The sequence below is a fragment of the Vanrija albida genome (assembly GCF_041260175.1).
Source record: "Vanrija albida strain AlHP1 chromosome Unknown contig_3, whole genome shotgun sequence".
Classification (NCBI taxonomy): Eukaryota; Fungi; Basidiomycota; class Tremellomycetes; order Trichosporonales; family Trichosporonaceae; genus Vanrija; species Vanrija albida.
The window spans coordinates 1-974,762 of record NW_027191422.1 but is presented as its reverse complement, the minus strand read 5'-3'; the positions used below and the strand labels follow the sequence as shown (position 1 = coordinate 974,762).

The window sequence follows — 974,762 nt, the reverse complement described above, 5'->3', positions numbered from 1 at the left end:
GCATGCCTCGCACCACCGCCACGACGACTTGTTGTGTTACGCCCCCCGCACCCCCACCGACGACAACTAGAGCTCACGGTCCCTCGCCATTCCCTTCTCGAGCGGCGGCCCGTTCGACGACGCCCGCTTCTCTACCAACCACCCCACCCACCCACCCACCTACCGCTGCAACCTTCCCACTCAACTTTCAACCTAATGCGCTTCTTGTCTACTCATCATGTCTACTGTTCGTCGCTCTGAACCCCAAAGAGCTACATCGAGTGCCATGGCCGCCGTTCAAGAGAAGCTCACCAGAGGCTCCAATGCCCAGGCTCCTCGAAAGGTCCGCTTCAACGTTGGTACGTTTGACATGGCGCCCAGTGCTCTGCATACGCTGACTGGGTGTGACAGGTAGCACATACCTCATCGTCGATGTCATCGGCGAGGGTGCCTACGGTGTCGTCGTGTCGGCCATCCATCGTCCCTCCAACACAAAGGTGGCCATCAAGAAGATTGCGCCGTTTGACCATTCCATGTTTGCTCTGCGCACCCTCCGCGAACTCAAGCTCCTCAAGTACTTTGCCGACCAGGGTGTCAGCGAGAATGTAAGGCGTCTGTCCAAGGACGCAGACCGGTGCACGTTAACTGACGTCGAAGATCATTACAATTCTGGACATCATCAAGCCGTCGTCGTTTGAGAGCTTCAAGGAGGGTGAGAGAGACAGCAGGTGGCCTGGCAGCTGACAGGGCAGTCTACCTCGTCCAGGAACTACTCGAGACGGATCTCCATCGCGTGATTCGCACCCAGGACCTCAGTGACGACCATTGCCAGTACTTCATTTATCAGACCTGCCGTGCGATCAAGGCCCTCCACTCTGCTGAAAGTGAGACTGCTCGGTGGGCCACACGCTAATAGCTAGTCATTCATCGGGATCTCAAGCCCTCGAACCTACTCCTCAATGCTAACTGTGACCTCAAGGTTTGTGACTTTGGCTTGGCTCGGAGCACTCAGACCGCCTTCCCCAACGGTGGCAAGGAGAATGGCTTCATGACCGAATGTGAGTGCCCGTCGCCGATAGTTACCACTGACAAGTTCAGATGTCGCCACACGATGGTACCGTGCCCCGGAAGTCATGCTGTCTTTCAGAATGTACTCCAAGGCTATTGATATCTGGTCGATTGGTTGCATCCTCGCCGAAATGCTCAGCGGAAAGCCGCTGTTTCCCGGCAAGGACTAGTGAGGCTCAGGTCAAGACGTGGCTAATCCCAGCCACCACCAGCTGTCATTGATCTTGGACGTCCTCGGAACCCCCACGATGGATGAGTTCTACGCCATCACGTCTCGACGCTCCAAGGACTACATTCGCAACATGCCCTTCCGCAAGCGCCGGTCGTTTGAATCGCTGTACCCAAAGTCAAACCCACTCGCTATTGACTTCCTTGTGAAGACGCTGACATGTGAGGGAGAGACGCTGCTATTACGGTGCTGATCACTGCAGTCGACCCCCGCAAACGATACACTGTCGAGCAGTGCCTGGAGCACCCATACTTGGAAGCATACCACGACCCCGAGGACGAGCCGACAGCGCCGCCGCTGGACTCTGATTTCTTCGACTTTGATCTGATGAAGGAGGACATTACTCGGGACGAACTCAAGAGGCTCCTGTATGAGGAGATCATGTCATTCCACACCCAGTAGGATATGGCGGGGACTAATTAGGAGGTAGGAGGAGGAGCCGGCTCTCGCTCGCTCTTTTGTGTAGTAGAAGTTGTGATGTTAATAGCCATTTATGATGAGTGCTCGTGGCTACTTTGAAATTTGGTTCCGATCAATTAGGACAGGGGCAGTGGGCGTCCCTGACGACATCCGGAACCACCATCCACCGTACGGCTGGCCTGCTCTCTCTCGATTCTGTAGTAGTGTCTCACCTGTCCTCCTCTTCTCTCCATCACTCCTCCCTGCTCAGCGCCTTGTTGTAACAACACTCCCTCCCACCATCACAGCCACGCCCCCGTCCTGAATGCTACGATCAGTCGTCGCGCACCGCGACACATAATCGACAGACACGACAGATTCCACCGCTCCCGTCATGTCTCAACCCCTAAAGGTGGACACTGATGCCTTGGAGCGGGCCAAAGTACCGGCTTCCCAACCATCAGCCATCATCACCATCCCTCCCGGCTGGGCAGAATCCCCCATCAGCCACTCGATGGATCATTCAGAATTCGAGCTGTCGCCAAAGGATACCTCCACAGGCAGATTTCGCAATGCCGGCGACGTCCATATCGACAGCACGCTTCCCGTGAGTCACAGTCGACGAGGCCATGAGCTGATCAACAGCTTTCCTCGTCCTCGTCCTCGTCGTTGTCTGGCCACCAGGCCTTCGGGTGGCCACCATCAGGCTCATCTGTCAGCAGGCCCGATCCGTTTGAACGAACCCGGTCTTTCTCAGAGGATCCGTTTGGGGCGCAGTCCAGTTCCAGCTCGTCGGGCGATGATAACGACTTCACGGCTATGGCTGCAATGGCAGCTTCCGCTCCTGCAATCGTCCTCCCCAGGAGTACCAGCGAGCTACCTACATCGGTGGGACCTGCTGTGCCAGAACGGGGCACCTTTCATCGAGCAGTGACGTCCCCGCTCCCCAACCGCGCGTGGCCGGTACGACAACCTCTGGAACCTCGCCCGCCTAAAGGCATGAGGGTTGACCCAGTGCACTCCGTTTCCGTGGAGCTGGTGGACTCTCTCCAAACAGCTATTCAGACCATTTTGAACGTCTCCCCTCCTCATCTCTTGGACAACGCCAAAGAACAGTATTCGGGATGCGCAATTCAAGTACCCGTGACATCGGTTTCGGCTCTATTATCGTCAATGCGCGGCCTCAACTACTTGTCGGCGAATCTAGGCCCAATGGTTGATGGCCAAGGCAGCCCCTCGTCTGTTATTGAGGACTTCGATGTAGGGGAGCTTGTCCAAAACGTGGCCGATCAGCTTAGTGGAGAGGCCGCTCAAACAGACGTCGAGCTCGTCCTATTCCACGGTGATGTTGGAATCAAGCACATCAGTGTCAATGGAGATCGCGAGGCCCTGGGTTTCGCTCTCTGCCACGTATGTGCTCCCTCTTCGCACTGGAGCTGACTCCCAGGTTCTCCGCCAGATCCTCTTGGTTGCCACCAAAGGAGATACCATCGAGCTGGGGCTTCAAGTGTACCCACAATCGCCATCAGTTGCCGTTTCCCGTCGAGACTCGCTACCGGTCGCAGACCGGGACCGGCCGCAAAGCATTGTCGGTCACCACCCTCCGTCGCCAGGAAAGATTCTACCATCGCCTCCCACTGGATTGCCAGACGACCCAACATTGTGCACTTTTGAGATTGTTCACAACATCTCACAGACGATTGACTCCAATGCTGCGACTCCTAGGGCAGAGTTAAACCCGTTCGCCAGATTGGTTGAGCAAAAGGAGGCCGCAACTCCAAAGTTCGATTCTGTCCTGTCCACTCGGTTGTTGAGGCAGGCCAATGCCTGGCTCAAGACCAATGCCATCCCATCGTCCCCGACAAGCTTCGGGATTGCAAGGCACGCATATGAGCTGTCCACTGTCTTGCCGCCGGGTCGGCCAATACTGGAGCCTGTCAAGCTGACAGTCGAGGAGGAGGCGAATCGGCAGCCATTCACCGATATTCGCCTACCCAGAGAACCAACTCTGGCCGAGCTGTCCGACTTTGCAGAGACCTTGCGTGGGCGTAGCGTTCATCTACACGCCAGCCACAGCAGCGTTTTCGCTCGACACCTCACAAGCTATCTCCAAGCCTGGGGGATTGATGTTTCCCTTATTCCTGTGGAGGTGGACATCCTCCCTGCCTCCCAACCTACGCCCAATCCGCAGTTCATCCTTATTGATAGCGATATTGCCACCCTTCGAAGGGAGCTGGCTCGCTTGAAATCCGACACACCCCTCGGTCGCCAACGATCGTTGAAGCGGCCAGGCTTGACACGAAGCGGCAAATCAACCCAAGGAGTCCGACAGACAACTCTGCCCACAGTGATCCATTTCACGGGCCTCGAAAAGTATCGTCAAGTGCGTGACCTCCTCGCCAGCTCGGGCTTCGCTAGCCAGGTCGAAGTACTGGTTGTCCCCAAACCTGTTGGCCCACGACGCTTCCTCACTGCGCTGTTCACAGCTGTCAGGCAACCCTTAGTCGATCCCGCCTTCTCGCCGATTGCCACGAGCCCTCGCTCTCCGCAGGTGATTACCGGTAACCGAGCTGCTCCGAGTTCGATGCAGACCGGCTTCTTCGACGGAGTGAACGCCCTTGAGAACCAGGCGCCAACCCCGAGATCGGCACGGACACCTCTGGCGGAGCTTCCGCCGCCTCTAGGTCTGACACCGCGCGGCGATGCCCTCAAGATACCAATGTCGACTCCATTAGGGGATATTGAGACGACACCAGCAGCCGAGTACTTTTCTCGTGCGACAAACGGCAAGTCGTCAGGTGCCTCAGGGGTGGTGATGCAGAGCCCCGACGGGCGGCCATTCGGCATGTACTTCGAGCCGCCAGCGAGTGGCGGCGGATCTGGCCATCACCCAGAGACTTCGCGCCGCAAGGGCAGTGCTCGAAGGCTTTCTGGCGAGACGGACGGTGGCACCGCTGCGACATCCCCGACGAGCTCTCCTGCTCCAAGTCGCCGGGCCTCTGCGGTTTCGAATGCAACAGACGATTCGTCAGGCTTTGAAGGTGGGCGGTCTCAACCTCCTCAGCCACGGCGCAAGATGCTGCCTGCAGCTCCAGATGCCAAGCCCCTTTTCGCCCGTGGGCGCGGCCGGTCATCCACCATCACGAAGCGCCAGTCTGGTGACGGTGTGACTTCTCCGCACAACGGCAAGCCTCTGCCGGACATCAACGAGAAGAAGGAGGTCGCACGCAATGCCAAATCGGATGTTGTCGTGCCCCCTATCAACGTCCTGATCGTCGAAGGTGGGTTGCAGCCCATGTCTACATTACTAACGGTTAGACAATCCCATCAACCAGAATATCCTCAGCATGTTCTTCCGAAAGAAGAAGATCAAGCATCAAACCGCCAAGGATGGCGTCGAGGCTGTGGAGAAGTGGAAGACTGGTGGATTCCATCTCATTTTGGTGTGTAACCGAGGAGAAGCTTGGCTGACTATGACTCCAGATGGACATTCAACTTCCAGTCATGGACGGTATTGAAGCCACGAAAGAGATCCGGAAGCTCGAGAGAGGCCAGAATATTGGTGTCTTCCCGGGTACACCGGTCAGCGACCACGCAAAGTCTGCAATCGATGCAGCACCACTCTCGCCTTTCCGTTCTGCGGTAATCATTGTTGCCCTCACGGCATCCTCCCTCCAAACCGATCGTGTGGCGGCTCTTGCAGCCGGCTGCAACGACTTCTTGACCAAGCCAGTGTCGCTGAAGTGGCTGGAGAGGAAAACCATCGAGTGGGGTTGCATGCAGGTGAGCTCTGGGCTGTCAATCGTGCGCCGGAGCATGCTAACCCGACATCAGGCCCTCATTGATTTTGATGGATGGCGCCGCTGGAAGGGCTCAGACGTGCGGGACCCGGCGGAGACCAAGATGGCCTTCCAAATCGGGCCGCAGGCAAATGCACGAGCGGTTGCCAGCCGCCTTCGCATTGACAGATCCAAGGGTCGACCTTCTCCCCCCACTGTAACACCACCAGCCTCTGTGCCGCCTGCACCTTCACCGCCGGCTGCGACCAAAGCCGAGGCCAACACGGGCACGAGTCATCAATCATCGACCGAGAAGCCTTTACCGGCGTTGCCAGTTGAATAATTTCTAGACTTGAAAGCATTAGCGGTCACCGTTTTGTACCTTCTAGGAATCGTGGAATCAGAAGATATATGCATGCTACCTGTTACACTGTAAGTTGCCACTTGCCGCCGGTAAAGGCGACCTTGAGACCGGCGAGGATGTCGGCCTGGTCCACACTCTTCTCCTTGCCCTGGGCGACCTGCTGCAGCCACTGAGACAAGGACACGCCCTCGGATGTTGACGACTCGAGCTTGGACATGTGCTTCTTCAACCGCTTGAGCGTCTTGTCGGATGGTGGTGCTGGTGTCGACGACGACGACGCGGACGCGGCCGGCTCGTCATCGGCCTCGAGCTTGCGCTTCTTGGATGAAGGCGCAGCAGCCTCGGGCTCGTCGGCTGGAGCGTGCGCCGACTTGGACTTGGAGTTGGCCTTGGAGCCCGTTCCGCCCTTGTCGCCGCCCTTGCGCTTCTTCTTCTTCTCGGGCTCGCCCTGCGTGGGGGTTGCGGTGCCCGACGGGGCAGGCGTCGCCTCGTTGTCCGACGCCGGTGCCGAGCCCCACTGCCTCATGCCGCCCTCCGGCCGGGCGCGGTTCTCGCCCGTGATCGACACCTTGACGTAGCCTCCTCGTCCGGCAGCAAAGCCCCCGCGGCCGCGCGCGGCGAAGCCTCCCCGTCCCCGTGGCGCAAACGAGCCGCCGCGCGGCTCGCCGGCCTGCATCTGGTTGAGGCGCGACGGGTGGATACCGCTCGCGCCCGACTCTGATGGTGCTGGCGAGTCGGCCGGCGTGTTGGTGTACGAGGTCGACGGCGTGTCCTTTGCCGCGGCATTGTTGTTGTTCTGCTGCTGGCCCTTGCGGGGGCCCTTGTACAGCGCTCCCTGGTACTTTTCCGCCTCGCTGATGCACGACGTGTGCGACTTGTAGTCCTGGTTCTGGAAGGTGGTCGAGCAGTCTGTTGCCAGGGTCAGCGGCTGCCAACGCCGTGCCGCAGAGCAAGCAACTCACCGATGCAGCTGAACGACGCCCAGCAGCGTTGCCTGTGCTTGTCGAGCTGGGGCTTCTTGACCGTGTCGGCGCAGCCGTCACACCTGTGGCGTTAGCATAGGGATTGCGCCGCGACAGCCGGTCGACTCACTGGAAGGACACCATGTTTACTGGCTGTTGAATGTGTAGAATGCACCCCGGAGACGTTGAAAGCAGCCTCTCCACCTCGCAGTGGTGCCGAGATGCAGACTTTTTGGCAAGTCACGTGCCGCATCCGGTCGAGGCATGGCGGGCGGGCGCGGGATCAAATCCGGGTCGTCGCGTGTATCTTTGACATGGAGGGACGCGCCTCACGCGTCGAGATGACTGGACTTTCAAGTCGTCAACAACTCTTTCAACTCGTTCCACTTCACAAACTACACCACTACTCATCATGTCAAGGTTGGGCCCAGAACGTAAGTGACGCTCGCAAGATGCCTTCCTCCAACGTGGAGCGCGACGCTCTTGATACCCCTGTTTGCCGCACTGCTCACCCTTCAGCTCGTGTCAACTCCAAGTACCTGAGCCAGCACCGCGGCCAGGTCGTCCGCCTCACTGCCAAGGTCGTCCGCCTTGTGGGCGACACGGCTACTGTCGAGGCCAGTGACGGCGGCGAGGTAAGCCATTTGAGCGAGCTCTGCGGCCTTTTGTTGACACTCCAGATCGGCATCACCCTCTCCCGTGTATGTGACGCGGCTTCCCTTGCCACCGACCCAGCTGACGCGCCCAGGACATGCACATCGAGGACACCTACGTCGAGATCATCGGTAACGTCAAGGAGGACCTCTCCATCCGTGCCCTGACCAGCATCAACCTCGGCAACGCGCTCGACATGAACGCCGTCAACGCCGTTGTCGAGTACTCTCACTCGTCCAAGGGCAGTGGTGTTCTCGCCTAGACTGGCACCAGTTCCAGGACTGGCATCCAATGTACAACAGTGTGTTAGTTAGTAGACAGACATGGCAGACATGGAAGACGAGAATGGAAGCGCCAGAGGCGCAATGAGGCAAAGAGGGTGGCAGGGCAACCTGCCTCGGCCCAATGTTTCGAGCGGCGAACACAGCTTCCCTGCTGCTGTCTGCTGCTGTCTGAGGGTAGCTGTCATGCGTCAGATTCGAACCCCGAGTCCTTTTCTGAGAGTCGCTCCACGACAGGGAAGGAAGGTGCCGGCGGCAACGGCCACATAAGAATACAGCTGATATGCATCTGCGAACGACCATCTGGCGCGGGGTATCGGGTCGCCGCTCGTCTATCTTGACCATCCTACACTTTTATGCGGCATTGCGAAGAACTGGGGGCGGTTAGAACAGTCCAGCAACGACTTGGCAGACAAGAAAACATACCCAGAATAACCGAGTCACCGCGAAGGAACATCTTGCTGCGAGACGTCAGTACCGCACGCGGACGGCAAACAACTCCAGCACTCACGAGATGAAGCGGTCCTTGCTGACCGGCTTGGCGTTCTTGCCCTTCGGGGTCTCGACCCACATCTGCGCCCAAGTCAGCAACATGGCCGGTAGGAAACACAACAACACGCCGCCACCTACCTCCTTGACATTCTCCAACACCATGTTGGCGTGGCGGTCAAACGCCTTGACACGGGCCAGGAGCTTCTTGTTGTTTCGCAACGAGATGAGGACCTGGCTCTGGTTGCGGACCGCCTGCTGCAGGACCGACAGAGGGCCTTGGGAGATCTCCCACTCCTCCAGCTCGCGGATTTGCGACTCGTCGAGCTCGGATTTTGGGACAGACTGGTACTGGCTGATGCGAGTCAGCGGGATCTCTTACCACCCGAGCCGGCGCATGGAGCTGCTCACCTCATTTTGAGTGTCGACGGTGCACGCGAGTGTTGGATGGATGGAGGATGATGCAGGTTAGTAGTAACTTCAAGTTGAATAACCGTCGCTGGATGCAGCTGATAATGGCGGTATTTCGGCATTTGGGGCGAGTGGCACAGGCCACCCTGGCCTGATTTCAGTCAAGTCGTCGCCGGGTGAGCCCGTCGCGATCAGTCCACTTTTAACAATCGATACCGAAAGTTGTTTGGGTAGCATACTCGACACCAACACAATGTCCGCATCAAAAGGAAAGGTACGTGTGGCCGAGGAGATGAAGATCCAAGGCGTGATGCTGACCGCGCCCTCCCTTTGCAGACTGCTCTCGCCCTTACTCGTGTCTGGCACCACACCTCGGCCCAGGACCGCGTCTTGGGAAACCTCGCCAGCCGCATTGCCTGGGTCCTGATGGGCAAGCACAAGCCTACCTACGACCCTGCTGGTGGGTAGCGTGTTGGTGCAAAGAAGATTCCAGCTGACCCCGCCAAGTCGACGCTGGAGACTATGTTGTCGTCTCGGAGGCTCTCCAGGTTCGCCTGACCGGCAACAAGTCGCAGGACAAGATCTACAGGCATCACTCGGGATTCATGGGCGGTCTCAAGGAGGTTCCTATCACGCGCGTGATGCAGCGCAGACCTGAAGACGTGAGCTTGACATGATTTGCAGTCACTAGCCCAATCTGACCACCCGCAGGTCATCCGCAAGGCCGTGTCTGGCATGTTGCCAAAGAACACCTTCCGCGATCGCCGACTGGAACGCCTCAAGATCTTCCCCGGTGCTGCGCCCGCTCACTACACGGAAAATGTCGTCAAGACATGGCGCGATGAGGCGGCGAAGAAGGTGGGAGAGAAGGCTTCACCATAGGTACTAGATTCTCCTCGACAAATGTAACATTTATAGCACGATTGACATCCAATGCATGATCCCTTGCGGGGGTGCTGGCGCCGGCCGCAGCGAACATGGCTTGAGCTACAACAGGCGCTGAAACAAAGGATAGCAAACCACCGACTCGACTGTAACACGCTCGTCATCATCTACGATATGCATAAGGGAGTAACGTGACAACATAGCCATAACTATCTCTACTTGGCGTCGAGGGGCTGTATTGTGTCAGCTGTGGCTCATCGCGCGGCAAAAAGCTACTGCTTACCTTGCGGACAACCCAAAGAGCCATGGGGGTGAAGAGCTTCTCGCGGCCGCCCTCAACAAGGGCGTCGGCGGCGACCTTGAGGCTCTCTCCGACGTCGTAAGTTCCCTTGGGAACAAAGCCAATCTTCTCAAGACCCCAGACACCGTTCTGGGTGATAACCTTGCCGAGACGCGACATGCGGAAGACGGTGAAGACGTCCCAGAGGGTCTGGGCCTTGAAGATGTCGCCCTCGAGAGGGTAGTACCAAGGAACGGGGTCGGGGCGGGCAGCGAGGTCCTCCTCGAGGATGATCTCGAAACCGACGGCCTTGAGGGCCTTGCGGGCATCGTGGAGGGTGCGCATCTCGGCGATACCGTCGCCGACCTCAATGCCGTGCGAGACGGCCTTGTGGGCGGGCTTGGAAGGGTCCCACGAGTCGGTCATGCACCACTCGTAGACACCGAACTGCAACTGTTAGTACGACCGATCATGGCTGGACATGTCTCAAACTCACGACTCCTCCGGGCTTGAGGACCTTGAAGACCTCTCCGTAGACACCCTCGAAGGTAGGGGCGTGGCAGGTAGCCTCAATGGCGTAAACAGCGTCGAAGCTGTTGGCACCGAACTGCTCCTCGAGGGCCATGAAGTTGCCCTTGACGAACGAGACCTTGTCCGAGAGACCGGCACGGGCAGTCTTCTGGCGAGCGCGGCCGACCTGGAACTCGTTGTTGTTGACACCGACAATGGTGGCGTCCGAGAAGCGGGCAATCTCACGGGCGGGGCCACCGACACCGCAGCCGACGTCGAGGACGCGCATGCCGGGGCGGAGACCGATCACCGAGGCAAGGTAGTGCTCGTGGCGAGCAAGAGCCTGGAGGAAGGCCTCGCCCTTGTAGAAGCGGCAGAAGTGGAAAGACTCGCCTGGGGTACGTTAGACGCGGTTCGCGGGGCCTCTCCAACAGCTCTAACTCACCCCAGCCGTACTCGTAGAGCTCGGTGGCACCGTCATAGTAGCCTAAAACTGTCAGCCACAAGCTCTGGAGGCAAGGTGACGGACATACCGTTGACGAGGTCGGTGTACTTGTCGAGGCGGTTCTCCTTGTCGTTGTCGGTGTCCTTGGCCGAGTCCTTGTTCCAGAACTTGGTGTAGTTGGAGACACGGGCCTCGGAGCGAGCGTCGGCGGCAGGCATTGTAGCAGGTGGTTTTACGGAACAAAGACGAGGTGGCTAGGACACGAGAAGAGGGGGGGCTTGCACGACCGAGCTGAGATTGCCTGGAGATTAAGTACGGAAACAGGATGAGATGGCCGTGAGCGCGCCGGCGCGTTTTCGACTTTTGCGCGATGTGCTGCATGCTTGGGTGCAGCGCGCGCGGGCATGTAGGCCGGAAGGCGTGGCACCTGCAGCCACTGGACGAGGAGCGTGGCACGATCGTACGTTTCCTTTGTCCGTCAGGGACAGGGCCCCGAACCAACACCGCCAACCCGCCCAGCCCACCGTGCCGCGGCGGCGGTACGCGTGCTGCCGCAGTGCGGCCCAGTCACGGCCACGACCAGACGTGCGCCATGCACGCCGCGTCGACCCAGCCTCTAGCATGTCGCCTTCGATACAAACCAAGGGCGGGATCAAAGATCCACGCATGAGCGGAAAGTTTATCAGCACGATCGCGTCAGCATCGTCGACAAGATCATCCACACAACATCTAACTGTGGACATCCATCTCGTCATCTGTCCGTCTACAGACTGACACGGAGGTCAACGTTGTCAACATCGTCATCGTATGACCATGCGTTGCAAACAGCTAGCATGAATCGTTCGACAAAGTCGCACATTTGTTCGCCGTCGCACATTTGTTCTTGTTCTACTTGCTCCATCAAGAATTATCTCTGGTCTAGGCTGCGCTCTTCTCCTCCTTGTGAATCTCAATGCCAGGGCGGGCACCAAAGGCCTTCTTAATGCCGTCGTACATGACGAACTGGGAGCTGACCAGACCGGCCGTCATGACTGTGACCGGTTAGCTGACATCCTACGATTGCCCGTCGAGGTCTACTCACGCATCCTTGGGCCGAGACCGGCGAAAAGGCCACGAATACCAGCCTGCTTCGCCAACGAGTACAGACGCTGGAGCATGGTTCCCTCGGGGCCGTGTCCCTTGTTGATTTGCGAGAGGAGAGTGTCGGCCGGCTACAGCAAGTCAGCCGGGCTTCGCTTCCCAACAAGCCATCCATTACTCACCTGACTCAGGATAGCCGCGGCAACACCGGCAACGATACCAGATGTCAAAGTGACGCCGAGCTTTCCAGTGGTCGACAGGTTCGCCTTCTGCTCCGGAGTCATGCGGTTGTAAATGAACTCGGTGGCACGCTCATTGACAGTGAACTGGCCGATAGCGAACGGAATCTGCTTGAAGAGGATCGGGATGAAGCCCGCGTACAGCGAGCCGACGCCCTCGGTACGCAGAATCTTGGTGAAGCCGCTAGCCAGGCCAGACGCGTACTGATGGTGTCAGACGCGGTACTTCGACACCTGTCTCAACCTCACCTTGGGGTTCGAGACAAGACGAATTCGGGTGGCCTCGAGTGGGGTCAGGAGAATGTCGGCAAAGAACCTGGGTAGCCCTGTCAGCGTCACGTCCAACTGGAGCCCTGCTCGCCGGAGCGACATGGGGCTTGTGGTGGAGCCTGGACACGTACTCGGCAATACTGGCCGATCCGAGGTAGATCGCGGTGCGGTGCTGAACGGCGACGTCGTAACCAACTTTGTCCACAAAGAACTTTTTCTGCGATGTGTTAGGTCGTCGACTTGGAAGATCCCCGCAAGACCAAACGCACCCAGAACTCGTAACCCGCGAACTTGGCACCACCTTGCCGCGACATCAGTACTGCACAGTTTCACAGGGCCGCAGCCGCTCCATGTAACTCACCCTGGAGCCTGCAATGTGTCAGATCACGAATGGTGTAATAAGCACCGTTCGGACTCACAGATATCCAGCCGCCGTAGGCCCGAAACCGGTAAGCAGACCGGCGGGTCCCTCAGCAGCGACGATCTTGCGTCCGGCGGTGAGCAGCGAGTTGCCCTTGAGGGCCGGGTCAATCTGGATACGGGTCTTGATGACATCGATAGCTGATGGGGTCAGCTCGACAAGCTCCCACAGCCAGCAGGGGACATACGTGTCATCGCGCCGTGCGATCTAGTCTGTCAGTGCTCGCCCGTAGACTCCGGAGAGAGACTCACAGCGTGGCTGCAAGACCACCGGACGCGAAGAAGCTAGCATAGTCGCGAAGGGAGAAGTCGGGGGTCTTGTAGGCGGTCGGGGCCGCAACAGCGACCTTGGCCTTCTCATCCGTCTTGGATGACATGCTTAACGGTGTCTAGGTCTCTAGAGGACTAAAGCTTGAGGAAATTAAGACGTCACTGTAGCGTCTGGAAGAAGGTGAGCAGAGCGCGACCAATGCAAGGCCTCGTTTCAAACAGCTACCCACCACTTGTGTCGGATGTTGAGAGCGATGATAAGGTCAAGAGCAAGAGACCAACGTTTTACATGAAAAGGACTACGGGGTGACGGAGGGAGGGAGCCACTGGTTCGTGGGAGGATCGGTCGGGCGTGCCGCCGGGCCAGTGTTGGTGACGACCGACCTGGGCCTGATTGCTTTAGCCCATGAGAATACGTCGTCTATCACCCAACGAGACAATTGAATGACGTCAGGGCGGGCAGAGTGTGCCGCTCGTTGGGCTATTCGAGGCAATGACTTGGGCTTGTCCTGCTATTGGGGAATAATCTCACGCGTCGTTCGCCTGTAATGGAAATACCCAGTACCAGGCGGCCGCGGAACGCCGATGACCTCGTGACGATCACGACGCTCGGCCGTCTCCGACCGTGCAGGTGTTGTCGGCCATCCAAGAACCGCCAGACTGCAATGCAAGCATTGTCAGCGACATGCAAGCCAGTAACTTGGATAGACGTACAGCACTGTGCAAAGCGCAGCAGCTAGGCCTAGCCAGACCGCAGAGCTGAGATTGGTTAGTAAGGAAGCGCGCCTCTTGACAACCGTATCACCCCCCCCCAAGGCGGCGGCCGATTCTGCTTGACCAAAGGCTCGTTTCGCAACACTCCATCCAAAGACGGACAGCAGCCACGCAACAGACGTGAGAGTGACAGTTACCGACTCCGGTATCAGCGACATGTGCCTGCTCGTGACATACCAGTGAAACGGAGAGGAATGTCGCAAACCCCACCGAAGCCCCGGCAGAACCCAAGAACATCGATAGAGCTGAAGCCAGGAACGTAAACAAGATTGATATCGCGGCTGGTCATTAGACTGGAACTTCTAGTCACCGATATTCACCTAACGGCCACAACACCATGGCGCAGGTCAAGGAGCGGTTGACTGCGCTGTACTCATACGGGAGCGACGGTGCAGAGCAGGATTCCTCGTCGCACCAGCCGAAGGCACCGAAGTTGATCGACATGGGTGAGCTGGTAGTCGAGTTGGCAACCTTGAGGAAGGAAACCCTCCTCGTGAATGGTGACGAGAATGTGGCCAGTAGTCTTCGGATGTGAGGCACGATTCTGAAGGTGGGAAGGAAGAAACTTACGTGAAGATAAAGGCAGACAGGCAGAGGACCATGAGAAGGAAAGAAAGCGTTCGATTCCAGACGCTCCCAAAAGGCGTTGGGTGGGGCATAGTGTATTGCCTGGCAGGCAAAAGATGGTTTGTGTTGGTTGTGTGTTGTCAAGGTGTGGTCTGGAGCATCATGGTTGTCCTAAGACTTGTTCTCGCCGTCTTGCTCGTCGATCCCGTCGTTGGGGGCGTTTTGGAAGCGCAGCAAACAATGAGGAGTGATGGTGTAGGGGCAGGAAGTATACATTATGGCTGATTGAGCCAGCCAGCCGCCGCCCATACACGCACAGACACCCACCTTGGGAGAGACTCGTGGTCTGTGCGCAAGAGCCACCAAACAAACAGACGCCAGAGTTGTGAATCGCGCTCATACCCACATCCACATCCTCATCCTCATCCTCATCCACACCCACACGCAGACCCACACGCACCGCGGCGTCCAGCAACCTTGATCAGGCATGTACATCAGTGACCTCACACGTCGAGGTAGCAAACACTCTGCCACAGTGACTTGTCGCCACGCACGATGTTGACTGGCATCACGTGCTTGCCCTTCTCCGGTGAAAGCGGCAGTGACAAAGGCAGAGTGACACAGTGTCAATCACTATGGGTTACGTCATCGATGCCCACACTCACCCAGGCAGACAGGCTGCCCCCACTATCGCCGCCGGCGAGTGAGGCCAAGCCGCCAAAGCGCCAAAGGGCGGCCAAGCGGGCCCCCATTGAAATGGCATGACCACCCACCCACCCACAAACCCACCCCACCCCCACCCACACACAGCCCACACAGCCGACGACGTCGACGCATCGCACGCACGCATCCAGCCGGCCAGTCCCTCCGGCCAGCCGAGATGCAGGGGGGATAAGACCTCGGCCCTTGGGGGTTCCACATCGATCGTTCTCAACCTCCCCCCATCCTCAGCACGGCATTGTTGTACGCTCCTACAGCTTTGTAGCGTTTATCACCAAACAAGCACGCTTTGCCGATTGCCACTGGTCGCGCGAGCTCACAATGTCGACCGCGACTAAACCACTGTGGAGCATCCCCATCAAGAACCGGCCAGAGGCCTACGGCTCATGGGTGGCCAAGATATTCTTTCCCATCGTGTTTATGCTGGGATGCTTTGGAATGGGCACATCGCAGTGGCTCTTTATGCCTCTGCTCCTCATCCCAAACGGCATAGGGTATCGGCTCTTCCACGAGGCCATTGACTGGACCAAGGATGGCTTTGGGCGACTCTGTGAGTTGGTTGCTGACCTTGTAGGCCCAGCTAACGGGCCAGTAATTGTCATTACGGTTCTCTTTGCTCCAACCTCGCTTATCATCACGACCGATGAGTCGATCGACAGCCAAAATCTCGTCGAGCGCGACAGCAAGGGCCGCGTCAAGCGCATCAATCTCCCAGACAGGCTCATCCTCATGGCAAACCATCAAGCCCACCTGGACTGGATCTATCTGTGGATCTTGGCCTGCTACTGCGGACACGCCGAGGGCATCACCATCCTCCTCAAGTGGGCCCTGCGGCAAGTGCCAATCGTAGGATGGGGAATGGTGAGAGCGCGCGCCCCGGACTGCGGGCCAGCACTGCGGGCCAGCACTGGTTGGGGCAGGATCTGACGTTTACGCCAGCGGAACTTCCGATTCGTCTTCCTCAAACGATCATGGGCGGCCGACAAGGACAACTTGACCGATTCCTTGCAGCGCCTGGCTAGCGAAGCCAAGGCCGGCGATTCGACGGCAAGCTCAGGCAAGGGTTCAAAGCGGTCTCCACTGTGGTTGTTCCTCTTCCCCGAGGGTACGATCCCCAGTGAGGAGGAACGCCCGAAGAGCGCGCTCTATGCCAAGAAGCAAGGCGTCGTGAGTAACTGGCGTCGCCACTGCCCTAACAACACAGCGCGACTTTGTCGGACTCCTTCACCCTCGCTCCACCGGCCTCCTGTTCTGTATCCGGGCACTGCTGCCGTCTGTTCCCGACCTCAAGCTCTTGGACGTCACCATCAGCTATCCGGAAATTCCGTTCGGCAAGTACCCACAGAGTTGGTACAGCATGCCGTCAGTGTTCTTCCGCGGCGTGTCGCCTCCAACGATCCGTTTGCATCTTCGCCTCTACTCGGACCTCGACTCGCCCAAGTGCGAAATCCCGTCACTCAGGCCTTCAGCACCCACGAAAGATGGGCTGGCGTCAGAGGCAGAGACCAAAGCCTTTGAGCTCTGGCTTCGTCAACGATGGCAGGAGAAGGAGGAGCGACTGGAGCGAACTTCAAAGCTGTCACCATTCGAAGCTGAAGACGAAGGGTCCAAAGCCGAAGTAGTACCCATCCGGCAGCTGTAAGTGAAGCTTCTCGGCAACATCTGACAGCCAGCGCCTACTCAGATTGGTTCTCCGCGTTTGGCGGCGGAGGCATCGGCCTGGCCGCGGCCGCGGCAGCCGCTGTTCACGACACGGTTGCAGCTTGACCTGCAAGCCCTCCATGACCGGCTCTCTGGCGACATGTACACCTGACCGAGTGACTGCCTCTCGGCACCTAAATGTTTTGCTCTCTTGTAATCATTGATCTTGCTTGCATGCACAGTTGGTACAACGTATTGTGGCCTGGCGTTTGTTATGTGGGGTTTGATTCTCAGACGATGCTACTTGGATACAATTTGGATAACGGTATGCCTTCAGTGTTAGAGAGGAGTGGGTGGTTCGGCCCAGCGCCAAGTTTCGAAGCCGGTAAATGCAGACGAGCTCGCACGACGACGCCTCTTGGAGATGCTGTCTGGCAGCATGTCCCACGATTCCGCGACGCTGTCAGGTTCAATGGGCGTGAGCCTGCCAGGGCATGAGCGGGCCAGGCAGGACAGGATGTCAAGACTGGAGATGACGTATTGCGGAGACAGCTGAGTCGGCGGAGGTGCGGGGAGGCCAATTGATTTGGATGATGCCGAGGGGGATGGAGGAGGGGAGATTTGGCCGGGAGAAGACACGGGGGAGAGGGGCGGCGATTCGCCCGGGTTGGTTCGCATGAAGACTCTGGACGAGGAGGTTGCGAGGATCAGTCTCGAAGCATGAAGGAGGGTCGTGCTGGGGGTGATCGTATGAACTGGAGCGTCAGCTGTGGCCATCCCGACACACCCACCTGGTACACGCTCCTCACCACGCTCCCGGCCGTGATGATCAGCCAAGACGTTCTTGCACATGTCGCCGAGCGACATGCCGAGCGCATGCTTCCCTTCGCTCGGGACAACAAGCTTTGAGCAGTCAGAAACGGTGACAATGCCCACGAGGGAGCTCAGTTCCGGGTCTCTATCCGAGTCATTGCCGATGACGCCGAGGGCACTCATGCCATTGAGGCTCATGACTTGCATGGCGTCAAGGACCGAGGCCGTGGTCGGCAGCGACACCAATGGGTGGAGGGGCAGGTCAACTTCAGACAGCGGCAGGCGGAGTAGAGGGGGTGGCTGCTTAGTGAGATACTCGAGGAGAGCTGAGCTGCCCAGAATAGTTGGCGGGTTCGATGTGATGACCACCCTGTGCACTCCAGACGCAAACAGAGGCAGCAACTGGCGGAGGGGCGTGTCTGGCGGGAACGTGGTGCAGGGGTTCTTGCCCGAAATGTCTAGAACGGTCAACAAGGCATGTTCGGCCTCTGCACATACCACACACGGTGCCGACGCCCAGGCGGACACCACGCTTGAGACAGGACACAATCTCACAGGAGCGGTCGTCGAGGTGGTCGAACGAGCCCTGCGACGAGGCAGTGAGGACCAGGAGCAGGACTGTGTTCAAGTCGGCGAACTGCTTGTCAGCCCCAATCGCCAGACCGGTCCCCTTACATCAAACAGGCCATAGCCTGCTCCAGTTTCGACCAGGAGGCTCTGCAAGTCACTCTGGATGAGGATCTGCAGCAGTCAGTGACGACCTTTGATCTCTCCTCACCTCTGTGGCCTGCTCAAGATTGGTGTCACCGGCAACAATCTTGGCCCTCTCCGTTGTCACCTCTGACGCAGTGACGTCCAACCATGCCGTTTCGTCCGAGCCGTCGGTGACAGCTGCGCCCAAGACAAACGAGTTGCTGAGGGAGACGGAACCTCGAAATGATCCCGACTCTCTATTCCATAGGCGAGGAGAGAAGGAAGTGAAGTCCGAGACCGATCCAAACGAACCGCCGTGAATGCTGCCGTGCCGTTGAGGGACTGGAAGAGGGACTGCTCGTGGGGACGGGATAGGGACAACGCGAGGCGAGGAGGTGGGTATCGCACGCGGGGACGTGTTGAGGCTGGGGCGACGTGCACGGTTGGAGGGTAGTGTGAAGGAAGACGAAGGGGAAGTCATTGAAGGCGAGGGTGTCGGGCCGGGCAGGGGAGAGGTCGAAGTCGAAGGCCGGTCGTTGAGAGACGACAGTGTTGGTGACCAGATGATAAGAGAGCCCTGCGCGGCTGTTGTCCGAAGATGAGGTGCTGCGATGCAGCTGAACAAGAGTCCGGGCTGAAGGAGACTGTTAGAGGGTGTGTCGAGGTTGTGTATGTGGGTGGATAAGGAGCGGGATGGAGGTTGGGCGAGGAGTGGGTTATCTGGCTGTCGTGCGCGCTGTGCGTGCCGTTTTGGAGAAGCTGCCGTGGGTTGTGACAGGAATAAGTTGATGTTGACTGTTGATGATCGTGGGCGTGGTGTGGATGGTTGTGCAAGTGGTCGTGGGGGGCGGTGGTGGTCGAGGATGCGCCCAGTTGTAGTTGCGGCCAATAGAGATGAGCGAGCAGCGAGCCTTGTGGTGGTTGGTGGAGGAGGAGCGACGAGAGCAGCGAGCGAGCCAGAGAGCGAGCGAGGGCCAGAACCGACAGACTGACCGAATGACCCGACAGACGGACAGTGCGCGTGCCCAGGGTTGCGCGGTTGCGGCGTTGCCTTGCCTCGCTCGCTGCGTGCCCCCTCATACGTCAGTCACATGGATGGGGCCCAATTGCCCATCAAGCATCACCGCTTATTCGGTTCGGACCCTTTGCCACCATGTCAATCTTGAGCAACCAGCCAGCCAGTGGTATCGCACTCCTTGGACGACACACTTCAGGTTCAGGTTCAGGCTTTGTACCCCCACTCCGGCAAACAACTTGACGACACCGGCAAGGCCGCCACCCGACGGCACGTGACACAATCAGGAACGACGCAAGAGTAGGGGGGGGGGTCGAGAGGAAGGCCTAAGTAAAGCTCACGCCTAGGCCCTACTTGCAAGGTCCATGTCTGTCTCCAAGAACATAATACATCGTCAACGGCAGTCGTTACCACGAAACTACGATGCAGGCTGAACCGCGTCAACTACAGTCTATCATCTAACTATAGCCCCAACTGGTCGGACCTTGGCTTCGGGCAGGCAATGGGGCGACTTGGAGCCAAGGCAGGCGCGTCCTCGGTCGCAAACAAGGCCTCGGCTTGCCGGTTTGGGCGCGAACCGAGTGACTTCGCCCGACCCAACACTGGTTGAGCCGCGAGAACAACGTCTCCATCTGGTGCCGCAACATCACTCGCATCTGGGGTGACGGCTGAGAAAGAGGGGCGGAAGCCAGGTAGATGCTCGGAAGCTCGCCGTAAGATGCTTCGCACACCATTGCCAAGCGAAACGGCTACGGTAGCAGGCGAGTGCACTGGCCGATGCGTTGGGGCGGAAGGGTCGGATGAGTCGTCGTCGTCGTCTTCAATCGCAATGTCGGCATCAGGCGAGTACCCGGCAGTTTCGTGACGAGTACCGTCTTGGGAGCTGTCGTTGGCGCCCATCTCATCTTCGTCCCCATTGTCGTCCTCGTCCTCGTCTTCATCATCTTCATCTTCAGGGAGAGGAGATGGGATGGGACTTCCTGCACGTCCTTCCCGGGGGCCCGGCCGCGCGTACCGAGAATGAGAGTCTGAATGGGTGGAGGGCGGAGGGCTTTGATGACGCGAGCAGCGGTTGCTATCGTGGCCAGCCGATGGATCGACGCGAACATGGTCCCGTGATGTGCGCTGGGGCCCACGCTTCGCATTCGGAGATGTCGAGGCCGGTCTATCCTTGATCAAACAAGAAGTAGGTCGCCCCCGTCCTTGCTCCATCGCCAGCCTATGGGCATGGAACATGAATGAAGGTTCATCGTCAGGTGAACCACCTTCGGAGTCCTCTTCATAACCGGCATCCGTCATGCCATCATCGCCTTCCGAATCGTCCACCGGGAGAGGGACGACGTGCCGTTCAGTGTCAGGACGGTGGGTGGCAACGGCGAACTTGAGCGCACCGGGGCGGTGAGCATTTGGTGGCGGCTTGAGGATGTTAGGACACGAACTCTACGCGCTCCCGATCCGCTCACCACTTGGTCCTTGAGGACAGCTGAAGTGACACGCGCTAGCGGGAGATGGAAGGGCTCAGCATCAGAGCCGATGCTGGAGCGTCGCAGGATGGACACCGGGTCATGGGTATCGTTTGCCTTTGGGCTCGCGACCGTCGTGGACGGAGTTGAAGACCCGCTTCGGCCTCCGCCGATAAACTCGAGCCGTGGAGGTGACGCGTGGTCGGAGAGCATGGAGCTCAATAGCGACACGGGCCTCGGCTTCTGGTCGTCGCTGCTGACGACTTCGGCGTCGGAAATGGGGCGTATTGGCTGTTTGCGGAAGTTGTAAGTCCCGCCGTTAGCACCCCTGGACCTTGCGGGGGTGGCGATGGGGGCGGAAATAGTGGTAGCGACCATGGTCGACTGTGTGAAAGAAAGCGACGAGGGAAGGTGTGCGTTTAGCGGCAAACGGGGCCTGCGCTGGTCCTATCTTGTCATCAAAGGGTGTGTCGAGTGGCAAAGGCGCGAGATGCGGGCGAGCTGCTGAGACGTCGATGAGTATTGTGTATGGGCAGTATTTGCTCGAGAGGCGCGTCTAGAGTCGAGATGTGAGCCGAGCGGCGAGGGAAGACGGGAGTCGACGAAACGCGACGACGGGTGACAACGACGTGGGTAGGGGTGGAATTGGGTGGTGGGCGTGGGTTGGGTGGGTGGGTTTGCTTGATTTGGCTGATATACTGCAATACGCTGTGCAGTGTACAGGTCTGGTCCTTGCTTTGGTGATGGAGTGGGGGGTCCCGACGTTGATGTAACAAGTGCGCCGCAAGTCGTCGACTTGCCACTGACTAGTAGTTTGGCGGCCGACTCCCGACTTGTAGGAAAGTGCCCCACACTGCGTCTGCCCTGCGCTTGTCAGTCATCATCATCATCATCGCCTTTATTTGATTACCCGGCCGGCACGGAGAGGCGTGGCGCGGGGATTGCTGCGGCGACTTCTGCTATGCACTAAAGTGAGAGGGCTTGTTAGGGTCAACAGGCGTCGCGAGTGACAATCGACATACGTCACTCAGTGTTCCAAACGTCATTGTACCGCAAAGGGGCCGCGCGAGGGAAGGAAACAGCCGATGACGGGAATGCAAGGGGGAATACCCAAAGTCGAGGGTAAGAGGGCCCGAGCGCCGAGCTTCCAAAGGAGCAAGCACAAGGAAGACAAGGGCAGACGGATCTCGACCTGTAGCACGTTGTCCGTTCGTCTGTCTGTGCGGCGGCGGCAGTAAACGGTCACGGCTGCTCTAGCGACGCCTTTCCCCGCGGCCGTTCACTCACCAAGGCACAACCCCCTAGTTCTTACACGTCTGGGCTCAAACCCTAGGCAAACAACTGGTTTGTCGCTCGTCGCTGCGCTGCGCTGCGCACCTGCGCGTCTCATGCCATGCGGGTTGATGCGCAACGCGCACATGCTGCCATGGGTGTGCACTATGCCATACCATGCCAGAGCCGACTATGCTCTCTGCCTGCGTTACGTTGCAGCCTGCCTGCCCTGCCCCCTTGCTGATTGGGTCCAAGGAAATCAGTTCCCGCTTAGTGTGTTGAACCCGCCCACCCAACAAGTCTTGGCGCAGCCCAACACAGCCGATCTACAGTCGTCTTACCCCTGGCAGCAGGCCGGCACGCAGCCAGCCAGGCGCCAGGCGCCAGGCGCGCTGGCGTGCCGCGTGCCATCCGTAGCAGGCAGGCAGACTCGAGCCAGCCAACCAGCCGCCGCCGTCATGGCATGCACCACCCCACCCCACACCCAACAACCAACAACGCGCTGCAGCAGCACCACTTAGACTTGCTCGCCCCCCGCACATCTCTCATCTCTTTCCAACTAACTCACCTTCCTTGCCATCCCATCCACCCCACCCATCATCCATCAAGGCAACCATGCCGACCCAAGAAACTACACCGCTCCTCGGTGCCCAGCACTCGCACCATCACGCAGAGAGGTTCAACTTCATTGCGTCATCAAAGCACCTCCTCCTCGGCTCGTGGCTCAACCTCCTCCTCGTCGCCGTCCCTCTCTCCTTGTTGGCAGAGCACTTGGGCTGGAGCGCGACGGCTAGATTCGTCACGTCGTTTGTTGCCATCGTCCCCCTCGCAAAGGTAGGCGCGTCCCTAGTCATGTTGATCTCTTGGCTGATTGCGACCCCCCCAGCTCCTTGGAGATGCTACCGAACAGCTGTCCATGAAGCTCGGCCAGACTCTGGGCGGTCTCCTCAACGCCACGTATGTTTGCGAGCATGCTCTTATTCCCTGCTGCATCTGACATTCTCAGCTTCGGCAATGCGATTGAGCTCATCGTCGCCATCGCGGCCCTTGTCCAGAACGAGCTCCGCCTCGTTCAGACCTCACTCCTCGGAAGTGTCCTTTCCAACCTCCTTCTCGTGCTCGGCATGAGTTTCTTCGCGTACGTCGCGACTGTGGGGGCCTTGGCTGACTTGCAGCTCGGGCTTCTTCTTCTACGAGTCGACTTTCCAGGTGACCGCGGCGCAGGCAAGCTCGTCGCTCATGACCCTGGCCTGCATCACTCTCATCCTCCCTGCTGCTTGTACGTCGAACCGCTTTGTCCATGGGACAGCATTCTAACTCAATAGACCACTCCTCGACCACCGAGGACAACGGCTCTTGGCTGTTCAGCGGCGACGGCATCCCGAACCCGCAGGACCCCTCGCTTCGTGGTCTGCTCACCCTCTCGCGTGGTACCTCCATCATCCTCCTCGCTACCTACTTTGCCTACCTTGTGTTCCAGCTCCGCACCCACTCGGGCCTCTTCGAGGCTGAGGAGGCCGAGGAGGAGGAGCACGCGGACATGGACCAGTGGAGTGCCGGCCTGTGGCTCCTGATCATCACCGTCGTTACCGCGTTCGCTGCCGACGTCCTTGTTGGTAGCATTGACGACACGGCTCAGCAGTGGAACATTCCCAAGCGGTGAGGAACAAGCATGCCTCATCACAATTGGAGATCTGACTTTCAGGTTTATTGGTCTCATCCTCCTCCCACTGGTCGGCAATGCCGCCGAGCACGCCACATCGGTTTGGATGGCCTGCAAAGGAAAGATGGAACTTACCATTGGCGTTGCCGTTGGGTCCAGTATCCAGATTGCCGCCGGCATGATCCCTCTCCTTGTGCTCATCGCTTGGCCGATGCACAAGGACCTTACCCTCTTCTTCGCCAACTTTGAGACCATTGTCCTCTTCGTGTCTGTCATGCTGGTCAACCTTCTTCTCCAGGATGGTGAGTCGCTTCCTCTGCCATCAATGATACTCGCTGACTTTCCCAGGCCGCACCAACTGGATGGAGGGACTTATGCGTAGGTTGTCAACACCCGGCCATTATCCACTAACACGCAGTCATCGCCCTGTACCTCGTCATTGCTCTGAGCTACATCGTCTCGTAAAGCGCGACAATCGACAACACTTCGAACCGCCCATTCCTCGCCCCGCTTCTCGAACCCAAACCCGACGTGGTTTGGAGCGCTGTGGCGAAGGCGTTCTGATTCAGGCCCTGTGATCCCGCACGTGTGTCTGTACTAAGCAACAACAACAACCATACTTCCTCCTCTCTCCTTAAAGATATGTTACTTCGCCCTCGCCGATTCTTCTTTAACCCCATTTCTGCTCCGACGCGCCCGAGTTCTCCTTCCCTCTGTCACGTCCTGTTTCACTGGCAGAATATCAGGGGTGGCCGATGGCTCACGCTTGGGCTGCTTGGCCGTGGGTGTATCCAATCGTTCACGCTTGGGCTTCTTGACTGGTGTTGGCGACTTGTCTGTCGAAGGCGTCGGTCGTTGTGTTGTTGATTCGCGGAGGTCTGCGGCAAAGACGACAGCTTGACACCATCCTCCCAACGGGCCCCACTTCTCTGCCAAGAATGTCTGGATATCTTCGTACAGCGACGCAGACATGGTCTTCTTCCGGAGCCGCGCAGGGAACAGCGGGTGCCGTGCCGCGATTCCATAGATGTGGGTGTCGACAGGGATCAAGGACGGCTGGCTGTCAGCCCTCGCTCCTGCACCTCGGCTTACATGGTCCATACACATCAGCATGACGCAGTCAGCGACCTTGCGACCCACTCCCTTCAGGCGAATAAGCTCGGCCCGGGCATCTCCCTCGGGCAGCTTTCGCCAGGCCTCCAGCTCGGCGGCGACATCCTCGTTCGCGGCGCGCAGCGTCGCCAGCGTCGAGACGATGAACGGGGCGCGGTAGCCAAAGCCGAGCTCGCGCAGCTGCGCCTCGAGCCCGTCCTGCGGCAGCTCGTGCGGCTTCGGAAAGAGGCGATAGACCGTCTCGTTTCCGCTGCCGTCTGGGTCTTCCAGCGCCAGCAACGTGGGCGAGAAGCGCGCCGAGAGCTTGTGCAGCAGGGACGTGATGCGCGGTATGTGGTTGTTGGTCGACGTGATGAACCTCGGCGTCAGCCCGCGGCCTCGGCGCACAAACTCACGCGAGCAAGCACTCCCACGGATCCTGCCGCAGCACCCGGATGCCGACTGCGCGGTCCCCGAGGTCGACCTTGCCAAAGAACGCGGGGTCGCGCCCCCGCCAGTCGTCGTACAGCCCCACCAGGTCGGGGTAGGCCCCCAGCTGGAAGTAGTCGTCGAGCCATTGTCTCGTCAGGCCCGAGTCGCGGTCGGCCGCTGCCGCCTCGGCCGTGGGGTGGATCGCGGTGAAGTGGATGCAGGTCGGAGACTGTCGGAGGCACACCACGCGCGGCGGGTTGTCCACGGCCCGCGAGAACTCCTCGGTCGTATCTGGCAGCTGGTGCCGATGCCAGAGGAAACTCTGCCCCACAGGCAGCGTGTTTCGCAGCGAGAGGTTGGCCACTTGGATGGGCAAAGCCGACCAACCACTCGGAAAGGGCGGGCGTGTCCCGCGCATTGTCGGTGCAGTGAAAGAGTATTTTAGATGCGATTGCGGATCAGGTCGACGAGATAGAACTGGCTCTTCCAAGGTCACATTGTGGTGGAGGTGGGGCCCCTTTCATGGTCTTTCGACCTGTGCTGGCACAAGAACACAAGACTCGCCACGAATGTCTCTAGAAGCAGTTAAGAAGAAGCAGATTGCCAGGGCGATGGAGAGGTGGACACTCCACCACAACCCATCTTATTGCCAGCAACGCCCCGCTGACCCAAGGTGTCAACACTATTGTGTACATGCGACTTCTATATGCTCGACTTCTTCCACCGCCCTCGGCCCCTTGGCAGCCTTAACCCACCACACGGTGTAGCTTGTGCATGTCTGGAACATCAGCTCACGGCCCTACACGACGCCTGTGGAGGAGCACTTACCGCTAAGGAGCAAGTCACCCTGCTTCAAGAACTGCTCGTAGATGGCAGTCTTGGTGTGCGACGACAGCTTGTCGGTGGTAATCACACCGCTGACCTTGTCGATGGTGCATGACAGACGGCCGTTGGCAATAAAGCGAGAAAGGTCGCTACAGCAGGTGTCAGCATCTTCATCATTGTAAACAGCTAGCCCACTCACCGGTCCATGAAGGCCTCGCTGACTCCGAACGAGCGGCTCATGCGCTCGAGCGTCAGGCTCCTGTAGCTCTCCAGGAGCTGCTGGTACGCCTTGATGCGCATCTCGCGGACGTAGTACCGGGCATGCGGAGCCAAGATGGGGTTTGGAATGAGGTATTGCTGCTCGACCTCGGCAAGGGCAACGAAGAACGCAGCGTAGCTGCTCTTGTAAAGCGAGTCGGTCAACGCGGCAAGGCTGGGGATGGTCGAAATGCACCCATTGACCTCAGAGCTCGACAGAATCTGCATCGTCAGTGCTGCCCGTCATTGGGGTATTCCACCTCACCTTGGCTTTCAAGTTCTTACGGTCGCAGCCCAGGGCAGAGGCAAGGACAGCCAGGGCAACGAACTCCTCGTACTCCATCAGCTCCGTCGCAGTGAACGTTGACAACGAGTCATTGAGAAGGTCGGCAGCCTGCTTGAAATCGCGGATGGAGAGGAGGTGGAGTGCCCGGTACACCTTCAGACGGTTCCTGCGGTCCCAGTCTCCGCCAGAGTCGATCAGGCTGGGCATTGTTCAGCTCACGCTCCGCCATGAAGTGGGCACGTTGACTCACTCAGCCGCACGGGCGATGTTGCTGATGACAAGCTGGGCGTCCGACGAGAAGAAACCCATGCGGATAGTCGCGAGGACAAGGTCGATGCGGGCTCCAAGTCCAGTCGTCTTCTCCAGTGCAGTGTCAAGTGCAGGGATAGCCAGCTCCTAAAGGCCGTCAGCGGGGTGCTAATGGCAAGGCACAACTTACCTTGTGACCAATGCGGCAGAGGTACATGGCCTTCTGCCTCAGCAACTCCGAGATCTCGCTCTCGCCAAGGTTCTCCTCGGCATCCTTGAGCTTGGTGTCGATCGACTCAAGCTCCGCAGTGTTCTTCTTCTCGAGCTCAGCAAGGAGCTGAGCGTTTGGGGGCTTGAGGCCAGTCGACCGAATGTAGGGAGCCATTTCTGCCGTCAGCAATAGCGAAAGCGATTGACACGCACCATCAGCCTCCACGGCAGCCCAGAAGGCAGTCGTGGCCTCGTCACGGAGACGGTCGACGTTGACAATCTGGTAGTGCCATTGAGGAACCTTGAGGTTGGGGAAGGGGAGGGGGACGCTGTCGTCGGCCATGTTGAAGAGCACGGGGGGTGGTGGGGCGGAGGAAGAAGAGGGTTTGAAGGTAAGCCGTCGCGGCAAACTCGATGATGATGGACGTCGAGAGAATGACTTGGTGACGACTGAGACCGATTGCATCAGTGATCAGTGATGACTGACTGAACGCGCGTTGGTTGAGGGACACGTGGTTTGATAAAGATTAATGACGTGTTTTTAATCCGCTCAAGTCCCACGTCTCTCCGCCTGGCTCGGTTTGGAGCTCGCTGTTCGGTCGGGTGGTCGGTTGGTAGGCAGCCCGGAGCGAGCGAGCGCTGCCCCGCCAGCGCGCTCAAGCCGCCCACCCAGCCCGCCCACACAAATGCGCGAACGCCGCGGCCGGCCGGCTCGCCAACACGGACCTTGCCGAGCTCCTCCTCATTTTACTCATCCAGTCGTCTCCTTTGGCGTTTGTCACCACTCCATCTTCTCTACATCTTTACTCTCTCGTGTCTTATCCCGCGTCGCCATGGCAGGTTACTCCGCCGGGGACAGCGTGTCCCCAGCGACGACGGAGACCACGCCCCAGGCCATCACACGACTGTGGAACGAGAGCCGCCACCGCGCGAAAACGGACAAGCAGAGTTGGGACTATGGTGCGCCAGCTTGCCCATTTCCCCCACCTCGGCCTTGCTGACGGGCTACAGTTATTACCAGTGGTGTCGTGGGAGGAATAGCGGGCTGCGTCGTGCGTACCTGTTGCTGCCAAAGCTGCCCGCAGTGCTAACTATTTATGCACAGGCCAAGACGGCCATTGCTCCGCTCGACCGTGTAAAGATCTTGTTCCAAACGTCCAACACCGACTTTCGCAAGTATGCTGGTACCCCGGCCGGTCTGCTGCACGCTACAGCCAAGATCTACCACACGACTGGCATACGAGGCTTGTTGCAAGGGCACTCGGCAACCCTGTTACGCGTCTTCCCGTACGCGGGTATCAAATTCATGTTCTACGATTGGATCGAGAAGGTGAGGGTGCCAGAGTGTCTTCTCTGCTGACATCCAGATCCTTATCCCAAGTCCGGAGATGTGGACTCCCGGCAGATACTTCCTGTCTGGTGCTTCGTCAGGTAGGGATCCCGGCGATGCGGTCGAAGAATGCAGAGAGCTAACTTGCTCCAGGAGTCGCAGCTGTCCTCCTAACCTACCCTATGGAGCTTGTTCGTGTTCGCATGGCCTACCAGACCTCTGCATCGGAGAGAACCACTCTTAGACAAGCAATCAAGATCATCTACAAAGAGGCCGAGGTGAAGCCAACGGGACCATCGACCTCTGGGGTGTCGGCGTTCACAAGATCTCTGCCGTTCTACCCCTTCTATCGCGGCTTTTCGGTCACGCTCCTTGGAATGATTCCCTACGCAGGAGTCTCATTCCTCACCTACGGCACAATGAAAAGCAAGCTGCCAGATTATGTGCCCTACTTCCGCAACAGGCATACCCAGCGTGACCTCTTCTGTGGAGCAGTTGCTGGCCTCATTAGCCAAACTGCCAGCTATCCGTTCGAGGTTGTCCGCCGCCGAATGCAGGTCGGAGGAGCGAAGGGAGGCCAAGGCGTGAGCTGGAGGCAGGCCGTTCAAGCCATCTACGCGTCTAGAGGATGGCGAGGCTTCTATGTCGGCCTCACTATCGGTTACATTAAAGTTGTCCCCATGACCAGGTGAGCATACACACAATCACTGTCTCGCGGGGTTGCTGACGGCTGGTGCAGCATCTCCTTTGCCACCTGGCAATTGTTGAAGAGGCTGTTGGATTTGTAGCCCTCGTCTGGGCCTTCTCAAGATAGCGCCTCTCCTTTCCTGGTCGCACGCAGCCGCCAGGTGTAAGGTGGCCGCTTTGTAGCAACATCATCACCATCACTATGTAGATTGCATATGCCATCACATCACCGTACTACCCATATGTACTGCCCATACGTCCACATCCTTCATGCGCGTCGCTCGTCACTCCTTCTCATCCACCTGCGTTGATGATGGCTGAGCGTTGGGTTCTGAGGGCGATATTGAGGTCAGGACCGAGCTCTGGGAAGGAGTTAGTTTGCATCGCGGGCAAGTAGAACTAACCTGCTCCCATGTCTTCACGACTCCATCCACGAGGCCACGCAACTCCAGCAGCGCCCGCTCGACACCATTGGCTCTGCTAGAGGTCGTACTCGGTGCGTCCGCCACAAACTCGCGAAGGGCTCGTCGTGCGCTGATTTCGTGAGAGAGGACATCGCATTGCCGCGCCAACGAGTCTCGATCCGCGCGAAGGTGGCCAATAAGTGAATGCAGCGAAGCAACCTCAGCTTGCGATGCCTTCAGCGAGGCGGTTTGCGCGACGAGTTGATGCTGGGCTTCGTCGCCTTGCCCAGAGTCGTTGACTTCCCCCCGAAGGCGGCCCAACTCGATCTCCTTGCTCGAAAGTGTCGTCTTTGCCGATGCCAATTCCGTTTGGAGCTTCGAAAGGCCTTCGTAGTCGAGCGTCGCGGTAATAAGGGGAGCGGTTGCAACGGGGGCTTCGGCCTCAGCCGAAGGCTGGGTGGCTTCGGGGACCTTTGCCGCGAGCAATGCAGACAGCCTGGATCGAAGGCGATGATTCTCGTCCTGGATGTTGTTGACTGTCATCTCCAGGGCTGTGCTGGGTGTGGTGTCAGTGACTGTCTGTCCACTTCACGGCGCGAGAGGTCCACACACAGCTCTTCCCTCTTCTTGTTTCGACTCCTTTCCGCCGCCCGACGATTCTGCTGCTTCTGTCTTTCCTTCTTCTCCTCATTTGAAAGTCCATGGGTCGCCGCCTTGCCGCGCAATGGAGGGTCTGAATCCACGTCATTGACAGAGCCATCTTGAAGGATGCCAACCGAAGGGCCGGCTTGCGAGTCTTGCAGTTGTGTCACGTCTGCTGGGGCGGGGGCGGACTGGTCGTGGGCTTGAGACGTCGCGTCGTCGGCTTGGGTGTAATCTGATGGAAAGAGCTCCATGGCTGCAGGGGTATCCGTGGTGGATGGCAAAGAGGGATGAAGATCAACAACAAAACAACAACACAAACAAACAGATGTCGAACGTTTGACGTGTAGTTCAAAACCCGCATGTTGTTATCACCCACGCATCGCGACTTAGCGGGATCAAATTCACCCCACTAACCCATCGGGGCTCCGTTCGGCTAAGCACAAAGATTGGCCGGTCCACCTCCACTTCAACCCGACATCTATGATTCGAGTCGTGCCCACAAACACTTACTCCTCCTCGTCCTCCTCCTCACTGCCAACTCGCAATCCTTGCATTCCGAGATGCCTCTACTCTGTCGGTCACTTCCTCGTTGGCAATCTGCCCTACAGTTGCGGAACACCCGGGGTTTGGTCACGGCAAAGCCCAAGGTCCTGCTCCTGGATCCCATCAACCTGGCTCATGAGGAGCTGGCAACTCTTAAGCAAGAGGCGGACCTTATCGTGAGCGCCTGCACCTGCCACCTACATGGGGCTTCTCTTACTGTGACAGCCTCTCGAGAGTAAAGACCGGGCGTCTTTCATTCGCGACCTGGGCACCTCGTACAGCTCGGTTTCCGCTATCTATCGCCATTTCAAAGGGACTGGCTCTATCAATGTCGGTCTTATCAACGAAACCGACAATAGAATCTGACCGCTGGCAGGTGACCGGACGATTCGACGAAGAACTGGTATCCAAGCTGCCTTCATCTCTGCGCTTCATTGCTCACAATGGGGCTGGATATGACCAGAGTGCGTAACTTGGAACGACGACCCACAGGCCTAACTCTTGTCAGTCTCTGTGGCGCCCTGCACCAACCGTAACATTCAAGTGACCAATGTTCCTTCTGTCGTCGACAACGCAACCGCCGACAGTGCTCTCTTCCTCATTCTAGGATCCCTTCGGCAATTCAACGTCGCCATTGCCAACGCCCAGAGAGGAGAGTTCCACCGGGGCCTCCCTCTCTCTAATGACCCCGCGAACAAGGTCCTGGGCATCCTTGGGATGGGCGGCATCGGCAGGGCTCTCGCCAAGAGGGCAAAATCGCTGGGAATGACGATTCAATACCACAACCGGTCTCGCCTTTCGGAGGACCTGGAGCAGGGGGCAACATATGTTCCTCGGGACGAGCTTATCGCCACGTCCGACGTTCTCTCCCTCAACCTCCCTCTCAATGAGTCGACCAAGCACTCGGTCGGCACTGCAGAGTTCAAGGCCATGAAGCCCACTGCCATCTTGATCAACACGGCCCGCGGCCCCGTCGTGGACGAGAAGGCCCTGATTGCAGCTCTTGAGTCCGGCGAGATCGCTGGCGCCGGACTCGATGTTTACGAGAACGAGCCTACGATCCCAAGCGAGCTGCTGCAGCACCCACGAGCGATCTGCCTGCCCCATATCGGAACGCTATCATACGAGACTCAGAAGGAGATGGAGGCATTCTGCCTTCGCAACATCCGGGCCGGCTTGGCCAATGGCAAGCTGACGACTGTTGTGCCAGAGCAGAAGGGCCTGTGGTAGAAAAGATAGAGGCGAATGTAATACATGGAGGATCGCGTGTCACCAATGCTCGTTACTGCTATCCCGCGACCGGTCCAGCTGTTTGGATCGCACTGCACCAGCATCTCTCTCCCGGTCACGGAGGCTTGGCTGCAGCTTTTACCAGGTCCGATGCCTTCCGGTATTGCAAAGTACTCCCTCTTAATGGCCATTGGCACTGGCATCGAGCTTGATCAAGAACCTTCGCAGGTAACCAAGTATGCCTAAGACGAGGGGCAGATCGTCTTAAGCAGATGGTGGCAGGAGCACAAGGGGCGCACCGGTGGAGCTTTGACTTGGGGTTAACTGACTGCTCTCCAAACAGAATACAGTCGAAGGATGTATACTTCATTGACAGCGGATGCCTGTTGAAGCAGAAGCCCGGCAAGTCCTGGGACCGTATGGCCTTCAGAAGCCTCGCGTGAGGCAGCTCCGGAGTGCCAATGTGTCCCGCCCACCAACCCAACCACAGCGGTAACGAACCAGATTGCGCTCGCCACGGCCATCCACCTGACAGATACGGATTGCATGAGCCACTGGTACATAGGACTGGCGGTTGGATTGGGATCAATCCTCTTGGGTTTCTTGCCTCGGCCAAGCTGGCCGACAAACTGTACTGGCGGCCGCTTCAGTGGTAGCCGGATGAACAACACACCCCAGGCTGCAGGTATCAATGTTAGTAGACCCGTTAATCGCTGTTCCAAACAACGGACACAAGGATAGAACGATTTCACTTTAGGGGCGACATGTAAGTACAATGTTCGTCTCGGGCTCCATATCTCCAGCTCTCAGATCTCAAGTGCGATGACAGACGGCGGCTCTACAACCCCTCTAATCAACACCCCACATTCACGTTCTTGTCTTCTTCCTCTTGCGAACAAACTGGCGGAACCGGCTGATGCTGCCAAGATGGAGCTGAGCGACCACTCGTCTCGTGAGTGGACATTCACGGGGAGCATCTGATGAAGCAGGAGTGCCATGTGTGAGTGACACAGAGATCGTACCGGTGAATATCGGTACACGCACGCGTCGTGGAATGCGCACGCATTTGCCCCCGTCTCACCATTTCACCACCGAAACCAGTGATTCTGGTAACATTAACTATCAAACCAACTGCGAAATGAGATTACAGTGGCTGTGCCCAGGGGTTTTGGGGTTGTTACACACCACCATGCAAGGTGCGCTAATCATCGATGAGGGAGGGCTAGTGAGATGAGCATTATGTGGCAGGCATGGTATGAAGATCACTGGCTATGGCCAAGCAGCAAGCAGTAAGTAACACGAGTTGTCCACTTTGTAAGGCAAGGCGACGCGTTTTGGCGGTGCGACGGAATCAAATGCGTGTGCATTCCATGACGCGTGCGTGTACCGATATTCACCGAGATCGTACTGCCGACCGCAGCGCTACACAAGAGTTTTAGACCTATTCCAACCTTGCTGTTGAGGCAGTAGATGTGGTAGCTAGCTGGACAAAGTCCCTTGTAGAGGTGGTGATTCTCTTCAATGCGCGATGCCTCTGAATCAATCGGTCGAGTAGTGCATCGCACTGGATTTCCAGTGCCGGCTATCACTTGCGAACTCTCGGAAGTTTAGGATGACCGGATTTTCGCAATGCATGTGGTCTGACAGTTTACCGCTCTAGGCGGTTGTTTATTGGATGGGTACGGATCGCTCGAGAGTGCATAGTTTGACTGGCACCACACTCAATTGTGAGAGGGCCTGCGGTGTCCAGCTCTATACAATACAACACAAGGAGAATGGTTCAAGGACCACAGTGCATGGTAAACCTAACAGTTCTGAATAGCCTCACTCATGTCACCAATCGGTAGCTTGCACGATAGGATGTGTCAAGGGTGTGTGCAAACAACACGACGAGGGCGTGCAGCGAAGTTGGATGTTGAGTTTAGGGCACTGCATTCCATTGCGACTGTATTCTGTACATTGAGACGTTGTTCCTGTCGAAGACCAGCACAGTGTCATATCAAATGACCACTGTGTCACATATTTATGAAACCGGCCATTTTATGTGGCTGGGTGGTATTTTGACACAATGTACCACGCTGGACGGGCGACTAGGAATACAAGGCAAGTGTTACAGAATCGCTCTGGTGCAGCGAGTAGACAGCAGTGCTGACGGTGATTGGATGCATGGTGTTGGAGGCGCCGCGTCTGCACAAGGGTGTTTACTACATTATGCCCGGAGGAAGACTCTAGCGATTCGATTACGCATCGAGTTTGCTCCCATTGGTCTCATTCGTGCCATGGCGGTAAATGGTGGGCATACAATGTGTTGAACAAACTGTGGTTGATTCGAGTGGAATACGGTCTGTATCGGTACACGCACGCGACATGGAATGTGCACGCATTTGGCTCTGTAGCACCCCCAAAACGCGTCGCATCGCCTCGTACAATGAATAACTCGTGTTGCTAAGGAGTTCCCCACCACCATACACATCCTGCCTCCCACCTAGTGCACACCTCACTAACCTACCAGCCAATTCCACGACGCGTGCGTGTACCGATATTCACCACTTAAAATGTCGTTGCGTAGCTGCAACGGAGGCAATCAGGTGATTGTTAGTCGCAGGAGTTCCAGGCTTCAAATGAGATTGGTTCCTGAGCGTCTAGACTACTTTTAACAATTGTCGGATTTTGATCAGGAAACCCTAATGTAATTGGTGTTCTAATCAAATTCGATCAGATTTGATTGCAGCGACAGAATACTCAAGGGAGTAATGGGAGCCCCTGAGCAGCCTTTGTACATGTGCATAGATGGCTCTCGAAGAGTTCCTGCGAATTGATCATTGCCTCCCAATATTGTCTGAAAAGTGAATTGTATTAAAGTGTGCTCTACAAGCCAACACCGGCATCCTTCGCTTGTGTATAGCAGTGATACGGCAGCCCTTAATCATGGCATGGTGGAAATTGGCCCGCGCTTGGGTCGTTGGACTCTCGCAACGCCCCAATGGAGATCTCTCATACAACCCCTCTCAACAACCGCAACTGTTTCGAAATGTCTAGACAAGAGCCAAACAATATTTTCGTGCACTTCGATTATCCGCTGGCTCAGAAAACGCCCGTCGTCGAACTGTAGAGTCATTCTTGGAGCATCACAGCTGCGTTGTTGGGCAGTGCTGCCCATGAAGGCTATAAAGCCCGACTATTTATCGATGTCGGAATATACTGAGGCCCCCGCCGGCCAATGGTTCACCAGTTACTCTTCTGTGTTAGGTAGTGGTGTTCTAACAAATGAGTGCATTCTGATGAAGTTGCTTTCGCCGCTATTCTCTCTGTAGTACGGACAGACCCTTCACATCCACGCACTGAGTGCTCGATGGTGGTTCAGAAATTTCCTCTAGGGCTGTCTTTTGAAGCCCTTCATTTTATGCATTGTATTCGAATGGGTGACAGAAGTTAGCCCCCATCTCTACCATCATAGGACCACCTCAGAGTCCTAGTGGTGCCGCTGGTGCAACGTTCAGATTGCGTGTTTGGTGACAGCAAGCTGTCGGCGCGAGCCCACAATCAGGGGGAGGTGTGGCGAGACCGATACCGACCGGAAGGCGGGTGTGCACTGGCGTTTAACGGGCAAGTAGCCAGGTTCATCAACAACACCAGTCACTACCAACTCTCCCACTTGAACGAAGTCAGGAAACCATTGTAGGCATTCAGTTGCATTCGTACCTTCCATCCCCAAGGTCACACACATGCGGATACGGAGCCTGTATTGAGCTGTTCTGCGGTCGCCTTGAACTCAGACATCAAAACAACTGACTGAATACAGCATGTCGTAGCAGGGTAACAGAGTGGCACTGATGTGTCGGTCGACTGTTTGGAACAGGACTTGATGCACATCAATCAACCAACGGTACATGTCCGCATCGTGCACTTTTCAATGCCTTGCACGACAAGAACATTGGGTCACAGAACTCACCACGTGTTTACGGTGAGTATCGGTACACGCAGGCATGGTTGAAAGCGCATGCATTGACCCCCGTCACTGCCAAATCATGACGGACGACACATCATGCATGGCGTCGCATCGCTCTAAGTCAGTCAGCTCGTCGCCACCCCCCTCAGCTGTTTCCAGTGTGCCTGATATGCACGGCCCATCACACAGTTTGTCCTGTCCGTTGGACGAGGCGACGGTGTTTTGGTCGTCCGACAGGGTCAAGTGCGTGCGCATTTCATCACGCGTGAGCATTTCATCACGCGTGCGCATTTCATCACGCGTGCGCTTACAGGATGTTGACCACCTTCTTGTCAATGAATTTCAGGCATGCGTACTCATCGCTAAAACGGACTCTCAGCCCAAGGCTCTAGGACTGGTGTTCACCTCAAGGAAAGGGACAAGGGCAGTATAGATATTGGGGCAGGGATGCTACCACATCAATTGCAACCATCAACGTCCGCACCTGCTAATAATTCGAACGTTCCCAGCCTTTGTCACAAACTATCCCTCACTCATGGCACTATAACATGATTTGACTTTGGAAACCTCATGGTAATTACAGCTGTCAGACTCCCGCCTTGTCCTTCGCCGCAGGTGCAGGTGTGTGTAGCAGGTGGCTGCCATGTTCCCCTGTCAGAGTACTTTTGGAGGCGATTATGAGGTCAGATCCTACAACCAATGGAGGGTTCACCATTACAACATCTAGCATCCAGCCCTTACAATGAATGACCCAGCAAGTTCCTCTATAGAAATCGGTGGACAACCCTAAGGGTTTTCGCTAGGGCACATACTCCATCACGATTTCCTAATCAAAGATTGACAATTGTTAAAACAGTTCCATCGCACACGGGGCAAATGTTGACCCAATGATCAGGAAGCTGCACATCGCATTGTGAGCCAAATTCAATAGACTCGGCACACCGTGGAGGCATGGAGGCCCAGTTCACATCCTGCAGAGCCTGGGAAGGGTAATTGAACGCGTTTAGATCGATCCATAACACTAGACATCTCCCCACGCAATGTCACAATTTCCAGCTGCGGGAACTGAGGATCAAAATAATGACAAACGGACGCAATGGCAGTATGACAAGGCAAATGGACAGTCAGTATGGGCACACATTTGATGTGCTGTGGCGGTGATGCGGCTCACTGAGCGGACGGACCAAATGCGTGCTCATTGCACACAACTCCTGTTACAACTTGCGATAGCTAATGCCAGGATCCCTCCCACACACATTAACGTGGTAACTGGGAAGTCCCAGGAGTTTGAGGTCGTTGCATTCAAACAAACACAATTCAATTTGTTTCCTTGCATTGCTTGCCGGCTAAAGTGGATTCTAACGGGCTATTTGGTCAAAAACAAGCAATGGGGTTGCGATCCCTTAACCTCCATGCTCCAAGGCTCGGTACTGTCTGAGCAAAAGCGGGCGTTTAATAATTGCACGAAGTCTTTTCGATTGTTGCACGAAGTCTTTTCGATTGTTGCACGAAATCATTACACCAAATCATAATGACACTGCCTTGATTAGAACCCGAGGATTATGAATCAACTTCGTGGCGACTCTTTGATCCTCCCCCAACCCAAGCTGTAGCTGCAGCCCTCCAGCCTGCACAATGACCCCTCTACAGGTCCCACACCCGTCCCCCGACGTCAGCATGCCCCTTCCCTCCCCCGCGAGCACGACAGTGTGCTTGAGCATGCTGGAGGATGCCCCATCCACCCGTCCTCTGGCCTGTATAGCTGGCTTTGTTACGTAAGATACTTCGTGCATTTACTGAGAAGACTTCGTGCAATTATTAGAGGCCGCAAAAGCGTTGCAACTCATGCAAGATGGTTGAAAGCCGTCATCTGATGGTCCAACCTTAAAGCAGTTGACGGGGCACCTGGACCCAGCATCCGTTCACAGCATGAAGAACTCCATATGTAAGTGCCCTCTGGGTCGATTGCGGCAGCCAACAGCAGAGGACAGAGCGTGCGTCCTGAGGAAGAGGATTGATGGCGGCGACCTTGCCTCTGAGAGGATAGAGTACATGGAACAATGTGATGGTCTCTGTACACAACGCAGGCAGTACAGGAACCGCGACGCCAAGCGAGGGTGTCGGCGCCGGTGGGTCGCACCCGTTCGCATGACGCTGCCGCTGCCGCCGGCCGGACGTGGAGGACTGGCTCCAACCGCGAGGGCTTTGTGTCGCGCGCCCTGTCGACCGGCGCGAGTGACGCTCCTTGGTTGACTACGAGCAGCGAGATGTACCGCCCCCCCCCCCCCCCCCAACACACCCCTCCCCTCTCCCCGCGACGCCGCCGCCCGCAACACCGGCGCCATACGTGACACGTACCTCATCCCCAACAAGATGGCCGTGGTTGCGCAAGGTCGTGGTTAAAAGCAGCTTTGGGGGCGGCTGAGGTCACGTGGTGACGAACTCGTGTGGCGTTCGAGCCAGGAAGATGACTTACTTGCCAAAGCTCCAAACCCGCAACTGTTTACTGGCTGTCAGAGGAAGGATCCGGGAAGAAGATAGATACGGGTATGCTCGGGGGGGAGGGTGGCGTCGACATGCGCTGCCTTACATACGTACCTAGTGGAGGAGCTGCCCTCTGCTACAGATCCTCCTGGCCGTTGGCGGTCTCGATACCTTCCACTAACTCGGACGACAACTCGGACGACCAGCGCTTGAACATCCCATAAGCCGGTCGATAGCGGCATGCATCGCTTCAGCGGCGTGGCTTTTCGAAACCCCAAGTCCTCAGTTGAGGCTTGATATCTGTCTAGCCCTGTGTCAGCTGCACACTCCACCCTGGAAAGATGTCTGCAAACGGCGTGATAATTGAAAGAAAAATCACCTAACTTCGTAGCCAAACCTGTCGACATCCCCTATCTCTTCGAGATAGGTCTATCGGGTTCTTTCCAACCGAAGCAGGTATAGTTTAGTCCGATTCGACAAGGGCTGGACTCAAGGAGCCGATGCAGAAGGTTGGGGACTTGACGCTGTCACGAGTTTGAATGGGCTTGGACTACTCCCTGGTGTGGCACGTCTCAACCAACAACCCTTCTACCTCAGTGGCCTCCGAACTTGCCATCAACTCGCACAAGTTGAACTTGTGAGCTTTCTGAACTATCACCCATTCGGGTGAACCGCCCCGGGAGATGCGGACTGGTAGAGAAAACAGCAGACAGCTACAAAGTCATCAGTGAAGCGGAGAACTGTCGTGGCCTGTGACGGCGCGGATGGTACTGTGCTTGAGATCGGCCTGTGGTGACTCAAACGGTGCCTCCGTGGCTAGAGACGTAGAGAGTTCAAGACGATACATTCGATAGAGATCTAACTAAAGATCGTGGTGCTAGTTATCCCGAATGTAGAGGAGGGGACGGGATAGGCAGTGTCGTACAGGCTAGTGGCAGTGCTTGTGGCATCTGGCCATTGCCATGGTGGGACAAGAACCCAGTATCCGCTGACGGGAAGAGGGCACATGATGACTGTGCTGTCGCCATGACAGTTGCAGCATCACCGCTAATCCGCGGGGAACATAGCCAAGCGTGATGGCCGAGTCTCTGGCGTCTAGTGAACAAGGCAGCATACGATGCAGGTCGACAAGCAGTCGGGATCTGAAAACGCCTGCCAGCGTTTGCCATGCAGTTATTCTTTGTGTGGAGTGAGTGCGTGTGGAGTGGTGTGAGCCATCTGGGAGTCCGTGCACAAGCCACCGCCCGTACACACGCATGTACACATACGCGCACCTGCTGCCAGTGACAATCCATGGCCCATGCTCAAACAACCTTGTGGCCACTCTCTCTCTGTCACCATTCACAACTCGCTTCAACATCCCACCGTTCCCCCACCCCTACCCACAACCTTTCTGCCGTCCCCGCACACACAGCATTGCACACAGTCCCTGTCCCAACAGCTGCAGCGCGGGATACACGCCAACGGCCGACCCACCAATGGGTTGTCCACCTTCCTCAACCCCTCACGCCTCACCGAAGTCGGGACAGACACTGGAATCCCAATCGGACGACAATCTCGCTCGACCCCCTGCACTAAACGATTCAAGGAGGACCCTGGGTTGGTGAGTGAATTGGGGCAAGACGAGTGAGCGAGGGCTGTGCGCTGACATTCAGATTTCGGCGAACCGGTCAAGTGGCCATGTGCTAGACAAGGATCACCCGGGGTCGAGCACGTCCTCATGGATTAGGCCACGGACGCTACTCGGCAAAAGAGGAGGTGGAGTAGTGATGTGATCCCGATGAGAAGCAACCAAAGGATCACCCTCGAAGTGTAAGGATTCCTATGTCGTGGAGCTTGAACCAGGTCTGACGGTTAGACACATCACCCGGGTCTTCGATGCCCATTTGTGGATGAAGAGTTCACTGGCCTGCAACCCCATCCTGCCAGGCGAATCGTGACAGTAAAAACGGTGAGCCACCTTCCTCATCTGGTACAGTCACACATCTGACGCCTTCAGGACGCTCAGGGGCAGGTGGTGTTGAAGGATGTGGCTCCCCATGGTACAGAGACTTGGGCCGTTGCCGACGACGTCGCCGTGGCTCGCCAGCCCGACCCCTCCCTCCAAGGGCTCGTTCTGCATCCCGCTCTCGTCGACTTCTACAAGACAAGAATTTCCAAATACTCAATCCCACCTTGTAACATGGACTCCCCTTCCTCCAAAACCACCCAGAAGCAAGCCGGTATCAAAGGAAAAGCAAATTCCAGAAGCAGATGCCCCTACTACGAGATTCAAGGACAGCTTCCTCAAGCATCCGAACAACCAAAACCCATCCTGGGCGAAAGCCCTAATCCTCTTCCCGGGCAACCTCCTCGAGAACCGGGAGCTTCGTCAGAACCTCTCCTGCTCCCCACTCCTCGGTACTCTGCCAGAGACGTCGGAGATGACCGCCACTTTCGCCGAGCTCCGCCGCTACACCAAATCATTCGAGGTGCGGTACAGGAATCAGTACACTACGCCCAAAAGTTCCTCCATGCCCTTCCTCTTACGACAAACCTCCCCACCTACGGGCCAACTACTATCCCATCTACTCTTTTGAGCACGGCACAGGAGACACGATGTTTGAACCGGCGGACCAGTGGCTCAAGGGGCAAGACTCCGAGAGTGGATCGTTCAAAAAGAAGCTCCGAGACGACTATATCGAGCTCAACCAAAATGCCTGGAAACAGCACCGAGACAAAGTTGAGACTCTCAAGCGTGATCCAACAAAGTATTCGACCAGTTCGATCACGCGACCGACGATGAGTTCGAGAAGAGTCTTGATAAGTCGATCACACCTATGGGCGCCTCATTTCAGCGTGATCGATCGCCGTGGTTTGGCAGGCAGCTTCCGCAGATGCTGAACCCCATCGTGCCTCTCGCCCGTCAAAAAGTGCTGGCACTTGTCAACGAGGAAGGTCTTTCAGTGCAATCAATGTCGTTCGCAAAGCCAGGCGCTCCTCTCTCTCTTCCCAGCTGGGTTGACGACGAAGACATCTTGCTCCGGATTGGACATCGATTATTTGGTGGTGCTGTTGCCTCCATGTGGACCAGCCCCTAAGGGGAACAACGTCTCGAATGGTCGGTAGGGCACGACGAGTACGATTTAGCCGAGGGTGATTGGGAGGTCTACCTACCGATGCCAGCACAGTCCGGATTACGCTCGACTTCGCCAACAGATGCGGGAGCGATATCCGAAGTACGCGCGGGCCTGTGTCCGGATCAAGGTACAAATGGTCCATCAAGAGCAGAACAAAGTGTTCAAGCAGGTCTGCGAACACGACGAGCGTATTAAGCAGCACATGGGTACCATGTGGCGCTTGGTCGGCAGCGGACCACATGCGCTGAAACCTCCCTCGCCCGTGCAAGCTGCAAACAGCTTGGACGAAGTCAAGGCCGATACTCGCAAATACGCCGAATGGGGCGCCCCTCCTCCCCAATACATTCATTCTTTAGCCTTAAAGCTGGCCAGCCGGCTCATGACCCCTTCTTCTCTATCGCGGACATCGGTTCGTGGCTCCCATTCCGGCAGCACGCAGTCGATCCAGGGGCCATCAACGTCGCAAGATCGGGTAGAATCCGCCTGTCAGACTCCACGGTATCCTGTGGATCAAGGTGATCCATATCGCGAATGGACAGCAAACATCAAGTCCCCAGAAGAAACGGTGGTGGCAGTTCTGGAAGGCCAAGATATCTTCGCAATTCAGGCCGGTGAGGACAAAGACTGGCATTTCGGGGAGTCTTTCCACGCCGGTCCCCTTGATCTCGAGCAGCGATTTTCGAGGCGTATGGCCAAAAGTTGCGAACTCTTTTCATGAGAATGTGGCGCTCCCTTCACTTCAATCACGATACCCACCTACAGAGCGTGGTAGTCAAGTTTCTGGAGCCAACCGAACGCGCAGTCAAGGGTGATTTCTCCGCCATGAGGTTCATCGTCGCCTTTCTCGATTCCAACAGCTATCTCGGTTTCGACCCAAGCAACGCAAGGGTTGGCTCCATTTATGCCCACCTGAAAACGAAGGGCTTGGAGACTCAGGTCGAGCTGTTCAACAGCATCTCGATCTCGCATAGCGAGATACCAGTCTCGACAACTGTGACAGCGCAGCGCGACTTGTACCCCGTGTCTCTCCCGCCTTGTTGCCCCACAGTGCTGACTCCATCCTTCATGCCGAGCCAGCTCCGAGCTGGAAAGAGGAGCCCGACGCCGATGGTTCCGACGACGAATTCTAAGCGGGAAGTTCTGACACTGGGAGAGGTAACAGGAAGGATCATGCTTATGAATGACGATGTGACGCGTGACTGGCGGCTATCAGGCGCCAATGAGTTGGCGGACTAACCGCGCTCGCTCCCCAGTTCCGCACCAGCAAGGACAAGCGAGCTCTTCTGCGCGGACTCGTCAAAGCAGCTCAAGTTCTTGCACTTGAGCTCTACAATCGCCCGATATCCGTCGGCTACGTGCGGATGTTCCTGGTGGCTCTGGAGAAGGACAGCGTCATGGGTGGCGCGATTCGGATGCACGACTTTGAGGTGAAAGTCAAGGTTAAGACCGGGGCTCATTAGGTAGCAGAGAGCGTGGAGTGCACATGTACAAAGTGATTCAGTAGACATGGCCAGCTCACGTGAGATGGCCCGACTTCGCACCAACTCGCTTCGTCTTGTTGGTGCTTGTCCGAGCGCCACATCATCCGAGTGCCAAACGTGCACTTGGTTTCTTGCGTCTTCGCGACTGCCTTTCCTGTTGGCATGTGTACGTAATCATAAACTGATCCGCCACACGGAGTTATAACCCCGAAATCAAATTGCCGCCGACTCAGATTTGATTCCGTCTCTCCCATCGTGGCGAGGACTCTGCAATTTCGGCGCTCGTGGTCTAGTGACATCCTTCACTACACTTTCTATCACAAAAACCTGGTGGAAGAAGACCATAACAATGTCTGACGCCGGATCCGCTGTTTCCAACGCCGCCGAGGTCGAGCAGGTCGAGGTCGTCGACCAGTCCGGCCCCCTCTCGGTCGAGCAGGCCCTTGAGCAGGTGAGTAACTCGGCTTTTGAGTCCCAACTCGTTGAGATCTCGACTCGTTCGACTCTCTCGAGCCCAACTCGACGGCAACGCGCCTCTCTGAGCCCATTGCTAACACTCACGAGGTCATCTCGACTGCCCTCCGTCACGACGGTCTTGCTCGCGGCCTCCGCGAGTCGGCCAAGGCCCTCGACAAGCGCGAGGCTCACCTCTGCGTTCTCGTCGAGACCGTCACCGAGGCCGAGTACTCGAAGCTCATTGAGGCCCTCTGCGCCGAGCACAACATCCAGCTCATCAAGGTCTCGGACGCCAAGACCCTTGGCCAGTGGGCTGGTCTCTCGAAGATCGACCGTGAGGGCAACCCCCGCAAGGTCGTTGGCTGCTCGTCGGTCGTCATCACCAACTACGGTGTCGAGACCCCCGGCCTCCAGGTCCTCCTTGACTACTTCAAGACCCGCTAAGCTCGACCCCGCGGCCCGTTGCCTGGTTCTCTGAACGTGAGTGGCAGTGGTTCCTCCTTCAAATCCATGTCTCTTGGCATGACCGTTGCCTGATGAATATGGGACTCCCTCTTCGCATCCATGTGTGTCGACACCCCCTTTGGAATCGAACCTATCCTCGAAAGAGGACCTCCACTGTCTGATCTGCAATGGCACCTCAATCCAAAGCGCAAGGCACGTGCTGACGCTTTCAGCTGTCCACCTGTATTCTCGACCTCGGTAGTTACTGTGGCGTGTTTGCGGAGGATGTATGGCAATGGTTGTTGGCGTGCGGTGCAGCTGGAGGTTGGGCGCGTTTGTTGGAGATCGGAGACGAGGGCACAAACCAACGGCGAACCGAGACCGCCTGAGCAACTGACGTTTGCCACAACATCGCATCTGCCACCAGCATCACCCGCACCTGCCACAATGTACATTCAGAGCTCTTCCCTATGAGCATGCGCCTTGTCCTTGGCGATCTGGTCTCGTGTCCAGACCCGAACTCCACCGCGACGATGGCTGTCATCTTGGGCGATGTCAAACCCGTTCCATAATCGGGCGCTTTCGTTGTAGCCCAGACGGCGGAGGACCTGGGCTACATTTTCGCGCGAACTGGTGCCGGCACTGTCCGTGGCTCCGAGGACGTCGCCAAAGAGCAAGACGTGGGACGGGGCACCTGCAAAGCCTCGGCTCGAGGACTCGTGTGACGAGGGTGGTCGAGGGAACTCGAGGTTGAGATATGACACGGGTGACGAGTAGAACTTGGCCTCCTCCGTCTCACGCGCGCGACCTGCAAGCGGAGGCTCACAGGTCAAGAACCAGCCGGGAATTGATCCCAGGTGACTAGCCCATGGCGTCGAGTGGCAAGGCATGAGGGCCACCACGCTGGTGACTTGCCCGAAGTCACCGCGTCTCAAGGAGTTGATAACCTCAACCTGGGCAGCTCCGTGGAAGATGTTGAGATAGAGATACGGGACAATCGGAGCCAGGGTGATAATGTAGAAGGCTTTGCGGGGAATGCGGCAGTACTGTCGCAGCTTCTGGGTAAACGCTCCGGCGCTCATCGAGGTCGGTTGGTAGGTTCGATGAAGGGCAGGGAGCGCGAACAAGAGCAGCTGGGGCAGCAACGGGTGAACAAATCGCCATTCCGAGTGTGGCGACAGCGAGAGGACGGCGAGGGCAAAGGTGATGCTCCTGGCGAGGGTCGCGAGCGGTCTGGGTGAGTCGAGTTCTGCCAGTGAGGTGGGTAGGATCGAACGGGGCAGCAGAGCAGCAGTGAAGCCCTTGCCCCACCAGTACCAGATGGGAAAGAGCAGGATGGGAAGGGACTGCGTGACGTGGTACGCAAGCCCAGTTGCACCATATGAAGCCGCAATGTTCAACAGGATGTTTTGGTGGAAGAAGGTTGCCACGGGGAAGACGAGCCGGTGGACAAAGAGCCAATCGACGAGCGTAGACACTGCCAACATGGAGAGCCTGAGGTGGGTCAGCACGCTGACAACCCTTGTGCTTACCCCCCGACGATTGTCTTGACGGTAATCGTTGCTGCTGCCTTTGCTCCGCCAGCCCGCCAGGCAGCAATCGTGGTCTCTAGATGAAGGTAGCCCCAGAAGACGAGCATCGTTGGTCGGATGCAGATGGATAGCGCAGCCACAAACGCTGCAATCACAAGGTTTGTCTTGGGTCTGCAGTCCATACCATCAGTTGGGTCCGGGATTGAATTGATAAACGCACGGTTGACAGCTTTGCACACCTTCAATGCGGTCTGCGGCACCGCAGTCAATGGGGCGCCCTGGGCTGTTCGCCGCGTCGGCGGCGTCCGGTTGCCGTGGAGAGCCGTCTTCAGGTGCTGGCAGGGGGTAGAAGCACAGTGCCATCGTGGTAAGCAGTGTTTCCGGTGACGTCGACAGAGCTCGGGGGAGGAGGTGGGCATTGAAGAGGGACGTGAGAGACAGCAGCATCTGAACGTGTTAGAAGGCCCGGGAGCAACAACTCACAGCACCGGAGGCCGAACCGGAACCCAAAACCTTGACTGCGAGCAAGTAGGTGAAGTAGTCGGTCAAGGCCGCAACGAGTACACCAATTACACGTGGAGCCATTACCTGTGCAATGTCAGCGGTGCAGTGTGGGATACGTAGCACAGCCCGAGCTCACCACCCATTCTGTTCCTTCCAGACCGAAAGCCGCGAGCCCTCGATAGACGAGGTAGAACACCCCAGGCCAGAGCCACCCCCTCAGCCTTCCTCCAACAACTGCAGTACTCCACCAATCACCTCTTCCTTCACGGCCTGGCAAGTCGCGCCACTCCCATGTCAAGAAGCCCGACCCGAAGGCCTGAAAGAATGCCGGCTCGTAGGCTTGATAAAACTCGTCGGGCTGGAAGTACGTTTGAGGCAGAAGAAGACCACACGACCTGATTGCGATGGCCAGTATGAGGGCCTTCGAGACCATAGTCGTTGGGGATGACGAGAAGGGAGATGAAGGACACAGTGGAGGAAGTGGAAGTTGGAAAGGTGGAAGAAGGGGTGGGTGCAGACGATGAAGTCATTCTGTCCAGTCACAGTGATAACCTTGACCGGATAATTACGTGTAGGTGAAGGGTCTCTTATCTTATCGCCTCGACGCTCATGATCTTGCTGCATACTCTCGACCAACACAAATGAATGCAGCAGGGGGAAGCGGAACAACTTCACCTCATAGTCCATAACGTTACTGACTTATTACGTCCTCAGCTCTATCACCTGCTCGTCGAAGTGGGCCTGCGAGCTCCAGCAGCCGGCGCTCCCCCCAGCACTTGCCAACGCGCAATACCCAAGGACAAGGGCAGGTCGCTCAAAAGCCAACTGCCCCTCCCTCTCCTTTCCAAAATTCTCTGAGCCGGATGCAAAAGCTCGCTGGGAATGCAAGGGGATGCACTGACCTGCTCGCCAACGTCCTTTTGACTCCTCACTTTGACTCGCTCTGCAAACTACACACTCTCATCTATCTGACAGAGCACCCTTCACAGCGCCTCACAGCACATGCGCCGGCCCGCAGCGGCCGTTTCACGAGCCCTTCCGCTATGGTGGCCTTCAAGTCGTGGAGGACCTCACCGAGGACGAGTACACCCAAGTCGTCGCAATGTCGGTCGGCCTGACGGACACGGCGATGCACCCCGCCATAAGCGCCTTCCTTTCACGCTTTGGGGTTGTAGCGATGCAAAGCAGTTTTTGCGCGGCGACACTCAAGATTCCACCCCCGCCTGCCAACATACCGCCGAGCCAACGGCTCGTGAACTCACGAGCCTCGGTTCGACGCCTGCGCAAAGCTTGGGAAGCGCTCCCGACTGACGCCGAGTGGGCCGAAATCCATCCGCACGCTCGACTGCTTCAAACCCTGCGTCCAAGGTCTCCGGCACTCCAATTCTCATGGGCTTGGTGCATACGGACGTCGATCCAATGGAAAAGGCAAGCAAGTCATCGAGCTTGAGGCCGGCAATGACGTCACGCAACGGCGCGTCGGGGTTCATCGTCCGGATTGCCTCCAGTCCCCGTACGAGAGAGTCGAGGTCGCGTACTGTCAATCAGCTGCGAGCTCTATGGGTGTACGCACCACTAGGGTCGACCTTGCAAAGGTCATCGGGGTGGCGTGTCTCTAGCACGCTGTTCTCTGCGCTCTTCCATCGCCCCTCTGAACGCTCACGGTACGGCCTCGGTGCCCTGTGTGGCCGGGGAGCAGTGTTGCTCTGGAACCACTTGATGACGCCGCAGCCCACCGTGCCCTCTTCGCCGGGGAGGGAATGACCGAACGACTCAGCAGGCTCAACCTCCAGGTCGTCGTCATCGCCGTCTTGGTCTACCGCAGCCCGCTCAGCAGACTGTGCGTCTACTGAGGAGGCGGGAGCGAACCGCTGCTCTTCAGCACCATCTTTCGACCCCGATTTACCTGCCCAGCAGCTGTGGTTGATGTTACAATAGAGGGTGCAGCGCCCTCGTGGAGGCCAGCTCCTAATGCTGCATGACAGTCGAAGGAGCCATTGGAGGGGATAGCTCCTTGGGCGTGCTGGCACGCCCAGACGCGGGGGTCACGGAAGTCGCCAATGGCTCGGCGTCAGATGGGATCTCGGATGTGGGCGTCGCGTCGTCCAGCAACAAGAATCGCCGCTCTCCGGGGTAGAGTTCGTCGTATAGAATCCGGATCTTGTCAAAGTAGTAAGGGACCTTGCCAGCGAAGTACTTGACGATTATGTCGACGAACCGATTCATGATTGCCGCGCGCTCGGCCGAGCTAAAGCCAGTGATGAGGGGGAGAAAAGGTAGGTGGTCTGGATGATCAGGCGGCAGATGGTGCTCGAATGCGTCCTTGCAGAGGCGGACAAATGGCAAGTCATTGACGTTGAACTCGCCGTCTACGACCTTGATATCGAGCCCCTTGCCACCGAGCATCTCTAACTTGTCAAAGGTGGGCACCTCGTTGTACAGGATGTCGAGGGCACCTTTCTCGTCGCCGTTGCGGAGGAGCGGTTCGATATCTGCGTAGATCCTGGCTCGTTGGCGTGAGTGTAGTTGATCCGCCCAGATGCTGGGAGTGGCATCAGGCGGGAGGTGGAAGGCGTCGTAGAGGTCGACGGAGACCGTGGACATTATGGCTTGTCGAGTAGAGGGATCAAGTGAGGTGCAATGAAACAGCTGATATTTAAGTGGGAAGTTGAAAGCCGACCCCTTCTTGAAGTAGGTTGCGAGGTGGAGATGGCGGTTGCAGAGGAACTGGGTCAGCACTGAAGGCTCTCGGGCGAGTCCAGGAAGATCTGGCTTAAACCAAGAGCCTCGAGTCGTGGATGCCTCTTGATATCCGCTACCAGGAGCGACTCACTCTCACTACGCTCCCCCTGGCCCCTGGTATCCCACTTCGAACGTTGCCGTGGGCTTTGGAGAGAATGGTGAGCACCCGTCCCTATCCAATTCGGTGGCACTTCCCTCAAGCCTCGGGATCGCGTCCCATGTTGGGCCATTTGCGATCTCAGCCCGTTCCGATCCCAATCGACGAGACCACACACTGATCTATGTCGATGCCTCAACAGTGGCTGGAGTCGATACCTCAATCTCTCAGCACCAAGCCCTAGGGTTACCGCAAGAAAAAAAAACGACTACGGTTCGCACAGCCGTGACTCGGTCACAATGTGGCAGGCATAATAAATCATAGCCACTAGAAGTGGTCAGGGGCAAGTCAGTACGAGCGGTCGCTCGTAAGCGGAGATGAAGTCGTGAGCGTGTGGCGCGTCAGTTAGGGAGGTCTTTGTTTGTTCAGGCGAGTGCAAGCAAGAGGTGGCGGCGCAGAGATGGGAAGCAAGGTTGTTGGCTGATGATGTTGAACTTGACTGGAGATTCGTTCGCGCTTAAAGAGGGGGCCCACTTAGCTTCCGTGGTCGATCCTCATTTGCCCCCGCTCTCCCTCCGCCATTGCTCGAGAATGGTAGCATTCCTCCCATGCTACGGAATACGACCACAGAATACAAAGCACGCCGTTTAAGCGTCCTTGATGACAGCGGTACCGCGGATACGACCAGTGCGGCGGGCAGCAATGAGACCGATCTTGGCTCCGGCAGACGCATCGCGAGGAACCGTACCAGCCTGGGCAGCGTTAGCTTACGTAAGACAGCACTGGTGATTTTGTAACGAACCTTGCCGATGTGCTGGTGGTTACCACCACCGTGGGGGTGGTCAACGGGGTTCATGGCAACACCACGAGTACGAGGCCACGAGTTGCGCTTGGCGCGCTGGGCGTGGTACTTGCGACCGGCCTTGAGGAAGGGCTTGTCGACACGGCCACCGCCGGCGGCGACACCGATCGAAGCACGAGCGCGCGACGAGATGGTCTTCTTGGCACCCGAGGGGAGACGGACACGGGTCTTGCCGTCCTCCGAGTGGCCGATGATGGTGGCGTAGTTGCCCGAGGTACGGGCAATGGCTCCACGGTCACCGATCTTCTCCTCAACGTTGAAGATGATGGTACCCTCGGGGCACTGGCCGACGGGGAGGATGTTGCCGATGGAGAGGGCGGCCTTCTTGCCGGCGTAGATGAACGAGCCGGTCGAGATGCCCTCAGCGGCGATGAAGGTCTCCTTGCGGAGCTTGTAGCGGTAGGGGTCGCGGAAGACGACGGTGGCGAGGGGAGCACCACTGGAGGTGTGTTAGTTTGTGGATGTTGGGGTGGGGGCTTGCAGCACACGACATGGCTCGGCTCGGCGGGCTGTCTCGACGACGGCAGAGCGGACCGCACCGCTCCATCCCATCGCTTCTCTTGCCCCTGCTGTGGTTCCCATCCTTGCTGTTGCCCAAGCCATGCCATGCCGGTCCTGCCCCACCCAAACCAAAACTCGAAACTCACCGGCCGGCGTCGTGGATGATCTCGCGGACAACACCACGAACGTAGCCGTTCTTCTCAGCGAAGTCGAGGTTCCTGTGGCGAGCAGGGTTCTTGTTGTGGTGGGTGTGGGCCTTGAAGATACCACCCGACTTCCTCTGGTTGCGAATGACACGCTAAGGTCTGGTCAGTGTCCAACTTTCTCTCTCCCGTCGTCGTTCTCGTCGGCGAGCAACGCTGCTTGATACGTACACCCATGGTCTGTAGAGATGGTCAGCTGTGCTCGACGGATGGCGAGGTGGTCGGTACGCACGAATGGTCTTTTGGCTTGGCGGTTGAAGAGAAAGATTCAACACGATGCGCAAGTTGGTAGTGTGCAGTGGGCAGTGGGCAGTGGCCAGCGAGCAGCGAGCGAGCACCCACCGCCTGTACGCAGGACCAGCCAGCCAGGAGCACCTTGCACTCCTACCCCGCTGCGTCCGTCCTGCATCCACCAGCCAGGCCGCCGCCAAAGACTCTCGAAGAGTGCAAAATTAGGTTCCGCCAACCTGCCACGTCCAGGTGATTTTTCAAAACGCCGCTAAACCCCGGTCTTAAGTCCGACTTCTACGATTCAGCCACGGCTCACCCCAGGCTAGCCTTGGCATCGGCGCTGCCTTGGAACTTGTTCCACTGTCGTCGCGTCATAACATCCGCAATGCCTACGCAACGCGTCCACTACATGCCCTACACCTCCACATTACCCAAGTCTACTCTTCATGCACAATGGTCACCCTGGCCAGCAGCCCACAGCACTTTCTTAAGAATGTGTCTGCCACCGCAACCCCGTCATGGAACAACCCCGTCATCGATAATGACAACAACACCAGAACCCCTCCCTCCACGCACTGCTCACACATCTGCTACGCATCTGCTACGTCGATGACACTACTAGTACATGGCTACGTCTGCTACGCCTGCTGCGTCTGCTACGCCTGCTGCGTCTGCTACGCCTTGCCGCCACTCAACTTCTTGCCCAGCCCTCCCAGGCTCAGCCGAATCTTCTTCTCTTTGCCCTCTGCCGCCTTGCCGTTCCCCGTGGGCGCGGTGGGGCGAGAGCTCCCTTCGCCTTCTTTTGTGGCGGCTGCAGACTCCTTCTTGGCGGCAGGGCTCTTGCCCCCGCCGCCAACGAGATCTGCCAGCCCACCGGCTTCCTCTTCTTCTTCCTCACGCATTCGCTTTGCACGAATCTTCTGGGCAACATCCGAGAGATCGTCGGATAGTTGGTGTTGCGTCTCCGACAGGTCTCCAAATGGTGAACCGTCCGGGCGCACTATTGGCGACTCGCCGCCTGTTGAGCCGTCGCTGTCCGACGCGTCGTCATAGTCGAGACCCAATGCTGGACTAATCGGTTTGGGCGCCGACTGTCGTTTTCCAGCGTGTCCTGCTTGCAGACCACGTTTGCGCTTCAGAGGGACGTGTGCGCCCGTGGCAGCTGTCTCGGCCTCGCCTTCGGTTTCATCTTCGGATTGGTTGAACCAACCGTCCTGGTCGTCTGCTGATGATCGGATCTTGCTGGACTCGGCAACCTGTGCCGGGGGAGGCGGCGGTGGCTCCTTGTACTGTTCCCAACGAACTCGGAGGCCCACAACGTAGCCGCGCACGTAGGGCCGATCTGCCAACCGCGTCATAATGTCGTCGTGCTTGTCAAACATGTCAACAATGATTGGCTTCATGTTCTCCTGCAGCACGGTCAGATTAATCCAGGAATCATGTCATCAAACTTGCCTTGCGGATGAGCTCGAGCGTGTCAAGACAAGCCGAGCTCAGCATCGTGTCCCTGTCCGTTTCACGCTCGACCAGGTCCAGAATAGCCTTGGTGACGCCATTCTTGGCAAAGTTGCGGTGAATGAAGTGGTTGTTGGTCTTCAAGCAGGCCTTGATGAACCGGAGCGAACCTAACAATCAGCGGATGAGCCGAGAGCGTCACTTACAATGCCTCAAGGTCTTCTCCCTCGCATAGATCAGGTGGCACACCTTCTGTGGCAGGGTGTTGGACAGGATGTAGAACTGAGCGCGGTGGGCATGAATGCCAATGCAGTACGACAGCAAGTCGATGAGCGTGTTGAGCAAGGACGCGCGTTCACTGCTCAGCACCGGGGGACCTGGGGCTGTCAGCTTCAGTCTCGGCACCTTAGTGCTGTCGTACCTTTCTGGTCTTTCAGATCTGGCAGGCTACCCAGAGGTGCAAACAGCTGTGTGGCACACAGGTCGTAAAAGTACTGCGTAAACGTATCGACCACAGACAACTCCTTGGCCCGTCCAAAGGTCTGCTGTGAACACGTCAGCGTGTCCCAGACGTAGCCACCGCACGACTTACCTCATTCTCCGGCCCGGGCTCCAGAAGAGTCCTCAGCGTCTCCACCGTCTGCTGCACCAGACCCTGGTCATGGGTACTCTGCAGCAACCCAATGATCTCGGATACTAGTGTTCGCCGGGTCAACTCTTCCTCGCGCAGAACGTGAAGCCGCACAGCGTTGACGTCATGTTCAACGCAGAGAGTGAGGATCTCGGCGCCAGCGTGAAGGATTGTTGCTTCACGTTGGCGGAAGGCCCACTCGCATGCGAACAACAGTCCTCGGTCGAGAAGAGTCCTGTAGAGGGCAAGGCGATTTGGCACCTGCACCCCCTTGCCCATGACCATGAGCTGGTGCAAGAACATGACGAGGTCCCTCTTCTTAGGGTCGCCATCGGCATCCTCTTGCTCTCTTCGAAACTCGACAAACAGGTCGTGGAGGAGCACCTCATCTGCCTGAATGTAGGTTGTAATGTCCACCTGGTTGAAGAAGACAAAGCTGTTGAGAATGCCGAACGTGGGGTCGTCCAACATGCGAGCGAGGACGACGTCCTTCAGATACAGCAGGCGAGATGTCTGGTGGATCTTGTTGCGGATCGCCTCGTCTTTGATCTCGACAACCTGGCGGAACTTGGAGTACTGTCGGAAGAAGGCTCGATATGAGGCCTTCAGAGTTGGGAACTCGGGATCATCTACAGGTCAGCCACTTGCGGTACGATGAACGTACACTCCAGCATTCCCAAGACGCCCATGAAGATGTCATCTTGCAGGATATATTCAAAGATGCCGTTGTCGTTGAACATGACTGAAACGTCAGACCAAAGTCTTCCCACTAAACTCGCTGGACTCACGGATCGTCTGCATCAGTGAGCACAGAGCGTGTAGATCGTTGATGCTCTCCAGGTCCTCGGCCTGACTCAGGACGCCAATCAGTTGCTTGATGTAGTCCTGCGATGTGTCAACTGATTGTCCTTCCACGGCGACCGCGACGAACCTCGCCGATAATGTGTTCAACGGCGCGCTCTCGTCCAGCGGCAGACTTGGCCTGCATCCGAAGCCACATCTCGTGCTCCCTGCGATCGGGTTAGCAGAATCCTTGTCGCCACAGGCTCAGAGCACGAACTTGATGTTGGCTAATGAGGGAGATTGCCATTGATCACGAGATGGCGTTCCCAGCCCATGGCCACCAAGAAGAGGCGAGGCTGCCAGCGGAGACGATGAAGACGCTTCAGGGGTCGTGAGCACATGGTCACCTGGCCACCATTTGCACCTACCTAGCTGGTTGTTGAGGTGCTTCTGCACCTCCATCAGAAACTGCCAAATGTCTTCACAACCCTCCGGGTCTTGGAAGGACAGCGCAATGTCCTGCTGAGTTGCTTGGTCTGTCCAAACGATGAGTGTTTCTGATCGCGTTAGACCAAGCCTTCCAGACTACCCCAATTTACCTTGCTGTCGAGTGTACACATCGTCCTTGGAGACTTGGGCATTCAGCAGCAGCTCGTCCTTCAAGAAGCCGCCTGGGCCCTCGGGGTCGTCCGGCTGCCGATTCTCGTCCAGAGCATCCTCTGCCTCCACAATCAACAGCGCGACATCGTTCTGGTCGTCATACACGCCCTTGCAGTGCCCAGTTCCCCGATCAAACCACGCTTGGTCTCGTAGCTCATACACCTGACCTCGTTAGCATCGCGCAGGTGGTGGAGCAGACGTCCGCACCTTGACGCGTTTTCCGATGTTCTGCTCTGCATCCGAGAGCAACATCTCGTCGTTCGACTCGTCATTGATATCGGATTGAACGTCCATGGCATCGGCGCTGCCATCGTCGGCACTGGGAGGAGTGTTGTCGGCTTCCTGCTGTGTTTGTGACGACGAGTCGGGAGCTGGGTCTAGAGGCGTGTCTGGTGCGGGACCAGTCTCGACTTGTTCAGCGAGCACATCTGCCGACGATTGCGTCGGTTCAAGGTTGGCCATAAGCCACCACTAGACGTCGCTTGACCGTTGTTATGACAATGGAGCGAGGACAAAGGGTGTATGTGGTGGTGGTGGTTGATTGGTCGTTTTCGCGTGTGGTGGCTGCTGTTCTCTAATGGGTATGGATGATGGTGATACGGAGGCTGCGTCGGTTGTAGTATGCAAGTGGTGTGAATGAGTCTTGTTGTCAGAGATTGGAGCCAATTGTCGAGGAGTGAATGCGTTGTGATGGATGTGAATGAAGGTTGTCGGTTGTTGGTGCAGAGAAGGATGTGTGATCTATGATGGTGGTGGTGGTAGTTGTAGTAGTGGTGGTGTGGGCCTTGGGCCTTCAAAGCGGCGCGGCCAGGCCCAGGGCGGGCGGACCGCCAGGCGCGCGGATGGGCGGTAAACAAACGAGAGGCGGATTAGAGTTTGGCTTCTGTCATTACCAAACAGTCCTAATACTAGGTGGCAAAAGCCATTACACACCACAACATTTTGATCCCGTCTCAACCTCGCGCGTGCGCCTCCACAACACAACGTCCAGCGTCGCCGTCGCCTCGTCCATCTCATTTCTCGCGCCCAACTCTCGTCTCCTGTCTACTTCATCCCATTCCTTCACAAGAGACCCGACACGTCACATTGTTGTGACACTCAACCTTACCTCACCGACGGGCCGACGACTGCCCCATCCGAACAATTTGCGGCGAGTGAGCGTGCCAGCTCGCCGCCCCCGATGAACGGCCTGTCGGTCAAACGCTCATTCTCTGCCCTCTCCGAAACCGACTTGTCCGACCACCGACCGCCAAAACTGGCTAGGAGTCAGCCAGGCGCCACAGATACTGCGGAGCAGCGCAAGTGGTGGCGGCCTTCCTGGCACACGTTGACAAACTGGCTCTCACCTTCAACGCCAAGTATGTGGGACGCGCCTACCAATTGTCGCCGGGCGCACACTGACCATTGCAGCTCAGCCGTCCATGCCTGTCCACAACAGGGTACAGCCCCGCAATTCTCTTCTGCCCTCGCATCCAAATGGGTCTCTGGCTTGGGTGGAAGACCGGGCTGGCAGAGCTGGCAGAGCTGGCAATGGTCGTGAAGTTGTCGAGATCAGTGATGATGACGAGGAAAGCGGTCTGGACGTCCTGGCAACCCGCCAACAACGCGCCCGCGGGACACAAGAAGCTCGACAGCATCTCAATGACCATGTCGTCAGACCTGGGAGCATTCATCCGAACCTCACGAGACCGCTGTTTGACTCAACGTTCTCGCCCGATCTGCAATCGTCACTAGTTGTGAACACGAGGAACGCTCGTCTCGAGAGCAGTTCCCCAGGCGCCGGGCCTTCATCAGCACCCTCTACCCCTGCGACTGCCTCAAACCGGCCCGACGTTGACTTCAAGAAGCCTGACCGCGTTTATGCTTGGAAGCAGCAGGATGGGGCTTCACGTCAAACCACGCCCGACGCCTTCGCCCCGCGTCAGGGACGTCGTTCACCCAAGAGCTCAGCTCGACCCGGTCGCAATGTCTCTGGGCACGATGGGCAAAACAGGATGTTACAGAGGCACAAAGAACAAGCCATTCTCTCTGGAGACCCGCATGTCGCCAAGAGCTTTTCTCGCGTGCAGGCAGCGTATCAGCAGGACCTCACAAAGACAAGCCGACATGGTGAGTTGGTTGTGAGACGGACATTGGCTCACCTCAACAGCCACAAGGCCATTCGCAACACATGTGGGATTGCCGCCGGCAGATTTGTCGGCGGCACTGGGCAGTCTCAACCTGGACAATCGCAAGCCTCTGGATGAAACGCTCCAGGGCCGTCCTGTATCAAAGGTGTGCATGACGTCAAACAATACTGACATATGTAGTCCATTCCGAAGGTGGTCAAACGCGACCAGCGCCCGGCTGCTCCGCCATTGGACGTGTGAGTGGTGACACCAGAGCTCAGATCTGACAATCGCAGCGTCAAAGGGCATGTATACACCCAATTGCGCGAACAAGACCGGGAGGCCGAACGACAGGTCCGGGAGCGACTACAGCCGCGCATCCCCAAGGATGTCACCGATGATCAAGCTGCTATCGTGCGTACGAGACCTCTTGTGTGAGCTGACGATACAGATTGAAAAGCGCCTACGTGACCACGCCTTCGAGGCAATCCTCGGGACTGCGACTCTGTCAGCAAGCTCACTACAACGTCTGCGACCTAACACGTGGCTCAACGACGAAGTCATGAACTTCTACGCAGAGATGATCAACACCCGTGCCAAACTCGACAAGCGGCCTTTGCATTGCATGAACACCTTCTTCTTCGAGAAGCTATCGTCAGTGGGATACACTGAAGCCAAGCTCGCTCGATGGACCAAGAGGGTAAGCGAAGGTATTGATACGACGACGCTCATCATATCAGTTGAAGCTCGACATTTTCGCACTGGACAAGTTGCTGATCCCCATCAACCACGACAACTCGCATTGGGTCTGCGCTGTCATCAACTTCAAGCAGCGGCGTATCGAGTACTACGACTCGCTCACGGATCCTGATCGTCGATACAAAGTGTTCAAAGTGAGTCTTAACACCAGCACGCCCTCTGACCCCGTTAGACCCTTCGTGGGTACCTCGAGTCGGAACACAAGGAGAAGAAAGGTTCACCTTTCGATTTGAGTAATTGGCGCGACCAATTCGACCCCGTGAGTGTTGTCGGCTCACGCCAAGCATGCTAACAGTGTCACAGAACACGCCCAAGCAAAACAATTTCACCGACTGTGGAGTCTTTGCTTGTCAGACTCTCGAGTCGACGGCCCGCGGCCGTGACTTGATTAAGGAGAAGTTTGAGTTCAACGGGAACGACATGGCATTCTTCAGGCGGCTCATGTTAGTGGAGATTGCATCGGGCGAGCTTGGAAAGCGCCCCTGGGGCACATAATGTAGAATAATGTATCACCGCATTGCACAGAAGCTGGCAAGGGGCTACTACTTGGGGGTGGCCTGGGCACGCTGAGCGGCTCGCTGGGCTCTCTCAGCCGCAGGCTCCTCTCCGCTGTGGAGCCAGTTCATGAGGAACTGGCCGATAGCGGGCACCAACAAGAGCCACACGACCTTGGGGATGTCCTTTGTGTACCGAGACCACTCATCCAGAGCCCACAAGAAGTTCTCGACAAGCCAGTCACTGTGGTGTGAGAATGAATGCTGATCGCCAGCGACTCACTTGTCACCATTGGGCCCCAGGCTGCTCTCCCATACAGGTACCTCGCGCCAGCTGTCGGCCGAGAGAGCCTTGTAGAGGAACTCTCCGGTTGGGTTCATGTGCTTTGGCTTGACGAAGCGCAGAGTTGACCCGCGGTCAGAGACAATGGCCAAGATGGGCGCGCGGAGGACGAGCCATCGGTAGCAGAGGTGGTACTCCTCAAAGTAGTCGACACGGGCAAACTTGAAGTTGACCTCGGCGGATAGCCCAGTGGTCTGGGGCTCCTTGGACTCGCGCGCTTTGTCGAACAGGAGACTGGCGTTCTTCTGAATGTCGAGGAATTGCTTCGAGAGCGGCTCGTCGTCCTTTCCATGGCTAATTAATCCGCGTCAGAGGGCTGCCCAACTCGTGGTCCCAGGTCTACACTTACATGAGGACGACCCAGACATCCTGGGGCTCGCTGTTCTCAAAGGTGGACTCGTACGTCGCGTCGGTGAGACGAACTACACCAGGAATCTCGGCGTCATGGGCCGTCCAGTTGGCGCGGGGAGGCGGCCTCGTGAGCGATGCCCACAGCCCTTTCCCCAACTGAGAAAAGTTGGGAAGCGAGGCCGTAGCAGTAGGGCTGGGCTGTGGGGTCTGCTGGGCACTACGAGGTCAGCGATACGTGCAGATAAGCCGAGCAGCGGAGACTCACTGAACCACAGAGGGCAGAACCAACGCCGCTGCACACGCGAAAACTGAGGAAAACCTCATTTCTGTTCGAGTAGGACGGGCAGAAGAAGTTGGACAAGTTTCAAAGTGATTGTGGTGGTTGAGGAGCTTGTAGATTGCGTGCGTCGTGCCAGAATAGTCCAAAGATGTGTCTCATGTGGTGCGTCAATGTGGGTTATTTGGGCATCACGTGGTGCAGTCTGGGCCCCGGACGCCGCGCCTGGGTGGTCCCTTGATGTCGAGGGTCACCCCCTCGGCATCTACGCCGACAGCCTGAACCACCATGAGGTTGGCTGGGTGGTTGGGGAAGAGGATGAGGACAGAGTGCTTTGTGCCAACTTATGGCCTTGGGCGCTTCAGAGTGTGCCGGTGCGCCCGCGCGCCCACCACTGACGACACGTGCGGGCTGGTGAGGGATTATCTGAGAGATTAAAGCAGCCTTGCCGACCTAGCCGGCCGGCCAGCGCTGTCGGCATGTTCGAAACGGGCCTGGTGACGTCCGAGCACCGCACCGCCACGCATCGCAGCGCACGCACGCAAGCAGCCATCCACCACTCGAGCCGACGACGCATCGAGCTAGGTAATGCTATCTTGCTACCAGCCCAGCCGGATCCGGTGCTCCGCGCGACCGACCCGACGCGTTGGGTCATGGTGCCGGTGCAGCCGAGATCTCTGCCAGAGCGGTGTGGACGCGCGGGACGGCAATCCTGAAGGCAGTGCTGACAAAATGCCAAGCACCGCCGCCGCCGCCACTGCCGCCGCTGCCGGGGACCGCTGCCACCCCCCCACCCTGCCCCTCCTCCCTATCACCGAGTCCGAGCACGACGGTGATGACGATGCCGGCTAGAGCGGCAGGAATAGCAGCCACAGCATGACGACGGCCGCCGAGCCGCCGAGCCTTGGCAGGCTGCCGTGGGTACAGTCATTGCTCTCGAGTTGATGCGCAGGCACAAGAGTGTGTTCTGTCAGCTGTCAGGTACCGCGCAGACAAGCAGAGGCCGGGTCGTTGTGCCTGCGCTCATTCTCCAGACGACGGCGGCAGGGAGCGGCCGGCGGCTGTCGACCTCTTATCCGCCATCGGAATGCTGAGCGGCTCAGCGCAGAGGCACCAGCACGCTTGCAGCAGGCGAGGCGGGGCGGGAGCCGATACCAAGTCCGACGACATGCCCTGCCGTGCCCACCTGACGTCTCACCAGCCTTGGCATCATGCAGTGCCCCGCACACAGGCCGAGTGGCGACCCGTCCACTCGAACACACGGTACTTAAACAGTCAGGTGCAAACACGTTCAACATCCCTTTCTCTCCAAACCCCGCACAACTTTGCAATCAAACCAACCAACCTTCAACTACCCACCCAATCTTGTCACAATGTCCCAGAACGACTACAAGACTCCCACCTCGCTTCAGCAGGCGAGGCTCAACGAAGAGGAGGACCTTCACCGTTACGTCACGGATGAGATGCCGCGAGCGGCCAAGATGTCTTCCTCGACTGCTGGCGGCGCCGGCCCGGCGAGCCAGGCTGCCCTCATGGTGTGTGCTGCAGAGGAAGGCGCGCCGCAGGCAGATGCTAACAAGACTCCAATAGACGGTGCAGCCCCTTCGCAAGAATGAGTGCGTAGAACGGCCGTACGGCAAGCCGTGAATGCGTCTGAACTCTCGACGCGAAGCTTTTCTCTTGCTAACCCTCACCAGCATGCAGCCCTCGTACGCGCAGGACCTCGGCAGTGCCTCCGTGACGGTACGTGACTTGCGCGGCTCGTCCTTGATGCACATTGCTGACCATGATCAGCACGGTTTCTACGGTTCGATGATCTCGGGTCTCGGCTCGTGCATCGGTGTCTTCGGCCAGTTCCCATGCTGCCCCTTGCCAAACCCCTTCAAGAGCGTCAAGCAGGGCCAGGTCGGCCTCATCAGCCGCTTCGGCCAGTTCTACAAGTCGGTTGACCCCGGTCTCGTCCAGGTCAACGTCTGCTCAGAGTCGATGACTGTTGTCGGTGAGTACAGTCAACCGAGGCCATGTTTCTTCTGGTGCTGACCATTCCAGATGTCAAGATCCAGCTCACGACCGTCCCTCGCCAGACGGTTCAGACCAAGGACAACGTGTCCGTCGAGGTCGACTCGGTTATCTCTTGGCACGTTGTGTCGCCATACCGCGCCGCTTTCGGTATCAACAACCTCTCCTACGCTCTCGTTGAGCGTGCCCGTGAGTAGCATTGCGCGGTACCGACCTTGGCCCTAGGCTGACCATCGACGCAGAGACCACATTGCGCCAGGTCGTCGGCGGCCGTGTCCTCCAGAGTGTGATTTCGGACCGTGAAGGTCTTGCTCTCGAGGTTGCCGAGATTATCGAGGCGACGGCTGAGAAGTGGGGTGTCTCGATCGAGTCGATCCTCCTCAAGGACATCAACTTCTCACCCGAGCTCCAGCAGAGCCTGTCGTCTGCCGCCACCCAGAAGCGTATCGGTGAAAGCAAGGTCATTGCTGCCCGTGCCGAGGTTGACGCCGCCAAGCTTATGAGGCAGGGTGAGTTGCTGCCCTTGGGTTCTGTGCTAACATTTCAGCTGCCGACATCCTTGCCTCGCCTGCTGCCATGCAGATCCGTCAGCTTGAGGCCCTTCAGGCCATGGCTCGCAACGCCAACTCCAAGGTTGTCTTTGGTACGTGGAGTGTGGCTTAAAAGTCAAACAGGATCTAACTGTCGCAGTTCCGATGAACCTCGGCACAATGGGTGCCGCTGGTATCGAGCAGGTATCCCAGCAGGTCGCCGCCTCGGCCCAGCAGGAGGAGGGCCACGAACTGTACTCGCGTAACCCGACCACGCAAGCCGGCCTCCTTACATCCATGACTCAAATCTAACATCCTGAGACAGGACAGCGCGTCGGTCTGTTTAGTGTAGCTGGTTGATCCAATAATAGTAGCTCGGTGCCATCACCAAGTGATGACCGATTTAATGGCATCTGTGTAGCTGCTTTGTATAGTGTAAATAATGCAACTCGCTGCGATTGCTCGTCGCACCAGTGTGTTCTTCGAAGTCATAGTCAGGGACGTTTAGGCTTAGCCCCATTCAATTAGTTGCATGCCATGCCAAAGTCATTCTAACGTCAATGGGCTGCGCGTTTGAGGCGCATCAGGACGCGTCTCGTCCTTCAAACACCGTGTTTGATGCAAACAGTCTTGGAATGGTATATGAAGACGCAGAGGGGACACTATGCCTCTCGCTCCCTCCCCCCCACCACTACCACCATGCCGCAACCACCAGCGAGCCGGTCGGAGCAGGTCCAAATCCTCACTGCTCACAAGGGCTGGATCATGCCGGCCTATCTGCTAAAGCTGAGCCCGCGGTCCTCTCGGTAGGTCGAGCTTCAGGTCAGAGCGAGCCGCCCTGACAGAAACCAAGCCGCAGCCCAAACCTCGAGTCGAACGAGCTACAGGCGATACCCTCGTCGCCCTCCAAGCTTCGCGTCCCAGCCTCGCCCCAGCCCCCGGCGGCGCCACTGGCTGCGCATGCTCAGTAATACGAGTCCGCCCGCACGGCCTGCTAGATAGTGAACGCTCCGTCTGTATAGTATAATATAATCGTTTCATGTAACAGCTCGTGTGCCCGACTCGATCACTTGGCCTCCTTGCCCTCCACCTTTGTCTGGAAGGCGCGCAGCATGTCGACATCCAGCGGCACCTTGTCTCCGATCCAGGTTGCGTGAGTGGTGTGGTCAACCGGGTCGTCGCCCGTGTTGGGGTGGATGAGCACGCTGCAGGGGCCACGGTTCGCGACAAACCACGAGAAGAGCGCTCCCAGCTCGTGTGGTGTCCTCACGTTGACCTCGAACATGGGGATGGGGTGGGGCCCGAGGGGCTTGTCCCAGAACTGCACGTCAGTACGGGCATGGCACGAATGCTCGGGCTCACGCGGTAGGTTGGCAGCTCGGGGAACTCCCTCCTCACGGCGGCGTACAGTGCGTGCGCGTGCTCGACGTGCTGCGGGCTGAGGGGCTACGATGGGTCAGCTTGCCGTGCAAGCGGCTGTCGACAGCGCGCTGCTACGTACGAGATGGTAGATGTGAAAGTCCCACCATGGCTTGGAGAGCTTGCCGCCCTCGCCATCCCACACGGCATCGTAGTGCGGGCTCTTCTTGCCATCAGGCCGCGGGGGGTTGTACACCGTCTTGCCCGAGCCGTTGGGATCGGCCTCGTACGACAGGGGCTCGAGATTGTCGGTCGGGTAAGAGACCGATGGCTTGGCGTACTTGGGGTAGAACGGCGTGAGGGGCGTCGCCGGGAGGGTGCTGGGTCCGGTAGCTGGTCCGGTGCTCGACATGATGGGCGCGGTGGTGGTGGCGGTTGTGGTTGTTGTGACGGTGGTCGAGATGAGCAAGGATCTGCTGCACGTCACGGCTTATAAGCTTCCCGGCAACCTTGTGCACCTCGTGCAACCAAAGATCTCTGCCGGCCTATGACGTTTTGCTTTCCCCGGTGTTTGTAACCGAGTAAGGGTTGTTCATTAACCTTACCTCGAGTGTTTATCAGGAATAACCGTCATATTACAAAGACTGGGTCGAGGATGAGGTAAACAATGGGAACGGGGCGGAACACACATCCGCTCGGTCGGCGAGGCTAACAACAACCAAGTGCAGTTTCGGAGGTGGCTCCGAGCTGCCTTTCAACATCCAACGCGTGTTGTCTCAACACTCGCTCAGACTACAGCGTCACTCTCCCCCACACGACTCAAGGCGTCGTGGTCACCACCAGCCTGCTGACCCAAACATTGATTCAGCTCAGAGAAAAGCCAAGCCCTGGACGGGGGCGTGACAGTGTGACTGTCGTGTTCCCTCCCCAATGCACCTCCCGGAGCCCATCAATGTCCTGGCCGAACCGCTCCTCTGCACAAACACCGGCCCTTGGTGGCCAATGCTAAACATCTGACAGTCTCCCGAGTTGTTTCTCCTTGCTTGTCCCGACTGCGGTCCACGTCCAGCTCGGCCACTGACCAGCCTAGAGCACAGGCCAACCCCGCCCAGGCCGCCAGCCCGATTCCCCACACTTTGCCGCACCGGCCGGCCGCAACAGGCTTTTGTCCCACCGGCAGCCATCTCTTCAACACTACCAACACTAGGACTCCACTGGCGCCTGCCGGGGGGAGCGCACTACGGGCCATGGACTTTGACGTCGTGCCGGTGAGTTTGAGTTCTCACACCCATCTCACGACGAGTACGAAGACATTGTCTGGGGGGAACGGATCGGTGGTGGGAGTTTCGGATCGGTATACAAGGGTGAGTAGCGAGCGCAGGGGCATTGAAGAGATGACAGCAGCACGGCTAACCCGGGCCAGGCCAGTACCTCGGAGTCGACATCGCCATCAAGGAGATCCACAGTTCGACCGAGTACGATGTAGGTTCCCCGCCAGCATCCCCAGTGGCTCACGTAAAGGTATCAAAGTACTTTGAGAGGGAGTGGAGGATCATGCGCGAGTGCCGTCACCCGAACATTGTGCTGTTCTTGGGCCTGAGCAAGGAACCGACCGAGGACGGCCGCGTCTTGTAAGTCAAACCCACATGTGCCAACATACTCAACCGCCCCGAGCATCGTCACAGAATTTGTTCCTCGAGGCAACTTGAGAGACCTCATTCGCTCGTACGAACCCTTCCCATGGCGCCTCCGACTGTCGTTTGCGACCGACCTGGCCAGGGCAGTGGCTTACCTCCACGCAAGACAGGTGAGTAACGTTGGTGGTTCGAGCTCACAGCCAGTGCCTCCACCGCGACTTGAAGGGCGAGAACCTTCTTATCACGGGGAATGATCGCATCAAGGTTGGTGACTTTGGCTTTGCTCGCATCACCGGGAGGAACGACGAGGAGATGAGCCAGATGACATACTGCGGCACAGACGTAGGTGTCTGCGCTGGGTTTCCACTGACAAGAAACCAGGGCTACATGTCACCCGAGGTGAACATGGGAGACGGCTTTGACCTACCGACCGATGTCTTCTCCGTCGGTATCATCTACATCGAGATTCTGACTCGCACCAACGTGACTTGCAAGCTGTGGTCGCCCAAGGCGCCGACCTTCGTCCCAGACGCAGAAGAGGTCAGGAGGAGAGCCTCGCCTGGGTGCCCCGCCGCTTTGATCGACCTGGCGCTCGAATGCTGTCGCTTCCTGCCGACAGATAGACCCAGTATGCCCGAGGTGCTCACTCGTCTCCGGGCTATAGAGCTAGGACTGCCAGAAGTCGACACCACCGCCCACGTTGGGTCAGTGCGATTCGTCCCCCGCGAGGGCAAGCGGGCCTCCTTGCCAGTCTTCGACCAATCGCTCGCCACCGAGCTGAAGGCAGCGGGAGCACACCTGGACGATGAAGACATCGAGCACGCTATTGTTGATGAACTGGTCAGCGGTGCCACCTGCGCGGAGAGGCGGTCTCGGAGCCTGGCTGGCCTCGCGGGAAGTAGCTGGAGAACAACGCGGTGGACTGAAACGTCCAGCACCAGCCGGTACTGTGACGCCAGTGAGATGAACGGTAAGTTGCGCCTGGGGGCTGAGTGTGTCTGACATGTGGGCAGGAAGGACACCACTGCTGAGGAAACGGGTGCTGCCGGCCGATGGGAAAAGCGAGGAGAAATGCGCTCCAGAACGCACACCCACCGGTCAAGCAGCGTGCTGCTGCCACTGCCGCTGCCACACACCAGGGGGCTACCCCACCCCGCCGCCGGAGGATCACCCTCTGTCGTCCAGAGGGCCTGCTGGGCGGGACAGCGTCGATCTCGGCACTGTCATTGTTCAGCGAGACTCGATATCGTCGACTCCAAGCAGTTTGGACAGCGCTCTATTACCACAGCTACATGTCCATGTCCGCGACGGCACTGCCACCACCTCGGGTGAAGCGATCCACCGGTTCACACTCCATAGAGTACCACCGAGACTGCTGAACGGTATGTTATCGTCGACAGGCTGGCACTGACCTGCAGTGGCCACGAACTTTGCCCTTGCCTTGTTACCGAGGCACATGCCATGGGGGAAAGAGAGGTGCTCGGTGTGCAGGAAGAGGCTGGGCCCACGGGCCGCCCTGCAATGCGACGACTGCGGCTGTAAGTCTGCCCACTGCTACATGAGCTGACTCAGTGATCGTACATGCCAAGTGCTCGTGTTCGGCACCGCGCAACTGCGCAACGTTCGATGATGGCGGAATTGATTGACCGTTGAAGCACAATGTCACGATTGTTCATGATACCTCTATAATAGCTACGCTGTGATGTGATGCTCAAGGCCCGCGTCTTTCTAGCGGGTGAACAAGACGATGCAGAGGAGAGCGACCAACTTGACGGGGGGCACCAGCCGCTTGCTGCTCGATGTCCACCAGGGTGTGCGTAGCGGACCTTGTCCTGCCACAGGTCCGCCCGCCCCAGTCAAGTTGGCATTGGTGGCAGTGTGGCCGACGACTGCGCGGCTGTCGCCTTGCTGGTACACCTTGATCGAGTTGATGATCATGACCGTGTTCTGGAGGTTGGCCTGGGGTTAGCCCCGGTGTTGTCTAGAGAACGTACTGGATCGGCGATGAATGAGGAGCACGTTCCCGGGCAGTAGCTGAACTCTGTCCATTAGCCAGCTTCGCTGCGATGTGCGCACGAGAGTACGTGTTGCCCGCCCAGTCTCCTGCGTGTCGTCGTCAGCTGCCGGCCCCAAGCACCAACTCACCGCAGAGGTTGACGTTCAGGACCAGGATTTGCGGCTGGAAGAACTGGTACGGGTTGCACGTCGACGCATCAAAGGCGGCCACCGGCGGCCCCCATGCTGACGGGGATGGTGCTTTCGACGTGACACTGAACGACGTCAGCTTGGTGCCCGACGTTCGCCACAAACTCTTGGGGGATGGCTGATCGCGTCCAGCTCCCTTGTCATTAGCGGTTGCTGGCGAGCGCCACGTACACATGCGAATCCCGCTCCCATCCCAGAGCATTGCGAAGACACCGCCGCCGGCCGCGTTGAAGTTGTGGCCGTACGAAGCGTCAGAATCGGAGACGATGCTGCATCCCACGCCCGACTTTGTCGAGTCGCAGTTGGTGCCCTGCTACTTAGCGTCGGGCGACTCACTGTGGCACTCACGAGTGGCCGCCCGGTGAAGCCCGTGCCGGTGTTGATGATGCAGCCCGGGGCGGTGTGCCTGTTGCCCGTTTGCCATGTCCGGGTAGCGTGCACTCACACTGACATCTGGCTGCGTCATTGTCAGTTGGGTGTTGGTGGCGGCCAGTGCCACTTACTTTGCGCTCATGTTCTGAACTCCCTCCTGCCGCCGTCAGACTCGCCATGCAAGCCCTCTCACGATGATATCAATCTCGCCCTGCACGTCAGCAGCGCCCAGGACCAGCGCTCACAAAGTGCGGCCACGGCCCCTCGTTCCCCACTGTCCAGACTGCGGTGTGAGCTCGCTCCGACTCACCCCCTACCCGCAGGCCACACGCCACACCCCCACGGCATGAGCGCCAGGTCGATGATGAACAGTCCGCCCCCAAATATCGCCTTGGACGAGATGCGCACAGAGTTGCGCGGCTGCCCGGGCTGCAGCGTGGCCCAGTGCTCGGCCTGGATGCCGGGCTGCCCTTCCTTTGTCCAGAACGCCAGGCCGGTCTTGAACGCCGTCGGCGCGTCGACATATGTGACCGCTGCGGGTTCAGCACGGGCCCGCTCGACAGTGCCATACAGCCATGGCTTGGGTCTGCCGAGCTGAAGAAGTTGAAGCTGGGTCCGTCACGCGTGAGCGGGTCCGTTCTGGTGCACGTCCGCTGCTGCATGGGCGCCGCATGGACTCACGCATCGAAAAAGGTGGACCCCTGATAATCTACTTGGAGGCCCCAGCTGAGCTGGCGCCGCTGAGCCTCGGGCAGGCCGCCGACTTGGAGCTGGGTCAAGTGGCCAGTGACAGCGCTCGTTAGGAGCGTGAAGAGTGCCCAAAGGAGGACGAGCACCATGGTTGTGAGTGGTATGAGTAGAGAGTGAAGAGAGGGTTGCAAGACTCTGTGAGAGGCTGCAGGCGTGTGAGACGAGGCGATCAAAGGATGCAAGCCGAAGTCAGCAAGCAAGCACGACTTTGAAGCCTCGCTCGACCGATCCATGTCGTCGAGATTGTCGCTTGCTCGGTCGGTGCGAGCCTCGAGCCTCGAGCCATGGCTTGGCGCCGTCGAAGCGTCACGCCAACAGCCAGGCTAGGCAAGTGGGTGCGACGGCACCGAGGTGCCCATGAAACACGCGGGACAATGACCATATTCGACATGCTCAACGTCGCATGCTGCGCACAGATCCATTGCCTGGAAGCTGCATATAAATATAACAATAATGGTATGGCATCGACTGCACTTTGCAACTTTGCTTGACGAGTCGCCCCACCTTCCTCTCCTCACAGTCTCCCCCTCCTCATACATACTCTCACACTACGCATCGCGACGCTTCCTGCTCTTGGGAGTCGGGCTAGCCTGTTCACCTGGAACCGTGGCACGACCAAGCGGCGAAGGATCGTTCGATGGTGTTGAATTGGCCGGCTTCTTGTCGAAAGCTCCAGTCTTGCGCAACCACCTGCGCCATTGTCAGTACATCGGGCGCGCGTGTAACTCTAGTAAACCCACCTTTGGCGAACCTGGTGGTAGCTGCGTGTTGGCACACACTTGCTCACGAGGTCCCACTTCTCGCCGTGCTCCATCACCGCACGAGTAAGAAGCTCATCCTGAACTAGTCAGTGCCGTGCCAATCAATCCACTGCAACTTACCTCCTCCTTCGTCCACTTGAGATACGGAGAGCGCACGCGACGTGCTGGCATGGCACTCGAGAGGTGAACATACTTGCCCAGACCTGGCACAGCAGCACCCGTCGGGCTCTGGAAAGCATTGGAGCCTTCGCCGTTAACGAAAGGATCGTCCCCAGTTGAAGATGACGGGAAACCACGAGCTGGTGGCGTGTTCGAAGGGTGGGTGCGGAGCGGAGTATCTTCGTGCGCCTTGGACGACCCCTCAAGCTTGATGGCAGGCCCCAGGGGGGTGTCGGCGCGGCTCTGTGACTGGCTCCTGTAGCCTTCCTGTTCTCCGTCCAGCATGCCCTCGAACCGAGCGGCAGCGGCCATGACGCTTGACGAGCCTTGAGCAACGTCTTGGCTGGCAAGGGCAAGCAGGTCCAGCGCAGACTCGTGCCGGTCATCGGTTGCAGATGACGCACGACCAGCCGTTGATGCTTCGTCCTCGCGTTGACGGCGGGGCACCCATTCGATAGTGGCAGGTGGCTGACGCCTCTGCTTCTTGCTTGGGCTTTCAAAGATGTACTGAGTGCCGGTTGTGGTACGGGTGGCAGACATTGTCGCGCTCGGCCCATGCGAGGTATCGCGCGACGGGGTACCAGGCCGAGTGGCCAGCTCTGCTGCGAGCAGAAGGTCGCTAAAGTTGCCACCGGGGGTGGTCTGCGGAACCTGCGGCGCACCGCGACTGCGCGATGGCGTTGTCGGGATCGAGCGCTTCGTCTGCTTGGGCCGGGCCGTGGATGGGGTGCCAGACGGCTGCGAGGACGACTGCTTCACAGCGGTATTGACGCGGCGGTCACTGCTAGGAGACAGCAGGTTATCGAGGTCGGTAACTGCCGGCTCATCCTCGCCGCCCTTGACGCCACCGTAACCCTCAGAGTAGCCGACGCCGCCATCTGGTCCAACAACACCACGGCTCTTGAGCTCGCCCAAAGTGAGTCGCCCAATGCTGCCGTCTTGAGGACGAAGAGACCGAACTTTGCGAGCGGCGAGAAGAAGGTGCTCCGCCCGCGCGTCTCCCAGAGTCGTTCTGGTTTTGCCAGGTTTGGAAGGTGCGGCTGTGCTGACCGCCTTCGCAGGAGCTTGCACCGGCTGGGCCTCGCCCTCGAGCGCCGAAGTGCCAAGAATAACGTGGGCTCGAAGATGGCGAAGCTCGGTTACCAGCGACTCGATCTGCTGCTGAGTGTCGACAAGCTACCAGTCAGCGCCGCACAAGATTGCATCGAACTCACCCTTGGTGCCATGAGTCGATTTCCCATTTCCAAGCGCTTGTTCGCAGCCTCGAGCTCCTGATGGTATCCAACGTCGAGGTCCAGGACTCGCTTCGGGCGGTTGCCAGCTGCGGCCTCCAGCTCACGGGTACGGATCAGAGCACGAGTCTCGGCTTCCCAGCTGGCCCTCTCTGCCATGAAGCGGTCGCTAGGGTTGGTCAGCACAGGAAAAGGATGACGGTTGTACCACTCACCGCTCAATGCTCATCAGCTGCTCAGCCAAACGAGACTGCTGCTGCAATGCGGCAATAGTCTCTTGCTGGGCAGCGACTTGTTGGCGAAGGAAGGGCATGCCTGTACCGTAGGCGCCGAGGAGAGTCTGGCACTGAGAGGTCAGAAATGGTGCAATCCAGATCATGGCTCACCATCTTTGCGAGCTCGTCCCGCTGAGCGGCCGCGTCGGAGCCTGAGCTTTCCGTGGTAATCGTATCCAGACGTGCCCGTATAGACTCGACGTCGGCTTCCGACAAGGGTCCCTGTTGGCCATCCTTGTCTTCCTCGTCCAATTCACTGTCCTCTGGCACATCATCAAACGAGGCCCGGCTCTGAGAGTTGAACGCCGAGGCCAAAGTCTGGCGAGAGGCAATGGACGATGAGCGTCTCCTCTTGAGAGGCTCTGGGGAAGGTGACGGATGGTGTTGACTCATTTTGCCCTTTGTGATGCTCATGTCATCGTGAGCCAGCTTGGGGCGGAGTGCTTCTGGGGCGTTGACAGCCTCCAGCCTGCGAAGTTGCTGGGCGGTGCGCGGAGTTGGGAGAGAAGCGTAGGGTGTTTCTGGGGGTGGTGGGGTGACTGGTGATGAGAGTGTAGGCGTGAGGTTGATATCACGAGGAGGGGTGGATGGGTGATGCGTCGACGACATTGAGGGTTGAGGGGATGTCGCAGAGGTTGAAGATGATGGGTAATGACCTCCTCTGTTGCGATCTCTCTCTCTCCGTGTCTCGCTGTCTTCAAGCGCTTGACATGCAACTGGGGGGTTTGTTGGCGTGTGTGTGCGTGTGTGCCTTCTCTGTGGGACGTCTGAAAGCGGCGATGGATGGAGGATGCTAGGCGGCGGCAAGTGGAGTTGGGTCGGCAGAGCTTGTCGGTCAAGTGTCCGTCGTCGTTGTCGAATGCAAAAGGTGCAAGGGTGCAAAGGTTGAAAGAAAGGAAGGAGTGTGGGAGGGGATGGATGGATGATAGATGAGTGGTGGTGAGTGGGCGGGGGGGTGGACGGGGCAAATGACTGAACTCGTGCTAAGCTACACCCAAATAGAGAGAGCAAGGGGGGTGGGCGACTGGGCGGCGGCGTGCTTGCAGGCGCGGGGCGGGGCAAAAGGAAAGAGGTCAAAGTCAAAAGGAAGGCGCGGAGCCAGCCAACCAGCAGCCTAGGTCGCCCTCATGTTCCAGGGCAGACACACCACTGACTTGAAAGGGACTGGACCGTGGCGCTGATTTTTTTTTTTTCTTCTTCCGTTCTCTAGTCGGCCCTGGTTTGCCACCCAACTTTGTAATGAAAAGTATAATTCAACATTACACTCAACTTGACCATATTTACTCCCGCTAATAGAACCTGTCGGTCACCCGTCACGGTCTCGGGCCTAGTCCCTGTGCCAACCCACCACCCAGCCGCCATCATGGCCACAACGCCCAATGCACCCAGGATGACTTTAACCGGTGGCCCGAGTTTCCCACCTTTACTTTTCCCTGGCAATCTCATGTCTGACAAAGTCATTACAACCAGTTTCGGACAAAAGTCACTCAACTATTACCTCTTTCAGTTACAACCAATCCTACCACATGGTGGCAGCTTCTCCTGAGGTGGGGGGGGGGGGGCTGGCTACTCTACTCTTTATACACCGCCACCACCACTACCGCCAATTCCACTGCCCGCACCTCCACCACCATGCACGGGTGGAGGTGGCAGCGTTGCTGACGCCATCGTGGGTGGCGGGAGTGGCGCCGGCGGCGGCGGCAGAGACTGCCAGGTCGAGCTTGACACGCTTCCCATAGTCCCACTCAGCCAATGAATGGGCGTCGATCCACGTTTCGGCTTGACGACATAGCTTCCAGACTCCTTGGCCTTCTCCAGTTTGGCGGCCCGAGTCGCCCGGTTCTTCCGAGACCTTTCAACCACCTTGGACCTGACAAGTCAACGACACAGGCTACTCTCGTCACTTACACATATTCTCGATGGCCGATAGGTCCTCCGTGGGAGCGGAAAGCAAGGGCCTCGACAGCTGCCTCGAGGAACAGTTGCTTGGGGCTGGGACGTCAGTATGGTGCTTGGAGGCCAGGGTCTTACGCAGTCGAGTTCATGGGGTTGTGCTGGCGAGTCAGCAAATGGCTAGCAGCAGCGACAGGAGCGACATACCACAAGGACATGCTTCAAGCTCAACAACTCGGCCTCGGAGACCTTGTACTTGTCTCTGGCAGCCTGTAAGAGGTCAGCACGGCTCACACAGCTAGGCAAACCTTCTTGTTCATCCGCACGTCGTGGATAGCAGCAACAGCTCGGGCTCGCCATGTGCTGGGCCAAAAGTCATGGACGACCTTGTTGCCCTTGTCATCCCACTCAAACTCGTCGCTGTCGGAATCTTCGGGTGTCGAGGGCACAGCCCACGTTGCACGCTTGCGCTTCCTCCCGGTGACTAAAGCGTACTCGATCTCGCTGTCGTAGTCGTCGTCCGAGTGCTGGGGGTTGGTGGCCGCGTCGATTGCTTGCTGTAGCTTCGCCTCCAACTGGGCCTTCCCTTCATTGTCCCAAACCCTGCCGCGGAGGAGAGAGATGTCGCGTCTTTTGGGCTCGACGCGCGAGACGTAACCTTGAGGGCCAGCGTCCGTGCCTACCTTGGCCGACCGCTCGCCGTTCCGTCGCCCATTCACGACGCCGATCACCTGCCTCAACACGTTGCCATCCTTTACAGGTGGATGGAAGACGGCTTGCCCCAGCGCGTTTTGTCGATTGATGCTAGCCTGAAGCCCTTGCTGATAGCGCTTGAGACGCTCCGTAGCAAGGTGAATCTCGCGTTCTTGCCGGTAAATGGTGTATTGCGCCTTGGACCAGTCCTGCCTAGCGCCTCGAGGGCGATAGAAGTTGCCGGGAAGGGAGCGGATGGAATGACGCTCTTTGGGCTTGTACGCATCGGGTACCACACGACTGAACGTAGCTGAGCTCGCCAGTGGGGCACGATCGATGAGAGAATCGTCCGCCGTTAGGCGGTGGTGAATGCACACTTCCTGATCGTCAGCAACCGCGGTTCAAAGGCATGCCTACTTCAAAGACCCGGTCGTCGAACTGAGCGCGGAAGAACCGGTTGACGCCGGATAGAGCGACATAGTCGCGTAGCTACAGTTAGACTAGCGTGATCGTGTTCCACTCACGCCCAAGCCAGTGTCAAGGGCAAAACACCTGTTGAGCACATGGTCCGGTAGCTGCAACAGGGGGCAATCGGTGCGCGACCACCACTGAGGAATGTCCTTCCACTTTACTTCTTTAGCGAACAAGATGGGGCGGCCAGTCTTCTTGACGTTGGGCTTGGTCTCGACGTCGTCGTCCTGGTGCTCGTCGTCGTCCCCGAGCTCGTCATTGTCGTCCACATGATCGATGTGGTGTGTTGAAGACATTTGAGCAGCCCGTCACGGAGGTGGTTGGTGAGCTCCAATATGGCCGAACCCGGGCGGGAGGGAAGGTCGGGAACGAAATGAGAGATGTCCAAGTGGCTTGGGGTGCTTCGATCGTGGAGGGGGGGTTGGATACCTTTGGTGTGTTGTGGGATGACGAGCAACCTCTTGTATGTGCGAGGTAGCGGTTGCAAGTAGAAGAGAGTGACGACAGTGAGAGAGTGAGAGTGAGTGAGATCGAGGGTTGTTGGGTTTGGTAGAGTTTTGGCCGCCGCCGCCGCCGCGCAATGGGAACTAGACGAGACGACGTGACGAGGATGGGAACAACACCCTCCACCCACCACGGACAGATGGCAGGTGGCGCGGATGCGGCGATTAAGGCGCGGGTGGGCGCGGGCGCGGGCGGCTGACGGGACAAGACTCAACTTGGCTCACACCACCACTGCCGCCGGAATCAATAACATGTGTGCCAGGCATGCATCCCACTCCAACACAACCACGAATGCCCCTTTCAACAACCATCGCTCCTACTACGCTACGCCTGCAGGAGCTTCTCATCGACAGCTTGCTGGGTCAGACCCTCAGCACCGTCCCGAACCTCGAGCACCTGGGCGTGGTGAGCACATTGATAACCCAACATCCATCTTGCACAAACCTTGGCAACCTCGGCAACCTGCTGGAAGTAGCTCAACGCCGACGCGTGCAATGTCAAGAGCTCGACAGGGGATCCGGATGGGGACCTGTTTGGGTGGTCAGCATGGAGACGACGCGCACGGAACGCGTCGACTTGCCAGTTGACAAGCAGCAGGGGGTAGGACACGCGTCCGTCCTTGTGGGTCTGCGGACGTCAGCCTCCGACTCGGCCTCTGCCGCCTTGGTGGGCTGGGAGGAAGCTCGACTTACGAGCTCGTGAGACAAGAGAATGTAGCGCGGAGCATTCTCGGGCAGCTCTGTGAAAGCATGTCAGTCAGGTTCGAGGTGGGGACCCGAGCTCGACTCCAACTCACCCTCTGCGATTTCCTCAATAGTCTGGTCCTCAAACTCCTCGTCGACGGCCATTGTCAAGGTGGCTTTGACGATCTTGACTGTGGGGGAGGTCAGCAACCGCCTTGTGCACCAGCAACGCTACCAACCCGAGATTGCGGCATTGCCCTTGCTCTTTGTGAAGCGAAACTCCTTGAGAGCGTCCTTTACGGTGGCGGGGATATCGACTGTACGGGACTGGCAATGGTTAGCTTTGTCAAGTGTTGGTGCAGCACAGTACTGACCATGTTGGATGAGGTTGGATGTATGATTGAGATTGATCTTTTACAATGACAATGACGCTGGCAGAGATGAGATAGAGTGACGTCGTTGGTGAGGCCCCCGGCTCTATCTGGCGGCTGGCGGATCCATCGTCGTGTCGCTTGATGGACGGCGAGTGGGCTCACCCAGCGGGCCAAATTTGACCCCGCACGCCACCCACCCACCCCGGCGACCCTCCCCCGCCCTCCCCCTGCCGGTTTGTACGGCGCGCGCTTGGCTATCAATCGTAACCGGCAAGCGGTCAGCGCGGGCTGCCAGGAGCGAGCCAGGCAGGACCAGGAGCCGAGCAGTGACGGCGGCGGCGCCGGCGCCGGCAACAGGTAGCGGCACTGTCACGAACGGGCGCCAGGCAGCCAACTCTGTGGGGTATTGGGTCGCCCATGGCTTGTCCGTCCGTGCAAGTTGTAGCGCGCGCGCACGCCAGTCTGTAGTTTAGGCCGGCCGGGTTGAGGCGACCGACCGACCGACCGAGACAGGCAGCCCCATGACGAAGAGAATGGCGCGTTTGGCGGCGGTGGCGGCCAAGACCATGTCCATGCAACAAAAAGGGCTAAAAGATCGCCCATGGTGCCTTTTAGCCTATCAACTTGACAACTCACAACAACCCACCCACCCACTGTCAATCACACATCCCACCCCAGTACCCTCCTTCACCCCCCCCACCTTCACCCCTCACCCCTCCCCTCCCCAACCTCCTCCATGCCTCTCTCTTGGGTCCTCAAGCCCATTGCGATCGCATCAGCGGTCGCATTCGGTGCCCTTGGTGTCCTCTCAAGGCGCTACCAACGCGCTCGATTCTACTTCAACCTCACAATCTATGTCACGACCCTCGCCTCAGCTAGTCTGTGGGGTCTGCTCATTAGCATAATCGCCACCGCTGCCGGCCAGGTGAGCTTTCTCCGCCCGTGCTCGGCTGACCTCGACAGCGGTACAACATCAACTACTTTGTTGCACGTTCATTCTACCAGATTGCCCACCCCCTTATGGGCCTGCATTTCGACGTCGAGGGCCAGGAGCACCTCGACGGCCTCCTCACTGCCCGTAACGGCAAGCCCCAGAGCGCTGTCATTCTCGGAAACCACCAAAGGTAGGCCCCATCTGTGGGCAAGGAGCTGATCTGTCAAGCATGCTCGACATTCTGTACCTCGGCCGCATCTTCCCCAGGCGGACATCAATCATGGCCAAGAAGGAGCTCAAGATGACTCCTATTCTCGGCCAGTACAGTGAGTGGTACACCGTGACCGTGTCACTGACATTGCAGTGACCCTTTCTGGAGCCGTGTTCATCGACCGCAAGAACCGGAAGAACGCCGTGGCCACAGTTGAGCAGGCCGGCGCGTCCATGAAGAAGAACGATGTCTCTATCTGGATCTTCCCAGAGGGAACACGCTCTTTGCACCCCGAGCCTTCTATGCTGCCCTTCAAGAAGGGTGCATTCCACCTCGCTGTGCAGGCGCAGGTGCCCGTTGTCCCAGTGGTTTGCGAGAACTATTACCGGCTGTTTGACAGCAAGACCCGCCTGGACGGTGGCCGATTGAAGATCAAGAGTGGGTTGGGCTCCACGTTCGAGGCTAACAACAGTTCTTCCCCCCATCCCCACTGTTGGCTTGACCGCGGATGACGTTACGAGCCTCGTCGAGTCTACCCAGAAGCTCATGCTCGAAACCCTCAAGGAGATTTCCGCTCCTCCTGCGCCTCCGGCAATCAAGGCTCCTCGTGCCGCGGATTCGTCGTCTGCCAAGACGACATCGAGCCAACTTGCTGTCCAAGGTGACACCGAGCTGCGGTCGCGTGCTGCCAGCGACACTGCAGCAAAATCTATCACCACGTCGACCGAGTCTCTTCAGACTACTGAGGATGAGATGGACGACGACGCCGTTCTCCTCAAGCGCCCCAAAGCCGAGTAATTTCGACTCCATGTAGTGTACAGTTTGTGTAGGGTACGGCGGAGGGACGATCACGATGAGACGGAGATGCATGACGACCTGGAGACGCGACTTGTTATTGTTGTCGACGCAGGGTGGGCGGGGCTGTATGCGGAGTAGGCAGGCAGGAAGCCGAGACGGGATCAAATTGGGGACAGTGCGTCAGCAGTTGAGTGCTTGCTGGAGGACGCGTTGCGGTGCGTTGCGGTCGCTGCGTCGTGCGGCGTCGTCTGTTGGTGATCCACCATCCATATACCCCCTTCCCTTCCTTCACTCACGGTCCTCCTCGTCGTCCTCCTATCCACCACCTCACAGTCATGGCCGTCGCTCCACGGAAGGGTACGTTTCTCCTACTCGACCATGAAAAGCTGGTTCTCGACTAACAAACGCTTCCCTACAGGCGAGAACTGGGAGTTGCGCCAGCAGCTCAACAGCGAGTACCGCGACAGGCGAGCAGATGCCATCAAGCGTGTCATTGCAAACCACACCATTGGCAAGGACTGTAGTGGTCTCTTCCCCGATGTCGTCAAGAACATGGTACGTGGGGCTTCCGCAAGCAGAGCTTCCGGCGCGTCCCTCCATCTGACGCAGTCCAGCAAACCGACGACCTCGAGCAGAAGAAGCTCGTCTATCTCTACCTCATGAACTATGCCAAAACCCAGCCCGAGCTAGTCATCCTCGCGGTCAACACCTTTGTCAAGGTACGCTATGACCCATGGAGCCGTACTGACCCACAGGATGCTGCCGACCCAAACCCCCTCATTCGCGCTCTCGCCATCCGCACAATGTCCATGCTGCGCGCCGAGAAGATCATCAGCTACCTGGCATCTCCTCTGTCCAAGTGCCTCAAGGATGAGAACCCCTATGTGCGCAAGACGGCTGCCCTCTGTGTCGCCAAGGTGTTCGACCTCAAGCCGGAAATGGCGATCGAGTACGGCTTTATCGAGACGCTGCGTGACCTCATTGGCGACGGCAACCCGATGGTGAGCAGCACTTGCTCGTTCCTAACTGACGCCAGGTCGTTGCCAACGCCGTGGCCGCTCTTTCGGATATCCACGAGGCTGCCCAAAACATGCCCGCCGAGTCAGCAGAAGGTGACGAGGCGGAGCCCTCGGCTCGTCCCAACAATCAGCTGTTCATCATTGACCAGGCCACGCTGTCAAAGCTGCTCGTCGCTCTGAACGAGTGTTCCGAGTGGGGTCGTATCGCCATCCTGTCGGCTCTTGCCCGGTACCGCACCAATGACGTCGAGGAGAGCGAGCACATTTGCGAGCGTGTCATGCCTCAGTTCCAGCATGCGAATGCTGCTGTGGTCCTGGGCGCTGTCAAAGTGATCATGATCCACATCAAGCATGTTCAGCGCGAGGACTTGCTCAAGAACCTTACCCGCAAGATGGCTCCTCCGCTCGGTACGTCTAGCCAATGGCCCTTGTTAACGTCCCAGTGACCCTCATCTCATCTGCCCCCGAGGTCCAGTGGGTTGCTCTTCGCAACATCAACCTGCTGTTGCAAAAGCGTCCCGACGTTCTCGCCAACGAAATGCGCGTCTTCTTCTGCAAGTACAACGACCCCCCTTACGTCAAGGTCGAGAAGCTTGACATTATGGTCCGCTTGACCACGCCGCGTAACGTCGACATTCTTCTCGGCGAGCTCAAGGAGTACGCTTCCGAGGTCGACGTCGACTTTGTCAGGAAGGCTGTTCGCGCTATTGGCCAGGCGGCGATCAAGATTGAGTCGGCTGCCGAGCGCTGCGTCGGCGTTCTGATGGAGCTCATCGAGACTCGTGTCAGCTACGTCGTGCAGGAGGCCGTGATTGTCATCAAGGTGGGTATAGTTGTCGGTCGTCACTGACATACAGGACATCTTCAGGAAGTATCCCCACAGCTACGAAGGCATCATCCCAACTCTTTGCGCCAACCTGGACGAACTGGACGAGCCAGAGGCTCGCGCCAGTCTGATCTGGATCATTGGCGAATACGCAGAGAAGATTGAGAATGCCGACGAGCTCCTCAGCACCTTCCTGGATGCCTTCAAGGAGGAGAGCTACCCCGTGGGTGTCGAACCTCTCAACCTGTGCTGACGCTCAAAGGTCCAACTGCAAACCCTCACCGCCATCGTCAAGCTCTTCCTCAAGAAGCCAGATCAGTCTCAGGGCATCGTCCAGCGTGTTCTCCAGGCGGCGACGAAGGACAGCGACAATGCCGACGTTCGTGATCGTGCCTACATCTACTGGAGGCTGCTGTCGTCCGACCCAGCGGCGGCCAAGAACGTTGTGCTCGCTGCTCGGCCACCAATCAGCCTTCCGCAGACGACTGTCCCGCCAGCGATCCTCGAGGAGTTGGTTGCCGAGATTTCGTCGCTTGCGAGCGTGTACCACAAACCTGCGGCTACGTTCATCGGCAAGGGGCGATTGAGCGCCGAGGAGCTCGCCAAGCGGGCTTCAGAGTGAGTTGTTGCATTACATCAGACCCAAGGTCGTGTTCTGACGCAATCCTTAGGCCCGAGGAGGACGCTGCTCGCGAGCGTGCCCTGCAGACTGTTGTGGCTGGTCAACAGGCCGAGAATCTCCTCGACTTTGACGCGGATGAGCCAGAGGCCGCTGGCCCTGGTAGCGACCTTTCTGGCCTTGGTACGAGCGGTATTTCATCGCAAACGATCGCCTCTGTTGCCAAGTCCACCAACCCTCTGGATGAGCTCATGGACCTGTTCTCGACGGCAAGCATGGCGGCACCGACAGCTGCACCAGCAGCAGCGCCGGCCGCAGGGCTTGGTGGTTTGGCCGGCTTCAACACATCGCCGCCACCACCAAGTCTGTCACCGACGCCTGCGGCGGCTCCGGTTGCACCCAAGGCTGCGCCCAAGGCTACGGTTACTGCAGCGGAAGACGACCTTCTTGGTTTGTTCTAGATAGACGTTATGACATGAGCAATGCAGTTGTGGTTACCATGTGTAGGTGCATCTGCGTGGATTGAATGTCGGGTTGCGGGTTGTCGCTTATCTCTGAACCTTTGTGGCATGTGGTCTTGCCCTTGAAAGCCGGCTGGGCGGCAACAAATTACCCGATGCTGCATTGCGTGCGTGCATTGCTGACAACAGCGCCGCCATCCATCCCGCACCCACCTACCGCACCACACCCACTCACCTCACCCTGCATACAGTAAGTACACCTTACCCCTGGCCTGTGCAATTGGCAGAGGGTTTGGTGCGACATTGATTGGGTGGAACGCCACTGTTGAAGGCACTGTGTTACTTACCTGTGAGATGTGGTCGAGCGTGCTTAAGTTACAGGCGGCGGCTGGCGGCATGAGCTGTGAACGGCCATGCCGGCAGCGGGCGAGCACGAGGGCATGCCGGGCTAGGCGGGCAATCGAGGTGTAGCGACGTGGAGGCACCTTTGCGTTGCAGGATATCCAGGGACCTCGTCATTGTTGTCAGGGTGGTGGATAGGGGGGGTGTGGGAGGTAGGAGGTGGGAGTCGGCCTGGCAGCTGCCACGGTCAAGCGTGAGCGGGCTGGCGGGCGGGTGCCTGCCAGTGTAATGGGCGTTTTGGGCTGTACCTTTTGTCTCAAGGATGCGAGCGGTGGTAGGTGGTCGTGGGTGGTGGGCAGGAATCTGTTACCCTGGCGCATCACTGCATCCGCCGGTGAGCACATGTCCTGTGCATGTCCGTCCGTCGTGTTGCGCCGCGCGCCGCCGTGCGCGCGCCGCCGCCAAGGTTGGGTTGTTTTAGGTCGGAGGTTCGGGGCGTTTGAAGGCGACGCCAGCGTCAGGCAGCGTCAGGCGGCGCCAGTCAGCGCCGGCTAGCGGGGCAACAAGCGGACAACAAGCGGACAATGGCTAGCGGGCTAAAATGACGCCAGGAGTACAAGATGCACTGCTAGTGGACGCGAGTAGAGTTTGAGAACAAGGGAGGGAGGGAGGGGAGGGGGGAGGTGGGTGGGTGGGTGAGTGGATGGACCTTGTCGTGTCAAGCCGGCGTCATGATGTTGCTGGCGCTGTGCCTATGCCGCCTCCGCCGTCTGGGCCACCGCATGCTGCTCGCTCTACTCTGCATTGCATCGTCTTGTTCTCTATTCTGTTGTTGCAAGTCACGCCAGCGAGCGAGTGGGCGAGCCTTTGCCTGATCCCCTCTCTCCCCTGCTTTGTCCCATCCGGCGGCGGCGGGCAGACCGGCCTAGTCGGCATTGCGCATCTCAGCCTCTCATCGGGCCCACCCACCCACTACTCCACCCCCACCTTGTGCCATCACCCACACCAACCAACCCGCACCCACACACACGTCGTCTCTCTCTCTCACATCATCTCCCTCCTCCTCCTCTTCCTTTTCCCCATCGCATTCTTCTCTCACTCCTTTCCGGGCCTTAGACGTCTTCCTCGATCCCTTCTTCTTCTTGGGCAAGGTCTGGCTGGTCTCTTCGGTCATTTTAGGTACTATTCCCCGGCTACTTTCAGGCAGCAGAGGCAGGCAGCACAAAAGGGTCTCGACTCCTATTACCTTTTCGCTTGTAACAAAACGCCAAAGTCACCAATTACCACCTTCGTCATCGGCGTCGCGAGCCAGACAAGAGAGCGAGCGACAGACAGAGCGCGACAACCGCTCACACCAAACGACACGACATCTCGACTTCTATACTCCTCCTACACACATCCATATCCTCTACACATCGCAAGGCTCATCAACAACACCGCTGCTGATTGGGGCACACACGACGGCCTACCATCCGCCCACCGCCGTGATTCGTGAGCATAGCCCCGGCGCCCCGCCGCGCCGTGGATTCAGCTCCAGCTCGAGCTAACGCCAGCTCCAGACCATGTCTCTCGCCGGCCCTACCGTGGACCGAGCTGGGCAGGGCGGTGCACCCGACCCGACTGGCCCTCCCAGTCGTGTCGGCAACCTCCAGGTTGATCAGGCGGCGACCGATGGAGCAGGCTTCCCTCCAAACTCTCTCGGCGGACCGACACGTCAACCGCCCACTTCGGCAGAGATCGATGCGGTCATCGCAGCGGCCATGGCGAATGCACCCCCGGCGCCGCCCCCTATCGACATTGGCCTCGAAGGTGAGAGCCCCGCGGCCGCCATCTTGTCCATGCACTCAAACCGGATAGCTTCGGTTCGCTCCCTCACACCCCTCATGACCAACATTCTCCCATCAGCGATTGGTTCGGACGGGCGTGTAAACCTGTTCGTGGGCAACGTGAGTCACTTGTGGGCTGGAAACCCATCCCCCCTGGCATAGGCGATGCTAACTCGGCGGCACAGCTCCCGTACCGTGTTCGCTGGCAGGATCTCAAGGACTTGTTCCGCAAGGCCGGCACTGTGCTTCGCGCCGACGTCAGTCTAGGCCCCGACAACCGCAGCCGTGGATATGGCAACGTTCTCATGGGTAGCCGCGAGGACGCTGCTCGGGCAATCGGTAAGTGTGCCATGGCCATAACCTCTCTGACCACCCAGATCGCTTCAATGGTTTCATGTGGCAAACTCGCACACTCGAGGTCCGGCCTGACCGTTTGCCGCCAGAGTACGAGCCCCAGCCCCATGTTCACCACAAACCCATGTTTGGGTTCATGCCCCCGCCCATGCACAATTTCGCCGGCGGCGGCGGCGGCGGCGGCTGGCCCCCTCGCCCCCCTCCCCAAGGTCCACCCTTCGGTGGTGGCCCATTCCCTCCTCATCTCGGCCCAGCCTCGTCGCACTCTGGCGGCCCCGGTCATCCCCAGGCGTTTGGTCGATCTTCAGCTCTGGCCAACCACGCTCCACCGGCTATCCCTCCCATTGGGGCTTCGCCGCTGGCAGGGTCTCTGACGTCGGGAACCTCTGCTGCCACCGGCGCCCCAGGTGCCCCCGGCAACGTCCCTGGTCTGGCAAATCTGGGCGGCGGCCCAGGTGGCCCGAACTGGAGTCACTCTGGCCGTGACACTCTGGCACCGTTCGGAGCGTTGCCTGTCACCGATCAGTCCCAACTGCCGCTTCCGAGGAGCAAGTCCCCAGGATCACTCGCAACCTCACGGCTGGCCTTGGACCGGCCTCCTTCACCTGGAAACGCCAACGACGATGCCCTTGGTCGCGCACCGGGTGCTAACCGTATCGGGCCACCGTTCGCTGGTGGTGTCAAGAACGCACTCTCTCCCGAAGTTGGTACCGCGCCGCTGCGACGCCTGTCTGGCGGCCAAGACGCGGCGCCCACCCTCCCCATCGCCCCACCGACGATTGCCCTCAACGGTCTGGCTGGCCAGGCCAAGGATCTTGGGGCTCCGGCCACACTCGTGGACCGCGTCGTGTTTGTCAAAAACTTGTCCCTCGCCACTCAGTGGCAGGACTTGAAGGACCTTTTCAGGCCTGCTGGCGTAGTTATCCGTGCCGATGTCGCTACTGGCCCAGACGGGCAAGCTCGTGGCTTTGGCACTGTTCTGTTTGCGTCCAAAGACGATGCTCTCAACGCGGTGTCAATGTTCAACAACCACGAGGTCGACGGACGCGTGCTGCACGTCCAAACGGAGCGACAGACCCTGGAGGACAAGCAGATCCAGCCGATTCACCCCATCGAACCATTCCCGTCCTTCAAGGCTTCGTCTTCGGTGTGGACGCAGCCGCCTCCCGCCCCATTAAACACTGCCGAGCCGTTCGTCGTCGGAGGGGCGTCCCCTGCATCGTCAGGTCCCTCGCCCAGCAATGCTCGTGTCCCATGGCAGCTCAACACGGCCGGTGTTGGCGAAGGTGGCCCGCCTTCAGCTCGCCGAGAAATGCCCGACGACCTGCGCAATGCGCGTCATGTGCGGCATCCTGGTCCGATCAACCTGCCTCCCTTCCCAGCGGTCAATGAGATGAACGTTCTCAGTCCGCTCCAGACACGAAACCTGCCGCCCATGACACCGTCTATGCCCGGGTTCGTGTTCAACGCCTACCCTCGAACGCCGCCGGTGCACCCCCAGTTCCTTTCGGCAGGCATGGGTCCATTCTCACCTGGAGCACCCGTCACGAGCCCCATGTACAACGCAAGGAATCCATTCTTGAATCCGGCTCCTGGTGCGCCGGTTCACCGCACGCCTCAACACCCTCAAGGCCCTCAAGGTTCGGCCGCTCTGGGAACGCCGACTACCCAGGCCTTTCCCCAGAACACAGCCCACGGAGGTGCCGGGCCTCCCGGAGGCCGCGTGGGTGAAGATGAGTACTTCCCCCGCGTCGCATCGCCTCCTCTCGACGCGCGCAAGCGACTCTCTCCGTCTTTGGAAGAGGATCTGGCCAAGCACACCACGGCGCTGTCACTCGACCCTGTCGCTGAAACCACCAACTCGTCGCCCACCCCGAAGGGCACCACTCCGCCAGCCAATGGCCGGAGCAGCTTCGACAATGCTGCGCGGCAGCAGCTAGCGGTTGGCTCTGGGCCGTGGAATTCAGACAGGAGAGCGAGCTGGAGCGAGGTTGCAGGTGCGAATGGGCACTGATTTGGTCTTTATTCGGCACACACACGAACTTTACAAGGGGCTTTGGAGGAGTAGATTGCAGTGAGAGGCGTCGTTGGATCTTGTGTAACGAGGTAGCAGGTTAGCAGCAGTTAAAGTGGCAACTACAATGCATCGTTCAATGGTTGAGTGGTTGACCTTTTGTGAGGTCCATGATAAATGATAGGTGCTACAACCTCGTCTAGATCTATGTCGGACTGGTGCGGTTATGATCGGCCTGCGCGCTCTTGTGTGCCGTCTCGCACTGAGGGGTCAGCGCGGTGGCCCGTGGTGTGCACTCACACTTCCACGCAGGGTCATACCCAGCGTCCGTCTTGAGATGGGGGTTTGGTAGCGTGTTTGTAGTCGAGCCGAGGGATGTGTATCTGGGGAGGGGATTGATTAGCCACGCACGTTGTCTACAGGCCGTGGCACTCACCCCTGGTCATACAGGCTGCAATACTCGACGTCGAGCTCGCGAAGGAACGACCAGATGTCATCGTACGTCCAGTCGAGCACGGGGTGGACCCTCAGCACCTGGGGCCACGACGGGTCGGTGGGCGCGAGCACTGCCACCTCTGCGCTGTGTAAGCCTCTGGCCACTCGCGACCCAGCACGCCGACTCACTGCCATTGGGATCGCCCTGCCGCGTGCCCAGCAGGATGGCGCGCACCTCGCTCCCGCCCAGACAGCTCAGGTACTCTGACAGCGCGGCCTTCATGCCCCCGCCGAAGCGGTACAGGTCGAGCGCGTACCGGTTCACGCTCTCGATCACGAATGCCTCCATCTCGGGGAACGGGTTGGGCGAGGTGAAGTAGACGCTCCGGATGAAGGGGTAGGGCGCCGACTGCTGTGCGCGGTGGTGCGTCGCGGGCTGGCCGTTGGCCGCGGCCTCGGGCGCCGAGGACGAAGACGACGAGCCGTTGACGCACGGAGGGAGCGGTGGTGGCGAGGCGATGGGCGCGTCGAGGGTGACGGCGGCCGAGGCTGACGAGTCGCGCGCGGGTCCAGCACCGTGCTCGAGCGCCGAAATGTCCGTGTGCGTCGGCTGCAGCGCCGCCGCCACCTTGTTGTGCCGCTCGTAGAGGACCGCCGCGAAGAGGTGCAGCAGGACAGTGCCTGGGATGTTAGCTGGTGCGGGGTGCGGCCGCGGCGGCCACGCACAGTCTTTTCCTCCGTTGAACGACAGGGCGACGCCGGATTCTCTGGACGAGGTCAGCGGAGGCTCGGGGAGCGCGGCGAGACCAGCCGCCAGCACTGGGCTTACCCAAGATTGTCGAGCACGCCCTCGATGAGCGAGATGGCCGTCGCAATCTTGACACCGAGGTCGTCGCCCTCCTTGCCGCGTCGCAGCACCTTGTCCAGGTCTGCTGGCGTGATGTAGGCCATTGTGTGGGGTGTTGGTGTGTGTGGTGTGTGATGCAACACGCAGAATCGCCCGCTCGTCGAGGCTGACTAGAGCCAGCTGGCCAACGGGTTGTACTCGAGCCGAAGGGCCGAAAAGGTATGGGCGGCGGGTTGCGGCGCCGTGCGCGCCGTGGACCGGTGACCACGTGGGTGGCTCCAGGCACACTACAGTGGCTCCAGGCAACGACCCCAATAGGCACGCATCATCACTCCCCTTGCTTCAATTAGGCGCGCCATCCTTCCCACCCACCACTGTTCACTCGTACCCACCCACCACTCGCACTCGACCCCATTCACAACTCTTGTTCCTCCACTCGCTCTCTTTCCAGCCGACACGAGCCATGGCTCGCTGCTAACACGCTCCAAAACATCCCCCACGCCTGGCATCATGACCGCACCAGCACCCCCGCGGCCCGCGGGACCCGTCCAGGCCCCATCCGGCTTGAACGACACGGCGTCGGCACCACAGCAGGGTGCAGCCCTGCACCAGCGGCCGCAGCCTGTCGCCTCGTCGTCGCGCAATCCGCAGCTGGGACCCGACCCGTACTTTGCGTACCCGACCCCGACGCCAGAACAGATCGAGGACGAGCTCCCGCCCTACTGGGAGAGCGAAAACGTCCCCCTCGGACCCTTGCTCGACCGCCTCTCTCGCAAGGGATACCGCGACCTCCGGACGCTCGTGGAGAAGACGTGCGTTGAGTGCTGGTGCCGCTGCGCGCGACTCGCGCGGCGGGTGGATGTTGGATGTCAACTGACGGTGGCCCAGATTGCCGCCACTCGCGCCGCGACAAAAGCCAAAGCATATTATCGAGTATGCCAAGACGACGAGACAGGCGGTCCTCAAGTACCTCGCTGTCCTGCGATGGAAGACGTCGGTCGACTTGGTCACGGCCGCTGCGGCGTCGGGGCTGCCAGCAGGCCCTACGGCGTCGTTCCCGACACCACATTCGAACGGCGAGTCGAACAATACAAGCCCGGCGACACATCCTCTCAAGCCCAAGCCTCGAGGAGCAGACGACCCGGTCGCGCAAGGCAAGGTGACGGACGCCAGGCGCATCCAGCATTTCCTGGAGCACCAGAACTCGCAGCACCAGGTTGCCATCGAGCACATCCGTCACGTCACCAAGCTGGTCGAGACATTGCGGTGGGTTGCAGGTAGTGATGGTGGTAGCTGACTATTGTTCAGAGAACGGAACGCCGACCTCTTGACCGCATTGTCCCTCCAGTCTACTCCCACATACACCCGGCTGCCAACGACCTTGACCGATTCCTTTATCCCCCGACCTCCTCTGAATCCCCCTGCGGTTCTCGACACTGTCGAACGGCTCAACGAGCATTTGCTCTACCGACTCCGCTGTGTCGATTACATTCCGCCAGAGCTCATTGTTGAGAAGGTGGCCGATGGCCGCGTCCACGTCCGCGGCGGGGGAGCCCAGGGATGGCGCGCTCAGCTCAGTGTTGTCGGCTTTGAGGACGACAGCCGCTGGTGGCTCACCGGCGTCGAGTGGCTTTGGGGAAGCGAAGGGTCGCATTCCCAAAAGGCCTTCTCTCAAGAGGAGAGGCAGCAGATTCTGGATCTCGCCAACCTCGAGGTCCTGGCACCACGACCGGTTCCGGAACCGGCGGCAGGATCAGAGGACACCACCTTCGTGGATTCGCCCCTCGTCCGCGTGGTCAACCTGCTGCGTGAGTTTGCCAGCAAGCCAAGTCTAACCCCGCAGAACATCTATCCCTGGCATATCAGCTCGAAGTGCTGTTCTCCCAGGCCATGATCTTGAGTCAAGGCCGATGGAGGGGTCAACTCCTTGTCGACACGGATCGCGCCAAGAAGGAGCTTCGAGTGCGGTACTGGACGGCCAAGCGGACAGCATCACAGCAGCCGTCTCATCCAGCCGCTGGCAAGCGAACGCAGCCACCATCAAGCTTGGGTACCTCGCGTGGTCCCCTTGTCGGCGGCACATTAACGTTCTCTCTGGCCGAGTCGTCAACGCCTATCAGCGAGGCAGACAAGATTCTTCGGGAGACGGCCGCCTGTGGTGTCCAGCCGACGGAGCGTGCTGTGAATCTCGAGATTCGAGTGCAATGGGAAGTCGGAGAGGCCGGCGTCGGCGGTAGCTTAACCGCGGGGGAAGCGATGGACCCGTCGATTTTGAGCATCGTGAGTGAATGAGCTCCACTCCGAGCTGACGTTAGAACCCCGGCAATCTGAGCATGAAGGAGATCCTGACAACCGCAACGCGATCTCACGCAAGGCATCTCTCAGAGGCGACGATCACACCACTTCTTGGTGTCCACCGCCTGACCCTCAACCCTCAAAACCCTCCACGCATTGTCGAATCCGATTCTCCTACGCGGCCCCTCGCCCTTGTCGTTCCGCTGTCAGAGCAGCACGGCAACGCGCACTTCACCGTGGCCGTATCGGCAACTACTGGCCTCATTGAGATTGAAGACACGAGCACCAAGGACAATGGTCAGGTGCTTGAAAACAACCGGAGCCTGCGGGCAAAACTGGCAACTGCATCTGTCAATGACCAAAAGACGCGACTGGCAGATGACCTTCATCGGTTGTTATCCGCCGTCATCATGGAGGACGTGGAGGACAACCTCCGACAGTTGGGCCTGTATCCTGTGCGCCGTGTGGCCTTGAGAACACACGATCTCGCCAAGACCGACTTGCATCCGACGTCGACTGTATTCGTACCCCTCCCGGTCTCGCAATCCCACTACTTTGTGTCCAAGGTCACCCAGGACGGGATAGCATACGAGCTGCTCAAGCTGCTTCGCGTCCCGATGGACAATGGCGGTGGTCTCAAGATGTCTGTCGGTGACCGGATACCAATCGAGCTGTCCAAGCTCATTGAACGGCGAAAGGCGAAGAGCCAGAAACGGTCATTGGATGAGGATGGAACCGCCAACGTTCCGGACGAACTCGACTCCCAGGCCGACATCTCTAGCCTGTGTCGGTTCCGAGTCGATTCCAAGGACCTGAGGGACATGTTCTACTACTGCAATGCGTTAGTCGCGCAGACCATGGTTGAGCAACAGCTCAAGGATCGTGGAATCCCCTACACGACGCACTTCCCCGAGGACACCGACTTCCCCTCCCCCCGAAGCCGCTCTGCTCTCGCCGGCATGGTGCCAAACCTCTGCGTCAATGCCAGCGACTTGTTCAAGGACGGTCGCACCGCCGAAGTCGCGGCGCCGAAAGTCTTCCTCGTCATCAACGACTGGTGGAAGGGCGCCAAGTGCTCTGTGGAGACCATTGTCCGTCTTCGGCACCGTCCGTCCGTCAACGACACGTCTCATGCGAACGTCGCGCCGGCGTCATCAACTGCTGCTAGAGCAGAGGGGATTAGATTTGATCAGGCGACCTCAACTGTGCGCTTCCGCGCCCCCAACGTCTCACGGTGTGTGCCCGACTTCCTCGAACAGTGGGAGAGGCTCAGCAAGGTCATCATTGTGGCTGGTGACGTCAACCGCCTCAACAAGACTGAGAAGTTCCGCGATATCCGCATGCTCTCGTTTGACCTGTGTACTGCGACCCTCCAGTACGCCCCTGGCTATCAGGTCGCCATCACGTACACACCGACGTCGGACTCGTACGAAGCATCGTTCTTCCGCTCGTCGGCCGTGCCCTCGACACCTGCGGCACCCTCGGCAACACCTGCCGTGGACGGCGAGCCCAGTCCTCATCAATTAATCGCGCCCTTGCTCTCGCACCATCTGAACGAGTTGACTGCGCAGTCGCCATCCGCTTCAGACGCCCTGGGCAGCAACGGACAGCAGTTTATTCAGCTGCTTCGTGCTACGCTCCCACTCTTGCTCGAGGTCGAGTCTCTCCGTGTGGCGTCCGCGACCGAGTACCCCATGCTCGTCGTCCGCTCGGTCACTCAGTACCGCCTCGTCTGGGACCACGAGGGAACGACACGGTACGCACTCGATGCGACCCTCACGGCCGACTCGTCCCGCTTCCTCATCACGGACGCCTCTGCGCAGAGACCTGGTGTCCCCCTGGACCTGACATGTGGTCCGCTGAGCACCATTCCCAACCTCGAGCGAGCGGTTGCCAAGGGTTTCCAGGCCGCGCGTGTTGCCAAGGTGCACACGCCTGGGTCGCTGGCCTTTGGCACACCTGCGGCCATGATGACGCCAGGGACTGTGACGGCTGCGACTCCAGGCAAGACGCCAGGCCGCACTCCAGCTGCGCATGCCCCCACCCGAACGATAGCGCCGGTGATGCCTCCGGTGCTGAGACTGGACAATGGAATGTCGATACTGTGCAACGTCACAGTTGTACAAGATGTGCTGAGAGCCATGGCTGGGGAGATTGAGACGGCGATAGCATCTGGCTTGAGGTAGAGGTAGAGAATAGCAGGGCCTGTGGGCTCTGTATGTATCCATGTACCCATGAGAGGGTGGGGGTGAAGAGTGGGACACTGAGGAAGGAGTGAAAAGGAAGTTGGCACCCGGGCTCAGCAGCCCCGTCGAGGAAGGCAGCACATTGTGCTGGCCGCGGCGCCCCGTTAACGCGCTCGAGCAACAGGGTCACTTGAGAAGACGTCGGCGTCTGTGATGATACATGCATCTACTGCTACTGCTGCTGCTGCTGTGCTGCTGCCGACCTCGCAATCTACTGAGCGAAGGGGTTTTCGATCTCTGCGGAGTGTGTGAGCTTGCCTCTCGTGCGCATGGATGCACGCACCAGCTGAGCCGTCAGTCGGGCTGAAGAGCACGACATTGGGGCCGCGGAGGACGACGAGGCCGAGTGTCCGCTTGGGGATCGCGTCGTCTGGGGTGAGCTGCAGTCAGGACGGGCTACCCACTCTCGTAGCTCTCGACGACCTCGTCCATGACGAGGTTCATGAGCTGGTCGTATCCCTTGAGGATGCCGGTGACTGCCGTCAGTTGGGCCCTGCGGGAAACGCAAACGCACCCTCGCGGCCGCCAGCAAACTTGACGCTGATGCTCTTGTCGACGTAGAGCGCGAGGTTGAGGATGCTCTCCTTCTTCTTGCGGTCGTCGGGGCGGCCCTGCGCGCCGCCGCGCCCGCCGCGTCCGCCTCCTCGTCCACCCTGTCTGTCAGCGGCACCGCGTCCCAGCCTAGACTCACTCTTGATGACATGTTTTGCTGTTGGGTAAGGGGGTGGGGATGGGCAACAACAAGCACAGATCCAAGTCGAGATGTTGCTTGCTGCTTGCTTGTGTCGGTGGATGTGCCGGCGGGAGCAAATTGGCCGAAATCGTCGACGACGGCTTGCTGGACATTGAAAGTGGGGAACGACGAGCCACGGTCCATCTCATCGCTCGTGTGGGCACCCTTCTACTCTCCAGCAACCATGTCGCAACCGTCGCAGCCCGCGCAGGACCTCTCCTTCAAGGGTACGTCGGTGCTGCCACGCCCCCCGCGCGCCCCGCTAACCCCTGCGCAGTCCTCACCCTCCTCAGCCGCGAGCGCGGCGTCTACGGCCTCCGCAATGGCGACCACGAGCGATACCGGTAAGGCTACCCCTACGGCGCTGCAGCTAACCCCAGCCATCACTGCTCGAACAAGCTCCACCGCCTGCGCCAGGTCACCGGCCTCACGTCGGGCAAGGGCAAGGTGTACAAGAAGCCGGCGCCGCTCACGCCCGAGTCGGTCACGGATGTTCGGTGGGTCGGCCGTGTTGGGCAGAGCTGACCGACAGTCACCTCCAGCTCATCCTCTTCTCGGCCGAGCGCGCGCTCGCGCACTCGCACGAGTTCAAGGCGCTGATCGGCAAGCCGAACGCGCCGCCCTCGGCGCGCAAGGAGCAGATCTCGTGGCTCCGCCGCGCGCTCAAGTTCTCCACGTCGCTCTACGCCGCCGCGCAGCACCTGGCCGCTGGCACGCCCGCGCGCCTGTCGCAGCGCACGCTGGCCGAGATCACAATCTACCACCTGTCGGTGCGCGCAGAGCTCAACTTTGAGCGCGTACAGTACGCCGACGTGCTCGCCGACCTGGCCGCGCGCCGCCGCCTGCTCAACACGCTGGCCGACGCCGCCAAGGACTCGTACGACCAGGCGCTCGCCGCAGAGTTTATCGACCTGTACGACCCGCTCATCCGCTTCAGCGCGTACAAGCTCGGCCGTGCCGAGTCGCACGACATTGACGGTGTCGTCGCCGACGTTGACGCCGAGCTCATGGAGGAGGCGCTGCCGGGCCTCGGCAAGCTCGTCGACGGCCTCCGCGCCGAGGTCGGCGCTGCGGAGATCGAGGCCGGCCGCCGTACCCTCGACGCAGTCGAGTTTGCCGGCGACAAGGTCGAGCTCCGCAACGCCGAGATTGTCCAGGCTATGATTCGCGTCCAGGAGGCCCTCGGCAAGCTCAAGGGCAAGTCGGACAGCGGAAAGGGCCGCGGAATGAAGGGCTGGGACCGTGTGCTTGGTGTGCTTGGTGACGCCGAGGGCGTCGCCCGCCACTTGCTCGAGGACCACGACAACTCGGCGTCGGCGTCGCTCCGCTCGACACGCACGGCCGAGTCGCTGTCGCTCGCCCACCAGTACATTGTCTTCCTGCTCCTGTCGAACCGCATTCGCCGCGACCTCCTCCTTGTCGACACGCTGTCTGCTGCTCAGCCTTCGCTGACCGCGGACCCCACCGTGTTCGCCGTTCCCGGTGGCCGAGCAAAGGTCGAGGAGGCGATCAAGTCGCTCGCGGCCATTGTCAAGCTGTACGACACGGTGCTTCAGAGTCTCAACCAGCTCCGTAACCTCGCCATTGTGGAGGAGAAGGACGGTGTCCGCCGCGCGGCCGAAGGCGTCTCGTCATACTTCCACGCCACCAAGGAGTACTACCTTGCCCGCCTCCACACCGTCCACCCCACGCCCTCGTACGCCTCGGCCGTCCAGCTCCTGTCGTTGGCGGGTGAGAACGTCACCCAGGCTCGCGAGGCGCTGTTCAACTCGGACGTTCCTCTACAGGAGGAGGTTGTGAAGATCTCCCAAGATGACGTCGACAGCCTTGACAAGCGTGTCCAGGCGCTCGATCTCGCCGCCAAGCGTGCTCTGTTTGCGCAGACCGTCACCAAGCCCGTCTTCTTTGACACGGCGTTCAACTACATTGACCTGCCGATGGAGGATCTCCTCGACGCTGCCGGAAAGGGTTTGCCCAAGGCTGCCCCCGTCCAGGCACAGGCTGCGATCGCAACGCCAGAGGTTGTCCATGCGCCAGTTGCACGGCCGGCGGCCGTGGCGCGTGAGCGCACCCGCGAGGCGACGCCTCAGCCCTCTGAGGCTGCGCAGGCACCCAAGCAGCAGCCCCAGCAGCAGCAGAAGGGCTGGCTGGGCGGGTGGTTTGGACGTGGCCAGTAGTATCATTGCATGCATTTGAAGAGCAGAGGGTGTGTCGTTGCAAGTGGAAGAGCATCGGAGTGACTGAAGACTAGAGATTGTAAAAACAGCCACCCTGGGTGCGGCGACACCAGCGGCGGTGTGATGCCGTGGGGCGACGCTCCGCCTGGCTGCCTGCACAATCCGTGTTCGTCATTGCGAGTCGTCACTCGGTCATTCAACCAGCGTCGTCCCCCCGCACACATCACATACACGCTTTCAGCACCCCTCCCACCGGCCAGCCTAGCGCACGCCCGCCAACACGACGTTGGATTCATGCCCGGGCCGTCGGGACACTCGCGGCGCCGTGGGCGCGGCGCGCGCTCGACAACACGGGGGGTTGCGTCGTCTGAGAGCACCGATCACTTGGCCCGGCCACACGACGGCGATGCGGCGGCCGACGACGACGAGGGCAGCGTACAGCTCAGCGCTACCGACCTCTTCCAGTGCGTCGGGCCGAGCCCGCGCTGCGTGCGATAGCCTGCTGACTTTGTTATCAGGAACGCGCAAGAGGCCGCCGCCGAGCTCAAGTCCGCGCTCAAGACGTCGCCGCCGTGGTCCCGAGAGGCAGAGAGCCTGCGACAGCGGTGAGTTGGCACTGGTGTGCTCCGAGGAGAGAGGCGCGAGTTGCTGACGCCGACGCCGCAGAGCGCGCAACGCCTATCTCGCCGTCCTGTTCCAACATCCGCAGAGCCCCCATGCCCAGTCAATCGACCTGCTGTGGCTCAACACGACGTACTCCATCATCGCGGCGTATCGCGACATCACGGCGCGTATCGAGACGGTTCTCCCCCCTCCGGGGCAGAGGCGCGGTAACGGCGGCTCGAAGCACGGCGCCGACCCCGTAGCGGATCTGCGGCGCACGCTCGCGAGGTTTCGCTCGGCACTGGTCGCAGAAGACACCTTCTACCGCAGCTTGATTGTGCGCGTCGTCGCATTCTACCGCCTGCAGGATAGGACGCAGGACCGTCTCGCCTTGGTCGGCCTGCCGATTCCGCCCGCTGCCGACGAGAACAGCCCGGGCCTGGCTCCGCCGCTCAGCCGCGAGGAGGCCGAGAAGAAGCTCGGCATCGTGTACAAGGGCCTCATTTGCCTAGGTGACCTCGAGCGATACAAGGAGCAGTACAGCGAGCGCGCTCGTCGCGAGGCGCGCGAGGGCCACGATGCCAGCCGCGGGGCGGACGCGGCCGACAAGTTTAGCAACGCCACTACCTACTACGAGGTCGCGCGCGGCCTGCAGCCGGACAATGGTGAGTACGAGGCCTGGCGGCGGTAGCTGAACTCCTAGGTATCGCGTTTAATCAACTCGCCGTCATCGATGGATATCTGGGGGACAACTTTCACTGCGCATACCACTACTTCCGCGCACTGGCGGTCCAGCAGCCGTTCCCGAGCGGCGAGCAAAACCTCGAGCGTGTCTTCAAGAAGGTCTTTGACCGCTGGCGCGCAAGCCGCCACGCCGATGCGGACGAAGGTCGCGCGGACGAGACACGCGACGACGGAGACGCGTTTAAGAAGGATCTCCTTATTGCCCTGTCGATCGTCTTCCTCAAGGCTGGGTGAGTGGAGTTCGTGGACAACGCTGACTCGCTAGCACGAGCCACTTGGCTGCATTCAACGCGTCGCTGTTAGAACAGTTCACCCACCTCTTGCGCGCTCGCAAGGTGCTTTCCGAAGCAATCGTAAAGACCACGGCCATGGTCATCGGGTCGCACTGGCACGCCCGGCTTGGTCCGTCTGCACCAACGCGGGGCGCCCCCGCAGAAGGCCCGAAACTGGCGGAAAGGCGACAGGCAGTGGAGGAGCTCTCGCTCGGTTTCCTCTTCACAATGTTTACTGCGCTTGTGACAGTGGCGGCGGACGAAATCGAAGACCTCTTGCACTCTCGAGGCACGGCCGACGACTCGGCGATTGCTGAAGACGACGATCCTGCGTCCGACACGGACGCCGATGGTATGATGGCGCTGGCACAGAACATCACGGCGGTCGTACGTCGCATCCTCCCTGCGCTGCGCATTGTTTCCCGCTGGATCAAAGCCAACCTCAAATACATTGCGCGAGAGTCTTGGAGCCACAACCCAGACCTCAGCGCAGCCCTCGCCACATTCTGGCACGACTACAAGCGCCTCATGATTGCCCTTGCACGCTTATTCCCCCTGGCTCAACTCCCCGGCCTCGACCAGCCCCTGGAAGAGGATATTGACATGAAAGGCTTCCTGCCGCTTCGCCGAGGCCGCTCCGTCAACGGCGGCGCTGAGTTTGCGGATCAGTGTGACGAGGTCGATGATGCCCCTAGACATGGGGTCCACCCGAACGAGGAGCAGCTTATGCGCATCGGTGATCTCTTGGTGGACGTCAAGCTGCTCATGCAGACGGAGGTGAGATCTTTGACGAGTAACTGGATACTGACAGGCAGGCTGGCGCAACGCTGCTCAACACGGGTACTGGTCAAGAACCAGCTGCCCTCCCGGATGACAGCATCTCGGTCTCTGTCTCCACTGAAACTGAAGACGACCCTGTCGAGCTCGCCATGCGCGCGACTCTGACTGAAGGGAGCAGCAGCGTTGGTGGTGATGACCAGCAAGGGTATGACGATGATGATGAGGTTATTGTTTGGGGCAGAAGGTACGTACTGAAAGACCCGAGCCGAGCTGATCATCCAAGCACGCCTGTCGTCCACGAGACTTTTCCCAGTGGACCTCAATCCGGACAGACGGCCCACGAGTTGTTACAGAACCTGTCGTTGGGTGGAAAGCAACCGCATCCTTCTGTCCGAGCAGCACCAAGCAAGCCCGCTCCGATGCTATTCGGAGGCGACATTTCTGGCGCAGGAAGCATCTGGACCATGAGCCGCGAGGAATCGCAGAAGGGCGTCCAACGCACCGGACCGCCTCATCCTGGACCGCCTCTGCAAGGGCGTCCGATCTCTGCCATCTGGGGGACAGATCAGCATCTGCCACAAACACCACGACAGCCGCAACACTTCAGCCAGCAGCAGCAGCAGCAGCCGCTTCCAGCTTCGACTTGGGGCGCGCCGCCCCCTCCTGGTCTGTCACCACACCCTCCTGGCATTTCCCCACACCCTCCCGGCCTTTCACCACACCCCCCTGGAGCCTGGGCGCAGGCTCCGCTAGCCGCTCAGCAGCGTGGCTACCCCTCTCCCAACGTCTGGCCGTCGACAGACCCCAACGGGCCCACCTGGGGCCCGCCTGCACCCGAGTTCCCGTCGCGCCAAGGTGCTCCTCAGTGGCCGATGTACCACAACTCGTAGGACGCCTTTCTTGACCTCGAGGCACCCGACTCTTCTTGAGCTAGCTCTGCAACAGGGGCGCGATGCTCGTGCTCCCACTATTTAGCCTGACAACCCAGGATGCTGCTTCCTGTTGCCGAACCTAGCATCGCGTTGCAGTAGGCAGGAACCGAGTTCCAGTCGGTTCAGCACCAAAGCATGTGACATGTAGGCCTCCAACCATAGGGAATGCAGTCGTTTGTTCAGGCTCGGCTCGGCTCTACTCGGCTCGCGGTGCAAGAATGGTGCATGGTGCGTGATCTGATGTGAGAGAATGCTACTACTCGCCACCGTCCTAGTCCTTCTTCGAGGTGTCAAACACACGCAGCCAGCCGTTCCACTTGGGGTCCCAGGCGACGGGTGCCTCTGGGCGGACAATCTCAAAGCCCTCAATGGCGCCGAGCCACCTCAGCTCCTTCTTCCTCCGCTCCTCGCGCAGCGCATCCTCGGTCACGATGGGCTTGTCGCTCTTCTTCTCCTCGTCGGTCAGGCCGCGCTCGCCGCGGGCAAACTGGCGGGCCGACTCGAGGCGGGGCGCGAGGTCCTTGTAGTAGTCCTTGCGGGCCTGCTCGGTGCGCTCGGGGAGGCCCTCGTACCGGTTCTTGTAGTACGACTCGGCCTTTGTGTCAAAGTCGGTGTCGGGGGTGGGGCCCTCGCCGGGGGCGACAAACGGCCTGATCTCGTTGGTGAGCAGCGCGTAGGCGGCCTCGGCACCGGCCTGGACGCGCTTGCGCTCAGTGAACCAGTCGTAGATCATGAAGGGGATCTGCTTGAAGCCGAGGTGGTTGTGGAACGGGACGAGGAGGATGGGCGGCTGCGGGGGCAGCTGGTCGGGCGCGGCGTGCCACGCCTCGGGGATGACGGCCGGTGCGGGCGCCGCCGCGGGGACTGCGGGGGTGGGGGGCGGGCGGGAGAGGAAGGAAAGGTTGGTGTAGTTTGGCGTGGCGGGCGTGAGGGGTGCGGCCTCAGGCTCGGGCTCGGCAGGTGCGTCGGGGGCGGCCGTGACGGGCTCGTCAAACACACCGTCGTTCTTGATCGCGCGGTCAATCTCTTTCTCCCACACCCACTCGTTGACGCCGTTGTTGTACGCGAGGTGCAGGCCGGCGAGGTACTCCTTGAGCGAGGGGCGGCCGATGAGGATGGTACCGCCCTCGAGCTCGCGCTGGCGGACCGTCTCCGGCGAGAGCACACCGGGGAGGCTCAGCGTGGCGTCGGCCTCCTCGATGCCGAGCGCGACGCGCCGGTCGCGCACCGTCTTGGCGCGGACAATGCGCGCGATCGAGCCGTACAGCGGGGCATGCACCTGCTCGTAGTCGACGGCCGCGGCGACGAGGTACGGCTGAAATCAGTGAACATCCCACACGCCGCCACCCACCTTGACGTATTTGCGGAAGTAGCGCAGCGAGCGGTCCGTGTCGTCGTCCTCGGGGAAGCGGGCGCCGTACACCTTGACCTTGCGCGGGATGTCGAGGCTGCCCGACGTGGCCTGCTGCGCGAGGTACGACACCTTGTCAATGTACTCTTGCCTGATCTGCTTTGCCTTCTTGCGGTCATCGTAGTACAGGTACGAGAGGGTGCCGATGACTCCGAAAAAGATGGACCAGTTGCGCGACGGGAGCTTGGGCTTCCACAGCAGCACGGAGCGCGGGATACCCGTGTGCTCTAGGGCCGCGCGGAACCCATGCAAGGGCTGCGCCGGCGCCTTTGGAGGAAGTCCGGCGGTGCTGTTGGCGTGTGCGCCAGTGCCAGCGCTGGCGCCGGCCTTGGCTGTCGAAGCGGCCGCTTCAGCGGCCGCTGCAGGCGTGGTAGGGGTCGCCGCTGCTGATGATGATGTCGCTGGCGCACCGGTTGCTGGTGCTGATCCACTTTGCGGAGTGGACGGCGGTTGTTCGCTCGACATGGTGGATGGTCGAGATGCAAGAAAACGTCAAGCGGCGGCCCGAATTTTGGAGACCCGAATGAACCGTGCCTGGCCGACAGCCAAGTGGCACAAACCCGATAATGCACGAGAGAGACACGCGTTGCTCGACTATACACACTCGCTGTGCATGTGGGCTAACACTACAGCTATGGACATGGATGCGGATAAAGGCGAGCGATATCACCGGCGAGCGAATTGCTGGCGCTGGTGCTGCTGCTGATACAAGCGCGACTGGTGCTCGGCGTATGCGGCACTGTTCGGATCATGCTACTTCACGTCAGGCCAAGCCGAGGTGTGCGCTTACCTGTCCGTTCCTCGAGCCGTTGGTAGCGTATGATGATTGGACAGGCGCGTCCATCGACACTGGTGGTGGTCGCGGAACTCGAATGGGCTCGACCGGAGGCAGGTTTGGCTTCCTGTCCTCAACCTGTTGTCTTGATCGAAGACTGCCGGCTACGACCAACGGCCGATCTCTGCTGGGACCCATGTCGTTGTATGTTTCATCCTCTTCCTCCTCACGACGGCGCTTCTTCCTCCTGCGCTCCTCGCGCGCCGAATCGGCTTCCGTCTCCCACTCCTCGTATGCGGAGGCCTCCCCTGGCATCTTGGTCAAGGGGATGCTGTCCACATACTCCCAAAAGGTGTTGTAGACCTTGGTGTTGGCTCGGATGTCGACATGCTGGCTGCGGACAAACGCACGCATCTTCGAGATTTCGCGAGCAATACGCTTCAGAGACAGCGTGTACATCTTGGTGAAGATGACATAGGCGATGAACTGGAATTCTGTCACGTCAGCTAAAGTGGGTAAAGAAAGACTTACCGACTGGTGCCACTCGCTTGTCCGTGTCGCCGAATGCCGTCTCGTAGTGTTCAACTGCAATCTCGTTGAACATGCCAAGCGCCATCTCCACCTTCTTTTTGAAGCCTCGCTCGGGCTCATCCATTCGTAGGAGGAAGTTGTGTTCAGTTCCAGCTGTAGGATGGAGTCCAGACTTGTTCTCGAACGCAAGCATGACAAAGGCACAGACGTTTTGGAACGGTTTCCCTCGGCTCACGTCGAAGTTCGGGAGATGCGATGCCAGGGCGCCTTCTGTCGTGACGTATTTCTTCTGAAGCTCTGTGATCCACGCACTCCAGGGGCCTCCGAGAGCCTGCAACTTCTCCGGCGCACTCAGAGCCATTCCGAGTTGCACTCGCTCTGAAAGCGTTAGCCCCTGCGACTGCGTGTCACTCACGGAAAATGTCGCGCTGCTTGTCCGAGTCGATATTGTCGTACTCGACAACCTGGAGAGCGATGTTGTCGAACTTGCGCTTCAACCCAGCTGGGAGAAGCTGGCCACCTTTCTGGCCCGTGCCATACTTCGCGTACCAGAACTTTTCGCCGTTGGCTCCCTTGAAAGGAATCTGGCCCTTCATAAACTGGAGGATCGACGTGCATCGCTGCTTTCCGTCGATGCAGACGCGGATCTCCTCTCCATCTTCGTTGTCTTGAATGGCGAAGATGACCGGTGGGACGTAGTAGTTCTGCAGTGTCAGATCTAACCCCAAGTCCTACGACTTACAAAAAAGAGAGACTGGATGAGTCCGACCATCTTGGTCTGTGACCAGACAACGTCTCGTTGGTACTCGGGGCTCAGCTGAACCTGTCCAAACTCGATAAGCTCTTGGGAATGTGAGTGATAGATGTCAGGAGCTGGGTTTCACACTCACCGTAGAGCTGTCTAAGGTTGACCGTCTTGAAGCGTGGCTCGCTGAGCTGCCCCTTCAAGACTGTAGCCGCATCCAGCTTCTTGCCGTCGGGCTTGACGTCCTCGTCGTCATCGTCATCCGACAGGATTTCGTCGAGCTCATTGTCGTCGAGGTCGCACAGGTTTTGATTCTCTGCGTCCCTGCGGTTGGTGCGGCTCATGGCTGTGGGATAGCGAGCTGCCGAAGGGGTGGATGGTACGAGGATTCAACGCAAGAAGGATGTCCAAATCCAAAAGTCGGTGTTGTGTGAGGAGGAGAATGAAGTGAGCGCCGAGCGACCGAGTGAGCCAGACCAGACAAGTCAGTCGGTGGCTTGAGAGGTGAGTGTGTTGTGACAGTTACCGGGTCCGGCGGAATCAAATACTCGACCCGGTGGCGACAATGCCGATTCCCACTCACCCAGTATGACGTCCATTGTATGCCGCTGTCTCGTCTGCGGCAACAGTCAAAAGTCCACACCACTCTTGTGGTTGAGTTGTTGCATGACGCCATTGTTGTACAACGCCTATTGTAATGATCCTCTTCGAGCCCGTAGCCAGAACGCCCGCGGCACATGATACCACTCCCATCCTCCATCGTCAAAAGCCTTTCGTTTCCGAGGCAAGAGATTGACTTATTCGTCGTCATCGTCGTCGTCAGACATGCTCTCCTTGAGCATCTCGAGCAACTCGTGTGCCTCTGACAGTTGAGCATTGAGGATTGCTTGGCCCTCGGGGATGCTACCGTCGTCGGCAAGGAACTTGCCGTCCTTGCGCAGCTGATCGATCTGATGCAGCGCCAGGTGGTAGGGGTAGAGATCCCGAGGGCTGTATGGTCCGCCGTACTTGAGCACCTCGTTCAGACACTTCTTGATGGTCGACAGCTTGTTGGCCTAGCAGTTGTCAGGACACACTCGACAAGTAGCTCTCGTGTCAACTTACGACAGGCATCAGCTCCTCCGAGATGGGCTCCGATTCAGACATGAGGCGGAAGATGAGGCCGTAACAACGACGCAGCAGGTAGAGCAGGACCTGAACCCTCGTCAGTCATGATGTTCTCTCTTCATTGAAGAGACCCACGTATTGTCCCTCCGCCTTGTTGCCGGCGGCGTCAACAAACTTGCCGTCCACTCGCATAGAGTCGATTTCGCGCAGAGCCACAGAGTAGCTGGGGAAGTCAGCACACACACCACATGTCTTCAACACGGCGACCCACTTGTACAGGTCGGTCTCTCGCAGAGTCCATCGGTGCGTCAAGGCTGTGTTGTCAGAATGACTCAAGACGATCGACGGTCAGACTTACTGAGTTGCTCCAGCTGCTGCTTGATCTGGGTGAGACGCTCCCAGATGGGCTTGAGAGGTGGAGTGACATCCACCTCAGCCTCGCGGGCCTTGACATCCTGCACAATTTCGAAACATGAGTCGAGCAGACCACTCAGGAGAGCCTGGCCCTCTGGTACAGAGGAGCCTCCGGGGCCCAAGAACTGGCCATCAACACGCTTCCTGGTGTGTCGTTAGCACGGCCGCGTGTCTTTGGCAGTCAAGTCACTTACGAATCAATCTTGCGCAGCTCCTCAACAATGGGCTTGAACTCGGCCTTGTTGACCTTGGGCTCGGTGGCAAGCGCCATAAGCTGCTTACGAAGCAGCACCAGTCTGTTGTGGATAGGGACAAGCTCGACAGACAAGACGGACAGAGAGTCGATCAACTTGTCCACGATGGCCTCTGACGGGTGTGAGCGGGGACTTTGTGTTCATCGTCGACCTGTTTACTCACCAGTTCCCTGAAGCTTGTACGACATGTACTTGAGCACCTGCTCATTGTGTCGTCCGTCCTGGCGGTCGTTTTCGATAATCTTCTTGAGCTGGTTGAGGCGCTCCTTGAATCCCTGCAGGTAGGCTTCGGTGTATACCCCAGATTCGTTCATGTGGTTAAGGATTTGCTGATATGTCAGCTGGTGTTGCAGGACAGCTGCGGGCAGATGCCGCCCGCTGCGAGCCGCTCGCGGCTCCGGCCTTTCGGCCAACCTCCACAGCGCTCGTAGGGCCTAATGAAACTCACACGCATGCTGGCAATCTGACAGTACACCGCTGGTGACTCTCGGGTCTTGCCGACGGCAAGGAAGAAGAGGCTGACCAGGGAGAAGACGTCGGCGATGATGGTGTCGACACGGTTGGGCTCCGGGTGGAAAGGAGCGGGCGAGTTGCTCGAGTTCGAGTTAAGAGCCGGTTGAGAATGCTCATCACGGATAGAGTTGAGCTTGGCAACTGACAGGTGTCAACAAAGATCGCAACAGTCAGCTCGACCCACCTTGCTTGACAATCTGGTTGTAGATGGACATGACATCTTGGGCACGGATGAACTTGGTCGTGTCCTGATAAGAGGGGTCAGTCTCGGGACATGGTGGGGCTAATCGAAGACGTGCGCACCTTTTTCAGAGCTGTAAGACGGTTTCGAATGTTGATGACCGATTCGAGGACAGGAAGCTCCTCCTGCAGAGAATTGTGGTTAGAAATCTAGTCGATTATCCATCGGGTGTGATGGGGGTGGAGCGGGGGCTCACCTGGGGCACCATGTTGGAGGCCATGGTGTGCAAACGATGAGATCAACGCTGATTGCAAACGCGTGAAAGATGAATGACCGTTGACGTGTGGGAGGTTGTCAAGAGAGGGAAGGGGAAGGAGGGCAGCAAGTGGTGTGCTCTCCAGTAATGTTGAGTGCCAAGCCGAAGAGTACCGGCCGATAGGGAATCGAACGTTATAGATCACCGAAGCCCGAGGGGGATTGGAGCTGTGATGGATGACGCAGGCGGGGTGTAGTGGTGGCCGCAGTGCACAGAGGAGACGAGATGGCGAGTGCAAGAGGGAGAGAGGTGTATGTGGGGTTGCAGCCGCCGTAGGTGAATGGTGGAATGATTAAATGTGTGATGGGCAGAGTTAAACTTGAGTGATCCGGCCAGCCAGCCAGCCAGGGAAGGGGAGGGGAAGGAAGGTGGAGGCAACAGATATTGCTGGCAACGGCAGTATTGATGGGAAAGAAGTTGGAGGCCACGTAAAGTGGACGCGCGAATCGTTCCTGCGTACCATGCAAGCGGCAGCGGCGGCGGCGGAAGGAGGAGGCGCAGGCCGAGCCAAAGCCGACCGCCGACCGTCGCCGCCCGACTCGACCTATGTAAAGCACTCTGTCCGAGTCGATACATGAAGGTGGCGGCACCGCCGTTGTGATAAATGCGGATACCGACGACTTGTAAATTGACCACTGTCAGGAACTTGCAGCTTGATCCCAACGACGTCAACGAGGGATTCCAACTCTTTGCCGCCGCCCTTGCTCTGCTTTGCTCTGTGCGTCGCGGCCAGGCTGCGCCTGCGCCCCGCACACTGCGGAGGAGGGAGGAGGGCGATTACCCCCTGTAGCGCCCGCGCCTCGTCACTGTAGCCCGTCCGCCCGCCCGCCCGCCCGCCCGCAACAAACGACAAAGGCATACTCGTCACATCAAAGGGTCTTGATGGGCCCAGAACCCGAGTCAGCAAAATGCACGCCTAGTCAGCGGCGGGGCAGGAAGGCGCCCATGGGATTACGCGTGCCTAACACACTTCCTTTCTTGCCCATCCTCCTCTCCCACACGCAACTCCCGCCTCCTCACTCGATGTCCGCAAGGATCTGCTGCTTGCTGCCTTTCCATTCACCGCAACGGCCGACGACGTTTGTTTCAAATCTGCAGTTGTTGACAGGCGGTAACGTATCAAGCAAGGCCTTGTTTCCGACAGCTGCCACACGCACGTCCCTTGGCCGCGGAATCAAATGCCAAGTTTCGATCGCTCCACCATGCCCGCTCGCCTGCGACTTGCGACTTGGAACGACCAGAGGCGTGGCCCGGCGGCCATGTTTCAAAGCATTCAATCCCAACTGGCCTGGCCAACTTGGGCCAGAGCGTGCCAGAAATGCACACAAACAATCAACCCCTATGGCCAGCTGGACTTGCTTACTGGGAAAGGCAGGCGCAGATCCCGTAGCGATTCAATACGGTACACGCAGCCTGTTGCCTTTAATAGGCCTGACACTGGACGGGAGGTGGGATGCATGGGGACGCCTCAAAGACGTCAGAGCAAGTAGCAGGAGCAGCCCAAACACCACACACTGCAGCCACATGCCAGTTCGCTGCCCGCCCGCCCGCCCGCCCGCCCGCCGCAGTCCTCCCTGCCTTGCTGCGACGCATGACGTTGCAGGGCCTTGTCCAGGTAGAATCGCGTCAGAGCAAGAGGTTAAAAACGCCGTGAAACGCCGACATCCTGCGATCTGTCTTGGGCGAGATGCCTCGTCGACTTGGGCCACGTCGAACAGGGAAGACGCCAAAGGTCAGGGAGGTGCAAGCCGTGTAGACTCTGCTCTCGCCCGCCGGCGGGCGGATTCTAGGCAGGGTTGTTTCCCTGAGGATTGGCTGCTGCATGCCCCTTAGAGTTCGGCACCACGCCGGTGTGGTCTTGTGCCTTCAGACAGTCTGCCGGAGCCGCAGCCACAGCCGCAGCCTCCGCCCCTTGGCCTGACTGGGCCGGCCAGTAGACTACCTCTTGTTTACCCCGGCGCGCGCGCGTGCCCAGGTTGAGCCTCCCTCCCTGGATGCAATACCAGTCGTGTGTAAGGTCAATGGCGGTAGGTTTGTTTGGCTGGGCAGAGGCAGGGTGACCGGCCCAACAAGGCAGCCAGGCAGCCAGACGGCCAGCCAGGTCCAGCAGGCCCTTTTAGCGCGCGCACAATCCCTCGCTGCTCCTGCGCTCCTGGCCCTCTGGCTCCCTTCCCTCGTGCCAGTTTGCGCCCCCCCCGTTTACCCTCACTCGCTCTCCCGCCGCCCAGTCCCAGGCTTCTCTGGCCCTGCTCCCCCTCCCTCGCCTCTACCCACCCAGCCAAGCGTCAGCACACCTACAGCCCAGCCAGCCAGCCAGCCGGCCAGCCAGCCAAAGCAGCAGTTCACCCCCCACCCCGCACGCGCGCGCCAGCGAGTCCAACCAACCCGCCAGCCAACCAACCGAACCGACCTCCCCCCCCTCGACGGCCCCCTCATTCCCCCCTCCTTCCCTTCGCCTCCGCCCCGTCACCCCCCCCCCTCGACGACCGACACCACCCATCCACCCACCCACCCACCCAACCGCGCCCACACCCACACGCACCCACCCACCCACCACCACACCACACCACCCACCCACCCACCGCCCGCCGCCCCTCACACCCCCCCCCGCCCCGCTTCCTTTACCTTCCATTCCTACACTCAACAACTTATACATCCATCCACCCCTCCTCTCATCCTCTTCACCCCTCTAGCCCTCTCGTGAGTCTCAACCACCCCCCCCAATACTCCTTCCCTGCCCACCACCCGCATCCACGTCGCGCGGCACGACACCGACAATGGCACGTCGCCCCAAGACCGCGCCTAGCGCTGGTCGTCGACGGCGAATCACCCCGTGGCGAATCACGGCGCGTCACCGCCTTGTCGAGCACGCCGTATCCCACGCGCCGTCGTGCATCCAACATGCCTTTGCGCGGCCTGTTACGCACGCTTGGTGCGCATGGCTGTGTGCATGGTTCGCGCAGCGGGATTTGTCGTCCATCCTATCCGTTGTCACTCATTTCCCCCCTTCCCCCCACCCCCCATCACTCTGCCCGCGCGACAACTCCCAAACGTTCGCCCCCCAACCCATTCAAGTGCCAGTACTAACCGCGATTCTTCTCTTATCGTTGTCCAATCACTCGTCAAACTACCATCCATTGCCCTCTTCTGCAATTGCAACACTACGACACTCTTTCATTCAACAAAACAGTCTTCTTTATCACCGTGAGTGGATTCCTGGGTCGACGTGACGTGTCCAAGCCTGGGTCAAGGCGCGCGGTTGGAGGATGGCACCGACAGACGGTCAACGCGCGTTGGTCGCGCGCTATGCGCGTGAAAGGCATCCTCTGCTACCCAAACCCGACTCATACACCCCCTACCCGGCCAAACCTGGCCCCCGTCTAAGCGGGAAGGGGGCGAGCTCGACCTGACCCACACTCACAACGCGTGGGAAGCAACCGTTCAAGGCTCCTTTCTTCTCGTGTGCTGTCACCGCCCTACACATTCCCCAGTCCCCCATTCGTGGATGTTTGCTGACACTCTTTTGTTCACTTTGCGCCTGGATGCTGCTTTAACTCGCTCTCCACGCCCTTGCATCGCCTTTCACCCATTCGTCAACCTCGCAGATGTCCACTGTTTCGCGTGAAGACTCTGTCTACCTTGCCAAGCTTGCTGAGCAGGCTGAGCGGTACGAGGGTGAGTTTATCAGTCTTACTCGCTCGAGAGACACGCGTGACTGACGCGTCCTCGCAGAGATGGTCGAGAACATGAAGGCCGTCGCCTCGTCCGACAAGGAGCTGACCGTTGAGGAGCGCAACCTCCTCTCGGTCGCCTACAAGAACGTCATTGGTGCTCGCCGTGCCTCGTGGCGCATCGTCTCCTCCATCGAGCAGAAGGAGGAGTCGAAGGGCAACTCGGCCCAGGTCTCCATGATCAAGAACTACCGGGAGAAGATCGAGGCCGAGCTCGCCAAGATCTGCCAGGACATCCTCGACGTCCTCGAGAAGCACCTCATCCCCTCGGCCGCCTCGGGAGAGTCGAAGGTCTTCTACCACAAGATGATGGGTGACTACCACCGCTACCTCGCCGAGTTCGCCACTGGCGACAAGAGGAAGGACTCTGCCGACAAGTCCCTTGAGGCCTACAAGGCCGCTTCGGACGTTGCCGTCACCGAGCTCCCCCCTACGCACCCCATCCGCCTTGGTCTTGCGCTCAACTTCTCGGTCTTCTAGTGCGTGTTTTTTGGGCGTGGTCTCAACCCGCAGACAACTAACAAGTGTAGCTACGAGATCCTCAACAGCCCAGACCGCGCTTGCCACCTCGCCAAGCAGGCCTTCGACGACGCCATCGCCGAGCTCGACACCCTCTCGGAGGAGTCCTACAAGTGAGCACTGCTTTGCTCTGTTGAATGTTCTTGGCACTAACGCCTTCCCAGGGACTCGACCCTCATCATGCAGCTCCTCCGTGACAACCTCACCCTCTGGACTTCGGACATGCAGGACAACGGTGAGTAGAGTCAAGAGTGCCCCCACAAGTCCAGTACTAACTTGTTTTAGCTGAGGACGTCAAGAAGGAGGACGAGGCCAAGGAGGAGGCCCCCGCCGCCTAAATGAGAGAGCATATACGACGAGACCCAGCAACCAGCATCCCTTGGGACAACCTCGATCCCCCATTGGTTTTCCCTCCGCATTTGTCTCAAGTGGCTCAGTCGCCGTCCCGTTACCCGTGGTGTTTTCTTATTTCGTCGTTCCCCCTCTCCTTCCCCTCAGTCGCTGCAGCCCAATGAATACTATTTCAGAGAGCGCTGGGCCTCCGCCCATCTAACTTAATGAACTCTAGTCGTTAGGAGAGCTGCTGAGGTGATAATGCCACTGTTAAGAAACGCAGCATTGGTGGAGCACTGGCTGCAATGGGTCATTGACCAAGGAGGGTGATGAGCAGCAAGTGTATCGACGTTGTGGTCGTGGTCGCGTGCGAGTTGGTAACGGGCGCCACGCCACGTATGTCACGGGTGCTGGCTGCTGCAGCTGCGGTTTCAGCTCGTTGTGGTAGCCGGGTTGCTCGTGCTGTAAACCACGACCTCTGCATGTGTTTCAGACGGCGCGGCGGCTTGACTGCACATGACGAGGGCTTAGCAACAATGATCAGAACCCGGATGCAGAGTCGGAGCAACCGCCACTGACCGAGTTGAACGCGATGTCTGGGTGGGTGGCCAAGAGATTCGATCAGCACCTGGACATGGACAAACAGAAATTTCCGTCCCTCGTCTTGGCCACCATCAACAATCATCTCTGTGCATTCACAACAATAACAACTCAATCGCTCACCGACAGCAGTACTGAGCGCACCGGCCCTCCGCACGCTCCCCGCCAGGCCTCGCAACGACCGGCCAACACGGCCGCCTTCCTCGAGCACTTTGTCAACACCACACCATCGCACCCCACCCGACAATGTCCACACCAGCCTCGCCCCGCGCCGGCGACCACGAGACCCTCGCGACTGACGCGCGGCCCGTCACCTCGGCCACTATCACGGTGCGCGTGATCAAGAGCTTTCCGTTCCGCACGACCAAGAACCTCGTCCTCAAGGAGCTCGACCTGAGCGTCACGACGGTCGGCCACCTCGCCGAGCTGTGCCGCGAGGGTGAGTCGCGGGGCTGTCGAGGTGCCCGAGGTGCCTCACATGTGCGGGCTGCGTGGGAGGGTGGAAAGGAGCAGCCTGGCACAGGTGAACACAGCGGCTGACACCTGCAGCGATCAAGACCCAGCCCGGGTTCAAGTACTACCGCAGCGTGCAACTTGGTGGGTTGGCTGTTCATGTCCTTGAAATCAGCTAGCTGACGAACCGCAGACACGCTCAAGAAGTACACGGTCGCCCACGGCCACAAGGTGGGTTTGCGTTCGCGGCGACGCCAGTGGCCACGCCGTGCTCACCCGCCAGACCCAGAACCTCATCATCAACCTCGACCACGACGACTGGATCCTGAGCGACCCGCACCAGACGCTCGCGAACGCGGGCTTCGGTGGGTTTAACTTCACGTCACGACCCAGCTGACGCCGCAGAGAACGAGACCGAGGTGTCCTTCTTCAACCGCGCCGACTACGAGGCGTTCAAGAGCCACCCCGAGGTATGTGGCGGCTGTGAGCTCGCTGACATGGCAGACAAAGTGGGACTAGGCGCGGGGGTGTTGTCATTGGGTTTATGGTTATCATCGCATCTGTACCGTGCATCACACATGCATTACTGGGCATTGGGTGGGTGGCGCTGCACGTGGCTGGCGACGCCGGGCCAAGCTCGCGACGAGCGAGGCGGTGGCACGCATGGGCACGGGACGCGAAGGCTAGCGAGGCCGCATTCCGCGGCGGCAGTCTCGCGTCGCCGTGGCCGTGGCCGTATCGCCACGTTCGCGGCAGCCCATGGACAAAGCAGCAGTCAGACGCCATGAGCAGCAGTGCCACCGAACGCGGATGCATGCCGCCAGGGGCCAGGCGGCACCGTCATCGTCGTCATAGCGACGTACCCGTGTGGCGAGTGGGCACCGGAGCCTCGAATGCGGGCGTGCGTCACCCGCCCGTGGTCGGCGTGGCGGTCGACCAGGTCGACCAGGCCGCGTCGGGGCTGCAACGGTGCCAGCGAGCTCGCGGCGACGGGCGACCGACTGAGGCGTGGTGGGCCTGGGCGTGGGCAGAGGCGCGGAGCGGGGGCGAGCGCACTTGGCTCGAGTGTTGGCCGCTGTGAAGGCGACAGAGGGGCGGGCGGCGCCGCCGCGTGCCCTCGCTCGCCCTCTGCAGTGAGTGTACGACCGACTCGTGGCATCGCCCAGTCGCTCGCTCACCACCCCGGCGGCCCGACAAGCGCCCGTGTCGGTGCTGACACTGCCGCTGGGCCACGCGAGCGAGCCGCGCGCGGGGTGTCGCGAGGCTCTCGTGGCTCTCCTGCGCGGCGTCACGAGCCTCTCTCGGTACCCGCCGGCGGGTCGGGCACACGCGCCTGCGTCCGAGTCGCGAGGCCGTTTGGGCCGACCTCGACGGTGGCCCTGCTGGCTGGCGGCGCGACCGCGGCGGCCTCTTGCTGCTTGCTTGCTCGCCGCGACATCGGTGGCCGCCGCCTGCCCGCCACCTCTCCAAGCTGCCATTTTTCAACCTGCACCTGCCACCTGCTGCTGCCATCTGCGCACCAGTTATAGCGCCGGTGGACCGGCTGCAACGTAGCGCACGTCTCGCCGCTTCCGGCGCCGGCGCCGGCGTCGGCGGCTCGCCCACATCCGCGACAGCACTAGCCAGCCGTGTGGGGCAACACGAGCTCAATTGCACTAGCCTCGCTCGGTCAGTCGTCGTCGTCGTTCCCCACCCCCACCCCTCCGCCACAAGTCATACGACACACTGCTTCTTCCTTCATTTCTTCTTGCTACTACACTACAGCTACTTGACACACAGTTCTGGGGCAGGATGGGTGGCCTCTAACACGTCAAGAGGGACCAGTATATGACACTTGGATGCGATTACGTTGGAGTTTCAGTTGCGACTGCTTGGATGGAGTGATGAATGGATTGGGGTGGGGGAGGGGGGCAAAGCCGGGCCGTTGCAGTCACAGCGGCCGCTGTTCCTTGCTTCGGTGCGGCAGAGCCCGTGCTTAGTTGGTCTGCTGTGGCCCAGAGTCAGCGATCCGTGCACAGGAAGGCAAGGCAACGCGGGGCCGCCGATCAGGTGACGACGTGACTACGAGGGAGGGTATGCACAGGCCGCGTGGCCTCTACCTTGCTTCATCGTCGTCGTCGTCGTCACCAATAACACTCACAGCCGAGAATCCAGCCTTGGTGCGGAGAGGCGAGGTCGAGAGCACCGAGCTGTTGGTGGGCGACTGGGCCACACCGTACGAGGTACGGGCGATCGAGGCGAGGTCGACGCCGTTCTGCTTGAGGCCACCCTCGCGGTAGCGGAGGGCGGCCTCGCGCTCCTCGTCCGTGACCTGCGAGAGGCGGCGCTGGCCAGTGGCAATGGGGCGGGCGTTGGTCGAGCCGAGCTCGGCGAGCTCGGCCGAGTCCTCAGTGTCGGCCGACTGCGTCTCTTCGGCAGCGTCCTTGGTCACGTCGTCGTCCTCAAACATGGCCGTCTCGAGGCGCGCATCCATGTCGCCCTGGTACTCGAGGTTCTCCTCCTCGGCAAAGCTGCCCCAGTTGTGGACGCCGGCACCGCCCTTGCGCTCCATCTCAGACTTGTTGAGGCCGGCGCGCGAGTGGCGGTCCTTGAGGACAGCAGCCGGGTAGTTGTTACGCTGTGGTGGGGAACGTGGGGGACGTGGGTGGGTGGATGGATGGGTGGGGAATAGTCGTCAGCGACGTTGCTCGTGTGATTGCTCCGACGTGGACGGGGTCGTGTCGGACGACCGCCCGCCCTGGTCTACCGGCTAACAGCCTGGGGTGGAGCGCCGGGGGGAGACTCACCTCGGTCCTAGTCATCTTGGGCGGATATAGTTGATGGGGTTGGTAGAGCTAGGCTCGGGGTTAAGTGTGCTTGTGGGTGGGGAGTGTGTGGTTGTGTGGTGGTTGTACTTGCTGAAGGATCAGAAGTGGTGGAGAGACGAGTCGATGGGGGGTGGGAGGGGGTGGCTTTATACTTTGGTGGGGATGGAGGGGGGAGGGGGGTGTCGCTTGGATTGGTTGGGCCACGACGAGTGGGGTGAGATCGCAGTACGGTGGCCAGGTTGTCTGGTCAGGTCTGGTCAGGTGGGTGGGCCTGATACCTTGCGACGCAGCAAGTCGATGGCATCAGCTCGAGTCGCATTGCCGAGGCCGTCCGGTCACGAGGCCAAACACGTCAGTGGCACTTTACCCCAGCCTGCGCGACTTCGACTCAATCACAATGCGGGGTAAGAGCGCTTACATTGACGTCACCCAGTGTGGCTTACCCTGCACTGCAACAATCTCGCATTTTCTAATCCCAAATACTAATCCCAATTACAAACAAGCAGTGCAGGGTAACACGCAGCATCAAAACCAAATCACACCATCGGTTATCATGGATCACTCGTCTCACCGTGCTAACACTTGAATTGGCAGCAGCAGCCAGCTCCTAGTCCCGGTGGAGCCACTTCCAACGAGACACCCGTGTGGCACTTGCACCCTCCTCCTCTTGAATGTTGTGCTCGCGCACAATCGCCAGAAAGGCTGTCTCTGTCGATGCTCTGGGGCGAACTGTCAGCACCCGCCATGTCGCCTCGGCCGCTCTCTGCCCGGACTGGCCGGCCCCCTTGTTCTAACCCTGGACACGCCCCTGGAGACCCCACTCAGGAAACGGGGAGCACCACACTGGCCAACCCAACGGACGGCCCATGCGCGGACGGACGTCGTCGAGTCGAGCCACCTCGCTTGGCCATCGCATCGACCCCCACGGCCCACTCACTCGTGCAGCGTCATCTCCGATAGGCCCAGTTTGAGTTGTCCGCCTGCCAGAACATTCAGCAGCTCGCCAAGCTCGTCCTCCCTGACACCAGGGACCGAGATACGCGTCGCAGTGCCAACACTACGATTGGCGCCCTCAAAGCCGTTGCTATGCAAGTATGCGAGCGTAGAGTCGATGTGGTTGGCCCCGACGTGCACCTCGTACGTTGCGTAGCGCGATTTGAGCCCAGCAGGGGTTCCGACAGCTGTGCATCGGCGTCAGCGGCACTCATGCCAATCGGCGGAGACGGCGCGGAGACGGCGTCCAATGATCGCCGGTCCGGGCCGGCTCGAACGCGGTGCACCCGGTCACGTCCGACCACCAATCACCAGTGCCGCCGGCAGCGGCAGACACTCGTCGACTTACCGAGCATCTTGGAAGCCAGGATGCCGATGCGTGACGCAAGTGCATCGACCTCCTCCATTGAATGTGTCGTCATGACCACAGCGCGATCGCGGGTCAGGGCGGCCAGCTGTGGCGGTCAGTAATCGCGGCCAGTTCCCGTGGCCCACGCGCCGCACGCACCGTCGTCCACGCCTCGCGCTTGCTGAACGGATCTACGCCGCTCGAGAACTCGTCAATCAGGACCACGGGTGGGTCGCCAATCAGGGCGATGGCAAGCAGCAGTTTGCGCTGGTTTCCGCCCGACAGCGACGTCGCCAACTCGTCAGCTTTCGGTGCGAGACCGGAAGCGGCGAGCAGTGCGTCAATGTCCGACCGGAGAGGCTTGGACGGGACGCCCTTGAGACGGCCGTACAGCCACAAGTGTTGCCGCACTGGAGCGTGAGCACCGAGGTGGGACGACGGCGGAACATACCGGTCAACAGCGAGTCGATTGCATTGACTTGTGGGCATACTCCCAGAGCCGCGCGTCTGGGCGAGTCAGTTCGGCCGCGACATTTGTGCTTACGCCTTGTTGCGCTGTTTTGTGATTGAGTGCTGCGTGACCATGACATCGCCTTGAGTAGGTAGGAGCTGGTGCGAGGTGAGCAAGATCACGCCGCTCATCACCACACAACTTACTACACCACGGATACACGCCAGAGCAGTAGTCTTGCCTGCGCCGTTCGGGCCGAGGAGCGCAAAGGTGTCTCCGCTGTCCACACCAAACGACACATTGTCGACCGCCAGCTTGCGCGTGCCGTGGAACTTCTTGCTGAGAGCGCGCACGACGAGCGCGTCACTAGGACTCCGTTCAACGCGCTCCTTCTCTTCAATGACGTCCTCGGGTGTGCCTTCGCTCGTCCCGCCCTTCAATCGGCGGCGGAACAGGGCGGGGATCGGGGCTCCAGAGTCGACCCACACGAGGATGCAGAAGCACACCACCGACTGCATGATCAGGTAGAGGATCGGGCCGCCAAACTGCAGGATGTCGCCGTAGGGCTTGCTTGTTTGCGCACCGAGGCCGTCACACAAGAGGCCAAAGACGTTGAGTGAGACAAGGATGGCGCGCACTAGGTGTTCAGCTTTGTCGTCTCGTGGCACCCACTGATGTTTGGCGTAGGATTGATGAGCGCGATCGTAAAGTGGCAGATGGTCATGTGGTCTGTGGCATTCACACTTCGGTCGTATGTGAGGATGAGGAGGTACATTGCACTGGGGGGTCAGCTGAGCCACCGACCGCCACTCACAGGTAGAGGAGCATAATGAGAACGTTCAGGCCTGCCACGATGGCCCAGCTCGCGAGCGGAGAGCTGAGGAACAGCGCAAAGAGGTAGGCCCACAAGCTCCCCGCCACGCCGTAGAGGACGAAGCAGAGCCAAACCAGCCCGAGGGCATTGAACTGGTTGACCGCCGTAGCAAACACGATAGTAATGATGGTCGCGACGAATACGATCAACGGCATCTCGAAAAGGATGTGCCCGAGCCACAGGGCAACAGGGTTGGCGCCGTTCGAGTACTGGTTTGCGCGGACGTTTGACGAGCGCTCCGAGGTGGGGAAGACGACGGCAAAGGCTGGCCAGAACGCGATGCCGATGCCGCTGGCATGTTAGAAGGGCCACTTACAAATACTTACAAGAATCCGATCCACTTGAACACCTGGGCCGTGCTGGCGAAGCTCGGTGCCGGGATCCACTGGAAGTTGAGGTTGATCCTGAAGGCGTTGGCGGCCGGCCGGAGCTGCTGGTACACGCTGTTCGAGAAGAGGTTTAGCGCCGACAGGCCCTTCATTCTCAGCGGCGTGCTTTCGAACGCGACGAGCTGGTTCGTGCTGGGGAGAGCAGTGAGAGAGAGGCCTCCGAATGTCTGGTTCTTGATGTTGTTGGTGATGGTGCTGACCAGTGTGGCGTTCGAGTCGACGCGCTTGACGAAGGGGAGCGACGAGTTGGTCCAGTTACCCAGCACGGCGTCGCCGACACTGAGCAGGGGAGGGGTATATCGATACGGATACAGGCTCTGCGGGTAGGAAAGGCGTTGGAGAATCTCGACTTCGACTTCGTTTTCGCACGTCTGTACCCTGTCCTTCATGAAGAAGAGGGGGACGCAAGAGAACCCGATGACAAGGATCACGCCGATGACCGTGAGCAGCCACGACCGTCGGAGCACCATGAGTCGCTTGAGGAAGATTGTGCCAGCGCCGCGGAGTGTTGCGCGCAGCCAGTTTCCGTGGTTCGACGGCGTCAGGGCGACGGCCTGGGTATGGTGCCCAGAGTCGATAGGCAATGTGGCCAGCTTTCCTTCCTCGATGTCTTTCTCAGTCGATGAGCTCTGAATGTCGTCTTTCTCGAGGGCAGGAGTGCCCAACTTGCTGTCCTTCTCGACCACAGGTGTGCCCGACTTTGACTGGGTTTTGGACAGCCGGGTTGTCTTGGGGCTGAGGACTTGGGCGTCTGGATCAAAGTCGCCGGCGTTGAGATCAAGGAACACTTCTTCGAGGGACCCCGAGCCGACTTGGTACTTGACGTCCACTCCGCGATTCCGCTCAGCTTGGAGTGAGGAGACGAGCGAGATGACTGGTTCGAGATCGTTGGAGCCCGTCATGAAGAGGTGCTTGCCCTTGACGGATCCGACCGAGAAAGCAGGGAACGACGCTTTGAGCTGCTTGACGAAAGCTGTGTCGGCAGTGTCGTCAACGGCGACAGTGATACCGCGGCCAAGCTTGGTCTTGAGGCCAACGGGGTTGTCGATGGCCAGGAGCTTTCCGGGTTGTCTCAGGATAGCGACAGTGTCGCCGAGATGGTCTGCCTCGTCGAGGAAGTGCGTGGTGAGGATGATTGTGGCGTGGCCTCTGTTGGCTGTAATCAGCCTCCATATGGCGCGGCGGGAAAGCGGGTCGAGCCCAGAGGATATCTCGTCGAGGAGTAAGAGGTTTGACCCGCCAGCGATGGCACAGGCGAGCTGGAGCTTGCGTTTCTGCCCGCCACTGAGGTTCTTGGACAGGGCGGCCGTCTTGGCCTCGAGGTCACACCGCTTCAGCAGCTCGCGGTCGTCCTCTTGCTCCTTGTCGAGGCCCTTTACTGCGCGCCACAGCGCCACGTGCTGCACACACGTGAGCTCGTTCCATAGCACGTCCTTCTGGGACGCGACGCCAATGTGCTGGTCGACCCCGTACTCGATGGTGCCGGAGGACAGGCTGATAAGGCGGGCCACAGCGTTCAGAGTGGTCGACTTTGCCGAGCCGTTGCGGCCAAGCAGGCAGAAGACGCCGCCGCGTGGCACATCAAACGATAGGTCTTCGATGGCCACGACGCCCTTCTTGCGGCCAATATTGTACCACCGCGTGTCGTACGTCTTGCTGATATGGCTGAGGCGCACAGCGACGTCGGATGGAAGGGGTTCTGCCTCTGCGGTCTTCTTGCGGCCGAATATTCCCCACCGACTCTTCCTCGTCGAATGCGAGTCGTAAATCCTGCGCTCGAGCCACACGGCGATGAGAGGGAAGAGGAAAATGTCGACCTGAAGAGTTGTCAGCCGGGCTTGCGGCCACGCCAACCCACAATCGCTATGATCAAAAGGGCGAGGATAGGGGCGTCGCGGCTCGGGCTTCGGCGGGTGATGCTCAAGGCACGCTTGGCGAGCTCGAACGACGCCATGCCCTTGAGTGTGAAGACGAAGAATGTGGGAGGGAAAATGAGGGCAAAGACGAGCTGTGTAGCGGCCTTTGAGCCGATGATCTGGCCGACGATTGCGGTGAGAATGGCGCCAAACGTCGCAGTCACGGCGGCCAGCGTCGGCGCCTTGCCAAACGGCACGGCGACGAGGAACGTCCAGCTCGCGAGGCTGAGCCCAGTGATGACGAACACGACGATAAACAGGCCCATGTTGGTGTGCTTGAAGATCTGGGTCTGGTACGTGGCGGCCATGATGATCCACGCGGCGAGGTACGCGGCGGAGACACTGAGGTGCCACGAGCTGGGATGAGCTGTACCAGCCGCATCAACTCACAATACACGCGCACTCGTGAGACAGCCCTGCGCGTTCAGGTGCGCCGTGAGCGAGTTGGCGCGCTCGTACGCTATGCTCCCGGGCAGGTGGTACACTATTGGCAGGAAGCCGAGGAAGAAGGCGAGGACGAGGAGGCCGCGAATGCCACGGAGGTAGGCTGGGGTCAGCTGGCCAGTGCAGTGCAGCACACTCACACATCCTCTGCCGCTCCGTGTTGTCCTTGTTCGTCGCGGTCGTGTATCCCCACTGGAGGGGCGGGTCGGGCATCGTCCCCGTCGTCTGGTTGATAAACGCCTGCGCGTCAGCGTCGGACCCCGCCTCACACGCACGCTCTCAATCGCCCACTGGAGGGGGAGGTACCTGCTCATCGTGTCGTCGCGCGAGATGTCGTCGACGTTGACCATGGCGAGGCCAAAGTCGCCGCGGATCGTGTAGTTCTGCCGTCAGCGTCGCCAGCCCCCACACCCACGAGCAGCCCGCGCTCATAGTCGACCGAGTCGAAGACGACGGCCGCGAAGCAGTCGCTCAGCTGGTTAAAGTTCTCGGGGCAGTGCTCGGCGACCCCGTCGACAGAGGGCACGCGCACCACGTCCCCGTGGACCCCGGCGCCGGCCAGCACCGTGTCCATGAGCGTGAAGGCCGGGTCGTTGGCCGGCGGAACCCAGACGAGCCGGTGGCCGAGCAGGTCGGGCGGGATGCGCTGGAGCTGCGCGACGTGTCCGGGGCCATACGTGCCGCGGTTGGTGAAGAATTGCTGCTGTCAGCGCGGCAGCACTCCAAACAACCCACCTGCGCCTTGGAGAAGAAGACGGCATACGCTATCGGCACGAGCAGGCAGCGCACGACGTTGGTGATGGGGTACGCGGCGAGGATGAGCCTGGAGTCAGTGGGGCCACGGCGGCGCGCGCACCAGTTCTTCCTGCACAGCGCGGCGAACTGCCGCCAGAAGAGGCTCATGGTAGGTGGTCGCGATGGGGGCGAGATGGGCGAGTTGGCATGGGCGTGATAAGCTGGCCGATGGTGTCGGCTCGCTCGGTAGCTGCACGGCCCTCGGTGGCCTGGGATCTTGCTGCGGCGCTCGAGTCGCTGCGGAGTGCTCGGCGCGCTCTGCTCGGTGCGTCGTGATCTGGCAGTAAGGCTGTCGGCTCCGTTCTTGGCGGTGCTTGGCCGGCGAATGGGTGGGTGTGACAGTGCGATGGTGCGATGCGGTGGCCTAGGCTGTCTGTCAGCGCTCGTTGTCTATGGGGCCCGGAGAGAGGGCTCGCTGCTCACTCTGCAGCGTCGCCGACGTAGACTTGCCCAGCAGCGCCAAAGATTTCGTCCCAACTTCCCAAGAGATGGTTGGGAATGTTGACCAGATGCCGCAGTAGTGGCCAAGACATTGGTGCCCCATGAACCAGGCACAATTACCAGACGAGACGGACCTGGCCGATGACGACCTCTTCGTGCCACGGCAATCCATGTGTATGCGTGTATCCATCTGTATAGCTATATCGCCTCTATCAACAGCGGCGCTAACCGAACCACTTCTTGAGCTTGCTACCGAGGCCATGGTGACCACCCTGGCCACCTTGCCCCCCTTGCCCCCCGTACTGCGGAGGCGGCGGCGCCTGCCAAGGTTGTTGCTGCTGCTGCCCTTGCTGCTGCCACTGCTGCTGCTGTTGTCCCTGCCACTGCTGCTGCTCCCCGCCCTGCCCCGGCGGCGGTGCGATCTGCTCGTACTCGAACCCGACGCCCTGGATCCAATCCGCGACGTTGCCAAACACGCCGCTGAGGCGGTATCCAGACGGCACGCGCGACTCGCCGGGCCCGCCGCCGGTCGAGTTGCCAAACCACGGCGAGGTTCGCTGCGTCGTGACAAACTGAATGCCGTCCATCCACGCGCCGTGCCGCAGGTTGAAGCCGATGACCTGCTCTCCGGGGTTGAGGTCGAACGTGCTTGGCCGGCCACCGCGCTTGCCAAACAGGTTGCCCGGCTGGAATTCGATGCCGTCGAGCGCGGACCCGTGGTGCACTGTGATCCGCTGGATGTTGGGCGGGACGGGCACGTCCCAGCGCTGGCCGTTCTCGCTGCCGAACACGGGACTGCGGAGCTGGCCGGGGCGGGACGGGAACACGCTGCCGACCTTGAAGTCGTCGAGCTTGCCCCCATCGCTCGTGAGCACGGTGATGCGATCCGTGTTGCCGAGCGTGTTGCGCGGCACGCCATAGTTTTGCGCGTTGCGGCCCAGCAGGTCGACGTACGGCTCGGCCGTCTCCTTGCCCGGCGCGCGGTACTCGATGGCGAGGATCGCCGAGCCGGGCGTGTAAATATCCAGGCTGTTGATCGACGCGGTCACAAGGATCGGGCCCTTGGGTGTCTCGATGCCCCGTGGCGGGTCCCACGGGACGCCGAACGACGGGTGCGCGACAAAGCGCAGCGTATCCAGCCGGTGCCAGTTACACTCGTCCCGGTCGTCGGGGTCGACAGCCACAAAGCTCTTGTGCAGGCGCACATAGTCGCGCAGCATGACCCCGCTCGTCTGGTGGGGGCACGAGAGCAGATGCCCGACCTCGTGCATCATGGCGCCGATGCCGACATTCGCCGCCATGCCGTACGTCTTGCCCTCGCAGTCAATGCCGACGTACCGCGTGTCGACAGGCCGCGTGTCCATGAAGGCCGGCACCACCTCCTCAATGCACGACGGCCACGAGAACGTCGTGTGGCTCCCGAAGATGGCCAGCGGGCGGTCGCCGCACGCACCGAGCGCTGCATGCCCGACGATGAGCCCGCCGGCCTTGTGGTCGACCGTCGAGTCGAGAATCAGCGCCGCGACCTGGAGGCCCTTGCCGCGGCCGCGGAACTCGGGCGCCTCGTCGACGGCGTTGCGCGCAATCTCAAACAGGCCGGGGCCACTCTGCTTGCCGTGCTTGTTCTGCTGGGCGCGGTTCGTATCCCTGATCTCGGCGACGCTGTACTTGCTGCGCACGAGCGTGATCTTGGCAACCCGGCCCCGGCCGCCGCTGCGGGTGCGTGTGTCCTCGCCGTCTTCTTCTTCAAACTGAAACACGCGCGGCCCGAATCCCTGCTTCATCATCTGGTGCTCGGTGTACGCTTGCCACAGGTACGCTGCCATGCGGAGGCGGCGGACCGCGCCGTCGAGGTTGGTCGGCTGCACGTCGTCGTAGCGCAGCTGCGAGTCGCGTCCGGCGATGATGACGAGCGAGATGGGCTGGTTGGCCGGTTGCGGGTCGTACGACACGGGGAAGGGGATGCTCTCGTCGCCGGGTCCGATGATGGTGAGTGCATTGCTGCCCGGGTTGAGCGGCGCAAGCGCCTTGAAGCGGCCAGACGAGTGGACGGGAAACGACTGCGGCGGGTGGAACGGCGACGCGACCGTCACGTAGCTGCCGTGCGGGGGCGCAGGCCGCACCTCACCGATAATGAGGGCGAGGTGCGAGTGGAGCGTCGAGTTTGGAGGGGGTGAGTGCACCAGGATGGAGCCTGGTGTCGGTGCCATGGCGGTGGGTGATGAAAGAGGAGTCGATCGAGTTGTTGATGCCAGCCAAGTGTTTAAAGCGGTGAGCTGCGCTTATGACGTATGGCGTGGCAGGCATAATAACAGCCGGCAAGCTGGCGAGCTCTGTCTTGAAACACGAGCCGCGAGTCGATGGATTGACAAGGTGATGATGCATACACAGGTCGGAACAGATACTATGGGTAATGCGCAACATGCTAGGTATGATGATAGTGAATTACAAAGTAAGAAGAAGCCCAGAGCGCCTTCTATGCGGCTGGTTTCGTGGCGTCGTCTTTGGGTGGTGCAACAACAGACGATGTGACTGCCAAGTCTGGAACCGCAGCAGTATGCGCATCTTGAGGCTGCTTGAGCGGCTCATTACTGGGAACTGATGCAGGCGCTGAATCCTCAGAGGCGTTCGTCTCCGTGGGCAGAGGCTTGACCTCCTGCACGGGTGATGGGCTCTTTAGAGCGGGGTCGTCGTCGTGCATCTGGGGAAGCTGACGCTCGTAGAGCTTGAGGAGCCTAAGGAGCATTAGCTGTGATCACCACCGCGCCGACTTTCACTCACAGGTCCATGCCGTCCTCCAGCGGCAAGGTGACAAAGCGGTGCGAGTAGGATGGGAGTTCGCCAACGGCCGCCTTGATACGAGGCACAAGCATCGCCGCGTCTCCAGTGGTTTCGCCGAGTGCGCGAAGCTTGGGAACGGGATTGTTCCACGGACCTGTGCCGCGGCGGTGGTACGAAAGCGGTGGGCCCTTGTCGGCCCGTTCTTCCTCTTCGCCTCCCTTGCGTCTGGACTTGGGCACACCGGCAAGGCCACGTCGACGGTCACGGTTCAGTTGCTGCTCCTCGATGCCCGCGAGAAGCTTGCGGAACGATCGGATGGCGGCGTCGAAGAAGTTAGGAAGGACCTTGATGTCGCCGTCGGTCTCTCCCCATACGAGGTCAAAGTCGTAGTCGAGAACTGGTGGCTCCTTCGCCTCGGTCGAGTTCATCTTGAGGGTCTGAAAGGTCAGCTTGGCTCCTTGCCGCAGCACTTACCATGCGGGGGAGGACCACGACGTCACGGTGGCCATTCTTGACGGACGCCTCGATAAGCTTCGACGCCGAGATATCATGCGTCTCCGCCTTGGTTGCGCGCCGACCGTCGCTACTCTGCCAAGCGACAGAAGACACGAAGAGCTCCAATTCACGCTGGGGCATGCCGCCGCGACTTTCTTGGCGCTTGAGATCGGCCGCAATGTTGCCGATAACGAAACGATACCAGTCGGCCACAGTCCCGTCATCATAGTCATCGCTGAAGATTCCAACATCGATTCCTGCCAGCTCGAAACGCATGGTCTGGGCTGTCTTGACGTGCGACGGTGTCGTGGAGTTGGCTCCTGCACGAGGTACTGTTGACAGCACCACTGTCGTCATCGGCGTGCGGTCCTGCGCGCTGCGCTTCTGCTGCTGCTTGAAGACCTTTGAGCGGTGCGAAGCGATCCGGTTCTGCGATTCGAGCAGCTCGAAGATCGAGTAGAAGTGGCCCAGTAGGCGTGGAATAGCAGGGAATCGCAGGACGCCGTGGAACTTTCCAGCTTTGACAATAAAGTCGAGAAAGACGTGGCCGGTCGGGGTGCGGGCGTACTCGCGCCAGTCATCGGCCAGGGTGACCTTGGACGGTTCGAGTTGGAAGCGAACAATGTTCATGTCGCCGATGAACAAGTTGCCGTGCAGGTCACCGCCTTCAATTGCCATCTGCAACACAGCCGGGTTGGTTGCGTCGGTAGCACGGGACGAGCGGCGAGTCGTGTGGAACTTGAGGCTCTCGGACCGAATGTCCCCCGACATGTCGCCAGTCGCCGTGATCTGAGTAATGCCAATGCTCAGGTCCACCTCAGTCTGCTCTCCGTTAGACACGGTGCGGATGACAATGGGAGTCATCTCCAACCGCGCCTGAGAGACGGAGACATTGGCATCGAAGTCGATGCTCCTGAATCGGACAATGGCGGCCATAGCAAGCTTGGGTCCAGTGACGGGGACCGGGGCCGCGGCGGGCTGGGCCGCAGACGCGTCGGAGAGTAGCACTTCGAGATCTGGTGCGTTGTCCACCCAGACCGCCATGAAGATGAGCCAAGCACTGTAGGCGTCGAGGCGGAACTTGACAGACACCTGGGTGTCCACGACAACGGAAAGGCCTCGCTGCTTCTTGTCGGCGTTGCAGAGGGCAAAGGAGAACGCCATGTCCTTGGCTCCCGCCTCAACGCACCCGCGTCCTTCCTCGGCAAATTCGTGACTCAGGAGCGCCGTCACGCCGGATACAGAGCCAGCGAATGTGGTTGTGTCCTTGCCTCCGATCAGTGTCGATACCAAGAAGCCACCACTCTCCCACTTGAGGTCCAGGTAGGCGTTCGAATCTGGCGCACACGACAACCGGAGCTCAGACCGATCAATGCGAAGAGTGATACGCAAACGGAGCTTGCCGGAAGCCTTGGGAGCCGGAATCACCGGCTGATCAAGAACGCGCTCGGCAAAGGAGATGAGCGGGGATTCGGGCGGCTTCGGCGAGTCGACAGGCAGAGCCCCGGCAACCCGCTCCTTCGACCGCTTCTCGACGCGGCGAACAAGCTCCACGAAGAACGGCAAGATTGTTGGGCGCAGCACATTCTGGCTTTCGTGCACGGCCAAGTTGACGAGCAGTGTACCGATTTGTTCGTTAGGCTTCTCGGAGGGTCCCGTGTAGTCGACCCAGACCGACACCGTGGGGAGAGTAAATGTGTCTTGATGGTACTTTGCACGAGCACCAGAACGTTGTGGGTCCGGCTTGGCATCTCCGCTGGGTGGACAGTAGAGCTCGACAAGACCACTGTCGAAGCGGAACGACATACGGACATTGCCCCGTTGTTTCGGTCTGACAGTCTCTTGAGCCGCCTCCTCGTATTTGACTGCAAGGGAATCGCTCCGCTCGTTTCGGGCAAGTTGACTCAGATAGTCCTGCTCCAGAACGGACAAGTGCTCCTTGCCGCGCTCGTACAGGTCCGTAAGACGCCCAATCCCGTCGGCGATCTCAGGAGTCAGACTCAGGTTGAAGTCGGTAGCGGAGCAGTGAGCCATGACGCTCCAGGAGTCGGGTGTCGTCGTGAGCTGCGCCTCGCTCTCAATGTTGGGGAGCGCCATGCGGTTTGACGAGGTGTGGAAATCGCCCGAGTAGTGCTCCTTCAAGTTGGAGTCGAATTTGTCAACAAACTGAAGAAGCGACTGCTGGATCTTGAACCGGGCGGTATCCGTCTTGCTAGTCGTGAGGCTGATGACCCGAATGGTGAATAGGAGAGCTGGCCCCGCTCCACTGGCGAGCTGTCGGACATCGAGGCTGGCGCCTTCGTCTAGAGGAATCGCCATACCAAAGCCATGGACTTGCACTTCGAGAAGTCGGGCCGCGAACCAGGATTCCAGGCCACTGTCGGCGGCAGAGGCTGCAGCTTCGTTGGCGTCGCTACTGCCATTGTCGGCAGCAGAGCCGGTACCACCTTCAAGCGTCCTGAGAACCTTGGAAGTTTGCTCCTTGACCTCCGCAACCTCGGCGCTGTGGACGTTGTTGAGCACTGAGATGTCGGTCATCCAGCTGTGAACCAAGCCTGAGATCTCGCTCAATGCCGCGACGTGCATGACGGTATGCACATGGCTGAGCTTGACAGTGAGCTTGGATGGAGCCTTGTCTGTGCCGGGAGTCTCTTCGGCTTTAACGTCAAAGGTCATAGAAACAGAGCGAGGGCCACGCAGTGGAGCAGTCGTATGCAGCATCGCATCTTCCACGTGACGCCCCACAGACAGGCCGACGTGCTCTGCTTTCGCGAACCACTGGAGCGACTTGGTGTCCACGTTTGAGGCAGAGGCCTTCAGCTGAAGGGCCTCAAACATGAGGGTCGAGGGCACATCGTCTGCACGGAGGCCGACACGCACACCATCAATGCCGGCTTCGATACGGAAGACTAGAGGGTAGTCGTCCGTCTTCTTGGGCTTCGGAGAGCTGTCGACCGGTCGCTGGCCCCGGTACTCGCGGATGACCTCAGCCAGGTCGTTACCCAGCTTTTGATGGAGCGACAGGAGGCGATCAAGCACCGTCGGTTTAACTACGCCGGTGAACATGCCCAAGCTGACCATGGCATTTAGGTGCGGGCGCTTGTTGATCTTGCGATAACTGCCAGTAGAGTTGATAGACGGGAGCCTGATGACGGACGACTGGTTGTTCTTCTGCCGTTTCGCGGTCGTGTATGCGCCAACAGTTTGGGGATCAACACGAAGACCGTACTGGAGGTCGTCAAGCGTCCCTTGGCGGTACAAGTAGATGTTCCCGAGGTCCCACCCAAGCCATAATCCCTTGGCCGCTCGAACTTGGATGTTTGCCTGCTTGACCTTGAGGTCCACGGTCAGTGGCGGTTTTGCGAGCGCCGTCTCCGGCTCCAGAGCTAGCGGAGGTGCTTTTGGTGATTCGGACGCTCCTTGTCGCCCGATAACGGCCTGAGCCTGCGCCAAGAGGGGCTCGTACATTGGGTAGTGGGTGTTCTTCCATTCTTGGCCAAAGGCGTAGAAAGACTTGAGTTGCGGCCGTGAGTCAAAATCGAAGGACTCGACGCCGAAGACGAGGTTGTTGGCTGCGGTGTTTTCATCGGCGCTGTTGATCAACGAGCCGCTGCGCATGTGAGCGCCTCGGATCGCTCCGACGACAAAGGCGCGATCGAGTGAGGTATCGGCCGTCTCCGTGCCGCTGGCAGCCTCGCGGAGAGTGACCTGGGCAAGCGTGCAGTTCACCGTGGAGTCGACACGCTCCAGCCTGTGACGACCTGTCTTCGAGTTGGGGCTCGTGAGGTCGCTGCGTTCTGTCTTGACAGACCCGCGAGCTTGCTCCAGCGAGATATCCATTCGGACACCGCCAGCAGTGACAGCCGCTCCAACTTGCGCCAGTTGAACATCGATGGCCACTGCGGATGCGTGGTCCAGGTCCTTCACCACACGATTGTCTCGGATCTCCGTTCGGTGCGTATCGATGTGCGTTAGAATGGCCTGACACGTCGGGATGAAGCTGTTCTGAATATCCAGTGAGACGCGACTGACGGAGACTGTTGTGCGAAGATCCGTTGACGGAACGTGGTCGTCCCAGGTGATCTGCTTCTCGACGCCGACGCTGGCGGTATCCACGAGAAGCACGCTCGGTGCGATGACCCCGGTCTGGAGCAGGCGGCCATAGTTGCGGATATCGACAGATTGCAGGAGGAAGAATGTGCCGAGGCGGGAGTTGACTCGAGGAATAGCCAAAGGCGCGGCAGCTCGGAGGTCCTCGCCAAACGCCTTGCGCATGAATGGTTGGTTCACGACAACGTCCTCGCTCACGCCACCCATCATATCGTAACGTGTCAATTCGTTGACAACGGAGGTGGCCATGTCTGGGCGAGTAGGTCGAGGTTCCCGCAGTGGGAGGCGGATACCACGGGCAGCCATCGACTGCATCCAGTGGCGGAAGCGTTGAAGGGTCATCCAGCCCAGGTCCAGTCGGATGTTGCGTTGGTCGGTGACATGGAGCCCGTACGCCGTTTCGTACATGAATGAAGGCAAGGTTGCTGCGCAGCCTGTCTCCTCGGCGCCGCGCATGATGTCGTAGATCAAATCCGCATAGGTGTACAGCCGGGCCTTCGGTGGCTTTTCGTCAAGCACATGCCGCCACTGGTCAACCATGTGCGAAGTGATCGCAACTCCTTGTGGGGTGCCCCGGATCTTGAAGTCTTTGACTTTTGCCTGGACCAGTTTAGAGCTGGGTGATTGGCCGTATGTCACGTCGAGGCCCTCCAACGAGTAGTGGACGAAGGGGAGCAGCTTGGAGTCGGATTTGAGCTCCAGATGTGGCACGTCCAGGAGCGAGAGCGTGGGGGATACGGCATGGCTTGTCGTCGTGAGCTGGATCGACCCCAGGTCCACATTGACGTCGACGGCAGAGTCTGACGAGTCTGGGACTGGGGTTTTGGTGATCCGGCAGCGTGCTCCGACTAGCGTGCTTCGGACGACGGTTTCTGGGCGAGTGAAGGGTCCGACCAAAAGGCGGGCGCAGACGGCTGGAAGGTTGACGTCGTAGAGGGTTGAGCCACGGACACTATTGTCCTCCTGCACCTTTGAAACGTGGCTTCTGAGGAGCTCGTCAAGAAGCTGGGCAGGCCTCGCTTGCTACATTGTCAGAATTTGGCAGCGCTGTAGGAACTCACGACAGAGCCCAGACCATGACCAACACTAAGGAGCGCGGTGACAGTGTCCGGGTTGATCTCAACCGACACAGCGCTGAGAGTGAACCTGAAAATACCGCCGTCGGTGATGGTGAGTGAGGTGGGGGGCTCATGGGTCTCGTCTGGTGAAGTTGGTGGCGGGGCGTCCTCGAACATGCGGTGTGCACGTCGCTGAATTCTGTGGAAGTTGCGGAGGTACGTTTCCAGCGCTGTGGGCATGTCGAGGTCCACCGCCGGTGTTAGGGCGTCCGAGGTTGAGGCCGATGAGACTGACGACACGCTATCCGACTCGTCACCAAAAGACGACCGCTCTATCTGTCGGTCCCCCGGGCGGATAGATGTAGCGACAGACAACGTCCGCTTTCGCCGAGCCAACTTGGTGCGAATGACACTCCCCGTGTCGGTACTGGTGCCGTCACTCGTCCCCTGCGACGACGAGTCGTAGTAATCGTCTTCCTTAAAGCCAGCGTTTCCGTCTGATTGATGCTCGTCCCAATCAACATCCTTGATGCGGGGGCATGGGGCGTATACGCCGTGGATGTGGCGGCCCAGAGCGTGGTCATCCGGGGCGTTGTAAAGGTATGGGATGCGCCGAGTGGGCTCATCCTGCTCACGGAGGAAGTCTTGCTGTGCCTGCGCACTCTCTTGCCACCCCTTGGGCACGCGATAGATGTCGATGGACAGGCCCGTCGACAATGATCCCACTGGCTCCCAGTGACGATGGTGCTCGCGCTTCCGAACCACAAAGGCTTTGATGGAGGGAATGCCCATCCCCGTCAAACCTCTGCACGTCTTGGAAGCCATGCTGCTGGTGTCGAGGAACAGGCCCTCGGGCAGCTCGATCGCTACACCGGTTGAGCCCGTTGATAGCACTACGCTGACTTGTCGTGTGTTGATTTTGACAAAGGTGGCTGTGGGTGAGCGGGGATGCGAGTAGTAGACTTACCATCCGGCGGGGTCGTGGAAAGGTAGATTGACGTCGGGGCATTATCGTGGTCGGTGAAGTTGTAGCCCACGGAAGATCCTACTGCAGCCAGAGTCTCTTTGAACTCTGGGGACAGAAAGGCGGCCACGCGATCGAACGCAAGGTCCCACATGCAGACGTATGTGGTGCCCTTTGGTGGTGGTCCAAAGAGGCGGTTCGCCTTGATTGCAATTCCCTCGACAAACACGACGTCTTCCGTTGTCGCAAGAGGAGCCTTGGCTGCTGCAGATGCCGCATCCAAGTCGTCGCAAGCCACGCAGTAGGTTGGGGCCGCGTCCATCGCCATGTCCATCTGGTACTCGTTGTTCTTGAGATCCAGTTGCAGCTCTGGGACAGGGATCGCGACGCCTTTCTTGGCGCTGTAGATCTCGTCCGACATGAGAATCAATGAGTCCCGAATGTTCAAAGTCATGTGCACAGCAAAGGGATCGGACTGGAAGGTTAGCTGTGTTCAGAGCTTGGGCTCACTCTTCCTGGCCGGTACTTTTGCACGACTGGGTCGCCGACAGAATCCGGGCTGTGATCGAACCGCTCGAGGTACTCCTGCATTGTGGCAAACTGGGTAAAGTTGCCAAAGTAGTTGTCCTTGACGCTGAACATGCGGCGAACTGCCCAGCCCATCGCGGTGAACACGACGCGTTCGGCATCAATGTGAAGCTTAAGAGTCTCTTGGTGATCAGGCTTGACAGACGAGTAGTAGCGATACGAGCCGCTGACGTCGATGCGCCCGATCTTTCCAACAGGGATAGAGTCTCCGCCGGTACCAAATGAGCGATGAGTGTCCCACACAGGGAGTGTGATACCGACGTCGGCATCGTGTGCGTTGATTGTGAAGGGGACGATGGAGAACTCTGGTCTGTAGCGCGTCGTCGACACGGCGACGAAGGTGTCCAGCCGCGGGCCATCGATGTTGACAAACGCTGGGTCGTCAGCGGATGAAGGTGGAGGAGGAGGGAGGCGGAGGGAGGGGTCTCACCATTCCTGTCTCTTGACCGAGGATTGTCCACAATATTGAAGTCATTGACGTAGAGATGAAGGTGATACTTGATGAGCGAGAGACGGAAGCTGTAGTGCATGGGGACGAAATGGTGGAAGTCACCGGTGCCACCAGAGCTCCAGTCCTTGGACAGGTCCGAGATGAGTGTGATGTGCTCTCTGAGAAGGACAATCTCGGGAGAGTCGAGCGTCACGTCGATGCCCCAGTTGCGTTGTGCATTCCACACCAGCGGCGTGGGCATAGTCATGGACACCTACAGTCAGCGGCATCCCGAGAAAATTACCGACCTTGCACGACTTGGCCATCACGAAGTTTACCAAGTTGACGCTTGATGCGACTTCAAGAGTGTCCAGGTGCAGGAGAACCATCGACTCGTAGCCCTGTGCAGTTGGCCACTGCGACTGGGTGTACGTGACCGACGAGTTCGGCCCAACATTGACATCGAGCCAGCCGTAACGACGCTCAGCGTTAGTTTTGGCGCCCTGGAAGAGCCAGTCTTTGGACGGCTCTCGCGTAGGGATTCGTAGCGTCGTCCTATCGTCGATATTGACGTTGATCACAAGCTGCGAGTGCACGCGGTCGTCACCAGGCTTCAGCTTGGCCCGCGGTGTCGAGTCGAAGAAGATGGAAGGGTTGAACGCCTTCTGAAGTGCATCACTGCGAGTTGTCAGATGCAATCCCCTCAACCTGAACTCACCGCTGGCGGTCCGTCCATGGACCATAGTTGACCAAGCCTCCGTGGAGCACAACGTCAATGCCGTACTCTGGTGCCACCTCGACGTTGCCGATCTCATCGTTCGGGTCCACGAAGCGTGGGTCTGCGACCTCTGGAACCTTTCCTGGGGTGTCGGAGAAGTACGTGACGTCGAGCTGCTGGGTATGCAACACCTGGGTGACCTTGGCGTACTGTCTATCCTCCTGGTGCTTCTTGGCCTTGTCCTCTTCGTCCGGTAACCTGTACCGCGCCAGGCCCTTCCACACGCGATCGGGCGGTATCCCCGCTATTGTCTGCGCCGAGAGCTTGGGGTCGAAGAGGGATGGGAACTTCTTGGCGAGCTTATGGAACCCAGAAAAGGACGAGATAATCGATGGTGGCTCCTGCGCAACGTCGGGCTCGTCCTTGAGGGCTTCGTCATACACGCGTTTCCCGTGCGATAGCAGGGGACCGGTGTAGTCGACATTGGTGCGCATGAGGATGTGGACTTCAGACATGCTCAAGTGTGTGCTGATCTTGTGCAGATCCAGGGGGTTGCGCGAGTCGGTCACTTCCACCACGCCATTTGCGCGCTTAAAGTCGGCAATGAAGACCATGGGTGTGGCGTCGCTGCCGAGTACGATGGAGCCTTGCTGGATGTGGAGCTCGACGGGCAAGATCTCATGGAGCCAGCTAACCCCTGACGTCTCGACGATCTCAATGCCGCTGTTGCGGCTCTGCATTCTTCGAGACGTATGACCTGGGAGAGATCAGCATTCCGGAGTCACCAGAGTGTGTTGGCGCCTCACCGTCCCCTTCCACATGGTCCTCGCCTGGAGTGAATAGCTTGTCCTGCTCCTCCGAGTCGCGCGGTGATGTCGGCTTCTGCGGCTTGCGCTGGCGCACATTGACACGCGAAGAGCTCTCCGTCTGCGTGGTGTGCGCGCTGTCGGTGAAGCTCTGGCTTGCGCCATCGGCCTCTGCTTCCTGCTGCTCGTGCTTCTTCATGCGCTCGACGATCGCGTCGTACGCTGGCGTCCTATTGTACAAGAACATCTCGACGCCTTCGGCTGTGACCGATATCCGACATGGCAGGCGGGCTGAAGAATGTCAGCGCGTGCGCCTCAACTTGACGAACACTTCTTGGTGTTGGACGATCCCGTCTCGCCCTCTTGCCGAACGCGAAACTTCCAGTACCGGAAGGTGATGTTGCCGTGCAGTGCACGAAATGACATGTTGCTCGAGTGGTACTCGACATCGCGGAAGGAGATGCGACCAGCGAGCGGCGATATTTGGAACGAGCCGATAAAGATGTACGTGTTGGTCTTGCGCATGAAGGCCAAGCGGATGAGGAAGGCGATAAGCGCGCCGAAGAGTCGGTTCCAGTAGAAGAGAAAGGCCGACGTGACAATGACCACGACGACGAGCTCTGCGAGGAAGAGCCAGTTTACCGGGGACGCCATGGCCACGGTCGACGCGGTGCGTCAGGGGCCCGGCGATGAGGAGGGCAAGTGCTGTGGAGTGGTGTCGAGGGTCGTGGAGGAGGAGGGGGGAGGCTAGACGCTCCTTTCCCGTGACTGGTACAGGACGGGGGACTATCTTTGTCGTGCTTTGTCGCGCTGGGTCTCAAGTGGGAGTGGAATGGTGAAAGAGAAGGACGACGTTAGTGGTCTCGAACCACGAACGACGCTCCCCACCGACCAACTCCCCTTGGCGTCCGTCCATTGCCCGGAACCAAAGAAGCCGCGCCATCCATTGCAATCCGACGCGTGACGGCACTACACAAACAATAACAAGGCCGGTCAACGGCCTTGGGTCAGACAGACTATTGTCTCATGCAAGATGCATACAGTGTGCAGTGTGCAGTGAGCAGTGTGCAGTGTGCGTGTACGTGTGCGTGTGCGTGCAATCGCCCAAGCAAGCCGACAGGGACTGATAATGCATGGTGATCAGCCCTAATCCGCTTTGCTCTTGGGGCCTTCTGACAACGTCTCAACAACCGGCATCGTCCGACTCCGTGCAGGCGACCTCCGCCCAGTAGGGCCTCCAACCGTCGGCTTGGCCGAGGGAATAATCGACGCGTCTTCAACATCGCTAGAGATGCTCGAGCGCGACTTTGGAGGCTCAGACGGAACGCGTCTTGGAGGTGGGGGCGTTTGGCCACGCAGAGTGAAGTCGGACACAGGAGCTGGTGGGTAGAATGCTGATGGCGAGGCCGAGGCGCTCGATGATTCGGCTCCCCAGGGGAAGTAGCTCGTGCTGCTGGCACTGGGAGGCGCAGGACTGTTCGCTCGCGGCGCAATAAGCCCTTCGGCGTCTCGGCTCCTGCGTCCAAGGTGAGGGATGAGGCTCACAATCGGCGTGAGAACCGATTTGACGAGCGACGCAGACGAGCGGGTTGGCCGTGAGGCCTTGACTGCGCCTGGAGACGAGATATCGATGGCGCCGCGAGCTGGGGACGGAGGCGCCGAGTTGTCTGTGGCGTCAGCGCCGACTGAAGACACCGACTTACCAAACGAAGGAATGACATTGTCGTTGGCGCTCAGACTCAGGAAGAGAAAGAGCGGGATGAACCACACGCAGACGGCAAAGAATACCGCCACGTCCAAGAAAGTTGGGGCGTCCTTGTGAGGTTGCGTGTTGGCCGAGTAGCGATACTTTGAGGCACGGTACTTCTTGGCCTCCTGGGCGACGCCAGCAAAGTGGAAGAACCACAGGAAGTGGTCGGCGACCACGAGGACGCACGAGAGGAGAAACACGGGCGACGTGAGGGAGATGAAAGGCCAACTTGAGGAAAAGTGCTGGCTGTAGACGACGTGGCACCCGATGGAGAAGAGGGTGGGGAGGAGGGGGAGACCATCGGTGATGTAGAGCAGTACGTGCAGAACAATGATGCCCTGGAGGAGTCAGCTGGGGCCCGCGGACTTGCTACTCACGTAGATTGCCCGAATACCGACGACCTTTGCTTGCCGCGAGTGCTCCTCGATGAGCTCTGCGAGCCAGAGCAGGCCGCTAGCTGCCGAGGACGTCAGCCACAGACGCCATGATTGATGGTCGGTGCTGAACGCGCCACCGGCCCACGAGAAGCAAGCACCTACCCAGGGATAAGGTCACAAACACGAATGCTGTTATCCCGCCCACATAAGACAGAGTGTGCAAGAGGGAGAACATGATGCGCGGGTTGTGCGCGCCACGTCGATGCCGGTGTGGTAAGATGTGAGTCGCGTGTCGGTCTATGCGGTATGAGATCGGGGCTGCGTAATGTGCGCTGCGCTGTTTTATGGCGGACCGGCCTGCCGTGCTGTGCAATGAAGAAGAGGCCGAGTAGAATAGACAGGAAGAGGAGCGACGAGTTGGACAGCGTCGCAGTGTTATGTGGACGAGATGACGATGGACGATCTTTTGCCAGCCATCCAGCCTGGCATCCATCCCACCCAGGGACGCGTCGAGGACCGCCCGCGAGCCAGCCAGCCTGGATGACGACGGAAGCAAATTTCAACGATGACGAAGTAAAGCGGGGCCGACGAGGGTTGAGACGTTCGTCGGCCGTGCTGGATGGCTTGGTGGGCGGCAATCGAGCCATATCACTGTCCTCTTCCTACTCCATCACTTGATTCACAAGACGCTCCAGACATGAGCAACCTCGAGAGTGAGTAGGCACACTGATAGGACCCTTGGTCGTCCCTTTCTCCGCCCACAAACTGACACCCCACAGAGGCTCTCTTCCAGCTCAAGGTGCGCACGAGACCCCCTCAACTCGACTGACCCACCAGTTCACGGCCAAGTCGCTGCAGCGGCAGGCCAAGAAGGCCAACAAGGACGAGACGGCCGAGAAGAACAAGCTCAAGGCGGTGGGTGATGGGCTCGGCTTGCAGTCTGCACCGCATCGCACAGTCGCTGACTCGTCCAGGCCCTCCAGAAGGGCAACACCGAAGGCGCCCGCATCTATGCCCAGAACGCAATCAGGAAGAAGACCGAGGGCCTCAACCTCCTCCGCTTGGCGTCGCGCATCGATGCAGTCGCGAGCCGCGTCGAGACGGCCGTCACGATGCGAACGGTGACGCAAAGCATGGGAAACGTGGTCAAGGGCATGGACAAGGCGATGGAGAGCATGAACCTTGAGAGGGTGAGTGGGAGTGGGGCGATGTCTGTCGGCTGTGAAGGGTCTCGGTGCCGACCCCATCGCCGAGAGGCCCCAGCTCGACTCTTGCCTCCCGCGCCGGCCTCGCTAACTAACCGCCCAGATATCCCTCGTGATGGACAAGTTCGAGTCGCAGTTCAACGACCTCGACGTACAGACGTCGTACATGGAGTCGACAATGTCCGACACGACAGCCCTCACGACACCGCAGGACCAGGTGGACAGCCTGATCAACCAGGTGGCCGACGAGGCCGGCCTCGAGATCCAGCACGGGCTGGTCGAGAACCAGGTGCCGACTGCGACCCCGGCGCAGGCGCAGACCGAGGCGCCGGTCGAGGAGGACAGCCGTCTGGCCGAGCGCCTCCGTGCTCTCCGTGTAAGTTGTGGTTGTAACTCGCAACGCAGCAACTGACGATCCAGCCCGCCGTCTAGCCCGCGTTGCCGCCTCGCCTCCGCTTCCGCCATACTCCCCGCCGTAATGTAGACTGGTCATGCTATTGTACGCCATACAGATGCAAAGAGTGTACCCGCAACAGTGCGCGCTCAGACCTGGCGCCTGCCCGAGCCGGCCTGGGTGTCCTTCATGGACCCGATCTTGTCGACGCTCGGCGCGCCCCAGACGAGGAGGTTGTCCTTTCCGTGCTCTACCCATCCGCGGTTCTTGAGCCAGTCGATCTCGCTGAGGCGCCGGGGGGAGAGGTACGAGAGGACGCTGGGCGCGGGGGCAGCGGGCGCGGGCGCGGCCTCGACCTCGACAGCGGCGAGCGGGGCGACGCCGGCCTTCTCGCGCGCCTCGTCCTCGATCGAGCGGATGGCGGCGCGCTCGGCCTCGGGGGGGAGGAGGTCGACGACGTCGGAAAAGTCGTCCTGCTTGACGGCGGAAATCGAGTAGGCGTACACGCCGACGATGAAGGCGACGATCGCGCCCCCGGTAAGCACGTTGCGGATGATGTATGGCCTGCGTGCGCGCCTGAGCGATGCGGACTCGTCCTAGGCGTGTCAGCTCGGCAAGGGGCCGCGGGGGGGGGGGGACGCACAAAGCCGTGGGGGTGGTACGACGCGTCGGCCTGCGCGCTCGTCGGCGCCTTGTACGGTGTTGGCATTGTGGGAGTGGGAGAGAGTGGGAGAGGACAGAGTCGACGACGACGCGATGACATCGGCACGGGCGGCAGGCATGCTGGGAAATCTCGGACGGGAGGGGCGGAGGTTGGCCGTAATTTTGCTCCCGCGGCGATCTGAACCGCGGGCGGCGGGTCAGTGTGTGTGCCGCGCAGAGGTTCATAAACGCTTCGAGGTGCTCTCTATCACTCCAGATAGCTGAGCGGGCCAGCTCGGCTATCTGATGAGAACTTGCGCGCTGTTGTTCGCCACGACATCGCAAGTTCGAATCCCGGAGGATCCATTGTGAGCGCCACTATTGATTCTCTATCCCTCTGGCCCCTCTTGTAGCGCCGCGAACTGCTCGCGGCTCTGCAAGAGATGGGGACAGTTGCCTCTCCACTAGCCTTGGTGTTAGCTAGTGGAGAGGTTAACTGTTTGCTATTCACTCTGGTTTTGGTGCTCGCATGCTCGCAACAGTTCATGTTCACCAGGTGGGACGACGGTGGACCGGCCGGCCGGTCCGGCTGTCCTCCCCTGCCACCACCACCACGCCACCACTCCTGCCACACACTGCATCCACTTCTGACTACACTACACGGTACAGCACTACAACTTGGCCCTGTGCCCCCCCACTACAGCTTGGCCTTTTGCTGCACCACAATGCCGGCAAACTCGCTCACGTCGCCCCACAGCAGGGCGGGCTTCTCGAGCGCAGCAAAGTGGCCGCCATCGGCGTGGCGGCGCGCAAACACGAGGTTGGTCCTTGCCTTGATCCACTCGATCGGGGTCGGGAAGATCTCGTTGATGAACTGCGAGTAGCCAAACGGCTTGTCGATGCGCTTCGGCGGCTGCGCGTTCGGGTCGAGGTCCTTGCCCGCGCCCGCCTTGTACTGCCACAGGCAGGTGGCGGCCGAGTTTGTAAACCAGTAGAGCGAGACCTCTGCCAGCGTCCAGTTGAGCGAGTCGGGAATGCCCGAGTCGTTGAGCTTCTCGCCGATCCACGCGAGCAGCGCGACTGGCGACGACTCGAGCACGGCGCCGATGGTCGCGGGCTTGGTCGCATGCTCCCAGAAGTAGCCCTGCCCCCAGCGCTCCCACTGCACCGCACGCTTCATGGCGCGCTTGTCGAGCTCGTCGAGGCCCTTGACGTCGAGCTTGGACGACGACCCGAGCAGCGGGAAAAAGTTGACGTGCACGCCGAGCACAGACTCGAACCGGCTGCTGTTGCGCGCGACGAACGAGCCAACGTCGCCGCCCTGCACAATGTAGCCGACGCCCTTGCCGTTCTCGCGGCCGAACCCGAGCCCGCGCATCATGGCGTCAAAGACACCCGCGTTGTCGAGCGAGGTGAAGGGAAAGTCGAGGGGCGGGGGGGACGAGAACCCGTAGCCGATGAGCGCGGGGACGACGATGTGGAACGGCAGCGTCTTGGGCGTGTACTTCTCCTTGAGGAGCTTGAGCATGGGCACGAACTCAAGCACGCTGCCGGGCCAGCCGTGGCAGAAGACGATGGGCACGGCGTCGGGCTTCTCGCTCCAGAGAGCGAGGTAGTGCACGCGGTACGTGTGGTTGCGGTGGTGCACCGTCGCCATGTATCCTGGGAACTGGGCAATCTCCTCCTCGACGTCGCGCCAGCGGAAGCTGTCGCGCCACTTGACAATGGCCTCGTCGAGGTAGCGGCGGCGCGCGCCGAGGTGTCCTGGCCCAGTCGAGTTGTCGTACGTCGTCGAGCGCGGCGCCTCGGCCGCGAGCCGCGCCTTGAGGTCGTCGATGCGGCTCTGTGGGATGTGCGGCACGAACGGCGACACGGGGATCGTCGGCGCAAAGGGGGGCAGGTTGAACGCCATGGCGGGGGTGTGGGGGTGGGGGAGGGGGGTGGGAGGAAGAGCTGTCGCCGCTAGCTAGCTCACCAACGTGTTATGTATCGTGGTACAAGAGTAGCCGAGACGGTTGGACCTTGGCACATCTCCACACGCAACTCGGCAACCGCCCGCGCCGCCAGTCCGGGGCCCGTTGTGCCATTGCCGCAGAGTCATCAATGTCCGTGCGGGCACGTGGCGAATTTATTGGGGCTGTTCCGTTAGCCACGTGGAATTACCTCCACGTCGTGTTGCGTCGTCGTCGCGACTGCGTCGCGCGCGTTGCAACTGAATCTGCGAGCAGCAACAATAGCAAGCAGCAAACTGCTCCGACACACTCTTGCATTCACACTCGCTTCATCCCCCACACCCACCACCATGTCGTCGGCAAAGTCCCAGTCGAACCAGCTCCAGACGTCGCTCCAGACCCTCGTCTCAAACTACAAGTCGAGCGTGCCCGCGCGCGTAAAGCTCATCGACGTCTTCCTCCTCTTCTTCATGGTCTCGGGCATCGCCCAGTTCGCCTACCGTCTGCTCATCACGAGCCACCCTTACAATGCTTTCGTCGGCGGGTGAGTACGGCGAGGGGAGGTGGTGGTGGCCTCGGCGGCGCGCTGTCGACGGCGGGACACACGTTGGACTGCCTTGGACGCGACCGCGCGTCTCTTCCCACCACCAGCTCCACCCGCCACGTCGTTGCGTCTCCACTCGCTCACACACACAGCTTTGGCTCCACTGTCGGACAGTTCTGTCTCCTCGCCGGACTGAGGGCACAGATTGCCCCAGGCCGCGACCAGGAGTTCAAGGAGGTTTCGCAGGAGCGGTGAGTGCTATTCCTGGCCGGGCGGTGGTGGCGCACGTTTCGGCGGTGTCGAGGAGGGCGGCGGCGGCACGATTGTCTCTGCCCTCTCCAGCTGCTTGGGCGTCCTTCCGCGCCGAAGGACGCGTCAAGCAGCTGTTGTGACTTTTGCGGTCTGGCTGAGGCGGGTTGATATGACGACATGCCGTCAGGGTGGTGGGTGGCTATGGCGGGTTGCTGCAATGTCCAGCGTTTCTTGCTCGAACATTGCAACGTCCGGTGGCGTCCGCACAGCGCTCTGGAGGCGGTGATGCGGTGGTGATGTCTTGAGCGGCGCGTCCGACGCACATTGGCTGTGACTGCGCGACACTGCCTGTGACTGCGCCTCGAGAGCAGCGGTGCCACATCCGTGTCTTCCTCTCTCTGCCCACAGAACCACCCACTAACATACCCAGCGCGTTTGCCGACTTTGCCGCCGCATCAGTCGCACTGCACCTCTTCGCGTTCAACTTCCTGGGTTAGAGGAAGGTGGGCCGACCGAAAAGAGCGCATGTTGCATAGTAGACCTTTCACACGCCCGTGTCCCCCGCACGTGGGCCACTGTGGCCCTTAGACCTTTGCCGGATGATACCCCGCCATTGCATGATGTACAAGATGAGACGGCGGGGATGGGTTGAGCGGGGGCGTCGTGGGAGTGCGGTGCGTCCATGGGCGCCGCAAGGACACTTGGCAGCGAGGAAGCCATGCCGAGGCCATGCCCAGGAAGGTGGGGTCGAGATTCGTGGCTGCCTTGCTCGAGCTGCGTCTTCCTCTTCTATTATCTATCATCCCCACCCACCCACCCGCCTGTGTGTGCGTGCGAGGTTCCGCCCGCCCATCTGCGGCCCCGCGGGACCGCGGATGACGGGCCGAGCATGTGGTGGAGGGACCACACGGGGCGGTTGCGCGGTTGCCCCGGCGGTCGGGCCTACGCGTCAGTCAGCACCGATCTGATCAGAGCCGTCGACGGCGATCAGCGATGACAGGCTACAGGCTACAGGCTACGCCTGCCGAGCTCGGTTGACACGAGGTGGTGAGTGGGCGGGCGGCGCGCAGAGGCCTCGGTTACTATGGTTTGTCACTGTGGTGTCGCGCGGCGCGGCGGCACGGCGCGCCGAGGCCGAGTGGGCGTGCGTGCACTGTACGGTTGTACGGTGTGGACCACTGCTTACGTGCGGCACCATGACTCATTGGCAAGACCGAGCGCCGAGATGGAAATGCCAGAGGGGTGCTAGAAGGCGGGAGCAAATACCCCCCTGGCTAGGGTGGCGGTTGGTGGCGGCCGTGTTTACCGGGGGGCAAGGACGTCACAGGCTGCTTGACCGGGCATGTGTCTGTCAGTTGTAGGCCGTCACCCACCTGCTGCAAACGCCACTGACCACCCACGGCCCACGACCCACGACCGACACGTCTGCCTGCCCGGTTCCACGCTGATAGATAGCCGGCCATCACACCCACCACCACACTACCCACACCACCCACAAGCCTTTTTTAACCCATCGACGACATCTTGTCAACTCTCTCTTCTCCATCAATCACTCCAACTCCCCCTTCTTGTGACCACACACTCCATCACAATGTCCGGCGCCATCTCCTCCATCACCTCGGCCCTCCCCAGCCTCGGCAAGGCCCGTCTCCTCATCAACTCTGCCGACGACGTTGTCATCGTCTCGGCCGTCCGTACCCCCATCGCCAAGGTGAGTAAAAAAAGTCGAATAGACATGCACAAGAGACATCGCTGACAGCGCCCAGTCGCGCAAGGGTGGCTTCAAGGACGCCCAGACTGAGGACCTCCTCAAGGCCGTCCTCGCCGAGTCGGTCAAGCGCGCTGGTGTCGACCCCGCTCTCATTGGGTGAGTCAGCAGAACTGCATCGATAGGCTTCGTACTAACCGCCGATCTCAGTGACATTGCTGTCGGCAACGTCCTTCCCCCCGGCGGTGGCGCCACCACGGCCCGCATGGCCCAGCTTGCCGCTGGCATCCCCTACACGTGAGTACCCGTCGTGGGAGTTTTTCTGGGGCCACCGGCTAACCCGCCTCAGCGTCCCCATCAACACTGTCAACCGCCAGTGCTCGTCGGGTCTCGTTGCCGTCATTGACATTGCCAACGCCATCAAGGCCGGCACCATTGACATTGGTATCGGTGCCGGTGTCGAGTCGATGACTGCCCACTACGGTGCTGGCACCCTCCCCTCCAAGATCTCGGACGACGTCCTCGCCGTTCCCGGGGCCGCCGACTGCCTGATCCCCATGGGCATCACTTCGGAGAACGTTGCCGAGCAGTACAAGATCAGCCGCAAGATCCAGGACGAGTTCGCCGCCAAGTCGTTCCAGAAGGCCGAGGCCGCCCAGAAGGCCGGCAAGTTCAAGTCTGAGATTGTCCCCGTCAAGGTCAAGTGGACCGACCCCAAGACCGACGAGGACAAGGAGATCATTGTCGACGCCGACGAGGGTATCCGTGCCGGTGTCACTGCCGAGTCGCTCGGCAAGATCAAGCCCGCCTTCAAGAAGGACGGTGTGACCCACGCCGGTAACGCCTCGCAGGTCTCTGACGGTGCCGCCGCCGTCGTCCTCGCCCGCCGCTCGGTCGCCCAGAAGCTCGGCCTCCCCATCCTCGGCAAGTACGTCACGTCGGCTGTTGTCGGTGTTCCCCCCAACATCATGGGTGTCGGACCCGCCTTTGCCATCCCCGCCGCGCTCAAGAACGCCGGCATCACCAAGGACGACGTCGACTTCTACGAGATCAACGAGGCCTTTGCCTCGCAGGCCATCATGTCGATTGACACTGTCGGCATCCCCTACGAGAAGGTCAACCCCAACGGTGGTGCCATTGCCCTCGGCCACCCCCTCGGTGCCACTGGCGCCCGCCAGCTTGCCACTGCCTTTGCCGAGGCCAAGCGCTCCAAGGCCAAGGTCTTTGTCACGTCCATGTGCATTGGTACCGGCATGGGCGCCGCCGCCGTCTTTGTTGCCGAGCAGTAAGCGGGCGGTCGTGTAGTGTTGTCAGAGCGAGCGAGCGAGCATGCGTCGGAAAAGCAGTAGCTTCAGTGTAGATTGTAGTCATGGATGATATCATATCAGGCCGCGGCGGGATTGCAGGGAGGGTGGCAAGACATCGGTTACCAATGCGAGCAGAGCAGGCTGTCTAACCGGCTTGACAAAACAAACCTATCCGGCGGCTTGTGCGGCGCGCGGCATCGCCGGCGACCGACAAGAGCTCGGTCGACCGAGCCGAGGTCAGGTAAGCAGGGTGCGTCGGCTACATAGTATGCATGGGTGTGTGCTCTACAGAGATGTGGCGGCGCGGCAGTAAGCGCCGGCCGGCCGTGCAGAGATCAGCGCCACACTGGCTCGTGCACTACGCCTCCGCCTCGGGCGGGATGGCGCGCGCAAGGTCGGCAAGCCACTCTGTGAACGGCTGCGCGGCCTCGCTCAAGTCGTACGGCGCGGGCGCGTCCTCGGCGTCGACCCACGCGCGGAGCGCGGCACTACTGAACGCAATGTTGAGGGGGCCGAGCGCGCCGGCGACGACGCTGCCGTCGAGCTCGTCGTACCACGCGCCCGCTGTGTCCTCGTCCGCCGCGTCGCGCATGGCCGCAAACGCGAGGGCCTGCAGCTGCGAGACCATGGTATCGCCTACGATGCGGTCGAGGTGCTCGACGTCGCGCAGCGCAAACGTCGCGCCGGGCGTCGCGAGGTGGATCTGCGCGGGCGCAGTCACGTTGACCGTCACGCCTTGGCATCCCACCACCTCGAGCGTGAAGACCGTGCCGAGCACGTCGACCTTGGCCTTTGCGCTCAGCAGGCCGAGCACGCCGTCTGCGCTGTCGGTAGACGAGCTGCGCTCGACCAGCGCGCTCGTCAGCCCGGCGGCAGAGAGCGTGTGGTGGAACGCGTCGAGCGCGGGCCGAATCGCGCGGCACACGGCGTTGTACTGCAGCACGTGGACGATGGGCAGGAGGATGCTGCTCGGCGGCGAGTTGCTCGACGAGCCGCTCGTCGAAGACGACGACGACGCCGGCGCAGTCACCGGCAGCGGGTCGATCAGGCGCTGCTTGCGCCGCCGGTACGTGTGCATCAGGCCCATGCGCGCGGCCCCGAGCAGAATGTCGCACATGGGCGACTCGGGCAGCGGCGCCAGCGTCTCGCGCGTGTCGTACTGCCGTCAGCGGGTCCTTTGCCCAACTACTCACCAGTTGGAACGTCAGCTCCTCCTTGCCGACGCGCAGCGAGATGTTCTGCGGCTCGATCGTCGCCCCGTCGAGGCGCGACACCTCGTTCCGGATCTCGTTGAACAGGTCCTCGTCCACCGTCTCGGTCTGCGCCGCCTGGATCGCAGCGCACACATCCGTCGTGTCCTCCGCGCTCGCCACGTACGGGCGCGACGTCGTCTGCGGCCCGGCCGCGGGGCTGCGCACCAGCACCCGGAGGCGGAGGTACGACCTGGCCCCGAAGCTCAGCCCGTCGACCTTGCGCGGGTCGAGGTCGAAGGCTGCGAGCGAGCGGGCGCGGAGCGCCGGCGGCGCCTCGTCCAAAGCGTACGGGACCACCACGTCCTTTGCCATCTCGGCGTCCGCGCCGCTGCTGCGCCCAAAGTTCGGGCGCGGCACCACAGCCCACTGCGACTGGCCTGGGCCGCCCTGCAGCCTGCGTACGTCGGCGGTGAAGCGGGCGCTCGCATCCGCCATGACGCGCAGCTCGTCGACGGCCGCGTCGATCAGCGCGCCGCAGTCGTCCAGCGCGCGCTGTTTGGCGGCTAGGGCGAGCTCGAGCGCGTGCGCGCGCGCCGCGGCGCCGCGGACCGGCGCAGCGCTCGGCGTCGCAGTGTAGGTCCCGCCCGGGAGCACGGGCGGCTCGCCCTCCATGCTCGTGGCTGGCGGCGGCACGGAGGACGCGACCGACGGCACCTGCGGCAGCCCCTTGCCCTTTCCCTTCTGCTTGGGGGGCGGGGCGGAGGGGAAGGGCTCCGGCGGCGGGTTGGACTCGATGTCGGCCGAGGCCGCGAGCGTCTTTGCCAGCTCGAGGATGAACCACAGCTCGTTGCGTGCGTCGCTGGCGTCAGTTACGTCCGCGGGAACGGCTCACTTGAGGCTAGTGTACACGTCGGACCGCAGCGCCTCCATGTCCTCGACGCTCATGAGCTTGCCGCTCTCGCGCGTGCCCGTATCGGCCTCCTTCTCGTCGCCGGCATCCGCCTCGGCGCCGTACGTCGTCGTCGGGTCGGCGGCGCGCAGCGAGTCGACCGACAGGTCGAGCAGGCCCGCGGGGTACTCGTTCCATATCCTCTCGAGGTGCTCTGTGCGCTTTGTGCGCGGCGGTTTGCTGCGCGTGAGCTGGAGCCGGGCGAGACGCACTTACACCTCGTCATACGTCAACGTCCCGTCGTGCTCGATCTGCTTGAGCCGCCGCTTGCCGGCCGCCGGGTCGAGCGTGTACGCGTCGACAGCGAGGTGGACGTCGGCGAATGGCGAGGGGGTCGTGTCGCCGTTTGGCTCCATTGTGTGATGGGAGGAGAGGAGAGAGGCAATGTTGACGACGGAACTCGTGTGGCTTTGTGCGAGCGAGCAGCCATGTTGTGCCTGAAACTCAACGGCGTCAGTGGAGGTCGGTCCACCGACCAGACAATTCAAAGTCGGCGGTCCACAACGCTGACGACACAACAATCCACAACAGCACAATGGCAGCAGCAGTGGTCGCCGTCCCCGACGACCTCGCCGACGTGCCCCGCGCCGGGCCGTCCACGCCGCCAGCGCCAGCGCCCGCACCGACCGCGCCGTTCGCCGACGGCCGGGGCGACACGCTCGCGGTGCGCACCTTTGTCGACGAGGACACCGACCTGGCGCACATCACGCGCCTGTGCGAGGAGGAGCTGAGCGAGCCGTGGGTCGTGTGTGCTGGTGCCCGCTGACTTTAGATACAATGGTGCGAGCGGGCCGCGGGGCAGCAAAGCTGACGGCAGTGTATACCTTCCGGTACTTCCTCTCCGAGTGGTGCGTCGAGCGAGGGGGCAGCGCTGACTGACCCTAGGCCGCACCTCACCTTCTTTGTGTGTTGCAGCTCATTAACTGAGACCCGGCAGCTGACGCGGCCTCGCGGCGTCTAGGTCTACCCCACGCCCGCGGACGCCACGCCCATCGCCACCATCATCTGCAAGCAGGACACGCACCGCGAGCGCACGAACCGCGGCTACATCGGCATGCTGAGCGTGCAGCGCGGGTGGCGGCGGCGGGGGATCGCGCGGCGGCTCGTCGAGCTCGCGATCGCCGAGATGGAGGCGCGCGGCGCGCACGAGGTGCGTGCGCCTCGCTGGCGGTGCTGATGCCAGATCGTCCTCGAGACAGAGTACGACAACGAGCCGTCGCTCGCGCTGTATGAGCGCCTCGGGTTCATGCGCGAGAAGCGGCTGCACCGGTTCTACTCGAACGGCAAGGACGCGTGAGTGGGCGCAAGGGCCGGGCTGATGGTAGATTCCGGCTGATACTCCCCCTCGCGAGCTACCCCGGGACCGAGAGCGAAGAGGAGGCAGACCGCGGCCGCTGGCTCGTGGCGCAGGGGCCCGACGCCGTCTCCGAGCTCGACTACATCCTCGCCGGGCCACAGGACGACGCTGTGCCAGATATGACGCAGGGCTGGCCAGACGTCTCGCGCTTAACGCTCGTCCCGCCCCGGCCAACACGCCCAGACTACATCATGTAGGATGGTAGAATACATACAGGGCACGGGTGATGCTGTCCTTGCCGTTATCAATGCACATGGGTTTCTACTGGGCCGACGTGGACGCTGCCGCGCGCGCCTTGTCGACGGCCTTGGCTTTGGCCTCGGCCTTGGCCCGCTTCGCCTTGGACTGAACGAGGGGCTCGCCGGCTCGCTTCGCCTTGGACTGAACGAGGGGCTCGCCGGCTCGCTTCGCCTTGGGGTTGGTTGAGTTCGCCTTGTCCGCAGCCGCCGTCACGCCAGCCGCGGCCCCTCCCGCCGCCTTCTCTGCTGCCTCCTTCTTCGCAGCAAACTTGGCGGCCCTCTCGCCCGCCTTGATTGCGATGCGCTCCTTGCGTCCCATCTTGGGCTGGGTCCGCCCCTCGGCCTTGAACTCGGCCCGCAGCTTCTGCTCAAACTTCGCTGCCTCCTCGCGGCGCTTCACCTTGCTTTCTACGCGCTTTTGGCGGACCTCAGCGAGGCGGCGCTGCTTCCGCGCGTTGGCATCCAGTGGGGCCTCAGTGAGGACACCCTTGAGGTGGACTGGCGCGTAGTGGATAGCCGGGGTCGGGAGCTGTGAAGGTGGGGGCTTGGACTTCGCTGCTGGTGCAGCCGAGGCCGCCTCGCCGTTCTTGGGCTCGTCGCCGTAGATCTTGAGCGATGTCGTGGGGTACGGGAGCGTGACAGCGTGGCGTGGTGCCTGGAGCACCGTGTCTGGCAGCAGGCGTTCGAGAACGTTCAGCGCGGGGTGCGAAGTCTGGTGGGTTAGCTAACAGCTCATACCTGTCAAACCCACCCTAATCGCAAACACGGACACTCGCCGCAGCCCAAACAATGCTGATCCCTCCGCCTCGCGGCTGCCCAGCGGCACGATGCGGATCTCCGGGCCCTCAACACCAATGTACTTGTCGCCACCTGGGACGCGGGAGCGCACGGCCTTGGCGAGCGTCGCGTACTGGCGCAGGAGCGTGTTGTAGGTCGCGGCGTACAGCGGCAGGGGGTCGATAAGGGCCTGTGGGGACACGGAGCCGTTGAACACAAGCACCATGAACAGCGGGGCCGCTGGTGTCGACCACGGCGCTGGCTCGGCCTCCTCTCTCGCCGCGGTAGGCAGGAATCGAGGGAGGCCGTCCGCTGGTGCGTCTGCTGGTGATCTCTTGCTCGCGAGGAGATCGCTCAAGATCGCAAGACGGAAACGAAGGTCATCGATGCTGTGCTCCATTCCCTTGATCGTCTCGTTCAGGCCGATGATGAAATGGGCGAGGATGTCGGGCCAAGGCTGTCCGGCGTGGGCAGGTGCTGCGAGCTCCGGTTCGGCAGCGCTCTTCTCCACAACGGCTGCCTCCATCGCGACATCCCCCGTTACTGCGGCCTTGCTCCCAGCCTCCTTCGCGACCACCGCGTTGGCCTCCTCGGCACGCTTCTGCGTCCGCCTCGCCCGCTTGCCGGCACGCGACGCGCGGCTACGGTCCGTGTGGTAGTCGGCGACCGACGACGGGATGAGCTGCATCAGCGCGGCCATGACGCCGACCTGGACGTGGTTGGGGATGTTGGGCCTGCGGCGTCAGCTGGCCATCGCGCCGCAAGCGGACGCGTCGCGACGTACCACCCCACGGTGAGCGGGTTCATGAGCAGCGGCTTGACGACATCCTTCTTGAGGTCGGCGCGGTCCGCCCCGCTGCCCTTTGCCTTTGCCTGCTGCCGTATCGTCTTGCCTGGCAGCGTCGCGGCTGGTGGCATGGTGCGTGTGGTGGTATGGGTCAACAACTGACATGGCTGAGTGGACCACAAATACTGACATCACCAGGAGCGCGGTTTGCCATACTCAGGGTTCCGCGGTGTTTGTATATTGCCGGCGAAAATCTGAGCACGTGGATTTGGTCCCGTCGACACTCAGTGCAACTTTGGCAGTACGCAGCGGCCTGCCTGCCTGCCACTGCCTGGCTGCCCGCCTCCCGCCTGGCGCACCCACCGCCTGCTCGCTGCAACTATGGTCGTCTTCGACGTCGTAGTAAAGCTCTCCTCCATCCTCCACTAAAAGGTGCTTACTTGATTCCACTCTTTACGGCTGCTGTGAGATCAACAGCACACCCGCATCGAGTGCAAGGGCTTACCCCATCCGTCTAGTTTTCACCCCACCCGAAAACCCAACAAAACCAACTTAGCAAGGTGAGTTTTGAGCGCGTGTCGAGACTTTTGTCGAGGCGTCGATGTGGGAGAGCTCGAGGCCCTAACACACCCAGATGGTCCGCGTTTCCGTCCTCAACGATGCCCTCAACGCCATCGTCAACGCCGAGCGCCGTGGAAAGCGCCAGGTCCTCATCCGCCCTTCGTCCAAGGTCGTCGTGAAGGTCCTCGGTGTCCTCCAGAAGCACGGTAAGTCGCGCACGTCCGCCAGGCAAAGCCAAGAGCCATCAAGCCGAGCTGGAGGGAAGAGGGAGCAAGGGAGAGGAGTCTGCCGTCGCCAGCTGGCGTCCGTGACAACGGGCGAGAGCAAGTCTGGATCGACTGGATTCTCTCCTCGACATGGTCGCGTGCCGCGTCGCCCTCGACTGCTGTCCGCCGCGGCGCCGACAACCCCGCCCGCCAAGCAAGCGCATGTTCCCCCATCACCTCCCCTCCGCCATCTCCCCTCACTACCCCGGAGGTATAACTTCCCGTCTCCGTCTTGTCCACCGAGGATGGGTTTTAAGCTTCCGGGAGATTGGACAATCGTCACACTCTTCATAACAATCCCTCCCTTTGCGCTCAAGGCCGCATGGCCGGGGCCTCTAGGAGGGGGGGCTGATTGGGAGAGAACATGCGCTCGGCAAGAACGGCGTTTGGGGAAGACGGCAGCGGCTCTTGAGGCTCGACTTGTGGCTCGAAGGCTTGCCTGGCTCGTCTCGTCGCACCGTTACTGACATACCCTAGGCTACATCGGCGAGTTCGAGATCGTCGACGACCACCGTGGCGGCAAGGTCGTCATCCAGCTTAACGGCCGTCTTAACAAGACCGGCGTTATCTCGCCCCGCTTCAACATTGCCGTTGACGCCATCGAGAACTGGGTCGCCCTCCTCCTCCCCGCCCGTTCGTTCGGCAAGATCATCCTCACCACCTCGGCCGGTATCATGGACCACGAGGAGGCCCGTCGCAAGCACGTCGGTGGCAAGATCCTTGCCTACGTCTACTAAGCAAATCGCATAGATAGGGTGTAGGGAGGTGCCGTTTGGGATGCATTGTGACGATCCTCTGCTATACTATTGGGCGTGGCGTGCCCTGCTGCATTGAAGGTGTGGGAGTAGGTCGTGTCGGTATCGCGAGCTCGGTAGGAGGGAGGCTGAGGACAGGGGGCAGTGAAGGACAGGGACGTTGTGAGGTTGTCGCAGGCTGCCGATCGCGTCCTGCTGCTACTGCTCCCCCAAGCATTCATCGCGCTCTTGGTGCCGGGATGGTTGCTGTCAGTCTATCATTTCAAGTAGTAGACTACTTAAACATTCTGTAGGCACTGCTGTATCCGTCGGCTTGTGTCGAACGTCGACAAAAGGGTGGTGCAACTTCACCACGCCCTCCCCAGACTATGCCAATAACTGCATCTCTCTCATCGTATCTTACTACTACTAATGCGTCTACTGGTTCTGCGCTCCGTAGCCACGAAGGCTTTCTGCGAATCCCCACTCGGTGGGCGCGCTCTTCGAGTCAGAGACGGAGACGCCCTCCTTGGTAACGCGAGCAATTTGGTACTGGGGACGGTCAGTATGGGTGATGATGCAAGAGGCTAAGACACCCACCTTGTTGATACTCCTGGCGTCACGGTAGAAGAGCACCTTCATGCACTCGTCGAGCAGCTTCTCGGCCTCGGCGTCATCGAGGAGAGGGCCCTTGCCGTCCTTGCCAGCCTTAGCCTCGAACGCCTCGCGGAGGAGGGGCTGGGCGAGGTGGGCACCGAAGCCGGTAGCAAGCGTAGGGGCAGTGTAGGTGGTGCCGAGGAGGTCGACGTAGCCAAGGAATCTGGCAAGTCAGCTATGTAATCGGATCGTCGACAGCTAGACTCACGGCTCGCTCTTCTCAAAGTCCCAGCCGCCGACCAAGAGGGCGTTCCAGAGGGGGTTGATCTGGCTTCGTCGGCCGTAGAAGAGGTTGGCAAGGAAGGTGTACAGGTTGGACGGGGAGAGTGGTGGGTGGCCGTCAGTGAGCTTGAGGGTCGTCTCCTCGCGCCTGGTATTGTTAGCTGAGGTGCCTAACAGCTCATGAGCTAACTGACAGGATGGCGTCCAGCTCCTTCTTCAGGTACTGGTAGTCGCTCATGTCACCAGCGACACCGATGACGGTGTGGGTACCGAGGGCGTGCAAACGCTCAATGTCGCGGAAGCGGGCAAGCGATCCGTACGAACCTGCCGTTGTTAGCTACACGTTGCAAGACCAAGTAGCCAACTCACCAAGCGTGTCAGCAGCGAGCATGACGCCGTCCTTGTACTTGAGGCCGATAACCGAGGTACCGGTGACAAGGGGCTGCCTGTGTACGAGTTAGATTGCCTCAACGGATACAATAGGAGCACTACTCACTGGGTGTGGGCAACGGGGTCGGTGGTCGCGTTGTAACGGGGCGAGTTGCCGACGGGGAAGGTCGAGTACTGCTCGAACTGCTGGTGAGCAGTGAGGGGCTGGCCCCAGGCGGCAGGGTGCTGTTGGGTCGGAGAGAAGGTCATCGTAGTAGGTCACATTCGGGGCGGTCGAGAAGAAGACATGGTCAGCAGACGGTCGCACAGAAGGTCGTCGAGCAGATGGCTGTTCACGAGCACTTACGTGGTTCATGGTTGCTGGGGTTGCTGGGGTTGCTGGGGGTTGCAGTAGACGATACTCTGCCGGGTACCTTAACTGCAGCTGTTGCTCCGTCAAGAGATGGTCGAGATGGACAGAGAGAGGGGTGGTTGCTCGCTGTCGAGAGAGTGGTGGTGTGCGTCGAGGGTGGTCACTCGCAGTGACGACTGCATGACTGACGAACCGTCATCCCACCCAACCCAACGACGCGCGGCAGCCAGTGACGCATAATGCCAGGTCATTCTCGCCACGTGGCATTTTGATACCGCTCCGTACCTGGATGCGTTTGTGTAAACACGCGCCTTCTTTTGCTGTGATCGCTTTGTTTTGGCAGTCAACACCCCCCACATCTCGACATCTCGCGACACTCTCGGTGCATTCAGAGCACACCGTCGCTGGAGATAGACAGTATCTATCACATCCAAGGCGCTCCGCCCGCCATGGACAACTACAACCTCCAGGAGGAGCTCCTCTCGCTCTCTTCCGACCCCTCCATCTACCCCATCCGCAATGAGCTCGACATTCCCGACCTCTCGTCGGCCACGATCGATGAGCACCTCTCAATGGCCATCGAGGCGGTAGTCAACGACCCCGACGTCATTCTGCACTCGCCCGACCAAACCATCGACGTCTTCGCCTCGGTCCTCAAGCATGCCGACGCACCGACCGTCAACGGCGCCGTCCTCCAGAAGACGCTGGACGCCATCTGCTCGGGCATGAGCCACCATGCCACGGCTGTCATGGCCCTCGTTGCGCCGGGAAACGACGACCTCGACGCTCCCCTCCAGCACAAGACCCAGCTCGAGCTCTGGGCCTTCCTCTTGCAGTGGTTTGTCGCCGCCGCTGAGAAGGGTGCCGGCCGCCAGCCCGGTGAGGAAGCCGTGGCTACTAAGGCGCGCGGCGGCAAGGGCAAGAAGACTACCAAGGTGTCCGCCCAGCCGACGTCGTTTGTTTGGGTCGACCACCTGCCCCTTGTGCTCAACACGATGCACCGCGCACTCCGCCTGCCGACGTCGCGCATCTGGCGTACCTCGTCGGAGCGTGAGGCTTTCGTCTCGTGCTTCACCAAGCCTGCGTACCAGCTTGCCGAGGCTGAGGCTTACCTCAAGGTCAACGACATTCGCCTGGGTGTCTACAAGGTCATCTGCCTGGCTGTCAAGTTCCACGGTCATGCCTTCGGCGCCCAGACCAGCATTGTCCAGAACCTCACCTACTTCGAGCACCTGTCCGAGCCCATGGCTGAGCTCCTCGCGATCTTGGAGAAGGAGTTCGACTACCCACAGCTCGCCGAGGAGGTTCTCCGCGACGTCGCTGGCAAGACATTCTCTCACACCGACGCCAAGGGCCCTCGGTCGTTCTCGCGGTTCCTTACCCGCCTCGCCGAGTTAAGCCCCAGAGTCGTCCACAAGCAGATGCCCTTACTTCTGACCCACCTCGACAGCGACGTAAGTGCTTCTGAAGGCTACACACTGACACCCACCAGGCCCACCCCATGCGTATGGCTATTGTCGAGATTATTGGCCTTCTCATCAAGGACCTGTCCCTGGCAGAGGACGGCGATGAGGAGCAGAAGAAGAAGCAGATTAAGCGCTTCTTTGAGATTCTCCTCGAGCGTTTCCTCGATCTCAACTCTTATGTGCGCTCCAAGGTCCTCACAACTCTCATCAAGCTGTGCGAGTAAGTCGTGTCGGCTGTTGCTACCTCGCTAACAGGACTCAGCCTCCCCGTCAAGTTCCCCAAGCAGCGAGCGCAAATTGCCGAGCTTACCATCCGCACTCTCGAAGACAAGACGTCGTCTGCCCGTCGTTACGCCATCCAGCTTCTTTGCAAGCTGCTCGAGACCCACCCCTTCGGAGCCCTCCACGGCGGTACCCTCAACCTGCCCGAGTGGCAGGAGCGCTACGACAAGGTGTGCGCTGAGCTCGAGAAGGTCGACACTCAGGAGATGGAGAAGGCTCGCCGGGATGCCGGCATGGAGGACGATTCCGAGGACGACTCTGACGAGGGGGAGCAAGAGGATGCCGAGGACGACGACGACGAGGATGGCGAGGATGATGAGGAAGAGCACGAGGAGGACGGTGAGGACGCCGACTCGACGGAGGGCACGCCCAAGCCCAAGGCCAAGAAGGTCAAGAAGGAGAAGAAGGAGCGCAAGCCCCGCAAGTCTCAGATCGATATCGCCGCCGTCGAGGCCGAGCAGACGTCCCTTGACGCCGAAGCCGTCATGCGCCTCAGACTCACCAAGAGGTACTACTCGGATGCCCTGCGCTTCATCAACCAGATCGAGTCATCGATCCCGACGCTGTGCCAGCTTCTCGTCAGTACCAACAAGACCGAGGTGCTCGAGTCGATGCGCTTCTTCCGCACCGCGTACGAGTACAACATTGCGTCGTCTGAGCAAGGTATCAAGACCATGCTCCACCTCATCTGGACCAAGGACGTCAACGCCACCACCGACGAGGGTACAGAGACTCGCAGCATCCGCGGCAACCTCATCGACGTCTACCGCAGCCTGTACTTTGATGTCGTTCCGGACCTCACCCCAAAGCAACAGGTTAACCGCATCGCCAAGAACATGATTGAGTGGGTGACGTTCGTTTCACGCAATCGCTAACCCATCAGGCGCACGTACGGTGCCACACTCGCCGAGCTCACGTCTCTCGAGGAGCTCATGCGCACAATGATGCTCGACGGTGGCGTGCACCCTGATGTCATCAACAAGCTCTGGCAGGTCTACAGCACGGACCAGGAGATCCCCAAGGCCCAGCGCCAGGGTGCCATCATTATCCTCGGTATGCTCGCTGTCGCCAAGAGGGAGATTGTGGCCGATCGCGTCGAAGCACTGCTCAAGATTGGACTTGGCCCTCATGGCATGGTGAGCTGAAACTCTCCAGTAGGGCACCAGCTGACAACTTCAGAACGACCTCGTGCTCGCTCGTTACACCTGCATTGCCCTTCAGCGTCTTGGTGGTAGTGCCAAGAAGGTCAAGGGTTCCCTCGCCGACAAGACGATGCGCTTGCCCATGGACAACCCAGTGTTTGTCAAGCTCCAGAACGTCATTGAACATGCTTCTCGTTCACCTCAGTGGTTCGGAATGGCTGAGCAGGCGGTCAACACGATTTACCTCCTTGGCCAGCAGCCGGACGCTCTCTGTGGCCAGATCATCAAGGACCTCACTGCGAGGGTCTTCGCCAAGCCTGCAGCTGTGGAAGTGGCTCCCGAGCCCGAGGCAACCCAAGAGTCTGGAGAATCTCCCGCGGCCGCTTCGCCCTCTGTCGATGGAGCGGAGTCGACTGACGCGGTCATCGTTCAAGCCGAGACTCCCGCGCCAAAGGAGGTCTCCAAGGACGAGATCGGTGCCTTCAAGATGGCCCAGCTTGTGTTCGTCGTGGGCCACGTCGCTCTCAAGCACATCGTCTACCTTGAGCTCGTCGAGCGCGAGTTCAAGCGGCGCAAGGATGAGAAGGCGAAGGGTGAGCATGGCGACTGTCTTCTTCTGCGGTGCTAACGATTCCACAGAGAAGGCCGCCGAGAAGGCAAAGGAGAAGGATGGCGGCAATGACCTCGAAGCTGTGGCTGGCAATGCTGAGGACGACATTGGCGATCTCATCGCCAACATTCGCGAAAAGGAGCTGCTGTATGGCGAGAAGAGCCTGCTTGCTCTCTATGGCCCGATGATTGCTGCCATCTGCGCCAGCCCAAAGCGCTACAGGGTGAGTTTGGATGTCCCACACAAGTACTGACGGTCAGTCACCGACGCTCCGCGAAGCGGCTGTCCTTGCCCTCACCAAATTCATGTGTGTGAGCTCTGCCTTCTGCGAGGCCCATCTTCTGCTCCTCTTCAAGATTCTCGAGACAAGCCGCGACCCCATTGTCCGGAGTAACATTGTCATTGCCCTCGGCGACATCGCAGTCTGCTGGGGCAGCTTGATCGACGATGTGAGTAGTGTCAAGTGAGCAAGAACGCCACTAACGCCGCAGAACTCTGAACGCCTGTACCAGGGCTTGACCGACCCCGACCCGATTGTCAAGAAGAACACGCTCATGGTCCTGACCCATCTTATCCTCAACGGTATGATCAAGGTCAAGGGCCAGCTCGGCGAGATGGCCAAGTGCCTCGAGGACCCAGACCAGCGCATTGCCGACCTCGCCAAGCTCTTCTTCTCCGAGCTGAGCACCAAGGACAACGCGCTGTACAACAACCTGCAGGACGTCATCTCGCATCTCAGTATCGGCGCGCACGCCGTCGACGAGGAGACGTTTGAGAAGACTATGCGCTTCATCTTCAAGTTTATCGAGAAGGAGAAGCAGGCCGAGGCTATTGTGGAGAAGCTCTGCCAGCGATTCCGACTGGCGACTGAGGAGCGCCAATGGCGTGACATTGCGTTCTGCTTGTCGCTCCTGCCGTTCAAGTCTGAGCGGTCGATGAAGAAGCTTATCGAGGCGTGAGTGGTGTTCGTGGGTTACGATGCTGACAATTCAGGCTGCCGTTCTACCAGGACAAGCTGCACGAGGAGACGGTCTTCCGACGCTTCACTGAGATTCTCGCCAAGGTGGGTGAAGTCTGTGTGAGGAGGACTAACCCGCCAGGCTCGCGCGAACAAGGGTGCCGGCAAGCCCGAGACCGAGCTCAAGGAGTTCGAGGCTATTCTGACCGAGCACCAAGCCAAGGGCCTCGAGGAGCAGGCGCTTGAGGCAGATGTGGCGAAGAAGACCAAGGCGGCAAAGCGGCGTGCTGCCAAGCGGCCACAAGCTGCCGAGCCCAAGGCGCGGCCAAAACGCGGTGGTGAGTGTGGCGTGGGGGAGTGGGCGCCATTGTGCACTGCTGACTCGCCAGGCCGGCGGCAGGTTGTGGAAAGCGAGGAGGAGGACGAGTGAGCTGCCTTGGTCGATGCCAGCCTCGAGACGTGCGATTCTCCATTGTTGTACAAGATGTGCCCGATACAGCGAGCATGCAGATAGATGCTACGACCCAAGATATTACGGGGGCTATGTGCTATGGCCGTGGCTACTTTGTTGGGAAGAATGTGCCGGCGACGGCGGCTGCCATAGTACACGCCGCCGTGTAGATGAGGAGGATGCCGTAGTTTGTGTTTCCGTAGGCGCCAGCCGCGCCCTTTGCGATCGAGCCGCGGAAGTGCTCGCCCGAGTTGAGGAGGACGGACGAGAGGGGGCCGGACGTGAGGTTTCCGACGCCCTTGAGCATTGTGAAGAAGGAGAAGAGGAGGCCGGGGAGGGTGGGGTCGCCCTTGCTGATGACTGTGATCATGCGGCTCCACTGTCCTACAAAGCTGAGGGCTGTGAAGCCCCAGATGATGGAGAAGCCTACGAGCAGGCTGTCGGTGGTCCCGAGGCCCCAGAGCACGAGCGTGGCCGTCGCCGCGAGGGCGCACGAGCCGAAGATTGCGAGGCGGGGCGGGACACGGTCCGAGATGTACCCTGTGAGCGTGTTGCCCGGGACCGAGGCGGCGTTCATGATGGCGACGAGGGCCGTTCCGTTGGGCCGCGTCGCGCCGATCGCGTCCGCAAACGTCGGGATCCACAGGCTGGGGATGAAGTTGCCCATCGCCGTGAACAGGATAACCAGCGTCCCGGCCCACATGCCGCCCTTCTTGAGGAAGCTCCAGTCGATAGCGCTCATCGGGCGCACGCGGCGCGCCGAGCCGGCCCCCCTGCCGACCGGGACGCGGCGGCGCACGAACGCCAGCGCGACGGAGTTGATGAGGAGGAAGCCCAGCCCAATGGCCACCATGGTCGCCTTGTACCCGAACCGCGCGAGCAGCGCCTGCACGATGAACGGGAAGACGGTGCCGCCCGCGCCCGTGCCGGCGAACATGATGCCCGTCGCCATGCCGCGCCGCGCCTGGAACCACTCGTAGATGAGCGTCGCGCAGGGCAGGTACGTCGCCCCTGCGAAGGGGTAGAGGATGCCGAATGTGAAGACGAGGTGGGACGCCTTGGTGACGAAGGCCGAGCCGATGAGCGCCGCGCCGGCGACGAAGAGGCCGACGAACTGGAGCGTCTTCTCGTGCTGCGGGAACGCGGTGAACAGGCTGGGTTGTGAGCGGGGGAGGGAGGGGGCTGCGCCGACTCACGGTCCGAGGAACGCGGCAGACATGTACATCAGGCCGGTTTGCAGCGTCGCCGCGAGCGTGAGCGTCGCCTCGTCGTGCGGGAACATTTTCGTGCTCCAGAACGCGTGCAGCACGCCGACAGTGTACGGCAGGCCCCAGACGGTGGTCTCTACGAGCGTGGCGGACAGGAGGAAGAGCCACGCGTCGCGGCCCCCGTCGACGGGGGGGAGCGCAGCGACCTCGCGCTCGAGGTTGACCTCGTCGGTGGAGCCGCCGGGTGTCTGGCCGAGCACGGACAGCTCGAGGTCGACGTAGCTGTCGGCGCGGGACGGCGGGATCGAGGGCCCGGGCGTCTCGACGTCCTTGTCCTTGGAGGGCCGGTAGATCGCCGCTGGCGCCTTGGGGTGTGGCGGCGGCGACGGGCTCGGCGACGGCCGCAGGCTGTCGGGCTCGGGGCGGGCGCCGGTCGGGCGCGACGCGCGCCGCGCCGCCATCGACGGGTGGTAGGCTGCCTCGATTGGGTCGGTCGGGTTGGTGCTCGGTGGTGGTGGCATTCTTTGCCTTTTACTGTTTTTTTCTCTGTCCCGGGGGAAGGAAGAGGAGCGCGCGGGCTCGTTAAGTAGGCCCGGCACGACCGCAGAGTCCTCGTTCGCCAAGCACGCATCAAGACGCCGCTACCGCCGCCGTCGTCGAGCGGGCCAGTTCCATCGTGCATGGCATGGCCCGCCCGGCGCTCCACTGGTGTTGCTGTAACCGAACTTTGCCATTTCACTATCTCGGATGTATCGTGCCTGGGAGGCCGGGAGGCAGCATGCGGCACGCGGTGGGCGGGCTCCCGCGCCGCCCCCCGCCGCCGCCGCGCCCACCGCAGAGGCCCGGCGTCGCGGACATGCCCCCGCACCCTTGCACCGGCCCTTCGGGCCATGTCTCGGCGTTCCCAGCGCCTGCAGCCACCAGCAATCCACGCACGGCGGCGGGCGGAGCTTGAGCGGTGGGCGGCGACCGTGGGAGAGTCGCACCCGATCGCTCCGACAAGACACTCGTCATAGTGGAAAGTTGGTTCAAGCTCATCACGCACATCCGCAATGTCGAGGCCAACATCGCTCCTGCTCAGCACGCGCGCCGCCGCGTCCAGCTCGCGTGCAGCGGCCACCTCGGCCCGCCATCATGCCTCGGCACCAGCTGGCCCCGCCGCCCCACCCCAGCCCCGCAAAAACTACCCCGACCACGTCCCCCTCAACGCCGCCCAGAACGCCCTCCTCGCCGTCGGCTCGGGCGTCGTCGGCGTGCTAAACTACACCTCGCGCCCCGACCTCATCGCGACGCTGTCCGAGTCGACCGCGTCGACCTTCCTCCCCCGCCTGCACGAGGCCATGGCGGCCCACCCCGAGGGCCGCCAGATCCTGCGCGACCGCCCGACCCTGTCGTCGGCGACCGTCAGCCTCGACCACCTGCGCGGGCTGCGCCGCGGCACCGTCGGGCGCGAGTATGTCGAGTGGCTCGACCGCGACGGGTTCACGCCCGACGCTCGGGAGAAGGTGGGCCGCCGCAACCGACGAGAGACACGGCTGACACGGCGCCAGGTACGCTACATCGACTCACCGTCCCTGGCCTACACCATGCTGCGGTACCGCCAGACGCACGACCTGTACCACACGCTCTTCTCGCTCCCGCCGACGCTGGCGCACGAGCTGTCGCTCAAGGTGGTCGAGTACGCCAACATGGGCCTGCCTGCCGCGGCCTTGTCGTCGCTCTTCGGCCCGGCCCGCCTGAGCGGCAAGATGCGCCAGCGCTGGGTCGACGACTGGGTGCCCTGGGCGCTGCGGACCGGCGCCGGCGGGCGCACCCTCGTCGGCGTGTACTGGGAGAAGCGGTGGGAGCAGGGGATTGGCGAGCTGCGGCGCGAGCTGGGCGTGAGCAGGAACGACGCGAATGGTGTCGAGGCGCGGTGGAGGGGGTATCGCGAGCTGCGCGAGATGGAGCGCGCGCTGCGACGCACTGGCGAGTGGGTCGACGAGCCCGAGGAGTGGTAGGGGGGTGCGATGGAGTGTGTGGCGCGTGGTGATGGAAGCGACATAGTATGCTTAAGTAGCATGTGGTGTGATGTGTACGGTGATGTGTAGGGTCGAGCCGCGTCGCGTCGACGCGGTGGCGAATGGCGGTGGCGAGGCGAGTGATGGCGGCGGAAGTGGTGGCGGTGGCAGAGGTGGCCGCGGAGGCCCAGCCGGCCCAGAGCGAGCGAGCAAGCTCGACTCGTCGCGTCGCACGACCGAAGCAGCGCATCCCGTACCCAGTTTTGCCACCGACACAGATCGCCCAGCAGTGCTACGCCCACGCCGTCACAAGCGCGCACCCCCACTACCCCCAAGGCCGCGTAGCACCACTTCACAAGTTTATGGAAACCTTTCGTCGGGCACGCTGTGGGCGACTGCAGTTCTGTTCCCCGTCGCGCGGTCGTTGTTATCCTTTTGCTGTCGTGCACCACCCGGCGGGTCATAAGCGCACGGCCCAGCGCGCGCTCAAGGCCGCGTAGCATACTCGCAATCACTTAGGTTTAAAGTCAACCGACGATGGGTGGGCCGTGAGCAACGGTTCTGCTCGTCGCCGCGCGGTCGTGTATTGTTTTTGGCGGTGATTCTTCCCGCTGCGATTGGTGAGCTGGCGCGCGAGGCAGGTGGGCGGGCTCGAGTCGAGTCGAGGCTGTGGTCGGGGCCGTCTCCCGCGTGGCGTGTTTCACTTGGCCGTGCCGCGTGCCGCGTCGAGCCGCTCTGGTTCCAGTGGGACCTCGAGGGTGGCAGCGCTCGTCCTGGCCATAGTGAGCCGGACGGACGTCGGCGCCGTCTCGCTGCGGGTCGCTCGTCAGCGGGGGCGAGTCGGGCCGACACGCCGGCGGCGCCCGTCGTCTCCGAATGCGCGCGTACGACGCGGCCGGACGCGGTGCGACGTGCGACGCGACAAGGCCAGCCATTCCGATAGCTCTCGCCGCCGAGTAGCCGACGCGGCTGTCTCGGCCTCTTGGGCACTGCACTGCTGCCCTGCGCCAGTTGTGTACCCTACAGCGACGACGCGAGGCGTATTCCGAAGTAGTGCGGGCGACGCAGGCTGCGTCGGCGCGGGGGGAATTCCGAAGACGCGGGAGCGGGCGGCCGACGGCGCGCCTGCTACTGCGGGCTGCGGGCTGCGACACTCGACGCCGGTGCCCGACCGTCTGCCTGCTCGTCGAGCACTTGCGCCGCGCTGGTGGGAATACTGGGCCACGCTCACGCCGGCCGACATGTGACAACCCACGCCCGCCCCAGGAACACCGCCAAGCCTCGATAAGCTCCGAGACATGTCCATAACCCAATTTCATCTCTACAAATATCTATGTACAAGCCTAGTGGCTGTGAGGTCCTACTATGCGCCGCGCGCTACGCCGCGCCGCCTAGAGGAAGGTCGGGGGGAAGAGCGTACGCGGGCCGTACCACTCGCCCTTGACAAACTTGGCAAAGTATGCGGCGGGGAAAAAGTCCTTGGTGAGGTAGTAGGTGAACGCGTTGGGCTTGGCCTGGTTGAGGCCCCAGCGCGCAAACGTCTCCTGCAGCTCGCCGCCGTACTTGAACTCGGCGAGCAGCAGCTTGTTGTCGCCCGTGAACAGGGGGCACGACGTGTAGCCGTCGTAGCGAGCCGACCCAATCTTGCCAGTCTCGAGATGCGAGATCAGGTTGTGCGTGAGGACGGGCGCCTGGGCCGTGATGGCCGCAGCCGTCTTGGACGTGGGCAGCGACGACGCGTCGCCGAGCGAGAAGACGTTCTCGTACTTCTTGTGCTGGGTCGTAAAGTCGTCGACCTCGACAAAGCCAGCGGCGTCGGCGATCGCAGAGTTCTTGACAAAGTCGTACGCGCCCTGGGGAGGCACAACGTGCAGCAGGCCAAAGGGAATCTCGTACTTGCTGCCAACGTCGTCACCGGCAACCTTCTCAAACACGGCGACCTTGTCCTTGACCTCGACCAGGTTCGAGTTGAACTTGGCGTCAATGTTGCCCTTGGCGAGGCGGAGCTCGTTGAGCGCCTTGGCGTAGTGGGGGACACCGAACATGGCGCCAATGCCCGTCACAAACGTCGAGTGGATGTCGCTGCGGCCCTGGCCCTTCCAGTACGAGTTGGAGAGGTAGGCGACCTTCTGCGGCGCACCGGCGCACTTGACGGGGCCGAACGGCTGCGTGAAGACGGCCTCGCCGTTGCCGGGCTGGAAGTCGCGGATCAGGTCCCACGCCTTGTCGACCGTGTCGTACGAGTAGATCGAGCCGACCTTGGACTGGGCCGGGTTGGCGATAGCCTCGGGCAGGCCCTTGACCTTGGACCACTTGAGCTCGATGCCGGGCGCGACGACGAGGTACTCGTAGCCGACCTTTGATCCGTCGGCGAGCACGACCTGGTTGGTTCCGGGCTCAAACGTCTTGACGTTCTGGGGAATGTGCTCAAACTGCTTGGGGATGAGCGAGTCGAGGTCGCGGCGGAACTTTGTCTTGTCAGCGAGGCCGCCGCCGACGATGGTGAAGCCGGGCTGGTAGTCGTGCGTCTTGGCCGCGTCGATGATGGCAATGTCACCGTCGGCGAGCTGCTTGCCCTGGGCCTTGAGCGCGTTGTAGATCTGGTTGGCGGCCGTGAGACCGCCAGTACCGGCGCCGACGACGACGACCTTGTGCTTGCCGGTCGAGGCTGCCGAGGTGGACGCGGCGCGCGAGAGGATGGGGAAGGCCCGTGCGGCGAGGGACATGATAACGAGGGTGGAGGGGGGGTGGGGGTGGAGCTGGCGGCGCTGCGCTTTTGGACAGAAGAGAAGGGGGGATGAGCCTGGGTCTCAAGGTGGACGCTCTGCTTATTAGGGGTCGGTTGAGGGGTCGGTTGCCTGTCTGGCTGGCTGCGTACGTGCGTGCAGTGGGTGCGCGTGTGGAGGTGTCTGACCCACCCACCCAGTAAAGTGATGGCGAGCGCGTGTTATTCCTAATTCCGAAACAGCAAAGGCAAAAAAAAGTCCACTGTAGTCGTCACAAAGGAGACTTTAAAACAATCACGTCATTCGGAAGTCTCCTCTGTCGGGGCCGTCCTGGCCGTCCTGGGTGGGGCCTGGCGGGCCTTGTGCCAGCTCGGTCAACCGTCCCAAGAAGTTGGTAAAGCACCGTCGGGTGCAACATTGTCAGACATGGTTTTTTCTCACGCTCAATGGTTTGCGACGACTCTGCGGCGTCTGTGCTGTGGCCACCACCAACATTATGGTACGGGTCAACATTAGGTTTCACAGCAATGACGGGCGGGGTGACGGGCGGGGTGCCATCATACAGCGCGCAGCGTACAGTGCAATTCGCATGTCCGTGCGCCTGCTCACTTTTTATTCAACACGCCCTGGTAACAACGTGGCAGAGTGCATGCAGATCCCCGCCGCCTTGTCCACTGCGGCCATTGCCCCTGTTTGCCACCGTCTGCATTCCTCGTTTGCCCACCCACCCCGTCCGTCGTCGCTGTCAGAAGTGCCCGCGCTGCCCGCGCCGCCCGCGACGCCGCCACCGAGATTACAAGTTGAACCCTTGAACTCACTTGACACTTCAAACCTCCACATTCAATCTCACCCACCCCGCCCCCTCACTCACACCACACAGCCGCGGCGACACACACACCCATCCACACTGACACCCACACCCCTCCTCACACAATGCCACAACCACTACCGCGGTACGAGCGAAGGAGCAGCATTGCAAGCAGTACGGCCTCGACATCACCACCACCACGATCAACATCCCTCCCAGACTCGAGCCCATTCCGTGTCGAGCGTCCTTCGGCGCTAATGTCTCGCCTCAACCGTCTATCAAACTCGACATCGCGACCAAACCTGCCTTCCCCCCCACAACAAGAAGACACTTACACCTCACGCGCGGCCAACGCTATGCGTTCAGTCTCGCAGAGTGGTAAGGAGGTGCTTCGCCGCACTGGCCTGGGAGCATGGACCGGTTCGAGCGCCAACAACTCATTAGCTGTGACCGAGCAAGACGAAGAAGACCAAGAAGACCTCAGACCCCCCACCGTGCTATCAGCAGGATGGCCCATCCCACAGCACTTGTCGCCCCAGCCCCCGCACCTCTCGCCCCGCATCAATGCGTCCACATCGCTCGACACGAGCTCGATCCTCTATGCCACAATGCAGAACCACCCTCCACCACTTGCCAATCTACCAGTGCTGGTGCTCAACCTCTCTGCCCTGGCGGCAGTCCCCATGCCCGTGACCAACGACGTGCTCCTCGCCACTGTGCTCCGGCGGCTCGAGCCATGGGCCGGAGACGAGGGGGACGCGGGGTACACACTCATCGTGCTCGCTGCAGAGGAAGACGCCCTGGGCAAGGGCAAGCGGAGGGCGCTGCCCGGCGTTTCGTGGTGGATTTGGAACTGGCGTCGGATTCCCCGCAAGTACGTCTAGTGCCGTTTAGTCGCGTGCCCAGGTCTGACACTGCCGCAGGTACCGCAAGAATCTCAAGAGGCTGGTACGTCGTCGTGGGGCGTTGTGTAGGCGGTGCTGATCAGCGCAGTACATTGTGCATCCTGGGACTGCTGCGAAGAGTGAGTCGAGCTTGGTGGTCCTCTGTGTCACAACAGCTCACTTGACCCAGCTCTGCTTCCCATAACACTGCCACTGCTCTCGCCCAAGTCCTACCCCAAGCTGCACATTGTGCCGTCGCTGCTGGCGCTCGCGCGTGCCGGTATTCCATTACGCGGTGTCGATGTGCCACTGTCCACCCTGACTGAGGAGGCCCGAGTTCTGCGCGAGCACCCGCAGCTGGCGATCCCCCGCGCAGGGATGGCGTCGTTCGGTTTGATGAACACTCTAAACCAGCAAGGCGGTGTCCTTGGCGGTTTAGGGTGGGGCGTGAGCGCCATCTCGTCGGCGATCGGCACGGCAAACAGCTACCTTCCATTCAAGCTTCCGGCCGCGACACTGCCACCTTCTCCCGAGACGGAGGCCAAGAGGTCGCTGGACCAGAGCGCTGCCGAGCCGGCGAAGTACTGGAGCGGTGATGTCGACGCGATTATCGCCGAGAACAAGGGCGACTTGCCTCGCGCGCTGCATGAGCTCAGAGCTTTGATCCTGGGCATGTGCTCTGACACCGAGGGTATCTTTCGCAAGACTGCTACGGTGGGTCTGCTGGCGTCGCCCCTGGCTGGGTTTAGCAGTTGCTCACTCAGCCAGTCGCATCTACTTGCCCCACTCCAAGGACTGCTCGATCTCCCTCTGAGAGCCCAACCAAAGATCGATTGGGCCGGCGTTGCCATCACCGACCCTCACCTCCCCCCCATCCTCCTGATGCGGTTACTGAAGGGGCTGTCGAGCGCGCTTCTTCCAGAGGACCTGTACCCGCTCATCCGGAGCACGTATACCCCTGACGAGTGAGCTGTCTTGAATGGATTGCAGCTGACGACGCAGAATCCGTACAAACCTCATTCCCTCGCTCTCGCCAGCACGCGTATTAGTCTTGACCCATCTTACGCACATTGGACACCACCTCCTGGCCCACGAGGACCGGACGCGGATGGGAGCGACCAACCTCGCCATTGTGATTGCGCCGTCGCTCATTAATGGCCAGGACCCCAGGGTGGACGCCGCGCTCTGCCTTGAGCCAGGCAAGTCGCTGCCGCCATCCCTCATGCCTCCCGACTGGGCTGAGAGTGGTGGAACGCAAACCCTTGTGGGCCTTCTCCAGCTGTGGATCTCAGAGTGGCCAGCCGTGGCCGAGTTCACAGTGTCGAAGAATGGCTGGTGCGACTGCGCGTGGGCCGATGCCGGCGGCCAGCTGAGCGGGAGCGACCCTTCGACGCCAATAGGCATGGGACGAAGAGTGAGCGGGGCCAAGTCGGGCCTGTACCACGAGCTTCTTGGGAGCCAAGTCATGAGCTCCCTGGCGCCGGCGACAGAGGCAGAGTATGAGGCTGGCGTCGGCGCTGGCCTCGGATACATCTTGAACGAAGACAACAAGGATCTGTTGGGTTAGACTATAGTCTGGACATTATAGTAAAGCTTAGGGATACACCGCTCGATGCACTGGCTGCACTGTCGAGCGAGCCGTCCACACCACCCGTGTGTGTGCCGCGTAGTGCCGCCACGAATGCCTCGCTTCCGCCTCGCCTGCCCGTGCACTTTTGCAAGCCAGTGCGCCGAAAGCCGAACCGGCTGTGAGACACCGGGCATGTCGCTCGTCAACATGACGGTTAGTCGCCTCCTCGCCTCGCCTACAGGGCACGCGCGCGCGACACGTCTACGCTGCTGCAACTTCACGAGTGCATCACGGGGTTCTAACTTTGTGGTGTGCACAGCGGCGGGTTTCTAGTCCTTTCGCCGCGGTGGCTTAGAAGAATGAAGTGGGGGTGGGGGGGTTGGGGGGAGTTATGTGGTGAGTGTGGTGGTGTTGACTAGCCGAGTGGTGCATTCAGTCCCATTCTCTGCGAGCTGGCTGGCGACGCGACGCGGTCTGGCTGCCGGCGGGCTTAGAGCTGGCCGGTAACCTGGGCACACTTGTAGGCCGTCTCGGCGTTGGTGTTGAGGATAAGGGCGACAATGAGGCCGTAGAGACCGAGAACCTCGGCGAAAATGAGGATGAGGATCATGCCGACGAAGAGACGGGGCTGCTGGGCAGTACCGCGCACACCGGCGTCACCGACAATGCCGATGGCAAAGCCGGCGGCGAGACCGGCGAGACCGACCGACAGGCCGGCACCGAACTGGATGAAACCAGTGTACAGGGGCATGGGCGAGGCGAGGCCGCCCGAGATGAGGACCGAGACGACGAGACCGTACTGGGAGTGTCAGGGGCGTTGCCAGCGTTGGCAGGCAAGCGCTTACAATGGCAATGATACCGGCCATGATAACGGGGACGGTACACTGGATCATGAGGTCGGGGCGGAGGACGGCCATGGCTGAGACTCCGACGCCAGCCTTGGCGGTTCCGTAGCTGTGAGTTGATGGAGTATGGGCATGGGCACGGGGTAGATGCAGCGCGCAGAGATGGAAGATGGGCGTCAGCGGTTGTTCCTCGGCTCGCCCGCGATGCCGGCGGCAATCACAGCCGCAGCAACCACTCACGCAGCACCGATCGAGGTGAAGATGATGGCCGACGCGCAGCCCATGGCTCCGAAGAAGGGCGCGTAGACGGGGCAGAGCTCTGCAGAGGTGGACATTGTGTCTGGGGGCGAGGGTCAGCGTCGCACGTGTGGGACGGGGGAAGGGCCGGGGGCCGAGGCGCGCTCGTCGCGTGCGCGCCGTGCCGATGGGCTCTTCGGCGCATCCTTGACACGCACCTAGATCCTGGGTAGGCGGAGGATGGACACGATAGGGGGTTGGGTGAGATGGAGAGTGGTGGTGGTGGTGGTGATTGCGGTGACGACGGAGCGAGCAGCGTAGCACGGCCAGCGAGTGAGTGAGCGTCACTGGTCGAGTGGCAGGGGAGAGGGGGGGAGCGGGAGCAAATGTGCCCAACACGCCCGGTGCCAGATCGAGCACTCACCTGCCTGGCTGGAGGGCAAGCGAGCCCGCCTGGGATTAGCGGCGCCTCGCCGTGTGGCGGAATCGCAGGCCCCCTCTGGTGGAGGTCGTCCGGGCACATGAACACCTTTCCTCCATTCCAGACCCCCAACCACTCGCCACCGATGGACACGCGCAAGCGGGTGCGCTCTGCCTCGCTGTCGTCGAGCGACGGGGGCGTGTCCGACGGAGGGGAATCGGACCGCGACGACCACCGCGACCACGTCCCCGCAAAACTCTACCGCCTGCCAGAGGGCGACAAGCCGCACCTGTGCACCATGGCCCCGAGCTGCAGCCAGCCCGGGAGCTCGCAGGCGTTCGCGACCGCCGCCGAGCTCGACGCGCACCAGGCCGCCATGCACCGCTGGGTCTGCCGCGTACCGGTGCGCGAGAAGCCGGGCCGCGTGCCCGAGGGCGAGGCGGTGCTCGTCGTGCCCGAGCAGTTTGCGGGCCGGTCGCCGCTCGCCCGGGGGCTCGGGCACAAGTGGCGCGAGTGCGGCAAGGTGTTTCCTGACGAGCGGATGCTTGATCTGGTGAGGGCTGGGAGGGGGGAGGCGCTGACGACGGCCAGCACTACACCGAGACGCACGACGCGATCGCCCGCGAGCGGCAGGAGCGCGGCGAGAAGATTGTGAGTGTGCGGAGTTGCGACGCCCGCTGACACCGCCAGTTCGAGTGCTTCCTCCCGCCTGAGCAGTGCGCAAAGGCGTTCCTCACGCCCAAGAAGCGCCGGCTCCACCTGATTGAGAAGCACTGTGGGTGATGGAAGGGACTGGGGTGGGGGCGAGCTGACGTCGACAGACTACCCAGTGACCTACTTCTTCTCGATTGTCAACCATGGAGTGAGTTGCAATCTTCAGTGGCTGCGTCTAGTGCCGACTGACGCCGCCCAGATGAACCAGATTGCGCGGACCGACGGCCCGGCAGCGAGCCTGATCCGGCCTGCGCGCAAAGAGCCGCCGGCCGACGCGCCGCCAAAGTCGCCGACTCACTCGCGCACGCACAGCAACATTGGCCCGCCGGCACGCCCGCCGCCCGATATAGACGTCGACATGGACGGGCTGGCGGCGAAAATGGCCAACCTGGAGAGCAGCCTCACGTTTGTGCCGCGCGCCGTTGGGGCACGCCGCGGCCGTGATCGCGCGGCAAGGCGCGCCGTTACCGACTTGGGATAGTGTACGCTGGCTAGGCTGGCTGCTGGCTCGACTGTCGAGCGCCGCTACTCTAGCCTGCGACGAAATCTAGCACGACAATGTGTAACCCGCTACACTGGCCTGCCGCCGGAAGCTCCTACACACAACTACTCCTCCCTCCACACTACGCATGCCTAAACGAGCTGGTCGCGACGGGGCCAGGGTGGCACCAGGGCTCGTGCTGTTAATAGCGACAACTCTCGATTGTGATCGGCGCGGCGGCTTCGGCGGCATCATCGGCGTCGGCATACGCGTCACGTCGAAATGGGTGCATGTGGCGAATGGATCGAGTGTATGCAAATGTTGCAGCAAGCGTGCAGCGGCCGGCCCAATGGTGCACACCGAGACGCCAATGGTCAGCGCCGCGCGTAGATTTGGCGCCTAGCCCTGCCTGCGCTGCCGCGCAGACGACGAGTGTCACGTTTTGAAAGCTGCTGCGCAACTTGGCGGGAAGAAGCCAAGTTGGCCAAGACGGCGCCTTGTGGCTCCACTGCCGAGGCCTCTCGAGGCCTCTCTCGGCAGAGGGCGTTAAGGTTGTGCTGCTGCGGCTGCTTGTCGAGTGCAGCTGGCGCTGGCGAGCTGGCGCGCACTAGCACGACATGCGTACTCGTCATCTGACGAATGTGACGGCGGGGTGGGCGGGGCGGAGGGCGGCGCGAGGGAGAGAGAGCTGACGTCAGAATGCATCCGGCATGGTTTGAGGGTGCGTTTGGACGAGGATGCGCCGGCCCGGCGCGCACAGCGGCGCACACCGACCTACCTTCTCACCTTCTCATAATAGACGCCGCAGAGTCTCAGCGAGCGCGCAGCACAGCGAGCGCAGCGCACACAGACGAGCAAACCTCACGCACGCGCGTTGTTTTCTTCAGGCCAGGGGGAAGGGGGAAGGGCCGATCAGAGTGGGTGGGCAGAGTTGCGGGCAGCCCTACTGGAGTGACTCTAAATCAAATGGGCCAGTCGCAACGACGAGCCGTGTTGCTTGTTTGGTTCATCGAGCCGGCTCCCTGAGAGAGAGAGAGTGACGGGTTGGGCGACGGCGCGACGTCGACGTACTCAGGGCACCTCGAATGTTTGGCCCGGCGGCACATCCCTTGTACTTCCCCTGGCGCAGGCGTCACTCTGCGAAACAGCCGCGACACAAGGCTCACGCGTTTGCCTCTCGCGCGCGATGACGTGCACCGTACGTGCGTGAGTTGGGCGAGGGTGAGGGTGAGTGGGAGTGGGAAGGGGAGCAGCAGGAGGGAGGAGCAAGAGAGGAGCAGCAGCCTGCGACAGAGCAAATTGTCTGTGCCGCGCGTGGCCCGGTGCGCCAGGTACTCACCAGCTCGGTTGCCCCCCGTCCCCCTGGGCTGCGAGCGCCGCGCCGCGGCCTGCTTCTCACTCCTGGGCCCCTCGGTCCTCTTGGCCTCCCCTCGTCCCCCCCCCCCCGCCCAACACATAAGAACCACGATCGACCGCATCCCCCCCTCCCTCTTCCCTCCACCACACTAACAGCCCCACAATGCTCGCCATCGCCATCGCCCTCCCTGTCCTCGCGACCCTCGCCGCCGCCCAGGTCAACTCGGCCGACATTGCCGGCCTTGAGGAGAACTTTAAGAGTGAGTGTTGTCGACGCGGCGCGTAGCGGCGAGGCGACGCGTTGTTGGGTTGTTCCGTCGCCCACACGCCTCGCGTCGTCGCCCACACGCCGCGCCGCGCCGTGCCGCGGCTCCGCCGCGTCACATTGCTGACACGCCCAGACGCCCTCCTCGACCCCCTCCTCCCCAAGTTCGACCCCCAGGGCATCATCACCGGCTCGTGGCCCCCCAACACGACCCTCACCCCCGGCACCCAGGTCCCCCAGACGGCCGCCAACAACTTCCCCGAGCTCGGCGTCGCTGCCGCCGCTGACGCCTCGGCCTTCAACCCCACTGCCTTCTACACGGCCGCCCTCGTCGACGCCGGCAACGTTAACACCAACCTCACTGGCGCGACCCAGACCCTCCACTGGCTCATCAACTCGCTCCACGTCAACACGACGTCGTCGCCCTACAAGCTCAACTACCTGAACGGCACGACCATTGTCGAGTACGCCGGCCCCGCGCCCCCCTCGGGCGACGGACCCCACCGCTACGTCTTCCTGCTGTTCAACCAGCCCTCCGACTTTGCCGCCCCCGCCGGCTTCAACAACACCAACACGCCCGTCCAGAACAACTTTGACCTGGCCGAGTACCAGACCAACGCCAAGCTCGGCGACGTTGTTGCCGCCAACTACTTTGTTGTCGAGAACGGCGAGGCCACCGCCTCGCTGACCGCCACCACGGCCGTCAACTCGTCGACCATTGCCGGCTACACTGGCGTCAACCCCGCCGCTACCGCCGTCAACCCCGGCCCTGGCACCGGCCCCGGCCAGAACCAGACCCACCCCAACGCCACCCACACTGACGCCTCGGGCTCGCACACTGGCTCGGCCACCGGCTCGGGCGCCTCGTCGGCCGCTACTGCCTCGTCGACCGGCGGCTCGGGCTCGGGCGCCAGCAAGGTTGTCCCCGCCTTTGGCCTCGTCGCCCTCCTCGGCGCCGCCGCCGCTGCCCTCTTCTAAGCGCGTCTGACGCGCCTCTTTGATCGCACGTCGAGCTAGTTTTGACGTGGCAGCCTTCGGTTTCGTATTCTACGTTGGCGTATAATGTTTCCCTGGGTAGCGTTCTATGCAGCCTAGATGATGACGCGGAACGCACGCGCCGCGAAGCGGTGCGCGAGGCGAGCAGCGCGAGCAGTGTGTATAGATCCATCAGTGATCGGGATCGCGTCGATGATGAGCGGCGCGTGGTGTTTGACATGTCGTGTTCTCTGGCTTCTCGCGCTGTTCTGTCGTGGTCGATGCGCAACTGCGCGCAGCGAACGCAACATGGCCCACCGCGTCCCTCGAGACCGACGCGACAAACGAGTCGGGTGGGCGGATCACGGACCGAAGGAATGTAAACAAGACGCGACGCACGTGATGTCGAGGTGGGCTGGGGATGTGCGCTGGGGTGTGGGCTCTGCTAGCAGGCAGCCGCGCGCACTGCAGCCGTGCGCATGTATGCGCCGCGTCTCGTCAGCCGCGTGTGCATCCGCCACGGCTCGCTGGACAATAGCAGTGTGCGTGCGTCGACTGCGCCAGGCGCCTGGCCGACGCCACTTCGGACAGTGTCCATCAGTGGGCGGGTCGACGCCGCACTGGGCCGGCAGGTAGGCCGCGGAGGGCAATGGCACAAGCCGGGTTGGCTGGAGTCGGTAGGAGCAAGGTTTGGCGGATGGCTCCCGGTGCGTGCTGTCCCGAGGGACGATGCTGCAACAACGCTGGCGGCACGACTCGGCGACATGTAGCTGTTGATGAAGGAGACACGCCGCGACGCATGCATGCCGCCCTCTTGCCGCCCATACCCCGCGTCATGCATGCATAGTGACGTCTGGCTCGCGACTGACGCAGGCTGGGACCCGCTGCTCACTGCACCACTGGCACGATTGCCTTCCCTATGATTGGCCAACTTTGCTGCGATTTTGTCCGTCCGCCCAGAGCCAACGCCAGCCAGGCGTCGACGGGATCAAAATGCCACTCGAGGCTTTTTGCCAAATCACCGAGCGCGGAGCGGTTGCACCCACCCAGGCTGCAACCACCCTGGCACTCGCCCAGCCTGCACCACCTCAGCTCTGCCATCACCACCACACCCCCTCCCCAACTCACCACTCTCCGGCGTCCCCGCTCTCGTTTCTGTCCCCACTCCCCTCCCCCTCCCCTTCCCAAAAGGCTAGGCCCACCATGTCTCTCCTTCGCACCGCCGTCCTCCGCGCCTCGGCCGCGCCCCGCCTCGCGACCCGCGCCGCATCCACCTCGTCGATCCACGTCGTCTCGAGCCGCTCCAACGAGACGGCCCCCCTCCTCGCCAACATTGAGGCCAGCTGGTCCAAGCTCCCCTCGGCCGAGCAGTTTGAGGTCTACCAGCAGCTCGAGGACATCCAGAAGAAGGACTGGAACGAGCTGACCGTTGACGAGAAGAAGGCTGGTGAGTGTTGAGTCATTTTGGCGGGCGGTTGCGGCGGTTCTTGGCAAGGCATCTGGAGGCGGTGGCAGAGCGCAGGTGGTCGACGTGCGCGCGTACCGAGCAGACGACGGCGACGACAACACTGCGTCCCCTCGGCGAGATCGACGACACCGCCGACAGAGCAAGTACCAATCGCGCGCCAACCAGCTTCGAGGCTTTTGTCCCTGTCGGGTCCTACCGGGACCTGAGTTGCGGTGTCGAGCCGCACCGGCGTCGTGATGGCGCCGGCCGGCATGCGCAACCTGCGACCCCGCGCGCGTGCGCCGACGCCGCGCCCGCCGCACCTGGATGCATGCGCCGTCGCTGCTCGGCGCCGGCGACAGCCCGCACCGGATGTCGGCGGGCTGAACCGGTGCCAAATGCGCCTCACAAGCCACAATCTGGTGCACTCGGAGCGGTCGTCGCGGTCGTCGCGGCGGCCGTCGCTGCGTCTCTGCCATCCTGCCCTGCTGCCTGCCACCGCTGCCGTTGCCGCCGCCGCCGCCGCCGCCGTTGTCGTTGTGTGTCGTGACAATGCTGACCATCGCCCCTCCCACGTCATGCCACGCCAAATCCAAAACCTCACTCTGCCCGAACTACACCGAATCCTCCGACCCCGACCCCCGCCGACCACCCACCACAGCCTACTTTGTCGCTTTCGGCCCCCACGGCCCCCGCGCCCCCGTCAACCCCCCCGGAAACACCATCAAGGTGTTCGCCGGCACCCTCGCCGCCGTCGGCGTCGCCCTCGGCCTCTTTGCCCTTGCCCGCTCGCGTGGTGAGTGGCGTGTTGCTGAAACACGCGCGCCCGTGCTGACACCCCAGCCCCTCCCCCCGTCAACACATGGAACAAGGAGTACCAGGAGCAGATGACCGAGTACATGCAGGCGCAGAAGTCGGACCCTATTGTGAGTGGGGGTGGGGGGGTGTGGCTGACAATGTGCAGACCGGTATCAGCTCGGAGGGCTACAAGGGCAAGGGAATGGTCATGGTCGACAACTAAACAATGTGCGCGAGGGGTGGTTATGGAGCCGCCTGTTCGTAGCGAAAACATTTCCAGGATGAATGGGATTTGCATAGCGTCGAGCCCAGCGAGCGGAGCGAGCTGGGCGGGGTCGGCGTCAGCGAGCGAAGCGAGCTGGGCAGGGTGGAGGCGGAGGCAGCGAGCGCAGCGAGTTGGGCGGGGACGGGGTCGGCGTCAGCGAGCGGAGCGAGCTGGGCAGGGGTGTCGGTGTCGGCGTGATAGCGAGCGGCTGCAGCAGTGCGGATCGAGTCGGCGTAGCACAGCCGGGCGGGCGGGGCCACGCCCGCTGGCGATGACGCCCGGCGGGCCTCGGCCAAGACAGCGCGATGGCGGCCGTCAACGGGCGCACAACCTACCTGCCAGCTAGTACGTGCTGCCGGTGCCAAGGCCGCGCTGGGGATAAGCAGGCCTGGGCACGGTGCGCGGGGCCAGGTGGGGGAGGTGGCCGACGCTTGTCTCCGGGCCGGAGATGGGGATCGGCACGTCGTGAGCCGAGTGTGGGTGTGACCACCGGGCTGGGCAAACCGGGACGGTATATAGCGGGCGGGGGGGAGGCAGCAGAGGTCTCCCTGCTCTGCTCGCTGTTCACTCAGTCACTCGCTCGCTCTGAAATGGCAACCAGCACTAGTGAGTCGGACATGCGCAGCCGGTGGAGGCCGTCCACCCACTCACACACAGACCCGACCTCTGCGCTCGGCTCCGCCCCCGCGCCGTCCCTCTTCTCCCTCGCCAACCGCACCATCCTCGTCACGGGCGGCGCGCGTGGCCTCGGCCTGGAAGTCGCGCACGCGCTGCTGCAGGCCGGCGCCGACGTGCTCGCGCTGGACCTGCTGCCCCCGGTCGAGCCGGACTGGTCTTCGGCCCTGGCCGCGGCCACCGCAGCGGGCGTCTCGCTCTCCTACGAGCGGCTGGACGTGACCGACGCCGAGGCCGTCGAGGCTGCCGTCGGCGCCGCGTTCAAGAACGCCCGCACGCCGGTCAGGGGCCTCTTCCACGCCGCCGGGATTCAGCTGCTGAAAGACGCGACGGCGATCGCGCCGGCCGAGTTTAGGAAGATTATCGACGTGAACCTCACGGGCGCGTTTCTCCTCTCTGCGGCCTTTGCGCGCGCGTACGCTGCCGCGGGAGGGGGGAGAACGTCCCAGGGCAGGGTGCGGCTATCGCGCTCGTGGCGAGCATGAGCGGCCGGGTGGCCAACCGCGGGCTCGAGTGCGCGGCGTACAATGCGAGCAAGGCGGGCGTGGCGCAGCTTGCGAGGAATTTGGCGATGGAGTGGGGCGGGAAAGGCATCCGCGTTAACGTGAGTGAGGCAGGCGCGAGCGCAGCGAGCGCCTGCGTGCGCTGGCGCGAGGGTGGGCTGGCGGCGGCGGGCTGGCGTGGCGAGCTTGCTGACACCCCAGTCCCTCTCCCCAGGCTATGTAAGTACTCGGGCTGGCCCACGTCGGGCTCGCCCGCTCGCGCCTTGCGCTCGCTCACGTAGCAGATCCGCACAGCCCTCACCGAGGCGCTCATCGTCGAGCGGCCCCGCGTGCTCGAGGAGTGGACCGCCGGCAGCCTGCTCGGCCGGCTGAGCACGCCCGACGAGTTTAGGGGTGGGTGCCGTCGTGCCCGCGGCCACGCTCGCTGCGCTCGCTGACACCCCCAGGCCCGGCCATCTTCCTGCTCTCCGACGCGTCGAGTTTCATGACGGGCGCGGACCTGGTCGTGGATGGGGGCCATACCGCGGTGTAGGGGCGGCGTTGGTCTTGTAGGCTTGTACCAGGGTCCGGGGGACGGCGCGTCGGTGGGGCTGCGCTGGGATGTGGCGGAGGAGCGGGGTACTTGATACGAGGGTTGAGAGGTACTGTAGACGCGCGTAGGCTGGCGAACACGCACACGTACAGAAACTTGGCTGGATCTACGCACCCCGGGCATGCACCGATGCAAGAATGCACACACGCCCGCACGCAAGATCACTCCCCGGGTCCAGCTCGGACTGGTCGCCCAGGCCCGACCAGCCAGCAGCCAGAGCCGTGGATGCAGCATTTAGTGGGGCGCCGGCCTCGCCGGGAAGGACACTGCCCGCTGCGCCGCGCGAGTGCCTGCCAAAGCCGCGCCAAAGGCAGCCATCCTACGCGGCCCCACACACCGGGGCTGCGCTCAAAGCCGAGGCGACCGCCCACCCCACAAGCGTTCCGTTCGCTTGGGGGCAAGAGCCCACTCGAGTGGCTAGGCTCCAGCCCGGGTTTTACGAGTGACCCGGGTTCGAGCCCGGAAGACGACTGTTCTGGCGGATCCGGACGGACTGGAGTGGCGTCGCGCGAAACTCTTTTGCGGTAGGCGGGTGCGCTGGAGTCTTTTGTGGGTGCGGCGGGTGCGGCGGGTGTGGCACGAGACAAAGTCAGTCGCGTCACCCCGCGGGGGGCCAGGCGACACAGCGGCATCGAGGTATCGCGCAGCCGGCGTGGGCGAGGTCGGGTGGGTGTGCATTGCGGCATTGGGGCACTGCGGCACGGCGGCGCAGGCCTCGCATGCATGGCTCGCGGCTGACGGGCGGGGTACTAGCCACTTCGCGGCCGCGTGGCACCCGGCGTTCCGACGCCGCGTCCAGCCAGCCGCCGCCAGCGTGCGAGACGTCCCACCCCGTCCCACCCCCAGGGCTCACCCCTTCCTTCGCGACCATATTATTCAAGAGAAAGATACGGAAGGGCGCGTGGGGCCGCCGGACGCCGACAACTCGATGCCGCCGGTCGCACGCAACATTCATGTATTACCTCGTCAATAGTACTACCGTGTGTCCCCTCATTTCTCTTCTCTCCTCGCCTTCTTCGCATTTCCTCTCCGTGGAGACAGAGGGACCGGTATGCGCCCTATTCAATCTCCGAGGACGAGGACCTGCCTCGCGCCGCCTGCGGCGGCACTCGGTCGGCCCACGCCTACGCCACACTCGGCCGCCGCTCCGCCCTCGCATCAGCCTGGCAGTGCTCGCACCCCGCCTCCGGCCTCCCCTGCCAGTGCACGCGCAGATGGTGTAGATACGCGAGCTTCTTCGCGCTGGCGTCCACGTCGCCCTCGTGCCGGCGCAGCGTGTCCTTGACCGTGCCGCGGTCGTACCCCATCCCGACGAGCTTGTCGACCGCGGCCGGGTCGAGGCTGGGGCGGCGGAGGACGCGGCGCCACATCGGGTCTTGCGAGTTGCGCCGCGGGGGTGCGGCGTCGCTGGCGGGGAGGTCGGCGGGGGCCGGGGCGGTGGGGGACGTTCCGGAGGCCGCGGTGACGGGCGCGGCGTGGGCCTCTTCGCGGGGTTCTGGGTGTCAGCGGGGGGAAGGGGAGCTGGCGTATGTACCTGTCGGAGCGGACATTGTGAGTGGGCGAGGGCGGTGCGAGTGGTTTCGTGCGATGGGATACGGCAGGGTTGTTTGCCAGTGGCGAACGGCTTCCAGACCCACACCCCTTATATCCTCGCCGGGCCATCACCAGGCCATCGCCAGACGGGCGACTGCACAAGACCTCGCTCAACCCCCCTCCCACGGAGTGACGTCGGATCAGGTGATGGCACGCAGCGCTAGCGCGCCCAGCTCGGTCGACGAGCACTCCAGCGCCGCGAGAACCCACCGTCGACACGGCATGTAAGTGACGGCGGGGCGTCAGGTGCCACTTCCCCCGGCATGCTTCCCCACACGCCCCGCACCCCACACTGCAGCAGCATTCACCGGACATCTACGTCAGCCTGCTGCGCGAGGCATGTTGCGCGCTCGGCTCGGCGCTGTTATTTGATCCCCGCGCTTCTGGCATGCTGGAGATCTCCCGGCCCAGCCGTTTCGTGTACCAGCCCAAACTATTACACATATTCATGCCGCCCCACCCCCTATGCCACCGTCGCAACCAGCACGCGCTCTTCGGTCCGGTTGCACACCTCGACCAGCTCGATCCGGCTCGGGCTCGAGCTAACCGTCATAACACAGCTCGTGCCCACAAACGTCGTGCCCTCCTCCGTGCCCACGCGGTTGGCGGCCACAAACACGACCTCCTTGGTCGCCGCGGGCTCCTCGGGCGCCTCGGACGGCGCAGAGTACGACGGCGCAGGGTCGTGCAGCGGCGTCAGCCGCGCAGCCCAGTAGTTTAGGTTCGACTCGGACGGCGCCTCGGGGTCGCGTCGCGGAACGTCGTCATCGTCGTCGCTGTCCGAGTCTTGCTCCTCTCCTGGGTCGAGCCAGTTCATGCTGCGGTTTAGCGAGGCCCCACCACGCCAACTCACGGGACGACGAGCACATCGACATTGTTCTGGAGCGTAAAGTTGGCGAGCTCGAACGCGTTCCATGGAGCTGGGCGTGTCAGTGCTGGGCTTCCTCCACACATAACAGCACACGCACCGACAAAGTCCTGCGGGTTCAAGTCTAGACGTCAGCTCGAACCCCCCCCCCCCCCACCCACCCACCCATGCAAATGCCCACAGCCACACGCCCCAATGGCTCGGGCAGGTCAAAGAACTTGAACCCGTCGCCCTCGCGCGCCCAGTTCTTGTCCGTCTCAAATCGGAACGTCTTGCGGTAGTTGCCGATGACGCCAGACGGGCCGGCTACAACAGCAGAGTTGTATCCCACGCCCAGGCCCCACGCCTCTGCTTCCTTGAGCTTGGCGCCCACCGCCGTCCCGGCCTCCTCGCCCTCGGCCGGTTCCAGAGCCTCGGGGTAGCCCGCAATGACGTGGCACCGCAGGCGCTCGGCGAGGATGCACGCGAGGCGCGAGGTCGGGCCAGTCTCGCGTGCCTCGAGGTACGGGAGGATCGACTGGGGCGTCGTAAAGACGTAGCCACTGAGCGCCATTTCGGGGAGCACGAGGAGGTCGATCGACCCGGGCTGCAGGCTGGGCGCGGGTGTGAGCGGCCACGGGCGTCAGAAGCAATGTCGCCTCACCTCGACGTCAACGACTCGACCTTGGCTGCGTTGTCGTCGACCTTTCCGAGCTGGCGGGTTAGCTAAGCCAGATGCTTGAACCCACCTTGGCATCGTACTGCACACAGGCGATGCGTAGGGGGACGCGGCGGTACGCGGGTGCTGGTGGGAGGCCCGAGGGGGAAGGTGCTGGTGGGAGAGACATGGCGAGGGCGCGCCGGAGGGGGGTGATGAGACTGCGTAGCACAGTGGGTCGAGTTAATAAGTGGGCGCTGCGCTGGGGCGTGCAAGCAAAGTGGGAGTGGGGTGGTTCTGTCGTGTCTGTGCGAAGAGGCGGCGCGAGGCGGAGGGGGTGGGTGCAACAGCAACGAGGATTAAAGCAGTGTAGGTAGTCATTGTCATCGCCGCCATCGTCGACAGACACACGGCAACAGAGCGGGGACTCCACACCGCCAGCAGGACAGAGTCACGTGAACCAGGTCAGACATCCTCCAACAACAGACTCTACGCATCCTCCACGCCGAATGCCTGCCTCTCCTCCTCCTCTGACCTGCTTGATATGCAGCGATGCCTCAAGCTACAGTCTCGGCGGGAGTGGAAGAGTGTAACCTGCGCTACACATCGAGTCGTTCGCGGGCGGCGCGGCATGTAACACACGAGGGCGCAAAAAGATCCGCGTCTTGGTCCGATGGTCCAGCCGGTTACGACTTTCGGTTTTGAGCGATCTTGACTCCGAACTACCTGGGTTCGAATCCCAGTCGGACCTTCAGCATTACATTTTTGAGAAATGTCGGATTAGCGGGGGTAAAACCACGCGGACAAGTGGACGGCCAGGCCAAGTGCCACAAAGCGTGGTTCTTGGCTGGATAAAATGTGAAAGAATAGCGCTTTGTAAATTCGTCACGCTTACCCTAGCCGGGATTATTTTTCGCTGCGCAGTTGGAGCCAACGGATCGTGCGCTTGCCGGGAGGGGGCTCGGCCAGACGAGACGAGCCCTCCACTTTGCTTCTCACTGCACCCACCCCCCTCCCCCGTCCCCCCCAACCACCAACTCTCCCCTCCACCACGACCATCCACCCACCGCACTCGACACGCACCCACCCACCGCCATCAACAGTCATCCAACAACGACACCAACACGCTTCTCAAGGCGACTGCTTTCCATCACTCGTCTAGAGGCACAGCGCGCGCACATCTCACAGACCTCCAAGTGACCCGACGCGCGGCCGCAAACCCCCATTACTCCAACCTCTTTTCACATCCAGCACCCACCCACCTTCCCTCCACCCACCACCACCGCACCTCCACCCAACCTCCACCCACCTTCCTCCTCCTCTCCCTCCGGCACTCACCACCGCGACCACCACGCGCCGAATCGCACACGCACCGACACACCCCACTCCCACCATGCCAGCTCGCAGGGCAACTGCAACCGCCTCGGATGGGTCCCCCATCACGCCAGAGGGTGGCAAGGAAAAGCAGACCTTTGGTTGCGCCTTCCCCGGCTGTGGCCAGGTGAGTGATTGTTCGAGTCGTTTTCACCGCGACGCGTATTGCCTCTTGGCAGGCCAGCCATGCCAGCCAGTGTACCCGCCACGCTTCACCTGCCCTTCCCCGCGAGCCTTAGACCCATCGCTGACGCCCTTTGCAGACCTACAGTCGCATGGAGTATTTGAAACGTCACCAAAGAAAACGTGGGTCGTGCGCCGCGGCGCCTGTGGCGTAGTCGCCTGCACTGACCTGGCTGGCTTGCTGACCACTGTTTAGACCAAGACGAACGCCCATTCCAATGCAAGGACTGCTCCAAGGCGTTTGCTCGAAGGTGAGTTGGTTGCCGCTCTGTGCCAACAATGGCTCACACCACACAGCGACGTGCTTCTCCGCCACAGAAGGCGATGCCACCCGACCCCGCCGCCACAGGACCGCAACTCGCACTCGCCACTGCCGCCGGTGCGTGCGCACCCTTCGGTTCCAATCTCGTCATCGAGAACGTCGGAGCGTGAGGCGTCGCCTATCCGCGGCGGACGCAAGCATCCTCGCAACTCGGAAGGCTCGTCGGGCGAGCACCCCAGCTCGAGACCCCGCCTGTCGCCGGCCTCGGACGACGAGGACGAGGATCGCTATGGTTCCAGGTACTCGCGCAACGGCATGGGTAACGGTGGTGTCTTTGGAGTCACCAGCAACTACCACAACGGCAACCCCGTGTCGACCGACTCGCTCTACTCGCCGCACCTCCTGTTCCAAAGCGCGTCGTCGGGGAGCAACTACCACAACCTGCACGATTCCAACCATTTAGAAGACGCCTCAGTGCTCCTGTCAATGGCGTATCCCGGTGGTGTGCCTGCGTCGGATAACGGCCAGGCCACCATCGGCACGTTACTAGATGGAGATACGAATACGACTGCAGACGCCATTGCTGCAGTCACAACGTCCGCGTCCAACGACAATGACAATGCCTCTGCGAGTGGGTCGAATTTTAACTCGGGCGCCGTCGAGAACCCGGCTCGGCCGGCGGCGCCGGGAGCTGTGCTGCCCGAGTCGATGGGAAACTTTGCGGGAACCATGAACTGGCTCGCAAATGGTGTCTCCGGAAACCAAGATGCGGATACGTGGAGTCTGACCGACCCCTCACGTCCTCTCTCTCCCTTCAACATTTCTTCTCTCTTCTCTCCTTCGGCGTTTGGTGTCGCGAACTTGCCTTCGCCAGGCGCGCTGTTGTCAAATGACACGACTGCCATGGCTATCGCCGCGGCTGCGTCGGCGGCGTTCGGCGGGACTGGTACCAACGACCAGTCCAACAACAACGACGCCGTTCAACAGGCCAACCAGGTCGTCTCGGCCATCTTAGAACAGCTCGCTGCCAATGAGACCCCAGAGACCAAGGCAAACCCCAACCCGGAACGGCCCCTTCTCCGCCTCGCCAGCAAGGAGATCCAGTTCCGTTCGGGCGCAGAGTGCCCAACTGCCTCTCGCTTCTACCTCCCCGCCGACAGGTTTGCAGGCTGCTACCAGATCCCCCACTGGGCTCTCCCGCCGCTGCGCACGCTCTCCGTCATGGCTGCGCGTACCTACTACTCGGTGCTGAACCACTTCCCGTTCGTCCACACGCCCACCTTCCAACTCATCGACACGGCCGCCTGTCTTGCGTTTGCCATCTGCACTGCTGGTGGCATCAGGACTGGTCTGCGCAAGGCCGACCTTGTTACTACCAGGACTGGCACTACTCCCGTCATCTCGGCAGGTGGGGCGTGGGAAGGCATCGTGCCAGACTTCAGCATCGGCGTGGATCCGGAAGAGGAGGAGGATCGTCGACGCCTCGAGGAGTGGGACGCCGGTCAGATTGTGCGCCACGAGAAGACCAACATGCTCGTCAAGTCGTTCTCGCTTGCCAAGGGTGTCCTGATGACAGAGTACAACGTCGCCCTTCTCCAGGCGCTCATCCTCTACCATGCGCCCTATTTCCTCTCGCCCAACGACTCTGAGCGCCGCCACGCAAACATGTTCCTCGGCACTATTGTCAACATTACCCGGCAGATCGGCTTCTTCCAGTCGGACCTCGAGCACGCCGAGTTGACCATTCAGGTGCCATCAATCGTGCCATACACGCCGAGTGAACTGGAGCGGTCGTGGAAGCGCTGGATCCAGCTCGAGTGCCGCCGACGCACGTCGTTCCTGGTCTACCACCTCGACATGGTGTCTGCTCTCGAGTCAGGCATCCCTTGCATCCTCTCTCCATCTGAGATTGGCGCGTTGCCGCTTCCCGCCCCGGACAGCGTCTGGAAGGCCGAGACGGCCGCCGAGTGGCTGCAGGCCGTCCAGACGTACCAGCCCATCAGCCTCGACGAGGCCATGCGCCGCACATTCTTCCTGCCGACCACGGGCGCCTTCGATGCCATTGACAAGAATGCCGACACGAAGCGTCCAAACTGGCTGAGCGAGTACGAGTACGGCGCCTTTGCCCGCACTGCCATCATTATGACGCTTGTGCGCGGTATCGTCGACCTCGGCGAGGGCAAGCGCGACCATGGCGACTGGCGTGACCTGACTGATCTGTGGATCGGGACGTCGTATCTCAAGCCTAGCAACAGGTGCCTGTCCGGCGACGGTCGGGATATCGGCCACTTCTCGCAGGAGGCTCTCCGCAACCGGTTTGCGCTTGCCCTCCAGCGATGGCGCGAGGGATGGGACTTTGACAGCCAGTGCTCTGGCATGTCTGCCAGCAACTTCCTAAGCCCGTTCGGTGGTGCGTCGTCTGGCACCTCGCCGGGCTCGGCAAGCAATGCTAGCACGCAGGGCAAGACCAAGCTCGTCTACTGCGAGGGTAAGTGGGATTGGTTGTTGCTGGGATACCGCTGACACCTGTCGCAGAAGCCATGCCATTCTATTTCCTCGCTCACTCACTTCTGAGCATGCTCATTGCGAGCAGTGCAACAGACCCCGGCCACAATGCGTTTGCCAACTTGAAGTACAATGATTTGCTCGAGGCATCGCGGACCCTGGTAAGTTGTTGTGCGGCGTGTTTTAGGCGTTTCCAGGGCTGACGATTGTGCTAGGCCAGAGCTGGCGACGGCATCCCTGTAGCTCCTCAAGCAATGTTCTAGTACCCGATTAGATTGTCGCGACCGACCCCTGCCACATTTACGTCCCTGGCAAGCGGCCGACCCCATGCCCGTGATGTGGCTCTGATTTCGCGATTGTGTTGAGCTGTGCCTCGCCCTCATCCTTTGAACAGTCAGTCCCCTGAGCCTTGCCATGCTTGTCGAGGCGAGGCCTGGCGATGGTACCTCTTGTATGATTAGGCTGCCTTTTTTTTCTTTACCGGGCGCATGTCAGCAAGTTTATGATCGATAGCCATTCTTCGGCGATGAGTGAGTTGTGTGGGTTTCGGCTAGGTTAGCGTGGACGCGGTCGCGCGTCCAAGTGTGCGGGGGTGTGCCGTGTGCTCTGTGGGGGGAGTTGGCACCAACGAGACGAGTGTGCGTGGCTGGCTGGCTGGCTAGGTGCTCATGGCCGGTCCGGCGGACGTTGTTAAGCGGGTACGAGTCGTTTAATCGCATTTGGGGGGGTTTCATTGGGTGCAACATGCTCGACGCGCCTTGTGTTGCATTGTTGGTGTTGTCTCAGTGTATCGTGGGCCACTGGCGCTGGACACGAGGCCGAGAGTCGTCGTGTATAGTGTGGTGGCCCGTGGGTGTGTGAGGGTGGAGTGCGTATGTCGCGAGGCCGAGTCGCCTGTGTGCTTTGCCCCCGCCGCGCCGCCTGGCTGATTGTCGGCATGAAGCGTGGATGCACGTCATGTTTCGCGTCAAAGTAGTGCTGCTCCCCTCCCCTCGCTCTGCGCCGCTCTGCCTGCCCCCGCCGCCGCCCGCCCTCGCGCCAGAGTTCCCCCCCTCCAACTTTCACATTGCCGTCGTGGTCGTCGTCACTTTGTGCCTTTGGCCCCTCCCTCCACGCCGCCGTCACCGCAGCCTGCAGCCCAGCCGCCCGCCGCCCGCCAATCCACCCACCCACCCCCGCCGCTGCCCTTCCCTCACCCACCCACACCCTGCGCCCGATCATTTCGCCTCTTGCGAACTGGTATTGCATCAACCACTCGCATTCCTCTTACTCCTCTCTCTTACTCTCTCTCTCACCACCATCCATAACACAACACCCAGTCGCTGTCGCCTGTGTCTAAGCAGCAAGCAGTAGCACTACTTCCAAAACCCCCCTGCACCCTGGTCAGCGACTCCAACAAACCCAAGCAACCAGCCAGCCCAACAACAAACTCCACAACCCGCGTCATAGCAGCACCAGCACCAGCAGTCCGCACCGCACCGCAGCACAAACCAACGGCCAGAGCATCCACCAACGCCCAAGCCGCAATGTCTGTCATTCTCTCGCCGCCCAACCAGCTCGGTTTCCCGCGTGAGTACATTGTCCTGGGCGTGTGTGTCGGACGCGCGGAAGAAGAAGAGTCGGAGGAGGAGACGCCAGCGGCGAGACTTGCGTGGTCATGTCCGTGGGACACCGAGAAGCGTTGAGAAGCGAGGACACGCTGCTCCGTGTTATCAACTGCCATGGCACTCGCTGCATGCCAGCGGCGTACCTCGCGCCTCGCACTTCGCGCGCATACTCGATCAGGCGATGGCGCGAGAACCGGCACCGCTGTCGCCTTCTGATAGCGCCCCGGCGCATCCATCCACACAGCGTCGTCCCACCCATGTCCTTTGCGCGATGCAGCCCGCTGCGCGCCGCGCTTGTCGGCGCGTAGGGATGTCCGGGCATCCACGGCAGGCCGATTGATAACACGCCCGCGCACACACGCTAACTCCCACAGGCCCGCTCACGGTCGTCGTGAAGCGCTCGCTCTTCATCCACAACCCCCACTCGTCGCCCGTCGCGTTCAAGGTCAAGACGACTGCGCCAAAGCAGTACTGCGTCCGGCCCAACCAGGGCCGCGTTGAGCCGGGCGAGAATGTCGAGGTGCAGAGTGAGTAGCGGTTGCCGGCTGGACGCCGAGCAGTAGATTCAACTTTCACTGCTACCTTGTTCGGGCTAGCCGGCCTAGCGCATTGGTCGCCCCGAACCCCGGCTACACCCAACCACCCCATGCTGCCCACTCGTGCTCACACCACCACAGTCGTCCTCCAGCCCCTGCCGGCCGACCCCCCTCCCCACGCCAAGTGCAAGGACAAGTTCCTCGTCCAGTCGGCCTTTATCTCGCCCGACGAAGAGATGCACTCGCTCCCCGAGCTCGTGAGTGGGGGATGTTGCAGCAGCCCACACTGCTATCATCGCGCCACGCGCCACGGCCACGCTGACGCATGCATAGTGGCTGACGGTGGAGAAGGGCAACAAGGCTGCTATCAGCGAGCAGAAGATTCGCTGCATCTACCTCCCTGCCGAGGACGGCTCGCACCCCAACGGCATCCCCGAGGAGAACGAGGACAACACCCTCGACCACAGCCGCCTTGACGAGTCGGTGAGTGCCGTTGACTGTTCTGCCAGACGAGAGAGAGAGAGGGACAAGAGGCCGGAGTCTGCCTGCGTGTGGTGTGGGATGGCGCTACCTGCCCGCACACGACGCACCGCTGGGGATTGGCAGGCGTCCACTCGTCTGCCGCTATCCCGCTCGCTGCTGTGGTATGCTTATCATCTGTCGCTCGGCTACTATCATTGTGAATACCAGCGCCCCCGCCTCCAAGGTCCCGGCTACACGCGCTGGACTACCGGCGCGGCCGATGTCCGCGAGCGCGAGTATGATCCAGCCCTGTATCCGAACCGCGGGTACACGGTCTGGGCGCTGGCCCGCGAGTCGGTCGCGACTCCAAAGGTCAAGCCGTCGCAGCTTGCGCCGCAGTCGCCGGCGCTCTCGCCTGCTGTCCAGCTCCCCCATCGCATTATCGTCACCATGGACGACAGGGTTACCCCTGTTGTTATTGTCCCCGTGCCGGTGTCTCACGTTTGTGCCCAATGATCCCTGCTCTCGCCCTCTCTTCTGACTGTGGTCGGAACTGTGCATGCCATAAACCCACATTTGTCTTGTGTTGGGCGTTGTGCGCTGACAGCATCGCAGGCCATCTACCAGGCGGCCCAGGACACTGGCGCCAACTCGCCCGTGTCAAAGTCGGCCAACGGTGCGCTCCCTTCGTCGCGCAACTCTTCGGGCTTTGCCGGTGCCGCCGCTGCCGGTGCTGGTGCCGTCGCTGCTGGCGGAGCCGCCGCGTACGCCGCGACCCACGACCGGGCACCTGCCAACGGCGCCAACGGTGCCAACGGCAACTACAACTCTGGCGCCAACGGCAGCAGCGCCGCTGCCCCGGCCCCGGCCGTCAACCGCGCGTCTGTCCCCTCGACGGGCAACTTCAACCCGGCCAACCTCCCGTCGCTCTCTGCCGACGACGTGCAGCGCGCGGGTGCGCCGACCAACGCGGCGCTCACGGCCTCGCTCAACGCGACGACGTCGGACGCCGAGAAGCTCAAGATTGCGCTCGCCGAGAACGAGCGCCTCCGCAACAGTGCCCAGGCTGGCGGCGACGCCCCGGCTGCCACTGGCCTCCGCAGACGCGGTGTTGCGATTGACGGCAACGCGCCGGCGTCTACCAAGCTCGCGACGCAGCAGGCGCCCCCGGCTGCGGGCGTGCCGGTCGAGGTTGTTGCTGGCCTCATCTTTGCCGTCTTTGTCCTCACATACCTGTTCTTCTAGGCGCGGTGTCGACTGTGCGGGCGTCTACAGCGCGCACTGCCTCCGGTGTCGACGCCCACGGTGTCGAGTTTTGTTCCCTCCTCTCTCTCTCTCTCTCTCCTCTCTCTGGCTCGTAGTACTACTGTTATTGTGACAACTGGTGTGCATTAGTTGCCGGGCTGCCTCGGTGCCTCGGTCTCGAGCTGCCTCTGCCTCGGGGCGCCTCTGCCTCAGGCGCCTCGCTCTCTCGTATACGTGGTAGGAGATGAGTTATGAGATATACGTGACTATAGTGGGGGCGGGGGGAAGGGGGGAGAGAAGACGGCGACGGCATTGCGGGGAGTAGAGTGAGCACACCACACGCACGGCTTTGTTGATGAGGTCAGTGGGCCGACGGGTGCTGGCTCGCTTGTGTGGGGCTGGCTGAGGGCTGGCTGGCTTGGCTTTGTGATGTCGCGGGCTGCAGGGTAGCGCGTGGGCCTGCGACGCGCCGTGCAGGTGGGTGCGGGGGGGTGGTGCCGCGGGGGTGGTTGCTGCATGAGGTGCATTGCCGCGTCGCCGTTTGGCCATGGGGGCCGGGGGCCAGGCAGAGTGGTCGTGGGTGGGGTGGGTGCGGCGGTGAGTGTGCCTACTGCAATTTCGGGCTGGGGCCTGGCTCCAGCCGCCGTTGGCCGTCAGAGTGAGCGTCGCCTCGATCAGGCAGCGGGCGTCGGCGTGCGTCCATCCTCTCCTTGTCCTGTCATCATCTCTCCCCCTCTCTTCCCCATTCCACACCACAATGCCAGGCGCAAAGCGGCGAGCGCTCAAGAAGCTCCTCAACGGCAACAAGGAGGCGGCGCCGACCGAAACGCCCACGCCCACGACGTCGAGCTCGGCGAGCGGGAGCGACCCAGCCCTGCCCCGCCAGAGCGGGGAGAGCGCGCGGTCCGCCCGCTCGACGAGCTCGGCGAGCCCGGCGAGCGCGCACTCCTCGCTCGTGCAGCCCACTAGCCCCCCGCCGCCTGTGAATCATGGGCTTTGGGGCGGCGGGGGGCGCGGGGGGCGGAAGAGTAGCAAGCAGAGGTTTGCGGAGCGTCAGGTGGGTTTGGGGCGGGCTCGCTGCGAGCGGAGGGGTGGTGGGCGGGGTGGTGCGCGACGTTGCTCTGCGGAGAGCTCTTGCTCGCCGGGTCGAGCGGGAGGGAGGTGGGCGACGGCGAGCGAGCTCGCTCGGCCAGGCCGCCGCGGGGTCCACCCAGCAGGGGCTTGGAGGGGGGAGGACGGGGGGGAGGGGGAGGAAACGCTCGCTCGCTGACGCTCGCTCGCAGGCCCGCAAGAAACAGTCCATCCTCGACGCCGCACCCCCCACCGACCCGGCGTGGAACGCGCAGCTCGAAAAGGAGCGGCAGGACGAGATCGCCGTCATCAGCGCCGCATGCGACACGCTGCGCGCCGAGCTCTTTGAGATCCAGCCCGACGGGCACTGCATGTACGCTGCGGTTGCGGACCAGCTCGGGTTGCTGGGCATCATGCCGGCGCACCAGGTGAGTCGGCGCCGAGCGGAGCGAGGCGGGGCGGCGAGGTGAGGAGGAGAGGCTGGCGGCTGGAGGCTGCCTGGCCGTCGTGAGGCCGTCGTGAGGCTGGCTGTCGCGGGGATCGCTGGCCGCCGCGCCGACGACCACCTGGCGGCCTCCCCCTCCCCTCCCCGCACTCGCTCCGCTCGTGCACGACCGCGCGCTGACGCGCGCTCGCGCCCGCGCCCAGGCAAACAACCCATACCACACCCGCCGCGTAGCCGCCACCTACCTCCGCCAGCACCAGGACGACTTCCTCCCGTTCCTCCCGTCCGTCGACGGCGAGGACATGCCCGGCGCCACTGACGACGGGCTGATGACGGCCGAGCAGTACGGCGAGTACTGCCACCGTGTTGAGGGGACGGCCGAGTGGGGCGGCGAGCCCGAGGTGAGTCCGCGCGGGCGCGGTGCCGCCGCGGAGCGGTGGTGCGGGGAGGTGCTGTTCAGCTTGCACTCTGCCCGACACCACCCCCGCCGGCCTGCAACCTCCTCCCCTGCTCGCGCGCTGACGCGCGCTCGCGCTCCCAGATCCAAGCCCTCTCCCGCGCCTTCTCCATCCCGATCCATGTCATCCAGCGCGGCCCGCCAACCGTCGTGTCCCACGGCGGCGAGAACGACGCGTTTGGCGGCGCCACGAGCCCCGAGGAGAGCGTAAAGGCCGGCGAGCGCGTCGTGCGCATCTCGTACCATCGCAGGATGTACGGGCTCGGCGAGGTGAGTCGGAGGATGCGAGGGCCGCGACCGTCGCGCAGCGACCAAAGCCGGCGGCGTATGGAGCGGCCTGCTCGACGCCTCCCCCCCCCCCCCCACTCCACCCCCACCCCCACTAACCCCCCAGCACTACAACTCGCTGCGCCCGACATGATACCCCTCCCGCGCATAGTACAGCACTGCCCTCAATGCATAGCATGTTTCTTGGTGCCCATGGATGTTGCATTGTAGTTGGCGGAATGCCCCCGTGCGCAGCGTCCCTACTCGGACAGTTGGTCGCACGCGCACTTGACGACGCGCTGCTAATGTCGCACTTGTCAACATCACATCCACCAGCGCCGCGCCCCGCCATGCCGCTCCTCCCGCGCCATCCGACAGAGAACGACGACCCGCCCTCGCCGGCAGAGTACCTCGTCCTGCTGATACTCCTGGTCGTCGCCGGCGTGGGGTACATTACCTGGCGGCGGGTGAAGGGGGTCGAGAGTTTCCCGTGAGCCGCGCTGCCGTCGCCCGAGCCGCAGCCCGCTGACAGCGCAGACTCGAGCCGCTCGCCGGGCCGCTGCGCCTCTCGACCGACGACGACGGGGTGGGTAGCGTGTAGGCGTGTGGGCTATGGATCGTGCTGACGCCGGCGTTCTCTTGCCCGCGGACCACCTCCACCCGGCCTGCGATCTTGCCCGCGTGCATATCCCGTCTCTGATCTTGTTGCGACGCCTCGTCTCTCGCTGCGCCGCCTCGTCTCTCGACACGCTGCTGCTGCTGCTATCACCATCGGCACCCTCCCCCCTCCCTCCCCCGTGCCTCCGTGCCCTCGTACCCCTTCCCTTCAACTCCCCCCCCGCCCCCCCCCCCCACAGCCCACGTCCGAGTCGTTCATCCACAACGCGTCGACCGACTCGCTCCCCGCGCTCGCGGACCGCGACATCCCCTTTTTGGCGCAGTACGCCGACGCCGAGGCCGCGCCGCCCGCGTACGACTCGCACCGCGATCTCGGGGCGGGCGCGGCCAACGCGCAGAGCAAGCCGCGCAGGTCGGCCCGCGCGGCTGGCACCCGGAGCAGCGAGGGCGAGGGGAGAGATAGCGACGGGTCCGAGGACGGCTCTGGGGACGAGCGGGACGAGCAGGACGAGCAGGACGAGCGCCCCGTCTTCAGCTTGGGCGACGAGGATGACCGGGACTAGGAGGACGACGACTTGGCACTAGACAGCAGAGCCTGCCTGCACCACCTCCCCCCCCCTCCCCCATGTATGCACCATTGTTGTACGCTGCATTGATTCGTCGCCGCCGTCGTGTGCTATGCATGCCGCGTCGCTGGTGTGTGTGTGGGTGTGTTGCCGTCGTGGGCCGTCAGTGGTGTCTGTCTGTCGCCGCCACGCGTCGGTTTGTCATGACACTTTGTCCGACCACGTTGCAAGTCTCAAGTCGGCGACGACGCCACTGGCTGGCTGGAGACCTTCCTCCTCTTCCACCTCGACGCTGCAAACAACTCTACAACCACTCCATCCCCGCCCCGCCCCGCACGCACGCACGCACGCTCGCTCGCTCGCACGACGACAGACGTCGGTGCACCCGCCCCGCCCTACGCTTTCTCGCTGCTGGCCGGGTACTGCGCTGCGACGAGGCGCCATCGCGAGGTAGCAAGTGACCGAGCCGTGTCGCCGACCGACGGCTCTGCGCTCTGCTCCCTGCTCCCACCTAGCCGCTGCTGCTGCCGCCGCCGCAACCTAGCGCACGCCGTTGCTAGCTAGCAGCTGGTCGCACTGCTCGCCGCCTCCACCGCCGCCGACGCCCACGCCGACGCCGACAAAACACCACACCGCCCACCACCGCACCACTCCCTCCTCCCTCGGGGCGACCAAGCGCCGCTGGCTTTGTCGCCCGCCATGTCCCACGCGCTCCTGTGAGTCCCTGCTATGCGTGCCGCTGCTGCGCGTGCTTCGGCGCCCCGCCCGCCCCCAACTCACACCCGCCCAGCCTCCGCCTCTTCCTCTCGCCGTACTTCTCCATCTCGGTCGCAATGCACTATCTCAAGACGTACCCCGAGAGCATCGGCATCAGCCACTACCTCTGCTGGCGCATGAAGTCGATGCCCGCCGACGAGGTCGAGTTTTACTGGCCCCAGATATGGTGAGTTGTTGGCCGGGTACTGAGGCCCGAGGAAGGCCGGACAGTCGGTCGGTCGGCCACGCCAACGCCGCGCCGGCAGGCGTACCCCGCTCGCTGCGCTCGCTCACACCCCCAGCCACCTCCTCGTCACCCGCCCCACCGAGAGCAACGCGCTCGAAAACTTTGTGCTCCAGCGCGCAGAGGAGAGCCCGCACGCCGCCATGCTCGTGAGTCCATCCCACGGCTAGCGTACCTAACTCCCCAGACATTCTGGTTCATGCAGAGCGCGCTCCGAGACCTCACGCCCACCCGCCTCACCAACCCCCGCCCGTTCCTCATCTGCCAGCGCGTCCTGCACAGGTGCCACGAGATCCTCTTTGGCGACCCGCCAGAGCCCTCGCGCTCGCCGTACCGCTCCCTTCCGCAGTCGCCCCACGCCGGCACCCCGCCCCACTCGATCGGCAGCTCGTCGGCCGCGGCAGCCCTCCTCAACGGGCCCCCAGATCCCGTCGTCGCCCCCATCCGCGTCAACCCGCACGCCGGCTCGGCCCTCGTCGGCATGGGCATGTTGATTGCCGGACCCGCGCTCCCTGGCCTCACAGAGCTCGTGGGCGAGTGGGCAGTCGCGCAGGGCAGGCGGCCGATGGACGACGCGAGTGAGGCCCGCGCACGTGTCGAGGTCGACAAGTCGGGCGGCTCGGACGGTGCAGTCAACGGCCGCGGGTGGGAGGGTGCGCCGCAGCGCGGGCACAAGGCCCAGCCGTCGTACAGCGAATCGGACGACGACGGGCCCGCCTCGGCGCCGGCTGTGCGCTCGCGCGTGCTCCCCGCATCGATGATCCCGCCACATCAGCAGCGGTCACAGAAGCCGCGTCCGGCGCCCCACAGTGCGACGACGCCCAACCTCCCGTCGCCGGCAGAGTCGTCGCCGGCGTTCTTGGCCGCCCAGTCGGCCGCGACAGATCAGCGCGGAAGAGATCCATTCTCACAGGCCGACGTTGACCCCTTTGGACAGCGGTCGAGCACCCCGCCACACGTCGTCCACAGGTCAAAGACGACCCCAGCACACATGGGTTTCCACTCGGTGCCAGAATTCTCATCGAATGGGTCGCCGAGAAGAGCATCGGGCCAGGGTCGCCCACCGAGTGCCGAAGCGCTCCTCGCAGCCTACTCGCTCGAGGCGCAGCGCCGGCTACTTCGCAGTCACTACTGCAGAAGCGAAATTCGCTTCCTGTTGCTCCTCGAAGATATTAGTAACCGGTTATTGGTGATCCCAAAGCCGGCCCGAATCTCGGCCCTGCGCGCAGAGCTCACGAGCCTCAACCACAACCTCCCCGCAGAGGTCTGCATGCCCTTGTGGTGCAACGCCGATCACCACCACGACAAGGCCGACTCGGGCACGCCGTCAAAGCGCCGCGGAAGCAAGCCAAAAGGCTCGTCGTCGGCCCACTCGCGCGTCGTGCGCATCTCGCCTGGCGACTCGGTCGTGCTCAACTCGGCAGAGAGAGCACCGTACCTCCTTCACGTCGAGATCCTCGAGAACGACCTCGACTTTGACCCCACAAGGCGAGAGAACCGCGAGCTGCTCAAGAAGATTGTCGTCCAGGAGGACAACAAGCGCAGGAAGCGCGAGGAGGGCATTGCAGTGGGCAGTCCGCTGGGCGGTAACTTTGATCCGCAAATCAGCGGCTTTGTCGACTTGGAAGACGCTGTCGTCACCGAGGAGCCTGAAACCGTCGAGCCGAGTGAGCCACAGCGCATATCGACCCCGATCCCGCCAGACGCACGCAAGGATGTTCTGCCTGACGACATCGAGGAGATGGACCTCGTCGAGCAGCTGTACGGCAACAAGCTGTCTGTTCGCGACAACCTTCCAGACTTGAGCGATGCGCTGCCGTTGCCATCCGCGCCAAAGAACAAGCAGCTCGACCTTGAAGTGTGGAACAGCGGTGCCGATTCCGACTCGCGCCGGTCATCACTTGGCGCCGGCGGAGGGACTTCGCCTGCAAACGGCACGCCGAACGGAGGCAGCGGCGGCTTGACCGTCGAGAGCCCCGGCTTGCGCCCAATCAGCCCCGCTACCCCCGTGGTCCCCGACGACCACGACCTCAACCCGCCGCGACGGAGTACGTACATCACGCTCGAGGACTACTCGGAGCGCATGCGCACAGCCGCTGTCATGCTCGCCCAGCTCAACGCCTCGCTCGTGCCTGCGGTCCCCGAAGCCCCGTCCCCTCAGTCGACGGGCGGCGCATTGCGGTGGATCCCTGGCACTGGGTGGATCACTGGCTCAAAGGACAAGGAGGCGGCGGCGGACGGTCAGACGCCCCCTCCTGGCTCTGGCGGCAGTGGCGGCAAGCTTCGACTGGCAGCAGCACAAGCAGCGGCCATCAAGGAGAGAATCATGGAGGAGATGATGGCGCTCGAGGAGGAGCGCGTCTCTCGTATGACTCACCGACCAGAGGGCGTCCAGATCGACACTGGTGTCAGCACAGAAGGCAAGACGGCCGAGGACGAGGGCATTGTTCGTCGAGAGATCAACAAGGCCGATCCCTCGGCGGCAATCTTCAAGGAGTCGTGGACGGCCAAGAAGAGCCGCATCCGTGCGTCATCGCCTTGGGGCCACCTCGCCAACTGGGACGTCATCTCGGTCATTGTCAAGACTGGCGCCGACTTGCGGCAGGAGCAGCTCGCCACGCAGCTCATCGAGCGCTTTGTGCGCATCTGGAAGGAGGAGAAGTGCGACGCATACGCCCGATTCTTCCGAATCCTCATCACGGGTGAGACGTCTGGCCTGGTCGAGACAATCACCGACGCCGTGTCTGTGCACTCGATAAAGAAGAGCGAGTATGCGCGCAGGGTGGCAGAGGGTGTACCTATCGGGCACGTGTCGCTCATGGACCACTACGTCAACACATACGGCAAGCCAGACAGCGGCATCTTTGCACGCGCGAGGAGGAACTTTATCAAGTCGCTGGCCGGCTACTCGGTCATCACGTACCTTCTCCAGATCAAGGACCGACACAACGGCAACATCCTCGTTGACCGTGACGGCCGCCTGATCCACATTGATTTTGGGTTCATGCTTTCCAACTCGCCGGGCGGCAACATGGGCTTCGAGGCCGCGCCGTTCAAGCTTCCGCTCGAGTACGTCGAAATCATGGGCGGTCTCGACAGCCCCGGGTTTGCCTACTTTAAAAAGCTGTTCAAGGAGGCGTTTGAGGCCGCGAGAAAGCACTCGGACAGTTTGATCAGTGAGTCTGGCTTGCGATCCGCCAATGTAGCCACTAACGCCCCCAGCCATTGTCGAGCTCATGCAGAAGGACTCGAAACTCGACTGCTTCCTGCTGTTTGGCGAAAACACGGTCAATCACTTCCGGGAGCGTTTCGCGCTCGGGCTGACGACGGCCGCCGTCGACGCGTACCTCGAGCGCCTGATCGTCTCGAGCACGGGCAGCAACTACACGAGATTGTACGACACGTTCCAGTACTACAGCCAGGGTGTTTTGTAGCGGCGCGAATGGCGCGGAGGACGCAGACTTGCATGGCGGGGAGGAGGAGGAGTAGTTCATCTTGCATCTTGCATGAATGCATCATCATTAGCTGGGCGGTTGCAGCGTGCCAGGTGTCGACGAGATCCGCGAGAGCTAAAGGACACAGTAACTCACGCCCGCTCCACGCCCGCTCCAGAACTGGTGAAGACTGGGCCAGTGTGCATGCATGCGGAAAACACTGCCATGCTTGCAATGAAACCATCGGTGCAGGCCGTATTACGGCTCATCGAGACCCGGTTGTGCGCCCCACGTGCTCGCCTTGTGATCCCAGTGTTCACCCCATGTCCCCCGCTCAGTGATGATGATGCATGCTCTAGTCCCAGTCGCCCCCGCGCCCCGCCTACTGACGCAGCTCCTCGGGCACGACCTGGTTCTTCTCGTCCTTGAGGGTGAGGCTCTCGAGGCGGCGCTCGACCTTTTCGGCCTTGAGGGCCTTTCTGCGCAGCTTGCGCTCGTAGCGCTTGCCCTTTGGCCCCTCGATCCAGTTGCCGAACCCGTCGTTGACCATCTCCGCGGCGCGGGCGCGCGCCACCTCCTTCTTGGCCTCGTCGATCTGCTGGTCGATCTCGGCGAGCGCCGCGTCGCGCACCTCCTCACGGGTACGCCCGCGGAGCTTGAGGCCGTCGAGGTTGACGAGGTCGGTGGCGAGCACGGCCTCGAGGCCGTTGTCGCGCCCGCCGGCGATCCACGACTCGACGGCGTCGCGGGCCACCTCGCGGCGCAGCGCCGCCTCGGCCTTCCGCCGCTCGTTGTAGCCCTGCGTCTGCTTTGCGCGCGAGAAGCGCGGGCTCAGCTCCTCGGCGAGGTAGAGCGGCATGGCGGCCTGCATGACGGGGTTCTTGCGCGCCTCGGGCCGCTGGATGTACTCGTCTGCGTAGTCCTGGTCGGATGGCGGCTTGGCGCGCAGCGAGCGGGGCACGAGCGTCTGCGGAATGCTCGAGGCCGGGCCGATGGCCACGGTCGGCGTCACGATCGCCGCCTCGTCCGAGTCATGTGGGCCGATGGGGTGCACCTCGCGCTCTGGGATAGCAGGCCACGGGATGCTCACTTGTCCGCGCTTGGGGTCGGACTCGATGGTCGCCGGGCGCGACGTGCTGGCCGCGAAGCGCTGCCATTGCAGCCTCCGGGCCTTGGGGTTGAAGAAGAGCTTGTCGGTCGCTATGCGCGTCGCAAAGACAGAGTCCTTGCCGTTCTCCTCGATACACAGCTGAACGTTCGAGTACTGCACAGGCCGGCGGGCCTTGATGAAGTTCTGCTGCTGCTTGAGCTGATTGCGGGTTTCTTCGTCGAGCTCCTCGGGGTTCTCGGGCGGCGGGCGCACGGCGTTGGCCTTGGTGTTCTGCGGCGTGTTAGTGGGAGAAAGTGGCGCGAGTACGCAGCACGCACCGTCAGACCCTCGAGGTACAACCGGTTGCGCTCCATGTCCACGCTCGACACCTTGTACACCTTCCAGCCCGACGACACGCCGACGTCGCCGTCAATGTACTTTTCCTCGGGCTTGCCGACCATGAGGCGGACCGAGTCTCCCGGGCGAATGTTCCATCGCCTGATGCGGTCCTTGGGCTGGACGTAGGCCTTGGGCGGGTGCGGCGCGCGCGTAGGGTATCTGAGTGTCAGGCGTGTCGCAGCGCGGTACTCACCTCGTGATGAACTTGTTCTTCGCGCCCACCAGGTGGTGGAGGCCTGCAGTGTGTTAGCGGGGCAGTGTGGCATGAGCGGGCACATGCTTACCCTTGGGCATCTTCTCCACGTGTGTCACGGACATGGTGTCGGCGTCGCTGTCGTCGTCGGTGTCGGCGTCGGCGCTGTTGTCGAAGCTGTCTGCTCCGTCGACTTTGATTGTCCGACTTTTGCAGTGAGCGATCTTCCGAGCAGCGAGACGGGTGGGTGGGTGATAGATTTGGTTCCGCGGAAACTAAAGACACGACAAGCCCACGTGGTCTGCACGTGGTTATCACGCGACCCCTCGGAGCCCCGCGATGACGCCGATGAGACATGTACACCCCACTCGTCACCTCGTCTTGCATCTCGACATTGTCTCTTGCCATCACATCCAAAGCCTCGCCACTCATGAGTGACGACCACAACTGCCTGCAGAGGGTATGCACAACTCAGCTATCCCATCTGTTTCTCCACTAACACCCCCGCAGGCCCACCAGCTCTCAGCTCAGGCGTCCTTCCTCGTCCGCCCACCAGATGCGTCGCAGGAAACCCTCAACAAAGGGCTAGAAGCGTACAAGGAGGCGGCCGAGCTCTTCGACCGCGCCGGTGCGGGCGCCGACGAGGCGGTGAGCTGAGCACATGTCCCACTTTGCAGCTCAGCTAACTCTACAGACGAAGAGAACGCTGCGCATGCTCACGACGCAACATCGCAAGCTCGCGCGCGACCTCGAGCGGAGGATCGCCAACGCCGGCCGTCCGTCACCCGTGGCGTCACCCACACGCGCCGAGTTTGAGAGGCGGGGGAGCACGCCGCCCGTGCCGTCCAGCTCGGGGGCCGCGCTCCCGCGGCGTGCGTCGCTTGGCAACGCGGTCGGCGCGCAGCTCATGAGGCGGACGTCAAGCGGGAGCGGCGGCGCGGGATCAGGCGTCGGACTCGCGGCCGGGCGCGGGGGCGTACTGGGAGGACCGAGCGCCGTGCATGCCACTGCCGCCGCGCGGTCCGTGCCGCCCTTTAGCCTGCGCCCGGTGGGCGACACCCCGCCGGTCGCTGCGGCCGTGCCGCCCGTCGCCGGCACCACAGGATACGGGAGCATCACGCTGTCGCCTCGCTCGCCGCTGTACTCATCGAGTTCGAGCTCCGAGCCCCCAGAAGACTCGTACCTCTTTCCAGGCCATGTGCCAGACACGGCCGACCCGTTCTCCCGCTTCTGGGGTATGCTGGAGAACATGCTCGAGGAGATCAGCATCCCGCGCGCGTTGACGACCGCTCAGCTGGGAGGGCCGCTGCCCCCGGCGCCGACAGTGTCGGTCTCGACTGCGCGTCCCGACAGGCGGGCGAGTGGGAAGGGCAAAGAGCGCGCGCCGTCGCCTAGCGAGTCATTCTACGTCGTCCCGAGGGGGCAAGAGCAGCCTCCTCGTAACAGGTCAGTGTGTGGTGGTGCTGTGGAGCAGCACGGGTGCACAAATTGTGCTACGGCCCTGGCTTGCGGCGCCTGCTGTTATTTGTGATTAGCGCAACTGACACTCGTCCAAGCTCGCCGTCTGCAAAGACGAACGAAGAGCTGATGCTCGAGAATGAATCCCTGCGCGCATCATTAGATGCTCTGGCCAAGCACGCCCACGCTCTGGAATTGGCCAACAAGGCCGTCACGGAGCGCGCCGAAGAACGCGACAAACTCGTTCGGTCCGTCGTATCTGGCGTTCGCAAGGAGGTGAGGTCTTTCAAAGATGATTCTCGCTCACGGCTAGGCCAAAAAGGTCAAACACGACCAAGAAGTGATGAGAAGTCAGATTCTTGCGTCAACAAGTGGGCTACCACACGGTCAGGTGGCCCCAGCGGGGTCTTCAGCTGCTCTCGTAAACGCCCAACGCCGCATCGGCGAACTCGAGTCAGAGCTCAAGCGCCGTGACGCAGAGCTGAAGCGGAGCAAGGACAATGAAGAAACCCTTGTGAGCTCGATAGCCGCGGCTTTGGCTGACCGTGAAGCGCTTCCAGTTAGACAAGTTCAAGGAGAAGGTAAGGCGGTGTATCCCCAGCGAAGCTGAAAGACAATCAGTGGGACAAACTGCGTGCCAAAAAAGAGGCCAAGGTGGCAGCTGCGAAGGGCGCGAGGGTGGGCAAGAGTCCTGATCAGGTGTAGACAGCGGGTGACAGACGTGAAGGATTAGGTTTGATGTGTACGAGCGTGGCTGATGTCGAGGATCTTGGGCCGCCTTTTACCATGTCGACGTGGCGGGTGGGCTGGTTGGGGTGACTATATTCTTGGGGTGAATCTGACACTGTTGCCACACATGGTCGTGGATTGGTCACACACGAGATCCGATGGAGTAGAGGACACTGTAGTAGGAGTGCATTCTTGTTGACACGTTAGCTGAATGTAGGAGCCACGTCCAGAACTGGCAAAGAGCTACGGCGACGAGGCACGGCCGTGTGAGGGCGCGTTACGTGACGAACGCGAGCCGAGGGCCTGTCCGCTGGGATCGACCGTGCCGTCTTTGCCGCCGATGGGTGGGCTGGTGCCAGATGTTTGGATTACAGGAGTTGCAGAACACGACAGCACCACGCCCTGTGTTGTTCGTTGACTTGACCGCGGCGTAGACACGCAACGACGCCACACTTCTGTGTGCCTTTGCTCGTCGTCTACGAGCAGCACAGGGTGCTGTCGCATGTACCGCAGCTTCGAAAAACTATTGTACCTGGTCTCCGAGGTAACGTAACGACGGAAACAAGCGCGTGTCGTAATGACTGGCCACGACGACGGAGAGGAGAGGAGCAGCATACAGACTGACCGACCGACCGGCTGCCACAACTACAAGGAGACTGGTACGCTCGAGGTGACATAACCCTGGCGTTAGCAGGAACGAGGCTGGCTGGGCACGCACGCCACGAAGCGAACATGAAGTGCATGATGGGTCGCAGCAGCTCTGGCAGGGCATTCCGAATACGTTATGGTTACAGTTTGGACCGCGGTGCCCACCTGTCGGTCGCGGCCCGTACGGTAGGCGCAGCACAAGTGCCATGTAAATGCGACGGACGTCGAGTTGGAGTCGTCGTGTCTGGCAGACTGGCGGCGGTGCGAGTGCCTGGTTTGGGGGAGAGGGTGGGGAGGGGATGGGCAATCTGCACAGTTCTGCACAGTGACGTTGTGTGCGCCGTCCATAGCCATAGTCAGGTCCCAGGCCCGGCGGGCGTGCAAGATACGCTGCATGCCGCCCGCTTGCATAGGTGCCTGCCGGACCCGCTGCCTTGGGTCAACTCAAGGGCGGCGGCATTACGAGATGGCCCAGCCAGGTGTCGGCCGGCAGGTTACGAGAGAGGGGTGGTAGCGCGCGATTTTTCGGCAGAGCGAGCAGTGCTGACGGCATGCGCGAGGTGGTCGCGGCCGTCCGTCGGGTTGGGTTGGCGGCGTGACGGGCAGTGAGCGCGACGGGGTGAGGGTCGTCGTCGACGACGACGACAACAACAACGGCGTGTGGCGAGCGGGCACGGGTACCGCCGCGCCGATGTTTGTTTGTTTACACTGCTCCTGCTGCTGCTGCGACCTCGGCGGCTTGTGGCTGCTCGCTGTCGTCGTCCTCGGCCCGTGTTTCAGATTCGTCGCCTCGACCTTGCCAGGTCCGACGACCCCGCAGCGACGCCAAACTCCGCCACTCCTTGCCGCGGCGCGCCACGCAACCCCAACCCTCCCACCCACCACCCAACCCCGTCGCTCTCAAACGCGCGGGGTTGACTCAGGTCCCAAGCAGTAACCGCTAGCCGTGTCGTCGATCCCGACGTGTCTAAGTTCTGTTGCCCTCCGTGCCGACGAGGGCGGCCACAAAGCCGTCAACAAGCTAGTACAGGGGCAGCTAGTCGGCTCGAGGACGGTGCCCCTGTCGTTTCGCTGGCCTGCTCGTCCCGCCTGCTGTCGTAAAACAGCGTAGGTCGCGCGGCCAAAAAGCGTACGCGAGCAAGGCAGTGACCGCAGCATGCTGGCAGCGTCGTCGTCGCGGCAGTGACCCTCTCTCCCCGGCACGCACATGGCCACGACTACATCGTGTCGTGACAATTTGCCAACCAGGCACAGGCGGCCGTCGTGTCGCCTCGATACTCGTGTCATGTTCCTCTCGGGCGTGTCATATCCGTACCTCTCGTTTCAGTGTCGCGGCATGTGCGGCGTGGCAACAGGTGGGCGTGTTCACGGGATGCATGCATGGCACGAACGCCGCTCGCGCTCGGCGGCCCCGTCCAGCGATCAACTGCCATGACGAGGCCGGCAGGCACGCCCACGGCGACGGGTCGATGCCAAGAGCGCGGCCTGCCCTCGCTCGCTGGAGGCGGCGTCCCATCCCACTGTGCCTGCCCTGCGCGAGTTGCCAGCGGGATTCCGGCGGCTTCTACTGCCCACCGCGACAGTGGAATGCGCCATGGGATGAAGCAGAGAGGCGCGCGCAGCTGCGCCACACGCCACCAAGCCGCTCCGAGGTCGAAGAGATGGGGCGAGGCTGAGCTCGAGTTGCACCGGTCGGTGCGTTGCATGCCCAGCCACGCGCCAACGTCGAGGGCCAGGCTGATTCCAAAGTGCACGCCTGATGCGCTCGCGCGTTCGCTCGTCTGACCCGTTGAAACCCTCCAGCTGCGCGCACGTACCCCCGCGGCGCTGATGGGATCTGGATCTGCCCCAATAAGCACAACGCCCGGGCCGTAAACAACAACAAGCCTGATGTGAATCTCGTCGCCACGGCACGATGCAGACATAGCGCAGCAGGTGCCAGTGCCAGTGTTTGCGCGCTGGGCTGGTTCCAAGACGGCGCGCCCCGACAGCCACAACAGCGCCGCCGTCAGGAACTGCACGCCACTGACCGGTGTGGCGCGCCTGAGCCCATGGGCCGCGCCGAGCCGCTAACCAGGATGACACGCACGATGGACAGGATACTCTTGCGATGGACGCGACGGCAGGCTCGGGAGCCCTGCATAGAAGGAATGCAGACAGCGTCGCGGCGAGCGCGATGCGCCAAGCCGACAAATCGCCAGCAGCGCCTGCGGAGCTTGCTGCCTCATGCCCTGGACATAGGACCAGCGCGAGTGCGCTTCGGCGTCTGCTCTGTCCGACCGAACCGGGTCGCGGCGCCCGGCCGCGCGGCGCGGCCTTGCCTGATCCAATCAGCCGCTTCGCGGCCTGCCTGACAGCGTGAGCAAGGGGCCGAGGGCCGAAAACGGCTCCCCGAGCAACGCCGGTACCAACTCCGCTAAGTAGGCCCATGATCTGCTCACCGGATCGCCGGAGCGACCCATGTGCTGCTCGCCGCTCGTCGCCGGCGCCGCCAGGAATCGAAATACAGCAGAAGAGGGGCAAAATCCGACGAATACCCGGACACAACGCCACTGGCTGCACCTGAGGGACCGTGTACGCCTGTGGCGCGCCGCCTTGTTGGCCATGGCGGCGCTCGTGCGGCGCTTCAGCCTGCGGCCAGGCGTTGGCGGGCGCGCTCTGGCGCTGCGTCTTTAGATCCGAGTGCGTGCCCTCGTATTTTTGACTGTGGGCGCATGCTTGAGCTCGAGCGAGGTAATGTCAGCTCAGCCGACCCGAGGCCCACGTCTGCAACCTCAGGCAGACCCTGTGGACACTGAGAGGAACCGAGTCAGCGAGTACAATGAAGAGAAGAGGGGGTCAACATTGAGTTCGGACCTGGGTCCTCGACGTCCTCGTTAGTGTCATATCAGTTGTGCTCGTCATCAGCACCAAACCCTGCACCACTACTCGATCCTGATCTGGGCGGTCCCCGAAGGCGGTTCGCAGTCGCACCCGCAGCCAAGACGCACGCACCATAGACCCCGCCGGTCGCCCTGCCGAGAGCTCTCGCCGCGGCTTCGGTGAGTCACTGCCAGACGAGCGCACGGAGGTGCTCGGGTCTGCGCTCCGTCGCCGGTCGCTTTGTCCGAGCCGGTGATTGAGTCGTGTCCGTCCCAACGGTCTTGCAGAGCGCTGCAGGTGTGCTGATGCCCCTGCAGATATCTTCTTTTCGTATCTTCTTCTCTACCTTGTCCACGATAGGCGCCGTTCGATCAGACGGGAAACAGCATACACGACTCTGTTTCCTACCCGATTGCCGACACCGTCGTATCTCTTCTCGCTTGCTTGGACCTCTACCTTCCACCTAAAGTGTCAGCATTGCAAGCCCCCCGCCCCCGCCCCAACGCAAACACCGCTGCCTTCATCAAGAGGACACTATCAGCACCAGCGACCCCACGGGTCCCTTCCGGCGCGTATCGTTACGTTACCTCACACTCGGACGCCCCTTCGATTCGTATCAGGGCGACGGATTCCCAGCCACGTTCAATAGACCGAAGAGACGACTGTGCTCCTACTCCACAAAGACGGCTCGGTGTCGTGCTGTTGTGTTTACACTGTGCTGTGAGTGACTTGTTGTGCGGCGCCACGTACGAGGAGTGTTCCCGGACGCTACCAATCCGTTGCGTTGGCACATTCCCACTCCAGGCCCAATCGCCACTGGCTGTGCCAGCTACTGCGCAGACTGGCCCTGGCCGCTCTGCAGAGATGCCCTCCGAGAGTTTAAGCGTACCCTCCCTTCCCAACACCCCCGGCCAAGTGCAGGAGCTTAAAGCGCGACGATCTGCGTATTCCACTGCTCTGCCGCGCTCCACGCATCCTGGCTGTGGCACGCACATGTCGCACACCTCCCTCACCCCCGCGCCCGCGGTCCGGACCCCAAGTGTGGGATGTTTGCCGCAGAGCCCGCACCACTCTCTCCCTCGCACCCTCGCACTCTCGCACTCTCTGCCCCACATGGAGCACTCGCAACCGAACATGTGTGCTTCGGTTGTCAGCGGCAAGCGCCACACGCTAGCCGGCAGACCCCTGTATCCAGCGTGGCATGAGCTGTCTACTCCAACCTGCTCTGCCACTGATGGGATCATCCTTGGGGGAATAATCTCGGACGATCCTAGGAGTCGCTCTGCTGCAGACGTCATGTTCTGACCTAGTACAGACAGGTACCTGGGGAAGACTATCCTCCGGACGTGACTGTGTAAGCCTGAAGTTTGAAGCCAAACGGCCGCCGTGTTGCCTTCGCCACCGACTAATCTCGTGCCACATCAAGTTGATCCGCGCCGCCTCGGCCAGACGTGCGACAATCGGCCCAGGTGAGCCCAAGCATAGCGCTGCGACATGTCATGAGTTCATCGACTGACCATTAATTGATACATCTACCCCTACCCAGAAGGCTGAGTGCAACACACACCCCTGCGGTAGCGGCAACAAACTCTAAAGGCAACCTCGTCCCCTTGCTCCACGCAAACGGCTTCGTGAACGCCGTGGTCTCGGCGTGCCTCCCTCGGCGCCTCGTACTCCTCGGAGGTTGATCGCCCGCAGTTAGTCGAATAGCATCGGCGGCCCCTCGTGTCACAGCGTCGGTGAGTCAAGGCACGACGCGACGGAGACGGCACACTCGTGGGTCCGTCCACATCGTCATCCACCTGTTGCACGATACCTTCATCTCAAACTTCCCCTTCTCTCCGCGACTCATATCTATCCTCGTTCAAAGCTTAGGCCCTTCTCTCCCCGCCCTTCCCCTCCTCGACCACGCCCATCACCCGCACCCCGCAGCAAACGACACGGGCCGACTCCTATTGCGTACTCTCATTCCAGTTGGCTGTCCTTGTATTAAAGAGCCGGTTCGTCAACGGCATTGTAACGTACTCGCCGAAACTCAGTACGTTGCCCGACAGACGACAACAATCAGAGGAGTCGTCGCGTTATCATCGCCTTCGTTGAGCGGGATCAGCCCTTTCCCCCTTCGAACATCACCTCATCTCCCTGGTGAGTTGGCATTGACCGGTTGAGTCGACTACACACACTGGTCTCATCACCTGTGCTGTCGTTGTAGTGCACTGGCACTGGCCCTGGCACAAACCGCTATCACTTGACCACTCCCTATCCGTTCTCCACCCCCTCCATCCTGCTGCCATTGGTCTTCCTTTCCACATTCCAGCTCGCTTCACTAGGCGGCCTAGCCCCTCATTGTCCCGGCTCGCTTGTCTTGCCCACCCCGCCAGCCGATACCTGTGGCGTCCACAGCATATCTGACACTCTCAAGTCAAGTCACGAGCCGCATTGCCGAGTGTACGACGATCGAGCGCCGCCTCACGCCACACGAGTGAGTATCCAACCCCCGCTTCTTGGCTTCCCTCTTCTTCCCTCTCATTACCCCTGGCCAACCCGAGACTTTGATCTGCACGCCGCCCTCTGTCCCCTCATAAATCCTCCGGGACTCCGGTCACCTCTTGTGCCGGAGCACTCGTTGTGGGCGACTTCAAGCAAACGCCGGCGAATCGACCGTCACGTCCAGTGCCCTCGCTCTCGCATTAGCGTCTCCTGTCCTGCAGCTCACCCTCGACAGCAGAACTCGCCAAGCCTGCCGCTGGCACACTCGCCTCCGCTGAATCTCCCGTCCGACCTCGGCTCGAATCTTTCATCAAGGTGTGATCGCCGTCCAACTAGTGGAACATTTGTTCGACGGCCCCGCATTCTCTCCACCCCGATCTTGTCTCCCTATTTGTTGATCACAGCCGTAAGTCGCGTCATCTTTCTTCGTCTTGCTCGTTGGAGATCCGGGTTCAGTTTTGGCTGTGGCAGACGTGTCATCCTTGGGCATCACATGCCCACTTGTCCAAACCTAAGACTCTCTGTGTTCGTTGCGATTACATTCTCCCTCCCACTGTCAAGGCCCGTGTTCCTCTGCCTCGTATCCCGGAGGCTTGGACTGGGCAGACGTGCCCCCCTGCTGCCCTTGTCAACTCTCTCTCTCTCTTGTGGCTCTGCTGGATCTTCCGCCATTCCAACGAGCATGGTCATGCGGGTGTCGGTGTCGCCGCGCATTGTGCACCTAGCGAGCAAGTTGAGCCGTGGTGCTTTTTGCCCCACAAGCTGCATCATCCAGACTGTGGTCCAGTAATCCAGTCGTGCCTCGGCGTCAATCTCGCGAGCAAGGTTCCGCCACCAGGAATCGACCTAGTCGAGTCCAGTTGGGCCTAGCCGGCGCCCCGTCTGGTTGGCCCACGCAACAGCCATGGGTCAACTGCCCACCCCACCCACGCCCCCAGCCGGCAACCAGCACAGAGAGGAGTCCACCGTCTACATCCACGCATCCACGTTATGCTTTGGACGGTGACTGCCTGAGGCAGCTCGCGCACCAGGCACTTGGGCTCTCTCCGGAATACCCGAGAGGCGAGTGTTGCCCGCGCCACAGGCGTGAGTTGGCGCGCTTCCGGTCCGGACTGTGCAGCCATCCCTCTCCCATCCTCGGCCCAGCTGCCCCATCCCCTTTGACATCCTGCCCCGGTGACGGAGAAGTCGTTTCCCCCCGTTGGCGGCTTCACATCGAGACAGGCACTGGTCGCCTTTTTCGCTCGTTCCTGTTGTTAAAGTCCCTGCACTTGAACCCCGCCAATTCTAGAAGTCTTATGGCCCACTGACAGCATTCGTAGCTTGCTTGGGCTTGTTGCTACTAGCAGCTACAGAAGCGAGAGCGGCAGCAGCCATACCACTCTCCCTGACGCCTCACACCTTCAAGCCTTTGCTCAGACTCTCGGCCCGGCACCTCAACTTCGACTGTATACGAATTTTTATTTCCGTCGTTGGCTAGTTGTTATCGTCGGCCGTCCCTGCCTGCCAGTGCTGCTTGTCACCTCACGTCACCAGCAAGCCTCCTTTCAACCCCCCTCCCCAGGGCTTCACCTATCCAGCCCTTAGCGCAAGCCTTTATTATCAGCCCACCAAATTAGGACGATAGGACGGCCTCCCTGCGCGCGCGTCGGCCGCCTGTTGCTCACCTCGCAAACGACCCACCGTCTTCCCGCTTGTGCATTGCAGCGGCCTGGCACGTAAAGCACTCGAGTGCACACGATCCGTAACCTCGTGACGAACACTACATCTCCCAAGCCTCGCCTCCGGACCAAGTGCCCCGGCCACTAGACGCCTGTTGGATCCCAGCCCAGTCGGTGAGTTATCATTTCCTTTACGCTGTGTATCCCCCATCCCCATCCCCGCCCGTCCCAATCCTTGTGCTGTGAAGGTGTTGCTCGGAAGGTCCGCCCGCGAGATGACGTTCCAGGCAAGCGTGCCTGGGCTGTTGGGTTGGTCGTACACTGTAGGGCCAAGCGGCAGACAGCGACGCACCCAGGCCGAGGGGGGCGAGTGATTGCCCTTGCAGAGATCTGAGAGGGGGAGACAACGAGGAGGGTAGAGCGGGGGTTATTCGGGTGTATACCCCAGAGCGTAAACCTTATCCACAAGGCCTCTCGTCTTCAACCTCCTCTTGTCGTCTGGCGCAGTTAGCCGTTCACCCCTTCCCCTGATTTCGAGGTACCACTTGCGGCTCCCTCGCCTTGCCTCTGCCCTCCTTCGCTCCGCCCCACTGCCCCTCCCACCCCCTCCCCCACCCCCCACTCCTGTCTCCCTCTTATCCATCCCCCCCATTTTCAGCCCTGGCCGTTGTCTGTCAGTGATACCCCTGGCGTCAGCATGCTCGCTGTGTTGGTCCGGGGAGGTGGGGAGGGCCTGTCGTTGAAAACCAGGGCGCTAGCCGTCAAGGGGCCAACGGCCGCGCCTCCTTGTCAGGTACAGCCAGTGGGCTGCTTTCCAGGCACTCTCACTGTGTGGTGCGTGTCGTGTCTGGTGGGGATGGAATAAGGCAGGGAGCGAGGAGTCAAGCTGGAGAGGAACGAGAGCTGGCAGGGTACCATCGCAAAGACAGAGGCAACCGACAAGACGAGAGAGCGAGACCGAGAGAAAGCCACACCTGGGGCAAAGCGCGCGGGGGGCGGAGGACGGGCATCCCCATGCCTCGCCTCTGCATGTACCCATGTGCAGTCGAGGCGGTAGATGACGAAGAGCGCGAAAACGCGCGAACAACTTGCCTAGGACATTGGTCGTCGAGGGAAACCGCGAAGGTGCAGTCGACTCGCGAGGGACAAGGGACGGTTAAGCCTACGAAGGCATGCCTGTCTGCCTGCGTGCGCGCGTGCGTGCATCGGTCGGTACCAGCAGGCAGCAGTTCACACTTGCTCTCGCTAAAGGCAATTTGACCCCCATCCTCCCTCTGCTTGTCCTTGTACTCTCCACAACTCGTCGTCCTCTCTCTACTACCATTGTCCCTCATCGATTGTTCGACTCGCTCGCAACGTCGTCTCCAGCCAACACCACCTCTTGAGGCTCGTTTTGCGCTCCCTCTCTCGTCTTGCCCGTCTTGCCCTGGTTTCCTGCGCCACCCTGCGGCAATTGCGTCACGTACTCCCATTAAGTCTCAAAGTCGAGCCCTCAACCTCCCTGGTTGTAAACCCCAAGGGCGCCAGCCAAACCCAGCCCCTGCGACTCCCATTCCCGTCCTTAGCAGCGCGTGCACGCACCAGCAGAACAGCGCAACCAGGAGAGGAGCTGCGAGACAACACATTAGAGGTGGCGCCGCCTAGGAGAACTCTGATCGTCAACGAGCCAACTGCTTGGTACACTTGTCGATCTTCCTCCCCTCTTCTTAGCTGTTCTCCCCTGGTCCAACCGGCCTCTTTCAATCCTCTTTTTCTCCCTCCTTCCACATCTCGACTCCTCTCTCTCTCCCCCTCCCCTTCCTGGACAGCTACCCCTCCAGTTCCATCAAACAAACCTCCGCATCTCCCCTCATCCTTCATTCTCGTCCCGACCCGATTGTAACCGCGCCAGCCGCACCCACTTGAACCACCCCCCACACGTCGGCCTGCTTGTTGACCTCGCTCCGTCTTCGTGTGCTGGCCCTCCATACACACACACACACACACACACGGGACTCACCTTCCCCTTCATACCAAACCATCTTTTCTGTTACACGTTCCTCGCCGCCAGGGGCTAACACTATCGCTTGTTCCTCTTTACTCTGCCCGCCTCACGCCCATCTCCCCCGCCCCCTCCCCGCCGACACTGCGCTCTCTCGCTCTCGGTCCAACGTCCACTCGCTCCGCCAACGACGTTGTGCACGCACAACACTTCACGCCCAACAACACACATACGCTCCCACGCCTACTCGTCTCTACCGTCTTCGGTCCACGACATGTTTATGACCTTTGCTCGCTCTTAACGACTGAATGACCACCACAACAACAGCCTTGACGACTCGTACTTCTCCTTCCACAACTACGACCCGCCACACGTCATCCACCATCACCGTTCCAACGCTGGCACCCCAGTACTCGACACCGCGTCGCGAGCCCACTGCGCGATCTAGTGTCAACTACTACCCCCTCAAACCCCAAATCCTCTCCCCCTCCCCCTCACCTCCTCGATACCCTATCGCGGACCATCGTCCCTCTGCCATGTCTGACGACAAGGGCGAGGACATCGCCCCTCCCTTCCACGGGTTCATCGCCACGACGTATGACGCCTTACTGGTGTTCGAGGCCGCCCGGCGTGGTATGATCCCTAGGGTTACCCGTCGACTGAACGATTCTGAGCGTAACCTCGTTCAGTCGGGTTCGGTCTTTGTTTACGACGAGCACGAGAGTGGCATCAAACGCTGGACAGATGGCCACTCGTGGAGCCCAAGCCGCATCCTTGCCAACTTCCTGGTACGTCTGCAGATGCGAGACTGTGTGTGACTGACATTCCCTAGGTGTATCGCGAGACGATCAAGCCTTCTGAAGGCGGGAAGGACGGCAGGGATGAGATGAAGAGAGATCCTATGCCCATCGCGCCCGCCGGATCGCGACCTGGAAGCTCGCATCGCCATGATGGTCGGCCCAGCACTGGGAGCTCGGGCTCGGGATCGCCAGCCGTTACCGAGGCCAGATATGCCGAATCGTCTCGAATGGCCCTGGAGGCGGCCCAGCGCCCCTTGGTGCACGGCCAGATGCGCCCCCGCAGCGCCGCCGAGGCTGGAGGATGCCTTCTTGAGAATGGCGTCGTCATTGACCGCCACCTGGAGCGCAAGCTCGTGGGCAGCTTAACAAACTCTTACCTGTTCCAACCAGGTGGTCTTGTCAAAAAGGTCAGTCCTTGTCAAGAGGGAGATGGGAAGACTAACTTTGACAGACCATGACCCTCACTGTCGCCGGCTTCCACCAGCACGTCGTGTCCTACTACACGCTCGAGGACGCTGTCGCTGGGCGGCTCCGCAGACCGTCGACCATTCCCGAGTTCGCGGCTCTGGAGATCAGCCCCGACTACCTCAACCTTGGAAGCTTCCGCTACCCTCCTTCCATTGAGATCGGACAGGACGGTGTGCCCCGCTACCATGGTGAACCGGACGACCGACCTGTTTCGCCGATGGCCCGTGGTTCCGTTCCCTACAATGCCGACGTGTACGAGTCGTATGGCCCTCCAGGTGTGCCCCTCGACAACCCCCACCATCAGCCTCGACTCCGCTCTGTGGCTGTACCCCCGTCGTCTATGGGCGGTGGATTTGGCGCCTCACCAGCACCCATGCCACCCTACAACGCGCCCCCTGGTTCTTCGCAAGGCTACTACGACCCGCAGTCCATGCACCTCGCGCCTATGCCCCGTCAAAGTGGCCCGTCACGACCGTCGTCCTCTTCGAGAAGGTACGACCCTTACGCTTCCCCCAACCCCCGCATGTCGCACACTGCACCGACGCCCATGGTGGAGAGTGGGCACACCCGTCGCCAGAGCGTGCCGCCGCCTTCGTCCTCGGACTCTGGTGGCTACTATCTCGCCAGCGAGTACAACTACCAGCCGCCTTCGACCGCACCGGGATCGTTCTCCTACTACTCTTCTACTGCGGCGACCCAGCCCCCGCCTCCCCTTTCCCAGCAACCTCCCATGGCGTCTCCCATCGTGTCGCCAAGCTATGGAAGTGGGCCTCAATATCAGCCTTGGCATCAACCGTCTGGCCCAGCCCCGGCACTTCGCCTCCTGAGCACAGTTGGTCGCGAAGACAACCCTCCCAGCTCGTCTGGTTCAATGGACAGCCAACAGGGGTCGGCGCACCATGTCGTGCAGGGCGGCGACTCCTGGGGCGCACCGGTTATGTCCAACCCCCACCCTCACCCTCCCCACGGCGGCAACCATAGCCAGCCTGTGTGGGATAATCACTCGCACCCTCCCCCACTCCCGCCGATGCCGCAATACGGCAGCGTGCAACAAGACAATGGGTGGCAGGCTAGCTTCGCCTGAGTGGTGTGGCTTGACCACTATTATCCGGTCAAGCTGAAGTAGGATCGACCGACATGTCTTGCATACCGACGAGCAACAATGTCCCTACATGATGGCTTGCCGTTCAAATACACCAGAACGAACGGCCTTGTTGCTCGACTCGATGTTCTCGGACGCTGACAGATGACGACTCTGCCTCGACCTCTACGCGCCGCCGGCCGGCTTGCGTGGGGACCACCGAAGGCCATACACGCTGGACTCTGACTCTTTTGGGCCTCTAGCCTTGCAACGAACATTTCACTCCATTAAAGACAATTACCTAGCATCATCGCTTAACTACTCGGGACCGACTATACCGATACATTCACCTATATCGATATTAGGCCCTATACGCGCCACGATCGCCCCATGGCGGCCACCCGTCAACCTCATCCAGCTCCACTCCATCGCCGCTCTCTGCTTTTCGACCCGACCGAGACGCCCAATAACGTTTCCTTTCATACGACCTCTGTTACGACTCGTGTACGGCCTACAGCAACTCCAACTCCGTTGGATTTGTTTGTTCGCCACCCACGCTTGTGGCGCGCCACACTAGTAGCCTTGGGTTACGATCTTGTGACTCTGGGTGCTGGAACGCACACCACCCACCCTTACCTCTTTGGGAATCCGATCCCCACCCACCGACCACCCTCCTTCCCCTCCTTCTATCGCTTCACCCTTCTCGTCCTCTACCACTTTGTTGGCAGAGTGGAGCTCCTCCCTACGCAGCTCTGGTGCCCAAATCTCCAGATAGTATGCGGGACTCCGATCAAGAAGGGGGCAAGCATCGTTTGTATCACGAGTGGCTGTGATGAGATTACGTGCATAATGACGGGTATCTTTCAGGTCAGGTCCAACCGCCAGGTTGTAATTACTGTTGTGCGGGCCGTGCCTTGTCGGAGATGAAAGGAGGTACAGTGCTGTTTGGTGGCGCCCGCCATGGCAGACGGCGAGTGATAGTGATCGTGGGTGGGCGGGCGTCTGACAGGGGTCAGGAGGTCAACTGCCAGCCAACTGCCTGCCTGCCACACAGTTGGACTGATCGCAACAAAGCCCCGACGACGACTACCACCACTGAAATGAAACGCCTTCTCCTGTACACCTCACCACTCCCCGCTCCCCTTGTGAGATGTGGGCCCAAGGCACGCTGATTCTGATCGCTCGGCACGATTGCTGGGCCGCGGAGAGCAGCTTAATCAGTGTGATCTCGTGACGACGACTACTGCTGTGGCTAGAGTTGGACGGGTGTTCCCGTGCAGGCCCGCCCGCGTCTTCACGCACACACACGCGTACGCACGCACGTACGCACGCACGCACTTTGGAACTGACTGGCGGCGCGCTCCAGCTCCACCGGGTAAACTGTGGGTACCAGTGTACTCTGCCTGCCTGCTGCTGCTGCTGCTGGTGCTGGGTGAATCGGGTCCTGGCCTGTCTACCAAGCCAGCTAGCCCCAGGCCCAGGCACGCGGGATATCAAGGCACATATCGAGGGGGGCCACTGGCAGGAGGTGGACGAGGACAGATGTACGTGATGCACTCGGTCGCCTTAGCCACCGAGCGGCGCGCCACCGGCGTCATTGCCCCCCCGCGGCGCACATGCCCCGCGGCCGGGCGTTGATTCCCGCGAGCGGCGGCCTCTGGGCGAGAGGGGACGACGCTGGTTCACCGGCGGGGTGTTGTTGTGCGCCGAGCGTGCCTGGCGTTTTGGCGACGCGGCCCGCACCCAACTCCGCCCGCCCGCGATTTAGGCGGATGCCGACCCGGTTGGCTGTTGGCGACCGCTACCCCTCGCTTCTTGGCTGTACTTGCGCTCGCTACCGGGCGACGGAGGCGCCGACGGCGAGCAAGGCCGCACGTGCCCGGCAGAGCGAGCTGCGTATGCAGCAGGTGGTAGTGCGCAGGCTCGCAAGCGCCTAGGGCCCTTCTGCGGGCTTGCGGGCTTAGAGGGTCGGGTCGCACTGCGCCAGACGCACTCGCCCAAGTGTGCGTTCCGTCGAAGGGGTCGGCGCCGGACAGCTTGTGCAGCATGCAAGCTAGTATGCAGGGGAGGGGGGGCCTTGAGGCGTCAGGGCCATGGGAACTGTGCTGGGGCCCTGCTATTGGACACCAGGGCTTTGAAGTTATGGTTTGAGATAGCATTCGGCGACAAGCACCAAACTTTGAAGCTTGGGCTCGCTGGCGCGTTGGTGCCACTCGTCCACGGTTGTCACCGGTCAGACCAGCCATCTCTGGCTGCGCGTGCGGAGCACAGGGTGTCGCGCACGGCGGCTCGAGGCTATGCACATCCAAGAGAACGGGATCGGGTGGCTCCCAGATCCCAAGCGTGAGGGCAACAGAGCCCCGCGGCGCCACGTAGCAGGCAGGTCCAAAGAGCCACATTGTGCATGTGCATAGTCTATGTCACATTGAGGCAGTTCCGTCGTCAAGGCGAAGCACATCCGATTGGCTTGTTCGCTCCCAGTCTCGGGTCAAGAACCAGCTGCTCGGGCCTGACTCTCGCGTCTATGGTAACTTGTCGCTGGAACAGAGCTTAGTTGGACCGCTGCTGTGACTCTTGGATCGTCTTGATCATCTTGCTGCCCATTTTGCTTGCACCCTCGAATCGTGGAGCAAAAAAGTCTGCACGTCGTCAGTGTTCCGCCGTAAATTAGGGTACTGTGCCGAGCCGCGCCGACCGTGCGCAACACGGCACGTCGCAGTCGCCCCGTTGGCCGTGCGAACGCGGGCTCGGCGAGGCAACCAACGCCCCGGTCACGACAGGGCACTGCACACCGTCGAAGTCACCCGTTTGCCGTGTGAACGCGGGTCCCGCGGGGCCGCTGACGCTCCGGCCACGATAATGCGCCGTTCATCGCGACAGCCGCGGTCGCGGCCTTGTGTGCCGTGCCGTGTGGTCGCCGCCCCGGTTGCTCGGTACTCTCGGAAGCATCTGACGCGTTGGCGCGTCGGCAAACTCACTCGCAGTGTCAAGGAATCGGCGCTCGTAGAGGTCAAAGTTTCCAAAGCTGACACACTCGCCCCATCCGCGGGCCGCAATCGTAAACTCCAGGTCGTCGGCGCGGAAGACGCGATCGGCCAGGCCCGCGTCAATTGCTGCTGCGAGCCTCTCGCGCGATCGGAACAGGTACTCTGCCACACCTGCAGCGCGTCAGCAGCGCGCGCCAAGGGCGCCAAGGGCGCCATAGGCCAGCAAAACCCACCGATCCAGAGCATGAACACTGGCGTGCCCGCAACGTCGAGGTGCTTGAATGGGTGAATGTCCAGCGCGGCCCAACAGTCGACCATGGCCAACAGACTCAGGTGCGAGTTGGGCTGGTCATCACGCTTCTTGTCGTACTCGCCGAGAGAGAACTGATTGAGAATGTCCTCACTCAACAGGATCGGTCGTCGCCCGCCGTCCTCGTCGTGAACGGGGTCCTCAGTCTCTGCCCAGCCAAACACGGCCTCGCGCGCTGCCCACACGCGACGCGCCAGCTCGTCACGGTGGCCGCCGAGCATGAGCTTCATCAACTCGGTCGTACTCCGCGCGTACTGCTGAATCTGACGCTGAGCAGCCGGGTTCAGAATCGCGAGTCCAGCGTAGACGTGCCACTTGGCAGCGTAGATCCGAAGCGTGATGTTGACCTTGACGACTTCAATGCCCGACACCCACTTGGTCTCCTCCCAGGGGTAGCTGCTACCGTTCTTCCAGGCCATGCCCATGCTGATGATGTCAGTGAGGTTCAGCGGCAGATAGCGTGATTGACTGCTAACTGGGATGCCACCTGCCACACAAGTGGCACGAGCAGGCCAGCGGGCTGCACAAACTGCCCGACTGCCAGCCACGAGAGCGGCTGACAGTGCGACCAGCCTAAGGTTCCCTTTGTTGACAACCTCGCCACGCTTGGCCACGCTTGCAAAACGTCGTGCGGTGACACCCCCACCTCCCCACCCGGCTCAAGCTGCGCCAGCACCAGAACTCGGATTCCGCCCACCCAGAGCAACAGCCAACCCTACCCGTCGACCTCCAGTCGGGCCCTGCACAACACCGGCAACAGTGCTCACCTCAAGAATGCGGCATGGGTGACCGCCTGCGTGTTGGCAGTCACTTCGTCGTGCTCGTCGTAGCTCAGGTAGACGTAGCGACTCTTGAATGACTGGAAGATTTCTTCGACCATGGTCACCTTTTCTTGTGGGCCGCGGTGGTGGATGATGATCTAGGCGGCGAGCGGGCATTAGCCGACCACGACCAAAATCAAAGCGAGCACGCGGCCCGGAGCAGGCCCGGAGCCAGCGACCCCACTCACCAACGGCTGTCCCTCGGTCGTGACGCTGGGCCCATGCAACGAGTGCACCGACACAATGTCGACGTCGGCAGGGAGATACTTGTCGAACGCCTCCTTCTCGGGCGCCTTGACGCTAGTCTGGCCGGCGACCGTCGCGCCAATCTTGGTGCTGGGCCCGTACTGGCGCACGACGGCGCCGATCGCCGCCGCCTCGACAGAGTAGACGATGAAGTCGGCGAGACGGGACACGGCGTGGCCGTCGGCGAGGACCTCTATGCCGGTCCCCTCGAACTCGGCGGAGAGGCGGTCGAACAGATCAGGCTTGTCGCACACAACGACGCGGTACCCGCCCGCACTGAGCTTGGTCGCGTAGAGCCGGCCCATCTGTTGGCGTCAGTTGGCATGCCTGTCTGCAGCTATGAGCAACTCACGTCGCCCATGCCGATGATGCCGATGACGGGCTGGCCGGCAACGGCCGAGGTCGAGGCCGTCGTGCTCATTGCAAAGGTGTGATGGAGGGGGGACGGGCGGGATGAGGTTCGAAGGAGAGGCCGCCGAGCTTGAAGGCAGGGCACGGGTCGAGCTTGATGTATGCTCCTTGCGATTAGGGGTACTGCTGTTCGTGCCAGGCGCAGGCGCTGTAGCATACGCTGTCTCCAAGGAGGTGTTGTCGTTGTTGTCGACTCAAAAGTCGCGTCCGTCGTCACCAGGCGGACTCGATTCAAGAGTTTCCCGGCGCCGACTCGCCCGACCACTCGGAGGTGGGGTCACGTGACTGACTTCGGGAGGTGCATCCATGCAACGGCCTTCAACCTTGTCTTGTTGCCTTTCCTACAGTCTTCCACCTACGCTTTGGATACAACGGAGACAGGTGATACGACGGTCAAGAATGCTGATGATGCTTTCCGGGAGTACATGAGGCTGAACAGCCGTGTGCGCGTAGAATGGACGTGCGAGTGGCACTCGAGGAGTGCGACTTGGCGGCCGGCCTGCCCCTCTTCCCTCTTGCCGGACCCACGCAACTTCCCAAGCCCATGAGGTATCAGTTCTCCCTAAAGCGACCCCTCCTCCTCCCACACCCTCTCCATGCCCGAGGCCGGAGACCGGCGCGATTCCCGTGCTGCGTGTGCCACCACGGCCAGTGTCTGGCGACGACTGCCGCCACACGCACGAGCCCCAGCCGTCAGCACACGATGTCATATGACATGCAGCCTCGGCTCGTACGTGGAACCTGTTTCGGCCTCACCCGCTGTATGGCAGCGGCGACCGCTCAGGTCATCGTCGGCCCCGGCGGTCGGCCACACGCCGAGCCTCGGAGTCGCGCCTCATCGACCGCCGGCGCCGAGCCTCCACAACTCCGAAGCCAAAGCCTCGGCGCGGGGCAGAGTGGGGCCAGAGCGGCAGTCGAGATCCCTTGGCTCGGTCTTGCGTGAGAGCAGTGCAGATTGGCCGAGTAGTGATGACGCCCAACGATGATCTGATAAGGTCGGCCTTGGATTTCTGTGTCGGCTATGGCCGAGGGTGTAACAATAACAAGGATTAGGAGATTAGCCCGGGCGTCGATCACCATTAGAAAGGTGGTAATAGCCATTACAAACTGCCACGTGGTGCTTAGTCAAAGCGTGGCTGTAATGTGGGCCCCGGCTGTATCCTCGTCGTCATCCGGCAACTCGGCGAGTGGGCCACCATGGCCCGCCCACCTCCCCCCACACTCTTGTTGTTAAAAGGATCGATCGCTGGGCAGCAAGGCGACCACCACTAGCAAGTAGCAGCAAGCAGCACCATGTCGCCCGCCGCGCCCCAGCTCCCCGCCCTCGACGAGGTCCTCGCCACGCTCCACCCCTCGGGCGTCCTCGAGCTCCGCCTCAACACGCCCAAGAACCTCAACTCGCTCACCGTGCAGAAGTGTAAGTCGCCCGCTTGGCTCAAAGCTGACCCGCACAGACAGGGTATGTTTGGCGTACTCACCGAGCTGACGCGCAGGACCTGGTCAAGGGCCTCGACTTTGCCAAGGCGCACAAGGACGTCCAGGCCGTTGTTGTGTGAGCTGCGGTGCAGTGGCAGGGCATGTACTGACGCGGCCAGGACGTCGACCGGCCGCTTCTTCTCATCGGGCGCGTCCATCAGCGCCGGGGGCATGGGAGCCAGCGGCGTCAAGAAGGGCGAGAACCCCGCGAGGTGAGTTGGGTGGGTCGTCGGCGGCTGGACTAGCAGCCGCCGTGAGGTGGCAGGTTGGTCCGGTGACACGCTCGTCGCCGTAGCGCGCCCAGCTCACCCCGCTCACCCCGCAGGAACTTTATCGACGCGCTCATCGACTTCCCCAAGCTCCTGGTAGCCGCGCTCCAGGGCCCGGCCTACGGCATCGCCGTGACCATGCTGCCGCACTTTGACATTGTGTACGCCGCGCCCGACACGACGCTCACGACGCCGTTCTCGCGCATCGGCATCTGCCTCGAGGGCTGCAGCTCTGTGCTGTTCCCGCCGCTCTTCGGGCCGGTCGTCACGAGCCGGCTGCTGTACCTGGCCGAGACGGTGCCGATCGCCGACGTCGAGCACTCTGGCCTGATCCGCGAGGTGCTGCCGGCCGACGGCATCCAGACGGCCGTCGTGCGCCGGGTCGAGGCGGCGCTGCACAACAATGTGCCCGAGAGCATCCGTAGGTGTGGCCCACGGAGCCAGCTGACACGACACCCAGTCGCGTCCAAGTCGCTCGTCAAGTCGCCCAAGATCCGCAAGGAGCTGCACCGCATCAACCACGAGGAGATGGCCGCGGTCGAGAAGTGCCGCTCGAGCCAGGCGCACAAGGACGCGATCGGCCGGTTTGCCGCCGAGGCGGCGGCCAAGAAGGCGGCAAAGGCAAAGCTCTAGGTGCGGTTGCAGCCAACCGGCGGCATGTTACCAATGCCCACTGCCTGCCCCCACGGGGATCAAGTTGTAGCGACGGCGAGGGCGATGCGAGAAGCACATAGCGGTGATCAGTTCTGTCTCCCGCGCCGCACAATGCGTTGTCGTGAAACGGCCCGGTGTGGGGTGTGGGGTGGGGCGGTGGAGTGGTGGCGCGGAGGTCGCCGCCGGCAGGCTGGGAGCCGGCGGGGATTACGAGGCGGGGCGGGGGGCGGGGAGCGGTGTTGGGAGTTGGCAGTGCCTGCCGAATGCCGCGGGGGGCTGCTTGCAAGGATCTGCGTACGGCGAGCGGCATAGACAGCGGCGCCGGCGGCAGCCGTAACGTGCCTTGGTGGTGGTGGTGGCATACCGCCCGCCCGTGCTAGATAGGCGGGGGTGGGTGGGGTGGGCGGCGCGGCGCGGCGTCGATCGGATCTGCGCCGCGCCGGGGGAGCAGCTGATGCGTGCTCAGCGGCATGGCGGCATGTGCGGCTGGACGAGGCGGGCATGTGGATGTGCATGGTGCGCTGCCGGGGGCGTGTGGCAGAGTACGGCCGGCCGGCACGTGTGGCCGCCACGAGGTGAGCCTGCCTGCACCAACCCGGCCGCGCCGGTGCTGTCGACTCTGGCCACGGGGAGATCACGCGACACAGCAAGCACGCCGCGCCAGCCCCGCCCGACCTCAAGCCAAGCGCGCGCAGGCTCGGTGCCTCGGCGCCGGCGCTGGCCACGGGCCACACCCCCTGGACTGGCAGCGGAGCCGGCGAGCGTGGCCTCGCGCTGCGGGCCCACGCTGCCCCTACGGCGGCTGCGGACCAGGTTCGGGGACACTGCTACGACGCAAGGCTCACCACGGCAGGGTGACGCCAGCTGCAGCTGGCAGCCTGACTCAGAGCCATCTGACACGCCGGCGCAGGCTCCGACTCAGAGGTCACGATCGTGCCTCCCTCCGCCTCGGCTGCGTCATGGTCGTGCCTCGCCTCCGGTGCGAGTGAGCGCAGCGGCGACGGCGACGTCGGCGACGGACGCAGCGTGCCGTGGCTTCTGCCCCTCCCCCTGCGCGCAGCTCGGCGCTCCTGTCGCCCTCGGTCCCTCGGTGCAAACGCCGGCCGGCCGGCCATCCCCATGCATGCATACCTACGCCCCCCCAATCCCTCCCCCCCGCAACTCGCCAACTCGGCCATGCCTGCCATCCTGCGCTGCGCAGTGCCAAGCAGTGACGACATGCAGCATCCCACAGGTCGGACCAGCCGTTGCGGCACGGGGAGGAGCCGACGCACGATTCGATTCGACACGCGCGTTCCTACACCACGCCGTGTGCAGAGTCGGCTCGCCCTGGCCTGTCGGACGCACACGAGGTGGCGTGCGGGGAAATTGCAGCGGGAGGGCGTGCTGTTATCGCGCGGCGGCCCTCGTCCCACTCTGTCCTCCGACCTCATTAGTTACGGCACGGCAATGTCGGTGCAATGTTGTGCTTGCTGCCGCTCCCGCTGTGCGGCGGCCGCTCTCGCACGCATGGCAAGCACGCCGCTAGCAGCGTTTGTAGCCGCAGCGAAGGCGGAACGCTGGAACACTGCGGCTGCAAACGCTGCGCAGTGTCTCAGCTAACGCATGGTGAAACAGGGCAAGCGTGCAGGGTGGGGTGGGGGGAGGGGGCAGGGGGGGGGGGGGGGCAAGGGGGGCGAGAGAGCGGGAGGGTGGCCTCTTCGTGAGTGGCTGCTGCTGGCTGGCGCTGCTCGTGCTCCGCCTCACCCTGGGACAAGCATAATTGAGTCGTCAGGAGCGTGTGTGTGCGAGGAGCGCGAGTGCGCTGCGCTGCGTGCATTGTGCGGCATGCACGCCGTGGATGTAGAGCCGCAGAGCCGCCACGCCAGACTTTAGCCTCCCCTCCCTCCCCCCCCTTCTGTATGTTCCTGCGAGTTCCCCCCCTCGAGTTTGGCGTCGGCCCTAGCTCGCTGCGTGCGCTGGCGCCGCCTGCGCCAGTCCAAGTAGCGCCCAGCGAGTCCTGAAACGCACAAACGCTCACAGTGCGAGCGACGAGTTGCACGAGCCGCACCCACTTCTTAACGGCGAGCCAGCGACTCTCTCTTGCATCCATCCACTCGTCATGAGGACAAGCCTGCTCGCCCTCGCCCTCGGCCTCGCCGCCTCGGCGCTCGCAGCGCCCGCCCCAGCAATGTAAGCGCCCCCTCCCCCCGCCCGACACCGCTAACGCACCCCAGCTCCGGCACCCTCCCCATCGAGCCGAGCGGCGTCAGCATCCTCCTCACCGCGCCCGGGCCGGACAGCGGCGCGACCGACGGCCTGCCGCACCTCATCACGTCTGCGCCAGAGTCCACTGTCGTCGCCGCGCCCCCGCCCGCTGCTGGCTCGCACGGCGCGTCAGAGAGCCTCATCCTCGCGCCGAGTGGGCAGGCGGGGGCCGGCGGGGCGTCGAGCGCGCCTAGCGTGCTCCTCCCCGTCTCGCAGACTGTCAGCTCGGCGGCGGCGGGCGCGTCCAAGGCTTCGGGGGCGGGGCCTGCTGCCGCCGTTGCGCTGCCTGTGCTTATCGCCGGCCTCGCCGTCGCCCTCGCTTGACTGTGATACTATCCGTTGTATGTGCACCACACCATTACAGCCTTGTGAGTAGTGCTGGCTCGTTGGCGCCCGCGCTGACGCCTGCCAGATAAACCAAACCGTGGGGACTGGAGCAGACATCGACACAAACACCAGCGGCGACGGCGCGACGGCGAGCGCACACCCAGCACTTAGGCCCCCGCACGCACACTCGCGCTCCCCCCCCCCCCCCCCCACCACTGTAGATTGACTTCATTTGATGCATCGTAAAATCGTCCAAGCATTCCCAGCTCGACTCGCCGTCCATGGCCCAACGCCAACTCGCCCCATGCCACGCGCCTAGCTTCTGCTACAAGGCACATTCTAGTCGCGAGCCAATTTAGTCGCAAGTGGCATCAAACACTGCCCACCTCATGCCCACCCAGAGCGCCGGGCCTGTGACGTGCGTGCGACCACACCCACTACCCTTGGAGCAGCGCTCGCACAACAACCTCGCGCCCCAGTGGCCGCTCGCCAAAGATGGCCGTCGCCAGCGCCGTCACTGCTCTGTTAGCTTGCTTCGCACCACGCACGCAGCACTCACCCGTCGCCTCGTCGGCCACCTCGGCCCCGTTACACAGCCGGACCACACTCGTCAGGCCAATGAGCACATTGCCGTGCACACCAGCAATCTTCTCCACGACCGCAAATGCGTCGTCTCTCTCCTGCACCGCCTGGCACTCGGCCCGCTGCTCGGGCGGGATGAGCTTGGTGGGCAGCGTGTAGAGAATGTGCAGAAGCGCCTGCGCTGTCGCACGAGCATCCCCGGGCAGCGAATCGGCGCCCGAATCCAACGCCTGCACGTCAGCATGTTTCCGCACAGATACCACTCACGTCGATAATGTCCAGCACCTGCGTCGCGTCTGCTTCTCCCGTCCAGAGCTTGTCCACTCCGGCGCCCTCGGCCATCAGCCGCTCGAGCAGTCGCCACACTTCGCGCGCCGTCTTGGTCCCCTTGGCCTTGGCCTTGGACTCGTCGTCATCCTTCTTGTCCGTGTCGTCCTGTTTTGGATTCAACAGCTCCTTGCGCGTCGCTAGTGGGACCTCGCGGATCGCAGCGGGGAGGTCGGGGAGTAGCTCGAGCGGGAGACCGACGATCGTCGGCAGGAACTGTGCCTGCAATGAAATGAACGACTCCTTTCCGCCTTGGATCTGCAGCACAAGGACGTCTGGACGTATCAGCACCGTCCCCGCTCCCCACTCACCATTCAAATCTTGTCCTCCTGTCAACGCAGCGGCGTGGTCCTCGTCGACGAACGCCTCGACAATGAGGCTGACCTCCTGGCCGCTCTCGACAACGCCCGCGGCGGGGAAGGGCCAGAACCAAGGCTTGCAAATTGGCTTGCCCGGCGATGGCGTGCGGAATGAGAAGGTGGCAGGCACGCGACCAGTGTTGCGGAGCACAATCTCCTTCTTGGTCGGGCGGCGGTACTTGACCTCGCCAAAGTCGATCTCGCCCGTGTTGACCTCGAGGCTGGCTCTGTACAACTCGTCGAGCTTGTCCAGCTCGCACTGGCACTCGACGAGCGCTTCTCCGCGCTTCGTTTCGTCCACGACGCGAGCATCGATAGAGTATGTCGAGGTGACCGGCAAGTGGTCCGACCACAGCAAGTCGTGTGTCGTGTACTGCTTCGACTCGATGGCGGTGCCGCGGCTGCGGTGGAGAACGCGGTCGCAGTACGCGGGCGAGCGCTTAGGGTCGAGGGTGACTGAGCCGTGCACATACTTGAAGCTCCTGCATGCGTGTCAGCAACGGCGCATAGAGCTCGGGGCCACACTCACGGTCTGAAGGTGATACGGGGCTCTGAGAACCCGATGAACGACTTGTTATCGGCAATGTCGGTCAGGAGCTGCCTGTTAGCTTGCCACCATGTCCTCAAGCTCACCTGGTCAGAAGTCAAGAGCGCGTCCCAGTCCTGCGTAGTGATGAGCCCTCTGATGTCGGCGTCGTCCAACTCGAGTCTGTAGTTGAGGTCGCCAAGCCAGAACTGCGACGTCAGTGGCGTTCGTTCCGCCACACGCTTACAATGACATCGGCGTCATCAACCATGAGGTCACGGTCCTCAGGGTGGTAGGCCTCGAGCGGCGGGTTGATGTCCGTCGGTGTAGGGAACGTGAGCAGCGTGCGGAGCTGGATGTAGTCGCTCCTCCGGCGCTCGAGGTACTCCTTCCACGCGGCCAGATGCGAGTTGACAAAGCACAGGGTCGTGTCGTGGACCTTGAGGCGCACGGCCACACCAGCCTTGTTGCCGCCAAAGCCCATGAGGCCGATTCCACGCGCCGACTCCTGGACCATGCGGACCTCGGGGCGCAGCTCGCTGCGGGCGATCACGATAAGCAGCACGCCGACGTACTGGATCGACGAGACCTGGCGTCAGCAGCGCCCCACGGGCTCGACTCACAGTCTCGTACTGCTCTTTCCTGTCACCGAGGCCGTTGTAGATGGCCTGCTCCCACGCCTCGGCGCGCTGGTTACCCTGCGACACGAACAGGGCCGAGCTGCGAAGATCTGTGGGATGAGCACGACCCACAAATAAACACCCACCAACTTCCTGCAGGCCGACGACGATGATATCCTCAGCGCCGTAGCCCACGACTGGCGCGAGCTCCTTGGTCCCAGTTGGTGGGATGCGGTTGTTGACATTGTACGTAACGACGCGGATCGACACTGGCGTCGTCGAACTCCACTTGTCCTGGCGGCCGAAGAGGCGCTTGCGGAGGAATGCCGTGCGCGAGAAGCCCACAGTGTAAGGGTTGGGGTAGAGTTCTGCCTCGTCACCGTCGACTTTTGCGTCTGCTTTGGCGTCGCTGGCGTCGAGCGCGCCAAACGAGCGCTCGAGCGACGTGTCCTCGTCCGACGGGGTAGCCGGCACGCTGCCCTCGGACTCGGGGTAGAACTCGAGCCAGGCGTGCGAGGCGGGGTGCGCGACTGGGGTCAGCTGGTTCTCCCTCCTCCAACTCACACGACGAGTCGACCGCGGCGCGGATCTCGCGGATGAGCGTCTGGACTCTTGCCGAGTCGGCCGGCGGGAACTGGAGCACGGCCTTGCGCTCCGCCGACGTGAGGGTGAGCTCGATGTCTGGGGTCAGCGCGGCCCCCGAGGCGCAACGTACGCGGCTTGGAGCTCTGGGCGAAGAACGAGCTGGAGGGCGACGGCGGGGTCTGGGTCAGCGCGGCCGCCGTGCCCGGCGTGATGGCCAGTGTGCGGAGTACGCGGGCAGGCGCGCGGGGCCTGGGCGGCGCGACGACGAGGACTCTGGGAATCAGCGCTGCTCTCGAGGCCAGTACGCACCCCGATTCGACGACGCCGCCAGACGTGTGCCGCACGACCACGACCTCGGCCTGCACGCGCGCCGAGGGGAGCAGGAGGCGCGCGGGGGCCGACACGACGATGGCCTCGGTCTGGCGCAGGAGTGACGCGAGCGAGCCCTGCTCGGGCGGGGGAGTGCTTGGTGGTGGGGCCATGTCGATGTGTTTGTCACTGTTGTCGTTGTGACGAGTGAAGAGGGCAAGTTTGTCGCAAGACTTCCCGTCGACATGAAGCGCCAGGGCGGGCAGGCGACACGACAACGCGACTGCGCGACGACACCGGGGGCCCCGCACTCCCGGCCCGACGATCACACCCCCATCCGTGACCTTATTATTCTCCTCGCTCGGTCAAGATCTCAGACAACTCAAGTCGCTCAAACAATAACACGCCAAAGCCCAACTCGTCACCCTCCTTTCCCCCACCTCCCATGTTCGCCATCGACGCGCACCTCGCCCTCCCCGCGCCGCTAGCGACGGGCATCAGCGCCGGCGCGGCGCACGCGCTCGCCCTCGCCTTTGCGTCGAGCTACGTCGGCAGCCTGTACGTCTCGCAGGCGATATACGGGCGGCGCGACGCGGCCGCCGTGGCCGAGGGGCGTGCCGAGCCGTCCCCCTACCCCGCCGGCCACCGCGACCACCCCGTAACGATGCGCCGGCGCATGGCCGCCGTCAAGGCCGTCACGCGGCTCGCCCTCGCCGGCGTGTGGGCGACCGTCGCGCGCGTGGGGAGCTACACCGCGCGCGATTCGGTACGCAGCCCCAAAGAGCGTCGCTGACACCAGGTCCGCCCCGCCCTCGCCCTCCTCGGCCTGTCAAACCTCGCGCTCGACCGCCCCCTCGCCTACGCCCTCGCGCCCGTCCTCTTCACCGGGCCCCTGTACGCAGCCTACCTTGACGCCGAGCTGCCCGGCCAGGCCAACTGGAAGTGGCAGTTTGGCCTCGCCGAAAAGCGCAACTATGTTGTTGTGCGTCGCCAGGGGGACAATGCTGACGGCAAAGGGGCCCGTGTCCGAGGAGCTGCTGTTCCGCAGCGCCATCCTCGCCGTCTCGCTGCTGGGCCTCCTGCCGGCCTCGTACCTCGTCTTCGGGAGCCCGCTGTGGTTTGGATTCGGTGCGTGGGAGTGTGACGCCGCTGACCCCAGCCCACGTCCACCACGCGATCCAGACGTACCGCGCCAGCGAGAGGACGCGGCGCGACGCCCTCGTCGCGGGTGTGCGCATGGGTACGCCGTCGCGCGGGCCACGCTAATGTGCAGTCTTCCAGCTCGGCTACACGACGCTGTTTGGCTGGTTCGCGAGCTACGCCTACCTCCGGAGTGGTGGGTCACGACCCCGTGCCGGCTGACCCCAGGCTCCGTCTACCCGTCCATCGTGTCGCACATCTTCTGCAACCTCATGGGCCTGCCAGCGCCGAGCGCGACGATCCAGGACCACCCCAAGAAGAAGAAATGTGCGTGGGGTGGGGTGCCGAGCTGACTGTAGCCATCATCGCGGCGTACCTCGTCGGTATCGCCGGCTTCATCTACGGCATCCGCAAGCTGTAGGGCGTGTGCCGCGCAATGCCGCAGCCGCCGGGGCACCAGTCGTAAACATCTATACCCGCCCCGTGCGCCAAGTTCCGCGCCGGCCGCACCATCCATACATGCCTATTACGCTCATGCTTGCTTGCTTGCTTGCCTGCTCGCTCGCCCGCCCGCCCGCTCCCAATGCCCACGCCCGCCTAGTCGGTGGACGCCATGATGTTGTCAATCTGCTCCATGATGTAGTTGAGCACGTTCTCGCGGCCGCCGAGCGACGCGTCCCACAGGCCGGGGGGGATGGCGTGCGTGCGGATGCCGGGGACCATTTCGTGGGCGATGGCGATGATCTCGTCCTGCTCCTCCTTTGACCACTGGGCGCGTCAGCGCGAGCCGCGAGCGGAGCGAGCGGCGAGGCGTGTGGGCGTGTGGCCAGCGCCAAGTGGGCCAAGCGGTCACGCGTCGGCTGCCCCACACCCCACGGTTTCACCTTGCGCCGCGTCCAGCCCAACTCACCATCGACGCGCAGAACTGCACCAGTCAGCCATATCCATCGCTCTCCCACGCCGCACGCACCAGAATCCCAGGCTTGGCCTTGTTGGAGATGAGGAACGGGCGCAGCCCCTCAATCGCTGCTGTCAGCTCCCCCCCTCCCCCACGACCCACTGTCAATGTTGCCGCCATACTTGATCGTGTACTTGTCCTGCACGCGGTCAATGACCTCTGTGAGCACGGAGCGCGCGCGCTCGGGGCTGCGGTTGACGGTCACGAGGTTGACGGGCACGCCGAGGACGACGCGGGGCGGCGGCTTGTCGGCGCGCAATCGCGCCGACGAGGCGAGCGCGCGGGTCAATGTCGGGGTGACGGAGGGGAGGCGGACGGCGGCGCGGACGAGCATGGTCGTTTGTGAGGGACAGTGTGGAGTCGACTCTTGCGGCGGCGGCGGCGGCCAAGAGAGTCGCCCTCGAGTCGCGCGGCGGTGTTAGACGACTCGGCATTACCCGACAACAAAGGCACGGCGAGTCACGTGACTCGCCTCGCAACAGTTCCGGGACCGGCCCGTGTCCGCCGCCACACTCGCCCCCTCCCTCCCCCCCGCTGGCCCATGTCTCATGCATATGTACACTACACTCGACTCACAACCCGTACACACCCTACACACCCTACACAATGATGGAAATGATGGTTTATACTAGTTGCTCAGCTCCTTGGCCACCGGCTCGGGCAGAGGCGTCCCGTTCGGGGTCCTCTCCGGGCTCGCGCCACGGAAGTAGCCACCACGCTCCCAGTGGCCCGGCGAGTATACCTCGACGCGCCGCTTGTCCCGGTCCTCGAGCGCCGCGAGAAGCTTGCGCACGCGATTAAAGTCTGACTGTCAGCTCGCACCACACTGCCACGACCCACCAAGAGGCTTGAGAAGCCAGCCGTCGAAATTGCGTGCGAGCCCTGCCCGATCGTTCTCGTACAGGCTCGCACTGACGGCGAAGATGGGGATCCGCTTGTCGACCAGCAGCGGGTTGATGCCCGGCGCGCGGCCCGCAGGCAACTGCGCCTCCTGCTTGCGGATCTCGGATGCTGCAGTCTTGCCGTCCATGATGGGCATTCTGCCGTCAGCGGCGCGTCCTCACAACAAACTCACTGAATGTCCATCAACACGGCGTCAATGTCCCAGTCTGCAGCCAGCGCGTCGACCGCCTGCTGCCCGTTTTCAACGGCGACCACAGTGTGCCGGTCCATCCGCAGGCGCCGCTGCAGGATCTGCGAGTTGATGAGATCGTCCTCGACCACGAGCACACGAAGCCGCTGGTCGCCCTTGGGCCCCCGCTTGGACCGCGTCGGCGAGTGTGGCCCCAAGGTCGACGGGCTCGCCTGTCGCTTGATGCCAGGAGTAGACTTGGACGACGACCCCGCCGAACTGCTCCTCGAGAAAACCTTGGGCGACACAATGGGCGGCGGCAGGCCTTCGAGAGAAGGCGAAATCTGCGTCGCTGCCATCCGTTGCGTGAGCGAGCTCGTCGGCGGGGACGCAGCTGGCCGGCGCTCAAAGTAGTTGGCCTGCGGTCCGCCGCCGACTGCCGGCGAGCGATCCGACGACCGGACCATGAACGAGCCAGCGCCGACAGACAGGCGGCGCTCCGTGACATGCACCACGCCTGGCGACTCGGGGCTGCGTTTTGGCGGCAGCGTGCCCATCGTCTGCTGGCCCTGCCGCATAAGATCAGGCGAGAGTAGCGGGAGGTGCTGGGAATAGTTGGCATTCGTCCGCGGGGTCATCCGGCGCTGCGAATGAAGATGCGATGGCGACGGCGAGGTGACGGCCTCCACACTGAGCGGCGTAGGCGGCGTCTGCTGGCCTCCTGACAGTTGACTTGAAGCTGCAATGGCGTTGGCGGCACTCGTGCCGATTAAAAGGTCGCCAGCCCCGAGCGCGGGGATATCAAAGTCGTTGAGACCGGCGCGGTTCACGCCATCCAGTTGTTCCGAGTTCTGAGCCGTGGGCAGCTCGCCGGTGAAGACCTCCATGTTGAGGGTGAGGAAGAAGCGCGTGCCGGTTTGCACCTCGCTCTCGACACACAGCTGGCCCTGCAGCTGCTCGGTGATACGCGCGACAACCGCGAGACCGAGGCCAAGGCCGGCGCCGTCCGGGTTCGGGCTCGTCCAGTCTTCGGCGCCCTCGAGAGCAACGAACATGGCCTCGAGCTGGTCGGGCGGGATGCCGCAGCCCGAGTCGCTCACGACGATTTCGATTGCCACAAAGCCTGGCGGCGGAGGGCCGGCCCTGGTGGTGCCAGTAGCTCCGCTGTCGGTGGTCCTTATGCTCTCTCTGCTGCTTTCGTTTCCGGTCTCACCCGGAGAGTCGTAGCTCGAGCCCCCGTCGCGGATGGACGAGCTCGGGATCGACGGCGTCCGCTCAATGCGCTGCAGATGCGCAGCGACCTCAATGAAGCCCTGCTCGGTAAACTTGACCGAGTTGGCCACGAGGTTGGACACAATCGTCTTGATCTTGCGGGCGTCACCAATCACCATCGGTGGGAGGTCATCGTCCATGGTGACGCGGAAATCGAGGCCGCGCCGGTTCGCTTCCGTCTGGTACAGTCTCACCGTGTCGGTCATTGTCTGCCTAAGGTCGAAGGGATCGTTGAAGCCCGTCTCGTTGCCAGGCTCAATTCTTGTGAGGTCGAGCAAGTCGTGGACGTGGAACAGCAGAGCACGCGAAGCCTGGTGCGAGTTTTCCAGCATGGCGCGCGTCTCGTCGTCAATGTTGCCTGCGAGCGCGAGCTCGAGCGTGTTGATAATCTGTGACAGCGGAGTGCGCACCGCGTGCGACGTGTTGGATAGCAGAATGGCCGTGAGCTGACTCGAGACCATGGCATTCTGTCTCTCACGCCACACTTGGATAAACTTGCCGTAGATGAGGGCCAGGATTCCAGCCGACTCAATCTGATCGTCGGTCCACGGCCTGGCGCGGCCGTGGACCTTCTCCGCCCACATCTGGAACGACCGGCGGGGCTGCAGCTGGACGCTGGGGTCCGCGCCCTTTGGCTTGTACGGGTCACCTGCCCAGCGCACCTCGCGCAGCTGGCCCTTGCGGAAGAAGACGAGGAAGTCTTGGCCGGCGCGAGCGGTGAGGGGGACGTAGAGGAGCCCTGATATCGACTCGGTGTCGGCAGAGCCGGGGAGGATGAGGCCAGGGTGATCGACTTCGATGCAGCTCGATGTCCGAATGCCACTGGTTATTAGCTAGGCCCGGCACCACACACCCACTTGAACTGTGAAATACGGAGATACTCTGCGATCGCCAACATGGCATGGGCGTGCTCGACCTGGCCGAGCAGCTTGCACCCGTCGTTGATGACGAGCATGCCGGCGTCTGCGTCAAAGTACGACAGCAGGTCTTCGGCATTCGACATAATGTACCCGGGCACTGGCTTGTCGGCTGGCATCGACGTGATCTGGTATCAGCAGTGCCCCGAGACACAACTCACCAGTCGGCGCACGCTCAAGCGCTCGGCGTACACCAGCCGCTCAATGTTCATCGATATTGTGTCTGAGAGGACACGCAAGAGCTGGCGGATGGGGAAGGACGTGCGCATGCCATACTCGCCTACCGACTGGCAGCACACGAGGCCCCAGAGCTTTCCAAACGCCATGACTGAAATCGAGAGGGACGCCTGGACATCCATGTTCTTGAGGTCTGCCGTGTCAGCTGGGTCCCCTTCCTCTACGCACATTGCAGGTGGATTGGCGAAAGGGCACGCAGGAAGCACTGTGTCATGTCGAGCGGGTGCTCGACGTCAGACTTGTCCTTGAGAACCATGCGCGCTGTGGTCTGGCTGCGGTCATAAAGGAAGCGGACCTTGTTGACCGTGTACAGCTCTCTTGCCTGTGGCGGAATATCTGAGGCCGGGAACCACAGGCCGTTGAAAAGCTCAATGTCTCGGGTAGGATCAACGAGCTCGGCTACAACCTCGCCGTTGTACGAGTCGTCAAAGCGGTACAGCATGACGCGGTGGTACCCCGTCAGGTCGTGGACGACACCGACAATGATCTTGAATAGAGTGTCGAGGTCGGTCGTGACCCCCATCTGCTGGCTAATCTGGTTGAGGACTGCGAAAGCGTCGAGCATGCCCACGCGCGAGCGGGTGCCCCGAGAGTGTTGGCGTGAGTCGCTATAGCGACCGCCACGCCTACTGCTCCCCGAGCCCGAGCGGCGCATGCGCTCGAGCGATGGCAGCGGCTTGGCATAGTTTGTCGTGCTGTTGAGCCAGCGCTCGTACTCTTCGTCATCGAGGCTGTTGCCGCCAACAGAGAATCGCACGCTACTATGGCGTTCGTTGGAGCTCGCCGTGCCAGATCTCTTCAGCCCCGAACTCAGGTTGCTTGGGAGGTCGCTCTCGCCCGAGTCGGCGGCGCGCGTGGACTTGCCGCTGTTGTTGGGCGACTGCGTCTGGCGCAAGCTGCTGCGGGGCGAGTTGGCGTTTTGAAGAATGCCAGGACCGGCGGCGGCACGGCTGCCACTGCTGCCAGAGGTGGCGAGCGCCTCGCTGCTGCTCGTCACAGGATAACTCCGATAACTCTGGCCGCTGTCGCCTCCGCTGTCGCTCGTATCGGGAAGCTTGGTGACGGGAGCCTTGAAGTTGGGGGACAGAGAATGTGTCGACTGGCTGGCCTCTACAGACGCTTGGATGACTGAGGGAGGAACCGAGCCATGGCTTGTTGTTTTCCGCGAGCGGACCGCGCCGTCGCTCTCGGTCCCATTCGTCGGTGACGTGAAACGAGTCGACGACAGAGGGCCACTGGGGCTGCCTACCTCGTAGACTTCCTCAGGAAGAAGGGGGTTGTACTTGTCATGTTCGAGCTCAAACTCAAGGATGAGGAGATCTGGAGGGGGTAGTTTGTGGCCCTTTGAGTCCTTCTTCCACGCGCGGACGCGGGGGCGGTGTGCGGAGACCCAGCACGTCCACTCGCGACGCCGGTATGACTTGGAGCCGCCCGAGAGGTCGCTCTGCGGTGTGTCGTCCGAGCCCTGCTCACCGAAGCCTGAGAGGAGGAATACCTGGGGCGGATCGGGAGGCGGTAGTGGCCGCGGTTGCGTGCTGGGTTGGCCCGAGCTGACTGACGCCGCCGACGGCGGGTCAGCTAGCGAGCGGGTATTGTCGCGCAGGATGTCGGCCTGGTCTGGGGTCAGAATCCTGGTAAAGCAGTCGAGTCTGAAGAGGTAGCGCGGGGACAAGCCCAGGAGCTCTGTTGAGTTCTGGTCGAGAGTCAGCAGTGGTGCTCGACGGCACCCGATTGGCACACTCACCTCTGAAACCTGTCGTACTGATAACCGCCCCGACTCGCGCTCCTCGAGCACCATGAGCACGCCAAAGCCCTGGACAGCGCCGGGGGTGCGGATAGGCTCGTCCTCGCACCGCAAAATCCGTCCCTCTCTTCCAGTGAGGACGTGGTGCCCGTCGCCAGTGTCGATGTGCTCGTATCTGACCGTCGTGATGGGCTCCTTTCCGCTGCCGTACTCGTCTGCAGAGGCCATGCCCGCCACACTCTCGCGTATGCTCATGCTCGTCGTACTGCGCGCATAGAATGCCCACTCTGTGTCGTCTTCGTCGTTTGTAAACGCGCCACGCTTGATCAGCCCCTCCCGGACCTCCGAGTCCATTGCCTCGAGGCGCATGAGGGCGGCTGCGTCGGGGATGTAGGCGCCTGACCTTGGCGTTGGGGCATTCGGGTCGAGCATGTTGGTCGTGATTGACTGGTCGTTGACAAACGACTGGACCGTCTTGCGCACGGCCTCGAGACGGGCCCGGGTCGAAGATGCAGGTCTGGTCGGGTGGGCTGTCGAGCTTGGCCGCGGCGTGCCAGACGAGGCCATGTGACTGCCCATGACGGCCGTCCGACTCCCACTTCCACTGCCCGACCCAATCCCCGTGCCGCCTGCGCTCGCGGTTGCGACCTGCTCGGTGGTAGTCACCTGGGCCGAGACGGGTGAGTCACTCGACTCTGTTACGCCTGTGCCCGTCGTCGAGGCCATGACGTGAGCGATCGAGCTGGACACGCTCTGCGGGGCGGGGTACGTGGGGAGCGTCGGCGTCGGGGCGTCGATAGTAAGCGGCACGTCAGAGTCGGAGCCCGCCTGCTCGGTGCTGGCGTCTGACACTGATCCGAGGGGTACGGCGGGGAACTGGGGTACGAACGACGGGTCCATCACCCGCGGTGTCTCGGACGGTGTCTCGGCCGGTGTCTCGGATGGAGTCTCGGCGGGCGTCTCGGCCAGCGTCTCGGAGTTTGTCGACGTCGACTGGACGAGAGAAGGAAGCCCAGATGGCACAGCGGTCTGGTGAAGTGGGGGGAGCGGCACGGTCAACTGGTTGTCAAAGGGTGTCAGGGAAAATGTCGGCCCCCCGAGTGGCGTGGCCTTTGACGTGAACTCGAGCATTGAGTGAATGGTCGAGAATGTTGATCGGTCCTTGCCTTTCTGCTCAGCCAGGCCTGGGATGGGGCGTGCGCGGGGTCCGTCGTACGCGGGGTGCGAGCTACGGCCCGAGGTTGTCGACGACGTGCGGCCAGATCGCGCGCTGTACGTGCTTCTGATGCTCGCGCCGGCGCCTCCATCAGAGGTATTCCGCGCCGAGCCCTCGGCGCCGCTCGTCGTCGGGTCGCTGTCGCTTCCCGGTCGTTCCATGCGGCGGCCGCGGAAGACGGAGCGCATGGGGAAGACGTAAGTGCTCGGGCCCATGGACGGGGAGCGGTGGCGGCTCGGGCTGGGGTCTTTGCGTGCCGACGACGGGCCGGCACTCGAGGACGGGGGCGAGAGAGACGGTGGCTGGCCAGGGACCTCGATGCTCACACGCCTCGCCTGCCTGTATGCCGAGGCGGCGAGGGGCATGCCGTCGACGATGAGCTCGTCGTCCTTTATGCGCACAACCCGTTTGTCGCTATCAGATCCTGATGAGGCCGCGGGGGCAGTGATCGTCGTGGCGCCGGCGCCGGCGGCTGGGCCTGCGCCTGCGCCAGCCTCAGGACGCTGCGGCACAGACCCCTGCGATCTGCCGCCGCTGCCGGTGCGGCCGTCGCGGCCGTCTGGCGGGTCGTCGAGATACAACGAGCCCATGTCGCCCTGTGGGGTCATGGTCTGCGCGTGAAACACCCGGCGAGGAGGGCTATGGTCGCGAGACGGTGGGCTAGGAGGTGGTGGGCGATGTCAAGGCTATCGACAGCCGCGGTTGGGGGGCGGGGGGGAGGCGTGCGTGCGTGAGGCGGTTGTTGTTGGGAGGCTAGATAGCAGTAGTGTTGGCGTTGGCCTGTACGAAGCAAGTGTGTGTCAAGCAAGCGACCGCCAGAGCAGCAGCAGTCGCGAGGTAGTCGCGTCGAACGATCAAGCGAGCGAGCGGGCCAGCAAGCGGGCCAGCGAGACGATGCAGGAAAACGAGGCTGTTGGCAGCCTGTCGCGTGGCTGCCTGCTCCACAGTCGCTAGCGTATGCGTGCCAGTAAGCCGGAGGGGTGTAAGGCGGGCCAAGAGGGCGCGGTAGTGGGGTAGTGCGTTTGTCGATGCTGCAGACTGACCCGTCGGCCGCCACCAGTGCGCAACGTCCGACGCCGGTAGTGATGGTGGTGATGGTGACGGTGAGCGCGGGCGAACAATATGCTTCAGCAGGTAGCGAGCGGCCAGCAGCCAGTCGTAGCTCGCAGTAGTGTAGCAGCATCATGACGGGCTGACGGCCGACCCAGCCAGCGCCAGCAGCTAGGCCGTCAAACGAGTAGCGTAGCGCACGAGGTGATGTGTATCATGTGCCTTGGCTGCCGTGCGTTCTGGACCCAGCAGCCTGCCTGACCCGTGGCCTCCCTGCTTTGCTCCGCTCCGCCCTCGCCTCCCTTATTACCCTTGCTCGCCGTCTTGGTCCCCGCCCCCCCGAGCCGAAATGACGTCGGATGTTGTCGTGTTTTTCCCTGGCCCCCCTACATATGTCCCGGCGCGGCAGGCCGGCACAATCCCACAGATTCGGGTTTGCAGCGGCCAGCCACGAGGTCGGGGGAGGGCCGACCGGCAGCTGGCACCTGCCTCAAGCCTCTACTGCATCGACATCGACGCGAGCTCCATCAAAACCATAGTGTGGAATGCACGGCCGGCATTCCCCGCTGATCATGGATCGCCTGTGCACGAGTGCAGAGGGCAGCTCGCATGATTGACTGGTGCGTCACCTCCGCAGCAGGCCTCGGCTCGACCGCTCGACAGCCCGTCGCCACCCGCTGCGCTGGGACGATGAAACCGGCGTACCGGCCGGCCGATTGACGCTCGGATTCAATTTAGACTGTTCTCGGTACAGGCGAGTACGGACGGGCTGGCGGGGGGTGGGGGTGGGGTCAGTGGCAGTGGCCCGTAGTGAGCTTGGCCGGCAGGTGTCGAGACAGTGAGTGGGCCGGCGTGCCCGATGCAGCTCGGGTTTACCGATGCGCAGCCGGCGTACACGCTGTCCCTGCCTTTCCCAGCGGCTCGCTCGCTGCGTGGCCACAAGTTGACCGATCGGGGGTGTCGTGTCGTGTTGTGTGGGAGTCTGCATCAGGGCTCGTGGCCAAAAGAGATCTCGTTGGCAGAGTACGTCATTGCATGTGGCTGGTGCGTGCTCGCTCAGAGCGGGATCAAATGCCAGGAGCAAGGTTGTAATCGGATGATTAGGGTTGTGAACTAATCAAGGCTGGCTTCGTTTTCTAATCACCAGCATCGCCGTCACGTGGATCAATCGCCGGAAACGCCGCCCAGTGGCACTAACAACTGGGGGCGCCCCGATGCGATCCTGCCCACTGATGATCCTTCTAGGTGGCAACAGCCGGCATCGATAAGCCAGCCCAGCCGAGCAGCCAGCAGCCAGCAGCCAGCACGCACTCCTCCGTATCCGATGCAATCAGTCATGCCGCAGCGCACACCCTCCAACACATCTACGCCGTGCCGCGCTCCACCCCGCGCCCCCGGAAAGAAATTCGATGCAGAGAGAGCTATGACCCATCCCAAACTCGAGGCACACCCTCTTCTTCACCGCAGAGTCGTACACGTACAATGACTGGCCGCATACATTCCGAGCCACACTACACATCAGATGCCAGATACGACCATGGAGCGGACGAGATCCAGCACAAGAGATAGCACAGCCCGGTTGCCAGGACGAAGCGATTGATTTATCGGTTCGACTTGGCGACACGCTCAAGCTCGTCCTTCTTCTTGATGGCGTACGAGTTGGACGAGCCCTTGGCGGCGTTGACGAGCTCGTCGGCAAGGCACTCCGAGATCGACTTGGAGTTGTGGAAGGCCGACTCGCGGGTGCCAATGGTGATGAGCGAGATGGCCTGGTTGACACGGCGGAGGGGCGAGACGTCGACGGCCTGGCGACGGACAGTGCCCTGCGAGCCGATACGGGTAGAGTCTTCCCTGGGGCCGGTGTTGACGATGGCGTCAACGAGGACCTGGATGGGGTTCTGCTCGGTGACGAGGTGGATGATCTCGAAAGCGTGCTGGACGATGCGGACGGCCATGAGCTTCTTGCCGTTGTTGCGGCCGTTCATCATGAGGCTTGGGGTGGGTCAGTTTCGGCTCGCGCTTTCGTCTGCGTTCGACTCACGCGTTAACGAGGCGCTCGACAATGGGCATGCGGCCCTTGGCGAACTGCTTCTTGGCGTAACGGCCGGCAGTGTGGGCTGGAGATGTCAGTTGCTGGTCGGGTGACTCGGGTCCGTCGCGTCTACTCACGAACGTAAACGGCATGGTTGACGTTGATGTAGTCGGTGAGAGAGATGTCCTTGACCTCAATCCTGCGGGGGTTAGCTGCTGCGCGCTGCGCGTGCGTTGGGCTGGGCTGGGCGTCGAGGCATACGAGTCGAGGTGTGCTGGGTCGTTGTTGTCGGTGTCGCAAAGAGCGCGCAGGTGTCGCGCTGTTGTCTTTTCTCGTGCTCGTTGGCGTCGCTGTCGCTGCCCGGGGCCTGCCCCCTTCCTCCTCGTCCTCTCCATGTCGCCCTCCCTGTCGTTGTCGTTGTCGTTGCCTTGTCGCCGTGTCGCTTGCCCTTGCCCGTGTTCCTCGCCCAGCCCAACCTTCTAGTCGTCCACACTCACTCCTGGCTGTCCCACTTGCCAAAGAGCTTGACGACGCCCTCGTTGGCGACCTTCTGCACGTCCGAAGGGAGAGCCATTTTGCTTGTCGAGTTTTTGGTGGTGTCGACGGTGTGTAGTCGAGAACCGAAGCTTGATGGATGGAGATGGCCAAGCGTGCGTGCTGCCAGTCGTAGTCGGGCGGCGAGGAGGTGGTGGTGCCAGCGGCAGCCAGGCCAGGCAGGGGGAGAGCAAAGCCCACGGCGGAGCAGCTGAAAATACTGCCGCCCCAGCTAGTTGTGATCACGTGATTCAAAGGCACTAACGCCGATAATCATAACGCCGATATTCCGACAGTTGTATAGAATGGACGTTTGTAATGCGTTCCAATGCTGGCTTGCAGAGGGCAACCGGGCATGGCATAGCGCAATGGCATGGCGGCTTTCCTCTGTGCTGCCTTTGTGTGGCCCCGCACCACAACAAGAGAGCGACTCCAGGACTCCAGAGCAACGACGATGTTGCCCTGTCGTCACCACCCAATGCGTCGGGCCTCCCATTGCCGTAGTGCCATGCCCAGTCCTGTTAGAGCCCACCTGGCTGCGCTGTGAGGCCTCCATGTCCCAGCCACGCACGCAATAGTGTACATGATGTGCCGAGTCGCACATTGACGCCAGCCCGTTTGACGGAGTGGCTCGCCAGCCCACAATGCAGGCATGGCTGCCACACGTTGCTCTGACGCTACGTGTGCCGTGAGCCAGAAGTGCAGAGGCCCTGCCGTCGGCCCTCCCCGTAAGCGAAGCACCAGCCCCGTGCCCCGCCAGTGTAGTGGACGTAGTGGCAGGAACACCGCCCGCCGCCACAACATCAGGCATGCAGGCTGCGTCGCTACCCTCACTCCGGCACTCCGAACGGGTGCAACACGTGCCACATCGCCGCCACAGCCCTCGACAAGTTCCATACTATACAAGTCTATGCGATTGCTCGTTCCTGCGTCACCTCCATGCGTGCGAGGTGCGCCGTACTGCTGCTCTGTGCATCGCTGGCGTGCGGCTCGACGCCGCGACCACGTGCGACGCGCCGCCTACGCCTGCCCGCGCACCTGGAAGAAGCGCTTCCACCAGCTGCGCCCAATCCCCAGCTGCGCGCGGTGCACGCCGTCGCGCATACGCGTGTAGTAGTACGTGTCGTGGCGGGGGTGTGTCGTCGTCGCGGACACGGGGAACTACGAGCGAGCGTCAGCGAGCGAGCCACGCGGCCCAAGGCAAGCTCACCTCGCGCAGCGCGTTACCCGCACGCAGCCGCTCCAGCGCAGCCAGCGCCGCGCCCGCCGCCTCCTCCTCCGCCGGGCTCAGGCTCGCGGCGCGGGCCTCGACTGCGCTGTCGCTGGCCTTCGGGGCGAGGCCAAAGCTCCGGCGCACGATGGCGCCGAGGGCGTCCGCGAGCTGCGGGGACGAGGCGGCGCGGAACGGCGTCGGCGGGAGCGTGGTCGCCGTGTTGAGGAGCGCGGCTAGTCTTGATGCCATTGTGTTTGCGAGCGAGCGATAGCGAGCGAGCGACAAGACGACAACAACGACAACAACAGGCTGGTTCAACTTTATGCCGGCCGGGCAACGACGTAACCTCCCGACTCTGCCGGCGCACTGTGGGCGGACTGCGGCGCATGTCCGCTCCCGCCGCCCTGCGCCGCCCGAGTTCGAGTTCGTCGCGTTGAAACGTTTGCATCGACACCTCTCTGCTCACACCACCCACACAATGGCGTTCTCGGTCGGCAACCTCATCCACCGCGCGATCGTCTTCGGCTCGCTCGGCTTCGGCGTGCGTGTGGCGTCGGCGCCGGCGTCGCGCCTTGCGAGTTGCACTGACACGCCCAGATCTACGGCACCGTGGTCATCGGGCAAAACGTCATGGTCAAGCGCGACCAGATCAAGCTTGTACGTCTGGGTTGGGGGGCAGCGCTGACAGCAGGCCATGGCGCAGCAGCGGGTATGTTCTCCGGCGTGGCGGTGGCGGAGGCCGACGCGAGCGACGGCCCCTGCCCCCGCCGCCGCCGCCGCCAAACCCACCCGCATCGTGCTCACCCCCAGGCCGAGGCCGAGGCCGCCGCCGCCGCCGCTGGCGGCCCGCCTTCCAGCGACGCCGCGCCCACCCCCTCGGCATAGCCCCCCACCGCATCTCACCGCACTGTACACTATGCACCTCTCATGGACACTGCTGTCTCCCCGCCACTCCCACCCCCGCCACAGCGTTCTGACTGTGCCCCACCGACCTAACCTCACAAAGGCCATAAAGTGCATAACCAAGCATACAGCAGCACTACCAGCCTCTCGTCAAGAGAGACGACGACGTACCCAAACACAACCAGAAAGAGAGAGAGAGAGAGACAGCTAGAGACTAGGCGGATGACAGGATATCAAGTCGCGTTCGCGACAGGGGCAATATAGAAGTACTCTACCCGTCGGTAGTAAAGTCCGTGAGCGAGCGCGCCCACGTCGCGTTTAGTGAGTCGACGGCGCGGGGGCGCCCTCCACCGCAGCCTCTGCCGAGGCATCCGAGTCTGGCCGGGGAGGACCAGGCTGGGGCAGCGAGTCCACAACGTCCTTGCTCGCCGTTCCGTTGTTCATGTGCACATATGACCGCATGGGCACAGACTCGGGCGATCCAGGCTCGGCAACCTGCTGCTGCTGCTGCTGCACAACGGGCGCAACCTTCTTGTCCTTGCGCGACAGGAAGCGCTTGACGTTGGACGCAGCCTTGGCAACAGGCTCAGGCATCTTGATGGCGGCGCCACCGGTGGGTGCTGTGGGCGACGAAGCAGCCGCGCGGCGGGCGGCGTACACGGCAAGCATTTGGTCGGGGCCGTACGCGACCGTCGTTGGCGACTGCGCGTCGTCGTCGTCCTGGGGCGGCTGCCCACTAGCGCGGCGAACTGAAGAGTTAGGGTGCTTCTTCCCTTTGCTTGGGGAGGCGTCGGTTGCTGATGGCGACTCACGAACGGCGGCTTCCATGTGACGCAGCTCATCGGCAGAGCTGCTAGCACGTTGAGCAACGCGCACGTCGTCGGGGTGGTGGGTAGAGCCTCCAGAAGGCCGGCGGCCGTTGCGGCCAGCAGCGGCAGCGCGGTGCATGTCGGCCTCGGCAAACGAGTTGGGGCCATCGAGCTGAGTCGGCGACACGTTGGTAACGTCCCGCTCATCGTCCATAATCTCCTGGCCAGAAGTGTAGGCAGCAGCAGTGGCAGCGGCCGCGGCAAGCTCGGCATCGTGGCGAGCCGACTTGCCGAGCGACGACAGGTGAGGCCGGACGTGGCTGTCGGACGAGATACGGGGACGCTGGCCGTCGGCAAACGAGATGCGCGAGGTGCGGACCTGGCCGTCAGGCATGACAATCGACGAGCGGCTGGGGCCGTCCATGGACGAAGACGGGAAAGCGCGAGGGCCGTAGGCGCCGGCGCCAGCCAGATTGTCGAGCATTACCGAAGACGTGGGGCGGGCCGACGACGTGCTGGGGCGGCCATAGCCCGTCGAGGGACGGCCGTACGAAGTGCTGGGGCGACCCATGCGGTCCGACGTACGGCTGTAGTGCGAGCTTGGGCGGTAGGCAGAGTTGCGTTCTCCAGGAAGCGCACCCTTCTCCCACTCCATACCAGAGTGCTGGCTGAGCGCCTGCGACCAGCGCTGAAGCTTCTGCTTCTCCTTGCCGCGGTAAAAGTAGAATGCGAGGGCACCCAGGATACACAGGACGACAATGGGGATGACGACAGCCACGGCAATGACCGCCTTGGACGTGCCCTTGGCGGCACCGCTGTCCTCGACCGACTGGAAGACGCCGGTGCCAGAGGGAGTGGCCGGCTGGGCGGCCGTCGCGTTGTACGTGACGGTGAAAGTGGGGCCAGCGGCAGCGTTCCAAGCGGCCGACGAGTCCCCCGACTTGACAATCAAGAGGTTCAACTGGGCCGTCTCGGTGTTGTTCCACCACTTTGGCGACAGGTACTCGGTGAGCGAGCCCGAGGCGTAGTTGACGCCAGTCCAGACACGGACGAGGGGGACGTCTGCTCTTGGGTTGGTCAGTCTAAGGTCGACCTTGTCGGAGCCAATGCTGCATGACGGGTCCCAGGTAAACTTGACGGCGTAGTTGGCATTGACGGTCGAGCCAAAGTTGGGCTCAATGTACTTGGGGCAGGTAGCTGAGACGTTAGCACAAGCGGGCAGCAGTGTCGACGCGTTACGCACCAGACTGGCGGGCAACGATCGAGTTGCCAACACCGGCGGCCAGGCCTACCCTTCCAAATGGTGGTGGTGTCATTCTAGTGGCGAGGGTGGTGTAGCAACGTGCTCAAACACCAGGAGGGGGCTCGAGGCTCAGACGCTCTGCGAAAATGGGGTCGTCGAGCGAGAGAGACTGGGTCTGGGTCTGGGGTGGCTTCCTTGAGGCTCGAGTCGCAGACTACGGTCGATGAGGAGCCTGATGTGTGGTAGCTAGAGGCCGATGCAAGAGACACAGTCTATGCTTGGGCCGCGAGGGGAGGCGCTCGTAGGGTACAGGTGGTCGTAGACTTGTCGGTGCTGGGGTTTGGTCGAAAAGGAAGACTGCGGCCGTGCAGCGTCGTCGTGAGATGGAGCGAGGAGCGAGGAGCGAGACTGGCCGAAAAGGAGAGTGGGACGACGCGCAAAGACTGTCGAGGAAGTGATGGAAAGTGTCAAATGTCTATGCCTAGGATGTGCGTCGCGTCGTAAAGTGTCGGGTCGAGTGGTAGTAGCGAGGAACTGCAGGTTTCCCGACTTGGTTGATGGGATGGGAGGGGGGTGGGGTGGGCAACAAGTCGGCAGCAACGACGACGACGACTACGACGACTTCGGGCAGGTAGGAGGGAGGAGGGGAGGGGGGAGCGGGGCAGGCAGGAGCACGAGCACGAGCAGCACTGGGTCAAGGGAGCACTCGGGGAAGAGGAAAGAGGCAGGGAGGGAGTGAGGGGGGGAAGGCAAGGGATGCAAACTTGGACGCGGGAAGGAGGAACGGCATGGCGCGCGCGCTCTCGGGGCGGGGCCGTTGGGCGGCACACTCACTCGCTCACTCACCACGCGGCGGCGGCGGCGGCACGCTATTAGAAGGGGGGATCCGAGCCAACGACGCAGGGTGCGCCGTGTAAAGGGTCCAAGTCGGGGGTTGGTCCCAGTGCCAGGGGTCAACGCTCGCTGGTGCTGCAACCAGAGCACGCGCCGGCACACGCAGTTCAAAACGCCCAAAGCCTCCGCTACGCGCCCAGGATCCGATCCATGCCCTAGAAATAGCAACATGCAGAATACAGGCAGCAGGCCACTGAGACAACAACGCCGCCGCCAACTTCTTGAAGCAAGGCGCCTGTATTCACTCGACACCCCCCAAAACCCGGAGTCGACAGCAGCTTGGTGCACGCGTTGCTTTTCTCGTCGTCGTCTCGTCGTCGGTCGGCGCGCGGGGGGGGTACGAAAAAGGTACAAAAGCCACTGTTGGGACCAAAACATTGGTCGTCAGCCGTCCCTGAAACTGGCGACCCTAGTCGCGCGCACCACTCGACTCCCGCAGCCCTTCTGCTCTTGTGCCGGGCGCCGTGCAATGGGCCAGTTGCCTTCCCGGGGTTTACAGAAATACGACGCACAGCTTGCAGGCTCTAGACGCGCGCACCTAGATGTCCTTAGTCGCCAGTGTGACACGAGGGGCATGTGGGATTGCAACGACAGCGTAAACAAATGGACGAGATCGTAGGAGCGCGAGTGGGGTCTGGGCCTGGCGTCCTCAGACCCGTCCCGCGTCCAATGGACAATGTCAGGTCGAGCGAGGCCACCTTGCGAACAGCCTCCTACTACCACTGTACGTCTGTACGTCTGTACTCGACAGAGTGTGCATGCTCGACGCCTGCTCGACGCCGGTATCAGCCAAAATCTGCAGTGATGATTCAGGAATTCAGGAACCACGGCCACGTGGTGCACGTGGAGTCCACGCCAGTCCAGTCAACCATTGTTTTTGACTTTTGATTCCGGATCTAAGTGGGCCATTGTGTCGCAGACAAGACGCGTTCAGAGCACATTGCAACATTGATTTCCGGTCGCGTCTCGTCTGCTCGTCGTCTTCTCAACCTCACCTCAGTGACCTGCCCCACGAGATATACCCTACGCACTCCAGCATCGACCTAGAGTCAGTAATCCCCGATTCCTGTTTCCCTTCCCCTCGGCTCGTCACCAACATCAATGGCTCGTCGCAAGCAGAGCGCGTCCAATGTGCCTTCCCTCGTGTCCTCGGCGTCCGCATCGGTAGAGGGAACGTCGCCGCCGCAGACTCCAGCCATGTCGTCTCCACCACCAAAAGGCATGGACGAGGGTGTCAATGCAGACGCTGAGCAGGTCATCGTCGTGGACGAGGAAGACGAGCCCGTGGTCAATGACGCAGCGGTGAGTGCCCATTGATCAGCGTGTCGGTTGTATCTGACATGCCTTCCCTCTGCGCCCTTGGCTACCTTCCCTCGTCCTTTCAACGTCATGTTCACACAATTGCCGACGGCCTCGACCCACATGACCCTCATGTCGGAATGCCTCCCGGTACACCCCCACCTTCCTCACCGCCGCCCCGCGCGCCCACCCGTTGCCCCCTCGTCACAGGCTTCGCAACGCGCAACCCGCCTCAAGTTCCTGCTGGAGAAGTCGACCATCTACGCCAAAATCATCGGCGACAGGATGGAGCGCCAGCAGATTGAAAAGGCCAAGGCAGAGCAGCGCGCCGAGACGCGTCGTGTGAACAAGGAGAAGCGTGAGGCCGACGCCGCCGAGCAGGAGGGTAGAAGTGGATTGCGCGAGGCACCCCCGTCACCAGTCAAGAGGAAACGGAGGGGCGACACCAAGTCGTCATCCAAGCGCGTCAAGGTGGAAGAGCCAGTCGCGGCTAAGGCCGAGCCAGTGGAGAACCCCGACCAGCGCGAGGAAGGCGACGACGACCAGAAACAGTACTCGTTCCGCCAGCCCGAACTCGTCACTGGGGCTACGCTACGCGACTATCAGCTTGCCGGCGTCCAGTGGATGATCTCGCTCTATGAGAACGGCCTCAACGGCATCCTGGCTGACGAGATGGGTCTTGGCAAGGTAAGCCGTGATGGCGACGGGTAGCATGCAGCTAACACCACTCAGACCCTCCAGACCATCTCGTTCCTCTCGCACCTCCGCGCCAAGGGCACCTGGGGTCCTTTCCTCATCGTCTGCCCCCTCTCCGTGCTGTACAACTGGATCGCAGAGTTCGAAAAGTTCGCTCCGTCTATCCCAGTCCTCATGTACCACGGCACCCCCGAGTACCGCGCCGAGCTGCGTGCCACCCGCCTTCAGGCGCCGTCCCAGACTGGGGTCGGCAACATTCGCAAAGGGGGCAACCGCGGGAAGCCTGCACCAGTCTACGCAGGGGCCAAGGGCACCAACACGACTGCCACTTTCCCGATTGTTGTCACGACGTACGACATTTGCATGATCGACCAACGATACCTCAGCGGATTCCAGTGGAAGGTAGGTCGATCTCCGCTTGTCCGCTCTAACCCATTCAGTTCATTGTCGTCGATGAGGGTCATCGCCTGAAGAACCTCGACTGCAAGCTCATCCGCGAGCTCAAGACCTACAAGAGCGCCAACCGCATGATTCTCACGGGCACTCCGCTCCACAACAATCTTGCTGAGCTCTGGTCGCTCCTCAACTTCATTCTCCCCGACATCTTTGACGACCTCGACTCGTTCCAGCAGTGGTTCAACTTCGACGACATGCAGAACGGAACAGAGACGGACGGTCTTCTGAACAAGTCGTCGGTTGTGCAGTCATTGCACGCCATTCTCAAGCCATTCTTGCTCCGTCGCCTCAAGGTCGATGTCGAGAAGGATCTGCCACCAAAGAAGGAGTATCTCCTCTACGCGCCACTAACAGCGCCTCAAAAGAACATGTACCAGGCGATCGTTGGGGGTGACATCCGCGACTACTTGATCAAAAAGAAGAGCGGTGGCGCCATCAGCGGTGTGGTTGATGCCGATGAAGAGGAGTCTGAGGCCGAGGTTGAAGCAGTTGAAGGAACCGACGACCGCCCCCGACCCAAACGCAAGAGTGCAGCAGTCGACTACCACATCGAGGAGGACGACAGAGTGTGGCTGCGTGATCTGAAGAAGAACTCCAAGTCGGCTACGGCAGAGAAGCCGGTCGCCAAGCTATCTCAACGCGAACTTGCAATCAAGCAAGCTACACAAAACGTCAACAACATGCGCCTTCAGAACATGGTCATGCAGCTCCGCAAGGTCTCTTCCCACCCGTTCCTGTTCGACTGGCCGATTGACGCGGAGACCGACGACCTCGTGGTCAACGACGACCTGGTCAATGCGAGCGGCAAGATGCTTCTCCTGAACCGCCTTCTCGGAGCTCTGTTCGAACGCCGCCACAAGGTCTTGATCTTCTCCCAGTTCACGACCATGCTCGATGTCATCCAAGACTGGGCGACACTGTACAAGGGGTACAAGATCTGCCGCATCGATGGCAATACCAAACAGGAGGATCGCCGCGCGCAGATGCACGAGTTCAACAACGGTGGTGACGATCCGGACGCACCCCAGCTGTTCCTGCTCAGCACGCGTGCCGGCGGTCTCGGCATTAACCTCGTTGCCGCCGACACTGTCATCTTCTTCGACCAGGACTGGAACCCGCAGATGGACTTGCAGGCCCAGGACCGCGCACACCGCATCGGCCAGACCAAACCTGTGCTCGTGTTCCGCCTTGTGTCTGCACACACGATCGAGTCGAAGATTCTGCAAAAGGCATCCAACAAGCGCAAGCTCGAGGCGCTCGTCATCCAGCAGGGCAAGTTTGGCAAACTCGTCGATGAGAATGGCCGCGTCCTCCTCGGCAAGTCGAACAATCGCCACCAGTCGACTGCCGACCTGGCGCGAGCGCTGCTCGACCTGGACGGTGAGGAGATTCATACCGTCACGGCCGACGACAAGATTATTTCCGACGGCGATCTTGATCTCCTCCTGGACCGCTCGCCGGAGGCGTTTGCGCGTGAGAAGGGCTGGGCTGCTGGCCTTGGCAAGATTGGTGCTGCCGGCCGTGAGGCGCAGCTGGCCAAGGGTGAGAAGACTGCATTCGAGGTGTTTGTTCCTGCAAAGGACGAGGCGGCCGACGGCCTCGCGCAGATGTTTAACGGCGATGGTGATGAGGGTGATGAGCAGTGAGCGACGACGAGTGTGCATCGACGAGTGTTCATCGCATTTGGGCTTTGTTGTATAGAGTAGACTACATGTGTTGCTGTGCGCGTCATGCAGGTGGCGGCGCGATGGTGCGCGATGCACGATTTCCCCCCATGTTTATCGACCAACAGCCTCTGGGTGGAGGATGACCTGAGTAAGTGGAGGGACCGGCCGACACTGAAGCTGACTGCTACTGAATGCCAAGCGGACAACCACCGCTCCACAATGACACCTCGAGGTTGTATTTTAGGCCACCCCCCCACTCCGGGCTGGTGACCGATTCCTTAAGACGGTGCAGATTCGAACGCCGTTGTCTTGTATCGTCCCGAAGCGAAGAGGGCAGAGCCCGCCCTGGCTCGCGACCTCGGAGCCGGCACGCGTCCACCTCCACCCCCGCCACCCACCTTCCCCCACCTTGCCCCGTCCACTCTACCGCATGGCCCCAACCCCGTCAGGCTGTGTCAAGCCTCTGCAACCCCCGACTTTGTAATCACCCTCTGCGTCCCGAGTTGTCGCTCTATCCCACCACGCCGATAAAATGGACGGCGCAGCGCACTCGCTCCGCAACATCTCTCTGAGCGACAGTGGACGCGAGGGCACCATGCGCGGGGCCTCGACATCCGCAGCAACAGCCACAGACGGCCTGACGTGCGAGTGCGGCCGCAAGTTTACGCGCATCGAGAACCTGCGCCGGCACCAGCGGACGCGTGAGTGGTGTGCATGTGGCCGAGCTGACGCGCAGACGAGAACAGCAGGGTTGGTTGAGAAATGTTCGCCGCTGCTGACGATAATAGCGCCTCGCCTGCCCAGTGTGCAAGCGCGCGTTCAACCGTCCCGACGTGCTCAAGCGCCACTTGCGGACGCACGACAGCACACCACCGCCCGCCGCGGAGAGCAGTGCGGCGGCGAGCGCTGCCTCGGCGTCGAGAGCAGCCTCGGCGTCTCCAGAGCGCGCCGCTCCGCCAGCTCCACCAGCACCACCAAGCCCTCCCCCACTTTATCCCACCTCCACCGCAGACTTGGGCACCGTGGCCCGTAAGTCTACCCCCACTCCACCGCTGACCCCAGCCTTCCAAGTCGCGTCGGAGCTCGACCTGCAGTGTGAGTCGCGCCACCATGCATGCCTGACACCCCTAGTCAACCTTCCGTTCCCACTGCAAGAGCCCATGCAGGTCGACCCACTATGGGGTGAGTGCTCCGCCGCGTACGCCGCACACCTCGCTTTGCGCTCGCTTCCCTCCACCGGCCTCCACCGCCCTCCACCTCGGCCGGTGGCAGAGATCGTTCGCCGATCTCCGCGCCCTCGCATGCCATGCGGGCTGCGTACGCCGCGTGCGCAGCGCTTGGCCGCGGGCGGGCATGCTGTGGCCGTGCGACGATGCGTTGTGACACCGAGACGATCGGCCGATGTGTGGGCAGGGCACGGCTGACACATCAAGGTGGCGTAGATAACGGCCTCTTGTGGATCCTGCAGGACACGGCCGTAGACATTCCCCGCATGGACCTCGACGACATCGCCATGGATGCGACAGGCATCCCGATCGACGCGGGCTTCTCCTTCCTCGACGTACTGACACAGCCATTCCAGCAGCAGCAGGGGCAGGCTGTCCCCCCTGCTGCTGGTGTGGGAGAAGCAGCCTCCATACCAGGATCAATACCATCGTCCGTCTCCCCGGCGACCACGAGCTCCTCGGGCCCCTCGGGCTCGTCGAAACCCGCACGATCGTGGCCAGTTTACACCGGACCTCCGTCTCCACCAAACGGGCCAGATGACACGGACGCCGACGCCGTCCAAGGCGACAACTGGCGTGAGTTGCGGGCAGTGTGGGCTGCAAAGGACCGAGAGGCGAAGGGAGAGGGAGCGAGCCAGTGGGACTGCTTGCTTCCGCTGGGCTATTACCGCCGGGGCACTGCTGCAGAGTGTGCAGAGCCCAGCGAGCCTCGCTCCAAGCCAGTCCCCAGACCCGAAAAGCCCGACGCGAACAACCTCAGCGCCGGGAACCGAGACGTCATCCCCAACCTCTGGGGCTGGACGTTCCATGACACCCCCTGGGCGCGCAACGCCCGCGACTTCTGGCAGCAGCAGCCACTCCCTGCCCCTGCAAGTGTAAAGCAAGGTTGATGTTGACATGTCGCCAATGTCCCGCCCGCGTCCGCAGCCGCAAACTACCAGCCCCGCCTGCGCCGCCCCTATGTCCCCGGTACCGAGGGGACCATTGGTGAGGTGCTCGATGACCCCGCACTCGACCCCACCTTGGCCCAGTTCAAGTTTCTGTGGCTCGACGCCAAGACGTACGAATCTGTCAAGGCCAGCTTGAGTGGGTACGAGGGAAAGGAATCGTTCTGACGTGCAGAGCTGGCACAATCTGTCCCTGGGCATGATCCAGGCGCGTTCCGAATGCCAGAATCCCTCTACACTGTCAACACGCTGGTCAGCGGTACGTTGGAACGTTGGACGAGACTATGCTGATGGGCAGTGTACGCGCTCCACTTTTACAACCAGCTCCCAGTTGTCCACTTGCCAACGTTTGACATATCCAAGGCGCCACCGCTCCTCGTCGCCTCCATTCTGTGTATCGGTGCAACGCTGAGCAAGCTCCCTGGCACGAGGCCATTTGCCGTCGATCTCCTGGAGATGATCCGTCGCGCCGTCTTCGCCCTGTTTGAGATGGACAGTGTTAATGTGAGTGAGCGACTTTGAGTGAGCGACTTTAGGAAGGAGTCTGACGGTCAGCTCCGGAGTCTCGATCTCGTCCATGTCTGCATGACGACGTGCTTCATGGGCCTGTGGTCGGGTCACCAGCGCTCGTACGAGCTCGCCGAAGTCACGCGCGGCATGCTCGTCCAGCTCGCCCGCAAGACCAATCTCCTCAGCACGCCTGTCGACATCAAACACCTCTACGCCAACATGCCTGGGACGGTCCAGGAGCGGTGGCAGTGGTGGATCTCACTCGAGAGCCGCAAACGCCTGGGCATCGGAGTCTTCATCATCGACTCGCTGTTCCCCGTTTTCCTCGACACGCCCAGTTACCTCTCTCGGTCTGAGATGCTCAACACTGCGCTGCCATGTGATGAGAACCTCTGGCGCGCCCAGACGGCCGAGGAGTGGGCTTCGTTACTCAACGGAGAACTCTTACCACCCCCACGGTACTTTACACGAGGGTGAGATGACCGCGAAGGCGAGTTGCTGCTGACAACCAGGATGGCCGGCCTCGTAATTCCATCGTACAGGCTCTCGAACCCGCCACCGCCGGTGCAACCCATGAACTCGTGGGGCGCGCTCGTCCTCATCACCGGTATCCACCATCACTTGTGGGATTACCGAGCGCAGGTGTCGGTGTACCAGAGTGTGGAAGCCGACACCAAGGCCGGCGATCAGGACGTGTCGATCGGCGTGGAACAGGGCAAGATGGTGAGCCAGACAATGTGCGCGGTCGACTAACGCCACAGGGCCTCGATCATGCCCTCGAGCTGTGGCACAGAGAGTACTACGACTTGCCCGAGGGCGGTCCATTGTTGACAGCCGGGAGGATCCTGTACCACCTTGGACACATTGCGCTCCGCACCAACATCCGAGACCTGTACACGATTGCCGGAAGTGAGTCTATACGGCGCTTGCTCCGGCGGCTGACGATGTTTCAGAACATGGTACCGACTCTGCCAACGCGGTCGCGCCAGCTTTGCGGCGCTGGGTTGCGTCAAGGGATTCAGTGATCGCCGTGTCACACGCGATCAAGCTGCTTGTCGTGTGCGGGTACCCCGAGCCCACGGACAACCGGTACGCGCCGCCGGCCGTGTTTGTGGCCATCCTGGCCATCTGGGTGTTCATCACGTGTGGCGGCATCGAAAACCACGATTTTGATCCGGCGACGATCATCGACGTGTTCGGCAAGTGCATGCCCTCACAGCCGCAAGGCTACAATGCGCTGCGAGCTGGCATGAAGTACCTGATCAACTGCAAGGAGTGGAAGCTGAGTGCGGCGTTTGCGCTAGTCTTGGCCAAGATTCTCGATGGCGAAGAGGCAAGTAACCGAGTGGTGGTCAACGGTTTTCACCAGTAGTCTAGGCCTAGAGTAGAGTAGATGATGTGAGAGTGGGACATGGCGACACCTGACACGGGCACTTGACGGGGGCTAGCGCTAGGCACGTTGCTTGACGGGGCTGGCCGGTCCAATTTCATCATCATGGGTTGTAATGGGGCGGAAGTTGAGTGGGTGGCTGGGTTAGTCGTCGACCCCACGAGGTAGTCACCTCGAAACGAGGCTGGGCTAGTGTGGCCACCCGACGAGCCAGCCCAGCTCTGAGAGCAGAACCCCACGGAGGTACGACCTCGGGTGCGATTTGCGGCCGGCCCCTCTCGCTGGCCGGCAGACTCGGGTTCCGAACAGCGGGGTGCCATAGCTCAGCTGTTGGTGCTCAGAATCGACCGACCGAGGTGGCGGGGAGGTGGAGATGCACAGCGGTCAGCGGCGCTCGTGGGCGCGCCGAGGGCTGTCGGCCCCGATGGTGGCGAGCGGCTGTATACTGGCGCTCGAGGGGGCTGCATGCATGGGCCAGAGGGCTAGAGGAGCCGAGAAGAGACGCGAAGACGAGACGGACAAGCATGCGTTCGGCCGCGACGTGCGAGGTCGAGCTGGGAAATCGGTGCTGGCCGACCCGGGTATCAGACTGGGGAGATGGCCGAGCGGTCGTGTGGGGCCGAGGTGGGTGTGCCGGGGCGGCCGGCGTGGCGGGTATGCAGACGTCTGCCGGGCGGTTGCTGCCTTCCCATGCGGGTGGCCATTGCCGCGGCGCGTGACGTATGGGTTGCGGGCCAGAACTAGATTGCCGCCGGTGCTGGGATGTACTTACATAGTACTTCATGGATGGGTGTGCCACTCTTACCACGACCACGACCGCCCACAACCACCATGTCCGAGCTCCCACCGTTCCCGACCGACGTCAAGACTGCGCCGCTGGTCTCGCTGTCGCTCGCGCGCCTCGAGGCGGGCGACGCGGCCGAGGCCGCCGCCTTCTTCAAGTGCTCGAAAGAGCTCGGCTTCTTCTACCTCGAGATGGCTGGCTCGGAGATTGGCGAGGCCATGGTCACCGAGGCCGACGCGCTCAACGAGCTCCAGAAGCAGTGGATGAGCCTCCCCAACGAGACAAAGGAGGAGTACGGCCTCAAGATGCACGACTTCTTCGCGTACCGCCACTACGTGCTCCCCGACGGCCAGCGCAAGGAGGACTACAACGTGGGTACTGCCCGTAGCGTGGCGTGGCGTGGCGGGGCCGAGGGGTGGCAACAGCTAACAAGGCAGATTCGCAAAGACGACGTGCTCGGCGTCGTGAGCGAGCGGCTGCCGGCCCACAAGCTCATCCTCGACGCGCAGCCGCTCTTCGAGTCGTACGTGCGCCACTGCCGCCACGTGATCGAGCTGCTGCTCGAGCTGCTCAACACGGCCCTCAAGCTGCCCCCCGGCACCCTGGGTAACCTGCACAAAGCCTCTGCGCGCTCCGGCGACCACGTGCGCTTCAACCACTCGCCCCCGGCGGCGTGGGATGAGGAGTCGGTCCGCAAGGGCGAGCACACCGACTACGGCAGCTTGACAATCCTGTTCAACTGGCTCGGCGGCCTCCAGATCCGCCCGCCCGACACGACAGAGTGGGTCTGGGTCCGCCCCGTCCGCGGATCGTGTATCGTAAACCTCGGCGACGCCATGGTCACGTTCACGAGCGGCATCCTCCGCTCCAACATCCACCGCGTCGCCCCCGCCCCGCCCCCGCAGGACCACCTCGACCGCTACTCGCTTGTCTACTTCACCCGGCCCGAGGACGACGTCGTCATGCGCCGCCTCAAGGGCGGCATCATCGACGCTGTCGAGGACTCGGTCGCGACCCCAGAGATGACGGCCGCAGAGTGGTGGCTCAAGCGTGGCTCGGGTGTGCTGCCCGGCATCTTCACGGCCAAGGGCGGCTTCGAGAGCGCCATCCCTGCACAGTAGGCCCGAGTCACTCCAATACATACAGTGTACACTACCCAGGACCCTGCCATAATATAACCCCAGATGTGATGTGTATCCCATCCGTGCCGGCCGTGCTCGCCTCGGTTGAACCTGCTCGCTCGTTGCAGGTGACCACGAGCCTGAATGTACAGGGCGATGATCGTGATCGCCAGGCCCTCACTTGCTTGGCTTTGCATCTCGGGCACGCGTCGGGGAGAAACAACTAGGCCCGGTGCGGGACACTTGGCCGCGGCGATCTGAGACAGTGCCACCGTTTTGCGGCAATCAACAAGCCTCAGGAGCTAGCTAGCTCAGGACGATCAATCGCGCCTGGGTGTGGCACGCTCACCATCAACCCACTGTCCCCACTTTCACCAAGGCCACTTAGCTCAGCTGGTTAGAGCGCATGCTTAACACTCGATAGCGTTACGCATGAGGTCGGCGGTTCGATCCCGCCAGAGGTCAGGTTCTCTTCGCTAGTATATCGGTTAGTATAACCGCCTCTCATTGGAGAGTTTCAATCGCGGTAGAGCAGGGTTCGACTCCCTGGCGGAGAATTTCCTCTTTTGTCCCCCCACATATATGGGGGTCTGATTGTTTTGCTAGGCGCAGACCCAGGTCTAAGACCTGTCGGACCCCGGGGGGTATAATAGGCATTATACCCCATCAGGTCTGGACAGGGGGTACACTGTACAAGGATTATATTAGGTACATAGAGTTGCAGAGTGATAGCGGCTCTCTCATTGCTTTTGTGCAAGCATTATGAGCAGACCTGCGGACATGTGGCACACCGCCTCGTGCTCCATCATTGAAAGAGAGTGCGAACGTGTTGTCGCCGTCACCGCCGCGAGTGGCAGTGGCAGTGATGGTAGTGTGGCAAACGTCCCAGCATTGCAGTTTCGCAACCCCCTTCGCTCTCAACTTCTCCTCATAAACCGACCCCCTCTCACTTCCCTCCCATCCCTCTCCCCACGTAACAAATCGCCACGCCCACCATGTCGGCCCCCCCGCCCAGAAATCCCGCCCGCAACAGCAGCCGCAGCAGCCATGCCACCGCCTCTGACGGTAGCACCATCCGCCCTCCCAAGAGCATAACCGCCCCCTCGTCCGCAAGCAGCACCGCCCGCGCCTCTACCAGCACCGCCCGCCCGGCCCCCAGCGCTGCCATTCGCCCGCCCGACGTCCGTGCCGACCGCTCGGGCGGGCCCAACGACGCCCTCTGGGCCCACCGCTTCACCTACACCAGCCGCGCGACCCGCTCTTCCGGCAGCATCCGCCCGTCCAACATCCCCGCCAACCCTGCCAGCCAGTGGGACGTCGGGTGGGTGCACGCGTCCAACGCGGCGACCTACGCGTCCGAGGTGCGCTCGATCATCTCGTACGCGACCGAGAGTGCCAGCGGCAGCACCTCGGTCACGGCGCGCCCGCTGCACCCCCTGCGCGCGGCCTACGCGTACATGCAGGCGTCGGACTTTGGCGCCGCGGTGCACGGCACACTGCCCCCGTCGCGGCTGTACGCGGTCCTCCGGCCCGGCCTCCGCCCGCGCGAGGGCGCGCCCCTCCCCGCCGAGGCGGCGGCCCACCTCGCCGCCGCGCTGCCCGGCATCGGGGCCTTCGCGTCCGCGTGGCTCCACCTCGCTGCGCTGGTGGGTAGCGCCGACCCCCGCGTCGTGCCGCCCATGGCCAAGCACCTCGAGTGGCTGGTGTGCATGGTGCCCCACTTCACGTGGCACTCGGTGTGCGCGTTCCACGTGTTCATGACGCGCCCGCTCTTCGAGCGCGGGCTGCGCGCGAGCAGCTGGGACGGGGTGGATTACATGGACGAGCGGTACACGCGCCTGCTGTGCCGCCTGAGCGCGGCGCAGAGGGTTACGGGGAGCGCGAGCGGGGTGGGCGTTGCGAGGGGTGGCATGGGCACGAGGCCCACGCTGAGGCACGCGACGGCCGTGTGCATGCTGTGGAACTACAACAGCTGCCCGCTGTTCGGCCCGCCTGGCCCGTGCCGCTCGGGCAGGCAGCACGTGTGCATGACCTGCCTTGGGGGCCACAGGGCGGCCGAGTGCCCCGAGGGCAGGCAGGCCGAGTGGCATGCCGTCGGGACCGCGGCGCCGGCCGCGCCCGCGTGCTACTGGTGGAACAGCGGCCCCTGCGCCGAGCCGTGCGGGTGGGGCCTGAGGCATGTCTGCACTATCTGTGCGGGTGCGCACAAGAAGGGCGTGTGCCCGCACCAGCTGGCGGGTGGCATGTAGATAGTGGGAGTGATGTATCTGTTGTGAAGGCATTGTGGCACGAGTGTGGCGGGGGTAAGTGGCAGCTGGGTTGTGCAGAATACACGCACTCGCACTTGTGCGACGCACATCACTCACCGAGCCACAAGAACAGATCACACACACACACGCACCCTCTCGCACCCATTCCATTGTCGCCACCCGTGTGCGGTACACACCCATCCTTCGATGAACAAATGCGGGCGCACACACCAACACAACCCATCATCCGCCCTCGTTCTCACCATCCGACCCACTAACCTGCTGTTTTCTCCTCGCACCTTCTGCACCAGCCCTCCTATAAATTCACCCACACCATCTCTTACCCATTCATTCACCTCGCATCACTCCCGCTCACATACTTGCCCTCGGCGTTCCCATCCCCACCCCCCAATCCAGTATCCTCAAGCACCCACACCCCAGCGATCCACGCCACCCAACGCAAGAAGGCGGCGACCACCCTAAAGCGCAGCCCCCGCCGACGCCATGACCACCCTCGTGGCCATTGACAAGGACACACTCCGCGGCCGCTTCTGGCAGCTCGACGCCGGCACCACCAAGCACTTCGATGCGGCGTACAACGGGACCCTACCCGCCGAGTATCTGTACACCATTCTCCCGCCTCTCGGTAGCCTCCGGCACCGCACCGATCAATATGGCATGGTCGTGGACGTGGTGAGCCTGATCGACAGCAAGTACGAGTCTGCGACGACCCCCATTTCGGCCTACCACTCCACCTGCCTCCTCACCGTCGCCATCCCTGACCTCACCACATTCTCAATCGCGTGGACCAAGCTCACATCCCTCATGGGGGCTGGAGCAAGCGACCCAGCCGAGGGCGTGCGACTCATGTTCGCCATGAACGAGTACTTCAGCTGGCTTGCCTGGGCCTCGACGGTCTACACCTGGAAGTCGGTGTGCCACTACCACATTCTTTTCACCGGCCCCATCTTTCGCGAGGGGGGCAGTGCTGAAAGGCTTCTCGACCACGGTGCCACGGGCCTCGAGGTTCTCGTCCCCAAGTAGTGCCGGGATGCAAAGGGTGGCACGGTGCCAACTAATAACTGAGCCACCCGTGTGCATTTGCTACCATCTACGGAAACTACGCCCACTACTTCCCTACGCACCGCGCAGCGCGTCGATGCCCTTCTGGAACTGGTCGTACGCGGCCTGCTTGAACGCAAGCCACGCCGCGACAGCCTTGTTAGTCGCGTCCTGCTGGGCCTGGAAGAAGGCGAGCTCTGCCGCAAACTCGCCGTTCTTGAACGCGTCCAGCCCTTTCTGGAGCGCGTCGGCCGCCTGCGCCGCCGCCTCCTTCCACTTGGCCTCGAAGTCGGGCGCCGCCGGCCCAGAGGGGATGGGGAGTCCAGGCGGCCACGCGGGGACGGGGGGCGTCGGGAGCCCAGGAGGCCACGAGGGGACCGTCGGGGTCGGGATGTTGCCCCCGCCCGGCAGGGCCGTGGGGAAGGCCGAGGGGAACGGCGGCGGGGCGGGGAGGCCGCTGGGCAGGCCCGGGACTCCAGGCGGCTTGGGGAGAGCCGTTGGGATGCCGGAGGGGAGGGCCGGAGGCGCAGGCAGGCCAGAGGGCACGGGGACGCCGGGGATGGGCCAGTTGAACCCGGCCGGCGGGGCGCCACTGACACTGCCCCCGCCGGAGACCTGCGCGCCGGAGGGGCCGGCGGCGCCGCCGATGCCGATCGCGAAGCCGCCACGCTCGGCGACGTTAACGGGGGCCGCGGCGGCACCGAGCGCGAGGAGGAGGGTGAAGAGGGCTGTGGGGAGCATTGTTGTGTTGGGGATGGTCTTCGCCGAGGCTCGCTCGGGGGGCCGCTTTATACCTTCTCGGGCGGGCTTGGGTAGAAAAAACAAACAGCGTAGACGACTCTGCAAGCCGGAGTAAACAACACTGAAGGCCGCACAAACATGCCACAGCGCCCAGAGATGGCTGCATCGCGCGTCAGGCCGATCAATCCGCCAATTCATCCGCGAAGTGCCACACTGGTGCCTCGTCCAGCAGCCCGGGCTAGTGGGCGACTTGTCAAACTCGGCGAGGTGGCGGGTGCCCGGATGTGCTTCGTGCTACTCGGCGTCGGCGCTGGGCTGATCGAGTGGTCGGTGCTGGCCCCGCCGCCGAGTGCTGCGCACCCGGCGTGCCCTGCTCAATGCTACGATCGCGTGCGCATTCCCGACAATTCAAACGCACGCGCAGTCTATATTTGTGCAGTGGCTGATGGCCGAATATGAAACAGCAGCATGCCTCGGACATGAATGCTAGCCTGGGCTATATCAGTCGCTACATATTCAGTGAATTTGACGGGGGGCTAATCGCCACACTCGCCCAGATCTGACCGAGCGCATCCCCCGTGCAGGCTGGGGTATCAGCATCCGAAGCGACAGCACCAGATCTCCGGGCTCCTGATCCCAGCCGACGTATCTCGGTCGGCGTGCTGCACAGTGGCAGTCACCATGACGAACACGCGACCGAAGCTGCGGCGCGCGCCAGATCTGATCGTCGGCTGGTTGCCGGACGCGTCTTGGGCAGGGCGTGGGGCACGCGCCGCTGAAGCCGACTCGTGCTTCGCCGGCACGCGACATGTGGCCCCGGGTGGAGGCAGAACTCCAGTACACGCCCGATCGATGGTCGTGTGCATTGCCGGGCGTGAACGCTTACCATTGTGGACTGCGGATGGAGTTTATGGAGTTGGGCGTAGATGCCCGATGAGTGTGGCGAGATCGACGGCCCTCGCGCTGGCAACGATCTCGTCGTCGACCCTCCCCCTCCCCCCCCCTCAACCTGAGACTTCAGACACGATGCATCGATTATCTGCTTGTACGATTATTCTTTCGTGTAACTCCTCCTGTAACTTCTGACCCCCCGCCCACTCACCTACCCCGCAACGCCCCTTGCACACAAACTCTGCCTCCCCACAAGCACCCCCGCGTACCCGCCAAGATGCACCGCCAAGCCGAGGTACTGCCTGAACCCGCCCATGCCTCCGGGGCGGGCCTCCACGCTCGCGAGGCACTGGTCGTCCTCCTGGCCCTCGCACACGATGTAGTCTTCGCCGTCTCCGTTCGGGCGCGAGATCCACAGCTCGCCCGCGGGGTGGCGGAAGCCCCACTCCCTCAGCGGGAGGTGGGGCACCATGTCGTTGTAGTTCACGACGTGGAGGCTGCGGTGGGGGAGCGTCGCGTCGACATAGTCGGCCCAGTGGGCGTTCCCGACGCGCGGGGACGCAAACAGCCGCGCGTGCACCACGGCCTGGGGGAACGTGTGTTGGAGGTGCACTGCGATGAGGTGGCCGAGCGCGCCGCCCAACGAGTGGCCCGCGACGAGGATCTGCGGCGCGCTCTCGTTCCCGATGCTGCTCTCCACGCCGGCGCGCACGCCCGCCGCCAGGCGCCGGAACGTGCGGTAGAAGCCCCGGTGCAGCGTCACACCCGCGGCCGGCGCCCCGGGGAACTCGTCCTCGGTCGGGACAGAGTGCCGGATGTCGAGGTCGTCGGTGACTGATGCGAGCGAGTGCGGGTTCGTCCCGGCCGCCGCGACGATCGTGTGCGTCCCGTTGTTCACCACGATCCCTGCGAGTCAGCGCCGCCGTACAGCCCACGTACACCACGGCACCGCGGCGTGGTTGCCGCCCGTGGCGTGCACGGTGATGTTGCCGAGGTTGTCGCAGTGGTGCCCGCAGAGCCACTTTGCCGTTTCCGACGGGCCGCAGTAGACGAGGCTGGGTGGGAGGGGCGGGGTCAGTGGTCGGCGCATGGCGGGAGGGGACCTACGCGGCGTACTGCGCCGGCTCGTGGATCAGGTCGTGTGCCTCAGCGCGGGTCAGGTGCCGGCGTGAGGGCCGCGCGCGCTCCGGCACGGGCAGGGGCGCGGTGGTCAGGCTCTGGGCTGGGCTGGCGCGGCTGTCCGGGAGGACGGCGGCGAGGTCGGCCAACGAGTTGGAGTTGTTGCGCGTGTACGTCCCGTTTCCTAGCACGTCGGCGGCTCCGAGGTCGTGGGGCGTGCGGCGGAGCAGCGTGAGCACGCCGGCCGCGGCGCTCACCCCGCGCTTGACGTCGAGCGGCGGCACGCTCGGCCCACGGAAGAGGAGGTACCCGACGACGAGGTAGGGCAGGAGCGAGAGGGCTTGGTACCACATGTTGCTTGGGGTTGGGGGGCATGCATCGGCGCTACGGGCTCGCTCTTATCATGGCTGCAGGCTGCTTGCCACCCCCCGCTCCACGGGCCAGACTTGGTAGTCGGTGGGTGGTTACTGCCCAGGCACGGCCGCCACATGCCACACGACGTCCGAGTCGTACCCCGCTGCGTACCCCGCCCGACGAGTCGAGAAGGGGCCCGCCGCACGCGCGTACATGCAGCAGCGTGTGTACATGTCGTGCACGAGCGCAGAATGGCGCAGTGGGCAATCGGCGAGCTGCGAGGTTCATGACGTCCTGCGTGGTGCTTCGGACTCGCACTGGTGCGGCACACGTTGCCGATTGCCCGCCCGGCGCGACGCACGCGCCGAGCGCCACTGCACACGGCGCGTCGACTTCACAGACCGACACTGCGCGACGCACTGATCGCCTGTGCGCGCCTCTGCACAGCGCCGCCGTCTCTCATCCCAACATGCACTTGCCTGACTCGACTGCACTCTTCTCCTCCAACTCACCACGATGCTCGCGCACGCCCTGCTCACCCTCTTCGTCCTCGCCGGCGCCGGTACGTCGAGCCCCGTTACCAGCTGACGCCAGCCCTCGCCTCGCCCGACCGTGCGGCCGTCGCTCGCGCCCAAGCCGCAGTGTTCGACGGGCCCGCCGCCGCCCTCCATCGCCGCCAGAGCGCGACGGCCCCCGCCGCCGCCGGCGGGTCGACCGGGCCCAGTGGCATCGTGTACGCCACTGCGTCTGGCACGACCGGCGAGCCGCTCGAGTGCGTGGGCACCTGCACGACGTGGGACGCGTTCTACACCGGCTGTGTGGTGAACAACGATACGGCGAGCTGCTTTGGGATCTGTACGGTGAGTGCGGCGGGCGGCGAGCGAAGCGAGCCGCTGGTGGGAGGGCGCAGGCTTGTCGGCCGGGCGCGGCTGCACGACCCCGTTGTCCTGCTCACCCACCCAGCCCTACGCGTGGAACAAGGTCACCGAGTGCTTCAGCTGCCAGATCACGGTCAAGCAGTTCAACGCGACCAAGATCGAGACCATCAAGGAGAGCCTGCAGTCGCTCGCGGCCGGGTGCGCCGAGGGCGGGTCGCCCGTGGGCTCGATCGCGCCGCTGACCTCGGCGCCGTGAGTTGGGGTGTGGTGCCGAGTTGACGAATGCTAGGGGCACGACCAACGTCCTATCCGACCTGACGGTGGCGACGCCGAAGCCGGGCACGCCGACGGCCGCGGCGAGCACGAGCCACAGCACCAACGGCGCCGTCGGGCCGGGCGGCGGCATCCCCATCGTGCCGGCGAGCACGAGCACGAGCACCTCGCAGCCCGGGGTCACGAGCAAGCCCGCGTCGGGGGCCGCAGACGACGCGCTCTCCCTCGCCGCCGTCCTCGTCGTCGTGCTCGCCTCGACGCTGGTCACGCTGTGAGGGGTGTTGACGGACTGTGGTGGCTGGTATTGCGCATTGCTGTGACGTAGCGTGGGTGGATTAATACGTGCCTGGACCCGGTAATGCGGTCGAGGTCGAGGCCTGCTAGCTGAAAATAGCGGGCGGTGGGCGATAGCGCGGCGGCGGGCGAGCGGCAGGATGAGCCCGCGGCGTCGTCTGTCGCTGACACTGTCGTCTGCCTCGCGGCGCACGCAGAGTGACTGACCGCGTCAACTGACTGACATGCACTGACAGCAGGCAGCGGCATAGCGACATGCCCGCGCCGTCGTTGTGCTGCCGACGAACGTGCCGCCCACAACACTAGCGCGGGCCGCCAGGCACCCGCCAATATGACCCAAAGCTGTCCGCCAAGCGAGTGGTGGGCAGCTAGCCAGATCGCGGGGGTGCGGAACGAGCATACATAGTGCGGAAGAGACGTCTCTGCCCTCTCCTCGCCATCGCCCACACCCCCACCACCATGCTCGCGCTCGTCCTCGCCGCTGCTCGTGAGCGCTGCCCCACGCCGCCCCGCTGACCCCAGTGCCCCTCGCCGCGGCCTACTCGCCGGCGCACATCGACGCGGTCGCGCGCCGCGATGCCTCGCTCGCGCCCCGCGGTGTAAACTACCCGACCGAGTGCCAGACGCCCTGCATCTCCTGGGACAACGTCTACAATGCCTGCATGGCCAGCTCGGCGCAGTGCGGCCAGATCTGCACTGTGAGTCGGCTTCCACCTCGCCCTCCCCCTCCCCGAAGCCTCCACCTCCCCTCCCCCTCCCCGAAGCCTCCACCTCCCCTCCCCCTCCCCGTCCCGCTGCTGACGCCCAGGCCGAAAACTGGGGCGGCATGCTCAACTGCTACAACTGCATCGGCCGCGTCGAGGGCTACACGGCCACGCAGCTCGCCAACCTGACCAGCTCGGTCGTGAGCCTCGCCGACAGCTGCAAGGTGCTCGGCACGCCGGTCACCGGCCCGACCGAGCTGACGGTCGCGCCGGTCTCGACGCGCCCGCCAGTGCCGGCCAGCTCGGCGCCGGGCCCGACGACCACCGCGGGCGTGGGGGCCGGCACGGGTGCGGGCGGGGTAGGCGCGGGCTCTGGCGGCACTGGCTCTGGCGGCACTGGCTCTGGTGGCACTGGCTCTGGCGGCACTGGCGCGGCCGCGGGCACTGGCTCTGGCGGCACTGGCTCTGGCGGGGCTGGCGCGGGTGCCGGCGCCGGCGTGGGCGGCACCGCCGGGCTGCCCTCCACGCAGAATGTCGCGCCTGCCGCGTCCTCGGCCCCGGCTGGCGGCAGCGGCGGCGGCGGCGCGCTCCCGTTCAGCGCGCCGGCGGGCTCGGGCGGCGCAGCGGGTGCAGCGGCCACCCCGTCGGCTTCCACTCCGCCCCGGAGCGGGGCGGGCGCGCTCGGCGTGTCGCTGCTCGCTGTGCTCGCGGCGGTTGTGGTCGCGGCGGCTGGGTGCGTTCTCTAGGCTCGGCTGGATACTGGCGACTGGGTTGGGATGCAAGTAATGACGGGCGCGTCGACTGGTCACTCACCGACTCAACTGCGACTCACTGCCGCCGGCTCGGCTCACTGACTGGCTCAACGCGCCGACTCACACTCACTAGAACATGCCACACGCACGACGTCATTCGGGCAAAGCAGGCTGCTATCGCTATCAGCCCGCGCCGCCGCGCCCGCACCTCGCCGAACTCGGACAGACCTCTCCTGCCGCAGATTACAGATGCCGGCGTGGGCGAAATACAAACGGCGCAGCAGGATTTGTATTCGCGACGCCACCCCCAGGGCCGGGGGCTCCGGGCGCTCGCCTCGGCCCGTCTAATCCCCCCGCGTCCATTGGCCTGCGCGCCCACGCTGATCCCACTGCGGCGGCGCCATGCATGGCACCCTGGTATCTGGCAGAGCGGACGTCAGAACGACGCCCGGAAGCCCCCGCCGAGTGACTCCGTGCCGCCGGCAGCGGTGCCTGGATCCACAATCCACCACCCACAGACAAGACAACGAATGTGGCGTCGGGCACCACCGCTCCGGTTCTGGGCGACGCCCCGGTTGGTGATGGTTGTCCATGTTGGACCGGACCGCGCCGGCCACGAGCGGCCCATGGTGCTTGGGGACCGGGAGATGCCGACCGCGAGCGTGTATATAGCTGGCCTTGGGAGGCGGGGTTGGACAGCATCAGCAACTACAGCACAACCACTCCAGCCTCCCAAGCCCACTCCGCTCTCTCAGCACCAAGCCCCCCAACCCCAAACCCACACCCACCCTCACTATGTTCGCCCGCGCCGCCGCCCGCACGCTCGCCCGCCCCGCCCTCGGCCTCCAGACCGCGTCCAAGCGCTTCGCGTCGAGCGCGCCCCCGTCCGGCAAGGAGCGCCGCTACCTCCGAGGTGAGCCCGCCGTCCACCGCGCCAGCACTCGCTAACCAGCGCCGCAGACATGCCCGTCGACGTCTACCCCCTCGCGTTCCTCGTCACCGTCGTGTGCTCGGGCTCGGTGTACATGTGCGCGCATCATCGTGAGTGCCGCTCCTTCTGCTGTGACTAGCGCTGACGCCACGCCGCAGTGATCACGGACAAGTCGCTCCGCCTCCTGCCCGACTCGGTGCGCGCCGAGAAGAAGTCGCACTAAGCGCGCGCGCTACGAAACTGTTGTACATTGTACAACTACCGCCATTGGATCTGCCCCATACGGGAATGTACAAATAGAGATGGATAGAAGTGATCGCTGCGAGCGGGCGCGGGCGGGCGAGTTGGGCTGCGTGGCATGAGCTGGGACAGGGCTCGAGTCTGGGGTGGCCGCAGCTAGCAGCGACGGCGAGCAGCGAGCAGCGCCGAGCCTGAGCCTGTCTGCAGCTCGGCACCCCGAGCCCAGTCAGCCAAGTCGCCCCAAAGCACGGGCAGCGCGTGACCAGCTCAGCCACACGTCGGGTGCAAGCCAGCCGGTGGGACGATGTCGGCTCGGTCGCGTCCTGTACGCGGGGCCCAGCGAGCCAGCAGGCTGCACGTGCCACAGAGACAATGGGCGCGCGTGGTGGCGGCGGCGGCGGCAGGGGGTAGGGGCTGGGGCGCGGACCGCAGCCGTGGGTTTATCGTCTCCTTGGCACTGGCCCTCGCATCTGCCTGCAATGTCGATCGCCTCGACGACCGACGCACTGGAACCGCTCCACGCGGTGCATGATCGCTGTTCTTGGCAGCGTCAGCAGCACCGCTGCACTGCAAGCTCGGCTCGGCTGGCGGCGGCGCAGGCAACGTCCGATTCGGAATCGCTGGTTGGACCGCCGTAGTGGCCGGGACACAGCGCCACCGGGCGTCCCGCGTCCAGGCGGGCCTGGTCGGGTCGGGCCTGCAAGTGTCTCAAGCATGCATCTGCCGGTGGTGCACCCCGCTCGCTACTGGCCCACCCAGGGCCGGGTCGTACTAATGAATATGCAGTGTCTCGTCGGCGCACTGCTGCCAGGCTCAAATTACATGGGGCCCCCGCGCGGCGGTGCCGCCGAGCCTGCCTGCACTGTTCCACTCCGATCGGCGGCGGTGGCGCAGGCGCGGCGCGACCCGTCGTCGTCGAGCAGCGACGGGCGATGGGACGAGCAGCGGCGGGGTACATAAGGCGGCGAGCCCCCTCCTCTCGAACAGACTCTAGGGCGCGGCCCTCCTTCCCATGGTGTGTGGTTGTGCTTTCACTCGCGGCGCTGACTTGACTTGCAGGGGCCAGCAACACCCACTCCCGCGGCTTTGGCTGCATACGCACGGCATATACACGAATACACGGGCCGCGATGGGGGTGGGCGTGGGCTGGTCGGGGGATGGGAGCGAGGAGGGGCATACACGAGCCGCCGGGCCCGCGCGCGATGAAACACGACGTGACGCTTGTAGCGCATGCAGATAAACGTTGCTGCGAGATGCTGCTGCTGGTGCTGCTTGATGCCGGCCTGCCTCCGCCGGCGCCGGCGCCGCTCGACGCTCCGCCATGCCCCCCTCCGTCCCCTGTGCTGTTCCGTAGCTCACATTCCGCGCCGAAAGCGGTGCAGACGGCGCGGCAGCGCGCTCACGCGGCCGTGTTTGTGGCAGCGGGGGCATGTTGCAGCTAACATGCCCCCGCACTCGTCGCCCCAACAACAGTAGTGCAATCCGCGCGTCCGATGTCGCCATGGCGCGTGAAGGCTGCACGCGCACGCACGCGCAGACCACCCGCTGCGGCCCCGACCGCGAGCGGCCGCCCCAGCCCCCCGGCGTCTGGCGCCCCCCCCGCGCCGCCCGCGCCGCGGCACGTACCCTGCGCAAAAGGTTTGGACTCGCTCGCGGCGCGCTCTTGCCAGCACTAACACGTTGGCGATTGGCGGGGGAATGACGACTCGAAACGTCTTGGGGCAGTCGCGTCTGCACGAGGAGGGTGTGCGCGCACGAGCTGCCCAGTATAAGACGCACCGCGCACGCGTCGCGCTCACATCCCCCCACTCACCGACTCATTCACAATGCTCGTCCGCACCACCGTCGTCCTCGCCCTCGCTACCCGTGAGTCTTGTTCCCGAGTGGCGCCTAACAGCCAGTCGCGACCGCCAACATCCAGGTCCGCCCCCGCCAGGCGTAAGTGGCGAGGCTAGCCCACTGACAGCACGCTGACCCCCCAGCAACGGCACCGACGCTGCCGAGTCCAGCGGCGCCGAGGAGTCTGCCGACCCCTCTGCGTCGGTCGACCCGTCGGCCTCTGCCGACCCGTCCGCCGAGGCGTCGGGCGAGGCCTCTGGCTCGGCCGAGGCCTCCTCCTCCGCGGGCCCCACCTCCGCCGCTGCCTCGAGCGCCGCCGCGACCTCGGCCCCCGCCGCCACTTCCGCCCCGGCTGCGTCGAGCGCCTCGTCCCACGCCGCCTCGTCGTCGGGCGGCTCGGCCGCCGCCGGCACCTCCAAGGCGGCGAACGCGACCGTTTCCGGCTCGGGCGCGAAGAACACGTCCGCCGCGACCTCCAAGCCCGCTGCGGCTGGCCTTAACGCCCCCATCCCCGCCGCTGCCGTCGCTGCCATGGTCGTCGCCGGCGTGCTCGGCGCCGCTGTGTCCTTCTAAGAGCCAGTTGTAGAGTAGATGCCGGCGGATGCTATTTAATGCCGTTGGGTGGGTGTGCATGGGTGCTGGCCTGGGCGGGCTGGGAATAGATCTTGCGGCATGCTGCAGTGGTGATTGCGAGTGATGGTGGGATCGGGCGGACGGTGCGTGCGCCGGCCTGCCTGGAGCGCCGGCCTGCCTCTCCAGGCAGGAGCCAGACGCCGCCGCCACCCCCCACCCCAGCGCTGCACAAAGCCCCGTGAAAGGCCTTGACCGTCCCGTCAATGCATGGATCCCAGGCTGGATTCCAGAACGTGCGCGGGATCGGCGGCGTGCGGCGCTGCTTGTCCTGCATGCATACTGGGACGTGGAGTGGCGAGGAGGTGGCCAGTGGTGGCCTGGTGGGCCAGGGCTATCACCCACCCCTCACCTTGGAGGGAATCTGGCCTGGGTGCCCACGTTGCTTTCCAGGCCTTTCAGCCTTTGACGCCTCCTTGTCTAGGAATTTCCTGCATTTTGCGCATTTCCTGTCGAGCGAGCGCCACGACGAGCAGAGCAGAGCAGAGGCCATTCATTGTCGGCCAGGATGCCGTCGAGCTAGCCTCTACCAGCTGCCCTCAGCCGGCCCTGGAACTGACTGACCGGCCTGCTCCCCTCCCTCTCACTAGCTCACTCACTCCCCGAGGCCCACCTCTCGTCACCCCCCCACCCCCGGAACCCCCGACAAGGCCGGCTCCAGCTCCACTGCAGCGACGCAGCGACGCCTCGCAACGCCTCAATTGTGTGCCTTCTCGGTTGGCGACTCGGCAACTACAAAGCAATTTGAAGACTGCACCTGGTGGCTCGTCGCTGTGCCCTGCCTGCTCTTCGCCGGCGAGCACGCCCACGCCCACAGCAGCGCCGCCTATAAGCACGGCCATTGAGACATGCATCGTCCCCACCCCTCAGCACTGGCTGCTTGACGCCCACACACGCGCATCACACACCCACACCCACTCGCAATGAAGCTCGCCGCCGTCGCCCTCGCCCTGCTCGCGACCGTTCTGGCCGCCCCCGCGCCAAACCTCGTCACCGACAACACCGAGTCGGTGCTCGACAACGCGTGCAGCGCAGAGTGCGACTTTGTGACGTTTGCCGCGCCCAAGCTCGGCGGCGAGGACGCCCACCCCCTGTGCAATGACGAGGGACGGCGCGCGATGCGTGAGTAGATGGTCCCAGTGTCGCCAGCCCAGCCCGCTCACACCCGCCGCAGTCCTCTGTGCCCAGTGCATCGACGAGGCGTACCCCGGGTCTGGGTACGAGCACTCTGCGCGGTCAGAGTACGACATTGTGATTGCCGCGTGCGACCAGCGCGCGCAGCCCTTCTGGCAGTAGAGCACGCGTAGGGGAGCAGGCCCAGCGCCGTCCCCTCCTCTTTGACGACAAAAGCATCAACGATTGCACGACGATTTTGGGATTTGTAGGGACTTGGACTCTTTTGGCGGGCGGCGGGCGGGCCGACCCGGGCAACGACGTAGCATTATGCATTGTCTTGAGCTGGCCTTGTTACTGGGTGTGGGGAGGAGCACTGGCGAGAGAGCATACCGCTGTCGAGAGAGCATACCACTGCGTCGCACTGTGCATGTCGGACGACAGCGCCTGGCGTGGTGACTGGCGCGCGGTGCCCCGGGATTCCCGCCGCGACACGTCGCAGAGACAGTGCCTTGCCATCGTCCAACTTTCATCGCTCGTCCATATCCTCCCCTCCTCCCCCCTCCCAAGCCGCCGCGCCGCAACACACCATGCGGAGCTGGACGGCGCTACTCGTCGCGTGCGCCGCCGTGGCGCACGCCCTGTCCGACGCCGAGCGCGCGTCGTACCGCGACCGCACGCGAGCGGTGAGCTCTTGCCCCTCCCCCGCGCCCCCTAACCACACAGGCCTTCAAGCACGGGTTCGACAGCTACATGGCCTACGGGTACCCGCACGACGAGGTGCGGCCGCTGAGCTGCACGCCCATGTCGCGCTTCACGGCCGACAAGAACGACATTGGCATCATGGACATTGCGGCCAACTGCAGCCTCACGCTCATCGACACGCTGCCCTCCCTCCCCGACCTGTACCCCGAGGCGTTTGCCGACGCGGTCGAGCGCGTCGCGACCGCCGTCTCGTTCGACCAGGACGTCAAGGTGCAACTGTTCGAGATGACGATCCGCCCCCTCGGCGCCCTGCTGAGCACGTACCAGATCCTCGAGCGCCTGCCCTCCCCGCCCAAGCTGCAGGCCGAGTTCCTCGGGCTCAATGGCGAGGTCGACGCCAAGCGGCACGCGAAGCGCATCCTCGCGCTGGCGAGGGATCTCGCAGACCGCATGATGCCCGCGTTCGACACGATCACGGGCCTGCCGTGGGCGAGAATCAACCTGCGTCGCGGGCTGGCAAAGACTGAGACGATCGAGACGTGCGCCGCGGGCGCGGGCAGCCTCACGCTCGAGTTTGGCCTGCTCTCGAGGTTGACGGGCGAGCCGAGGTACGAGGCGGCGGCGCGCAGGGCCTTCTTCGCCGTGTGGAAGCGCCGCGTGCTCGGCACGGATCTGCTCGGCAACGCGATCGCCGTGTCGCATGGCCAGTGGCTCGCGCCCGGCTTCAGCGGCGTCGGCGCAGGCATGGACTCGTTCTTCGAGTACGCGCTCAAGACGGGCATCGTATTTGGTGGGTCTGGGGCATTGGCGGCGCTGGCTGACGCAAAGACGACCCAAAGTTTATCGACGTGTACTATGACGCCAATGCCGCGATCCAGCACTTTGTGCGCACGCACGACGGGTTTATTGTGGGTGTGCTGGCTGGCGCCCGGCTGACGAGCAGTACCGCCCCATCCACCTCAAGATGCTGTCTCCCTCGCAGCCGCCATGGATCGACTCGCTGTCGGCATTCCACCCCGCGCTCATGGTGCTCGGGGGCGACATCGAGTCGGCGATCCGCAGCCACCTCGTCTTCTGGAACCTGTGGCGCAAGTACTCTGCCATCCCCGAGAGCTGGGACCCCGAGAGCCGCGAGCCGGGGTGGACGGGCTGGCCCGGCCGGCCAGAGTTTATCGAGTCGACATACTACCTCTTCAAGGCGACGGGCGACCCGTTCTACCTGCGCGTTGGGGTGCGCGTGTTCGAGGATATCATGCGCCGCACAAAGGCCAAGTGCGGGTTTTCCAGCCTGCAGGACGTGGTCACGGGCGCGCGTGCAGACCGGCAGGAGACGTTCCTCCTCTCCGAGACGCTAAAGTACCTCTACCTCCTGTTCGACGCCGCGCCGTCCAAGCAGCCGCTCAACTCGGTCTTCACGACCGAGGGGCACCCGATCCACCTGCCAAAAGAGCTGCACAACCGCACCGCGGCTGCCGGGCGATCGCAGCGACACCGCGGCGAGGACCTCTGGTGCCCGCTGTACCACGCCCCAGCGTACATGGGCGTGCGGCTCGGCATCGAGGCGCGCGCCGACTACGACTATGCGCGGTCGCTCGTGTTTGGTTTCGACGCGGCGAGCGCCGACGCCGAGGACTCGCCCGTCGCCAAAAGTCTGTGGGACCTCGGCACCTGTGTCGAGCCGGTCCAGCCCCAGTTCCTCGTCGACACGCTCATCGCAAACGACAGGCACGACAACGCGACCGAGGTCCCGCACGGCAAAGAGCTCGTGTGGCAGGCGACCAACGGCGACTGGATCATCAACAACACGTTTGGCAAGGGCACGCGGGTTGGGCTCCGCTGGCGCATGGACCAGCGGGGGTACGACGTTGCGACAAGTGAGTTTTTGCTGTTTGCGCAGCGCTGATAGGAGTCGCCGGCGCGTACCGCGTCCGCCCGGGCCAGCAGGTGCACGTCCTCGACGGCAAGGCCAAGGCCTCCGAGTCGGCGGCAGGCGCGCGCGGGCACGAGCCGGCGCGGGTCACGGCCGCGATCACGCCGCTCGCGCCCGGGTCGGCGCCGCTGCGGATCCCGATGTCGACGGCGACGTTTGGGCGCCCGTTCGCGGCCGACTTGGGGCTGTTTGGCGTCGACTCGCCACCTGCCCGGCTCGTGCTCAACGAGGCGAATGCGGCGGGCTGCGCGGAGCCCGATAGCAAGTTCAAGCCGCCGCCCCAGCCCTTCGTCATGCTCGTCGTCACGGGCAACTGCTCGAACGCGATCAAGGCGTACCATGCTGCCAAGGCCGGCGCGGCCGGCATGATCCTCGGCGACGACGCGCCCGCCGCGCGCCCGCTCGAGGACTACTTCCGCCCCACGGCCGCGAGCGAGCCCGACTGGGCTGCTGGCGCCATCGCAAACATTACGATCGGGTACGTCGCCAGCCCCCACTACCTCAACCTCGCGGCCCTGCTCAAGACGACGCCGCTGAGCGTCGCCGTCGAGCCGTTCGACCCCGACACGTCGCGCACCGACGGCGCGCCGTACCGCCGCGCATTTGAGACTGAGACCGGCACACGGTTACGCTTTGGCGACCACGACGTGGTGAACATCCAGGTGTTGGGCGCATGAGCGAGCATAAAAGTACACTCTACACTCCCCGCATAGACCTAGACTTGTACTACCTGTACTATTTCATGTCACAACGCTGCATTGGCCACAGGACTAGACTCCTGCTGAATTTGCGATGATTTTGTCTACTACTGCTACTGACTAGAGCCGGCACTCTGCACAACTCGCCGCCTACAGATCCGCTTACTCGGAGAGCTTGGCAGTGATGAGCTCCTTGAGCGTGTTGCCGTCCTTGGCAAAGCCGCGGATGCCCTCGTGGAGCTTGTCGAACGCCATCTGGTCCTGGAAGAGCTCCCAGCGGAACGAGGGCTCGTCGTTGATGAACGAGACCTTCTCGACGGGGTCCTCGGCACCGGCCTTCTCGACCGAGAGCTTCTTGGGCACGGGCTCGTTGGACGACTTGAGCTCCTCGAGGAGCTTGGGCGCAATGGTGAGGTAGTCGACACCGGCAAGGGCCTTGATCTCGCCGACGTTGCGGAACGAGGCACCCATGACGATCGTCTTGTAGCCGTGCTGCTTGTAGTAGGTGTAGATGTTGCGGACCGAGATGACTCCGGGGTCGGTCTCGGCGGTGTACTCCTGGCCGGTGTTCTTCTTGTACCAGTCGAGGATACGGCCGACGAAGGGCGAGATGAGGGTGACACCGGCCTCGGCGGCGGCAACGGCCTGGGGGAAGCCGAAGAGGAGAGTGAGGTTGCAGTGGATGCCCTCAGACTCGAGCTGCTTGGCAGCCTGGATACCCTCCCAGGTCGAGGCAATCTTGATCAGGACACGGTCGCTCGAGATGCCGGCCTCCTTGTAGAGGGCGATGAGCTCGTGGGCCTTCTTGATGGTGGCCTTGGTGTCGAACGAGTACTTGGCGTCAACCTCGGTCGAGACACGACCGGGGACAATGGCGAGGATGTTCTTGCCAAAGTCGACGAGGAGGCGGTCGACGGCAAGGTCGGCCTGGGCCTCGATGTCTCTGCGGCGTGTTAGATGACGCAATGACGTGGGCAGAGGCCACCAGTTGGGCCGCAACTCGTTCAACACTTACCCAGGCTGCTTCTTGGCGTAGGCAACGGCGTCGTCAATGATCTTGGCGTAAGTGGGGAGCTTGGCGGCAGCGAGGCTGGAAGGGCGTGTCAGTAACCTTGTCCGTGGCTTGCTCGCCGACCGGATCTAAGGGCGTATGTCCGGCGGGCCGTAGCCCCGCCCGCGACAATCCCCAAATCTCGGCGGCCCATCACACACACTCACATGAGCGAGGGGTTGGTGGTGGCGTCCTGGGGCTTGTAGGCGGCAATCTGCTCGAACTCGCCCGAGTCGGAGACGACAACGGTGCCGGTGCTGTGGGATGAGAGGTGGGGGAAGGCGGTGGGAAATGTGAGTGGGAGAGGCGACAGCGACGAGGAGGGGCGTGGGGTGTGGGTGAGGGCAGTTGCGAGAGGTCACAGGAGGGGCATGGCGTGAGGGTAGCAGTGCGCAACAGTGTAGATGAACGGATTCGACGGAGCAAGGAAGAACGTGTCAGCGGCGTTCAACATGGGGGGAGGAGAGGCGAATGCGCGCTGGCGCTGGCTGGCTGGCTGGCGCAGCCGGCGGCACGTCATTGCGTGGTAGTACTCACGCCTTGAGAGCGTCAAGAGAGTTGGACATTTTGGGTTATGCTAGTTGAAGTGATACTAGTTGGAGGGAAAGGAAGAGGGCAGAGGACGTGTTGGGGCTTAAAAGGAGAATGGCCAGCGGGCGGGGTGTCGATGACTACTGGGGATGGTGGTGGAAGGTGCAAGGAACGGGGCGGACGGACCGGCGGTTCACTGGGGGTTGGGGGCTGGGGTGGGGACCATGACTGGCTGGTGGGATCCATGACGAACATAGGGGGGAGGGGGGGGGGGGTGACGCTGGCCCCTGCCTGCCTGGCGCGCCCGTGCCCAGTCGGGGCTGCGGCTTGCGGCTACTGCTACCAGCCAGCGTTGCCTGCCACTGCCGCCCGCCGCGGCCGGTTGGCTCTAGGGCGGACCTTTCCCCCCGCTCACGTCGTCATTTACAAGGCAAAGCGGCTCACAAGCATCCGCGGCAGGCAATCCCTTCCGGACTGCGGTCCGACACGGTTCGACTCATCATCACGTGATGGGTCCCACGTGGCCTTATGCTCCCCCCACTTTGGCACGCTGCAAAGTGAGGGGAGCAGACTAGACCGCCCGGAATTTTGCGGCGTTATAGACGAAAACTGGCGACCAGCAACTTTGGCGCTGCGAGGACGATGCAGCCAGGGTGGTGGTCTGGTCGGTGGACTGGCTCTGGCTCGCTGGGCTGGGTGCGGCTCGCTGTCGGCCACAAGGTCTACAACCCACCAAGACACTGTTCGTCGTCGACACACCACCACACATCGCCAAAAATGTCCAAGTGTGAGTCGTCGCACTCGGCATGGGACGCGCGGGCGCGCAGCGGACGACGAGCGGAACGAGAACGAGCACGAGCGACGGCGACACGGCGGCGCGACATCGATTCGACGTGAAGAAATCTTACTCGGACGACTGGACGACGGCAGTGAGGACGGACGGAGTCGACAAACGGCGCAAAACGCACCCACGCCGTCATGCTCGTCACGACGCTGTTGACGCCGTCGCCGTCGCTGTACTCGTTCGCACGCTCGCTCGTCTGCTCGCTCGCACGCGCCCATGCCGAACCTATGCGCGCGCACCTGCGCTGCGCTGCAGAATTTCCGTACTGACTTTGCCTCCCAGCCGCTGCCACCGGCACCAAGTTCCGCATGTCCCTCGGTCTCCCCGTCGGAGCCGTCATGAACTGCGCCGACAACTCGGGTGCCAAGAGTGAGTTGAGGGGTGCGGTAGGCAGGCAGGCAGGCTTGGACTGTGGACGGCATCTGCCAGTTCTCGGTCTACCTGCCTGTCGGCCACGGCCAGCCCGCTCGCCTTGCACGCCGCACGTCGCTAACACGCCCCAGACCTCTACGTCATCTCGGTCGTTGGCTTCGGTGCTCGCCTCAACCGCCTGCCCGCCGCCGCCGCCGGTGACATGGTCATGGCTTCGGTCAAGAAGGGAAAGCCTGAGCTCCGTAAGAAGGTCATGCCCGCCGTCATCTGCCGCCAGCGCAAGCCCTGGCGCCGTAGGGACGGTGTCTTCCTCTACTTCGAGGACAACGCCGGTGTCATCGTCAACGCCAAGGGCGAGATGAAGGGTTCGGCTATCAACGGCCCGTGAGTGTAGCGACGGCGGCGGCGTCAGCCGTGCGCGCACGCGCAGTGTTGCGGCGCGTGAAAGGGGCAATAACTGACTTGCCCAGCGTCGCCAAGGAGTGCGCCGACCTCTGGCCCCGTATCGCCTCGAACGCCGGCACTGTCGTTTAAGCGCTGCGTTAGGAGGTTTACATGGGTGTACGATGCACGAGCATATCGATATGGGGGGTGTGGGGTGGGGGTTGTGTTCGGGGTGGGGGTTGTGTTGTGGGTGTGGGTTCTGGGTCGATGTTGGGCGTGGTGGGATGTGGGCTGGGTTAGACTGTCGTTCAACGCGTTTCGAGGTTTTGGTGTGGCAGACGAGTGTGGCTGTTTTCAGCGACGTTGGAGTCGTTTTAAGCGACGTTTGGACCGTTGTCAGCGGCCAGCTGGAGTGGAAACGGCCCCACCAGCCTGTCCGCGGCAGTTGGCGTCGCAAGGGCGGCGCAGGCAGCGGAGGTAGCATGGCGAGCAGCGGCGGTAGCCCAGCCAGCCGGCGCGGCGATCCCTCCCCCCGCCTACCTCCTTTGACTTGCCCCTCGTCTCCGTCTGCGTCGCCCGCCCGCCGCCAGCAAAACAAAATCAACCGCTCCTCGCGCCGCTGCACTCATTAGGTCCGACTGGGAATCGAACCCAGATTACAAGAATCAGAATCTTGTGTACTAACCGTTATACGATCAGACCGTGATTACGTGTTCAAGAGGGTGTGGGGTCGTCTTGAGTGTCGCATCACGTCGCCTGCCCCGTGGTCGGACGCAACACACAGCGGCCAGCATGCATGCATGCTCCAGGCTCCAGGAGTCATGTCTGCACGGGCCAGCCGGCGCCGAGAGATCCCAATCGGACCGGCAAGGGCTAGGGCAGCACCAGGACGACCGTGGCGAGTTCCTCTCCCCTGGTGCCACATCCCGGTGCCATCCCGGTACCGTCGTTGTCTGCGCGTCGATCCTCGCGAAGCCTGACGATGCTCTGCGTTCTAAAAGTTGCGACTCGCGATCTGGCGCGAGAAGCGGGAGCCGAGGGGACGGGGCAGCATCGTCGTTTGGCGCGAGCTGCGAGCCGGCATGCCCTAGATCGATCCAAGCCCCCGCGCGTCCTCAGCCATAAGAATGCACGAGGCCCAGATCTCTCCCACCTCACTCCCATACTAGCCCACTCGCCAACTCGCCACTCGCCGCTCCTCCCCACAGTCGTTACTCCCCACCCTCGCCATGCTCGCCCTCCTCCTCCTCATCGGTAGTGAGCAGTCTTCCCCTTCCCCGCTGACACCCAGCCCCCGCCTCCGCCACTTTCCACGCGCGCCAGGCGGACGCGCCCATCCCCCCCGCCTGCCGCGAGCCCTGCGCGCCCGTCGACGCCGTCTTTGGCGCCTGCCTCGCGGGCGACATGGCGACCTGCCTCGGCGTGTGTGCGGTACGTCTGTCCCGCGGTCTAGCTCACCCCAGCCCGCCACGCTCCCGCAGTTCAAGGCGTGCGTCGCGTGCGTGGGCGGCGCCAATCCGGCCACCAAGAGCGAGGTGGACGGCGTGCTCGATAGCATTGGCGGCGCGTGTGCGGCGCTCGAGGGCATGGGCGGGGCGAGCGCCGTCGCGGGGCTGCCGTCGGGCCTGGTGCCCAACGCGACTGCTTCTGGCCCGAGCGGCGACGCGTCTGCCGCTGGCCCGTCGGGGAATGCCTCTGTTGCCGGCAGCGCGAGCGGTGCCGCCGGTAGCAGCGCTTCTGCCACCCGTGGCGCCTCTGCTTCGTCCTCTACCGCTCCCGCCTCCGCCACCAGCCTCATCACCAACTCTGGCGCGCCTCCCAGCTTCGTGAGTGCAGATCCATCCGCGCCTGGCTGACAGGAGACTGGCCTCACCAAGACCACGGGCCCGGGCAGTGCGCCGAGCGGCGGGACCATCGCGCCGCAGCCCAACGCCGCAACCCGCACCACGCTCAGCCCGCTCCTCCTCGCTGCTGCTCTCCTCACCCTCGCCGCCCTTGCCTAGTAACCATGTCCATAATTCAGAGGAAGCTTTAAAGGAACACCGCGAGGAGCGCGGCCGCGATCAGCGCGGCTGAGGGCACAACCTTGCTGCCGGCCGACTTGGCCTGCGCCGAGGGGCTCGCGCTGGCGCTAGCACTCGAAGCACCGGTGGCCGACGCGCGGGCGGTGGTGGGCTGGGGTCAGTGAGGCCAGAAAAACGGGACTTACGCCGACGGTGCCAAAGTTGGCCGAGCTGGCGGCACCAACGGCGCTGTGGCCGGCGTTGACGGCGCTCGAGGGGGCGGCGGGCGAGCTCGCGGGGCCGACAGTGCCGACGGTGCCGACGCCCGAGCCGGTCGGGAGGGCGGCGCTGGCGCTGGAGGCGCCGCTGAGGGGACCGCCGACGTTACCGCCGGGAGGGGGGGTGCCGCTGGTGAGGGCGCACGCCTGCTCGACGGGGGCGAGCGCGTCGTCGACCTGGGCGGCGGTGCCGCCCTCGCTCGTGAGCACGCACGTGGCGCACGCCTTGAACCCGGTCCAGTTGGCGGGCTTTCGTCAGCACGGGCCCCTTTCAGCGCCCGGACCCACCTCGCAGACCTGGAGACAGTCGGTGACGGCGCCGGACGAGCACGCGTTGTAGATGCCGACGAAGGAGCCGCACTGGGCGACGCACTGGGCCGGGATGCCGAGGTCGGCCGCGCTGGCGCTCGGGAGGGCCTGGCGCGCGAGGAGCGCGTGGAAGGCGTTGAGCGGGGTCGCGGTGGCGACTGGGGTTAGTGGGGACTGGGAGGGGTACGTACCGCCAGCGAGGAGGAGGAGGGCGGGGAGCATTGCGGTGGTGGTCGTGGTGGTGGTGGTGTAGAGAACGTGGGTTGAGAGGTGTAACAAGTCAACGTCGAGTCAGTCTTGTAGATGTCGAGTTGTGTCAACCCAGGCAATCGAGGCAATCCACTCTGTCAGTCCCAAAGTGTCTGTCGGCGGTCTTGGCCTGCTCTTTGCCTCTGCCCACGACTCGCTCGCCCTCGACGCCACCAACAAGGCGCAGGGACCCGACCGAGCAGGATCCGAAGACGCGCTGCGCGCGCGCGTTTCACGCAAACACCGCAGGGCAGTGGGTCGAAAAAGCTGGAAGCGCCACACTGGTGCCCCGGTGCGAGCACGAGGTGGCAGTCAGCGCACGCTTCGGCGCCGCACCGCCGCCCGCCGCCGCGGCAGCGCAGTGCAGATCCGGCGTGCATGCATTCCTGCTGAGGCATGCTGTACGCCGACCTCGATGGGGGCAGCTGGCAGCCTGGTGGCCTGCGGAACGTTACTGCGGCATGGAAAGGTGAGCCGGCGCGTGCGGCGCCACCGCTCGGGCCGGTGACCGGCAGCTTCTCGGCGATGCGACGCGCGGTTGCACACGCCCGGCCCTAGATCTGCAGCGTGAAAAGGGACGGGATGGTGCCGTGCGTGAGGGTCGAGCCCAGCGGTGGGCGAGTGAGTGGGTGGGTGAGTAGGTGACTGGATCGACGGGTGGGTGCGCGGTGGACACTGCGTACCTCGACACCGCCCGCGAGCAGTGCGGTGGCAGCGGCCTCGACTCGGTATGGAGCCGATGTGGCTTGTCGGTACAGCCACGGGGGATCGAGGCCGAAGTCGTCGCGGCAGTGGAGAGCTTGTGAGCGGCGTGTTGAGGCACTGTATGTCCAAACTCGAATTAAATCTACGTACTTACATACTGGTCGCCGCCACACCCAGCCTTCCACTACGCCCAGAGCAACGCGACGCACCCGGCAGCCAGGAGCACTCCCGGCCCGCGCGGCACCCCCGCCAACTCCGCCCCGCTGCTCACAGCCGCACTCACGCCCGTCCGCTCCGCCGCCGGCAGGTTCGTAAAGTTCGGAAAGCGCGAGACCGAGCCGTGGCCGTACCGCCGCGTCGTGTACGTGTACGCGCCGCTGTCGGTCCGCGAGGAATAGGCGGCGCTGCCACCAGACGGCGCGGAGTAGGACGAAGAGTAGGACGCACTGCCACCGGGGGGCACGGAGTAGGACGCGCTGGCCCCGGAGGGCCACGCCGTGGCAGACGCGCCTGGGCCCCACGGCGTGAAGTCTGGCAGGTCTGACCAGCCCGTGCCCGAGCCCGAGGGGGCGGCGCTCCACGCCTCCGACGCCGCCGCGCTCCACGACACCGACGTCCCGCCGCCGCCGCCCCACGTCGCGCCCTCCGTCGCGTTCGTGACCCCCTCCGGCAGGGTGACGGGCATGCCGATGCCGGCGCACCCGTCGGCGTACTGCACAATGGCCGAGTTGATCGTGGCCTGGCTCGCGCCTTCGGTCTTGTACACGCACGTCATGCAGGCCGTGACGTCGGCAAAGTTGTCGGGCTGGGGTCAGGCGGGCCCGAGGGAGCGCTCACCTTGCAGATACGCGAGCAGGACGGGTCCACGGTCGCGCCGGAGCACTGCCCCATGATGTTGGTGTAGAGCCCGCAGGTGCGCACGCACTCCTGCGGGATGTAGCCGTACTGCCGCGGGGTGTGGGCCGCGGCGAGGGCGGCGACGATGGCGAGGGCGAGGAGCATGGTGCAATGTGGGGAGAGCGTACGATGTGCATACAGTATAAAACTAGCAGCGTAGGTCGCTATGGGGTCCATTGTGCGTGAACTCCATTGTTCGACACTGCCACTTTAGGCGTACAACAGAGCCACGGCGCCACACCCCACGGCGAGCAGCGTGGGAACCCCGCGCGCCGCGGCCCCCGAGGACAGGGCGAGCCCAGCCGTCGCGGTGAACATTTGCACTGGGGTCGCGGTGAAGTGCTTGAAGCGGGATACGGAGCCGAACCCCCAGCGTCCGGACGTGGCGGGCGCATCGGACGCGCTGCTGTTCGCCGAGAGCGTGGGGCCAGGGGTCGACGCGCCGGCAGCCGACGTGATCACCGCCGGCGGGCTGCTTGCCTCGGTCGACGCAGCCGCCGGCACCGGGCTCGTCTCGCGCAGCGGAGGCGTGGTCGCCGGGGTGCTTGGCGTCTGCGCTCCGCCACCCCCAGCAGCCGTAGGGGACGGGCTGGCGCCTGTCCGCGAGTACCCCGGCGGCAGGGCTACGGGTGTCCCGATCGCGGCGCACGCGTCGGCGAAGGCCAGCCCCGAGGAGTTGACGGCGCCGTCGCTGCCGCCCATCGAGCGGAGGATGCACGCGCCGCACCCCGCGATCTGGGGCACGTTTGATGCCTGGCGTTAGCGGCGCCTCTGCCGGGCTCACCTCGCACATCTTGGCGCAGGCGGGCGTGATGTCATACGCGTCGCAGGTTGGGAAGGTGTTCTTGAATGTCGCGCAGGCCGCCTCACACCCGGGCGGGACGACGCCGAGGCGCGCGCGCTGGACGTCGGCGGCGGCGAGGGTGGCGAGCAAGATGGTGGCGAGGGCGATGTGCATTGGGGCTGTTGGGCAGCTTGTGTCCCCGTCGTATGTATTATACGCGGGTGTCATTCCAGGTGCATTGTAAGGCAGGCATCGCCGAGGTATTGTCCACGCGCCTGCCACTTTGGGCCGACAATAGAGCCACAGCCAACCTGAACAGTCGCATAGCGTTCGGTCGCACTAGATATAATAGGAGCTAGAACCCGGCCGCCGCGAGCACAGCAGCGGCCACCAGCGCGCCGGGGACGACGAGGCGCCCGGCGGCAGAAGCGGCCTGGGATGAGGACGCGGACGCCGACGCAGCGGCGGAGGGGTGCACGTGCCCGCCCTTGCTCGCGGTGCCGGCCGAGCTGGTGGAGGAGCTGCCCGCCGAGCTCGCTGGGCTCGGGCTCGCCGTGGGGCCGGGGTGCATGATGAGCGTGGTGGCGGGGCGCGTGGTCGGCGCCGGCGGGCGCGTGGAGGCCGGGTGCGGGGTGCTGCGCACGCTCGTCGCGCTCTCCGACGGCGTGGCAGACGTGTCTGAGGTAACCTCGTCGCTCGTGGCGCTCGGGGTCTCGGACGCGCTCGTCTCGGACGGAGGGATAGTCGTGTCGGAATCGGACGTCCACTCGCTCGGGCTGGCGAACGGGTCAGACGTCCACTCGTTCGTGCTGAACACCTCCTGCCGCGCGGTGAGGCGCGCCGACGCGACTGCTGTCAGCTGGCTCGGGGCGGCACCTACCGGCTGCAGCGAGGAGGAGTGCGGCGACGCGCATGGTGTGTTGGGGGGTTGGGGACGGCAGGCTGCTCGTATTTATGGGTCTGAGCGCGTTGGGTGCCAAGCGCTGCGCTGCTCGCCTTCTATTGTTCGACTCTGTTGCCGATTCTGCAGAAATGGCGGCATAAAGGAAGGGTGCGGTGCTTTGCGACTTAGCGTCGGTACGCCCGACCAGGCTCGAGTGCCACACAGCTGCCACCCAGGTTCCACCGCAAACAATTCATAAGCTTCACAGAGACCAAACATCGCTCCGCCGTGTATGGGAGCGGTGATACACGACCCCGACCTAAAGCACAGCCGCGACGGCCCACGCCGCGCCGACGAGCGCGACAGGAACAGCCACGGCACCGGCGCCAGACTTGGGCTGGGCGCTCGGGCTCGCGCTGGCGCCGGCGCCGGCAGCCGCGCTCGTACCCGCCGCGGCGGCGCCCCCGGCCGACGTGCCCGCTCCCGTGCCAGCCGCGCCGCCCGTCGCCGCCCCGCCCCCGGCCTGCACCGGCGTGCCGAGGGCACCGCAGCTCGCGGCCAGCGCGTTGACCGTGTTGGTGTACAGGTCGCCGCCGACCCCCTGGCTCTCGTACCAGCACTTGAGGCACCCGGCGAGGATGTCAAAGTTGGATTGCTGGGGTCAGCGCTGCTGCCCACACCAGGCGCACCTTGCAGAACTGGGTGCAGCCGGCCGGGTTGGTGTAGTTGCACCCCGTGGCGAGATTGAACTTGTCGCATTGGCTAACGCACGCTGCCGGGGCCGCACCGGCCGGCAAGCCCTGGCGCGGGAGCAGGCTCGCCGCGCTGAGGGTGGACGCGACTGGGGTCAGCGCGCTCGGGAGACAACGTACTGGCAGCGATGAGGAGGACGGCGCGCATGGTGGTGGCGGTGGGTCAGTGGTCAGTGGTGGGGAGGGAGGGGGCAGTACCTATTTATGCTTGGTGGCGCGAGCTGCGGATCTGGGGGCGAGACACATGGATCTCGACGCTGTCTCGACGCTGTCTCGACGCTGTCTCGACGCTGTTGGTGTCTTGGATCTCTGGTGCCCATGGTCATATTCATGAATGAACGTGCCGCGACGGTATGTGGGCGGCTGTCCCGGCGCCAAGAGCACCGCGGGGCGGTTCTGGGCTTGCGGGCTTGCACTGGTGTGTGGCGCAGCCGTCGATGCCAAGACGCGTTAGCCGCGGCGCCGCCCAGAGGGGTTATTGTGTACAAGCTGTGGGCAGCTGGTGGCGCAGAACAGCAGCAGCTAGACGGTCCCGGCCTGCACCGCGTCAGGTGGTGTCGGCGACTTGATGTGCTGGTGGTAGACGGTGGCACGTTCGCCCCGGAGCAGCGTATGTGGCGAGGATGGCCCCGGGGGTTGAGCACCTCGGGTCTCCAGACGCATGACCATGTCAGCATCCAAAGCCACACGCTGAGAGGACTGGGGCAGAGGCCGCACTCCGCCCAGGGCACGCTCATAAGCAAGCGGGGACCCCGACGAACACGAAAAATCACCCAAGGCCGCTTAGCTCAGCTGGTTAGAGCATTGTACTAATAACTCGACAGTTATCAGTAATGCAAAGGTCGGCAGTTCGATCCTGTCAGTGGTCAGCAGCGCGTGCGCGAGCACGCGTGCGCTTTTTCTCGTCTCCTCGTCTCCCTATTGCTCATCGAGCTCGAGCATGCAGGAAACCTGAAGGGAAGGTCGAGCTTGGTTGAGCCTGGTGCAGAGGTAGAGCGGGAGCAAATAGCCACATTACGTAACGCCAAAAAGTTCAAGCCGCCTCCATCGAGCTCGTCCATCTGTCGTCACTGTCGGCCAGCTCGAACTGCACAACAACCACCCCAACCCCACACACCACACACCATGGCCGCCGAGTCGAGCGCACCCGCCGCGCGCCGCCCACGCAAGAGGAGAAGGAGGCAGGCGTCGTACGCGACGAGCTCGGAGGACGACAGCGACAGCAGCGACGACAGCGCGAGCGAGGACGAGGGGGAGAAGGACAAGATGGACGTTGACGGCGGCGAGTCGTCCTCGTCGTCTTCCTCCTCCTCCGACTCGTCATCAGAGTCGTCGACCTCGAGCTCCGAATCCGACTCCGACAGCGACAGCGACAGCGACAGCGACAGCGAGAGCGACGACGACGCGCCCCCGCCCAAGCGCGCTGCCGTGCCGGCGCCCGACGCAGGGCCATCACGCACGCGCCCGCGCGGCCCGACGCTCTCGCCGTCCCCGCCCCCGCGCGAGATCCCGAGCTTCCTCCCCCCCGCTGGGGTGGAGGACGCGGAGGCCGACGACCGCCGCGCGAGGTTTAAGCGCGTGTACATGGACCGCTTGGTCGAGGGCTTTGGCGGGGACCTGGAGGCGCTGCGTGCTGTGAGTGGCTTGGGGAGGGAGAGAGAAGAGAGAGAGAGAGAGACATGCTGACGACCCAGGCCGACCCGACCCTCGGCCCCGCCCGCCTCCAGCTCCTCATCGACTCGCTCGCGGCCGGCGTCGACGTGTTCGCCGAGCCGGAGCGCGGCGGCGTGGACGAGGTAGGCGTCATTCTCAACGACTAGGTCGGCACTGTACAGTATCATATGCATTCGTCAAGGCGTAAACTCTAGGCATTAGGTGGGAGGAGTGGGTATGTGGGACATGTCTACGAAGCGTCGGGCTCGGGCGTAGCCTTGGGCTGGGGCAGTGGGCGGGACTGGGGGTCAGCTTGGCCGGAACGCAGCACTCACGCCCGTGGGGATCGGCTGCGGCATCTGCATGATCGGGTACCCGCCGCCATAGGGGTCGGCGTAGTGTCCGCCGGGCATGAAGGGCATGGGCGCAGGGCCCATCGGCATCATGCCGGGCGTCGCGGGCAGCGGCCGGCCGTGCATCGGCATCGGAGCCATGCCCATGGCTGGGCCGCCGGGGGGCATGAACGACGACCACGCCGGGGGGCCTGGTGGCCCCTTGGGCTTGCCGCCGTCCTTGGGGCCGTCCTTGCCGTCTTTCTTTTCGTCCTGGTAGTGTCAGGTGGAACTGGCAGCGGCGCTCACCTTCTTGGGCGGGGCTGGGCCCTTAATGCCCATTACGGGGGGGTACGGGATGATGCCCAGGATCCCACTGCTCGACAGTCGCGCCTTCTGCAGCAGGAGGTCCGACATTTCCACGTACATGGCACGACGGGTTTCACCCAGATTGCCGACCTCGGTGATCAGAAGGCGCACCTCGGTCGCCAGCTTCTTGGAGAAGTCATCGAGGCTGGGCGTCAGCGCAGGACTCGCGTCGTCGAGGCGATACTCACTATCCAGAGATGTTGAACGCGACCTTCTCCCTCGCCGACTTGTCAGACGCTTCCTGCGTGAGCTTGTGCTGGTTCGAGTTTTGATCCATAATCTCGGTGCCCATCTTGCGGAGGAACGTTGCCTGGCCGTCGTTGGCAGTCTTGAACGCGTCGAGCACCGCCTGCGTGCCGGGCTTCTTGGCTTCAGCCTCTCGGAGCGTCTTGAGCTCTTCATCATTGGCGAGGATCTTGTCCAGCGCCTCTTGGAACTTGGTGTCCCGAGCAGCCTTCTCGGTACGGCGGGTCTCGGCTGCCTTCTCATGCTCGTCGTAGACTGTGCGCCACGCCTTGTTGTCGCCGATGAGTGTGTCCTGCATGTGTCAGTTGAGAGTGGCACCAGAACTCACCAATGCCTTCTGGACACCACTCAGGCCGTCCATGAACTCCTTGTGCCGGTCCGCTGCAAGCTTCTTCTCCTCGTCCTCCTTCGACGGCTGCTCCTTGTCGGGCGCCTCCGTGGCAGACTTTCCAGCGTCGCTCTTCTTCTTGGCTGCGATGTTAGTGGTATCCCAACAAGACCACCCACCAGGAGATTTGCTGCTGGCGTCTTCCAAAGTCTTCTCCTCTGGCGAGCTGTCATCGCCCTTGTCCTTCTCCGACTCGTCCATGCCGCCATCAGCCTCCTTGCCCTTGCCCTTCTTGGATCCGGCCGATGGTGCCTTCGGCACCGCCGGCTCCTTGGTCTCGGGCTTCTTCGCTGCCTTGTCCTTCTCCTCGGCGCCTGCTGCCTCACCGTCCTTGCCGGCCTGAGTCTTCTTCGAAGCATCGTCGGCGGGTGGCGGCGTCGGCTTGGGGAATGGCACATTGGCGTATGGCCCAGTCACGTCAGGGAAGGGAACAGGCGAGAAGGTGGGGTGGTCGGGGTGGGTAGGTGCCGTCTGGTGGCTGAGCGGAATGTGCATCGACGGCGCGGGGGTCTTGGGCGGCGCAGGTAGGTCCTTCGGCGGGGTATCCTTGGCTGCTGGCTCCTTGGAGGCGGAATCCTTGGCCGCCGAGTCCTTCGAGGCGGCCTCCTTGGCGGCAGGTTCCTTCGATGCAGGCTCCTTGGGGCCAGCCGGCTTGGGTGCATGCTCCTTCGCGGCAGCCTCGGCCGTCGGTGCTCCCGTACTAGTCTTCTCACCCCAGTCGGCACGAGGAGGGTTCGTGCAGCAGCGCTCGCAGTGGCAGTAGATGTGACCCGGCGGATCAGCCGCTGGTGGGTTGGGGCCGAGCGGCGGCGGTGGTTCTCTGTGTGGCTTGGGCATGTCACTGTCTGGCTGCTTGGGCTTGTCGCTGCCGGGTGGTCCACTGCTCGATCCCGAGATAGAAGGAGGCAATGGTTTGTCCTTTGGCGCCGAGTCCTTTTCGCCAGCAGAGCCAGCCGGAGGTGCCTTCTCCACAGGCGGCGCGTCGACTGTCGCCTTGTCGCCAAGCGTCTGGGGCGGGGCATCGTCCTTGACCGAGCCAACGGGCTTGCGCTTGATCTTGTTGATGCTCGGTGCGGGCGCGACCTCGGCAGGGGGCGGCAAGGTGGCGGCCGGCGAAGCGATCTGCCACGGCTCTTTCTCTGGCTCGGGTGATGCGGGCTTGGCGCCGCTCGACTCGGTCGGGGGTCTGGGAAGGGCTTTGGGCGGCTTGGGCACAGGAGGTGGTGCGTCGTCCGCCACGTCGCCAGCAGGTTGCTTGGCGGAGCCGGCATCGGGCTTGCCGCCCTCGGCGGGAGGTTTGGACGCGCCGGAAGGCTCCTTTGGCGGAGAGGCGTCCTTGGGAGGGCTGGCCGAAGTCTTCTCTGGTGGCGCTGGGTGGTCATTGGGCGCCTGGGGCTTGGTCAACTTCTCGGTAGCCACGTTGTGGTACTCGTGGAGCGGCGCTGGGTCCGAGGGCTTGTCGTCCTTAGCGGCGCTGTTCGCGCCGCTGCCCTCGGACTTCTCCTTGCCAGCCGGAGCCTTCTCGCCTTCGGATGCAGGAGGTGCGGTAGTAGCGGCCTTGCCCTTGCCACTTGAAGGCGCGGGGGTTGATGCGCCAGATGGTGATGGCGTGGGTCGAGCGGATGGAACGGTGGCAGTGCCCATGGGGATCAGCGCCTTGGTACCGTCGGGCAGGGTGATGGGCTGGTACACCGGGATCTCCACCATCTCAGGCTCATCCTGAGGCTCCGCTGCTCGCGCCACGTTGGTCGATGGTCTCGTGTTCTTGGCCGAGTCGGGTGCCTTGGGCGGGGTAGAAGAAGTGGGCGGGGTGGGCGCCTTCGGTTCGTTGTGGGCACTGTCTTCCATGTCCTTGCCATTGGAAGGCTCGGTCGCCTTCGACGCGACGTCGGCCTGCTTGGAGGCATCGTCCTCCTTCTCATCAGGCTTGGGCTTCGTCAACTTGTTCTCCGGCTCGGGCTCGGTGGCAGAGTCACCGAGGACTCTGAGTGGCCTGTCATCGACCTCTGAGCCGGGCTGGCTTCTGGCCGAGCGGTGGAAGGGGTGCAAAGTGTGCGAGAATCTCGTGTTCTTGTCGCTTCCCTTGACCTTTCGGCTGTCAGGTACCTCTGGAACGATGGGCGGGCCTTCACGCACTGGGTCGTTGTTCTCATCACCCGCGTCAACCTCGGGAGCCTCTGCTGGGTCGGCCACGGAGGGGACAATCTTGGTTCTCGTGGTGAGGAGGGGCATGTCGGGCAGGTCCTTCTTCTTCGAGCCGGCGGTCGACGCGATGGAGGGTACGGGCCGTCTACCAGGCTTAAGAGCTGAAGGTGCCTGGGAGTGACCGTCGCCAGGGAAGTGGGCGCCGTCTGGGTCGATCTCAGAGGCTGGAAGAGGGAAGTTGGCCGGGTCGCCAGAGACGCTGGGCCGCCAGCCGAGCACCTTGTTGACAGATTCGTTATCGGGCTCGTTGCCCAAGTTGTGCTGCACAGTACCGGCGACGGATCCCATACGGCTCTCGCGGACCGGGTTCGTGGACCAGACCTTCGGAGGAGGCTTGGGCTTGCCGCTGGCCTGGGTCTTGCTGCTGCCGGGGTCACCGTACGCCGACTGTGGCCGCAGAGTGCCGGCGTGAGAAGGTTGATGGGTACTCGTGTGCTTCGAGTGCGAGGAGTGCTGAGTTCCGCCGTGCTGGGTTCCTCCGTGGTGACTGCTGCCGTGGTGTGTTCCACTGTGGTGAGAGCCGCCGTGGTGCGTTCCACTGTGGTGGGTGCCACCATGGTGAGTTCTACCGTGCTGAGACTCGTCCTGAGGGCGAGGCGTGCCAGCATGCGAGTGATGCGACGAGTCCGAGTCACTGAGACGAGGGATAGGCGGGATCGAGCCTTCGGTATACGTCTGCGTGCGAGTAATCGTGCGCGTAGCAGGGCCGCCGTTGTCCGGTCTGCGGATGAACTCTTCGACCTCCTCACGGATAAGGTGGCCTCGAGTAGGGGGTGCGGGAATCGGAGGCAAATGCGGGGAGAGGAGCTCGGTACGTGGAGAGTGGACGTGCTCATGCACAGTGTGGTCATGCTCCTTGTCGTGGTCGGTCTCCTTGATGATCGTGGTCGTGTTGTTCGTCACCTCCTTGGTCTCCTTAGTCTCCTTGGTGGTCTCCTTGGTGTTCGTAGCTGGTGGCGCGCTGTGGTGACTGTGGCTCTTGTGACTGTGACTGTGGTGGCTACTCTTGTGACTGGGGCTGTGGTGACTTCCATGTTGACTGGGGGCAGTTGAGCGATGCAGAAGATCCGAAACTGCTGTCAGCTGTGTCCCCTCGGAACACTCACCCTGGGCAGCCAACTCGTCAATCACGCGGTCCTGCTCGAGGTCCTTGGCGCGCTGGGCCTCCTCGGCGAGCTCCTCAGGCGTAGGATCACGCGGCACGCCCTGAATTCCGACGACGATCTTGTCACCAGCCATGACCGTACCGTCGGGCAGGACGCGACCAACGAGGACAGCTGGCGAGTCGGGCGGCGGAGGCACAACAGCGACGGGGACAGGAGGCGGCGCACCCTGGATACCATCCACGATCTCGCCGGTGCTGAGCTGCACCGTGCCGTCGGGCAACACGTGGCCGTGGACGCGCTCGGGACGATCCTTGCGCAGGGCATCGAGCTTAACCAGGACATCCCTGAGGTCTCGCGACAGGCCGAGGCTGGTGCCATGGACGTCGTGGATCTGGTCGCTCATTCCGTGCAGGTATCGCGCGATGTCGTTCTGCTGCTCGCCAATGGCCTCACCCAAGGCCTCGGTGTTGCCGAGCATGCGGTGGGTGGAGCTAGTCTGGAGGGTTAGCTCTGGCCACGGCGGTCTGAACTCACAGAAAGAGGCTGGGAGAAGGCAGTGCGAACCGAAGCAGAAGGAGGCGGGACCGATTCGGCCGCAACAGACGGAGACCCAGGTGCCACTGAGGGCACACCATCGGATGCAGAGCGCGACTCCTCGATGGAGGCGGGCGTGACCTTGATCGTGATCGCGGGGACAGGGGTCTGGGGCTCTGCACGGGACCCCGAGTCGGACGACGACGATGGTGCCGGAGTGTGATGGTGAGAAGCATGAACCGACAGCGTTCCAGGGTTGAAAGTCGAGCCCTTAGTAGATGACGGTGGCGGGGGCGAGAGAGAGGACGAAGCAGTTGTCGTAGTACCGATACCAGTGTCCGAGGGCAGATGTGGGCGGTACATGCCGGGGCCTCCTGGACCGTAGGGACCGAACCCAGGTGGTGTGAAGTATCCAGGACGAAGACCAAAGCCAGGCATGCCAGGTCGCATAGGGGGCATCATCGGCATCATTCCCTGCAGGTCAGCATGCCTTCTGCCACTACGACGTACCGGTGGAGGGTATGGGCCGAGCGGAGGGGGACGGTAGCGGGGGTGAACACTGCGGGGTTAGCACGTTGCCACAGCGCCGACCTACTAGGTAGTAGACAGCGGAGAACGGGGGCGACCGAAGCGGGGCATGGAGCCTCGCGGCGGGCGACCGAAACGCGACTGGGGACCAGCCGGACCGGGGGCAGCGTCAGCATCACGAAGCTTGCGGCGCTCGCTGTTGACGGGGGTTGGGAGCTCGACCGGCTCCGGCGGAGGCGGGCGCGGGCGGGGCTGGCGGCGCTCGGGGGGCTCATCTTCGTAGACGGCGTCCTCTTCCACCTCCCTGTCGGCCTGTGGCTGGCGGTAGGGGACAGGGCGCTGAGGTGCGGGCGCCGGTGCCGGCAGCTCGTTCGTCTCCTCGGCCGTCTCGTCCTCCACCTCGCCATCGTACTCTGGCAAAGCGTATCGCTGGCGAGTGACTGCATCCGGCGCGGGTGCGCGGTACTGCTGCCGCTCGCGTGGAGGCGACGCAGGCGGCAGGTTGTCGATCTCGTGCTCGTCGTCAAACTCGTACTCGGGCGTGCCGTCCTCCAGGAGGGACTCGGGGATCCGAGACAGGAGTGAGGTGCCGCTGTGAGCCGTGTTCGGGGGCACTGGGGCGCCGAACTGGTCAGAGTAGACACTGCGCGAGCCGGGGTAGAAATTGCCCTCGGCGTTGGACCACGCTGTGCTGGATGCGGGCCGCTTGCGGGGAAGTGGCGCGAGCGGCTTCGGGTACCCCATAGTCTCGATGTGGCGCAGGATCTCGCCGAACATGTGCTCGATACGCGACGGCTCCTGGGTATCCAGCTCCCGCCGGAAGGCTAACTCCTCGAGGATATCCTTCTGCTGGCCCATCACCATGCCTAACAGTGTACCCATGTCCTCGACGCGCTGGTTGAACGACTCGGGGATGATAACGGCTGGCGGGGTGACCGGCCGCTCCGTGTCTGACAGGGTGGAGACTGATGTCGACGGTGAGGGCGGAGGTGACTCGGCGGCAATGCTGTCCTTCGAGGGCACTGGGGGAGGCAGGTCATCGAGCCGGTCGAGCTTTTCGAGCTCGCCCAGCCGGTTGAGGAGGTCAAGCTTCTCGAGCTTGCGCAGCTGGTCCAGCTGGTTGAGCTTATCGAGGTGCTTGAGGCTGCGGTCCGCGCGGTCCTGCTTGCTCTCGATGCGGTCCAGCTGGTGTCCAATGCGCGTGTACTGGGTATTGCGCACCTTGTCCTGGCCCTCGAGGTAGTTGAGCAACCGCAGGGTGCGGTAGTCGACCACGGTGGCGGTGGACGAGGAGCTCGAAGTCGAGCGCGTGACAGTGGATTCCGAGCTCGAGGGCGGCGGAGGTGGAGGAGACGGGGGCGCTGGCTCCTCGCGAATGGGCGGCGGCGGGTCGAGCAGTGGCACCGGTTTCCTGTGGACACGCGATGAGCCGTAGATGGACTGGGGCGTCGAGACGCTCGGGGGCGGGGCTCGCAGCGACGGTGGTGGCGGGCCGAGTGACTCGGGCCTGGTCGACTCGAGCGTCGACGGCGGCGGGCGATAGATGGGCTGGGGTGTGCTCGGCGGTGCGCGCAGGGACGGCGGCGCCGGGCCGAGTGACTCCGGCCTGGTGGACTCGATCGTCGACGACAGCCGGCTGTGGGTTGATGCCGGAGTCGACTTCGGAGTCGGCGCGACCCACGAGTTGCGCGATGACGGGACGGGTCCAAGCGTCTCGGGGATGGTCCGTGCCACCGTCGACACGGACAGGGGGCTCGGCGTCCAAGCCTTGCGGGGCGAGGGCACGGTGCCGATCGACTCGGGTGCGGTTGAGATGTACGTCGAGATCGGAGGCGGTCGGCCCGAGTGTGGTACGGTACCGATCGACTCCGGCACCGTTGTCATATACGTCGAGACCGGAGGCGGCCGATATGAGAGCGGCACGGAGCCCAGCGACTCGGGCGACGCGACGGACGACGCCGATTTCGAAGGCTGATACGGTGAGGCAAAGCGGCGCGCCCGAGTCGTGTCTTCAAACGTCGAGGCAGACGAGTGTGGCACTGGGCCGAGCGTCTCGGGGATCGTCTCGAGGTATGACGACGTCGGGGTGGGGATCGTGCTGCTCAGTGGGTACGGCGGGGATGCGAATGAGGGTGCGTCGCTCGCGCTGATGTACCTGCTGGCCCCAGCCGTCGCGGTCGTGAAGGCCCCGCTCTCGCCCGACGCGTAGAGCGAGTACTCATGCGCTGTGGTATACCTGCTCTCGTCCTGCGGGGGTCTGGGGGCTGGTGTAGGATCGGGTGAGTACGTGCTGCCTGCTGAAGAGTGGCGCTCGAGCCCGAACACGAGGGCGTTGTCGAGATCCGGCTCGCTGACGGGTGTGCCGGACCGGTTGGAGGGCGGCATTGTCGACATCCGGGAGCGTCTGCCTGACCAGCGAGACGACTTGGAGATGGGCGGCGGCGGGGCGGATGAGTACGCCGACGGCGACGAGAGCTCGGACGGGGTCGAGTACGCCGATTTGGAGATGGGCACGGGCGGCGCCGACTCGTACGAGCTGACCGACGGCGCCGACGTGTACTTGCCGCTAGGAGAGCCGGGCACGGCGCTCTGGAACGTGCGGGAGGTGGGCTGTGCCGGCCTCCGTGGATCGTAGTTGTTATCCATAGACCTGAGTGGGGGCGAAGCCTGCGTGATTGGGGCCGCGTAGTGCGGCACGAAGGCAGGTTCGGAGGCGACGCTCGGCGCCGACGAGCGCACGGGCATGTGGCCGGAGTATCCAAATGGAGAGGACATGACGCTCGGGGTGGCAAAGTTCTCCTTGTCCTCTGACGACGAGGCGGACCGGGAGGGGGCGGCATCGCGGGTAGACGGTGATGGGAGGGAGTAGTACGCGGATCGTGACTCTGCTGTGGCGGCGGCGTAGCTGCTGCGGGGGGTAGTGGGGCCGAAGTGCAGCGACGACCGCTTGGGTGTGACCGGGTCGGCAGCAGATATATGCGAGGCCTTTGGCGTCGAGGCGCGGTGGTCGCTCGAGCTCTCAGCCTCGGGCGCGTACTCGCCAATGGCGGCGTCGACCGCCGCCACGAGGTCGTGCGTCACGTCGGTCCGCGCGACGCTGCGAGCGCCGGCGGAGCTGGAGGCACTTGACACGGCCGGGGCGTCGCGTGTGGCGTCTGTCCGCACGACGCTTTCTGGCCGTGTACCGATCGAGCTCGGGGCTCGGGTGGAAGCCTTCGAGGGCGACGGCGGGACTGGTGGGTCGTACAGCTGGTATCTCGTCGGTTCGGGCGCGTGAGTCTCACCCCGTGTGGCGGTTGACGACCCGGAAGAGAGTGGCAGGCTCGACTGCTCGGTTGACAACGCCGTCGCTGGGCTCGGCATAACAGCCGGAAGCGCGGCATCAGACTCGCTCGGGGGCGCAACGTTCTGCAGCGCAGTGCGCAGGGTGAACCCGCTCGCCGCGCTGCGCGGTGTGCCCGTGACCAGCGAGGCCGCCTTCGGCGTTGGCGGGCGCGAGGTCTGCGTTGTCGTCGTGGTGTACGTAGGCGGGAACAAGACGGTCTGTGAGGCAGGAGTAGGGGAGACGGCCTCAGATGGCGCAGCAGCAGTTGCCTGAGCGGTGGGAGCTGGGGAGAGGATCCCCGGTACAGATGATGGTGAGATTTGAGACGGGGCAGTATGCGGGGTGTTGGAGGTCGCGGTGGAGAAAGCAGCGCGCGACTCTGATGATGGCAGCGGCGATGCCACCGACGCCAGGGTGACCTGGGGCGACGTGACCAGCGGCGCTGTAGAGGCCGCCGCTGGGGTGCCGAAGCTCGTCGGCGCGGTCGCTGGCGTCTGGAACGAAAGCGGCTCGCTGGCCGGGGACACCCCGGCACTATGGAACGTTGCAGGTGACAGCAGCGAGCGCGTGCCCGTCAGAGCAGGGGAGTAGAACGTCTGCGGCGCGGTCGACGGCGTGTGGAACGGCGGCTGAGGCGGCGAGAAGATGTCGCTGCCAAGTGCTGTAGCCTCCCCGCTCGGCGCGAGCAGCTCGGCGGCGGTCCCAAAGCTCTGCGGGTTCTTCCACTTGGCCGACGGGTTGCGGGAGCTCGCGCGGCTCGAGGCAGGCAAAGGCGTATCCCCCGACTGGCTCGACACGTCGGTCAGATCGCTCTCACTCGCGACCTTGCGCAGGCTGCGCGCGCGAGCGAGCGGGCTGGCCGCGAGCCTGCGTGACCCGCGACTTGCGAGCGGCGCGGCCAGCCCGCCCGCCGTGCTGATCACGGCGTCGTCGGTCGTCTCGCGCGCGACCTGCACCGCGCTGTACCGCGTCGACTGGGAGCCCGAGTCGTGGCTCGAGCGCGAGAGGCGCGAGTAGACCGACGGCGTGGGACGCGCGTTGCTCCGGCTGTTCTCGAGCGCAGCCCAGATCGCCTTGACCCAGCGCACTGGCGTCAGCTTGCCCGCTGCGGTTGCGCAGACTTACCTCGCTCCAGGGCCGAGTCACACGCCAGCCGCTCAGTGCCGTCCTCGTACACCAGCTTGAAGGGGTACAGCCCTCTGGCGAACTCGTCGCCGCGCTTGCGGGCCGCCTGCGCGCCGAGGTCGTCCGCGCCGGGGTTGTGTGGCGAGTACGTCGAGGCGACCTCTGCGCCGTTAGTGGCGCCACGTCGGCTACTCACCCTCGCAGTACTCCAGGTCGAGGACGACGGTGGCCTTGCCCCCGCCGGCCGTGCGCCACACGAGCTCCAGCCCGTCGGGGTACAGCCGTGCGTCAGTCGCCACCCACGTGTAGTCTTCTGGCGCGACGCCCTCGTGCACGTTGAAGTAGAAGAGGTTGCCGGTGCGGAGTGGCTGCGGTGAGCTTCGTACGTCAGCGGCACTCACCTCGCCCGTGAGCGTTCTGGGTCCGGCAGGGAGGGGGAGTGCTTCGTCGGTCGCTTCGCTGATGGGCGATGGGCGAGGCGTCTCGGGACGCAGCTCGGGCACCTCCTCGGGGACGTGCTCTGCGACCTTCTCGTCCGCTTCGTTCCTCCGCCGGCGGCGGATGCTGACGTTCCATGAGCGCTTGCGCCACAGCTGCGACGGCTGCGTGGACGTCGACGACGATGACGACTCGTCCTGCGTGGCGGCGTTGCGCGCGCGCCACGACGCGACCATCTTCTGCACTGACGAGATGGGCGAGCGGGGGCGGGGCGATGAGCTGGTGGTCGTCGTCGTCGCTGGCTTGGACGGCGAGCTGGCAGGCTTGCTCGCCGTTGAGGCCTCGCGGAACGGCGTGGCGACGGCACCTGCCGGCCGCCGGTCGTAGCTCGGCGCCGCGGGCGAGTCGTTCTTGCTCTCGAACATGCGGATGAGCTCGCTCGCTCTCGTATTGTTCTTGGTCGGCGTGGCGGCCGGCTTCGGTGTCCATTGTTTGCTCGGGCGCGCCTTGGCTGGAGAGGGTGGCAAGGGCGTGGTCGGGGCAGTGATGGCGGCCGAGGGTGGGGTTGTCTCGGCAGGAGGTGGTACCGGCTTTGGTGACGGCGCGGTAGACTTGGCATCTGGCGGGTTGGCGGGGAGTGGGACGGAAGGAGTCGGTGCAAGCGGCGGCGGCGGGTCCTGGCCCGTCGAGGCCGCTGGCGCCGCGTCGAAGCTGGCCCCAAAGGCCTCAAGACCAGCATACAGGCTGTCGTAGCGCCGGTTGAGCGAGTCGCCAGTCACGTTGGCGGCCAGTTCGACGGCGCCGTCGACGACGGCCGGCGTGCCCAGCGGCGAAAGGAACTCTTGGTCTGGCGACATTGGGTTTTGCGAGTCGTCTGCGAGCTGGTTCAGCGTCTCGACGACGGCCGAGGGCTGGCCCGCCGGTCGCCACCGCCGCGGTGTGGGCGACAGTGGTGGCGGGGAGGCCATGGGTGGGGGTTTGTTAGTGGTTGTCGAGTCTTTCAACGCCAATGTGTGTTAGTTAAGTGAGAGAGGTTGGAGGAGACTGGTGATCGCGAACGGACGGCGGACGCGCTTGACTTGTTTACTTTGCGTTTGCGACGCCGACGACGACGGTGCGCGCACTGATCGCCTGTTAGAGAGAGAGAAGTAAACACACTTGGCGGGGGGCGAACGAGGGCCAGTGGCGAGTGGCGGCACAAAGGGCACCAGCGCGGCGGCGCACAAACCACCTCCTTTGGCAGCCATGTTCTTGTTCCAGGCCAAGCCGGGTCAGGCCGCCGTATTCCGACCCGCCGCCTGCTCCCTCGGCCGGTGCTGAGCAATGTGTGTCTCTGGTCGGGGGTTGTGCCCTCGTGTGGCCCGCGGCCTGCCGACGGCGACGCCACGCCCGTTCCGAACATGGTGATGTCTATGGCATGGTGGTGATGGTACAACAGGTTCAACTCGCTCACTTCTGCTCCACAATGATGGCCTCTGGGCAAAACGTCAGCTGTGTCCGAGCACAATGTTTCCAGCCGCCACCTACTCTTGCGCTCGGCCTTGGGCTTCTCCTTGCCCGCTCGAGAGTGCTTGCGCCGGCGGTCCTCCTTGACCTTTTGCGCCTCGATCATCTCGCGCTTGAGGTTTGTCGCATTGTGGATGCTCTTGGGAACATGGCGCTGGTCCTTGATGGAGCGGACATGCTTCTCCGTCGACCACTGCTCCACCAGCTTCTGGCGGTACTCCATCGCCTGGCGCTCCTTGGTGGACACGGGTCCGAGCTTTTGCGACGCCTTGGCCTTCCATATCCTGACGTTGCCGTCGTCGGAGGCAGACAGGACAAAGTCGGCCGTGGCCGTGTACGTGACATCGAAAACACTGAAGAGTTAGGCTGTGTTACGCAGGAAGTCTAAGCCTACTCACCGCTGCATGCGCTTCGTGTGGTAGACGTCGCGCGACTTGCCGCCGTCACGGTTCCACAGACGGACGGTGCGGTCGTAGGATCCCGAGGTGAACTCCTCGCCCGTGGGGCCTAATGTCGTCAGCACTGCGGCACAAATGGTTGTGTTTACTCACTCCAGTCGCAGCCCATAACCGCACCCACATGTCCCTTGTAGATCTGCGTGGGGGACTCGAGGTTGCGCAAGTCGTAAGTGTACAAGTTGTGGTCCTCGGACGCCAGCAACATGACAGTCGGCAGCGTGGGGCACCACGAGAGCGCGTTCGACGTCATGCGCATGACGATTCGGCGCTCGGCCTTGCCGGTACGGATGTCGTAGAGGCACATTGTGCGGTCGTTGCCGACCGACGCAAGCACACTCGTCTCGCTCTGGTTGAACTTGACGCTCGTGACCGTCTCGAGCGACGAGCCGAACTGCAGCGTCGAGAGTGGACTCGAGCGGTTCTCGTCCCACACCTGGACGACATTGGACGCAGTGGCAAACACGCCGTCGGTACGGTGGTGATCGATGCCGTTGAAGCCGCCCTTGGAGTTGTACACCATGCTGGGCTCGAGGTTGAGGCCGACGGTATCCCGCTTGGCCTCGTCCATTGCCAGGTCGTCCTCGTCGGCATCTTCTCCAACCGCGCCCGCAATATCCAGGGTCTGCTCGCCCTCTTCCTCCTCGTCCGCGCGCATGCCCGGCGCGAACGCCTTGGATCGCCAGATTTTGACGGTGCCGTCCGTCTTGCCGCACGTGATGACGCCGCGCTTGCCGTCGCGCACCTCCGAGGTCCAGCACACGCCGCCGACCATACCCTGGTGCGCCTGAATCTTCAGGAGCGGTCGGCGCATGGACAGCGAGTGAACGATCACCTCGCCATCACCGCCGCCAGCCGCCACCACCGACACGCGCCGCGGGTCCTTGCCGAGCACGTACGCGCCGTCCTGGTGCCCGCCGAGCGCAGCAACGAACGGCTTGGCGAACATGCGCTCGAGCTTGACTGCCGTCAGTGCACGCGTGTACTCGCGCGGCTTGGCGAAGGGGTGAAGGTGAGGGGCGAGGTTGCGCTGCAGCGGGTGCGGGGCCGTCGACGAGGAAGGCAGGTGGTCGTCTAGCGACCTCGAGATCATCTTGATTTTCTGAGAGAGTCAGTTGCTTCCACACCAGGAGCTGTGTAACTGACCACCATGCTGGCTAGGTGAGCGCTGTACGCGAGTGAATGAGAGTGAGTGTAGATGTTGTCGAGATGGTTCACAATCTCAGACAGCAACAACCGGCTGCACCCAAAATCGAGATTCAAGGTGGAGGTGGGCTGCCAAAATCTTCCACACGTCATTGCTTATCAAATTTCTAATCACATTACGGTTTATTGATTAGAACTGTTTCCTAATGGATTTCTAATCATCGAGCGTCACCCAATCGCCGGCCTCCACCGCCTAACGCCGACTATCGCCTGCCGATCCCGTTGGCCGTTGCCAGTCACCGTCCAGGCTCGAGTCGGCAATGGAGACGTTGTATATAACTCTGCATCTTGTTATCGCACAGTCCCCCAAACCACTCAGACCACCAAAGACATGTCCGAAGCAATCAAGCGCGTGTTTGAGAAGAAGCGCGAGGAGGTGAGTCGCCGTGTGTCGGTTTGCGATCGACGCTGACCTTCTCCAGGACCAGGCGTGAGTGACTTTTCTTGGGCCATCCACCGCCACCCACTGACGTCCCAGCGCGTTCGTGTCCTTCATCACCTCGGGCTTCCCCACAGCCGAGTCGACCGTCCCGCTCCTCCTCGCGGCCGAGGCTGGCGGCGCCGACATCATCGAGCTCGGCATCCCCTTCTCCGACCCCAGCGCCGACGGCCCAGTCATCCAGAAGGCCAACAATGTGCGTGATGGTTATCAATTGCTGGAAGGGCTAGCCACTGACGCGCCCAGATCGCCATTGAGAATGGCGTCGACTACAAGCGCTCGCTCGAGTTTGTGCGTGAGGCCCGCGCCAAGGGCCTCAAGGCGCCCATTATCTTCATGGGTAGGTGGAGCTACGGGACACACAATGTGCTGGAAGCTCACCCATCAGGCTACTACAACTCGTTCCTTGCCTACGGCGAGGAGAAGGCCGTCAAGGATGCCGCGGCTGCTGGCGCCAACGGCTACATCATCGTCGACCTCCCCCCCGAGGAGGCCGTCTCGTTCCGCAACATCTGCCGCAAGGAGGGCGTCTCGTACGTCCCGCTTGTCGCTCCTTCCACCACCATCGACCGTGTCAAGTTCCTCTCCACCATCGCCGACTCGTTCATCTACGTCGTGTCCAAGGTGGGTTGCAGCATGAGATGATCTAGCTAACCCTTCAGATGGCCGTCACCGGCTCGTCGTCTGGCGTCGGCATGAACACTGCCCTCCCCGACCTCGTCCGCAAGATCCAGAGCGTCACCCCCGTCCCGCTCGCTGTCGGCTTTGGCGTCTCGAACCGTACCCACTTCGACTTTGTCACCTCTGCTGGCGCCGACGGTGTCGTCGTCGGTTCCAAGATCATCAACGTGATCGACGACGCCCCCAAGGGCCAGGAGGCCGCCGCGCTCGAGAAGTACTGCGCCGAGATGACCCTCAAGGGCCAGAACCCTCCTCCTCTTGGCCGCAAGAACCCTGCCAACGACGCCGCTGGCAAGCCCGACCCGGCCCTCCCCATCCCTCCCTCGCTCGAGGCCGACAAGGCCGAGTTCTCTGTCAAGGCCGGCGAGCGCCTTCCCTCCAAGTTCGGTGCCTACGGTGGTGCCTACGTTGCCGAGTCGCTCGTCCAGTGCCTCGGCGAGCTCGAGGACGCGTACATCAAGGCGAGCCAGGACCCTGAGTTCTGGAAGGAGTACGAGAGCATGTTTGAGTACATTGGCCGCCCCTCATCGCTCTACTACGCCGACCGCCTGACCGAGCACTTTGGCGGTGCCAAGATCTGGCTCAAGCGTGAAGACCTCAACCACACTGGCTCGCACAAGCTCAACAACGCCATCGGCCAGATTCTCCTCGCCAAGCGCCTGGGCAAGACGCGCATCATTGCCGAGACCGGTGCCGGCCAGCACGGTGTGGCCACGGCCACGGTCTGCGCCAAGTTCGGCATGGAGTGTGTCGTCTACATGGGCGCCGAGGACGTCCGTCGCCAGGAGATGAACGTCTTCCGCATGAAGATGCTCGGCGCCACTGTCGTCCCCTGCACCTCCGGCACCCAGACGCTCAAGGACGCTGTCAACGAGGCCATGCGCGAGTGGGTCACGCGCCTCGACACTACGCACTACCTGATCGGCTCTGCCATCGGCCCCCACCCCTTCCCTACCATTGTCCGTGACTTCCAGCGCGTCATTGGTCGCGAGATCAAGCAGCAGCTCGCCGAGAAGGCCGGCAAGCTCCCTGACGTCGTCGTCGCGTGCGTTGGCGGTGGCTCGAACGCCATCGGCACGTTCTACGACTTCATCCCCGACGAGACTGTCCGTCTCATCGGTGTCGAGGCTGGCGGCCACGGTGTCAACACGACGCTGCACTCGGCCACGCTCTCCAAGGGTGTGCCCGGTGTCGTGCACGGCGCGGCCTCGTACATTATCCAGGACGAGGGCGGTCAGCTCATCCCCACGCACTCGATCTCTGCCGGTCTCGACTACAACTCTGTCGGCCCCGAGCACGCGTACCTCAAGGACCTCGGCCGCGCCGAGTACATGGTTGCCGACGACATTCAGTGCCTTACTGCGTTCCGTCTGTGCACGCAGCTCGAGGGCATCATCCCCGCGCTCGAGTCAAGTCACGGCCTGTGGGGCGGATTCCAGGTGGCCAAGTCGCTGCCCAAGGACAAGGACGTGGTGATTTGCTTGTCGGGCAACGGCGCCAAGGACGTCGAGGAGGTGCTGCTCACGCTCAAGAAGAAGGAGTGGGCCGACAAGCTCGACTGGCACGTCGCGCAGTAAGTGGGGGCAGTCTTGTACTTTTATCAACCTGTGTCATACAAAAGCAAATGCATATGCGATCACGCGAGTCCCATGTTGCGCAGGCGCGCGTGGCCGATGAGCCACACGTCGGCAACGGCGCGATCGCACTCGGCCCGCCATTCCTCGCCGGCGGGGTCACGGATGAGCGCGCGCAGCGTGTCCGACTCGATCAAGGGGACGGCGGTGTCAAAGTCGTCCGGCAGCGGCACAGGGGAGGGGGGCAGCCCGATGGCGGCCTCGAGTTCGGGCACGATCTGGGCGCGGGTGCGGCCGTTGACAAAGGTGATGTACCGGAGGCCTGGGAACGCGGCGGCGTACAGCGCATTGAGGTGGGCCAGGCTGCGTGCGTCAGTCTCCCTCTCTCCGCCTTCCACTCTCCGCCTTCCTCTCTCCGCCGTCCTCTCTCCGCCTTGCGTCGCGACTCACCGAGCGAGCACGACCGGCGCAGTGGGCCGCACCCCGCCCTGCTCCTTCGCGCTGTGCGCCGACAGCCCCTTAACCTCGCCGATGACGGGGTGGCCGGCGACGAAGGCCGCCTTGTCCGCCCATCCCCAGGACTGCGCAGCTTCCGCACAGAGGTCGACGAGCGCGGCGTAGGACGCCGGCGGGGCCGAGAGGCGCGCGCGCACGGCGGGGACGAGGAGGCGCGTGAGGGCCGGCGTTGGCTCGAAGAGGGTCTCGAGGGCGGACTGGAGCGCAGGCTCTGAGGTGAGGTCGGCCAGTGGGGGGAGGGACATGGTGGTATGGGCGATGGAGAGTGCCGATAAGGACGACCCAGACGACGACCTCCACCAACCCCGGCCTGATCGGCTCTCTGCGGCGGCGGAGCAGCTTCTCTCCGCCGCCGCGCCCTCCGCCGCCCGCCACCCCGCGGCCAAGCCTGCGCCTTGTGCGCCATCTACGCCGCTGCGATGCGCCGGCGTGCATCGCCAACACACGCAGGACGTCCTCTTCCCACTCACGTTTGCTCCTCTCGCCGTGTCTACGACAACTGTTTGCATCGACGAGATCGACGACAGCCTTATCAGTCGACCACGCTCTGCGGGACCAATATTTCGCCGGCTTCCCCGATGCCATACGTCGGCCCGTCTTCCTCATCCTCTTCCTCGTCGTCCTCCTCCATCCCGTTCCCAAAGCCGCCTCAGCTACCGCACCCGCCAAGGGCCCGCCCCTCGCCCCCCACCTCCTACTTCGACCTCCAGAGGCCCCCGCGCCCCCTCCCCCGTCCCCCCCGCGGCCGCTACGGACCGTGGTACGACAGCCCCGAGCCGATCGACATGGACCTGCCTGCGCGGCCCGTGCTCCCGGCCTTTCTCGACGCGCTCGTCGGTAGCAAGACGCGCGCGGCGAAGGCGAACGGCCGGCCACACGTCACGCTCACGTGGGCGCAGAGCCTCGACGCCAAGCTCGCGGGGCCGGGCGGCGCGCGCGTCATCCTCAGCGGCAAGGAGAGCATGCTCATGACGCATTGGTGGGTCTGCGGTGGGGTACGGCTGACGCGCGCAGGCTGCGGACGATGCACGATGCGATCCTCATCGGCGTGAGCACGGCCGTGCTCGACGACCCGAGGTTGAAGAGTGAGAGCGCAGGCCGAACCCGCTGACAAAGAGTCCAGCTCGTGCCCCAGGACGATGCGACGCTGCTTCCGCCCCAGCCGATCGTGTTCGACCCGTCGCTCCGCCTGTCGCCGACGGCGCGCATGATCACCGAGTGGGCAAAGCACGGCGCGGGCAACGAGCACGCCGTGGGCCCGGGCATCGTGCGCCAGCCGTGGATCGTGTGCGGCGAGCACGCCAGTGCGGATCAGGAGCGCGTGCTCGTGCAGGCCGGCGCGCGCGTCATCCGCGTCGTGCTCGACGACGAGGGTGAGTTGCCCGAGCGGCGGTGCAGCTGATCATGGCCAGGTCTTGTGCCGCCCACCGCGCTGCCCGCGATCATGGCCGAGCTCGGCCTGTCGTCCATCATGATCGAGGGAGGGAGCCGCGTGCTCTCGACCTTCTTGCACGCCGGCCCCCGCCCAGACGGGAGCGTGCTCGTCGACAGCGTCGTGGTGACTGTCGCGCCGGCGTTCATCGGCGACGGCGTCGGCGTCGTCCCAGTGGTGAGTGGGCGCGAAAGGGCCGAGCTCACGCCCAGGGCGAGGACGTCGGCCTCCCGCCGCTCAAGCACCTGCACACCGAGACGATGGGCAAGGACGCGGTCATGGTGTGCGAGCTTGCGCAGTAGGCGCAGTAGTTGGGTGTATAGTGGTGTGGCATGCATGGTGGTACGGTTTGCGGAGGACGCATGGTTGGGCGTGCCTCGCGGGATCTGATAGCACGACGACCTCCACCAGCAGTGACGCCGAATCCACTCATCTCGACGACGACAACAGCTCTTTGTCCATTCCACCGCAAAATGTCGTACGTGACCGACCCGTACCAGGTCAAAGCCATGACCGGGACGCTCATCACCTGGTGCGTGTGCGTATCCCAGGTGCCAGCTGACGAAAGCGACTCGGCGGCCAAGACGATCCTGCTGCACCTCGACAAGCAGCGCGACGGCAACAACAAGTTCATCCTCAAGGATGGTGGGTTGCCCGACTACGCAGCTGACGGCAGTCGACGACACGCACGTCCTCGTCAAGACGGCGCACGTGGATGAGCTCAAGGAGGCGCTGGCGACGGAGGTGGGTTGGGGCTGGCTGGGCTGGCTGGGGCTGGCGGGGGCTAGCTGGGGCGGGGGAGGATGGGGCGCGCTGACTCTCCAGCTTGAGAAGAACACTTACGACGTGCCCGACGCAGATATGCGCTAGGCGGCTGGCAGGAGCGTGGAAGTCGGTCTGCGGGCGTTGAGGGGCGGAATCCGCGCCGTGCCGGCGGGCAAAGGGGCGCGGCGAGCAGCTCGTGGCATGCGCGCAGCTACACCTCGACTGACGCCCGCCCGCCCGAGGACGATGACGACGAGAGCGGCCGACCGAGGTCTGCTGTCACCCGCTCCGTCCCCCTGGTGTATGGACCCAAGGGGTCGGGCGGGGAGGGAGAAAGGGGGTCGGCGCGGCACTGGAGCAACGCAAGTATAATACGATGCAAGGTTTCCCCCTTGTGTGTGGTGTGGCCGCTGGGCCGAGTCAAGACGAGTCAGCTGGCCTGGGCTGGGCTGGGCTGGCATGGGGTATGGGGTCTGTCGGGAAGTGTGTTCGCCCGAAGCGCGAGCCATCGGCCTGGCGCTGTGCCGTCTGCAGCCGGGCCTGTCCTCAGACCCACCCACGCTCGCGGGGATCAATCACCCACGGCGAGTTGAGAGCGCGTAGTAGTCGTCGTCGGGACCTAGTTCGACCTGGGCACCTGGTTCCCGGAGTTGTGGCTCCCACGCTGGTGCCGGCTGGCCGCAGGATGGCCGCCTGGAATCTCTTGGCGTGCCATTGTCGATTAAGAAGCGGCCATTTGGACGTGCGTCATGCGGGGGGTGAGGCACACCGAAGCACAGAGAACGGACAGACGCTACGTAACGCGGAGATGCGGGAGCGTAGAGTTGGCCGGCTTGCGCGTCGACCGAAGGCGAGGCATGGGGCACCGACGAACCTTCTGTGGATCAATGTTAATTTAATGCCTCGTGGGTGATCTGGCGGGGGCGGGGGGGTGAGGCGTGGATGCGGCGAGGATGGGATTGAGGGGGATGGGCGCGGCGACGACGCTGGATGAGCAGAGATGACTGCACAGGTCAGCAGATGCTTCTGACTCGGCTTGGCACAGAAGCAGAGCAGAAGCAGCAGCATACATAAGGCGTGGCGAGGTGAGACGAAGACAACCACAGCCATTGACAGCAGCCCACCAGCCATGCTGCTCAGCGCCCTCCTCCTCGCCGCCGTGGCCCTCGCCGCGCCGGCCGACAAGCACACGCTCGCCCCGCGCGCGCTCCCGCAGCCGCCGAACGGCGCCCACCGCGAGTTCTACGTCGGCCCCTCGCCGCTCCGCCTCGCGCTCAACTACACCTCCGGCGGCCGCCGCCCGCCCGACGGCACGGCCGTCATCCTCGCCGACGGCAAGTTTGTCAACGGCCTCCCGACGGCGTACACCAAGAGCACGTGGCGCGCGGTCGAGGGGTGGCGCGGTGTCGTAAAGCAGTACGACAGCGACGAGATGTGCCTCGATGTCGGGCACGGGCCGCGGCTCGGCTCAAAGGTCAAGGTGTGGAACTGCCACGGGCAGGTGCAGCAGACGTTCGAGGTCGACGACCGCCGCCTGCGCGTGGCTGGGACTGGTGGGTTCTGGTACTGGCAGCGGCTGACGGTAGACTTGTGTGTGGGGTACCCCTCGGCCGTGGACGGGGTGCAGGCCGAGCTCGTGGGCTGCGGGGACGGGCGCGCGTACTTTGCCCAGTCGCCCGGCACGCCGCCGAGCTCGAGCGCGCCGCCGACCAGCTCGAGCCCGGCCCCGGGTGGCACGGGCACGCCCCCGGCCCCCGTCGCCACCGGCACCATCACGCTCTTCCCGCCCAACAGCGGGCTCGACCTCCGGGCCCAGTACCCGACGAGCTCCAGCCCCGACCTGCCGCCGGGCACACCACTGGAACTGTGCGTCGGCGACGCGTTGACGTCCACGAGCTAACCCACCAGATATGACTCCTCCCAGATGCCGACGTACTTCGGCGGCCTGTTCGCCCAGACGGGCTGGAGCGGCGTGATCAAGGTGCACAACCGCGACGGCAACACGTGCGTCGACGCGTCCAGCGGCGAGCTCGGCGCCAAGATCGCCCTGCGCCCGTGCAGCTCTACCGCGCCGGTCCAGCAGTGGGTCGTGGACCAGTTCCGCGTGCAGCTCGCCAACACGGGTAAGTGGCGTGTGGCGCCAGGCAGCTCACGCCAGGCCTCTGTATCGGGCACCTCAACACCGACGTCGGGAGCCAGGCCGAGCTCGTGAGCTGCCAGAACCCGGCCGCGAGCTGGAACCGCGAGCCGAACAAGCCGATCAACTACGTGCCCGGTGCGAGCAGCAGCGCGCCACCGACGACCTCGGGGCCGACGCCGTCGCCCTTCCCGCAGCCGAGCGGCGGCGCGCACCGCGAGTTCTATCGCGCCGACTCGGGATTCCGCCTCGCGCTCGACTACACGGGCGGCGCGCAGCCAAACTTCCGCCGCCCGCCCGACGGCACGAAGGTCCAACTGTGCGTGCTGGTTGTGTGTTAGCTGACGGCCAGGCGCGACGGCCAGTTTGTCGACGGCCGCCCGACGACGCGCTACACCTGGTCCACTTGGCGCGCGGTGCAGGGCTGGCGCGGCGTCATCAAGCAGTATGACGCGCAGGAGATGTGTCTCGACGCTGGGTCGAGTGAGTTTGCGACCGGCACAGCCAGCTGACTGCAGACGCCGGCCTCGGGTCCAAGATCGTCGTCAACGGCTGTACTGGCTCCGCGTCCCAGATCTTTGTCGTCAGCCAGTTTGGTCTACAGCTGGCCGACACAGGCTTCTGTGTTGGCGTTACTGCCAACCAGGAGGCACAGCAGGCCGAGCTCGTGTCGTGCCAGAACGTCCCCGCGTCGTCTTTCAACCAAGGGCCCAACCAGCCGTACCAGTACACGTCGTCAGCATTGCCGTCCCGGACGAGCGTGAGCGCGACGCCTAACCCGCCGACGACGACGGGCTCGACGCCGCCAACGACATCGCGGGCCCCCAGCTCGCTTCCGCAGCCGAGCGGCGGCGTGCACCGCGAGTTCTATCGCGCCGACTCGGGCCTCCGCCTCGCCCTCGACTACACCGGTGGCGCCCAGCCCAACTTCCGCCGCCCGCCCGATGGAACAAAGGTGACGATGTAGGTCGTATTGTTTGTACGAGCTGACAAATAGCCGCGACCGCAACTCGACGCCGTCGTACAATTGGTCGACTTGGCGCGCGGTCATCGGCTGGCGGGGCGTCATCAAGCAGTATGACACTGAGGAGATGTGCCTCGACGCCGGGCCGAGTGAGTGTTACGGATGGCCAACGCTGACGGCAGATGCGGGCCTCGGCTCCAAGATCGTCCTCAATGGCTGTGTTGGCGGCGCGTCACAGACATTCGTCGTCGACCAGTTCCGCATTCAGCTGGCCGACACCGGTGAGGCTGCGCTTGAGGGGTGTGCTGACCGCCCAGGCTTCTGCGTTGGCGTAACCAGCAACGGGAACGGACAGCAGGCAGAGCTCGTGTCGTGCCAGAACTCAGCCGCGGCGTCTTGGAACCAGTCGCCAAACCAGCCGTTCCAGTACAACCCCGCGTCGTCGTCCGGCAGCACGGTGGCTCCTAGCACCCCCCCGGCCCCGACTACGACCAGGTCCACCGGCCCGTCGACCACCGGCTATCCGCAGCCCTCTGGTGGAGCTCACCGCGAGTTCTACCCGGCACAGTCGAGCTTCCGCCTCGCCCTCAACTACACCGGCGGGGCCCAGCCCAACTTCCGCAAGCCGCCCGACGGCACTGCTGTGATTTAGTGAGTTGGCCGACGTGTAGGTTTCACTACTGATACCGTCAGCGCCGACGGCAAGTTCCAGAACGGCTTCCCGACGACCAGGTTCACCTGGTCAACGTGGCGCGCCGTCGACGGGTGGGTCGGCGTCGTCAAGCAGTATGATAGCGAGGAGAAGTGTCTCGACGTCGGGCACGGTGAGTGCGTTAGAAGAGCGTACGCTCACAGCCAGGCCCTCGTGTCGGCTCCAAGGTCAAGATTTGGGGCTGCCACGGCGGCCCTATGCAGCAGTTCACCGTGTCAAAGTACCGCATCCAAGTGACGGGCACGAGTGAGTTGCAGTGCTGTGTACCTTGCTAACACGCCAGACCTTTGCGTCGGCACGACTGGTTACCCAAGCGAAGGACTCCAGGCTGAGCTTGTTGACTGCGGCTCGCCGAACTCGGCCTTCAACACTGGGCCCAACAAGCCGCCCAACAGCCGATGAACAATGAGACGAGAAAATGGACAATTCGATAGTTAAGCTGAGAGCGCTTGTAGCCTGTTCAGAAGAACAAGTCTGCGACCTGGACGTCGTAGCACGAACGATATGTGATCAACGTGGTTGAATGTGAGGACCGGTGCTGTGGCTAAGCGAGCGATGGGAACCAGTGACGAGGGCGGTTGGGGCGGGTAGAGGTGGGTTCTCACGAGTGTGATGATATGATGATGTTGCTGCTTGTGGCCGTGTGGTGAGTAGAGTCAACAAGTGCTTAGTGGGGATCTTGTTGCAGTGAGCGATGAAGTAGTAGAGGACGTTGAGCTGGTGGCAACATTGTGCAGTTCGAGTAAGACGAGGAAGGAAGACGAGGAAGACGAGGAAGACAAGGAGCGAGGAAGGGCAAACTGGTCGCGGACAAGACGAGTGGAGGTGGAGGGAGGGGTGAGGCTGACATTGTCTAGTGTCATGCTCATATTTGACTGGCATCACGACAACCGCACCCCACCCCAGAGGCCCGCGCACCCGCCGTCGGAGCCTTGTCGGCGCTCAGGGATGTGCAGTGTGCCCAATGTCGTCGTTGGCTGCGGCCGCGTCACTCCAGTCACCGCCCCCGACCGACACCCCGCTGGCGGCAGGCGCGGCAGGCAGCACCGCACGCACCACCACCACCTCTCTCACATTCACCCACAGCAACGTCCCCCCCCCTCTTCCACATCTTGCATCACACTCATCATATCCCCCTCTACACCTCTCTTTACCCCCTAGACCAACAACCACCCCCCAAAGGGCATCGCACTCCACGATGCAGCCAAACCAGTGGCAGCAGCAGCAGTTTGGCTACACCGGGGGCGCGCCCCAGGGCTACCAGGGCTATGGCCAGCAGCAGCAGCAGCCGGCCTTCCTCACCACCCAGGCAACAGGCTTCCCCGGCGCCGCTCAGCCCCAGCGTCCCATGGCGACAGGCTATGCACCCCAGCAGCAGTTCAGCGCACAGCCGACCGGCGCTTCCCTCGGCTTGCCAGGAGCGGGTGGTGCTGGCGGTAACTATGCCTTCCTCAGCGCCCCGCCCCCTGCTGGATCGTTCGGCGCGCGTGGAAGCCTCTCGGCCCCCAGCGGCCTCGCACCCCAGATGACAGGCTTCCCAGGAGGTGGCGCCAGCGGTCTGCTCCCCCAGCAGACTGGATACCCCGGCGCCGGCTCGGGCCTGCTCTCGCAGCCGACCGGCATGGGAGGTGGCCTGCTTGCTCAGCCGACGGGATACGCTGGCCTCCGCGCACAGCCGACCGGTCTCCCCCACGACCCTCGACTGCAGGCCATGATGCAGACGTTTATGCCGAGCAACCTCAGCCAGGTGAGTGGTGTCAAGGTTTCATGTGACGGCGCATTGACACCCCGCCCAGCCCTACTCGTCTGCCGGCGTGCCCCAGTTCAACCAGGCCCAGCAGCAGCCTCTGCAGCAGACGTTCCAGACCTTGCTGCAGAACCCGGCTGCCAACACGCCCAAGATCCCATGGGTCCTCACCCGCCAGGAGAAGAAGGACTATGACCAGATTTTCCGCGCCTGGGACACTAAGGGCGAGGGCTTCATCTCGGGCGGCATGGCCCAGGAGGTGTTCGGACAGGCTGGCCTCGGACAGGAGGACCTCATGAAGATCTGGAACCTTGCCGACGGTGACAACCGTGGCAAGCTCAACCTCCCCGAGTTCCACGTTGCCATGGGCCTCATCTACCGTGCGCTCAACGGCAACCCCATCCCTGATGTCCTCCCCGAGGAGCTCAAGCCTGCCTCCATGAAGGACATCGACTCAACCGTCAACTTCATGAAGGACCTGCTTAAGCACGAGTCAAACACTCGCTCAGACAACAACTCGCCCGTGTATGGCAATGCCTCTGCGGGGGGCGCGGCTGGCTCCAAGGACGCCAAGGTGTACAAGCACGATGACCAGGCTACCGGTACCTACCGCTCGTCTTCGCGCCACCTTGACCGCAAGGCGGTGCGTTATGCGGGTGAGGAGTCGGGTGCCGAGATCTCGGACCTCCGTCGCCAGCTGCAGAACGCCTCGGACAACCTCGACGCCTCTTCCAAGGAGCAGTCCCGCAAGACCGAGGAGGACGAGGAGATTGAGGCCGAGATTGACGACGTCAGCCGCCGTGTTCGCAGGATCAACGAGGACTTGGAGTATGTCTCCAAGGGCCGTCGTACCCAGGACAAGGACGAAGAAAAGCGCAAGCTCGAGCGCGAGCTGCTCTTCCTCATGCACGAGAAGCTCCCCGAGCTCGAGCGCAGGCAACAGCGACGAGAGGAGGAGAGGCGCATGGAGGAGCGTGCTGGTGTCCGCGCACGCGACAGGCGCAACGACACGCACGGCCGCTACGGCGGTAGCGGCTCGGGCAGGGACGATGAACGCGGCGACTGGTTGCGTGGGTCGTACGACCGCGACAACCGTGGCGACAGGTCGCGCGACCGCAGCCGTGACCGCTACGACTACGACCGCCGCGGAAGCCAGAGCCGAGACCACGACCGCTACGACCGCGAGCGCGACAAACGCGACCGTGACCGTGACTATGACCGGGATTACGACAGGCGACGAGGTGGCGATGACGACCGCAGGAGGGGCTCGTATGAGCACGACCGCGACCGCCGGGATCGCGACGTGCACGACCTTGCCAAGCCCCGTGCCCCGCCGTCGCCACCAAAGACGGCTTCCCCCGCGCCCGAGGCTCCCAAGGCTGCCCCTCCGCCAGCCGCCAAGGCTGCACCCAAGCCAGCGGCTAAGCCGTGGGCGAAGATGTCTGCCGAGGAGCGTGCAGCTGAGGCGAGGCGTCGCGTGGCGCAGCGTCAAGCAGCTCTTGGTATCGCCCCGGCGGAGGATGCCTCCGCCGCAGACGACACTGTCGAGGAGCGCCTGGCTCGTGAGCGCAAGGAAGCGGAAGAGAAGGCGAAGGCCGCAGACAAGGAGCAGGAGGCTCGTGAGGAGGCCCGCCGTCAGCGGCTTGCGGCCGTGTCTGGTGGTGATGGGGCAGCCGCAGCGCCCGCTGCTCCGGCACCCCCTGCTCCACCAGCCGCCAAGACGCCTGTCAAGAAGCCCCCTCCCGTTGCACCGGTTCGCAAGCAGCATGCTCCGCCACCCGCCCCCTCTCCCCGCGCCCCCCCACCGGCACCGGCACCGCCCGTGCCGGCAGTTGAGGTTGAAGACTCTGAGGAAGCCGAGCTGCGTGCTGCCGAGGAAGCCCGAAAGAAGCGCCTGGCTGAACGCCGTGAGCAACTAAAGCGCCAGCAGGAAGAGGAAGAGGAGGAGCTCCGTCGCGAGGAAGAGGAGTTGGCCAAGCGTAGGGCTGAGCGTTCCGGCAAGGTCGCTTCGCCCGCCGCTGCCGACCCTCCTCTGCCGCCGTTCCCAACTTCCCCTTCGGCGCCGGCTCACCCCACGGGCTCCCACAACCCCTTCCACCGCAAGACAACAACGGATGGCACGACGCCTACGACTCCGGCAAGCGGTAGCTTCAACCCCTTCTTCCGTCCCGGCCAGGCCGCTGGCGGGGCCGCCCCCGCCGCCCCTGCGCAGCGTTCGGCTGAGCCTCCCAAGGCTCCCGAACCCGCCCCTGCCGTGTTCGTTCCCCCTCCTCCCCCACCACCTCCTCCCGCTCCTCCTGCTCCTGCTCGTGTCAACTCGGCTCCCCCGCCGGATGACGACTGGGACGTTATTCAGGAGAAGCAGCAGGAGGACTCGGACAGCAGCGACGACGAGTATGCCAACTCGCGCCACAAGCGCGGTGCTCTCGCCTCGGCCCTGTTTGGCAACATTCTCCCATCCTCCAAGCCAGCTTCGCGCTCCAACTCGGCCGACCCTGAAGCGACTTCGCCGTCGACTGCCAAGGCCGCCCCTGCCGCCGCTCTCTCCAAGTTGGGCGGCGGTTCCGCTGGTGGCGGCGGCATGTCGGCGCTTCTGTCGTCCATCCAGGGTGGTGCCAGGCTCCGCCACACTGAGACTGTGGACCGCAGCGCTCCTGTTGGTGCGGGTGGTGTTGTTGGTGGTGACGCCGCCCCCCCCGCACACATTAACGCTGGTGCTCCGGTTGCGCCCCCCTCGCCCCCTGCTGCCCCTCATGCGGATGTGGATGAGGACGACTTTGAGGCTCGCAATGCCAAGCGTCAGTCGACTGACTGGTACGGCGCTCTGGCCGCCGACTCGTCCCACCCGGCCGCCCAGCAGATGGAGCACCTCTCTCTGGAGCCCACGCGCGAGGAGGATGAGCGTGCTGTGGAATCCCCTGTTGGCGGAGCTCCTGACCACGCCGGTGCTGCCGCACCCTCGTCGGACGGACCCAGCCTCGACGACGTTGACCTCGGCACGTTCCTGCGCGTCCGCACTCTCTACAACTACGAGACTTCGTTCGACGGCGACCTTCCTTTCCCCGAGAACATCGTGCTTGCGGCCAACCCTGCGAAGGACCCCCACGGCCCCTGGTGGTACGCTACCCTGCCCAACGGCAAGGCCGGCTGGATCCCAGGGTCCTTTGTGGAGCAGTTCACGAGTGAGTTGCAAGCTCGAGGTCTCATTGGCCGCACTGACATATCGCAGCGACCCCCGCAAGGGCAGTTTATGATTACGCGGCTGGCGGCGCCGAGGAGCTGTCGCTCACTGAGGGCGACGCCCTTGAGGTCATTGACCAGGCCGACCCCGACTGGTGGAAGGTGGAGAAGTCGGGCGCAGTCTACATTGTGCCCGCGGCCTACGTCGAGATTATCGGTGAGTAGCGCTCCCCACATCCTCCTTCCTTCCTTCCGATTCTCTTTTAACGCGTTTGTTTCGCAGGCTAAATCTATTCTTCCCTCCTGCTACTTGTGCCCGATTGTCGCTCTGAACAATAAAATGCAACGAATTGGATTGACATGTTTGTGTACTGATGAACCGGCTCAACGCCACAGATTCTCAAGCTCAGACCAGCGGTGCTGGCCAACCACCAGGCACGAGTATCCCACGGATCGCAACTCCGCCACTCGAAGAAGCTGTCCCGACAGCGCCACAGGAGGAACCCTTCAAAGCTACTAACGGCCAGCATGACCCCATGGCCCAGTTTCCTCCTTTGTCAGTTATCACTTCTACCATCGACGAGGCAGACTCGGCGCCGGCGACGGCGACGGCGCCAGCTCTCTCAGCCAAGCACCTCGCTACTCCAACGTCGTCGAGCCTGGGCCTTCCCTCCAGATCGAGAACTGCTTCGGTCTCGCAGTACAGCGTCGACGAGGACGGGGGCGAGTCGTCGGACGAAGACTCTGTGCTCTCGTACTGGTCTTCAGACGACGAGTCGGACCACGAGGAGATTGTTGACAGGAAGGCAAAGCAGGCGGCAGAGGTCGAGAAGGCCAAGAAGGAGGAGGAGAAGAAGCGGAGGGAGCAAGAACGACAGAAGGCGCTCGCCGCGGCCGGCCTAAAGATCAGGAGCGAGGCGCCCGGCATCCCAGTCGACGCCCAGCGCAAAGCGGCCGCGACGCGTCGTCGTCGCCCCGCGCCCGCCGTGCCCCAGCGGGACAAGAAGCCGTCCGCGTCGCCGTCGGCAGCAGACAAGGACCTGCCGCAGATGACACTGGCGACGACGCCCGACATCCAGGTCCAGGACGCGTACGCGCGGTACGAGCAGTTCCTGAGCGACGCGACGGCCAAGCCATCAGCGGCGCCGACCCCGCGGCCGACGTCGATCGTGGTCAGCTCACGGCCCACGAGCATGGTCGAGGCGTCGTCCCCTGCGCCGAGCACGGCCTCACGGAGCTCGGCCTTTTCAGGCTTCCTGGGCCGCCTCGGCGTCGGGCACACGGCTGCGCAGGAACGCACAACGCCCAAGATTTCTGGCCCGATCGTGTCGGGCCCGATCCTGGGCGGACCCATCGGCGCCCCGCTCACCCCCAGCTCTCTCGCCAGCTCGCTCACACCAGCATCCGAGGCGCCCGAGCCCGCCTCGGACTTTGGCAAGACGTGGGGCTCACTGGTCGACCCATCAGTCCTGTCCACCATGACGACGCAGGAGCGCAAGCGTCAGGAGTCGATTTTCGAGTTCATCGCCACCGAGTCGAGCTACGTGCGCGACTTGCAGCTCATCGTCGGTGTGTTTTACGCCAAGCTCATGACCATCCTCGACGACAAGAGCCTGACGGTCATCTTTGCGAACGTCGAAGATATTCTCATGTTCAACTCTGGCTTCCTGAGCTCGCTCGACGACCGGCAGAAGGCGTGCCGGCTGTACGTCGACACGATCGGCGACATCCTCGCCGACAACCTGATCAACCTCGACGTGTACAGACCGTACTGTGTCAACCAGGACACGGCGGCCAAGCTGCTGCAGCAGCTGCGCAAGCAGGACGCGCGGCTCGAGGCGACACTCATGGACATCAAGGTCAACAACCCGAGCGTGCGCGGGCTCGACCTCTCGAGCTTCCTCCTCCAGCCCAGTATGTGACCCTGCTGACCGCGCTGACGCTAGTGCAACGCCTCACCCGCTACCCGCTCCTGCTCAAGCAGATTGCGCACTACACGCAGCCGGACCAGGACCTCGAGGCGGTGCAGCGCGCGCTCGCGAGCACCGAGCGCACCGTCGCGCGCATAAACGAGGACGTGCGCGAGGCCGAGAGCCTCGACAGGCTGCGCGTGCTCTCCGAGGACCTCTGGGTCGGCGGCGAGGGGTGAGTGGGGGAGCTGCAAACCTCGCTGACGATTAGCCGCATCGACCTGACCGAGCCCACTGCGTTCCAGGGCCCGCGCAAGCTCATCAAGGAGGGCAGCGTCGCAAAGGCCAAGAGCGGGCGCAAGCTCACCATGGTGCTGTGCACCGACGTCGTGATCCTCATCGAGGCCGGCCACCTCTACCGCATGGTGCGTGCGAGGTGTGACGCTAGCTGACCGCAGCCCATCCCCCTCTTCGACGTGGACGTGCGCAACGGGCGCGACGACGTGTCGTTTGCGCTCGGCGTCGGGTCCGACGTGATCCGGCTCAAGGCGCCAAGCAACAAGGAGCGCATCGAGTGGATCGCCATGCTCTCCAAGGCGCGCAGGGACGCTGTGGACGCGCGGCGCGACGCGGGGGGCGCCGTGCCCGCCTCGTCCGTCAGGAGCCGCTCCGACTCGGTCCAGCCCCGCGACAGCAGGGAGCAGCGCCGCCAGTCCAACTATGGCGGGTATGACGAGCAGCGCCGCCAGTCCAACTATGGTGGGTATGACGAGCAGCGCCGCCCTACCTCAGGCTACGGCTTTGACGACGCGCCGGCGCCGCGCCTGAGCTACGACGCGCCCGCCCAGCCCGCCCCGCCCCGCCGCCCAGTGTCGGGGTACGAGTACCGCGCTGAGCTCGACAAGCACACGCCGGCGCCGCCGCCGCGGCCCGACTACGTGCAGAGCTACCCCGGCCAGAGGGTGTACGACGACGCGCACACGTACGCTGGGCGGGGGGAGAACATGTACAACCACGAGTTTTAGGCGCGGCCCCGGGTGTGGCGGCCCCGAACAACAGCAGCAACAAGGAAGAATGCTGGCAGAACATTGACGGATGTAGTGCATATGCATATGGATAGGAAGGCCGGCTTGGCATCGGGCGTGCGCGTGTCGTGTCGCGGTCCTCTGCGGGGAGTCATACTTACCCTCGCGGCGCCACCTCGCCCCATCCGGCGTCGGGCCCCTCGCACCGGCCTGCTCGTCCCTCGCCGCCCTCGCCCCACGCCCAGCCAAGCAAAAGAGGAGCTCGGCTTGCTCCGCCCACCCCTACCCGACTTGAACGGATGACCTTGAGGATACACATTCCGGTTGGAATCTCACGCTCTGCCAACTGAGCTAAGGGGTGCTGGTGTTGGTGCCTGTTGTCGGCGGCGGTGGGCTATGAGGCGGGTGGGTGAGGGGTCGGCGGGGGCGGGTGGCGTGGCACTTGGTCTCTGTACCGTGCACATTGGGGTCACACTGAACATTGCGGTCAGTCACCTTTGCTCGCTGTGCCAGGGATCGTAGGAGGAGTTGTCGCAGAGCGGCCAGTCAGGCAGCTCGGCGGGCCGAGAGCGGGACCCAGGGGTCGTTTCGTCGAGCCCGCGGATGACGAGGATGCGGGACTACTTAAGCCGAAGTGCCGCGCCGACCTCCTCCACCACCACCCACCATGGACGCACGCCCAAGGCCGCGCGCCGGCCCGTCCCTCGACCCCGCGCAGTACCCGCACATCTGGGACCTCGTGCTCGACCACCTGGCCGCCGCGACGAGCTACACCCCGCGCGAAGAGGAGAACGCGACGTACCAGGCCCTGCTGGACACGTGCACCGCGCTGCGCGAGGCGCTCCGGGCCAGGCTGTACGCGCACGTCGCGGTGCACGCGCGCGGCGGCATTCTCCTGCCCTTCTTTGAGATCTGCGACGAGTACGAGGATGGCGAGGTGCAGATCCCTGGCTTGGACTGGCTGGGCGGCGCGGACGCGCGCGCGCTGTGCGTGCGCCGGCTGGCTCGGTACTGCCGAGTCGTGGACGACGTGTTCTCGGACGAGGATGGGGACCCGGACGGGGAGCAGCGCGCGGCCATGGCCCGGGCCGTGGCGCATGCCACGACGGTGCGCGTGCTCAAGGCCGACGGCGACGCGTTCGACTGGGCGAGCGTCACGACCGTCCTCGGCTTCAGCACCTTCGACGAGGGCACGATCGACCTGTACAACTACGAGGAGATCTCGGGCCTCGGGGAGGAGCACCGCGCCTTCTCGGACGGCAGCTCGTGGTACAACTCGACGACGGGGTACACTGGCCCGCCTGTCGACCGGGGGGAGCACGCCGTGTGGGCGCTGTGGCCGGTGCGCGTGCCCCTCAGCACTAGGGTGATCGTGTACTGCGTCGACATGCGCACGATGGAGTGGGACCACGGGAACAGCAGCTTCGCCGTCGGGACCGAGCTCGCGCGCCTGCCGCACCTCACCGACCTGGTGTTCGCGTTCGACATGTTCGAGTACATCGACCACCGGCCCAACAACCACAAGCCGCTCGGCGTGCTGCACTCGCTCGTGAAGAGCGTCGCGGGCGCAGTGCCGCGCGCGCGGCTCACGTTCGTCGCGCTCGACGTCTTCCCGAGGGGGTGGTATTGCGACGCCTCGATCCCCGACGCTGGTGGGGCTGCCTGGGAGGAGTACATGAGGCGGTATATCGCGCGCTTTCTGCTCTGGTGCAACGCGGCCCCTGGGAGGCCGGGCGAGACGTACTTCCGCTGGGCGAGGCGCACCGCCGACGACGTCGACACCGAGGAGGCGCTGGCGCCGTACCTCGCCGCGGTGGCCGTGCAGTCCAAGAACTCGGAGAAGAAGACATTGCTTGGCTCGCACGAGCTGTACCGCCTTGCCACGGACCGGTTGTCGTATGAAGACGGGCCGGGTCGCGGTGGCGATGAGGCAGACGGCGTGGACTGGGAGCTGGCGACGTTGGAGGACCATGGTGATGCCGACTATGATGGGGGGTACGGGTATGGTATGGAGGGCGGGGGGGAGGGAGATAGCGAGGATGGAGCTTAGAATAGGGGATGGGGACAGCAGTGGCGGATCACATACGGCGGGGATGATGATGAGGCGCGAGCCGCCCGACTCTCAAGGCCGGTGCCACCATCCTCGCAGTGTAGGTGTTCCGCCCGCCCAAGCATGTATGGTAGCAGTGGCTAGAACGGTGGCAAGAGCAGTGCGCGAGGCGCGAGGTGGGACGTCGTTCAGTGGCACATAAACCGATGGGCTTACTATGTAGAGACATCGCTATACAGATGTACACAGCGGGTGCTACCGAGGGCCTCCTCCAGGAGACGACCTCGACAGCCCGTAGCCTTCTCTCATTGTCATCCTCGTCCTGAGGCATCAACTGGAATGGCAGAGGAGGAACCCACGCCCTTGCACCACCTCCGATCGTCATCTTCTTGCCGGATGGGCGGAGTGAGATGAACACACGCCCTCCCGCCACCTCACACACACACACACACACACTCCTCGTGAGCAGAGATGGCACCCACACACGATACAGTGCTCGTTTTCCCCCTCGCCTTCGCCTTCGCCACCCTTCCCCAGCCCCGGGCTGGCTCTACTTAACAGTATCACCTCTTCCCACTTCTTCTCTCTCGCCCCTCTCACCTCGCCACTTCCTCTCACTCTTTCTCACCCCTTCCCACTCCTCAGCTCTCTACCTCACTCAATCACTATGTCTTCCCCCCCACCCTCTCTTACTCCCGTTCCCTCCCCACGCCCAGGAACCCCTGCCGCTCGAATAGACATGGAACTTCGCCCGCCAGGTCGTGGTCGGACCCGCGACCCGACCCACGAGCCCGACGCTGACCCCTTCGGACTCGCACAGGTGAACCAACTCCAATCTCATCCTCGACATGCTCGGCCGCACACAGAGCGACGATCACGCCCGCCCGCCCGTGCCTGCATGACGCGCGCGGCGCGCGTCCGTCGGGGAACGCGATGAGCCCGTCGACCGACGCAGTCCGCCAATCGCCGGCGTCACAATCGTCAAGTCGAGGAATGTGCGTGGGATCGGGCTCGACATGTCGCCCGACGAGTCCGCCAATGGCCAACGTCGCAATCGTCAAGTTCTGGAATGCTCAGCCCCCCGGGGCACCCGACCCGAAAGATCCACGAGCGATGACTGGCAGCCAGCTTCGGCCGCGAGCGAGCGATGGACTGTGACGCGATGCAAGGGGCAATTTGAAGATCGACGTGGCCATGGCGTTATCAACCGGGCCAATCGTGTGGCAGGCAATACCTTCGACGATTCTGCGACGTGGCGTGCGTCGTCGCGCGCGACCGTGCGCTCGCTCTGCTCATTGGGAGAGCTCGTCGCATCGTGCCGGCCGAAGGATACGCAACCTGCACCAGCGTTGCGCGCGCTGCGTCGTGTTGGGCACAAGCGGGAAGGAGGGAAGTACGACACGTTCGTCTCGCTTGCCGCCACAAGCGGGCAAACCATCTTTCTTTCAAACGACCGGCGACTGCCGCCGGCAATTCAAACCCCACCGCAGCTCGCATTTCGGGCTCGCCCACCCGACAATCTTGGCAGTAAGCAAGGCCATGAATGAACACGATCCGAACGTGCACAGTAGTAGCGTGAATATGCAGCAGCCTTGGCAGCACTGCGGTATGGGCCAAGATCTCGGCATGCCTGGGCGTTATCATCCGCCAATGGCCGCCGGGCAAATCGTAATCCAAGCCCCCGTCGGCCGACCTATGCCCACCGCACACGCAATCGAAGTTATCGAGCTCGCCGAGAGCATTCCTGGGCGCGATCCTTGGAATTCTTTCGGGCTTTCGAACCCGATGCAGAGGAAGATGGGCGAACAAGCGAAATCAGAGGCCAATGGGGGGCGCGGTATTTGTCATCTAATGTGCGTCGGCCGACTTCGACGACGTCTTCCACACCGATAATACTTTCGGACGACGATGAGGCCTGCTCTCCTGGTGTTCTCTTCGGCCGGGCCCTCAACAGCGAGTAGGACAAGAGGTATTTGTCAAAAGATAATGTGCGACGGGCCGAAGAGGCGCGTTATCGACGTGCGCGAGCGTGGTATCGCTCGACGACGGACCCGACGAGCGAAGACGTCTCCTCGAGGACAGCGAGTAGACGCGCGCGCGTTTGTCAGAATCCATCGTCGACGGCCGAACGCTGCCCGACGAGCGCGTTATCGAGGACAGCGAGCCCTCGTTCGGATCGCGACGACCGACAAGAGGCAGTCGACGCGGAGGTAGACGACGAGGAGGAGCGCGACGTGGCCTCGAGCAGCGAGTAGACGCGCGCGCGTTTGTCAGAATCCCTCGTTGACGGCCGAAAGATGCCTGGCACGCGCGTTATCGAGACCAGCGAGCTCTCATTCGGACCGCGCTGACCGACGAGACGCGGTCGACGTGGTGGCTGACGTCGAGGACAAGCAGGATGTTGCCTCGAGCAGCGAATAGACATACGCGCATTTGTCAGAATCCCTCCTAACCGGCCGAAAGCTGCCCAACACGCGCGTTATCGAGACCAGCGAGGTTTCATTCGGATCGCGATGCCCGACAAGAGGCAGTCGACGTGGTGGCTGACGGGGAGAACGGGCTCGAAGTTACATCGAGCAGCGAATAGACACGCGCGCGTTTGTCAGAACTCTTCATAACCGGCCGAAAGCTGCCCGACGCGCGCGTTATCGAGCACAGCGAGCGGTCGGGTGGCGGGGACCGGCCGGCGGCAGTTGGCCGGCGGTCGAGGGGGAGGACTGCCATGACGTCCTCTGTGCTTGGCGCTGTGCGCTCCCAAAGCACGCACAAGCGCGCTCCTCGGACGCGAGCATCTTTCGGGCGATCCCACCCGTCTTGCTGAGGCGGTGGGAGGAGATGCCGACGGGCGCGGTCGCCCGAAAGGTGATATCGCGCGCAGGCGGGTGCGATGGCCCGACGCGGCTATCTCGCCCAGCAATGTGGGAATGTGTGCCTTCCACGCGTCGCGTCGCGTCCACCCACACACGACACGTTCACGTCTATCCTCTTCTTCACTCCTCCTCAACCACCACCATGCACGTCTCACCATGGCCAGCAGCTCGCTCTGCCCGATGCAAACCTGCGTCGGTCGACACCTCGGCCATGTGATTCGCACCCTGCGTCATTGGCCCAAAATACCGGCGGTGACTGCGACGACGCAGCCTCTGAATCAGCCGCCATAGCGAGCCGCTACGACGCTACCGAGCTCCTTGTCTTCGGCCGCCCTCACAGCCGCGGCAGAGCGCCGCGCGGTAACTGTAGCAGCGTCGGCCGTCGCTTGCCCGCGCCGAGGACGCCGAGGCTCGGCGCGAGGCTCGGCGCTCGGCGTTGCCAACTTGCTGCTGCGGGCTCGGCTTCCTCGGCTTCAGGGTGTGTGCCTGCCACCCGCCACCTTCGTCAGAGTTGCACCCACTAACTCCATCACTGACTCCCCCATCACTGAGGCTGCTTGCCTTGACGTCCTTCATGTCATACTCTTACACTACACGAGACTGTCCCTCCTCGTTGCTCTCAGACGGCACACAGTCGACGAGTAGAACCAGGCTGCTTGCACAATCTGAGTGATTCCAGGCACTTCCTGGACGATCGTCGCTCAGTTCGCCATCTAACACAGCGCAAACAAGGTCAATGCATACAGTGTAGTTCCCGAGATCCCTCCGCCTACTCCCCCTTGCCCTCAGCCGCCTCCTTGGCCTCCTTGATCTTCCTCCGCTTGCTCGCCTCGATCATCTCGCGCTTCTTCTTGCCCATCTCCTTCGCCACGTCGCGTCCGCCACCACCGACAGCCTTGCGCTTGACCGGCGCCTTGGCGAGCTTTCGCTTGAGGTTCTTGCTGGGCTTGGGCATGCTGAGCGCGTACTCGGGCACAGGGCAGCCACTGGCACGGAGTACGTTGGCGATGGTGCGGAGGTAGGGGCCGTCCTCGGTGGAGAAGAAGGTGATCGCCTTGCCTGGGCGGCCGGCGCGACCTGTTCGTCCAATGCGGTGGATGTACGACTGGACCGTCTGGGGGAAGTCGTAGTTGATGACCACCTTGACGCCGCGGAAGTCCATGCCGCGAGCGAGCACCTCAGTCACGACGAGCACCCAGACCGAACCCTCACGGAACGCGGCGATCGCCGCGTCGCGCTTCGTCTTGCTCCTTGACGAGTGGACAGCTTCGGCCCGCACACCGTCCATCACGAGCTGCTTCGAGAGTTCGTCCGCACGCTCAATCGACTGCACGAAGATGAGCGAAGGGTAGGGGAGGCCTCCCTCCTTGACGAGATTCTGGAGCGCGAGGATCTTGCCGGCTTCCGAGCCCGTGTAGAGCAGCGACTGGTCGACAGTTGTCACGGCCGAGTCCTTGACTCCAACAACGACACGCACACCGCCGTCCTTGAGCCAGCGGCGGGCAAGCTCCTCCGCTCCAGCAGGCATGGTTGCCGAGAGGAGACATTTCTGAATCCCGGGGTTGGTGCACGCGCCAACGATGGGGACAACCTGTGGCCTGAAGTCTGGGGAGAGCAGGCGGTCCGACTCGTCGAGAATGATGTGTTTCGTCCTGCATGTCAGCTGGAAACGGACGCCTCAGCTTACTGAGCAAGCGAGATCTTCTTGGTCTCGATGAGCTGGTGCAACCGCTCGGGGGTAGCAATGAGCACATCCACGCCGAGGTGGCCGTCGCCGTCCTCGCTCTCCGCATCGCTTCCCTCAGCCTCGTCGTCATCCTCGTCACTCGTCGCCTCACCCGGCGCAGAGTCGCACACCGCCTTCTGGGTAGCCTTGGACAGGACAATGCACCTCCACTTTCCGCGTGCGGTGATGGCCTTGAGTACGCCGTGGATCTGGACCGCGAGGTCGTGAGTCGGGACGAGCACGATTGAGCGGATACCCAGCCCCGTTCCGAGCTTCCGCGCTGGCTGTCCAAGGGCGACGAGAGTGGGGAGGAGGTAGGACAGCGTCTTTCCCGAACCCGTGGGTGCAATGCACATTGTATCATTGCCCTCGAGGAGCGAGCCGCCAACCGCACACTGCACGCCCCACAGGCCGTGGATGTTGGCGTCGGCGAGCGCACGGAGGAGCGGCTTGCGTAGTGGTGCGTCTGGTGTCGAGCGGAAGAGCGAGGCGAGGTCGGTCGTGAGCGAGGTCGGTAGCGGGTCCGGGCCGGTCAGCGTGATCTTCTGTTGTGGTGGTGCTGGGATCGGCGTAGACGAGGACGAGGCGTCTGACTCCGATTCTGAGTCGGATTCGACGGCGGCGGGCTTCGAGGCTGCATTGTCGCCGAAAAAGTTGAGCGAGGCCGGGAGTGCAGCCTCCTTGGCCTTGCCCTTGCCCTTCTTGGACGACTCCTTCTTCTGGCGGGTTAGCGCAATCACGGTGGAAGGCGACCCACGTTGAAGAGGTCAATGTCCTTGGAGAAGCGAGAGCGGTCAAACCGTGCTCCTGCGGTCAAGAGGTTGAATGCTGAGCTCATGCTGTCGATGATGAGCTGCGATGCGTGGAGAGAGATGCACAGTGTCGAAGGTGGATCGGTCGCGAGACCATCAACATTGCGGCTGTCAACTTTTGAGAATCCACCGTGGGAAAGTGACTTTCAATGACGACAAGGTGACTGGACAAGAGACGCGTCCATCTCGACCACACAACCTTTCTCCATTTCGCTCCTTCACTCATCCTCATATCCAGCTCTGCGACGAGCGCAACGCACCAGGATACTCAGGACACGCTACCTGAACCAACACTTTGCCCGCACGATGACGGGTACCCTCCGCGCCTCTCGCTCCAAGGCGGACAGTCGCGTATCGCTCATCTCCGAAGTCAAGCCCGAGCCAGCCAGTGGCGCATTCACTTCACTGAGGAGATCGACACGCTCAACGACGCGCGAGGCTGAGCCTGCCTCTGCATCTTCCTCGAAACTCGGCCTCTCGGCGTACGCGTACACAGCCCCAAGTCCCCGCAAGCGGGCCAAGATCGAGCCCAAGGACGAACCGCTCAGCCCCGTCAAACACGCCAAGGCCAAGGCCGAGGACGAAGACGAGCCCCTCGTCAAGGTGGCCAAGGGAGAAGTGGCTGCCGCTAAGAAGGAGAAGAAGCAAGGCCAGCCACTCCCTGCGCGTTCGAAGGCTCATCCCGAACCAGCAAGATGGTACGAACAATACCAGCTCATCGAGAAGATGCGAGCGGGCATCGACGCACCGGTCGACACTATGGGCTGCGAACGACCACGAACCATGGAGGGTTTGGATCCAAAGGTGAGCAAAGATGCTCTTATGCCACGCTGATGCCAGACGCTCCGCTTCCACATCCTCATCTCGCTCATGCTGTCTTCGCAGACCAAGGACGCAGTAACCTCGCAGGCTGTCATCAACTTGCACGAGGCGCTCCCTGGGGGCTTGTCAGCCGAGTCGCTCGCTGCTGCGCCAGAAGACACAGTGGCCAACGCAATCAACAAGGTTGGGTTCTGGCGCCGAAAGACAGAGTACATCCAAGCCGCGGCCAAAAGGCTCCTCCAACGGCCAGGCGACGACGCGGGGGATGTGCCGCAATCGATCGAGGAGTTGGTGGAGCTTAAGGGCGTCGGCCCAAAGATGGGGTTCCTGGCCCTCCAGGCGTGTTGGGACATGTACGTGCGGGCCCTCTCTGTGGCTGACAGTATCAGCAACGCGGGTATCGGGGTCGACGTGCACGTCCACCGTATCACCAACCGGCTCAAGTGGCACAAGCCGCCGACCAAGACGCCAGAGGAGACGAGGTGGGCTGGCTTTGTGGAGCAGATGCTAACGGCAGGGTCAATCTCGAGTCTTGGTTGCCTCCGCCACTTCACAAGCCAGTCAACCCTCTCCTTGTTGGCTTTGGTCAGACCATTTGCCTTCCTGTTGGACCCCGCTGCGACATTTGCCTCCTCGGGCAGGAGCGGATCTGCCCCTCGAGGCAGAACGTCAACCCTGCGGGGCGCAAGGAGGTTTCCTACGCCTTCATGGAGGGGGATGGCGGGCCCAAGGTGGAGATTGGGTACGAGGATGCCCCGATCGGACCATCGGACGTCGGAGCAAACGGGGAGGCGCCACCAAGCGTGACCGACGACGCGTTGGAGGAAGGGGTGGTCAAAGACGAGCACTGACCATGTCGGCGCTTTGTTTTGGGCCTGGCCCAAGTCTACACGAGCACTGACCGCGCTGGATGTCCTCGCACCAGTGTCGCCCGGTGACTGTCTTGTTGTGTGCTCGAGCTGCCTTGCTTTTGTGTGCACGGTAGGTATGAGTGTACTTGTTATTGTATGTGCATTACAGAGAGAACTACAAAGCCCAACTGATTCTGAGTCTAATGAAGACACGAGTGTCTACTTTTGATGGGCACGTGGGCGCTCCCCACGCACCGTGTTGTTGTTGTGGCCGCGCGAAGCTGCTAGGCGCGCGCGGCCTGGTACAGCGACGAGTCGTCGCTTAGTACCAACCACTGCCGTATGGGTCATGCGAGTACCCGCCATACGGCGAGGACTGGTAGGTCTCCCATGATGGGAGTGATGAACTGGCCGACTGTGGTCCAGTGTCAGCACTACTACACATGTTGACTGACACGCCCACTTACAGTGTCGACCGTGTCCAGCCACTGAATGATATCATCATGCATTTCCCGAAACGTGGCGTAACGGGTCCAGAACGCGATGTTTTGGAAGACCTGTTCAGAGACCAGAGAGGGGCGGGGGAGGTCTGAGATAACCGCCAGGACGCGACTACGCGCGTGGTCCATTTGCGCGGCGGAGGTCGGTGTGCCATCAAGGAGGTTGCCGTAGCCGTCCTCGTTAAGAAGCTCGGTGATCCAGGTGGTGTACGTGTGCGAGAGAGACATAGTGCGACGTGGTTCGGGTGTTGGGGGTTGGAGAGGGGGTAGGGAAGGAAGAGCGAGGCGTTGAGGAAGGCGGTGGCTCGTCCAACTCGAGGTTGGAAGTGGAGTGCAGTAGTGGAGTGTAGAACAGAACGTGGAAAGCGAGCAGACTCGCAAACTTATACCCCCAGTCAGTGATGGTTGAACGGCGCAAACAAGACGACAGGCAACTTGACAGGCATGCGACGTGCGTCGACGACAATCAAAGGGGCGAGAGTGTGCTGCATTGATCCTGCAGCGTGCGTGTTGTGTGTGCGTGCACAAGCCTGTCCGTGACGCGAGGCGAGGGCGGGCTGCTGCTGCTGCGCTGCGCTGCCCTCGTGTCCGCTGCGTGTCCCAGCCAGCACTCATGGAAGGCAAGGAAAAAGTGGGTGCTCGTGGCTTGCCGTGTGCCGCGGAAGCGGCCCACGGACGGCGTGCGTGCTGGTTGTGGACGTCTCGGCGCACCGTGCGCCGCCGCACCTCCTCGTGTCGTGCCGCCCGCCCGTGCCGTGGCCCAAGCCTCCCTGTAAAAGCAATAAGGCTCGACGTGTGCCGCGGGTGCTGCACGCCGCGAGGCATCCTGGGGTATGCTTGCTCCTTTACTGGGTCTGTGCCCTCGCCGCGGCGCAGGGAGGGCGCTCCTCGCACCACACCACGCAAGAGTGGGACGCGCCGCGAGGTGTCTCGGACGAGAGCTGTCCCAGCGAGCGCCGTCTTCGGTCCATCGGGCAGCGACGCAAAGGCATGCCAGGCGGACGTAACGCTGCTCGGCTCGCCCTCGATCGAGCACGACAGCACGACGGCACGCTCGCACTCGATGCTGCAAAAGCTACATGCCGCACTTGACCTAACTTCGCCGCGTGCAAGCCGAGCGCCACACGCACGCGCCACGACGCGCCACGCACCCGATCTTCCCGCTCGAGCCGCCCGCGGTCCTTTGGGCCTGGGCTCGCCCAGCTCTGCCCCACCGTGCACATTCTTGCGAGGTGTTGCTGCCCCTCCATCGGTGTCGCTGTCGCGTGGATAACGTGTGCCGGCTGGCGGGGGGACGCAGCCCCTCGCCCGAAGCTAGCTCGCACCGATCTGCGACCTGCGACACCCCAAACTCTCGGCGAGATCAGCCCTCGCACGCGTGCGCCGAGCACACTCCCGCGCCGAGTACACGCCCGCCCCAAACCCTCGACCCAGTCGCACATTGTTCCATTGCTTCTCGGCGCCGATCTTCAGGTCGCGACGACAGCCGCCGCGCCGTTGGTGTGCGGTTTCAGCCACTCTCGATCTCGACTGGGTTTGGTGCGGCGCGTGCCTCGCGCTCGGCACTGTCGGGTGAGCCTATTCGTGCGTGTGGTGAGTGCCTCGAGCAGCGTGCTGCTTGCCACGTCCTTCCCGCCACGGCGGCGCTTCTGGCTCGCGGCCTCGTGTTGTCTGCAGCCTTGGTCGCCGCCACCCATCCAAGGCTACTCACGTGCACATTGTCACCGACTTGCACTCGCCTACCCTCTGGTCCCAGTGGCAGCAGGCAACAGCTCGACTGTGGCTCGACTGTGGCCGGGCCTGGAGCGCGCAGAGTGGCAACTCATGGCGAGGTCATCGAGGGCCTGAGGCCCGAGGCACGTCAGCAAGAACGACTACCCCTCCAGTGAGCTCCCCTGCGGCTCAAAGGTGTCCTCCTTCTCGGTCCTGAGACCGGTGAGGTTCCCGACTACGATGACGCCCGTGTCGGCTCCTGCTGAACGAGGCGACCGAGACCAAGGTCCCCGGCGGAGGGCACGGCTTCCGCTAGCTCGGTCAAGGCCACACCTGAGGGAAAGGTCAGGCTTCGGGAATGACAGACCAAAGCTAATCTGATAAAGTGGCACGTTGGGGAAGGAACCGCGTCATGAACCGAACATTTGTGGCACTTCCGACACGCATCTGGGAAACGATGCTCACTGGCTTCAATCTTCCTGCACCACCTTCTGCAGCAAGGATTTCCAGCTCCCTCGACTGGAGTACATCCCAGCGAGCCCCGACTGCACCTGGAGCATGCGACCATACCTCAGGGCCGCGACACTCTCGCACCCAGGGTCCTGCCGCGCTCAGATCCGTCCGCCTCTCCCCTTCAACATCCAAGGCCACTTAGCTCAGCTGGTTAGAGCGCATGCTTAACACTCGATAGCGTTACGCATGAGGTCGGCGGTTCGATCCCGCCAGAGGTCAGGCAGTTCTCTTCGCTAGTATATCGGTTAGTATAACCGCCTCTCATTCGAGAGACATTGAGAAATCATCGCGGTAGAGCAGGGTTCGACTCCCTGGCGGAGAATGCCACACGCCTGGTTATATCAGTCGGTAGATAGTTTGACTCTTACTACTAAGACATCAAAATGTCATGGGTTCGAGCCCCATACTAGGCTTCATCTTTTGCCTGCGCGGTTGGAAGAAGACGGCGAGGAGAAGGGCGACGAGGGAGGATGGTGCGAGGTGGTCAAATTTTTAGTGGCGCAGAGTGGAGGTTGTGGCGCCGATCCGGGACCCAAAGGACGCGTCTCGGAGCCATCGTGTCCCACAGCCTTCCGCTTTCAGCATGCGAGTCAAGCGTATGGCATCTCGTTATCTGTCTGTTGTGCGATCCTACCAGCGGTGCACAATGTGGGTTGGAGATGAAGGAAGGTGTATTGTGGCTTTGTGGCGGTACAATGCCCGTTCCAGTGCCAACAACTCATTGCTGGCCTGTCCCGAAGTACGGGCCAGCGACCCAGATACCGCGCAGAGAGAGCCCCTGCTGTTGTGCATGCACGCCGGAATGCAGCCCGGAAAGTCCGCCCGAAGCGACCCCGGCCCCAGGGTCCGGGGGGCGACCCTGTCCCGCCTCGTAAGCGACCGACCCTCGTTCAAGACATCAATCTGCCCTATGGCTCAGTTGGCTAGCGCGTGGAGCTGTTATCATTCGACGACAACTCCGAGGTCCACGGTTCGAGCCCGTGTGGGGCAGGCAGAGAGCAGCGGCTCGACGGCGTCGCCTTCGGCGCGGCGTCGGCGTCCGTCCACTTGCCTTCTTAGTTCAGTGGCTAGAATTTTCCACTAGTATGGACATGCTATGGAAAGGTCACCCGTTCGATTCGGGTAGAAGGCAGCGAGAACGCTCGTTTTTGCGTGCATGAGGAGGCTGTGGTGTCGAGGAGCGGCAGGAGGTGACTGCCGCGGGACGAAGATGATGCCGGCTTCGGCCGGTTCGCTTACTACCTCCCACGTGCCTGCCCCTCACTCTTTCATCTCGAGCCCCGTGTGTCGTTGACACGGCTGCACCCGTCCTGTGACCTTGTCCTCATCCAAGCATGTCGTCTCCGCTGCCCTTGTCGTCGCGCCGTTGTCCTCACCCGCTCGTACTCAGCCGCGCCGTCTATCGGCTCGTGCCACTTGCATCGGCTGTGTCCGATTAAATGACACACGCCGGACGGAAACAAAATGTTTGTGCTGTGTGTGCGATGGTGTGATGGCAACAAGAACAGTCAGGTCCTTGGCAGCCCATCGGCCCGATGATTGATCATAAACGTTTCCAAGTCTGACTTTTTCCCCCATTGCACAGTCCCGCCCACCATGGCATCGCCAGCAGCATCACCAGCACCAGTGGCGCCAGGAGGCCGCAAGGCGTGGGCCGCGCTCGTGACGAGGCCGACCTACCTCCCAGGTGAGTGGAGCGGAGTGGAGGCGCGTCCCCCAAACCGGCGACTGCGGCCCGGCCAGCCAGGAATGCGCAGCGCACGGAACACAAGCTAACAAGCCCCCCAGGCCTCCTCGCGCTGCACCGCACCCTCGTGAGCGTGTCGTCGTACCCGCTCGTCGTGCTGGCGACCGACGCGCTCCCCGAGTCGGCGCGCGCCATCGTCCGCAAGCGCGGGCTCGAGGTCATTGACATCGAGCACCTGGCCCCGGCAGAGGGCACGCACTCGGGCTTTGGGGACAAGCACCACCGCTTCCACGACACGTGGACCAAGCTCCAGGTGTTTGGGCTGGACCAGTTCGAGCGCCTGATCCTCATCGACGCCGACACCATCTTCCTGCGCGGCATGGACGAGCTGTTCGACATCGAGCTCGGCAAGGACTGGATCGCGGCCGCGCCCGTGTGCGCGTGCAACCCCTTCAAGTTTGCCCACTACCCCGAGGACTGGTGAGTGGCGGCCAGCGGCCGAGGCTGACGGCAGGGTTCCGGCCAACTGCGCGCTCTCGCACCAGCCCCGCCCGACGACGATCGACAACGTCCCCCAGCCGGCGCTGGACGGTCCCCGGACGAGCCACCTGCTCAACTCGGGCGTCGTGGTGCTCCACCCCTCGCGCGAGCTGATGGACACGCTCCTCAACCACCTCGACACGTCGCCGACAATCGCCGAGGCCCAGTTCCCCGACCAGGACGTGCTCGCCGAGGTGTTCAAGGGCAAGTGGCGAGTGCTGCCGTGGTGGACCAACTCGCTCAAGACGGAGCGTGCGGTGCACCAGAACATCTGGGACGACGGCGAGGTCCGCCTCCTGCACTTCATGTGAGCTGGCATCCTGTGGCGACGAGCATCAGCTGACAGCGCAGCCTCGAGAAGCCGTGGGTCAAGCGCCCCGCTGGGCTGCCAGTACGCTCCGTGCTCCCAACACCGCCGCGCTCGCCCGCCGAGGGCGTCCGCCGCCCACTCCCCGCCGCGCTCCTCGAGGCGGTGCACTCGGCCCCGCCGCAGCCCAGCAAGACAGACTACGACATCCTCCACTCGTGGTGGTGGGCCGTGTACGACGACCTGCTTGCCGAGCTCCAGACCGAGGCCGGCTCCGGGTGGGAGGAGATTGACCGCTACGTCGCGCACTAGGGTTGAGCGAGGTTGTGGAGGTTGTGGAGGTTGTGGAGGTTGTGGAGGTTGTGGAGGTTGTGGACTGCATAGACGCCGCTGGGGGCTTGTACGGGCACATGGATTCATAGAGGTTTGGGTCTGGCTGACACCGGTGGCTAAACCACTCACTACCTAACACTACTAGCGGTTGTCTACAATCTTGCGTACCTTGCGCGCCATGCTGCCCTTCTCGAGCTGGTCGTACCCCACGGCAAGGACGGCAACGGGGATATCGTGTCCGAGGATATGATCGCAGATCTCGGCCTTTACGGCGTCGGCGCGCTCCTGCACGGGGCCGCCCTCGCCGTCGAACACGGCGCGGAACTCGACGCTCTCACCCGCGCCCAGCACCACCTGCCACTGGAGCACGGCGTAGCGCGCCATGACCTTCTCGACGGTCGCGACGTCGATGTACTCCGTCGCGACCTGGAAGTAGAGGTCCTTGTCGCGCCCATGCAGCTCGACGCTGACCCAGTCGGGGTTTTCGTCCGCACGGATGACGCCGTAGTCACCGGTCCGGTACCGCACAATCGGGTTGCGGTAGCGCACGAGCGACGTGAGCACGACCTCGCCGACAGCGTGCGCCGCGGGCCTCGGGTCCACACTCGACGCGAGCACCTCGCCGTCCCGCACGATCTCGACGACGAACATACTACGGTCGACGACGAAGGTGCGCGCCTCCCCTCCCGGCTCGGCGCACGGGGGAGCGACAGCCACCGGGCCGCACTCAGCGCTGCCGTACACGCTTCCGATGGCGCGCACGCCCAGCGCGCGGCGCACGAACGCCTCCTGCTTCTGCGAGAGGGGCTCGGACGTGAACAGGGCCGTGTGGAACGTGTGCGCCGAGGCGGGGTGCGTGTCGGCCCACGTGGCGAGCGCGACGAGCCTGCTCCCCGCCGCGAAGACGGTGTCGGCGCCAAACTGGCGCGCGTACCCCAGCGCCTCGGCCGGCGTCGCGTGGATCCCCGCGGCGAGCTCGGTACCGCCCGCCAGGTCGATCATGGACGACGTGAGGTCGCCGCTGCGGTACATGGGCGCGCCGCCGTGCAGGTTGAGCACGACCGAGCTTTCGCCGAGGGTGCGCGTCGCGCGCAGCAGGGCGGCGTACAGGTATCGCTGCTTGCGGTTGTCGCTCGTGTCGGTCGGGACGAAGAGGGGCCGCGGGCCGGTGCGCGTGCCGCCCGTGGGGGAGAGGTACGTCGACGTGAGGTGCGGCGGCGCGAGCAGCGGCGGGACGGTTGCGATGAGGTGGGCCTTTGTGAGCAGCGGAAACGCCGCCAGCGGGGGAGGGGCAGCCTCGCCGTCGAGCAGCGGCGCGTACACCGGGTGCGAGGCCGCCGCGGCGAGGATGTCGTCGAGGGTGCGGAGCGGAGGGGGCGGCGGCCACGTCGACATGGGTGACTGATGGGGGGATACCAAAGTCGTCGCGCTCGCCATCGTGTCAGTGGCTTTTATCAGCGCACAGATCCGTCGCCACCAAGGCACCACCGCCACCTCCCGGGCAGGCACGGGGTGCTTGCCTGCTTGCCTCATAACCGGCCGACTCAGCACGGACCCGGGAGCAGCGAGTCATGCAAGCGAGAGAGTGGAGTGCACGGCTCCGCAGCACACATGGAGAGCGAGCGGGGAGCGATCCAGACGTGGCCTGGAACGTGGAGCTGGCGAGACGTGGCAAGCAGGCTTGCAGGGATCGACCCGATCGTGGCGATAAAAGGCCGAGTGCCAGCGGGCCCGAGTGGCAAACCACCCAAAAAGTCGACCATGCCACCAGACTACACGCACCTCGTCCCCCCCGACGCCGACTCAGCCTTCGCAGCGCACGCCGCCCAGCTGGCAGCGTACCGCGCGCAAGCGCACCCCGACATCGAGTGGGAGGCGTCAGCCATGTCCCCGTACGCGCTGTACGTGCCCCCCGGCCGCGTGGCCGAGCTCTTCGACCTCTGGGCCGCGCTCCACCCGGCGCTGGTGCACCTCGTGCGCGGGTGGTTCTCCTCGCCCGAGCGGGCCGCCGCCATCCCCCTCCCGCCCAAGATTGCGCGCGTCCTTGCCGCGCTCGACGCCACGCGGGAGTTCACGCTCGGATCCATCCGGCCCGACTACCTCATCCCCGAGGCCGACGCCCCGCTGCGCGTGTGCGAGATCAACGCGCGCTTCCCGTTCAATGGGTTCATGCACGCGCTGATGCACGACGACGCGGTGGGCGCGGCGGGGCTCGTGCCGCCGGGGTACGGCAGCACTATCCTCCCGGGGGTGAGTATGGCTGTCCCAGACGGCGCTGACCGCAGCGCGACGTGCTGGCCGCGTTCGACGCGCTCACCGACCCCGCGCGCCCGATCGCCGTCGTCGCTGACGCGGAGTGCGGCCCGAACAGGGTGTACGGGCTCGCGCTGTACCTCTCCACGCACCCCACCGCGCGGGTCGTGCGCCCCGCCGAGCTGCGCGTCGCCGACGGGCGCCTCACGGACGCGAAAGGGGCGCTGCTCGACCAGGTCTGGCTGCAGCTGCACCAGCGCGAGCTTGAGGCGCTGGACGAGGACGTGCTGCTCGCCCTCGGGCAAGTGTGCCACAACAACCTGCGCACCATCTACCTCGTGCACGATAAGCGGCTGCTCGGAGTCATCCGGCGCGAGCTGCCCTCCCTCCTCGGCGCGGGCGTCATCGACGTGCGCCAGGCCGACGCGCTGCGCAACGGCCTGGCGGAGACTTACGCGCCCGGAGACGCAGCGTACGCCGCAGCCGCGGACCCCGCCACCCGCGCAGAGTGGACGCTCAAGCTCGCCCAGAGCGGCAAGGGCGCGGGCATGGTGTTCGGCAAGGACGCGCCCGAGGACGAGTGGGCGCGCCTGATCAAGGCCGGGGGCCACATCCTGCAGCGCTACTACCCCTCTCGGCGGGTCGACCTCGTCGTGCACGACCGCGCGCGGGCCGGCGCCACGCCCCGACGCGTGAGCTGGCCCGTCGTAGGCACGTTCATGGTCGTGGGCCGCACCCTGCTCGGCACGTCGACGTTCCGCACGAACGACAGCGACGTGATCGCCATCAGCACGAACGGGACGGCCGTCGTCGGCGCGACGGACGCCGGCGTGCCCTGCAGCCTGACGCTCCCACTCCGGCCTACCCCTCGGCTCGTCGCCCCGGCGACGGCGCATATCCGCGTCCCCGCCACCGCCGTCACCGCGCCAGACGACGCCGAGCTGTCCGCCGTCCGCGCCGCGCTCGCCTCCCACGGCCTCGCGATCCTCCACCTCCCCGCCGAGGACCCGACCTCGGCCCACCTCCTCGCGCTCGCGAGCGCCCTCGGCTCCCCGCTGCCGCACAGCTCGGCGCACGGCGCGCTGTGGGACGTGACGCCGTCGGCGGCGAGCGGGGCGCGCTCGCACGGCACGCAAGTCTTCCCCTGGCACACGGACTGCAGCTTCGAGGCCGCGCCGCCCCGCTTCTTCGGGCTGCACGTCGTGCGGGCGGACCGCTTCCGCGGCGGCCAGCTCCGCCTGCTCGCTGTGCCGGATCTGCTCGCGGCGTTGTCGGCAAGCGCACGCGCAGCGCTCCAGCGCGACGAGTTCGAGTTCGCCGTGCCCGCCGAGTTTGACAAGGGCACGCGCGCGACGCGCGGCCGCGTGCTCACGCCCGACGGGCGCCTCCGCTGGCGGCGCGACATGATGCGCGGGCTCACGCCAGAGGCGGAGGCGGCGCTGGCCGAGGTCGACGCCGCGCTCGCGGCGGAGGACGGCCGCGCGTTCGGCGACATGCGCGCCGGCGTCGTGCTCCTCGTCGATAATGCGCGCTGGCTGCACGCGCGCAGCACGGTGCGGGACATGACGCGGCTGCTGCGCCGTGTGCGGTGGGAGCCCGAGGTGTTTGAGTAGGCTGGGCGGTGGGGCGGGCGTTGGGCTGGGGCAGCAGTGGGCCTTGTGGCAGTGTGCGGTGCGCCACCCCGGAGCCGGTTCGTAGACCTTTGTAGATGATGACATGCAAGCGTAGATGCACGCAGCGTCATCAGGCCCAACCTCGACGCCAGGCCGACCGCGCGAGCTGTGAGTCGGGCCAAGTCCACACGCCGTAGTCAGTCACACCACCGCAGCCCCCGTATCAGTAAATGCTGCATGCCACGCCTACTCCTCCGCCTCGGGGTCGTACCGCACCGCCTCAACCGAGCGCAGGCTGAGCTCGTAGTATCCCGTCTGCGGGCCGGCGAGCTCCTCGACTTCGCCCCCGTCCTCGTCCTCGGCCGTCACTTCCCTCGCAGCGGCGCGGGACCCGACGCGGTGGTAGCCCCCAACCGCGGCCGCGACGGGGCGGAGGGGCGCGGCCGCCGCCGGCCTATCGCTCGCCATGAGCGCCTCGAGCTCGGGGTCGGCGGCCTCGTTCTGGCCGGGCACGCCCCACCCGCCGGCCGCGACGCGGCGGCCCTTCTCTGCCTCCTGGGCGGCCTGCACGCTCGCGGCGGTGTCGCTCCGCCCGCCGCCGAGCAGCGCAAAGCCGAGCGTGCGCACGCGCTGGCGCATCATCGCGATCTGCGTCTGCGCCGTCTGGCCCGAGTTGGTGAGCACGAAGCCTGAGAGCGGGAGGTAGAGCGTGTGGAACTGCAGCCCGGTGGCGTGCAGCGGGTCGAGGGGCGCGCGCGAGGCCGTCGACAGCGCGGAGGGCGGCAGGTCGAGCCGGTGCTGGAAGAGGTCGGACCTGGCGTCAGGGGGAGCTGCGGCGCAAACGCGACTCACTTGACAGGCCCGTCCGTCTGCACATTCACGACCCACTTGTCCCGCCAGCCGTCCCAGCCGCGGTAGGCGACCTCGACTTTGAGATGCGTGAAGAGCTCGAGGTCCCACGTATCTTCGCCGAAGAGGGTCGGCCTGGAGCGGTTACGGAACGCGGCGTAGCCTGTGCGGATGCGGCCCGCGAACTGGGGAGGGACGGCGGTCGACAGCGTGCCGTGGAACGCGGCGTGTGTGGCGCTGCCCGCGTCGGGGACGGGGGTCAGCGCGGCGGTCGAGAGCCCGCCAATGTCGTTGTCGGAGCCGAGGGCGAACGACTCGACTGGCGTCGCCGGCGCCGACGAGCTCGACGCGAACGAGAAGAGGGCGAGCGGCGGCGGGTTGGGCGCCGCGTCCATCGACAGGACTAGGGTTAGTTGAGGACGGCTGCAGAACCCACCCTTGCCCGTGTTGCGCTTGAGCACGTCCAGCGTGCGGCCAAAGTACGATTTGAGCGGGTGTGCTGCCATTTTGTGTGTGAGAGAGGTGCAGAGAGATGAGAGGCGACGATGATTTCATCTTGGCGGGTCGTCACTCATTCTCGAGATCCGAGTCACGTGATGCGTCGGCCGAACCGGTGGCGGCGGCGGCGTCGGCGATGACGACGGCGACGGCAGCCACGGCAGACACACATCGAGCACCTCATTCCATGCATTCATTATACTAGTGACCACCCACGACTTCTACTATTACTTGGCCCTGCGCGGCGACGCCGTGTCGGGCACGACTTGAATGCCCGCCGCCTGCTCCAGCACACCCTTGACAATGTTGAAATCTTCCTCGGACTCTGTCCTAAAGTTGCTCACGGCGATGCGGATGGCGCCGCGGTCCCTGTAGCGCGTGCCCGACACGTACAGCTTGCGCGAGCCGTTGATCATATCGATGAGCTTTACGATGCCGTTGTCGTTGTCGGGCGAGAAGAAGGGCGACGACTCGCTGCCGCGGAACAGGACAATGTTGAGCGGGATGATGGGCACCCGCCGGTCGTTGGCGTCGTACCCTGTCCAGCCGGCGTACGCCTCGTTCCCCTGGTTGCCCGTGTACCCCGGCGAGCGGTTGAGGAGCTCGTACGAGGGGTGGACGTTGATGTACTCTGCGAGCTGGCGCGCAAAGTGGACGTTCATGCGGAACCAGTCTGGGGCGTCAGCTCTGCCAGGCGAGTAAGACGAGCACTCACGTCGGTACCACTTCCAGCCGTACGTCATGAGCGACGCGAACAGCGGCAACGCGCGGAACCGCCGCGAGTTCTCGATGTTGACGTAGAGCGGCGACGGAATGTCCTCGTGCGTGCGGGGGTATGGATCCTTCTGCGCCCTGTCCGGGCCGGAAGAGAGGTAGGCCGGGCGCAGGTCGTCTGGCGGGCCGAGAAACGCCTTGAGGTACGACGAGCTGCGCGTGAAGAACAGGCCGCAGTCGTACGGGATGTTGAGCCACTTGTGGCCTGGGACAGCGTCAGCAAATCGCTCCCTCGCCGGCGCCCACCATCCAATGTCAACGAGTCGGCGAGCTCGATCCCGTCGGTGAGGTGGCGCATCTCGGGCACGGCGTTGGCGAACCCGCCAAACGCGCCGTCGACGTGCAGCCAGGCGCCGTACTTCTTGCACAGCTCGGCGACCTTGCGCAGCTCGCGGCCAAACCCGCCAGTGTTGACCTCGCCGAGGCCGTAGCTCACGATCGACATGGTCGGGTCGCCCTCCTCGCGGTTGAGCAGGCGCTCGAGGTCGTCGAGGTCGAACGCGAGTGGGTTGGACGCGCTCGCCTTGACGGGCGGGAACGAGCGCGAGCCGATACCCACCAGCGCGGCGGCCTTGCGGATCGAGAAGTGGGGCTCGATGGCGAGGATGACGATCGGCGGGTCCTGGTGCGCGCGCGGGGGCGGGCCGCGCTCGGCAAAGCTGTAGTTGTCTGGTGTGGCCCTCGAAGCCGTGTACAGGAACTCGCGTGCGCAAGCTGCGCGTCAGCTCGTGCCACGACGCAGCACTCACCCAGCCCGAGCACGTTGGACGCCGTCGCGCCCGTCGTGATCGTGCGCCCGCCGTACGTGTGCCGCGGGATCTGGAGCAGGTCGAGCACCCACTCGAGCGCGCGGTCCTCGAGCGCCGTCGACGCCGACGTGTCGGGCAGCGTGACCTGCACGTTCTCGTCGTAGCTCGTCACGAGCATGTCGGCGAGCTGCGCCGCGGGCGTCACGCCGCCCGTCACAAAGCCAAAGTACCGCGGGCCGTTCTGCGCGCCCAGGCAGCCGGGGAGGAACCGGTCCATGAGGTAGCTGAGCGTGTGGCCGAGCTCGCCCTCGCCGGGCAGGTCGTAGGGAATGTTGGCGACGACCTTGCGCACGACCTCGGGGCTCGGCGTCACGTCGAGCTTGTCGAGCCGCGCGTTCCGCTTTTCAATGTGCTTGGCTACGACCCACAGGTTGTCCTCAAAGCCGGGCTTGAACTGGCCGTACCGGTCCTTGGAGTCGTCTTGCGTGTCCTTGTTTCCGGGGGACACGGGTTCGGCATAACGGATGCGCCGTGACCGGTCATCGTTGCCCCTGTCGTCACTCCGGAGCTTGTCGGCAGCCGTCTTGTCTATGGAGGATGCCATGGTGAGCGTGGGCGCGGATGTGTGCGATGAGTGTGCAGTGCCAAGATCTGGAGGCGCGTGATTGCGCTCATTTATACTGCTTGCTTTCGTGTCCCGTGTCGTGCACGTCGAGGAGCGAGCCGATGCCGCAAGCCGGGGGTTGTCCCGTTGTCAAGCCCAGCGTCATGTGTCGCGTATCGATCGAAATGTCGTAGCCGACCGGAGCGAGGCCGCAGCGGCCTCCGCCCGCTCCGCTCCACGCGAGCGGCCGACATTCAAACTAGACTTCATAAAGCCCATGCACCCCAGATGGCACATGGGAGACAAACACAACAAGCGACTGTAAAACCCACTATCAAGGCGGTACAAGGGTGAGGGACAGAGTGGGAGGGAGGGGAGTAGTGGGGGGACAGGGTGACAAGAGAGCTCCTGGGCCACCGAGGCACCACGGCGGGGAATCCGGTCCTACCTGGGGTATGCTGGTATCAGGCAGACTCCGGCTCGGCTTCGTCGGCTTCTAGAGCTTTGCCTTGCTCTCCTTGGTCTCGACACGACCCTCCCTCCACGCCTGCACGACGCCGCGGCCAATCTTGCTCGCGACAGCCATGGTCGACACCATCGGGTTGACGCCAGAGGCGCTGGGGAGCACCGAGGCGTCGGCACACCAAACGCCGCGGACGCCATACACCGCCCCAGTCGGGTCGCACGCGCCGTTGCTCGTGCTCGAGCCCATGCGGTTCGAGCCCATCTGGTGCGCGCTGCCGTAGCCTCCGGGCGTGGACGCTGCGACCTTGCGGATCCAGGCCTCCCAGTCGTCTCCCTCACGCCATTGGGGAACACCGCGGCCAGCGACAATCACCTCCTTGGCGCCGACGGCACGCATGCACTCGGCCGCGGCAATCGTGCCCGTGATGATGCTCTTGTTGTCCACGTTGGCGACCGTGTAGTCGACAATCGGCTCGCCCGCCTTGTCGATGGAAACCTTGCCGGGCTTGGCGTCGCGGGCAATCGCGATACAGCCCACCATCTTGGAGTGCTTGAGCATGCGCGCTTTGGCCTCGGCGCCGTTGGCCCACTGCAGGAGACACATGCACAGCACGGGCTGCATGCAGCCAGTCTCGATGCGCACGCCGTGGCCCGACCCGTCCAGGTCGGCGTACTCGCCGACGACCGAGGTCAGGATCTGTCCCTCGACTGGGTGCGTCGCGTGGTCAAAGATGGCGTGCACATAGTTGGTCGGGTGCAGGTAGAGGCCTTGGCCGATGCGCGAGTTGGGTACCTTGGAGCGGAGGAGCAGCGCAGGCGAAAAGATGCTGCCCGCGCAGACGAGCACGCGGGGCGTCTTGACATACTTCTCCGTGCCGTCGCTGAAGCGGAGGACAACGCCGCGGGCAGATCGACCCTTCTTGTTGTCAAAGTCAATGCGGCGCACGTCGGCACCGGTGATGAACTTGGCACCGGCCTTGGAAGCGTCCACGAGCCAAGAGTGGACGCCGCCCTTCTTGCCTCCCGAGCGGCACAGGTTGGCGCAGTTGTGACCGCACGCGTGATCGCCGCCACCGTTGTTCTGCGGAACGTCGGCACGGGCAAAGCCCATACGGCGCGCGCCTTCGAGCAGCATCTGGTTCTGCGTGTTGTGCGTGGGGGCTGACACGCCCATCTGCTGAAACACGCTGAGACACATTAGCCGCGGATTGGGGCGGAAGGACTCACTTGTCAAGGTCGTCCTGGAATTCGGGCGACTGGAAGTACTTGATGCCCGAGGTCTTGACCCAGTTCTCGCGCACCTTGGCCGGGGTCTGTCGATGTCAGCCGAGCTCATCCCCGTTGTCCCTGCCCACCTGAAGACTGGCAGCCCAGTTGACGGCACTGCCGCCGCCAAACACCTTGCCTTGGATGAGGGCCACGTCGCCAGCGTCGTTGGTCGCGAGACCGGCCTTGTCGTAGGCAAACTCGAGCGCCGTCGTCTCCGAGTACACCTCGCCGTGATCAAAGTGCTGGCCGCGCTCGACAATGAGCACCTTCATGCCGGCCTCGGCCATCTGCTTGGCGACAACGCCGCCGCCGCTGCCCGAGCCGACGACCACGGCGTCCCACGCTACCCCGTCGAGTTCGCTGGGCTTGACGAACTGGAACTGGAAGTGCCCCTGGGCCGGCGCGGGCGGCTCCTTGGGGTTGTACTGCATCGCCGCGTGGCCGAGCGCCGAGTTGCGCATGTACAGCCCCGCGCCGAGCTTGGTGAACGTGTCATAGATCTGGCGGAAGGCCGGGATGCGCGACGTCTTCCAGCTCAGCATGAGCTTCTCGCGGTCGGCGACCGAGCGCTCGTGGAACGGCGTGAGGCCGCCCGAGAGGACGAGCATGCCGACCTTGCTCCTATCCACGTCAGCCGACTGCGCACGACGCCAACATACCTCAGGAGCCACGCTACCTGTTTAAGCTCGGCGAGCTTCTCCGGCGACAGGACCGAGGGAAGGAGATTGTTGACCTCGTCGACATACTTTGCGTTCTGGGACGGCCTCTCGGCGGCAAAGGCGGCGAGTGTCTCCGGGTCGAGCTCCTTGTCGATGCCGGGCACGCGGGCGATGAGGTCGCTGACTGAGACGGAGGGGACGACCGTGTCGCACAGGGCGAGGATAGTGTCGGCTTCCTCGGGGGTGAGCTTGTGATCGGGACCCGGCATTGTGACTGTGGGTGCGAGATGGGAGAGTGAAAGGAGTGACGAGGGAGTTGCACTGGCTATAAATCGAGTCTACAGTGTCTTGTGCGTGCCCTCCCCAATGCGTGAGTGCGTGCCGTGGGTGCGTGTCGTTGATTGATGTCTCGAGACGATGGTGGTTGTTAGTGGTTGTTAGACTTGTCTGTCGGGTATTGACCAAGGCCGTTAATCCGGGGGCCCCCGTTGCGTGCATGGGTGGCGTCCTGGGTGGCGTCGCGCGGCGCGGGCTTGGGCCAGCCAGCCCAGCCAGGTGGGTGGCATGGCCGAGCATCAACGAAAGACCAAGTCACGAGCCATTTCGACGCGACCGGGGAGCACTAAAGCGCGCACTGCGACCCGCCGCCGAGCAACTGGACGGCTATGTAAGCATCGTCGCGTCACAACCTTGACCCAGATCTCGTTTTGAAACCATCTCACGGGGTATCTCGGCATGAGGCCCCACCCGCCCTGGCCTGGACTGCCATCCGATCCGAGCACAGCTGCGCAACCCAAGCGATGGATAAGATCAAAGATCAATGATAAAGGATGTGTATCTATCGAGAGAGTGGGAGACAAGGAATGGATAGCAACAAGGCATGTTTGTATAGCGTGGTCCTGACGTCGACGCACAACTCGTGCCGTGTCACAGCAAGGCGTGCCTGGTCGCCATATGCCGGCACGCGGAGTCGGCCAGCCAGCCAGCGACCGCGCCGGCATGCGGCCCTTCGCCAATCCGGTGCGCCGAGGACGTGGAGAACAGCCGAGGCGAGGTCCATGTTGCATGGGACTGGTTGGCGGACGGGGGGTCGGCCGTCTCATCGTGCGCCGGGACGAGGCGACGAAAGGCGAGAGGATTATTGTGAGAGCATGGTGGTGGAATGGGACGTCACTCCAACAACACGCCGCCCATGCCGCCGACTACGGCCGCTCCGTCCCAATATAGCTCGTGTGCCCGACGCTATTGTACGAGGCGCACCGACGTGTGGAGCCGAGGCTTCAGCTGGCCGTTGGCTGTGAGCAAGCCCAAGGCGCGTGCTCGCAGGGGACCAGTGAGGGGGAGCGGGGGAGGCATGCCGCAGCTCCGAAAGGCTTGTTTGTTTCGGAAGTCTTGCGGTCAGTTGGCCATTCTGGATAAACTCTGGCCTCTGCCCGTCGCAACCTGGTCTACATACGTGCTCGGAGACTCGTTCCCAGTGCCAACCAAATACGCACTGGCGCAGGATGGAGGGGTACATATGGCTCCACATGTTTGGGCAATGCGCAGCACTACGTGGAGCTGTGGCACGCCATCCGCCGCAGCGGCCCGACAACTCGACCTCTTGCACCTGGGAGGGGCGTTGGGAGAGAGCGACCACCAGCCCCTCTTTCGTCCCCTCGCTTGCCATGGGTATGTCTTCTCCGTCGCTAGGAATTTAGTCCTTCAGCAAGGCAGCCTTATGTGGAGCAGCGACCACCTCTCCGGGGGCGAGGACGGCGCGGCGACTTCGAGGGATGTAGGGAGGCAGGGAGGCTGAGGCAGCCAGCCATCAGTAACCTGTCCGTCCCCTCTCCCGTGGCACGAGCACGTCCGCTCCCTCGCTAGGACTCTAAACATTCAGTACGGCGACACTGTGTGGAGCAGCCGCTGGCGTTCGCAGCAGCCTGTGCAGCCCGGCCACTTTGAGGGAGGCAAGGAAACAGAGACAGCTACCAGTCGCCCCCGCCGTCCCCTCACCCGCCAGTCTGAGCACGTCTTCTCCATCGCCAGGGATACAATATTCAGTAAGGCAGCAATAGGTGGAGCAGTGGCTGCTTTCCGCAGCGGGTCCAGCTCGGCTGGATAGAGCTGAAAGGAGGCAGGGAAGCTGAAGCAGCGACCAGTTCCCCCGCAGCCCCCGCCCTTCCCATTGACCGCAGACCAGCCCGAGGGCGTCCTCTTAAATGACTGAGAGCTGCGACAGGGCACCGCCATCTCCGGGAGCCAAGTCGCGCGATCAACGAAACGGCTCGAGGACACGGGTGGCGACGCGACTTTTAGCCTGTGGAATACGAGACGGTGTGTCGCACACCAGCACACCAGCGGTCTGCTGTCGTGCGGTTCTCCTTGAGCCGCATAGTCAATCCGGTAGGGAGAATAACTATGCTTTCACTTATCTGAATCAGGAGGCACTACGTGGAGTATTGACCAACATCCGCAGCAGCGATCACGGCTCAGAGGCGTTGAGCTGGAGGGAGGAAGGCCCAGGAAGCTAGGTCAGTGGCCAGCAACCCCCGTCTGTCCCCTCTCTCGCCAGCACAAGTGCGTCCTCCCAGAAGCCAAAAGCAGCGAATGGGCGACCGCAAGTGGCATTCCGGAGCGCTATGCGGAGCAACGGGAATACCGGCCCGCCACTTAGAGCTAGCTGGAGGAATCCAGTGAGGTTGAGCATCGACCAGCTCCCCCGTGACCCCTGACGCTCCCCTCGGATTGCTCACAAGTGGTCCTCTTAAAGGCTGAAAACGGAGAGTACCCAGCACCATCCCCGGGAGCCATGTCAGCGCGATCAACGAAACGGCTGTCGGACACGGTTGACGACGCGACCCGGAGCCTTTGGCCGGAGACGGTGGTCCCTCGATCCACTGACCTGCCGTACTCATCGATCACCGCCGCATCGCGCTCCTCACGCGGTCGTCGCAGCGACTAGGCGGAGTATCGTCCAGCACCGGGAGGGGGAACGGCTATCCGCCAGTGGCACGCCCGTTCCAGCCCATCCACGACGGCAGAGACAGGCAGACCGTCGCTGATCTCGCTCGCCAGCGTGATTGCGTCCTCTCGGCCGAGGAGGTGAGGGGCCGACAGCAATTCCGGATCTTCAGGTCGGTCGCTCAATGAGCGCGAAAAATGGGTCGACAAGGGCCGTGGGGAACGCGACGGCGGCCTCGAGGAAGGCGGGAGGCGAAGGCAGCGACCGAGACCGCGTGTCCCCCCTCACATGCTAGCCCGAGCACGTCCTCTTGCATGGTTGAGAGCGTCGGAGAGCCAACAGCGACCGCTCGTGCAATGTACGCAGGAAAAACGATACGCGGCTCAAGGACGGTTGTTGGCGACGCGCCGACGCGACGGCGGCTTTGGCCGAGACGGCTCCGCGTCCGAGAGTGAGCCGAACTTCACCGGGATATTTACCGTCATCGCCGCTCCTCCTGGCGAGACTCGCCGTCGTCCAAAGAAGGTAGGTCGTCGTCCAAAGAAGGTAGGAAGGATAACGGAGAGGCGGAGGGGGAGCCCGGTGAGGACATACTGCCTGGACGCAGCTTGGGCTGCGGCGGCCCGATCGCAGACGGCAGTCGGGGAGTTGGCTGGACCGAAGCGGAGAGTCGAGGCGCGGCCCAGCAAGCGCCCTCGCATGCCTCATAAGGTAGCGGCGATCGCGAGTCGCACGCTCGCAGCACTCCGATTCTACGCAATCTCCCGCTGTCACAAGCACCTCGATCACAAAGGGCCTCCGCTCACTCCACTCACGTCCTCGGGCGGGTGGGCAAGCGTGGCGCGGTTGGCGCGCGGTGGGCGCGGCGATCGCCGCCAGTCCGGGGGGGGTTTGGTGCACCGAACGCGCCATACAGGCGATACGAGGGTGTGGGCGAAGTGGACAAGAAGAGGGGAGGAAGGAGAAGAAAGAAGAAGCGCGGAGCTCACTGCGTTATTGCCCGCTCACCGGCTGTTCCGAGCGCCGACCATCCCACCCGCCCCTCCGCTGGTCGCCGCACGTCCCCGCCATCGTGTGGCATGTCGGCGACCTCGTCGACGCCGCGGCGCCTCGTCGGCTTCTTTGCTTATTTTGTCGCGGTGATCATGCAGATCTGGCTGTTATCGCAGGCCGCGGGCAAGCGCTGGGCCCGACCTCGACCTCGCGGCGTCCTGGCTGCCCGTCTCTCGCGGACGCCGTCCCGCCCAGCTCGTGTTCACCCGACCCCGGCGCTCACGACAAGACGAACAGCTGGTACATGGCTCTACAGTAGTACATTAATAATTTATGCAATGAAGCGTGGCCTGCGTGATCCCTCGTCTGCGAAACTCGTCTATCAATCATAACCTCGACTGCCACCCGACACCCTCGGCGCGCGGCTGTTCTTGTCCCACAGGCAGCAGTAGTTTCCTGGGGGGCTCGGGTGAGTCGCGGCGGCTAGAACCCCCTGGCCATCACACACCAGATATCGTCGTCCTGAGGCGGGAATATCACGTTGGCACTCTGGTGCGGGTGCATTCCCGGGTCGTGGGGCTGGGGGTGGAGCTGCTGCTGCTGCTGTTGCTGCTGTTGTTGTTGTTGGTGTTGCTGGGCCTGCGCCATGATCGGGTGCGGAGCGTGGCTGCGCTGCCAGTTGTCGGGCAGGTTGTCGGCGTGCAGGATCGTGTCGCTCGACACGGCCTGCTGGAGCGTGTTCGGGGGCGACAGGGACGTCGCGCTCGCCGTGTGCCCTGTAAAGTAGAGCTGGCTCTGGATCATCTCGTGCGTCGACGGCATCTCCCACGTCGGGAGAATCGCCGCCGTCTGGATCTCGAACGTCTGCGGCCCGGGGCCCGGCGCACCCATCTGCTGCCAGTCGGCGTTGACTGATCCCAAGAGTTGCTTGAGGAGCCGGTGTGTGGACGCCGGCATGTCGTCTGCCGAAATGGACGCGTTACTGCACGCCACAGACACTTCGGAAAGTGCGTGGATCACTCGGTTCCGATCCGTTGGGTCTACGGAGTGAAGGTTCTGAAGCGTTAGTCGCGGGGCGTCAGAATGCGTTCAACTCACCTTGACTAGCCACACGGAAGAAATGGCCAAGCCGATCCAGGTGAAGTGGAAGCAGTACGTCAGGTAGCCGTTGGCCACAAACTCCTTCATGAACAGGTCGACGAGCGAGAGCGCCGCTTCCATCGTTCCGGCGAATGTCTGGCTCAACACGCCAGGCTCCTTGACGTCGAGGCGCTGGCCGCTGGACCTGTAACGTGCTGTAAAGAGGAGACGGTACTCGGCAATGTGGAACCGGAGCACGGCATCGCACATCTTGATCGTCGCCACCTGGTGTTTCTGGAAGCCCCACTCGTCTGGACGCCGCTGTCAGTGATCCAAATTGTCGAACGAGGCGGCGTAAAATGGCAGAAAAAATTACTCACGGCTCTTGTCCAGCCACTTTGTCCTCCAGCGCTGGAACTCCATTTCAAGCCACTGCAGGCTCCGTGCGTTGGCATGGCTGCCGTTCATGCTTGCAAGCATGTCGGAAAACAGCTTTGTAAGGCGAGCATAAGGGACCCATGGGCCAAAGAGTGCGTCACCAGGAGTGGGAAGGTGGGGGTGGTCGAGGATCCATGCGGTCGCGTCGTCTATTTCGTCGTCACAAATTGCTTTCGGGAGCGAGTGGTGCATTGCCAGACTGCATCCACCGTCAGCGCGAATGTAAAGAGCGCAGAAGCTCTCTTCTACCCACTGATAGTCTGCCACAATCAAGTCTGGGACCGAGTTAGCATCACGTCACCGAGAAGGAACAATGTTCCCAGGCCCCACCCGTACTTACTGAGCCACACTCTTTCCTTTGCAAGCAACTCCCTCGCCTGCCGCTCATCGCGAGGCAGAGGACGCGGTGCCCGCTGATTGAGACGAAGCTCCTGTGCGAGCCTCACGGCGTAGCCCACTCTCCGCCACGTTGTGGTATCATCTGCCTGGACCCACTGTTAGCTATTGTTGGAAAAGAAAATAGGTCTGTCACCATCCGCCCCACCTTTTTCCAATGGGACAGGATAATAATACTCTGTACCACCTCGATATTGCACATGCCAAACTCCATCACCTTGCCCAGGAGCCGGTTTGCGATCTGGAGGCATGAAGAATAAACCTTTGGGCGCAGAATTTTGGCTGCCGCACACAGGACGGCAGTGTAGAGTAGGCGGTTCTTGTTGTATATCCACTCATGAGTGTGAATTACCGGGTCCAAAACTGCCACGGTGGTGTTGAGATGGGTGAAGTAGCTGTACATTTCCCGCGCCGTCAGCAACGGTCTTGCTCCGATCCGGAGAGCGGATGTCCAACGGGGAGGCCTGCCACACGTGGGTCCGACGTGTCACCTGCTCCACTGCCACTTACAAGTCGAAGAGCTCCAACGCCTCCTGTTCGGTGAGGTAGCCGAAGAGGACAGGGTCTGGGCAATCCTGCTGCGTAACCACGATTCCGCGGCTGAGAATTGATTCGTCGAGAGGCAACGAGTGCGGGCCGGGTAGATAGGCTGAAACTTCTGTCAGGTCATGCAAACAAGTCCCGCCACACCTTAGTAAGGCCTGGACGGTTTGATTGGGGGACAAATAGAAGTATTACTCACGGGATTGCGAGTCGTCACCTTCTATAGGTACGACGTGCGAGAAGGAAATGTCCGTCCGACGTGCACTGTCGGGGTTGTCGCGGATAAAGGATTGTGCATGGCTGAGGGGCTGGCCAACCACGCTCGTGTTGGACGGATGCGAATGGCTTGTTCTTGCGGGAGAGCGAGAGTGCGAGCGAGAGTGCTTCGAGTCTCCAGACCGCCCGCCGTCGCTACCATCCAAGGGGTGGTGGCCGTCGACGGCCACTGGCTCTGCACCCTCTGGCACCTTCTTTCTCCTTCCGCGCCGATGTTTCTTGTACTCGCATTCAAGATTCTGGTCCAAGCAGCGCTTGCAAGTCGTGTACGCATCGGGAGTGATGCACTTGCGCTGCGCGACGGTATTAGCCAGAGAATCTAATAGAAAATGGCGATCTGATTCAGGTCTGAGACAAGCCTTTGATGCACAATTGAGCTCGAGCCCATGGAAATCATGCCGACGGTATTTCCAAACACGAGCACGCTACTCACCTTTGCAGCGCGGCATGCCAGGCAGCTGACCTTGCTGCTCAACGTGTCAGCATGCATCTACATCGCCGGTGGTGGCGAGGACGACGATGGCAGTGGGGGTGGATACGACAGCATGCGCTAGCGACGATCGCCGCGGCCGACGATCCGAACCCCCGAATGAGTCACGGTTTGATGACTCACGCGCCAGGTTTAGACAGGCCGTTGGTGGGCGACGGGCCGGCAGTCCTCTGTAAGCCGCCGATGCCGCTGGGGCCGCCGTGGCCCAAGATGCCTGCGACGGGGAGGTAGCCCGCGAGGTCGGGTGGGAGGTGGACGGGTGGCGATGTCCGGTGGTGTCTTGCTGAAGCCATTATCGCTGACGAGCCATGGACGGAGAGGTGGGCAATGTTATCGAGGGTGATGATGATGGATCGCGACCCAGATTCCGCCGGCTGGTCTCAAGCCTCCAAGGGGAGCGGGGACTCGGACAGGCACACACGGACAACCACCGGAAGAGGGTCTGCGGGGACGGGGTGGCGGAGACGGAGCGGGCGGGCGAGCGGTAACAGAGCCGACGTGGGGGGGAGCAAGTTGGCGACGTTCGGACAGAAAGTTGGCGACGTCGTAAGTTTTCTTTGGCGAGCACCCGGCTCGGAGCTGGGTCTGATGCGTGGAGGGCTAGCAATCACGAGAATAGCCCAAGCTGCGTAGTTAGGCCTCGAGTTAGCTGCTCTGGTGATAACGAGGTGATGTGTATGAGCATATTCAGCGTGTCTGGTCAACGACCCCAGCCTGCAAGCTACATTCCGAGTGGGAGACGACGAGGCGAAAGAGTGACAGACTGACGTCAGGAAATCGCCGCAATGCGGCGTTCACAATTCCCCGCCACCTATTGATGCCTTGGTAGCTGGGCTGTCGGTCGCCCCACTGGCGATTCTGCCTGTTTGTCTCTTTGGCGGGACGGCGCAAGAGCGACAAGGATAAACATAGGGTAACGCAATGCATCGGGCCCGCCAGCAGCCCGTCACTTGGCAGCAACCACCGACCGACGACGATAATCTCACTCACAAGCCTGCGGCACTTGCGAAACTAACTCTGTATTTTTTTTTCCCGCGGCCGTCGTCCTGGCGTTTTTTTGCGGGTGCGTGCGTGCCCACCTATTGGTAGCAACGGCGCCACGACGCCCATGTAGTCTCCATCTGGCTTTGGCTCTGGCTCGCTGGCTCGTAGTCCGGGCGTTGGTCTGCCGCGCGCGCGTCCATGGCAATCGGTCGGTCGGTGCACCTTGCCGCACCGACAGCTGACGGCAATCCGCGGCCAACCCGACGGCGCTCCTCCCGGCACTTTTACTTGTCCCACTCGTCCGTCGGCTGCCACATGAGACGCATGCTTGCCCGTCCGTCGCTCCCTGCGACGCTGACATCACGCTTGCGTCCGAGAGCGTGCTAGCTGTCACGACTGGTGTGCGCGGCTGTCGCCTCGCCTCGTTGTGCCCTGCCTCGGCCCACCTGGCCTGGATGGCATGGAGCATGCCGATCGACCGGGGTATGCATGTGACCCGTGTTGGGTTGGACCCGTGCCGACCACCCGAGTTTCGGCAAGAGTCTGAGGCAAAACAACAACGGGAACCGAAGCGTGCAGTCACCGCCCAGCTTCTGGCTGCTCGTTGCTCGGCGAGGGGCTCAGATATTGCCGAGGTAGGGGGCAGAGTGCCGATGCCCGAGTAGGCGATGCTGGCTGGGCACGACACGTTGTGGCAGGTGGGCCAGCACACGGATGTGCTGGGCAATGATGCTGGGCATGCTGGGCGGGCTTGGGCGCTTGGGCTTGTGCATGGAACGTGGGAAGAGTGACGACGAAGGGCTCATCCTACTAGTAACCTCGTGCATCCATATGGTTTATAAGGGTCGTCGGGTCAACAAGGTGACGTGTATGTCGATCGTAAAGCATCCTGTAAAGCATCCGGCGAGCGCTGCCGGCATCGGTCGTCCACCAGTCCGCCAACGTTACATGGCGAGCATGGCGAGTGTGCACCCAGCCACCACGGTCGTGGCAGAGACGACAACAGTGCTCGCACCACTCGTACCAGCCTTGCCCGAGGCGCTGGCACCCGCAGGCGCAGAGCCAGAGCCAGAAGATGCGGCAGTAGAGCCGGAAGCGCCGGCCCCGGCACCACTTGCGCTAGGTGCCGTGCCGTTGGACGGTGGGCTCGGTAGCGACGCCTTGGTGTGGTACGGCTTGATCTCGAATGGGTCCGAGGTGGCTACGGCTGGTTTGGGCGTTAGCTCTGCGCGACGGCGGTGGGCCGGGCCATCGGCGCTCCGTCGCGTATCGGTTCGGCAAGCGCAGCGCCAAGTGCTGCGCCTCAGCCTCGGCCAGCAGCTACGGCCTCGGTCTGCCTTCCACGCCTGGCCTAGCCTGTCCGCTACGGAGCCAGCTCCGGCCGATCCAGCTCACTCACCCGCGCCAGTCGCGTGGTCGGCGATGATGACCTCGTACCGCTGCGCGGCGGGGTACTTGAGGCGCTGCTCGTTTGGCGGCGGCGTCCAGCTGCGTCGCGTCAGCCAGCGAGCGCGTCGGTAGGCCTGGGAATAATGTCTGGGCCTAGCACTCACGCGGCGTAGCCTGCGCTTGCGGGGGCTGTGAATGTTAGCACGGGCGAGGGTGGGCAGAGTGGCCGGGCGACACTCACCCGAGCCTAGGAGAAACTGCTGCGCACTGCCAAACGGGTTGTAGACCTTGAAGTCGAGCGTGGCCTCGCCACCCCCGGTCCACGTCACGACAAACGTGCCCTCCTCGACCCCTGTGGTGTGAGCTGCTGGCCCGGGCACAGACGCCGGCGTCGGACGTCGGGCGTCGTCGACGTCCGCTCGCGGAAAACCCACAGTAGTCGTTGGCTTTGGGGAATGTGATGGTTACGGGTCCGGCTGTGGGGGCCGGCGCCGCGAGCGCCGCGGTGGCGAGCGCGAGGGCTGCAGCGGCGAGGACACGCATGATTATAGGAGGGTAGAGTGAGTGTGCGGTGACGAGAGATGGTGGCGTTGACGCGGTTGGCGATGGTGCCGACGCATCGACCGGACGCGCCAAGACGCGTCGGGTGTTGCAATTTGCGGGATCGACAACCACCCCGTGGCATAAAATACATTGTTGGTATTGCTACATGTCTCATTGTCCACACCGCCCACACCTCGCCCCCAACACCCTACTCATGCACGGAGTTCGAGTTGTCCTTGCACGACCAGGGCCCGGTGCTCGCCGACGTCTTGATGAGGTCCTTGACGGACCCGTACGTGCCCGCGACCATGATGAACGCGCCGACGAGGAACAACAACACGTTGAGCGCGGCGAGCCACTTCATGCGCGCCGTCCTCTCCTCAGGCCGTACGAAGCGCCAGTTGTCGTGCCACCACATGAAGGTGTACGGGATGATGCTGACGCTCGGCTTTACGATCGAGCCGACGAGCGAGATGACGCTCGAGAAGTTGGGAATCGCCTCGGCAATCACGTAGGCGACCAGCATGCACCCTGCCTGCAGCCCGAGCCAGGTGACCCAGTGCGTCGGCGTCGAGCTCGTGAGGTGGCGCGACCCTCCGAGGATACGCACGAAGAGCGCCTTGCCCGCGAGGTGGCCGTACAGCGTCAAACTCGCCAGCAGGCCGGGGATCGCGATGCCGTAGCACACCTTCTTCATGAGCGGCCCGGCACTCCCCAGCGCAGGGGACGACACGTACTGCCCGCAGTAGTAGTACACGACTGTCCCGATGGCGACGTACACGCCCGTCAAGAAGGCCATGGACGAGAGCATGGAGCGCGTGTACTGTTTCGGCTCGCGCATCTCGCTCACGATGCCGAAGAAGGTCGACGTCGCCGAGCCGGCGAACACGATCTGGTTGACGGCCGCCATGGCCTCGGCGAAGGTGGGTGTGCCGAAGAGCTTTACCTCGCGCCCCCAGTCGCCTGTGGGCGGCGCGTCGGCCGGGCGGTCCTGCACGCCGACCGAGACGGCGAGCACGAGCACCGAGGTGACGAGGCAGAAGAGGCCGACCCAGCCGATGGGCGCGACGTGGTTGAGCGTGCGGACCGAGCAGCACAGGAATCCGAACGCCGCGATGACGGCGACAAAGACGGCCGTGCACGCTCCGTGGGTCGAGAGCGCGTTCAGCGCCGTCGACAGGCTGATGAGCGCGCCGGCGACCGTGAAGATCATGTCTTTGCGGTCAGCGAGAACGAGGTTCGGCCACTCACCAAGCATGTACATGACGAAGAAGTACTCGCTCGCCGCGCGCCCGCCGAAGATGGCGCCCGCCTCGGTGAGGGTGTAGCACTCTGGGTGGCGCTGCTTGAACGGGCCGATCTGCGCGGCGCAGTACGCCACGATGGCCATGACGGCGAGGATGATGAGGACGCCGGGCACGATGCCGAGCACCTGGAACACGACGGGGAGGGTGAGGACGCCGAGGCCGATGTCGGCCTTTGTGATGAGCACAAAGGCTGAGAAGGCCGAGACCTGGCGTCAGCTGGAGCAAAGGACAACAACTCACGGCGCGGTAGTTTGGCCCGCCGGCGCCCTGCTCGCCCCACACGGCGTCGTGCACGACCTCCTTGGTGCCGAGCTCGCCGCCGAGCTCTGCGGCCGAGCCGACCTCGGCCCCGCCAGTCTTGTTATCTCTTCTTGCCGTCTTCATGCTTTTCCAACGATTAGGTGGTGTTTTCCAACGCTGCTATCGATAGTGCTGGCGCGATTGTTGGAAAACACCAGCTGCCTATATGAGGCTCCGCTGGCTGGGCACAGTTTTTTTTTTTCCAACACTCGACGGGCTTCCAGAGGAGCCGACTCGCCCCGCTGCCCGCTGATTCATTCGTGAGCCTCGCCGAGGGGGAGGGGGGTTAGGGGACGCAAGGCAAGGGCGGACAACCGAGTTATCTCGGTGGCCGTGGCCGTAGGCATCAGCCGTGCATCAGTGTCAGCTGAGATTCAGGGTGCGGCGGCTCGTTGCTGTCAGTCGAGTCGACAGGGAGCCTCAGGACGACCCTCGCTTGACTCTTGCCCCCGGACACGTTCCGGCGCCGGACGCCGGGGACTCGCCGCGGACCGGGTGGGCGTGGGTGCGTCCTGCGCGACCCGCCAGCGGTATGACGCCGACGGCGCAGTGCTATCCCATCCGAGTGGGTGAGGAGGGTGAGGGAGGGGAGGTGAACTACAGAGTGTGAAGGTTTTGCCTTTCATTCCAGCAGACGGCCAGGAACGGCCAAATTATTCACCGACGATCTCTCGGGTCGGACTTGGACTCGGACTTGTGGCGCTGACACAGCCAGATGCTGACGCTGCGGTCTGCTCGCGCGGGCAGCGGCCGCCTGCGATGACGACGGCGTTGGTTCTCCGGTCGGGTCGAGCCTCGTGGCACACTGTCAAGCCGACGCCGCGACGCCGCCGCCGTCGTCCCCGCCACTCTGCCACCCCCTCAGGTGGACCGGACAGGCTTCGATTCGATGCGTAAGTCCTCAGGCCAAACGGACAGACTGGGAGAGCCGCGCTCTGATCAGAAGGACCCGCCGCCTCGTCCGTACCGAGAACATGTAGCATCTCATGTCCTCCGCACGCACACCGTGCCTCTATTCTATGTACACTGGGGATGCTGCATCTCGGCTAGCACCTGATGGAGACGCAACGCGCAGGCCCACGCGAGGCGTCATTTTTTGTAAGGAATGAACACAGTGTGCTTTGTATAATCTTCACCTGTATACCCGCACACAACGGCCAGCGACAATCTTCTGATACTCGTAGTACACCCTGTTGTAAGAAAAATGGAGATCAAAGGATCCTCTCCCTTTGTACACTCTACGCGCCGTAACCCGGCTGCGGGTATATGGGCATGCCACCAGGGAACGCCATTCTGGACAAGTCAGCAAGAACAACAAAGTCAAACTCGCTCTACTCACTGAGGCTGCACAGCAGTCATATCAAGGGTAACATCTGGTCCAAAGTCGGTGGGGAGCCACTGGCCCATCGGGGGTGGCGGGTAGGCGGCTGCCGCAGCCGCCTCGGCATTCGAGATGGGCTGCGGCAGGTTGACGACTTGGATCACAAAGCTAGTGCTGAGCGACGAGTTGTTACCGGCACCGTCGATAAACTCGGCAGTAGCCTGGACGTGGATAGGAGGGGACGGCTTGTCGGGAACGCCAGTGAGGCGAACACCGTCCTCCCAGTTGAGCCACGGGGGGAGCGAGCCCGGAGGAGAAGAGAACGTGGGCTTGATGTTGGCAGACGGCGCCATGGGGTCCCAGATCTTGGGCTCCCACTCGAAGCGCATGTTGACAACACTGTGACGTTAGTTGACAGCTTGGTGGTAGACCGAGCAGACTTACGCAAACGTCGCCGGGCTGCCGATGATGCGGCGCTTGAATGGGCGGAACACCCAGCCACCACCGCCGGGGAGCTTCTTGGCATCGACGTGCCAAATGTGGTTGCCCTTCGACTTGGCCTTCTTTCCGTCGGCGTTGAACCGCGAGATGAGCTCCTGGTGCCAAAGGTAGACCTTGACTTTCTTGACAGACATAGTCTCCTCGCTGATACCGCGTGCCTGGAGCTCCTCGTGGAAAGCGTTCGTGAATGCCTGGATACGGAACTTGAAGGGGCGGTAGTCGGGCGACTCGTCGAGGCGCTGCATCTTCTTGGGCATGAGCACCTGGTGGAGCTTTTCGCCCTTGGAGTCGCAGATCTCAAGATCAGAGCAGACCTTGTTGAGGAACTCGTTGAAAATGACATCGAGTTGCTTCTTGACATCGTCGGGAATGATGACACCCGATGATGGGCCAACCTCGACCATGTCGGGTCCAGCCGAGCTGCGCCTCCTCTTGGGTCGGCGAGGAGCAGTCTCGTCGTCAGTGTCGGCACCATTGTCATCGTCGTCATCGTCGTCCACAGGCGAGCCCTGGCGCGACTGCCAGGCGGAGGGGGGCAGACTGACGCTCGACGTCATGCCAAACGCTGGCTGCTTGTTGTTGACCGACGAGCTTCGTGCACGCGCAATGGGGCGGCCATCGGCGCGCTTCTCGTTGCCAGCCTGCTGCTGGGCGGCCGCCTGAGCAACTGCAGCAGCATGTGCCGCCGCCTGAGCCTCTGCCACCTGCTGCGAGTGAACAGCGTGAGCATGAGCCTGGGCCACAGCCTGCGCTTGCGCCTGGGCCTGTGCTTGGGCCTGAGCTTGGGCCTGTGCTTGCTGCTGAACCTGGTGGGCGTGGACAGCCTGACCGTACGCTTGGGCTTGGGCTTGGGCTTGCGCCTGAGCCTGAGCTTGGGCTTGGGCATGGGCTTGAGCGTAGGCTTGAGCTTGGGCTTGGGCTTGAGCCTGCCCCTGGGCGACCTGGGCTGCCACAAATTCCTGTGCTTGAGCCTGGGTGAGCCCATCGGCCGTCATGGGGGTAACGGGGGCACCGGTGGCGGCTGCAATGGCGGCCGAAGCAGACGAAACGCCATCAGGCAGCCACTGGGGGTATGCCTTGGGGCTGGCGGCACGGGAAGGCGGCAACAGGGCCAGAGGCGATGAGACAACGGGGGCGTGGCCGGCGATAGCCTGCTGGAAATTGGCAGTCACCGGCGTGGTTGGCAGGGCATTCTGTGGCGTTGGCTGCTGAATCTGTCCAGGCATAGGGTAGTGCTGTTGGACCAACTGAGCACCGGGAACAGCAGGCAGGTACTCGTTGCGGCCCATGATGCTGCCAGGGGCAGTCATGTTGACTGGCGAGCTAACGGCCGACGGAACGAGGCTGACGGGCGTCTGGCCGACAGGAAGCGAAGGCAAGAGTTGTGAAATGGGCTGAGAAGCGGCAGGGTTGACTGGGATGGCAGGAGTCACCACGCCAGAGGTAATCGCTGTGGTCGCTTGAGGCGAGTAGCTATGTGGCGACAAAGCCTGGTTTGACCCGGACGCTGGTGTCGACTCGCGGGGTGTTTGACTTGGGCCGACACCAAGATCGCTGGCCTTCTCGAGTTGGTTGCTGATTTGACCAAGCGCTTCTGGAAGTCGGTCTTCTTGTCCGCGGAGGAGGGCCTCCTTGGCACTCTGAGCCTGGCTAACGATGGTGTCGAGCATTGTCAAGCGTTCCAAGGTGAGCTTGTCGACATCTGAAACGGCGCCGCCAGCGGCGACGGCCGCTACGGCAGCAGCCGCACTTTCAGATGACCGCCTGCTAGAGCCGAGCTGAGAGTTTTGGGCGGAAATGTCCTCCATCGTGACGTCTAATGACGACTGAGCGCTTGGGATGAGACGCTCGTTTTTTGTTGCAGCCACCACGGGCGAGCCGGCCAGCGGCGACGACGATGGTGAGTTGCTGTGGATTGCGCTGAAAGACAAGTGCGACGGCACGGCCGACACGGGGGCCGAGGCGAGGGTCATGCCGTTGGCCTGATGTGACTGCTGGAAAGCTTGAGGAGGGAAGGGTGCACCTTCAGGCATGGTGCCGCTAACAGTAGCTCCGCGTTGTCTGCCAGGAGCGGCACCCAGCGTGAACTGCTGCTGTTGTCCATTGTAAAAGACGCCACGAACCGGACTAGACGGCTGCGAGGCTGGGAGGCGGTAGCCAAAGGTGGCCGAGGTGGACGGTGCAGTCAAAGGAGCACCCTGGGCGACGGCGGCGGCCTGGAGAGCTGCGGCCTGCGCTGCCTGAGCGTTGGGGTCGGTGAGCGCGTCGGGAGGCGCCGAGAGAGCAGCTTCATGGAACTGGAAGTAGTCCTCGGCTGGATCGGTACCGAACGAGAGGTCGCCGGTAAACGGGTCGCCAGAAGGCACCAAAGAAGCCGGAGAAAGGCCGGGTGCAAGCGCTGCGGCTGTTGCAGCAATGTTGAGGCTCAGGTTTGCGCGGCGAACCTGAGTCGCAGAGGGGGAATCACCACCCGCGCTCTCCGACGAGGGGGGAAAGTACTCCCCCCTGCTTGGGAATCAGTGAGAGAATCTATTCTGTGCACAGCGCGTCAGGTACAGTCCGTTTACAGGGGCAGCTTTGTGTAGGTACTTACGTGGCTGGGGAGGGGGGAGAGCTCTGATGAGCTCCAATCCAAACGTCTGCCTTGACGCCGCAGGATCCCCTGCTGTCTGCAAAGAGGGGGTCGTGAAAGAAGGTTTCTTGCTGCTGTTGATAACTCAACGGCGACGTGTAACCCGTCGAAAGAGAATATGCCGGGTTTGGCGGAGTGGACGTAATATTGGCTATCACAGAGTCGAGGCTGGGAGGGTGCGTCAGTCGCTGTTGATAGTGGGTCTGATAATGGGAAGCTGGATATTGGAACTGTTGCCAGTGTAGGGGAGGTATGGGGGAGGTGTCGCGGGCACGATTGCGCTTCGATCGGCGACTCATGCTGGCCGGTTGAAAAAGGTGGTATTGTCGGAGAATGGGGGAACAACGAGTTGAGAAATGGATGGAGGAGCATGGCGCAGATCGTGGCTGGAGCAGAGAGCACGCTTGGGAGGCACACGACACACGTCTGTAACGGTGGTGGGGGGTGCAGGTCGCGGGTCGTCGCAGCTGGCGGGCAGGCGGACAGCCGGCAGACTAATACGAGGACGTGTGTGTGTGAAGGGAGAAGCAAACGCGTCTGTGTCGTCTGATCCGACACCGCTTTGTCCCACTTTTAACCCGACCCATTCCTCGACGCTTCCTGCAGACTAGCGTGCCAACAGCATCGAGCTGCAGACGAGCTGCAGCCCGCATGGATGTGATGCTTGGCCGCTTCGGTGCCCGGTGGACCAGTCACGCCTGGCATCCTGGAGCCAGGGGTAGAGCACGGGTGACGGCGGTTGAGAGAAAAGACGCGAGGGGGGAAGAGGGGGACGCGCGCAGAACAGACCAGCGCTTCTGTCATGACTTGTGGAGATGACACGCGAGCGATCAAGACTGATCAAGAGGAAGACAAGACTCACCTGTTGCCTCGACGACTCCCGGTTATCAGCGAATCTGGCGAGGGGTTTTTGGTTGCCGTGACGACGCCTAAACAAGCGGGGGAATGCAAGTCGGATTTTACGTCTGCTCTGTGGTTATCGATTCTTTGGGATAGAAGCGACGACTGCTGAGCGGTGGGGGATCGGGTTTGAAGAGGGGTGGGAATACCAAGCGAGAGTGGTATACAGGCTGGCGATCAGGGCACCACTGACAAGGCGCGGACGCGGATGCAGTGTGTGTGTCGGTGTGTGTGTGTTGTGTGTGGTGGGCGTGTGTGTGCGCGCAATTGCCGCCTCGCACGAGACAAAGCGTCAAAGGAAGGCGAGTTGGCGGCGAATGTGGGAGCAATGAAAATGTCGTAGCGCGATCGAACCGTGCTTGCTGGCGACGACGTGACGCTCCAACAGGATTATTGAATGCTGCTGGCGCGTTGTAGGAGCCGCGATGTGACTTTTGTCGAGGTTAGTAGATATTGGTCGTAGGCGCAAAGTGCAAAAGGAAAGGGAGCAAATCGCCGAGGAACCGTAATCGTAACCTGATCGGATGATTTATGGCGGGGAGGCGGCGGCAGCGGCGGCGGTAGCAGCAGCTGCGGCGAGTTGTCGTCCGCTTAAGCAGATGATGATGAGGGGGACGGGATGTCCAAGTTGTGTATTAGGCGGTAGTAGACCGGACGTCGACCACTGCAAAGCACTGTCGAATAGAAAGGTGAACGAGTGTCGGTGAATGGACTGATGGATCACGACTTTTTCGGGCGGGGTTCGGGCGATATGGTCGTTTGGGTGGTGGTCGGTACCGATAATCTATAGGGGGTGATAGTTGTCGACAGCGATCGAAAGAGTGTGTGTCGAGTGCGTACAGAATCACAAACCAAGCGAGTGTGGTGGGGTGATAAGAGCAGGTCGGTCAAACTGCAGGGGTGCGAGGAAGGGGTGGAAGTGAGAGATAGCGAGGCCACGGGCTGGGCGGGTGGGCTGGCTGGCCGGCTGGCGGGGTCTAGGTGGACGGACCGGTTGTCGAGGGCTCTGGGCTCTGGCAGTGGTGCGCTGCTACTGCCTTGAAGGGCCGTGCGTTGCGTTGCGTGTGTGCGTGCGAGCGAGCGAGCGAGCGGTGCGGTGCGTGCGGTGCGTGATGTATAGCGTCGATGGGCGGTAGGGTGGGTGGTGGAAAGTGGAAACAGGAAAGAAGGACGGCTCCTTGACTGACGCCGGCGCAGTTGAACGAGCGAGGCGAGGCGAGGAGCTGCGGCCACCTGCAGACGATGGATGGGGGGTGGGGGTAGTATCGAGCTGACAGAGGTATCAGCGAGGAGGCGGCGAGCGAGCGAGCGAGCGAGCGAGTGAGGCGGCAGCAGCGGCAGCAGGCAGGCAGCAGGCAGCCAAGCAGCATCAGCGGCGGCGGTAGGCAGCAGCGGTGGTGGCCATTAAGGACCCAGGTCAGGACCGCCTTTCAAAATGGCTATGTCAGGATATTGCAGCACTTGCAGCCTCGAGAGCGGAGGGAGCCTTGGTGAGGCCGATTGGCAGCATGACGCCCAAGGAAAAACTAGGCAGGGGAGGCTGCTGGTACGCCAGCTACAACCGAGCAAGGCGGGAAACCCACGGCCGCGAGGTTTTGGCAACTCGGAAAGAGTCTACGGCCAAGGGTCTGCATTTTTCCACCCTTGTACCACACGGGTCATCTGGCGGGGCGGGCACAACGTCAGAGGCAGAGGTGGGCATCAGACGACCCAGATGAACAGAGACTTTTTTCTACACTCGTCTTTGGGTTTCGGTGAGGCTGCGCTGCAGGTCGACTGCACGACGACCGACGGACTTTAGATCAAGCCAAGGTAACATGCCTATTAAGGGAGGAGGCTATCTTCCCTGCGCGCCTTTTTGCCCTGATGCCACTGCTGGCAGGGAGGTGCAAGAGCGACAATTGCTGCTGCGGGTGCAAGGTATTCGCCCACCCGGTATGCAGCCGCCGAAAGGGGCAGCGAGCAGAGTGGGTAAAAGCAAAAGTGGGCAGTATGTGTCGAGCAGCTCGAACAAGCCATGCGGCGTCAATGCGCCTTTGTCCGTCCTCTCTCTCTCTCCGATTCAGGGAAAAGACCGGCTTGGGCAGGAGAGCTGAAGCGATTCAGGGTGGTCAGGGTAACAGCACAGCGCTAGAACCGACAAAAGTTCCAGCCCTATGTGGCAGCCCTGAACGCCGTGCCTTATCGTCCTTCTCCCGTCCCTTACTTGTTCCTGTCCGCCTCGCTCGCTCCCTGACGCAGTGCCAAAGAAGCGCCATCGACCGCCGCCTCGGCCGCCTCCGCCGCCGCCGCCGCGGCGGCGTTGCAGGCTGCGGTTGCTGTAACTTTGCAATCCCTGCCACCTTGCTACTCGGTGCAGAGCCGGACCCCGCTAGCTAGCACCGACATCAAATCGGCCGCACCCTTGCGCAATGCTCAAGCTCAGGATGACGATACCAGCAAGCTACTCATGTCGTCAGCGCCACGCCGCGGCTTGCTGCCTCCTCTCCCTCGCCCAGGCGGGCTTGAAACGGCCTACTGCCCAGATGTGGTCATGAATCGCAAAACATCGCAAAACCAAACCCCGTCCCGCGCCCTCTTCGAAACAGACCAAGCGAGCGCGATAATGCCAGACGGCGTACCTTGCCCCTCTTGCCTGGGCTACCTCACACGGCAATGTTATCGGCAGCAGGCAGCAGGCGCAACGGCAACGGCACAACCGAGGCGCAGGCAAGAGACACGCTTGGCCACATGGGGCAGCAGAGGGCCGCAGAGCTGGCAATGTGGGCCGGGCGACATCGAACACGTCTCGATTGGATATGGCGAGCGAGCGGGTGAGCGCGCGGAGCAACAAGCAGCAGCGCCCGCAGCGCATGCTCTCCTCCTGTGTCGCGGCACTCACCGCACATTCCTGAGCAGAGCCAGCGCGCGCCCGCACGTCTCGCTTGCAATCTGCAATATCGCGATGACGCCGCCATCCCGGCCGCTGCAGCGAGATCACGCGGCGTCAGCCTGCCTGCGCCAGCGCACCACGCGGAAACACGCCCAAGCCGCGCGCGGCAGGAACAGTGGCAGCAGATCAGTTACTTCGGGCGAAAGGAATTTATCGCGTTGTCTGACAAGCGGGCGCGGGCGGGCTGGCTCGCCCACCGCGCCGCGCCGCCGTGCCACCGTGCCGCACCGTCGGCCGCCAACCCGCCAAGTGAGACGCCGTGCCGCGCCCCGCCCCGCGCGCGCCGCTGGCCAGACACCTCGACTCGGGGTCTGCTCGCTCGCCGCCCCCGCCGGTCCCTTTGTCGTACCCTCTTGTTCCAGTGAAACGCTCCTGCCTCCGCATGCCTGCCCCACTCAGCATCCGACGGACGGGCGGGCTGCTTGCCCACGGCATGGCGTGCTGCAGTACGCCGGTGCTACGCCGCTGCCACGCCGTTGCTACGCGGTCGCGACGCCGCCGCAGCCCAGTCACCGCCCGCGACAAACCATGGGGTAGCCGCTTGTGGCGTCGACAACAAGCCCTATCTCCTTGTCAGATACATCTGACCGTCCCTGAGGGAAGCCACAGTTCACAACCGAACGCTGCGGGGGCGTGTCACACAACGCCACAGTTTGTGGCTTCTAGCCGTCTTTGGCGATATCTCGTGCCATCTCATGCCAGTGCTCATCGGCGTGGAATTATTGTACATGCATGTGTGGTGGTGATGGTGTGATTGAGCGGCGCTCAACCAGTCGCTAGGCCCCCGCAATTGAGCCCTTCATCTTGCGTGGCCGCCCGGCAGTGCGTTGTCGTCGCGATTGTGCGCTGTCGGCTATGTCCCCTTCCCGCGTCGTCCCGCCCCGCTGTTATCGTGCGTCTAATACCGTACTTCTGCCAGTGGCTCGGCCTGGATCTCCGAGTAGTCGATGGTCGCATCCTTGTCCTCGTCCACCTCTGCAACGAGGGCCCTGGAGCCGTTAGCGTCAATCCGACCACAATCATGTCGTCATGATAGAACGAGGCCACAACCACAATCGCTGGGAAAGCGGGCCCAACGCCCAATGTGGCGTTGGTCGCGGCCGCGGCAAACAGATGAGTCATGTCTCACAGCAGCGGCCACCATGAATGTCGACATGGCACCTGAAGCAGTTGTGCACGGCCATGATGGCATGGGAATCGGTCTGGATGGGCGTACTGGCGAGGTGGGGACCGCCGCGGTGACCGCCACGGTTTCCTCTCACACGAGTCGCCCACGCCGGACAACTCGGCGTGGGTCACAGTGGCGAGTTTTGCGGCGGCAGCCACTCAACATCAGGAAGCATTTCCCTTATCACCACGCCGCCCAGCCAAGCCCTGGAGATACCAAGTTGACCCGGGCGGCCGACCCATGCGACACACCGGCGGACGCCGGTGCGAACTCGGCGAGCTCGGCGCGAGCAAGCATCGTGATGCTTGCTGGACTGCGGCACTAACCGTGGCCTTGCCACGCTTCTCATCATACCAACACTCACACATTGTCACCCTTGATCATGTAGAGGCCCAGTGGGATCATCTCGACGCCCTTGTCGCTCGAGTACTCGCGCTCAACGCTATCCGACAGGATCAAGTTGCAGAAGTTGTCGTTGCCTTTCAGCCTGCCCTGGTATTGTCAGCAACTGCCAAGGAGGTGATGTTCAAGGTCCAACTCACGACAATGACGCGTCCATCGTAGAGAATGACCTGGACTAGCTCTGTGGTGTGTGAGTGGGGGACATTCAGTGAGTAGGCGGAGGAAGGTGAGCCAGAACTGCCCGGAGGAAGGCGAGAGCCGCATCATAGGGGCGGCCGGCGCACACGGCTATGGCGACACGGGCTGGGCGGCCGAGCTCTTGCTGGTGATAGCAAGACCCCCTCGTGATACTCGACACGCCGTCGAGCATCACAGCATGGGGCGGTCGAGGGAAGGTGGAGGTCGGCAGCGCGTCGGCCTCAGCGAGGTCCTTCCTCGTGCGCCACTGCAGTCTTTCTCGCAGCTGCAGGCCACGCAGGAGCCCTGTCGCGCCTGCTCTCGGGAATGAAGGTGTCGAGCTCGAAATCGTGCCGCCCAAGACTACTTACGATCGCGGAATCCCTCGAGCGCCGACATGGTTGCCGTTGTGTCGTTGGATTGATCGAGTGCTGCGAGCCGAACAGATAGACAAAGACCTCCCTTGCGACCAAGCTCGTGTAGACTGTCGGGCTGTCTAGCTGTGGCCTGCTTGTGCTGCTCGAGTCTAGCCGTGAGCGGGTGGGCGTCGTGCTGGTCTCGCTGGAGAGGGCAAGATGTTGATTATTATTTTGCTGGGCGCGAAGTGACGTTGTTGATCGTGCAGCTTGCAGCAAGCAGGCGCGTCGAGCGTGGCGACCACGTGGCATTCTCCGCTAACTCCGGTCGTGGCACGCTCGGTCGATTTTGATTTTTGCCCTCCCTGAAATGGTTTAGTGTGGTGCTCGCTTTTTTTTCTCCTTGTCCAAAGTGGTCCTGCCGTGTCTGTTCCCTGTAGTGGTCTGGACTTTTGGGTGCATTTTACGGCCATTGGAAGTGATTTAGTAGACCCGCGACCCGATTAGGCCGGGGTTGGTTTGTATGTAATTTGAACGTGGCGATACACTGGCGCGTCGGTCGGTGCGCGGTGCGCGCACTGCAGCGGCCTGCATGCATTCAAGCAAAGGCGATGCAGCAAGGAGGGTATGCAGATCCTTGCGTAGAGGGCACACTCGCACTGGCCATCACACAGCCCAGTGGCCACACCGGCAGGTTGCCTCACGCCGCCTCACGCGATCTCTGCTCTCGCCGTGTCTCTGCGCCGCCAACCCAGCCCAGCCCAGCCCAGGGGCTTGGATTCACCCTGTCTGTGTCTTGCCGCCTCGGCCGCCGCCGCCGCTGCCGCCGCCGCCGTCACTGCCCAGACTCGCCTTGGCGTATGTAGCGTTGCTGCGCTCGCTGCTTGCCTGCTGGTGCTGATGCTGGTACTACCGCTCGTCCCAATGCATATTGCTGCGCTCCACTGTTGAGATCGGGCCCGAACAGTAGTCGTCTTGTTGCACAATCTCGTGTCATTGCTTTGCATTGCCGTCGTCGCTTGCTTGCTTTTAATCCTTGCCTTCCTTACACTCATTCAATTACAATACGCGTAGTTACTTGCTTAGTCTAGCTTGTATAGCTTGTATTACCCCTCATTCCTTATTTACTCCCCACTTTCGGCGCCGCTGTCAATCACCATCACCCGCCAGTCGTCCCAGCCAGGCTGCCCGCCGAAAGCGCCGCCTAGAGCCCCGACCCAACGCCCGCCCCGCACACCCTTGCTTGCCCTCGTCCCCCCCCTTCGCCTCACACGTCTGCCACCTGCGCCAGCCAGCCAGCCAGCCAGCCAGCCACCACACAGCCAGCCAGCACCCACCCACTCACCGCGCCGCGCCCACCGCACCGCACGACACCCACCACCCACCACCGCACGCTGAATCCTGACGCTCACGCATCGGCACCGCTCGCGCGCGCAGCTTTCCTCGGTTCGTCCGACATCACTCCACTCACCTCCCGCTTCTTCCTTCTCTCCCTCCCTCGTCCTTCTCTCGGCGTGTTCCTTGGTGGTCGTTGTCGCCGTCGCCGTCGTCGTCGTCTCCCTCCCTCTCTCCTGTCGCCATCACCCACACATTGGTCGTCGCCGCAAACACCAACGAGTCGGGCCGTGCGCATCAGTCCATCAAGGCCGATTGAACGCCAATTAAACCCAACAAGTCGCCCGCCCTTTCCCGCTCAAGCCACCACAAAGAGCAACCACCCTTCTCTCCCCTCTCGATCCTGCTCGCTCGACTTTGAGTCTCTCCGACCCCTCGTCCAGCCTGTCCGAACCGCCCTTGACAGCCTCCGCCCCGCTCAAACAACGCCAGCCGCCAGCAAGCCAGCCAGCCAGCAAAGCAGTCCATCAATTCACAACTCAAACTCTTGTGACCCAACAACTGCCCCTCCATTTCTCCATCACACACCAGCTCGTCTTCCCTCGCATCACTCCATTGTTCGATTGACATATATCAACAACCGCGTCCGTTGGCATCTTCCTCGACTTGACCCCAACCAACGCCAGCTCCAACGATGGCTACAACGCATGTGATTGCGTCCAACCCAGGCGCCCACCTGTCGGGCGGAGGAGGTCACTCTTCCAGCTCGAGCAACATTGTCGGCGTCCACTACAAGGTCGGCAAGAAGATTGGAGAGGGCTCTTTCGGCGTCATCTTTGAAGGTGAGTACGCCCCGCTCTTCTCCCCCAACACGCCCATTCGACGCGGCCGCCTGGTGTCGCATGAGTCCAACAGTGCCCGAAAACAATTGGCAGGCGCGTGACGCCCGACTAGTGCCCTCTGTCTTCACCCTGCGTCGATAGCCTCCCTGACCGCCGAACGACACTGACGAGAACCGCAGGAACCAACCTGCTCAACTCGCAGACGGTCGCCATCAAGTTTGTAGGTATCGTGGAGCTGCGGTGGAACCCCTCGTGGCCCGTGCGGGGTGCGCCAGCCCAAGCTGACATGTGATACAGGAACCCCGCAAGTCGGACGCTCCCCAGTTGCGAGACGAGTACCGGTCGTACAAGATTCTCAGCGGATGTCGTGGGTATCTGGCGGCTGCGGCGCATAGCAAGGGGGCGTGGTGCTAACACGATCCTCAGCCGGCATCCCGCAGGTCTACTACTTTGGCCAGGAGGGCTTGCACAACATCCTTGTCATCGACCTGCTGGGCCCCTCGCTTGAGGACCTGTTTGACATGTGCGGACGCAAGTTCTCGGTCAAGACATGCTGCATGGTCGCTCGTCAGATGGTGAGTAGCGTGTTGGTAGCGTGCCCTTGCTATGGCTTCGGCTTCGTGGAACAACGTGCAACGTCCGTGTGGATCCGTCCGGTTTCTGACAGTCAATGTCCAGCTCTCGAGAGTGCAGACCATTCACGAGAAGAACTTGATCTACCGCGACATCAAGCCAGACAACTTCCTGATCGGCCGCCCGGGCACGAGAGGCGCCAACATTATCCATGTTGTCGACTTTGGCATGGCCAAGCAGTACCGCGACCCCAAGACCAAGCAGCACATTCCCTACCGGGAGCGCAAGAGTCTGAGTGGCACTGCTCGTTACATGTCGATCAACACGCATCTTGGACGAGAGCAGTCTCGACGCGACGATCTCGAGGCCCTCGGCCACGTCTTCTTCTACTTCCTCCGCGGTGGCCTCCCCTGGCAGGGCCTCAAGGCTGCCACGAACAAGCAAAAATACGAAAAGATTGGCGAGAAGAAGCAGTCTACGCCAATTGCAGAGCTCGGCGAGGGATACCCTTGTGAGTGGCGTGTGGCGGGCGACGCTCGGTGTCCATGTCACTGACCATTGCTCGCAGCCGAGTTTGCCATCTACCTGAGCTACGTCCGCAAGCTCACCTTTGACGAGACTCCCGACTACGACTTCCTTCGTGACCTCTTCCTCACGGCGCTCCAGAACGCCGGCGAGGTTGACGACCAGATCTACGACTGGATGCTGCTAAACGGCGGCAGGGGATGGGAGGCCGGCACTTCACACTCGCAGAGCGCCGACGTGACGCGCCAGGCGACTAGGACACGGGACAACCGCGGTGACCGGGTTGACCGACTCCGAAACGGTGGATCTGGCGGTGGAAACACTCCCCGCGGAGCTCGCCGGTCTCAGTCGGCTCTGCCCAACGCTTCCAACCAGGCTATCGTTGGTGTTTCGGCTCCTTCGCACCAAAACTCGCGACGCCAATCCCAGCAGGGGCACCCGTTCGCGTCGGCCAACGCTGCGCAGCCCGGACACGAGGGCTACGACGCTACCAACGCTCAGGGCAACAAGGGCGCGCAGCCCATCTCGCCGATGAACGTCAACTCGCGCCCCGGTGGCACGACTGGCAACTCGCAGCAGGTCGGCGAGGGCGACTATGTGCCCGAGCACCGTGGCGGCTTCCTGTCGTTCATCACCTGCCGCTCGTGCAGGTAGTCGTCGCGCAGGCAAGGGCGATTTCCGTCGCCTGTCGCCGTGTGATCATTCTACGCTTCTCCCTTATTGTTGCTGCCGCGCTTGCATTTGCACACCTTAATCGTTGTTCCCCGGCCTTGCGGTTGCCCTCGTACCGCCCGCTCGGAGAAGGATAACCCTCTCTCCCCAAGACACATCCCCCCCCCATGCGCCTGGTCAACAGCTCCCTGGTGCTCGCGATATACCCCTACATATCTTACCACTCTTGTCTAACCCTTGTCCTCGTGGCCAGCCATACGAGCCGCGCCATCCCTCCCTTTTCCCCCTGCGACGAGTGTCAATGTGCATAGATATCTTCTGTTTTCATGAATGGGCTGCAGACATGAGCAATGGTGGGCGGGCGGGCGGGGCGACATTACCAGTGCGGAGCGAGTGGGCGGGATGTAGGCAGATGTACGAGATTATGACCTGGTGTGCGTGAACCGGCGCTCGAGTGTGCGTGAACGAGTTTCGTCACTCGGGCGCGCACGTACATGCTGCATGCAGCCTGACCCAGTTCCTCGATTCTTCGGCATCACGCGTCGCGAACCCAAACGCAGCAGCAACAGGCCAGGGACGAGGGTCGGCCAGGGAGGCTGGTGAGAGCATGTGAGTCCGAGTTGGGCCCTGGGGTTCGCGTGAGGCGGATGTCTCACCGGCCGGGGGTCGGGCGTGGCGGCGTCCGGTGAAACCGGATCTGTCGATTAGGAAGGACAAGAGTGCGCAGCGCGCAGCGCGACTGCTCTTGTCGGCTCGCGTGGTCGCGTCCTCGGAGAGCTGTGACTAGCTCACCGCGCCCGGCAGCTGGGCTGGCAATGGTGCAGCGCCGCCCGCGGCGTGTCCCCCATATGTACCGCAAACTCCGATATCCTCGCCCGCGCCTCGGAAGCTGGCCACTCGTACGGGGCTCGCTGCGGCCCAGCCCCCGCCCAGTGCTGAGCGGGTTGCCTGCGCCCTCGCTGCATGGCGCTGGGGCCGGCACGACTGCTCCAGCCCGGCGGATGAGGGGAGGACAAGGGCGCCGGCTTTCCGCGCGACGGGTGTACCGCCTGCTGCCGCCGGCTGGCGTCTGGCGAGCACTGAGGTCGGCGCGGCTCTCGGCTTGGGGATACCTCGACGGCGCTCTGGGGCTCGCTACTTGGCGTTGCAGCGCCTCGGCCAGGTCGCGGGCGGCGTGGTCGAGGCTACTCGCCGCCCTCGGGGCCGAGTTTGTTATGTGCGGTACGAGTGACGCGGAGCACTCTTCGACGCCGCCTGGCTCAGCATGCTCCCCTGCAGGTCGAGCACGCGCCAGGCGACGTTCCCGTTAGTAGCGAATCTACATGTACACCTGGTCCACTCGGGGTGCTGCGACCCCCCCCCCCCCCCCCAGCCGCCCCCCCATCCACAGTACCTCTACCACAATGCATGTTACACTTCTAAGCTGCTGCTTCCACCTCGGCACCCTCATTCACCTGCTCAATCCCCTGCCCCGCAAACAGCCGCGACAGCGGCGTGAGCGTTGTGAGCGCCATCTCGAGCACGCCCTCGACGCGTTTTCTCAGCTCGTCCGACTCGCACTCCACCTTCATCGAAATCAGGTCGACCGTCGCGACGACGCCGTCGACCGTCACCTTCATGACGAGCAGGTTGTCCTCGTCACCCTCGGCCACCTGTGTCTCGGGGTGCGTCACATCGCCAAAGTGCGCTTCGAGGAACATGTGCAGCGTCTCAAAGTCGGCATTGGCGTCCCGCAGTTCATCGCCGTCGTCGGCGTCGCCGTGTCCCGCGCCGCCGCTGTGCGAATGCGAGTGCTTGTGCTTCTTCGACGACGACGTGAGCTTGACCGTTGCAGGGCTCGTGTCGATGCCGAGAAGGACGACGAGCGCAGAATCGGCAATCATGTCGTTGCTCGTGTTCGATACCCACTGCATCTGGATCTCAACGTCCGAGATGCGCACAACGCGAACGGCGTTCATGACCTGGGGTGTCAGCTGCAGCAACGTTTCCTGACTCACTGTGAACGTCTCACGACCCTCCTCGTCCTGTCCGTCCTCTACCTCCCCGTACATGCCCTCGAGGTACCACCGCACCACGCTCCAGTCCACGCCAATCGGCAAGCTCTGCTTCTGCACAATCGTGCTGGTCGACAGACCAGTGAAGTCACGCAGGTCCTTGGGGTCGAGGAGGGTGTAGGAGAAGTCCTTTGACACGAGCAGGCCCTTGACCTCGGCGCCGTGCACTGGCCGTTCCGTGGCGAGCGAGCCAATGGCCTTCACAATACGCTCCGTTCTGAAAGTAAGGGTGAGCGGCTCGAGATTCCTCGGCGTGTGGATGTTGATCTCCTGTCCACGAGTGGCGTATGTGTCGCGCAGGGCCGCACGCAGACGGTTCATCTGCGATGCCTCGCCGTGCACAAGAACAATGTGTGGTGCGCCAATCTCCTGGATGAATTGCGAGTTTTGCCTGTAGTCGACGTGCGCGCCAAACGAGATCTCTTTAACCGTACACCGTCGTGGGATGTTGTTGCCACCTCGTAATGACTCGATGTGGTCGGGCTCGCCAAGTAGCGTGCGTGCCATGGTACCCTCGATAGAGTAGCCAGTGACGATAACACCGTTCTTCGGATCAGGAGCCCACTGCTCCAGCAGCTCACGACTCAAACCGAAGCTCATAAACTGGGCGGATGCCATGACAACACAGGGCTGCTGGTGGTCCAGGCGCTTGGGGTCCTTGAGCCACTTGACAAACCGGAAGTCGAATGGGTTGTCTCGACGCGCAAATCGTGATCGGATGTTGGCGTTCATGGTGTGGACGTACGTCTTGTAGACCTTCATACCACGCTGGAACAGGCCAGATGCAAAGTAGATGGGGACACCTTGCAGCTCGGGATGCTCGTTCCAGTACTCGTCGAGGAGGAGCGCCAGTTCCTGACCGTTGCCAAAGGAGGGGATGGGCATGAGAACCTTGCCTCCTCGGCGGACAATGTTCCCGACAAGGGCTGGCAGGTCAGTCGGCACATCAACTCTCTGGACCTACTTGTAAACTGCTCCTCTTTGTCCTTGCGATCTGGTAATGTGTGTACACCGAAAGTGCTTTCGCAGATCAGCACGTCGGGCTTGATAGGAGGGACCTCGGCGATGACCAAGTGACGGTCCTCCTCGCGCGAGTAGTCGCCCGTGTAGAGGACCTTGAGGCCAGCAATCTCGATAAGGAACATGGAAGCTCCGAGGACGTGTCCGGCGTGATACGGCGTGAATCGCAGGCCACCTGAGACGACAATGTCCTGGTGGTAGTCGATGGCAATGGCGTTCTGCCATGACGCCTGGACGTCGGCTTCGTTGTACAGCTGACCCGAGTCGGCATTCTGGTCACTGCGCGTGTCAGCTTGACCACGCCGATTCAGCTCACTTGATCCTGACGGTGTCCATCATTGTCAAGCCGTAGATGGCCTTTGTCGCGTGGGTCATGTAGACCTTGCCGTTGCCTTCGCGGAAGTTGGTCTGAGGATGAGCGATTGAACATCACACCCCGCGCGAGCACATACCTTTTCCATAATGTACGGCAGTGCGGCAGCATGATCGACGTGGAAGCTGGGGTGTAAGCAAGCGTAGGCAACGGCCGAGTCCCACTCACTGGGTAACGAGGACGGCATCCACAGTCGACCAGTCAAGCTCGTCAATGAACGGCAAGCCGCCCAGGCCGGGGTAGGCAGGATGCAAGCCGGCATCGCACACGATCGTCTTGCCGCGATGCTGGATGACGCAGCACGAGCGTCCGACCTCCTGACCAGCGCCGAGCATGGTGACGGTGAGGGAAGGCGCCTCCTCGCCGGCTGGGATGTTTGCGCCGGGAGCAGCGCCGACGACCTGTACGGTCGGGCCGTGGCCTCGTCCTCGGCGTCCGTGGTGGCTCATCCTGTGCTAGGTGAGAGGAGGTAGAGTCTGTCGAGTGTCTACCAATTGGCCATGTATCGACCAGAGGAGCGAGTTGACGGACGAGTTGACAATGGACGATGACACTGATTAAATGTGGAGGGAAGGTGTAAGGGAGGAGAAACTGAAACCCAACGAGCGGCGGCAACATTTCGACAATCGTCACTCCTTCTCCACATTCTCGCCGCAACTTGCTTCTCCTCCTTCTCCTTCTACTCCTCACTCTCACTTGCATTGTTCCTCTTGACACTCCCTTCTCTTGCATCGTAGACGTCTCCAAGACCCTCAAAAGTTCGACAAGAACATCTCCTTCATACGCACAAGGATACCCTGCGCAGTCTCACCACATCCGCATCTCTCAGGCCCGACCCTCACGCCCCCACACGTTTCCCCGACTTCTCTCGCCCTCACAGCATGGCCACTCCCACTGCTACCTCCACCCCGTCCGTCTCCGCTAGGCCCAGCGCTCCGGCCTCGGTTGTCGTCTCACAGCCACCCACTGTCAACGGCGACGCCGAGAGCTCCAAGGATGCCGGGTGAGCCAACATCGCTATTGTTCTGGATCTCGGGCTGACGATCACCTCAGAGCAGAAGCTGCAGCCACGTTCGCTTCGGGCATGGCGGAGCACATCTTCAACAACGGCTTCTGCCACCAGCAATGGGCCGACATCCAGGTCGTCTTCTTCAGCGGCTCGCTCAAGCTTCACAGGCGTGGGTAGCGTCGGAGCACTCTACTGGAACACGCACTGACCTTGCCCCCAGTCATCCTCGCGCGTAGCCCCTACCTGGCTCACCTCATGAGCAACTCGATGCCAGGGAGCACAATCCAGCTGTCGTTTACGGACGAGAATATCACAGAGGAGGTGGGTTGAACGCCCACCAACGTTGCTAACCCACTCAGGCCGCTTACATCGCGATTCAGCACCTCTACCGTTCGTCGCGCTATGCTGATTCTCACCTCCCGTGCTGACTCTCCCAGACCCATCTACTCACATCGTAACGCCCGAGAACGCCCGCTCTGTCCTAGCCGCGGCCTACCTCTTCGGTGGTATGCCCGAGCTCGTGCAGCACGCCTACTCGGTGGCCTCAGAGTCGATCTCGGCCTCCAACGTGGTCGACTACGTCCATTGGCTTGACGCTGGCTCGCGGAGGCCAGCAGCCAACGGCTTCGCATTCGGCTCGGTTGGTGCCCCTGCTCCCGCGCCCCCGAGCGGTGTGTGGGCGGACCCAGCAACGGCTCCGTACGGCGAGTGGTCGGCTCGCCTGCGCTCCGACGTCCTCACGTTCTTAATCCGCACCCTGCCCGCTCAGCTTCATGCCAGCGGTGGTGAGGGCACGCTTGCGACCGATGCCCGCCTCCTGGCTGCCTACGCTCCCCTTCCGTTCGACCTGTTCAAGCACTGCGTCGAAGCGCCGGAGCTGCCGATCCCGTTCATGCAGGACCGCTTCTCGTTCGCCAAGAGAGCCATTGCGCAGCGCAAAAAGTCGGCCACTACTGCTGCTGCAAGGGGACCACCTCAGGCTCAGTATGAGGAGACTGTGGTCCTTGCCCTCAAGTCTGAGGGAGACGGCATGGCGGTCCACATTACCAGAAAGCCCAAGCGGGGACGCGCCGCGCTCTGGAAGGTTGAGGGATAGACCGGGGTTGTAGGGTAGTTGTGCATATCACTCGCATTGTGATTCTGGTTGCACCGTTGGCTTGAAGAGGCAGAGAAGCTTGGTGGGAGGGGGATCAGCGACATGTCAGGGTTTCGGCTTGAGAGCCAAGAAAAGCAAAAATTGAACTTTCGTTCAACCGTTTTAGGCCACGACGGGGATCGAACCCGCAATCTCATGATTTACAATTGTATTAATCGTAGTCATACGCCTTGCCATTGGGCCACGCGACCGATGTTTTTGGAGTTGTTTGGCTGTATATGAATTTGCATACCGGGCCGAGGAGAAAGGCGAGGCAAGCGTGTTTCTTTCTATATAGTTAGGAAGTGCCAGATAGCACTGCCATACCCCAAGACCCAGCGCTGCAACGACCGCTGCTGCCTCATGCAATAGGATACATCACTACCGACACCAGCTGCACATGCCAACACCTCAAGCCTACACTGGCCGCCTCGAATGGCCGGGTCCCTTCCCTTCCCCCTCACACCGCCACCTACGCCGTCCGCTGCGAGTCGTAGATGAGGACGGCGTCGAGGAGCACCTGCGCGCCGAGGGCACAGTCCTCGGGGGTCGAGTACTCCTCGGGGTTGTGGCTGAGGCCGTCCTTGCTCGGGATGAAGATCATGCCGGTCGGCACACGCTTGGAAGTGCAGCACGAGTCGTGGCCCGCGCCCGAGATGATCTCGCGCGTGTCCTCCTCCGCGACGTTGCCCAGCGCCGCGGCGCGCACGGCGGCCACGCACGCCGGGTGGAACCGGATCGCGGGGTTGGCGTACAGCGGCTTCCATTCGACGGAACACTCAACCTTATACCCCGTCTTTGTGATTTCCTCGCCGCGCGCGCGGATCTCGGCCTCGATCGCGGCGAGCGCACCGTCCTCGACGTGCCGGATGTCCAGGCTGAAGCGCACCTCGTTCGGAATGGTGTTCACCGAGCCAGGCTTGGCGGTGAAGATGCCGTTGGTGCACAGCCCGCCGTGCGCCCGCGCAATGCTGCTCGCGGCCACGATGAACTGCGCGGCCGTGAGCAGCGGGTCGGCGCGGCAGTCCATCGGCGTCGTGCCGGCGTGCGAGTCGCGCCCGCGGATGATGATCTCGAACCACTTGTACGCCTGCCCGCCGCGCACGATGCCCACGCGCTGGCCGGCGTTCTCGAGCACTGGGCCCTGTTCTGCGTGTGAGCGTGCGTCACGGGGGGCGACTCACCAATGTGGATCTCAAAGTGCGCGCCGAGCGGGTTCGCCTCCCACGAGCACGGCACGTCGCCGGCGTACCCGATCCGCTGGAGCTCGGACAGGGTCGTGACCTTGTCGTCGGTCACGTCGGCGAGGGCGTGTGCGTCGGCGAGTGTGATGTCGCCCGCCCAGACGCTGGACGCGTGCATCGACTTGGGGAAGCGGGCTGGGCGTCAGCAGGCTCCCAAAACGCGCCACTCACCGCCTTCCTCGTTGGTCCAGTCGATCGCAGCGACGGGATACTTGGTCTTGCGGCCCGATTCGTGCAGCGTGCGCATGGCCTCGACGGCGGCCATGACGCCGAGGATGCCGTCGTACCGCCCGCCGGTGGGCTGCGTGTCGAGGTGGCTGCCCATGGCGGTGGGCGGGCCGTCGTTCTCGCCGGCGCGCACGGCGAAGATGTTGCCCATCGCGTCGACCTTGACGTCGCACCCGAGCGCCGTCATCTCGGCCACGAACCAGTCGCGCACGGCCTTGTCGCTGTCCGTGAGCGCCAGCCGCGCCATGCCCGTCTCGGTCGCCTTGGCGCCCCAGCGGTGCGCGGCGCCAAACTCGCACGTCTGGTGCAGCGTGTCATTCAGCCGCTGGCCGTTGATCGTGAGGTCGCGCGGGCGGTATGTGGTTCCGTTGATAGCTACCATTGTGGGGGTTGGGGCTGTCGGGTGTCCCCAGTGCTGCCTGTAGTCCGTGTTATATGCCGTGGGCGGTGGGGAGAGCCGCCCAGCCGCCCGCCGTCCGCTACGGGTATCGTGTAAGAGCCGCCCAGACCCCACACAGTCGGCTACGAGGATAACACGGCTGCACGAATGGGCAGCCCAGCCGCTATCTCCTCCACGGGGCTCGCTGCAGTCTGCCGCGGTGAGAGCGGCTGTCAGTGCTGACTCCACAGCTCCCCGCACCTCCCCCTTGTATTCAAAGGTGGCAAACTGGCCTGATCAGCCTCTATCAGCCGCCCCGGGTGCCTCATGGACGGCATGTATGGGGCGGGTTGTGGGTAAACCAGAAATTAAGCGCCCTTAAGCGCCCACCTCCCTCTGCCCTCGTGACTGTCCCACGGCCAATACAATCCGACGGCGGGGCCGCGGATTACTCCGTTCCCACTCCACGAGCTAGTGGCCGCCTCCGAACATGTTGGTCAGCTGCTAATGGCGTTCGGTATCGGGACGCCGACCGACGTGAATGGGAAATGGGAGTGGAAAGAAATCCAGAAATTCAAAAACTCGAGAAAAACTTTTGGAGTGGGATGCTGTGAGCCGCCTACGCCTCGACTTTTCGGTGCGACGCAAGTCCCAGTATGGCTTCGATACAGGTTCAGTATGGCTATCCACAGGGCCAGCGGCACGACGGGGCGACATCCGGCGCCGCCTGATTCGCCAGATCACGAGTAGCGAGGCTGCCTGCCGGTGTGTGGACGCCCGGAATAGCGTCGGAATCGCTTGGCGTTTGGGTGGGGCATCTCGAAGGGTGGGGTGGAGGGTGGCGCGTGCGGCCGACCTCGGCGAGCACCGACTCTAGGCGCAACTCCACGGTACCGACTCTAGGCGCAACTCCACGGCTACGAGGTGGGTCGTCGGCGCCGTACCTTATCGGCGGCTGCTTGTCCCCTGCTTCGGCCCCGCACTGTCGGTGCGCTGCCCGTCTGCCCGCCTGCGGATTCGCGGCGTGAGGCGCGAGGCCCATCCCCCTCGGCCCCGTCGGTCGATGCTGTCGGTTAACTCTCAGCGCATTTCAAACACTCTCCGTGGCGCTAACAGGCGACTGCGCGCCGCGAAATGCGCGGAGCGGCTAGCCACAAGGACCATAAGAGGGCCCCGTGGCATAGCTGATCATCCCCACGAACATCCCGAACAATGGCAGACGTAAAGGAAGTCACCCCCCAGCTCGAGCTTGCCAGCGACTCAGAGGGGCACCACGAGTACCCGCCCACCTCTGTCCGGGGCCAGCTGGCGGGCTGGCACGCCAACCGTGGCGACCGGTCGTTTCTCCGCGCCATGATCCCCAGGTGGAAGGCCGGCACGACCGACGACGAGGTCATCTACAACCCCATCCGGCTGTTGGCGACCATGAAGGCCATGGACTGGATGTACTTCCTCTGCGGGTGGTGGGCGTGGACGTGTGACGGGTGAGTGTGTGGCGGCGGCGTGGCTTGAGAGGCGATGCCACCGTCGCGACTGGGCGATGGAAAATTCTGACCGACGACAGATACGACTTCTTCGCCGTCTCGGTCACCCTCGTCGAGATGACCAAGCAGTTTGGCGTCGAGAAGCACACGCTCACCACGTCCATCACCCTCACGCTCCTGTTCCGCTCGGTCGGCGCCGTGGTCTTCGGCCTCCTCGCCGACCGGTACGGTCGCCGCTGGACGCTCTGCATCAACATGCTCCTCATCGCCGTCTTCGAGTTCGCCTCGGGCGTGTGCAACACGTACACCCAGTTCCTCGGCGTCCGCGCGTGCTTCGGCATCGTGATGGGCGGTGTGTGGGGCCAGGCCATGGCCACGGCCCTCGAGAACGTCCCGGTGCAGGCGCGCGGTTTCTGCTCGGGCATCCTCCAGCCAGGCTACTCGTTTGGCTACCTCCTGTAAGTGGTTTTGTTTAGTACCTCGTGTCGTGTCCAACTTGCTGACCACCCAGTGCCGCCGTCATTAACCTCACCGTCGTCCCCAACTCCAAGTACGGCTGGCGCTCGGTCTACTTTATCGGCGCCGGCTTCTCGGTCACCTCTGCCATCTTCCGCGCGCTCCTCCCCGAGTCGAAGCAGTACCGCGAAGCGCGTGAGATCGCCCGCGTAGAAGGCAAGCAGAAGGGCCAGGGCAAGCGCTTCCTCAAGGAAACCGTCGCCATGCTCAAGGCCAACTGGATCCGCGTCATCTGGGGCATTGTCGTCATGGCCGCCTTCAACTTCCTCTCGCACGGAACACAGGACCTCTACCCCACGTACCTCCAGGTGTCCAAGGGCATCTCGGCAAAGTCGGCCAACGTTTCCACCATCATCGCCAACGCCGTGTGTATTGTTGGCGGCGCCGTCGCCGGCTACCTCAGCCAGTACCTCGGCCGTCGCCTGTGTATCCTCGTCTTCTGCTGCTGGTGCGCCGCCTTTATCCCTCTCTGGATTCTTCCCCACGACTTTGCGGGTCTCACAGCAGGCGGCAGCATGATCCTCTTTGGAATGGTAAGTGGCGTAGTCGTCAGTTTTGCCCAGTGCTCACACCAAACAGCAAGCAACGTTCGGCGTCGTCCCGATCTACCTCGGCGAAGTCAGCCCGCCCGCGTTCCGCGCCTCGTTCGCGGGCATCTGCTACCAGCTCGGCAACATGGCCTCCTCGGCTGCGGCGCAGATCGAGTCGACAGCAGGTGACAAGCTCAAGACGACCCTGCCCAACGGCAAGATCGTGCCTGACTACGCCACTGTCCAGGCCATGCTCGTCGGCATCGTCCTCGCCTTCCTCATCGTCTGCGTGCTCCTCGGCCCCGAGGCCGACGGATCGCACTTTGAGAAGGCCAAGACGGCGACGCAGGAGGGCGCGGGCATCACCGAGACGCAGGACCTGGTCCACGGCCGCGGCCTTGTGCGTCGCGAGTCGGTCGTCCTTGACGAGAAGAACGTCAGCGAGAAGGTGTAGCAGTGCGAGGGTTTTGGGGTCGGAGGAATTTGTAGCAGTTGCTCCTTGACGAGTCATTTGTAACTGGCCTCGAAGGATGTATTCGGCCGCGGTCGACTAGGAAGAACAGCCTCGGTGCTGCTGTCCGCTCTGCGGGGACTTTGTCACGTCTTAATTGATCCAGGTCAAGGCACCCAGGCCGCCGTCCGGATCGCCGCCGTTCGGATCTGCATACCGCAATGTTGCCATGCAGACGGCGAGCAGACGCGCGCGGACTCGTTCGACCGGCGTAGCATGCGCGTTTTTCTCCCGCCGTCATTGGCCACAATCTTATCACCCAAGGCGGACCTCGTATGCCGAGACTAAACACAGCATCCCGGCCCGTGGAGCTGCTGACAGAGCTTGATCGTCATGCAACAGGCTGAAACGACGGACTTGGCCGCCGTCTCATCAGCGTACAGCGCAAGTCAACCGCGTCTCTGCTGCGGTCCAAGCCGGGGGTGATGCCGCCTCGGACGAGGTCGCCGCACACGCCGACTCGAGTTGTTTGCGGCAGTGTCAGCAGGATGCACCCCCGACGCGGGCTCGTAGCCGCGTCCCGTAGGCGCATGTCGTCTCGGGGCGGTAGGACGCGCAGATGAAGAGATGAAGCATGGATGGCAGTGAAATTGCGCCGCGGCCACGGTGGGCAACAAGGCCGATGCCGCAGGACGCCGCCGGCGGCCGACTGCCGCCGAGGAGGGCCTGGTCCTCCAATGTCTTGCGGCCGCGCCGGTCCATCAGTGCAGGCCTGCATGAGATATGAAACAACTCCGATGGAAATTATCCACCAGCGGAAGATACGCAGCATCTGGGATGGATGACTCATGAACTCCGCGGCCCGACCTCGCCGGCGGAGTATACAGGTTTGCCATGCCCTCGGCGTCGGGGCCAGGTGTCACCATCATAAAGTGAGAGGCAGGTGCACAGAGGTTCGGGATGGCCTGTCAGACGACCACTATGTGCATTGTGAGTACAGGCAGGGGGCGAGCTCTGACAACAGGTGTGAATCTTGCGACGGGGGGATCGCCTCGACCTACATAGCCACGCCCGCATCACAGCACATTGGCCCACATCGGCGTCGCTGTGTATCGAAGCGCACCCTCGCCAGCAGAGAACGACGATCACTCAAGCTTCGGTCAAAGGTGACGGCTAGCATGCTAGCACGAAGGCAGCCGGCCGGCCGGGAAACCACCAGCGCATTCCATCCCGAGCACTAGCGCCATCGGCTCGGCGGCTCCGGCAAATACCGCGTGCGCCGAAGCGCGAGTATGCCTTGTGCACTGTCCGGCCGCTCGAGCGTGCGGATCCGCTGCGCCGAGCTGCTGGAACATGCGATGGGAGGGGTATAAAGGCCTGCGGTGTGGGTGGGGTTCGGTGGCGGCGGCGGCCTGCCCCAGCCTCGGGCGACGGTTCGTTGGCCCTGGCGGCGGTGGACGCGCGATCGCCGCCTCCTTCTTTCACTGGGCGGGTCCGCCACCTATCAAGGATCGGTAGGGGGCGACGGTGGCGGCGCCTCCCCCGACAGCAGGACGATGGCGCGGGCTATCGCGATCCTGACCTTGACCTTCGGTCCGCGAGCTCGGGTGGGGCCTTGAAGCTGGTCCCAGTGCCCTCGACTGGTCTCGCCGTCGACCTGGCGGGCCCGATATGACAGCCGATAATCAGTGCGGTCAGCGGAGTGGTCAACCTTTACCCAAAGCCCGACACTTTACAATACACGGACGACTTGCGAGGATTCAGTGCAGTGCAGTGCTCGGAAGAACGATCAACCTCGCCCGGCGGCGATCACTCGCGCGGTCCTGCGCGATCACGACTCCTGGGACAACAGCGACCGCCACCAGATGGCTCGATACCGTCCCCCGGAAATTCAAATAAGCCTTTCAAGCTGTCCTCGTCCCTGCTGTATTGAAACGAACTGGATGAGACCGCAAGCCAATCCACAGTCGCGTCGAGGACATTCTCGGCCTCGTCGCCCTCGCCAGCCTGCCACTCGCAGCCGTTCTATCCATCCGCGAGACGTCTCATCAAAACAGCAAAATGATCTCGTCAATCCCGAGGATCCCGAGGACGCGTGCCAATGATGCAAAAGCAAGAGGGCAGGAACGGCGACCGCGGCAACGGCGACGGGACAGAAACCCTGCCGGCGAACGAACGCTGGCACCGATCACGGATCACGGTGACTGGGAGTAGATTCCCACGTTGCGGCGCGATATCGATCACACAGTCTCCTGGCCTCCCTATCTGTCATCTCGGCAGTTTGCCGCTGCCGCAGTCACCGCTCGGCGCAGTGGTCGGTTGGCCGGAGCGCGCGCGGAACCCAACGGCGGCCCGAGGCCAGCGAGGGCCGGCTGGGTCGAGGGTAGCACGCGTGCCGTCGCCATCACCGCCTCTCGAAGAGCGTTTCTTTCCCCCTTGGGCCTTTATCCAACCCCGAGAGTCGTTGGCGGTGACTGGCGATATCTTGCGCTGCGATGGGATCGAGCACGACAGCAGTCGTAGCCAAAGTGGTCAGCAAGCCACTTTGGCGCCAGCTCGCTTTGCGAGCGGCCTCGGTTCGATCCCGAGTGGGTACCAGCACGCTGGGCAGTGCCAAACAGCTCAACCGGGGGTCCGGTCAATCAACGCGGGGCAGCGTCAAAGCTCAACCGGGGTCAGGTCAATCAACACTGGGTAGTGTCCAACAGCTCAGCGGGGGGTCCCGCCTAACAACACTGGGGAGTGTGTACCATCCCGGCGGGGGAGCCGCCTATACAAAGCTTCCAGCTTTTTGAATCGCATCGCCGTCGACCGGAGCCGCCGGCGACCTCCGGACTGAGTCCTCACCTCGCAGCGCTCCACGATGCTACACGCTGCATATGCATGCACCCACCACGCCCCGGGTGCGCGAGGAACATTTCTACGCTGCGGACATTTCTCTGCGCGCCCAGAACGAGTGGTTGGAAAGCGGCGCCGAGGACACGGGCTCAGCCGAGCTTCGCGGGGCGAGGGCCGCGTCGAGCACCGCGTCCCGCCACCGTCGTCGCGCCGATCCACACATGCAGGAACAATACAAAATACGTCTCGGGGGCGGGACTGCTTCTCCTCACCTACGCCAGGCCGGGGGGGGTGCACGGCGTTGCGTGACTCCTCGCATCGAGTGGTCCGACGACCAACGTTCGCGCCCAGCCCGCCGTCCCCCGCCAAACCGCCCACAGCACGCGCTGAGCCACCTCGAAAATGCGCGTCGACCCAGCCAGGCGCAAGATACAGGTGCGCGCGGGAATGCAGTGGACGACGACCGCGCCACCCCCGCCGCCGATGACTGTTCGCTGGCGAGCTGTGCTGGCGGCAATCGGCAGGAAACTGCCCGCCACACTCGGCTGGGATGTCGCGAGATCCTTGCCACCAGCGCAGCGGAACGGGTGCGGCGCGTGCAATGTCGAGGGGCGGCAGATCGCTGACTCACGCGCAGGCTCGCGACGTCCTGCCTCCAGCGAGCTCCCTCGACCGCCTGGAGCGCGGTGCACCCCGAGAAATTTCGCGCCTCGCGCCGGCAGCCGCACGCCGTCCTGCGGTGGGTGAGCGCCGCTGCGCCTCGCCACGCTCGGCCAACCCCGCGCGCTGTAATTATCCTCTGCAGTCCGCCGGCGCGAGCAGCGCACGCCGAAGTGCGTTTGACGCTGCTCGTGTGCTTGAGCACGCCGCTGCATCCCCCCCCCCCTTCCCCGTCGATCCGCCCGACCGGCCGTCTCAGAGGACAGCGTTACGCTGCCTGGGAACGCTCGGAAATCTGAACAGCGGGGGGACGCACCGACTCTTTCCCAGGCGACCGAGACCCCCTCGTTCATGCCAATCTCCTCTGCCAATCGCTCCGCCAATCGCCTCCGCCAATCGCCTCTGCCAATTCCTTATCGCCCGGCGGCCAAGTCGCCCCCCCACCGCCCCGCCCCGCCTCGCCTCGCCTCGCCTGCCCGCCACACGTGCGACCACACACTACTCTGCATTGTGTCACGGCTAGTCTGGGAATCCTCGGAAAAATCTGCACATCTGGGACACACCGACTTCCCGGGGCCACCGAAACCCCCTCGTTTATGCCAATCGCCTCGGCCAGGTGTCCTCATCGCCCGGCGGCCATGTCGCCCCGCCACACATGGGACCTGCACACTACTCCTTGTGTCACGGCTAGCCGCGGTCGTGCGAATCTGCGCTGCTACTGACCGGATGACCCCGGATGAATGTGGCAGGCTAGCCTCGCCACGCAGCTCTGCATTGTGTCACGGCTAGCCACGATGGTGTGAGTGTGCGCTGCTACTCGCCGGCGCGGATGCGGCGGGCTAGCCTCGCCACTGCTAGCCTCGCCACATCTCGCCTAAGTGTACTCGCCCCCTGGTGGCCGTGGCGTGCTCTGCTGCGCGCGCATGTGGCGCCTGGGCCATCTGAGACGAGCTAGCGCCGGCCGGCCCCCACAACGGGCCGGGCCGTCCTGTGCCGTAGTTCCCAAGCCGTAGTCCCCATCCGTAGCGTCCCCAAGAGTGCGATGAATGCAGCGTGAAACGTGCCACGGCCAGCTCGCCGCCACACGTTGTCGTGCGGGCTCGCGGGATTGGCAACGCCGTCCGGCGGCGACATCCACCGACTTGGCGCACTTGCTAAATCCGAGCCGGGGCGCGCACGCACAGGGCCTAGTGCGAGTTGCACGAGTCAGCGATCACGCACGCCACCGCGCCCCAGCCCGCCCCGTTCGCGCCCGCCCGCTAGCGCGGGTGTCGCACCGTAGCTACGCGTGTCTGTCGACGCTGCGGCGAATACTTGGCGACCGCAGATGATCTCGATGTTCTGCATTCTGCACCCGTGGAATGCTGGATCGAGATCGGACATGCCGCTTTCACGCTCAGCCGCGGCTGGGCAGATCGCGGGCTAGCTGTCGGTTCGGTCGGCATTGGCAGCGGCGTTGTGGGTGTATCTCGCTCGCTGTGTCCTCGACGCCGACGCCGGCGGCGATGCTGACGCCGAAGCAGAGGCCGACGCCGAAGCCGAAGTCCAGCTCCCCCTCCCTCCAAGCCCCAACCCGACATCGGAGACCCGGCCATTACCATCCACCATCGACCGAAGCACCCAGGCACGGGGGTACGTGCGTTTAACATCTTGCCCCTGCGCCCGGGCGTCAGGGTCTCGATTGCCATTGCCGCCGCCTGACGTCATTGTTTGTCTTTTTTTGTTCTGACTCACTGCGGCTGACGGCGTTGGTGTTCGAAAAAAATAACAGCGAGGAGGACCCAACAAGCCGCTTGCCGCTTGCCGCTTGCTGCTCGGCACCAGGTGCGCGCGCGCGACGCCGTGTCGCACCTCGTCGCACGCACACCCGCACCCGCCCACGCCCGCCCACACCCACCCACACCCACGTACGTACCCTCGGCACGCCCGATAAGGACATGTGATCGGCGCAGATGCGGCTCTGGCAGGTGGGCGTCGTGGGTGGGCCGCCTTTGCTTGCCGGTGTGAAGAACGGCGAACGACGGCAGATGTGCTCCATCTCGCTCGCACGGACACGGCTGCCCACCTCACAGAAGCCGGAGGGCAGATCGTGGCGTTGGATTGTGTGGCGCAGCGACTTGGCCTCGCTCTGCCTCGCTCTACCTCGCCTCGGGCCTCGCCCGGCGCTCAACCTCGCGTCGGGCTCTCGCCTGCTGCAGCCTCGTGCAGCCTCACCTCGCGTCATGCACCCAAGCTCGCCTCGTGCCGCCACACCTCGTCACCTTGCGTCACCCCGCCTCGCCGCCACACCCCGAACCCCCCGCAACCTCGCTTCCTGTGACAAAGCGGGTGCGAGTGGACGGCGGTGGAGGCGAGACCGAGGCGGACGGGCGGAGTGGAGTGGGCGCGCGCGGGGTGGACGCCGTCCCGAATGCACAGTACGGATGATCAAGCGGCGCCAAGCCGCGCGACTCTGCTCCGCTGCCGAGCGTGCCGGAGGCAGGGCTTGGATCCAGGTGGCGCCGGCGGGCGGCCCTGCAGCGCGGCGTCCGAGACCGAGACGGAGAGTGCAGCGCGCTGCGGACATTGCGCGATGCCCGCCCTGTGCCCCGGGCTGGGGGCCGCCTCGCGCCGCCAAGCACGCACGCTCGTACGAGGCTGCGCGAATGCTGATGCACCCGTGTCGCGGCTCGCTAATCGCGGCACGGGGGTGCGTCAGTGGTCGGTGAGTCAGTTGACTAACTGGCCTGGCTTGTTTCGCCTGGCTGGCGGGCTGGCGCCGGCGGCCACTGAATTTAGGAGGCCGCCGGCCGGGCGGCCAAGGGCTGAGCCAAGCTGCGTGCGGCCTTGGCCTCTCGGCGCTGGCTGCATGCATGCGGCGTGAGGTGCGAGCTGCAGCGACAGCTGCAGCGTTAGGTGGGCGCATGCATGTGGAGAAGCAGGCAGGAGCCCGCTCGCCGCACACTGGCAGGCAGCTTGGTCATGGCCGAGGGTCCGGGCTCCCGAGGCGTCGGTACCGAAGCCAGGCGAGCTCGGAGCGCGTGCCGCCTGCTTGTTGCAGGCCGCGCGCCCGCCGGCCGGCGAGCTCTGTCTGCGCGATTTCACTTGCCGCGAGGCGAGACCCGTTTTGGCCCGACTGGAGCGGGGGCTCGACGCCGGGAGGGAGCAGCAGAGCAGAGCAAAGCCGCTGCAGTGATGACTACGACCGGCGGGCGTCAGTCGCGCCGGCCGGCCGCCCGTATCCCCGCACCACGGCACCCCCGGGCGCGCGGCCGCGCGTTTGTTGCCTGGTGCATGTGCTCCTGCTCTTGCTGCTCTCTGACCGAGCCTCCGAAGACGCGAAAATCAGGATCCCTTGGGCGCGCTGTTCGCAGACTCCGAAGTAGGCTGCCAAGACGGCTTCTTCCCCCCACTCCCACCCAACACGGACCTACCGCGCTTTTCCTGACTGCAGTGTCCCACCCACCATCACCACCACCACCACCACCGCCGCCGCCGCCGCCGCGTCCCACCTCGGCACCCGATAACACTGCATGCACTGCGCACCGCTACACCGCTGCACCGCTGCACACACACGTTCGCGCTACACTCTGCTTTAATATTCGTCGTATGCATCAATTATTGCTACACATTACAAGACGTCGTGGCTGGCTGGCTTTGTACATTACGAGACGAGCGTTGCATTGCTGCTGCTGCTGTGGTCGCTGCTGCGGCTGCGGGTGGCGGGCGCCGGGCGCCGAGGCGTCGCGCGGGCGCGTCCAAGCGGGCGCGGGTACGCTACTGCCTTTGCTGCTGCGGCGAGTTTGTGTGGGGTCTCTGTGTTGTGATGGTTGCGGGTGGGTCGGCGGCGTGGCCGATGCCGATGCGGTGACTAGCACGAGTCGACTGCGACGACTAGCCTAGTAGGGCTTCTGCGTCTCGTACTTTGACAGCCGGCGGCGCATGTCGGCCAGCTCGCGGCGGAGGCGGGCATTCTCCTCGTGGGCGAGCTTGATCTCGAGGTCCTTGGCGCCGAGCGTAGACTCGAGCGAGCTGAGGTGCTCCTTGCGCTTGGCACGGAACGTACGAGCGCTGATGCGGTTCCGAACCCGCTTGCGCTCGCGAGCAGAGAGCGCGCGGTACTCGTCGACCTTCATGCCCCAGATCATGCCGTCGCGCTCGACGCCCTCGTCGTGGTCGTGCTCGTGCTCGCTGTGGCTGTGCTGGCTCAGGCCATCGGGCTCGTGGTCGGCGTCGCTATCGACAGAGTGGGTGCGTCCCCTGGAGAACGTCGACGCGGCACTCATGCCAAACATCATTGGCGCGGGGGACTCGATCGCCATGGGAGACTCGGACGCGATAATCTTGTCGACCACGTCGACAGAGGTCGAGATGTGCGACGATGCCGAGGACGACGATCCGCCGGGGGCGAGGAGCGACGGCGCAATCGATCCGCCGTAGAACTGGAGATAGTAGTTGCTGGGGCCGGGCTGGCCCAGGATGGGGACCGAGCTTCCGCTAGACGAGCCAGGGCGGGCCGACATGGGCTGCGAAGACCATGGGCCAGTGGGGAAGTAGTCGTTGGCAGGGGCCGTCGCGGCCGCCACTGCACCGCCGGCGGGCGCCGCGGCGGCTGCGGCTGCCGCAGCCGCGTTTGTGTTTGCCAGGTTCGAGTTGATGAGCCAGTCGGTGCCGAGGTTGGGCAGCACGTTCTGGTACAGATAGTTGCCCCAGGCGGGTGCTACGTCCTGCTGCATGGGGTGTTAGTGTCGTGGTGGTGGTGTGGTGGGTGTGGTATGGGTATGGGTTGGTGGTGGTGGTGGGGGTTTGTGGGTGGGTGGGTGGGGTGGGGGGAGGGTCGGTCATGGTGGTGGTGGTGGTGGTGGCGGCGGCCGAGGCTAGGCGGCACTTACAAAGAGGTTTGTGGGCGTCTTGACGTCGGACGTGTCGAATGAGGGAGCTGCGATGGCGTCCATGGCTGATGTAGTGGGTGGGTGGGGGTAGTAGGTAGTAGGTAGTGGTGTGCACTCTACAGCAATGAAGGAGGAGTGAGTGCAGTGGGATGTGGGATGAGGTCGGGGGATGTCTGTGATATGTATACGAAGTTGACTGCATCATATATAGATTATCAAGACTGGCCGCCGGGATTTTTAGAGCGTCAGTGGCCACCGGGCGAGCGAGCAGAGGGGCGAGGAGCAGTAGTTGGCCGAACCCCTAATCCTCCTCGGGTCCTCGTCCTCGTGCTCCTCCTCCTCTTGCTGCTCCTGCTGCCCTCGTCTTGCCCTCTGCAGCCACCCTTATTCCACTATCCAGTCCTTCGGTCCCTTAGGGCCGCATTTTTCCCCTCTCTCTCCCCCTCCCCTAGCATCTCTTCCCAACAACCCAAATGCATTAGCCTCGTGCAGGTGATGCGCCTTGTGCTTTCCCGTGCCGTGGTCGTGGTCGTGCCGTGTCTGCTGTCGGGTCGGCGTCACCGGGTCTCTGGCATATCTTTCCTGGCCCGGTGGGTGTGTGTGAGCTGCGAGCGGGGCGGGCGGCCACCTGCCTCGTGCTCGTGCTGCTCGAGGCGAGGGCGAGGCGAGGCGAGGCGAGGCACATGGTCGTAGCCTTACAGCATCGGCACCCCGCGCGTGTGGGTCGTGATTACAAGGCCTCTCCCACCCACGCCGCGCGCCCACGCCCACGCTCCTAGGATAGGATAATAGGATTCTGCTGCATGCACGAGCGCGAGCACCGCTGGGGCCCGACCCGCGGACGGACAGACGGGTGGGGGTGGGACGGGCGCGCGGACGGCACGGCACGGCACGCACGGCATACTCGGCCGCCGCTGCCGCCTGAGAGCCAGAGAGACACGGCCTGATCCTGGATCTTTGTTGTTATTGTTGCTCCGCGCTGACGAGCAGAGCCGCGAGCGAGCGAGCAGCGAGCCGCCGGAAACCCGATTCAATACCAAGTAGCGGCATCATCATCATCATCAGCTGCTAGCAAGCCTTACTAGCTGGCTACATGCATGCCGCCTCGCCTCGGCCTGCCTCGCCTCCTACACCAAGGAATGCTGACTGCGGCATGTGCTCGACGGCCGGCCGGCCGGCCGGCGCGCCCGATCTGACATGTGTGCGGTGACTTTGAGCAGCGCTGCCGTTCAGTGTTGCTCTGCTGTCCCCTCTGCCCCCCAAACGAGTAAACGCCCGCACCCGCATCAATGTCGACGGAATACTGTGCTTGTGCTTGCCTGTAGCAGCCGCAACCGACTGCATCACCACTTTCTCCTCTTCCCCGCCCTCGTTCCGATCCGTTTCTCACACTATGCCCAACAGTCGTTTCGGGCCTTGGACCTCGTGCCGTCCAGTTCCAGCTGCACCCAGTCGTCAATCGGTTACGATTACGCGCGGCATGCTCTGCCCCGTCGACGTTGGTTGCATTTGCGACTGGGCAGCATTTGACGTTTGCGTTTGCCGATAATTCTGCTCAAAGACGTCGTCCGTCGTCGCCGCCAGGCACAAAAATTCAGTCTCTCGCATCATGTATGTCGATAGCCGAATCTTGCATGGTCAAGACGCATCTCTTGTGCATGTGCCATGTGCCATGTGCCATGGGCGCGAGCATACGCATAGCGGCAGCGAGGCAGGCAGGCAGGCAGCGAGGCAGACGCACAAGGCCCAGAGCATGGGAACGGCGACGATAAAGCCCCCAGCAGGTGCAACCACATACGCAATGCAGCGCGTCGTCGACGGCGTATTGCGGGTCGAGGCCGCTCGATCGCGACCGTAGACGTCAGAAGAGTCACACAATCTCAGCGGGCGGGGGACAGAAGGGGGAGCGGGGGTGGCCGCGGTGGTGGACGAGGTGTCGGAGCTGCGGCGGCAGCGGCAACGGCACTGTTCCAGCAATAGCACCGGCGAGCACCGGCGGCGAGGAGCGGCTGTGAGCGCCCGACCGCTGGGCAAAGAGTTCCAGGCCGCGTCGTAGCCCGTCGTCGACCGGTAGTCGACTCTGATCGTCATCATCCCTCCCGCCCGCCCGACACCTCGCGTCCTATCAACGACGCCCGATGTCTACGAGCGAGTGAGCGACAGAGCGACAGAGCGACAGAAGCTAGCTCCTGCCGAAGCAGCGCTTCGCTTCGGCTCCCTCGGCAGACGTGCGCAGTGGCCCAAGCGACCGACCGGCGGAATGCATCGTCGCTGGCTAGCACTGGCTGGCTGGCTGAAAAAGACGCGCACTTATCGGCCGGGAGTAGGGTGGCCAGCAGTTGACCGAGGCTTGCGACGACCACGACCGATAGCGAGCCGAGCTGGCCAGGCCGAGCTCTCGCGACCGAGGCGGCGGTGGGGGGGGCCGGGGGCAGCGGGCAGCCTCCACTCCGGTGTCTTCGGAGGCCGCTGCTAGTCGGTACGGCGGGGAACTCGACGCCCACCATGCATGCACCATGCACAAAACAGCTAGCATGCACGATGCACAACGCAGCTAGCACGGTCGTGCAAAAGGCGCGTGCTAGCTCGCTGGCGCCGCCGCCGCCGCTCACACATCGATAATGACCGCGGCCGAGGGTGGCAGGGTGGGTGGCATGCCAGGCACGGGTGCACCACCGCCGCCGCCGCCGGGCGGCCAACACGTGACGCTGGGTGTGTCAATGAAGGGGTGTGAGGGGATCTGGCGCGAGGCATGCATGAGCTCCTGGGCCCTGCCGCCTGCCCTCTGCCCTGCCCTGCTAGCAGGTGCGCCGGCGGTTCGTAGGGCGCGCGGCGTCATGCAGGACGGCCCCGCCGGCGGAGATACCGCCGGTAAGAGGCCGCTGGGTGGCCGGCGCAAATATCCACCCCGGCAGGCGAGAATAGCATGGCGGCGCGCGGCGCGGCGTGGCGCGCCAGTACGCCCGCGCCCGCGCGCGCACGATCGCGCGCGAGGCGCCGAGTGATCGAGCCGCGGGGGGGGGGGGGGGCAGCGCTCGGCCGCACACCCATGACGGCCGCCGCAAGGTCGAGCCTGTACCGGCCGCTGCGGGCTCGTGCAAGCAGCCCATGGTGCCGGCGGCGGTGTGGGCGGACGGCAGCGCCCCGCCCACCCCGACGCCGACGCGGGATGTCTCGCCTGACAACCCGCGTCGGCGAGTCTCACCGCCGCGTCCGACGCGCCGCGCCGCGCCGTAAGATTGAAACTGCAAAGGCACCCCGAGCCGCGGCAACAGTGCCTCGGCGACGGCGCGACGCTGCCTCGGCGATAGGTGCGCGGGCGCGCGCACGAGAGCGTGTCGTGCCGTCAGTGCATCGACAAGACGCCGCGGGCCAGAAAAAGATATTTGGATCGCGGAATGTGGTGGCTGCCGGGCGGCCGATCGCTGGCGGCAGGGCCGGTCGCGTGCGCCGCGCCGCGTGCATTCCAGCGCGCGGTTCCAACGTTACAACCATGCTCGACAGGGGCCGGCGTACTACGTCACGCTGGTGGCTCGGCGTCAGACAGCACCGGCGGCAGCGGCACAGGCCAGATCCCGGCAGTGCACCGACGCCGAGCCAGGCCCGGAGGCACAGTGCGAGGCAGCTAGAGGCCGAGGCTGACCGCTGCCCACCAGTGGGCTAGTGCGGCGGCGTGGCGGGACGCTCCTGCCACTTTGTTCGGTGGGCAGCGGCGGCGATGGGCAGGCGGGGTGTGCTCGGGACGCACAGTGCCGGCTCGTCGCCACACACGCCGGGAAGCTGTCCCGAGCCTGGGCGGCTGCTGCGCCGTCGTGTAGCTGGCGCCGCGTGGCCCAATCCATTCCCCGCCCGACCGCACGCCACAACAGCCACCACACGCCCCGAGACGCTTCGGTGGATCGCAGTGGCTGAGCCAGTCACGGCGCGAGGCGTCACCGCTGCCACCTGCCACAGCCCCGCGGGCCAGCACCCAGCTGCATGCGTCTCTGCGTCCGGGCAGCTCCGCTGGGCAGCGCATGCATCGCCGACGTGGCAGTGGCCACGGCCTGCTAGGCTGGCTTCGGGCCGGGCGCCGCCTGCGAGGTGGGACAGGCGCGTGCATGCCGAGCGAGGGAGATGCCACCGCCCATGCTGGACAGCACTGGCGCGACTGTCCGGTCGGACTGCTACCCACTCGACAGTCCGGTCGGACCACGCCGCGGCGATAAGCCCCATCCCCATCGAGTAAGCAGGATACCAGCCTGCCTTGCCTGATCCTCGTCATTGGTGCGCGGCACCGACACCGCCCTACACCCCCCCCCACCGTCGTGATGTCGGGCGACCCGACAACCAGGGCTCCGGGCTCCGAATACCAAGACTGCCCTCCGTGCTTGCTCACTGCGCGCCGGCACGATACATAAGGCTGCGGATTGATTGCAGAGCGCCGGCCCCCCGCTCACCGTGATGCCTATCCCCTCCGCCACCTCCGCCGCCGAGCCTCACCCCACGCCGACTCACTACTCACCACTGACTCAAGCCCCCACATCCCACTCATTAGCCCACACTCGCCACATCATACCTCGCCTGCCCACCAGCGGCGCATGCCGACACACGGCGAGCCCAGAACTCGCCTCGCCTAACCACCCCCCACGGCTCGCCAAACAACCCTCCACCCACCCACCCTCCACACTGATCGGCCTTTCCGCCATTCCACCATACCCCGACCCGAGCGTTGCGTTGCATGCACGACTGGCCGCCCGTAATTATTCGCTACAGCATCACAGCATCGCGCGCCCTGGCCCTATTCCCGTGCCGTGCCAGCCGTGCCAGATGTGCGCGAAGAGGAGCCAACTCTAGATGTAGCAGGAGCGCGGATGCGCAGCGCATCGCGCCGCCTCGCCGTGGCCGTCGCCGCCTGCTCCATTCGGTCATGTGACAGCCCCCAGCCCCCGGCCCCGCTCCGTGGTACACCCGCGAGCCGCCCCGTGATTCCACCGGGCGCGGTAGGGCGGCCCTCACAGGCCCAGATGCGCACGTACTCGCACATTTGGCGGGCGCTTCCCACCCCGCCAGGCCGACCCGATGGCGCGCGCCGATAGGGGAGTTGATTGTCCGGCCCGCACCCTTGCGCACCCTCGCTTGGGGAGCTGGTAACATGGCCGTGTGGGACAACTGGGCCTGCCAATCCACCTTAGGGCCGTTCCTACATACTATGCATGTCCACGACGTCGCCGTGGCAACCATCTGATCAGCGGTCAGCCGACGATGGCCATGCCCATGCCACGCACGCACGCAGAGCACACGAGCGCACGCACTCTCCCCGTGCCTCGCCCCTCGCCCCTCGCCCTACCCAGCTCCCCCTCGCCCACTCCACAGGCCCCGCCCCAAGCCCCCCCGGTGCCAGGTGACTGCCCAACCCAACCAACCCTAGGCTGGAATCCAGAACTCGGACGTGCGTGCGTTGCTGATTCCAGACGCGCGCGTTGATGGGAAAATGCAGTCCAGTTTTTGGACATGTGATAGGCACAAACCAGAAAACTGGCCCTCCCGAGTTTTCAGACATCTCACCTCTTGCCCCCTGCGTTTCCCATGTAATGCTGCGTTCCCAGAGTACTACAACCCGTCCAAACTCTTGGGGCAGGTCCCACCGTTCGGGCTCGCTAAATATGCAAACAAACTCAAACCCGTCGCTCGCGTATGCACTGTACAGCACATCACGCGCGTTGGTTATCATCTACCCGGACCTGGCTGGGCCTTGCCTTGGCCTTGCCTAGGCCAACGCGTCTCGTACAATCTGCTCCGTTTCCGCCTTGTGCCACGCGCCGACACCCACAGCAGTGGTAGGCAGCGCCCGGCGTCCTGCATACCCGATAGGCTCGGACCCGCGCTCCTTGAGAATCGCGTCGATACGGGGGCGCACGTAGGACCATGCACCCTGGTTTGCCGGTTCTTCCTGAGCCCAAGTCACAGCCGTACCCGCCGGGTAAGACTCGATCGCCTTTGTAAGCTCTGCCGTAGGGAACGGTGAGAGTTCCTCGATGCGGACAAGTCCAACGTCGGTGGCACCCGCCTTTTGCAGCGCATCCGAGAGCGTGTAGTAGTGTTTGCCCGAAACGATGAGCACCTTTCGCACAGGTCCATCGACCTTGTCTGCAATGACGGGCTCAAACTTGGTCCCAGGCCCCATGGCAGACAGAGGCGACGCTGCAACCTGCACACAGAAGAAACACGTCGTTAGCCGCCACCACGACGATCTCACAACAAACAAGCATACGCCCGAGCCCTAACCAGGGCCGGCGTCTGTGCTCGATAAACTCACAGGTGAGCGCAACAGGCCCTTGGGCGACGCAACGATCAAAGGCTTGCGGAAGTTGCGTACCACCTGGCGACGCAGCAAGTGGTACAGCTGCGATGGCGTCGACGGGTTTGCCACGATAAGGTTCACGTCATGGGCAGGCGTGGCGGCGCCGTCATCCGACATTTGCAGGAAACGCTCGATCTTGCACGACGAATGCTCAGGTCCGGCTCCGTCATACCCGTGAGGCAGCAGCATGACCAGCCCTGTCTGCTTCAACCACTTTGCTGGGAACGTGTTAGCCAGAACCCGCACCGTCGGAGTTTTGATAAGATGCGACGTTTTCCGGTGACCGGTGACGTTGGTGGCTAGCGGATCATCGGCGCGGCAACGTTGCCTGGCGACGACGACGCGGGTCGCGTCGCGATTCACAGCCATCTAAGCGACGTCGGCCTTGGCGACAACGTCACGCGTCCGATGCCTACTCCTCGTATCCTGTTGACGGATGCACTCAACTCACCTTGGGAACCGACAAGGAAGGTGTCAATCATGCTCTGTGCCCCATTGTTGAAATCGCCAAACTGAGCCTCCCAGATGGGAAGCAGGCGCGGGTTCCCCCAGCTCATGCCAATCTCGAACCCGAGGACGGCCATCTCACTGAGCGAGCCTGTGGTGTGAGTAGGGAACGTCGGCCGCCTTCTCTCTGGGTACGAGCTACGTGGCAGTCGTGGAACAGTGGCACCACCACTGACTGCCACAGTCGCTCCAACCCCCCCACCCCCGCCTCCCAACTCACTGTTCGCCAGCTCGAGCTTGCCCTGCGCCTTGAGCGAATCATTCAGCGGGACGAAGCACGACTCGTCCTTCTGGTCGACAAACATGGCATGACTGTACAGGTCAGGAGCTTGCTCGGTCGGCAGGGACTCGGTGCAGGGCATCGGTGCCGGCCTGCAGTCGGCGCCGAGGTGGCGCCGCCCCAAAAAGCAAACCTAACGCCAAACCTACCGTTGAGAGAACGTTCCACGGCCGACATCCTGGCCCGAGATGCGGACGTCATAGCCGTCCTGCAGCAGGGTGCCGAACGCCATCGCCTCGGCCGTCGCAAAGTCGACCTTGGCATCGAGCGCCTTGAGGCGCGCAGAGATGTGGCGCTTGAGGCGCGAGTGCACGTTCTGCGGATCAGCTCGTCCCCGCCGTTTAGCCACCCACAAAGTTGTCTGGCAGCGTTACGCTCGCACGGCCGACATCGGCCAATCGGTCAATTGGCAGGCCCGTCTCCGGGTCGGGGTTGGCGGCGCTTGACGATGGCCACACAATGTCCTTCCACTTGCCGCCGAGCATCTCCGACTCGGCCTTGAAGCTCTCGACACCGGAAAGCTGGTCATTGAGCTTGGCGTTGTAGGCCGAGCGGCCGGCCTGGGCGTCGGCGTCGCTGAGCACAGATTGGTCCTGGGGATCAGCACGGCCGGCGTGGGGTCGACTCACCTTGAGGCGCTGCTCGAAGAGCTCTGGAACAGACTTGCGCGAGCGGATCTTCTCGTACATGAGGGCTGAGGCGTGAGTATGGCGCTGACGAGGTATGAGCAGTACTAACGCTGAGTGAATCCCGGCTCGTCGAGCTCGTTGTGGCCCCATCGGCGGTAGCAGATGAGGTCGACGATGATGTCCTTGCGGAACTTAGTGCGGTACTGGAACGCGACGTCCATGGCGCGGACGACGTCTGGGCGTCAGCGGTGGTCCTCCCAGCGTCCTCACCCTCGGGGTAATCGCCATTGACGTGAAGGATTGGGGCGCCGATAATCTTGCCAACGTCCGAGGCATAGACACTGGATCGGCTGAAGGTGGCCGGCGTGGTGTAGCCGATGTTGTTGCTGGCGCCGTCAGTCAACTGCCCGAACGCGTCCGCCACGAGTCTCTCCGCCACATGTGCTCAACTCTGCCTCATCTCGCTGCAGTCACCCGCCGCTGCAACACCCCCCGCCACGGCCACCTGGTAGCGACTCCGACCCGCCACGTGCCCCCACAGCATTCGCCCCTATCCCACTCACTTGACAATAATGTGGACGGTGCCGCCGCTGCCGTAGTGTGGCAGACCACTGAGGCCCAAGCTCTCGGCGACCACACCCTGTCCGCTGAACGCCGCATCGCCATGGAGCTGGACACAGAGCACGCGGTCGCCGAGCTGGCACTCGTCCGGGGACGACTTGAGGAGCGACATCTGTTTGGCGCGGGTGATGCCAAGCGCGACTGGGTTTGCGGCCTTCAAGACGTTAGCGTGTCTAGTTTGTTTCGTGTGTGGATCTAATCTCCGGAGGCTGGGATCTGAGACGGCCTAGATGAATTGCCCGCCAGCGGCAAAGTTTGATTGATCGCTGGTAATAATGCACGCCACGCTCTCCGACGGAGGCGGCGAGCTGGCTGCCCACTGATTCTGATCACGCCGCAGCAATCTCCGCACACCGGAATGCGCGGCCACGTTGAGACCCCGAACCCCGCGACTCACCTCGAGATGGGACGGGTTCTGGAGCATCTCAATCTTGACCCCCTTGCCGTCGTAGTCGAGGTTCTTGATCGCAGCCAGGTGGCTGATCACGTCGCCAGTGGCACCAGGTGCGTCCTCGGGGTTGAACTCTGGCGAGCCGCGCACCTTGGAGAAGAGCTGGGTGGCCGAGTATCCGAACAGCTCGGGCTCGGTGAGGAGGGACAGGCGGCCGCGGTGGGGGAGGGCCACGATGATTGAGGCGAGGCCGGCTGCGGTTTGTCAGCAATGTCAACGCACCGCCACTTACAGTCGGCGCCGAGCTCGAACAGCGTGTCGAGGGCAGGGAGCATGCTCTCTGCTCCCTCGCAGCCGTAGCGCTTGAGGTTGGGGAACTTCTTGCCCATGAAGCGGTCAAACTCCTCGCTGCGGGACAGGAGGCCCCAGATGCGCTTCTTGCGCTCGTCGGTGATGCCGCCCGCGAGCGGCGGGCTCGCAGTGTGCGTCTCGAGGTGGTGCGAGAACCATAAACGCTCGTGCTTGTTGGGGCAGTGCTGGAACTCGTACCCGATGCGGTCGACATACGTGCCCATGAGGTGGTCGCGGATGTCCTTGAGCGGGAGGGACGTGTTCTCGCCCTCACCGGCCTCGGAGCGCGGCGTCGTCGAGTTGGGCAGGTGGAGGATGCCGTTGAGGGGGTAGGATGTCTTGTCGTCCAGGCCGTAGCGGTAGGGGTCGAGCGCGCCGACGGGGCTGGGGTGGTTAGCAATTAGCAGGGGGAAAGGCTGGGGCAGTCGCCTCGAGCAGGCACTCCATCTCCTCCACCAACAGGCAACAGGCTCACCACCAGACCAGCTGGCGAGGGAGAGCCGCCAGCAAGCAGCACACACACACCGCCCCGCACACGACCGCGACGCCCTCGCACCGTCGCCCAGCAGCACAACAGCCCCCCGTGCCCCTCCGCCGAGCAGCACAACAGCCGGCCCCCAGCACCGCGACACTCCCGAACCCCACGCCGAGCCAGGGTCCGACGCCGACCGACCCTGGCGTGCCCCACACGCCGCCGCCGGCTTCGGCGTCCACCCCGCAGCACTCACTCGCGCTCCATCAGGTCCAGGGGGTCGATCTGCGCGGCGCGGTGCCCGTGCCGGCGCACGCTCTCGACGTAGCGCAGCAGCGGCGCGTTGGCGTTGCGGTTTGCCAGCTCGGCGGGGGTGTCTGGGGTAGGTGTCAGCGTGCGCCTCTCTTGCCTTCCCCCCCAACAACCCCCCTCCCCCGTCCCACCCAGTCTCCTCCAACACCCCGCCCCCCTCCAACTCGCTGAGGCGACTCACAATCAGGCAGCGTGTACTTGCCCGGGACGCGGTACCCGAAGCTGGCGTCGTCGTGGTACCTGCTGCCGACGCCGAGGGCGGGGCGGGGGGCCGCGAGGCGGGCGCGGGCTGGGAGGGTCCTGAGGCGAATCATTGTGCTGTGGAGAGACGAGAGATGCAGCGCCGCGCGCGATAAATACTCTCCTGAAGTACACGCGCGCTTACCACGACGAGCGAGACGTGGAGTGCCCCACCCGTCGTCGTCGCTACGAGACATCGAGTGGGGACGACCCCCACTCCGCGACGTCGGACTTGGGCGTTGACGTCACGTGCTGCCTGGCCCCGCGGGGATCGCCGAGGGGCGCCTACTCCGGCAAGACGGACCCTGTAGTGAGCTGCAGGCATAGCTGTAACGGCGAAGGGACTGGCCGGGCACGTCGGGGGCGGCGGTAGGGTGGACGACAGGGGCCATGGACGGTTGGTGATTTAGTGGGTGATGAACGGCAAGATCAGGCGCGCGAGACCCAAAGTGAGATCTCGTCACGCCGCGTCGCGTCCACAACTGCCCAACTCCCGAGGTCATACCTCACATGCAATCTACACAATGATATGGTCTGCTGCGGCTGCTGATGCCGCGCCCAATACTCCTCTCCTCCCTGCTTGCGTCCTCTCGCCGCGCAGGCAGTGGCCCGACTCCCCCTGCCTACAAATCCTCGCCCTGCCATGTCCACCGCTTGGCCAGGTCCCACATGCCCTCATACTTCTGCGTGAGCCAGTCCTTGCCCGCGCCGTCCGTCTCGGCGTGTCTCGCCCGGAAGATCTTGAACGTGCGCTCGGGGATCTCGCCCTCCCAGATCAGCTCGCACTTGTTCTCGCTCATATCTGGGCCTTCCTCGCCCTCGGCCTTCTTCTTCTTCTCCTCGTCGTCGCTGCCGTCCGACTCGTCGTCGTCGGCCTCGCCGTGCGGGCGCGCCTCCTCGGTCCAGTCGATACGGTGGAGCATGAGCTGGCGGTAGTGCCGGATCTTGTTCTGCACACCCTCGACAACGACGAGCGCAAAGTTTGGGTGGAACACGCAGATGCCCGACAACAGGTCGTTCTTTGCCGTCTCGCGCACCTTGAACTTGTGCCGTCCGTTGGTGAGGTACTTGACAATGTACACCGAAGCGTACAGCCCGTCGTTGCGCTCCTTCTGCGCGAGCTTCTCGTACTCCTTCTCGTGTCGTTGCTCCTTTGTGAGCTTGCGGCTCTCGTTGTCCTTCTCGTGCCGGAACTGGCGCATCGCGACCTCGCGGCGGACCTTGGCCTCGACCTTTGTGGGGTCTTGGACCGCGTCGGATGTGAGGACCTTCATGAGATTTGCGAGGCGAACTGGGCATGTCAGCACCAAGCCAAAGTCTCCCCCAAGCCTCCCACTTACCCTTTGGTGGGTCTGGTGGGATGAGACCCATCTTTTGCCTGTCGCGCTTGTCCTCCAGCTCGGCCAGACGGCGCTGTCGGCGCATCTTCTTCTGCTCCTTCTTCGTAAGCATGAGCCCGCGCTCAGGCTGCTTGCGGTCGCTCGGCGCGGCAATCGCGATGGGGTGCTGGACCAGGTGGGTGATGAGCGAGTCTTCCGAGGTACGGAAGTACTCGTCGGCCTTGTCGACATCGTCGTACGTCGCTCCCTTGGGCAGGATGGCCTCGTCCCACCACTCGACAACGGGTGGCTGCGCGCGCTTCAAGCTGCGCTGGACGACATCAAACTCGGAATCGAGGCCCGCCTTGACCGACTGCGCGGCGATGCGCTGCTTGAGCTCCTCGAGCTTGATCTCGTTTCGCAGCTGGTCTCCCTGGCGCACATAGCGACCGGGGGCCGAGAACTGCATCTTGCGCGACTTGCGTCCACGCGCCGACGGTCCGCCCGCGTCCGCCTCGTTCCCCGGCGCGCCTGGGGCTACTGGGGCCGGAGCGGCGCCAGCAGCGTAAGGGTTGCTAATCGCGGCGGTCGCAAGCGCGGGCTTGGTCTTCTCGATCACCTTCTGCGCCTCCTCCACGATCGCAGCGTTCGCGCGTACCGTCGAGAACTTGGGCGCCATCGTCCTGTACCTGTCGCGCATGGCCTTCTTCTCGTTCTTCTCGCCGGCTCCGGAGCCGCTCGTGTCGGTCATGAGCAGGGGGTGCAGCGCGACCGAGCTCACACCGCCCGAGGCAGCAGGCTTGGGCGGGGGTGGTGCGGCCGACGTGCTAGCCACGCCCGTGACATACGGGTTGGGCTTTTCCGCCTTCTTGTTCTGGAGGGCGTCGATGCGCGCCTTGGCGGCGGCGATACGTGCCGCGATGGCCGGGTCGACAGTCGCCTTGGGCGGGAGCGCGGCAGGACCAGGCGCGGAGGACTGGGCTGGCCGGGGAGCGGGGGCCGGCGCTGGCGGCTTGGGGGGTGCTGCTGCTGCTGCTGCCGGCGCAGGGCTCGCCGACCCCGACCCCGAACCCGCGAGCCGCGCTTCCACCTCGGCCTTCTTGGCCGCGAGCTGCGCGCGGATCGAGTTGATGTCGAACGCGGGCTTTTTGGCGGGCGGCTGGCCTTCTGGCTGGCCGTCGGCCGGTCTGCGTCCCGACATTGTGGTGGCGAGTTGGTTGGGTGTGTGATGCGACGACGAGGCAACAACAATGATGCCAGCCCGAAATCGTCGTTGATGATGTCGAAGGTGGCGACGGTGCCACGCGCCGGGGTCACGTTATCCCCGCCACGTGGCCGCTGGGTCGATTTGATCCCGCCGTCTCACCCACCCGAAGCCTGCCTGGCCGCACTCGCCGCCTATCACGACGAGGTCATTAGCATCGACAAGAGCGACTCCGACGACAACGACAACAGCATACACCACCCACCATGTCCATGTTCCCAGCGCGTCTGGCCCGCAAGGTCACCATCGCCGCCACCAGGGAGGAGGCCCGCGTCCGCGTCATCGACGCCTACCGCGCCTGGTACCGCTCTGCGCCCGAGATCTGCGCGCTCTACGCCCTCAACGTCTCGCCCTCCGCGCTCCGTCTCAAGTTCCGCCAGGACTTTGAGAAGAACCGCAACATTGACGACCTCGCCGTCATCAACGTCCTCCTCCACAAGAACCAGCAGGAGTACCAGGAGACGATGAACTGCTGGAAGCAGGAGGTGAGCCGTGCCGGACAACTGCCGAGTGGAGGTGGTCGACTGACAATCCCTAGCCCCACCTTCTCCACTGGTTCAAGCAGTACGAGGACCCAGCAAAACCCGTCTCGTTCCTCGACAAGTTCTATTCCGGACGGGACGACCCCAAGCAGGTCGCCTCCTTCTAAACGCAATCATGCATGGTGTAAATCAGGATCTCCAAATGCCTTAGTGCTACAACGGTTGGTCTTCTACTGATGGGGATGGGTTCGGCCTCGATCTCCCTACACGTCCTCGGGCAGGTCGACAGCCGCGAGGACCGCATCGTCAATGTCAAAGTGGTGGTCCATGTCGACATCGGCGTCGTCGCCCTGGGCATTGCCGTTGGCAGTAGGTCCGAACGCGTCGTCGATCTCCGCGCCAGCGCGAGCAGCCTCTTCCTTCTCCTGCTCCTGCCGTGCGAGAATGTCGTCCAGAGTCCAAAGCGAGATGCCTGTCTGGGTGTGGTCGAAAGGCTGCGAGATCTGGCGGATAAACTTCTTCGCCAGCACGACCGCCATGTCGGTTGACAGGTTGGAGTGCGCGTCAGTGATATACTGGTTGATCCAGCGCGGCAGCTTGGAGCGTTTGTCCTGTCGTGCGAAGCGCTGCGAGGTTAGCGATGAACTCCAGCCTAACTCACCTTGTCCGCAAACACCATCAATCCCCAGTCCGTCTTTCCTCGCAGGACACGTCCCACACACTGGGCGGCGTGTCGCATGGCGTCGAAAGTGAGGTAGTCGTTCTCGCGAATCCTGTGGTTATCGCGGAGGAACTCGAGGCGCGCCTTGAGAATACGGCTCTCGGTGTACTGGTATGGGATACCGAACATGATGACTGCACGGCCATAGTTGCTGCGGGTTAACACCATCCCGTTGCTACTACTCACTGGTCGAAATCGATGCCCTCGGACACCTTGCCTCGGGCGACGGAAAGCATCACAGCGCCACGGCCATTGTTGCACGCCTGGGATGTCAGCTAAACTGCCAAGCTCAGGAGACTTTAGCTCACCTCTCGGTAGTTCTTCAACGCAATACTCGTCTCCATTGCGTCGGGCGTCTCGACAAACAACAGCTTGTGCTTCCACACCTCACTCAGGATACCCATGTCGTACCAGGCGCTGACGATCGACTCCATGTATAAGTAGGAGGGGAAGAAGGCGACCACACCGTCCGGCACCGTGCGTGCCAGGTCGATCAGGATACTGCCAAAGTTTCGCACCACGGCCGGGTCGTTACGCACTTCGAAGCGCGAAGAGATTGGAACTTGGTCCGAACCACGGGTGATGACCATTGGCAAGAAGGCGTTTCGCGTGAGCGTCATCGGGTAGGACTCCTCGATGACGGGCTGGAACTGCAGAATCTTGGGGTACATCTCCAGCGGGGAAATGGTTCCCGACGTGATGACGACGCTGCTGAAGCGTTCAAACACCGGCGCGATGGCGAGCGACGGGTCGAGGCAGGTGAAGTGGAAGATGGGGTTGGCGACGGTTGCGTGTTCCGTCTCGTAGGGCTCAAGGATGAGCAGGAAGCCCTTTTCGTACGTCGCCACAAGCGTCGCGAACCCTGCAATCTTCTGGAGGGCATAGTGCTCGTCGATGTTTGTGATGTTGAGCGTTTGGATAAGAGAGGTGAGGCGTTCCGCACAGAACTGCAGTGGTCGTTTCTCGATGTATGTGATCTCCTTGAGGTGTGCCAGGAAGGATTGGGGCGTCTCGGCGACGACGTGCAGTACACGCATGCGGGTTTTGAGGTACTCGATGAAGCGTTTCAGGAATGCGATGAAGTGCTCAGCCTTGCGGATGTTACCGGGTATCGCGTCGCTGATCATGTCGTCGGACAAGACAGGATTAGCCAGTAGATCGTCCTCCTCGGTGCGCGCATTCGACAGTCCGGCCACGAGCTTCTCGTACTCGTCTTGCAGCTTCTGCGCGTCGTTCTTCTTGATTTCGTCAACTTTGTCTCCGATCTTGGCGACACTGCGCGCCGCAGACTCAAGCATTGGCCTCGTAAGGTCGATAGACAGCGACTCGATGCACACGTTGTCGATGTTGTGTGCCTCGTCAAACACCACAATGGCCTCCTTGCTTAGGTGCTGCGAGACCTGCTCGGCGACCTTGGGGTCGAGGAGGTAGTGGAACGAGTAGATGATCACGTCGACGTAAGGCATCTGGAGGAGTTAGCTGAGCGTCCCCAATCAGCTATCGTCACCCTCACCATTCGTCGGATGGTGAAGTATGGGCAGACACCCTTCTCCCTTCCATACTGCTTCACGTCGTCGAGGGTGTACACGCCAGGAGGGATGAGGTTGCCCGTCTCGTAATTGTTGAGCTCCTCATGCCATGAGCAGAGGGGCACCGAACCGGGGTCCGCGCGACCCTGTTCACACGCGTAGGCTGATGTCAAGTCACGACAGCGCGAGTCGACGATCTTGCCCTTCTTCTCTTTCGCCACCTGGAATCAGCGGCGATCGCAACCTCTACTCACCTCAGGATTCAAGCACAAGTTCTTTCGGCTCGACAATCCCAACCCACGGAACCCCTCATCATTCGCGCCCATCTCAGCACGGTACTCCATTAGACGCTTGAGCTCGGCGAGCGCCTTCTCGATCTCCGGTACTGTTCGAGAGCAGTACACCAGCTGCCTTTTGTTGGGGTAGAACTGAGCCGTCAGCAGTTGCTTCCAACCTCCCCCCCCCCCCCCCCCGATCCACCCACCTGCATGTACGACACGATCAGACTCAGCAGCGAGACCGTTTTGCCGGTACCCGAAGGCATTTCCAGCACACAGTGACCCTGGTGCGTGAGTTCCTTTCCACGGCGTGTGAGCCTTTCCCCGCTGGGAAGCTCAAACCTACCCCCGCATCGAGCGTCTTCTTCAGATCGCACATGTACGAGTACTGCTCTGCAAGGGTTAGAGGGGCGACACGGGGACAAGGCAAAACAAACCCGGGTACAGCCTGCAATGTCAGCTCGAAGTTCTGCGGACAAGCTGACCTCTCGTAGGGGAACAACACTGGAAGGTCATCGATCATGAACTTCATGGTGGGCTCGTCGGTTCCTTTAGCTGTCACCGCCAGGTGTCCGATACAGTCGTTTGAATCTCCCGCAGCGACGTCGCCTATGCAAGGGAGGTGAAGAGTTGAGACGCTCTGAGTGGCGAGAAGTGAGATGGAATGAGGTCTTGTTGTTCTGCAGTCCACTCATCCACCAGCTCAAGTTGGTCACCTCCACATTCGACAGACGGAAGCAAATTCATCTCACCATAGCACCCACCCAATCCAGCAGCTGTGATGACACTGAATCCTCTCTCTATGCACTGTAACAAAGTGGTTAGCTGTCAGCTGTCAGCGATGGATCAGTTACTCTAGTACATGGGTGACCTGTACGCGCTTGCTGAAAGGGCTGCACACTCACCACGAAGCGGGGTAGCAAGCGTGTTCAATATGTGCCACGGACACTGTCCACACTTGCGGGGTCCCCGCAATGACATCAGCACGAAGGTGAGCACGAAGTGGCCCACATGCTGCCAACGCCAACTTCCTTCTGCTCAATCACCGCAAACGCGTCGTCGTGGTATTCTCAACACCACAAGCCATGAGTACACGTGCGCACCTGGTGCAGCGGCGCGCCGTCGACGTCGAGAAGAGCGGCGACAACAGCGACGAGTATGCCGAGGACGACAAGCATCGTCGTCCGAGGTCGCCCGTCCTCCCGCGCGCCATCGCCGGGCTCGCGCTCCTCGCCCTCACAGCCTTCTACGCGGCCAACCGCGCATGGCCGTGGGATCCCGAGCCGCCTAGCAACCTCCCGCCCTTCATCAGAGACGGCCTCAAGCAGTGCGAGATTATTGGCCGCCCGCCGCCCAACCCCGCCCCCGCGACGAGCGAGCGCACAACCTCGGACCGCTTCGTGCCCGGCACCGGGGCGGTGTGGCTCAAGAACGCGACGGTGTGGACGGGAAACAACCAGGGGAAGGAGGTGCTCTACGGCGCGGATGTGCTCCTCGACGGCGGCGTCATCCGGCGCATCGGCTCGAACGAGGGCTTCGAGGGCATCGACGCCGACGAGGTAGACCTCCACGGCGCGTGGCTCACCCCCGGCCTCGTCGACGTCCACTCGCACATTGGTGTCGAGTCGGCCCCTGCCCTCCTCGGTGGAAGCGACGGCAACACGCTCAAAGGCTCTGTTCGTCCGTTCCTCCGCTCGCTGGACGGCTTCAACACGCACGACGCGTCGTTCAACCTCTCCATCGCGGGCGGTATCACCACGATGCTTGTCCTCCCAGGGTCGGCGGGCAACATTGGCGGGCAATCGTTCACCTTCAAACCCCGCTGGACGGCGGAGAACACCCCGCAGAGCATGCAGGTCGAGCCGCCGTTCCGCGTCCACAACGGCACCTGGGAGCGTACCCGCGCCTGGCGGCACATCAAGCACGCATGCGGCGAGAACCCGGCCAGGGTGTACGGCAACGTGAGGATGGAGTCTTCGTACGCGTTCCGCTCGGCCTACAGGAATGGCAAGGCGCTCAAGGACCTGCAGGACGCGTGGTGCGAGGACCCGCGCGCGCAGACGACCCCGTTCCCCCAGTCGCTCGAGTGGGAGGCGCTTGCCGACGTGCTTCGCGGCAACGTCAAGGTCAACGTGCACTGCTATGAGACGGTTGATATCGACGACTTTGTGCGCATCACCAACGAGTTCCAGTTCCCCGTCGCCGCGTTCCACCACGCGCACGAGGCGTACCTCGTTCCGGACGTCATCAAGCAGACGTACGGCCCCGAGACGCCTGCCGTGGCCATCTTTGCAAACTTTGCGCGGTACAAGCGGGAGGCGTACCGTCTGAGCCCGTACGCGGCCAAGGTGCTCAACGACGCGGGGATCAAGGTGTCCTTCAAGAGCGACCACCCTGCCATCGACAGCCGGTACCTTGTCTTCGAGGCGCAGCAGGGACACGCGTTCGGCCTCCCCTGGGCCGAGGCGCTGTCGTCTGTGACCACTGTGTCGGCACACACGGCCGGGTTGGACCACCGCCTCGGATACGTGCGCGAGGGCTACGACGCCGACGTGGTCGTGTGGGACAGCTTCCCGCTAGCACTGGGCGCGACGCCGAAGCAGACCTACATCGACGGTATTGCGCAGATCGTCTCGCCGCATGTCGGCAACAAGCCCGCCGAGGCGCAAGAGATCACGAGCGAAGGCAGCTACGACAAGGAGGCCGCCGAGGACGTCGCGACCCGCGGCGACCCCGACCTCCGGCCCCGTAAGCAGGCTTCCCGCGTGCTCTTTGACAACGTCAAGGAGGCCTATCTCGGCGACTTCCTTACTGCCGCGACCAACCCCGGCCGTATCGTGGTACACGATGGTGAGGTGGTGTGCATGGGTCCTGACTGCGTCGTCGCCGAGGACACCACCTACATCGACCTCAAGAACGGCACTGTCACGCGCGGGCTCATCACTGCGGGCTCGCGGCTTGGACACGAGGAGATTGACATGGAATCCAGCACGGGTGACGGGGCGCCGTACGACGCGCTGGCAATGAACTCGGATATCCTCTCTGGCGTCCTGGTCCACGGCGTGGACGGGGCGCAGTTTGGCACCAAGGGCGCGCTCATGGCCTATCGCGAGGGCACCACCACTGGCGTTTCCTGGCCCGGGACTCTTGTCTCTCCGCGCTTCATCGCCGGCGTCTCCTTCTCATTCTCGACCTCGGCACCGCACCCACTCGCCCGCGGCGCAATCACTACTCCCCGGGCGGCGCTGCATCTCAACCTCGACGGCGAGGAGGCAGACAACAACCCGAGCGTCAGCACCAAGCTCGCCGTTCTCCGCCGGCTCCTCCGTCAGAAGGGCGTGAGCGAGGACAACGAGCTCGGGCGGGCGTTCGAGGACGCCGCGACCGGCAAGCTGCGCCTCGTGGTCGGTGCCAACTCGGCCGACCACATCGGCGCGCTGCTGCGCATCAAGCGCGATGTCGCGCCGGCGCTCAAGCTCACCATCTTCGGCGGCGCTGAGTCGTACATGCTCGCCGACGAGCTCGCACGCGCACACATCGGCGTGGTCGTCGCGCCGGGCCGTGCGTTCCCGTACGAGTGGGTGTCGCGCCGTCTGCTCCCCGGCCCCCCGCTGTCCAACTTCACCCTCCCTGCCTTCCTGCACGCGCACGGCGTCAAGGTCGGGCTCGGGCTCGCGGGCATCGTCGCGAGCAGCAGCACGCGCCTCACCCGCTTCGAGGCGGCCTGGGCGTATGCCAACGCGCCGCACGTGTTCTCCAAGCGCGACGCCATCGCCCTCGTTACTACCAACCTTGAGGAGCTGCTGGGCCTCAACGACGGCGCCGAGGTCGCGAGCACCGGGCTCGTGGCGTACGAGGGCGACTTTTTCTCCCTGCACGCGCGGGTGCGGGGCATAATGCCGCCGGGCGGGCCCACCGATCTGCTGTAGTTGGCGATGCATGTTTCCCTCGCACTCGCGATCGTAGGTGGGAAGTGAGGCCCAGCTCGGCGACGCGCAGGCGCCACCGAGCGCGGAATGGCTTGGCTCCGCGGTGCCGACGCCTTGGTCGCCGAGGTATGGTGGACCAGAGTTGCGCCGGGGCTGGCGGCGCTGCCATTCGACCGCCGGCTCCGGCGGGGCTGCATTCCAGGCAGTACGCATGCGCAGTGACGCTTGCCCAGCGGCCTTGGTCATGCGCTGCGGGGAGGGGAGCGGAGATGGCGCGTGGCGGGTAGCACGCAGACATGCCACCCCCCAGAGATCTCAAGCGCCCGCAAGCTGGCGGCGCGCACGCCGCGCACGCGTCCGCTCGCCCGCGCGCTCGGTCGCGCTCGCTCGGAGTGCATGTCCGTGTCCTTGCGACGCGCCTGCGATTGCTCAGCACGGCGGTCGCCTTGGCGCAGTCTGTACTCCGGGCTGCAGGCCAGACGCCTCATGATGTAATCCGATCTGCAGGAATGCGGGGTGGAGGCAGGCCGTTTCGGTCGTCGGATTCAGTGCCGCCCGCGGGCTAGTACTTAACCCCTTGTGCGTGGGACTGAGGGGGACAACAACCCGCACTCTCGACACTCGAGCAACACCACACTCGCACAATGCCGCACACCAACGTCCTCTTCACCGGCGCGACCGGCTACATGTGAGCCTGAGCCCTGCCGCCGCAGCTTGAGGCGCACTAACGCGCGGCACACAGCGGCGGAACAGCGCTGTACAAGTACTCCGCGTCCGACATCGGGCACCACTTCAAGAATGCGAGCGTGTACGCGCTCGTGCGCAACCCCGCGTCGTCGGCCGCCGTCGAGGAGCTCAACGCCACGCCTTTGGTCGGCACGCTCGACGACGCGGCGGCCGTCGAGAAGCTCGTCCTCGACAACGAGAGTACGTCGCCGCGCGGGCGCAGCTGACGGCAGTCTCGACGATCGTGCACATGGCCGACGTGATGAACGAGGCGCACGAGCGCGCGCTCCTCGGCGCCTTGGCAAAGGTGCAGACGGACAACGAGAAGCACTACATCACCGTGAGCTCTTTCTGAGGCGCCGCTCACACCACACCAGATCGCGTCGGGCGACTCGTACGGCAACGTGTCCAAGTTTGGCCGGCACGACCCCGTGTCCGACCTCGAGGACCTGTACGCCGCGGCGGCCGCCGCGCCGCCGTACATGGGCCGCGCGCTCGAGACGGCCATCCACGACTTGGCCGAGGAGGCGGGCATCAAGAGCTACATCGTGTACGCGCCGCTTGTTTGTGAGTCCGCGAACCCGCACGGTCGTATCTCGCTCACGCTGCAGACGGCAAGGGACTCGGCTTTGGCAACCAGACCAGCGTGCAGATCCCCGCCGTCATCCGCGGCGCGTACCACCACCGCGAGGCCAACCACTCGCACCCCGGCGACGAGGGCTGGTCGATCGTGCACGTCGAGGACATTGCCGACCTCTTCCTCAAGCTGCTGGCCGCGACCCTCCCGGGCGGATACCCCGCCAAGAGCGGCAAGGCTGGCGGCTACTACTTCGCCGAGGCGGGCTTCGTGAGCTGGAAGCAGCTGGCCGACCTCGTCGCGGCCGACCTGCACATGCGCGGGTTCGTCGACAGCCCCCAGGGCAAGCAGTTCCCCGGTGTGCCAGAGGACCGCAGCGTCCCCGTCCAGAGGCTCAACACGAGCCCGTTCTACTACTCGCTCGTGTTTGCCGGCCTCGTCAACCTCCACGCTCAGCGTGGCCGCTCGATCGGGTGGACGCCAAAGTACGACGACAAGTGGCTCGTCGAGCACTTTGACACCGAGGTCGAGCCGATTCTTGCGCAGAACTTCAAGTACGGCGCCAGGGTCGAGGTCGGCGACAAGGACATTGACGAGGCGTGGCCTTCAGACTTGTAGGGCGGGTTGTAGGCTGTATTTAATCTAAAAGGTATGCAGCAGAGTGGCCTGAGTGTCAAGGGCGTGAGCACCCCGTCTTCCACTGGCACGATGAACATCCCCAGGCCACCCCGGCTCCGCCCAAACCCCACCACATGCAATGATTATACCTATGTACAATGTGTAATCTACTCCCCCTACAGCGCCCAGTCGGACAGGTCCTCGTCCTCGCGGATGAAGGGCTTGTCGATGGCCGACACCGACCCCTCGCACAACGGACAGACCGCAGCAACGAGGCTGTCAATCTCCTTGCGCGCCGCCTCGGCACGGGCCTCCTCGTCGGGGTCGCGCTTCTTGCGCGTTCTGCCAGAGCCACCGACGGCAGTGACAGCCTGTGCGAGCACGTCGGGCACGATGAGATCGCGGAGCTTGTCGCCAGCAGCGACCAATGTCTTGCGCCCGGGCACAGCGAGGAGGAAGTCGGCAGCCGACGCTGCTGCGCCAGCGGCCGTGTTGCCGCGCCGTTGTGGTGTTGAGGCGCCGCCTTCGAAGCCCTGGGACAAGAGCTGGCGGCCTGGAACGGCCGACCGCGACGTGAGCTCGTTCTGCAGGTGCAGAATCCGTCGCAGTGATGGCGCAGGGAGATACTCCATGGCCATGGAGATGAGACAGTCGGCATGGAACGAGTGCTGGCAGGGGAAGACGTAGAACTGCCGCGACGTGACGCCCTGGTGACAGCGCCAGCACTTGTCGCTCTGCTCCACGGCGATGAACCGGGTTGACAGTGCTTCAATGTCCGCCTTGATCGACTCTGCCGACCGCGTGGCCTCATCCATTTCCAGCTTGAGCTCTTCAATCCGCGCGCTGTAGTCCTCGAGTGCGGTGCAGATCTCGGTCTTGAAGTCGTCAATGACCACAAAGTCCGGGAAGAATGGCAGGATGTCCTCGATCTTGACGAGGTCGGTCGACTCGAGGAACTTCATCGCCTCCTTGATGTCGCCCTTCTCTTGAACCACATACTTGCCGATCTTGAGCCAGAGCTTGCGGCGAAGAGCATCGTCGTCCTCTGGCTTGTCTGCGTGGACCTTGGCGAGCTCGACGTCGCCGCGCTCCAGAGCCAGGTTGACACTGCTCTCGTACAAGCCCATGCGCGAATAGATCTGAACACATGCGCGGATGCGGTCGTGCGTCTTGCAAAGACGGAGAGCGTAGTCGAGGTCGTAGTATGGGCGATCCGTCACCGGGTCATCGGGGACCGACGAGAGGAACTTGAGTAGAGGGCCGTCCTCGGGGTTGGGATCCGAGGCGTACAGAGTCAACAGCAAGTTGTAGATGGTCGAATCGGTAGAGCCCTGGCGGTGGATGACATGCTCAAGGTATCGCACAGCTTGGTTGGTTTCCAGCGGCTCGGATTTCTGGTTCAACAAGGCGGGTATCAAGCGCCGAGGTGACAGAGCCTGCTGCTTGATCCAAGCGTCGACGGTTTCCCGAGGCACGTTGCGAATAAGCAGGCTGGCGAAGCGGTAGTAGAGGTCGATGTCGTCCTGGCGGCTGAGCACGTCGATGGCCTTGGCCCACTCCTCCTCCGTAATCCAATGTTCGACCACCTTGTCGTAGTCCTTGTTAAGCTCCGCATAGAACAGGTAGAGGTCGGTGCGGCCGTGGCCGAGGATGAGCTCGTACACGACGCTCGGATCGAGGTTCGCCTTGTGATCCTTCAAGAACGATTGCAGGTCATCCTCAACCATCGACCGCTCCATCTGCAGGTTCTCGACATCCGACGTGGCTGACTCGGCGGCAATCAAGTCCTCGAGCGTGTTGCACTTGCTGAGGTAGATTTCGAGGAGCCATGTAGCGAGCATCATTCGCTGGGTGAGGTCCTATCGACGTCAGCAGATGCCCACACAAATGCGCTCACCTTCTTCTCAAGCTTTCCCAAACGGCCAGCAAGGTACACCCTCAACGCGTCGAGCTCGTTCGCATCTACAAACCGAAGGGAGACATACTCGAAGCTCCTTGTCGACTCTGCGTATGCCTGGGCGGCCGCCATGAACTTGCCCTCGCCGTACAGCGCGTCACCCTGTCGTGACCTGACGATGTCCTTCTGGGCCGGAGTACGGGCATACTCGAGTGCCGAGGAGAAGGCGCCCTTGTCGAGCTTGGCGCGCCACACGTCGCGGTCTTCCTGCGAAACGACCACTTCGATGATTGCGCGGGCAGAGTAGACCCAGAATGTCCGCGATACGGGGTCAGCTGCGAGCCCGAGTGCCTGGTCGCCCGGCGCAAGGGACAGGGGCTCGTCCCACACCACCTTGTCGTTTTCGCGTGAGATGGCAACGACGCGATCGGGGAAGAGCAGGAGCCAGTGCCACTGCGTGACGGCGACCGAAAGCGGTATTGGCGCCTTGCTGGGCGACTGGCGTCCACTGCCCCTGCTAAACACTGGTGTAGGGTTCTGCTCTGGAGCCGGGGGATACGGCAGCAGGGACGGCTTGAAGAGAATGTCGTTTGTTGGCTTGTTGGATAGGGCCGAGTGGTACAGGCCAGCGGCAGTAACCCACGCGATGGCATCGGGGGCGGGGAGGGCTGTCGCGGGCTGGCCGACAACCGAGGGGATGTGAACGCGCAACTCTGACCTCGGCACGTCGCCCGCCAGCTCCTGGAACTTTGGTGCGCTCTCACGAACCGGCTTGAACACCTCTTCTGGCCAGCCTCCGCCTTTGCCGCCAGCGATCGTCGTCGTTACTGGGCCCTGCACCTCGTAGATGCGCTCCAAGGTAGTGATGACGACCCACGCGCGCTTGTCACCACGCTTGGATTTGGCGTTCCAGAAACCAAACTCGATGCCGGTGATTGCTTGTCCGTCAGGGAGGGTGTAAACCGTCTGGAGGTCGCGCTCGCCGCCCTTGCTCATCGCCAGATTGACCGTCTTGAAGATGTCGTCGGTGGGGGGGAGCGGAAGCGAAAGCACCACACCGTTCACCGTGCCCAGCAACACGTCGGTGGCAGGTGGCGTGACGTTGTCGCCCTTTGCCGCGTCGCTGCCGTCGGCGCTAACCCCGCGAAGCGGCGACCATCCCACGGCAGTAATGTTGTGCCGGAGACGGAGTGGGCGCGGCCTGCGCGACTGGGTGGTGGGGTTTCCAGGCGTGATGGGAAGGTAGAACGTGTCGCCCGTCGTCGTGGTAATGATGAGATGGCGAGCCGTGGGATCGGCGAACAGCCCGCGGATCGTCACGTCACGCGCGGGTGGGGCGCCCCCCTTCTCGGCGCCGGGCTTGGGCAGGTCCACCGACAGCAGCTCTGCGGGGTTATTCAGGTCGATGATGACGACCGAGAGCGGGTGCGTGGCGAGGAAGAGGATGTTGTTCGCCGAGGTGAAGGTGAGGATGTCGGACGGGGGCGAGTACTGCACGACCGCGAGCGAGAAGAGGGGGTCGAGGCCGTGCGCCGCGCGCGAGGAGGGCACGAAGCCGGTCTCGAGCTACAATGTCAGCGCTGCACATGCATGGGGCAACTCACCGCCCGCACGAGGCTCGGCACCTCGTCGGCCTCGTTGGCGTCGGGCTCGAACCCCTCGTACTCGACGGCCGAGAGGCGCTCGGCGGCCGCGACGCGCGGCGCGTCCGACGATCCGGCGGCATGCTCGACGACTGGGGGTCAGCTTGGACCTGGTTGGGCAGCTTACAGTCGTCCAGCATCGACATGGCTGCGGGCTGTGTGATTGAGACTTGGACACTGACGACAGTGAGATGGTTAGCCGGCAAGTGCGTCACTTGGGTGGACGTCGGTTGGTGTAGTAGGCGCGCAAGACCCACGTGGCCAGAACTTGCACGCCTATCGACATGTGAGTCGGCACCGCTCGGCTAGGTCGGCCGTTTCCAAAGTTGCTTTTATCGGGCAGATCCGAGGCTGTTGCTGACAACATTCATGTATGCCGCGATGCCGCTGCGGCGCAGTGCTCGTCGCTCCATCTCCCAGTCTGGCATGCTTAAGTACTGACAGCGACTGACTCGACTGCGCGCGACGGAAACCCGTTCTATCCCGACTCTCCCACCCTCTCCCAGTGGCTTACGCACCGGCCACACGACAGTGATGAGGAGGTAGCCGAGACGGCTTTGCGTTTTTCTTGCCGCAGCCATGACCCCCGACGCCGAGCGCGGAGGCCTCAGCCCGCCCGTCGGCGCCGTAAGCCCGACGATGCGGACCTTCCCCTTCCCGCCAGACGACGACAGCATCTCGGCGCACGAGCTCGACGAGCACGAGCCCGAGCCGATCCCCGTCGTGCCGCTCAAGCAGAGCTCGACTGTGCTGTCTACGCGGAGCGCGCGTGAGGCGGCGCGCGCGCTCGAGACATTCGAGAGCAGCCCAGAGAACCCGCGCAACTGGACCCCCTCGCGCAAGTGGCGCACGACGCTCACCGTCGCCCTCACGGGCTTCATCTCGACGTGCGGCTCGTCGATCGCCGTGCCCGGCATTCACGCGGTCATGAAGGATTTCGGCGAGACCAACGGCAAGATCGGTACGCTCGTCACGAGCTTTTACGTCCTCGGCCTTGGGTGGGTTGCTGGCTGTGGCAGTGGCTGACGGCAGCGCCGGGCCGTTCCTCTTCGCGCCCATCTCCGAGCTGTACGGCCGCCAGGTGGCGTACCACACTTCGCAGACCTTCTTCGTCATCTTCTGCATCGGCACGGCGGCGGCGCCAAAGTGGGTGCCCCCTTCTGTCCCCGCTAACGCCAGCATGGCCGGGCTCATCGCCATGCGGTTTGTGTGCGGCGTGTTCGGCTCGGTCGGCCCAGCGCTCGGCGTGGCGACGTGCGCAGACGTAAGTTGCCTGTCCAACCCTGCTGACGGCAGATCTTCGCGCCGAAAGAGCGTGGGCGCCCAGTGAGCATCTACGCGCTCGGCCCGATGAGCGGCCCCGTGCTCGGCAGCATGCTGGGCTACTGGATCCTGTTTGGCGGCTGGCGCTGGCTCTTCTGGGCCATGACGCTCATGGCCACGGCGAACTGGATGCTGCTCATCAGCCTGACCGACGAGACGTTCGCGCCCGTCATCCACAAGAAGCTGCAGTACCGCATCAAGCACCCGCAGGCCGACGCCACGGGCCTGCTCGACCGCCTCTCGCCCAGGCGCATACTCCACAACCTCGGCTGGATGAGCGCCATGGTCTCGTCCGAGCAGGCGCGGCAGGTGTTCGGGCGTGCCTTCTCCCGCCCCCCACGCCTCCTCTTCCGCAACCCCGTAGCACTCATCTTCTCGGCCTACTACGCGTACATCTACGGCATCATCTACGTCTTCCTCGTCTCCGTCCCGCTGCTGTTCGGCTCCCCGCCGTTCAAGTACAAGGACCTGTTCTCGTACGAGTGGCCGCAGGGGACCGTGTCGCTCTCGTATCTCGGGCTCGCGGTCGGCTTCCTCAGCTCGGCGACGCTCGCCGCGCTCTCCCAGGACAGGATATACCGCCGCCTCTCGGCAAAGTACAAGGACGACGGGCAGCCAGAGTACCGCGTGAGTAGGTGGCTCACGCGACCCGCTGACCCCCAGCTCGTGCTCACACAGCTCGGCATGATCATCATGCCCTTCGGCCTGTTTGTGTTTGGCTGGACGGCGCACGCGCAGACGCACTGGATCGGCCCGCTCGTAGGCCAGGCACTCATCGCCCTCGGCCTCATGCTCGCCTTCAACTCGATCCAGACGTACCTCGTCGACGCCTTCTTTCCCTACTCTGCGGCGGCGACCGCCGGCGCCACAGCGGTGAGTTGCGCCTACGCCGTCGCGTATAAGTGCTGACGCTGCAGCTCCGGTCAGTCGTCGCGTGCGTCCTGCCCATCTTCGCGCCCCAGATGTTCGGCACGCTGGGCTGGGGGTGGGGAGGAACGCTCCTCGCCCTCGTTGCCGTCATTGCCGTCCCGGCGCCATTGGTGATGTTCAAGTACGGGAGGCGATTACGAGAGCGTTTCTTGTTTGAGGGATAGAGTAGAGTGGCACTAGGAGACGGCCGCATCGCATAGAATCATCTACATCTGCAATGGAAGGCATAATGCACGTCATCAAAGCACTAGGCTGGGAAGTCTTGCTTACTACCGCGGCCGTCGCGGCGCCGCCATGCCAAGGTCTATCTCTCCGACCGTGTTACTCCCTGGCCGGGGCACCCGACCCGACACTGTCTAAAACATCTAGAAGCGTGAAAGATTGCGCGCACTGATCCCTCCGAGTCCCGCTCTGGGGATTGTCCCACTCGCTCCGGCAGGTCTGACGGGTGACAGGAACGTCGGAATGACGCCGTCGCCGCTCTGTAGCTGCTTAGCCCCGCACCCCGAGCACTAGTAACGCACGTTTAAGACGGGATCCCACTGGAATGCAGTCTGCACGCCAAAGAGCTTGCGCTTCTTCTTCTTGTCGGGCGCCGACGAAGTAGACTTGTTGCCCGCGTCCGAGTCGGCGTCCTTGGGCGGAGCATTCTCCGAATCGCTGTCCTGCAGTACCGACTTGGCGCGGGCACTGGCCTTGGGAGCCTTCTTCTTGGGTGGTTCGCCGTCTGAATCGCTCGCCGGGCTCGTCTGCACGTCAGTCGACTCTGTGGCTGCTTTCTCACCTTTCTCGCTTTGGCCTTTGACACAGGTGACGCCGCAGCCTTCTTCTTGGCCGGTTCCTTCTTGGCCTTGGGAGCCTTCGCATTCGCCGCCTTGAGGGCCTCGAGCTCGACCTGCATGGGTAAGTCGGGGTCCATGGCGACTACCCACCTCGACCACCGCGAGCCGATTCCGCTCTTCCTGCGCCTCGCGATACTTGGCCTTGAGCGCCTTCTCCCTCTCCTTGCTTGTCTCCTTGAGCACCGAGAGCTCTTCGGCCAGGTCTGCCGCCTCCTCAGTCTTCTTCGCCACATCGACTTTGGCGGTGCGGAGCTGCGCCTTGAGCTCGGCCTTGTCCGAGTCTGCAGACGGGTCGGGCCGTTCCTCGCTGAGGAGGCGCTTGATTTCCGCCTGTGCCTCCTTCTCCTTCTCCCGCAGCTTCTGGTACTTCTCCACGTTCTTGCTGTTCACCGCGCACACCTGCTCGTGCTCCTCCTCCAGGGCGGCGAGCCTGGCCTGCAGCGCGTCGACCTCGGCTCGCGTCTCATCCTGCGAGCTCGACACGGTCGCCGCAGCCTTTCGCTCCGCCGCGCGCTGGTGCACGAGCGACGTATTGGCCGACTCGAGTGCCTCCTGTCAGAGTCAGCTTGGGGTCCCTTCTGAAGCCAGCTGCCCACCTCGAGCTCGGCGATCCGCGACACCTTGTCCTCGACCTCGGCGAGCATATCGTCCTCGCGCGACTGGAAAAGCACGAGCTTGTGGTCGCGCATCACGCGCTCGCTCTCGGCCTTGAGCAGCCGCTGCTCGAGCTCGACAATCTGCAGCTGCTCGTCCGCGAGCGCGAGCACCGCCTTCTGCTGCTGTACCAGCGAGTAGAGGTTTAACTGGTCGTCAGCACCCTCCTTTTCAGTCCACACACCTCCTGGCGCATGCCCAGGCCCTCGGCCTTGCAGCGCTCGAGCTCGCCGGCGAGCTTGGCGCTCTTGCGCGTCTCCTCGTCGGCGCGGCGCGCAACGCTGGCGAGGTGCGTATCCCGGTCCGAAAGCTTGCTCTCAAGCGTCGCCATCTCGGCACGGTGCTTCCTCTGGCGGTGTGAGCTTAATCAATGAATCCCATCAAGCAGCTCACCTCGGCAACGTGCGTCTTGCGGACGAGCTCGCGCACCTGGTTCTCGAGGTGGTTGATGCGCGCCCGCGTCGGGCCTGGAGTCCCCGGCGCCTCGTCCTCAGCCGCAGCCGACGGCGGGCTGTACCCGCCTACGCGCTCCCTCCGTGCTATGCGCTTTGGTGGTGTTGCAGACATGTCGTGTTGGTCGATCGTGGATTGCAGGAGCGTGAATGATTTTGTCGCAACGTCACTCGGGTCTTGTTGTTGTTTGTCCATGTTGGGTGGCGGAAATTGGCTCCGAGAAGGGGAGTTGACGGATTACGTAACTCGTACCTGGCCCATGTCGCGATTGGTGGCTCCATATGGTGCAAGTGGTGGAAAATGTGCCACTCCTGGGTGACGGCACAACCCCATCACATTTCGTCTACGCAGCATTTTTTCCCAGCCCGAGGACCGCAGCAGGGAGAATACCCATTGGGCGTGCTTGAAGATGGCGCCAAGTAGAGGGCAGATGGTAGCGACCTTGGCCCGTGCACAAGCCGTGGTCTTCTAGGTCGTCATGTTACACATATGGCGAAGGATGTTAATGTGTGAGGTTGCTGGCGTGGCTATGTGGGGGAGGCAGTAGTTATAGGCATGTATATTGGTCTGGCGCCAGCAGGAGATAAAAAGATGGGAGGAATATGTAGTGGTTTATATCTACAGGAGAAAAGGAAGCGTTCTTGACGTGTGGCCATCTCGTCGAGGGCCGTTCATGTCGAGTCGCGTCCTCTCAACGGCCCCACTTGCTCTCACTTCTTCCTCTTGCTGCTATTACCACCGTTGTGGGCACGCTTTTGTCGCGTTGGAAGCCGTACACTCTGATCAGCAAAGCATTGGGTGAGGTCTGTTGTTGGCAGCACACCAGGGAAGCGCTTTGCAGAGCTGCAACTGTCAGCTCTCCCTTCCTTGCTGTCTTCGTGGTGCCAAAAATACTCACTAGACGGTGAACGACTTGCTGAATATTCTGGCTAGAATGGGGGCCGAGTCGTCTTTCACAGCACTTCCAACCGACAACCTACTCGGATAACATCAGTAAACGTAAAATCGTACCGTGGATCAGAGTACTCACGTTGTGATATCGACAAGAGTAAAACGCAGCGAGAAATTTCCCTCGGTTCGGATACCAAGGTCGTGCGCGAAGAAAAAGAGGCCATACTCGCCATTCAGGCCTTTTAATCGTTGGCATACGGCCCCCATGGACCCGACAAGTACCCTGCTGTAGTGCGATGTTGGGGTGGACCGGTCGTGGTAGGATTCCGGGAACAGGCTCGCCACTGTTCCTACTGGGGAGGCAGTCAACGGAATGGACGGCTGTGGCGGAGGTGTTGGTCGCGGGTGCTGATGATACAAAGAGGATTGGCGTCGATCTGTTTCTCCCGCGGATGACCATGGGCGAGATGACGCGGCCGAACCGCTTGGGTACATGCGGTCCCAGTCACTGCTGTAAGATGCGGTTTGGGGACGACCCGAGTCGCCCGAGCCGGGTAACATCGCCTCACGACGCCAGCCACCTTCCGCCGCGCCACTTGTAGCAGGACGAAATGAGCGGTCTACGCCGTATTCCACGTGTGGGGTTTCCGGGGTCCAGCCTCGGGTACTGTCGTGAGGAGAATGTGATGGTCTGCCGCCGCCCATCTGCTGAGGCTCGGCAGAATACCGCGCCGATGACGAGCCCGGTCGGCCTTCGTCGTATCCTTCTGGTGGCAAAGGATACCCAATTGGGGCCGGCGAGGAAGTGAGATGAGGGGGGAGGGACCCTGTTCGGCCACCTTGCTCAGGCCCTGCTGGAGGCCATCCCGAGACATGTGGTGGCGGAGGTCCGCCGTAGACAAAGGCATTGCCGTGGGGGTAAGAATGTGATGGAGAAGGGTGACTCTGGGGACGAACGGCTGGACTGTGAGCTTCCCGGGGGCCGAGGGATTGAACAATTCTCCTCACCATACATTGGCCATTCTGGGCCTGGCCAGCCGACTGGTGGCACCCCTGGAGCACCTGGCGGTCTGCCAAAGACCGGGGGCACCTGATCATAGGGATGTGACGACGACGGACGTGACGTCGTGTGAGTGAATAGAGCGTACTGGTCCTGGCGCGCTCCCGGGTGCATGACGATGCTTCGCTGTTGAGACTGGTCGCCATTCCAAAGATCGACCATCAAGACAAACCGATGGAAGTTGACCGAGCTAGCCCGTTAGCCGCGGCTGCTCCACCATAATTGTCGGGCACGGTTCAGTTACGTACTGTGGTGAGATGGCCTTGCCCATCTTGTCAAATATCCTGAGCTGTATTATTGGCGGAGGTGACAATGGTCGGCGATCCTGTGAGGAAGCTTAGCGATCGACGCATGCAATGCCCACCGCCCACTTACTTTGTCGCCAAAACCACAGGCCCTTGCACGTTGTGGTTGCTGGATTACCTCGAGGACGTATACCCTGCCCGCATTAGAGCCACAAGTGGGGCGGAGAATATAAATCAATACTCACAGTTCCTTATCTGTCAAGTCTTCTCGGACGCCAGCTCGGGCGCCGTCGGAGAGTTCACGATCTCGGTCATGGTCATCGCCACCGTCGTCGAGCTCGTCGCTGTCCTCGTCGCTATCATTGCTGGACTGGTCTGAATAGTCGTCGATGGGTGGCGGGCGTTTTATGTCCTCTCCGCCGGCGGAGGTACTCGGCGGTGCCGACTTGTCAACAGTCCATTGGGCAGCTCCCGGTTTGCGTGTTGATGGGACCGGGGAGAGCGCAAGCCGATCGCTCTTTGCGGCTGGTGAACGTGTGCTCCGCTCCTGGGTTGATGTGCTGGCCTCTGGAGCTTCGTGGCTTGGAGAGCCACTGGCGGCCGACATTGGAGGTGTCTAGAGGGTTGTTCGCCGAGCCGCCGTCGGCGTGTTCACGCCCACACGCAGGGCTCTGTACGAAGCGGACCTGCGGCGTCGGCCGTGTCGAGGATACCTGAAGTGTTCAGGCTGAAGACGAGTGGATGTATTCGAGTTGTGTATGATGTCAAGAAGTGGCATCGGGTGCGTTATGCGTTGTCGTGTAGCACGCGCGAGTGGACGAGCGAGTGGTTGAGAAACGGCGGAGAGGCTTGTCAGCGGTGGGTTGCGTGCGGGCGGCTGGAACAACAATAATCCAAAGCAGGGAAGATCGCTAGGGAAGAGTCTAAGGGCGTTTTGCTATATTCCGAGATGCTAGTTCTAACCAGGGGGGCGAGAACCAGCGATCTCGACGCGGACAGGCAGAGGCAAGAAGGGACAGGAAAAAAAAGTTGGGTTGGGGTATTGAAACAAGAGGAGGGGTGGGAGAGGAGGAGGGCACAATGGCAGAGAGAGAGAGACGCGGGCTTGCGTCTGTCCGTTGTCCGCCTGGTAACAGCGCCCACATGCAGACAGTGGAGCGATGGGATGCTTGGCCTTTTGGAATTCCAATGACCTTGGCCGGTACTGAGCCTAGCTAGGCGAGTGGGCGAGCGAGTGGACCAGTGTGCCCGCTAGCTAGCCAAGGCCGGCCGCCCACCCAGCCGACCAGGCGACTGCCCAGCCAACCGAGAGTCGGCCAGCCTTTGCCGTTTATTGCATGACGAGCGTCAGCCATTTAGGCTGCTGCTGATCATTCTAAGCCACCGCCACCATGTGGGTGCGGCCGCCGTCCCTGTCAATGCAAGGCCCAGCATTACACTGGACAGACAGCTGATCCGTCCAAAAGCGCCATGCGCGCTCGGCTTGGGCTCGGCCGCCTGCTGCAGTATGCAGTACAGGTGGATGGGCGGGTGGGGATACCTCTCCATCCGGGTTGGCGGGCGGGTGACGGTTGCTGAGGTACGCGACAAGGGAGCGCGGCTTCTGGAGGCGTGCAGGCGTGCAGGCGCGCGTGATGCGCCCAGCGCTCGCTCGAGTGCACCACCGACGCAGAGACCCACCACACCACCAAGCAGCAGCAGCAGCACTGTTGGCGTTTGAATGGCCTTGTCGGTGCGTGATGTGTAGGGAGTGCGTGCCGTCTTCGCGGCCTGCCTCTGCGTGCCGTTGAGTAACCCTAGGGTATGGCCCTGGATCCCCAGCCCGGTCCCTGGAACGAAACCCTTTCCGCGGGAGTCGTCATCCTTCATCGTGGTGATGTGGTGGGGAGAGTGGAGATGATGGGGAGGCGGAGGGGCGGGGGGCAGAGTGGGATGGAGGACGCGGTAGCGGTAGCATGAAGGCATGCAAGAGCGCCCAAGCCGGCACTTGACCAGCTCTCCTCTCTTCCCAAGCCTCTTTCCGCATCCGTGCTGGTACAGCCGGCTGGTTTCCTCTCGACTCATTGTTTCGGGTCGTCAAACACCTCAGGAGCCCGGCAAACCCACAAGCTCTCGGAAATGAAACTTGCGGCCTGGGGCAAGGTGCCGCTCCGGGTGGATGCCCACCACTGCCGTCAGCTGGCCGGGAGTGCACGCCGTGAGCGCGCGCCATGTGCACACCACGCCGCCGCCCAGCCAGGCCAGCGCAGAGCTCAGGACGTGCCATCACGCAAGACCGGGAGCTTGCCTGGTTCGCGACGCACCCGTTGGCCGGCAAGACGTCCCAACCGACCGACCAACACCGCCACTGCTCCCGAACCTTAATCAGGTCATGCCACGAGCGACATGGCCCAACTCGACCAAGCAGAAACAGGTACGAGGGGCCGTAATTTGGGACCCCTCGGGTCGCCCACCTGGGCCAACCTAGTCTACAACCGACTGCCAGAGCGGGCGGCGGTGAATTTCCCCGCGGCAGCCTATCCGGCGGCTTGCTTGCGGAGCACAACCTCAAAGCGTTTAACAAGGCTACTCACTTCGCAATGTCCAAGACCCTGCGGTGCACGTGGAATGTCGTAGATGGCGTCGCAGCCGGCCAACTTCTGGAACCAACAGCGACTTATCAGCGGCGAGTCTTCACGTCGGATGGTCGGTCGCCCGCCGGTAGCGTGCCAGAACTGTGGGTTTGTGAGGAGGCGGGGACGAGTCGAGTCAATGGAGCGCGCGCCGTCTCGGATAGTGTTGCCAACACGGGTCGAGAGTGATGGTAATCAGGGAATCGACCCGTCGCCGCGGTTCGCGTGTCGTTCCTCGCCCGGCCGGACAACCGCAACCTGACCTGCCCCAAGAGTGCGTCTAGGTCTTTTCGATTCTGGGTCAGCGGGTCGGGCGTGGGTGTGGGTGTGGGTGTGTCGGGGTCACCGTGGCCGGGCTCACCAGATGAAGTGAGGCTGCGAGGAGGCCGTGGTGAAACGTCTGGTTGTGGGAGCGACGACAGAGAATCTGCTGGGGCAGCAGTAATGCTAGACGGCGTCTGGCCGCCGGGTTTTGTGCGATCGTGAAGTCCGCAGTCGTACGAAGGGGGCGGCGAGTAATGTATCTGCGAATGGGTCGATTGTCGTGACTGGCGAGTGAGTCACTGTCGGCGGGCCAGGGCGAGGGAAGGTGAGAGAAAGGCGGGGCGTCGACAGAGGGCGGCTCTCTACGCTGCTGATCGGCTTCAAGCCCAGGTGGTCTACTCGACGTTGACCGTGGTCGCGATTATCGATAGTGACGAGGCAAGAGTCGACAATGTTGCTGAGTGAGCGTGTTCGAATCCTTCTGGCTGTTCGTTTGCAAGAGCCTAATGAACGACAGACTGACACGACCGGCCGGCGTCGTCCTCTCGTCCCGATGACGGAAGGCAGCCAGCTAGCCAGCTGCCTGGCCCCATCCCATCGACATTGCCATTCCAGGTCCCCCGTCCTCGCTCCCTCCCTTAGCCCGGCCCAGCCTCACTTTGCGCGTGTACAGGAATCTCCAAGGCAGGGATCTCATCGACACGCGCCGCGCCGCGCCGCCGCGCGCCATCAGCCCAGCGCCCCGAATCGAATCCCCCAGCGTGCGTGGATACGCGTGCGCGCTCCCCTCCCCCTCCCCCCTCCCTCTCGCCACAAGTGCTTGTGCAAGCGCGACAGAGATATGGTTACGACATGGGTTTAGGTTAGGAGGAGGCCGGGGGCGCGTGGCGAGAGCCGGAGGGCGGCCCTGGCGCGCGTGAGCGTGGGTGCCGGCGGGCCCGCGTGTGAGGGGGCGACAAGGACGGGACTGGCGCTTGCAATTGCTCGTCGGCGTCGTCGGTGCATGCGGCGTCCTGTAAGTACACGACGTCACGCCGAGCCGGCGGGCGCGAGAAGTCACCTGGCCACGGCCATCCGGGCAGAGAGAGAGCATGGTGGCCGCCAGCGCCTCGCCCTCCCCCTCCCCGCCCACGACCATCTCACGCCCCGTGCCTCCGGGCCACAACATGCATGACGCCCTGCTCAGCGCGCCGCGCCACAGTCGTGGATCCCGCCAAACTCTGGCTCTGGCGGCGCTCTAGCGACGCGGGCCACATTATTACAGCACACGCCGCGGCGGCGGGCGTGGGTCCGCGTGCCTCGTCGGTCCCGTTTCGTTCGGCGTCCTCGCTCGCTGCCGGCACCGAGGCCGAGCGCGCCGCCGCCGCGCCGCCGCGCTGCAGCGGCCCCAAACCCAACCCAACCCGACCCGCCACCATCCGGGAACGGTGCCGTCACGCACTCGTCAGCACGCTACCAGCAGAGCATAGCAGAGCAGGAGGCATCCCGCCGTCGTCGAGCGCCGCGCGCCGTGCCTATGCCACATCCACCCGTTTTCGGCTCGATATCTGACACACCGAGGCGCCACCGCTCGGCGCTGCAATAGAGTAACTTGGGCCCGGCGCAGTTAATCTTGCAACGGCGGCGAGGCTGATTAAAGTGGCACTGGTACCCGGCCGAGCATGAGGCTGACTGAGAACATGCCTACCCGGTGGCACTTGTCGTCGCTGGATGAGATACGACGATGCGGCAGCCCCCACCCCAACCCACCCCCCCAGTCTCCATGTACCGATGCGGAACCTGCCAGACGGGGAGGGGCAGTGCAACACACACTCGTCGGAATGCGCACCGCCGCGCCCAACCTGACGACGGGTTGGCCCATTCAATTCGCAGGGGCTTGCTTGCTTGGGCGGGCGGCTTTTGCCACCTGCGCTGCGGGCGTCGCTCACCTGGCTCGCCGCGGCGCGCGCGTACGGCACCGTCACACCTGCTCCGGCCCGTGTCGCCGCCCTTTCCCCTGAATCGACCTGCGGCTCATATCGATGCACATGTACCTCGCCGTCTTGGCACAAAGAGGGCACTGTCTCATCTACTGCGGCAGCGGCATCTTGCAACCGACGCGGTGATTAAAAGTATGCCTCGTCACGCTTGTTCTACAACAGAAACCCCGTCTACATGTCGCCTAAAATCGGTCGTTACTGTCGAGACTGTCAGAAGGAGGATTGCGGGCACGCCAGCGCCAGTCGTTCCCAAGGCCCAACTCGCGCCACAGTCACAACAACTCACACTGGTTGACGAGAGTTCTGAACCCGGATGTATAGCCAATTGACAGCTTCCCGTATTCCCGTGCTTGTGGCCGTCAGCGTTTCATTCCAGCGGCTGTGGTCGCTCGCACGACGCCTCGCGCGATACTAACCCTTCCAGTGCCGACACGCCCATGACGTCCAGACTCGCCATCCGCTCAGCCTTGGCCTCGGCGTCGATACCGGCCGCGGCAGCGCGGCTTCCGCCCGTCTCGTCGGTCGGCGACTCTGGCTCGGCGTCCTCGTCTGCTTTTGGCCTCGATCGCTGCCACGCGTCGAATGACTCGCGAATTTCGGCAACAGACAGCGATGACGACTTGTCCTGCTTGTTGGCGAGCAAGAGCAGCGGCAGATGGAGGAGGCGCGGCGAGTTAATCACCTCGTCTGGCTAGTCAGCGGGAGCTCGGGGTTTATCAGTCGGAAGGGTCGTGCCAGGCGTGCGGGTTGATTGCCGTTACGTGGCGGGTTTGTCACAATGCACAGTCACCGTTCCGACCACCCATAATCAGTTTCAAGTCGGCAGTGGCCCCGCATCCCACGGACGGGAGGCGCGCCCTAAGGCATGTGCCAAAGCCTGGCCAATTTGAGGGCAGCGGGCGGGGTACGGAGGTTAGTGCCCGACCAGTGCTCGCCACACAAGGTGGGTCAAGGCTGGGTCGAGGCACTGCAAAAGGCTCGTCGAGCAGAGGGGTGAGGTGGCACGGCGTTTTGCGAGCCGACAGAGACGTCTTCCGAGTGCAAGCCGACAGAGCTGCCGCCCTGCTAGCCACAGAAGGAGTAGGCCCGTCTCCAAACCATACCCGCCACTCTTCGAACCACATCCGCAACTCTCCAAGTCTCTCCCCGGCCGCACCGTCAGACCTGCACAACGCAGCAGAGTCTTCGTACACCGTGTCGTGCTGTGCCAGCCGACCGAGCCATCGCAGACCGCATCGCGCTGGGCGAGCGGCCGTCGCAACCGTACCGCCCTCCACAGGCGACAGGGTAGCCGCCATCGACCAAACCTGCGTCTCCCAAACCACACCACACCCCACCCACACCACACCCACCCACACCACCCCACACCACTCACCAAACACCTCCCACGTCTCACTCAGGCGCGCCTGGTCCGAAGCGTCGAGCACAAACACGACGGCATGGCACTCGTCATAGTACTTTGGCCAGATGGACCGGATGTCGCGCTGGCCGCCGAGGTCGAAGAAGTGGAGCGTTGTGGAGGGCAGCGAGATCTTGCCGACTGCGGGGTGGGTGAACATTTGTCACCTGTGGATGGTCTCGGCGTAGACCATATCGCGGCCCTCTGGCACCCGTGCTACTCAGCCGTACGTGGCTTCCGGTAAGGCCCGCCACGGCGCCGACGAGGGCCTTACTCCCCCCGCCCGCTGCCCCCCCCCCACCCAGCCCAGCCCACTCACTGTTCTGCCCAATCGTCGGGCCGATGCGGTCCGGAGGCAGCCCAGGCGTGGGGTTGTACAGCGTCTTGATCTTCTCGAGCGCCGTCTGCGCCGTTAGATTCCCCTCTCCCGCTCGATACAGATACCGACCGTCTTGCCTGCCTGCTCGTCAGCTCCGCCCCTACCCAAACCCACATTGTCCAGCCCGATGATGACCACCGAGTACTCGTCCTTTCTTGTCAGGTAGTCGTGCAGGCCTTTGAGGAGCGAGTACATCGTGTGCGGTGTTGTGGGCGATGTCGAGATTGACTTGGCGGACGCGTTCACAATGCGAACTGCTTGCTGGGCACGTCGAGTTTTGGGCCCCGCACGCGGAGGCAAATCCGCTCAACCTAGCCTGTTCACTCCCTGCCGGTCCTACACAACCTCTCCCCCTCCCTCTCCCTTCCACGGCCCACCCGCAGGCTTCATTGTTACATGCTTCTTCCAACTGCTCTCTGGAGAGAATGTTTCCCTTAATGTAATCCCTACTACACTCAATTTAATCTACCCTTATCGGCCAACAGCGTAGCCGTAGCGCTCGCCTGCGCTGCGCGCCATGATGTCCTTGGCGGGGCCGAGGAGACGCGTGAACGCCTGCTCGCCGAGGGCGGCAACGCGCAGCTTCTCGGAAGCACGGACAGTGGCGGCACGGTTCTGGCGGTTGAGGAGAGCCAACTCTGGAGATGTGTCAGTGGTCGCACCTTGGTTGTCCGCCGCCGCACTCACCGCCAAAGTAGTCGCCCTTGCCATAGTTCTTGACAACAGTCTCCTTGCCGTCAATCGTCTTGATGGCAACAGCCGAGCCGTTCTCAATGAGGAAGAACTCGTCACCAGCCTCGCCCTCCTTGATGATGTCCTGGCCAGCCTCAAACGTACGCGACTCGAGGACGTCGGCAATCTTGGCTCTCTCCGAAGGCTGGAGCGAGGTGAGGATGGCGACAGTCGACAAGAACGACTCATACAGTCTGCGCTTGCGCGAGGTGTGGTCGAGCAGAATGGTGCGGAACGACACGCGGTCAAGGGCCCAGAGGGTACTTGGCGAGACGGCCACAATCGAGGCGGCACGTGGGGCGCTGGGATGTCAGCAGAGGTAGGGGTGCGTGTGAAGCTGGGGGACGCCAGCCGTCGCCCGGGTGGCACTTACTTGTGCATGAGGGCAAGTTCACCGAACGAGCCACCCTCCTTGCTGGTGGCCACCTTCTTGCCAAGGTCGGGGCGGTCGCCCTTCTCAGGCTCGAGGACCTGGCCGTCGCGCTTGACGAAAATGTCCAGCTCGCCCGACTCGACAACGTAGAAGTAGTCTCCAGAAGCGCCCTGCTCAATGACAGTCTCGCCGGGGGCGACCGTAACCTCCTTCATGGCGGCAAGGACGTCAGCCTCCTGCTCCTCGTCGAGGTTCCTGAAGAGGAAGTTGGGCTTGATGGCGCCGCGGATACGTCTCAGCTGCTCGTCCGTCTTGGGGAAGACGGGCATGTCGTTGTTGTTGGCGTCTGGCGTCTCCTCATCCTCCTCGGAGATGAACGCGTTGGCGCTGGGGTCAAACGAGCGCGTCTTGGGAACGAGCGACTCGGCAGACACTGATGTGCGGCGGCCGAGGGCATACGAAGGAATCACAGGCTCAGGCTCGTCGTGGTCATCCTCGTCGTGGGCCGTATTGTTGCTCACAGGCGCAGAAGCGCCAAAGGGCGATGCGCCGAATGATGAGTTGCCAAAGGGGCCACCGGGAGCAGGGGCGCTCGTGTCGAAGGGGTCGGCATCATCCGTAGGAGGGGCAGCCGACCTGGCCGATCCGCCAAATGGCGACGAGAAGAGCGACGCTGCACCAACTGCCGCTGCGCCACCGGCGCCAGCCGCAAGAGCTGCTCCGGTCTTGGCTCCGCCGAAGGGAGAGGGCCCGTCTGGGCCGCGCTCAGACGGCGACAGCTCTCCCGACTGCCACTGGCCGAACGCCGACGATCCACCTGCAGTGTCCAGCTTGCCTGGCTTGCCGGAGCCCTTTGATGATGGCGAGGTGGCCTGGTTCTTTGAACCGGAGCGCTGCGGAGGCGTGTCAGTGACGTGTGCGGCTAGAGCCGGCGGTTGGTTGCTTTCGTGACGTACCTCGTCTCGAAGACGGTCTTGGAACCAGTCTGCGCAGAACTGGAGAATGTCCTTTGGATTTTCGCGCGATACGTCGCGGTTGAGGTCGTTGAGGATCGAGTTGTACTGTGGGTTTGATCCTGCAGACATTGTTACGGGGGATGAGAGGTGGTGGGTGATGAGACGTAACGACGAGATGGGTCGGGTATTGGGCGAAGCGTAGTTGCTAGCTCGGTACGGCTAGGGAAATGTTGTCAATTCAAGACTGGTGGCGTGTGAGATGTGCGAACCCGAGGCTAGGGCTGGCAGGTAGGTAGGCTGGCTGGGCGACGAGTAGAGTGGAGCAAGGAAGGGAGGTACAATTGAGGATGGTAGCGGGCGGGTTGCCGGTGGGAGAGGAGGGGGAAGGGAAGGGGGTTGGATAGGTTGATTTGGCTGCTCGTTCAACCTGTCGGTAGAGGATTGAGCAGTGTACGACGACAATCCGGTTCGGCTTGTGCGAGCGCAACTGATTCGTCTGAGAGAGTAGAAGAGGTGGAGAGTGTAGAGTGTGGTGATGAGCAAGATGAGATGGGGGGGATATGGATGGGTGGATGGATGGATGGCATTCAGGTGCGGGGGAACGAGGGGCAGGAGGCAGCCAGGCAGCCAGTGACGATGGTGGATGATCCTTGGTGACGATGGGGCAAGGGGGAATGGTGATGGGCGATGGGCGCGGCCGGGGGTGCGGGCCAAGGGGGACTGCAGCCAAGCCAGAGGCGGCAAGGCAGCAGAGGCCAGGCGGCAAGTGGGGGGTTTGCCGAGCCGCTGCCTTTGGGCCTTACAGTTGGGTCGTCGCTTGCTACAAGTGGTAGCATCAGAGTGTCAGTGACGTGCCTGCCCTTGGCTTTTGGACCTCCCTGTTCTGTCTGTGGCTACAGTGGCAGTGGCTACATACAATGAGTGCAGCGTGCAGCCTCGGCCTCCTGGACCCTCTCCCCCCTGCCCGCGACCTCTTTCTGCATGCTGTCGCGCCTCTCTCTTCAGGCCGGCCGGCCCGCCAACTCGCAGCGATGCTCGTGCCGTGGCGTTCGATGCTCCTTCTCCCTTATCCTCTCTCGCATCATTGCCCATCACATTTTGATTCCGTGGGCACCTATCCCGGGTGCATATTTATCATCTTCCAGAACTTGATTGAAAATCCACGTAATGAGACATCACGTGATCTCCATCGGCCCCTCCTGTGTCTCCTACTAGGCGTACGACGTGTGTTGTTCGCGGTGTAGCGCCGAGCCGTCGTGCGGTGCCGACTGCGAGACGAGCAGCCGCCGCGGCGGCGGCGGCGGCGCGTCATGTCCTGCTTGTTGACTGAATCAATTCAAGCAGCTATCTCGTACAGAGATTGTCAACATTACAGCTTGTCTCGCTCCACTCTGTCTCAACCCTTCGTCCTCTCTCTCTGCTCTGTTCTGCTCTGTTCTGTTCGCCCTTGCCCACTCGCTCTCTCCGCGCTCCGCTCCGCTCTCCTAGTTCGACGCGTTGAGCGGCCATACTACATTCCCTGGTTTATCGTGCCTGACTTCCGGGCGGCCCTCGACTAGCCCCTGTTTAGAAACGGACGAGCGGGTAAAGGGAACAACCAACCCCTTCACACTTATCCTACTTGCTCAATATCTTCAACACCTGTTCTCTGTTCTTGTAAAGACCATCGGCGACGCGACGACAACGACCAGACCTCGGCAGAGCATCGGGAATGCGCACGGCACATACACCATCTACATCACAGTGAACGCGCCACCGCCGACAGCCGGTTCCACGGCAAGGATCCCACCACGCCCTGCCGCTTCGGCCTCCCACCACCCACTCCACAATGGCCGCGCCGACTGCACTCACCGAGCAGGTTATCAACCTGTCGCTCGAGGATGACGAACTGAAGCGCTCCCCCGTGTTGGTAAAGCTCGCCCTGTTCACAGACTCGTCGCCATCGTCGCCGCCTGCACCGCCCCGGCACACCAGCCACGCCTCGATCTCGTCGGTCGCGTCCCTGCTCCAGTCTGAAGGCTCGTCGTCGACAACGCCCAACAGGCCCCCTCGGTCGCCACTCCGGCGAAGCCGAGAAGGCTCTGGCAGCAGGCCGCGCGGCACATTAGAGTTTACGTAGGTTCATGGGGCCCGAGCATCCTGCTGACACGGACCAGGACTCTGATGCTCGAGATCGACAACCTCCAGGCTGAGGTGGCCACGCTGCTGGACAAGATCTACGGTGGGTACTCTGCACGCGTACACCCGCTAACAAGCACAGAGATCGAGGAGCTGCGGCACTCGCCGTCTGCGCGCTCGGCGCACGCGGCGCGTCTCGACACGCTTCTGTCCGAAGCCGACGCCGCCGTCGACAATCTCACACCTAGAATCGCGGCGGTCGATCTCATCGGCAGCGACTCGCAGGTTCCGGACCTCTTGTCTTCTCTTCGCGCCGACTGGGCCAAGGCCACCGCGCAGCATTGTCTCGTCAAGCAAGAACTGCAAGAGGACCCATGGCTTGTCCGATTCAGGACGTGGGTTACGACATGCGGGTAGCTCGCGCAGGCACTGACTCCTTCAGGACGGCCGAGCAAGCCGAGGGCATGATGGACCCTCTGCAGACCAGTCTCGTCGACCTCACAGTGAGTTGCGATGCATGGTGTATGCTGACTACAGTCATACGTTGGCCGCATCTTCTCAAGCTTGGGCATCGTGCCCCAGAATGCGGCCGACGACCGGTTGAGCATGGAGCGGCTACGAAGCATGGCTGTGGCACATGGGCGGCTCAAGTCGTACGTGGCGCCGTGGTACCACCGCTGACAGCACAGAACCTATGTCCCCAGCGTCAACAAGATTCTGAAAATGATGGAGAAAAGCGTGGCGGATCGGTCGGTCAAGAATGGCGAGGCATTGCGGCGCCTGAACGACATGACGACGAGGTGGGCGACGCTCCAGAAGCAGCTGGCGCAGCTCGACGCCAAGGTCGCGCTGTGCTTGTCACAGCACGATCACGACGAGCACCACGAGCAGCTGGAAGAGCTTGACGACGACCACGTCTTCCTGACGTCGCCCAAGATGGCGCCCAAGGCCGAGGTACCAATGGGCATTCCGCTTCAGCGAGTGCTCAGCGCGGGCGCATCGTCGCCGGCGCCTGGGTACCACGGCTCGTCGCGCCTCGGTCCGCCGTCCGCGTCCCGGCCTGGGTCCATTACGCCCAGCGCTGCGAAAACATTACGCCGCAGTCAATCGCGGCCATCGTTAGGCTCGTCGCTCAACACAATGTCTCCACCTGAGCGCCCACGATGGAACATGTCGACACGGCCGTTCAACATTCCCCCACAGCAAACCCCACCACCATCGATTCGGCGGCCGAGCAGCAGCTCGCAAGGGTCGATACCCCCGATGCCGTCAGTGCGCCGGCCGGTCAGCCCCTGGGTCGCGTCGCCAGAGTTCAAGACGCCTCGGAAGAGCATGCCGGCGCCACCGCCAGTGCCCGCGATGCCGGGGTCAGTGCGTTCTGTTTCGGCCCCGCGCCCGTCGCTGGGCGCGAGCCTGGGCCGGGCGCCTCCGCCCTCGGCCTTCCGCAATGCGTCGCCCGCGCCGACTCCCACGCGGCCGTCGTCGCGCATGTCGCAGCACTCTGCGGGGTCGCACAGCGTGTCGGCGGTGACGTACCGGCCGTTCGTGCCGAGCAAGTACGACCTGCTGGATCAGGAAGTACAAAAGGTGCTGGACGCGGTGCAGCCGGGGATTATTGTTGCGCGCATCGACCAGCCACTGCGGCGCGGGCAGTTAAAGAACAAGGACGAGGCGTGGACCGGCGAGTTTTTGTTCGGCGCGGGCGAGCGGACGACGAGTGTCAAGCTGCTCGAGCTGGCGAGCCGGTCGGGCGGCAAGAAGATCAAGAGCATGGTGCGCGCGGGTGGCGCGTGGCTCGACCTGGGCGCGTACCTGCAACGCAAGAAGGAGGAGCGGCAGGCGCTCGACGACGATGTGTTCTAGTGTAGCATATGCATGGTGTGGGAGTTGGGTGGAAGACTTTATGCTACGTGTGGGCGGCGTCGGGGTCGGCGGGGTCGTTGGCCGCGAGGGCGTCGAGCGCGGCGGTGATGTCGTCCCACATGTGCAAGATCTCGCCCTCCCACCCCCCCACCTCGGGGTGGACGACCTCCTGCGCGCCATCCGCCTCGAGGGCAACGCTCGGAAACTCGCCATACGGCCTAGCCCAAGCGAGCACCTTCTCGCGCGCCAGGCCGACAATAGACCTAAGCCGGACTCGCACAGTGAGGTCCGGCACAGCGCCGCCCTGCACCGCAACCGGCCCCCCGGCCCAGCCCCTGCCCTCCAGGACCGCGACCCACCCCTCCCCGAACGCAGCGAGCAGGTCGAGCAGACAGCGCATAGCGCACGCGGCCGCGTCCTCGTCGCTCACGCCGTCTTCGGGCTCGAGGGGAATGAGCGGGAGGGACGTGAGGTGCTCGACTGCCGCCGGCGTCAGGGACAGGAGGTAGGCCGCGCGCATGGTCGCCCACGGCTCGGGCGCGGGGATGGACAGGATGCCGTCGAGGAGGGGGGCGATGCGCTCCACCGTCTCTGTGAGGGAGCCGAGCGCGCTGGCGTCAGCTGGGGGAGGGGCGGAGAGCGTACTGCTTGCGCGCGTCCCGCTCGAGGTGCGCGATCCCACTGTCTAGCTCGGTGCGGAGGCGCTCCTCCGCCCCTTCGGAGAGGGTGAGCGCTGGCTGCGACGCGGTCATGGTGTGGGTTGTTGGTTGTTGAGAGTTCACGCTGGTGGAGGTCGCTCATGCCGGCACTTGCCGCCTTGGCGCTCGCCTGCTGGCCAGACTCGAACAATGCATTCTACATGGGTGGGGGACGCCTCTATGCTGCTGCTACTCGCCCGCGGCTGCTACTCGCCGCCTCTGCGCTCGCTACGCTCGCTCCTGCCCGCGCCGCTCGCTGCGCTCGCCGCCGCGCCTAGTCCCACACCAACGCCCCATTCTCCACCGTCGCCTTCTGCCCACCGCTCAGCACCTTCCCCCCCGTCCGCTCCACCTTCTTGTTGATCTGGTAAATCTCGTTGATGCGCTCACGCTCGAGCGTCTTCTTGTGCTGCGCCAGCCGGCGCAGGCGATCCGCCTCGTCGGCCGCCCGCTGCGCCTTCTTCGCGTCGGCCTTCTTGGCGTTCTTGCGTTGGATCTTGGTGAGCCCGTCAGACGTGTCGCTGCTGTGCTTGTACACCTTGGGCGCGCCGCCAATCGACACCGACACGGGTTCTGGCGTCAGCGGGGAACACGCTCCGGCTCACTCTTCTTGGACGCGACCACGTTCCACGCGTCCTCCTGCGGCGCCTGCGCCGGCGCCGCCTCGTCGTCCGAGTCGGACGTCGTCTCGGTGTAGTCCTCCTCAAAGTTGGGCACCTTCTCCGCCGCCGACAGGCGGCGCACTGGCTCGGGTCTGGCCGGCGACGACGATGACGACGACGGCGTAATCTTCATCACGCGCGCGAGCTGCGGCGCGCGGTCGTGAGGCTCAAGCATGCTGTCTTGTTAGCCGAGCCCAGCGCCGAAACCCACTCGTCGACCTTGGTCTTGCGCGGCTTGGGCACGAGCTTCTCGGCCAGCGTCTTGGGCTTGGCCGGCGTCGTCGAGCCACCCGCCGCGGCCGCAAACGAAGCCGGCGCGGCCTCGGCCGGCTGGTCGCGTGCCGCCTCGGCGACAACGGCGGGAGCCGGGGCTGCGGCTGGCACCGGAGCGGCTGCCGCCTTGCCCTTGGCCTTGCCCTTCTTCGCCTTGGCTGGCGCGTCCGAGTCGACCTCGGTGGTCGCTGCCGATGGCGCTTCGTCACTGTTGCCGGCTGCACCGCTCTTGCCCGTGACCGTCTTGCGTTTCGACTTTTTGTTCTTCTTCTTGCCGCTGCCGCTGCCGCCTTGTGCCGCCCCGTCGGTCGCCTTGGGGATGTACTGATACCCAAAGGCGAGGACGACCACCAGAGCCGCGCCGATGAGCGCCTCTGTGGAGATGTAGGGCATTGTGTTTATGCAAAGAGCGATGAGGGAAGGTGAGCAAGAGTACAAGCAACGAGTGGCGGCGGCCCTCCACGGTGGTCGGCTCGGCCGCCCATGACGCTGGTGGACCCCAAAATTGCCCGTTTTGGCAATTCTCCGGTCGTACAGTTGCGCGTCGTGGGTGGCGGCGTGTCCACGGCGACAGGCAGGCAGCGTCTCGTCGTTTCAACTGGCAACTTCACTCCATCTCTCTCTCAACTCTCTCTCTCAACTACATCACAATCCTCCAACGCAGGATCCTACATTTTAATTCAGACGACAGAGACAGCAACAGCAGCTTGACGGCCCTATACCCTAGTTCGTTTGCTCGGCTCCACCCCCTCCCCACCCCGAGCTCGCTCGTCACGACGCACGACCCCATTATCGTCACACCACCCACCGCATTCCACGCAACTAGCGCTGACAACCATCAGCAACTTCACGAGCAGAACGGGACAGCTAGACCGCCCAAGATGGACCAGCAACTCATCAACCTTGTGAACAAGGTTTGTCTTGTCGAGCCCGTGCCGAGCTCGCAGACACTGACCCCATGCACAGCTCCAGGACGTCTTTGCGTCGATCGGTGTCCAGAACAACATCGTATGTGGCCCCGAGGACGTGTGCGAGCCGACACTAACGGTCCGCAGGATCTGCCCCAGATCACTGTCATCGGCTCACAGTCGAGTGGCAAGTCGTCCGTTCTCGAGGTGAGCTCTACGCGACCAACTCCAACTAACGTCATAGAACATTGTCGGCCGCGACTTCCTTCCCCGTGGTACCGGTATCGTCACCCGTCGCCCATTGGTGAGCAGCTCAACCGAACAGCCCGATCCTAACTCCCCAGGTGCTCCAACTCATCAACCGCCCCGCGACGTCCAAGGCCGCCAACGGCGACAAGGAGGGAGAGAAGAAGGATGATGGTGAGACAAAGAAAGACGGCGACAAGCCGGGTGAGCATCCCCCACTCCGATGATGCTGACCCAGACGCAGAGGAGGCCCTTTCCAAGCTTAGGGTCAACGAGAACAACCCCGACGAGTGGGGAGAGTTCCTCCACCTCCCCGGCCAAAAGTTCCACGACTTTGGCAAGATCCGCGATGAGATTGTGAGGGACACGGAGAAGATGACCGGCAAGAACGCTGGTGAGTGCGGCGAGCTCGTGCGCAGCCGCTAACACTTCAGGCATCTCGCCCAACCCCATCAATCTACGTATCTTCTCGCCCAACGTCCTCACCCTCACCCTGGTCGACTTGCCCGGTCTCACCAAGGTCCCCGTTGGTGACCAGCCTCGTGACATTGAGAAGCAGATCCGCGACATGCTCTTCCGCTACATCTCCAAGCCCAATGCCATCATCCTTGCCGTTACGGCCGCCAACACCGACTTGGCCAACTCGGACGGTCTCAAGCTCGCCCGCGAGGTTGACCCCGAGGGAACCCGCACCATTGGTGTCCTCACAAAGGTCGACCTGATGGACCAGGGAACCGACGTTGTCGACATTCTTGCCGGCCGTGTCATTCCTCTCCGCCTCGGCTACGTTCCCGTCGTCAACCGTGGTCAGCGCGACATTGACCAGTCCAAGTCGATCGCCTCGGCCCTCGAGAACGAGAAGAAGTTCTTCGAGAACCACCCCAGCTACGCCAGCAAGGCCCAGTACTGCGGTACTCCTTGGCTCGCCCGCAAGCTCAACATCATCCTCATGCACCACATCCGCAACACGCTCCCCGACATCAAGGCGCGTATCAGCCAGCAGCTCGTCAAGTACCAGACCGAGCTGGCTTCGCTCGGCGGTGCGCTCGGCGAGACCAACCCTGGCAGCGTTGTCCTGTCGACGATTACCGAGTTTTGCAACGAGTTCCGTTCGTCTATCGACGGTAACAACAACGACGTCTCGCTCAACGAGCTCTCTGGTGGTGCCCGTATCAGCTTCGTCTTCCACGAGCTGTACAACAACGGTGTCAAGAGCATCGACCCCTTCGACCAGGTCAAGGACGGTGACATCCGCACGATTCTCTACAACTCGTCGGGTTCGACCCCCTCGCTGTTCGTCGGCACTGGCGCGTTTGAGATTATCGTCAAGCAGCAGATCCGCCGTCTCGAGGACCCCTCGCTCCGCTGTGTCGCCCTCGTCTACGACGAGCTGATCCGCATCCTCGGCCAGCTGTTGACCAAGACGTCCACATTCAAGCGCTACCCCGAGCTCAAGGACCGCTTCAACCTCGTCGTCATCAACTTCTTCAAGAGCTGCATGACGCCGACCAACAAGCTCGTGTCGGACATGGTGTCGATGGAGGCGTGCTACATCAACACGACACACCCCGACTTCCTCAACGGCCACAAGGCCATGGCCATTGTCCAGGAGCGCCTCAACGCCAACAAGCCCCCTGAGAAGATTGACCCCAAGAAGCCTCCCCAGGCCCACAAGGACCTCGACTTTGAGACCAAGAACAACCAAGAGAGCTTCTTTGGCTCGTTCTTTGCCAAGGACAAGCAGCCCAAGCGCAAGGGTGCGGCGGCGATGGACGCACCACCTTCGATGATCAAGCCGGTGGCTCAGCTGAGCGACCGCGAGTTGATGGAGACCGAGGTGATCAAGCTGCTCATCAACAGCTACATGAGCATCACAAAGATTACCCTCATCGACATGGTCCCCAAGGCCATTACGCTCAACCTTGTCAACTTTGCCAAGGAGAACCTGCAGCGCGAGCTGCTCGAGCAGCTGTACAAGCCCGAGGTTCTGGAGGAGCTGCTCAAGGAGTCGCCCGATGTTGTTGCCCGGAGGCGAGAGTGTGTCAAGATGGTGGCAGCGCTCAACTCTGCCGAGGCGATTGTGGCTGCCGTGTAAGCATAGACGAATGGATAGGATGTTCACGATTGGCATGCATACGTGATAGAGCGGGGGTGGGGGGAAGCGGGGACGGCCGCAGCAGACAGGGTTGGAACTTTGTTCTGTGACCCGGATCTTGAAGTGATGCAGATGACCAGTGACGTAACGTCAGACGACAGGCTTCGCTCAATGTTGTTGTCGCCACACCAACCTCGGTGACACATCGGTTCTCATCTCGTGCAGTCTCGTGCAGTCTCCGAGATCTCGAAGCGGGTCGCAGTCATAAGACGTGTTCCCTTCGAGGGCTGTCCCTGTCGACTCTATCTCACTCACTCTCACACACTCTCTCTCGCTCGCCCTCCGCACAACGATTTCCAACGGCCAACGGCCGTCGACAATCTACCATCAACAACCTCCATCACCACCTCAACACCCGTTCACCTCCTCACTCTACCTCTCAAAGCCCCACCTGCTCACCCACAGCACAATGGCCTACCCCTCCGTCATCAGCCAGAAGGGTACGTTTTCGCCCCCACGCCGCTGACAGCAGGCTCAGCCGCGCGCAACGTCGAGCCAGTGCTCGCCGCCCTCGCGCCGCTTATCAAGCCCCCTCCGGCCGCGCCTTCGCAGCACACGCGCCCGCAGCCGCGCCCCACGCCCGCGCGCCGCGTCCTCGAGCTCGCGAGCTACCCCTACGAGCACATCCTCGCCTACGCCGCGGCGTGGCCTGAAGTCGAGTTCAGCGGCACGGTGCGCGACGAGCGCGAGGCGGCCGGCGTGGGCGCCGCGCTCCCGGCTAACGTGCGCGCCCCGTTCCAGCTCGACGTTGCCGTCGACGCTGAGTGGGACCTCCTCCGCGGCGCCGCTGGGGAGGGGTACGACGGCGTCATTATGCGTTAGTGGGCGGCAACGAAGGGCGCTGACCCCAGTCAACCTCGTGCACTGCATGCCTGAGGGCGGCGTCGAGGACGTGTTTCGCAACCTCTCGCCGCTGACCCCCGGGGGCCGCCGCCTCCTCGCGCCGTGTGGCTGGATCGCTGCGTATGGCGCGTATCTCAACGACGATGGGAGCTTTAGGTCTGCCGCGGACGAGAAGGTGGGTGTGGGTGGGGTGGGGGCGGTGACGGCCCGTGGTGCAGCCATGCAGCGGGTGCAGCTGGTGCAGCTGCCGCCGGCACGCGACACGGCGTCTGGCCTCGTGCATCGGGGCTGGCTCGTCGATCTGCCTGGCTCTCTTCCCTCGCTCACGCCGCAGTTTGACGCCGAGCACATCAAGGCGACACACCCCTCGCTCGGGCTGCGCACCCCCCAGTCAGTAACCGCTCTTGCCAACAAGTGGGGGTTTGACGAGGTCGTGCGGGCCGACATGCCAAAGGGAAACCTGTGGCTCGTGTGGCAGGCGTGCACGCGCTCCGAGGCCGACATGACTGGGCGCGAGTCTTGGATTGCTAGCCCATAGGCCATGGCCCATGGCCAATTTGATTACAGCCCAAGTATATTTGTAGTGATGTCATGCTGATTAGTATTGGGTTGACGGCGGGTGGTCCGAGTTTTTGATTCCGTCATTTGCCCATGTGGGTGGATCAACACACGTTCATGACTTTGTGGGCCAACGACGACAGCGGCGGCGAGTTGCACGAGTTGGGTCCGTCGACGTCCCTGGGTGGGTGCAGCTGGGCGCCGGTCCCCACACCGCGCACTGCACTGGCCCATCCGTCATAGAGTGCTGCTCGCTCGCTGCCTCTGCCGCCGCCGCCGCCGCCGCCGCCGCCATCACACAGACTTGCAACAACTCCTTCGTGGCTCGACTTGACCTCCTTCCTTCTTGCCTTTATCTCCCTCTCTCTCTCTCCCCCTCTTCTCCCCCACTCACACGCATACACTCTTAATACCCCTCGGCACTGCACACACACCACACACCACACCACACACACACACACACACCTTGGCACGCTCTCACCCCCAACACCTGTAGCATCACCTAGACATCAACAAGCCTATCGCGTCAACCTTTCCGCACCCACCCACCCAACTCGCGCCAGCACCCCAGCCTCCTTTATCGCAGTCACTAGACACTAGACGGCCCAAGACACTGCGCCATCGACCCCGAGCCCCTCCGCCGCGCCAAGACATGTCGTCAGCACCGAGGGCCGAGCTCGCCGCCGACATTGCCGTCGCCGCAACCGGCGTCTTCACAGCCGCCTCGCCATCACTCCAGGCCGCCGCAGCCGCGGCCAACGGAGCAGACGCTGGCCCGAGCAGGCCGCGACCCTCCCCGAGTGCGGGGTACCGCTCTGCCTTTGAGCGCCGGCCCAGCGGCGAGGGCGAGAGCGGGAGCCGGACGCCGCGGCAGCGCAACCACTCGCCCGACACGACGCTGGACCGGCGCGCGTCGCCGCCCCGCGAGGTGACGCCGCACCTCGACCTCGCGAGCTACCCGACCCCGACGCTGCTCCGCCTCCTAGCGGCGCTGTTGCAGCAGATCGCGACGGCCAACGACCAGCTGCGCGCCGAGCAGGAGGACGAGAAGGAGGGCGAGGACAAGAGCGCGGCGGGCGAGGCACCGCCCCAGCCCCAGGCGACACACGAGCACGACGAGATCAGCTCGACGGCGACGGCGGGGACCGGCAGCGCCGCGAGCCGCTCGAGCATCGCACACCCGTCCCCGACGACGGCCCTGTTCCACGACGAGCCCCCTCCCGATCTCGCGGCTGGCGACAGACTGTTCACGGCGTCCAAGGTCTCGCTCTCCCATCCCTCGTCGATTCTCAGCTTTCACGCACGCCACGTCCCGTCCATCTCGATCGAGGCCTACCTCCTGCGTATCCTCAAGTACTGCCCGACCACGAACGAGGTGTTCCTCGGCCTGCTCGTCTACTTTGACCGCATGAGCAAGCTAGGCACGCCCAGCGGTGTCGGCGGGACGAGTGCTGCCGTCGGGCCGAGGGGCTTTGCCATCGACTCGTACAACGTGCACCGTCTGCTCATCGCTGGCGTCACTGTCGCCAGCAAGTTTTTCTCTGGTGAGTGGGTGCGGCGTGTTTGGCGCGCGGAACGAGCGGCATGCCGGCTGTTGGCGATGCCGGTCGAACCACGACGGTTGTACCGACAGTTACTAGTGACTAACCCGTATCAGATGTCTTCTACACAAACTCGCGTTACGCAAAGGTCGGCGGCCTGCCACCACACGAGTTGAACCAGCTCGAGTTACAGTTCCTCCTGCTCAACAACTTCACCCTCATGATCCCCCCAGAGGAGATGCAGCGCTACGGCGACCGCCTACTCGCCTACTGGCAGGGACGCGAACACGAGGCCGGCGTCGACTCGATTCTTCCTGGGGACGAGCACCGTGCGCGGCAGGCCGAACGCGAGCATCGGGAAAAGGAGCGTGAGCGCGAGCGCGTGCGACACCGGTCCAAGGAGCGACGAGAGAGCGAGAGGCAGTCGACGCACACGCCAATGGATGTGGACGAGGCGGTGCCAAGGGCGCGTGACTCTGCGGCCTCGACAAACTCAGCCCCGGCTCAGCCGTCGTCGACAGCACCGACGACACCAGCACCGTCGACGCACAACCAGCTGCACCGCTCTGCATCGGTGCCTCGCCGACCGGCAGGTGAGCAGCCGCCGCCACAGCAACAGCAGCAGCAGCCTGCTGCAGTCGCCACAGCCACGGCGGCACGAGGACGACCAGGAGTGAGCTTTGCGCCACAGCCAAAGCACTCGGTTGCAGGGTTGGCGCATGAGCGGGGCGCCACGGTGCCGTCGTCGTCAGCGTCGTCGATGCTGCGTGGGTGGGCGCATGGGGGAGATGGGGGAGTCGTTGGCGTCGAGCAGTAGACTCGGGACGACTGATAAGCAGCCGGCAGGCCGTGGGCCGTGTCGGCTGTGTGCGCATCGTAGCCGGCGGCGACAGTGGCGCGGGGGCCGAGCTCGTCATGCCACCCATGCACTGATATTGATTGGATCGTTGGCGGCGACCGGCGGCGGCGGCGACAGGGTCGACCATGTCGAAGGCCGATGGCGCGCGGATCAGTCCGGCAAACTTCGGCTGTGCAGACTGGCGGCGTTGCTGCGGCGTCGTGCCGCTGACTCTGGCTCTGGGCTGACGAGGCCATGTCCGCCGAGTGACCGAGCCACCGACCGACGCCGCAGCAACCCACGGCGATACATTGAATAGGCAAGCATGTTAGTCAGGCACATCCTTGTAGCACTTTAGCAGTGGCTTGGGTCGTATGATGCGAGCGAGCGCAACCAATGAGCGCGGGGTGGGGGGAGGGGAGTGGGCCTGGAGCGCGAGCAGCCAACTTTGGTGCAGGGTAGATAGCGGCGGCAGAGGGGGCCTAGGCGTCGTCAGTCTGCGATTGTTGGGTGGCCTGGGTGGCCTGCGTCGGCGGACGAGCAAGGGAGGGAGGGGAGGCAGATGCAGGGCGAGTGAGTGGGGGCAACGCCCAGGCCAGGAGGCTCGGCGCTGGCTCGGCGGTCGGCGGCGGCGCGAGGGGGAGAGGGGGGGGGGTCGGCGGCGACGGCGAACGGCGACGGCGGCGGCAGTGCGCTCGGATCTTGGGCGACCGCAGCGCGCCAAGGCTCTCGCAGCGAGATGCGGACGGGCGGGCTCTGCTCGTGATGGTTTTATCGCTGTCGTCGTTGCTGTCGTCGCTGCCTTCTCCGCTGCCTCTTGCCGCCGCGTCTCCGCCCCTCCCCAGCCAGCACGCCATCCCTTGCCCGTCCCGCGGCGACCGGAGTTGGCTTACTTGGTGAGTTTTGCACGCATCCAGCAGCAGCAGCTACGCGCCAGCGCCGGCGCGGTACCCGCGGCCGGAGAGGGGGCAGAGTGCGACGTGCTGCTGCACGCTGCGCGTTGGCTGGCTTATGGCATTATGACATTGAGGGGCATTTTTGACCCAGAAAGCAGCAGCGCACTTTCGAGCAGCGACTGGGGGACCTAGCAACTGTACATTCCTCGTTTGGTTGCCACCGTCACGAGCAAGGCAAGCAGCAGGCAAAGCAAGGCAAAGCAAGACACCAGACGCCAGCAACAAGGCCGCATCGTCTGATCAGAAAGCAACAACGGCCACAACCGCGCTACTGTGCATCCACCACCCCCCTCGGTCACCAATCCACCTATCTCGCTTCCCGCTTGCGGCGACCACTGCGCACCTTATCCCACATCATCTCTTTACTCCATCTCACTCGCGCCCTCAACTCACGTCAGCCAACAGCACTCGCCTCCTTTCGGCGCCCCCTCCTCCCTCCAACTCCGCTCCTCCCGGAACCCCCCTGCGCACGACATCTCCCAGCCCCCCCCCCCACCCCACCCCGCCAAGACCGCCGCTCCTGCCAAGCCCCGCGCCGCACCCTCCGCTATCACGAGCTAGCCAGCTCACTCCGCCCACTCTCTCATACTTGAGCTCGAGTGATCGCCGAGCCCCCGCGCATCCTCTTCCCCTCTCCCATCGCCGCCTGGAAATGCGCACATAGCGGCTAGCGGCCGGATCACACCTCGCACACCAACAACCCCGACCAGCCCGCACACGACCGGATCGCCCATGCCGTCGCCGCCGGGGGCCGCGCCCCCATCCGGCCGCGCAGCCTCGGCCCAGCAGCAGCGGCAGCAGCTGCAGCAGCAAGGTAAGTTTCTCGGGTATTCGGCCCCAACCCGCGGCGGCCCAGGCGCAAGCCACAAGCCCAGTGATGGTGTGCTAATGTCGTTCCAGTGTCGACATCGTCGACGTCGAGCGGCGGAACCATGACCCAGGCCTCGACGGCGTCGTCGACGGCCTCGTTCATGGCCGCGCCGACACCCTACAACACAATGTGCGACACGGCCGTGTACGACTCGACGTCGCGCATCGGCGGCACAACAACCGGCTACGGCGCCGATCACGACATCGGCCTGTCCTCGGCGTCCGTGTCTGACGCCGAGATTCTCTACGGGCCCGTCGACGACGCAGATGTCAGCATCGGCCCCACCCTCTCGCCTGCGTCGTCGCGCCGCCGCCCGTCGTCAATCACCGACGGGCTCACGTCCGAGGCGTCGCGCCGCCCGTCCGATACCCCCTCCCGCGTCCGTCTCCTTCCCTACTCCTCCAAGACGTCGACGGGCGACTACATCCCCCGCAGCGACCGCCCCGTCCCCGCGCCGCCTGCCACCGTCTCGACATTCTCGCGCGATGGCACCGACCTGGGGCTCACATCCATCATGTCGACGCCGAGCTCGGCCGCGTACATTTCGGATGCGCCTACCTCGAGCACAAATCGTCTCACGTCCCGCTTCAGGCGGAGCTCGGCCCAGCCACCAAAAGAGGTCGACAGGGATACGCAGAGGCTCCAGCAGCTTGGCTACGATGCCGTCCTCGGAAGAGACTACACATTCTGGTCAAGCTTGGCCATCAGCTGGCTTAATATCGGCTGTCTCCAGGTAGGTGGAGCTGGCTGCGCAGCAACGGATTTTTCATCGCTGACATGGCACAGGGGACAATCTTCGCCGTCCCGGGCGCGTATCGTTATGGCGGGCCAACGATGATGGTGAGTGTGAGGAGCAAAGGACAGGGCTCATCCATCGCAGCTCGTCGCCTGGCCCATATCCGCCGTGCTCGGCGTGTGTCTCGTCTTCACCCTCTCCGAACTGGCATCCGCATACCCCGTCGCCGGCGCCATGGCCTCGTGGTCGTGGAAGCTCGCTCGCGGCGGCGTCGGCGGCGAGCGCTACTGGGGATGGGCGATGGGCGGCATCGTTCTCGGCGGACACATCGCAAGCGTGAGTATCGGGGCTCCCGACACCGCCGAGCTTAGCTAACCTCGCTTAAGCTCATTCTCCTCGCGTGGGAGACGGTCAATGTTATTGAAGGCACAATGGGCCTGGCGTTTGAGTATCACCCAACGCCATGGCAAGGCGTCCTCTTCTTCCTGGCCCTTGTCCTCATCGTGGGCACCATGGGGTCAACAACCTTTGGCCGCAGCCCACGCTACTGGCTGATAGCCTTTGGCTACGGCCTGTCGGTCTGGGTCGTGCTCTGTGTCTCGCTCCTCGCAACAGGCGTCAGCAGGCGCAACTACTCGCCGCCGATTTCCACAAAGTTTTACAACTCGACGGGCTGGAACTCGCGCGGTCTCGTCTACATCCTGGGATGGCAGTACACGACCATTGCCAGCGGCTCGGATGCGTCGGCACACATGTCCGAGGAGACGCAACGGCCATCGCGCAACGTGCCCAACGCCATGACGGCGTCGGTCATCCTCACCTATGTCCTGGCCTACATCTCGATCATCCTCCTGTTCATCTCGGTCAACCCGGATGACGCCCAGTACATTTCAGGCCAATCCTTCCCCGTCGGCCACATTCTTGAGAAGGCCATTTCCTTGGATGGCGCAATCGGCATCTGTGTGCTCATGATCATCGCCCTGTGCCTGCAGATGCAGGCACAGTTACAAGCCTCGTCACGATTCATGTTCGCCTTGGCCCGCGACCGCGCCGTGCCGTTCTCGGACCGCATCCAGCGCACAAACTCGAGCAAGCAGCCCACGTTTGCAAACTGGGCCGTCGTCGCCATGTGGGCCCCATTCTCGTGTCTGCTGTTTGTCGGCAACTTCCAGGTCTTGTACTCGGTGGTAACGACGGCAGCGGCGTCGCTCAGCATGCTCGGATACTTTGTGCCCGTCTTCCTCTACCTGATCTCAGGTATGGACCTGCAAAACGAGGGACGGTCGTCATGGTCGATGCGCAAGATGAGCAAGCCGTTCGCCGCCATTGGCGCAGCGTTCACCTTCACCGTCATTTGCGTCCAGGTCATCCCGCCCAAGTCTCCGGTCAAGGCTTCCAACATGAGCTGGCAGCCCGTCGTTATTACCGGCATGCTGCTCCTGTGCTTCATCACCTGGAAGCTCTACGGCGCAAAACACTACTCTGGCCCGATCCGTGCCCTGACAAAATGGCAAACCGGTGTCGAGATTGACCTCGACTCTACACTGCACGCGTCGTCGAACCGGGCCAAGGATAACTCGCGCTCCGACGGCTCGTTCAAGATCCTCCCAACTCCGCTGTACGAGAGCGCGATCCACACTGTCACGGTTGGGTCAGCGCGCACCGTCGACACGATACCCGGCCAGGGCGAGTGGGCGCAGCAGAGCTTCTCGACCGACGAGTCGGGCTGGAACGGCTCGAACTGGGGCTCTGGGTCGAGCTCAGGCCGAAGGGGCTCAGGCAACGGCGGCTCGGGCAGCGATTCGACCGCAACCTTTGCCCGCACGTCGCGCCACGGGCTTGGTGGCGGAGCCATGGGCAGGGTAGCCGAGGACACGGAGGGAGAGGCGGCGGCGACGGCGGCGACGGCCCAGGCGGCTGTGAGCCCGACGCGGAGCGTCACGGTTGGTGCGCCGCCTGTCGACGACGACGACGTTGTGGAGAGCGGAGTGGAGGCGTCACAGAGTGTGAGCTGGGGCGGGAGGTGACGGCGGCCGGCGGGGCCTGAAAAGCATCAACTCGATGATCTCTTGTGACGATCCTTGGGCATGTGTTGTACGCTGGTGGCTTGTCCACCTGGTAATGTAATTCTACACCTCTGTGGGAAGGGGGAGGGCAGGGTGAGGAGGGGGAGGGCAGCGGCTGGAGTATGCTGGTGGCATCGCTGTACCGCTCCGACGTGGTCGAGCGTCACAAAGTGGCACTCTACGAAAACGACGCCAACACTAACGACACAGTTGAGAGAAATGAACAATGACTGACACGACGCATGCTCTCTCTCTCTCTCTCTACGCAGGGAAGAAGGCCCCAGCCACGGCGGCCGAGAACACGGTCACGGCCGTGTACACGAGCATCGCACCCTGGCGTCAGCGCGGCCCTTGGCACCACTCACAAAGTTTGTCGAGCCGTACGCGCCCACAGCGCCGTGGAAGCGGCCCGTCTTAAGCAGCTGGGTGGACACGGGGCCGGAGGTGAAGTTGCCCACGCCGCGGAGGAAGGCGAACGTGCTAAACACGAGCGTGGGCAGCGTCGGGTCGTCCTGGCAGATGCGGGAGATGATGGGCGTCCACAGCGCGGCGAAGGAGAGCGCCGTGAGGCCCCACACTACCGAGAAGACTATGAGCGGCGCGCTCGACGTGCCCAGCCCCCAGGGGAGGAGGGCGGCGAGCGCGCCGACCAGGCAGTTGGTGGAGACGGCGAGCTTTATCGGCAGACGGTCCGAGAGCCAGCCGGTCGCGAGGAGGCCGGGGACGGACGCGGCTGGGGTCAGCGAGCCCACACAGACACGCACCGTTCATGATGGACACGAGGGCGACGCCGCCCGGCTTCGTGGCGCCGACGGTATCCGCGAAGGCTGGCGTCAGCACACTCCCACACCCGACCCACTAGGCATCCAGAGCGTGGGGTTGAAGTTGCCGAGCGAGGACAGGAAGAGGACGAGCACGCCCGACCAGAGCGCCCATGTGCGCGCCACGGCCCAGTCGATGCGGGGTCTCGGGCGCGGGGCGCTGCCGACGCGCGGCGCGAGCGGGATGCGGCGCCGGATGAAGAGCAGCGCGGCGGCGTTGACGGCGCCGTAGAAGATGCCCGCGCTCACCATGGTCGCCTTGTACCCCACGCGCTTGAGGAGCGCGTCGATGATGAAGGGCGTGACTGTCCCTCCGATCCCCGTGCCGCTGTACAGGATCCCGCCGGCCATGCCGCGCCGCTTGTGGAACCACTCGAAGAGGAGCGTCGCGCACGGCAGGTAGAGCGCCGCCGCGAACGGGTACATTATGCCCATTGTCCCGATTAGCTGCGGCGCGGCGGTTACGAAGGCCGAGGAGATGAAGGCCGCCGTGGAGACGATGAGGCCGATGATCTGGGACGTGCGGCCGAGGTGCGGGAACGCGGTGAGGATGCTGGGGAGTGGGAGTCAGCCTCGTCCTCGTCCTTCTCCCCTCTCTCTGGTCCCCGGCTCGCTCACGCCCACTCACGGGCCCAGCACCGCAATGCTCATGTAAATCAGCCCGGTCTGCAGCGTGGCCGCCAGCGTCAGCGTCCCCTCGTCCTCGGGGAACATGTTGGTCGCCCAGTAGTTGTGCAGCACGCCAATGCTGAACGGCAGGCCGAAGACGACCGTCTCGACGACGGTCGCAGCAACGAGGAAGGACCACGCCGCGCGCCCCCCGTCCACGGGGGGAGGGGGGCCACTTCCCTCCCCCCGCCGTCGCCGTGTCGAGCGAGGTCGTCGAGCCGCTCCCAGGCGTCGGGGGGACGGACGGGCCCGGCGCTGGGCCCTCGGAGGGGAGGTAGCCTAGCTCGATGGCGTCGGCCGTCTCGGTCGCTGTCTTTGCCATTGTGTTGTGGGAAAGAGCACGCCGCGCCGCGCAGAATCAGCTTGTAAGTACCCCCCCAGCTCGCCCGCCCAGCCCGCGCGCTTGCTTTCAATATCCTCCAACCGAGATGGTGGAGTCATAACATGACGCCGGGTGCCTGGCTGCACAAACGGCCGTAGCGCGTAGGCGCTGGCGGTCCCTGATGCCACCGGAGTCGCCGAAGCCACACCCAGTGATTATCAAGCGCGACGGCGCGTGCTCGACTCGCAGCCGCGAAGAGATACCGCAACCTGCGCCGACGCCTTCTCGAATGTTCACGCCGGTGTCTTGGACGCGGACGCACCGACTCTCACCCGCCACACCCACACCGCCGATGTATTAAGCTGCATTTAACCCATTACAACCCCCCTAGGCCCGCTCCAGGAAGCCAATGTCAAACGACCCCATCGTCCGCCGCGGCTCGGGGTACAGGCTCGAGCTCGCACGCAGCCCCTCAATCAGCGTCACGCACACCTTGCGCGAGTACCGCAGCTGCTCGACCTGCCCAAGCGGCCCAAACCCAGGCAGGTGCTCGTACGGCTCGTCGGGCGAGAACGGCTCGAGCACCTTGTACATGATCTTGGCCGCTCTGAACGCGCGTCCAAACGGCAGCCCCTCGGCCGACATCTTTCTCGGCGCCTTGGAGCTGTTGGAGAACCGCCGCAGCTTGTTCCGCGCCTTTGACGGCCCGTGGTGGCTCGGGCTGAGTGGGAACGAGTTGGCCGGCCGCCGGTAGCTCACACGTATTGACGGGTTGAACAGCCACACGGCTAGTCTCCGGTCGCCCGTCTCCTCGTCCGAGATGATGAACCGGTGCGCAGCGTGCGCCTGCGCCAGTTCGAGCATGTCGGACACGACAAAGGTGGACACGGGGAAGCGTACAGGTCTGGGGGTTAGTGATGCAACTCAAAACAGCATCACTCACTCAACCTCGCCCGCGCCCTTTCCGCGCAGCAACGCGATCGCCCACTTGGACAGCCGCACCGTGCCCTCTCCTGGGCGACCGTTCTTCGGTCGCTCCTTGCCCAGGACCTCGCCGCATGGGCACGCGACAATATGCCAGTCGTCGGGCTGGAGCGTCAGTGTACAGTACAGCAAGGTACACGACTGTAGCACCAGTAGTAGCCACCGGACCGTGACACTCGAGGCCCGATGGATTGTTAATCTGGTTCGCCGCGGGACATGCGGCTGTAATGTCGCTCTGGGGTTCTTGTATCGACCATAGGTTTCCCTGCTGCTGGACATGGCTGGGGCCGTCGAATGAAACTTGCAAGAGCTTCAAAGTCGAGCGCCCAGGTGTCCGCGCAGCCGCCAGTAGGTAAATGACGACGGCCTTCTTATAACCCGGATGGGGAGGGGAGGGAGGGGCAGGAGAAGAACGGACCGCGGCTCACCTCTGTAGACTCGGTCACGCTGAGCGTGTCGTCGACAATGTGCTCGCTGGCAACGAGCAGGTAGCTCCCTCCCACGAGCACCGTCCCGTCGCTCGGCCAGAATCCGTCCTTGTGGTGGCGCGCGAGGTGTGCCGTGAACGCCGGGTCTGCATGGCACATCCACACCTCGAGCATCTCCGCCCAGTGCTCGGATGGCAGGTCCTTGAAGTTGACGCTGGTCGGGAAGCGCGCAATCTCGCGATCGCACGACGTGCAGCACAGGCTCCGCGGAGCGAGCGAGCGTAGATTCGGCGCGGCTAGCGGGTGAGCAATCGTCGTGTTCAGCGACAGGGTAAGGAGCTGTGTCGGCATCGCCGCGAGCTTGGCCTCAAAGTAGACGTCGCCAGCCTTGACAATCGGCACAACCTGTCCCTGCACAACAGCCGTCGGGAGCGAGATGGCGACGCGCAGGCTCGCGTCCCGCTTGCACGTGAGGAGGGCGTCGTTGGCCGATGTCACCTCGAGCTGGAGGTACGGCGCCGAGTCGAGGTTGATGCCGTAGATCATGACGACGACGATGCGCAGGGCCTCCTGGTGCTCAATAATGTACCCGACATCAGCAGCATCAAACTCGTGGTGAGTGGGCTGTGGGTCGGCGCGCTGCCGCAGGCTGAGGGCCATGCTCCCCCGCTTGACAATTTGCGATATCTTTCGGATGCCGCTGGGGTTAGAGGTGTTGGGTGCAGGAGAGCGGATTGTTGTCGAAGATGTTGACCTTGAGTGAGGCTCCTTAATGGTGGGGGCCAAAGAACTTCGACGACTGAAGGCGGGTCTTTCGGTGAACTGTGGCGAATCGCCAAAAGTAGAGCGCGCTGGTGATCGTGGCGTTCCAGTGGCCGCGAATGTTGACCGCGCGGGTGACCGGGGAGTACCAAGGCCGAAGGTGGATCGTGCAGGGGATCGTGGGCTCGGGGGGAGAGTGTCCTGGTTGTGGAGGCGGCCTACGCGGGACGAGGCGGCGAGGGCTTCGTAAAACCCGTGCTGCTTGTCTTGGAACGACATTGGGGTCGGGGGCGGGCAGTCCTGCCTGCTGAGGCGGGAGGGCATGCGCTCGAGCACTTGCTCCATGACCTCTTCCTCCATTTCATGCTGGCTAAGGTGTTTGCTGCGGGGCGTGCGGGGGAAGGAGTAGTCTGCAAAGACGGCTTCCTCGTCAAAGTCATCGTCCTCGTACTCGACGTCGTCCTTGTCGTCCTCAGTGTCGGTGGTGTCAGTGTCGAACACTTGGGCCGACCTGATGCTGCGACGCTCGTCGGTGAGGCGGCTCCGAATGGACGGGCTCCTAATGGACGCGGACCGTGTGGAGAACTTCGCCGACTTGGGGGTCGGGGGTGGAGCTTCCTGATCGCTGAGCCGACCGTCCCGGGACTTCTCCAGAACCCCTTGCCTAACCGAGTTTCGCTGGGTATCAGCAAGAATCAAAGCCTCCATACCCACCCGTTCTTTCCCCGTCCGGAGGGTCATTTCCTGGTTTGACAGGCGCTTCTCGTGCGAGTTCGATAACCGCTTGAGCAGCGTGTCGCGCTGAGGGTCAGCGACCGTCGTCGTCACCCCACCCACCTCTCGCAATTGCATCGCACGCTGCAGACTCTCTTCTGGAGAATCAGGAAGTGCCGTTTCCACCGACGTCCGGTTCGACTGTTGAATAGCACCCTGTAGTAACTGTCGCTGAAAGGTCAGCAAGCCCGGAACCCGCACTCACCCTTGCGTTCTGCCTCGCAGCCCACGCGTTGGCGTCTACCCTCTGGTCATCGCCACCCCGTGACTTCCCCGGGCCATGTGTTCTCTCAATCTTGTCCCAGATGTCCTCGAGCTCGCGCATCTTGACATACTCGGCCGCCACAGGGTCCGCCTCCGAGGTCATGGGCGAGTGCTTTATCCGCTTGGCCATTGTCCCCGACCGCAACTCGACCCGCTGGTTCTGCATCTGCGGCGCAACAGTCTGCAGCCGCTCAATCGCATTGGTGACCGTGTCGATGTCGTTCAACACGCCGATCGTCGCGCGCGAGTGCCGCGCACGCACCGTCTCGTCGCCGCTCTTGAGGTCGACCTTGGCCTTGTCGTCGACCTTGTAATTCTCGTCGTGGCTCCCGGACGATCTGGCAGCTTCACCTTGGTGGCCGTGGTAGGAGGGCAGCGACTCGGACTCACCCGCCTCTGATGACAAGTCGGTGGTGTACCCCGGCGGGAGGTTGACTGACTGAGCTGTCGGTGTCGGCGGCTCGCGCTCCTGGACCAGCGCGATGATGGCCTGGCTGAGCGACTGGAGCCGACCCCACGCGACGTCTTCCCTGGCAAGCGCGACCGCCTCGGGCGTCGTCACCTGCTCGTCCGGTACCGGTGCTGCTGACCGTGGCCTGGCATCGGCGGCGATCTGCACCGCGAGGAGCACCTTGACGAGGGCGGTGAACGGCGACTCGGAGACGAAGCTCGTGTCGCACGAGTGTGTCGGGGAAAGGATGGCGTCCTCGGCGTGGAAGGCCTCGAACTCGTAGCTCGCTTCGAGGAGCTCGCTGAGCGCAGCGGCCAAGCGGCGATCATCTTCGTGGATCGACTCGGCGGTGCTGTGCGGGAGGAGGGCCTCGAGCGCGTCGACACATGCTCTCTGCAGGCCGACGAGGTCGAGCTCGATCTCAGGCGAGGCTTGGAGCAGGCCAAAGTCTGACGCGTCGGTCGTCGTCTCCTGCACGTCAGTCATGAAGTAACGGCCGGCCACGCACGGTCGTCTGGTCGCCCTCGCCCTCGCCCTCGTCGTCGGAGAGCGCCTGGAGCGTCTGAAAGCCCTGGGGGAAGGGGGAGGGCGGGGGCGGGAGCGCGTGGACCTCGTCCTCGTCGTCGTCGGCCTCGGCCTCCTCGAGCACCGAGTGCAGGCTGGGTGGCGGCTTGTAGAGGGGTTGCTGGAGCACGAGCGCCATTGTGAGATGGGGTGTGTTGGATGAGAGAGAAAGGAGTCAGTGATGAGGAAGGGAGGGTCGCGGGTTTGTCAGGCTCCAGCTGGTCCGTGACTGTGAGCTGCGAGCTGCGAGCTGCTCGTGGGCCGACTGAACTGGTCGCGAAGACTGGGCGGGGCGGGGCGCGACGGGCGACGCCGCGCGACGCACAGACCGGTCGACACGGTGGCCTGCAAAATGAAAAGAGGCGGCGGTGGGGGGACTGAGCGGAGAGGGTCGGAATTTCTCTTATTATTGAGCAGAGGGTCGGCTGAGGAGCTTTGCATGAGTGAGTCGGGCCGCAGTATGTGCAGCATGGCGACGACGGTGACGGTGACGGCCCAAGACGCGATGCGGCCGTTGACACACAACCAACGGACCAAACAAGCTGTCACCTGTCCCCCACTCTCCTGCCTCACACTCTCCCGCCTCACGTCTCGCCACCGGGGCGCCCCGCGGCGGCCATCATTTGTTCCTCGCCTCGTCTCGCCTCACCTCGCTCTTCTCTTGTCTTCTCTTCTCTTCCTGTCCGGTCCACCCCGCGTCGCTTGGCAAACTGCATAACCTCGTACAATGAACCGGCTGGCTCGGTGGCGCCCGGCGCCGCGCGCCACCGCTCGGTCACCGTCGCCACCACCACGAGATCTTCCTTTCCTCCCTCCCCCAGGCCCGCCCTCTGCCCTCCCCCCAGCCCCCCTACTGCTCCATGCGGAACACCTCTGGGACGTTGAGCCACCACCCGAGGGGCGACGTGCTCCCCGTCGAGCCGGCCACAAACGTCTCCTGCATCGCGTCGGTGATCTGGCGTGGGTCAGCCGTGCGCCCGGCACGAAGCCCTGGCATGGTCGCCCTCAGGCGGCCCACCCACCTTCCACCACCGGCGCGTCTCCTCGCTCTCGCGCACGCCGGCCGCGTCCGCGTCCAGGTTGGTACCGAGGTAGCGCAAGTGCGCGATCAGGAGGCCGAGCTCGGCAAAGTAGTGCACCGAGTAGTCTGGCTTCAGTGCCGCTGCGTGCGCCCTACCCACCGACAAAGTTGGCCTTGCGCAGCGACTCGAGCACGGCCGGCCAGACGTCGGCGTGCAGCTGGCGTGTCAGTTGGACCTGACCTCAACGAGCGTCCGCCCACCCACCCGGATGTACTCCTCCGCGTGCTCGGGCTTGAGCTTGACCACCTGGCAGATACGCTGCCCCTCGTTCGTGCGGGGAAGGGTGGAGAGGGTCATGGCGCTGGCGTCGTTGTATGCAGTGATGCGTGGGACCGCGCGCGCTATATAGTGCGACATCGAACGCCGGATGGCCATCGTCCGTGACGTCGCCCGGGAAATCGGCCTTGCCGCAATCTCGGCTCAACCTCACCCTGGCGGTGTCGACCTCCTTCATCCCCCCTGCGGCCCTCCTTCCGAGTCCTCTTGGCACCGCAGTGCCCCCATCCGAGCCGGCGGGCATGCTGGGTGCTGCGACGATGACCCGTGGGGCAACTCGACCCCGTACCACCGGCGCCCCGCATCTATGAGTGACGTGTGCATGTGCGATCTGATGCTATGGGCTAGAACTTCCTCGGCTTGGGGTCCGGGTTCGCGGGCTCTCCAAGGGCCACACGCACGCGGCGCAGCGCCTCGCCCGCCTCGCGCTTGCCCTCGCGGAAGCCTGCGTCGCGTGCGGTCGCGAGCGCGTCGGCGAAGTGGCGCGCGGCGTCGGCCGGCTGCTTCTCAATCTAGGAAGGTCAGCTCGGCTCGACTCCGGACCAGCCACTTACCTCAGCCAGCATGCCCAGGTTGTACTGCGCCACGCTCTTCGCATTTGCGCACACCGCCGCCGCGGCGTCGGCAGGTCCAGAGCCTGTCTCCCACCCCGCATCCTTGGCCGCGCCGTCGATGATCTGCAGCGCGCGCAGCGACCACGAGCGGGACGCCTTCACGGCCTTCTCGGTGCGCGGCTCGAGCGCGTGCGACGAGATGGACGTCATGAGCAGCGATGCTGCCTGTCAGCGACGCACAACACCTCCAACCTACCCTGGCACCTGTCCAGAACCGGGGGGTTCTCGGCCCCAGGCGGAAGCAGCGTGCTCACGGCCTGGATGAGCAAGTGGCCAGCGAGGTCGTACTTGCCCTGGCGGGCGTACACCTCTGCCAGCGTCTCCATCGTGATACCGAGCCCGCGCTTGTTGACGCGGCCCGCGTCCTCGGCGTCGGTCGCCTCAGACCCGTCATGCGGCAGCTTGACGTCGCGCCCGACAACGACGGGGCCCGACGCGTCCGCTTGCCGCTGGAGGCCGAGGCGCAGCATCGCCGCGAGCGCTGGCTCGAGGAACGCGACGGCCGCGTCGTCCCACTCCGCGCCGCGGGCTGACGCGTCCGCTCCCCAGGCGACCGTGCCGTCCTCATTCGTCCGGCGGAGGGGAGGGGGCGACGACATGCCGCCCATGCGCGCGGCGAGCTGGCCGAGCTTCTGCGCCAGCCCGATGGCACGCGTCACCTCCTCCCCGTCGAGCGCGTGCCCGCCCTCCTCCTCCGAGCCGGCCCAGGTCGTCACGCGCGGGGGCTTGGCGGCGAGCGGCGCGGGTCCGAACTGGCCGAACGCCTCCCGCAGGACCGCGTACGCCTTGAGCGGGTTGCCGGCCGTCTCGAGCATGGCCGCCTGCGAGATGTAGATGCCCGAGAGCTTGATGAGCGGGTTGGGCTCGAGCACGGACGGGGGCACGCTCAGCGCCGCGGCGATCGCCTCGCGGAAGAAGCCGTCGGCGCGCTCGTGGTCGCCCTGGTACTTGGCCTTGAGGGCCTTCTTGAGCGGCGTGCGAATCGGCTCGGGGAAGGCCTGGAGCGAGTAGTACCACTCTACGAGGCCGTAGATGGTCACGAACATGCCGAGGACGACGAGGCCACCAAAGAGGTGCGAGATGCGCAGGCCGCCGCCACTGGACTGGGGGGCGGCGGAAGCCATCCTGCGCGCGGGGGTGCGCTGTGCTCGGGAGACATGGCGTCTGGCTTCGAGCGGCGTGGACGGGGCCGCACGCTGATGGACGGAGCGAAGCTGGTGGGGGGCGGTCAAGCTGCGTGCCAGCGGCGCGCGCTGCAGCCCCAGTGGTAGGGAAGAGCCGAGGGTGGCCCGCTGGACTATTCTGCGAGCGAGCATGGCTGGTGGATGATGCCAGAGACTGACTTGACTTTGTGGTGGAGGTTCAAGCTGCTCTTGCCGGCCGGTTCGTTCCTTCGGCCGGTTCCATCTGACGTAAGCGGCACTCGTCCCTCAAACGTCCACCTCCACCGTACGGTGCATGCTTTCAAGCAAGCAAGCAAGGCCGAGTCGGCGAGCAAGGCCGAGCCGGCGCCGGCGGCGACTACAGAGCATGCATCTGGTGTCTTGATAACGCGAGAAGGACGCGCGTCACTGGTCAAAGTGACGTTAGTAGGACACCGATGGGCATGATAAAGCGATTGCGAAACCCATCGCTTGGTGGTACGTCATTTGGTTGGCTGGGTGCAGCCGATCGCGTGCTGACAAGACGACCACCGGCCTTGTGCTGCTGGTGGACGGGCTTAAGCGACGATGGCGAGCGAGCAGCACATGCACAACCACGCCGGACGCATGGCGACAGAGCTTCGCGTTCGATCCATACATCACCCTCGTTTGCGACATTCGCCCTCTACGTCCACTACGTCCCCTACGTCCCATTCTTCCCCGCCCCCTGCGTCCACTGTCGTCGTGTGTACATAAGGTTGCCGTCTCGCCTCGTCTGCTCTACCCCATCACATCCCCAACACAAACGCCCACCATGACCAACTTCCCCACTGTCACCTTCAACGACGGCAACAAGTACCCCGTCGTCGGCTTCGGTGGGTGGCCCGTCCGACACGTCCACTGACTGATTGTAGGCACCGGCTCTGCGCTGTACCAGAAGGACGCGGAGGACCTGGTCGTCTCTGCACTCGAGTCGGGCTTCGTCTCGCTCGACACGGCCGAGGTCTACGCGAACACCAAGTCGGTCGGCGACGCGCTCAAGAAGTGGGGCGGCAAGCGCGAGGACGTGTACATCCTCACCAAGTGGGGCAAGTCGCAGACCGACGACGTCAACGAGCCGCGCACCGTGCTCGAGGGCCTGCTCAAGGAGCTCGGCACCGACTATGTCGACCTGTACCTCATCCACTTCCCCAAGGTGTCGAGCCGCCCGATCGCCGAGACGTGGAAGGTGTTTGAGAAGATCAAGCGCGACGGCCTGGCGCGCTCGATCGGCGTGTCCAACTTCCCCTCGGAGAAGATTGAGGAGCTCGCCGAGACGTGGGAGATCCCCGCGGCCGTCAACCAGATGTGCGTTGCCTTTTCCGACCGAGCTGACAGAGCAGCGAGTACTCGCCCTACCTCTACCACCATGCGCAGATCGAGCGCCTGGCCGCCACGCAGAAGAAGTACGATGTCAAGTTCCAGGCGTACGGCCCGCTCTCGAGCCTGTCGCGCAGCACCGGCGGCCCGCTCGACCCCGTCGTCAAGAAGATTGCCGAGAAGCACGGCGCGACCGAGGCGCAGGTGCTGCTCAAGTGGGCGCAGCAGTACGGCGGCGGCACTGTCGTGACGTGAGTGCCGGCGCAGGACGCCACTGACCCCGCAGTACTTCGCGCAACGTCCCCCGCCAGAAGGAGTACGTCGAGGCGTTCACCAAGATCGCGCCCCTCACCGACGCCGAGCTGCAGGAGATTGCCGAGGCCGGAAAGGGCCGCTTCTTCCGCCAGTTCCTCCAGAACCTCTGGGACGAGGCCAAGCCGTGAGCTGTGGCGGAGAGGTCGGCCGAGGTCGCTGCGGTGTAGCGGTTGTAGATGTCAGATGATCTTGAAGCATTGCGCTGCGCTGGAGTCGGCGTCGAGTTGCGCTGCCGAGGGCTAACCGGGCGGGCTGAGGCTCGGACCGGCCGGTGTTTGGTTGCGCAGGCAGGCGCCACCTGCCACATCGGACCCGGCGTCCACACGCTGCCGATCCCAGCATGCGAGCACACAGATGCGCGCGCGCCCGTCACGCCGTCACACATGCACCATACGCCGCTCGATTCGAGCTTCGAGCCGATCATGCCACGCGCCACGCGATAACCAGGGCCGTGCGGACGCGAACCTCTGCCACTCCGCCCTCCGCCCGAAAGCCGTGCCGTATCGAACGAACGCGATACGCGCGGCCCTCGGCCGAACGTGCCGCAGCGGGGGGGCACACGTTGGTGTCGTCGCTGACAGAAACACCGAGCGCTTGGCGCGCCACGTGTCGTCGGCGAGTCGGAGTCGGTGCGCGCCGCATCGGCGAGCTGCGAGCAAGCAGGCAGGCGGACCGACGCATGTCCGCGCAGACGCCGACCCCGGCGATCGCACCACCGCCAGGCCCGAGCGGCGCTCCCTGCCTCGTCCCTGTTGCCCCCGGGCCGATCCGAACCACCCGCCCGGCCGCACCCTGCCTGTTCTTTTCGGTGGCCTTCGGTGGGGTGAGACACGGCGAGACAGCTGCGGCTGACTGGTGACACCGCTAGTGGTGGCAGCACGGCTGCACGGCGCGGCTGCACGGCGCGGCTGCACGGACGCGCGGTAAGAGCAATGTAAGCAATGTAGATAGCCTTGGGCTTGTGGCGTGCTGCGCCCCGTCTGCCGGCGGGCGAGGCAGCGCAGCGCAGCGAAAGCAGTTCTTCCAGCCGGGCGGCGGAGAAACGGCCGGGCCAGCTGCTTCCAGCGCCGGCGGGAAAGGGCGCTGCGCCGTGGCGCCGGGCGCCGCCCCCCGGAGCTGGCTGCGGCGACACCCGTATGCTCTCCCCCCCGCAGACCGGCAGCAGGCAAGCGGGCAGGCAGGCTTAATTTGCTCGCGGCGAATGCTTGCGTAGAAAATAGGTAGAAAATAGCTGGCGCAGGCTTGGTGGTGGTGTGGCGGCTCGCAGACTCGCAGCCGTGGCGCTCGTCCGGCCTCCGCGCCTCCGACGCGCCGCCGCTCCTCGCTCGACACATGCGGGCGTGGGCCAGCTGGCCTAGCCGCGACGACGCTCCACAGCCGGCGGGTTGGCCATGTGGTGCGGCCTCCGGGTGCGGGCGGGGACGCGGTGTGCTCCTCGTGTTGCATCCTACCCGCGGTACATGACATCAGCGCGAGGCATATGGTAGTTTAGCACTGCGCCCGAGCTCCACTATAGTGGAGCGTCGCACAGCAGCGCAATGTTGTTGCCCGGCCAGCACGAAGGACGAGGTTGGCCAGCCGACCCGCCCGACCGCCCGACTCTTCTCGGCACTGGGTCTCGACTCTAAAAATACAAATCGACGATCTAGCCTTCACGTGATGGTCCAGCACGACGAGGAATCGCGCGACTGCGCACGGCGGCGCAGGGACAGCGCCACCACCCACACAACAACGCCACGACCCTGAGCCCGTCGGGGGTAAGCCAGAGGCAGGGCCCGACCCCAGCGCCCCCACTGCCCCGCCCGTTCGCCCGCCCGCCCGCTTCCCCCCCGCTGCTGCTGCCGTGCGCCCCTGCGCCCCCCACCTCAGGTCCATCGAATAATTTTTCGGTCAGACATCAACCCCGCCCCTGAGCGCTCGGGCCTCTGCTCGTGTGCCCCGGGGCGGCGACCGCGGCCCGTGCACCGTCCACCCCGCTAGTGGGTCGTGTTCTAATTGCGTGGCCAGAGTGGATTAGAGACTGGCCTAATGGTCGGGTAAACTTGCTGGTGACAGCAGGCTGCGCACGACGCCCACCTGTGCTGCTGCCGCCTTTGGTCGCCCGCGTCTAGACGCCTTTGCTTGGACGCGCCGGGCCCACTCACCCCACTGTACACGCCCTTCCCTGAGACCAAAACGGCGCACGGTAATAGCTGGAACGAACCAGAGCGCCCCCGCCCAGAGTACCAGAGTCTCCTTCCAGCCCGCGCCAGTCTGCGCCCAGCCAGGTCAGGCCGAAAGTAACACTGCCCCCCCCTTACTATTGCTCCCCCCCCGCTGCTGCCTGCCTGCCTGCCTGCCCAGCTCCGTCCGGGTTTACAGACAACACGCACTCTATACGCCCAACTTGGCCAACTTGCCGCCGCTGCCGCCACCACCGCTGCCGCTCGACACTGCACGCACGCACGCATACGCACCGCGGCCGCCCATCTATCAACGACAAACCCACCCACCCCAGTTCCCCCAAGTTGTGCCCCCCCTACCTGATCCCCCCCTGGGCCCACCCTCACCCACCTTCCCCTCCCCCCTTGCTCCGCAACCAACGCTACCTGCCAAAGCCGCCGCTGTCCGTCGCCGCCGCCTACCATCCTATTCTACCTTGTGCCGCCGCCGCCGCCGCTTACCCACCCCATACTACACCACACCACCACCACACCACCCACGACCCATCACAACCTCGTGCGCCTTTCTATCCGCATTCCACACCAACACATCTATACCCCCATCTGTCGACTTTTAACACTGCATTCACGCCCACGACTCGACACTGACGCCTGCCTTCCCCCACCGCATCGACGCTCGGCACCTTGTCCCCCCCATCACGCCGTTTCCTCGCCATCACACCATCCCCCAAACCCCCCGCGTGACTCGACCGCTCGCTCACACGGCATCGACCCCGCAACCTGGCACGGCACATCCCCAATCGTCTCGCCGTCCTCACGACCATCAACAAGACGGCCGCTAGACGGATCGCCCCTCTGTCCATCGTCAGCATCGCCCAACTGGGCGTTCTCCGGCACTCCCTTCCCTCCGGCCCGACCCCGAATCTCGTGCGCCGCGACAGTTAAGCGAGACCCGCGTCCACCCCCGGCGGCCTACCGACTGCTCATTGCACACAGGCCGACACTAATCCTCGTTGCCATCCAGCATCGTCGCCGACATCGAGGACGTTCTGCTCAACGCTTGCGCCCCGCTCCACTCGTGTTTGTCGACTGGTTTTGCTAAAAATACCAAGGCAGTCGACTTTGCGCAGCCTGTCTCTTCGGAGTAAGACTGAGCCTTAGACACCTCGCCCCGCTTGCAGAGCAGCAGGAAAGAGGTGGCGGCGTGAGCGCCATACGCGCGCCCTCGCGCAACACCCCTGCTCTCAACACCGTGCCCTCCATCTGAGCAGATGTTGGAATGAAGCGAAGGCGACGCGCACCAAGCATACCACCGCCATCATCAGCATGGCGGTGGGCCGTAGGAGGGCCCATCACCGACTTTGGTGAGGACGGCATCGACGCCGGCCCTTCACGGCTACCATTCCACATCGACGCCGCCGCTGCTCCTTTACGGCCACCACACTGCCCCGACCCATCCGAGCCATCCATGCTCCCAGAGGCCCCAGAATCGTCCCAGACGCAGGTGCCTCGCCCACAATCGCCGCAGCGGACAGAAGCGAGGTTACCACAGCCACCACCACCACGACCACGACCACCAAGGCGACATTATTCACCACGCCGCATCCTCACCACGGCACTCGCCTTCTCCCTCTCCCTCAACCCACTGCTCGCAGCAGCAGGCCCACTACCAATACCACCACCGACTGCAACCGCCGAGGCGTTGCCAGCCGTCTTGACAACCCCCACTGCCATCCCAACTCCAGTTTCATTGGATCCACGACGACTCGCATCCGACCCGCTCTACACCTCGCCCGCTACCGTCTCAGCACCACCAGTCACGACAGTACCATCCACAGCACTCCCCTTCTACCTCACCCAATCGTCAGATGGGTCGTGGTACAAGGTGGAAAACGCATGGATGTTATATGGGCGAGCCGTCGAAGCGGTGAGTTCAACCGACAACGTCAAGCCCGACGGCCTCTTGGCTGATACCCAGCAGCCCAACAACTCGGACGCGACCACGCCGACGACGACCGCGGTGCCATCGTATGCCGTGTCTGCGGCACTACCAAACGGATGGGGCTCGGCAAACGTTCGACTGTCCTTTTACAAGACACCCCTTATCGTCAGCTGCAGTGTTATCCTGGCCGTTTTAATCGTCATTGCCATCATCTTGTGAGTCTTCCTCCCTCTGGCCCTGCTGACAGTTAGCATCGCTTTGCAAAGGAGAAAGGTTACTCGACGTCGCAAACGCCACCAGGCAAGAATGCGCCGCAAAGCTCTGGCAGCAGCAGGCTTGACAGAGGACACGGTGCAGGACGCAACGTCCGAGGTTGCCTTGCAGTTCTCGCAAAGACTCGCCGAGTTTGAAAAGGCCCACAAGGCCAAGCGACGAGGCGGCGGCCGCCATAACTCGTCGTATGTCCGGACAAAGGTTCGAGTCTGGCATAAGGGTGTTCGACACAGACGGCCAAGAGACGGCGGCGACCAAGGGGGCGAGAAGGATGGAGTCGCGTTCACTTCCGGCCACGAACTCGGTCGCGAGCGCTCTGCTGGCTCAATGACGACTCAGTCGACAGTGTCTCTGGCCACTACTGCGTCTTCGCCTCCAACCAGACAGCGCTCGCTCGATCACGACACGACACCGTCGCACTCTCCGCCAACACTGCCAACAGAGGCGAGCGACGCCCATGTTTCGGACGCCAACAACTCGGACTGCCCTCCGGACTCATCCTCGTCATCAGAGCACCAGTCTCCTCGCGCGGAAGCTCAATCGTCCCCAGAGACCAGCGCCCACGACCCACCAGTCAACCCAACCGGCGGCCACCTGCCCCCTGCTTACCGACCTGCCTCGGTTCGCAGTGTGCAAGTTGGTTCATCCAGCGGCCCGTCCACTCTGCGTGCACCTCGGGACGAGAACACGCCCAGCGTCCTCACGCCAGAGAAGGTGGCAGCAGCTGGATACTACCCCGCCCCGGCTACTGCGGATGCCGAGGCCGCCCAGGCGGTAGCACACCGTGCAGACGCAAAGGCGCCCATCGTTGTTCCGCCGGACGAGGAAGAGCGGCGCGAGCAGGCCATGCGCCATGTGGCTACGGACGACAAGCGCGAGCTCGACCGCTTGCGCCACGGAGCCTCTGCACCACCGGTTACGCGGGTCGACGACGACGACGCTGGCCCCTCTGCGCCGAGCTTTGGCGTGGACGAGACTGGGTTCGAGACGCTGCCGCTCGAGGAGGAAGACGGCCCAAGTGCCCCGCCTCCCCAACCTAGCACTCCTTCTGGGCTGCCCGCACCACCACAGAGGACCCAGCAGCGCTCGCTCCCCGCTGACGATGTTGGCGACGACACGTCACACCTGCTCCCCTCGGCACCGCCAGTCGAAGCGCCGGACAGGCTACCGTCCGCGCCGCCCCTGGAGATCGAGCCGAGCGCTCCGTCTGCACCACCTCTACCGGATCTCGATGAGGAGTCCGAGGAAGGTCACGGCCCTTCAGCGCCACCGCTCGAGCCCGACCCCGACGACCACGATGAGGAGACGCAGCGCGCTCACGAAGAGCAAGCTGACGGGGAGAGCCCCGGTGGCACGGGCCACGTCAACGAAAGTCTGGGCGTCAACGGGGTGCGATACCTCCCCGTCTACGAGCCGTGATAGGACGCGGTCAGTCTTGTTTTTGCTTTTGGGTTGTTTTGCACATCTCCTGTCTGCACTCTCTGTATTAGGATCTGTGTGATGCGCGTGGCATAGATAGTCATAACATTGGCTTGGCGCATTGCTCATGGTTATGTATGAGATTTCTGTATGGGGTGTGTGGGGGTGGGGCTGTCGAGGAAGCCGGGTTATTGCCTCACATTGCCTCACAAGCGCAAGCGCAAGCGCAGTCGCGCAGTAGCCTTTGTTGGAGCGAGTCCTGTGACCTCCTAGGACCCGGTAACCCTCTGTTAGCGCGCGGTGCGTGATGATGGGAGCGGTCACCGGTCATTCCAGCAAGGTATGGAATCTAGTCTTGGCAACGGCCATTGTTCCCAGAGTGTGACGCCGAGACGGAGCAAGAGGCGCGGCAGTGTGGGATTAATCTCCATATGGCACCTTAGGTTGCTTGGCCCGGTCTAAATTAGCCAGGAACTGGGCGTGCGAGCGCAGCGTCGTAGAAGAGCGAGTTGCCCAAGGCCAGTGGCAGCTGACTAAGGCACTGGCGTCGGATGTGGCGACGGCGGGCAGTTTGTTGTTGAAGTCTCTGTCCCGATGCGCACGGCGCACGCCGCAGGTCGGCCGACGACGAGTTCGGAGCCGGAAGAGCGCCATGGGGGGTTCAAAGGCGGCCCTCGGAAACTCCGATGCGCGGACTTTCTCTGGAAAGACCCGATTTTGGTGCGATGTCCGAGTGGTTAAGGAGCTGGTTTCAGGTTATTTCTGAGCTGCACACCAGTCGTAATTGGCCTGGGTTCGATCCCCAGTCGCATCAAGGCGGATTCAGTTCCGTACATATCGCAGTTTTTGTAGTTCTAGTCGCAATCGTGTTGTCGAAGGGTGAGGTGGCCGAGGTGATGGTGGGTGGTGGTGGTGAAGTGCGTGCATGGCGGTGTGTGTGGTGAGTCTGTGCGTGTGTGTGTGCTTGCGGATCGTGGGTCTGCGGGGTGGGGCGTGGGGCGTGGGGTGGGGGTGAGTGGGTGCCACTTGGGGGCGGGGCGTGTGGAGGGTAGTGTGTGTGTGGGATGGCTGGAGGGGGGTAGGGGGAGAAAGGGGGTGAACGTGGGTGGTGAAGCGTGCGAGGGGTATGGTGGTGGTGCAGTGTGAGGTGGTGGTGGGTGTGCGTCGGGGGTGGTCGTGAGGTGAGGGCGGCGCCACCCTCGCTGCCTCGGTGGTGCGCGGCGTGTCGAGAGGACCACGCTCACCTTGTGCCTGGCCACGAGCACGAATGCGCAGATGTACAGAGGGGCTGGTGGACGCGCGAGAGGCTGGAGACGAGTTCGAGACGCGAGGGGGAAGAGGAGCGGTGGTTGACGAGTAAGAGGTGAAGAGAGAATGAGAAGTGGGATACGTGTCGCCGCCTGCTCGCACTGTCGAGGCCAGCGACGCGAGAAGCAACGGCGGGTCCAAATCCCAAGAACCCGAGCACGCTCGACTGCTGCGCCCGTTGCGCCCGTTGCGCCCTCGCGCCCTCGAACAACGAACAAGAGTGTGCCGCACACACGACGCCCGCGCGCCCGCGTGCCCGGGGGCGGACACGCCGACACTGCACGCCGAGACGGGCGTAGGGGTCGAGGGGTTCGTGCGGGTCGATGTGTGAGGGTGCAGCGTCACTCGCCGCCGTTTGGGCCGCGGGCTTTCCGTCGTGCGCCGTACGTCGCAGTGGATCCAGTGTTGCTTGTCGTCGCCGCGTCGCGGCTGATGGTTGATCAGGCCGATCAGGCCAGACCACCTCCACCGGGTCACAGACCACCCCACCTCCACCCGTCGACTTGCCCCCCACATAGTGCCTGTTTGGCGTCTCCCTTTCTTCGTCAACCGCTGCTCACCAAAACCACAATCAGCACAACAACATTGCTCAACAACACTTCGCGCACCTTCTGCCCGCAACACCACCGCGATGGAGGCGTTAGGTGTGCACTGCTCGGCTGGGGGGCACGCGTCGTCCTCGGCGGCGGCCAAGCGGCCACAGGACAGCGACGGCACCGCGAGGAAGGCGGCCAGAGCTGCCGGCGGCATCAAGCTCGCGACGGATACGGTGCGCGAAGACCAGGGCCGCGCGAACCGCAGGAAGGCAATCGAGGCCTCCAAGGCAAAGCAGGCCTCCCAAGCCTCCCCAGACTTCCATGGGAATGACTCGTTCGAGAACAGCATCGGTCCCGACCGTGGTGACGCTACGCCGACCAAGCCAGCGCCGCGGCCTTTAGGTATGCGCGCTGGCGGGACGATCCCGACGAGGGCGACGACGGCGAAGATGATCCCGGGGAAGACACCGGCCGTCAAGCCGGCCCAGGCCGACGCGTTCTACCACAAGGGGTCGAGTAGCGCCACCCGCAAGGCGCGGACGCCAGAGAACGACTCGGACGAGGAGAACCGGACGCCCAAGGCCCTCGGCAGGCGGAGGTCCGTTACCTCGCCTTCGTCGAGACTAGCGCCGTGGGAGGAGCCGAGATCGACCGAACAGAACAGAAGAACAACCTTGCTACAAGGCATGAAGTTCAAGAAGAAGGGCGAGGCCGTTTCCTCCGAGGCCGTGGTGACACCCCAGCGCCTGAGGAACAACGCCGCACTCGCGTTCTTCAACGAGACAAAGTACGGTCCCACGCCTGAGGAGATGGACGAGGTGGACGAGGCCAAGCGCAAGCTCAAGCTCAAGCAGGCGGAGGAGCAGCGCAAGGAGGAGGAAGAGCGCCAGGCCATCGCGCAGAAGCACAAGGAGATGAGCAAGGCCACGGGCGGGGGCCACGCCTTCTTCGCTGCGGTCGACTCGCAGCCCACAATCGACTCACCGGCCGAGAGGCTCCGGCGGGAGAAGATCGCTGCCGCACTGGAGTGGGTCCTGGGTTTGGGTTACACTGACAACGAGGCCTGCTCCTGTTTATCGGGCGGAGACGCCAGCCACAACGAAAGTCAGCGACGAGGAAGAGGCGATCTTCAAGGCCTATATCCACAAATCTGAAAAGTGTCCGGTGGGTAGTTGTCGCGAGCCCCGCTGATGGCAGTACTGCAACGAACCGATGCCAGCAATCTCGTCACAAGATCTCAAGGGCATGGGCACGGCGCTGCAGGAGGACGCGCTGGCCTCTGGGAAGCAGCCCGACTGGAGCCAGACGATATCTTTCTGCAGGCAGCACCGCGCCGAAACGCGCACCATCCCACTTGGTCACCGAGCCGGGTTTCCCGTGCAGATAGCGTTCGAGGTCCTGGACGAGCGGCTCGAGAAAGGCTTCGTGCGCGCGCGCCTGCGCCGATTCGTGCGGAAGCCAAGCTCGTCAAAGTTCTTCTTGCTTGCAGAGCACGTTATTGCGACTCACGGACTTGCAAAGTGGATGGAAGGGAATTCGCAAAGCAACTTCGCGGAGCGAGTCACCACGGGATAGTGGGTGTCTTGTGCATGTGAGTCGCTAACCCACCAGCTATGGCGACCTCGGCCGTGCCATCATCATCCAGCATTTCCAGCAGCTCGTCAACTGGGGCCACTTGCCGAGCCTTACGAACCAGCAGGTCGCGCCCTTCACCGTCCCCGACTTCATCATCAGCGTGCTCGCACCCGAGGCCGCCATCCTGCTCATCATGGAGGACCAGGGCTGGACGAGCGAGGCGTGCCACGGCCCCGAGTGGAAGGCGGCGCGCAAGGCTGCGAACCTGACCCGCACCGCCAGTAGCGAGTACGGGCAGTGCAAGTTCCGCGCAACGGGCCTTGTGGGCAGCCGGCTCCTGAGCGAACTTGAGAAGGACGTCGAGAACAAGCGTGCACGGCTCGAGGACGAGCGCAGCGTGCAGGAGGCGGCGATTCAGGAGAAGATCAGGCTGGAGAAGGACAACCGCGAGCCCATCTTCGTCTCGAGCTCGGCGTACAGCGCGAGTGAATTGTCCACCTCTGGCGACGACGAGCTGGCCCCGGTAAAGCGGCGCGAGCCGTCCCCCGACCGCACTCCGACAGTCTCGCGACACAAGCGGCCGTCCCAGCTTGAGAAGAGGTCGAGCCCGCCATCCAGGTTGTCCTCGCAGGCATCGCAGGCCTCGTCCCAGGGCAAGCGGCGCTCTGGTAAGCGCTCCAGCCCCATCCCGGTGTCGCCAGAGGCCAAGAAGTCGTCCCAGGTCAAGAAATCGCTCAAGACGAAACGCCAGCCTCAGCGGCACGCCAGCGAGTCGTCTGTACCGCAGAGCTCGCAAGAGTACGGCAGCTGGGACAATGACTTCACGCTGCAGGCCTCGGCCGCTGCGGATAAGGCTGTGTCGTCGTCGCGACGATAGCTGCTACCCGTACAACTGCCTGCAGCCAGGCCGTGCACACCAACTACACCACACCACTGTCAAAACACACACACCCACACACACCCTGTCCCATCTACCTCCTAGACGAGCTAGACCCACTACATGTTGATCATCCCCGTTGTATGTAGTACCATGTAACTTCCACCCTCCAGCCCCCACCGGCCCATGCATCTCACTGTCATTGTGCCTCGCCTCCATGCAGGGCTTCAAAACGTGCCACGGCCGTTGTCTAATCGGATTAGGATGGCAGGGAAGGGTGGGGCAAGCGGGATCAAATCGCCTGCGTATCCGCTAAGTTGGTCAATTTTTTGCATGGCCTTTCAGGGCCCCCGGTGTGTGTTAGGGACGGACAGAGACAGCCATCGACGGGAGCAACCGGCCGGCAGTCTGGCAGTCTCACCCCAGCCAGCGCAGCGCAGCGTCACTTGTGCCACTCAGAACCTTCATGTTGTTGAAGTTGATTTGTGTGTGTGGTGTTGTTAACTGGCCTTGGTACCCCACCACCCACGACCCGGCTCGCCATCTACACCTACAACAACAATAGCAACCACCACGATACCAACAGCTACCACCACGACCCGATAGCGCCGCTCCACCTCGCCAACCCCCAGCGCCGTGCCCACCTCTCCACGCTCCCTCCCTCCCCCACACCGCCAGCCCCCCCGCCGCCTATCTCGGCCTCCACCAACCTCACACCAAGGGCAGCAGGGCACCGCTAGCCCCGCCGCCCCGCCTCGCCACGCATGTCGGGCTCGCCGGCGGGCCTCGGCGCGGCTGCCGCTGGCGCCGTGGCAGACGCCGGCCCGTGGCACCCGCCGGCGCCGAGCCTCGCCGCGCTCCCCGTCGACCGGAGCAAGACGGACCCCAAGCCAGCGTACTACAAGCTCCAGTTTGGCGACGACGTCACGGGATTTTCGTACTATGTGCGCACGCTCACGGTTGTCATTGGGCGCAATGTTGTGAGTGTCTTTGGGATTAGCGGCCGGGGGAGGCGGAGCTGGTGGAGGGGAGGGAGATAGTGGCCAGAGACGTCGTTGGGGCGGTACATCGCTCGCGCAGAAGGGCGGGTCGGTGGGCGATCCCATCTCCGAACGCAGCGAGCGGTGGAGGGCGTGGGAGATGAGGGCGTGGGAGAGCGCGAGAGAGATGGAGACGGAGACCGAGACGGCTGGCGACACCCGCACCTCGCCGGCCCGCTGACATCACAGGAGCGGCCAATACAGACATCACTCCAGCTCCCATCACTAGAGCACGTACCGGCAGAAGAGAACAACCCCTTCGCGCCGGATCCCCTGTTGCCGAGCAGCGCCCTGGGCACGCCCCCCGTCCCCGACTTTCCGTTCGGCGACCCCTCGCTCCTCGTCCTCCCCACCGTCAACGCCAATGCCGCCGACGTGGCTGCCGCCGCGGCCGAGGTGCTGGCCCGGGAAGCAGCGGCGGCGTCGCAAGGCGCCGCCGAGGGCGCTATCGACGTCGACCTGTCCGGTATCTCGGCAGCAGACTTCTCGGCCCTCGAGCAGATCGACGTCGAGGCGCTAGGGGCTGCAGCTGCGGCTTCTGGAGAGGGAGAGGCGGCAGGAGAGGAGCCAGCAGCAGGCGAGGAACAACCTGAAGCGAGCTCTACCCCCGCTGTTGATGCGGCTTCCACCCCCGCTGTTGACGCGACCTCCACCCCTGTTGTTGACGCCGCGGGTGATGTCGAGATGGCGGACGGCACAAAACCCGACGTCACCGACACCCCTGCGCCCGCAGATGGCGACGCATCAGCACCAGAACCAGAACAAGACGCTGCCGACGCTGCCGCCGACGCTCTCGCCGACATCAAGCCGGATCTCGAGGCGCTTGACCTCGACGGTGTCGACCTCGGGGCGCTCGAATCTGCCGCTGCGGCCCCCGTGGGGCTCAAGTTCCCTCTGTCACCGAGCCCAGAAGCAGAAGCCAGCGGCTCCCCAGACCACGACGTCGCCCCACCCCCTCCCCCACCGCCAAAAGCTTCATCCTCCCTCGAGCAGGTCGATGTCGACCTCGGAGCACTCAAGTCCGTGTCTCGAAACCACGCAAAGATCGAGTACAGGGTAGAGCTCGGTCAGTTCTGCCTCGAGATCTTTGGCCGAAACGGCGCCTGGGTCGACGACCGCTACTACGTCAAGGGTACCATCGTGCCGCTTCACCAGGGGTAAGGAACGAGCTGTGGGCGCCGTGCTGACTCTGCCCAGGTCTCAGATCCAGATCGCTACGCGTATCTTCTCGTTCATCCTCCCTCCCTCGCCCGACTCGTCACCCTCGTTTGCCGAGCAGACTCTGGCAGCAGAGTCGTATTCGTACGACAGCCTGCCCTACCCTTACAACCTCCCTCCCGAGCAGGTTGGCTATGCCGAATTCTATGGCGAGCCAGGACCAGGACCGGCCTCGGCAGCCACCATGGCCGCAAGAGTACCCGCCTTCAACGCCTTTGCCGCTACGGACGGATATGGCCTCTTGGACGGCGCTGGCAACTTTGCCGACCATGAGTGGGCCGACGACTGGGAGTCGGGCAGTGACGGCGACAATGAGAGCGACGAGAGCGACGAAGAGGAGGAGGAGGATGACGACGACGACGACGAAGAGGACGAGCAGCCTGTTCGCCGGCGCCCCGTCATCAAGATCAAGGCGAGAGCACGGCGATTGCCGGTCGACGAGGATTCAGAGTTATCGTCATTATCATCTGAACCAGAGCCAGAACCTTCACCAAAGTCCAAAAAGGCGGCGGCGAAGAAAAACAAACCTGCGCCACCACCCAAGCCCAAGATTGTCGTTGTCGATGATGAGGACGAGCCACGACGCAAAAAGGCAGCCACGCCAGAGCCTCCTCCTGCACCACCAGCACGAACAGCTGGCAAGGGGCTATCAAAACTGCCCAAGGTCGCCGGCAAGGGCTTCAAGTCCCCTGCGCTGGCGATGCAGCAGCCCGGGGAAACGGCCGGCAAGTCGACCAAGAAAAAGAAGGCCGACAAGCCAGAAAAGGCAGACTCTACCGACACGGCAGACAAGCCGGAGAAGACCGACAAGGTTGAGAAGGCGGACAAAGCTGCCAAGGCAGACAAGCCCAAGACGACCAAGGCAGACAAGCCAAAGGCCGACAAGCCCGCCAAGGTCAAGGCAGAGAAGGCAGAGGATGCCATGGACGTCGACTCAGAGCCTACAAGTCGCGCGCAGACTGTCGACCCGTCTGAAGCGAGCGATGCGCCAGCGACCCTCGCCGCTGCTGTGGCTGCTACCACGCTGGCCAGCCCGTCGAAGAAGAAGAAGGACGGCAAGGACAAGTCAAAGGCTACGTCCAAGGACGTCAAGGCCGAGCCTGTCGACAGTGCGGAGACGTCGGCCGAACCCCAGCAGGTCAAGACCGAGCCGGCAGAGACAGCCGACAAGGAAAAGACCGACAAGGACAAGGCGGACAAGGCTGATAAGGCCAAGGTCGACAAGGCGGATAAGGACAAGGCAGACAAGCCTAAGGACAAGGCCAAGACCGACAAGCCCAAGAAGGACAAGGCCAAGGCGGACAAGGCGGACAAGACCGACAAGACCGACAAGGCGGACAAGACCGACAAGGCAGACAAGGCAGACAAGCCGGAGAAGCCCAAGAAGGAGTCCAAGAAGAAGCAGAAGGCTGCCGAAAAGGCGGCTGCGGATAAGGCTGCAGCGGACAAGAAGGCCGCAGATGACAAGGCGGCTGCCTTGGTTGCTGCGGCAATCGCCGCCACGGCCCTTCCGGATGCCCCGCTGGTCCTTGCTCCCGAGACACTAGCCGCTGCCGTTGCCGCCACTGCTCCACCGCCGATGCCGGCGGCAGCGGCACCAGCTCAGCCACCCGCTGCACCGACGCTGGCCGCTGCCATGGGTGCGCCGCCGACGCCAACCCCGGCCGCTACTCCGGCCGCACCGACCCCTGCGACCGCAGCAGCCGTGCCACCCGTCCGTCCTCCTCCAGCTACGGGTGCAGCTCCTGTTGCCGCTGCTCCTGGTGCTGTTGTGAACCCTTCCGCCGCTGCAATGGCCGCCGCCGCAGTCGCTGCCACCGCACCAGGTGCGCCCGGAACGCCTGGTGTACCTGGTGCGCCTGGCGTCCGTCCTCCTGTCCAGCTTCCTCCAGGTGCCGTGCCGGGAGCAGTAAGGCCACCTGGTGTTGGTGTGCCGGGCGCTCCCGGTGTACCAGGTGTTCCTGGAGTTGTGCGTCCGCCAGGCGTCCCCGGAGCTGCGCTTCCTGGCCAAGTGCGGCCGCCCGGTGTCCCAGGAGCACCTGGCATGCCAGGAGTGCCTGGTGCGATGCCTGGCGTCGTTCGTCCAGGCATGCCCCACCCCGGTGTGCGCCCTCCTCCAGGCCACCCAATGGTGCGCCCGCCTATTCCTGCGCGAGGCCAGCCCCCTCCTCAGCCCGAAGGCCCGCCAAAGCCGTACTTCATCTCGGAGCTCAAGGACAACCCCACGCGCCCAGGCCACATCCTCTGCAGCGTACCCATCCCGCCTTCGGGTGCCGGTCCCCGCCCTCCGCCTCAGCAGGTCCTCGGCCTCGACGGCCTGCCCTTCATCGGCCCCTCGCCCCTCAAGCCGACGGCGACGTTTGCCACTATTATCCACCGGGCCCTAGTCCACCTCCCTCGTGGCCGAGGCACCCTCGGCGAGGTGTGCAACTGGGTTGCGGGTGAATGGGAGTGGTTCCGTTTGAATCCCGAGGCCGGCTGGCAGAACTCGATCAGACACAACCTCTCGCTCAACAAGGCGTTCTTAAAGGTGCCCCGCATCCCCGAGGACGACCCAGAGAGCAAGGGCTCGGTCTGGATTCTTGATCCCGAAGAGGGCCCAATCTTCGAGGAGAAGCAACGCCGTGACGCTCTCAAGTCTGAAGGCAAGGCCAAGAATGCCGAGGAGAAGCGCATGAAGGAGCGGCTCAAGGCTGAGGAAAGAGCCCGCAAGCAGCGGGAGCGCGAGGTCCAGATGGCCGATGCCGCCAAGCATCAGCAGCTGCACGGGTCCCACATGAGCCATATGATGGGGAGGGCAATGCCCGTCCGCCCGATGGCGAGGCCCGTACCCCAAGCCGCTACCCCCAGCTCGACGATCCAGTCTGCCAACCGCGGTGTCCTCCAACCAAAGGCCAAGATCGTCGTCGTCATCCAGCCGGTCACGCCTTTGATGCGCTCAAAGTCGATCATCGACAAGACCGACGCTGCTGGCAACCCGCTGCCGTTTGTTTGTGACGGCACGACCCTTGTCCTCGATCAGCAGACCTTTGGCCACCTGACGGGCGACATCGTCGACAAGCTTCAGCTACTTGGTGCTGCCGGCGCTGTCGACGTGCTCTCCGCCTGGGTCGTCAACAAGAACAAAACCCAAGCGGCGAGAGCGGCACAGGCGAAGGCTGCGGCTGCTGCAGGTGTCAACAAGCCTGGCCTGACCGTCCGCCCAGGCGCTGCCGCGGTCGCGCGGCCGCCAGGCACTCCAGCGGCTGCTGCAGGTGTCGCTAAGCCCGCTGTTGCTGGAGCCCCTGCCGCTGCTGGGGCGGCCAAGCCCGGCGTCGCCGCTCCAGCGGGTGCCGCAGTGCGACCAGGCGCTCCGGGCGGACCCACAAAGCCGCTCCCTGGACCTGCGCCGCCCGGTGCCAACCTCACCAAGGTCATCGGCATGATCGCAGAGGTCGCCAACGCTAGGGGCGACGTCAACACCGTCGGCCCGAACGCGAGCGCGCTGCTGAGATACATCCGCGTCGTGGGTGTCGACATCGACCTGCGGGTTGCCGAGAGGATCTGGGCGACTGGCGTCGTCCCTCCCCTCCCGCCGAAGAAGGTCGGCGTCAACGGCAAGCCCGGAGCACCAGGCGCTCCCGGTGCTGCAAAGCCTGGCGTACCAGGTGCTGCTGGCGCCGTCCGACCCGGCGTGCCCGGCACAGTGCGGCCGCCAGTGGCTGGCGCCGTTCGTCCACCTGGCGCCGTGGCTGGTGTTGCCCGACCCCCCGCAACCGGCGTTCGACCTCCAGGCGCCCCCGCTGCAGCCGGCGTCCGACCCCCTGGTGCCCCCGGCGTGGCGGGAGTCCGACCTCCTGGTGCCCCCGCTGCGGCTGGCGTCCGGCCGCCTGGCGCTGCTGTCGCAGGCGTTCGACCTCCTGGTGTCCCCGCAGCTGCAGGCGTGCGCCCGCCTGGAGCTGTACCGGGTGTTCGCCCGCCCGGCGTGCCCGCTGCTGCTGGCGTTAGGCCTCCTGTCGCTGGCGCTGTTCGCCCAGGCGTTCCTGCTGCTGCTGGCGTGCGACCTCCTGGCCCCGGCGCTGTGCGGCCGCCTGGCACGCCGGGCGTCGCCGGAGTTCGACCCCCAGTCCCCGGCGCACCTGGTGCTGGCGTCGTCCGTCCTGCTGGAGCTGTACCTGCTGCTGCAGGCGTTCGGCCGCCAGTGGGTACCCCTGGTGTCGCGGCGGGCGTGCGACCGCCAGTCGCTGCTGGCACACCCGGCGTGGCTGCCCCGCGACCTCCGGCGGTGGCAGGCACGCCGGCTGCTGCGACCGCCCCGCGGCCTCCTGTGGCGACACCCGTACCTGGTGCTGCTGCGACCGCCCCACGACCGCCTGTCGCGGCGCCCGCGCCCGGTGCCCCGGTCCCCCGACCGCCGGCGCCTGCAGCTGGTGTCGCCGCCCCTGCCGCCGCTGGGATGGCCGCACCGCGACCACCGGCTGCGGCACCCATTCCAGCTGCAGCGCCGACGCCAACTCCCGCGCCAGCCGCAGCGGCGGCGGCGGCGCAGGCCAACGGGCTCAAACGCAAGCTCGATGACGGGCCTGGCGCGGTGCCAACACCATCGGCAACCGCCCCACCTGCAGCTCGTCCACCGCAGCAGCCGCTCGCCGCGCCGACACCCACCCCCGCTCCTGCCGCCGCGTCTGCCGCTGCTGCCGCAGCCCCGACTCCTGCTGCTGGGTCTGCCGCCCCCGAGGCCAAGAAGCCGCGCCTCGAGGCTGGCGGGGCGTAGATGTCAGCTCTTGGTTTCTTGGCAATGCCCATGCCTTCTCCTAACCTCCTCCCTTTCTCTGGATATCTTAGTGGCGTATAGACCGTACAGCATAGGAACTGTTGTATACCGTACAAACCATGCATCTTGTGTGCGTGTACTGCGTGTAGCACGAGCAGTCATGGCCAGCTGGACTATGGAGGGAAGGAAGGCGAGGAAGGCAGGGAAGGTGACGATGACGAGGGAGACTGGACTGGTCGGATGCAGAGCCACTCCTCCCACGTCTGCCTCGCCCACCTCACTCTCTCCTTCTCTCCACTCTCCTCCCAATCTTCTTGACAACCCTCTAGCTTCTTGGCATGGCCGAGTATCTTGAAACCCCACGCGGGCGGCTGACAAGCATCGGCGGCTGGAAGCTGGGCAAGACGCTCGGCCGTGGCGCGTATGGTGAGTGGGGCTGTGGGCTGCGGTTGATCGACGGGGCGCCTTCTTCCTCGGTTGAAGCTGATCGATGACACCGACATTGATCTCTCCTCTACACTCGCACGTCGCGCCTCCGTCTCTCATTTGGCACTCAACCAACCAACCAACCAACCAACCCCCACCCCCAGCCCACGTCCGCCTCGCGACCCACCTCGGCACGGGGCACCAAGCCGCCTGCAAGATCCTCCCGGCGCTGGGCAGCCCGCGGTCGTGGAACCAGACCCTCGATGCGGTCGAGGCGCACAAGGAAGTCGTCCTCCTCAAGGCGTTTACCGGCGCCAAGATCCCGGGCGTCGTGTCGATCGAGGGCGTGGTGGAGGAGTGCGGGTGGACGTGAGTGGAAGTCTGTGGGCCCACTGACCCAAGCTACGTCTTCCTCTCGCTGCACTCGTCCTCGCTGTCTAGCATTTCTCCGCCCCTCGAGACCCGCGAAGCCATCGTCGTCTTCCGCCGCCTCCTGCGCACCCTGCACGCACTGCACGAGCTCGGCGTGTCCCACGAGGACGTGAAGCGCGCCAATGTGCTCCTCGAGGGGCTGTGCCCTGCTCTTGCAGACTTTGGCTTCTCCCAGTTCGCGCCGGACAGGGAGCGCGTCACGAGCGCCGGGGGGACACCGGTGTACTCGGCCCCCGAGAAGCTCAAGGACGGCGCCTACGATCCCCGCGCGAGCGACGTGTGGTCCCTCGGCATCATGTTCCTCAAGATGCTGCGCGTGTGGCACCCGTGCTTCGCGTACGGCGTCGACCAGACCTCGCAGCAGGTCGTGGACGCGATCGTCCGCGGCGACGCCGGGTGGGACTGGCTGCCGGACGACAAGCGCTTCGCCGAGCTGATGAGGGGCATGCTCGCGCACGACCCGGCCGAGCGGTGGACGGTGGGTTGTGGGTGGAGAGCTTGCTGACAGCGGGTAGATTCCCCAGATCCTTGACCATCGCTATCTGCGGGTTAGGGGCGCCGACGACTTCGCCATCCCCCTCCCCTCACGCCGGCTCAGCTCGAGAATTGTCCGCCCAGTGCCACAGTCTGTCGTCGACGACCTGTGTTTCCTCGCGTACCTAAAAAAGTCGTTCTTCCTCTGTGAGACAAGCAAGAAAATCGAGGAACGACTGTACAACAAGGAGAGGACGTGGGAGAAGCGCTGGGCGGCTATGCTGCATGGCTGGGAGCGGCGTGCGGAGATGGACTGGGAGGACGTGCCGGCGCTGAGAACGACCCCGAGCGGTAAGTGACAGCCAACTCAGTACAAGAGGTGGCGGCTGATACTCACAGGCCCATCAAGAAGACGCCGTCACCTCCCCCCGCTGAAGGAAATCCGCCTCTCGCCAGTTGTAAGGTGTAGTGATGCGGAATTTTCTCACCTTCGCAGCACAAGCCCAAGACCCCGAAGACGCCCCGGCGACCGTCTCCAAAGCAATCACGCCGGCGCAAATCGCAGACTAAAAACAGGCCGACGACCCCGTCTCCACTCCCCCGCGCGCGCCCTTTCCAGACCCCCGCGGCTCCTGGCCCCAAGGAGATGCTGTGGCCTCCGAAAAGGCTCATCCATTTTCCTGACACGCCGCCGTCGTCGGTCGGGGCGTACGCCTCTCCACTGGCGTTGAAGGACCGCAACCTCGAGCACGTCAACACCAAGCCCAGGACCAAGGCGCAGAAGGCGATGAGGGCGGTGGCTGCTGGTGCTGAGAATCAGCCATTCCCGCCGAAGAAGGTGCTGGGGCCGAGCGCCTTTGGCCATGCTCGTCGCCCAGCGCTGGGATACCACAAGAAGGTGACGGCCATGAGGGTGAGTGCAGCCCCATCTGGAGTAATCGCTCACCGTCCCAGGCCCTCACAACGTAGCGATTCGCACCGCCCTCCCCACAACTTGCGTACAATGCAACGCTCAAAACGCGCTCGATTTCATCCCTGTATCTGTGTATAATCGATAGGTTTCATGTGATAGAAAGTCAAGACGCCGCCTCAAGGTGCGCTTCTACATTTGGCGAGTCCGCCCAAGTCCAGCTTCACGGCATTGGAATCCCGCCGCATAGGTGCTGGCTGAGTTGCAGAGCTCGTGTATTGCCAGCAGACGATTGCCTGCAAGACTCGGACTGGGTGCCACCTTGGCCACATCCACAGGGCCTAGACCCCGCCTGGCGCGCCTCGCGCGCGCCTCACCGTCATGCCACGTGTTGAACGGTGGAGGTGAAACACGATCCACGAACCCGCCTGCATGCCGCCAAGATCTCATGCACAAATGCACGACACGATCCGCTCCCCTTGACAAACCCTCCCTTCGCGTCTCGCACAACACCCACCCAGCCCATGGTACTGTCCACAGAGGACGACCATCGCCAAAACGCGTCCGCCGGCGCGCAGGGCTCGCCCCGCGCGCGCGGCCGGCAAGCCACCAAACCTAGCGGGCCGAGGGACCGCTCCGTGTCGACAATGTCGGGCGAGAGCTGGGCCACCATGACAGCCGCGAACGCGTACCTCGCCCTACTCGAGGATGACGCGCCAGAGTCGCAGTACGCTGCGTCGACGTACACGACGGCCGAATCGGACGTGGCGAGCACGATCGAGAACTGGGAGTCGACGCTCGACCTGAGCACGCCGTCCGACCCCTCGGAGCCGTCCTCGGCGTCGACGATCGTCGGCCACGGCACGATGCTGGCGACGAGCGCGACGAGCAACAGGGCCAACCGCCGCCACCAGCTCATCGACGGCAGCCTGTTGGCCGACCTGCGCGCACCGGGTGAGTCATGAGTGATGAGCTTGGGCCTGGCGATCTCGCCCACGGACAACGGCCGTGTGCTCGGGACCCCAGCCGGCGCTGCGCACCCCTTGCGCCTGTGCGCGAGGACAGTGCGGACGGCGCGTCTTTGCTCCGCGAGCTGTGCGCGACTCTTGCTGATTCCCCCAGGCGTGTCAGCCTCGCCTTACGACCAACACGACGTCGAAACTTTTGATTCATCGACAAACGAGCCGAGGAGAAGAACGGAGATCCCCGTCGCGACAATATTCGGGCTTGAAGAGACGGCGCGTGCGCTCGACTCGCTTCCATCACAGACTCCGCTGTCGCCAGCTGGAACGATCCAGCCGCTGTCGCCAGCTGAGACGATCCAGCCGCTGCACTCGAGGCCGACATCGATCGCGCTCCAATCCCCGCCAGATACCTTTCAGCCATTGCCCTCGTTCTCGGCCGCTCCCGATCCATTGGCCACGCCCAAGCCAAGAAGGGGCTCACGACTGAGCATCAACACCGATCTCCCGCCGCCCGAGCGACCCAAGTCACCCGAGCCCTCATCGCCAGGCCTCAAACACTGGCAGCAGGTGAGACATCACGTCTTCGTCGGCCCGACCCCGTCAATCGAGAAGCCGATGGTTGTGCTCGAGCCGAAGCGACCCAACTTTATCTCCAAGGCTTCGGCCCGCCTGGGGTTTCGACATGCCGTCGAGCATGTAATGGGCTATGAGCACGGCCACCGGTCGTCCATCGGCAGCTGGAACGGGATTTTCGATCTCTCTGAAGCGGAGCGGGAGGAGGTTGCACGCGAGCGTCGGCGGTTCGCGCGCGACATCAAGACCTGCCTCGACGCATGCGCACTGGAAGAAAGCCGGAGGAGGCTACAGCGCTGCGCCAAGTCTCAGATACCCGACTTTGGGCCAACTCCAGGAGCGGGAGGTTCCAACTCGGGGCCGTCCAGGCCATGGTCGCTGCACCACCACCACAGCGGCAGCAGTGGGCCTCAGTCGGCTGCCGCAACGCCGGGAGTCACGCCATCGACGTATCCCTCCAAGCCGTGGCTGTTGTCGCACAACAGCAGTGCACAGCACTCGACTGCTGGGACGGAAGTGTCCGCCTCGAACCCGAGCCGCGCAGAGTTCTCGGCCTTCGCACCGCTACTGACCGTCCTCCACAACCACCTGCCCTCGGCGCGCTCGAAGAAGCTCTGGTCCAGAACTTGCCCCCACCACTCGGCTATTCTGTCCGAGCTCGGTATCACCCTCCTCGCCGACGCGGCGTCGTCCGACTCGGAGCGTATCCAGGCACTCGAAGTGTTCGGGACCGTGATTCGCAACTGGGCAGCCGACAGTGCTGATGAGGAGCTGGATCGGTGGCTTTGGCTTTGTCGAGCCATGCTGGTAGATGACCAGCAGCTTAGGGTAAGGGGCTCATTTGCACTCCTGGCTAACGGACACAGGCACGCGGACTGGACATGTTGCGCAAGGCGTTGCATCGAGACCCTTCGTTGCCCGAAAGTCTTCAACATCCCCAAGCTGCCAACGATTTCGAGCCACTTGCCATCGGACTACTTGAACTGCTATACTCGCTCGACCAGTCGTCGTCGCCAAACAAGGATCATCAAGAGCTCGTGACGTCCTTCGTGTACGAGCTGACCACTGGGTCGATCATCAATGTTCAACAGGACTCACTAGGCGAGCTAGTCGGTGACCTCGACTCGTCGGGAGCTGCCGACGGCATTGAAAGAGAGCTCATGTGGCTGGCTGCGGGTCGAGGAATTGCTGCCAATCCAGAGCTCGCTGCATGGCTCCTCGACCGGCATGCCGAAGAATTGAAGCGCTACGCTCCGCCACCAATTCTGCATGCCACACCGCCCGTGGTCCTCAAGATCCGCGTCATTGCTGCGACCCAGTTCTTCTCGTCGTTCTCGACACTCATTCGCACCACCGATGATGAGCACCTGGTCGAGTCGGTCACCCGCATGGCGGAGGATCTCTACATCGACAGCTCAGCCCTTCCTGATGACAACGGTGCAATCACATCCGGTTACGCCACGGTGCTCCTCGATCTGCTGCTCCGCCACCACGCTGTCAGCCAGTTCGAAGCCCCACCGGTGTTTTCGGACCCGTTCGGTGACGCCAAGCCCAGATTGCCAACTACGACCACGCAATCTCGCCAGCAGCTTCTTAAACTCATCGGTGGAGTCAACAAGAGGGTCCAGGACGGCATCATCACCAGGCTAGTCACCACCTACCCCCTCCCTCAAGTGCTCAGCGCTGTGAGAAGCTTTATGGAGTCCGACCTCTCGGACTTTGGCAAGGCATGTGTGCCGCCAGTCTTCGAGAGGCTTACGACCTCGTCGGCATACGAGGGGATCAAACCCTTCCTCGAGTGGCTGTCCACCACACACCCGCAGGTGTTCTACAAGCCGCTATTCAGTCTTGCGGCTGCTACTCAAGCTTCATCTCTAGCAGGACCCCTACGCGTCGTCATGACCCTTCAAGAGCAGCTCGGCGCCGAGTCATACTGGACGAGGGCAGATCCCCAGATGGTGGTCATCGTGCTCGTTGGAACCATCACCCAACGCTCGGCGAAGGGAAAGACCAAGGAGGGCACCCATGGTGTCGTTCCTGTCAAGCTCGGGCGCTACGCAGTGCTGGTTGAGCTCCTGATTGCGCTCCAGTATCTCGATGCCAAGGGCGTACCTGCGCTCAAGGCCTTCGTAACGACGCTGGAGACGAGGTTTGGCACCATGCTCGAGCTCGAGGAGAATGAAGGCGAGGGGTTGCCCGCGAGTTATCGATCCCTCGTTTGTCAGCTGTTCAACAAGCTTCGCGTCTCTTCCCGCTGGATAAAGCGGACCGCAGCAACACGTCTGGCCGCCAAGTGGTATGAGCAGACCTACAAGGAAGTCCCTGGCCCTGCCGCTGTCCTCGATCGCGCCCAGTTGTCCTTCCTTCGACAGCTCTACTTCGCGGAGGGCAAGAACAGGTCCACACCACGAATGGCCCTTATCGACCTCCATTTTGGAGCATCTACCGCCAGCTTCCTCATCACCGCCCAGGCAAGCCTGCCCGTTGAAGCTTGGAGTGGCATGCTGCCAGTGCTCTGGGAGTCTTACACACAGCCTCTCCACCCAATGGACGTCAACAGCTTCCTGCTGCTCAAGTGCGCCGAGATGGTTCCTGACCGCATGAAGACGCTGGTCATGGCCGATCTATCAAGGTAGGGCAGAACGATGGGACCGGGACTGACAACCACAGCACGAGCTCTGAGATCCGCAGTCGCGCCCTTCTCAAGCTTGGCCTGCTCTACGCGTACCGTTTCCAAGTTACCACTCAGCCGACTATCACTGAAGGCCGTGCCCCAATCTTCAAGTTCTCTCGGCGTGTCCTTGACTTTGTCCCTACGGAGATTGGATCTCCACAGTGGACGCTACCACGAGACGCCCAGGACGTGGCTTTGGAGAAGTACGGCAGAGCACTTCCCCTCGAGCTTAGACAGCGACTCATGGAGCTGGGCTGGTCAGAAGACGCTAGCATTGCTGCGAGCGACAACGAGCTTGTCCCAGTCACAAAAATACCCCCAACCGAACCCACAGACGACGGTGGCGCTGATAAGGAAGTCGCGAGGCCCGGTACCCCGACCGCAAATCCGCTCACGAGGACTCTTTCAAATAGCTCGGAAGCCTCGACCTCGATGACCACCCAGGTCCGGCGTGCGATCATCCCTCCTGCCCTCCTCACACTCATCATCGAACAGGCGATACATCTGCAGTACACAGACGACTTGGCAGTACGGGTCCTGTCGGATGAAGTTGTTCGCCTGCTGGAGCGCGACGACGCTGCAAGGTTTGTCCGACCAGTCATGGACAACCTCGACGACAACCTACCTCATGCGCTTGAGCGGCTCAACGCGGTGATCACCGACCCCACGCCCAGCTTTGCCTACACCGGTCTCAACGCAATTGTCGGCTACCTCAAGAAGGTCTATCGTATCAACCTGTCTCATCAATACTGGGCGCTCATCGTGGGCACAGTGGCCCGTCTCATTCCCCACGTAAGCGAGATTTCGCTGCGCGACTTTCGCAAGTTCAAGGCCGAGCACCTCATCCTCCCTGCCTCCATCCTGGACGACGAAACTGGCTTCAGAGCCCATCAGGCTTGGGTTGAAAATCTCGTCGAGGTTCAAACTGCCCAGCTCATGGTGCTTTTCCAGGTCTTGCGAGTCAACAGGCGGGACGTGTACATCGTTAAGAAGATGTTGGTGAACCTGAAAGTGGAGGGCGCCGTCCACCACCTGCCGTTCGCCCGCGCGTGGCTCGAGCTTGTTGTCAGGCTGTTCTCGTTCCTCAACAGCAACTACAACGACCGAACCGAGCTCGACCGACTGCTCAAGAACATTTCAACCATGTTGCGCGTGCACGGCTCGACCGACATGATCGTCGTGGGCCAGGCCTTGCGTGCGCTTACGATCGCTTCTGCGCGCTTCCGACGCCTGTTCGCGTCGATCGGCTTTGTCGACACAATGGCAGCTGTGTACTACGTCTACGCTCATGCCAACCCCTCCATTCGGGACGCCATCGAGTACGCCTGCCGCAGCTTCTTCCGGATCCACCAGGAGGTCTTCGTCTACCAGATGTGCCTCGGCATCGCGGAGAGCCCCTTCAACCCAGAGCAAGCGTATCGCTTGGTTTCGTCGCTCTCCAACGAGGATCATCCTGTTGCAGGCCTCGCCTCAGGTATCCGCGGGCTCAACGAAAACGCCGAGATCACTGCCTTGCTCCAAATGATTGGGGATGGGCGAGAAATGACCTTCTCAGAGATTGGCTCGGAGGCGTCGGAGCGGCAGGCTCGCAAGGCCGCCAACATCTCACTTTACCCGGCGGTGTTCCCACGCGAGAACATCATCCGACTCATTGCGACGGTCATTTCGGTCAACGCGGCGTCGCCTCGCGCCATCAAGTTCCTGCGACTTTTCACTGCCATCCTACCGCATATCGTGGACGAGCCCAGCAAGGAGCTAATGGTCGACGCGGTTGACGCCATCGGCCGCTTCGTCCACAGGGGCAAAGCCGGCGACGACGCCCGCATGCATCGGCTCCTGCCTGGCGAAGAGGAAGCGCCACCCGACTGGATCTCCGCGGACCGCGAGTACCTCGCCCTTGTCGATGCCTTTGCAAGCCAGGGAGGCCGGCTGAGCATCAATGCCACTCGGCGCGTGATCGACATCGTCGTCAACCTCCTTCATTCGGAGCCAGAAACAGCGGGTCGCTTGGCGTCCAGCATCATGGGCAAGTTTGCCCGCACCAACCTTGCGGCGCAGAACCCGATTGAGTTCTTGCGTGACATGGCCCCACTCTTCAGACAGTTCATTGTCACCGTCGACTTTTCCGGCGTGCTCCTCGCTATCGCCGACATGATCCGCCGGCACAAGTACGAGCTCACCCTCGGCATAACACAGCTGATTGTCACGTCCTACCTCGAGCCAGCCATTGACATGCTGGCATCGGCCTCGGAGGAGCACATGGGCTTTGTTGTGCCGATGCGCAAGGCCGTGGTGGAACTCTTGGGCACTTCCGTCTTCCTCGCAAACACCGACGTCATTGCTGCGCTCGAGCAATCGCCATCAAGCCCAGGTTTCCTTGCTGGCGTCGTCCTTCCTCTCTGCCTCCTGCTAGAGCAGCCGCTCGACATCGATCGGGCTGAGGCCTACGGCGATGCTTGGGTGCGCATCTTGCGCTACGTCCTCCGCGCATCGAAGCGCCGCACCATACGGCCCCAGCACGCCACTGACTCGCCCCCTGCGCTCGCCGCAACGGCCGTCATCTCCCTTCAAATAATCAAAGTCATCGCCGTCCGCGCACCAACCTGCATCTCGCGTGTGCGTGGATTGTGGACGTACATCTCGACATACCTTCGCGAGATGATTCAGGACGGCAACGCCAAATTCCTAGAGTCTGGTGGCCTTGTTCCAGGCTCGCCACGCCTCGTCGACTGGATGATGTGGTCGCTCTTCGAGCTCCTCGTTCTGCATCCCACCCCTCTCCACATTGACCTCCGCCTGCGCATGCAGATGGCGCTCAGCGCGATCCAGGATGGCAGGATCTCACGCCCATCCACACCAGGAAGCGACCTTCCTCCCACACCCATTCGCTCTCCTTTCGCGCACTCTCAGCAGAGGAGCTTCTCAGGCCTCGTTCGGAAGCCGTCGTCCCGTGTCGCTAAGAGCTCGCCACGCCTCATGATGGGTGGTCACACGCCCCCGCCCACGAGTCCTGACCTCTCGTCATCTCCACCTGCCGGTGGCATGCTAGGCCCGGCGTCCCCATCTCACGCCCGTAACGTGAGCTCCGCCTCATCCCACCTCAATCCCAACACCCCGACCCATGGCCGTTCGGTCAGCAACGCATCATCACGCCTCAATCCTACCTCTCCCACGCACGGTCGCTCAGTCAGCAGCGCATCGTCGCATCTCAACCCGAACACACCGACTCATGGCCGTTCGGTCAGCAATGCTTCATCCGCTTCGCCGACTGGCCTGCGGCGCCTTCCTTCAGTCTCCATTCGTGGCGAGGCCGGTTCGACTCCGAACCGCCCGACATTTGCGACCCTGTCCGCTAAGCGTGCTTCGCGGCCAACGTTTGATGCGTTCCACGGAGGACCCCGTCACTTCCGCTTCCCTTCGAATGCGGGAGTGCGTTCCCTCGCGCCCGGCGGGAAAGGCGAGAAGGGTGGAGCTATTGTGCACCTTCTGGGGCCTGCAACTCAGGTGATTGGCGCCACCAGTGCCAACCTCGGGTTCACTGGATCGAATGAGAAGAGCCGCGGACCTCCAGTCGATCCAACGCGCATCGCGATCCGTGACACGCAAGTGCGGAGCCCCAAGCTCATCAACGAGTCCCGGCGGTCGGTGCATGTCACGATGCTCGTGTTCGGATACCACCTTGAGGATGGTGCTGAGGAGCCATCCGTTCGCGTATGGAGCGTGCCCGAGGCTCTCGAGGCAATCGCCGTCCAGACCAGACTCCTCGTCGAGGAGGAGCTCCGCCACGTGTTCAACCCCAAGCACCATCAGATCAATGTTCCCGAGCTTCCTGTGCTCGCAGATGAGCCGGAAACCATTCAAGAAGAGAAGGCCGCCGAGGTGGAGAGCAACCAAGGGCCCGGTGACTGGGACAGAAGCCACACGTACACCGACGAGCCGTCGTTCACCTTCTCCAACATTTCAGACGGGTACCTTGTGCCCACTCTCGAAGTCAACGCACCGCCGGATGATGCGGAGCCCACCCCTCGACCTACTCTTCCTGTTCCTATCCTGTCTGTTACGCAGGCGTAAACTGCCAATGGGGCTGCTACCCCGCCCATAACCTAATCCCAAGGTCCTGCAGGCCAGGCCATACCCTGCATTCAGCCATGCTTGGCTACGAGTTTAACAGCGACGCCTTTGACGTTAATCACATGTAAAATTATCAGTGTACATACTAGAGATGTATCGACGATAGCCGGAGTCGAGGGTGGGTCATGGGGAGTAAGAATCTGGCGAAATGAACCCAACCCAGTTCCTCCTGTCCGAGTTCGCCACCTGGTCAACAGCCATGACTTGTCGTCCACCACGAGCCATGTCCGTATGACACGGCGCTATCTGGCACAGATATCCTTGGTGGGGCAAGAGCGCACCGAAGGCCGTACAGCAGTACCGATCCCGAGCGAGCGTGGAACGGCCCGTGGCGGAGTGGCACCCGGGCGCCAATCGGTGCCCACCATCTCCCCCACCCCCGCAATCAGCACCCGTCTCCAAGTACCACATCGCATCTCCGCTCTGTGCGCCGCACAGAGTGCACGACCCGATGATTTCGCGCCGCCCGGTGCACGATGTCGACGGTGCGAGCCTCGCAAAGCAGTCACGAGGGGTGCCACCTTCGTCACCTCGTCACCCCCGGGCCGTTCGGCTCGCCGGGCCGCCACGCAACGTGAGGCCACGCAACGTGAGGCCACGCCCTTCCTGAGGGCTACAGGACGTTCCGTCGTCGGCCGTGTGCGTGCTGCGTGCAACGGACGGGTCCGATGGGCGGCCCAGCGGCCGCTGTGGCAAGTGCTCGGTGGCTTTGCCGAACGGCTCGCTGGATGTGCACGGGTATTTCCGTGCCCGATCGCAAGGGCAGTCCCCGCCCCGCAGACGATGCCCCGCACCTCTGCGTCCTGTGCCGTGATGGATGTGGCCGGGGTTGGCAGCAAGGGTCGCGCGGGGCCACGTGCAGGATATACCTAGGGCTACTTCCACAGTTCGGTCGGGTTGCCTGACTCGCAATGTTGTCGCCTGCTCCTCCAGATCCCCCCACTCTTGCCTGCAGGAATAACGATGCATTGGCTCGTTGGACTCCCTCGACCGCACAGTACACCGTCCGGGCCGGCCATCTCCACTGTTACCCCGATATTCCGCAGTCAACTGACCGGTGACCCATCGGCCCCCACCTCCCTCTCTGGAGCGCAACACTGGCCCCTCACGCGCGTCTCCGGCTCTCCACTGCTCCAGCTCGCGCACGCCGCGATGAACCACCGCAATCGTTGTGGATAGCCGTCTCACTCCACACTCCTCGCGATCACAGGTGAGCCCCCGCGGCCCGGGCCGTCAGATTTCCGAGCGACCAAGCGCGTGCCGTCCCCCTCTCGCCTGACCGACCTGGCGGCAACAGTTGCGCCGGCGCCTTAAAAGATCGAGGCTGCGTCGCGGTACATCTTCATCGCATCGACTTGTACAAGGCCGCCGCCCACACCGCAAACATGTCGCCCCCGAGCACCCATGCCATTGACGAGAAACAGCCCATCGACCACAACGAGATCAAGAAGCTTGACAATGTCATCGACGACACCGAGGCCGCCGGCTACACCGACTCCAGTGTTGTCATCTCTCCGGAGGAGAACAGACGTCTGCGCAACCGCGCGCTGAAGCGTGTCCTCCCCCTGCTCATGCTGGCCTACCTCTGCCAGGCCCTCGACAAGTCCACCATCGGAACTGCTTCGTGAGTCGGACGAGCGCAACAGATTGTTTGCGCTGGTCTTCTACCCGCTCTTGGAGTCGTGCGGATAGCGGTGCATATTGACCAGGGCTGACCTTTCAGGATCATGGGATGGATTGAGAACGTCAACACCGACACCAACCACTACGGCCTCACGTCTACCTTCCACTGGGTCGGTCTCATCGCAGGAGAGCCGTTCTGCGCCCAGCTCGTCCGCTACTTCCCGCTCGGAAAGCTCTTGGGTGTTGCCGTCATCATCTGGTCGGCGCTGCTCATGGGTCTCGCCTTCTCGCTCAACATCAAGATTGTCTTCGCCCTGCGCGTCATGCTGGGTTTCGCAGAGGCTATCGTCGGCCCTGGTGTGAGTGGGATTAGTGGCAGAAACCCAGGAACAGCGCTAACCACCTCAGCTTCTCGCTCTCACAGTCCAATGGTTCACCACCACTGAGCAGCCCACCATCGGTGCCGCCTGGCAGTCGATGCTGGGTGGCAACGGTATCATCTCGTCGCTCCTCGGATTCGCCTTCTACCACGTCAAGAACAAGCCGAACGGCCTGTACGGCTGGCAGTGGATGTCGATCACCATCGCCCTGTTCTCGTTCGTCTGTGGCTTCGTCATCCTCATCTTCCTCCCCGACTCTCCCACCAAGGCCCGCTGGGCATCCGAGGAGGACAAGGTCAAGTTTGTTGAGCGCGTCCGTGGCAACAACCAGTCGCTCAAGCAGAAGGTTTTCAAGAAGGAGCAGGCCTGGGAGGCCGCAAAGGACCCCTACACCTACTGCCTCTTCCTGCTCGCCTTCTCCCAGACGCTCATCGTCGGCGGTATCAACGTCTTCGCTGGCCTGTTGCTCAACCGCGCGTTCGGTTTCAGTGTGACAACCTCCCAGCTTCTCGGCATCCCCGGCGCGTGCTTGGGCATCACGACGTACTACCTCATGGCCTACTTTATCAAGCTCACCGGCGAGACGTGCCTCATGATGTGTGCCTTCGCAATTCCAAACATTATCGGCTCGCTCGTTGTCCTGCTCGTCGCCCCTACGAACAAGACCCGCGGCGGCCTCCTCGTCGCGTGGTACATGATGCAGTTCTTCCAGGCGTGCAACCCCGCCATCTTCGCCATGCTCTCGCGCAACTCGGCCGGCCAGACCAAGCGCTCCATCACCTACGCCGTCACCTACATCGGCTGGGCTGGCGGCAACGCTATCGCTCCCCAGATCTTCCAGAAGAAGTGGGCCCCGCGTTACAAGACGTCTCTGTAAGTTGTAACGGGCTCGAAGAGGCGAGGAGAAAGCTGACATCTTCCTTCACAGGTGCATCCACTTCGGCCTCTACGCTTGGTTTGTGATTGTGTGCTTGACCACGCGCACACTCCTCGCTCGTCGCAACAAGCAGAAGAAGGCCGCGTTGAAGGATGTCGACGGCCAGGTCCGCAACGAGCACAACCTCGCGTTCTCGGACATGACCGACATTGAGAACCCCGAGTTCATCTACTCTCTCTAGGCGGGGTGTGGGAATGTGGTAGTATCAGGAAAGTAGTGTGTAGTGGTGTGTGTGGTTTAGGAAGACAGGATGCAGCAGGCCGGTCAAGTTCGTTGATGGGTCGGTGGAGTGCCACTTTGGTGACCGTCGATCATCTGTACAGCTGAGAGCTCGTTAGTAGCGTACTGCAGACCCCGCTGCACCCCTCGTTGTGCCAGTAGCAAGAGTACACCAAAATTCTAATCCTACAAACAGTGTCCATCTAATCCAGCCTATCTGGCATCTTGCGCCGCACCCTCCGGCGGACCAAGTACTCTGCGAGCCCGTACGTCAGCGCGTCTATGAGCCCGACGGCCATGGTCATCCAGTTGGACAGGAGCGAGAGCACGGGGTCGGTGCGGTGGTGCACCATGTCGTATATGAGGCGGGCGAGCGAGATGCTAAACACGAGCATGTACGCGAGGGGGAAGTACAGCATGAGCAGGCTGGCCTGGCGGTTGAAGTAGGCCGTGGCGCTCATCTGGGCCGGCGCGCTCGCGCTCGCGTCCTGCTCTTTGGGCGCGCGCACGCCCGAGGCGATCTGGTTGGCCTGGAAGAACTCGACGAGGCTGGGTCCGGGGCCATCGTCCTCCTTGTCAAAGTCGGGGAGCACGCTGCCCCGCGTCTGCGTCTGCGAGCCGAGGGAGAATGGGAGCGAGGCCACGCGCGAGAGGGACGCGTCCCGCTCGGTGTGGGGCGCTAGTGGCGGTTTGTCGAGCAGCACCGTCTGCAGGGTCGACCGCGTCGGGCTCGGCGCCGCCAGGTCGTACTCTGGGCTGAAGAAGGGCCGGCTGGGCGTGCCCTGGGCGCTGTTACTCGCGCTGTTGAGCACCGTCCAGTCGGAATCGGCGCCGGCTCTGTCCTCGGCGATGGACTCGCCAAACCCGAGCGACATGACACTGTGCTTGCGGGCCGCCCTGTCGGCGAGCCGCTCGCTGAAGCTCCCCTTAAGTTTCTCGCCGACAAAGCTGAACTTGCGATCTTTCCCAACCAGGGTCGTGTTGCCGCTTAGCTTGCGGTCGGAGCTGAGGTCCGCCTCGTCGTCCTTGAGCCACGACTGCTCGCCGCCGACGTGGATGAACTCCATGGCCTCCCACGGCGCCTCGGGGTTGGGCAGGGAGGCTGACGGGTCGCGGAGGCAGGACACGAGCGGCGTCTTGACCCGCGGCGTTTTGGGCCTTGTCGGAGCCGCGGCGCTCGTCGTGCCCAATGACCCGCCTGTGGAGCTCAGCTGGATCGTGTCTGGCCGGCGGAGGAAGCTGAACAGGCGTGTGTAGAGCCCGCAAATGGCCAGGAAGACGAACGCGCGCGGGATAAACTGCACGAGGTCGCGGTCGAGGTTTGGCGTCGCGCTCTTGGTCCCGTAGTAGCACTGCGAGCCCGACTGCACGAAGCCGACCGTCGCCATCCAGATGCCCGAGTGCAGCGCCGACACGCCCCAGACGACGGGCCACGCGAGCCACGCCCACCGCTCGAGCAGGGTCGTGGCGGGGTGGAGGGGGTATTTCTGGCGTTTCAGCAGAGGTAAACAGCGGCGCTTACCAAGAGCAAGAAGGTCGCGACGGCGATGCACAGCGTCCACAGGTGCTGCGAGAAGAGGGCAGTGGTGAAGATGAAGCCTTGGGCATTACACCCCGGCGTGCCTGTGCCCATCGTCCCGCCAGAGAGGAGCAGCGCCTGCGCGGGCAGCGCGACGAGCCCGACGGTGAGGTCGGACACGATGATGCCGATGAGGAGGCGGACGCGGAGCTTGCCGCGCCCGTGTGAGGCGAGCGAGAAGAGGAGGTACAGCGAGCACACGATCGTCAGGGCCGCGATGGTGAGCCCGCCGATGGTCGTGATGCGCGTGTAGTTTGTCATGTTGGCCTGGCCGGGGGTCGGGGGGCTCACCCTGGCCTAGTGTCGTTGCCTGGCGGATGGGCGAGCGAGCAGGCGACAACAAGAGCGAGCAGGCAAGAAATTCTCGAGACGCCGAGCCAGGCCACGGCCCATGTCCGCTTGAGCAGGCCCGGCGTTTGTTCTCAGGATCGGCGACGGCGACGGCCGAGGCGAGGCCGGGTGGCTGTTGGTCGATCGGCGAGGGTTGCGGGGCTCGCCGAGGCTGGGTTTGGAGCTGTAGGCCGTTGCGCGCTCGGCGACGGTGACGGCGGCGGCGATGGAGAGGAGAGACGAGTCACGACTGCCCGATACTCGCTCGCGTCCTCTCCATGCTCCCCAGCTCGCACTAGCGCTTGTGCTGCTGCTGCTGGTGCCAAACCTTGAGTCCGCCTCACGCGCCACTCCGATTGAGAATTGATACCGAACGATCCGAAGTGCCTGTGCTACTGTGATACAACGCCACTGCACTTTACGGGGAGCGCAGAGTGATGGCGGCGCAGGTGCGCAGGCCGGGCTGGATGCCGACGTCCTCTGTCATCTTACGGCGTCGGTACCCACCATCCCACAGCGCTAGTGCACGTGGTGGTGACTCGGTGACAGTCTCCGAGTCTCAAATCCTTCACGTCGCTTGTTAGTCCACCGCCGCACTCAATGCTAGCCCTCCCGCGCATTCAGTGGCTTGAGCTTGTTGCGTCACTCTCCGTGCAAGCTCCGGTACGTTCTTATGCTTGATTATGGGTTACAATTGCGCTGCAGTAGCAGCGATGCTAGAGGGGGGGTGGGGCATGCAGTGGCTATGCGGCCTGGCCAGGCTCGCCCGCGGAGCTGCTGCGGACGCCGGCGTCGGCCAGCAGCCCCGCGAGCCACTGCGCCTCGGCCTCCATCTCGTCCGCCGAGCGCGGCTTGCGCTCCTCATCTGGGGGCACGTCCCACCCGCCAATGTCGTCGTGCGTCGAGCTCTCGCGGAACGGCGCTTTGGGCGTGGCGCTGGCGTCGCCGGGCCCGGCCACCAAGTCGTCCCCCAGTGCCGCCTCGCTCCGCTCTAGCAAGGGGTAGATCTTGTCCGTGTCCTTGCCGCCGAAATCTGTGCGCAGCCGCGGGATGATGTGGACGTGGACGTGGGGGACCGACTGCCCAGCCGCGACGCCGTCCTGTGCCAGTCAGTCTCGCTTCTGGGCTGCGTGTCTCGCGGAATGTCGGGTGTGTCTCGGTGCGGTGCCGAGGGTGGAGGCGAGCAACTTGGCGCAGAGGACGTGCCCACCGTGGCCCTCTCCCTCGAAGTCACTAGCTAGCCAGTCCACGAGGCATGGTCACCATCTACAATGGTGACTCCTGCCCACAGCCGAGCCTGGCCGTCCCTCAGACCAGCTAGGAAGACACACGAGCTCTCCAAATAGAACGGAAGTCTCGGCGCGCTCGACAGTGTAGATCTGTGAGATCTCGGGCTCGTCATGGCGGTTGTCCCTCAGCCCCGATATGGAGATGGAGACGACGCAAGCACGCAAGCGGCAGAGTTCCCCCCGATCCCAAGCACCTCGCCCACGCTTGTGCCTGCCCCTGCGCAGCCGAACGAGCTGTCCCTCAAAGGCTGGCTCAGATTGCTCATACGACGAGTCTCCCAGCGTGTCTCCCAGAAGTCTGATCTCTCCCCAAGAAACGCGACCACCTCTCCTCCCACTGCTGCGCCTCTCAACTCCCCATTAAAGGACCCATACGCTCGCAGGCTGCCCCAAACCGCGCACACTCACCTGCAACGCAACATTCAATGCCTCGGCCTTGTACGCCGTCTCGAGGACGCGCCCGACGCGCTGCACCGTCTGGAACAGGTCCGAGACCTCGCGCGGCTCGAGGTCCGAGAGGCGGGGCACGACGCGTTTCGAGATGATGAGCACGTCTGCGCGTCAGCAAGGAGCACGCGAGGACACCCACGGCCTGGCCGCAGCGGCTTGAGGTTGACGATGCCGAGGGACAGCGGCGTCTCGAAGAAGACTGGAGTCAGCTGAGCCGCCGCACGCACCCACTCTGCCGGCTGATGTCGAAGACGGAGAAGAGGTACCGCGCCGCGCTGCCCATGCTGTCGGTGTGTCGTGGAGTGAAGGTTGTTGTTCCGGTGTCGTCACGAGCTGGGGGTGCGACGGGACAGCCTCCACTATTGCACTGTTAACGGGCATTTCCGGTTTCCGTCGTGATTACAAGTCGCATTAGGCAGGCCCATTACAGCTTTGGATTTGTTTACTTTGCCACCCGACGACCTGCTTAGCTCGAACGGCTCGCGGCAAGTGTCTCACTCATGCACTCGCTACACTTGCCGCACAGCAGACGACACTCAAACGGCCGTACATTGCCGCATAGCCGCATACGGACATTGCGCCTCGCCCGCTCGACTCGCACCGGCGGCGGCAGCGGCGGCCCCGAGACGCCCTCTTAACCTCGCCCTCGCCTCATCCATTCTCCCATTCACCCAACCAGCATGATCACGTACTCGAGCTCCGAGGCCGAGTCCTCTCCCCGCCGCTCGCCGTCGCCCACGAGCCCGTCCACCCTCGCGCCCCTCTCGTCGCCCGACCTCGCGTCCGAGTTCGAGCTCCTCTCGGTCGGCTCGTCGCGCCGCGGCAGCTCGTCGAGCGCGGGCAGCTACGTGGCCGTCGCGCCCACACGCCGCTCCAGCACGTCGTCGGCTGGAACGGAGGAGTACGAGATCATCGTGCTCGCGCCCACGGGAGAGGTGGACATCGCGGGCTCCTCGTCGAGCGCGTACCGCTCGGCCGTGGACACCCTCCTGGACAGCGACGATGACGACGACGAGGTGGCCACCGTATCTGGCTCGAGCTGGGCAACCAGGGGGACGAGCACCGGCCGAGCCGTTCACGGGGACTCTGGCGCCGACGACGAGGACGACGGCTGGACGGACGCCGCGACTGAGCGCTCGTCCGGGCGCACGATCACGGGCGCCGCCAGTGTGACGAATGCCTCGGAGGCGCGCGAGTCGATTGACAGGTGATTGTGTATGTGGCTTCAACCCTGACGCCACAGCTTCTTGGAGGACTCGTCGGCGTTCATGAGCGACAAAGCCAACAAGCTACGGCTGTGGCAGGCACTGTGCATCGAGGTGGGTGGCCTGCTTGTCGCGTTCTGACGCCAGCTCGGGCTCGTCGACCTGGAGGAGCTGGAGCCGATGCCGCTGCCCGACCTACCCTCCTCGGCGCCGGTCGCGCCGCCCCCACCGCGCCGCCCGCTCCCTACCTCGCTCACGCAGGCGCGCCTCCTCCTCAACAACCATGGCCACGTTAACCTCGTCGAGTACCTCGACGCGCGATCCGACCCCGCGCGCGCCGAGATCGCCGACCGGAGCGGCAAGTACGCCGATCTCGTGTACCCATCGGCGTCGGCCATGATTCGCGACGCGAGGAAGAACCGCAAGATTCTCAAGCTCGGTACGGCGAAGAGCGAGTGGCTCGAGCCCCTCCTCAAGGACTTTGGGTACCGCCGTTCCCACGGACGCCGTTAGTTGTGGCGCCGTTGTCGAGACCTATACACGCGGCCTAGACCGCTGTCCAAGACCTACCCACTGTTGTTTTGTATCATTCTATCCGGCCGCATCTCATGCTATACACCTTCACTGTGCTATACTACCTACCTCTACTCCTATGCATTATCGCTGCAGAACTGGCCGGGGTGTGTTGTCGGTGCCATATTGACGCCTCGACGCGGACGCCAGGGTGGAGGCCACGTGTGGTTCGGCCCACCCACCAACTCACCCCACCCTCCAGGTCGCCCACTTGCGTCAACGGTCATTTGGCCCAACACCAACCATCCAACACCCACCCCATCGCAATGAAGCTCGCGTCGCTTCTCCTACTGTCGTGAGTGTGCAGTTGGTAGCCTCTTGCATGTACTGACACCGCAGCGCAACCGCATTGGCAGCCGACCTGCGCGGCAGGCTGGTCGGCACCGCCGTGCTGAGTGAGTCGGCGTCCGGAGCACGGGCAACTGCTAACAACCCAGACGCGACCGACATCCCACTCGAGGCGCGCGTCGTGCTCGACTATGGATCCAAGAGCGCGCGCTTCCACGCCGACGGGTCGTTTGAGATGTGAGCAGGACGGCTGGGGAAGGCGGCGCTCTCGCGCAGGCCGAAGGCCTGGGGGCGACGCCCCGCTCTCCTTCCAGTGGATATCGCTGACACCGCAGCTCTGACGTCCCTTCCGGCCAGCACGTCCTCGAGTCCCTCGTCCCGGGATACCTCGTGCAGCCTGTACGTTTCCCCCACGGCCCCACTGACCCCAGATCATCGTCACGATCCCAGAAGAGGGCGACGTCCACGTCCAAAAGTTCGACCCGTCCAAGCTCCCCCTCGCGACGTCGGCGGTCCCCAGCCTGCCGTACCCCCTCGAGCTCGCGGCCTTCGGCACAGAGCAGTACTACACGGCCCCGCCGGGCATGAACATCATGGGCATGCTCAAGTCGCCCATGATCCTGCTCATGCTCGCGAGTCTGGGAATGGCGTTTGCGCTGCCGAAGATTACGGTGAGTGTGTTGGTGGGGAGCAGCGGGGGAGGGGGTTGTGTCAGAAGACGCGGCGTGGCGGAGGAAGGGGAGGAAGTCCGTGTAAGAGGTGGTGCTGACTTGATAGGATGCCCTCGAGTCCGACCCCGAGATGGCAAAGCAGATGCTCGAGCAGCGCCAGGGCTGGCAGCGCAACCTGGACTGGAGCGAGAGGTGAGTTGTCGCTGCGCCCCGACACAACTAACAGCACAGCCTCTCGTCCAAGCTGGCCGGCGGTGGTGGCGCCAACGGTGGCGCCGACGCGCAAGCGGGTCCCGCAGCAGTCCCGGCGGCCGGCACGCCCGGCGGCAAGACTCCTCCTGCGCGTGCCCAACAGGGTAGCGGCAAGCGTGGGGGCAAGAGGAAGTAGGCGGGTCATGGCGACGAGCGAGCCGCGGCGGGAGAGCGAGGAACAGCAGTAGCAGCAGCGCAGGAACCGTCGACATTATTAGCATCATTGAGGTGGTACGATGATTAGATTCATGTAGACTGCCGTCTTTACGCGTTGCACGTTGTCGGCCGCATCTCCACGGATCGGATCAGCTGATACGACTGACTGGCTGGGCCGCCGTCTGCCGTCTATCGCCCCCAATCGAATCGAATCGAGGGAATAGGCACTGTCGTCATTAAAAAGTGAGGAAGAGAGCGGTGCTGGCAGTGCCGACGCCGGTGCCACTGCCTCGTCCGGCCTCATCGTCCCTCTCCCTCGCTCTCAACCTCCCTCGGTGCCCTGCTCGCCCTGCTCGCCCTGCTCCGCCCCGCCCCTCGTGCCGTCGACGCGGGTCGCGGCCTGACTACGTACTCACTCTGATGTCAATTTGGTTCCGTCTCCCTCTGGACTTTTGGCCCAGAGTGGGTCGGGGTTGTAAAAAAAGTCAGTGACCCTTAATGGGTTGATTACAAAATGGAGTATTACAAAAATGGAAATGGGCCCAAATGGGCCTTATGGAGATTCCTCGAAAGCCAGGCGGAGTAGAGTAAGACACGCACGCAGCGCGCATGCACCCAGTGCAGGCAGTGCACCCACACCACACACACACCACATCCCACCCACGACACCCATCCCACTCGCAATCATCCACGCTCCTTCCTCGTCGTCCTTCCTCCTTCCTCCATCCCATCACTTTCCTCTGGCATTGTTGATCCCAGTGACGCCTACACTGTTTGGATTTTTGTGACACGTCTCTCTCTCGACGACGACGACAAGGAGCAAAACATCCCGCCTGGCAACACAATCGCGAACGGGCAATCCCCTGGCTCGTGTCACCCTCCCGCCTCACCTCCCGCCGCCGCCGCCGCCAGCGCCAGCCAGCCAGTACCAACCGCGACAACCACCACCGCGTCGTGCTTTCGACTTCACAGCCCCCCCTTTGATACCGCGACCTACATCTCTTGGTCGTTGCAACTCTTCTCCATTCCCCTCTCATCTTTACCCATCCCACCTCGCCAACTAGGCCTTCCTCGTCATGGCTCGTAACAGGTTGCAGCAGGCTGTAAGTATCCGTCTATGACCCCCCCTCCCATCACATCCATCCACCTCACAGCCCTTCCGTTGTTGTGACGAGCGACAGCTAACGCCTCCTTCCACAGGGCATCAACCAGTCGTACGGGTGCGTTCGAAACGGCTGCGCGCTCAGACCCATCTAGCGCAAGACGCACCATCCTTCGCGTCGAACGCGCTAACACCGCCCGCAGAGACCAGAATGCTCCCTCCCCTGGCTACCCCGCCCAGGCTGCCAACCCCTATGCCCAGATGCCCGAGGCGCCTTACACTCCTCCCCAGGGAGGTGGATACAACACCCCCGGCAGCTATGGTGGCAAGACCCCTGGCTACGGCACTACGCCCAAGGACACCGGCAGCGGCTTCTGGGAGCAGCTCAGCGCTACCAACTCGATCCTCGCCGAGCTCGAGCAGAAGATCCAGGCTGTCAGGCAGGCCCAGATTGCTAGCTTGGTGAGTTAGGCAGGGCTGGTGGATGATTTTTCGGCGCCGCCGTCAAGTATCGGTGACGACCACGCATCCCGGGCGGTGCATTGGTGGAGGGCCCAACACGTTGCATCCCAGTCGTCGTCATCATCTCCGCGTCGGCGCGAGCCGGCATGGTGGAGTTGGACACGGCGTGACTGCATGCGATGGTGGCAAGCGTGACGTTGATGGGCTTCCTGCCTGTGTTAGCGCTGCCACCTTGCGGCTCCTCGATGTCCTCGCCAAGAGTTCCCTGCTGACACATGCAGAACTCGACGGACCCCAACGCTGTTGCCTACGCCGACCAGCTCAGCAACGACGCAAGGCAGCTCCGCGAGGAGGCCAAAACTGCTATCAAGGGTCTGTACAAGAACATCCGGGGCGACAAGGCCTTGAAGGCGCAGGCCGATACCGTCAAGACCCGTTTCCAGAAGGCTCTTTCCGAGCACCAGCAGGTCGAGAAGGACTACCGTCAGAAGACCCGCGACCGCGCGGCGCGTCAGTTCAAGATTGTCAAGCCGGACGCTTCCGAGGCCGAGATTCAGCAGATTGTGGACAGCGGCGACACCCAGGTCTTCTCCCAGGCTCTCCTCAACACCAACCGCTATGGCGCTGCCCGCGGTGCCTTCCGCGAGGTGCAGGAGCGTCACGCCGAGCTGCAGAAGATTGAGAAGACCATGAGCGAGCTCACCCAAATGTTCTCGGAGATGGCTCAGCTGGTCGAGCAGCAGGACGAGTCTATCCAGCAGGTCGAGAACCACACGCTCCAGGTTTCCGAGGACATCCGCGCAGGGTGAGTCTTGGAGGATGGCCACATGGGCCGTGCTGACAGCCGCAGCAACCAGCAGCTCGACGAGGCCACGAAGAAGGCCATCGCACGCCGCAGGAAAAAGTGGATCTGCTTCTGGATCATCCGTGAGTGCCCGGCTGTCGTTGGCGTGAAGCCTTGCTGACTCGCGCGATAGTCATTATCATCATCATTGTTGCTGTCGCGATCGGTATCGGAATCTGGCAGGGTGTCAAGAAGTAGACGGCGCCGCTGCGTGCGCCTCGCAATCGTCTTGTCTGCTCTCTTCCCCACCTCTGGCTGGCGGTCCTCTGCCTGTTCAGTGTCAAGCACAGATTCATTCCCCCTTTCCCCTGCCCCCACCTTAAGTTCCTCCATGGTCTACCTCTAGGGTGCCCTAATTGCAGTGGAGATTTTTGTATACTCCACTGGCGTGCGCTTTGCCAAGGCTGTACGGGCGTCACGCCAGACTTGTCACTGGTTTGTCGCTGTAGACGGCAGTCTTGTCGCAACCATATCCCATGCAGATACCCAATGTTCGGTGTTTCTCTTGTTGTCGGACGGCCCGACGTTTCGAGTTGCAGGAGATGTGAACGCCGTGGGAGCGAGTCGAAGAGGGCCGAGTGGCAGCGGCTGAGACAGTCCGGCGGTTGCCGCGCGACTTGTCGGCGCTATGACGCAACGCGTCACTGCGGCGTCCTGCTGACACTTGCATGGCTTGTAGTCTGCCTCCCCTCCTCGTCGTATCCTTAAGACCAGTCGTTCTCTCTCCTCTTGCTTCAAGCACAACAACATACACATACTCACTCTCCCTTGTCCATCCAGACCCGGCAGACCGCACAGCGGGCACAGGTGCGGCTTGCTCTCCATTGCCCCGCTGACACGCAGCCACCATGCCCACCGCCCTCCAACTAATCCACATCATAACCCCGGCCGTACTGGCCCTCCCCGTCCTCTCCCTCATACCGGCGCCAGCAGCGCCGCCCCCAGAACCAGACGGCATCAGAGCCGTCACAATCAAGACGGTCACGCCGCGGCGCGGCTGGATCCTGCTGGTTCTGCTTGCGCTCGCGGCGACGAGCGCCGCCGAGGCCGCCGTCCTCACAGCCGACCTGCTCACTGCCAACGCGCGCGGCGTCTCCCACTCGGACTGGTACATCTACTCGTCGGCAGCGCACGCGCTCGGCGGACTCACCGTCTACTTTCTGGCCGCTATCATCGCCGAGTGGCGCACGCGCTGGGGCGACAAGGCCATCGTGCTCCTCGCCCTTTTGGCCTTCGGCCTCGAGGTGCCCAATCTCGTCCTCTCTGTCATTCAGGAGGTCCACAGTGGTGAGTGTGTGGCTGGGGATCTCTGGGCGGTGCGCTACACTGCCTCGGATCAACTGCTGCAAACTGCAAATCTGCGGCCTGCAACCTGCGACCCACCCCCCGCCCATCGGCGGCAATCCTGATGGCGTCGGGCCAGTGCTCATGCTCACCCACCCAGAACCCGCCCAGCGAATCTTCAACCTCCTCGTCCTCCCGCCCTCGGCCCTGCGCCTCCTACTGCTCCCCGTGCTCGTGGCGCTCGTGACCAACCCTATCATCCGCTTTGAGGCCGCAGACGAGCGCACGGGCTTGCTCGCCCCGGCTCCCACCCAGCCCACTGGCCTCGGCGTGTACGGCACGTTTGACGCCGAGGCGAGCATCACTGGCGGTACGTCCACCAGCCGCGACCCGTCCATCGCTCCGCAGACCGCGCTGGGCACCCCGACTATCCTCGGCGGCGGCGCGCCGGGCGGCACGGCGTCGCCGTCCGGCGTGCAGAAGCAGATCGTCATCCCAAAGAAACTCGGCGTCAAGAAGGATGAGATCCAAGGCATCTCGTGGAAGGCATTCTGGACCAGGCTGTGGAAGCTCAGGCCGTACCTCTGGCCCTCGACAAGCTGGAGGCTCCAGGTCTGCTGCCTCCTCTGTGTCTTCATTCTCATCTGCGGCCGCCTCGTCAACATCGCCGTGCCCAACATGCTGGGTCAGCTCGTCACTGCCCTCATTGCCAACTCGCCGAGTGGGCGGCCCAAGGCGCCATCGTCGCCCCCACCGCCATCCCCTTGGCCATACCTCGCGGGCTATGTCGGCCTCCGCGCAATCCAGGGAGGCGGTTTCCTCGGCTTCTTCCAGAACCTGCTCTGGGTCCCCGTTCAGCAGTACGCCGACCGCGAGATGCAGCTCCTGCTCTTCAACCACCTCCTCGACCTCTCGCTCGCCTTCCATACCAAGCGCAACACGGGCGAAGTGCTCAAGATTATCGACCGCGGATCGGCAATCAACAACCTCCTCCAGATTCTTCTCTTCTCGGCTGCACCAACAATCGTTGATATTGTCCTCGCGTTCCTCTACTTCTATTTCATGATCGACAGGACGCTCGGCACACTGCTCGGCTGCGTCATGCTCGCCTACGTCACCTTCTCAATCGTCTTCACTAGCTACCGCACAAAGCTCCGCCGTCAGATGATCGACCGGGACATCAAGACGCGCGGCATTGCCTCCGACGTCTTGACCAACTGGGAGAGCGTCAAGTACTTTACCGCTGAGAGACGCGAGTCGGAGCGGTTCAGAGGTGCCATCCTCGCGTACCAGGAGACCGAGGCCAAGGTCCTCGTCAGCTTCAACTTACTCAACCTCTGCCAGAGCTTCCTCATGTCGCTGGGTGTGCTCGCTGGATCCATCATCATGTCCCAGCGCATCCTGACTGGCGAATCGCAGCCAGGCCAGTTCGTTACCTTCATCGCCTACCTTCAGCAGCTCTACGCACCCTTGGACCGTCTCGGCACGCTCTACCGCCAGCTCAACCAGAACTCGACTGACGCCGAGAAGCTCTTCAGCCTCCTCGCCCAGCCGACCGAGATCAGGGACAAGCCAGGAGCCAAGGACCTGGTGGTCACAGACGGTGTCATCGAGTTCCAGGACGTGCACTTTTCGTACGACGGGGAGACCCCTGCGCTTCGCGGCGTGTCGTTCAAGATCGACAAGGGCGAGAGCATGGCCCTTGTCGGCGAGTCGGGTTCCGGCAAGTCGACCATTCTGCGCCTTCTCTACCGCTTCTACGACATCAACGGGGGACGCATTCTCATCGACGGACAGGACATCTCAGAGGTCACCCAGCTCAGTCTGCGTCGTGCCATCGGTATTGTGCCCCAAGACAGCGTGCTCTGGAACGACACGATCGGTGCCAACATTGCGTACGGCAAGGAGGGTGCGACCGACGACGAGATTATCACGGCTGCCAAGGCTGCCAAGCTGCACGACCGTATCCTCACTTTCCCCGACGACTACTCGACGATTGTCGGCGAGCGCGGTGTGCGACTCTCTGGTGGTGAGAAGCAGCGCGTCAGTCTCGCCCGCATGTTCCTCAAGTCGCCGGCTATTCTTGTTCTCGACGAGGCGACATCAGCACTCGACACGGAGACGGAGCGCGAGATCCAGAAGGCACTCGCCGAGCTCGCAAAGAACCGCTCAAGCCTGTCCATTGCGCACCGCTTGTCGACCATCATCAACTCGGACCAGATTGTCGTTATGAAGGATGGCAAGGTGCTCGAGCACGGAACGTACCACGACCTCATCAAGCTTAACGGCCAGTTTGCGGTAATGTGGAAGAAGCAGATCTTCACCGAGGCCGAAATGCTCTCCGGCGCCGACGACCCCTCGGCGATCACCGCCCCTGTGGCCGAGGCCGTCGAGAAAGGGCGCGAGGGTGTGGCCGAGGCACTTGAGAAGGAGGTCGACGAGGCGGCCGAGCAGGTTCACATCCACCGTGCGAGCCCTCCAAGCACGGTCAACGAGCACTCTGAAGCGGAGCCGGAGCCTAGTTCTCCAGTTGTGGTCGCCAGCGACAGCAAGGTCGTGGAGGGGGTGTCGTATGCCCAGGCCGTTGCTGAGCCCCCGTCCGAGCTCGTCCCCCTCGAGCCAGATCACCCCGAGCCAACGACGGAGACCGGTGCGTCGACGCCGGCGCCGAAGCGTCCTGCCGTGTCGTTCCCGTCTGAGGCGGAAGGCCACGACACGCCGTCACCCGTCATGTCGCGTACGTCAAGCAAGTCAGGGCACCGCCGTCGCTCGATCGACTTTTCGTCGGCGGCGTCGGCGGCGGCGGCGGTAACCGTCCAGCGCTCGCAGTCGCAGCGGGCGGGGCCAAGCACTGAGGAGGCGCCAGTCGAAGCGACTGAGGGCAAGCGCCGCAAGCGCCTGTCGAGTATCAAGGGGTTCGTGCGTCGTATCAGTGACCAGGGCAAATCGGCCGTCGCTCCGAGCATGACGCGCTCGACGAGCAACGGCGGCAGCAGCCGAGGCTCGTTCGAGGGCCAGCGTGATGCGACCCCGCCACCGGACGACAAGGACGACAAGGAGGTCAAGAAGCGTAATCGCAAGTCGTCGATTTTCTAGTGATGCATGGTGTGGCATTGGCGTGGTGGCCGTGGACATTTGACCTGGCAGTTGGGCTACGATGCGTGCATGTTACAGTTGCAAGAGTGTGCGCCTGCACGCCTGGCCGTCCTAGAGTCAGATGCTCCGTGGCGCCACGTGTTGCCACGTGCCATGACGCCAGGCCGTGCCGGCCGCCTGCCTGCCGGGTTTGTTCGGCGCACAGTCATCGTCTGGCACAGATCGGCAGAGTGGCAAACGCGCGGCGTCTCGGCACCCAAGTGGCACGCACGCCATAAAACCGGGTGCATGCCCTCACGCCCACCCTCAACTCACCACTCTGCCTCGCGCACCATGACCAAATGATAGCGCGGCACACCTCGACCTCCCTCAGCACGCTGCTGCGCAAGGCAGCGGCGTCGGTGCGCGCGCCCGCCCGGCCCGCAGCGCACATCCACGCGCGGCTGCGCACCGCGCTCTCGCGCGCCCTCCACGCGACCTTCACCTCGCTATCCACGCCAGCCCACCTCCTCTCCCACGCGGCGGCGCCGGCCCGCGTAAACTACGCCACGCACGCCGCGTACAAGCCCTTCAACGGCGCGTTCCGCCGCACCACCTTCCGGCCTAGCGCCCGCACCCCGCGCGGCGCTGCCATCCCCGCCTCCACCGGGCTGGGCGCGGCGCGCACCTTTGCCACCACGCCGCCTGCGGGCGCGTTCCCCGGCTCTGGGGCGACGGGCAACGTGCCGGTCGTGCTCCGCGCCTTCGCTAGCATCTTCGACGACGAGGGCGAGGCGACGCTGCCCCGCGCCGCGCGGTACACGCCCTATGTCCGCGCCACCCGCAAGCAGCGTGCCGCCAAGGCAGGCATCCGCGCCCCCCGCCGCAAGCCCCGCACGCCGTCAACCGCGAGCGAGCGCAGCGCCATCCTCCGCGAGCTCGCCCACTACTTCCCCCTCGGCGCTGTGGCTGAGGACGCTGCGGTGGAACTCCCGCCCACGCCCGAGTCCCTCGTGACCCCCGGCGCGGTCGCGACCCTCGCCCTCCCCCTCGCGGCCAACCTCGGCCTCCTGCTCGCCCCGACGCCTAACGTGCCCTACGCCGACGCCGAGATCGGCGTCGCCGTGCTCGCGCGCCTGACGGCCGGCATACTCCCCCTGCACGAGGCGTACGCGCTCGGCTCGGGCCGCGTCATACCCCTGCTCGCGCGGCTTGAGGGGCTGGGCGTGCTCGACCCGCTGAACGGCGGGCCGGCGGTCAGCGTCGAGATCACGACCGACCACCACGGCAACCTCGACATCTTGCGCATCGTGTTCGCCGAGCGCTCGGCGGGCGACGTCATCGCCCTGCTGGGCGACACGCTCGACGTCGACGGCGGGGTGTGGTGGGCACTGAGTGAGCGTCGGAAGGCGGAGCGCCTCTCCGCGACTGAGGAGCACCAGATCATGGAGGTGTGGGACGATGCGCCGCGCGCGCCCCGCCCCGCGGCGTCGATGTCAGCCGCGAGCGTCCACGAGCTCGTCATGCCTACGCTCGACCTCAGTATGGTCCCGACCGTCGTGCGCTCCGACGCCTCCTGGCCCCCGTCTCCAGCCCTTTCTGCCGCCTCGTTCCCCGCGTCGTCTGGCACGTCGACCCCCGCGTCGTTTGACCACATCGAGCTCTACTCCACCTGGAGCTCGTCGCCCTCGGCCCCGGCCTCGCTCTTGTCATCCATCGCCGACAGCTTCAGCGACGTCAGCGACGACGGCTGGTCCGTGTCCCCCAGCGATGAGGACCAGGACGTCGCGTCGGCGTGGGCCGACGACGCCGACAGCGCCGAGGTCGAGGACGTGATTGCTGCGTCTTGGGAGACGCGCGGGTTCGGTCTCATGCAGCCGTGGTAGGCGTTGTTCTTCGTTGTAAAGTCTTTGGCAGAATGCAGATATGCTTGTGCAAGCTGCGCTGCGTCGTGCCTCTGAGTACGGCCCATGCCCCAGTGGCAGTGGCGCCCTCGTCGATGCACTGCAGAAGCAGAGCGGACACCAGACAGCACACTGATGCCCAATACAAATCCTATTGACATGCACTTCTAATTCTCTGCCCGCGCCATTGTATTCGCCACGTGGCTAGACTACCCAATTAGCCTCCACCTCACCCACCCCGTCTCCGCAACAATCTCTCTCGCTCCAGACGGATTCGGCTTCCCCCAACATCCTTCTCGTTATTGTCCATACCACCTTGCCATATCCCCCACCTCTCCTCCTCTCGACCCCTCCCGCCCCCCTCTAGGCATCCCATACGCACCACCTATCTCTCCCTATCCATCTTGATTTGCCACCGTACCACACCCCCCGCATCAAAAGCGACCCATCCCCGCACCCGTCCACAATGTCCCCCTCGAGGACAGAGTGGCATCCCGACGCCGGCCCGAGCAACGGCGACCGGCGGCGGAGCGTGAGCCCCTCGAAGCGCGCCCACTCGTCCCCGACCAAGAGCCTCGCGCCGCTCCCCGCCGGGCTGCCGCCCAAGCCCGAGTGGTCGGCGCCGGCGTCCACCAAGCCCGCTGAGCCAGCGCCGCTGCGCCGCGATCCCCCGGCACCGCCGAGCAACAGCAGCGGCGGCCGCTCGCCGCGCCGCTTCCACTCGCACCCGCAGGACCGGGCGGCGCAGAACCCGCACCAACACCCCGGGGAAAGGCCCCACGGCGACCGGCCACACGGCGACCGGCCACACGGTGACAGGCCTCACCCCGGCGACAGGCGGCCAGAGTGGGACGGCAGGCGAGAACCACCCCGCGAGCCGCCCCGCGATCGCTACCATGCCGATGAGTGGCGGGCACCGTCTGACTGGGATCGCGAGCGGCAGGGCGGAGGGGGATACCGCTCCCCGCCGCGCCACGGCGGCCGGTTCTCCCCCCGCAGGGAGGACGACCGTCGGCATGGAGGCTACGGAGGCCCACGCGGGTTCCCGCCCTACGGTGAGCGGGAACGCTACGACGAGCGCGACAGGTATGACGAGCGCCCGCGGTACGACAGCCGTGATAGGCGACCGGAGCCGCGGTACGACGACCGAAGGTACGACAGGCGGCCCGGGTACGATGGTGGTGTTGGCGGTGGTGGTGGAGGAGGCGGCGGCTACCGTGACGAGCCGCAGCGGGGGCGTAGGCGAACCCCGACGCCGCCTCCCCTGGCCCAGCGCCTCTCGAGCCCGAAGAAGACGGGCCCCGAGCCTGAGGAGGGCGAGATTGGCGACGAGGAGCCCGCGCCGGCCCCGCCCAAGGAGAGCAAGCGGCCACCGACTCCCCCACCGGCCGACGAGCCTCCGCCTCCGCCGCCAGCGTCCCCTCCGCCCCCACCTCCGCCGCCCGCAGACTCGCCCCCGCCCCCGCCGGCCCCGCCAGCAGAGGACGCCGAGCCGGCACCGGCGCCCAAGCCCAAGCCCCTAGACGCCAAGGCGCCCGCATACGTCCCCCGGCCGTCGGCGCCGAACCGCAATCTTATCGAGCCTACCACGCGCGTGTCAACGCCAGTGGTGAAGGAAGGCGAGACGCCAGCGCGCCCCGAGCCAAAGATGTTCCGCTTCCCGACTGCGGCGCAGGAGACGGCAGCGTACAGCCGCGAGTTTGTGGGAACGACGACGCTGGCGGCGTATGATGTTGGCACGAAGCTCGGAGAGGGAACCTTTGGGTGGGTCGCGTGTTTGTGCGGGAGCTGACCCATGCAGAGTGGTCACAAAAGCCATCGAGCTCGCGACCAAGCGCCCGGTTGCGCTCAAGAAGTTAATCACACACAACTTGAGAGACGGTGTTTCCGTCACGACTGTCCGCGAGATCAAGATCCTGAAGGAGTTGAACCACAAGAATGTGGTACCGATCCTCGACATGGTCGTCGAGAGGAGTGAGTCGGGCGACGTGGGCGTCGCTGACGAGCCAGAAGCAGCAAAGGACCGCAGCTACCGCAGCGAGGTGTTCATGGTCTTCCCGTTCATGGAGCACGACCTGTGTGGCCTGCTCCTCAACAAGGACTTCAAGATCCTGCACTCGACCCAGAAGCTCATCTTCCGCCAGATCCTCGACGGATTGTTCTACATGCACAGCAACAACATTATCCACCGCGACTTGAAGACGGCGAACATCCTCGTTGGCAAGGACGGCCACGCCATGATCGCCGACTTTGGCCTTGCACGGACGCTTGGTGTCGAGCCGCTTCCAAAGCACGGCGAGTACGAGTACACCAACTTAGTCGTTACTCGCTGGTACCGTGCGCCAGAGCTGCTCCTCGGCATGAAGAACTACGGGACGGCCATCGACATGTGGTCGATGGGCTGCATCCTTGGCGAGATGTACAACCGCCATCCCATCTTCCCTGGCGAGTCGGACCAAGACCAGTGCTTCAAGATCTTTTCAAGGGTCGGGCCGCCTTCCGAGATCAACTGGCCTGGGTGGAGGGACCTGCCCGGCTTCAACGGCAACGGCCACGAGCACGATGAACCGTGGGAGAAGACGCACAGGGACCACAAGTCGCTCTTGCTGCATGCGAAGGATTGGGGGTGAGTGCGAGGTGGTCGGGGGTGCGCATATGCTGACACCGACAGGATGGACCGCGCGGGAGCCGACCTCTTGATCAAGCTTCTCTTGCTGAACCCGGCCAAGCGGCTCACGGCGAGCGAGGCGCTGGACCATGTTTGGTTCTGGACCGGCCCGCAGGTGGCAAGGGTTGGAAAGTGAGTCGCGTGCGCCCCGAACGAGCGCTGATGTTCAGTTTCCCCGCGCTCGAGTCCTCACACGAGATGACGACGAGGCAGCGCGATGGCATTCCGGAGGCTCCCCCACAGGCGTCTAAGCCGCCAGCGTGGAGCAACGGACCTCGGCCGCAGCAGCTGCAGCCGGCGTACCAGCAGAACCGTGGACCACCACCCCCTTCAGTCTTTGGTGGTGGTCGTGGACCGGGCGGGTCTCATGGCGGCCCTCCCCACGGCGGTCCTCCTCCTGGCGGCCGACCACCTTATGGCGGTGGTCCCGGAGGCCCTGGTGGACCACCGTTCCGTCCACCGGGACCGGGTCCTGGTGGTTTCCAGTCGCGTCCTCCGATGGGCAGTGGTGGGCCAGGCGGCAACCGCGGGCCCGGCGGCGGGCTACCACCACCGCCGTTCAAGCTCGCCGGAGGAGGCGGGCCACCTGGAGGACCGGGGCGTGGCCTTCCGCCACCACCTGGTGGCCTCCGACTTGCGGGTGGGGTACGGCCGACGTCGGGTCCGACGTTTGGCGGCGGTGGCGGCCCGCAGGGGGTCAAGCGGCCTGGGGACGAGCAGTGGCGGCAGGACAAGCGCCCTCGACGGGATGAGGGGCTTCCATACTAGTAGAGTCGAGCATATAGCATGGTGTATGGGTTAGCATTGTGTGAACTTGTGTGGGCTTGTGTGAGCTGCAGTATCTCATGTCATTCTGCCAAGGCGGACGGTATTGTGCGCTCGGGCCAGGAGGGGTGAGTGACACGGGTTAGTTGCCGCAGGAGGGTCGCACAGACTGGAGATCGGAGGGTAGGGTGGATGCGCCGTGCGCCTCGGTGGCGCCATCAGGCCGTCGAACGCCATCAGGCCTTCGGAATCGAAGCCGCCAACTGGAGCCGGCCATGTCGCCGCGGCGCGAGGCCACCAACCGCAGCTCGTCGTGTCCGCCACGCCGCGGCGGCGGCGGAGAGGCGGCGGCGCAACGTCGTTTCGGCGCTGGCCCTAGTCTCCAAGGGCGCAGACGGACGGCAGTTGGGCCGGGGTGAGCTGGGCGCCGGGTGATGTGGCGTCATCACGCCATCATCATCACAGCGACGCCGCGTCAGGAGACGTGGAGACGTGGGTAGAGGCACTGGTGTTTCGAGTACCCTCTCCGCCAGGCGCCGCTCCCTGCATGCGCTCGGAGATGACTCGTCCGGTCGCCACTTGCTGGGGAGATTGACTGGTCTGCGGCGCGAGCGATCCTTTGTCCACCCACCCACCCACCCGCGCTGACAATCGCCACACCCACCCCTCCACGACCCGGCTCCCGACGGGGGAATGGACCTCATCAAGACGCGCCGCGTCGGCAGACGTCGGTGGCGACGTTGTAGGCACAGTGTTTCGCGTTGCCCGGGCCCCTTGTGCCACTCTCACGGGCTACACCAAGGTTTGACAGTGATTAGCAGGCTTACAAAGTCATTTAGAGGCCTCGCGCGGGGTAATGTGCCACAATGACACACGTACGCCTGCAGTCGGGTGGTGCATCCAATACCGGCAGTGTCGCACCGCCCACGCGAGGTGAGATGAGATTCCGGCTATGCGGCGGGCTGGCCGGCGTTGGCGCTGCGATCTGGCTGCCGGCTTGGCGTCGTGCTCTGCTCTGCGCTGCCCCACTGGATTTGGCCTAGCTATTAGAGGCGATGCGGCGGGCAATGCACGCAGCCAGTTCAACGTCATGTTGGAGCCACGAGCCAGCATTGAATGGACGCGCGCAGCAGCATGCAGTCGAGAGGCAGTACTGCCCCAGTGTTGTGGTAGGACGAGTGCCGAGGGGGCCGAGGGGTGTGTGCCTTGCACCTTCCCTGCCGCAGCCACAGGCGCAAAGTCTGAGGAAAACCCAAGTGTCCAGGGCGGAAACCCCTCTTTTAGCTGTCGTGTTGTTGCGCGCTCCAGCCCAACCACCAGAGACAAGCAGGCGGGGGCAGGCAAGGCGACGCAGCTGCTGCTCCTCCTCTCTCTTGGCCGTCTCGGCGTACATCTCATCTCCTTCCTCCCACTCTCTCTCTACGCGTCTCTTATCCCCCTCCAGATCGAGAGCCACACCGACACAGCCACCGCATACCACTATGGCCAGTGAGTAGATCTCTCCTCTTCCCCCCTGCGTGTGTTCTTCGCCCCCCGCTGCGCGTACTCCACCCTTGCGTGAATTTCTCAGGGCGGCAGAGGGGCCAAGAACGGGGGTGGTCAGCTTCGACGAGAAGGACGAGGGATCGCAGTCGAGCTCGAGGGCGAGGGGAATGGGATTCCTGTACTGCGCGCGCTCGCTGCTCTCTCCTGCTCTGCGCGCCGCGCCGCGCACGTCCGTCCTCGCGCACGTCCTGCCGCCGGCCTGGCCCCCTCCCTCCCTTCCACCCTTGATTACTCTCGACCGAGCATCTCGGCGTCGATTTTCCCTCACACACATACACAACACACAACACTGCTCTCTCCATCACACACACACTAACATGGCCGAACCCTCCGCCTCGTCCGCAGCCACGTCCCCGCCCGTCGTGACGACGACGACGTCCGAGACGCCCGTCGTGAGCTCGTCGACGACGACGACCACGCCCATCGAGTCGTCGACGACCACGACTAGCAGCACGACGACCGAGCCCGAGCCGAGCAGCACCACCACGTCCAACGTGCCGACGACGACGAGCGAGAGCGCGACGACCACGAGCAACCCCCCGACGACGACGTCCAGCGGGCCGACCACGAGCGACGGCGTGACGACCACGACCTCGCCCTCCGGCCAGTCATCGACGACCTCGGCCCCCTCGTCGGCGAGCTCTTCGCCCACGTCCGACGCTGGCCCCGCTACCCAGTTCACGACCGTCACCTACACCAACAGCAATGGCACGGTCGTTGCCACCTCGGCGCTGCCTGGCAAGGGCTCATCGCACAGCAAGAACAATACGGGCGCGATTGTCGGCGGCGTCGTCGGCGGCATCGGCGGCCTGCTCCTCCTCGGCGCGCTCGCATGGTTCATCATGTACAAGCGCAAGAGGCGCCGCGAGGTCGCGTTCGACGAGAAGATGTTCGACCCGCACATGAACACGCGCCACTCGGCCGCCGACCCGCTCGACCTCATGGGCCCGACCGACGGTGTTGTCGGCAAGGAGCCGCACGTCGAGCCCTTCACCTACGACGGCGGTTACGACCACCACAGCGCCGGCCACGACGACTACGACGCGTACGGCCAGCCCCAGCAGCAGCAGCACCTCAGCATGCCCGACCACCGCGACTACATGGGCTACAACGGGCACACGGACAACCCGTACGCTGCTGGCGCGTATGCTGCCGGTGTCGGTGCGGGTGCGGCTGGCATTGGTGCCGGCGCCGCCTACGCCCAGCACGACTACAACGACGACCCGTACGCTGCCTCGCCCATGACGACGGCCGCCGCGGCCAAGGCGCGCGAGGCCCAGGCCGAGGCCTCGCGCCAGGCGTACCCTCCCGGTTCTTCGGGCCACGGACGCCCCCCGTCGAGCCAGTACTCGCAGGGCGCTGAGACGGGCGAGTACCACGACGCGCAGCAGTCGCAGCAGCAGCACTTCTCCGAGGTGCCCCTCAGCCCCGGCGGCAGCGCCGGCTCCAACCCCGCTGGCGACCGCTCCTCGAGGATATACCAGCACACGGACATGCTGTCCGAGGGCGATGCCGCCGAGGACGTCAGCGAGATCCCCCCGACGTATGCGTCCATCCCTAGGCCGCAGTAATGCGCCAGCCTGCGGCGCGCAGTTTGCCCTTCGCGCGTCGCGCGGAACCACCGTGTATCAGTAGTGTACTTCACCTCCATTAGGACCTGAATGCAGTGCAGAGTTAGATTAGTGGGCCGGTAGCAGGGGCGATGGGTTTCCCGGCGACGTCGTCGTCTGCGGGCAGGGCTTCGGAGGCATGTTCGACGGCATGTTCGACGGCGATCGCCCTGGCGACCAGGTTGCCTCGGCAGATGCCCTCAACACCGCCACACGCTGTGCCGCGCCGTGCCACAGCCGCCACAGCCGCCATTGCCGCCGCCACGGCTGATTCAAGAGTGCATGCAGATGGTTTGGTGGTTTCTAAGCGTAATGTTGTCATCAAGAAGTGTTTGGGGTGGGGCGGGGGAGGTTGGTTGGACCGAGATGGGCGGTGGTGCCAAGTCATCTAGAAGAAGCTGGCCAGACACACGAAGCAATCTACGAGATGATCTAAGACATGCCACGCGCCTACTCGCTCACGCACTTGAACGTGCGGAACACCTTGGAGCTGGTGACGCCAAAGCCGACGGTGACGGCGAGGATGAGCGCCACGTCAACGGCGAGCAGGATGATGCCCGCGATCATGAAGCGCGGCGCAAACACCTTCCACACCATGAGGTGGCGGCGGAGCCAGGCCGACGTGACGGCCGACGCGAGCGTAATGGTCGCAAAGTAGGTGATGAACGCGAGCGCGAGCTGGACCGTGTGCGCGAGGACGGGCACCGACTGGTTGGGGCGGGGCGAGACGTTCCAGATGGCGACGAGGGGGACCGCGAGGGCGACGAGGAGCAGCGGGCCGATCGTGTTGAGGCCGACGAGCGCGGGCGACCACGGGTACGTGACTGTCTCGAAGCCGACGAATGCCGCCTTCCACTGGATCGACGCGAAGACGGCCTGGTGGCCTGTGGTGAAGAAGGCCAGCAGGCCCAGAAGGGCCAGGGGCACCGCGTCGGTGAAGGACGGGCGGACGAGGGCGTTGCTAGGCCCGTCGAATGCGCCGGGGTTGGCAGAGTTGGAGAACTGCAGCTTCATGACGATCGAGTCGCGCTGCGCGTCGATCAGCTCGACGTAGAGCAGGATCGCGGTAATCACGCCACAGAGGACGACCTGGCCCGACGAAGGCAGCACGAGGTGGATGAGCGAGAAGGGGATGAGGAGGAAGAGCAGGTAGTTCGCGCCGTACGAGTTGCCGAAGCCGTACACGCCGACTTCCTCCTCGCCCGTCGCCTGGTCGGCCGACTTGACGACGTCAATGCACAGACCCGAGTTGTACCACAGGTGCGGGAGGAGGCCGAAGCACGCGCCGAACGAGATGCGCGCGATCCAGAGCTTCAGAAGCTTGACGAGAGGGATACGCGCGGGCTGGAGGCCATCCCAGGTCTCCATCCACTCGAACACCCAATAGAGCGAGTTGATGATGATGAGGAGACGCCACGCGCCGGCGACAAAGATGGGCGCGGGGCCGTTGTAGCTCTTGGACCAGGAGAGCACGACGGCGATTACGCGAGGGATGAACATCAGCGCGACGACGGGCGCCATGTACAGCCCCCACTCGGAGGGGCCGCCGGAAGGGCCGTAGAACGTGACGCGGCAGTATGGCTGCTGCTCCTCGCGGCAGATGGTGCTGATGCCCATCAGGCGAGCAATGATGGCGAGGCCGAGCGAGTAGAGCAGGATGCGGAGTCGGAGCTGAGCCATGGGCGCGAGGAGCGCGCGCCAGAGGCTGACAAGCGCGACAGTGACAAGGAGGAAGCCAACCATGCGGTCCTCCCACATGACGAACGAGTTGGAAGCGAACGACACGGCATGGAGGATGAGGACAGCCGGGCCGATGGCCTGGTTAACGGTGAGCGAGCGCCATGAGATCTTGCGCTCCCCAAAGACAAGAGGGAGGGCAAGGAGGAGAGACGCGAAGCCGGCGGTCGAGACGAAGAACGTCTTGATCGCGACGGCGGGGTCGCGGGTGTACACGCCGGCGATCGTGCCGACAACACTGCTTGCAATGCCGCCTGTGGTGATGGCCGTGTCGAGGGCGAGGCGGACATAGTTGTCCCACTTGGGGCCGCTGTTACGCACGCCGAGGTAGAGCGCGACGGTCGCGGCCACGCTGAGCGCGAGGAGGACGACGCCGAAGATAATGTGGGGGACCGAGAACTGGGCCCACAGCGCGCGGAGGTTCTCGAGGGCAACCTGCGCAATGCGGCGGTTGTGAGCAATCTTGCTGGCCAGGTCGTCACCGCCGGAACGCTTGCTCGCGGCGTCGACAAAGTACACGACGTCGCGGTTGTCGTACTCCTTGACGTAGCGCGCGATCTGCTCTGCATTGGCGCGGGTGGCCGTCTCGAGCGTCTCGAGCGAGCCGGAGAAGAGCTCGGGGATGACAGATCCGAGGTTGTTAAATGGAATGGGGATGCCGAGGGCGAGCGCGAGCGTGGGAACGAGGTCTATCTGGTCAACGTGGCGGAGCGACTCGGTCGTGCCGGGGAAAGTGAAGCGCGGCCACTCGAGTTCGGAGCTCACGTCCTGAGCCAGCGGCTTGCCCTTGGAGTAGATCCACAGCGCCGCAGACGTCTCGAGCTCGGAGTCACCGCCGTGATCGCCCTTGGTGGTCATGCCGTGGTCGCCGAGTACGACGAGCAGCGTGTCGTCGTCGAGCTTGTCGACAACGTCGCGGAGGACAGTGTCCATCTGCGTGAGCTTGGTGCGCATCGTCTCGCGCTCCGGGCCGACACGGTGTCCGACGTGGTCGACGCCGAGGAAGTGGCCGATGAGGAAGTCCCACTGCGTCGCGTTGTCGGGGTGGAGCAGCGGGAAGATGTGCTCGATCACGCCGTTGTCGACCGTGTGCAGGTCCTCGACATTGAACGAGTCGTAGGGGTACGCCTGGGCAAAAGACGAGGGGAACAGGTTGAGCCAGGTATCGTCGCCCATGAAGACGACGGACTTGTTCGCGGCGTTGAGCTGCGAAATCAGGCTGTCCTCCTCGATGGCCGTTGAGGCGAAGTTGGCGCCGGCGTCAATGAAAGTGGGCAGCGAGCCCGTCGTGATGGCCTTGAGCCGCTGCATTGTGGTCGTAGGGGGGTCGGAAAACGAGTTGAAGATGAGCGAGTGGCCGGGCTGCGACGCAGTGAGCTCAGCCGGGAGGGTGAGAACGCCATGGTGGTTGTCCGACTTGGGCGACGGGTGGTGCGGCGAGATGAAGTCGGTGCGCAGCGCGTCAATGATGATGAGCACAACCTTGGAGTGGGTCGCGGGGAGGGGTGCGTTGCCAGCGTATGGCGGCGACACGTCGGGGATGACGAGTCGCGTGAGGAGGAAGCCGTGGGTGAAGACGCCGAGGCCGACGAGGTGAATGAAGGTGATGAAGGAGAGGAGGAGCGCGGCTAGCGACAGCTTGGACAGCCCGGCGATCCAGCTCGACGCTGTGCCGCGGGAGGCGGAGGGCTCGGCCATGCTTGCGGATAGGAAGCCGGCGCGGTGTGTATCGACAGAGAGGTGACCTCTGGAGGGGTTGAAGTGCGTGTCGATGACCGCGATGACGATGACGCTGCCAAAAGTTCGAGGCAGCCGGTCGTGACCGCGTCGGCCCCCAACCCAACCAGACCAGATGCCACGCGACGGAGTAAACAGCGACCTCCACCGCGCCACGGCTGGCTCTCGGGCCCTAATCCAGTTCCTAATGCACCGCCTAATGCCGCCTTCCACCCGCTCCTAATCCGCCGGCTGAGGCAATTACAAATCCCGTGTGGATCAAACGTGCTCTCCGCGGCCCGACTTTTGTGGCTCGCTCGGCGCCGTTCCAGACTCGAAGAGCTCGACATCTCCCACTTTCCATCGTCTTCCCCCAACCCACCGAAAAGAGGGCAAGCAACGATGCCCGCTCAACCCGCCGCTGCTGGCGGCAACGCCGCCGCCGCCGCCGAGCCCGCCCAGGAGAACAACCAGATGTGGACGATTCTCAGGATGGTCGGCACGTTCTTGGCAATGCAGGCTGGTGAGTACGGCCGAGGCAGAGTGTGGTGGAGGATGAGCCCGGCGTCACTGTTATTCGGTGTGTGAGCATGGGGGTGGGCCGGTGATCGGCCGCCGTTGAGGATCGACGTGCCCGCGAGATACGAGAAGATACGAGATAGCGGCGAGGGGTTGTGCCTCGAGACAAGGCCGAGGGAGACCGAAACGATGCCCTCACCTGCGAGTGCAACCAGGCTGACACCTCAGTCACCAAGTACGGCACGGAGTACTTCGGCCTCGGAGGTGCCAAGGCGCCCGCCGCATCCCCTGCCGCCGATGTGAACGCTACCGCTGGCGCCGAGTCGACGGTCGTGGTGAACGCGTCAGCGCCGTTTGGCGGCGCTACCGAGGCGACCTCTGCTTGGGAGAAGGGCACTCCGTTCTCGGCGCTCCTCTACTTCTCGACGCTTGCCGACCCGCTCGACGTCGCCTCGGAAGTCAGGCCATCCGTCGTGTGGGACGGACTCACGTTCGGCGGGTGGAAGGACGTGCGTGAGGAGGACCTGGTGCTCGACGTGCCCGACTCGGTGCTCGCGCGCAACGGATCGTGGTACGTCGACATTCTCCTCGTCAAGGGTGGTGGCGACAGCCCGATTGGCAAGGATGGTGCCGATCTCGCCCACCACCGCAAGGGTGAGCACACTCCGTTTGGACTGCGCTGACGACAGAACTTACCCGCTGGATGCCGAAGCGCCGCGTGCGCAAGGAGAAGTCGCTGCTCGCCAAGGACGACGAGGAGGAGGACAAGGAGGAGACGGCCGAGGACAAGGCCGCCCGCCCGATCCTCGCCCACTGGGCGCGCAACCTCACGGTTACGGTCGTCTCGGACGCTGGCGAGGTCAACCTCGCCCAGATGCCGCCCACCGCGACGCCGTTCTACAACCTCTTGGAGAACGCCGATGGCGAGCCCGTCCTCGCCGCGGACGGCAAGGCGTCCTACTACCCTCCCATCTTCCCCAACGACTTCTGGCTCCTCAAGGAGAACATGGCCGAGATCAACGAGACGACGCCGACCGTGCCCCTGCGCGTGACGTACCAGGCTATCGGCCACATCAAGTTCAACATCTTCTCGTCGATGACGGTCAGCTTTGAGCAGGCGTCGCAGCAGCAGGGCGGCGGCGCTGAGATGGACGAGCTCAAGCGCATGCTCACCGAGACCAACCCGATTCTGCTTGTCACGACTGTCATTGTGACGATCCTGCACATGGTGTTCGAGTTCCTCGCGTTCAGCTCGGACGTGAGCCACTGGCGCAAGAAGGACCGCGACCTTGTCGGCGTTTCGCTCCGCACCATTCTCACCAACTGCTTCGTGCAGCTCGTCATCCTGCTCTACCTCCACGACTCGTCTGAGGAGACGTCGTTGATGATCCTCTTCACGCAGGGCATCGGCCTCCTGATCGAGGCGTGGAAGATTACCAAGATTGTCGACATCAAGGTCCTCAAGGACGAGACGTCGCTCATCGGCTACAAGGTCACGTTCGAGGACAAGCACGAGCTGAGCGAGGACGAGAAGAAGACGCAGGAGTACGACAAGCTGGCGTTCAAGATTGTCTCGTACTTTGCCATCCCGCTGCTCATCGGCTACGCCATCTACTCGCTCAAGTACAAGACGCACCGCAGCTGGTACTCGTTCATTGTGACGACGCTGGCGCAGGCCATCTACATGTTTGGCTTTGTGCAGCTCATCCCGCAGCTGATTATCAACTACAAGCTGAAGAGTGTGGCGCACATGCCGTGAGTCGTGTTGGCAACGAGAGGAGTTTCTGCTAACACTGCTCTAGCATGAAGGCCATGGTCTACAAGGTGCTCTCGACCGTCGTCGACGACTTCTTCGCCTTCTGCATCAAGATGCCCTGGCTCCACCGCCTGGCGTGCTTCCGCGACGACGCCGTGTTTGTCGTGCTCCTGTACCAGCGCTGGATCTACCGCATCGACTACAGCCGTGTCAACGAGTACGGCCAGCTCGACGAGGCCAAGGCCGGCGAAGAGAAGGGCGAGGGCGAGGGCGAGGCCGACGCCAAGGGCGAGAAGGGCAAGAAGAACCCCGAGTCGAAGAAGAACAAGTAGGCGTAGCGAAGCCTACCCCCTTATCCTCCCATCTCCTCCCTCCCCTCCTAGACTCATCGCATACCCCACGTGTCTGATGCTATGCATATCTTGGTCTAATCCTACAACACAAGATGGACGCCGCGCTTACTTTCCATCGCGCGCCTTCTTAAAGTTGTCGATCCACTGGCGCTCCTCGGTCCCCTTGACGAGGACGACAAAGCTGAGCAAGCCGTCGCGGAGCACGACGCCGTCGCGGGGCTTGCCGTCCTTGGGCGGGAGCTGGGCCTTTGCGAGCACCTCGCGGAGCGTGATCTCCTTGCCGACCTTGAGGAGGCGCTTCTGCGCCGTCTCGACGTAGACGGCAAGGTTGTCGACATAGTACTCGTGCTTCTGATCCCACTCGGACCAGGGCGGCGAGCTAGCGCCAGCCGTGGCCGGGAAGATCGCGCCGAGCTGGTCCTCGAAGCTCGTGTCCTCGTGGAAGTGTGTGATGAGGTCGCTCATATTGTGCTGGGGGTACAGCAGGAAGACGGGGAAGACGAGCGGGGTGCTCGCCGGCGCAGGCACCCACCCCTCGGCCTTGGACGGCGGGTAGACCGGGATGTCGGGCACGGCGGCGGGGTCAAAGTCGAGCGGGTGGGGGTTGTCTGGCGGGGACGCCGTGTTGACGACCACCAGGCCGCGCGCGACGACGGCGCGGGCCAGTGCCGCCTTCTTCAGCGGCGCGCGCCGCTCCCGCTCAGCATTGCCCAGCACGCGCCGCTTGCTCCCCTCACACAGGGCCGCGACCTCGCCCCACGCCTTGTTCCCCTCCTCGCCCGGGAGCTGCCTCCCCCTCTGGATCACGTCCTCGGCCTCGTCCCACTTGTCGAGCGCGACGAGGGCCTGCGCGGCGCGGTAGAGCGCCTTTGGCGGGGCCGGCTCGCCCCGCGTCGCGGCCAGCGCGATGATCGCGCTCGTGTCCTTCAGCACCTGGCCGTAGTTCCGCAGCGCGACGTTGCACGCCGCGCGGTTGTTGAGCAGCGTCGCGCGCAGCTTCGGGTCCGAGGGGTGCGCGTCCAGGCCCTGTGTGTAGGCTGCGACGGCGTCCTTGTACGACTTTTGCGAGTAGAGCTCGTTGCCGTGGTTTTTGAAGTTGAGCGCGACCTCTGCGAGCGAGCGGGCGTGAGCGGGCTGGGGGTGGGGGGTGGGGGCAGGCACTCACCATCGCCGTCGCCGTCAAACACGAGCGTCTTCAACGCCTCGAGCACGTAGTCGTCCTCCATGCCCACCGGCGTCTCCTTCATGAACAAGGGCGTCGAATCCAGGACCGCCTGGAACTCCTCGTACGTGACGGGCTTGCGGTCCTTCACGGCGGGGCCCGACGAGCGCGCAGAGGTCATGGCGCCGAGGATCTTGTCGATGGAATCGGGGGCGGGCGCGGCAGCGCCAGCCGATGTCGGTTTTGTGCTCTCTGCCATGGTTGTTGTTGTTGTTGTGTTGCTGACTCGCCGCGCAAAATCTCGCCGCTGCCTCCTTTTGATGGAGACTTCGAGAATGGGGCCCCGGGGCTTGGATTTCCACACCTCGACGTCACTGAGACGAGGCCAACAGGTTGGTCTCCTCCTCCACCCATTCATCCCCCCGCCATGGCAGCCACCCGCCCCCCGATCCAGGTCATCAAGCGCGTGTGGGAGCGCATCGCGCCGCTCTCGCTCGCCGACACGACGTGGGACAACGTCGGCGTGATTGTCGAGGCGCCGTTCCCGTCCCAGGACGCAAAGCAGGTCCTCCTGACTATCGAGTAGGCCCCGTCCTTGATCTCACTGACCCCAGCCTCACGCCGGCCGTGTGCGCCGAGGCGCTGGCGCTTCCCTCCTGCTCAGCAGTGATCGCATACCACCCGCCCGTGTTCCGCGCGCTCAAGTCCCTCACGCTGGCCGATCCCCTGCAGGCGTCGCTCCTCAAGCTGTCGGCGCGCGGGATCAGCGTTTTCAGCCCGCACACGAGCCTCGACGCCACGCCGCGCGGCATCAACTCGTGGCTCGTGGAGCCGTTTGTGCCCCTCGCGAGCTCGAACGAGCCCGTCGAGGCGAGCGAGCGCGTGCCCCCCGGCTTTGAGGGGGCCGGCATGGGCAAGGTCGTCGGCCTCAAGGCGCCCCTCCCCCTCGACGAGGTGGTCCAGCTCGTCAAGAAGCACCTCGGCCTCGCCCACGTCCAGCTCGCGACCCCGGCCACGGTCAAGCCTATCTCTAGCATCGCAGTGTGTGCTGGCTCGGGCGGCGGCGTGCTCCGCGGCGTCAAGGCCGACCTCCTCATCACCGGCGAGATGTCACACCACGAGGTCCTCTCATTCATCGCAAAGGGCCAGGCAGTCATCCTTGCAAACCACTCCAATACCGAGCGCCCGTACCTCGCTGCCGTGCTCCGCGGCTGGCTTGAGAAGGAGCTCAACCAGGAGGAGAAGGGATGGGAGGTCATCGTCAGCAAGGTCGACGCAGACCCCCTCCGTGTCGTCTAAACATGCATGATGGTGTGGGTGATGCAACAGTCTATGTGTGTGTCTCCGAGTATGGCTGCGTCCCTTGTCCCGTCGTTTCCCCCAACAACCCCTACTCGCCGTCGAATATCTCCCCGTTCAGCCCGTCCTCCACCGCCTCCCAGTCCACCCCAGTGTCCGCGTACACACCCTCAAACGTATCGATGCTCGCGCGCGAGAAGAACGTCGACAGCTGCTGAAGGCTGGTGAGGGTCTTCAGGCCCTTCAAGTGCGGCCGCCGCAGGCCCGTCAGGTGGTTCTGGTCGCACGGGATCGTCGGCGTGGTGGGCGACATGACAGGCCCAAGGTCCGCGAGCACGTCCGCCAGTCGGTCCATCAGAGCCTCGGGGCTGTAGTCCTCCGGGGGATACGCCGCGTCCGTCGTATCCGTGACAAAGATCCACTGGTGGATCTGGAAGTCTTCGCTCTGGATCACAAGCAGCAGGTCGAGGAACTTAGACGCCGCGAGCACGAGCAGCAGGTCCTCAGATCCGTCCGCCGGCGGGTCGTCCATTGTCGACTCGAGCACACGCAGCAGCTCGGCGAGGATGATGGGCCAGAAGTTGGTCAGGTGCTGCGGGCTGTAGCGACACATCATTACCCGCAGGCAGAGGTAGACCTCGCTGTGAACGCGCGGCGAGACGATGTTTGTCCGGAGGATCTCCACCAGCTTCTCCTGGATCATTGGGAGCTGCGCCAGGAAGTGGTTGCGCTCCGCCGCCAGAAGTACAACCGACAAGCGACGAAGGTTCAGAGACCGCGAGACAGTCTCCAGCTCTCGGTTTGTAAAGATGTTGGCAGACGGCGCCGCAGAGATGCGGCCCAGCAGGTCGACCAATCGCTCCTTATCGCTGTCGAACAGCGCGCGCACGAGAGGCTTCCATGTCGCAGAGTCCTCTGGCTTGATCTTGAAGAACCGGTTGTCGTTGAACGCGTCCCCGATCGGTAGGCGCCACGACTTAACAGCCGGTGGGATCTTGGTCATCTCACGCAGGAGATTAAGCACCGTATTGTCCACCTTGTTCTGTTTGAAGGCAGGAACAATGATGTTAGACGACACAGTGCTGCAGACAGATGACACGCGGTCGTTGTCGACCAACAGCGTCCGCAGGTTAGGGAGCACGGGGTTGGCAATGAACTGGTAGATCGAGTCGACGCCGCCGGATTCCTCTGAGCCCTTCTCGGCGTCCCGTGACACTCTTGAGCGCGAGCGTCTCCTGCCTCGTCGCCAGCTAATGCTGTCGCCAACCCTTGACGAGTTGGAGACGACAGCGTCGAGGACCTTCACGTAGGTATCCTGCAGGTCCCTGCGAAGCCTCTTGTCCTCGAGCGCGCTGGTCGTGGAGACGATCTGTCCGAGGATGGTCAAGCACCGCAGGACAGGGAACAGCTGGGCCTTCGCACTCGGGGAGCTCGACTGGCTGAGAACTTCGCGCGAGTAACTGAAGAGCGTGTTCCACACCTGAATCGCGATAGGACCCTCGAGGCGGCTGATGTACGCCTCGAGGAAGGCAAGTAGAGCGGGACTCGACGCATCGCTGATGGACCCACGGCCCTTGCCACTCAGATGCTCGCACACGAGGTCCACGACCTTCTGAGCTGTCGGTGCCAGAGTGTCAACGCAGTCGAAGAGGTCGACGTCCTTGATATCCGTTGGGTGAGCCGCCCAGACCTGGATGCAGCTACCAAGAATCTCGGAAGGTTGCGCCTTGAAGAGCTTTTCAAGAGCCTTGCGTGCTCTTGTCCGGGTGCGAGACATGATCTGAACCTTTGAAGCGGCCAGTGAGCTTGGCTGAGGATCATCCGACTCGGCGGTGACTGTCCAAGTGACGAGCAAGGCCTCCACGATGTCGTCCAGATAGCGCGAAGCCTCGACCTTTTCTGACGAGTCCTGGGGGGCCTCGACAGAGAACACAGTCGGGAGGTAGCCCAACAGACCACCGCCCTCGTGGTTCTGCCTGTCCCTCTCTTCACTGCGACGATGACCGGTCTTGGTGCCCAACACGACAGCGAGTCTCTCTAGAACACCGATGAGCATGATTGGCTCCGCCTCGGTGATAGTCGCCGGAACGTCGGTGGCCGTCGAAACCTCAAAGGTGTTTCGCAACTGCAGCATCGTCATGCGCAGTTGCTCACAGAAGCAGTCGCACAGGATTCGAAGATCCGCAGGCCTGCCCTCCAAGTGCGGAATGGTCATGAGCACAAAGTCGACCCAATGTTGCAGGATGGGCCGGTTCCCAGGCGACGAGATGCCGACGATGATGAGGTCGATGAGGGGCTGCTCAAACTGTGCGGCAGCAGACTCGTCGGGCAGTACCGTGGGTTTCTCGGACACCGAGTAGCTCGACGAGGTGATGCGGTGTCCACGATGCTTCTTGAATGCGTCGTTTGTTCCAGAGATGGACGTGTGTAGGAGATGAAGCATAGTGTTTTGCAGTGTCAACCGGCGGTGCTTGGTGGCGGCCGTGAGCTTGTTCACAAGCGTCTTCTTGATGCGCAACAGACACTTGAGGGACAGATCACCGCGGGAGACAAGGTGTTGCAGTAACTCGAGAGAAGCCGACTGAACGCGAATTGACAGCTGTTCGTCCGCCGAGTCCTTCAATAGTCTTGAAAGAATGTCGGTCAACAAGTCGAGATAGGAATGCGCCTCGCCAAAGTGCTCCTCCACATGGCGCACAAAGATGGCGTTGGGTGACTTGCGAGGCTCAGCCGACTGGCAAGCCTTGCTCAGCCCCTGTCCACCAAACCGGAAGAGGCTCGACAGGTTGGAGACCAGGTATGTCACTTGCGATGGGTCATTCAGTTTGCCATTGTTCCTGCTGATCATGTCGATGAGACGGCGCAAAAGAGGGTCGACCATTCTGAAGTACGACTTGAGGTTGCAGCGCATCCAGGACTCGGATGCACACAGGATCTGGGGGTCCTCGCTCTTAAGGCCTTCCAGGATCATCAACATTGGCACCTGGAAGATCTCTCCGGGAAGCATTGTGTCGTCTTATGTCAGCGGAAGCCCTGGACATCTGCTCACCTGACTGTCGCCACAGGACACCAAAGGCAGCAAACGCTTCTGTCTTGCCCGGAACGGCAGACATTCGTCTGGCGATGACACTTTCGAGGGTGTGCGGCTCGGCGAGCTGGTTGTACTCCCAGATCAGCTCAACCGCCCGAGCATGATATGGCGCCGCATCAGGACCGAGGTAGCGGAACAGCGAGTTGAGGACCGTCGTCATGACTGAATCAGTCGTGACGACGATGGGTGGTAGGAGCAGACGGCATCTGCTAGCGCGCAGGGCCGCGTCCACAAGGACATCGACGACGGCGAATGAGCGAACCTGGGATGTTAGGTTCGAACAAGGTCGCCAAACTCACCCGCCCCAGCCCCACAAGAACTGCCGCCAGCCACTCCGCGCCCTTCACAAGCGACAACGAAGGCACCTCGCGATCGATCAGCGTGCGGACGAGGTCAACAGCCTTCAGGTCAAGCCCAGCGGCCCATTTCGATAAAAGGGCCTGCTCGCACACTTTGAACGCCGTGGTGACGATGCGCGGTACCACCTCCGCTTGCACCCGCTTCGCCGCAGATTCCAGCTTGAGGGGCGAGCCGAAAACGAGCGTCTCCAGTGGCTTGTCCCGGGTATCCGCTTCTTCTTCGGATGCCCCTTGAGCGAAGACTGAATCGGGAACTGCCGAAAGCAGCGCTGTAGCCAAGGCGAAAACATCCCCTAGCACCTTCGGGTCCAGTTTCTCCGTGATGGCTTTTAGCACACGGTCGAGAAGGATCGGCAAGTAAACGGAGACGGTCTCCTCGTCCCGTTGAGGGACTGTGGATATCAACCATTCGGCCAGCGTGACATGCTCCGTCTTGGCCTCGGGCCGCTCTTGGTCGATGGCGTCGAACAACTGCTTCCAAAGAACCGACGGCTCGATGGCCTCGTCAACCGCCACGGCGACGCCTTGAATCTGAAAGGTCAGCAATGTCGCCCCAGGGCAACTCACGTCATCCTTGTGCTCTCCGCTAGACGCGGCGCGGATTGATCGCAAAGCAGGGATGGCAAGGTTCTCTGACAGGGATTCTCCCAGCTCCCACTTGTCCAGGAGAGCGAGGAAGACCTTGTACGGTGCTTGGCCCTCGGCGAAGTCGTTGGCGGTAGCCAATTTATCCATATCTCTGGACAGCGTCTCCGTCAACAGGGACAGGCCGTTGGCCTTGAAGTACTTGACGCGCTCTTCGGCCGATTCGTTGGTGCCGAGGAACCAAGCATAGACTCGGCGGCTGAGTGAGACATCACGCGCCAGCACGACCGTCGTAACGGCACGGGTGAGATGGAATCGGTCGTCCTCTGTAGCCTCCCTGTACGTTGTTAGCGCTCATAGCTACGAAGCGCAGCAGCCAGCTCACTTGAGAATTGCCCCGTCCAGAGGCAGGATCCTCTGCAGAAGGTCTAGCCCTCCACGTCGGACAAGCATGTTGTCGTCGCCAAGAACAGCTGCAACTCCCCTGATGACGAGTCCCGAATCTGTCGCCGTTGCGAGATCGGCTGGGGGCTCGAGTAAGACACGTGCGAGGTAGTTGAGCGCCGCCAAGCGAGATGCGGGACTCGAGATCATGACCAGGAAGATGGTCTGGAGGAAGAAGTGCGACGTGACAGCATCAGAAAGCTTGTTGAGGAGCGCGAGGACCTGGTCGAAGAAATCTCCCGTCTCCTCCTCCACGCCAGGCAAAAGTGCCAGTGTCAAAGCCTTGGCTGCTGGCCTCAAATCGGACCGCAATGGGAGATAGTACGTCTCGTAGATGTTGATCAGGGCTGGGCGGACCGATGTAGCGGCATTCTGGAAGAAGGGGAAGAGTCCCGAAGACCAGATAAGGAGATCGCGACGGAGTCCCTCGACCTGTGGTCGGTCAGAGGGACAGTTGAACATCAGCACTTACCCCGATGATGCTGAAGACATAGGCATAGACGTCGAGTGCTCTGGCGTGTACACCCGATGGTAGCGCTGGGTTGAGGCACTGGGCCAGTCGCTTCGCCACGATAAGCTTTCGAGGAATCTCGCTGTAGGGTGGCGACGGGGTCTGCAGAACCTGGATGGTGAGCACGAGGCCGTGGAGTCCCAACCTACCTTGAGCAGCCGGCTGAGGAAGGAGATGAAGTCTGCCCACTCGTTCACGCTTTCAAACGACTGCAGACACCGGTCGACCTGGGCAGCAAACTTCTTGTACTTTGCGTCGCTTGCCAAGAGCGATGCGGCAGCGGCTGGGGGTGTGAGCGATGCGCTTGGGTTGGTGAAATGCGGAGATGCCTCGCCAGCCACTCCAACATGACTCGCCCGTTCACCATCGAGCAAGCCCGCGAGACGAGTGCCCGCCTTCCTCGAGCTGGCAAGCTGACTCGCCGCTCATCCACCCTCGAGCAAAGCTAACAGATATCTCGCACCCTGCACTGCGCTCGCAGCGCGAGCAAGAAGATGTCTGCCACCACCCACCCCTCCAACCGCCTCCGCCTCCCATATCCTCCTCTGTACTCACCTCGGGCCGTCCTCCTCCTCTGTTCTGGCGTCGTCCTTCCCCCCGAGATATCGTCGGCGTGCACTGTCACCATTTGCGCCGTGACCACCTGAGGCATTCCTGAAGCTGCTTCTTGTGATGACGAGGAAGATGATCTTGGCCTGCCTGGGACCATGAGTTGTGCGAGCCGACCGTGGGATGCCGGCCGACGCAGGTTGCCTCCCTGCGTATTTGCGAGTGCCCCTGGGAGGGGTGGCGCCGGAGGTTGTGCCGGGCTGGCCGAGCGTGTGTTTGGTGTTGTCGATGCTGCTGATGACGGCCCGGCGTCTGACCCGAACATGCCGAATGGGTTTGGCATGGTGCGATGTGGGTTGGGGGGTTGTTGACTGGAGATTGTATTTGTGGAGTGTGACGGTGACAAGATGGTTGTTGATGTCGGCGATGCAGCCAGCACAGTGACGCCGTCGTTGCCGGTGACGATGCGCTTGCTTGCCTGCCTGGCGGGCAATTCGGGCAACGGCAGAGCTTGGGTGTGGGGTTTGTGGGATATTGGGTGGGCCGGGTGGAGGGTGGAGGCCACGTGACGTAACCTAATGACGAGGGTGTGCCTGCCTGCCCGCCTGGCAGCAGCGCCTGCTAATCGTCCGATCAAGTGCTCGTTTTAATGGCTGGATGCAACAACATCGACGACCCCACACACCACCACCACCAGACCAGACCACTCGACATCCACATTACCACCCCCATTCCTTCCTTCAACAGCGCAACGACCACCGCTACACACACACCGATATCCCACCTTCGCACCCTGTTCGCCCCTTCCTCCCTCCGCCCATGACAGCACAGCGTCATGCGTGTAGAAAACCTCGATGATGGGACAAGGTACGCTTCTCTCTCTTCCTCACCTTCTCCCCCCCCTCCCCCCTCCCCCTATGCCCCGTAAGCTCACCAAATCGCCCAGACTTGAATCAGCATGGAACGAAGCCTTGAATTCGTCAGTTGCATACTTTCGCGCTCTGCTCTCCTCGTCGGGATCCTCAGCATGGAAGCTCGTGTCTGCGACTCCACCAAGCAGTGCAGGCTCCGTGCGGGACCCGGCAAAGGCTCGATCGGCAACACTGGGACGCATTACCCCCGGCGATGTCGTCGTCCACCGCCGTAATGGCAAGAGCGGCGAGGTGTTCCGAGCAGTCGTCGACGTTGACTGCGGCACCGATGTCAACATCGACACATTTAGAGTGTGTCTGGCGACACCAGAAACAAGGCCGCAGTGTGAGTCACCCAATGAGCTCTGGGGTAGCGGTGGCAAGACTTCTTGCAATCGCAGCGAGACCGGGATCGCTGAGTAGCGATGCCCTTACCTCGTACAGCGATCTCGGCGACGCGCGAGCCGAGTTGCGCGCGCCGTGAGAACGGTGCTGTAGGGCCTTGCTCGATGGCGTCAGCGCCAACATGGACCACGCAGCTGACCTATTGTTCAGGGGATCGCATGGTCGAGGAGGCTCAGCTGGTCGATCTCATCGACACCCAGACACGAGTAACCAAGACTAGCTACAGGCTCGGATGGCCCTCAAGTCCTCGCGATGCCGTCACCATTTCCAAGACACTGGTGGACCAGAACACCCTCATCGATGTCTCAACATCAGTTCCTCGCTCACGGCACGAACCACCGTATCTCCGACCAGCACCACCATACGTGCGCGCCGACGTTTCGCTTCTCGCATGGTGTATCCAGCTTCCCTCATCCCGATCTCGCTCCGCAGAACCGCCAATTCCAGAAGGCAAAGCCCGTATTCAGTGCTTCTGGTGCTGGAACCCGAAGGGCACGTGGGCGGTTGGCGGCGCCGTTCCCCAACACCTTCCGTCGGTTATCGTTGGCCTCGTCGACTTCGTGCGCGAGGGCAGCGAGAAAGTCCCGGTGCTCCTCAACTATGGCGAGGACGTCAGTATCGGCAGCATCAACTACGACCCAGCACGCGTCGCCCTGTCAGCCGGCTACGCCGTTGTCAAGAGCGAAGAGGGCGGTATCGATGGAACTCGGCGGCAGATTGAGTTTGGATTGTCATCAACCCAGGGCTGGGACGTCCAGATTCAGATCAAGACACAGAGCGGGGAGGATTCGCCGTCGGCAGCATTCTCGCCCTTCGTCGGCCAGTCGCCAGCGACCATCCCCGGAGCTGCGGCACCTAAGCGCTTGGTGTTTAGGTTGGTGCACGCTCAACTGCAAAACCAAGAGGAGCTCGTTCGCGTCAGGGTGATCATCGAGAGAACAGCTCTGCCATCGTCCGGCGCAGGTGTCCGGATCAACGGTGTCCCAGCCACCATCGAGCGCATGGAATCGGTTTCGCCACTACGCAACTTGTTAGACGGCTCCCCTGGTGCTAGCGCCATGTCGTTACCGACGGTGGACACGTCAGAGCTGGGTTCTCGAGATGGCTCCCTTGTCGGATCCGATGACGACCGGAGAATACGAAATGGCAGGACACAAGCAGCGCAGAAGAGCGTGGCCAGTCTGATCAAGCGCAACTACATTTGTAAGTTGGGCTGGAAGAGACGGCACTGATCAATCAGACTTCACGTCCCTTCTGCAAGAGCCAGAGCCCAAGTGGAGGCCAGTTGCAGAATCGAAGGGCGTCGGAGTGCATCAGCTGAACTCGATCGACAAGACGTTGGTCGTGTTCAGGGCTGAGGCGGTGTTTGTTGGTGTAGGCGTCTGGGATCTGTTTGCGACGATCATCACCCCCGGCACTCGACTCGAGTGGGACAAGTCGTACGAGGACGCGACATTGCTGGAGGATGTCAACGAGTTGACAGACGTGTGGCACTTCAAGTCGAAGCCCTCGTGGCCTGTAGCGTAGGTACTACCTGTCGAGTATTATGCTGACGCCAGTGCGCGCGACTCTGTTCTCGTTCGAACAACCTACAAGTCGCCCTCTTCCGTCCATGTTTTCGGTTTCTCGACGGAGAACACGGAGCTCTTCCCTGTTATCCCTCCTTGCATCGACCCCAACGTCATTCGCACGCAGATTGACCTGCAAGGATGGTCAATCGAAGCGCTTTCTCCCAACACGACCCAGGTCACCCTCCTCGAGCAGAGCCATCCTGGGGGATGGTCCAACAAGTCGTCCATTCCTCAAGTTATGATGTCGACTCTGTCCGGCCTCGGCGAGTTTGCAATCAAGCATGGTGCCCCACCTGTGGCTACCCGCCTCGGCGGCGCAAAGGCGATCTCGTCACGGTGGGACGGCGAGAAGGAAACGTTCCGCTACCAATACGAGGCTGCTGAGGCCAGGCGATCGCGGTCGTCGGGCACGGAGACTTCCTTCATCGTCACCCCAGTGGTCACTCAGGAACCTGACTCTGACGGGGGAAGCGACAAGTCGAGCCCTGGTGTCGGCAATGGAAGCATCGAGTGCGAGATTCGTTGCGACCCAGACAAATGGTCAAGTACAATCATTGCGCTCGTCGACCCCCCACCGAAGAGAGTTTCTGCGCTCAAGCGTCATCGCCTGTCCCCCAACGGTGGAGGGCTGTGGCTCAGCATCGAGCATGATGTCACTGCCCTCGGCTCTGGCGTCGTGACAGTTACCGTCCGAAAGGGCCCAGCTTCAACTTCTGGCAAAACTGCCCTCACGGTCAACGGATCCAAGGTCAAGGTGGACAACCAGGACCTTTCCGAGAACGATGTGCAACAGCTCAAGAAGAAGAAGCGGTCGAGGCCATCTCGTGTCGCGTTGGATCAGCCACCAGTCCTTGGTGTGTTGAGAAAGCGACAGAGTAACATGTCGCTGCAAAGCGCGGCCCAGAAGAGCGAACAACCGGCTTCGTTGCCAGCTTCTCCATCCACCACCGCATTCGGGCGTCTCTACTCTCCACTGGCTCGCCTAGTAACGGTGGCTTCAGAATCAACTCGTGCGGCTGTGGTTCCCATGTCGTCGCCGTCGCCTGTGCCAGCTACCGGGAGCACAGCGGTGGACGCTGCCGTCCGCGCTCTTGGCCAGCTATCACGCATTCACGCCGACCGCGACGGCGAGTCGACCGACCCCTTCGGATGGCAGCCGGTTGCGGATCGCGACGGCCTTAAGATTGAAAGGCGGATCGTCGGTCATGTGTCCGACAGTGTTCCAGTGTACCGCGCCGGCCGCATCATCGAGGGCTTCACCGCCGAGGAGATCTCCGGCACTGTGTCGTCCTTCCGGAAGGATGAGTACTTTGAGAAGCCTGTGCGTCTGCAGAGTTATGGCTACGGCATCACGACCTCGCACATCACCGCACACGCTGCTTTCCCTTTCCGCGATAGGAGCATCGTTACTGCAACTGTTGTTGCTCGTGTCCCCGACACGCCGCCGCCGTCGCCGTCGGCGGCCTCCGCCCACACTCCCCTTACCACAATCTTCCACGCCTCGTCGTCGAGCTTTGATCACGGAACATTGGGTCTTGACGCAGCAAAATACAACCCGTCTGTCATGCCCTCCGCGAACATCATCCTGGAAGGCTGGATCCTGGAGACCATCGACCCGTACTCGCACGAACAGTACGCCATCCCGTCGACACGGTGCATGTACGTCGGCGCCATCGACTATGGCGGCAACATCCCGGTGTCGATGAACAACATGCTCAACGCTGGGCTGCCTCGCACCCTTCTCAATATTGAGCAGCTCCTGAAGACCCAGGGCCCACCATCGAGGGTTCACTGGCCCCCGATGTCGGTTCTTGTCCCCGATGCCGCCTCTAACGGCCCATGGGCGCTGTCATCCGCCGAGGGCTTCAAGCTGCCGATTGACCAAGTGAATGACGGCGATGACTACGTCGTCACAGTAACTGTTCAACCGCCAGCGACGTCGAACTCGCGCGATGCCGAGACTCTCCGCCCACCGTTAAATCACAGCGACAGCAAGTCCTCGCTTACCTCGGGGCGATCAACTGTCATCGATCTGGCCGAGGACATTCGACGTGGCAAGCGAGACTTGATTGTGGCGGATATCGACGTTGGCTCTGAGATTATCAAGGGCGGCTGCGAGATTGCGATCCGTGCTGTGTCGCTTCCCGAGGCGTACCATGGTTCTGGAAACTCTTCATCGGACCTCCCGCTGGACCTCACGGGTGACAGACTCGGATTACCGTTCAAGTGCAACGCCGTGTCCTTGGCTCCGTCACTGTTACAGTCGGCATCCCTCGACCCCACGACACAGACCCGTCACCTTCTCCGGGTCACGCTCCCTACGTCGGGGTACGAAGCCCCAGTCAACGACCCCCTGACGGGCAAGACTGCGGCCCTACCTCGCCCTCGCTGGCTGCTGGACCTCATCAGTGACGGAGCCGTTGTTCAGATCCGCCTCGTTGCTCGGCGTATTGAACCTGCGGCGTACATGTTTGAGGGCACCGAAATCCCAGTTGAGGACGAGCGAAAGCTGCCGTCCAGCAAGTTTGCACGAGACTCAGCCAAGGTCAAACTTCCCCAGCTTGTTAACCGCACGACAGCCCACTCCGAGTATCTCGGCAAGCCGCTCGCCGTGGCGAGGGAGTTCCTCCCTGATGTTCGTGACACCCCGGCCGAAGACCCCAAGGCCGACTCGGATGCCAACTCGGCAGTCACGAACACACCAACCAACGAGCCCGTCAAGCTCCCAGCAGAGAGTTCCACTGAGATCTCGGAGGAGTCCAAGCCTCCCCCCGCACCCACCCCCGCTGGGCGATACAACTTTTGGAAATACGCGCCTCTCAATCGTTTCAGCGCGAGTGCGCCTGTTTCGCATGAGAACTCGCCCATCACGCCCCTCACCACACTTCCATCGACCACACCGAAGGCCTCGCCACCGTCCCGCAAGCTTACGCTCACCCAGGAGGGCAAGGCGGCCGCAGCGACCGCCACGGCACCGACCGAAGCGCCTCGCGCACCCTTCCTCGTTCGCACGGCCGTCCCTCTTCCCGCGGTCATTATCGTCTGCCTTGTCTGCCTCCTCCTTGGCTCGCTCCTACGATCACTGCTGAGTGAGGCCGACTTTGTGATCTACGCTCCTCCCGGCACGCCGCCGGCCGAAGGCGAGGCGTGGCGCGAGCTCAAGCGCCTGGCTGAATGGCGCATCAGCTTGAACAAGGAGCTGATTATTGCGATTGCACACCGCGCCGAGACTATTGCGTTTGACGCCATCGATGCGAGAGCCGTCGCTGATGGTCAGCCAGTGGCTTGAGGCGCGAGCATGGCTCCAATTCCCACCACACACACATCTACTCTCGTTCCCATCACCACCTCCCACTGCTCGTTACCAAGGTCATACTGTACTGTACTATGCATTCTATAAGTCAGAGCGAGCAGTCGTGAAGGGTGGTACTTGTTCGACGACCATGATCACGTGGAGGCCTGTCACACTCTATACAATGCATGGGTATCGCGTCCGCAACCTACAGCCTACAGCGTTCTACAGCTCGCGCCCCTATGCCTCCTCAGTCTTGATGGCCTCGCCGCCCTCACCGCCTTCGCCACCCTCGCCATCGCTCTGGTCGGTGGGGATGATCTCCTGCGCGAGCTTGGACTTGCGCGGCCGACCGCGCTTGGAAGCGGCTCCACGACCGCGGATCGGCGCAGGGCTGGGCGCGGGCGAGTCGCGAACCGAGCCCGCGACGCTCTCGTCGTCGCCCCCCATCTCGGACGCGCCGTCGTCGGCCTCCCCGTCTACGGGGAGCACGCTGTCCGCCGACGGCGAGTGGAGCAGCGGCGGGCGCTCGGGCGCCGAGCTGGGCCCGGGGGTCGACTCCTGGCCCGAGTTGTTGGCCTCCTTGGCCGCGCGCTTGGCCGCCTTGGCGGCAGCGTCGGCCTCGCGCTGCGCCTCGAGCACGACCCCGAGCGCCGACTGCGGGCCCCGCGTCCACGTCTTGAACTTGAGCGTACCGCCGCCAATGGTGACGACGCTCCGGTCCGCCACTGCCCAGGAGCGCACCTTCTCTGGCCGGAAGGGCTTGTTGTCGAACGGCGCGAAGGACTGCGTGATCTTCGGGAAGGGGGACAGGTTGATCTTGGGCGCGCTGATCGGCTTGGAGAAGACGGGGAAGCCGAGCTCGGCTGCGTTAGCGAGCACGAACGGCGGCGACGGCTCGCGCGCGTCCCGCGGCCGCATGGCCGCTGCTAATACTGTCGCGTCGAGCGGCTCGGGCGTGCCCTCGGTCGAGGCGGCCGGGCGCTGCGGGGTCGCCAGGGGACTCGACTTCATCACCTTGTGCCCGTCGCCGAGGAACGTCGCCTCCTTCCATGGGAGCGGATCACCCCTGGTCGTCAGCGATGGGCGATGGGGCGGCACTCACTTCTTCAATCCCTTGCGCCAGTTGCGGCCTGGTCCGGCCTCGCCACTTGCCGCAGCGGCCTTGCGGCGCGCTGCCGCTGCAATCGCCTTCTTGCTCTTTCCTTCGGGCGGCACGGAGCCTTGGAGCGAGTCAAACTCTTCGCCGAGGAGAGAGCGCACGTCGTCGTCGACGTCCGTCTCGACCTTTTCGGCCACTGCCTCCTCCTTCTTCTTCTTCTCCCTCGGCTTCTTTGCCTTCGGGGTCACCTTGGCGGGCTCCGGCTTGGGCGGGTCGCGCGGCTCACGGCCCTCGCGGTCCGGCGGGCCGTGGTGCGACGCCGAGGCCGAGGACGGCTGGAGCCAGTCGTACGTCTTGCGGTGCTGCGCGGGGAGCGTCGGGCCAGCTGGCTTGGGCTGCTTGTTGGCCCCCTTGGAGGTCCGCTGCTTCTTTGTCGGTGGCGAGCGGTCGTCCTTCTTGCGCTCGGGGGCGTCGCTCTCCCCCTCGGACGACGAGTAGGCTGCCTTCGACGCCATCGACTGCTTGCCGCTGCTCGAGCCGAGCTTGAGGCGGATCTGGTGCGGCGGAGGCGAGGCCGACGAGCGGTCGTAGTGGTCCGCGTCGCTGCGGTCGCGCGAACGCTCGCGGGGGTGCTTCTTTGATGATGTCGAGGGCGACTCGTCGACGAGGTGCGACATGTTAGGCCGAAGCTGGGGTGGTGTCAGAATGAGAAACAGAGAGCAGCCAGCGAGAGCTTGGACCCAGATCGCCCGCCCGCCCCGCCGCCGTGACGCCTGTTGCACCCTCCCTGCCTTCCTTTCGAGGCAGAGATGGCTCCTCGTCTGCACTCACAGTGATGCGTAACGACGGATTCGAGGGCCCGCCAGCTTTTGTCGGAGAGCTGCGCGTGGGTGATCCGCGTGCTGGTGTCGAGTGCGCTGATGTGAGCTCGCGGCCGCGTGTCTCGCCATCCGACTCGGAGTCGGTGTAGTCGCGGGTAGACATGTCGCGCTGGCGAGTGGGTGGGAGTAGGAGGGATGGGTGATGGCAAGAAGGTGGGTTGTGTTTCGGGGGCGGTTTGGGGTGGGTGGTCGAGGGTGGTCGTGGGCGGCGTTGGCTGGCCGGTGGGTGGGTGCACCTCGTCGCGACTGAAAGCAGCAAACAGCCAGGCTTGCCAGCGACATTGACAAAAGGCATTCCAGGCACGGCAGCCGTCACCACCCAGCGGCGCACAACCTCGCCTTTCCTACTCGAACATTTCAGTCCACCAACAACACCTTTCTCAACCCACCACACAACCCACAATGGCTACAGCAGCAGCCTCCCCCTCGCCAGCGGGGCCGTCGACCCGCGCTACACCAGCGCTCACCGTCAACACGTCGCAGCCCAAGCCAAAAGACTTTGACGTCGTCGCGGCCTACAAGCGCGCGCTCGCCGATGAAAAGGTGGGTCGCGCGTGCGACGGCCGAGCGCTGCACTGACAGCACACAGTACCCCCACCCCGTGGCCGCTATCCTCGCACTGGTTGAGCTCATGGAGGCGTCAACTGGTAAGCTGGAGGAGGCCCGCCCGCTCTGCTCCCATCTAACGCCCCAGCCTCCACCGTGTCGGGCCTTGCCATCGAGCTCACGAATGGCCGTAGGCGTCTCAACGACTCGCAGCCCAGTCTTGGTGTGCGCGCTGGCTGCCAGCTGTGGGAGCGCTTCGTTGCTCTGTCCGGAGGTGGCGAGGTGAGTGAGCTTGGGTAGCAAGTCCACGGAAGTCATCTACCCATCCTCGACTCTGCTCACACCCACAGGACTTCCCCGCGTACAAGCGCACCCTCATCGCGCAGGGCCGCTCCTTCTGCTCGGTCACAGCGCCGCAGGCAAGGGAAAAGATCGCCAAGCAGGCCGGAGACTTCTTGAGCGATGACTGTGTGGTGAGTTAACCGGCTGGTGGATGTCCAACTCACGCCCCAGGTCCTCACGCACAGTTACTCGCGTGTGGTTATCCAGACCATCCTGCAAGCGCACAAGCAGAACAAGAGAGTCAGCGTCTACGTTACCGAGGGACGGCCTGGCCTGCTCGGCATGCGCACCCACCAGGTGCTCACGGCCGCCGGAATCCCCTGCACGGTCCTCCTCGACAGCGCGGTGGGCTACGTGATGGAGCGTGTCGACATGGTGCTGCTCGGGTGCGAGGCCGTCGTCGAGTCGGGCGCTCTCGTGTCCTCGGTCGGCACGTACCAGATCGCGCTTGTGGCCAAGGCGATGCAGAAGCCCGTGTACGCACTCGCCGAGTCGTACAAGTTCCTGCGTCACTACCCGCTCTCGCAGAACGATCTCCCCGGACCGCGCGACGCCGCCAAGCACCTCCCGTTGTCGTTCCCCTCTGCCTTCCCCTCCACGCCCGTGGGCAAGACGTTCCCCCCCGCGATCCCGCCCACGCCGTCCGGATCGGCCCCCGACGTCGACCGCCTCAACGTCTCGGGCAGCGGCACGCCCGGCGCCGACTGGGCCGCGCCGGCCGAGATGACGGCGGAGATGAACGCGAGCCAGCCGCTCGTCGACGTGACGTACCCCGACCTCGTCGACTTTATCATCACGGATCTGGGAACGCCGCTGTCGCCGACGAGCGTCAGCCAGTACCTCGTCGCCCAGTTCTCGGCATGAGTGCGGTGTAGGTAGTGGTGGTGAGAGGATGTGACATATTGCATAGCGGTGGGCGGGCTGGGGTTGCGAGCGAGTTGGCTCTGGAGCATGACTGATGACTTGGACGGCCCTTGACTGAGGGCACTCTTGCGTCGGCGGCAGAGCCCAGTGTCGCAACAGCATCGTACAGAGTCGACGCGGCACCATGCACACGGTGGGATGAGCAGTGAAAACCGTCACCGGAGCCCCACACCCACCTCCACCATGACCGTCCGCCAAGGAAGGTTGCAAGCTCCTCGTATGAGCACCAATGCTATGGCGGCTGACAGTGTGCACAGAGGCCGCAACATCTGGCTCGACCTTGGTGAAGGTAAGGTCGAGGCAGCCGGCAGTGGAGGTCGACCGGTCACCACCTCGAACCGCCCACCCAGCGACCCAGCCCGCTTGAAACACGTCGCATTGCCGCGCTGGCTAGAAACAACCTGGTACACACATGAATGGAAGCTAGTCTACATGAACGGTCGCCGCGTCACTGCTAATGTCACTGTCACTGCTATTTCATAGCTTTTAGGTGGGCCGGTGTGCGTGCCGGGGTTTGGTGCCGCCAGTAAACTCGGGCGAGCCACAGAACGCCCTACGCCACTGCATTGTCAGTCTCCCCGCCGGCGTGCCATCGTGTGGCCCTACTCACGATGGCTCATGATCTGGATGAACTTGTTACCGCGGGCCTTGGGGTCGTCCGACTCTGCCCAGCTGGCCGTCAGCGCGGCCTTGTAGGCCGGGTCGACCGTGTCCCAGAAGGGCGCGACGAGCGCCTGGGCCGACGGGTGGGCGGTGGGCACGTCGCCGTGGACAATGGCGGTGCGGCACAGGTCGAGGCCGAGCCCTCCAAAGCCGTCGCCGAGCGCCGCGCCGACGATGAACACCTGCAACGGGCACACGGCACCCTCCATCACGTGGCACTTGAGCGTTGTGACGGCGTACGTGAGGCGCTGGGGCGTGTCGTACTTTGCCATGAGGCGGATTGCCGGCAGCGCAGAGAGCACGTCGGAGAGGTCGGCGAACGGGTCGGCGTCGTGCAGGAGGATGTCGAGGAAGGGCGCGAGGTCGGCCGCCTGCTCTGGTAGCGGGAGGCGGCTACGGCCCGGCTGCTGCGCGGAAAGGAGGTCGCGCAGGACTGCGCTGCAGGGTTAGTGGAGGGAAGGAGGGGGCAGCCTACCTCTGTGAGGAGAGGGCCTGGCGGTCGACAGGGAAGGACACGCCGTCGGCCGAGACGAGCACGTCGAGGGGGCGGGGGGTGGCCGGCTTGGTCGGCGCTGGTGGGTGGAAGGGGGTGGTGACTGGGGCGTGGGGGACGGCGACGGCGGTGGGCATGGCGTGGGAGGTGGTGGTGGTGGTTGATTGAGTGAGAGTGAAGGAGTGTCCAAAGTCGAGAACAGTCGAGTTGACGAGCGAGCACGTTTGGCGGTGCGAAATTGTCGTGTCGACTGTCTTCCCCGCGCGCTGCGAGTGTCAATGCGACAGACGAATGCGGGGGAGGCGAGCGAAAAACCAAGACGGGGTGCGAGCCAGAGACAATGAAGGCGGCGTGTGCGAGACATTGTCGCGTGACGAGTGTGACGCCGGCAGAGACGCCGAGACGCCACGCCGCCACCCAGCCACCCACTGCACTGGGCCGGTCAACGTACAGCGCAGTGCGGCAGGAATGCAGTTAACGGGGCCAGTGCAGTGCGTTGAATGCCGGGGGGCACTGCCGACGACGACGGCTGGCCTCAAGAGATCTTCATGACGTCTGTATTCGGGCAGAGGCAGCAACAAAGTGGCTCGTGGCTTGGTCTCAGTCACTCGACCGTCAGCTATATCAGTGGGCCACGGCGTCCCATTGACACCTTGCTGCTCAGCGAACAATGCTGCAATGCTCCACCCCACCCCCCGTTGTCAGTCAACTTGTGAGTCAATGCGGCGGCACGATCGCGGGGCGAGCGAAGACGCATGGGCTCTGTCATGCTCGCGATTCCACCAGCACGCACCCCCCGTACCCTCTCGACCTCGCCATGTACACCGGCCCCTCCATGCCCACCCACCCCTCCCCCGAACCATGCTATTGCTGTGCATCTATTTGATCCTTGCCAGTGACCACCACGACTACAGAGGGAGGCTGTTCTTTCCGTCGACGCCTGGGTCAAGTCAGCCTTGCGCCACGGCGCCCACGTGCCCCCCTACCCACCCTTGACAATGGCGATAACGCGCTTAAACTCATCAGGGAGACGGGTGCCGTCCTTGACGTTGCGGCCCCAGGCGCGGCTCAGCGCCCACATGTACTCGCTCGGAATCCACTGCCAGAGCGCAAACGGCAGGTTGTTGGGGTCGATCGTGCTGGCGCCCGGAGTGCCCTCGTTGCGGACGTCAGTGTACCCGCTGGGCCCGTTCCAGCTCTGGTTCATAAACTTGAGGGCGAGCGCGCACGTGTCGACGTCGTCGGCGGTGGCGCCGAGGATGAACGTGTACATGGGGACCGAGATGCCCTGGTTGAGCAGCTCCTTGACCTTGAAGAGCACGAGGTTGAGCGCGACCGGGCACTCGTACTTGCGCAGGAAGAGGATGAGGCGGCGGAGGGCCGAGACGGACGGCGTGCCCGTGCCGTCGGGGGTCGTGGCGACCTGGCCGGTGGTGATGACCCGGAGGAACGCACGGATCACGAGGGCCGACTCGATGTCGTCGTCGGTGAAGTGGATCTGGCGGGGGAGCGGCACGCCCTCCTCGTCGGTGGCGGCGGCGACCTCGCTGCTGGCGCGGAATACACCGCTAAAAGTCAGCAACTAAGGCCGTGGCATCGCACCCACCTCGCAGAGAAGAGATGGTACGACTGGATCTTGAACTTGATGTTGTCGCTCGACACGATGACAAAGTCGCCCGTCTTGTACTTTGGGTCCTCGTTGGACGGGGGCGCGAGGCTCGCGGGCGCCTGGAGCGGGCTGCGCGGCAGCGGGGGCTGCAGCGGCCCGGGTGAGGGGAGCGGGGACACCGAGACGCTCGGCGAGGGGTTGAGGGTGAGGCTCGACAGGCCGAGGGCGCCGAGCGAGTTGTGCTTCTTGATCGGCGACGCGAGGGGCGACGGCGTCTTGGACGGGGGGGAGAGCGGGCCGGGCATGGTGCTGAGGAGCGTCGAGGTGTGATGCAGCGATGGAGACGGGGGGCTCTGCAGAAGTAGAAGAAGAGTCCCGGTGAGCCTGCGAGCCAGCGAGCGAGCCAGCCCCTCCTACCCCACCCTCGACGTTTGATAGTGAGCATGGGCCGCGAGAGCAGTGCGTCGGCGGCGGTCCGGCTCCGCACGGGCGCGGTGGGGTGGGCGAGCGTGGCGTGGCACTGTGCCGGCGGCAGCGAGAGCACCATCGTCGGGAGTGGTCTACCCCGCGATGGTGAACCCAGGCTCTGGAGCAACACCCCGAGGTGCCGTTGAGGGGAAGGGCCGACGACCGCCACGAAGCAGAGTGGCGGTGCCGACACAACCTTCGCACTCGCCCCGCCTCGCACTGGCCATCTGAATGCCACTCGACCTTCCCCGCCTCCCTCGGTCATCATCGACAACATAAACAACATCCCACCCTCCTCAGTACCCCATGCCCGAGTGGGACACGTCCGCCGCGCTGCTCGACGACGCCGAGTTCGCCGAGGGCGACTACACGCTCGTGTCGTCGGACGGCGTGCGGTTCCGCACCGCGAGCTACCATCTCTTGTGGGCGAGGTGGGGTGCAGGCCGAGCGCTGACTGACGGACCAGCCACGCCCTGCGCGACGCCTCGTCCGACGACAAGGCCATGGTCTTTGCCGACCCCGAGATCGAGACGGCCGACATCGTCCGCGCCTTCCTCCGCTTCATTACCAAGGGCGTGCTCCCCGTCGCGTGGAAGCACAGCGCCAACCCGACCAACGGGCTCGACCGGCTGCCGCGCCTGGTGCGCTTTCTCGACAAGTACCAGTGCCACACGGCGCAGCGCTTCGCGATGGTGTGCGTGCGCGAGGGGCTGCGCGGCGGGATCATCAGCCCGCTCTGCGCGTTCGTCACCGGCGCGACGCTCGGCGACGACATCACCGTCACGGCCGCGCTGGGCGCCGACCCCGTGCTCTGGGCCGCACCGGGGCACGAGTCCAGGGCGATCGTGATGAGCGCGTTCAAGGTCAACCCCTTCGGCGACGAGGCCAAGGCCAGCCTCGAGGAGGGCGACGAGGACGCGCACGTCCTCGACCCGGCGTCCATGCCGTACATCGCTTGGAGCCAGACGCCGCCCGAGTACCTCTGGGCGCTGAGCCGCGCGTGGAAGAAGGCGCGCGGCGCGGACGGCAAGGGCGGCGGCGACCTGCTGTGGTACTTTGAGGAGCTGCTGCGCGCGGCCAAGGGTGGGTGGGGTGGGGTGGGGTGGGGCGGGGTGTGGTTGTGGCGCCCAGTCATGCTGACAGGCAGAAACCTCGCTCGTGGCACTTACGACGCGCCCGAGTGGGCGGCCCGAGTCGGTGTCTGTTGTTGGGCTCACGACGAACTAGGGCCGTGGCGGCATTGTTGCCACCCGCCGGACAATGTGTGGACAGTGATGGTGTGTGGACAGTGATGGACTGGTGTTTGTGTGTGCGGTTGTGCCGCCTTCGCCCCTTACTCATTCACGCGCTCGCCCCTCACCGCCATCACTCGCCGCGTCGCCATCACCAGCATGGCCGAGGATAGTGATGGCCATGGCCTAGGGCATACTTAACTCTTGCCTGCTGCCCCAGCCTCCTCTCACCACCAACTGCCAACACTAACTCGCCAACACCACCTGGCCAAACTACCCAGCACCAACAGCCACCCACAATGCCCCGCCCCCTCCCCACGACCCGCAGCCCCAAGGGCCACCGCAAGCGCGCGTCCCTTCCCGGCTCGTTCAGCCCGGGCGCGTACACGTCTCTCGCGTCGCTGCACGAGGACTCGGCGAGCGAGCGCTCGACCACATCCGACGGCGAGGGCGACCTGCTCATCGTCACGGCCGACGGCCCGCGCCTCGAGGCGTCGTACACGCAGGTGTTCGCCGCGAGGTAAGTCGTTTCCCCACCTTTTACCCGCCACTAACGCCGCCCCAGTCGTAAGCTCGCCGACCTCGCCGCGCACTTCCCCTGCGGGTGGGACCCGGAGCGCTCGGCCGTCGCGGCGCCCGAGATCCGCCTCTACAACCGCGAGTACGAGTGCGCGCGGACTGTGCGCGCGTTCCTCGAGCTCGTCTCCACCGGTACGCTGCACCTCCCCGCTGGGGGCCGGGGCTCCGGGCTCGTCGAGCTCGTCGCGCTCACGCGCTTCCTGCGCAAGCACGAGTGTAGCGCCGCGCTCCGCGTCCTCCTGCTGCACGTGCGCCTCTGGCTCGCGGACGGCGCCGTGTCCCCGCTCGTCGCGTTCGTCGTGTCTGCCGTCGCGGACGACGAGGACATGTGCTCCCGCGCGATGCTGCTCGCCGAGTGAGTCGAGCCTCGTAGCAGTACTGACCCCGCAGCCACCGCGCCCTCGACCCCAGGTGCCTCCCCCTCGAGGCGTGGTACCGCGTCCCGCACCACTACCTGTTCGCGCTGACGCGGGCCGTCGCGCCGGTCGGCGGCGCGTTCGTGGGCCCCTCGATCGGGGACAAGTTCAAGAGCCACCTCCGCGCGGCGAAGAGTGAGTGGGTGTGAGTGGGGTAAGCTGACGGGCAGAGTACTACGGCTACCCGGTGCACGGCGACGAGCCGCTCGAGACGCTCGACAGCATGGAGATGTGGGGGTAGTGGCGGGGCGATAAGATACGGCGCGACGATCCATGGGACGACGGGGCGATGAGTGCCGCAGACGAGCAACGACGACGAGTAACGACGACGAGCAACGACGACGAGCAACGACCAACGACCTGACGAACACCTTATGTAGCCTCATTGTCCATGATGCACAGACCTCTTGCCAGAGCAGGCTCGAGCAGCCTCGGCGCGGCGCCGTTGAGCTCGGCCCCACCGCAGCAAACACAACACAACCACAACCACGCACTCGCCCATCCCTTTGTCCACTCACTCGTCGCCACCCACACACATGGCCCCCGTCGACGCCCCGATCAACGGAACAGCCGTCCTCGCCGTCACCGGCGCCGACGTCGCGGGCCGGCTGACGCCGAATGCGACGCAGCGGTGCGCGCCGCCCCGCCCCGTCCCGGCCACTGACGCCAACGGCAGGGTCACGCTGATCGTCGCCGCGAGCTACATTGTGGCCATTGCGATATGTGAGCTGCGGCCTCCGCCCCCGCTGACAGCGCAGTAGTAGGCCGCGGCCGCGTCCCCGCTGACCGCCCCAGTGGTGAGCCGCGCCTCGACCCCACTCACGCAGGCACGGTAAGTCGCGGCCATGGCGGCAGGGCCGCTCACACCCCAGTACCATACCTCAAGACCCTCATCTACCCGTTCAAGCTGCTCACGGTGGGGATGCACGAGATGAGCCACGCGCTCGCCGGCGTCCTGACGTGCGGGAGCGTCGAGCGCATCGAGCTCGACCCCGACGAGGGGGGCGCGACGCACCTGCGCGGGGGCGTGGCGTGGATCACCCTGCCGGCCGGGTACCTCGGCTCGAGCGCCATCGGCGCCGCGCTCATCGCCTGTGTGGGTCGCTGCTGGGGCGCGCTGACGACAGGGGTTCGACACGAACGCCAGCAAGGTGGCGTGCCTCGACCTCGGGCTCATGTTCCTCCTCACGCTGTTTTGGGCGCGGCGGAGCCTCGTCGCGTGGCTCACTATCGGGCTGATGGTCGGGCTTATCTTGGTGAGATGCGCCGCCGGCGCTGCTGTCGCCGCCATCGCTGACCCCGCTGACACCGCTGACACCGCGCCCAGATCTGCTGGCTCGTGGCCCACTCGGTCGCGCTGCGCTTCCTCGTGCTCTTCATTGGCGTCATGTCGTGCATGTACTGCCTTGTGAGGTGGGGTGGGAGCCTCGCTGACACCAGTGGGACATTATCGACGACACGCTCAAGGCCAAGAAGAAGGGGTCGGACGCGTCAGAGTTTGCAAAGGTCGTCAAGTTTGGCTCGACGCGGATGTGGGGTAAGTTGCCACTGGGTAGTGCTCCGCAGCTGACGCCGACGCCCGCGCCAGGCGCCATCTGGCTGTTCAGCTCGGCGTGCTGGTTCGCCGCCGGCATCCTCGTCGGCATCGTCGCGTTCAAGGACGACTGGGCGCAGCAGCGCGCCTCGGCCGACAAGTTCCTCGGCGGTGGGTCAGAGTCGCGTCAGTGCTGACCTGCGCCAGGCGCGCCGTGAGCGCTGTCCCCTTCTCCGTCCACGCTCCGCATCTTGCTTTACCCAGTATCCGTACCCCTAATGCCTATGCAATCGCCCCCCCCCCTAGAACCACCCGGCAAGGAGCACCTGCTGGACGTAGTCGCCGACCGTGCCGAGGAAGATGAGCCCGCCCAGCCACGCATTCGACACAAACTTGCGCCAGCAGTCAGCCGCGTCGTCGAGATTGACCGTGATGACCTGCCACGCGAGCTGTGCGGCCGCGCCGGCGACCGACACGGCGTAGTAGATTGGCCCTGCGCCCATCGCGTGCCCTGCGATGGCGAGGCAGCCGACAAAGGCAGAGTAGAGCGTAGCAATGATGGGCTTGGACTTGTCGCCCCAGGCGAGCGCCGTCGACTTGACGCCGGCGAGCACGTCGTCGCGCTTATCCTGGCTGTCAGCTTGCCTTTCCCTGCCCCCTAACCAACCTGGTGCGCGTAGATCGTGTCGTAAGCGACGCAGTGGAGCATGTGTCCGAGCCACAAGGGCCCACAAACCGCCCAGTTGACGCTCCCCGCCACGGCGGCCCAGCCGAGCAGCGCGCCCCACGTGAACACGGTGCCGAGCGTCAGCTGGGGGTAGTACGTCACGCGCTTCATGAACGGGTAGATGGCGACGAGGGGGAGCGACGCGGCGCCGAGGAGGATCGAGTACGTGTTGAGCTGGGAGAGGACGCCGAGTCCGAGGAGGAGCTGGGACGCGAGGAAGACCGTCGCGCCGGTATACGTGACCTCGCCCGCGGCGATCGGCCTCATCTTTGTGCGCTCTGCCAACGTCAGCCCCGCCCCGCCCAGCCCCAGCCCGCGACACTCACCAACCTTGGCGTCCATCTTGGCGTCCCACATGTCGTTGACGATGCACCCCGCCCCGCGCATGACCACGGCGCCGACGGCAAACAGGAAGCAGTACCACACCGGCGTGGTCCAGGGGAGCGCGAGCGCCGTGCTGGCCATGACGATCGAGTGCGCGCCGGGCCAGTAGAGGAGCACGGCGCCGGTCGGCTTGTTGAGGCGCAGGAGGCGGAGGTAGGGCTTTGCGCGGGCCAGCCCGCGGGGGACGCACGCGTCGAGCCAGTCTGGCGGCGAGGCCGTGTACGGCACGGGTGGGGGCGCGGGCTTGTGCTGCGCGATCGTGGTGGAAGTGGACGGCGTCGGTGCTGGGGCAGAGACGCGCCGCGAGGTCGACGTCGCCCGCAGCTGTGAGAGGATCGGGTGCCGGCGCAGCGACGGCCGCGCGGCGGGTCGCAGCGCCGCTGTGGCGCACTGCAGGCCCGTCCGGGCGCACGCTGAGCGCCCGAGGAGGGGTATCATTTTGTTGCTGGGTGTGTGGTTGTGAGTTGAGTGCCGGGCTGACTTTTTGTGTTGGGCCGGCGAGAGGTGGAGGTTGAGTTGTAGCAGGCGGAGACACCGAGCCGGCCGGGCCGCGCTGCGTCCTCGGCCGTATCCTCTGCCTCTGCAACATCCGCACCGGCTCGCTTGCTACTGCGCTGCGCTCCTCGTCGTTCCTCCCCGCCCCGCCCCGCCCACTGGTGGTATATTACATGCAACGGTATGGAGTGCTGCGGTGCTGCGGTGTCTGTCTACTCTGTCTCGACCACGCGCCGGTGGACGTGCCTCGTCGCCCGCCTCGACGCCCAGAAAATGCTCTAGCCGCTCGGCGGCCTACTTGCCGTTGTGCGCCTCTGCAGCGCGTCAGTAGTGCTCGCCACTGTCGACACCGAGCCTCGCGGCGCCTGGCGGCGCCGCTTGGCGCACTCACCACGCCTCGTCGCGTCCTCGAGCAGCGTCGTGTCGACGTTGCGCGACGCCATGCGCACGTAGCGCACGACCGAGCCGCGGATGAACACGTTCTTCACGGCGAGCTGGGGGTGGCGTGAGCGGCTGAGAAAGGCGGGGAAGGGCCAAGGGGTGAGGAGGGCGGACGGCTGAGGATGCGATCGCTGTACAGCTGCCGCACCTCCCTCCTCCCTTCGTCCCACCAGCGCAGGCGGGCACTAGCGCGCCCGCACCCCACTCACCATGTGCGGATGCCGCTCGGGGTCCTCGACGTGGATGTTGTCTAACCGGATGTTGAGGAACCTGGGGTGTTAGGTCGCCTCGAGTGTCTTCCCCGCGGCGGCGACGGCCGTGGCCAGGCAGCCCGGCCAGCGCCGCGCCCACACCCCACTCACTGGTCCACAGACTTGAGCGTGCCCGTCACACACAGGTCGTTCTTGAGCTCGATGGTGACGACCTGCTCGGCGAGCGTCTTGAAGAAGCTGCGGGGTGAGTGGCTGCACAAACGATCCAGGACTCCAGCCGCTCACGAGAACATAAGCTATGGGGTCAGCACGTCTCACACCTGCTCGCTCTCTCGCTGCACGTACCATGGCGGCTGGGCGGCTGTGCCGTTGTGTTTCTCGATGATGTGTTTACGACTTGATGCGGTCGTCTTCGAGCAACTCAACAGCAACAGCCCAAGTGATCGGTGGCCGTCGCTTATCAACACAATGACGTGTACCCCTCGCCACCCGATGACTTCAGACTCAGAAGTTGGTATTTTGGCCGTTTCGCGACTCGCCTCCACCCATCGCATCACGCAAAACACAATGACAGCCCTCCCCTCCTCGCCCGGCGCGGGGCCGAGCAGCATCCCGCTGTACCTCGTCGCCGGTGTCGGCACGGTCTGGGACGCGCAGGGTGCGTCGGGTGCCTCCACGAGCTGATCTCCCCCGCTGACGCCACAGCCGCCGCGACAATCCACTGCGCGCACGACATCTCCGGCCTGCGCACCGGCACGCTCCCGGGCGTGCAGCAGCAGAACGGCTTCCTCGGCCTACCGGTGACCCTGATGCCAGAGGAGACGGCGCTGCTCGTCAACACTGGTGGGTTGAGAGAGACCTTCCTTCCAGCTAACCCTAGGCCGCGCGCACCTCGTCCCCGTCCCCTCAGCCATTGCCCCGCCCTCGGCCGAGCTCGTCGCCCAGCGCACGGCGCAGCGCATCGCCCGCTCCCGCGCACTAGCGGAGCGCATGCGCGCCGACGAGGAGGCGCGCGCCGTCGCCTCCAAGGCCAAGTTTGAGGCCGCGGGCGAGAAGGCGCGCCTCAAGCGCGAGGAGCGGCAGCGCAAGAAGGCCGAGGCGGCGCGCGCCGCCGCCCTCGCCGCGGGGGAGGAGGTGCCCGCCGAGGTCGGGGCCGTGCTGTCGGGCTCTGTCGCAACGCCGCCACCACCGCCCGCTGCTGCGCCGCCGACGCCGACAGCGGAGAACACAAACATCTTCACCGTCGTGCCCGGTGCGCCGGTGCTCGACGCGCTCGTCCCGCGCGCGGCTGAGGCGCCGCCCCTCCCCACGCCCCACTTCCCCTTCCCGGCCGCGGTGCGCGACTCGGCGCTGGCTGACAGCTTTGCGGCGCTCCACACGCGCGGATACCGCATGGGCCTTGGGCCGAGGTTCGGCGGCGAGTGGCTCATCTACCCCGGCGACTACCTCCGCTACCACGCCCACTTTACGTCCCAGGTGATTGTGCGCGACGACCCGATTAGGCCAGCGGAAATCGTGGCCTGGGGCCGCTTGGGAACGGGCACGAAGAAGGCCGGCCTGCTGTGCTGCTGGGACGACGGCAAGACGGGAGACGAGAAGGTTGACGGGCCGGGGGATGTCGAGTTCTACTCGCTCGAGTGGGCAAACTTTGGATAGACAACGCGTTAGCAAATGTATTAGTATGCACCAGGGCAACACGGCGCCTGACACCCAGCCCATTGACACAATACAGTACATCGGCGGCTGGCGGCGGCGAGGTCCACCGCGGCAGCGCCTGGGATCGCGGGGAGCTCGAGTATGGGGTATCAAATGCTGTAGAGCGACCCAGCGACCAGCGACAGCGACACGACAGTGACAGTAACGCTCACTCTCAGGCGGCAGAGGAGGCAAAGTAAGGGTGCTGCAGCGCACGCTTCGCAGAGATACGGTGGGCAGGGTCGTAAATGAGCGTCTGGGCGAGGAGGTCGAGGCCGTTAGCGTCGAGCCCTCGGACGGCCGTCTTGAGGTCGACGGCGTTCCACTGGGGGAACGTGGCCTTGTAGTCGGGCAGCTGCTTGACGCCGGGCCAGACGTCCTCGTTTGGTGTTCCGAGCAGACGGAAGATGCGGAAGATTTCGTCAATCTCCGAGTCGCCGGGGAAGAGGGGCTGCCTCATGGCCATCTCGGCAAAGATGCAGCCTACAGACCACATGTCGATGGCCGTAGAGTAGTGGCGTGAGCCGAGGAGCACCTCGGGCGCGCGGTACCAGAGGGTGACGACCTGGGGTCAGTGACAAGCTCGCAGCACAGGGCTCACCTCGTGCGTGTACGTCCGCAGGGGGATGCCAAAGGCACGCGCAAGACCAAAGTCGGCGAGCTTGAGGTTGCCCTCCTTGTCGATGAGCAGGTTCTGCGGCTTCAAGTCGCGATGCAGGACACGGTGCGCATGGCAGTAGTACAGGCCCTTGACGAGCTGGTAGCAGAACTTTTTGACCATGTTGGGGCCGAGGCCGTCCTTGTCGCCGATCGAGTCCATGTAGCGCTTCAGGTCGAGGTCGAGGAACTCGAATACAAGGTAGAGCTTGGAGTCGGAGTGGACAATGTCAAACAGCCTGGGGGGTTAGTGGGAGGGGTGACGGCCAGGGGGCGGGGCGGTTCGTTGACAGGCTCTCCCGATGTTTACGAGCGCCAGCCGCCCAACATTCCGCACCCGTTGCACTCACTTGACAATGTTGTCGTCCTTGCTCAGCTCCTTGAGGAGCGAAATCTCGCGGATAGACGTCGACGGCACGCCCTCGTCCTCTGCCTCTAGGCGAATCTTCTTGAGCGCGACAATCTGGCCCGTGTTGACATCTCGCGCCTTGTACACGACGCCGTACGTGCCTGCTGTCAGTTGCTGTTTACGTGTGGTGTCCTCACCTTCGCCGACCTTTTCCAGCTTGGTGTAGTTCTCGAGTGACATGGTGGGTGTGGTAGTCGGGCGGTCCAGTCAGCCAAGTTGAGGTGGTGGAGTGGTGGCAAGGGTGATCGGGTGGGTGTGGTGTGGTGGGTGGTGGCTGGTGCGAAGGCTGCGCCGTGTTTACAGAGCAGAGCGGCGCGTGTCGTCTGGGCGTGGTGGGGGACACTAGTTGGGCGGGTCTAGTGCTTTGGTCGGGGGTCGGAGTGGGCCAGCCAGAGTCGTAAAGGATATGAATGGCGAGAGAGGGAGGAGTGGAAGAGAGTCGACAGGGGTTGAGTGATTGTTGCAGCTCGTCGATTGCACCTCGTCCTTGTTGGGTCTCATCACAAACAGAAGCCGCCCAGACGCAGCGACGCCAGGCGCGTGGCGCGCGTCACGTCGCGACCAGGCCAGGACGCGACGGGATCAAATCCGACCCGGCTGCCACACGCTCCAAAGCAAAATCAAACGCCGCGCCACGTGGGAGCGGGGGCAAATCCACCTCCGTGCCTGAGCCGGACCTCCACCAGGCGAATGACGGATGGGTTCAATCTCAGATTTTGAAAGTTGCGACCCGACTGCATCGACACCAACAACACCACCGCACGCAATGGACAAGCAGCTCAACTCGCCGCTCCTCATCGAGCCCGTCGGCCGCGCGACCAAGCTCTCGGCCGCTGCGACGTTCACGTCCCTCCAGTCCTTTGTCGGCAGCCTGCAGCCGTCGCCGGCGCGCACGCAGCTCGAGCGCCTCGCCGACGCGCTCGGCGTCGAGACGGGCGCGATCGAGCCGAGCGAGGAGGCGCGCCGCGAGGCGGAGCGTATCGCCGCGCGCGCAAAGGCCCGGGCTGAGCGCCGCGCCGCCCGCGAGGCGGAGCGCAAGAAGGCCGAGGAGGAGGCGCTCGAGGCCGAGGTCGAGGGCGAGGAGGACGAGACCGCCCACCAGCGCTTCGTTGAGGCCGAGGACGAGGCCGAGGAGGAGGGGCTTGGCCAGGCGAATTTCGACGACGTCGAGGGCATGGAGGACCGCGGCGATGTCGAGTACGGAGACGTGCCCGAGTCAGATCAGGACGAGCCCGACAACGAGGTCGAGATGGACGACTAGGCGTCATCCGGCAATCCATCGACCAATCTCTCAGCACTCGCACATGTCAACATCAACAGTATACCCTGCATCTCCCATGTCCTATCTTACAACACTCGCACTCTCCGGCCCTCTGTTACATCTCAACCATCAGCCGCTTCGCTCGCCGCCCCATCAACATCCGCAACACACGGCCCTCGGCCCTCGCCCTTCATGTCAAGAATCTTGAAGAACCCGCACCCCTTCAACTCGCCCGTCGAGGTCGGACTCTGGCACTGCCAGAAGTAGACCATGTCGTCGTCGACCACCTCGACACCGTTGATCGTCCGCTTCTGGCCGTTGGTGCTCGACGCGCCGCCGAGGCGCGCCCGCGCCTTGGCCTTCTGGTCGGCCCGCAGCAGGCTGCCGTTAGCGGCATCGACACGAGTACATACGTTGGGATGCCACATTTGCAGATCGGTGTGCCGTGGCGTGGGCTGGGTCCGTCGCCGGGCGTCGGGCGGAAGTCTTGTGTGAGAAGTGTCAGGGGTGGGAGGCTTACCAGGGCGGTAGAATCTGGCCGTCAGCTCGATCTTGGGATCGTCAAGCTTACCGAAACGTAATGTTGATGCGCGTGGTGTACGCCTTCTGGTCCTCGGTGGGGATGACCTGCTGCTCGATATCCCACCCGGGGCGGAAGGTGTCCAGGGCGCGTTGGGGTGGCACACTGCCGTCAGCTCAGCCATAACGCCGACCCACGTATGCTTGTACCGCTCCTGGCAGCCAGCAGTCATCAGACACAGGCTGTTGTGCCCGAGCGTCACCTCGTACGTCCGCGCCGGGCGGCCGGTCCCGAACGCGGCCTCGACCGCCTCGGTCTGGCGGAGGCGGAAGGCGCGCGGCGTGCCGAGGGACAGGGAGGCGATGGTGGGGAACGGCCCGAGGTCTGGTGGGTGAGCTAGTCTCAGAGGCAATCACCCACAAGTCATCTGGTCCGAGTGGAAGCCCACCGTGGCGGCGGCGCCATCGTACCGGTTCGCAGCGCACATGTTCGCCTCCCACTTGCCGCGGTATTCGAGCGGGTATCGCGGTATGGTGTCGAGGTGGGCGTTGACGGCTTCTTCTACGAGTTTGGCCGCCTCGGCCAGCAGCGGCGGGAACACCTGGCGTCAGCTCGTCCTCCCCTCCCCCGGACGCACCTTCGCGCCGCGATACTTCTTGCTCTGGAAGTAGTAGTGCACGCCGACCTCCTTGCCATACTCGTCAAGGTCGCGCGCGTACGACGTCGCCTGGTGGTTGGACTCGACCTCACGGCCGTTGAGGTACCACTTGTTCTTGGGCCAGGGGACGGTCTCAGCCTCGCCCATCATGAGGTGGTAGAGCGCGGCCGCCATGGCTGGGGGCACAGGGCTGGGGAGGAGCGCGAGCGGGATGTCTGCGGCGGCGAGGGCGGCGGGCGTGGCGAGGTGCAGTGGTGGCTCGCGCTTTGGCGCCGGCGCGATGGGCTTGGGCGGCGAGGCGCGGAGGAGCGCGGCCCAGTTGGCCGCCGTCGCCGCGCGGTCGGGCGGCGAGGGCGGCGTGGCTGCCTTCTTGGGCGAGGGGGTGCTTGCGTTTTTGGTATCCGAGTCGAGGTCAGGCCGTTCGCGCTTCGCCGGCGCCTTGAGCCACTGGTCCAGCCCGCGCGCGCGCTTCGCCGACCGAGACGCCGGCGCACCGCTCCCCCCCGCCTCGGACGGCATGAGCAGCCACTCTGCGGCGCGCGCGACGTCGCCGGCTGAGCGGTCGAGCGCGGCGGCGTAGCTCTCGAACGGGAACGCGGCGGGCTCGAGGAGCGTGATGAGCTGCGCGAGCGCCGCGTCCCTGTCCGCCTGGTCGGGGTCGCTGGTATCTCTGTAGCCCGTGTCGTCGCTGGGCATTGTGGTGTGGGAGAGTGGGTGGAGTCGAGGTGTGGGCCAGCCGGCCAGCGGATATTTGTGGTGGAGGTCGAGGTCGAGGCGGTCCAGTCAACCACAAACAAATCGGCCACTTCCGACGGAAACGGTTGCGGTCAATGTCGCGACGGTGGGCCAACATGATTTGCGCTGCAACGACAACGACAACAACAGCACGGCTGCAGCTGCGACGACGAGCTCGCCAGCGCCGAGCGCGCCGCGACGACAAGCTGCTGCAAGCTTGGCTGCCAAAGGCCGACTGACGCCGGCAACCACGACCACCCCATGCGGAATCCTGCCACATGGCGCCTTTGCCAGGGATCGTACAACCGACCTCGTCGCTTTCAGCCAAGCAAGCCGCCGTCCGACGCCGCCGTCAACATCGCCCACACCACCACCATGCCGCGCCTCACCGCCGCCGCAGTCCTCCTCCTCGCGTCTGTCGCGCTCGCGCATGGCGGCCACGCCGAAGGGGACGACGAGGGGCTGTCGTACGCCGAGTCGCATGTGAGTTGCTGGCGCGCGGGCCCTCCTTCCGTGCGGGCTGCCCGTGCTCCGTACGCTCCGTGCTAGCTCGCACCCGTCGCACGCGCGCTGACGCCTGCCAGATGCACAACGAGCACCACATCGACAGCTTTGACCCGCCCGCCTTCTTCAAGCTGCACGACCTCGACAGCGACGGCTTCTGGAGCGCCGACGAGATCGCCGCGCTCTACGGCCTGCGGCACCACTCTGTGCTCGACCCGCACCGCGCCAGCACGGTGCCGGATGGGCTTGAGACACGCGTCGTCGCCGAGGTGCTGGGAAAGCTCGACACGGACGGGGACGGTGCGTGGGTGCGCGCGCACAGGCCGCTGACGCACAGGCCGCGTCTCGCTCGCGGAGTTTGAGGTCGCCGGCCCGGACAGCCTGCCGAACTTTAAGGAGTTCAAGGACCTCGGGCACCACTACGACGAGGAGTCGGAGTAGTGGGTTGTGTTGTGTGGCGGGGCGCTGACCCGCAGCTTCTTGCACCACGAGGAGCTGTACCACTCGACGCCGGAGACGCAGACAGAAGAGTCGTACAACCACCCAGAGGACATTGAGCACTTCAAGCGTAGGTGCCGGCCTCGGCGGCGCTGACGCCAGACCACCACAAGCTCGAGGAGGAGGAGGACGCGCGCCAGCGCATCTTCCAGGGATTGGCGCCCGACGCCGACTTGGAGGAGGACCACGAGGTCGTCGACCCGTTAGACGTGCACGAGCATGCGGCGGGCGAGGGCGTCGGCGGCGACGGGTTCACGGGCGACGAGGAGGTGCCGCTCGTATCGGGCGTTGACGGCGGCAACGAGGAGCCGGTGGTCTCTGAGGGTGGTGCGGAGGGTGCTGCCGCCGGGCAGGAGGGTGCTGCTGCCGGGCAGGAGGGTGCTGCTGCCGGGCAGGAGGATGCCGCCCAGGAGGACAAGGAGGACGCACCTGTTTACGAAGAGGCACCTACCGAAGCCGCCGCCGCCGACGCAGCGCACATCACCATCACGCCAGACGACCCCGGCTTCCGTGCCGCCCGCGCTGCTGCACGCACGCCCCCACGCCGGATCAACCCCGAGGGCAGCAACGCCAACCGCCGCGGCCACACGCCCGAGCACCGGCTCAAGGCGGACACGCCGTACAGTGAGTCCCAGACCGCTCGCCTCGCAGCTCACACCCCAGAGTTCAAAATGCGCGCCGGTATCAGAGGCGACGAGTTTTGAGGCTCCCCCGACACCCTTTCTAGATCGGTTACATGCAGGGTATATCCACCGCGTGGACAGTACAGATGAGAATAGATGCAATCTTGCGTGGGTGTTTGTGTCGTGGAGTTGTCGTGGAGTCGATGCCGCATGAGACATGTCGCAGATTCGCAATGCTATGATAGTTAAACTTGGATGCGCTCAACCAAGCACAACTTGGAGAGCACGAGCGGCGCAATGTAGCTGCCCACGCCGCCCGCCGGGAGGAGGGTGCAGCCGGCGATGCCGCCGTCGAGCCAGGCGTTGGTGGCGAGGCTGCCAGCACAATACATGAACGTCCAGGTCCAGATCCGGCCGAGCAATCCCTTGACGCGGTGGCCCGTCACACGCTTGAACGTCACCTCGATGGCGCAGCCCAGCCCGGCGAGGACAAAGAAGAGCCCCAGCTTCCACGGCTCCGGAACGGGGTCCATACTCAGCTCGCCGAAGGCGTGCAGAAGCCCCGAGAAGACGAAGGTCAGCAGGAAGAGGGTGTGCGTGCCGATCTTGATGCCCAGCAAGCGTGTCGTTGTCACGGACAGGATGATGAACTGGTGTCGGAACATCTATTGTCAGAGCGGTCCTTCCACAGCGACCCACCTGGTGCCACCGCTTCCCCCACAGATCAATGATACTGTCGGCGCGCCACGGCGAATCGAACAGGTCCACGTCCCATGCCTGCACCTCCCACAGGCCGGAGCCAACACACGCCGCCGCGAGCGAGTGGTACCCGCAGCTCAGCCCCTGCCAGATGGCGAGAGGCACGCACACATGCGTCACGAAGCGCACGCCGCCGGCCGGGATGACCCAGTCTAGCAGGCCCGGCAGCGCTGTGACGCGCGTCTGGGCGACAAACTTGTCGAGCACGTTGGGCGTGCCTTGGGCCACACCGAGCGTGTCGGGCCCCACGAGAGCGAGGAGGGCGAGCATCGTGTCGAGCACGATGTAGTGGACGGCCGCGTGCCGCAGGTGCCGGATCACGCTGCCGGAGCGGGTCGTGGGCCGCGGGTGCCGCTTGCGCCGCTTGTGACGGAGGTGCCGTTCGACGTGGGGGTGCTTTGGCAGTGCGGCGTTTGGCGGGCCGGCCAACGTGTCGAGCCCCACCGAGCCGAGGGACACCAGTCGCGAGTTGATGGACAGGTCAAAGGCCGCAACGTGTCGCGACCGCCCGAGAGCCATGTACGGGTCGTGCACGCGGTCGGAGAGCAGGCCGAACTCGATGAACTTGACGGCGAGGTGCAGGAAGATGATTGTGATGGCATTGTTGAACGCATTGAAGGACGGCGCTGGGGGAGTTAGTGGGTCCGGAGCATCACAGATGAGTTGCCCCACTCCCGACCACCTCGTCGCGTTGCCTTCCGTTCGTACTCATCAGCCCCTCATCCCCTTGCCGCGCTCGGAGATGGAGTCTTGCCCACCACCCCGAGGAGGACACATCGCCGCCACCCACTTGATGGCTCCTCCGCCCCAGCGGTCAGACGCCCTCCACCCGACTCGACCTCCCCCACCATCGCCGACTCACTCGTGAAGCGGTAGCTCGTCCACGCGTTCAACATGACGGCGAGGCCGAGCACGCCCAGCGCCGCACGCTTCCCTCTGTTCTTGCGCGCGCCGGGCGAGACGAGCAGCAGCGCCTGGAAGTACATGACGGCGCAGGGGGTGAGGAAGAGGAAGGCGAAGCGGAGGGTGCTGAGCGAGCTGGCATGGCGGACGACGTGCTCGTGGACGGGGTTGAACGGGCCAAAGGGGGGCGAGAGGAGGGTCGAGTTTCCGGGCATTGGGCGGGATGGGGGGGGGGGGGGAGAGGAGCGGCGTGCGATGGGCGGGGGAGAGGGGGGAGTGCCCGTTGCTTCTAAGTAGCTCTACTGCTGCGTGGTAGTGCAGCGTAGGCTCGGGGTAGGCTCGGTGGTCTTCGTGGTGGGCAAGAGTGAGAGATTAAACTGGCGAGTTGTGGAGCAGCAATGTTGATGCAACATGGACCAAATAAACCCTCGGTCTTGTTCAGGGAACGTCATCGCAGTGGGGCAAGTGCGACCTCGGTGGCGGCAAAGCCGACGACAGGTCAGCGTCAGGCGACCTCTAGACGTGGCGATGCATACCGCCGGGGACAAGTGATAAGATGCGACGACGAGGCATGGGGCCGGGTCGTGTCGTGGGTGCTTATGTAGCCCGCAGAGCCAGCGCCAGCAGCCTTGGACGCCGCATGCATGTGGCGGAGGCGGCGGCGGCGCGTGGCCCCAGCGCTGCCACCGCCAGCCAGCACGCCTCATGACGGCCCTCACTTGACTCACAACGCAGGCCCCTGCTCGAACAAAACGAGAGAGACAGAGACAGAGCAGAGCAGAGCTGCGCGCACGCAGGGTGGGTCGCCGCACGGTCGCCGCGAGGCTTGCGCCGCGAGCGGCTCGCTGCCTCTCTCTGGTCCACTGCCGGCCGTCGACTAAGGGCGAGCGACGACGACGAGGGGGACAGTGCGATGCTGACTTTGGCGCGCGCACAACTCGCTGCATTCTGGCACTGGTGCTGCCGCCGCTGCTGCGCTCATCACACCATAGCATGCTGCTCTGCCTGGCTGGCTCGCCTGTTGGTCGTGTCTGCGCCCAGGCTGGCCGTCGGGCCAGCTGGCTCGGCACCATCATCCACCACCACGACCACCATCAACCAGCACTGGTCGCTAGTTTCTTCTTCACTTGCCCACGCATACTCATCATCACCGGAAATCGACGCGCCCAGCTTACATTGGCCTCGAGCAACCCACTGCCAGCCCGCGCCTCGACACACGCTCCACCCACTCCCCGACGCTGCGCCCACCCCTCGACATCCCCTGCTTGCCCCGTCGCTCCTCTTCATACCTTTACCCCTCTCCGCTCCGACGTCGACGATCACCAGGTGTGACATTGACCTCGTCCCCTGCCATATACCGCGACAGTTTGCCTGCCTCCCTCCCTCCCGACGACAATCGAATCCCGGTGACACCACAAAGATTGCGCACCAGCACCATCACGAGCGCCTCGAGCTGCTGCTGCCTGCACGACAACATCACACCATCACCCCAGTCAATGCCGAGCTAGTCCGCACACTGCAACCCAACACAACGATGCGAGTATACAGAGTGAGTCGGGTACAGCTCAGTGCCCACGACTGCTGACACTACCAGGCAGCCGTGATGGGCTCCGGCGGAGTAGGCAAGTCGGCCGTCACGATCCGGTTCATCAACGGCGAGTATCTCGAGATGTACGACCCGACGAGTGAGTCCGACCGTGAAGCCGAGAATAGCGCGCGCACAGCAGCTGAACGTCGCGCCTCCTGTCATCGTTCGCTTGCAGTCGAAGACTCTTGTGCGTTGTCAAAGGGTCGTGACGACCGAGCTCACATCCAGATCGGCGACAATTCGAGGTCGACGGCACACCATGCCTCCTCGAGATCCTCGACACGGGTGAGTAGGACGTGCTGCGGAACTGCGCCCAGCTGTGCGGCTGGTGAGGCGTGAGGGTTGAGCCGAACGCAACGCCGGGGTGTTGTCCGCCCTTCGAGCCCGGGAGACTTCCGGGTATCACGGCCCCGTGTCGCTCGGTGGTCCGGCCTGCGTGGGCAAGGTCGTGACGGCGCTGCCGCGGCAGCTGGCGTGTCGCGTCGTGGACCAGCCCTCACACTCGTGTGCATGCTCTCCGAGGCCCCGCGACTCCGCCCGCTCACACACCCAGCCGGCATCGACCAATACCTGTCCCTCAACGACCTCTTCATTCGTGATTCCGACGGCTTCATCCTCGTCTTCTCGTGAGCAGTCGCACGCACGGGCGGGGCGGTCCGGGAGCGTATAGAGGCGAACAAGCCGATTGACCGGTTGACTTGGCAGGCTTATCCAGAGGGAGACGATCAACGAGGTCAGAGCAGTGAGGGAGAGCATTCGGCGGATCAAGAACCCCACGGGTGGGCAGGTGGTCCCCATGGTCATCATTGGGAGTGGGTTATTGCGTCGGGGCTGGCTGACCGGGAGACAAGGCTGACCTGGTCGACGAGCGCGAGGTAGAGCCCCAGACAGCTGAGGCGCTCGCCATCGAGTCGGGCTGCCCGTACTTTGAGACGTCGGCGGTGGGTGGGGCGGGCGCGGGGCGCAGCTGACGCTGCTGCAGCGCGACAACGTCGGCATCTTGCCAGCGTTTGCGGAGATTGTGCGCCAGATACGGCAGCACGGCGTGCGGAAGCGGCACCTGTCTCGACATAGCACCACGAATCACAGCCGGAAGTGTGTCATCTTGTAGGGGGGGGGTCGAGGGGGACAGACATGGTTGCGGACGGTGTGAGCGAGGGATGTGGGCGTGGCCTGCACTCTACAGGATATGGTTGAGAGCCTCTGCGCTGTGTGAGTAGGCTGTTTGTACGAGTACGAGGGTGCAGAGGTCGTGTCGATAGATGAGGCGTGTTTGGGCATCGAGTGTGGTGTTTAGGCTTGCCAGAGTTCGGTCTCGGCTGTGATGGACCGGCAAGGCACTCTCGTAAGCCGAAGGATGCCGTAGTGGGCGGGGTGGGGTGGGGGTGGCGGCGACAAGCGACTGGTGGCCCCGTGACCTGGTCGAGGGTGCATTCATCCCCGCCTCGATGCATGCTGACGACGCTGCGCACGTTGGAGCATCTTGGCAGCGTACAGTTCTCCAGTGCTCAGTCCACCACTTGTTCACCTGTTGTACAGTCCACCTCCAGAGCCGCAACCACCGCCCCAACCCACCACCCCACAATGGCCCAGATCCAGCCCGTCCGCAGGCAGTCCTTCTCGAACAGCTACGCGCTGTTCGACACGGCCTCCAAGCCCGTCGTCCCGGGCGCGAAAGTGGCCGCGGCCAACCTCGTAACCGACACGTTCGAGGAAGACGACGAGGACGACGAGGTGGCCGCCGTGCCGATCAAGTCGGCCGCAAAGGTCGACACCAAGGCCGAGCCCAAGGAAGCGTCGGCCAGCACCCAGGCCAACGCGCCGGCCGAGAGCCCCCAGACCCAGACTGCCGGCCTCGGCACTAGCCCCACCGACCGCAAGCAGGGCTGGTGGTTCCAGGACGTGCGCGAGTGTGAGTGGGGGTGCGGGGCTGGCTAGGACAAGCTGACGGGCTCTAGAAACCGCGCCGTCGAACCGGCCAAGACAAGGCGGCAGGGAATGCAACGGGCCCACCAGACAAGCGCGGCGGGCATCACCCACGCCGAGCACACACGCACACGGCTCGCCTCCGCTCGCGCGGCCCACCCACGCCGAATGTAGAACAACAGTCAGAAGAATGTATGTATCCATGACCGAGGCAGCGGTCGTGTCGGCCAGGCCGCCCACTCCGCTCTAAGCCCGGCGCGGCGGAGACCGGTTGCCCCACATGGCGGTGGCGGAACCCTGGCGGCAGTGGCGGGCAGCTGACACCGACTGGTCATTGTACGCGCGTTTAACACCCCTCGGGCCGCCAGGCCGCGTCCATGCACCATGCATCCCGGCGCCGAGCGACAACAGTGATGTGACGACGCGCTGGTGCCGGCCGACGGGCCAGCGAGGCGCACGCAGTACCAGCGCCATCTAGGGCATCTTGCGTGGCTGCCGGTCTCTGGGACACAACGCACACGGTGCCGATGAAGGCTGCGGCGTGGGCGGGTGCCCGAGGTCTAGCGCGCGGGGTCGCCCATCCACGGCTGTCCCTCCTGCCCCACGCCGGTGTAGATCACAACTGGTTCCATACTACAGAGGCGGAAGGTATCGCACGGAGCCACACACGGAGCCACCTCACACCACCCCCACTGGCGTCAGCGCGCCCGCGCCCCCACTCACTCGTCATGACGACGCTGATCCTGTCGCCCCTCCTAATCCCGCGCGCGCCAAGCGTCTCACGGTCGGACAGCACGACATGGTCGTGCGCAAGGCTGGGGTGAGCGCTCCGAAACAGCAACTTACCACACGAGCGCGGGGTCGTAGCCGAACGAGTCGCGCAGGTAGTGCTGCCGTTAGCCCCGCCACACACCGCACCCACCTTGAGATCGAACCCCGAGACGCCGGGCTCGACCCACACCCGGACCTCGTGCTCGTTCATGAGCGCGTCGAGGCCGGACAGCGCGATCTTGAAGTATCCCCGGCGGGGGCGGTAGCGCACTGGGGTTAGCGGGGCAGCGGGCGCAGCGACGGCTTACGCTTCGGGCGGCGGAGGTGCTGGAAGTCTACGGGGCGGAGGACGGGGCCGCTGGGGTCGGGCTGGGCGAACAGGTCGCTGATGTCGGGCTGGGCGAACAGGTCGCTGGGGTCGGGATGGGCGAATGGGTCGCTTGGGGAGACGTCCATGTGTGCGGGGACGTTTAGGTCTGGCGCGGGCCCAGGCGCAGCAGGCGGGGCCATGAAGAGGACAGAGTCGATCACTGCCGGCACGACGTCGACCACGGGTGTGGGCGAGGTGTCCTGTGGCTCCAGGGCGCAGTTCTCGACGGAGACTACCAGTTCGAGAAATTGTTCTATCTCGGCCTCGGAGAGCGGGCGGGAGAAGTCGGGGATGTCATCCAGGTTGAGGGGGAGGGGGAAGTTGGGGAAGTCGTCTAGGTTGAGCGCTGTTGGCGTGTTGGCTGGGAGCTCGCAAGACATGGTGAGGAGGGTAGGCGATGCGTCAAGAGGTACTGAGAGTAAGTGAATGAGTTGGGCGTGCAGAGTGAGTTCAAGGTAAGTTGAATGAGGACAGAGGCGGGTGCCGTGGGGGTAGGGGGAATGGAGAATGGAATTGCTCACTATGTACCCTCCTGCACGCATCACGACAGGACGCACAACATGGTCTACATCATACACGGGGAGAATACAGGTGTCACAAGAGAGGACGACACTAACAAAGCCACGACGCCGCCCTCACCCACCCAGCACTGGCCATTAGCGACACAGCGCACAATGACTCACTCTCGACAAACACGTCAATATCGTCCTCAGGTTCTACCTCAAGCGATCTCATGGTGTCGGAGGCAGTGAGCTGCTGACCCTGGTGCACGAGGCTAAGGTGAGCGAGGTCCACACACCCGGCGCCTACCGGACAGTCTGGGCCTCGTAGCCATAGTTGGAACAGAGGTAGGCCTGATCCGTCAGCCGAGCCGGAGGAATACACGCACCAACAGATCCACTGTCGACGTGGCTGAGGATACCCAGATCGGAACCTCGTAGTGTTGTGTCCCCTCCTTGGATCCCTTGAGCGTAATCTGGAAGAAGCGCGGCGGCGCCGTGAGCCACCCTGGAACATCAGCCACGAAGGGGCTACGAAGGGTCAGCGTTGACCCACAGTTCGGGTCGCGAATGCGTGCAAAGTCGACACTCTGCTTAACGGCCAGGCCGGCGGGCTTAACGTCGAGGACGGCGGGGAGCTGAGGCCCTTCTTCCAGTGGCACGGGGACGAGGGCCTCGGGGTCTTCCTCGGGCGGCACGGTGGAGTTCAGAACCGCGTCCTCGAGGAAGGCGAAGACCTCAGCTTCGGTTGGAGGCAAGAAGAAGGTGTCGTCGTTGGAGTCTTGATTCTCGTTCTCAGATGGGCCGCCCGCGAGATCGCCCCCGACCTGTGGGAGAGTTGGGGGGAGTGGTGCGTTTGGGGGTGGAGGAGCGCGGCAAGACATGGTGGTGGTGAAGGATGTATGACACAAGAGTGGGTGAGATGGAAGGTGGGATAGATGAGTGAGTGAGTGATGAGATGAAGAACGATAGAGGAATGAAGTTAGCGGGTAACAAGGATAACTTGAGGAAATCGTCTTGGCCGGCGGCAGGAGGAATTGGGAGTGTGGCACCGAGAGTGCCACACGTTCCTTGTTGGCCACACCAACTAAAACTGCCAGCACCGGTGGGTCGTGCAACATCTGAACGGCTTTGCATGCTACCACATTATCATAGTGAATGGATGCGACATTGAGAGGTCGGCTTGTCTCATGCTGTGACTCGGGCTGCCGACTTACCCGCCCATCTCTCGTATCCAGTAACAATACTGCTCACGCTCCTCGAAAACGTCGAGGTAGACATTCCCGACTTCATCGTCCTCAACAGCGAGTGACCTAATAGTTTCGGTTTTTTTGAGCGGGATTCCATAGTGAACCAGACTGGGGGTCAGCAATCAATGCCGTTCCCCGGACAGAATACCAACCGAAGCCTCTCCCTCTCGTAGCCGTAGCAATCACGGAGGAATTTCTAGGTTCAGTGGAATGCAGAGGCAGCTTGGCTCACCTTCATGCACCCAACTGTGCTCGAAGGATAGGCTTCCAACCTGATGTAGTGCTGCACTCCACCCTGCACCACTTGGAATGTCACGGAAATCAAGTCGGGGTCGCCTATTTCGGAGGCTCTAGACTTGGCTCTGTGTGCGGTATGGGCACTCACGAGCTTCTCCAGGAGCGCGGTGTCGCCATCGTGGGCGGCTCATACGGCTGTTCAAACTGACACCTTCCACCCCAATGCTGGTGAGTTTGGCATCACCAGGAGACGCCGTGGGGGGGTCCTCGGGTGCCGTCTTATGGCTCTGTCAGCGGGAGGGGTGGGTGGGTCATTTGACTCTCAAGACGTACTTGGGTGGGGGTGTGGGCCGTCGGCTCTGAGAGATGAGTGTTCTTGAGCTGGGTGATGATAAGGTTGAGAGCTGGGGTTGGGGACATGATTGTTGTTGTGTCTCGTCAAGGACGTATCTGCTGCAATAAGTGAGTGTATGGAAAGAAGAGAGAGCGAGACAACGAGGGGGATGTGCCACTGACAATGCAGCCAACGCACAAGGAAGAGGGAAGTCAGCACACTGTACGCACAGTCATCAGCCGGTGGCCCGTGCGGCGGCGCGGCCGGGCGGGGCGCAACCAGCGTCATGTCTTCCTCGACCTCCACCCAGCACCTCCACCTGCTCATACCGTCACCCACCCGCACACCAACCACATCCCATCATCTCGCCTTCCCTTCTCTTCCTTCCAACTTCACTCCTCATAATGCCGTCCGACAGACCCATCATCAAGCTCGAGGAGAAGCGCAAGAGCAACGCGGCCGAGGGCTCGTCCGTCGTCAAGCGCCGCCGCCCCGGCACGCCGCGCACGCGCACGATCGCGCCCGACAGCTCGGACGACGACAGCGGGGAGAAGGACATCAAGCCCAAGCTCGACAATGTGCCAAAGGAGGGCATCGACTTCAAGTACACGCGCGAGCCGACCGGTGCGTCGTGGGAACTCGTGGGTGGCGACTGATCCCAGGCCGCACCCGCGCGCCCGACGCCCTCGCCATCTCGCTGCAGGGCGAGAAGGACGGCGTGGGGCACAAGATCGAGCTGTGGCTGCCCCCCTCTGCGAGTGTGCGGAGCCTCAAGGTGGGTTACAAACCAGGACTGGGTTGACCCACCAGAAGTATCTCGTCGCGCATTACGGTTACTCGCTCGACAAGCTGCGCCTCATTCTCGACGGCAAGATCTGCATGGACAAGGACACGATGGCGTCGCTCGACGTCGAGCACGGCGACGCGTTTGACGTGTACCTCGAGCGTGAGTGGGTTGTGGGGCACGGCTGACTGGCAGAGCTTGGGGGCTAGAGAAGGGAAGGCAGTCGGCACCTTGACCGAGAGACCAACGACGGGAGACCGACGGCGGAAGAGCAGCAGTGTTAACGCGTATAGTCCAGATGTGTATAACAACTAGTCAGTTGTTCATTGGGGACGAGGCCGTGAAGGAGGCGAGGTCGCTGCATCAGTCGCCCATCGCTGTACGCGACCACAGTTTCTACGTAGATACATGATGACATGGCCAGCGTGATCGCCCACCCTACCCTCCGAGCTCTGCTTGCGTCAGCAGTCACCACACACCCACTCACGCTCGATGAAGACGTCGAAGATGTCATTGTTCTCTACCTCAAGAGCACCCATTGACTGGGTGTTCGCCAGGACCTGGCCGTCATACACCAGGCTGCAGTGTCAGCCGACGCACCAAGGCCCAGCAGACCAACCGCAACGGCGCCGCCTCGTATCCATAAACGTCAGCGAGGTAATCCTGCCCATCAGCCCCCTCCCTTCCCTTGGCCCCTCGAGCCAACCTTGAGCTGCTGCACAGTGTTACCGGGATAGACGACGAGCCCGATCTTGTAGCACACGCCGCCCTTGCTCCCGGCGAGATAGATCCATATCTCGTCGGGCCGCCAGCCGAGGTCTGAGGTGTGAACACGGTCGTGGAGGGCGCTCACACTGCCTGGGGCGGATCTCGACAAAGTCGACGCCGGGCTTCTCGAGGCCGGGGATGACGGGCTTGATGTCGCTGGGCTGGGTGGCGGCGGGGATGCCGCCGGGCTGGAGGGCAGGGGTGATGGCGCCGGGCTGGGCGACGGGCTTGATGTCCAGGGCCGCCTCGTCCGGGTCGGTGGTGGGTTTCTTGGCGCTTTCGAGGGCGGGAAGAGACGGCTTGACGTCCGTGTCCTCGGCCTTGGGCGAGGAAGACATGGTTGGCGCTGGAGCTGGGGCGGGAGACGAGAGTGGTGAATGTGGTGGCGGGGTGAGTGCGGAGGTTGTTAGAAGTGGCAAGGCCAAGAGTGGGAGGGGGAACAGAGGTTGGAGAGAATGACGGGACAGGGAAGGCGGAGTGAGAATTGTTGGGTGAGGGAAGGCAACAAGGGTGGCATTTTGCATTTGAGCCTGGTTGACCTGGCAGCGACGAATCATGCGGTTCGAGCGACGCAATGCGACGCGCACGACACGACGTCAAGTGGAGGTGGGTGTGCACCTGGGCACCTACATGGACGAGCGCGCCAAGCATTCTTCGGGGCATGCATCTCTGGGGGAAACATCGAGCGGGGAAGACGACGATAGCTAGTTGAGTCATCATGGTGGCGGTCGTGCTGCCTGTATGAGGGCCACACTCAGGTGCATCCAACTGCCTGTCTACTTGCACACATGCACACCCCGCCCAATGAACCCTACATAACACCCCAGACAGACTTGCTGCTCACTCAGCGCGCTAGCCACCGAGCTCTGGGCGGTAAGCACTCTCCAAGTGCTCCACTCACGCTCGAGGTACACGTCAAAGATGTCGCCGGCCTCGACCTGCAGAGTTTCCATGGTGTCGTTGTTCGCAAGGATCTTGCCATCATAGAGCACGCTATGGTAGCAATGTCAGTCGCGTTCACGAGGAGCGAGTCCGGACCTACCGCAGCTTGTCCACTTCGTAGCCGTAAACGTCGCCGAGGTATTTCTGCCCGGTCAGCCAAGCCGCTTCGCCGTCGCCGCGTCCATACCTTGAGTACCTGGCCAGTAGACTCAGGATAGACGATGAGGTTGAACTTGTAGTTGACTCCCCCCTTCGTCCCAGTGAGGTAAACCTTCATCTGATCATGACGCTGGTGGCTCGGATCTGGTGTGAGCTCTTGGCGAAGTCATCAAAGCTCACAGTTGTGTGGGCGGATGTTGATAAAGTCGATGCCCTGCTGCTCAAGACCAGGGATGACGGGCTTGATGTCAGGCAGGGCGGGCTTGTCGTCTGAGGTATGGATGATGGGCTTCTTGCGGCCTTCGAGGATGGCCCAGGAGGGCTTGACGTCCTCGTGCTTGGAGGAAGACATGGTGTTGGATGTGGTGATGAAGGTGGGGAGGCGGGCGGTGGTGTCTGTAACGATGAGGAGAGGTGAGAGCTTGTGAGTGTCGAAGAGTAAGAGAAGAGAGAGAGTGAGTGAGAGAGAAAGATGAATCAAGTATGCCGGGGCGAAGTGGTTGCTTTGACAAAGGAAGGCACAACAGGTGGCGAGTGTCGCCGGTGAGTGCGGCGCGGTTGACGCGACGACACGCGCCGTGTGGTCCGTGCGACGGCGCAGGGGGGACCCAGTCTGTGCGCTTGCACGTGCATGAGTGCTCTGGGTGACAAGCAGGTCTGGCGAGTGCCGACCAAGTGGAGTACATTCACAGAGCGAGGCAGACAAACGAGTCGAGTCAAGTCATCTCGGCGGCAGTTGCCTCCTCCAAGCACAAGGGCGTCTACACACCTGCATCTGACTACTCACACCCCAGCCATATGTATTTGGGGCCTCTCAGGCGCTATGTACCATCAGGAAGACTTGCTATGCAGCACACTCAGGGGCGCGATCCACCAAGCTCTACAAGGTCAGCACTCTCCCAGGGCGCCACCCACGCTCGAGGTAGACGTCAAAAGTGTCGCCGTCCTCGACTTCGAGAGAGCGCATGGTGTCGGTGTTGGACAGAATCTTGCCATCGTACAGCAAACTGTGGAGGTAAAGTCAGTGATAGTCGTCAGAACCGCACTCGAGCTACCGGAGCTTGGCCACCTCGTAGCCGTAGACGTCACGGAGGTATTCCTGGGTTGATCAGTCAAGTCTCGCCGGCTTTGTACCTTGACAAGCTTGATAGTGGAACCGGGGTAGGCAATGCAGCTTGCTTTGTAGTGCACGCCGTCTTTGGATCCAGCCAGATGAAGTTTGATTTCGTCAGGCCTCACAGGATCTGTGGTGTTACAGCAGAAACACCATTGACAGACACTCACGAATAGGCCAGTGGCCAATCTTCACAAAGTCAATGCCCTGCTTGTCGAGACCGGGGATGGCAGGCTTGATGTCACGGGCAGCCGAGTCGTCCGAGTCATCCTGGTGAGCCTTCTTGTGGCCGTCAAGGGCAGCCCGAGAGGGCTTGACGTCCTTATCCTTGAGGGAAGACATGGCGCGGGGAACCTGATGTGGACGTGGTGGTGGAGAGGTTGGTGCGAATGTGGGTGGAAGAGTGAATGTTGCCGTCAGGTTTCCAGAGGGGAGAGAGTGTGTGGGTGTGGGTGTAAAAGAGAAAGGGTAGAGTCAAGTGGGTGATGTTGGGACAAAGGAAGGAACGACGAGGGCGACAACTAGGGAGGTGCGGTGAGGCGACGACGCGTCATGGGGTCGGGAGTCCGTGCGCCCGACGCGACCCCTCAAGTGGGGACGTGGGGACACTGTGTGCGCCTACTCGGACGCCAGTGCCCAGATTAACAGATTCTTGTGGGGCGAATCATTTCTGCGGAGGGCGAGTGAATGCACAGCTGGCACAGAGCACGCGGCGAGGAAGACAAACGAGTCGAGTCGAGTCATCCAAGTGGCAGCTGCCTCCTCCAGGCCGAAGGGCGTGTGCACACCTGCATTGGACTGCTGGACTGCTCACGCCCCTTCTCATTTATATGGGGCGCCTCTCATCCGCCATGCAACACCAGACCTGCGGTGCCGCACACTCGGGGCGCTATCCACCAAGCTCTACAAGGTCAGCACTCGCCCAGTTTGCCACCCACGCTCAAGGTAGACGTCAAACTCGTCATAGTCCTCGACCTCAAGCTCGGCCATGGTCTGGTTGTTCTGCAGAATTTCACCGTTGTAGATGATGCTGTTGGCCGTGTCAGTGATGGTTGTGTCGAATGTGCGCCGTCACGCCTACCGAAGCTTGTCCATCTCGTAGCCGTAGTACTTGACGAGGTGTTTCTGCCGTCAGCTCGTTCACGCCACCCCCAACCTTGATCACAAGGCCAGTGTACTTTGGGAACATGAAGAGCTTGATGCGGAAGTGCTGACCGTCCTTGGTGCCGAGGAGCTTGATCGTGAACTCGTTCGGCTTGCGCGGTCCCGCTGTCCGTCAACGCTTCACCCCCCTCTGGCGGTATGTACCCTTTGGGACCGGCCTGATCGGGTTGAAGTCGATGCCAATGGTCTCGAGGCCATCGATCTTGGGCTTGATGTCCTGCCGGGAGGTCTCGTCGTCCGACGCGTCAGGGTCGTCGTGCTGGATGGGCGCGATGTCAACGGGCTCCTTCTTGACGGTGATGCTGGGAGGCATGGTTGCGGCGCTGAGGTGGACGAGTGGCGAGAGAGAAAGAGAGAGAGAGAGAGAGAGGGAGAGTGCAAAGGGCGAGTGGAAGGGTGTGAATGAGAGGAAGGCGACGAAGATGGAGAGGGGAGTGTGTGGGCGAACAATGGGACGGAAGGTGCGACGGATGTTGCGACGGATCGCGGATCCGCAGCAGGCGCGGTGGCGAAGGCCCGACTCTAAGTGCACGCAGCAACACTTGATCCTATCATATGCATTCGAGCGACTAGTTACCCTGCTGCAAATCTAGAGCCACGCAAATGCACCATGCCGCACGGCGCGTGGTGGCACCTGCAGTCTAGCAGGCACCCTGCTCCGGACGGGCGGAGCCACCGATCTCTGCATCAAGTCAGTCTCGGGGGACCAGGACCAGGCCAACCCACGCTCGACGTAGACGTCAAACTCGTCGAGGTCTTCGACTTCAAGGTCGTTCATGGTCTGGTCATTCTTGACGATCGCACCGTCATAGATAATGCTGTTGGGCCACCGTAAGTAGGCATTGTAGGTTGTTTGGATGTCGACCGCCGAGCTTACCGGATCTTGTCCATCTCGTAGCCGTAGTAGTCGACGAGGTGAAGCTGTCGTCAGCTTGACCAGGCCATGGAAAGGACCAACCTTGATATCGAGCCCGGTGTGGTGCGGGAACCTGAGGAGCTTTATGCTGTACGGCTGGCCTTCCTTGGTGCCGCACAGGCGGATCCTGAACTGGTTGGGCTTGAGGGGGCCTTTGCCTGTCCTCGTCAGCCCCCCCCCCCCTCCCCCTACCGCTCACCGCATCATGCCCACCCCACTTACTCTTTGGGACCCGTTTGGTCGGGTTGAAGCCGATGTGGTTGGTGGTGAGGTCATCAATCTTGGGCTTGATGTCCTGGGTGCCACCTTCCTCGCGGGGCTGCGTGCCGGGATCGTTGCGCTCCTTGTAAGCTGCGATGACGAGCTCGTCCTTGATGGCGGCCGGGGAAGACATGTTGACGCTGTGAGGTACTCGTGCGTGATATGAGAGTGAGAGAGTGAGTGAGATAGGGAGAGCAGGACAGAAGGAGAGAGGGAGAGAATGCAAAGTGAGAGTGGGAAGTTGAGTCAACCAAAAGGAAGACCAAGTGGCGGCCGTGGTGGGTATGTAGTGCACAGGACATTGGTGTGATCGGCAGATCGCCCTGCGACACACGCCGAGACGCGTAGGAGTGCACGCAACACCAAACTTGGAACTCATGACATGCTGGGGACATGACTGCTGCTACAATCACCAGATCTGGCGGCGCGCGCAATACGACACGGCACTGGCATCCACGGCGCGATCACGGGACGCCTTACTCGGCACGATCGGAACCGCCAATCTCTGCAACAGGTCAGTGCCGTTATACCTGGCTTTACCCACGCTCGAGATAGACGTCAAACGTATCCTCGTCCTCGACCTCAAGCTCGCGCATAGTCTCGTTCTGGAGGATCTTGCCGTCGTAGATGATGCTGGAGGTCAGAGGACTGATGTTATGCATCGTGGCCGATACGGCAGCCTACCGAAGCTTGTCAAACTCGTAGCCGTATTCTTTGGTGAGATAATCCTTTGATGTTGAGTATTTACCGCTTCCTATGTAGAGTGTGAACGCACCTTGAGGTCACGGGCGGTGTGATTAGGCTTCATGCCCATCCTAATCGAGTACGAGTCTCCGTTCTTGGAGCCCTGGAGTGTGATCGAAACCCAACCAGGCCTAAGGGGATACATAGCCTGATCTCTGTGAGCACTCTCCCTCTCTCGCTCTCTCAGAGCTCAGCGGGCTCAGAACCTGCCTTGACCACGAGGGAGGAAGTCGACGCCGATCTCCTGCACGCCGTCGATCTTGGGCTTGATGTCCTTGACGTCATCGTCCTCGGCATGCGACGCGTCCTTTTTGGGTGCGCTCGTATTCTGGCCGGCCTCCTTCTTGACAGCGGTGTCGGACGGCATTGTCGCGAATGCAGTTGCTTGGAGCGTTGCTGGTTGCGTGGGGTGGGAAGGTGAGCGGGTGGGCGAGGAAGGCTGTGCGTGAGTAAGAGAGTGATGGAGTGGTGAGAAAGGCTTGGTGTAGCTGCTTTTAAGGCACGCGCCCGCCGACATGTGGGTGACGTGATACAGTAGTCATATACTGTCTGGAAATCACGCTCGCTCTCATAACCCAGCGCCCCAACCTCTACGGCCTCAGCCCGCACGCCCCAGCTAAGACGCCGAAGAACTGACTCACAGCACAAACGGCAACACTTGGAACTCATGGTATGCATTCGGGGGACGTGGGGCATGTCAATCGGAGACAATCGCCAGACTGGGTGCCACATTGAACATAGGCGGCGCTTGCTCGTTATTGACATCACCGCTCGCGGTGGCTAGCGGACACCTTGCTCGGCACGACCACCACCACCGATCTCTGCCACAAGTCAGTCCTGATACCCTGGGACCAGCTCACGCTCGAGATAGACCTCAAACGCATCGCCGTCCTCGACCTCAAGCTGGCGCATTGTCTCATTGTTCAGGATCTGGCGGTCATAGACCAGGCTAGAGGTCAGTTGATGCAGGCGCACAGTGGCCTACCGGAGCTTGTCGAGCTCGTAGCCAAATTCGCCAGCGAGATAGTCCTTTGATGATGAGTGCGTCCCACCATCCCACGCACCTTGACGTATCCAGCCGTTTGATGAGGCCGAATGAAGAAGCCCATGGAGTACGCGACGCCGTTGTTGGAACCGTTGAGCTCGATCACGAGCTCACCCTTCCTGCGGTTGTGGTCTGAGCGTGAGCCTCATCCCTTCTCTCTGCCAGCAGGACTTACAGTTCGGACGCGGATAGAAGTCGACACCAGCCTCCTCCAAACCCCTGATCTTGGGCTTGACGTCCATGACAGCAGCTTGGTGGTCGGGCGGCGCGTGATTCTCGGGTGCGATGGTGTTCTGGTTGGCAGTCTCATCGGGTTCTTCCTTGACGACTGGTTCATCCTTGATGGTGGGCTCATTCTCGACGGTAGGCTCATTCTCGACGGTGGGTTCATTCTCGTCGGTGGGTTCATTCTTCACCAAGGGCTCATTCTTGACTGTCTCTTCGTATTTCTTCTTGACACAAGGGCGCTTGGGATGCATTGGAGCGAGGGTTGCTTACTGGGTAAAGTGTGAGGGGCCGCGAAAGAGAGCGAGTGAGTGGGGTGAGTGGGGTGAGTGAGTGAGATCAGAGTGAGTGAGTTGGGGAAAGAGGAAGAGAGGTACTCGGAGAATGGCCAACCACAGGGGGTCCGTGCGCGCAGCATGCCACCCCGCCATCAACTGCAATAGCATTCACGCCCCCTCTGCGCCGTCAGCACACGCACAGCACCAAACTCACCCAAGTACACATCAAACACGTCCCCCTCCTCCGCACCAAGCGCGGCGAAGCTCACCGCATCGGCAAGCGCGACGCCGTCAAACACCAGCCTCACCGCGCCGATCTCGTACCCGCAGTACCTGGCGAGGTATTTCTCCCGTCAGCGCCTGCGGCATGACCCAGCGACCCACCTTGACGTGCCACGCCGTCTCGTGCAGTTCGACGCGGATGCGGTCGTGGTAGATGTTTCCGGCGCGCACACTCTGCAGCTTGATCACCAGCTCGTGGGGGGTGCGCGGCTCGCGCGCGCCGTACGAGAGGCGCGTGAAGTCGACGCCGCGGCGTGGGGGGTGGGTAGGGGCGGGGAGGGGGAGGAGGCCGCGGAGGGGGGCTGGGCGGGGGGTGGTGGGACGGACGTTCGGCGCCGGGCGGAGGGTGGGTGCGCGGGCGGGGAGGGCGGCGTGGGTGCGGTGGTGGGCTGCCCAGGAGCGGTTGGGCTCGGCGGCGGGCTGGGCGGCGGCGGGCTTGGCTGGGGCCGAGTACGGGTGCGTGCCAGGCTTTGAGGGCTGCTTCTTCTTCTTGGGCATGGTGTGGGTTGTTGTTGTGTTGTTGTGATGTGGGTGGTTTGTGGAGGTGACGTTGCGAATGTCGAGGCAGTCAGGATCGGCGCACAACTTTGGTGTGTGGCGGCCCACCTGCAGCACACAGTCCACGCGTCCAGCACCCGCCACTCTGCTGCAGCACCAACCAATCTGCTGCAGCTGCAGCTACGTACATACATATCGCTACATTAACACACTCCACATGCGATCACGATACACTGCGCCTTTGCATGCGTAGTTCTACGCCCAGCTACCCCAGCTACAGCCCCCGCCAGCCCCCAGCAGCGCAGGACAATGTCGTCCGGCCGCATCGCCCTGCCGTGGACCACAATGCTGAGCGTGAGCTGGGCTACAGCGTGGATCAAAACTTTAGCTCACCTGACCCCGTCTTCCTCGTACCCCCAAAAGTCGACTAAGTGGCGCTACCGTGAGCGGGCACGGCAAGGGCACCCTACCTTGACAGCTGCGCACGTCGACGTGGGCGTGAGCGCGAGCGTGTGCTTGAATGGCAGCTCCTCGGCCTGTAAGAGAACTCGGAGTTCGTTTTGGCGAAGTGGAGACTGGTCGGGTGCTGGGCGGGTGAGTCTGGTTCGACGGGTCACTTGCGGATCGGGACACGCGTGAGCACGAATGTGACGGCCGGCAGCGACTTGGTCACATGGGCTTCCCTCTTCTGGTGCTGCTCGCTATAGGCGGCCTTGGGGTGCGGGCCTGGGATGTATTCAATGAACGTTTCGATCCTCATGTTGTTTGTGGTTGAGGTTGGGGGTGACGAGGTTGAGCGGCTCACGAAAGGAAGACGTGGAAGGTGGATGGTGTGGAAGAGAAGATGGTGGATTGGGGAAATTAGTCATGTCCACCCGCCGTCAGTGGCCACAACGCATGACCCGCCTTCCTCCATCCATTCTCGAGGGTGTACACGGCACGAGTTGGAATTTTTATGCGCTATACAAGAGTCCTCCTCTGCTGCCATTGTCTGCATACAGTGTCGAGCAGGCGCGTGGCGGATTAAAATGGCGGAAAAAACAACCTCCGCCGCACGCTGGTCTCTGCGCCCGCCTGGCCGATCACGCCCCGCCAATCTCTGCGCCAGTCAGCCAGGTCGCCACCCTACTCACGTTCAAGGTAGACGTCGATGTTATCGCCCTCCTCGAGCTCGAGCGACTGGGTCCTATCCGTGTCCTTGAGGATCTTGCCGTCGTAGAGCAGGCTGGCGGTCAGCATTGCCGAGCGGCTACACCTACCGCAGCTTGGAGGCGTCGTAGCCGTACTCCGTGTTGAGGTAGTCCTACGGTCAGCCGCGGACTCCCCGATGCATACCTTGATACGCTCCACACTCGTGTCGGGGTACACGCGCAGCCAGGTGAGGTACGGCACGCCGTCGCGGCTGCCCTGCAGGCTGATCCTGATGGAGTTGACGTTGGGGACACGCGCTCGATGAGCTGATCGTGTCGTTAGTGGGGGAAGGCAAGGAGCCCCCTGGTGGAGTCGACTCACGCTGCCTGACGACGTTGGGCAGGGGCTTGAAGTCGATGCCCTCGGGCACGAGGCCGTCGATCTTGGGCTTGATGTCGAGCACCGAGAGGGACGAGTCGGCCGCGGGGGTGCTGGCTGGCTTGAGCTCGGGCTTGAGGTGGGGGTTGGGCTGGCTGGGCTGGCTGACCTTGTGCACCCAGTGCGCGGGGGAGAGCGAGGGGGCGCGCGTGGTGGGCATGGCGTGTGGTGCGGTGACGGGCATGGTGTGAGGTGCGATGGCAGGTGATGCGACGGTGTTGCTCTAGAGGTGCAGAGAGGTGTGGTGAGGTTGAGGAAGGAGGGTTTCTCGGTGAGCAAGTGGTGAGTGCAAAAGTGACAACGAGGGAGACGAGGTGACATCAACCGGGCGAGAGCGGTTGCGTGCCGCAAACCACCACGCCAACCACGCCACCACCCCCAGCTCACAAACTACATGCATACGAACAAGACTTTGTATCACTTCAAGACGTCGGAGAGACTGTCACCTGTGCGCAACGACTACCCGCCAGTCTCTGAACGTCAGCTTGCCCAGCACACACACGCACGCTCGAGGAAGATGTCGAACCAGTCGCCGGCCTCGACGCCGAGCTGCTCCATCGTGTCCCAGTCGCGGCACACGCGCCCGTCGTAGATCAGGCTGGCGTCAGCGCCCCCCTCCCCCTCAGACGCACCGGAGCTCGTCGAGCGCGTACCCGAACTTGTAGTGCATCCAGCGCTGCCGTCAGCCCCGCCCCGTCCGCGCCCGCCACCTTGACCTGCTCGACGCGCGCCCACGGCACGGTGTGGTACCTGATCGAATACGCGCGCCCGTCCTTGCTCCCCTGGAGGTTGATGGGGAACTCGGCGGGGTTGTGCGGGCGGGCGGCGCCTGGGGTGTGAGCGGGGGGTGGGGTTGGGGGGGGGGGGGGGCTCACTCACCAGCGTAGTGGGGGTTCCCGGCGCCTGGGGCACGCGGCGGAAGTCGACGCCGCGGGAGCCGGGGTCGGCGCGCGCGACGCGCGGCTTGGTGTCGCCGGCGTCGGCGTAGGTGTCACTGGTGTACGCGCTCATCGAGGCGTCGGTGCTGCCGCTGGCGGTGATCGTGCGCGCGCCGCCGTCCCCGCGCGGGGTGAAGAGGTACGCGTGCCGCAGGCGGGTCTGGAGCGCGGCGTAGTCGGCGGCGTGGGCTGCGGCGGCGGTGCGCGGCGTCGCGGGCGGCGCGGGCCAGCGCTGGCCGAGCTCGCCGTCTTCGGACATGGTGGTGGGGGGCGCGCAAGAGGAATGCGGAGGAGAGATGAGTTGTGGCACTTGGCCGGGGCTTATTGCTGCTGGACGGCCCCTCGCCTTGCTACGGCAGCCTCGCCTGACCACACCCCCCCGCCGAGACTGCAGCCAACATTACATCCCACCGCACGCACTACAGCCTACAGCCCCACGCCCACGCCCCCGCCCACACCCTACCCACCCAGCTCTGCCGTCAGCCCCGCCCACGCCCGCACCCACGCTCGAGGTACACGTCGAACACGTCGCCGTCCTCTGCGCCGAGGGCCGCCATGGTATCGGCGTCGGCGCACACGCGGCCATCGTGCACCAGCCTGCGGGGGGCGTCAGCGCGTCCTCGCCTCCTCGCCTCCTCGCCTCCTCGCCTCCGACCCCGCCCCCCTCCCTCCTCCCACCGCCCACCCCACCCGGCCGACTTCACCACACCACTCCCCGCCCCACCACACCCCGCCCCACCACACCCCACCCACCTCAACACGCCCGCTCATACCCAAACACCCTACACATCCACCCCTTGACACTCCCCACCGCCTTGCCGGGCGTGACGCGGTGCGTGAGGCGGTACGCGCGCCCCCCCTTGCTCCCCTGCAGCGTGATGGTGAACTCGTTGGGCCTGGGCTCGGGCTTGGGCTCATGGCGAGGGCGACGCGGGCCGGCTGTGGAAGCGGTGCGCTTGAAGTCCACACCGGAGGTTGGGGCGCCCAGCTTGGGCTTGGTGTCTGCTTGGGCTGGCGCTGGGTCGGGGCGGAGGGTGGGCGGGGCGGCGAGAGAGGCGGCCTCGCGGGTGTCCGCTGGCTTGGGTCGCGACTTGTTGCGCCGGGTTGCTGGCATTGTAGAGTTGTGAGGGAGTGGCCGGAGTGGACGACGTCGCGCTGCGTTGTTACACTCGACACGTTGGATGATCGGCAGGGCGACGTACCCGCGCCACTTCGACGCCGACACGAGGCGTGGACACACACCCTTGTCGCCCCCGCGCCCCCTCGCACGACCCCAGCAACCCGCCTCCCCGCCACTCTAAACGCATGACTGTCATCACACTACTATAAAACTATGACAAGGCCGTAGCCACAACAGGGTCGCCCGCGGGGCGACAACAAATAGGATCGGGATGGCCAGGGGTGCGCGCAAGGCGGAGCCCAGGGCGAGGGACAAGACGGTGGGGGCGTGGGGGAGCTGGCGGGGGGATGGGCGAGCTGGTGGGAGCAGGGGCAAGCTCGGGTGGCTGGGCATGGTGGCATGGGCAATGTCGGAGGAGGCTGCCGACTGGAGGAGCAGTCGGCACGTAACAGTATCGCGGGCGGGTTTATCACTGGTGCGTGCCCGCCGGCACTCTTAACAACACAGAGTAGCTCAAAGCACACGCTCCGGGTGGAACTCCGCACTGTTGCACTGGTCGTGGATGTCGCACTGGTCGCCGACGACCATCAGCGGCTGCGGCGACGAATCCTTCTCTCTCTTGAAGATCTCGCCGATGATGTTGACAAACTCGTCCACGCCCATGGCGCCAGACGCGGCGTACTTGTCCTGGAACACGAAGAACGGCACACCGGTGATGCCCTGCTTCTGGGCATTCTGGTACGCCTTGCGCACCTCGATGTCGTAGGCGTTCGAGTCGAGCCACTCGCGTGCCTCCTCCTCGCTGGAAAACAGACCGTGCTTGGTGCTAACGCGGGCGAGGACGTCCTTGTCCGACGGGGCAGTGCCCTCGATGTGCGTGGCCTCGCACAGCTCCATCACCAGTGGCAACTGGGCCTCTGGCCGGATGTGGCCGGCGTATTCGGTGATGCGCTGCGCGTGGTGTGACGACGAGAGCTGTCCTCCGCTGACACTGCGGTTGGTCAGCATGTGCGCCAAGAGCAAAGCATGCGGAGCGGAGCGGAACGGTACAGCAAGAGACACGCCCGGCGCGGGCGACACGACACGCCGCGCTCACGGCTCGTGGTGGCCGGCGGCCGGTTAAGCGCCACGGCTCGCCACTGCCACAATGTTCCAGACAAGTCGACTCACATTTCTGGCAGTCCGACAGTGGCAAACTTGTCGTTCAAGCACGAGCGCAGAGCGATGGCTTGCTCGGGGCCAAACTTGCGGACGGCCCATTCCTCGCGCGATTCCGGCTCGTCTGTCAACATGTTGTTGAGCTGGAACGGGTGGATCCGGATGTTGATGTCGAGCGGTTGGGGGTTCTGCTCGCGGTAGCGCGTAATTGCTGGGCGGTGTGAGCCTATGCAAAAGGTCTCACCATTGTGGTGCTCTGGTGCGTACCTAGTTCGAGCTGTTTCAATCCCAGCAGACAGAAGGGGCAGAGCATGTCCGACTGGGCGCGTGAGCTGTTGCCACCAGGTGCAGCGGGCGTGTGCTTACCGTCACGTCGATCTTGAGCGACTGGGTGGCGTTGGTCATGGTGAGAGATGGGGGGTGGGGTTGGGGGATGGTGAAAGGCGAGGTGTGGTTGGGGTGGAGTCGAGCGGCGGATCGCCGAGAAGGACGCGTGAGGCCAAGGGTGGGTGGTGGTGGTGTGGGTGGGTCGGGTCGGGTCGTGCGTGTGCGATGAGAGTGTACGCGAACCGTCGTGAGGTGTGCGCGTTCAACTGTGTGTAAGATGGAGCGATGGCAAGTGTTAAAGAGTCGTTGAGAAGCGTCTCGGGGTGGTGCAATGCTGCTTGATAACACCCTCGCGAGTGAGACCGAGGTGGGTGGAGGTGCAGGGGGGGATCGCCGGTGGGCCGCGGGATTTGGTTCCGTCGGGGCGAGTCCGCCGCCGCTGAGCAGGTCTGCGTGACTGTAAAGAGGGCCGTGGTAGGCGGGCGCGGGGGGGGTGTGCAGGCAGGCAGGCAGTCACTGTGCGGTGCTTCGACGATGCGACGAGGTCGAGCAAGTAGGTCCGAGTGGCACGTTTGTGACAAAGTGAGACAAGTGAAGTATTTTCCATGCATCGTGATGATGCTTTGCTGCCTCATCACTGTACAGCAGCAGCAGTCGTCGGCCCGGCCGCGGTAGACCGAGCCCGATCACCGAGCTGGGCTGTGGTGGCGCGAGTCACGTGACCCGCGTATGAGTGACCAAGAGGCACCCGGCGCGCGGGCACGATGAGTCAGGCCGGCCCACAAAGTCGTCACAGTCGCCGCCGTCGAAATACACCCAGCCGAGGGGAAAAAATGCGTCTTCCCCCCGCTGCCGCCGCCGGCCAAGGTGATGGCAGCGACACCCCGATGCATGGCACCGACGAGATGCGGTCTGCCAAACTGACGTGTGTGCTGGGGAACGCCGCGTTACCACCTGCTAGAACGCCGCACGGCTCCACGCCGAGGGATTGCGTAGGCCGCCGCGCAAGCTCGGTCAAGCGGTGTCATCGTACGCTGAGGGCGGGGGCAGCTCCGTTCCGCACTGCCGCCGATCAGCGAATCGCTGCTGCTCACGACGCGGCGACTAGGCGTCCGATGCATAGGGCCCAGCGGTGCAGTGCTGGTGCAGTGCTCGCCATCACCGCCCCGGGGGCTTCGATACCGCGCGCATGTCAGCACGCCCACAGCTCCACAGCTCGGCTACGCGACAACATGTCAGCAGAGCAAGCCAAGCGAGCCGCAGCCTGGACACACCGGGCTCGGTCACGCGCGCTCTGCCCTCCTCGCCGCCACTTCCCATCTTCCCAGCGACCTGCCGTACGCATGCATCGCAACCGCAACGCGTAGCACGTAGCGCACGCGCACACGCGACGCGCATGATTTCTGCTCGTTGCCAGGACACGCTCGAAACGCGTCAGGGTTGTGACGTTGGCCTCCCTCCTTCACACTCGCGAGGTGACAACCCACGGCGAGCACCTCGCTCCGCACACCGAGTGTCGCCGCACGCCGCGCCGCGCTCATTCACGCCCGCGCGCGCACCAATCCCCCACGTGGCCGTGTGCCGTCCAAAGGTCGCCAGTGGCCAGGGTAGCGCTGGCTGGTTCTGGGACGGGACGCGAAATGCTTATCGGGTCGGTCGCGCCGCACCCGATCTCGCTGGCCACGTAAGAGACGCGCCGCGGGCCTCGATCGCGTCGGCGCGTCGCTGCCCGCGGCGATGGTTTCGCCGGGCGCACTCGAGCTGGGGCTGGACGGAATGCAGCACGCCTGTCCAAAGGACTCGATGTGGTAGCCATCAGCGAGGTGGTCTGCGCCGCCGAGAGCGGCAACGGCGGCGGCGGCTTGCTGGGCCGGGGCTGGGCTGGGCTGGGCTGTCTCGACCCGCCGGCCCGGCAGCGCAGCACGGCGCAGGACAGGATCAGAGGTGGCGCCGCGGGGCGTTCGGGCAAGCCAATGTCGCCCGTCGGCGTCGCGGCGTCGGTTCTGGCCTGGCCTTTTTGCCTTTGTCCGAGCCATCCCTATGTATGGGCGACGGCGCGACGGCGCCGCTGCCGGCAAGGTTGAAACGGGCGTCCCTACTCTGTGGATGCCAAGGGGGTTGTTTGGCTGTTGTCGGTATGCATCGGGGGTGGGTCGCTGTCACCGCTCCTGCGTTGTGAGCCGTTAGACGACGCTCGCAGCTAGGAGAAGATGCAACAGACTCGCGTGCGCAATGCGCTCGAGTCGTTGCTGCAACGGGCAGTTTGGCTGATTCTACTTGCCGTTTCAACCGCGCGGGAGGCGTTTCAAAGTCGACGACGTGCAGTGGGCCGCGGGCCGCGCAAGGGCAGGCGCGAGGCGCGCGAGGAAAAGGCCAGGCCAGGCGCGGGCGACTCGAGCCGCCGCAGACGAGCAGAGGGCAAGCGTCAGGGGTGCACTCGGCCCAAGCCAACGACGGGCACACTGTCGGGAACCAATACCCACTTGACCTCGCTCGTCGCCGCCGCGACGACCTGCTCTTGCACTCGACCCACCTCCACGCCTGCACGCACGCTGCACGCGCCGTACCGACGGTAAGTGAGTTCCTGGGCCAAGGGGTAAATAGCCAAGGGGACTTGTCGCGACCGGGAACGACGAGGAAGTGAGGACAAGGACGCGCCGTGAGCATCAGCCAGGCAGGCAGGCAGTCAGCGCTCTAGCCTGGGCCCATGCGATCTCGTCGATGCCCTCTGCTGCCGTACCCTTGCTCGTCGTCGCTGGCTTGCTCGCTGCCTGGCCGCTGGCTGTTGTCGTACCCGCCCCGCCCCGCCCGCCTAGTTAGCCTAGCTTACCCCTCCCCCTCCCCTCCCTTGCTCGTTGCTCCTTGCTCGTCGCACTCCCGTAAGCAGCGGCGCGCTGACCCGACCCCCCACCCCCAGCCAGGTGTGTCACAGGTCCATGTTGTTGGCCGTTACGACGCCTGTTGTACCAACCTAGCAAGCATCAACGACGAGCAACAGATCGCACTCACCGCCAAGGTCAATTCTCCATTCACTCGTCGTCGTCGTCGTCGTCGTCGTCGTCGTCGACTCTGTTGACAAGGACAACGACCACACGGCCCATCACCTACTCGTGCACCCAACACGCGCTTGCGGCACGGCATCTCCCCGCTATTGCCCCCCGCCCCGCTCATCCCTTTGGCCCACAAACGCGTCCCAGCCAGCCGGCACCTCGTCGCGCGCACTGGCCGTCCCCTCCCCCCCAGGCTCGTTAGGCCCGAGCTACTCGATTCACCCGCCGCCGCCGCCGCCGCCGCGACCACGGCCGACCTCGCCCAGCGCAACGCAACGCACGCACGCACGCACACTCCTACTTGCTTGGTCGCTTCCTCCTCATCACTCTCCTCCTCCCTCCCTCCTTCCCCCCCTCGTCGTTCAACAGTGCGCCCGCACCACCACCATTGCACGCGCCGGCCCTCACACCCATACCCCACACTCTCCCTTGCTCGTCCCCCGTCCTTCCCCCCCGACCCTCCAACCCCCCCCCCCCCCCCAAGGACCTCGAGCAACACGACACAGCCTTGGCGGCCACAACACTGCTCGGTGCTTGGAGAGGGACGTCGCCGCCTCCGTTCCCGCTCTGCCCCAGCCTAGTCTTCTAGACGCCAGCCAGCACAACACCGACGACACCGACACGTCGCTCATCCACCCCTCCCCGAGCACACCGCGATGCCTTCCCTCTTCTCCCGCTCTCACCAGCCGCCCAAGAGGGATCGCGCGCCGGCGGTGCTCGTGACCGGATCACCGACGGCGGGCGACAGGCGTCTGGTTGGCCTCGCAAAGACCTGGAACGGCTCAAGCGCGGTTCCTCCCAGCACGAGTGTGGGCGAGTTCGGCACTGTACCTGGGTAAGTGCGAGCACACACAGGCCTTAACACCCACTCTCGCATCTACTCCATTGACAATGCCATTATTCTGCATGTCGCTAACACACCACTTCAGCTTCAGCTCACCCCGTACCGTCAATGTCCCAACCTCGCCCGGGACTCAGGCGGATCTTACCCCGTCGGCTTCAGCTCAGACCCTGTTGCCGCTCCAGTACTCGTTCTTGACGACAAATGTTCCTCTCAGCGCCCAGGCGCTTGTCGCCTCGGACTCGGCGTCGGTGGCCGATGACCCGAACGCGCCCAGGCCCTATGGCTTCCTCGGCGGGGCTGGCAAGAACGTCATCCTCGGCCTCGACGAGGTAGCTCGAGTCATTCGCGATGTTGGCGCCGAACTGGGGCGCAGGGGTGAGCAGCACAGCGCACAGTCGTATCCAGGAATGCACTAACGGGGGCACAGCGCTCGACACGCCCATGCTCTTCTCCAACCAGAGCCTCGAGCTAAACCAGACGCGACTTAAAATGTTCATTCAGTCATTTGTTCAAACCGTTCGGTGAGTGTGCCAGGGTGTTTGAGATGTGCCCCGTGCGCCGCTGAGACCTTGCTTCAGGACCTCGTCGCGGACACCCCCAAAGTCGGCCCACGACAACTTCCTCCAGGATGTCAAGTTTGCCAGCGATCACGAACTCGCGTGGCTGCTGAGATGGGCTCTGGCGCGCATGACGCGTGTGCGTGAGGGAACACGAGAGGCCTGCCACGGATGCTTTGACTGGGACGTCTATGAGGAGTGGCGAGGCCGCGAGCGATGTAAGTGACATGCCAGTGGCAGTGCAGGAGCTCACCCGACGCAGTGGCAAAGTACCCAACCGACGCCTTTACCACTCTGGGCTCGATCCTGCCCTCAGATGTGTACTACTACATCGTCAACCCCCTGTTTGGCCTCCTGTCGCGCTTTGCCGCGCACTCCCATCTTTCGGGTCTCACCCCACACAGCTTGGCGTCGCTGTTCGCTCCCCTTCTCTTTGACATTCCAACAAACACGCCCTGCCTGACCGCCCATGCGGCATTTGTCAAAGCCGCATCGGCCACAGAGCACCTGCTCTTGTCGTACATTCGGTCGACTGGCAAGAAGGATGGCCTCGGTCTCTCCGACCTCCCGTCCAGGTTAAAGGAATGGGTCAACGGATATCCTTCCATGATCGCCTCGGACGCCGACTTGTCACGTGGCCGCCCACGACGCGCTGCTCGTGTTGTCCGATGCGAGGTCGCCAGCCGTACCGTCAGGGCGTACTCTCGCGACCTCGTCGTCAACGCCGAGACCTGGGTGGACGACATCCCCACTGGCTGGGACACGTGGGGTCGTGTCGTGCTCAACAGCCGCCGAGGCGAGGCATCGCGCCCCAAGTTTTCGGCGGGCTGGCGTCGCAAAATGGGCGTCAAGGAGTCGCTCCCTCTCCCCCTCTCCCACAAGCAGGGCGACGGCAAGACCGTGTACGGCATGTCACTCAAGCCCAAGGAGGCATCCAAGTCCGAGGACAAGGATGAGGCCGAAGACGGCAAGTTTGGCAGTCTTGCCGGCAAGGAATGGAGCGCGTTCGAGGACATGGGTTTCGATGCCCCGAAGACGAGAAACCCCAACACCTCGTCGTCCCAGAACTCGGACCCTGGCGACATTGGACAGCGACTGCAGTTCGACCTGAACGAAAGCGCAAAGATGGTGAGCCCCAGTTCTCAGCATTACTGACCAGAGCAGAGCGTCGCCGAGCGCAGACAGACCATGGACTGGAGCGAGTTCGCCTCCGCCGGCGGTGGCTTTTCGCGCTCAGAACCGTTCCTCACGGCCTCTCTCACGTTCTCTGCCCCTGTGCAGTCATCGATCACAGAGTGGCCGAAGGAGCGCGACGAGCTGAGACGCAGGCTCCAGAAGACCCAAAAGGAGGCCACCCCCTTCACCCACGACACCACGCCTCGCACAGGACCCGCAGCTGGCTTCGAAGGCGCTGATTCCAAGGGCCGTATCTACCTGGAGGAAGCCTTTGTCGACTGTTGGTCCGACCTCATGATGGGTGCTGGGTGGACAGATCGCGAGGAGTTGACCTTCAAGGAGGCTGCTTGGGCTCTGATCGAGTACCGCGCCCGCCCGAGTCACCCCGAAGAGCAAGACGCTCCTCACCCTCACAAGGACCCCCGGACAACCGACATCTACTTCCTGTTCGAGGAGCGTGTCCCACTGGACTACCAGATGGCAGTTGCCGACCCCAAGCGCAAGAAGACGCTCCAGTCGATTTTCTCGAGGCGAAAGAAGGACAAGTTCCAAGCCGACACGCGACACGAAGACTTTGACAAGATGCTGTTCCGGGGTTCGCAGAAGAAGCTCACTTTGTCTCGAGCCGACCACTCAGTGTCGTCTTCCCTTTGGCACGCGGCGGCCGACCCTATGACACCCAAGACGACGGCCAAGGTCCCTCCTGTTCCGCCACTGCCCAAGAGCGTTTCGTCCAACAAGCCGCTCGCAGTCCCCACGATCTCCAAGTCGGCAGGCAACAGTCCGTCGACCCCAGAAGCTGGTGGCCGAAAGCGGGCGGATGACGAGCACAGCAAGGCATCCAGCACATCACGAGCCAACATCTTCAAGTCGATTCGCCGCGTCAAGTCTGGCACTGACCAACGGGAAAAGGCGCGTAAAAACCGCAGCGAGCAGCAGCGCGAGGTTTCGATGGACTTTGAGCTGCAGTCTGCAAGCGGCCTGAGCTCGGGCAACAACAGTCCGCAGGCCGACGCCGAGGAGAAGTGGATGGGTAAGGGAGCTGTGGCCGGCACTCGCTGACGTTCCAGACATCTTAATTGCCAACGGTGCTCGCCCCATGGACCGCGATGCCACGGTCAAGGACCTCACCGTCGAGCCTTTCAACGAAAAGTCGCCCGCCCGCAGACTCGACGTCAGCCCCCCAACCGGCAAGTTTGCGCGCCTCAGCGTGAGCCCAAAGCCCGCGACAAACAAGCCGCTGCCTGCGCTTGAGCCGCCACTTCAGCTTCAGAGCGCCGACCGTCTGTCCGACGGGGGAGACCGCTACGAATATGACCGCTCTGTTGACGAGCACGGCCGCGAGTATGACGACTTTGCCGATGACCACAGGCATCGGCACTACGAGAATGACGACCAGCCCCACTACGACCACGGCGTGGGCAACTCGTACTCACACCACGGCGGTCAAGACTCACATGCTAGCTCAGTTCGTACCTCTAATGGGGACGACACGTCGGTCCAGCCATCCGACTCGATCTCGATGCGCCGCCGGCAGTCGCCCTCCGAGTCCCCGGTCGCGGCCACCCGCGAGATTCTCGCCGTCGAGGATGAGTCTACCACTGAGCCCCCGTACTCGCCGGGTTACGAGGGTCTCGTTGCCCCCAAGCCGCGCGTGGCTACCCAGCGTGACGCCATCTTCTCGATTGTCGACGGGTACCGCGACAGCAACGTGACCAACAATACCGACTTCACCGAGTTCAGCGAGGACGCTGCCTACGGCGGCATCGACGATAACCGCGACTCGTACATCGAGCGTACCTATGCGAGCGAGAGGACAAACTCTGCCTACGGAGGCGAGCGTGACTCGGTTTTAGAGCGTGTGTTTTCTCAAGAGCGCCCAGACAGCTCGTTCAGTGCCGACGAATACGGTCTGAACCCACCAGGTCCTATCTTTGATCTCACACCGGGCCGCGAACCGAGCCCCGCGAGGTACAAGCACGGAGAGCCTCTCCACTTTGGTGAGTACCTGTCACTGGTTTGCAGACGATCGCTGACCACGTCCCAGTTGGAGAAGAAGAGGAAGAAGAGGGATTCTAAGTATACCCGATTGATTTCCACCCAATCTTTTGATTTACCCCACCAGATGACACAGCCAGAGGGCTACGAGGTGACGACAGGGGATGATGATGATGTGACTCTACAGATGTTGGACCGGTGTGTGCGTGTCCATGGGCTGTGTGATATGATGCATCTGTTCCAAGTCATGGCTGTGGACTCTGCATTAAACGCGCCATTATGAAGACCCAACTGGGGGTATCAGGGGGTATCAAGCTTCTTCTACTCTGAGCACAAGCCATCGCCATGCTCTGTGCCGTTTTACTGCGACGCCGCTCAGTTGGGAACGCCGTTCTGAATGGAAGGCGCACCGGAAGGAGCGCCGACAGAAGTGCCAGTGCGAGCCTCCCAGCGGGGAGGCGGCGCCTTGACGGGATACGAGACCGTGTCACCAGCGCCCTTGAACTTCTCAACACGAAGATCAAAGAGGAGGTCACCGGTGTCAAGGTACTGGATGGCGGTATAGTTTCGTCGTGGCAGGACGTACTATCGGTCGTCAGCCACGACCAGAACGACGACAACGATAACTCACAGGCTTGCGTTGCTTCTTGCCATCAGTGTCCTTGTCGAAAATTGGGAGCATCATCTCGTCGGTGCGCTGCTCTGCAAAGGGTCAGCGCGAGGGAGGAGCCATTAACCCACTGTGCAGGGTGCGGTGCTTGTGCCCCGACAACTTTGCAACCATCGCCGCCGCGCCTGCTGGGGGCGGCGTGTTGACAATGGCGCTCGAGACAATGTTGAGCATGTAACGGTGGTCGGCCTCAGGCGCGAGCTTGGCCTTGTGAGTGTACAGACAGCCGACCGCGGCGAGGTGCACGTCGCCAGAGAGGAAGGTGACGCGCAGCTTCTGGCTCTGGGCGACGCGCTGCAGCTCCAGCACGAGCCAGTTGCGCTCCTTCTTGTGGACGTTTGCACACCAGTGGTCGTTGAGGTCATCGAGAAGCTCCGAGGCCTGGTTGAACTTGTTCACCATGCCGCCGAGGCCGAGGGCGTTGTGCCGGGCGAGAATGTTGACGGGGTTGTATTTAGCGCCAAGGAAATGCTCGAGGAAGGACATGCGGGGGTAGGCTGGGGGTTAGCAAGAGCGGAAGGGCCAACTCACCAATGGGCACGCCGAGTTGGATGACGAGCTGCTCGACGTCCGGTGGGAGTCGGCCGATGAGGTCGAAGATGATACCGTATGTCTCGGGGGAGACAACCTGGTGCAGCTTGCGCTCTGAACGGCAGTCGATGGCAAACATGTGGACCTTGGGGCCAAGGTACACGGAGAGCGAGTGGTTGTGGAACGGAATCCACGGGCCATGGGCACCAATGACCATGCTCTTGACGGGGTGCGTCGGGTAGGGGTGGTCGATGCCATCGATCTCGTCCACCGTGAACAGCTGGAACAGCAGGAACCACTGGCATGGTCAGTCCAGTTGAGGCTCAGCCAACTCACGAAGTATCCACGATTGCCGATGTACGAGAACAAAGGCGAGGCCATCGTCTCGTCGTCGTACGTTCCAAAGCCGTCAATGACGTCGTGGTCATCCAGCATGTTGACCCTGCAGATGTCAGCTAGGATGTGAGGGCTGCACTGACATTGGAATTGTCGAGTTGGCACGACCAAACGCGCCACGGCGGAAGTGCAGGGCGTAGTGGTTGAAGCTGGCAGTTAGCATGAGCGCGGAAGGCGAGCTCACAAGAAGCGGTCTAGAGCCGCTTTCTGTCGCAGTCAGCCTCGCAATCATTCCTGAGCCACTCACAAAGTCATCTGTGACGGGGTGGTTGAGCTTGGACTTGCGATCCGGAGCAGTGATCCACGCTGCAGACGTGTCAGCCAACACGGGGTTTGCCTTCCACTCACACTGCATCTCCGGCTCAAACGTCAGAGCATCGCAGTAGATCTGATCTCCGCCGCCCACCATGCAGTGATAGGGCTGCAGGTGGTGCTTCTCGAGCATGTCTTCCCAGAGGGGATCGTAGCCCGAATCCCACTCGCCCTTGAAGTCGTCGGGGTTGACGCCGGATGAGAAGCCTGGAGCTCGTCAGCTGCACTGCTCGGCGATCCAACTCACCATTACAACTGTGGGCAGTCCAGCGGAGGTTCTGGCCGACAGCAGGCACGACAAACTCGAGCTCGGCACCGCGGTTCAGGCTGTATCGAACTGCCGTCTCGGTGTGTTGGAGCGGGATCTGCAGCATGAAGCGCCAGAACGAGCACGGCCCCTGCTTGAGGTCGTTGTACGTGTAGATCCTTTGGGATGGGATCGTCTTTGGAGGCAGAGCTTCCGGTCCAGTCTGGTCGATGCCGGCGTACTGGTTGAAGCGGAGGTGAAGCCAGGGCGTAGGCTCGAACTGGCTTCCACTGATGCTGTGAGCTGTGGAGCCAGTGTGCACATGCAAACACTCACTTGTCGGCAGTCACGACGAGGGCTGCACCGTACCAGACGCCGTCAAGAATCGTGTAGTAGGACAGCAAAGGACCGCACCTGTGGCGTAAGCTGTGGATCGTCGGAAGCGACTCACATGAGCTGCAGGTGAGGCTGCATGACAGCAGTCGTGCTCCAGTGGGGCTCATCCTCGCCCGACGCGCCGTTCGGACCGGTAGCAGCCTTGGGGGCTTTACGAGCCGCCTCGATGTCATCGGCAGTAGGGCCGGGGCGAGGAAAGACGGCGGTGGTGGGCTGGTCCTCCTCATCCTTTGTAGCAGGCGGGAGCTTGTTCAGGAGCGCGTCCGCAGTCTTGGGAGGAACGGGGGGACCTTCAGCCTCAACACCGGTCGACGAGCCCGCCACCGGCACCGGGGCCTCTGCCGAGAAAGGAGCATTGAGCGGGGCAGCGGCAGGCGACACGAGGGGAGGGAGGTTGTGCTCGTGCTCGGAGGACGAATCCGTATCCGTATCCGAGTGGGACTCCTCGCCGACGTAGGTGTGCAGGTGGAGGAGGGGGTGCGCATAGTATGAAGCGCGCGCCTCACGCGCTGCCTGGCGCGCGAGGTGCTCGGCGCGGTGCGCGGCGTGCACTCCAGCCGTGTCCCTGTGGGAGCGTCAGTCGGCGTTGCTGGCGGGTGGGAACGGCAGCTAGCTCACATGTTGGAGCGACAGGAGCGGGGTGGGGTCGAGGTGTCAAGTGTGAGAGAGAATGGGCGGATGCAAGAGACTGGGTGGGATTGCACAAGCTATAAAGTCGCTGGATGTGTGCGTGGGAGTGTGTGGAGTGTATTGTTGACGAGGGCGAGTTAGCAGCGCAGCTTGCTAGTGACGACGCCGAACGACGAAGCCACTCAGACGGCGTGTTTTTGTTTTTCCCTCTCTGAGCCAAGCCGAACAGTTCGACTTGTGGTGGCGTGTCGGTCGGTCGGTGGCCGAGCGCCTGGCGCCAGGCGGCGCAGCGGCCCAGGACACGCACCACTACCACGTCGCAATGACGCTGTTCACGGTCAAATCAGGGCAGGCTGGTTAGTCGTTTCATTAACAACGTGAGTAATTCGGCCCAAAAGTCAGTCCCGAAACGCTAATCATAGCAATGCTGGCCGGCAAGCTGCTTGCTTGTGCATCAGCTCATAGTGATACCATGTCAGAACGGCATGCACTCACAACTCGGCTCCCGACGAGGCTGCTTTTTGTCTGCTGGAATCGTGGAGACTTGGTGCCTGGAGCCCCCCTACCTCTCCCCCTGCCCTCGGCGTCACCGCCGCACCGCTTTGGCTGTGCCATGCCGCCGTGCACGGGTTGGTGGGTCGGGTCGTCGTGTCCTGGCCATGTTGCCGCGGCGTGGCGTCGCGGGGCTACTGCGCAGTGTGGGTGCACAAGATGGAAGAGATCAAAGCAGTGGTGGTTGCGGTGGCTGGCGCACTGTCCAACCCAGCCAGCCAGGTCAGATCAGATCAGATCAGATTCCAGAGCAATGGGGTCTGAAAGAGACAAAGACTTAATGATGCGCGCCCATGCTTGATCCTCGTCGTAGGCGCGTCGTCGTCGTCGTCGTTGGCATCGTCGTTGCCGCCGCCATGACCTCCTTCCTCGTCGTCCATTCCAGCCAGTGACGTTGTTGCCGCCTACTGTTTACAAATCACGTGACCTACTTCAGTCCACTCACCCGCACGCGACGAACGCGCGCGTCCAAAGAGTTCGTGTCGTCACTGTCCTTGCCCATCTTTTGGCTCATTGTCGCTCTGGTAACCAGAGCAACTCTCTTCCTCGCCCACCACAATGTCACAGCAGCAGCCAACACCAAGCCCATCACGGGCACGAGGGTTCAGGTGGGGAGCCGGCGCCGCAATGCGCACCTCACGTCTGTTCATGACCTGACCACCCCTCCACAGCGTTGCAGAAGCCGCACCCAGTATCGATCAACCTGGTGAGGAAGACGACGACGCCAGTGGGAGGGCCTGCAAGCTGACTCCATCTCCGCTGTAGATGAAGACAAGTGAGTTGACTTGCGAGCTCCTGCTCTGTGGCGCTCGCTCTTCGTGCCCAGTGTCACGAGCGCACTGCCTTCCCTCGACCATTCCCTCCGCGTCTGACTTGGGGCGCGTTCATCAAGCGACCCAGCTACCAACGGATCATCGACGAGGTGGTGTCTGTGGATCTGTGGTCGCGTCAGCTCCCCCGGAGCTGCTCTTCTACCTTGGTATCCGCCATGCTCCCTCCACACCCCACCCCGCCTTCCCTCCACAGCGGTCGACCGCTCGCCTTCCCCCGGCCAACGCTGACTCGACTCACAGCTGTTTCCGCATCATGCTCGCTACGGACAACCATATAGGTTACGCAGAGAAGGACCCTATCCGTGGACAAGACGCTATCAACACCTTCCGCGAGATCCTCCAGCTGGCTGTCGAGGAACAAGTCGACTTTATCCTCCTTGCCGGCGACCTTTTCCACGAGAACAAGCCAAGTCGAACATGCATGCACCAGACTATCGCCCTGCTGCGACAGTACACCTTGGGCGACAAGCCGATCTCGTTTGAGCTTCTCAGCGACCCCATGGACGGCTCGACGCCTGGTTTCTCGTGAGTCTCTCGAGAGTGCCAAACTCTGACCCGCTCCTCAGCTTCCCGGCTGTCAACTACGAGGACCCCAACCTCAACATTGCCATCCCTGTCTTCTCTATTCACGGCAACCACGACGACCCCCAGGGCACTGGACCAGTGAGTTGAAACTGATGAGTAATCCTGAACTGTGCAGGAAGGAGCACTCTGCGCCCTCGATGTCCTGTCGGTGTCTGGCGTCCTCAACTACTTCGGCAAGGTCGACCTCTCGGCGGACGAGACCAATGAAGCGGAGGACAAGGGCATCAAGATCCGCCCTATCCTTCTCCGCAAAGGTGACACGCACCTGGCTCTCTACGGTGTTGGCAACGTCAAGGACCAGCGCATGCACTATGAGCTTCGCTCAAACCGTGTCAAGATGTACATGCCCGAAGGCGGTGAGATTGCGGAAGACGACTGGTTCAACATCCTCCTGGTTCATCAAAACCGGTAGGTCGTGAGGGGAAGCAGTCGCTGACTTGCAAGTGTCAAACACGGGCCCCAGCAGTATGTGCCCGAAGGCATGTTTGACGACTCGATCAAACTTGTCGTCTGGGGACATGAGCACGACTGTCGCATCACCCCGGAGGAAGTCGAAGGCAAGGGGTACTTCATCACCCAGCCCGGCAGTTCGGTCGCAACAAGCCTAGCCCCTGGAGAAGCGTTGCCAAAGTAGGTGCTAGGAAGTGATACCTCGCTGACTCTAGACACGTTGGCATATTGTCGGTGCAAGGCAGCCAGTTCCAGATTGCGTCGTATCCGCTCAAGACTGTTCGGCCATTCGAACTTGATGAGGTTGTGCTCGCCGATGAGGCAGCCAAACCGGATTCCAAGATCAACCTTGACGACAAGGACACAATTTCGGCCTTCTTGCGTGAAAGGGTAGGTGTAAAACAGCGAAGAGTTGAGTGGCTGACATCGGCAGGTCGAGGATTTAATTCGAACCGCACGCAGCAAGTGGGATGAAACCCACGATGCGGCTCATGAGGATATGATGCTACCATTGATTCGTCTCAAGGTACGTGGGCGCGGCTCCTCAGTGCCTCGCCCTGTCGCTCACACCCATCAAGGTCGAAACGTCGGAGGTGAAGGAAATGACAAACCCTGTCCGGTTTGGACAAGATTTCATTGGCCGGGTCGCCAACCCACGCGATGTGCTCCAGTACTATCGCAGGAAGAAGACGGAGAAAAGTACGTCCCTAGGAGCACGGGCCTGTCCAGTGAAACTGATCCTACGCGGCAGAGGCTGCCAACCGACCCGATGTTCCTGAGGGCGATGATGCGTTCAGTGACGGCGACGAAGACGACGACGGCATGGCTGCCATGACAACGAGCGACCGTTTGGCGAAGGTCCGCATGGCCAACCTGGTACGGCAGTACCTGAAGGCACAAAGCCTGGACGTCCTCATCGAGGATGGCCTTGAGGATGCGGTCATGCGCTTTGTGGACAAGGATGACAAGGACGCCATCAAGGAGTGGGTGTCTCGACGCCACTTGGGGCAGTCACTGACAAGCGCAGCTTTGTGAAAGAAACTCTCAAGGATGTCGGCACAGAGATGCGCAGCCGGGATGTCGAAGAGGAGAACGTTGAGGAGCACGTGAGTGGCCAGGCTGTGTTGCGTTGCTGACTGGCAGATGGCGAATGCGAAGGAAACGTACGTGAGGGTCCAGGTCGGGGACTGACTTCGGCCTTAGTGTGGCGTCTCATCTTCCCGACCAACCTGTGCGAGCGGACAAGACCAAGAAGGTAAGGCGTGGACTTTCAGTTTGGGCTGAAACCTCCCTAGACGAAGGGCAAAGGCCGTGCTCAGGCTTCAGACAACGACAGCATGGGTAAGGACTGCGGCCAAGGTTGGTTGTCCAAGCTGACATCGGTTCGCAGCCGAGGACAGCATGTGGGTACATGTATTTTTTTGGAGCGGCATGCTTGAGACCGAAGCTGATAACGGCAGGATGGAAGACTCTGACGACCAGGTCCGAGTGCCTGCGAGGAACGGCGCCACTCGGCCGCGTGCTGCGAGGTCCAAGGGTCAACCAGCTCTTGTAAGTTCAAAACGGAGGGGTTGGGGGGCTGTTCAATGGCGGTTGGGGATCTGCGTGGGAGGAGAGCATAAGAGCTGACCACATGTCCCTGCGACCTCAAACTCAAAACAGTTTACGCCTGCCTCCGATGACGACGACGATGATGACCCCCAGTACATGTCAGACGAGCCTCCGTCGCCACCTCCGAAGGCACCTGCAAAGAGCCGCGGCAAGGCGGCACCTAAAACGGCGGTTGCAGGTACCGCAAAGAAGGCGTCCACCTCTGCTAGGGCTACCAAGGCGTCCGGGGCCGCGAATCGGCCGCAACGGCAGACCCAGCTCTCGTAAGCCCAACCTTGTTGCTTAGATCCCTTCCAGTGCCCTAACAACACGAATCAGCTTCAGCAAGGCTTCAGGTGCCAAAGGTGCTCGACTGGTGCGTCACTCGGCTGGCTGGAAACAGGAAAAATCGCCGGCCGTGTTCCGGGCAGAAGAGGCGTTCACTAACTGACACCCGCAGGTGGAGAGCGACAGTGATTAGAATTGAACTGGCCTAAACCCTATTGTGTATGAGGTGTTCCACCTCCCGTCGGTACCCGCTGGCTTCCCCGGGGTGCGCGTCCGACTCCGTGTTGAAAAATGTATGGTGTCCCTGGCAGCGTGTAGCCGTGGCTCTCAAGCCTCACCCTGTTTCCGGGCTGGCCCTGGGCCGGCAAGCCCGATCATTTGGTAACGCCCATAGAATGGGCGTGTTGACGTGTTGGAGGGGGAGTGGTATGTGAGCGACCCTTAGGCGCTTTTTCTGGCGCAGCCGTAATCGGTCGGGGTCGTTTGGACTGCGGCATGAACATTGCGGCCGGCGTATGTCATTCTGCACAACGCACCGTCTCCCGGAGGCGCGACCCGGAGTGAGACCCTGCCCTCCCGCACGACGACGACTGAGCAACTGGCGTCGCTCATGCCATGCCAGCAGGCCAGGAGGCCGCACCCGACGACCTGGCCATGAGACCATTAGCCGCCGCGTGCGTGCGAGCCGCGCGCCGCGCGCCGCGCCGGAAAGTCAGTCAGCCATGCAGCCAGCCTGCGAGCCCGCGAGCCCGCGCGCCAGCCCGCCGGCCCACAAAAGCGAGCCACAGAGACCCCGCTGGCAAAGCGGGGCAGACGTAACAGCCGCATGAGCCGCCTCTGGCGCCGCCTCCGACGTCGGTGGTTGGTGGGGCGGGACGAGACAGGACCATGCTAGACAGCCGTGATCAGCGCGGCACGGCACGTACGCAACGGCACCCACGCCACACTGCCTGCGTGAACCCCGCCCGCGAGCGCACCTCGTAAATCCTCTGACCGAGCACGACGAGCTGGGGGGGCCACCTTGTTATTATAAGACTACTGGCACAAGCTCGACTAGTCCCCACCCATACCCACGGCTCCACGCCTCGACCACCTCCCCTCCCACTCTCTCATCCTTGACGGCCCCTCGCCCACTGTATCCTTGGAGACCACCTCGACGTGAGTAACGACGACGACGAGGATCGGAGCGACACTGCGCCCCCCGTCAGCACTGGTTGCAAGTGGCCCACCACCACCACCACCGTGCCACCACCCACCCACGTCCCCACCACCACCCCCACTCACCCCCACCACCACCCCACCACCATCTTGAAACAGATCACTTCTGATCAATAACATTGAATAGGACACGCCAGCTGACACTGTTCTGTTCTCTACAGCGCGCTAGTGTGCATCTTGTCAATTGATACTGTTGCCGATTCAAACGACTGCGTCCTTGCCTCGCCAGTCCCCGCGCGCACTCGACCTCGACCACTGTGCATACCCACCCCCTTGGCGCCAACGGACCCCTTTGTTCCCAGTCGCCGCCGCATAACGCACCGTACAGCACCGCAGCCGCAGCCGCCGCCGCCGTCACGTACAAAGCAGCAAGCAAGCAGCAGCATCTCATTGCATCTGCTTCTACATCACACTCCTTTTGACTACACCCTCTTCACCACCCTACCCCCTCCCCTCACCACCATGAGCATGCCTGCTCTTGCGCGCTCGCTCGCCGAGCTGCCACCCATCCCAGAGGACGTGCGCAAGTGGCGCATCCTCCTGCTCGTCTCGGCCGCCAACTCGCTCACCCAGCGCGTCATGACCTATCTGAGCGACCTGGGCTGCGAGAAGGTGTCGACCGAGCTCGCACTCACCGACGAGAGCATGATCAGTGCCGTCCTGGCCCACTCTCCACACGTCGTGCTCTGCCCCTTCCTCACAAAGAAGGTCCCCGACGTGATTTGGGAAAACGTAAGTGTGAAACCCTGCATCGTGGCCTAGCGGCGACCATGCATTCGGCGCATTCGCGCAGGCAGCGCGCCCGCCATGCCGTGCCGCGCCGCAGGTCAAAACACCAGGGCCCCGCCTGCTAGATCTCGCGGTTTGCTTTGCGGCTTGCGGCTTGGGGGTCGCGGCTCGCGCGCAGCTTGATTACTTGCTAGATCAAGTCTCTGGCCGGCCTTGGGGAAGTTGCTGACACCCTGCTCAGGTCGTCACCCTTATCGTCCACCCTGGACCTCCCGGCGACGCTGGACCGGCTGCAATCGACTGGGCTATCATGGGAGACCGCGGCTACGACGCCGACGCCACCACTGCCCTCCCCGCCCTCCAGGCTCCTACCGACCGCTCCAAGCCCATCAGCGAGCGCCAGCGCTCCCACTGGGGTGTCACTGTCCTCCAGGCAGACCACACCATGGACGGCGGTCCCGTCTGGGCTTGGGACCAGTTCCCCCTCAACGACGTTGCACGCACGACAAAGTCTTCGCTCTATCAGGGTCCGGTTACTAACGCAACCATCCGCTCCATCACTGTCGCCCTTGGCCGTATCCAGCAAGCATACGCAAAGCTCAACGACCCCACGCACCGCGGCGCGCGTATCGGTGTCAAGGTCGACCCTACATGGGCCCAGCAATGCGTGTCGTACAACCAGCCGTTCATGGGCGGTCCCCTCAACGAGCGTCCCCAGATCAAGCCGGGCCAGCGTCGCCCCGACCTCACCCTTCACACCGCGGCCGATGTCGCCCGCATCATCAACTGCGGTGACTCGCAGCCCGGTGGTACCCTCAAGACGGCCAAGTCGTTCATGTTTGCGTACGACGCCCACATTCACCTCAGGGCCGCAGACATTCCGTCTCAGCTGATCCAGGCTACCGGGCACGACAACTTTGACGCGATCCCCGCTGGTCGGGCGATTGCCACGCGCTCCGGCGCCGTCTTGTTCAAGACTGCCGACTGCGGCCACGGCAAGGCCTGCTCCTACGGCTGCGGTGTCGCTGTGTGGTTCACGCACGGCCGTCTCCCCAAGGCCGCGGCGAGCGCGGCGCTGAGTGCAAAGGTGCCCATGGCTGAGGCACTCGTTGCCGCCGGCGAGGCCTCGCGTCTCGACGGTGTGCCCGAGTGGCCGATCCACGACTTCCAGGAAGTCCCTGGCACTTGGCAGCAGGTGTTTGTGCGTACGATCCCCGGAGGTGATGGCCTTGTCCAGCTGGTCTACTGGGACTTCTAGTGAGTTGGTTTTCGTGCGATCGGGGAAGCGGCGAATACGACGCGAATCGACAACCCGCCCGCGCACCCGCGCCCGATCGCACTTTGGCGTGACCCCTATTACGGCAAACTGACGCGCTACCAGCAACGGAGCCTTCTCCACCACCGGATGCGAGCATCTCGTTGCTGCACTCCAGTGGGCCACCGACCCTGCACGCGGCAACGTCAAGGTGCTTGCGCTCATGGGTGGCCAGTACTTCTCGAACGGTGTCGCGCTCAACATTATCGAGAGCGCCGAGCACCCCGGCCGCGAGACCTGGGCCAACATCAATGCCATTGACGATGTCGTCGAGTTCCTCGCCGGTGACCTCTCCAGCATGCCCCGATCGGAATTCCTTGCTGGCACACCGTCGCTCACTGAGCGCGGCATCACGACCGTGGCCTGTGTTCGAGGCAACGCTGCCGCCGGTGGTGTTGCCCTCGCCGCCGCCTGTGACGTCGTTGTCTCGGCTGGCAGCGTTGTCCTGAACCCTGCATACCGCGCGATGGGTCTCCACGGATCGGAGTTCCACCTCTACTCGTACGTCGAGCGCTGTGGCCGCTCGGTCGCGACCCACCTCGTCAAGGACATGCTGCCTCTGTCGGCCGTCCGCGCCCGTGAGCTCGGCCTTGTCGACGTCGTCATCGGCGGCCGCGACATTGCATCGCAGCAGGCCGAGGTCCTCATTGTCGACTTTGTCCGCAACCTCGCCGCTGCTCCTTCCACCGCCTTTGGCACGTCGCAGTTCGCCGCGGCGCCCTGGACTCAGCCCGTCACTGGCTGGAACGGCGCCCCTGCCCACACCCCGACCCTCGTGGACCGCCTGTGTGACAACAAGCGCCGCCGCTACACTCTCGACACGCACATTCCCCTCGTGCACTACCGCCACGAGGAGCTGTCGCAGATGCTGCTCGACTCGTTCCACCCTATCCGCTCGCAGCGCTACCACACCCGCCGCATCAAGTTTGTGCGCAAGGTCAAGGCCGATGGCACCCCCACTCGCTATGTCCACCACCGCATGATCACCCAGGCCGACGAGGAGGAGAGCCCGCGCTTCGACGACGCCCCCGCTTGGGTCCGTGGCGAGGAGTGGTCGTGGGTCGGCCTCCAGACCCCGGCCAGCATGGCCACGTCGCAGAGCCTTCTCATCGACTTTGCCGCGCCCGTCCCTCCCCTTGCCTCGTCGTCGAAGCAGCAGGACAACGGATCGTCAGGGTCGGAGCCCTCGCACGACATTCGCACCGACGCCGGGTCGCAGGCTGCGACGCCGACGATGGCTGACGGCGCCGAGCCCCGCTTCAACCCCTCGCCCACGCCGTCGCGTTCCGCGATGAAGACTGTCCAGAAGCAGACTTCGGGCGGCGGCCTCCGCGAGCTCGACGAGCCTGTGCCCGTCCCCGCCAAGTCTTCCTTTGCTGCGGGCCTCGAGCACAAGCCCATCGTCGCCGACTTCCCCAAGGAGTCGCGCCCGCTCACGGTCTACGCCTCTGGCTCTGGAGGGATCGGCAACGGCTCCAACCTCAACCTCTCTCCCAAGCGCAACCGTTCGTCCTTTCTTCTCAAGATTTCAAAGGCGTTCCGCTCGCGCCCGCGCAACGACCTGAAGCAGGACGCGCGCACCGAGGCCAACACGCGCGCCAACGCTGCGCCCTCGAGCATTGTCTCTTCGACCGTCGGGTCTTCCGAGGACATGGGCACGCGCTCGAGCCGCCGCAGCGTCGCCGGGCAGCCCAAGTACAACCGCCCCGTGATCCCCAACGAGGGCGACACTGAGAGCCCGTGCCTCTTCAACGTTACTGCCGACTTCCCCCAGGTGCCCGAGCACCCTGCTGGACAGCGTCCTCAGGTCGTCGCCGCGTAGTGTACTCCTTTTGTTTGTTACCATTGCCATAAAACTTGTATTACTGTGCGTCATTAGAGGTTCTTGTTGGAATGCATCGTTCGTTTTTTCTACGGGGAAGGGGCCGGGGCTTATGCCACAACTCTTATGGAACAGTCGCGACAGCTGCCGACGGGTTCTCGTCATGCGGGGGCCTCGGGTCAAGAGGTCTGGCCAAGAGCACGCTGCAGCCGCACAAAATGAAACGACCCGACTTGCTACAAGCTTCAAGCATAGAGAACCGAGAGAGCGTACTGGGTCAGACCGGGGCGTGAGCAGGCTTTTGGCTCGGTCGACCTGAAGTGCCACATGAAACGGTGCGTGTGCGAGCGTCCGTCGCAGCGTCGCGGTGTCGCCACTCGTCGCCCTCGCCCATCCTAATCGCTCCCCCCCAGCTCCACAAACGGGGGGACGACGACGCTGCGCAGAGTCTCGCCAGAACGCCTCGCCTCGAACAAGCGCCACGACCTCGCCAAACACCTCGACCCCCCCCCTCCAACAATTTTTTCTCCAGCACGCCGCCCGTGCGGCGACTCGTGCCACGACTCCTGGCCGTGGCATGTGTCCAATGCAAGGAGCACCCCTGTGCCTGCGGTCGGATTGCGGATGGTCGCCTGTACTCGTGTGCCTGTACGTATGGGGACATCGAAACCGAAACGACAGCGCAACCGCTGACATAAAGCCGAAAACCTTGTCCGCTCTCTGCCGTAACCCTCTCGGCAGGGGAAGGCTGAGGACTTGTCGACGTGCGCATGCGCATCCCCCAACTCTAATGCTACTGCCCTAGACGGGCGGTGCAGATCTCGCCGGGCGACACGCTGGGGACCTATGCCGTACGCCCGCCTGGATTGTGGGCTGGGGGCGAGCTGGGAGGCCGCGTTCCTGTTCCTGATGACGAATCGCTGCGACGACGAGTCGGACGCGGCGAGCGCGGGCGGAGGTCGAAGTGCACGAGTAGCTAGTAGCACGAGTAGTACACGACAGCTGGCATGTGGCATGTGGGTCAATTAGCTGTTGTGAGGCGCTGGCTGGTGGAGTAGGAGGGGCCGAGTGCCTGGCCGAGCCGGCACGCAGACTAGGGTTGTCACCGCCACCACCGGGGCTAGCTCGCTCGCTTGCCTCGGGATGCGGCGTCGGGCTGGCTTGCTACTCTGCGAGCGAGGGGGCCAAATGAAAGCTTGTTTGCCTGGCTCGAGCTAGGCCGCGCTTGTCCAACACGCCGAGGTGGAGCAAGCATGCGCACTACTTGTTTCGACGCGAGCAACTAACGGGGCGGAGCTAACGGCGGGGTCGAGGCGACGCGTCGGCGGCACACCGCGCAGCGCACCACATGAGGCTAGCGCACCACGCTTCGGGAGCACCGAAGGCTCGCGTGCCTCGCTCGCTCGTTCTCGGCCATTCCGAGTGCGACGGGGGACCGAGGCCGGCGCATGCAGGCTTCTCCGTCGCACAGCCCAAGCACGCGCAAATGCCAAGCGGGGTACGCGCGCCGTGTATCCACGCTAGCAGGTCAGTGGCGCGCCGCTCACACACAGGCACGCGTAAATGAACCTGTGAAACTGTGTCTCGTGTCGACCCAGCATAAAGCATGGCGCAGCACGCGGTGCGCTGGCGCATGGGCAAGTGCAACAGCGCGACGGCCAACCCCGCTGGGGTTAATGGTTCGCACGCAGCCCACCACGCGTAGCCCACCGCACATCATTCGCGTGGGCAAGCAAGACCCAGCAAGAGGTTAAGAGGGCAAATGAAACCCGCCCCGCGTCCCGGTGGGCCGTCGGGCCAGGTGGCGTCAATGTGGCGCGCTAGCTCGGCGCGGGTGCGCAGGTGCGGGCGGGCGGGTGCCCCACCGCGCCCCGCGCAGACGCGTCAGTCACGGGCGCCGTGGGCGGGCCGTTATGCATGCTGCGAGTGGACGCTGGCGCGCGGAGAATAGTGCAGCCTCGGTTGATGGCTAGTGCTAGTGGGTGAGTGAGACAGCCAGCGGGTGATACAGAGGGGAGGGGCAGAGTGCGTACGCTCGGTGGGCGCCGGCGGTACGGGGGTTTCCGACGGCCCGCTGACTCGTGGACTTCACGTGGCGGCTGACCACGAGAGCGACACGCGGGCAGCACGCCGCGGTACGTCATGCAGTCGTCTTCGTCAACCGGTGACGGTGGAGGTGGTACAACGATGCAGTGCATACACTCGGCAGCAGCGGCCAGCTCTTCGTCTGCGGTGCGGAGAGGGCTCGCTCGAGTATGGACCCATAGTGCAGAGCAAGCGCCACTGATCCCCTCGTTGAGGATCGGGCGAGCAATGGAAGGAGAGGGAGACATGCGAGGCCGGCGCCCCAGCTACCGCAAGGCGCGGCCCTCGACGCCGACTCAAGCCGCCTTGGCCTTCGCCTTGGGTGCCGCCTTGGGTGCCGCCTTGGGTGCCGCCTTGGCCTTTGGCGCCGCCTTGCTCTTCGCGGCCGGCGCGGCCTTCGGCGCGGGCTTAGCCTTGGCGGATGCAGCCGCTTTGCCTCGGGGTCAGCGCCGGCCTGGCAACGACTCACCATCCGCCTTGGCCGCCTTCTTCGGCTTCGCCTCCCCGTCCTCCGCCGCGCGCTTCTTGCCACCCTTGCCCCCCTCCTTGACCGCCTCGAGCGCCTCGAGCCCGCCCATAGGGGCAGCAGGCAGCGCGGTGTACAGGAACGGCGCCTCGTCGACCCGCTCGCCCTTCTTCTCGACCTCAACGAGCCAGTCGTACGACACGATCTTGACGCCCGGGTTCCCGAGCGCCGGGCGCACCTTGGCCCCGTTCGCGTTGTAGTAGTACTCGGAGCTGATGACGTGCGTCACCGCCTTTGTGACGCTCGGATGCGTCGCCCCGCCGAGCGCCGTCACGCGCTCGGTGAGCGTCGCGAGCGTGTGCGGCTTGGCGAACGTGCCGCAGATGACGGTCGTCGTGCCCTGCAGCGGTTTGGTTGCGGGGGCCTTGGCCTTTCTTGGGGGCATGTGCGGTGTTGTTGGTGTTGTTGGTGGATGGGTGGTGGAGAGGAGGGAGAGATAGTTGACGGGGTGATTAGATCGGACCCGCGTGGTGACATCGGCTAGCGCGTCCACGAGTATGGCGAACCGAGTCAACCCACTCGTCGGCACGCGCTGCTGTGTCAGACCATGCATAGGTCGACTCACTATAGATGGAGCTGATATCCAAAGCCCTGCTGTCTATCGTACACTGTCGCGGTCCAGCCCCTCACTTGACCTGGCGCGTGGGCTTGGATTCGATGGAGTTGGCGCCATAGAAGCCGTCCTTGCCCTCGAACGCACTGTTGCCCACGATCCAGTCGGGTGCCTCGCTGCAGTGCCCACTGAGCACGCCGACCTGCTATAACCTGCTGTTTCCTGTACGCGAAGCGGAAGCCGTTGACAGCGTCGGTGAACCTGTCCGTGTCCCACTTGCACACAAGGAAGACCTCGTCGTCATTGGCCGAGGGCAGCGGCGTATGTACGTACCGCGTCCTCGGTGCAGGAGGGCAGGAAGGCCTGTCCTTCGCCTGTGCGCTGGCACTTGTCGTAGAATACGAGGTCGTCGCGCTCATCGAGTCAGAGATCCTCCCGCCCAGCGGGGAACGCGACGGCCGAGGAGACAGGAGCGAGCGACTTGTATAGTCTGGGCGAGCGGCACCGAGAACTGCGCTCTCGCGGAGTAGTGTCGTGTGCGGCCCGGATGGGTCGTTAACGTCGTGATAGTGTGTAGAGATGGGGCGAGGGCTACTAGGACGACGCAATAGGTGCCGGCGACGAGGGGAGGGGGCTCTGGAGAAGCTCGCCTCGAATGCTAGACAGGAGCTTGCGGGCGAGTGAGGCCTCTCCGTGCCGTCTCATGTGTCTCGAACTCGGGATGCTGAGCCATTCTCGTTGCCAAGGTACGTGAAGCGAGTGGACACGCATGGTGCGGATACGCCGACTCGATCGCGGGCTGTGAGCCACATGAAGGCGCTGACAAGCTGAGCAGTCGAGCATGGCACATACCACTTGTCACGTGGCAATGCAGGCCCACGACCTCACTTGTGGGCCCGTTAGCTCTTGTAATGGTGGCCATGGGGTGCACGATGTGGACATGGCCGCTCGGAAGGGGGAACGCCTGATCGAAGGCAGTCTGATGAAGGTACTGTATGAGATTCCGCTCTAAACAACCCAGTAACTCTGCCACCGATGCAAACAGCCCAATGACTCTGCCAGCGATGTCGTGGAAGTGGGGTACAGAAGGCCTTTTCCTAAGATTACTGGGACGAGAGAGGATGCTTGCTTGCTGGGAGTAGACGAATAGCCTGGGCATGCTACAGGTATCGTGCGCTCATCCACGTCCGGGTACCCTCTACTGAGGCAATTGATTCTCTGTACATACATACACCCCTTCACTGGCCACCTTCACCGTGTAGTGCTCTCCCCTTTTCTTCCCTTGTAGTCCCCTGTAGCATCGAAGGATGAAACCCCCACGTTCACCATCTTCGTGGCGCAGCGAGAATCAACTTGTGTCGAGGAGTGTGGTCGCTGCCACATCGCCCCGCCGCTCGACTCCGCCAACGGGTATCATGATCAAGGGCATCCCATACACGAGAATCTAAATGTACATCCCGTCTGCGCCTTTTGGTAAAGCGCGGACGAGTTCTATCGCGACTTCGTGCACAAGCGGTCGGCAGTGGCTCGTCCGACCCGCCACAGCCTGTCTCTCGCTTCCAACACTGCACGTGGCAGCCACCCGCCCTCCCGCTATTGCTTGTAAGCTGACTCACCTCGGCACAGTGCCCCGCGTCCAAGAACGCACCGTGACTCGGAAGCACTTCCCCGGCCGGACGCGACTTCGCCACACCCGAGCAGACCGCTGGGCGCACGACCCGCTCCAAGCCCTCATCAACCCCTGCAGCTCGCTCGACGTCCGGTGCAGGCAGGCCGAGGGAATGCATGTGTCAACTGGGGGGGAGGTAGGCGGACACTTCGGCACGAGTCGAGCGGACAAAGTGCCACGAGACAAGACCCCTGCGTCTCGTCGTGGCGCTGGCCCGGGCTGTCGTGGTAGGCCGGCGGGAGTTTGCCTGGCGCCGGTGGTACCAGGCTACTGCGTGTCGTGCTCCCCTGTAGGGCATGCGCTCTATGGGCGAGTTGGGGAGTCGGGGGTCGGCTTTAGAAGACGTGGACAGGTTCAGCAGGATGCGGCTCCAAGACCGGCCTGGTCGGGCCTGTTGGCAAGGTGCATATGCACAGTATCAGTTCCACGTGCTGCCCTCGCCATGGTGAATCAGGTGGTCAGCCAAGTATGGTTAGCGATGGGTGTGTGTTTGTGGATAGTGACCCGGCCATGGCAAGGTTGGAATCGCCAATGCTTTGTCGCCGAATGCTGTCTCGACGAACGAAGACTTGACGTCGCCCTGTGCCGAACCTGTACACGCCTCGCCGCCCCGCTTTGCCTCGCGCAGCGCACCGACCCCCGCCCGTGTTGTGCAGAAATGCATAGTATACACTCGGCGCCTGATGTCCTCCTCTCGTGGGCACGGCGCGGCGCAGCACCGACCCTCCATATGTGTGTACGACGACTGGCCGTTTACGGGGCCTTGGGACGCTTGCCCACCTGGGCAAGGAAACCGGCCTTGATGGCCGAGACGGACCGACGGGAACCGCACGACTCGCAGGTGAGGAAGTACAGACGGTTCTCCTTGCCGAGGAGCGTGTCGGGCGACTTGCAGATCTTGCAGGTGACGTACTCGACTGGTGGGGTTAGCGCTGCTACAATCCATTGAACAACGCCCTACTCACCAATGTACTTGCGCAGCACGTTCTCGATCTGCTTCTGGTTGAAACGACCACGGAGGATGAGACGCTGGGAACCGTCCATCGAACCCTGGGTACCCAATTCGGCGTACAGGAAGGCGAGGACGTGCTCGGGCTGACGGTGCATACGACGGCAGATGTCGACGAAGTTGGCGAACATAGTCTTCTTTGTACCGTCACGGGCGACCTGGGGGGGAACAATCGTGTACCTCCTCTTCTCGCCAGCGAGCTCGGGGTTGTTGAGGTGGAGGAGGGTGAAGAAGCGCTTCAGGAGCTGGGTGGGTTAGCAGCTGCCAGTACTACGTGAAGGTAGCTACTCACCTCGGGGTACGTAGGGTCACGGTTCTCGGCAACCCAGGCGTCCACACCGCCAGTCTCTGCCGACTCGCCGTCGCCAGCCTGGAAGACATCGTCGCCACCAAAGTTGTCGTCGGCATCGGCGTCACGCTCGGCATCAAGCTCGTTGAGCTAGATATGGTTAGTAATGCAACGGTATGGTGCCTGCAAGGGCGTGCTGGAAGGGTTGGAACAACAGCGAGCCGAGCAGAAGATCGCGCCACCAGCACAACTCGATGTGCCAGTGAACGCGCGTTACGGCTCCTGCTGTTGCCACCCAGCACAGCACCATACACTCACCTCCTTGGCGAAGTCGGCAGCGGGCTTTTTCTTCTTCTTCTTGACGATGGGGACATCGCCGTCGGCAGAAGGCTCGGGCTCAGCTCCATCGAGGTCGAGGGCGATCTCCTTTTTCTTTTTCTTCTTCTTCTTCAGGTCCGCAAACAGGTCACCAGCGTCCTCGGCAGGCGCGGCGTCGGCGGCGGGCTCGGGCGTAGACGAAGAAGCAGCGACGGGCTCCTCGACGGCCTTGGCGGGGGCAGCGGGGGCCTCGTCGGCGGCAGCGACGGGGGCGGCGTCCTCAGCGTCGACAACGGCAACCTTTTTCTTCTTCTTCTTCATTCCGGCGAAAAGGTCAACCTCGGGGTCGGCCACTGTGGGGGTCATGTTAGCGATTACTTGTCGGTGGGTGGCGAGGAAGGTCGAAGCGTACTCTTGAGTGTTGGAGCTGGGGGAAGGTCGTGCAGGGGGGTCTAAGGGGGCCGAGTCGAGTCGAGTCGGTGGTGTAGGTCGGCTTTTTGGGTCGTTGCCAGCCGTTTTTGTCGTCAGAAGTGTCGGGTAGTGGAGTCTACGTCGATACAATGACCAAGGATGAGTTGGAGAGGATGATGATGACCACGTCGAGGTGTAGGAGCTGCTCACGGGCGGCTCGCGCGCTCGACCGGACTTGACTGCTTGCTGCACGCGGCGCACAAAAGACGGACTCGAGAAATATCAGCATCATTTGGTTCCGCTGGCAGGAAATGCCACAGCTGGAATGGCGCTACGGTGGTCTCGGAGTTATCGGTGTTTTCAAGGACGTCTCCAGAGCTGCGTCTCTGCTTGGCTGGAGTTGGCGGGAGCAAATTGTCCCCCAGCCCAGCGTCTCTGCCGCCCAGCGAGCGTCACCTCTAGCAAGCTTGACGGGGCGGGTCGGAATCGCCAGGCATTGGGTCCTCGTTGGCTCCGCCTGCCCGCCAGCCAGTGTCCGTCCGTCAGCCAGCGAGCCCGCCGCGCCCATCGCCAACCATCTCATCACCACCTACAACCTCTACCTCCCCACTCTCTCCCCCCTCCTCACCCCCCCTCCCCACCTCCAAAAGATGTTCACCCGTGGCGTTCGTCCCGCCCTCAACGTCGCCCGCGTGGCCCGCCAGCAGCAGGCCGGCATGGCGACCCTCAAGGAGATTGACCAGCGGTGCGTGAAGGCCGTTCGCTCCCGACAAACCTTTAAACCGGCCGTCATCACCCTCCGGCACTCGGCGCCGTCGACGACTCCCCGCCGGCGCCGGGTCCGATGATGGCTGGGACCGTTGGGCACATAGCAGAATGCATACTGACCCACCTCGCAGTCTCAAGTCGGTCCGCAACATCGAGAAGATCACCAAGGTTCGTTGCCGACGTTGCGTCAGTCGGATCAATGTTAACACTGTTCCTAGTCGATGAAGGTCGTCGCCTCGACCAAGCTCACCCGCGCTGAGAAGGCCATGAAGGAGGCCAAGAAGTACGGTGCCGCCAACAACGGTGCGTACGAGTTGGGGATGGAACGAGGGGCGATGTCGCGACGCCGCGCCGCGGGTGTGACGTTGCCGGCAGAGTCGACGACCGCGCGCACGAGAAACAACCTAACACCCCTGCAGAGCTCTACAACCACACCTCTGCCGAGGAGGAGGCCGCTGCCGAGGGTGGCAAGAAGATTGTCTACCTCGCCATCTCGTCGGACGGTGGTCTTTGCGGTGGTATCCACTCTTCGATCTCGCGTTACACCAAGAAGGCCCTCGCTGCCCAGGCTGGTGAGCTCGCCATTGTCGGTGACAAGCCCAAGGCCCAGCTCGGCCGTTTCGCTGCCGACAAGATCAAGGTCTCGTTCGCTGGTGTTGGCAAGGACGTCCCCACCTTCGCCGAGGCCTCGGCCATTGCCGACGAGATCCTCAAGATCACGCCCGACTACGACGAGATCCGCATCATCTCCAACCACTACATCTCGGCTCTCTCGTACGAGGCCAACACTGTCACCCTCACCTCGGCCGAGGCTCTCCGCAACTCGCCCGGATTCCAGCAGTACGAGATGGAGGAGGACGTCTCGAGCGACCTCGCCGAGTTCTCGCTCGCCAACGGCATCTACACTGCCCTTGTTGAGGGCCACGCTGCCGAGATCTCGGCTCGTCGTACTGCCATGGAGAACGCCTCGAACAACGCCAACGACATGATGGCTTCGCTCCAGCTCCAGTTCAACCGTGGTCGCCAGGCCGTCATTACCACCGAGCTCATCGACATTATCACTGGTGCCTCGGCTCTCTAAGCACAAGTGCTTGGCTGGGGGTAAAAATGATAAGATGCACGTCGTAGAAACAGCGGGGGGGGGGGGAGGCACATGCTGACGTGATTGGAGTGGCCGTGGCGCCACAGTTGTCAGTCTCCAAGTCTTGTTCGAGGTGTCTCCCAAGTCTGTTCGAGGTGTCTCCCAAGTCTCGTTCGAGGCCTAGTGCCTGTTCCGAGGCAGTCGACGTGATCGACGTGAGCGACGACATGTCTGCTGCTGTGTGCGCTGCCCCCACTCATGACATTGTTCATACAACTAATCAACAGCTGCGCCATCGAGCACTTTCTTTCTACGTTTCTACAGCTTTACAGTTTGATCCGCGACCTGTGCCTCGACGACCCGGCGAAGCAAGCAAGCCAGCGTCTCTGCGTGCCAGTGCTATCCCCGCGCCAGTGCTATCCCCGCGCCTCTCCCTCGGCACGCACGCCCTCAGCCCAGGCCACGAGCCCGCGCATAATCCGCACCGCAGACGCGACGTACCCGCCGCCAAACATGAGCGCGTGCTGGCGTCAGCCCTGCCCGGCGCACAACGCACATTGAGGTGGTGGTAGAGCTCGTACAGCTCCTGCCTGCGCTCGTAGTGTGGCGCCGAGCGCGGCCGGGCGGCGTGGTACGCGTCGTAGAAGGCGGGCGTGAAGCCTGCTGTGAGCGGGTCGCTCCCCCTCCGGCTCGCTCGCTCCCCTCCGGCTCGTCGCTCCCCCCCGGGTCGCCTCACTCACCGCCAAACATGCGCGTGATGCCCAGATCCGCCTCCCCGTGCCCGTAGTAGCTCGCCGGGTCGAAGATGACGGGTTCCCCCTTAGCGCCGGCAGCCACGTTGCCCGACCACAGGTCGCCGTGCAGTATGACTGGCTGGGGCGGGGGCCGAAAGTCGCGGAGGAGGAGGGGCAGCGCGCTGGCGCCGGCGTCAGCTCAGCCTCGGCCACACGCACCCGGCCTTGAGCTCCTCCCACAGCGCGGAGACCCGCGCATCACGTATCTGCGCGACGAGGGCGCCCAGCCTCTGGTCCCGGAAGAATGCCTCCCAGCTACCGTTCCACGCGTTGTCCTGCGCCGTCGCGCCGCAGTGCGTCGGCAGCTCGAAGCCGTACTGCTGACTCTCGCCGGGGCAGTGCATCGCCGCCAGCGCCTCGCCGAGGCGGCGCTGGAAGGCAGGCCCCCGCGTCCCCTCAGCGTACGCGCTCACCATGCCCGCCTCCCCCTCGGACTCGGCGTACCCGATTACTGCGGGCACCAGGCCGGCGGGCGCGGAGGCCGCCATGGCGCGCAGGGAGGCCGCCTCGCCGCGCATCTGGGCAACGGTGGGGCCCGAGCCCGTCTTGGCGAAGTATGCGGCCGTGCTGGTGCGGATGATGTTGCCAGACGCGGGGGGGAGGGTGTGCGGGTCGATGCTGGCTGAGCGGAAGGCCTCGGCAAGGAGTGGGTGCAGCGGCATGGTGTACGCTGGCGGGCGTGCTGTGCGTGCTGGGTCAGCGAGCGAGCGCCAGTGTCGCTGTCGAGGGCTGGTGGGCTGATGGTTGGAGGATGTTGTGCATGCAGTGGGTGGCGACTGCCTCCACCGGAGAAGGCCGCGAGATATGTAGGTGTCCGGACGATGATGACAATGGCACCGGCGGGCGCGGGGGGGAACCACCCAAGCGAGCGCGACTTTGGCTGGCGGGCCGGTGCCCAACGTGGTTAGCAGGCGACGACGACAGCCAGCGGCCAGCCAGCGGGCAGCGAGCCAGCCAGCAGCACCACATGCGGGCGGGACAAGCACAAGCACACATGCGCACCGGCGGACGCCTCCGAACCACGCTTCGGCCGACTTGTGGGCCAAGCCGCCGCTGCGGGCATAGCCGCGGCGGGCGGGACAGTGGGGACTGGACGGTGGAGCCGCTGTGCCATCTGATAGCAGTGTACTTGAGTGTGTGCATGCATGCGTGTGCATTCCCGACAGTGTAGATGGCAATCAAACACACCCAAGTGTGCAGGCCGATGAATGAATGGCTCGATGGCGTGCGAGGTGTGGCCTTGGGCTTATCTGATACGTGAGCCGGCGGCTGCTAACACGTTCGCCTCTTCGCCCCTCCTTGTTCGCGCCGGCGGCCGTCTTTGAGCAAGCAAGCACTCGCAGGTCGGCGTCGGGGTCGGGGGACTCGCTGCTAGGGTCATGCATGCACAATCCAATCCAATCCGCCCGTCTTGTGCGACCCGAGGTGTATTCCTAATGATGTCAAAACTTGGCTGCTGAATCACAGTTTACCAGTTTGGCCCGAAGAGCGCCGTTGACCCGCGCTGAAAAAAATTGATCCCGTCGTCCACCCAGGCTGGCAGGCAGCATCGTCACCCGCCCGCCCGCCCGCCGCGAGTTGTCCAACTTAACCGAAAGAGCGCTGAAACTCGAGCAAACCCACACCTCTCCGTCTTTTCTCGGTCACGGCGACTCGCATCGATACCGCGACGACAAGCGACAACAACAGCATCCAGCAGCAACAGCAATCACTCGCACGCCAGTAACTCGCCTGGCAACAGCATACCCATTACCACAGCCCGCACCACGCCTCCCCCCACACCGGTAAGTGACTCACCTGAAGCTTGCTCCGATCGGCCGACGTCTCCTACTCAACTCTTTGACATGCCTGACATGGCGCATGCGCCAGTGCCCCCCCCACCCCTCTCGGCCTTGATCGGTCGGCAAAGACTGTGCAAAGCCTTTACGCCTACTAGAGCCCACGGGTTTTATCCCCTCGCTCCATCCTCGTCCTCGTCGCTCGCCGACTTTTCATCACCCCTCGTCACTACCACCCCAACCCCGCTCCATCTCACCACCAACTGACATGTCCCTCCAGCCGTCTCAGGTTATCGTGGGATCCCTCTCGACGGCAGCCATGACAGACTCGGCTGCTCCGTCAACCTCTTCCTCGACCAATGCGCGGCTCCATGTCCACCCCCACGGCGTAACCCACCTCCACGCTCCGACGCAAACACATAACTCGGCCCTCGAGGCGCTCGAGGAGGACGACCACGACTATGAGAGTCTTCCCCTTGGCTATGGCTGGGGAACAAACATGGTCGCAGGAGCCATGGTGAGTCGCCGCTCCTTTGACGCGCGGTGTCGTGGTGTCGGAGAGGGTGCACACCGGTTGGAACATGGCCGACTAGCCCCGCTCCCGACGGAGCCCCCGACCACCGCCGACTCCGCTGTTCCGCCCTTGCTCGTCACCCACTGACTCTCCCAGGCTGGCATCTCGGAGCACGCTGCCATCTTCCCCGTCGACTCGATCAAGGTATGTTGACACCTGCCCAGCCTTGCCGAGCGCATGCCGAGTGACGCACGCGGAACCATTTTTTCCGCATCCCTGTCCACTCGCTAACTTCGCGCCTCAGACCCGAATGCAGGTCCTCGCACCCGTCTCTGTCCAGGCCGCTGGCGAAGGCGCCGCTGCTGCCGCTGCACGGGCACCGGTCACGACATTTACGCAGCATCTGCGCCTCGCGTCCATGACCGAGGGCGTCCGCTCGCTCTGGCGTGGTGTCGCGTCGGTGATTCTTGGCGCCGGTCCCGCACATGCCGCTCACTTTGGCATGTACGAGTTTGTGAGGGAGATCGCTGGCGGCCACGAGGAGGGCATGAAGGGCGTGGCGGCCACGGCGCTTGCCGGTGCCTCGGCCACCATCACCTCGGACGCCTTGATGAACCCCTTTGATGGTGAGTGCCCATGATCGACAGGCGAGTGCGGGGCTAACCACGCACAGTGATCAAGCAGCGCATGCAGATCCAGGGCTCGCCCTTCCGCTCCGTCATGCAGTGCGCAAAGACGGTCTACCGCACCGAGGGCCTGACCGCGTTCTACGTGTCGTACCCCACCACCCTCACCATGACCGTCCCCTTCACCGCCGTGCAGTTTTCGGTGTACGAATCGCTCAAGACGCTCTTCAACCCCAGCGGCAGCTACTCGCCCATCACCCACGTCACTGCTGGCGGTATCGCTGGAGGTATCGCGGCCGCCGTTACCACTCCCCTCGACGTCGCAAAGACGCTGCTGCAAACCCGCGGCTCCTCGACAGACGAGAGGATACGCAACGCCAAGGGCATGGGCGAGGCCCTGCGCATTATCGTCGAGCGCGACGGATTGCGTGGTCTGCGCCGAGGCATGGTCCCCCGTGTCCTCACCGTGGCGCCCAGCACGGCCATCTCGTGGATGAGCTACGAGTTCTTCAGTGAGTCGAGCTGAGTGTTGTCCAGCGACAGCAGCTAACACCCACGCAGAGGTTCTCATCCGCCAAGGCGGCCAGCTGCCCGAGACGGGCGCGCCCGCATAACACGGCAGCTACGGGCACTCGATTCACAGATAGATGCTCCCCCGGCGCAAGGGTAATGCCGAGTAGGCCCAGCCACGGGGTCGAGAGGTGTTAGACGCCTACACGGTAAACAAAAGTTCTAGTTCTCGTATCATTCATCCAGGCACCAACGACATGGCTAGTTTCCAATATCATCAGTGTATTTGTAACTGTGCAGATGCAAGTCAAAGCACGAAGATGTGCAGGCTCCGGAGTGGTGTGGGGCTCGAAGAGGGGCTGGCCGATTTACTTCCGTGCGCGTGTCTCGGCGAGCTCGGTCCTCCCACTTTGCCACTCAAAGTCATGAATTTTGGCCGACGCACTCTTGCAACCCGACCTCACACACCATGGGCAAGCGTTCGGAACAAGCAAAGAAGAAGCGCCGCCTGAACAACGGCGGCGCGGTCACCAAGCCAGCCCCGGCCCCTGCGCAGGCGCCGACGCCGCCGACCGACGCCTCGGCCTCGGACGACCTCTTCCTCCCCGAAGAGCTCGAGACGACAATCTTCACTCTCCGCACGCTGGCCGAGAACCCGGCCGCGCTGTCCGGCAAGGAGATGAAGGACCTCAAGCGGAGCGTGTACGACCTGCACCGTGTGCTTGCCGAGGGCGCGACGCTCGGCACGTCGCTCACGAGCCGGATCTCGGCCGCGCTCCGCGACTACCGCTTCACCGACGCGCTCGTGCTCCTGTTCGAGATGTACACGCGCCGGCTGCCGCCCAAGCTCGGCGCGCTGCAGCGCTGGGTGCGCGAGTGCGACGCGACGTCGAATGCCGACGGCAGCCCGGGCGACCCCGAGGCGCTGCGCTGCCTCGACATGATCCTGCGCATCGCCAACATCGGCGCTCCGGGCAGCGCCGTGTCGGCCGGCGAGAGCTCGACGGCGAGCGACCACGTGCGCAACCCCAAGTTCTGGCGCGCGCGCGAGCCGGTCGACGGCGAGATCTCCATCTGGGACAAGATGCAGAACGGCACGCTCTGGGGCGGCGCAGAGGCGCCCAACCCGTACCCAGGCTTCACGGCGTGCCACAAGGTGCTGGCGGCGGACCGCCGCCCGCCGAACCTGTACGACTCGACGGTGTATACGTCTGCGCCGGGCGCCATCGCGCTTACGCCGACGGAGAAGCGGAGGAGCCCGAGCAAGATGGACGTGCCGGGTGTTCCCGGGGCGTTTATTGTGCTGGATGTCTTCACGCCCGACGAGTGCCTCCAGATCATCCAGGCGGCGACGGCTATCGGGTTCGAGAAGGATCAGGCGGCCGACGGGAGCGCGCTGCAGAAGACGTCGATCCTCGCGCGCAACTTTGTGTGGCTCGCCGACCAGCAGTTCCACGACCACTTCTACGCCCAGATCAAGGACTTTGTGCCGCAGCACGCGCAGATCCACGACGGCGTCGGCGGCGGCCACGTCCGCGCAATCAACAAGCGCTTCAGGGTGTACCAGTACACGGAGAACCAGCTGTACCGGCCGCACATTGACGGCGCGTGGCCCGCCGCCGGGCTGTCCGAGACGGGCGAGTACCTGCACGACTCGCAGCCGGCCGACGACCCGCTGTGGTCGCGCTACACGCTGCTGGTGTACCTCAACAGCGACATCCCCGAGGGGACGGGGAGCACGACGTACTTCCTTCCGTCGAGCGAGATGGGCGTGATGGACGCGACGAGCGTGAGGCCGATCCAGGGCGCGGTGCTGTGTTTCCGTGAGTCGAAGCAAGGCGAATAGAGCTGACCCCGCAGCACACGGCGACACGATGGGCTCGCTGCTGCACGAGGGCTCGGCCGTCGGCGCCGGCGGCGGCAAGCTCGTCATCCGCACCGACCTGCTGTACGAGGCCAAGGGGTTCGGGCAGTTCAAGCCGCCGCAGCCGGTGCTCGAGTAGGCGGGGGCTGGGCTGCAAAGACAAAACCAAAACTACATCATTCTTGTACATATGTATCACGCATGGCATCAGTTGGAGTAAGAGGGGCAGAGGCCGTGTTGAGCCGTCAGGTTGTCGCCAATTTTTGGGCCCGAGGGCGTGGCCTAATCAGATAACGCGCCCATCCGACAGGGCCTGGTTGCGAGTCGGCCGATTTTCCACGTTGACACTGCACTTCTCGCCACCCACTCGCCACCGACTCTCGCCACCCACGTACGCCAAGCGCGAGCACAAGTATGAGCGAGGAGATCAAGCCGACACCAGCAACAGCCGAGGCCACGACTGCGGCGCCGGCCCCTGCGCCCGGCGCCGCGACCGAAGCCGCTGCGGACGAGCAGGCCAAGCCCGCGACTGCGGAGGTGCCGGCCGTCCCCACGTCCGACGCCGCCGAGCCCGCCGACGAGCCCGCCGCCGCCCCCAGCTGGCCCGTCACCCCCGACACGCCCCTCGCCGCGCTCTTCACCCGCCTGCCGGCCATCCTCGAGGCGGCGGGGCACACGCAAATCTGGGGCGTGACGCTGTCCCCCGCCGCGCCGGCCGCCTTCTCAACCCTGCTCGTGCTGCAAAAGTACCTGCGCAGCACGGCCGACGACGTCGACGCGGCCGCTGCCGCGCTGGAGAAGACGCTGGCCTGGCGCAAGGGCTTTGGGCTGGACGCTGGCGCCGAGCCGCGCGCCTACGGGCCTGATTTCGACGGCCTCGGCTATGTCACGAGCGTCGGGACGCCGGCGGGGCGCGAGGTCGTGACCTGGAACGTGTACGGCGCGGTCAAGGACCTCGGCGTTACGTTCGGCGACTTGGACCGGTGAGCTGCTGGCGGGAGGGGAGCTGACGAGTAGATTCCTGCACTGGCGCGTGGCGCTGATGGAGCGCGCGGTCGGCGAGCTCGGGCTCGCGACGACAACCGTCCCGATCCCCGCGTACGGGCAGGGCGAGGACCCGCACCGGCTGGCCCAGGTACACGTGTACGAGGGCGTGTCGTTCCTGCGCATGGACCCGCACGTCAAGGCGGCGAGCAAGGCGACGATCGAGCTCATGGCCGCGCACTACCCCGAGACGCTGAGCCGCAAGTTTTTCGTCGGCGTCCCGCTGCTCATGAGCTGGGTGTTTACTGCCGTGCGCATGTTTATCAGCGCTGAGACGGCCAAGAAGTTTGTCGTGGTCAGCTACAAGGCCAACTTGGCGGGGGAGATGGGGGACAAGGCGGATGTGCCACAGGAGTTTGGGGGGACGGGGCCGGGGCTGGCCGAGCTCGAGGCGCGGGAGACGTAGAGGGCTAGTTGGTAATGGCAGGTGCTGGGCAGCAGATGTTACAGAGGTAGATGGCGGAACAGAGCCGACCGTCGGCCCTCGGCCGCTGGGCCACGCTCGCCAGCTTGCTGACCGAGAGACACCAACGTGCCGACTGACGAGCCGAACGTGCCAGACGCTCCGTCGATATCATAACCACACTGCCAAGCCTCGCCCCAGCGTCACCGACATCAAATTGCTCGATAATCAGCAGCGACGCGCAAAGCATTGTCGAGGCACTGAACCGACGCTCCGCACAACCGCCGCCGCGATAACGCGTGCACTGCGCACGCGTCGAACTCAGTCACCGACCATCAAATTCCCTCGGGCCAATTTGATGAATTTGATGTCTCGGCGCTCGGAGTCTCCATCCCGACGTCTATTAAATCTCGCCTCGAGGTCGCTCTCATTCCAGGCATCATGGACTCGACCACCACCACCATGAGCGTCAAGGAGCTCGCCGCCGTCCCCGAGCCAGTGCCGGCGCGCAAGTCGAGTGCTGGTGCGTGCCTACCCCGACCTCGCTGACGCCAGCGCGCATCGCCTCGGGCCTGGGCTGGATCGACCGCCTGCTGCCACTGCTAATCTTTATCGCGATTGTCCTGGGCATCGTGATCGGTGCGTTGGGCTGAAGTGACGAGCTCACGCCACAGGCAAGTTTGCGCATGGCGTCGACGCCGTGCTCGCTGGCGGCGAGCTCAACGGCGTGTCGATCCCCATCGTCGTCGGGCTGCTCGTCATGATGTGGCCGATTCTTACAAAGGGTAGGGCCCAACTGCCGGGCGACGCTCACCCGCGCCAGTGCAATACGAACGCTTCCCCGCCATCTTCTCGACGTCCCACATCTGGCGGCACATCGCCTGGTCGCTGCTCATCAACTGGGTCATCGCGCCCTTCGTCATGCTCGCCATCGCGTTCGCCACGCTGCCCGACCAGCCGACGTTCCGCGACGGCGTGCTCCTCGTCGGCATTGCGCGCTGCATCGCCATGGTCATGATCTGGAGCACTTTAGCAGGAGGGGACGCAAACTACTGCGCCATCCTCGTCATCATCAACTCTGTGCTCCAGATGGCGCTCTTCTCCCCCATGTCGCTCCTCTTCATCAACGTGATTTCAAAGGGCAGCATCCGGCTCCAGTACGGCAAGACGGCGATCGACGTGCTCATCTACCTCGGCATCCCGCTCGCGGCCGGCATCGTCACGCGCTTTGCCATGCGCGCGCTCCTCGGCGAGAAGCGCTTCGAGGGGCCATTCCTGACGTGGTTCAGCCCGCTCGCCCTCATCGGCCTGCTCTACACGTGGGTTGTTGCCCCGCGCCCCGCTGACACGCAGCATCATCCTCATCTGCATGCAGCAGGCGACACGCATCCTCTCGCACATCGGCATCGTGTTCCGCGTCATGGTGCCGCTGGCGCTCTACTTTGCCGTCATGTGGTCACTCACCTTTGCGTTCTTCAACTGGCTGTCGCGCAAGCGTGGCATTGCGGCGGGGTACGACTACGAGAAGGCCGTCGTGCAGTCGTTCACGGCGGCGTCGAACAATTTCGAGCTCGCCATCGCCGTCGCCGTCGCCGTGTTCGGCGTCGGCTCGGACCAGGCGCTGGCGGCCACCCTCGGGCCCATGGTCGAGGTCCCCGTGCTGCTCGCGCTCACGTACGTGAGTGTGTGGTTCCAGACGCACCTGCGGTGGGGCACCAAGGCGGAGAACGACGCGGCGGCGGCGGCGACGGCGGTGTAGAACGGACAGTGCGGGCAGAGGGCATAATGGCTATAATTTATCAACATAGATGCATCATGGCACGATCAGAGCGTGGAGCCGCCCACGTCCTTTGTGACGCCGGCGCCCCAAACAGCGAGTGCCCCGCCTCCCCCTGCTCGCCGGGGCCACGCTTCTGAGCAGCGCGGTGGGTGACGAGCATGGCGAGCAGTATATCTAAGCCGTGCAGCCCGGTGCCAGCGGCGTCGCCAGCGAGCCCCTCGCCACCCGCCACGACCCCGCCCCAGCCCCCCTCGATGACCCCACACCCCGTAGCCGCCTCCACGCCGGCCGCCGACGCCCTCGCCGCAGCCTTCATCCCCACCCTCTCTAGCACCACAGTCACCGCCTGGGCCGCCGGCGTGCGCACCTTCCTCGCCGTGATGGACGGCGAGGGCATCCTGGACCGGCGCGACGCCGAGCCCGGGCGGCGCAGCGTGCCTGCCTCGCGGTCGCCTTCGCAGCGGAGAGACGACTCGGTCGCCGTCCATGCCGCGAGCAGCCAGGCCGACACACCGCACATCTACGTCGCGCCGCCGACCCCCGTGCCCGCGCCTGCACGCCCGGCCGGCCCTGCTAGCCCGACGAGCCCGGCCAGCCCGGGCACGATGGACGCGCACGCGCGCGCGTGTGCCGCGTACGACTGTGACAGCGAGGGCGAGGGCGAGGAGGAGGACGAGCCGATCGGGGCGTCCGCAAGCAACGTGGACGACGGCGCGCGCCGCTCACCACTCTCAGTGCACTCCGGGATCGACGCGCCAGCCCACCCACCCCTGCTTCACGAGGAAGACGCCGGCCGGCCCCGCGCAAGTCCGCCGCCGACCGCCCCGTCCCCCGCCCACACCGAGATCGCCGGGATGCACATGCCGACCGGGGCGCGCGCGACGGCGCTGGTCACCACGCGTGGAGTGCGCGCCGCGCGGTGGGCGGCGTGGGCTGCGCGCGAGGCCAAGGCGCGGCGCGTGATCGCGGCGACCGTCTCGCCTGCCGACGCGGTGGCCGTCGCGCCGCTGTGGTGCGCGTTCGACCAGTTTGTTTACCTTTTGGACAAGTACCAGTCCCAGTGTGGTAGTGGGGCAGGAGGATGACACATGCAGGGGAAGTCGAGTGGGACGCGACGCACGACGAGAGAATGACGAGGAGACGCAGCCCGTGTCACGCTTTATTAGCTCGCGCCTGGCCTTACCCCTTGTGGCGCGACGGCTCGTTCAGGCATTCTCGACGGCGCGCGTGACGAGAGCAAGCATACAGACGGCGACGGCAACTCTGACACGACGAGATGGGCGACGATGCGACGACGGGCTGGGCCTTGGCTTGCTCATCGGCATGGCCCCCCGGCGGCAGTGATCGCTCCTCACTACGGGCGTGGCTGCCGCCGCCGCGCCGATCAAAGCTCGTCGTCCTCGAGGCATGTGCACAACATTGACCTGCAACTTTTCACCCCCTCACCTCACCTCTCTCACTCGGACAGTGACTCTTACTACCTTGGACTACTCATTGCTCCGACGTGACCCGCGGCAACGGCAACGACAACACTTGGCGTCGGTATGTGGAACGACATGTCCGCCCGCGCGTGACTAACAACAACAAGCCTCGACCCGACCTTCCCTCCCTGCTCTAGCCTGCCTCTCTGCCGCGCAGGGCAAGTCATCTCCGACTCACGCGACTCGGACTTGAGCCCTCCGTGCCGTGCGTGACTCCAGCAGCGAGCTCACTGACAGACCCAGCGCGCTACCACCCGCGACTACGGCCGCCAAGCCCTCGGCTCGGACCGACACCTTCCCCCGACTACCCCCCCCTCCCCCCCGCCCCGCCCATGTCGGTCGACATCTCAAACCTCATCACAAAACTCGCGCTCTCGACCGACTTCTCCGGCTACGAGGAGTGGGCGCACTCGATCGAGGGCCTCTCGCTCATCTGGGGCATCCAGCCGGTGCTGCTCGGCGTCGAGCGCGAGCCGTGCCGGCGCGGCGTAGACCCCGAGAACCCCAAGGACCGCGCCGTCGTCTACCCCGCCAACGAGGTGGCCGGCGTGCACCGCCCGCGGTCTAACGCGCGCGCGCCAAACCAGCCGACATGGAACGCCGACATGCAGGCCCAGTGGACAGACTGGCAGCAGCGCGAGAACCGTGCCCGCGGCCTGCTCATGATGACGGTCAAGCCCGACATTCTCGCGCAGATCAAGCACCTCTGGTCGGCGTACCACATGTGGCTTGCCACCGGCAAGATCTTCAGCCGCGCCTACAAGAAGAAGCTGACGTACGGGCCCGTGACTGCGCCGACGGCCCTCGTGCTCCCGTCGCAGCGCAAGGACGAGGACCGGACGCTCAGGCGCGCGGTATCGTTCGCCCTTGTGCAGGTGCCTGCCCCCAATGGCGGGGTGACGCTCGTTCCCGCGGGTGAGGCGTTCCCGTACGCCGTCGCGCCGGGCAGGCCCCAGCACCAGCAGCTGCAGGCGCCGTTCGCCGCCTCGCCCGTGACGACGCCAAGCCACCCCGCGGCCAGCACGCCTTCGCGCCCGACCTCGGGCCTGTCAGCGACGCCCTCGTCCGCGAGCGGCGGCGCGCCCGAGGCCCAGGTGAGCGGCACGCCGCCGGGCGAGCCGGCGGGCTCGGCGACCCCAACGCCAGTGTCAGCACCAGCCGCAGCGCCTCGGGCGCAGCCCGCAACGCCCGCGACGCCCGCGGCGATCGGCGCGGCGTCGCCGGCGCTGCTCAACGCCGTGTCCCCGGCGACGACCGACTCGGCTGGCTCGCCCAACGCGCCCGAGCCGACGTGGTCGCCGTTAAGCTCGCCCGCGAGCTCGGCAGCGAGCTCGATGCCTGCCGTCGACGAGACGCCGACGCACAGCCCGAGCCACAGCCCCAAGGCGACGTTTGTGCCGCTCAATGACGAGGGCGCCGGGCGCCTCAAGGGGTTCCGCAAGTTTGGCTGGATTTAGGGGTCGGCCACTGGCCGGACGGACGGACATTGGGTAGATTGTATAATGTAATTATCGAGAACAATAGGTCTTGTTGGGTGGGTCAGGGGCTTGCTGGTAGCCGGGTGCTGCGGTCCGGCTGGGGCTGCTGGGATGTGTACGGCGTGCGGCACGTTGTTGGACGCCACTAGAGCGACGCCACGGTCGTCGACGGCGGCTTCCGGCCACACCAGTGACTGACGCCGAAGAGTGCCGATTTGTCCCCGCCGCCGCCGGGCGCCTGGCCGGGTGCCAAGTCGACTTTCGACCTCACCGCCTCGCTTGCTTGTTACTAAAATACAACATTCCCCAACCGTCGTGGCCACCATGGCCTGCGACTAGCACATCTCGGATCTTGCATCCCGACTCTCTCCCCCAACGCCTCGCGCAAGCGACGATCCGCCCCATGCGCACCAGGAGCACCATTGCACGATGCCGCGCGGACGCTCCATAGACCACAGCCTGACCCCGACCCGCAGTCTGATCAACCAGCGCGACTACCGCGCCAGACGGGCTGCAAAGCTCGTGAGTACGCGGTCGCTGGCCCTCGCTTACGGCCCCAGAAAGAGCTCGAGGACGCCGTCGTCCGCCTGACGGCAGAGAACACGGCCCTGCGCACAGAGGTCGCAGAGCTCCGCGCCTGCGTGCCCTCGTCATACACCCTCACGGCGGCGCAGCAGGGCGTGATTGACAGTGCGCGGGCGCAGCTGCTCACCGCGCTGCGTGGGCTCGACAGCCTCGACCCCGCGGCGGCGGGTGCGGCGCCCGCGGCCCAGTCAGCATCCAGCGCACCGCACTTCACGCCCTCGGCGCACGGGTCGGAGGTCGGCGACGCCGGCGTGCCCGTGTCCCCCGCGCTCTCGGCCATGACCGACCTCTCGGCCGCGTCGTACGCCTCGTCCTACCTCGCCTCGCATGTCCAGCAGTCGCCGCACGCCGTGCAGCAGCAGCAACAGCAGCAGTCGCCGCACGCCATGCCGCCCCCGCAGCAGCAGCAGCACGCCCGCGCCGGCCCGCAGCAGCCCCAGCTCGACCCTAACTGCTGCGGCGGCCTGTTCGACTGCTCCGACGTGCCGGGCATGCCGATGAGCGACCTGCGCTCGTCGTGGCGCGCGCCCCCGGGCCAGCCGCAACCGCAGCAGCAACAGCAACAGCAGCAGCAGCAGCAGCAGCAACAACACCAGCAGCTGGCCCAGGCCCACGTGCACGGCGCCCAGCTCCAGCAGCAGCAGCAGCAGCAGCAACTCATGGCCCGCTCGCCGCTGCCGTCCCCCGCGCTGGCGCCGGCCAACCCGCCCGCGCCGTGGTACGACGGCGTCCTGCCGCCGCCGCCCAACGCGCTCCCATTCGCGCACTCGCAGCACGTCGACGCGAACGGCGTGCGCGGCGCCCAGCAGCAACAGCAGCAGCAGCAGCAGCCCCAGAACGGCTGCGCCCCACCCGCCACGACCGACGAGCTCGTCCCCGGCGGCGCGGGCAAGTGCTGCATGGGCGTCATCGACTGCGGCCTCCTCGGTGTGAGCGACACCGAGTAATGTTTCCATAGTTGTACCGTACACGCATGTATCTGGGTAGAAGCGGCGCCCGCGGCGCCCGGCGAAGCTCTTGGCACTGCCCCGGTGGTCCTATTAGATGCTCGTTGCATATCGCGCAGAGCTGCTCTACCAGGGCTGTGGCGAAGCGTGCCGACAGGCCGGCACCGTCTTGGCAGCGCCACGGCTGCTCGGCGCCCGCTGGCTCGTATCCCCTCGTAGGCGCTCGATCGCGGCGCGCAGCCCACACCCCGCGCTACTCGACGTCAATCTCCAACGCCCCCGTCATGCGCTGCAGCTCCTCAAACGTGGTAGAGTACACGGCGGCCGGGTGCCCCGCCGCGGCCCAGAGCACGGGGTACTTGCGCAACCAGCCATCGATCCAAGTGCGCACCGGCGCAGGATGCGCGATGGGGCTAACGCCGCCGATGACCTGCCCCGTAAACTTCTTGACCTGCGCCGCGCTCGCGCGCTTAAGCTTCCCCTCGAGCCCCATGCGGGAGGGCACGGCGTCCGTGTTGACGCGGTGCGCGCCCGACGTGAGGAGGAGGACGGGGGTGCCCTGCGCGTCGACGAAGAGCAGGCTGTTGGCGATCGCGCCGACGTCGCAGGCTAATGCGTCGGCCGCGAGCTGGGCCGTGTGCACGCTGTCCGGGAGGACGCGGATCTCGCCCTGGCCGCCGGCGGAGGCGAGCGCGGCGCGGAAGAGGGCGATGCGCTCGTGCTCTTTTGGCGTGGAGGTGCCGCTGGGGGTGGTGGTCGTCGACATGATTCGGCGGGCAGGCGTGGGACGGAGCGGGGAGGGAAGCTGGCGGCACTCAAGGGATAGGGCTGCGCCGCGGTGACTGGCGCGGAGAAGGACCGCGAGAGAGAGAATGGTGGTGAGGTGTCGAGGAACATCGGGCGACGGCGACATCGAGTCGAGAGGTCACTTCGGCCCCGCCTCCACCTCCACTCCGAGCAGCGGCGGGACCAAATCCACGTGCGCGCACGTGACCCCACCTCGACCCGCCGACCAACGTCGCCCCGCCACCGCTCACGGACCAGACCAGACCACTTTGGTCGTCATTTGACATCTCGGCGCATTTCTCCACTCCTCCCCCTCCCACCTGACCAAGCCGAGGCCAAGAAAAGTAAGTCAAAGTGCCTCGCCACCTGCTACCTGCTTCTTGGGGCGAGGCGCGTGCAGCTCTGTCGGGCGCCGAAACTGCAACTGCACACGCCCGACCACCCCGCGCGCTCCACTTGGTCGCACACACCCACAATAGCACACTCACTCACATCCCAGTCTACCTGCTCTGCCCACTCATACCCCCTCGCTCACTCAACTGGGCCTACACCCCCGTACCCCCCGCACCACCGCGGCCTACACCCCCGCACCACCGCCAACACGTCGCCCCTCGCCAGCCAGATGTCGACGGCGGCCGCCGCGGCCGACGTCCCGGCCCTCGCGCCGCCCCCGCTCGAGCGCCGCAAGAGCGCCCCCGTCGACCCGAGCAAGTTGAACAACGCGCCGGCCCCGCTCCCGCCGCAGCACGTCGCACCGGCCTCTCCGCCCCCGCCCGAGCCGCTCAACGTGCCCGGCAACGCCGACTCGGCCTACCTCAGCACTGGCGACGCGCCGGTGGAGCCGCCGTCCCACCCCACCGTGGCGGAGACGGGCACGTTCGCCACGTCGTTCGGGCACGGCGACGGCCCGGTACAGGGCCAGCTGCAGCGCCGTGAGAGCGACGTCAAGCGCCGTATCATCCGCCTGGCGAGCTTTGGCGGCGAGGGCCTCAAGATCAAGCCGCCGGTTCCGCTCCCGGGCGACGCGTACGCCGGCGAGGTGGACGGCGTCGCGTCCGAGAGCGCGATTGTCGAGACCAGCGTCTCGGCCGGCGCGCCGTCGAGCTTTGACAACTATCGCTTGTAGGGGGGTGGGCGGATGGCCTGTTCGGTGCCGGAACTACGGTTCAGGCGCTTGGCAAGGCCTGCTCAGCCTGGCCGACTCACGCGACGATACCACATCACAACCGAATGGCGAAACTACAAAACGACGCTGCGACGCTGCACACGGCGGCACTGTACGATACGGCACGCGGCGCCGAGGCGGGCGTGCGCGGGGCGCGCGACTGTTGGCTGGATTCTGGGACTACAATGTCGAGCTATGAATTGTATATGGGTGGGTGGGTTGGGGGTGGGGGTTGGCAGTGGTGACCGGAGCGCGTGGGAAGTCCGTGTCGGCGGTATCGAGGCGGCTCTGCGCGCCGTGTTATCGCAGGCCGCGCATGCCTGATAGTGATACGACGGAAAAATCGCGCCACGCTCGCTCGGCCGTCGTCGCCACAAGCGAGCATGGCGGGTGTGCTGGTGTGCTTGATCTCGAACGGCATCTCGGCTGCGCGGGGGGTGCCTCCAACCCTGGTGCGAGCCTGCCCAGGGCAGTGTGTGAGCTGCTCAAGGCGGTGAGAGCGAGTGGGTGAGAGCAGGTCACGAGATGGCATGCCGGGGCGAGATCGATCCGGCATGCTGGGCCCATCGCGGGGGTAGAGATTACTGCATATGCGTGTACTCGACCTAGCATCACGGCCATTGCTCAAACGCTCCCTCCTTCCCCTCTGCCCTCATTAACGGCCGCCGCCACTGTCGTCATGAGGCCGTCTGTCCCCATCCAGCGCCGTCACGTGATTTAGGTTTCACCACTGCACCATAAAGGCACTGGCGTCTCCCGTAATGTTCAGGGCGGCGACACTGGGAGCGCTGGCAGGCAGATGCTCGGATGGAATGTTACGTGAGAGTAGTGGCCGAGGTGGGAGCCGGGGTAAGTAGGCCTTGGGGGGAGGCGGCTCTCACTGCGGCCTCTCCTCTGCTCTCCTCTCTGCTCAACCCACCCACCCTCACCCACCTCGTTTGATCGTCCTCGTCCTCGTCTCCGCGGCGTCTATTGCATCACGCTGGCAAGTTTTAGCCTCTGCATGTGCGCCTTCCCTGACGCACGACGCACAGGCCCGCCCGCCATGCCCGACGCACAGACGCATGACGCCGGTGCAGTGGAAACTAGTCAGGGACCAGGCCCTGAATAAAGGCGCAATGTGTGCCGTCCGGCCGGCAGGCGGGCTGCGCGCGGGGCAGGCGGAGGGGGAGGAAGGCGGGGGCGAGAGACGGCAGGTCGCCGAGTGTGGCCGCCGCCGCCGCTGCGCCGAGGGAAGACAGGGAAGGCAGCCTTTGTCGTCGCCAGTCTTTCCCCCCAGCCAGCCAGGCGGGCGGGCTGCTTTGCACAGACACTGCGGCTGCGAGTTGCCAGCGCCAGCCCACCCACCACCACACCACCACACAACTCTCCCACTCAACTCTCACTCACACACATAGTCACTTCACTCCTCCCCCATCCCCCTCCCCATCCCCCCGTGTCTTGCTCGTCGACGACCACGTCCCACTCCCCAGACGATACCACTGGCCCACAAAATTCAGCATCGACGACGCCTACGATCGTAGCACCCATCGCATAGCGAACTCGCACCACCGCACAGCCCTACCCAGTCCACAACGACCCATCGTCCAACCCCCAACCCCAACCCCCTCCCACCCCCCTCCCACCGCCATGTCCAACATGCGTTACCGCGGCCCACGCGGAAGGAGAGCACCCGCCCCGGAACCATCCCACCGAGAGGAAAGAATGTTTGAGCCACCCCACCTCGAGGCCCGTCAAGACGCCTCAAGCAGCGGCGCACCCCCAGGCCCCACGACCGGTGAGTAGAGCCCCCACATCGTCTTGTAGTCGTTGTAGCCGCCCCTCCCCCGCGGACCAATCCCTCTCCTATTATTCTGATGCGAGCGACCGCCTGACCAGAACCTCCTCCGTCGACCACTACCACGCAATCTCCCGACCCGCCAACGACAACGACTCAACCGCCAACGACCACTACGACAACAGAGTCGCCGCCACCGCCGACGACCACGACCCCGACGCCGCCCACGACCACAACGCAGGCCCCAGAGCCCACGACCACCACGCCGCCACCAGAGCCATCGACCACCACTACTCCCCCGCCCCAGCCAACGACCACCCCCCCGGTGGTCCAGCCTACCACCACTCCCCCGACCCAGCCTACCACGACGCCGCCAGTGGTCGTCGAGCCCTCTACTACCATTGTGCAGCCTACCACTACACCCCCCGTGGTTCAGCCGACGACCACACCACCAACGTGAGTACTTTGTGCAGCCGCAGTGGCTGCGGCAATGAGGCGGGGAGATAAAGGGGAGTGTGTCGTCCAGGGTGCGACGCCCAGCCCTGGAGGCCGTATGTGCACACTGGTGCACGCAATCTTCAACCCAGACTTTGAGGCCACGGCTGACGCCACAGTGACCCTGGCGTCGTCACTTCGACCACTATTGTGCCTCCCCCAACGACGACTGGACCTGGAACGCCGCCCACTGGCCCTGTCGGGCCCATCACTTCGACGACGTTTGTCAGTGCCCCCTCGCTCGTCACGCCGCCGACAACATTGCCCGACTCTACGGCGTCGACGCAGATCAGGCTCACGACGACCGACTCGCGCGGCAGCCTCGTGACCACTGCGCCTTCGGTCTTTACCACGGCCATCCCCACCACGTCGAATGGTATCGTCTACACGGTTACCCAGGTGGTGCACAACCCATCGGGCTCGCTCGACCAGGGTTCGTCGGGCGGCTCGTCTTCGTCCTTTTTCAACAACCACGGTGCCGTTGCCGGTGTGTTTGTTGTTGTTGGTCTCGCCGTCGTTGCCATTCTCGGCGCCCTCGGCCTGCTCTTCTACCGCCGCCGCAGACGCCAGCGTATTGATCGCGAGGTCACTGCAGCCGCTGCTGCTGCGTCGGCTGCCGCGTCGCGCTCGCCGCTCGACGAGGTCGACGATGTGCACTCGAGCCACCCGACTTCCGAGTCGTACCCCTCGACCATGTCGCAGCCCATGACCCAGTACAACCAGTACGCCGCGACGTACGGCAACGCTGGCGGCTACGACCCGTTCGCGCTCGAGGGTGCTACTGCCACTGGCGCCGCTGCGTACGGCGGCTACCAGGCTGGCGACGGCTACAATGGTGACGGCTACGGCGGTGACGGCTACCAGGGCGACCACATGGCCCAGCAGCAGCACTACGGCAGTGCCGAGGACCACCAGGGCTACTACTATGACCACGACGCTGGAGGACACCACTACGACCCCATCGAGACGCACTACAATGAGAGCTCGCCTCCTGGCCAGCCGCTGTACGGCGCGTACGACGACCCCTACGGCCACGGCGCGTACTCTGGCGGCGAGGGCAGCATTGACACGCCGCTCGAGAGGCCGGACCCGCTTCACGTTACCAACCCCAGCCACGGCCAGCCAAACTTTGGACGGCCCTAGGCGGGGGATCGGAATCGACTGAACATTTGTTACCTAGCTACTCTCATCACACACGATAGGGGGTGCGGGCGTGCGCGCACGTGCGCGTGTACGGCGCACCAGCCTCGACCTTGTTGCACACATAATGCGGCGGGCTGCGACGAGCAGCTCGCCGCGTCCATAGACCACACTCGTTCACCTCACTCGTTTTGTAGCGCATGCAGTGGAGGTACCGGCTTGTGGGGCGGCTTGTGGGGCAGGGCAGAAGCAGGGCAGAAGCAGGGCAGACGGCAGACGGCAGGAGCGGTGAGTGAAGCGAGGCGGCGGAATGCGGCAAGGCAAGAGGAGGTCGAGCATCGAGTCGCCGACGCCTCGTCGGATCTCGCCGGCCCCACTATGGGAAGAGTGGGTCGGGGGGAAGAGGAGGGGGAACGGAGGGGGTACTTATGCCGGTCTGGCCGCCCTCGGTTCGTCTGTCGTCTCTCCCCCCACTCAGCAAGAATGAGCCAGCAGCACAAGTCGCCCTTTGACGTTGTCGTCCTCGGCGCCGGGAGTGAGTGGGGCTAGGTGGAACACACTGACCCCAGTCCTGGGCGTGGCGACGGCCGACGCGCTCACGAGCGCCGGGCTGCGCGTCGCCATTGTCGCGAGGGACCTGCCGCAGGACGCGCACTCTGCGCAGTTTGCCAGTCCTTGGGCGGTGAGTGCGAGGGCGAGCGCGCAGCGCGAGCGGAGTGCGAGCCGAGTGGCGTCTGGTTGTGCTGACGCGATGCTTGCTCCGCCCTGCGCAATGACCCCGCCGCCGCCTGCTTATCTCGTATCGCTGCGCGCCTCGTATCGCTGCTCGCCCCGCCCCGCCTCGGCTGACCACAGGGCGCCAACTGGTCGTCGTTCGCCGCCAACCCCGCCGAGCAAGCCCGCGACGCGCTCACCTTCCGCCGCTTCTCCGACCTCTCCATCTCCCACCCCGAGATCGTGCGCCGCTACCCGTTCAAGTACATCTGGAACACGGACGTGGGGTACGCGAGCCCGTGGTACAAGGATGTTGTGGAGGACGTACGTCGGCCACGCGCCGCGCTCGCCGCTCGCCGCGCTGACGCTCGCAGTTCGGCCCGCTCGACCCCGCGGCCGTTCCCAACCCGTACACCCAGGGCGTGTCCTTCACGTCCTTCTGCCTCAACCCGGCGCGGCTGAACGCGCACCTCGTCGCGCGGCTGCAGGCGCGCGGCGTGCCCTTTATCCGCGCGCGCGTCGCGTCCATCGACGAGGCGTTCGCCGCCGTCGGGCCCGTCGATTTCGTGGTAAACGCCACTGGCTTGGGCGCGCGCACGCTCCTCGGCGTGGAAGATGGCAAGGTGCACCCGGTCCGCGGGCAGACGGTGCTCGCCCGCGCGCCGGGGGTCAACACTTGCTTCGGGGTGCGTGATAGCGCCCTCGCGCCGGGCGAGTCAACGTACATCATCCCCAGGCCAGGCAGCGACGGGTGCGTGATTCTCGGCGGGACCATGCTCGCGAACAACTACAGCCTCCTCCCCGAGCGCGAGACGGCCGAGCGCATCCTCCAGAAGGCGTACGCTATCTGTCCTGAGTTGGCTGGGCCAAACGGCAAGAGCTGGCGGGACATCGAGATCGTGAGCCACAACGTCGGGCTTAGGCCCGCCCGCGAGGGCGGCCTCCGCCTCGAGATTGAGGAGCGCAGCATCAGGCCCGCGGCGCAGGAGCTCGTGCCCGAGGCCGGGAGGGCGGGCGCCGCGCGCGACGTCGCCGTGCTGCACTGCTATGGCATCGGCCCGGCCGGGTACCAGGCGAGTTTTGGTATCGCCGAGGAGGCGAAGCAGCTCGTCGTCGGCTACCTCTCCAAGAAGGCGGCCAAGGCCAGGTTGTAGAGCGTGGCCCTGCCGGTTGTAGAACGTTGATAAGTATCAGAATATGAATCAGTCGGAAACTACATCGTGACGCAGCTGCACTCGTCGTGACCCTCGCAACCCGCTGCACCCTCGCACCCGCTGCACCACTAACATGCTGCATTTGCTACATCCCCACTACATGCCACGCCCCTACCGACGCCGCCGCGTCGACCGCCGTTGCTCCTCCTCCTCGCCCGACTCCCACCCGTCAGGGCCCAGCGCACCCTTCCCGCTCGCGCCGCTAGCCGGCGTCCCCGACCCCTCGTCGTCGCGCTTGCGCTTGTCGCGCCGAGACGACCGCCGGTCAGAGCTCGCGCCGTACCGGTCATCACGCTCCCCATAGCGGTCCTCACGCTCGCCGTACCGGTCGTCGCGCTCGCCATACCGGTCGTCGGCGTTGCGATCGCGCTCGCGCTCGCCGTAGCGGTCGCCGCCGCCACCACGCTCATCATACTCGCCCTCACTGCCCTCCTCATGCCTGTCGTCGTAGTCTCGTCGCGACGAGCTTCTCTCGCTGCGGTCGCGGTCCCGCTCGCCGTATCGGTCGCGCTCCTCGTATCGGTCGTCGCGGTGGTCGCGCTCCTCGTACCGCTCCCGCCTCTCGCGCTCGCGGTACTCGCTGCGGGCCGGAGACGCCGACCTGCTGCGCTCGTGGTGAGATCCGGGGCCCGAGCCAGCGCCGTATGGGTCGTCACCGTAGTCCAAAGATGTACCAGCCGCAGCCGATTCAGCCACACGGTCCTTGTCCTTGAAGCGGCCAGCCTTGGGGCCCTTCGGGATGTTGCCCGCGAGAACAGCGGCACGGGGACCAACAGGCACTGAGACGTTAGCTAACGAAGAGGTGTCTAGCTCACCTCCTCCACGGCCGCGCAATGGCACACCGCCACGACCGCGCGCTGCGACATGTCCGCCACGTCCTGGGAGCATCGCAGGCGGAACCTGGGCCTGTTGCGGGATCTCGCCTTGAGACTGCACAAGGTCAGCTGTGACCTACGCCAATTTCAGCTCACCTCTCCCGCTCCATCCCCTCCGCCCTCCTCATTCTTGACCTGCGGAACCTGGCCCTGCTGACCTGCCGCCCGTCAGCCCACACTCAGCCGCTCGCCTCGTCCCACGTACCCGGCCTCTGCAAGCCCTGCTGCATGGCCTGCTGCTGCATGGCGTTGCCCATCATGCCCATGCCCATGCCACCGCCCTGCATGTTCTGCGCGTTCTGCATGGCAAACATGGCCGCCGGGTCCATGCCCTGCATGGCCATCATCTGCATCTGCTGCATTTGCTGCAGCTGCTGGGGGTTGGGCGCCATCTGCACGTGCAGCATCTGAGCCACGTCGGGGGTGATCTGGCCCATGGGTCCAAGTGATGCCTGTGGGGTTAGTATGGGTAACACTTGTAAGGCTCCGACACCCACTAAAGCCCTCGCGCCCTGCTCCATCTCCTGCCTAAACTTGAGGAACTTGGGGTATGTCACCTCGTCAAAGCCGTAGTTGAACCAGTCCGAGATGTCGCTTCCTGGGCGACGCCACATCTGACCAGAGCCCTCAAACTGCGCAGTGTCGACATCGTAGACCGACGTGCCGGTTGATGGGATGATGCCCGTGGGGTTGGTGGGGTCAATCGGGGCGGTAGAGGACGGGACGGTCTGGACCGCAAGTGTCGAATGAGGGAGCTGGGTGGTGGGGGGTGGGCCGTTGCCAGCGACGATGACCTGCGACTGGGCACCGTCGTAGGATCCCGCCTGCGGAGCCGCACTCGTCGTGGCCTGTCCTGGGCGTGCAGCAGGAGTATAGTCGGTTAGCGCGTCAGGCGCAGCGGCGGCGCCAGAAGCAGCAGCAGCTACACATGTCAGCACACGGCGACCCATCACATGCAACTTACCCTTCGTGGGCGTGCTCTTGATGGGCGAGACGGCAGCGGCAGTTGCTCCAGTAGACGTGTGTGCCCACTTGCCAATGCCGATGACGTTGGATTTGGGCTGCTGGGGCTTCCTGCCGATCGTCAGTGGCTGTCGATGCCGAACTCGAGTCCACTAACCTCAAATCAAGCGTGTGCTGAGATGCACCTGCGAACACGATCTTGATGTCGTCGTCGTCCGAGTCGCTCTCGTCGTCATCATCGTCCTCGCCTTCCTCCTCGACGCCTCCATCCTCCGGCACCTCCTCGACGACCTTCTCCTCCGCAACAGAGACGGATGGGTTGATACCGTAGGCTGCCAATGATCTGGACCGGTCAGTATGCTCCTGGCCACTCCGGCGGCAACTCACGCGGCCATCGAGTCGCTGATGCCGTTCGAAGTCTTGCCTGGCACTGGTGGTCGTCAGTTTCTCGGCCAATACCATCCACGCACGCTCCGCGGCCGGCTTTGGCGTGGGGGACTGGTCGCCGTAGAGGAAGGAGTCGTCGTCGTCCATGTCCATCCTGTGCTGCGTGAGCTGTGTGTGATGGAAATGGGTCGAGATTGTGTTGAAAGATGGGCACAGAGGTCGTTTCCAACCCTTGTTCATTGTTGGACGCAGTGAAAGCGGAGTATAGAGGGTGGCTGAATAAGGAGTGCATGTGGCCTCCACGTGGACCACGTGGCCTAACCATCATCGAGGATCCGAAAGTCGTGAGTCGCCAGTCTTGGCCAAATAATATCGAGTCCGACGCTCACCAAGTCTGCATCGCACACTCTCCCTCTCACAATGGCTCCCCGCCCAAACGACAGCCCCGACGTCAAGGCCTCCAAGGCGCTCTCCTACATCCTGCGGCACGGCGCCGAGAAGGAGGGCCTGCACATCCGCTCAGACGGCCTCATCAAGCTCAAGGCGGTCGTGAGTGGCGCCATGCTTCCCCGCTGACGGCAGCTCGCCCGGCCCCGCCTGAAGGAGGTTGACGAGCCGACCGTCTTCCGCATCGTCGAGGAGAACGCAAAGAAGCGCTTCGAGCTGCAGTTCGGGTACGACCCGTCGCCGCCCAAGCCCAAGAAGAAGCCCGTGCCCAGGAAGAAGAAGGTGCCCGGTGCCGCAGTCGACGCCGTCGCCGAGCAGCTCGCGAAGGCGACCGTGGCTGAGCCTGCGGCACCTGCAGAGCCAGAGTGGACCGAGCTCCCGTTCGTCTCCCTCCCACCACCTGCGGAGGGCGAGCCGTCCGAGCCCCGCGGCGAGTGGTTCATCCGAGCCACGCAGGGCCACTCGATCGCGCTCGAGGGAACGGGGCACCTCGAGCCCGTGCTGGTTGACGACGCTGCGACGCGCGAGCGCGTCGGGCTCATGGTGCACGGCACGCGGTGGGAGCTGTTCGAGACATTGAGTGGGTGCAGCTACCGTGCGGTAGGAGCTGACCCGTCCAGAGCAGCAGGGCCTGTCCAAGATGAACAGGCAACACGTCCACCTGGCCCCAGCGCTCAAGGACCACCGTATCTGTGGGTTACGGACTCTTGAAGAATCTGACCCACCAGTGCCGCGAAATGGCTCGACACTGCTCATCTACCTCGACCTCCCCGCCATGCTGGCCTCCCAGCCCCCAATCCCAGTCTACACCGCAGCCAACGGCGTCGTCCTCACGCCCGGAGACGCTGACGGCCTGGTCAAGAAGGAGTACTGGCTCAAGGCTGTCCACGTCACCAAGGGCCAGCACCTCGTTGTATGGGCCGACGGCAAGGATGTTGTCGGCGTCGTCGAGGACAAGTAGCAACCCCATACCCCGCATTGGACTCCCCAAGCCCTTGTACCACCATGTGCAGATGCATTAGATACAACATTCCGTGTCCCCTAGCGCAAGTTCTTGAGGCGCTCAAACCGCGCCGCGAGCTCATCATCCTCTGTCGGCTTCTTGACCACGCGGATCTGGCCTGGCGGGGGCGGCGCGTCCTTCTTCTCAGCATCAGGCGACTTGAGGGGCGAGGGCTCGCGTGCCGGCGCCGCCGGCGTGGGGATAGCCACAGGCTCCTTGTCCTTGACTGCCTCTCCGCCTCCGCCATCCTCGTCGTCACCATCCTCGCCTGACGGCTCGTCCTCCCCCTCGGCCTTGTCGTTCGGCAGGTACGGCAGGTACGACACGCCGTAGCTGTTTGCAATTTCGCCGAGGTACGCGTCGACGAGCTCGGCGCCGGGCGAGAACACCTTGAGCTTGGACACGATGCGGGGCGGCACGCCCGGCGGCGAGGGGTTCGCGTCGCCCGGGAGCAGCGCGAGCGAGAAGTTGCGGCCGAACTGGCGTCAGCGTGCCGAGCTGGTTCGAGCTCACCTTGTGCATCAGGATCTCGCGCAGGATGTGCAGCTCCTTGAGCTCGGTGCGCGGGGCCGCGTAGACGATGGCGCAGACCGCGTCCGAGATGGACGGCTCGGGGCTCTCGCCGCTGGCTGTTAGAGGGTTCACGTCGTGGGCGACTCACACACTGGCGTCCAGCAGGCCGAAGCGCGCCTGCAGCGTCTCGGCGTACAGCTGGCGGGTGAGCGAATGAAGGCACTTCCAACCCACCTCAAGCAGCTCGAGCAGCTCGACGTAGATGTCGTCCTGGATCAGCCCCTCGACGCGCAGCTTGGCCGTCTCGATGCGGCCCTTCTGCACCAGGTCGGCGATGTCGCGCCGCGACTTCTTGGCGAGGGCATGCTTCTTCTCCTGGAGGGTGCGCAGGCGCTGGATCGAGAGCTTGATTTGGACCTGGCGAGTGAGCGGGCTTGGGTGGACGACAAGGTTTATGCACCCACCTTTGTCCGCGCTGCGTTCCACGGGACCATGGTGATTAGAGATGGGAACGAGGTGTGGGATGCTGTGACGAGGTCGATGTGGTCGATGCGATGCGATTGCGGGGCTCTCGGACGACGGAAGACGTCACTCCACGAGCCGCCGAGACGGCGGGAGCAAAATGTCGGACATGGATGTCGTCGGACTCGTCTCTGACCTTGCTCAACGTCGCGACGACTTGTCTAATCCTCCACAAACATCATGTCCCAGCCAACAAAGCACCTCTACCGCTCGCTCCTGCGCGAGCTGCGCCTCACCGTGGGTTCCGCGTGCATCATTTCGTCTAACCCGCCAGTCCAACCAGCCCCGGGCTAAGCGCAACCCCGTCGTCGCGATCCACGTCCGCCAGCTCGTCGACGGCGCCGAGAGCCAGGCCGCGCTCGACCGCACTCTCACCGAGGCGCGCGACTTCCTGCGCTCGTCGAGGATATACGATGTGGGTTGGCTGTGGGCAGTTGGGCAGTGCTTGCTAGTCAACTGCCCGGGAGGAACGGACCGGCGCCTGGAAGCAGCACTGACCCGCACAGGAGCTGATCAAGCGCTACAACCCGACCCACGGCATGAGCCAGGACGAGCGTGTGCACGCCTCGGCGCGGAGAGTGGGCCTCGACACGCCGCTCGAGTTCAAGAAGGAGGAGGGAGACAAGGAGTAGGGGCCACCTGCACCTGCGGGGGAAGGTAGAAGCATACGGCTGGCCTGCGCACGGCAGTCAGCAGTCACCACACATTGCACGGGACATGCATTTTTCTTGATTCTCGAATTGTCACCTGGAGTTGTTGTTGATGATTCGAGGATGATGCTCGCGTTGCGCGGCGGGGACCGGCAAACGTCAGCAACAACCCTTTTGCTCGCTCGCGCCCAGCACCGATCACCTCGGAAATGGAATTTTGTACCACGAGATAAGGACTGGCCGACTTTTCCCTCCATCTCAACCTTCATCTCCACCCCTACATCACACGCATCAACCAAGCATCATGGCTCCTCCTATGTGAGTGGGCTTGCGGGGCGCGCGTTCGGGCGCGCATGCACATACCCGTGGCGCAGCGACGCGGCGCCGGCTGCCTCCCCCACCTGCTCCAACTCACGTCCCCAGGGTCCGCCTGTCGTACAACGACATCCACAAGGCTATCCAGGCCTCTGCCCCCAAGATCATCAAGGACTTTGGTACGTGCGCGTACGGCGTGGAGCTGGCATGTGCCGAGGTTGAGCTCACGCCCAGCTCCCGACCTCTTCATCGCCATCGGCGGCGGTGGCTTCATCCCAGCGCGTATCCTCCGCACGTTCTGCAAGACGACCGAGGACGGCAAGAAGCGCAACATCCCTATCCAGGCCGTCGGCCTGACGCTCTACGAGTCGCTCGGTGGCGTGAGTGCCCGAGACGTGGTGGCGTGATGGGTGCGGCTGACTGGTCCAGATCGAGGAGAAGATCGGCAACGAGGTCGTCCGTGTCCAGTGGATCGACTTCAGCACTGTAAGTGGGCGCGTTGAGCCGACGCTGACGACCAGCTCGGCTCCAAGCTCAAGCACGGCGGTCTCCTCGGCCGCCGCATCCTCGTCGTCGACGAGGTTGACGACACGCGCACCACCCTTGTGTAGGTCACAGCGCACCCGGACGACCTAACCCCCAGCTACACCATCCGCGAGCTCCAGAAGGACATCAACAAGCAGCTCGAGCTCGTGCAGGACGTTGCCGAGCGTGAGCGCCTCCGCGAGGCGACCAAGCTCGCCATCTTCGTCGTCCACAACAAGTGGGTTGGGCGTTGTGCAGCTAAACTAACCCACCAGGCTCAAGCCCAAGGCCGGCGAAGTCCCCGAGGGCGTGCAGTACTTCTCGGCCGTCGACACGCCCGACGTCTGGCTCGCGTACCCATGGGAGTGCGAGGACGACATTGACGAGCACGACGCGCTGCGCGTCAACAACCCCAAGATCGAGGACCTCTAGGCGGGCGGCGGGGACGCGGCTGTGCCGGGCCGCACTTAGAGTGTATGATTATGCATATGCATGCTTAGAGGCGGCGGGGGTGGGCGTGGGCGTGTGTGTCGTGTTGTCCATCGCTGTCGTCGTCGCTGTCATCGTCGGTCTCGCCTTTAGAGATAATTTTCTTCGGGCAAATTGTATTACAACACGCGGTGTAATGACGCACAATTCGGGGCCCCAATGTCACAACTGACAAACAGATCAACCCACAACTCATCCTCGTGACACTGCTCATCCCGCCATGGCAGCACTCGGACGCCTGGTGGGCAGCATACCCCGCAGCAAGAGGATACCAGACCCATGGGGCCAACTGGCAGCTGCCCATGTCCGCGTGCAGCGCCAGCTGTCGAGCAAGGCCCCACCAGCAACAGACGTCAAGGCGCAGCTCCTCCGCCTCGGCGAGCTGCGGCAGCGCGTCGGGGCAGAGAACGGCACCAACGCCAAGCTGGCCCTGCTTGCAGAGTACAGTGATCTGCGCCAAGTCCTCGAACTGTGCGTCGCCGCCTGGGTCTCGCTAACGCGCAGGGTGTACGACCCGTCCCTAAACTTCGGGGTCAAGTCGGCGTCGATGCTCGACTCCCTCGCCGCCGAGTCGGACGGGGCCGCGGCGCCCGAGAGCCTCGCCGAGCTGCTGTCGACCATGGCGGCGCGGCGGCCGGGCGGGCCGAGTGCGCGCGGGATGTGTGCGCACTTCCTCGCTGCACACGGCGTCGTGGAGAACGGAAGGGCCGACCCGGCCCTGTGGGACGAGTTTGCGCGCCTCCTCGACCGGAACATGAAGGCGGGGTTCGGGCCCCGCCTCCTCCACGCCGTGCCGTGGAAAGGCGAGGCGGCTGCCGTGAAGAAGGCCGTGAAGAAGACGCCAGACGTTCCGCCCACCGCCATCCCGCCCTTCGCGTGCGCGCTCGGAAACTCGACCTCCCCCCCGTTCAAGCAGATGTTCGACCCAGGGCCGCGCGTCACCCCGTCCCGGTGGTTCGCGTCGCGCAAGCTCGACGGCGTGCGGTGCCTCGCGCTCGTGGACGTGCGCCTGCCTGAAAAGGGAAGGCCGAGCATCGAGGACGTCAAGTTCGTCTCGCGCAAGTGCAACGAGTTCACGTCGCTCGCCAGGCTCAAGGAGCAGCTCGCGCACCTGGCCGACGTGGAGGGGCTGCGCGAGCTGGCTGCAGATGCGCCGCTGTACACTGTGCCCGGGGGCGTCGTTACGCGGCTCGTGCTCGACGGTGAGGTGTGCGTCATGCGCCGGATGACGAGCGACGAGATGTCGGCGACGACGCGCGCCGGCCCGGGGGACACGGGCGCGCTCGCCGACGAGCTGTGGGACGACATCGGCTTGGTCGAGGACTTCAATCGGACCGTGTCGCAGATTAAGCGGGTCGACCAGCCGATCGAGCACCCGCGCTTCTACCTCTTCGACGCGCTCCCGTGGGGCGAGGTGCTCGCGGGCAAGGGGCGGAGGGCCTTCAGCGAGAGGGTGCCCGCGTTCCAGGGGCTCGCGGCCGGCCTCGCAAAGGTGCTGGAGGCGCGCGGGGTCCTGAGCCCGCTCGTGCGCGCGCTCCAGCAGACCGAGGTGACGAGCGCCGACGAGGTCAGCGGCATGGTGGAGCGCGCCGCACGCGAGGGGTGGGAGGGGCTCATGTTCCGCGCCGACAAGCCGTACAAGGGCAAGCGGAGGTGGGTTGGGAAGAGGGGCGACGCTGACCCCCAGCAACGATGTACTCAAGTACAAGCAGTGGCAGGACGCCGAGTATACGGTCGAGAGCGTCGACACGAGCCGCCAGCGCCTGTCGGTGAACGGCGTGTACGGCGAGTACGAGGCGTGCAGCAACGTGTGGATACGGCATGAGGGCGTGCCCGTGAGCGTTGGGAGCGGCTTCTCGACCGCCCAGCGGCTGCGGTACGGCCGCCACCCTGAGGAGATTGTGAGTTGGCTGCGGGGGCGACACTGACGGCTAGATCGGGAAACAGATCACGGTCGAGTACTTTGGCGAGTCGACCAATGCCCGCCGCGGCGAGTCGGAGAAGAGCCTGCGCTTCCCCCGCATCAAGATGGTGTGGGAGGAGGGCAAGCGGGGTGTGTGAGGGGGGCAAGCGTGCGAGGTTGTACAAATGACAATACATATACATCATCGAGTGGTGAAACTACAGTGGTACAGCCGCTGCGTGTACTGCGACGAGGTGGTACAGTCGCTGCGTGTACTGCGACGAGGTGATACACTTTCACGTCGAGAAGGACGCTCTTCACGTCGAGAAAGACGCCCGGCCCGACGGCTTGCGCTGCAGGCCCTCGCCTCCAAAGCTGTCGAGGCGGATGACTCCGCGGACGCTCTTCTCCTTGCGCTCGAGCTGCCCGCTGCTCGGTCCGTCGACCGGCACGAGCTTGAGGCCCGTCTCAGCGACCGTGGGAGAGGCGGTGCGGCTCAGTGCGAGGTTGAGGGCTGCGAGGCCCTCGTCGCTGATCGACCCGGACGGCGAGCGCGTGATCGACGGGCGGCGGCCCCCGTTGCTAGGACACGAGTCACGCGGCGGCGTGTGCACCGGCACGTTGTTGAGCTTGGTGGGGTCGATGGGCGGGGTCGAGGGCGTGGAGGGCGCGGCCGAGCTCGCGAAGGACGGCGAGGACGAGAAGCTGCCCGAGCTGTACGACGCAGGGCCGGGGAACGAGCCCTCGGCATACTCGGGGTGCAGGGCGGCGAGCGGGCTCGACGGGCGCGACGAGCCCGAGTCGAGCCACCACGTGCGGCTCGGTAACTTGATGTTCATGGCGCGCAGGCGCTGCGTCTGGGTGGGCGACTCGGGCGTGGGCAGGGCGGTGGGCGAGGCGGGTGGCGAGGCCGAGGCGTGGTGCTGCGTGCCGAGGACGGGGTGCCAGTGCTGGGGGTGCCCGTCGAGGTAAAGTACCTGGCTGTCGGCGTCGGACATGTGCACGTCAATGTCGTCGCCGGCCGGACCTTGGGCCGCCGTCGGCTCGGGGAAGGTGTGCGCAGTGGCCTGGCGGTCAGCGGGATTGGGGAAGCGGGCAGCGAGGAAGCCAGAGCGCACCTGATCGCCACGGGAGTCGGCCATTGCGCTGGCGCTGCGTCGGCGCGGGGTGTCGGGGAACGAGAGTGGAGCGAGACGAGAAAGTGATCGGGGTGACAGGTGTAAAGGAGAGAAGGGAGATGAGAGAAAAAAAGGTTGCAAGGGGATGTCAATAACGCTCAGAGGGTGGGTGGGTGGCGGTAACAGCGCGTCGGGTGGCGGCGGGCGGGTCATGTCGACGGGCGGCGCGTGTGGCTCGGACAGCGGGGCAGCGGGTGTGCAGCGTGCCCCCGTACAGCCCCCCGCGCGTCAGACCAGAGGTCCCCATGAGCCATTGTTTGTGTGCATGCATACAGCAACAGGGGCAGTGCAGTCCTCGCCGTGCTCACAGTGCCCCCCCCCGCGCGCCCCATTGTTCCAAGTCAAGTTGGTTGATCAGCGCCGCGCCGCGCTGCCTGCTGCAGCAGCAGGCAGCAGAGTACGTGTCCGATCCGCGTCGCAATCACCGCGCCAAAGCACGCACGTGGCAGCGCAGCAAGATCCGCTCGACGACCGCGACGACGCGAGGCCGAGCCGAGGGCCGCCAGCGGCGCGCGGCAGGCCAGCAACGTCCGTGCGAGCGGCGGTAATGCGGCGCCGGGGCGTGCTGGGCCCGAGCGCGCCGATGTCGTCGGGGCGGGGCGGGGTGGGCGCCGGGGTGCTTCGAGTCAGAGGTGGGCACGGGGTGTGCCCGAGACGTGAGGGGTGGCGGGTGCCGTCGGAGGAGAGACGGGGCGGTGCTGGCGACTGGCGGCGGACGGACGCGCGGCCTCGCCACTGCACCCGACGGTGACGGGGGCCTTTTGTCCATTGCCCAATGTCTGCATAATACATGCGACATGTGAGCAGGATAATTGGGCGGCATTCGAACTCCTCCTGTGTACCGACCATCTGACTGCAGCGCCGGCTGGTGAGCTCCCTTCTTGTGACGCCAATGCAACGGGGGAGGGCCGAGGACGAGTGAGTTGGAGGAGGCGGCTTCCTGGCCGGTCAGAACCGCTCCGCACCCGCCTAGCCACATCTCTGCTGAAACTCACGACCATCGAGTTCTCCCGAGCAACTCACTGTTGACAAAGGGCAATGCACATGGCACACCATCTTGCAGCTTGTAGCTTGCACCTCGTCCACCCGCCACTGCCACTGACGCGTCCGCCCCGGCGCCCGAGATGCCGGCAACGACCATGTCCGAACGCCGCGAGATAGCCGGCGACTGACCACCACTGACCCGGGCTAAACATAACACTGCTCCCCACCGCGACTCATGCTCCGCGCCCTCACACGAGCACTACAGCGCACCCACCACACAGCCAGCATGCCGCGCGTGACCCTCAGCCCCGCGTCCAAGCGCGCGATTGACGCGCTCCTCGACGACGCGGTCAAGAGCCGCGAGGTGAACGCGCCGACCGTCGGCGTCGCGACCGCCGACGAGATCCTCTACTTCGCCGCGAAGGGCGAGCGGGTGTATGGCAAGCCTGAGCTCGGGCAGATCAATGACGAGACGGGTGAGTGCGCGTGCTGGCGGCGCTGATGGGCAGTGCTCCAGCTGTTCTCGTGCACCAAGCTCATTACGAGCGTCGCTGTGCTGCAGCTCGTCGACCGGGGTGTGGTGACCCTTGACGATCCCGCAGTCGTGGAGAAGCACCTCCCCGACCTGTGCTCCCAGCCCGTCTTGATAAAGTGGACGAAGGACGACCCGCCGAAGCCCGTGCTCGAGCCGCGGCGCAACCCCATCACCCTGCGGCGCCTGCTCTCCCACACCGCGGGGGTGGGGTACCCCTTCCTTTCGCCCGTGCTCCAGCGCTGGCTGGACGCTAACGGCATCCCATACTTCTTGAAGACGGACGCCGGGCTGCGGGCATTCGCCGTCCCGCTCGTGGCTGAGCCCGGCACGCGGTGGGCGTACGGTCTCGGGCTTGACTGGGCCGGGATCCTGGTCGAGCGGGTTACCGGGCAAACGCTCGAAGAGTACTTCAAGCAGCACATCTTCGACCCGCTTGGGCTGAAGCTGAGCTTCTACGCGACTCCGGAGCAGAGGGCTCGGTGGCAGGCGCCGACGGTCCGCCCCAAGAGCCTGGACGGCAAGCTCGTGGTCTGGCGCGGGCTGAGGGACATGCCGTCGCGCGAGCAGCCCATCGCGCAGCTCGCTGGCGGGGCCGGCATCCTCGGCACGGCGAAGGACTACATCGGCTTCCTGCAGGGCGTGCTGCGCTCGCGCGAGGGCCGGGGGATCATCTCGCCCGCGGGCTACGCCGAGCTGTTTAGGAGCAGCCTCGCGCCGGTAGCAACAGACGAGGGGAGGCAGATGCGCGCCGACCTGCAGCTCATGTGCACGTTCCTCAGCTTTGTCGACGACGCGATGCTCGAGGACGGTGGGCTGGACCACAGCGTCGGGCTCGTGATCAACACTTCGGACAGCGCGCACGGCCGCAAGGCGGGCAGCGGGACGTGGGGCGGCGCCGCGAAGACGGATTACTGGATCGACCCGGTCAGCGGCATCATCGTGAGTGGCCGCGGGGAGGGGGGCTGACGGCAGGGCTTTTGCGGGGTCCAGATCAACACGGACACGCCGGACATTCCGTTCCACGAGCTGCACCAGAAGTTTGAGCGCGCGGTGTATGACGGCCTGCAGGTCAAGGCTGCGTTGTAAGACTAGAGGGGGGCGTAAGCATGTGCTCAGCAGGCTGGGGGTGAGCGGTACTGCGATGGCGGGCGCCCAGGCTCGCATTGCGCTGGCCGCAGCAAAGAGGACCACTGCCATGGAGCAGAGGCCTGCCACACTTCACCTGCCACATGCCTTCTGCCACCACAATGGTGTCAGTCACATGGCCACACCGGTCAATGCGTACGGAGAACAATGGGTGTTAAAGGACGTCTTCCGTCGGCGCAGGCCCCGCCACCTCATACTAACTATGTACTGATTATGGAAACTCGCCCGAGTAGAACGGGCGAATAGTCGACGGGCCTCTCCCAGGAAGGAAACCCGGTCTCAGCTCGCCCACACCACCGCGAGAACAACAGCAAAGAGGGTGAAACACACACCCGAGCTCCTCCTCACCGCCCCGGAACCCGCGTGCCCTGTCGACGCCGACGGCGCGGCAGAATCCGTCGCTGTCGCGATGACGGTCCGGATCCCGGTGGTGCCCACGACAACGGGCCCCCCAGCCTCCGGGGTGAGGTACCCAAACCCGACCGACTCCGGGTTGAACTTGAAGGCCGTGTAGACGTTGCGAAGGAAATTCACGCCGAGCCCAAACCCGATGGGGAGGCCACGCGGCCACGGCTCGAGCTCCTGCACCCCGCCAATCGCCCACACCGGGGCTGCGGCCGCCTGTGTCGGCGTAGCGCCGTACGCGATGACCAGTTCCCGCGGTGTGACGAGCTTGATGACGAGATCCGTGTCTGCGATGCGGTACGGCTTTCCGCCGATGACGATCTCGAGCCCGATGCTCGAGGTCGGGTTCGTGCCGTTCGTGTCCTTTGTGATGCCGATCGCGTCTGCCGGGAACACCCACGCCTTGGCTGTCCACTCGGAGATGTTGATGCCGTTTCGGAGGAGGAGCGCGCCGGGAATGTGCGAGTAGAGCTCGCCCACGACGGCGTGCGTGCCGACGATGGCCTGGCCCACAATGTCGGGGAAGACGACGAGCGGCTGGGTCTGCACGGCGCGGACGGGATGCCCGGCGATGTTTATGCCGTCGAGCGGCACGGCCCACACGGCGAACGAGTGCGAGACGTCCGCGATGGGGAGGTACGTGATCTCCGATGCGAGCGCCTTGTGGTCGACGCCCGCGAGGGTCAGCATCCCGCCCGGCACCTGGCGGCTCGTGAAGGCCGTCTCGTTGGTCGTCGGCCGGGTGCGGTGCAGCTGGATGCCGTAGACCTGCTCGGTCCAGTTCTGCGCCAGGTTGTACAGGAACGGGTTCTGGCGGCTCGCGTTGGCCGGGGTGGGCCCGAGGCCGAGGTTGCCCGAGATGGTCGTGTTGGGGGGCAGCACAAAGCCGCGGGGGAGGTTGGCGCGGACAGTCGTGTTGACGAGGCCTGGGTGAGCGTGGCACAGGGCGGCACCCACCGACAGTGTACGCCATGCTCTGGTTGCTGAGCCAGATGCCGACGCGGTCGGTGCCGACGTCGCCCGAGCCGGCGATGGGGTTGAAGTCTGCCGCGAGCCAGGTCGCGCTCTTGTTGACCTGGAACGTGCGGTACCCGTCGCAGGTGGTGCAGGTGTTCTCGAGGACGTACGTGTTGATGAGGGCCGAGTTGAGGAAGAGGTCGAGCATCTGTGGCGGCGTGCTAGTGTGAGCGGGGTCGTCGGGGGCGCGCACCCAAACACCACGGGGATGGAGTAGGCGACGTCGGCGCCCCAGGCCGCGACGCTGCGGGTTAGCGGGGTAGCCACGGCGGAGGACCCACGGCGCCTCGTTCCATTCGGGCGCGGCGCGCTTCGCGAGATGGTGTGTGGCGGGGTGGCCTTGGAGCGGGATCGAGACGGGCTCGGCGAGTGCGGAGCCGAGGGCCGCGAGCAGCGCGGCGACGGCCTTCATTCTGTGCGTTGTGAAGAGTAGGTCAGAGGTGAGTTGGGCCATTGTAGTGGTGGCGAGTGGGTCGGCGGCTCGAAGGCTCGAGCGGCAGCATGAGCTTTTGTTTGTTTGAAGAGTACATATGAGATGGTGGTGGCGGCGGCGTTGTGCCACATACCTTGGCGGCTACGTGGAAGGAGTACAACAGTCTACGGGAGGTGCTTGTGGGTGAAGTGGTGCGCGCGCGCACGGGCACGCTCGCGCCGGGCGAAGCGTGCGGCGAGGACGAGGAGCGCGAGTACCCCGACGAGAGCGAGCATGGCGGCGTGGTGGGTCGCCGCGAGCCGCGGCCAGCGGCCGCCGAGGCCAAAGGACGCGGCGTGGGCGGGCTGGAGGCGGGCAAAGCCCACGCTCGGGGGAGTGGCCCGGAACACGGTGTACACGCTCTTCAAGAACGCGTCGCCGAGGATCCAGTCGTCGGCGTCGCCCCCGTCGTGCTGGAGCCGGAGAGCGCCCTCGCACCACTGAGCGACGCCGGGGGGTGGGTCGACGCCGAGGGCGCGCAGCTCGGCGGGCGTGTATGCCGCCAGGACGAGGTCGCCCGCTGGGACGGGGTACGCGTGCCCCCCGAGCGTGAGGGTGACTTCGGGCGGGGTGTGGCACGGGAAGAGGGGCACGGTGCCGTGCAGAAACGCGCCGGGCACGGCGGCGTAGACCGCGTCAAAGGCGGCACGCGGCGCGAGGATGTGCGACGTGCCCGTGTCGACTGCGGCGTTCCAGCTTCTGCTGGGGGCTATATCCTGCCCGTTGACGACGACGCCGTCGAGCGCGACGGCCCAGTCGTGCGCGGCAACGAGGGGGAGGTAGTTGATGCTGTCTGCTGCCACGACGGCCGCGTCCACCCCGCCGAGGGTGAGGCTGCCCCCGTGCTCACCCCGGCCGAGGTGCACGCCGAAGAGGGGCTGCTCCCACCCCGCCGAGGCCGCCAGCCAGGCGGGGTCGTCGTCTGTCTCGTCGTACGCCCACCCGAGCCCCAACAGCCCAGAGAGGGTCGTGTTGGCCGCACTCCACTCTGTGGTGCGGTTCACGAGGCCGAACGACAGCGTCTCCGAAGCTGGGAGGCGCACGGCGTCGGCCACCAGCTCGCCGGCGGCGGTGCCGAGCGCGTACTGGGCCGAAAAGGGCTGGCCGGAGCGCGCGGCCGAGGCCCCAGCGAAGAGGGGCACGCCGGCGCACTCTGCTGCCTCAGAGCAGTGAGAGAGCACCCACAGGTCGGGGCTGCCCGTGTCGACGACGACGTCGAGCGCCTGCGGCGGGGTCCTGAAGTCAGCTGGGTCTGTGCCGCGACGCACCCTATCTCCAGGCGCACAGAGTACTGCTCGTCGCCGCCCGTCGCCCACCGCGTGAGCGGGTACCGTTTACTGCCGGAGCGCGCGGGGGCTGACGCGCGGCGAGTCGGGCGTCGCATCGTAGTTGCGCGCGAGGGCGATGTTGGCGTACGTCGAGGACGCGGTGGTCGAGGGGGAGGGCTGCTCGTTGCGCGCGAGGGCGACGTCGGCGTAGGTGGAGGACACGGTGGTTGAGGCGGGGATCGAGGTCGTCGAGGGGGGGATGGAGGCGGCCGAGCGCGGTATCGACGCGGCGGTCCTCGGCGTGGACAGGGCGCTCCGGGGCGTCGCGGGGAGCGGGGGCGTCGTGCCCAGCGTGGAGAGGAGCGACGGGGTGGCGGGCGGGGCGGGGACGGGCGGGGTGCGTGCTGCTTTTGGCGGCCGTGTCGCTGCTCTCGTCGCCGTCGTGACTGGCACCGAGGTAGAGGTAGCAACAGTCGGCTCGTTAGACGACACCGGCACGAGCCCGCGGCGCGTGAACCCCGTCTTGACGTGGTGGTACAGCAGCGACTGGCAGCACATGAGCAGCGGCGGTGTAGCAGGAACAGTGGGAGTGCGCAGAGCGCAGCGCACAGTCGCCGTTTATCACTGCGAGGCGACGTGCGCCGCCACACCGCGCAGTCGTCATCGCCAGCCTGCCACTGTCCGCCCACCTGCGCATCTCGAGCCCGACTTATGCATGTTTGCCGCCGCTGGCCAACCGGCGAGGTCTGGACTCGGGGCTATGTGTAGCTGCGGGCGGGGTCGGTGTTTGGCTGCGTTCTGGGGTTGCGGGTGCGACTGCGTGCTGCGTGCTGCGTCTGCTGCGGGTGGGGGCGGGGCACTTCCTGCTCGTGGCGGGTGGCACTTGCATCCGGCCATCATCGTACCCCATGCCTAACTCCACGAGCTCGGCAGCCCACGCCGACCCACGAGCGCGGCGCGGCGCGACGCGACGCGAATGCTGCCTCGGAGCTCAGTCGGGGTCGAGCGCCGCGGTGGCCTGGGGCAGTGGCGCGCGGCTCGAGCCTGCCGAGTCGTCGCGTCGCCGCCGTAGCTGGTGCAAGACGTTCATGATGTACAACTTCTAGTGAAACATGTGCTGGGAGGTGCTCACGGCGCCCCCTGATAGACACGACTCGCCTCGATGCGCTCAGCGGCGCCGACTACAACTTTGCCTGCGGCTTATCCCCCCGCGTCCACTCCCCCGCCTCAATCGTCGCGAGGAACCTGGCCAACGCGTCGGCCAGCTCGCCCGGCTTCTCCTGCACGGCCATGTGCCCGGCATCAGGAATGACCTCGTTGCGCGCGAGCTCTGGCCGCCAGACCAGCTCGTTGGCGATCGCCTCGCCGCACATCCACACCGGGTCGCCGGCCATCACGAAGCCCGTGGGCACACGGACTGAGGGCAGCGCGTCCCACCCGCGCTGCGGGCTCTCGCCGTTGGAGAAGCACGCCGCCTCGCACCACCCGGGCGTGGAGAGCGTCACGGCCTCGCCCTCCCCGGTCGGGACGAGGCTGTGGCTCAGCCAGAGGGCGAAGACGTCGTCGGACCAGGACTTGAAGAGCGGCGAGTTGCGGTTCGCCTCGGCGGCCGCCTCCCGGCTCGGCCAGGTATCGCGGCGCTTGAGCGCGCCGAGCGTGAAGGGCCAGCCCTTGGCGGGGTCGTTGACGAGCACGGGGATGGTCATGGGCTCGATGAGGAACAGGGCGTCAAAGAGCTGCGGGTGCGCCGCGGAGGCCTGCACCAGCGCGTTGCCGCCGAACGAGTGCCCGATGCCGATGACGCGGCGCGGCTGCGCAGAGGTGCGCCAGGGCACGTGCTCCGGCGCCGCCTTGTCGCTGAGCGGCACGACGTGCTTGACAAAGTTGGCGACGTCGCGCGCCGTGTCCTCCCACGTGAGGGCGGGGCCGAGTAGGCCGGCGTTGAGGGTGACACTGTCGCCGTGGTGCACGTCGTCGAGGAACCAGATGTCGTCGATGGGCGGGAGGGGGGTGGGGTTGGCGAGGGGCGCGGGGGTGCCGAACGCCGCTGAGGGCTCGGAGCTGCGCTCGAGCAGGCCGCGCGCCATCGGGTGGAAGTGCTGCGGCGTCAGATCACCACTCGCCTCATCCCCGCCCCACTCACCTCCTTCTGGAACCCGTTAGCGTGCAAAAACACGAGGGTCACGCCCTCTGCGTCGTCGGTGCTCTCGGCGCGGCGCCAGCGCTCCGCCGCGATCCACTGCGGGGGCGTCTCAAGCGCCTCGGGCTCGACCTCGCCCCCCGCCACGTCCCACACGCGTGCGTCGGCGCGGGTCGCGACGGCGGCATCCCGCTCGGCCGCGAGGCGGGCCGCACGCTCCTCCTTGCCCTCTTTGGGCGGGACGGTGCCATACGGCCGCGAGCGCCTCTCCAGCGTGCCAGAGCTCTCGACCAGCTGGCGCGGGTACGCCGCCGGGAGGGCGTGCAGGCTGCGCTCGTAGCCGCTCGGCGGGGGCGGGAGCGGGGGAGTGGATGGGTAGGAAGGGGGTGTCCCCCCCGAGGGCGGGAGGAGGGGGAAGCGCGCGCCGCCGTGCTTGCCTGCACTGGGGATGACTGGCGTGGGGTGGTTCGAGGGGCCGCTCCACGGGGCGTAGGTGTTTTTGCTGCGCTGGGTCGCGCGCATCGTGGAGACGTAGAGGGGCAGGCGGGGGCCGAGGCGCGGGCGCAGTCGCGAGAGCTGGAGCGACATGGGTGTGGGGGTCGTTGATGTCGCGGGGTGGTTAAGAGGAGAGTGAGCGTTCGGTCGTGACGTGCTCGACCGAGGTGTGTGATGCCGTCGTTGGTGGGGTCCTGGCTCGGCAACTCACAACTGTCGGTCCGACACGGACCGGGTCAATCTTGGTTCAGTGACGGACGACACAGCGGCCGAACGGAGCCGCGGGGGAACGCTGTATGCATCGACACGGCGGCGGCGACGACGATGACGCCGTCATGCATGTCGCGGCTCGTAGACTGCATACAATGTTCGTGTCCTCATAGCCAGACGGAGACACCGAACCTGCCGCCGCTCATTCTCCCCTCCTCGACACGACCTCCCCACCCCTCCCCCACACCGTAAAACAAGCCATTACATTGCAGGTATAACAAGGTACGTGTACTATCTCTGGCTACAGGTCGACGACAGCTCGGCGCGTCACAACGCCGACACAAGGGCGGTTAACGCAGCGCCGAGGACAAGCGCCGAGCACGCCTGCACCTTGGTAGCCGCGGAGCTGCTGCCGCTGCCGCTACCGCTGCTGCTGCTGCCAGAGCCGCTGCTGCTCGAGGCAGAGTCGGTGGGCGCCGCACCGCCACCAGAGCCCGTGTTGGCAGCTCCGTTGGCGCCAAACGTGTTGTTGGCCTTGGACGAGAGCAGCGCAAAGCCGATGGCAGGCGGGTCGTAGCGGTAAGCCGTGTAGACATTCTTGATGAACGCGTCGCCAATGAGGAACGGCGGCGTGCTGCATGTTAGCCACGACATGGCTCGCCACTCACCCTTCGTGGCTCGACTGGCCAACAATGGAACCCTGGCACCAACGCTTGGCGTTGCCTCCCAGACGGCCCCCGAGCGCCGCCTCGAGGTCGGTGGCCGAGTACGTCGACGCGACCAGGTCGGTAGCAGAGACGTAGTAGGTCACGCCGCCAAACGTGAAGCCAAGGCCAAAGTCGGGAATCGTGTCGCAGGGGTAGAAGTTCATGCCGCCGTAGCTGATGGCACCGGGGACAGACTGCCAGAACTGGTCGGCGATGGCAGTGGGCACGTACATGAGCGTAGTGCCCGTGTCAATGACAGCCAGCGACTTGCTCTCCTGGGTGTTAAGGAAACCAGACGACGCGTCCGTGTTGATCTTCTGCCCAAACGCGACCATGCCGTCGAGAGGGACCTGCCAGTAGGTCTGTTCCTGCACGCCGGTGGGGAGGGAGACGTAGTTGAGGTCGCCCTGGAAGAGGGACGTGTCGACTCCGCCGAGGGTGATGGAGCCGCCGTTGTCGACGAGCTGCTGGGGCGGCTGGCCGACGGGTGTCGAGGCGTCGAGCGTCTGCGTCTCGCGCGCGAGCCAGATGCCAAACTGCTTGTCGGACCAGGTGGGGGCGAGGTTCTCCCAGAAGGGGACTGGGCCGGTGCCGGTGGCCGTCCAGCCCATGCCGATGAGGCCAGCAATGTCGGTGCCTGCGTTGTTCCACGCGTCGGTCTTGTCGACGAGGCCTGGGCGCGAGAGTTAGCGGGGCACGAGTGAAGCGAGTGCCTCGGGGCTGTAGGCGGGCCGCTCTCCGACAGCCATGCCAGCTCCGCCGCCGCTCTCCGACCACCCCACGCTCACTCACCAAGCAGCTGCTCCGACCGCGTGGCCCCCGCGAAAGTCACCGTATCGCTCCCCCACACGCCCGAGCTCGAGCCCATGCCATACTGGATAGAGTAGGTGCTGCCGTTCTTCTGGAAGCTGCTCGACTTGCCCGTGTCGTACAGGGGGATGCCGCCGCACTCTGTGGCGTTGGTGCACGCCGTCAGGAGCCACAGGTCGCCCGATCCCGTGTCGACGACGACGTCGAACTGCTGTGCGGGGGTTCTGGCGACGTCAGTGTGTGGGGTGGGAAGCGAGCGGAGCGAGCGGCCGAGCGACCGAGCGACCTACCCGACTGAAATCTTGGCCGTGTACTGCGTGTCGCGGCCCCAGTTGTTGATTCTGCGGTGTTAGTGGCCGTGTGCATGGGTGCGAGTGGTTGGAGCGGGGGAAGGTGCCGGCGAAGGGGCGTCACCGACGGCGAGCGGCTTCTTCGGCGAGCTCGCCCCCCCTCCGCAGCTCCCTTCCCCGCTCAAGCCGGCGACCGCTGCTCGCGACTCACTGCGCACTGCCGACAGCACGGCGCTGGAACGCCTCCGTGTCGTCCCGCTCCTCCATCTCGCGGCGCAGCACCTCCTGCTCGCCTTCGCTCGCAAACCGCGCGTACTTCGCCCTGCCGGCCAGCACCTGGCGCTGGGCCCAGGCGAAGCGGACGGCCGGGTCGGGGTCGTAGCGCGGCGAGCGCGCGTTGTGCGTCAGGAGGATCGTGTCGGCCGCTGCGGCGGTCGACGCCGAGGCGGCCAGGAGGGCCGCTGAGGCGAGGGAGAGGAGCATGGCGCCGAGAGGGGGGAGTGGACGAGGGTTTGGGGAAGGGGGTGGGGAGGGGGTAGGGGACAAGGGTTATGCAAGAGATGAAGAGAAGACGAGTCGAGACGAGCGCTGCAGTGCAATGTTATGGCTGGCACTGCGCCGGCTTATGAACCACCACCCGAAGAAACTGCGCACACCGTCATCGACGTCGTCGCCACCGTCGTCGTCGACGCTGACGTCGTGCCTCCCTCTGCCTCCGACCGGACGCGGACTGCGCGTACGCCAGGCGATGCAGGTGGCTGCTGCGGCGTCTCTTCTTCCACTGCGATGCATGCGCTCGCTTCGACAAGACGCTGTGCATCCCGCATCCCGCCTGGCCCCACCGCGCCGCAGTCAGTTGCCAGTTGCCGTCAGCCGCGGCGTCGATTAAACCGTCCAAAAGTGTTATTTCTGGAATTTGGCCAAGGGACTGCGGTGGAGTGGCGCGTGTCAGGGCGGACGGCCGGCTGGCGGCCACGGGCCACGACTCAGTGACCGACGCAGCCCGACGCCGGCGAGATCGACGTCGATGCATACAACTGTACTTGTACGACACCTGTGCAATGCTCTAATACATGCTGCAGATGGGCCTGCCGAGCGCTGCACGTCCGCCGGCGATTGGCACTGGCGCAGCACCTGGAGATCGGCAGATCGCGACTGGTGCCGCTGGCGTGGTGTTTCGGCTTGCGCGGCGGCGGTGGTTGCTGTGATTGCCGCCGACCACAGGCAGCAAGTGTCGAGGTTCAACGAGCCGAGGGCGCCCGCGAGAGCACCGGCGCTCATCTAGCTCGATCAGGCGGGAGGGCGGTACGGCGCCAGAGTTGAGCGAGGCGGCTTGGAGGCACGCACGGCGTATCCGCGCCCCGGAGGAGAGCCGCTACGGCCTACACCTTGGCCGCGCCGGGGGGCAGCGCGGCGCCGACCACAGTCCAGCGGTGTACCTTGCCCCTCGCGGGCGCCGTCGCACCGCGCTCCCACTCCTCGTCGGAGAAGTAGGCGTCGAGTGCGGACCGGGCTCCTGGCTTCTCCTTCTCCTTCTCCCTCTCCCCTCTCTCCCCTCTCTCCTCCCCTCCCTCCCCTCTGCCACCCCCTCCCTCCCCATCCTCGCACCCCCCACCCCCCTCCCAGCTCCCCTCCGCCTCCGCCTCCCCCTCCCCCGCAAGCGCAAGATACGCCCCCGCCACGCCCCCGTCCACCTCCTTACTGACCACCTGGAACCGCTTCAGTGCCCGCGTCCTGGCCCGCGCCGTGTCGTGCGCCGTACCTGCCGTACCTATCGTGCTGCGCCGGATCACGAGCTCGGTGCGCGTGCGCAGGATCGCGGGGTTGGTGTACAGCGCCGCGTGGGGGAGGTTGTTGAGCGCCAGGAGGTCGTGCGGCTGGGCGTTAGTTGCCAGACACTGAGCCCACTTACGTCGGCGGCGTACCGCCGTGCGATGGAGTGCAGCGTGTCTCCCCGCGCTATGAGGTGCTTGATCTCGACGACTTGCGGTTCCGGGGTGGGTGGGGGGCGGGCCTCGGGAGGGGGAGGAGGTACTTGCTGCTCGGCCGTCGGCGCCGCCCCCTCCTCCCCCGCCCCCTCCTCGTCGCTGTCCTCGAGCACGAACACGTCCTCGCCCCTCCGCCGCTCCTCCTCCCGTGCTGCTGCGCCCCGCGCCACCTCGGCGGCGCCGGCGCGCGTCCGCACGTCGCCGCACCGCAGGCACGGGGTGTACGCCTTCAGGCGTGGGTTGCGCGCCGTGCACGCCCCGCAGATGGGCACGCCGCAGCACGGCGGAGAGTAGCGCTCCTGCCCGGGGCGGAGCTCGGACGAGCATGTCTGGCAGTAGGCGGGTTCTGGCGGCATGCTGTGTCGTGGTGGGATGGGTCGTGATGAACGCAGAGTTGGGTGGAGGTTGCGTCATGAATACCTGGTGGCGACTGGCCATGGCGCCTTGGGTGGCAACGCCGCATGTCACAAACTGCGCGCTGCGCCTCATGGCATATAATACAACACGACTACACGTCTAAGCCTTGGTACGCCGCCCCCAGTTGCCAATCGCCTGCCCAAGCCCACCCAGGCCTTTGCTTCTCGTGGGGCGGCCCGACCCGCCGAACCCGCCGCCGCCGAACCCACCGCCGCTACCAAAGCCCCCACTACCGGGGCCACGCGACGCGTCAATCTCGTCGTGGTCTCGCGGGGCCGGGTCGACAACGACGCCAGCCTCGACCAGACGCAGGCGCAGGGTCGACGCCTGCGTGAGCGTGTTGGCCTTGTGCCCAACGTCCAGCGCATTGCGGAACGCGTCGGCGCGCGGGTCCTTGTCCTTGATGGTCAGGATGCGGTCGATCAGGTCGATCTTGACCTTGAGGTCGCCCGCCTCGGCCAGACCGGCCACCTCGGCGAGAATAGCATCTTCCGTAGAGCCAAACGCCTGCGCCATAGCGCTGATGCGGACAGAGGAGAAAGGCGTGATGTACTGCTTGATCGCGCGGGTGCGGATAAGCTCAACAAGGCGGGCGGTGTGGGGTGCTAGGAAGGGGTTGAGGAGCATGTGAGGCTGGTGGGTTAGCGAGGCACTGTACCATTAACCCACCTCGGCTTGGCCCAGGAGAACAATCACATCGCCGTAGCGTGCGTCCACAAATGCACGAACAAGGTCCAGTACCCAGCCCTGCGAGTCGTCCACAGCAGAGTGGAAGCTCGCGCGGTCGAGGAGGACACGGCGGAGGTGCTCACGCGAGCCGGTCGCCAGGGCGCAGATGGCCGAGATGAACGCCGTGTCGGCAGTCGAGATGGCCTGGCCCTCCCATTCCTGGAGGCCGCCCTCCTCGTTCACCTCGCCGAGCTCGCGAGCCGCACGCGCGTAGTCGTTGTGGCTGAGCGCGAGGACCGCCTTGGCGACCCGGATCTTCACACCAACCGCGCGGCGTACAGCCTGGCTGCGCGCCTGGATCTCGCGGTTCTGCGCCACTTGCGTTGTCGTCATCGTAGCACTCTCCTTGGACGAGGAGCCAGTAACTGGAGGGTGCAGTCTGTCGAGGGAGGCCTCCACCTTGGTCACGTTGCCGGCGAGAGGAGCAGGCTCGTTGAACGTGAGGGCAGCCTGTGTGTGAGCTACTTCTTACGGCATTCTAGCTCACCTCGAGGATTGCCAGGCCCAGTTCCACGTGGTGCGCCCCGCCGGCCGAGTACTCGCGGATGTGCTGGAACGTCTTCTGCGCCGTGGGGAAGGAACCCGTCTTGAGCGCCAGTTGCGCGAGGGCGAGGTAAGTGAGCTGTGGTTGTTGAGCGACTGTGACATATCTCGGTGGTGATGGACTCACCCTGATGCTCTCTTTGATGAGATTGCTCAGATAGCCGCTGAGCTCGACCTCGAGCTTGGCCTTGTCGGCGTCGGCGGCCTCGCGGACCTTTTCTACCCACGCGCCGTCCGGGCGGCCGTCGCTCTCGCCGCCCTTCTTGCCATGCGCACTGTCAATGTCCATCGGCTCGTCGGTAGATGGGCCGGCGTCAATGGTCTCGGCGCGGTCGGGGTGGAGGGTGGCGTCCACTTGGCGCACGGCGCGGAGGTAGGACTCCGAGTCCCAGGTCTCGGCCTTGAGCAGCACAATGGCGCGGAGGGCGGCGGTGCGCGCGAGCTCGAGAGCGCGGGGAGAGGGGTTGGTAGCGGTGAAGACGAGGTTGGGGATGGCGAGGTAGCGCGTGATGAGGGCGCGACCTGGAGGTGTGAGCGAGGAAGGCGCGGTGCGACGCACCCTTGTATGTGCCGGCAAAGGCATCCCAGTTGAATGCTGCGGGGTCGAGCTTGTCGAGAGCCTCGATCGACACCTTTGGCACGTCGGTGCTGGATTCTGACACCTCTGCCATGGTGACGGGGGGAAGGAGGGAGGAGGGTTGTGAGATGAGTGGGCAGTTGTTGACGACCCAGGTAGGGTGATGGCATGGACGCTGCTGCTTGCAGTCGTCGTCGAGTGACATCAGCGAGGCGAGCCAAGGTGGCGGGGCGGGACCAATTCCATTTTACGCAAGGCGTGCCATCGCTTTACGCTGAAACAACCACGTGGCGCCGCGCCTAATCGCGCCTAAATCACGCGTCTTGGTCGGCTTGATCGGGCCACTCTATGCACTGTAGCGATTAAAACCGAGGCAGTTGAGCGGGCGAGGGTCATTGCGATCATTGCATCAACGTCCATCCCCATGGAATGGAATGCATGAGATAGGCGAGGTCGCGAGGCAGGCTGACTCGCGACCAGTGACCAGAGAGAGCGGCTGGGGGGTGGGTCAGTAGCCGGAGTTGAGGGACAAGATGGCCTCGTACCCGTCCTCGCCTCGCTGCCCGCCCTCTCTCTGCTCAATGGCGTGCTGTCACGAGTTTCCTTATTATTCCAGAAAGCAGGACGAGATTGATTTTGTCCGTCACCCCACCCCACACGCCAACTTGCACCCCCACACCCACCCACCCACTCACTGATACCGCCTGCCTGGGCTTTGCCTGCCTGCCTGCCTGCCTGCCTCGAGTAACCCGATTTACTCCCGTCCCGTCACCCACCCACTCTCACTCGACACCACATTTGACCGCGCCCCGACCCCTCCGTCCGCCCCCTCCGACTCCCCCTTGCCCTCCCCCTCATAACCCTCCACGTTTATGTCCTTTTCCGCCCTTCGTCGTCTATCCACAACCGTCTCACACCTAAACCCAATCAAAATGGCCACGGCAGAGTACACCACCCGCACCATTGGTGCCGCCAACACTCTCGAGCACCGCGTCTACCTCGAGAAGGACGGCAAGGTCATCTCGCCCTTCCAGTGAGTAACTAGCAGCAAAGAAGGACAAGGCAGCGTCGGGGAAGGTTGCAAGGTGCGCGTTGGGAAGCAAGCAGGCAAGGGCAGCGAGCAAGGTGGCGCGAGTAGCTCTGCATCCCCCCTCGCTCCCTCTCCCCTCACCGACGCGAAGCTTCTCCACACCAAGCAGCGCGCACAGGCTCGACTCGGGGTTCGCGGCGTTGCCTTGTCGATCTCTTCCGATAACCCCCACACTTCCACTAACCCACCACCCAGCGACATCCCCCTCTACGCCGATGACTCGCAGACCATCCTCAACTTTGTCGTCGAGGTCCCCCGCTGGACCAACGCCAAGATGGAGATCTCCAAGGAGGAGGCCTTCAACCCCATCAAGCAGGGTGGGTTTTGGTCCTCCTTCAAGGCCGGCACGCTAACCCACCCCAGACACCAAGAAGGGCAAGCTCCGCTACGTCCGCAACTGCTTCCCCCACCACGGCTACATCTGGAACTACGGTGCCTTCCCCCAGACCTGGGAGGACCCCAACCAGAAGCACCCCGAGACTGCCGCCAACGGTGACAACGACCCGCTCGACGTCTGCGAGATCGGCGAGGCTGTCGGCTACGTTGGCCAGGTCAAGCAGGTCAAGGTCCTCGGCATCATGGCCCTCCTCGACGAGGGTGAGACCGACTGGAAGGTCATTGTCGTCGACGTGAACGACCCCCTTGCCGCCCGCCTCAACGACATTGAGGACGTTGAGCGCCACCTCCCCGGCCTTGTCCGTGCCACCAACGAGTGGTTCCGCATCTACAAGATCCCTGACGGCAAGCCCGAGAACGTCTTCGCCTTCTCCGGCGAGGCCAAGCCCAAGAAGTAGTGAGTGCAGCGGGGGGAAGGGTGACAATGGCCACGTACTGACTTGTCGCAGCGCCCAGGAGATCATCATGGAGACCCACGAGGCCTGGAAGAAGCTCGTCAAGGGCGAGTCGCCCGCTGGCGAGATCTCGCTTGCCAACACCACGGTCAACGGCTCGGCCGGCCTCGTTGGTGTCCAGGACGCCAAGTACGCCTCGATCCCCCCCAACGCGCCCCAGCCCCCTGCCCCGATCGACCCCTCGGTCTCGAAGTCGTTCTTCATCTCGTCGGGCTCGGCTTAAGCGTGGCATGAGTAGGAGTCAGCAGCGAAGAGTGTAGCGTTGGTCTTGCCGCATGGCGGGCGATGATGCATTCTTGTGAGATACGGGTGTGGGCGGGGTGGGCGGGGTGTGGGCGGTGTTGCATTGCGCTGCCGTGTTGCACTGCGCTGCCGTGGCTTGCTTGTCCGTCTCCGTCAGTGGAGTGGATGAGCGAGTGAGTGGGGTCGAGTAGAGGTGGTCTGCCCGCAAGTCCACACACACGACCAAGTCGCGCGTTCGGCGACCTAGCTTTATCACGCGCACACGTGCCACACGTGCCGCGCCAGCGCAATCTCCCCAGCACCCACATGCACACGACGGCCCTGGTGATCGCCCAGGCGGCCGAGATAGCGTCGTGTGTGGACGTGTCGGCGCCGTCGTGTCAGCGGGCGCCCGGGTGGTAATGGTGGGTGGGTGGCTCTTGGCGCGAAGCTGGTTGAGGCTGATTCGGTCGGGGCTTGGCGTGGCGGATATAGCGGGGGTGGGGGTGTGAGATGAGCTGGCGTGGACGACAATGGCAGAGGCAGCTGAGGGCGAGCAGAGGACGTAGGTGCATGGGTGTGAGCGTTCTGGAAGCAGGTGCACGGGTGGCAGGTCGAGCGGACTGAGCTACATCAATCTGCAGTACATCAATCTGCAGTACAACATCGCTCCCCCCGACGCGCCTACTCATGCAGCGACAGCCCCAGCTCGCGGTGCACGGCCGTCACCGTCGCATTCGTAAGCAGCGCGTACTGCGCGGGCGTCAGCACGCGCGGCGAACAGCACCCACGCGCCCGATGAGCGCCTGCGCGCCGTCCTTGACCTCGTTGTACGTGTGCAGCAGGCGGATGTGGCGCTGGACGATGGCGTCGGCGTCGGCGTCGCTGCGGGGGGCGTTAGCGTGGGCTCGGAAGGGGGAGAGGGAAGGGGAAGGGGAGGAGGGGAGGGGAAGCAGACGTACCCCAGCTGGGCCTTGAGGCGCGCGAGTTCGGCCTGGAGGGCGGCGACGCGCGGGTTGGGGTGGGGCGTGGAATGCTGCTGCTGCTCGGGGGCGGGAGCGGGGGCGGGGGCGGGGGCGCTTGCCGCAGCAGAGGGCGGGCTAGACACGGGAGGGGTTATAACCTCCGCGGGGGTCGGCTCGGGGGCTGGTTCGGGGGTGCGCGCCGCGTCGCTGGGGGAAGGCGGCTCGGCGACGACGCCGACGACGGGAACTGCCGTGACGGCCGCCTCGGTCGGCTCGGAGGGCTCGGTGGCGGCTGCGACCGCCATGTCGACGTCGGCGTCGACGGTGGCGGCGGTCGGCTCAGCGCCGGGCTGGGACATTGTGCTTGAGAGTGGGTGGAATGAGGAAGGAAGGGAGGAAGGCGGGGAAGACATGGCAATGACGCCCGCCACTCTGGACTGCTGGACGACCTCCACCAACCTCCACCGTGCGCAACTCGTCGAGTCTCCAACCTCCTCTTCCTCACCATCCCACCACGCAATGTGCAACCCCGCCGCCCCGGGGCCGAGCACGCCGCCCGTGCCAGAAGGGGACGCGCCCCCAGACTGGGAGACCCTCGCCCTCCCCCCAGCACACATCCTCGCGCACTGTGAGCACCTTGCCCCCTCCGCCGCTGACCCCAGTGACCGACGCCCACTGCCACCCGACCGACCTGGCGCCCAGCGCCGCGACGTATGACGCGGTGCAGCTCGGCGGGCTGGCCGCCATGGCCGTGTGCGATGACCAGGGGGCTGTGGCGGCTCTGGCCGCGGAGCGGGGGTGGGCCGCGGGCGATGGGGGCTCCGGCCGCGGGCGCGTCGTCGCTGCGTTTGGTGAGCCTACCTCTCCCCCACTTCCGTCGCTCACGCTCCAGGCTACCACCCGTGGTACGTGCACCGCTTCTCGCTGCACGACCCGCCGCCGGCGAAAGCAGAGCACTACGCCGAGGTGTTCGCGCCCAAGCCCGCGCTCGCGGCGCAGCTGCCCGACTTTCTCCCGCTCCTCCCCGAGCCCGAGGCGTTCGCGCCCCGCCTCGAGAGGATACGCGCCGACGTGCTGGCCGCGCGCGGGGCCGGGCGCCTCGCGATGGTCGGCGAGATCGGGCTCGACTCGGCCGCGCGGGTACGTATCTGGCCCCAGAGCCCTGGCCAAGCCTCGACCCTCACGCCGTTCCGCACGACGCTGGCGCACCAGACGGAGATTGCGCGCCGGCAGCTGGCGCTCGCGGTCGAGCTCGGCGCCCCGGTGAGCATGCACTGCGTCGCTGCGTCCGGGCCGACGCTGCGCCTGCTCGAGGGCGTGCGCGCCGCCGACGCCAGGTTCGGCGCCATCAACGTCGACATGCACTCGTGCGGGGGGTGGAAGCCCGAGTTTCTCGCGCAGGCCGCGCGCACCATGCCGAACTTGTACTTTTCCCCGAGTGTGCTCCTCACCGCGCGCAGCCCGGCCGGCGCGGCGGCGGTGCGCGCCATCCCGCGGGATAGGGTGCTGGTCGAGAGCGACCTGCACGACGTGGCCCAGAGCACGCGGCTCGTGTGGGCCGCCGTGCTGTGGGTCGCGGGGTGCCGCGGCTGGCGGGTGGAGGGGGGCAGTGAGCGGTGGGAGGGGGTCGAGGAGGAGGACGACGAGTTTGACGATCGGGGCCGGCTCGTCGAGCGCGCCGAGGGCGAGGTGTGGGCGGTGCGCACGATCGAGCGGAATTGGGCGCGGTTTGTGGGCCTCATCTAGGGGTAGTAGTAGTAGACATTGCATCGTCGTGTTCTGTACAACTGGCGCGGCGAGTGACCAACGCGCCAACTCTGCCGCCACTACCCATACTTTGCCTGGGTGTGGACGCCCCCGCCCTACGCATACTTGGCCACGTCGTCAGCGTCGGGCCCGACCGGATCGCTCGACGCCGCGAGGTTGCACTGGTGGAACATGCGGAGCTCGTCGGGGCGGAAAGCGCCGGTGACGCTGTGGATCACGCCGCGGTTGTGGAAGAGGACGAGGTCGCCCTCGCGCCAGTCAGCCGCGAAGAGGTACTGGGTCGTCAGCGAGCCCCCCACCGACTCGGAACCCACCTTGGGCGCGATGCCCGGCCTCTGCACGCGCGTGAGCAGTTCGCGCACCTCCGCAAGGTCGGTCACCTCCCCCCCGTCCGGGAAGAGCGCGCCCTCCCTCGAGCTGCCAGCCGGGAGCGGCGCGACGCTGAGGCTCCGCGCGGCGCAGGGATGCACCTGGAGGTGGAGGGCGCCCGTGACCGGGTTCTTCCAGCACATGGGCAGGTGCTTGACGGCGGCCTCGTCCCACGCTGGGAGCGAGTCGAGGGGCAGCTCGAGGCCCTCGGTCTCGAGGCCTAGGCCGGTGGGGAGGGCGTGCGCGCCCGACATCCAGACGTAGGGGTGCGGCGCGTAGTGCACCGTCGTGCGGGTTGCGAGGGACTTGAGCGGGGCGGGGAGGAGGTCGAACATGTTCTTGCCCGAGGCGACTGGGGTCAGCGCTATGGCGAGGCGGGGGCAACGCACACACGGTCGAGCCCTTCGGCACGCGCACCTCGTCCCCACTCCCGTCGTCGTACCGCACCGTCTGCCACGGCCCCTGCGGCACGCGCACCGCGTGCAGCGAGGTCACGCGCGGCGGCGAGAGCGCGTACAGCGCCGCGTCAATGTGCCAGCGGTAGAAGCGGGTCGCGTGGGCCGTGGCCTCTTCGGCTTCCGAGATGGGGTGCTTGTGGAAGGTGCGGTGGTGGGGGTGTTTGAGCTGGGGCTGGGGGGATCAGCGAGCGGAGCGAGCTGGCACGAGAGGCAAGGGACAAGCTCGCGGGCCTGGTGGAAAGAAGCGATGCTGCTCGAGCGGGCAGCAAGAGCCGAGCCGGTCGACAAGCGAGATCCAAGCGCCACACCGCTGCCCCCACCCACATCCCACTCACACTATCCAGCCCCTCGTACTCCCCCGGCACGCGCCCGTTCCCAATCAGCTGCACCTCGGGCTGGTGGGGGATCGTCTTGAGGTCGGGGTGCAGGATGCTCTTGGTCTCCTTGCCCGTCTTGTTGTTCCCGTGGCCGTACGACGTGGCGGCGGGATCGAACGCGTGCGTGAGGAGGAACTGCTGCTTGGGGGTGATTGTGGTGTTGCGGAACAGGAGGACCTGGTACTGCGCGCGGTGTTAGCGGCACCACGGAGGGGGCGACGCACGCGGTACAGCGCGTCAATGATCTCGGCGTACCCCTCCTCGGCCACGCTCGCCGGGTCGAACCCGTGCACCTCGCGCCCGAAGTCCTCGAACGCGGCGGGGTCGGCGGCGGGCGAGGGGGCGAGCGGGGTGTAGGTGTAGCTCGTGGTGGCGGTGGCGGTCATCGTCACCGTGGTCATGTGATGGTTGGCGAGCGTGAGATAAGAACGTGCTCGTGGGCCCGTTAGTGGCGAGTGTGTAGTGGTCGAGTGCAGGTGCGCTCTGGGGCGGTGCACGCCTGCCCGCAGCTATATACCCACGCATATCGCTGCGTGTCTTATCTGATCATGTGCCCCGGCGTCGTCTGCTCGCCGCCGTCGTCGTCGTCGAGCCGTGCGGGGTCCGATGGGCGCGGAGCAGCAGTGGACACCCTCCACCCAACCCCCCACCCGCCCGATCCCATCGGCCCACCCAGCCTAATCGGGGCCGCCGTTATCCGCGCGCCTGGCCAGCGCTGGTGGTAGGCGCGCCAGACAGGACACGTACCGCCGCGCGCCTAGCCCTCTGGGCTTATCTTTATCGCGCACCCTGCCCCTCTCTGCGAGCTCTTCCCATTCGCTCTCGCCGAGGAAGCAACCCTGCACATCAAATTCAGGTGCGGCCGGTGCAGGCTTTGTGCGCGCAGAGCTGCGTCCTGAAGTGTCTGGTTGCAGGCGGCATCCCGAGCCCCTCCTGCCTGGCTAGCTCCGCCCCCCTCGTCAGCCACCGCCGCTGCCCGGTGCCGAGCGGCTATAGATACATGGCGGATACACCTCGCACTCGCACCCCCCACCCGGTCCCGGGCCGCTGCCGAGCCCGCACCCGCAGCGAGGTCCGCAACGGCGCGCTCGGGACGGGGTCGTCGCCGGCAGTGCTGACTGTGGCTCGTTACGCCCGGTACGAGGCGCCAAGCACCCAGCCTCGTCACGTCGATCAAGCCGCGCAAGGCCCGCCAAGACCGCGTCCTGCCCCGACGCGATTTGCTCCCCCCGCACACGTGTGGGTGTGGGCCCGAGTCCGAGCTTGCGGCCTCCAAGCTTGCAGAGGAAACGGGGTGCGCGCAGTTCGGGACGACGCCCGACCCCGGCTGGCAGCAATTTTGAGGGCGAGGGCGATCCGCCGGGGATACTGGTTATCACGGGAACTGCGCGGATGGCGCCGAGCCGCGACGGTTACCGGCGGCAGTGGGTGGTGCAACGAGAGGGGCAGCTCGCGAGCATGTGGGCTGGTCGTGTGAGGTGGGGAGACGGGCGCCCGCTCGCCCGCCCATCGGCGCTGCGATCGATCGCTCGCGCTGCCGCTGCCGCTGCGCGCTGCGCGCGACCTGGATCCATTCCGCACTCGCGCGACAAAGGTACCGCCCCGCGACACAGGTACTAACCTAGCGCCGGGGGCGGTCGCGCGACCTCGGTCATCAGCGAGGTGGCGAGGAGGTGAGCTGCGTGCTCTGTAGCTAGCTCTGGGCTATTTACAGTCTTGTACAGATCGGTTTCAGGGCGGCGGCGAGGCTGGCCGCATAGGGAGCGAACCAGCTCGGCGACTGGCAAGCGGACCAACGCACGCCCCGACGCCCCCGGGGCCGGAGCATGGAGCATGCATGCCCTTCGGCGACGATGTCGGGGTCGCAGCGGGTACCGAGGAGGCTGGGTGCCCCCCCAGCTGGGGATGCGATGCGATGCGAGGGGATATCTCGCTCGACCGCCACTGGCTTGGCTTGGCGGCTGGAAATGAACCGCCCTTGAGGAACAGGGGTGCGTGTGTGGTGCCGTGCCAGTGCGAAGAGTGGTGCCGCGTGCAGCAGAGTGGCAGAAGGCCAGGCAAGCAGGAAGGCAGGCAGGCCGGATCTTGTCGGCGAGGCGTTGGTGTGGCTGCGTCACGAGCGACATACAGTAAGCAGGCCGCGTCCGCGGGCGCCGTTGGCGCAAGGGCGTCGGTGCTGCCAGGTGCTCGTCAGCCTCTGCTGGCTGGTGCCGACGGCTGCGTTGCGGCGTTGCGCTCGCTGCATGCATTGACTGGTGGCAGCGAGCAAACGTTGGCGTGGAATGCAGCCCGCGTCGCAGCGCCGCGGGCACCTGGGCGGGGTCAGGCGGCATCAAATTCGGCGTCGTGACGCACGTGTGGCAGGATTCGACCACTCACGCTCGCCTCGGGCCATGCACCCACCCCCCGACCTCGACCACCCCGCCGCCGCCTCGACGCATTCCTGAGGGGCAGGCTTGGGCAGCGAGCGAGGCGAGACGAGACAAGGTGACCCCAGGCAGGCCGGGTACGTCGTCCGGCGAGATGGGCCCGGGTCGACGCCGCGACGCCGGCTGGCTGGCTCGTTCTGCCCGCGCGCCGCCTGCCAGCCAGCGAGACAGGCGGGCAGGCTTAATACACCCAGCCGTACTCTCCCCTTGCATCCCATCTTCTGCATCGCACACGACCACGGCCTTGCAGACACTCGTCGCACAGTCTGGCTACTAGGAAAAAAAAAGTTGGTCGAGAATAGGTGGTTTGTTGCACCACCCAACTTGCTAGTCGGAATCAACTCGCCAGCCCAGCCCAGCGCCAGTCGCCGCTCCGCCCGCCAGCCGCCTTCCCTCTCCCCCCACCCCACCTTCCCCCTCGCTCGCTCGCGTCGCCTCGCTTCATTGCCTGCACTTGGCAACATCCATCATCGACGGCGGCTCACTACAGCCAGCAACGCTCACATCACTCTCCTTTGCATAGACCACTCCCCCCGGCAACCACCACAACCTCCCGCAACGCCAACAGCATACTCTCACAGCCAGCTCTGCTGGCGATCTGCCTAGATCTCCACCTTCCCTTCCCCCCCCCCATCTCCATCTCGCCGCGCAGCCCCAGCCCACCTGACAACAAGTCGCAATGAAGGTGAGCCAGCTGCGCAACACGCACCCACCCACACCGCATGCACTAACCACTCCCCCAGTTCGGCAAGAGCATCGTTGCTTCCCAGGTGCCAGGATGGGCAGACTACTATCTCAACTACAAGGTGGGTGGATGCAACACGTGCGCCGACCGCCGGCCGGCCAACGACGCGCCCGTTCGCGGTCGAGCGTCGCCGCGGCCACATGACCCAGCATACTCACACACGCAGGCGCTCAAGAAGATTATCAACTCGCTCGCCGCAGGCAGACCGGCGTCCGAGGCCGCGCTCCTCTCGCGCGGCGGCCGCCCCTCCAAGCGCAGGCTGTCTGACGCCCTCCCGACCGACTCGAGCGCGCCCTTCTCCCCCGCGCCGAGCGACACGGCGACCCCGGTATTCGCGCCCGCGACCGAGCCCCCGTCAACAGACATCGGCGACCTCGAGCCCCTGCCCCCAGAGGCCGAGGCCCCCGCGCCCGGCGGATCGCGCAGCCTCATCTCGGGCGGCGCGGGGGCCAACGGCGGACCTGACAGAGGCGAGAGCTTCAAGGCCCACCGCGACGTCTTCTTCTTCACGCTGCAGAGAGAGTTGGAAAAGGTGAGTGAGCCGGTGGGGTGGGGCTCGGGGGAGCGGTGGGCTGGATGTCTGCCCTTCGTGATGCGCTCCTCGCTGGCGTGATTTGCCCCCAGCGATCCCCCGTAGCCCCCATCTCCGCTGCCCCCTGGTCACGGCCGCCCCGCTAACACGTGCAGATCAACGCCTTCTACCTCATCAAGGAGAGAGATCTCCGACTGCGCCTCCTTACCCTGCTGTCGAACCGGAAACGCCTCCTCCGCACCCAGCGCGAGCTCGTCGCCGACGGCCACGACCTGGGCGAGGAGGGCGGCAAGCGGAGTGCAGAGTGGGCCAGTCTGGAGGAGGGCTGGAGACTATTCGAGCGCGATCTCGGCAAGCTCCAGGGCTTCATCGAGATCAACGCCACTGGATTCCGCAAGATCTTAAAAAAGTGGGACAAGAGGAGTAAGAGCAACACCAAGGAGCTCTACATCGAGCGCCAGGTCGAGGTCCAGCCGTGCTTCAACCGCGAGTTCATCGCAAAGCTCTCCGACATTGTCGCCGCCAACCTGCTCGATATTGAAAATGGCTCGGACCACCTCACCGCGTCCTTCTTCGCAGCCGAGCTCCCTGAGGCTGTTGGTGATGACGGCCTCGCGTTCGACAGGTCAGACAACGAGTCGGACCCCGGAGAGGTCCTCACTAGCGACGCCCTCTTCGACCTCGAGGTCAACCTGCCCAAAACGATCGAGGCCGGCCGCGACGCGTTTGCGCGCTGGGTCAAGCACACGCGCAAGGTCCTCAACAAGGACAAGCGCGGAGAGGGCCGTGCCATGCGCGTTCTCTGGCGCGCAGCTCTCACTGCCCCTGACGACTACCTCGACCTCCTCTTCAACCCAAACCTAGACTTCACCTTTGTCGACAAGATCAACGACCGCACCCCCCTCCACCAGGCGGCTATCGCTGGGTCGCTTCGTCTTGTCGAGCTGTGCATCGCCAACTCCCCCGAGCTCATCGAGCGCCAGGATGCCTACGCCCGCGGCCCCCTCCACTACGCTTCGATGCACGGCCACCCGTCCATCGTATCCCTGCTCCTGTCATCGCACGCAGACCCCTCGGCCACGGACCAGGACGGCTACACACCGCTCATGCACGCCATCACCCAGGGTCACCTCGAGGTCGTCCGCATCTTTGTCCAATCGGGCGAGCCCGTCAACCTCGAGCCGACCGCCATCTCGACCGACCTCATCCCGCTTTCGCTTGCATGCCAGTACGGACACGTCGAGGTCGCTAGGCTACTGCTCGAGCGTGGTGCCAAGGTCAGGCCCAACTCGGAGGGCCTCTTCCCCATGCACTTTGCCGCCAAGGCTGGTCACGAGGCCATTTGCAGACTACTCGTCGAGGCGGGTGGGCCCGACGGTGGCGGCAAGGACAAGCAGGACAAGTACAACATGTGGACGCCAATTCATCATGCTGCGGTCGGTGGCCGTCAGGAGCACCTCGACTGCATCAAGGTGCTCGTCGCTGCCGGCTGTGACGTCAACGTGGTCGACGAGTACGGCAAAGCGCCCGGATGGTACGCCGCTTGGTTCGGCCACGTCAAGCTCCTCAACTTCCTGATCCAGTCGGGTGCCAAGCTTGCAACCAAGGAGACCGAGATTCGCGGTATGGAGAACCTTGGCCTCGCAGCCGACCCCCAGATGGACGCCCTGTCGCCGGGCTCGGACATTGAGCTCGACCCTCCACTCGGCGACGACTTTGAGCTCATCCCCTCGCTCTCCCTCCCCCCTCCCATCATCCCTCTTCGTGTATACGGCCACGAGTTCCTCGCCAAGCGCTGTCTCGTGCAGCTCTCCCTGGGCCACCCCTTCAAGCGCGGCCACGAGAAGACGCCGCCCGTCAAGCTCTACTCGCGCAGCAGCCAGGACAACCTGCACTTGTGGTCGTCGCTCAAGCTGGTCATGACGTCCAAGTCGGATACCTCGGTTGTTCCCCACAGCGTCATCTTGCCTCTTGCCGATGAGCGCGAGGTCTTCTCGTTCCAGGTGCAGTCGTTGGACAAGTTCACGCTCGAGATGTCCCTCTACCCCACCTTCGGCTCCAAGGTCATTGGCCGCGCCGTCATCCTCCCATCGACCTTCCTCGGTATCCAGGACCACAAGGGCATTGTTGCCCCTCTCCTCGACCACCACCTCAAGACCATCGGCGAGGTTGCCTTCGAGGTCAGCTGTATCCGACCGTTTGAGGGCGCCCAGCTCGAGATTGGTGGACGCGTCGAGACGTACTGGAAGAGCAAGGTTACGCCATCAAACCCTACCCAGGACCACGCCCACCAGTTCCAGTCCCACCGACCGATTGGTGTTACGGCGCAGTCGCCTGCTGTTCGCCCGTCGGCCGTTGTCGTCCCGTCGCAGGTCGAGCCTGCTCACGTCACGGCCAGCTCGCTTTCTGGCGACTATGTCCGCCTGATCGTGCAGGTCACAAAAGACGGCGTGCCTGTTGTCTACCCCGACTTCAAGCTCCCTGTTCCCGGCCTCGATGTCGGGGTCGCCGACGTTACGTTTGCGCAGTTTGACGCCCTGGCCAAGGACCGAGGCCTCACACTACCCGCCAGCGCGGCTGCGACGACGGCACAGGAGTGGCGCACCGTTCTCGCCAAGTCGATGACTTCGGTCGAGCGCATCCTCTCTCTTGTCCCGTCCGACGTCGGCATCAACCTTTGCCTGCTGTACACGCGCAAGTTTGACTCGCACGCTGTGGGTGTCGGCTACTCGCGCGAGGTCAACGGGTTTGTCGACGCCGTTCTGCAGGTCGTCTACGACGCCGGAAAGGTGTCGCCGGGCCGCAAGATTCTCTTCTCCTCGTTTGACCCGACAGTGTGCACTGCTCTCAACTGGAAGCAGCCCAACTACGCCGTCTTCTTCGCCTCATTCTGTGGCATCGACCGGAATCAGACGGCCGAGGGCGCAAAGCTGGTTTCAGGTCCTCCCGACACGGAGCCAGATACAAGATGTCTGTCGGTGCGCGAGGCCGTCAACTTTGCAAAGGTCACCAACCTGCTCGGTGTCATTCTCGAGGCGACGACGCTGGCGGCCGTGCCTTCGCTGGTTGCAAGTGTCAAGGACGCGGGGTTGTTGCTCGCGGGCTTTGGCCAGGAGTCGGATTTGAGCAAGTTGAGGCAGGGGGCGAGTGATGGCCGGACGGTGGACGCGTTCTGTAGCGATGGGTAAGTGCGCGAGCGCGCGAGCGGCGCGACAGGGCCGCGAGGTTGTGCAACGCTGACACACGCAGAATCATGACGCTCGTTATATAGTAGAATCAACAAGGGACCCGGGGCTTGCTATGCATATGATCACACTGTAGCGGGGGGTGCAGGTGGCTGTGAGGTCGAGGGGAGTGACTCGTGCTGTTGGTTTGGCCAAGTCGGGGCGCGGGGCGACAGGAGCTCGGTCTTCTCTGCCCGACTGTATACTGGCCGAGCGAAAAGTCGAGGCCACCCAGGCCTTGTCGAGTCGGCGGCAGCGACAAGGTTTGGAGCGTGCTTCTGCCCTCGCCGCAGAGGAACAGCTTGCGACATTGATCGTCTTGCTCGCCCCCCGGCCGCCGCACGTCGACCGGCACAGCGCCACATGCCGCCGGCACCCCAGCCGCCCATTGTGCAGCCCAGCCGCCACCCCAGCCGCGCCGTTTCAGCGCGCGCGCACAGACGGCCCCGTGAAAACTGCCTTCGCGGCGTCCGCAACGGGCAAGAGCGGGTGCGGCAGTGTGAATGTGGCGTCGAGCAGCAGCGGCGTGTTGATGCGCGCTCAGCCAGGCCGAGCATACATACTTAAGCTGCGTGTCTGCAACGGTGGCTCCCACCTCTCGCCACTACATGGTGCCCTCTGTCCTCGCCCTCGTGCTCGCAGCGGGCGCGGCGGCGTCCCCGCTCGCGCGGCACATCGACACCGACGCGTGAGTGCCTCCCGCTCCCTCCGCCTCCCAGCCAGCTCACGCCCCAGCGACGCCCACCCCCAGCCATACGCGCGCCGCGCCCCCCCCAGGCCCTGCACCACCCCCCTCCCGCTGACAAACTACGGCCCGGACCTAACCTACGCGATCACGCTGTCCCTCGGCACGCCGGCGCAGAACCTCACCTTCGTGGTGGACACGGGCAGCCCCGACGTGTGGGTGCTGTCCTCGGCCGTCGCGGGGCTCAGCACGGGCCCGGGGTTCGACGGCGCCGCGAGCAGTAGCTTTGTAGGCAGCAGCGAGGAATTTCACAACGTATACGGCTCGGGCGAGGTGCGCGGCGCGTGGGCGAGCGACGTCGTGTGCCTGGGGAGCAAGTGCGTCCGCCAGGCGTTCGGCGTCATCGACGCGCCTGGGCCCGGCGTCACCTTCGAGGGCACGCCCGTCGCCGGCGTGCTCGGGCTCGATTGGGGCCTTCCCGGCCGCGAGCAGGTGCACGCGCCGCTGTGGAGGCAGCTGAGCCAGGCGTGGGGGGATAAGCAGTTCGGGCTGAGGCTCTCGCGCGGGCCGACAGATTACTTTGGCGAGCCGTTCGCGCGGGCCGGCGCGGTGGGGAGCAGCCTGACGCTGGGGTAAGACTTCCTCCTCCCTACTCGCCGCTGACGACCCAGCGGGCTCAATCGCGCGCAGTACGCCGGCACGCTGCACTACATCCCGCTAGCGGGCACGACCGACTTCTGGCGCGTCGCCCTGGGCGGGGTGCGCGTCGCCGGCCGCCCGGTGGACACGGGCGCGCTGTTCGCCGCGCTCGACTCGGGCTCGTCCATCATCAGCGGCCACCCGGCCTCCGTCGCCGCGCTGTACGCCGCCGTCCCGGGCGCGTGGCTCTCCCCCGGCGGGCGGTACTTTGTCCCGTGTGACGGCGTGGCGGGGGGCAGTGCCCCGCGGCTGGGGGTGGGCTTTGTGCTCGGCGGGCGCGAGTACGCGCTCGCCGACGCCGACGCGGTGCTGGGCGCGTTCGGCGCCGCTGCATTCAACGGCACGGCGCCGGGCGGCACGCAGCTATGGTGCATGGGCTCGATCCAGCCGTTCTAGTGAGTGCCGAGAAAGGGACCAGCTGACGCCGCCCCAGCGCGTGGCCAGACTACCTCCCCCCCGCGTTCGTCCTCGGCATCCCCTTCCTCAAGAGCTGGTACTCGGCGTACCGGCTCGCCCCGCCCGCCATTGGGCTGGCTCGCGCGGTGTAGTCGTTGGAGAATATGCAGCTATAGTCTAGTCGAGTGCAGTGCCACTGCCACGCGCCACGTGGGTGGGCCGGAAAACCCGCGCCGTGCCCGAGGTCCGAAGCTAGGTGCCAAGTGACGCCATGCGCCGCGGCTCGCGCGGGCAACTACAACGATGTGATGGGCAACAGCGCGCTCGCAGCATCGCTCATCGCCCACTCACCATGCCGCCGCAGCCCCCCCGCGTCGCCCTCATCACGGGCTGCTCCGAGCCGTCGTCGCTCGGCGCGCACCTCGCCCTCGAGCTCAAGCGGCGCGGTTTCCGCGTGTTCGCGACGGCGCGCCGCCTTGCCACGATGGAGCACCTGCGCGCCGAGGGGCTCGACGTGGGTCGCGCGGCGTCGCTCTGCTGACGACAGACCTTCGAGCTCGACGTCGTGAGCGCCGAGTCGATCGCGGCGGCCGCGGCCCACGTCGCGGCCGAGGCCGGCCGGCTCGACGTGCTCGTCAACAACGTGCGCGACGCGCCTGGTACTTGCTGATAGTGACAGGCGGGCATATCCGGCCTCGCGCCCCTCCTCGACACGGACATTGCGCGCATGAAGGCCCTGTACGACGTCAACGTCTTCGGCCCGCTCGCCATGGTGCAGGCGTTCGCTGGTCTCCTCAAGGCCGGAGCGCAGGCAGAAGGGCACGACGCCGTCGTCATCAACGTCGGCAGCGGGTCGGTCAACGCGTTCCCCTGCCTCGGGGCGTACGGCTCGAGCAAGGCGGCGCTGCAGATCCTCTCCGACGTGCTCCGGCGCGAGCTGAAGTCGAAGCACATCCGCGTGGTCACCCTCGAGCTGTGTACGTGGGCGCTGGGGGCAAGCTGACGGCCAGACGGCGTCAAGACGGCCATGGCGGACGGGCACAAGACGTTCGACATTACCCGCGCCGAGCTGTCAGGCTTCTACGACACGGAGAGCGTCAAGACCCAGGCTAACGACATCTTCTCGGCGCGCATGGAGAACAACCCGACCAGCGCGGCTGTGGCAAAGCAGCTCGCGGACGCCGTCGAGGCCCACAACCCCCCGCTCAAGATGTGGGCCGGGGGCGAGGCGCTGCCGGGCAGGTTCGTCATCCCCGCCCTGCCTGTGTGGGTGATGGACAACATCGTGGCGCGCATGTTTGCCAAGATTCTGTGAGGTGGGGCTGGGGGGAACTCGTTTGGGGGGAGGAGTGAGGGATTCTCGAGGTTGGAGGGGTTGGCGAGTGGACGGGAGTCTCGAGGGGAAGAGGGCTTCTCGAAGCGGTAGGCAGTGTCGACTATCGCGGAGCTGGTCATGCAACTCGTTCGCAAGTGACGACGATCACTACGTCGTTCTAACCGGGGGTGCTGCTCGGGGAGCTGGCAACCTTTTTAGTGGCGTGGCGACAACCAAACCGGCGATGTGGCTGTCTGACGGCTGGGCTTTGCCTCCGCCACGCCCACCCTCGTCACGCATGTGAACCTGGCTGTTCTGCCCACTATCAAGCTCAGCGAATACGAGGCCACGAGGGCGTCCGTCTCGAGGCTGGGCCTGCTGGCCTCGACAGAAGGAACCAATCTCGCCGTGCCTCTCCCGAGAAGCACAAGTTACCGAGGTGGTCGCCATGTCGTGCACACTAGCTCTGCCCACTCCCGTCTTCTCAGCACCGCACCTGACGCGCCCGCACCATGATGGTTGGAGCCGCACCAGTGTGGTTGGACGGAGCAGCTCATGTGTGGTTGGAGCCTGGAGCCGCATCTCGCAACACGGCATACATTACCTCCGGCGGCACATTAGCATGCGGGACGAGGCCGACCAGATCGCCTGCTCGAAACGGCTGGCCACACAGGAGCGTTTCACGTCATGGCGCCCATTCCGTGAGCGTCATGATGAAACGGTTAGTTGCGGCGAGATGGCAGGTCGAGGGGTTACGTCACGGGGTGACTCGTCCTGCCACTCACGCAATGTCGGTCTGCGTCGTCGCTTCGATGCATTCCTTCCTGCGGGTGTCGCAAAGGCTAATGCATGGCCCCCATCCGCAGACTAATCCGCATCCATCCGCAGACAGACGGGGCAGCTCGCAGCCCATCCGCAGGCGAGGCCACAGGCGATCTCGACAGCCACCTCGAGGCGCAGACACAGGTGCCTACGCCCCGCCGCAGCAGTGCCTGTGATAGCAGTGCCTGTGATTCCGGGCACACCCAGCTGGTATCCCAGAGCCATCGCAGACGGTATCCCAGACGGTATCCGAGGCGAGCGCAATGTGATCTGCCAAGATATTCGGGACGTGCCAAGACAATCTCGAGCAGCGATGGAGCAGCGTTAATTACCTCGAACATGCCCACTCCATATCGGCATGTGCCTCCCGGGACCCGAGATCACATAAAGCCACTTGGTTGAGATTCGCTGCCTTCTTTGCTCGTCTGCTGCCATCTTGAAACCTGCAATGCCCCCGTCATCGAACCTTGAAACGAGGTACTTACCACACGCACCCTCATCGTCCTCGCGACACCCGTGTGGCACTTTGATCATTGACGACAGCGGGTGAGAGGTCAGGAATCGGCCATGAATCCTGGTCGTTTCTAGTAATCTGTCAGCTGGGGGCTGGCCGCTGGGCGCTGGGAAGCGACTTGGACGACCGACTTGGACTCGCATCAAGTTCGCATGGAGGCTCCGTCAGGATCCATCTTGCAAGGTATAAAGGCGGCCTTCTAAGCGTCGTCTCCCTCCCCATCTCGCAAGAGTCATCAACACCGACAATGAAGTTCACCGTCCTCACCACCGCCCTCGTCGCCGCCACCATGGTCGCCGCGGCCCCCAACCGCATGGACGACGGCATGGTCCTCGCCCGCGACGCCAGCCCCGTCCCTCCCCACATGGAGTTCGACATGGTCGCCCGTGAGGCCGCCCCCGCCCCCGCCCCGGCCACCATCGACGCCGACATGGCCGCTGTCGCTCGCGACGTCGAGGAGCGCGAGGCCCAGCCCGAGAAGCGCACCTGGTGGTGGTGGAAGCACAAGCACCACCACAACTACCACCGCCCCGGTGGTGTCGTCGTGGTTGGCGGCGGCGGCGGCTGGGGCAGCTGCTGGGGCTGGTGCTAAGCAACCGACGCAAAGCTACCCTCGTAAACGGACATTTCCCGTAACGGACAATTACCCAAGTACTACGGACACGTCCCTACGACAACAACTTAATAGTACGGTGGTAGCAGAGTCTGGTTGTATGCAGAAAGAAACGTTGGTAGGAGAGTTGGTCGTTAGCATTCGAGCGAGTGCCTCGGGGTGATTGGGGGTCCCGGGGGCGGGGTCGTGAGCATGCTGCAGCCAACGTCGAGGGCCACTTTCGCTTGTGTGGCAGTCGATGACGAGCTGGAATCCCGCGTTACGGCAACAGATAACGACATGGGACAATGTTGCAGTGTCAGTTGCCAGGGACGGTCAGCAGGGCGTGAGCGTGGCTGCGGGACCAGTGGGGCCGGGGGCCGGGATGCAGAGCCCGCCAACTGCTAGGAGCAGCAACCTTGCCCTCGTATGCTGGGCACCAGCATGCATGATGGCATGTACAATGGGTCGGCCGAAGCCGGTGATGTGGTTTGCGTGGGTGGGCAGTGCCGTCGTCGAGCAGCTAGCTCATGGCGACCCAGGCTCCATCTTGACGAGGCCGGCCTCCATCTTGATGCGCTTCGTCTCACGCCTCTCGCGGTCGCCGGGTGTCTCGCCGCCGTTGAGGAACAGCTCCTCGAGGAGGCGGTCAATGTCAGGTGTGACAGTGTACTGCTTGTGGATCTCGCCGAGGACATTGGCCGACTTGGCCTTGGCGTCGACATGCACGAGCTGCTGCAAGAAGGTGGCGTGGACACCAGCAGACACCTGCGAGGTCAGCCGTGCTCCAGCGCACTGCACTCACGTTCATCACAATGCCCTGGTCACCCTCGCCGAACACGAGCTTGACCTTGCCGCTCTTCATGACGACGAGCGTGCCTATCCTGCCCTCTGGGGGAGGGGCGGCAGCAGCCTCCTTCTTGCGTGCCTTGAGCGCAGCGGCAGTCGGCTTGACGTCAGGCTTCTCCTCTGTCATTGCGACGTCGCCAGTCGTGTCGATGGGACCGCGCTGGACGAGCTTGGGCATCTGGCTCGGGAACTGGAAGAGGAAGAGCTTGTCCTCGGGGTTATCGCCGCCCTCCTTCTCCACAAAGTCGCCCTCGAGGTCGTCCTCCTCTTCTTCCTCCTCCGACTCGGACAGATCGACGGCCTGGGCCTTGTTGAACTCGACCTCGGTCTCGGGTGTGGTCTCAGTCGTGCCAGAGACAAAGTTGCGGACGAGCCGGCCATCGGCGTCGCGGTCCTTCTGGACATCGGCCGGGAGCATGCGGTCGCCGTCGCGGACGAGCGGCGCCGGCACACCGGCATTCGGGTCAGGCAGTGCAGCGTGGGATGCCGACGGCGACAACGGCTCGGCCTTGACGCGCACACCACCCATATCCTCATCCTCGTCTGCACGCGCCAGCGAGACAGCAGTCTCGGTACGGCGCCGCCTCTCAGCCTTGCGCGCCTTCTTGACTTCCTTCAGGCGCGCAAGCTTCTCCTCCTTGAGCTTGGCCTTGCCGCCGTCCAAGTCTCGGTCACGGAAGAGCGACGTCGGGGCGCTCTCGCTGAGGGCAGAGACAGCGTCAATGTCGATGACGCCGGGGCGTGATCCGTCCTCGTTGTCCGAGTACACCTCGACGCTGGTCACGTCGCCCATGTGGCGAGCCGGTGGTGGGGGCGCGACGACCGCGCGGCGGACCGCACCAGGGCGTGTGCCGCCAAAAGGACCGGCGGCGATCGTCTGAGACGCCACCTGCTGAGGCCGGCCTCCACGTCCTGGGCCCGCACCTCGTCCACGACCACGCGGCGCGCCCCGCCCCCTCGTCGACGGCGCTGGTGCTGGCTCGGCCTTAACTTCCGGCTCCCTGCACTGTCAGCAGAGCCCAGCCAACAGCAACTCACTGAACCGCTCGCCTGATTGGCATCTTGGGCTTGAACTTCATCTTTGCTGGGCCTGGGCCTGACGCAGGTTCTCCGCCGCTCAGTGCCGGCGTGTTGGCGCCGCTGTTCGGGCCGCTGGGCGTCGCCGAGCGCGACGAAGTGCTGGGTCCTGCAGCCGCAGCGACGGCGACAGGGCGAGGGGCGGGAGGGGCAGCGGGTGCTGGAACCGAGTCGATCTGCATGGCGTCCGAGTCGGCGGCTGCGGCCGCCCTCGACACGGTGCGGGCGCGAGGAGCTGGGGCTGCCGAAGTTGAGGGTCCGGCAGCGACGTCGGCCTCGGCCTCGGCCGCTGCAACGAGCGCGGGCTTTTGCCTGCGCGGTCCGGGGTGCGCGGGGAGTCGAGGCTTGATGTCCCGTCCCGACATTGTTTCAAGGGTTTGGGGTGGTAAGGAGGTGATGGATGCGAGCTCGTCGTCGCGACGTATTGTCGTTCAAAATATCTCGACACCGATGATTCACTGATCTGAGCGAGAAGGGGCGACCGTGAGAATCTTGGGCACGTGGCCGCCATGCGAATTTGATTCCGCTAATGCTGTGGGCAGTTCATTTGAACCCAATGCAATGAAGTTGAGGCAACTTCAAATGGGCTTGTCTATCGACTTCGACGAGACAACCTCCCCCCTCCGTATGGAAAGACGGGTTGGAAGCTGACAACAAGCATGCCGATGAGCTCGACCAGTCTCGCCAACAGTTGGGCCACCTCCTCGTGCGGAGGGTTCGGACTTGTTCGCATTCAGAGGGGGGACGTAGCTTACTCCACTCACTCCTTGACCCGTTCTGAGAACAGCAGCGTCGCGCCCACGTCGTTCTGTCGACACCCAATGAACCTCATGGTCACATCTCGCGGTGCAGACCAACTCTGCTCCAGCACTGCCCCGAAACATGTCGGATGTACAGCCGAAAGCGCCTACGACAAGTGCCAGGTTGGCGACTTCTGCTGCCAAGTTGGCGACCTCTGCTGGCTGTTCAGGCACGAGATTGCACAAGTCCAGTTGGAACCAAGGTGAGACAAGCGTGCGGCTTGCCACTTGACATCAGCGAGGGAGGTATTTTAAGCTCTCCAGCGGCTAGCGAGTCGCACTTGCTCGAGACTACAGTCGGCGTCTGCCAACTGCGGCCGTTCCACGCGCCGCGGCCGCTGGGCGGAGTGATGGTGGGCCGCGAGCCTGGTTGGAAGGCACTGCACCAAGAATAGGCACTGCGGCGCTCGCCTGCTCCGACATGTCGCAATGACGTCGCGGATCGTGCAACCACGCGGTCTACACTGCTCGCTACGATAAAGACCCCAACGAACCCGAAGCCTATATAGCTAGCTCAGCCTGCTGCCCATCGACGCACCGCCCCTGTGTCTGCCATCTCCGGGTGACGACTTTGAAGGTGGGCCAGAGCTCCAGCCTGCCGACTGCTGACGCCGCAGAATGCTGCTTAGCCCCCTGGTTGTCGCGGCTCTCGCAGCCCCGGCACTCGCAAGATCCCCGTTCGGCAGGGTACACCCGCTCCGGGCGTACGAGCCTGAAGGGCTTGCAGCGCGTGCTGCTCAGCGTGACGCGCAGGCTGAGGCACTCGCCCGCCGCGCCGCCCCCACGAACAGCACCACCAAATACCGGTACAGGACGGCCGAGACCGAGCGTAAGTGGTCACCTTTGCCTCATTGCTCACGCCTGCAGCCTTCCTGGTGACCTCCCTCCCTGAAGTCACATGGAACTTTGGCGAGCTGTACTCTGGCTCGGTGGCCGTCGACGCCAACAACAAGACCGAGGGGAGCCTCTTCTTCTTCTTCTCACCCAAGGCCGGCGACCCGGTTGACGAGGTGACCATCTGGCTGAATGGCGGCCCCGGATGCTCGAGTCTCGAGGGCTTCATCCAGGAGAATGGGCCGATCATCTGGGAGCCAGGAACTATCGCGCCAGTCCCGAACCCGTACTCGTGGAACAACTTGACCAACGTGCTGTGGTGAGTGTCGGCGTGGTCGGCAGGACGGTGCTCACGCTCGCAGGGTGGACCAGCCGATCGGCACCGGATTCTCTGCGGGCACGCCGTACGCCACGTCCCAGGAGGAGATCGCTGCTGCCTTCGCCAAGTTCTTCAAGAACTGGCAGGACATCTTCGGCATCAAGAACTACAAGATCTACGTCACGGGCGAGAGCTATGCCGGAAGATATGTGCCCTACATCTCGGCCGAGTTCATCAACCAGAACAACACGGCCAACTTCAACCTCAGTGGTGAGTAGAGGTGGGGAGGTGGCCGGGGGCGCGTGCCCCCAGACCCAGAGCGGCGTCCCTGCACTTGCCCGCTAACATGCCCAGGCGCCCTCATGTACGACCCCGTGATCGGCGACATGGGCTACGTCCAGACTCAGCCCCCGACCGTCGGGCACGTCGAGGCCAACCTCAACCTCTGGGGATTCAACGACACGTTCATGGAGTCGCTCCGGGCGGCCCACAAGAGTTGCGGCTACCAGGACTACTTGGACAAGTACCTCGTGTGGCCGGCCTCGGGCGTCCAGCCACCACCTCCCAGAGTCCAACGAGGTTGCGACCTCAACTCGCTGGTCTACACCGAGGTGTTCAGTATCAACCCGTGCTTCAACCCGTACTACATTGTGAGTGACAGGGGAATGCCGCGCTGACCCGCCAGAGCGAGTCGTGCCCTATCCCCTACGACATCCTGGGTTTCCCCGGCGTGTTCTCGTACAGCCCACCCGGGCACCCGCCGTACTTCACCCGACCCGATGTCGTCAAGGCGATCCACGCGCCGACGAGCTTCAAGTGGAAGGAGTGCTCCGATGGCAACGTGTTCGTCGGCGGTCGAGACAAGAGCGCCCTCTCAATCCAGAAAGTCCTCCCGCAGGTGATTGAGAAGACGAACCGCGTCCTCATCTCCAACGGCGACTTTGACTTTGTGGTGCTTACGAACGGCACGCTCCTCGAGATCCAGAACATGACGTGGCACGGGCAGCTCGGGTTCCAGTCGCCGCCGTACGAGCCGTGGATCGTCAACACGTCGGATATCCGCTACGTCGAGCAGTACGAGGCCTCGGGGCTCGAGGGCCTCAACGGCCCGCGCGGCCAGCAGGGCTACTACCACTACGAGCGCGGGCTGATGTGGGTGCAGACGTTCCAGGCGGGACACATGCAGCCCGAGTTCCAGCCGCGCGCAGGATATCGCCACCTGCAGTGGCTCCTGGGGCGTGTGGAGCAGATTTAGGCGGCGCACGGTGGCTCGATAGAATCGCGGAGTGTGCATGTATAGTCTTGACTGTGTCTCTTGGCCAGCCTGATGTCGTCGGCGCGTCGGGCTGCTCACCCCCTTGTGCAAGCCTCGGTTGTACAGCCACGCATCGGTCACCTTGGACCGCCCATCTGACCGAGCCGCACGGCATCTCGGCCCAGACGGCGAGGACTCTGCCGCCAGGCACGCAGTCGGACGACCGTTGCTGTTTTCGAACAGCTCTATCGAGTCATATTGATGGCACCATGAGCCACACCGCGACGCCAAAGTGTCGTCTCGAGGCGAGGTTCGAAATCTATTTTCGAATGCGGGGGCACAGAAACCCCGCCTGCAGACTGGTCCGCGTTGACGACGACGAGGATGGGACGAGTGCTGACTGAAACCGACTGGGCCGCCACATGCCGCTCAATCTCCTCTCCTCCCTGGCGAGGTCGGTTGCCCCGCGGCCGGTCAACACCGATAGCCGAGACGTGTTCGTGGGGCCAACTCCACGAGTTGCTTGGCATCTCTTTCACCATCGCGCATCAGCTGCTGGACTGTATAAATACACACGCGTGCATCCCTCCATCTCACAACCCACACCTGCACTGCACAATGCCACACGACATCACCCCCCGCCGCCTCGCGGCCGAGGCCAAGGCGAGCGCCGGGAACGGCGCCAAGGTCGACGCGCCCGTGTACCCCGTGGTCATCAACCCAACGCCCAAGGTGCACCCGCCTGTGGGAGAGGCAGGGGCTGAGGGGAAGACGCGACTGGCGTTCACGCCCGACGACAGGGCGCGCCTCGACGCCATCCTGCACGAGGCGGTCGACTCGCGCCAGGTCAACGCGCTCACCCTTGCCGTGTCCGACGCCGAGGGCGAGCTCTACTTCAAATGCGCGGGCGAGCGCGTGTTCGGGGAGCCGGAGAAGGGCGAGGTCGACGACCGCACGAGTGAGTCTATCGGGCTGGGCCCGACGGCTTGCCGAGGATAACGCTGATGCGTGCCCCCTCGACCGAACCTCACCCGGCTGACCGAACCGTCACCGAACCCTCACCGACGGTATCGCGCCATCGACACCTGCACCCCTGGCTTCACTCCCACACCAGTGTTCCAGCTCTTCTCGTGCACCAAGCTCGTGACGTCGGTCGCGTGTCTGCAGCTGTGCGACCGTGGCGTCCTTTCGCTCGACAACCCGGCCGTCATTGACCACTACCTTCCCGAGGTCGCCTGCCAGCCCGTGCTGCGTGGCTATGCCTCGGATGCACCGGGATCAGAGATCCTCGAGCCGCGCACCGTGCCCATGACCCTGCGTCACCTCCTAAGCCACTCCTCAGGGCTGGCGTACGGCCTCTTCTCGCCCGTGCTCGAGCGGTGGATGAATGAGCGCGACCGATACTCGCGGCACTTCTTCGACGACGATGACGGCGGCGTCAGCGGGCACATTGGAGTGCCGCTCGTCTCCAACCCCGGCGAGCGGTTCGTGTACGGCATCGGCATCGACTGGGCCGGCATCATGGTCGAGCGCGCGTCCGGCCTCACGCTCGAGGAGTATTTCCAGCAGAACATCTTCACCCCGCTCGGGCTGCACGACCTCGTGTGGTTCACCAACGACGACGTGCGCTCGCGTCTGCAGCAGGCGTGCGGGCGGGTCGGGGGCGAGCTTGTGCACTCGAACGGCATCCGCGCGCTTGTTGAGCGCGAGAAGGGAATCAAGCAGCTCGCCGGCGGCGGGGGGCTGATCGGCACAGCCAAGGACTACCTCACCTTCCTGCGCGCCATCCTCCGCTCGGCGCAGCCCGGCGGCCTGCTCACGCCCGAGTCGTACGCCGAGCTGTTTGCCAACTCGCTCCCGCCACGCGACCAAACAACAGGATACGCGGACCTCGCAAGCGTCGTCTACACCCAGCCGTACTCGGACGACAACATGTGCGCGAACGGCGGGCAGGGGCTCGCGCACTCGGTCGGTCTGACGATCAACACGGTGGACTCGGTGCACGGCCGCAAGGCCGGTAGCGGGACGTGGGGCGGCGCGTGCAAGACCGACTACTGGATCGACCCGGCTACGGGCATCATCGGCATGTGCTTTGCGCAGATCTTTGCCCCAGCGCCCGAGCCGCCGGCCACCGAGCCGTTCAACGTGGCGCACGAGAAGTTTGAGCGGGCAGTGTACGATGCGATTGAGGCGAAGTAGGCTAGACATGATATGTTGTTGATCTTGTGCTTGTGGTGGGTGGGGGGAGGGGTGGGTTAGTAATGTCAGCCAGGGATGGAGACGGCCTCGGACATGCTCACCGAGATGCTTACTCGCGAGGTGATAGGCTTACGTGGTGCTGTTGCGTTCTTACATCAACAGCATTGTGTCAAGAGTTGGGGCACTGAACTTTGCCAGAACTGCTCCTGGCTTCATAAGGTGGAGCCCACGATCGGCTTCGGCTCGACGAGGACGCGCCCGACGGAAACGTCGGGCGTGAACGCAGACGGTGATCGCGCTGGAGTGGCAGATTTGACATCGGTGGTGCCATCGAGAACCGTGTCAACTGTATGTGCGCCTCGTCCGTCCGTGCCTCTTTGATATCTGGCTTCTGGAAGCAAGTTGAGTGCGTCGCGGGGAGTAACGGGGGTTGGAGTACATGAGATAAGCGTGCCACGGCGAACGACTCGAATGGGGAGACACGAGGAGTCCCAGCAGCCAAGACTGTGGTTGCTGCCTCCATGTATCCTGGTGAAGAGCGTCAGACAGGGCCATCATTGTAGGCGTAATGGCAAGCCAGGCCAGGTTTTCCCAGGCCCTCGCCATGCTGTGGTTGGCGGTATCAACCTCCGGCCCCACCCATCGGACCTTTGGCGCCGGCCGAACACCATCCCCAGCAGCCGATCGGCACCCTCGGCGACGAGCACGGCCGTACATACAGGTTACGCACAGGCTATGTCGCCTGCCCAGCCCCTCGCATGCCCAATCAGACCCGCACGCAGACGCCAAGACTCGGACATGGCCGCGGATGTCGGGCGCTGGCCGAAAGTGGCGGAGGTGGCGGAAGCGGATCCGGGAGGCGATAGCGATAATCACGCCACCAAAGTGGAGGATCACAACATGTCCCAGCCAACTCAAATACGCTATCGGCAGCGGTCCTCTTTAGCAGAGTAGCGTCAGTTGACGGGGCGGACGGCCTCACGCCAGCTCCACGCGGCATGGCGTGACCCCCGCCTCCGGGGCTCGGGGTTGGCGCTGTCCATATGGCCGTGCCAATCCAGGCCCGAGCACGAGCTGTCAGCTGTCTCCGGCCTTGATGCCGCCGTCCCGACGAGCAGTTAAAGTCTAGAGAAGGGGAGAAGCAGCCCCCAAGCGCCCACTCACATGCCTGACGTCAAGGAGAAGCCGCGCACCAGCGCCGACGACGTCGACCAGGTGCCTGTCCTCGCCGGCCCCGAGCGGCTGGGCACCCCCCAGCGCACGTGGAAGAGTTACGTCTGGTCGTGTACGTGTACCCCTCACCTCTCACCCCTCCCCACAACCTCCCACGGCCGCGCTGATGGCAGCCCTCGACGTGTCCAAGGAGGAGGCGCGGTTCCTCACAAAACTCGACATCACGCTCATCTCGTCCGCCGCCCTCGGCGTCATGATCCGCTACCTCGACCAAGTACGTCTCGCCCCTGGACGCAGCTAATCTGGCAGGTGAACATCAATAATGCCTTTAACGTAGGTAGTGGATTCTTGCGGGTGACGAGGGGGATGTTGTAGGCAACGATGGGGATTTCGTGGCGACGAGGGGGAGTTGACCTGACCTTCACAGTCAGGAATGAAAGAGGACCTCGAGCTGTACGGCAACGAGCTGAACTACGCGAATGCCTTTTGGTCCGCAGCGTGAGTGGCTATGAGAGTGCACATCTGACGCGCAGCTATGTCTTTGGGCAGATCCCGTCCAACCTGATCCTCACGCGCGTCAACGCGGCGTATTACATCGCGTTCCTTGAGCTCGGGTGGACAATCGCGACGTTCTGCACCGCGGCGATCAAGAACACGAACCACCTCTACGCCGTGCGCTTCATGTGAGTCCCCTGCCTGCCTGGGTACTTGCTAACGCCGCAGTGTCGGGCTGTTCGAGGCAGGCCACTTCCCCGCCGTGATGTACGTCTGCTCGTCGTACTACAAGCCGCACGAGCTCGCGCGCCGCAACACCCTCATCCAGATCTGTACGCAGGTCGGGCCGCTCTTCTCGGGCTTCCTCATGGCCGCCATCTACTCTGGGCTCAACAACCGCGCCGGCTTGCCCGGCTGGCGCTGGCTCTTCATCATCTGCGGCGTCATCTCCTTCCCGTGCGCCGTTTGGACGGCGGTCGCGATGCCCAAGCTGCCCTCGCGGGCCAAGGCTAACTGGATCTTCACGGAGCGCGAGATCGAGCTCGCGCGCGAGCGCATGCCGACCGAGACAAAGATCTACACCGGCCTGTTTAAGTGGAAGGATATCGTCCGCTGGCACAAGACGTGGCATGTGTGGCTGTGTACGTCGTGGCGGCGTCGGTGAGCTGATGGCCCCAGTCCCCCTGTTCTTTATCTTTTCCTGTCAGTTCGGTCAGGCAGGCGGCTCGAGTAAGTCAGGGGTGATGTGCAACGCTCACTCTAGTGATCTTCTGGGCGAAGAGCTACAACGTCAAGGGGCAGAAACCCGTCTTCTCCATTCAGCAGATCAACCTCATCCCCCTTGGCGTAGGTGCCACATTGTGAACACGCTGACATGTAGATGAACGTCATCGCCATCGTGCTGAGCCTCGCCGCGTCCTGGGTGTCGGACGGCCTGCCCGGCGCTCGCAGGTGGCCCATCATGGCCTTTACGGGCGTCATGGCCATCATCTTCTCGATCGCGCTGGCCGCCACGCCCGTGCACCCACCACAGAAGGCGCAGCGCTGGCTCCTGTACTGTGAGCCCCCTTCCTATCTTTCACACAAGCAAGCTGACCCGTTTCAGACCTCACACCCCTTGCCTCGTGCTCTGCCGGCGTGACCTGGACGGCGGTCAACGAGACGTCGCGCGGCGATCCCGAGAAGCGTGCCTACGTCTCGGCGACAATGAACGCCCTCGCATACATCTTCATTGCGTGGCTGCCGATCTTCACTTTCCCGACCTACGCCCAGCCGTACGTCTCCACTGGACTGTACATCACCGCCGGGTTCGGCCTCTGTTCCGTGGTCGTCTCGCTCGCGATCGCGTACTACGACGAGCGGGATCGGAAGCGGGCGGCGGGCGCGAAGGACACAGAAGGGCGCCAGGTGGTCGTGGACTCGGACAGCGAGTCCAAGTAGGCCTCGGTGTCTTGATAAGCTGGGCGCCGTATCTTGCTAGGACCATGTATGAAGGAGGGGGTTTGTGGGAGTACGATTGTGGCACAGAGGCGGGCTGACGTCACGGTGTATACACGCGGTGGATCAGTGGAGCAAATGCATTCATTCCTCGGGGCTATCAGCGATCGCTGGGTTCAATCTGCATCCGAGCGTATGATCAGCAGCACGCCTACTTATAGCGGGGATGTGTGGCATGTGACAGACACGGCCAACGGTCATCCTCCACCGCCGACGCGCGTTGCTCCGTCGCCGCCGAGAAGGATTTAAACACCGTCGCTGAGGAGCGCGCAATCGTTTCCCCAGATACTCGTCAAGATGAAGGCTCGCAGCACAGACCAACCCCATGACTATTGGATCGCAGTCGTCCTGTGGCTAGTCGTCTTAATCGTCTTCGTCGGCTGCCCAGTGTTCGTCTTCACAATGACGGCCCCTTTGGGTGCGCTCGTCCGCCTGCGTGTCAACCACCGCCCGGTGTCCGTCCGCCTCGCAGAGGAGACGGGGACAGCAGACGCCGACGCCGAAGCGTGGGTAGCCCGGCTCGGTCTCACTGACAAAAGCACGAGGACACCCACGACACTGTGGGGCATGCTCGCGGCGAGCAAGCGCCAGTACGGCTGGGACGGTGTCTTCGCCGGTAAGTCCCTGTCGCGGATGCCACTCACGCAGGCTGGCTCTGGATGCTGCTCACCGCCCTGGCGGCGTTCTTCACCTCCCGCGGGGCATTGCACGCTCTGGAGAAGATCAACTACCCCCGAGGCATGGACGCGCAGTCGACCGCGGCGATGGTCCTCACCTCGCTCCTCATCATCCCGCTGTGCGTGGTGACGACGCGCGAAATGGTCACCCCGTTCAACGAGTGGTCGGCGTACCAGCGCTCTCTGCACATCCAGCCCCTCCACAAGCTCCTGACGGCTGAGGAGCGCGCCAACCCGCTCCGGCTGTACAGTTGGGGGCTTGTCGCGGCCGTGGCCCTGCGTTCGAGCATCTACTTCGTCGTCCTCCCGCGGATCAAGCACGCTCTCCTCGGCGTGATACCCATTCTCTGGGTCGATATGCCGCACTGGTACGCGTTCTGGGGCTCCGCGTTCCTGTTCACCACCTGCCTCACCCCACTCGACGTGCTGGTCGCCAGGCTTGCCGCGCAGCGTTCTGACGAGTTGGGGACGTACAGCAACTCCGATGGGGGCATGAGGCTCATCGAAATCCGCTCCCCGCCGTACGCTGGCCTTGTGGACGCCGTGTCGTGTATCCTCCAAGAGGAAGGGTGGACGGCGTTCTTCCGCGGCTGGGTGTGGACTGGTCTGTTTGCCATGGCTGTCTCGACCGTCCTGATGCTGTAGACTTGTGGTGTGCGTTCCCCACTCCACCGCGATGTGACTCTCGGTATTCGTGGCGATTGTAATGGTCACGAGGCTGGGGCCGAGTCAGATCTCCCCCAGTTATGGGCAGCATGGCAGCTGCGAGCGTGGCTTGGTGGCGTGGTCACTAGTTGTTGGCTTGGCTCCTTCATTGGCCTGGCCAGGCCCGCAGCACCCCCTTGCCCGTACTCCTCGGATTCGCGCTGGAATGCTCGTGGCTTAAATGGTGAGGTGTGGGTGATTGACCTCGGAGTGGGTGATTGACCTCGCTAGTCTCGCTCACGGTCCCCGACCTCGGTGTGGTTGAGTGGCCGAGTCTCGGCAGCCCCCGCCAACGTCCACTCCGTCCACCCCCTCGGTCGATCATTCGGAGTCTCCACAACAACACGGGTCTGCGTGTGGTGCTGTCTCGGCCGTTGTCGCTCACTCCCCGCACTCCTTGGCCCAGCCCTGAGCCTCGTCCGCAGCGATCACACGACCGCATCGCAACCGTTCAATGCAGCTTGCCAACTGCAAAAGCATCCCTTGACTTCCGTGGACTCCAAACTGAGTGCACGCGGCGACAGCTCAGCAGGATAATCTTCAGGATAACGGCTGGTGCTTTCTTTGGGGACAATCCGGGGCCCTTTGCGCGGCCGAAGTGGGCAAGTTGGTGCAGACCGGTAACTTTTGTGGTTGTTTGAGCCGTTCATCGGTGGTTGAGCATTGTCAGTTGCCGGTCGGTTGGGTGGATGTTTGCATTGGGTCGTGCCAGGACATCCCGGACCGCGTGCACCTCGATGGCACGCGCACGCCCCCACAGGCGCATGCACGCCCGCACTGATAACGCGGTATCTTGTCATACGCCCCACCATGTGGTTTCTTGGCTTCGTCAGAAGGCATGAGTGATGAATCTGATAACAGAGCCAGTAGAGGATGGGTGGTTAGATTGTGGCCCCCGGCGCCCGTTGACATGAGAATGAAAACGACATTGCGATATCTATCTTAGATCAGCCCTTCCACAGCTGACTGCCCCAGATGCCCCACAACTGTCCCACCTCCGCTAACCCGTGGCCAATGCGTGAAAAGGCCGACAGATCGTGAGAGCAAGCCTGGCCTCAGGGAGCAGTGGCCGCGGGCGTTCAGTTCTCTCCTGCCTCCGGAATTCCCGCCCCTGTCTAGCTGCCGCTTGCCGCCTGGCGGCTGGAGTTTACCTGGAGTTTACCTGCGGGCCAAGGCACCAGGAGACTACAAACGAGTCGAGTGGAGGTTGCGCGCCTTGGCCCTGCTACTGGGCCAGCAAGATGTGCATAGTTGTTGACTAAGCCCAGGTGAGGTCGGTTTGGGCAGCAAGGGGCTGAGAGGTGGCGCAGCCTGCGTGGCCTGCGGGGATAGCCCTGCTGCGCTGCCGACCGTCGGCACGGCACATGGGACAAGCGTCGGCTTGAACGCGGCACGACCCGTTTCAGTGGCTCACCCGCACCACCACCCCGCTCTCCGTGGGGTCGTTGCGCGCGCATCGAGCACGACCGATCGAGGGCGAGGCGCGCCACGTCCTCTCCATGACTAGGGATAGCTGACTGACAAGCTTTGGGCACCGGATAAGCTGCTCATCTTAGGCTGTAGTAGCCGTTCGAGCAATCACCGAGAGGTTTATAAAGGACGGAGCACCGCGGGGGAGGCGCACCTGAAGCCCCACACCCCCACCCACACACCATGGCTTCTACTACTGGTATCCAGCCGCACGGCGACGACAAGGCGTCGCTCAAGGGCCGCCACGTCGAGAGCGTCGTCGACAACGAGAAGAGGCCGGCGAGCGACACGAGCGACGAGGAGATCTCGGAGGAGGACAACGTCCGTCTGAGACGGCGCATCGACTGGTTCATCATGCCCCTCCTCTGCCTCGTCTACGGGTTGCAGTATGTGAGTGGTTGAGCGGGTGCCCCCTCGCACCGGAGCACCATGCCACATCAAACACTGACCCCTCCGCACAGCTCGACAAGACGGGTCTCTCGTACGCCTCGATCATGGGTATCATCCCGGACACCAAGATGACGCTTGCCAACTATTCATGGCTCGGGACCATCTTCTGTGCGTAGCGTTGCGTCGCTCGACCCCTCTGCACCCGCCGGCAGCTAACCGAGCGCTCAGACTTTGGTTTCCTTGCCGGCGAGTACCCGCTCACCTACGCCCTGCAGCGCTGGCCCATCGCCAAGGTCACTGGCCTCACCATCATCATCTGGGGCGTCGTGCTCGGATGCATGGCCGCGTGCAAGGACTACAAGGGCCTCTTGGTTGTTAGGTTGTGAGTTTGGGCCGTTCGGACATTGTGGGGAGGCCAAGGTCCGGTTCGGTCACGACCGGCCCGGTCCGATGTCGGACATCGCCCGCCACGCGGCCAACGCGGCCAACAGGTGGCAGGAGGCGGCGGCCACCCGACTGCATCCAGACCATGCTCACACCCCCAGCTTCCTCGGCTTCTTCGAGAGCTCCATCACCCCCGCCCTCACCATCTTCACGGCGCAATGGTACCGCACCAGCGAGCACTCGTTCCGCACCGGTACGTGCAACTGTTCCCTCGTCGCCGCGCGGCCCCGCTGACGCCCCCAGGCATGTGGTACTCGACCCAGGCCGGCATCTCCATCTTTGGCGGTCTCGTGTCGTACGGCTTTGCCAAGGCGGGCTCGCAGCACAAGCTGAGCCTCGCGTCGTGGCGCGCCGTGCTGCTCCTCTTCGCCGCCATGACCGTCGCCACGGGCATCGCCTTCTTCTTCCTCATCCCCGACAACGTCGAGACGGCCTGGTTCCTCTCGGAGCGTGACCGCAAGCTCGCCAAGATCCGCACCAAGGAGAACCAGCTCGGCGTCGTCGACAAGACGTGGAAGTGGTACCAGGTCCGCGAGGCGCTCCTGGACCCTGCCGTCTGGCTCCTCTGCCTGGTTTCTCTCTGCCTCATGATCCCCTCGGGCGGCCTGCTCAACTTCTACGGCATCGTCGTCTCGCAGATGGGTTTTACTAGTGGGTCTGGAACATATGTGTTTTGCGGACCATGCTGACCTTGTCCAGGCCACCAGACGCTCCTCCTCTCCCTCGCTGGATCGTGGAACATCTTCTCGGTGCTCTTCTTCCCCTGGCTCGCCGGAAAGTACGGCTACCGCGCCCTCATCTCCATCATGCCATGCGGTATCGCGCTCGCTGGTTCCGCCATGGTCTGGGGCTGCAAGGGCAAGATTGCGCGTTTCGTCGGCTACAACCTGGGTCTCGGCTACGCTGCCACCTTCGCCCTGTCCATCTCGCTACTCACGTCCAACGTTGCCGGCAGGACCAAGAAGACGTTTGTCAACGGCATGTTCCTTATCGCCTTCTGCGCGGGTAACCTCATTGGCCCCCAGACGTTCCGTGAGAAGGACAAGCCCAAGTATGTTCCGGCCCTCACCTCGATCGTCGTGCTGTACGCCTTCAGCATGTTCCTCATGGTCGTCGTGCACTTCCTCTACAAGAACCGCAACAGCAAGCGTATGTGGGAGGAGGGCCACGAGCCTGTTGCCAACGACGTCGAGGACCTCACCGACAGGGAGAACCCCCACTTCCACTATGCCCTGTAGGCGGCCGTGTGTGGACCTTTGGGATATTGTAGTACTTACGCTGAACAATTTCAGAAGACCAAGCATGAAAGAAGTCTGACTGTGCTTGTGGTGAATGCGGCTGGGCGGACTTTTGATTAGATAATTGCCCTCGCCCTCGGTCAAGTCCGATTTGTTGACATTGCGCCATTCTTCGTCGCCGACGAGTTGGCAGCTAGCCAGGTGCGTGCATGACTCATCGCGACATGATTCGATACAAAAGCAATCGCGACAGCAGCGGTGACTGGAGCTAAGGCGCGTGCAGCTCGTCTTAAATACCGGGGCAGTGACATGCAAGGTTAGCGCATCCTCCTCACGACCTCGCACGACCTCGTACCCACCATGACCGTCACCCCCTACGTTCTCTACGGCCTCACCGGCAAGAAGGGCAGCACCGTCAACGGCGGCCCCCACACGCTCAAGACCAAGGTCGACCTGGCGTGAGTGGATGCCAACCCACCCCCGCACGAACTGACACCCCTCAGCATCCTCGGCGTCCCCTACACCGACGTGCCCCAGACCTTCCCCCAGATCAGGGGCGAGCTCGCCGAGGCCTCAGGCAACCCCAAGGTCACTGTGCCCACCCTCAAGGCGGGCGACGAGTACGTGACCGACTCGTGGGTGATTGCCGAGTGGCTCGAGGCCAAGCACGGCTCGGCCGAGCGCTCGCTCTTCTACGGGCCCGAGGGCAAGGCGTACGCCAAGTTCCTCGAGACGTGGGCCAACAACGACCTAGCCAACGAGATCCGTCCCTTCGCCGGGCCTAACGGCTTCGCCAACTCGGACCCCGACGTCCAGGTGTGGCTCGTCGCCAACAAGCAGGGCGGCGACGACACGGCCGTCAAGGCGGCTGTCGCGCGCCTCGACGACCCCGAGTTTGTCGAGAAGCAGACGGCCGCGGCGCGCGCCAAGCTCCAGACGCTGGAGAAGCACCTCGCCGCACTCAAGGCCGAGGGCAAGGGCCCCTTCGTGGCCGGTGACAAGATCACCCACGGCGACGCTACCATCTTCGGCTGGTACGCTTCGAGCCAGGGCCGCCCGGCCATTGGTGCCAAAATCTGGAGGAGCGACGAGCTTCCCCTCGTTGGCGCGTGGGTTGACGCGGTCATCAAGGCCACGGGTATCAACCTTTAGGTGTGGGCAGCGATAGATGTACAGGTTGAACTAGGGCGTGCGAATGAACATTGCACAGGGCGGCAGCGGGGTGCAGTGGAAGCGGCGGTGGTGTACCAAGAAGCGCTCGTACAACATCTATACATCTACTCTACACTTACCGGGGTAGACACAGTATCACAGCCCAGACCCCCTTCACCTCACTCCCATCTGATCCATCTCAGTGACGTCAAGGGCGACGCCACCTCAAGCACCCGCGCGACCATCTCCATCGCCTCGTCGTGGGACGACACGCCCTGGAACGACGCCGGGGGGTTTGGCAACGCGAGCACCGCCTGCGCTGCAGCGACGATGTTCTTGAGTTTCTGGCCCTGCGCGGCATCAGCTCCATCCCAGCGAGCCGCGTCCTACTCACCATGGCCGGCCCATTGCCCGACACAGCACCAGGCGGGAGCCCATTGATGACGCGCACGGTGCGACCAAGCACTTCAACGGGGTACTCTATCCTGAGCTCGCGGTGTTCCGGTTCAAACTGGAGCACCGAGTGTGACGTGCACGCGCGCCAAATCTCGGCGTGCAGCCAGAGGCGGGTGAGCAGAAAGTCGGCAGCCTGCACGGGCGACAAGTGGCCCGAGGTCACGGCGTCAAGCGTGCGGTGGTACTCCATCGCTGCGTCGGCATCGAACGTGCACGGCTCGACCTCGCCACACGCCCCCCTGATGCACTCGACCAGGCCCTGGTCGAGGATCTCGAACACGCGTGTCGTAGGCTCGATCTGCGCCACGGCCGTTGAGGACGCCCACTCGGCCGACATGATGCTCAAGAGGTGCGTCACTTTGCCGCGGATGGCAATGAGCGGGCGGAAGTGCGGCAGGCTACCCTCGAGCTTGGGGAGGATGAGTGCGTTGGACCTGGTGGTTAGCGGTCGCATGCTGAGTTACTACTCACCGATCGCCACTGGACAGGTGCCAGATTAACTGGATGGCAGTCGACTTTTCCGCCTCAGTGAACCTGTCGTACACCCTCGGGTTGCTGAGGTTGAGCAGCTCGACCAGCGCGTACGCCTCCCTCCGGCGGAGATACCACGCGTTGAAGCCGTGCGTGAGTCGGAGAGCAGACGACATGATGAGCGAGGTCGATATGTGGTCGAGATTGGGCCGGATCCCGAGCTCGGGGTTGCTGGAGTGCAGAGCGAGGGCTTCGCGGACGAGCGTGTCGGCCTGACGAGAGGAGCCAGCCTTGGCCGCCTCGAAGGGCAGGAACAGGGCCAGGCTGCACATTGAGAGCACCAGGGCGGCAAAGCTCTCGTTGTACAGGTGCTCCTTGTGCCCGAAGCGCTTGAGGACGCTGATGCCGTCGACCACGGGCCAGATGGTGTGCATGTGGGAGAAGAAGGCGTGCAGGAGGGAGGATATGCGCGCCTCCATCAGCTCGATGATGTGTGCGCGCGCGTGGAACGCGTGCCCGAAGGGGTGGTCGGGCGACGGTGAGAGCACGGCCGGTGGGAGGGCGAAGGGGGCTAGGCTCAGCGGCGAGTGCGACGTGACGAGCTGTAGCGAGCTCCGCGGCGAGTTTGAGGTGACGAGCTGCAGTGAGTTGCCGTGCTCGAGGGCCGAGAGCCATGGGTCGCTGGACGACGAGATGGGGGAGATGGTCGCCGTTGGGACGTGCGAGGGGCCTGCCTCGGCGTTGCTGTCCGTTCCAGCCTCGACAGTCGATACCGATGCTGTTGCCCCTGCCCCGCTCCCGAACACCTCCTGCAGCATGGTAACCGTCCTGCTCGTCAGACCCACCCCGCAGCACGACTCACTTGCCCCGCGGCCCCCGCTTCTTCCTCGACAGCGCGTACGTGCACCCGATATCGCTCGTCTTGCACTTGAGGCATGGCTGGTGGCCGTCACACTGGGCTGTTAGTTCGGCCGCACTGTGCGAGCTCGCCAGCGCTCGATAGTCTCGGAGAATGTGGACGGGCTGGTGGGCCTGCGTGCACGCTCGACCTCGACAGCACCAGCGGACCAGGCAACATTGGCACAACCTGACCTGACAATGCACGTGCGCCGGCCCTCCTCCCGACTCACCTTTGTTCGGCGGACGCGACACGCGTCACATGCTTTCGAAACCACGGACATGGGCGTGCTCTTATCGGGGCGGGCCGGCGAGCACCGCGGGCCGCTGGTGGCGTCTTGCGTCAGGCGTCAGAGGTTGTCAAAACAAGGACAAGCGAGATGGATGCAATGTCAGGTCAGTTGGGTTCGGCGCGGCGCTTGGCGGACCCGTGGCTAGCAGTACCGCCCAGGCTGGAAGACCGAGACAGGGAATGAGAGCCGGCGGGGAGCTTTTCATTTCGAGGGTTGTTCCTCAGATCGGGGTGGCCTTGGGCGCTGGGTCTGCACGTGTAAGGCCTGGGCTGGCACAATTCATTAGGCCATGACTGACATCCTTGCGTCACCTGTGATGGTCGGTCAGGTTGCGCGCCTGTCCATCCAGCGCGGCCTGCTCCTAGCCCGCAGCCTGGCGTAAGACCCAGATCCGATGGGGTATTCCCATCTGGAACAGAGCTGCTCGTCTGGCAGGCCTCTGGCGCCAGGCGCTCGACTGAATTGCCAGTTGTTTGGTTCCAGCGGCAGGGCAGCCCGTCGGATGGAACTGGCCCAGGCACTCTGCTCGACCCAGAAGACAGGCGGATCGGTTGTTAGTCCTTCTGCTCCCCTGCCTTGGATGCCGTTGACAGGTCGCAAAGTTGGGTTGGCTCCTTGGCGACGACGTGGGCGGCGGGCGGGGGTCGGTGACAGCCAAGGTCATGATGAAGAAAACAAGCTCCAACTCGTACTTGCACTTTTGCTGTTGGTCATTACTCTCCACTCACGACACTGCATAGACTCCCTCGCCTCGACGGCCACGCCCACGATGATGGAGTGGCTCTCGACCGCATGGAACAGCATCGGCTTCACCAAGTCGAGCGCGGCGAGCTACGCCGAGCGGCGGCGCACAGAGTTTGACGTGGTCAAGCACCAGTTCTTGGTAAGCTGCCCCAGTGGGCGTTGCTCACACCCAGGTCGCAGTGCACATGTCCCTCTCGGACGCGGTGGTGCGCGCCGACCCCGAGTTCGCGGGCGTCCTCCGCTGGATACTCGCATGGGAGCAGTCGCGGTACGAGTACAGCGAGACCGAGTACGCCCGCCTGCTGCGCATGATCGACAACTTCAACGGCGAGCTGGAGCACTTTCTCAATGACCGCGGCGGAGCGGCCAAGCTCGTCGCGAGGGAGATTGCCGGGTACTACAGCTTGGAGGATGGTGGTGAGTAATGTGTGGGGTGGGGGATGGTCTCCCTCTGGATGGGACCGGCGGCTTCGTTGTCGCCGTCAAGCGGCGGTCGGGCTCCTCTGCATCCGGCGGGCGCAGATCGTGGCATGCGCCTGCGTCACCGAGCGTCCGGGGTCTATAGTCGCTGGGCAACGTGCAGATCCCGAGGGTTGATCACACGACACGCGCGACTCCTCCCCCTCGTGCCTCGTCTCATCACTGACACCCCAGCCGACGTCGTAGCCGCAGGCCACGACCCCCGGCGCGTCCTCGAGGCGATCAACGCGCGCCTGAACGACGAGTACGGGCGGAGCACGGCGCTCGTCGTCTCGTCTGACCCGCTCAAGAACGAGAAGCAGTTCAGCCAGACGCGCGCCGACGTCGTGCGCCGGTGTATCCAGCACGTCTCGTGCCTCGTCGACGCGGTGGCGCAGGCCGAGGCCGACGGCCTGCTGGACCGTACGCGTCTCTTCCCGCCCAACGGGGCGATCAGCACGCCCTCGCACGCGCAGGTGCGGCACGAGGCCGTCGAGTTTGTGCGCCTGCGCGACGCGCGCGACGAACGGCTCATGCGCGTGCTCGAGGTCGAGATGGAGGGCGTGGCGTGGCCCACTATGTTTGACGAGCTGGCCGCGTGGCGCCGGGCGCGGGCGAAGCTCGAGGAGAAGGAGAGGGGCACGGAGGTGAAGGAGAGGGACTCGGATGAGAAGGAGAAGGGCACCCCCGCAGACCCCGCAGACGGGCGCCAGGACGCCGAGGTGAAGAAGCCCAAGGAGATCGCATAGACACGAGCATGGCCGCGAGGCTGGACACTGTACATAGACCTAGACTATGATAATTGTAGTGTATAGTTGTTAATGATGACACGCAAGTGGACAAGACGTGGGCAGAGCGGGTTGCTCCCTCAGTGTGGCCCTTCATTCGTTGGCAGGCCGAGTCACATATCATGCAATGTCTATCTAGATGCCACGAGCCTGTGCGATCCGCGCGTCGCGCCACACGCGGTCGGTGGGCTGCTGGAACGCAGACTGAGCTTCGAAGAGGCTTGCCGAGCGGTGGGTCAGGTCGGCTGGCGTGCTGTCAGCTGGATTCCTTGTCGAGAGTAGCACGTACCAATGACCCAGGTGTACCCGAGCGACTTGAACAGCTCTGGGAGGAGGGTAAGCGACGGCATTTGCCTGTTACCCTACTCACCGAGGTCGTACCGCCAGTCCTTCCCGTCCGGTGCGTCGCCCGGCGCGAGGAGATTGTCATACGACGTGGGCGGGATGCTGGGCGTCAGTTGGAAGTCTACTTCTAGGACAACTCACCCCTCGTCGAACACGAGCGGCGCGCCAGGCTTCTGGTACGCAGCGAGGTCGAAGCCCGCGAGGTCGTACCTGCGTCGTCAGCCGATAATCTTGACGCAAGAGCTGCCGACATACACCTCGCCCCGACCATCGGCCGGGTGGATATCGCCGAGGGTGCCGAACCATCCGAGCGCGATCCCCGCGCCGCGCGCCCAGTCCACCAGGCTGCGGAGCGGGCCGTCGGGCGCGCGCAGGCCGACCTCGAGCGCGAGGGTGTACGGGCGGGTTGCGTACGCCTTGGCCGCGGCAAGAACTGAGGCGTCAGCTCATCCAATCTCAGGTAGGTAGCTGCCCACCGTCCATCGAGCCCGCCGACGATGGCTCAAATACCGGGATGTACTGCGGCGCGCTCGTCGCCAGCGCGTGCTGGAACCACGACTCGGCCTCGAGCTCGGCAGGGGTGGGGTAGAACTCGATCACGGGCTTCCAGACGCACCAGTCTGGGGTGTCAGCTCAATGTATGGACTGCAGCTAGCTGACACACCAGATGCAGGGGCGCCCCGCGCGTTGGTGCGTGTCTTCATTACGTCGTACGCGATCGGCATGGATTCCTTGTCCTTCCTGAGTGGATGAGTACCGAACTCAAGCAATATCCACGTACACATCGAGGAAGACGATGATATCGATGCCGTGCGCCTTTATGAGGTCGAGGAAGGTGGCAAAGTCGAGGATACCCTCGTCGCTGCCCAGTTAGCACGAGTGGCGAACTCGCCAACTGACGTGATCTTGCCGTGCTCATTCTTGACCTTGAGCTGGCGCACGAGCGACCACGGGAGGCTGTTGGCAGGCGGCGCGTACCCCTTGCCGGTGTAGGGGCTGTAGATGTCTGGCAAAGGTCAGCTCGAACCGTTTATGTGAGCTGACCCTTCCTTGCGAGGTGCTCAGCAATGTTGGTAGTCCGCCCCAGCAGCCTGTCATGGAAGAGGACTGCGTGGTCAGCTAGTATGTCTCGTAATCACCAAGCTGTAAGTACCCACTCGGCGTGCCGTCGGACGTGAGGCGCAGGTCGACCTCGATACACAGCAGCCCCGCACGCGCGGCGTTGAGCACGGCGTCTGTGCTCTGCGCGTCAGCTCGGCCAGAGCCCAACTTACGTTCTCCGGCACGCCGTCCCACCGCAGCCCGCGGTGCGCGGACACGAGGAGCCCGGGCTGGGGGTTGCGGAAGAGGTCGAGGATGTCGTGGACTGAGAGACGGGTGGGCGCTGGCATGTTGGAATGTTCGGGAGGGAGGGAGGGGGAACGTGCGCGCTCGCGTGCGTTCAAGTATTCCCCCCGTGTGCGGTTTCCCCATTCTTTTGCGCGAGCTGGTGTTGACTGGAGACGGAGAAACGGTGGAGTGGGGGAAGGTCGGCTTTCATCCGCTGAGTGGCCGACTGGGTTTCTCCTCTCGGCGCAGCGTGGGCCGCCTTGCACCTGGCGCTCCCCCATACCTCCCCCTCACACCGTGCAGACCGCGTACGCAGGAGCACGCGCCATTGTTTCCCCGGTTGGGTGCGGGGAAACAGTGGCGCGTGGGCTCCCCTGCCACCTGCCTCCCTCGTCCCTGCCGCCTGATCGAGATACCGATAAAAAAAGAACCCCTGGACCCACCACCACGGTTTCTCCGGCTCACGTTCTTGGCCACCTGTCATTTCTCCACACCACCATTTCTCCTCCCCATGTCGTCGTCGTCCACACTACTCTGCGACATGCTCAGGCGCTACGCCAGCGCTATCCCCTAGCGCTTCGTAGATACTCCGCTGCTCGCACACCACGGGGCACGTTCCACCCCGCATCGATTCTCCATCGTTTCTCCAGCTCATCTCGCCGGCAACTGCCGCGACTATTGTTGATCCACAAGTCGACACGCACGTTCAGAACTGAGAGGTATACTTAAGCCGGCAAGATGGGAACCTCTTCCCCCACACCGGCGACACGCCCAGCCCCCTCAAGAAGCTCCACCATGTCCTCCTACGACGAGAAGAACGTCGCGGCCCTCGACCGCGATGGCAAGCAGGTCGCCGTGCTCGCGGAGAACAAGGATGACCTTGGTGAGCCCAGCTAGATCGTCGTTGATGGGGTAGCTGACCACCAGAATCCCGCATGACGGACAATGACAACGACGCGCGCGTATCCGACGCCATCGCCGCCGAGAACGCCGAGAAGAACATTGGCTTCTTCGCCGCCGTCAAGACGTACCGCCGCGCCGTGCTCTGGTCCATGGCCATCTCGCTGTGCCTCGTAATGGAGGGGTACGACACTGCGCGTGGGTCTAGCTCACCAACACTCGAAACCCCAAGCTAACCCCCCCGCCAGTCCTCGGCGCCGCCATCGCGACCCCCGCCTTCAGGAAGAAGTTTGGCTACTACGCCGGCGCGGCCAAGGGATACCAGCTCAAGCCTGCCTGGCAGGCGGCTCTGGGACAGGGGCCCACCGTCGGCTCCTTCTGGTGAGCTTCACTCTTCGTGTCGCAGCTCACCCCCCAGCGGTATCTTCATCGCATCCTACTGCCAGGACAGGTTCGGATACCGGCGCACGATCCAGGCCGGCCTCGTCGCCATGACGGCGTTCATCTTTGTCGTCTTCTTCGCGCCGAGGATTGAGATCTTCTTCCTGGGCGGCATGCTCTGCGGCCTTCCCTGGGGCGCCTTCTCCTCGGTAGGTAGCAGCTGGCTAGATCCCATGAACGAGCTGACACCCATCTCAGTCAGCCGTCGCCTACGCAAGTGAAATCACGCCGATCAGGTTGCGCGGATACCTCACGACGTGAGTTGTGGCGTGGTGGTGTGGCCTCATGCCTATCCTCTTGCCGTCCATCCGGCTCTCGTCTTCTCCCCACTGACACCCAACAGGTACGTCAACCTGTGCTGGATTATGGGGCAGTTCCTCAGTGCTGCCGTCGTGCTCGAAGTCACGAACAAGCGACAGGATGACTGGGCTTACAGGGTGAGTTGCAGGACCGCGGCCTTGCGCTGACCCATCAGATCCCTTTCGCTATCCAGTGGGTCTGGCCCATCCCCATCTTCATCCTCGTGACGCTCGCGCCCGAGTCACCGTGGTTCCTCGTCCGCCGCGGCCGCCTCGACGAGGCCCAGAAGGCAGTGGCACGACTCTCCTCGGGATCCGAGCGCGCCTCGCCTGCCGAGACGGTCGCCATGATGGTCCGCACCAACAAGATCGAGGAGGAGTCGCACGTGAGCACGAGCTACCTCGAGTGTTTCAAGGGCGCCAACCTGCGCCGCACCGAGATCACGACCGTCGCGTGGGCGTGTACCATCTTTGCTGGGTCAGCGTTTGCCAACCACCCAGAGTACTTCTTCATCCAAGGTAAGTGAGGTGTGATCATTCATCCACTCCAGCTCACACATCAGCCGGCATGTCCACCACCCAGTCGTTCAAGATCACGCTCGGTCTCCGCGCCCTCGGCTTCCTCGGCACGCTTGGCTCGTGGATCCTCATGTCGGTGAGTTGGCATCTGCCTCCCTGACCATGCTAACCCGCAGCACTTTGGCCGCAGGCAGATGTACCTCTTCGGCCTCTCGGCCGACGCCATCATCCTGCTCCTGGTCGGTATCCTGGCCAGCACGACGCACAGCCAGGGGGCGATATGGGCGCAGGGCGCGCTCGTCATGCTGTGGGTCTTCTTCTGGGACCTGTCTGTTACCGTGACGGCGTACGCGATCGTCGGCGAGATGTCGTCGACGCGGCTGCGCGCCAAGTCGGTCGGTCTTGCCCGCAACCTCTACAACGTGTGCGGCATCGGCGCCGGATTCCTCAACACGTACTCGGTCAGCGCGACAGCCTGGAACTGGAAGGGCAAGGCGGCCTTCCTCTGGTTCGGCACCTGTGTTCTCGCGCTGGTCTGGACGTTCTTCCGTCTCCCGGAATCGCGCATGCGGAGCTTCAGGGAGTTGGACATTCTCTTCGAGCGCCGTGTGCCCGCGCGCGACTTTGAGAAGACTGTCATTGCGGACGACGAGGAGAAGTAGGGGTCGGGGGGAGCCATAGATGGGTGGACCGGAATCGGGACGTGGAATCAAAATCGCAAGCCTTGCCTTGCACTTTGGGATGAATCTGTTGCTGCGCGGCCGAGTTAGTAGTTGTCGGGTCAGTGTGAGTTGTCGAGTGAGACCCATGCTGCGACCTCGCAAGCCGATATGCGTACATGCCACCCAGCGTTACACAGTGAAGAGACCCGCCGCACCCATTCTGCAGAGTCAGCACGGCTTGCGAGTGCAAACAGCCACTCACCCCGAACCGATACACATGCTTGTGCAGAGGATCTTCTTGCCATCGTGCGCACCCTCGCGGCGCAGCTCATTGACGCCGGTCACGACCTGGCGCACGCCCGTCGCTCCGAGCGGGTGGCCGAGCGCACTGGGGTCAGCGGGGGGAGCGTGTACACAACTCACATGGCACCGCCGTTCACGTTGACCTTGTTGATGTCGAGGCCGAGCTTTTCGACACAGTACGCGTACATCGAGCCGAAGGCCTCGTTGATCTCGAAGAGGTCGACGTCGGACGTGGAGATACCCGCGCGCTCGAGGACGGCACTGTCGAGTTAGCGGAGTGATGGAGACGCTAACTCACGGGATGGCGTAAACAGGGCCCACGCCCATGATCTTTGGCGTGACGCCGACGACCGAGGTCGCGATGTGGGTCGCGAGCACGGGCAGGCCCAGCTCCTCGGCCTTCTTGCGGCGCATCATGACGACCATGGCCGCGCCGTCCGTCACCTGCGACGAGTTGGGGCCGGTGCTCCGCTCGTCGCCCATGCCCTTGAAGGCGGGCTTGGCGCTGGCCATCTTCTCGGCCGTGAGGCCGTGCCGGATGCCTTCGTCCTGCGTCACCGTCACCTTCTTGGGTGGCGACGCCGGGTCCTCGGGGTCGGAGGGCACCGTCGTGGCGACGGGGAGGATCTCGTTGTCGAACCTGCCCTCCTTCTGCGCGGCAGAGGCGCGGTGGTGGGACAGCAGGCCGTACTCGTCCTGCTTGGCGCGCGAGACGTCAAACTCGAGCGCGAGCATCTCCGACGTCCAGCCCATAGGCTTGGCACAGTCCACGGCCGGGGGAGAGGCGAGGATGGCCTCCTCCTTGAACACGGGTGTGGGGCGCGCGCTTGGCGAGCGTTAGCGGATGATACTCGCGCACACAACACTACTCACTGGCTGCTCATGCTCTCGTACCCAGCAGCCACACCTACATCGATATCGCCAGCGCGGATGCTGTCCGAGATGTGCCGGAGAGCCATGAGTCCCGAGCCGCAGAGGCGGTTGATGGCCTGCGCGGGCGTCGTCTCGGGGAAGCCGGCGGCCAGGGAGGCCGCGCGCACCTCGTACGCAGGGGACGGGGGGTGACATGTGCCTGTGGTGTGAGTGAGCGTGAACTCATGCGTGGTGGTTCGGCCGGGCGAGAGTGGCATATTGGGTGGACCTCTGTGGTGGAGGTCTCGGGGATGAAATGTCCGGACGGCCGGTGACGTCGTGCACCTCGACCTCGACCGAGGGAAGGCAGGCAAGACCGAGGTCGCGCTGCCGCCGCTGCAACTCACCGACAATGATGTCCTCGACGAGCTTGGGATCGACGCCTGAGTCGGCAAGGCCGGCCTTGAAGAGCTTGTAGATGAGCGCGTCGGACGACGTGTGGGCGAGGAGGCCCTTCTTGGCGCGGGTGAGGGGGGTGCGTTTTGCGAACTGCGCGGGGAGGGGTCAGCGGGCAATCGGTAGAGGAGGCTGGTACTCCTGCAGCGAGCGGAGCGCTGGGAAAGGAGCTGCACGCACCGTGATGACCACGTCGTCGGGGCGCGGCTTGGTGATCTCGCTCAGTCCACTTGGGCGGGCGTACGCGCGGACGCCGAGCGTGCGGAGCGGGGCAGCCGCAGCGACGGCCCGGACGGCAGACTTCGTGAGCAGCATGGCGGTGTGCTGGGGGTGGTAGAGATGATGGATACAGTGGAGAGAAGAGTTACAAACAAGAGTCGCGAGATGGATGTTGGACGAGGATGGGTTGACTTTCGTCGGCGTAATCTAAAGCCGAGGGCCGTTGCCGATTACGCGCGGACTCCCAGCGAACGCAGCTGCTACCACTCGGCCGATGCCCACCAGGCTCTCCAGGAGCGCAGGAGCCAGTCTGATACATCTGACACATGGATCTCACGTTGCTCGCGCGTCAGTCAGCACCGGACCATGCATGCGTACCTCGTCGTCGTCGCGTCGTCGCCGCGGCCGCGCACTCGGTGCCAATCACCAAAGTAGCCGGCCGGTCCGATCTCGCTGATCGGGCGCCTCCGATCCGCTCAATGTTTGTTGGGCCCCACGCCGCGAGTCCCGCCCGACCCACCCCCGTTCCGTCCACCCCTCCCTCACCTCACTGTGACCTCCGGTATCGAGGGCCGCGGCGAACCGAACGGCGACGACTCGGCAGGGCCACGGCCCGACAGACCCTCCGAGACCTTGGCATCGCCAGCGAACCCACCGCCGCTGCCATATACTGGGCCGCACTGGCCACTCCTGCCCCAACTCACATCAACACGATGGCCGCGATATCCTTCAAGTCGAGCAGCGTCTCCCTCGGGGACAGGCGCGTGGCGTACATTGTCTCGGAGCCCGCGGTGGCTCGCGGTGCGCCGGTCGTCGCGATCCACGGACTGGGAGGGTGCGTATCTGATAGGGGTGGAGGGGGAGCGAACTGGTCGAGCATGCTGACATCCGACTAGCAACTCGTCGTTCTGGCTCCCAGCGCTGGCGGCTTCGGGGCTGGGCACCCACCGTGCACTCTACGCGTACGAATTTGACGGGCACGGCGAGAGCGAGTGGTCCGGACGGCAGCTGAGCATCGACGACCTGGTGTCCGACCTCGAGGGCGTGCTCGACGCACTGGGCCTGCAGCGTGTCGTGCTGGTCGGCCACTCCATGAACGGGGTGAGTTGGTCGGCTCTGCTGCGAACACTTGCTGACACCGCAGACTGTCACGTCGCTCTTCGCCCAGCGGCACCCGGAGCGCGTGGAGAAGCTGATCCTTCTCCACCCGGTACGCAACATGGCGCCCGCGGGCCAGGAGGGCATGCGCGCGCGCGCCGTGGCCGCCTCGACCGTCGAGGGGCTCTCGAGCATCGCGAACACGGTGTGCACGGCCGCCGTGTCGGCCGTGAGCCGGCAGGACCTGGCGGTACGCACGCTCATCCGGCACTGCGTGGCGACGACCACGCCGGGCGGATACGCCGCTGCGTGCCTCGCTCTCGCGTCGGCGCCGCACGTTGACGCGACCAAGACCGGCGTGCCCCTCCACATCATCGGCGGAGAGGAGGACTACCTCGCTGGGCCGGCGGCCGTCGCTGCGTGGGCAGCTGAGGCAGGTGGGACAAGCACTGTGCTCCGTGACGTGGGGCATTGGGGAGCTATCGAGGCGCCCGAGGCTGTCGGACGCGAGCTCGCACAAGCTCTGGCACCAGAGTAGGTTGCTTGGTCTGGCCGCGCTGACATGGAGAACGTACAACCTCATCCTTGGCACCTTCCGGTCGCCGTACCTCTACAACCTCCGCTTCGACACCCGTTCCCGCAAGCTCGAGCTCACGAAGACGTCTCCCGCAGTCGGCGGACACTCGTGGCTCGACGTCTCGAAGGATGGCAAGTCGCTGTACTGCACGATCTGGGGCGAGCCACCGCGCGTGGCCAGCTACGTGATTGGCAAGGACGGCGTGCCCTCGTCGCCGAGCGTCGCGCCGCTCCCATACCTTTCAGGATATGTCCGCGCCAACGGTAAGGCTATGTACTCTGCCGCCGGGCCGCAGGTGGACGTGTTCCTCCTCGACGCGGCGGGACAGGTCCGCACCGAGAAGGCAGTCCAGAGCTTCAGCCTCGTCTCCGAGGCGGAACGGCACAAGGGCGCGGCACAGCTCGACTTCGGCGGGCTCCGACACGGCGGACACAGCGCCGACCTGTCGCCCGACGGGACCAAGCTGTACGTCGCCGACATTGGGCGCAACTGCATCTGGGTGTACCACGTCGACGCGGCGACCGGGCTGCTCACCGAGGCGTCGAAGAACATTGCGACGCGTCCGGACGACGGGCCACGGCACGCCTGGCCCCATCCGAACGGCAAGGTTGTGTACGTGCTGCAAGAGCACAGCAGCTACGTCGACGCGTTCGAGCTGGACGGCGCCGAGCTGCACTTCCTCGGCGGCGGGCGAATCCTCCCGCCCGGCGAAGACGCGAAGGAGTACTGGGCCGACGAGGTGCGCCTGTCGCCAGACAGCCGCTGGGTCTTTGGAAGCGTGCGCGGCCTGATGCCCGAGAAGAGGGGGTACGTCGCCGCGTGGAGGCTACGCCCAGACGGCCGGCTCGAGCGCCCGGGCGACGACACCGCCGACCACCGGATCCAGACGAGCACTTCGGGAGGGTGGGCAAACGCAATCGCCGTGTGCCCCACCACCGGGCCCAAGGGCGAAGTGTGGCTCACCCTCACTGACAGCGAGGAGGGGTTCATCCAGATGCTCGAGTTTAGCGCGACGTGCGGGTTCAAGGTCCTGGACGAGGTGCGCGTCGGGAGCAAGGTGGAGCATGTGGGCGCGAGCGTTGCGGTGTGGCTGTAGACCTAGCTTCATTATGCAACCGTTAGGGAAGTCAGTGAGGGTCAGTTTTGTTCGGCAAGACAATGGGCACAGCGCAGCGGCGTCACATCACGACTACTAGTTCTTCGGCAGCGTCTGTCGTCAGCGCCGTCGACGCCAGCACAACTCACAATCCACACCTGGTAGAACGCAATCTTGAGCTCGCCCCCGACCTCAACGAGCTGGAGGCGGCCGGACCAGCTCACGCCGAGCGTGCTGCTCCCGTCCCTGTTCCCGTAGTCGAGGTCGCCGTAGGTCATGATCTCGTTCGGCTTGTCCGTCACAAAGATGCCGCGGCACACGTGCTTGCGCGTCGCGACCTTGGTCCAGCCGGCCTCGCGGAAGGCGAGGATGCCGGCGCGGTACTCGAACGTGTTCTGGCCCATGATGAGCACGGCGTCGGGCGTGAACAGGTCGGCGTAGTCGTCGTGCGAGCTCGCCTTGGCGTCGGGCCCGACGTCCGAGACGGCGTACAGCTTGTCGACGAAGGCTTGGATCGCGGGCGGGGCGGGCATGGTGCTAGTGGGGAAGTGGGCGAGTTTGAGATGGAATGAGAGGCGCTCAGGCTGAAGAAGTCTGTCCACTCGGCTGGTGGACGCGGTGGATGACATCATCAACGGCTATAACCGAGCGGGCGGGGCCGACACGGCAACGCCGGAACAGTGCCGGGCAGCGAGCACGCATGCATAGATGGCGAGCGGGAGGGGTATGGCGAGCAGGCGGCGCCTAGGAGCGTAGCAGCGTCGTACAGCGAGCTGCCGGTCAGCTTGCCGCAGGCCCCTCCCCCCTCCTTCACCCACCTCCCTCCTCCACCCACAACCAGCCCGACCACCCCCAACGACCTCCCTCCTACCTCCTCCCTACTGTCGGCGACCGGCCGACACTACCGGCCGGTCAGACCAGCATACCGCGTCGCCGCGTAGCTCGCTACGACGCCTGGTGCATGCAGCACCCGCCCGACCGCCCCAGACGGAAGTCTCAACCATGTGACGCCAGGGTCCGCCTTGGATCGGAGCTTCCGATCCTCGTCTTGTATGCGGCTACGACCCGCCCGCTGTTGCCGCGGCTCTCCCTCGGCACGACGCGCGCACCTGACGTGGGTCCGGGGCACCAGCTCGGCTTCTTTCGCCGCTGGCTGTGATCGTTGTCGACGGCCAACCAGCTGCTTATAAGTTGTCAGACTCGACCTGCGACCCGCCGCATACCGCATACCGCACCGTCTCTCACATCGCACGCAATGTCCAACATCGACTTTAGCGCGTACACCGACTCTGTGTGAGTGACTGGGAGCATTGGGGAGCGGTGGACACCGCTGACCGACCTCCAGCGTCAATGCCATCGGGCCAAAGGCGTCCCCGCGCGTCAAGCAGGTGAGTAGCGAGCTGGCCGGTGCTGCCAGCACGGGCTGGGACGCACGAGCATACGCGTGCCCGAGATCACCAGCTCACGCCCCAGGCCTTCCCCATCCTCATCCGCAAGATCCATGAGTTCCTCATCGAGGCCGACGTGACGACCGAGGAGTGGATGGAGGCGTGCAACCTCATGGTGGAGGCCGGCGCCATCTCGTCCGAGAAGCGCAACGAGGTCGTCCTCGTCACCGACGTGCTGGGCATCGAGTCGCTCGTCAACACGCTCGACCAGACGCGCGTGCAGCGCAAGGCGGCGAACGGGGTCGCGAACAGCAGCGCGAAGGAGAACCCGACCGACTCGGCCATCCTCGGCCCCTTCTACCGCTCCGGCGTGCCCGTCCAGCCTAACGGCACCTGCATTATCCGTCAGGATGAGCCCGGCGCGCCGTACACTCACCTGTTTGGCACGATCTACGGCGCCGACGGCAAGCCGCTGCCCAACGCGCTCGTCGACATCTGGCACGATGCCCCAGACGGCTTCTACGACGCCCAGAGCCCCGAGAAGCCAGAGTACCACTGCCGCGGGCGATTCAAGACGGACGCCGAGGGCCGGTACTCCACGGTGTGCCTCCGTCCCACGGCGTACCCCATCCCGTTCGACCACTCGGCCGGCAAGCTGCTCCAGATGATGGATAGGCACCCATACCGCCCGGCGCACATCCACTTCTGGATCGAGGCCGATGGCCACAAGACGCTCGTGACGCAGATCTTCGACTCGGACTCCGACTACCTCACCGACGACGCCGTGTTCGCTGTCCGCGACAAGCTCATCGTCTACTTCCAGCCCATCAGCAAGGACTACACGCCGCCAAAGGAGTGCGAGGGCAAGATGAAGTTTGAGCTCCAGCAGGACTTCCACCTGCAGAAGGCCGAGTAGGCGAGGGGACCGAGGGGAGTGGAGGGCGGAGTGTCTTGAAGTCTTGTACATATTCTGGATGTATTGGGTCAGCAGTCAGTGGGTGCGACGGGAGGAGTTGGGTAGACTGCAGCCGAGCTCAAGCTTGGTAACCACTGTCTCCGGATCGGCGCGGAGCAGATCGTGGCAAGGGCGTCGCAAGCGGTCCGATGCAGCTCAGCTGGCTCTCGGGCGTAGACAATGGGTGCATATGCTTGCAGTGGGCCCTCAGGTGCGAGATATTGGAGATTGGTGCGTTGATGGTGCCGAGGCGTCGTTAAGAGGAGAAGTCCGCCGTCGCCCCACGTTGCCGGCCTGACCCGCCGACTTGCGCCTACCCAAAGCGCGGCTTGAGGATCTTGCCAGCGAGAATGGGCATGTCGTCGCGCACAAAGTCCTTCCAGACGGGGCGGAACTCGTCAAAATTGCGGTAGTAGGTGATCTTGACGCGCGCCTTGCGCAGGCAGTCGATGGTGTGGCGGTAGCGCTGGTATCCCTGCCAGACGGCGCTCTCGACCTCGGGCAGGTGAGAGCCGGAGAAGCGCACGATGGCGGACACGACCTCGTCCTTGGACATCTTGAGGAGGGCGGCGCGGCAGACGCGCATGGGTCCGTACGGCTCGATGATGCTCAGGTGCTGGACGATCTCGGCGACGCCCTCGAACACGGCGTGCTCGTCGGCGTCGACGCGCTCCAGCCCGGCGAGATCGAGCGCCGTGAGGATGTTGGTGACGAGCCTGGGGCGGTTGCGGTCGGGGTGGTAGGTGTGCGCCGTGCGCTCGTAAAGCGTCGCGGTTGGGTCACGCGGGAGCGGGGCGTCGACGAGTGTGGCGGCCCGGCGGCGCATGTCGCTGGGTGATCAGTTGGGGTCGAAGGGCTTGCGTATGTACGTCTGACCGTCGTAGAATGAGAGTTGGAGAGTAGGAGTTCTGCAGAAGAAGTGTTGGGTGAGAAGAGGGGAGCTGGTGGACGAGAAGCAGGAGAGTGATGCACACAAACACGTTGGCAGCGCCGACATTCGCACTGGCGCCCGCACTGCCAGCAGCCTGGCAGGGGTGGGGCCGCTCGCCCAACACCTCGCTGCAAGAAGGCAAGGCCCAGCAGTGTCCTGTCATTTTTCTTGGTGTTAGGTACGTGCTTGCTGCGATGCACGAGCTGGGCGAGAACTCGACCTGCGCCTGTCACCCCCTTCCTTTGGCACGCAACTCAACAATCTGCACCCGCAAGAAGCGTGCATACTATCAACTAAAGTACACCATCATCTCGAAGACAGAGTGGCCCTACTCGGGGATCGAGTAGAGGATGCGGCGGTACAGTACCGGCGGAGCGGCCGACAAGCGAGACATGGTCTCGAGCATGGGCCAGACGTGTGTGTGGAGGTAGTGGTGATAGGCGGCGCAAAAGACGTCAAACTGGAAGGGCTCCTCCTCCAGCTTCACCCCAAGCAGCTGTAGGGTGTGCAGGGCCGTCACGTAGATGCGGTAGCCGGCGGACTGGGCCTCGCGTACGGGGACCGTGTCCGAGGTGAAGAAGCACCACATGAGCGGGTAGCGCAAGTGCGGGAGGTTTGGCGCACTGCTAGAGTACGTCTCGATCGGAACACGCATGAGCGTGCGACTGGCGAACTCGAGGCCGATGTGCCCAGCGATGCGCGACGCGTCGACATGCCGGATGCCCGCGAGGTCGAGCGCGTCGAGGTGTCGGGCCTGCCGGACCACCATGTAGGCGATGTGGCTCATTCTGGGGCGTGAGCTGTGCCAAGGGCACCGGGGGTGGGGGCTTACATTTTGTGGGCGGTGGGGGTCGAGAGAGAGAAACAATCAGATGAGGTGTGCAAAAGGAGGGGCAGGCGCAACAAACAACAACCAAAGCCCCCGCCGGCGTCACCCAACATCCGCCACTCGCACTGGGATCGGCCGTCTCTCGCAATGCACAATCCAGCATGCGCGGAGAAAAATGGTGAGTGCACAGAGAGGGTCAGGAAGCTCCTTCAACTTGCTTGTGCATGCGGGCATCAGGCTACGAGGGAACAGTGACCAGATGCGAAGCAAGGAGCAGGGAGCGACTATGATGTATGCACATTATGTGGGACAGACCAAGGCTTGCGCAGTTGAGTCGAGTCTTAGACGACCGGTCGCCACCCAGAGGCAGCTCAGTCGGCATACTGGGCCTCGGCGGCGGCGATAGCAGCGTTGGCCCAGGGAGTGGCCCACTCAATGTCGGGACTGAGGCACTGCAGGTCATTGATCTCGAACCCCTTGTCGTAGAGCTCGTCGAATAACTTCGCCCCCAGAATGATGAAGAAGAATGCAAAGAAGGCAAGCTCGAGGCCGGCGCACTCCAAGGGCGACCTTTCGGGGGTAGGGTACGCGACGTTGTGCCCGCACGAGTAGACCTCCAGACCGGCGGTGATGGCATCCTCAAAGATCTTGTCCTTCTCCGAGAGGATGAGGTCGACCAACTGCTTGCCTCCCTCGTTGCGGGGGATGGTGAGCGCGTGGTCCTTGAAGTTCTGGAAGTGCTGGCTGCGCGAGAGCTTGCGCATGGCCACGCGCGCCCCGCTGTGCATGAACGGCATGTACTTGGCGGTGAGGGCCTCGGTCTTGGGACTCATAAAGAGAGCCCACCAGGGGGTGTTGTGGGCGTTCGAGTCGCTGACAGCGCCCGCGGTCTGGGTCTTGTTGTCGCCGTCGGCGACAGCGGTCACGTCGTTGCCGGAGCGAGTGGCGGAGTCGCACTTGGTGGGCGTGGTCGAGAGGGAGTCGCAGTCCGCCGAGTACTCAATGGCCGGGCAGTGGACAGCGCAAACACCCTGGAGGAGGGTCATGCTGAGCGTCAGTGTTGCACAGGATGGCCGACTCACTTGTTCTTAGTCGCCGAGGGGTTCTGCGAGCGAGCCACACAGTCGCGAGAGCCCTCGTCGGCCGGGCAGTGGACAGCGCAGATGCAGCGGAAGAGAGTCATGCTAAGTGTAAGTTGTGAGCAGGGGTATCGACTCACTTGTTCTTGGTTGAGTGTTGTGAGTGCAAGGCGTGAAGAGAGAAGGACAAAGTAGGATGTTGGACGAGGGCGAGGGGTGCGGCGGGTGCGCACCGACACCAAGCCTCACACCGCCGACACGGCCGGCGCTCGCCAGTCTGCACGCCTATTCCTGTCGTCCTCTACACTCTCCATTATCACAGCCATGCACTTGTCCGTCTCCGCTCGCTCCGGCAACAGGCGTGCATCCGTCGACCACAAACAGAATTATTGCCCATTTGGCCCCGCTACCGCCACAAGTCGTCGGCGGCCCTCTCGACGCACTGTCCCGTCACCATCGACTCGCCTCGCCTTTCTCGTTCTCTCTCTCACTCACAGTCACTACCCATACACCTCAAGACTAGAACAATGGTCACGATCAAGACCGACAAGGCCAAGAACAAGGCCGCCCCCGCCCCCGACGTGGCCTCGGTCGCCACCCAGCAGGTAGGTCGATCAACGGTGCTTCTCTGACAGGCGCAGACGTCGCGTCTTCCCGCTGCACTCCCCGCCCGCATTGCCCCTGCTACCGTTATCGCTCTTGAGTCGCCCACCCGCGGGTCTGTTGCGCCGTGCCCCGCCCTCGGCTCTCGCGTCCCGTCCTTCACCATGGAGCCCATGCAGCCCATGCAGGCGGTGCCGGCCAACGCCACCGTCGTGACCCACGGCACCTCGCCCCAGGTTTACGTCGGCTCGCCCTCGAATGTCCAGCCCCTCCTCTACCACAACCTTCTGAAGCACGAGTACGACCAGAACGTGCTCGCTGATGAGGTCACCACCGGCTGCGAGAAGGCGATCGAGGGCAAGAAGCGCATCAAGAAGTGGCTCGCTACCCACCCGGCTTGCGGCATATACCTCCCGGACGACACTGCTGACGACACTCCTGTCGACTACCACCACGCCCACTATCACAACACCCTTGAATCGCGTGTCGCCGCATGCCTCCGCGCTCGCGGCGTGCAGCCTCGTGGGGCCCTGCAGCCCACGACCTTTGACAACGCGGCCTCGGGGTCTGGCTAGGTCGAGGAGGCCATCAAGGTTGAGGTCGTCTCATCGAGTTCGACATCCGAAAGAACTGGGACCGGAGGGTGAGCTGAAGACCTGACTTGTGAGCTGACATCCTGCAGGATATGGATCGGACATGACGACCTCTGCAGAGACTAGACATAAAGATTCATATGCCACTTGTGATCCTCCTACCTGGGTGTGGCGGTTGCGTTGGGACAGAGTTGAGACAGGTGCACCACCTGGAACCTACTAATCACAACGACAGCGACCTAATAGAGGCTGTGGATGGACTCTCGTGCTCAGTGACTAGGTCTTGCCCCTCATGCCACGCTGACACCTGATCGTGACGAGGCCGCTCGGCCACCAGGGTTAGCACCATGAAACCCGGTAAAGATGCTGCAAAGGCTGCATAGTGAATGGTACGGGCTGTATCCTACAAGACTGTAGGATATGAATAGGGAACGTTTAGGGGGAGAAACGGAGCATGGTGAGGCATGCGTGAAGGAGGAAAGAAGTTGACGTGGCTGAAGGAGGAAAGAACTTGACGTGGCCACCACATGTCACCTTGAGGCGACGGTCGCTCAACCGCTTCAAACGACTAGTCGTCGGCGAACTCAACGTCATAGAGAAGGGTGGTGAGCCAGCGGTCGACGAGGTCGTCAAAACGACCATCGCAGTACTCGTGGAACTCCTCGAGAGTGACGTGGGCGTCATCGGGGAGGGTGTAGCCGGCGGCGGCAAAGCCGGTGAGAGCGTGCTCGAACGCGACGTGGCCGATGCTGATGACGATGTCGACGAAGAAATCGTTGGCCGGGTCGAAGCGAGCACGGAAGTGGTCGAAGGCCTCCTCGCGGGTCGGGGGGGCGATATCCGGCGTAGTCGTAAGGAGGTTGCCGAAGGCGAACAGCTCGTTGATCAGCTGCTCCTGGAGGTGCTCAATGCCGCTGAGGGCGACGTTGAACCCGTGGTCGAGCGCGTTGATGACCGGCATATCCTCGGCGGTGAGGGGCTCGACGTCCTCGTCCCCATCGAACTCGTCCCCATCGAACTCGTCCCCGTCGAACTCGTCGGCGGCGTCATCGTCGTCGGCCCAGGGGACGACGGGAGCGCTGGCGACCGCGAGCGCGTCGGGGCCGTCGGCGTCGGTGGCACTCTCGTTGCGGGCGGTAGCGGTGGTGTTGGCCATGTCTGAGGGCGTCAGCGAGGTCATCAATGTGCTGCACTCGCCTGTTGGTTGTGGTAGGTAGGTGGGTAGTGAGAAGAGAAGAGAGAATGCAAACGAACATTGGGCTGTGGGTGGGTGGGTGAGTCAAGACAGGGGATGGGTCGAGACAGGGGATGGGTCGTCGGACTGGTCGACGCAAGGCGGTACGCCCAATCTTGCACGCCCCTTCCTCCTCCCTCCTCCTCCCAGGATGGATGGCGTTCCACCGTCCAAGCATCCAATCCTGACGGCGACGGTGCTCCGACATGTTAGGCACTGCAGGATGCAGGATGCATATTACCCCTAATATGTGCACGCGTTTGGTCTTCTGGGGCAACTACGAAAGAACTGATACAATGAGGTGTTGGCGGTCGACTGCCAGCTGCCAGAGAGTTGAAGCAAAGCAGAGCAGGGCCTTCCCACCAGCCGGCCACCTAGTCGACAAAGTAGTGGTCGATGTACGACCAGACAAGGGCAGCGGCGGCGGCGGCATAGAGGTTGCGGAACTCCTCGTAGCCGATGGGAGACGACTGGAGCTTGACGGTGACGCCGTGGCCGTGGTGAATGGCGTCGGGGATGGCTTGGATGTCTTCACTCAGAAACGTGGCCATGTGGATCTGGTGGTAGCGGTCGCGGGTCGCGGCACGAGCGGTGTCGGGCATGCCGACGCGGCGAATCTCGGTGGCCATGAAACGCTCGGTCGTGCGGAAGCGATCGAAGGTGGCCTTCAGGCCGATGTGGAGAGCAGGGTCGAGGATGTAGGGGAGGAGCCCCTTGTGGTAGCCGAACACGACGAGAGGGGGCAGGGGGCCCGTCTGACGCATGGTGGGACGGTGGTGACCGTGCTTGGTGGGGCCCATGACTGCGACGTTAGCTTGGCGACCTCGGCGTGAACGTACTTGTTGTCTTGGTGGTGGTTGTTGCGATGGCAAAAAGTGGGTTGAAGGAGCGAGTTTGGGTCAACAGGCTGGGAGCACTGCAGGTGAGTCGACCCAGTGACAGGTAAATGGGGGGTGGCCAAACTAGAGGTCATGGCGCCGCCGACACACAGAGCCGCCTTCTCCTCACCAAAGGCGCTGTTCAAGTCATCTACCAATTTTCCCAGGCTGCCTTCTCGGTATTGGAACGATTGGTGCTGTACACATGCGTGTCAACGCATTGTGGCCGACCAGAGAATTGGCGTTGCATGGGGTCTGCACCACGTCGGCAGTCTTCGGCGATTTCCGACGGCGCCTCCACCTCACCTTGCAACACGCCCGCCATCCTGCCTCTCATATCCTGTGACAATCAGAGGCATCTCCAAAGCTCCCTTGAGCCGAGGGCCGAGATGGAATCAATGGCTGCATGGTTGGAGACTAAGATATAAGTGGTTTGCCTGGGGCGGGAGACAGACATATGACTATGCTGTGGGCTGCTCACACTCTGCGCGGCGGTTGACGGTGGCCACGAGCAGTGCGATGAAGTGCTGCGCGTCGATTCGATCGGCCCACGAGTAGTCAGATTTGTACTCCATGTGGTTGAGGTAGGCTTTGTGGCCAGCGACGATGGCCGGCATGAGGAGGCAGTGGTCCTCTGTGTCGAGGTCGCCGAAGTCGTTGGGGTGTTCGACGAGCTCCGCAACAACATGCGGGGGAAGAGTCTTCAGCCGAGCTGCAGTGATGTTGAACCCGTGCGCGATGGCAGCGATGTCAACCAGGAGGAAGGTGGAGGGAGTGGGGTGCGATGTGGTGGGGTTCGTCATATCGGTGGGTCGGTGGGTTGGGATGAGTAAGTGATTGAAGTCTGGGATGACAGCAAGAGGCCACCGGTCATATACGCGTCTCGTCGGCGCGAACGTGCGGTAAAGTGCACCTTGCACCGAATCGGTGCTGGGTGGAATACAACAGGCCAACTCTTTCACCTCGAGGTAAGAAGTTGCGTCAGTCCTTTGTTTGGTTCATCGGGTGCCACGAGGGTGGAGGGTCGGACAAAAGGGCCGAGCGCCGGTTTCTTGGCGCGCACGCTGGAATGCCCGCACTCCTGCCAAGCTCATCGGTCTTTCCACCGCCCCGAGCCGTCAGTGCGGTCAGGGATGGGATGCGCCGCTCGATGCCGCCAGCCCATGTTGTGTGATCGGCGCCCCAAAATCAGCCGCCAGTGTGGCGCACACCCAGCCCCAAAACAAGGCGCACAATATTCCACGCGTCGACTCACAGCCCATGGGAGCGACGGAAGATGGAAGCTGTTAGTAACAGATCGGAAAATTGGGTGTGTGGATGCAAAGGTCTATGTCCTTGCATGTAACGGCTACCAAATTACGCGCGGGGGGGTGGGGGGGAGTGGAAGCGCTGACCCAGCGGCTTAGTACGGACGGTAGCGGTTCTCGCGGCTGACGCGGGGGAAGATAATCTTGAGAGACTTGAGCGACTTTGGAGGCTTGGCGTGTGCGGCCTCGAGCTTGGCGTGTGCGGCCTCGAGCTTGGCGTTCTCAATGAGGGCATTGTAGGCCATCTCCGAGTACTTGTTGAGGAACTGGGTGTAGTTCAAGAGCGGGTGGAGGAGGGGTGCCTTATGGAGGTAGATGGCGTAGCCCTTCTGGAGGGCCGCCTTGGCGGCAGGCTCGCTGAATGGCGCCCAGTAAACCAGGCCGGCGTTCATGAACGCATCGGCCGCCGCCTTGCGGCCGTCGCCGAGCGCGATGTCGTGCAGCCGGACCTTGTTGAGGATCATCGTTGAGGCGCGGGGTCTTTCTCACGTCAGTTGGGCGTCACTGGTGTACTCACTGTTGTGGTAGGATGGAGAAGTGGGCGTTTCAACAGCGTGGGATTCGGGCACCGCAGCCTTATTAGTGGGGACAGCGTCGTGTTGGGTCTCGTCGCCCGTCGGTGGCCTGGTCTCGGGGCGTCTTCGTGTAATGGACAGGCAGTCTCGTTGAGGTGTGTGTCTGCATCTGTGTGACCAATGACGACGGCAGTATAAGGGCGGTCCGTTGGGCCACCACGGCGTGCAGCTTCGTATCGACGCGGCACACGAGGCCAATCGTCGGTGAGACCATGGTCCCCCAGGCGGCGTGCCGGTTGAGGTGCATGCGGCGGGCGCTGGGACAGTCATGGGCTCGACTCCTCTCTCTCATGCCGTCATGTTTAGACCAGGACACCAGAGGGTACAGCGGTTGCAGAGTGTAGTGAGTGGCGTGGCACATCGTTGGACCCTCATTCTCAAGGGGCGCACAGAGACTTTGAGACGGATTGCATGGCGCTATGAGTGGACTACAATGTAGGGCACACAGTCATGGCGTAGATAGTCTGGAGCGACGAACCTAACGTCCTAGGCCCAACCGCCGTGGGCGGGGCGGGTGGTGGGGATAGGTGCCCCGGCCAAATGGGTGCCCGCCACGGGAATGATCGGGCCGAGGAGCAACTCGGGCGACACGCCCAGCTTTGCAGCATTGTCGTGCGCAGCGTGGTGGTACCTGGCATAGAACTCGCCGACGGTGAGGTACATGTTGGGGGTGCCCATGCGCACCTCGTTAGGGTACTGCTCCCAGAACTCGAGCGCTTTCGCGCGGTAGGTGTTGTAACCTTGTTGGATGGCCACCCAGAACTCGAATGACGTGAATGGCTGTGCCGGGTGTTCAAACATGAGCTGAATGAGCGAGTCGATCGTAGCTGTGATGCCGATGTTGATGGCAAGCTCGAGCGCAACGTGCTCGCTCTGCTGGGTGAGGTGGAGACCAGGGCGCGGCGGACGGAAGACTAGCTGTCAGCGGCGACTTTCGACTGGGAGTAATTACATGAGGGCTTGGGTGGCTGCACGTCCTTTGGCGGCTGCGCGTCCTTGGGCAGCGGCGCGTCCTTGGGCGGTGCCTTCTGAGTGCGAGGCTGGCGCTTTGGAGGAGCGCGTTGCTTTGGTGGAGGGGCGTTCTTTGCAGGAGCGGGAATCTTTGGTGGGGCGGCAGGCTTGGGAGGAGCGGGAGGCTTGGGAGGTGCGGGAGTTGGTGCTGGAGCCGGGGGCTTTGGGACTACTGCGTAAGCGGTGAGGGTGGTTGCAGGCTACTTACCTCGAGAAGAGCGGCGACGCGTGTCAATTGCAGCGACGGACTTGTCACCAGCAGCGGTGATGTTGCCACCAGTAGCGGTGATGTTGTCACCAGCAGTGAGGCTGTTGTCACCGACAGTGTCGTTCTTGTCGCCAGCAGGGCGGCTCTGGCGGCGAGTTGGGGGCATGTTGCAACTTGGGTTGAGTGAATGGGAAGAGAGAGAGCAAGAGGTCATGCTGCTATCAATGCGGTGTGTACGGCGCGCCGCCGACACTCGCACCACTCATGCCCTTGCGCGACGTGGCGTCACTGTCCTGCCATACTGTGTGGATGCTACCAAAGTGAGTGCCAGCTCCCACGTGCCAGCAACGATCCTCGTGTCGCTTCAAAAGGCAGCAGTCAAGGTGGTTCGCAGCAGGCCATGGTCGGAACAAGGGTGCCACAGGGAGTGCAGGTGCAGGGGGAGCGATGAGCGGTTGGCAGAACGTACAACACCATCCAATTGAACTGCATACGAGAGGCTAAGTGGGAACGAGTTTCAGAGTTGGAGCGCCAACACTAGGTAGCTCTACAGCGAGCTCTCCGCCGAGGTGGTGGTCTCGAGCTCGGCATTCTTCTCTTCCGTGAAGCGCGTGAGCATGGCGTGGAACTGCTCGCGGGAAAGCCAGTTGTCGTATGGGCCCAGCGCCATGCGGTAGACGGTGTAGCCGTGGCGAATGGCCTTGTCGAACTCGTTCTCGGTGAACATGATGACGTCGACCTTGTAGGGGCAGAAGCTCTCGATGCGGTCGAAGATAGCTTGAAAGCCCGATCCGATCTCGGCGGTCGCCTTGTAGGGGCCGGGACGGGCGGGGTCGTTGCCGCTGGGCTGGGCAATGGTGTTGCTGCGAGCCGCGCCGTCTGTGTGTCAGCTCGCTGTGGTGAGAGAGTTGGACGTACCCGAACTCTCGAGGGCGGGAGTCTTCTTGGCCATTTTTGGAAGTGGTGAATGGTCAAGTTGAGAGCGAGAGTGAAAGAGAAGCAGAGTCAGGACTATCGACAATGGTGGATGGCGTGTGTGTGGCTCGCACGCACCGCGGTCAGCCTCCACCTCGAGTCGTCACATTGCGAGCAGAGTGGCATTGTTCCTGATGCGACAAGTGGCATGCTCTGCATCGTCTTACTTGACTATTGTGGTACTACATGTGAGCCCGCGATAGGGGACACTATGGATTCTTGGTTTGGCAACGAATGCGCTTTGGGAGGGCGATGCCGTTGGCAGGAACCTTCTTGGTGCCGACTTTGACCATGAGGTTGTTGAGGTTCCTGTACTCTTGGTACGTAAAGGCGACAAGCTGCTTGGAGTCGGGGTTGGAAGTGTTCGTCTTGCTCAGGTGGTAGAGGTAGTGGTTGTGTCCCAGCTTGCGCGCTCCACGCGCAGCATTGCTGGTGGTGTGCTGGTGGATCTTATGCGGCGGCACTTCGAGCTCCTTCAAACCGTCATCAGGGAGGTCGGCGAGCAAAACCATTGTGGCCACCATGCCCTCACAGAGCTCGCCGATCCCGTCAAGCACGTTGGTGTCGAAGAGGTCGTTGACGCCGAGGTTGACCGGCCGCCCCACTGGGTCGTCGGCCGACTTCTTCTTGGCGGCAACCCTCTTGTCTTGATAGTGCCAGACCATCCGGACCTCGATGTAGAACGTGGTGCAGGGAAGAATAGGACCGCCGTGAACAAGAATGGAGCCGCGATAGGCGTGGTATGCGCTGGTCATCGCGGCAAGAACCTTGGACAACTGGTCGGGTTGGAGCGCGCCGGGATCCCCGAATGCCTCGAGCACACCGAGCTTGTCGAGAAGCTTCCAAGCGTGCCATATGCCGTTGGTAAGAGGCTCATCGTCCTTCCCTCCTGGTTTGTGCACCGTCTGGGTGCCACCCAAGTCAACGGTGAGAAACTGCTTGCCGCGGTCGAATGGCTTGGGGGGACGCTGGCGGCGGGGCTTCTTAGGTTCCGGCGGGGGTGTTGGTCGAGTACTAGTCTCGTCGTCTGGCAGTGCTGCGCCGTCAGCATAGCGGCCGCCGAGCCCCTTGCAATACCTACCAGTTCTCTTTGTGCTGGGTCCGGCAGCGTTGCCCATCGTGGTCGAGGGTGTTGCAGTGGAGAACCCAAATCCTAGCAGTGGCAAACGAGCAAGACGACGAACGCACCCCCATCAAAACTGAGGCAAACAGCACAGCGAATCGACTCAAGTCTCGTGCGCGACGCGTTGGGCGCACACATTGCGCAATGGCCGGGGATGCGAGGTGCCGATCCCAAGTGCCCAGGCAACCGCCACAATGAAGAGCATTGCCTGATGTGCCAACCGGGTGCTTGACACCCATGCACCGTAGAGTCTGCTTGTACTGGTGCATGACGTTTTACCACTATCTCTGCCAAACAAACAGCCTCCAAGGCTGGGGGCAAGGTGAAGACGGCGAGCAACCACATGGACTGACTCCTTTGTCTCGGCGCGCCGATGCTGTCCTTTAGATCGGCGCGGGCGAGACAACAGCCGATCCCAGAGCGCGACGCTGGGGGCGAGTGGGGGTGTACAGGGGGATCGGTTGGGGCATGGGGCTGAGCGCCGCCCCTCCCCTTGCCCCCCAATCCAGGAACCACGTTCCGGCGCTTGGACAAGGAGACAGCGCTTGGCTGGGGCGAGTGCGCCACATTCCCAGCCACACCGCGCCGACATTCTCTCCGACGGGGGAGATCGAGTAGATAACGCGGAAAATAAGATGCAGATGCACTGTATGCATACTGTGCAGCAAGAAGGACCTAGGTTTTACCAGTTGGGCTGAAACAACAAAACCGTCTGGCGTGCCCGAATCGACCGACTGTCTGGCTGGGCTGTTCCTTCTCCCGAGCGCCTTGCACCAAAGGGATTTTTTGGCGCGCCAGATCGACGTCCTCCCAACCAATAGCACCCGCACCGCTCCTAAGCACAGTGTGGGATGTAGGCAAAAATGTTGTGTGCATGGGGTGGGTTCGTGTAGACGTGCAGCCTGCCGGTCAAAGCGGGTGGGGGCCTCGGACTTTGCCACCCAGCAACCGCGTCGTCTCGCCATGGACCTTGCATCATGCCATGCTACTCGCTGCTTCCCGCCGGTCTGTGACACCGACTCTAGACAATGCATCTTTAAGTCTGGCTAATCTTGACGATGTGCGCGTGGTAGTGGTACCACCAGCGAAACTCGGTACGGTGAATGGCGACACGGCGAGTGGCGGGCGTGCGGAGGCGGTTGCTGTCGTCCACCCCCCACAGGTACACCGTGTACCCCTTGTTGATCGCGAAGTTGACCTTGGTTGCCGCCTCCCACGAGAGACACGATCGCATGCCCTTGTCCATCTCCTCGAGCTCGCGGCGGTCGGCCTCGGTGAGCGTCTTGCCGAGCTCCGCGTCGGTGATGTTGAAGCCGCCGAGCAGCTCGCGGCCCAGACGCGCCATGAGGGCGTGGGTGAACGAGGCCCATGGCGAGATGCGAATCCCGCCGGGCCAGCGGGCACCGTTCGTCGCAGCAGGGTCCATCCCCGTACCACTGCTTGGGGCGGGAAGGTGGCTGTGGGCGAAAACCGGTGGCATGGGGTTCGGCGCACAGCGACACTGCGTCGAGGAGCCTATCCTATTGTGTCAGTATTGTCGGGGAGAACGAGGTGGAGCACGTACAGGCAGCTGCGGTGGGTTGAGAGCTTGCCATCGTGAGACGAGTGGTGGGGGTGACAGTGGTGGGAGGAGGATGGAGTGGGTGACACCAGAACAATGGCTCACGGGCGTGCACAGCGTGCACCTCGCACTCGCACTCATCCATCTGGAGGCACACACGTCGTCGCAGCGGCAGCGGCGTCAGTCACGATCACCAAGCGTGCTGTGCGTCGTCGTCCATATGACCAGGCCGAGCACGGCCCTTGCGGACAGGATACAAGGCGGTTGTGGCACTCGCTGCTGTGGACTCCACAGTCGCTCCACCCTTGCACTGCACGTCGATGTCCGCCTGTACCACGCGCCTACAATAAACTCCATCTGCACCGACTACCTAATCGCCTACTCCGATGGGTATGGGTGTGATCTAAGTGGCCTCGCGCTCGTTGTAGTCCTGCTGAGTCTCAAGGAAGCGCCCGTACTGGCACTTGAACTCCATGGGCGGGATGATGACGTGCTCGAGGTTGTTCTTGGCCATTGCCGCCTCGTACTGGCGGTACCCGGTCTCAAAGTTGACGCTCATCTTGAGCCAGGTGTCGGGAGACAGACCCTTGACCTTGTCCTTGGCCTTGTTCTTGCCCTTGCCCTTGCCCTTGCCCTTGGCCTTGACCTTGCACACGGCTTCGGCTTCCTTCACGTTCGTGTCATTGAAAAGAGTGTTGAGAGTATCGGTGGTAACCTTGAAGGCTTGGAGGAGCTCGGGAGGAAAGCGGTGGGCGAACACCTGGCCCATGGTGCGGGGCGGAGCGTTGTTGTAGCAGTAACCAGGGGCAAGGCGGTTCCACCACCACTCGTAGTCGGCGGTGTCGGCGACGGCGGCGGGCGGGTCAACCGAGTTGCCGAGGCACTCAGCCGGGGTGCAAATGGTGCACGCTGCGACAAGTCAGCGGGGGGTAGGGAGGAGGGGGGAGGGGGAACTCACCGGGAATGAGAATAGTGCAGGTCTCGTTGTGCTGGGCCATTGTTGCGTTGTCGTGGAGAGTACAACAGAGAAATGGCAGGATGAGCGTCAAGATTGCGAACGCAGGGCAGGGGCAGGTCCGTCGCTCGTGCGCCGCCCAATCGGTCAGTCATCCCAGTGTGGCGCGAGCACGCGTGGCGCTGTGCCATCCTACTGACTGACTCTGCCCGCGTGAGGGGTGCGAGTCGATGGGTCACGCGCTGCCGTCGTCACTCGACGCGGCGGCTCTCTCGGAGAAGCACAAGTGGCAGTTTCGGGGCGAGCGGCACCTGCCATCCGCTCGCACATGGACCCATAGGCAACAACTCGGCACCATGTCATCAAATGCATCGAGCCAAAATGTACAATACGATACTATGCAGACGTGGCAACAGTCACTCGGGGGGTGGATCCATACGGGGTCCAAAACCTCTTCAAAGGCAACAGTTGCGTTTAATACATACTCGGAAAGGTCGAGAGACTGGGGGCTTAGAGGTCATCGGGCACCTCGATGTCGATGTCGGGGGAGTCGGTGGAGGCGCTGCCATCCGTCTCGGAGAGAATGGTCGGGCTGAGGGTATTGTTGCTGGCACCGGGGGTATACACCATCGCCTAGGCGGTGTACGCCGGGTAGTCGAAAATGTCGTCCAAATCCATCTGGGCCTCCAGAGAGTCCATGACCGCCTCGGTAGCGGCCTCAGCACTGGCAGGGGAAACACTCGCCGCAGGCGCATCGTTGGTAACACCGTTGCCCCCGTATGCCGAAGCAGCCACGGCAGCGCCAGCACCACTGTCGATGTAATGGAGGATAGACCCCTCAGGGGCGAAGCGGCTGACGCTCAAGGCTGGAACACCGTTTGGGACGGCGCGCGAGGTCGAGGTGTTGGGAAGGACGCCGGTCTCGCCAACGCCCGGAGTGGAAGAAGGTCCGAGAATGGTGGTCTCTTCGCCGGCACTCGAGCCCGAGGGCTTATTGGGTCCGCGGGCGGTCGAGCGCGAGGGTTTGGGGACCGAGGGCTTGGGGATCGAGGGCTTGGGTGCCGAGGGCTTTGGGGCTGCGGCGGCGATGGCGGCAGCAGCGACACTCTCGCGGCTCCAGACCTGGGTCGTACCGTGTCCTCCGCTGATGGGCTGAGAAGGACCCCCGTTGGCAGTGGCGGAGGCCGCCGCTGCGGTGGCAGCCACCGTCGCTGACCTCGTGCGGCGGAGAGGCGCTGCGGGGGCCGGAGCAGCGGGAGCCTCCTCATTGAGGGAGCTGTCGGGAACATTGCTGAGGTCGAGGTCTGCGCCAGGCAGGTGAGGTGAGGGGGGTGGCGAAAGCGGAATGTGCGGACCATCCCATTCAGGAGCGTCCTGAACCTCCTTCCACAGGCCTTTCTCAATGAGAAAGGGGACCAATGTCCCCTCGGGAGGGGCAAAACGCGCACCGCTGTAAAGAACGAGCATGAGGCACGCAAATTCTTCTTCTGACAGGGGCTGAGGGTCCTCGGTGGTGCCGGTCGCATCGCCGGGCTCCTGGCGCTCACCCTCGTCAGAGCCAGTGGGAGTGCCGGCTCCCTTCTTGTTGGTCTTGCGCTTCTTTGCAGGAGGGCGGGGAGTGCCAGAAGAGCCAGCCTCGGAAACGGTGGGCTCCTTCATGCCCTGTCCGTCGCCGGCGGGCTCGGCAGGGGGAGCGGCACCCTCTCCCTGCTCAGCTGCGGCCGACTGGCGCGCCGCCTCGGCCTCAGCCAGCTGTTGGGCGTCACGCTCGCGCTTTTTGTTGTCTGATATGAGCTTTGAAAAGTCAAGGTAACTCAGGTAACTCACTGTTTGCAGCCTTCTTCTTCTTCGTCTCCACCGCCGCTCCAGGCGGGGTGGTGTTGTCCGTCACCTCGGGCGCGCTGGTCGTGTTGGTGCCGGTCGCCTCGTCTGCACCGCTGCCGTCCATCTCGACGTCGGTGCTGGTCCAGCTGGTGGCGACCGCCTCACCCACTCTGCTGCCAGTCGCGGTGGCGTTGGCGGCCATGCTGTTACGACGCGTCGCGGATCCTGGGATCAGCGAGGCACGGATATGTCACTTACGCGTACGCATGGCCGGCGCAGCGCTGTCCAACTGGGCCGCGCTGCCAACCACGAGGTTTCCATCCTGGCCAGCATTTGCCGCCGGCGCAGTGTTGCGCACTGCATGTCAGCGTTGTCGCGCCAAAGGACTTACCCAGGCGCGGGAGCTTGAGAATTATCGGCTCGGGCGCCGGGGACGTGGTGCTGCGCTCTGGGCTGTTAGCCGGTACATAATGCGAAAGACGAACCGTGGTTCTCGGCGTCGCGGCGGGGTGTGTCGGCGGCGGTGGAAGACTCGGCGGCGTGCTGGCCGACATTGCCCTCGGCGGCGGGCGGGGAGTCGGTCGTCGTGGCCCGCCTAATGCGCGCTGCAGTCAGAATGGGTGTTTGGTGGGGGCTCACCACTCGACCTGCGAGTCGCGGTGGGCGCCGGCGAGGTCGGGGAGGTCGGCGTGTAGTCGCTGTCGCTGTCCGAGCCGGCGCTGGTCTTGCGCTCTGCGGCGTCAGCCAACTCGCGGGCGACACCCACTCTTCCCCTTGGGGCTGTTGGACGCCCCACCAGCAGCCTTCTGCTTGCCCTCTGCGGCGTCAGCGGGCCCAGGATGCGCGCTCACTGTTCTTCTCCTCGAGCATGGTGGTTGTCTCCTTGTCGGGGTGAGGCTGGGTCATTGTTGTGCGGTTGGTGAGAGGGTGAGTGGAGAACGAATGCAACATGGATGAGCGTGCCGGCGTGCAGGCAGCACAGACGCCAGTGCGCCAGTCCGTCAACCTGCTGCCTCGTGCAGGCTGCACGCTTCCTGGGGTCGTCCGAGACTGTGTGTGTGGCGGTAGCAGCCACACAGCATGGCTCGTGCACTGACGTCAGTTTGGCGCGTGGGATCTTATCGCCGCGCCAGACGGCGGCTGCGGGGGCGGTTGACTGGCGATCGACTCGCGCTGGGCCCCGTATGTACCGAGCCGTGGGACCGTTGCAGGGGGCGCGAGACGCCGCGACTCGAACCCGACCCCCAGCCCGTGGAGTCTCCGAGTCGGACATGCCTGTCCAGAGACAGCAGGTGTCCAACCGCCAGCAAGCGCCGCACGTGGCCGTTCCAGCGTGCCTGCGCTCCATGGCCTGTGGTGAGTCAGCGCACGATGGGCGACGCGCCTGCTCTACCGCGAATCTCCAAGTCGGACGCCGGCGCTGTCTGCCGAACGGATGGTCCGGCGCGTCGAGCAGTCAACCATGTCCGGTCGACACGGAGCTGCCACCTACCCACGCCCCGACCGTGTCGTGCGAGCAGGGCGTCGGCTCTGTCAGTGAGGGCGAGGCAATGTCAGCTGCTTGTGAGAGGAACCACTGTCGCCGCCGCCGCCAGCTCTTGCGTTCTGCCACCGGGCTCAATTTGTCAGGATCAGTTCATGGGGACTGAGCCCCCAAGACCTCGGCGTCCGCAGTTGTATGGCCTAGCTTGAGGTTTAGGGGTTAGGGGTGAGGTAGCGAACCAGCGTCAGTACTCCGTCCGAGTGATAAGCAAAGGACAGAATGCACCTGGAGCTGAAGGGCGAGACTTGAAGCCAGCGGCGCGGTGAGGCGTGCGTGCCTCACTCGCGACACTCGCCTCGCCGCCCTCGTGACGCGTCCTCCGCCCCACGTGAACGCCACATGCATGCTCTGCACGACCGCCTCCATAGCTCCATAGCTCCTTTGTCCGTGTCGTGACGCCGAGCCCCTCCATTGTCTGACCTGTGTACTCTGGACCGAGTCACAGAAGAAGACGCCGCACTGCCACAGACGTGACGTGGGTGGGCATGCAAGCGAGGTGGAGCGCATCCACTGCCCAACCGACGCGTGACCGGCCAGCTGGGAATCGTGCACTGGAAAAGGCAAGAATCTTGCTCGGCATCGGAGGTGCCGACGCGATCGGACCCCGTGGGGAGGGAGGTGGAGGGACGGGGTCCGGTGTCAGAAAAAGTCGGGGCTGACGCTGCGTCGTGACGAGCCGCTGTTGTTCCAAGAGCGTGAGCGCGACCATGCATAGCCTGCCTGTCTCTGCCTGCGACAACCTTCCATATGGTACAGTACTACGATGCTACACTGCTACGTGGGGACGCTGTCCACGCCGCGCTCCTTGCGCGCCTTGGCCTTCTCCTGCTCCGACTCCTCCTCGGTCAGGAGGACAAAGTCCTGCGTGACGAGGTGGAAGGGGGACGACTTGAAGCCGTACTTCCTGGCCTCGGCCTCGTCGGTCACCACGTCGGGCGTCTTGACGAGGCTGCCCTTGACGCCGAAGACGGCGTCCGAGGTCAGGAAGACGTCGCCCTCAAAGTACAGGCTCGTGACGAGCTCCTCGTATCCCTGCGCCTGGAGCATCATGTGCAAGTGCGCAGGGCGGAAGACGTGCCGGTTCATCGAGCGCAGCCACTTTCCGACCGGGCCGTCGTTGGGGATCGGGTAGGCCACCGGCAGCACGGCGCGGAAGACGTACTCGCCCTTGTCGTCGGTGCGCAGGCGCCCGCGGCAGTCGACGTCGTACTCGGCGTACTGCGTGTCGTAGAAGCCGTCGTTATCCGTCTCCCACGTCTCGATGAGACAGTTGGGAACTGGCTCGCCCCGCAGGTTCTTGACGCTGCCCTTGACGAGCATGTACTCGCCCTTGCCCTCGGACGCGATGGTGTCGCCGTTCTTGATCTGCGATAGTGTCAGCACTGATCCGGGTGAGGTGGGGCGGAGGGGGGCGACTTGGTCATGGACCAAGACGCCCAGCTCATTGCCGCTTCCCAACATACCTCGCGGGTCTCCTCAACAAAGAATGGGCCCAGGACAGTCGACTCGGTCGCGCCCTTGGGCTTGGGGTGGTTGACGACGTCGACGAGCGCCGACACGCCGAGCACGTCGGACAGGAGGATGAACTCTTGCCTCAGGTCGGTGCAGATCTGCCCGGTAGCAGTGAGGAACTTGATCGCCGTCCTGGCGGTGTCAGTCGCGTCGATCGCGCCCATCGCCTCGGGACTCACATCCACTCCTCGGTCGTGAGCTGCGTCTCGCGGACGTAGTCGTGCAGGTGCTGCACCAGCTTGTCCATGAGGAACTTTTGGCGCGGGTTGGGGCACTGCCCGTCGATGAGGTGCACGAGGTCGGTCAGGTTGTCGGCGTTGAGGTCCTTCATGGACGGGAGGTTGTCCTGGCCGCGTCAGCTGGTGGGCTCGAGGGCTCGAGCCGTCGAGTGCGACTCACCGTGTTGATGTCGGGCGCGCCGCGGGCGAGCGCATCCTGGACTGCCTTGCCGAGGTGGGGGAGGTTTGTGAGGGGAGGCATTGTGGGGTACGAGGTGGTTGATGGGGGGGGGGGGGGTCGAGCGAGCGCGCAGATGACAGTCGCCGGCCTCTTAAGCGCCGTCCTGTCGAACCGGTGCAGCCGCGCGCAGTTGGCATACCCCCCTACGTGATAGGCCGCTTGCGTCTCGGTAGCTGCTGCCCACGCGGCTGTTGCTTGGTCTGGCCGGCCATTCTGGGTGCGTCATGCGTCACTGAGAATGCTGACAACAAAGGTGGGGTAAGGTGGGGGGTCAGATGAGACAGATGGGCATCGGGTCGGAAGGGTTACGCGCGAGATGCCGACGACAACGGTCATACCCCGCACGCGGGTCGCCGGCTCCGTCGACGCGTGCATAAGCATTCTCAGAATCAGTCATGCACGCATATAGCCGCTGCAGCGCGACAGACAACGCCGAGACGACGGCGGCAGTAGTGACAGCGACGACGAGAGCATAGACTTGCTGTATCCATATCTATCTTGACTCTCCCACCTCCACCCACCTCGTCCACCCCCCTCCCCCACCCAACCCCACCCCACCACGATGCGTCCCTTCGTCTTCGAGGCCCACATCCCGCGCACAATCTTCGGCCAGGGCACGCTCAAGCAGGTCGCGGCCGAGATCGAGCGGCTCAACTGCAAGCGCGTCCTCCTCATCACGCAGGACAACGAGCGGCAGCTGGCCCTCGCGCACCAGGTGCGCGACATCATCGGCGAGGCCAACGTCGCGGGCATGTAAGTGTCGGCGCTTCCTTTCCCCAGCCTCGCAGCTACTAACGACGCAGCTGCGCCGACGCCGTGATGCACACGCCCGAGGAGGTGACGACCAAGGCGCTCGCCTACGCGCAGAGCATCAAGGCGGATGGGCTCGTGTCCCTCGGCGGCGGGAGCACGGTCGGACTCGCCAAGGCGCTGGCCGTGCGCACCGGCTGGCCACACGTCGCCGTGCCCACGACATACGCCGGCTCAGAGGCCACGCCCGTGCTCGGCGAGACGGTCAACGGGCTCAAGACGACGCGGTCCGACCCCAAGATCCTGCCCAACACGATCGTGTACGACGTCGACCTGACGCTGTCCATGCCCGCGTTCCTCACCTTCCCGAGCGGCATCAACGCGCTCGCGCACTGCGTCGAGGCGCTGTACTCTGCCACGATCAACCCGATCATCGAGGGCGTGGGCCTGAGCGGTATCAGCCAGCTCTGGCGCGCGCTGCTCAAGATCAAGGACGTTCCCGAGGATGTGGATGCCCGCGCGGACGCGCTCGGCGGCGCGTGGGCTGCCGGCGTCTGTCTCGCGCACGTCGGCATGGGCCTGCACCACAAGCTCTGTCACACGCTCGGCGGCAGCTTCGGCCTGCCGCACGCCGAGACGCACACGGTCGTGCTCCCCCACGCCATGGGTTACAACTACTCTGCGGCCAAGGACGCGATGGGCAAGATCGAGCACGCGATCGGGACGAGCGAGAAGGCGCCCCAGGCGTTCTGGGACTTTGAGAAGAAGCTCGGCACGCCGACGAGCCTCAAGGAGCTCGGGCTCAAGAAGGAGGACCTGGCAAAGGCGGCCGACATCGCGTCCAAGGCGCAGTACCCCAACCCCGCGCCGCTGGACCGCGAAAAGCTGCTGAGGCTGCTGGAGAATGCGTGGGAGGGCAACCCGCCCGAGATTATGTAGCTGTAGCTGGGGTATGCATGTAGACTGGAAGCTGGGCAACGCGGGTGGCCGTCGGCGGCGGAGGTCACCGGCGACGAGACAACCCCCGTCGACGTCCTCCCTCACCGTGACGACGTTTAGCGCGTACTCTGAGCGCCGTTAGCATTCCACACCCATTCAGCCTCCAGGCCAGCTGCTCGCAGGCAGCTCGTGCCATGAATCCAGTCAGTGCATTGGAATCGCCCCCCTTGGAGTCGCCGTCGTCGGCATCGGGCCCCCGCAAACAACAGTACCCGGAACCACTCCCCGCCCGTGACTCTCCACGGCCGGCCGTCTCGCATCTCGCATTTGGCATCTCGCTCACCACTCCCCCCACTCTGGACATAAGCATGCGCGTCGCCCCTGCCCTCCGGCGCCGCCGGGACGTGTCACGCGAACCACGCGCACCGACTCCCGACCGATAGGCGGTTATCTCGGATCCACGCACTCGGCGGGCGTAAGGTGTCCGGCGAGCCGCCGGCGCGGTGCGGGGCCATCATCCACGGCCGTACCGTCGCTGTCGTCGGTCAGTTGACCACGCTACGCTGGCCAGGTGGTGCCCGGTGGTGCTGGATGCCTGATATACGCGCGCTGCAGCTTCTCCCCCCTCCCACACCAAGCATCATGGCACCCGGACTCCCAGACCTCAACATCCACATGTGGGTAGCGGGCTGGCTCGACGCTGACGGCAGTATCGGCGCAGGCATGGGCGGCATGGGGACGGCGCTAGCGTGCGCGCGGCAGGGGTTCAAGCGCATCCACGTGTGGGAGAGCGCGAGCAATATCGGCGAGGTCGGCGCGGGCATCAACATCCCGCCGAACCTCGCGCGCGTGCTCGACGCGTGGGGCGTGCTCGGCGACGTCAACGGCGAGGGGGTGGTCATTGAGAAGGCGCACGTTCTGGGTGAGTGCGGGGTGGGGGTAGCAGCTGACACGGCAGACGGGGCGTCGGACGAGGTCCTCACGAGCGTCAGCTACGAGGACTACATGCAGAAGGAGTACGGCTGGCCGTTTACGACGGTGCACCGCGCCGCGCTGCAGCGCGGGCTCGTCAACGGCGCGACCAAGTCGGGCGTCGTGACGCTGCACCTGGGGCACTATATCACAAAGTACGACTTTGACAACACGCGCTTCCAGGTCAAGGGCAAGCACGAGGACGACTCGAAGGCCGTGTGGACCGAGGCCGACGTGATCATCGCCGCCGACGGGGTCAAGAGCAAGGCGCGCGAGGCGATGATGGCGCGAAAGGGCGTCGTAGACGAGGTCGAGGACACTGGCCAGGCAGCGTACCGTATCATGGTGCGCCGCGCCGCCATCAAGGAGGACCCGGACCTCGTGCCCTTCTTCACCGGCTCAGAGTCGTACCGCTGGATCGGGGAGAAGCGGCACATCATCGTGAGTCGCCACACCTTTGCCCCGCCACTAACCCCACCCAGGCCTACCCGATCGACTCTCATGACCTGTTCAACATGTCGACGACGCAGCCGGACCGGCACTTTGTCCAGGCCGACACATGGACCGCGGCCGGCTCCAAGACGGAGATGCTCAAGACGTTCCACGACTTTTGCCCGCGCGTGCAAAAGCTGCTCGCGCTCGTCCCAGAGGGCGAGGTCCTCGAATGGAAGCTGCGCGTGCACAAGCCGATCGCGCAGTGGGTCGACGGCAAGACGGCGCTCGTCGGCGACGCGTGCCACCCCACGCTGCCGCACATTGCGCAGGGGGCCGCCCAGGCGATCGAGGACGCCATGTGCCTCGGCATCGTTCTCGCCCAGGTGAGGGACAAAGCGCAGATCCACGACGCGCTCGAGGAGTACCAGAGGATCAGGAAGCCGCGTACCGACTGGGCCGTGAACACTGCGGCTGAGAACTCGAAGGGGCTGCACACGGCTGACGCGGACGCGCGCAACGCCGCGTTCGCGAGCGCCGACGAGACGGCCAACCCCGACAAGATGCTCAGCCGCGAGGTGCACGACATCCTGTTCAGATACGACATTGCCAAGGAGACAGAGAAGGCGGTCGACGGGCTGTTTAAGTAGCTGGTGTGGCGTCAAGGCCGACTATTGTTACAGCTGGGCAGTGGCATGTACTCGTGCACTCGTGCAGGCAGGTAGTGCAGGCCTGTGGGGGCTCTGGAGTTGGGACGACTGGCGATGTTGCTCTCCCTGCTCTGGCGTGGACACCTCAGCCCATGAGTCGTTCAGCAGCATGGGTTGCTGCCGGGTCGCTGTCATCCTGGAGTCCAGCCCCTCACCTCCCTCGCTGCGCTCGCTCGATGCCGCTCAACCCCATTCATGCTGCCGATCCTACACTACTACTACTCCTACAACCCCATGCCTAGTCGAGCGGGAAGCCAGTGTACGCCAGCGCCGTGTCAGTCGCCGCGTTCTTGTTGTTTACGATGCGCGTGAGGCGGGCAATCTGCAGCTTGTCGACAAACTCAGACTCGTTCGGGTCCGTGTGCAGCATGTTGGTCATGTCGTACGAGAAGCGCTCGGCCTGCCAGACGCGGCGGAGGCAGTTGTCCGAGTACTTCTGAAGCTTCTCGTCCGAGCCCGTCGCGACCTTGTGCTTGATCGCATTGGCGAAGGTGATGACGTCGCCGACGGCGAGGTTGAGGCCCTTCGCGCCGGTCGGGGGCACGATGTGGGCCGCGTCGCCGGCGAGGAAGAGGCGGCCGTAGCTCATCGGCTCGTGGACGTAGCTCCGCATGGGGGTGACGCTCTTCTGCGTGATGGGCCCGCGCTCGACCTTCCACCCGTCGGTCGTCTCGGTCCGCCGCTCGATCTCGTCCCAGATCTCCTCGTCGGCCCACGCCTGCGCGTCCGTGTCGTTGGGCACCTGGATATAGTTGCGCGACACGGTCGGGCTGCGCATCGAGAGCAGCGTGAAGCCGCGCGGGTGGCGCGCGTAGATCAGATCCTCGTTGGACGGGGGCACGTCGGCGAGGATGCCGAGCCACGAGAAGGGGTACGTCCGCTCGTACGTCTTGCTCAGCTCGTCGGGAATGGCGTTGCGCGCGACGCCCCAGAAGCCGTCGCATCCGACGACGTACTCGCACTGGAGGACGTGCTGCGCGCCGTCCTTGGTCTGGTACCTAATGCTCGGGGTGGGCGTGTTGGCGCCGTCGACGCCGAGCGCGTGCGTCTCAAACAAGAGTGGGGGCGCGCCCGGGGTCGAGACTTGCAGCTCGATGAGGTCCTTGCACACCTCGGTCTGGGCGTAGATCATGACGGTGCGGCCGCCCGTCAGCTCGGGGAAGCCGACGGGGTGGCGCTCCTTGTTGAAGAGGAACTCGATGCCGTGGTGCACCAGCCCTTCCTTGTCGAGACGCGCGCCGGCGCCGCACTCGCGCAGGGCGTCGACGGTCCCCTGCTCGAGGATGCCGGCGCGCTGCCGGTGCTCGACGTAGGCGCGGTCCTTGGCCTCGAGGACGACGCAGTCGATGCCCGCGACGAAGAGGAGCCGCGCGAGCAGCAGCCCGGCCGGGCCGGCGCCCAGGATCCCGACTGTCGTCTTGGTGGGCGCGGGGGACTGTGATGTGGTCATTGTTGCTGTGGGGTGGTGGTGGTCGACAAGGCTCCCACCCCGGGATATATTATCAGTGGGTGGACAGCTGGTCAGCCGACGAACCCGGGCCACCGGGTTACATGGCCCTCCGGGGCCACGGACGCGCGAGGATATCTCGTCCCTGGGTGCCGGAGCATACACGACCGTCACCGCCAGAGCGCGCGAGTGGAGTGGGTGGCCGTTGCAGCCGTTGCAGGTGACCAAGGTGGGGGAGCGAGTTGCAACACGAAATGATCGCGGTTGCCCACGGCGCCGCGGCAATCTTGTGTCCGGAGCAACTTGTCAACAACGAACAATCACGTGATTAGCACGCGAAAGGCACGTGAGACACCGGCTCACGTGGGCGCCCCGGCCGCCCCATTCCCCTTCCACCGCAGCCCCCGCCCACCTGCTAGTGGAAACGGTGGCTAGTGGCTTACATCACATGGCCGTGTCGAGCTACTGCAGGCAGCCCGCCCCGGTGACCACATGAGCACGTACTTGCTCGTCGAGGCACCCACCCTCTTGTCTGCCTGCTCGATCACACATTCCGCAACCCCTGACCATGGGGTCCCGTGCCGGGTTCGTGGGCGTGGCCGTGGCCGTTGTTGTCGTCGTCCCCTGCCCTCATCCTTCTCTGCTCCTGTCCTATCCGCCGGCTGGTCTTGCTGAAAATCAAACAGCTGCTACTACTCCAGCGCTCCAGGCCCCTCCTCTCCCCTCCTCTCGCGGTCGCTAGGTGTGAAATCACCACGCTCGTGGGGCGGGTCTAGCTGTCCGCTTCTGCACGCGACGGGCACCATGTGATCGCACTGGCCAGCGCCAGCAGCTGCTTGCCCACCAGTGACGTATGAACGGAATGCGCACTGCACACTGATCTACGGACGGTATGCGCGGCGCAGGCCGTCTGCCGTGGCTCGGTTCAGCAGTTGTGCAGTTGTGCGCACGACGAGCGCAGCTGCCCCCCCGCCCCCGCCCCCGCCTGGTCAGTCACTGTTCAGTTCCTTGGGTCGACACCCTCGCCACTCGTGCCCCACCACTTATGCGTACTATACATTTGGCGGCAAGCCGCAGTCCGTGTGCAAGCCGCTTTCCGGGCTCGCTCGTTGGTGCGCTTTGTCGCTGTGGGGCGGCTGCACACGACGGCGGCCTGGCCCGCAGAGGGTTCTATCTGCGCTAGGGATCGCGGTATGTGAACCTAGCTTGCGGTTGTGGGCGGCATGTTGATGACTATCGACGAGTGGCGGATGCCGCGGTTGTCGAGCAACTGGATGGATGGATGGATCTGCACGCAGTGATGGTCGTCTCGATGCTTTTGCTTTGCGCACCGAGTGTCACCTTGCTCCCGGTATTGTTTTCCGAGTGATATCCGGGTACGAGCGCGATTCCTCGGACGTGGTGGGTTCCAGGGTAGGGCCGACAAGGATTCACCCCCGCTGGCCTGCCTCGCCGCCCCCCTCACGCGGAGGAAGTGCTCCCTCGCCCCTGTCGTCATGTATCCATTGTGCCCCGCTCTGCTGGCCGCCCGCCCTCCTCTGTCCTCTCCCCTCGCAGCCCGGACAAGGTCAAGGTCCCCCCTCTCGTAGCCAGGAACAGAAAACGACACCATAGCCTTTCGGACCGAGCGGGAGCTTTTGGCCCGCAGTACTTCCGAGCCGTGGCAAGTGTCTCCACTCGCTCGTCGTGTGCACGACTGCCCGCCGTGGGACGGGTCTGGCCTCCAAGTGGGTTCGAGCTGGCTGGGCCTGCTGGCGCGTCATTTTTTTACGCTGGGCGAAGAGACGAGTGGGTGCGGCACAGGCCACCTCCTGCTTGCGGGTCTGCTCGCGTCAGTGCGCTCGCCGACCCGTGCAGAACCTCATCGCGGGGGACGAGCGCTGATTCCTTGGGTTTGCTTGCGAGAAAAGACGAGCACGCAGCAGGCACGTTGCGTAGGCGGACAAGGGGGGGCGACAGGGGCCAAGGGACGGGCCGAGCGGAAGATGCGCGCCGGTCTCGTGTACTTGAGCCACAAGCCGCCATTGCATCCCTACTACCCCCCCCTGCTCTTGTCCTGCCACGTTCTGCCTATACCCTACTTCTTCCGCTGTGCAACGACGTTTGAGCGCACCAAGACGGAGGACGAGAAAAAAATCGGCACTCGGCGCAAAGCACTGTCGAGGCACAGGGGTGGCAGAGCCGTTGGGCGGATCGAGGGGGCCGGTGGGAATCACATTCGGTATAGCGGACAGGCGTACTGGAATGCCATGGGAATGAGATACCTGTGGCGTGTGGCGCGTAGCGAGCAGGGTCGAGAACACTGGGGCCCAGTCGGTCGGTAAACGATGAGATCTACATTCTCGCTACAAGTACAACCAGATTCTGTATGCTACCCGAGGGTCGCTTGCCGAGCACATTGCATGACCAGTGCGCTATTGCCGCCTGATCGGCTCGTCGGGGAAGAAAATGACATGGTGGCCGAGTGGGGCGATGTGGTCCAGCCAGCAGATACTCCGCGCCGACATTCACCCGCCCTTAATTGACCGGGACGTCGACTGCTGGTGCCGGCGGATCCCGCGGTGGGAGCGAGATAGGCGTAAAGACGGCCGTGACGATCATTGGGAGGCCAAACGAGTCGAAGACAACTTGTGACGACATGATGTGGGTCAGTTCCGGCGAGCCGCTCCGGAGCAAGGCGATGGGCAGGGTAATGTCGAATGTGGAGCGATCCACCATGTTCTGCAGCACCTGGGTCCCGTATTCTTCCCAGTAGCGAGTAAACGAACTCGCGTCGAGTACCTGGAGGACAGATTAGCGAGTCAATTAAAAGTGTTTTGATTGCGTCGGCCGCGGCAGCAGTGCGGGGAAGGGATGGGGAGGCTGGGGATGATTGGACAATCGTGACACGCGTGCTGGCAGCTGTGGCTGGCTGCCCTAGCCTTGTTCACAGAGCTAGGCTCATTCAAACCCCCTCAGTCTGGTTCTAGTCCGCGCAGAGGGTGGCGCCCTCGCGAACAGGCGTACCACGTTGGCGGTCGGACGCGCCGAGTCGGCCCTTAGCGCAGAGACCCATTCTGAGGCCAGCCCAGGCTCTTCGAGCAGCCACACTGGCCGCTTCAAGCAGCTCGATACGGGCGCACGGGCGCTTCTCGCGCGTAAATCGGCGTCTCGAGCCCACTACGCCGCCTACGGCCGCTCGTTGGCCCCACCGACCTCTTGGCAGCATGCGGCCCCCACCCTACCGTTCGCAGCACGTGGCCCCCGCCGCGCGCTTGACAGCACGCCACACGCCCACTCACATGGTAAATCGTCACCTTGCCCGTTCTGAGCTGGGTCGGCGCCAGCTCGAGCAGCCGAGACATGCGCTGGTTGGCACCCGTGATTTCGCCCGTGCGGCGGAATACGAGCGCGGGCGTGGGGATCATGTCGGCCGTCGAGAGCCATCCGCGGACATATGTCAAGAACTGGGCCTCTATCGCCACAATCTGCTCGTCGCCCAGCTGCGACAGCATGCCGTGGAGCACCGTCTTGAAGTTGTTGGTGGCATTGGCGACGCGCGCCTGGATCGACGGGTCCGACTGCTCGTTGGCCCACGTCCGCAGCCGCGAATACGCGTACGTGTAGTTGTACGGCACGATTGTCGTCGTGTCGAGCACGTCGCCGGGCGAGAGCGACGAGGGAGTGGCGCGAAAGTCGGGGTGCGACGGCGACGATGCGACGCCTGCAGATCCGAGCGCCGGGTTGCCAAAGTCGAGTGGCTGCCCTTGGAAGTCGACGCCGCCGTTGGGTATGCGTCCGCCGTTGGGCACAGGCACCGCACCGCGTACGCCCGCTGGGCTGTTTGCCTCCAGCCAGCTGCTGAAGCCTGGCGTTTGGGGGCCGACGCCGGGTGGGAAGCCCGCCGCCGCCGCTGCTGCAGCGGCGGCACCTGGGTGCTGGTTATGCAGCATGCCCTCTACGAGCGCCGACCACGTCAGCTCTGGCGTCTGAGCCGAGTTGGACGTCGGCGACGTCCCCATATCGGGCAGCTTCTGCATCCCCTGGAACGGGGATTCGTACCATCCCTGCGGTCCACCGGGGACGGGGGCCACGCCGGTGCCGTCGTCAAACGACATGGGCCTGAAACCCTCGCTTCCGGGCGGCATCATGGCCGGCGGGAGGGGCACGACGCCGATCCGTCCGCTACCGCTCAGCGACGGGTTGGAGGGGTTGGACGACGGCGAGGGCGTGCGCCCGCTACCACCAGCATGAGCCTTGTGAGCCGGGCCATCGTCCTCGCCGCCGGGCCGCCCGTAGCTCGTGCGCCGCTTGACGGGGATTGACGGGCGTCTGTTGATGCCGTCCGGCAGGTTTGATGGTCCACTCAAGCTTGCGCGCTGGGCCTGCTGCTCGGCCTGTTCGGCGAGCTGCTCAGCCTCATCGGCCAGGCAGAGGTTGGCAATGTCGCGTTTGATGCTGGGAGTGAGCGGGAGGGCTAAACAGGCACACGAACCATCGCTGGCAAGGTCGAGTGTCTTCGCAGGTGGTATGACTTTTCCGACAAAACTTGCATGCCTGGGCGTTAGTTAGCACCTTTCGGATGCATTCCACACCACCTACTCTCTGGCACTTTGTTTTTTCTGTGCATACGACGTGACGGGGCGCGGTGCATGCGTGGTTCGATGGAATGGATGCAGATTGTCCAAGGGGGGCGGGTGGGAATAGGGTGCGGTGGGGTAATCATATCAACCGGTGTTTGGCGGGAGGATGCATGCATTAGCAAGGGCGTGATTAGATGGAGCAGTACGCCGCTCGGCCAAACTCACTGCTCTGGGTCCTCCCCGTGTCCTCCTGGAGATACTTGAACATGGCCATGGGCGATGATTGTTGAGGAGGAGGACGAGTTGTTGTGCTTGGCGGCGCAGCGAGTGGAGGTGTGTTGGACGACAGCGGCGGCAGCGGCGGCGGCGAGGTCCCGTGCAGTGGTCGGTTCGTCGGGTGGTGACGGATTAGCAAAGTGACAATAGGAAAGAGGGGGCGGGACGACGAGTGGAGTAAGGTGGAGACTGAGCTGCAGGAACAACAGGGGCCGGCCGGTGTGTGTCGCTGCTGCGGGGCAGGGGGCGTTCGGGGGCTTTGGGGGCGCAGGCGCGGCGCGGCCACAAGGGGCGAAGGATGATGACGACCAAGTGGTGGATGACGTGAGCAACAATGTAATTCGGAGGCAGGCTGCTGGCGGACGAGTGGATGCACAACAACCGTGAGCAGGACCAGTGCAATGGATTGAGGGAGGTTCGAGTATTGTTCTGTAGTGTTGGGGGGAAGAGGGGAGTGTGTGAGTCGGTCTAGAAGGGGGGTGGGGGGAATCCTTCAGGTTGTGGACAAGTCACAAGATTATCTATGTTTGCCGGGGTGAGCAATACGCGTGCCGCCGATATCAGAAATACAAATAACATCCTTGGGTGCAACAAGAGGACCATTTTAAAGCATCCGATCTGATACGCGCAACAGCCGAGGCAGCGCGTGGCCACAGCACTCGCTACTGCTGTCTCTGCTGTTGCAACCAAGATCATGCAGGCCGCCCAGCGTCCAGGTGGACATGGCGTTCGTTTGTCGTCGCCTCGCCAAATACAGTGGGTCGTCCTCGCGCGCTTACCTCGCTCCCACCACCTTCGGCTCGCTCAAACACCCTCGCCCAAGAACAGGTGGGCATCGAGGCCACACTCGTCGCCTCAATGCATGCGTACATGTTGCCCGGATCTCGTAACCAGGCCCTGGCCGCCAGAACAACGTTACGGGGCCAGCAGGCCGAGATACGGCGACAGCCGTACGGCCGGCCGTGCGCCCCCAACCTCGGACAGGCAGGAACTGCGGATGTGTTTAATCGGTTTGCAGCAGTGAGGGCAGGGACGGCAGGCAGTGCTGTTGTCCGCCGCGTCTCGGTTGCCAATCGACGAGCTTGGCGACAGAGGGGCAGCGCAGCGCAGCGTGGCGGCCGGCGGCGACGGACAAGGGCACGAGCGCCGAGGGTCGGGTGAGTATCCGCCGGCTGGTACTGCCGCACTGTGCGTTTATGCCTAGGAGACAAGGCCAGGAGGTTGAGTTTGTGGCCGGCGCAGTACTGCCACGAGAGAGGTGCAGGTCGCCTGGGGGTGACGAGCGTGCGACTACCGACGTGTGGGTCGGTCCAGTTTGAGCAGGTGTGCGTCGAGGACGCCGAATGCCAGACCGTGCGCCGCGGGCACTGAGCGTGTGCACCTGTTGGGCCGCTTCGTGGTACTTCTCGCCGCGGTATGTGGCCACGGGATTCCAGAGGGGGTCATTGGAATCGCGTGTAACCTTGTGAACCGCGCAATAGGGGGGGCGGGGGGGACAGGCACAGAGCGTCACCGGGCTACAGGCCGGGTCTGGCTCGCTCTCGCCAGTCGTAGTGTTTCAAATAGACACTTGGTTTCAATAGTGATGGCACCGCCGCCTACGCGCGCGAGGAATGTGGGAGGTGCCGCCTATGTCGAGCGACGGGGCCGCTCGCTGCCGCGCTCGGCAAAGATTGGAATAGAGCGGGCTTCGGCGGTGGCGGCGGAGGGTCTGGCCCGAAACACTATGAGCCCGAGCGGACGTGTCTCCTCCGCCGGACAGAGCGGTAGCGAGCAGGCAAGTAGATCCCAATCGCTTGGGCATCATCCAATCACGACGGGGAGACGGAGCTAGTGTAAGCAGGGTGCTCGCTCGGAGTAAGTTTGGGGGGGGGGACGCACGCGCGGCGACGCAAAGTGGAGCAGTATCATCACATTCCGCAGCTGACCCCGTCTACACCCACCGGGGTGGCGCGCTCGTAAGTGGCAGTAGCGTGTGGAAGAACTACTGGATAACGTGTACGGGCTAGTTAATCCAACGAATAATGAATTGCCATCATGCTACGAGGGGGGGCTGGGGATGATTGCGAGCTGGACGAGCAGGTTCTCCCGCTTGTACCACCTCGCTCTCGCGATTACTGTCTCGCCTAAACATGCGTCTCGACCACACTGTCGGCAACGTCAAACTGCGCGTCCGTCTTGGCCTTGACTTCATCCAGAGTGACGCCCGGCATCAGCTCGACGAGGGTCAACTTTGCTGCGTGCCGATCGACGTTGAACACGGCCTAGCGTGTGTGAGCGTGGCTGCGCGAGCGGCTGGGAAATCGTCGGGGCGATATATCGGCAGCATTGGCCATCGCCAGCCCAAGCTACATGATTGGGCGCCGCCAGTGCGGCTCACATGACGAGCGGGACAGTGGCACAGAAAATCACTCACAAGGTCGGTAATAATCACACTGACGCAGCGCGCGCCCGTCAGTGGCAGCGAGCACTCCTGCACAATCTTGCTCTTGCCCTTCTTGTCGACGTGGTCGGTCAGCACGATAATTTTCGTAGAGTCGGGCGAAGACACGAGGTCCATTGCGCCGCCCATGCCTGTCTGTCAGCCACAGCTGGAAAACCCTACCCACCCTTGACTAGCTTGCCGGGGATAATCCAGTTGGCGAGGTCGCCCGCGGCCGACACCTCCATCGCGCCGAGCACCGACACGTCAATGTGCCCGCCGCGAATCATGGCAAATGACTCGGACGAGTCGAACGTTGATGCGCCGGGCAGGAGGGTGACTGTCGTGCAGTGGTTAGTAACGGTGGAGTTGTTTGGGTGTCGGCTGCGGAACGGCGCCGCCACGTTTCACCCGTGGCTCTTGGCTGCCCCTTCCCTTTCTTTTTCCTTTTTCTCTTTTGTTTCTTCTCCTCATTCTATCATCCCCACTCACCAGTCTCCTTGCCGGCGTTGATAATATCCGCATCCACCTGCTCCTTGGTCGGCAACGGGCCCATACCCAGGATGCCATTCTCGCTCTGAAGCCAGATCTGCACGCCCGGAGGGACAAAGTTTGGAATGAGGGTTGGGATGCCGATACCGAGGTTGACATAGTCGCCGTCGGACAGCTCCTTGGCCGCGCGCTGGGCGTAGCGTCAGCGTCAGTCTCGGCGTGGTCGTGCGCGACGACAACAAGGCACGGAACCCCCCGCAGCTTAAGTACGCGACGACACGGCGCCGTCATGTGCCACCGCTCGGCGGACCGAGTCAGTGCCACAGCGGCCCCGTGTCACTTCGGCGCCCACGACGCTGCGGCGTTGCAAATCCGCGTCTCGTGGCAGCAAGCACGGCGCAGCACGGCGTGGCACAGGTCGGCGCGGTGCATGCCCGCGCCCGTGTCCCGCAAACTCACCCTCGCAATCAGCTCGCGCTTGCCGCCGCCTCCGCCGCCGCTCCCCGCCTCCGCACCTGCTTCCGGCGCGAGCGTCTCGAACTCGATCTCCTTGGGCGTCGTCGCCTGGATGATGCGGTTGACGTAGATGCCGGGCAGGTGAATCTCGTTCGGGTCGAGTGCGCCGACGGGCACGATGTTTTCGGCCTACGAGTGAGCGAGCGTCAGCGAGCAAGGCGAGAACAAAGAGTCGGGGCTGCATCGTCCCCGGCCTCGGCGACGACACCTCCCCGCCCTCCCCCTACGTGCCCCGTCGCCACTCACTTCGACAATCGTCACCTTGGCGCTCTTGGCCATGGCCGTGCTGAAGTTGTTGGCAGTGTACCGGAACACGACGTTGCCGGCCTCGTCGGCCTTCCACGCGCGGATGAACGCGACATCGCCGAAGATGCTCTCCTCGAGGACGTAGGCGCGGCCGTTGAACTCGCGGGTCTCACGAGGCTTGGGGTAGACTGCAGGCTAGCGAGCGTCAGATCTGTGACCCGCCCACACGTGTACAGGCTCTGCGGCCTCGCCGACCCACCTTGCCCTCGGCGTCATTCCGCATCGCGACGCTTCCAAACTCGACCGGCGTCCCCGCCCCGGTCGGCGTGTAGAACGCCGGGATGCCCGCGCCCGCCGCGCGCATGCGCTCCGCCAGCGTGCCCTGGGGCGTGAGCTCGAGGTCGATCTTGCCCGTGAGGTAGAGCTTTTCCAGGACCTTGTTGCTGCGGAGGGTCAGCGGGCGCGCCCTTTCGGTATAGGACGGCATCGGCACGGCGGCGGCACTGGCGATCGTCGAGGCACGGGCGCAGACTAACTGGCGCCGAGGATGCCGGCGTCGTCGGCTTTTGGAGCGGCCCAGCTGCCCCCGCCCCTCGCTCGCCGTCCACTCCGTCCACCCCGCACGTGCACTCACGTCCCCAGGTAGCTCCCGATGAACTTGCTCAGCTGCCCGCTCTCGAGCAGCATGCCGAGGCCCGCGACGCGTCCGCCCGCGCCGGCGTTGTTGCTCACGCCGGTCAGGTTCTTGACGTCGGCGCGCGCGGCGAGCGCGCCCATCAGCGTGTTGGGCAGGCCGCACAGCCCGAAGCCGGAGGACAGGAGCGTGTCGCCCGACTTTACGACGGCAACGGCGGCCTCGGCGGACGGGTAGACCTTGGAGGCGGCGCGGCGCGGCGTCGTGCTGAATGCGCGGTGAGTCGTGCGCGCGCCGGCTCGGCGCGCCAGGAGGGTGAGTGTGAGTGTCATGGTCGGTGCTGCTGGTGATGGTGTTGACGGCGCCGAGGCCAGCAACAGCGCCGCGCTTATAGACAAAAGTCGGCCAGCCCACCGCAGCCCACCTTGGGAGCGATGACACACGCTGCAGATAGGACCGGAAGAGACCGACCGTACATGCCACGGAGAGTCCGGCCCCGAGCCGCCCGGAGGGCTTGTCGGCCGGCCGGCAGACGCGTCGAGCCCTGCATGGCGTACCCAGCGCACCGGCGCGTGCCTCGGTGTATGCTGGGCGATGCATATGCGCTGCCTGCGCAGCGAGGCCGCGGGGACGCCGGTGCACCGCGGACTGCCTGGCCCCGAGATAACACGCTGGTGTTCACCTGGGTGTACAAAAGTCTATGTAGCGCATCGACGCGCTGCTCGTCTCTCTTGACTTTACAATGGCCTCGACATCTGCATCCCCTCGCATCGTCCGTTGCACACTGACTGACCACATGGTCCTCGCAAAGCCCAATGGAGACCCGCCCGCCTGCACGGACGACACTGCCGTGTCACCCCGTTCACCTCCCCCACACTGGCGGGTCGCCGCCGCCATGCCGGGGTACTAACCTCTGCACGGAGCATGTGCGGGTCTGTCCCGAAGCGATCGCATCCAACGACGCGGTGGGGACGACGGCCACCCCGTTCTGATCGATCTACCACCACACTGGCCACGACGCCGTCGCCGACGAGCGGTGCATGGGGCTCGCAGCATTGTCAGGCGAGGTGGGCGGGGGTGGTGGGTGGTCGCGGAGGCTCCCGACGCTCCTGGGTGGTGTTTGGTGGGTAACCGTGGTAGCCGATCGGAGCTTCCGATCCTCGACCTCGTCCAGTCTCCATCTCGCCGTCAGTCACCACACGACTTTCAACCTCGTGACCTCGATGCATGCTTGGGGGCTCCACTCCCCTCCGCGCCGCTCCGTTCGGCTACTCGACGGCAGGCTCCGGTGGAGGCGCGCCACGGCGCGTGGAGTGCATGCAAAGAAGTCATTGCAGCGGTGCCCCCCCGCAATGGTACTTGGCCCCCGCGAGGATACTTAACCCGCCGTGTTGTCGACGACCCCAAGAACCACACAGCTCGACAACAGCACACACAACATGACCAAGCACACCGAGTCCAAGTGCGACGTGCTCATCGTCGGCGCGGGCCCCGCGGGCCTCATGGCCGCGCGCATGCTCTCAGAGTTTGTCCGCCAGCAGCCCGACCTCGTCGTCCGCATCATCGACAAGCGCAGCACAAAGGTGTACAACGGCCAGGCGGACGGCCTGCAGTGCCGCACGATTGAGAGCTTCCAGAACCTGGGCATTGCGAGCAGGATCCTCGCGTGAGTCGGCGTCGGGTGGGGCCAGGGCTCGGCCGCTAACCCCCTGCAGCGAGGCCAACGACATGTGCACGATCAACCTGTACAACCCCGTCGACGGCGTGCTCAAGCGCACCGACCGCATCCCCGACACGCTGCCCGGCATCTCGCGCTACCACCAGGTCGTGCTGCACCAGGGGCGCATTGAGCGTCATGTGATCGACAGCATCGACCAGGTGTCGGGCGGCCGCATCAAGGTCGAGCGGCCCATCATCCCCGAGTCGCTCGAGATCGACGAGTCCAAGGTCGACGACCCGGACGCGTACCCCATCACCGTCAAGCTCCGCTACATGGGCGAGGAGGAGAGCACGCCCAAGCAGTTTGGCCACGGCACCGAGAACGGCCTGTTCCGCTCCAACCTCCAGTCGCAGGAGGAGGAGGACGCGCACTACAAGCTGCCTGAAGGCACCGAGGCCGGGCAGATCGAGACAGTGCACTGCAAGTACGTGATCGGGTGCGACGGCGGGCACTCGTGGGTGCGCCGCACGCTCGGCATCGACATGGTCGGCGAGCAGACCGACTACATCTGGGGTGTGCTCGACGCTGTGCCCGCCTCCAACTTCCCCGACATCCGCGGCCGCTGCGCCATCCACTCGGAGAACGACGGGTCGATCATGATCATCCCCCGTGAGGAGGGCCTCGTGCGCTTCTACATTCAGATGGCGGACCGCGCCGAGCAGGGCGGTCGCGTCGACAGGTCCAAGTTCACGCCAGAGACCATCATCAACCAGGCCAAGCGCATCTTCAAGCCCTACTACTTTGACATTAGCGAGCTCGACTGGTTCACGGCGTACCACATCGGACAGCGTGTCGCGCCCAAGTTCTCGCGCCACGAGCGCGCCTTCATCGCCGGCGACGCGTGCCACACCCACTCGCCCAAGGCTGGCCAGGGCATGAACACGTCCATGATGGACACGTACAACCTCGGCTGGAAGCTCGGCCTCGTGCTCACCGGCCGCGCGGACCGCAGCCTCCTCAAGACGTATGAGAGCGAGCGCCAGCCGTTCGCGCAGGCGCTCATCGACTTTGACCACAAGTTCTCGCGCCTCTTCTCCGGCCGGCCGGCAAAGGACGTGGCCGACGAGATGGGCGTCAACATGGACGAGTTCAAGAACGTCTTCTTCAAGGGCAACAAGTTTGCGTCGGGCACGGCTATCAACTACGAGCCGAGCATCATCGTGTCCAAGGGCGACAAGTCGCTCAGCAAGCCCGAGCTCGCGCGCAACATCGAGATCGGCACGCGCCTCCAGTCTGTCCAGGTGTCCCGGCACTCGGAGGGTCTCCCGCTCGACATCCAGGACCTGCTGGTCACCAACGGCGCGTTCCGTATCCTGCTGTTCGCGGGAGACGTGACCAAGCCGGCCCAGATGGCGCGCGTGACAAAGTTTGCAGAGTACCTCGACTCGGAGGGCTCGGTCGTGTCGCAGTACACGCCTGCGGGGCGCAAGCGCGACTTTGCGATCGAGGTGCTCACGGTGCACGCCAACTCTCGCGACGACGTCGAGATGCACGACTTCCCCAAGGCGCTCTTCCCCAAGTTCGACTACAACAAGGTGTACGCCGACTGCGAGACGTGGCACAAGGGCAACTGCAACGCGCACGACGGCTACGGCATTGCCAAGGAGGAGGGCGCGCTCATCGTCGTCCGGCCAGACGGGTACGTCGCCATGGTCGCCGCGCTCGAGGACACGGACAAGCTCGACACGTACTTTGGCGCGTTCCTCCGCCGCCCGGACCAGGCCCTTGGCGCGTCGACCGAGGTCGAGTGGACGAAGGTGGAGACGAAGTAGGAGTCGGTGGTTTGGGTCAGCAGTGTAGTGGGTGGTTCTCAGTGTGAAGGCAGTCAACGAGTCTAGCAGGTTTCCTCTCTGTAGTGTAGTCAATCTCTTATGAATCGGGCTCTGTGCATGATGAGTGAGATGCAGCTTGCATGCACGAGCGCGTCGAGTCGGAGCGACTCCCCGCCGCCGTGGCTGTTGGTTGGCTGCCGCAATCTCGGCAATGACGAGATCCGGGAGCTCCACGCTCCACCCGAATCAACAACAGCCAAGCAGTTCCGACGACCCGAACCTCGGAAACGACGACAACGGTCCCTCCTTTCCAACTCTCTCCCTCTCTCTCTCGCTCTTATATCCCCCGCCCCCAACCCCCTCACGCCAAATGCCCCGCCCCCGCCTCACGCGCGTCAACCAGGCCGTCCCGCAGACGGTAGGGCCCCTCGGCCGCGCCCTCGCAGCAGCCTTCACCGAGGGCGACTTCCTGTCCGACGGGCTCGCGCACTCGGTCTCGAGCGACACGGCGCAGCAGGACAAGTGGACGGCCGCGCGGCTCGAGTACAAGACGGCCCAGGCGATCCTCGAGCTCGAGGCGTGGGTCGCCATCCCTGCCGACGCGCCCTTCCCAGACGACGAGGTGTTCCCCGGCGCCGTGATGCTCCTCGCGCCGCCGGGCGTCGAGGCGGGCGACGGGAACGCGAAGAATGCGTGGTATGCGGCGTACAAGGAGGCCACGCCGGCCGAGACGCAGAAGATTTACGACCAGGTGGGTGCGGGCGCTGGGCGGAGGTCGACGTGCCGTTGGTGGGACGACAATGCTCCGCCTGGAGATTACCCTGCCCCGCTTGAGAGGGCCGCCTCGCTGACGCTCGCTCCCCCAGCTCCTCACCGAGCTCGCCGACCTCGAAAACGCTGCGGTGCCGGGCGGCGCCAAGGCCACCTACCACATCGACTTTATCGGCACGCCACCGGTCGCGCGCAAGCAGGGCCTCGCGAGCGCGCTCCTCCGACACGTGCTGGACCGCGCCGACCGGGACAAGGTGATCGCGACGCTCGTGACGCAGACTGCGGGGAATGTGAGTGTCCGTGGTGCGGGGGATGTCTCGGAGATTTGGCACGGCGGCGCGGCACTCGGAGAGGATTAGAGCCCCACTCACACACCCCAGGAGGCATACTACACGCGGTTCGGCTTCAAGACGCAGCTCCAGCGCCAACTCACCGTCAACGGCGAGACGGGCACCATCTGGTACATGGTGTACACGCCCGGCACGCAGCCATCGTACCCCAAGGACGAGGAGGAGGAAGAGGACGACGACGACGCCGAGGCGCAGGCGTTCGTCGCGCGCACAGGGACGGTCGGGCACGACCACGGGCACGACCACGACCACAGCCACGGTGGCGGGTGCTGCTAGGTGCTATGTGCTAACTCCTCATGCATGGTGTCGTGGAGGGGGAGGGAGGAGGTGCGGTGGGATGCGGGGTTGTAAGAGGGGAGGTGTGCGCCACATGCCTCGTCGTCATCGCGTGGTGGCACATACTCCGTCGATCGCGGCGCCGCTTGATCCGCACCGTGACGGGCGCTCGGTGCGATCGCCGACTCGCTTGCGGGCAGATCACCGACTCGGTCCGCGGGCGAGCGCACTCGTATCCCCATCTGGTGGCTCTAGTCTTGTTATCGCCCCCTCCCCAATGGGCCAGGTACGCCCGGCGTGGCGTGGGGACAGGTCTATAAACAGCTGGCGCTTGGCCGCAGGTAAGATGGCCTAGATAATGGGCGCGGCGTGGCGTGGTGGCGCGGCGCGGTACGGCACGGCACGGCCACGGGCACAGAGGGGGATACGTGCTCGGGATGGCCGACGCGTACACGGGTCTGCGGCACATTCGAGGTGAGGGATAATTGGTCGTCGCTCTGTTCGATTGCGGGGTTGCGCGTGCACATTCCTCGGTTCCTCCCTCCCTCTGACCTCATGCCCCCACCTGGCCTCGCTTATGACGGTGACATGTGGGCCAGGTGCTTGGCCGCTGCTGCGGCGGAGTAGACGTGTAGCAATGCGCCAGAGTGTCAGCAGTGCATGTAGACGCCGCAGTGCTGCCACGCTCGTATTGGTGCTCTGACGAATAGATCAATGACAGCTTCCTTGGAAAAGTGGAGACGACTGGAAAGACAAGAAGTCGCAAGCGCCATCACCCATCCATCAGCCGACATCCCACCCCCGCCAACATTCCTTCTTGTGCACTACCCCGCGTATCTTCGGCATCCTCGCGACATCAACGTTGCTCTCCCCCATCCATAGCATCCACGCATCCATCCACGCCCAACGCCTAGACCTGTTGCGAGTCCTGACTCTAGCGTGAGGGCTTGTGCTGGTTGTCTCGCGTGAATTGGCCGCCTTCCCCTTGGCTCTCCCACGACATCCACCTTGGCCCCCCTCTCTATCCCCATCTCGCAGCACCTCTCCATCATCCTCTCGCTCAGCTACAGGAGCATATTGTCTAGACCCCAGCACGGCGTACCCTAGTGCCAAGAATCGCGCCCACGCCTGCTTTCGTCGCCCTACATAGTCTGTCACCGCACCCAGCCCATTCGCTGCCTGCCCCCACCAAGCCAGCCCAGCTTATCGCGGACTCCCCGGCCACTGGCTTTCCGGTCGACTTTTTCTCTTCCACTCTTCATCATCTTTGCTTGTGTCCGTCGCTCCTATCTAAGCTGGGCTCGACATCTCGTCACTGTCAAGACCCCGGGACACTGCATAACTTGCACACGACACCATGTCGGTGTTTCCTGTGAGTGTTGATGACTGCGACCTGCACTCTGCCCGTCACTCCCCCATGCATCGTCGTCGTCGTCGTCGTCTCTGCTGTTGTGACTAACGCTCCCCCTTCCCTCCCAGCCCATAACGCCCTTTAGCTTCACGCGGCCAGGGACCTCGATCCGCCGCACCAAGAGCGTCCAGAACTGTGTCGGTGAGTCGATCGACCTCGTCGCCGCCGCTGGTCATTGCTTACTCATCCCTCTCCAGCCTGTCGCCGCCGAAAGACCAAGGTGAGCATCGCCTGCGGTGCGCCGTCGAGCCGTCGTCGTGGCCATGCGTTTGGTCGTGGACGGGTCGCGACTTCCCGATTGCCAGTTACCCCACAGTGGGGGAGACAGCCGCGGCGTCCTGAAGCCGCCCTGGGCACCAGAGCAGAGCCCGGCCATCCGGACATAACTGCTCCGGCGCGGTCACCCATGACCCATGACGCACTGCTGCAAGCCTTTGCATGACAATTTCCAAAACAAGGCTAACATTCCCACCTCAGTGCGACAGAAAGTGGCCATGCTCGCCGTGCAAGGACCGCGGAGAGGCTCACCTCTGCGAGCCGTTTGTGCGCGAGCCTAGCAACCGTCCGACGTGAGTAGAGGCGCTGGATGTGGGGCAGGACGAATGCCGCCGAGTTGTGGATCGGCTGACCGACAACAACAGCGGCTATACACACGTCTCAGATACGTCCATCCTCGCCAACCGAGTGACTCAGCTCGAGCTTGTCATCTCGCGCCTGCTGGAGCGCGTCGACGACATCAACATCTACTCGGACCTGCTCAACGAGTTCAAGGACCCGCTCCCCGTGTTCAAGCCACCGGAGGGCAAGGACGGTGGGCATGACGGCGGCCACGACGACGACGAAGATCACAAGCCGAGCGGCACTGGACTTGGCGGGAACGGCGCCACCGGAGTTCCCATGCTTAGCTCCCAATCCACGGGCAACGGCACTGACACAATGGGCCGTCGAATGAGCACAATGTCCAACGTGTCGAGGAAAAAGTCGATCGTGACGACTGCAGACGACAGTGATGTTGTTCTCGAAGTCGACGACATGGCGTTCATGGGCAACCCGCCGACCTTACCCATGCACCCGGCGGGCGTCGCGGCCGTGTCGGCAGCAGCTGCCGGCGTGCCCGTCACCATGCCGCCGCAGATGATCGCCCACGCGCTGTCCCCCGTCTCGCGAGGCAGCTTCTCGCAAGGCGTCAGCGGCCCGTTCCAGATGCAGCCGAACGGCGTGACCGCGCCAACGGTCTACTCTGGCCCGTTGAGCGGCCCGGCTTCGGGACCGTACGGCCTGTCCACACCGTCATCGGCGAGCGGGCCCCTCCCAACGAGCTACGGCCCACCGCCTACCGCCCCGCCGATGCCCTACAACCCGCCATTCAATGCCCTCCGCGAAGTACCCCCGGAGTCGGAGTCAAAGGCACCCAGCGTCCACGAGCACGACGCAGCTCTGGCCCTCGAGGGCCTCGCTCTTGGCCGAGAAGTAAATTTTACCCGCGCGGCGTCTGAAGGTAAGCCCTCGACACGGTTACCGAAGCTGACATGCAGTAGAGGAGGAAACGCCTGGCGGTGCGCTCACATTCTCCTCGTTTATTCAGCATAACAAGTCCAAGGACCCGCGTGCTGTGGTCAAGTCGTTCCCGTCGATGGCCCGGCTCCCGCCCCTTATCGTCGGCAAGCACCTGCTAAACTACTACTTTGTCCACATCGACTTCCGCTGGCGCGTCCTCCATCGTCCGACCTTCGAGGCCCAGTTCGGCGCGCTGTTCAATCGCCTCCGCACCAACACTACCGAGCTGACTCGCGACGAGCTCAACACCCTGGCAGTGTACGCCGCCTGCTTGGCCGTTGCCGTGCACATGCTCGACGAGGAGGGGTACCAGGACCTCGCGCTCGACCTCGACAAGGCCAATGCTCTCGCCGAGGTGTGCTGGAACGTGTGCTACGAGGCCCTCGGCGCCGCCGACTGGCTGCAAGTGCACGATGTGCGATCGTGCCAGGCCATTATGTGAGTGGGTTGCACGTCGCCAAGCTAACCCGCACAGCATCGCCGGCATCTACCTCAGCAGCGTGCGCAAGGCCAACCTCCACTGGACTCTCCTCGGCTCGGTGACCAAGATCGCCATGGCTATCGGCCTCGGCGGCGTGCCGAACGAGGCCAAGATCGCCAACGGCCTGATCAAGCCGTCGCCGAGGTGGCAGAGCGCGATTGACCGTGAAGTTGGGCGTCGTGTCTGGTTCGCATTGGTAGGTAGCTCGAGAGTGGCTTGACCTAACCCCGCAGCTCGAACTCGACAGCCTGTTCTCCATGGAGTACGGCTTCATCTACCTCATCGGTGAGGACATGCACCAGACCGACGAGCCGGCCAATGTCAACGATGTGGATATCATACCCAATAAGCCGGTCGTGTCCCAGCCCTGCGAGACGTACACCGACATGTCGTACTTCATCCAGCGCCTGCGCATGTTCTACCCGTTCCGCGGGCTGTGCATCCGCGCACGCAAGGGCGGCCGCATCCACTACTCGTATATCACCGAGGCGCACAACGAGTTGCAGGCGGCGCTCAACAACAGCCCGTCGTTCTTCAAGTACACCGAGGGCATGGACGTCCCGGTCGATGCGGCGCAGTTCGAGAGCATGTGAGTGGTGTAGGAGCGGGTTGGGCGAGAGCTGACACGACGCAGCAAGCGTGAAACGTTGGCTCTGAACGAAGGCGCCGACCTACGCCTGTTGCGCCTTCACCGGTACTACTTTGCAGCGGCATGTCAGAATCCGTGAGTGGAGCTTCCAGACGTAGGACCTTCGTAGCTCACACACCCAGTCGCTACGTCCTGTCCAAGAAGACGTGCCTCGCCTCGGCGCGCCGCCTGCTGGAAGCCAAGCGCCGCCGCATGACGCCGTACCCGCTGATCCACCCTCACTACTGGGCGCACCACTACTGCATGTTCGTGTCGACAGTCGTGATGATCACGTACCTGTCGTACGCGCTGCCGCAAGAGATCGAGGAGGTCAAGCAGCACGCAGAGAGTGGCATCGAGCAGCTCAGGTGGGTGTAGAAGACTTGTATATCTCATCACCCGCTAACACGCGCAGGGTTCTTGCAAAGAAAGGACGCACCGACCTTGGCGACTCGGCCGACACGCTCGCGTCGCTGCTCACGCTGCAGCTGACCAAGCGCGAGGAGGACAGCCCCAAGGTGGCGCAGCCCGAGCTGCACAAGCGGTCGCACGGCGAGATTGAGAATGAGAACTGGGAGGGGTGGTTGCCGGTACGTGCTGAACATCGAGGGCATGGTCGACGCAGCACTGACACGACAGGCGGATCTTGTCGCGCTGCTCAACGAGTCGGCGTTCGGCACGCCCGGGGCCGGTGGTGCTGGTGGGGGTGCGCCTGGCGAGAACCAGGCGCCCGTGTTTGAGAATCTCCTTGACGACTTTACTCTGTGGCAGTAGTGATCTCCGCGTTGTATGAATAGAAAGTACTCTGCTCGTAACAGTTGTAGTGTCGAGGTGGTGGCAGCATACCCCAGTGCCAAGCCTTCGGTTGTTGTCGGCCACGTCCGAGCCGAATGCCGCCAACAATGCTCATCGCCATCACGTCAACACGCAAAGCCGCAAGCCGCAACCGTATAACTCGCTGCTGACGTAGCATTCCATCCTGTCCCCCTCCCAACTCACCATGACAAACGACAGCACGGCCCCCCACCTGAGCCAGAAGGGCATCGCAGCGCTCGACGCGCTGCTCGCGAGCACAGTCGACGCGCACACGCTCCCCGCGCTCACGTGGGGCGTGACGACGGCGACCGGCCCGCTGTACTTTGCGACGCGGGGCGACCGCGTGTGGGGCGACAGCGCGCAGGGCCAAATCGACGAGGACACGATCCTCCAGCTCTACTCGCAGACCAAGCTCGTCGTCGCCGTCGCGGCGCTGCAGCTCGTCGACCGCGGCGTGTGGAGCCTCGACGACCCGGCCGTCGTGGAGAAGCACGCGCCGGAGTTGTGGGCGCAGGAGATTCTCAGCTACGAGTGAGTCGTGTGGTGGGGTGTTGGGAGGGGTGTGGGGCCGGGGTTGGGAGGAGTCGGCGCGGCGCCGAGCCGGCCGACTCGAGCCGCACAACACGCCGCACCGTGATTCCGAGCGCGACCTTCGCTGACGCTCGCCTAGCGACAACGACAACGAGGTCTACACGCCCCGCAAGACGCCGCTCACGCTGCGCCACCTCCTCAACCACACGAGCGGGCTGGCGTACCCCTTCTCCTCGCCCGTGCTGGGCAAGTGGGCGGCGGCGCACAAGCTCGCGACGCAGCGCGACCCCGAGGCCGGGCTGGCGCCGTTCACCGTCCCGCTCCTCTTTGAGCCGGGCACGCAGTGGCGCTACAGCGTGGGCATTGACTGGGTCGGCGCGATCATCGAGCGCGTGACGGGCAGCACGCTGGAGGACTACTTCCAGAAGAACATCTGGCAGCCGCTAGGCATCAAGAGCATCACGTTCAACGCGACGGCTGAGAACATTGCCAAGCTGCAGGTCCCGCAGGCGCGCGTCGAGACGGACGGAGGGGTCACATGGGTCGAGTCGCACGGCTCGCTGCGCGACCTCACCCCCGGAGTGGTGTACAAGCAAGCGAGTGGCGGCGGCGGGCTGCTCGGCACGGCGAGGGACTACCTCTCTTTCCTTGCTGCGATCCTGCGCTCCCGAGAGGAGCCGAGCGAGATCCTCACGCCCGCGGGCTACGCCGAGCTGTTCACCAACTCGCTCGGCGAGCGGCGGGACGACAACGACGCGTACGCCGGGCTCGCGGCGTACGCGTTCCTCCAGCCCCTGGACAAGGGGCTCGTCGCGAACAACGCGGCCGGGCTCGGATTTAGCGTCGGGCTCGGCCTCGCGCTCGCCGACACGGCGACGGGGCGGAAGAAGGGCTCGGGGCACTGGGGAGGGATCGCGAAGACGGGCTTCTGGCTCGACCCGGCAACGGGGATCGCGGCCATCATCGGCACGCAGATCTTCACGCCGGGTGTGCTCTTCGAGCCGGCGTTCAACGGCGTGTACGCCAAGTTTGAGCGCACGCTGTACGACGCGCTGGAGTAGGGGGTAGGGATGTTGTATGCAGTGATTTGCAGGGCTGGCAGGGGGAGGGGGGTGGCGAGCGGTGGGAACGACGCAGTCAGTCTGGGACGGGCCAGGCTTGGGGGCTTGGATGGACGCCGACACCGGACGGACTCGGCACGGTCGTCTACCAGAGGCAGGTTAGAGTCCAGCCGGGACATTGCTGCGACTAGCTGGCACACTACGTCCGGCGTCTTGGTCGCGTGCTGGCGTTCACCGCGAGCACGTCTTCACCAGCGTCGCCACACCAAGCCTCGATCGCGCGTTCGCTCCAGCGCTGTCCGTCCAGCCGGCTCCTATCCCTCCACCCGGCTGCTGCGTGGATCCGTGCATACGTTGGGGCAAGACTACAAGCGGGGAGCGCACGGGGAGCACCCACTCCTCCAAGTCAGCAACACACTCACCTGCCCAAGGTCGGCCGAGCAGTCCACCCCGGCCGTATTCCCGGCCCCGGCAACCCCCTTCCGGGGGATGCCGGCGAACCCAAACCTTGTCGCCGTGCGCGTGCTGATTGCGATAGCGACCAGCCGTCGATGACGACAGGCGGCGGCGCCGCCCACGTCATGGGCTAGCTGGCTAGCTGGCTAGCTGTGTCGGAACAACACTGCGGATGTGGTCGTTAGCCCTTGCCTCGGGGTTGGGGGAGTTGGGGGGAGCGGGGCAGACGAGTCAGAATAAACCCGGTTTGGCAGCATCGCCCGGGGGCTCAAGCTAATAGGAAACAACGTGAGTCATCTTTTGTGGGAGGGGTGGGTGGATGGGTGGGTGTGGGTGGGTGTGGGTGGGTGTGGGTGGTGTGATGGGCGCGGTGATGCGAGTCCTGGAGCCGTACTCACAGCCAGGAGTCGCGACGGCGCCGGCCGCAGCCCAAGCTCGCCCCACGCCGCACCGAGCTGATGACGCCGACGACGACGCCAAGCACGCGCGCGCTATAAACAGACGGGTGGATGGGCTAGCGAGTCGTCTAGAGTGAGGATGCAAAGGGAACGACGTGGATGCGAAGCTTAAGAGTGCACGAGCTACCGAAACGGAAGGGGAGCGACCGGAGCGACCGGAGCGAGGGTGTGGAGCCGTGGGTACCTCGGCACTTTCCCCCGCCACAATGTGGCTATCGCGCGCTAGGCACGTAGCGCGAGTGACTTGTCTTTCAAACTACACCTTAATCTCGCAACTCTTGCCGCTAGCAAGCCGACCACGCGGCGGCACGCAGTGGGTCGCGGCGAGCTCGTCGGCCTACTAGCCCCCCGTCACCATGTGCTGCTTGCATCGCCAACGCACACATGGCACCATTGTTCGCCTCCGTCTCTCGCCATCGGCCAGCTTTGCGCAGTGCTCGACGTGCGGCGAGGTCGCCGTGCGCTCGAGGCCGCCTCCGATGTGGCCGGGGGCACCATGTGCTCCCCCTCTAGATCGGTGTTCTAGCGAGATTATCGCCATCGCCGGCGGGAGTGCGCTCAGCGTAGCGTCTATCGCGACACGAGTCACCATTGGCCGGGGCCGGTGTCGCTGCGTGTCGAGATGGCGACGTTGTCGAGCTGACGGCCGCGGGGTACATAAGAGGCGCTGTGGGCTGCCTCCAAAGCCCCACCAACAACAGCAATGTCCAACTCCAACACTACCACCAAGACCAAGCTCACGGTCGGCTTCCTCGTCCTCGCGGCGCTGGCGGGCGTCGCCGTCGCCGCGCCGGCCGACGACTTTGCCGCCGGCCGCCAGCTCAAGCGCGACCTCAACCTCGACAAGATCCCCGTCATCAACAACCCCAACCACGTGCCCAACTTCCGCGCCGCCGTCAGGCAGGTCGAGCTCAAGTACAACGTGACTGTGGGCTCGCCGGCGCCCCGCGTGCCCGGCGAGAGCCCGGCCAACGGGGGCTACCTCCCCCTCGACCCCGACTCGACCTGGGACATTGCCTACCTCGCCCAGGTGGAGATCGGCACCCCGCCCCAGACGCTCACCCTCAACCTCGACACAGGCTCGTCCGACCTCTGGGTAAGTGCTGCCGTGCCCTCTTATTAGCCGAGCTAACGACCCAGGTCTTCTCGTCCGACCTGTCGGCTGCCGACCAGGCCAACCACGACGTCTTCGACTACCACAAGTCGACGACGTGGAAGCCCATCTCTGGCGCCACCTTCAGTGTCGGCTACGGCGACGGCTCGGCTGCGTCGGGCGGCGTCGGCCGCGACGTTGTCAAGCTCGGCGGTCTCACCATCCCCAACCAGGCGGTCGAGATTGCCCAGACCCAGTACAAGTTTGCCAAGGGCAACAACGACGGCCTCGTCGGTCTGGGCTACTACACCGGCCGCCACGGCAACAAGGTGTCGACCGGCCCCGAGAAGACGCCCGTCGACAACCTCATCGCGCAGGGTACCCTCCCTCCCGGCTCGCAGCTCTTCACGTCGGCCTTCTACAGCACGCGTAACCCCGAGAAGTCGTTCTACACCTTTGGCTACATTGACGAGGACCTCGTCGCCCAGTCGGGCCAGTCGCTCAAGTGGGCCCCCATCGACGGCTCGCAGGGCTACTGGCAGTTCCCGTCGACGACTGCTCGCGTCGGCGGCAAGGCCGTCACCGGCATCCCCTCGAACCAGGTGGCCATCGCCGACACGGGCACCTCGCTCGCCCTGGTCCACCCCGCCGTCGCCAAGGCGCTGTACGCCCAGATCCCCGACGTCGTGACCGACCGCGACGGCTTCTACCACTTCCCCAACTCGTCGATCAGCAAGCTCCCCAAGTTTGAGGTCGCCGTCGGCCCGAACCTCTGGACCATCCAGCCCGAGGACCTCGCATACCTCTGGGACGATGCCGACCAGCTGTGGGTCGGAGGTGTGCAGGCGCTCAACGACGGCCTGAGCATCTTTGGCGACTCGTTCCTCAAGAGCGTCTACGCCGTCTGGGACCGCGGAAACAACCGCCTCGGCCTCGTCTCCAAGATCCAGAAGACGCAGAACTTTGACCGCAACGACCAGTAGTCGGGCTGCTGCGTGCTGGGGCCCCGCCCCGTCCCAACACCATCACAGGCGAACTAGAGTAGAGCGAGAGTTGAAGAAAGCGAGAAATCAGATGTGGTTAGAAGTAAGAAATAAGATTGCCGCCGCGTTGGAATGCACAGAGTCCGCCTGTGAAACGTTAATGAAGGCGGTGCGGGCTGGCTGATTGCTGGAATGTCGACTCCAAGTACCCACGGCCGGACAACAACGTGCGACGGCGACATCGCTGCGGATTGTGCGATCGCTATATATCGCACCTGATCGACCAGGAATGGCCACGCACGAGGGGCAGCGCCAACCTGGGAACAGTCGCCGCTCCCAGGATAGGTTAGCACTCGACATGGCCAGGCCTTGGTGGCGCCGTCGTCTCGTCATGATTGCGAGCCGCCCGCGTCAAAAGATAAGCGAGCGCGGCCAGTCCAAGCACGGCGCAGATCTGGAAATCGTTACGGGGCCGGCTTGGCGTCGAGATCCGTGGCACTGCGCCGTCGCCCAACCTCCACCAACCTCCTCTCTTTCCGCGCCGGCCGCTGCCTACCGGTGAATCCGGAGGCTGGACATTCCCAGTATTCAGTGTTGAACATGCTCGGGGCTGTGGTCGACCGAAAGAGTGGGCGGATGCTGGATATCGCCGCGGGGCGGATGCGCCGGCGAGCGCTCATCTCGGGCGATATGGGACGCAATTGACCTCCTCGTCCGGCGCCTCCCCGTGGCTTGTGCAAGCCTCGTTCGCAAGGCGCTTCCCTCACCCCCAAGACGAGGCAAGCTTGTACGAGATTGAGCTTCCGGACCAGCATCCTCGCGCCGTTCCTCGGATTGTCCGGACACCGCCAGCGCCAGCTCGAGGCTGTGCCCTGTGCTCTCCCAGGCCAGCATAAGAGATATACCTGGTCGATCCCCAGCAGCCCGTCGCTACACCTCGCTACACCTCGCTTCACCTCGCACCTCGTATCGCCCCAACGCCATGGTCAGCCTGCCCAGGCTCGACATCGACACACTCATCACGTATAATGTCTCACGGCCGGTACGTCGTCCCCGCTGCCGAGCTAACGCCAGTACCCCTTCGGACGATGGTTCCACGTCCTCTCCCTGCTCATCTTCACGGCGGTGACGGTGCTGTTCGCCGTGTGGGCCGGTACGTGCCCTCCCCCCAGGCCACGCTGACGGCAGCCGCGACGTCGGGGTACAGCGACAAGATGATCGTGTCGACGCGCTACAACATCACCGACAACAAGCACTGGTACTCGCACCTGCCACTGATGGAGCGGCAGAGCAGCCTGTGCCAGCCCGTCACCATCCGCCCCGGCGACACGATAACGACCACGCTCGGCCTCTTCAAGTGGACGTACTCTGGCGTGTCGGAGCTCTACTCGAGCTCGGCGGCCGACCGCGGCGCCGGCGGGCTCGGCTCGCACTTCAACGCGCTCGCGCCATACCATACCCAGCAGGACGGGGTCGACGTCAACGACGGAGAGGTGCAGACCGGGTACCAGGGCACGACGATTGAGCGGTGCGACGTCGGCTCGATCGACCTCTGGGTCGACCTGAGCACGAGCACCGTCAAGTCCACTGTAAGGCTGACAGTTGCGACGAGGCTCACACTAGACCTCGGTCGTGTGCAACATGCCCGGGTGGCAGGGGGTCATGACGTCGTCGCACACCGACTCGAACCGGCCCAGCAGCGCGTTCAACATGTGGCCCATTGACGCCATGTTCCTCGAGGACATCCTCCTCGGCTCGCCGCAGATGGCGCACACGACCTTCTTCCACGACTACCTCAACGCGCTGGCCCAGGACGTGCAGGTCAGACTGCACCGGCTCGGCACTGAGCTGGGCTCGAACGAGTCACGCCCCACCGTGCTCTACATGCGCATGCTCGCCTCTGAGCCGTGCTGGAACAAGACGGACACGTGCGTCGGTACTCCGTTCCCCGCTGACAAGCAGCGCGTGCTTCGCAAAGACACCAGAGCTCAACTTCCACTCGCGCGACACCGAGATCTACGACTTTAGAGTCTACTCGAACTGTGCGTCCGCCCCTGGGCCGAGCTGACCCCAGACTCGTACGGCCGCGGCATCCCAAGCGACCGCGAGCGCAACGTGCTCGAGATCCCGCTGTACAACCTCCTCCAGGGGCTCGTCGCTGCCGCCCGCCTCGACTTTGGGTGCCCCGACGACGCGGTCAACATCTACACCAACGATGCGGCGCGCATCGCGACCGTCAACACGAGCGACGCGTACACCGACCTGTCGCCGCTGCAGGGCGCCATGATCTTCAACAAGATAATCGAGGTGCAGGAGAAGCGCTACCCCAACATGTTGACCCACCCCGGGCCGAGCGCAATCGACGTGCAGTATCTCTGCACTGTGCGCCGGCCGAAGAGCGCCGCGGGGTTCATAATCTCGATGGTCTCTACGACCATCTCGCTCTGGGTGCGTTGCCTTCCCCCCTCGTCGTGCTCACACCCCCAGCTCGGCTTCTACGGCCTGTACCGCATCTTCTGGCGCATCGTCGGCAAGTACTTTACGCGGCACCACGACAACTTCGACCTCGACTTCAACGGGCGCGCCATGTCCGTGTACACGGACAGCGTGGCGCCCAGCATCTCGAGCACGCTCAGCACGCTGCGAGGCGACCTCGAGTCGGGGCGCAAGTTCAGCTTCAGCAGCGAGAAGGGCAGCTGCTGCCGCGTCGTCGTGCCGACGCACGCCGTGTCCGACGCCGAGCGCGAGCGCGACGGCCCGGTGTGGATCGAGCGCGGGTCGCTGCGCGCGAGCACCATCCTCGAGATGGACGAGCCCGAGCCGCAGCACGGCGTCGTCGTGACTGACCGCCCGGTGTCCGACCCTGTGTCCGACGCCGAGCGCGAGAGAAAAGGCCCGGTGTGGGTCGAGGGGAGCAAGATCCGCGCCAGCACGAGCAGGACAGAGCGCCTGCCCGGCGTCGTCGTCGTCCAGCGGCCGCTGGCGGATCCCGTGTCCGAGGCGGAGCGCGGCAGGAATGGCCCGCTGTGGGTCGAGAAGAGTCCGTTTCGGAGGGGGTAGGAGGGAGTAGCAGCATCATGGGTTCGTTACATCAGGGTTTGGGTCCAGCTGTGTATGGGTTCTAGTTGTCATGTCACTTCTGCCTCACTTTCTGCTCCTTGGTGACCTCGATGGTCGTCGCCCGCCACTCGCGCTTGAGGCCGCGCACGGTGATGGACGGCGCGTCGCGGTCATACTCGCTGTCGACCTCCTGGCCGTCGACCTTGACGACCCAGTCGCGGTCCTGGCCCGCAAAGACCACCGTGTCGAGCGTGCTTGCGCCCTCGCCGCGGTACCCGAAGCTGCCCGAGATCTCGAGCTTGCCGTCGGCGAACGTGAACTCGATGTCCGACTTGTTGTCCCCGACGTGCAGCGACTCGCCGTCGTCGAGGTACAGTCGCCCCTCCGCGGTGCCGTCGCTGTCGGGCGCGACAACGAGCTTGAACGGCAGGGCGCGGTTCTCCTGCGTCGTGTAGCTCAGTCCCTCGCGGAGGGGCACGACGCGCCCGCCGAGGATGTGGAGCGGCATAGTGTCGTAGGGAACGTCGTGGAGGGTCAACGGGCGGCCGCCCCACACGCGTTCGTACGTGAAGAAGTCGTAGTACACCGCGCCTGGGAGGTAGACGAACGCGGCGGACGAGTCGTCGAGCACGGGTGACACCAGCACCGCGTCGCCGAAGTAGAACTGCGTCTCGATGTTGATCGCAGCAGTGTCCTCGGGGTGCAGCCACGACAGCGGCCACAGCACCGGCGTGCCGTCCAAGCTGTGGTAGTGCAGCGCGGTGTACTGGTAGTCGAGGAGCGACAGGCGCGTGTGCCCTGCCGCCCGGGCGGCAATGGTGGTCAGGGGCCAGAGATAGAACTCCTGCGGCGGCGACCCGAGGTCGTTGTGGTTGCGGTAGAAGGTGTTGAAAGCGCCGAGCCAGGCCCAGCGGGCACAAAGTGTCTCCGTGGTCGCTCCGATGAAGCCGCAGGTATCGCTGCCAACGACGCCGACGCCGCTGATGGAGAACTGCAGCATCTGGCGAATGCTCTGGGCGTACTGTTGCCACGAGCCGACGTTGTCGCCGAGCCACAGCGAGCTCGGCGTGCCGGTGAAGCTGGAGCGCACGATCGTGAACGGCCGCTTTTCAGGCGAGCGCTCGATCAGCGCGTTCCGCGTCCGGATGGCATGTCGCGAGCCATAGAGGTTGTGCTCGTCGTACGTGCGCGCGCCGTTGGCCTGCACGAGGTCGGTGCGTGCCGAGAAGTCGGAGATGTTCTTGAGGTGCTGGTTGGACGTCGCGTCGGTGGTGGAAGGAGGCGCGCGGCGGTCGTGGATGCGGCTGGGGGTCAGCATGGCCGACGGGACAACTCACTATGGCGGGTAGAGCCACTTGTTGTCCAGGTCGGCCGAGAGGTAGTCGTCGAGCGTGTTGGGATCGGGGTACACTGTTGATTGTCCCTCGAACTTGTCGCCAAAGATACCGTCGTACGGCTTCGAGCCCTCCAGCGGCTCGGAGATGTTCCTTCCTGCCTGGAATGCCTCGAATCCGGGGATTGAGCGTGGGATGATACGCGGCTCCGGGCGAGGGGGTGGGACGTCGCGCTCAATCGAGACGCGGTAGATGTTTGCCTCGAGCTGGGATGTCAGATGAACTCGCGGGGGTATGACTCACGTATGGCAGGAAGTTGGCCGGCTCGTTCATGTCGAGCCAGATACCGTCCACGTTAACCCCGGTCTCGGCGTCGAAGAACCGCTTGAACTCGCTCGTCCACCACTGCTGGGCACGCTTGTGTGTCCAGTCGGGGAAGGCTGTCGGGCCAGGCCACACGACACCCTCGTACAAGTCCCCGTTGGCGTAGCGGAGGAAGATGTCGGCATCGATACCCGTCTGGAGCGTCTCATACTTGGCTGCGGAAACGTCAGGCGTGCCACTGAAGACCGCTGGGTCCACCTGATGTCAGCTCAAGGCGCTAAGATGAGCTCACCATGAGAATGAAATCTTGCCCAGCCTCGTGGAGCTTGTCGACTACGTAGCGGACCTTGTCCAGGCCATATCTCTCCGTGTCGAGCGTGTTGATCCACCGGCTGTGCATGTAGTCAATGTCGATCCACTGGGTCTGCAGGGGAATCTTGGCGAGCGAGTAGTTGGCGACCACCTCGGCCACCTCGGCAATGTCGATGTAGCCGTACTTGCAGCTGTGGAACTAGGCAGGTCAGCGCTGCCAGCGTCTAGCACTCACCCCCAAGGACCAGTACGGCACCATGGCGCTGGGTTTCCACACCTCGGCGCCCTGCCGCACGACGTCTGCCGGCGTTGGCCCGTTGAAGAAGAACACGTCGACAACGCCTCCAAGGGCATTGAACTCGATGTTCTGGCCGTCTGATGGGAACTTGACATCCATGCCATTGGAGTTGAGGAGGAACACGCCGCTGGAGGACGCACGCTCGCCCCCGAGAATCTGGTTGATGTACCCCGGGTGCGTGCCATACAGGTTGGTCCTCTCGGGCACGCCGTACGCGTCGCGCGACCACAGCGTGCGGACATAGTCGGTCTGGTGGATAGGGAGGCTAGTATCAGCAATAGCACCGGGTAGGTACCTACTTGAAGTTGTCGTTATGCTGCCCCAGGCCTTGGATGTGCGAGTTGGGGGGCAGGCGCGAGCCGACGCGGAGGTACTGCTCCTCGAAGATGAGGGGCGAGTCAGTCGTATCGAACAGGACCTCGCCGCTGCCCTTGCGCACGACCTTGAAGCTGAACGGGTCCGATTCGTACTCGAACAGGAGGTTGGACTTGTCGGCTGTCACGCTGCTCGCGAACAGCCCCGGCCATCCGCCTTCCACCACGTCGTCCGGCACAGTGTGGGCCTTGCCCCCGCTGTCGATGATGCGCACGCGCAGACGGTCGGCCGTCTCGTACCGCACGCTCAGGACAAGCGTGGGGTAGTCGGGCCCGTAGGCGTTACACTCGCCGATGATCTCGAGCGAGCCGTCGTATCCCGTGTCGGAGGGCGCGATATGAGAGAGCCGGTAGCCCGCACAGGCCTCCGTGTTGCCCGTATGGTTGACAGGCGAAGGGATGTCGATAATGCCCGGGTCGGCGACGGCAGTGCGGGTCACGAATAAGCTGCGTGCGGCGTTCAGAGCGTCGGCTGGAGACGACACATAGGACGATAACCCGAGGGACATGGCGAGCAGGCCGACGACAGCCGCGAGCTTGACGGTCGCGTTCGTGCGCGGTGGTGGGTCGGCGGTGGGCGGCATTTTGAGAGTGCTGGGGGGGATGGAAGAGGGAGAAGTGGGTGGGAGCTTGCCTTTAGGTGCGCGATGGCGAGCGCGGCATCCTCGCGGTGGGTGCGACCTACTTCGAACAGAGTTGCGGAACGAGCGAGTTGCCGCGTGCCTGCACGACGTGATGTCATGGAGGACCGAAGACTGGCCGAAGTCGCCCCACGGCTCGGCGGTGGACTCGGAACGGCGCCGACATGAGCTTGGGACTCGTCGTTGTTGTTTACAACTCTCTCATCCATTGTCCTCTCTTCACGATGCTGCTCAAACTCGGCCACTCGTCGCACAATTGTGGTGGACAGCAAGACAAGGTGGCCGACTCGCATGTTGGACGTATGAAACGACATTGAAACAGAGCCGGACGCACTGCCCCGGCGCGCATCCACGATTGTCGCCGGATCCACGCCATGGCTTGTTGCACGCGACTCATACCTCGACCCGCGACCCGCCCAGCCCACTGCATCCTCGCGCACAAACACACAATGATGCGCGTGTATGTTGACACGCACGCCCCCGCCCCCCGGCGTCAATCCTGGCGGGGGGGTCACTCAACCCGAACGGCGCGTCGCAGGTTGGCACGGCGCGACCCGGCACGCGCTTGTTGTTGCTGCTGCTCGTTCTTTGTCGTCGCGCATGATAAGTACAAGCAGTCCTCGATTGATGGTCTCTCAACCTCAACAACTCCAACAGTCCCAGCATCATGGTGCTGCAAGGCCAACCACCACCGAACTTCCCACCCAGCCCGGCTGCCCGTAAGTGCCTTTGGTCTGTCCCGCTCACACTGTAGACAAGCGCCAGCTGTCCGTCAGCTATCAAGCACCGACGCCGACGGCCAAGCGTAGTCGTGCAGCTAGCCCGCTTCCTGGGATAACCCCACTCTATGCTTCTTCGTCGCCACTCGTGCCCGCGCCCGGCTCCAGCCTGCTGGCCCCACCGACCGCGCCCCACGTGCCCGTGATGGCCCACCACCCACACGGTCCGGTACCACGGCATCCTCACACTCTCCATTTTCCCGCAACCCTTCCTGGCGCCAGGTATAACTGGGAAGCCCTCCGTCGAGGCGTCGCGCTCGCCTTGGCCCCCGACCCTGCCGCCAACGGGCTGCCCGACGTGCGCCCCCTCGAAGAACTTTTCGGACCGGGATACCAGCTCTACCTCAAGCTCTGTGGAGGAGGACAACCAGGCGCCAAGGTCCTCCCCTACGTCCTCACCATAACCGACTTCGCCATCATCGTCATTGAGCTGATGTTTGAGTGTTCCGGCCTCGATACCCTCGCCTTGCCAAAGGAAGCCTTCGACAATGCGTTCGCAAAGCAGATCGACGTCCCAGGGGCTCTCCCGCCTCCGAACGGAGTCGGTTCCAGCAGTGTCGCCGCCGCTCCGCCAGCCGGCCACCTCACGGTCAACCACGCAGGAAGCTCCCAGCAAGGCGCGGTTTCAGGGGGCTATCACTCCAATGGACTGAACAGCGCTCTCTACAACCACAACGGCGCCCTGTACGGGGTGCCGCCGTTGCCCAACAACGGACAATACAACCCATTCCTCCTGTCGCCGTCGGACTACCTGCAGCCGCCCGTGAACTGGGCGGCCCAGCCAGTGAGCTACTCCCTCCCCACCACCGAGAGCGCCGAGCTGCTGGAGGGCCCCTCGCCGTCCACCAGCGGCGACGCGGCCCCCGAGCTCGTCGGTACGCAGGGGCCTATGGTGCAGCCCACTGACGTGACAGCTAGCGATGAACTCGTTGTCGCCGAGGCCTCAGCCATCGATGAGTTCGCCATCGATGAGTTCGCATTCGATGAGTTCATCTTCTTCGAGGCCACAGCAAACGACGAGTTCATCGTCGGCGACATCCCAGCCGTCGTGGGATTGGTGGGTGGACCCGACGAACCTTTCCTGAACGAGAAGATGGGTGACCTTGGGATTCAGGCTGCTGGAAGCGAGGGTATGGGTATGGAGGTGTCACGCGAGGGCGTTGGCAGCGAGGAGTGTATGGGCGGCGAGGATGGGCTGCCGGACGAAACTGGGGCAACGGTGGGCCCATATCAAGGTGAGCTCGACAGACTGGTGCGGCTACTGTGCTGACGTTTCAGTGAACGAGCAGGGCCCTCTGAACATCGGTGACCAGGTCGACGAAATGCTGGGCGAACTGGCTGCTTCACAGGAGCACAGTCTGGCGGGCCATACGATGGACGGCCTCGGCATCACTCAGGATGGCATCGGTGACGCCGACCACGACCATGAGACCGCTGGCCCAACTGCTGGAGACTACGCTACCGAGCACAGTGTGGAGGTCGACCCCGAGAGGAGTGCAGAGGAAGGAGGGGCTGGCATAGGTGTCGCCGCAGACACGTCGCAAAGCGCTGCTCAGCTCTGCGCCGCCCCCGAGCCCACCGGCATGGATCTCGATGAGCAGGATGATGGTATCGAGGTTCTGCCCCAGACCGATAGCCACCAGGCCGCCACTCAAGCCAGCACCGAGGACGCTGTCAAGGTCAACGCCGAGGCAGGCGGTAGTCGACCCCCGCGGTGTCACGCACCCCACCCTATCGACACTGCCGCCGCCAACTTCAGCCTCATGGCGTTCGGACAGATCGATGACGACGGTCTCATTCTCGACACGCCGGACGACGCCAGCTCCTTGGTGTCCGCCTCGTCAACGCGTAGCATCGCAAGGGACCGCCCGAGGCGGAACATTGCTGTGTCTAGCCCGCTGAGCTCGGCCCCGAGCACGCCGAGACCGCCGCCGTCCAAGCCATCGCGCCGCAAGCGCGACCACACGGCAGACGTCGACACCGCCGGTCCCAGGCAACTGCGATCCCGCCCACCGAAGGCCTCCAGCAGCGCAACGTCGGTGCCCGCGCAATCTCCCAGGCCGACGAGAAGCCGGCGCAAGGCCGACGACTCGGCGGCTGTCGACGTCGCCAACCCCGCCGTCTCGGAGCGCAAGCTGCGCTCGAGTGACCCCAACACTGCCCCTCCGCCCAACTACCACGGCCGTCAGCAGTAGACGCCCCGCCAATTGTCTGTATGCATTATATTGTACCAGTCTATTGTTGGCCGAGAACAATGGGCCCACTGACCTTTGGCTTCTCCCGAGCGGCCCGAGCCCCGCTTCTATTGTGCAACCCGCCCACAAGCTTCATCCACCGCCCGCTCATCACTTGCTCACAACCACTCCACCATGAACAAGGGCAAGAAGCGCTGCATCGAGCCTTCGCCAGAGCGTACGTCCCCGGCGGTCCCACGCTGACGCGCAGCACGCCCCACCCTCACAACGCACATACGGCGCTACCCGCACCTGTACAACGGGCACGTCACGCACGGCATGCTCATCGCCCTGCGCGAGCTCATGGCCGTCGACCGCGGCGCGCAGGCTCCCGGCCCCATCCCCACCCCCGCCGCCGCGTCCATCGCGCTCGAGATCGCCGTCGCGCGCGCCGTCGCACTCGGATATCGCGCCTACCGCGCCAGCGTCGCCGCCGAGCGGGGCAAGGTGCCCGGCGCGACGCTGAGTGCGACCGAGTTTGCAGAGGTGCTCGAGGTGACGGTGCGCCTCGCGGTCGAGCGGTACGAGGACACGCCGGCACTCTCGGAAGAAGGGGAGGGCAGCGCCGCGGCGAGACCGCTTCCCCTGCCCGCAGCGGCACCCACGATTGGCGTCGAGATCCCGGTGACGCTCCCTCTGGGGGTCGGGCGAGACGACGACGAGCGGCCGTCCTCGGGAGATGGGGTCGGCGTTCTGTCCCCCCTGCCTGCCGTCGCGCCCACACTCGACGTCAAGATCCCCGACACGGCGCTCGACTCGCTCACAGACCTCATGCTGCGCTGCGGGGCGACGGGTCGGACGCCGGAGCGGCCCTCCTTCGCTGACCCGTATCCCGTCTATTGTTCGTGCTACCACGACCGTGCGTAGACCCAATCCGTTGTTATGACGTCGTCGGTTGTATTGTCCTTTGGGTGGCCACCCCTTGGCGCGGGGATGTTCGGCCGGAGTGGACTGTGGCACGTGTTTTCGGGCTGCTTGTGCCACTTGGACTGGGGCAACCAAGTGCCGTACGCTGAAGCATTGGGCCGTGCAAAACCCAGTGGTGCTTGCTATCTATCGGATCCACATGCACGTGCCGCACCAGGTTGCGGAGGAGAAGTGGGTCGGTGTGTTGTGTGCTGGCGGACGCGCGTTCAGGACACACACGCTGCACCCCTTTGCCTTCTCTCGCGCCCCATTTCTCCATTCACCCAACACCCACTCACTCGTCCCACTGCTCAACCAACTCACTGTTGCCACTCAACTCATCACCCAACACCACCCAGCATCACTCCACCATGGCCGACCGCTTCAATGGGCACTACAACGCCGACGACCGCCCGCTCGGGCTCCCCACCGCGCCTGACGAGCGCACCTTCCCTCGTCCCACTACGCCGCCGCACCGCCGCCGCCCGAGCTTGCTGCCCAAGACCCGCCTCGTCGACATCACCATCCACATCAACCCCGTGCTTGAGCAGTATATCGATCCCGAGCTCATCAGCGACGAGCTGCGCCACGGCCTGATGGTCGGGCACCGCGAGTTCCTCATCATGTGGATCGGGAACGAGGAGCGCGCGCTCGACACCTCGGATAGGTACTACTACCGCTCGTTGAGCATCGGCATCATGCTCGGATACCAGTTCTACCGCGACGCTTTCGAGGCCGCCGAGGACAGACCGCGCGGAAGCAACGCACCGGCGCGCCCGCGCCTCTCGCGCGACGACTTCAACGTGCTGTACAAGTTCATCCTGGCCCGTGGGGTGTACAAGTACGAGGCGCCCGAATGATGAGGGAGAGCAACAAGGCTCAGTAGTGTGCAGAAGCATGAATTGTGTGGAGGGGCATTATTGGAGTGATGTTGAGTGAAGGCGGTGCTGTGTTGAGTGATGTGTGTGTGGCGCGTGTTTGTGGCGAGGTGCGAGGTGCGAGACTGCGCGCATCACTCCTGCTTCCCAGGATGTTTTTAAGAGGCATCCGCGTCCACACTAACTTTTCCCCACCCCCTCAAACCCACTCTTCCCTTCGCGCACCCCGCCCACCACCAAGCACCATGCCCAAGAAGTACAGCAAGAAGCCCAAGTCCGCGCCCCCGAAGGGCAGCAACGCTCCCAAGCAACCCGAATCGCTCCCACTACCGACCACCGAGCTACCCAAGGCCGCTCCTCACTCACCCTCAACGTTTACCACTCCCGGACCGCTCCCGACGCGCCCGTCTACGAGTTCCTCCGCTCCCGGACCGTCTTCATCTGCGCTCCTATCATATGTCGAGATAACGCCTCCTCCTGGAGACAACATCGTCCTGGTGGAAGCGCTCTTCTCCGCCTTGCCTCCTACCATCCTCACCTTCTTCAAGATGAGCACATCGGAACTTGAGGGCAAGATCAGCAAGCCCCCCGCCCTGCCCGCCGCCCAAGACGCCACTATTGGATCCCTATACCCTCTTGCCCCCATCGAGTTTAGGAACTGTACCATGACCGACAACCTCGTAATTCCACCGGGCATGACTCTAGAACTCATGGTTGCGGGGTACGCAGTCAAAGGGTCCGCTGGCCTCGACAAGGCCATTGCACAGTACCCTCGCAACACGAAGTTGCGTGAGCTCGCGAGTGGCCCACGCCACGACGAGATGCGCAGCGTGCTCGACAAAGCGTTACTCGGTAAAGGGAAGATTTCCGTCCAGACTGCTCAGGCCGCCGCTGGATCCCAACCTCCTAGTGACTTGGAGGAAAGACTCAAATCTGGCGAGCCACCGTTGGAGTCGGGGGCACCCGAAGGTGACACCGATAACCCACTCAGCCAACTTCTGGAGAAGCTGGCGGACGACTGGACCATGAAAACTATCGGTAAGACACGATATGCGTGGAGTATACATGGGAGGCGCTGTCGATCCAGGTGGTTCCGCCGAGGGCTCATCCACCCCCGGAGCTGGTCGCTTCAGCTTCGAGTTTCGGCGCGCACCCGGCATGGCCGGGGACCAAGAGTGGGAGACAAGCGTGGGGAAGGGGAAGAAGAAGGCGAAGGGGAAGGCGAAGGATATCTCGGAGTACCCATCCACTCCCACTCCTACCCCATCACCCACACCAGATGACGCCGACCCCATTGCTACCGGGCTCTCAGTCATGCACCGCGAGGCCTCCCGGGGCCTCCAGAGGGTAAACGAGGGAGAAGGACCGTCGACCCTTACCCACGAGCAGGTCAAGGCGCGCGCCGTCACCATCGCCGGCGTCAGTGGCTACCAGGCGTACATGCAGCACGCCTCCAGTAAGGGGATTGATGGAAGCGGCTTGCTCCCGTTTATGGAGTTTCTTGGGAAGTACGTGGCCGCTGTGGCCGCCGGCGACGTTCCTTTCCACAACCCGTCATGAGGTCCCACGGGTTCAGAAACGTTTTGGTAGATACATAGATAGATTTTGTGGCTGTCTCAGTAAGGTGGCATGTTTGTGAGATGCATCGAGTTCGTGTTTTGAGTGTGTTGGTGGTTGAGGATTGGTCACACGACTTGGAGGATCGCCACAAACGCCACTGAGTGTGGGGCCCTTTCGTGAATCCATCCGGAACTGTTCGCTCTTCATCATCCAAGCTGGTGGTCCCGTCGCCATTGCCTGACGGCTCCACGACCGTTTGTTGCCCCTGAAGTATGGGCTCAAGTCGACAAAGGAGCGTTCACAGTCAGAGGAGTGTTCGCCTTGCGCATGCCCTTCGGGGCGAGATCCGCCAGCTGGCCTCCGGTCTTTTCCTGTGGAGAGACGCCGCGGTGCAGGTAAGGGTCTCATGGCGCGAGGCAGGTGTTCGAGTCAGCTTGATAGACGATATATGTTGTTACACTCGCACTTAGATGCCACCTAAGAACGTCGCCCCATGCTTACAACAGCCGCTGCCGACTGTGACTGGGGAACAAAGCAGAAGGGGGTAGGCGTTATTGTGTGCGTGACTTCGGAAGGCGTGTGCCGATCGACAAGGTGGAGGTGGCACCTCGCACCTCGCCCTTCATTGGCCTATAAAACTATGATCCTCGCGGCCTTGAGGGGATTCCACACACACTCAGCAAACCACCCATCATGGGCAAGAAGAAACATAAAGCACGCAGTGGGTGGCATATCGCTTGGCCTTCGGCTGACACTGTAGACCACAAGGCGCCACCAACCCCTGCGACGCCCGAAGCTTCGGCCTCAAGCCCGCCGTTGGAGTCGGGAGACGGTGAGTCAGGCCGTACCCGTCGTGATTCGGGGCTCACCGTCTTGGGGGCAGTTGTGGAGGATAATTTCAGCGACATCGGACCTCCATTGGTTGACACGGAGACCATTGCACGGATTGATGCTACCGTCGATGCCCTTCTCATGCCTGATGAGGTAGCCCATCCAACTACGGTTGGTGAGTTTGCATCAGCTGATAGACAAGCACCGTGCTGACTGGCCAGGGACACAGAGCAACAGCAACGCGAGTGCTGTGAGCGCAGGTCCATCCCGACCAAAGAAGACGCGAGGTCCTACGCGAGCGGAAAGGGAGGCACGGGAACTGGAGCGTCAGCAAGCTTTGCGGTGGGTCTTGTTGTCACTGGAGATCGTCTCACTGACGACCGTCCTTGCCGATCATCCTTGCATTTTGACATTTAACGTCACCACACTGCGATTTCTCAGCAAGAAAATGGCCAACGAGTCAAACAATCAATCGAGCATGGCCCAAAGCACCCATTTGGCAGATGACGCCACGCCCAGCGACGCCCCAAGCAGCCTCATCCCATCCAGCCCTGCAGCAGCCTCCACCCACCAACAAACCCGCCAGTCCAAGGGCAAAGACAGGGTGCCTCCATATGAGCCGCTCCTGTCAGAACTGGCCAGGGTGGTGGATCTGATCCGGGTGTTGGAGGAAACCAGGTCCGTGGGTAACCCACTGCCACACGACGAGCAGAAAGCCCGCCATCGCGCCCAGGTCTATTTCCACCGTCAAACTCTCAACATCCTGTCCGCAGTTGAGTTCATCCAGCTCCAAATTGCCGCTCTAGAGTTAATGGCGGGCGACCTGCCACAGGGCGTCCTGCCACAGAGCTTCCTGCCACAGAGCGTCCTGCCATCCTGGCATTCACTACTTCAGCGCGCATACATAAAGTATCAAAACGATGCGCCTGAAGTGGCTCGGAGTCCAGGTTCGAGGACCTGGTCCTTGCATATTATGGGCTTTGTATTCCATTACTGGGGTGGGCTAGCGACGCGGCGGTTCTACTCTTTAAAGCAGTCCGCCGGGAGGAAGGTGGTAAGGAAGGCTGTCGAGAAGGCTGAGCAGCTGGAAGAGATGGAGAAGGAGGAGGCGAGACAGTGGGCAGATGCGTCACCACTGGTCCCATTCCGCGTCAAGGAGCCCAACAAGAACAGGATCCGGAAGAGAAGAGGTGAGTCTCCAGAGACCGATGGATGTTGCAGAATACCTACAATGCCGGCTTCAGCCAAACCACCACCCCTTGCATCCATCCTCGCACCACAGCCGCTGAACCGCCTCGACGAAAAAGCCATTCTCGAAGGATTCGACGTCTTCAAAAAGGGATTGATCTATGGTAATGGATTGGCCTTCAATATTCAGCGGGTGATAGGTGCTGTGGACAAAGCATACAACACCTACATCGAGGTTTGGTCGAACAACCGCGCTACGCCCTCTCCCCTCTCCGAGTTTGGAGACTTTCTCGTGATGATGGCCTGGATTGCTATTAGGCGTTTGAAGTCTGCGTACTACATCGACGAGGGAAAGACTGTATGCGGTCTCAGTGATGAGGAGATGGGCTACGTGTGTAGTGTCGAATGACTATGCATATGAGCACATCCAAGTGCGTCAGTCACAACACTACATACAGCACATGATGAAGAGTTGGACTTGGGCAGAACAGTGGCAGTACTTGCTAACCCGTTTAGACACGCCTGCCTTGTAGCGTTGCACCACAGCACGAGTAGTTGTCCTTTTGTGTTACCTATTACAACGGAATCTCAAAAGGAGGTTGTGGGATGAACAATTGTCCGAGAATCGACGCTTTTGTGGAGCTTTTGTATTTCTGCCACACCGCCACCTTGGCGGTTGTCCTCACCATTCTACAATCCATCACTTGTGCGAGGCTTGTTTGTTGTTTCTGAGAGGACTTGGGGTTAATGGGTGTGGGTGAACCTGACACCATCACCGGTGCGAGGGGCCGATTCAGTATTTAATCCCCACGGCCATGCATCTTTCGCTCTTCTCAACATCCTCTCTTCACTTCACTTCACTCCACACCACACCGCCACCACCGCCGCCGCGCCAACCACCACACCCACACCTACTAAGACAGAATGGGAAAAAAGAAGCAGAGCAAGAGCAAGGGATCAGGTGGTAAGCAATGCCTGCTTGGGACAGCATGCAGGCACTGACGACCCCCAGCCGTCCAACAAGGAGCACCTCCCGTTGGCACCGCCCCCGCCCCCGAGCTCCCAGCAGGGTCCAGTCCTGGCTCCTCGGCAGCAGCTGTGTCCAGTGCCGCAGATGTTAATGGTAGGTGCTTTCGCATGATATTGGGCACTGACGCGGCAGTCATGTCCGAAGCAGCAGCGCCAGCAACAGACACGCCGACCTCATCCACACCACCCCAAGTCTCCAGCAGCTGGCAAACGGCCCAGGGACTCACTATGAAGCCCCTCCAAGCCATTTTCAGAGCGTTCAAGTCCGCCTACCCGCCCCCGGTGACTGCTGGAATCGAGGTTATGCACCGCGCGGTGATTGCAATCATGGACCAAGTAGCCTACAAGGAGCTCCTAAAACTCGCCGACGATCTGAACGAGAAGGGCCTCTTGAAGTGGATCGACACCGAAGTTTCCTTTGCAGTCATCGGTCCGCTGTACCTGGGATACGCCAAGTACGTCGATGAAAACAAGAAGTTTCAGCAACGGGGGCAGCAGAGCACTTCATCCCTGCCCCTCAGCCTCAATACTTTCCTGCTCCTTTACATGTTGAAGGCATTGCTAGGCACCCTTCCCTCTCCACTCCAAGCTGCAGAGGAACGCAGGTCAAATCTCCTCGAAGAACGCGCCAAGGTGATCCCCCCTCCACAGATGAATCAGATGTCCGGTAGAGTGGAACTCTTGTGGCACCACGCAACTCCATTGAACTCAGTGATTGATTCCGAACCTCTGAGGCAGAGGAGGTGGTTCCATGGAACAGGCGGCAAGCTTAGGTGGTTGAGAAGGCGGCGCGTGCTTGTCGCTGATACGTTTGTACATCGGAACCTGGGCTGGACGTTTCCCAGGGGGCGAGCTACATTTCGCACATCTGGAGCTTCCCCTTCCTTTGTCTGTTTATGCAGTTGTGGTCATAGTGATGGTGTCGTGAGGTGTTGGTGATGTGGTGGTAATCTTCATCAAACGGAGGCATCTGGCCTCGTGCACTTGCCCTCTACCCTCCCACTGATGGAGTGGCACCCACATACTTAACTGGGGCCGTTCTCTTCTCTCTTCACTTTGCTCTTCTCTTCTCTCTTCACTTCTCTCTTCACTTCTCACTTCTCTTCTCTCTTCCACAACCCTCACCCTGCTCATGCGAACGGCCCCTCGCCCACCATGAGCTTCCAACCCACCCTCACCTTCCATGGGCTCAACATCACCCTCGTCTGCCCCAACCTCACCGCCCTCAATCTAACCGTCGATGGGGCCAACCTCACAAGCTTTGGGGGCAGTAATCGTGAGTGACATATCAAGGGCACGCTTACACGGCCAGCCGCTTCACAGGACACATCTCAAACAGGCGCGGAGCCACAGCCTCCTTCGGGCTCCCCGGCGGCTGACCAGCCTGGGGGTGGCACGACAGCCTCTGTGGCCAGTCCAACTGTGGTTCCCGCGGCCGTGACGATATCTGTGGGACCCAATGGCCACACTGTCATCACTCCACTTGCTCCACCAGTCCCAGCCACCGCGGCCAGGAATCATGTCCGCCGGACAGGCCAGTCGAATGCCGAGGGCAGTGCCCCCATCCGCCGCCGGGGGAAGCGGGGGCGGGGTGGACGAGAGCCAGTCGAGGGCACGGACCTCCAAGCGACAAACCCGCCAGGTCCCCACCCATCCTCTTCATCTCCTCCCACTCAGACTGCAATCTCTGGCAAGTCCTCGGAGCTCCCAGACGGGATTGATGCTCCTGCGGCGACTACAGTAGAACCCGCAACTGGGAGCACTGCTCCGGAACTCACGACTCCGGCGCTCACCGCTCCGACTCTCATCACCACCCTGGCGCTGCTGCCCCATACCGACCCGGAAGTGTCCGTCCCTCAAGGAGCGTCAACGATGTTTGGGCTCATTGCGCCCCCGCGCGTCCCCACCACGCCTTCCATCGCTTCCCCAGATGCCGCCCCGCCAGATGCCCCGTCAACTACTGTCCTCCCACCAGCTGATACCGAGGCCAACAGTGAATACACCAGCGAGTTTTGGCCTTACGCTCCGCCCCCGCCCGAGGCCGTCGAGTCCGGGACCTCCTTGACAATCGGGAGCCCAGGAACCATCCAGCCCAACATCCCCTTAACTAAGACTCACCCGGAAGTGAACCCTGTCGCTTCGTCGTCCCGTTCCCCAGACGGTCCTGCCACAGCCGAAGACGGCAGTGTACGCGTCAACATCCCCCAACCTAGCCATTCGCTCTCAGCTGCCGAAGCTGCAGGGGGAGAAGTTGTCCTCATGACCACCCCGGAATCATTGCCTGAGGCCGTTGAACCCACCGGAGCGTCCGGCATCCCACCCGCCGACGGTTACCTGGAGGTCGAGGACTCCCCCACACCCTCCTCTGCCACACCCAGCCCAGTCAAAAACGGCGCGGAACACAACCAAAACCTCTCGCCTGCATCTCCTCTCTCACCCGAGGCTATGGAGTCCCCCACGTCACCCTCCTTCACCCCGCCCGCCAAACCCCCGGCAGCCGCGCACTCAGAGATCGAGGCTGCCGCCACAATCTCCCGTTCGAGTGCAGACCCAGCCTCGGCAGACACTGCCGCAGGAGGTGTCGGCAGTGAACCCGACGAGCGACTCCCTCCCAGCGGCTCGCCGTTACTGGATGCCCGCGAACCCGTGGCCTCTGATGCCGTCAATGTGGCGTCCGCCGACCTTCACTCTACGGACCAGGCGGTGGCCGAGATTCCCGCCCCCGCTAAGCTCACCAAGAAGCAGAAGCGTGTTGAAGCGCGCAAGCGGGCTGAGGAGCGCCGAACGGCGGAAGAGGCTAGTCCGACAGAGACCTTGGTGGCAACGGCCACTCCTCTCATCGCAGATGCTCCTGCGGATGGCGAGGGTGCACCCACACGCTCACCTGGGACTGCAGCCCCGGCCACCGCGGAGGCCGACACCAACCACGACGACGACCTCCACCCAAGTACGCCCCTGCCGCTCGACATCCCCGACGACGCCGACTCCGAGGCGGAGGCGGACGGGGGTACCGTCGAGGGCGAGATCGCCGGGACGACTAAGATGAGCAAAACCAAGAAGCGTGTCGCATCTCGCAAGCGGGCCGCTGAACGCTGGAAGAACGGGGCTGAGGAACGTCGGAAGCACGCCTGGGATATTGCACCCCTGGTGGCAGTTCACGCGGCTCAGGCCGAAGCGGATGGCACCTTGTGTCTTCAGTTCTTCACCGAGGAGACCCTGCTCGACAGCGCGGGCAAAGAAATCATCCTGAGGCCAATCTACGAGAGGTATCTCACACAGCTGGGCAATTTAAACTCCATCGAGCGGTCCCCGAAGCACATCCCCATGACCTTCGACGGATTTGCAACGGAATTCATCTCAAAGTCATACACGTTTCCAGGCTGCAGTGTTTGGAAAGCCGGTTTGACCATGAGGCAAGCGTCCCTCTGCACCGCCCATTTCGAAATGCTGTTGGCTGTGTTGGAACCAGTCGGAGGGCCCGCCCAAATGACACAACAAATCATGTCGCGCAACCAAGAGGTCTTCCTCGCTCGCATGAACTATTGGAACAACCGTCAAAACCCACACACGGACTCCCCTGATCCCTGCACTGAATTCCTCAGTGCTAAATTTGCCGAGGAGTACATGAACTTGATCAAGAAGTACAGACGTTGGGACGTCAATGCCCCTGCCCCGACAGAAGCCACGACAGCTACCTGAGGAAGCATCCGCATCAAGTTCAGGCACAGTGGAGATAGGTTGGGACCCCCGGGTAAGTTGGAAGCAGGCGCGTAAGTCGAGTGGGGCGTGAAACGGAGGCCCCGCCCGAGTTGTCAATATCTCGAGATCCTATGAGTCGTGGCCTATGAAATGAGTCTATGTTCTACAACAGCGACACGCGTGGAGGTGGTGCCTTGTGGGGTGATGGTGGTGACGATGAAAACGCAGTGACAGCAACAGTGGTATTCTCAGCGTACTACTTTGTTCGACAGGGATAGCATAGGTAGTTCGTGTTCTCGGGCATCGAGTCACTGGTGGTGTGCTTGTTTGGTGAGGCGCTGTTGTTCAACATTGATGGAGCGGCATCAGCCCGCCTCGTCGAATCGTCTGGTCGTCCACTGATGGCCCCTCACAGGCGTCTATATAACTGGGGACTCTCTCCCATTTCTCTCTCTTTCACAAATCCACTCTCAACTCTCTTCACCCACCATGAACTGCAACTTCAGCAACACGCCAAACCCCACAACTCTCAACCCCCACCTCACTGTCAACGGCGCCAACTTCACCGCCAACAGCGCCGGCCTCAACAGCGACGGGATGAGTCGTCGTGAACCTGCCACCCCTGCTGCCGCCACTGCCGTCCGCGCGCCCTCGCCCGCTTGCACGGAGGGTGAGGAGACATCCGAGCCCACCGAGTCCTCGTCCCCCGCCAGTACCCCCGCTTCCGCCAGCGGCCCAGGTGACTCCGAGGCCGACGGCGAGAACACCGAAGCCCGCCTGCCACCCGCACTCGAGGCCATCGGCCCCGCGACTACCTCGCCTGTCGGAACCGTGACGGACGGCTTCATCCAATTCGAAGGCAACTACGGCCTGGAAGACGACGACGACAGCCCGCTCGACGACGACGACAGCCCGCCCGACGACGGCGACGAGGCCCCAGTAACGAGCGACGCGCAGGGCTGGCCGGTGTTTGACATTCTGCTCACCGAGACCCAGAAGCGCAACCGTCGGGCTCGGAAGGCCCGCAAAGTGGACTCTGATTCTAAAAGCGCCGAGCAGGTGACGGAGGCGCTGCGCAAAGCGGCTGAACTGCGCCAGCAGGTGTCGACCGCTGCGTCCCACACCGCACTTGTGGCAGCCAACGCCGAGGTGACGAGCGCACTCATCTTCAACGCCATGCACCGGGGATTCTCATCCCTCACTGGCAAGGGCAAGCAAAATGAGCTGCTGGAAATCTACAAGGGCTACCTCGGGCGTCTCAACTATTTCGCGTCTCTGGACGAGCGCCTAACGCTCGACCATATATCCATCGATACGTTCAAGCGCAAGTTTGTGGCGGCGCCCACCACGGATGCTCTCAAGCCCGGCGCCTTTGATGTCTCATTCGCCCAGCTATGCAAGGCCACGTACAGCCGGACGCATTTCGACATGCTCGGGTCGGTAATGTGTGGAGACGGCTACCTCCCCCACGACCAGGCTCGCGAGGTACTGGACACCAACCACAAGCACCTGCGTGCTCATACCGACTATTGGGTGTCGCTTCGGGGTGCCGACGTTCCCAACTCCTACCATCTCTCGTTCAAGAAATTCAAGATTGGTTTCATTCAATACTACAAGGAGCTTGAGTCCCACCTCCAGGTCTACGTCTTGAATGCCGATGGTTCAGCGGCATGGGCCTGACCCGAGTTGGTAGAAGTTTGCGCGAGTCGCGCTGGGCGTGAAGCCCAAGTCTGTTCCTGTTGTCTGTTTGTATCTCGAGGTCCTGAGCAACTTGAAGAATCATACTTGTAAATACAACGTTGTGGTCTATGAAATTGTGTCTATGTGCTAGCGATGGGCGTGGAGGTGAGGTGCGGCATATGTGTGGTTGCGTGTCTGGGTGGTCGTGCGACTTTTCCGGCCGCGGTTTCTACATAGCCTGCGGCATGTGCGGCAGTCTGGGCGGCATGTGCCGTACGTGCCGTTGACTCGGTGCACGTGTAGAGTGTTGTTCTGGGCATGCTGGGTGAAGGCAGGCAGGTAGCGTTCAGCCAAAATCAGCCAAAAGTCAGAAACTATAGGGTGAGTGACGATGGAGCGCGTCGGCGTGTGGAGCGCTCGGGAACAATGACGGCCCTGGGTGGTCTCGCCAATCGCCACACTCGCCAATCACAAACACGTCATGTGGATGCACGCGACTGTCGCCGAGCGCCGTCGATCCGTCGATCTACTAGCGCAGCTCTAGCCGATCGCTACTGGCGACGATGGTGGTGCCGCGCCTTGGAGCGGCCGGAACGCCCGTGCGTTTGGGTTGCTCACCCTGGCGTTTATGCCTGTTCAATAGCTACGGCACCTGCCGCCGGCGAGTCTGTTTGGCCGGCTTGGCATCGTCGAGGGCAGAGACTGGCTCGAAACGAGGCGAGGCGAACGGCGTTCGGACATAAGAGTGACGGCGGGACTGTGTCAGTCATGTCCTCGTCAGCGTCGAGGTGGGTGCGGTGTCTTGCTCGAACGTCAGCAACAATGTCCTCCCTGCTCAGCGTGCGCATCCTAGAGTCGCATCCTCCAGAGTCGAGAGCCCGGCAATCTACATAGCACGGGCGGAACGACTATGCTGTAGCAGGAGTCACACCTCAGCAACGGGTTGGCCCGACCGACGACTGCTGCAAGCAAGTCGTGCGTGTGCGTTTGTTTGGAGGCCGATGAACCCCGCCGTCCCCTAGAGCTCGGCTATCGATTCCAGGCCGGTTGACATCACGACCCTGGAAGCATAGTCGGCAGACTCGATCAGTGGTTTGCATAAAAGGGATGACTCGCTGCTACCTGGACGGACGAGACAAGTTGAGCCCGAGCAAGTCGCGTGCACATGACGCGTGTAGCATCGACGGACGGGTCGGGACACCCGATCCAGCCCAGCCTTACAAGTAGGCGCGGATAAATGCCACCTGCCTGCCCACCACTGCACCACTGTCTAACAAGCTAACACCATGCGCGCGCGCACCATGACAAAGACGTCCCACATCTCCAGGGGGCTCCACATCGGGACGTCCGAGCAAGGCGGTTTCAGCTGTACCACCTGCACGCAACCGCCCGAGACAGCTTGATCGGTCGTCGAGATCTGGCCAGCCGTTCCCCGCCCTGCCCCGCGTCTTCGGCTTCTCCCCAGACGCGCCTGGTGCTGAACGAGTAGTGTGGGCGCACTGTGTCAGCGAGCCGACGTGCCGACGCGCGTGAGAAGCCGGTACCGCATGCAGCAATTCCTCTGTGGCGATGGTTTGTGGCGGCGACTGAGACCATCACCTGGACACGGTAGTGGGCGAGTCGATTAAGCAGCAGATACTTATAGCTTGGACCTGCGCGACGTGTATCCTCGTCCGTGCCAACAGCAGAGATGGCAGACCACGAGACAACCGCCGACGCGGCCCGCGCCGCCCAGCTCGCGCAGGGCAGGAACCCCGACCTGCCGCCCACGCACCCCGTCAACGCGCTCAGCCGGTGGCGCAAGGCGGCCATCCTCGGCACGCTGTCGTACTGTGCGCTCCTCGGAAACTTCGCGTACGTTCCCCCCCTTTTCAACCCCAACTCACTCCCCCAGCGTCGCCATCATCCTCGTCGCGTTCGTCCCCATGGGCGAGACGTTCGGCGTCACGCCGGGCGCGATCGCAAACTGTATCGGCTACAGCTTCCTCGGCATGGCCGTCGGCCCTCTGTTCTGGAACCCGCTCTCGCGCACCGCGGGCAGGCGCCCAGTCTACCTCCTCGGCTCGGTCCTCCTCCTCCCCTGCGCCGTGTGGCTCGCCCTCTCGCCCTCGTACGGGAGCTTTGCGGCCGCGCGCGTCGTGACGGGGTTTATCAACTCGTTCTCGCAGACCGTGCCGCCCAGCACCATCGCCGACATCTACGTCGAGCGCGTGCTCGGCGCCAAGATGGCGCTGTACGTCGTGTGTATCGTCGTCGCGCCGGCCGTCGCGCCCATCTTCTGCGCGGGCATCGTAAAGCACAAGTCGTGGCGCGTCCTCTTCTGGTTCGTGCTCGGGCTGTATGCCCTCCAGCTCATCCTCTTCTTCTTCGTCGTCCCAGAGACAATGTGGAACGAGGAGGCGGCCGACACCGACAGCCACGCCGAGGCCGACAAGCCCCCGGCCGAGCACGTCGACGCCGCCGCGGCTGAGAAGAGCGCGCCGGGCCCCATCGCGCGCAGCGGCCGGGTCGGCGTCGCGTGGTGGCCGTGGCAGAGGCCGCGCGAGTACCTCTCGCTGCTGGTCTCCCCCGTCATCATGTTCAAGTACCTCGCGATCCTGATCACGTCGTTCTACTACGGCATGATCTTTGCCTGGTCGGTCGGCATCACCATCATCCTGCCGCAGAAGTACGCGGCCCCACCGTACAGCTTTGGGCTGATCGCGACCGGCGCGGCCTTCCTCGCGTTCGGCATCGGCGGCGTCATCGGCATCCCGCTCGGCGGCATCGCGGGCGACAAGGCAGTGTCGTACTTCGCCGCAAAGACGGGCCGGCGCGAGCCAGAGCACAGGCTCTGGGCGCTGTACCCCATCCTGCCGCTCTTCTTCGTCTCGTGCATCGTGTGCGGCTGCGGGCTCCAGTACGACCTGCACTGGATCGCGTTCCTCTTCGGCGGCGGCATCATGTACGCCACCCTCACGGCCATCACGGGCGTCCTCCAGACGTACGTGCTCGAGACGTACCTCCCCAAGGGGATGGACACGCAGGCCGTGTTCACGTTCTGGAGGCTCATGTGGGCGTTCTCGGTCGCGTTTTACGTGTTCGACTGGGGGATGAAGCACGGCTGGCTCAAGGAGTTTATCATCCAGGGCGGGCTCGGCTTGGGGCTCGGACTCCTCCTCTGCTTTGGGCTTATCTGGAAGGGCAAGCAGCTGCGCGAGTGGCAGGGGATGCCGGGGCTGGATTAGGGGCAGGTGCAGTGGACACGTGTATGCGGGATGCAATGGTTGCAGTCGGGAAGTTGTTGCATCCGACTCGGGTTTCAGCCACATTCGACAGTCGGATTGTCACCACTTGGGCCCTGGCCGCCGCACTGCAATGCGGCCGAAGCGTTGCTTGCACTGCAAATGCATCCCGAACGAGCACCGTCGTGCACAACCCACCCCGCCCCACCCCGCCAGCCCCAGCGGTCAGCGGGGACGCCAAGCCCGTTCGTTCCAATTAGGCAGAGGGCAAAGTGCCCGCGCGAGGCGGTGTGGCCGAGGGGTGAGGTGTTTGAGGCACCCCGTCATGGCCGCTCAACAGAGTTTAAGTATCGTCACCCGCCGGAACGGCCACTACCCCACCCATTTCCGACCCACTGCAACCAGCACCAGCTGCATCGCATCGCGCACTCCAACCCAAGCACCTTGCCGTGCCCGCTGCTGTCACTGGCTGACGCAACTCGTCTAACCTGTACTGCACCCCGTGCCAAGCTGCTGACGGGCACTTTCCCCAGCGCCGTTTCGGGATGGCCGCGGCGCTGGCTCTCATATAAGTGGGGCACTCGCAGCCGCAGCACTCAGTACTCACCCACCCCCGACCCCACCATGCTCCCCAAGGTCCTCCTCGCCGCCTTCGCCCTCGCCGCGTCCGCCTACGCCTCGGTCGAGGAGCGCCAGGACCAGCCCACCGAGATCCACCCCAACACGCGCCCCGGCAAGGGCTTTGACGCGCCGCACGCCGACCTCGAGGACCTGTACTCTGTGCTCGCGGGCGCGGCGCCCGAGTTTGCCGACAGCGTGCCCGTGTCGCGCCGGCGCACCGACGTCGAGCTCATGGAGCGCGCCGGCTGCCAGGCGCGCTGCTTTAACCGCTACTGCGTGCCCGTTGGCTCGCAGTGCTGCAGCGCAGAGACCTACTGCGGGCCGGGGTACGTGTGCAACAAGTACCGCAAGGGCCAGATCGGGTGCTGCAAGCGCGGCGACCGGGTGTGCACAGAGTCCGGGTCGTGCCTCCCCGCCGGGTACAGGTGCTGCGGTAACGGCGTCATGCCCGAGGGCGCAAAGTGCTGTGGCAACGGGTGGTGCTCGTCCGGGTGAGTTGGCTGCTGGTTAAAGGGCGCTCGCTGAAGCTATTCCTAGCCAATGGTGCACGAACGACGGCAGGTGTGGTTGGCGCAGGAAGGGGCGCGACCTCTTCGAGGCGATGTCCCCCAACACGCTCCACGGGTAGGCGGGGCGTCGAACGGACAATGCGGCGGACTGCGGCCTGCTGTCGTAAGAGTCATATGCATAGTATCGTACAGTGGGAGGCGTGGCGGTAGATACAGTGTGAGGTCGGTCGGAGCGGAGGTCGGGTTAGTCGCAGCGGGTCGCGGAAGGGATGGGGTCGAGGCCGCCCGCCCCGCCGCTACAGCTCGAGCGTGTCGAGCGGGATGGGGAACACGTCGCGCGGCACCTCGATGCTCTTGACCTTTGCGTCAGCGCCACCACCGCCGTGCTCGCTCACCTGCGTAAAGCTGCGCAGCCCCTCGGTCGAGTTGAACCGTCCCCACCCCGAAGCCTTCCACCCGCCATGCGGCACGGTGGGGAGGTCGTTGAGCGTCTGCCGTCAGCGGCGCCACCCACCACACCCACCGGCGAGTTGATATGGCACATGCCGCACTCGAGGCGCTGGGCGACGCGCGTCGCGCGCGCCGCGTTGCGCCCCCACACGGCCGCGCTGAGCCCGTACTCGCTCTCGTTTGCGAGCGCGACCATCGCGTCGATCACGCTCGACTCGGACAGCCCCTCGTCCGGGATCTTGACGAGGACCGCGACGGGCCCAAAGCTCTCCTCGGCGTACAGGCGCATCTCGGGCCCCACCTCGCCGAGGAGGTGGGGCACGACGAGCGCGCCGGCGCCCATGTCGCCCGCATCCCCGAGGACGCGGGTCGCGCCGAGCGCCACGGCGTCGGCGACGAGCTCGCGGATCCGGTCGCCCGCGGCCGCCGCGTGCATCGTCGCGTACCGCTTCACCTGGGCGCTGGACCACGCGTCGCGCAGGTGCTGGACGAGCTCGTCATACAGCGAGGCGGGGACGAGGACGCGCTCGGTACCCATGCAGATCTGGCCAGAGTTCATGAAGGCGCCGAAGATGATGTGGCTGGCCGCGATGTCGAGCGGCGCGTCAGGCAGCAGGAGGACGGGCGACTTGCCGCCGAGTTCCATGAGGGTCGGCTTGAGGTGCTTGCCTGCGAGCGAGGCGAGGATGGACCCGACGTGCGTCGAGCCGGTAAAGTTGACGTGACTGCGAGCGCGGCGAGCGTTAGCGAGCCGCGCGGAGACACGAGCCCCGACTCACCGCACGCGCTTGTCGGCAACCAACGCCTCCATGATCTCCGGCGCGTCCTCCGCGGCCACGTGCACGACCGTCAGCGCCTCGCGCGGCAATCCAGCCGCGTATAGCAGCTCGGCCCACAGGACCTGGGTGTACGGGACCGCCTCGCTCGTCTTGAGCACGACCGTGTTGCCGGCGATGAGGGGCGTGAGCACCGCGCGCATGGTCAGCACCTGGGCCGCGTTCCACGTTCCGACGGCGAGGCACACGCCGTACGGCTCGCGGCTGAGCGTGAACTTTGCTGCTTATCAGCGCCCTCCCTCCCCAGACCTACAGTTTCCCGAGGCCACCTCACTGGCCGCCAGAGCCTCCTTCGCGCACGCGCGCAGCTCCTTAATGAAGCCGGGCACGAAGCGCAGCTGCTCGCGCGCCCACCACGCCGAGACGCTCGTCTCGGCCACGTTGGCCGCGAGCAGGCGTGTGGCCCAGCCCGAGCCCTCGTCCTGAAGGAGCGCGGCGGCGCGGCGCGCCACGTCGGTCCGGTTCCGCAGCGGCGTGGACCCCCACGCGCGGCGGTAGTTGTGCGCGACGGTCACGGCCGTCTCGGCGTCGGCGGGGCTGCTCCGCTCGGCGCGGTACGCGACGTTGTTGGTCGCCGGCGTCGTTACCGCGTACGTGCGCAGCGCGGGCGTGGGCGGGGTCGGCAGGCTGCCGAGCAGGTTGCGTACTACCTCTGGCGGGAGGGGCGGGGTCGCGTGCGGCATTGTGCTGTCGCTGTGGGTGATGGTGAGGAGAGGGGAGAGGTGTTGAAGAATGGACGGGCTTGGGGGGGACAGTGCCCCGCGTCATCTGACCGCGATCGAGGCCGGCGCGCTAACGACCGCGAGCGGGGGTGAGGCCGACGGTGCCCGCGGAGCTGGCGCGGGTGACCTCTGCTGCTATGCATGCGGCCATGCGCCGCAGCTCATGACTTGCCGCTGCGGTCTGCACTCCGCGAGCTCTCCCAGCCCATCACACCGCCCGTGCTCGCTGCCCATGACGTCATGCTTCAAGACGGCATTCATCCTCTTCGGCTACAACTCTCTCGCCCTCTCCCTCTCCCCGCCTAGAGGCCAAGACCAGCCGACACCTCGACAATCTGGCCCGTGATGGACTGGTTCTCGGCAAGCGAGACTGCAAAGTTAGCCCTGCCCCCGACGCCGGCCCCTCGACTGCGACCCCACTCACCAAACGTGTTGGCCAGGTCATCCAGCTCGCTCGTCTTCTTGAGCAGCGCGGCATTGGTCGCAAAATCGATCTGCTCCTTGGTGAACCCGGCCGACCAGTCGGTGAGGATGAGGCCCGGCGCGACGGCGTTGACGCGCGCACTCGGCGCGAGCGCCTTGGCGAGGCACTTTGTGAGGTGGACCAGCGCGGCCTTGGACACGGCTGCGGGGTGAGCATACGCCGCGAGTGGGATACCCACAGTAGGCCATGCTGCTGCCGCTAGGGCGGAGACCAGCCACGCTCGCCGAGATGAGGAACGAGCCGCCCGTCTTCTTGAGGTCGGCCTCGGTCGCCTGCGCGAGCCACAGGTGCGAGAGCACGTTGGCGCGGTACATCCTCTCCCAGTCGGCGTCGGCGACGGCGTCTGTGGGTCAGTCTACCACCCCGACACGGGCACGCACTGAGGTCGTTGAAGGGGGCAAACTTTGTCCAGCCGGCGTTTGAGATGACAATGTCGATGGCGCCGTCGAGCTCCTTCTGCGCCTTGGCGACGACCTCCTTGATGCCGTCGTGCGAGAAGACGTCGCCCTGGACGAGGACGTGGCCCTGTCCGCTGAGTCCGGAGAGCGTCTTCTGCGCGCGCTCAGCGTTCGAGCTGTAGTTGATGGCGATGCGGGCGCCCTTTGCGGCGAGGGCCTGCGCGACGGCGGCGCCTGGGGGTGGGCGTCAGTGGGTGAGCGGGTGAGCGGGCTGGGGTGGAGTTGCGGGGGTGGGCGGGATGCAAGCAGCTCAATGCTCGCGGCGCGTTCGCAACCCAAACACCGCGCCCCGGCACGATGCCGACGACGACGACGATGAGCGGATCACCCCGCCGGGCCCCGCAGTCCGCGGCGCCGCACTCACCGAGACCGGCCGAGCCGCCGGTGATGAGAGCGCGCTTTCCTTCAATGACGAACATGGTGGATGGGGTGTGGGTGAGTGTGAGTGCAGAGGAGAGAGTGAGATGGGTCGCGGAGTCATGGCATCTTACGTCGCGGCGGCGGCGCTTGTCATTGTCCCGGACGGCCCGGAGTGTGCTTGCTTGCGGTCGCCGGACTTAGCCGCCCCAGCCAAAGTTGGTCTCTTGGTTTGGCCGAAAGCACGACAGCCATGGGCGACGACGGCGCTGGGGGGGATGCGGGGCGCGTCGCGGGGCAGCATGCATGCGCTGTCCGCCTACTGCTTTGCACTGACAGCGCTGCATCGACCTTGCGCACTATAAGACTGGCGGACAGTTGCCAACGTTGCTCTCGCCAAGGCTCCCACCCGCGCGCCTCGCCTCGCGTAGCCGGCACGTCGTAACGAGCAACCTTGACCCCACCGCCCCCACCCTGCCGACTCATCTGTAAACGATCTCACGCGCTCCCACAACTCACGCATGCACTAACCACTACCCATGGCAGCAACCAGCACGATGCCCGCAGGGCCAGTCGGCGCTGAGGTGCCCCTGCGCAGCCCAAGCAAGGACGACATCTACGAGCTCGCGCTAGCGTCCCCGGCGTCCGACGCGGCCGCCGAGCCCGAAGCCCCCGCCGAGCGCGAGACATCCACCCTCCCCCCCGTCGACAAGGGCAAGGACGCCATCCTCTTCCTCGTGGCCGCGGCGACGATGGACGCGCTGGTGTGGGGCTTTCCGTTCTCGGTCGGCGTGCTCCACGAGTACTGGTCCAGCTCGCTCTTCCCGGGCCAGGGCGACGCCAACGCGCTCAGTTTGGCGAGCACGCTGCCGACGGCGATTCTGTTTGCGTCGGGGGCGATTATGGGGCCGTGAGTTGAGCGCAGAGCATGGGGTGTGGTGGGCGGTAGGAGCGCTCGCGCCGCTGGGCGGGCGGGCAAGATGCCTTTGCGAGCGTTGCTTGGGTGGTGGGCGGGCAAGTCGCGTCCCAGCGCAGCGAGCGCTGGGGGGAGGGGAGAGGGGGAGCAACAGGAGGAGGAGGAAGAGACTCTCAACGCGCCGACGAATGCCTTCTCGCTTACGCCGGCTCACCCCCCGCAGCATCTTCGCCGCGCTGCCGTGGTACGAGCGGCACATCCAGCTGCTGGGCCTGTTCGTGGCCACGGCCGGGTTGGTCGCCAGCGCGTTCGTGACCCAGGCGTGGCAGCTGGTCATTACATTCGGGATCATGTACCCGTTCTCGGGTGGTGAGTAGGGTCGCTCGTACCCTCCTCACCCACCGCTCGCTAACGCTCGCTCGACGACAGCCTTCTACCTCCCCTGCGCGACCATCATCTTCGAGTGGTTCCACCTCCGCCGCGGCCTCGCCACGGCCACGGTCTTCGCGGGCGCCGGCGTCGGGGGCACGATCTACCCCTTCGTCGTGAGCGCGCTTCTCGGCAGGTTCGGGTACAAGGCCACGATGCTGGCCCTCGCGCTGTCGTACGCGGCGCTCAACCTCGTCGCTGTCGTGTTCATCAAGCGCCGCATCCCCCTGCCGCCGCGCGAGGCCGGGGTGCGCCGGCACCGGCGGCGCAAGATGGACTGGCGGTGGGTGCGCGCGCGGGCGCCGGCCGTCGCGTTCGCGTTCATGATGATCACGAGCTTGGCGAGTTTTATCCCCATGCTCTGGCTGCCATGTGAGTGGGCTCGCGGGCGGATGACTAATGGGAAGCGTACGCCGCGACGGTGAACGCCACGCGGCCAGGCGGCGCCGCCATCCTCTCCATCCTCAACGCCGTCACGGTCCCGGGGCTCATGACGACGGGGTACATCTCCGACCGGGTGCCGGTGCGCTGGATCCTCCCGCTGTGGTGCACCGTCGCGGCGGCGAGCTGTTTGCTGCTCTGGGGTCTGGGGACGAGCTCGGGCCTGCTCGTGGCGTTTTCGATCGTGTGGGGCCTGTCGGGCGCGAGCGTGGCAGGGACGTACGGCAAGATGGTCACGATCATGGCCGGTAGGTTGGGCGGGGTGTAGACACCAGCGGCTGGCTGACGGCGCAGACGGCGACCCCATGGTGCCGGGCCTCGCGCTGCCGCTCCTCATCGCCCTCCGCGGCGTCGGTAACCTCACCTCCGGGCCGATCAGCACCAAGCTGCTGCAGTACGGCCCGTTCAAGGGCGCGGCGGGCGCGTACGGCGCGACGAGCTATGGCCCGCTGCTCATATTCGTGTCGGCGTGCACCTTTGCCGGCGGGGTGGCGGGGGCGCTCTTCCCTCTGCGGGGCAAGAACTCGGGGGTGTGAGGACGGGCGTGAGGGCTAGTTTGTAGTCGGGATGCAAGGCGGAGTGCAGACTGTGCGAGGCGCGGGCTGGAGCCGAGCCTGCGATAGCGATGCGGCCGGAAGCGGGCGCGTGCATCGCCGAGCTCGACGATGCATGGTCGTCAGTACTACATCGCTGCCGATAAGTCGCAGAGGGAGGCGGAGCGGGCCGCATAGCCGCCCGTTGCCGCCCGTTACCCGCCCAGTCTTCGGCATCTGCCTTTCCGCGCGCCGCTGTCTAGCCGCCCATCTCCCTCCCCTCCCCGCTACGCTGCCCCGCTGCGCTGCCCCGCTGCACCCGCGCTGCTTCGGTACGAGGCAGACGCGAGCACATGACGGCGACCGACGAGCCGCCGCCCCACAGCGGCTATCGCACCTGCCGTCAGCCGACGCTTGCCTCTATCGCATCTCCTCCCCCTCCTCCTCCATCTCCTCTTAACCCGTCCTAAACACACACGACACAAGCATCCCACAATGACAGACTGGAAAACCCAAGCACAGGCATACAAGGCCCGCATCGCGGCGCAGATCCCGCCCGAGTGGCGCCTCTCGCCCGAGACGCTCGCCAACCTCCCGCTCAACGTCACCCGGCTGCCCGAAGACTCTGGCCTCCTCACCGCCCGAGAGAAGGAGATCAAGACGCTCGACGCGACGGCGCTCGCCGCGGCGATCGCGGAGCGCACCTACACCGCGGTGGAAGTGGCCACGGCCTACGCCAAGGCCGCGGCGATCAGCGCGCAGGCGACGCACGCCGTCATGGACTTCTTTCCCGCCGAGGCGGTCGCGCAGGCGCGCGCGCTCGACGAGGAGCTCGAGCGGACGGGCAAGGTCGTCGGGCCGCTGCACGGCGTACCCATCAGCGTGAAGGGTGAGCGCCGGGAGTGGGAGAGAAGAAGCGCTGACACGGCAGACATGATCGCGCTCGCGGGCCGCGCGCGGACGTGCGGCTCTCTCGCGGGCGCGCTCGACCCCGCCCTCCAGCCGGCGGGGGACAGCGTCATCGTCGCGGCGCTGCGGGCCGCCGGCGCGGTCTTCTACGCGAAAACGACCAACCCCCAGGCGATTATGCACCTCGAGACCAACAGCTTCCTCGGGCAGACGCTCAACCCGTGGAACACGCGCCTGACGCCGGGCGGCAGCTCGGGCGGCGAGAGCGCGCTCATCGCCGGCGGGGGGAGTGTGCTCGGGTAAGTCGGCCCCGCTCCCTACTTGATGTGAGCTCACCCGCCCCCAGCATCGGCACCGACATCGGCGGCTCGATCCGCAACCCGTGCTCCAACTGCGGCCTGTTCGGCTTCAAGCCCACGGCTGCGCGCATCCCCAAGGCCGGGAACGTGGGCGGCATGCCTGGCCAAGAGACCATCATCGGCGCCGTCGGCCCGATGGGGGTGAGCGCGCGCGACTGCGAGCTCTTCATCAGCGCCATCCTCGCCGCTGAGCCGTGGAAAGTTGACCCGACCATGGTCGGCATGCCGTGGCGGCCTGAGACTGCGGTCTTCAGCCACGGCGGGGCTCGCCCACGCATCGGCGTGATGTGGGACGACGGCGTCGTCGTCCCGCAGCCCCCGATGCGGCGCGCGCTCAAGGCCGCCGTCGACCGGCTCAAAAGCCAGGGCTACGACGTCGTAGACTTCACGCCCTACCGCACCGCCGAGTCCTGGGCCATCCTCCACAAGCTCTACTTCACCGACGGGGGCGCGTACGTGCGCGGCCTGGCCGCGGCGACGGGCGAGCCCATCCTCCCCCTCACCGAGTGGATCATGGCCGGCGCCGTGGCCGAGGACGCGGCCGGCATCATGGCGCTCAACCGCGCGCGCGACGCCTTCCGCGTCGACTGGTGGGCGTATTTCGCGGCCCAGAAGGTCGACATCATCCTCACGCCGGCGTACCCCGGCCCGGCGCCCGTCCTCGGCACGAGCAAGTACTGGGCCTACACTGCGCTCTTCAACATCCTCGACATGCCTGGCGCCGTGTTCCCCACGGGCCTGTTTGTTGACCCCAAGAACCCGGAGGATAGGGCGGATAGGGAGGGCGACAGGGAGTGGCTGAGCGACGAGGACAGGCTCAACGCCGCGCGGTACGACGCCGAGACGTTTACCGGCGCGCCGCTCGCCCTCCAGATTGTCGGCGCGCGCTGGGAGGACGAGATGGTCATGAAGGCGCTGTATGGGGTTAGTGAGGCTGTCCGGGCGTAGGGTGCGGGTCGAGAGAGCAAAGAAGTTGTAGCAGCATGCAAGTGTGTGGCGTGTGCGCGATTGCGAGTGACCGATCTCGATCGCGCCGCAAGGTCCGCGACCCAGCGTCTCGTTTGCGATCGTCAAGATGTCTTGGGGGCATGGATCGGGCCTGTTGCTCGTCTCGTGCACGCGCAGGCTCTGGCTTACCCGACCACCGCGGCTCTGTCTCCGACCTGCCGGCAGCCGCCGTGACGCCCGCCCCCCGACGCATACACTCATGTCATACAGCATTCTACAGCACAGCCTACGCCGCGCTACGCTACGCCGCGGCCACGGCCGCCGGGTCGCGGCTCGCCTCCTCGAGGCGCTTGCGCCACGCCTCGAGATCCGCCTCAAAGTTGGCCTCGAGCTCGGCGTTGCTCTTCTCGAGCGAGAGCTGGGGCGGGCGTGAGCGCCGGCTAGTGGCGAGATGAAGCAACAACTCACAACCTTGGCTTCGAGCGTCTCGCCGTTCACGCCGAGGCCCTCCCAAGGGTCCGCGGTGACGTCTGGTATTGAGTCTGGGGGGTCAGCGGGGCCGGGATATGCAATGCGGCTGTGTGGCCGAGCAAGCGCTCTCGGCGACGCAAACGGGGTCAACCCCCCGCTCACGTCGCTGGGCCGACGCCCAGCTCCGTCCTACTCACTAACAGGCTCTGGGCCAAAGATCTCGGCCATAATCTCATGTCGTGTCCTAAACCGCCCCATGGCCAGCTCCCTCGGGTCCAGCTCGTCGAGCAGATCAGCCCACGGCTCAATGTTGTCCACCGCGATACCAGGCGGCGCCATCGCGTTCTTGGCGTACGCATCCGCGCCGTGCGGCGGCTGCATGGCGGCCATGTGTCGGGGCAGGAGCTGGCCCGCCGGTCCGCGCTGCGTATAGTGTGAGACAGCAATCCACACCAAACCACCCCTCACCCACCTTGTTCTTCTTCTTGCCGCTGGGTGCCTGGGCCTGTGCAGCGGCCTGCGCCTGCTGCTGCCTCACAGCGAGCGCGTGCGGCAGCTGGCCAGCAGACGCGAGCGCGGCGAGCTGGGCCTGCTGCTGCTGTTGCTGCTGCTGCTGGGCCCAGCCCTGCTGCTGGAGCATGGCGAGGTGGGCCGGGTCCACCTGCATGTGCCCGGGGGGACCGTGTGCGAGCCCTGGCTGGTTGATGCCTGCGAAATGGGCGGCCTGTGGGTGGCCTGGCGGGGCGTGCGCGCGCTGCTGCTGCTGCTGCAGGTGGGGCGGGAGGCCTTGTCCGCCAGCGCCGCCGGCGCCAGCCGGGAACATGGGCGCGCCGCCTGGAAAGTTGTTCATTGCGCGGCGGGGACCGGGGGAGGGCGTGGGGGAGGGTGTGGGGCTATGGGGGTTAGGTTGGAAGCAAGTTGGATGCGAGTTGCTTGTGGATGGAGAATGATGGACGAGTCGAGGAAAACACGACGTGACATCGAGGCCAAAACACGCGTGGGGGAGTGGGAGGAGGGAGGCATTAGAAGTATTTTCTAATCAACCTTAATCGCCACTAATTCCATTACAATTCCATTTCTAATCACTTGTGCTCTGTTCGTCGTCACGCTCTCGACCTCATGACTTTCCTTTGTGACAACGTCTTGCTCGCCTCGTCGTCGTCCATTCACTTCCCCCCTCCTCGCCGTCACTTGTACCCTCGTCGCTGTCGCAACCCTCGTCCTCGCCATCGCCAAACTCGGCCCAAACACAAACAAGGTTTCCCACCCCCGCGCGTGGGTTATTGCCACCGGAAATGTCGAATTGGTCCCGCCCTCGGCCGCCGTCATCTCCGAAGGTCAACACTGCAGCCGCGGCGGCGGCGACGGCGACGACGCCGACGACACCGTCATCATTGTCAACAACAGCATCATCATCAGCACAACGTTTGGCCCCTCCCCCACCGTCTCCTACGCGAAGGCAGTCGCCTTCCTCGACATGGAGCCAGCAGCCGTCGCCGAGGTATAGAGACAAGTCTACGACGCGCCCATCGCATCAGCAGCAGCAGCAGCAGCAGCAGCCAAAGACGCCTACGACCCCAAATCGCTCCCTCTCAAACCGTTTCCTCTTCTCGCTCACTCCGCCTGCATTCAAACACGACAACGGCGGCAGCTCGTCCTCGTCCTCTTCCACCTCGCCATCCCCCCCACGGCGGGGTAATGCAAACCTCGATCCCAGCCCCCGCACCGCCCGCATCTCGCCCACCACCGTCGTCATGTCTGGCTCCGGCTCTGCAGCACCCCGGCCACAGGTCCGCCGCAAGGTAGGTCCTTGTCTCAGATGCACGTCTAACGTCACGCAGGTAACAGGCCAAATGAGCCTGTCGTCGACGCCGACCCAGTCGACATCGTCGCTCGCGTCGGGGTCCGCGTCGACATCGACGACTGCCTCGACGCAGCCCCGGCTAAAGGCGCGCGTCAACCCTGCGTCTATTGCTTCTTCCCCAGCCGGCACTCCCTCTGGCTCTTCGACCCCAGCCCACAGGTTGGCCCGCACCCCGTCGACAACAGCCCCCTCGTCGTCGATAGGTCTGCGAACAGAGTCGGCTCCCTCGTCCCGCGCGAGATCCCCCGTCAACGCCGGCGCGCCCCGCTCCGTACTTGCAGGCACCGCGACAAGAGGCGCCGCCGCCGCAAACGCAAAGCCCCTGGTGGCAAAGGCACACGTTCCGGCCTCGCACGTTACGACAGCTCCGGGCCTGCCGACGCCGTCGTCGCTGTCGTCGGCCAGGCGTCTTTCGCACGGCACTGCTGCTGCTGCGGCTGCTGCTGGTGCAGGTGGCACTGCTGCATCGCCGGCTCCACCCGCAGGTGGGATCACCAAGGCCCGCTCGCCGTCCATCGTTTCGGGATCTTCAACACCAGGACCCACGACACCGGCCTCGAGTGTGTTGTCGGGAATCAGCGCGTCCTCTGCCCAGACGTCGTCGAGTACGCCAAAAGCAAAAACATCGGCACAAGGAACTCCACCACCTACGCATGAGGTCGCAGCAGGCACACGCGCAGCCCCGCATATTCGTCCTTCGCCCGGTACGCCCACGCCAGCTACATCCGTGCCATCGCCTATGCCCGCCCCCGCGGCTCTGCCGTCCTCACCAGAAGACGGTCTCGGTTTCCGGGCGACACTTGCATCGCGACCTCAAGTATCCCCACTTGCCCAAGTCACTCCTGCATCCGTCAACATGACCGCCGTGTCGTCGCCCCTCCCAACGATCGCGGCATTGCAAAACCAACACAGATCTACAGCGCTTCTGTCACCGTCTACGCTCGTTCCCGAACGGAAGCCGTCGCCACCCCCGCTCTTCGGCGTTGGGCTGGAAGCGCCGAGCCCTCGGACGGCTCCGTTTGGGTCAGCCAGCCTGGTCGAGCCCGAACCGTCGTCCAACCACTCATCACCCGTCCGCCCAACCCGACCCCTCGATGCCGTCTCACCCTTGCACCCTGTGTTCCAGCATGTCTTCCAACACCCTGCCGCATCTTGCCCCACGTCGCCTATCCCCTCTTCTGGCCTCGCGCTCTCCGGCGCAGCCGACACTGGCAGTGTCGCTGACAGACGGACGCGCAGACATCACCCGCACCCTCTGCCCTGGAACCCCTACGCCCCACCACCACCCCTGCCCCTGCCTCCGACGTCTCCAGAACTGCGAACCGTCGCGCTCCCGCTCATGACGCCCACGCGATCCATCGAGTCGGTGGACGGAACGCCCCTCCGCGGTGCCAACGCGTGGTCTCCTCGCCGCATGAGCTCATCCAGCGAAGGCGGATACTCACCCGTGCGCCACAAGCTCGACCTCCCGCGCTTGGGCCGCGATCGCCTTAGCGGCAGCACAATTGTCGACGCTGAGGCCGACGGTGACGGTGATATCGAGGACCACGACGACGAGCTCAAGCTCAAGGCTGTGGTGTCCGCCGACGGCTTCTCGGACGCTGAGAAGGCCAAGGTGGAGCGCAAGGTGTGTTCTGCGAAGTGTCTCTTCTAACCCACCCAGATCGCAGACCTTGAAATCTCCAACTCGTCGTTACTAGCCATCAACCGCAGCCTGGAGGGCACCAAGGCCAAGCAGCGTAGCGAGATCACCAAGCTGCGGCGCATGCTGCGCGAGACGCGCATCGCGCCGCCCCTGGCCGCTACCCCGCTGGCCTCCCCGCCCCAAGCCCACCACAGATCAAGCGACGACGAGGGCGCGACCTCGGGCGGCGGCGAGGACGACGAGTTCGAGGAAGCGATGGACGACCCTGCCCTCGAGCGCCGCTGGGACCGGCTCGTGTCGCTCGTGTCGGCCATGCGGAAGCGCGGCGAGGAGTGCGTCGCCATGGGCAAGGAGGAGACGCGCCCCGGCGTCCAGCGCGTGCTCGGCTGGCTCGAGGTCGAGGCGATGGACCGCGAGAACGCCGGGTCGTTTGGCGGCAGCCAGCTCGTCTCGGCCGCCACGTCCGAGGTCGACGCCACCGACGCCGCGGGCACCGAGATCACCGATGCCACCGAGGTGACCGAGGGCTACTAGGCCACCAACCCAAAGATGCTGTCGAGGCGTGTTGACCACCCTCGCCAACTCGACCCCCAACTTGAAACCAAACCACACTGCAACTCACTCGCATGCCATACATTGTGCCATAGTAAATGTAAACTTCTAGAAGTGTTAGGGGTGTGGGGGGGGGATGACCGAGCTTGTCAGAAACTGAATCGGTCGGGAACTGACTCGGCGAGAGGCGAACCCTGCATATCTCGCCCAGCCAACATCATGCAAGCAACCATGCATCGTCCTAAAACTCGCGCAGCCCAACGACAGTGTTGTACTCGTGCCGTGAGAGACGCCACGGGATGCCAGAGTTGGAGTAGAACTCGTCTGGGTCCTCATCCGCGTCGAGGTTGAGGATTGTGGCAATCTGCGACAGGCGCGTAAACTTGTCGCGGGCGCCGCCGTACGCTGCCTGCGTGGAGAGGTAGTTTGCCACGGCGCGGATGTCGCGTTCGTAGCGGATCGCTCCGAGCTGCGGGGTCAGTTCAGTGAACGCGTTGCCCAACTGACCTCGGAAAACTGCATGTTGAACACCATCTTCTCCCACGGCTTGACGAGCGTCTCGACCGTCATGTTGAAGAATGTCTGGTAGTTGTGATCTGTGAAGGCGTCCTGGTGGGTTAGTTTATAAGAGCGAACAAGCCACCCACCTTGAAGCCCTCGACAATGCCCTCCCATTGCCGCACGAAGCGGCGGCGCACGACGTCGCTCTCCTCTGCGTCGGCGAACGCATCCTCGTCGAGCAGGTACGACACGTCGCGGTAGCACTCGTCGAGCATGGGGCGCAGGCGTGGCCTCGTGACCTGGTTGAAGAGGTGCTCGAGGCCGGAGCGCGACGAGGAACGGAACTGGCTCGAGAGGTCGCCGACGAGGTCGAGCTCCTCGAGCACGGCGGCGAGCTCGCTCTCGAGGTACACCTGCGGGATGTTGGCGCGGATCTCGGCGAGCATGCGGTCGTTGTAGTCTGCCGAGACGTCGAGGTCGTTGAGGTAGATCTGGGGTCAGTGGGGAATGCGGGGGCCACTCACAATGTACGACGCCTTCTGGTCCTTGTCCCGTCGCTCCTTCTCGGCGCGGTCGTGCGGCGCAGGGGCGGTGTACAGCAGCTCCATCTTCTTGCCGATGTACGCTGCGTAGTCGGTCTCGAGGACGCTCGTGATCTTCTCTCGCAAGCTGGAGAGGGTGGAGACGGATCCGCTGGAGAGGACGCGGTTGAGCACCAGCTTGATGAGGTAGAACGTGTCGTCGAGGATGGAGGAGAGGTGCGGCTTTGCGCTCGTGTCGGGTGAGTCGAGGCGGTGCGCCTTCTCGACCGATGTCCGGAGGTACCACGTCTCGAGTGGTGTGTAGTAGACCTTGAGGAGGTTCTCGATTGCGCGTTGTGAGCCCGATTGCTCGAACAGCTCGACGGTGGCCTGGGTCTGCGCGGCGTGGTCGCCGTCCTCGTCCTGCAGGTGTGAGTTGACGGCCAGTGACATCTCAACTCACTGAAAGCTGCGAGGTCACGAAGCGGCGGAACAGGGCCCACCGTCCACCGAGCGCCACGAGCTCGCCGAGGATGCGATCGACATCGCGCAGGTCTGGTCCCGGCTCCTCCTCCTGCACGGGCGTCGCGGTGCCAGTGGGCGGCGCCTGCTTGCGGCCCGGGGCGTACGACTGGAGCGTCGAGGTGAGGTTGGACGTCGTGTTGGCCAGCGAGGCGAGGCTGAGCTGGTTGGCGGCCGCGGGGTTTGTGAGCGAGGCGAAGAGGGGTGGCGCGAGCGCCGGGTTGGAGAGGAGGGCGAAGCGCGACTGCTTGGTCTCTGATATCAACCGGCCAACGCGCCGCTCCTCCTCCCACCCCTCGACGAGGTTCTTGACCACGCGATCGCTCTCGGCGACGAGCCGCCCGACGACCTTGCGCATCCGCCCGGTGCCGTAGTACTTGTCCACGACGGGCTGGTGCTGGTCGATGATGTGCGCGATGGATTCGAGGAGCGAGGTGAGGTTTGTGAGGTAGTAGACGGGGGACGAGGCTGGGGACGTCAGCAGGACGAATGGCCCGCCGCACTTACGCTTTCCCGCCGCCGTCGACCTGGCCTTGACGAGCCCGACGACGAAGTCGCCGTACGCCTCGAGCCCCTCATCCTCTGCGCCGATGCCGGGCCAGAGCCGGAAGTAGCGGCTGACCTCGCCCTCGTCCTTGCGCTCTGCGGCGGCGTCAAACTCAGCGCGGAAGGTGCGGAGCAGCGAGCTGCGCAGCTCGTCGAGCTGCTGCGGCGGGGGTAATGGCGACTGGGGTGTAGGCTGGGGCGTGAGTTGCAACGTCATGCGCGTGGACAACCCCACTCACCACGACCGAGCCCGCAAACTCGCCCTCGAGCACGGCCCGGCTGACGCTCATCGCACGCTTACAGCTGCGCGACGCCGATTCCCAGTCGCTCTTGTCCATCGCGACCGCGAGGGTCTGGAGCGCGTTCTGCCGTCAGCCCCTGCTTGCACCTGCTCCCCACCTTGAGCTCCAGCACCTCGGTGACGACGTCAGCCGCCTCGCGCACGCGCCCGATCTCCTCGTCGAGCTTGCGCACTTTCCCGCCGACGCGCTCGCTCGTCTCCCACACACGGTTGACGCGGGCCACGAGGCCGTCGGCGTCGTCCCACTCGTCGGCGGCCTGCATCCCGAGCCCGCGCGACGTGATGCGCTGCTGCTGCCCATGCGCGTGCCCGTTGGGCCGGGAGCCCGACGCAACGCCGTCCACCTCGATGCTGAGCTGGTCGACGTCCCCCGTGAGCTGGGAGAGGCGGCCGAGCGCGCCGTCGACCTGCGTCCGGTCGGCGATGAGCGCGTTGAGCGCGAGCGTGAGGTCGGCCTCGCGCCGCGTCAGGAGCGCGAGCTGCGCTGCGATCTGCGACGCGTCGGTGATGTCGCGCGGGTCGAGCGGCGCGGGCGTGGCCGAGGGCGGCGTGAGGGCCGGGGAGGGGGTGGCCATGGCGCTGGTGGGGTGGGGTGTGGTGTTGTTGTCGTTGTCGAGGTGGTTGGGTCGGCTTTGGTTGTGAGTTGCGTGGAGGTGAGCGAGGTGGGTCACGTGATCGCGGCTGTCTTTGCTAGGTTGGCCCGGCTGCGTGCATGCAGGCGAGAGAGCCCCCCAGGTGTGTGCGTGCATAGGTGCAGCACTCTAGTATGCATAGTGACACGCCGAGCGAGCACCTCGGAGTGACAAACGCGTGGGGGCCGGCGCGTGGCTGCTACTAATACCAGAGGAGTCGCCATAAGCGCCAGTTCTAATCCGCGGCTGCCGCTGCTAATCGCGCCGCCGCCACTGTGGCCCCTCGCCTCCTCGTCCAGTCCACCTCGCATCACCCACTAAAGCTACGCACCGAGCCTCCCCCGGCAGACAAGCTAACGCGCCGCCCAATCTCGGGCCGCTCCAGCGTGTCGCGCCACCCCGCGAGCTCAAGCAAGCCAGTGTACCCCACGTCGTGCTTGTTGTCGATCCAGCTGTGGAGGTTCGCGCGCACGTAGTAGTGGTTGGGGAAGAAGCACCCGGGCGGGAAGAGGGCGACGGGGTCGAGCACGCCCTCAATGTCTGCGCTTTCGACGACGCTCACCAGCTCGAGCAGGTGCCCGACGCCGAGAAAGTCGGGGATGTGCGGCTCGAGCGTGAGCTCCTCGCGCTTGCGGTACGCGTAGGCTGTGGCGAGGGCCTTGGTGACGGCGTCATGTCGCTTGCGGTAGAGCGCCGTCATGACGCGGCGCTCGGCCGCGCCGCCGGCCGACACGATCGGCGCTGGGTGTCAGCGGCGTAGACGCGGGGCTTACCGTCCGGAGCGAGGTCGTAGACCAGGCGGATGTCGCGCGCCATGAGGCGCGCCCCTCCCCCACCGTCGAGGGTGAAGCTCTGGACAGAGTCCACAAACTCATTGTACAGCCGCATCAGGCGGCTCATGTTCTTGTCGTTGAACTCGTAGTGCGCGTGCTCCCACGCGTCGACGAGCCCGAGGACCAGCGACACCTGGTGGTCGGCCGCGATGATCGGGTCGGTGCGGACGGCTTTGGAGTCGGTCTGGCGTGAGCGTGTGGTCGCCGCCGCCACCCACGAGCAGCTGCCTCCAGACGTGCTCAAACTCCCGCGCGCCGAATGCGGGGTCACTAAACACCTTGCGCCGGTACCGCATCTCGTCCCACTTGCGGAAGAGGTGCTTGACTATGTGCTGCTGCTTGAGCCACTCGCGCAGCGACTGGCGGTCCTGCAGCCAGTCGGTGATGGAGCGGGCTTCGGTCGGCGCGCGGGACGCGATCGACGCGTTGGAGTGGCGGGTGGTCATGGGGGTCGGAGTGGCGGCGAGGCGGGAGGTGGCGAGGTGGCAAGTGATGTGTTGGACCGTGGCCCGGGTCGACGCCGACCCCAGTCGCTCTGCTGTTGAACGGCAAGTCTGGACACCAGAGTCAAACGTGATTCATGTCAATCGACGGCTGTGCAACCCGCACCTCGCTTGGGCCGGCGAAGCTGCACCACGGCGCGTGCGTCAGAACGTCAGTTGCGTCAGTGCAGGTGCAGTCGCACCGGCGTCTACGACGCACGCCCGGCGGCCTTTGCACTGTCCATCGTATCGTACAGCCGGGGGTCTACCTCGGCCCCGCCTCGCCCGCCTCCCGACTACGCCGCCGCCTCCGCCTCGCTATCGACACTCGAATCCACGCTCGACACAAAGCTCGCGTCGACCCGCGACCCGGCGCTCGTGCCGCTCCCCGTGCTCTCAGCGCTCGCTCTTGGCGCCGCGGCCTTCGCCTTGCCCTTGTCCTTGTTGTCGCGATAGTCGCGGCGGTTGCACCTGCGCCAAGCCGACAACCCCGCCAGGCTCGTGTGCACGCCCCTGCCCGACTCGTCGCCGACGAAGCCGACGACGGCCGCGTCCTTGCCCTCCTTGAGGCGGTAGAACTCGGTGACCTCGTACTTGACCTGCGCGTGCGTCGGCGCGCCGACGAGCGACGCCGAGGGGAACAGCCTGCCGCGGTGGAGCAGCCCCTCGGCGTCGGCCTTGGCGACTGCGTCGATCACGACCGTGGCGTGCGTGATGCACTGCCGCGCCGAGGCGGGGAGCGGCATCGGGTCGGCGAGGGCCTCGGCCGGGAGCGTGGCGGGCGGCGAGAGGCGGCGGACCTCGGCCTCGGTGGCGGCCGCGAGGTCCTTGAGCACGGCTTCGGCGTCGAGGCCGGGCGTGACGATGTCGACTGGGTTGGAGTCAGTGATGTGTCAAAGGGGCGGCGGCTGAGGTGATGATCGTCGGGGCGTCCCGGCCACCGCTCACTGCTCGAGGTGGTCTGGCCCAACCCCGGTCCTCGAGCAAGCTGATGAGGGGCCGTCCACCCGCCCTCCAGCAAGGCCGCAGCAAGCCCGCCACCCACCCCCGCTCGCTGCACTCGCGGACTCACCAGACTCATCAAGCGAGTAGTACCCCCGAATCTGCCTCGCCATAAGCGCGGCCGCCCCGCCCCTCCGCTGGAGAAAGTGGTTGACCTCGCACACAAAGTCGTTGTAAATCCTGGGCAGCCGCGCGTCCTCGAGCTCGGTGTAGGCGTAGTCTGCGAGGTGGAGCTGCTCGGCAAAGCGGAGGAAGGCGGCCAGCTGGGGGTCGGCCATGACTAGCGTGTCGGTGAGGCAGCCTGCGACTGCGAGCTGGGGGGTTAGCACTGCACCACTCCTCCTCCTCCTCCCCCCTCCCCCCTCCCCCCTTCCCCCCTCCCCGCGACGACCAGGCCAGCCGGCCCTCGGCGCGGCCCCCTCGGCCTGCGGCCTCGGCGGCGAGACTCACCCCCATGTGCCGCCTCAACAAGTCGTACTGCGCCTTCTTCGTCTCGGCCGTCGGCGCCCAGTCGAGCGTGCCGCTGCTCCACGCCTTGTTGCACGTCTTTGAGAGCCAGTCCATTGTGCGTTGTGCGTGGGGATTATAGTCAAGAGGAAAGAGGAGATGTCGCGAGGTGTATGTAGCTGCCGTGTCGAGCCCTCTCGGCATCGCGCGTCGGTCGTCGCGTTTCAGTGGCAGGGACGGCACGGCACACGCGGGCCACGGGACGCGAGGGCGCGCCGGGGGCCAGAAAAAAATCAGTCGGCGTGGGCGGGTCGGGCGGTGCGGCGGCGCTGCGAGCTGGCGGACGGGGGAGCATGCATGCATGCATGCATGCATGCATGCGTGCCGCCGTCATAGCGAGGTCGAGGCCAGCGACGAGAACATGGTCGAGCAGGCCGACGACGGACGAGCGACCACCGCTCAATGAGGCAGATTGACATTTCAGGACCACCTCCTTGCTTGGCACCTTTCACGTCACCCCGCCCTGGACGGCCACCCTCTGCACCTCACCCGAGATCTCTGCAAGGTTTGTCGCAAGGTTTGTCGCGGCCGGCTCGTGGTGCACATGTGCTATCTGTGGGCAAGCCTACAGTCCACCTTCGACACGCCACACCCCTCTAGCATGACAGACTTGGCGCGCGACACGACACCGTGCCTCGCCGGCCTCACCCCAACCCCCTCCCCATGCAACCCAACGCCATATTACTCTATAGACACCATTATCACAACGCTTTTCGTGACACCCCCGCCACCCCCTAGTACGGCGTGGAGTACTGCCTCGGCAGCCGCGGCACTGGCGGCGCATCCCGCGGCACCGTAAACGCGTCCTCGTGGTCGTCGTCGTCGGGTCGCAGCGGGCGGTACACCGACTTGAGGCGGTTCAGCCCCGTGCCCTCGGGCAGGGCACTCAACCGCTTGTGCCGGTCTCTGCGGCGGAGGTGCATCAGGCCGAAGCGGAACAGAACCGCAATGAGAATGATGGCGACGATGAGCGCGCCGACCTGGCGTCAGCAGCTGCAAACCGTCACACCCACTCCAATGCCAATCCACATGCCGGCCTTGGCGGAGATGTGGATGCCGCCGGGCTTGTTTGTCGGCTTATTCCGCCACGACGCGACAGACGTCGCGACGTCGGTCGAGTTCACCTTGGGGAAGTTGCTGGGGGTTAGCGGGGAGCGAGGAGCGGACCTACTCGGCGAGCTTGAAGTTGACGGTCGACATGGCCACCTTGCCTCCGTCGGGCGAGGTCAAGTTCAGCGTGTACTGCTGTGTCGGGTCGAGCGACGCGTACCACAGCGTCGTTGGCGGGTTGACAGTCTGCCGCCACGCCTGTCTCGAGTAGTTTGTCTCGCCGGAAATCGACGGCAGCGACAGGTTGAACCAGTAGTTGCCCATGTCGGGGCCGAGGGGTGCCTTGACTTCGACGTACGTCGTGTTGACCGGCACGCGCATCGACAGGACCGCGTTGGTGTCGGTTGTCCAGACTGTGCCCGCGGTAGTGTCTACGCGTTAGTGCCACCACGCCACCACCCCACCCACCCGTGTTCCACTGGCCCTGTCGCACGTCAAAGTACTCGTTCACCGAGCCATTGCTCGTGAGCGCGCCCTGGTCGACCTGAGTCAACTGATCCGTCGCCGTCGATCTGTCGTCAGCGCAGCATCCTCGCCACACTCACTGCCAGGAGTACACGTTCGTCGTGATCTCGGCGTACGCGACCACCAGCCGCGAGTAGTACAGCCCCAGCGCGAGCGTGTGCCCCTGGAACGGCTGCGAGTCGGTCGCGAAGATGAGGTTGCTCGAGCCCGAAAAGTCGCGGCACTGGAACTGGCCAGTGTACGAGTTGCCGTCGAACCACGCGTTGAGCTGCGTGTCGTTCTTGCAGTACCCGTACAGCTTGACGCCGGTGCCGTAAAAGCTGAGGGTGAGGTTGCCCGGCGTCTTGACGCCCTTGGGGTTGGCCTGGTCGGCGTACACGACGTTGTCTGCAAAGTCGCCGAGCACGCCCTGCGCGTACGACGGCACGCCGCCAAACTGCCACGTTACGGTCGTGTTATCGGGCCTCGAGGGCTGCTTTGCGTTCGGGTCGGTCAGATCGTTTGGCCCGTACGCGAAGAACGGCGAGTACGCCGGGACGGTGTGCGTCAGCGGCGTAAAGGTCGGCGCGCGGCGGTACAGCGGATGTGGGGCGGGCGTGATGGTCGCGTCTGGCGGCGCTGCCGTCGCTGCGGCGGTGGTGAGGAGGGCGCCGGCGAGGGTGAGGGCGATGGCGGAGCGCATGGTGGTGGTCTGCGATGCGTGATCTGCAGGGAGAGGGAAGGGGGAGGCGATGTGTGTTGCGCGGTCGACTTGTCGCTGCCAAGATGTAGCAGAGGGCTAATGTTGGCCACAGGGGTGGGTGTGTGCGCGGCGGGTGGGCTGTACCTGTTGAGGAGGAGGGTGTGATGGGCTCTTCTTGCACTGCTTGTTGGCGATGCCAACCGACGCGAGGACCGACAGCGACACCGACAGCGACAACGGCGACGACGACAGCGACGATGAAAAGGAAGAGAAGTTGCGACGAGGAAGCGCCAAACGATCTGACGGCGGCGTCGGCCAGATCTAGTCAGTCCTTTGTCAAACTCGTGGGCGCGTGCAGAGCGCCGTGGAGAGAGCCGTGCAGGCAAGACAGGCAGGCAGCACGCCAGCAGCACGCACGCAGCATGCACCATGTTGCGTGCAGCACCGCACAGCGTCGCCACGGTACAGCCTCGCGCCGTCGCCGCGCCGCGCCGCGCCTCGGCGGTGCGGTGATCACGGCGGCGGCGGCGGGTGCACCGCCCACCCCCGCCCACTGGCCGTCATTTCCGGTGAGCGGTGCAGCCTCAGCGGCACATTCCTCGTCGTTATCTGCGACATGCATACGGCTCTTTACCCGCATTGCATTCTCACACTGCACTGCCCACCTCGACCTCGGACCTGCCCACCACACCACACCATGCTCCGCCGAGACACGGCACGGCGCTCTGACTCGCATGGTGCGTGCCGCGGCTTGTCTCCCCCACCGCCGCCGCCGCCAAGAGGCGTGGTGGCTGTACACAGCACAGCGCTTGGACCACCCCGCCGCGCGGCGCCGCGCTTCGGCGTCAAGCAGTGCTCGCTGTCGCCACCGTCCCGCTGGCTCTCGCAGATACTTGTGCATGCAGCTCGGGTCGTGTCTGCGCCTTCTCCCCTTCTCCCGAGGGTACAAGCACTCACGACCACCAGCCAAGAGCGGGTCGGTGGATCGCTGACTATGACAATCGTTGTACCGTGGGATTGAGTCCTCGCAGTGAGTCGAGCGCGAGCATGTGTTCGTCGCCATGCTCTCGACCCCCTCGCCATCGCCATCGCCATCGCCGCCGCCGTCGTGGCCACCCAGTTGCGACCTTCCCCCGAAAGTGGATGTGCCTGGCCAACGCGGGGCCCAAAAAGGCGCATTGTCGTCAACAAATGTCCTGATGCGTTTCGACTTTTGTCCCCATCGCGCTTCACTTCCTCTTCTCCATTCTCTTTGTTCTCACTTCTCGGCCCTAATCACTGCCCCCATAATCTTACTGTTCTCAACGGGGGAAACCAGCACTACCTCAAAATGTGGTCCTCATCCCACACGCAGCCGCTACCCATCGGCTCCCCGCCCTTCCACCTTCCTTCCCTCAACAACCTACACGCTCACATTCTTTCCACGGCCCCAGAGCCAGCCTCGGCGCTCGACTATCTCGTCTGGCTCGTACTCCCCCACGCATTTGGCTTCCCGCAGGCGTACCTCCTCACCGCGCCCCGCGCCGACAAGTCATGGAATCGCACGGCGCGCTTCCTCCTCGGCGCGCTCGGCATCGCCGCCGTCGTCAACAGCCTGCTCTCCTACCGCCTACACGGTGAGTCCAGTTTTCAGTCGACGTGGAACCCAGGAACAGGCAGGGAACCCCCGTTTCGCCGTCGCACTCGTACGAGCCGCCGCGAGCGCCGCACGGCTGCGCCGAGCGTTGGCACGGGCCCGCTGTCCCTGGATCGCGCCGGCCCCGTGCGGAGTGGGAACTAAGGCGGCGTCTGGGCTGGGTATTGTTGTTCGCGTGGGGGGAGGACGGATGTTGGGCTCACGCGTGGGTCCGGTGGCGGGGACCGGAGAGAGTGCCGATGCCACCTGACGCGCCTTGGCCCGCTCACACACCCAGACCCCAGGCTCCAGATCCTCAACTACCTCAAATCCTACGCCGACATCTACGTCGCCTTCTTCTATGCCGAGGGCGCGCTTCTCAAGCACACGGTCGTGGACCCATATACGCAGCGCCGGGCATACGACCGGCCGCGCTCGCACCTCAACGCGGCGATCAACTACCTGCTGGAGAAGCGGTTCATTGGCTTTGGCTCGATCGGGGTTGACGAGACTTCGGGGCGGCCAAACACAGGTCGCGCGCCCAAGGTCGTATGGTCCGCCGGGATGCGCAGCCCACGCAGCCGCCGCGGCCGCGGTCGGGGCGGAAGGAGGAGCTCTCTGCCCCCGTCGGTGTCGAGCATCGAAGCCGTCCTCGCCAACGGCCAGATCACGCCCCCCCGCACGCCCGTCGAGTCGGAGATTGAAGTCCCGCGCCACCTTACCCACCTGCTCCGCGTGCCAATCATTCGCAGGCATGCGCGCTACCGTAACACTGCGCTCCTCCGCCACGGCGTCCTCGCCGCCGGGCACTTTGCTTCCCTCGGACTTGTCGTCGGCCTTGCGAGGCAGTACGACGGGCCAGTGTTGTCATGGACCGACCTTGCGGGGATCCTCACCGGTGCCACCCCCAGTGCTGCCCTCGCCGCCACCTTGCTCGTCTCCCTCGGCCTCCTCGTCGCCCAGATCAGCGCACTCCCCGCCGCCGCATACTTCCTCATCTCCGGGTTCTACCACCTCGCTGCGCTTGCCACAATCGGAACCGGCAGGCTCGAGACGGAGAGCTGGGACATTGACCTGTTCGGGAAGCCATGGGCGCCGACGAGTGTGCTGGACTTTTGGGGGCGTCAATGGCACCAGGTGTTGCGAGTGAGCTGAAGAGTCTGCTCAGCACTGACAGCCCAGCACCAGCTTGTCTCGATCGCGTCCCTCGTTCTTGGCCTCTTTGGACCCCTGCTCGCACCGTACCCCGACGCCAGCGACGAGCACCCGCCGACTGCCTCGCTCGCGCTGGTTCTGACCACGTTTATTGTCTCTGGCGCGCAGCACGGCCTTGCGAGCATCAGCTCCTCGCCCCCGCCCGAGCCATCAAAGCTGTTCGCCTCGCTCGCGCTGTCTGGAGTCGCCGCCGCGGCGGAGATCCACTTCAAGCGGAAGACGGGCAGGACGGTGGGCGGTGTGCTCGGCCGTGTGTGGGCCGCCGCGGTGCTCCTGTCGGCTGGCAAGCTCATGGTCGACGCGTACCTCGCGGCCGGGTGGGCCGACCAGCGGGTATGGGAGGTGGCGTATCCTGTTGGCGGGACGGCCGACGTCGTGGCACGGACCGTGCTCGACGTGCTGGGCGCTGCGGCCGGAAGGTTCACAACGGTGGCGTGAGTCGCCAACCATGGGTCTGCGCATAGCCATAGAGGTAGATGTGATTAGTCGCGCGGAGGTGAGGGGTAGCTGCATCGGTTACATCTTTGGGGCGAGTCAAACGGCCACCTCCTTGAGCTCTTCTGGCGCCTCGGCCTTGAGCGCCTTGAAGCCGCCGTCGAGGACGTAGGCCTTGGAGGTGGTAATGCCGTTGGCATCAAGGTAGTCCTGGTACCAGCCGGCGGTGCGCTCGCCACGGGATCCAGCCTTGCACGAGTTGCAGTGGAAGATGACCTGGGGGATGCTGCAAGTCAGCCGAGCCCGCAGGGCGAGGCGGCGGCCCCCGGCCCAAGCGACTCACTTCTGGAGCAGAGGCCCGACGACAGGCAGCGTCTGGTACAGGGTATGCGCGGGGAGGTTGATGGCCGCCCGGTGGATGTAGTTGGACCCGAGGTCCTGCCGTCAGCGCGGCCGGGCCAACAAACCCACGTCAAAATCCGCCCGCCGCGCGTCGACGACAATGAACTCGACGCCGGCCTTCTTGGCGCCCGCGAGCGCCCGCAGCTCGGACACGGTGATGCGGGGTGGGGCGCTCGAGGGGGTGGGGAGCGCGGCGTGCCAGGGGGTCTTGGACATGGTGTGGGCTGCTCGTTGGAGGCGGGGGAGCATAGATCTGGCGGGGGTGGGTGAGCGCGGCGAGGTTATGTAGTGCTCGCGCGGGGGCCAATTTGATGATGCCATCGGGCTTCATCAAACCGGCGAGATCCGGCACGTGGTGCACGTGGCGGGGGTGTTGCTTCGTCGTGCGCGATGCGTCTTGGTGTCAGCCTGCACGCAGCGTATGGGGCGCGCCTGTGCTACGCCTGACTTGCCAGCACCTAGGCAGCGCATACTCGGCGCCATCTGCGCGGTGGGCGCGGTGGCCGCTTACTGTCGACGAGGCGTCGGACGCAAGTGGCCTCGTGCCACATCGTCTCGTCGACGGGCCTGCTCCATGGCGGGTAGCCCTCGATGTATAGCCCACGTCGACGGCGCTTCACCGCCGTCAGTGCTGTGCGCCTTGTGCATTGGGGTTTGAAGAATGTTAGCTCCCCATCCCATTCGCGATAACGTCGCCGTGAGAACCCCGCTGCTGGGCGTGGCGCGTTGTTTGGACGCTCACAAATGCCTCAAGCCATGCCTCGAGCGGGTCACGACTGATCACCCCTCGACTGATAGCGACAGCCGCGGCAGACCCGCAGACGCAGACGCCGGTCGCGTGCTCCACGCATTGTCGATCTTGGCACCGAGCTGCCTGCCACGACAGCCGCGTGCGTTATTTTGGGCCATTGGCCCGCCGAAACAGTGGCCACTGTATAAAATCACGCCGGCGTGGCGCTGCACCGCGCCTGCACCCCACTCTGAGCTGCTGCTCACATCGATGGGTAAGTGCACACCGCGACGGCGCTCACCCCAGACGACAAGGGCAGCGGCGGTAGCACCTCCAGCACCTCCAGCAGTGTGGGCAGCGCCAGCAGCGTCGAGTCGACTCCCTCGTGGTGGCGCCGGCTCTCGGCCTCGAGCAGCGGCTCGGGCCTGACGCCGAGCCCGCCGCCGCTCCCCCTCCTCTCGCTGCCCCCCGAGGCCTCCCCGCCGCCGCCGAGCGCGAGCCACGCCGCCAAGGCGTCCTACCTCATCGCGCGCGGCCACGACCCGCGCGCAGCGGCCAAGCAACTCGCTGCGGTATCGGGCGACGTCGCGCGCGCCGAGCACAGGCTCCACCTGCGCGACGGCGAGCTGCGGGTGCACGGCTGTGGCGTGTGCGACGAGAAGCGGCGCGCCGAGCGCCGCGGCGTGGGCATGAGCATTGCCGAGTGGCGCGCGGCCGAGGCTGAGGCCGCTAGGTGGGTGCTGGCTTTGGGCTTGCTGACGGTAGCGATGACGAGGACGACGGCCTGCCGGTGTACGTCGAGCACTGTTGCGCGCCGCGCCGCCGCAACGCCGACGAGAGGGGCGAGCGCATCGCGCGCCTCGAGGCGCTGCTCGCGCACTTTGCGCCGCAGCTCGGCGATGTGGGGCGTGTGCCGACCGCGGAGCTGGGCGTGCCGCGCCAGGCGTAGCGGTGGTTCTGCGTCAGTTGATACCATGGTGGGGGGTTGTCGAATAGCATGAATGTTGTTTGTTGTGTCGCGGTGAATGGAAAATCGCGCATGCATCCAACGCGCGGCAACTGACGCGCGCCTCGCAGCTGATAACAGGCTCACACCGGCGACTTGCTACCTCATGCATCGTGCCACGCCTCGACTTTTAATCTGGAGCAGTTAGCTCCGGCTCTCTCTCTCTCTCGGTAGGGCTCCACCCCGCTCCACTCACCATCAACCCTCAACCCCGTCAACCCTTGTCCCCTGCCCCGCGCCTACGCCGTTCAGCCGTGGAAGACCGCCTCGACATTGTTCCCATCCGCGTCCGTGACAAACGCGCCATAGTACCCGGGGTGGTATTGCGGGCGCGGCCCCGGCTTGCCATTACACTCGGCGCCGGCCTCGATAGCCGCGGCGTAGAACGCGTCGACCTCGGCGGTAGACGCAGCAGCGAACGCGACGTGCGCGTCGTTGCTGCCCGCGGCGCGCTTCTTCGCGTCGCTGATCCAGAAGGCCGGCTGGCCGTCCTTCCCGAACCCGGCGACACCCGCGCCGCCCGTGTGCTCGGTGGGGATCTCCATGATGAGCGCAGAGCCGAGGGGCTTGAGGGCCGCCGTGTAGAAGGCCTTGGCGGCGGGGTAGTCGGAGACCTGAATGCCGATGTGGTCGAGCATGGTGTGGGTGGAGCTGGGAGAGGAGAGGAGACGAGGGAAGAGTGGATGGGAGGTGTCGTTGCTGCCCGCTGCGTCCTTTATACCGCGCCGTGCCGCGCGCCGCGGCTGCTCGGTCCCGAAGTGGTCGCCGAAGCGAGGTGACGTCAACCACCGTCAACTGCGGATCTCGTGTGGCGCCGGCCCCTTCAACGGCGGCCAGCACACCCCCGCGGCCTGACAAACGTCCCGAGCTGCACCGAGCGCCGAGCTGCAGCGGGCACCGATGCCCGAGTCGGCGGCGGGGCCACGGCGCGGAGCCACGACGGCACGCGCGCCGACCTCGGCCAGACGACGACGCCAGGGCAATCTTATCGCCAATGCCGCGGCGTATCTCCGAGCGGTGGGCGACGGGACAAGTATAGACGGCGTGGGCGGGACGAGCACAGCCTGAGCGCTGTTCTCGGCCGCGAGCGGACCACGACAGCGCCGGGCGTGGGTTGGTCGCGTGCTCGCCGACAGCGGGCAGTGTGCGCCGCTCGGCGCCGGCCACACTGTCTCTGCTTCGACCACTCTCGCGTTCCCGCCGGCCCAGGCTGACACTTTCTCTGACTCGTGCTCTCACTTCGCAGCGGCTCTGCTACTGTACTGACGCCTGCTTACATGTAGCGTCCACACAGCCGGTGAGCGATAGACGGCGCCGCGAGAAGGTTGGAACCTGCGCCGCACCGCAGCATGTGAACGGCACCGGCCCAGTCCCAGGTTCCAACCTTCTCGTGTTCGCTTCTCGGCGCCATGAACCGCGCGCATAGCATCTCGCTGCCCGGCGCGAGCCTGCAGTCTGCATAAAGCCCGGCCGTGAGGCGCAGACGACCCACCCTCCGACCCCCGACCCCAGATGAAGCTCCTCGCCCTCGCCCTCCTCCTCCTCGCCGCCGCCGCTCCCATCGCGCGCCTGTCCCACACCGACTGGCGCGACCTCGCGCGCCGTGCCCTCGTCGCGCCGGTCGAGAGCTGCCCCCGCCCCGTGGTCAAGAGCCTGCGCGGGCGGCGCGTCGTGCTCGCCGAGATGCCGGCGCGTCCTAAGCCGTATGTTGGGACGAACAGTGGGGTGTAGCTCGACCCGCACCTTCACCCCCCTTCCCTCTTCCGCCCTAAGCGGTATGTTGGGGCGACGGGCACGCTGACGCGCAGTGGGGTAGCGCTCGACTCGTACCTTCATCACGGCCCCGGCGTCGCCCCCTCTTCCCCGCACGCGCTCGACCCACCCGCACCCCAACACCATCGCCGTGGCCCAGTGGAACGGCGCCAGGCTCATAGGACGTGTTCTCCTGGAACCTGGAGATCCTAGGATCGAGACCTAGCGGCGATAGACATCTTTTGGCGGCGAGGACAAGGGCAAGGACAATGCATGGACATGGACACGGCGTGTGGGTGTGTGCTGCACTGCTGTAGCTGGTCGGATCTCTCCGTCACGCACCTCACTGTACCTGTCCCTCGGCCCCCCGCTGCAGTCTGGACACGCGCTGCACAATGCGAGGCCGAGCTGTACGTCTCTCGATGCATGCTTGCAGCATGCGAGACGCCGGGGTAAGCTTTGCTGCGGCAGTCGCGTAGGAACTGTTCCGCGCAACCGGGCCGGGTTGTTGCCCGCCAAGTGCGCCGCCTCCTCGATGACGCGGTGGTTGATGACCGCGCCTCGGCGACTCACATCTCGACTCTTCCACTCTTCCACCCACTCCCTCGCAATGGCAACGGCACCATGGCGGGCCCGCTGCTAACCCTCGCCCTGTCGCCCCTCGCCGCCGCCGGCACGCTGCTCGCCCTCGCGGCCCCCGAGCTCATCGTCGCCGTGCTCGCCCTCGCCACCCTCAGCGTTGCGCGGCGGCTCGACCCGCCCTACTGCCTGCTCGCGCTGTACCCCACCCTCCTTGGATCCCTATTGGCACTGTGCATCTCCGCGCCGAGCGAGCAAGCCGTCGCCGTCACGCTTGGCCGCCGCCTGCGCGCGCTTGCCCGCGTCTTCCTCGTCGTGTGGATCCGGGACGAGGTGCGCTCTGGCCGCCCCCGCGTCCCCGTCGCCGTCGTGTATGGCGCCGGCGACCTCGCACTCGCCCTGCTGGGACAGCTGCCGCCCTCTGTGAGTCCCCCCTCCTTTCCGTCTGACTCTTAGGACTATACCGTCCCAGACAAACTCGCCACCCACATCCTCGACATGTCGACTTGACTCTCCACCCACTCGCTCACCATGGACGCCCGACACCTCCCCGCCTACTACATCGACGCCTACGTCAACCACTTCGCCGAGGTCTTCTCCAGCATCTGTTTCTCGGGCGTTATGACCGTGATCGCCGCCGAGATTCTCTCGCCCGCGCCCAGCCCCCTCGTCGTCCTCGCCCACTTGGTCGACTACGCGCTGTTCCGCTGGACCGTGGTCGCTCTCTGGCGCCAGTACAAGCGCCGCATCCTCATCTGGGTCTTCCCCAACTACCTTTACAACGACTTCCCGCTTTTCCTCGTCCACCGTCGCGGCCGAGTCCTGCCCCCGCGTCGGACGCCATTCCGCGTCATATGGCAGGTTCCAGCCCTGGCCGCGTGTGCCTGGACCCTCTGTTCTGGTATCGACTCTCGCATGGTGAGTGCGACGACGCGGGGTGCTGCCCCTGGTGCATGGTGTAGCGGGCAGCATGACTGGTTCTGAACGCTCGGATGCTGACGGCCCAGTTCACTCTGTCGCGTGTGTACTTCACGCAGCACGACACCACCATGGCGCTGCCCGAGTCCATCCTTGTCCTCTCCCTCTACGCCGTTGTCACATATGTCCCCAGCTCCCGAACGCCCTCAAGCCTCGCCACCATGGCCGTCGTTTTTCTCCTTGCCGGCAGTCTAGCCCCGCTCATCCCCACAATCACGCGTGACCGCATGGCCGCCGCTTGCGACAAGACGTGGGCCCTGTTCGTCTACCTCACCGCTCGCTACGAACGGCGCCGGCACAGGATAGCGGGCGACCGCGCCGTGCTCTGGAGCATCAGCTTGCACCGCATTCTGATGCACGGAGCAAGCAGCCTGAGCCGCCTCCGCCATGACTCGTATGAGACTGTGCAGCAGGTCGTCCGCATGGCCAACGCTGGCTCGACGCAGTGACGTCACCCATTGTTTACAAGACACCGGGCCGGTCGAGACTGGGCTCGCCGCCCGTCGAGGCACTTGACATTTGGCCAAACCATCGCTGGCATCCCATAGTGTACATGAAATCGTAAGAGCTGTGTGTGGTGGTGTGTGGTATCAAGCTGTCGGACAAGGATGGGACGGACGCGGCCAGCAGCCGGACCCGCGGATCCCACTACTTCTCGGCCGCCTCCTCGCTCGCCTTGTCGTACCCCCCGTCGAATCCAATCTCCTTGAGCAGCGTCCGCCACTGCCCGTCGACAAGGGGGTAAGAGAAGCCGGCACCAGGCCACGGCGTGATGGGCAGGCCGGCGAACGCAAACTCGCAGTGGGACCCGCCCTCGATCTTTGCGCCCGTCAGCGGCAGCCCGCGCGCCCAACTCACGAGAAGGAAGTGCGGATCCAACCCAGACGCCCTCATGGCGTCGGTGAGCGCGATGATCTCGTCGCGCAGCACCTCGTCGCAACCAGCGTTGACGTACACCTTGACGCCGGCCTTTGCGAGCCGCGAGAAGGTCGCGTTCGGCCCCGTGATGAGCGCGGGCGAGAGGTACGGGTTGGTGAGGTAGGACGCGTAGTGGCGCGCGTAGGCCGGCGCAATCACGGGGGCGACGCTTTGTACCCAGTCCTGGGGGCGTGAGCGGGGGTCACGGAGATGCTACCACGCGCGCCCTCACATTGTGGTAGTTTGTCGTCAGAGATGGGAACGACGCCGTCACGTCGGCCCACGGCTGCGGCGTCAGCGAGGCTTCCGGACGTACTTACGGCACATGCGAAGACGCCAGCAGGCAGACCCCAGCTGGTCCAGCCCGACTCCATCAGCTCGTCGAGGTACCCCGTGAGCTGGATGATGGCGTGCGCGCCGGCCGAGTTGCCGTTGAGCACGATGTTCTGTCGTCAGCGGGCCCTCCCGTCCCACCCACCTGCGGCTCGAACCCGAGGTCGTCGACGAGGAACTGCCAGCCGGCGAGGAAGTCGTACAGCGGCGCGGGGAACGCGCTGCCCTCGTCGAGGCACTTGCGGTAATTCGGCGCAAAGACACGCAGCCCCGAGTCCTTGCACCAGTCCCACGCGAGCGACCACTGCAGCGGGTGGCCGGTCTGGTATCCACCCCCGACGACGTAGTAGATGATCTTCTCGCCCTGCGCCGCCTCGCGCCAGATATGTTTCGCCGAGGCCCCGGCCGGAGTCTTGGGCGCGAGCATGAACGCGGTCACCGGCGCCGGGCGGACGCGATCCCCCGCGATCTGGAGGATCGGGAGGCGGGGTACGGAGTCGGCAATGGGCGGGATGGTGCGCGCGCTCGCGTCCGCGCGCGCGCCGTACAGCTTGAGCACGGCCGGCGTGACGGTGGAAGCGTCCTTATCGGGGGTATACACCGCGCCGAGGTTGAGCGAGCCGGTGAGGTAGCGCGCGATGCCGGACACGACGAAGCGCCGCAAGCCGTGGCTGGGCCGCTTGAAGAGGTACAGCACGCTGTTGTAGGCCACGTTGAGGGGGATGCCGAGGAGCAGCATGGGCGGCCAGGCGAGCAGCCGCAGGATTGAGCGCAGGAGCGGCCGCGGCTCGTACGGTGGCTGGGGGAACCAGCGCGCCGTGCCCTGCGGCCTTGGGGCCCAGCGCGGCTCGCCGGGGCGGGGCGTCATGGGGTTGGGGTGGGGGTGGTGATTTGTTGGTGGATGGTAAGTGATGGCGAGGAGGAGAAAAGAGATGGCGGCGGCGGTCGGAATGCAAGCGGAATGCAAGTCAGCCGCGGTTCTTGGCGTCGGGCCGCGTACTGACCACTGCGTTTGTATGCTCTCGTCTCTGCCCGTCGCCATCGTCTGCATCCTCAATGCATGGTCCTGCTCGATCCCCAGTATCGTCGCAAGATAGTGCAAGAGCGACCTCCCGGTGCTGTGATAACGGTGCTGACGTCGCCGGTTCAAGCCGGCTATCAGCGAGATCCGAACTGCAATCGACAACAACTTGGTCAACTTGGATCCACAACATCGGCCTCGACGTCCTCGACACGGCCGCGCAACGAGCAACAGCACAACCTCGACGCCGACGCCGACGCCGACGCCAGCCTACTCCCCCCGCCATGGCCACCCTACGCAAGGGCGCAAAGCCCCAGCACACCCCCGGGCCGGAACACGTCATGAACTTTCCCATCCTCGACCTCGGATACCCGCCCGCGAGCAGGCGCACCGTGTCGATCGTGGATACCGACGTGCACGTGTACGGCGTGGATGAGGTGGCGGGGAGCAGTCTGCCGATTGGGATCGTCGTGAGTGGGTGGGCGGGGCTGGAGGAGCGGTGGAGGGGCGGGAGGAGCGGTGGAGGGGCGGGAGGGGGGCGAGTATCGCTGGGCGCAGCAGGCTCGGCGGGTGGGCGAGTCGTCTCCGAGCGCCGCGAGCGGCAGGTCAAGAGGGTGGTGTGCGGGGAGCTCCTCTGCGATGTCGACGAGAACCAGTCGAGGCCCCTCATTACCCAGCGCCCCACTCACGCCCCCAGATCATCTCGCACGGCCGCTGCAACTCGGCCAAGAACATGCACGCGATGGCGTCGGGCCTGCTCGGCGAGCTGCGCCGGCTCGAGCGCGAGTCGGCAACAGCCAAGCACCCGCGGCGCAAGGTGCGCGACTATGTCGTGGCCACGATCGACGGGCGCAACCACGGTCAGCGGACAAAGTACCGCGAGCGCAACCTGAGCTACGACCACAATCCGCTGCACTTGTGCGTCGCTGGCTGGTGGCTGTCTTGGCCGCGCTGACGCCGCAGGATGGACATGGCGTCGACGATCGAGGGCGGCGTGCACGACCACCGGCTGCTGCTCGACTTTCTCCCGGCGTACCTCTTCCCGCGGGACGAGCGCGTCGTCGACGAGTTCATGGCCGTCGGGGTGTCGATGGGCGGTGGGTGTGGCGCCCGAGCGAGCTGACGGCAGGACACACGGTCTGGCGCCTGCTCCGGGAAGAGCCACGCGTGCGTATCGCGGTCCCCATCATCTCCATGTCGCCCGAGGCGCTCGGCCCCAACCTCGTCTTCCGCGCGAGCCAGTACGGGCTAGACGACCCCGTCTACACGGCCCAGGTGCGGCGATACCTCGAGACGCCGTCGGTTCCAGGCGTGTACAAGGGCAAGAAGATCCTCTCGATCCACGGCGGAAAGGACGACCTGCTGCCGCTCGACAAGTCGCAGCCGTACCTCGACGTCGTGATTCGGGAAAACCAGGCCAACGAGGTCATGATCTGGGTCGACCCCGAGGCAGGGCACAAGATCAGCCCGGCCATGGTGACGAAATCGGCGTGGTGGCTGTGGAAGTGGGGCTTCAGCAAGCCTGTGAAGAGCGTGTCCTGGGCAAAGCTGTAACCTACGTGAGCGACACACGACGCAGCCAGCGCTAACATGTACAGTATATGCATACAGTCTACTCCACCTTCTGCCACTCCTTCTCGAGAAACGCGACCTCCTCCTTGCCTCCGCTGACGAACGGCGGCGGCATCTGCTGCTCGTACGCGGCCGCCGTGGCTCCATATGGCGTCTGGTGCCAGCCGAGCGCGCCGCCGCCGTACTGACCCGCCGCGTGTGTCGGCAGCGTCGCGTTGCCGAGGGTCATGCCCTGCATCAGGCGGTACTGGCTGCCCATGCGGCCGGCGACCATGCGCTGGCGCTGCTGCCGCTGCGCGTTGGCGATGATCATCTCGATGCGGGGTATTGTCGCCCAGTAGACCTGTGCCCGTGAGGCCGAGTAGCCGAGCAGGCTTGTCACGTCGCCCGAGATGCACGCGTTTGTCCACGCGTCGCGCATGCTCTCCGAGTAGAGCGAGCAGATTGCGCGCTCGGTGCGGTGGAAGCCGCAGAGCTGGACCATGCCCGCGAGCTTTGTGCCGCTCGCAAACGACACCCAGCAGTCGGGGCAGATGAGGAGGTCTGCCCACCCATACCACGTCGCGTTTTCAATCGCCTTGCGGCGGGGGCACAGCGGCAGCGTGGAGAGCACGCGGGCGTGCTCCGCCAGCGGGGCCCACACACCGGTGGCCAACGCCTCGAGGAGGAACGTTGTCCAGTGGTCGACGCGCTGCGCATGGTCGCTGAGGTCGCACGCGCGGCTCTGGCCCGGGCTCCGGGGCGAAAAGTAGCGCGCGAGCCCCATGACTTCGACGACGGCGTGGTGCGCGGCGCACAGGTCGACGTCGGCGTCCGCGAGGCCGTACCACTCGTCGACGTGCAGCGTCCCGTCGCACGGCCGCGCGAGGGATATCCGCTCGGCCGCGCGCCACCAGTCTGCAAACTCGCCGTGGCGCACCGCAAACGTCCAGGCGGCGAGCGTCGCGCCGTGCATGTCGCAGGACCAGTTGCCAGCGCCACTGGGGAAGGGCACGAATTCGGCCGAGAAGCGCGTGTACGCGACCCGGTCGGCGTGGCACGCTTCGCAGAGCACGAGCCCGTGGATCGCCTGGCGTGTCGTGTACCATCCACTGCTGGATGCGGGGATGCTGCCTCCATCGCAGGCGGGGAGCGCGAGGCGGCGGGCGCAAGCACCGAGGAACTCTGCCCAGCCGTCGACCGTCTCGGAGAGCGTGGTGAAGGCACGCTGGATACCCGGGCTGGCGAAGGCACACGGCGCGGGCTTGGGCGCCGGGGCAAAGTTGGACGCGAAGGGCGAGGCGAGCACCACGTCCTGGTAGCATGCCTCGCACGCCTGGAGCCCGGGGGAAGAGGGCACTTGGTACCCCGGCGTGTCTGAGCCAGCGCCGGGACATTTGCCGACGGCGTGCCGCCGCGCGACGAACTCTGTCAGCACGGCGGGGGACGAGCGCGCCGCGGCGGCGAGGAGCGCCTTGAGGCGGGGGGTCGTGAATGCGCACGCGCCTTTGGCCTGGAGCTGGGTGAAGGAGGCAGCGAGGGGCGAGCCGGCGACGCGCGTGGCGTGGCAGTGCGTGCAGAGGAGGAGGGGGGTCCCCGCCAGCTGGTACCATGTCGCTGTCGAGAGGGTGGGGGTGCAGAACGCGAGGGTCGGGTTCGGGGGGCCGCCGTCACGCACGGAGGGGAGAGGGGTGGGCGCGTCAGAGAGCAGGGGGCGGGGGATGGGGAGCGAGGCGGTGGGCGACTGGGCCGCGGAGGGGGCTGGCATCGCTGGCGGAGAGTACACGGGCGACGGGTGCGCCGAGCCGTAGGGCGAGTAGTATGGCGGGCTGGTGGGCGGGGTGAAGAACGGGGCCGGGTCGCGGGCCAGCGGCGGCGGGGGCGGGCTCGCTGCCCAGAACGATTCCATCGTGGATGGATGGAGGAGGCGCACGTCGTCGTCGTCGTTGTTCTGTCCTGTGCTTTAGTCGTCGAAAGTCGCCGCGAGTGTTTTCCGCGCCGCAGTGTCCCGCTTGCTCGCCTGCTCGCATGTCAGTCGCTGTCTGGTCGGGGTGGCCGGGCCGAAACTGCCACGGCCGTTTATCAGACAAGGATTCGTGGCGCCTGATTGGGTCAGCAACTTTTTCGGGCGACCACCAGGCGGCTTGGTGGCCGAGCCTCACGTGTTGCAGGCTGTGTAAGGGGAGGCAAGAGGGTTAGTACCGTGCAGCGGGCCGCGGAAAGGGCCGCAGAGAGTGCCGCGATGCGCCGGGTCGATGCGAGGCGTGAGGCGGCACGCAATGCTGTACGCCCGCTCGTTCTGCTCGCCACAACACGAGGTTCGGCTCGCGGCGTCTGCCGCGCGCCGCGGCGCCTGACGCTCGGTATCCGACTTTCAAAGGCCGCCGAGCTTGCCCTGCGTGGTTAAAAGTAGCTCGGCTTCACGGGCGGTGCTCGATGGCGCCTGAGTGCATCTGTCGTTGCACTTGCTGCTTACACTGCAACCTCCCTCCGCGTCGTTCGGCTCATAGAACATGCGCTGGCTGGCTCGCTGGCCCAACTGCTCACGCTCACCCCGACCCGCCAGTACACTAACTCGTTCATCTCATCTACTCTCTATTTACATAACCGCTTGGCTTGCCGCCTGCCACTCGCGCTCACAGCTTGCCGCCGTTCTCCTCGTTGACGACGACGAGGCGGTACTTGGCCTTGCCGGCGTTGAAGTCGGCCATGGCCGTGTTGATGTCCTCAAAGCGGTACTTGTTGACCCAGGGCGCGGCCTCGGGGTGCGCCGCGATGAGCTCGAACAGCTCGGCAATCTGCGAGGGCGAGCCGATGAGCGAGCCGGCCACGGCCAGGCTGTTGAAGATGAGCGGGAACGTCGGCACCTGCAGGGGCGTGGGGACGACGCCGACCATGACGAACGTGCCGCGGGGGCGCAGGAGGCTCAAGTACTCGGCGATCGGGAGCGCCGCGGGGTTGATGGTGCAGATGATGATGTCGAGGGTGTTCGCGTGGTCCTTGAGGTCGGCGGCGAGGTCGGAGCCAGTGCCGACGTAGCTGCTCGCGCCGAGCTTGAGCGCGTCGTCCTTCTTCGCCTGGCCGCGGGAGAGCGCCGTGACCTCGGCGCCCATCGCGCGCGCGATCAGCACGCCCATGTGCCCGAGCCCGCCCAGCCCGATCACGCCGACGCGCTTGCCAGGCCCAGCGCCGTACTTCTTGAGCGGGGCGAAGACGGTGACGCCGCCGCAGAGGAGCGGGCCAGAGGACGCGGGGTCGAGCGCGTCGGGCAGGCGCACGGCGAACTTCTCAGGCCCGCGCCAGTAGTTGGCAAAGCCGCCGTTGACCATCTGCCCCTTGCTCGGGCCCTTGATGTACTGGCCGCCAAAGGTCAGCGCCTTGGTGGCGCAGAGGTTCTCCTCGCCCGCGGCGCACCACTCGCACTCGCCGCACGAGTCGGTCTGCGCGCCGATGCCGACCACGTCGCCGACCTTGAGGGTGGTCACCTCGGGGCCGATGCGGCGCACCTCGCCGATGATCTCGTGGCCGCAGACACGGCCCTCGGCGATACCGCCCAGCTCGCCCTCGTACGAGCCAATGTCGGTGTAGCAGATGCCGCAGTAGCGCACGGCGACGTCGACGTCGGTCGGGTCGAACGACTTGGGCGTGATCTCCGAGAGGGTGAGGTGCGTGGTCGGGTCGGCGACGTTGTGGCCGGCCCAGCCCTTGAACGTGATGTCGGACATGTTGTGGTGGGGGTGGGGTGGGTGGGGTGGGGTTGGGTAGGTGTTGTTGGTGGTGAAGAGGACTTGGAGAGCTTGCTGTTGTGTGGGCTGCCGACACCCCGCCCCCTCGCTCGCTTTATACCCACCCCGACGCCGCCCGGATGCCACGCCGATGCATGCACATACCTCGAGCTTAGTAAGAGACGAGGCGGGCGTCGTGCAACGCGCCCGTCGCAACGAGCACAACGCCCGCCAGCAGACGTTAGCAACCCGCAATCCGAATGATGTCAGCCGCGTCGTCACCCGCCGGCGTACAAGCCAACCCCGCGTCGTATCTCGCTCCAGGTAGCACGTGCGGCCGATTTCCGGGATCCTAGAGAGCAGGCCGAGGGGGGCTGAGCAAGCTGCCAGCAAGCCAGCAAGCAGCCTCGGCATGGACGCTGCCCCGCTGTGCCGCGATGCCGCCACGAAAAAATCACTTCTGCACGCAGCCGCCAGTGAGCGAAACACTGGCGGCGACTGTGCGCACCTGGCCTGGGGAGGGAGGCCGACGGTGGACGGAGTAGTGGGTGTTGTGGACGGTGGACGGCGAGAGTGGGTCCACCGACGACGCCGTGCGTCATGAGCTCGGTCACGAGCGGGATGATACCGACCGCCCTACCGGCCACTACGAGTCTCGTCCGCCCACAGCACTCCGAGCGAGCGCGAGATAGCAGATGACAAAGCCGACACGAGATACACGACGCCACGTGTAGTCCTTACACCGTCGCCGTCGCACCCGCTCGTCCAAGCGGTGCCCCTCCTCGGTCCTGGCGGGCACACCGAGCCTCGGCGCGTCGCCTCCCCTGCGCCGTCCGTCGGACCTCCCTCGCCAGACCTCCTCGGCCGGGCCGAGCCCACACCGAGGCTTCGGCGTCGCGTCCCCGGCGACGCGTCGTCTCGCTACACGCGGTGGAGGTGGAGGCTGCAAGCGAGCTGGCGGTGGCATCGCCGCCCCGATGGCCATCGACAACGCGCAACGTGCATGGCATACAGTATCATTGTCCGAGCGTACCCCCTCTCCCCTCTCGTCACCTCGCGCCGGCTGCCACCCCCGCCCCGCCCATCGCACGCGCACCCCGCGGCGACAGCGTGCCCGCGCGCCCAAGCGACACGGGCGACATTGTGCCCGGCCGCGACGGCGGCAGCGGCGGCGCGGCGCTCGCGTCCCCCCTCCGCCGGCGCGGCTCGCGCTCGCTCGCGGCCAGCGCTAGCGCGTGCAGGTGGTCTTCAAAGGTCGGGAGGTGCTGCTTCACGCTGTTGGGCGCGGCGCCAGCCGCGACCGCGAGGCTCGCGGCCGAGGGGATGGCCGGCTGGCTCGCGCGGAGGGGCGCGGGCTGTGTCGGGCGGGGGGAGGCAGTCGTCGGGGGCGAGGTGGCCGTCGTAGCTCGGGACGTGGTCATGGGCGGGGACGCGGGGCCAGCGGGGGAGGGGTACGGCGCATGAGCGTACGGCCACGGCGGGAGCCCGCCCGCCTGCCCCGCCAGCGCCTCCTCTGCGCGCGCCGCCTGCGCCGCCTGCGCCGGCGTGCTCGGCCCGTCGCTCCACAGCACGCTCGACACGCTCGCGTACGCCTGCTGCGGGGTGGGGCGCGGCCCGTTCTCCGGGGGGATGACGACGACGTCGCCGTTGGCCTGGCGCGCGACGAGCACCGGCGGCCCGCCGTTCGCGCCTGGCGCCATGCGGACTTCGAGGCGGGGGGGCGAGGCGGGCGCGGCGGGGGCAGCGGCGGGGGTGGCGGGCGGGGGTGGCGAGCGCGCGGCGGGAGCGGCGGCGGGCGCGGGCGACGCGGGGGCTGCCGCGGCCGGGGCGACCTGCGGCGACGAGGGCGGGGGGGTCACGAGCGGCGTGTAGGCTATGGACGCGGCGGCCATCGCGGCGCTGAGGCCCGGGCTCGTGGGCGCCGGCGGGGCTGCGGCCGGCACGGGGGCAGCGCCGGGGTAGGGCTGGGGCTGGGGGTAGCCCGCTTGCGCTCCCGGGAACGGGGGCACGGCGCTGGGTCCAGCAACAGCACCGGGGGCAGCGGTGATGCCGACCTGCGGGGGCGGCTGCGCGCCGGCGAGCTGGAGCTGCGGCTGGCCCGGCGCGCCGACGAAGGCGCCCTGCGGCGCGCCCCACATGCGCTCGAACTCTGCCTTGCGCGCTTGCTCCTCCTTGCGGCGCTTTGCGACGAGGTAGAAGAGGGCCATTGTGTAGTGAGTAGTGCAGTGCAGAGGTCGGAGATGAGTGCATCGTTGTGGGGGGTGGTTAGTGGGTCAAGTGGCCGTCGCGGGCATTGTGGCCGCTGACCGCGGCGAGGGTGAAACGCCAGTTGTCGCCAGCCGTGGCCCACTTTGCCACTCGGCGGCCAGTTCGGTTAGTTAAGAGTCGAGAGTGGGATGGATGTGGAGCAGATCAAATGCAGCATGCGTTGCGCAGACGGCTTGCGGCCACACCCCTGGCCACGCTCGTGGCCACGCCACACCCCGCCCTGCTATGACTGCATCCTACTTTTATATACAACCAAGACTACACGTCTGATATGCGGGGGCCACCACGCCGCCCTCTAGAGCTTCAAGTACCACGGTACCGCCTAGAGCTTGTGCCTCGCCTCGATCGCCTTGTGGCTCGCGCCCTTGATGGCCATGTACTCTCTAATCTTCTGGCGGGCGACATCGACGGCGCCAATGTCCTCGACCGTCGACGGCACGTCGACCTTTGCGTCAAAGTCGCCATCCGCCGCGTTCTCGAGCAGCGAGCGGAGGACGCGGCGCAGCGTCTTGCCCGAGCGCGTCTTGGGGATCATGCCGACGCCCTGGATGACACCGCCGAGGGTCGCGATCGCGCCGACCTGCGAGCGCACGAGCTGCTGGATCTCGCCGAGCAGCTTGTCGTCGGGCACGGCCGACTTGGGGTGGTCGGCCACGGACAGCGTCACGAACGCGAACGGCAGCTGGCCCTTGAGCGCGTCGGGTACGCCGACGACACAGGCCTCGGCGACGAGCGGGTGGCTCGCAATGCTCTGCTCGATGGCGGCGCCCGAGAGACGGTGGGCCGACACGTTGAGCACGTCGTCGTTGCGCGCCATGATCGACACGTAGCCGTCCTTGTCCTGGAAGCCGGCGTCGCCCGTGTCGAGGTACTTGCCGTTGAAGCGCTCGAGGTAGCCCTTGTAGAAGCGCGCCTCGTCCTCCCACAGCGTGTTGAACGACGTCGGGGCCAGCGGCAGCGCCAGCACAATGTTGCCCATGGTCCCGCGCGGCACCTCGTTGCCGTCGTCGTCGACGATGCGCAGGTCGTATCCTGGCATCGGCTTGCCGGCGGATCCGGGGCGGAGCTCGGGTGGCGGGAAGTTTGCGTCCTTTGTCTGGCGGTCCTTGCCGGCCTGGGGGAGGAGCGCGCGCGAGGTAATGGGCGAGCCAGTCTCGGTCGACCACCAGTTGTCGATAACGTGGGCGTCTGGCGCGGCGTAGGCGTTGAGCAGCTCCTGGTACGAGGTGATGATGGATGGCTCGGACCGCTCGCCGGCGAGGAAGAGCGCGTGTAGCGACTTGAGGCCGCCGCGCTCGCCAATCTCCTTGAGGTACTTGTAGTCTGGGTCCTCGCGCTTCATGGCACGGAGGGCCGTGGGCGCGCAGTACAGCGTGTTGACCTTGTACTCCTCGACGATGCGCCAGAACGCGCCGGCGTTGGGCGTGCCCACGGGCTTGCCCTCGTAGATGATGGTCGCGGCGCCGGTGAGCAGCGGCGCCGAGAGAATGAACGCGTGGCCGAGGACCCATCCAATGTCGGACGCCGCAAAGATGACCGAGCCCGGCCCGCGGATGTTGAACACCATGGCCACGGACAGGTGGAGACCGACGGCGTGGCCGCCAGTGTCACGGATCACGCCCTTGGGGTTGCCGGTCGTGCCCGACGTGTGCGAGATGTAGCACGGCGCCGTTGCGGCGACGGGCACGCACTCTGTGCGCACGCCGCGGTCGCGCACAAACTTGACGAGGGCCTGCCAGTTGCGCTCGCCCTTGGACTCGTCGGCGGGCCAGTCGACCTGGGAGCGCTGCCAGATGATGGTGCGCCGCGGCTTGTGCTGCGCGAGGCGGATGGCCTCGTGCACGAACGGGCGGTACGGGATGGGCGGCTTGGTGCCGTCGATGCCGCAGGTGGCCGTGAGGATGACCTTGGGCCGGACGGCGTCGATGCGCTGGGCGAGGGCGGGGGCCGAGAAGCCGCCGAAGACGATGCAGTGCGCCGCGCCGAGGCGGTTGGACGCGAGGATGCCGAGCGCGGCCGCGGGGACCTGGGGCACTGAGAGGGTTAGCGGGGGTCGGGGTAGAGAGTATGCGTCGAGCAAGCCGGCTGGCCGCCACCCCGCACGTCCGCTCGGCTGAGGACGAAAGCCGAAGGGTGGTTCTGGAGCACCGAGCGGAGCACCGGGCGGCGCTGGCGGGGCCCGGGTGGCTTGGGTTGGGCAGGTGACGCGGCGAGGAGGTAGCGGGCGGGCAGAGAGCGTGCAGCGAGCATACCAGTATGCAAGCCGCTGGAAACTGCCTGCCCAGCATCCCAGCCTGCCGCCCCTCCCCTCCGGCCCCGCCGAACCCACTCGAACCTACTCACTGTAAATCAACACAATGTCGCCCTTCTCGACGCCCTCCTCGCGGAGCACGCCAGCGAGGGTCTCGACCTCGTCCAGCAGCTCGGCATACGTGATGGTGCGCTTGTTGCGCGTCACCGGCGAGTCGTAGTAGATGGCGGGCTGGTTTCCGCGGCCGGCGGCGACGTGGCGGTCGACAGCGTTGTAGCAGTAGCTGATCTCGCCGTCGGGGAACCACTCCCACGACTTGTGCTCGACGCCGCCGGGCAGCTTCTTGGTGAAGGTGCGCAGCATCTGCGAGGGAAACTTGTGCCAGTGCAGCTGCTCGGCCTGGTGGCGCCAGAAGCGCTCGGGGTCGGCGAGCGACTCGCGGTGGATCTCGTCCTGCAGGTGGTCGGTGGACATGATGGGGGGTTTGGGGAGGGGAGAGAGAGGAGGGGAGCCCAGCTGGATATAAAGAGCTGGCCTGGCACGGCCAAGCGACGGCCCGAGTGGTCGCAATCTCGACACGACAACGGTGGGGCAGGTGGTGGCCCGCGGGGTGCGAGGTCCTGGCTCTGGCTCTGTTCCGAAGCTGGCCAGCCTCGACGTCAGTGGATGTCAGGTCCTGTGAGGCCAGGTCAGGTCAGGTCAGGTCAGTGAGCGTCAGGACGAGTGGGGTTGCCAGTCGGACCGGTCAATCGGCTGAATGGCGCGCGCTTAGCCGACGCGGGTGGCACGCCTCGACGGCCACCCCCACACATCCCACCCCACCCCTCCAGGCCACTCCATCCTCGTCCCCCTCTCCCTGGTCGCGCATCTCGCCTCGGCTAGACACTGCTCTGCTCGTTCCTGAACCCCCCTGCACGTGGAGAACCCACTCTTATCGCCGCTTAGCCCCGCAAAGCCAACAACGCCACCCACCGGCGACGCGTCGAGAGCCTCAGCCCAGCCTGTCTCATCCAAGCACGCACGCGCCCAGTGCAGATACATAGGCGAGCGCGAGACGAGGAATGCACCGTCTGCCAAGAGACATGCAGATGCATACTCGTGCGTGGTGGAAGCAGCCAGGTCGAGCTCAGCCAGACCGAGCTCCCCCCAACCTCCCCCCTCCCCGTGCCTGAAGCAGCGGAGGCAGCGGTACTCGAGCGGCACACCCGCAGCACAAAGTACGCGCCGAAGCGACACACGACGCTTGGCGCCGCCAAGCGGAACCGCGCCGCCGGCCCCGCCGGTGTCGAGCGCGGCCGTTGTAGCGCCGTTGGCGGGGGGATGCATGGCGTGGGAAAGTGCTGCCAGGGGTGTGGAGACCCCAGATGCTGGCTGGCCTGCCTGCTTCTAACTGCTCCATCGTCCGCGGCAGCTAAGGCTGGGCTGGGTCGCTCGCGCCTCAGCGCTGGATGTGCACTCTGGGAGTTGGGTCGGAGGGGGGATGGAGGGGCAGGCAGGCGGAGGGAGGGGCGGTGAGCGTCCCCGACCCAACGCCATGACGACGATGTCCTCCTTATGTACCACTGACTGTCGGAAGACGGTCGCACTCGTCGCGAGGCTCCGCCGCACCCCCTCGACTGCCCCGCAGCGGACCAGACACTCGGCCTTGATATCCAGAGGGTATATGCGGCGGCTGACAAGGGCAACGGGCGGGCTCGGCGGGCTCGGCGCCACCTCACGTGCCGCGGGCGTAGACACAATGGATTAAACTCGTATTATATGTACGGTATCTGGGCGAATGCAGGGGATGATGAGGCGCTACAGCTTGTGGATGGAGGAGATGGCGACGATGTCGCGCCAGAGCCCTGTAGGGCTGGCAGCGATGACAGGCAAGGGGGTGGATGGTGAGGTGGATGGGGCAGGGGGAGCAGGGGGGATGATGATCAGGGTGGGCAGGAGAGAAGAGACGACGTGACGACCACGTCAGGCGCTGAGGGATAAGAGGGCATGCGGTTTGCTGTAGTCCTGGGACTGGACGAGGGGACCTTTGGGGATGCTGGTCGCTGGGTATATGAGTGTCGATGTTGCGTGAGGGGGTAGAAGCCGAAGGACAGTGGCCGCGTTCACGAGGCGCCGTTCAACTCGACGTCGATTTTAGTTAACCCGGCGGCCCTGGCTACCCTTCTTGCTCGAGGCCTGCTTGCTCGAGGCACCCTTCTGGGCCGAGGAAGTCGAGGGCGTCTCGTCGCGCAGCGACACCATACTGTTGTAGTGTGCGTCGCCGCGGTGGCCGTTGCACAGGTCGAGGGCGCGAATCTGGTCGTCGCGCGAGAGGCGCTTGTACTGCTCGGCGAAGGTGAACGGGGGCAGAGGGCCCTGCCTAGTGACAGGCTTGATAGGGGGCTCTGCGGAGGATGAGCATCGTGTTGATCACGACCACATACCCTTCTTCAGGTCGACGACACCCTTGACCGCCAGGCCGATGTCTCCACCTTGTGGGTTAGTCATATCAACGAACATGCAACCCACCAGTGCTACCCATGTTGCGACGACCGAGGGCGATCGTCTGCGTGGAGGCAGAGACAACAGTTGGCTGAACCGTACGGCCATGGGTCGCAGACCTGATGGCTGAGAGCGGGAAGGCAGGCACGCCGATATCATGCTCGGTGCCGTGCTCCATGGAACAGAAGTAGCCTGGGGAAGTGAGTCAGCTGGGGGCGACCCGCGAGGACAGGCGTACTCACACTGGTAAACACCACTGGCGTCCTTGATCATGATGTACGCGTGCTTGGCGCCTGTGGTGTGTTAGTTAGGACCAGCTCACAGCTTGGGTGAGGTGACTTACAGTGGTTCTCGCTCGCCGTAGCATACGAGTTGATAGACGTCACGGCACCCGGGCCAGCTGGCGCAAGGCCATGAGTCCCAAACTTGCTGTGGCTGCAGTTCTCCTCGGTGCAGCCTTCCGCGCACTTCAGGGCAGTGGCGGCGACCAAGCCAGACTGCCAGTTACCCATGATTGCTGGACTGTTGACTCTTGAAGAAGGGCTTGGTGAAGAGTGAGTGAGTGTTGTGTCGAGGACGGCCGGGGGGATGGCCAACCTTTATACACTTGGACGGGGCGGGGGGCGAGAATTCCGGTGCTGCGTCGGCAGAGTCTGGCGAGCTGTCACTTGACTCCTTGTGTGGACCACTCGATCTGAAAGATGAGGGCTGAGTAGCGGCGCGCCGTTCAGCGAGGCCGTCATCCAGACATCAAAGATGAGAATGGAACGACGGGGAGTCGGCGGTGAGGATTGGGGTGCTGTCTGGGTATCAGGGCCCCAGCCCTGTCAGTGCTGCCAGTGTTGAGTCGGACAGGGTGCTGTTGATGAGCTGTGCAATCCAGGACACACACGGCGAGGTATTGTTGTCGACGACATCGACGGGGAGGACGAGGAGGGCCAGCACGAGCCCGGTGGAGGGTGTCCACCTCGCGTCCCTCGCACACGCTACGTCACTGTTCGCGTCCCACTGCGAGAAAAGGAAGCGGTGGGATGTGGGTGGCGTGCACGCGGGCGAAGTGCGTGCATAGGAAGGGTCCGAGGAGTTCGAAGTATCTTGCCACCCATCCTCTGTTCTTGCCGTCGACCTCGACCTCGATGCTCTCCGCCCGACCTCGCGAGCGCCGTCGCAAAGTTTGCAGAGCCCTCGCAGTCGACTGGACAACCTTCTTTCTGCGCTACCAGGTGCGACGGGTCGAACGCGCCATTGTCGACGACGCGTCGGGCCAGGGGCGAGGCGTGGGGCGGCAAGGTCAAGACTGCTGGCACCATGGTCGGTGCGCGCCTGCCGGCTTGCGCACGCACCCGTAATGTTACCAGCATTCACATTGTTGCTTCACGTCTGCATCCATGCCAGCAGGGGAGAGTAGAGTGTGGCCGTTCGGCGAGGTCAGGCATGGGGTGTTCGGTGACTGCGGGACAACAGGCCCGCCCAGGTGTAGCACCAGCTGCTCCCAAGCGTCAGGTTGGGCTGGGCTGCTCGTCCCAGGCCCAACGCAGCTTCGAGGTCGGCTGGCGACACACTTGGTGAGCCAAGTCTGACCACCGACAGAAGCCAGGCTGATAGAAGCCTCAGATCGACCTGATGCCGTCAAAGCCGCCGCAACCTCGATGCTTACTTGCGGAGCAATGCTCGATGGTGATGTGCAGCCGATCCAACAGCCTCTGCGTCATGACCGAGGCGCGAGTCCCGAGACGGTCGCACGCTGGTGGGCAGCCTCGCGGCCCACGATCTGCGCTCGACGCCTCGGCGGGTCGCGGGCTTCCGCGGGGCTGCCCACCAGTCCAGAACGACCATCGGGGTTCGGAGGACCACTGCTCGACAAAATGTCTATCCACAAGCCCGGCAAGGCTTCAAGAGTTGCCGCGGGAGGAAGCGCTGGTCGGGCACCCGAGCCACGCTGTGGTGGCCGAGGCGTGTGGGCACGCTGACCTCCTTAGTCCCCGCTTCTTGACGGCCAGAACATGTTCGAGAGCGCCATATTCGCCCGCGATCGTCCCAAAGTCAGACAGTCTTCGGCCCAGAGTTCGATAACGTGTGCGCGCGTCGCGCCGTCATGGCGGTCTTGGCTGCGTCTCGATGTCGACCTTTGCCCACCTCCTCCAGCGGCCCGCGTCGCTGGTGTCGCCGCCGACGACGCGCCATACCGTCGCATGGACCTTGGCGCTGTAGGGCAACTCGACATCGTTCCCGTGCTGGGTGAGACGGAGGACGAGGCCGAGGTGCACGCGCCACTGCTCGCGGGATCCGTGCAGCATGAAGCTGAGGGCGAGATGGAGCTTGTCGGCTACGAGTGGGCACGCGAGCCGCAGCGAGAGGCGGCAGGTGGACGGGTGGGCCGTCGCCGTGTCCTGTGGCTTCGGGGCGGCGGCTGGCGTTACCGTTGGGGAGGATGGAGGTGGGGGGAGGTAGAGGGGGGCGGGGTGGTTGGGGGGAGGTGGAGGTGTGAGCGGGTCACTGCCGCTGCCGCCGCTGCCGTTGGCGGTATCGCCGTGCGGTGGGTCGTCGACGGCAGCCATGACGGCATCGGGGGCCGCGGGTCGAGGAGTTGAGAGCGGGCGCGAGGTGGATGAGAGATGGAGGAGAGGATGAGGAGGAGGCAGTTGCGAGATGTCACGCGCGTGCTGCCGAGAGTCAAAGGGAACAATGTCAGGGTGTTGTCTCGCGACTTTGGCCTTGTTCCAGCAAAGAGCTCATGCTCGTCGACGCATCTCTCGTCCAGACTCTCGAGGTTCCAACGAACTCTGAACGACTGTTCTCCTGATGTTCTCGCACCAGGTCCCATTCAAAGCGCCGGTTCCTGTCAGCAGCATGTGCTCGTTTACATTGACGACGACGGCGACGAAGACTGCAACAAGGACGGTGCCTGCCTGCCTTGGACCCCGACGTCTTGGACACGCGCCGGCTCGCTTGACCGCGGCTCGCGGCTCAACCCTCGCTGCTTACTGCCCACTTGCAGCTGAGTGGCCAGAAACGTGATGCCTCGAAGAGGTCCGTCCCCATGCACACCGACAGGCACCACATCGAGCCGTGCTTGCCCACCAACATGCGGGCAATATCAGGATGTTTTCTCCGAATGAGCCTCGCGAGCTCCCCTCCCCTTGCCCTCCTGTAAGTCGAACGAAACACGTCCTGTTTCCAACACTGCACTGCCTTGCCGTGCGTGCCGATGCAAGGAGCGCGTGCTCCTCGGGTCGGCCGCTCGCTCACCCCTTTCGGATTCGGGGGTCAACCTCGCTGTGGTGGGCACCCGGCGGCAAGCGGCCTCGACGCGGCGTCGGCGGCGGCGACGGCAGCGGGCATTGGACTGGCGGTGAAACGGTGTCATGGCATAACAGCGCTCACTAAGCCCGTTAGAACGACTTTGGAACGCACACTTTACTACTTGGATCCTGCGACGGCAGTTGCTGGGAGTGGCCTAGACCCACAGTCCTAGTTTACCTGGAGCCGCCTTGGGTCCACGTCGATCAGACCTCCTGTTATTCCGTGGAAAATTAATAGCCTTGATTACTGAGTCACGACTGACCCCAGCTGACCCCAGGGGCAATAGCAGAAGCTCGTTTGCCTTGGGTTGCGACGACACGGCTACCCAGGCAGGCAACCTTTTCGCCGGATGTTGGGTGACCCTGTTGATTCCCGAGTAAGGAAGTGAGGCACAGTCGTCGACCCTGCCGCCTCGCTGCCTGGTCAAAGCCTCGACTCCCCGTCGGCGACTTGTAGTCCCTATCCCCTGTGACGTTACCGTGCGTGCAGTGCGTGCACGACGGCGACGGCGACAGCGACAGCGACCGACGCGCACCTCGGCTCACCCGCACACAATGGGCAGCAGCGGCAGCGGGCAGCGCAGCCACACAGTCAAGGCAAGGTCTATGGCTTGGATCCCGCGCAGCAGGTGGCTTGGGTCCCAGTGGCAAAAACAACCAGCCAGATCAGGGCAGCAGAGCCAAGTCTCTGGGTACCGAAGAGTGTTCCAGCCGTACCTCAGCATTATCTTGTCGCCAAAAGTTGTCAATTACGGTTCTCGGTCGTCGGTCGGTGGAGCACCAGCAGAAGGAAGCACCTCGGCAGCTGCACCTCGGCACCAACAGCATACCAAGGGATCGCACACCCCCGCCTCCAACGACCCGCCGCTGATGCGCAGCAGCGGCAAACGACCTTGTCCGATACGACCCACCCTGCATACCGCAACCTGGGTTCGACGTCCGTAAACCCATGCTGTTGGGAACCTTGCTACTTTAACATTGTATTATATCTCTTGACTGAACCCCAACACCCCTACCGTCCCCTCAGCCTTCGACAAGCGGTGACAGCACGCGCGACAACGACAACGACGCGACACTCGACGACGGCGCGTACGAGCACACGACCTTACGACCTCGATCCCTCTACCCTCCACTCTTCACACACCCCTCCCCCTCCTTCGTCCTCACCCATGGTGGCGACCGGGCCACGACGTGGCGACCAGGCCTCGTGGGAGGTCGACGCCGACAAGCCCAAGCCCAAGGGCGAGACGCGTGCTCGTCGTAGCTACTGCACGACCGAGCTCACTCATCGTAAGTCATGACGTGTCTCTGTTGTTTGGCTCGGGTCGGTGTGTACCCCAAATTCCTCGACCAGCCCTGTCGCCATCAGCTCCAGCACGCTGCCGAGCAAGTGTTGCTCCCAAGCGCCGTCGTTAGCGTCGAGGGTTGTACCCAACGTGCGACTCTTGCGCCATCCGATGAGCTGTCGCTGCCATCGCGTTGCGGCGACTCGGCTGTCTGATCCCCTGGCGTGTCACTTCCATTAATTTCAATGGAAAGTCCGTGGGTTGTCGCCATCGACCGCGTCGAGACCATCGACTAGTGCTGCCTTCGCCACGCCGATGGATGACCACGCACGGTCACTTCATAACCGTGCATGAGCGAGCGCGTAACGCTTCGGGTGGGGAACCGAGAAGGTGGGGCACGAGACGAAGCCGAAGACGGTGGCTTGGCTCGATGAGCCGTCTGCCGTGTCTCCGCTCTTCGCCCCCCCCCTGAACGCCAATGCCGTTAATTGATGCGCGGGCGAGGCAGTCTGCGCCACATCTCAGGTGCTCGCCGCCATGCATTTGACCACCCCTTCATCCTCCATATCTTGGGCTTGACCTGGTTTGATACGCGCCGGGCTAGTGCTGACGCGTCACTCATTTCATTGTCACTGGCGTTCCCGTCCTCGGTTTCACCGCGTCTTATCAACACCAACCAAAACCGGCTACTCGTTTTATCGCCCATGCCACTTCCACGCACACAGGCCCAGGACCTGGGATCGACACTGTCCACGACATTATCCTGTATGCGGGACGCACCCACGGCGACAAGAATGGCTGGGGCACGCGCGAGGTCATGGACGTCATCACAGAGGAGCACGAGGTGACGCGCACCGTGGGCAACAAGGTCCACTCGACCACGGTCAAGAAGGAGTTCCTCCACCTCTCGCCGCTGCAGTGGATGAGCTATGAGCAAGTGCTCTGGGAGGTCCGCACAATAGGAAGCGGCCTGCGGCAGCTCGGCATCGGCACCGCGTGGTCGGGCAAGGGCCGCAGCAAGAGCTACTTCAACCTCTACGCCAAGTCGAGCGCCTCGTGGATGCTCATGGCCCAGGCGTGTGCCTTCAACGCCGTGCCCATCTGCACGCTGTACGACACGCTCGCGACCGAGGACCTGCTCTTCTCCCTCAACGAGGCGTCCGTCCTCGCCATGTTCACCAACGCCGACCTGCTCAACAATATTGAGCGCATCATTGCCAAGACGCCGTCCCTCCAGCTCATCGTCTACGACGGCACACCAGAGCCGGGACTGTTGGAAAAGTTCGCCTGGTGCAAGGACGTCAAGCTGGTGCACATTGACGAGGTCCGCCGACTGGGCATGCAGAGCCCGCACCAGGCCATCCGCGCCAAGCGCGACGACGTCTTCTGCTGCATGTACACGAGTGGCGGAGGTGGACGAGCAAAAGGCGTTCTCCTCACGCACGGCAACATCTGCTCGGCAGTCGGATCTGTCAACAAGCTCGTCGGCGAGGTACTGGCCGACCATGAGTGCTATCTTGCGTTCCTGCCCCAGGCACACATCTTTGAGTTTGTCGTCGAGATGACCTTCATGTTCATCGGCATCCCAATCGCATACGGCCGGACAGCAACATTAAGTGACGCCGGCGTCCGGCACTGCAAGAACGACATCATGGAGGCCCGGCCGTCCATCATGGTTGCCGTGCCGCAAGTGTGGGACCTGCTGCGCAAGGGCATCGTCACCAAGGTCGACGCGTCGGGCAAGGTCAAGAAGAAGGTCTTCGATATAGCCGTCAAGGCCAAGTCGGCCGCAATGGAGCACTCGATCCCCGGCGTCGCTGGCGTGACCAACGCCCTCGTCTTCAACCAAGTCAAGAGTAGCACGGGCGGCCGCCTGCGGCTGCTGTTCAGCGGGGGCGCACGAGTGAGCACGGCGACGCAAAAGTTCTTGAGCGCCGCGCTGGTCAAGATGGTCCAGGGTGAGTGCACTGTGCTTATCCGCAGTACGACATGCTCACACTCGCAGGATACGGCTTGACAGAAGGCACGGCCATGGCGTGCATCAACCATCCTAACAAGATGGCGATCGACACCGTCGGAGGACCCGTTCCAGGCTGCGAGATCAAGCTTGTGGACCGACCAGAACCGGGACTCGAGTACTTGTCGACCGACAACCCGCCACGCGGCGAGATCTACATCCGCGGGCCGGCCGTCTTCAAGGGATACTACAAGCGGCCGCACCTCGACGTTGCGGCCTTCACGCAGGACGGATGGTTCCGCACCGGCGACATTGGCCAGTGGAACAAGGACGGCACGTTGTCCATCCTCGACAGGGTGCTCAACCACGTTTCGCTTGCTGGCGGCAAGCACATCGCGCTGGAGCGCCTCGAAGCCGTCTACAAGGGGTGCCAGTTTGTCGGCAACGGCTGCCTCATCGCCAACGAGAAGCACTCGCAGCCGTGCATGATTGTCACGCCGCATGCGATGAACCTCCAGGCGTTCTTGAAGAAGCATGCCGCTGCTCTGAGCGGAGTCAACCTAGAGTCTTCGAGCTCCATCTCGATTAGCAGGCTCAGCTTGAGCTCGAGCACGGGCTCGATGACCGGCTCGTCAATCACGGCCAACACGGCAACCACAGGCACGAGCACGACATCGACGACCATCCCCGATATCGACATCGAAGAGCTCTGTTCGGACCCGCAGGTCGTCAGGCTGTGCCTGCAGGAGCTGAACGCGGTGGGCAAGCGCGAGGGGCTGAAGCCCAACGAGCTGCTGGAGGCGCTGGTGCTCGTGCCCGACGAGTGGACGCCAGAATCAGGAATGTTGACGGCTGCGCAGAGTGAGTTGGACGTGTGCCGTGACATTGCGCGTGCTGACACTGTGCAGAGCTGCGACGAATGGACATTGCGTCGCACTACCAGGACCAGGTCAACAAGGTGTACAAACACGAGCCGGACGAGGGATTGCTGCCGTTGCTGGAGGACTTCCCGGCGTACATCCCAGACCGCAAGGACAGCGCGATTACGGCGATTAGCCAGGCGGGGCCGTGGCCAGTGCCGCCGCCCCGGGTATAGATGCGGACGAGGATTGAACCAGATATACACGGATCGAAACTCTTGTGTTGTAGAATGACCGAATGGGATAATGGATACTGTGTTCGTCGACACCGTGTCAGCCGAGGACGATGCCGAGGTGCTCAGCAGCCAGCACGAGCACTGGGCAGCATGCATGCGTTGAGAGAGTGGTGCCGGATGCCACTTGGCTCGTTGTGGTCGAGAAGTCACGTGACTCGGATATGCCAACTCGTCTCTGCCGAGAAATGGCAACTGATTGTGCGCAGCTCATCTTGAAGTTGCTCTTGCTCTCGACGCGACAACAACGACGACTCGCAGCTCGACATTGTCCATCTCAGACGACCCATATCCCACCGCGCTCGCCTCTCTCGCAATGATATCAACGCGCCAGTGACCGTCGCAACTCCATCTCACCCCCTCCCCGCTCGAGCCTCCGCACCATCCCCCACAACATCCCCCGCACCCCCATCTCGGCCCCACCACCCCACGCCGCCATGCCGAAGCCAGACAACCCGGCCATCAAGCTGCGCTTCACGACGAAGGGCGCCCTCGTGATAGAAGTAGGCGAGTGGTGCACGTCGTGCGGGCATGCGCACCCCTCCACGCCGCAGCAGTGGGGCGGCATCGTGCGCGCCGTCGCAAAGTGGATGGAGAAGCACGCGCCGGCGTGCGAGGACAACGCGCTTGCGTAGGTCTCTTTTGGTGGGGTATGCTGACTCGATAGACGAGGGCTGCTGCCTGTTTGGGTCGACGGGGAACGAGGCAGCCAGGTCACCCCGCCGTCGGACAGCGCCGCGCTGTCGACGCCTTCGCCTGCCGAGACGGCGCGCAGCGCCATCTCCATCCGCTCGCTCGTCCCTGTGCCAGGTATTATCTCTGATGCCGGTATGCATCCGGCCACTCGTGAGTAGGCAAGTCGGGGCTGGCCGGCTGACAGAAAGCGGCGCCGCCCAAGGCCACCCGTCCCTCCTCGGCTGGTTCGCGACCCCCGGCGGCGAGCTCGACCGCGGCGCGCGCACCAGCCCCGGCCCCGCCCGCCAGCAACAAGTCGGTCCGCTCCGTCACGGGCTGCTCAACATGCAAGTGGCGTAAAGTCAAGTGCGATGAGCGAAGGGTGGGTAGCCAGGTGCCGGAACTCATGCTGACCCACGCAGCCGGAGTGCGGAAATTGCGCGCGGAAACCTGGACGCAAGTGTGTCTACCTCTACGCGCTGGCAGCTGGAGGCCCGGTGCAACCATCGCCCTCCCCGGCAGACTTGGAGCCGATACAGAGCGCTCCTCCCGAGTTTGAGGCCGTGCGCGTCGCGCCGGTTCGAGCTCCGGCCAACGACCGTGAGGAGCTGGTGTCGTGGCGAGAGCCGTCCCCAGCACCAAGTGTTCCTCGCAAACGATCACCCGTCGAGGTTCCTGAGCAGGCGACCCGGAACACAGGCACCATTCCCCGGAGCCATGGCGATTCTCCGCCGGCCAAGAAACGCGCCCTGCGGCCCCAACTGCGGCTCGCACTTAACAGTGATGGCAGCCCCGTGGCACCGACACCGAGCAGCGTGACAGCGCCAACTCCGAGCAGCCTACCACCCCCGACACCAAGCAGTCTGGCAGCGCCTACACCAGGCAGTCTGGTGGCGGGAACGCTGAGCAGCCTCGACTCTGCCATGCCAGAGGCCGTAGCGGTACTCCCTGCCGCGCCGACTTTGGTTGGACGCCCTCGCCCTCCACCACTTTCACTAGGCAGCGGTAGGTGTTGAGCCGTGATACCAACCTAACCACCTCAGCATTCCACGTAAAAACGCGTAGCAATCTGCAGCTGGAGCAGATTGTCAACCAGCACGGTTTGACGTGGTTCATTGACGCGAGCGAGGTACTGGATCAGCAAGTGCTAGTAGGTCGACTGTCGCAGGTCCCCACCACCTCTACTAACCAACCAGGCGTCCCAACAACGGCGCACGTTTGCAAACCACAGGCAGACGGTACTCGCGCACTGCTGGGACAAGTACCTATCGTGCCAGGCCAGGATACCCCTGGACCCCTCGGCAGTCTCGACATCCCGAGACGAGCTGGCGACCCTGGCGCTGCTGTACGCCTTCCTTAGCGTCGGCGCGAGACACTACGCCTACTGGGTCAAGATGAAGATGATGCCCTACGAGGACCATAAGATTGGCGGCACGGTCATGCTACGCCTGGCTGTCGATGCTCTTGAAAGCCTAGTGGAGGCTGAAACTCCGGCCCATGACGACGCAGACGACGTCGACATTGAGTGCAAGATTATCATGGCCCTCGAGATCTCCATCTCGTCCTCGGTAGGCGCGAGCCACGGGCCCCGCTAACATCCAGGTAATCGGTATCGACCCTCTTGGTCACCGAGTTCTGTCCATGATCACATCTGTGATTCAGCGACGCGGTGGACCCGAAGCCGCGACGAAGATTCTGAGCCGAACCTCGCTGAACACCGTGTCCTTCGACATCGTGGCAGCCGTCATGCGCGAGAGTATTCGTGAGTTGCAGTTTGGTGTCGCAGCTGACGTTGTAGAATGTGTGCTGCGGGGTCGACCGTCCAAGATCCAGCCGGACGGCAATGGCGCCTGGCTGGACGACCTGCCGATCGCGCACCGTGTGCTGCCCGAAGCGTTCGGCATCAGTCTCCCGATGTTCAAGACGATGCTCGAGACTATCTCAGTGCTGTACGGCAGTCCGTCAGAGGGCATATCACCCACTCGCCTCAAGGCGCTGTACCACACACTCAACACAACATCGATCATCACCATCTACTCGTCCCCTCACCCGCCGCGGGTGCAGGTAGGAGATCTTCTGTGAGCTTCACGCAGTGTAGACCAAAAGCTGACAGCACAGCCTCCGGCATGTCCTGTATGCTGTCGTTTACCTCGACGGCTTCAACCTCAAGCCGTGCGACGCGCAGCTCCAAAACGCGTCGGCCGCCATCCTTGAACTGTTCTACGAGGTCCTGTACATGGGATACTCTGCCGCTCGCAGCAACCTGGCGTTCATTGTCGGTGCTTCACTGTGCCCCCCTGACAAGAGGTGCGCCGCGCTGTCGATCCTCCGGCTCATGGCCGACAATTGTGGATGCGACGACATTGAGGAGGCGACGAGGACGCTGTTGAAGGAGGTGTGGAAGCGCCGCGACGAGGGGCGCGAGGACTGGCGGTGGAGCAATGTCATGACGAGTGTGGAGGGTCTGGATATCCTGTACATCTAGGCGAGGGTGGGTGTGGGCGAGCATGTATTGTTGTGCATTACGGAGTTGTGTCCAGCTGCCACCCGTTCCTCCATCCTCCTTGCTCGGTCCCGCTCACCATCACCACACGTGCCTACACCTCTCCCACTTCTACTGCCAACCCCCCACCATCGACTAAGCCCCCCTGCCAGTACTTGGCTTGACCGAGACGCAACGATTGGGCGCGACCTGGCAGAGACGAGGCACAAAGCCGTGCCACAACGCCGTCCCAGCGGACGTCCTCGTCGCTTCCTCGCAACCCTTGCCACCTATTCCAGATCATGGCCCTTGGCCCCGAAGCGGACTGCATCGGTATCCGAGCGGGTCCTGCGCAGCAGACGAGAAATCTCGAGTCGTGACTGGGCGTGACTGTGCCGCATGGCGGGGTGAGCCGCCGCCACGGGGAGTCCTCACACACGTGTTCAACTGCTTCTTCTCGCTCCTCCCTCCTCGGGCCCGACATGGTGCTGCACACCATCCTCGGCTGCATCTCGGTCCTCCGGCGTGGGTCTATGTGCCCCTGCTCGGCGTACACGTGTGGCGCGGGCGCAAGTACGCGCCGCCGCCGCTGGGGGTGGGCGATTAACCTCGGCTCAATTTTCTACCAGCTGTTAACGGCCGTAATCTGGCACTTGCCTTACAAGGAGCCGTACGATGCGCATGGCATTAGTGAGCCGTGTTGCCGGGTGGAGGTCGCGGATTGTGGAGGCTGTCGGCGCAGACGTCGCTGCTGACAAACAAAAGACTACAACATTGTCATTGTGCCTGGCCTCCTGTTCCATGGCTACGTCGCATGGTTCTTTTCAGGCCGACAGAAGTACATCATCCACCGGGGGATTGAGTGACGCTGAAGTGACTTGAGCGGATGCGGACTTGCCCGACAGCGCGAGCCGTGGATAAGATTGAGTCGAGCGGCCTTGCGACGCGGAGGAGAAACTGGTCGTCGTAAATCTCAAATGCAGGACTCGCGACGCGATGACTGCGAGCAGATTAATAAGATTATTGCCCGACTCGCCCGACGCAGCGCCAGTGGACCAGTTCCGCAGGGCGGACCGCCAAACTGATACGCCACTCGGCGCGAGAAATCTAGGAAAGGTGGCCCGGCAGCCCTAGATACGGTGCAAGTCCGTCTTCATGCTCGGCCGTGAGCGCGGCCGTCAGCCCATGCATCGGTGCTGGGCCGCCGGAGCCACCCAACAGCCGCTTACACGTGTCAGGGGCGGCGACGCGAGCCTCGATATCGCCAGGGACGAGACCGCTGAACCCCGTCAACAGCAAACGTCCGCCCGATGCTGACGCCACTGGCTGGGGGGTGGAGGTGCAAAGCTGCTGCCAGTCGGCGAGGTATTAACATGCGTGCTGGGGGGGATCCTGGGCCAGCCCCAGCCCCCCCCCCCCCCCAGGACCCGCCCGACCGTTTCGTTTTGTTTCAGCTGCTCGCGACTGCCGGCCCAGATGGAGCTCTACAGGCAGTACCGCGCCTTCCCCAGCAGCCCGCCGCCGGCGAGCAAGCTGGCCGAGGGCTCCGCCAACTCCAAGGACCCAACCAAGCAGTGGATCGAGTTCGACCCCGACGACCCGGCGGCCCCGCAGAACTGGTCGACGGCGTACAAGACCATGGTGGTGGCGCTGCTCTCGTGGCTCAGCCTCAGCCTGACTTTTGCGTCCAGCATCTCCAGCCCGACCGTGCACGACATTATGCGCGAGTTTGACGTGAGCTGGGAAGTCGGCGCGCTCACGACCACCATGTTCCTCATCGGCACAGGCATCGGGAGCATGCCATCCGCGCCGCTGTCCGAGTGTGAGTCGTCTGGTCGTGTGGGTGGAGGGGGTGGAGGGTTGAGGAGGTTTGCGTCGCCAGGAACGACGACACATGCTCCGAGTGGCATCCGTGGCGGCCACCCCCGGCCGGGACCCATGCCTCCGATACGCAGCCAGCTGGAATGCGGCCCCGTAGTCGCTCGTCATGCCGGCGCGCGGCAAGCCTGGGCAGTGACTCACCGGTCGCGACCGACTCACTCTACGCGTCTGCCCCGCGAACCCCGCTAACACGCCGCAGTGTTCGGCCGTCTGCCCGTCTATGTCATCTCGCTGCTCCTCGCGACCGTGTTCGCCGTCGGGTCAGCAGTGAGCAACAGCATCACGTGCCTGTGCATCATGCGCCTGCTGGGCGGGTTCATGTCGGCCGCGCCGCTGGCCAACGCTGGCGGGTCGCTCAACGACGTCTGCAACCATGTCGTGCGCTCGCTCACGCTGCCCATCTACGCAGCGACGGGGTTCGTCGGGCCCGTCCTCGGCCCCTTGGTCGGGTCGTACGTCGCCAACTCGCCCCGTCTCGGCTGGCGCTGGTGCTACGGCATCGTCGCGATCGCAAACGGCTCGGCCTTCCTCACCACCGCGCTCTTCATGCCCGAGACGAACGCGGCCGCCCTGCTCCGCTTCAAGGCGCTCAAGCTGCGCCGCGCCGGCCACAAGGAGTGGTACGCGCCCATTGAGGAGCGCGACATCGGGGCCGCTACGGCCGAGAGCTTGAAGCGACCCTTCAAGATGCTCGCCGTCGAGCCCATCCTCCAGCTGTTTGTGCTGTACCTTTCGAGTGAGTATCGTGCCGACGACCGCAACTCACCACTCCAGTCGTGTACACGTGTCTGTACGGCTTCTTCGTCGCCTACCCCATCGTCTTCGCGACTCACGGCATCGGCCCGGCCAAGGTCGGCCTGATGTATATCCCCATCCTGGTCGGCTTTTTCCTCCTCTTCGTCATCAAGTACCTCCACTTCATCCGGTACCGGCGCCTGGCGACGACGCCGCCCCCCGCCTCACCCGTGTCCTCGGACGCGAACAGCACGTCGTCGGACAGCGCGACGATCGTCGAGCAGGGCGACCTCAACGAGGTCAACTGGGACGGCAAGCTCGTCCACGTCGAGCCTGAGGAGCGCCTCGTCCCTCGTGCGTGTCCCCGCCCTGCGCCGCTAACCCCAGTCATGTTCACCTGCATCCTCCTCCCCGGCGGCCTCTTCTGGTTCGCGTGGACCTCGCCGTCGCGGTACTCGATCTGGCTGCTGATGATGAGGTGAGCTGGAAGGCGAGATTCGAAGCTCATCCCCAGTGGCATTCCCTTCGGTGTCGGCGTGCTGGGCGTCTTCCAGGACTCGTACCTCTACCTCATTGACGCCTACGGGCAGTATGCGTCGTCTGCGGTGGGTGCACCTCGATCTGCAAAGCCGTTCTGACCGTCCAGCTCGCTGGCGCAACATTCATCCGGTACATCGTCTCGGGGTGCGTGATCCTCGCGTTCCCCAAAATGTTCCAGACCTTGGGCCACCCGTGGGCCGGTTCGTGAGTCACTCAGCCGCATGCCAAGCAGAACTGACGTGCAGCCTCCTCGGCTTCCTGGCGGTCGCCATGATCCCCGTCCCCTACGCCTTCTATTTCTTCGGTGGGTTTGTGAATGGCGGCGGCTCTGACGCGCAGGTTCGCGCATTCGCTCACGGTGCACATTCACCACCAGGCCATAGGCAACTCTGCACGAGCTCGGCTGGGCTCATTGTACCAGTACCACTAGCATGTAGGCATTGAAGAGAGAGACATCCCGAGAGGTCGGTGGCGCCGCCGACCCACTCGAGCTCGGTCGGTCGAGCGCCACGATCGACATTGAACTAATGTTGGAGGTGGGTGCGAGCCTGGCGATGCCGGAGGTTGCGGCAATGGGCGGTGTCATGCTAGTGCGTGCGCAACGCGCCGACCTCGCCGACCGCATGGCTCGCGCGTGCGGCATACTGTTGGCGGCAACGATTCCATGTATGTGGGTAGCGCCCATGACATCAGCGTGAAGACGCCGCTCGGTGCGGAGGTGATGCCAAGAGGGTCGAGGTGGACTTGGGTTAGCATGCCGCTAGGCGTCGGTGCGCCGGTGTCATCGGCAGCGCCGCTCTCAGAGGCATCAGCGACGTTGCTCCCTCGAGCTTTCGCTGATTCCAACGAGCAGCAGCAAGCACAGGAACATTGTCGGGATGCAAGGCACTGCGAGCACCCCGCTGCACTCGACATGGAAGGCCAAGCCACCGCAGAACATGGTGACGAAACACACACCCAAGTCTATTTGGGCAAGCCCGACTAACTTGCTCGGTCGGATGGACCGGGCATTGGGAATACAGCAGCATGCCTCGATGCAGGAAACTGATAGAGTTGGCTGGTGCCTTTCATGCGGGGTGGTCATGTGGGCAGGGGGGGCTAGTGCCGTAAGTGGGTGCGGGGTAGTTTAGTCGACTTACTCGGCGACTGGACGTCGTGCTTGAGTCGACGACGGCGCGAGGCCGGCGCGCCCACATGCGGCGCGTCTCGCGCCACCACGCTGACCGACCGAGCGAGCGAGCAGGCGGCGCGAGACAGATCTCGCCGTGTGGTGCTGCCTGCCCCAGAACTTTGGGCTCGTGGTGGGCTAGTGTTTGTGTTGGAGAAGCCGAAGGCGCGTACCCCCGCATTTCGCTGCCCAACCGGGCAGGGCCAGCGACACCTGTCTCACCTGCCTCCCGAATGCAACGCCGAGCAGAGGCACCAGCGATGCTTAATCGCCAGGGCGACGAGGCCGAGTACTATCTCGCTTGGGTTGCGCGCGCCAGCAGAATGTGGCAGGCACCTCGGCCATGGCGCTGCCCAACCCACAGCGCCTGCTGCTCATAAAGCAGGCCAGCCAGGCATCAATGCGGCCCCCCCTTGTCCGCCCCTCGACAAAATGAAGCTCTCCATCCTCCTTGCAGCCGCCATCGCAAGCACAGCCAACGCCGGCTGGGTCTCGTACGACTGGGGACGGCCAGTCACCGAGGCGGGGTGGTTCGGCCCCAACCCGCCGCCCGGAGCCAAGACGGTGGCCGCGTACCCTCCCCCCGTCGAGTCCAAGCCGCCCGTGCTCGCCGTGAGCGCGCCCCCAGCGTCCTCCGCCGCCCCGGCGCCGACGAGCCAGCCGCCGGCCTCGGCCGCGCCATCGTCGGCCGCGCCGTCGCCCAAGCCCTCGGCCCCGCCCGTCGACCCCAATATCCCGCACTCGAGCAACGGCACCATTCCTGAGTGAGTGTGGCATTAGCGGGTTGGGGGAGAGAAGCTGACGCCCCCGCTCGCAGCCTGAGCAAGCTCACGACCTGCGCACTCCAGTGTGTGCTCGACGGCATCCCGGCAGCCGGGTGCCACAGCCCGCTCGACGACGCGTGCATGTGCTACGGCGACAACTTCCTCAACATTGTCACAAAGTGCATCACGGCAAAGTGCAAGCCCGAGGAGGCCCTCCCCGCCCTCGACCTCGGCATCAAGCTCTGCCCCAAGCTCCCGCTGCCCAACCTCAGCACGCTCGACATCTGCGCCGGCAAGTGCATCGTGTCCCAGCTCGGCCCGGCCGGGTGCAAGGGCCCGCTTGATTTCGGCTGCATCTGCTCGGCAGGGTACATTGACAAGGTGTCGCCCTGCCTCCTGAACGCATGCGACAACGACAAGGTGACGGCCGCGCTCAACTACCTCCCCAACATCTGCCCCAGCCTCCCACTGCCCGACCTCAAGCCGCTGCAGACGTGCGCGAGGGACTGTGTCATCAACACGATCAAGGGCGAGGGCTGCAACAGCCCGCTCAACACCGGCTGCATCTGCACCGAGCCTTTCACCAACAAGGCAACCCAGTGCATCTTTGGCGCGTGCCCCTCGAGCGCTGTCCCCGCCGTGCTCAAGCTCGAGACAAACCTGTGCCCCAACCTCCGCCTGCCCAACCTCGACGGCCTGACTCCCTGCGCCGTCGACTGTGTCGTCAAGGGCATCCAGAGCCAGAAGTGCGCCGGCCCGCTCGACAACAACTGTATCTGCTCGCTCGCCTTCCCCCTCAACGTCGCCGGGTGCATCATCGGCAAGTGCGGCTTTGGCGACCTCGGACCGGCCATCAACCTCCAGTTCGGCCAGTGCAAGCCCGGAGGCCTGCTGTCGGCCAAGTGCCAGGCGTCGGGCATCTTCAAGCTCCTCCAGCCCGCATGCTGGTTCAGCGGCTTCAAGAACAACGCCGTTGTTCAGAGGCGCGGTACCCCCGACGCCATGGTCATGCGCCACCTCTTTGAGCAGGCCAGGCGCGGTCAGATCGCCGGTCTGTAGAGCGAGCAAAGTACTGGTGCCCGCCTCTCCCCACGTCTTGTTTCATAGGGCCAGTAAGAGTTACACAAATGCAATTGTTCACATGTCTTGCGCGTGTCGCGTGTCTTGCACGTCTAAGACTTCTCCACCGGCGCCTGGCGCTCCGTCCATCCCTGCCATGACTGGGGTGAGCGGGGCAACTGGGGGTGGCTCACCTCGTCGTAGAGCTGCGACTTGATGCCATCTCTGCGGAGCGAAAGCCAGAGGATGGCGGCAGACAGTCCGCCGCCACACGCTGCGCGTCAGCGAGCTCACGCAGCAACTCACAGTTGGTAACCGTCACGCTGCCGTCCTTGACGCCCGCGGCGCCCTCCGCTCCGAGCGCCTCGACGAGCTTGCCGTCGACGTCCTCGGGGCTAGGGAGTGCAGAGTACGTCCCGTCCTCGCCCTCGACCTTCCACTCCTCCCACGCGTCGCCCTTCCGGTCAACCCGGCGCAGGAGCTCCCTCCACGGCACGTTGGCCGAGTTCGCCATGTGCCCAGCGGCGAAGCGCGACCGGTCGCGCGCGTCGACCACGCGCGCCGAGGCGCTCGGGTGCTCTGCGAGGTCGAGCACGGCGGGGAAGGGCGCGACGAAGCCCGGCTGCAGCGTCGGGACGGGGTAGCTCGTGGGCTGGCGTCAGTCACGTCGCTCGCCGCACTCACCGTCGGCGGCGCGACCGGGCCAGTCTCGAGCGGGAACCCGGCATCCAGCGCGGCCGGCAGCCCGCCGTCGAGGATGGACACGCGCCTGTGCCCGAACGCCTGGCGTCAGCACCGTCGCTGCCAGCACGCACCAGGAAGGTGAAGACGGTGCGCGGGGCAGAGAAGCTCCCCTCCGAGTCGTACACGATGACCCAGGAGTCCTCCTCGATCCCCGCAGCGCTCGCGGCCGCTGCGAAACGCTCCGGGCTGGGGAACTGCAGTTTGAAGCGCTCGTCGGGCTCGGACACGTCCTTGAGCGACCAGAAGCGCGCGCCGGCCAGGTGCCGCGCGTAGAAATCGAGCTTGGGGTCGCGGTCGGCCGGGGTCGGCTGGAAGAGGAAGGTCGCGTCGAGGAGGACGACGGGGGCCTTGGGGGGCAGCGGGGGGAGGGACGCGGGGCTGATGACTAGTGGGGTTGCCATCGTTCGTGTGCTGGGCGCTTGGGGTCCGACGAAGTTGTCAACGAAGAGAGAGAGAGATAACGCAGAGCGATAAAGGTGCGATGGGATGACAAGCTTGCGCCGGCACCCGTCGTCGTTGTTGTTGCCGGAGCTGACCGACGCCGCCTGACGTGACGCAACTTGGCGTGCTCCGACCGCCCCCACGAGCCGCCACTTTAGCCACTCGACCATAGCGCATGGCGCGCGGCGTCGCTCGCGCTGTCGAGGGGCAGGCGAGGCAGAGGTATGCATGCTGCTTGCGCCGGGCAGAGCCAATGCCTCGGGCCCCACAGCGCCAGACGGCATCCTCCACCGACGCGCCTGCTCTTGCTTTTGGCTCGACGCCACCGCCAGCTACGGAGTATATGACACAAGCTCAAGCTCAGTGCCCGGACTGTGTCCACACAGGCGTGATCCGTGGGCCATGGCCATGCCTGTGCTTCGCGGCGACATGCGGTACGCATGTCATGAGTACAGTGTCCAACGCCTCGGCCACTGACAAAGGCTGGGCTCTTGATTCGCTTTCTTTGAGCGGTCCCGGCCAGCGCCAAGACTGTGCCCGAGCAGAGCCTTTGATCGACCGTGCGGGCTATACACAAGGGGAGGCGACCTCGTATGGTTCGGGAAGGTGGCAGTGTCCACACGCTCTGGGCCATCATCCCGATGATGGCCGGCGTCAGTCAACACACGAACAGCGTCATGACGGGAAGCCGAGGGCGCGGCCCAGAGCGCAGGCCGAGAGCACACCGCACACAGATCCATCCCCCAGCCCACAAGCCGAATCAAGTGCATCAAGCGTACAGCGCGCGTGAATAGCGGTGTGAATGTCCATCAAGCCCGTGGCTTAGAGCACGGCAAGGACGCCGGCAACGGCGGCGAGCACGCCAGCAGCGGGGGCGAGGAGGGCGCCGGCCGAGCTGCCGGCCTTGGCGCTCTGCGACGCGGCGGCCGAGGCGGCCGACGACGCAGCGGTAGAGTTGGCCGTCGTCGACGGCTTGGGCGCGACCGTCGAGCTCACGCCCGGGGGCAGGGGCACCGAGCTGGGCGTCACGACCTGGCCCGTGAAGGTCGCGGGGTGGCCGCCGTCGATGCACTGCTGCGCGAGGTGCTGCTGCGCGAGGTTGAGCAGGTCGATCTGGGTCACGGTGACGCCGGTGGGCGGGCCCTCGATCTGCGTGCAGTTGATGCAGCTGATGAGCTCGAGAGCGATCGTGCCCTGGTGGGTTAGCAGTGGCCAGGGTTTAACGCATCGATGTCGCCGGCCCGCCGCCCCCCCATAGTCGCGTCGCCCGCTCCCTCGGAGGTAGCCTCCGCCCCCCACTCAGTGTAGCTCGCCGAGCATCTTGCCCGCCGACAACCTCGCGTCCGCGACGGAGCGCGGTGAACGCGCCCGGCGCTAGCAAGACATCTCGACACCACCCGCCCTCCCCCGTTCCCCGTCCCCGGTCGCCAGACACCGCGCCGCCGCCCCTACACTCACGTTGCACGCCTGCGCACAGCCCTGGGCGTTCGAGTTGCCGGGGCAGTTCTCAAAGATGTTCTTGTAGGTCGCACACGGGCCGTCACACGAGGCCGGGATGGCGTTGATGGCCGCCTCGTAGTCCGAGGCGTTCTGCGCGGCAGCGACTGCGGGTCAGTGGGGCGCACGCGTAGCCGTGCTTACCAGACGCGACAGCGAGGGCGAGGAGCGACTTGACGAGCATTGTGGTGGGTTGGGGAGTGTGCAATGTCAAGGTGTCGCTGCCCTTTGTTGACTTCTTGGCGGGCTGCGGCGGCGATCGGCGCGCGCTGCCTGGCTGAACTCATTCCGACAATCGACTACATTAGCTCGCTCTCATTTCTCCGCAAGCGAACGAGCTGCATGACGCTCTGCGCTCTGCTCTTCTCTCTCTCCTTCTGCTCTACTGCATGCATGCATAGAAAAAGTACGAGTCCCCTCCTGTTTCGACAGGAGAGGCAAAAAGGGGCCTTCGGGATGGTGCAGGCCTGTCCATTAGGCGCGGCCCAATTGCGCGCCTGCAGTTTTCGTTGCACTTGTCTCAAGCAATGGGACGCGACCTTCTCTGCTCTTCACAACCAGTGGCTAAGCCGACTGGCGTCTACCCCTACACTGTCACTCGCCCATGTGTAGTACGTCATGTCGCTGTTGTTCAGCTGGCGTATCATGTCACCGGTGGCTGTGGCGCCGGCGGTATGACCGCTACTTGAACGACTCCGATGGGCGTACTACACGGAGGCGAGTGACGGCGTAGAAGTAAGCATAGGTCATCGTAGCCTGGGGCATCGGCTCTTCCTGTCGCAGGACCTGATCATAATGCTAGAGGCTTGAGTCGTTGAGGACGAGCGCGACATGTCCCATACACAGTCTGGCCTCGGGGCAATCGCGTCTTTCCGTAGCGGAAGGTGTACCTCCGGAGCCGTGCTGGCTGCTGCTCATGCACCAACTTGTCCTCGAGGTCAGTTGGTCAGTTGGTCAGTCACTTTGACGAAGAATCGGCAAAGGTTAGTGTCCCACGCCAGCCCGCCCAATCCCCCGCATTCGCATAAATTCATCCATGCAAGGCCTGTCGTGGTGCCAAAGATCCTCGTGATATGGGTTTGAGTATGAAGTTGTGTTGCTGCTGATCCCCTCGTGCCGCGCGCCTACAAGTTGTTGAGCTTGCCAAGCACGTCGGCCTTCTCCTTCTCCTGCTGCTGCTTTATTCTTGGGGCGAGCTTGTCGAGCGTGGCGTGGATCGAGTCGCGCTGCGGCGAGTCGATCGGGAGGAGGACGAGCAGGGCCGACAGGTCGCGCTGGGCGGCAGCGAGGGCGTTCCACGTGCCGATGCGCTCGTTGGCGGCGGCTCGTCGCTGCAGCGCCTTGATGTAGGTTGGGTCGTAGGTCAGCGCCTTTGTGCAAGCGTCGACCGTCTCCTTGTCCTTCTTCTGCGCGGCGTACACAGCGCCGAGGTTGCCGTAGATTGCGCGCTGGGCGTCGCGGATGGCCAGGTCAGCCGTCACGCGCTCGTAGCCGGCGGCCTCGTCGGCCTCGATCTGCTCGGCCTCGTCGTCCGAGATCTCGCGGAAGCGGTCACCCCCGGCGAGCTCGTCGAGCGAGGGAGGAGGCAAGTGCTTGGGCGCGGCGGGGAGGTAGGAGAGCGCCTTGAGGTAGTCGTCGCGGGCAGCGTCGAGCTTTGGTGGCCGGGACGTGTAGAGTTTGTTGCCCGCGTCCTTGAGCTGGGTCGCGGCTTCGAGGAGGGTCTGTAGTTGGTTAGAAGGCGTTCAAACTGCCAGGCACTGGAACTCACGTAGAGCTCCTCGACGGTAAACTGCGAGCCGTCGCCGAGGTCCTTGAGGTCGAGCTTTGCGAGCCTCGACTCGAGCGACTCAGGCTCGGGCTCGAGGTCTGCGGCGTCGGGAGTCGGAGCGGGCGTCGGGGAGGTTTCCCTCGCCTTGCCCTTGGAGCTGGACGCCTGCTCTGGCTTGGAGTCGCGCGAATCCTTGTCTGCGGACGCTGATCCGGGCTCAGTCGTCGGCGGGGTGGGGAACGTCGGCTCCTCGACGACAGTGGGCTCGTCGACGTCCATCGGGGCGCCTCGGTCGTCCTGCTCGGCCGTCGCAAAGCTTGCTGGGGTGGAGGCCGCGGTCGCTGCGCCGGACTCTGGTGGCGTGGGGACGACCGGCGTGCTGGGGGTGAAGGGTGGCTTGGAGTCGCTAGCTGCGGATGCCATTGTGGCTGGTGTTGTGGAAGAGGATGTAGAGTGTGTGGATGGGGTCACGATGGTGATTGAAAAGGTGGGTTAAAAGTCGAGGTTGGGGATGACGACGACTGGTGCTAGTGCAACCGAGGTAACGAGGTTACGGGGAGTGGGTTGATGTGGGTGTGCGCGGTAGCTGTGAGATGTGGTGTAGCTGCCTGTGATGCGTTCTAGAGCTCTATTGTGCGTGTTGAGCGTGAGTGCGTAGTCGAGAGCGAGATGGATGAAGAGTGCCAGCAAAGTAGGAGCGGGCTGTCGACGGAGACGGTACGCGGAAACGAGCAATGGCCTGTCGTGACAGCTTTAAGCCACCATTTGGGGCGATTCCTAATGGACTGTGACGTCAGCAATAGGAGACCCTAGTCAGGGCATTAGAAACGGGTGCTAATCGAGTTACTAGTGACTTCTACAGTGAGCCAGGGCGACCGAGAACGCCGTGCGCCGATTCCACGGCGCCCACACCCCGATATCGGAGTGCTCTCTACTTTGTGGTCGTGTTCCGACCCTAGGTGCTGCTCTTTGACCTCTTTTGCATGCATTTGCAGCGCGTCGAGCGAGCCGCGTCGTGGGAAGAGGAAGGTGCTGGCAAGTTCTGGGGTTCAAGCTGATCACGTGATGCTTTGGAGACTACGACGGATGAAGTGCTGCAGGGTGGAAACGCGCCAGAAGCAGCAGCAGAGGCACAAGCACACACTGATCGGCGTCGGGTTTGGCTTCTGGGCCGCAGGTGAAACGCGTCAACAGTCGACGCGACGCACAGACATGAGGAAAGATCGGCGACAGTGAGGGATCGACAGATCGGCGCGGTGTCGCACCGCCGGAGGCGGCCACGTGGATACCACGCGCCGCGGAGATTGCCGGCTCGCCGTCGCCACTCATTCAGAAGTTGACGCATTCCGAGATACGCAAACAGCCACCTCCACGCCCCCAGATCTTCCCACTACCCATCTCACAATGGCAGCAGAGACAGCACCCCAGCAGCACACGGACCGGCGCTCCATCCCACAGCAGCTCGGCGGCATGGCGCGCGCACTCGCCTGGCGCGTGACGGGCAACAACGTGTCCAACTATGACCCGGCGAAGATTCCGGACCACGACGAGCCGGCGTCGCCGACGGCTGCGGCGAGCGCGGGCCCGCAGGCGTTTGCGCGGGTGCGCGAGTTTGTCAAGGACGACAGGGGGATCAACAACGATGATCGACGAGCGCTGCTGAAGAAGGTGAGTGGGCGGGGAGGGGGAGACGGGGTGGATGGGGGAGGGGAGGGAAGCGGGGGCAGGGTGGCCGGGGACGGGGTGGGAAGGGGGCCTAGTATCGCTCGCGAAGCAGGGCGGGTGGGCGAGCGACGTTCCTTGCGAGACATTCTCGAGGGCACGCGAGTGCATCTCCAGGCGCAGCGAGCGGCCGGCGCTGGGGCGTTCAATCCAGCCTCGCTGACGCCAACTCCCAGCTCGATGGCCAGAAGCTCCGCCTCACGTGGCAGCTCGGCTCGCTCGAGAGCGAGATCATCAAGGCGTTCGGGCCAGAGTACTCGCTCGAGGAGACGCTGTGGGTGCTCGAGGGATTGTTGAAGGAGAAGAAGGTATCGCGGGAGGGCGATTGAGCGTGCAGCGCCCACTCTGAGCCCGAGCAAGCTACGTGCCACCGCGCCCCCCGCCCGCATAGACGACCGACTGAGCATACCCGCCGCGCATACCGTACAATGCAAGCGTCATCGCCGCCACATGCCAGTCGGCACCGACCCCGCGTTATCTGATCTCCCAGATGGCGAGCAATGAAGATTGTGGCACGGCGCGTGCGCATTACGAAACCGCACACACCACACGGCTCGTGCAGTGTTTCGCGTTTGGTATTGACGTTTGGTTTTCCGGGTACGTCTGGCCCGATAAGAGCGGCCTTGATCGGGGCCGCGCGGGGAGGGCGTGTTGCCGACGGGCTCGCCCCGAGATTGACTGCTCTTCGACGACTGCCGCCCTCGCCACCCTTCACACCACCACACCCATACCCCGGCAAATCCGTTCGACACAATCTGCATCGGATACCAAATCGAAATAAACCAAAAGCGCGCACCGGGACTCTCTAGCCTCTAGGTGTAAGCTCTAGCTCTAGCTCTAGCCGGCGGCGTGGGCAGGGACAGTGGTGGTCTGGTCGGGTCGTGGGTCGTCGGGCGTAAGGACAGTGGCGACAACAGGGTACAGGGGGTGGGTGGTACAAGGCATTGGAGTGTGTGGCTTAGACACCGATAGCAGCGACTGGGGGTGTGAGTTCAGCAGGCTCGGCAAGCTCGGCGTAAGCCGCCCACTCACGCTGCTCGGTCGTGACAGTCGTCGTGCCCTTGCCAAACGGCCGGGTCACCTCGTGCGTGTTGCGCTCTGCGCGCGGGGCGAGGAGCGCCTTCCACCCGGGCTTGCCGTCGGCGTACACGGCCTCGGCGGCGGGCGGGATCCAGAGCGCCGTCATGGCGAGCAGGCCGAGCGTGGCGCCGACGCGGCTGCGGGGGAGGGCGGTGGGGACGGTGCGGGGCATAGCGAGCGGAGCGAGCTGAAGCGGGTGGCGAGGACGAGGGCAGTGGTACAGACAAGCGAGCAGACGAGCAGACGAGACAGGGGGCAGCACGCTGGCCACCCGAGCTACATAAGTACATCCACGCTCGCGAGTCCCTCGCCAAGCCACAGTTCGAAAAAGAAAAACAGCTCAGGAGCACCCGGATTCGAATTAGCCAAAGTGGGGCCAGCCGGGAGATGGCCCTCGCGGGCTCCTGCGAGCTCGTCACCCCGGGCGGGCCCTGTGCATGCATGGCTTCTGATTTCGATGCGTGCCCCGCGTGCCGCTTGCTGCCAGCAGCGTGCAGCACGGCCGGGAGAGGGATTTGGCAGCTCACCCCTCAGGGGCCACTATTTCGAACATTTCTTGTCCAGTCCTCCCTCTGCTCCGATGCCACCTCTGCCGCCTTGGCCCACGCGAGCCGCCCGCCCAAGTGCCGCCGGTAAGGTCGCCTGCGGGCGCCGTCTTGGCCGGCCGGGTCGGTCTACTGCGACGCGGATGGGTGAGACTCCGCTCGTGGCGATACGAGCCAGCTACACCGCCGCGTGCTCGCCGACGTCGACGGCCTCGATGCCACCCGCTGGGGAAGGCCTCGATGCCACCCCTGGGGAACCGGCGCTCGCGTCGCGCGTTACGACTGCGGTAGCGCCGGCGACTGCTGCTGCCTGCCTGGCGCACTTTCCGCCGTGCTGACTAGGCCTCCTCGTCGTCGGACGTCTTACTAATCACCGTGTCGGCTGCGGTATAAGAGGTGTCCTCTGGCAGCGTATCGTGGCCAGCTCACAGCCTAACCGCGCCGCAATGACCTTCACCCTCGTCGCCACCTTCCGCGCCGTCGACGCCGCCGCTGCCGAGCGCATCCAGGAGCGTGAGTGCGAGCTGGTAGCCCTCTCCTCCCCCGCTCCCCTCGCTGACAGCTCCCAGTCATCCGCAACGTGCGCGACCTCGCGCTCAGCCCCGACGAGCCCGGCACCTCGGTGTACATCCCCACGCGTAGCCAGGCCGACAGCCTCGACTTTTTGGTGTACGAGGAGTACGCGGACAAGGCCGCGCTTGCGGGTGAGTGCGTCGCGTGGCAGCGGCATGGGCTGCATCCGAGGCGCGGGGCTTGCCCCGGGACGAGCTCGGCGCCGCCCCTGCCCCCGGCCTGCCCGAGATGAGCGGCGCCATGACGCCGAGGCGTCTTCCGCGACTCTCAGGGCCCGACCGACCGCGCCGCCACGCCACGCGGGCTGGCACGCGGGCTGACACCCACCACAGCACACATGGCCTCGGCGCAGTTCCAGGCGCTCGCAGCTGAGGCGGACGCGCTGTTCGTCGGCGGCAAGGCGGGGCTCAAGCTCGAGTACTATGACAGGTTCTAGCATGCATGCGTGGTGCGGCGTGATAGTCCGAGACTGGCCGGCCGGCTGGCGCCTGCTGATCGCCGTGGCGGATGGGCTCTTGGCCTGTCGATCTTCTCGTCATCCAGCCCCATCCATGTTGGCCCTCCTCTCGTCGTCCACTGTCCTGGTATCCTCCGCCCCTCCTCGTCGCCGTATGCACGCCCCAGCCCCCTCCATGCCCACGTTCGCTCCTAGAATTGATTGCATGTCGTCACCCCCCTCCCTGGCAGGCACGAACCAGCACTCCGCTGGTGCGCCTACGGGAGCGGGAGACGAGGCGGGCGGTCGGTGGGGGGGTGTCGGTCGGCACACCACGTCGACCCGGTTTCTGGTTGCTGGAACCGCTGCATAAAACACCGCTGCTGCGTTATCGTTCTTGACTTGACTACTCTATCGATACCCCCACCATGTCCATGAGTGAGTGCTGCTTGGGCGGGGACACGTCGCTGGCCCGCTCCACTCTGAGGGCGACCGCACTCCGTCGGCAGTGTTGCGGCATGCGCTACCACCGAGTGGGCTGCGAGCACGAGGTGCTGCGGGGCGTCGTCGCTGGGGCGACTGGCGCCGGCCCAGCGCCGGGGCTGTCGCCGTCGCCGTCGACGTGACGAGCCCCGAGCGCCGGGCTCTGCTCCCCCGTAGCGCCGGGCTCTGCTCCCCCGTCGACCCCTTGCTCCACTCCGCTCCGCTCGCTGGCAGTCACCGCCGCATCATGATTGCGTGGCAGGGGTCAGCGTGACGAATAAGGGGTCCTCACTGTCCGGCGGAACCCACTCGTTCCGCCCCGCTGACACCCCAGAAATCTACTACTACGAGGCCGGCGCGTGGTCCCAAGCCCTCGAGCTCGCCATCGCCGAGACGGGCTACGACGAGGACGAGGTCGAGTGGGAGCGCGTCAACCTGCGCTCCGGGGCCAACTTTGACCCCAAGTACCTCAAGCTCAACCCGCTCGGCCTGATCCCCATCTGCGAGGTCGACGGCAAGATTGTGCGCGACAGCGTCAACGTCGCCAAGGAGATCCTCTCGCGCGCTCCCGGCGGCGCTGGGGAGCTCTCGCCCGCGCACGCCAAGCTCATCGAGGAGGTGGGTCGCGTCTGTCGATGCAGCTAACGCCCAGGTCCACGACGCATCCCGCGACCCCAAGCTCTTCGGCCTGTACCCCTTCGACGCGGCCGACCGCGAGGAGAAGGCGGGCGGCGAGGTCTTCCAGTTCATCAAGGGGCGCCAGACCGCGCTGGAGAAGTACCCCGCCGAGGCGCCCGAGCTCGCCGAGTTCTACAAGGGCAAGCTGGCGGACAACACGGTGCTGTACGACTTCTACCAGGGCAAGCTGGACGCCGCGGGCGAGGAGAAGGTCTTTGACGAGGGCAAGGCCGTGTGGGCGAGCGCCGGCGAGCTGGTGCATGGCCCGCTGACTGCCGCGCTCAAGAACGCGTCGCCCTTCCTCGCTGGCGACAAGCCCGGCGAGGCAGACTACCACGTCATCGTGTGGCTCGCGCGCGCCATCTCGCTCTCGGGCACCGAGCAGGGCCAGCCGGCCAGCGTCGGCCTGCCAAACCTCCACAAGCGCATCGGCGGCCCCGAGATCGACGACGCCGTGGCCAAGTACTGGGAAACATGGCGCACGCGCGACTCGTTCACCGAGAACGAGGTGTGGTAGTTGTAGGCATGCAGCTGTGGCATATGGGGAGGGGCAAGGCGGTGGTGTATCGCCGCCGTTGTGGAATGTGTCGGGGTGTCCCCTCGTCATCGTCGTTGTTGTCACCCGCCTGCATTTAGTCGTCACTCACACCACCATGGGCCTCGTCGTGGTCGTCCAGCTACGTGCAGTCAGCTACCACGCCGCAGACAGGGTACAGCACCGTGCGTAGGTGGCACTCTGCGTGTCCTCCAGAACCCCGCCAGTCTCCTCCCGCGCGCCTCACGCGGCTGACGCCCACCCCAGTCCTCTGCGGCATCCGGGACACCGCGCTCCTCAACGAGCCGGGAACGAGCATGTACCTCACCACGCGGGCGCGCACCGACCCGCTCGAGTTCCTCCTGTTCGAGGAGTATGTCGACGAGCTGGCGCTGACGCGTGAGTGTGCCGAAGGGCGGTGCTCACCCACGCCAGTGCACATGTCGTCGATGCAGTTCCAGGCGCTCAAGGAGGAGGCGGATGGGCTCTTCGTCGACGGCATCAAGGGGCTGCGGATCGCGTACTATGACCGGTTCTGACGGCAGGCGGCGGGTTCCGGGGGCACAGCGGCTCGACTTGCACAGCGGGGTGGCGCATCGATGTCTACAGGCTGCAGGAAGCCGTTGGCACCGATATTGCACAAGCTCCTGCCCCATCACCCCTTGATGTCTGCGACAGCCGCCTCCATGATCCCCTTGAGTCGGCGAGCATCGATGCTGTGGTCAAGCTGGCTGCGTTCTCGCGAGATTGGCCTCGACAGCGCACGTCATATCGAGACCTCCGAGCGTCTGTACTAGCCTAACCTGCATTCAGTCAGCATTCCTCGTCGTTATCATCGTCGTCCAAGTGTCGAGATATGATGAGCAAAAGCAGAACATTGCCTGACTTGCTGTTCTGGGCCCGGCTTTGAACGGACTTTCCGTCGCTCGTTCATGAATGCCCCCCCTCTCGTGGCCATCTCATGCCTCGTTCTTTGCTACATCTCGTGACAAATCACCCTGCACGCACGCAGGTGCGTTCCTGGGTACTCTTGAACCTTAACTGCCTGCTTATCTATCAGCGCGCGAGGCCCACGGGCGTACACGGCATGGCCGAACGACACGGGCGAGACGACGAACCCTCGGACGCCGAGGCATCCTCGCAGCCGCCAGAGAAGAAACAGCGCCAGGCGCGGCGCGCGCTCAGCTGCACAGAGTGCAAGCGACGCAAGACAAAGGTGAGTCGCATCACAGGGTGCTTCTCACGCCAGTGCTCTGCCCTCGGCAAGACGCCGTGTGACGCCTGCGCGCGCCGCGGCCGGCCCGCCGAGTGCGTCTGGATCGATGCCGAAGCGCACAACGGGTACGTCCACCACACGGGCATGCATTCACCCCAGCCCGGCATACGCGCTCACCACCGACGTCGACCAGCTGCGCCGGCAGGTCGACGAGCTCAAGGAGCTGCTGCAGGTGCAGATTAACACGACGGCTGCCGTGCTAGCGCGGACTGGGCCCGAGGTGGCGCATGTCTCAGTTGCCCCACCAGCGACAAATAGCACGCCGAGCAGCGGCCAACCCCGTGCGTCGCGCCCGGCGTCGGCGACGCCCAACGACACGAGCGAGCGCCGAGCTACCGGCTCACGCCTGCCCCGGAGCGCGGTCGAGTCGACGCTCAAGGGGCTCGAGGCGAGCGTGGTCGGCACGATGCCGGGCACGCGGTTTGTCGGCCCCGGCTCGGTGGTTCGGGCTGCGGGACAGCGCAAGGGCGACGACGCGCCGTCGCGGGGCACGCCGCTCGAGCGCGCGTACGCCCTCCTCCCGCACGTCGACCTCGGCCGCGCGCTCGTGGACGAGTACTTCCGCGGCCCGCTGAACCAGGCCTGGCCTGTGAGTGGAGGCGGGCGTGGCGCCGGGCTGACGGCAGATCGTGGAGGAGGTGACTTTCCGCCAGCTGTTCGTAGAGTACATGGGCTTCAAGACGCTCCAGGGGACCATGGCGGAGATGTCGTGGCTCGCAGTGTATCTCATGGTGTGTGGGCGGTCCGGTTGCTTCCCCTCACACCGCAGATGCTCGCTTTGACGACCAAGATGAACCACAACATGCGCAACTTCTCCCACCACGACCCCCAAGACCTCCCCCTGGCGCTGTACTTTGGCGCGATGGAGTGCCTCGACGCCGCAGACTACCTCACCGTACCGCAGATCCGGCATATCCAAGTCGTGATGATGTCGGTGACTTTCCACGTCGTGCGTTCGGGTGTCAGAAGCTCGCTCACACCCTCAGCACTTTGCCGACGTCAACGCGCAGGGCAACATCGCGCTGCGTAACGTCGATGCCGCGACGAGTACCTGCCTGTGGCTCGATCTCGACCTTCTCGGCGATGACCCGGCGGGACTCCCGTCTGATGACGCTGCGCTGGTTGGACTTTCGCCGCCGCAAGCGCTCGAGCTCGTCAAGCGGCTGGTACACTACGTCGCGTTTGCCGACGGGACGTTCACAAAGCGCCAAGGGCTGTGGCGGTTCTGCAATCGTACGTCAGTGCCCGAATGCTGGTTTCCTAACCCCGCAGGCCTCAAGACCCCACCACCGGGCAACTTTGTCGATCTGTGGCAGATGGGCGATGAGCGCCCGCTAGACGAGCTGACGAGCGCGACACTGCCGAGGGTGGGTGGATGCCAGCCAGTCAAAGCTCACACAGCAGCTTGGTAGCATGTTCGCCAGCACCATCGCGACCTACTACCGCCCCGAGGGCTTCACGTACGAGACAATGCTGGCCTACGACCAGGCCCTCCGACGTGTCCTTGACCAAATCCCCACCACGAAAGGTCCGCTGTCATCATACTGCAAGTTCATGGAGCGGGCCTAGCTAACCCCAGGGATGATGCATATGCTCAGCTGCAGTATCCACAACCGCATCCTGCGCCTTCACCGACCATACATGTACCCGAGGGATACAGATCTGATCGAGGTGCTCGACGCCCAAGCGAGTGCCCGCGCCGCTGTCCACAGCTCGCGCCGGATCATCGAGCTTCAACTCATCTTCAACGACAATCCCCGCCTGCGACCAAGGTATGCCTGCGAACTCAATGCAGATGCTAACACTACAACAGATTTGTGCACATGTGGATCCTTGGCGCCGTGCTCGTCCTCGCGATCGACTACGTGACGGGCTCGCTGGAAAGCAGGGCCGGCCTGCTCCAGTCTCTCGAGATCTTCAACCAGCCGAACCTCACGCCCGCTGACGTTCCGCACGAGACGAGCGTCGGCCAGCGCGATATTATGAGGCAGTGCGCGCGGGCAGTCGACGCGCTGCTCGCCGTGGGCGATGAGCGGACCGCGCGCGGCCTGCGGCCGACGGACGAGGGTGGCCTGGCGGGGTTCTTTGACAGTGTGGCGGGACGGATAGGTGCGTCCAGTCGAGGTTGATGCCAGCTCACAGTTCAGCCGCTACCGAGGAGCAGACGGCCGTCAACGTCCTCCCGCACGACGTGCTCGCGGCGCTCTTTCCCGACCTCTCCGACTTTGACTTTTCGTTCCTTGCCGCCCCAGGTCCCCAGTAGCCGGGAGCTTGCGATGCCAGCACCCCTAGATGCCGTCCTGCCTAGTCGCGGGCCTCTTTCTCGACCTGCTCCTCAACGGAGCCGGCGTCAGAGAACGAGTCGCCGTCGCTGTCGTCCACCCGCTTGTTTCTCCACGCTCTCTCGGCAACGCGGTATCCAACGAACCCGACGAGCGCGATGGACGAGACGATGAACAGGAAGGTGCCGGGCTTGAGGTGGTACAGCCGCTGTCCAGCGAGGTGATGGGTGTCGGCGCCGTGCGGGGACCAGTACTCGTCGGCTTCGGTCGGCCCCTCGTCTTCAGGACGTTTCCAGGGCAGCTTGGCGTCAGCCATGCCGGAAACGTGGGTCGAAAGCTGGCGATTCATGCGACGTACGCTCAGGAGCACGGTGGGGCCAGCGAGCTGGTCCCACATGAGGAGGACGATGAGCTGGACGATCCAGCGGCGCATCGGCGTCTGGCGGCGGTAGAGGGCATATCCTATTCCGAGCCACGCAGCAACTATCTGCGCCGCGAGGCCAAGGAGGAACACGGCGCGGAAGAACTCGGCGAGGATGGGTTCATCGCTGAAGATGAAGGAGCCGATCTTGGCCAGCACGGTGAAGAGCACGGCGGTGAGCGAGGCGCTGGAGAGGCGCTCCATAGTCGAGCGGAGTCGCCGCGGCCGGGCTGGGGAGCTGGGCGGGCTCGCGGCCGAGTCGAAGGACGACAGCGCGAGGAGGGGGAGGCGGGCTGCGAACATGGCGGGGGGTTGGCGGCGTTGTGGGTACGAGTCGGAGTCGCAGTGACAGCGAAGACGACGAGCCGCCAGTCGAGGACGATACTTAAGAGGAGGATGCAAAGACCCCCATCGCTTCTGTGCTCTTGAGAACTCAGTGCCGAGCGGGACAGCCCGGCACTCGTCGGCCTGGCTACGGTGGTCCGTTTCTTGACGACGGCGACGGCGGCGAGGCACAAACACGCCGGGAGGCTGGGAAGGCGTCGTCGGCGTGCGGGTGTGCGTCAGAGTCGTCACGTGTAAGTGCCTCGACAGCAGTTGAGGCCACCTCCGGCCCCTCCGGCTTCCTGGAAGGGCAATGTAGCCCGTCATGCATGGTTGGGCTGGGCCTGGCCATGGGGTAGGAATACTTGGGATGTTTGTGTCGCCAGTGCCTACTTGCTCGTCGGTAGGGCTTGCCAGTTTGTCGCTCAGCGGTAGTTGTGAGGTGAGCGAGGAGCCAGCCGCAGGTGGTGGCTCCCACGGCGACCCCTGGCGTCGGGCCTGGAGACTGTGCTTTATGCCGGCACCTCCGGCTCACTCATTGAGGATTGGGGGTAGCCGAGTCGTGTCGGTCAAGGTTAAAGCTTGTTGACACTCGGAGCGGAAGTGACAGCACGACGATCGTCGAGCGGGCCACTCTCCAGCCCCGGCGGTGCCTCCGCCTGCCACCACGCTGCGAGTTGCGAGTGAGCAAACAAACAATGGGCGGAGCTGCACCGGGGATGCACTGGACCCGGCGCACAGTCCTTATCACGCCATGTCGCCCCCCACCGCCACGCACCGACCGCCCGAGCCACGAGGCAGGCCCAACCGAATGCGAATCGGAGTGCGGGGTGTGCGCCTCGCGCCTCGACGCCTCGCCCGATCCACCAGTCGGAAACCGGACATTAACCCGACGCCTGCCTGCCTGCTCGCCCTCGCCGGAGCTACGGCCGCGAGATTGCGCGATAGCGCGCATCTCTTCCGCTCCGTGCCGTGAGCTCCGGGCCGCGGCTTGTGGGCTCCTGGGGAGCCAGTCGCAAAGCGCGCTTTCGCGCGCCCAGAGCTATTCTCGTCGTCTATTCGTTTATCGGCGCGAGATCCGGAGGTCCGCTTCAGCCCCGGCACTGATCTCTTAAAAGTCTGATGGCGGCGTCGTGCACCCACCACTATCTATCATGACGGAGAAGCACAGCAGTGCCCCGGAGCCGGGTGCGGTGGAAGCCGTACGCCTCGCCTCTCGCTCACCACTGACCCCCAGACCCCCGCCTACACGCCCGTCCTGGCCCGCACCTTCGGCCAGCTCGAGTCGTGGGCCGCGTCCTTCTGCGCCATGAATTTCATCGGCGTGACGCGCATGCTACTGTTCGTCGGGCTGGCGTGCGGCGGCCCGCCGGCCGTGTTCACGAGCTGCGTGGTGACCATCTTCGGGGTGAGCGTCACTGCGGCGGTGTTGGCTGAGGTGTGCTCGGCGCTTCCGGTGAGTCGCGCCCACAACAGGCTGCTCACGCAAGCTCAACGGCTCGATCTACGTCTGGGCGTCTGAGGCCGCCGGGCGGAGGTACGGCCGCCTGGCGGGCTTCGTCGTCGGCTGGTGGGCGTCAACGGCGTGGATCTCGTTCGTGGCGTCCAACTCGCAGGCGCCGGCGCAGTACCTCCTCTCCCTGAGCGTCATCTTCGACGAGGCCGTCCCCGGCGGCTTCAGCCCCGCGTCGCAGGCGTACCGCGGCGTCCTGTTCGCCGTGTCGCTCGCGTGCATGTGGGTGGCCATCGGGCTCAACTACCTCCCGCCCCGGTTCTTCAAGTGGACGTTTCGGTTCACCGTCGGGCTGCTGTTCCTCGACCTGCTGCTGTCCATCACTTGGCTGCCGGTCGGCGTGAGCCGCACGTACGGCTTCCGCTCGGCCTCCGAGGTCTTCACCAAGACGTCGAACGCGACCGGCTTCGGGTTTGGGTGGGCGTGGGCGCTCTCCTTCTTTTAGTACGTGTGGCTCTGGGCTCGCTGACGCCCAGCGGGGGGTACACGACCTGCGGGTACGACGCCGCGGGCCATGTGTCCGAGGAGACCAAGGCCGCGTCGACGACGTCGGCCCGCGGCATCTTCTACTCGGCGCTCAGCTCGAGCGTGCTCACGCTCATCTCGACCGTCGTGTGGCTCTTCTGCATCCCGCCCATCGACCAGTTCTACGCCTACACCGCGCCGCAGCGTAAGTCCTGGCTTCGACCCCGCTGACCCCAGCCTTTGTGCAGGTGTGGAACGACTCGATCGGGCGCGGCGGCGCAGTGTTCATGACCGTGCTCGCGGTCCTCGGCGCCATCATGTCCACGAGCTGCGCCGTCACCGCGTCCTCGCGCCTCATCTTCGCCGTCGCGCGCGACGGCATCCTGCCCGGCTCGAAGTGGATCGCGACCCCCAACGCGGCCGGCGTGCCGACCAACGCCGTGACCGTCATCGCGGGCCTCTCCACGGCGCTGCTGCTCGTCTCCATCGGCTCACAGGTGGCCTTCACCTCGCTGCTGAGCGCCGCGGCTGTCGGTAAGTACGAGCCAGTGGCACGGCTGACGCCAGGCTCCATCTCGGCGTACGCGCTCATCGCGGCCTGCCGCTTCGCCGTCACGCCGAACGAGTTCAAGCACACCAAGTGGAGCCTCGGGCGCTGGGGCCCGGCGTTCTACGTCCTCGCGTTTGCGTGGAACCTCTTCCTCCTCTGTGTGAGTGCGCCGGAAGTCACAAAAGACGACTGCTCACGCCGCCAGGTCCTCTACTCGCCCCTCGGGTACCCCTTCACTGCGAAGAGCTTCAACTTTGCCATTGTCATCATGGCTGGCGTGTCCGTCTTTGGCATCATCTCGTGGTGGCTCGTGCCCGAGGACAGGTGGCTGCGGCCGGCGCTCATCGACGCGATGCGCAAGGTTGCGTTCGCCGAGGAGGAGGTGGGCGTGAAGCGCGAGAGCGATAGGGTGAAGGCGTAGGCTTTGGTACGCATCGGAGCACATGCATCAGTACAGCAACCAGTACCTGAGTCGCCACGTAGTGCAGGCATGTTAGGCAGCTACCTTGTGCTTCCAGGGAGATTCGGTGCTTGCCACCTCGTCTGCCCCATCCAAGTAACCAGGTGTCAGCTGTCGATCTCTGCCACCCCAACACGGACACTTCTCAACGCCGCATCGACGAGGACACAGCCGATCCCAGCGGCCAAAGTATCCGTGTGCCCCACCGCGCATCCCGCTCGCCGGATCCTCGTCCTCGCCGTCGCCCCCGTCCCCGCCCCCGAAGCTGCCAAGAACAGTGCGGCGGGTGACGAGTGCAGCCAGCTTCCCAACCTTGGCCGCGGGAATGGGATGGCTCTCGGAGCCGCCGGCAGACCGACAACGTGACCTTGTGAAGACGCCGGGCACAAGGTTTCACGACGGCGTCGGCCGTCCCGAGCCCGCTGCGGTGCGCTCCACAGGGCTGAGACGACGACGACGCCGACAGCGGTGCAGTGTTCGCCTGCTCGTACTGCGCCGAGCTGGCGGCCCGGCGGCTCCCCCGCATGCCCCACGCCAAGAAACCTGGGCGATGAGTACGACGACGGCCGGGCAAATCGCGGAATGCGGGGCGTGGTCCTCGAGGCGTGGCAGTGGCGAGGACGGACAGACCCGCAGGCGTCGCCCGCATTCCGCGAGCAGCTGATCGTGATAAGCATCGTCTTGGCCGCTCGCTCGTCGCCTCGGGCAAATCAGTGTCGTGTGATCCGAGTCGCCCGCCACAGCGAGCGCTTCGGGATGCGGTGTTGGACAGCACATAAGAGGGCGAGGTTGATGCGGGATTCGCCACCATCGTAAAGTCTACACCATGCTCGCTACCCTCCTCATCGCCCTCGCCACCACGGCCGCCGCGACGCCGCTCAAGCGCGCGACGCACACGTCCGTCATCCACCCCGCCGGCCGCACCGACCTGTGCATCCAGACCACGTCGCAGTACTACGGCAGCAGCGTGTCTCTTGCCATGTGGGTTGTTCCTCGTCCAGCGACTGACCTCGCAGCCAGCCGTGCAAGCCCTGCTCCGAGAAGCCGATCCGCTTCGAGTTCAACGACGGCCCGACGCGCGTCAAGCTCGAGGGGTACAACTACTGCCTTGTCTCGGGCGTCGACGACAATGGCGGCGGGTACAACCAGGCGAACGGGAATGTCGCGCGGCTCGGCATCTGCCCCCAGGAGCCTTGGGTCGTGGGGTACGAGTGGAGCTTCCACGACGGCGTGTTCCAGCAGCTCGGGACGAGTGGGCGCAGAGTGAGGGACGAGCTGACAGCCAGGCTTCGAGCCCGCGGCGCTGGCGAGCCTCGACCAGTGCCTCGACAACAAGGACGGCGCGTTCGGCACTGTGCAGACCTGGCGCTGCTACGACGGCAACCAGAACCAGCAGTGGCGTGCGGATGTTTAGGGGGTGCGGGTCGCTGGAAAGCCAGAGGACAGGACAGTTACTGTAGTATAGTAGGACAATTGCTCCGATGCAGACGATGCTGAGCAGCGCCAAGCTGCGTCCCGAGTCGTCGCTGGGCCGATCGACATGGCGGCTGCGCCGCCACCGCCGTGGCGCGATCAGTGAGGTCAGAGATAAGATGGACGTGGCTGCTTGGCGCCGAGCGGAGCAAAGTGTCAGTACGGCCGTAGCGGACACGATGTAGCTGGCGACGAGCACGCACGCACACGACGACGCAGCGCCGCACATGCACCACTTGGTCGTGTGCACGCGCTTGCTCGACGCCGTTTCGTTATTGCACAGTGATATTGATGTTGATATCTGCCTCGGCAAACCACTGGCGCTCGCGCGATGTCGTGCTCGGTCTCGGCCTCGGCTTCCGACAACACGGACACAGGGGCAGTAGGGGCGGTCGACGTCGGCGTCGTGGCGGCAGGGGAAAATTACCGATGCGGCGTGGGGGGTGGACGGCTGCGCGTCGGTACACCGAAAGCAGCTCGGAGGTGCGTGCTCGGTGCTGCGTGCTCGGTGCTGCGTGCTCGGCGCTGCTCGGTGCTTGTGGCCGCAGGCAAACCTTGTCGGGCCGCCGTTGCAGCTCGAGCACGCAACGGGCGGATAGCACAGTCAACACACTGCTGATCGACCGTTCCTGGCGCGTCGCGGAATGCCGTCAGCCTCCTCGTGCTAGGTTGCTAGGCACATGCCTTGCTACTATGCATGTCACGGCCGCCGCGGTCAGCAGCAGAGGCAGCAGGCATAGGTCGCAGTAATTTGGCAGACGGGGATTGCAAACAGAGCACAGCCCAAGGTGTCGTCTCACCACGCTCCTGAGGCCGAATTGGGAACAGCGGCAACAAGCCGAGGCAGAGAGACAGAGGTAAACAGGCACAGTCACTCAGGTCTCACAACATCTTGCGGTGCATCCGGCCGCTGCTCTTGTGCCAGTCGCCGATGGGGTGAGGTGCTGGCCCCAGGGACTGGGCAAAGAGCCGGACCTGGCCCAGGAGAGTCACATGCCCACCCAACAAGCGCGCTCCTCCCCCTCTTCCCCCCCGTCTCTGTTTCCTTCGACCGCATGCTGCGTGGCCATTCTGGTCGCGCTGTCGCGCTGCCGCCTTTAGCGAGATGACGCCATTTGTTATATTTTTTTGAACCAGGCAGCAGTGTCAATCAGGTGGCTCGCTGTCTCTCCAGCCCACCTCGACCACTCGGCCGTCACTGGCGTGATCGCAACCAGCTGATAATAAAGCAAACAGCGGCCTCTTGCTCTTTCACCACCACCCACCATGGCAGAACCACGCGAGGAGTACTACCACCCCGGGGCGGCGGACGCCGAGCGCGCCGCCGCCGCCAGCGCCGACAAGAAGGAGACCGACGAGGGCGCGTACACTGTCGACTCGGCCAGCGACTTTAGCGCGAACGAGAAGCGCGACCTGCAAAAGGGGCTGAGCCAGCGCCATCTGTCGATGATTGCGCTTGCTGGTGAGTGCGGCGTTGGGTGATGCGAGGACGCCTAGCGACGGTGATAGCGCTCGCCGCACGGCGTTGGCGGGCAGCGATAAGCAGCTTGCCCGTGCCGTCGGTGATACGGATCCTCCGCCCACCCTCCCCAACCGCACACGACCACTAACCCTCTCCCCAGGCTCGATCGGCACCGGCCTCTTCCTCTCGCTCGGCGGCTCGATCGCGACCGGCGGCCCGCTCGGCTCGCTCCTCGCCTACTTCTTCATCGGCCTCATCGTCTGCGCCGTCCAGTTCGCGCTCGGTGAAGTGACGGCCCTCATACCCGTCACTGGTTCATTCGTGCGCCACGCCGAGGTGTTTGCGGACCCGGCGCTGGGCTTCGCGCTCGGCTGGAACATTGTGTACGGCAACTGGTTGTCGGTCCCGTCCGAAATCATCGCCATCTGCGTGCTCATCCAGTTCTGGCGGTCAGACCTCAACTCGGCCATCTGGATCATGGTCTTCATCGTCATCACGGCCGCTGTCGCCTTCTCCAAGATCCGCTACTTTGGCGAGATCGAGTTCGGCTTTGCCATCCTCAAGATTATCTTGATCGTCGGCCTCATCATCTTCGGCCTCATCACCGCCTGCGGCGGCGTCCACGGCGTCGAGCGCGTCGGCTTCCGCTATTGGAAGAATCCCGGCCCCTTCGTCCCGTACATTGCTGACGGGGCCTGGGGCCGCTTCCTCGGCTTCTGGGCCGTGCTCATCAACGCCATCTTCTCCTTCTCCGGCGCAGAGTCGGTCGCCATGGCCGCCGCCGAGACGCGCAACCCCCGCCAGGCGATCCCCAAGGCCGTCAAGCGTGTGTTCGCGCGTATCACCATCTTCTACGTCCTCTCCGTCCTCATCGTCGGCATGCTCGTCCGCTCCGACGACCCCAGGCTCCAGGGCTCTTCGGACACGGCGGCCACCTCGCCATTTGTCCTCGCCGCCGAGGCGGCAGGCATCAAGGCCATCCCGTCCATTATCAACGCTGTCGTCATCACCTCGGCTTGGTCGTCCGGTAACCAGGCCCTGCTGTCCGGATCCCGTGTCCTCTACGGTCTCGCCGTCAAGCGCCATGCCCCGCGCGTCCTGCTCCGCACCACGTCGTGGGGTGTCCCGTACGTCTCGGTCGCCACGTTCATCGCCTTCTCCTTCCTCGCCTTCATGACAATGTCAGAGAACGCCATCACCGTCTTCTACTGGTTCATGAACCTCGTCGGCTGCGGTGTCCTCATCTCGTGGTCGGCCATCCTCTTCAACCACCTTCGCCTCCACGCCGCGCTCCGCAAGCAGGGCATCAGCCCCACCCGCCTGCCGTGGCACAACACGTGGACCCCCTACGCCTCTGCCGTCGGACTCTTCTTCACCATCCTCCTCCTCCTCACCAACGGCTTTGCAGTCTTCACAAAGGGCAACTGGTCGGCCTCGGGCTTCATCACCTCGTACCTCGACATTGGTCTCGTCGCCGCCGCCTTCACCATCTGGAAGCTTATCAAGCGCACAAAGTGGGTCCGCCTCGAGGACATTCCCCTCGAGGGCATCCTGCGCGAGATTGAGCGCAACCCCGAGGAGCCCGACTACCAGGCCAAGGGCGTCATCAGGCTCATCTCGTGGCTCTGGGACTAGGCGGGGTTTGTACACTACTTTCTTCTTTAATGGATATTCTTCAGACACAGGTGATGCCGGCGGGCACCGGGGGCGACACTGACCTGCTTGATTGCTCCATCCCGCTCTATCAAAACAGGCCCCAGCGCTTCTTGGGCGGCGGCGCCTCCTGTGCCGCCAGCCATGCTGTGTTCTCGGCCGCCATCCGCGCCTGCAGCTCCATAAACCTGCGCTCGACCTGGCGTCAGCCAGCCCAGCCCAGCCTCGGCCTCACCTGATCCGGCGTGAGGAACCCACGCCCGCCGTCGAGATGCGTGTCCGTGTCCGCCTTGCCGTCGTACGTGCCCCCACTGAGGCCGAGGACGACCGCCGCCGCCTCGGCCTTGCGCAGCAGCCACTCGCCGCGGAGCAGGCCGTCGCGCCACGGCAGGGCCGCGTACCCGACGTACGCGCCGAGCAGGGCGCCGGCGAAGCACGCGTTCGTGTCGGCGTCGCCTCCTTCCAGGACGAGCGCGGTGATGAGCGGCTCGAATAGCGTTGCGCGCGCGTGCAGCGGCGTGGGGGAGCTCGCGACCGCGCTGAGCGCCTGGCGCAGGAGACACAGGCCGGAGCCGAGCGCCTTGAGGACGTAGCCTATCCCGCCTTGGTCGAGCTCGAGCTCGGCGAGCGTCGAGGCGTGCGCGTGGCGTTTGAACTGGCGTCAGTGGGTCAACGTCGGGTGTGTTTACCCACCTCGTCAACGTCGAGGCCCGGGTCGGCGGCGCTGAACGGCCCCTCGGCCCGCAGGATGGGGAGCACGCGGTCGGTGTACTCCGCTATCGCGGTGTCCACCATCGCGTCGACATCAGCCACGGTGCCCACCTCGCCGCGGAGCAGCCCGCGGACGAGCGCCGTGCCAAGCATGCACGCGACCACGCAGCGGGGGTCGACGTGCGTGATGGCGCTGAAGCGGGCCGCGGTCTCGAACGTCTCAGCTTGGGAGCAGTAGACGCACAGCACGCCGAGGGGGTGCGTGCGCATGAGCGAGCCGTTGGCCGCGGCCTGGTGCCCGCTCTTCACCCAGTGCGCGTGCGCCGTGGCGACCGGGGCGGCGAGGTAGCCCTCCCTGCGGACGATGGCGCCGACCGTCGCGCCGAGCCCGAGCGGGGGCGTGTCGAGCGCCCGCAGACCCATCAGCACCCAGGTGTGCAGGCGCCTCGCGAGGTCGCGCGGGTCGAGTGCCCCGCTGTGCAGGAACGAGAGGAGGACGAGCAGGGCGTGGTCCGTGTCGTCGGTCCACTCGCCTGGGGCGTGCTTGAGCCGGTGCATGTCGCGCGCGAAGGGCGTCGGGTTCGGCAGGAGGGAGAACGTGCGCGTGGGATACTCTGCGTCGATGCGCTTCTTGGGTAGGAACTCGGTGTACAGGCCCACGGCGTCGCCGAGCGCGCTGCCGACCAGCACGCCGACGGCGCGGTCGTGCAGCGTTGCGCGGGCGGCTGCGAGGAGCGCAGATGGGTCGAGGGGCACGTCGTCTGGGGCTGAGGGAGTGCTCATTGGGCCTGGGGGGTCAGTTGGAGATGAGTTGAGAAGAAGAGGCGTGGGTTGATGGATCTCGTGGTGAAGGCAGTGCGCGAGATCTGTGTGCGGAGCCCCGTTGTTGTCGATCTTGGCAGTGAGCAGAGCACCTCGGCCACCTCGCGCTCGGAGCCTATGCATACAATGCGACGTCGTGCTTCAAGCACGTCTGCTGGACGCCTGGTCCACTATGATGCAGATGCCACGGGTGAGGGACGACGCGACACCGCCCACCCATCGTCACAATCGCGGTAGAGTGGTAACGGAGTGCTCAGCCTCAGCTTGCGCGGGCTCGCGGCAGCAACGAGGCAGCTTCCGAGCATGAACTTGAATGCCACGAAGAGCAGGCAGGCGACACCGCTGCGGGGTTAGTCTGGTCGACGCTGCTCACGACTCACGCTCGCAGGTCCCGGCCCCGCATCGCTGGTACCCTGTTGCTGAAGTCGCTCATGCTCGAGCACCAGATGACGATGCCGAGCGCCTTTGTTTCCCTCTCGTTGATGAGGCCAGCGATCATGTACGACAGACTGAAGTCGCGCCAGCCGATCATGGTCACGAGGTCGGGGATGGTTTGGTCGTCTGGAGGGAGCTCGAGGCCGAGCAAGACGCGCGCAACCTCGCCCGGCCCGATGGTGGCCCACAAGGAAACGGCGAGGTGCAGGACCCCCACGGCGCCAGCGACGAGCGTGAGTGTTGATCTTGAGAGCATGGTGAAGTGGAGAGAGGATCATTGAGCTCGTTGTCTCGTCGAGGTAAAACAACTCGGAGGGGTGGTGCACGTCCGGAACGTTGCCAGGGGAACCGCAGTCGCGACAGGCACGCTGCGGACTCGGCGCTCAGCTCGGTCACGCCGAGGCAATGAGGAGGCTGAACCCGACGTAGAGCAGCGCCATGGCGAAGAGCCACCATGCGGTACGGCTGGGACAGATCAGCTCGGTCCCCGCAACCAGCGCGGCCTCGGCCCATGACCCGACCTGACCCACCCTCTCGGACTTCGGTGTCGATCAACAGCCCCCGCGTCGAGATAGTTGCACGGGAGGGTGCACACCAAGACGGTGCCGAGGGCCATTGGCTGCCCGGCGTAGGCGAAGAAGAGGATCAGGATCCCGATTGTGAGGTCGTGCGCGCCGATTATGGACACGAGGGCAGGAACCGGGTCGGTGTTTTGATTGTTTGTCGGTGGGAGGAGCAAGCCGAGCAAGGCACGCGCGGCAGAGGCCGGCTCTACAATCTCCCAGATACCTCGGACGAGGTAGACGACACCGGCGGCGACGGCTGCTGCAGTAAGTGTCGGATGGGGAAGACTGAGAACAGCATGAGGAAGTGGGCAGAGTCAACATTGAATTGTACCATCGTCTGCTATTAAGGTATAAGGTGCGGCCCAGCGCTACCAACCGCGTCGCCGCATCGGCATTGGCCTAATCCGACGCCGACACGAGTCCGTATCCGACGCCGATGAACGCAGCGGAGAAGATCAAGGCTGGCGCGCCCCTGGAGTCAGCTCGGCCCAGCGCCCGACCCACATTCCCCATCCGCTGCGGCGGCCCACGGCGACCGCGTCGACAAAGTTGAGCGCGCTGGCGCAGAGCACGACAACGCCGAGCGCGTGCGTCGCGCCATCGTGCGCGAGGACCACGAGCGCAGCGCCGATAGTGAGGTCGCGCGCGCCGAGCATCGGCACGAGGGTCGGGACGGGGTCGTTGTCGGCTTCCTTGGGCGCGCTGAAGCCGAGGAAGCGCGCGGCCGAGCGCGGCGCGAGCAGGTCCCACACCCCGATGAGGAGGTACTCGATCCCTACGGCGACGGCGATGGCGGTGAGCGTCGAGACTGAGAGCATGGTGAGGTGGTGAGTATGGGTAGGTGCTTGAGCATTCGCTTATAGCGCAGGAGTCCTTCACGGCAGGCAGGTGCTCGCGGAGGGCGCGCTGTCCCGTTTGGGCGAGTCACGTACATTCTTCTCGTCAAGGTTTAGTGTTATCCTGGGCATGTCCTTTGGAGGTCATCAGTGGGTGAAGGGCCGCGAAACGGTAAGCGAGAGCAGGTAGGTGGGACAGACGAGGGTTGAGGTTGGATCAAGCACCCGGTGTCATGAGCTCAGTGGCATAGGGTGGTCAGGAGTGCCGACCACAACGCTGACCCAAGGATGTCACCGATGACTGACCACCACTCCTCACCGCTACTCACCCCAACTCACTAGCTCACGACCGACAACGTTGCCAGACGCGCACGTTGTTGTCGCTAGCTTGGCGAGCCAATTCAAAGCCACCCCTCCCGCTGGACTCAACACGATCGCGCACGAGTCCGTCTCGCTCGAGTGTGGATCACACAAGGACGATAGCCCACTGCCCACCTTGATAGAGGCAAAACAGCGAGGACGCGGACGCCGACGCGCCGACTCTCGGCCGATAGATTGCAGTGCGGAATGCTAGCCCCAGCATGTGCCTCGGCACTGTGCCTTCGCCGACGACGACGCGCACGGCAGTGCCCCGGTACTGGTCATGGGAGCTCCACAGCAGTGCATATGCCTAACCGCACGTCGACTCGCTGCTAATCTGATTCGCCGAGTGGGCCTCAAGAGTGGGTCGCGACTAGTACCCCCGGCCCGCCGCCGCCGCCATTCAACTCCGACCCGCATGACCACGCTAGCAGCGTTTACTTTCCTGTGCAGCTCGGCGCATGGCAGTGCACGCGGGCGATGCTCGTCGGACCCAAACCCACGGCCCGATGCGATGCGGCAGACGGCAAGTCACCGGCACCCGCGCGCGGCCTCGCGGTCAGGTACAAACGCCAGGGGGGTTAATGTGGCTCAAAGTGCCCGTGTCTCCGTTCGAGTTTGGTCCTCTGTGGGGCTACTCACTGGGCTGTATGCTGCGCGGCGGTGGTCCGTCGCTCTGCCCGCGGTCGGGGTGACATTCTCCCCTGCCGGCGGGGTTCAAACACCCAGCGGTGTGGTCTTGGCAGTGAGCGCGGTGGGGCTTCTTAAGACGTGAGGGCGGGCCGAAGCCTCCCCCACCACTCCATCCCCCATGTTGCTCGAAACCTCGCTCCTCCTCCTCGCCTCCGTGTCGGCGTTCACGCCCGAGTTTGGCCTGCCGCTCGGCGCGGCGGATCTCGCGCCGCACAGAGGCCGGCGTCTCCAAGACCGCCAGGGCACATGGACATGCGAGGACCCCGGGTACATCCCGTGCCCCAACATCCAGAACCAGTGCGCCGAGCCGGGGTACACGTGCTGCGAGACGTCGTGGCGCGCGTGCGAGACGACGACGTGAGTGTGGCTTCTGGGGCCGTTGCGCGCGTGCTGACGGGCCAGCCAGAACTGCTGGGACGGCGTCGACGGGTGGAGCTGCTGCCCCAAGGCACTGGGCAACTGCAGTGAGTGGCGGTGAATGTGGCGGCGGCGATCTGGCGACTGACACTGGCACGCGCAGCCGGACTCGGCCCCTACGACGAGTATACGCGCACGTACCGCGGCACTCCGGCGACGACGCGCGTGCCCGGCGGCGGCGGCGGCGGCGGCGGCGTCACCAACAGCGTGCCCATCCCCACTACGACGGGCGGCGGCGGCATCGGCCTGTTCGACACGACGACGCCAGGCGCCACGAGGCCGACGAACGGCCCTGTTGGTGCTGACGAGGGCACCGGCGGCAGCACGGACGACAACAGCAATGGCAACAGCGGCACTGGCAGCGGTGGCGGTACTGGTGGTACTGGTGGTGGAGGAGGCGGCGGCGGCGGTGGCGGCGGCGGCAGCGGCGGTGTCTACTCGATCCCCTCTGGCGACTCGTGGGGCCTGATCGACCTGGACACCGACGTCGCGTACACTGGCAACTGGCAGAAGGCTACCGGCTGTGACGTCCTCGGCTCGGCGCGCACAATCACCGAGGCTGGTGACGCGCAGATCCGGCTCAAGAGCGGGATCGCAGGCTTTGCGATTGCGGTCAGCGCCGACGTGGGGCACGTGGCCAGCATCGGAGTCAACAACAACGACCTTGCCAGCATCCAGGCGGTGAGCAGCGGCGCGTCGCAGTCTGCCATCCCGAGCAGCGTCGGCTCGGTCATCAGCGCCGGCGGCGGGTGCGAGTTTGTGTACAAGTACGCCTTTGAGACAACCGCCACGGCCGAGAACACGGTGCGCATTGGGCACACGGTGCCAGCGCAGGTTCGCTCCGGCAGCTACGGTATCAAGATCGACCGCATCGTCGCGTACGCGAACAAGAGCGACCTCGACGCGCTGCAGATCAAGAACAACGGCGCCGTCGGCAAGGCCGGCGCCCAGGCCGCCGTCTCGGGCGCGACTAGCCCGCGCGAGTGTGGCGCCCTGGCCGCTGCGTTCGCCGCGGCCGGCTTTGTCGCCGTCACGTTCTAGATTCTGCCTCGTAGATCGTGTCTCCATATCCAAGGACAATGTGGCTATGCAATGTCGTTGCGTCGCACCTATGTTTGCGCGTCGCACCTCTTGTTTGCACTTTGCACCCGACGTGCGGGCAGGGCCAAACACCAGGGCAATGTGGCGATGTACATAAAGTGCCCGTGTCCCGTGGTGCCGCTCCCTGTCCCCCTAGCGGCTGCCGTGATGTTAGTGGAGTAGGCTTGCCGGTGAGGCTTTAGTGATGCTTAAGAAGAGAGTAGAGGGTGATGATCGGTCGCCCATCGCTCCCCCCGCCACAATGCTGCTCCCCACTGCGCTCGTCCTCCTCGCCGGCGTGTCTGCCATTGTCCCCAACACGGGCCTCGCGCTCGGCGAGCGCGCCACCGCGGCGGGCATCGACGAGCGCCAGATCCGCGCGACCGATGCCTCGACAGCGTCCAGCGGCAGCAAAGCAACGCCCAGCGGCGGTGTTGACGGCGGCGACTCGGTCTACACAGCAAGGCCCAGCGGCGGTGTCGACGGCGGCGGCTCGGTCTACCACCTCCCTGCGAACCAGTCGTGGGCCCGGCTCTCGCTCTCCACCGACGTGCAGTACATCGACGGCGGTTGGACGACCGCGAAGGGCTGCGTCACGCCCGAGGCGTATCAGCTCGCCAACCTCGGCACGGCGGGGGTCCGCTTCGCGAGCGGGATCGCGGGCTTCGCGCTGCTCGTCACCGCCGACGCGGGGCACGAGGCCGAGATCGCAGTCAACAACCAGGAGCCGGGCAGGGTCCAGGGCGTGAGCGGCGCGAAGCCGACGCCCACGTCCGCCGCCGAGAGCTCGGACGGAGCGTGCGGGTTCACGTACAAGTTTGCGTTTGACGACCCGACAAAGGAGAACGTGCTGCGCATCTATCATACGCCTCCTCGCGAGGTCCGCACCGGCACCTACGGCATCATGCTCGACAACATCGTCGCGTTCCGCAACAAGGCGGACGTTGACGCCGTGAAGATCACCGGCGGCGGGGACTCGGCGCAGACCAGCCAAGGCGCGCAGGCTACCAAGGGCAGCGGCGCGACGAGCGCGCGCGAGTGCGCCGCGCTGGCTGCTGCGTTCGCGGCGGCCGGCGCGGTCGCGGCGGCGTGGTAGTGCCTCCACCTGCAATCGTCTATGCAATCATCCGTCTGTTTATCCCTGATACGCGTGAGGCAGTGCCGCGGCCAGCGGGCTCGATGCCCGCAATGATGCAACGGCGGACAAGTGGGTCCAGGACGCGACGCGCCAGGCACAAACCCTGTGGCAGTGGCGGGGAGCCGCACTCGGCGGAACGGACAACGAGATTGCAGCACGGTTCCTGGCTCGGACCGAGAAGAGGTACATGTAGCTCAGGCTCCGGCTGGTTCTGCCTCTGGAATACACCGAGCCGTGGTGGTGGTGTAGATGAAGCTGGTGTCGAGCACGTAAGATGCGGTAGGACGGGTCCGAGTGCTCACCGCGGCCGTCGTGCTCCTGCTTCTCCTCGTTGCGCTCGAACCCAGCATCTCCTACCATTCCCTCAGCCTTCCCCGCCTGACTCACGCGACTTTACGCGACCTCACGCGACCTCGGCGCGGCGGTGGGCCCCGCGCCAGCACCTCTGCACCGACCCCGAGTTGCCGGAACCGTGTCCCAACCGGACGGCGTGCGCGGCGGGGGGGGGGGGGGGGTGGCGTCGGTGCCGTTATCGCTGCTGGCCACAGCGGTTGTGGCCAGTGTGTACTATAGATTGAAACGCTGTTGCGACATTCTTGACTCGGTCCAACGATCGCGCGTAGCCCCCGAGTCTAGCTGCGCTGCCATGACTGTTGCATGGTCTGCTCTCCAATGTCAAGCATGCAGTGCATACAACTGTACACCCCCGCCACTCGAGTGCGGATCGACGGGTGTGGCGCCGCGGGACGCGCGGGCTTGGCACTGGCATCCGCGCGCGGGAAGCGCAGCATTCGACGCGTCCGACAGCGAGTGAGTGCAGCGAAGCGAGTAGAGTAGAGTAGATAAACAATTCCCGAATGCACGCAGCCCGCACCCACTCCCATGCTCTTGCCACTCACCACACTGCTCCTCGCGCCCGCGACGCTTGCGCTCGGTCCGGCCCGCGCTGACGGCGGGCTGTGGCTCGGCCCGGCGCCGGTGCCCAACCTCGCCCTCGGCACCCACCACGCCCGCGCGCTCGAGTGCCCCGCGTCCCATCCGGTCGCGTGCGCGGCCTGGCCGAACGCCTGCACGCAGCGCGGCAAGACGTGCTGCGACCTCGCGCAGGGCACGAGCAGCTGCGACGAGGGGTGAGTGGGGGCGTGGGCGCGCTGACGGGAGCGAATACTGCGTCATGTACCGCGGCGAGGTCAAGTGCTGCCCCAATGGCGAGAACTGCAGTGGGTCTGGGCTGGGGTTGGCCCGCTGACGGCAGACGAGGAGGAGTACGAGTACACGACCGACACGCTCACGCGCACCGCGACGGCGTACGAGACGCAGACGGAGACGGTGGCCGCCGTCGTGACGGTCAGCAGCGTGTCGTACGCCGTGGCGCCGGTGTCTAACCCGCCGGTGTCCAACCCGTCGGTTGGGGGAGCGACGAACAGCAGCGCGCTGGGCTCGGGGGGCACGTCGGCGCCGACCTCGGCGTCGGGCTCGGCGTCGGCGTCCCCCACCCCGCAGGTGGCCCCTATCTCTGGGACGAGTTCCGCCGTGCGTGCACGCGCCGGCCTCGGCGTGCTCGTCGCTGCTGGGTTGGTGGTTGCGGCGGCGCTGTAGACGTTATCTCTCTGATGCACCTATGATCGAGGGCTCGGCGACTGCTCGGCGTCTGTCGGCGTTGCGCAGTCTCCTGCAGTGATCTAATCTACGGGTACCAGCGATGCACCAGCGGCCGAGGTGCCCCGTGTAGCCCTGTCGCGCTGCCTGACGCTGTCCGCGCTGCCTCGTGCTGACATGCACGCTGTTGTCGCTGCTGGCTGCTGTTGTCACGTCCGCTGACTGCCCTCGCCAATGCCGAGGAGTACGATTCCGGCGATGGCCGACTGCCGGCGCGAGCTGATAACCGGTGCCATCCACCCCACAACATTTCTCCACTCGACGCTCTCGACTCTCTTGACATCAGCGACGTCTACACCAGCGTCACCTCGGCCATACTCTCGTTGCCCCCACACCATGTCAGAACAGGAACCCCGCCCCCAGCCTGGGGGGCCGGAACACGTCATGGACTTTGCGCCGCTCCACCTCGACCACCCGACCGCGTCTAAGACGACCATCTGGATCGCAGACCTCGACGTGCATGTGTTTGGGCTGGACGAGATCCGGGGGAGTGATCTGCCGATTGGGGTTGTGGTGAGTGTGCGAGCGGAGCGAGCACGCCTGTGAGGGCGAGGGCGGTGACGATAGCGAGGGCGATAGCTGACGCCTCCCTCCACTCGACACCTCGGACATGCTCTGCCTGGCCTCGACAATCGCTGCCCTGTGTCCAGACCATCGCACACGGCTGGGCCAACAAAGCGAGTCAGCTGGACGGCATGGCGACCGGCCTGCTGGGCGAGATCCGGCGCCTGGACGCCGAGGCGGGGCACACGCGCCGGCGCGACGTGCTCGTCGTGACCATGGACCAGCGGAACCACGGCGAGCGGAGACGGCACCGGAAGGGCAATCTCCCGTTCCCGAAGAACCCGCACAGGCTGTGAGTGGTGTATTCGGCGGGGGCTGACGGCAGCGTCGACATGGCCGTGAACATTAGTGAGTGGGCCGAGGAGGCGGGCGGAGGCGAACGAGCTGATGCGCCAGCCTCGGGCATGGCTGACCAGGCGTTCATGTACGACTTTCTGCCGGTCTACCTGTTCCCGAATGGCGAGCGCGTCGTGGAGGAGTGGATGCCGTGTGGGCTGTCGCTCGGCGGTGAGTGGACTCTTCGAGATTGGCGGTACGGCCAGCTGACCACCGCCCAGGACACCAAACCTGGCGCCTGCTAAAGACCGACCTGCGCATCCGCCTCGGCGCGCCCATCATCTCGATCCCGCCCGAGGTCTTTGGCTCCGAGTTCCTCTTCCGCGTCGCCGACCAGCCGGGCGCAGTGAAGGCCGCGTACGGGCCCTCGCTGGACAAGTTCTACCACCTCCCCGAGGGCGGGTACGAGGGCAAGAAGATTTTCTGTCTCTACGGCGAGCTGGACATGGTGATCCCGGTCCCGATTGGGCTGGAGCAGCTGGCCAAGAACAAGGCGAATGCTGAGAGCAAGCCGGGCGGGCTGCTCGAGTACTATATCCAGAAGAACCGGGGGCACGTTATCACGCCCGAGATGACCGTGCTGCTGGCCCAGTGGTTCTATCGCCACGGGTTTGCACGGCAGTAAGCCTGGCCGTGGCTTGCTTGTATGCGTAGAGAGTAGTACCCAGGATGGCATGGTGTTGTGCATACATACCCTCGACGCGCTGTTCCGCGGAAGTGCCAAGGTGTCGGTGCCTCCCTCCCCCACTTCCCCCACCAAAATGCGAGTCGGCCGCCGCCGGCAAGTCTCCGGTCGACATTGCTCCATCGGCCCGGCTAACGCGAGGCGACAAGCTGACAACAGACTACTGACCCACAACTCGGGCTACTGACTGGCTTGGCCTCAGTTGTCAACATATACCAGCGCTGTTGTACTCTCGCCTTGTCTCATCCACCTCTCCCACAATGCCCCAGTTCACAACCTCGCCCCCCGAGGCCCCAGAGGTCGTCCTCTCCTTCCCGGCCGAGCACGTCCTCCACGTGGCCATGAACCGGCCCAAGAACTACAACGCGATGAACGGCCCGCTGAATGCGGCGCTCGAGGCCGCCTTCGCGTGGTTCGACAACGAGCCGACGCTGTACGTCGCCATCCTGGGGAGCACGAGCAGGAAGGCGTGGTGCGCCGGCGCGGATCTGCTCGCTTGGGTGAGTGCGGGTGCGAGCGGGCGGGCGCAGCTCGCCGCGAGGATGTCTGTAGTGGGGCGGGGGTGGGGGGGAGGCGATGGGAAGAGGATGTATCGACCCCCGCGCTGCCCACGGCACCGCATGGGTGCCGACGCTACCCCCGCGCTACTGCACGCCGCTGCGGCGTTCATGATCGCTGAGCAGCGCGCCGTCGACGTCAGCGGGGAAGCTAGGCCGGCGCGGGGCGCCGCGGCTGTTGGTTGCCGGGGACCGGGGAGCCGGGGCATCAGCGTCGTGATGTCGGCCGTCGGCACCGGCGCTGCTGGCGACGAGCGGGGCTGGTTCGCCGGCACCCGTGCTCCGTCTCCGCCAGCACCCATGCATGCGCCGACTACCCCCTCCCTCCCCACCCCCTCCCCCATCCCTACCCCTCCCCACCCCCCACCCCACCGCTCGCTAACGCTCGCTAACCCCCGCAGCAATCAGAAGGCAAGGACTGGATGAAGGTCACGAGGAACGGCTTCGGCGCCATATCGACCCGCATCACCAAGAAGCCCATCATCGGCGCCGTGCACGGCGTCGCGCTCGGCGGCGGGTCCGAGATGATTGTCAACCTCGACATGGTCGTGGCTGGGGACAAGGCAAAGTTCGGCTTTCCCGAGGTCAAGCGGGGGGTGTGGATCGGCATGGGGGGCATCCCGCGCTTCGTCAAGCTCGTCGGGCACCAGAAGGGTGAGTGGGCGAGGGGCTGCGCCGCGCGAGGCCGACAAGGTCGGGTCGACGGCGGCTCGCGCTGCACTCGCCGCACTCGCTTCGCTCGTGCTCTCGTGCTCCGCTCACACCCCAGCCACCGAGCTCATCCTCACCGGGCGCAACATCCTCCCGGCCGAGGCCCTTGCCCTCAACATGATCAACTACGTCGTCCCCGACGACGAGGTGGACGCGCGCGCGCTCGCCCTCGCGCAGGAGATTGCCGAGAACTCGCCCGACTCGGTCGTCGCACAGCTGCATGGTGAGTGGGCCGAGCTGCACAACTGACACGCAGCCATCCACATCACGCACGAGACGACGTCGTCGCACGCCGCGCAGCGCCTCATCCTCGACTCGGGGCCTATCAAGGCGCTCGAGGAGGGCGAGAACATCCTCGAGGGGCTGATTGCGTTCAAGGAGAAGCGCAAGCCCCGGTGGGTCCCGAGCAAGCTGTAGTGAGCGTCGAGATGGTTGTAAGCAGATGAACGGTAAAGATGCAGCGGTGTACTGTAGCATGCGCTCTAGCTCCCGATGCTGTCGAGCACCTCGGCACACGGCACAAAGAACACACTGCCGGTGACGGCCGTGCTAAAGTCCAAGATGCGGTCGTGCTTGCCCTCCGGCACGCCGATGAACATGCGGCGGAGCATCTCCTCGGTGACCCAGAGCCGGCGCGAGTATCCGATAAAGTAGGTGCCGTACTCGCCCTTGCCCGGCGCCCCGAACGGCATGTTGTCGCGGAGGATGTCGTGCTCGACGCCGTTCTCATCCACAATCGTCGCGAGCTGCTTGTGCGGCTTCTGGTCGGCGTCGGCCTGGTCCGCGAGCTCGACGTTGTCGATCTTGGTGCGCCCAATCACCGCCTCCTGGTCCTCGGTCTTGAGCTTGCCCCAGGACTTGAGGTTGTGGAGGTACTTTTGCGTTGTGACGTACGACCCGCGGGCGGCGTGCGCGTCGTCCTCCTCCGCGATGATGACGCTCGCATCCAGCGCCTGGCCGATGGGGTTGGCCGTCCCGTCGATAAAGCCGAGGAGGTCGCGCGCGTCAAAGTACCTGAAGCCTGTCGTCTCATCCTCGACAGTCACGGCCGCGCCGAGCTTGTCGAGGAGGATGCGCTCAAACTCGTACACGAGGTCGCGGCGCTCGGCGCGGATGTGGAACAGCAAGTCGCCCGGCGTCGAGGGCGCGGTATGCGTCGCCCCGCGCAGCTCCTTGAACTCGTGCAGCTCAGACGGGCGGGAAAGGCCCGTGACGGCGTCCCACACGCGCGCGCCGATGCCGACCGTGACCGAGAGGCCGGCGCCCGCGTCCCGGATCGCGACGTTCTTCGACAGGTCAGACACGGAGCCGAGGACGTCGGCGACGGCCGCCTCGCCCCCCGGCTGGACGGTGAGGACGAGGAAGGTCGCCGTGCTGGTGAGCGGGCCGGCGATGGCCTGGACCTGGGGGTTGGACATGGCGCGCGTGGTGGTGAGGGTGCGGCGGGGGAGGAGGGAGGGGAGGGGGAGGGGGGAGGGGCGGGCGAGGGCGGCGCGGCGGAGGGTGGCGAGCGTGGTGGGGCGGCGGGTGTGGATGGATGCGAGGCGGGCCGAGCTCTTGAGCATGACCGGGGAGAGAGAGTGAGAGTGAGTAAAAGACGACGCTCGGGTTGGATGTCGTGGATGTCGGGTTTCTCACAACTTGACGTCATGCGTCTATTACCGTCCCCATGCTGCCACTTGGGCGAGCGCTGATACGCTGAGAGGAAAGCGCATTCAGTCGGTCAGTGCCTTGGGTCAGCACGAATGTAAACGACATGATTCGGCAGCGCGGCAGTGTTCCAGCAGCACATGGTGTGTGTCAGAACGGGGACGAGGACAAACAAGGACGACGATGGCGAGCGGCTGCTGATCAGATGCACGTCCGCGTCGATGCCACCTCGGCATCTCGGCTTGCCGCCATGCAGATCACTCAACCACATTCCATTGTCCATCAAGCCCCCGAGACTGACCGCAGCACACTGAATCCTCCGAGTGCATATTCGTTCCACCCGTCTCGTCCATTGAACATGCTCGGCGTGACGCGCTCCAGGCCCGGAAACTGCAGCCTGGAGGCTGGAAGGAGGGTCACGCGTCGGCTGCGCCAACCGCCTGTTGTCTGTTGGTCACCTCGAGGGACCTCACGCGGCGGCCACGTTGCTGCTGCTCTCTCGACACGCTCGACGAGCAGCTCTGACCAGTGCCTAACCACCTACGCTGAAGCACTCCCTTACGCTCCTTACCACAAGCGGCATGCAGCTGCCCAACCCTCGCCTCGTCCAGGGAGGCGCGTTTCATATCTACAATCAGGCACTCTAACCTCACCAATCAGCTGCAGCCCATTGTCGCGTCTCTCGGCATTCAGTGTTGATCTCGACGACGAGTATAGGGCGCCGCGCTCGCTTTCGGGAGCGCGTGTTCCTGCGGGCCATTGCGCCTTCCTGTCTGCCTGTCGGTCTGCCTGCACCACCCCAGTCGTCGTCGAGGACAGCAGGCACTGTGTTGACTGCTTGCTGCTGGCCCCGTTTCTGCGTCGGGAACAGGCGACGTGTTGGTATAAAGATGCGAGCAGCCAACGGACGCCGTCGCATTTGTCCCCAACTACCACCACCGCCATGCTCAAGTTCCTCGCCCTCTCGACCCTCGCGGCCACTGCCCTCGCCGCCACCACCCTCGGCGACGGCTACTGCGACGACAACGCGTGTATCACGGCCATCCGCTCGGGCGGCACCGACACTTGTGAGTGGTGTGGCGCGACCGTGGCGGCCACGCAGCGCGTCGGGCTCTCGACGAGACGAACAGACGACTGACAGCCCGCAGGGTCGATCGCGCCCGTGACTCCCATCCCCCACGACAACTTTGGGTGGATCGCCATCGGGTTCGGCAAGAACATGCCCAACTCGCCCATGGTCATCCTGTGGCCCAACGCCGACGAGACGTTCACCCTCTCGCAGCGCGAGGCCAACGCGCGCGCGCCGCCCAACGTGACCGAGACCCCGCCCCGCGTTGCGACCCTCGACGCGGCCCACACGTACTCCAACTCGAGCGCGACCAGCTTCACCTTCTCCATCCCCTCGAGCGAGGAGACGGCGTTCCCCATCATCTTTGCGTACGCCGCCATCAACCCAAACAGCACTAGCCCGTCGGCGCCCATCCGCAAGCACGCGTGGACGGGCCACGCCAACATCACCCTCACCGAGCTCAAGGAGGAGGGCGGCGGCACAAAGCCCCACTGCAAGCCCAAGAAGCGCCGCAGCATGGTTGCGCTCTAACCTCGCACGCTGGCGTGTGACTTGCCCATGTAGCCTATGCATAGAATGACCGCGAGGACAGCGGGGCGGGGCGGAGCGGGCGGGGCGAGGCGGGGCGAGGCGGGTGGCTGACTTGACTGTCGAACCCGTGGTGCCCTCCGTTCCGCCCGAGACGATACGCGTCGTCTATCTGAAGCAACAAGTCGCGAGCAAGAGAATTAGCAGTTTCAGTTGCATGAAGCAGCGACATCTGTAGCAGAGGTACCCCGTATGATGTTTGTGGCCAGCCAGCCCGCTCCGGTCCGGGTCAACCCGACCTACCTCCACCCTCGTCGTCCACCCCCTCCCCCCCTCGGTTGTTGTTGTCCATTGTCCTCCCTCCCTCCCTCCCTCCCTCTTGTGCTTGCATTATTCTACTCACGTCTATCGCATTCACTCACATCATGCACGGGTAGATCTACTCCCCTGCGCCTCGATGCCCGTCCTTGCGGCGGGCGCACGCATCCTCGCCCCCCGGCGCGCGCGGGGCCTCATCATCCACTGTCATCAGCCAACGTGTTCGCGTCCAAGCCAACGCTCCGCCGCAGTGTGCGAGCAGGCAGGCGCTCCCAACTCACCCCCCTTTGGTGTTTGTCCCTCTCCTCATCCCCCAACACTCGTGTTACCTGTCTCTTCTAACACTCACTCACTCACTCATACTCGACTCATTCTTGTTCCTCTTGCGACTAGACACCTTACCCACAGCTACCTACTCTACCAACAATGCCTCCAGATACCCCGAGCGATTCTGGGCCACCTCGCCCTGCAGCGACAGCTCCCACGACAATGGACGGCCCAGGCGTTCTCTCACCTCACGGCCCTCGCCATAGTAACGGTGAGCCGGCCTGACACCTGCAATAGCTAACCTCAGACCACGCGCACATCCAAGACCTCAGTGTCGCGCCGACCACCGACGAGATCACCTCGGTGCACAAGCCATACCTCCCGCTTTACACACCCGACGCCGAGCACCACCTGCAAGACGACAAGGTCGCCAGGATGCTGGACATCCAGTTCCGCATGGTGCGCGAGGACTCGCTGCGCGGCTTCGACAGCGGCATCAAGGCCGTCCTGCGCGACCTCGACTCGGACAAGTTTGACGAGAGCCAGTTGGCGCAGCGCCTCGGTGCTGGGGGCGGGTTCTACGTGACACCCGGCGAACACTCGGTGTAAGTTGACGACGCAAGGGTGAGCTGACACACCAGCGCAGTGCCCCTGCTCGCAAACATAGAGTTCGAAGGCGTCGCGCTCGACCACATTGCCGGCTTGGTCGTCTCCGCGTCGGCAGACTCGCCCCCCAGTGCCGCCCGCGCCACTTCGATGAAGAAGCGCCAGTCATTTTGGGAGAGCAGCCCGCGCCTCCCCATGGGGGGCCTGGTTGCCATCGTCACGAAGAGGCTCGGTGGCGACCCGACCTTCGCCCTCGCCACCCTTACTATGATGCCCAACCAGTTCAGGCATAGCAAACCAGCTCATGACGATCGCCCGCGCCTCGGGTTCGGGCTCCACTTTCTGGACAACCACGAGGGCCTTCGCATGTTCCAGGACGTCAAGGCTGGCGACCTTCGCATCCTCGTCGAGAGCCCAGTACTCTACCCTGCCGTCTGGCCATTTCTCGAAACCCTCAAGGCTATTCACCCCCAGGAGCTGCCGCTTTCGAGGTACTTTGTTCCGAACGCCGACCTATCCAGCATCGAGATCGACATCCCAGCCTAGGCCAAGGCAGCCGGCTTCACGTGGAACCTGACCTCCTTGCTCAAGCCAACATCCAAGATCAAGTCACTCAGCTTCAAACCGACTCAACCTCGCTCGGTTGCCGCTGCACGTGGTCTCCTCCGCGAATACAGCAAACTCGACCCGAGCCAAGCCGACGCGGTCATGGACTCGTTAAACCGCGAAGTGGCCTTGATTCAAGGCCCGCCAGGAACTGGCAAGACCTATACTGGCGTCGAGTTTCTTCGTGTGCTCCTTGCCAACGACGTCAAGCCGATCCTGATGCTTGGGTTCACCAACCATGCTGTCGACCACATTCTGCGTGCCACATACGAAGGAGTCACACGGAACATTGTCCGACTTGGCAGTCGCAGCGAGGACAGTGTCATCAAGAAGCTCACACTTCGCCGGCTCCGGGGGAACAAGGGAGCGTTGAGGGAGCTTCGACGACAAATGCAAGGCCTTGAGAAGACCTTGTCATCCACGCCTCTCGACGTACAGACGCAGCCGCTCAGCCACGAAGAGTTTCTCGCGTTCGTGGCTGTTGCACACCCCTCACTGGTCAAGGCTGTCGAGATTCTCCCTGACCATGTCATCACCTGGTATGACAAGTGGGCGACGGACCACAAGGAGGGATTTCAGCGTGTTGGCGACCAGGCGAAGGATCGTGGCGTGTGGGAGTTTTGGCGCCTCGGTGTCGATCTTGAGCACCACCTTGCTGCACATCACAAGGCAGCGAAGGGCTTTGATCAGCACGACGGCCTGCCACTCGCATCATCCCTTTTCGCAAGGCTCGCTCTCAACAGCACAGGCGTAGCCGAATCTGATCCTCTCGGGGTCGCCCCTCTCACAGTGACTCCTGTCGCCGCCACACCTCTCGCAACGACCCCTATGGCCGATCACACTTCGAGACGACCAAGCAATTCGAGCTCTGAGTCCCCAACACCCCCCCGCCGATGGGGTGGCTGTCTGGTCTCATCAAAACTGTCAGCGAGGAGTTCATTGTGACAGCCAGATCTCAGTTGGTGTTGGATCCCGTCGAAAGGCTTCCCCACTACACGCAGTACCTGTTCGTCGGCGCTGAGCAGCTCGATGCGGGATGGGTCGACTCGGCCTCCTGCCGCTTCAGCAACCCGCTCACGAATGCCGACCTGGCGCAGGGCTTTGCCAAGGCGGTCGAAGAGAGTGGCCTCAAAAGTACCTACACCGTCGCCGGGAAGACGCTGGGCCCCGAGGACATGGCGCACTGGATCGCGGCGACGCCCGTGGAACGGGGCGGCGGGTGGGATGGCCTCTTCCGCTTCATCACGCTCGACGAGTGGAGAGGTGAAGTAGATACTGAACTGTTCGAGCTAGCAACGATCCCGCCCGCCAAACCGCTGTACGTTCCTCTCGATCCTGCCGACACAATCGAGCGGCGTGGCCTACCCGCGGCGTGAGGAAACCCGCTGTGGGTGCAACTGAGCGCCGTCCGTTGAGTGGGCCGAGAGTGAGGTCTTTGGATTAGCACCATGCGTGCTGCCACCCCGTCCCCCAACTGAAGAAAGGTAGTTCCTTCACACACTTCCACGCCGCCGCGATGAATGTAATGAAAGTTGCCGACTGACGTGACCTGGAGTGGCGAGTAGGGGGCATAGGGGGTGTGTCACCCCTCCAACCGATTGTGGTCACGACGGCTTTTCCAGGCACTGAGCATTTCGCCTTGTTGTGTGATGTCAGGTTGTCAGCTTTCACTTCGGCCTCTCCACGACGACGACTCGATAGACATGCATCCATCACCCACTCGGCCCCGACAGAGCAGCAATGCCGGCGACACCCGCAGCCTCACCTCTCGACTACGCCACATACCCACATGTGGTTGACCTCATCGTGACATACGCCGATCCCTCGTGCTGGCCGGCACTACAGGCGACTTGCAGGGCCTTGCACCGTACAGCGCCGGTCAGGATGTACGCCCACATCGCTGTGCGCGTGTCCAACCAGCCCCCCGATGAGCGCGACAAAGGATTCATCGTCGAGATTTTCACACCTTCCGAAACAGCGCCTGCATCTGTCCGCGTTCCCGGCCTACAGTGGCCCGAGCCCGCCATCGCCAACCTCGGGCGCCTGGTCCCTTTGTGGGGACCCGAGCTCGTGGACGGCCTCATCATCGACCTCGAGGACGCGCGCTTGGAGCGGGACGCGACATGGGCAAACGAGCCGCCTGACGCAACCTGGCTCTTCAACTTCACCGGCCGGGCGCGAGTCATTCGGCGTTGGTACGAAAAGAACCTGCTCAATATTGGTTCGCCATTCCGGAACAACGAGGTGCGCAACAGCCAAGTGTTCATCATATTCGTCGACTATACCGTGGCCCAGGGCGTCCGCGAGATTGTATCCACCGTGGGCGCCGGCGGACTCAATGGAATGCTCGACCACATGCCGGAGGTCGACGTCCATCCGTATCACCAGGACGATTACAGCGGCGCGCGCTCCATCGTGAACGTTCGCTACGACCCCCGGCAACCCGACCTGCGCGACGGTACGCTCAGAATTCGCGGCATCCACCTCCTCAAGGAAGTCGTCGTGATTTTCACCCCAACGGAGCTGTGGGCCGGCCCGAGGATCCCCAGGCCCACGTGTCGCCCCGCGTCGGCGGACCCGGACCCACCGATGGGCTGGTTGTATGGGCTCGCGCGCGCCGTCGGCACGCATATCCTCGCGAAAGCGCTACACGAGTTAGCCCCCAGCAGGCCTTACTATTGCACGCAGTTTGTGTTCGTCGGCGCAGAGCGGCTTGACGCGGCTTGGGTCGACTCGGCTTCATGTCCCCTCAGCAACCCTGTCACGAATGAAAAGCTCGCAGAGGGTATGGTCACGGCAGTCGAACACTATATTCTCAACGCGGGCTTCGTCATCGCTGGGAAAACGCAGAGCCTGGACGACATGGGACGCTACCTCGCCAAGACTCTGGCCGAGTGCGGCGGGTGGGGCGGCCTCTTCCGCTTCATCACGCTGGACGAGTGGAGAGGTGAAGTAGATACTGAACTGTTCGACCTCGCCACCATCCCGCCGGCCAAGCCGCTGTACGTCCCTGTCGACCCTGCCGACACGGTCGAGGCGCGCCGGCTGCCCGGGATCGAGGGGGCGGCGAACAGCCCCGGCGGCGAGTGAGGCCGCCATGCATGCCACCACGCCCCGGGGGTTGCTATGGCATCGCTCCTCGCCATGCAGCTACAGCAGCCTCGGCGCCGCCAAACCGAAAATAGCAACATGACGCCACCACGATGAATGAGATCCTGACGCGACTTGTTTTCTTTTGCGCGATTGGGGCAATTTGACTTTGGGCGACATTCGTTCTTCAGGGGGACTGACGGACCGCAGGGGACGGGCACAGAGACGCAGACGCCAGGCGTGCATGCATACGCCAGAGCAGCAAGAGCAGACGCCAGCCAGCCCAGCCTACCACGACGGCCAGCTGTCGGCGACTGCCAAACTCGCAGCCAACACTCCCTCCATTTCTCATCTTCTCGTCTCTTCACTCATCCCCACCATCTTGATACCATGGCGCTGGTCGCCGCTACCCTCCTCCTGGCGCTGGCTGTGCCCGCGCGTGCCCTCCCCGCCCCCGTCGCCCAGCGCGACGGCTGCACCATGGGCGCCTGGCAGTGTGATGGCGCGTCACTCCAGAGTAAGTCTCCGCACAGCGCCGAAGCTGACGGCCAGTCTGTAACTGGGGCTCGTGGGTCACCATGGCCGAGTGTACCGCTCCCGGTACCGTGTGCTCGTGAGTACCGTGGGCGGGACGTCGCTGACGCCAACAGCGCGGATGGGCCGCTCATCGGGTGCGTCTGGAAGTTCCAGGTGCCCATCAACACGCCGACGACCGCGTCTGCGACGTCGTCGTCGGTCAAGACTGCCAGCAGTGCTTCGGCCACGACGCCTGTTATCCACTCGTCCTCTTCTTCGGCCCTCTCCACCACCAGCCCCGCCGCTCACTCGTCGTCCTCCTCCACCACCATCTCCCCCGCTCACTCCTCGTCTGTCTCCACCACCAGCCCCGCCGCTCACTCCTCGTCCTCGTTCGTCCCTGGTGCTTCCGTGAGCCACTCGTCCTCCCCCTCAGCCTCCTCCACGTCCCCGTCTACCTCGCCCTCCAAGCCCCTGTCTACCTCACCCTCCAAGTCCCCCTCTACCTCGGCTCCATCGCACTCGGAGACTTCTCCCTCGGCGACATCTCACCCGGCGACATCGCACTCGACCACGACCGTGCCGGCCTCGACCGCCTCGGCCTCGACCGCCTCGGCCTCGACCGCCTCGGCCTCGACCGCGTCAACTGCGTCTCACTCTTCCCATGCCCCCTCGTCGTCGTCGTCGTCGTCGGCGTCGTCGAGCGTGGCGAGCGTGGCCTCTTCGTCGGCGTCCCACAGCACCCAGGCCCCAACGACGACCACAGCATCCACCACGGATGTATCCACCACGACGTCCCTGTCAAGCATCCCCTCCATCTGGATCAGCACCGGCTCGCCTTCCTCGACTTCGAGCGCCGCCCCGTCATCGAGCTCGTCAACTGCCTCCCCGCACTCGTCCGCTGGCACCACTGCGAGTAGTTCGCATCTCGCGAGCAGCAGCGCCGTCTCGAGCTCGGCTGCTCCGTCGACGACCCACTCGGTGACTACCGCAACTACGGCGCCACCTTCCTCGGCGTCTGGGAGCGCTCCGTCCAGCTCCAGCTCCAGCTCCAGCTCTAGCTCCAGCTCCAGCTCCAGCTCTAGCTCCAGCTCCAGCTCCAGCTCTAGCTCCAGCTCCAGCTCCAGCTCTAGCTCCAGCTCCAGCTCAGCTCATGAGCCCTCTAGCTCGTCGGCGTCTTCGTCCGCGAGCTCCTCGCCCCCCTCATCGACCGGCTCGAGCTCCGCGCTGTCATCCTCCACTCCCTCCAGTTCGACCGCCTCGTTCAGCACCATTGTGAGCTCCAGCTCGACCACGTCCCTCGCAACTGCTAGCAGCATCACGGCAACCGCGAGCAGCACCGCAACAACACTGAGCAGCACTGCGCAAACCACAAGCAGCGCCTCGTTCAGTAGTAGCGCTAGCTCAGCTGTGCCATCATCGTCGAGCACCACCACAACCACGACCACGACAACTACCTCAACTGAGCTTACCACGACAACTACCTCCACTGAGCTTACCACGACTCCTTCCACTACTCCCTCGTCAACGGTGCCCTCGAGCACAGGCGCGAGCTCGTCTGCTCCTTCCCCCTCTTCCACCCCTCCTGCTCAGCACCAGTGGTCCGCGCCGCACTATGTCATCTATGCGGACGGTGAGTTGGCGCCGAGGTGCCCATAACTGACATGCAGCCTGGTTCACCAACGGCCAGCTCCCTAGCGCCGCCCAGCTCGGCAAGTTCAACCGCCTGCTCCTGTCCTTTGATCTGCTAGAGGGCCCCTGGGACGACGCGCTCCTCTGGACCCAGTTGCCAGCGGCCACTCGCCGCCAGTTCCTCGACGAATACCACGCTGCTGGTGTCGCCCTGATGGTGTCCGCCTTCGGTGCTACCGGTATGTGGGGGGGAATCAGACCTGTGCTCACCAGTACAGACGTGCCGACCACCGTCGGCGCCGACCCGATTGGGGTCGCCAACAGCATCGCTACCTTTGTCAAGGACTACGAGTTTGACGGCGTCGACATTGACTATGAGGACTTTGGAGCGTTTGCCCTCGGCACTGGTGCCCAATGGCTCATCAGTACGTCGAACGTTCCGGGATCGTTGCTGACTGGTGCCAGCCTTCCAGACACAGCTTCGTAGCCAGCTCGGCAACGGATACCTCATCTCGCATGGTGTGTCAGCTGTCAGATATTAGAGGTCGAAGCTGACCCCCAGCACCCGTTGCGCCGTGGTTCGACCGTGCGGCATACCTGGACGGAGCCTACGCCGCCGTCTACAGCGCGGTCGGTGACACGATCGACTTCTTCAACCTGCAGTACTACAACCAGTACTCTGCGTTCACCGACTGCACGTCGCTGATCACCGACTCGGGCTCGACGCAATGGCCTGGTGTCGCGATCCAGCAGCTTCACGAGCAGCAGGGTATCCCGTACGACAAGCTGGTTCTCGGCAAGCCCATCAACACGGCGGCACAGAACAACGGCGGGTACATGGACCCGTCTGCGCTGGCGCAGTGCGTCGCGCAGGGCAAGGCACTCGGCTGGCCCGGCAGTGTCATGTTCTGGCAGTGGAGCAACTCTGTGGTGAGTACGGCGGCTGTGGATTGGGAGGCGCGGCTGACGGTTCCAGAACGCGGCGCAGATCATCCAGACTGTTATTGGAAACTAAATGTAGAACGGAGATGCATGAACTGTTACTTGGCCTCGGGATGGGCTTCCGGGGCTTCCAGAGCCGGCGCTGGCGCTGCCTTGGGCCGCTTGTACCCGACGGCGAAGAGGATAAGCCAGAGGGCATTCCAGCCCATTTGAAAGTAGAACGACGCGTGGACGTTGTCCGGGTTTGAGATGCCACCGGGGTTGACAGTCATCATGCCAGCCTGCGTGGCAAACCCGACGACAGCACCGAGCTGGATGGATACTTGGAACAGGGCGCCGACGACGCCCGCCATCTCGGGCGGGATGGCCGTCATGATGCCGACATTTGTCGCGGTGTAGATGGCCATGTTGCCGAGGGATCCAAGGAGCCCGCCCGTGAAGATGAAGCGCCAGTAGTGCGTGCCGACGAACGTGGACGTGCGAGTGAAGAGCACGTAGCCGACGACGGCGAGGACCTGGCCGACGAGGATGGTGAGCCACGGTCGGGCGCTGAGGCGGGGGACGCGCGAGAAGGCGACCGTGCCGCCGATTGAGACTACAGCCTGGGGGAGCATGCGCACGGCGGCGAGGAGCGAGCGCTCGTGGTGCACGTGGACGTACGTCTCGATCAGGGCGAGGAAGTTGACGGCCCACCACGCGTAGATTGGCAGGCCCATGGCCATGAATATCGCGAGGTTGGGGATGCGCCACGTCGCGGCGGGGACGAGCGCGTGCGAGGCGGGCAGGCGCGCCTCCCAGAAAAAGAAGGCCGCGAAGAGGGGGAACGAGAGGAGGAAGGGCGCGAGGAAGCCGGCCTTCTTCCACCCGTACGATGCGCCCAGAGTGAGCCCAAGTGTGAGGAGGACGATGGCGGCGAGGATGGTGAGGGCGCCGACTAGGTCGAGCCGGCGCCAGCGGGGCGACGTGTCGGGCTCGCCCTCGTGCAGGGTTCCCGACTCGGCTCCCGGCGCGTACGGCACGAGGACGAAAGACGCCGCGGCGAGCGGGGCGATGACGGCGGCGGTGAGGCGGAAGAACCAGCGCCACGAGTGCATCTGCTCGCCGAGGCGAAAGTCGGGGATGTACTCGATGATACCGCCGACGATCGTGCCGGCCATGTTGCCGAGCGTCCCGCTCACGCCGTAGATAGTGAAGGCGAGCGCGAGCTCCCGCGCCTCGAAGACGTGCACGATGAGCCTGTAGCTGGCCGGCACGAGGGCGCCGCCCGCGATGCCCGCGAGCGCGCGGAGCACGAAGAACGAGTACTTGTCCGGCAGGAAGGATATGACGAGTGACAGCAGCCCGAGGGCGACGAAGGACCAGTTGAAGACCGTGGTCGCGGAGTACAGGTCGCTCACCCGCCCCCAGAGGAGGAGGAAGGCGGCGAACGTGACGGCGTAGCTGTTGATCACCCACGACTGCTGCGCGAAGGGGATGCCCAGGTCGGCCGCGACGGTGGCCGTTAGGACGTAGAAGGCCGAGTAGCCCATGACTGGGGTTAGTGGGGAAGGAGGGGGAACGCACCGTCGATGAAGATGGCCAGGGCGAAGACGCCGAGGAGGACCCACTTGCGGGTCTGGGAGAAGGGCTTGGGCGGGGCTTCGTCGTGGGCGGGGGCGGGGGGAGGGGGTGGCGCCTTGTCGTTGTCGAGAAGCGGGGAAGGCCAGGCCCGCTGGACTGGGGTGGTATCGGCCGCCTCAACGTCCGGGCGGAGCGTCGGGGTGGCCGACTCGGAGGGCGTGTCGTTGTAGGCCATGGTGCGGTTGGTCGTGGAGCGGGAACGAGCCCCCGTCTCTTAAGTAGGCATGTCCCCAGCTCGGCCTGTCGGCCTGTCAATCACACATACACATCAACACCCACGCTCCACGCCCACGCTCTCCCGGCCACATCCCATCAGTCAGCCCGACCGCCAAGCCTGCCCCGGGGGCGACGAGACGCGAGCATCACTCTGCTCTCTGAGAAGGAGGTGGGATCGGGGTACGCCCGAAGTGGGGCGGCATGGCTCGGCGCACACATACCGTTTCGGTGGGCCGTTCGCACGCGCAGCAAAGTCAATCCAGTCAGCCACTTGACTCGTCGCTCGCTCGCTCGGCGCCGGTATCGCGCCCGCAGCCCGCAGCTATCGATAAGCCCGGACCGGGGATAGCTAGTATGCGCAGCTTATGCAGCGCGGCATGCATGCCGCCCCACTGGAGCCCCGAAGACCCGATGCGCATGCCGGGGTTGGTGAGCGACGTGGTTAGCTGTCAGTGGAGTGACGCGTTGGGTCGGGCACCGAGCCGAGCTGCGGCGTCTTGGGGTTCCGGTGGAGGCGGGGGTGGGCGGTGTAGGCTGCTCGCTGTCTGGACGCACCTCGACACCGAGTCGCTGGCCGTCGCGAGCACCGTCGCGCTTCCTCCTCGCGCCGATAAGATGCACGTTTGTGAGTGGAAGAGTGGGAGAATGAGCAATGCAATGTCGAGCGGGGCAAATGAGCGGCGTCAAGAGTCGGAACAGTGCTCGCTCGGGTTTCGTTTCCCTGAAATGCGTTCCGACAACCGGCAACGAGGCCCAGCCGAACACGTCCATCTACCACCAACTCCCCATCACACGCACCCATCTCGCCTCCTTTCCTCTCTTCATCGCTCACTTGCTCACTCTTTACCCCCATCACATCACTCACAACCCCACCATGAAGGTCCTCCTCCTCGCCGGCGACTTTATCGAAGACTACGAGCTCTACGCGCCCCTCCAGGCGCTCGAGATGCTCGGCATCGACGTCCACATCATCTGCCCCGACAAGAAGCCCGGAGAGGGCATTCAGACGGCGCTGCACATCCTCGAGCCCGGACGCCAGACGTACTCTGAGCGCCCTGGCCACCCCTTCGACATCACGCACGACTTTGCCGACGCGGCGGCCAACCTCGGCCAGTACGCTGGCCTCGTCGTCCCCGGCGGCCGCTTCCCAGAGTACCAGCGTTACGACAACCGCGTGCTCGACATTATCCGCGCCTTCTTCAAGGACAACCGCCCGGTTGCGGCCCTCTGCCACGGCCTCCAGCTCCTCGCTGCTGCCGACGTCCTCAAGGGCCGCGAGTGCTCGGCGTTCCCCATGTGCAAGCTTGATGTTGAGGCCGCCGGCGCCAAGTACATCGACTTTGAGGCCTTCAGCAAGAGCGTCCACGTCCAGGGCAACCTCGTGTCGGCGCCTGCCTACCCGTGAGTGCGGCGTGGAGTGGTGGAGTGGTGGCGTGGAAACCGGGGAGGACCCACGCCTCGCACTCTACCTAGCGGCAACCCTCTCGACGTCTGCTAACATCGCATAGCGCTATCGGAGTCTGGCTCAAGTCGTTCATCCAGCTCCTGGGTGTCAAGGTCACTGTGCCGTAGACGGCGAGGTGGGAAGAGTGAGTCGCACAGTGGGGGAGGATGGCCCACCGCCCCACCAGCGCCGCTGACGCCTCCGCAGCAAGTGCACGGTCCAGTGGCGCCCAGTGCGAAGATACGGGGCGAGGTAGCCAGAAGTGATGCAGTTGAGCAGTATGCAGAATGAATGTGGGGCAGCAGGGTGTACCCGATACGCGGTGCGGCGTTCTCGGATCGGATCGCGGGGTCCTGGCGCGGGTGGGGGGAGGCGCTCTTGGGTGGCCCATTTCCTCTTAGACGGGTTGAATCAGTCGATAGCAGGCACTATCGTCGCTACACTCGCCCATGAGGAACAGGCAGATATCATCAGTGGCCCAGTGGTTTGACAACTCGATGCGTGATAAGCGGGCGGTGGACGGGGTGGCAGACGGCACGTGGCGGCACACTATGTACGCCGAGGATAACGGAGCCCGCGAGCCCACCCAGCACCGCTTCCGCCAACTCCTCGACAACAGCCGCGGCACGCAGAACATGTTGCCGCTACCTGCGACACGTCGCGTCGTGCCCACGGCGACAGTGTGCGTGCGTGCGTGCTGTTGGGTCTAGTCGCCACCTCTCAGCTGAGACATAAGACTGACTTCGAAGAACAACCAACTTGACAGCTAACAACCCTCAACAACATGCTCCGCCTCCCCCACCTCGCCCGAGCGCGACCACCCCGGCCCCCCCTCCGCCCCAACCTCACCCCCCACCGGCGCACGCACACCCCGCCCGAGTGGTGGCGCGGGTACGGCTTCAGCGCGGACCCCGCCGCGCCGCCCGAGCAGCCGCCGCTGTGGGCCGCGTTCCTCCCGCTCCTCGTCCTGGGCGGGCTGCTGGGCGTCGACATGCGGATGCGCCGCAAGCGTGCGCAGGCAGAGAGCACGGGCGGCGAGGGGCAGAGCCCGCCCTCGAGCGCTGTCTCGACCCTCGCGCCGCGCGATGGCGCGGACGTGCTCCAGCGCCAGCGGGCCGGGGGCATGCGGGGCGGGGCTGGCAGAAGCAGGAGCCGCCGCTGAAGGGCTGAGCTGGCCTTGCTCCTCTGGTCTATGCTCCACCCCGCTTCGACCGCGGCTCGCCGCCATCCCCGTCGGCCTGTACTGGCCCGAGACGCGGGCTCCCTGAGGACGTCGTGAGTGGCTCCACAGCGACAAGGCCGACAGCAAAGTCCGGAAGCACGCACGCGTGCAGCCCGAGCTCTTGATGGAGCGCGACCGCGAACCGCACCGCATGCATGCACAGCCCCGACGACGGAGCTACCACCATAGGATGGACGATGTTTCACCCCGAGGCACGGCTGCCCGGTGGTGCCTCGCGACGCGTGCCGGCCGGCTCGTCAGCGTTCGGCATGGGGCTCGACGTCCGTCGGCGCGTCGGCGTCACGACTTGCGCCTTGCCGACTTGCCACTGCCCACAACACCACCATGCTCCGGCCCCTCCTCCGTGCCCCGCTCTGTCCGACGCCGCGGCTAGCAGCCCTCGCGCACACCCCCGTGTGGCTGGCCCTCCCCCGCGCACCTGCCGGACCAGCTGCCCGCCGAAGCATTCACCACCAACCCGAGTCCTGGGCCCAGTGGTGGCGCCGGCTAGGGCGGGGAGTGTCGTCTGTAGCGGTGTACGCCTTGGGCACAGAGCAAATTGTTGGCGGCGCCGTCGCCTCCGTCGTGGTCTGCGGGGTGGGTGCGGTGTTCATCTTCTACGAGATGAAGAGGGAGGCAGCGGGTGCGGCGCCGACATGTGAGTTGCCCCGCAGCGACGCTTCTGACCGACAGCAGCGCCACCCGGAACCCAGCCCTGCACCAGTAGCCCGACCCCCGCGAGTCAGACCATGGCACCGGGCGCGCCGCCGAGTACGAGCGTGCGCCTGCCAGCCAGGGAGGCCACGACAGACACCCCCGCATTCGCACGAACGCAGACATACCGCTACCTGCACGGCCGCGGCTACAAAGTACTAGAACGCACTGTGGATGTATGATGTTTCACGATGCCTCCTCCGTGCGTGACTCGCGGATGCCGGCCGGCATGTTTTCGTCAGCGCCTGGCATGTGGCTAGACGTTGCCTCCACAACATGACTTGACACTGTACACCCCACCATGCTCTCCCGAGTCCTCCTCCGCGCCGCCCTCCGCTCCACTCCGCGCCCCCTGCCCCTCCCCGGGGGTCGTCCCCTCCCCCACATCGGGCGCCTCCCCCTCCCAGCCACCCGAAGCGCGTGGACCCAGTCCCCGCGCGAGTGGTGGCGCCGGTTCATGTGGGAGGTGGACCTCGCCCGGCCCGAAGTGGTGCCGATCGCCGTGGGGCTGCCACTCATCGGCGCGGCGGTGTACTGCGGCCTCTGGAGGGATGCGCCCAAGACAAGCACGTCTGGCGGCGGGCGCGATGGCGAGGCAGCGGCGCCAGCGGCAGGTGAGCTGCTCCGCAGGACGCTCACTGACGGCAGCGCCGACTCGAGGGCCTAGTTCCCCGGTTCAAGTCAGCAAGGGTTGAGAGATGTCTTGTACTATCGAGGCAGATGCATGATGTTTGATGGGGCCGTCCCGCCAGGGCCTTGTTGATTGCTGGCGGCCGATGCCCCGCGTCAGCGTTTTCGGCCAGAGGCGCGGGGAGGTGCGTCAAGACAAACACACGCCGACATGACACTGCACACACCATGAACAGGCTCCCCAGGCCCCTCCTTCCCGCGCCCCTCCGTGCAGCAGCACGGCCCGTAGCCCTCCCCCGCCGCCTGCCCCAAGCCGCACGCCGAAGCGCGTACTGGCAGTCCAAGCGCGACTGGTGGCGGCGCTACGCGTGGGAGGTGGACCTCGACACGCCCATGCTCCCCCTCGCGGTGTTAGAAGTCTGCATCATCGGGTGGGTCGTGTATGATGCCCGGAGGCGGAAGAAGAAGAACGAGCCCGAGGTGAACGCGTACGGCGATGTCGTAGCCCGCGACGGCGAGGAGCAGACGTACACTGCTCCGCCTGCGCCGCCGCGTGAGTCTGCCCAGTGATGCCGCTGACCGCAAGCGCCGCGGGACCCAGCCCCGCCTGCCGAGCCGTGGAACCCGAAGTCGGTGCCGCCTGAAGAGCGGACGCGCCCGCCCCATGGGCATCCGGCGATCGAGTGGTCGCTGCTCGAGGACGAGTAGGCTGGCCGAGGATATAGGCGGATTTCCGGGTCGCCCTTGGGGGTGTGCCCCTCTGGCATTGTTCTTCGTATGTAGCTTTAATAGCCCATGGCTCCATGTGACATTGCGACGCGTCAACCGTTGGGAGGGGTGAAATCAGTTGCGCCTGAAGGATTGAGGTGTATGGCCGAGACGGCCGACTGCTGTGCAGCGACGATACACATGTGCCTCGCACGATCCACATCCACCCTCTTCCCCGCTCAAGGCACCCCCCTGGGCATCAGTGCCGGAGACTGCAGTGTGCGTCACTGTCCCTCAGCACTGGCAGCGCCCCGCGCCATGCTTGTTAACGACCGCAGGTCGCCAACACCACACTGCCACTCGCCCTCCCCCGCATCATGTTCGCCCGGCGTTTCCAGCTGCTCGTCGACACCCTCTGCCCCCGGTTTCTCGCATTCTTGACCAGGAGCTGCAAGCGCTGGTACATCGCCAACCGCGACTTGCCATACAACCTCCCCGAGCGCCTCGTCTTCAGTTTCGCGTTTGGCGGCACCTTCGGCACATGGTACTACGTGACCGGGCCGTGGCCGCGCGAACCCGAGCGACGTGAGAATCCGCCCCAGCCGCAGCCGGAGCGGACGTGCCGCCCATGGCCTGCCGGTGCCGAGTGGCAGGGGTTGCACTGGCGCGAGCGGTACGTGCCCCGCGTCACGGTCGCAGAGGCCAGGTCGCGTGCCGAGGCGCTTGCCGAGCTTCGTCGGCACGCGCTGCCTCCCACACCGACACTTAATCTCGTGCTGCACTTCACCCCGGCCACCAACCACCATGCGCCGCCACCTCCGCCAGCTTTACCGTCGCACTAGGCTTTGCCTGCACGACTTTTTCAGGCTCGACCGCACGCCCCCGAACACCATCTTCGCCTCTCGTTCAGAGGGGTTCCGCTCCGCGTCGGGCTGGTACGCCGCGCTCGGCGCGTCTGCGTTGGTCGTATTTCCGGGGTTGATTTTCGCTATGAACCGGGTGGCGAAGAGGACGAGGGCGTTGGAGGCGCGGCTCAAGGCGCGTGCCGAGGGTGCCGATGGCTTCGTGCCCGATGACCCACGATAGTGAGCGCGGCGTACGGCGGGCGGCGGGTGGTGCTGATTCCGCAGACACGGTGGGTTGAGCAAGTCTGGATCGGCTCACACATACCATTCACATGCATTATACTTCACCCTACATCTAGCGGTTTGGTCGCGTCTCATCCGTACACTCGCTTCTTTCTACTGTGCGAGTGAGAACGAGAGGAGGGTGCCTGGGGTGTGGCGGGGGCTGCATGCCGAGCCGCTTGCAGAGCGTCCCGGCAAGTGCCACTGCGGTCCCACCAAACCTCAACGCGTTGCCACATGTCACCCTTCATAACCCATAACAATCACCCATAACATGCTGCGGCGCCCCCTCCTCCAGCTTGGTCACCACCGCAGATCGTTTGGGCGGTCCCTCGTCGAATCCGACCCCCGCCCCGAGTCGGACGGCTTCTGCCTCACGGGCGGAGGGTGGCTCATTCTCGGGGCGTCGGCCGTCGTCGTGGTCCCAGGTCTAATGTATTCGGCTTGCCGTGTAGTTGCCGAACAGAACGCGCTGGTCGAGCATCTTGAGGCGCGGGCGACGGGGGCTGATGGGTTCGTGCCGGACGGTGCGGGTGAGTTCGGGAGCGAGTCGTGCTGACTGAGAGAAACTGGAAACACGGGCGAGGCTACTGCTCACCACGCCACCCCATTCAGCCCAGGTCCGGCGGTCGCGGCTGCACACATCACTATTCAAGGGGGGCGTCATGCACTCGTATTCGCAATTCTCCGGAACCTTTTTGAACGGCCGCTTTCGGGAGGATGAACGGTGTGTGGCGCACTGCCCGACCCCCATGTCTAAGTGTGGCACGAAGCACGGATGCATCGTACTAGACTATAGCGCTGGCCGTCACTGATGGGCGATACGAGCCTCGTGGAGCATGACTGCCACCTGCACCGCCAAGTTGCCCCAGAGCAGGGAGTTGCGGCCGGTACTCGAGAAGCAGATCGCGATGAATCCAATCAGGGTGTCACGGGGGTCAATCGGCTGCCCATGGACGGGTGGTTGTAGCTCGTCGGTGGGATGGGCAAACCGGTTGTTGAAGCACGTCACGAGGGGGACATGCAGAGCGCTCTCCTGGATCGCCATGAGCGTGCCCAGCGTGCCGGCCATGTTCTGCGCGAGCGGTGGTGGGACCCAGTCGGTCACCGGGCCCCACTGGTTCGTCGAGGCTACGACGTGGGCAAGATCAGTCGCCAGCCGGACAATGGCGCGAAACTCTTGGCGGACGGGACCGCGCGGCAGCATGATCCATACGCGCTGGAGGAGGAACATCAACTCAAACAGTGAAAGCCTCCTGGGCACCGGGATTTGGGCAGCCTGGAGCTCGCTGAGAGACTTCTTCCCCAGCATCCAGTAAGAGAACGTGACCAAGGTGCCAAAGAGCCCCTTGAGCAGAGCGGCGGGGACAGGCTCTTTGGGCAAGGGTACATGCAAGAGGCGGTTGATGAGGTCGAGGTCTTCGCGGTCGCGCGGGTCGGCATTGGGTGGGTCCATGGCTCGTCTGGGGGATCAGCGGCTATTGCGCCATATGAAGCGTACTCCTTGCTGGGTGAGAGGGTACAGGCGGCTGGAGGCCGCGGGGAAGGCCTGGGGGAGCGTCGGGGCAGTGTGAGCGAGCAAGGGGAGGAATTCAAAGGCAGGTTATGTAGACAAACTGACCAGGGGACAATGTTTGTAGTCGCAGGATGGTCGTTGTCCATAAGTGCAAGTGGGGGAAGGGGAAAGGTGAAGCACGGTGACAATGCCATTGTCAAGTGCCACATTGGCTATGATCGGCACAAGGTCACTCAATTGAAACGCTTGGAGGATCGGCGCCGTATAGTGGCCAACGGCACAGTGGTGAAACCTTTCCCAGTGCAGTCGCTGTTGTTGTCCTGTGAAGGGGGAGGGAGGGAGACGTTGATGCTGTTGTGAGTCGAGTGGTGATCAAACATGACAAGGCTCGACTTGCCAGACTTTCCTGCCGCTTCGCTCACCTCCCTCGCACCTTCATCAGCCACATCGTCTATATAACACCGTCCTCCTCTCCTATCCATGTCCTCAGACACACACAACCAACCATGAGCACATCTGGGTCGGCACCACCCATGGAACCGCCTCCAGCCGCAACGCCGTCCCCGCCGCGGCCGGCCGCGGGGCCGCTCATCTTTGTAGTAGATGGCTCTTTCTGGAAACCTTAATCACTCTTGAACACACGGTGTTGGGTCAAAGTAGGTGCCCCCTGGCACGTGTCACATACTCACTGTAGTCACTCGGCGGCCGGGTGGTAGACGTCAAGACGCATACGCAAGAGAAGGTCTTCGGGGCGTTCACAGTTGTTCCGATACTGCGAGAGCTCAAATCCGATTTCCGTTGGAACGACCGGGTGTACTGCAACGCTGTGTCTCTGTCCCCCCATCTTAGAAACCAGGGCTCGCTGATCACGCATGTGGACACGGCCTGGATTGAGAGGTGCTGCAGGGCTGGTGAGCTCCTCGCTCCGCCCGTATCCAACCGCAGACTGTATTTCTACCCCACCGACGATGAGGAGCTGCCGGCCTGCCAAATAGTGCTGGGCCGGCTGGAAGAGTACCTCGAACTGTACGAGCGCCGTGGGGCCAGTTTACAGGGTGGCAAAGGAGCGAACAACGTTAAAGGAACGCCCAGCTTTGCTGAGTGGGAGAAAAAGGTGAGTGTCAAGTGTGGCAACGCTGATCTGGCCACAGGAATACCACAGCCACAAAAACGCGGCAGAGGGCGGCACGTCAAACGCCAGCACCTCCGATACCAGCACCGGTACCAGCACCACCACCGGCACCGGCACCAGCACCACCAGCACGGAACACATTGACGAGAGGCTGGGGATTACTGTCTTGACCGACAACCGCCTGTGGTTTCAGGAACAAAACCAATGGTACGCGGACAGGACGAGGGGTGTCACCCGCCTCATTCCAGACAATGGGTCCGACGAGACGGTTGAGTTCTTGTCGTCTTCAACAGTGCCACATACGCTGGCAGTGCCGCCGACGGCCGCAGTGGTACCAGCACCAGCGCCAGCTCACATAGGAGCTGGGATAACGGCTCCAACAACGGCACCCCCAGCCCCAGCACAGCCAGCGCCGGCACCCCGCACTCCAGCACCCCCAGCCCCAGCCCCAGCAAAGCCAGTCCCATCACGAACACCCTCAGCCCCAGCATCTCCCGCCCCAGTACGCCCGGTCCCAGCACCCGCAAGGGCAGTGCGTCCACAGCCAGCCCGCCCAACGACACCATCCTCAGCACTACCGCCCGCCGTACCCCCCGCCTCCAGATCCCCGGCACCTGCACGCCCACCCTCAGCAGGCCCACTCCTAGCACCCGCACTCCCAGCAGGCCCAGCATCAGCGCCGGCGACGCCATCACCATTGACCAAGGCTGTGGCAGGCCCGTCGCGAACTTCCAAGAGACAGTCGCCCCCTGCAAAGCCCAGAGGGGCACATGTTGAACGGGAGAAGAGGCGACTGAGCGGCGGTAGTCAGGATGCTGAAGGCAGTGAAGCTGCTAAGCGTTTGACCCGTGATGCCAAGGACGGGGCTGTACTGTCCACGATCTGGGAATGAACCCCACAGGAGGTGTCGCAGATAGACGACCTCAAACGGTGGTGTGGAAAGGAGGACCTTCAACCCGGGGGGCCAGACACGGCGTTCCTCCGCGGCACACCTGTACCGGTATCAGTTGAGGAGGCAGCCGAGTTTCTCTTCTTTAAGCCTGGCGCAACCGGCATTACCATCGAGAACGCGGTCAGAGAACTCGCACTTGCCCGGCTCAGGAAGGAGGGGCGGCACGTCGCTATCTGTTCACTTTCCGATGTCTCTCTGGATTGCGCCAGCCATATCCCCGATGCGGGGGGGTTGGGACCGACAGTGAGTATAAAAGCGACAATAGCTGACGAAGCAGCCTTGGGCCCAATATGTCCTCCTGGAGTGGAAGGAGACTGTTGTACCATTCACCATACAGGCGGTACTCGACCGTGTTGGCAAGAGGATGTCGTTCGGGCTAGCCGTGAACTTCGAACCAAGCATCGAGACACGAACTGCGATTGAAGCGGCGGTAGGCAAGGTGAGCCAAGGAGGGTACCCAGTTGACAATGAGGTGGGCGCAGTATACCTCGGTGCTATGCCGACCATACACGCTGCCATTGTGAGTCACGGAGATGGATACTCTGACGCTCGAAGTATGTTCAAGTGGGGGAGTATATGTTGGAGCTTGAGCAAGCCAATCGGGTCATGACGCTTTACCATTTGTTGTCTTTCGTGGCACCGGAGGAAGGACCGGCCCCAGACATTCCGAGTGTGGTGCGGTTTACGGAGGACAGCGCGCGTACCGCTGCGGCTCGAGTCCTCATTCAGCTCGCTCAGCAGCAGCCGGCCAAGGTTGATAAGCCGAACAGTGACGGGCCCCAGCGCAATGGGGACGGGCCGGGGAATGGCTCTTGGGGCAACAGTGCGGGCCCCAGCCGTTCGAGGGCACCATGAGCAGTCGTAGCTTTTGTCGTGGTATATAGATTAGTAGTTGTCATCTATAAATTAGTGCATTGTCAGCGTCAAGATGTATCGAGCTGTCTCGAAACTATCTTGATGATTAACAGCGGCCTTTGCCGTCGTTGGCCGGCGGCCAATCGGCAAGCGGAGTTCAGGCAGATTGGGGTGGCTCCGCTTGCCGAAGAGGCCGGCGCGACGACCGACTCGACCGACTGCTCTTATCCGCGACAACGGCGGCCTATCTCTTTGTTCTTTCTCTCTCTCTCTCTTCACTCTCTCTCGCACTCACTCTACTCACCACTCACAATGGTCACCCCAACCCCCGCCCTCCCAATCATCAGCATCGCGCCCTACCTGCCCGCCACGTACGCCGACTACAGCGACGCGGACCGCGCAGCCGTCGCGGCCCAGTTCCACGCGGCGTGCCGCGATGTCGGCTTCCTCTACCTCAACGTCGAGGGCTTCCTGCTCAAGGACGACATGGACGAGGTGCTCACGCTCGGCACCGAGTTCTTTGAGCGGCCCCAGGAGGAGAAGGAGAAGATCCACATCGGCTCGATGGACGGCGCGAGGGGTGAGTTCAGTTGTTTGTCTACAGTGGGGCCATCTGTTGCCGATTGCCGCGGCTGCTGGAGAGCTCTCAAACGAAGCGCGCGGATACAGCTCCACTTCGGCCCGTCCTCCATGATGGAGATCCTCCCGACGGGAGAACCCCCTCCCCCTCCCCCACCCCCTCTCCCTGCCGCTCGCTGACGCTCGCGCAGGCTACCAGCGCTATGGCGAGAACATTACGCAGGGCAAGGCAGACCACCACGAAGGCCTCGACCTGTACGCGGCCAACCCGTACGAGGCTGTCGAGGCGGGGGCCAAGCCCCGCCCGCTGCAGGGCGACAACCAGTACCCCAAGACCCCGGCGGGGCTGCAGCCGGCGCTCGAGGCTTGGGTCGATAAGATGCACGTCCTGGGCGAAGCGGTGATGCACGCCATGGCGCTCGGCCTGGGCATGGACGAGGCCGAGTGGAAGGCGTTCTGGAAGTTGAGCAACAAGAGCTTCTGGAGCATGCGCCTGATTGGTGAGTCGAGGCCCCCAAACCCTGCACTCGCTGACCCCCGTGCAGGCTACCCGCCCCTCCCGCCCAACGCCGACGGCCGCTCGTGCGGTGAGCACAAGGACTACGGCAATCTCACCTTCCTGCACACGGACAGCACGCCCGACGCGCTGCAGGTGCTCTCGCGCTCGGGCGAGTGGATCAACGCCAACCCCGTGCCGGGGTGCGTCGTGGTCAACATCGGAGCAATGTGGGACAAGTGGACGGGCGGCATGTACCCCGCCACGCTGCACCGCGTCATCCACAAGGCGCCGACGTACCGCGTCTCGCTCCCCTTCTTCTTCGAGCCCAACTTTGACTCGAACATCACGCTGCTTGACGCGGCGAAGCGCACGGCCGCAAAGGAGGGCATCGAGCTCGTGCCAGAGCCCGACGTCCTGTACGGCGACTACCTCCTCGGCAAGGTCTCGGGCAACTTCAAGTACTAGGCGCGGGGGTTTGCAGTGTTGTATGTGGTTGTACGGGACGCGGATGGGCTATGCAAGCAACAGTGCATTATATGGTCTATGTGTCGCTGCCCCCTACATGGCAAACCAGACGCGTACCTCGCGCCGCAGCCACCGCAAGCCCTTGTGCACGTAACCCAGCGGGCCGGGCGCGACCTCGCCGTCGTAGTTGACGTCGAAGCCAGCCTCCTCCAAGTCGCGCTTGCGCTCCGCCTTGTCCTCCTTCCAGAACATGATCGTGAGGATGGCCTGGCGTCAGCGGGGCTTGGCGCGTCCGACTCACCTTGGTGCTGAGCAGCACGCACATGTACACGAGCGCGACGATGGCGACGACCCAGTTCTTCCACACGAGACGGTAAAGCGGGTTGACGTCGCGCAGCGAGCCCTCCTCGCCCGACAGGCTGTACATGTCCTTGTTGCCGATACACAGGAGGCCGAGGAGCGCGAGGGCGATGCCGGCGACAAACTGGATGCCATGCACGACGTAGTGCGACGGTCCCTGGAAGTGGTATCGGAGCCAGGAGCGCAGGGCGCAGAGCACCAGCACGACGCCGGCCGCGGGGTAGATCCATAGCATGCCCGTCGCGGCCTCGTTGGTGATCTCCTCCACCACTTCGCGGAGCAGCTCGGTCGCGTGCTCCTGGATCGTCTCGTTATGCGGCGACGTGTAGTTTAGGCCCACGAGGGATTCGAGCTTGGCGAGAGGCGGGCCCGAGACTTCAACGCCGGTTGACTGGTCGTGTTAGTGGTGCTACCATGCCAGACTTTTACCACACCCACCTTGCACACGCCGAGGATGATCTGCCCAAAGTACTGCGCGGCGAGCACGTACGCATCCTGCTCTGGGTGTTCCTTGCGTGCTATCTCGGCCAGCTCCTCGTATCTCGTCTCAAAGTTGGGCATGAGGTCGAGGCTGTCGAGGTGGAGCGAGATGTCGTCAAACACGGCCCCGGCGAGCTCGGTGCCGTTCTGGAGCGCTGCCGTCGCGGTGTCAAAGTACTCGACAGTCCGTTGGATCGCCACGGAGAACGAGTGGATCGTTACAAAGTTCTGGGGTCAGCGAGGCTAGATGGCACACTCACAATCATCGACGCCAGGAGCAGCAGGATGACAAAGTGGAGGGGGAAGTGCACCATCTCCCACACGGCGCTGCGGCGACTGGAAACTGTGTCGGTCTTGCGGAAGTTGAAGAACAGGAACGTCCAGATGCAGAAGATGACGAAGATGACGAGGAAGATCTGGAGGTAGAACGTAAAGTTGGCCTCGGACACGAGGATCGACAGGGCGTTACCGAACGCGCGGGTGAGGCTGAGGAGCCCCTCGCCGAGGATGATGAGGGACAGCGCGCCGTACCGCTCCGCGACGTACTCGTCGGACGCGGTCGGCCCGCTGACACCCCACACGACCTGGAACCAGACCGTGGTCATCTCCACTGCGATGCCGAGGTAGAAAAGCGCGATCTTGACCCGCGCAACGGTGGCGCTCGAGGACGAGAGCGAGGTGGCAGTGACGACGAGCGCGATGGACGCGGTGAGGGAGAGGGAGGTAAGCCGCGCGCCCGGGACTTTGCGCTTCCATCGCGCGCCGGCCGAGATGACTGATGTCAGCGGCGAAGCGCGGGGGACTTACCATAGCGGTACTGGAAGAGCAGGAGGCCGCGCGAGATGGCGTACGCGATGCTGACTGTGACGAACGAGTCCTTTGCGCGTTCTGCGAGTGAGCGGGTACTCGGAGTGATTGACACCCGACTCACGGTGCTCGACCCGCTCCGCTGGCGTGGCTCCCTCCTCATACGGCAGCAGCTTGCCCGGGCTCCAGCCGCCGCTGGCCGCGCCGATGAACACAAACACCATGAGCTGGAGCGACTTGAGCGCGCGGTGGAACGTGTCCTCGGCCTCGTACCGCGCGTCGTAGTGCAGCTGCGACGTCCAGATCCACACGAGGATGACATAGTAGCTGGGGTGTGAGGGGGGAGCAGAGTGGGTGCTCACGAGAAGAAGACGGGGATCGCTGCGGGCGTTTGGATCTCGTGCGAGCTCGAAAAGACGGAGAGGACGGCGACGACGACCAGGTCTGGCGGGTGAGCACCCTACGACCATCGCACCCACCATAGAACAGGGACGCCCACTCGCTCGCGCGGTCCGCTTCCCGGAGCCACGGCTGCCGTGTCGGGTCCACCAGCTCGAGCTCCTCTTCTCGCGGCGGCGCATGGCCCTCGGGCTCGCTCGTGTCCTTCTCGCCTGGGAGCAGCGGGCGATGGCGGTAAGGTATGCGCTGGATCGGCTTCGAGAAGCGGTGGGTTGTGGAGCGGTTGAGCGTGGACGGGGTGATGGGAGAGCGATAGTCCTCCGTCTTCGTCTTGGGCGGGTCAAGGCTGTGTGTGTGAGCGATGACAGGGGGTGCACGCTTACCTCTTCGTCTCGAGCTGGTCGAGGACCCGAACGTGTCTGCCGTTCGCCTCGTCTTCGCTGGCCCCGCCCTCGGAGGCCGAGTGGTACGCCGACGTGCCTGTCGCCGAGGACCTGCGCGATGCCAGCACCGAGCCGGCCGCGCCGTCGTGCAGAAGCTCGACTGCGTCTGGCGACCGCACGTTGTCTGCCATGTTGTATGTTTCAAAGTCAAGCGTCACGTCGATCACCGGTGAATGGTTATCATTTTCGCCTGCGGATTGGACGTGAGTGGTCAGCGGCGTCAGTTGGGTGCCCTCGGTGGAGCCGGGCCGAGGCCGTTCGTTGTGAGCCAAACACGGTCGGGGGAGAGGCGGGGAGAGCAAAGGAGATGGATAAACGAACACAGGAACGGACGAGGATGAGCGCGTCACAACAACGTGGGCATGACGGCATGGTGGGGGTCGAGGTGACAGTCAACGTCCAACAACAACTCTTGACATTGATATCTCTGCACGTAAAGGACCGGCGGGACAGCACACCGATCTCGAGCCAGCGGTTTGATCTGGCGATGCTCGGGCCCCCGCGAGGCGGGACCGCGTCGAGAATCGGGTATCGCCTTTGTGGTGTTGGCCAGCGTTGTACTGGCCCCCGGCAGACACCGACGAACGAGCTTGAGGAGGTACATAGTGCTGCGTGTCGGCGCACTCTGCTCCGTAGCCTCGGACAAGTCAGCCACCGAGTGTCAGCAAGCTGCGCGCTGCTCAATGGGGACGGCGTGATGCGACCAACCGGCGTCCTTGCCGAATGGGCCGGCCGGCTTGTTTTGAAGGGTTGTGGGGACCCAAAATGGACCGAAACAGACGCGACCTCGTGCTCCCTCAAGGACTGGCATGTACTAACATCCCTGCTCTGACCAGACAGCTGCGCACCGGGCCGCTGTCTCCCGCATGCCCCACCGCAGCCCCCGCCAAGGTGTACCCCGCGTGCGGCACCCATCCCCCCAAGGAGGCCCCAGATGCCGACTGGCTCGTCGGCATGTTGGGCAGCATCGGCCTGGTTCAATAGAAGGGGCGACGCGGCCTCTCCCCCTCGACCTCGTCTCTTACCACTCTGCCCAACATGACCGGGGGGCACACAAACGGACACGCCAACGGGCATGCCAACGGCGGCGAGAGCTTCCCCGCCGACGGCTACCCCCGCTTCCAGAGCGACGCGCGTGAGTGTCACGGTGGCGAGCGATGCTGACATCCAGGCTACAAGAAGCTTCCCCAGCTCGAGGGGCGCCTCAAGTCGTTCATCGTGAGTGGGGCGGGTGGCGGCGGCGGCTAACACCCCCAGGGAGGCTACTACTCGAAGAACAACCTCTCGTCGCTGCTCATCGCGCACCGGCACGACGACGCGGCGCACGTGCAGCTCGAGTCCTGGTCGGCGCCGGACCACTCCAAGCCCCTCTGGGCCGAGGCCGTCAAGCAGGCGTACAAGCCCGCACGCAAGGGCCAGGACTTTGGCCCGGACTGGTCCAACCACTGGTTCAAGGTCACGGTGCACATCCCCGCCGAGTATGCCGACTACGAGCTCGTCTACCTCGAGTGGGACTCGACCGGCGAGGCCATGGTGTTCGACGAGGAGGGAAACCCATACCACGGCCTCACGGGGGGCACGAACGTGGACCGCCGCGCCGAGTTCATCATCCCCGAGGCGCATCGCAAGGCCGGAGTCGGGCACTACTGGATCGAGGCGAGCTGCAACGGCATGTTTGGCGTACACGACGACATGTTTGGTGACCTGGAGGACGTGGACGAGGAGGTGTGTTGTGTGAGGTGTTCTGAGCTGACGACTCGAAGAGCGGCAAGAAGTGGCTGCTCAAGCACGCCGACTTGGTCGTGCCGAACCAGGAGGCCGTGCGGCTCAAGTACGACTTTGAGTTCCTGCACCAGCTCGGTACCCAGCTGCCCGCCGACTCGAGCCTCGCGCAGACGGCCAACTGGACGGCCAATGAGATGATGAACGTCTTCAGGAAGAACGACCTGGAGTGTGTCACTGCGACGCGCAAGGTCGCCGAGAACACGCTCGGCAAGGACTGGCAGGCGCGGATCATCAAGGATAGCGAGGACGTGGGCAAGCAGGACGGAACGCTGTGGGCCATTGGCCACTGGTGAGTGCTACGCCGGGTCGCTCGCTGACGCCCCCAGCCACATCGACACTGCCTGGCTCTGGCCATTCAGCGTGACGCAGCAAAAGTCGGCGCGCTCCTGGTCGACCCAGTGCGACCTGATGGACCGGTACCCCGAGTACGTGTTCAGCGCGACTCAGCCGCAGCAGTTCAAGTGGGTCGAGGAGCTGTACCCCACGCTCTTCACCCGCATCCTCGACAAGGTCAAGGACGGGCGCTTCCAGCCGCTTGGGTGCACCTGGGTCGAGATGGACACCAACATGCCCTCGGGCGAGGCGCTGGCCCGCCAGTTCCTCTACGGCCAGCGCTACTTTGAGAAGCGCTTCGGCAAACGCTCGTCGACGTTTGTGCTCCCCGACACGTTTGGGTACTCGAGCCAGCTGCCCCAGATCTGTCGGCTCTCCGGCGCGCCCAACTTCTTCACGCAGAAGATCTCGTGGAACAACATGTGAGAGGCCTGCTCCGTGCCCGCGCTGACTGCAGCAACTCGTTCCCCCACTCGACGTTCAACTGGGCGGGTCTGGACGGCTCTCAGGTGCTCACGCACATGACGCCGGTTGAGTCGTACAACTCGCAGGTCAACGTCGAGGAGATCCGGCGCGCGATCACGCGGCACAAGAACATCGACGTGACCAAGAACGCCCTGCTGCTGTTCGGAAACGGCGATGGCGGCGGCGGCCCGACGGCACCCATGCTTGAGAAACTGCGGCGCACACGCGCGGTCGTCAGCAACCGGCCCGACGCGGCGGGCATTCTCCCGCAGATCAAGAACGGCGGCACGTTCGAGGACTTTTACGACGCAGTCCGCACCGAGACGAAGAACGGCAAGACGCTGCCGATCTGGCACGGCGAGCTCTACCTCGAGATCCACCGCGCGACGTACACGTCTCAGGCAATGGTCAAGAAGGGCAACCGCAAGAGCGAGAACCTCCTCCGTGAGGCCGAGTACGCCGCGACACTCGCGACGCTGGCCGACAAGGCGTACGTCTACCCGAAGGAGAGGCTCGACGCGGCGTGGGAGGACCTGCTCCTGTGCCAGTTCCACGACGTGCTGCCCGGCTCGTCGATCCACATGGTGTACGATGACGCCGAGGAGATCTACGCCAAGCTCCACCGCACCATCACGGCGGTGATTGAGGAGGCGTACGCCGTCGTGTACGCCGGCACCAAGGCCGTCGCGGCGGGGGACAAGGCGTCTGACGTGGTGGTCGTAAACACCCTCCCTGGTGTCGCGCGCGAGGAGGTCATCAAGGTCGGCGACGAGCATGTCCTCGTCGCTGCCGACGGCGCCGACGACATCGGCAAGCCCAAACCTTTCGAGGGCGCCGGTGCGACGGCCAAGCAGGTGGCCGACGACGAGTTCGAGCTCGCCAACGCGTCCGTCAAGGTGACCATCAAGGGCGGGCGTATCACGAGCATCGTCGACGTCCAGCTCAAGAAGGAGCTCATCCCGGTCGGCGAGTCTGCCGGGCTCATCATCTACGAGGACCAGCCCAACTACTGGGACGCGTGGGATGTTGACTACTTCCACCTCGAGAAGGCGCAGCATCTCAAGTTTGACGCCGTCGCCGTCGGCTCGCCCAAGGGGCTGCGCGCGAGCCTGCTCGTCTCGACGACGTACGACAAGAGCCATATCGAGTTTGAGATCTCGCTCGACGCGGTGCCCGCCTCGCTGGCGGCCGGCGCGCGCTCGCTCATCCGCGTCGACGCCAAGGCCGAGTGGCGCCAGAAGCACGAGTTCCTCAAGTTCGAGCTGCCGCTCGACATCCACTCGGACGTCGCGACCTACGACACGCAGTTTGGCGTGCTTACGCGCCCGACGCACCGCAACACGTCGTGGGACGCCGCCAAGTTCGAAGTCTGCGCGCACAAGTTTGCCGACCTCAGCGAGTTTGGGTACGGCGTCGCAGTGGTCAACGACTGCAAGTACGGGTACGCGACGGCCGGCAACGTCGTCACGCTGTCTCTTCTCCGAGGGCCGCGCATGCCCGACCCGGAGACCGACATGGGCGCGCACGCCTTCTCGTTCGGCATCTACCCCCACGTCGGGACGTTTGCCGAGAGCGACGTCCCGGCCGTGGCGTACGCGTTCAACAACCCGCTCAAGGTGCGCGTCGGCGCGGGCACTGGCTCGGCCCGCACGCCGATCACCGTGACGGGCGCGCGGAATGTGGTCCTCGAGACGATCAAGCGCGGCGAGGACAACGCGGACAAGACGATCATCGTGCGTCTCTTCGAGCAGTACGGCGGCAAGGCGAATGCCACGCTCCGCCTCCACGGGCTCAAGGTCGCCAGGGCTGAGGTGGTCAACCTGCTCGAAGACCACGTCGAGGATCTGGAGATTGTGGGCGGGGACGCGATCGCCCTGCCGTTCCGCGGCTTCGAGATCAAGACAGTGAGGTTGACGTTGTAGCGTGGGGCAGAAGAGTGGGGAAGGGATCATAGAGTGGGGGAAGTGCTCCGTTGTACGAAGATGAATTGAGTGCCTTGGGCGGCGTACGACTGCCTAGGACGGCATTTCGTGCATATCTCGTCTCCCGGTCTCACGCGGAGGCGACCCCACATGCAGGAGGTGGCGTGGAGTCGCTGCTTGCCCACCACAGCACATGTCACGCGCGTCGTACTTGTGTCGACGCCTCTCATCGCGATACGAACTCTGGCGCCTCCACGGGGCGACGATCATGCCGCCGGGAAGCGAGAGACCTGCCGAGGGCCTCGGCTCAGTCATCACCGGCAGGATAGCGAGAGCTCGCACACAAGCCGAGCAGCATACCCAGCGGCAACGAGGCACGCGAACTAGGGGCTGATGGCGGCTGATGGCAACTGATGGCAACTGATGGCTAATGAGTCACCGCGTGCAACCAACCCACGGCCCGAACAACGTCGCTATTCTGGGCACGGCTGGCCAGATATCGGTATTCACTGAGTCATCCCGAGTACACTTGCTCGAGCCATCACGGTTTCGGGAGGCGTGCGCATGATGAAAACCTCATCCCCAGGGCGGCACGCATCCCCAAGGACAAACCCACCCAAGACCACCGCCCTCATAGACCACCTCGGCGCCTCCAGGCACGAGCATCCGCCACAAGCAAGACTCCATGGCGCAGGTGGTTAACGCGAGGGTCTCATATCTTCTATGAGCGTCGAGAGACGTGCAATCCCTAGACCCGAGTTCGAGTCTCGGTGGGGTCAGGCAACGGCGATGCATCGTACGCTTTTGTTGGACGCTGGGTTAGGTGCGAGGGGGCGAGGGCGAGATCGCGGGGGTAGGCGTCGCTGACGCCGGTGGCGCTCGCACTCCCTCGCCCCGCACCTCACCTTTGCTTGGCAGATGGGCAGGTGCTATTCTTGCTGTCCCCCGAGCTGCGTGCGCAGGTGTTTCATCTTGGAATGCGAGGCCTCGCCCACCGCTGTTTTTAGGGCGACGAGTGGCGAGGGCGACGTGGCTCGTGCTGCGGCGCTTCGCCGGCGGTTCCCCCGCCTCCGCCTTTGTCGAGCGGGCTCCTCTAAGCGCCCTCCACACGCTTCATGGTGGCGGGACGGCCCCGCCCGTCCGCCTCTCCCGGGTTTGGGTGGCGGCGCGGTGCATGTGGTGCACTACACGGACCGTGTCACGGACCTCGAGCGGGACATTGTGGGTGTGGTGCCGGCTCTGCGGTTCCCGAACCCTGCTGTCCATTTCCGCCGACAAAATCCCGGAGCGTGTCAATGTGGGACGGGGTGAGCCCAAGTGTGGGACGGGGTGAGCCCAAGGGTGGTGAGGGTGAGCCCGAGCCAAGTCACCGTTAGTCGCCGTCCGAGCCAATCCGGATCATCGGATCCCGTGTTGCTCCCTGCAGCACATGCATCATGCTGTCAGTGTTTTCCAACTCGCTGGCGCTTGGGGCAGTCACGGCTCCCAGTTGTATGCGGCGTCCACCTGCGCTCGCTCGGTTAAGCTCCACAGGCACTTGTTCATCCGACGTGCACCACATGATACATGTTCGGTGCCAGAACGAATCACGTAAATGCCGTCGTCTGTCCCATGGGCACGGCAGCAGAGGCCATACCAATCGGCGAATTCCATTCGAATCTCAACATGGACGAACAGGCACAAACATGACCCGCCCGAAGGCTCGGGCGCGGCTGGGAATGGGGACATGGAGTTGCTGTCGGCCACAGCTGCCTTTTGCTACCGACGGACAGCGAGCCAGCTGCCCTCGCTGTCGGCGTATGGAGTACGGAGTCACGCAATCTGTTTCGCTCGCAGCTTTGAGCTTCCTGGTCGAGAGCCCTCGTATGCATCGCGCCAGTGGAGGGAGGGTGCCAGGGTATGCACCAAGTGCGAGACTTTGGTAGCGAGCTTTACACCAGCCAACCTGATTGCAGGTTCCGAACAATGGCCAATGATCCTAATGAGCTCGGGGTGTTAGCGTCCCGCCAAGAACATGGCAGCACACGAGCCTCGGGGCCGCTGCGGCATGTCTTTTATTGGCACCATGTGGGTACACACTGTCCCTGCCGTCCTCTGTTACGGGATGCCGAGCGAGCGGCACGGTCGGGCGGATCCAGCAGACTGACCGACAGCTAGACGACGGGCAGACGACGGTGATGCGGGGCCGTGGGATACCACGCGCATCACGACCGGGTCCGGTGCGGATAGTGGGGCTGCAGCGTGGCCACCAGTTCAGTTGTCCGGTTTGCGGTGGTGGGCATGTCGACCGAACCCCACAGCGCGTACAATGAGAGATCGGGATGCTGTCTCGACCGCAAGCAGCTGACTGAAGGCGGTCTGTTCTGTCAGATCCAGGCGTCTGCCGCGGCAAGTGACGCCACGGCAGGCAGCCTCAGGAAAAAAAAAAAGTTCGTTTGCTGGCTGAGCCTATGTGGTGTGGCGTCCCTCGGCGGCTTCAAGCCCGCTTCCGCCCTCCTCCGCAAGCGTGTGTCGGACTGCGCAGAGCATGTGGGCAGATGTGCCATGGGACCCCAGCGCCTCCAGCGCCTCGCGCGCCTCCGCCAAGGAAAAGGGCAGCACGTGAAACCATATCCATATTGCAGCCAAGCGAGCGCTTGCATAGTGGCTCCCACCGCGCGCCGTTTGCACCGACCAAGCAGCTGCACGCAACAGCCCAGGCCGTGCGTCCACCGCGTCATGCAGATAACAGCGCCGGTCCCTGTGCTCCACATGGTACATGTGTGACGGAATGGGGATAGTGGCCGACCCCCGCGCGCGTACGGGCGCGAGCGCGAGCAGAGCACCCACCATTCAGCACGACAGTCACTCCACACACGCCGGCTACTGGCCAGTCGGTTTGCGCGCAGTCCACAGCGCGCCAACCCACTGCTATCGCGGTGCTCACTCGGGAATCGCTGTGTGTTATTGGCTCCCCAGAGCCCCGCACTCGCCCCAGCGGCTAGCGAGACAAGTTAAAAGTCGCCGGATGGCAAGATGGGGGACCGTCTTGACACCCACCCCCACCTCCCACACGACACCCAGCGACAATGAGCGCGCCCTACAACCCGGACGTGAAGGAGAAGGAGCAGGACGCCGGCATCGTCGTGCAGTCTGCCGACGGTGTCGACCCGGCGCTCCAGCCCTCCGAGGAGGACTTTTCCACGCTGCGTCGCGTTTCGGCGGGCATGCCGTGAGTGTTGCGGCCAGGTGGCAAAGTGGCGGAGCACTAACCACCCCCCTTCAGTGCCGTCGCCCTCGCCATGTGTTTGATCGAGTTCGCCGAGCGTGCGTCCTACTACGGCACCAAGGGACCCTTCAACAACTTCATCAACGCTCCCCTCCCCAAGGGCGGCAACGGCGCCGGTGCCGTCGCCCCCGGCCCCGCGGGTGAACAGCAGAAGGCTGGTGCCCTCGGCCGCGGATCCGTCACCACCTCGGCCCTCGTCCAGACGTTCAACTTCCTCGCCTACGTTATCCCCATTCTTGGTGGTATCATTGCCGACAACCACTGGGGACGCTTCAAGACCATTGTCGTCGGCACCGCCGTCGGCGCCATCGCCCACGTTATCCTCATCATCCCTGCCATCCCCCAGGTCATTGCCGTCCCCAACGCCTCGCTCGCGCTCTTCATCATCTCGATCATGATCCTTGCGTTCGCCGCTGGCTTCATCAAGCCATGCCTTGGCCCTCTGCTCTGCGACCAGTCGCCCGTCAAGCAGCCCACCATCTCCTACACCAAGAAGGGCGAGCGCGTCATCATTGACCCCCAGACGACCGTCTCCCGCTACCTCCTCATCTTCTACCTCTGCATCAACGTCGGTGCCCTCTTCCAGATGGCCACCCAGTACTCGGCCCGTAACGTCGGCTTCTGGCTCGCCTTCCTTGTCCCCGGCATCCTGTACATGCTCATGCCCCCCGTCCTCGTCTACTGCTCGCCCAGGCTTGTCAAGCAGCGCCCCGGCGGCTCGGTCATCCCCGACACCATGCGTGTGCTCAAGATCTGCATGTCCAACGGCGGCTGGAAGAAGCTCGGCCGTGGCGGTGACGACTGGTGGAACAAGGCCAAGCCCTCGTTCATCCAGCAGCACACCGACGCCGTTGACATGTCCATGATCCACTGGGACGACAAGTTTGTCGACGAGATCCGCCAGACCATGGGCGCATGCGGTGTCTTCCTCCTCCTCCCCATCTTCCAGCTCGCCAACGCTGGTTCGGTCGGTCTCGGTAACATGCTCAACGACATGTCCCTCGCCATGAAGGTTGACGGTATCCCCAACGACTTCCTCAACAACTTCAACTCGATCGCCATCGTCGTCTTCACCCCCATCCTCACCTACGGTGTCTACCCCTTCTTCGAGCGCATCGGCTTCCCCCTCAGGCCCATGACCCGCATGTGCATTGGCTACATCCTCGCCACTGTCGGCTGTATCTTTGGTGCCATTGCTCAGAGCAAGGTCTACGACCGCTCCCCCTGTGGCAAGATGGCCTCGCACTGTGAGGACCCCAACCCCACCGTCACCCTCTGGTGGCAGATTCCCATCATCATCTTCCCCGCTATTGGCGAGCTCCTCGTCAACGTCACCGGCTACGAGCTTGCCTACACCCGCTCGCCTCCCCGCATGCGCGCTCTCGTCTACTCGCTCTCCCTCTTCAACACGGCCGTTGCCGCCGCCATCTCCCTCGCCTGCTCGGCCGCGCTCACCGACCCCAACCTCGTCATCGCCTGGATCGTCCTTGCCTGCGTGTCGTTCGTCACTGCCCTCATCTTCCCCACCTACTTCCGCAACCTCGACACCTTTGTCTTTGCGTGGTCCGAGGGCGAGAGCAACACCCACTCCCAGAAGCAGGACATGGAGATTGCTCGCGTCGAGTCGACCAGGCAGAGCATCCCCGAGGGCAACAAGGACAACGAGAAGTATTAAAAGGCGTAGTATTGTACTATTCTCATACTGGCAGGTGCCGCGATATTGTAGTAGTTGAGAGTGTTATGGACTCAGAAGTGCTCCAACGTGTGCGGGTGTGTGTTGGGGCGTGTGCTGGCGTCTGATCTGATGGCAGGCCAAGGAGGGTTGAGCGCCGGGTGCTGTCCGAAGCTGGACCCAATGGCGTTACGATCAGTAGGGGCTGCGACCGCATGGCCCCTTCCGAGGCCCACGAAACTTCTTTCCAGTGTTTCATCTCCTTGGCTACAACGAGGGAGCTGCGTTGTCACGATCCCGAATACGTGCGGTATCAGAATCATGATGCCCCTCAAGGTGCTGCCTATAGGTGGCCGGTGTAGGCGTCGGAGACGAGGGCCCCCGGGATGGGTGCTCCCTCATTCGGATGGTTGGGGTGAACGAGGCGCTGAGGTCCTGTCACACTCTTGTCCTCCCCAGAGGCCCTAAAAGGGTACGGTACCGGCAGCGGGAGGCGCAGGCCCGGCCACCTGCCAGGCTCACGTCTCCATCGCTGTGCGCCGTCATGTCCTTGTCGGTTCGGCCTCCCCGTACTATGACACCGGCTTGTCTGGCCTCTCGCAGCCCTTGTCGAGGAGGTACGCGAAGCGGTCCGTGTCCTCCTTGAGGGCTACTGGCACATGGAGGAATGAGTTGCGTCGGCGAGTAGGGCCGCTATGCGCGATAACGTCGCGGAATGTGAATGCTTCCTGTGTGGTGTCAGCGAGGGCGGTGACGAAAGAACACCCTCGCAGCCGTGCCGGCAGGCCTCAACAGCGTCTGACTCAGTCAGTACTCACCGGCCACATGCCGAACGGATCACGTCCCTCGCACACCCTTCTCCGGAGGTGTTTCTCGTCGAGCAGCTTCTTGCTCGTCAATCGGTCGTTGTGCGAGTATCCGCGCATCTTGGCGCGCATGTCCTCGAGGGTCGGGAAGCAGAAGGTGCAGTGCCACCCAGCGCCGGCAAGCATGTCCTCTGCACCTCTGCCATGGTGGTAGTTGATTCGCTCGCTCGTTGACGGGACAGTGACCACCCGGGGCCGCCAGTAACCGCCGTCGTTGAGGGGCTGGTCGAAGCTGTAGATGTAGTTGTCGACACTGAGGTGCATCTGCGATGGGAACCCAGAGCAAGTCGTGAGGAGGCGCAGCGTGTCCCGGGAGATGATCTCATCGACATCCGACTGAATGACGAGGGAGCCTGGCGGAATTGAGCCAGCCAATACCCGCTCCTGCTCGATCAGGTCGGAGATGGCCACGCGCTGCTTGATCTCGTTCTTGAAGGATCCTGAAGGCAGATTAGGCTCAAAGTCGGTCACCTTCTTGTACACCAGCTTGGCCCCAGCGGCCTTGGCAATGGCCTCGAACTTTGCACGGTGCTGCTCAAAGTGCGCGGGCTTGGGTGTACCAGCGAACGTCATGGTGGACTCGACGACGATGAAGATGTCGACGAACGGGGCGTACTCGCGCCAGCGGACCTCGAGCATGTCTAGTTCGGTGGACACGGGAACAGCATCGACGACGATAGGCTTGCCACTCCGCGCCGTCCAGTTGTGCAGCGCGCACCATGCTGTCGTGTCAATCTCGCCCTCGCCCGGCGGCGGGAAGTGCTTGAGCACCCTGAACGGCGGTTCTGGAGTGTCCCACAGCGGGCGGAAGATGTAGCCGATATCTCGTCGGATGGTCGACAGGGTGTGGAAGTTGAGTAGGAGGAGGAGGAAGGTGACCGCCGAGGCAACGAGCGCGGTCCGAAGTGGACGTCGACATGCCCGTCGAGTGATGGCCAACCGGGCGGAGGCGAGACGGCCGGACGAGGCGGCTGCCGCCGACGATGATGACGCGGCCGACGTTGGCAACAGCGGGGGCGACCTCCAGCTGTCCATCCTCGCAAGATAGGGGTGAGGAGGAGAGACTGGCGAAGAAAGTGAGATGCAAGGTCCAACTTGGAGGTCGAGCGGAGCAAGGCACAATGATGCAAGGTAAGTTGCCGGCTGCGCGTTGCGCGTTGCGTCACGCTGGAGGTGCTGCACGTGACTTCCGCGTGGTAGTCACATGGAATTCACCCTGGCGCCCTGGCCTTGGGTACCGTGGTACTGGGTGTATGGGCTGCATATGTGGCAAACCAGCTGACATGCGTTCCCTTACATAGGACGCGTTGGGCTCTGTGCCGCGCCGGTAGACTGAAGCTGACTTCTGCTGTCATGGTCGAACACAGACCTCCCGAACGGTCGTTGTACTTCCTGTTGGGCATTCAAGCTCATATTGGTTTAATCGACTTTGTATGTAATTGTAAGAGGGTTTCCTGCCTCGGCACTCGTGGGCTGCATGTCAACTACTCTAGCTGATTCTCTTCAGTCTTCACCCATGGAAGGGCTATGCTGGGCGATTCAACTGGCTAGTCCCTCTTATGGAAGTATACGTTGCTGCCGTCGTTGTAGTCGTAGACACCGTAGAATGCCCAGTTTTCCCAGCCTCCGATAGCTCCGTTTTTCTTGAGCTCGCCCCTGCTCTTGAAACTGACAGCGCCGAACGACTTTCTCAGACCAGAAGGCACGTCGAACCATTCGACAATGTTGCTCTCAAAGTCGTTGGCTGCATCCTCGATCCACCAGGTGAAGCCCTGGCCGCGGTGGAAGAGGAAGCAGTTGCGGTCCGGCCACTTCCTGGACATCTCGCCGAGGTATTCCTTGGCCCATTCCGCCCGTCGAATGTGCTCAGTCTTGCGTGCCTTGCCCTGCTGGATCCATTGGAAGATACCCTCTCCCAGCTCAGGCGTTGCCTCCCAACCAGCAGGCCTGCGCGGCGCACGGCCTTCGATGTGGGCACCAGCTAGGTCGAGGTTCTCCTCCGAGTAGGCAACGGCGTAGGGGTGGTCCGGATCAGTGCCCGAGAAGGACACGTTGAGGTTCTGTCGACTCTCTAGAGCGGCTGCCCGGGCTTCGGGTCTAGCGTGCGAGGTAGCGGCGAAGGCAAGGAGGATAGCCGGAAGCACGGTGGTGAAGAGCATGTTGAGGGCTGGGTGAGAGTGTGAGACCGGGCATCGGCGGGGAGGAGAGGAACTCACTGTGCGTGGGTGGTAGTCAGGGGTAAGCTAGGTAGGTGTCGTCTTCAAGTTGCGATGCTGGATGTCCACTTCACGCCCCACCTCCTCTGGCTTAAATATGTCAACGGAGCCGCCACGCATTACAGTCTCTACGGTGTGTGCTCGCCGAACGATACGCAAACCCTTGGCACACGAGGCGCAACTCCACCAGCAAGCCAGCCAAGCACAAGCCAAGCGCGCGTCGATGTCAACGCTGCAACCATGTCGCTGCTGGTGGCATAATGACACGAAGCGAACGAAGTGCGGCTCCTAAAGGCCACACGGTGTTTCACTTCTGTGCCACAATTCGACCCAACCTAAAACAGCGGAGGCGCGGCCCACATGCTTGGCAGTCGTCAACACCGGTCTAGACGCGCCTGTTAGTCGCGCTGGGCGGTCGGGCTCTGGGTTCACGGCTCACGCGACTTGAAACAAGGCTCAGTGGTTCAAGGTTACGTCTGGGAAGCATGTAGGGGGTAGAGTGGGACCTGCAGCCACTCCCCTGGAAGTTCGGCTTCACAGGAGTTGCACCCCTGTTGTTTGTGGCCCCACGGTTGTGTACTCGCTGTGCGCGCATGTCGCGTGCCACCCTGCTCGATTGCCATGTTTCGGATGCTATGCAAGGGTGCGGTGGGCCGGCCGACCAAGCAGAGGCTAGCTTGGGCACCCCCATCGCCCAGCAAGTCCACCCCCCGGTCGGTGGGGCAAGGGCACGCGTGCTTAGCTTGGGGTATCCGGGGGTCCTGCTCCGGGCTCGGTGGATATGCTTGCTCTGCTCACAAGCTTACCAATGTCCTCACTTGGCGCCGCTGTAGACAAGCTTATGCTGAGGATCAACAGCCTAGAACGGCATAGGTGCAAGCAGGCGCCGGTTCCTACGCGCTGCTCCATCCCGGTTCCTTCGGTGTAGCGGTGCCACGGGATCCAGGCTCCACACTGCGCCAGTTGCTGGCACTGAGAGCCGCCTGCGGGCGACAAGCTCTGGTCTTGCATTCTTCTGACTTGTCCCCTGTGAAGCAAACATCCTTGTATGCCACCGCACCGCGACTAACGGCCCCATGCATGCGCCCACTTGGCGTGTTTCATGTCCACCGATCAACACACGGCGTTCGTCAAACTCTGACGGGTGCAGAGCGGCACTCAGAACCAACGGTCTGCGGAGCGGGTGGTGACTGCCAAGGCGAGGACAAACAGCAGGCTTGGCCGACGTCGGAGATGTTCCTAGCGCTCGGCGGGGATCCGAGTGTCGCGCGGCGCCGTCGCCGCAGCGGGAGTGTCGGTCCCACACCGACGGGTCAGCTAGCGGCCGTGGGACAGTGCAGGCGGCGGCGGTGGTCGCCAAGATGCCCAGCGCGCCGGAGAACTCGGCTCGCCACTATGCAGGGGTGAGCCGAGACCAGCTCGCGTGGCGGCGGACACATCGCTCTGCCTCGGCTGTTGCTCTGCCTCAGCTGCCTCCTTTCACTGTCGCTCTTGGCAGAGTTGCGCTGACATCCAGTCGTGGGACGTCAGCCTCTCCCGCGCCGCGGGGTGCGATGTCCAGCGGCCTCTGTGTGCGGAGTTGCACTGCTTGTCGTGACCTGCTGCGTGGGGTCGGAGTTGAGCCCCCTCTCCGGCTGAGGAATGCCGAGGATGCCGGGAACCAAACACCACCCTCATCCTCGACAGACTGTGCGCTCATACCGTACAACTGCTATAACCGCCGCAGTTACGCACTGAGAGGCAAGGGGGGCTGTAGTGCGATCCAGAAGACGTTACGATGAGTCGGGACACAGAGGGCGAGGCGGCGCAGACAGTGGTCAGTTCCATGTCGTCATCGAGCCCAGGTCTACACGCCCCGCCGCCTCGGCGTCAACGTACTGCGGAACAGGTCGTCTGCAGCGTCGTGCGTGCGGCTTGACCTCGCACCATGCCGCCTCCACTCACGCCACTCCGCGGCTCACGTACAAGCGAAAGGGTGGAAGTGGACGAAGCGAGACCCCGTCCCTGACACCCAAGGTACAAACTGGGGGGTTGCTCAGAGCGTCCTTCCCACAAAGTTCTGCCTCAATTTTCCGCTTGATGCAAAACGGATCGCATTGTTGGTCGACAAGCGCTTGAGCTGCTGCATGTCAAAGGATCGTCACCATAGATTGCAAGATATGATAAAGGTTTCAGGTGGGGCGTGCTTATCGAGTGCGGATCAGGCCCAAATGCGGGGTGATAGTGGATCAGTCGGTGCTGGGCTGCATCTCATCGTCCCCAACCTCACGAGCAACACTGCTCATAGCCGGGTTTTGCTTGGCCGTCACATTTTCTTCCTCTCTCGCTACCCCCTCTCACTCGCTACCACGCCATCCCCGCTCGCCACATGACGGCCACGCGAGTTTGCCCCCGGTGTGCGTACGTCGGCACTTTGGGTCCTGTTTCGGCTTTCCCGCCTGCTCTTGGTCTTCACATCATCAATGGCCGGCACTGGAGCAATAATGACGCTCGCTCGCTATCTCATGGACTGCGGGTGGGTGGAGTCGTAGCCCCGGGCGCTGCTCGCTCGCTCCTCCATTCGCGGGGCGTGCGTTGTGGCTGACGGGGTCTTCTATATGCGGAGTGGAGTGGTGCTGCTTTCATTTTGAGTAATACAAAGGGGCGCGCGGGGCCAAAATGATATTGTGGCGTCATGGAGGGAGGGGCAGGAGGGCAGGAGAGCAGAGGGAGAGCCACGACGAGCACGCCCACTCTCACCCTACGGCATGCTCCAAACATTCAAACGGTCATTGCCTGCCGATTTCCTATTTCCTCATGGCACCTCCGTTGGGCTCTCCGGGAGAAAACGGCGCTCCGCTGCCTGGGTGCTGCGACCCCTGAGGCCCGGCATGGTATCTCGAAGCGGCGCGCGCGGGGACACTGACGTACCAACTCAGTCCCTGGGTTCCAAGCTCTTGTTGGGTGTGCTCCTCGTGCTGCCCTTGGCTCCCCCGCCCAGGCGACCCAACTACGGCCTCTGATTCGATAATGATACATGCTCCCCCTGTCGTCACAGTCCCATCTCACCTATCGATTACTGGCATCCACGCACCGCCTGCAGCCCTCCCTTTTTTTCTCCCTCCCGGGTGCACACACTCTCTCTCGACCCACCGATCTGTCGTTCGCTTATAACACTGAAACACCCACTCTCGCTACCGGCCCTCCGTCCTCTTTCACACACAGCCGGCAGGTGACTCTACAACCCGACCAGGCCTCAAGCGCACGTTTAAAAAGGCGCCAGCCACGAGCTACGACTTCTTACCCTCCCTCACGCGACCACTTTTAGACCGATAAATATTTTACGCCGCGACTCCACGCAATGGTAAACCTCAAGCCCTCAGAGTCGGGCGGCAACGGCGGCGCCGAGGTGCACGACGCGTCCAAGCACCACCACTACAGCAACCACACCCACCATGACATCCGTCGTGGATCGCTGGCTCGCCGCCAGTCGTCGACGATCGCGGCCGACTCGGCCGACGACCTGCTCAACAAGATGGGCTACGAGCCCGAGCTCGTGCGCTCGCGCTCGACCCTCCATGTCGCCTTCATGTCCTTCGTCCTCGCCTCTATCCCCTATGGTCTCGCCACGACGCTCTACTACCCCCTCCAGGGTGGTGGCCCCGTCGTTGTCATCTGGGGCTGGGTTATCGTCTCTCTGATCATTCTCTGCGTCGCCTCTTCGCTCGGTGAGATCACCAGTGTCTACCCGACCGCTGGTGGTGTCTACTACCAGACGTTCATGCTCGCTCCCAGCAAGTACAAGCGCGTGGCCGCCTACATCTGCGGCTGGGCGTACGTCGTTGGCAACATCACCATCACGTTGGCCGTGCAGTTCGGTACGACTCTCTTCTTCGTCGCGTGCATCAACGTCTTTGAGAAGGAGCCCGGAGTCGGCATCTGGGACGCCCAGCCGTACCAGATCTTCCTCACCTTCCTCGCCATCACCTTCATTTGCAACGCCATCTCGGCCCTCGGCAACAAGTACCTGCCCTACCTCGACGCGTTCGCAGTCTACTGGACCATGGCCGGCCTCGTCGCCATCATGGTCACCATCCTTGCCATCGCCAAGAACGGCCGCCGCAGCGGTGCCTACGCTCTCGGCCACTTTGAGCCTACCTCTGGATGGCCCGCTGGCTGGTCGTTCTGTGTCGGTCTCCTGCACGCCGCCTACGCCACTTCGTCCACCGGCATGATCATCTCGATGTGCGAGGAGGTCCAGCGCCCCGCCACCCAGGTGCCCCGCGCCATGGTTCTCACCATCTGCATGAACACGATTGGCGGCCTCTTCTTCCTCGTGCCCCTCATGTTCGTCCTTCCCGACCTCGCCGAGCTCGTCGCCCTCCCCTCTGGCCAGCCCACGCCCTCGATCATCAAGTCGGCTGTCGGCTCGTCGGGCGGTGCCTTTGGCCTGCTCATGATCATCATCATCCTCGGTATCCTCTGTGGCACTGCCTGCACCACCGCTGCTTCGCGCTGCACCTGGGCCTTCTCTCGTGACGGTGCCATCCCCGGCTCCAAGTGGTGGCGCCAGGTTCACCCCAAGCTTGACGTTCCCCTCAACGCCATGATGCTCTCGATGGCCATTCAGATCATCCTCGGTGTCATCTACTTCGGCTCGCCCGCTGCCTTCAACGCGTTCTCGGGTGTCGGTGTCATCTGCCTCACCTCGTCGTACGCCGTGCCCATCCTTGTTTCCATGATCGATGGCCGCCAGCGTGTCAAGACTGGCCAGTTCTACCTTGGCAAGCTCGGCTGGTTCCTCAACATTGTCGCTGTTGGTGAGTGTGGCGAGGTCCCGTCGCTTTCAGTCCTTGCAGCATGTGCTAACCCGCCCCAGCCTGGTCGTTCCTCGCCCTCCCCCTCTTCTGCATGCCCGCCCTCCTCCCCGTCACCGCTGCGTCCGTCAACTACGCCCCCGTCGTCTTCGTCGCGTTTGTTAGCATCTCGTCCGCGTGGTACTTCTTCTGGGGCCGCAAGAACTACCGCGGCCCGCCCAAGGAGGACCTCGACGAGACCCTCCCCCCCGCCTATGATACCGAGGCGCCTCGCGAGTCGCCCGAGGTCACCGAGGTCCACGACAAGGTCACGTACCCAACTGTCCTTGAGCGCAAGAACAGCTAAGCGCGTTGGACGTGGTGTCGTGGTCGTTCGTTGGTTCGTCTCGTCTTGGCTTCTCTCGGATCTCCCCTCCCATCTCCACCCCATCTCCTCCCCCCTCGCCTCTCCTCCCTCCGTCCCATCCCTCGTCTCGGCCTGTTCGCTTCCTTATAATGTAGCGATCTTTTCAACAAGATGTCTTTTGTCTCCTCTGTCTGGGACTTGGCACGTAGAAAACACAGTAGAAAACACCCAATCTCTCCCCCGGCCTTGCTGGTGCAGACGCCCCTCCTTGTACCCACACCTTGTCTTTTTCAACAAATATAGCAGTTGTGCGTCTGTCGCTTCTTGTCTGCGCCAAGCATATGTATGTCATGTCCACTGCGTGGGAGAGTGAGTGCGAGTGTGTGTGTGTGGGGTGGATGCAGCGCGGCTGCTCGGTCAGTGCTCGGCCATGTCGTCGTCGCGCGGCGTCGGCATCGACTTAGCCGAAAGTGAGACTTGTTGATGTAAACCAAGATGACTGATGACGACAAGGACCACTACTCATCTCACATCCCCCATCTCACGCTTGCTCTTGTTTAGCCTCGGAGCGCTTGTCGTCGCCTTATAACCGTGCACGACGACGCAGCGACGACCTCACCGCCCTCCTGCCCACACTCCGTGCCCACAATGGCCCCTCCGCCCACCTACGCCCTCTACACTGGGCCCACGAACACGCCGTACCCCATCATCGATCCGGCCGTGTCGACGCTGCTGCCCCTCTTCGCCCCGCCACCCCAGACCGCGCCCGCATACCCGCCCCGCCCCGAGCTTCCCACGGCCCTGCCGGCTGGTTGGACGCGCACGCTGCACGCCGCGCCGGCCGCTTACCCCCGCTCCGGGGCCAACGCCGTCGGCAACCTCGTTCGCGAGAGCAAGCCGTTCTCGTCCAACCTCCCCGTCCCCGCCGACAAGGCCAACGACAAGAAGTTCAAGGCCAAGCAGTACGCGACCGAGGCGGCCAACTGCGCCCGCGCCCACTACCTCGACCACATCCTCACGGCCGACGAGGCGTCGGCGTCGACCCAGCCCCACCTCTGGCTCGGCGTCGAGCGCTGGTCGCGGGACAAGCCCACTGGCGGGGTGACGCTCATCCTCACCCAAGCCAACGGGCTCATCAAAGAGGTAGGTGTGGTCGCGTGTATGGGCAGCTGGCTGACGCTCGCAGCAATGGGCTCCGACGATCAAGTCCATCCTCGAGCGTGGCCCGCGGGCCCCCGGCGCCGAGTTTGGCACCGGCCTGCCCATCCGGCACGACACCAAGGTGCTCATCGACGACGTGTGGTTCCTCGACGCCGTGACCCACGGCACCAGCATTGATCTCAACGCCGGGCTGCAGGGCACCACGCATACGTGGTACGACACGGCGCGCGACATCCTCAACTTTACCGCGCACATCATCCCCGGTCTGCAGGGCCAGCGCGCGCCGTACGCGCTCGAGTGGAAGCCCGAGGGCACAGCGCAGTACGCCGACGTCGTGCCAGTCGGTCACTCGTGGGGCGCGAGCGCTGGCATCCAGGCCGCCGCGCTGAGGCCCGACCTCTTCCGCGCGATTCTCAACATCGAGCCTACGGTGAGTGCCTCGGGGGCGCCGTTATCTGACCACAGCAGTCCCCGCCATTGTCGGTCCCGTACTCGGACTTTATCCAGCGCGGCCCCGCGACATTCGGGCAGGCATTCGGCGCGATCCGCAGGCGCAACGAATGGCCGTCGCGTGAGGCGGCGCGCGAGCAGATGAGCCAGCAGGCGTTCTACAAGGCGTGGGCCCCGTCCACGTTCGACATCTTCATAACGCACGGCCTAGTGCCGGTTGATGCCAGCAACCCCAACGGCCCGGTGCAGCTCGCAACGCCGCCGTGGGCCGAGGCCGCCGTCTTTACCGACGACACGGCCGTCGGCGCGACGTGGGACAAGCTGCTGAGCCTCAAGATCCCCTCGGGCTTCATCATGTGCGGCGACGAAGAGCCGATCTGGACCGGCGGCTCGGTGCTCACGCGCGAGCTGGTGTGGCGCCCGTGGCGCAGTCGCAACGAGCGCATCGCCGACGGCGGGCACCTGCTCGTGCAGGAGAAGCCCGAGGAGCTCGCCGGGGCCATCTGGCGCTTCTTCACTACGCTCGACGCTGGGTCATGGGACGTGGTGCGGAGCAGCAAGTTGTAGAATGTATACACGCTGGCGCGGGGACGGCCGCCCGTGCGAGTGACCATGCCCCAAGAGAAACAAGACAAATGTATCGTGTAGAGATGTGGCCGGTCCACGCAAGCGGCGGCGAGCCGAGTCCCGCGGGATATCTCGAGGCATGCTGTCGCAAGCCTTTGCCATGACGATGTTACCGACATGACGAGGACACGGAGAGCATCTCCGCACAGGCTTGCTCTTTGTGCTGTTTGCCCCACGTATGGCATGCATGCTAATCGCCATGGAAACGCGTCGAACCGGCCGCAGGTGAAGCCGAGGACGGACCCGAGGCTTGGCACCAGGGCTGTTGATAACGGGGAGTAATGGCCGCGTCGCGTTTGACATCGGCTCCTATATATCCCGGCGGGGCTCGTGTTGCCATCTGGTCTCTACTCGGAGACATCAACACCACACACCATGGGCGCTGCTTCCAAGATTGACGAGCCGCCGCAGCGGCGGCGTGAGTAGACCCACTGGCGCGCGCTGACCCCAGTGACGCTGTTCGAACGGTACGCTCTCGCGACGGCCAACACGGGCAACCCGATGATCATCAACTACGTCGTGCAGTACCCCGCCGCCGAGATCCCGGCGGTGCAGGCGCGGCTGCCGGACCGCATCGCATACCTGCAGGAGCAGCTGCCGATGCTGTCGGCCCGGCTCGTCGACACGCAGACGACGAAGCCCGGGTGGCGCGCCGGCCCGGCCTGGCCGACCGCCGCGGTGCTCGCCGCCGCGGGCACCCCACCGCCGCAGCACGGCGAGAGCGAGCTCGCGGCCATCCAACGCGCCGAGCTCGAGCGGTTCCGCGCGCACGACTTTGCCGCTGGCCCCGTGTGGTCGGTGCGCGTGTTCACGACCCCGGACTCGGCGCACGGCTACGTCTCCTTCATCACCAACCACGTCGTGGTGGACGGGACGGGCGCGCTGCGGCTCGTGACCCACCTCCTGTCCGCGGCAGCACCGACCATCCCGGCCGAGCCGTTCGCCTCGCGCGCAGTGTACGAGAAGACGCACCCGATCAAGCCGTCGGTCGGGTTTCTGCTCCCCGTGCTCTGGCGCGAGATCATCGTGCCCAACCTCCCCGGGTTCCTGCAGCGCAAGTTCAGCAAGGGCGAGCCGTGGCCCGGGATTTTCGAGTCGCCACTCGGCAAGAAGCTCGACATGGCGCTGGCCGGCATCCCCGCCGACGTGGTAGCCAAGCTCAAGACCGCGGCCAAGGCGCGTGGCGTGGCGACGCTCCACCCCGTCGTGCAGACGGCGTTTGCGGCCGCCGTGTGGGCCGTGTTCCACAGCGACACCGAGCCGGCGCTGCGCTTCGTCACCAACGTGCCCAAGTCGGAGCGCAACATGGACAAGGGGCACTCGAGCATCGGGGTGTACGTCGCGCTGCTTGAGAGCGGGGGCGTCATGTCGGGCGCGCAGCAGTTCTGGGCACATGCCCGCGCCGAGGCCAAGACACTAAAGGCGCCGCGCACGCTCGCGAAGGGCCGCATGGTCGTCGGCCTGCTCGGCTGGATTCCCGATACGGGCGTGCAGCCCGCGCCCAAGGGCGTCGAGGGGACGACGACGGGCTACGAGCGGTACCTGTATGAGCGGAGCACTGCGTCCGCGCCGTTCTTTGAGAGCCTGATGATCTCCAACCTCGGCCTGTGGAGCCTGCCAGAAGGCGCGACCGACGGCATCTGGGGCCAGAGCAACCACCCGTGCGCGCTGGCGCTGGGTTCGAGTGTGTACTCGCATGACGGTGGGCTGCGGTGCTCGACCACGTTCTGGGAGGGTGCGCCGGCGACGCGCGCGCAGGTCGAGCACGTGCACACGGTGTGGATGCGGCTGCTGGAGCGCGCGGCCGACGGGCTCGGCAACGACGCAACGATCGCCGAGGCGACGGCGGACTAGGCGTGTATGCAGTTCTATGCATCTACTACTCTATGGCTGCGCTCATCCCCGCAGCTCGGGGTCGGCGACCAGCCGCGACATGGCCGGCTCCTCGAGCCACAGGCTGACAAACACGCCGGGCTCGTACCACTTGCCCTGCGCGAAACCATCACCGCGCGGCACGGCCTTGCGCCCGATGACGAGGTACCCGCCGAACCCGTGGACCAGGTTGTGGACATAGCACGGGCGGCCGGCGCCAAAGTCGGCGGCGTACAGCGCCGAGCGCGCCCAGTTGGTGCTGCAGACCGTCGTGTTGCCGGGGAACACAATCCACTCGCGCGTCGGGTCAAGGTCGTGCGCGCGGCGGTGGAGCCACGCGGCGAGGCGCGGCGCGGTCACGCCTGCAATGGCGGAGCGGATGCGGCGCGCGGTGGCGAGGCGGCCGTCGGACGCCTGCACGTCCCCGGCACTCAGGTTGAACCCGAGGCAGACGTTGAAGCAGCCCGGCGCCTCGGTCGGCAGCGGTGGGTCAAACCGCCGCCGGTCATCGCAGGCAACCTCGAAGTCGAGCTTCGTGTCCGGCGCGTGCTGGCGCGCACGGGCGATCAGGCGGAAGAGGTGCGCCGCCAACGCGTCCTGCGGCGACACAAAGTCGTCGGTGGTGCGCGCGGCGAGCGTAGCCGCGTGGATGCGCTCCACGTCGGCGGCGGAGAACTCGAGGCCGTAGGTGAGCGGCTTGACCGCGCCCGCCGTGTGCCATGGCGGCGGGGTACCACGCTGCCGGCCGCTCGCGGCATCGAGCGCGTCAACTTCGGCCGGGGGAGCAAGGGCCGTGTCCAGTGCCGCCGGCGGGTTATCCTTGCCCTCCGGGTCGCGCGCCCACGAGTCGTAGCGGAACACGTCGAGCGCCGCCTCGGCCTCGACGAGGGCGGGGTCCGGGCCGTCGGCATCGAGGTCGCCCGCGGCGAGGGCGTCGAGCGCCTCCGTATCGAACGGGCGGGAGGGCGGGGCCGCGTCCTCCCCCCGCGCGAGGGATGTGTGCACCGCCGTCCAGTCGTGCAGGAAGGTGCCGAGCGCGCCTGCGTCGAACAGCGCGTGCGACGAGGCAAAGCACAGCGCGGCCGCGCCGTCGGCGAATCGCGTGATCTTCACGCCGGCAGTTGCACCGTCGCCGCCGTCCCCACGCCCCGGGTCGGCTATGGGCTTGACGAGCTCGGGGCCGAGGGAGAGGTCGTACACCGCGTCGAGGGTGTACACGCCGGCGTGGCCCGCGAGCGGGGCGGGGAGCACGTCGACCAGGCTGCGCGCATCGTCGACGACGGTGAAGCGCACGCCGGGGTCGTTGTCGTGCCCGGAGGACATCCACGTGCGCTTGTACCGCTTCGCATAGGGGCGCCCCTCGTCGCCTGGCTGGGTCAGGCGCAGGCGGCCAGCGAGCTGGGGGTACGACGCGAGCACGGCGCCGAGCGAGCGGCGCAGCGCGTCGAGGTCGCGCAGTGGGCCAGCGGCCTCCGCGTCGTAGAATACCAGCCCGGCCGCGTTGGGCATCGACACGGCCGGCACACACACGAGCGGGATGGGCCCGGTGGTCGGTCGCGCGCGGGGGCTGGGGTGCACGCGGACGTCGAGGACTGGTGTCGTGGTGGTCTGGGTGGCCTGGGTCAGCGCTGTAGGTAGGGGGGTCGCACCATTTGTGATGGGGCTCAGAGCAGCTCGTGTAGCTCGGTATTATAGCTCGTGCGTGCCAGTACATACAGCGCGAGGGAGAAAGTGCGATGTCGAGTTGCCCGCGTTGTTGCGATGAAGCGAGTCGAGCGGGATGAGGTCATTGACTTTTCGGATCCGACGTCAAGTCGGCTGCGGCACGAGGATGGGATGGGCGACATCCAAGTCGCCGCGCTGTATTGCAATGGCGATGGTGGCCACCTCGACGCTGAGGGGATGCTTGGTGGGACCCGCAGCGGCCAAGTGGCCGACGTCATGTATGTACAGTAGGTAGGCCCATCGCGACCCCTGGCAGTTGGCGCCTGGCCTGTACCCGCCCGACATGTCCAGTGCTCTCGCACTTCTGGCGTTGGTTGTCGGGACACGAGCTGGCATTCATAGGCTGTTGCTGCCGCCCTCGCTCGTACATATGTACGCTTTGGCTACACTTCCGGCACCGGTCACTACCTAGTGCTCTGATATCGCTACTCTGCTTCCCTTTATCTAGGCCACGTGTGTACAGCCCTTCCCCCCGAAGAGGAACGACCAGGTACACGCCCCTACCCAGCCCATTGCATCCCACTCAAAGTTCCTCTTCGACTGGAAGACACGCAGAGCATAGTATGTCTTCTCTCCTAAGTCTCCGTCGACGGGAATGTCGTGACCCCACATTCTGAGAATGGACTGCAGAGCGCGGACGTAGTCGGTGAGCTTTGAACCATAGGTAATCTTCTGTAGAAGCCTGCCCAGAAGGTCGGCGTCGACGTAATCTGGATCAATGAATGATGGCGTCCAGTGTCGCTGGTAGTGCAAGACTGTGGCGCGAGTCCTGGCACCCCAGAAACCACTGATGGCCAACCGGCCGCCTGGAACGCCGCGCTGGTTCAGGATGTGCTGCAGTGCCCTGACAGCCTCTGCTGGCGACTTTGGGGGTCTGGTGTGCACTTCCCCCCCCCCCCCACCGGACCATGTTGAGTGGTGCGTGCTAGAGTGGTCAGCTGCGGTGTGAGGGATGAAGCACTCACGTTGCGCTGTTCGAGATGGACCACGTCCTCGCGGGTGTCGAGCGTAACCAGCTCGTCGTCGGGGTCAAGCTGGTCCACGGCGACAACACCATGCCCCTGGACGTCGTTGTGAGGGAGAGCGACACCCGCCGAGAACAGAGAGAGGAGAGTGGCGGTGACGATGACTGTGAGGCGCATGGTGGTGCGAATTGAGCTGAGTTCGAGGTGAGAGGGGTGGCGTCAGACGCGAATACTTATCTACCGTCGACGGGGGCTCATCCTCGGTCATTGGGCAGGGAGGGTCATCTGGGCTACGTCTGTGACTGGGCTTCAACAGTGGGGTGTTGGAACGTCTGGACGATGAGCACGCATATTACGGCACGCGGGCAGCTTAATCTTACTGACGCCGCCAAGACGATGGTCACTTGATGGAGACCTGCACAATGTGCAGGGGACGGCATCGAGCTTATTGACCATATGTAGTTATGTACCTACATCGTTAGAATCGGAACACAGCGGCCAGGCTCGGTGTCGGCTATTGCGTCAATGCACAGCTTGAGCTATAGATGCGACATGTGACCTGCGGAATCAGAGGTGGTCGCTGTGTCGCGTCACACATAATCGACGCTGGAGTTGAACAACACCTGGAACGTGAACGGGGCACGCTCCGAGATTAGAGTTGGTGGGCAGCAGTTCGCAGAGCTTATCTTCGTCATGAGCACAGTTGGATTCAGCTTGCGGGATCGTTTGTCCAGTCAGACTCGAGCCTAAGACACGGCCAGCTTGCGTTGGGTCGTCTTCACGGCTTCGTCGTTAAGATACGGAGTAGTGGGTCATGTGGGCCCACGAGACGTTCGCTATGCAAGTCATCTGCTGCTGTCCGATGGCGAAGTGGCCTCGTCCACAGCGAGGGCCAAACAACGGCATTCATCTTCGGACGGGGGGGGCATCGGGCAACGTTGCAGTCAACTTTGCCCGTTGGCCACTTGCCCAGCAGCCCCGAGCGTGCAACGGCGTTGGGGATGTGACGGAGAAGGGGTTGTCGACGGACACGGGCGTTCAAGAAAAGAAGCAGGGGTGCCGCGTGCGGTGGACGTCCGTCCCTGCAGTGAGCTCGGTGACTCGTTTCATGAGCATGTGTATGCGTTGTCAATCGGCAGACGGCTTCTGAGGGGGTTCCCCATGCTGGTGCACAAGTTGAGTCATGTAGTGGGCCGGGTAAGTACATGCCGGTGACGCTCGGTAAGAAATGCGGACGGTGCGCCACGCATGGGCAAACGAGTTCAACCTGAAAACTCGGAACACATTTGTGGCGCGAGCGAGGCTGAGCATCGAGAAGCACATCTGCACTGCATTGTGATCATGGCCTCTCGTATAGTACATTATACTGATACCCGGAGGGCCCTGTCCTTGCACCCATGTGGGTCACTATAAGATCTCCATCACTGTTGTGGAACGGGCCGCGTGAACGAAGGGTTGCCGTATTGATCGATCCCAGCCCGTCACCGCCACAAGAAGCAGCGCGCAGTCAATCACAAGCTGCTCCTCAATATCCGTGCCTACATACCCAGATAGATCAAGATATTTTGGAGGAAAGTGCTGCCCACAGGTCCCATTCGATATCCAGTGGCCTGTGCAATGCCAGTTTCTCGAGTTGGTGGCTTGGGCTGCACTGCCTTTTTTGTTCGAGTCATACGGTGCTGCTCGTCTTTGCGCTTTGTTCATTGCCATCGCCCATTCCAATCCCGGGGAGCGTCAAGTGATCAAGATTGCGGTGTGGTCCGTCGAGCGTCCGGCCGAGGATCACGGGTGGTAACGGCTCTCCTCCGTGACCAGTTATGTCCCAATCATGTACCCTGCTCTTTTCACACCTCTGCCTTCCCCACTTCAGTTTTTTCACAATCCATGCCTCTTCGAGCACACTGGACTACATAACACCCGGGAACATCATTGTGTGTCATCGTGAAACGAGCGACTGGTACATACCCCACCTCAGCGACAATTCATGTTTTCATTCTTGAAGCGGGGCCGGGTAAGCTTGATGTGGATTGCAGGAGGAGGACAGTCCTGATTCCCAGTTGCCCGACACGGGTGAATTGGAGTGTATCCCCTATGGCACCAATGGGCTCAACTTCGAGGGAACCAAGTACCTCATATTCGGACGAGAAGAGTTCGACCTACCTTCCGATGAAGGGGCCGAATTTCGTGAGGCGAAGATCCTGTTCTACCTGTGGCAGGGCTTTCAGTGCTTGGATTTCTATCCCGAGAGAATGGTTCGTTGGAAGTTACTCAGTGCTACGCGCCCCGAACATTTCTTTTATCGAGGGACTCGGGTTTCCAAGATCTTCCTGAGCATTAGGGATATCCACCCCCGTGTCGTGCGGACACTGTGGTTTGAGGCACTCTTTAAACACAGCTGGGGGAGGAACGTCGAGTTCTCATACCGGGTGGAGGAGAACTCTGCATGGGTAAGCTTCAATGTTCGAATTTGATGGCAGCATCTGAATACAGGCACCCAGGAAGCGGAGCACCGCAACGCCATCATTAAAGAGATGAAGTTGAACATGAACAGTGAGAGATCAAGGGACCTTGCGAACAAGTATTCTCTCAAGCTACCCAAGCCCGCTTCCTGTCCCCCCTATCTCGGTATGGGCGAGGTAGAAGCGACATTTTGGGGGCTCGTCGACCCACTTGACATCCCAATGCTTTTTCACGGCGAATGGCCTCTGTATTTCCCAACGCTCCGGGAGCACTCCCGAAGTCATCTGGTGATGAAAGAACATATCAAGTTCCTGACCGCAGTCATGCTCTGCATGTGGGCCAATGGGGATTCTCCACTCTTCATGGCTGTTTTCAAGTGGTCACCTGAGCTTGTAGCTATGGATATCCGTCGCGCCAAGTTGGGTCTCATACTCCCCCTCACCCATCTGCAGAAGATGATGCGATATCTACTCGCAGAAATTGCCGCCAACAAGACAAACCCACCGGGGGCTATTCAGGTGCAAGCCTGCGCTTCCATTCTTTACGCATCCTGGGATGACGGCACATGGGCTGCGTGTGATGCAGACAAAATGGAAGGCAGAAGAGACACACTGCTCGACCGTCTTGAAATCCCGACGGGGGAAAGCAACAACAAACTCCTCCATGCTGTCCGTCTTTCCTTGGCCTATTCGACGATGGCACTGTTAACCACCACCGACAACGATGGAGAGGCGACTACCGTGGGTTTACAGCTATGACAAACCATCTCAAGTGGGCGCTCACTTTCAGATGGCGGCCTTTTGCATGTTTAAATTCAAGACCCAGGTTCTTGATCGGCGAGATCATTTCGTTCCACTCTGGTCTAAGGATGTCACGTTTGAGACGGACAGCCAGAAGGCTCTGTTCAAAGACATGGCTTATTGCGTCTCGAAATCCGTTCTTATGTTAGCGGGTGACCAACAACATAGATGCTTATTGGGAGTACTCGGGGACGGTTGATGAAAGTTGTCATGTACATATGTAGATACTTGGTGGTCTGTAAGTAGGCACAGTCGTTCGTTCAAGGACAGTGTTGCAACATACAAGCAACAACGAAGAAAGCCGGCAAACTCCGCCGAAGAACACCAACTGTGTATGTCGGCCTAAGGGACAGTGCTTTGAATGGGCCACCCGTGAAGTAACGGTCAATGCATTCGCTGGAGGCTCATATGGATATCGACGGAGCAGCCTATTGCGGTGGTTGGCTGGTGGTTTATCTAAAAGCAGCACCCTCCAGCATTGTCGCCGAACGCGTGTCCTCCTTTTCGTCTGGTAATCCCGTCATTCCGGGAGTCGGATTCTGGGCCGCATGGGATGTTCAACTTCCTGGTACACCCCAGAGGATACAATAGGGATCAGTATGCACAGCTTGCGTGAGTGCACCAAGGCGCGAGGTAAAATGCAGGAACCAACAGAGGAGTATGGCAGCATTGCCGCCTCTAGGAAACAGGAGGTAGGGCTATGTATTGCCTAGTCACTCAGCTGAGAATGCACTCTCGCCACAGCGCCGTTCCCCAGCACATGCCATAACACCTCTATGCGACAGATCGCTGGAGCAGGGTGCGCACGTACCTGGACGCTTGGGTTGTATGCTCCAAGTGAGGTGCGCCAAGAAGGAGATGGTGAAAGGCACCGCTAAGTACATGTGCCGGTACAACGATATCACGTCCGACGCTACGCCCACGGTTGACGGCGAGCAAGATGGCAACGTCGCTAAACCGCATTTGCTGAATCAATCTACTGGGCCACAGATTCGTGCAACACCGCATCCAGGGTAAGCAACAGCACGAGACGTGTAATGCGTTGGGGATGCATTCCAGGGTACTGTACTTGACACGAACCGTGCGCTGGGTAAAAGTCCACTGATGCCACTGTGGCCAGTGCGGCCGAAACAACGATACCGATGCCATCAGGTGTGTTTTTCAGACGCAGAGGACCAAGCGAGGGTGGAAGCACATGCTTAAATGGCAAACCTGGGCCTCCGTCTCTCGTCCGCTCCCTTTCCCAGGCGACCTCGTGCTGGCAGTAAACAAAGTGTCCCCATGGTGCCACCCCCAGACCTGAGCTTTCTCGACCCTCGGCCCTGGGTACGGAAGATCGAAATCGATCCACAATTTGTCCCTCCGTCTTGTGACGAGGAGCGGAGGCGAAAGCAAGAACAAAAGGCCAGGACATGGGAGGACAAGGTGGAAGTGGCATCCCTTGAAGCACAGGGACTAAAAAATGACCTAGAGGTAAGTACATGAAAAGACACATGACGCTGTACCGGTTCCACTAATGAGAAGGTGAAGATCCCGTTGGTGGTCAGCATCAGGGCTTGGAATGCTCTTCATCCAATCGCTGTAGACACTGCGAGGGATCGGCCTACGATGGGTCAACGAACGGGTGGTGAGAGTGAGGATCCAAAGAACCCGTTCATGCTGACTCAAGCAGAGAAATATGCACGCCAGCTACGACAGAAAGCCACCTCGAGCAGTGCAGCAGTAGCCGCTCCTGGGAGGCCACCCAGCAACTTGGCCTCCTCAGTCTCCTTCAGCAATCCCGTGTCCACTGTCCCATCAGTCTCAGAAGCATTAGTCGCCAATGCGCAAGATGGGGGAGAGCAATATGTCATCGTACAAGGCCAACTCACGAATCCACCCCCCCCCCCCCGGACGAAGACCGAGAGACCCTCCCGTATTTGTCAAGTGGCCTAAACTTCCAGGGATCGAAGTTCCTCAAATTTTCGAGCATGCCAATACTGAAACTTGCGCCGAAGGAGCACTGGCGTACGGAACGATTGTGTGGTTCTTCCATGCACTTCTGAGTACCGCTGAGGAAAACTCGAGCGGCAAGTCTGGCCGCATGGAGACCGGTGCTGCAATGGCCGCGCTTGCGGCGAGTGCGGTTCCCGTGTACGGAGGGCACCTTGAAGGGGCGGTCAACTTGGCATCCGATCTCATACAAGAAAGGGAGCGTGATCATATCATGGCTCAGAGGAAGAACTTCACGGCGATGATAGACACCACGCAAAACCGGTTCGCATCCCAAGTTCTCAACCGCGCCTGTGATGGACATCTGCCATTCGCGGCGGAGGAGAATGAACCGCTTGTCGGCAACGACAAGAAGGACTTCACCGCGACGGCCTCGACCGCGTTTAAAGCTCTTCTCAGGGAGATCCAGTCCTCACGAGTAAATTGAGGTCATGGTTGTGGCCTCGATGAATGATCGCCATCTGAACGCAGGGGTCTAATTGATGAGGATGTATGTACCTTTCGTTCAACCATATGAATTCGCTGTCATCGGCCCTTGGTTACGGTTCTAACGAGTACATGACTTTGAACTGTTCAGAGGAGTGCACACTTCAAAGTCTCAGACTATCACGATTGTTACAGCCCAGCGGTGGTTCGACCTGCTCTTCGGCAGATCTTTGTGGCTTTCAAACCAGAAAGTTGAGGTCACCACCCAACGGGCCTGGAGTCACGCGAGTTGACCAGTGTCGTCTTAGTTTGGTCCACAAGCGTGTTGGTGTTCTGCGTCGAGTGGTTTTCCAGCCAGATCCATGACTTGAGCGAGTCGAGTTCACCGCTGGTTCCGAGCCGAGCCTCGAAGAGACGAGCGCCGCGAGGGAGGTCGCTGTAGCCTCCGTATCCCGTGTGGCTGGGGTCAACTACGCCATTCCAAGCCCACTCACCGGCCATAGCAAAAGGTGAACGGCCCGATACCCTTGTCGGGACCGCACCAGTCGTTGTAGTGGTCGTGCCCGCTCGTGAGGGCGATGAGTCCCTGGCCGTCTGGACCACCGAGAGTGGCCGTGACTGCCGTCCAGAACACGATCTCCGGGTTCTTTGCGTTGAACGCCGCGCTGCGGGGTCAGCCTCGCTACCTAGTGCCACTTACGCCCTCTTGCCCTGGTTGGTGACAGTCTCGCCGTTGATGCCAGGGTGGGCCGCGGGGTTGGGGTTGACGTCCTTTGTCTGGATGGTGAGCGCGGCCGTCGGCGGGATGTGGACGTAGACGAGGGACTTCGGAAGCTTGCCCCACGCCGCCTTCATGTCCGCGGCGGTCGAGTTGATCCAGCTCGCGGCCTTGGTATCGACCCAGTCCTGGGGGTTGGTCGCAGCCGTGAACACACCGGAGCGGCTGTCAAAGAACCAGAGGAGAAGGGAGGGAACAGTGGCCGCGGCGTCGGCATACACAGGGATGTAGTAGTTGAACGCCCCCTCGGGGTCGACCGAGCTGTCCGGGTTCCGCTGGGTCCATGACAGAGCCTTGGCCTGCGCCTTGTTCTTTTCAAAGTCGTAGCTCGCGCTGTGGGTGATGTGAACGCTGTGGTCGTGATTGCCGTACGTGGTGGCGAACGGCGTCTTGGTACGGAGGGCGGGGCCGAACGCCCAGTCAAGGTAGGCCGTCGCGTTGGACGCGAGGGCGTTCTCGCCGTTGGTCTGGTCGCCGCCGAACACGATGAAGTCGGGCTTCTCGTCGTCGAGGCAGTCGTTCATGACGCGAGTGCTGTTGCGTCCCTAACGTCAGCGGCTGACACGCACCCGAGACCCACCCGCTCGTCCGCCCACGCCGACCACCCATTGCGCGGACCGCGTTCGCCGTAGTGCAGGTCGGTGAAGTGCGCGAGCTTGAACCGCCCGTTGGTGAAGGTCAGGCGCCTTCCATCGGGGTACGGGTTGACGGCCGCAGGCGATGCGGTCGGGACGGCCGCGACGAGGGGGAACAGTGCGAGGAGAGCGCTGGCGAGCATTTTGTCGGGGAGCTTGGACCGGGAAGAGGGCAGTCCCGGGTCTGACTTTATAGACACTGTGCGAGACACTGAACGTAGTGCACGTTGGTGAGTCGCCTCTGAAGCCTGACCCAATGACCTGGTTACGAGGAAGAAGTAGCCGATGCTGTCTCACTATCGCCCGCCATCGGCGCCACTAGATCGCGATAGCGCAGTGCACCATGCGCTCCAGCACACACGTGGTGGCCACCGACCGCCGGGATATCATCGGGACGACACTTCACTGGGCTAGTAAAGGTCTCTGAAGATGTCCGGAAGCCATGGCCTGTCCGATAAAGGCGGTCCCGAGTAGTGGCCGGGAAACGTGCGCTGAGTTATGCTCCGGGTGCTGAGTGAGTTCCGGCCATCGATGTGATCGGTGTCAGTGTGAGTGCGGGGGCATTCGAGGTTCGAAGTTTGTATGCACTGTGGAGTAGCTTGGGTGGGTGGACACACCGGAAGGCATTGCATTCAAGACAACCTCGGTCCAACTGAAGCGGTCGAAAAGCGGGTCGTCTTGGTAAGGCGCCGTCGATGACGGGCAGAGGATTCGCGTCCGTCCGACGATGATCGTGCGGACGACAACTCCTCTGGATTGGAGGGAGAGGTCCTGTCCGATTCGCATTGTGATACCGTGTCCCTCTTGGATTGAGACTTCTCCTCTGGCTTGGATCGAGACGAACCCTCTGTCTTGGGTGGAGGAGACTTCTCTGGCTTGGACTGAGCCTTGGTTGGAAAGGGATCCACGCCCGGGGGACGACGAGGTGATTCCCCCGCGACCACTTCGGTCTGGCCTGTACCATTGTTTCGGTAGTATTCGACGGCCGTATGGACACGCATGGTCAGACTGCTCCAGCGCTCGTACTTGAAGTTCTCGAGATAGTTGCCATACTGGTGGGCGCAATGGATAGCGTAGGTTGAGGACACCTCGGCGGCTTTGATCCGTGCGGCGAGACTGATGACAAGCCGGAAGAGCTCCTGCACATTCTCCCGCTCCATCTTGATGCCGCAGACATAGTCGGACCAGGGAATCATGTAGACGTCGTCTTTGGGCTTTCCGCCCTCCAATTGAACGATAGCCGCGTCGTACTCCTTGCTGAGGCTCTTGAGGTCGAGCTCAAAGTCGGTGAGATAGGCGAGAACCTGGTGATCATGGGTGGATAGCCAGGCGCGGGGGGCAGGTGCTGTTGGAGGATGGAAGGGGACCGCTCCGTAGCCTGATCCGAGCGGGTAGGACCCGGGCATCGGCGCCTTGGAGCTCAGCCCAGCCTTACGACAGGATGAACTCACTCTCGCATCGTAGTAGTACGAGGGGTGGCTGTAGTGGTACGGTGGTAGGTAGGGCACGCTGAAGGCCATTGTAAGTGGGTGAGGTTGAGCATTCTCCTGCAGAAGACAGCGTCCTAAGTAGTGTCGTCGCCGACGTTTTGAACAACGCAACTTGAGCAGGGGGCGGCAGTGTTCATAGCAAAGGTGTCTTTACGGCAAACAAATGCGTTGTGTTGGGGGAACGACAATCCGTAACAACAACATGGCTTTCGTTGTGTAAGTGGGTAATAGGCGTGGTTGGCGAGAGACAAACTCGACCAGTGCCGTCCAGCTGACCTATTGTTCAGGCCTCAGGACAGGGTGTCAATGCCAAGTAAACGCGACGTCCACCGTGTCGTAGAGGCGTACCTTGGAAGACTCGCCGCCGCCGGTTCGATGACGTATGATCAAATTAAGCGGGTACCCCATCGAACAACAGCTCGACACTTGCCGCATCGCTCCGGTCACGGCTGGGCAGGTTTGATGGCGACAGGAGAGGCATTGTGGGCGCTCAGGTGGCGCCGGTATAAAAATTGCAGCCGCCAGGTGGCTTGGCATTGTGTGAATGCGAGGTTGCCGCGGCGGCAGGCGGGGCGCACCGATTTCGGGGCCTGCATGCTCGCCGACACCGGATGTCTCACTGTACCAGGTGGAAGGGTGGCGGCGGTGGTGAGTGCGCAGTCATCATGTGATGGGGCGGAGAGCCTTGGTGTTGCGCCGACGGTACAGACCCACTATCGTGGGGCCGTGCTCCGCCAAGGCTGGCCGGGTGGGAGTCTAAGGGCACAGCTGATACATGCAAGAGTGGTACAATTGTCGGACGAGGATCTCCACCAGGGAGCATCCACAGGAACTTCTAGGCCAAGATAATGGGTCCACCCGGGCGGGCTCATGGCGATGGAGGGGGTGTGAGAAGGGCCGTAGGTCGGGGCTTCTGGCCTATCCTGGGGTCACGCGGAACATATTCGCGTGGGGTACAGTCGGATGCAGTGTTGAAGTCTGGGGAAGAGAGGACTGCCGCAAGGTCGAAGCATGCGGGTGATCGTGGGAGGCCAGAGTTCGACGCCCGCTGGAACCCGGCCGCGCTGGGCAGGTGGTATACTCGTGGTGAGCGAGTCATCAAGGCCTGGTGGATGTGAGCACGAATGCGTATGGTCATGCACTGTACTCACGGGTTTGACTGGCTCAGGTGCTGGCTTGAGCTTGAACGGACGCGTGCCATCGGCAAAGCGGACCTCGCGGGTTGAGTGCTGGAGCTGGTAGGTGAGCAGGTGCCATCACCGCTTCTCCGTGGCTACTCACTGTCGATGACATGGCTGTGATGCGGTGTGTTCTCGTGTTTGCGACAGGCAGTGGTTGATGCTCACAGCAGTATCATCAACGGCCTTCTTATAACTCATCGTTCTTCCCATCAGCTCCAGATCCAAGGCCCTCGGTCAAGGTCACCTGCCGCCCATACTGATGCATTACGCACAGGTCGCGATGAACAATGAACCATGGCTGCAGCAGATCACGAAAACAAAGCCGGCGCGTGGGCAGCGGCAGCAAGGGACTCGGGTGTTCGGGCCCCCGGTGGCGGCGGGTGTGGCGCGGGCGTGGCGCGGCGTGGCGTCGACAAGGCGTCGACCGGGTCCCTCGCCTGGCGTCAGTGCCGGACCCATACCTTGGGCGCCGGCACGTCGTCACGGAGAATCACCCCCATGCTTTTCTCCCCCTAATCGTTCCTGATTGACAGCACAATGGGATCCGAGAGAGAGCCGTGCAGGAGGGTGCAAGAGGCTGCCAAGCTGGGGCCGGCGGCGCAGGGCGAGACAGCCAGGAGGCCAAGAAGGTGGAGCCAATAGGGCGGTCGGTTGAAGACCGAGGTGTCGGCCGGCTTCGCGTGAGGTGGACCTGGGATGCATGAGGTTGGGGGGGGGGGGGGGGCGAGGTGAGTTCCAGCCCGCATCACGATTCCCGTGGCGTCAAGATTGTGATGCGCGGGGAGTGGAATGATGGACGACGCGCATTCAAGTCACCCTCCCGCGATGCTTGATTACGGCGACCCGCTTGATTTGATAAGGTGTGGTCGGGTCGAGCAGCCGCAGCGGCCAAGTCGACTCCCGCTCAGTGGCTCAAAGGGAATAGTGACGTCGATTACGCGCACAATTTGCTCGTCACGCCTCGCGTCGCCACCCGGCCGCTCCCGCGCGTATGGCGGAAGTGACAACCGACGTCCACCCTGACCCTGTCCCTCCAGTTCACATTCTTCATTCCAGCACACTGGATCGACAGGCTTGAAATCGCTAACCATACGTCCCCCTAACTCTCCTCAAGCAACCTGCTGAACCTTGTTCGGCGCAGTGACAATGTCGAGGTTGTTCTTGATGTCCTCGGCGGATCCTGACGGCGTGGTGGCCACGCTGCCCCACGGGACAAACTTGTCGCCGAGCGTCGGGGTGAACTGCTGGAGGAAGGCAGCTGTGGGCTTGCCAACCGCGTTGGGGAAGTTGACGGCCAGCGGCCAGATGGGGAAGTTCTCCCAGCTGGCCCACGCGACGTTGGGCCACGTCCATCCCGGCTTCTTGTACCCGGCTGGGCAGGCGCTCGGCTTGGTAGCAACGTTGGCGTCCCAGCGGGGGTTGCAACCCGGGAGGTTCTTGAGCGGCTTGTAGTAGCCAAGCTCCTCGTCGGGCACCTGTCCGCGGTACCGACACGCACGCGCCTTGGGGATGTTGACGGTCGGCTTGAACGCCGGGCACTTGGTACCCTCGACATCGACGTTCTGGAAGCACTGCTTGTCGGCGAGGGCGGCCTTCATGACGTTGGTGTCCCATCCGTTGACTGTGGGTGAGCTAGGCCATTGACGAGACACTTACCAAAGTCGGCGTGGAGGGAACCGCCGAGCGTATCACCGGTGCCGAGGATGAGGTTGATGTCGTTGGGGCCCTTACGCCACTTGGCCGCCTGCTGGGACCACAGTGTCCAGTACACCTCGAGCTGTATGGTGGGATAGCGCTTTGGGTGTGCTGGATATCAGCGCAGTCACCACTGACTACTCACTGATTGGGCACTTGATGCCGAACTGGGGGTCCGGCTTGTTGTTGCTGTTGAGCGGCCACGCCATGTGCGAGAAGTGGTCGGGCGAGTCAAGCGCGCCGGTACCACACGCCGGGAACTGGATCTTGAACGTGAACTGCCAGGCGGGGAGGTTAGTCGTGCCGCTGTTGGTGTTGTTGGGTAGGTACTCGGCGAGATTGGCGAACGGCGTGTTGTACGAGATGCCGACCGTCTTGTCGCTGCGGGTGCGCGTAGTCGCCGTGCCCGAGATCATGCGGAAGCCCTCAGGGAACGGCTCGGTCTTGGTGTTATCCTGGAACATGTAGTACGCGCGCGCGCCCTTGAGCCACGCGGCCTCGTACTCGCCGGCCCCGTTGATCCAGTACAGCGTCGGGATCCAGTAGTTGGACTTGTCGGCCTGGATCATGGCCGACGTGCACTCGGCGCCTGTGATCTGTGCGTGCGTGTTGAGCTGGTTGCGGAAGTTGTTGGCACCAAAGATGGTGTGCGCGTGGCCCTTGTCGGCCGTGTTGCCTGGGTCGACGATGGGGTCGATGCGCGCGTTGAGGAGGGCGCCCAGCTCGACTACGAACTGGCCCGCGTCACCGGCTATGGCCACGTTCGTGGACACAGCCAGGAGGGCAAGGAGGGCTACGGTGATCATGCTGTTCTCCTTGAAGAGGAGGGGATGAGTTGCTTGTGTTGTCGTCTTGGTCGACGAGATGAGCCGACTTACATGCCTCACCACGGCGCCCTTCAAGTCTACTCGGATGCCACTCTGCCGGCTATGCGCAGCCTCTCGTCACGTCAGGTCCCCTTGGTCCAGGCATCGGAGCCCTCGACACTCGCCTACTGTAGCTCTCGCGGCGCTTCACCTTGGGTTCCAGCCCGAGCAAGGGGAAAAGTAACCTAGACGCTGATCTCGACATCGACCTCCTCACACTTGCTGTCCATACCGCTCACCTGCGCTAGGGCGGCAGGACGCGGCAAGAGAGCGGAGGTGCGGAATGCACGTGAAGGGAAAGCCGCGGCAGTGGGGATCACCGCACTACCATCGCCTCACCCGCTCAAGACACCGACCGAGGGCGATCTGCCGTTGCCGCACCACAGAGTTTGTCACTTCACGTGCCCCCCTGGTGTTCTCGAAGACTGCCGACGGAAGACGCGCATATGTCGACGCGGGATTGGATTGGTTGTACTGAGCCGCACACAGGGGTTGACTGGACATGCGTGGGCCCAGTTCTGGCAGATGGTGTCGCATGTGGAGTTGGGTGGATGCAACAGCCTTACAGTTCGTAACGCGCACCTTGTGGACCAGGGTGGCCCTCCCCGACACCTACTGCCGTAATCATGAAACCCGTTTCCGTTGCTTAAAGTTGGCGCTTGCGGTCAAGCATGACAACCAGCAAGGCGGCCAGCATTGGTTGTTCCGGAGTAACTTGTCACGTTCCTGCACTAGGCGTGTCTGAGGCCTGGGCTCGATTGTCAAGGTGGTGAAGTTGGGCATTGTGCGGACATCATCGAGCGTCAGCTCTCCCAGCCCATGTTTCACGCCCACGACATGTTGAGGATAGACTCACGAGAAAGGTTATGCCAACAGCACGAGAGTCCCAGACCACCTGAGACGAGCGGCGGAGCTCTCCACTCGACATAGTCCAACTCAAAATGACCCGCTTCCCCTTCTCCCTTGTGATCACCACAACCTTGTGGACTCCCGTTTTCTGGAAGAGGCACCTCGAGTTGAGTCACGTCGAGGGTATGCCTAAAGGGGTTTGTGTTTGCTCTTGCTCCAGCAAACTATGCGCCGTGAGGTTACCACTGCGGGTGCGTTTCCAATCTAACTCACACTGTTTCCGCTGTAGCCTATCTCGGAGCGTCAACGATGAGTTGCAGGTCGATGAGGTGCAGACAGCGGCGACCCCCGCCAGACATTGCTATGGACTGCTTGCACAGCATTTGCACTCACTGGCAACGCACATTGCCGAATGTGAGGACAAAGAGATGCTGACAGGTGCGCGACGAGTTGCACAATGCAACAACACCCCTCGTCCGAGGCCACATGCCATTGTTCTGCCACCACCTTTGGTCTCAACGCCGCCACTCGCACCAGCCCGAAGACAAGACAAACTGGTAGGGGCAGTCCTGCGCGCTGCCTCTATCAAACAATACTCACTAGGATGGTCGTCTATCGTTGTCACCATTGAGCACAAACGGCCACCCCGCAATGACCAGATCAGCATCCGCACCGACTGGGGCGCGAGTCATCTCCCACTCGCACCAACTGACACAACACTACAACACCGCTGCTCGCCATGAGTTGTCGTGTTCCCGCACCCAGACTCTTGTGCTCACCCATCCACCCTCGAGTGTGCACCGAATAAAACGACAGCCGCGACGAGTCAACCGATTCCACCGACCCACCGACCCACAACGATGCCACCAAAGAAGGCCAGCACCTCCGCCCCGTCCAACCGACGCGACACACGCTCGACGAGAGGTGGACGTGGACGTCGCGGGCAGCCTTCGACGTTCAACAACCGTGCATCACGTACGCCGGTACCTGGTCCAGACTGGCCATACCCACGGCCACCGCTACTCCCGTCGCCCACTCCTGGCGTTTCGCCCAACCAACCCAAGTTCCTCGACGGTGGCGCCCACGCACCTCGGGAAGTTGGCACCGCTATCGCCGAGTGGCGCACCACCATCGACGAGGCCTTCGCTGGGTACAACGACCTCTTCGTGGATCTCAACTTTGTTCGAATCCCGACGACCCAGACCGTGGACTACGCACGGTGGAAGGCTGCCCACCACCTGCTCAAGACCGAGATCGAGGACGCCGAGTATTTGCTCAAAGTGTTCTTCACGCTCGACCAGCGCGTGCAAAATGGAAGCCCTGAGGAGCTGGTATCCAAGCGGTTCCGGGAGATTGTGGCACGGTCGAATGAGTTCTTCGCGACGTACAAGGACGTGATCGATTGGATGCCTGGGCTCATCGACCAGGTCAAGGCGGCCGCTCCACCGGTTGACAGTGTGTATCATCCAGTGATTCCAAAGAGCCCGGTGCCGGGCAGGGGCCTTCCACTGTAGATGTTCTCCATTGTAGATGTTCTCCATTGTACAGACTATGATGAGTAGGAAATTGGCGCCTGAACCTCGATGCATCGATAGGCCACTTCATATGTACTGACAGACTTCCAACCAATCTGCCGTCGACGCCACCCCGTCGTCAGACTGGACAGGCATCACAAATCACAACTTTGACTACAACTTCAGGTCGTGCATTCCACGTGCCGTTTCCAGAAGCGTGGCTTCGTCATTGGTGGTACACCATACCCCCTTGGCAAAGCTCCCCATCGCCTGGTGGAAGAGGTCATTCGCGAGATTGTGCGCCACCCCCGTGACGATGCCATTCACATCGCGATTCTCGATGCGGAGGATAAGACGCGCCATCCGCCCTCGGATATCAGAGTTGTCTTCCATATCCGTCTCCATGATGATCTTGGCCTGGAGATAGAACCGAGGGTGGGCGGCGTCAAGGCGGGGGCGGAGCTCGGTGAGCTTCTCGAGACAAGCTGTCATGGCCTCGTACTGAATCCTAAGGGCCGCCACTACCCCCTCAAGGAAGATGCGGATTGCGGGGAGGGTCGAGCAAGGCTTGTTCACAATCTTCGCAACGAAAGCACACCGCTCCATGTAGCCCGCGGGCGTGAATGGGTCCTGGTCTGTTAGCGGGCCGAACGGTACAGGTACAGGCACTCACGGTACGCGGGGGGTTGGGGGTGCCGCCAATGCGCAACAGCTGAACTGCGAGCTCCAGTTCCCCGCGCTGAATGACAGCACCGTCGGCGACATTCGCCTCTGCGTCGCGGCCGTGGCTGGGAGACTGATTCAGCGACGCAGCCTGCGCGACGGCCAGGTTTCCGCGATCGTTGGAGAGGATCAGAGCCTGCTGCAGGGCGGAGTTCATGGCTGCGGCGGCGTCCATGGTTGTAGTAGCGGAGGTCGGTTTGGAGATGGGGAGTTGGTGGTGGACGAGTTGGTTTTGGACGAGTTGGCGGTGGATGGGTAGGCGGTGGATGAGTTAGTTCAAGAGCGACGGACAGGACCCGGTCATCCACTTTATCCCACTCTCGGGTGCCCCAGTGATGACTTGCGAGGGCGGAGTGGTGGTTGACTGGAGGGCGAAGGCAGCCTGGGGTTTTTCCACACACCGCACTCGCTCGCCACACGACAGGGCACACATCCAGGCGGGGCGCGTGTTGTCAGCAACGGGGCGCCATTGTGCATACCCCTCGACTCGTCGACTGCTTGTCCATGACAGCACTTGCTTCAACGCGCCTTCCTGTTCCGTGGCGGTGATGAACACACCCCCGACGGGTTCGCTGCGGCACTCACTACTGCACTACATACCGTAGAATCAATTGCATCTCTGGGGCCACAGCATCTCCAAGTTGGTCGACGACATCAGATGATCAAACTACTTCTCTACGCTATGTGCATATGTAAACCCAGGAGATGTTCGATTTGATCAATTTGGGTCTGCGCGCCCCGGGCCCAGGAGAGTCCTCTCACTGTCCAAGACCAACCACTCGGCAATCCTTGACATATGGAAGGCGTCGAGAAACAGCTTCTGGGCGGTGTAGCTTGCTTCCAAGCTGGTGATGATACTGTTTGGGTCATGGTGTGTCATTTGGACGAGGAGGCTCTCCATATCCCCCCGCAGGCGGCAGGCAGCCGCCATTTCATGTTCGAGCCAGTTCATGAACGTGTGGTAGGTCTGAGGGTTGACGATGGGTGCTCCGCGGTCGACACGGAGTCGACGGCAGCAGTCATCTATCGCGACAGCCTGGATGTTGAGCACAGCGATGCCGCCCTGGAGGAGAATCTTTAGGCGATCATGGGTGGTTGGACAGGCTAGACAGTAATTGCGCAGAGCCAAAAGGCGCTCTATGTAGCCATCGTGTGTGAGGAAGTGCTGTTGACCGTGAGTGGGGGCCGCACAGTGCGAAAGGTGAGTTGAGTGAGCGGACTGAAGTCGCCCCCCCTTGGCCTTTTATCAATCCTGGGCTGTGTGATGATGGGGGCAGGAGAGTGATGGCGGTGGACCACAAAAGCAGTGCTGCGCCTGCCACAGTCCAGAGGCCACGCGGGTCTGGAACAAACAATCAGGAGCACCATCAGTGATCAAACAGCATTTGTACGGCTATTGAAGTGGGAGGACGACGTGTGGGGTCGTTGACAGCTTGTTCTCTCCACGACAAGGGTCCCTCCGGCTGGGCTTCAGCCAAATGGACCTGTTGTCAAGCTCACACCACATTTCATTCTTCATTCTTGCCGAGAACTACGTCGCAGCTCGCTCTTCTTAGCACCTGGCAGAACAGTAGCAGATGTGGCCCCAGGGCCAGCCATCGTCGAGACAGCGGCCGCCGCACGGCTTTCCGTGAATCCTGTGGCACTTGGCCCTGCAGCCGGACACTCCTCTGAAAGCGCAGGTGAGGCCCCGCCCCTTAAGGCCGCGTTTCTCCTCTCCGCCATCAACGTCCTTGTCATCAGGAGTGGCACCCTCTTGAGCCGCGACGTCAAGCTGCCCAGTTAGTTTGATCGAGTGAATACATCCTACTCACGACTCGCACACCGTCGATCTTGCCTTCAAGGCAGCTGAGGGAGCCATCGTCCTTCAGCGTGCAGGTCGTGTTGTCGGTGGGGTCGTAGAACGACTCGGCGGCCTTGGCGGTCGCCGCGAGGATGGTGACAATGGCGAGGAAGTTGACCTTCATTCTAAAGAGTTGCGCTGGGTCTGGAGTTGAGGATTGGGGGGACAGGATGAAGACCAGTGTCGGCTGCTGTCGCCCGCCTTTTATGCCTCGCCGTCGAGGATCCTCGGCTGTGTCGAGTGACTGGAGGTGAGGAAAGCTGAGCACCCCTAAATCTCGACTCAACCTTACCTTGGGTTCCGGCAGATCCACTCAACTGCAAGGTGCTTGAGGTCAACGTTTGCGCCACCCCAAGCGATATCGAGGCCCTTCCCACGCCAAGTGCACCTGACGGCGTCAGACTCATCGGCAGCCCTCGGCCAGACGGCCATGGATCGCCGTTACCGTCGGTTACGACTTGGCATCCCCACCGTGGACGAGTGGGCCACTGCCCATGATGGAAGAGTGGAGTTGACGTCACGATAACAGTGATCCGCCAAGATCCCGAGATTACAGTTCGCCCACCGAACGTTGAGTCTATAGCCGACCACGGCCGCCCATGGTCGGCGCCGGCGACGGGGATGTAAGGCCGCGAGGAACGGACACTGCAAACTCCGCCACCCCCGTCGATAGGCTGACACGCTTGACAGAACCTTGAGGAGGGCTGCGGGCATGTATCCTCGTGTGCGGTGCAGTGGTGGGCTGTGCCGTGCAGGGCGCGCGGGTTCTGTTGCAGGCCCCATCGCGGCGGGTGTCGTATGAGGCCGCGGTGACCTGTTCAGTGAGGAGTGGGACACCGCCGAGGTCATGTAGCCGGTGTATTCACACCCACACAAGCGGCGGTGCCCGGCAGGTCCCACGTCTCTGCTACTCTCATAGGAGACAGATTCGTCACCTTGCGCTTCGGGAATCGATTCATTCTTGCCACTACATTGCTTACACTGAGCTGACAGATTCACCTTTGCGGTCCGTTCTTTCTTCTCGTTCGGCATGTTCACAATTCGCAGCAACCGCGACACCTTCGGACTACTCTGCCACGGGCGTCACGGTAGGGAGGATGATCGGTATGTCCGAGGTGTCGGCGACGCCGGTTGGGGTGTACCAATCGGTGATGGGGGGGACGGTGACGGGGGTGATTGGCGCTGTTTCTATCAGAGTCAGCTCCCCACTGCACAAGTGACCCACAGTTGACTCGGCAAGACCTGCCCGAGTTGACGCAGGTCGTGCCGTTCGGACAGAAGGTTGCGCCCTCTGCGCCTGTCAGCCATGCCCGCCTTGCTGACTCACTGGTCTCCGTACAGCAAAACGTGAGCTTGGGGACACACCAGTACCCGTTGCTCTTGCACTGCAGCAGGTCCTGGAGGCCGCAGCCGACGACGCCGGACACGATGGACTGGCCGGACGGGAAAACCGTGCCAGGAGGAGGGAGGGTCGGAGGCCACCTCGGAGGCCAGGTGGGAGGCCATCTGGTGCCGCCCGGGGGAGGGACGGGGACCTTGTCGATGGGCTCGGCCTCTGCGACCGGAGTGGCTATGGCGGCCGTGGCGAGGAGGAGGAGCAGGGCTTTCATCATTGGGTTGGGGGCAGGGTTGTGTGGAGAACCGAGGGGGAAGCACAGGCTGGGGACGTGGTACAAGTACGTGAGAGCGGCGCTTCGCTTCCGACAGTCTGCACTCCACCGCGCCTTGTGAAGACCGCACACCGTCGCGTCGTAGACCACTACCCTCGCGACGAAGGTCGCAGACCGTCGCTCGATCGTCGACCGAGGCCGAGCGGGCGTCATCTGATCTCGGATGCAAACCGGCATGCCGCGAGCGTCCGCTTCTTTGCCCCGGTGGTGCACAACCAGAACGTGCGTCGCGGCGGGCACATGGAGCCAGAGGCCGCGATATGGTGCGGCTGTAGCTACCCTTACCGAACCTTCTGTTCCGCCAAGACATTCCCGACTGCCACACAGTGGTGGGAGGTGCGGTCGTCCCGAGTGATAATGCCCCAGGCTGATCTGAGCCTCTCGCCGCGGGCGGTGGTCATAACTGGCGTACGGGATAGAGGCTCGGCCCAAACAGGCCGCCTCGCACCTCTTTCGCACCGGACGCCACCCTCGCACCTCCACCACCCCGCTCCCTAGCTGCAGCAGACCCATCGGCCGCTTAGCTCAGCTGGTTAGAGCATTGTACTAATACCACGACGGTGTCAGTAATGCAAAGGTCGGCAGTTCGATCCTGTCAGTGGTCAGACGTTGGTGCGATGCCCGAGTGGTTAAGGGGAATGATTAGAACGTGCTCCGACGAGGAGGAGGTCTAGATATCATTTGGCGTCAGCCGCCTGGGTTCAAATCCCAGTCGCACCTTTTGGCGTCGGCCGCTTTGAGTTCAAATCCCTGTCGGACCTTTTGGACGTTGCATGGTCTGAGAGGTCGACATGTTGGTTGAGTTGGGGAGCAGGGAACGCGGGCACGGCTATCGCGGACCGTGCAGTTCGGTCGGCCGTCGGTAGTTGGTCGGGACCGGTCGTCCCGTTCAAAGAGAGCAGTCCATGCCTCACTACAGATTGTACTGGGCTATGAAGCGTCTCCTGCCTCCCCATGGCCCGACTTCGGGCTACTGGCACTCGAGGCCGCGCTCGACGTTCTTGTGCCTCTGGGCGAGGTCGCACGACGCTGCCCTCACCGGCGAGTTGCACCGTGCCCCCCTCCACTGGTCCTGTCGGCGTCAGATCTCCCCGCAGTCGATGCCCGCCAGACCACCCGACCGACTCACACCACGGGGTACAGCGGCAGGTCGGGCAGCGCAAACCTGTGCCCATGGCCGCACGGCACGGCCGCACAGCGCGACCAGCACTCCTGCCGCGACACGGGCGGGGGTGCGGCCGCCTGGCTCTGCGCCGGGGCGCGCTTGTGCCGTCTCTCGGCTGGCGGGCGGGCGGGGGGCAGGTGCTGCCGTCAGCGTGGAGCGCGCGTGCACGTACGTGAGCTGGGGGTCGGCCCGGGGTGCGGCGCGTCGTGTCGTCCGGAGCTTGCGCCGGAGTGCTTGGTCGGGCGGGCGGCCCGCTTATGTGGGGGGCGTGTTGGGGCACCATGCCGTGCCGGACCGGCACGGTCGCGCGTGGAACGACCCACGGCGCGGCGACGCTCGTCGGTCGCGCGGCGGGCGGGGTCGGCGCGCTGCGCGGCGGGGCCATGCGTGTCGAGTGGAGAGTGTAGACAACATTGCTGTCGCCAAAGGCATGCGGCGTGACGCTGTCTCGTTGTGACTGTGTACGGGGCGAACGTGGTGGGGATGGGAGGAGGAGGCTTGGTGGCGTCGAGTCCGAGCGTGCTGGCTGGCATGGCAAGCTGGGTCAGTCATTGTCCGCCTGGTTAGCGACTCGGTGAGGAATCGCCGACTGCGCTGCTCCACTCGCTGGTATACACATGTTGCATTGCTCTACAGTACGTACACAGTAGGTTTTAGAGGGTGCAATCGATGCGTTGCACGGCCCGGGGCCAGCCCAGGCAGTGATGCAGCGTGCTTACCAGAAGCGCGGGGCGAGCTGGACGGCGCGGGCGCGCGAGCGGAGGCCCGACTGGGGGAGAGCGCCGCGCTTGCGCTTGGGAGCGGAGGGGGAAGCGTCGCCAGAGGGGGTAGCGTCGGGCGAGGGCTCGGCAGCGCCAGCAGACTCGTCCGAGGCCGAGGCCGAGTCGGTCGAGTCCGAGCCAGTGTCGGCGCCGGCGTCGGCACCGGCGTCCTTGCCAGCGTCGCTGTTCTTGCCGTCCTTGCCCTTCTGCCACTCGTTCTCCTTCTCAGCCGTCCAGACCCAGTCCCAGTGGCCGCCCGAGCTAGACTGAGGCGCGGGGGGCTTCTCGTCCGAGCCAGCGGACGAGGGGGCCTCGGACGCGCCAGCGTCGGGCTGGGCAGTGGGCGCGGCGTGGAAGAGCGGGGTGCCGACGTGGACGGCGCCGGGGTTGACGGTCGACACGGGGGCGTCGGCGCTGCTCGAGTTGGAGGCGGCCGAGGCGTCGGCGCTGCCGGTGGGCTCGGCGATGCCGCTGAACGACGTGGTGCCGGACGCCGCCGACTCGGAGCTCGACGAGGCGGGCGCGACGGTCGGGTCGGCAGACGACGCGGCAGCCTCCGTCGTCGTGGTAGCCGCTGCCGACGAAGACGACTTGTGGTTGTGTCCACCGTGGTGCCAGTTGTTGTAGTTCGAGTTCTCCTCGCCCCACCACTTGGAGTCGTCGTCGTCCTTGCCGTCGTCCTTGTTCTGGTCCTGCCAGTTGTTGTTGTTTTCGTTCCAGTTGTTGTTCCACTCGGGCTTGGTCTCGGGCGTGGGGTCGGGCTTGGGCGCAGACTTGGACTCGGGCTTCCACTCGGGCTGAGGGGCGGGCTGAGGAGCGGGCTGGGGAGCAGGCTGAGGCTGAGGAGCGGGCTTGGCGTTCAGGTTGCTGTTGTTGTCACCGTTGTTGTTCCAGTCGTTGTTGTTCCAGCTGTTGCCGCCGTGCGTGCTGCCGTGGTTGTGGTTGCCACCGCCGCCGCCGCCGTTGTTGCTGTTGCCAGAGTTCCAGCTGTTGCCGTTGTTACCATTGTTGCCGTTGTTGCCGCCGTAGCCGCCGCCGTTGCCACCCTGACCACCCTTGCCGCCGTTGCCGCCAGCCGAGCCAGTCGGGACGACGCCAAGACGTCTCGTGGTGGTACGCGGGGGAACGACGCCGTCGCCGCCCCAGATGTCGTTCTGGGCGCCGTCAAAGTAGCCGTAGTCCTGGTTGTAGTAGGGCGGGTCGTTGGGAGGGTTGTCAATGTTGTTGCCCTCGTTCTGCATCCAGTAGATGGGCTGCTTTGCGCCGACGACACAGCCACCGTTGGGGCACTTGACGGGTGGCTTGGACGCGGGAAGGGGCTTGGCGGTCGGCTTGGCTCCCGTGACGCGGCACCTGAAGCCAGTCAGGAAGATCTCCTCGGCGCCGCCCATGGGGCTGTGGGTCCACGACCACATGCAGTGGCAGCCGCCAGGCGGGCACTCGGGCAGGTCGGCGGGCACCTCGAAAGGAACATCGCGCTTGTAGGGGCAGTCGGCGGCGACCGAGATGACGGTAAAGTCCTCGGGCTGGAGCTTTGACACGTCCGACTCGTAGGCAATGGCAATGGAGCAGCCCTTGACGTCGTTGGGGTCATCGTTCCAGAGGTGGAGCGAGCCCATCGAGTCGCATCCGAGGTTCTGGTTCTGGCGGCCGCCAAACGACGTGACGCCCTTCTCGCATCCGACCTCGGCGTTCCAGACGCCACCGGCGGGCAAGTCGGCAAACTCTCCAGCAGCTAGTGGGGTGTGTCAGTTGAGAACAATGGAGGTTGAGTGATCGCCGGGGGTGCGAGGTGCGAGGTGGACGAGCGACTCGACGCGTGTGACCGGCGTGCCGCATTGTTCGGACACTAGTCTGGAGTGCGACTCCTTGCCCACCTGGCACCTGGCACCCCCCTGTGACGACTGCGCGACTTACCAGGAGGGTCATTGATCGCGCCGTGGAACCACCATTCGTTGAAGTTCATGCGCACAAGAGGAGTGACGGGGGTGTAGCCGTCAGAGAAGCTGGTGTGGTGGTGAGCGGGTGGCGGCGAGGGGGGCGGGGCGCCGGGGTGACTACTCACCCATACATGGAGGGGTGCCAGAGCGACATGTGCGCCGCCGCAGGCAGCGCAAACGCGATCGAGGCAGTGAGAGACTTGACGAGCATCGCAGATGTCGACTAGTTGAGGTGTAGAGACTGTAGGATAGGGATCAGAGCAGGTGCCAGACCTGTCGAGTGAGTGGTAGAGAAGGATAGAGAGAAGGAGGGGATGAAAAAGACGCGTTGCTTGTGCCCGCCTAGGCTTTTAAAGAACAAGGCCGAGCAGAGCGAGGGAGGGAGGCATTATGGCACTGCCAAGTGTTCGTGTCGAATGGGCACAAAAGGGAGAGGCGACTGGCGACAGGCGACTCGGGCGGGCACCAAAGGGCGAGGCCACCCAGCCAGGTGCATTAGAACAAAGGCACCCGGCGTGTACCTTCTTGGCAAGCAGGCAGTAGGACAGAGGGCAATCTGCCTCGAGGTATGCATTACCTTGCCACCTCGAGACCCGAGGGGAAGTGCAATGTAGAGTATTCAGGACATTACAATGCTTATTACATACGACGCGTTTCCACCTCACCCACGGGTGACTAGAAACCATGGAAACGGGGGGGCTGAGCCCTGGACGGGAGTGCTGGGCAAGGCGCGTCGTCGCCGTCGTGCATGCAGGAGTCGGCGAGGACCTCAAACCTGGTCGCGACGTCGGGATGCACGCGTTATGCGTACACGACTTTGAGTGCAGCGTGCATAGAGCATCCATTGCTCCCTCCCAGTTGTATTGTCCGTCGGCCGTCGTCAAGTCGGTCGTCCAGACTGACTAGTGGCGCCAAGCCCGTCATCCCTGGGCGAGCGAGCCCAGCCCGGCCATAATGCCTCTGCTCTGGCCATCCCTCAACGTGACAGCCCACCATCCCATCCCATCCCGTGCAATCAACCGTCCGCAGCTCCACTGACAACCTCGGCCCACACCCCCTCACCCCAAAGCCAGAAGCTAATCGGCCTCGGTTCTGGCTCGTCAATTTGCTCGGAGACTACTGAACATTAGATGGCCATGTGACTGCCGCCCCCGCAGTATACCGCACACTCGGGCAGGCAGCATCCTGCGCCTGCAACTAGCCAGGCCAGCGGGCCGAGACGGCTTATGTAGAAGCCCGGGGCACTCTAATACATTCCATCCATTCGGGCCACACTTCATTTACTACTGCTTTCACAGGCACTGCCCGAGACACCAGCAGTAGCCAGCGCAGCAGCACCAACCGGCCACTTGCTTTACTGGCTACTGGGCCCCGGGCGACGCCGCCGACGTTATCTACCCCACAATTTAGGCGAGCACGACCCCGGCCACAACGGCCACAACAATGCCGTGCCACCACGAGGTCACGACGCTGGGCGAGCCGGCGGAACCAGCACGTGAAGCGGTGGCACTCGCGGCACCGGCCGCCGCCGAGCCGGTCCTCGACACGCTTCCACTGACCGGGGCGGCGACACCGCCGCTGCCGCCGCCGCCGTTGTTGTTGGCACCACCACCGTTGTTGTTGGTACCGCCGCCGTTGTTGTTGCCGCCGCCGTTGTTGTTGTTGCCGCCCGGGGTGTTGGGGGTGCCCGGAGTCGGCGAGGGCACGTTGGGGTTGGGCGAGGGGACGTTGGGCGTCGGCGACGGCTCGTTGGGGTTGGGGTTGGGGTTGGGGTTGGGGCTCGGCTCGTTGGGCTTGGGCGACGGCACGTTGGGGTCGGGGGTCGGCTCGTTGGGCTTGGGGCTGGGCTCGTTGGGCTTGGGGCTGGGCTCGTTGGGCTTGGGCGAGGGCTCGTTGGGCTTGGGCGAGGGCTCGGTCGGCGGCTCGGGGTCGGGTCCGCGCACCGGCGTGGCGCCGTCGGCGGGCTGTACCAGCTCGGCGGCGCCCTCGACGGGCGTGCCGAGCTTTGCGCACTCGGCGCGCACGTCGGCCATCATGGGGATGAAGAGGTTGGGGTGGAGGGTGGTGAAGAAGCCCCACTGGCAGTTGATGCACGCGATCGCGGCGTTGTAGTCGCCCGTCTGGCTGTCAGCTGGGCCCGTGACCGCGACATACCTGGCAAAGACGGCGGCACGGGCTCGTGGGCGTCACCCAGTCGTTGTTGGTGTCGGCGCACCCCTGGTCGATGGCAAAGTACGTCTGGCACACCGACGTGCAGCCCGATCGGCCGGTGTTCTCGGCATCGATGAGGCGGCGCCGGGCAAGCGTGTGCGTGTCGCGGGGCTTGGGGTGGGCGAGGGCCACGGCGGCGAGCGAGGCGAGGGCAAGGGCGATCTTCATGATGTCAGGCTTCGGCGTGGGTGAACAGACGTCGTCGTCGCTCGCTCGCTTTATACCACCTGCTCCGGCGCGCCCGCCATGCAACGGGATATCCACGTTCGCCCCGAATGCCACCCCGGCGCCGACTCGTGCACCCATTCGTCGGCGCGTTGAATGCAGGCAGCGGCTTGGCGATCGTGGCGTCGAGATCTGGCTCGAGGCGGTGGTGACCCGCACGCCGGGTGCCATAAACGATCTGCCAAGAGAGTCGCGGCTGGCCTGTCCAGGCCCCTTGTGGTTATCTCGCCTTGTGGCAAAGGAGCAATATCGGATCGATCTGGGGTATTGGCGATCGCGAGTGCACTCAAACTCCCGGCATGCATCAAGCATCTCTGCGCTACCACGATCGCATGCACAGCGGTGTCGCCGGCGCCAGCCAGCGAGGGCAAGCAGTGCTCCCGTATGGAATGTGGAGCGCTCCAGAGAGGCGTCGAGTGGCTTTGGCTTTGGCTTTATCAGGCTGGACAGGTGGGCACACCCTTCACTGCGGATCGAGGCCAGCGAACAGGCGCCGCAAGTGACCCGGGTGCAGCCTTGGCAGCGCCGTGGCTGGGGGCCAGATCTCCCTCCGCACGCGCCGTCGGCCAAAGTTGGCTGCAGATGGCGGCAGCACCTGACGCCTCGTCGTCACCGCTTCGAGGTAGACGCCGCGGGCGTGGGGCGAGGGGCCGCAGGCCGTCTGGGGCCTGCTCGCCGGATTGATGGCCTGCTGACATTGACTCGCACAGCGGTGCTGCGGATCGACACATAAGAGGCCGCAGGTTGGCATCGCGAGCTGTGCACCGTCGGTTACAGTCTGGTGACATTGCGGAGGCGCTCGGGCTTGGGCGTCTCCTCATCAGTACCGGGCGAGGCGGTGCCCTCTGACGAAGATGTGGCCCCCAACGCGCCGCTCTCGGCCTCCCTAACCCCCCAGGTCGCGGGTGGAGGTGCTGTAAGTGCTGGACGTGTCTGACGCTGACGTGATCAGTGGGGCAGGTGAGGCAGCAACGATCTACATGTTGACGACGGGCCGGGTTGTCGGGCGTCGGGGATGGGCTCCGCCGGGACAGGCTCCCGATCCGGCTTGGTGTCAACGACAGATGATGTGGGGAGAGCCTGGACTTTGGTCGTCCCCACCGCCTCTCGGATCGGGTGTGTTTCGGACGATGGCGATGGCCCCGCGCCTCCAGTAAGCCCCCCACCCTGCTTCTAACAATGTGCATGCCCCTGTACCACCTATGCCTGCGCGCGCAGCACCCGCCTCGTGTCGTCAAGCCGCTCGATGATGATGCGCCGGAGGGCGCGCGGTGCCTCGGCGTTGCTGTCGAGCCACCCCTGCGCCAGCAGCTCGACCTTGTTGCTGCCGACCTTGCCGTCGTCGACGCTCGTGCTGGGGAACGCACCGTTGACGAGCCTCGTCGCCATGGTCATGCTCTTGGCCGACCACCACGACGTCAGGCCGTCAAAGTACGGCGTGATGAATGCCTCGCGGTCGGCGTCTGGGCCGGCGCTGAAGCCCGCCAGCAGGGCGCCCTGGCGGTCGTTGGTGATCTTGTCATCGCCCGTCAGCTCGCCCCACACGCGCTTCTTGTTCTCGGCGCCGGGGAACGACGCGCGGGCGCGCACGAGCGCAGTCGCGCCGGTCATCGTCTTGTCCTTTGCGTACTCGGCCTCGAGCTCGGCGTCGGTCGCGGCGCTGAGCGACGCCAGCGTGCGGAGGATGCCCCAGCGGAGGGTGGGCGTTAGCTCGAGCTTGGTCATCTCGCCGTCGAGCGTCTCGCGCAGCGTGTGGACCGAGCTCTTGCTCAGGCTGCCGTACCCAGCGACAGCGTTGGCCCAGGAGCGCTGCAGGTCCGAGCCGGGGGTGGAGGCGGATAGGCCGGCAGCGAGGGCGGCGACGAAGCGCGCGCCGGCCGCGTCGCGGAGGGAGGGGTTGAGGTACGCCGACACGGCGGTGTAGGCCAGGCTCAGGATGAGGTTGAGCAGAACTGAGTCGGTCTCGGTGGGCGCGTTGTTGACCACCGCGTCGAGGAAGCGAGCGGCGGGCAGCTTGGCGTCGCGGACCATGTTCCAGAGGGCGGACCACGCAACGGCGCGCGCCAGCGTCGGCTGGACGGTGGACAGCTGGTCGACAAGCACGTCGACTGACGCGTCGTCGAACCGCAAGAGCGCGTATGTCAGGTCGTCATCGTTGGCGATTGCGAGGTCGACGACCGTGCCCTCTGGCAGGGGGATCTCGACGCGCGGCTTATCGAGAAGCACCGACACCGACGCCGTGCGCTCGACGCCCTTCTTGCCGCGAGCAAACGTCGACACCTTGACGCGGTGGTTGCGAGCCACATCCTTGCCCGTGAGCACGTCCTTGGACACGGTCTCGACGTAGAGCTTGCCGCCCTCTCGCACCGTCGTGATGATCGACGGGCCGGTGGTGTGCAGCCACGACGACACCCACTCAGACAGGTCGGCCGTCGACGTCTCCTTGAGGCTGGCGATGAGGTCGTCGAGTGTCGCGGTGCCAAACGCCAGGCGCTTAAAGTAGCGCTGGGACGCGGCGAAGAAGGCGTCGCGCCCGGCATATGCCATGAGCTGCTTGAGCGTCGCCGCACCCTTGTTGTACGTGATGCTGTCAAAGTTCTGGCGAGCAGCCTCGAGGTCGGGCACGTCGGCGGCGATAGGGTGGGTCGTGGGCCGCACGTCCATGGTGTACGCGCCCTGCTTGCGGCCGAGACCAAACGAGATCCACGGGCCCTCGTAGCCCGCAGCCTCGTTGGCGACGAGGTAGCCCATGAGGTCGGCGAACGACTCCTTGAGCCACGTGCCGTCCCACCACTTGGGTGTAACAAGGTCGCCGAACCACATGTGCGTCATCTCGTGGAGGATGACCTCGGCGCGCGACTCGCGTTGCGCGACGGTGGCCGCACCCCGGAAGATGTAGGCGTTCTCGTTGAAGGTCACGAGGCCCGGGTGCTCCATCGCGCCAATGTTGTACTCTGGCAGGAAGATCGAGTCGTACTTGCCCCAGGGGTACGGGTAGCCGAACGCCTTGTTGAAGAAGGCGAGGCCCTGCTTGGTGACGCGGAAGATCTCCTCGGACTCGAGGTACTGCTTCATCGACTGGCGGCAGATGGCCGCGAGCGGGATTTCCTCGTACTTGTCGTTGACGACGTGGTACGGCCCGACGGCGAGGGCCGAGAGATATGTCGACAGCGGGAGGGTCGGGTTGAAGACGGTCACGCCGCCGTCCTCGCTCGCGACCGACTGGTTGCTGAACACGCCGACATCCTTGGGCGCGGCGACCTCGAACGTGATCTTGCCCTTGAGGTCGGGCTGCTCAAAGCACGCGTAGACGCGGCGCGCGTCCGTCGGCTCAAAGTGCGTGTAGGCGTACGTCTTGCCGTCGACGGGGTCGGTGAAGCGGTGCAGGCCCTCGCCCGTGTGGCTGTAGATGCACTGGGCCGTCACGACGACCGAGTTGGGGCCCTTGGCCAGGCCGTCGAGCTGCACGCGCGCACCATTGTACTTGACTTCGGCACTCGCGCCGTTGATGGTCACGGCGGTGACCTTGTCGGCGACGAGGTCGAGCCAGGTGCTCGAGGTGGTCGCGGTGAAGTCGACCTTGGTCTGCGACCGGAAGGTTGTCGTGTTGGGGTCGTTGAGCGCCGAGAGGTCGAGCGAGATCCGGTAAGTGTCGACCTCGAGGTCGCTGCTGCGCTGCGCACACTCGTCGCGCGTGAGGTTGAGGAGCGAGCTCATGGTGGGGGCAGCGGGGAGAGCGGTAGAGAGAACAGAGGAGAAATGTCGATGTTCAAGGTCGTCGATGACACCGCGTGGTGACGTTCATCTCGGAGCGAGACTCGGCGCGTCATCGGCGTGTGGGTCACGTGTTTCGTCGGAGAAGTCCGGCACCCACGAGCACCGCGGCGCGTCAACCGCCGACGCGACAGCACTGACAGCGACAACAAGAGAGGAGCGAGTGCATTGTACAGATATCCATGTCTGCTTGATACGGACGGGCTTGGTGGTGGTGGTGGTAGGGTTACACCGAAACGAGGACGTTTGAGCCGCGCCGCAGCCACAACACCACCCACAGACCTTCGGCCGGACTCCCGAGTCGCGTGTTTGTCGACGCGCCGAGCCCCCAGCGGCGTTGAAGCGGCCTGCAGCTCGACTGCCTCCGCGTTTGTCCGTGCACCGTCGAACACATGTCCGTGCAGCGACGCAATCAGCAGTGGCAACATATCGGGTGATTCTGACTTGACGAGCTCATCGCGTGGCAAACAAGACGGCTGTCCTAGTGCTTGGACTACGCCTGCTTAGCGTGCTTGTTGGGTCTTCGAGGACGACGACGCGCGCCCAATGGACCATCGGAACCTCGACGCGTGGCCGACGGTGTGTCCGCTCGCCGCAGCGGTCTATTCGACGTTGTCCTCCATCCCCCGACACTCCGTCCCCCGACACTCCATCCCCCGACCGGCCGCCGCCTCACCCAAGCCGAAGAGATCAAGCATGTGTCAGCAGCCGCCCGTTCGCTTCGTCCCAGCTAGGCGCAGAGACTGCACTGTGCGGTGGGACTTGCGGGAATCGATTCCCACTTAGTTCCAGAATGCCGCTTGCCTGGACGAGCGACTGATACGCTCACCCTACCCATGCTCGTCGTACAGGTAATACTCATGCCCGAGTAACAGCACACCAGCCAATGACGCCAGACGCGACTGACAGCAGCGCCAACGGCGGTGCTCTGCCGACTGATCCGACATGTTATCTCTCCCCCTCGTCCCTGAAACATGCGTGCTGCACGAACAGCCGCCACGGCTAGCGCGTCTCATGTGGCCCATCTATCAAGACAGGTCCATCATACCGTGTCTCTGACCGTGCCTTTGTCATCCCTGCTGTTTTACACCCAACACACGTGCCACTCGGTGCGCGCAGCGAAGAGCACACATCACCAAGCACGAGGCGGCACCGGCGCATGGCTCGTCCGCTGGCCAGGCGGTACACGTGAGATGGACGTGCCGGGTCGTTGGCGCAGGCCCAAAACGCGCTTTGCACGTCAGCAATCCCTCCCGGGCCGTGGAGGACCTGTCTGACAGTGAAACAACCCTGCACAATGGGATGGGTGAAGACGCGAAAGTGGCGTTCACAGTCGTGCGGTCAACGTCAACATGGCGGTGTCTTGCTGCTCTTCGAGCGCATATATAACCAGGCCTCTGTGTTGACCACAACACCACGCATCGACACCCCCGCCCCACGCTCGTTTCTCCCGACACTCGTTATGAAGGTCTCCCTCTTCGCCCTCGCGCCGTTGGCGGTCGCGCCCCTAGTCTCGGCCTACCCATGGATGGCCGAGGAGGCCCAACGCGACATCGACGCGTTCCAGCTGTCTGGTCGCGACCTCGAGGCTCGTGCCGACAACCCCGTCTTCGGCGGCTTCCTCAACTTCCTCCAGAACATCCCCGCTCTCCCTGGACAGATCGCCAACCTCACCGACCTCATCAAGCAGGCCCAAGATGCCCTCGGTCCCGTCCCCGGCAACCCTGACGCGCGCCTCAAGCTGCCGTGGGACCAGATCACGCCCGCGTCCATCTACGAAACCTTCGGTATCAAGCGCGAGCCCGACGCCTCGGACCACAAGCGTGGCCTCGTCAAGGTCTGGGGACCGGCCGACAACCCGCAGCACCCCTACATCCCGTACAACCCCCGCAACCCCGAGCATGCTGGCTGGCAGCGCGGCCCCTGCCCCGGCCTCAACACTGTCGCCAACCACGGCTACATCCCTCGCAACGGTATCGTCAACCCCCTCGACCTCTTCATCGGCCTTTACGAGGGCCTCTCCCTCTCGCCCGATCTCTGTGCCCTCCTCTGCTTTGCTGGCTTTGTGTGGAAGGGTGACCTGCTCACCATGACCATGTCGATTGGTGGCAACAAGGACGTCAGCGGCAAGAAAATCCGCTCGGCTCCCGGTATCAACGAGCACGGCTTCCTAGAGGGTGACGCTTCCATGACCCGTGGCGATGCTGCCATCGGTGATCAGGTGCGCCTCAACACGACCCGCTACAACCGCCTCAAGCACTACTCTGGCGCTGGCACTGGCAAGTTTGACATTACCATCAAGTCGCTGGGCCAGTCACGCAAGGAGGTGTACGACGACTGCGTCAAGAACAACCCCAAGTGCGACATCAACCCCCTCCGCATGGTCGTCATGTACGCCGAGTCTGGCTTCGGACACGAGGTGTTCCGCGGCAGCGGGCAGGTGCTCACCGAGGAGATCCTCGACAGCTTCTTCGTCCACGAGCGCTTCCCGCCCGGCTGGTCACGCCGCTTCACCCCCGTCACGTCGGTCGAGATGGGTGCGTGGGGTGCCGCCGTGTGGGCCGCCAACCCCGTCATCCCGGGCATCTCGCTCGGTGGCATCTTCCTCCCCGTCCCGACCATCAACAGCCTGCTCCAGCTCGGCAGCGCGTTCAACGGCGGCAAGCCCAACTTCAACCTCCTCAAGGGCGCCATCTGCTCAGTCGTGGGCCTCGTCCTGGGCTTTGTCCCCGGCACCATCACCGGCCCACTCACGTCGCTCAACGTTCCTGGGTTCGCGAGCCTTGCGTCGTGCTAGACAGCACGGTACCTACACCACCCACCTATCTTTGTTTAGCTTTTACCTCGAACATTTGAGGTCTTCCCTGTCCATGGACCTTGCTGTTGAGCATGTTAACATCTTTGACTAGCCCGTATGACGTTGCAGTAACGAGTTATGATTGTGTGGTCGGTATGCGTTGATGCTTGAACGATCGGGTGCGCTGCCGCGCCAAGATAACAAAATGACGTGGGCGGCTGCCGGCAACCCTGTCATGTTGACGAGACACGACTGTCACTGCGGCATCTCGTCATTCAACTCACCACCACCATGAGCCCGCCTGGAGACATTGTCGGCGCAGTCACGACCGGCTACCAGGCCTGGTTCACGTGCGAGGGCGATGGCTCCGAGGCGCAGTGCATCGGCGGCTGGTGGCACTACTGCCCCGACCGGCTCGCCATGTGCGGGCCCAAGAACTGCGGCATCATCTCGTGGCCCGACATGCGGCCGTACAGCAAGACGTATCCCACGGCCTTCAGCACGCAGGGCGACGGCCAGCAGGCTACCCTCTTCAGCAACATGGACGACTCTACGATCCTGACGCACTTTCGCATGATGGCCGACGCCGGCATCGACACGGTCGCGCTGCAGCGCTTCAACCCGACGGGCGGCGAGGGCCCGATCCGCAACGTCACCACGCCGCGCGTTGCCCGCGCCGCAGAAGCTACGGGACGCAAGTGGTACTGCATGTACGACATTTCCGGCTGGGGCAACATGCAGAGCGAGCTCAAGACCGACTGGCTCAGCATCATGAGCGCGTTCGCGTGCGGGCCAAACTATGCGCGCCAGAACGGCCGCGCCGTCGTGTCCATCTGGGGCTTCGGGTTCAACGACGACAACCACAAGTGGGATCCGGCAGCGTGCATCGAGGTCATCAACTGGTTTAAGGCGCAGGGTTGCTACGTTATCGGCGGCGTGCCGACATGTTGGCTCGAGGGCAAGAACGACTCGCGCGATAACTACGCCCAGGCGTACCGCACCCTCGACTGCATCTCGCCGTGGATGGTCGGGCGCGCCGGCAACATCCGCGACCTGGACAACGTGTACGATACGCGGAACCTGCCAGACGCCAAGGAGCTCGCGAGTCTCGGGATCGACTACCAGCCGTGCGTGATGCCGGGAGACCTCCGCGACGGCGCCCGGCGGCACGGCGACTTCTACTGGCGACACTGGTACAACACTGCACGGCTGAAGGAGACGGGCGTCGGCCTCGGTGCCTACATCTCCATGTTCGACGAGTACAACGAGGGCAACCAGATCGCACCGACGGCAGAGACCAAGGCGAACCAGCCGCCCGAGTTTGCGTGGAACGCCCTCGACGAGGACGGCGTGGCCTGCACGTCCGACTACTACCTGCGCATCACGCGCGACGCCAGGGAGATGTTCCAGGGGCGTGCCGAGATTACCAAGGTCCGTCCGACCGAGCCGTGGCCCGGACGCGGGCGGTTCAACCCCCCGCCGTTCGTCGGCCTCCGCGCGCGCGTCAACGGCAAGTTTGTCTGCGCCGAGGGCGGCGGCGGCCACCCGCTCGTATCCAACCGCGAGTCTCTTGGCCCGTGGGAGCAGTTTGAGATCGAGTACGAATCGCCCACGTGCGCGGCTATCAAGACGCGCAGCGGCCAGTACGTGTGTGCCGAGCCCCACCACGACGGCCAGCCAGACTATGTCCTCATCGCCAACCGGCCGGGTGCGGGCCCATGGGAGACGTTTGAGGTCGAGCAGCAGGAGGGTGGCGTCATCGCGCTCAAGGCACACAACGGCAAGTACGTGCAGGCGAGCGGCGACGGCGTGCTGGTGGCCAAGTCGGACGCCGTGGGTTGGTGGGAGACGTTCGAGTTGGTGGAGTAGGGTTGGGGCAAGTGTACGATTGCATAGACTTCTATAACAGGTGTGACGAGACACGAGCATCACTACGCTGGGTTCTTGGCGGTGAAGCTGGAGAGGTTAGCAACAGCGCAGAGACCACATGGCCCACTTACATGTCCATGAAGAGCTTCCAGAGGATGCTGAAGAGCAGGCCCTGGAGACCGTTGGTCACGAGGCGAGTGGGCAAGCCGCGGCCAAACAGCCCGGGGAGGCCTTCGGTGGCCACAATCTCCTTGGCGGCCGTCCAGTAGCCCACGTCCTCCTCGTGCACCTGGCGGTACGTTTTGACGACGCGGAGCGAGTTGCTGATCGTGTCCGAGGCGACCGAGGCCGCGAAGCCGATGAACGCCTGGCGGGCGAGCTTCTGCAGCACGGTGTCGGGGAGTGGGAGCACTGCCGCGAGGTAGTTGTACGTCGCGAACCAGGGGTAGTGGCCGACAAACGTCGCGGCGGCGGTGGCCAGCGCACCCCACCAGAGGCAGCCGATGCCGTTCTCCCTGATGCGCTCGCGGAGGAGCTTGAGGCCCGCCTTGCCGCCCTTGGTCTGTTGCGTCGTCTTGAGCGTGTCAATGGGCGTGAGTGTCATGCGGAAGGTGGCGGAGGCGAGCGACGCAACAACCGTCTTGACGAGAACGGGCCAGTCGACCGACGAGAGCAGGGCGAGGATGCCGACGTTGGCTGCGGTGTCGCCGAAGCGCGAGAGGGGGCCTTGGAAACTGCACGTCAGCGTCAAGTACCAGATGTCTCACTCACATAGCGGCCCAGAAGCCCGCATAGTAGCGGAAGAAGCCGCCGTCGTTCCACAGGTTGCTGACCGCCTCCTTGATGCTGCCACCGTAGCGGTACTGGTAGTTCATGATGGTGCGCAGGGGCATGAGGGTGAGCACCTGGACAACCATGGCGGCCGCGCCTGCGAGGCCGCCGCCGAGGGCCTTCTTCAGGGCGCCGGATAGATCAAACTCGACGCCAGAACCGATCCCTCGACCCGCCACGGAGAATGCAATGGCGACGACGACAGACGTGATGAGAGCGACATAGTGGACGTAGAAGTAGACCGAGGATTGGAAGGCGCCGGCGTTCTCGGGGAGGGCGGCGGGAGGGCTGACCGCCGCGATGATGAGGACAAACGAGTACGCGGGGTCCTGGAGGTAGACGTGCACGGAGGGGATGTGCCGGAACGCCTTGACAACACCGATGGAGATGGCGGGGACGGCGACGAACCGCCAGAGGGTGTACACGAGGACGGTTCCAAGTGCGGGCGGGACTGCAACGCCGTGGGGGCTACTGTTAGCGAGGTACCGCGCAGCTACGTACTGGTTCTTCTCGGTCGAGCGGACCTCGGCGCCGGTGCCAAGGATGTCGACGACGGCAAAGGCGGCGCCGAGGAGGACGAGGCCGTAGCCGGCAGTAGACCAGACCGCGGCCGTTGTCCCCTCTGCCACATTGCCGACGAGCGCGTGCTGCAGGGGCTTGATGGCGCCGATGAGCACGCCGAGCGCAGCAGGCAGGACGATAGGAACGAGGTATGCCGTGCGGATCGTGTCCCACGGAATGCCGCTAGCCGCCGGGCTAGTTGTGGCCGCGCTGGTTGCAGCAAGCAGCGGCGTTCGCTCCGTCGCGCCATCGGCCGAGGCCTCGGCCGCAGCAACGGCACCATCGCCATTGACACCTGTCTCGGGCTCATCCGCGGCAGAGGGCGTGTCCTTGGCGAAGCCGCGAGGGACGGCGTGCACGATGGCGAGGCTGCGAGTTAGCAGTATACGGCGGACGTCCACTCACCGGAGACCCTCGGTGATGACAAGGTTGAGGACGAGGTACTCTGTCGCGCGCTGGAGGACGATGGGAGTGTGGTCCAGGACGCGCCATTTGAGGTGCGACAGACCGCTTGTCTCAGACGACAGGAGGTACAGCGCCTGGAGCAGGAGCAGGGGGTAGGAAGAGACGCTGTGGGGTGAGCTGCGGGCCGGGGTTGCACACGCACTTGTTAAACGTGAGCGCCTCAATGAGCCACTTGTTCCCGCGCTGCCAGTGGAAGTAGAGGACCGAGAAGAACAGGGACGCGGCGTGGGTGATGAGGTTGAGGACGACGGAAGGCCATTCTGGTCGTTAGTGGTGGTTGGCGATCACACGTACGCTGCAGGAGGCGCTTGAACGACAGGCCCGGAGACGCTGCAAGCGACACGAAGATCAAGGCCGGGAGGAGGACCTTGTGCGAGAGCTTCAAGAGCGTCTGCAACACGTGTCAGCAGTCGCCAAGAGCGCACCACGGCACCCACCCTGCCGAGAGGACTTTTGTCGGGGCCGTTGTAGGCGTACGCCGCGGTGAAGACGACGGCCACGGCCGCGATGGCCTTGAAGGACGTTGTCGTGAGGTCGATCACGGACTCCATGGTCTGTCTGGCCGCTGTAGGCCGGTGTCAGAGGGTGAGCAGAGGCAAGAAACAGTTGCTGAGCAAGAAATAGTCGTCCCCTCGTGTTGTCGGCCGGGCATGGCCGATGTCGTCATGCGGCCACTTTGCATGTCGAACAGTCACCCCATCAGAATTCCGCTCTGGTTGCTGCTACTACTTAAGCTCTGCGCAGCTTCAAGACCGCCCATTCCCCCCAAACACAATGCCCTTCTCGACGATCAAGCTCAACAACGGGACAGAGATCCCTGGCATCGGCTTCGGCACCTGGAAGATCCCCGTGCCCGAGGCCGTGGCCCAGGTGGATCAGGCTCTCGAGGTTGGCTTCGACCACATCGACACTGCGCAGAGTAGGTGTGGCCGTGGGAGGTATGCTGATAGCCGCAGCTTATGGCAATGAGGACCAAGTCGGCCAAGCCCTCAAGGAGTCGGGCCTGTCTCGCAGTGATGTCTACATCACCACAAAGTGGTCGGGCACCGACGGCAAGGGCCCGGTCGAGTCACTCAATGAGTCGCTCACGAGGCTCAACGTGTCCTACGTCGACCTGTACCTCATTCACCACCCTCGCCTGACTGGTGGCGACATCCCGGGTATCTGGAAGCAGTTTGAGCAGTTTGTCAAGGAGGGCAAGACCAAGTCGATCGGTGTTTCCAAGTGAGTGGTCGTGGCCTCTGCCCCCATTGCTGTTCCTCTCCCATGACCACAGCTAATCACCCAGCTTCTCAATCGACGACCTCAAGGTCCTCCTCAAGCACGCCAACATCCGGCCTGTCGTCAACCAGATCCAGCTGCAGCCCTACGACATTGGAATCACCCAGCCGCTCCTCGACTTCCACAAGGAGCAGAACATTGTCACCGAGGGCTACTCGACGCTTGTCCCCCTGACGTCGCGCCCCGGCGGACCCGTCGACAAGCCCGTTAATGAGATTGCCAAGCGCCTCGGCGCGAAGCCCGAGCAGGTCCTGCTCGCTTGGTCCAAGGCCAAGAACGCCGTTATCCTCTCGACCTCGTCCAAGAAGAGCAGGCTCCAGGACTACCTCGCTGTCGGCGACATTGATCTCACCGAAGAGGACGTGAAGGCCATCGATGAAGCCGGCATCAAGGGCGGTCCGGGCCGTACCGGCTACAAGGAGTACCTCCGACGCGCGGCCCGCGCTACTGCCCTCGGCTTGATCGGCTTCGCGGCGGTCCGGTTCGTGACGGCGCACCTTTCGTGATACGATGCAATGTAGATTGTAGGAGTACAGATATGAAAGAAGTCGTGATGTGTGACTATCCTCGGAGAGGAGCTCGGAGCAGGGGCACGTATTGTCGGGCGTTGCGGCTGCTCTCGTACAACACGATGCTGCTGCCGTCGACGGGCCCCCACGACCTCGACGCAGCCGCTGTCATCCACTGCCCGACCGGCCTGGGGTCGCCAGCCGTTGCGTCAACACGTGCAAGAGTGATATGGGGCGTAAACGGCCGCGGTCGCTCGTACTCCCCTATCCCAAGCTGAGCGCAGAGTGTGCTGACGGAGCGGGCTAGGTTGACGACCGCGTCACACCCGGAGCCAGCCAACACTGGGGCGTAGATGAGCCGCGGCCGCCGAGCCGAGCCAAACCTCCCCAGGCCGTCGATGTGTGCGTCAAGAATGGGCGGCTGCCCTTCTGAGAGCGTGTCGAGGGCAACCGACAGCCGATCGACAGCGTCGTCGTCAATGTCTCCGAGAAACTTGAGTGTGAGGTGGAGGTTTGCGGCCGGTACCGGCGTCAACACCTGCGCTGCGCGTGGGTTGGCACGCCGGAGACTGTGCATGTCGTCGATGACGGATGCGAGGGCTGTACGCGCTTGCGGGGAGATGTCGAGGGCGATGAAGCATCGTCGTGCGGCCGACATGGTGAAGGGTGTGATGACTGAAAACAACGCGTCTCGGCAACACCTGTTGACGCCATTGTCGGCCTGCTTTCCGCCGCTCCCATGGGCGTTGCGATCAAGATGCATATGAACCCCTCTACTGCCTGACCGCCTCTGCTAATGCCATCTACGCACTCGCCCCACCACCAAGCTGCACCCGCTTCGGGGTCTGCACCGGGATAAGGATGAACCAGGCCACGACCGCGACGGCAGCATCCACGGCAAAGATCCACATGGGACGTTCAATGTCGGCAAGGAGCGGCAAGACGACACCGAACAGGCTGATAGTGACGACCTGGGCTTCGCGGGTCAGCTCAAGCGGCTTGATAGTCACTCACCAATCTTCTCGATCAGCGCGATGCCTGACAGGACCTCGGCGCGCAAGTCGTTGCCGACAAAGTCCATGATCACGCCTCGAGCGGCCGGCGACGTACCCGACGCGAAGGGCAAGATGAAGGCCGCAGCGTACAGGTGCCAGCGCTCCGTCGCAAACGTGACTGCGCCTGTGAGAATCGAGTCGAGCAGGATGCTGCCCCGGAGAAAGTAGAGGTCGAACGCGCTGGCCAGGCGCTTGGTCTCGGTTGGCGGCAGGTCGGGCAGCTCAAGCTCGACATGCGGCTCGCCGGTGATCGGGTCTGGGAGCTCGGCCTGCTCCAACAGCTCGGGGTGCTCGGGGTGCCCGGAGTGCTCGGGGATTCGCTTGAATCCACTGTGCAGAGCGGCACTGGATCGCCTCCGGGTGGCAGCCGCTGGGGGAACATGGTGCTCGGCGGCAGGAACGGGGGATGATGGCCGCGGCGTCGGCGTCTCGCTGGGAGGAGCAGAGTCGGATGAGGCCACCCAACGCCGGCCCCAACGAATGATGCGCGGGAAGAACACGGTCAGGAAGAAGGCGCGTGTGAGCTGCGTCGTCGTGATCATGAAACCTGAGGCGTCGGGCTTGAACCCGAACACGTTTTGCGAGATGAGCTGCAGCGCCGTCTGCACATACCATGTCGCGAGGACCGACACGAACGTGCCGACGCCGAGAAGAAACACGTTGTAGTCCTTCTTGGTCGTCGTGCTGCCCTCTGGTGTCGTAATCGTCACTGTTCGCGGAATGAAGACGGCGAGCGGGGCGAGCATGCTCGGACGTTTCACCTCGGACTCTTCCTCGTCGCCGCTGTCACTGCCGCTGACCGGCTTCCGGATGCCATGCGCCGGGGGGATGTACGGCAGGAACAAGAACCCATACACGGTGCAGAAGACGAGGAGGAAGAAGGCGCACTGGAACGGCCGGATCAGGCCACCCCACTGCTCGGCGAGGCCACCGATGGTACTGCCGATGCCGGAGCCGAGCATGAACACGCCCGAGATGCGTCCAAAGTTGCCTGTCCGCTCCTCCTCGCTGCTGAGCGCGTCGATGTAGGCGTTGGCCGCGAGCTGGGACCCGCCGGCGCCGCCGAGCAGGTTGAACAGCTGCGTGAACTGGATAATCCAGATACCCTTGGAGCCTCCGATGCTGATGGCGTAAATCTGGCACAGGTTGCGGAATGCCCCCCAGATCGTCTGCTGGAAGAGCGCGGCCTTGATTCCGAAGCGGTCGATGAACCACGTTGTGAGAAAGAGATTGAAGAACACTAGGCGGGTTAGCGGGTTCATGCCCTCGCCACTCACTCGACCCGGTGATGAGGGCTCCCATCAGCGACACGCTCTTGGCAACTCGATTGAGAACTGGGCCGGCATCGCACCTGTCGCCGACCCCATCCCACTCGTGTCCCTCCTCCTCATAGTAGGCGTCGCAGGTGAACACTCGGAACGAGTAGGTCAACGACGACTGCGTAAAGCTGTAGGTCATGAACAGGAGGAACGCCGAGGTGTAAACCAGGTAGATAGGCTCGATGAGGCGGGGGCCGCTATGGCGCTGCTTGGCGATCGCGACGCTGTCCACCGAGGTCGGCGAGTCGGGCAGCAGCGGCGTGCGCTCATCCGGTGCGGCTGACGCCGGTCGGCTCCGTATCAACCGGCTCCAGAACGTCTTGCTCTTGCTGTCTTCAGGTCGGTCGTCATGGCCATACTGCCTGTCGACACCAGGCATTTCGTGTAAGCAGGCGGCTTGAGAGACTGTCAAGAACAAAACTCGGCCCGTCCGAGTCGGATGCCTTCATAGGCAGTAGCTGCATGCCTGTGGTTTGTCATGGCTGCGGAGGTATGAAAGCAAAAACGTCGTCGGTGTTGACAATCACGCCAGCAGCGCGTACGAGGGAACTCAGCCAGTGAGGAGATCGTGGTCATCGGGGATGCCCGAGGGAGGGAGGGCGAGGCAGGGCGGGGCAAGACGAGGCACCGAGGATGGCGACATCTGCCTCGACTAATACACGTGACGAGTTCTATGTATCTGGGGATTACTCGAGCTGCCTGCTGCTGCATATATGAGCGGTTGTCGAAGGTAATCGCCGCTGGGCACGTGCCGCTTAAATGAGATCAACAGTGTTTGCCGGCTCTAGCTGCCGAGCGCGGTCATCACTGCCCATATCCGCACTCTGATACTCGTTCCGCGCAGCGCATCGCGGGGAAAGCCCCAGCTAGGTTCCAGCTGATTGCAGGCTACGGCACAGCCCACCTAGGATGCATGTCCGGGCCACCCGCAGTGGGGCTGCCTCCGGAGTGACTTAAGACACTATCGAGTGCACCAGTGTCGTGCAACTCCCACCTCTTGATGGCAGCCCAGCCTCCCTCACCAAGCAGCACAAGAGCGGCCCGCGCTCTCCCCACGGCTCCGGGAGACCGACGCGTCTCGGTCGGCAGCCTCGGGAGCATCGACGGCGCGTCGCGGCGGTTTGGCCCGCGAGCGCTGCCCGCCCCGCCGCCCGGCCAGTCGCCTCCGACAGCTGTATACTCGCCTCCATCCATCACCCAGGCGGCTTCTCCCCCTCCGGTGACAGTGTCGCCCGTTGCGGCTCTCCCCGGGCCGACGACATTGGCCACCCCTCCGCCGGTGCTCCAGGCCGCCGCTCCAGCTCCAGGACAGGTTGCGACGAGCCCGTATGTTCCGACACTGGCCCAGGCTTCGCCCCCAGCACCACACGATGTGTCCCCCCCGGCCCAACCCCCAACGTACGACGCGTACTACGAGTCGCCAACTCATCGTTCTGACATCAAGGAGCGCATTGCCACCGCTGTCGCCAATGTGCAGCAGGCCAACGGGGCAGCCGCGGCGTCACCCCCACCGACGGCATACTACCAGTCACTCAGCCCTCCTCAGTCGCCCCCAGCAAACGGTGCAGACGGACTGGCCTTCGGCAACCTGAGTATCGGCGGCCAGGCAGATGGGCTGGGGCCTCCTAACCCCCCGTTTGGGCAGCAGCGTGCTGCGTCCCCGCTGCCTGACCACCCAAAGTACCACAGCAACATCCCATTCCCGCCGCCGGCGACCTGGAACGTGTCCAGCGCGCCGATTGTTGCCCCGCAGGCCACTGCACCACCACCGCGCTTCGATGCGGTCCTCACACCCCCGCCTGGACAGGCCGCCGAGACTGCCCCGCAGCTGCAGCAGTCCGCGCCGCCCCAAGCCCAGCCCGGAGCCCATGTGCCCAACCATCAGCCCTTGGACGTATACGGCACTGCTGCCTCCGGGTCATTCTTTCCACAACAGCAGACTGCCCAGCCGCCCCAACTGCAGCAGCAGCATGCACCCCTCGGGTCGCACCTCCCGACACCGCCAAACTCGACTGGCGTGCCACCGGCGCTCCAACTTCCGACGTCGCCGCTCGCACCCGCCGCTCCGCCGCCCACATCGGTGACAGAGCTCCCGTCGCAGCCCGGACAGGCAGGCTCCGGCCCACCTGGACATAAACAAGCAGGGTCCTACGCCGCTGCGCCCGCGCAACCGCTCATGTCGCCGCCGTTGCAGCCCACTCAGCCGGCGCCCCAAGCTCTGCCACCCAACCCCTACACCTCTCCAACACTACAGCCTGCCCATCTGGCGTCCCCAGGTCTGTCTGGGCAGCCGGCGAAGGCGCTTCAACCTGTCTCACAAGCAGCACCGCAACTGCAGGCTCACCAAGTTGGTCAAGTGCAGCAACCCACCGCCACCGGCTATGACCCTGCAGTGGCAACGCAACTGGTCCTACGGTACCTCGGGCAGCTAGGCTACCCGGCAGACCAGCCTCTAACGATGTATCTCGGAAACGGCCAACCTGTTACTGTGTACGCACAACCACCGGCTCCACATGCTCTCCCTCCAGGTGTGCCGATGGCTGCCGTGGCTCCGCATGCGTCACCATCCGCCATCCAGCAACCGGCGCAGGGGGCGTACATCGCCCAGCCTGGCCATGATGGCCAGTCGGTTCCTGCCCCGGCTGCGCCGACGGCCACCCAGAGCGTGTTTACCGTCCAACCTGCCTATGCAGCTCAGATGCCTCCCTACGCCACTCAACCCACAGCTCAGCCAAGTCAGTCAGCCAACGCAGCCCAGCCAGTATACGCCCCCCAAGCTCCCGATGGAGCCCAGCCAGCTTCCCCTCCTGTCCAGGCAGCGCACGCGGCTCCTCCGACGGTCCCGACCGCCACCGAGGCCACCGCTGCGTCCCCGCCGACTTTCCTGACCCAGCCGGTGCAAGTCGATCAACAGGCGGCGCTTGCAGCGGTGCCTTCATCGGCCACGGCACAACAGTTCGCCGCTCCGGCCCACGACGTCGCCCAACGTGATGCCACGCTGTCACCACAACCGCAATTCGCAGCACAGCCGTGGCAGCAACTAGCTGCGCCTGCACCGGCAATGCCAGCGCCCCAGCCCGGAGCTGATGCCCCACAACCAGGCGCTGTTTTGCAGCAGCAACCGGGACTCTACGCTGCACCGGCAGGCACAGCGCAATATGCTTACCCCACGCCAGGGCAGCAGCCTGGAGCGCCTCCTCACCAGCCCGGGCTGCTCGCATACCAGGCTGGAGCTGTGGTCCAACAGCCAGGAGGGCCTCAGCCAGCGGCTGCTGTAGCTCCCGCTGCGGCTCCACCGGCGGCTTATGCCCTCGGAGCTGGACTCCAACAGCCAGGCGTGGGGCAGCCAGCTGCCGTTGCAGCGCCCGCGGCGGCCGCAACAGCCTATGCTGCTGCTGCTGTCCCCGGTCAACCGTCCTTCGCCGCCCCGCCGACTGCACAATCTCCAGCGGCTCCCGTTGCGTTCGCCCCGGCAGCATACAATCCCAATCTACCTCATAACCGCCCACTCCCCGTCATCCCCCGCATCGAGCCAGCGCTGGCCATTCTGCCGCACTGCGTGGTGGCCGAGACCATGACGCTGGCTCTCAAGGATCACATCTTCTTCAAGGTTGCCGACCCAACCGCGAGGGACGTTAATGGCAATGTGGTGTTCAAGTTCTCCAACCAGAAGGGTGCAAACAAAGTCATGAGTGAGTCGGCATCGCCAGTGCACCGCTGACCTATCCAGTCATGAATGACATCAACGACAATGTGCTGTATCAGTTCGACGAGGCGACCTCGAGGGGACTGAACAAGGCCGTTATCAGGAACGGGCAGGGCCAGGAGTTGATCCGCATCGATACGATGTACTCTGGTGGGTCTTGGGCTACGAATCGTGCTGATGAACGTCAGCCACCTCGAAGTTTAGGATCAGCTTCCAGAATGTTGTGACCGGACAGGGTGTGTCACTCAGTGTGCAGGGCAAGCTCTGGGTTGGACTGCAGTGCCAGCTTGTGATGGACAATGGCCAGGTCGTTGCGCACATCATCCGCGACAAGACCAAGGCGCTCCTGCTCACGCAGGAGAAGGCTACAGTGAGTGGGCCCCACTGCCCAGCAGCTGACCCATGCGCAGTACACCTTGTCTGTTGCCCCCGGTGTCGACCTCGCGCTCATCACCATCGTCGTCGCCGCACTCAACCAGATTGACCAGAGCCGTGCAATGAACTTTGTGAATGTGGCCGCGCAGTACATACCGACGTAGCCATGTGCATATAGAGGTTGCAGACACGATGTCAAGCAATGTGAGCTCCGCCAAGGACCTCGGCTAGTTCCTGCAGGGTTATTGTTGGCTGTCGGGTTGGGTTCACCCGAACCGACCTGTGCTGCGCTTTGCGGCGGCGACTCTGACTTTTGTCAGCTGGCAACGTTCTCATGAATCGTCACATGCGTGATGGATCAGCATACATCGCAGGAAGATAGCACTGCCGAGCCGTACTCACGGCCAGTGCACGGAGCGAAGCAAACGAGGACGAAGACGGGATGTCTCACCTGTCGCGTGCGGAAAAAGGTAAGCCGAGCCGGTCGCCGAGATACTGACACTGCAGCGCTGTGACGAGACTAGGCCGGTATGCGCCACCTGTGTTCGCCTGGGCATCGACTGCCTCGGGTACGAAGGCCCTAGCAAGCCAGCCTGGATCCGAAGAAAGGACGTGGTCACCGACGTGTCGCGGAGGATGTGAGGGCAGGTCCAGTTCGTCGCTGACCCGCAGAAGGAAGGCCGTAGCAGACACGCGGTCGGCCAGAATGAACCAGCATTGGTCGGCCAAGGCTGCGGAACGGGCACGACAGATGGCACACCGCGTTGAGGGTTCCGGGGCCGTCGTTGCAGACGATGGGCCAGCAACGATTGGAATGGAGGACGGGTTCGCCGCTCTCGGTGGGGCGGCCGAGCCTATGGCTCTCGGCTCTCCCGTGCGACTCCTGTCTCCACCATTGCCCGGCAGCAACAATGCAGACCTGATCCAGGACCTTGCGGAGCTGTTGCCGCATCCCATTGACATGGCTGGTGGGTCTTCAACTCTGGATGCGGGCACACTGCAACCCGAACCGCTGCGAGATGCAGTCCCGCTGCCTGGTGTCGAATCCGACCTCGATCATGAGCTCATCTCCCTCCTCGGCCTCGACCACAGCAGCCTCGCCATGACGCTCAACCCGAATCCGAGCTACTATCCCCTCCTCACCCAGCCGTCAACAACGTATGGACTGTCCATCCCGACCCCCTCCCACGACATGAGGTACTTTGACCACTACCTAAAAGTGATCCTGCCTTTCCAGTATCCGTTTGACCGCAAGGTGATGGTTGACCTCATCGCCCCCCTGGCCTTCACAAACTCGGTCGTGTTTGCGTCGGTCACGAGCATGGCAGCGCTGCATATGGGGTCCAAGCGACGGCGGCGTCGTCCCGGCACCAGCCTCGAGGCGCCCATGACCGACACAGATGTTCAGTTTGCGGAGACGAGCCTCCGACACAATGTCTCACAAATCAAGACCATGCCACTGGCGCGGTTCGACACCCACGAAATGATTGTCGCCACAATGGCGGTGACCAGCTTCCATCTGTTTGACGGCGGCAACAGGAATGGGTGGAGAGAGTCGGTGGAGCTCTGTCGGCGATGCCTCGCGTCGTCGCTGCGGGGGCAGGGATTGTGAGTGCCCTTGCAATGGACGGGCTGACAGATAGATTCTCTGCTCCTGATACTTCGGGGTTCATGAGCCGTCTGGGGCATCTCCTCAGCCCGCTAATCTGGACCGACATTCTCACATCCGTGACAGAAGGAGTATCGTCCAAGTTCCTGCCGCTCTACCGCACACTGCTTTTGGATGGACACACCGAGAAGGCCAAGGGCAGGCTGCTCAAGGAGACCGTTATGGGGTGTGATAGCACGACAGTGGGTGGGAGGGTCTGGCATTGCTGACCTCAGCGCCTTGCCATGGCCGAGACTATCTCCCTCTCGGAGTGGAAGCACGAGGCGGCGAGGATGGGTCAACTTTCCTTGCGGAGCTTGCTCGCGCATGCCAGCGGGGTCGAGCGGCTTCTGGACGAACGGTCTTGGAGGGAGCGTCATCTCTTTGAGGCTACCGACCTGGGAGGACTGCAGCGAAAGGCAATGTCGGACGTGTTCTACCACGCTGCGCGGGTTCTCCTGGCCACGGTGGTGAACGGATGCTTCCCAGGCGGTAGGTGGACCGCGCCACGCCCCGCTGACCCGTAGTCCTTGAAGTCGCAGCGGCAGTCCGCGACACTGTCACTGCTCTCACCGCCCTCGAGTCACTCGGCGTGGAGGGTGCGGAGCGCGCCCTCGTCTTCCCGGCGGTAATAGCCGGTACCCATGCGCAAACCCCGCAGCAGCGGCAGTTCTTCCTCGACCGCTTCAATCCCTTGGGTGACGACGCGGAATTCGGCAACACCCAGAACGGCTTGCGACTCATCAAGGAGGTGTGGCGACAGCGGGACGGTGGGGCGCCGGGGGCCGAAGTCTGTTGGCGAACCGTCATGTTTGAACTCGACGACGAGGGACTGTTGCTTATCTAGTGTCTATGTACATGCTGTTGTATCGGCTATTCACTGAAGCGCGCCAGCCACGTTACGATGTGCGTGGACATGGCCTGTTGCGCGTCCTCCTGGTCAACCATGTGCGAGGCGCCCAGCAGGATCCTCCACTCGAGCTTGCCCCCGCTTGCCGCCTCCCACCGACGCAGCAGCGGCTTCTGGTCTGGGAGCACGGCACAGTGGTCTTTCTCACACCAAAGCGCCAGGGCTGGCGCCGACATCTTTCCGAACGACGTCGAAAGAGGGTGGGCGTGCTCGCTGCCATCGGGCGCATCTGGCAGATCAGATGAAAAGTAGTCATCGTCGCCGCTGCAGGTTAGCCCAGCCAGCAGTGCGTACGTACCCGACGCCGACGAGACTGTGAAGCCGGAAGGCGGTCATTCGTATGCTGGTTTCCTTGGTAAAGCCGTCGTCCAGCAGCTCCCCGCCGTTGCCCTCTGCAATTAAGGCATTCGCGCGGGGGAGGTAGCGCTTCCAGATGTTGGTTTCATCGGGGTCTGCCGCGAAGAACTCGCGGTCAGAGGCTGGAGACTGGAGTATGCCCCCTTTGACTTCGGGGCGTGTTCCTTGGCTGAGGTACCTCAACACGGCCTGTGATCCGGTCGAGTGGCCCATGAGGACCACGGTGTCGACATCATTGGCTCCCAAGTGAGTGACGAGGGAGCCGAGTTCGTCGCAGTCGCGGTCGAGGCTTCCTGTCCCGAAGCCATCATACGCGCTCGACCAGTGGAGTTGGACTCTGGACGTCAGTAACAGCGCGACCACCTCAAACTCACAGTCTCCACCCAGCAGCTCCGAGGGCATGTGAAAGGCCGGGCAAGAACGGGGCGTCCAGCATGCCGCTGAACAAGCCGCCTATGAACACCACCGCGCGGGATGAGCTCTCATCGCCCGACGTGAAGAACGGACGGCGCTCCCAGGTGGAACCGGGGCGCGGGTACAGCGACAGCGTGCCCGCGAGCGACATGGGTAAGGTGAGTGTGGTAGGAGATTCGGCCTCGAGGTCACTCGTCCGACCGGTCAGTTGGTGTTGAAGTTTCGCTCATTGACCTGGAGACGGGGCTCTGGCGTCCTGCGCCGCTGGCGGTTGACATTTGGCTGCCCAATATCAGTGGTTCAGGAGGGGTGTCAGTGCAACAGGGCCACCTGGCGAGCAGGCCCTGCTTTTGCCGCCGGCGCGCCAGACTGACATTACCGGAGACACGAGGCCGCTGCTCTCGGTGGAGGCCTTGTTCCCTGTAATCTGATAATAAAATCTTCCCCTCGGCCGAGGCCGACGAGCCTACCACGGACCGCGAGATGGCCAAGAGCGCGACTGCGATATTAGCCGCGCGGCGCGCCAAAATCTTTGCCATCAATGGCTGCGCACTCTTCGCCGCCGAAAACAACAACAATGCGCGCCGAACGCGTCTAATCTGATATGAGATAGTCGGCCGACTCGGCGGCAAGAGCGGCTCTGTGCTCTATTTTTCCCGACTGCTGGACGCTTCTTAACCTGCATGCTGTTGACGTCGCCAGCACGACCACCAGCACCACCCCCAACGCCATGAAGGTCGATCAGTCGGTTAGTCTCATTGACACGGCTGCAGCAGCGCAACAGGCCGCTGCTTCTGCCCCCGCCTCGCCGCTCAAGGAGAAGGACTTCCCGCCTGTCGACGAGGAGGGCGTGCAGACAGGTGTCAAGACAGCCGAGGCCATCACCCAGACCTGGACCAAGTCGTCACTGCGAACAATCTATGCCTTGTAGGTGCTTGGTACTTTTGACTGCTGACCCCCGCAGCTTCTGGCTCACATATGCCGTCAACGCCTTCCAGGCGTCCATCACAGGCAACCTCAGCGCCTATGTGACGTCTGGCTTCTCGCAGCACTCGCTCATCCCGACCATCTCGATCGTGTCCAATGTCATGTCAGGCGTTGCCTACATGGTACTCGCCAAGATCCTCAACCTGTGGGACCGCAGCTACGGCTACCTGGCGATGACTCTGCTCGCCACCCTTGGTCTCATTCTCAGCGCGGCGTGCAAGGAAATCTACACCTACTGCACTGCCCAAGTCTTCTACTCGATCGGTTTCATCGGCATCATCTTCTGTGTCGACGTCCTCACTGCCGACACGTCGCATCTGCGCAACCGAGGATTGGCGTTCGCATTCACCTCGTCCCCTTGGATCATCACGGCGTACGCTGGCCCTGCCATGTCCGAACGCTTCTACGAAAGCAACTGGCGATGGAGCTACGGAGCGTTCGCCATCATCCTGCCGGTCGTCGCTGTGCCAATGTTCGTGTTCCTTCAGATTCAGAAGCGCCGAGCGGTGAAACTGGGGGCGGAGATCAAGGAGGAATCAGGCAGGACCGTTGTCCAGTCGGTCATCTACTACCTCATCCAGTTCGATGGTGAGTGGTACGGAGTGGAACCTGCTGACGATCAGTACTTGGTGTGTTCCTGGTGTCGGCCGGTATGGTTCTTTTCCTCCTGCCCTTCTCGATTGCGACGTCGACGAAAGACGAGTGGCGTTCGGCCTCTGTGATCACCATGCTGGTTCTCGGCGTCGTTTGTCTCATCGCCTTTGTGCTTGTCGAAAAGTACTTCTCGCCCGTCCCCTTCATCCCCTTCCGCCTCCTCACGTCCCGCACGGTTGTCGGTGCCTGCATGCTCAACGTTGCGTGGCAGATCTCGTACTACTGCTGGGCGTCGTACTTTACGTCCTACCTCCAGGTGGTGTACAACCTCTCCATTAGCAAGGCAGGCTACATCTCCTCGATCTACGATGTCGTTGCGACGGTGTGGCTCTTGCCCGTTGGCTACCTCATCCGCCGCACGGGGTACTTCAAGTGGGTCGTCCTCGTCAGCGTGCCCATCTACACCCTCGGCGAAGGCCTCATGATCTACTTCCGCAAGCCGGGAAACCACATCGGCTGGATCGTCTTCACCCAGGTTCTCATCTCCATCGGTGGTTCGGCCTTCACCCTTGTCGAGCAGGTGGCTGTTCTGGCCGCGGGCAGTCACAACGATGCCGCGGGCATGCTCGCGCTCCTCGGCCTCTTCGGCTACTTTGGCGGTGCCATCGGCAACAGTGTGTCTGGCGCCATCTGGACAAACACTCTACCAAGCCAGCTCAAGGCTCTTCTTCCCGCGGAGGCTCTGCCGGATTGGGAGGAGATCTACGAGTCGCTCGAGGTGCAGTTGAGCTACGACGTCGGCACCGATGTGCGCACCGCCATCTCGTTGGCCTACGCCGAGGCACAGACCCGCATGCTCATTGCCGGCACCGCCATCATGGGCATGGCGCTGGTGTCCTGCTTGCTCATCAAGAACATCAAAGTGTCGGATATTGAGCAGGTCAAGGGAGTCCTTTTCTAGATGGGTCGTGGTAGATGTATCTGCATGCTTTGAGCATTTCGTACCCACCGAATGGCGCAGACAGTGATCCACTCACTACCGCATTGCTTGGCACCAGCAAAAGGACAAACCGGGGCCCCATACTCTTTGGGAATTTGTATGCTACCCCCTTTTACACTTTCATTATGCATCCATTAGGATGCGTTTGGCTCGTTTTCTAATCACTATTTGAAATGAGCCACTAGTCACGTGACTCTGGAGACCTGCGATGGTGTCTGGTGTCTTTTCACTCGAAACTCGGCTTTGGCTCAACGCATCACGCATTCCCGTCCACCTCTACAACAACAGAAATGGCCCCCATCGACCGTGCCATCGCCAGGAAACGCGCCGCCCGCGAGGCCAAGAACAAGCGTGCTGAGGCTGCCGCCGCCGCCGCCGCCGTCCCTGCCGCTCCCGCTGCCGGCGCCAACGGCATGCCCCCTGTCGACCCCGTCAAGGCCCGTCAGCTCGCCCAGCTCCTCCGCACCGTCAAGTCGGAGGAGGACATGCCCAACGTCATCGAGCAGATGTCCAAGATTGTCGACTCGGACCCCGTCCTCGGCGCCATGCTCATGGCTGAGATGGGCCGCGCTGTCGAGCAGCAGCAGGCTCTTGCCGCCGCCGCTGGCGCCGACGCCGGTGACGTTGACGGCGAGGTCCCCCAGATCGCCGAGGGCTCGTCTTCCGGCAAGGCCCCCGTTTCCAAGTCGGCCGACCAGGCCGCCGCCATGGCCGACAACATTGCCGACCTCATCCTCCAGGAGTCGGAGCAGCCTGCCAAGACCGAGGCCCAGCTCGCCGAGGACCTCGACTAAACGCCTGCGCCAGCTGTACCAAGGCACCCACGCCCGGCAGTCACGATAGCGACGAGCGCCAGCCGACCCCGACATTGTTACTTTGCATCGAGCGATGTTTCATTGCATGTACAATAGGCAGACTTCATCCCGGCGGGCAGGCTACAGGTGCAGGGGCAGCGGTGTCTCAGAGGGTGGCCGGTTGCGAAATCGGCGGATGCCCTCTGCCGTTGCCCACTGGCTAGCGCACTAACAAGTATAATTGGTGCTGCTACGGACAGTAAACTGATGGAATGTACTGAGGGAGGATACATAACTGCTCCAGCGACCCACCCAGACGCCGGCTCCTACAGGGGCGGTCACACGATGGCACGGCTTGCTCATAGCTCGTCGACGTGGCGCTTCCGCACAATCAGAGGCATCTGGGGCCCGTACTTGCTCTCAGTCTCGACGGTTGGGCGCTGTACAACCATCCACTCGCGCTTGATAGGTGGCTTGCTTGGCAGCGGCTCAAACTTGAACTGGCGAGCGAGCACAAAGGTGGCGGCCTTCATCTCAGTGACGGCAAACCGGTATCCAATGCAGTTGCGGGCGCCGCCGAGGAACGACAAGAGGTTGCCGTACACTCCGGGCACCTTCTCGAGTGGAGGGCGGTCGTGACGGTCGGGGTTGAACTCGTGCGCGTCTGGGCCCCAAACCTCGGGAGAGTTGTTGACGTAGCCGATCTCAATGTAGATGCTTGTGCCCTTCTTGACGTGGATGCTTTCGATCAGCTTGCCGTCAGTGCCCATGATGGGCTTGCTAATGGGCAGGACGCAGTCCTTCTCTGGCACGCGAATGGTGGCCATGACAGGACTATCGACGCGCAGGACCTCGTGGACGACCTTGTCGAGGTATGGCAGTGAGTTGAGCTGGTCACTAAGAGAGGCGTCAGCATGGGTGGTACTGTCACCATGGCCACGCACAAGTCTGGCATCTCCTCGGGGAACTGGGACACCTCCTCGTAGAGCTTTTGCTGGACCTCGGGGTGGTTTGCGAGACGCTCGACGAGGAAGCCCAGGCCGGTCGATGTGGTCTCGTGACCGGCGAAGAGGAGGGTAGTGACCTGCGCGAGCACCTCCTCGTCATTCAACCGTTGGTCGTCACGGACTTCAGCCGAGGTGTTGGAGCGAATGAGGAGTGACAGAATGTCCTTGTCCATCTCAGCTGGTGCCAGGACGCCCGACTTTTCGTTTGCGATACGCTTCTTCTTCTCCTGGACGAGTTTCTGACCAGATCAGGACCTCGATCGCCTGCCTCAACTCACGTTGCTCTCCTCCGTCGTAATCTTGACATTCTCGACCACCAACTTGCCACGCTTTGTAGGCTGCAATGGTCAGCTGTGCCATACCCACTCGTTGCTTACGATCAGCGTCCGCAGGATGGGGAAGAACGTCTCCATCATCAACAGAGGGGTCATGGAGTGAACAGCGGCGATGATGTCGTTGTACGAGTTGGACAGCCGGTTGTTACTCTTGCGCAGACTGTCAAAGTCGTTGTTCATGCCGGCGACGCCGAGGATGTCCAGGGCAAGCCTGTTGAAGAAACGAAGCGTGTCGATCTTCAGGCCGTCCTCACCGGCCGCCTGGAGATCAGCTGCCGTGCCGGGGTTGGGGGCGGCAAAGTCCGTTGCCTCAAGGCCAGCCTTGACCGGGTCGCCCTTGGAGTCGATGAGGTCGTTCCACATCTTGGCGAGGACGTAAGACTTGTTGAGGAACACGGGCATCATGAGTTTGACATGCGCCGGGCTGAACACTGGCTGCACGACGCGTCGCTGGCGGCGGTGGTCGGCACCCTCGGCGATGAGCAGTCCCCAGCCCAGCAGGGGGCCGAGGAGGTTACTGGCAAAAGACGGCTTGGCAAAATCGTAGCCGTGCTGGAGGATGTACCCGATGGTGGTGACATCGGCAGTCAGGAGTGCTGGCCGACCGCCGAGGCCAGAGAGGCGAACAACCTTGCCATACTTGTCGATCCATTGCCCGTGCTTGACGCCGGGCACACCGACTGAGCTCTCCAAGGCGTGGCCCATGAACGCCGAACGGCGCGGTGGGCCAGGCAGTGTTTTGAACGTGCACCTCAGGTACTGGAATGGATAGAGGAAGAAGGCGATGGTGGCGACAGAGCCAAGGATCCACCATGCGACCAGAGCAACCGGGTGCGTGGTCCAGGCTGGGAGCGCGTCCTTGATTGAGCGAAGGGCAGCGAACAGCGCCGAGTCGCTAAGCGGCGCGGTGATCTGGTCGAGCAGGGGGGACATGTTGTGTGGCCGTTATGGAGGTCGGCGGCAACAGGGAAGAACCGACGCGTAGGCATCGTGCGGGTTATAAGGCATTGCTGCACCGGGCAGGCTAGACCGAGGTCTCGGTAGAAACTCGAGTTGTGTAAAGGGGGGACACATGGCGTCGAGAGCCCGAGTTAGCTGGAACAATGGTAAACGGGACTAGGGGAGGGTCCTGGGTGGTGCGAATGGCTTGGAGCCGGATTCGGGCCAACGGGGGGGTGGGACCTATGCCCGGGTATCTACCACATCGGGTAGCATGTGGAGTGCCCCCACTCTCCGCCTGAGGATGACAAGGGCTATCTTGGCAGGACGGAATAACTGGAAACCGAGGCCTCATGACGCGACGATTTGGGAGCTTTCCAAAACAAACGAACCGGTGACGGAGGATGACCCGGCCACGGGCTGTGCGACGTCTTCGATGTACGCCTTCACTTTCCTCGTATATCGAGAATCCGCGCGCGCATCGGGCACGGTCATTCCGCCAGCCGAACTGTCTCACAATCTTGGTGGCCTGCATCGATGGTGTCTCAAGGCGGGTTCCTGTGGCCGCGTGACGTGCAGTATCGGAGGTGGCCAACGTGAGGACTCCAGTTGCCAGGACACTGTCTCACCATATGCCGAGGCGGCCATATGGCTCGTCGGCACTATCAGGAGCGTCGTGGGGACGGGCATCGGGCAAGTGGGCAGGGGCACCGAGGCGAACAAGCATGCACGCGTTTGATCGGCGCCTGGGAGGCGGGCGGGCAATCTCGGCATCACCTGATTCGACCTCCACTGTTGTTGATGTTCCCACCTGTCAACCAGCCAACGACGTGACGATGACGGTCGCGCGGCGATTATTCAACCTCACACTCTTGATCAGCCTTGCGTTCATCATGTGCCATAGGGTGGTGTGCCCCAACGACGGCAAGCCGACGTGGTGGGGATGCGGTGGGTACACATCCTGCGGTTCATTCTGACCGGACGCAGGGAATCACGTCGAACAGGTTTGTTGATTACGGCGACGCCATCCTCTTCAAGCTCACACAGCAGGCCCTCGCTGGAGTCCCACAAGCTGAGCGTTGCCAGTGTGAGCATGAGCGGATACCATGGATGCCGCTGTTCAAACGGGTCAAGGCGACGGCGGGGGCGACGGCTTCTCCAACTCCTACTCCGAACGACCCGAAGCGCGAGGAGCTGTGATGTCCGGCAAGTAGATCGCATGCAGCAACATCTATTCTCATGACGGTTTTTACCGTGCACCACACGCACGCCCATCATCAAGCCTTCGCCTCCGATTTGGGCTGAGCGGCAGCCTTGGCAGCGGCGCGCTCCAGCTCAACCTTGGTCCATGCCTGGCCCTCCTCGGTTGCGCGCCACTTGGCGTCGCTCAGTCTCAAGCCGTCAAGGTCGAGGTCGACCTTGTTGCCGAGCCAGGTGGCGTGCGTCGAGTGGTCGGCCACCTGGTCTCCGGTGTGTGGGTGGAACAGAATGCTAGGCGAGTCAGGCCGGTCGCCCCGGTGTACACTCACGACAAGGGACCACGGTTCTGCACCAGGTACGAGAACACGGCCCCGAGCTGTTCAGTCGTGTAGATCTCGACAAGGAACATGGGGATTGGCTGTCCGTCAGCGTCGTCACCGTTGGCCTTGCTCACGTGTGGGCCGATGGCAACCTCGTAGAAGGTGTACGTTCCGATCTCGGGGAACTCGCGCCGAAGCGCCGAGTGGACTTTCTTGGCATACTCCCGCTCACCCTTGTTGTTGGGCTTGTGGTAGATGTGGATGTCCCAGTTGGGCGACACGCGTGGGTGGTCGTAATGCTCGTTGAACAGCTTGCCGTAGTAGGGTGAGAGCTGGCCATCGGGGCGGGGAGGATTGACCCAAGGTCCGCGGCCGTTGGCACGCGGCTGGCGGACCTCTGGCAGGGGCTCGAGTGCGTCGGCGTCATAGCTCAGAAGAGGCGCTCCGTAGTCGTAAAAGTTGGCGTTGTACGACGCAGCCAGGGGGTTGACCTTGCCGCCGTAGGTGGGGTCGAAAGGCGCGGCGGCAGCAGTGGAGGTGTCGGCAGCAGTGGGTTGTGTCATGGCGACGAGAGCGAGGGGTGCGTGAGGTAAGTAAGTGGTGGGTGGTCGTGCTTCTGGCGGCGGCTTATGAGTCTCGCGACATGCCTACCTCCAATGTCCGTGCCGCCATCACAACGCTTGGACAGCGTGCAACCATGTCGGTTGTCTCCGCCATCGCCTTATCACGCGCTCTGACACCATCGCTCTCCGACGTTGCCGCTGGTCGATCAGGCCACTCGCTTAGGCCGGTGCCGCCGGCACTTTCACTGTGGATGCAAATAGCCTGACCGGACACGATGCGCCGCTTTGTGATGCGTGCCAAGTAGTGCTCGGCTGCATTTCACTCGCAGTCGACTGACTATCCACTGACGGCCGCTCCTCCTCACCCTCACGCACGCCCCCGGCCCGTGGCGCCCGATTGCCGCCGGCCGGGTCGCTGGACCGCCAACTGGTGAACTCCCCAGGGGCTTCCGGTCGACTGGGTCGTGGTAAGCAGTCAACCGCCGGAGTTTGCCCGTCGCTGTTGTAAGGCACACCCAGGTGTAAACATGCAAACAGCTCGCGCAGCTTGCAGATCGCAGTCGGAAGCCATGTGGCAACCATGGAATCACCACGTGGCTGACCCCACTCGACTCGACGCGTTCCGTGACGGAGTGTTGTTTTTCCTTGTCGCTGCGTCAGACATTGCCTTGGCAAGCAAAATCCATTCACTACACACCTCAAGACCATCTCAACATGGCCAAGGTCGAACACATCCTCACGCTCTCGTGCCCCGACAGGCCTGGCATCGTCCATGCCGTCACCGGCGTGCTTGCCTCGCTCGAGCTCAACATTCTCGACCTGCAGCAGTTCTCGGACCCAGTTTCGGACAAGTTCTTCATGCGTGTCCACTTTGGATACACCGAGTTGGACGACGCCAGCAGCCTCAAGCAGCCCTTTGAGGAGCTCTCGGCCAAGTTCTCGTTCGACTACTACGACATCCGCCCGGCTGCCCGCAAGACGCGCGTCCTGATCATGGTTTCCAAGATCGGCCACTGCCTGAACGACTTGCTGTTCCGCATCAAGGAGGGCAAGCTCAACGTCGAGGTCCCCATCATCGTGTCCAACCACCCCGACTTTGCTCAGCTCGCCGCCAACTACGGTATCGAGTTCCGTCACCTCCCCGTCACCAAGGACACCAAGGCGCAGCAGGAGCAGCAGATCCTCGACATTGTCGCCGAGTTCAACATCGAGCTCATCGTCCTCGCGCGCTACATGCAGGTCCTGACCCCTCGTCTGTGCTCCGAAATGAGCGGCCGCATCATCAACATCCACCACTCGTTCTTGCCCAGCTTCAAGGGCGCCAAGCCTTACCACCAGGCCTATGAGCGCGGTGTCAAGACCATTGGTGCGACCGCCCACTTTGTCACGGCGGACCTCGATGAGGGACCGATCATTGAGCAGCGCGTCGCCCGCGTCGACCATGCCATGAGCCCCAAGGAGCTTGTCGAGGAGGGTTCCAACATTGAGAGCCAGGTTCTCGCGGCGGCTGTCAAGTGGACCACCGAGGGACGAGTCTTCCTCAACAAGACGAAGACGGTTGTCTTTGCGTAGACGTTGCATGTCACGGTTTGCATATGCATGGTGTGCCGAGCGCAGGCGGGCGAGGGCGGCACTTGATGGTGGGTGTGCATTTGCCGGCGGCAACGGCCGCACACCGGTAGAAGCGCTGGCCGCCGGTACAACACTGGGGACAACTGGCGCCAGCCCAGCCAGGGATCAACAGACGTGGGGGAACACCTGCCAAGCAGCTGAGGGCTGGGGTGAGCTGGACGACACCTGTGTGCCTAGGCGTTCACTGTGAGACAGGCCTGGGGGCTGTGGCTTCGGACCTGCGCCTTGGCCTGGCTTACAGGTGCATCTCTTTCACATGCACGGGTGGTGGCCGATTCTCGGTGGAGCCCCTTTGGCTTGGGAATCTGTGCAGGCAGGTTGAGGCAAGCATCCGAAGGGACCTGGACACCATGAGGTGCCCAGGCGCCCATGACGTGTAGAATGCCGATGTTCCCCGAGGACAGTGGCCAGTGGCACGAGTGTCAGGCTTCCGCAGGGGCGAGGGTAGCGCTGACGTGCTTTTGCTCGGTGATGACAGGAATGGGGGCCACGGCACTCCCTCGCCTGGAAACTGATAAGGATATGTGCGGCTAACACTGCTCAGGCTGTGCGAGCCAATGCGCGACTGACGTCTCGTGCTGCAGCAACGCTTGGTGGCCGGCGTTGCGGTAGTGGATCCGCGATGAGAATTGCCGTGGTCAGATGACAGCAGCTCCCCTCGTCCGCCCTCCGCGGCCTGCTCACCAGCAACTCCCGGACGCGTTGTGGCTGCTGCCAGGAGACATTCCGACTTGTTTCAGTCAAGCTTGCGGTGTTAGAGGGGCGGCGTTGCTGGGTTGCGATGGTGGGCTACCCCGCTGACGCCTCCGGCGCAGTGACAGGCCCCGAAGCCGGCGCCACAAGTTCTCGGTTCCGTGTCATATGCCCTCGTCCTCAGCCACAGTGTACCAGAATGAAGTGACCCACCCGCGGACAAACAGAGGGTCACGGGAGCGCAGGACGCATCACCTCGGGGCGTGGACGCCGACTGGTTGTCGTTCTTTGTTGCTGCGGAAGGGGACTGTGGCGTGCGGCCCGGCGGTGGCGCTTGTGGCGCTGAACGTGATAGACATCCGGGGGTGCATCACGTCGGTAACACGTATGGCGTAATCCCCTGCAATTGAAAGTTTTCTGGGTCAGGGTAGCGGTCGTGCAGGTGCAGAGAGAGCGTGGAGGAACTCGGATCGTGGACATCTTGGCAATCGGTCCACGGTCACAACGGCAGCCCTCTTCGACTCGGCCAAGCCGGGCGACCACCTCCCAGCGCCACCGGCGGCATCACCCTGTACGCTTTCCCACACTGTTCTCCGAGCTCATGTAGGTTGCGCGCGTCTGATCCCAAACGCGTCGTCTATTGTCTGTAAGCCCCGCCCCGCAGTCCTGATGCGGGGCAAAGTCACGAGGAGGATCAAGTGATGCGCAGCTATCCCCGGTGGATATGAACCGGCCGCTCTCATCCCCCATCTCCATCCCAACCTCTTTGTACCCTCTTCACACAAAACGCAAGTCTCAACATCGCAGCTATGACCTCGTACTCGCGCACGGCCATGTCCCCACCGCCACGCACGCCGAGCCGACACGGCGACTCGCAAGCACCACAGACGCCACGCAGGCAGCGATCGTCCTCTCCGTCGTGCTCTTGGGCCGTGCCCAAGACACCCACCAAGAGCAAGAGCGCGCTTCCCCGGTGGTCACTAGGCCCAAACCCCTCAACTCCACCGAGGCGACAACTACTTACTCCGCCTCGTCGCCCCGAGCGCCCACTGGATCCTGCTGGAATGAGCTACCCCATCACGCCACTGTCACCCTCACCGGCACGCGTCTCGCCCTCATACCTGCGCCCCAGGAGGGCGTCCAGTCCTGTGCCTGATAGACAGGCCGTTCACGCATCTCTTGCCATTCACCAGGCATCGACTCGGCTCGCACACGCTGTCAAGCTTCCGAATCTGTCTCCTCCGCCCAGCCCTGGTGTGGCCCCGCTCGGTTCGCCTTTCCGCCAACGGTAGTTTTAGTAGACAGGTGCCACCTTCAAGCTTGATGTGCTGGCCACACTTTGGGCAATCGATACGGACACCGTGTAGCGATGCATCCATTTGGCTCTGACGTGATGGGCCTTGGTGACCCGCGGTGTGGCGCCGGCAGCACGGAAAGGAGTGCCATGATGGCACGGCGAGGGCGAGCTATGTACCCCTGCCAAATGCGGCCGCCAGCTCGAGTGCCTCGGAAGCACGCCAGAGAAGGGATGCCAGAGTATTTCCTAAAAGCTGCACGCTGAAGTATTCCCATGTGGGCATTCATCACAAACGCCACACCCGCGCGGACCTCCCGTCTGACCGCCAGCAGGGCGGAGTTGCCCTCCTGTGCAAGTCACTCCAACTTGGCCTTGAGCGATCGACCAGCAACATGCTCTGCTGCTCAAGCCTACCATGGCCTGGCGTGACATGCATCGGTCCAGAGGGCATGTTTCATGCATGACGAGGAGGGTTCAAGCGATGCTGCTGGTGCCGGTCCGATTCCAGAGGAGCGCACGTGATGAGTGGAGTGTTCATGCCACGGCGATTGCCTGCAAAGAGGGATGTTGCTTCTCCCGTACGCAACCACTCCATGTCCATTCATTTTGGGGCCAACATACAAAAGACTTCTCTCGCTTCAAACTATTCATCCTCAGCCCCTCCATTCCCTGCCCCCGCTTCTGTGGACAATGTCGCTACACGCAGTACCTGAAGTCGGGGTTCTGCAGAAGTCAGCTCGCGATTTGGCATTGTGCTCACGGCGGAGCGCCGCGAGCACATGTCGACACTAACCTGGATGTCCGTGAGGTCGTCGAAAGCGCGCTCGTTCTTGGGACCATCGGGCCCCTGCGCCGCGATCTTCTTCTGGTTACGGTGCACAAGTAACCAGCGGGTTCCAAGGCACAGGAGGATGAAAGAGCCGTCTGACGGTGTGAGCTGGAAGGCCGGACGGAAGGCAGGCGTAGATATCGTCGGGAGGCAACTCACAAAGAGCCAGGTGGATGTGGAGACTGTGCAGGTAGCGCGGTGCCCAGCGAGCCTGGAACAGCTGAGGCGAGACGGCGTTGCCACCGGCCCATCCCATGTACTGCGACGTCAGTGACTGCTATGATGCAGATGGCAGAGCGACTCACCGTGATCGCGTACGTAACACTCTTCTTGGTCTGACCCGCCGAGTTGCGCGACAGCATGAGGAAGATGGCGGGGTTGTTCGCCTGGAAGATCTGGAGCATGTAGAGGGCAACGACAAGGCCGCCCTTGGTCTTGTCTGACGGGGCAACGATGATGATGACGATCGTGGCTGGGGTCAGCAGTGCCAAGCAGCTGAAACATACCGATGATGTTCGGGATGGTGAACGCGATCATCGTGTACAGTGTCTGGTTGTAGCGGCGGATGAACCACGAGATGACAAAGTACCCGGTGACCTGGGCGTGAGCGGGTCTCTCAGCTCGAGCACTTACTGTTAGCGTGCCGAGAGGGATGTTGAGAAGCTGCGACTGCAGAACGTCAAAGTGGAAGGCCTGGTTGAGCAGGAGGTTGTTGAACTTGTTGACGCCGCCGATGACGAGCGTCTGGAAGAAGGGGAGGAAGAAGAGGCACAGCGAGTAGGGGTCGGTGAATGCCTCGTACACCTGCTCCTTCTTGAACTTTTTCTGCTTGAGGCCTTGGTTGTTGGCACGAACGCGCTCAACCAGCTTGACCTTTTCCTCCTCCGATGCCCATCGGGCTTGGGTGGGAGAGTCGGGAAGGTAGATGAAGATGACGATGGCCGAGATGAAGGATACAGCGGCAATGGCGATGTGCATCCACTGCCAGCCTTTGAGTCCCGCGTGGTCCTTGACGTGGTAGAAGGCGTACTGGGGTGTCAGCGGACGTGGGGGGATGTACCTACTCCGAGAATGCCGGAGATGATGGTGTTGGCGCCGCTGAATGGTTAGAACTGCTGCGCTACACGTTCCCGACTTACACCATACCTGGGGAGTGTCAGCAGTGCGGAGATTACGTTCGGGGCCACTTACATTGCCAAACGGCCTGGACAAGAGGCTGCTCGGGCGCGAGATACCACTGCACAGTGACTGTAGAGGTCAGCAGTACTCCGGGCGGCCGTCTTACGAGTAAGCAGGCACGGGCCAATGATGGACTCGAAGAATCCGAGCAGGAAGCGGATGGCGAACACCGGCGGGACAGACAAGGAGAATGCGATACCGATGAGGAGCTGCGCGGTGTAAGCATTGTGGGACTAGGGAGCACTGCGACTTACCACAGACCAGATGACAATGCCGACGCTGAGGACCTTGGCTACCGGGAGACGTCGCACAGCCTGGTTGGCGAGAGGCTCGCCGACGATGATGCCGATCCACATGAAAGTTGAGGTAAGGGCGTAGTCCTGGCCTGTGGGTTAGCTCCAGTCGACCGATCCACCCACCCTTCGCGTTGATGTCCTGGAGCCAGCCCATGATGCTAGATGTCGCGGTGGTACCCTTGTCGAGGGCCTGGCACAGGTAGGCAAGCGTGAGGAGGGGGAGGATGCGGCGGTGGACTCGGCGGCGAAGGCGCGTGTTCTCTTCCTCAGAGATGACGAGCGTTGGGTCGACATAACCGGCGGCAGCGTTGTCGGCGACCTCGGCGTTCACAGACTCGACGTCGCCGGCGTCGCCCTTGACGTCGCTGGCGTGGGAGACGTCGCGCTTGAGATCAGCTTCGGGTTGGAGCATGGGAGGCATGGTGGGTAGGTTATCGTGAGGGTGCTTGTCTCGTGCCCATGGGGCCCAGTTATGTACTAGTTGACATTAGCCATGAGGCCAACATCCTGCACCGTCCGTACCTCCTGGCAACATCCTGAGAAAGCACGCGACTCTCATGGCGTGTTTGGTTGGGTGCGGCTTGGTGCCCAGCGGGTCCCCGGGCCGGGGTAACATGCCGTGGGGGCTCGGTGATTGTAGGCCATTGGCAGATGCTGGGGTGTGGATGGGGATGTCGGGCGGCTAGAAGAGCATCCCATATGCGACTGAATCGGCCACTTCCTTGCATTCTCCTTATATCAGCTGTTCTTCCGGGAACGCCGGCCCGCGGCCGACGGGCCGAGCTGGGGTTGTGTGGGCCACACGTGCCTGCCCCAAAGGGAGCGGCGCGCTATTGCAGCTGGCATCGCACCGCCGAATGCGTGCACAACCGTGTGCGTGCATCTCGGTCTCGGCCAAGATGTACATCCCAGTATTTTCCATATCCCGGCACACGGATCGCAGTGCCCAGTTGGCCGTGCAAACCACCCGGGATCCCGGTACCTCGGTGTTTCGTTGTCAGATAGTCTTGGCTATGGGCGTCAGGGTGAATCGGACCGAATGGCCTAACACGGGTCGGAGTGGCCCCACGTCGCCAGCGTCGCCGCCTGTTCTGTGAGAGCCCCCGCCGAAGCTTCGTTGGACCGTTGCCTGCAGCGACTGTCACTGCGCCGAGACAGTGGCAGCCGTTGTCATGGATGCACGGGTCGAGGAATTGAATGCGGTGTCGGACCGATCGCCCGTGTGAAGGCGTCGTGGCGAGCGTCTCGGACCGACCTCCGTCCGTGTAGTCGGCAGCATCGTGATGGCCTGCGCGGCACCCATCAGGCAGGCAATACTCAACGCTTTCGGCAACTCCTCGAATGTCAAGCACGCTCAAGGTACGGTCAAAGCTCTCCACTACCCTTTACGTACACTATTGGCGAAATGTTCATCAACCGAAGTGACTGAAAGGAGGGGGTGGGAGATGGCGCGTCACTGGCGCACAGTCTATAGAATCGCACGAAATTGTTCAGGTAAGGGGAGAAGGCATGGCCAGGACGGAATCCGACCGGATCAACGCTGCGGACGCCGCACAGCCTAGTATGGCTGGCAGGTGCCGTCCACGCACGAGTACTGCTGACTGTGAGTGGAGAGGAGGTCGCAGCTGCGTAGGTTAGCCCGGATAGAATGTTCGGTTACCCACTTGAACCCGGAAGCGTGAGTGGAGTTGTCGTAGTAGCCGTTGACGCAGCCGCCGCACGACTCGAGCTCGGAGCGAGTGTCGAGGCACTGCCGTTAATCGTTGCGCGTCCCAGAGCACCCACCTCGTAGCCCTCGGACGAGTCTGAAGCTCTGCAGGCGGACAGCGTTCCGGGGCAGTAGGTATTGGTTGCTGGGTCGATACGCTTCCTCCTCTGGAACCCAGAGGCCGCAGCCTGGGGCGAATGCACAAATACCTGTCGTTAATCCTGCGACACTGTGCTGGACCTACAAAGAGGCTTCCCTGCTGGCAGCCGACACTCGGAGCACCGCTGTTGACCAAGTTGTCGTTGGAGCAGAAGCAATTCCACTGGTTGAAGACGATCTTTGAAGTTAGCGAAGGGAGAACAGACGACTCACGTTCGCATACATGTACGCGTACACGCTGAATGCGCATTGGACGAAGCACTGGCCAGGGTTGCTGATAACGTTGTACGAGCCCAAGCCGATGTTGATGTTGGGCTGGTTGTAGCAAGTCGAGAGGCCAGTGACGAACGAAGTCTCACTGTCCCAGTACTGCCACGAATTGAAGGGGCACGATTGACAGCCGGGTGGGGACTGGTTCCCCGGGCTACATCCCGCAGTCAAGGATCCCTGCAGAAGAGCGCTGGGGTTAGACCAGGTGGTGAGAGCACAGACACATCCTTGGGTGTCGGGGTTGTAGAAGAAGTACCGGTTGCTCTGGGTCCTGCATGTGGACTGGAAGTTAGGGAGACAGCCGGGAGGAGTTGTTCTTACTGAGCAACCGAGGAAGGTGAAAGGGCCGTTCTGAACAGTGGACTGAGGAGTGGCGGCGGAGTAGCATCCTAGGAAGGTGGGTGGAGCGACTTATCTGGTGAAGCCGGGAGGTTACTGCCCGAGGACACCAACCACTAGAGTCAGAATGAGTAGAATGACGGGCAACATGGTGGAGGGAAGCTTTGGGGGCGGGGTACGGGAGTGGCAGTCTGGGACGCGAGTTGTTTGTTGAAGACGTAAGACGTGCGTTGATTCGGGCGCCGGGAGCCACAGAGGGAACAACACATACCGGCCATTGCTTACTCGCAGGTGCGCGTGCCTTCTAGGGAGACGGTAGGGCACGTCCACTGTTCATCAGTGGCCACTAGGCGTGGAAGTGTCAACAGATGCGCGCTATCCCAGGTGGGTAGAGCCTCGTTGTGCAGTACAGCAGCCACCCTCGACCCAGGGCGCTGCGTCTGCCACTCGCATCTCCTGTCCAATGACCGCAGCTCATCAAGTTTGCAGGACGTTGGGACAGCTCGGTGATGCACGCCTTGGAGTGCCTCGGTCATAGCAAGTCGGAGGGGGTGCACCACTACTCCGACGTGGCTCAGGAGGCGAGGCAAAGGGGACCGCGGCGACTGATATCGGATCTTATTACACGAGATGTTTGGTTCATTCAGGTAAGTTTCGTACCTTCTCACTCGGCGTCAATTCTCTGCGGTGTTCGAAGACGGGCGACGCGTGGGGCTGAGTCGTGATGCTGGATCGTCAACCTTCGCAACAGGGTAGGAGGGTGTGGTCTTGATACATCCGTCGGCTTCTTCAGGCATTGCGCCGAGAAGTACCTCCTCTTTCGGCGTCCCTAAGATCTGCATACAGGGTTTGGGCAGCTTCTCGACGCGCTCACCCCTGAGGGCGACGCGTTCCGAGCTTGGCCATGATACTGTTCCTCATCGCGACGCGTCTGCAGCCTTCTGTGGCCCGCCCGTGAGTGCAATGAGCTGTCAATGAATTCAATCGTGACCACGGGTGTGTCGACTGCGTGCCAGAGGTCATGCCACAGACCAGCTGGAAGAGAACAGGCTAGGACGTCGATCGTAAAGTGCACAGATTGCGGGCATGGCTTGTTATCATTCACCGGCAACTGCGCTCGGCGATTGAGTGCCTCGCTGTAGTCCGACGGAGCAGGGGCTCGGGAAGGCCGTCGGTGTGCTGCCTTGTGCCGGCCGCGGGCCAACACTCGATTCCCGGTTTCCGGAGCGCCACCAAGGGTAGGGTCGACGTCTGCGTGATCGACAGACAAACAAGAGCATGATCCAGAGCTGTGGTACCGCCCTGGCGCCACGATTCGCCCTGATTTGTGCTCCGCGTGCGGCACATGCTCTGTCCCCGGAATGGATGGGGTGGTGAGAGGGGAGCGTGTTGGGGCATGCGGCGCGTCCCCTAATGCGCGCTTTCTTGCGGGGCGGGCAAGTGAAGCGGGTGGTGCGCGTCGACCAAGTGGCGGGCCTCGCGAGTGACCCCGACGACTAGGGAGCCGGCAGCGTCCACCCAACGGGGCAGGTGGTCAGATTGGGCCAGGAGGCAGTGGTATATCTCCGAGGCACTCACTACTTTGGGTGTTTGACCGCACCCGTGCTATTCAGCTGGCATGCGCTGTTGAGGTGCCCGCCGCGCCGGTGTTCGTTGAGAAGCGGTGGCGTTGTGTGGGCCTGTACGCCCCGGCGGCGGCCGACGGTGTTGGTGGCTTGAGAGTCCGACCTCCGCCGGTATGCAAGACTATGTGAACACAGACGTCCACCGATATCTGCTTGGGTTACTCAAGGTGTTGAGGGATTTTGACGATGGCAAAGTGGATCTGGGTAATGATGGCGAAGTGGATCTCGAATGGAAGAAATGGGGTTGAGCTGTGACGTCATGTGGACAAACTGGGCAACTTTACGAGTGTTGGCTTAACACCGATCGCACCGAGCGGCGAGGCCATGAGGAGCACAGCTGTTTCACTATCACCTTCCCAACTTGCAAACGTGCATTCGTGCAGGACAACACGATTCAGTGGGGAACGCAGGCAGACGCCTTCGCCTGGTTGCGCGATGTTCGTGCTCGCCATAGGTCTTTGGGCGCTGCGGTCACAACTTGCGCCGCGATAAGGGGCCAGGCTCGCTCATCCTCTCCCCAACCGTATCCAGCTTAGCCGAATGGGCCGCTCGGGTAAAACCAGAAGCTGCTGGCCGCGCAGGAGTGCTCATGGTTGACCTGTCAGTAGGAGGCTTCGCAGCAAGTCTGGCGCCAGGCTGCGACTGACGCGCAGGTCTCGGCCGCGACGGATCACCACCTTGTTTCCTGACGAGGCCGTGATCTCTTCAAGCCTCGTGTCTCGGTATTGCTCACTCACCGAGACCGATTGGGGACAGGCAAGGCACTGCAGAAAACTCTTCGGCTTCCCGGTCGAGGGGAGCCCTCCCTGGATGAACCAAACATCGCGTGTCTACGCCGCAGCCGTCCACTCGAGCCTCGTCAGGACGCGGTCGGGCTCAAAGGCAGCGACCAACCCGATGGGTCACAACCCTGGGCTACAATGTAGAAACGAGTCAACCAGGATAGGCAAATCTTGCTTGTCAACGGGCACGAGCCCTGACGAGTTGTGTGGTGCAGCTCTAGAACCAGCAGCACTTATCGTAGCCACGACTTGACGGCCGCCGTACTCTACCCTCACCCTGTTAGGGCGAGGGACATTTGAGTAAACAGTGGCACATGGACAGAAAATCGACCTGCCCTCCGTCCTCCCCACCCAGTTGCATTTGTATAAATCTGCTTTCACATTGTGCCACTGCCGCAAATCTTTTCTCCATCGTCTTTCTACCATGCTCGCATTCCCGGTGGCTCTTCTTACTGTGTTCGCGGGGTCGGTCCTCGCGCAGGCCCCTCCCGGCTTCACCAGCCAAAGTGGCCCACCCACCTTCTTGGGATGTTATGCTGCCGCCACCACGGAGTCCACGGTGCAGCCTGGCCCCTTCACCTTCCTTGCCTGCTCAGTAAGCCACAATTGTTCTTCGGTAGACACATGGCTCACGGCGTGCAGTCCACCTGCAAGACTCAGAACCAACGATACTTCTTTTGGAATTTTGACACCCAGGGATGCGCTTGTGCTCCCACGGCCTGGTCTACCCCCGCCTCCCTGCTGACCGGCGTCAACACGGCAGGATGCACGTCCACGAACCAGGTGCCCCCTGGCTGTCAATCGTGCCCACACAACACTTGGCAGTACTGGGATAGCAGCACCACGTTTGTGACCGGTTATTCAACATGTTACGCCCAGCCCAGCGTCAACATCGCTTTGGGCTCGTACAACGTCATCACCACCCCTGCTGACTGTTATGTTCAATGTGCAACCTCGACATATGCGTACATCTACGCAAACGTAAGTTCCAAGGTAGTCCCTGCGCTGACCTAGGTAGATCGCCTTCAACCAGTGGAACTGCTTCTGCTCCAACGACTACTTGGTTCCCGGTGGCACGTCTTTCCAGGGCTGTCAACAGGGCAGCGTATTTGTAAGTCGCGTGCCGTGTCGCAGACTTGACGCGGCGCCAGGTCTTTGCGCACTCGCTCCAGGCAGCCGCTTCTGGATTCGCTCGGAGGAAGCGTGTGTTGGTTGACCCCAATGTGTATTGCCCTGGAGGTCTGTCAGCTTGCAAAGTTGCAAACTCATCGGAGGGCTACGAGGTAAGCGGCGCCGAGCCGAACACGTCGACTGACCGCAGTGCCTCGACACTCGTTCAGAGCTCGAGTCGTGTGGCGGTTGCGTCAACGGCTATTTTGACAACTCGACGCAGCCTCTTGGACTCAAGTGGGTCACCCTCCATGTCCTCGGGACGCTAACACCCCCAGCTGCGACACTCTCTCCACCCACGATCAGCAGTACACGTGCGTGGAGGGGCAGTGTCAGCCTTTCTGGTAACTGCCGGCAGTCCCGGGAGTCTAGTCGGTCCGTCAGGATGTGGATTCATCGGTGATCAACTCTTACCTTTGCCCATGTGCAGGCTGCATATGGACAGTTTTATTTTCGTCCCACATGGGCAGTTTGGCTTTCGTCCCACTCCCCTCCCCCCTACAACCCGTAATGCTTTACAGCGGACTATGTTGAAGTTGATGTTCAGGGTTGCAGTAGCCGCGTCGCGCTCTCGAGTGGCCCAAAATGGGCTGGGCGACCGAGTTTGATCCCCTAGGCGGCGATGGTTGTCAGGCGAGGTGTGGTCACACACTGGCAGCACACGACTGACGCCAAGAATCGCGAGTCGACGGCGATACCGGACAAGTGATGACGCCAATCGCCCACAGGTCATGTTGAGAGGGAGAGCGGACAGGCCAGTCACAGGGAACATCCGGTCCGACACTTGGTCGTTGACTGCGACCGGTGCCAACCCACCGCCAATCGTCCCGCCCTCAGCGTCTGACTGGCGTGGAAGCGACTGAACGCTTACAGTGAATATTCCGTCGGCTGATCAGGTTGGGACGTGGACAACAGCTGGACGAAGTTCGCAGGAGACCCTTGTATACCCGGATACCGTTCCCATTACAGTCGCTAACCTCCCCGCACTTGTGGAGGTCGACATTGAACGAGTTCTCTCTCGGCTGCAGCCGAATTGACGGTGTCCTGACCCCTGGAAGAGATGGCGTGGAGCCCAAACGGGCAGCCGTCACGCTATTCTTTACTCCAGTTGTCACCACTCAACTGGTCTGTCAGGCGCGGCTGACTGGCACTCGAACCGGAACATCGCCCACGAGGTTGTTACCACCCTCTCATCACGCTCGGACGAGATCCTGAGTTATCATCAAGTTCTTGTTCAAACACAACGTCATTTTCACAAGGTTGCGGTCCCCTTGCTTCTTCCACCTCAATTCCGCAGTGAGGGTTGCCTGAACTGAGCTCGGCAAGAGACGCAGCGCTTTGCCTACGATCCAGACCACCACCGGCCGCAAGCCCCCATCTTTCTCGGTGCCACTAGGCCCCTTCCCCCGTCCCAAGCCATCAACCCATCAGTACCGCCGTCCCCTATCGCATCTCACACAGTGGCGCGAGCCCCTCAAATAGCTCACGAGGAGGCTCCGACACGAGCGACGAGAGCCCGTTGATCTGTCGCCATTCCTCTCTCGCAGGTCATGCTGTCTCGTCGCCGTCGTCACCCTCATATTCGACCACGACAATAACTTCTTCTTCATCGTCTGCCGGGAAGAACGAATCCCGCCTCACGCTCCACCCGACGGCTGAACGCCACTCATTCTTGCAGGTCAGCCCGGCGGCCCAAGGTTACCGCCACAATCGGCAGCATGGCTGCAGCTTGCGTGTGGTCGTGTGCTACTGCTGCCGCGTGCGCAGCAATCGCGGCAGTGTCAAGGCCACAGCCAGGGACGCCGAAACTGCCTGGGGGTTAGGGGGTTAGGGGGTTAGGGGGTTAGGGGGGTTAGGGGTTAGGGGGTTAGGGGGTTAGGGGGTTAGGGGGTTAGGGGGTTAGGGGGTTAGGGGGTTAGGGGGTTAGGGGGTTAGGGGGTTAGGGGGTTAGGGGGTTAGGGGGTTAGGGGGTTAGGGGGTTAGGGGGTTAGGGGGTTGTCCATCAGGCCGGTCATCTGGAAGTGTCAGTGGTGGTCAACGAGGTGGTACACCACGTACAGCGTTCGGGTCGTTGAGGTTGCCGAGGCCCATGCCGTTGAAGGGGTTGAAGCCCGCAAGACCCTGTCAAGTCAGCTCCGTTCGCAAAAGCAGTTAGTAGCTGAACTCACGTGGTGGTGGTTCTCGACCGAGTCGACGACGTTGCCAGTGTTGATGCCAGTGCCCATCTGGGTAGGGAGGCGGGGGGCAGCGGCGGCAGGAGCGTCGGCGGGCTTGGGCGCGCCCTTGACCATGTGAATCGTGTGGCCGCTCTGGATCTTGTACGCGCTGATTTCATCGGCGTCCTTGAGGAAGCAA

General features: G+C 63.5%; 405 protein-coding genes and 17 non-coding genes across 422 annotated transcripts; 223 read left to right on the top strand and 199 right to left on the bottom strand.

Annotated features, from left to right (window-relative positions):
• Positions 1–265: 265 nt before the first annotated feature.
• On the top strand, positions 266–1,678 carry tmk1_1 (mitogen activated protein kinase; the record flags this gene model as incomplete). Its single annotated transcript, XM_069352220.1, has 8 exons — positions 266–338; positions 391–584; positions 637–691; positions 732–863; positions 900–1,037; positions 1,078–1,216; positions 1,250–1,437; positions 1,479–1,678. 8 exons carry the CDS (start codon positions 266–268, stop codon positions 1,676–1,678), a joined length of 1,119 nt encoding a protein of 372 aa, XP_069209638.1.
• A 2,581-nt stretch (positions 1,679–4,259) lies between these two features.
• Positions 4,260–5,797, top strand: MgSsk1 (Two-component response regulator SSK1p; the record flags this gene model as incomplete). The annotated part of the gene is made up of 4 exons (XM_069352219.1): positions 4,260–4,956; positions 4,994–5,118; positions 5,159–5,458; positions 5,510–5,797. The coding sequence occupies 4 exons, from the start codon at positions 4,260–4,262 to the stop codon at positions 5,795–5,797; spliced, it is 1,410 nt and encodes a 469-aa protein (XP_069209637.1).
• An 82-nt stretch (positions 5,798–5,879) lies between these two features.
• Positions 5,880–6,924, bottom strand: Q8F55_003688 (uncharacterized protein; the record flags this gene model as incomplete). The annotated part of the gene is made up of 3 exons (XM_069352218.1): positions 5,880–6,727; positions 6,781–6,863; positions 6,911–6,924. 3 exons carry the CDS (start codon positions 6,922–6,924, stop codon positions 5,880–5,882), a joined length of 945 nt encoding a protein of 314 aa, XP_069209636.1.
• A 268-nt stretch (positions 6,925–7,192) lies between these two features.
• Positions 7,193–7,696, top strand: Q8F55_003687 (uncharacterized protein; the record flags this gene model as incomplete). Its single annotated transcript, XM_069352217.1, has 4 exons — positions 7,193–7,214; positions 7,300–7,415; positions 7,461–7,481; positions 7,529–7,696. The coding sequence occupies 4 exons, from the start codon at positions 7,193–7,195 to the stop codon at positions 7,694–7,696; spliced, it is 327 nt and encodes a 108-aa protein (XP_069209635.1).
• Positions 7,697–8,069: 373 nt separating this feature from the next.
• SMD2 (mRNA splicing protein) lies at positions 8,070–8,620 on the bottom strand (the record flags this gene model as incomplete). The annotated part of the gene is made up of 5 exons (XM_069352216.1): positions 8,070–8,089; positions 8,142–8,176; positions 8,227–8,288; positions 8,346–8,559; positions 8,616–8,620. The coding sequence occupies 5 exons, from the start codon at positions 8,618–8,620 to the stop codon at positions 8,070–8,072; spliced, it is 336 nt and encodes a 111-aa protein (XP_069209634.1).
• Positions 8,621–8,868: 248 nt separating this feature from the next.
• Positions 8,869–9,497, top strand: MRPL23 (mitochondrial 54S ribosomal protein uL13m; the record flags this gene model as incomplete). Its single annotated transcript, XM_069352215.1, has 4 exons — positions 8,869–8,889; positions 8,952–9,075; positions 9,123–9,277; positions 9,327–9,497. 4 exons carry the CDS (start codon positions 8,869–8,871, stop codon positions 9,495–9,497), a joined length of 471 nt encoding a protein of 156 aa, XP_069209633.1.
• Positions 9,498–9,715: 218 nt separating this feature from the next.
• Positions 9,716–10,953, bottom strand: ERG6 (Delta(24)-sterol C-methyltransferase; the record flags this gene model as incomplete). The annotated part of the gene is made up of 5 exons (XM_069352214.1): positions 9,716–9,733; positions 9,784–10,227; positions 10,277–10,683; positions 10,736–10,777; positions 10,824–10,953. The coding sequence occupies 5 exons, from the start codon at positions 10,951–10,953 to the stop codon at positions 9,716–9,718; spliced, it is 1,041 nt and encodes a 346-aa protein (XP_069209632.1).
• A 700-nt stretch (positions 10,954–11,653) lies between these two features.
• Positions 11,654–13,121, bottom strand: MIR1_1 (mitochondrial phosphate carrier protein; the record flags this gene model as incomplete). The annotated part of the gene is made up of 10 exons (XM_069352213.1): positions 11,654–11,766; positions 11,817–11,946; positions 11,998–12,258; positions 12,304–12,370; positions 12,456–12,541; positions 12,594–12,625; positions 12,686–12,693; positions 12,744–12,885; positions 12,933–12,952; positions 12,997–13,121. The coding sequence occupies 10 exons, from the start codon at positions 13,119–13,121 to the stop codon at positions 11,654–11,656; spliced, it is 984 nt and encodes a 327-aa protein (XP_069209631.1).
• A 2,275-nt stretch (positions 13,122–15,396) lies between these two features.
• Q8F55_003682 (uncharacterized protein) lies at positions 15,397–16,717 on the top strand (the record flags this gene model as incomplete). Its single annotated transcript, XM_069352212.1, has 4 exons — positions 15,397–15,625; positions 15,668–15,936; positions 16,015–16,242; positions 16,280–16,717. 4 exons carry the CDS (start codon positions 15,397–15,399, stop codon positions 16,715–16,717), a joined length of 1,164 nt encoding a protein of 387 aa, XP_069209630.1.
• A 338-nt stretch (positions 16,718–17,055) lies between these two features.
• Q8F55_003681 (uncharacterized protein) lies at positions 17,056–21,078 on the bottom strand (the record flags this gene model as incomplete). Its single annotated transcript, XM_069352211.1, has 7 exons — positions 17,056–17,471; positions 17,508–17,987; positions 18,028–18,166; positions 18,205–18,270; positions 18,308–18,420; positions 20,503–20,653; positions 20,701–21,078. The coding sequence occupies 7 exons, from the start codon at positions 21,076–21,078 to the stop codon at positions 17,056–17,058; spliced, it is 1,743 nt and encodes a 580-aa protein (XP_069209629.1).
• Positions 21,079–22,587: 1,509 nt separating this feature from the next.
• Positions 22,588–24,100, top strand: Q8F55_003680 (uncharacterized protein; the record flags this gene model as incomplete). The annotated part of the gene is made up of 8 exons (XM_069352210.1): positions 22,588–22,806; positions 22,859–22,929; positions 22,979–23,110; positions 23,148–23,251; positions 23,298–23,631; positions 23,678–23,937; positions 23,984–24,013; positions 24,054–24,100. 8 exons carry the CDS (start codon positions 22,588–22,590, stop codon positions 24,098–24,100), a joined length of 1,197 nt encoding a protein of 398 aa, XP_069209628.1.
• A 205-nt stretch (positions 24,101–24,305) lies between these two features.
• On the bottom strand, positions 24,306–27,330 carry RPN7 (proteasome regulatory particle subunit; the record flags this gene model as incomplete). The annotated part of the gene is made up of 10 exons (XM_069352209.1): positions 24,306–24,358; positions 24,400–24,691; positions 24,776–25,106; positions 25,144–25,457; positions 25,915–25,937; positions 25,988–26,133; positions 26,184–26,464; positions 26,508–26,727; positions 26,779–26,924; positions 26,968–27,330. The coding sequence occupies 10 exons, from the start codon at positions 27,328–27,330 to the stop codon at positions 24,306–24,308; spliced, it is 2,169 nt and encodes a 722-aa protein (XP_069209627.1).
• A 490-nt stretch (positions 27,331–27,820) lies between these two features.
• Positions 27,821–29,105, top strand: LEU5 (coenzyme A transporter; the record flags this gene model as incomplete). Its single annotated transcript, XM_069352208.1, has 6 exons — positions 27,821–27,947; positions 27,999–28,039; positions 28,093–28,317; positions 28,355–28,418; positions 28,471–29,005; positions 29,057–29,105. The coding sequence occupies 6 exons, from the start codon at positions 27,821–27,823 to the stop codon at positions 29,103–29,105; spliced, it is 1,041 nt and encodes a 346-aa protein (XP_069209626.1).
• Positions 29,106–29,288: 183 nt separating this feature from the next.
• Positions 29,289–29,951, bottom strand: Q8F55_003677 (uncharacterized protein; the record flags this gene model as incomplete). The annotated part of the gene is made up of 2 exons (XM_069352207.1): positions 29,289–29,366; positions 29,409–29,951. The coding sequence occupies 2 exons, from the start codon at positions 29,949–29,951 to the stop codon at positions 29,289–29,291; spliced, it is 621 nt and encodes a 206-aa protein (XP_069209625.1).
• Positions 29,952–30,924: 973 nt separating this feature from the next.
• Positions 30,925–31,826, top strand: Q8F55_003676 (uncharacterized protein; the record flags this gene model as incomplete). The annotated part of the gene is made up of 2 exons (XM_069352206.1): positions 30,925–31,060; positions 31,105–31,826. 2 exons carry the CDS (start codon positions 30,925–30,927, stop codon positions 31,824–31,826), a joined length of 858 nt encoding a protein of 285 aa, XP_069209624.1.
• Positions 31,827–43,208: 11,382 nt separating this feature from the next.
• RPS12 (40S ribosomal protein eS12) lies at positions 43,209–43,759 on the top strand (the record flags this gene model as incomplete). The annotated part of the gene is made up of 2 exons (XM_069352205.1): positions 43,209–43,310; positions 43,424–43,759. 2 exons carry the CDS (start codon positions 43,209–43,211, stop codon positions 43,757–43,759), a joined length of 438 nt encoding a protein of 145 aa, XP_069209623.1.
• Positions 43,760–44,214: 455 nt separating this feature from the next.
• GPI10_2 (glycosylphosphatidylinositol anchor biosynthesis) lies at positions 44,215–46,228 on the bottom strand (the record flags this gene model as incomplete). Its single annotated transcript, XM_069352204.1, has 5 exons — positions 44,215–45,253; positions 45,292–45,462; positions 45,512–45,738; positions 45,775–45,879; positions 45,932–46,228. 5 exons carry the CDS (start codon positions 46,226–46,228, stop codon positions 44,215–44,217), a joined length of 1,839 nt encoding a protein of 612 aa, XP_069209622.1.
• A 1,535-nt stretch (positions 46,229–47,763) lies between these two features.
• On the bottom strand, positions 47,764–48,399 carry Q8F55_003673 (uncharacterized protein; the record flags this gene model as incomplete). The annotated part of the gene is made up of 1 exon (XM_069352203.1): positions 47,764–48,399. One exon carries the CDS (start codon positions 48,397–48,399, stop codon positions 47,764–47,766), a length of 636 nt encoding a protein of 211 aa, XP_069209621.1.
• An 882-nt stretch (positions 48,400–49,281) lies between these two features.
• RPL2 (60S ribosomal protein uL2) lies at positions 49,282–50,377 on the bottom strand (the record flags this gene model as incomplete). The annotated part of the gene is made up of 4 exons (XM_069352202.1): positions 49,282–49,386; positions 49,437–49,935; positions 50,144–50,295; positions 50,372–50,377. The coding sequence occupies 4 exons, from the start codon at positions 50,375–50,377 to the stop codon at positions 49,282–49,284; spliced, it is 762 nt and encodes a 253-aa protein (XP_069209620.1).
• Positions 50,378–51,105: 728 nt separating this feature from the next.
• PSY2 (Platinum sensitivity protein) lies at positions 51,106–54,422 on the bottom strand (the record flags this gene model as incomplete). Its single annotated transcript, XM_069352201.1, has 12 exons — positions 51,106–51,840; positions 51,887–52,056; positions 52,093–52,263; positions 52,308–52,431; positions 52,479–53,146; positions 53,182–53,259; positions 53,306–53,402; positions 53,449–53,527; positions 53,578–53,680; positions 53,729–53,857; positions 53,900–54,122; positions 54,168–54,422. 12 exons carry the CDS (start codon positions 54,420–54,422, stop codon positions 51,106–51,108), a joined length of 2,832 nt encoding a protein of 943 aa, XP_069209619.1.
• A 1,532-nt stretch (positions 54,423–55,954) lies between these two features.
• Q8F55_003670 (uncharacterized protein) lies at positions 55,955–57,322 on the top strand (the record flags this gene model as incomplete). The annotated part of the gene is made up of 8 exons (XM_069352200.1): positions 55,955–56,069; positions 56,110–56,234; positions 56,270–56,325; positions 56,365–56,482; positions 56,520–56,768; positions 56,809–56,961; positions 57,000–57,086; positions 57,131–57,322. 8 exons carry the CDS (start codon positions 55,955–55,957, stop codon positions 57,320–57,322), a joined length of 1,095 nt encoding a protein of 364 aa, XP_069209618.1.
• Positions 57,323–57,369: 47 nt separating this feature from the next.
• Positions 57,370–58,339, bottom strand: Q8F55_003669 (uncharacterized protein; the record flags this gene model as incomplete). Its single annotated transcript, XM_069352199.1, has 4 exons — positions 57,370–57,565; positions 57,605–57,958; positions 58,014–58,232; positions 58,281–58,339. 4 exons carry the CDS (start codon positions 58,337–58,339, stop codon positions 57,370–57,372), a joined length of 828 nt encoding a protein of 275 aa, XP_069209617.1.
• Positions 58,340–59,665: 1,326 nt separating this feature from the next.
• On the top strand, positions 59,666–61,153 carry Q8F55_003668 (uncharacterized protein; the record flags this gene model as incomplete). Its single annotated transcript, XM_069352198.1, has 8 exons — positions 59,666–59,827; positions 59,883–59,908; positions 59,990–60,035; positions 60,087–60,291; positions 60,342–60,500; positions 60,554–60,820; positions 60,859–60,954; positions 61,002–61,153. 8 exons carry the CDS (start codon positions 59,666–59,668, stop codon positions 61,151–61,153), a joined length of 1,113 nt encoding a protein of 370 aa, XP_069209616.1.
• A 387-nt stretch (positions 61,154–61,540) lies between these two features.
• On the top strand, positions 61,541–61,812 carry Q8F55_003667 (uncharacterized protein; the record flags this gene model as incomplete). Its single annotated transcript, XM_069352197.1, has 2 exons — positions 61,541–61,647; positions 61,695–61,812. The coding sequence occupies 2 exons, from the start codon at positions 61,541–61,543 to the stop codon at positions 61,810–61,812; spliced, it is 225 nt and encodes a 74-aa protein (XP_069209615.1).
• Positions 61,813–61,907: 95 nt separating this feature from the next.
• On the bottom strand, positions 61,908–62,612 carry Q8F55_003666 (uncharacterized protein; the record flags this gene model as incomplete). Its single annotated transcript, XM_069352196.1, has 3 exons — positions 61,908–62,162; positions 62,204–62,287; positions 62,343–62,612. 3 exons carry the CDS (start codon positions 62,610–62,612, stop codon positions 61,908–61,910), a joined length of 609 nt encoding a protein of 202 aa, XP_069209614.1.
• An 835-nt stretch (positions 62,613–63,447) lies between these two features.
• Positions 63,448–65,483, top strand: Q8F55_003665 (uncharacterized protein; the record flags this gene model as incomplete). Its single annotated transcript, XM_069352195.1, has 10 exons — positions 63,448–63,468; positions 63,504–63,564; positions 63,624–63,682; positions 63,722–63,831; positions 63,875–64,007; positions 64,042–64,179; positions 64,219–64,807; positions 64,851–65,219; positions 65,256–65,375; positions 65,410–65,483. The coding sequence occupies 10 exons, from the start codon at positions 63,448–63,450 to the stop codon at positions 65,481–65,483; spliced, it is 1,674 nt and encodes a 557-aa protein (XP_069209613.1).
• An 82-nt stretch (positions 65,484–65,565) lies between these two features.
• On the bottom strand, positions 65,566–67,099 carry Q8F55_003664 (uncharacterized protein; the record flags this gene model as incomplete). Its single annotated transcript, XM_069352194.1, has 7 exons — positions 65,566–65,796; positions 65,832–65,878; positions 65,983–66,352; positions 66,488–66,499; positions 66,660–66,697; positions 66,732–66,947; positions 67,096–67,099. The coding sequence occupies 7 exons, from the start codon at positions 67,097–67,099 to the stop codon at positions 65,566–65,568; spliced, it is 918 nt and encodes a 305-aa protein (XP_069209612.1).
• A 613-nt stretch (positions 67,100–67,712) lies between these two features.
• On the bottom strand, positions 67,713–70,200 carry Q8F55_003663 (uncharacterized protein; the record flags this gene model as incomplete). The annotated part of the gene is made up of 6 exons (XM_069352193.1): positions 67,713–67,854; positions 67,905–68,002; positions 68,046–69,260; positions 69,299–69,485; positions 69,532–69,662; positions 69,703–70,200. 6 exons carry the CDS (start codon positions 70,198–70,200, stop codon positions 67,713–67,715), a joined length of 2,271 nt encoding a protein of 756 aa, XP_069209611.1.
• A 1,295-nt stretch (positions 70,201–71,495) lies between these two features.
• On the bottom strand, positions 71,496–72,944 carry Q8F55_003662 (uncharacterized protein; the record flags this gene model as incomplete). The annotated part of the gene is made up of 6 exons (XM_069352192.1): positions 71,496–71,583; positions 71,623–71,645; positions 71,692–71,754; positions 71,793–72,557; positions 72,595–72,666; positions 72,702–72,944. The coding sequence occupies 6 exons, from the start codon at positions 72,942–72,944 to the stop codon at positions 71,496–71,498; spliced, it is 1,254 nt and encodes a 417-aa protein (XP_069209610.1).
• Positions 72,945–73,476: 532 nt separating this feature from the next.
• Q8F55_003661 (uncharacterized protein) lies at positions 73,477–74,212 on the bottom strand (the record flags this gene model as incomplete). Its single annotated transcript, XM_069352191.1, has 7 exons — positions 73,477–73,548; positions 73,597–73,681; positions 73,733–73,779; positions 73,845–73,891; positions 73,949–74,026; positions 74,075–74,162; positions 74,210–74,212. The coding sequence occupies 7 exons, from the start codon at positions 74,210–74,212 to the stop codon at positions 73,477–73,479; spliced, it is 420 nt and encodes a 139-aa protein (XP_069209609.1).
• Positions 74,213–74,945: 733 nt separating this feature from the next.
• On the top strand, positions 74,946–76,152 carry SLC1 (1-acylglycerol-3-phosphate O-acyltransferase; the record flags this gene model as incomplete). Its single annotated transcript, XM_069352190.1, has 5 exons — positions 74,946–75,134; positions 75,173–75,333; positions 75,372–75,469; positions 75,508–75,792; positions 75,827–76,152. The coding sequence occupies 5 exons, from the start codon at positions 74,946–74,948 to the stop codon at positions 76,150–76,152; spliced, it is 1,059 nt and encodes a 352-aa protein (XP_069209608.1).
• A 335-nt stretch (positions 76,153–76,487) lies between these two features.
• APL2 (beta-adaptin) lies at positions 76,488–79,077 on the top strand (the record flags this gene model as incomplete). The annotated part of the gene is made up of 8 exons (XM_069352189.1): positions 76,488–76,509; positions 76,571–76,707; positions 76,767–77,153; positions 77,189–77,579; positions 77,615–77,994; positions 78,029–78,220; positions 78,260–78,615; positions 78,669–79,077. 8 exons carry the CDS (start codon positions 76,488–76,490, stop codon positions 79,075–79,077), a joined length of 2,274 nt encoding a protein of 757 aa, XP_069209607.1.
• Positions 79,078–80,981: 1,904 nt separating this feature from the next.
• Positions 80,982–83,613, top strand: Q8F55_003658 (uncharacterized protein; the record flags this gene model as incomplete). The annotated part of the gene is made up of 3 exons (XM_069352188.1): positions 80,982–81,365; positions 81,431–81,584; positions 81,623–83,613. 3 exons carry the CDS (start codon positions 80,982–80,984, stop codon positions 83,611–83,613), a joined length of 2,529 nt encoding a protein of 842 aa, XP_069209606.1.
• A 224-nt stretch (positions 83,614–83,837) lies between these two features.
• On the bottom strand, positions 83,838–84,999 carry FAD1 (3'-phosphoadenosine 5'-phosphosulfate sulfotransferase; the record flags this gene model as incomplete). The annotated part of the gene is made up of 6 exons (XM_069352187.1): positions 83,838–83,875; positions 83,914–83,996; positions 84,050–84,188; positions 84,238–84,729; positions 84,775–84,815; positions 84,878–84,999. The coding sequence occupies 6 exons, from the start codon at positions 84,997–84,999 to the stop codon at positions 83,838–83,840; spliced, it is 915 nt and encodes a 304-aa protein (XP_069209605.1).
• A 406-nt stretch (positions 85,000–85,405) lies between these two features.
• Positions 85,406–89,376, top strand: RGR1 (mediator complex subunit; the record flags this gene model as incomplete). The annotated part of the gene is made up of 5 exons (XM_069352186.1): positions 85,406–85,707; positions 85,784–86,161; positions 86,204–86,703; positions 86,739–87,175; positions 87,211–89,376. 5 exons carry the CDS (start codon positions 85,406–85,408, stop codon positions 89,374–89,376), a joined length of 3,783 nt encoding a protein of 1,260 aa, XP_069209604.1.
• A 271-nt stretch (positions 89,377–89,647) lies between these two features.
• Positions 89,648–90,139, bottom strand: lsm7 (U6 snRNP-associated protein Lsm7; the record flags this gene model as incomplete). Its single annotated transcript, XM_069352185.1, has 5 exons — positions 89,648–89,673; positions 89,720–89,806; positions 89,841–89,912; positions 89,951–90,089; positions 90,128–90,139. 5 exons carry the CDS (start codon positions 90,137–90,139, stop codon positions 89,648–89,650), a joined length of 336 nt encoding a protein of 111 aa, XP_069209603.1.
• A 214-nt stretch (positions 90,140–90,353) lies between these two features.
• SRP68 (signal recognition particle subunit srp68) lies at positions 90,354–92,346 on the top strand (the record flags this gene model as incomplete). The annotated part of the gene is made up of 4 exons (XM_069352184.1): positions 90,354–90,396; positions 90,447–90,513; positions 90,550–90,666; positions 90,702–92,346. 4 exons carry the CDS (start codon positions 90,354–90,356, stop codon positions 92,344–92,346), a joined length of 1,872 nt encoding a protein of 623 aa, XP_069209602.1.
• Positions 92,347–92,640: 294 nt separating this feature from the next.
• Positions 92,641–95,635, top strand: Q8F55_003653 (uncharacterized protein; the record flags this gene model as incomplete). The annotated part of the gene is made up of 7 exons (XM_069352183.1): positions 92,641–92,810; positions 92,865–92,951; positions 93,013–93,614; positions 93,653–93,923; positions 93,959–94,742; positions 94,781–94,989; positions 95,029–95,635. 7 exons carry the CDS (start codon positions 92,641–92,643, stop codon positions 95,633–95,635), a joined length of 2,730 nt encoding a protein of 909 aa, XP_069209601.1.
• A 313-nt stretch (positions 95,636–95,948) lies between these two features.
• TIM54 (mitochondrial import inner membrane translocase subunit tim54) lies at positions 95,949–97,553 on the bottom strand (the record flags this gene model as incomplete). Its single annotated transcript, XM_069352182.1, has 2 exons — positions 95,949–96,992; positions 97,029–97,553. 2 exons carry the CDS (start codon positions 97,551–97,553, stop codon positions 95,949–95,951), a joined length of 1,569 nt encoding a protein of 522 aa, XP_069209600.1.
• A 201-nt stretch (positions 97,554–97,754) lies between these two features.
• Positions 97,755–99,483, bottom strand: Q8F55_003651 (uncharacterized protein; the record flags this gene model as incomplete). Its single annotated transcript, XM_069352181.1, has 6 exons — positions 97,755–97,841; positions 97,879–98,357; positions 98,395–98,772; positions 98,810–99,098; positions 99,137–99,237; positions 99,285–99,483. The coding sequence occupies 6 exons, from the start codon at positions 99,481–99,483 to the stop codon at positions 97,755–97,757; spliced, it is 1,533 nt and encodes a 510-aa protein (XP_069209599.1).
• A 453-nt stretch (positions 99,484–99,936) lies between these two features.
• On the bottom strand, positions 99,937–101,888 carry Q8F55_003650 (uncharacterized protein; the record flags this gene model as incomplete). The annotated part of the gene is made up of 11 exons (XM_069352180.1): positions 99,937–100,194; positions 100,244–100,333; positions 100,382–100,469; positions 100,518–100,560; positions 100,605–100,804; positions 100,855–101,026; positions 101,078–101,243; positions 101,363–101,568; positions 101,612–101,675; positions 101,731–101,793; positions 101,865–101,888. The coding sequence occupies 11 exons, from the start codon at positions 101,886–101,888 to the stop codon at positions 99,937–99,939; spliced, it is 1,374 nt and encodes a 457-aa protein (XP_069209598.1).
• Positions 101,889–105,529: 3,641 nt separating this feature from the next.
• On the top strand, positions 105,530–106,512 carry Q8F55_003649 (uncharacterized protein; the record flags this gene model as incomplete). Its single annotated transcript, XM_069352179.1, has 5 exons — positions 105,530–105,599; positions 105,657–106,134; positions 106,186–106,287; positions 106,339–106,409; positions 106,460–106,512. The coding sequence occupies 5 exons, from the start codon at positions 105,530–105,532 to the stop codon at positions 106,510–106,512; spliced, it is 774 nt and encodes a 257-aa protein (XP_069209597.1).
• Positions 106,513–107,353: 841 nt separating this feature from the next.
• On the top strand, positions 107,354–108,079 carry Q8F55_003648 (uncharacterized protein; the record flags this gene model as incomplete). The annotated part of the gene is made up of 6 exons (XM_069352178.1): positions 107,354–107,546; positions 107,657–107,704; positions 107,754–107,791; positions 107,844–107,925; positions 107,966–108,030; positions 108,065–108,079. The coding sequence occupies 6 exons, from the start codon at positions 107,354–107,356 to the stop codon at positions 108,077–108,079; spliced, it is 441 nt and encodes a 146-aa protein (XP_069209596.1).
• Positions 108,080–109,535: 1,456 nt separating this feature from the next.
• On the bottom strand, positions 109,536–110,361 carry Q8F55_003647 (uncharacterized protein; the record flags this gene model as incomplete). Its single annotated transcript, XM_069352177.1, has 3 exons — positions 109,536–109,547; positions 109,701–110,177; positions 110,347–110,361. 3 exons carry the CDS (start codon positions 110,359–110,361, stop codon positions 109,536–109,538), a joined length of 504 nt encoding a protein of 167 aa, XP_069209595.1.
• A 613-nt stretch (positions 110,362–110,974) lies between these two features.
• Positions 110,975–116,686, bottom strand: Q8F55_003646 (uncharacterized protein; the record flags this gene model as incomplete). The annotated part of the gene is made up of 16 exons (XM_069352176.1): positions 110,975–111,086; positions 111,305–111,548; positions 111,710–111,815; positions 111,869–112,119; positions 112,161–112,216; positions 112,254–112,318; positions 112,367–112,797; positions 112,833–112,939; positions 112,975–113,325; positions 113,361–115,240; positions 115,282–115,681; positions 115,730–115,886; positions 115,924–116,023; positions 116,059–116,166; positions 116,199–116,435; positions 116,519–116,686. 16 exons carry the CDS (start codon positions 116,684–116,686, stop codon positions 110,975–110,977), a joined length of 4,773 nt encoding a protein of 1,590 aa, XP_069209594.1.
• Positions 116,687–117,243: 557 nt separating this feature from the next.
• Positions 117,244–119,229, bottom strand: Q8F55_003645 (uncharacterized protein; the record flags this gene model as incomplete). The annotated part of the gene is made up of 1 exon (XM_069352175.1): positions 117,244–119,229. One exon carries the CDS (start codon positions 119,227–119,229, stop codon positions 117,244–117,246), a length of 1,986 nt encoding a protein of 661 aa, XP_069209593.1.
• A 266-nt stretch (positions 119,230–119,495) lies between these two features.
• On the bottom strand, positions 119,496–129,623 carry CSF1 (Macrophage colony-stimulating factor 1 receptor; the record flags this gene model as incomplete). The annotated part of the gene is made up of 11 exons (XM_069352174.1): positions 119,496–119,754; positions 119,801–120,237; positions 120,275–125,428; positions 125,467–126,329; positions 126,431–126,902; positions 126,938–127,389; positions 127,446–127,719; positions 127,754–128,123; positions 128,164–128,920; positions 128,970–129,260; positions 129,299–129,623. The coding sequence occupies 11 exons, from the start codon at positions 129,621–129,623 to the stop codon at positions 119,496–119,498; spliced, it is 9,654 nt and encodes a 3,217-aa protein (XP_069209592.1).
• A 492-nt stretch (positions 129,624–130,115) lies between these two features.
• On the bottom strand, positions 130,116–131,331 carry SVP26 (erv26 superfamily protein; the record flags this gene model as incomplete). The annotated part of the gene is made up of 4 exons (XM_069352173.1): positions 130,116–130,636; positions 130,673–131,057; positions 131,097–131,176; positions 131,259–131,331. 4 exons carry the CDS (start codon positions 131,329–131,331, stop codon positions 130,116–130,118), a joined length of 1,059 nt encoding a protein of 352 aa, XP_069209591.1.
• Positions 131,332–131,793: 462 nt separating this feature from the next.
• Q8F55_003642 (uncharacterized protein) lies at positions 131,794–132,733 on the top strand (the record flags this gene model as incomplete). Its single annotated transcript, XM_069352172.1, has 6 exons — positions 131,794–131,809; positions 131,876–131,895; positions 131,934–132,011; positions 132,071–132,286; positions 132,405–132,677; positions 132,722–132,733. The coding sequence occupies 6 exons, from the start codon at positions 131,794–131,796 to the stop codon at positions 132,731–132,733; spliced, it is 615 nt and encodes a 204-aa protein (XP_069209590.1).
• Positions 132,734–132,844: 111 nt separating this feature from the next.
• Positions 132,845–133,404, bottom strand: Q8F55_003641 (uncharacterized protein; the record flags this gene model as incomplete). The annotated part of the gene is made up of 2 exons (XM_069352171.1): positions 132,845–133,291; positions 133,339–133,404. The coding sequence occupies 2 exons, from the start codon at positions 133,402–133,404 to the stop codon at positions 132,845–132,847; spliced, it is 513 nt and encodes a 170-aa protein (XP_069209589.1).
• A 630-nt stretch (positions 133,405–134,034) lies between these two features.
• On the bottom strand, positions 134,035–135,249 carry Q8F55_003640 (uncharacterized protein; the record flags this gene model as incomplete). The annotated part of the gene is made up of 1 exon (XM_069352170.1): positions 134,035–135,249. One exon carries the CDS (start codon positions 135,247–135,249, stop codon positions 134,035–134,037), a length of 1,215 nt encoding a protein of 404 aa, XP_069209588.1.
• Positions 135,250–135,639: 390 nt separating this feature from the next.
• OST2 (oligosaccharyltransferase complex subunit epsilon) lies at positions 135,640–136,582 on the top strand (the record flags this gene model as incomplete). The annotated part of the gene is made up of 3 exons (XM_069352169.1): positions 135,640–135,833; positions 135,986–136,084; positions 136,516–136,582. 3 exons carry the CDS (start codon positions 135,640–135,642, stop codon positions 136,580–136,582), a joined length of 360 nt encoding a protein of 119 aa, XP_069209587.1.
• A 1,094-nt stretch (positions 136,583–137,676) lies between these two features.
• On the top strand, positions 137,677–139,082 carry POT1_1 (3-ketoacyl-CoA thiolase with broad chain length specificity; the record flags this gene model as incomplete). Its single annotated transcript, XM_069352168.1, has 4 exons — positions 137,677–137,796; positions 137,852–137,952; positions 138,004–138,090; positions 138,143–139,082. The coding sequence occupies 4 exons, from the start codon at positions 137,677–137,679 to the stop codon at positions 139,080–139,082; spliced, it is 1,248 nt and encodes a 415-aa protein (XP_069209586.1).
• A 376-nt stretch (positions 139,083–139,458) lies between these two features.
• Positions 139,459–141,598, bottom strand: Q8F55_003637 (uncharacterized protein; the record flags this gene model as incomplete). Its single annotated transcript, XM_069352167.1, has 4 exons — positions 139,459–140,259; positions 140,294–141,152; positions 141,186–141,422; positions 141,459–141,598. The coding sequence occupies 4 exons, from the start codon at positions 141,596–141,598 to the stop codon at positions 139,459–139,461; spliced, it is 2,037 nt and encodes a 678-aa protein (XP_069209585.1).
• Positions 141,599–141,777: 179 nt separating this feature from the next.
• naa30 (N-alpha-acetyltransferase 30) lies at positions 141,778–142,796 on the top strand (the record flags this gene model as incomplete). Its single annotated transcript, XM_069352166.1, has 7 exons — positions 141,778–141,980; positions 142,015–142,022; positions 142,060–142,090; positions 142,128–142,146; positions 142,204–142,392; positions 142,426–142,535; positions 142,568–142,796. The coding sequence occupies 7 exons, from the start codon at positions 141,778–141,780 to the stop codon at positions 142,794–142,796; spliced, it is 789 nt and encodes a 262-aa protein (XP_069209584.1).
• Positions 142,797–142,860: 64 nt separating this feature from the next.
• Positions 142,861–144,533, bottom strand: Q8F55_003635 (uncharacterized protein; the record flags this gene model as incomplete). Its single annotated transcript, XM_069352165.1, has 3 exons — positions 142,861–143,550; positions 143,590–144,349; positions 144,400–144,533. 3 exons carry the CDS (start codon positions 144,531–144,533, stop codon positions 142,861–142,863), a joined length of 1,584 nt encoding a protein of 527 aa, XP_069209583.1.
• A 503-nt stretch (positions 144,534–145,036) lies between these two features.
• RPS22 (40S ribosomal protein uS8) lies at positions 145,037–145,966 on the top strand (the record flags this gene model as incomplete). The annotated part of the gene is made up of 2 exons (XM_069352164.1): positions 145,037–145,169; positions 145,707–145,966. The coding sequence occupies 2 exons, from the start codon at positions 145,037–145,039 to the stop codon at positions 145,964–145,966; spliced, it is 393 nt and encodes a 130-aa protein (XP_069209582.1).
• A 435-nt stretch (positions 145,967–146,401) lies between these two features.
• On the bottom strand, positions 146,402–147,587 carry PRE4 (Proteasome subunit beta type-7; the record flags this gene model as incomplete). Its single annotated transcript, XM_069352163.1, has 7 exons — positions 146,402–146,515; positions 146,564–146,783; positions 146,829–146,990; positions 147,037–147,166; positions 147,212–147,288; positions 147,339–147,457; positions 147,579–147,587. 7 exons carry the CDS (start codon positions 147,585–147,587, stop codon positions 146,402–146,404), a joined length of 831 nt encoding a protein of 276 aa, XP_069209581.1.
• Positions 147,588–148,033: 446 nt separating this feature from the next.
• cnd1 (condensin complex non-SMC subunit Cnd1) lies at positions 148,034–152,472 on the top strand (the record flags this gene model as incomplete). The annotated part of the gene is made up of 11 exons (XM_069352162.1): positions 148,034–149,038; positions 149,077–149,270; positions 149,313–150,176; positions 150,216–150,468; positions 150,512–151,067; positions 151,114–151,307; positions 151,345–151,533; positions 151,576–152,039; positions 152,078–152,147; positions 152,185–152,380; positions 152,432–152,472. The coding sequence occupies 11 exons, from the start codon at positions 148,034–148,036 to the stop codon at positions 152,470–152,472; spliced, it is 4,026 nt and encodes a 1,341-aa protein (XP_069209580.1).
• Positions 152,473–152,602: 130 nt separating this feature from the next.
• Positions 152,603–154,222, bottom strand: Q8F55_003631 (uncharacterized protein; the record flags this gene model as incomplete). The annotated part of the gene is made up of 2 exons (XM_069352161.1): positions 152,603–153,647; positions 153,690–154,222. 2 exons carry the CDS (start codon positions 154,220–154,222, stop codon positions 152,603–152,605), a joined length of 1,578 nt encoding a protein of 525 aa, XP_069209579.1.
• Positions 154,223–154,753: 531 nt separating this feature from the next.
• Positions 154,754–155,701, top strand: COQ4 (Ubiquinone biosynthesis protein; the record flags this gene model as incomplete). Its single annotated transcript, XM_069352160.1, has 2 exons — positions 154,754–155,206; positions 155,252–155,701. The coding sequence occupies 2 exons, from the start codon at positions 154,754–154,756 to the stop codon at positions 155,699–155,701; spliced, it is 903 nt and encodes a 300-aa protein (XP_069209578.1).
• A 1,391-nt stretch (positions 155,702–157,092) lies between these two features.
• Q8F55_003629 (uncharacterized protein) lies at positions 157,093–158,427 on the bottom strand (the record flags this gene model as incomplete). The annotated part of the gene is made up of 1 exon (XM_069352159.1): positions 157,093–158,427. The coding sequence occupies one exon, from the start codon at positions 158,425–158,427 to the stop codon at positions 157,093–157,095; it is 1,335 nt and encodes a 444-aa protein (XP_069209577.1).
• A 1,416-nt stretch (positions 158,428–159,843) lies between these two features.
• On the top strand, positions 159,844–161,686 carry Q8F55_003628 (uncharacterized protein; the record flags this gene model as incomplete). The annotated part of the gene is made up of 6 exons (XM_069352158.1): positions 159,844–160,109; positions 160,159–160,183; positions 160,229–160,259; positions 160,310–160,833; positions 160,888–161,084; positions 161,122–161,686. 6 exons carry the CDS (start codon positions 159,844–159,846, stop codon positions 161,684–161,686), a joined length of 1,608 nt encoding a protein of 535 aa, XP_069209576.1.
• Positions 161,687–162,179: 493 nt separating this feature from the next.
• On the bottom strand, positions 162,180–162,869 carry VMA3 (H(+)-transporting V0 sector ATPase subunit c; the record flags this gene model as incomplete). The annotated part of the gene is made up of 3 exons (XM_069352157.1): positions 162,180–162,488; positions 162,535–162,643; positions 162,775–162,869. 3 exons carry the CDS (start codon positions 162,867–162,869, stop codon positions 162,180–162,182), a joined length of 513 nt encoding a protein of 170 aa, XP_069209575.1.
• A 468-nt stretch (positions 162,870–163,337) lies between these two features.
• Q8F55_003626 (uncharacterized protein) lies at positions 163,338–164,387 on the top strand (the record flags this gene model as incomplete). The annotated part of the gene is made up of 5 exons (XM_069352156.1): positions 163,338–163,745; positions 163,784–163,843; positions 163,883–163,967; positions 164,014–164,054; positions 164,106–164,387. 5 exons carry the CDS (start codon positions 163,338–163,340, stop codon positions 164,385–164,387), a joined length of 876 nt encoding a protein of 291 aa, XP_069209574.1.
• A 1,519-nt stretch (positions 164,388–165,906) lies between these two features.
• Q8F55_003625 (uncharacterized protein) lies at positions 165,907–166,986 on the top strand (the record flags this gene model as incomplete). Its single annotated transcript, XM_069352155.1, has 2 exons — positions 165,907–166,003; positions 166,145–166,986. The coding sequence occupies 2 exons, from the start codon at positions 165,907–165,909 to the stop codon at positions 166,984–166,986; spliced, it is 939 nt and encodes a 312-aa protein (XP_069209573.1).
• Positions 166,987–168,186: 1,200 nt separating this feature from the next.
• cox5 (Cytochrome c oxidase subunit 5B, mitochondrial) lies at positions 168,187–169,451 on the top strand (the record flags this gene model as incomplete). Its single annotated transcript, XM_069352154.1, has 4 exons — positions 168,187–168,430; positions 169,092–169,226; positions 169,274–169,356; positions 169,395–169,451. The coding sequence occupies 4 exons, from the start codon at positions 168,187–168,189 to the stop codon at positions 169,449–169,451; spliced, it is 519 nt and encodes a 172-aa protein (XP_069209572.1).
• A 632-nt stretch (positions 169,452–170,083) lies between these two features.
• On the top strand, positions 170,084–171,203 carry Q8F55_003623 (uncharacterized protein; the record flags this gene model as incomplete). Its single annotated transcript, XM_069352153.1, has 5 exons — positions 170,084–170,099; positions 170,151–170,623; positions 170,873–170,890; positions 170,956–171,064; positions 171,118–171,203. The coding sequence occupies 5 exons, from the start codon at positions 170,084–170,086 to the stop codon at positions 171,201–171,203; spliced, it is 702 nt and encodes a 233-aa protein (XP_069209571.1).
• A 1,184-nt stretch (positions 171,204–172,387) lies between these two features.
• Positions 172,388–172,813, bottom strand: Q8F55_003622 (uncharacterized protein; the record flags this gene model as incomplete). Its single annotated transcript, XM_069352152.1, has 2 exons — positions 172,388–172,746; positions 172,798–172,813. 2 exons carry the CDS (start codon positions 172,811–172,813, stop codon positions 172,388–172,390), a joined length of 375 nt encoding a protein of 124 aa, XP_069209570.1.
• A 506-nt stretch (positions 172,814–173,319) lies between these two features.
• Q8F55_003621 (uncharacterized protein) lies at positions 173,320–174,551 on the bottom strand (the record flags this gene model as incomplete). Its single annotated transcript, XM_069352151.1, has 6 exons — positions 173,320–173,674; positions 173,710–173,776; positions 173,825–173,848; positions 173,890–174,317; positions 174,368–174,417; positions 174,453–174,551. The coding sequence occupies 6 exons, from the start codon at positions 174,549–174,551 to the stop codon at positions 173,320–173,322; spliced, it is 1,023 nt and encodes a 340-aa protein (XP_069209569.1).
• A 477-nt stretch (positions 174,552–175,028) lies between these two features.
• Positions 175,029–175,112, top strand: Q8F55_003620. The gene has a single exon. It is a non-coding gene; the product is annotated as a tRNA-Gln (tRNA).
• Positions 175,113–175,754: 642 nt separating this feature from the next.
• Positions 175,755–178,948, top strand: Q8F55_003619 (uncharacterized protein; the record flags this gene model as incomplete). The annotated part of the gene is made up of 4 exons (XM_069352150.1): positions 175,755–175,862; positions 176,268–178,668; positions 178,716–178,846; positions 178,901–178,948. 4 exons carry the CDS (start codon positions 175,755–175,757, stop codon positions 178,946–178,948), a joined length of 2,688 nt encoding a protein of 895 aa, XP_069209568.1.
• Positions 178,949–180,211: 1,263 nt separating this feature from the next.
• On the top strand, positions 180,212–182,535 carry SCS2 (phosphatidylinositol-binding protein scs2; the record flags this gene model as incomplete). Its single annotated transcript, XM_069352149.1, has 5 exons — positions 180,212–180,254; positions 180,667–180,819; positions 180,970–181,085; positions 181,162–181,311; positions 181,906–182,535. The coding sequence occupies 5 exons, from the start codon at positions 180,212–180,214 to the stop codon at positions 182,533–182,535; spliced, it is 1,092 nt and encodes a 363-aa protein (XP_069209567.1).
• A 757-nt stretch (positions 182,536–183,292) lies between these two features.
• On the top strand, positions 183,293–184,929 carry OTU2_2 (OTU protein; the record flags this gene model as incomplete). Its single annotated transcript, XM_069352148.1, has 5 exons — positions 183,293–183,592; positions 183,819–184,034; positions 184,255–184,452; positions 184,593–184,778; positions 184,903–184,929. The coding sequence occupies 5 exons, from the start codon at positions 183,293–183,295 to the stop codon at positions 184,927–184,929; spliced, it is 927 nt and encodes a 308-aa protein (XP_069209566.1).
• Positions 184,930–185,125: 196 nt separating this feature from the next.
• Positions 185,126–185,956, top strand: OTU2_1 (OTU protein; the record flags this gene model as incomplete). The annotated part of the gene is made up of 3 exons (XM_069352147.1): positions 185,126–185,265; positions 185,313–185,361; positions 185,633–185,956. 3 exons carry the CDS (start codon positions 185,126–185,128, stop codon positions 185,954–185,956), a joined length of 513 nt encoding a protein of 170 aa, XP_069209565.1.
• A 702-nt stretch (positions 185,957–186,658) lies between these two features.
• PIK1 (Phosphatidylinositol 4-kinase pik1alpha (PI4-kinase)(PtdIns-4-kinase)) lies at positions 186,659–190,393 on the top strand (the record flags this gene model as incomplete). The annotated part of the gene is made up of 5 exons (XM_069352146.1): positions 186,659–186,675; positions 186,750–186,902; positions 187,018–187,108; positions 187,147–190,135; positions 190,182–190,393. The coding sequence occupies 5 exons, from the start codon at positions 186,659–186,661 to the stop codon at positions 190,391–190,393; spliced, it is 3,462 nt and encodes a 1,153-aa protein (XP_069209564.1).
• A 382-nt stretch (positions 190,394–190,775) lies between these two features.
• Q8F55_003614 (mitochondrial 54S ribosomal protein uL24m) lies at positions 190,776–192,200 on the bottom strand (the record flags this gene model as incomplete). The annotated part of the gene is made up of 4 exons (XM_069352145.1): positions 190,776–191,774; positions 191,822–192,041; positions 192,076–192,118; positions 192,167–192,200. 4 exons carry the CDS (start codon positions 192,198–192,200, stop codon positions 190,776–190,778), a joined length of 1,296 nt encoding a protein of 431 aa, XP_069209563.1.
• A 305-nt stretch (positions 192,201–192,505) lies between these two features.
• Positions 192,506–194,238, top strand: Q8F55_003613 (uncharacterized protein; the record flags this gene model as incomplete). The annotated part of the gene is made up of 7 exons (XM_069352144.1): positions 192,506–192,535; positions 192,586–192,723; positions 192,770–193,521; positions 193,632–193,809; positions 193,925–194,047; positions 194,085–194,114; positions 194,155–194,238. The coding sequence occupies 7 exons, from the start codon at positions 192,506–192,508 to the stop codon at positions 194,236–194,238; spliced, it is 1,335 nt and encodes a 444-aa protein (XP_069209562.1).
• A 4,647-nt stretch (positions 194,239–198,885) lies between these two features.
• Q8F55_003612 (uncharacterized protein) lies at positions 198,886–200,540 on the top strand (the record flags this gene model as incomplete). The annotated part of the gene is made up of 6 exons (XM_069352143.1): positions 198,886–199,048; positions 199,092–199,126; positions 199,199–199,241; positions 199,827–199,917; positions 200,195–200,254; positions 200,498–200,540. The coding sequence occupies 6 exons, from the start codon at positions 198,886–198,888 to the stop codon at positions 200,538–200,540; spliced, it is 435 nt and encodes a 144-aa protein (XP_069209561.1).
• Positions 200,541–204,440: 3,900 nt separating this feature from the next.
• On the top strand, positions 204,441–206,256 carry sge1 (Global transcription regulator sge1; the record flags this gene model as incomplete). The annotated part of the gene is made up of 3 exons (XM_069352142.1): positions 204,441–204,692; positions 204,737–205,111; positions 205,156–206,256. 3 exons carry the CDS (start codon positions 204,441–204,443, stop codon positions 206,254–206,256), a joined length of 1,728 nt encoding a protein of 575 aa, XP_069209560.1.
• Positions 206,257–208,803: 2,547 nt separating this feature from the next.
• Positions 208,804–211,038, bottom strand: TYR1 (prephenate dehydrogenase (NADP(+)); the record flags this gene model as incomplete). Its single annotated transcript, XM_069352141.1, has 6 exons — positions 208,804–208,892; positions 209,232–209,411; positions 209,474–209,976; positions 210,318–210,469; positions 210,560–210,922; positions 210,970–211,038. 6 exons carry the CDS (start codon positions 211,036–211,038, stop codon positions 208,804–208,806), a joined length of 1,356 nt encoding a protein of 451 aa, XP_069209559.1.
• A 1,283-nt stretch (positions 211,039–212,321) lies between these two features.
• On the top strand, positions 212,322–213,406 carry Q8F55_003609 (uncharacterized protein; the record flags this gene model as incomplete). The annotated part of the gene is made up of 6 exons (XM_069352140.1): positions 212,322–212,445; positions 212,483–212,487; positions 212,522–212,580; positions 212,624–212,716; positions 212,830–213,194; positions 213,234–213,406. 6 exons carry the CDS (start codon positions 212,322–212,324, stop codon positions 213,404–213,406), a joined length of 819 nt encoding a protein of 272 aa, XP_069209558.1.
• A 2,122-nt stretch (positions 213,407–215,528) lies between these two features.
• Q8F55_003608 (uncharacterized protein) lies at positions 215,529–215,998 on the top strand (the record flags this gene model as incomplete). Its single annotated transcript, XM_069352139.1, has 2 exons — positions 215,529–215,599; positions 215,644–215,998. 2 exons carry the CDS (start codon positions 215,529–215,531, stop codon positions 215,996–215,998), a joined length of 426 nt encoding a protein of 141 aa, XP_069209557.1.
• Positions 215,999–216,438: 440 nt separating this feature from the next.
• Positions 216,439–219,482, bottom strand: Q8F55_003607 (uncharacterized protein; the record flags this gene model as incomplete). The annotated part of the gene is made up of 12 exons (XM_069352138.1): positions 216,439–216,518; positions 216,561–216,813; positions 216,851–217,185; positions 217,222–217,751; positions 217,799–217,866; positions 217,903–218,004; positions 218,043–218,384; positions 218,419–218,525; positions 218,562–218,945; positions 218,980–219,096; positions 219,131–219,273; positions 219,310–219,482. 12 exons carry the CDS (start codon positions 219,480–219,482, stop codon positions 216,439–216,441), a joined length of 2,634 nt encoding a protein of 877 aa, XP_069209556.1.
• A 272-nt stretch (positions 219,483–219,754) lies between these two features.
• On the top strand, positions 219,755–220,870 carry RCE1 (CAAX prenyl protease; the record flags this gene model as incomplete). The annotated part of the gene is made up of 7 exons (XM_069352137.1): positions 219,755–220,075; positions 220,109–220,291; positions 220,326–220,437; positions 220,469–220,549; positions 220,583–220,645; positions 220,678–220,776; positions 220,809–220,870. 7 exons carry the CDS (start codon positions 219,755–219,757, stop codon positions 220,868–220,870), a joined length of 921 nt encoding a protein of 306 aa, XP_069209555.1.
• Positions 220,871–221,046: 176 nt separating this feature from the next.
• On the bottom strand, positions 221,047–221,741 carry Q8F55_003605 (uncharacterized protein; the record flags this gene model as incomplete). The annotated part of the gene is made up of 4 exons (XM_069352136.1): positions 221,047–221,217; positions 221,360–221,374; positions 221,420–221,475; positions 221,510–221,741. 4 exons carry the CDS (start codon positions 221,739–221,741, stop codon positions 221,047–221,049), a joined length of 474 nt encoding a protein of 157 aa, XP_069209554.1.
• Positions 221,742–222,035: 294 nt separating this feature from the next.
• Q8F55_003604 (uncharacterized protein) lies at positions 222,036–228,473 on the bottom strand (the record flags this gene model as incomplete). The annotated part of the gene is made up of 7 exons (XM_069352135.1): positions 222,036–222,211; positions 222,248–222,447; positions 222,483–224,573; positions 224,609–224,796; positions 224,830–225,038; positions 225,074–226,598; positions 226,650–228,473. 7 exons carry the CDS (start codon positions 228,471–228,473, stop codon positions 222,036–222,038), a joined length of 6,213 nt encoding a protein of 2,070 aa, XP_069209553.1.
• A 2,043-nt stretch (positions 228,474–230,516) lies between these two features.
• RPS5 (40S ribosomal protein uS7) lies at positions 230,517–231,521 on the bottom strand (the record flags this gene model as incomplete). The annotated part of the gene is made up of 4 exons (XM_069352134.1): positions 230,517–230,907; positions 230,957–231,032; positions 231,085–231,146; positions 231,445–231,521. 4 exons carry the CDS (start codon positions 231,519–231,521, stop codon positions 230,517–230,519), a joined length of 606 nt encoding a protein of 201 aa, XP_069209552.1.
• A 980-nt stretch (positions 231,522–232,501) lies between these two features.
• On the bottom strand, positions 232,502–232,943 carry Q8F55_003602 (uncharacterized protein; the record flags this gene model as incomplete). The annotated part of the gene is made up of 2 exons (XM_069352133.1): positions 232,502–232,642; positions 232,692–232,943. 2 exons carry the CDS (start codon positions 232,941–232,943, stop codon positions 232,502–232,504), a joined length of 393 nt encoding a protein of 130 aa, XP_069209551.1.
• A 229-nt stretch (positions 232,944–233,172) lies between these two features.
• Q8F55_003601 (uncharacterized protein) lies at positions 233,173–233,579 on the top strand (the record flags this gene model as incomplete). The annotated part of the gene is made up of 4 exons (XM_069352132.1): positions 233,173–233,235; positions 233,292–233,351; positions 233,386–233,403; positions 233,505–233,579. 4 exons carry the CDS (start codon positions 233,173–233,175, stop codon positions 233,577–233,579), a joined length of 216 nt encoding a protein of 71 aa, XP_069209550.1.
• Positions 233,580–233,915: 336 nt separating this feature from the next.
• Q8F55_003600 (uncharacterized protein) lies at positions 233,916–235,722 on the bottom strand (the record flags this gene model as incomplete). Its single annotated transcript, XM_069352131.1, has 3 exons — positions 233,916–234,346; positions 234,410–235,603; positions 235,650–235,722. 3 exons carry the CDS (start codon positions 235,720–235,722, stop codon positions 233,916–233,918), a joined length of 1,698 nt encoding a protein of 565 aa, XP_069209549.1.
• Positions 235,723–237,740: 2,018 nt separating this feature from the next.
• IRC5 (putative ATPase) lies at positions 237,741–240,640 on the top strand (the record flags this gene model as incomplete). Its single annotated transcript, XM_069352130.1, has 4 exons — positions 237,741–237,845; positions 238,053–238,529; positions 238,575–238,940; positions 238,979–240,640. 4 exons carry the CDS (start codon positions 237,741–237,743, stop codon positions 240,638–240,640), a joined length of 2,610 nt encoding a protein of 869 aa, XP_069209548.1.
• A 553-nt stretch (positions 240,641–241,193) lies between these two features.
• On the top strand, positions 241,194–244,716 carry Q8F55_003598 (uncharacterized protein; the record flags this gene model as incomplete). Its single annotated transcript, XM_069352129.1, has 13 exons — positions 241,194–241,362; positions 241,398–241,411; positions 241,450–241,690; positions 241,724–241,756; positions 241,793–241,843; positions 242,095–242,463; positions 242,815–242,973; positions 243,010–243,093; positions 243,133–243,338; positions 243,390–243,817; positions 243,857–244,067; positions 244,106–244,253; positions 244,298–244,716. The coding sequence occupies 13 exons, from the start codon at positions 241,194–241,196 to the stop codon at positions 244,714–244,716; spliced, it is 2,532 nt and encodes an 843-aa protein (XP_069209547.1).
• Positions 244,717–245,565: 849 nt separating this feature from the next.
• On the top strand, positions 245,566–246,639 carry Q8F55_003597 (uncharacterized protein; the record flags this gene model as incomplete). The annotated part of the gene is made up of 2 exons (XM_069352128.1): positions 245,566–245,889; positions 245,956–246,639. The coding sequence occupies 2 exons, from the start codon at positions 245,566–245,568 to the stop codon at positions 246,637–246,639; spliced, it is 1,008 nt and encodes a 335-aa protein (XP_069209546.1).
• A 378-nt stretch (positions 246,640–247,017) lies between these two features.
• Q8F55_003596 lies at positions 247,018–247,104 on the top strand. Its single transcript has one exon. It is a non-coding gene; the product is annotated as a tRNA-Val (tRNA).
• A 5-nt stretch (positions 247,105–247,109) lies between these two features.
• Q8F55_003595 lies at positions 247,110–247,196 on the top strand. Its single transcript has one exon. It is a non-coding gene; the product is annotated as a tRNA-Glu (tRNA).
• Positions 247,197–247,634: 438 nt separating this feature from the next.
• On the top strand, positions 247,635–248,888 carry Q8F55_003594 (uncharacterized protein; the record flags this gene model as incomplete). The annotated part of the gene is made up of 1 exon (XM_069352127.1): positions 247,635–248,888. The coding sequence occupies one exon, from the start codon at positions 247,635–247,637 to the stop codon at positions 248,886–248,888; it is 1,254 nt and encodes a 417-aa protein (XP_069209545.1).
• A 504-nt stretch (positions 248,889–249,392) lies between these two features.
• Q8F55_003593 (uncharacterized protein) lies at positions 249,393–249,932 on the top strand (the record flags this gene model as incomplete). The annotated part of the gene is made up of 1 exon (XM_069352126.1): positions 249,393–249,932. One exon carries the CDS (start codon positions 249,393–249,395, stop codon positions 249,930–249,932), a length of 540 nt encoding a protein of 179 aa, XP_069209544.1.
• A 93-nt stretch (positions 249,933–250,025) lies between these two features.
• Positions 250,026–250,691, bottom strand: Q8F55_003592 (uncharacterized protein; the record flags this gene model as incomplete). The annotated part of the gene is made up of 1 exon (XM_069352125.1): positions 250,026–250,691. One exon carries the CDS (start codon positions 250,689–250,691, stop codon positions 250,026–250,028), a length of 666 nt encoding a protein of 221 aa, XP_069209543.1.
• A 1,102-nt stretch (positions 250,692–251,793) lies between these two features.
• On the bottom strand, positions 251,794–253,054 carry Q8F55_003591 (uncharacterized protein; the record flags this gene model as incomplete). The annotated part of the gene is made up of 3 exons (XM_069352124.1): positions 251,794–252,488; positions 252,522–252,637; positions 252,690–253,054. 3 exons carry the CDS (start codon positions 253,052–253,054, stop codon positions 251,794–251,796), a joined length of 1,176 nt encoding a protein of 391 aa, XP_069209542.1.
• Positions 253,055–253,571: 517 nt separating this feature from the next.
• On the top strand, positions 253,572–254,481 carry Q8F55_003590 (uncharacterized protein; the record flags this gene model as incomplete). The annotated part of the gene is made up of 4 exons (XM_069352123.1): positions 253,572–253,617; positions 253,650–253,915; positions 254,019–254,185; positions 254,223–254,481. The coding sequence occupies 4 exons, from the start codon at positions 253,572–253,574 to the stop codon at positions 254,479–254,481; spliced, it is 738 nt and encodes a 245-aa protein (XP_069209541.1).
• Positions 254,482–254,959: 478 nt separating this feature from the next.
• On the top strand, positions 254,960–255,960 carry Q8F55_003589 (uncharacterized protein; the record flags this gene model as incomplete). Its single annotated transcript, XM_069352122.1, has 3 exons — positions 254,960–254,987; positions 255,023–255,198; positions 255,309–255,960. 3 exons carry the CDS (start codon positions 254,960–254,962, stop codon positions 255,948–255,950), a joined length of 846 nt encoding a protein of 281 aa, XP_069209540.1. The 3' UTR covers positions 255,951–255,960.
• Positions 255,961–256,751: 791 nt separating this feature from the next.
• On the top strand, positions 256,752–257,110 carry Q8F55_003588 (uncharacterized protein; the record flags this gene model as incomplete). Its single annotated transcript, XM_069352121.1, has 3 exons — positions 256,752–256,869; positions 256,917–256,997; positions 257,046–257,110. The coding sequence occupies 3 exons, from the start codon at positions 256,752–256,754 to the stop codon at positions 257,108–257,110; spliced, it is 264 nt and encodes an 87-aa protein (XP_069209539.1).
• A 1,843-nt stretch (positions 257,111–258,953) lies between these two features.
• Q8F55_003587 (uncharacterized protein) lies at positions 258,954–259,539 on the top strand (the record flags this gene model as incomplete). Its single annotated transcript, XM_069352120.1, has 3 exons — positions 258,954–258,993; positions 259,029–259,065; positions 259,110–259,539. 3 exons carry the CDS (start codon positions 258,954–258,956, stop codon positions 259,537–259,539), a joined length of 507 nt encoding a protein of 168 aa, XP_069209538.1.
• A 980-nt stretch (positions 259,540–260,519) lies between these two features.
• On the top strand, positions 260,520–260,892 carry Q8F55_003586 (uncharacterized protein; the record flags this gene model as incomplete). The annotated part of the gene is made up of 2 exons (XM_069352119.1): positions 260,520–260,718; positions 260,771–260,892. The coding sequence occupies 2 exons, from the start codon at positions 260,520–260,522 to the stop codon at positions 260,890–260,892; spliced, it is 321 nt and encodes a 106-aa protein (XP_069209537.1).
• Positions 260,893–261,299: 407 nt separating this feature from the next.
• On the top strand, positions 261,300–264,021 carry Q8F55_003585 (uncharacterized protein; the record flags this gene model as incomplete). The annotated part of the gene is made up of 5 exons (XM_069352118.1): positions 261,300–261,395; positions 261,436–262,204; positions 262,243–262,322; positions 262,358–263,288; positions 263,324–264,021. 5 exons carry the CDS (start codon positions 261,300–261,302, stop codon positions 264,019–264,021), a joined length of 2,574 nt encoding a protein of 857 aa, XP_069209536.1.
• Positions 264,022–264,204: 183 nt separating this feature from the next.
• TAL1 (Transaldolase) lies at positions 264,205–265,659 on the bottom strand (the record flags this gene model as incomplete). Its single annotated transcript, XM_069352117.1, has 4 exons — positions 264,205–264,985; positions 265,058–265,132; positions 265,261–265,350; positions 265,631–265,659. The coding sequence occupies 4 exons, from the start codon at positions 265,657–265,659 to the stop codon at positions 264,205–264,207; spliced, it is 975 nt and encodes a 324-aa protein (XP_069209535.1).
• A 742-nt stretch (positions 265,660–266,401) lies between these two features.
• On the top strand, positions 266,402–267,374 carry RPL23A (60S ribosomal protein uL14; the record flags this gene model as incomplete). The annotated part of the gene is made up of 4 exons (XM_069352116.1): positions 266,402–266,411; positions 266,751–266,837; positions 266,972–267,224; positions 267,311–267,374. The coding sequence occupies 4 exons, from the start codon at positions 266,402–266,404 to the stop codon at positions 267,372–267,374; spliced, it is 414 nt and encodes a 137-aa protein (XP_069209534.1).
• A 480-nt stretch (positions 267,375–267,854) lies between these two features.
• Positions 267,855–267,926, bottom strand: Q8F55_003582. Its single transcript has one exon. It is a non-coding gene; the product is annotated as a tRNA-Gln (tRNA).
• A 527-nt stretch (positions 267,927–268,453) lies between these two features.
• Positions 268,454–269,227, top strand: Q8F55_003581 (uncharacterized protein; the record flags this gene model as incomplete). Its single annotated transcript, XM_069352115.1, has 4 exons — positions 268,454–268,481; positions 268,516–268,655; positions 268,688–269,050; positions 269,084–269,227. The coding sequence occupies 4 exons, from the start codon at positions 268,454–268,456 to the stop codon at positions 269,225–269,227; spliced, it is 675 nt and encodes a 224-aa protein (XP_069209533.1).
• A 28-nt stretch (positions 269,228–269,255) lies between these two features.
• Positions 269,256–270,036, bottom strand: Q8F55_003580 (uncharacterized protein; the record flags this gene model as incomplete). The annotated part of the gene is made up of 4 exons (XM_069352114.1): positions 269,256–269,399; positions 269,434–269,754; positions 269,794–269,972; positions 270,006–270,036. 4 exons carry the CDS (start codon positions 270,034–270,036, stop codon positions 269,256–269,258), a joined length of 675 nt encoding a protein of 224 aa, XP_069209532.1.
• A 581-nt stretch (positions 270,037–270,617) lies between these two features.
• On the bottom strand, positions 270,618–271,770 carry Q8F55_003579 (uncharacterized protein; the record flags this gene model as incomplete). The annotated part of the gene is made up of 3 exons (XM_069352113.1): positions 270,618–270,623; positions 271,052–271,573; positions 271,606–271,770. The coding sequence occupies 3 exons, from the start codon at positions 271,768–271,770 to the stop codon at positions 270,618–270,620; spliced, it is 693 nt and encodes a 230-aa protein (XP_069209531.1).
• Positions 271,771–271,875: 105 nt separating this feature from the next.
• Q8F55_003578 (uncharacterized protein) lies at positions 271,876–272,623 on the bottom strand (the record flags this gene model as incomplete). Its single annotated transcript, XM_069352112.1, has 2 exons — positions 271,876–272,400; positions 272,450–272,623. The coding sequence occupies 2 exons, from the start codon at positions 272,621–272,623 to the stop codon at positions 271,876–271,878; spliced, it is 699 nt and encodes a 232-aa protein (XP_069209530.1).
• A 181-nt stretch (positions 272,624–272,804) lies between these two features.
• Q8F55_003577 (uncharacterized protein) lies at positions 272,805–273,363 on the bottom strand (the record flags this gene model as incomplete). The annotated part of the gene is made up of 2 exons (XM_069352111.1): positions 272,805–273,298; positions 273,330–273,363. 2 exons carry the CDS (start codon positions 273,361–273,363, stop codon positions 272,805–272,807), a joined length of 528 nt encoding a protein of 175 aa, XP_069209529.1.
• A 288-nt stretch (positions 273,364–273,651) lies between these two features.
• On the bottom strand, positions 273,652–274,232 carry Q8F55_003576 (uncharacterized protein; the record flags this gene model as incomplete). The annotated part of the gene is made up of 3 exons (XM_069352110.1): positions 273,652–273,987; positions 274,022–274,173; positions 274,205–274,232. The coding sequence occupies 3 exons, from the start codon at positions 274,230–274,232 to the stop codon at positions 273,652–273,654; spliced, it is 516 nt and encodes a 171-aa protein (XP_069209528.1).
• A 629-nt stretch (positions 274,233–274,861) lies between these two features.
• On the top strand, positions 274,862–274,953 carry Q8F55_003575. The gene has a single exon. It is a non-coding gene; the product is annotated as a tRNA-Ile (tRNA).
• Positions 274,954–275,209: 256 nt separating this feature from the next.
• Positions 275,210–275,904, top strand: Q8F55_003574 (uncharacterized protein; the record flags this gene model as incomplete). Its single annotated transcript, XM_069352109.1, has 2 exons — positions 275,210–275,719; positions 275,779–275,904. 2 exons carry the CDS (start codon positions 275,210–275,212, stop codon positions 275,902–275,904), a joined length of 636 nt encoding a protein of 211 aa, XP_069209527.1.
• Positions 275,905–275,987: 83 nt separating this feature from the next.
• Positions 275,988–287,301, bottom strand: Q8F55_003573 (uncharacterized protein; the record flags this gene model as incomplete). The annotated part of the gene is made up of 12 exons (XM_069352108.1): positions 275,988–276,020; positions 276,073–276,342; positions 276,379–276,583; positions 276,627–276,976; positions 277,013–277,155; positions 277,192–280,227; positions 280,384–280,879; positions 280,918–281,391; positions 281,428–281,476; positions 281,513–285,857; positions 285,896–286,057; positions 286,092–287,301. The coding sequence occupies 12 exons, from the start codon at positions 287,299–287,301 to the stop codon at positions 275,988–275,990; spliced, it is 10,773 nt and encodes a 3,590-aa protein (XP_069209526.1).
• Positions 287,302–287,782: 481 nt separating this feature from the next.
• sof1 lies at positions 287,783–289,446 on the bottom strand (the record flags this gene model as incomplete). Its single annotated transcript, XM_069352107.1, has 5 exons — positions 287,783–287,808; positions 287,861–288,192; positions 288,238–288,346; positions 288,391–289,396; positions 289,441–289,446. The coding sequence occupies 5 exons, from the start codon at positions 289,444–289,446 to the stop codon at positions 287,783–287,785; spliced, it is 1,479 nt and encodes a 492-aa protein (XP_069209525.1).
• A 385-nt stretch (positions 289,447–289,831) lies between these two features.
• Positions 289,832–292,197, top strand: TRP1 (bifunctional tryptophan synthase trp1; the record flags this gene model as incomplete). The annotated part of the gene is made up of 6 exons (XM_069352106.1): positions 289,832–289,876; positions 289,923–289,930; positions 289,979–290,135; positions 290,186–290,279; positions 290,328–290,563; positions 290,602–292,197. 6 exons carry the CDS (start codon positions 289,832–289,834, stop codon positions 292,195–292,197), a joined length of 2,136 nt encoding a protein of 711 aa, XP_069209524.1.
• Positions 292,198–292,256: 59 nt separating this feature from the next.
• Q8F55_003570 (uncharacterized protein) lies at positions 292,257–292,955 on the bottom strand (the record flags this gene model as incomplete). Its single annotated transcript, XM_069352105.1, has 2 exons — positions 292,257–292,557; positions 292,645–292,955. 2 exons carry the CDS (start codon positions 292,953–292,955, stop codon positions 292,257–292,259), a joined length of 612 nt encoding a protein of 203 aa, XP_069209523.1.
• Positions 292,956–293,288: 333 nt separating this feature from the next.
• On the top strand, positions 293,289–294,444 carry Q8F55_003569 (uncharacterized protein; the record flags this gene model as incomplete). The annotated part of the gene is made up of 5 exons (XM_069352104.1): positions 293,289–293,689; positions 293,725–293,795; positions 293,829–294,083; positions 294,123–294,319; positions 294,355–294,444. 5 exons carry the CDS (start codon positions 293,289–293,291, stop codon positions 294,442–294,444), a joined length of 1,014 nt encoding a protein of 337 aa, XP_069209522.1.
• A 171-nt stretch (positions 294,445–294,615) lies between these two features.
• Q8F55_003568 (uncharacterized protein) lies at positions 294,616–295,012 on the top strand (the record flags this gene model as incomplete). Its single annotated transcript, XM_069352103.1, has 4 exons — positions 294,616–294,674; positions 294,711–294,787; positions 294,819–294,886; positions 294,968–295,012. The coding sequence occupies 4 exons, from the start codon at positions 294,616–294,618 to the stop codon at positions 295,010–295,012; spliced, it is 249 nt and encodes an 82-aa protein (XP_069209521.1).
• A 1,024-nt stretch (positions 295,013–296,036) lies between these two features.
• Positions 296,037–299,122, top strand: Q8F55_003567 (uncharacterized protein; the record flags this gene model as incomplete). Its single annotated transcript, XM_069352102.1, has 11 exons — positions 296,037–296,773; positions 296,816–297,030; positions 297,066–297,363; positions 297,397–297,527; positions 297,563–298,007; positions 298,042–298,157; positions 298,191–298,289; positions 298,326–298,659; positions 298,702–298,832; positions 298,868–298,966; positions 299,004–299,122. 11 exons carry the CDS (start codon positions 296,037–296,039, stop codon positions 299,120–299,122), a joined length of 2,724 nt encoding a protein of 907 aa, XP_069209520.1.
• A 796-nt stretch (positions 299,123–299,918) lies between these two features.
• Positions 299,919–303,935, top strand: Q8F55_003566 (uncharacterized protein; the record flags this gene model as incomplete). The annotated part of the gene is made up of 4 exons (XM_069352101.1): positions 299,919–300,467; positions 300,517–303,649; positions 303,697–303,864; positions 303,931–303,935. 4 exons carry the CDS (start codon positions 299,919–299,921, stop codon positions 303,933–303,935), a joined length of 3,855 nt encoding a protein of 1,284 aa, XP_069209519.1.
• A 248-nt stretch (positions 303,936–304,183) lies between these two features.
• Positions 304,184–306,582, top strand: Q8F55_003565 (uncharacterized protein; the record flags this gene model as incomplete). Its single annotated transcript, XM_069352100.1, has 4 exons — positions 304,184–305,561; positions 305,594–305,792; positions 305,829–305,982; positions 306,016–306,582. The coding sequence occupies 4 exons, from the start codon at positions 304,184–304,186 to the stop codon at positions 306,580–306,582; spliced, it is 2,298 nt and encodes a 765-aa protein (XP_069209518.1).
• A 276-nt stretch (positions 306,583–306,858) lies between these two features.
• On the bottom strand, positions 306,859–306,943 carry Q8F55_003564. The gene has a single exon. It is a non-coding gene; the product is annotated as a tRNA-Trp (tRNA).
• A 306-nt stretch (positions 306,944–307,249) lies between these two features.
• On the top strand, positions 307,250–308,632 carry Q8F55_003563 (uncharacterized protein; the record flags this gene model as incomplete). The annotated part of the gene is made up of 1 exon (XM_069352099.1): positions 307,250–308,632. The coding sequence occupies one exon, from the start codon at positions 307,250–307,252 to the stop codon at positions 308,630–308,632; it is 1,383 nt and encodes a 460-aa protein (XP_069209517.1).
• Positions 308,633–312,271: 3,639 nt separating this feature from the next.
• ROK1 (RNA-dependent ATPase rok1) lies at positions 312,272–314,066 on the bottom strand (the record flags this gene model as incomplete). Its single annotated transcript, XM_069352098.1, has 3 exons — positions 312,272–313,154; positions 313,190–313,947; positions 313,986–314,066. The coding sequence occupies 3 exons, from the start codon at positions 314,064–314,066 to the stop codon at positions 312,272–312,274; spliced, it is 1,722 nt and encodes a 573-aa protein (XP_069209516.1).
• A 280-nt stretch (positions 314,067–314,346) lies between these two features.
• NTH1_1 (alpha,alpha-trehalase nth1) lies at positions 314,347–315,713 on the top strand (the record flags this gene model as incomplete). Its single annotated transcript, XM_069352097.1, has 4 exons — positions 314,347–314,844; positions 314,881–315,215; positions 315,252–315,344; positions 315,380–315,713. The coding sequence occupies 4 exons, from the start codon at positions 314,347–314,349 to the stop codon at positions 315,711–315,713; spliced, it is 1,260 nt and encodes a 419-aa protein (XP_069209515.1).
• Positions 315,714–316,035: 322 nt separating this feature from the next.
• On the bottom strand, positions 316,036–316,441 carry Q8F55_003560 (uncharacterized protein; the record flags this gene model as incomplete). Its single annotated transcript, XM_069352096.1, has 2 exons — positions 316,036–316,128; positions 316,181–316,441. The coding sequence occupies 2 exons, from the start codon at positions 316,439–316,441 to the stop codon at positions 316,036–316,038; spliced, it is 354 nt and encodes a 117-aa protein (XP_069209514.1).
• Positions 316,442–318,571: 2,130 nt separating this feature from the next.
• Q8F55_003559 lies at positions 318,572–318,658 on the top strand. Its single transcript has one exon. It is a non-coding gene; the product is annotated as a tRNA-Val (tRNA).
• Positions 318,659–318,666: 8 nt separating this feature from the next.
• On the top strand, positions 318,667–318,761 carry Q8F55_003558. The gene has a single exon. It is a non-coding gene; the product is annotated as a tRNA-Glu (tRNA).
• Positions 318,762–318,769: 8 nt separating this feature from the next.
• On the top strand, positions 318,770–318,852 carry Q8F55_003557. The gene has a single exon. It is a non-coding gene; the product is annotated as a tRNA-Lys (tRNA).
• Positions 318,853–319,343: 491 nt separating this feature from the next.
• On the top strand, positions 319,344–319,430 carry Q8F55_003556. Its single transcript has one exon. It is a non-coding gene; the product is annotated as a tRNA-Asn (tRNA).
• Positions 319,431–319,488: 58 nt separating this feature from the next.
• Q8F55_003555 lies at positions 319,489–319,571 on the top strand. Its single transcript has one exon. It is a non-coding gene; the product is annotated as a tRNA-Thr (tRNA).
• Positions 319,572–320,035: 464 nt separating this feature from the next.
• Positions 320,036–321,285, top strand: Q8F55_003554 (uncharacterized protein; the record flags this gene model as incomplete). The annotated part of the gene is made up of 4 exons (XM_069352095.1): positions 320,036–320,126; positions 320,228–320,606; positions 320,641–320,973; positions 321,018–321,285. 4 exons carry the CDS (start codon positions 320,036–320,038, stop codon positions 321,283–321,285), a joined length of 1,071 nt encoding a protein of 356 aa, XP_069209513.1.
• Positions 321,286–321,447: 162 nt separating this feature from the next.
• Positions 321,448–322,701, bottom strand: Q8F55_003553 (uncharacterized protein; the record flags this gene model as incomplete). The annotated part of the gene is made up of 1 exon (XM_069352094.1): positions 321,448–322,701. The coding sequence occupies one exon, from the start codon at positions 322,699–322,701 to the stop codon at positions 321,448–321,450; it is 1,254 nt and encodes a 417-aa protein (XP_069209512.1).
• A 366-nt stretch (positions 322,702–323,067) lies between these two features.
• Positions 323,068–325,172, top strand: Q8F55_003552 (uncharacterized protein; the record flags this gene model as incomplete). Its single annotated transcript, XM_069352093.1, has 2 exons — positions 323,068–323,556; positions 323,592–325,172. 2 exons carry the CDS (start codon positions 323,068–323,070, stop codon positions 325,170–325,172), a joined length of 2,070 nt encoding a protein of 689 aa, XP_069209511.1.
• Positions 325,173–325,418: 246 nt separating this feature from the next.
• Positions 325,419–326,527, bottom strand: Q8F55_003551 (uncharacterized protein; the record flags this gene model as incomplete). Its single annotated transcript, XM_069352092.1, has 3 exons — positions 325,419–325,986; positions 326,025–326,424; positions 326,458–326,527. 3 exons carry the CDS (start codon positions 326,525–326,527, stop codon positions 325,419–325,421), a joined length of 1,038 nt encoding a protein of 345 aa, XP_069209510.1.
• A 219-nt stretch (positions 326,528–326,746) lies between these two features.
• Q8F55_003550 (uncharacterized protein) lies at positions 326,747–328,646 on the bottom strand (the record flags this gene model as incomplete). The annotated part of the gene is made up of 4 exons (XM_069352091.1): positions 326,747–327,192; positions 327,235–327,498; positions 327,540–328,007; positions 328,043–328,646. The coding sequence occupies 4 exons, from the start codon at positions 328,644–328,646 to the stop codon at positions 326,747–326,749; spliced, it is 1,782 nt and encodes a 593-aa protein (XP_069209509.1).
• A 496-nt stretch (positions 328,647–329,142) lies between these two features.
• Positions 329,143–331,308, bottom strand: Q8F55_003549 (uncharacterized protein; the record flags this gene model as incomplete). The annotated part of the gene is made up of 4 exons (XM_069352090.1): positions 329,143–330,298; positions 330,339–330,424; positions 330,467–331,001; positions 331,040–331,308. 4 exons carry the CDS (start codon positions 331,306–331,308, stop codon positions 329,143–329,145), a joined length of 2,046 nt encoding a protein of 681 aa, XP_069209508.1.
• Positions 331,309–335,462: 4,154 nt separating this feature from the next.
• Positions 335,463–336,527, bottom strand: Q8F55_003548 (uncharacterized protein; the record flags this gene model as incomplete). The annotated part of the gene is made up of 3 exons (XM_069352089.1): positions 335,463–336,035; positions 336,078–336,370; positions 336,440–336,527. 3 exons carry the CDS (start codon positions 336,525–336,527, stop codon positions 335,463–335,465), a joined length of 954 nt encoding a protein of 317 aa, XP_069209507.1.
• An 872-nt stretch (positions 336,528–337,399) lies between these two features.
• On the bottom strand, positions 337,400–338,495 carry Q8F55_003547 (uncharacterized protein; the record flags this gene model as incomplete). Its single annotated transcript, XM_069352088.1, has 4 exons — positions 337,400–337,542; positions 337,636–338,005; positions 338,146–338,179; positions 338,326–338,495. 4 exons carry the CDS (start codon positions 338,493–338,495, stop codon positions 337,400–337,402), a joined length of 717 nt encoding a protein of 238 aa, XP_069209506.1.
• Positions 338,496–340,130: 1,635 nt separating this feature from the next.
• On the bottom strand, positions 340,131–341,118 carry Q8F55_003546 (uncharacterized protein; the record flags this gene model as incomplete). Its single annotated transcript, XM_069352087.1, has 5 exons — positions 340,131–340,393; positions 340,586–340,674; positions 340,740–340,764; positions 340,817–340,927; positions 341,010–341,118. 5 exons carry the CDS (start codon positions 341,116–341,118, stop codon positions 340,131–340,133), a joined length of 597 nt encoding a protein of 198 aa, XP_069209505.1.
• A 208-nt stretch (positions 341,119–341,326) lies between these two features.
• Positions 341,327–342,809, bottom strand: Q8F55_003545 (uncharacterized protein; the record flags this gene model as incomplete). Its single annotated transcript, XM_069352086.1, has 3 exons — positions 341,327–342,333; positions 342,370–342,631; positions 342,666–342,809. The coding sequence occupies 3 exons, from the start codon at positions 342,807–342,809 to the stop codon at positions 341,327–341,329; spliced, it is 1,413 nt and encodes a 470-aa protein (XP_069209504.1).
• Positions 342,810–343,963: 1,154 nt separating this feature from the next.
• Q8F55_003544 (uncharacterized protein) lies at positions 343,964–346,580 on the bottom strand (the record flags this gene model as incomplete). The annotated part of the gene is made up of 3 exons (XM_069352085.1): positions 343,964–344,018; positions 344,065–344,445; positions 344,491–346,580. The coding sequence occupies 3 exons, from the start codon at positions 346,578–346,580 to the stop codon at positions 343,964–343,966; spliced, it is 2,526 nt and encodes an 841-aa protein (XP_069209503.1).
• Positions 346,581–351,909: 5,329 nt separating this feature from the next.
• lsm8 (U4/U6-U5 snRNP complex subunit LSM8) lies at positions 351,910–353,157 on the bottom strand (the record flags this gene model as incomplete). Its single annotated transcript, XM_069352084.1, has 4 exons — positions 351,910–352,000; positions 352,544–352,671; positions 352,722–352,762; positions 353,130–353,157. The coding sequence occupies 4 exons, from the start codon at positions 353,155–353,157 to the stop codon at positions 351,910–351,912; spliced, it is 288 nt and encodes a 95-aa protein (XP_069209502.1).
• Positions 353,158–355,143: 1,986 nt separating this feature from the next.
• Positions 355,144–357,043, top strand: YCK2 (Palmitoylated plasma membrane-bound casein kinase; the record flags this gene model as incomplete). The annotated part of the gene is made up of 6 exons (XM_069352083.1): positions 355,144–355,291; positions 355,471–355,511; positions 355,589–355,658; positions 355,718–355,866; positions 355,970–356,375; positions 356,433–357,043. The coding sequence occupies 6 exons, from the start codon at positions 355,144–355,146 to the stop codon at positions 357,041–357,043; spliced, it is 1,425 nt and encodes a 474-aa protein (XP_069209501.1).
• Positions 357,044–358,479: 1,436 nt separating this feature from the next.
• On the bottom strand, positions 358,480–360,843 carry YSH1 (endoribonuclease ysh1; the record flags this gene model as incomplete). Its single annotated transcript, XM_069352082.1, has 6 exons — positions 358,480–359,022; positions 359,059–360,041; positions 360,080–360,414; positions 360,452–360,543; positions 360,588–360,633; positions 360,677–360,843. The coding sequence occupies 6 exons, from the start codon at positions 360,841–360,843 to the stop codon at positions 358,480–358,482; spliced, it is 2,166 nt and encodes a 721-aa protein (XP_069209500.1).
• Positions 360,844–361,389: 546 nt separating this feature from the next.
• Q8F55_003540 (uncharacterized protein) lies at positions 361,390–362,613 on the top strand (the record flags this gene model as incomplete). The annotated part of the gene is made up of 5 exons (XM_069352081.1): positions 361,390–361,511; positions 361,562–361,686; positions 361,738–361,838; positions 361,877–361,907; positions 361,955–362,613. The coding sequence occupies 5 exons, from the start codon at positions 361,390–361,392 to the stop codon at positions 362,611–362,613; spliced, it is 1,038 nt and encodes a 345-aa protein (XP_069209499.1).
• Positions 362,614–362,777: 164 nt separating this feature from the next.
• Q8F55_003539 lies at positions 362,778–362,864 on the bottom strand. Its single transcript has one exon. It is a non-coding gene; the product is annotated as a tRNA-Arg (tRNA).
• A 260-nt stretch (positions 362,865–363,124) lies between these two features.
• Q8F55_003538 (uncharacterized protein) lies at positions 363,125–364,506 on the bottom strand (the record flags this gene model as incomplete). The annotated part of the gene is made up of 3 exons (XM_069352080.1): positions 363,125–363,801; positions 363,837–364,031; positions 364,068–364,506. The coding sequence occupies 3 exons, from the start codon at positions 364,504–364,506 to the stop codon at positions 363,125–363,127; spliced, it is 1,311 nt and encodes a 436-aa protein (XP_069209498.1).
• Positions 364,507–365,715: 1,209 nt separating this feature from the next.
• Q8F55_003537 (uncharacterized protein) lies at positions 365,716–367,487 on the top strand (the record flags this gene model as incomplete). Its single annotated transcript, XM_069352079.1, has 4 exons — positions 365,716–365,987; positions 366,068–366,445; positions 366,499–367,036; positions 367,083–367,487. 4 exons carry the CDS (start codon positions 365,716–365,718, stop codon positions 367,485–367,487), a joined length of 1,593 nt encoding a protein of 530 aa, XP_069209497.1.
• Positions 367,488–374,860: 7,373 nt separating this feature from the next.
• Q8F55_003536 (uncharacterized protein) lies at positions 374,861–375,916 on the bottom strand (the record flags this gene model as incomplete). The annotated part of the gene is made up of 2 exons (XM_069352078.1): positions 374,861–375,691; positions 375,854–375,916. 2 exons carry the CDS (start codon positions 375,914–375,916, stop codon positions 374,861–374,863), a joined length of 894 nt encoding a protein of 297 aa, XP_069209496.1.
• A 5,686-nt stretch (positions 375,917–381,602) lies between these two features.
• Q8F55_003535 (uncharacterized protein) lies at positions 381,603–386,073 on the bottom strand (the record flags this gene model as incomplete). The annotated part of the gene is made up of 14 exons (XM_069352077.1): positions 381,603–382,043; positions 382,152–382,414; positions 382,648–382,794; positions 382,924–383,015; positions 383,133–383,299; positions 383,337–383,576; positions 383,613–383,677; positions 383,722–383,847; positions 383,883–383,998; positions 384,176–384,387; positions 384,631–384,878; positions 384,917–385,359; positions 385,704–385,824; positions 385,941–386,073. The coding sequence occupies 14 exons, from the start codon at positions 386,071–386,073 to the stop codon at positions 381,603–381,605; spliced, it is 2,814 nt and encodes a 937-aa protein (XP_069209495.1).
• A 549-nt stretch (positions 386,074–386,622) lies between these two features.
• On the bottom strand, positions 386,623–388,519 carry prp3 (U4/U5/U6 small nuclear ribonucleoprotein prp3; the record flags this gene model as incomplete). The annotated part of the gene is made up of 2 exons (XM_069352076.1): positions 386,623–387,290; positions 387,340–388,519. 2 exons carry the CDS (start codon positions 388,517–388,519, stop codon positions 386,623–386,625), a joined length of 1,848 nt encoding a protein of 615 aa, XP_069209494.1.
• Positions 388,520–388,788: 269 nt separating this feature from the next.
• On the top strand, positions 388,789–389,231 carry NdufA6 (ndufa6 NADH-ubiquinone oxidoreductase subunit; the record flags this gene model as incomplete). The annotated part of the gene is made up of 2 exons (XM_069352075.1): positions 388,789–389,067; positions 389,121–389,231. 2 exons carry the CDS (start codon positions 388,789–388,791, stop codon positions 389,229–389,231), a joined length of 390 nt encoding a protein of 129 aa, XP_069209493.1.
• A 96-nt stretch (positions 389,232–389,327) lies between these two features.
• On the bottom strand, positions 389,328–392,124 carry RAD3 (TFIIH/NER complex ATP-dependent 5'-3' DNA helicase subunit; the record flags this gene model as incomplete). The annotated part of the gene is made up of 10 exons (XM_069352074.1): positions 389,328–389,690; positions 389,726–389,936; positions 389,972–390,048; positions 390,094–391,251; positions 391,299–391,535; positions 391,569–391,742; positions 391,799–391,876; positions 391,939–391,985; positions 392,030–392,040; positions 392,078–392,124. 10 exons carry the CDS (start codon positions 392,122–392,124, stop codon positions 389,328–389,330), a joined length of 2,403 nt encoding a protein of 800 aa, XP_069209492.1.
• A 553-nt stretch (positions 392,125–392,677) lies between these two features.
• Q8F55_003531 (uncharacterized protein) lies at positions 392,678–395,521 on the top strand (the record flags this gene model as incomplete). Its single annotated transcript, XM_069352073.1, has 1 exon — positions 392,678–395,521. The coding sequence occupies one exon, from the start codon at positions 392,678–392,680 to the stop codon at positions 395,519–395,521; it is 2,844 nt and encodes a 947-aa protein (XP_069209491.1).
• A 644-nt stretch (positions 395,522–396,165) lies between these two features.
• On the top strand, positions 396,166–397,442 carry Q8F55_003530 (uncharacterized protein; the record flags this gene model as incomplete). Its single annotated transcript, XM_069352072.1, has 5 exons — positions 396,166–396,209; positions 396,264–396,448; positions 396,481–396,587; positions 396,625–396,814; positions 396,859–397,442. 5 exons carry the CDS (start codon positions 396,166–396,168, stop codon positions 397,440–397,442), a joined length of 1,110 nt encoding a protein of 369 aa, XP_069209490.1.
• Positions 397,443–397,618: 176 nt separating this feature from the next.
• On the bottom strand, positions 397,619–401,128 carry PEP3 (tethering complex subunit; the record flags this gene model as incomplete). The annotated part of the gene is made up of 4 exons (XM_069352071.1): positions 397,619–399,301; positions 399,340–400,905; positions 400,944–401,074; positions 401,110–401,128. 4 exons carry the CDS (start codon positions 401,126–401,128, stop codon positions 397,619–397,621), a joined length of 3,399 nt encoding a protein of 1,132 aa, XP_069209489.1.
• Positions 401,129–401,561: 433 nt separating this feature from the next.
• Q8F55_003528 (uncharacterized protein) lies at positions 401,562–403,399 on the top strand (the record flags this gene model as incomplete). The annotated part of the gene is made up of 6 exons (XM_069352070.1): positions 401,562–401,980; positions 402,015–402,128; positions 402,162–402,246; positions 402,279–402,932; positions 402,969–403,178; positions 403,223–403,399. The coding sequence occupies 6 exons, from the start codon at positions 401,562–401,564 to the stop codon at positions 403,397–403,399; spliced, it is 1,659 nt and encodes a 552-aa protein (XP_069209488.1).
• A 348-nt stretch (positions 403,400–403,747) lies between these two features.
• Positions 403,748–405,298, bottom strand: Q8F55_003527 (uncharacterized protein; the record flags this gene model as incomplete). The annotated part of the gene is made up of 6 exons (XM_069352069.1): positions 403,748–403,984; positions 404,020–404,130; positions 404,168–404,629; positions 404,674–404,880; positions 404,916–405,080; positions 405,125–405,298. 6 exons carry the CDS (start codon positions 405,296–405,298, stop codon positions 403,748–403,750), a joined length of 1,356 nt encoding a protein of 451 aa, XP_069209487.1.
• Positions 405,299–405,894: 596 nt separating this feature from the next.
• Q8F55_003526 (uncharacterized protein) lies at positions 405,895–406,342 on the bottom strand (the record flags this gene model as incomplete). Its single annotated transcript, XM_069352068.1, has 3 exons — positions 405,895–406,027; positions 406,083–406,163; positions 406,215–406,342. The coding sequence occupies 3 exons, from the start codon at positions 406,340–406,342 to the stop codon at positions 405,895–405,897; spliced, it is 342 nt and encodes a 113-aa protein (XP_069209486.1).
• A 353-nt stretch (positions 406,343–406,695) lies between these two features.
• Q8F55_003525 (uncharacterized protein) lies at positions 406,696–407,987 on the bottom strand (the record flags this gene model as incomplete). Its single annotated transcript, XM_069352067.1, has 6 exons — positions 406,696–407,034; positions 407,084–407,165; positions 407,224–407,325; positions 407,384–407,460; positions 407,511–407,574; positions 407,626–407,987. The coding sequence occupies 6 exons, from the start codon at positions 407,985–407,987 to the stop codon at positions 406,696–406,698; spliced, it is 1,026 nt and encodes a 341-aa protein (XP_069209485.1).
• A 4,430-nt stretch (positions 407,988–412,417) lies between these two features.
• ARL3 (ADP-ribosylation factor protein 3) lies at positions 412,418–414,129 on the bottom strand (the record flags this gene model as incomplete). Its single annotated transcript, XM_069352066.1, has 6 exons — positions 412,418–412,433; positions 412,522–412,584; positions 412,652–412,922; positions 413,611–413,775; positions 413,954–414,038; positions 414,118–414,129. The coding sequence occupies 6 exons, from the start codon at positions 414,127–414,129 to the stop codon at positions 412,418–412,420; spliced, it is 612 nt and encodes a 203-aa protein (XP_069209484.1).
• A 355-nt stretch (positions 414,130–414,484) lies between these two features.
• Positions 414,485–416,203, bottom strand: Q8F55_003523 (uncharacterized protein; the record flags this gene model as incomplete). Its single annotated transcript, XM_069352065.1, has 4 exons — positions 414,485–414,651; positions 414,701–415,047; positions 415,119–416,011; positions 416,075–416,203. The coding sequence occupies 4 exons, from the start codon at positions 416,201–416,203 to the stop codon at positions 414,485–414,487; spliced, it is 1,536 nt and encodes a 511-aa protein (XP_069209483.1).
• A 1,699-nt stretch (positions 416,204–417,902) lies between these two features.
• On the top strand, positions 417,903–420,055 carry Q8F55_003522 (uncharacterized protein; the record flags this gene model as incomplete). Its single annotated transcript, XM_069352064.1, has 6 exons — positions 417,903–418,189; positions 418,231–418,295; positions 418,335–418,587; positions 418,635–418,695; positions 418,730–418,845; positions 418,882–420,055. The coding sequence occupies 6 exons, from the start codon at positions 417,903–417,905 to the stop codon at positions 420,053–420,055; spliced, it is 1,956 nt and encodes a 651-aa protein (XP_069209482.1).
• A 43-nt stretch (positions 420,056–420,098) lies between these two features.
• Positions 420,099–420,807, bottom strand: Q8F55_003521 (uncharacterized protein; the record flags this gene model as incomplete). Its single annotated transcript, XM_069352063.1, has 2 exons — positions 420,099–420,666; positions 420,701–420,807. The coding sequence occupies 2 exons, from the start codon at positions 420,805–420,807 to the stop codon at positions 420,099–420,101; spliced, it is 675 nt and encodes a 224-aa protein (XP_069209481.1).
• Positions 420,808–421,027: 220 nt separating this feature from the next.
• On the bottom strand, positions 421,028–422,081 carry Q8F55_003520 (uncharacterized protein; the record flags this gene model as incomplete). Its single annotated transcript, XM_069352062.1, has 3 exons — positions 421,028–421,326; positions 421,359–421,591; positions 421,627–422,081. 3 exons carry the CDS (start codon positions 422,079–422,081, stop codon positions 421,028–421,030), a joined length of 987 nt encoding a protein of 328 aa, XP_069209480.1.
• A 488-nt stretch (positions 422,082–422,569) lies between these two features.
• On the top strand, positions 422,570–424,937 carry VPS1 (vacuolar protein sorting-associated protein 1; the record flags this gene model as incomplete). Its single annotated transcript, XM_069352061.1, has 7 exons — positions 422,570–422,602; positions 422,655–422,696; positions 422,744–422,803; positions 422,841–422,900; positions 422,941–423,016; positions 423,087–423,236; positions 423,277–424,937. 7 exons carry the CDS (start codon positions 422,570–422,572, stop codon positions 424,935–424,937), a joined length of 2,082 nt encoding a protein of 693 aa, XP_069209479.1.
• Positions 424,938–425,406: 469 nt separating this feature from the next.
• Positions 425,407–426,378, top strand: Q8F55_003518 (uncharacterized protein; the record flags this gene model as incomplete). Its single annotated transcript, XM_069352060.1, has 4 exons — positions 425,407–425,437; positions 425,470–425,814; positions 425,849–426,015; positions 426,175–426,378. 4 exons carry the CDS (start codon positions 425,407–425,409, stop codon positions 426,376–426,378), a joined length of 747 nt encoding a protein of 248 aa, XP_069209478.1.
• Positions 426,379–427,050: 672 nt separating this feature from the next.
• Positions 427,051–428,756, top strand: PCL7 (cyclin-like protein interacting with PHO85; the record flags this gene model as incomplete). The annotated part of the gene is made up of 2 exons (XM_069352059.1): positions 427,051–427,942; positions 428,056–428,756. 2 exons carry the CDS (start codon positions 427,051–427,053, stop codon positions 428,754–428,756), a joined length of 1,593 nt encoding a protein of 530 aa, XP_069209477.1.
• Positions 428,757–430,465: 1,709 nt separating this feature from the next.
• On the top strand, positions 430,466–433,367 carry Q8F55_003516 (uncharacterized protein; the record flags this gene model as incomplete). The annotated part of the gene is made up of 5 exons (XM_069352058.1): positions 430,466–430,547; positions 430,634–431,337; positions 431,391–431,444; positions 431,485–431,676; positions 431,727–433,367. The coding sequence occupies 5 exons, from the start codon at positions 430,466–430,468 to the stop codon at positions 433,365–433,367; spliced, it is 2,673 nt and encodes an 890-aa protein (XP_069209476.1).
• A 300-nt stretch (positions 433,368–433,667) lies between these two features.
• Q8F55_003515 (uncharacterized protein) lies at positions 433,668–434,941 on the bottom strand (the record flags this gene model as incomplete). Its single annotated transcript, XM_069352057.1, has 5 exons — positions 433,668–433,739; positions 433,772–434,139; positions 434,171–434,233; positions 434,266–434,780; positions 434,856–434,941. The coding sequence occupies 5 exons, from the start codon at positions 434,939–434,941 to the stop codon at positions 433,668–433,670; spliced, it is 1,104 nt and encodes a 367-aa protein (XP_069209475.1).
• A 664-nt stretch (positions 434,942–435,605) lies between these two features.
• On the bottom strand, positions 435,606–439,584 carry Q8F55_003514 (uncharacterized protein; the record flags this gene model as incomplete). Its single annotated transcript, XM_069352056.1, has 6 exons — positions 435,606–436,122; positions 436,162–436,307; positions 436,631–438,070; positions 438,107–438,193; positions 438,372–439,352; positions 439,390–439,584. The coding sequence occupies 6 exons, from the start codon at positions 439,582–439,584 to the stop codon at positions 435,606–435,608; spliced, it is 3,366 nt and encodes a 1,121-aa protein (XP_069209474.1).
• Positions 439,585–440,295: 711 nt separating this feature from the next.
• Positions 440,296–440,824, bottom strand: Q8F55_003513 (uncharacterized protein; the record flags this gene model as incomplete). Its single annotated transcript, XM_069352055.1, has 4 exons — positions 440,296–440,400; positions 440,468–440,592; positions 440,627–440,684; positions 440,732–440,824. 4 exons carry the CDS (start codon positions 440,822–440,824, stop codon positions 440,296–440,298), a joined length of 381 nt encoding a protein of 126 aa, XP_069209473.1.
• A 323-nt stretch (positions 440,825–441,147) lies between these two features.
• Positions 441,148–442,541, bottom strand: Q8F55_003512 (uncharacterized protein; the record flags this gene model as incomplete). Its single annotated transcript, XM_069352054.1, has 3 exons — positions 441,148–441,315; positions 441,358–441,578; positions 441,614–442,541. The coding sequence occupies 3 exons, from the start codon at positions 442,539–442,541 to the stop codon at positions 441,148–441,150; spliced, it is 1,317 nt and encodes a 438-aa protein (XP_069209472.1).
• Positions 442,542–443,373: 832 nt separating this feature from the next.
• On the top strand, positions 443,374–444,361 carry Q8F55_003511 (uncharacterized protein; the record flags this gene model as incomplete). Its single annotated transcript, XM_069352053.1, has 4 exons — positions 443,374–443,434; positions 443,474–443,906; positions 443,942–444,169; positions 444,205–444,361. 4 exons carry the CDS (start codon positions 443,374–443,376, stop codon positions 444,359–444,361), a joined length of 879 nt encoding a protein of 292 aa, XP_069209471.1.
• Positions 444,362–448,295: 3,934 nt separating this feature from the next.
• Q8F55_003510 (uncharacterized protein) lies at positions 448,296–450,029 on the top strand (the record flags this gene model as incomplete). Its single annotated transcript, XM_069352052.1, has 3 exons — positions 448,296–448,322; positions 448,377–448,552; positions 448,589–450,029. 3 exons carry the CDS (start codon positions 448,296–448,298, stop codon positions 450,027–450,029), a joined length of 1,644 nt encoding a protein of 547 aa, XP_069209470.1.
• Positions 450,030–450,748: 719 nt separating this feature from the next.
• On the top strand, positions 450,749–450,843 carry Q8F55_003509. Its single transcript has one exon. It is a non-coding gene; the product is annotated as a tRNA-Leu (tRNA).
• Positions 450,844–451,968: 1,125 nt separating this feature from the next.
• Q8F55_003508 (uncharacterized protein) lies at positions 451,969–454,325 on the top strand (the record flags this gene model as incomplete). The annotated part of the gene is made up of 4 exons (XM_069352051.1): positions 451,969–452,900; positions 452,983–453,037; positions 453,071–453,447; positions 453,485–454,325. 4 exons carry the CDS (start codon positions 451,969–451,971, stop codon positions 454,323–454,325), a joined length of 2,205 nt encoding a protein of 734 aa, XP_069209469.1.
• Positions 454,326–455,089: 764 nt separating this feature from the next.
• On the top strand, positions 455,090–461,336 carry FHL1 (Pre-rRNA-processing protein fhl1; the record flags this gene model as incomplete). Its single annotated transcript, XM_069352050.1, has 3 exons — positions 455,090–455,305; positions 455,555–456,522; positions 456,563–461,336. 3 exons carry the CDS (start codon positions 455,090–455,092, stop codon positions 461,334–461,336), a joined length of 5,958 nt encoding a protein of 1,985 aa, XP_069209468.1.
• Positions 461,337–461,674: 338 nt separating this feature from the next.
• Positions 461,675–471,861, top strand: Q8F55_003506 (uncharacterized protein; the record flags this gene model as incomplete). Its single annotated transcript, XM_069352049.1, has 10 exons — positions 461,675–461,762; positions 461,927–462,131; positions 462,165–462,672; positions 462,710–463,019; positions 463,068–463,126; positions 463,165–463,581; positions 464,100–464,532; positions 464,701–465,944; positions 465,983–467,748; positions 467,787–471,861. The coding sequence occupies 10 exons, from the start codon at positions 461,675–461,677 to the stop codon at positions 471,859–471,861; spliced, it is 9,105 nt and encodes a 3,034-aa protein (XP_069209467.1).
• Positions 471,862–473,306: 1,445 nt separating this feature from the next.
• Q8F55_003505 (uncharacterized protein) lies at positions 473,307–475,042 on the top strand (the record flags this gene model as incomplete). The annotated part of the gene is made up of 4 exons (XM_069352048.1): positions 473,307–473,545; positions 473,645–473,903; positions 473,953–474,797; positions 474,853–475,042. 4 exons carry the CDS (start codon positions 473,307–473,309, stop codon positions 475,040–475,042), a joined length of 1,533 nt encoding a protein of 510 aa, XP_069209466.1.
• Positions 475,043–475,283: 241 nt separating this feature from the next.
• On the bottom strand, positions 475,284–476,920 carry Q8F55_003504 (uncharacterized protein; the record flags this gene model as incomplete). The annotated part of the gene is made up of 2 exons (XM_069352047.1): positions 475,284–476,567; positions 476,603–476,920. The coding sequence occupies 2 exons, from the start codon at positions 476,918–476,920 to the stop codon at positions 475,284–475,286; spliced, it is 1,602 nt and encodes a 533-aa protein (XP_069209465.1).
• An 812-nt stretch (positions 476,921–477,732) lies between these two features.
• On the bottom strand, positions 477,733–479,011 carry HNT2 (Dinucleoside triphosphate hydrolase; the record flags this gene model as incomplete). The annotated part of the gene is made up of 4 exons (XM_069352046.1): positions 477,733–478,089; positions 478,687–478,832; positions 478,868–478,927; positions 478,960–479,011. The coding sequence occupies 4 exons, from the start codon at positions 479,009–479,011 to the stop codon at positions 477,733–477,735; spliced, it is 615 nt and encodes a 204-aa protein (XP_069209464.1).
• A 397-nt stretch (positions 479,012–479,408) lies between these two features.
• Positions 479,409–480,446, top strand: Q8F55_003502 (uncharacterized protein; the record flags this gene model as incomplete). Its single annotated transcript, XM_069352045.1, has 3 exons — positions 479,409–479,935; positions 479,972–480,047; positions 480,081–480,446. The coding sequence occupies 3 exons, from the start codon at positions 479,409–479,411 to the stop codon at positions 480,444–480,446; spliced, it is 969 nt and encodes a 322-aa protein (XP_069209463.1).
• A 326-nt stretch (positions 480,447–480,772) lies between these two features.
• Positions 480,773–481,853, top strand: Q8F55_003501 (uncharacterized protein; the record flags this gene model as incomplete). The annotated part of the gene is made up of 7 exons (XM_069352044.1): positions 480,773–480,801; positions 480,846–480,901; positions 480,944–481,031; positions 481,130–481,193; positions 481,226–481,465; positions 481,572–481,657; positions 481,697–481,853. The coding sequence occupies 7 exons, from the start codon at positions 480,773–480,775 to the stop codon at positions 481,851–481,853; spliced, it is 720 nt and encodes a 239-aa protein (XP_069209462.1).
• Positions 481,854–482,949: 1,096 nt separating this feature from the next.
• On the top strand, positions 482,950–484,479 carry Q8F55_003500 (uncharacterized protein; the record flags this gene model as incomplete). The annotated part of the gene is made up of 6 exons (XM_069352043.1): positions 482,950–482,976; positions 483,074–483,093; positions 483,179–483,437; positions 483,719–484,242; positions 484,288–484,364; positions 484,415–484,479. 6 exons carry the CDS (start codon positions 482,950–482,952, stop codon positions 484,477–484,479), a joined length of 972 nt encoding a protein of 323 aa, XP_069209461.1.
• Positions 484,480–485,129: 650 nt separating this feature from the next.
• On the top strand, positions 485,130–488,661 carry hmt1 (ATP-binding cassette-type vacuolar membrane transporter Hmt1; the record flags this gene model as incomplete). The annotated part of the gene is made up of 2 exons (XM_069352042.1): positions 485,130–485,568; positions 485,726–488,661. The coding sequence occupies 2 exons, from the start codon at positions 485,130–485,132 to the stop codon at positions 488,659–488,661; spliced, it is 3,375 nt and encodes a 1,124-aa protein (XP_069209460.1).
• Positions 488,662–489,002: 341 nt separating this feature from the next.
• Positions 489,003–490,526, top strand: Q8F55_003498 (uncharacterized protein; the record flags this gene model as incomplete). Its single annotated transcript, XM_069352041.1, has 1 exon — positions 489,003–490,526. One exon carries the CDS (start codon positions 489,003–489,005, stop codon positions 490,524–490,526), a length of 1,524 nt encoding a protein of 507 aa, XP_069209459.1.
• A 484-nt stretch (positions 490,527–491,010) lies between these two features.
• On the top strand, positions 491,011–493,980 carry BUR1 (serine/threonine protein kinase, CMGC, CDC2/CDK subfamily; the record flags this gene model as incomplete). Its single annotated transcript, XM_069352040.1, has 5 exons — positions 491,011–492,308; positions 492,346–492,518; positions 492,555–493,170; positions 493,216–493,344; positions 493,383–493,980. 5 exons carry the CDS (start codon positions 491,011–491,013, stop codon positions 493,978–493,980), a joined length of 2,814 nt encoding a protein of 937 aa, XP_069209458.1.
• A 1,478-nt stretch (positions 493,981–495,458) lies between these two features.
• Q8F55_003496 (uncharacterized protein) lies at positions 495,459–497,093 on the top strand (the record flags this gene model as incomplete). Its single annotated transcript, XM_069352039.1, has 2 exons — positions 495,459–495,465; positions 495,868–497,093. The coding sequence occupies 2 exons, from the start codon at positions 495,459–495,461 to the stop codon at positions 497,091–497,093; spliced, it is 1,233 nt and encodes a 410-aa protein (XP_069209457.1).
• Positions 497,094–497,582: 489 nt separating this feature from the next.
• On the bottom strand, positions 497,583–500,567 carry GPI13 (mannose-ethanolamine phosphotransferase gpi13; the record flags this gene model as incomplete). The annotated part of the gene is made up of 1 exon (XM_069352038.1): positions 497,583–500,567. One exon carries the CDS (start codon positions 500,565–500,567, stop codon positions 497,583–497,585), a length of 2,985 nt encoding a protein of 994 aa, XP_069209456.1.
• Positions 500,568–500,987: 420 nt separating this feature from the next.
• Q8F55_003494 (uncharacterized protein) lies at positions 500,988–503,192 on the top strand (the record flags this gene model as incomplete). The annotated part of the gene is made up of 4 exons (XM_069352037.1): positions 500,988–501,108; positions 501,333–501,758; positions 501,794–502,859; positions 502,907–503,192. 4 exons carry the CDS (start codon positions 500,988–500,990, stop codon positions 503,190–503,192), a joined length of 1,899 nt encoding a protein of 632 aa, XP_069209455.1.
• A 126-nt stretch (positions 503,193–503,318) lies between these two features.
• Positions 503,319–504,634, bottom strand: CNS1 (HSP70/90 co-chaperone; the record flags this gene model as incomplete). The annotated part of the gene is made up of 2 exons (XM_069352036.1): positions 503,319–504,322; positions 504,379–504,634. 2 exons carry the CDS (start codon positions 504,632–504,634, stop codon positions 503,319–503,321), a joined length of 1,260 nt encoding a protein of 419 aa, XP_069209454.1.
• Positions 504,635–504,802: 168 nt separating this feature from the next.
• On the top strand, positions 504,803–505,674 carry Q8F55_003492 (uncharacterized protein; the record flags this gene model as incomplete). Its single annotated transcript, XM_069352035.1, has 2 exons — positions 504,803–504,957; positions 504,990–505,674. 2 exons carry the CDS (start codon positions 504,803–504,805, stop codon positions 505,672–505,674), a joined length of 840 nt encoding a protein of 279 aa, XP_069209453.1.
• Positions 505,675–505,765: 91 nt separating this feature from the next.
• On the bottom strand, positions 505,766–511,316 carry Q8F55_003491 (uncharacterized protein; the record flags this gene model as incomplete). Its single annotated transcript, XM_069352034.1, has 8 exons — positions 505,766–508,689; positions 508,724–509,027; positions 509,065–509,655; positions 509,692–510,046; positions 510,095–510,585; positions 510,626–510,775; positions 510,814–510,947; positions 511,220–511,316. 8 exons carry the CDS (start codon positions 511,314–511,316, stop codon positions 505,766–505,768), a joined length of 5,046 nt encoding a protein of 1,681 aa, XP_069209452.1.
• Positions 511,317–512,048: 732 nt separating this feature from the next.
• Positions 512,049–517,389, top strand: Q8F55_003490 (uncharacterized protein; the record flags this gene model as incomplete). The annotated part of the gene is made up of 5 exons (XM_069352033.1): positions 512,049–512,080; positions 512,160–512,470; positions 512,680–513,732; positions 513,770–514,052; positions 514,089–517,389. 5 exons carry the CDS (start codon positions 512,049–512,051, stop codon positions 517,387–517,389), a joined length of 4,980 nt encoding a protein of 1,659 aa, XP_069209451.1.
• Positions 517,390–517,632: 243 nt separating this feature from the next.
• On the bottom strand, positions 517,633–519,478 carry Q8F55_003489 (uncharacterized protein; the record flags this gene model as incomplete). The annotated part of the gene is made up of 3 exons (XM_069352032.1): positions 517,633–518,461; positions 518,498–519,183; positions 519,326–519,478. 3 exons carry the CDS (start codon positions 519,476–519,478, stop codon positions 517,633–517,635), a joined length of 1,668 nt encoding a protein of 555 aa, XP_069209450.1.
• Positions 519,479–519,777: 299 nt separating this feature from the next.
• GCN3 (translation initiation factor eIF-2B subunit alpha) lies at positions 519,778–521,127 on the top strand (the record flags this gene model as incomplete). Its single annotated transcript, XM_069352031.1, has 5 exons — positions 519,778–519,918; positions 519,965–520,022; positions 520,070–520,203; positions 520,272–520,394; positions 520,435–521,127. 5 exons carry the CDS (start codon positions 519,778–519,780, stop codon positions 521,125–521,127), a joined length of 1,149 nt encoding a protein of 382 aa, XP_069209449.1.
• Positions 521,128–521,740: 613 nt separating this feature from the next.
• Positions 521,741–522,480, bottom strand: Q8F55_003487 (uncharacterized protein; the record flags this gene model as incomplete). The annotated part of the gene is made up of 3 exons (XM_069352030.1): positions 521,741–521,748; positions 521,798–522,288; positions 522,326–522,480. 3 exons carry the CDS (start codon positions 522,478–522,480, stop codon positions 521,741–521,743), a joined length of 654 nt encoding a protein of 217 aa, XP_069209448.1.
• A 771-nt stretch (positions 522,481–523,251) lies between these two features.
• On the bottom strand, positions 523,252–524,257 carry Q8F55_003486 (uncharacterized protein; the record flags this gene model as incomplete). The annotated part of the gene is made up of 3 exons (XM_069352029.1): positions 523,252–523,283; positions 523,334–523,893; positions 523,950–524,257. The coding sequence occupies 3 exons, from the start codon at positions 524,255–524,257 to the stop codon at positions 523,252–523,254; spliced, it is 900 nt and encodes a 299-aa protein (XP_069209447.1).
• A 469-nt stretch (positions 524,258–524,726) lies between these two features.
• Positions 524,727–525,647, top strand: Q8F55_003485 (uncharacterized protein; the record flags this gene model as incomplete). Its single annotated transcript, XM_069352028.1, has 3 exons — positions 524,727–524,842; positions 524,887–525,503; positions 525,568–525,647. 3 exons carry the CDS (start codon positions 524,727–524,729, stop codon positions 525,645–525,647), a joined length of 813 nt encoding a protein of 270 aa, XP_069209446.1.
• Positions 525,648–525,951: 304 nt separating this feature from the next.
• Q8F55_003484 (uncharacterized protein) lies at positions 525,952–526,888 on the top strand (the record flags this gene model as incomplete). The annotated part of the gene is made up of 4 exons (XM_069352027.1): positions 525,952–526,172; positions 526,218–526,586; positions 526,622–526,782; positions 526,818–526,888. 4 exons carry the CDS (start codon positions 525,952–525,954, stop codon positions 526,886–526,888), a joined length of 822 nt encoding a protein of 273 aa, XP_069209445.1.
• A 295-nt stretch (positions 526,889–527,183) lies between these two features.
• On the top strand, positions 527,184–528,399 carry Q8F55_003483 (uncharacterized protein; the record flags this gene model as incomplete). The annotated part of the gene is made up of 8 exons (XM_069352026.1): positions 527,184–527,370; positions 527,406–527,444; positions 527,520–527,743; positions 527,775–527,903; positions 527,975–528,055; positions 528,088–528,184; positions 528,236–528,352; positions 528,389–528,399. The coding sequence occupies 8 exons, from the start codon at positions 527,184–527,186 to the stop codon at positions 528,397–528,399; spliced, it is 885 nt and encodes a 294-aa protein (XP_069209444.1).
• Positions 528,400–528,483: 84 nt separating this feature from the next.
• COQ2 (Para-hydroxybenzoate--polyprenyltransferase, mitochondrial precursor (PHB:polyprenyltransferase)) lies at positions 528,484–529,730 on the bottom strand (the record flags this gene model as incomplete). The annotated part of the gene is made up of 3 exons (XM_069352025.1): positions 528,484–528,810; positions 528,849–529,186; positions 529,235–529,730. 3 exons carry the CDS (start codon positions 529,728–529,730, stop codon positions 528,484–528,486), a joined length of 1,161 nt encoding a protein of 386 aa, XP_069209443.1.
• A 351-nt stretch (positions 529,731–530,081) lies between these two features.
• LSM2 (U6 snRNA-associated Sm-like protein LSm2) lies at positions 530,082–530,788 on the bottom strand (the record flags this gene model as incomplete). Its single annotated transcript, XM_069352024.1, has 6 exons — positions 530,082–530,101; positions 530,179–530,281; positions 530,438–530,498; positions 530,591–530,677; positions 530,726–530,736; positions 530,786–530,788. 6 exons carry the CDS (start codon positions 530,786–530,788, stop codon positions 530,082–530,084), a joined length of 285 nt encoding a protein of 94 aa, XP_069209442.1.
• A 219-nt stretch (positions 530,789–531,007) lies between these two features.
• Positions 531,008–532,096, top strand: SEN34 (tRNA-splicing endonuclease subunit; the record flags this gene model as incomplete). Its single annotated transcript, XM_069352023.1, has 3 exons — positions 531,008–531,098; positions 531,146–531,283; positions 531,321–532,096. The coding sequence occupies 3 exons, from the start codon at positions 531,008–531,010 to the stop codon at positions 532,094–532,096; spliced, it is 1,005 nt and encodes a 334-aa protein (XP_069209441.1).
• Positions 532,097–532,310: 214 nt separating this feature from the next.
• On the bottom strand, positions 532,311–533,381 carry CDC28 (Cyclin-dependent kinase catalytic subunit; the record flags this gene model as incomplete). The annotated part of the gene is made up of 4 exons (XM_069352022.1): positions 532,311–532,700; positions 532,737–533,031; positions 533,143–533,302; positions 533,339–533,381. The coding sequence occupies 4 exons, from the start codon at positions 533,379–533,381 to the stop codon at positions 532,311–532,313; spliced, it is 888 nt and encodes a 295-aa protein (XP_069209440.1).
• A 586-nt stretch (positions 533,382–533,967) lies between these two features.
• Positions 533,968–534,462, top strand: Q8F55_003478 (uncharacterized protein; the record flags this gene model as incomplete). Its single annotated transcript, XM_069352021.1, has 1 exon — positions 533,968–534,462. The coding sequence occupies one exon, from the start codon at positions 533,968–533,970 to the stop codon at positions 534,460–534,462; it is 495 nt and encodes a 164-aa protein (XP_069209439.1).
• A 122-nt stretch (positions 534,463–534,584) lies between these two features.
• Positions 534,585–536,336, bottom strand: Q8F55_003477 (uncharacterized protein; the record flags this gene model as incomplete). Its single annotated transcript, XM_069352020.1, has 5 exons — positions 534,585–534,843; positions 535,034–535,147; positions 535,192–535,366; positions 535,403–535,583; positions 535,620–536,336. The coding sequence occupies 5 exons, from the start codon at positions 536,334–536,336 to the stop codon at positions 534,585–534,587; spliced, it is 1,446 nt and encodes a 481-aa protein (XP_069209438.1).
• Positions 536,337–536,750: 414 nt separating this feature from the next.
• On the top strand, positions 536,751–538,081 carry Q8F55_003476 (uncharacterized protein; the record flags this gene model as incomplete). Its single annotated transcript, XM_069352019.1, has 4 exons — positions 536,751–536,858; positions 536,960–537,179; positions 537,480–538,001; positions 538,041–538,081. 4 exons carry the CDS (start codon positions 536,751–536,753, stop codon positions 538,079–538,081), a joined length of 891 nt encoding a protein of 296 aa, XP_069209437.1.
• A 164-nt stretch (positions 538,082–538,245) lies between these two features.
• Positions 538,246–539,877, bottom strand: Q8F55_003475 (uncharacterized protein; the record flags this gene model as incomplete). The annotated part of the gene is made up of 3 exons (XM_069352018.1): positions 538,246–538,665; positions 538,700–539,385; positions 539,622–539,877. 3 exons carry the CDS (start codon positions 539,875–539,877, stop codon positions 538,246–538,248), a joined length of 1,362 nt encoding a protein of 453 aa, XP_069209436.1.
• Positions 539,878–541,196: 1,319 nt separating this feature from the next.
• Q8F55_003474 (uncharacterized protein) lies at positions 541,197–542,361 on the top strand (the record flags this gene model as incomplete). Its single annotated transcript, XM_069352017.1, has 7 exons — positions 541,197–541,211; positions 541,257–541,347; positions 541,479–541,535; positions 541,804–541,876; positions 541,956–542,062; positions 542,097–542,191; positions 542,233–542,361. The coding sequence occupies 7 exons, from the start codon at positions 541,197–541,199 to the stop codon at positions 542,359–542,361; spliced, it is 567 nt and encodes a 188-aa protein (XP_069209435.1).
• A 473-nt stretch (positions 542,362–542,834) lies between these two features.
• Positions 542,835–543,188, top strand: Q8F55_003473 (uncharacterized protein; the record flags this gene model as incomplete). The annotated part of the gene is made up of 1 exon (XM_069352016.1): positions 542,835–543,188. The coding sequence occupies one exon, from the start codon at positions 542,835–542,837 to the stop codon at positions 543,186–543,188; it is 354 nt and encodes a 117-aa protein (XP_069209434.1).
• An 830-nt stretch (positions 543,189–544,018) lies between these two features.
• Q8F55_003472 (uncharacterized protein) lies at positions 544,019–545,701 on the bottom strand (the record flags this gene model as incomplete). The annotated part of the gene is made up of 8 exons (XM_069352015.1): positions 544,019–544,066; positions 544,099–544,217; positions 544,256–544,729; positions 544,961–544,966; positions 545,001–545,092; positions 545,128–545,171; positions 545,207–545,325; positions 545,374–545,701. 8 exons carry the CDS (start codon positions 545,699–545,701, stop codon positions 544,019–544,021), a joined length of 1,230 nt encoding a protein of 409 aa, XP_069209433.1.
• A 1,341-nt stretch (positions 545,702–547,042) lies between these two features.
• Positions 547,043–547,631, top strand: SUMO4 (Small ubiquitin-related modifier; the record flags this gene model as incomplete). Its single annotated transcript, XM_069352014.1, has 4 exons — positions 547,043–547,262; positions 547,301–547,413; positions 547,449–547,584; positions 547,618–547,631. 4 exons carry the CDS (start codon positions 547,043–547,045, stop codon positions 547,629–547,631), a joined length of 483 nt encoding a protein of 160 aa, XP_069209432.1.
• A 229-nt stretch (positions 547,632–547,860) lies between these two features.
• Positions 547,861–548,528, bottom strand: SUMO2 (Small ubiquitin-related modifier 2; the record flags this gene model as incomplete). Its single annotated transcript, XM_069352013.1, has 5 exons — positions 547,861–547,874; positions 547,910–548,001; positions 548,042–548,085; positions 548,129–548,241; positions 548,276–548,528. The coding sequence occupies 5 exons, from the start codon at positions 548,526–548,528 to the stop codon at positions 547,861–547,863; spliced, it is 516 nt and encodes a 171-aa protein (XP_069209431.1).
• A 514-nt stretch (positions 548,529–549,042) lies between these two features.
• On the bottom strand, positions 549,043–549,643 carry Q8F55_003469 (uncharacterized protein; the record flags this gene model as incomplete). Its single annotated transcript, XM_069352012.1, has 5 exons — positions 549,043–549,056; positions 549,092–549,183; positions 549,233–549,276; positions 549,320–549,435; positions 549,472–549,643. The coding sequence occupies 5 exons, from the start codon at positions 549,641–549,643 to the stop codon at positions 549,043–549,045; spliced, it is 438 nt and encodes a 145-aa protein (XP_069209430.1).
• A 505-nt stretch (positions 549,644–550,148) lies between these two features.
• On the bottom strand, positions 550,149–550,747 carry SMT3_5 (SUMO protein smt3; the record flags this gene model as incomplete). The annotated part of the gene is made up of 5 exons (XM_069352011.1): positions 550,149–550,171; positions 550,207–550,298; positions 550,347–550,390; positions 550,426–550,535; positions 550,576–550,747. 5 exons carry the CDS (start codon positions 550,745–550,747, stop codon positions 550,149–550,151), a joined length of 441 nt encoding a protein of 146 aa, XP_069209429.1.
• Positions 550,748–551,046: 299 nt separating this feature from the next.
• Positions 551,047–551,882, bottom strand: SMT3_4 (SUMO protein smt3; the record flags this gene model as incomplete). Its single annotated transcript, XM_069352010.1, has 5 exons — positions 551,047–551,075; positions 551,344–551,435; positions 551,487–551,530; positions 551,562–551,674; positions 551,714–551,882. 5 exons carry the CDS (start codon positions 551,880–551,882, stop codon positions 551,047–551,049), a joined length of 447 nt encoding a protein of 148 aa, XP_069209428.1.
• Positions 551,883–552,210: 328 nt separating this feature from the next.
• SMT3_3 (SUMO protein smt3) lies at positions 552,211–552,879 on the bottom strand (the record flags this gene model as incomplete). Its single annotated transcript, XM_069352009.1, has 5 exons — positions 552,211–552,251; positions 552,296–552,387; positions 552,447–552,460; positions 552,528–552,643; positions 552,708–552,879. The coding sequence occupies 5 exons, from the start codon at positions 552,877–552,879 to the stop codon at positions 552,211–552,213; spliced, it is 435 nt and encodes a 144-aa protein (XP_069209427.1).
• An 810-nt stretch (positions 552,880–553,689) lies between these two features.
• Positions 553,690–553,857, bottom strand: Q8F55_003465 (uncharacterized protein; the record flags this gene model as incomplete). Its single annotated transcript, XM_069352008.1, has 1 exon — positions 553,690–553,857. The coding sequence occupies one exon, from the start codon at positions 553,855–553,857 to the stop codon at positions 553,690–553,692; it is 168 nt and encodes a 55-aa protein (XP_069209426.1).
• Positions 553,858–554,270: 413 nt separating this feature from the next.
• Positions 554,271–555,014, bottom strand: SMT3_2 (SUMO protein smt3; the record flags this gene model as incomplete). The annotated part of the gene is made up of 5 exons (XM_069352007.1): positions 554,271–554,311; positions 554,351–554,439; positions 554,476–554,519; positions 554,555–554,667; positions 554,711–555,014. The coding sequence occupies 5 exons, from the start codon at positions 555,012–555,014 to the stop codon at positions 554,271–554,273; spliced, it is 591 nt and encodes a 196-aa protein (XP_069209425.1).
• Positions 555,015–555,206: 192 nt separating this feature from the next.
• Q8F55_003463 (uncharacterized protein) lies at positions 555,207–555,818 on the bottom strand (the record flags this gene model as incomplete). Its single annotated transcript, XM_069352006.1, has 3 exons — positions 555,207–555,217; positions 555,253–555,385; positions 555,423–555,818. 3 exons carry the CDS (start codon positions 555,816–555,818, stop codon positions 555,207–555,209), a joined length of 540 nt encoding a protein of 179 aa, XP_069209424.1.
• A 613-nt stretch (positions 555,819–556,431) lies between these two features.
• On the bottom strand, positions 556,432–557,571 carry SUMO1 (Small ubiquitin-related modifier 1; the record flags this gene model as incomplete). The annotated part of the gene is made up of 5 exons (XM_069352005.1): positions 556,432–556,544; positions 556,952–557,043; positions 557,078–557,121; positions 557,154–557,275; positions 557,331–557,571. The coding sequence occupies 5 exons, from the start codon at positions 557,569–557,571 to the stop codon at positions 556,432–556,434; spliced, it is 612 nt and encodes a 203-aa protein (XP_069209423.1).
• Positions 557,572–557,846: 275 nt separating this feature from the next.
• Positions 557,847–559,439, bottom strand: SMT3_1 (SUMO protein smt3; the record flags this gene model as incomplete). The annotated part of the gene is made up of 7 exons (XM_069352004.1): positions 557,847–557,860; positions 557,894–557,985; positions 558,020–558,063; positions 558,098–558,216; positions 558,263–558,514; positions 558,831–558,922; positions 559,120–559,439. 7 exons carry the CDS (start codon positions 559,437–559,439, stop codon positions 557,847–557,849), a joined length of 933 nt encoding a protein of 310 aa, XP_069209422.1.
• Positions 559,440–559,958: 519 nt separating this feature from the next.
• On the bottom strand, positions 559,959–561,008 carry Q8F55_003460 (uncharacterized protein; the record flags this gene model as incomplete). Its single annotated transcript, XM_069352003.1, has 4 exons — positions 559,959–560,436; positions 560,616–560,814; positions 560,871–560,922; positions 560,970–561,008. 4 exons carry the CDS (start codon positions 561,006–561,008, stop codon positions 559,959–559,961), a joined length of 768 nt encoding a protein of 255 aa, XP_069209421.1.
• A 3,628-nt stretch (positions 561,009–564,636) lies between these two features.
• Positions 564,637–568,636, top strand: Q8F55_003459 (uncharacterized protein; the record flags this gene model as incomplete). The annotated part of the gene is made up of 8 exons (XM_069352002.1): positions 564,637–564,815; positions 564,910–565,199; positions 565,252–565,345; positions 565,403–565,599; positions 565,644–566,509; positions 566,546–567,590; positions 567,628–568,557; positions 568,605–568,636. 8 exons carry the CDS (start codon positions 564,637–564,639, stop codon positions 568,634–568,636), a joined length of 3,633 nt encoding a protein of 1,210 aa, XP_069209420.1.
• A 294-nt stretch (positions 568,637–568,930) lies between these two features.
• On the bottom strand, positions 568,931–572,791 carry Q8F55_003458 (uncharacterized protein; the record flags this gene model as incomplete). The annotated part of the gene is made up of 13 exons (XM_069352001.1): positions 568,931–569,140; positions 569,187–569,257; positions 569,297–569,722; positions 569,757–570,054; positions 570,093–570,198; positions 570,236–570,301; positions 570,337–570,359; positions 570,400–570,458; positions 570,501–570,671; positions 570,712–571,001; positions 571,048–571,125; positions 571,163–571,672; positions 572,721–572,791. 13 exons carry the CDS (start codon positions 572,789–572,791, stop codon positions 568,931–568,933), a joined length of 2,379 nt encoding a protein of 792 aa, XP_069209419.1.
• Positions 572,792–572,847: 56 nt separating this feature from the next.
• Positions 572,848–576,228, top strand: MRE11 (meiotic recombination; the record flags this gene model as incomplete). The annotated part of the gene is made up of 19 exons (XM_069352000.1): positions 572,848–572,897; positions 572,961–572,995; positions 573,410–573,647; positions 573,689–573,785; positions 573,823–574,115; positions 574,152–574,337; positions 574,373–574,547; positions 574,591–574,683; positions 574,736–574,856; positions 574,909–575,140; positions 575,185–575,263; positions 575,301–575,320; positions 575,361–575,412; positions 575,453–575,516; positions 575,548–575,560; positions 575,618–575,708; positions 575,820–576,031; positions 576,087–576,123; positions 576,208–576,228. The coding sequence occupies 19 exons, from the start codon at positions 572,848–572,850 to the stop codon at positions 576,226–576,228; spliced, it is 2,109 nt and encodes a 702-aa protein (XP_069209418.1).
• Positions 576,229–577,715: 1,487 nt separating this feature from the next.
• On the top strand, positions 577,716–581,119 carry Q8F55_003456 (uncharacterized protein; the record flags this gene model as incomplete). Its single annotated transcript, XM_069351999.1, has 3 exons — positions 577,716–577,985; positions 578,224–579,239; positions 579,364–581,119. 3 exons carry the CDS (start codon positions 577,716–577,718, stop codon positions 581,117–581,119), a joined length of 3,042 nt encoding a protein of 1,013 aa, XP_069209417.1.
• Positions 581,120–583,489: 2,370 nt separating this feature from the next.
• Positions 583,490–584,115, bottom strand: Q8F55_003455 (uncharacterized protein; the record flags this gene model as incomplete). Its single annotated transcript, XM_069351998.1, has 2 exons — positions 583,490–583,634; positions 583,674–584,115. The coding sequence occupies 2 exons, from the start codon at positions 584,113–584,115 to the stop codon at positions 583,501–583,503; spliced, it is 576 nt and encodes a 191-aa protein (XP_069209416.1). The 3' UTR covers positions 583,490–583,500.
• A 2,590-nt stretch (positions 584,116–586,705) lies between these two features.
• On the bottom strand, positions 586,706–588,271 carry SUI3 (translation initiation factor eIF-2 beta subunit; the record flags this gene model as incomplete). Its single annotated transcript, XM_069351997.1, has 6 exons — positions 586,706–586,869; positions 586,918–587,206; positions 587,254–587,400; positions 587,569–587,921; positions 587,981–587,995; positions 588,241–588,271. 6 exons carry the CDS (start codon positions 588,269–588,271, stop codon positions 586,706–586,708), a joined length of 999 nt encoding a protein of 332 aa, XP_069209415.1.
• Positions 588,272–588,629: 358 nt separating this feature from the next.
• On the top strand, positions 588,630–589,828 carry ATP3 (atp3 gamma subunit of the F1 sector of mitochondrial F1F0 ATP synthase; the record flags this gene model as incomplete). Its single annotated transcript, XM_069351996.1, has 4 exons — positions 588,630–588,724; positions 588,879–588,915; positions 588,966–589,050; positions 589,167–589,828. 4 exons carry the CDS (start codon positions 588,630–588,632, stop codon positions 589,826–589,828), a joined length of 879 nt encoding a protein of 292 aa, XP_069209414.1.
• Positions 589,829–590,244: 416 nt separating this feature from the next.
• FN3KRP (fructosamine 3 kinase) lies at positions 590,245–591,284 on the bottom strand (the record flags this gene model as incomplete). Its single annotated transcript, XM_069351995.1, has 4 exons — positions 590,245–590,352; positions 590,385–590,488; positions 590,569–590,744; positions 590,782–591,284. The coding sequence occupies 4 exons, from the start codon at positions 591,282–591,284 to the stop codon at positions 590,245–590,247; spliced, it is 891 nt and encodes a 296-aa protein (XP_069209413.1).
• Positions 591,285–591,842: 558 nt separating this feature from the next.
• MRS4 (Fe(2+) transporter) lies at positions 591,843–594,154 on the top strand (the record flags this gene model as incomplete). The annotated part of the gene is made up of 7 exons (XM_069351994.1): positions 591,843–591,879; positions 592,381–592,406; positions 592,681–592,917; positions 593,071–593,118; positions 593,219–593,540; positions 593,588–594,052; positions 594,102–594,154. The coding sequence occupies 7 exons, from the start codon at positions 591,843–591,845 to the stop codon at positions 594,152–594,154; spliced, it is 1,188 nt and encodes a 395-aa protein (XP_069209412.1).
• Positions 594,155–594,519: 365 nt separating this feature from the next.
• Q8F55_003450 (uncharacterized protein) lies at positions 594,520–596,053 on the top strand (the record flags this gene model as incomplete). Its single annotated transcript, XM_069351993.1, has 2 exons — positions 594,520–595,873; positions 595,911–596,053. The coding sequence occupies 2 exons, from the start codon at positions 594,520–594,522 to the stop codon at positions 596,051–596,053; spliced, it is 1,497 nt and encodes a 498-aa protein (XP_069209411.1).
• Positions 596,054–596,328: 275 nt separating this feature from the next.
• On the top strand, positions 596,329–597,364 carry SFH5 (Non-classical phosphatidylinositol transfer protein (PITP); the record flags this gene model as incomplete). Its single annotated transcript, XM_069351992.1, has 2 exons — positions 596,329–596,897; positions 596,932–597,364. The coding sequence occupies 2 exons, from the start codon at positions 596,329–596,331 to the stop codon at positions 597,362–597,364; spliced, it is 1,002 nt and encodes a 333-aa protein (XP_069209410.1).
• Positions 597,365–597,823: 459 nt separating this feature from the next.
• On the top strand, positions 597,824–600,226 carry ARR3 (arsenicals resistance; the record flags this gene model as incomplete). The annotated part of the gene is made up of 6 exons (XM_069351991.1): positions 597,824–597,884; positions 597,917–598,000; positions 598,036–598,146; positions 598,185–598,680; positions 598,715–599,039; positions 599,387–600,226. The coding sequence occupies 6 exons, from the start codon at positions 597,824–597,826 to the stop codon at positions 600,224–600,226; spliced, it is 1,917 nt and encodes a 638-aa protein (XP_069209409.1).
• A 2,303-nt stretch (positions 600,227–602,529) lies between these two features.
• Positions 602,530–603,632, top strand: Q8F55_003447 (uncharacterized protein; the record flags this gene model as incomplete). The annotated part of the gene is made up of 2 exons (XM_069351990.1): positions 602,530–602,622; positions 602,661–603,632. The coding sequence occupies 2 exons, from the start codon at positions 602,530–602,532 to the stop codon at positions 603,630–603,632; spliced, it is 1,065 nt and encodes a 354-aa protein (XP_069209408.1).
• Positions 603,633–603,885: 253 nt separating this feature from the next.
• Positions 603,886–604,398, bottom strand: Q8F55_003446 (uncharacterized protein; the record flags this gene model as incomplete). Its single annotated transcript, XM_069351989.1, has 1 exon — positions 603,886–604,398. The coding sequence occupies one exon, from the start codon at positions 604,396–604,398 to the stop codon at positions 603,886–603,888; it is 513 nt and encodes a 170-aa protein (XP_069209407.1).
• A 106-nt stretch (positions 604,399–604,504) lies between these two features.
• Positions 604,505–605,544, top strand: Q8F55_003445 (uncharacterized protein; the record flags this gene model as incomplete). The annotated part of the gene is made up of 3 exons (XM_069351988.1): positions 604,505–604,510; positions 604,748–604,762; positions 604,918–605,544. 3 exons carry the CDS (start codon positions 604,505–604,507, stop codon positions 605,542–605,544), a joined length of 648 nt encoding a protein of 215 aa, XP_069209406.1.
• Positions 605,545–607,212: 1,668 nt separating this feature from the next.
• Positions 607,213–608,998, top strand: Q8F55_003444 (uncharacterized protein; the record flags this gene model as incomplete). Its single annotated transcript, XM_069351987.1, has 3 exons — positions 607,213–607,360; positions 607,546–607,816; positions 607,975–608,998. 3 exons carry the CDS (start codon positions 607,213–607,215, stop codon positions 608,996–608,998), a joined length of 1,443 nt encoding a protein of 480 aa, XP_069209405.1.
• A 480-nt stretch (positions 608,999–609,478) lies between these two features.
• Q8F55_003443 (uncharacterized protein) lies at positions 609,479–610,863 on the top strand (the record flags this gene model as incomplete). The annotated part of the gene is made up of 4 exons (XM_069351986.1): positions 609,479–609,530; positions 609,565–609,677; positions 609,851–610,033; positions 610,084–610,863. 4 exons carry the CDS (start codon positions 609,479–609,481, stop codon positions 610,861–610,863), a joined length of 1,128 nt encoding a protein of 375 aa, XP_069209404.1.
• Positions 610,864–611,034: 171 nt separating this feature from the next.
• FIP1 (Cleavage polyadenylation factor subunit fip1) lies at positions 611,035–613,301 on the bottom strand (the record flags this gene model as incomplete). Its single annotated transcript, XM_069351985.1, has 9 exons — positions 611,035–611,702; positions 611,739–611,853; positions 611,895–611,956; positions 612,004–612,250; positions 612,296–612,720; positions 612,763–612,872; positions 612,919–613,104; positions 613,149–613,191; positions 613,232–613,301. The coding sequence occupies 9 exons, from the start codon at positions 613,299–613,301 to the stop codon at positions 611,035–611,037; spliced, it is 1,926 nt and encodes a 641-aa protein (XP_069209403.1).
• A 267-nt stretch (positions 613,302–613,568) lies between these two features.
• Positions 613,569–614,556, top strand: TPT1 (tRNA 2'-phosphotransferase; the record flags this gene model as incomplete). The annotated part of the gene is made up of 4 exons (XM_069351984.1): positions 613,569–613,697; positions 613,731–614,175; positions 614,216–614,287; positions 614,324–614,556. The coding sequence occupies 4 exons, from the start codon at positions 613,569–613,571 to the stop codon at positions 614,554–614,556; spliced, it is 879 nt and encodes a 292-aa protein (XP_069209402.1).
• Positions 614,557–614,636: 80 nt separating this feature from the next.
• IST1 (Vacuolar protein sorting-associated protein ist1) lies at positions 614,637–615,605 on the bottom strand (the record flags this gene model as incomplete). Its single annotated transcript, XM_069351983.1, has 5 exons — positions 614,637–615,077; positions 615,112–615,223; positions 615,260–615,309; positions 615,346–615,528; positions 615,576–615,605. 5 exons carry the CDS (start codon positions 615,603–615,605, stop codon positions 614,637–614,639), a joined length of 816 nt encoding a protein of 271 aa, XP_069209401.1.
• A 208-nt stretch (positions 615,606–615,813) lies between these two features.
• On the top strand, positions 615,814–616,265 carry Q8F55_003439 (uncharacterized protein; the record flags this gene model as incomplete). The annotated part of the gene is made up of 3 exons (XM_069351982.1): positions 615,814–615,870; positions 615,908–616,048; positions 616,140–616,265. 3 exons carry the CDS (start codon positions 615,814–615,816, stop codon positions 616,263–616,265), a joined length of 324 nt encoding a protein of 107 aa, XP_069209400.1.
• A 322-nt stretch (positions 616,266–616,587) lies between these two features.
• On the top strand, positions 616,588–617,555 carry Q8F55_003438 (uncharacterized protein; the record flags this gene model as incomplete). The annotated part of the gene is made up of 7 exons (XM_069351981.1): positions 616,588–616,601; positions 616,707–616,777; positions 616,833–616,978; positions 617,028–617,084; positions 617,120–617,205; positions 617,242–617,361; positions 617,399–617,555. 7 exons carry the CDS (start codon positions 616,588–616,590, stop codon positions 617,553–617,555), a joined length of 651 nt encoding a protein of 216 aa, XP_069209399.1.
• A 277-nt stretch (positions 617,556–617,832) lies between these two features.
• Positions 617,833–619,673, top strand: Q8F55_003437 (uncharacterized protein; the record flags this gene model as incomplete). The annotated part of the gene is made up of 4 exons (XM_069351980.1): positions 617,833–618,083; positions 618,117–619,265; positions 619,300–619,513; positions 619,548–619,673. The coding sequence occupies 4 exons, from the start codon at positions 617,833–617,835 to the stop codon at positions 619,671–619,673; spliced, it is 1,740 nt and encodes a 579-aa protein (XP_069209398.1).
• A 159-nt stretch (positions 619,674–619,832) lies between these two features.
• On the bottom strand, positions 619,833–620,657 carry Q8F55_003436 (uncharacterized protein; the record flags this gene model as incomplete). Its single annotated transcript, XM_069351979.1, has 2 exons — positions 619,833–620,582; positions 620,634–620,657. 2 exons carry the CDS (start codon positions 620,655–620,657, stop codon positions 619,833–619,835), a joined length of 774 nt encoding a protein of 257 aa, XP_069209397.1.
• Positions 620,658–621,963: 1,306 nt separating this feature from the next.
• On the top strand, positions 621,964–623,298 carry Q8F55_003435 (uncharacterized protein; the record flags this gene model as incomplete). The annotated part of the gene is made up of 3 exons (XM_069351978.1): positions 621,964–622,153; positions 622,187–623,151; positions 623,185–623,298. The coding sequence occupies 3 exons, from the start codon at positions 621,964–621,966 to the stop codon at positions 623,296–623,298; spliced, it is 1,269 nt and encodes a 422-aa protein (XP_069209396.1).
• A 339-nt stretch (positions 623,299–623,637) lies between these two features.
• Q8F55_003434 (uncharacterized protein) lies at positions 623,638–625,192 on the bottom strand (the record flags this gene model as incomplete). The annotated part of the gene is made up of 4 exons (XM_069351977.1): positions 623,638–624,689; positions 624,721–624,941; positions 624,974–625,024; positions 625,062–625,192. 4 exons carry the CDS (start codon positions 625,190–625,192, stop codon positions 623,638–623,640), a joined length of 1,455 nt encoding a protein of 484 aa, XP_069209395.1.
• A 185-nt stretch (positions 625,193–625,377) lies between these two features.
• Positions 625,378–627,217, bottom strand: Q8F55_003433 (uncharacterized protein; the record flags this gene model as incomplete). The annotated part of the gene is made up of 2 exons (XM_069351976.1): positions 625,378–626,488; positions 627,210–627,217. The coding sequence occupies 2 exons, from the start codon at positions 627,215–627,217 to the stop codon at positions 625,378–625,380; spliced, it is 1,119 nt and encodes a 372-aa protein (XP_069209394.1).
• A 484-nt stretch (positions 627,218–627,701) lies between these two features.
• Positions 627,702–629,248, bottom strand: Q8F55_003432 (uncharacterized protein; the record flags this gene model as incomplete). The annotated part of the gene is made up of 2 exons (XM_069351975.1): positions 627,702–628,619; positions 628,664–629,248. 2 exons carry the CDS (start codon positions 629,246–629,248, stop codon positions 627,702–627,704), a joined length of 1,503 nt encoding a protein of 500 aa, XP_069209393.1.
• Positions 629,249–629,692: 444 nt separating this feature from the next.
• On the bottom strand, positions 629,693–631,655 carry Q8F55_003431 (uncharacterized protein; the record flags this gene model as incomplete). Its single annotated transcript, XM_069351974.1, has 5 exons — positions 629,693–629,999; positions 630,034–630,745; positions 630,865–631,106; positions 631,173–631,223; positions 631,384–631,655. The coding sequence occupies 5 exons, from the start codon at positions 631,653–631,655 to the stop codon at positions 629,693–629,695; spliced, it is 1,584 nt and encodes a 527-aa protein (XP_069209392.1).
• An 899-nt stretch (positions 631,656–632,554) lies between these two features.
• Q8F55_003430 (uncharacterized protein) lies at positions 632,555–633,516 on the bottom strand (the record flags this gene model as incomplete). Its single annotated transcript, XM_069351973.1, has 3 exons — positions 632,555–632,688; positions 632,944–633,049; positions 633,085–633,516. 3 exons carry the CDS (start codon positions 633,514–633,516, stop codon positions 632,555–632,557), a joined length of 672 nt encoding a protein of 223 aa, XP_069209391.1.
• Positions 633,517–633,676: 160 nt separating this feature from the next.
• Q8F55_003429 (uncharacterized protein) lies at positions 633,677–635,520 on the bottom strand (the record flags this gene model as incomplete). The annotated part of the gene is made up of 5 exons (XM_069351972.1): positions 633,677–634,210; positions 634,247–634,756; positions 634,794–634,928; positions 634,977–635,371; positions 635,409–635,520. 5 exons carry the CDS (start codon positions 635,518–635,520, stop codon positions 633,677–633,679), a joined length of 1,686 nt encoding a protein of 561 aa, XP_069209390.1.
• Positions 635,521–636,358: 838 nt separating this feature from the next.
• On the top strand, positions 636,359–637,590 carry IPP1 (Inorganic pyrophosphatase; the record flags this gene model as incomplete). The annotated part of the gene is made up of 4 exons (XM_069351971.1): positions 636,359–636,459; positions 636,712–636,833; positions 636,880–637,309; positions 637,362–637,590. The coding sequence occupies 4 exons, from the start codon at positions 636,359–636,361 to the stop codon at positions 637,588–637,590; spliced, it is 882 nt and encodes a 293-aa protein (XP_069209389.1).
• A 683-nt stretch (positions 637,591–638,273) lies between these two features.
• On the bottom strand, positions 638,274–638,913 carry Q8F55_003427 (uncharacterized protein; the record flags this gene model as incomplete). Its single annotated transcript, XM_069351970.1, has 3 exons — positions 638,274–638,342; positions 638,381–638,474; positions 638,552–638,913. 3 exons carry the CDS (start codon positions 638,911–638,913, stop codon positions 638,274–638,276), a joined length of 525 nt encoding a protein of 174 aa, XP_069209388.1.
• A 160-nt stretch (positions 638,914–639,073) lies between these two features.
• Positions 639,074–640,300, top strand: scn1 (Cut9-interacting protein scn1; the record flags this gene model as incomplete). The annotated part of the gene is made up of 2 exons (XM_069351969.1): positions 639,074–639,182; positions 639,447–640,300. 2 exons carry the CDS (start codon positions 639,074–639,076, stop codon positions 640,298–640,300), a joined length of 963 nt encoding a protein of 320 aa, XP_069209387.1.
• Positions 640,301–640,416: 116 nt separating this feature from the next.
• On the bottom strand, positions 640,417–641,926 carry Q8F55_003425 (uncharacterized protein; the record flags this gene model as incomplete). The annotated part of the gene is made up of 5 exons (XM_069351968.1): positions 640,417–640,596; positions 640,636–641,042; positions 641,080–641,320; positions 641,484–641,708; positions 641,750–641,926. 5 exons carry the CDS (start codon positions 641,924–641,926, stop codon positions 640,417–640,419), a joined length of 1,230 nt encoding a protein of 409 aa, XP_069209386.1.
• A 2,707-nt stretch (positions 641,927–644,633) lies between these two features.
• Positions 644,634–648,502, top strand: PHO81 (phosphate system positive regulatory protein pho81; the record flags this gene model as incomplete). Its single annotated transcript, XM_069351967.1, has 5 exons — positions 644,634–644,639; positions 644,698–644,760; positions 644,866–645,231; positions 645,387–648,415; positions 648,481–648,502. 5 exons carry the CDS (start codon positions 644,634–644,636, stop codon positions 648,500–648,502), a joined length of 3,486 nt encoding a protein of 1,161 aa, XP_069209385.1.
• A 561-nt stretch (positions 648,503–649,063) lies between these two features.
• On the top strand, positions 649,064–650,387 carry Q8F55_003423 (uncharacterized protein; the record flags this gene model as incomplete). The annotated part of the gene is made up of 4 exons (XM_069351966.1): positions 649,064–649,143; positions 649,191–649,772; positions 649,812–650,234; positions 650,273–650,387. 4 exons carry the CDS (start codon positions 649,064–649,066, stop codon positions 650,385–650,387), a joined length of 1,200 nt encoding a protein of 399 aa, XP_069209384.1.
• A 200-nt stretch (positions 650,388–650,587) lies between these two features.
• On the top strand, positions 650,588–651,550 carry Q8F55_003422 (uncharacterized protein; the record flags this gene model as incomplete). The annotated part of the gene is made up of 4 exons (XM_069351965.1): positions 650,588–650,749; positions 650,783–650,878; positions 650,915–651,212; positions 651,246–651,550. 4 exons carry the CDS (start codon positions 650,588–650,590, stop codon positions 651,548–651,550), a joined length of 861 nt encoding a protein of 286 aa, XP_069209383.1.
• A 1,583-nt stretch (positions 651,551–653,133) lies between these two features.
• Positions 653,134–653,478, top strand: Q8F55_003421 (uncharacterized protein; the record flags this gene model as incomplete). Its single annotated transcript, XM_069351964.1, has 1 exon — positions 653,134–653,478. One exon carries the CDS (start codon positions 653,134–653,136, stop codon positions 653,476–653,478), a length of 345 nt encoding a protein of 114 aa, XP_069209382.1.
• A 528-nt stretch (positions 653,479–654,006) lies between these two features.
• Positions 654,007–655,769, bottom strand: Q8F55_003420 (uncharacterized protein; the record flags this gene model as incomplete). The annotated part of the gene is made up of 3 exons (XM_069351963.1): positions 654,007–654,246; positions 654,284–655,328; positions 655,366–655,769. 3 exons carry the CDS (start codon positions 655,767–655,769, stop codon positions 654,007–654,009), a joined length of 1,689 nt encoding a protein of 562 aa, XP_069209381.1.
• A 1,053-nt stretch (positions 655,770–656,822) lies between these two features.
• On the top strand, positions 656,823–658,612 carry Q8F55_003419 (uncharacterized protein; the record flags this gene model as incomplete). Its single annotated transcript, XM_069351962.1, has 5 exons — positions 656,823–657,033; positions 657,072–657,357; positions 657,401–657,627; positions 657,712–658,007; positions 658,043–658,612. The coding sequence occupies 5 exons, from the start codon at positions 656,823–656,825 to the stop codon at positions 658,610–658,612; spliced, it is 1,590 nt and encodes a 529-aa protein (XP_069209380.1).
• A 618-nt stretch (positions 658,613–659,230) lies between these two features.
• On the top strand, positions 659,231–660,811 carry Q8F55_003418 (uncharacterized protein; the record flags this gene model as incomplete). Its single annotated transcript, XM_069351961.1, has 2 exons — positions 659,231–659,570; positions 659,727–660,811. The coding sequence occupies 2 exons, from the start codon at positions 659,231–659,233 to the stop codon at positions 660,809–660,811; spliced, it is 1,425 nt and encodes a 474-aa protein (XP_069209379.1).
• A 1,164-nt stretch (positions 660,812–661,975) lies between these two features.
• Positions 661,976–663,919, top strand: Q8F55_003417 (uncharacterized protein; the record flags this gene model as incomplete). Its single annotated transcript, XM_069351960.1, has 10 exons — positions 661,976–662,096; positions 662,158–662,258; positions 662,294–662,317; positions 662,412–662,473; positions 662,518–662,667; positions 662,708–663,120; positions 663,158–663,181; positions 663,243–663,325; positions 663,360–663,537; positions 663,585–663,919. The coding sequence occupies 10 exons, from the start codon at positions 661,976–661,978 to the stop codon at positions 663,917–663,919; spliced, it is 1,491 nt and encodes a 496-aa protein (XP_069209378.1).
• Positions 663,920–664,378: 459 nt separating this feature from the next.
• Q8F55_003416 (uncharacterized protein) lies at positions 664,379–665,298 on the top strand (the record flags this gene model as incomplete). The annotated part of the gene is made up of 3 exons (XM_069351959.1): positions 664,379–664,482; positions 664,516–664,592; positions 664,625–665,298. 3 exons carry the CDS (start codon positions 664,379–664,381, stop codon positions 665,296–665,298), a joined length of 855 nt encoding a protein of 284 aa, XP_069209377.1.
• Positions 665,299–667,011: 1,713 nt separating this feature from the next.
• Positions 667,012–668,900, top strand: DAL5_2 (Allantoate permease; the record flags this gene model as incomplete). Its single annotated transcript, XM_069351958.1, has 6 exons — positions 667,012–667,218; positions 667,290–667,386; positions 667,447–667,600; positions 667,764–667,855; positions 667,906–668,313; positions 668,362–668,900. 6 exons carry the CDS (start codon positions 667,012–667,014, stop codon positions 668,898–668,900), a joined length of 1,497 nt encoding a protein of 498 aa, XP_069209376.1.
• A 360-nt stretch (positions 668,901–669,260) lies between these two features.
• Q8F55_003414 (uncharacterized protein) lies at positions 669,261–670,052 on the top strand (the record flags this gene model as incomplete). Its single annotated transcript, XM_069351957.1, has 2 exons — positions 669,261–669,358; positions 669,404–670,052. 2 exons carry the CDS (start codon positions 669,261–669,263, stop codon positions 670,050–670,052), a joined length of 747 nt encoding a protein of 248 aa, XP_069209375.1.
• Positions 670,053–670,231: 179 nt separating this feature from the next.
• Positions 670,232–672,160, bottom strand: Q8F55_003413 (uncharacterized protein; the record flags this gene model as incomplete). The annotated part of the gene is made up of 5 exons (XM_069351956.1): positions 670,232–670,402; positions 670,447–670,942; positions 670,980–671,807; positions 671,842–671,933; positions 672,110–672,160. 5 exons carry the CDS (start codon positions 672,158–672,160, stop codon positions 670,232–670,234), a joined length of 1,638 nt encoding a protein of 545 aa, XP_069209374.1.
• A 778-nt stretch (positions 672,161–672,938) lies between these two features.
• On the top strand, positions 672,939–674,121 carry Q8F55_003412 (uncharacterized protein; the record flags this gene model as incomplete). Its single annotated transcript, XM_069351955.1, has 3 exons — positions 672,939–673,052; positions 673,087–673,330; positions 673,568–674,121. 3 exons carry the CDS (start codon positions 672,939–672,941, stop codon positions 674,119–674,121), a joined length of 912 nt encoding a protein of 303 aa, XP_069209373.1.
• Positions 674,122–674,295: 174 nt separating this feature from the next.
• Positions 674,296–675,896, bottom strand: Q8F55_003411 (uncharacterized protein; the record flags this gene model as incomplete). Its single annotated transcript, XM_069351954.1, has 12 exons — positions 674,296–674,405; positions 674,450–674,485; positions 674,531–674,607; positions 674,647–674,715; positions 674,761–674,938; positions 674,982–675,125; positions 675,170–675,246; positions 675,287–675,367; positions 675,406–675,511; positions 675,550–675,612; positions 675,663–675,747; positions 675,780–675,896. The coding sequence occupies 12 exons, from the start codon at positions 675,894–675,896 to the stop codon at positions 674,296–674,298; spliced, it is 1,143 nt and encodes a 380-aa protein (XP_069209372.1).
• A 733-nt stretch (positions 675,897–676,629) lies between these two features.
• Q8F55_003410 (uncharacterized protein) lies at positions 676,630–678,655 on the top strand (the record flags this gene model as incomplete). Its single annotated transcript, XM_069351953.1, has 9 exons — positions 676,630–676,717; positions 676,762–676,932; positions 676,983–677,115; positions 677,153–677,324; positions 677,374–677,432; positions 677,519–677,612; positions 677,651–677,993; positions 678,038–678,129; positions 678,170–678,655. 9 exons carry the CDS (start codon positions 676,630–676,632, stop codon positions 678,653–678,655), a joined length of 1,638 nt encoding a protein of 545 aa, XP_069209371.1.
• Positions 678,656–678,844: 189 nt separating this feature from the next.
• Q8F55_003409 (uncharacterized protein) lies at positions 678,845–680,581 on the bottom strand (the record flags this gene model as incomplete). The annotated part of the gene is made up of 7 exons (XM_069351952.1): positions 678,845–678,875; positions 678,918–679,043; positions 679,079–679,219; positions 679,257–679,784; positions 679,832–680,030; positions 680,218–680,359; positions 680,447–680,581. The coding sequence occupies 7 exons, from the start codon at positions 680,579–680,581 to the stop codon at positions 678,845–678,847; spliced, it is 1,302 nt and encodes a 433-aa protein (XP_069209370.1).
• A 617-nt stretch (positions 680,582–681,198) lies between these two features.
• Positions 681,199–683,256, top strand: Q8F55_003408 (uncharacterized protein; the record flags this gene model as incomplete). The annotated part of the gene is made up of 4 exons (XM_069351951.1): positions 681,199–681,320; positions 681,382–681,586; positions 681,630–682,117; positions 682,152–683,256. 4 exons carry the CDS (start codon positions 681,199–681,201, stop codon positions 683,254–683,256), a joined length of 1,920 nt encoding a protein of 639 aa, XP_069209369.1.
• A 96-nt stretch (positions 683,257–683,352) lies between these two features.
• Positions 683,353–683,789, bottom strand: Q8F55_003407 (uncharacterized protein; the record flags this gene model as incomplete). The annotated part of the gene is made up of 2 exons (XM_069351950.1): positions 683,353–683,370; positions 683,406–683,789. The coding sequence occupies 2 exons, from the start codon at positions 683,787–683,789 to the stop codon at positions 683,353–683,355; spliced, it is 402 nt and encodes a 133-aa protein (XP_069209368.1).
• Positions 683,790–684,511: 722 nt separating this feature from the next.
• Positions 684,512–685,560, top strand: HQD2 (Catechol 1,2-dioxygenase; the record flags this gene model as incomplete). Its single annotated transcript, XM_069351949.1, has 3 exons — positions 684,512–684,549; positions 684,602–684,644; positions 684,730–685,560. 3 exons carry the CDS (start codon positions 684,512–684,514, stop codon positions 685,558–685,560), a joined length of 912 nt encoding a protein of 303 aa, XP_069209367.1.
• A 352-nt stretch (positions 685,561–685,912) lies between these two features.
• On the bottom strand, positions 685,913–686,425 carry Q8F55_003405 (uncharacterized protein; the record flags this gene model as incomplete). Its single annotated transcript, XM_069351948.1, has 1 exon — positions 685,913–686,425. The coding sequence occupies one exon, from the start codon at positions 686,423–686,425 to the stop codon at positions 685,913–685,915; it is 513 nt and encodes a 170-aa protein (XP_069209366.1).
• Positions 686,426–686,858: 433 nt separating this feature from the next.
• Q8F55_003404 (uncharacterized protein) lies at positions 686,859–687,317 on the bottom strand (the record flags this gene model as incomplete). Its single annotated transcript, XM_069351947.1, has 1 exon — positions 686,859–687,317. One exon carries the CDS (start codon positions 687,315–687,317, stop codon positions 686,859–686,861), a length of 459 nt encoding a protein of 152 aa, XP_069209365.1.
• Positions 687,318–687,730: 413 nt separating this feature from the next.
• Positions 687,731–688,542, bottom strand: Q8F55_003403 (uncharacterized protein; the record flags this gene model as incomplete). The annotated part of the gene is made up of 2 exons (XM_069351946.1): positions 687,731–688,406; positions 688,442–688,542. 2 exons carry the CDS (start codon positions 688,540–688,542, stop codon positions 687,731–687,733), a joined length of 777 nt encoding a protein of 258 aa, XP_069209364.1.
• A 423-nt stretch (positions 688,543–688,965) lies between these two features.
• Q8F55_003402 (uncharacterized protein) lies at positions 688,966–689,616 on the top strand (the record flags this gene model as incomplete). Its single annotated transcript, XM_069351945.1, has 2 exons — positions 688,966–689,043; positions 689,080–689,616. The coding sequence occupies 2 exons, from the start codon at positions 688,966–688,968 to the stop codon at positions 689,614–689,616; spliced, it is 615 nt and encodes a 204-aa protein (XP_069209363.1).
• A 586-nt stretch (positions 689,617–690,202) lies between these two features.
• On the bottom strand, positions 690,203–690,790 carry Q8F55_003401 (uncharacterized protein; the record flags this gene model as incomplete). Its single annotated transcript, XM_069351944.1, has 1 exon — positions 690,203–690,790. The coding sequence occupies one exon, from the start codon at positions 690,788–690,790 to the stop codon at positions 690,203–690,205; it is 588 nt and encodes a 195-aa protein (XP_069209362.1).
• A 452-nt stretch (positions 690,791–691,242) lies between these two features.
• Q8F55_003400 (uncharacterized protein) lies at positions 691,243–692,549 on the bottom strand (the record flags this gene model as incomplete). Its single annotated transcript, XM_069351943.1, has 2 exons — positions 691,243–691,670; positions 692,228–692,549. 2 exons carry the CDS (start codon positions 692,547–692,549, stop codon positions 691,243–691,245), a joined length of 750 nt encoding a protein of 249 aa, XP_069209361.1.
• A 599-nt stretch (positions 692,550–693,148) lies between these two features.
• Positions 693,149–693,517, bottom strand: Q8F55_003399 (uncharacterized protein; the record flags this gene model as incomplete). The annotated part of the gene is made up of 1 exon (XM_069351942.1): positions 693,149–693,517. The coding sequence occupies one exon, from the start codon at positions 693,515–693,517 to the stop codon at positions 693,149–693,151; it is 369 nt and encodes a 122-aa protein (XP_069209360.1).
• A 597-nt stretch (positions 693,518–694,114) lies between these two features.
• On the bottom strand, positions 694,115–695,013 carry Q8F55_003398 (uncharacterized protein; the record flags this gene model as incomplete). Its single annotated transcript, XM_069351941.1, has 3 exons — positions 694,115–694,542; positions 694,581–694,808; positions 694,848–695,013. The coding sequence occupies 3 exons, from the start codon at positions 695,011–695,013 to the stop codon at positions 694,115–694,117; spliced, it is 822 nt and encodes a 273-aa protein (XP_069209359.1).
• Positions 695,014–695,394: 381 nt separating this feature from the next.
• Q8F55_003397 (uncharacterized protein) lies at positions 695,395–695,799 on the bottom strand (the record flags this gene model as incomplete). Its single annotated transcript, XM_069351940.1, has 2 exons — positions 695,395–695,726; positions 695,766–695,799. 2 exons carry the CDS (start codon positions 695,797–695,799, stop codon positions 695,395–695,397), a joined length of 366 nt encoding a protein of 121 aa, XP_069209358.1.
• A 232-nt stretch (positions 695,800–696,031) lies between these two features.
• On the bottom strand, positions 696,032–696,940 carry Q8F55_003396 (uncharacterized protein; the record flags this gene model as incomplete). Its single annotated transcript, XM_069351939.1, has 2 exons — positions 696,032–696,858; positions 696,904–696,940. 2 exons carry the CDS (start codon positions 696,938–696,940, stop codon positions 696,032–696,034), a joined length of 864 nt encoding a protein of 287 aa, XP_069209357.1.
• Positions 696,941–697,981: 1,041 nt separating this feature from the next.
• Positions 697,982–698,425, bottom strand: Q8F55_003395 (uncharacterized protein; the record flags this gene model as incomplete). The annotated part of the gene is made up of 1 exon (XM_069351938.1): positions 697,982–698,425. The coding sequence occupies one exon, from the start codon at positions 698,423–698,425 to the stop codon at positions 697,982–697,984; it is 444 nt and encodes a 147-aa protein (XP_069209356.1).
• A 484-nt stretch (positions 698,426–698,909) lies between these two features.
• Q8F55_003394 (uncharacterized protein) lies at positions 698,910–699,504 on the bottom strand (the record flags this gene model as incomplete). Its single annotated transcript, XM_069351937.1, has 2 exons — positions 698,910–699,415; positions 699,465–699,504. The coding sequence occupies 2 exons, from the start codon at positions 699,502–699,504 to the stop codon at positions 698,910–698,912; spliced, it is 546 nt and encodes a 181-aa protein (XP_069209355.1).
• Positions 699,505–700,094: 590 nt separating this feature from the next.
• Positions 700,095–702,191, bottom strand: Q8F55_003393 (uncharacterized protein; the record flags this gene model as incomplete). The annotated part of the gene is made up of 7 exons (XM_069351936.1): positions 700,095–701,245; positions 701,289–701,510; positions 701,677–701,733; positions 701,771–701,890; positions 701,925–702,017; positions 702,052–702,102; positions 702,137–702,191. The coding sequence occupies 7 exons, from the start codon at positions 702,189–702,191 to the stop codon at positions 700,095–700,097; spliced, it is 1,749 nt and encodes a 582-aa protein (XP_069209354.1).
• A 1,411-nt stretch (positions 702,192–703,602) lies between these two features.
• Q8F55_003392 (uncharacterized protein) lies at positions 703,603–704,820 on the bottom strand (the record flags this gene model as incomplete). The annotated part of the gene is made up of 4 exons (XM_069351935.1): positions 703,603–704,193; positions 704,292–704,472; positions 704,520–704,686; positions 704,740–704,820. 4 exons carry the CDS (start codon positions 704,818–704,820, stop codon positions 703,603–703,605), a joined length of 1,020 nt encoding a protein of 339 aa, XP_069209353.1.
• Positions 704,821–705,361: 541 nt separating this feature from the next.
• Positions 705,362–706,488, top strand: Q8F55_003391 (uncharacterized protein; the record flags this gene model as incomplete). Its single annotated transcript, XM_069351934.1, has 2 exons — positions 705,362–705,552; positions 705,603–706,488. The coding sequence occupies 2 exons, from the start codon at positions 705,362–705,364 to the stop codon at positions 706,486–706,488; spliced, it is 1,077 nt and encodes a 358-aa protein (XP_069209352.1).
• Positions 706,489–707,130: 642 nt separating this feature from the next.
• Positions 707,131–708,542, top strand: Q8F55_003390 (uncharacterized protein; the record flags this gene model as incomplete). The annotated part of the gene is made up of 4 exons (XM_069351933.1): positions 707,131–707,165; positions 707,199–707,410; positions 707,447–707,901; positions 707,943–708,542. 4 exons carry the CDS (start codon positions 707,131–707,133, stop codon positions 708,540–708,542), a joined length of 1,302 nt encoding a protein of 433 aa, XP_069209351.1.
• Positions 708,543–708,840: 298 nt separating this feature from the next.
• Q8F55_003389 (uncharacterized protein) lies at positions 708,841–710,052 on the bottom strand (the record flags this gene model as incomplete). The annotated part of the gene is made up of 1 exon (XM_069351932.1): positions 708,841–710,052. One exon carries the CDS (start codon positions 710,050–710,052, stop codon positions 708,841–708,843), a length of 1,212 nt encoding a protein of 403 aa, XP_069209350.1.
• A 2,514-nt stretch (positions 710,053–712,566) lies between these two features.
• ERT1_1 (Transcriptional regulator of nonfermentable carbon utilization) lies at positions 712,567–714,885 on the bottom strand (the record flags this gene model as incomplete). Its single annotated transcript, XM_069351931.1, has 5 exons — positions 712,567–712,830; positions 713,331–714,486; positions 714,524–714,585; positions 714,631–714,650; positions 714,837–714,885. 5 exons carry the CDS (start codon positions 714,883–714,885, stop codon positions 712,567–712,569), a joined length of 1,551 nt encoding a protein of 516 aa, XP_069209349.1.
• Positions 714,886–717,013: 2,128 nt separating this feature from the next.
• Q8F55_003387 (uncharacterized protein) lies at positions 717,014–719,529 on the bottom strand (the record flags this gene model as incomplete). Its single annotated transcript, XM_069351930.1, has 8 exons — positions 717,014–717,151; positions 717,304–717,461; positions 717,497–717,649; positions 717,802–717,991; positions 718,261–718,446; positions 718,564–718,758; positions 718,823–719,006; positions 719,198–719,529. The coding sequence occupies 8 exons, from the start codon at positions 719,527–719,529 to the stop codon at positions 717,014–717,016; spliced, it is 1,536 nt and encodes a 511-aa protein (XP_069209348.1).
• A 1,107-nt stretch (positions 719,530–720,636) lies between these two features.
• Positions 720,637–722,689, top strand: Q8F55_003386 (uncharacterized protein; the record flags this gene model as incomplete). The annotated part of the gene is made up of 2 exons (XM_069351929.1): positions 720,637–720,863; positions 720,913–722,689. 2 exons carry the CDS (start codon positions 720,637–720,639, stop codon positions 722,687–722,689), a joined length of 2,004 nt encoding a protein of 667 aa, XP_069209347.1.
• Positions 722,690–723,059: 370 nt separating this feature from the next.
• Q8F55_003385 (uncharacterized protein) lies at positions 723,060–724,086 on the top strand (the record flags this gene model as incomplete). The annotated part of the gene is made up of 3 exons (XM_069351928.1): positions 723,060–723,440; positions 723,556–723,750; positions 723,841–724,086. 3 exons carry the CDS (start codon positions 723,060–723,062, stop codon positions 724,084–724,086), a joined length of 822 nt encoding a protein of 273 aa, XP_069209346.1.
• A 1,357-nt stretch (positions 724,087–725,443) lies between these two features.
• Q8F55_003384 (uncharacterized protein) lies at positions 725,444–728,937 on the top strand (the record flags this gene model as incomplete). Its single annotated transcript, XM_069351927.1, has 12 exons — positions 725,444–725,458; positions 725,566–725,638; positions 725,695–725,717; positions 725,975–726,066; positions 726,139–726,995; positions 727,036–727,492; positions 727,530–727,731; positions 727,769–728,124; positions 728,170–728,259; positions 728,307–728,531; positions 728,579–728,753; positions 728,803–728,937. 12 exons carry the CDS (start codon positions 725,444–725,446, stop codon positions 728,935–728,937), a joined length of 2,700 nt encoding a protein of 899 aa, XP_069209345.1.
• A 226-nt stretch (positions 728,938–729,163) lies between these two features.
• On the top strand, positions 729,164–730,571 carry Q8F55_003383 (uncharacterized protein; the record flags this gene model as incomplete). The annotated part of the gene is made up of 2 exons (XM_069351926.1): positions 729,164–729,510; positions 729,650–730,571. The coding sequence occupies 2 exons, from the start codon at positions 729,164–729,166 to the stop codon at positions 730,569–730,571; spliced, it is 1,269 nt and encodes a 422-aa protein (XP_069209344.1).
• Positions 730,572–732,188: 1,617 nt separating this feature from the next.
• Q8F55_003382 (uncharacterized protein) lies at positions 732,189–733,561 on the top strand (the record flags this gene model as incomplete). Its single annotated transcript, XM_069351925.1, has 2 exons — positions 732,189–732,581; positions 732,626–733,561. The coding sequence occupies 2 exons, from the start codon at positions 732,189–732,191 to the stop codon at positions 733,559–733,561; spliced, it is 1,329 nt and encodes a 442-aa protein (XP_069209343.1).
• Positions 733,562–734,543: 982 nt separating this feature from the next.
• Q8F55_003381 (uncharacterized protein) lies at positions 734,544–736,621 on the top strand (the record flags this gene model as incomplete). The annotated part of the gene is made up of 7 exons (XM_069351924.1): positions 734,544–734,603; positions 734,636–734,714; positions 734,750–735,150; positions 735,185–735,489; positions 735,524–735,603; positions 735,636–736,009; positions 736,049–736,621. The coding sequence occupies 7 exons, from the start codon at positions 734,544–734,546 to the stop codon at positions 736,619–736,621; spliced, it is 1,872 nt and encodes a 623-aa protein (XP_069209342.1).
• Positions 736,622–736,694: 73 nt separating this feature from the next.
• Positions 736,695–739,847, bottom strand: Q8F55_003380 (uncharacterized protein; the record flags this gene model as incomplete). Its single annotated transcript, XM_069351923.1, has 6 exons — positions 736,695–737,925; positions 737,959–738,221; positions 738,259–738,537; positions 738,572–738,790; positions 738,827–739,154; positions 739,189–739,847. 6 exons carry the CDS (start codon positions 739,845–739,847, stop codon positions 736,695–736,697), a joined length of 2,979 nt encoding a protein of 992 aa, XP_069209341.1.
• Positions 739,848–740,571: 724 nt separating this feature from the next.
• Positions 740,572–742,878, top strand: Q8F55_003379 (uncharacterized protein; the record flags this gene model as incomplete). Its single annotated transcript, XM_069351922.1, has 4 exons — positions 740,572–740,623; positions 740,659–741,558; positions 741,598–741,918; positions 741,962–742,878. The coding sequence occupies 4 exons, from the start codon at positions 740,572–740,574 to the stop codon at positions 742,876–742,878; spliced, it is 2,190 nt and encodes a 729-aa protein (XP_069209340.1).
• A 174-nt stretch (positions 742,879–743,052) lies between these two features.
• Q8F55_003378 (uncharacterized protein) lies at positions 743,053–743,784 on the top strand (the record flags this gene model as incomplete). Its single annotated transcript, XM_069351921.1, has 2 exons — positions 743,053–743,095; positions 743,129–743,784. The coding sequence occupies 2 exons, from the start codon at positions 743,053–743,055 to the stop codon at positions 743,782–743,784; spliced, it is 699 nt and encodes a 232-aa protein (XP_069209339.1).
• A 410-nt stretch (positions 743,785–744,194) lies between these two features.
• Positions 744,195–744,683, top strand: Q8F55_003377 (uncharacterized protein; the record flags this gene model as incomplete). The annotated part of the gene is made up of 1 exon (XM_069351920.1): positions 744,195–744,683. The coding sequence occupies one exon, from the start codon at positions 744,195–744,197 to the stop codon at positions 744,681–744,683; it is 489 nt and encodes a 162-aa protein (XP_069209338.1).
• Positions 744,684–744,946: 263 nt separating this feature from the next.
• Q8F55_003376 (uncharacterized protein) lies at positions 744,947–746,261 on the top strand (the record flags this gene model as incomplete). Its single annotated transcript, XM_069351919.1, has 2 exons — positions 744,947–745,490; positions 745,981–746,261. 2 exons carry the CDS (start codon positions 744,947–744,949, stop codon positions 746,259–746,261), a joined length of 825 nt encoding a protein of 274 aa, XP_069209337.1.
• A 5,493-nt stretch (positions 746,262–751,754) lies between these two features.
• Q8F55_003375 (uncharacterized protein) lies at positions 751,755–753,008 on the top strand (the record flags this gene model as incomplete). Its single annotated transcript, XM_069351918.1, has 1 exon — positions 751,755–753,008. The coding sequence occupies one exon, from the start codon at positions 751,755–751,757 to the stop codon at positions 753,006–753,008; it is 1,254 nt and encodes a 417-aa protein (XP_069209336.1).
• Positions 753,009–753,497: 489 nt separating this feature from the next.
• Positions 753,498–754,688, top strand: Q8F55_003374 (uncharacterized protein; the record flags this gene model as incomplete). The annotated part of the gene is made up of 1 exon (XM_069351917.1): positions 753,498–754,688. The coding sequence occupies one exon, from the start codon at positions 753,498–753,500 to the stop codon at positions 754,686–754,688; it is 1,191 nt and encodes a 396-aa protein (XP_069209335.1).
• A 1,690-nt stretch (positions 754,689–756,378) lies between these two features.
• Positions 756,379–757,915, top strand: Q8F55_003373 (uncharacterized protein; the record flags this gene model as incomplete). Its single annotated transcript, XM_069351916.1, has 2 exons — positions 756,379–756,542; positions 756,583–757,915. The coding sequence occupies 2 exons, from the start codon at positions 756,379–756,381 to the stop codon at positions 757,913–757,915; spliced, it is 1,497 nt and encodes a 498-aa protein (XP_069209334.1).
• Positions 757,916–758,536: 621 nt separating this feature from the next.
• Q8F55_003372 (uncharacterized protein) lies at positions 758,537–759,161 on the top strand (the record flags this gene model as incomplete). Its single annotated transcript, XM_069351915.1, has 2 exons — positions 758,537–759,024; positions 759,071–759,161. The coding sequence occupies 2 exons, from the start codon at positions 758,537–758,539 to the stop codon at positions 759,159–759,161; spliced, it is 579 nt and encodes a 192-aa protein (XP_069209333.1).
• Positions 759,162–759,338: 177 nt separating this feature from the next.
• Q8F55_003371 (uncharacterized protein) lies at positions 759,339–761,011 on the bottom strand (the record flags this gene model as incomplete). Its single annotated transcript, XM_069351914.1, has 5 exons — positions 759,339–759,401; positions 759,438–759,533; positions 759,566–760,217; positions 760,272–760,548; positions 760,582–761,011. The coding sequence occupies 5 exons, from the start codon at positions 761,009–761,011 to the stop codon at positions 759,339–759,341; spliced, it is 1,518 nt and encodes a 505-aa protein (XP_069209332.1).
• Positions 761,012–761,352: 341 nt separating this feature from the next.
• Q8F55_003370 (uncharacterized protein) lies at positions 761,353–762,411 on the bottom strand (the record flags this gene model as incomplete). The annotated part of the gene is made up of 5 exons (XM_069351913.1): positions 761,353–761,420; positions 761,475–761,675; positions 761,713–761,877; positions 761,915–762,166; positions 762,357–762,411. 5 exons carry the CDS (start codon positions 762,409–762,411, stop codon positions 761,353–761,355), a joined length of 741 nt encoding a protein of 246 aa, XP_069209331.1.
• Positions 762,412–762,906: 495 nt separating this feature from the next.
• Positions 762,907–764,671, top strand: Q8F55_003369 (uncharacterized protein; the record flags this gene model as incomplete). Its single annotated transcript, XM_069351912.1, has 5 exons — positions 762,907–763,259; positions 763,489–763,634; positions 763,695–764,066; positions 764,102–764,383; positions 764,430–764,671. 5 exons carry the CDS (start codon positions 762,907–762,909, stop codon positions 764,669–764,671), a joined length of 1,395 nt encoding a protein of 464 aa, XP_069209330.1.
• Positions 764,672–765,163: 492 nt separating this feature from the next.
• Positions 765,164–766,884, top strand: Q8F55_003368 (uncharacterized protein; the record flags this gene model as incomplete). The annotated part of the gene is made up of 3 exons (XM_069351911.1): positions 765,164–765,557; positions 765,600–765,876; positions 765,924–766,884. The coding sequence occupies 3 exons, from the start codon at positions 765,164–765,166 to the stop codon at positions 766,882–766,884; spliced, it is 1,632 nt and encodes a 543-aa protein (XP_069209329.1).
• A 301-nt stretch (positions 766,885–767,185) lies between these two features.
• On the bottom strand, positions 767,186–768,205 carry Q8F55_003367 (uncharacterized protein; the record flags this gene model as incomplete). The annotated part of the gene is made up of 4 exons (XM_069351910.1): positions 767,186–767,302; positions 767,353–767,426; positions 767,553–767,778; positions 767,828–768,205. 4 exons carry the CDS (start codon positions 768,203–768,205, stop codon positions 767,186–767,188), a joined length of 795 nt encoding a protein of 264 aa, XP_069209328.1.
• Positions 768,206–770,558: 2,353 nt separating this feature from the next.
• On the top strand, positions 770,559–771,398 carry Q8F55_003366 (uncharacterized protein; the record flags this gene model as incomplete). Its single annotated transcript, XM_069351909.1, has 2 exons — positions 770,559–770,846; positions 770,883–771,398. 2 exons carry the CDS (start codon positions 770,559–770,561, stop codon positions 771,396–771,398), a joined length of 804 nt encoding a protein of 267 aa, XP_069209327.1.
• Positions 771,399–771,657: 259 nt separating this feature from the next.
• On the bottom strand, positions 771,658–774,382 carry COG4 (Golgi transport complex subunit 4; the record flags this gene model as incomplete). The annotated part of the gene is made up of 8 exons (XM_069351908.1): positions 771,658–771,885; positions 771,924–772,025; positions 772,064–772,408; positions 772,442–772,861; positions 772,902–773,428; positions 773,468–773,699; positions 773,746–773,871; positions 773,906–774,382. 8 exons carry the CDS (start codon positions 774,380–774,382, stop codon positions 771,658–771,660), a joined length of 2,457 nt encoding a protein of 818 aa, XP_069209326.1.
• Positions 774,383–774,749: 367 nt separating this feature from the next.
• On the bottom strand, positions 774,750–775,718 carry Q8F55_003364 (uncharacterized protein; the record flags this gene model as incomplete). Its single annotated transcript, XM_069351907.1, has 3 exons — positions 774,750–775,180; positions 775,213–775,456; positions 775,491–775,718. 3 exons carry the CDS (start codon positions 775,716–775,718, stop codon positions 774,750–774,752), a joined length of 903 nt encoding a protein of 300 aa, XP_069209325.1.
• Positions 775,719–776,050: 332 nt separating this feature from the next.
• Positions 776,051–777,320, bottom strand: Q8F55_003363 (uncharacterized protein; the record flags this gene model as incomplete). Its single annotated transcript, XM_069351906.1, has 3 exons — positions 776,051–776,625; positions 776,827–777,070; positions 777,207–777,320. The coding sequence occupies 3 exons, from the start codon at positions 777,318–777,320 to the stop codon at positions 776,051–776,053; spliced, it is 933 nt and encodes a 310-aa protein (XP_069209324.1).
• Positions 777,321–777,997: 677 nt separating this feature from the next.
• Positions 777,998–779,520, bottom strand: Q8F55_003362 (uncharacterized protein; the record flags this gene model as incomplete). The annotated part of the gene is made up of 5 exons (XM_069351905.1): positions 777,998–778,243; positions 778,277–778,400; positions 778,435–778,726; positions 778,782–778,885; positions 778,919–779,520. The coding sequence occupies 5 exons, from the start codon at positions 779,518–779,520 to the stop codon at positions 777,998–778,000; spliced, it is 1,368 nt and encodes a 455-aa protein (XP_069209323.1).
• A 1,330-nt stretch (positions 779,521–780,850) lies between these two features.
• Q8F55_003361 (uncharacterized protein) lies at positions 780,851–782,788 on the top strand (the record flags this gene model as incomplete). Its single annotated transcript, XM_069351904.1, has 3 exons — positions 780,851–781,136; positions 781,434–782,281; positions 782,318–782,788. The coding sequence occupies 3 exons, from the start codon at positions 780,851–780,853 to the stop codon at positions 782,786–782,788; spliced, it is 1,605 nt and encodes a 534-aa protein (XP_069209322.1).
• A 96-nt stretch (positions 782,789–782,884) lies between these two features.
• On the bottom strand, positions 782,885–783,403 carry Q8F55_003360 (uncharacterized protein; the record flags this gene model as incomplete). The annotated part of the gene is made up of 3 exons (XM_069351903.1): positions 782,885–783,071; positions 783,129–783,223; positions 783,257–783,403. The coding sequence occupies 3 exons, from the start codon at positions 783,401–783,403 to the stop codon at positions 782,885–782,887; spliced, it is 429 nt and encodes a 142-aa protein (XP_069209321.1).
• A 784-nt stretch (positions 783,404–784,187) lies between these two features.
• On the top strand, positions 784,188–784,866 carry Q8F55_003359 (uncharacterized protein; the record flags this gene model as incomplete). The annotated part of the gene is made up of 3 exons (XM_069351902.1): positions 784,188–784,191; positions 784,224–784,650; positions 784,683–784,866. The coding sequence occupies 3 exons, from the start codon at positions 784,188–784,190 to the stop codon at positions 784,864–784,866; spliced, it is 615 nt and encodes a 204-aa protein (XP_069209320.1).
• Positions 784,867–785,171: 305 nt separating this feature from the next.
• On the bottom strand, positions 785,172–785,561 carry Q8F55_003358 (uncharacterized protein; the record flags this gene model as incomplete). The annotated part of the gene is made up of 1 exon (XM_069351901.1): positions 785,172–785,561. The coding sequence occupies one exon, from the start codon at positions 785,559–785,561 to the stop codon at positions 785,172–785,174; it is 390 nt and encodes a 129-aa protein (XP_069209319.1).
• Positions 785,562–786,435: 874 nt separating this feature from the next.
• Positions 786,436–786,654, top strand: Q8F55_003357 (uncharacterized protein; the record flags this gene model as incomplete). The annotated part of the gene is made up of 1 exon (XM_069351900.1): positions 786,436–786,654. One exon carries the CDS (start codon positions 786,436–786,438, stop codon positions 786,652–786,654), a length of 219 nt encoding a protein of 72 aa, XP_069209318.1.
• Positions 786,655–786,820: 166 nt separating this feature from the next.
• Positions 786,821–786,909, top strand: Q8F55_003356. The gene has a single exon. It is a non-coding gene; the product is annotated as a tRNA-Met (tRNA).
• A 390-nt stretch (positions 786,910–787,299) lies between these two features.
• Q8F55_003355 (uncharacterized protein) lies at positions 787,300–787,710 on the top strand (the record flags this gene model as incomplete). Its single annotated transcript, XM_069351899.1, has 1 exon — positions 787,300–787,710. One exon carries the CDS (start codon positions 787,300–787,302, stop codon positions 787,708–787,710), a length of 411 nt encoding a protein of 136 aa, XP_069209317.1.
• A 75-nt stretch (positions 787,711–787,785) lies between these two features.
• Q8F55_003354 (uncharacterized protein) lies at positions 787,786–788,681 on the top strand (the record flags this gene model as incomplete). The annotated part of the gene is made up of 2 exons (XM_069351898.1): positions 787,786–788,172; positions 788,262–788,681. 2 exons carry the CDS (start codon positions 787,786–787,788, stop codon positions 788,679–788,681), a joined length of 807 nt encoding a protein of 268 aa, XP_069209316.1.
• A 199-nt stretch (positions 788,682–788,880) lies between these two features.
• Q8F55_003353 (uncharacterized protein) lies at positions 788,881–790,351 on the bottom strand (the record flags this gene model as incomplete). Its single annotated transcript, XM_069351897.1, has 5 exons — positions 788,881–789,051; positions 789,091–789,333; positions 789,383–789,436; positions 789,471–789,596; positions 789,629–790,351. 5 exons carry the CDS (start codon positions 790,349–790,351, stop codon positions 788,881–788,883), a joined length of 1,317 nt encoding a protein of 438 aa, XP_069209315.1.
• Positions 790,352–790,788: 437 nt separating this feature from the next.
• Positions 790,789–792,058, top strand: Q8F55_003352 (uncharacterized protein; the record flags this gene model as incomplete). Its single annotated transcript, XM_069351896.1, has 4 exons — positions 790,789–790,974; positions 791,202–791,422; positions 791,468–791,601; positions 791,634–792,058. The coding sequence occupies 4 exons, from the start codon at positions 790,789–790,791 to the stop codon at positions 792,056–792,058; spliced, it is 966 nt and encodes a 321-aa protein (XP_069209314.1).
• Positions 792,059–792,116: 58 nt separating this feature from the next.
• On the bottom strand, positions 792,117–793,964 carry Q8F55_003351 (uncharacterized protein; the record flags this gene model as incomplete). Its single annotated transcript, XM_069351895.1, has 1 exon — positions 792,117–793,964. One exon carries the CDS (start codon positions 793,962–793,964, stop codon positions 792,117–792,119), a length of 1,848 nt encoding a protein of 615 aa, XP_069209313.1.
• A 727-nt stretch (positions 793,965–794,691) lies between these two features.
• On the bottom strand, positions 794,692–795,780 carry Q8F55_003350 (uncharacterized protein; the record flags this gene model as incomplete). The annotated part of the gene is made up of 1 exon (XM_069351894.1): positions 794,692–795,780. One exon carries the CDS (start codon positions 795,778–795,780, stop codon positions 794,692–794,694), a length of 1,089 nt encoding a protein of 362 aa, XP_069209312.1.
• Positions 795,781–796,829: 1,049 nt separating this feature from the next.
• Positions 796,830–797,987, bottom strand: Q8F55_003349 (uncharacterized protein; the record flags this gene model as incomplete). Its single annotated transcript, XM_069351893.1, has 1 exon — positions 796,830–797,987. The coding sequence occupies one exon, from the start codon at positions 797,985–797,987 to the stop codon at positions 796,830–796,832; it is 1,158 nt and encodes a 385-aa protein (XP_069209311.1).
• A 383-nt stretch (positions 797,988–798,370) lies between these two features.
• Positions 798,371–800,773, bottom strand: Q8F55_003348 (uncharacterized protein; the record flags this gene model as incomplete). The annotated part of the gene is made up of 2 exons (XM_069351892.1): positions 798,371–800,082; positions 800,392–800,773. 2 exons carry the CDS (start codon positions 800,771–800,773, stop codon positions 798,371–798,373), a joined length of 2,094 nt encoding a protein of 697 aa, XP_069209310.1.
• Positions 800,774–802,432: 1,659 nt separating this feature from the next.
• Q8F55_003347 (uncharacterized protein) lies at positions 802,433–803,292 on the bottom strand (the record flags this gene model as incomplete). Its single annotated transcript, XM_069351891.1, has 5 exons — positions 802,433–802,683; positions 802,723–802,770; positions 802,808–802,972; positions 803,023–803,073; positions 803,124–803,292. The coding sequence occupies 5 exons, from the start codon at positions 803,290–803,292 to the stop codon at positions 802,433–802,435; spliced, it is 684 nt and encodes a 227-aa protein (XP_069209309.1).
• Positions 803,293–807,251: 3,959 nt separating this feature from the next.
• FAA4_3 (long-chain fatty acid-CoA ligase) lies at positions 807,252–810,421 on the top strand (the record flags this gene model as incomplete). The annotated part of the gene is made up of 4 exons (XM_069351890.1): positions 807,252–807,372; positions 808,094–809,326; positions 809,374–810,186; positions 810,234–810,421. 4 exons carry the CDS (start codon positions 807,252–807,254, stop codon positions 810,419–810,421), a joined length of 2,355 nt encoding a protein of 784 aa, XP_069209308.1.
• Positions 810,422–810,915: 494 nt separating this feature from the next.
• On the top strand, positions 810,916–812,748 carry Q8F55_003345 (uncharacterized protein; the record flags this gene model as incomplete). The annotated part of the gene is made up of 6 exons (XM_069351889.1): positions 810,916–811,109; positions 811,146–811,324; positions 811,363–811,535; positions 811,576–812,158; positions 812,197–812,303; positions 812,350–812,748. The coding sequence occupies 6 exons, from the start codon at positions 810,916–810,918 to the stop codon at positions 812,746–812,748; spliced, it is 1,635 nt and encodes a 544-aa protein (XP_069209307.1).
• Positions 812,749–812,899: 151 nt separating this feature from the next.
• Positions 812,900–813,638, top strand: Q8F55_003344 (uncharacterized protein; the record flags this gene model as incomplete). The annotated part of the gene is made up of 2 exons (XM_069351888.1): positions 812,900–813,231; positions 813,272–813,638. The coding sequence occupies 2 exons, from the start codon at positions 812,900–812,902 to the stop codon at positions 813,636–813,638; spliced, it is 699 nt and encodes a 232-aa protein (XP_069209306.1).
• Positions 813,639–815,111: 1,473 nt separating this feature from the next.
• On the top strand, positions 815,112–817,174 carry Q8F55_003343 (uncharacterized protein; the record flags this gene model as incomplete). Its single annotated transcript, XM_069351887.1, has 8 exons — positions 815,112–815,457; positions 815,716–816,252; positions 816,291–816,605; positions 816,639–816,729; positions 816,766–816,856; positions 816,898–816,995; positions 817,037–817,095; positions 817,131–817,174. 8 exons carry the CDS (start codon positions 815,112–815,114, stop codon positions 817,172–817,174), a joined length of 1,581 nt encoding a protein of 526 aa, XP_069209305.1.
• Positions 817,175–818,391: 1,217 nt separating this feature from the next.
• Positions 818,392–819,782, top strand: Q8F55_003342 (uncharacterized protein; the record flags this gene model as incomplete). Its single annotated transcript, XM_069351886.1, has 2 exons — positions 818,392–818,723; positions 818,777–819,782. 2 exons carry the CDS (start codon positions 818,392–818,394, stop codon positions 819,780–819,782), a joined length of 1,338 nt encoding a protein of 445 aa, XP_069209304.1.
• Positions 819,783–819,895: 113 nt separating this feature from the next.
• Positions 819,896–820,927, bottom strand: Q8F55_003341 (uncharacterized protein; the record flags this gene model as incomplete). Its single annotated transcript, XM_069351885.1, has 4 exons — positions 819,896–820,056; positions 820,089–820,434; positions 820,467–820,565; positions 820,598–820,927. The coding sequence occupies 4 exons, from the start codon at positions 820,925–820,927 to the stop codon at positions 819,896–819,898; spliced, it is 936 nt and encodes a 311-aa protein (XP_069209303.1).
• An 862-nt stretch (positions 820,928–821,789) lies between these two features.
• Positions 821,790–822,648, bottom strand: Q8F55_003340 (uncharacterized protein; the record flags this gene model as incomplete). Its single annotated transcript, XM_069351884.1, has 3 exons — positions 821,790–822,161; positions 822,426–822,571; positions 822,609–822,648. 3 exons carry the CDS (start codon positions 822,646–822,648, stop codon positions 821,790–821,792), a joined length of 558 nt encoding a protein of 185 aa, XP_069209302.1.
• Positions 822,649–823,588: 940 nt separating this feature from the next.
• Positions 823,589–824,655, bottom strand: Q8F55_003339 (uncharacterized protein; the record flags this gene model as incomplete). Its single annotated transcript, XM_069351883.1, has 2 exons — positions 823,589–824,185; positions 824,233–824,655. 2 exons carry the CDS (start codon positions 824,653–824,655, stop codon positions 823,589–823,591), a joined length of 1,020 nt encoding a protein of 339 aa, XP_069209301.1.
• Positions 824,656–825,636: 981 nt separating this feature from the next.
• On the top strand, positions 825,637–826,283 carry Q8F55_003338 (uncharacterized protein; the record flags this gene model as incomplete). Its single annotated transcript, XM_069351882.1, has 2 exons — positions 825,637–825,900; positions 826,131–826,283. The coding sequence occupies 2 exons, from the start codon at positions 825,637–825,639 to the stop codon at positions 826,281–826,283; spliced, it is 417 nt and encodes a 138-aa protein (XP_069209300.1).
• Positions 826,284–826,912: 629 nt separating this feature from the next.
• On the bottom strand, positions 826,913–827,206 carry Q8F55_003337 (uncharacterized protein; the record flags this gene model as incomplete). The annotated part of the gene is made up of 2 exons (XM_069351881.1): positions 826,913–826,932; positions 826,987–827,206. 2 exons carry the CDS (start codon positions 827,204–827,206, stop codon positions 826,913–826,915), a joined length of 240 nt encoding a protein of 79 aa, XP_069209299.1.
• An 819-nt stretch (positions 827,207–828,025) lies between these two features.
• Positions 828,026–828,588, top strand: Q8F55_003336 (uncharacterized protein; the record flags this gene model as incomplete). Its single annotated transcript, XM_069351880.1, has 3 exons — positions 828,026–828,092; positions 828,149–828,283; positions 828,485–828,588. The coding sequence occupies 3 exons, from the start codon at positions 828,026–828,028 to the stop codon at positions 828,586–828,588; spliced, it is 306 nt and encodes a 101-aa protein (XP_069209298.1).
• A 428-nt stretch (positions 828,589–829,016) lies between these two features.
• On the top strand, positions 829,017–830,266 carry Q8F55_003335 (uncharacterized protein; the record flags this gene model as incomplete). Its single annotated transcript, XM_069351879.1, has 3 exons — positions 829,017–829,026; positions 829,406–829,689; positions 829,724–830,266. 3 exons carry the CDS (start codon positions 829,017–829,019, stop codon positions 830,264–830,266), a joined length of 837 nt encoding a protein of 278 aa, XP_069209297.1.
• A 136-nt stretch (positions 830,267–830,402) lies between these two features.
• Positions 830,403–830,823, top strand: Q8F55_003334 (uncharacterized protein; the record flags this gene model as incomplete). Its single annotated transcript, XM_069351878.1, has 3 exons — positions 830,403–830,469; positions 830,552–830,683; positions 830,720–830,823. The coding sequence occupies 3 exons, from the start codon at positions 830,403–830,405 to the stop codon at positions 830,821–830,823; spliced, it is 303 nt and encodes a 100-aa protein (XP_069209296.1).
• Positions 830,824–831,245: 422 nt separating this feature from the next.
• Positions 831,246–833,129, top strand: Q8F55_003333 (uncharacterized protein; the record flags this gene model as incomplete). The annotated part of the gene is made up of 9 exons (XM_069351877.1): positions 831,246–831,296; positions 831,345–831,500; positions 831,534–831,625; positions 831,660–832,149; positions 832,187–832,291; positions 832,330–832,509; positions 832,547–832,793; positions 832,833–832,927; positions 832,965–833,129. 9 exons carry the CDS (start codon positions 831,246–831,248, stop codon positions 833,127–833,129), a joined length of 1,581 nt encoding a protein of 526 aa, XP_069209295.1.
• Positions 833,130–833,201: 72 nt separating this feature from the next.
• Q8F55_003332 (uncharacterized protein) lies at positions 833,202–833,823 on the top strand (the record flags this gene model as incomplete). Its single annotated transcript, XM_069351876.1, has 3 exons — positions 833,202–833,332; positions 833,374–833,669; positions 833,708–833,823. 3 exons carry the CDS (start codon positions 833,202–833,204, stop codon positions 833,821–833,823), a joined length of 543 nt encoding a protein of 180 aa, XP_069209294.1.
• A 41-nt stretch (positions 833,824–833,864) lies between these two features.
• Q8F55_003331 (uncharacterized protein) lies at positions 833,865–834,566 on the bottom strand (the record flags this gene model as incomplete). The annotated part of the gene is made up of 1 exon (XM_069351875.1): positions 833,865–834,566. The coding sequence occupies one exon, from the start codon at positions 834,564–834,566 to the stop codon at positions 833,865–833,867; it is 702 nt and encodes a 233-aa protein (XP_069209293.1).
• A 1,175-nt stretch (positions 834,567–835,741) lies between these two features.
• Q8F55_003330 (uncharacterized protein) lies at positions 835,742–837,536 on the top strand (the record flags this gene model as incomplete). Its single annotated transcript, XM_069351874.1, has 7 exons — positions 835,742–835,789; positions 835,825–836,043; positions 836,078–836,544; positions 836,577–836,770; positions 836,803–837,099; positions 837,133–837,275; positions 837,321–837,536. 7 exons carry the CDS (start codon positions 835,742–835,744, stop codon positions 837,534–837,536), a joined length of 1,584 nt encoding a protein of 527 aa, XP_069209292.1.
• Positions 837,537–838,401: 865 nt separating this feature from the next.
• Q8F55_003329 (uncharacterized protein) lies at positions 838,402–838,989 on the top strand (the record flags this gene model as incomplete). The annotated part of the gene is made up of 3 exons (XM_069351873.1): positions 838,402–838,556; positions 838,592–838,827; positions 838,862–838,989. 3 exons carry the CDS (start codon positions 838,402–838,404, stop codon positions 838,987–838,989), a joined length of 519 nt encoding a protein of 172 aa, XP_069209291.1.
• A 1,325-nt stretch (positions 838,990–840,314) lies between these two features.
• Q8F55_003328 (uncharacterized protein) lies at positions 840,315–842,145 on the top strand (the record flags this gene model as incomplete). Its single annotated transcript, XM_069351872.1, has 2 exons — positions 840,315–840,510; positions 840,671–842,145. 2 exons carry the CDS (start codon positions 840,315–840,317, stop codon positions 842,143–842,145), a joined length of 1,671 nt encoding a protein of 556 aa, XP_069209290.1.
• Positions 842,146–842,254: 109 nt separating this feature from the next.
• On the bottom strand, positions 842,255–844,387 carry Q8F55_003327 (uncharacterized protein; the record flags this gene model as incomplete). Its single annotated transcript, XM_069351871.1, has 5 exons — positions 842,255–842,356; positions 842,399–842,818; positions 842,857–843,662; positions 843,923–844,038; positions 844,077–844,387. The coding sequence occupies 5 exons, from the start codon at positions 844,385–844,387 to the stop codon at positions 842,255–842,257; spliced, it is 1,755 nt and encodes a 584-aa protein (XP_069209289.1).
• A 136-nt stretch (positions 844,388–844,523) lies between these two features.
• Q8F55_003326 (uncharacterized protein) lies at positions 844,524–845,515 on the bottom strand (the record flags this gene model as incomplete). Its single annotated transcript, XM_069351870.1, has 3 exons — positions 844,524–844,596; positions 844,662–844,982; positions 845,202–845,515. 3 exons carry the CDS (start codon positions 845,513–845,515, stop codon positions 844,524–844,526), a joined length of 708 nt encoding a protein of 235 aa, XP_069209288.1.
• A 1,189-nt stretch (positions 845,516–846,704) lies between these two features.
• On the top strand, positions 846,705–848,044 carry Q8F55_003325 (uncharacterized protein; the record flags this gene model as incomplete). The annotated part of the gene is made up of 3 exons (XM_069351869.1): positions 846,705–846,943; positions 846,989–847,050; positions 847,107–848,044. 3 exons carry the CDS (start codon positions 846,705–846,707, stop codon positions 848,042–848,044), a joined length of 1,239 nt encoding a protein of 412 aa, XP_069209287.1.
• Positions 848,045–848,345: 301 nt separating this feature from the next.
• Positions 848,346–849,179, top strand: Q8F55_003324 (uncharacterized protein; the record flags this gene model as incomplete). The annotated part of the gene is made up of 1 exon (XM_069351868.1): positions 848,346–849,179. One exon carries the CDS (start codon positions 848,346–848,348, stop codon positions 849,177–849,179), a length of 834 nt encoding a protein of 277 aa, XP_069209286.1.
• Positions 849,180–850,103: 924 nt separating this feature from the next.
• Positions 850,104–850,820, top strand: Q8F55_003323 (uncharacterized protein; the record flags this gene model as incomplete). Its single annotated transcript, XM_069351867.1, has 3 exons — positions 850,104–850,351; positions 850,383–850,441; positions 850,477–850,820. 3 exons carry the CDS (start codon positions 850,104–850,106, stop codon positions 850,818–850,820), a joined length of 651 nt encoding a protein of 216 aa, XP_069209285.1.
• A 396-nt stretch (positions 850,821–851,216) lies between these two features.
• Positions 851,217–852,405, top strand: Q8F55_003322 (uncharacterized protein; the record flags this gene model as incomplete). The annotated part of the gene is made up of 5 exons (XM_069351866.1): positions 851,217–851,393; positions 851,531–851,736; positions 851,770–851,792; positions 851,841–851,951; positions 852,002–852,405. The coding sequence occupies 5 exons, from the start codon at positions 851,217–851,219 to the stop codon at positions 852,403–852,405; spliced, it is 921 nt and encodes a 306-aa protein (XP_069209284.1).
• Positions 852,406–852,725: 320 nt separating this feature from the next.
• On the top strand, positions 852,726–854,150 carry Q8F55_003321 (uncharacterized protein; the record flags this gene model as incomplete). Its single annotated transcript, XM_069351865.1, has 4 exons — positions 852,726–852,965; positions 853,424–853,676; positions 853,792–853,956; positions 853,990–854,150. 4 exons carry the CDS (start codon positions 852,726–852,728, stop codon positions 854,148–854,150), a joined length of 819 nt encoding a protein of 272 aa, XP_069209283.1.
• A 65-nt stretch (positions 854,151–854,215) lies between these two features.
• On the bottom strand, positions 854,216–855,298 carry Q8F55_003320 (uncharacterized protein; the record flags this gene model as incomplete). Its single annotated transcript, XM_069351864.1, has 1 exon — positions 854,216–855,298. The coding sequence occupies one exon, from the start codon at positions 855,296–855,298 to the stop codon at positions 854,216–854,218; it is 1,083 nt and encodes a 360-aa protein (XP_069209282.1).
• A 1,028-nt stretch (positions 855,299–856,326) lies between these two features.
• Q8F55_003319 (uncharacterized protein) lies at positions 856,327–856,983 on the top strand (the record flags this gene model as incomplete). The annotated part of the gene is made up of 2 exons (XM_069351863.1): positions 856,327–856,450; positions 856,532–856,983. The coding sequence occupies 2 exons, from the start codon at positions 856,327–856,329 to the stop codon at positions 856,981–856,983; spliced, it is 576 nt and encodes a 191-aa protein (XP_069209281.1).
• An 804-nt stretch (positions 856,984–857,787) lies between these two features.
• Q8F55_003318 (uncharacterized protein) lies at positions 857,788–858,717 on the top strand (the record flags this gene model as incomplete). The annotated part of the gene is made up of 3 exons (XM_069351862.1): positions 857,788–857,836; positions 857,873–858,170; positions 858,207–858,717. The coding sequence occupies 3 exons, from the start codon at positions 857,788–857,790 to the stop codon at positions 858,715–858,717; spliced, it is 858 nt and encodes a 285-aa protein (XP_069209280.1).
• Positions 858,718–858,879: 162 nt separating this feature from the next.
• On the top strand, positions 858,880–860,153 carry Q8F55_003317 (uncharacterized protein; the record flags this gene model as incomplete). The annotated part of the gene is made up of 2 exons (XM_069351861.1): positions 858,880–859,388; positions 859,706–860,153. The coding sequence occupies 2 exons, from the start codon at positions 858,880–858,882 to the stop codon at positions 860,151–860,153; spliced, it is 957 nt and encodes a 318-aa protein (XP_069209279.1).
• A 508-nt stretch (positions 860,154–860,661) lies between these two features.
• On the top strand, positions 860,662–861,867 carry Q8F55_003316 (uncharacterized protein; the record flags this gene model as incomplete). The annotated part of the gene is made up of 1 exon (XM_069351860.1): positions 860,662–861,867. One exon carries the CDS (start codon positions 860,662–860,664, stop codon positions 861,865–861,867), a length of 1,206 nt encoding a protein of 401 aa, XP_069209278.1.
• A 390-nt stretch (positions 861,868–862,257) lies between these two features.
• Q8F55_003315 (uncharacterized protein) lies at positions 862,258–865,030 on the top strand (the record flags this gene model as incomplete). The annotated part of the gene is made up of 11 exons (XM_069351859.1): positions 862,258–862,384; positions 862,420–862,474; positions 862,518–862,733; positions 862,820–863,279; positions 863,550–863,658; positions 863,930–864,016; positions 864,054–864,254; positions 864,294–864,440; positions 864,481–864,534; positions 864,578–864,945; positions 864,992–865,030. The coding sequence occupies 11 exons, from the start codon at positions 862,258–862,260 to the stop codon at positions 865,028–865,030; spliced, it is 1,863 nt and encodes a 620-aa protein (XP_069209277.1).
• Positions 865,031–865,055: 25 nt separating this feature from the next.
• On the bottom strand, positions 865,056–866,752 carry Q8F55_003314 (uncharacterized protein; the record flags this gene model as incomplete). The annotated part of the gene is made up of 2 exons (XM_069351858.1): positions 865,056–866,488; positions 866,521–866,752. The coding sequence occupies 2 exons, from the start codon at positions 866,750–866,752 to the stop codon at positions 865,056–865,058; spliced, it is 1,665 nt and encodes a 554-aa protein (XP_069209276.1).
• A 915-nt stretch (positions 866,753–867,667) lies between these two features.
• On the top strand, positions 867,668–868,493 carry Q8F55_003313 (uncharacterized protein; the record flags this gene model as incomplete). The annotated part of the gene is made up of 3 exons (XM_069351857.1): positions 867,668–868,194; positions 868,374–868,382; positions 868,445–868,493. The coding sequence occupies 3 exons, from the start codon at positions 867,668–867,670 to the stop codon at positions 868,491–868,493; spliced, it is 585 nt and encodes a 194-aa protein (XP_069209275.1).
• A 528-nt stretch (positions 868,494–869,021) lies between these two features.
• Positions 869,022–869,399, top strand: Q8F55_003312 (uncharacterized protein; the record flags this gene model as incomplete). The annotated part of the gene is made up of 1 exon (XM_069351856.1): positions 869,022–869,399. The coding sequence occupies one exon, from the start codon at positions 869,022–869,024 to the stop codon at positions 869,397–869,399; it is 378 nt and encodes a 125-aa protein (XP_069209274.1).
• A 1,632-nt stretch (positions 869,400–871,031) lies between these two features.
• Q8F55_003311 (uncharacterized protein) lies at positions 871,032–871,511 on the top strand (the record flags this gene model as incomplete). Its single annotated transcript, XM_069351855.1, has 2 exons — positions 871,032–871,356; positions 871,390–871,511. The coding sequence occupies 2 exons, from the start codon at positions 871,032–871,034 to the stop codon at positions 871,509–871,511; spliced, it is 447 nt and encodes a 148-aa protein (XP_069209273.1).
• A 377-nt stretch (positions 871,512–871,888) lies between these two features.
• On the top strand, positions 871,889–872,353 carry Q8F55_003310 (uncharacterized protein; the record flags this gene model as incomplete). Its single annotated transcript, XM_069351854.1, has 1 exon — positions 871,889–872,353. One exon carries the CDS (start codon positions 871,889–871,891, stop codon positions 872,351–872,353), a length of 465 nt encoding a protein of 154 aa, XP_069209272.1.
• A 1,093-nt stretch (positions 872,354–873,446) lies between these two features.
• Positions 873,447–874,094, bottom strand: Q8F55_003309 (uncharacterized protein; the record flags this gene model as incomplete). The annotated part of the gene is made up of 1 exon (XM_069351853.1): positions 873,447–874,094. The coding sequence occupies one exon, from the start codon at positions 874,092–874,094 to the stop codon at positions 873,447–873,449; it is 648 nt and encodes a 215-aa protein (XP_069209271.1).
• Positions 874,095–877,405: 3,311 nt separating this feature from the next.
• Positions 877,406–878,636, top strand: Q8F55_003308 (uncharacterized protein; the record flags this gene model as incomplete). Its single annotated transcript, XM_069351852.1, has 3 exons — positions 877,406–877,673; positions 877,864–878,172; positions 878,218–878,636. The coding sequence occupies 3 exons, from the start codon at positions 877,406–877,408 to the stop codon at positions 878,634–878,636; spliced, it is 996 nt and encodes a 331-aa protein (XP_069209270.1).
• A 93-nt stretch (positions 878,637–878,729) lies between these two features.
• On the bottom strand, positions 878,730–881,256 carry Q8F55_003307 (uncharacterized protein; the record flags this gene model as incomplete). Its single annotated transcript, XM_069351851.1, has 9 exons — positions 878,730–878,903; positions 878,938–879,387; positions 879,435–879,704; positions 879,737–880,251; positions 880,284–880,364; positions 880,408–880,610; positions 880,646–880,727; positions 880,763–881,028; positions 881,066–881,256. 9 exons carry the CDS (start codon positions 881,254–881,256, stop codon positions 878,730–878,732), a joined length of 2,232 nt encoding a protein of 743 aa, XP_069209269.1.
• A 907-nt stretch (positions 881,257–882,163) lies between these two features.
• AMS1_1 (Glycoside hydrolase, 38 vacuolar alpha mannosidase) lies at positions 882,164–885,630 on the top strand (the record flags this gene model as incomplete). The annotated part of the gene is made up of 6 exons (XM_069351850.1): positions 882,164–882,260; positions 882,297–882,343; positions 882,383–882,850; positions 882,889–883,199; positions 883,237–883,665; positions 883,701–885,630. 6 exons carry the CDS (start codon positions 882,164–882,166, stop codon positions 885,628–885,630), a joined length of 3,282 nt encoding a protein of 1,093 aa, XP_069209268.1.
• Positions 885,631–886,309: 679 nt separating this feature from the next.
• On the top strand, positions 886,310–886,409 carry Q8F55_003305. Its single transcript has one exon. It is a non-coding gene; the product is annotated as a tRNA-Met (tRNA).
• A 2,289-nt stretch (positions 886,410–888,698) lies between these two features.
• Q8F55_003304 (uncharacterized protein) lies at positions 888,699–890,573 on the top strand (the record flags this gene model as incomplete). Its single annotated transcript, XM_069351849.1, has 2 exons — positions 888,699–888,841; positions 888,896–890,573. 2 exons carry the CDS (start codon positions 888,699–888,701, stop codon positions 890,571–890,573), a joined length of 1,821 nt encoding a protein of 606 aa, XP_069209267.1.
• Positions 890,574–891,142: 569 nt separating this feature from the next.
• On the bottom strand, positions 891,143–892,471 carry Q8F55_003303 (uncharacterized protein; the record flags this gene model as incomplete). The annotated part of the gene is made up of 2 exons (XM_069351848.1): positions 891,143–891,298; positions 891,389–892,471. 2 exons carry the CDS (start codon positions 892,469–892,471, stop codon positions 891,143–891,145), a joined length of 1,239 nt encoding a protein of 412 aa, XP_069209266.1.
• Positions 892,472–892,983: 512 nt separating this feature from the next.
• On the bottom strand, positions 892,984–893,595 carry Q8F55_003302 (uncharacterized protein; the record flags this gene model as incomplete). Its single annotated transcript, XM_069351847.1, has 1 exon — positions 892,984–893,595. One exon carries the CDS (start codon positions 893,593–893,595, stop codon positions 892,984–892,986), a length of 612 nt encoding a protein of 203 aa, XP_069209265.1.
• A 3,397-nt stretch (positions 893,596–896,992) lies between these two features.
• On the top strand, positions 896,993–898,794 carry Q8F55_003301 (uncharacterized protein; the record flags this gene model as incomplete). Its single annotated transcript, XM_069351846.1, has 2 exons — positions 896,993–898,451; positions 898,511–898,794. The coding sequence occupies 2 exons, from the start codon at positions 896,993–896,995 to the stop codon at positions 898,792–898,794; spliced, it is 1,743 nt and encodes a 580-aa protein (XP_069209264.1).
• Positions 898,795–899,442: 648 nt separating this feature from the next.
• Positions 899,443–900,972, top strand: Q8F55_003300 (uncharacterized protein; the record flags this gene model as incomplete). Its single annotated transcript, XM_069351845.1, has 3 exons — positions 899,443–899,937; positions 899,981–900,385; positions 900,424–900,972. The coding sequence occupies 3 exons, from the start codon at positions 899,443–899,445 to the stop codon at positions 900,970–900,972; spliced, it is 1,449 nt and encodes a 482-aa protein (XP_069209263.1).
• A 435-nt stretch (positions 900,973–901,407) lies between these two features.
• Q8F55_003299 (uncharacterized protein) lies at positions 901,408–902,886 on the top strand (the record flags this gene model as incomplete). Its single annotated transcript, XM_069351844.1, has 2 exons — positions 901,408–901,450; positions 901,484–902,886. The coding sequence occupies 2 exons, from the start codon at positions 901,408–901,410 to the stop codon at positions 902,884–902,886; spliced, it is 1,446 nt and encodes a 481-aa protein (XP_069209262.1).
• Positions 902,887–902,928: 42 nt separating this feature from the next.
• Positions 902,929–904,847, bottom strand: Q8F55_003298 (uncharacterized protein; the record flags this gene model as incomplete). The annotated part of the gene is made up of 3 exons (XM_069351843.1): positions 902,929–904,512; positions 904,792–904,798; positions 904,843–904,847. 3 exons carry the CDS (start codon positions 904,845–904,847, stop codon positions 902,929–902,931), a joined length of 1,596 nt encoding a protein of 531 aa, XP_069209261.1.
• A 226-nt stretch (positions 904,848–905,073) lies between these two features.
• Q8F55_003297 (uncharacterized protein) lies at positions 905,074–905,771 on the bottom strand (the record flags this gene model as incomplete). The annotated part of the gene is made up of 2 exons (XM_069351842.1): positions 905,074–905,448; positions 905,595–905,771. 2 exons carry the CDS (start codon positions 905,769–905,771, stop codon positions 905,074–905,076), a joined length of 552 nt encoding a protein of 183 aa, XP_069209260.1.
• A 5,759-nt stretch (positions 905,772–911,530) lies between these two features.
• On the bottom strand, positions 911,531–914,205 carry Q8F55_003296 (uncharacterized protein; the record flags this gene model as incomplete). Its single annotated transcript, XM_069351841.1, has 6 exons — positions 911,531–911,732; positions 911,767–911,937; positions 911,973–912,595; positions 912,631–912,884; positions 913,530–914,097; positions 914,137–914,205. 6 exons carry the CDS (start codon positions 914,203–914,205, stop codon positions 911,531–911,533), a joined length of 1,887 nt encoding a protein of 628 aa, XP_069209259.1.
• Positions 914,206–915,043: 838 nt separating this feature from the next.
• On the bottom strand, positions 915,044–915,468 carry Q8F55_003295 (uncharacterized protein; the record flags this gene model as incomplete). The annotated part of the gene is made up of 3 exons (XM_069351840.1): positions 915,044–915,280; positions 915,327–915,410; positions 915,457–915,468. The coding sequence occupies 3 exons, from the start codon at positions 915,466–915,468 to the stop codon at positions 915,044–915,046; spliced, it is 333 nt and encodes a 110-aa protein (XP_069209258.1).
• A 997-nt stretch (positions 915,469–916,465) lies between these two features.
• Q8F55_003294 (uncharacterized protein) lies at positions 916,466–917,857 on the bottom strand (the record flags this gene model as incomplete). Its single annotated transcript, XM_069351839.1, has 3 exons — positions 916,466–916,977; positions 917,013–917,162; positions 917,197–917,857. The coding sequence occupies 3 exons, from the start codon at positions 917,855–917,857 to the stop codon at positions 916,466–916,468; spliced, it is 1,323 nt and encodes a 440-aa protein (XP_069209257.1).
• Positions 917,858–919,626: 1,769 nt separating this feature from the next.
• On the top strand, positions 919,627–920,280 carry Q8F55_003293 (uncharacterized protein; the record flags this gene model as incomplete). The annotated part of the gene is made up of 1 exon (XM_069351838.1): positions 919,627–920,280. One exon carries the CDS (start codon positions 919,627–919,629, stop codon positions 920,278–920,280), a length of 654 nt encoding a protein of 217 aa, XP_069209256.1.
• A 174-nt stretch (positions 920,281–920,454) lies between these two features.
• Positions 920,455–921,178, bottom strand: Q8F55_003292 (uncharacterized protein; the record flags this gene model as incomplete). The annotated part of the gene is made up of 2 exons (XM_069351837.1): positions 920,455–920,910; positions 920,954–921,178. The coding sequence occupies 2 exons, from the start codon at positions 921,176–921,178 to the stop codon at positions 920,455–920,457; spliced, it is 681 nt and encodes a 226-aa protein (XP_069209255.1).
• A 1,377-nt stretch (positions 921,179–922,555) lies between these two features.
• On the bottom strand, positions 922,556–922,970 carry Q8F55_003291 (uncharacterized protein; the record flags this gene model as incomplete). Its single annotated transcript, XM_069351836.1, has 2 exons — positions 922,556–922,777; positions 922,818–922,970. The coding sequence occupies 2 exons, from the start codon at positions 922,968–922,970 to the stop codon at positions 922,556–922,558; spliced, it is 375 nt and encodes a 124-aa protein (XP_069209254.1).
• Positions 922,971–923,912: 942 nt separating this feature from the next.
• Q8F55_003290 (uncharacterized protein) lies at positions 923,913–924,459 on the bottom strand (the record flags this gene model as incomplete). The annotated part of the gene is made up of 3 exons (XM_069351835.1): positions 923,913–924,028; positions 924,072–924,137; positions 924,174–924,459. 3 exons carry the CDS (start codon positions 924,457–924,459, stop codon positions 923,913–923,915), a joined length of 468 nt encoding a protein of 155 aa, XP_069209253.1.
• Positions 924,460–925,030: 571 nt separating this feature from the next.
• On the top strand, positions 925,031–925,121 carry Q8F55_003289. Its single transcript has one exon. It is a non-coding gene; the product is annotated as a tRNA-Ile (tRNA).
• A 6-nt stretch (positions 925,122–925,127) lies between these two features.
• On the top strand, positions 925,128–925,236 carry Q8F55_003288. The gene has a single exon. It is a non-coding gene; the product is annotated as a tRNA-Ser (tRNA).
• A 1,160-nt stretch (positions 925,237–926,396) lies between these two features.
• On the bottom strand, positions 926,397–928,593 carry Q8F55_003287 (uncharacterized protein; the record flags this gene model as incomplete). The annotated part of the gene is made up of 3 exons (XM_069351834.1): positions 926,397–928,177; positions 928,360–928,448; positions 928,508–928,593. 3 exons carry the CDS (start codon positions 928,591–928,593, stop codon positions 926,397–926,399), a joined length of 1,956 nt encoding a protein of 651 aa, XP_069209252.1.
• Positions 928,594–929,788: 1,195 nt separating this feature from the next.
• Positions 929,789–930,761, bottom strand: Q8F55_003286 (uncharacterized protein; the record flags this gene model as incomplete). The annotated part of the gene is made up of 2 exons (XM_069351833.1): positions 929,789–930,502; positions 930,537–930,761. 2 exons carry the CDS (start codon positions 930,759–930,761, stop codon positions 929,789–929,791), a joined length of 939 nt encoding a protein of 312 aa, XP_069209251.1.
• A 1,257-nt stretch (positions 930,762–932,018) lies between these two features.
• Positions 932,019–934,535, bottom strand: Q8F55_003285 (uncharacterized protein; the record flags this gene model as incomplete). The annotated part of the gene is made up of 1 exon (XM_069351832.1): positions 932,019–934,535. The coding sequence occupies one exon, from the start codon at positions 934,533–934,535 to the stop codon at positions 932,019–932,021; it is 2,517 nt and encodes an 838-aa protein (XP_069209250.1).
• A 1,519-nt stretch (positions 934,536–936,054) lies between these two features.
• Q8F55_003284 (uncharacterized protein) lies at positions 936,055–937,389 on the top strand (the record flags this gene model as incomplete). Its single annotated transcript, XM_069351831.1, has 1 exon — positions 936,055–937,389. One exon carries the CDS (start codon positions 936,055–936,057, stop codon positions 937,387–937,389), a length of 1,335 nt encoding a protein of 444 aa, XP_069209249.1.
• A 291-nt stretch (positions 937,390–937,680) lies between these two features.
• Q8F55_003283 (uncharacterized protein) lies at positions 937,681–939,258 on the top strand (the record flags this gene model as incomplete). The annotated part of the gene is made up of 1 exon (XM_069351830.1): positions 937,681–939,258. The coding sequence occupies one exon, from the start codon at positions 937,681–937,683 to the stop codon at positions 939,256–939,258; it is 1,578 nt and encodes a 525-aa protein (XP_069209248.1).
• Positions 939,259–939,320: 62 nt separating this feature from the next.
• Positions 939,321–941,666, bottom strand: Q8F55_003282 (uncharacterized protein; the record flags this gene model as incomplete). The annotated part of the gene is made up of 7 exons (XM_069351829.1): positions 939,321–939,345; positions 939,390–939,992; positions 940,030–941,019; positions 941,056–941,220; positions 941,258–941,375; positions 941,410–941,506; positions 941,553–941,666. The coding sequence occupies 7 exons, from the start codon at positions 941,664–941,666 to the stop codon at positions 939,321–939,323; spliced, it is 2,112 nt and encodes a 703-aa protein (XP_069209247.1).
• A 223-nt stretch (positions 941,667–941,889) lies between these two features.
• Positions 941,890–942,902, top strand: Q8F55_003281 (uncharacterized protein; the record flags this gene model as incomplete). The annotated part of the gene is made up of 3 exons (XM_069351828.1): positions 941,890–942,034; positions 942,072–942,339; positions 942,404–942,902. 3 exons carry the CDS (start codon positions 941,890–941,892, stop codon positions 942,900–942,902), a joined length of 912 nt encoding a protein of 303 aa, XP_069209246.1.
• An 806-nt stretch (positions 942,903–943,708) lies between these two features.
• On the bottom strand, positions 943,709–945,658 carry Q8F55_003280 (uncharacterized protein; the record flags this gene model as incomplete). Its single annotated transcript, XM_069351827.1, has 3 exons — positions 943,709–943,881; positions 943,920–945,200; positions 945,238–945,658. 3 exons carry the CDS (start codon positions 945,656–945,658, stop codon positions 943,709–943,711), a joined length of 1,875 nt encoding a protein of 624 aa, XP_069209245.1.
• Positions 945,659–946,279: 621 nt separating this feature from the next.
• Positions 946,280–947,711, top strand: Q8F55_003279 (uncharacterized protein; the record flags this gene model as incomplete). The annotated part of the gene is made up of 2 exons (XM_069351826.1): positions 946,280–947,173; positions 947,556–947,711. 2 exons carry the CDS (start codon positions 946,280–946,282, stop codon positions 947,709–947,711), a joined length of 1,050 nt encoding a protein of 349 aa, XP_069209244.1.
• Positions 947,712–948,853: 1,142 nt separating this feature from the next.
• Q8F55_003278 (uncharacterized protein) lies at positions 948,854–951,855 on the top strand (the record flags this gene model as incomplete). The annotated part of the gene is made up of 10 exons (XM_069351825.1): positions 948,854–948,971; positions 949,010–949,135; positions 949,174–949,355; positions 949,396–949,491; positions 949,868–949,998; positions 950,033–950,328; positions 950,386–950,968; positions 951,058–951,211; positions 951,245–951,500; positions 951,545–951,855. The coding sequence occupies 10 exons, from the start codon at positions 948,854–948,856 to the stop codon at positions 951,853–951,855; spliced, it is 2,253 nt and encodes a 750-aa protein (XP_069209243.1).
• A 26-nt stretch (positions 951,856–951,881) lies between these two features.
• Q8F55_003277 (uncharacterized protein) lies at positions 951,882–952,840 on the bottom strand (the record flags this gene model as incomplete). The annotated part of the gene is made up of 3 exons (XM_069351824.1): positions 951,882–952,182; positions 952,217–952,612; positions 952,650–952,840. 3 exons carry the CDS (start codon positions 952,838–952,840, stop codon positions 951,882–951,884), a joined length of 888 nt encoding a protein of 295 aa, XP_069209242.1.
• Positions 952,841–953,419: 579 nt separating this feature from the next.
• On the top strand, positions 953,420–955,231 carry Q8F55_003276 (uncharacterized protein; the record flags this gene model as incomplete). The annotated part of the gene is made up of 3 exons (XM_069351823.1): positions 953,420–953,616; positions 953,654–954,264; positions 954,300–955,231. 3 exons carry the CDS (start codon positions 953,420–953,422, stop codon positions 955,229–955,231), a joined length of 1,740 nt encoding a protein of 579 aa, XP_069209241.1.
• A 329-nt stretch (positions 955,232–955,560) lies between these two features.
• Q8F55_003275 (uncharacterized protein) lies at positions 955,561–956,064 on the top strand (the record flags this gene model as incomplete). Its single annotated transcript, XM_069351822.1, has 1 exon — positions 955,561–956,064. One exon carries the CDS (start codon positions 955,561–955,563, stop codon positions 956,062–956,064), a length of 504 nt encoding a protein of 167 aa, XP_069209240.1.
• A 359-nt stretch (positions 956,065–956,423) lies between these two features.
• Q8F55_003274 (uncharacterized protein) lies at positions 956,424–958,339 on the bottom strand (the record flags this gene model as incomplete). Its single annotated transcript, XM_069351821.1, has 4 exons — positions 956,424–956,961; positions 957,009–957,310; positions 957,350–957,409; positions 957,449–958,339. 4 exons carry the CDS (start codon positions 958,337–958,339, stop codon positions 956,424–956,426), a joined length of 1,791 nt encoding a protein of 596 aa, XP_069209239.1.
• Positions 958,340–959,622: 1,283 nt separating this feature from the next.
• Q8F55_003273 (uncharacterized protein) lies at positions 959,623–960,428 on the bottom strand (the record flags this gene model as incomplete). Its single annotated transcript, XM_069351820.1, has 2 exons — positions 959,623–959,836; positions 959,875–960,428. The coding sequence occupies 2 exons, from the start codon at positions 960,426–960,428 to the stop codon at positions 959,623–959,625; spliced, it is 768 nt and encodes a 255-aa protein (XP_069209238.1).
• A 714-nt stretch (positions 960,429–961,142) lies between these two features.
• Q8F55_003272 (uncharacterized protein) lies at positions 961,143–962,000 on the top strand (the record flags this gene model as incomplete). Its single annotated transcript, XM_069351819.1, has 1 exon — positions 961,143–962,000. The coding sequence occupies one exon, from the start codon at positions 961,143–961,145 to the stop codon at positions 961,998–962,000; it is 858 nt and encodes a 285-aa protein (XP_069209237.1).
• A 2,746-nt stretch (positions 962,001–964,746) lies between these two features.
• Positions 964,747–966,775, bottom strand: Q8F55_003271 (uncharacterized protein; the record flags this gene model as incomplete). The annotated part of the gene is made up of 11 exons (XM_069351818.1): positions 964,747–964,773; positions 964,844–964,974; positions 965,039–965,138; positions 965,185–965,351; positions 965,386–965,908; positions 965,944–965,977; positions 966,019–966,025; positions 966,071–966,127; positions 966,165–966,267; positions 966,313–966,443; positions 966,478–966,775. 11 exons carry the CDS (start codon positions 966,773–966,775, stop codon positions 964,747–964,749), a joined length of 1,578 nt encoding a protein of 525 aa, XP_069209236.1.
• A 1,137-nt stretch (positions 966,776–967,912) lies between these two features.
• On the bottom strand, positions 967,913–969,108 carry Q8F55_003270 (uncharacterized protein; the record flags this gene model as incomplete). The annotated part of the gene is made up of 7 exons (XM_069351817.1): positions 967,913–967,979; positions 968,019–968,104; positions 968,140–968,250; positions 968,307–968,399; positions 968,435–968,773; positions 968,813–968,880; positions 969,102–969,108. 7 exons carry the CDS (start codon positions 969,106–969,108, stop codon positions 967,913–967,915), a joined length of 771 nt encoding a protein of 256 aa, XP_069209235.1.
• A 5,278-nt stretch (positions 969,109–974,386) lies between these two features.
• Positions 974,387–974,698, bottom strand: Q8F55_003269 (uncharacterized protein; the record flags this gene model as incomplete). The annotated part of the gene is made up of 3 exons (XM_069351816.1): positions 974,387–974,422; positions 974,466–974,528; positions 974,576–974,698. 3 exons carry the CDS (start codon positions 974,696–974,698, stop codon positions 974,387–974,389), a joined length of 222 nt encoding a protein of 73 aa, XP_069209234.1.
• Positions 974,699–974,762: the final 64 nt, after the last annotated feature.